The 1,122,477-nt window shown below is 37.2% G+C and overlaps 8 protein-coding genes, 4 long non-coding RNA genes and 1 pseudogene across 35 annotated transcripts; 5 read left to right on the top strand and 8 right to left on the bottom strand.

Annotated features, from left to right (window-relative positions):
* Positions 1-138,337: 138,337 nt before the first annotated feature.
* LOC144616033 (uncharacterized) lies at positions 138,338-195,800 on the bottom strand. Its single transcript, XR_013554891.1, has 4 exons — positions 195,566-195,800; positions 153,499-153,547; positions 140,300-140,628; positions 138,338-138,494 (listed from the first exon to the last, which is right to left on the bottom strand). It is a non-coding gene; the product is annotated as an uncharacterized LOC144616033 (long non-coding RNA).
* A 262,194-nt stretch (positions 195,801-457,994) lies between these two features.
* On the bottom strand, positions 457,995-467,279 carry LOC144616139 (uncharacterized). Of its 2 annotated transcripts, XR_013555149.1 has the most exons (4): positions 467,103-467,279; positions 462,353-462,460; positions 461,684-461,833; positions 457,995-458,072 (listed from the first exon to the last, which is right to left on the bottom strand). It is a non-coding gene; the product is annotated as an uncharacterized LOC144616139 (long non-coding RNA). The 2 variants fall into 2 exon arrangements; XR_013555148.1 differs by lacking the exon at positions 457,995-458,072 and having other exon boundaries at positions 461,441-461,833; positions 467,103-467,274.
* Positions 467,280-467,633: 354 nt separating this feature from the next.
* PGRMC2 (progesterone receptor membrane component 2) lies at positions 467,634-486,322 on the top strand. The gene is made up of 3 exons (XM_060654201.3): positions 467,634-468,097; positions 483,347-483,502; positions 484,625-486,322. The coding sequence occupies exons 1-3, from the start codon at positions 467,680-467,682 to the stop codon at positions 484,720-484,722; spliced, it is 672 nt and encodes a 223-aa protein (XP_060510184.1). The 5' UTR covers positions 467,634-467,679; the 3' UTR covers positions 484,723-486,322.
* A 30,198-nt stretch (positions 486,323-516,520) lies between these two features.
* On the bottom strand, positions 516,521-645,305 carry LARP1B (La ribonucleoprotein 1B). 17 transcript variants are annotated; one of them, XM_078445751.2, is made up of 20 exons: positions 645,127-645,305; positions 634,859-634,947; positions 634,056-634,114; positions 633,585-633,644; positions 631,282-631,456; positions 628,096-628,236; positions 623,124-623,267; positions 622,720-622,885; positions 618,915-619,059; positions 611,466-611,640; positions 606,377-606,549; positions 600,690-601,055; positions 560,018-560,141; positions 544,882-545,093; positions 544,323-544,429; positions 532,086-532,246; positions 531,309-531,453; positions 526,783-526,892; positions 525,938-526,065; positions 516,546-517,588 (listed from the first exon to the last, which is right to left on the bottom strand). In XM_078445751.2, the coding sequence occupies exons 4-20, from the start codon at positions 633,624-633,626 to the stop codon at positions 517,430-517,432; spliced, it is 2,673 nt and encodes an 890-aa protein (XP_078301877.1). In that variant the 5' UTR covers positions 633,627-633,644; positions 634,056-634,114; positions 634,859-634,947; positions 645,127-645,305; the 3' UTR covers positions 516,546-517,429. The 17 variants fall into 17 exon arrangements, 14 of the variants coding, with proteins under 14 accessions (XP_078301872.2, XP_078301877.1, XP_078301878.1 ...); XM_078445752.2 differs by lacking the exon at positions 634,859-634,947; XM_078445744.2 differs by lacking the exons at positions 634,859-634,947; positions 645,127-645,305 and adding an exon at positions 644,155-645,099.
* Positions 644,945-788,494, top strand: MFSD8 (major facilitator superfamily domain containing 8). Of its 3 annotated transcripts, XM_078445761.2 has the most exons (16): positions 644,949-645,026; positions 716,877-717,009; positions 717,599-717,778; positions 731,598-731,689; positions 737,200-737,243; positions 743,061-743,301; positions 744,223-744,336; positions 746,975-747,119; positions 747,847-747,902; positions 751,958-752,066; positions 754,160-754,294; positions 757,629-757,732; positions 757,821-758,068; positions 762,806-763,704; positions 769,863-770,032; positions 788,361-788,494. In XM_078445761.2, exons 3-14 carry the CDS (start codon positions 717,714-717,716, stop codon positions 763,010-763,012), a joined length of 1,560 nt encoding a protein of 519 aa, XP_078301887.1. In that variant the 5' UTR covers positions 644,949-645,026; positions 716,877-717,009; positions 717,599-717,713; the 3' UTR covers positions 763,013-763,704; positions 769,863-770,032; positions 788,361-788,494. The 3 variants fall into 3 exon arrangements, with proteins under 3 accessions (XP_078301889.1, XP_078301888.1, XP_078301887.1); XM_078445762.1 differs by lacking the exons at positions 762,806-763,704; positions 769,863-770,032 and having other exon boundaries at positions 644,946-645,026; XM_078445763.2 differs by lacking the exons at positions 746,975-747,119; positions 747,847-747,902; positions 769,863-770,032; positions 788,361-788,494 and having other exon boundaries at positions 644,945-645,026.
* ABHD18 (abhydrolase domain containing 18) lies at positions 673,004-717,547 on the bottom strand. Of its 2 annotated transcripts, XM_081795569.1 has the most exons (13): positions 717,227-717,547; positions 699,420-699,528; positions 698,697-698,781; positions 694,892-694,992; positions 690,314-690,392; positions 690,124-690,208; positions 688,292-688,319; positions 683,268-683,406; positions 681,118-681,207; positions 680,357-680,458; positions 676,486-676,864; positions 675,624-675,786; positions 673,004-674,117 (listed from the first exon to the last, which is right to left on the bottom strand). In XM_081795569.1, the coding sequence occupies exons 2-13, from the start codon at positions 699,509-699,511 to the stop codon at positions 674,066-674,068; spliced, it is 1,395 nt and encodes a 464-aa protein (XP_081651695.1). In that variant the 5' UTR covers positions 699,512-699,528; positions 717,227-717,547; the 3' UTR covers positions 673,004-674,065. The 2 variants fall into 2 exon arrangements, with proteins under 2 accessions (XP_081651695.1, XP_081651694.1); XM_081795568.1 differs by lacking the exons at positions 690,124-690,208; positions 690,314-690,392; positions 694,892-694,992; ... (1 more) ...; positions 699,420-699,528; positions 717,227-717,547 and having other exon boundaries at positions 683,268-683,411; positions 688,292-689,764.
* PLK4 (polo like kinase 4) lies at positions 777,171-795,208 on the bottom strand. Its single transcript, XM_060654217.3, has 16 exons — positions 794,956-795,208; positions 794,201-794,296; positions 793,302-793,397; positions 793,105-793,219; positions 789,543-790,563; positions 788,348-788,448; positions 785,914-786,281; positions 784,987-785,091; positions 784,325-784,427; positions 783,187-783,336; positions 782,082-782,215; positions 781,897-781,988; positions 781,602-781,749; positions 780,150-780,290; positions 778,260-778,366; positions 777,171-777,845 (listed from the first exon to the last, which is right to left on the bottom strand). The coding sequence occupies exons 1-16, from the start codon at positions 794,983-794,985 to the stop codon at positions 777,743-777,745; spliced, it is 2,910 nt and encodes a 969-aa protein (XP_060510200.2). The 5' UTR covers positions 794,986-795,208; the 3' UTR covers positions 777,171-777,742.
* A 91-nt stretch (positions 795,209-795,299) lies between these two features.
* Positions 795,300-865,000, top strand: LOC144616140 (uncharacterized). Of its 2 annotated transcripts, XR_013555154.1 has the most exons (4): positions 795,307-795,399; positions 861,967-862,070; positions 863,865-864,279; positions 864,820-865,000. It is a non-coding gene; the product is annotated as an uncharacterized LOC144616140 (long non-coding RNA). The 2 variants fall into 2 exon arrangements; XR_013555153.2 differs by lacking the exon at positions 861,967-862,070 and having other exon boundaries at positions 795,300-795,399.
* Positions 807,574-812,909, top strand: LOC132692111 (uncharacterized). The gene is made up of 3 exons (XR_009616182.3): positions 807,574-808,211; positions 808,370-808,485; positions 810,258-812,909. It is a non-coding gene; the product is annotated as an uncharacterized LOC132692111 (long non-coding RNA).
* Positions 842,916-894,337, bottom strand: HSPA4L (heat shock protein family A (Hsp70) member 4 like). 2 transcript variants are annotated; one of them, XM_078445759.2, is made up of 20 exons: positions 894,249-894,337; positions 893,391-893,588; positions 880,397-880,454; positions 878,532-878,672; positions 876,472-876,594; positions 872,987-873,086; positions 872,495-872,628; positions 870,185-870,429; positions 869,963-870,039; positions 869,202-869,353; positions 868,646-868,752; positions 865,638-865,771; positions 863,818-864,017; positions 858,588-858,686; positions 856,937-857,074; positions 853,221-853,346; positions 852,821-852,928; positions 850,557-850,676; positions 846,499-846,660; positions 842,916-844,212 (listed from the first exon to the last, which is right to left on the bottom strand). In XM_078445759.2, exons 2-20 carry the CDS (start codon positions 893,495-893,497, stop codon positions 844,021-844,023), a joined length of 2,523 nt encoding a protein of 840 aa, XP_078301885.1. In that variant the 5' UTR covers positions 893,498-893,588; positions 894,249-894,337; the 3' UTR covers positions 842,916-844,020. The 2 variants fall into 2 exon arrangements, with proteins under 2 accessions (XP_078301885.1, XP_078301886.1); XM_078445760.2 differs by lacking the exon at positions 894,249-894,337 and adding an exon at positions 893,751-893,882.
* Positions 894,338-905,785: 11,448 nt separating this feature from the next.
* SLC25A31 (solute carrier family 25 member 31) lies at positions 905,786-934,165 on the bottom strand. Its single transcript, XM_060654224.3, has 6 exons — positions 933,780-934,165; positions 924,150-924,277; positions 915,207-915,324; positions 912,488-912,642; positions 910,875-911,000; positions 905,786-906,687 (listed from the first exon to the last, which is right to left on the bottom strand). Exons 1-6 carry the CDS (start codon positions 934,021-934,023, stop codon positions 906,487-906,489), a joined length of 972 nt encoding a protein of 323 aa, XP_060510207.3. The 5' UTR covers positions 934,024-934,165; the 3' UTR covers positions 905,786-906,486.
* Positions 934,166-936,935: 2,770 nt separating this feature from the next.
* Positions 936,936-1,036,176, bottom strand: INTU (inturned planar cell polarity protein). 2 transcript variants are annotated; one of them, XM_078445766.2, is made up of 16 exons: positions 1,034,404-1,036,176; positions 1,011,975-1,012,513; positions 1,002,230-1,002,315; positions 992,059-992,262; positions 987,863-987,981; positions 982,110-982,199; positions 974,479-974,556; positions 967,251-967,440; positions 965,486-965,539; positions 964,774-964,836; positions 963,745-963,966; positions 962,658-963,143; positions 960,715-960,812; positions 956,245-956,434; positions 949,669-949,826; positions 936,936-940,234 (listed from the first exon to the last, which is right to left on the bottom strand). In XM_078445766.2, exons 1-16 carry the CDS (start codon positions 1,034,490-1,034,492, stop codon positions 940,123-940,125), a joined length of 2,778 nt encoding a protein of 925 aa, XP_078301892.2. In that variant the 5' UTR covers positions 1,034,493-1,036,176; the 3' UTR covers positions 936,936-940,122. The 2 variants fall into 2 exon arrangements, with proteins under 2 accessions (XP_078301892.2, XP_060510210.2); XM_060654227.3 differs by lacking the exon at positions 1,034,404-1,036,176 and adding an exon at positions 1,026,062-1,026,280.
* On the top strand, positions 953,485-953,963 carry LOC144616224 (18S ribosomal RNA; annotated as a pseudogene).
* Positions 1,036,177-1,122,477: the final 86,301 nt, after the last annotated feature.

Raw genomic sequence — 1,122,477 nt, 5'->3', positions numbered from 1 at the left:
TTCAAGTCCCTTCTCAGGCTCTGTGCTGACAGCTCAGATCCTGGAGCCTGCCTCAGATTCTGTGTCTCCCTCTCTTTCTGCCCCTCCCTCTCTCTTTCTCTCTCTCTCTCTCTCTCTCTCTCTCTCTCTCTCTCTCAAAAATAAATGAACATTAAAAAAAATTTTTTTAATAAATTAAAAAAATAATGTAGGCTCCACACCCTAACATGGGGCTTGAACTCATGACCCCGAGAACAAGAGCTGCATGCTCCACTGACTGAGTCAGCCAGTCACCCACAGAATTGTTCGTAATTAAAATGAAGTAAATGCCTATGCTGAAAGCCCTATATATCTCAGTATTTTAGATAAATAAGCAAGAAATTCTTATAGCAAATACTACTGCCAGTTGGTATGCATTATGACACATAGAATTTTTTATTGCACAAGAGCTATCCTGGATAAAATGGGTTGTGTTCTAAAAGTGTATTTTGGGGCACCTGGGTGGCTCAGTCGGTTCAGTGTCCAACTTCAGGTCAGGTCATGATCTCAAGGTCCATGAGTTCAAGCCACGCATCGGGCTCTGTGCTGACAGCTCAGAGCCTGGAGCCTGTTTCAGATTCTGTGTCTCCCTCTCTCTCTCTCTCTCTGACCCTCCCTCGTTCATGCTCTGTTGCTCTCTGTCTCAAAAATAAATAAACGTTAAAAATAAGAGTAAAAATAAAAATAAATAAAATAAAATAAAAGTGTATTTGAACTTTACTTGTTTGGGACTTTGAATTTATGCCCCAAATAAACCTTGCTATAAAGAGGGTTTAGGTTGTCAAGTCATTTTTAAGAAAATAATTTTAATAATAAAGGATAGAAAAGAATAACTTTGTATTCACTTTTAAAAATGATATTATTTGGGTGGGAGGGGATCTAGTTCAAAGAGAGATAAGGAGGTATAATTCTGAATAGGAAGAGTAAAGTTGGGAACCATATTTAGCACCTACTGGAATTTCATGAGAAGAAACAGGAGGTGATGGGTAAGAGATTAGGACTGGAGTTCCCTGTCTGACCAGTCGATGAAGTCACCAGTTCCCAGACAGCCTGGTAACCCCTCCTGGTACGTGGTTACAACCTTCAAGTATATGGAAGTAGAAGGCCAATGTCTTCCTGTGGGTGTCAGTAACAACTAAATAGTTGTGGGTTTTTTTTTTTTTCTTGAGGTTCTTTTTTTCCTTTTTCTTGTTCTTTTTTTCCTTTTCCTTTGTTTTGCTTATTTTTTTATTTTAGGTGTTTTAATCTTGTCAATTTTCATGCTTTCAGCACAAGTTAAGATGTCAAAGGAAAACAAGTTCAAGAAGGGGATAAGAGGGGACATAATTTAATTCAACCAGATGGAAATGTCTAAGACTCAGGGAATTCAAAATAAAGGGGAAAAAAATGCTTTCCTCTAATTATGAAAAGAAAATATGATAACGGAATTTTGAAAATTTAGGAAGGTAATAAAACTCACCCACAGGGATAACTATTATAAACATTGCCAGGTATTTTTTCCAGACATTTTTTATGAAATTGGAATGATGTTACACATTCCATTTTACAATCTTCTTTTTCACTTTCACCTTTTTTTTTTTTCATTTCAATATTGTACTTTTTCAAATAAAAACTTTTTTTTTTTTTTTTTTCATTTTCAGGTCTTTGCCTCCAAAGCACACCTTTATCTACAGGCCATTTAAACCATGCATTCTCATAGCTACTCCCTGGACCTTGTCAACTATTGGAAAGTTCTGCCATTTTCATTTTTTTATGATTTTTATGATTATCATTTTTTAATGATTTTTTTTAAGTTCGTTTGCTTGTTTATTTATTTTGAGAGACAGAGAGAGAGAGACAGAGACACATGGGAGGGGCAGAGAGAAAAGGAGAGAGAGAATCCCAAGCAGGCTCAGTGCAGAGCCTAAAGTGGAGCTCAAACTCACAAACTGAGATCATGACCTGAGCCAAAACCAAGAGTTAGATGCTTAACCGACTGAGCCCAGGCACCGCAAGTTCTGCCATCTTTAATATCAAATTCAAATATCTTCCATTTTAGCCACTGCCCCTGAGATGTCCAAAATTTATACTCATTCAAACTTTTTTATCTGAAAAGTCACTCCAATCTATCCCTCCAGCCTATCTTCTTACTAGGTGAAGAACAGTGATAACTCAAAATGTGATCTCCAACCAGCCCCAGCAGCTGCACCTGAGAACTTGTCAGAGATGCATTATCTCCAGCCCTACCCCAGACCTACTGAATCAGCAAGGGGGATCTAACAACCTGTGTTTTAACAAACCTCCAGGTAATTCTGATCCATGCTCAAGTTTGAGAACCACTGATGTAGACCTTGCTCCTACTTACCACACTCAAAGTACAGAAATAGGAATTGGAGAGAAGGTCACAAGTAAATAGACAAGTTAGTTAAAAATATAAACAAGTAATTACAATCAACTGCAGCATTGGGGGGATGCATATACCTAGATATCTAATCTTGTGTATGTGTCCTGGGAGAAGGGTTGTCAGAGAAGTCTTTTCAAAAATAAGTGACCCTGAAGCTGAAACCTGGCTGTTAGCCAGGTGAGGAGGAGGATGAGGAGGTAAAGTATTGCACATGCTTCTTTCTTTCTTACAAAACTTCTGACTTCTCTGTGTAGAATGGATGGGGTAAGGGTGAGATAGGAGGTAGGGAGGCTAGTTAGGAAGATTCTGCAGTTACCAGGTAAAAGATGAAAGAGGCTTGGACTACGGTTATTGATCATGGAAGAGAGACAAGTAGACAAATCAAGCCATGATTGAGGCCTCGTTAACACTGTCCCAGTTCTTCTGAGGTCTCCAGCTCATCCAGTTCAGCACCCATTCTGGAAAGTGGTGTGGGAACTCCTTCCCCCAACTAATTATGTGCCGAGGGGATGTCTCTAGACCTTATGGGTTCCCTGGGGCATCTTAAAAAGTCACCTGCTAGATAGATGCAGTTGTTCTGGGAGACAGCATAGTCTAGGGAAACCAAACAAAGGTTCTGCTGGACAATAAACAGGTTGAAGCCCCAGTACAGAGGAGCCCAAGCCCTGACCCTGTACACAGAGTGGAGGCTCAAGCTGCGTGATCCCTGGTAATCAAAGAGCCAACTTACTTACCCCAGTGTGGATGGCAGGACTCATGCCCCGACAAGGGTCTTTCTCAGGGGCCCCCTTCTCACACACAGGCTTGGATCCCATTCCAGGCCCCTCTTCCTTCACTTCTCTGTCGCCACCCTACAGGGTCCTTATCCCACCTCCAGAAAGCTCTATTTTCCTTTTTTCTTCCACAAAATACCTTAATAGCCCATTATAACCTGTGCCTGAATCATTAGCTGATGAACAACTGGCTCCCTTTTCTCTAAGGCTGAGAGAGCTGGGTGCAGATAGGGAGAGGAAGCAAGGAGGGAGGTGCCCTCCCACTAGTTCAGTTCCAGTGTTAATGAGCCAAGAAAAATAGGCAGAGCAAACACAAGTTTCTGTGTTAAAATTGTTTGATAATTCACCTAATTTTTTCTGCCATAAGACATATTTAGTTGTGGACAAGACTTGGTGGATTAGATGTCAGAGGTGAAGGAGAAATTGGAGTAAAAGATGATTCCCAAGTCTCAGGCTTACACAACTGAGTGGATTCTTTCATTTATTTAGCAGACATTCATTGAACACTGAGCTCAGGGCATACAATGGTGAAAAAGACAAAACCCTTGCCCTTCTGGAGCTTACATTTGTTCTCAGAGTAGAGGAAATGCAGACGCAGGGATATGATGAGCTTGAGGAAACACTATCTAAAGGTGCTCAGAAGGCAGATGGTCCCAGGAGTCTGGTTTTCTAAAGAAAGACTGGGTTGTGTTGGGGAGGAGGACCTTCCTCTACCTTAAGGTCCCTCTAGCTGGACTTAGAGTCAAATTGACAGGAGACATATTATCAGGAGAAAATCACACTTAATAGGCATTAGTACAGAGAATCCACGCAGAAATGAAATGCCAAAGACAATGAGGCAACATGAAGCTTATATGAGCTTAGTAAAGGGGTGAGGTTTGAGAACCCAAAGAGCAGGAAGGCCATTAGCAGGAAAGTGAAAGGAGATTTTTTGAAAAACAAAAGTTGCCCTGTTAGGCAGATAAGTTTCTTAGGTAAAGGGGAATCTCTATTAATAGCTCTCTTCCTGGTACAGGCTCTCCTTTCCAATGTAAATTTAGGCACTTAGGACCAAGAAGAGAGCTTTTCCTGCATTTGCTGAGTTTTGATTACTTTTAACTCAAAATAACGATCATTTTAAAGTGACTCATCTGGCTAGACGGGTGTTGGGTACCAAGGAGGGCACTGTTGTGATGAGCACTGGGTGTTACATTAAGTGCCGAATCACTAAATTCTACTCCTGAGACAAATATTACACTATATGTTAAATAAAAATTTGGAAAAAGAAAAAAATAAATGGCCCATCTTGGATCAGCCTGCCCTTGGCCCCTACAGTTGCAAGTATTGGTTTGGTAGTTAACAGCATAGAGAGATTAATTCAGGCCTTGGAAGTGGATGAGATTAATTGGAAGTATCTACAAAGTAAGAAGAAAAGAGAGCCTAGGCTCAAAAATCAGGTGTCACATTTAAAGGATAGGCAAAGCTGCAAAGCTTCAATGGTTTCACTGAAAACAGTCCAGATTAACTGAAATGTTTTAGCCTACTTCATACTTAAGTCCAGACTTCTGAGCACCACTGGAGAAAATCACAGTCTTGTGCTGATTGGTTTCACAATGTATTCATTATCCTCCTTCTCCACAATGTCCTGAAATCACTCTCTATTTCCCCGGTCAGTTCAATCTCCCATTCACCTTCAGGATCATTCTCAGAACTTTCTTCCCATCCTTAGTCTGCCATCCTGCCACTTATCTTAGCCCTTTCAGCAGAGCTCCTAATTTCCTACATCAGAGAAGTAACAAAGCCTGATGGACAGGAAAGCCTTTGACTTTCCACCAGCAAACTTGCAGACAGTCTTCCCTGCAGGCCCATCTTCTCCCTTCTTTCCTGTCACAATGGGAGAGAGATGACCTTCCCTCCCCTGAACTCAGGATCCCCTGAGACTGGCCCACCTTCTCTTCAAGATTAGCCCTTCTCTTTCAGGTACACCTTCCCTGTTTATTGACTTCTTCCTAAATACATTTAAATATAGTTATATATTTATATATATAGTTTAGTGGAGACTAAACAAACACTCTCAAAGCTCTCTTCCTATTCCTTCTTTATAGTCACACTTTTTGAAAGAATGGTCTACACTCACTCTTGAGCCCACTGATATCTGATTAATGTCCCCAATCACCCCAGTGAAACTGCTCTTGCCAAGATCACCATTGACATTCTTTATTACTAATTCCAGTGGCAATTTCCCATCCTTGTTTAACATGACCTCCCACTAGCATTTGACACTGTTGCCCATTCATGCCCTGTTTTTTCAAATGCTTTCATCTGGCTTACATAATACCAACAGTCTTCTGGTTTCTCTCTTACCTCTCTAGCTTCTTCTAATTCTTTTTCAGGTTTCTCTTTCTTTTGTGTTAAAGAAATGCCTCGGACAAATTATTTTTGAGTACATGAGAAGAAACTTTTTGAAAAATTCAACTAAAGAAATAATTTGGGTTTGGACATTTTATTAAAAAAAAAAGAAAAAAGAAAAGAAAAGAATGGTTCACTAACCATGTTTAGAATGAATACAAAAAAAGAACATCTGGTTAAGGATTATTAGGCTAGTCAATCAGCTGGATGGGTAACCCTAGCTTCCCAGAAGGAGTTCTCAGTCTTATTAAAGTCTGTCAGAAAACTGTTCACGCACTTTATCAGGAATGCTAATTGCTTCCCAGAAGGAGTTGTAAATTACATCACACAAAAAATTTCTGTCCCAGATCAGGTTTGAGTCATTTTTTTTTTCTCATTTTCAGTTTCTTAAATGTTGGTTTTCCTTAGGGTTCTGTCCTAAGCCCTCTTCTCTTCTCATTATACATAAAGCTCTTGGTGATCTCATCTACTGTCATTACTGCCCCTCAAAACACATGTCTCTACAGCTATTTTCACACCTGACCTTCACACTTTCATCTCCAGTAGTTTCCTGAACACTCCACTGGACTTCCCACAGGCAGCTCAACTCAACATATCCCAAACTGAACTCATTTTGTTACAGCAAATACTCGGCACCCAGGAAGAGACAAGCCACCCACACTTGGGGAAAGACTATTGATTGTGCACTGGTGCCGGCCCAGCAGAGTCACCTCCAAAGGGTGAGCCCTGAACCTTGGCATCGGCCTCCTTTTATGGCTTGGAGAGTAGGGGGTTGAGAGACAAAAGAAAAAGGGGGGGAGGGGACTTATCAGTGGTGCTACACAGGTAGCTGGTGGAGACAGGAGGCAAACAAGATTACAGAAGCCAAAAGTATGCAAGGAAAGTATCCAACCTCCGAAATCTGACTGGCCCCTTTTATCTTGTTTTTACTAGCTTTTCTTCTCCTTTTACTAGCTTTTCCTCCTACTTGGTGTCTCCTCATCTGCCCCATATCTCAGTTAATGATACCACCATCCACAACTGCCAAATCACCAGCTAAAACATCTTTTCTGACTCCTGTTTTTCCTTGACAATGTAGGGGCTATGGACATGAGTGTTATTGAGGTAAAAGTAGTCAAAACCTAGCAGATTCAGGAAAAGCTCTTTACCTCCCCCTCAACTGCCTGCCAATACCAGGAAGAGAGCTATTATCATAGATTCCCCTTTACCTAAGAAACTTATCTACATAATAGACCAATCTTTGTTTTCCAGACATCTCCTTTCATCTTCTTGTTAATGGTCTTTCTCCCCATTGTATCCTCAGATCCCTACCCTTCCCCTTAGCTCATATAAGCAGTATGTTTACTCACTGTCTTTGGAACTTCATGTCTCTGTGGATTCCCCATTCTTACACTATTTTCCACCCATACTTATACTATTAAATTTGATTTTCTCCTGTTAATTTGACTCATGCCGATTTGATTCTTAATTCATCTAGAAGGACCTTGAAGGGCAGAGGAAATTCTTCCTCCCCAACAGCACCCTCTCCACCAACACCACTAATCCAATTTATCACCAAGTCACTTCTCCATCAGGTCTCATTTCTTCATCCCCACAGCTACTGTCATCATTTCATTGACCTAAACCACCACTTAACTGATCTCCCTGTCTCCCTTTCATTCATTCCCTACCCAGTAGTCAGTGTGATTCTTTTAAAGCAAAAATATGACCATGTCATTTCCATTTAGAACCTTTAATTGCCTTTCCCTCCATTTATTCTTTTTTTTAATTTTATTTTTAATGTTTTTATTTATTTTTGAGACAGAGAGAGACAGAGCATGAGCAGGGGAGGGGCAGAGAGAGAAGGAGACACAGAATCCGAAGCAGGCTCCAGGCTCCAAGCTGTCAGCGCAGAGCCTGATGCGGGGCTCGAACTCACAAACTGTGAGATCACGACCTGAGCCGAAATTGGTCACTCAACCGACTGAGCCACCTGGGCGCCCCCCCACCCCCCATTTATTCTTAAGGATAGAACATGTCACCAGCATAGTCTATAGGGTCCTTCATGTTCCAATTCCTACTTACTTTTCTAAGTTTTCCTTCCAAACCCTTCTCCCTCACTCATGGCTTTTCACATTTCTTCAGTGGTATCTCAAGAGAACTCTGAAAATCTTTATTCCTAAGCTTGGATCATTCTTCCCTGTCTATCCCTTTTCTTTTGGCTCCAACTCACTCAGGTTCCACAAAAAAGGCTCATGCTACCTCTTTAACCCCAACCCTTTAAAAAAAGTTTTCTTTTTAATGTTTATTTGTTTTTGAGAGAGACAGACAGACAGAGTGCGAGCAGGGGGAGAGTCAGAGAGAGAGAGGGAGACACAGAATCCAAAGCAAGCTCCAGGCTCCGCGCTGTCAGCACAGAGCCCGATGTGGGGTTTGAACCCACAAACTGTGAGATCATGACCTGAGCCAAAGTCAGACGCTCAACTAACTGAGCTACCCAGGCACCCCATAACCCCCACCTTTTCCTAAGTTCCCATGATATTCAATACTATCACTGTGTTATCACTTCTCTTACTGTTTTGTAATTTTTTGTACTCCTCACTAGATTATCTGTGATTCAAGGACTTTGTCAGCTCTGTTCTCTATTGTGTTCTTAGTAGGGCCTAACGGTTGGTAGACACTTAATAAACGTTTTGAATGTGATGGATGAATGAGCATTAGATTCATATAATTAAATAGTTTCCAAAACTCTATTTAAAACACAGATTATAAACTTTCATTCTTATTGTCTTACGCTAAAAATCATACATATTATGCTTTAGAGAAGCCACAGTTAAAATTAAAATTATCAAAAAGCTATTACTCAAAGATAGTCACTACTGACATTTTGGTATATATTTTTCCTGTCTTTTGTATGCTCGTGTATGTCTGTACATACGTACATTTTTTAAATAAATGGGATCATACTTTAATTCTATTTTGTGACTTCTAAAAGTTAATTTATGGGGCGCCTGGGTGGCTCAGTCAGTTAAGCATCGACTTCAGCTCAGGTCACTATCTCACGGACCATGAGTTCGAGCCCTGCTTCAGGCTCTGGGCTGATGGCTCAGAGCCTGGAGCCTGCTTCCGATTCTGTGTCTCCCTCTCTCTCTGCCCCTCCCCCATTCGTGCTCTGTCTCTCTCTGTCTCAAAAATAAATAAACTTTAAAAAAAATTAAATGTTTAAAAAATAAAAAAATAAAAATAAATAAATAAAATAAAAGTTAATTTATCCATTTAGTTGAGCTTCTAGTTTATTTCTATGTTTTTTGCTAGTATAAAAAGTGCTTTAGTGTATATCCTTATAGCTATAAAATCCATGATTAGGAAAACAATATTATTGATAATACAATATTCTATCACATAAGTAGAATTTAAATGATTCCTAATATTTTATTGTTATATCTTTATGTCTTTTAAAATTCTGACTTTTCCAGATAAGGCTATAAGAAATATTCCTATGTTGTACATACACTTTTGTTCAAATATCTTGGCATTCTTCGGATAGATTCTGAAAAAAGTAAATTACTGGGTCAAAGGGTTTAAGGCTTTGGATCCATTTTTCCAAGTTGCTTTCCACAAAATCTGTTGTGATTGAGATATCCACTATCAGTGTATCGGGGACTTTTTAAGGGTGTGCCACTTGCCCAGCATTGAGCTAGATTCCACAGAGGAGGGCCAGGAGCATGCCCTCAAGGAGACTTGTATTGTGTACACAACACACCCATGAAAAATAAAGCTAACCTGACCACATATATGAATACTATAATAGTTTGGAGATAAAAACATCTTTCAACTGCCAAAGTAGGTTGAGAAGATTTTATAAATAAAGGAGAATGATCAGGACCAGGCGAGAGAGGTACAGAGGAAGAAATAAAGACTGTGGGGAAGAAGATTCTGAGTTGGGGACTGTGCCAAGAGAATCTTTGCTTAGAGTATGGAAAGAAAAGGGGAGTAACAACTATTGAATGTTTCTGTGTATGTGTCAAGGACTGAGCTGAGCATTTTTACACATAACATTGCACTTACTTCTCACAACTGTCTTTGAAATTGGTATTGGGGTGCCTAGGTGGCTCAGTCCGTTAAAAGTGTCTGACTCATTATCTCATGGTTTGTGGGTTCAAGCCCCACATCAGGCTCTGCACTGACAGCTTGGAGCCTGCTTGGGATTCTCTCTCTTTCTCCCTCTCTCTCTCTGCCCCTCTTCCCCCAACCAAAAAAATAAATTAATTAGAAAAAAAAAAGAAAGAGGTATTATTTTTATCCATATGTTAAGGATGTGAAAAATTGATGTTCAGAGGGATTAAGTAACTTGCAAAACACCATAAAGCTTTGGAGAGGTAAAAGTTCATGCTTTTAAGTACATCACTCAACTGACTTATTACAAAATCCGAATCATGTACCTAGTCAGAAATTGTATCCATAACCAAAATTATATCAATGACTTGAGTCAGTAGATGCTTGAGAGAGAAAATTAGAACAGAAAGAACTGCACCTGTGTGCTAGTGCTTATTTCAGACAGCAGGAATCTAAACAGCTACTTAAAAATATGTGGCCATGGACTTTAATGTGCAGTGTAAAACTTTTAGAAAAATATATGAGAAGAACTTCAGTATCTAGGGATAGACAAAGGAAATATGATATATTGGATTTCTCAAAATTATTTTTTTCCAAAAGATTCTGTTAAGAAGATAAAAAATCAAGCTACAGAGAAAATATTTGCAAACCACATATTCAATAAAGAACTATAATCTAGAATATATGGAGAATACTCAAAACTCAACAATTAAAAAAAGAAATCAAACAATTCAATTAGAAAATGGGCAAAAAACATGACTACATCTCCTAAAGAGGATATACAGATGGCAAATAAGCACATGAAAAGATGTTCAACATCATTAGCCATCAGGAAAATAATGTAGATTTAAATCACAATGATGTATCACTACACTTCTATCAGAATAACTAAAATAAAAAAACAGTGGCAACATCAGATACTGGAAAGCATGTGGAGAAATCGGATCACTCATACACCGCTAGTGGGAATGAAAAATGGTCCAGCCACTCTTGAAAACAGTTTGGCTATTTTCTTATAAAAGTCAACATGCAACTACCACAAGACCAGTAATTGCATTCTTAAGCATTTATCTTAGAGAAATTAAAACTTATGTTCACATAAAAGCCTGTCCACAAATGTTCAGAACATCTTTACTTGTAACAGTCCCAATCCAGAAACAACCTGGATGTCCTTCAATGAGTGAATAGTAAGTAAACTGTAGTACAAATAGACCATAAAAGATTACTCTGCAATTAAACAAACAAACAAAATGAACCATTGATACATACACGAATCTCTAGGTATTTTTGCTGAGTTTGAAAAGCCAATATCCAAAAGTCATATACTGTATGGTTCTATTTATAAACATTCTTGAAATGACAGTATTACAGAAATGGAGTAGATCAGCAGTTGACAAGAAATAATCAAGGGGTCAGGGAAGAAGGGAGGTATATGTGACTATAAAAGGGTAATATGAGGGATCCTTGTGGTGATGGAAATGTTACATATTTTAATTGAATCAATGTTAATGATATTATACATAACTGTATCACACAATGATATTGTACCATAGTTCTGCAAAATATTACTATTGGGAGAAACTGGATAAAGGGTGCACAGGATCTCTCAGCATTCTTTCTTTTTTTTTTTTAAAGAGAGAGAGCAGGGGAGGGGGGGCAGGAGAGAGAAAGAGAGAATCTCTTTAAATTTTTTTAATGTTTATTTATTTTTGAGAGAGAGAGAGAGAGAGGCAGAGTGTGAGTGGGGGAGGGGCAGAGAGAGAGGGAGACACAGAATCTGAAGCAGGCTCCAGGCTCCAAGCTGTCAGCATAAAGCCTGAGGTGGGGATCAAACTCACGAACCGTGAGTTCAAGACCTGAACCGAAGCTGGCTGCTTAACCAACTGAGCCACCCAGGGTCCCTAAAGGAGAGAGAATCTTAAGCAGGCTCCACATTCAATGTAGGCCCTGATGCAGGGCTCAATCCCACAACCTTGGGATTATGACCTAGCCGAAATCAAGAGTCAGACACTCTATGCACTGAGTCACTCAGGTGCCCCACCTCAGCATTATTTCTTAAAACTAAATGTGAATCTACAATTATCTCAAAATTAAAAGTTTAATTAAAAATATATAACCAATTAGAAGAGAAAAAAATTTAGACTCTTACACATCCTTAGAAAGTAACCTAAAAGGTAAAGAAATTTCTTTATGTCATTCAACAGAGCCACATGAATGAAAAATTCATTTGGCTATAAGATTATGCTGATATAAACATTCCTAAAACTGTTCAATTCCAAGAAGAAATGCCTTTTCAGTATGGTAGCTACAATATAGGCAGGGTTGCAGAGGTAGGAAGAGAAAAAAAGAGCATTGAAAATAGAAAAAAAAAAAATAGAGTGGCTCTTCCCAGAGCCTTTTATAAATATTCTCTGTCACCTGGCTTTCTGTTTTCTACCCAAAGGGCCAAAAGAAATGAATAACTATGTCCTTTGTATGGTAGAGACCCAATACAGCCTAATGGCAAGGGAAGAATCGAAGTCTTACCTCACATCAGCCAAATCTTACTTGATCTCTTGCACACATTTCTCTACTCCAGTCCCTAGGCTTCACCCTGGATGCCCTTCCCACCCTCTCAGAATCCTGTTCCCCTAGCAGCCCTGCTACCCAGAACAGAGCATCCATGCAGGCATCTAATATATCACTGCCTGACTTCTAATCGTGGGTCAAGCCCACTAGGTCATTCTGTAACATTCATCTTAGTTTTAAAAACATGAGAAAGACATTGTTGGCAAAAATCCAGGCATAATGAATTCTATGTTCTAGAAACAGAGAAACTGAACTATTTCAATTTGAAAGTAAGAGCTGGCAGGAAACCAACAGAGCAAAGTCCTCTGGGAGGGGGGGAAAAAAAAACAGGCTGGTTAGTTAACTTGTAGGTCTGTAAGGTGGGCAGATTTCTTTAAAAAGCAAACAAAGCAATTTTAGACTTGAGAGACTTAATTGGCATCCAAGGCCAAGAATATGAATAATGTTATATAAAAACCTTGCTCAAGTGAGAATTCTGCAATCGAAGCATTCTGACTCTAATAGCTAAAGTTTAAGGGAAAAGAGTATAGAAAAGGATGTTTATTCATCCACTCATATATCATATACCATTCATGGTACCTAGATATAAATCTTATCTTTTTTTTTTTCATCATGGCAAGTAAAGATTGATGCTTTTGAGAACTTCTTTAAGAAAACGAAGTCAAGCTACTTTTTTGTAGGTTACAGACAATTCCAGGAAACTCTTGCATTTGTTTTTCCATCAATAAAATGGGAAACTTTATTTATGCATGAGGTAAAATTAGAGAACTAATAATGGCTTAATAGCAATTCTAGATCACTTTGGTAATGAAGGATAGGAATAGCATATATAAATAGAATTCAAAGATAACCAAAAATCTATTTCTTTTAACCCTTTCCCATTTTCATACCCCTCCCTGTCCACCTAGAATATTATCAGTGAAATGAAAGAGGCACATAGGAAGAAAAACAACAAAGCAAAGAACCGGGAAACTCTATCTATGTAACCTTTCAAAGTATAAGCATCACTGTATGTATCACTGGAAGGACACAGGTTTAAGTATAAAATATGCCCATTTCTGAGTTATTAATTTTATTACAGCAAGAAATGGAAAACAATCTAATGTCTAAAAATAGGAAAATGTTGGGGTGTCTGGCTGGCTCAGTCAGAAGAGCATGCCAATCTTGGAACGATGATTCCAAGCCCCACATTGGGTGTAGAGATTACTAAAAAAATGAATAAATAAACTTTAAAGAAAAATAAGAAAATGTTTAAGTATTTTATGGTATGTTCATATAATGGAATGTTTTATAGCCACTAAAAGAAGTTACATTCTCAAATCATAAAAATTAAAAAGTGAAATACCTACTAATAGTGGAAATAATAAAGGAGATTCTCATACAATGCCAGTAGAAAAGTAAACTGCTATAGCCAGTTAAGAAAGTAATCTGGCAATATTTATTTATTTTAAGTTTATATATTTATTTTGAGAGAGAGAGAGAGAGAGCGCGAGAGAGCATAAGTGGGGGAGGGACAGTGAGAGAGGGAGACAGAGAGAATCCCAGGCAGGCTCCGCACCATCAGTACAGAGTCCTAAGTGGGGCTCAAACTCATGAACCATGAGATCATGACCTGAGCCAAGATCAGACGCTTAAGTGACTGAGCCACCCAGGCACCCCTGAAAACATTCAATAAAATTAAAAATACGCTATTCAAAGACCCTGATGCAGGGATAGAGTATTTAAAAACAAAAACAAAAATTAACAAAAGGACTATTCCATGAAATTCTCTTACACAAACATGAAATAATTTTGATGGAAGTGATCCAAACTGAAAGTTTACTTCCAATTCCCTGACCGTAATGTCTTTGGGGTCCACCCTTTGAGATCTTCAAGACTTGCCCTTCTCTTCAATACCAGCCCTCTGGGTAATACCATCTTTCAATACACTTAAAGATGTTTAGGGACCATCTGTATTGTACAGTCCACCTAGACTCTTCTCTTTCTTCACACTCTTTCACCTACTCCACTGTACAATTCATTGCCAAGCCTGGTTAACTCTGAATTTGCAATGTGCCTCCCACTTTTCCCTTTCTCCTATTCCTACATTCTCTATCCTGACTCAAGACTGTATTACCTTTCACTTGAATTATGCAATAGTATAATTGGTTTTCCTTCCTCCTTAGCTCTCCCTGCTCCAATGTATTTTACATACTGAAACCAAAGCAATCCTCCACAAAAATCTGACCATGATACTCTCATGCACGGAGCACATGATGCCTCCTTTTTGGGTAGAGAGCAACCCTCAGCACCCTCAGGGGAGTCTGGGTGGTTCAGTCAGTTAAGCTTCTGACTCTTGATTTCGGCTCAGGTCATGATCTCGCAGTTGGTGAGTTTAAGCCCCACATCAGGCTTTGCACTGACAGCACAGAGCCTGCTTGAGACTCTGTCTCTCTCTGCCCTTCCCACACTTGTGCTAGTGCTCTCTCTCTCTCTGTCTCTCTCTCTCAAAACAAATAAACATTAACAACAACAACAAAAAAAGAATAGAGGCAGAAATTAAAGTAATACAGCTACAGGTCAGGGAATGCCACGGATTGCCAGCAACCCCCAGAAGCTAGAAAGAGTGAAGGAAGGATTCTTCCCTAGAACCTTTACAGGGAGCTTGACACCGCTGACCACCTTGATTTCAGACTTACACCTTCCAGAACTGTGAGAATAAATTGTTGTTTTAAGCCACGAAGTTTGCGGTAATTTATTACAACAGCTGTAGGAAACTAGCACAACTGACTAGGAGATTTGCAGGGGGCGGGGGACACAAACAACAACAAAAAAAAATCAAAAAAACTTAATTTAGCTTAAAGAAAAAGAAATTTACCACAAAGATACCACTGTATTTCAGGGAACCCAAAAGCAGAAATGTAGCTGAGCCTTAGAAACGTCCAAATCAACAAAGGCCACCAGTTTCTCACCCTATGACATTTTCCCCCGTTGTATCTGCTTCATTTCTTTCTCTCTCTTCTCACTCTTCCTTTTTTCTCTCTCTCTTCCCATATTTCTCAAGGTCATGGTCATCAACAACTGCAAAGTTTATCTTCTGGTACCCCAAAAGTAATCGACTACCTTTTTTCTCAGTTTCTGCTCCAAAATACCCAAGAAAGAACTGATCATCCTGTTGGGCCAGAAATCCAGCAAGATTCACCAACCAATGGTCAGAAGATGATTCTTACAGAGACCACATGATCCTATGGTACCAAGAAGATGTTTTTCACAGAAACCATGTAAATGAAGTAGAACTGAGAGGGGGGGAGGGAAAAAGAACCATTGGTGTCATCATAATCATGCTTCTTTTTTTTCTAGAAATTCCTTTCTCTCTCATTCTCTATCTCTGCTTACTGAACTCACATGTGTCTTTCAAAGTCTAGCTTAAATGTCACCTTTTCCACAAAATATGTTGGTCTCTGCCATTAGACCATGAATCCTCAAAAGCAGAAACCCATAGATCTTATTCTTTTCTATATCCTCTTCTTCTAGGCAGCCCTCAGAAATTTGTGGTCTTGAAGCCTTCTTGAATCTATTCATTCGGAATTCATTCCACCCTTCTCTAGGCTCCTGTGGCACTCTGTTGGAAGTTCCTTTTAAAGCTTTTGCCATCTTCTGGCTTATACTGAAGATACTTCTAAACATGTTTTCCTCCCTCTGTAAGGTGTCCATCCACTCCTTTGTATATAATAGTCAGGTGGTGATTCTTTATTAAATATAATCCCCTATCCCTACCCTCGCAAAAATTTAATTAACAGTATGTAAAGTTAGTTTCAATTGAAATACAGGTATACATATAATATCAATGTATTTTTGTCCTTAGCATATGACCTAGTTTTGATCATTCTCCACTCCCAATATAGACTCAAACCATACCTTCTTGCATAATATAGTGAAAATCCTTCGAACTTAGTGCCCTGAGGAAAGACATCCTTACCAGAAGCCCATTCCTCCAGGCTCTGAATACTGTGGGAAGGAGGGAGAAGACAGAATAAGAAAAAAAGGGGGCCTAGGTACACTACTGAGGATGTAGGAGGGGAGAGGTGCTGACTGGGATGTTAAGAGCAAAGGGGCTTTTGCCCATGTTAAAGAGAAAAACAGAGGACTCGGTGGGCAAGTTTTAGGGCCAATCCAAGGAACATGAAGTTGGTGAAGGAGAAATGGAAGTAGGTCTCGTCAGTGCCAAGATTCTGCAGTCTGCCTCCCCTATTAGGAAAGCAAAGCCTTATAGTGCTTAGATTGCTGGAAGCCCCTGGAGCTGGGCCAGCGGGCGGCCCAGGGGTGGGATTTGAGTTGCTAGTATGAGCAGGGTATGGCAGAAAGTGGAGGTAGCAGCACTGTGCATGGGTGAAAGGTCTCTGTGCCCTGGAGGCAGTTAAGGGCAGGGCTAGGGTGGGGAGGAGAAGCCCTCCAGGGAGAAATCCAGACTGGGAGGTCTGGCAGCTCATCATGCAGCACTCTGGATGCTAAAACCCATGACCAGAGCAGTAGGGTCAGGCACTGGGCAGGTGTTGTTGCAGAGAGCAGGCCACCCTGCCATCCAGGGTCAAAGAGCACCCCCTAACTCCCGCACTCAGGAACTTTTGAGGCCCCTTCCTGTACCTTTATGCCATCCCGGAAAAAGAGCACAAACTGTAAAAGACACACAAATACAGTTAATAGAAAATTTAAGAGCACTTCTGCCCATAAAACAGCTTGGTAAGGGTTCCAGGTGTAAGAGCAGTTACAGTCAATTTAAAACTTCAATATTACAACAAAAATCTAAATGTGAGACTGTGCTACCCAATATTAACCAATGTTTGTCAACATTTTTGTTTTATAGTGATAAGTCATATTACTACAATGTGATGAGCTTGCAGTTTTTATGTCCAGGACTCTCTGTAGGTGCTCAGTCCTGCAGGTCACTTAGAAATCCCTGGACAATCAAAGAGCAAGTTAATAAAGACCATTATATCATGTACTCACCTTCTTTGGAGAGAACAAGAATCATGCTGTGAATCAGTATGAAGGCTAGTGCAGCACTTATTACATGCACAGAGCACAGTGAGGACAAGGAAAGTATATGGGGAAACAGACAACGTAGGCAGGGGCATGGCTTCCTGCTTCCCTTCCCCCACCCCCTTTGGCCCTGGCTGGAGGAGCTCATCCAGGTGGACCAGCTCAGCCATCAGACAGGAACAAAGGTCAGGCCCAAGCTTATTTGGGTAGGACCTGGCTCATCAGCCAAAAATCTCTTACTCCCTTTCCTTACGTGCCATCCGAGAGAATCTATTTACTCAAGGGTGACTTTGGTGCATGGAAAAACTATTCAGATGTTACTTTGGTTTTGAAAATTAATTATTGATTTTACAAAGTCAAAACCCATGGATATTTTTCTGTAAGCTTACAAATTCAACTTCTACTACTTATTTATTTATTTATTTACTTACTTATTTATTTATTTATTTATTTATTTATTTGAGACTGCAGCTCACAACCCGGAGATCAAGAGTTGCAAGCTCTACCAACTGAGCCAGCCAGGTGTCCCTAGATACAGCTAAATTTAAACAATTACTTTCAAGGGGTGGGGGGGAGGGGTTGATTAATGTTTGGTCACATTTTCAAATTTACTTAACTAACCTATTTTAAATATTTTAACTTAACAGAAACCCATGGGGTAGGGGAAGGAAAAAAAAAAAGAGGTTAGAGTGGGAGAGAGCCAAAGCATAAGAGACTCTTAAAAACTGAGAACAAACTGAGGGTTGATGGGGGGTGGGAGATGGGTATTGAGGAGGGCATCTTTTGGGATGAGCACTGGGTGTTGTATGGAAACCAATTTGACAATAAATCTCATATATTGAAAAAAAATAAAAAAAATAAAAAGGCAAAAAATAAAAAATAAAAAAATAAAGCCATAACCCATAAACCATAAAAAATATATATATATATTTTAACTGTATTTGTAAATTTAATATGTTAAATTTATCTTTTAAATACTTCAGTTGTATGATCAAAAAATAAAAATAAAAACAAAAACAAAAAACAAAAACAACCACCAGCCAAAAAATATAAAACCTTCCCAAGTAATTAAGTAATTCATATATATCCAACGAATTAATCTTATAAATATGTTAATTTTAAGTTCTTTTAAATGTGTAATATTGTGTTTACATTTGAAAATATTCCACTTAAGGGGCACCTGGGTGGCTCAGTCGGTTGAGGTTAAGCGGCCGACTTCGGCTCAGGTCATGAACTCATGGCTTGTGAACTTGAGCTCCGTGTCAGGCTCTGTGCTGACAGCTCAGAGCCTAAAGCCTGCTTCAGGGTCTGTGTCTCCCTCTCTCTCTGCCCCTCCCCCACTCATGCTCTATCTCTCTCTCAACATTAAAAATTTAAAAAAGGGAAATAAAACAAAAACATTTTTTTAATTAAAAAAAGAAAATTTTCCACTTAAAATCACAAACATAAATCAATTACTTAATTACACATTTTAAATAAACTTCTACACATACAATGTTATTCTAATAGGTCATATTCTCTTAAATATTACAAATACTTAAAACACTACATGTGTAGATTCTTTTACACAAAAATACTAATACAATGTGCTTGATTTCCTTAAACATTTCTGTATTTAATTGTAAACCTTCCCACTATTTAAAAACATGCTTGTTACTTTAAAAAAAAAAAGTTTGTTTTCTCAAATTCTTTTGAGCATCTTCTAACGTTGGTTGAATTGCATATGAGGCTTGGAGCTACAAACGTCTAAGGGAATTTTGCTCATGACACCCCTACCAGGATGAGCCCCTTAATACTCTTAATATATCATAAACTCCAAAATGTAAAAAGAGAGTTGCCTGTCACCAGCCTTCAAATAGCCCGCAATGATTCTTACCTCCTGTTAGTCACTCTCCTAACAACATGGCTAACATGGGTAATCAATAAGATATTGTGGAAAAGATACAGAGTGACTTCTGAAGCTCTGTCAGAAAAGACATTGCTTCTATCTTGTGTACTCCTGGATTGTTTGCTCTGGAGGAAGCCAGGTCATACAGCCATAAAGTCTGTGTGGTAAGGAATTGAATCCTCCTACCAACAGTTACTATTAACTTGCTGTGAGTATGAATCACTCATCTGGGAGAAAGATCTCCCACCCCAGTCAAGCCTTCAGCTAATTGTGGCCCTGATTGCACTTTCATGAGACTAAGACTAACCAGGTGCTTCCTGCTCAAAACACAAAAATCCCTTGCTCCCAAATTCTTGACCCAAGAAACTGTGAGATAATAAACATTTACTATGTTTTAGGCTTCTAAACTTTGGGATAATTTGTTATGTAGCAACAGATAACTAATATGGAATGGTCATATCAGCCACACCCCTGAACCTAAAGCATATCATTATCTGATTTTCAAGTCTTTTAACTCCTATAAACCTCCACTCAGGTGACTACACCATTTGCTTGGATAAAACTATTTATTGCTTCATGTCATCCTGATTTTTCCCCCTATTCTTTCTTTTTTTATTTTTTTATTTTTTTTAATGTTTATTTATTTTGACACAGAGAGAGACAGAGCATGAGCAGGGGAAGGGCAGAAAGAGAGGGAGACCCAGAATCCGAAGCAGGCTCCAGGCTCTGAGCTGTCAGCACAGAGCCCTATGCGGGGCTCGAACTCACAGACTGAGAGATCATGACCTGAGCCCACGTCCGACGCTCAACCAACTGAGCCACTCAGGTGCCCCTCCCCCTATTCTTTCTATCTGTCTGATCCACAATTATACAGAGACATAAAAGTGTATCAAGCTCTATGTCTAATAGGCCTATTCCTGACTCTGTTGTCACAACTTAACAGAACAGCATTCTACTACCACTTATCATAGCCAAAATGTCCATGAAGTCTAATAAACATCTCAGACTTAAAATTCTAAAAAAGGACCCTCAATTTTCCTTTCCCATTGCCTACACTTTCAGTTTTCTACAGCTCTGTAAATGCCATCATCAACCACCCAGATGCTCATACCAAAAATCTAAGTCATTCTTGATTCCTCTCTTCTTTTCACACAGTCCCAGTGAGGTTCTACCTCCAGAACATATCATGAATTTGTTAACTTGTCTTTCTCTCCATTCCTATGGCCTCGACTAAGCCACCATCTTTCACCAGGACATTACAAATAGCCTTCTAACTGTAGTCCCTGCTCTATAAACATTCACTTACAGATCTTTCATGACATATTTTATTTCTCTTAAGTAAATACCTAGAAGTGAGATTGCTGAGGTATATGCTAAGTGCATATTTCATTTTATAAGAAATTGCGAAACATTTTCCATTTTGCATTCCCACCAATAATATATCCAGTTTTCCACATCTTCTTCAGTACTTGCTATTCGATTCTTTTTTTTCTTAAGCCATTCTAGTCAGTGTGTAGTAGTACCCTTTGTTTTTTTTTAATGGAGGCAAAATTCACATACAATGAAATTTGTAAAGATTCTCAGAGTACATTTCAATGATTGTTGATAAATGTATACATCTATGTAATCAAGATGTAGAACATTTCTATTACCCTATTAATTTCCCTAGTAACTCCCTTCCAGCCAGTTTATACTCACTAGAGGCAGCCACTTCTTTTTCTATTTTTTTTTAATGTTTATTTATTTTTGAAAGAGAGACAGAGTGCAAGCAGGGGAGGGGCAGAGGAAGAGAGAGAGGGAGACACAAGATCTGAAACAGTTTCCAGGCTCCAAGTTGTCAGCACACAGAGCCCAACGCAAGGCTTGGGCTCATGGACTGCAAGATCATGACCTGAGCCGAAGTCAGACACTCAACCCACTGAGCCACCTAGGTGCCCCTAGAGTCAGCCACTTCTGATTGCTATCACCATAGATTAGTTTCATTTTTTTCTTAAACCTCATAAAAGGAATAGTATAATATATACTGTTTTGTGTCTGGTTGGTTTTGCTCAACATGCAATGGTTTTTAGGTTCATCCATGTTATTGCATATATCAGTAGTTCTTTATTTTTATTGCCGAATAGCATTTTATTGTATGAACATATCATGAGTTGTTTATCCATTCACCTTTTGATATACATTTGGGTTATTTCCAGCAATTCTATTCCTAGGCATTTACCCAGGAGAAATGAAAACATATGTCCACAAAGAGATAGTAATAGCCTGCCTCCTCTCTTGATCCACTACAATATAGCAGTTAGAGGGATCTTTTAAATAAATTACTCAAATCCCATAACTCTTCTGCTTAATACCCTTTAGTGATTTCCTATCCCACTTAGGAGAAAACACAAATCCCCTATCATGGCTTGCAAAACCCAGACATCACTGATTGTCATCCTGTGGGAACTTTTGATGGCTGGACCCCACCTCAGACTGAGTGAATCAGAATCTCTGGAGGAGGGCCCCACATAGTCTTTAAACTTCTTAGATGATTCTAACAGGCCTGCATGTTTTTGAGGTCCTGCCAGCATGACCCAGTCTCTGGCTCTCCCCCTTTATCTCACACCACTCTCCTGTTCGGGTGCTATAATCCATCCACCCTGGCCCTCTTTCAGCTCTCTGAACACAGAAATCCCATCTGTACCTCAGGGGTTTTGTACTAGTGTTTCTTCTGCCTGAAATGCTCTTTAGATCTTAATGTGACTGGTTCTTTCTTGGGATTTAGGTCTCAGCTGAAATGTTACAGGCTCAAAGGGGTTTTTCCTGCCCACCTGTGGGTTTCCTGTGGGTCTAAAGGACCCACAGTCCAGCCCATCACTTGTTCACATACTCTACATCCCACTTACTTCTAACATTGTCTTATTCTTGCACTTTTTTGCATGTTTATTGTATGCCTCCCCTCTTGAATGTAAATTCTGTGACAATAGGGAACTTGTCTGTCTTGCCCTCTCCAATATCCCTAGTATTTATAATCATGTCTGGCTCATAATAAAGGGCTTAAGAAATAGTTGTTGAAAGCATGAAAGAATACATATATGAAATGTGCATCTTACCTAGAAGACAGGGTAAAAATCCGAAAGGTTCTTGTAACTTTCTTTTTTTCCCTCATGTGTGTTAGCATGAGATAGTTGATTTATAGGGAAAAGATGAGATTCTACCCTGAGGAGATTAAATCCAGGTACTTGAGTTCATTATGTCCTAAAGGCAGAGGTTGTTTTGGCTTCTACTCTCTTATCTTTAGCCCTAACTTGATGCTGTGCACATTGTAAGTACTCAATGAATATATTTCTATTAACAGTGAAGTGACTATAATCTGCTTTGAGGGGCTAGAGGGGATGTGGGAAGAGGAGGTGTGAGGTATAGTGTGTTAGTGGGGATTAGGGGATCATGAGAAAGGAGAATGAAGTGTATCTAACGCCTTTGTCCTCACTTTAGGAAATTGTCACCAATTCAAAGCCTGAAATTCAATTTAATCTATCCTAGCCAATTGGATTTCAAAACATTGGTCTACTCTACATGCAGTTTCTCTTTATAAGCAAGGCAATATGTTAAAGCAAGGTTTTAAAGAAATTTAAAAAGAAAAACAAGGAGTGATACCAGGAAGAAGAGAGGGGGAAACGAGGAAGAATTTAGGAACATCTTTGTGCTAGGCACAATACGAGGCATGTTCACGCATTTACTTCTTTATCACAACCCAATGTGAAATAAATATAATTTTACTCATTTTACTGATGAGGAAACTGAATGAAATTGAGAGAAAAGTTGCTTCTCTTTTCAGTATTCTTACAACTTCCCTGTTGTAAGATTGGATACAAATATACAAGATATATTTATTAAGTATATGGATAACATTAACAATGGAAAAGCCACCTAATAATGTAAGCATGATAGACCAAAGATTCAAACTGACCTTGTCAGGCCAGAACACTTGACTAGAACCAAATGTAAATCCTGCAGTCAGCTACACAGGTGCAGAAGGTTTGGCTGGAGATTTTCTAAAAAATAATAATAATAATAAATAAAATAAAATAAAAATAAAAATAATAAAACTTCCGTCAGAATGGCTAAAATAAAAAATACAAGAAACAATAAGTGAAGGCAAGGATGTGGAGAAAAAGAAACCCTCATGTATTGTTGGTGGGAATGCAAGCTGGTGCAGCCACTGTATGCAGTATGAAAGTTCCTCAAGAAGTTAAAAATAGAACTACCCTACAATCCAGTAATCACACTGCTGAATATTTACCCAAAAAAATACAAAAGCAGTAATTCAAAGGGATACATGCACCCCTATGTTTATTGCAGCATTATTTACAACAGGCAAACTATGGAAGCAGCCTACGTGTCCATTCACAGATGCATGGATAAAGAAGTGTGGTATGTATATGAATGTGTGTGTGTATATATATATGTATATATGTGTGTGTGTGTGCACATATACATGCATATATATATGAGGAATTTTATATATATATAAAATTTTATATATATAAAACATTTCATTATATACATATAATGAAATATTATTCAGCTATTAAAAAGAATGAAATCCTGCCAATCTTGCAACAACATGTATGGAGCTAGAGTATAATGCTAAGTGAAATAAATCAGTCAGAGAAAGACGAATCCCATATGATTTCACTCATATGTGGAATTTAAGAAACAAAACAAATGAACAAGGGGAAAAAGAGAGAGAGAGAAAGAGACAAGACTCTTAACAGTAAAAAACAAACTGATGGCTACCAGACAGGAGGTGGGTGGGGGAAATAGGTGAAGAGGATTAAGAGTACATTTATTGTGATGAATACTGAATAATGTATAAAACTGTTGAATCACTATATTGTACACCTGAAAGTAATATAACACTGTTTGTTAATGAAATTAACAATACTGAAATTACAATAAAAATCCTAATAAATAATAAACAAGTAAAACTTGTGGACTGCTAGTTTAATGTAGGCTAATCATAGATGCTACAAATGTGAGTAGAACAACCTGTAAGCTTTCATGATAGTCCTTACCTTATGACTTCTTTCCAGTACTTATCACCGGAGATATTTTAGAAATTCTCACCTGGCTTCCATTATTTCTGATTATCTTTCCATCTCTGAAGCAGATCCTCATTAATACAACACCAATAATATAATAGCCCTCACTTAGTAAGAGTTCTGTGCCAACTACACACATTATTGTATTTAATCCTCCCTCTTAACACTAACGAAATAGGTTGCCCCACTTTATAGATGAGAAAACTTAGGTTTAGAAAATCTAAGTGATTTTCTCAATATCAGACAGCTGGTAAAGTTAGTAGCGCCCAACACCAGCAGTCTGACTTAGAGCACACGCTCTTCACCACTGCACCTTATGCCCTAGCATGCTTTTCCTTTGCTCATTCCTCAAGAGTCCCTGTTCCCACAAGTCCAGTCTTCAGTTCTGAGCTCATCACACTTTATTGCCTCTCTGGTTAATCATGAGAAGACATGAGACTTCAACTGATAACGTCTACACTGATGAATCTCATAGCTGCACCTGGTAGTTGCTTATCTAACAGCACTTACCCTCTCACTTTTTTCTTTATTAGTAGGTGGCTCTGTGAGCTTCAGAGGAGGCTGGACTCAGCCCCAACTTTGGCCCCAGAGAGTGAATCATTATTGGTTTCAGCCAAACATGATGCTCCCTCTACCCTCACCAACTTTTTGGTGACTGGTTTAAGCACTGGGAAAGAATCAGCTGAGTGACTTTTGAAAAAAGTTATCTTGGTTCTTAAACACAAATATTCATTAACCGATAATCAGTCTTCTATAACATTGTTGGGTCTGCATACGTCTAGAACTAAGGCAGCCATCTTGGAGCCTTTAATAATTTTCAAGATTGTGAGACCAAAATGTTTGAGAACTGCTGCCTAGTCCATGCCAACCTCATTCCTCACCAGGACTTATTTGACAAATTTTCTAAATGGTTCTTCTGCTGCTGATTTGTCCACGGCCAGTCCCAATAAAATCATTCCCTACATTTCTTCCAAGGTGATCTTACTCAATGCTAATCAGATCCCTGTTTAATCCTTCAGTGGCTCTCTGTTGCTTTCAGTTTAGCACCTATCCCTCTTGTATTTTATTTATTTCTCTCCTCTCTCGTTCACCCTAGCCATTCACAGTCAATTGTGGTTTCCAGTCAGAAATGATCCTGGTTGTTTGTATGCCTTCCCACCAGCTCTGTTTTTGTCTTTGGAGCAGAGGACATTTACTACAGTAAATTGGTTACATAGGAATGTAATCTAAGAAGTCACCTGGGATGGTGAGGTAAACAGAGATAAGCAACAATAGGAAGCCACTACCAATAGCAAGTCCTAGGGCTATGGGAATAAAAGGAGGAAGTGGTGTCACCAGGTCCAATGGGTCAAGATTACCCAGGGAAATCTAGAACCATGGTGGAACTGTTCTGCAGGTGCTGCTCTGCAGGTAGACCCAAACCCTACCAATGGTGCCTCCCAAAGCTGAGGTTCTCTGCCTGCTCTTGGGTCAGACCTGTCACACACTATCCCCTCATTCTCTGGCTAACTCCTACTTGTCCTTTAAAATTCATCTCCAGAGTCATTTTCTGTAGGAAGTTGTCTCTGAGCCCACTGTCCCTCTTCTGTGCTTCCAAAGCACCATTTATCAAAGTGGTTATCAGAAAGTACTGTGACCACTGGTTTGTCCAGTTTCCCCACTAGATAATAAGTTCTTTGAGGGGTGATATGGCATCTTTTTTCTTTGTATTGCTTGAGCCCAGGACAGTATCTGACTACAGTCTTGGGTGATATCATATGTGTTCCGAAAATGTTTTGTGAACACATTAATAAACTCTAACATAATTTGCTTCTGGGATGAGTTTCATTTTCTGAAGCATTTACTTTCCTTTTTATGTGTTCAAGGCCTGGACAGTTCAGGGCCTTGTTCTTCACACCTTTCCAGTGTCTCCTGTAGCCCTTGAGAGGAAATGTTATTTAGCTTCTTAACACCTTCTTTATACCTAGGGATATAGAATGATGCTTCCTGGAGCCTCAGCCTTATGTCCCCCTTCAGACTGTGCTACCTGGAGTGGAGGCCCTAGTGGTTTCTTCGTAATTCTCACACTTAGAGGACTTAAATTTTACAAATCACCTTCTAAAAGAAGCCAGGAAACTCTTTTCCTGTGTTGTCAGTCTTATACCTTTTGTGCTTTTTCATACCTTTTTTTCTTTCACTTTGGATAAAAATAATACGTAACAAAGGCTTAATCATATTTCAGGAATCCCTTCTTTGCTTTTAGATACAGCCATTAATATTAGTGCCTTCCCTTGTGTTTGAGACAGTCTATATGTGCACAAGTACGAAGAAAAGCTTTTTAGAGAGTAGGAAGACAATGGTCACGGTGTAAGGATGAACAAAGTATGTGCACAGACAGTTCTTTTTTTTTTTTCCTTAACAGCATTATTGAGATAGAAATCACGTATGAGAGAATTCACCCACTCCAAGTATACAAATCAATGCTTTTTGGTATATTCACAGATATGTGCAACCATTGCCATATTTAGAACATTTTTATCACCTCAAAAAGATACCTTGTACCCTTTAGCTAACCTCCTCACCCACTGCCCACCATCATCCCTAAAACTACAAATCCACTTTCTGTCTCTGTAGGTTTCCTGTTCTGGACTTTCATATGAGTAGAATTACATAATAGAATCTTTGAGGACTGGCTTCTTTTCACTTTGTGTAAAACTTTCAAGGTTCGTCCGTGTTGTAGCATGTGTCAGGACTCCACTCTTTTGGGCAGTCTTTTCCAAACACCTAAGCTGGTCTGGCCCAGCACTGTCACTGGAGCCATCAGTGTGAATAAGTCTGTTTGTGAGAAGATTTTCATCTGCAATGGTTCCTTACTGGTGAATCTTACTGGTACCTGCTACCTCTTTACCTAAGGTAAAGAGGTACCTAAGGTACCTTAGGGCCTCTTTACCTAAGCAACCACTGTCAGCTGGCATTGAGCCTTATGTGAAGATGAGGAAACTAAAAATCAGAATTACAGACAGAATCCCCCAAACCATTTTATGACTTTGAGCAATAAATTTCATAAGAAAACCACCTCAGGCTGTTTCTTTATACATTTCCAGTGGACTCCCTGAGTATATCCATCAGGGAAGTCCAGGCTAGTAATAGGGCTGAAGCTTATGTGAATATAATGGTTATCAGTTCAGTTGTTCTCAGTGTGTTCCCTCAAGCCAGTAGCATCAGAAGCACCTGGGAAACTTGAAATACATTCAGATTCTAAGGCCCACCCCAGATGCACTGAATCAGACATTCTAGGAGTGGGGCCCAGTAAATCTGTATTTCAAGCAGCTCCGGGTGCTTCTGACCCACATTTAAGTTTGAGAACCATTGACTTGTTAACTTGTACAGTACTATTAGGCACATACCCACATATTACTGACTCACACCCTGTTTTCTGTCAAGTGTATATATCTGATGGATGAAGAGGAAATCATCTGGGGACTAAATAGGAGATCATGATATATATGCTGAATTTCTGTTCATTGATATGACAGACAACTGCTTATTCCCCATCTCCCATCTTTATTTCCTTTTAAGCAGGCTTTGATAAAAATTTACTTTAAAAAATCCTAATAAACTTGTTGCCTTTACAGAGTTTATTTCCACTTCAGATTGAGATGATCTTATAAGAAGCATTCTTAGAAGATAGTATTTCTGCAAATCTTGGTTCAGAAAAAATTAACTCTTACATGCACTCACATCAGACACAGGTCTCTAGAGATTGCTTTTTTTGAGTGAATTTTGGTCAGCACAGAGACAACATCAGGCAGTGCATTTTTAAAGCAATTGGTAACATGATGCCCGTATTGATGAAATACCCAAGAGTTCACTTTGGACATGCCAGGGACTTTATCTATCCTTTGTTGTTAAGACCAAACACTTTCTAGATATTCTGAGGATAATTATTATCTCTTTCAGAAAGAGCACAAGAATGGTTTATTCTTACTTAATCTGAATAGATTTGACTCATGGTTAGCAGTTTTGAAATTTTGATAAATCATGCCTTAAATACTTAGATAGAAGTATAATTCTGATAAAAGCAACTTGTCAAAATTCACTATTGTGTAGTTCTTTTGAAGTAGTAGTCATTATTTCCTCAGCATCTATTTTCATTTTTTTAAATACTATTAAAATTGATTTTTAAAAGGTCTTAGACACACAGAAACCTGTCATGTGGTACTTACCATACACAGCCTTGCACTGCTAATTATCACTTCATGTACCTCTGTCTCATCCCTCAACTAGATTTACCCTCCCGAAGGGCAATAAGAATTTCTTATACATATTTGTTTACCCTCATCCTGTCTATCAGGTGTCTTAAACATAGACATTCATTAGATATGTGTGTATTGATTGATAGTTTTGATAGTAACATGAAACATTCATTCTTCTTGTCAGGAATAGAAACTCTCTCAAATTAGGTCAGTTAAGAACAGATAACAATAGACCATTTCATAGACATCCAAGGACATAAGCAAAGTACACTTGGACATGGAACTGGACAATCAAGACCCAGGGCTAGTCTTCACTCCTGGGACCCTGTGGCTTCAGGTCTGTGCCTCTGTCTGTGTCTCTCCTTCTTTCTCAAAATTCTTCAGTAGACTGACCTTTTCACTGTGGCACCTTTATTCTAAAATTTGAATAAAAATATGAGCTTATATTTGGTTTTAGTTTGTCACGGACCTATCCGACTATTTAAAAAAATTTTTTATATAATTTATTTTTTTTAATGTTTATTTACTTTTGAGAGAGAGAGAGAGAGAGAGAGAGAGAGAGAGTGCAAACAGGGGAGGGGCAGAGAGAGAGGGAGACACAGAATCTGAAGCAGGCTCCAGGCTCTGAGCTGTCAGCACAGAGCCCAATGCAGGACTCAAACCCATGAACCATGTGATTGTGACCTGAGCTGATATCAGGTGCTTAACCAATTGAGACATCCAGGTGCCTCCCCAATTTTCTTTTAATGTTTATTTATTTTTGAGAGAGACAACACAAGTGGGAGAGGGGCAGAGAGAAAGGGAGACACAGAATCTGAAGCAGGCTCCAGGCTGTGAGCTGTCAGCACAGAGCCCAATGCAAAGCTCGAACTCACGAACTGTGAGATCATGACCTGAGCCAAACTCAGATGCCCAACCAACTGAGCCACCCAAGCACCCCTATCCAACTATTTTATATCAAGAGCCCAGCAACATCTAATTGGTTCAGTTTTAGTGGTCCAATTTCAAATTTCATAAAGACATTATTTGATCAGGGTAGTGTCCAGCTCTAGTACAATCACCCATGGGTAGGGAGTAGGAGGTGTTGAGGAATCAAGTACTATTAGTATGTAGAGCTAATATAGGATATATAGTAATATAATGTATAACTAATCAAGTAGTATAGTATGTAGAGCTATCTTTTCAGAAACTCTTACTAGAACAGGGTCACCAAGAAGGGATAATGGGCAAGGAAGGGTTCATGGGCTGATGCATCTATTCCAATTTATGGGCTATAATCTAGAACTCCAACAAGTATGCAACAGTTAGGCATTAACGATAACTAGGGTCATAGATAAACTTCTTTCTTAATCTACATCAGGGATTGGCAACTATGGCTCTTGGGTCAAATCCAGCCTGTGGTTTATTTTTTTAAAAAACTACTTTTTTTCCATGAAAAATATTAGGCAACAGGAAATTTTAAGTGACAAAGCCTAAAATATTTACTCTCTGGCCCTTTACAGAAAAAGTTTGCCAAACTTTACTCTAGATGAGCTTTCTTAGTTCATTTCACAAATATTCACAAGTTAGAGAGATCCTATCTGTGGAAAGGACATTTATGGTAAGGCCTGAAGGATAGAAAAGAACCAGTCATAAGGAGGTGAACATTACAGCCAGAGGAAATGAGGGCAAAGTCCCTGAGGCAGATAGACACTTGGCTTAGTCAAGGAACCTCAAACAGTCCAGTGGTGTTCAGGCAGGATGTAGTAGGAAATGAAGTTGGATGGTGCATAGGGGTCAGATCATCTATGGCCTTGGAAGGAAGCTACTGAAGATGACATGCTCTCATAAATGACATGATCTCATGGAGTTTTAAAAATATTTCTTTGGCTTGGGGTGCCTGGCTGTCTCAGCTGGTAGAACATGCAACTCGATCTCAGGGTCATGAATTCGAGACCCATTTTTTTTTTAAGATTACTTCAAAAAAATTCTCTGACAGCCATGAGATAGATTATAAAGAAGCAAGAATGAGTTCTATTTAAGAATATTGTAAGATTATTTAACCTCTATTTAAGGATATTGTAATAGTTCAAGTGAGACATGATTGTGATTTAGACCAGAATGGTGCCATGGACATGGAGAAAAGTAAATGGGTTAAAATACTTTGAAGGAAGAATTAATAGACTGATGGATTGGCTATGAAAAGAGAGGAATCACATATTTCTGTTTGAGCAGCTGGGAGGATAGCGGAGTTTGTTGCCTTATCCATATCATGTGTCAGTAACTGAGTAATTAAGGTCCCAGAATGAAGAATCTTGCTTATGTATTAGGAAAATTTTTAAAGCCCCCCCCCCAAAAAAAAATTCTCAGTGTTGAATTTTCTTAACTTTTGCATATGTACTTGTCTACAAGGGATAATTGAATAAAAAGCACTTCTTTGGCAAACTCCAGCCTATCCTTAGAAAATTGCAAGTAGTTTTCTTCTCTTCCGAATAATAACTTGTGTGTGTTGACAGTGTAGTGACCTCTCAGGGCTGCCATTTTGTCCCATGATTTTGTCACTCTGTTTCTCCCTTAGGGAGAATGCTGTGAAAAGGCAAAGAACCATGGGTCCATGTCCAATAGGACATGCCTGGCCTTCTCCCTCTTCCCCATCAAGGACTATGTAGAAGATGAGAACCAGCATCAGACTACAGATGCTGAGATTTGTTTGAAGCATTTAAAGAAGAAGCCAATGCTCAGGGGAGGCTTTAAATTTCTTTTTACTTACAGAAGTTGAATTGCAAGAGCGATCTCTTTACCATTAATCACCAGGTCTAGTGTGAAGCCAGCCAACTTCAGAGAGTTAGTTAAAAGAGGTGACTAATGACTCAACTCTCTCCTTATCTCATTCTCTCTTCAGATTTGATCTCCCCAGACACTCAGGCTGCACTTACCCATTCTCACAAGACTTCCAGTGTACTGCAATATCCAGGGAGTTCTATGTTTAAAGAGGCCTGTCCTGTAGCCCCATCCAACTGGCTGATGGGGAGCTTCAATGACTACCCTGGGCTTTAGTGGGGCCAAAGGTGAAAGAGCAAATATACTAGGTCTCTAGAAATGTCCGTGTTGACCTTGATGGTTTAGGCATGACCTAGAATCCCTGGGAGCGCTTCGCCATTTTAGTCTAACAATTTGACACTTATTATATAGAGAATCTTTTTTGAGGTTAGTTCTTCTGAAAGTCTGCTTTTGGTCTCCACTCACTGACTCTTCTAGGAACTTATTTTGGAGATAAGCTTTCATGGTTATCCCTATGATTCCAGCTTCAGTGATCAAAACATCCAAGATGGTGTTTTCATTCTACTTCTTTGTAGTTATTCTATTGTGGGTCTTTCTGAGTCTTAGATTATACCAAGTAATTATTAGCGACTTTGAACCCACAGTACTTGATTATAACCAAGTACTACTTTCTTTTTTTTTCTTTTCTTTTATTTATTTATTTTTTTTAATATATGAATTTATTATCAAATTGGTTTCCATACAACACCCAGTGCTCATCCCAAAAGGTGCCCTCCTCAATACCCATCACCCACCCTCCCCTCCCTCCCACCCCCCCATCAACCCTGTTTGTTCTCAGTTTTTAAGAGTCTCTTATGCTTTGGCTCTCTCCCACTCTAACCTCTTTTTTTTTTCCTTCCCCTCCCCCATGGGTTTCTGTTAAGTTCCTCAGGATCCACATAAGAGTGAAAACATATGGTACCTGTCCTTCTCTGTATGGCTTATTTCACGTAGCATCACACTCTCCAGTTCCACCCACGTTGCTACAAAGGGCCATATTTCATTCTTTCTCATTGCCACGTAGTACTCCATTGTGTATATAAACCACAATTTCTTTTTTTTTTTAATTTTTTTTAATGTTTATTTATTTTTGAGACAGAGAGAGACAGAGCATGAACGGAGAGGGGCAGAGACAGAGCGAGACACAGAATCGGAAGCAGGCTCCAGGCTCTGAGCCATCAGCCCAGAGCCCGACATGGGGCTCGAACTCATGGACCAAGAGATCGTGACCTGAGCTAAAGTCAGACGCTTAACCGACTGAGCCACCCAGGCACCCGTAAACCACAATTTCTTTATCCATTCATCAGTTGATGGACATTTAGGCTCTTTCCATAATTTGGCTATTGTTGAGAGTGCTGCTATAAACATTGGGGTACAAGTGCCCCTATGCATCAGGACTCCTGTATCCCTTGGGTAAATTCCTAGCAGTGCTATTCCTGGGTCATAGGGTAGGTCTATTTTTAATTTTTTGAGGAACCTCCACACTGTATTCCAGAGTGGCTGCACCAGTTTGCATTCCCACCAACAGTGCAAGAGGGTTCCCGTTTCTCCACATCCTCTCCAGCATCTATAGTCTCCTGATTTGTTCATTTTAGCCACTCTGACTGACGTGAGGTGATATCTCAGTGTGGTTTTGATTTGTATTTCCCTGATGAGGAGTGACGTTGAGCATCTTCTCATGTGCCTGTTGGCCATCCGGATGTCTTCTTTAGAGAAGTGTCTATTCATGTTTTCTGCCCATTTCTTCACTGGGTTATTTGTTTTCCAGGTGTGGAATTTGGTGAGCTCTTTATAGATTTTGGATACTAGCCCTTTGTCCAATATGTCATTTGCAAATATCTTTTCCCATTCCATTGGTTGCCTTTTAGTTTTATTGGTTGTTTCCTTTGCTGTGCAGAAGCTTTTTATCTTCATAAGGTCCCAGTAGTTCATTTTTGCTTTTAATTCCCTTGCCTTTGGGGATGTGTCAAGTAAGAGATTACTACGGCTGAGGTCAGAGAGGCCTTTTCCTGCTTTCTCCTCTAGGGTTTTGATGGTTTCCTGTCTCACATTCAGGTCCTTTATCCATTTTGAGTTTATGTTTGTGAATGGTGTAAGAAAGTGGTCTAGTTTCAATCTTCTGCATGTTGCTGTCCAGTTCTCCCAGCACCATTTGTTAAAGAGACTGTCTTTTTTCCATTGGATGTTCTTTTCTGCTTTGTCAAAGATGAGTTGGCCATACGTTTGTGGGTCTAGTTCTGGGGTTTCTATCCTATTCCATTGGTCTATGTGTCTGTTTTTGTGCCAATACCATGCTGTCTTGATGATGACAGCTTTGTAGTAGAGGCTAAAGTCTGGGATTGTGATGCCTCCTGCTTTGGTCTTCTTCTTCACAATTACTTTGGCTATTCGGGGCCTTTTGTGGTTCCATATGAATTTTAGGATTGCTTGTTCTAGTTTTGAGAAGAATGCTGGTGCAATTTTGATTGGGATTGCACTGAATGTGTAGATAGCTTTGGGTAGTATTGACATTTTGACAATATTTATTCTTCCAATCCATGAGCACGGAATGTTTTTCCATTTCTTTATGTCTTCTTCAATTTCCTTCATAAGCTTTCTATAGTTTTCAGCATACAGATCTTTTACATCTTTGGTTAGATTTATTCCTAGGTATTTTATGCTTCTTGGTGCAATTGTGAATGGGATCAGTTTCTTGATTTGTCTTTCTGTTGCTTCATTGTTAGTGTATAAGAATGCAACTGATTTCTGTACATTGATTTTGTATCCTGCAACTTTGCTGAATTCATGTATCAGTTCTAGCAGACTTTTGGTGGAGTCTATCGGATTTTCCATGTATAATATCATGTCATCTGCAAAAAGTGAAAGCTTGACTTCATCTTTGCCAATTTTGGTGCTTTGATTTCCTTTTGTTGTCTGATTGCTGATGCTAAAACTTCCAACACTATGTTAAACAACAGCGGTAAGAGTGGACATCCCTGTCGTGTTCCTGATCTCAGGGGAAAAGCTCTCAGTTTTTCCCATTGAGGATGATGTTAGCTGTGGGCTTTTCATAAATGGCTTTTATGATGTTTAAGTATGTTCCTTCTATCCCAACTTTCTTGAGGGTTTTTATTAAGAAAGTTTGCTGAATTTTGTCAAATGCCTTTTCTGCATCGATTGACAGGATCATATGGTTCTTATCTTTTCTTTCATTAATGTGATGTATCACGTTGATTGATTTGCAAATGTTCAACCAGCCCTGCATCCCAGGAATGGATCCCACTTGATCATGGTGAATAATTATTTTTATATGCCGTGGAATTCTATTTGCTAGTATCTTATTGAGAATTTTTGCATCCATATTCATCAGGGATATTGGCCTGTAGTTCTCTTTTTTTACTGGGTCTCTGTCTGGTTTAGGAATCAAAGTAATACTGGCTTCATAGAATGAGTCTGGAAGTTCTCCTTCCCTTTCTATTTTTTGGAATAGCTTGAGAAAGATAGTTATTATCTGTGCTTTAAACATCTGGTAGAACTCCCCTGGGAAGCCATCTGGTCCTGGACTCTTATTTGTGGGGAGATTTTTGATAACTGATTCAATTTCTTCGCTGGTTATGGGTCTGTTCAAGCTTTCTATTTCCTCCTGATTGAGTTTTGGAAGAGTGTGAACGTTTAGGAATTTGTCCATTTCTTCCAGGTTGTCCAGTTTGTTGGCATATAATTTTTCATAGTATGCCCTGATAATTGCTTGTATCTCTCAGGGATTGGTTGTAATAATTCCATTTTCATTCATGATTTTATCTATTTGGGTCATCTCGCTTTTCTTTTTGAGAAGCCTGGCTAGAGGTTTATCAATTTTGTTTATTTTTTCAAAAAACCAACTCTTGGTTTCGTTGATCTGCTCTACAGTTTTTTTAGATTCTATATTGTTTATTTCTGCTCTGATCTTTATTATTTCTCTTCTTCTGCTGGGTTTGGGGTGTCTTTGCTGCTCTGCTTCTATTTACTTTAGGTGTGCTGTTAGATTTTGTATTTGGGATTTTTCTTGTTTCTTGAGAAAGGCCTGGATTGCAATGTATTTTCCTCTCAGGACTGCCTTCGCTGCATCCCAAAGCATTTGGATTGTTGTATTTTCATTTTTGTTTGTTCCCATATATTTTTAAATTTCTTCTCTAATTTCCTGGTTGACCCATTCATTCTTTAGTAGGGTGTTCTTTAACCTCCATGCTTTTGGACGTTTTCCAGACTTCTTCCTGTGGTTGATTTCAAGCTTCATAGCATTGTGGTCTGAAAGTATGCATGGTATGATTTCAATTCTTGGGTACTTATGAAGGGCTGTTTTGTGACCCAGTATGTGATCTATCTTGGAGAATGTTCCATGTGCACTCAAGAAGAAAGTATATTCTGTTGCTTTGGGATGCAGAGTTCTAAATATATCTGTCAAGTCCATCTGATCCAATGTATCATTCAGGGCCCTTGTTTCTTTATTGACCGTGTGTCTAGATGATCTATCCATTGCTGTAAGTGGAGTATTAAAGTCCCCTGCAATTACCACATTCTTATCAATAAGGTTGCTTATGTTTGTGAGTAATTGTTTTATATATTTGGGGGCTCCCATATTTGGCGCATAGACATTTATAATTGTTAGCTCTTCCTGATGGATAGACCCTGTAATTATTATATAATGCCCTTCTTCATCTCTTGTTACAGCCTTTAATTTAAAGTCTAGTTTGTCTGATATAAGTATGGCTACTCCAGCTTTCTTTTGACTTCCAGTAGCATGATAAATAATTCTCCATCCCCTCACTCTCAATCTAAAGGTGTCCTCAGTTCTAAAACGGGTTTCTTGTAGACAGCAAATAGATGGGTCTTGTTTTTTTATCCATTCTGATACCCTATGTCTTTTGGTTGGTGCATTTAGTCCATTTACATTCAGTGTTATTACAGAAATATATGGGTTTAGAGTCGATGTGTGTATGTTTTATGCTTGTAGCGATGTCTCTGGTACTTTGTCTCACAGGATCCCCCTTAGGATCTCTTGTAGGGCTGGTTTAGTGGTGACAAATTCCTTCAGTTTTTGTTTGTTTGGGAAGACCTTTATCTCTCCTTCTATTCTAAATGACAGACTTGCTGGATAAAGGATTCTCGGCTGCATATTTTTTTTCTGTTCATCACATTGAAGATCTCCTGCCATTCCTCTCTGGCCTGCCAAGTTTCAGAAGAGAGATCAGTCACGAGTCTTATAGGTCTCCCTTTATATGTTAGGGCACGTTTATCCCTCGCTGCTTTCAGAATTTTCTCTTTATGCTTGTATTTTGCCAGTTTCACTATGACATGTCATGCAGAAGATCGATTCAAGTTACGTCTGAAAGGAGTTCTCTGTGCCTCTTGGATTTCAATGCCTTTTTCCTTCCCCAGTTCAGGGAAGTCCTCAGCTATAATTTCTTCACGTACCCCTTCAGCACATTTCCCTCTCTCTTCCTCCTCTGGAATACCAATTATATGTAGATTATTTCTCTTTAGTGCATCACTTAGTTCTCTAATTATCCCCTCATACTCCTGGATTTTTTTATCTCTGTTTTTCTCAGCTTCCTCTTTTTCCATAACTTTATCTTCTAGTTCACCTATTCTCTCCTCTGCCTCTTCAATCCGAGCCGTGGTCGTTTCCATTTTATTTTGCATCTCGTTTATAGTGTTTTTTAGCTCCTCCTGACTATTCCTTAGTCCCTTGATCTCTGTAGCAATAGATTCTCTGCTGTCCTCTATACTGTTTTCAAGCCCAGAGATTGATTTTATGACTATTATTCTAAATTCACTTTCTGTTATGTTGTTTAAATCCTTTTTGATCAATTCGTTAGCTGTTGTTATTTCCTGGAGATTCTTTTGAGGGGAATTCTTCCGTTTGGTCATTTTTGGATAGTCCCTGGAGTGGGGCAGACCTGCAGGGCACTTCCCCGTGCTGTCTTGAATAACTTGCATTGGTGGGCGGGGCCGCAGTCAGACCTGATGTCTGCTCCCTGCCCACCGCTGGGGCCACAGTCAGACTGGTGTGTACCTTCTCTTCCCCTCTCTTAGGGGTGGGATTCACTGTGGGGTGGCGTGGCCCATCTGGGCTGCTTGCACACTGCCAGGCTTGTGGTGCTGGGGATCTGGCGTATTAGCTGGGGTGGATAGGCAAGGTGCACAGGGGCAGGAGGGGCAGGCTCAGCTGGCTTCTCCTTTGGTGAACCGCTTCTGAAGGGGACCTGCGGCAGTGGGAGGGAGTCAGACTCGCCGCTAGAGGGGTGGCTCCGCAGAAGCACAGTGTTGGGTGTTTGGGAGGTGCAAGCAAGTTCCCTGGCAGGAACTGGTTCCCTTTGGGATTTTGGCTGGGGGATGGGTGAGGGAGATGGCGCTGGCTAGCGCCTTTGTTCCCTGCCAACTGAGCTCTGTCATCCCGGGGCTCAGCTACTCTCCCTCCCATTTTCCTCTAGCCCTCTCGTTCTCTGAGCAGAGCTGTTAGCTTATAACCTTCCAGATTTCAAGTCCTGCTTGCTGTCGGAACACACTCCGTCTGGCCCCTCCACTTTTGCAAGCCAGACTCGGGGGTTCTGCTTGGCTGGCGGGCCGCCCCTCCACCCCGGCTCTCTTCCACCAGTCCGTGGAGCAAGCACCGCCTCGCTGCCCTTCTTACCCTCTTCTGTGGGCCTCTCATCTGTGCTTGGCTCCGGAGACTCCATTCTGCTAGTCTTCTGGCGTTTTCTGGGTTATTTAGGCAGGTGTAGGTGGAATCTAAGTGATCAGCAGGATGTGGTGAGCCCAGCGTCCTCCTACACTGCCATCTTCCCTAGAAATCCCCAAGTACTACTTTCTTAATGATATTCCAATAGAGCTAGTTGTTCATATCCCATGTGTCTCCAATGATGTCTACTCTCGTTGACCATGGTTGCATACTTCCAGGAGGCTCTTTAGCAGCATCCAGTCACATATATCTCAAGTAATGAAGTCAATAGGAAAAAAATAAAGGATGGAAATATAACCATTTAATACCAATCGATTTGTTTAACTGTTTAGGCTTTATCTCAAAGTATAAGTGTGTTGCACTGTGTTTTGTAAAGAAGTGCTTATAACTCATTGAGCTTTCAAAATAACTCTTGCTTATTAAGCTTGCATTGAGAAGTGGGTTAATTTTCCAGAGCACTTTTTTGTGATAATTACAGGACTTAGAGATTAGCACAACTGCATTGGCAAGTTTCTGTACTAATAAAAAATACGCACAAAGATTGTAACCTCCAACTGCTTCAAGATTCCTTGAGGAAAACATTAAGCATTCCTGACAGGCTAGTTTTGAGTTCAAGCTAGCACATTAATACATACTTAGGGAAAAATACCTTTCAAGTGACATATGGTCCAACTTTCCCCATGATGAAAGACACAATTCTGGTATTCAAAGATTTGTAACTAACAGTAGATGAGCTAATAAAAGAAAATTTTCATGAACTAGAAGATATTATTTTAAGCTTATTTATTTATTTTGACAGAGAGAGAGAGAGTGCAAGCAGGGGACAGGCAGAGAGGGAGAGAGAGAAAATCCCAAGCAGGCTCTGCATTATCAGTGCAGAGCCCGATGTGGGGCTTGAACTCACAAACCGCGAGATCATGACCTGAGCTGAAGTCAGACACTTATCAGATTTAGTCACCCAGACACCCCAGAAAATATTTTTAAAAATTAAATAAATGGGAATTGAGGAGGTAATAATTATTTTGCCAGCTAGGCTGTACAGCTGTTTACTTTATTAGAACCATATGTGAAATATTGTAATACTGCACTGAACTTTAGGAGTACATTTGATTAATTTAATGAACATTTGTTAAGTACCTGCTGGGTGCCAGGCACCATGCTAGAAGCCGGAGATGAACCTATGCTCAGAGATGGTATAACTAGCCTTACCTATGGTCGTTACTTCAGATCACTTTAAACTATCATTGTAATTGCATTGGTTGAAATTTGGATATTGCAAAGGAATGGATCCACTGTTCTGATATTTAGAAGCTACTGGCTATCAGTGTATACTACTGGGCATTTCTCAGCTGCTTTGGGAGTCTCTTCAATTTCCAACTAGTTATATAATTATATTATCCACTCCAGGGTACTAAGGCATCTGCCTTCAACTTTCATAAGCTCACTCATAACACCAAAGGGAGGAAGGAAAAACACTTTGTGTCTCTGAGCAAAGATCTCTTCTGTGTTTAACAAAAAACAAAAACAAAATGAAAACAAAATATTTCCCTAGTTAGAAGGGAGGAAAAGAGGAAAGTTTTTTGTTGTTGTTGTTGCTATACATAGAGGGGTATGGAGGCACAAAAAAAGGGCACATTATAAGGTAGTCCATTGACCACTGACTTCATGGCCCTTTCTTAAAGAACAGTTTTTGATTTACAGACAAACTGATAGTACAGAGAGAACCCATGTTACATCCCCACCCCATGCTAAGCCCCAAGTTTGCTCTATTCGTGACATCTGACATTAATATTGTACATGTTATAGTTAATGAAATAATACTGATAAATTATTAATATCTGAAGCCCATATTTATTAGATATACTTAGTTTTTACCTAATGTCCTTTTTAAGTTCCAGGATACCAAATGATATTTTATTTCTCATGTCTCCTTAGGATCCTTTGGCTGTAACAGTTTCTCAGACTTTCTTTGTTTTTGATGACCTTAACAGTTTTGAGGAGTGCTAATCAGGTATATTGTTGGATGTCCCTTTATTGGAATTTGTCTGATTTTTTTCTCATGATTAGCCTTGGATATAGGGTATTGTTAAGAAGATCACTGGGTACAGTGCCATTTTCATCACTTCAAAACAAGGGTACATACTATCAGCATGATTTATGACTGCTGAGTTTTGCCCTTGATCACCATGCTGAGGTAGTGTCTATCAGCTTTCTCCACTGTAAAGTTACTCTTTTTGTCTCCTTTCCAAACTGTTCTCATTGGAAGGAAGTCACTGTGTAGAGTCCACAGCTAAGGAGTGGGGAATTATGCTCACCTCACTATGGATTGAGTATCTATATAAATTATTTGGAATTTGACAAGCGAGCGGAAGAGATTTGTGTCTTTTTCCCCATTTATTAATGTACTCAATCATTTATTTATATAGTATAGACTCATGGATATTTATGTATTGGGTTATAATCTGATACTACTGTGTTATTTAGTTGCTTGAATTATTTCAAATTTGGCTATTGTGAGCTCTTCAGTTGGCTCCCATGACCCTTTGATATACCCCCATAAATATAGGGTGGGTTCTTTTTAACACTTCATGACTCCTTTTTATTCTACAAAAGAATGTTTAATAGTTTCTAATATTGAGATTCAATCAGAAGGAGAGATATTTTTTCAGGTATATGGGTTTAGTTTCTCAAATCTTGTGCTGAAGGAGCCCATTATTTTAGGCTCATCCAAAGATATATATACACTGTCTCTGCTATCCACCTCCCCGCCCCCATCCCTTCCCCTGCCTGGGGAAAGATGAGTTAATTATATAGAAAGATGAATTAATCATATTTCTCAGCACATGGTACATTATCATCACTGGTATGTGTAGGTTTCTGCTCTTACTCTGCTTATTTATTCTCTTATCCCTAGACTCCATTCCCATTTCCCCTATCTTCTCCCCCTCCTGCCCCTACCCAGGAAACTATTTCTTTTTTTTTTCTAATAGTTTTTAAATGTTTATTTATCTATTTTGAGAAAGAAAGAACATGTGTGCATGTGAGAAGGGGAGGGGCAGAAAGAGAGAGAGAGAGAAAATCCCAAGCAGGGTCCGCATTGTCAGTGCAGAACCCAGTGAGGGGCTCAAACCCACCAACCATGAGATCATGACCTGAGCAAAAATCGAGTTGGTCACTCAGCCTACTGAGCCACCCATGTACCCCCACCTAGGAAACTATTTCTTTTTTTGTTTTGTTTTGTTGTTTTGTTTTCTGTTTTCTTTTTTTAAGTTTATTTATTTATTTTGAGGGAGAGACAGAGAGAGCAAGCAGAGAAGGGGCAGAGAGAGACAGAGAGAGGGAGAGAGAGAGAATCCAGAGCAGGCTCCACACTATCAGTGCAGAGCCTGATGCGGGGCTTGAACCCACAAACTGTGAGATCATGACCTAAGCCAAAACCAAAAGTCAAATGCTTAACCGAATGAGCCACCCAGGCGTCCCCCTGGGTACATTAGAAATAGTGTACTTACTATACATTTTGGTTGTATGTACTTTTGTAAAATGTATATTCTTTGGTGCTCAGGTATTCTTTAGCAAATGGTGTTGTATTATATATTTCATTCTTTTTTACTCACATATTTATATTTTTAATGTCTACACATGTGGCTATGTGCGTAACTGTTCCTTGCTTCTAACTGCTGATTGGTACTCTATATTTCATCTATTCACTCTCTCATATTGCCTCACACTGCCCATAATCACAAACAACCCTACAACAAATATCCTTACATATGTTGCTGAATGAATCTGTGTGAGTCTTTTTGAGATATATACCCAGGAACAGAACGGCTAGATCCTGGAGTACTGTAAACTTAATTTAACTAAGTAGAGCCAAATTGCTCTCCCAAATTATATTGGTCTACACTTCAACCAGCACATAGCACAACAATACTTGGCATTAACTAGCCAAATTTTTTGAGTTATAAGTGTAAAGTAATATTTTGTTGTTTTCATTTTAATTTCTCTAACTACTAGTTACTTTGAGTATCTCTCCACATACTTCTTGGCCTATAGATTTGCAGTCTTATAAACTGCCAGTTATAGCCTTTGGCATTTCCCCTTTAAGTTTGACATCATTTTCTTGTTGATTTGTAAGAGTTCCTTGTTTATTTTAGATATTAATCTCAACAGTTTTAGATAATGCAAATATCTTCTCCATTCTGCATTGTCATATCTTTACTATGTTCTCCCTTGAAGGGTTATTCTTAGCTTTGGTATAATCAAATGCATCAATATTTTACAGTTTGAACTCCTGTTCTTAAAGTCCTTAGCTGGGGCACCTGGGTGGCTCAGTCTATTAAGCATCTGACTTCTGCTCAAGTCATGGTCTCATGGTTCATGAGGTTGAATCCCACACCAGATGAGCTCATGCCCTACTTGTCTTGTCTTGTCTTGTCTTCTCTCTCTGCCACGACCCCTGGGATTCTCTCTCTCTCTCTCCCCCTTGCTCACTTGTGCCCCCCCTCAAAACAATAAAAATAAAAATAAATAAAAAACACCCAATTCCTTAAAAAAAAAAGTTCTTAGCTAATGACTGCTTTTTTATAGGTAGACACATACAGAAAAATGTGGCCATATTGGGGTGCCTGCATGGCTCAGTCAGTTAAGAATCCGACTTCAATTCAGGTCATGATCTTCATGTCTGTGGTCCATGGGTTCAAGCGCCGTGTCAGGCTCTGTGCTGACAGCTCAGAGACTGGAGCCTGCTTTGGATTCTGTGTCATCCTCTCTCTGCCCCTGCCCCACTTGCTCTCTGTTTCTCTCTCAAAATAATAAACATTAAAAAAGTGGTCATATTGTTAAGAGTACACTGTGGGCTGTAAAGAAGAAAATGATACAAAATCTTGAATTTGCTTTAAAATAATTTGGCAAGGTAAAAAAAAAAAGAAAGAAAGAAAAGAAAAGAAATAAGGGGATAGAAGAAACAAACATGATAAAATCTGAAAATTTTTAAATCTTGAGTGGTGACTATGTGAGAGTTCATTGTTCTATTCTACTTTTTTTTTTTAAGTAAGCTCTATTCCCAACATGGGGTTTGAACTCTCGACCTTGAGATCAAGAGTCACATGTTCTACCTACTGAGCCAGCCAGGCAACCCTATTCTATTCTACTTTTGATATATTTGAAAATTTTTAACATGAAAAAAATGAAAAATTATTTCCTTCCCTTAGATCATAAATAGTTTTCTCTATATTTTTATTCATTTTATAATTTCAACTTTCACTTTTAGGTCTTTAATCCATGTATGATTTTGGCAGAGATATAGTTATATATTTTCTTATATATTTAAATAGAGCAAGTTCTTCCAAAAAAATCTGTTAAATTATCTTCTCTTCATTGTTTGTGGTACTACAAAATTAACAATAATTATTTGCATATATTGGTAATCTCTATTGTCCACTCTATTCTGTCTAATACATCCACTCTATTTCATTCATTGATTTGTTCTTGCACAAACATTATCCTGTTTTTATTACTAAGGTTTTATTATACTTTCATACCCCTATATTCTTGTTTTTAAGAATTAAGCTGACTATTCATATGTCTTCCCATATAAACTTTAGACATGTTCATTAAGTTCTTAAAAAAAAAAATCTGACTGGTATTTTGACTAGGATTGAACTGAGTTCATAGATACAGTTAGAGAGAACTGACAGGTTTATAATTATTTCATATGTCTTTTTCTATCATACTGACTTAATAAAGGAATGGTCCTACATCTCTTGTATCAGAATCTGGTCAATCCATGTTATTTGCCTACTAACAAGGTAGAATTTAACTGAATAGTAGTAAAAGTCGATAGAACTAGCTTCAAAACACTGAGTAGATGGCAAAGAAATCAGACATCAAATCATGAAAATATATTTGTTAAACTCACAATTATTCTTAGTGCTCTGCTAGATTTTATAGCCAAAAAAAGATATAACTGCATATATTACATCACTTGGGGGCTTATATTTAAATGGGCAACACTGAATGGATAAACACGTACAAGATTTAGCACAATAAGAACTAAACTAGTCGGTGAATGGACTAGTGTATTTCCGGCATAGAAAAGTGCAGACTAAAGGCACATCAGAGGTGAGAAATAGGAGTGAAGGAAGAGAGGGGACAAAGAGCACCAGGGTGGAGAAAGTGTTAGAACATATCAGGATTTATTGTTGCCTGAAAAAAATAAGTGTGTAAAAAGTGTGTAAAATAGACTGCCACTTGTGTGAAAAGGGGGAGAAAAGTATATCTACACATTGTTTTCCTTGTATGTACTTAAAATATCTCTGGAAGGATATATAAAATCTAAAAACATTGGTTGTTTGCAGAAGTGGGGATGGGTTGGTTTGAATGGGAACAGAGAGAAAGAAAGATTTCTTACTGTTATATGCTTTTAATTTTTTAATTTGAATTATGTAAATTATTTATTTAAAATTTTAAAAAATTAAACTTAAAGAGTGAATGAGTCAGAAAGGAAAATTTCCAGACTATTTGTAATACAAAATAGGAAAAACAGGCATGCACATATATACACTTATACACATACATCAAAAGAATTTTGTACTGACAGAGGGGAAGACAGTGGCAGAGTAGGACACCCTAACTTCACTAGCCCCACAGGTACAACTATACAACTATCATATCATCCTAAATGCCCCAGAAATTGATCTGAAAACTGGTAAAACAAACTCCACAACTAAAGGTAGAGAAAAGGGGCACCTAAGTGGCTCAGTACATTGAGAGTCAACTCTTCATTTCGGCTCAGATCCTGATCTCACAGCTTTGTGAGTTTGACCCTGTGTTGGGCTCTGTACTGGCAGCACAGAGCCTGCTTAAGATTCTCTCTCTCCCTCTCTTTCTTCCCCTCCCCTGCTGGTACTGTCTCTGTCTCTCTCAAAATAAATAAATAAACTTAAAAAATTAAAAAAAAATAAAGGTAGAGAAGAAGGCACAGTGAGGGAAGTAAGTGGGGTGATGTGGCTTGGGAGAGAAATGGATTATGGCTGCTGTGGTGGGGAGGGAGCCGCAGTCCCAGAGAAGGGTGAGAGACAAAGTAACACACAGGGGAGTGCATGGGGAAAACAAATCCCCATAGTAATTGGCTAGAAAAACAAAAGGGCCCAAATTTTGTGAGTTCTTGCAGTGACTGGGGTTTAAAGCCTAGAGGTTTAAAGGTCAGCATGCTTGGCTCTGGGAGCCCAGAGAAAACTGGGGCTGCTCTTGCAGAAAAGGCAGACCACACAGCCCTCAGACATACAGTGTGGAAACAGCGATCTGAAGAGCACTTGGGCACACGGTATGGAGGTTAGTTGCTCATCTCAAAGTATGTCCCAGAGAGGCAACATTCATGGAGAGATTTGTCAGTAAACAAAGGACTGGCAGGCACCATTTCCACACCTCCCCCTACCCATCTCCTGCCTTTCAGCACAAGCACAGGGCCATCTGCGAGAACCAGCAAAATGCCCACACTCACTACCTAACTTGCTTACAACAAGCCTCACCCCCTGCAGTCCAGTGGAACTACCTCTTTCCAGTCACACTTGCCTCAGTTCCAGCATGGTGGGCCCCATCCCCCAGAAGACCTGCCCAAACCCCTGCCAACATTGTGCCACATTCAAATCAGGGACCAAACACTGCTCACAATAGGCAAAGAGAGTCTCTACAGATGACTGGCTGAAAGATAAAGCAGCCAGGACACAACAGGAAGCATACAGGGTACACACTGGAGACACTCCTGGAAGCAGCAGACCCTGGGGAATAGGAGACATTACACTACAGGGCACTATAGAACCTCTACTTCATAAAGCCATTACACTCAGGAATAGGAAACATAGCTGACTTTCCTAACAAAGAAGTAGGCACAGAAACTTAGAAAAAATCAGAAGACTGAGGAATGTGTCCCAAATGAAAGAATAGGACAAGGCCACTGCCAGAGGTCTAAGCAAAACAGATATAAGTAACATGCCTGATAGAGAATTTAAAGCAATGATCATAAGGATACTCATTAGATTAGAGAAAGGAATGGAGGATATCAGTGAGACCATTAACACAAAGATAAGGAATAACATAGCAGACATAAAGGTTTCAATACACAAAATGAAAACCACACTTGATGGAATGAACAGCAGGCTGGAACAAAATAATGACCTACAAGTCAGAGTAATGGAAAGTAATCAAGCAGGAAAAAAAAGAGAAAAAAAGAATTATGCAAAATGAGAATAGACTTAGGGAACTCAGTGACTTCATTAAAGGTAGTAACATTTGTATTATAGGAGTCCCAGAAAAAGAAGAGAGAGAAAAGGGGGCAGAGAATTTATCTGAAGAAATAATACCTGAAAACTTCCCTAATCTGGGGAAGGAAACAGATATCCAGATTCAGGAGGCACAGAGAACTTCCAACAAAATCAACAAAAACAGATCCACTCCAAGACATATTGTAATTAAAATGGCAAAATCAGTGATAAAGAAAAAATATTAAAAGCAGCAAGACATAGGGCACCTGGGTGACTCTCAGTCAGTTAAGTGTCCAGCATCGGCTCAGGTCATGATCTCACAGTTCATGGGTTTGAGCCCCTTATCAGCTCTCTACTGTCAGCACAGAGCCCACTTTGGATTCTCCGTCTGCCTTCCTCTGTGTCCCTCCCCCGCTCATGTTCTCTCTCTCTCTCACTCTCTCTCTATCAAAAATAAACACTGAAAAAATTAAAAAAAAAAAAAAAAAAACCAAGACAAAACTAGACAGTTACATACAAAGGAAAGCCCATAAGGTATCAGCAGATTTTTCAGCAGGAACTTTCCAGGAACAAGCCAGAAAAGAGTGGAATGATATATTCAAAATGCTGAATGGGAAAAACCTGCAGCCAAGAATACTCTATCCAGCAAGGCTATCATTGAGAATAGAAGAACAGATGAAGAGCTACCCAGACAAAAACTAAAGGAGTTTATAACCATGAAACCAGACCTGCAAAAAATATTAAAGGGGATTTTTTGAGTGAAAAGGAAAGACCAAAACTGACAATATGAAGGTAGGAAACACAAAAACAGTAAAAAATGAATATTTCTGTAAAAAATCAGTCAAGGAACTCACAAAATAAAAGGATGTAAAATATGACACCATAAACTTAAAACGTGGAGAAGAAAGGAGTAAGAGTGGGTTCAAACTTAAATGATCTTCAGTTTACTATATACTGCTAAATGTAAAAGATGGTCTACATAAACCTAATAATAACCACAAGTCATAAAATCACTAATAAATATGCAAAGAATAAAGAGAAAGAAATTCAAGTATATCATTAAAGAAAACCAGCAGACCATGAAAGAGTGAAAGACAAGAAAGGATCAGAGAAAATCGTGAGAAATAAGAAGAAAGCAAGCAATAAAACGGCAATAAATACAAATCTATCAATAATTACTTTGAATATAAATGGACTAAACACTCCAATCAAAAGACATAGGGAGACAGAATGGATTAAAAAAAAACAGACCCATCTATATGCTGCTTATAAGAGACTCATTTTACACCTAAAGACACCTTCAGATTAAAAGTGAGGGGATGGAGAAATATTTTTCATGCAAATGGAGGTCAAAAGAAAGCCAATGTAGCAATACTTTTATCAGACAAAGTAGATTTTAAGACAAAAAGTATAGAGGCACCTGAGTGGCTTAGTTGGTTAAGTGTCCGACTTCAGCTCAGGTCATGATCTTGCAGTTTGTGAGTTCGAGCCCTATGTTGGGCTCTGCGCTGACAGTTCAGAACCTGCAGCCTGCTTCAGATTCTATGTCTCCCTCTCTCTCTGACCATCCTCCACTCGTGCTCGGCCTCTCTCTCTCTCTCAAAAATAAATAAACATTAAAAAATTTTTTAAAACATAAAACAAAGAGGATAACAATAGACAAAGAAGCACACGATATAAAAATAAAGGTGGGGGGAGTGCCTGGGTGGCTCAGTCGGTTAAGCATCTGACTTCATTTTGGCTCATGTCATAATCTCACAGTTGTGAGATCAAGCCCTGTGTCTGACTCTGCACTGAGAGTGGAGCTTGCTTGGAATTCTCCCTCTCCATCTCTTTGTCCCTTGTCTGCTTGTGCTCTCTCTCCCTCAAAATAAATAAAGAAACATTAAAAGTAAATAAACAAACAAACAAACAAATAAGTAAATGAATAAATAAATAAAATGAAGGGAGAAATCCAACAAGAAGATATAACAGTTACAATATTTATGCACACAGCATGGCAGTATCCAAATACATAAAACAGTTAATAAGAAACATAAAGGAACTAACTGATAATAATACAATAATGATAGAGGACTCTAACACTCCCACTTACATCAATGGACAGATCATCTAAACAAAAAAATCAACATGGAAACAACAGCTTTGAACGACACACTGGACCAGATGGAGTTAACAGATATTTCAAATATTCCACCCTAAGCCAGCAGAATACACATTCTTTTCAAGTGAACATGGAATATTCCAGAATAGATCACATTTTAGCTGACAAAACAAGCCTCAACAAATTAAGAAAGATCAAAGTCATACCATGCATCTTTTCTGACCATAATACAATAAAACTAGAAGTCAACCACAAGAAAAATATCTGGGAAAATGACAAATACATGTAGGTTAAATAACATGCAATGGGTCAACCAGAAAATAGTGTAGAAATTAAAAAGTACATGGAAACAAATAAAAATGAAAGCACAATGGTTCAAAACCTTTGGGATGCAGCAAAAGTAGTTCTAAAAGGGAAGTTTATAGCCCTACAAGCCTACCTTACGAAGCAAGAAACATCTCAAACAACCTTATCTTAAACCTAAAGAAGCTAGAAAAAGACCAACAAACAAAACCTAAAAATAGCAGAAGGAAGGAAATAATAAAGATTAGAGCAGAAAGAAATGATACAGAAACTAAAAAACCAACCAACCAACCAAACAAAAAAACAATGGAACAGATCAATGAAACCAGGGGCTTGTTCTTTGAAAAAAATGAATAAAATTTAAAAAAATCAATCAAAAAAAAATAAAAAAGTCTCTAGGAAGACTTATCAAGAAAAAAAGAGAAAGAACTCAAAATCACAAATGAGAGAAGAGAAATAACAACAAACACCACAGACATATAAACAATTGTAAGAGAATATGAAAAACTATATGCCAACAAAGTGGACACATAGAGGAAATGGATGAATTCCTAGAAACATAAAACCTACCCAAACTGAAACAGGAAGAAATAGAAAATTTGAACAGACCCATAACCAGCAAATAAATTGAATCAGTAATCAGAAAACTCCCAACAAAAGTCCAGGACCAGATGGCTTCACAAGCAATTTCTACCAAACTTTTATTTTATTTTATTTTTTATTTAAATCTAAGTTATTTACCATATAGTGTAATAATGATTTCAGGAGTAGAATTTAGTGATTCATCACTTACATATAACACCCAGTGCTCATCCCAACAAGTGCCCTCCTTAATGCCCATCACCCATTTAGCCCATCCTCCCAACCAATGCCCTTCCAGCAACCCTCAATTTGTTCTCTGTATTTGAGAGTCTTTTATGGCTTGCCTCCCTCTCTGTTTTTATATTATCTTTGCTTCTCTTCTCCCATGTTCAGCTCTTACATTTCTTAAATTCACATATAAGTGAAATAATATGATATTTGTCTTTCTCTGCCTGACTTATTTGACTTTCTACCAAACATTTAAAGAAGAGTTAATACCCGTTCTTCTCAAACTATTCCAAAAAAAAAAAAAAAATAGAAGAGGAAGGAAAACTTTCAAATTCATCCTGTGAGGCAACATTACTCTGATACCAAAACCAGATAAAGACACCACAAAAAAAAAAAAAAAAAAAAGAGAACTACAGGCCAATGTCTCTGATGAACACAGATGTAAAAATCCTCAACAAAATACTAGCAAACAGAATCCAATGATACATTAAAAAGATCATTCACCAGTATCAAGTTGGAATTATTCCTGGGTTGCAAGGTGGTTTAATATTCACAAATCAATCAGCATGATACATCACATATCAATAAACACATATGATCATTTCAATAGATGTAGGAAAGGCATTTGACAAAGTACAACATCCATTCATGATAAAACCCTAAAAAAAATAGGGTTTGAGTGAGCATACCTCCATATACTAAAGGAGTTATACGAAAAGCCCATGGCTAACATCATCCTCAATGGGGAAAACCTGAGAGTTTTACCCCTAAGGTCAGGAACAAGAGTAGGACGACCACTGTCACCATCTTTATTCAACATAGTCCTGGAAGTCCTAGCCACAGCAGTCAGACAAGAAAAAGAAATAAAAGGCATCCAAATTGGTAGCAGAGAGGTACAACTCACTATTTGCAGATGACATGATACTATATATAGAGAACCTAAAAGATTTCAGCAAAAAACTAGTAGAATTCATAAACAAATCCAGTAAAGTCATAGGATACAACTCACTGTACAGAAATCTGTTGCATTTCTATATACCAATAATGAGGCAGCAGAAAGAGAAATTAAGAAAATGATCCCATTACAATTGCACAAAAACAATAAGATACGTTGGAATAAACCTAACCAAGTGAAAGACCAGTACTCTGAAAACTATAAAACAGTGATGAAAGAAATTGCAGATGATACAAAGAAATGGAGAAACATTCCATGCTCATGGATTAGGATTTTTTTTTTTTATGATTCAGGGATTTATTAAGTCATACATGCAAAACATACTGCTAATTGCTTTAGCAACAGATCAATGTAAAAACACTCCACAATTCTGCAACTGTCAATTTAAAAATTTTGTTCTACTGTTTGAAAGGTCCAACCTTGTATTCTTAAAGAACTTCATGAGCATGGTCTTAGAGAACCTCACAGACTCAAAGGAACATGGTTAGGCAGAGCAACAGGAATCATGTGTCAGTGGGGGGTGGGGGGGGAGAAAAGCAAAGAGGAAGGTAAGCATTAGCAAGGTACAGTATTGGTGATCTGGCAAGACAGTGATGTTAAGAAAGTTCATATTTTAGGAATATCTGAAATATTTTGAAAACTGTAAAGCTGCAACACATCATGTGTACACCTAGTTACTAGAAAACTAAGAAAAGTGGTTATTAGCTTTGAATAAAGACACAGAAACAGGAATGTACTTTTACTAATCTACAAAAAAAAGTCTAATGCATTATCAGAAAGATCTTATAATACAAGGAGGTATACTGCTCATTAAGAAGGGGTTCTATAAGAAAAGCACTAAGGTAGCAACTATGGGAATGACCAGTTTAAAAATGAATTAATGGGTGCCTAGGTGGCTCATTCAGTGAAGCTTCTGACTTTGGCTCAGGTCATGATCTCACAGTTGGTGAGTTGGAGCCCTGCATCAGGCCCCGTGCTGACAGTTCAGAGCCTGGAGACTGTTTCAGATTCTGTGTCTCCTCTCTCTGCCCCTCTCCCTCTTGAGCTCTGTCTCTTTCTGTCTCTCAAAAATAAACATTAAAAAATTTTTTAAAGATGAATTAAATGCCCAATTTCAGGAGGAATGGCAGATCTAAGAAAAAGGGAAAGCTTAAAACACGGTGATGATACTGACCATTCATCATTTACTGCATTTGACTGAAATTAACCTTTTAAGATTTTACCCATGACACTTGTACTCAGTTTAATTATGATGTGCACAGTATAGTACAAATTAACCTCCATATTTTGTCAAAATACTGTCTTCATCCTTTCATTGCCTCCCATGCTGCACATACCCCACCCCAGTGCACCCACGGCTAGAGCAGACATTTCATCAGAACAAATATTGTTAAAATGTCTATACTATCCAAACCAATTTACACATTTAAGGCAATCCCCATCAAAATACCACAGGCATTGGTGGGAGGAGCCAAGATGGCAGAACAGCATGGAAGTTCTTTGTGTGCCTCACATTCATGAAATACAGCCCGACCAACACTAAACCATTCTGCACACCTAGAAAACTGACATGGGGATTAACACAAAAATCTGCACAACCTGAACCACAGAACTCAGCAGGTATGTGGTGCAGAGAGGTGAACTGGGGGAGAGAGAAGCCGCAGAGGGCAGGGAGCCGCTTTTGTGTGTGGAGAGAGGATGGAGATGGGGGGAGAGTACAGGAAAAGTACCCCCCACAAAAGCAGCTGGAGAGAAAATGGAAAAGTGGAAACAGCCACAGGGACTGAACTAAAAAGGGAGAAAGGAGATGGTTTAAATTCCATTAAGACTATAAACAGGGGGAGCGCAGAGTCTGAAACTCCGCAGCTCAATACCTGGAGGTGCTCTGGTGGGAAGGGCAAATCCCCAGGAGCAGAGTGGAATCCGGAGGTCTTAGGGCCACACAGGGAGGGCCGGGTCCCCTGCTGGGAGGACACCTGGTAGAGGCTGTGTGGGTCCCCCAAATGCAAGGCCCCAGTGGACCCAGGAGAACAAGCACATTCGCTGGTGTTGGAACAAGGTCATCAAGGGTGAAGCCTTGTGCAAGATGTGTGTTGTGATTTTCCATAATCCCTGAAACGCTGCTGCTACACTATATTGCTAACACTTTCAGGGGTGGGCTGGCACCCAGACACAGTCCCTGGGCATCGGCAGCAGCACGGTCCCGCAAATGTTCCTGGGTGTGGCCGGCACATGTCCATTGCTTGGTGAGACCCTCCTGCAGAGGGGCAGAACAGGTCAAAGCCCCAGTCCCACAGAAGTAAGGTGTTGGAAAAAACAACTGCATGTGAGACAAAACAGGAGGCAGATGCTGCCTGGGGCTTGGTCACGGACTGTGTAAAAGTGGGGAGCGGACTGAAGCTGAAGACAAAGGATGGGTGTGTGATTGCTCGTCAGGGAGAACAGAGTTCTGATACTACAGACTGGGTAGCTAGGTGACACCATTTTCACCGCTCCTGCCCATGCACATACACACCTACAAGCGCCACAACAATCCACCCCAGTAATCTAAGCAGCACCATCTAGTGGAGAACAGAGCCGTTCCACTAAGCACTGCCCAACTGGGCCAACCTTGCTCTTCAGGAACACAACTCTCTCAGCCTGCTTAGTTTATGGGCTATAAAGCACTTCTTAGTTTGACGTCTAGGGTAAAACGAAGTAATTTCAGTAGTATTTTAGTCTGTTCGCCGGTCCATCTATTCAATTTTCTTTCTTTCTTTCTTTTTCTTTTTTCTTTTTTCTCTTTTTTGTTTCTTTTTCTTGAATACAGAAAGAAAAAAATACATTTTTATTTTTAATTTTTTTTAAAAACATTTCTCTTCAATTTTGTTCTACTATATTTTTAAATTTTGTGTAAATTTTTTCAAATTCTAGTTTACTTCCATCATTTCATTTTAGTCTACTTCCATGAATTCATTTTTTTCAAATTTTCAATTTCCTTTTTTTTTCTTTCTTTCCCCTTTTTTCTCCAATCTATCAAACCCCTTTCAACACGCAGACTAAATCGCACCTAGGATCTAGCATCGTTTATTCAAAATTTTTTGTGTGTGTGTTTTTAATTTTTTAATTTCAGTAATTTTTTTAGCTTTAAATTTTTTTAATTTTAATTTTTTTTACCTCATTAATTTCTTTGCTACCTTCAAAATGATGAAACAAAGGAATTCACCCCAAAAGAAAGAACGGGAAGAAATGACAGCCAGGGACATAACCAACACAGATATAAGCAAGATGTCTGAACCACAATTTAGAATCACGATAATAAGAATACTAGCTGGAGTTGAAAATAGATTAGAATCCCTTCCTGCAGAGATAAAAGAAGTAAAATCTTCTCAGGATGGAATAAAAAATGTTATAACTGAGTTGTAATCTTGAATGCATGCCACGGTGGCAAGGATGGATGGGCAGAACAGAGAATCAGCGATACTGAGGACAAACTTATGGAGAATAATGAAGCAGAAAAAAAGGAGATTAAGGCAAAAGAGCATAATGTAAGAATTAGAGAAATCAGTGACTCATTAAAAAGGAACAACATCAGAATCATAGGGGTCCGAGAAGAGGAAGAGAGAAATAGGGGTAGAAGGGTTATGTGAGCAAATCATAGCGGAAAACTTTCCTAACCTGGGAAAGACACAGACATCAAAATCCAGGAAGCACAGAGGACTACCATCAGATTCAACAAAAACTGACCATCAACAAGGTATATCATATTTAAATTCACAAAATACCCAGGCAAGGAGAGAATCATGAAAGCAGCAAGGGAAAAAAGTCCTTAGCCTACAAGGGAAGACAAATCAGGTTTATAGCAGACCTATCCACAGAAACTTGGCAGGCCAGAAAGGAGTGGCAGGATATATTCAGTGTGCTGAATCAGAAAAATATGCAGCCAAGAATTCTTTATCCAGCAAGGCTGTCATTCAAAATAGAAGGAGAGATAAAAAGTTTCCCAGACAAACAAAAATTAAAGGAGTTTGTGACCACTAAACCAGCCCTGCAAGAAATTTTAAGGGGGACTCTCTGAGGGGACAAAAGATGAAAAAACACACAAACAAAAACCCCAAATAAATAAAGACCAAAAGCAACAAAGACTAGACAGGACCAGAGAACACCACCAGAAAATCCAACCCATATCTTTCATAAATTCATATCTTTCAGTACTCACTCTAAACGTCAATGGACACAATGTTCCAATCAAAAGACATAGGGTAACAGAATGGATAAGAAAACAAGATCCAACTATATGCTGTTTATAAGAGACCCACTTTGGACCTAAAGACATCTTCAGATTGAAAGTAAGGGGATGAAGAACAATCTATCCTGCTAATGGTTAACAAAAGAAAGCTGGAATAGCCATACTTACATCAGATAATCTAGACTTTAAAATAAAGCCTGTATCAAGACATGAAGAAGGGCATTATATCATAATTAAGGGGTCTGTCCACCAAGAAGACCTAACAATTGTAAATATTTATGCACCAAATGTGGGGCACCCAAATGTATAAACCAATAAATTACAAACATAAAGAAACTCATTGATAGTAATACCATAATAGTAGGGGACTTCAACACTCCACTCACAGCAATGGACAGATCATCTAATCAAAAAATCAACAAGGGAACAATGGCTTTGAATGACACACTGGACCGGATGGACTGAACAGATATATTCAGAACATTTCATCCTAATGCAGTGGAATATACATTCTTCTCAAGTGCACAGGGAACATTCTCCAGAATAGACCACATACTGGAAAACAAATCAGCCCTCAACAAGTACAAAAAGATCGAGATCATACCATAAATAAACATATTTTCAGACCACAATGCTATGAAACTCAAAATCAACCATAAGAAAAAATTTGGAAAGGTAACAAATGCTTGGACACTAAAGAACATCCTACTAAAGAATGAATGGGCTAACCAAGAAGTTAAAGGAGAAATTAAAAAGTTCATGGAAGCCAATGAAAATGATAACACCACAACCCCAAACCTCTGGGATGCAGCAAAGGCAGTCATAAGAGGGAAGTGTATAGCAATCCAGGCCTTCCTAAAGAAGGAAGAAAGATCTCAGATACACAACCTAACCTTATGCCTTAAAGAGCTGGAAAAAGAACAGCAAATAAAACCCCCAACCAGCAGAAGACAGGAAATTATAAAGATTAGAGCAGAAATTAATGCCATCAAAACCAAAAAAACAGTAGAACAGATCAATGAAACCAGAAGCTGGTTCTTTGAAAGAAATAACAAAATTGATAAACCACTAGCCAGTTTGATCAAAAAGAAAAAGAAAAGGACCCAAATAAATAAAATCAAGAATGAAAGAGGAGAGATCATCATCAACACAGCAGAAATACAAACAATAATAAGAGAATATTATGAGCAATTATTTGCCAATAAAAAGGGCAATCTGGAAGAAATGGACAAATTCCTAGAAACATATAGACTACCAAAACTGAAACAGGAAGAAATAGAAAATTTGAACAGACCCATAACCAGTAAGGAAATCGAATCAGTAATCAAAAATCTGCCAAAAAACAAGAGTCCAGGGCCAGATGGCTTTCCAGGGGAATTCTACCACACATTTAAGGAAAAGTGAACATCCAGTCTCTTGAAACTGTTCCAAAAAATAGAAATGGAAGGAAAGCTTCCAAACTCTTTCTTTGAAGCCAACATTACCTTCACTCCAAAACCAGACAGAGACCCCACTAAAAAGGAGAACTATAGACCGATTTCCCTGATGAACATGTATGCAAAACTCCTCAATGAGATATTAGCCAACTGGATCCAACAATACATTAAAAAAACTACTCACCACAACCAGGTGGGATTTATACCTGGGATGCAGGGCTGGTTCAATATGCTCAAAACAATCAATGTGATTCATCACATCAATAAAAAAAGGACAAGAACCATATGGTTCTCTCAATAGATGCAGAGAAAGCATTTGACCAAATACAGCATCCTTTCTTGATAAAAACCCTCAAGAAAGTAGGGATAAAGATCATAAAAATCATACACAAATGACCCAACGCTAATATCATCCTCAATGGGGAAAAACTGAGAGCTTTTCCCCTAAGGTCAGGAACAAGACAGGGATGTCCACTCTCACCACTGTTATTCAACATAGTATTGGAAGTCTTAGCCTCTGCAATCAGACAACACAAAGAAATAAAAGGCATCCAAATCGGCCAGGAGGAGGTCAAACTTTCACTCTTCGCAGATGACATGAAACTCTATATGAAAAACCCAAAAGATTCCACCAAAAACTCCTAGAACTGATTCATGAATTCAGCAAGTGGCCGGATATAAAATCAATGCACAGAAATCAGTTGCATTCTTATGCACCAACAATGAAGCCACAGAAAGAGAAATCAAGTAATTAATCCCATTTACAATTGCACCAAAAACCATAAATACCTAGCAATAAATCTAACCAAAGAAGTAAAAAAAAAAATCTATACACTGAAAACTATAGAAAGCTTATGGAAGAAATGGAAGAAGACACAAAAAAATGGAAAAAGATTCCATGCTCCGGGATAGGAAGAGTAAATATTGTTAAAATGTCGATACCCAAAGCAATCTACATATTCAATACAATCCCTATCAAAATAATACCAGCATTCTTCACAGAGCTAGAACAAATAATCCTAAAATTTGTATGGAACCAGAAAAGACCTCGAATAGCCAAAGCAATCTTGAAAAAGAAAACCAAAGCAGGAGGCATCACAGTCCCAGACTTCAAGCTATACTACAAAGCTTTAATCATCAAGACAGTATGGTACTGGCACAAGAACAGACACTCAGATCAATGGAAGAGAATAGAGAACCCAGAAATGGACCCACAAATGTATGGCCAACTAATCATTGACAAAGCAGGAAAGAATATCCAATAGAATAAAGACAGTCTCTTCAGCAAGTGGTGCTGGGATAACTGGACAATGCAGAAGAATGAACCTGGACCACTTTCTTACACTATACACAAAAATAAACTCAAAATGGATGAAAGACCTCATTGTAAGACAGGAAGCCATCAAAATCCTCGAGGAGAAAGCAGGCAAAAGCCTCTTTGATCTTGGCTGCAGTAACTTCTTACTCAACACATCTCCAGAGGCAAGGGAAACAAAAGCAAAAACAAACTATTTGGACCTCATCAAAATAAAAAGCTTCTGCACAACGAAGGAAACTATCTGCAAAACTAAAAGGCAACCGACAGAATGGGAGAATATATTTGCAAACGACATGTCAGGTAAAGGGTTAGTGTCCAAAATCTGTAGAGAACTTATCAGACTCAACACCCAAAAAACAAGTAATCCAGTGAAGAAATGGGCAAAAGTCATGAATAGACACTTCTCCAAGGAAGACATCCAGATGGCCAACCGACACATGAATAAATGCTCAATATCACTCATTATCAGGGAAATACAAATCAATACCACAATAAGATATCACCTCACAACCTGTCAGAATGGCTAACATTAACAACTCAGGCAACAGCAGATATTGGCGAGGATGCAGAGAAAGAGGATCTCTTTTGGATTTTTGGTGGGAATACAAAGTGGTGCAGCCACTCTGGAAAACAGTATGGAGGTTCCTCAAAAAACTAAAAATAGAACTACTCTACGACCCAGCAATTGCACTACTAGGCATTTATCCAAGGGATACAGGGGTGCTGTTTCAAAGGGACACATGCACCCCCATGTTTATAGCAGCACTATCAACAATAGCCAAAGTATGGAAAGAGCCCAAAGGTCCATCGATGGATGAATGGATAAAGGAGAAGTGGTATATCTATACAATGGAGTATTACTCGGCAATCAAAAAGAATGAAATCGTGCCATTTGCAACTATGCGGTTGGAACTGAAGGTATTATGCTAAGTGAAATTAGTCAGAGAAGGACAAAAATCATATTACTTCACTCATATGAGGACTTTAAGAGACAAAACAGATGAACATAATGGAAAGGAAACAAAAATAATATATAAACAGGGAGGCGGACAAAACAGAAGAGACTCATAAATATGGAGAACAAACTGAGGGTTACTGGAGGGGTTGTGGGAGGGGGGATGGGCTAAATGGGTAAGGGGCACTAAGGAATCTACTCTGAAATCATTGTTGCACTATATGCTAACTAATTTGGATGTAAATTTTAAAAAATAAAAAATAAAACATGTTAAAATTTTAAAACATGCCATTAACAACAACAACAACAAAACGTTTGGAGGGACTTTTTGTTAATTTAGCATAATCCAACCCATCATGACTGATGCATGCTATGAATTACATGTGTTCACATTCATTAAAATAATCTTTTATGGATGTAGAAAATATAGAAAGTTCTTAGAATTATGAATGATTACACTATTGTTATAAATATAAAAACTGTAAAAGATAGTCTTGGCTACATAAAAGCAGTACATTTTACTATTAAAAATAAATAAATAAATAAATAAATAAATAAATAAAAACTGCGTAGCGAAGGAAACAGTCAACAAAACTAAAAGGCAATCTATGGAATGGGAGAAGATACTTGCAAATGACATATCTGATAAAGGGTTAGCATCCAAAATATATAAAAAACTTATAAAATTCAACACCCAAAAAACAATAATCCAATTAAAAAATGGGCAGAAGACATGAACTGACATTTCTCCAAGGAAGACATACAGATGCTCAAAATCACTTACCATCCGGGAAATGCAAATCGAAACAACAAGATACTGGGTCTCCTGGGTGGCTCAGTTTGTTGGGCGTCCAACCTCAGCTCAGGTCATGATCTTATGGCTCGATCTATGAGTTCAAACCCTGTATTGGGCTCTCTGCTGTCAGCTCAGAGCCCAATTCAGATCCTCTGTCCCTCTCTTTATGCCCCTCCCCTCCTCACTCTCTCTCTCAAAAATAAATAAACATTAAAAAAAAATTGAAACAATGATATATAACCAAATACTGTCAGAATAGCTAAAATCAACAACACAGAAAACAATAGATGTTAGTTTAGGGTGTGGAGCAAAAGGAATACTCATTCACTGTTGGTGGGAATGCAAACTGGTGCAGCTACTCTGGAAAACACTATGGAGGTTCCTCAAGAAGTTAAATTCAGAAGTACCGTATGATCCAGCAATTGCCCTACTGGGTTTTCCCCCAAAGAATACAAAAACACTAACTCAAAGGGATACATACACCCCTATGTTTACATTGCATTATTTACAGTAGCCAAGGTAAGGAAACAGCCCAAGTGTCCATCAACTGATGAATGGATAAAGAGATGTGGTATAGGAGGAGAACCTTGGCAGCTCAATTGATTAAGCATCTGACTCTTGATTTCAGCCCAGGTCATGGTCTGAAATTTTGTGGGATTGAGTCCTGCATCAGGCTCTGTACTGAAAGCATGGAGCCTGCTTGGGATTCTCCCTATTCCTCTCTTTCTCTATGCCCCTCCTCTGCTCACATGCACTCACTCTTTCTCAAAATAAATAAACAAAATTAAAAAAAGATTATATATATACACACATGCACACACACAGTGGAATATCATTCAGCCATGAAAAAGGAATGAAATCTTACCATTTGCAATGACATTGACAAAGCTAGAGAGTATAATCCTAAGCACAATAAGCCAGAGAAAGACAATAACAGGATTTCTTTCATATGTGGAATTTAAGAAACAGAAAAAATGAGGAAAGCGGGGAAAAAAGAGAGAGAGACAAACCAAGAAGCCGACTCTTAACTATAGAGAATAAAGTGATGGTTACCAGAGGGGAGGTGGGTGAGGGGATGGTTTAAATAGTTGGTAGGGATTAAGGAATGCACTTGTTGTGATGAGTGCTTGGTGATTAAACAAAAAACTTAAAAAAATGTTTGTAACACAATGCCATTAATTCAATACTATAGTAGTAAGGAAAAAAAAGAAACCATGGTAGAAGTTCCAAGTCTATCATCAAGGCCTAAAAGCCACAAATGACACCCACAAATGTGAATAGAGGAGAGCTAGGAACCCATTACTGAACAGATAAGTCTAAGACATCCTCAAAGTGTCCTCTTTCTTGGAATAATCTGAATCGAAAAGATATTTAAAATCTGAGAGATATTTAACCATGAAATACATTATCAGTTTACTCTCCCAAAGCACTTGGCATGAGGATGTTAGGAAAGCAACTTGGTTAGCTTCTTCTAGCTCCTCCCAGCCAACGGAAATCTATATCCAAAGTTTAATGATGGAGTATTGATCTGTGTAGTATAAGAACTGATAATCATTCAGCTGTCCCAGAAAATTCATTTCCAGCCATTAAATGATTACAGGCAATTCACGGTAAACAACAGAAGAGACTGCTTTTTCTATAGCATCACAGGAGAAAGAGCTAACAGTAAGGCTTAATAGCCTTTTTTTTCTGGCTTATAATCAAAATCTTACATTTCACAGACAATTCCTTCTCTGAGTAATAGAGAATTCCTACTTTGATTTATATACCTGAGTTTTATCTTTACTACCACCGGCACTGGTAAATTTATATTATCTTGATTTACCTAAAACACCTTCATCAATAGCACATCCATGTCTCAACTGTATATTTCTATATTAAAATTCCTCTAAAGTAAAATTTGCATATTGATTTTTTAAATCACTTATTTTCTTCCAGTATGTACATCTTGATTTCTTAGAGTTTAACCTTAACATTCTTTTCTTGCTCTCTTTAAAAATTTTGAATTATGTCTTACGTTATGGCTTTACTTATAATTTTGCACATAAAATATTTTTCTCTGAAAACTACCATTTATTAATTGTCTTATGTTCCTTACTGCTACCAATGAAAAATTTGTGACTTATTTTTAAGCATCCTTTATTATAACTTCATTGGAATCATGGATATGAACAAAGATTTGGAATATGATCAGGTTCACACAAAATTTTAGGTTGCCCATATCTTGAAACTCATCTTTCTACTGAAATATTGGTGAACTAAACTTCATTTGAAGGTTTATTAATGAAAAGCAAGTACAAATTGTTATAAATAAATCAAAATGCTACTGTGGTCAATTACATGCACAATGTAGCCAGACTGCTTGGGGTCGAATCCCAGGGCTACAACTTACTACCTGTGTAATAAGGGTAAGATTTAACCTCTCTGACTCAATTTTCTTACCTGCACAGTTGGGCTAGTAATGGTACTTACCCCATAAGTTTGTTAAGAAGGTTAACGGTAAAAGGGTGCCTGGGTGGCCCAGTCAGTTAAGCATCTGACTTAGCTCAGGTTATAATCTCATAGTTATGATCTCACAGCTCATGAGTTCAAGCCCCACATTTGCTCTCTGCTGTCAGAGCACAGGCTGCTTCTGATCCTCTGTCTCACGCTCTCTCTGCCCTTCCCCCAATTGCTCTCTCTCTCTCTCTCTCTCAAAAATAAATAAACATTTTTATTAAAAAAGAAGGTTAACAGTGAATATGTATAAAGTAGTTAGTGTTGATATAGTAAGTTTAGTTACTTCTACCCAAATAATTTGTGGGCCTATTATCTGAGACCTTTATTACTTTCCCTTTTTATAAAAATAATTTCTTTTTTTCCCCTTTCTTTCATGTAGTTTCCCCGTTTTAGCACAATTTTCGATCCCCATTATCATCAGAATGTATTATTCAGTACCAGTGCTGATGTACCTCAATTTCCCACAGGAAAAGTTAGCTATGACTTTATCAAAGCCCAAGTTTGATTTAGGTAGATTACACAGATTATTTTTTTTCTCGATCTATTCTTTCTCTGAACTCTTTCTTCTCATCCACAACCAGATGCCACATAAGGTAATAATCAAATCGAGAAGCAAATTAGAAAGGAAAAGGCAATCTGCCTTTTAAAGCCCTAAGAGATTTTATGAACAAAACAAAGAAAACTCCAGACATTGTACCTACTAAATGCTCCAGGAGGATAAAAAGGGACAACACTTCAACCAGTAAAGCACTTACTAGAGAGGTTTTTCCACATCACAACACATTCTGACCTTACTGAGAGTTTTTTGCTACTTAATCCTCTCATGGACATTATATGCACTAGAGAGGACAAGAGCAAGAACAGAATAAGCCATACATAGAGTTTCAGAGAGAAGAAGATATAGAAATTAAGCAGAAAAAGCAGAGGAGTTTTTTTTTTTTTTTAAGTCCAAGTTTCGACAAAGAGGTAATGGGAACAGGAATGGAAATGGGAAGTAAAATAAAACTGCACAGCTAGTGAGAAATATGGGAATAAACGCAATGCTTAATAGATGGCAATAAGTACAGTTCTACTTTGGAAAAAAAAGTCCACTGGAAAAAAATCAGAGAACATATGGGAAAATAACTAGAAAGCTGTTGAAAGGATGAGCCTGGAAAGAAGAAAAGAGCTTAAGTTCACAACAATGTTTGAGAGTGAAGAAAGGTTTTCTTCCTCTTCAAGATTCCCATGCCCTCTGAAAATATGGTGACTAGGATGCAGCCATCATCGTGGTATTCACCCCATTTCCCTCCTTTCTGACATTTATTTTCATTCAAATAGGCTGCAAATCACTCTTACTAGAAACTTGCCAAATCATATTTCAAAAGTTTGTAAAAGACCTGACACTCTTGGAATAGTATCTTGGGGCTGGCTGTTTTATTTGGTCACACATATTTGGCTATCCTTGAATAGCCACAACTGCAGCAGGCAAAATGAAACTTAGCTCACCAGGTTGGAGCAAAGGGCTCAGGTTACTTCCTCATGTGACCCAGTTGGCTTGACTTTCTTCTGTGGCAGCAAACTGAATCTCTAGCTCCAGCCAGCTGTCACAAAGCTGCCAATGGTCAAAGGATGTCCGGGTTCTTAATATAGCCTGAGGATCCATGCACAGCTTTGGCCCAGAGAAACTCCATTACTTGCCGCAAAGAGGGCCAGGAATAGAACCCAGTGTCCTAGGTCAAAATGCATTTTCACTACAGAGGCTAGATTTACATACTCTACACATGGCTATGCAAGACTTAATAAAGAGCTTTCACTTCCTAGGAAAAACTCTACTATTTGGGCAACTTTTTTTTCTTCCTTCTTTCCCACTTTGTATTAGATTGACATTTTCTGCCCCTCCCCCCCCCCACCCCCCACCCCCCACCCCCCCCCAGCCCTCTCTGTCCTCCCTTACTACTATACTGGTTTGGAAGCTATGACGTTCATTTCTTTTAATGGTTTCCATTAATTAAAAAAATACATGAAGAGATTTTTCAAACACATACAAATAGGGATAATGGTATAAAGATCTCCATGTATTCATCACCTAGCTTCATCAGGTATAAATAAATAGCCAATTTTATCACACCTCTGATTTTTTTCCCCTGGTTTGTTTTTAAGTTTGTTTGCTTGTTTAATCTCTAACTCCAACTTGGGGCTTGAAGTCATGACCCTTGCATGCTCTTCTGACTGAGCCAGCCAGGGGCCACACACTTCTGATTATTTTGAAGAAATTCTAGACAGCATATCATTTTACCTATACATATTTTACTATGTGTCTTTACAAGAACTTAAAAAAAACATAATTATAATACTATCATCACACCTAAAGAAAATTAATAGTAATTCCTTAATACTATCAAATACCTAGTCAATGTTCATACTTCCCCAGTTGTCTTCACTTGTCTCACATTTTTCTTCTTTTTTTTCATACTTTGTTTGGATCAGTATCCAAATAAGGTCCATAGACTGGAAATGTTCGATAAGTATTTTAAGTCTCTCCTCTCTTTCTTGTTTTCCCTTCCATCTCTATCTGTTTTATCATGTAATTTTATTTTCAGTTGAAGAAACGTGGTTTTTTGATCTACTGAGTTTCCTATAGTCTAGATTTTGTTGATTCCATTCTCAGTGGTTTTGTTTGTTTGTTTTTAAAACATAAAACAAAACAGAACCATGTTCCACTCTCTCTTATACTTCTTATGAAGCCATAGTTAGGTCTAAAGACTTCATCAAAGTATTATGAACAAATCATTATGAACTAATGGATTTAAATAAGAATTGTAAACAAATAAATAAAATCGTGTGGTCTAAGCCATTAAGTTTTGGAGTAGCTTGTTACATGGCAATAGATAACTGCAACAGTCCCCTTTCATTTAATGAGAAAGCTTCAGGGGCTTCTGGCTGGCTCAGTCAGCAGAGCATGTGACTCCTGATCTTACGGTTGTGAGTTCAAGCCCTATGTTGGGTATAGAGATTACTTAAAAAGTCTTTAAGGGGCGCCTGGGTGGCTCAGCTGGTTAAGCAATAAACTCTTAGTTTCTGCTCAGGTCATGATCTCATGGGATCAAGCCCTGCGCTGGGGTCCATGCTGAGCATGGAGCTTGCTTAGGATTCTCTCTCTCCTTCTGCCCCTCCCCCTCCTTCTCTCTAAAAAGTTAATTAATTAATTAATTAAATCTTTTCAAAAATAAAGAGAACACTTTATGAATAGAAAAGTTAATTAAAATATTTTTCATTGTCCTTTCTGTTGCATCCATGAGCTGGCATTCCAACCTTGATGGGCAGGTGGCATTGCCATTTGTTTTAGAAACTGCTCCCCATTCTGTGTCCATCCATGTGTAGCACAGTACCTGATCAGTCCAATGTGTTCCCCACATGTCCTTTCTGGCACTGTTGCTTCATGGATCATGCACTGTATTTGTCCCTCAAGAGTTAGCCCCCTTCCCATGACCAGATTTTTTGGTTTATGCTATTGCTTCTAATTTATTAGTGATCCATTTACTTCAAATCCAGTGTCTGGGAGCCTCTTTTTCTGGAGACAGAAAAATTTTAAGCAAAATTGGTCCATCTCCTTTACTTACACAGAAATCAATGTCTAATTTGTAGGTGATTAATTTTGATATTACTAGAACCGTTTTTCCTGTCTGAATGACTGTAATGTGTTTAGAATCTCATTTGAGAATGAGGCCCTTACATACAGCTTTCTTAATATTTGGTTTCTGTCTTGGAGCCTATGGAGTGATGGGAACCTAAATGCAATAACATTTTACAGTTAAATTTTAAGAGCTATTAAGAGGTATATCTCGAGACTTATTGAGTCTTCAAATCTCCAACATCAGTAATTAAAATATGACTAGGTGTATTCACTAGCCAAGTGACTATCACCCACCAGTTTTCAAGGTTGGCCGATTCTTTCCAGCAGACTACTTTAAAGGCATCATTTCATGTAATTCTCACCAAACCCCTATGAAATAGGGATTCCTGTTGCAAACTATAACATACCAGCATACTATATACTAGCATAAACTATAACATACTAACTTTTAGGTCACCTGCAAAGGGCAAAACTGCAGATATTAAATCAAAGTGTGGCAGGGTTTTTCTCTATTCACTGTAATGTGAATCTCAATCATTACCATCATCAGGGTTTACTAGACTTCTGTAACCACACACTTATAGAGAGCTACTAAAAAAGTGTAAAATAGAACCTGTAATTTTGGTGGTCTTAGCCTTTCAAATTGTGAGCTAAATGGATGATATGTGCGTGTTGGTTGCCCTCTGGACACTCTGTTTTTGGTGTGTGGAAGTTTCATAGACTCGGAAAACCAAAAGCTAATTACAGGCAGAGGAGACAGAGAGAGAAGAGTAGAAGAAAGGAATAATAGAAAAGAGACAAGGTTCCTTGACATAATAAGACCTATCCATAAGCTACCATATATGTAACTTAAACCAGAGGGAAATATAATAGATTTATATTCTTTCTTGCTGCGTGTTTTCTCACTATACCAGCAGACTGTAGCAAGAGAGTAAGAACAACATGAAAAACACTGAGAAGCAACAACAACAACAGTATTCTGACAGGCTGTTCATCTGCCTCATGGTTATATTTTCTCCAGAGGTTGCTAATGTTATGGTTGGGAAGGAGGGTGAATTGGAGGCTGGCAGTAGTGAGTATATTCAGAAGTAAGTCTTAGAATTTTTCTTTTTAAATGTTAAGTTTATTTATTTATTTTTGAGAGACAGAAAGAGCGAGCAGGGGAAAGGCAGAGAGAGGGAGAGAGAAAGAATCCCAATCAGGTTCCACACTGCCAGGGCGGAGTCTGATGCCAGCCTGGAACTCATGAACTGTGAGATCACGACCTGAGCTGAAATCAAGAGTCGGATGCTTAACCAACTGAACCACCCAGGCACCCCAAGTCTTAGAAATTCTTGATGAAGTTCAGTAACATCTTGCTAAATCTCAAGCCCGGTAATTTATATACACTCTTATATCCAAACACAGACACACTCTTCTGCCCTGGGTGTTTAGCAAAGAGAGGGCAGCTTATAGCTAAAGAGAAAGCTCACATTACAAAGACTTCATTACTTTTACAAAATATGTACCCAAGGACATTTACTAGTGCACTGAGAGCTATTATCATAAATAATTAAAACTAAACTATTCTTCTCTAAATAAATGTATAAAGTGCATTGGGTGATTCAAAGCACTAAGCTTTCTCAACATAGTGTTTTGTATAATGCAAACTTATAATGCAAGAACCTAACCAAGTCATTAAAATCATATTCCTGGTTCTTCCATAGAGACTTTTGGAGCAGATTTGGATAGGGCACAACAATATAGAGTACTGAACTCCTTCCTACTGTTTGGTCTTTTCATCCTATGGTAATTATTTATAAGAGGGTGAAAATGTTTATAGACATCTTTACAGGAGGATTCCCAACAGCAGTATTTTATACAAATACTTTGACACATAGTTCAAAAAGTCTGAGTGTCAAGCAACATGACACTCAACATCACTGCCCATTACGGAAGCCATTGTGGTTTGTGTTGAGGAGTTTCCTTCTGGAGACCTCCCTACTCAAAGAATACAAAATGAAGAGCCATCACAATGTCACTGACAGGATTCCCTATGCCCTTTAACCCAACGTACATTCTCATATTTGGCTCAAAACACTGATTTAGATATATAATAACTGCTTGGCTTGCTCCTCTGTTAGTCCTGGAAGAAACTGAGGTTGCCTTGAAAATGAAGAGCTATTTTAAGGTCAATTTCAACAGGCAGGATTCTCCTTTTAGTCCATTTCTAGGATTATCCTGATTTGAGTCTTCTGAAGGTGAGTCGCCTTTAGGAATCCCCACAAACTGGAGGTTAGTCTGACCCAATTCAGATCTTGGAACGGAACTTAATTCAAAAGCAACTTACTAAAAAATTCAGACTCTGTATATGGCAGCTGTGTTACCTAAAGTCTGTGAGCACCCATGTTATCTCCAAACCAAAAAGATATTGGCACCTGTGCCATTACCCCCCCCCCCCCCCATTCCTCGGTCAGGTAGACAGCACTAATCTACCATGATTTTCTGTTTTGCTAAACTCAGATATGCTCTTGCAGTACTTCTCAATGCACCACAGAGAGCCACTATCAACTGCTGGCATTAGCTCTTTAAAAGAACACTATTTGGGGCACCTGGGTGGCTCAGTTGGTTAGGTATCCAACTGTGGCTCAGGTCATGATCTCACAGTTCGTGGGTTCAAGTCCTGCATTGGGCTCTGCGCTGACAGCTCAGAGCCTGGAGCCTGCTTAGGATTCTGTGTCTCCCTCTCTCTCTCTCTGCCTCTCCCTGCTTGTGCTCTCTCTCTCTCTTAAAAATAAATAAAAATAAACATTTAGGAAATAAAATAAAAGAATACTATTTCTGGGGTGCCTGGGTGGCTGAGTCAGTAAAGCATCTGACTTTGGCTCAGGTCATGATCTCGTGGTTCATGAGTCTGAGCCCCACATTAGGCTCTGTGCTGACAGCTCAGAGCCTGGAGCCTGCTTCAGATTCTGTGTCTCCCTCTCTCTCTGACCCTCCCCTGCTCATGCTCTGTCTCTCTCTGTCTCAAAAATAAATAAAAACATTCAAAATAAAATCCATCATGGGGCACCTGGGTGGCTCAGTCAGTTAAGCATCCAACTTCGGCTCAGGTCATGATCTCGCAGTTCACAGGTTGGAGCCCCGCCTGGGGCTCTGTGCTGACAGCTCAGAGCCTGGAGCCTGCTTCAGATTCTTTGTCTCCCTCTCTCCCTGCCCCTCCCACACTTCCACTCTGTCTCTGTCTCTCTCTCTCTCTCTCAAAAATAAATAAACGTTATTTATTTTTGAGAGAGAGAGAGAGAGACAGAGCACGAAGAGGAGAGGGAGACACAGAATCTGAAGCAGGCTCCAGGCTCTGAACTGTCAGCATAGAGCCCAACACGGGGCTTGAACTCACAAATTGTGAGATCATGACCTGAGCCAAAGTCGGTCACTCAACTGACTGAGCCACCCAGGGGGCCCCTCAGAAATAAATAAACATTAAAAAAATAAAATAAAAGAACACTATTTGCTATTCTGAGGTTAGGGCTTTGAAGTCTCTAAGCTAAATGAAGTATCAGACACGATGTCATTTTCAGGCATAAAAACTTTAAAGCTCAAATGTTTATATCAACAGAGTGTAAAACCTGCTAAAATGGGAAAATGTTTCATAAAGAAGAAAGAACGGAAATGTTGGGGCATAAATTTGGGGCAAAGGGCAGTTCTCTGTAAAATATTCTGGCAAAGGGGAGATTAGACTGCAATATGAATAAATCACTTGGTACACTGGTACAGAAGTTTTCATAAAATAGTAATTTTTAAGAATGAAAACACTAGACTTTTAATCCATTTGTTATCCTGTTTTACTTAGAAACTAAGATATATTTTTATAAAATAAATTTAAAATGTAGACAGAAAGGATAAGTCAGGAAATAATTTTTATTTTCTTTTTTTTTTTTTAACGTCTATTTATTTTTAAGACAGAGAGAGACAGAGCATGAACGGGGGAGGGTCAGAGCGAGGGAGACACAGAATCTGAAACAGGCTCCAGGCTCTGAGCTGTCAGCACAGAACCCAACGCGGGGCTCGAACTCACAGACCGAGAGATCATGACCTGAGCCGAAGTTGGCCGCTTAACCGACTGAGCCACCCAGGTGCCCCTAATTTTTATTTTCAATAATAGTTACTCATTTTCACCTGTGGTGTGAAGTTTGTCCTGTTCTACAAATGAGAAAGTGAAGAAGGTAAGAAGGTGAAGAAAGGAAAGTTCGGAAGACAGAAAGGTGTGAGTCAGAGATGAAGTGCACACTATAAAGCCTGGTGAAAATAAAATAAAAGAATTTTAATGGAATAATTACAGCAGCAAAAGCTTTTACTATCCGGGAACTAGTGGAGGCTTAATCTTCAAGTGTTTAAAGTTGGAAATCTGCAATTTGCTGGGGGGGGGGGGGGGGGGAGCGGGGAGGTGCTTCTTCATTCTAGGTGGGAGCACAGAACTCGAATTTGTCCTTAGGTCACGTCCTCATTTCTGTTCAGGAAGTACTATTTTGGTAAATCTTTTAATAATACAAACATAAGGTCAGTCAGTCCCCACCTGTCTTAGTCTATTTGGGCTGCTATAACCAAATATCACAGACTGGGCAGCTTATAAACAACAGAAATTTATTTCTCACTATTCTTCAGGCTGCAAATTCCAAGACCAAGGTAGCAGCATGATCATGTTCTGGTGAGAGCCCTCTTCCTGGTTCACAGCTGGGGCCTTCTCACACTGTCCCGCAGGGTGGAAGGGCCTAGGAGTCTCCCTGCAGCCTTTTTCATAAGGCATCAATGCCATTTCTGAGGGCTCCTCTCTTATGATTTAAGAAACTCTGAAAGGCCCCACCTACTAAAGCCATCACCTTTGGGGCCAGGATTTCAACATATGAATTTTGGGGGAATATAAACATTCAGACTATAGCATAACCACTCAAGGGAAGCTCTGAATCAGCAAGTTACACAAATGCAAAAACTGATGTTAACATTCTGCTTAGTCTTTTAACTTAGGTCATTATTGGCAGAATCTTGCCTCTCTGGATACAGAAAATATTTTCCTCCATAATCTGAATTTCAACTGTTCAGTGCCTAAAAATCATCCCTTTCTCTGAATCTGAAGATATGTGATTGGCCTTGTCCAAGCATTTGTTTGCAAGGACATCAGGAAACCAGATTATGGCAAGAAGAATTATCAGGCTGAACTTTGCTCCAGGTTATGCTTGAGGAAATAGAATTCCAAGAAAATGGATGAGTATGTGTACATGCTCCCTGGGTTGTATACAGGACTGGCTACACAATTTGTGGGCCCAGTACAAAATGAAAATGCAGAGCACTTTGTTCAAAAAGCAAGGGAAAAAATACCACTAAAGTTACTAAAATGTAGGGGTGCCCAAGTGGTTCAGTCAGTTAAGGGTCCGACTCCTGATTTTAGCTCAGGTCATAATCTCAAGGTTTGTGAGATCGAGCCTTACATCAGGCTCTACACTGACAACGTGGAGACTGGGATTCTCTCTCTCCTCTCTCTGCCCCTCCCCCATGAGCGTGCTCTCTCAAAAAAATAAACTTTTTTTTTTTTAATGTGCTTAAAAAATAAAATAAAATAAATTTAAAAAGCTACAATAATATAAAGCTTTTTCCTCTCTTCCTTTGTCTCTTTCTCTGCCTCTCATGGTATTCTTTATTTGGTAATTAATGTCATGCTCTCTCTAGCACCAGACTACTCATGGGCAAGTGCAGATCCTCACAGATATTGACAAAGACCCTCTCCTTAATAAGACTTTAGGCAGATTCCTCTGACCTTCTTCTTGACCAATCCTGAACTATGGCCTCCATTCTGGCTGCATAGCCTAATTATAAATAGAGTCCTACTAAGTCAGTTTAGAGAAAATCTCCCACCCTTCATACATGATCACCCTGGATGCCTTCAGCAAGAATCCTGTTAAGTCAATTTAACAAGAATCCCTCTATTGTGGATATCTCTTCTCAGTAATTTTCCACCCACAGACTGCCCACTCTGCTCCTTGGCTATACATCTCCGTTTGTCCTTGCCGTATTCAGAGCACGGCCTGATCTCTCTATTCTATTGCCATAGTCTTGACACCTATTGCAATAGTCCTGAATAAAGTATTCCTCACTGCTTTAACAAATGTCAAAATAATTTTATGGTGCTGCCACTCAGATAGGATCTAAATGATCATCAAATCCCTGGACCTCTAATCAAGGATGCCAAGTGCACATGTTTGAAGCCTTTGTCTTCACTCTTGATTGGGGATCCATTGGTGAGTCTACTAAGCCAGTTTTGTGGATGACAGTCCACTGAGCACTGTAAAGACAGATTTTGATTCTTAGGATTCTGGGTTTACTCTCTGAGGCTGGGTTATATTAAGTCACAGGTTTTTTTGTTTGAAAGATATCTCCTAAGCTGGAAGTTCTTTATGGAACTTTCAAATGGAGATTCACTGCCTGACTATTGGGCTGGAAATTTCAAATGGAGATTCACTCCCTGATTCTTGGGTTGCAAATTTCTTCCTGGCACTTTGTTTCAAGTGATGATTTATTTCCTGACTATTAGGCTGGAAATTTGTTTCCTGGATCCTTGTGAAGACTCTTTGTTTTCTCTATTTGATCCTACCTCTCCCGTGGGAATGTCTCAGTCAACTGAAACCCCCTTCTCAAACTCCTGTTGACTATATGCTCTACCACTATAGCACTAATTCTGCCAAATTTCTTTCTGGTTGACATAATTTTACAAAGGATAATTTGGAACTTAAGATCTCTCTGAAACTGGCTCATCTAAGACATCTCCCTTTCCATCATCTCTACTGATGTCCCCTCAGTCTCTCACCTACAATTTAGTTCCTAGGCTCCTTAAAATCACATATCAGAGCAAAAGAAAATCTTAAAGTTTCCTCCATAAATATTGGTGAAGTCCTTTAGCCCTCTATTGAGTAGCTAAGCTCAACTCTTCCCATTCATCAGAAACACAGTTCAGATAAAAATATAAAGTCGAAAAACAAGGTGCCCCAACTATTTCATATAAACCAGTCAGTTTTACATTACTGTTTAAAATGTTAACACTGGCTAAAATTTTAGAATGAAAGCTATTTGGTCTCTATTAGTGTCTATCTGTATGCTTATGTATATTTATATATGTATATATGTCATGTATATGTGATAGTTTTCTACCTCTAGATGGTATTACCAAATTAATTCACAAAAATCCCACAAAGGAACTCTATTCAAACTGGCTTAGAGATGAGTAAGCACTTATATAAATAAAATATTCCTAAAACTATCAGAAACACAGAAATTAACCAAAATGGTTTTCAAGTTCATGTGACTTGAGTAAATCTTGATAGATGAGACTAGTTTGGTATTATTGGTTTAATAATGCAGAGATTCAACATTAAGTATAATAGAAACATATATTTTTTATTTTACTTGCGATTACTAGTCAAATAAGGTGACATTATATCTACTAGATGTTTAAAATTATAAAAACTATAAACTCAACCTAAGAACAAATGGACAAGATGCAGTAAAAATGAATTTGTTGAGGGGCACCTGGATGGCTCAGGTGTTTAAGTGTCCGACTTCAGCTCAGGTCTCATGGTTTGTGGGTTTGAGCCCCATGTGGGGCTCTGTGCTGACAGCTCAGAGCCTGAAGCCTGCTTCAGATTCTGTGTCTCCCTTTCTCTCTGCCCCTCCCCCACTTTCTCTCTCTTTCTCTCTCTCAAAAATAAAATAAACATTAAAAAAGTTTTTTAATGAATTTGTTGATATCCGTTATGCATACTTCATGTATATCAAGCATTGCAGTAAAACAAACAAACAAACAAAAACAAAAACCGTGTATTTAACCTTTATAGGTTTTGTTTTTGTGATACTTGCCTAACATGCATATGCTGTAAAAATAGTTAACGGGAATAACTTGAGATGATGGCTAGCTTTGTTTAATGATATACACTAGTTTCCAAAGTCTTTTTGGTAACTTGCAACTTTAGAGTTAAGCTAGGTTAAGTAATAGATATTTGTTAAGTATCTAAATCATTTCTAAGTAAGATATACTATTGAAACATTCATCACTAAGCATAAATTTAAGTTTATATACTTTTGGCTTCTTACTTTTTTATGGCACATAGAAGCTAAATGTATTTGGGTCTGTTAATAAGTTATTTTTGCCACATTGAAAAGTGGTACTATGAGGAAGCATATACCTATAAAATTGTGAGACAGAGTGATGGTTAATTTCTGCATCAACTTGACTGAGCTAAGGGATATCTAAATAGTTGGTAAAACGTTATTTCCTGGCATGTCTGTGGGGATGTCTTGGAAAGAGATTAACATTTGAATCAGTAGACTGAGTGAAGAAGACTGCCCTTATCAGTGCTGGTGGGAGTCATCCAATCCAAAAAGAGCCTGAATAGAAGAAAAAGGTAAAGAAAAAGCAAATTCCATCTCTTTACTTGAGCTGAGCCATCTTCTACTGCTCTTCGACATCAGAGCTCCTGGTTCTTACACTTTTGGACTCATACTGGGACTTAGACTATTGGTTTCTTAATTTTCAGGTCTTAAGACTCATACTATCTTCTCATACTGCCTTTTCCTGGTTCTATAGTTTGCAGATGGCAGATCGTAGAACCTCTTAGCTGCCATAACTGTGTGAGCCAATTCTTATAATAGATCTCTTATACATATCCATATATATCATATAGGTTCTGTTTCTCTGGAGAACCCTGACTAATACAAATGGTATACTCATAAAATTTGCCAATCTGCTGCAGAATGGTGGTATGCAACAGACAATTCACAAGTGTCTACTTCCCAATTTTCTCTGTTAAAAAAAGGTTACTACTGGCTAAAAATTATAAGTATATGTAAATAAAACTACTACAAATAATAAGGGTAAAGAGAAACATCTTTGCATGAAAAGAAAGCAAGGAATGTAGGATGTGTTTCAGTTAAGGGAAAAAGAGGAATTTTGTCCTACATTAAATGATTAGTTATTCAAGAATAAGAGGAAGAGTGTAGGATAAAAACTTAATGGATATAAAATGTAGAAGGTTTGCAGAAAAGGAACCTTGGAAAAGGAATATTATCTCATGTGGTCAAAGCTGGCTCAGATTCAGCCGGCCAAAGCCAGTTCATTTATAAGGTTGTTTGCTTTTAACGAACTTAGATATCAAAAGCACACTGATATAAAACTAGATTTTGATTTTCTCCCTGTTAAAAATGATAAAGTTTTTTTTTTTTTTATTTTGTCTGCTCTTAATAAGAGACTGTAAAAGGCTTTTCTTTACTTTTTGAATAACATGCCTAGGAAACCAAGATTTTGTGTCTTATCAAATAATTTCATGTGCTGTATGTTAACTTTTATCATGTCCTCAATTATTTAAAAGGACTCAGTCTTTTCACGTTTTTATTTATTTTTTTAATAATATTTATTTGAGAGAGAGAGAGAGAGAGAGAAAATGAGTGGGGGAGGGGTAAGAACGGGAAAGAGAGAATTCCAAGCAGGATCCATGTTATCAGCATGGGGCCTAACGTAGAGCTTGAACCTACCAACTATGAGACCATGACCTGAACTAAAATTAAGAGTCGGTTGCTTAACTGACTGAGCCACCTAAGAACCCCAGTCTTCTCTTTTTAAAAGAGCTAAGGTTTTTTATAATCAGGTTACCTCCTATAGTTATTTTTGAATTATTTTATTCTCACTTTGGTTAAATAGGTAGCTCGAGATTGTCTCACAGTGACCTAGTATCTTATTTAATCAACAGTACAAACCTCTTAACATTTTTGACAGTTTTGCCTTTCCAAAATCAAACCCTAAATGAAATCTTGATCCCAAACTGACTTTGAGATTTCCAAGAGGGCTTCTGGAAGAATCTCAAATGATTTGTTCTTTCACTTTGTAAAAAGTGAGATGTTAAATGGGGCGCCTGGGTGGCTCAGTTGGTTGAGCGTCCGACTTCGGCTCAGGTTATGATCTTGAGGTTTGTGAGTTCGAGCCACGCGTCGGGCTCTGTGCTGACAGCTCACAGCCTGGAGCCTGTGCCTGCTTCGGATTCTGTGTCTCCCTCTCTCTCTGACCCTCCCCCGTTCATGCTCTGTCTTTCTCTGTCTCAAAAATAAATAAACATAAAAAAAAAAAGTGAGATGTTAAAAAATAATTAGGTTTATTTGTATGTTGAATGGCATAAAAAAATAATTGTCAAGAAGGGATGGGTAACTTTCCCTAGATTATATCTGTATAGGTAAATTTCATTAATATAAATATTTCAGAAATTATACAAAGTTCATAGCAATTTATCAATATTCTCATTGTCCATGATATGTCCAGTATAATGTTATCAATTAAAAAAATTTTTTTTTAATGTTTACTCTTATTTTTGAGAGAGAGAGACAGAGCACGAGTGGGGCAGGGCAGAAAAAGGAAGACACAGAATCAGAAGCAGGCTCCGGGCTCTGAGTTGTCAGCACAGAGCCCGAAGCAGTGCTCGAATTCACAAATCATAAGATCATGACCTGGGCCAAAGTCGGACAGCTAACTGACTGAACCACCCAGGTGCCTCTGGTGTTATCAGTTATAATTCCAGTTATTATTTTTAAATGTTGTATGCTACAGAAATAACCAAAATCCCTGGTCAAATTAATTCACCTGGGATCTTCAACTATGGCCATATTAAGTCTTTTGTTCACAGATAGTTATTGTTTTACTCTGACACTTTCTGAAAAGTGTTTGAAATTACTTATAGGTTAGAGTGCTTCATCTTCAACAAAAAGAAACTGTCTCAGAGAGTCATGGAAAAGAATATGACAGGTACCCTGAGATACAGGATTTTGGTGCCATTGCTTAAATAATTTTGAGACCATACCACTGGACTGAGTAAGGATTTCCAGAACTCTAGTTGAGAAGCTAGTTTAGGTTCCTAAAACTTCTAACCCAAGTTCAAGCAGAACAAGAATTAATTACATGGGATTGAGTGATCTGATTAAGGATGATTATGACTTTTTCTTTGGAATTTTGCTAGATCTTTAATGTTCTCTATGTTGGATATAATGTACTCCTCTTTCTTTTCTCTTAAGCTATGTATAACTCACAACAATTTAGTGATTATACTTTTATAAACAGAAATTGAACACATATTTTTTTCTCTCTGCCTGATCCCTCCAGAATTAAGAAATTCTTATTGAGTATTCTTATTTCCATGACAAAATAATTATTTGCATAAGTTCAATAAGAATCTGTTATCCTTGTAATAGAGCATAATTAGAAATTTTAGTTATACGGGGCTGGCCCAGTCAGTAGAGCATGCAACTCTTGATCTCGGAGTCATGAGTTCAAGCCCCATGTTGGGTACACAGCATACATGAAAAAAAATTAGTTATATAATCAAGCTTTGACTGGGTTGTCATATTTCAGAATAATATGCATAAACAGATATGAACATAGAGTTTTAAGGAACTAAATCTGACTTTATGGAACTGATTCTTACAAAGCCCTCTTGGGAAAACCAACCTGGTACTCGAGTTACAGAATTCCTGGTTTTACAGGTGAGTAAGGAAAGTCACTTCCTGGCAGGCCCAGAAAACCTAGATTATTTGGGGAAACTTGAGAAGAGAGGAAAGCATCCAGATTTATAGGTATTGCAGGTAAAGTTTGGTGGTGAGTTCTTGGCTTGGCTTCCTATTCTCAAAAGGTTTTTAAAAGTCTAATTTGAGATTCCTTATTTAAAGTTCTAGCAAAACAGACTTAAGGCATATATGGTCAATTACATTAACACTGTACTCATATATATATAATCAGGCCAAATCTGATGAGACCAGATTTATTTTGTAAACAAGAATTAAAAAGGAGGGTAACTAGAGGCACCTGGCTGGCTCAGTCAGTAGAGAATGTGACTCTTGATCCTGGGGTCATGAGTGCAAGCCCCACGTTGGGCATAGAGCTTACTTGAGAAAAAAAAGGAGGATAACTATAGAGATTTCCTGTTTCATATACTATAGGAAATATTTATGTTTCATAAATTACAAGAAAACTTTAGCATTCCTTTGTGGGTTTTAGATTCTCGTTCTATTCTTTTTGTCTTTGTTTCTTATCCACCTGTAAATTGGACTGGATCCTGCTGTCCTGCATATTTTGTCAGTCCTGACCAAATTTTCAATTCTTCTAGTTTCCTCCAATATCTGGCTATAACTCTCCATATTAATGTTTTCAATTTTTCTCCCACTCTCATGCATTAGAGCTACCGAGAACAAAAAGCTGACTACCCAGATCCTTATGGGGGATTCTAGGTTACCTTGTATCTAAGGAAGGCTTGCAAGCTGAAGCTGAACATTGGGCAACTTTTGTGCTTGGAGCTACTGCTGCTGTATGAACCACTCAATTTTCACTGGAAAACCTGCATCTTCATGCTCTGCTTCAGGAAATAACCACAGATGTGACATTGATGTCCATCCTATCATCAAATACATTCATACTGCAAACCAGGAAATCCATGAGATTGTCACTGCTGTCCTCACTCTACCATCTAAGGATGTTTCAAGCCCAACATCTAGAAATCTTTTCAACTGCTGCAAGTCTCAACAGATGGCTCAGTTAGTCCTTAATGAACAAAAGACAGCTAATGGAAAATGGACTTATATAGTCTAATAAAAGAAAGAATGTCTCTTCTTTCCTTGAACAAGAGGAAGGACTGACAAAGATGCACTTCTTGACCAAACTTGTAGACAGGGTCCTCTGAGCCTTTGTCTTAACTAGGCCTTGGCCTTGGCCCTCATTCCTGCTGGGCCTGAACACCCCAAATATAAGATGAATGTTGTTAAGTCAGGTTAGAGATAATCCCCCATCGCTGGATATCTGATCAGATTCCTCAATTCCTACCCTTTATAACTGTTCACCCTGGCCTGCTATCAGCAAGAAAGCTGTTATGTTAGCTTAATGAGAATCCCCCTACCTTTGATGACTTCTCTCAGTAATTTTCCTTACTGACCTCTCCCACTCTGTTTCTTGGCTATAAATATCCATTTGTTCTTGCTGTATTCAGAGTTAAGCCTGATCTCTCTACCCTATTGGAATAGTCTAGACACCTATTCCAACAGTCCTGAGTAAATACTCCTTTACTATTTTAATAAGTGTTAGAATAATTTTTTACTTCATAGTACTCCAAGCTCCCACCCTGAGACTCAGCACAAGACGCCACCCAGGGTTTTCCCATCCTGCCGCCTGTAGGACCACATGCTATGCCTGCCTGGGGGCAGCAAAGTCAAGACAGGCATCTGTGCCAAAAAGCTCAAGGTACCTGGATCAGGGGTGAGGGAGAGGTGAAGTTTCCCCATTTCTCTGGGTCAGAGGGCAAGTTGGAGACTTCAGTGGCAGATACACTTGGAGACACCGTGCCCAGCAGAATGGACATCTCACAACGGTCACTGGCAACACAGGCAAAAGGAAGAGGCTTGAATGGAAAAACAACAAGAACAACAAATAAAAGACAAACAAAAACCTGAATGATCCGTTCTGAAGCACATGAGGAAATCCCCTGAGAAATTTCCAAAAATAGCAGAGGGAAGACTTAAAAGGACTACATTTCAGCAAATGATTCAGTGATAATTTAGTACGAAAAGGAAATATAATTTCATTTTAAAGTTACACACTGCTGAGGCCAAAATGTATGGGTTGCACATTCCAGAAATTTATAAATAACTAGGATTATCAGTCCTATTCTAAAACACACACACACACACACACACACACACACACACACACACATCTATGGCTATTCACCACTTTAAGAAACAAAACAGAAATGATTTCTTCGCTATAATACTGAAGGCTCCAGCAACAAATGAAAGTATAGTCAAACTAGACTTCATAAAAATTAGAACTTTTGTGCATAAAAGAGTAAAAAGGGATCCCACAGAATGGTAGAAAACATTTGTAAATCACATATCTGATAAGATTAATATTCAGAATATATGAAGTTATATAAAAGTGTGGATAGGAATTATTACTTAATGGGTATAGAATTTCAGTACAAGATGATGAAAAAGTTCTGGAGATGGATGGTGGTGATGGTTGCACAACAATGTGAATGTTCTTAATGCCACTGAAAATGGCTAAGGTGTATATTTTACTACAATAAAAAACAAAGAATAACCAGCAAAACCCCCAAATTTATTAAACTAATAAGTTAGGAGATGGTTATTGGACTATAAAAGGATTTCTTAATTTTAAGGAAGATTCTTTCCTAGAGTTTTACTGTCTCTTCACAAATCATTAGACATTTGTTAAATGTTTATCTTTTAACAGGAAATGATAAAGAAAAAAAGAAAATATACTAGAGAGCTTTGTAAAACTGTGTGTGTCTCTTTAAAAGGCTATTCAGTATGGGTTTTCCAAATGTTTTGTTTTGAAAAAAATTTTTAAGTTATGGATATAGTAAAATGAATTTCCTTGTATCTGTCACCTAGGTTTATCAATTGTTAACAATTCACTACATTACCTTTGTCTCTCTCTCTTTATATATATATATTTATATATATTACAAACCTCTTTATATATATATAAATTATTGTTATTTTATTTTTCTAATAAAGATTAGAGAGTAAACTGCAGACATTGCGATTCTTTACTCCTAAATAATTTTAGCATGTAATTCATAAAAACAGTGACTGTGGGGCACCTGGGTGGTTCAGTCAGTTAGGCATCTGACTCCTGATTTCCACTTAGGTCATGATCTCATGGTTCAATAGATCCCTCTCTCACCCCTCCCCTGCTCTCCCTCTCTCAAAAATAAACATTTAAAAAATTAGAAAAAAAAAAAACACTGACTTTGTGTCACGTAGCTACATTACAATGATCATAATCAGAAAATTTAACACTGAGGCAGTACTATACAATGCATATACACATTTCTCCAGTTATCCTCTTAATGTCATTTATAGAAAAAATAATTATCTTTTCTATCCAGAATCCAATCCAGGATCTGCATTTAGTTGAGATGTTGTGTTCTTTAAATTCTTTTAATCTAAAACAGTTCAGCCTTTCACGACACAAATAATTTTGAAGAGTATAGGTCAACGATAACACATCCGTCCTTTGTTTGAGGTTGGTCTGATTCATGTTTATGATTAGTTTCAGGCTGTGCATTTTGGCAGGAATGCTACATAGGTGATGTCGTGTCCTTCTGAGTATATCACATTATGAGGCATATGACACCAGTTTGTCCATTCTTTTGCATTCTCTCTTGGTTAAGGTAGTGTCCACCAGGTTTCTCCATTATAAGGTTACCGGTATTTTTCCCTTTGTTATTGTAATTTGTGAGGAAGTACTTTAAAGCTGAGTAAATATCCTGTCAAAGTTGAATTCAGTGGTTTAAACATCCATTGACGATTCTGGCCCTAATTATTTCTATGATGGTTGCAAAATGGTTAATTTTCTAACTTTATCACTTCTTTTAGTAGATGTTGGTTGCTTTTTTTTTTTAATTTTTTTTTAACGTTTATTTATTCTTGAGACAGAGAGAGACAGAGCATGAATGGGGGAGGGTCAGAGAGAGGGAGACACAGAATCCGAAACAGGCTCCAGGCTCTGAGCTGTCAGCACAGAGCCCGACGCGGGGCTCGAACTCACGGACTGCAAGATCATGACCCGAGCCGAAGTCGGCCGCTTAACCGACTAAGCCACCCAGGCGCCCCTGTTGTTTTAAAATGTAATGTTTTGTAACAAATATATGCATTCTTTTATATGGCAGATATATTGGAAATAAATTTGTATTTTGACTCTGAATGTGAAAAAAATGTGCTACATTTTTGACCCACAGAAGATATAAAAGAGAAAATTAAAGAGATAAGGAAAAATGGACAAGTATTTCAGTTTTCTTTCCAGAAAGTAGAAACTTCTTTTGGATGAAAACAGTCATCTACGACTATGCTAATGTTTAATATAAAGAGGTTTATTTCCAAGATAAAGATAGAGAGAGTGAAGGCAACTTTTTAAAGAAGTCTGATTATCAATAACCAAACAGAATAAACATCAATTGGTAACAATTAGGGATTAGTGAGAAAGATTGGTTCTGGGTATTTACTTCTTTAAAGTTTAAGTATTATCTTAAAATGGGGTGTAGTGATTCTAATCATATTTAGCTGTTTTTTAGAAGTACACTTACTGTGATCCACAGAACCAAGGGATCATTAGTCATGTAACAGCAGGATATAGTAATTGCACATAATAAACTAGCAAGAAAAATCTTCCGATGCTGAACTTGCAAAAATAAAGATATTAAGTGAGAAAAGCCTTAAGTCAGTGGTTCTAAACCCTGATAGCACAAAAGAAACACCTGGGAGCATTTAAAATGCCCAGGCCTCACCTCAACCTAGTTATACCAGCCTAGCATGGGTGTGTTGAAAAATCACCCCAGGTGGTTCTAATGTGCAGCCAGAGTTGAGGTCACCACCTAAATCCATCACCCTGTTGAGGAAATAATTAAACCTCAGGCTGGTTAAAGATTCCTTCTCATTTCTCTATTGCTTTTTTCATCCTAGGCTAATATCTTTCATTTTTCCCAAAGCCCCTTGGGATATGTCTAGAGGCCCTCTTTCAACAGCTATACCCACTTGTCTTACCACTTATAGTTCCTCCTTTGGTGTAGGACATACGATAAGTATTTCCATTTCTCTAGATTCTTCTCCTGCAAAGAGTCCCTTTCATTTTTTTAAATTTTTATTTTATTTTTTTAAGTTTTATTTATTTATTCGGAGAGAGAGAGAAGGGGAGGGGCAGAGAGAGGGAGAGAGAGAATCCCAAGCAGGCTCTACACTGTCAGTGTGGAGCCCAACGCGGGGCTCGAACTCAAGAACTGTGATATCATGACCTGATATCCGAAATCAAGAGTCAGAGGCTTAACAGACTGAGCCACCCAAGTGTCCATAAGTTTTAATTTTAATTCCAGTTAGCTAACATACAGTGTTATATTACTTTCACATGTATGATATGGTGATTCAACACTTCCATACATCACCCAGTGCTCATCACAAGTGCCCTCCTTCATCCCCAACACCTATTTCACCCATTCCCCCACACACCTCTGCTCCAGTAACCATCAGTTCTCTGTAATTAAGAGCTTGTCTCTTGATTTGTCTCTCTCTTTTTTTGAGTCCCTTTCATTTTAAGGGTTTCCAATGCAACAAATAAAATAAAACATACATTGAAGAAACCGTAAATATTGTGAATATTTTAGTTAATTCTTAAGCTATCTATTGCTTATTGAAATATAAAAAAAAGTTACCTTGCTCTTTTCCCTTCCTAGTCTCTGTTCTTTGATAATATAGAACAATGCTCTACACTTTCATTGTATTATTTTTACTCACCAGGGCTTAAGTTTACTAGGATCCAACATTCTTAATAAGAATCCCCAAGCTTTCAATCTGATACCCTTCTTAGAAGTCCCAATGATTTTACTAAGGTAAACATATCAATATGTACATTTACATGGATATATATGTGTGTATACACGCACACACATGCTGGTTATATATAGCAGAATATTCAATTGCTGTAAGACACCAGTTTTACACTTCAGGGGAACTGGTTTATGCAATCTCTAATTTCTCTAGTTTGCATTGGAAAACACCACCCTATAACTTCCTGCTGCTGCATATTGAAAATCATAATAGGTATAAAAATAAAATACATATAAAACTAAAATCTAAGTCAATGAAATCAAAGTTTTTTTATTTATTAAATTCATTTTGTAATGTGCCCAGGAGCAGTCAATTAGAAACACTGAATGAGAGTGAAATCAGAAGGAAACATAAATATTATCAGTCATGAGAACTTCTGCTGATGAGTAGTTATAGGAATTTCTTGAAATGCTTCTAAATCCCAATATGAATATTTTAACATGACAAAATACATTTTTGAGGTAAGTCAGTGTTATAAACTGTTGTCCAAATGTAAAACCTATTTCTGAATATCTAATTTCAGCAAACTTATGTTCATTTAAGTAAAAATGCTGGGAAAGTATAGTTCTTTCAAGTTCAACACAAGGGTTCTATTCAATCAAACATTTCCATCTTTGAGGAGGTTGAAGCATTTTGCTGATCTGGTCATAATAAATAACCCTAGACTATGCTTGTTTCCTATGGTCTATCCATGAAAGATTAACTCTACCAGTGGAAGTCTCTGGATATTGTATGTGGAGAAAGAAAGAAAAGAAATGAGCTGTTTTAGGACTTTGTCATTTTTTCATCTAACATGAAGGTTGCCATTTTCCTTTAACTTGTTTACTTTGTCTCCACCTCAAAATTATAAACAACCACAGCAAGAAAAACTACACCTAAACTGTCCTGTTTTATTCATTTTTAAAATGGAACTATGACTTCTGGCCCCTCTTTGATTGTTTCATGACACCGTTTAAATAAAACAACTGAAAATTGCCACCATGCTAGTTATAACGGAATTTAATCTAAGCAATTAGATATTAGGAATTCAGAAGATGAATCTGGTTAAAAAGTCTTGATATGATTCAGGAGAAGGTAAGGTTTGCCTCAAACCCATCCAGTGTAAAGCTACATGATTTTGAAGAGACCACTAACAAAATAAAATGCCATGCACAATAGAGGTTAAGAACCAACAAACAAAAAGATGTAGAAGAAAGTCCCCGAATCCAAGAAATAATCTTTGGTTAAGAAATACTTGATTACCTACAGTTTTTAACTTCTTGAATGCTCTTCACAAAAATTTAGCTACACTTAGGGTAGGGTGTTGGGGAGTTTTTTCCTAACATGGTTTCTTCCTAATGCGGATCTTTAGTTTTAGTAAAGAAGCTATCATACTTCCCTAATGTTCATTTATTTGCCTTTAAAGGTCCATAATTGCATTCAAAATGCTACATTTCTTTTCATTTCAAAAAAATGTGCCTGATGAATTTTATTACCTCACTTCAGTACAACCATGCAGGGGCTCAGACAGGTGCCTTGTAATCTCCTCCCCTCCACTCTTCAGCAATGCAGTAATCTCCCTGAGTGAGAACAGCACTGACTTCATATCCATTACTATGTGTCTTTGAACATTAAGTGTGTAGTAGCTTTTGATAATAGAGGGGCTTCCACAGAGGAAAGGCTAAAATCACAATAACTGACTTCAAGTATAATAAATAGCACCATGTGCAGGGGTCTTTCTATATCATAAAAGGCCTGAGCATGTTTGAGTCATCAAGTCAAGACAGCTTCCAAAACCTCTGAGTCAATGTGACAGTAACCTGGGTTAAGGTTTTGCTCTCTTCTGAACACTTGATTTAGGCAAGATGAGAGAAAATAAAATAATTATTTTCTAGATTTATTATTTTATTTTAAAAGAGATTATTATACCAAACACCATTACTCATTATCTAACTGTAACAAGTATCAACATTTTGCCATAAATAAAAATGTTTATAAATATATTTTTGAGAGAGAGAGACAAAAACAGAATGCAAATTGGGGAGGAGCAGAGAGAGAGGGAGACCAAGAATCTGAAGCAGTCAGAGCCTGACCCAGGGCTCCAATTCACAAACCATGAGATCATGACCTGAGCCAACGTCAGATGTTTAACATACTGAGCCACCCAGGAGCCCCAACATTTTGCCAGTCTTGAGAAAAAAGAATTTTAATACTAGGGAATTTAATACTATAATAATTAAGACAGTCACAGTAAAAATATCACAAGCTGACCGGAAAAATTAAGCAGGAAAAAAATGAAAAGAATGCTAGTCAGTTACAAGAAACTTGATTTCCGCTGGCCCAGCATTCAGTTTTGTTCAATACTGTAAAAGTAATTGCTGCATGGTAAAGGAAATTTTCAGCTGAAACAATAACATACACATTGCCTTTACTGTGGGTTTTATGAAACCCTGACTGGGAAGAATGGTACTCTGCTTCTTCTAAGACCGCTGCAGGGTTCTAATTTCAAAAGGTGTGTGTGAGAAATGGAAAAAGGGAGCTCTTCTTCTGGAGGCATTCTGTGATGGAAAGGGCCCAGGGCGAGGCCTGGAAAGTTTAGGCCTCTTCTCAACTCTACCAATAGGTGGCTGGGTGACCACTAACAGAATAAAATATTATAGGGGCACCTGGGTGGCTCAGTCGGTTGAGCGGCCGACTTCGGCTCAGGTCATGATCTCGCGGTCCGTGAGTTCAAGCCCCGCGTCGGGCTCTGTGCTGACCGACCAGTGCCTGGAGCCTGTTTCAGATTCTGTGTCTCCCTCTCTCTGACCCTCCCCCGTTCATGCTCTGTCTCTCTCTGTCTCAAAAATAAATAAACGTTAAAAAAAATTAAAAAAAAAAAAAAAAAAAAGAATAAAATATTATAGAAAATAGGAACTAAAACAAAAAAGATGTAGAAGGAAATTGTGCAGGTCCAAGAGCATAGTAAACTAAAGCAGATTAAGTTTTAAAATGGCAATCTTGCTTAAAAAAAAAAAAAAATCAACCTCCAGGTTTAACCACCACTTACAGGGGATAGAAGAACAAGTCATATAACCACAAGGAAACAGCCAAATCCAGAATGGGGGACATTCTACAGGAAAAAAAAAAATGAGCCAGTTTCTATAACAAATTAATGCATTAAAAGAAAAAAGTGAGGAAAATAGGGAGGGAGGAGGCTCTTACAGAATAAAAGAGATTCAAGAACCTTAACAAAGAAATGCATTGTGTGAATAATTTTTTTGGATCCTAATTTAAACAAACCAACTAGAAAATACACCTTTGAGACAGCTGGGAAAATATGATGATGGCCTCAGTGTTACATGGTAAGCAATTACTCATAATTTTGTTAGGTATGATAACAGTGTGGTGGTTATTATTATTTTTTTACATCTTATTAGTTAGAGATATCTTACTAAAGTATTTACAAGGGAAATGACATGTCTGAGACTTTCTCTAAAATTTTTTAGCAAAAAGAAGAAAAGGAAGAAAGAGAAAAGAAAGATGGAAGGAAGTAAAGGAAAGAGAAAAAGAAAAGTATGTGGGAAAGGATAGATGAGACAATATCGATAAAATGTTAATTTTTGTTGAAACTGGATAATTGGTACATGGGGTTCATTACACTTTTCTTTCTACTTTTGTGTATGTTTGAAAATTTCCATAATTAAACTTTTTTTTTAAATGTTTATTTAGTTTTGAGGGAGAGAGAGAGACAGAGTGTGAATGGGGAAGGGGCAAAGAGAGAGAGTGACACAAAATCTGAAGCAGGCTCCAAGCTCTGAGTTGTCAGCACAGAGCCCAACTGTGAACTGTGAGAGCATGATCTGAGCCCAAGTCGGACACTTAACCCACTGAACCACCCAGGCGCTCCCATAATTAAACATTTTTTAATGGATGCTTTGGTGCATTGGGGGATATAATATTTATGTCAGTCCACCTGCTCCTTGAGATTTATAGACTGAGAATTTTTTATCCTTTTTTAAAGCAAACAATGTAGTAGCACTTAAAGGACACAGATATGATTTAAGTTAGGCCTATTCTAGCATTGTTTTTGTGTCATAATGTACTGTACCTGAAGGGCTGTTTAATTCCTGCTTATTTACTATTTCTGTAACACAACATTTTCTAGCTCTTGAATTCTCTGCTTTATGAAATACCATTTATAAATTAAACACTGCATGGGGCGCCTGGGTGGCTCAGTCGGTTAGGCGGCTGACTTCAGCTCAGTTCATGATCTCGCGGTCCATGGGTTCGAGCCCCACGTCAGGCTCTATGCTGACAGCTCGGAGCCTGGAGCCTGTTTCGGATTCTGTGTCTCCCTCTCTCTGACCTTCCCCGGTTCATGCTTTGTCTCTCTCTGTCTCAAAAATAAATAAACGTTAAAAAAAAATTTTTTTTTAACTAAATAAAATAAATAAATAAATAAATAAATTAATTAATTAAACACTGCATGAATCCCTAAGCCAGCCCACTTAGATGAAAACAGGAGGGTTTTTTTTTCTGTATTTATTTATTTATTTGTTTATTTATTTGAGAGAGAGACGGAGTATGAATGGGAGAGGGGCAAAGAGAGAGGGAGACCAGAATCAGAAGTCGGTTCCAGGCTCTGAGCTGCCAGCACAGAGCCCAATGCGAGGCTCAAATTCATGAACCATAAGATCATGACCTAAGCCAAAGTCGGACGCTCAACCGACTGAGCCACCCAGGTGCCCTGAAACAGTCGTTTTTCCACTTCCAGAATGCTCATGCAAGTACGTTTCATTCTGAGAACATACTCATGGACTTAGGTGAAATTGCATTGTGGAAATTCTAAGCTTACTAGTTAAGGTGAACAAAACTTGTCAACTCAAGGTCCTAGACCAGGACAAATATGAATTATCATTCTTTCCCCAACATCCAACACCAATTTAACCTCTTCAACGACAAATTTTGGTTCCATCTAAGGCCTCTGCCCATATAAGCAGAAGCTAGTAAAGAGTAGTTGGGAGGGTTGTGACTTTCTTTTTCTTTTAACTTAACCATTTTTTTTGAGAGAGAGAGAGAGTGAGCACGGGAAGAGCAGAGGAGAGAGAGAATCTTAAGCAGGCTCCACACCCAGCACTGAGCCCAACATGGGGCTTGATCTCACAACCTTGAGATCATGACCTGAACTGAAGTCAAGAGTAGGACTCTTTACTGACGGAGCCACCCAGGTGCCCCAGAGTTGTGACTTTCTTATGCCTACAAACATCTCTCAGAATGCAAAACCCTGGCAAAGCCCTCTTCATAGGTTTTTGATATGAAGAAGGCAAACATCAAAAAATGATTTAATTTGATCTGAACTTGATTTTTAAAAATTAGCCAAGTTTTTATACACTAATTTGTCTTTAGGTAAATTTTTAGCAGAATTCTAAACATTCTAGAGTAACTATTAAGTTATGACTGGATAAAAATGTCATTAATTTTTTCAAAATTGGAAGAAAAACAGTAATTCTTTAAAGGTTTGTAATACATCTCTGGTGATATATCTCCAAAAACTCCTCTTTGGAAAAATAGCCTGGCATAGCAAAATTGAGGCATGTTATTGAGGAGCCAAGAATAGGTTCTAGAATGAAAATACTGCCAACAATTAATATACATTAAGACATATACCTTAAACAGCTAGCATTTATTATTCAGTATAGTTTTTAATAGAAAGTTGTAAATACACACATAAGTGTATGGATCAATAGATTTTAACAAAGTGATCACAACTGTCTACTGACCACCCAGCTTAGAAAACAAATCATGAGGGGGAGCCTGAGTGGCCCAGTAGATTGAGTGTCTGGCTCTTGATTTCAGTTTAGTTACTGATCCCAGGGTTGTGGGATTGAGCCCCATGTTGGGTTCTGGGCTGAACATGGAGCCTAATTACGATTCTCCTCTCTCTCCCTCTGTCCCCCTCCCCGCCCTGCTGCTCTCTCTCAAAAAGTTTTTAAAACGAAGTCTTAAAAAAAGGAAGACAAGTAATGGGGATTAAAGGTACAGCAAGGAATATAGTCAATGGTTTTGTAAAAGCATTGTTTGGTGACAGATGGTAGCCACACTTGTGGTGAGCATAGCATAGAGTTGTTGAATCACTGTGTTGTACACTGGAAGCTAATGAGACATTGTGTGTCAGTTATATACTTCAATAAAAAAATTAATTGAATAAAGAAAAAACTTAAAAACATTATGTAGCAGCCCCCTTGTACATCAACCAGTTAAAACCTCTATAGCCTCGTTGTCTGCACTATTTTGTGCTCTTTTGCCACATTTTATTTAGCCTGTTCTAAATTTTACATAAATGGAATCAGGCAGTATGACTTTTTTTATCTACATTCTTTTGCTCAACACTCTTGTAAAATACAACCATATTATTGCAGATGCTATTATTTTAACTGCAAATAGTATTTCATTGTATGCATACCCTATAGTTTATCCATTCTCTGTTAGTGGGCATTTGGGTTATTTTCGGTTTGGTGAATTACAAATTGACTGTTGTGAAATTCTTGTACTATCTCTTGGTGCACATATGAATACATGTCTGTTGAGTATATGCAGGCGGCATTTGTTTTGATAAAACCTGAGATTTACATGGCAGGGATCACATTTCCTTCATCTTTGTGGTCCCAGGACATACTAGTGGCTGGTAGTCAGGAGATAATAAATCTTTGCTAAATGAATGAAAAAGTAGATGCTTTCTGTGGCCAATTAGCTTTCCTTCAGGACTTAACGCCACACCACCCAAAGTAGTATATTTTGGGGTATCATTGAAACCTTTCTATTTACACACATATGCCAATTTTCCTTTAGGTTTTTTTTTTTTTTAACGTTTTTTTTGTTTTGTTTTGTTTTATTTATTTATTTATTTATTTATTTTTGAGACAGAGAGAGAGAGACAGAGCATGAACGGGGGAGGGGCAGAGAGAGAGGGAGACACAGAATCGGAAACAGGCTCCAGGCTCCGAGCTGTCAGCACAGAGCCTGACGCGGGGCTCGAACTCACGGACCGCGAGATCGTGACCTGGCTGAAGTCGGACGCTTAACCGACTGCGCCACCCAGGCGCCCCATCCGTTAGGTTTTATCAGAGAGGTTTTCTATATTGTGTATCTGAGTGTTGTAACTAATGATTGATGCCCTGCAGGCATTTCAAAAAACAACATGCATATTAAGACTGCCCTCTGCCTAGTGCTGTTTACAGCTTGCTTTTTGTTTTGTGAACTGCCTGACACTTTTGCTCAGAGTCATTTATTACTGAGGCTGCATTCTACATTTATCTGTCTGCTACTCTTTTTACAGGATACCATAACTAGACTTTTTAACTTGAATTAGCTCTAGTTATAATACTAGCTCTCACAAGTTGGTTACATAAACTTAAAAAAAATGAACTTTAAACTAAAATTTTGACTTTTATCTTTTTGCAATGTAGGCGTGGGACAAAAAAGAGCACTTTTTGAGGCTATATTTATATGAAATGGGAAATGCTATGGCATATGCTTCAGGTGCTGATATATAGCCAAAAGAAATGGCTAGCAATATTAGTATCTTACCTTATTTTCCTCTCCCTAGTTCAGAAAATGTTACTTTTCATTGTGGGTGGCATTAATTAATATAATCAGAAGATGATGGAGCTAAAAAACAACAAAAATATCACAAGCTCTTCATTCAGCTACAGACACTGACAAACGGCCCACCCAGGTGGACTTCTAGAATTTCAGTGCTCAGGATTCTATGATTCTTACATTAGCAATTAGCCAGAGTAGGAGACCTAACATTGTTGGCAGTTCAAAAAAAACAAGCTCTAAAAACTTTAAAATTAAAAACAATATATGATTTGCTACACATTTTTGTTGAAGACAAAATACCTTCTTCGTGAAGAGACTGATTTAGAGATGTCAACCCAAAAGTCTTTAAAGGGAAGGACACATCTAAAAAGGACAGTCACTTTTGATGGTTTGTCCAATTAACTTAGAAATATCCTTGACATTTTTCCTCTGGGAAGAAAGACTTTGGGTGACAGTTTTTTATACTGCTGTTGTTTGGGGTTGTGGAATTTTCTTCTGTGTTGTTTTTAGCCTTTAAGCAATGAGAAATGGCCTTGAACTTAAGCTCTGGAGTTTTATACCTCCTTGCATGCATGTAGCTATTTTCTGGGTCATTGTACTTGTAGTTTCCTTTTTTTTCCCCTCTTAAAATCACTTAGATACCTCATCATCATTTAAAAACTACTGTTCCCAAAGGCCTCTCCTAGTTATCTTTTAGATGACTGATTACTATCAAAAGAGGAAAAAAGTAAAATAAACTTTAAAATAAACCTAAAAAGAAAAGGGAAAAAATCCAAACCATTTAAATCAGTGCCATAAAACTATTTTGGAAAACCAGCTTTCTATATTTTAATGCTTTCCATGTCTGAGGCATTTCTCCAGACTTTGGTGCTATAATTGTAACACCATCTTGACACTTCTACTTTTAAGCCATAAAGTTTGTGCCTGTTCTTTTTCAAAGAGAAAAAGTTGGAGCCAAGTGACCACTATGCATACTCATGACTCATAGGTAATGGAGACAGCAAGGAAAGGTCCACACTGAAGAAGCAGATCCAAGCCTATGTTTCTTGATGGTATATAGAGTAGGGAAGGTGTCCAGGGCACTGGAGAAAGGAGCATGGCTGAGGTTTACACCTGCTCTGATAAGGGATGAGAGGAGAGGAGAGGCAACCTGTGCAGGGCAAAAGCCAGAAGGGAAGAGTCCTTTGTAAGATTCAGAGACTAGGGCCCCCGCAGGCATACACTGCACCTACAGATTAGAGTATTTTGAAAAGAGCCCCTTCTCTCAGTTGAGGTAAGAGAATATCAGGCTAGATGTCAGCCCCTCCTCTAGCCCTGGGCCAAGTGCTCTATGCCAGACAGAGCCTAGATAATCACAGGTTGCAAACATTACTGTATGGCAGCCTTGCAATTTACCGGTTCTCTGGCTATCCCACCCCAAAAGGGATTTCATCTAGGCCATGTCCAAATCACCCATAAATGATCTTCCAGCCAGCTGCATTCGCGCGGGAACTTTGAGGCATAAGCAGGTCTCCTAACACATAATTTGGGATTGGTGGAGAAGAGGACAGGGAGAGATGGCGATAAACAGACTCATCTCAAGAACTTAAAAAAAAAAACACAGTCAAAAATAAAAAATAAGGAGCTGCAATAGGCAGAGCTGGGGAAACTGTAATGAAGTATCTTTCTTATAAAAGAAAGAAAAATTAGATTTGCTAAGTGCCTCCCACATGCCAGGTACTATTAGACAGAGCTTTATTTTTATAAATGTTACCTCTTAGGGGTGCCTGATTGGCTCAGTAGATAGAGCATGTGAGTCTTGATCTCAGGGTTTTAAGTTCCAGCCCGGGTTGGGTATAGAAATTTCTTAAGAATAAAAATCTTTAAAAATAGATAGATAGATAGATAGATAGATAGATAGATAGATAAAACCTCTTAACCATCAAGAAACCCTGTACGTAAGCTATTGTCTTCTCTCTCCCAATAAGGAAAGAAGCTAAGGCTAAAAGAGGTTATGTTAATTGTTCAAGGTCACATGGGTGGTAAGTAGTAGACCCAGTTCCCAAATATTACAATTCTTTTTTTTTTAATTTACAATCAAGTTAGCTAGCATATTATTTTTGCTTCCCTTCACTTACATTCATCTGTTTTGTATCTTAAGATCCTCATATGAGTGAAGTCATATGATATTTGTCTTTCTCTGACTAATTTCGCTTAGCATAATACCCTCCAGTTCCATCCACGTGGTTGCAGATGGCAAGATTTCATTTCTTTTGATTGCCGAGTAATACTCCATTGTATAGATATACCACCTCTTCTTTATCCATTCATCCATTGATGGACATTTGGGCTCTTTCCATACTTTGGTTATTGTTGATAGTGCTGCTATAAGCATTGGGGTGCATGTGCCCCTTCAAAACAACATACCTGTATCCCTTCGATAAATACCTAGTAGTGCAATTGCTGGGTGTAGGGTAGTTCTGTTTTTACCAAATATTACAATTCTTAATGACTTGCTATTTCAGTTCTCACACACTGATACCACCTATCTCCAGATCTGACACAGGAGATCTGGGTTTGAATGGCACGGCAGAGACTACTGGTTGCCTTCTAATAGGCATTCTCTGCTTCTTTATTAAAAGGAGAACTAATTGTAGCTGAGCATACAGCCACTCAGCTAACAGACTATATTTCCGGGCTTCCCTTGCACATATGTCACATGACTGCATTTTGGCCAATGAGGCATAAGCAGAAATGTCATGTGGGTCTTCATGGAAGCCATACATCTTTTTACTCTCCTTTCTCCTTAGTGCGACCTAGAATGTGGATATAATCTTAAGCCATGATGTTACTTTGAGAACAGAAGTTAAAAATAGCAGAACAAAAATATAGAAGCAGCCTGGGTCTCTGACATGGACTATCCACCTCCAGACTTCCTTCTTTATGAGTGAGAAATAAGCTATCTAGATTAAACCACTATTTCGGGGTCTTTCTTACTTGTGCATGAACCCAATCTTAACTGGTAGGATCTGCCATCTTATATGTCCATACCACTGACTTCGTTTCTCCTTTCTACCTCAATACTTCCTCGTTCTACCCTTTCATACCTCAAGATAATTTTATAATTTTTTTCACGATTTTCATGATCCCATGGCTCATGAGATCGAGCCCTCCGTGCTGACCATGCAGAGCCGGCTTGGGATTCTCTTTCTCCCTTTCTCTCTGCCCCTCCTTCTGTCTAAATAAATAAATAAATAAATATAAATAAATAAATAAATAAATAAATAAATAAATAAATAAGCAAGCTTTTTTCTTTTCTTTTCTTTTTAAAAAAGAGGTCAGTACCTTATACTAGAATTAAAAATTTAAAAAAGAGAGAGAAAGATCCCTCCTTTCCCTAGGGAAATTCCCTATTGATGATTCCCTTACCCTTTTCTGTGTAAAGCCCTGCTTGCCAAAGGATAAAACCCACCTTTGACAGGTCCCCCAAATTTTCACCACTTCTTTCCCCAGAAAGTAATTATTCAACCTAACTTAAATAACTAAGGGACCTCAATTACCTGCATGTTCCCTGAAGAAAACCCATCTGTTCCTAGATGACTTGTTTTTCTATCCAGTCAGATTTGTAGGAAATCACCTCTGCTTCCCAGATATACCAGCTTTGTGAACAGGAATGTTACATATGTTTGGGTAGGTTGTACACTGCAGAAGGGAATTTGCCCTGAGAAAGGGTACTGTCTTTTAATTAAAGCACAAGGAAATTATTTGATGGCCAATGTATTGCCTACAGGGCTATATCTGTTCAGGCACTATATGGGATAACTGTGCACCTGTCTGTGACAACAAGACTTTAACCCCTATTAGTCTTAGTCTTCTCATCCATAAATATAGATTAATTCATAAAACCTATGTTTTCTCCTCTATAAGGTAAGGAAAATACCTAATCTAGAAAGAAAGATGCAATAGCTAGGTTTCAAAGTTCTCCACAAAGTCTAAGAAATTCTGCCCACCCTTCTTTTTATAGACCTTGTGAGCACCTAATCTAAGAGTCATGTCCAGAGTCATTCTCTATTACATCACTTTCATTGTCTTTATTATCTGAAAATATTCTGTTCATTTACTGTTTACTGTTTATTGTCTGTCTCCTTCCCATCCCCCGCTATTCTAGAATATGAGATACATGGGAGCAGAAGACTTGCTCATCTTGTACATTACTTGTATCTTCCATCACCAAACAGTTCCTGGCATATAGTTCTCAAAAAATATTGGTTGATAGTAATGTGAAAAAAATTCTACGAATACAAAGTACTATTTTATTCATGGTAATTCAGGGCTTTAATAACTCATATATTTCTCTCATCAAGATTAAGCTACTTATCACATTTACTACTGAGACATTTAAAGTTTAGAGGCTAAGAACACCGGAGTGAAAGACCAAAGAAAGACTGAAGTGCTGGTGTGTAAATGAAGAAGCCAGTGATTGTTTCTTTGCTTTTATGCTATGCCTGAGTTGAAGACAGTAGTTGTGGTATTTTACCTATTCAGAAACGTCATTTTAAATAAGCATCCAGAAGGTCATTAGTTCAGGCTTTTTGCCACAGTAGAAGAAATCTACTAAAGAATAACCAAGAGGGGTGCCCAGCTGGCCCAGTCAGTAGAACATCCAACTCTTAAAGAGATCTCAGACTTCTGACCTTGAGCCCCACGTTGCAGAGGGCAGGTGAGGTAGAGTTTACTTTAAAAAAATAATAATAAATAACCAAGAGATTGCTACCTTGCTCCGTATGTAGAATGGAAATACACAGGTGATTGGTGAGCCTTTATTTGCTTTGTGTGGGAAATCCCCACAGGGCATTCCTCATTTCAAGAAAAGTTAGGTTTTCCACACTCCTTATAACCTCTCTCAAGTAGTCACACCAATCAGATTCTCTCTCCCAACAAACCTGCATCCTTTTCACTGGCTTCTCATTCTAGCATTTGTGCTAGCTTACTACGTGTGGAGCAGGGTACTGATTTGTTTTTTTCCTGAAAGCTATGGTTATGCATTTTAAAAATCAACTTTCTTTTGATTTCATATAGGTGCTGTATTATTCAGGTTTAAGAAAAATAAAGAGGAAGAGATAGAGGAGAAAAAAGAAAACGGGGTAATGTCTGGTCATGACTGCTGCTGTGAAATATTAAAATGCCACTGACATTACTCTACACGTAAACAGAATAGAGATGCACAAGCAGCATTTTCAGGATGTGATAAATGTCCTTAAAAATACGAAGATGTAAAAATGAAATGGGATAGAAAACAGACCAAGAGGAAAAAAACATAAGATGAAAACAAGCGGTGGAAGAGAATCCCTTCTAATCACTCACAGAAATTGTTAAATAACATTTTTTTAAAAAGAGAAATATTGCAATACAACTTCATCTCTTTGGTGTCTTGAATCCTTAGTTTAAAAAATGCAGATGTACTGAATATAGTAAAGATTTTTCTTCTTTTAAATAAAGATGCTATAGTGTCCTATTATATTATGCAATACAACTTCATCTCTGTAGTGTCTTGAATCTTTAGTTAAAAAAATGCAGATGTACTGAATATAGTAGAGATGTTTCTTCTTTTAAATAAAGATGCTATAGTTTCCTATTATATTAACTGTGAATCAAGTGGATTTAAAAAATAATGTTTTGGTGCTTGATTATTTTATAAGATAAAATAGGATACAAATTGTAATTTCAAGGTTAGAAAAGTATCTTCATAAGATAAAGAATACATAATATGCCCATTGGTGAAATACTTAAAATTACATTAAGACAGTTATGTATATATCAGAAACAGAAACTAATGTTCTCAAATAGAGAAGACATTAGCAAATTTAATAATTAATGAATTAGCTGGGGCACCTGGGTGTCTCAGTCAGTTGAGCGTCCGACTTTGGCTCAGGTCATGATCTCGCGGTCTGTGAGTTCGAGCCCTGCGTCAGGCTCTGTGCTGACAGTTCAGAGCCTGGAGCCTGCTTTGGATTCTGTGTCTCCCTCTCTCTGACCCTCCCCCGTTCATGCTCTGTCTCTCTCTGTCTCAAAAATAAATAAATGTTAAAAAAAAAAAATTTAAAAAAAAAAAAAAAGGGGCGCCTGGGTGGCTCAGTTGGTTAAGCGGCCGACTTCGGCTCAGGTCATGATCTCGCGGTCTGTGAGTTCGAGCCCTGTGTCAGGCTCTGTGCTGACAGTTCAGAGCCTGGAGCCTGCTTTGGATTCTGTGTCTCCCTCTCTCTCTGCCCCTCCCTCGCTCATGCTCTGTCTCTCTCTCTGTCAAAAATAAATAAACATTAAAAAAATAATAGTAATTAATGAATTAGAGTTTACCTCACAGTTTCACCCTAGGATAACAATTTGTTTGCTTAAGTCAGATCCTGGGTCTTGATTAGCATGTCAGTATATAAAGATGTTATTTGAGCATGGGTTCCTGCTTTTAAAAAACCCTTATGTATTCTTTGAAAATGGTATCATTCACTAATTCTTATTAATGATGAAATTAAAAGATAAAGATAACTCAAAATGGTTAGAATAACATCTGTGACACTGTGGTAAGGTGAAGATGAGATAACGTTTTGAAATCAGGTAGACCTAGGTTAAATCCTGACTCTACCATTTTCTTGCAAGGTCTGTAATAATCTACTTAAATTCCTAGCTTTGGTTTCACCAGTTTTAAAATAGAGAGATTATTGCCCACCTCACATGGTTGTTTAAGTCAACATAATGTATTTAAAAACATCTGGGTCTCTACTGGGCACACAAGTATTCAAGAAATCTTGGTCTTACCTGCTTAGGAAGGGAGGCAATGTAGAATTCTGCATGCAAAATACTCTAATTTTAAATAGCAACAACCTTTGAATTTTCAGAAATAAACCTAAAATAAAAGGTATCCAAGAGAAAAATAAGAAGTATCCAGGGGAAATAAAATTAAAATTCAACTTACCAAGGGATGCATAGTTACAAAGATTATAAGTCTTTAGAAGTCAACAAAAGATGAGGATTGAATTTAACTATTTCCTTTTGAAGTCTAAAAAGCTGTGGAAATATATAGGCCATGGTATCATGATATCATGATCCATGGTATCACAGATTATGATAACAATCATGATCATTATGTCGCTTTCAATTTTCTCCATTTATAAACTCAAAGTCGGCTAGGTTCAGAAGGGCTCAGACTGAGCTGTAAGATTGGCTTCTGACTCACAGGCTCCTCTCTCTAAGATGACTGCTATTTCATGACTTTAAACAAGTGTCACAAGTGCTCATTTCCATGTGTGACATTTTTGATAAACTTCCAGGTTTCTAACTGGATAGAAGAGCCAGATTACAAGCCACACTTGCTTAGTGTGAACAGTGAACTAACTTTGATATAGCCCCTCTCAAGACTTTCAGGTAAATTCCTCAAATATTAGCCTAATACTTCAGTATGAAGAGAACTAACTATAATCAATCTCCAACATACAACAGAAATACAATGGATAGAAAAGAGAGTGCTTGAAAGAAAGAAAGAAAGAAAGAAAGAAAGAAAGAAAGAAAGAAAGAAAGAAAAAGAAAGAGAGAAAGAAAAAGAAAAAAAGAAAGAAAGGAGAGTACTTTATGGCAGAAAGATCTTTGGAAGTCCTCAGGACTGAATGGAATCCTCCAGAAGTTCCAAGCAATAAAATAATTATGGTTTATCATCTCATATATAATTCAAAATAAAAACTATTCCAAACTATATAATAAAAATAAAGAGCTCCAGGGGCGCCTGGGTGGCTCAGTCGGTTGGGCATCCGACTTCAGCTCAGGTCACGATCTCGCGGTCCGTGAGTTCGAGCCCCGCGTCGGGCTCTGGGCTGATGGCTCAGAGCCTGGAGCCTGCTTCTGATTCTGTGTCTCCCTCTCTCTCGGCCCCTCCCCCGTTCATGCTCTGTCTCTCTCTGTCTCAAAAATAAATAAACATTAAAAAAATAAAAATAAAAAAAAATAAAGAGCTCCAACCAAAATTCTGAATTTTCATATGATGATGGTGTAGAGGTCTTTTAAAAGAAATGGCAGGTGTTAAATTTTTTAAAAATACCTGTTTTCCTTGCTTTGCTCATTGGTGTACCAAGTTGTCAACAGCAAACTCCCTAAGAGGCCACCATAATGATCTATTGATCAAGCATAGCTAAATTTGTTAAATTTACTGAGAAGAGGAAGAAGACCACCTCAACAATTTTAGGAGTATCTCAGAAGAGGTCAGAGGCAGAAAACTTTAGGGTTTGGGGTATGGGTTTTTTAAAGTGGGGGTCAGGTTAAAATTGGGAAAAGTTTATGATATAGTAGGTTGAGATTGATGGATACAGCAGTGAGAGGGTCTTGAAGAAAGTCTTGACAAGTAAACAGTTGTTTGGTAACAGAACATTTGCCCAGGTAACTAATCTATTGTTTTGAGAAGAGGGTTGTTTATCCAGATGATCAGTTTATTGTTCAAATGAATTGGTTTTTGGAAATTCCCTGGTGTAAACAATGAAATTATTTATTGCTCTACCAGTTTATCTTCCTGGACAAGAATTCCCTGGTACAACAATACATCATGTTGCTTCAGGTGGGCTAAGTTCTTAGACCTAATAGTTAAGCTGTGTGGTTGCAAGTGGAATCAGTTCTCATTGTCTAACATGGAATCCAATGCTGGAGAGACCTCAACACTAAATTAGATATTGAATTAGGAAAAAAGAGAAGGGAGTATGGGGGCCAGTCAACAAAAGGATGTGCAAAATAATTTCAAGGAGACTTGGATAAAGTCAGCTGTTTTCTCCAGCAGGACTGAAGGACTTCAAAATTCAACATTTGCCCAAATGGAGCAGTGAGAGAAGATCCAGTTACAGCTGATATAGACCTGCTTATTAATTTATTTGAGAGGTCTGAGATGCTTAGATCTGATGGTGTGTTCCTTGAGTCCTGGACCTGCCCATTTAATTTTGTATCCCTCATACAGGACATGGTGTCTTTAAGTGCTCCAAACATGCCCGCTGGAATGAATGAGGATTTACTAAAGGTTGTAGTTGGTCTCTAAATGGGGACAGAGCCAGTGTAGATGCAGTTTCCTGGTTGCTAACAAGCCTACATTTAAGAAGCTGAGCATTAACCACATTGAGATTCTTGGACTAAGAAAAGACCACAAAGATGCTTAAAAAAAAAAACACCAAAATAGATGAGGAAAAGGAAAGAGCAGAGAAGAGGAGACACCTGATAATTAAAAATAGCTTGTGTTTACCCGGCACCTTTTAATGTACAAAGTATTTTCATTTGTTATTTCATTTGATCTTCATAATATGCTTGTAAGGAAAGTAGAATGGGCATTATTATTGCCATTTTATGGATGAGAAAGTTGCAGCTCAGAGATGGTTGGGTGTCTTACCCAAGGTCACAACATTGTCAAATGCAGACAGGGCTCTGGGGCCTAGATCTGAAGAATTTTGCAACTGCTAAGAATTGGAAGCAGAACTAAAACCGTGAGAAGAGTGAGAGAGGTGTTTCTCTTTACCCCTCCAACCATAAGGACCAAAGTTTGCCGAGTTTTAAGTTCTGTAAATAGACAAGAGTATGCTGTGAATTGTAACTGAATGGGAACTGTTGATGGAGTTGTCAGATCCCATACACTGTGCCTGGGTACCCTGAACAAAGCTTCTGAACCACCAGAAGTCAACACTGCCATCATTTAAACACAGATTACTGTTTTTACGCCAAAGTCCTGCCTGGCCACGTGTTTCCACAGGCAGCAAAATTTCAGTATCCCTGTCTGGCTGGGCTTAAGTTTTTGGCAAGAATTTCCCCTTCTCTTGTGAACATCTTGGAAAGCTTTTAGCTGAGCACAAAGATGTTTATTTTGAGAAGCAAAAGGGACTAACTAAGTAAGTTCAAAAACAATCTCTACCTCTCCCACCAGATGATCCTTACTTTTAAAATGTAAGGTATTTTGCTACCCACCATTTAACATGATAGAACTGCCAGGTGATACTACCTGGAATAGCTCTGAAGAAACTGGTGATTCTCTCTGTGACTTCAAACACTGGAGAGGTATTAGGAAACTAGGATGGGGAGGCATTGAGGGAAATAGAAAAGGAAAGAAATGGTAAGTCTAGGAGGAGGAGAGCAGTCATATTATGAAGATTGACAGCCATCCATTATTCAGCTGCCCCTCAAATGGCTGATTATTTCTCAAGTACCTTTTGGAACAGTTTTCATACCAGTTTTAGAAGGGGTCATGTCCAGGCATAGAACATAATTTGTTAGGCCTTAAGGATAGTGGCAAATATAACACAGTCAATGATTTTTGAGGCATGTTGATATATAATCATGTCATTTTAGAATTATACTTTAGAGTAATTGGTCCAAGTTTCTCATTTGAGAGATAAGGAAACTAAGACCCAGAAAATTAAGTGATTTTTCCAAGGTCATACATAATTCAGGAGTAAATCTGTGTACATAAAACATACAAGTATATACGCTTGATTTTTGTGATTATTGCACCACACCAGGAAACATTTATTCTGAAAGCTAACATTTCTTGTTTTTGTTTGTTTGTCTATTGACTGATTGACATAATTTTCTCTTCTTTCTACATTGGATTATTCACTTTTTAAAAATGCCATCAGGGGCTCCTGGGTGGCTCAGTTGGCTGAGCATCTGACTTTGGCTCAAGTCATGATCACATGGTTCTTGAGTTCAAGCCCCACATCAGGTTCTCTGTTGTCAGCTCAGAGTTCACTTCAGATCCTCTGTCCCCCTCTCTCTCTGCCCCTCCTCACTCGCAATCTCACATGCTTTCTCTCTCAAAATAAATAAACATTAAAAAAAATTTAAAAATAAATAAACAAATAAATAATAAAAATAAAAATAAAAATACTGTCAAACTTCCCTTACAATGCTCCTAACCGAAGTTAGTAGAGGTAAAAGTTTTTTAAAGTTTTGCTTAGCGACTCAGACATTAAACTTCCTCTAGAAGTTTCCAACAGGAAGGTGGTAGTAGGGGCAAGGATGTAATGCAAAAAGGAGAGAACTGAACTTCCTGAAAATGAGAAGGCAGATCTCTGAGGGCTTGGAGATAAAAAGAAAGACACTGATTTAGACCAAGATGAAACCTTAATTTCTTTATCATGGAAACAACCAAAACTTTATGAACAGATTCTTGAAATTATTGTTTGATGCACATCGAGCCATTAATTAGTAATTAGTAATGAGCTATTAATTAGTAATTGGAGAGAATCATACCACGAGCACCAACAGATAGTGTAAAGTTATAAATCAGTCTGGTTTGTGGAGGTAGATTAATTTGACTTGGATCGATACACTCTTTATTCTTCTAGAACAAATTCAGGTGTAGAGGCCAAATGGGAGAGGATACCTCTGGGATCCCCTATACTCATAGGGTCTTAAATTCTTAGAATTCAATTTTCCCATTGCTTGCCTCTCTCCTACAAGTTTACACCAAGCATCATCATCCCTTTGCCATCAAGTCCCATGACTTACAAGTAGACACTCAGTTAACAGCCAATGCTGAATGATCTGGATTGCTTTTCAGTCTTAATTCATTTTGTCCTGCCTTTTAAGTTTCCAAAAACCCCTCACCTGCCCACAGTACATAATTTCTCTCCTTTGTCTTGAGAGCAATAGTCACTGGATTTCATGTTTCTCCTCTTCTCCTGAGGGAAGGAAGTGACACCAGTTTGAGAGTGTTCCTATTAATACTGTTGCTATTGGCAAAGTATTATTTTGCTTTTTAGCTACACTTGCCTTACTTCCTGGGTTTTGTTCTCTGAAGATAACTCCTGATTTTAGTTCAGAAGCAAAGAAATTCTGACAAGTCAAGAATCAAACCAAGAAGCAGAAGACAACGTTGCCTATATTTTAGATCTAATAGCTACAGTTGCAGAACTTCCAAAAGGGGAAGCAATAGCAGGTAGCAAAAGAAGTCAAGGTTCTAAGTTTAACTGCTACATCAATGAAGGTGAGAGGCTGGAAATGCAAGCTGGTGCAGCCACTCTGGAAAACAGTATGGAGATTCCTCAAAAAACTAAAAATAGAACTACCCTATGACCCAGCAATTCCACTACTAGGCATTTATCCAAGGGATACAGGTGTGCTGTTTCAAAGGGACACGTGCACCCCCGTGTTTATAGCAGCACTATCAACAATACCCAAAGTATGGAAAGAGCCCAAATGTTCATTGATGGATAGATGGATAAAGAAGAGGTGATATATATATATGATATATATATCCGACTCTTGATTTCGGCTCAGGTCATGATGTGAAGGTTTGTGAGTTCAAGTATATATGGATATATATATATATATATATATATATATATATCCATCCATACACACACACAGACACACACACACACACACACACACACACACACAATGGAGTAGTACTCGACAATCAAAAAGAATGAAATCTTGCCATTTGCAACTATGCGGGTGGAACTGGAGGGTATTATCCTAAGTGAAATTAGTCAGAGAAAGACAAAAATCATATGACTTCACTCATATGAGGACTTTAAGAGACAAACAGAAGAACATAAGGGAAGGGAAACAAAAATAAAATAAAAACAGGGAGGGGGACAAAACAGAAGAGTCTCACAAATATGGAGAACAAACTGAGGGTTTCAGGAGGGGTTGTGGGAGGGGGGATGGGCTAAATGGGTAAGGGGCACTAAGGAATCTACTCCTGAAATCATTGTTGCACTATATGCTAACTAATTTGGATGTAAATTTTAAAAAATAAAAAATTAAATTAAAAAAAGAAAAAAAAAATGAAGGTGAAAGGCAACCAAAGTCATTAGGACAGCTGGTCTTTGATTCTTCTCCCAGACAGCATTCTCAAAACCTTCAGGACCCTTTTTGTTTTCCACTTAGCTAAACTTCAATGGACTGAATGTTTATGTCCCCCCAAATTCATACGTTGAAATCTTCACCCCAAAGTGATGGTATTAGGTATTAGGGGATGGGGCCTTTGAGAGGTGATTAGGTCATGATGGCAGAACCTGTATGGGATTCATCCTTATAAAAGACAGCTCAGATCTCTCTAGGGTCACCCTTTCTTCCTCCTTCCACCGTATAAGGTTATAGTGAAAAGATAGCTGTCCAGGAAGCAGGCTCTCACTAGGCATGGAATCTGCCAATGCCTTAATCTTTGAATTCCCAGTCTCCAGAATTGTGAGAAATAAATGTGGTTTTTAAGCCACTTAGTTGATCTTTTGTTATAATGACCTAATGGACAAAGATATAAATGCAGAAATGTTTCTTGTTTGGGTGTAATGATGTTTCAGTTGTCCAAGTATGGACATTCTTCCTGATTTCCTCATAAGCATCAAATTATAATTCCATCACTCACACTTACACTCCTAGGAACTAGTGAGAGTTTTCACCTTCCTCTGACAATTAAGGCTTGGATTTCAAAAATTGTCCTTGCTATGGAAATTCAAGGAAAATTATTCAAATGATGAACCTACTATGGTTTGGATTTTTAGGTTTTTTTTTTTCCTCTTGAGATGACAAGGTTACACTTTTCTCATTGATGACTGCGCCACTCTCAGCTCAAAGCAAATTAACAAGTGGTTTTTGACTAAAGAACTGCAGATGTTAATGAATAGATTACTTGTTTTTGTTAAGCTCTTCAATAAGTTGGGAATTTTATTTACAGCACAAAATACCAAAACCTGTTTTTGTTTTTGTTTTTGTTTTATTTATGTATTTATTTTAGAGAGAGAGCATCTGCATGAGCAGGGGAGAGGGGCACAGGGAGAGTGAGAATCTTTCCCAGCCTCCACGCTCAGCATGGAGCCCAACATGGGACTTGAACTCACAAACCTTCACATCATGACCTGAGCCGAAATCGAGTCGGATGCTCAACCCTCAACTGACAGACACCCAGGCAGCCCCCAAAACCTGTTTTAAGTTAAATAAGTGTGGTGTTTTAAAAATATGTTCACAGGGGTGCCTGGGTGGCTCAGTCGGTTAAGCGGCCGACTTCGGCTCAGGTCATGATCTCACGGTCCGTGAGTTCGAGCCCCACGTCGGGCTCTGTGCTGACAGCTCAGAGCCTGGATCCTGTTTCAGATTCTGTGTCTCCCTCTCTCTGACCCTCCCCCGTTCATGCTCTGTCTCTTTCTGTCTCAAAAATAAATAAACGTTAAAAAAAATTTAAAAAAAAAAAAAAAAAAAAAAAAAAAAGAAAAAAAAAAAAAATATGTTCACAAAATCTTGGACACCCCTCCTTTCAAAAGGTGGAACCTAAATCCCCTCCTCTTGAATGTGGGCTGGACTTAGTGAACTGCTTGTGATGAACAGAATGTGGTCGAAATGATGCTATGTTGCAACCAACCCCAGGTGATTAAACAGGATTGCTTCTGCTTGGCTCTCATTCTCCTGGGTCACTTGCTGGGGCAGGGAGGCATGCAGGGAGCCAGCTGCCATGTCAGAAGAACACTAGCACAGTCCTGGGAGAGGTTATTTGGAAAAGACCTGAGCCCTCCCCCCAAAACCAAGTCCAATGTGGGAGCCATCTTTAAAGGGGATCCTCCAGGCTCAACAAGCCTTCAGAGTACTGCAGCCCCAGCTAATGCCTTGATTCTAGCCTCATGAGAGACCTCAAGCTGCTCCAGAATTCCTGACCCATAGAAACTGCCAGAGATAATAAATGTTTATTGTTGTTTTAAGCTACTAAGTTTTGGAGAAATTTGTTATGCAATAATAGATAACTAATATAGGAAGCAATTAGCAGAGGATACTGTTCTATTCTTGAAACCCTATTCTTGAAATGAAAATAATAATTATTGTACAATCAGAAAATTCTTTTTTCCCAGCTATTTACATTTTATTCTCATTCATTTGGATCACATAAATCCCACCCAAAATGCTCTGAATCTCTATTTTTCTTTCCATCTGTTCACATTTGAAAGGTTGATATGCATTATTTGCATGTGAATGCATGGATGTGAATGGAGCAGGAATGCCAAAAAGGGGTAAGAGAACTGAAAACTAGATACAACTCCCCTATTACCTTTTATCTCCTTTGAAATCCTGTTTTTGTCTTGGAGAAAATGCTTTAGTTTGGATTGGTGTTAGCTCCAAGGTACTAGCTTCTCTTAGGGCTTCATTACCTCTTGAGTGAATTACTGGTAAGGTCTCATCTTTTGCCCTCTGGCAAAATTCTCTTCTAAGGCACCGATCTGACTATATCACCTTTTCACTCAAAAACTTTCAAAGATTACTCATTATATTCTGGATTGAGGTCAGGCATCAACTCCCTGACTCCATGTGAGGTTATACGCAGGGATCAAAACAAGATCGTTTCTGGGAGAATGTTTTATAAATCATAAGGCATGTACAAGTATGACATAACCTGTTCCTTTATGTTCTATAATACCTTATAATGTCTCCCATTTCCTAAGGAAGCAGAATCTATTGACAACCCATGTTTAGTCATACCTGTTTTCCTTGGGTAATGATGTTGAGTGGAATCTTTTAGATTTAGTGGTGTTTTCTACATAACACAAGACTGCCTAGTCTTTCCTATCCCTCTACTAACCTTCATGATGGGCTTGGAGATGCTAACTCAATAGGGCTTTTTTAGGAAGAGAATTTCAAAGGAAAGGTAAAATCATCTCTAGTCACGTTGGCTGTTAACGCAATCTACCTGAAATGTGGATGGGAGTTGGTGAGCAGCATCTTCCTGTAAAACAAGATAGGGGAGGAAAATATCTTTCTTTCTGTCCTTCTAGGTTCTCAGCTGGGGCTCTGTAACAAAAGACAAATTAATAAGAAAAAAGAAATAAATACAAATTTATTTAAGTTTCTTCTGCAGAAGAAGACCTGAAGAAGTAGTTAAACCTGAACATTTTTATACTAGGTTTGATGCAGAGTGGAAAATCATGGGAAAATGTGCTAGTGCAAAAAGTATGTGCTAAGAGTAGTAAGCTGGGGGACATTTGGTAAAGCCTGCATCCCCTAAATTTAGAGATAAGGATGCTTCTCTCCTCTGGGTATGGTGTAGGCACCTCTCACATGAGGGTCTTATGACTGACTTTAGGAGAGGCCAACGAGTCCTTCCAGCATCTATTTCTCAAGATCCTTCAGCTGAAAATATATCATATGCCATGGTGCCACATTTTGGGGTAGTGTGTCTTAAACCCCATCGCCAGGAAACCATGAAAACCATAAGGCTGGGGTCATGTTGAAATTGTATGGTGCCAATGGCCAATCATTTCTCAGCATTACATTAACTGAGTGTGATCTTTGGAAATCTTCTGCTTATGTGCCAGTTATTAAGTTTTTGCATTCAGTTTCAGACCCAGTCTTGTATACTCTGCATTTCTGCTTTGCTAGAGCTCCCTGTTAGGGGATGCTGAGGGAGACTGCTGAACCAGAGGAGGGACAGGGACTTGCTTCTCCCTGTTTGTTTTCTCTTTGCTTCCCGTCTGCTTGTGGTTCCTGTCCAGTATCATTCCAGCAACATGTCTTCATCCCTGAACACAGTTCCTTCCCATAGCAGCAGATGAATCGGCTTTGTAGTTTTCCAGCATCTGTAGAACCAGCTTCATCCCCTCCCCACCACTAGTCCCAGCTGGAGGGAACCCTTTTCTTAGCTGTCTGAATTTCAGCTTCTCAGGACCCTCTTCTAAATGTTGAAGTTTTAGTAATTCCAACCTCTTACCTTTCTTCTCCTAGCTCTAAAGTGTGTGACAACCATAAGAATGCCCCTTACACACCTTCAGCTATACAGAATATAATCAGGGGTGCTAGATTTTACAAATAAAAATACAGGATGGGTACTAGTTAAATTTAAACAACAAATAACTTTGTAATGTAAGTATATCCTATGTAATAGTTTGGGATATGCTTATACTAAAATGTTATTGTTTGTCTGAAATTCAGATGTAACTGGGTATCTTATATTTTATCTGGCAAGCCTAAGCTTAATTGCCCAATGACCCCCCAATACTGCTCTTTGAAATCCCTCCACTGCTGTGTCTTCTCTGAAGCCATGCCTCCCCTGGCCAGTTCCTGATGCTGATTGTGTCAGAACACTAAGGCAGATTCTTGGGACACCTGGGACTACTGTGACTGGCAACTTTGGCTCAATGACTTCCCTCTGGCATAGCAGAAACAACCTAAGATTTTATGGTTCTTTTCTCCTTCACTCAATTTAGATATCTCAGTCTTACAGCTCTCTCAGCTTCCTCCAGGTTTCCTTTCACACAGGCATATCCCCTAGTGAAGTCCTTGTAGGTTTAATCCTGTCTTAGTATCTAACACAAGGTAGGCTAACACAGGGTAGTAGCAGCTTCCTACAGTTACTACTGTGTGAGGCTTTAGTATTCCTCTCTACTCTGTTAGTTACCTAAGAAAACAACTTACTACTTTGCTAACAATTCTGTATGTTAAATCTTCTCCCTTCAAAGAATTGATGTAGTTTCTATCTCTTGACTAGACCCTGACTGGGTGCCCCTGAGCTTGGTAAGAACTCTTTTTTTTTTTTTTTAAGTTTATTTATTTATTTTGAGAGAGAAAGAAAGAGAGATCATGTGAGCAAGAGAGAGTGTGAGCAGGGGAGGGGCAAAGAGAGAGGGACAGAAAGAGTCCCAAGCAGGCTCTGCACTGTCAGCACAGAGCCCAACATGGGGCTCAAACTCACAAAATGTGAGATCATGACCTGAGCTGAAATCAAGAGTTGGAGGCTTAACTGACTGAGCCACCCAGGCGCCCCTCCAGGAAGTTTAAGAGACTAAACCACTCCATTAAAGGGATATGGGATGTGTTTATTTCCTTCAACTTCTTTTGTTATTTAACACAGAGTTGGCAAAACAGGTTGAGCAAGATGACTGTTTGTTATAATTGTGTCATTAGACATTTGTTATGTGCCATTTGATACTGGGAGTTACACTCGGACACAACAGACTAGAAGGCCTTCACAGGAAGGTAATCATGAAAATGACAAATCTTGAAGACGTTCCCAGTGAGGGACATGCTTATTCAATCTTAAGAAGAAAAGACTGCAGAAGGATGGGGTTCTCAAGTATTTGAAGGTCAGTCATATGGAAACTGGATTAAATCTGTTTTGTGTGGCTCCAGATGTCAGAACTGGAACCAGTCAGCAGAACTAGAATGAGACATGTGGGCTCAAAATTTGGCAATAATGCAAACTGGTATTCCTTTAATATCTGCTAAACATTTATCTGTCAAGAATGAGGAGAAACCATTTTTCCTACTAATAAAATATATAGTTATTTATGCTCAAAATAAAGGATTTATTACATGTGGTAACATAACAGTAATGTTTTTACTTTTTGAATTTTTTTCCAGTTTTGATACGAGTCACAACCACATAGTACAAGTCACTTACACTCTCAAGGTAAGAATAGAAGTAATTTACATGGGTTTCATTAAGTATCTTGTCTAAACATAAGAACTCCTTCAACTAACTTTTATGTTGGCACACATTTTCTTGTTTTGTCCAATACTTACTGTAATATATTCTTCTTAGGTTATTTTATAGTTACCTCAGTGGAAAAATAGTGACCTTATAAAGGGTTTCTGATTTTAGATAACAAACCACCCATTCCTAGTCAATACCATGGCATTATTGAGCTTTCAAATTTCAGATGACCATAACTTTTTCTCCAGTGGGCAAGTGCTGGAATTAGGCAGACTAAACTTTATTCTCCTTGTGCGACTTATGAATTTGTCTCTCAAAAATACTCAGGGTGCCTGGGTGGCTCAACTGGTTAAGTGCCTGACTCTTGATTTCAGCTGGTCATGATCTCACAGTGGTGAGACCAGCCCCTGAACTCCAACCCCAGCACAGAGCCTGCTTGGGATTCTCTTTCTCCTTCTCTCTCTGCCCCTCCACCTCTCTCTCTCTCTCTTTCTCTCTCTCTCTCTCTCAAAGATAAAATAAAGAAAGAAATAATGACCCTGTGCACATGGATGATTATTATAGGGAATTTGGCTCTATGATCTGACCATTTGATGATCTCTGTGATGCAAGAGATGATAGCTAATCCTTTTTGTCAGTCTTTTTTTTTTTTTTTTTTTGGTCCATTTGTCTACTTGTGAGATCAAATTAAGAAAATATTTTGTGCCCATTAGAAAGGACTTGTGCCTACAACTCTTTGAAAACTGGACTGGTGAGTTTTTTGTTTCTATGTTTTCTCTTGACCTGTAGCTGAGGTTATAGAGCTAAAGCCAGCCAGTTCTCTGTAATTGAGAAAAGCTTTTATCTCTCATTGTGTGTGTGAAATATTTTTTTACCTCTGGAGGATATTAATACATTTGATTATAAGTTCTTTTAAATTAAAGAAACTCTGTTCTGTTTTAATTGACTTAAAGGATAAACCAATTATTTATACTTAGAGTATGCTTACATAAATCTGATATTTCCAGAATTCCTAGAAAATAAACTGAATTTCTAATACTCTAAATATTCTAGCCTCTTAAAAAATTCTTTCAGAAAGTGTCAACTCGGGGGCACCTGGCTGGCTCAGTTGGTAGAGCATGCAACTCTAGATCTCAGGGTAATGAGTTTGAGCCCCACATTGGGTGTAGAGATTACTTTAAAAAACAGTGCTAACTCAGAAGCATTTCATATGATAATCTAAATACATACATATAATATATAATATAAACAATACCTAATCTAAATTCACATGATTAAGATGACTCTTCATATAAATCAGATTAATTTTTTTTAAGTTTTTTGAGAGAGAGAAAGAGCATGAGTGGGGGGAGAGGCAGAGAGAGAGGGAGAGAGAATCCTAAGTAGGCTCTGTACTATCAGTGCAGAGCCCAACCTGGGTGTCAAACTCATGAATCATGACATTATGACCTAAGCCCAAATCAAGAGTTGGATGCATATCCAACTGAACCACCCAGGCTCCCCCTAGTTTTAATAATGACTTAAGAAAAAAAAATCTACACTTTCCCCCTGATCTTAGTAGTAGTAGTAGTAAATGTATTTGTACATTTTATTTTTTAGAAGATCTGAATTTGTTTTCTGAACCTCCCCAACTTTCTATACTAGTTTATTGATGAAGTAGGTTAACATTACTATGTATAATGTTAAGGATTACGAAAAATGCAAATTCATGTGTGTAAACAAATTAAATGATAATTTTGACAATCTTTTTGACATCAACAGTCAAGTTCTATAGTATGTTGGCTGAAATATACTTTCTAATATCCTTAAGTTAACCTTAAAATATCGGATTAATATTAAATCTTTGGATATTTAGATTATTTCTAAGATAGTATGCTAAAACACTGATTACTAAATATATTTAAATTTTTTTTAACATTTATTCATTTTTGAGAGACAAAGAGACAAAGTGTGAGGGGGGGAGGAGCAGAGCAAGAGGGAGACACAGAGGCTCCAGGCTGAACTATCAGCACAGAGCCCAAAGCAGGGCTCAGAACCATGAGCAGTGAGATCATGACCTGATCCAAAGTCAGATGCTTAACCAACTGAGCCACCCAGGTGCCCCACTAAATATACTTTTAATTTTTTTTAATTTTATTAATGTTTATTCATTAAAAACATTTTTTTTTCATGTCTATTTAGTTTTCAGAGAGAGAGACAGAGCAGGAGTGGGGAGGGGCAGAGAGAGAGAGATACAGAATCTGATGCAGGCTCCAGGCTCTGAGCTGTTAGCACAGAGCCTGATGCAGGGCTAGGACCCAGGAACCACAAGATCATGACCTGAGCCGAAGTCAGCTGCTTAACCAACTGATCCACCCAGGTGCCCCTATACTTTTTAAATATGTATACACATTTGTTTCTTATTTTACTATACTATAGAGTGGCAAACCTTTGGATCATGTTAATAAATGTTTATTTGTGTTCTTATAGAACATTCAGTTATCAATTATTACCCATCTCTGAGTTTTCTCTGTAAAATAGGGGTTATGTTTTTTAAACAAACTTTTTTAACATAGTTAATATGAGTGATTAAGACCATACTAGGAGCAATAATGACAATGCTATAAGCAATAATTCAAACAAGAACAACGAATGATTGCAAAGTAAAGGAATTTGTTTTTCAAAAAAAAAGTGAGTTATGTTCTAAAGGAAAATGTGTATTCCAGAACATGAAATAGGATAGGGAAAGACAAAACTTGAATAGATACAGAAAACTGTAGAAGGTTTATTGAAGTAAACCATATTTGTCGTGGTTGTCTAAAAACAAGCAATAAAATATGTTAAAATTTTGGCAAAGTTCTCTCAGATTTGATGGGCTTATTCAAAAGATAATTTTTTTAAAAAGGAACTTGGAATCCTTTATTGCAAAATATTGAATTAATGCAAAAATAGAATTTGGCTTTCTCTCTATTAAAACAATAAACCAGTCTTAGAGCTCTTAACAAGGGGTAATAAGCAGTTATTATTTACCTGCTGTGTAATACATACAGATAGCAGAGATTTTTATTGAACCAGAATAAGTTTCTGTACTTGGTGTTGATTTTATCATGACTATGATTATTTTTTTTAAGGACAAAGAAAAAAGTCTCCTCACATCGAAAAGAGCCAAGATTCCTTAAAATTGTTTTACCTACTTCTAGGTCTATTTCAAAATGTTATATTTTGGGGCTCCTGGGTGGCTCAATTGATTAAGTGTCCGACTTCAGCTCAGGTCATGATCTCCAAGTTTGTGAGTTCGAACTGCGCACCCAGCTCTGTGCTAACTGCATGGAGACTGGAGCCTGCTTCAAGTTCTGTCTCTCTGTCTCTCAGTCTCTCTCTCAAAAATAAATAAACATTAAAAAAAAAGTTAATAAAATATTGTTGCTGTAATGAATAGGTAATAAACTTTTTATCTCAAGTACCCATAATACTATCTTAATTATGGACCAAATCTCCTGTGGCAAATCTATTGCTTTTGACTTTGTACGATTCAGATTCAGAAATAATAAAATTCTCAGAATGTCTTTACACCTAAAACTACCTTGGACATTCCCAAAGAACCTCTGGAAAATCACAAAGATTTGTTTTTTTACCTTATAAAAAATGTTAGAAATAGTTAGGTTTGTTGGGGAGCTCAGTATTGTTTAATAAGTTCAATACTATGGTAAGAGTAGCACAGGAAGAATTGTCCATTCAAAAGGGATTCTCAGCCTTCCCTAAGTTAAGGTAAATTTTGTAGAGGTAAAAGTTATTAACATAAATATTATAGAGGCTGTATACTTTATAGGAAGGTCCTTAAGATTTGGCACTGTCCTTGCTGTCCTTGCCCTTCTTATCCTCTGGGAGACACTGATCAAACCCTGTGAAACACGTACACATTAGACAACTTTGTTCTCCTCCATTCTGATATCATTAGTTACTGCAATAAATTAACCATAGCCATTCAGTCTTAGGGGTGCTTTCTGCTTTTCCCTCATGCTCACCTGACGGCTCTAAGTTACAAGCCACAGATCAGATCTTCAAAAAAGAAATCTTACAACCTCAAGGAAAGGACTGTATCGGGTACTCCTAACTATTGATACTTCAAAAAACACTCCTAAATACAAGGTTTCTGAGTTGATAGCCCTTAGACAACTTTCAGTCTGTGCCAAGGTTCTGAGTCAGGATTTCCAAGACTCGTTCTTTGGACAAGCAACTCTTAACTATGTAAACCCAGAATGTTGACATAAGACTCAGTGCAACTAGAATTAATTATAGGATCTAAATAACTGATAAAGGAAATATAATAGTTGTCGTTATTTGTTTGGGATATTGTTAATGCTCTACTTTCTGATGGGTATATTACTAATTTTTAGGTGGCAGATTTTTTTTTTAGAGGAATCCTTTTCTTTCAGAGGTACATTCTGAAATGATATATCACATGATATTCATGTGAAATGATATATCTCAGATTGGCTTCAAATAATCTGAGTGGGAGAGTGAGGGGGTAGATGAAATTAATTTGCTGTGTTGATAACTGCTCAGCAGGGTGATAGGTACATGAGGGTTCCACTTTTTTATCTGTTTGCTATTTTCCACAGTTAAAACTGTTTAAAAAAAATTCTATTATCACAAATTTTCCTGTGTTAAGCTCATCATAGTTAATATTTCAATATTCACATCTTATTTCAAAATATACAAAAATTATGATTATTAATCTTTATTGTTGAATTCAGTTTGTTTTCAATTTTTTATTATTATAAGTAATACTGGAATACACCTTTTAATGCATAAACTTTTCACTATTTTGAATTTCCCTAGAAGAGGACTTGGTGGATCAAGAGGTACGAAATCTAAGGCTCTTGATCATGGAGCTATTTAATTTCCCAAATGTCTTTACCACTATACATCCACGAACCACACCCTCATTGGCATTGGGTATTTTACTTTTTAAAATATTTTCCAATTTTGCGAGGGGGGATAGTATCTCATTGTACTTTCACTTGAGAATTATTTCCAGGACGCTGTTTCTATGCTGCTGTTTGAAGTTTCAGTATCTTGTATTCACTTTTGTTTGGATCATCACTCCTACTGGGCATACACTTTGGTATTTGGCTGCTGATGGTCATGATCCCTTGCCCCTGAGCCAAGGGAAATTCTTGGATGCTTTAACACTGTGATTCTGACATTTTCTGGCTCCTGGTATGAAAAGAAGATCCAGACAAGTGGGAGGGAGCAGGTATTGACTGGCCCAATTGAAGCTCTGAGCCAGCAGGAAAGAACACTACCTCAAGTGTGTCTGGAGGCTGGAGGTTCTGAAGAGATACTAGGGTTAACCTGTGAGCATTTTACATCCCAGTATGGCCTCTGCCACTAAAACAGGAAGGAAGAGTGAGGTTTCTAGGCTGATGAACTGTCCACTGGCTAATATTTTTAACTTCAAGTTGGATATAGCAAATGTCATTGCAATTTAATAAATGTAAAGTATGCTGAGAAACTGCTCTGAGTTTGCCTGATTTTGAGACTATACTGCAGGCAACAGGGAAGTTAAGTAACCACCTTCCTGTAGGTGGTATGAAACTGTCAGGACTAAACCATCTGCCAACAGGGATATACTCACTTTTTTCAAGTCAAACTTTGTTGGATGCAATATTCAATATTTCTATATTACTCTAGTATCAAATCTTCTGTGATAACATCTTAAAAGAGACAATTTAGGGGGAAAAGGAAGAAGGTAGGGCAGGAAAGTGGCTAACAGTTCTTCTGTGAGCATCATTACAGCTTTAAAAATTCTACTCACGAAATCATCTCTCCTTGTTGCTGTACTTGATAAATAAGTTTTTATTTATGAATCTGTCAGGAAAATTTGTGAAAGACTTTGAAGTGGGCAAAAGATTACTGGGTGTCCATTTCATGGAGAAAGAGGCATTGTCTGGAAGACCTTTGGGGCTTATCTGATTTTATAGGGATCTATGCCTTTCACTGCCTTTGACCAAGCTATTTTACAACTCTGTAAGTTGTAGAAAACGATAGTAATGCAAATTATTCTTGTCCACAGAGATGCAAATGGTTTGGTTTTGTAAAGATGTATTTGATTTTCCCTTACAGAAAAGAAAATTCTAACCTTTACACTTATTGGCCTGTGAAGTTTTGCATCCATTAGCAATTTCATTTTCTTATTCCTGATTTACTGAGTATCTGTTATAGAAGTGTCTTTTCTTCAGATTTTTCCTTTAAACTGGTTGTAATATCTTACTGGTTTCCTCATTAATCAAAGAGTTCTGTAGAATCTTCAGCAGTTGTTCATTTCATATTTGCACGAGTGTCTTGATTTTAATTAAAAAAATTATTCTTTAACATCTCCAACTTCAATTAAATATGTATTAATTCTTTTCAGCAGCCATTAATAATGTTTTTTTCCTTGAAGCCTCAATATTTTTTCTGGCATCTGTGAAAGGAGACCAGGTCCCAGAACTGAAACAAATCTCTACCTCCAAAGTGGATAGGTCTCTCTCTCAACTACTCTGTGATAAGGTAAAACAATGTCTGAGGTTTGCCTGGACTAAGCCTGACTGTGCAGAGCTTCTAAGGACATGAGTGTAGCCATTGCTACCCATAGAAATCTTTATAAGTATTCAAAATGCAAGGGAGAAGCAGAGAGAAAAGATGGAAGAAAGGGGAGTGCAATGTATGGGACAGTATGAGGGGGGTTCTGTGGAGCTGTGCTGTCCCTCATAGAATCTTGTAGCTGGGCACTAACTGGACCTCTAGGGCTGAAGAGAGTGAAGCCATTTATAAATGTCTTGAACTGATGTTTAGAAGAGAACACTATTGAATACAATGGCATGGTTTTTAAAGTTTTCCTGAAATATGTGAATGGTGAAGTATCTACAGAAGGAAGGGACCAGGTAAAAAGGTGAACTGAGAGAGCAGCAAAGGGTGTAACTAAGTGTCAGCCTCCCCATTCCCTTCAAGGGCCTTCTCCTTGAGGATTTTGGAACAAAGGTGGGTAGTCTCCTGATCTACTCTTAAGAAGTCCATCTGGGAGCTGCTTTTCCATAGGCCATTCTCATGTACATCCCAACTAGCCCAAAGTAAAAAGGAAGTTTCTGGGCTGTTTGCTAAAGATGACTGTTCCCATAATCCAAGGAAAAGCTCTAAAGTTCAACCTCATCTGGGGTCTCTTCAGACATTCTTCAGGTGTTAACTTAGTTTTCCAGGTCTTTGAGAATTTACCACTTTGAAGGAAAACAGGTACATAGGTTTAAGAGCCCAGGTTGTGACAGGAAACAACTTGAGTTTGAATCCCAGGTGTATGATTTGTTTGTTGTATAATCACAGGGTAGAGGGGCATGGTGTTGCTTAAACTCTCATGTCTTGGCTTACTCATCTGTAAAATGGAGACCATTACCCTATTGACCTCACAGGGATGCTGTGAGGTTTAAATGCATTAACTTAAGTAAAGCACTTAGAATAGTGCCTGAAACTAGTAAATGCTAGATAAATGTTAGCTAGCTGTTAATAAGCAGTGTGTGATTGAGAGTGGGATTAAAATCCCGACTCCACCATTTACAAACTGTTATGACAGTGACTGAACTTCTCTGTGCCCCAGTTCCTCAAATGCAAAATTGGGAAATAGTAGTTCCTAATCGATAGCATTGCTGTGAGGATTAAATGAGTTATATGTGTAAAGTACTTCATACATCATGTTAACAAAGTACATGTTAAGTAATTATTATTACTAGATCCATAATTATTAGATATTGTTATTTTATTGTTATTAGATATTGTTATTGTTATTGCATTACTCTACCTCAACGGGGGAGAAAAGGTAAGAGGGACCCTGTAAATTAAGAGACTTATTGGAAAGCTCAATCGTTCACATTGTATAAGCCTTACTTAGATTCTGATCCAAACAAACAAATCTAAAAAGAGAAAAACAAAAACAGTCATTGGACAATCAAAAAATGTGAACACTTTGAACACTGGATATTTGATGGTTTGAGAAATATTATTAAGTTTTTAGGTAAGATAAGAATACTGTGGTCACGTAAAAAAAAGTCATCATTTTTTAGTTGAGAATAAAATTGTACATGCCTGGGATTTACTTTAAAGTTATCTGGGTGAGGTGGGAGGGTAGGGTAAGACTAGTTAAAGGTTGTGAATGGGAGATAGAAACTTAGAGCTTTGTTAATCTATTGTCTTTTGGGGGGTACCTCTTACTTAAAAAATGAGGATGAGGAGGACAAGGAGGAGAAAGAAAAAGAAGAAAACTACACTCTTAGGATCTGATCTCACCCTAAGATTCATCTGTCTTTTCACCTGGCCTCCAGTTGGGAGGGCCCAGCAATCTTCAGCAGTATATTTTCCAAAGTGTGAGTGTTCTGTCCGGAGCAGTATCACGGTGCCTTCAGCAGGACAGTTGAAGGAGGGCTTTGAGACTCCAAATTTGAACCATCTCAAGTTTTCCCTCCAGTGTGAGGGGAGAGGTTAAGGTACACTTTCATATCCTCGCAAGGAGTCCGGTGGATGTCTGTGGCATCATACAAACGCTCGCGCGCACACACACACACACACACACACACACACACACACACACACCATTTTCCAAGGACAAAAACTAATTTTCAGAGGCAGTAGAGTCAAAAATCCATTTTCACATATGCAACATAATTTCAGAGTTGCTTCTTCGCAAGAAGGAGGTACCTTTCATTGACATTTTTATGCAGGGAGGTATCAGTTTCCTTTGTATCCTGAGACCTACTCCTTGCATAAGAAATGGCATCCATTCCAGAGCAATCTGCCTCTCTGTGGACACCCTTAGGCTCACAAAGACCCGGAAAAAACTTTAGTATTTACGGCTTTTTCCCTTTTACTGTCTAGCCCATACCTTCCCACCTTTCCGATGTGGAGATAATAGAAATGCAAAAGGCTGTGCAGGTTAATCTCTCCAAGCAAACCCCTGAGGTATGGAGAAGGGAGGAGAATTGGGGGGAGGTGAAAGGGAAAACAGTTCTTTCATTCACAAAAAACATAATAGATTGTTAGAACTGAAAGGGCCTTAAAGATCATTCCACACCAACTCTTTCAATTTACCCGGAGATGGATGCTTAGAAAGTCAAAGGGAGCATTTGCTGCAATCCTACACACGGTATTTATAATACATATTTAAATGACTTTTCTCACAAAACTTGGCTAATAAATAAAGTCTTAAAAATTGAGAAAAAAATTTTTTGGTATTTTATCACTAAATTACTATCTCAACCCCAATCTTTAAAAAAAAGTTTTATGTAAAAATAAAAGTTTTATGTACCATTTTATATGTTATGGTTGTTAATAAATTAATTTATGTATTATAGTTGTTTTATTTAGTTGCCTATGATATTTATTATATTTGTTATATTTATTTAGCTAATTTCAAAATCACCTTTAGTTTGCTTGTTGCAGAGATCCTTCAGGAATGCTTTACCAGCCCCTTATCAAGAGAGAGCCATGAAGTAGGCCTCCCCAAGGCAGGCAGTAAGGGGGAACCTTGTCTAGAGAATTTTAAAACTATAATAAAACTAGGAGTTGATCTACTTTTTATGGTCACCATTCTCTGCAATTCTAAACAATGTAAATGATAAAATTGTCCTCCCTGAAAAAATCTTTTGTTGGCCTAAATTCTAAGCAATTGCTGCAGTTATTGTTGAGTTTTAATACATAAGTAAGTTTCAAGTTAGCACATTTTCATTACATTTTCTTCAATAAACATTGTATTCTACCTAGAAATGAATTCAGAGAACTCCCTATTATCCAATTTGCCTTCGATACACATGGACTCAGCCCCAAACATTTCTTTTAATGCTGAATCCTCCAGCCCCTGCGGCACTTCATGTCTGCATTTAAAATTTTGATGTGTAATAAATAATGATGAAGAAACAGAACTCAAGTTACTTCAGTTATTCCAGTCTGTGTGACCATTTGTTTTTAGTTGTGTGGCACTTTTGTTTACCTGCAAATTTTAGTTTATATGCAAAATATTTCATTGACTTTGAATGCAATCTTTAAAAGAGAAATTTATTTTTTAATTGTTAATTGCTTTAAAACCAAAAGTGAATCAAGAAAATATCAGTGGTATTTAGTAGGTACCTAAATAAGTAACTTCTGCTAAAGTTGTGGTTTTATTAAAGTATACTTGCTAGTTATGGAATTTTTTTAATGTTTATTTATTTTTGTTTATTTTTTTTTTTAATTTTTTTTAAATGTTTATTTTTTTTTGAGACAGAGAGAGACAGAGCATGAACGGGGGAGGGTCAGAGAGAGAGGGAGACACAGAATCTGAAGCAGGCTCCAGGCTCTGAGCTGTCAGCACAGAGCCTGACGCGGGGCTCGAACTCACAAACCATGAGATCATGACCTGAGCCGAAGTCGGACACTTAACCGACTGAGCCACCCAGGCGCCCCAACGTTTATTTGTTTTTGAAGGAGAGAGAGACAGAGTGTGAGTGAGGGGTGGAGGAAGCAGAGAGAGAAGGAGACACAGAATCTGAAGCAGGCTCCAGGCTCTGAGCTGTCAGCCCAGAGGCCAACGTGGGGCACAAACTCATGGACTACGAGATCATGACCTGAGCTGAAGTCGGACGCTTAACCGACTGAACCACCCAGGCACCCCTACTTTTTTCCTTTTTTAAAAATGAGTGTGCAAAGATCAATTTTCACAAAATCATTGATACATTGGCAATGTTTGCAAAAAATACCACCATAGGAAGCCACAGCTAGAAATGAGTAAAGGAGGCTAAGAGATTCTTTAAGAACTCTTAGAAGATAACATTTTAAAGAAATTTGGCTAATCTAAGGAAGAATTTGAGAGAGGATGGGTTTTCTGCTGTATTGAGGACTTGGATCAAAGAAATACTGTTTTGTTAATGTTATCATGCCTCTGTTTTTATCCCAGGTTGGTATGTCTTGGGACAATGTCAATTATAGTTATAAAGTTATCTTCTCTTGCTAAAAAAAGATCTAGAGAGACCATCATCTTAGAAAGCAGAAGGCTTTCCCCCACCTTCCCTACTTCCTGCTGTCAGAAGGATTTGCTGGGGAAAGCATATATACACTCAGTAGGTAAATCCAATCCTTCTCGCATAGGCATAGAGCCTGCAAAATGCTAAGGGGTTCTCTCTTTCTTAAAAGGCCAGAATTCCTTATGTCTGATACTAGGCTCTCTCATTATATCCATCATATATATTTTGCTAGTATCTTTGCAAATATTTTCAACATCTCATGGTTCTATGAGGGTAAGGCCCATATAAAGTTAATTCACATGGTGGCCTAGTCTTAGCAAAAACAAACAAACAAAAAACTATAGTTGAGTCTCCAAAAATAATTGAACATCAGTTAATATCTTTTTGCAGATTTTTTAAGGAAAATGACTCTGGGGTTGGGAATTTATTAATAACACTTGGTAAATGTATTAAATCTTTCTCTCTATAATTCTTTGTTTCTCACATATTTGGCAGATACTCCCCAAATCTCTCATATCTTCTGTCTGCAAACTTCCCCAATTTCTTCCCAAATGCAGGACATACTCACTTTGGTCCCATCTTCCCTTCCTCTGTCATCTTCCAGAGGTATTCACTTCAGGTAGCTATAAACTCTGCCATTCCCCGTCAAGTTGCTACAGTGCTCTCCTTATTCAAAACCCCAAATCTGCACAAGATTCTTGTTGGCCACAAAAGGAAATCTGCTTTACAGACAGAAGGGGAGAAGTGATGTGAGTTCCTGTATGTTAACATCCTTATCTGTTCAAGAACTTCCCCAAAGATTTTCTGTCAAGTATAAACCTGTCTGTGACCAAGTAGTTGATTCAAATTCTGGTGTGACTGAGGAAAGAATCTTCCAGCATTTGAAGACAAGGGAAGCCAAATCTAATGGTGATTTGCATTTAGCAATTGAAGACCACCAAGAAGGGAAATTTTTACTTTTCCATTTTTGGTGTGTTGTAACTTGTTCTCGTTAATACTTTTTTTTTTACATTGAAAAAAAAATTTTTTTTGAGACAGAGAGAGACAGAACATGAGCAGGGGAGGGTCAGAGAGAGAGGGAGACACAGAATCTGAGGCAGGCTCCAGGCTCTGAGCTGTCAGCACAGAGGACAACGCGGGGCTCAAACTCACGGACTGTGAGATCATGACCTGAGCTGAAGTCGGACGCTTAACTGACTGAGCCGCCCAGGCACCCCTACTTTTTCCTGTTTTTAAAAATTTATTTATTTATTTATTTTTTAGAGAGAGAGAGCAGGAGTGCACAAGCAGGGGATGGGCAGAGAGAGAGAGAGGGAGACACAGAATTTGAAGCAGGCCCCAGGCTCTGAGCTGTCAGCTCAGAGCCCTATGCAGGGCTTGAACCCACAAACCTAAGCTGAAATCAAGAGTCGGATACTCAACCAACTGACCTACCCTGGAGCCCCCGCATTAATACTTTTTGAATATGGATGAGAAAGAACGAAAAATAAGAATAGTATATGCAAGAAATCTGCAAGTTTCCTTATTAATTCTATGCCATTCTTTAGATGTTACATGGCCTGGTGAAAAAGCATAGACTTCAGAGATACGGATTTATACTTACACTTCAATTCCAGATCAATCACTTTCTAGCTGAGTATAACTTATAATGCAACAGTTATTATCAGGAAAGGAAGGAAGAAAAGAAAAGGAAGTATTGCTTTTTGTAAATGGAGACAATAGCTACTTTGCAAGATTATTGTGAAGACTAAATGAAGTAATTTTTGGAAAATGCTAAGTGTAGCATTATACTTATATAAGTATATTTATATACCATAATTATATAGAATTATATGTAATAATAATTATTACTATTATTGTTTTTTGTTTTACTGGAGTTGGATGGCTTCTGCTTAAATCTCTTCTGTTTCTAATGTTCTAAAGTTAGCCTCAGTACTGTTTTATGATATCTTTACTTAAAAAAAAAATCTAGAATACCCAACAAATAACAGTAATATGCAAATATCTGAGTAAAAAAACTTTTCATATCTCAGTGAGTGGTGGCAATAATCAAGAAATTGAATAATCTCTTGTAGATAACCATATGTGACCTTCACTTTACCTATAATTTATATATTCCCACCTGCTCCTCCCTAGTCTCCTCTTCATGACCACCAAGGAGAGCTAGAGGACCTTAGAGGAAGCTCAGAATAGTACTGCCTTGATTTTGGCAACATGCATATTGTTTCTGCAGCTAACTCAGCATGCTTGAGATCATTTTAACAGCATAGTGTTATCATGTGGTTTCAGTAGAAAAAGTCCCTATGTAAAAATAGCACCTTCTTCCTCAGCATGTCTGCTCCCTTTAATGAAAATAAGACTTTAGCTTAGACTGAGCCAATGCAGCTATCAAGGAGTGAGCTAAAATCTCATCTGCTCCAAACACTGTTAGCCAAATTCACTAACGATGATACTTCTAGCCATTGACAATAAGAAAGACAATATAGTAAGAGGCATGAACAATACAGGATACTTCATATCTAATACACAATACTTAGACATCAATTTCCTAGAATGAGGCCTCAGAGAATATGGTCAATGAGAACCATCACAATTGCTCTACAAGAATATTTACAGCAGTATACACAAATGAAATAGAAAAAAAAAAAGAATCAGTAACTCTCACAAATTCTTATGCAACCCAATTAAAAAAAAGAAGAGGAAGGGGATAAGTTAATAGAATTCAAGCCATATGGTAAGCTAGTAGCTTGCTGCTTCTTGGAGAATGGGGTTTCATTCATTCTTATCAGTCTGCACTCTATCACACCATGTTCCAGTTTGGACTTCGGAAACTTCTGTATGCATTATTGATATGAAAAAAAAAAACACACAGAAAAAGTAGCTTTATTTTACTTTTAAGGAAAGACACAATTGTACTTATAAAAGTTATCCTGAAAAACATAGTTTTAGAAACTATTCTTGGGCCATCAGTGTCCTCTCCTATTATCTTCAGAATCTGTTCAAGCCTGATGACTTGAGTAATTATGCTTATCCAAGTTCTGTCAGAAGAGCAATGTCAGAGTAGTAGGTACAGCTACAAACATATTCAGTTCCACGCCTGGTATATCAATAAGAGTTCAATCAAGGAATCTGGCACAAGAAACAACCAGAAGTATGTCCATCTTATGGGTACTTTCATTGAGAAAAATTTACTCAAAGAACAAAAGAAATGTTACCAGGAATTTAGTCTGGGTCCTAGAAGTCTCTAAGATCTTTTTTTAGAGGCAAAGGGAGAAAGGGAGAACTGCTATTTTATTTTATAATCCATTTCCCCCAGAAATCAGACCTTTTAAAAAAATTTTTTTCATGTTTATTTATTTTGACAGAAAGAGAGTGAGTGGGGGAGGGGCAGAGAGCGAGGAAGAGAATCCCAAGCAGGCACCCCTAAGCCAGACCTTTCTTAAGGGAAGATTATTTCTATTTTGCAAACCCTAAGATACCTTTAGCAGAAACTTTCTGAAAGTCATTTGAGGCTGTCAGACACCTCTTTTATTTTTTTACAACAGAGATTTCTACAGCCTCACTTTCTTTGGTGTAACTGAAACCTTCACTGGGGTATCAGTGGCTGTCTGCAGTCCTACCTGTGCAGATTCCATATCTGCATCTGACCAGCCCCTCCTTTGTCTATTATTTGAAAGCAATCCTAGAAGATGTTCGCCTCTGTCAATTAAGACAGACAACAATGCCTTGCACACAGTAGGCATTCAAAAAATGTTACTTAGCCCCATGCTGCCTCCCTCCACTATCCCCAGTCCCTTTTACCTGAAGGAAAATCTAGAATCAAATGACCTACTGGTTGCCTTCTTTGCTTGTATTCAAAATAGATTTCAGAAGAACTATAGATAAAACATATGGGTGGAAATATTCAGTGGGCCATTTGAAAATTGAACCAAATTTAAGAATAAATTTAGGAACTGGGGATATAAATTATGAAATCATCTACCTAGATTTGTAATGAAGCCATGGAAGTAAATAGGTTTACCAAGAGAATGTATGAAAGAGAAGGTGAAGACAGGCAAACCCTACTTTTAATCATAGAGGGATGCCTGGGTGGCTCAGTTGGTTGAGCATCCAACTTCGGCTCAGGTCATGATCTCACAGCTTGTGAGTTCAAGCCCCACATCGGGCTCTGTGCTGACAGTTTGGAGCCTGGAGCCTGCTTCTGATTCTGTGTCTCCCTCTCTCTCTGTCCTCTCCCTCTCATGTTCTGTCTCTGTTTCTCTCTCTCTTTCTCTCTCTCTCAAAAATAAATAAATGTTAAAAAAATTTGTATTCATGGAAGGAATAACAGAACTCTGGAAAAAAAATTGACAAAGCAGTCAATGAACTAGGAAAAAAATGAAAATGAATATTTACTTGTAACAGAAGCTATAAGAAGTGAGTTTCAAAAAGATTAATTGTGGGAGCATCTGGCTGGCTCAGTCAATAGAGTATGAGATGCTTGATCTCAAGATTGTGAGTTTAAGCCCCATGTTCAGTGTAGAGATTACTTGGAATTTTTTTTTTAATTTTTAAAAAAGGTACTTTAACAAAAGATTAATTATATTAAAAACTAAAATGTTGGGGCACCTGTGTGGCTCAGTCGGTTAAACATCTGACTTCAGCTCAGGACATGATCTCGTGTTCATGGGTTCAAGCCCCACGTTGGGCTTGTGCTGACAGCTCAGGACCTGGAGACTGCTTTGGATTCTGTGTCTTCTCTCTCTCTCTCTGCCCCTCCACTGCTCATGGTCTGTCTCTCAAAAAATAAAATAAAATGTTAAAATGTTTAAGGAAGGAACATGTTAAGGAATGTTTAAAAAATAAAATAAAATGTTCCTAAAATGTTTAAGGAAGATAGGAAGACATCACTGATGATTAGGAAGTAGCTAGTTAACCTAATTACTAGAATAGTTGCGGCAAGAACCATTTTACAAGAGGGTTCAATGGTACAAGAACCATTTTACAAGAGGTGAGCTGGGTGGCTCACTCAGTTGAGCATCTGACTTCAGCTCAGGTCCTGATCTCATGATTCATGAGTTTGAGACTCACATCAGGCTCACTGCTGTCAGCGCAGAGCATGCTTCACATCCTCTGTCTCCCTCTCTCTCTGCCCCTCCCCTACTCACGCTCTCTCTCTCTGTCAAAAATAAACATTTAAAAAAAAAAAAACTATTTAACAAGAACTGAGAAGTGAATGCAGGAAAAGGAAGTAGAGGTAATTAGAAAAGCTACTCTACCAAGATGGTGGTAGGAAGAAGAACACTTGATTTGGCCTCTGGTACATTAGCAGACATAACACAAATAGAGGCTTAAAAAGTGCTTGCATAATGGGGTCACTTGCTCTTGTCCACCATGTTAAAAAGCCTGGGCTTTTCTGCTAGAGGATGAGATGACATGGTTAGAGACAGCTGGGGCCCCAAACATGTGAGTCCAGCCACAAAAGAACCTGCAGAGACTAGGAAAATTGTCTAGTAAGCCACAAAATGGTAAGAGACAAGTACAGTTGTAAGCAACTATGTTTTGGAATGGTTTGTTACACAGCAACAACTACATAATACAATAGGATTCCTTCCTTTTGAACTTATTTTCTAACTTATTTCTGAATAATATGAGACTCTTAGAGTGTTGACATCATCTTAGAAAATAAAGAACAACAAAACTCGCAAATATCAATCATGTTCTATCTGGTGATCAGACACCAAAAATCATAAGCATCCAGAATACAGCTCTGAACTTAGGTAAGCACCAATGTAAAAGATACTCAAACATAATGCAGTGAAGAAATGGGCAGAAGACATGAATAGACACTTTTATAAAGAAGACATCCAGATGGCCAACAGGCACATGAAAAGATGCTCAACATCACTCCTCATCAGGGAAATACAAATCAAAACCACACTCAGATATCACCTCATGCCAGTCAGAGTGGCCAAAATGAACAAATCAGGAGACTATAGATGCTGGAGAGGATGTGGAGAAATGGGAACCCTCTTGCACTGTTGGTGGGAATGCAAACTGGTGCAGACACTCTGGAAAACAGTGTGGAGTTTCCTCAAAAAATTAAAAATAGATCTACCCTATGACCCAGCAATAGCACTGCTAGGAATTTACCCAACGGATACAGGATGTTTATAGCAGCACTTTCAAAAGTAGCCAAATTATGGAAAGAGCCTAAATGTCCATCAACTGACAAATGGATAAAGAAGATGTGGTTTAAATATACAACGGAATACTACTTGGCAATGAGAAAGAATGACATCTGGCCATTTGTAGCAACGTGGATAGAACTGGAGAGTATTATGCTAAGTGAAACAAGTCAGGCAGAGAAAGACAGATACCATATGTTTTCACTCATATGTGGATCCTCAGAAAGTTAACAGAAGACCATAGTGGAGGGGAAGGGGGGGGAAGTTATAGAGAGGGAAGGAGACAAACCATAGGAGACTCTTAAATACTGAGAACAAACTGAGGGTTGATGGGGGTTGGGGGAAAATGGGTGATGGGCATTGAGGAGGGCACCTGTTGGGATGAGCACCGGGTGTTGTATGGAAACCAGTCTGATAATAAATTATATTAAAAAAATTAATAAATAAATAAAGGTTCAACCTTTATGATTTGAGAAACTGTAAAAAAAAATTAAAATAGCATATATGCTGTGAGTTACTTAAAAAAAAAAAGATACTCAAACAACAAGGAAATTCTCCACCATAAAGTCTGTGTGATTTATTTATGTCATAATCACAGGTCATCTCTAAGGCTTTCTATTATAACCTGCTGATTTATATAGAAAATTCTATATAAATATGGTGGCGAATTTATAAAGATTAGTGATTTGATTTCCATAACTATTATTTCATACAAAGGTTACAGATGATATATTGAGAGAATTATTGGGTTGAAGCAGGAAGACTAGAAACCGGTACATATGTGGGACATGGGCTGCAGAGCAGAAGCCACCGTAGTGGTCATAGGCAGCACCTCTGGGTTCAGCAAAGATTGCAGTAGGACACTGTATATTTTACCAAACCCTGAGGATATCTTGTTCAGAGTCATTAAGATATGTTAAATGATGTTCAATGTATTCTGTTTAATGAGGCCAAGAATGGAATCCATTTTATTATAATTTCCATAAAATAGCTTAATTTTTAAAAAGCTTGGTCCTTAAAGGGTGTAAGCTTCAATTCACTGGAAAACTCACTTCTTTGTGACACCTCATTTTCTGACGATACAGATTGGCAAGGTATTAATTTAGACATATTCATTTGGCATTATAATGGACCCTAAGACTATAACATAACAATTACTTCCAGAGACAGAAAGGAAGCATTGTCCAGCAAATGAAGAGTAGAACGGTACTTTGTTCAAATTAGGAAACTGACATTGATGTGATTTCTTCATGGTTTTTCTTTTAAACAACCATCAGCATTCTGCGGCCTCCACGGTTTTTAGTTCATATTTCCCTGACGCCAGATATTACTATTAACCATTTTGCCCTTTTACTTAGCAAGTACCTCAGTGGCCCTTGGTCCTTGTTCAGCAATTCAGGCTTTGGATCAACTTCCATAAGGAGTCCCTCTTTAGCAAGACTACATCTTGAATTCCCAATCCTCCTCCATCTTTACTGTTATTTCCTAAACATGGAATAATTACTGTCATCACAGTTCTTATCACTAAAAACATTCATTGTGGGCCTACCAGTTTCTATGTAGGACACAATTAGTGCTTCCTCAGTCCTTTTTTCCCACCTTGTCTATTATACCATCCGTTAGGTCTAATTTTGGAGCCAAATTCCCATACCCAGGGTAAGGCAGCCATCCATCTTATTCTCCAATACAAGGGTCATTGAACTAAGCTTTAGGCTTATGGAATACAATATTCTCTAGGTGCTTTAAGTTTCCAAATTTCTCAATTTTCCTACTTGTTCTAATACCTTCCAAACACTAGCTCTGCTGTTTGGGATTTTGTCTTGGATAAAAGTGTTTCTAAACGCAACATGGAATTTATTTTTTAAGTGTATTTATTTTGAGAGGGAAAGAGAGAGAGAGAGAAAGGCAGAGAGAAAGGGAGAGAGAGAATCCCAAGCAGGCTTCACTCTGCCAGTCCAGAGCCCGACTCGGAGCTTAAACCTACCAACCGTGAGATCATGACCTCAACCAAAACCAAGAGTCCAACACCCAACTGACTGAGCCCCCAGGAGCCTCTGCAATGTGGGATATTTTTTAAAAGCACAGGCTTTGGTGGGGATTCTCTCTCTCTCTCTCTCTCTCTGCCCCTCCCCTGTTCTCTCTCTCTCTTTCTCTCAAAATAAATAAAATAGGGGCACCTGGGTGGCTCAGTTGGCTGAGCATCCAACTCTTCATTTTGGCTCAGGTCATGATCTCATGGTTTGTAAGCTGAGCCCCACATTGGGCTCTGTGCTGACAGTGCAGAATCTGCTTGGGACTCTCTCTCTTCCTCTCTCTCTGCCCCTCCCCCTGCTTGTGCTCAATCCCATGTGTGTTTTCTTTCTCTCTCTCTCTCTCTCAATATAAATAACTAAACATTAAAACACATATAAATAAATACATAAATAAATAAATTTTTTTTTTTAAAAAAAGCACAGACTGGTGTAAGACTTGAGTTCTTATCTTGGTTCTATCCCATGTCAGTTACATGACATTTGAAAATTGTTTTACTTCTCTGAGCCTCAGTATATTTATCTTTGTAAGGAAGTCACTGCAATGATATTAAATAATTCATGTATGTAAAGCACCCAATATGGGTCCTGACACAAAGGAGATGCATAATAAACATTGAGCTCTTTCATTTTCTCTTCCCTTCATAATTAATCTATGTCTCATTTAGGCCATTACCCTTTGAATTTTGCTTCCTTTTAACTAAGGCCATGAATGACAAAATTTTCTAATCATTTTTATGAACTTTCAGCTTCTCACCAAGTATATAGTAATATGGGAGGTCTAGGTTGACAAAAGCTATAAGCTGCTTTTTCATTATGAATGGACTTGTATTTGAGATCATGTCTCCCAAACTTTCTTTCTATATACATGCTTCCCACTTGTCATGTCTTCTTCCCCTCTAAGCACCCCAAATCCAAGAACAGTGGGTGCACTTGTAGGAAAAACCATTTTATTTTTCTCCCAACATTCAAAAGCTTTGGCTTCCAAAATGGGAATTTCTCCTCTGTAGAATGAATAATAAATGTTACTTCTGTTCTTGTAATTCCCTCATTTTCCCCCAAGGAATGTGAAGATACTAATCTGATTGGTGATAATAGGAAATAATTGAGCCAGCTTAGCTCCTCTGGGCTTTCTCTTTAGAGCGCCTGACTGTAAGACAAACTACCCCTCTCCTCTAGCTTCCATGTAGTATCCCACACAGTCTGGAGGACCACAGAGTGAGAAGCAGATCCCCACTCTCCTTTCAACTACCAGGCTGTGTGCTCTGCAGATCAAATGTGCTCCTTACATGGGTCCCCAAGTATAGACTTGAGGTAAAGGAGTAAAAGACCTGATTTCAGCCATGGTTCTGTTCTCCAATCCAGCTTTTCTCAACAAAAAAGAGGATACTTGGATCTTAATGAACTCTTATGACTATTTCTCATTTGGCATGTCAGAGATCTCAACAGCAACCTACTAGTGTGAACAGGATTTAGTATAATCTCATATCTTCTATTTCTTCTCACTAACACATAATTATTGTAGGCACACTGTCGGAGGAGAACTATATACCATAAAGTCCCTGCAGTCCAACCTCCCTCATTTTATAGATAAGGAAAATGAGGCTCAGAGAGATTGAGTCACTCAGGCTTGCATGAGTAGTCAGTGGCAGAACTAGGGCTTGGAACCCAGGTGTTCTGATTACTGACCCAGTTCTTTTGCCAAACATCATGTTGCCTCTTCTTAGCAAAGTATAATTCAAAGCAGGTCTCTGCTGGTGGACAAAATTCTCTGGACCCTCACATCAGTTTCAGACTCTCACCTCCTAGGTTTCCATCTTGTGTTCAGCCTGGATCCAATTATTATTAGCTTCTAGTCCTCTTACCCACCTGGCTATGAAGGATTGTGTGCATCAGAAATCTGGGTACCCCCAACACATCTCCAGGCCCCAGGAGAACTGAAGAATCAGAGGTATATTTCCTGAAGCAAACCACTTAATTTGGAAGTAGCTTTTGTGTACACATTGCAGGAACTTTAGAGCATCAACATCTTTTTCATGGCTAAGCTTTATGCAGTTGTCTTATTCTTCCTTTTCCTCAATATTTAACATCATAGATTTAGAGCTCCCTAGATGTTCAAAGTTCTGTGGCAATGATATTTCACATCAGTATACAATTTTGTCTAATGACAAAATGAGGCAGGATTCTCCTAAGAAATACATTTAACACATATAAACAAGGTAATGGGTATAACCATTGTTGAATTTCCCAGCTATATATACACTATAAGTCTAAAATCATGCATTTTCTAACTACCCCAACAAAGGCAGAGCAGATAGAGTCCTTGGGAAATGCACTGCTTGTGTAACTCACAGATAGATTGTATCTCCACTTTCAGCTCCTGACAATTTATACTCGATGCCAGTTTATTGGGCAGCATCAACAGCAGCTGGGGCCCCTGCTGTCTGAAGGGGAGGGAAGACCCAAGGAGTGAGCAGGATGGGTGACTGGTCTCTAGGAAGCCCAGGTGATACAGACTGTCCGAGTGTATGTATGGGCATGTATGTGTTTGGTACTGGGAAGAACATAATGGTGATGTATGAAGAGGTGATCTACACTTCCCCTTATGCTCTGGCTTCCTGGAAGCTCTTAATTGGCAACAGTTGCCTTCCAAAGAGAAATGGCTGCTATAGTCACAGTGCAGGGAGACTCCAGGGCAGATCCTCCAGTCCATCAACCTGAATGGCTGATGCTTTAATTATCCTAATGAGAGCTTTATTTCTTAATGTGGATGGTAGTTTTTGGAAATATTCATCCATTTTATTTGTTTGCCCATTATCATCCCCAGCAGCTTAAGTAGTGAACTGGACAAATACTACCTTTCATAAAGGAATTACAAAGGGAGAAAAGCCACTACCCAATAAGCAAGGGAAAGGAGGAAAGTCCTTTTGTTCTGGAGATGTTGAGAATCAAGCAATTAGTCATGAGTGCTCTGATTTGACCTTCTGGGGAAAAAATCCAAGAGGAAGGAGCAATGAGATAGATTTCAGGAGAAATCCAAAAGTGGAGAGTTTGTACCCCTCCCTTCAGATAAGGAATGTATTATTTGCTTACTCATGGGTAGGCAAACTGTATCTCTAACTCCAACTCCTAAAGGAGACCCCCATGCAAAGTGCTCCACTGTGACCAGGAGGCTGAGCAGAGTAAAAATGGTGGCACAGCACAGCTCATTGGAGAGAGCTACATTAGTATTTCCAAGCTTCCTTTAGCAGTCTGTAGCACCCAAAGTGTCCAGGATTTCCCACTAGCTCTGGGGCTGCAATGTGGATCATGGGGCCAACTGAAGCGTTTAGCAGGGTATTACTATTTTAGAGGTTCAGTGGCCCTGGGGCAAAGGACTGTAGGGCACACCCCCCAGGTTCATCTTAAGTGTAGAGCCCACCCTTGAATGATGGAAAGTGCTGACTGACATTAATAGTCAAGTTCAGGATTCACAGAGCCAATGCCTCAGGCCCTGATCAAGCTAAGAGAACAGATTACGTGAAAGTCTGCCTGCCAAAGCTGCTATCATTTCCCCTCATACCTGTATCTACAAACACATGGAGTCTGTTTTCCTTCGCCTTGAATCTGGTTGACCCTGGACTTTGTCTTGACCAATTGATTGTAGCTGAAGTGGTACATGTAAGAGGCCCTACTCTGGCAGCTTTTGCTTTTGTTCTCTTGGAAGCCAGTTGCCTTGCTGTAAAGAAACTCAGGCCACACTTCTGAATGATGAGGGAAAAGACTGTGGAGGATAAAGATCATCTTGGACATTCCAGTCCCAGCCAATCTCTCAGCTGAATATAGCCACGTGAATGACCTCAGCTACACCATGTCCACAGACTCCTGAAAAGTAATTGTTGGTTTAATGGTTAAAACATTGTTGGTTCAAGCCACTAAACTTTTGAGACAGTTTGTTACACATCATAAGATAACTGTAACAGACGCAATTCACAAGTCACAGATTTAATCAGTGGCATCCAGTCTGGCCAGAAACAAGCTGGGTCTAACACTTTGTAGTCAAAACCAGCAATGATTCAGAGGAGAGATAACCCTCGGGTGTGAGGCCTTCTCTACTACCATTTGAGGAAGGAATAGTAAGAGGGAGAGAAACAACTTGGGAAAGGTGGTATGGTAGGTGGAACAATGGCCCCCTGTGAAAAATTACATTACATGGCAAGGGGGAATTAAGATTGTGGATGGAATTAAGACTGCTTTAAGACCAATTGATCTTAAAGAAGGGAGATTATACTGGATTATCTGGACAGACTCAGTGTGATCAGAATCTTTAAATGTGGAAGAGGGAGAACAGTCAGATCAGAGGAAAGAGACATAAGAAGAACTCCATCCGCTGTTGCAGGCTTTGAAGAAGGAAGAATAGGACCATAACCCAAGGAATACAGGCAGCCTGTAGAAGCTGGAAAGTACAAGGAAAGGGATTTTCCCCTCAAGCCTCCAGAAAGGAAACAGCTCTGTGGACACCTTGATGTTAGCCTAATGAGACCCATTTTGGACTTCTGAGCTTTAAAACTGCAAGATAATAAATTCATGTTGTTTTAAGTCGCTAAATTCATGTTCATTTTTTTATAGCAGCAACAGAAAACTAATACAGGTGGTAAATTGTAAGTAATTGCAAAATAAGACTATCTGAAGCTGGAAGAGACTGGAGATGGCTTTAAATGGCAATTTTCAGATTTTTTTTCCCCCCTCACATCACCCAGTGTGAAAAAGGCTGGAGAAATAAGATTAGATCATTTATGGAAAACAAAAAAGCTACCTCTTGGTTTTCCACACTCCTGAATATACTGAGTTAAATTTGAAACATTGTTGTACCTTTGTTCTGAGGCTTCATTTTCTGTTAAAACCAACTGCCCTTGGAAGAGTCACACATTAAACTTTCCAGAATGAATGAGTTTATCTGATTGCTTCCGAAAACAGGAGTTGGGTGAGGGGAGGATGGAAGAGATACTCAAGTCAAGGCTTGAGCACCTAGATTTCTTGGCAGGGAGGAGGAGATAGGAGGGCAGGCTGGTTTTGACTCCCAGGCATGGCAGACACCCCCTGAACATACTGCAGTCCTTGAGCAAAGCTGTTATCAGTCCATTCAACATTGCACTTTACAAACAGTCTCAGAGGTGCCATAAACTCTGCATAGTGTGGCACTGAGTGCAAGTAGGAGTTCATTATGCCCAACAGCGAGACCAATCGCTTCATGTTACTCAGGGCTTTCACATGTACACTGCTTCTTTCTGCTGCATTTTAGATACCCGTGGTTCTAGTTCTGTAACTGCAGTCCCACATTTCATCATTGGTCTTCGACCCTCCAAAGTAAAGTCTTTTTGAATCCAAAGTTATTTTCAATTTTTATTTTATTATTATTTTTTAATTTTTTTTAACGTTTTATTTATATTTGAGAGAGACAGAGCATGAGCAGGGAAGGGGCAGAGAGAGATGGAGACAGAATCAGAAGCAGGCTCCAGGCTCCCAGCTGTCAGCACAGAGCCCAACGCGGGGCTCGAACTCACAAGCTGTGAGATCATGACCTGAGCTGACATCTGACGCTTAACCGACTGAGCCACCCAGGCACCCCTATTTTCAATTTTTAAAATAAATTTTTCTGTCACCATCATCAATTAGTATTCATTGCTCTTGAAATGACTGTAAACAATATAATGTTAGACAAAACACTAAATACTGAGTTACTGAGTAACTACAAAACACTTACTACTGAGTAAGTAGTACTGAAACACCACATTCTAAGCATGCCCCACACTGCTGTAACAATCGCCAGTGATTTATCATCTCAAAGATACATATCTATGTCTCTTTGGTACTTTCTGGGCAGCTACCACAGACCCCTTGAATGCTCTGGAGTTCACCCTTAATTTAAATGGGGTTAAAGTCACTCTAACGCTGTGATTCTTAGAGGTTACTTACTCTCTCTGTAACCTCTATGTCCATATAAGAAAAAAGACAGCAGTGGAAATAATAATGTCAGCATCTTAGGGTCAATGTGATGATTAAGTAACTAAATTCACACAAAACATTTAATTCTAGGTAGAAAGTAAAGACTTGATGAATGCTAGTCCCTTTTTATACAGAAGTCAAAAGTTGAGAAATCAATACTTTTGCCAAATTACAAATATTTTTTCTCATGTATTGCCCACTTTTAGTACACATAAGATAAATGTTTAGCCCACTTTGCTCCCCTCATGTGAGGTTAGTGTCAATGCCCTCCACACCTAGAGTCCCTGGAAATATTTGAGAGGATAGTTGCTGTTTCCAGGTTTCCTTATCAGGCCTCCATTTCTGCTTCCCAGTCCCTGCCTTCCCCCATGTGGTTCCAATATCAAAATATTTAGTCCATCTGTCCCAGAAGGGTTTGGTCTTTCTCTTCATTTGTGCTTCTTGAAATAATATGCTCCTGAGGCACAGACTGTTCCTTCATCACTAAAAAAGGTCAAGCATTTATTAGTCTGTGTATAAACATGACAACAAAGGAGCCCTTGTAAAAATGGAATGTTCAGCTTGGATAGAACACAGAGGAGTTCCTCTTGAATCTGGCAAATTCCCTTGGATTTCATCTCCTTTAAATACACCATGTTAATGTCACTGTTTCTTTCTGGATTCTGGAGCTCTACTTATAAATCCTCATGAACCCTTTGAGGTACAAATTTCTTCATTTATAGAGCCTATAAGTGCAATTGTTTTTAATTCAAACACATTAACTGTTTCTTCAGATATACCGATCCTAGTTCTATGAATAGATGGTATGCTTTCCTGTGTATCACACAACCGCTTATCACAAAAAGGGGAAATGACCTTTCTTCGCCCACCAGGAGCCACTTCATACAGATGCTATTCCCATCCTTTTTGGTGGCAACTCATGGAAGACCAACCTCTGATTCACTTTCCTCTTTAGATGTCCTCTTCAGGTGACAGTAACCCAACACAGAACTCTCTCTATCATCTTGGTTTTCATGTCCATCATGGCAGCCAAGCACTATCTACATTAGCCTGTTCCCTTTCTTGAACTCCAGTCCTTGCAGACAACATATATTATTATCTCTTTGTAAAACATACCCTCTGGTTCAGTGATATGCATAATCTGGGTTCTCAAATGGTTTCAGATTTCCATATTATCTCTTTATAAACTGTTATTGGTGTTGTTCTTTACAGAAAAGTCTATTGCTTTCCTTACCAAAGGACTGAAGAAGATATGGATTCCATAATGAGGCATTTTCTAAACCAGTCAGTCTCAGGTAAATCCTGTCTTGGAAAATGGTGATCATGTTCCATGTCCCTTTAAAACTAGTGGAGTAAAAACATCCACCTCTTACTGAAGAGCTCAGATTTTATGTTACTGGTGAGGATTGCAGGAATATAAGGCTCATTAAAACCAGTTTGATCAATCTGTTTCCTCTTCTGCTGAAGTTATCTCAGTATGAGAACATTCTACGTGAACAATAGAGTTGCTAATCTCTTCCTGCCCCCTTCTCCCCAACCCCCTTCCTCATCCTGCTCTCCTTTCCCCTTCTCCTCTTTTTCTCTCCCCTTTTTCTTCTTGACTTGCGTTTTTGTCCAGGGCTGGCCAAGAAAGCAATAAGACTTGGAAAAGGATCCACAATATACTGGCTCACCAAATACTTGTTTTACTGCTATGAATTTCTCTGGTGTATGGCAGGAAATCACGTGACTGTACTTTTTCAACTTAATGTCAACTTGTATTATTTTGTAACTACATAAGTGAATGTCAGCCCTGAAATTTAGGGGCCTACCCTTCTCACAGGAAGTACAAAGTACATTTCATTCAAGTAAATGAAACAAACATCTGCTTTCAAGGGCTGGTCCCAACTTACTTTTCTAGTTTCTTCTTCTAACATATTCATCACTTTCCTAACACACACACACACACACACACACACACACACACACACACACTGCTATTAGCACATCATATTATTCCCTTTCCTTAAAGCTTAGGACAATTTAATACTTTACCTGTTTTTGGAATACCACCCTTCCCACTATCCCATTTTTACTGAAAAATTTTCTACTTGTTTTTAAGGCTGAGCTTGCTGCTGCCTCTTCTTGAAGTCTTCACTCAGTATCACTCTCTCCCTCCTCCTTACACTTACAGTGTTTTACTTCTCTTTTTTTAATGTTTATTTATTTTTTATTTTTGAGAGAGAGAGAGGGAGAGAGAGAGAGAGAGAGATGTTATTTATTTTTTATTTTTGAGAGAGAGAGAGGGAGAGAGAGAGAGAGAGACAGAGAGAGCGTGAGTAGGGAAGGGACAGAGAGAGAGGGAGACACAGAATCTAAAGCAGGTTCCAGGCTTCAGATGTCATGGGGCTTGAACCCACAAACCTTGAGATCATGACCTAAGCTGGAGTTGGAGGCTCAACCAACTGAGCCACCCAGGCACCCCTCACAGTGTTTTACTTCCTAAATGCACTCTTGCTTTCCCTTTGTTTACCATTTTTTGTTTGCTCCTCTTATTCTCCCCCTACAATGCAACTTCCTTCATGGTAGGAAATGTCTCTGTATACTACAGTCTAGAATAATGGCTACCATAATATAAGCAATGGAATGTTTCATGTCTTAGTTTACTCTTTGTTAAGCTCTGGGAGAATGATTTTCAAATTCCAGGCATGGGGGGGGGGGGCGCAGAGACAGAGAGTATCTACCAATCAAGATATAGGATGCACAGTAGAAGGTTAAGGTGAATATATATCCTGGCATAGGTATCTGGTAGTCACTCAGATTCATAGGTCTGGAATTGAGAAGAGATCAAGACTAGATATAATGAGTTGGAAGTTACCAGTGTAGAGGTGAGAAGTAAAACCACAGGAGTGGGTGAGAGCACTGAAGAACTGAAGAGGATGGAGGATAAACCCCAAGGAAAGACAACATTTAAGGATGAATCAAGGACAGGGTCCAGCAGCAGACTCCAGGAAGGAATGGTTTTAGAAATAGGTAAAGAACAAGGGAGTGAGGTCATGGAAGCTGAGAGAGGAGTCAAATTCAAGAAGGAAGGAGTGGTGATTGAGCTCAAATGCTCAATCAGAATGAGGGGTACAAGGTCAATGTAGGAATTTTATTTTATTTTAATTTTTTAAATGTTTATTTATTCATCTTGAGAGAGAGAAAGCATGAGTTGGGGAGTGTCACAGAGAAGGAGAGACAGAATTCCAAGCAGTCTCCACACCATCAGAGCAGAGCCTTATGCAGGGATCAAACTCACGAACTGTGAGATCATGACCTGAGCCAAGATCAAGAGTCAGACACTTAACTGACTGTGCCACCAAAGCACCCCTCAATATAAGAATTTTAAAGGAAGGAAGTGAAAATTTCTTTTGGAAGTTTCTTATTTTTAAGGATGAAACAAGTAGTTGATAATTAAAACCTAACAGGTCTAGTGTATGGGAACCAACCTCTCATTAAGACAATTATAGGGGCACCTGGGTTGCTGAGTTGGTTACACAGCCAACTTTTTGCTCAGGTCGTGATCTCAGGTTCATGTGTTCAGGCTCCACATCAGGCTCTGTGCTGACAGCTCAGCCTGGAGCCTGCTTTAGATTCCCTCTCTCTCTCTCTCTCTCTCTCTCTCTCTCTCTCTCTCTGCCCCTCCTCTGCTCATACTCTCTCTCTCTCTCTCTCTCTCTCTCTCTCTCAAGAATAAATAAACATTAAAAAAAAAAAAGGCAATTATAGACCTGGGGCCATTGGGTGGCTCAGTCAGTTAAGCATCCTGACTCTTGATCTGGCTCAGGTCATGCTCTCATGGTTGTGAGATCCAGCCTCGCCTGGGGCTATGTGCTGACAGTGAGAACCTGCTTGGGATTCTCTCCCTTCTCTCTCTCTACCCCTCCCCTGCAAGCACAAGCATGCACACACTTCTGTGTGTGTGTGTGTGTGTGTGTGTGTGTGTGTGCATGTGCGCATGCTCTCCCTCTCTCTCTCTCTCTCAAAATAAATAAATAAACATTAAAAAAAAAGACAATTATAGACCTCATCAAGTATCATCAAGAAAACTATATTCCAATCTGAATTTCCTTGTTCCCATAAAAGGGATTACAGGAACATGACAGAAACTTTTCTCCACACCCTGTGACTACATTAGAGTCACTGAGGAACTCCAAGCCATATTCCCTCCCTAGATGATGAAACCCAATCTTGTTGTGGGTCACTGTGAGAGGGTTCTCAAGGAAAGCCTTTGAGGACATGAAGAAAATTATCTACCACCACTGAGCCTAAGGAGTAACAGAAGAGGGGCACTTAAAAGCAAAACATGCCTTGAGAGAAGTATCTAATTTATTACTATAATGATAATGGTTACCACAATTTAATTTATATTAATTTGTATTTATCTTATTTATATTAAAAGAAAATGTGGACTTCTTTCTGAAATGGATTAAATTAATATCAACACAAAAACAATAACATTTTTTTTCCTCATTTTACTTTTGGGGAGGAGAGGAGACCCATCTGTCTATTCTTTCATTCATTCTTACCTCCACATACCTATCCATCTCTCCATCCATCCATCTGTCTGTCTGTCCATGCAAATCACATTTTAAGGCCCTCTTATTTACTGGGCCTTATGCAAGTTCCCGGGTCTACAAAAGTGTAAAGACCAGATGTCAGATCTCAACATAGTCACCATGTAGTATATAGGAATTTGATCTAAATATCACTTAAAATTAAGCCAGCGATCAGGATATATATCATTTTTTAAAAATAAAACCAAAAGATACACTTCAGGCAGCATCTGTGTACTTCTTCAGTATACTAATGCTCCCTGACATTATTGCTATCACTGATAAATGTCAAAGGGGAGAGTGATATTTTTGGAGCTGATTTTTTTTACCCTCTTACAAAAATAGATTATAAACACATACGCATATGCCATAGAAAGAACTTAGGCTAATATTTTTATACAGGGACAAGCATTAGCATATTTTTAAAGTTCACAGTTACATTTCTGTTGTTGGTTATAATCATCTGTTAGCTTGAACTCCTTATTTTATGATAACTAACAAAATCTATTGATATGATGTAATCTGCTTAAATTTCACAAATGAGAATTTTAGTCAAAGAGTTTCTGAAGGAGGCTGTGTGATTCAATATTTTCATGCAACCAGCTTCATAAAGGCATAGTGCTAACTTAAACCAACAAATAATTATCCTTAATAACACAAAGCTATAATCGAACTCAATTCATGAAAATTTCATTTTTAGGTAGTTCTTCCTGTCCATGACATTAGTCTAAGTCAGTATTTAGTTATAATTTACATCAGGCATGTGCTTTGGGGAAAGACCATATACACTAAGGCAAAGCACAAATGAGTCAAAAGTTATCCGGGGCATCATGCTACTTTGCCATAGGTCCCTTTGCTCCTCTTGGAAGGCTGTAGGTGCCTCCAGTATTGGAAAAGGCATGAAGGTTAATCTGGATTGCTCGTCAGACAAGTGAAAGATATAATGCTTTTCATAAAAGTCTCTGAAAGTTAAGGTTTCTCTAACCTTAGACGTCCTACCCTCATTTAAAGCCCCTTGCTTGATATGTTGGCAGCTGGAATGCCATATCATACAACATACTATGCTTTCTTTAATTCAAGGACACTGTTGGGGCACAGTGTCAAAACAGCAGGCACAAAGGCCACAGGAGCTTTCATTATTCTCACAGATTGCATCACAGATTGCAGCCTGATGGGTAAAGACCAGTACTAGTGGAATACTGAAGTCACAAACTTCATTTTCCTACTCTACTCAAACAACATTAATTAGTCAGCTCTGCTGCTATAACAAACACCCCCAAATCTCAGTTACAACTACAAAGGCTTTTTCTGGGATCTGGAATAAAAAAGACATGTGCATTAAAATTAGCCTCATGTCTTCTTCATTCCAGATCCAGGCTGAAAGAGCCTTTGCCATTTTTGGACACGGCATTCTTAAGGCAAAGAAAAAATAGCAAGAGAGCTGCTGGAAACATACAATGGTTCTGTCTTAGTCAGTTCAGGCTGCTATAACAAAAATACCATAGAGTAGGTGGTCTAAACCACAAATATTTAGGTTTCCCAATTCTGGAGGCTGGGAAGTCCAAGACCCAGATACCAACAGATGCAGTATCTAGTGAAGGCCCCCTTCCTGGCTTACAGGAAGTTCTCCCTGTATCCTCACAAGGCTGAGACAGAGTTCATCTCTCTCATGTCTCTTCTTATAAGGGTACTAATCCCATTCATAAGGGCTCCATTCTCATGATATAATTGCCTCCTAAAGACCCTACATTCAAATAGCATCATAGTGAGAGTTAGGGTTTCAACAACCCTATGGGTTGGGTGGAAACAAACATTCAGTTCATAGTTTGGCTTGGATGAGGCATAGCAAAGGTTACCCACATATCATTGACTAAAGTACTCACATGCCCAGGCCTGACGTCGAAGGTACAGAAAGTGCATACTCCTCAACTGGAGGCATTGCAGGTATGTGATCCACTGTCAGAAAGGCTGAGTTTCTGGGTATGAAAGCACAGTCTACCACACCATGTTTCTTGCTGTAGTCCCCAGCTGATTCTCCAGACTATTCCTTCAGCCCTCTCGTCTTCCTGCTAGCTCAACGGGGATACTGTGGGGTTCCATGGAGAAAGACTGCACAAGAAGTGAAGCTGTAGCAGCTGTTGTTTCTACTCTTCCTAGTTTTGTTCTTTCTCATCAGCGTCTGAGTGCAGAAGGCAGAGTGGGTTGGGGAGAACTGCAGATAAGAGGGAAGACAAATGAGGGAATGGAGACTTCTCTCATGGACCCAAGGGGTGTTTGGGGTAGGGCCAGGGCAAGAGACAGAATGACCTTTAATGTATATCGCTAGAGGGCTGTGCCTGAGAAAATGTAATTAAGCCCACTCCTCAAGGCCATGTCCTCTTCAATTAATATTTACTGAGCACCCACTGAGACACTGGCCCTGTACTCAGAACTGCAAACTGTCTTGGGCTGGGAAAAGCTCTGACTAATTTGCACATTAAAAAGCACACAGACAGAGGAAACCCACCTTTTTTCCCCTTCCCAGTCACCCTGGGAGAGAACCTCTTCTCTTCTTCATTCATGTGTGGAATCCCAATTAAACATAGTAAACAAAGGAAACTTCTTACATTGTAATTTTCCTCCCTCTCCCCTTGTTTTATTTGCAGTCTGGATTTATTGCTCAAGAATTGCCTCCTTTAAACATCATCCCCTATTAACCAGAGAGATAAAAGCCATAAAGGGAAGGGAACTCCTTCAGTTCTCTTTGCCAGTTGTGAGACAGAACAGCGCCTTTACAAGGGGAGTTGACATCTGTTGACTGAGACTGCCTGTCCTGCACCAGGGCTGTGCTCATGCTCAGAATGCAAACTGCAGCCATCAGAGACAGAGCCTGGTTTGATAACTGCTTGAGCCCAGAGCAAATGTGCTTGGGCACTAGAAAAGAAATTGTGTAGTTTTAAAGCAGATGTATGTTCTTAACATGGTTGGCTTGTACAGCAATAAAATACGGGAATTTTTTCCCCTTTAGCCTATCACAACTGTTAGAGTACATACTGTAACTTAAGACAGGGCAATTCTATCACAATTCCATGTAATATTTAGTCCCTATAACAGGATGAAACTTAAATTAGCATCACAGATAGAAGGCATTTCATTTTCTCACGTATGGTACAATATTAGGAGCAAACAACATATGTCTCCATGGTTATAAACAAAGGTGTCATGTTTGCAAAACAGATCCTATATGTAGAACATCTATAAATGGGATAAAATATGGGGTTTTCTTTGGTGGAAATAGTGTTAAATATTTGAATCCACGTGATCTTTGTAAGAAAGCTTTCTCCTTCTCTGTGAATATCAATAAGCATTGTCTTTGCATTACCTTTCTCCAAACCCAAGTTCTTGGCTCTGTTCTTCTTCTGTGACCTTGAGAAATCAACTAGTTTGAGATTCCATTTCTTCTCTTATAAAATGAAGATGTTGAGTTAGATTAGGGTTTCTCTAGGTTTATTCTGAGGAACATCCTTTCTAAGGAAATTAATAGGGGTAATGTTTTTTAAAGGGGGTTCCATGGTCAGTAAGTTTAAAAACTGTGACATTAAACAAAATCAAACACATTTCTTTACTCAGAACTTTAATATACTAGTAGTATTCATTGTGATTCAGCAAGAGGGAGATACAGCACAAACATTGTTTCCCTCATTTTTTTAACCAGAAAACTTTTTCTTGGGGATCGTTTCTCAGAACCATTCTAAGCACTAGGCTTTAAAGAACTTCAACCTATGATATTCCATGACTCTACTGACTGTTCATTCTGCCTAATTTCCCAATTTCTCTCACCTATTTCAGGAAAAGAACTACCTGAGCTCCAATTCATTCATAAGTAAAAGTCCATTTATTCTTCATTCTTTTTTTCCCTCTGCAATTTATTTATTTAGAGAACTTTCAAACCCATGAAAAAGTTGAAAGAATAGTACAGTAAGTATATACTTTGCACTTAGATTTGACAGTTATTAACATTTTGCTCCAATCTCACACTCTCTCTCCACACACATACTTTATGTACTATGTATATAATTTTACTGCTGAACCATTTGAAAATAAATTGCAGACATCATGACACTTTCTCTCTACATCTAAGACAAGAACATTCTCTTATATAACCTTAGAATCATTACTACACATAAGAAGTTCAATACTACTAATTAATATCATCTAATGATAATTCTGTATTTAAATTTCCTTAATTGACCTCAAAATGTTTTTTATAAATTTTTTCAAAATCCAAGATCCATTCAGGGTTCACACATTGAATTTGGTTATGTCTCCTTGACTTTGATCTAGAACCATCTTTCTAACTTGTTTCTTTTAAACAAAATTAACTTTTTTTGAAAAGTCCATGTCATTTATTTTGTAGGCTAACATTTTTAATTTGTGAGATTGTTTCCTTATAATTAGATTCAGTTTAAATATTTTTGACAAAAGATTAATAGGTGATAATGTTGTATACTTCAGACTGCCGCATCTCAAGAGGGATATAATATCACCATCCTATTATTGGTGGTGTTTCAACTAATAGCTTGGTTAAGACATTATTTGTTATGTTTCTCTATAATAAGGTATCCTCTCCCCTTGGTAATTAATAAATGATCTGGTAGTCAATATTTTGAGACTTGTGAATAACTTTTTTCCTAACCATCTTTCACCCAATAGTGTTAGCATTAATTGATGATCGTTGCCTGGATCAAATATTACACTGGTATTGCAAAATAGTGATTTTTTCCCCTAATTTCTCATCACTTCTACTTTGTTAGCTGCTATTCTTCTATAAAGAAGAGTCTTCCTGGGGCGCCTGGGTGGCTCTGTAGGTTGAGCGTCGAGGTCATGAGCTCATCTTTCGTGGGTTCCAGCCCCACGTCGGTCTTTGGGCTGACAGCTCAGAGCCTGGAGCCTGCTTCGGATTCTGTCTGTCTGTCTGTCTCTCTCTCTCTCTCTCTCTCTCTGCTCTTCCCCCGCTCATGCTCTGTCTCTCTCTCTCTCTCTCTCTCTCTCTCTCTCTCTCTCAAAAATAAAAAAAATTAACATAAAAAATTTTTTTAAAAAAGAATTATCTTCCCTTTCTCTCATTGAGTATCATGATGTATAGATTCTTTTTTTTTTCATTCAATGCTTTATAAACTATTATTATAATTCATTCTTTTAACATTTATTCAGAGACTACTCTGTGCCAGATACTACAGTGAGATTTACCTAACGTTAATCTTAGTTTACTTTACTTTTCCCCATGGTACTTAAGGAAACTATCAGTGGCACGTGGACAAGTAATCCAGATTATTGTATTGGCCACCATTTTGCTACAAAGTTTTGACAGGAGGGAGAGAGAAATGAAGATGGGGATGGGAGTGGAGCAAGATCTCCATATTGCAATTATCATTCCCCTTTTGTAACTTTGGCCAGGCTACTGTGGTTCCTACAATCATTAATGGCCATCTAAATCATCACACAGGAAATAAAAATCAACGACCATCTCTGTCAAGCTATGCTGGACCTACCTCAGAAGGCAGGCAATTCCAACACCAAGAACTCAACCTCAATCCCTGAGCTGATGATCCATAGAAGGGGAATAAATTCTGTTTCTACTCTGAGCACAAAATAGGTCATTTAACTACAACCCAAGTCATTAGGAAGATAGGGGAAATATGTCCATGTCTTTAACATATAATAGGTTCTTAAGCAAATATCATGGTAAAAAAGGGCTTGGGCAACACAGGAACCGCAGAGCACCTCCCTGGACAAACAGGCCACACATCTCAAACAGGCAGCATCCTTACCTCTCTGGAAGGATCTGAATGATGGATTCCAAATAATCACAAAACAAATAAAAAACAGGCTTCAGCATAGTCTGCTTTCAGTGGAAGGATAAAGGACCCTCTGTTTTCCTGGGAAATAATAGACTGACCCATCTTGGTCAAATTTTCCAGTGGAAGGAGGGTTGGGAATTTTATACAAGGGGGGACCTCTTGCAGTACAAGCCTGTATGCCCTAGGGTCCTGCTGACGAACAGAGGTCAGAAAACCTATCCAAAGGATGTACAATCTTTTGGGTTTAATTTTGTTTCTTTTAGGGGAAGGTTTCTGCTCCCTGTGGAGTCTAGGAACAGCTCCTCCAGCCCCAGAATAACGCATGGTCTGTGTTCCCAATGGGGAGGGGAAGCAGAGACTGGGTTAAGCCAGGGAATCAATAGCCAGAGGGTGATTATGATACCTGGAACCTTTGTTACCTCAAAGTTTACAAAACTTTAACATCTGAGGCTATGGAGGAAGATTCTCCCAGCTGACAGAATACCTCCAAAGGGATAGGGGCCAAGTGGAAAAAGCCCAGGTTTTAGGGACCACAAAACTTGAATTCTAATGCCATCCCTGAAATGTACAAGGTATAAAACCTATGCAACTTAGTTAATATCAGTTCCCTCATCTGTGAAATAAAAAATACCTCAGAGATCTGTTGTGAAAATCACTTTAAAGAAGGTAAAGCATGTGTGTCGCTTTATTAGTTAGGATTCCTTTCATTTCAGGTAACAGAAACCAACCTGAGCTAGTTTAAAAAAAAAAAAGTGAGAGAGACCAGAGAATTAATTATAAGGTAATGATATCTCATCATTCTTTTTTTTTAAGTTTATTTATTTATTTTGAGAGAGAGTGAGCAAGCAGGGTAGGGGCAGAGAGACAGGAGAGAGAGAATCCCAAGCAGACTCCATGCTGTGAACACAGAGCCAGATCCCACAAACTGTGAGATCATGACCTCAGACAAAATTGAGAGTTGGATGTCTAACCAATTGAACCACCCAGACACCCCGATATCCTTTCATTCTTAAAGTCAAGACTTTAGCTAAGCCTCATAATGAGGCTAGAATCAAGACATAAAAGTCATGGGGTGTCTGGGTGGCTCAGTCAGTTAAGTATCTGACTCTTGGTTTTGACTCAGGTCATGATCTCATGGCTCATGGATTCAAGCCCTGTGATGGGCTCATGCTGACAGTGTGGAGCCTGCTTGGGATTCTCTTTCTCCCTCTCTCTCTGCCCCTCCCCATCTCACACCCACACATTCTCTCTCTCAAAATAAATTTAAAAAGTTTAAAAAAAAGACATAAAAAGTCATCAGGAGCCATTGTAGCTTCTCTTTGTATATCTCTTTTGTTCTCTCTTCTAGGTCAACAGAGCTGACATTGTGACTGTCCATAGCTTTTGAGTCTATGTATCCCTTTCTAAGACAACACAGAGGGAATGGGAATCCCATAATCCCAATTCCAAAGTCTCACAAAGAGTCTGATTACTTCCCTTATAACAGGAGTTCATTGTGCATGAGTGTATGGCAGCTGGGGATAGTGGGAGGGAGCAGTAGGGCTAAAAATGCTCACCTGTGGTTAGTGGTATAGCTAGGGGATAGTCTATAGTCTGGGGAGATGTTCTAAAATGTTTCTACAGGTACCTACCTTAGTATTTGTCACATAATGAGGGTGTTAGTTTTTCTTTTTCCTTCATCTTATACTAGACATGATGCATCTAAGAGAAGAGCTGAGAACAATTGCTCAGAGTATTCCGGGACTTTTTGATTACTGATGGAAATCATAGGCTCAACATGGTATTTGGCAATAATAACACCACTGAGATAAATAAGGAAAGCTGTGTACTTTTTAGACCTTCCTTGTTCTTCCTAAATTTGGCTTCTAGCTGTGTTCTCTGAAATGTATCTGCCCACCCTTGGAAAATTCCTTGTTTCTGGTGATATGGTGGCAGGAACAATCCTTCTATGAAGAAAAGTGTTCTGTATGAAAGCAGATGGGTTAGGAGGTACTGGTAGGGCTAATGGTTGAAAAAAATACTAAGAATACAATTGCTACAGAAACATAGCTGGCTTTTTCCTATTGTCGCAGACCACATTCCCAAGTGTAGCTACTGTGGACAAAGCTAATACTCCTTCCTTCCTTCCTTTCATAGAATAAATGTTTACTGAACTGAATACTGTGCTTTTGACAGACATACAAAGAAAAGCACTCAAGATGTTTTACATGATCACCTTTTTCTCCTGGGAAAGCAGAGGGCTCAGACTGGGATTTTAGAAATCAGGGCTGGGCACTAGAGTAGAGAAGATTGTCCCCTAATTATAGGATGCTAGTCAAAGTGGCACTGGGTAAGGGCAGGCCAGGAATTGAGGAAGGCCAAAGAACTCAGACCAAGAGAGTAAATGGAGAGCATGGATCTAGACCAAATGGTCAACAAGGATGAGCATGCAAGGCAGAGCCAGCGGCTGATGAAGGGCCTGATATGACCCTGAGAGGCTATAAACAACCCAAGAAAAGAATCTCTTATGGAAAGCCCACAGGCCGTGGCCTAGGAGGGACCTCTGAAGGTACCCAGGACTTTTGGGCCTAGGGAGAACAAAAAAGAGTTCTGAAGGGAGAAATGTTTTCCACACCAAACACCTTTCTTAATAGGTATTTATTTATTTATCTTTAAAGATTTTATTTTTAAGTAATCTCTATACCCAACATGGGGCTCCAACTTACAACCCCAAGATCAAGAGTTGCATGGTCTACCAACTGCCCCTTCTTCCCACTACCCTATTTCCTGCCCATCCCTGAACACAACTTGCAAAATCGTAATGAAAGAAACATATTTCTATAGATTCACTACTGAGACTGAAGTATGCTTTCAGGAGTTTAGACCAAACATAAGCTCTTAAGAAACAACAGTGTACATGTAGTCACTTGAGCACAAATTTCTTTACATCACCATTGAAAACAAATTATGTCTGGGTGGTAAAATATATTAGATGAGTTTCAGGGTTTTCCCAGATTTTGAGGCACCATTTTATCTTCATCCGTTGTCATTTGTCTCTACTATGTTTCTCAACCAACTGAAAACCCCCAAATCAGTGGGAAATACTTAATGAGTAATGAGAATCACTTGAGTGGCAAGTTGTATTTGACTAAATAGCCCAGCCATGTCTTTGCTATTGATATAAATGCTTCCATATTATATTTACATCATTATATCCATTGTAAAAAAGTATATTTCAACAGTGCAAAAATAATGTGGCAGGAAGGCAACCTTGGGATGTTATAAATATCAGATAAGTCATAACTATAATGATAATATTGGAATTTATCTTCAGAAGATAAAGGTTAAATTTACCAAGAGGACACAAATGAACAATAAAGACTTCCTTATTGAGTACAGATAAATTTCAGATCTTTGATAATCTTGTTAAATACTAGTAGTTCCTTATTCTTAAAGCCTTCCCTCAGTCTTAAGACTGCTCACTGCTTTTATAAGTGCTACTTTTTGTTGCTTTTTCTTATTTGATGACTTCTACTAAAACATTAGTGTGGTATCAGGTATCAGATAGTCTCTTTCTTTCTGTGCTTCTGCTTCTCTCTTCCCCCAATTCCTTTCCCATCTCCTTTGTCCCCACAATTCCTAGCATTCTAACTCTAATAGTAGAAGCAAGGAGATAAACAAGGAAAATAAAATGCAAATAAGAAGTAGATATTGAATAACAGGAGAGACAGAAGTATAGCACCCATGTGCCCCCTTTCTCTACCTAAACAAATATCACTTTTGCTTCAAGGCCATAGCATTAGTCTATGTGGGCTGCCATAAAAAAGTACCAAAGACTCATACAACAGAAATGTATGTTCTTGCAATTCTTGAGGCCAAGATGTTGGCAGGGCTGGTTTCTTCTGAGGTCTCTCTTCTTAGGTCGTAGATGGTCACCTTCACCCTATGTCTTCACATGGTCTTTCCTAATATCCTCTTAGAAGGATCTCCAGTCATATTGGATTAGGGCCTATCCTAATGACATCATCTTAACTTAACTGTCTTTAAAGACCCTATTTCCAAATACAGTAACTTTCTAACTATTGGAGGGTTAGAACTTCACCCCAATATTAATTTTGGGTGTCACAATTCAGCCCATAATAGCCACCATTATCTACCTTTACCAAATACTGCTTCTCTGCCACACCAGCCTAACCTGGGGTTGACTATCCACAGCCTTGGTGATCTCTGACATTATTTTAGCAGCTGATTAAATGTAATTGGATACTTAGGGACATTGTCTTGAGTGGTTTTTAGATAAAAGTAATTTCTTCCCCAACAAGATCCAGGAACACAGATATAGTTTTTAATCCCTCTCAATACCTAGAACTCAGTCAGCACATTAGTAGATAGGCTTACAATAAAACAAAACCAGTCTCAAATGAATTGAAAAAGAAAGTCTCAGTCTTTTAGTTGCTGTGTTAGTACATTTTATCCCTTTGAGAAAAAGCCCATTACAGGCAAGACTGTGCCCTGTCTGCAGAGAAAGCAAAGGAATTAATTCAGTTGGTCCAATGAAAACTAAAACTTGGACAATTATCAGAATCCTTTGTCTTTCTGATATGATTTTTAAGTATAGTGCTGTGAGAATTTTATAAATGGGTGAATTCCAATACTTTCATATATTTGGCTGAAAAGATTTTGCTTATAGGAGCTTAGTTAACTTTGAATGATAATCATTAAAAGTTGTGAAAGTAACAGTGATCCTTCTTTCTGGAATAAGTTTACAACACTGCAAACTGAAAGCAAATCCTGAAAATTGTTGTAGAGGTACTGTCTACATTTTGTTTTGCACAATTTCATTTTTCCACTTACAGTGTTACTTCATATGCCCTTCTTAACTTTACAAACATGGTGGGTAAATGATTTTGCTGTGACCATGATCTTCAGGAAGTTATCTGACTCTTCACTTCTGCATAACTACATCAGACTCTTTCAGAGCTCACTTTACTCACACCCAAGGGTGTGCACCAGACCAGAAAGACTGTTCAGTTATATTCTCTCATTCATTTGAAAATTCAGGCTCAAAGAGATGAAATTTATGTTGTTTCCCAGACTCTTTGGGGAGGTAAGCAAATATCTACCTTATGGAAAAAAATCTTAATACTTCAGCATAAGAAATAAAAGCCAGATTGAGAGAATCCAGAATAACCAAAATAATGATTTATGTTATCTTCAAAGATAGCTCTAAAGAGAAATTAACCACCATTATCATGTAGATGGTGATAAAGAGGGAAATGACAGGTCATGGAAAGTCTGATTTAATATTTTCTGAACTGTTCATTCTTCAACAACCAGGATAATAATAATGATGGCAGTGGTAATTCTCAAAAGGAATTAGACATTTGCATACTGCTCAGACTGTGAGATGATAGCCATTTGGAAAGACAAGGATGTTGTTGGGCAGGTAAGAAGCTATGCCCAGGAATGCTAATTGCCTCCTATTGTGATGACCATGGTTTCATTTATTACCATGGGCTAATGGCTTTACTTACATTACCTGATTGAATCCTCACAACACTTAATGAGGTGGGCACTGTTCTCATGGTTTTACAGATGAGGAAACTGGGGAGTCAGAGTTTATGAAACTTGCCTAAAGTCACAGAGCATAAGGAGGAGAGAGAGGAGTGCCAACATGTATGCTCCTTGAGATCATCAGACCCAATTTACTGTATGAAATTAAAGGCATAAAATTTGGGCGGGAGAAATATTTCCCAAAGTTACATGCTGGTTTTTAAAAATCCTCTATAATGTATATCCCCAGTCCAATTTCTTCAAGAGCTGTCCCTGTTCTCAGTTTCCATCGTGTAAAATTTTTGGAAACCAACCTGCCAGAATGACTGAAGGCTTCACCCAAGAGTTTCCACATTGCATTAAATAATAAAGTCTCCAAACTTCCTGAAAGATAATTATTTATGTATGAAATAATTATATTGTATTTTGATATGAGAAAATTTCTCTCCTCAAAGTCTATAGGACTAACCACCACTTATGGCTGAAAACATTAAGAGGAGTGGCTTTTACTTTCAAAAGATTGCAAAACACTTTCCCAGCACCTTCATTTCAGAAAGTAATATTCCTATTGAAAGTTCCTTTAGACTTTTCCCTGAACCGGGTCTTCTGTGAGTTGTCATCTGCAATGTCTGCTCCGGTCTAAGGAGGAGCCCCTCACCTTCGCTGTCCACAAAGCCCAGCCTCAGGAGCGAGAGGGAGGAAGAACAAGCCCAGTTGCTGTCACAGTGAAAAATTTCTAGTGAGGCATAAGCCTTCATACACATAGTTTCAAGAGAGATTTCAGCCAGACCTAGCAGTCCCAGTAGTTGTCAGAGACTCTGGTTGATTCCCACCTTCAGCAAAAATCCTTTAGGGCAGCAAGCGCAGCAGGAAACCTGTCATTAACAACCACCATAGTGTCACATCAGCGATTCTCAGGAGTGTCGGCTCCACTATTTAACTCAGCTATTTACCTCATCTGGGAGAGCTTTGTTTGATTGTCAGAAAATAGAACATGTACATTTGTCTGTCATAAACACACACAAGCTCTCCAGAGCACAAATAAACAAAACGATCATGTACATTGGTAAATGTGTTTGCATTATTTAACCAAACCAGATGAAGCATGTGAATAACCCTGCATATCAAGTACCATCGAGTAACTCACTTGTAATCTGTCTTGTACAATACAGCCATTGCCACTCATTCCACTCACCCAATTCAGACCCTGGAAATGTACTATTTTTAGACTGGCTTTGTACACTACTATTTACAAAGCGCACTGTTAAATCCTTTGAATAGCAGCCAAGAAGTTGGGTGAGAACCTAGAAACCTGCCACACAGATCAGCATCCTAATCAACCCTGGGACAGCCAGCGCTAAAGATGTGCCTTTGTTTCCTTTTCTTCTTTCCCTTTGTCTCCACAGGAATATCAATGTAAAAAGGCAAGGGGACAAAGAGGTGGGCCTTATCTGTTCTTGTTGTTCAAGTGGGTTGCTTTACTCACTCTCCTAGATAACAGCCCATGTGTCAACACATCTTTGGCAGTTTAAGTTGTTCTTTGTCAAAACCACTTTTGGAAACGATTTGACCATTTATTTACTTGGGAGCCAATGTGAACGTAGCAGGTGCGTCATGGAAAACTCTGACTTAGGTGTTTCACAGCAGTTTGGATTTGGTCACATGACAGCCCACTGCTCCTAGCCAATCCACTGCTGGTGAGCTGGCCAAGTGGCCACACGGGAAGGAGGGACAGAAAAGAAAATAGTAGGCAAAGTGTTGGCGTGAGGCAGGTGGTGGATGAGGCAATCGCAGAGAAAGGATTGCAACACCAGGGAGGAGATGAAGGGCCTCATCATTTGGCAGCCAACAAGAAACCTGAAGGAACTAAGTTTGGCTCTGTTTCTACAGCTTGAGAAAAGCTGAGAACGGAAGCAATGACTGGGCTAATTCTGGACAAAATTTTTTAAAAATGATTTTTGAGAGGAATCCAGATCCTTGCTTCAATTCTTAGCTTCTATGTAAATTGCTCATTTTCCAAAATTCTTTAATTTTTTTCAGGTGACTTGAAGTGATTTGTATTTCATGGGATCATTTGAGACATCCCTGGTAGCCTAAAATGTGAAGAGTTTAATCCTTTTCCTTTTGCTCACCTTCCTCATGGTGCCATTTTGTTTCTTCCCTTAGCCTGGATTGGCCAGTGAAAGTGGTAAAGCCAGACTGTAGCCAAACAGTGGTATCCTGTCCTACTCCTGTACCTGTACTTGGGTGTCCTCATGTTCTCCACAGTAGTATATCTTTCTCCTTACAGAACTAGTCAGAGAAATAGAAATGGATTTTGAGTACTTTGTTGTTTTTTTTTTTTTTTTCAACGTTTTTTATTTATTTTTGGGACAGAGAGAGAGACAGAGCATGAATGGGGGAGGGGCAGAGAGAGAGAGGGAGACACAGAATCGGAAACAGGCTCCAGGCTCCGAGCCATCAGCCCAGAGCCTGACGCGGGGCTCGAACTCACGGACCGCGAGATCGTGACCTGGCTGAAGTCGGACGCTTAACCGACTGCGCCACCCAGGCGCCCCGATTTTGAGTACTTTGGATGAAAAGTGGTTCTGAATCTAAGGCATTTTTATTATTTCAAGTTAATAGGGTCTTTATATTCTTTATAATATTAGAGATATTTTATGAGAAAGTAGTGTGCCAAAATGATAAACAACAATGACAACAAAAGTTATCTGCTTTTCCAGCCCATGTGTGCCAGGTACTATTCTGGACACTTTATACAGTATCTCTACCCATACCAACAGCTCTGCAAGTTAAGTATCATTTTCCACATTGTGAGAGAGCACTGAGAATTAGAAGAGTACTCTGGCAAGGTCACCAGCCAATCAATGGCAGATCTGAAATTCAAACCTAGGTTTGTTGTGTCCTTTCTACCACACAAGGCAACACCATTTGCAAATGTGAACCCATTCCAAGCTGTCAAAGGGAAACTGGCTTTACCTTGATGAATGTCAAGTATATATATTGGGTTCAGATATTTTAACAGATTCAATACATTTATCTCAGGATTCCTAGAGAAGAGTAATAGGACTGTTACTGGGTTCTCACTTGTAGAATTATGCTTATCTGCTACTACTTTTAATTCTTCAGTATCTTCTAAGTATTCCATTTCACCTGATTCTTTTCCTGGAATGGTGGTATGGAGAACATGGTCTATAGTAACAGTGCATAAGAATAGCCTGGCTTTCCTTTACATGCATGAATAAATGAGGAAAGAAAATTTCCCCAAACCTGAGCATGTAGGCAGCACCATTATATGTCAGGCCTGCACACATACACAGTTTGACCCAAACCAATCATTGGACAAAGCTTGGGCAAGGATTGGTGCTAAATAGGAAAGGGAGCAAAGGTCATGAAGAGCTGCAAAGAAAACAGGAAGCAGGTATTGGTAAATTTCACATGTACAATAGTATTGCTATTATAGTGAATGTCTGCTCAGTATATTATTCTCACTTTCTTCCTCTGTGTCCATTTATTGGTTGGTCACCATCACCCTATTGGGTCCTAGTATAGGTCCTTTTTCTCTTATTTTTTTATTTGAGTATAGTTGACACACAAGGCAGTATACGTCTTAATATAGATTCTAGAAAGTGAAAACTGCCTTTTATAGTTCTAAAACCAAAGCTTTGGGCCTCAATGTGGATTGTAGATATCAGTATACTCTTTATTACCTGGGCTTTTTTCGTTTGCTTGTATCTCCATGTTCCATTTCTGTTTTGTCTAAAAAGAAAATGAAATAGAATTACCTCCTACACTCATACTGCTATTGACATTAAATTTCATTTTCTTTTATTATGATCAGCAAAGTTACTCATAACATTGGAATTTGTTTTTTTGCTTTTAGAGTTATAGCTACTGCTGTTGTTGGAATAATTATTATTGCTTTGGCACTGTATTCCACCTAAACTCATGGCATTTGTGTACTATTTACCTTTCAGAAAAGCTATTTTCAAAGAAGAAAAAGAAAATGGGAGTACAGACTTCCAACAGCACACATTTTTTCTGCTCTCTCCTTGGCTCCAAAAGAGGATGCGTGAAACAGAATTTCAGGCTGTAATTAATGCAGCTCTTCATAAGATAAGAGGTTCTTTTATCTATAGAAAAATTGCTGCATTAATTCTCAATGAGAATCAGAAGGCTTTGGTTAATGCTCTTTCTACAAGAGGAATTCACCTTTTCTCCTCTCTACATACTTGCAATCAAATTTTAATATATTGTTACAGGAAACTGGAGGCGAATAAACATGCAATGATAATATTATTTTATAGGGCTAAGTCTATAAGCCTTAAATATTATGTGTAGATAAATGCTGAATAGAGATTACATACAGAATGTCCAAATAATATGGACTTTATAGTAATGTACTTGCAAGCACAGACCTTAATTGAATACAAGTTAGTTCTAGCTCTTTGGGGGGCAGGTAAACAAATTGGGAAATGCATCCTCATTTGACATAGTGAGGGAAAAGGGTTATATATAATTCCTTGTTATGTCCTAAAGTACTGTCCAAACAAGAAAGAAACCTCTGCTGTTTCTATCTTGATTTACATATCTCCTTGTAGAACACACACTGCAATTTAGAAATCATATTTTCTTTATGTATGTTTTATGTGTGGGCTTGGAATGATTGATGATGTATTGGCACTATGTTCTACCCAAATGCATGGTATTTGTATACCATTTAACTTTTTTAAAAATTTATTTTCAAAAAAACAAAAATAAGAAGAATGGGAGTACAGAAATGACTAAAAGTTAGAGACCACAAGATTCTTCCCTAAGGTCCTGTCAAAGAAGACCCCACTGTAAGGTAGTAAGACCTGTGTCACATTGGTAATTCATTGGCCTTTTGTATGGTCCTCATTTTCCACATCCATACACAGTCAGATAACCATTCTTTCCCTTCTGTCATGATACCACGTGAGGTAGGTGTTAAAGGAGCACAAAGGCTTTGTCATCGGACACAAAGGCTAGGATGGTCAATCAAAGAAGGAAATTAGGTAGTTTTACTAAAAAATGTGCATGGTTTCTGGTGTGATTACTGCAAGTAAAAGTGAATGGGAAGTTTCAGCAACAAAGTTATTGTCATTTAATGTATAGTAGCAATTTTTACTTAGGTGAAAAGATGTTTGTAATACTTCAAAAAAAAGAGAAGACAATAATATAGAGAGTAGCAGTACAATTCTGTGTCTGTCCAGTGCTTACTTCTCCCTTGCACATCCACACCTGTGTGTGCACACATACACCCATGCAGAAAAGTGTTCTTTCTAACATGTTCACAGAGACAAGACTTTTAAGCTCAGAACCTCTTGAGAGTAAGAAACTTTTCTTGGTAGACCACCAACTGATTCTGAGAGAACAAACCTGACAGAGCCATTTTCCTTGGTTCTTTTTGCTCATATTGTTCACGTTCACACAAGGAGGGCTGTTAGGTAGGGTAAGACCCACAAAGCAGATAAAAGTGAATTATTCTGCACTAGCTGTCAAGCAATCCTAAGCTTCAGTTAACCCGGTATCTCTTTTCCTTGCCTCTGGCCCTCAGTTTTCCTTTTGTATCCTGAAAATACCATTGACATTAAATTGGGTCAGTGGGAAAAAAATCTGTCACCAGCTACAGCTTACAATTTTGGCCCCCAAGAAAACATTTGGTAAACAACTCTTATCTTGAGTGCACACTATACAAGGCTCCGAGGGTGGTATTTGAATCTATTCATCTTAGGAAAAGATGTTGGTTATTTTACACTCAAATTTCCACAATTAGAACATTTGCCTAATGCCATTCCAATGTGCTATGTTTTACAGAAGGACTTTCATTTTTCATTTTTTTTAAAGATTTTATTTTTAAGTAATCTCTACACTCAACATGGGGCTTGAATTTACAACCCAGAGATTAAGAGTTGCACACTCTACCAACTAAGCCAGCCAGGTGCCCCTACAAAAAGTCTTTTAAATCAATATAAGTAGATATATACTCCATAGAAGTCCTTGCAATATACATCAGTGGACATGTGTAAATATTTTCATAGTAACACTATTTTAAATAGACTAAACTATTTGGAAATAGCCTAAATAACCATTGACAGGAAAATAAAGTGTGGCATAGTCCAATATGGAATTCCATAAAACAGTAAAAATGGACTACAACTATATACAACAATATGGATGGTTCTTAACATAATATTGTGTGAAAAAGCAAGTTCCAAAGATTACTTACAGCATAAAATCCACTTTAAAGGAAAAAAGTAACTAAAACATTCCCTTGGGGGTTATGTGTATACATAGAGTGATAACACTATATAAAAGTGCAAAGAATAGTGGCTATATTAGGTATGGGGAGGGAGGGATGTGGGATGGAAGAATGGTATATAGGTAGATAACTGTCAATGATTTGAATGTGAAACATTATGTTTGCTTATGAAAATAACAAATATTAATAATTAAATAAACAAAAAGACCATGCATGGGGTAAAACTCAATATGAAATAAAGTATTGGCAGATTATATGGTGATATTTACATAAAAATACAGGAAACAGTTTTGTGCAAAATAAAATAAGTAACTGAAGTCATCATAAGGACAACATACTACAGGATCTGGATCTGGCCACTTCCACTTATCCCTCACATCTGATCTATCCTTCCCTGATTCCTTTAGGAGCCATCTCCCTTCTAGTTTGAGTCCTTAATAAGTGGATATTCCCTATGACTTTGTCATTAATTCTCTTCTCTTGTCTTTGTATACTCTCTCCTTTGAAGACCACATTCACTCCCTGTTTCTCCAACTGCCTTTCAGAGGATCCCCAGACTTATCCACCCAACACTGATTTCCCTCCAACAGCATTAATCCCAGCTGATCACAGATATATTTCTCCTTGGATTCGAGGCATTTCCTCAGTCAACCACCAGGGTGACCATGAACTAGTCACATAAGCTATCGATTGATTTCCTCATCTCTGAAAAGAGAGATTTGTCCATATGATTTTTTTTAATTTTTTTAATGTTTATTTATTTTTGAGAAAGAGAGACAGAGCATTAGTGGGGGAGGGGCAGAGAGAGAGATACAGAATCCTAAGCAGGCTCCAGGCTCTGAGCTGTCAGCACAGAGCCCAACACAGGGCTCCAACCCATGAACCATGAAAGCATGACCTGAGCCCAAGCCAGACACTTAACCAACTGAGCCACCCAGGTGCCCCATTGTGCATATAATTTCTAAGGTCCTTACCACCTCTAAATTTCTATGAATTTATGCTTATTGACTCTTCTTGACAAAAAGCTGTTTGTCCAGGATACCAGCATTATTCTTGGCTTATCTTTGACTCATATCTAGTTCTGTTTGCTTATACCCAATCTGATACCAAATTTTGTCATTTCTTCTTTTGAAATGTCCCTTAAATTCACCCCATTTTTTCCTATTCCCCTGGTTTTACCTTAATCCTGGACATTATCAGTTTATACTTCGATTACTTTAAATATATCTTAACAGATTTTCCTGCTTCCCATTCCGTCCTTGTTTCAAAAACCACTTCCAGATTATTCATGGAAGTAGCTTAGAAAAATTGTCAGGGGCGCCTGGGTGGCTCAGTTGGTTAAGCTCCTGACTTGGCTCAGGTCATGATCTCACAGTTCACGAGTTCGAGCCCTGGATCAGGCTCTGTGCTGACAGCTCAGAGCCTGGAGCCTGCTTCAGATTCTGTGTCTCCCTCTCTCTCTCTCTCTCTCTCTCTCTCTCTCTCTCTCTGCCTCTCCCCTGCTTACACTCTGTCTCTCTCTCAAAAGTAATAAACATAAAACATTTTTTTAAAAAAAGAGAAAAATTATGTCAGACCAATTTAAAAGCCCATTATCCTGTATTACCTTCTAAAGCAATTTTAGTACTGCTAACAACTTTAAGAACTTCTGTAATGCATAAGATCTTTCCAACTTTCTCTCTCACCAAGTCTCAGCACTTATATTGCGCTGAAACTAGAGTCATCAATGTCAAAAATTTCTGCCTCTGAACCTTTATGCCAATTCCTCAAGCCAAAATGTTCTTTTCTCTCTTTTTTTAAAACCAAAGTACCAACTAAAATTTCACCTATTTACAGATTTCTCTGATATCTCAAATCTCTGGTTAACTTTCTCTTCTCATTCAAATACCACAGTAGTTAACACTTGATTATAGGCAACTGATTATTATTTTTTAATTTTTCAAATTATTGAGGTCTTAAAATTTTCCAACTGAGCTACAATATTCCTGAAGGTAGGAACCATATCTCAAACCTTTCTTATAGTTCCCTTAGTATTCATTCAGTAAATATTAATCTCTAGAACTAAAAATATGTACATCTTTAAAAAAATAATATCTATGACAATATGTTCAATTTATCCCTTACTGAGCATTTGTATAATGCACTGTGATAGGCACAAAGGTCCTTCAAAGCTGAGTATATACTTATTCTCCTCAAGAAGCTCAGAATCTATTGAGCTTGGGATAATACATCTTTCTTTCTCTCTTTCTTTCTTTCCTCCTTTCTTTCTTTTAATGTTTATTTTTGAGAGAGAGAGAGCAAGTGCGAGCAGAGGAGGGGCAGAGAGAAAGGGGGACAGAGGATCTAAAGCAGGCTCTGTACTGACAGCAGCAAGCCAATATGGGGCTCAAACTTAAAAATCGTGAGATCATGACCTGAGCCAAAATCAAGAACTGGATGCTTAACTAGCCACCCAGGTGTCCAGTTATCTAATTTTTTTATGGTTGGAGACAGTTATTTAGATTCTTTAGAGTAGAATTGCAAAATTATTAAATACTAATTTCTGTGGGTACAGATATGGTTAAACCAGCTGATAAATGGTTAATACCTGGTGCTAAGTGGTACAAAAATAATGCCACACATTTGATATTTGGGGATAGTTATGCCTTTTTCTTAGTCAAAGTCCAGAGCTCAACCAACTGAGCCACGCAGGTGCCCCATATGCTTTCAAATTTTTAGACCTAAAACTAGTCTCTCTCTAGAGATCCCATTTATGTTCAAGTGCCTTTAACTTCCCTAATAGGAGGTTTCATAGGCACTCACCTCCAATTCAACTTGTTCATTGTTTGCTTCTATACCTGTCTCCCCGGTACAACTTTGTCAATTTTTGCTTTATATAATTTAAAGCTATGTTATTAGCTCTATTTAAAAATTGTTATGTTTGGGGGCACCTGGATGGCTCAGTTGGTTAAGCAGCCAACTTCAACTCTCAGGACATGATCTCGCAATTTGTGAGTTTGAGCCCTACATCAGACTCCACAATGTCATTGCAGAGCCTGCTTGGGATTCTCTCTCTGCCCCTCCCCTCTTCTCTTTTTTTCTGTCTCTCAAGATAAACTTAAAAAAATTTTTTTTTAATTGCTATGTTTTAGGGGTGCCTGGCTGGTTCAGTCAGTAGAGCATGTGACTCTTGACCTCAGGGTTGTAGGTTTGAGCCCCAGGTTGGTTATAGAGGATACTTAAAAATAAAATCTATTAAAAATTTTTGTTATATTGTCCTGGAAGCTCTTCCTCTTATCATTTAATCCCCAATGATATTTCAGTCCTTAAAGAATATTTCATTTGATATTAATATAGAAACCATAGCTTATTTTTGTTTAGAATTTGCCTATTTTATTTTCAATTCTTTTCCTTCAAACTATACTCTTAAATTTTAGGTATTATAAAGAGTGTAAAGATGAGTTCTTTTTTTCTCTCAGTCCAACTGAGAATCTCTACCTTTAATTGGAGGATTTAATCCATTTATATGTATTGTGATTTCTAATCAAAGTTATTTCTCTTTTTTTGGATCTTTTCTTTGCCTGTTTTTTCTTCTTTTAAAAAATTATTCCTAGCCCTCTTTTGGATCAATTATAATTTTTCCCTATCCCCCTACCCCCACTAATTGCTTTGGACAGTATATACCCTATAACTATTCTCTTAATGTTTATCCTTAAATGTAAAAAACATATTCAGGGGCACCTGGGTGGCTTAGTTGGTTGAACATCCGACTTTGGCTCAGGTCGTGATCTTGTGGTTTGTGAGTTCTAGTCCCACATCAGGCTCACTGCTCTCAGCTTGGAGCGCATTTTGAATTCTCTGTCTCCCTCTCTCTGCCCCTCTCCCACTTGTGCTCTCTCTCAAAAATAAAATAACACTAAAAAATATTCATATACTTAATCAGTTGCTCTACTAATTTTTCAAACACAAGAAACTTACACCCTTTTAACTTTATTTTCCATGTAATTGTTGTTTGAATTTTAGTTATTTCTCTGTATTAACCCCAAATTAAATATTATTATTTAATTACATATGTATTCAGTTACATATTTAACAATTACTTTGCTCATCATTCTTTATTGTGCTTAAATTGTCTGGGTAAAATTTCTCTTCCTGAAGTACATCTTTCAGAAATTCTGCTATCAAGTTTATTGTATATATGTATATGTATATTTCTATAAATAAATATATGTGTATGTTGGATGTTGGTATGTACAGAATTTTTTTTAATGTTTATTTATTTTTGAGAGGGAGAGAGAGAGAGAGAGAGCAAAAGCAGGGGAAGAGCAGAGAAAAAGGGAGACACAGAATCTGAAGCAGGCTCAAGGCTCTGAGCTGTCAGCACAGAGCCCAATGTGGGACTTGAACTCATGAATCACGAGATCATGACCCAGCCAAAGTTGGACACTTGACCCAACTGAGCCACCCAGGCACCCCAGAGATTTTTTTTTTTAAACTCATGCCCTTTCATGATTATCAGAGTACAGATTTATAGGCTGACAGTTATTTTTTTCTCAGCATTTTGAAGATACTATTCTTTAGGCTTCTATTGCTATCAGCATAATAACTTAAAAAAAAATTTTTTAAGCAAGTAGGGGAGGGGCAGAGAGAGAGGGACACACAGAATCCAAAGCAGGTTTCAGGCTCTGAGCTGTCAGCACAGAGTCCAAGTGGGACTTGAACCCAGGAGTTGTGAGATCATGCCCTGAGCTGAAGTTGGAAGCTCAACCCACTGAGTCACCCAGGCGCCCCTTAGCATAATAACTTATAAAGGTAGCATGTCTTTTTTCTCTGGTTACTTTTAATATATTTTCTGTGGGACCCAAGGAATTTAAGAAAAATCTCCTACCCCTGGACAAGCAGAGCAAGACTAACTCCATTTTGTGCTACACTCACCATCTCAGGTATAACCTCCACATGACCTGCTTATTGCTTAAGACACTCCCCCACCCTAGTCAAGCCGCTGAGCACACCCTTACTGGAAACCGGCTCATATAGGAATGTGGAACCCCTAACCGCCAAAGAATGTAAACCCCACCTTTTGCCCGCCAAACTTGCGCGCCAATTCTTAAACCCCGCCTTTTGCCTGCCAAACTTGCGCGCCAATTCTGACCAGAGTGATAGGCTAGTTCAAACAGTTACTATAGGGTAAATTGTAATTTAATTGGCCACCTGTGTGTGGACTGACATGACTATGCAACTTTCTGTGTGTGTTATAATCTCATTGGCCACTGGCCCCTATAAAACTGCTACTCCTCTTAACCTAGGGGTCCAAGTCCCTGCTCCGCTGTGTCGGGTATCCTTGGGCCCAAGCTCAAGCTTGCAAATAAACCCTCGTGCATTTGCATTGGTGTCGGGTCCTTGGTGGTCTCTCAGATTCGAAATCGGGGCATTACATTTTCTTTCCTTTGATTTTTTTTTTTTCCACACAGTTTCCCTACAATGTGTCTAAGTATATATTTTCATTTGGGTCTCATTGTGCTTTCAGAATCTGAGGACTCATGTCTTTATTCTGGAAAATTCTCAGCTATTATTTCTTTGAATATTGTGTCTCCCTGATTATCTCTATTCTCTTTTTCTAGTAATCCAAATAATTCTTCTCATTCTTCCATATCTTTTACTGTTTTAAATATCTTTATCTTCCAATTTACTAATTTTCCTTTTTTTAAAAAAATTTCTATTTAATGGAGTTTTTAAATTAAGCCGTTATATTATATATTTTTTAGAAGTTCTGTTTTCTTCATCTTCCTGATTTTTAATCTTCAAGTAGCTTATTCTTTTCTTATGGTTTAAATTAATTCCTTCAGGTCTTTATTTTTAAATTCTCTTTTTATAGTTTCTTTTTCTATTTTTAATGTTTATTTATTTATTTTTGAGATAGAGCACAGTGGGGAAGGGGCAGAGGGAGGGAGAGAATTCTAAGGAGCCTCCACCCTGTCAGCACAGAGCCTCACGCAGGGTCAGAACTCATGAACTATGAGATCATGGCCTGAGCTGAAATGAAGAGTCAGATGGCTGACTGAGCCACCCAGGTGCTCTTGCTTATTTTATAGTCTTAAGCTAGTAGTTCTATTATCTGAAGGTACTGGGAATTTAACTCTGCTGTTTGTGGTCTCTGTGGCTTCTTATTCATGGTGAAGTTCCTCTTTCCCCACATGTGTTTTATAGTTTTTGATTAAGCTCATCTTTAGCAAGGCTTTATCTGTAGGAATCCCACATGGATTACATTGAAGGTATGTCCCTACTAAGCAGTTTTCCATTTGCCTCTAATGGGCAAATCTGTGTTATCACTCACTGGGTCTTTTTATGTGGATTTCTAGACTGAAAGATTTCTGAACCATTCAAACAGTGTAAATTCAAACCCAAATCTACATGAAGCTTTTTTTCCCCTTCCACCCAAAGCCCAGGCCAAGACAGGCAAAATTCCTTATCATCTCCCAGTGCCCATAGTTGATTTTTTTTCTTTTAGTGAGGGTATAGCCCTCATCAGTCCTGGCTTTATGTAACTGTCTCAGTTCTAACTCTACTTCACAGGCACTCAACGCCTAATTTCCTATATTTGCATGGACTTTTGAGATTATATCCAAGACCAGAAAGTTTGCTAGAATATCAATTCACACCTAGCTTTTAGGTTTTTTTTCTCTCTTAATTTTTAGTACTTGGGGATTTACTTTCCATAACTGTAAGCTCAACTATGCATTTAATGCTATTTTTCAGAAGGAACTCCACTGTCAGATCTGATTTATGCTATCTTCTGAAATTCAAGTCAACTGATTTAGATCTGGCTCTTGCTTCTCCATCAACCTTTGTGAACTTGACATTTTATACTATTCTAGAAGCAACCTTACCCAGGACTCAGACTTTGGATCCCTTCCCTCCATTCCTACTCCTGCCCCAACTTCCAGGGATCCTGGCCAGGGCCAGACTCTGTACTCCAGCCAGCCTCGAAGGTAATATTGGCCAATGATAGCCTCCTATCTCATTACTGAATCAATACTCCCTTACCGTCAGGCCCATCCTTAACATTGCCTCTAGAATGACTTTTTCTAAAACCCATATCGATTATATCACCCCCTATATAAAATTCTCTGCATCAAAATGAAGCCTATTCTATTAAAAAAAGAAAGAGTGCTATATTATTTTTAAAAAGTCAATGTTCTAAGAGCCAAAGAAAGGCTGTAGAGATGTTCTAGATTAAAAGAGTAAAAGGATACAACTAAATGCAATGCTTTATCTTAGAATGGATCCTATACTGGAAGGGAGAAAATGCCTTAAAAGATGTTACTACTTTAGTCGACAAAATTGGCATATGAACTCCAGATTAGATAAAAAGTATTGTATTAATTAGGATTAAATTTTATTAATTAGGATTTAAATTGCATTAAAAAGGATTAAATTTAAAGTTGATAACCATTCTGATTATGAAGAGAGTATCCCTATTGTTAGGAAAAGTACACAGAAATATCTAGAAGAGGACCATGATTACTCTTAAATGGCATTTTAAAAAGAATGTATGTATACGTATATGTATGTGCACATGTATGTATGTATGTATGTATGTATGTATAATGAAAAGGAGAGTGAGAAATCAAATGAAAAGCAAATGGGACAAAATATTAACAATAAGTGAATCTGGGCATAGGATATATATTGGTGTTTCTTGTACTATATAAACTTGTAACTTTTCGGTAAATTTGAAATTATTTATACACAAAAATTTTAAAATGAAACAAAACACAAAACCCTCCACTGTTTCTCCACTGCCTGAGGATGTAATTAGACACTTGGCAACCTGGCTCTGACCCCATTCTAGCTGCAACTGCTACCATTTCCCCTCTCTTATCCCAATTAGCAGGTTCCTGCTTCCCTTTCCCCAAACATACCACAGCTTGCTATCTTTGCATATGCAGGTCCCTCTGCCTGGAGTTCATTCTGCTTTCCTGCTCAGAAAATCCTCATTTCCCCAAGGTCCAGCTCACAATGATCTATCTCTTCCATGAAGTTTTCTGAAAACTCTTACAGAAAGCTAGAAACAATATACTATGTTTAAAATAAGAAACATGTAAAATAAAAGATTTTGAAAGAGTTGGCTCATTTCACTGTACAATTTGTTTAAGTGCATGTATGTACGTATGTACGTACGTATGTATGTATGTATGTATGTATGTATGTATGTATTTAAGTAACCTCTACACCCAACATGGGCTGGTGAACTCAATACCCTGAGATCTAGAGTCGCATGCTCTTCCCACTGAGCCAGCCAGGGGCCCACAAATATTTTTAACTTTAAAATTTTCTGCATGATTTAGTGTATATAGTTTCAAAGTCTTCACTCAACATGAAACTTGTATTTGAAACGTTCTATGTTACAATATGTTATGCTATAACCTTTTGTACATCCTATAAGATAGAATGCTATATCATAATTATTTCTTGAGTACTGGTTTGGCCAGACACAGTGTGGGATGGGAACTATCATCTTTATATTCTGACATTTGGCAAGATGCCTAGGATGTAGTGGAATCTAAATTAATTGAATGGTCATTGTGTAAAATAACCTAATTATCAAATATAATTTTAACATGCATATACACTCATCTCCCAAGTTTAACATCACTATCATCCTAGCAAATGAATAGCAAACATTTAGCAAAAATGTTTTCACTGAACCTACTTCTTCCCATGGGCAATCTAATAAATAGAATTTACATTTCTCCTGTTCTCTCCAGGCAAAGTGGCAAGTAAGGAGTGGGTGAATAAGGGCTATGGGTCTACACAAAGTGAAGCCTTTTAAGAGCAAATTTACATAGAACCAAATCTAGTTATGGTCAGAATTTGAAAATCCCACCAGACTCAAAGCAATTTGTAAGTAACAAAATCCCATTTCAAGTCTATTTGTCTCTGGTTTCTTACAGTGTCTGTAGGTAAATGTGTGTAGGTAAATCAGTCTTTGAACAAACATCAACATTTTTGTGGCTAGATTTGTCAGATAAATGTGTGTATTCATCTGTCTCTGTGCTTAGAAAACAAGTAATTTTATACTTCAAATTTATCAGGACAATTATATTAGTGGATATTTAAATAACCACTGTGGAAGTGGAAATTTTTCCCTTCTTTCCTTATAGGTTCTTTGGCTGGTCTAATAATTAAATTGATTCTAAACAGATTAATGGAAGAAAAACAAACAAAATTACTTATATAAGGGAGCCCGATAAAGCTATGAAAATTTCAAAAGGCAGCCTCAATAACATCCAGAGCTAAAGAAAGGGGTAGGAGTCTGCGGATACCAAGGGAAGGAGGGCCATTCAGAGGGAAACAGAGAAGTTTAGAAAACAAAGATTGCCCTGTTATGCAGATTAAGTTTCTTAGGTAAAAAGGTCCACCTATGGTAATAGCTCTCTTCCTGGTATCGCCCCCTTTCCAATGTAAATTTAGGCCATTAATGTGAAGGTTAAGAGATTCTCCTGAATCTGCTGGGTTTTCATTGCTTTTAGCTCAAAATAATCCTTGTGACCAAAGTGGCATATTTGGGGGTGATAAATTATGCTCCCCTTCAGCAGCATCCAAGTGCTATGTTTTCTAGAGAATAAAGAAATATAGTGCATTCTAGGATCTAAATTAAAGTTAAAAATCAAAGTAAATTTCTATTTTTATGGTCTGAAACCTACTGAAAATGAGACATGAACCCCAAATCTAATTTAAATTTTAGCTAAGAATATCCTAGCATATCAGTTGTTTCCTGGAATTTTAACTAATATTTGAAGAGGTGGGAAGAGACATTTTCCTTCTTTTTTTTAAAGAAAGAGTTAAATAACTACCAAGAATTTTATTTTATTTTTTATTACAAACCTATAATATTTTGAGTACTTTTGTGTTTTAGTGCTGAAAGGGCGGGCCTACGCCGGCCGGCTCCATCTTGTTCTATGTCCTTCACCTAGATCACGCCTCCTCCCCTTGAGTAACTTCCCGCTCACCCGTTCAAACTTCCTGATCAAAACACGCCCAGCGACCTGTGTAACAGGACTCCGACCCTTCCCCAGCCAATCGGCCGAGGCCACAACCATTCCCCAGCCAATCGGCTGAGGCCACAGCCATTACCTCACCAACTGACCCTAGGCCCAATAAAACCTTTGTGCTTTGGAAACTCGCTCTTTCTCCCTGGTATCTCACCGCTGCGTCGGTGCAGGTAGGGGATTGAGCTCGAGCTAGCTCGAATAAAGGCTCTTTTGCTTTTGCATCGGACTCAGCTCCCTAGTGGTCTTTGGGGATCACGAATTCTGGGCATAACATTTGGGGGCTCGTCCGGGATCCCCAAGACCCCCGAGGGACCCCCAACCCGGAGAGCCTGACTGGCCACGGTTAGTGTCTGTCTGTTTGTTCTGTCTTTTCTGTGTGAGCTCATTTCTGGAATTCTGGTAGTGCCCGACGCGGTCTAAGTGGACGCACAGGAGGACCACAGGCCGGGAGTTTCGGAAGACGTTCCGATTCTCCCTTCTGGAGGGACGTGGAATCCCCTCATCTGTTTTGGAAGGTCTAAGCTAGCTTTCAGTTTTGCTTCCATGGAGTTGGAAGACTTTCTAGGGGCCCTCTGTTTGTCTGTTTTTGTGTTACTCTGTTTTGTTCTGTGGACTTACTGGACGGATGTTATGGGACAGACTCAGACTACCCCTCTACCCACCCTCTTGGCTTAAGCCCTTCCTAGCCCCGCTCCCTCCGGAGCCAACCCCATTCTTGCTTTGCAGGGTCAAAGAAGAAGAAAAGTCTTATCCAGCCTTCAGCATCCCTCTACCCTGTCTTACATGGGGGTACTGAAGAATTAATTTTTCCTCCCCCGTATAACCCCTCTAGGATGCCGGAAGAACACCATCCTCCCTCTCCGGGGAGGCAGATGCTGTTCTGAGAGCGGGAGGTGGAAACGCTCCAGTGGGAAGCCTGCCCTTTACCAGACAAAGGGCTCAGAGGGAGCAATCCGCCTCCGCCGCCGACTCCACTATTCTGCCCCTGTGAGCCACCGGACCCCCAGACGCGGAGGGGAATCAGCCCCATCACTATTGGCCTTTCGCCACTAGTGACCTCTACAATTGGAAAGCTTAGAATCCTAAGTTTTCCAAGAAACCGGCAGGGCTTATTGATTTATTAGACTCTGTTCTTTTTACCCATCAGCCCACATGGGGTGATTGCCAGCAGCTTTTGCAGGTCCTGTTCACGACTGAAGAAAGAGAAAGAATCCTCAATGGGGCCCAAAAACTAGTTCCGAGTGCAGACGGGAATCCCACCACCCACCAGGCTCAGATAGATGCCTCCTTCCCCTTAACTTGGCCCCAGTGGGATTTCAACACGGCAGAAGGTAAGGAGAGGCTCCGGGTCTACCGCCAGACTCTAATGGGGGGTCTCCGAATGGCTGCTAGAAAGCCAACCAATTTGGCCAAGGTAGGAAATGTACAACAGGGAAAAGATGAATCTCCGGCTGCCTTTTTAGAACGGATCATGGAGGCATTCCATACCTATACCCCCTTGGATCCAGAGGCTCCGGAAAGCAAGGCAGCTGTTATCATGGCCTTTGTAAACCAATCGGCCATAGACATTAGGAGAAAATTACAGAAAATAGATAGACTAGGAGAAAAAAGTCTGCAGGACTTACTGGTGGTAGCCGAAAAGGTATATAATAACCAGGAGCCTCCTGAGGACAAGCAGCCTCGCGCCATGGCGGCTGCCAGCAGTAAGCAGACTCGAGACCTGGCCAGAATACTACTAGCTACCACTGCTGACTCCCCCGAGGAACGAGACCGCCGTCTCCGGCAGCTGGCAGACGACGCAAGAAAAGGTAAAGGAACCACCAAGGGGGGGAAGCAGAGGCTGCAGAAGGATCAGTGCACATACTGCAAGGAGATAGGGCATTGGGCCCAAGATTGTCCAAAAAGGGCCGGAGGTAAGGGAAGCAAGACTGATTGAGTAAAAGTCCTAGAGCTAGATGAACTAAGTGGTTAGGGGAGTCGGGGTTCGGACCCTCTCCCCGAACCCAGGGTAACTCTTAAAGTGGAAGGGACCCCTGTTGACTTCCTTGTCGACACCGGAGCACAACATTCGGTCCTCCGCACCCCACAAGGAAAACTAGCCAGCAAGAAGTCCTGGGTACAAGGGGCAAATGGTATGAGCCAGTATTCATGGACTACCCGAAGAAGAGTAGATTTGGGAACGGGCCGGGTATCCCACTCGTTTATGGTAATACCAGAATGCCCCTACCCGCTGTTAGGACGGGACTTACTGACCAAGATTGGAGCTCAGATAACTTTCAGACAAGGGGGGGCCTCAGGTCACCGATGGCAAGGGCCACCCCATCCAGGTCCTGACCATGAAACTGGAGGATGAATACCGCCTCCACTAGGAGGCGCTCCTGAGAGAGGATAATATAGACAGATGGCTTCAAGAATTTCCCTCGGTTTGGGCAGAGATGGGGGAGGGATAGGACTAGCCGCTCACAGGACCCCGGTCCTGGTAGAGCTCAAGCCAGGAGAGAGTCCGGTAAGGATCAAACAATACCCCATGTCTCAGGAGGCCCGGAAGGGGATCCAGCCACACATCCGGAGACTACGAAGCCTAGGGGTACTAGTTCCTTGCGAGTCTGCCTGGAACACCCCCCTACTGCTGGTCAAAAAGCCTCACACAAATGACTACCGACCGGTACAAGACCTCCGGGAAGTAAATAAGAGGGTCGCGGACATACACCCAACTGTTCCCAACCCATATACTCTCTTGAGCTCCTTGGCACCCTCCAGGGTCTGGTATACTGTACTAGATTTAAAGGATGCCTTCTTCAGTCTGCCGCTGGTACCCCAGAGCCAACCCTTGTTCGCCTTCGAGTGGCATGAGCCGGAGGAGGGCTACAGTGGGCAACTCACCTGGACACGGCTACCTCAGGGATTCAAAAATTTACCCACCATCTTCGACGAGGCACTACATGAGGACCTGGGTGAGTACAGAAGGGAGCACCCTGGCCTCACCCTTCTACAGTACGTAGATGACATCCTGATTGCTGCCGACATGGCCAAAGACTGTGAGCGAGGGACCCAGGACCTGCTGGCTACCCTGGGGGCCTTAGGGTACCGGGCATCCGCGAAGAAGGCTCAGATATGCAGGGAGAGGGTTTTGCTGAGATCGCCAGGCCCCTATATGAAGCTACCAAAGAGGGGAAAACATTTAAATGGGCTGAAAAAGAAGAAACTGCCTTTAATCAGTTAAAAAAGGCCCTCCTAAGTGCCCCAGCCCTGGGCCTACCAGACATTATGAAACCCTTCCACCTCTTTGTAGATGAACATAAGGGAATAGCAAAAGGGGTTCTAACTCAAGCCTTAGGCCCCTGGAACCGCCCAGTGGCTTACCTGTCTAAGAAACTAGACCCAGTGGCTGCCGGCTGGCCGCCATGCCTAAGAATTATTGCGGTGACAGAACTCCTAGTCAAGGATGCAGACAAACTGACCCTAGGACAGGAGATCTGGATCACGACCCCACACGCCATTAAAGGGGTCCTGAAACAGCCTCCTGATAGATGGATGAGCAACACATGTGTGACTCATTACCAGAGCCTCCTACTCAACCCTCCACGAGTGCCGTTCCACCCCAGCGCAGCCCTCAATCCTGCAACCCTGCTGCCCGACCCTGACCTAGGTGCTCCACTACATGACTGTGCGGGAATCCTGGAACAAGTACATGGATTCTGGACGGACCTGACTGACCGGCCCCTCCCCATGCTGAGGCTACTTGGTTCACTGATGGCAGCAGCTTTGTGCAAGATGGACACAGGTATGCGGGTGCAGCGGTGGTCACTGAAATGGACACCATATGGGTGGAGGCTCTACCCTCCGGAACATCAGCCCAGCAAGCAGAGCTCGTCGCCCTTACCAAGGCGCTAACATTGGGAGCTAGAAAATGGCTTAACAACTATCGGACTTGGGAGACCCAGTTTTACCAGACCTGCCCAAATACTCCCAAGAGGTGTTATAGCAGATCAAGAAACTCCCTATGGCCCAGGAGATAAAGAGATGGTGATATACACCTAACAAGGAGCTCGTGCTGCCAGACCAGCTTGGAGTCTCAATATTAGAGCACATGCATCTGTCTACTAACATGGGGGCCTGAAAATTAAGACTTAATCCGACGTGCCGGAATCAAGATTCACTAACAGGACACCAAAATAGAGCAAGTTGTATCTGCCTGTAAGACCTGCGAACTCACCAACGCGAGAGCCACATCAAATAAAAACGAAACCAGGCTCAGAGGCACCAGACCAGGAGCCCAATGGGAAGTCGACTTCACTGAAGTCAAACCAGGAAAGTATTTACAGACACCTTCTCTGGCTGGGTGGAGGCATACCCAACCAAGCATGATACGGCTCAGACAGTGGCTAAGGAGCATCTTACCCAGGTATGGTTTTCCTGCCATGGTAGGATCAGACAGTGGACCAGCTTTTATCTCACAGGTAACACAGGCAGTAGCCAAGGCGGTGGGGGCAAGCTGGAAATTACATTGTGCTTATAGGCCCCAGAGCTCAGGACAGGTAGAAAGAATGAGTAGAACCCTAAAAGAGACCCTTACCAAATTAACCATGGAGACTGGCGGGGACTGGGTGACTCACCTACCGTATGCCCTTTACCGGGTTAGAAACACTCCTTACACTCTGGGTTTTACTCCCTATGAGATCATGTTTGGCAGGCCACCCCCTGTTATTCCCAGCCTTCGAGCTGAACTTATTGCTGAGTTTAAAGATCAAGAACTTTTTCTTTCCTTGAGAGGGCTCCAGAGGGCACATGAGGACATTTGGCCACGCCTCCGTGCCATCTATGAGGCTGGCCCGACCCTGACACCTCATCAGTACAGGCCGGGAGACTGGGTCTGTGTCAAGAGGCACCACCGAGAGACCCTCGAGCCGCGCTGGAAGGGACCCTACATCGTGGTGTTGACAACCCCCACCGCTCTCAAAGTAGACGGCATCGCGACCTGGATCCATCACACCCACGTTCGGCCAGCGGACCCCTCCTCGATCCAGAAGGACTTCGTCACGCGATGGGCCATCAGTCGGGACCAACACAACCCGCTCAAGCTCAAGCTACAGCGCATTTGACCCACCTAATGTTGGTAACTCTGTTAACTCTGCTTGTCATTGCTCATGCTGCCGGGAGTCCCCACGCCCCCCAAAACATCACCTGGCAGATCATAGACACCAGCTCGGGGACAATACTTAATCAGACCTCCCAGAGCCACCCCAGGGACACTTGCTTCCCAGAACTTTGCATAAACCTCCAAACTCTGTTCCCCTTGTCACCATACATGCAGCCGGTCCCATGATTGGGTCCCTAAGCTACATGACAAGGGGGGAATGAAAGGGCAGGCCTACACCAGCCGGCTCCATCTTGTTCTATGTCCTTCACCTAGATCACGCCTCCTCCCCTTGAGTAACCTCCCGCTCACCCGTTCAAACTTCCTGATCAAAACACGCCCAGTGACCTGCGTAACAGGACTCCGACCCTTCCCCAGCCAATCAGCTGAGGCCACCGCCATTACTTCACCAACTGCCCCTAGGCCCCAATAAAACCTTTGTGCTTTTGAAACTCTCGCTCTCTCTCCCCGGTATCTCACCGCTGCGTCGGTGCAGGTAGGGGATTGAGCTCGAGCTAGCTTGAATAAAGGCTCTTTTGCTTTTGCATCGGACTCGGCTCCCTAGTGGTCTTTGGGGATCATGAATTCTGGGCATAACAGTGCAACATGAAGTCTATAGATTCTGATATTAGGTGTCTCAGACCACATTCTTTACAAATAAAAAATCATCTTATTTAATTGAATCTCCCCTTCACATTATAATTCATAGCATTTGATTTCTTTTCAGTGTTACTACTCTTTTCAGAAGTTAAAAATTGAATATGTGCTGCAACCAGAGCACTTGAGTTACAAAACTCAGTGATTATATTTTATATAAAATCCTCTGATCTACAATTAGGGACTAACGAGAACATGCTGTTGACTCACAAAGGTTGAGAGCCTTGTATGCGACGACCCAGAATAAATTCTAACTCCTTGAGTTCTAACAATAAGCTACAGCACATTATTTTCTCTCTCTTTTCTTAACTCCACCTTTGCCCCACATATGACATTATAACTCAGAGAACTAGAGATGTCTTTCCTAGAAGAGAATTAGATCAAACAAAATTGCTATTGGCAAATACTTGGAGAGCTTGGCTCTAGAGACTAGAACCCATGGGTGGAAATCATAGACCTACCAGTACCAACTCAGTGTAAAGACTTTCCAACATTAACAGCTACCTCATAACAGAATGGACTGCTCTGAGAGAATCCAACTTCCCATTAGGGGAAGTGTTCAAGGAGCAGCAGGTGACCATCTGCAAGGCTATTGCCAAGGGGATTCCAACACTGGACCAGACACTGCTATAGTAATCCAAAGTCTAAGACTCTAATGCTGCTATATTGGAGACTTAACACTTACAATATTATCATTCCATCTAGTTCCTGTCACTATCAAAGTCTTGCCTGACATTTTGTCAGTATAGGTTAAAGACATTGGAAATGGTCCCTGCACCAGACCTAAGTGTCAGTTTCCTGATCTAGAAAGAGAGAGGATTGATGAAATGCGTTCGAGAATTCTGTCTACTTTTAGCCAGATTTTTAACCCGTAAGGAGGGGTCCACTGTGTATTTAGTTCACTAACGCTTTTTGGTTAACATGTAAGAAATTTAATAAATGCACGATATTTTTTAACAACATTTATAAACTTTGGGAATCTGTTCATTTTCACTGGTTCAATTTTGGTCATTTTGATTGCTTTTGTCAGTGGGGAAAGATAATGCCACATAATTAAAATAATAAATAACCTCCCCAGTAATTTATGTTTGTTAATCTTGTGACAAGACCTCCAGCTATATTTTGTTAGAACTAACTAAAAATAGTACATAACTTGCAGCTTATGCAAATTTTCACAACTTAAAAACTGAAGATATGCTGTGACCAGAGTTCTTAAATTACAAAGCCTAATGATTATATTTGATTTAAGATCTTCTGATCTATAATTAGGGACTAATAAGGACATGATGTTGACTCAAAAAGGTTGAGAAGCTTGTATATGATGACCCAGAGTAAATCCTAAATCCTTGAATTCTAATAATAACTCATAGCACTATATATATAAAATACATATAGTACTATGTATATAAAATATAGATAGTGGGAATGCAAGCTGGTGCAGCCACTCTGGAAAACAGTATGGAGGTTCCTCAAAAAACTAAAAATAGAACTACCTTATGACCCAGCAATTGCAATACTAGGCATTTATCCAAGGGATACAGGGGTGCTGTTTCGAAGGGACACATGCCCCCCCATGTTTATAGCAGCACTATCAACAATAGTCAAAGTATGGAAAGAGCCCAAATGTCCATCGATGGATGAATGGATAAAGAAGAGGTGGTATATATATACAATGGAATATTACTTGGCAATCAAAAGGAATGAAATCTTGCTATTTGCAACTACGTGGATGGAACTGGAGGGTATTATGCTAAGTGAAATTAGTCAGAGAAAGACAAAAATCATATTACTTCACTCATATGAGGACTTTAAGAGACAAAACAGATGAACATAAGGGAAGGGAAACAAAAATAATATAAAAACGGGGAGGGGGACAAAACAGAAGAGACTTATAGATATGGAGAACAAAAGGAGGGTTATGGGAGGGGTTGTGGGAGGAGGGATGGGCTAAATGGGTAAGGGGCACTAAGGAATCTACTCCTGAAATCATTGTTGCACTACATGCTAACTAATTTGGATATAAATTTTTAAAAATAAAAAATAAAATTAAAAAATAAAAATAACACATCTGGAAAAAATATAGATAGTATCTATTTATGCATATGTAATATATAATAATATATATATTTATACTTGTATATATGTATGTGAGTGTGTGTGTATATATATATTTATATATATATTTATATAGATAGATAGATATGGCATATATCACTTGCAGATTGCAGATTCCTTGGACCAGCATACCCTAGGCATTTCGAGTACGGAGATGCATCTTCTAGGATTGCCTATACCACATTCTCTGGGATGAGATAACCCCTAACCTCTGAGGTCCCTAACACCTCATGTAGGATCCTTCAACCCCAATCTGTGGGATTCTTTAACACCTCACCTGTGAAATAGCCAATAACCAGCAGGTGTTAAAATTGAAGTCTCTGGGACCAAAGCTACATTAAGCTGTACAGGGGCTGAAATGCAACTTCTGATTCAAGAATATCCAGAACAGTGGCATGTGCAGAAATCCCTGCAGAAACACCCCAACCTCAGGCCAAGTGAGCCAAACCCTTGGACTGTTAGGGTCAGTGATCACTACTAAGCCTGTCAACTTATTTTTTACCAATCAATTCCCAAATAGAATCCATTTTAGTTGTCAATCCTCTAGCATGATTGTTCTACTATTCTATGAATGAGTCCTCCATTCCTCCTCACTTGCCCAAACCTGCCATTATGCCCTCCACAGGTTTCATACTCAGCAAACCCTCCTGTATCATCAACTTCTCTGAAGCCTCTTCACCTTCTTGCTCCAATGAAACCTGACTTTTGCCTGCAGATACCGCTTCTCCTGTGGACCTCTCAAATAGTGGTTGTTTATTCTCTCACACAGCAGGGGGAGTTGGTATTTCATTGTGCCCATTGCCATTTCCAGAGCCTTACTCCATTACACTCTTGTAGCCCTCTCCTCTGAGTCAGTGCCACACTCCCTAATACAACCCCCGCTCCATCCCCCACCATATCTTTCATCTCTGGGCCTCCCATTCACTCTTTGGTCTCCTAGCAGGCACTCCTCTCAACCCCAGTCATTTCAAAATTCAGAGTTTCCATAGGATAGTCTGGCTTCCATCTCTAATGGCTTCAACTTCTGTCCATCTCTGCTGTGCACTCTTGGGGTCACACCCTGGATCTTGTCATCATCTGCCATTGCTCCACTGACAAAGTTGCTGATTCAAACATCTTGCTTTCTGACCACACCTGCCTCTCCTTCAGTCTTTCCCTCCCACTATGATTATTCTGTATCTGAATTTGGATTTTCAGTTCATTGACGTCCTTTACTTTCATGCCTTGTTTCCTTATCCAGCCAAAATCCCATGGCCTGTCATTTCAGTAACACCTTTGCCAGTACCCTGAATTCCCTAGCCCCCACCCTTCTGGCAGAATCTGAGCTCTGTATTTATCCTATTTTTTTTTCTCTCTCTCTCTTTATTTCTACACCCAAGCTGCCTTTTCAGAGAAAGTTAATACAACAAGAAAGAATGGTGTAATTATGAATTCACGATCACCAAACTGAGAGAGTTCCTCAACATTCCTTAACTTACTTAGCAAGCTTCCTATAGTTCCTTGGTCTCACTCTCCACAGCCATCTGAAACTCTTCTCTCTTCAACCTGTAAACACTAATCTCCCATCTCCCACTCAAATCTCTTTTCTTTCAGGGAAGAGACCAAAGTCTTTAACAAGGCCTACAAGTCCTTGTAAGCTTTTGATCTTACTTATCTTTCCAGTTTCATTTGATACTGTTCTCACCTTTTCATTCCAGCGATGGTGGCCTTCTTTCAGTTTGTAAACTGTCTCCCTCACTAATACAGCCTTTGCACATGGCCTCCTCTCAAACTATAATGGTTTTGCTCACCATTCTGCTGGTTGATTCCTGTTCATCATTTATACCAGTGCTGTCCGATAGAACTTTCTGCAATGATACAAATGTTCTATACCTGCACTGTAGTAGGTACTAGCCATGTGTGGCTTTTGAGCACTTGAATGTGGCTAGTGTGACTGAAAAGCTGAATTTTATATTTTATTTAATTTTAATTAACAAAATTAAATCACACAGTTATTGGTTTCCAGTTCTGTTGATATGGCTTTAGTTCTTACTCAAGCCAAGCCTCCTTAGGCAGCCTTCTCTAAATCCCCATCTGGATTCAGATCTTTTCCCTCATGGCCCTTATCCCTTCCTATGGTGCCTATCTTAGTTTTTTTTAAATTTTTTTTTTTTTCAACGTTTTTTATTTATTTTTTTGGGACAGAGAGAGACAGAGCATGAACGGGGGAGGGGCAGAGAGAGAGGGAGACACAGAATCGGAAACAGGCTCCAGGCTCCGAGCCATCAGCCCAGAGCCCGACGCGGGGCTCGAACTCACAGACCGCGAGATCGCGACCTGGCTGAAGTCGGACGCTTAACCGACTGCGCCACCCAGGCGCCCCTATCTTAGTTTTTAATTACATGTTAATTGTGTGTTTATTTGATTGTGCCTGCATTTGCTCATCATTGTATGCCCAGCATCTTGCATAGCTTCTGGCACATCACAAACACTTTTCAATGTATGAATAAATGAATGAACATTGCTAGGGGAAGAAGTAAGGGTGCAGATTAAAATTGTTGCCAATAATCTTTAGTGCATCATCTTTGTGGTCCAAAGAAAGATGAGTACGCTCCTGGAGTTGAGGTGCCACTAAGGAATCAACTGGACAACCCATCTTCTGGGTCAATTGGCTAACACTGGTGCCAGTGGATGAACAGACAGATAATACAGACTCCTTGTCAAGGCTAAAGGCAAGCTTCTTGCCCTCGAACTATAGGTATCATCTCATTATCAACACCTTATCAAGTTACCAACTGCCAAAACAATATCTTCCTCCAGCAGAGCTATGGACCTGATAATGTATTCTGATGTACACTGGCTGCTACTGATTTGTTGTAATTAAAAAAATATTGGTATAGGGGTGCCTGGATGACACAGTCGGTTAAGCCTGCTTGAGATTCTCTCTGTTTCTCTTTCTGCCCCTCTCCCCTGCTCATGCTTTCTGTCTCTAAAATAAATAAATAATTTTTTAAAAAATTAAAAAAATACTGGCATAATATATTTGAAAGTAAAGACATTATTTCAACACCTGATTTACTCAGTTTAACATATGGCTTATATCTAAATGTGTTTTTAAAAGATTAGACACTCTCAAATGGATAGAATTATAATTTCCCCTGTTTTTAAGGGTGACATAATTAAATGTAGGCAAGTAATTTTTGTGGAAACAGATATATTATCTAGAACACCCCAAAATATTCTGGCTGTATCTCCTACTGATATTCCCCTCAGGAAAAAAATAGGGGAAAAAATTAACCTCAAGGAGGCCCTTCCACATCTAACTCCTGAATTGTTCTAAAAATTTTGAGTAATTTGAGAATTCCTTTCGAAGTAAAAAACTTTTGAAGACTCTCCATTTTATTGCAATTATATTTTTAGTGTTCAGTTGAGTGAGAAAATGTATACTAATAAAAGCTTCTATAAACCTAGTAATGTTCTGAAGTTAATAACTGCCACAGTATTTCTTATTTAAAAATAAGAGTATAAACATATGCATATTATTTACTTACAGTGTAAACAACGTGTGTTTTGGGAACACACACTTGCTCTCCTATCCCCATATCTCTACCATAGTTCATAACCCTTAGGTAGGGAACCATTAGAAAGAGTTTTAACCATATTTTGTTTTTGTTATACATTTGGTATTCAACATCCCACTGATCCAATATTTAAAGCAAGAAATGGAATCACTGAACAGAGATAATCTTAGGCAAAATACAAAGGTCTTTTTTTGCTTATTATATGTGCTTTTGACCAAAAAAATCACAAAAACTGGAGATATTCCAAGAGTTTATCTGAGCTGTTTCTTGCGATGCAATAGTATTGTATCGAAATCATTCATAATAGAAATCACCAGATGATGTAGGTGCATTCAGCAATGAAACAATGCTACTATTTTACACTGGCTTTTAGTATATTCAGAAAATAAAAGTGTTATCTCTCCAGTTATGAGTATTGACATTGAAAATTCTCAACTTCTAAGCTCTTTTGGTTTTAGCTCTACTGTTTATATATGTTGAGTTGAGGAGTGAAATATTAGTGTCTATTTCACAAGAGACCAGCTATAAGATCATTTCCTGGATAGTAGCACCTTCCTTTTGCTGATTTAAATCATACTTTAGCCACCAGGTATTCACTCATGACCTTTCTTCCACTCGTTTTTATGATAATAGTTTACATCAATTTGGTGTTTACATATAAATGCCATCATTCTTAGAAGAACTTAATCCTCACCTTACTAGTTATGATAAGCATTAACATCAGTGATTCAAGAGAACAACACCATGAAAGCTTGCCCATTTTAAGAACTTTTGTTTTGTTTTGTTTTTGTTTTTTGCTTTTTTGGTTTTGTAAAATGCGATACATTCCATTCACATTTTAGTGGAAACATACCTAGATGACAACCAAAAAGCCAGCTTCCTTTGGACAATAGTTATTAGGAGCCAGCTATTAAAAGTTGCTCCATTTGTAGTTAATTTTCCCATCCTCAAGCTCTAGTTCTAGAGCTTCTGGTTTTGCAAGGCATCTTAAATGAGTCATAGAGAAACAGCTGTTCCTTTAAGACCAGATTTATTTAGGTTGTGCTGACTCTGAACTTCTGAATCATAAGCTCACCTCCTTCTTGATCATGTAAACACTCTAGTCCCTACTTTGCAGCCCTTTCCTGATTTAAGCACTTTGCCTTTCACAAACAAATCCATTTTTGCCTATATCCCAAAATGAATGCACCCACCCTAGTTTTGGAAACTTGAACTTTGCTAATGGACTTCTTTGCCTGTTCAACCTCCAAGATGCATGGCGGCAATTTGACTACTAGCAACCTGCCTAGATAGCAAAATGTATATTCACTTTAATTTCTATACAGCCAGGTTATAAGCATGCTTCAGGGAGAATTCTAAGCTACTCCTGACTTATTTATATTGATTGGTAATTCCGAATCCTCTGTTAATTCAACAATTAATACTAATCTGTCACATATCATAAATCATGAAAGATTATTTCCCAGACTATTTTAGCATCATAGGTTCTCAATAAATATTTGCTGAATCAATGAGTAAATCAATTTATAGTGTTGGGTGAGAAAAACAAAGAATCAGATCTCTTTTCTGAAACCACAGCATAAACAGGTGTGAGGAATGCTGACTCATGTAACTGTGGTAATCCCCTCTCCCAGTATCCCAGTGTGAAGTCAACATGGCCCAGGAAAAGTGTTAAGTGCTTTGCACACACTGTGTTGTAAAGTGTAAGCTGTCAATCTATTTGTGAAACAGTGTAAAATTTTCTTTAAGATATAAACTAAAATCGAAGACAACCTCTGAGTGTCATCCTACAAAGGTGGTAGCTTCTACCACCATGACCATTTTGTCTTTCCACAAGTTTCTGCTCTTCTTCTGCCTCCTCTGACCAAAATCTGAGGCAACTCAGGAAATTTCTAGTCCTGTGTATTTTTAAAAAATGTTTAGCTTTAATAAAAACACAAGGAATATACCAAGTAATTCCTTCTCACTCTATGAATAGCAATCCAAGCAATCCAAAGAATGATTTCTAAAAAAAAAAAAATATTGAAGCACACACAAGAATTTACACTATACTCCAGTGGGTAGTAATGGATTGAAAACTATCAATGTTTTGTAGTATAGGGAAAACCCTGACTATATAATAAAACTAAAAACAAAATGTTGGTCAGTGAAACAGAAAATAATCCAGACTGCACACCTTGAATTGCTGACCTTTTCCTATAGCTGGTCAACATTTTTCATCTCATTTTAATTCACAAATTATGACTTTCTTAAGTTAAATTCTATATTCCATTGGCATAAAATAGCAGTATAGCCAGGAAATATTTTTTTGCGTTTTACATGTTAAGATCTTTACCCTCACATAAAGTTTGTGTCTTTGAAAATAACTTGAGGTGGCTCAGTCAGTTAAGCACCGACTTTGGCTCAGGTCATGATCTCATGGTTCATGAGTTCAAGCCCTGCGTTGGTCTCTGTGCCGACAGCTCAGAGCCTGGAGCCTGCTTCAGATTCTGTGTGTGTCTCTCTCTCTGCTCCTCCCTCTCTGTCTCTCTCTCTCTCTCTCAAATATAAATAAAAAACCAAAATTTTTTTGAAAATAATTTGATACCTTATGATTAACATATCAGACTGATGTGTGTATGTGTATGTGTATATATTCATCTTATTATAGTACACATGAAGCTATAACAAACATATGTACAAATCCCAGCCAACGATCCATTCCTAGGGAATGTTGGTCAAACCAAATTCTGGTTTAGCCAAAGAACTTGGTCCTTTGGACTTTTCTGCTACCTAAAGTATAAACGAATGTAAAGTTTTCTATCTGGAATTTCAGGGGCAATTAGAACTCTGAAAAACTCCTTTCCCCTTGGCTCTGTCTTTATTGGTTGGCAATTAATGACTTGGCTTTTGACCAACATAAGAAAAAAAAAATACTTTTTTCTCTTGTGATGACAGATGTCATTTTTCAGTGCTCAGATGCCAATGGGAATTGACCCTGACAGTCATAAGCAATAAAGTTTTGTACAGATAAAATCCTATTTAGTAGAGGAGCATTTTCCATTAGGAAATTCCTTCTAATAAGAAATAATTAGAAACAACATATTCTTCTTTTTTTCCAGGGAAATAGCCCCATGAATGGCTCTCATTCCAGGCCCTACCACGGTGACATCTCTATTGTACTACCAACTCACCAATGTGGTGACGGGAGCCATGGGACTAAGCTGTGGTGGTGACTAAGCATACCCCAAATGTCTCCGAGTTTCCAAGGCCACCCCAAAGTTGTATGAAGCATTAGTCAGCCTAAGGGGAGGTCTGTCTGACCTCATCACCACAAAGCAGGAAAGGGTTTTGTAGAATATTATTTTTCAGTATCTTTAAAAAGCACAAGCAAGGATATATGAAACTTAGAAACTGGCGTCTAGGAAATTTAACCTCTTAAAATGTGGGCATTATCGAATGATACAATCATTCGCCAGCTGCTGCTGAATAAATACGATAATACATACAAAAGATGAAGGAAAACTTTTAATAATTAGCACAGTATTCAGAACTAATGATAAGATTATTAAAGTTACACATCAGCCTACACAAAGCAACAATTTTCTTCCAAAAAGAGTTGATAAGTGCTACTGTCCAGTGAGGCATTTATTTTCAAACTAAACTCAATTAAGAAGCTGGGCTGCCGGCCATAGCTCCTACAGAAACCAACATACGCTTCTTCCTCCCCTCTGACAGCCCAGCCCAGTGATGAGTGCGTTGGACTAGTTGAATTGCATTTCCTACTGTTTGTACCAACGTGGCATCCAGCTTCAGAACTATCCACAGATCTGCAGAGTGGAGGTCAGGCCCATGCTCCCTGTGTGGCTTCGTCCGCCCTTGTCGTCCGGACCTGCCCAAGGTTTCACCAGCATCACCTCTGACTCATACTTAGCATTCAATAGCAAGATGGAGTCGTCAACAATGAGGGCCTGGCCAAGGGCCAGCCCATTGGTACTAAAGCAATGCCTGACACAACACAGTCTACTGGGCCAGACATTTATGGGAAATGGCTGACAGCTGGATAAACAAGCAGCTCCTTTTGGTGAGCTGCAGAGGAAACAGAACATAGTCTTTAAGTATATGGTTCAAATGACTCTGTGTTGCTGTGAGCTGCTAGAAACTGCATTAGACTGAGATGCCAGCAGGACGTCTTTGGAAATGGGGTGGCTATCCTTCAGCAAAGGCACTGGCAGAAAGAAAGAGGCAGAATGGCAAACTGTGCAGGCCCAAAGAGTGAGCCAGAGGAAAGGCTCTATGTAGACATGTCAGGTGCAAGAGACAGCTGGCCACGTGCCTTTGGTTGCCAGCAGGTCCACTCAAAAAAGATGGTAGGAGTGCTGTGTGTACTACCCCCACCATCCAAACCACTCCACACTGAATTCTGAACCCCACTAAACAAGTAGAGCCTCGTGTTGGTCAGGAACCAAAAGACTCAAGATAGAAGCCGAAAGTAGAAGTCACTGGTAGAGCAACATCGACAAAAGCTGTGTAGTTAGGTGATCAGGGTATGTGTGTGTGTGTCCCACCCCTGCACGCCAGAAAGTGAGTCATTTGTTCAGCTTAGTTTATTTAGGTTTTAAGGCAGTTTGGGTGTTTGAGACATATTTAGTACAGATAAGTTTAATGTAGCATCAGGAAGAATTACCAACTCTTTCCTTTATGTGGCTTTTCAGAACAACAAAATGAGCTGGGTGCCGGCAAATAGCAGTCAGCTGAGGTAAGCAGCCATTCTAGGCGCAAATGCCCTTGTGCCAGGAAAACAAGAACGAGCATGAGCGAGAAGCAGGAAAATGAAATCCATGAACACAATTCTTGATTTATAGCTGTGAGACAATGCTTCCTTTTCTTGGACCCCAGGATCTGCAAACTCACAGGACTCACAGGACAGTGGGTGTGCAGTGGCCCCCCCAGAGAAGGCAGTCAGTAACAGGAGTAGAATTACACCCCAGTTTGCCTGCCTCTTTGTGCCTGTGGGTCATTGCCAGGCAATCCTAATTTCACAAAAAGTGGGAAGCCAATGTGTTCAGATTAAATAGTAGAGGATTAGACCTAAAGAGATTACTAGTAAAAAAATTTCTGGAAGAAAAAAAATTATTTTTTAAGCATGGGTGAGAAAGGAAGTTTCTTTGTTGCTAGTTGGAAAGCTTTGCAACTATTGATTTCTTAAGGAATATCAGGACAGTCTGGCACACAGTTTTGAGTTCATGGATTCATCTCTATCCCTTTCCAGAAAGGCTCATAACTCTAAATTGGAGGTCTGAAGGTCTGTTCTTTAATGAAAGCTTTTGTGTTTTGAGGTCTTGTCTGAGTTGGACCCACACAGGATGAAAACAGTGAAAAACACTGAAAGGGGTGAAAAACATTGAAAGGGGTGAAAAACACTGGCTCAGTTTCAATGATCAGATTATCATTCAAGATTATTTTCTTAGAGATAGTGTGTCCACAGAAAGCCTTTGAGTAAAGGCAAATGAAAGACTTGGATCTAAAAACAGGCTTTTAAAAGTAGAAATAGATATAGGTAATAGAGAGTTGAAAAAAAAAACATACTAGTCAGAAGAGAAGGAGTAGAAAGAGAAGTAGAAAGACTCTGGGGAAGAAACTCTCTAAAGAAAGCTAGGAGAGAATAGGATTGTGGCTTCTTGGCTTTATTTTCAGTTCGTGCCTTACACAATTCATTTAGTACAAGGTGAGACCGGGCTCCCATGTTTTCTGGTCTGCTCTGCAAGTATGGGGAGGAGAGTGAACTATACCCAGTCTTCTCTCACCTAAATGTTAGATATATGTGAGATGGGGGCAGAGGTGGGAGGATTTATATAGGGGCTGTGTAATTACTGGGAACTCCAGCTAATGGAACAGACTGGCCAAGAGGGACTATATCACTGAGTTCAATAATCCTTATTGACTGTGCCAGACCCTGAACTAGGCACTGGGGATGCTCAGATGAATAAAAGGTGGCTTCTGCAACTGAGGAGTTCACCATCAAAGGAGACAGATGAAAAAACTGAAAATTATGATTCAATATGTATCAGGATACAGGTGGGAAACTGAGCTTCAGGGCTGAGGAAAAGGGGAACCTCACCCAAGTGAGAAGGTCCTGACCTCAGTCCCCACAGAACAGAACAAACAGCTCACAAGAATGCTGTGCAGCTTGGGACCTGGGCTGCTTCCAAGGATATCACCACCTCTAGCTGTCTCATATCTTCTCTCTCTCTTTTCTCACTGGCTTCTACTTTAGGTCTCTCCAGTACTATGTGCATTCTGTTCCAGCTCTGCTATGCCCTCAAGCTGCTGGCTGAGCTTTTTCCTTTTACTGCCAAAGCATAGCCTACATTTTTCTACATTTCCTTCCTATCCTTTCATTCTTTACCTACCCTTGATGTCAAGTGGTCACTCGTACCATTTTACATTAGCTTCCCTCTTTTTTAAAAAATTTTTTATTAACTACTCTATATCCAACACCCCCAAGATCAAGAGCTGCATGCTCTACCAACCGAGGCAGCCAGGCATCCCAACAAATATATATATATATATATATATATATATATATATATATATATATATATATAATGTTTATTCATTTTTGAGAGGGCAATAGAGTGTGAGTAGGGGAGGGGCAGAGAGAGAGAGGGAGATACAGAATCTGAAGCAGGCTCTAGGCTCTGAGCTGTCAGCACAGAGCCCAACGGAGAGTTCAAATGCATTGACCATGAGATCATGACCAGAGCTGAAGTCAGACACTTAACTGACTGAGCCACAAATATATTTTTAATTTTTAAATTTTTACTTATTTTTAAAAATTTTATCTATCTATCTATCTATCTATCTATCTATTTATTTATTTATTTATTTTGAGAGAGAGCAAACATGAGCAGGGGAGGGGCAGAGAGAGAAGGAAAGAGAATCCCAAGCATGCTCTGTGCTCTCAGCACAGAGCCCAATACAGGGCTTAATCTCAAGAGCCATGAGATCATGCCCTGAGTCAAAACCAAGAATCAGATGCTTAACTGACTGAGCCACCCAGATGCCCGTATATTTTTTATTTTTTAAGTAAGCTCCATGCCCAATGAGGGGTTTGAACTCATGGCTGAGATCAAGAGTTTCATGCTGCCCTGACTCAGCCAGCCAGGCACTCTTACAGTAGCTTCCTCTTAAACAAGAGTCACTAGTCTCCTCCTGGTGACTCCAAATCCAATGGCTCTCATTGAACTTACACAGAGCTGACTCTGGTAAATACCACCTTATCCATTAAAATTCTTCCCTCCTTCAGCCTCCCAGGCCTCTCTGCCCTTTTTCTTCCCATACTTCTTCTTCTCTGTTTCCTTCATTGGCACCATTAGCTTCATTCTTGGACTATGACTGTCTTCTAAGAAGCAGACAATTTAGGATCACTGAGAGTGCCATATACAAAGCCTGATAATGAATCTGAGAATGGGACATTCCATCCCCTAAGTGGGAGGGCTCCCCAATGAATAGCAACAGGGACCTCACCTATGTTCAGAGTTGCAACTCTTTTCTATGCAGATGACATCCATATCTTTAACTCTAGTTCCAATCCTTCACTTTATTTCTAGTCCAGAATTTCCAATTGTATATCAGTCAGGTCCACATCCATGATCATCTGTGTCTCTGAGTGCCTAGCACAGTGCATTGCAGAGGTACAGATAGGCACAAAAATATTAATGAATGAATGAATGAATAAAATATCTCAGCCCTATCTATCTTCTATCTATCTTCTGCCTTCCCTTCCTTATTCTGGTTTCTTGCACATTGTTGTCTTCCAAGAAGCAGACAATTTAGGGTCAACAGAGGAGTATCATGTACAAAGCCTGATAATAGATTCTTGTTTCAACCACCAAAAGAGTGGTATTGTTGTTTTATGCCCCTCCATTCTCTTTTCAGGGCCTCATGTGATCTTGTGGCAAGTACTGTTACTCCTGGTAACATCGATTCATCTTATAGTTGACTGGCATTGGAACTGACATACAAAGTGATTTGTACCTCCAGCTTCAACATGGGAAAAGCTACAAAAACAGAAACAAAACCTGAAAGCTTCATTTTCCCATGATCTTTAATCCCAAAACAACAGCAACAATAATAGTAGCACTTGTTATATGCCAGGCACTGTGTTGTGCTAATATATATATATATATATATATATATATATATATATATATATATATTCTCTTTCTGAATCTTCTCAAAAACCTTAGAAGGCAGAAAACATAGAGGAGGAAATGGAGGCTTAGGAAAACTGAAGTAACTGGTTCAAGGTAACCGACTCCAGGGCATAAAAGTGAACATCCATCCACTTCACTCCACTTCACTACAGCCTCTTGCGTCTACTGGATTCAATTAGAGAGGACCTGAGTTGGTTTGCAACTCCAACAACTGAGTGCCTCCTACATGCTAAGCAATGTGGGATACAAAGATTTAAAAAGATCAAGCCCAGGATCTCAAGAAACTTGCAGTCTAGAGGAAAAGCACCAAGATAGGACTGATGCCTGGAAGGTGAAATGAGACTTTCAGATGAAAGGGTTGTATTTACACAAATCACACACTGTTCCATATTACAGGTCTCTGCCCTTGAAGAAGATTCCAGCTGCTGGAGTTTTGCCTATGTGATGTTGCAGATTTAGCTTCCCCTCCTCCTTGATCAGGCTCCTCTGTCTTTCTAAAGCTCATACTATACATATAATTTCCATTCAAATTCAAAATCTTTCTGATTATTGTAGTGAATGCAATGTTATTCAAGGATTTTTTTTTTTTCTGAAAGAGCACCTATCTGACATGCATTTTTAATTTTATGTGCAATATGCAAATGTCATCACTGTAGTTGTTAACCGCAGTGCAGGATTGCAATTAACTATGGAGCTGTGCATTTTAGTTATATGCTAATGCTAATGAGATTTTCATAAAGCAAGTCCAATTACCAGCCCTATTTTTTAACTGCAAGAGCTAGTGCAAAGCAAAGGTGTTGACTTCCTTTGGAATAAATTACCCTTTGTCCTTGGCTCCTTCATCATATTCAATCATCCTAAAAAGTAACTCTTGCTACTTTGAATATTTTATCCTGCCTTGTTCTACAGTACAATATTAATGGAGACTGTTTAGATTGTTTAGAAACCAATTTACACTGCATAGGCAGAGAGAAAACTTCCTCCCAATGTAAACTGCTCCAACAGAGGAGCAGAGCTTTGAATAGTCAAAGTAAACAGGACCTGGAGGAGACTGAAGACTCAGACAGTGAATTAGCAAAAATAAACCACAAGTGAGCACATACAATGTTACCTTGGAGTGAGGAAGCCGCATGCTGTGAATGGTTATTTAAACTCAGATTTATGATCAGATGCGTCACTGGTTGAGAAGAACAACCTTGGAAGGATAGTCATTCATTCATTCATTATTCAAAACATAGTTGTGGGGGCTTCTGTGTGCCAGATGCTGAACTAGGCATGGAGGTTCAAATACAAATAAGATGGGGAGGGGAGGGTTACTTAGGGATTAGAAGTGACGGGGGATTTTCATGTTATATTTTGTTGTTAATCGATTCTTTTACAAAATGAAAGTGTTCATGAGTACCTGCCTTTTGGTGAGCTTATAGTCAAACAGAAGGATACAAACATGTCAAATAATTTTGTGATAAAGTGTGATACATGTTAAAATACTTGTTTTAAGGGGGACAGAATGAAGGAAAAGTTCAGTTGGGAGAAAGGAGGTGAAAGGGGACAAGTGGCCTCACAAAAGACAAGGAGATAATCTTGAGTTGAGCTTTGAAGGGGAATGGATATTTGCTAAAAGGATGAGGTGGGAGGTCAGCCAGAAAAGAGCAACAGAAAGGAAGCCCAGAGAGGTGAAACAGCCCAGGCTTCTGCAAGCAATCAGGGTAACTGGTGTCACAGGGTGTGAGGAGGACCAGAGGTGAAAGGTGAAGTTGGAAAGGAGGCACTGAGGGGTTGTAAGCAGGAGAATAAACAAATCATGCCTGCCTCTCAGAGTTGCCACTTGGGCAGCAAAGTGAAAGACACGTGTGGGGGTTGGTGGAGGTAAATCACCTACTCATACGTTGTTTTTGGCCACCCTTTGCAAGAACCTTTTCTCTGTTCAGATCAGACTTTGAGACAAATCATCAAATGTATTTTCCTTTAAGAGGAAGTTTTCTATGTCCCTGTGGAAGGCTATCAAATGATAAGTCCTCTTTTTACCTTTAATATTTTCACTAAACAAGAAAGCAGAAAGAAAATACGGGAGATAGGAATGACAGCTTGATGATGTTAATGTATAGTTTGAGTATCTTTCCTGCTCTGAGTCAACTTCTAAATAAGGTAAAAGGAGCATAGAAACAAAAGCAACAAGAGAAGAATGAGAGAGGGAAAATTAGGGAAGAGAGAATGATATAAATATTACCAAAAGCTGACTAGAATTATGTATGGGTAATGGGGCTACCTTTTCTTCCATACCCAACCCTACCCCTGCCCCTAGTCCCCTTCACCTCTATCATGGAGAGGAAAGCCAGACATTGGGAAAGGACAATGGGACATGGAATCTACCAGAGTTAAGTCAGTGGAAGCAGACTTGGTAATATTTATCAAGGTTGGGAAAGAGAAGTTCTTTTAAAATTAAAATGAAGTAATTTTAGAACAAAATTTTAAGAACATCCTAAGAGTGTGGATTTTAGAATCTGAAAGAAGAGTTGCACCTGTTTGGGTCATAAATTGGAGTGATTTAAAGAAGTAAACATAGTTCTATTTCACTCCTCTGCCATCCCATGGGCATCATTCTTATGATACAACTGAAAGAACTCCAGTGATCACATCCGCATTCCAGGTATCTGGATGGAGGAAGGGACTAGAAGAATAGGACAAAGGAACATGTGCCCATTATCTTTTAATGACGCTTTCTAAATTAAAAATTTTTTAAGTTTATTTATTTATTTTGAGAGAAACAGAAACAACATGAGTGGGAGGGGCAGAGAGAGATTGGGAGAGAGAGAATCCCAAGCAGGCTCTGTGCTGCCAGCACAGAACCCAAAGTGGGGCTTGAACTCCTGAAACCGTGAGATCATGACCTGAACTGAAACCAAGAGTTCGATGCTTAACCGACTGAACTGCCCAGGTGCCCCAATGATACTTTCTAAATGCTTCTATACTACAATTCCACTTACATCTCGTTGACTAGAACTTAGTCACATTTCCATGTGATCAAACAGATGGATTGCCCTCTACTAGAAGGAGATCTACTCCACTTTAAGGCTGGAAGATTAAGCATCTCAGGACATAGACAAGTAAGTGTAATGGGAAGTTGAAGAATTTTTATCAGATGTCTTCTATTTTAACGGTGAAATATGAAGTAAAGTTATCTGAGAGTGAAGGGGTAGGAATTAAAGACAAGCAAATAGTAGGATTGGTCCAGGATTAGGGTTTTGCTAAATAACATTAATGGAATAACCACAGGTCACAGTAACTGAGAAATATGGGCAATATATTCTGGATAGGAGGAAACTCAAGACAAGAATGGCTGCTGGATAGGCAGAAAGGAGAGAAGAGGAGTGAAGTGAGTAAGCTGGAAGGATGGGAGGCTGTGGTCAGAGGGACAGTTTAATGTAGGTGTTATTTTGGAGAAGGAGCAGTTGCAGGTGATATCCAGGTCCAGGGTAGAGCTATGGGAACAGAACAAGGATGGAATGGTGATGGTTACTGGAACATGAGGAATTCAAAGAACTGAATGGTCAGCGGTTAAATGGGCCACAGAGAAAGACAATGAGACAGATGCTGAAGTCTTCAATGCCTGAGGAGGAATGAGCAGAAAACCAAAAGGGAATAACATCATGGAAGGGCAGAGAGTGTTCTAAAGGCATGAGCCTTAAAGGCAGGAATCGTGAGACAGATATTGATGGTTTCTAACCAAGAGTCTTCCCTCACCCTCTTTTTATTTATTATTTTATTTATTTATTTATTTATTTATTTATTTATTTATTTATTTTTATTTTGCAGATAGAGTCTTCCTTCCCCCCATAGAGGTCATGAGCTAACACCCAGCAAACAGAACTAGGAGGCGATATGTTGGTGTGGAGGGTGTTATGGACTAAAAGATTATGTCCCCTGAAAATTCAGATGTGGAAATACTATCTGCCCCCCACAATGTGATGGTATTAGGAAGTGAAGTCTCTGGAAAATAGTTACATTATGAAGCAGGAACCTTCATGAATGGGATTTGTGCCTTATAAAAAAAGTCCAAGAGAAATTTTCTCTTGGCTATGTGAGGATACAACTAGATTCAGCAGTCTGAAAACCAAGAAGAGTGCTTTCACCAGACATCAGGTCTATAGTGCCTTGATCTTGGATTTTACAGCCTCCAGAACTGTGAAAAATAAGTGTTTGTTGTTTAAGCCACCCAGTATGTAGTATATAGTATAGAGTATAGAGTATAGAGTATAGAGTATAGAGTATATATAGAGTATAGAGTATTCTGTTAAGTAGCCCAAACCGACTAAGACAGGTAGCTCTTGGGAAAGATTTTCTCCTTGTTAAGAAATTATAAATGAGAATTATTCTTTCTACCTTTGGACATAGACATAAGCTGGATAATGGCCCTCATAAAAGTCTAGGTTGCTAATCCCTAGAATTTATGTTACCTTGTATGGGAAAAGAGTCTTTGCAGTTGTCTTTGCAGAGTCTTTGCAGGATCATGAGATAGGGACGTTACTCTGGATTATCTAGGTGGGTCCCAAATACAATGACAGGTATCCTAAATGTCTCTCACAAGAGAAAGGCAGAAGGAAATTAGATTCAGACAGAAGAAAGACACAGAGAGGGGAAGGCAATGTAGATGGATGCAGAGACTGAAGTGATGTAGCCACAAGCCAAGAAATATTGGCAGCCACCATGAGCTAGGAGAGGCAAGGAACAGATCCTCTACTAGAACATGTGGAGGGAGTATGGCCCCGCTGACACCTTGATTTCAGCTTAGTGATACTGATTTTAGACTTCTGGTCTCTAACCAGTGAGAGAATAAATTTCCATTTAAGCCACCAAGTTTGTGATAATTTGTGACAGCATTATAAGACAACAATACTGACATAGCTATGAGGGATGTGATGTCTGGAGTTGCAGCAGCTATTTCATGATCATGAGGGAACAAGCCTAGGATAAACCTCAACATGCTGGAGAAAATAGAGTGGAAATATGAAAAGGGCTGCTGAATTAGCCAGGTATCACTCAAGCCTTTGAGTTTGTATAATGTGAGATCATCAATGTCCTTATTGTTTATTGCTCTGGTAGTTGAATATTTTGTTACTTGCAACCAAAGGCATACTAATTCATACAGGCCTATCCAAAAGAGCAAGGCAGTCACAGTTGGGAAGTGGCAGTGAGTACTGAGGAAGAGACTTGCCCTACTTGCCAATCCTCAGGATAGTCTATAAAATGTGGGAAATAGCTTCCACTGAGGAGCAAAACAGATTCTCAGGGGAGAGCCAGAAGAATGTTCAGAAAAAAGGTTTAGGGATAGATGTATTTGTTAATTACACAATAAGCTTCTTAAAGGACAGTTAAAGTGTTTAGGAAGAAGGAGAGGAGTGGGAGATGTTCTTAGAAAAGGATTATGTGAGGGGCACCTGGCTGGCTCAGTTGGTTAAGCATCCGACTTTGGCTCAGGTCATGATCTCACAGTTTGTGAGTTCGAGCCCCATGTCGGGCTCTGGGCTGACAGCCTGAAGCCTGCTTCGGATTCTGTGTCTCCCTCTCTCTCTCTGCCCCTCCCCCGTTTGTACTCTGTCTCTCTCTCTTAAAAATAAATAAACATTAACAATTAAAAAAAAAGGATTATGTGAATCAGTATAGAGCATTATTGTCATAAGATTATATAGAGAGAGTGGGGAATAGGGAGAGACTCACACTTTGGACAGTGACCAAAGGAAATAGGTAGAAAGCTTGGTGGATTAAACCAGCCCTAGAGTTGCCAAGAAAGTATGTTTCTACCATATCAGGGCAATAGTTGTTTTTACACTTAGTGTTAAGATTCACCTGCGGTGTTTGTTAAACATGTTAAACATTCCCTGGCCCCAGCCCAAGATCCTTACTCAGCAGATCTCAGTAGGGTCCAGAAATCCACATTTATAATAAACATCCTAAGTGATTCAAATACAGTTGATCCAGGACCACATCTGAATCACTGTCTAGGGTAATGGCTTTCAAATGTTTTATTATTATTATTATTATTATTATTATTATTATTATTATTTTCAAGTTAGTTAACATACAGTGTAGTCTTGGTTTCAGGAGCAAAACCCAATGATTCATCTCTTACATATGACACCCAGTGCTCATCCTAAAGAGTACCCTCCCTAATGTGTGTCACCCATTTAACCCACCCCCTGAAATGTTTTTAACTAAAATGTACATTAAGAAATACATGTTATAGCATAAGCCAAATACCACCCCCCCCCCCCACACGTGCACATGCACAAGGTAGGTGAAACAATCTGGCTTAATATTTTAGAAGTTTATTTTTCTTTATTTTTTATGTTTATTTACTTATTTTTGAGGGGGGGCAAGGGCAAGGGGAGAAAGAAAGAGAGAGAGCGAGAGAGCGAGCAAGAGCAAGAGCGAGAGCGAGAGAGAGAATCCCAAGCAGGCTCAACACTCAACACAGAGGCTGACGTGAGGCTCGAACTCACCAGCCTGAGCTGAGATCAAGAGCTGGACACTCAACTGACTGAGTTACCCAGGTGCCCCTAGAGGTTTATTTTTCATTCACATAAAGCCCAAAGCTGATATCCCTGCTCAGGTGACTCTGGTGAGTGGCACTCTTCCAAATGATGACTCAGGGACCCAGGCTGCTTCCACACTGTTGCTCTGACAGTTTGTGGCTTCAAGGTTCCCTGGTGTCATCCAGCTGGCATATGGAAGGAAGGAAGAGTGGAGGAGCCTGGGTGGGAGAGTTTATGTGCTATATCTGGAAGTGTCATTTTCCCTTTGGACATACTCGTGCAGCCAGATCTCAGTCACACTGCTGGTAGTAAGGGAGATTGGAAAGTGTGGAGGAGCCCCCGAGTTTCAGTAAGCACTACCAGACTCTCCATTTTAGATAGGTAGAGATGTGTGTATTTAACTAAAACCAAATTTTCACAAAATAATACTTACTCCTACCACATGCAATATCCTCTGATATTTTTTAAATTTTGTTCCATTCCATTCCATTCTTTTTATTTTTCAAGACACCAGTCTCCACAACTAAGTGTCGTGTTCTACCAAACAATCCCCTTTTGGAAAGCTCTGTCCTGCAGCCCATTGGTATCTGTCCAAAGGGCTGGATGGCCCCACAATTTGAGGGGCTCTGTTTCCTCTGAATGTACATTCAGTACCCCCACAGTCAGGCACACAGCAGGAACTCACTAACTGGTTTTCACTGCTGTTCTTATAATCGTGGCGGTGAAGAGGAGGGAATAGAGAAAAGATATAAAGGCTCTTTTTCCCCTGAGAGCAGTACTTTTCTGCAATTAACAAAGCATAAAATAGCCTCTTTTGGTATTTTGGTTTAAGACTCTAGAATTGAAAACATGCACCTGGGGTAAGATGCAGGAGGAAGAAAGTGCTGGAGGGAGAGAATATTTGAATTGAGGGCAGGAATAACGTACAGAGATGCTTTGCTTGCATACTGTGCTGTTGGCTTTCTCCTTGCACTTACCACAATTCTCCAAGCCACAATTCACCAGACTTGCTAACTTTGCCAGGTTGAAAATGCCAGAAACCCAGAATCGTAGAGGTTCCTACCCTTTCTGACCTTGACTAACTACATGATTACTTCTTGGACCAGTGACCCTCAACTGTATTTCTTTTTTTTTTTTTAATTTAAATTTTTTAAATGTTTTTTTAAAATTTATTTTTGAAGGAGAGAGAGACAGAGAATGAGTGGGAGAGGAGCAGAGAGAGAGGGAGACATAGAATTTGAAGCAGGCTCCAGGCTCTATGCTGTCAGCACAGAGCCCGACACAGGGCTCAAACTCACAGACGGTGAGATCTTGACCTGAGCTGAAGTTGGATGCTCAACCGACTGAGCCACCCAGGCACCCCGACCCTCAACTGTATTTCTGAAGCTCAGGAAGGAGCTGGACAGGTAGGAAAGAAGGAACTGCCCTGACACCTGCTCCCCCAACCTCCTAAACTCCTCTTGCCTTTCCTGCTGCCTCAGATGGTGATATGGCAAGGGAAGAGAGACAAGGAGAAGGAACAAGGGGATTTGGAAAAGTGAGATGGGAAAAGGGAGGGCAAAGAGTAGGAGAGAAGATAAGGAAAATGGGGCGGGGGGAATGGAGGGGGAAGTACTCCAGAGCAGTTTTCACCAGCTGAAAAGAAAAAAAAAACTTAAAGTACTCTTTTTAAAAATTTTTATAAATGTTTATTTATTTTTGAGAGAGAGACACACACACAGAGCATGAGTGGGGGAGGACAAAAAGAGAGAGAGTGAAACAAGAATTCTAAGCAGGCTCCGGGCTCTGAGCTGTCAGCACTGAACCTGATGCGGGGCTTGAACTCATGAACTGCAAGATCGTGACCTAAGCTGAAGTCAGATGCCCAACCGACTGAGTCACCCAGGTGCCCCCTAAAGTACTCTTTACCTCTCTTCCCACCTCAAGTATGGATTAAGAAGAAACAATTAAAGGATGCAGACAATTTCCAAGTCTGCAGATTCTGAAAGGATTTTTTATGACAAATGAAAAGTACCTGATTGGGGCACCTGGCTGGCTCAGTTAGAAGAGTGAGCAACTCTTGATCTCAGGGTCATGAATTTGAGCCCCACACGGGGTGTAGAGATTACTTAAATAAATAGTACTTTAAAAAATTTCCTGATCAAAATGCTAAATGCCATAAGAATCATAGAATAAGGACTGCTCATTTCAGACATGTTAGTATGAGGTTCTTGGCTTGAAAATTAGAAAGAAGGGGACATTGGGAAAGTCAGTGAGGGGTGCTAAACCAGAGAGAGCTGGAGCAGCTCTCAGCCCATCCTTCCCCTGGGCTAACTTCAGCCCTCTGAGAGTCTGTGGAGGTGAGACTAGCTAGTCCAGCTTTCTATTTTTAATTCACAGTGTGGAGATAAGAGTTAAATATAAAGCAGATTAAGACTTCCTTTAAATCTCCTCTACAAAAGAAAAACTGGAATTAATCTACAGGGGCACTCTATGGATAGCTCAATATCATCATTTTCTAAGAATAAAATTAGAAGCAGAAAACTGTGTCCTTATCCTTTTGACATCCAAGAATTATCACCATCAAAGTACTACAGCCCATGAAATTACTTTCCAGGTTGCACTCATTAGATTGAGCATTTTCATTCTGTAGGCCTGTGGTTTTAATGGAAAAGAAAAGAAAAAAAAAAATCCCCTCACTTCATAAGACAACTGTTCCTATATGGTAGCCAATTAATGGAATGCTAATGCATGTGGAAGTCATTATAAAATCACAGATGCAGAACTGAGAAGCAGATTTCAAACATCGATAGACCTGGGCTTGTGGAAGTTTGGACTATGAGAGTGTTGGGTTCAGGTAATGCACGGTAGTCTTTTTTATTCCTTGCACACCACAGCGAAAGAGCCACTCAACGACAAGCTGTGATTTTTCATTTTGTTTTGTTTTAAACTTTTCATATAATATTACCTTTATGGATTAGTCATTAAACAGGAAGCTAATCTGGCTGCTAGAGCCTTTGTCACTGAATGTGTTAACTAGATAACATGTCAGCAACAGAGCAAAGAGATTAACAGTGAGGCTCTGGAGAAGTCAGTCTGGGTTCAAACCCTAGTCTCACTAATTACTCACTGTGTGACCCTGGGCAAGTTGCTTAATCTCTCTGTGCCTGAGTTTCCACTTGTGTAAAAGGAAGATAATGATAGTCCACGCCTCAAGTAAGAATTAATTGACAAAATGTATGCAAAGCAGTAAATCAATTCCTGGCATTTTGGTGAGTACTCACCAGCAGCAGCACTAATAACTGGTGGTTATTAGTATTATGGTGTTGGAGATGGGAGGAAAATGAATCTGGAATGGATGTGCACTCTGGTGGCTTAGTCCAAACTCTCTGAGGTATCCAGTCCTCAGGACATCTCAGGCCTTGTCCTGCGGAGGAAGAGAAATGAGTCAATTTTCTCCAATGATTCTCTGTGTATCTGAAGTCACTGCAACACACTGGGCCATGGATGGCATGTGATGCTTCAGTGTGTGCTCTCAGACCATTCTAGCAAGTCATGATGCTTTTCGGAACAGTTCTCTGTGTGCATGGTGCCTTTAGGGACGTAGGAGAATTTCAAGACAAAGCTCTGTCCATAGCATATATGAAGACTAGTCGGAGAGAATCCACACACCCAGGAAATTCTGCAGACTCTTGATAGGGCCTAGGATGAGAAGGAACTGTATGTATGAGGAGTAGCAAGGATACAAAGATGAGTAAGAACTGATCTCTGCTTTCAAGTTTACAATTAGCAGAGGGATAAAGTTAAGATAAGACATAAGGCTGAGTGAGTTATGTCTATCAAAGCAGCACAAACCGATTGTGAGGGATTTCCAAAGAGGAATTCTAAAATGTGTTCTAATTATAATCAGAGAGCAGCACTGCACTAATTCATTTCACAAATACTTATCCGGCATCTATCATTTTCCAGGTAGGGGGCTAGGATAAGCTTGTGCCCTTGTGTCGCTGATGTTCTAGCGGGCAAAAACTCAATAAGCAGACAAAAAAGTGTCATGTATACGCGTAATATGTCAAGGGATGTTAAAGGTTTTTTTTGTTTGTTTGTTTTTTTTAAGTTTATTTATTTTGAGAGAAGGGGGTGGGAAGGAGCAGAGGGAGAAAGAGAGAATCCCAGGCAGGCTCCGCACTGTCAGTGCACAGCCCAATGCAGGGCTCAAACTCATGAACCATGAGATCATGACCTGAGTCAAAGTTGGATGCTTAACCGACTGAGCCACACAGGCACCCCAAGGGATGTTAAATGTTATAAAGAAAAATAAAGCAGGATAAGAGGTTGGGGAGTGATGGAGGAGGCGCTATATAACAAGTTGCTAATTATGAGAGAAGGAAAAAAGTGCAAAAGAAGTTAGAGAAGGTGAAAAATGAATGTGGACTGAAATAATCATGGGAGAATTCTGTGATCTAAGTGGGCAGGAAGGAGGTGGTAGGAGTGGGGGGAGCAGGTCCTTCCAGGCATGGGGTAGGGAGAGCAGACTGCAGCCAGATGGCTGTAAGAGTCAAGCCAGAGGAGAGGCAGGTGCTGCCAGGGAGAGGTGGGCACAAGCAAGCAGGGTGGGTGGGCAGATTACCCAGCTATCTGAAGCCAGAGGTGCTGGGCCTGATGAGGGCTATTAGGTGTAAATGTCAAAAGCTACTGAAAACAGCCTGGGGAAAAACATCAGCAATCCCAGTTTTCATTTCAGCTGGTGAACAGGAATGAGAGCCTTGGGACTGCACCTGGGCCTGATGACATCAAAACACCTTTTCTTTCTAACTTGCATGGCTGCTTGTCATAAAGACCCTCCAAATGAGAATCTCTCCATGGGGCTATCAGCAGCCCCACATTTACATCCTTCTATGCTAGGAAGGTTCAGAAGTGTCTTGCTTCTGGTGCCAGTTCATGATTCTCTGTGTTTTGAGTGGGGCGCTTACCTCTGCAGCGGTTGGGGTTGGGAGACATTACACTTGGAATGATGACACCCGAACCATAGAGAGAAGAGGAAAGGTACCTCAAAGGAAAGAAAGCTGCATTAGGGAAAATGCCCACTATAAGCAGGGTTTCAGTTCCATGTCTGGGCCTTAGTTTTACTTCCTTTTCCTTCAGTGGCCACATCTCCAGAAGCCTGCGCGCTCACCTTGGCAGCCTTCCCCATTGCTCTGAGGTTTGCTCCCTCAAATTTTTGTGGGTCAAGCAACCATGTAAGTAGGCCTTTAAAAGATACCTAGCATATAAGCATGAATATGGCTTTGAATGAGAGCTAAGGAGAATCATTCACAGCTTGAGCTATATGGGGTTACTCAGAGGCCTTCTGTAAGAATTGTGTCTATATTTCTGTGGGATGAGTTGGCTGAAATTCTAGGCACCACAGAATATTCTGTATGAAGTAAACGTTAATTCTTTTTTTTTAATGTTTATTTATTTTTGAGAGAGACATAGAGTGAGTGGGGGAGGGGCAGAGATAGGGGGAGACACAAAATCCAAAGCAGGCTCCAGGCTCTGAGCTGTCAGCACAGAGCCCAACATGGGGCTCGAACCCTTGAGCCATGAGATCACGACCTGAGCCAAAGTCGGATGCTCAACTGACTAAGCCACTCAGGCACCCCGTAATTGTAATTCTTTAATGTAAAATCAAGAGGTCAGGAATCATGGGAGTTTGCCTGGCTTGTAAATTCAAAAGAGGCACTCTAATCCAGGGTATGTATAAGATGTATTATGTCTTCTTCTTTTTTTAAATGTTTATTTATTTTTGAGAGAGAGACAGACAGAGTGTGAGGAGGGGAGGGGCAGCAAGAGCCGGAGACACAGAATTGGCAGGCAGGCTCCAGACTCTGAGCTATTAGCACAGAGCCCAATGCAGGGCCCAAACTAACAAACTGTGAGGCCATGACCCGAGCTGAAGCTGGATGCTCAACCCACTGAACCACCCAGACGCCCCTTATGTCTTTTTTTTTAATGTTTATTTAAGAAAGCAAGTTGGGGAGCAGCAGAGAGAGAGAGAGGGACAGAAGATCCCAAGTGGGCTCTGCACTAATAGCAGAGAGCCTGATGCAGAGCTCAGGCTCACAAACTGTGAGATCATGCCCTGAGCCAGTCAGATGCTTAACCAACTGAGCCACCCAGGCACCCCTCTTTTTTTTTAATGGTGTTTTTTTAAGCAATCTCTATACCCAACATGGGGTTTGAACTCATGACCTAGACATCAAGAGTCACATCCTCTACCAACTGAGCCAGCAAGATACCCCACTTCCTGTTTTTTTTTTTTAAGTCAGTATCTCTGATGAACAGCTCTCTTGGAAGTTCCACTAGCTTTTCTCAGACTGAGCTATTTTACTTCAATAACCAGCATATTCTATGTCCCACTGAGATAAAACTGTTTGGAAGTTTATTAATTATTCAACAAATATATGGAGCACCCAAAATGTGCAAAGTACAATGCTACATTCCAGGGATTCAGAGGAGGGACAAGACAGGTAGCCCCTGCTCTCCAGCAAGTAGGTAAAGACCACATCCCTCTGGGCTTCTTAAATGGGTGTCTCTAAACACTCCAGCAGAGAAATTCTGCTTCTAGCAATGCGCAAGAACCAACTGGTTGCTGTCATTAGTTCTCTCTTAGCACTGCACCCTGTTTTAGCAATCAAATGATTCACCACAGATTCTATGGTGTCACATGTTCAAAATATTATAAAACATTCATAAAAATCAGAGTAAGGTGAAAATCATGAGTCAGCAAAAGTAGTGGTATTTCCTGTAGGAGGGCACCTTGCTGGAAACCAACACACACCACGTCTAACTAAATCCAACTCAGGCAATGTTTCCTCTGGCTTTGGTTAGGCACTAAATTAAATGGTTGACTTGCATTTAGGGGCAATATTGTTGATGAAAATGTATCTTTAAAACACCAGAATTGCATTCAGCATCTGATAAACTAGGACAGATTGAGAGAACAGCAGATCAATATGTAGGCTATTTTGAAATAGTAACTGATGAATTACATTTGCTTTTAATAATTCTAATGGCCCTGTAGCTCCCAAACATTGAATCAAAGGAATCCAATGCATCAAAGTCTCTGTGGGGATGGGTCTGAAAATAGCCTCACTCTCCCATCCCCAGCTGAGGGTTCCTGAGTTCTCTAGGGAGGGCACAGACATGCACCAGAAGGGCCATTGGACCAGAAGTGGCCTGGATTGGGTCAAGGGCAATGTGTAGACAGTGGATTTGGAGTCTGGATTGGCAACCATAAGCACTGGGATGCTGTCACAATGCCCAGACTCTAGGAAGGAAAAAGTCACATCTCAGCGAAGGTCAGCAAAGACCAGAGAATGGTGCTCAGATGAGACCTATACCTTGGGTCTCTCCTGAGCAGAAGGGCAGAAGGATGGTAAGGAGAAGAATGCAGTTGCCCAAATATATACCCAAAGAGACAAAGTATTAAACTAGAAGGGACTGAGTTATTTTGATATAACAACATGTTTACATTGTATCAGAAATGAGGGCTTGAGAGTTAAATTGTACTCAGTGATAGAAAACAAAGTTACATTTCTCTTCATATGAATAGTCAATGCAGTGTAAGTCACCACATGTCTTCCAGGTCACATTCTCTCAAACATACCCTCAGTAGGTGAAATGACGGGATCACCGTCACAATTAAAATGGCTCTCTCTATATATTGAGATAGATATTTAATTTATATAAATTAATTTAATTAATTTAATTAAATATTTAATTTTCATAACTGAAATGCATGCAGGGCCCCATATTCCCATAGTCTTTGTTCCCCCATTCCTATGGCTCTCATAACAGAAGACTAAAAGAACACAACAGTTTGCCTGGATATGCAACATAACTCACCAAAAGCACAGGAGAAATGAGGAGTTTGGTTTCTTTTCTGGGTTCAAATGAGACTGAATCTTTTGTCATTTTGGTTCTAAGCATTTCTAACTCTACAAGCTACTCAGGAATCATTATATTCTATCTTGTTATCCACTATTAAGTAAGGCACAGTTGTTCAGTAAATACTTGTTGATTAATAAATTAAAAGATTATACTCATAAACTGGATTGGTCAGCAAGAACTAGGGCAGGTTATATACTCATACTTTAACATGAACCAATAGAGTATATGGAAATTTAGTTGGATAATGTGACACTGAAACCCTACCTGACCTGAAATCCTATGATTTCTAGTCCAAACCACCCAGTGCAATAGCAGTTTCATCTGTAGGGATAAAAGAATATTGATTCTCTTATAGAGAAGCAGCATTATCTTTTACTATCCTCGGTCTAGTTCTCCAAAATGCTATTTTTGAGAAACCTCAGCTAGAAAGGCAAACAACAAGGTGGGTTGGGCTTGGTATTGGAAAGGTGGAAATAGATCCTCCTTCCACCTTGTTGAAAGAACTACTCAATTAGGTCAGATAGGAGACTAAAAACCCATTTGTGCTGCCCAGAGCAGAGCTCAGTGAGATTATTAAAAGGTAGAAACTGAGAACAAATCTATTACAGAAATGCAATTAGCTTTGGAGAGCAGTGTCTCAGAGCCATCCCCATGGAACCAAGGTGGCTTTTCCCAGTGACCAGGACATGAGTTGCACAGCTGCTCAGGCCTTGAGGGCCTAAGGAGAGAAAGTGAGCAGAAGCGAGCATGTTTGTGGAGATCCCAGTGCCCAGTGAGTGTGTTCCTGTGCTCACGTGCTGGCAGGCTGCCCAGAAGGAGCCAGCCCAGCTGTTGGGTCTGGTGGCAGTCTATTTTTTGCTCCTGATGATACTGGGGGCAAAATCCCAGCTCTCTAGTCAGTGGGGCATTTTCCAGGCAAAAGCTCTGGTAAGCATTCAGTTCAGTGGTCATTGCAAATCAGGAAGGGCTAAATGAATGGCAGGCAGATACATCTACCCTTTCAAAGAAAGCTAATTTGGATGTTTTATGGCCAGTTACACTATGATACTCGCAACTAGAGTAACAGCTACCAACCAAAATTCTCTAAATCATATTTATTATAAAATTCCAGAGCTGAAGGGACTTTGGAGATTGTCTAGTTTTAAGAAAGCATCTGGAGAGATTGAGGCTTACCAAAATTACACAGTTCTCTCACAGCAAAGCTGGGAAGAAAACCCAAATAGGCCAGGGATCTTTTCATTATACCTAACAGCTTTTGTGAATATGTAAGACATTTCTCCCTTGTCACCGTGCGATCCTCATAGCTCCCTTCCCCCAAGTATCTGAAAAGGGTGTTTCTGAGGGTAAATATCTGGAAAGATTTTGTAAGTGTTGTTTAGGTTTTCATGTGCTGCCAACATCCTTTCTAACATTTTGTGACATTTTCCTAAACATATTTATTCTTCTAACTGCAAAGATGAAAATAATAATTCAAAAGATATAGAAATAAAAAAATAGAAGTTTTCATAATTCCCAACTTTTAGAGATAGCCGCAATAAAGATATAACAACATGTTTACATTGTTTGGCATACATCTTTTAGATCTTCTTCAAGTATATATATATATATAAATATATAATTTATTTTAATATATAATATATAATAGATTTTATGTTTTATATAAATATATCATATATATATAAAGTATATGCTCTAATATATGAACTGTCAACAATTTAATGCAGCAGGATAGGAAAACTCAATCATATCATTAAGCTTCTGCTGTTTTAGAAGAAGCATACTGGTTATTCTTGGTGGATGGAAGATGAGCTAATGAATATCTAAAGAGTGAGATTTCTTATCCAGCGAATGATTGGCCAGTCTTTGTTTATGAAGTCTAGACTCTTTTTTTAACTCTATACTTCCTTCACCACCCCATTGCACCCTCACCCCTCACTACCCCCACTGCTAACATTGTTTTTCAAGCCCAAAGATTTTCAAGCCAAAGAATTTAAACCGGGATCAAGGCTGCATACTTAGAAAATAAGAAGGTAGAGGGACTCAAACTTTGGGAGAGAAAGGAGGGAGAACTGGTTTCTAGAAGACAATAGGATGGGGATGTTGCATGTTCCTAAAGCCCTGGAGCTACTGGGGGCTCTAGTGGTATTGGATGTGTATGTCTAGCAGGCCAGAAACTCAGCACCCCAAGTGGGGCTCTCACTAAAAATATCAGTGCCAAGGCTTGCACAGAAGAGCTAGACATTGCCAGGGGAGTTGCCAACACACAAACAGATTATGTGGGCAGGAGGACCAAGTGCTCAGATATAAACCCAACTGCTGGATCATCAGGGACTTCATCCCCATTTATCCTTGATCATAAACCCTAGAGTTCTTTTATGACCCTAAATGGGTGAAAGGAGTTCCCTGAAAGATGACTGAGATTAGATTTCCCAACAATCCTGATGGAGGGAATTGAATCTCATTGAAATGGATTTAGACAAATAGGCATGTGATGATTCTTTTCCCTATGGGCTGTGGAGCAAATCAAACATGTAACATTTATGTGATATGATGAACCCTGATATGATTTTATTTACATATCAGGATACCTAGTGATGCAAAAATTATTTCAATTTGAACATCTACCTCACACTAAATAGGTAATTTTATTCAAGAAAGATTAAATACTCAAAAGTAAACAAAATTTCAGAAGAAATTTCAGGAGACTATATGTATAAGCTATGGATCAAAGAGACCATTATGTAGTTTACATCAACACAAGAAGTTTAGAAGTGAAATTGATGGTTACCAGAGGGAGGTGGAAGGGAGAACAGGTGAAATAGGTGATGGGGATTAAGGAGGGGACTTGTCATGATGAGCACTGGGTGATGTATGGAGTGTTGAATCACTATATTGTACACCCGAAACTAATATTACACTATATGTCAACTAACTAGAATTTAATTTTTTTAATGTCTATTTATTTTTGAGAGAGAGAGAGAGACAAAACACGAGTGGTGAAGGAACAGAGAGAGAGGGAGACACAAAATCTGAAGCAGGCTCCAGGCTCTGAGCTGTCAGCACAGAGCCTGACACAGGGCTCAAACTCACGAACAGCAAGATCATGACCTGAGCTGAAGTTGGACACTTAACTGACTGAGCCACCCAGGTGCCCCAACTAACTGGAATTTTTAAAAAAAACTTTAAAAAAGAAACTTAAGTGATAAAAGATGGATATATTTGATACATAAAAATGTAAAAATTTTGGTATAGAAAGACATACAATTGATAAAATTAAAACAAATGCTAGAATAGGGGAAATTTGCAAAGATACGTCAGATAAGGGGTTAATATCAATAACATGCAAACAACACCTACAAATTAATAAGAAATGATAAACAATGCAACAGACATAATGGAAAATAATATGAATAGAAAATTCCCACATGAACAAATCCAAATGATGATTAAACCCATAAAAAGACGCTTTATTTCACTAGTTGTCAGGGAAATGTAAATTAACATAACAATATTTTTTTCCTCATTCATTAGATAGTTTTTTGAAAGAGATACACAAACATTAGCACTAGAAATTTAAGTAAAATTTAAACACACACATATACATACATACACACACATATCGTTTAACTTAGAAATCCCATTTCTGGGAAATCTATACCACAGATATATCATGGCATAAGGGTAAGGAAAGATGCCTGTAATAAGACACAGAAAAAGCATGAAACATAAAGGAAAATGTTGATAAACTGCCTCTATTAATGTTTACTTCTACATGCCAACGGATGTCCAGAACACATTTGAAAGAAAGGTTATAAACTGGCAGAAGATAGGTGCCATTCATATAACAATCAAAAGATTAATATCCAGGGGTGCCTGCGTGGCTCATTTGGTTGAGCATCGGACTCTTGATTTTGGCTTAGGTCATAATCCCAGGTTCTTGGGATTGAGCCCCATTTGGGGCTCTATGCTGAGTGTGGAGCCTCCGTAAGATATTCTCTCTCTCTCTCTCTCTCTCTCTCTCTCTCTCTCTCTCTCTCTCTCTCATCTCTATCTCTTTCTCTCTCTCCCTCTGCCCCTCTCCCTCACTCGTGCATGCATGCTCTCTCTCTCTCTCAAAAAAAGATTAATACCCAGAAACATTTGTTTTATCTACACAAAATTACCAATAATCAGTAATTTTTTACCTACAAAAATGGCAAATTCATATGATTCAAACTACTACAAATTATTCTTCACAATCAATGAGAAAAAGATAACCAATCCAAGAGGAAAAGAATAGACAAAGGATATAAATTCACACATGAGGAAAACCAAATGGCCAATAAATGTTTGAAAATATGCTTACCTCTCTAGAAATCTGTGAACTAAAAGCTATAATAAGATACCATTTCATATTACAAGACTGACAAAGATGAAAATATATTGGCAAAAATGTAGGGAAACAGAAATTCTTACACGCTATAGGAGTGCAAATTAGTATAAGTTTGGCAATACCATGTGAAGTTGATGAAAAGTATAGTAGCTGACCCATCAACTTCATAGCTGGGTATATACACCAACTAGAACCTCAAGAAGACATGTATGAGGAGAATAAATGAAGCATGCTTTGTAATAGTGAATAACTGGAGGGGCACTGAAGTGGCTCAGTCGGTTAAGCGTTTGACTTCAGCTCAGGTCATGATCTTGCAGTTTGTGAGTGTGTGCTGACAGCTTGGAGCCTGGAGCCTGCTTAAGATTCTGTGTCTCCCTCTCTCTCTGCCCCTCCTTTGCTTGTGCGCTCTCTCTCTCTCTCTCTCTCACTCTCAAAAGTGAATAAACATTAAAAAAATTAAAAAAAGAAATTGCATTAAAAAATAGTGAATAACTGGAAACAATATGAATAACATTGTATTTTATAAGTAAATATCAGATACATAAACTGTGCTACACTCAATATGTCAGAATAAAGAATTGGAGCTATATGTGTCAATGTGGATAAGTCTTAAAAGACACAATGTTGAATAAAAAACAAATTGCAAAAGATACCTAAAGTATGAACCTAGTTATACAAATTTTAAAATTACAGAGGGGTGCCTGGGTAGCTCAGTCAGTTAAGCATCCGACTTCAGCTCAGGTCATGATCTCACGGTTGATGATTTCGAACCCCACATCAGGCTCTGTGCTGACAGCTCAGAGCCTGGAACCTGCATTAGATTCTCTGTCTCCCTCTCTGTCTGCTCCTCCCCCACTCCCACTCTGTCTCTCTCTCTCAAAAAAAATATTAAAAAAAATTTTAATTACACAGAACCATATATACATAGCAAAATGTGGATGAGAACAATATATAGCTGATTCAAGATAGTGGTTAGGGGCACCTGGGTGACCCAGTTGGTTAAGCATCCGACTTCGGCTCAGGTCATGATCTCACGGTTGATGATTTCGAGCCCCACATCAGGCTCTGTGCTGATAGCTCAGAGCCTGGAGCCTGCTTTGGATTCTGTGTCTCCCTCTCTCTCTGCCCTTCCCCGACTTGCACTCCGTTTCTCTCTCTCTTTCAAAAATAAATAAACATGAAATGAAATGAAATAAAGTAAAATAAAATAGTGGTTAGGGAGGGAAAAAAGTGGAATGGAAGAGGAAAAAAGAGGCTTTTAAAAAATCATTTAAAAAAACTCACATAAATATGACAAAACATTAACAACTTTAAAAAATAATGTTAGGTACTTCAGTGTTTTTGGATTATCAACTATTTTTTCCCCTATATGTTTGAAATTTAAAAAGATTAAAAGGTTCAATATGTAAGGTTCCATGAACAAAGATGTTTATAAAGCTGGGACCAATTCCAGTGCCCATTGATAGGGCAGTAGTTGAGGAAACCATGGTACATTCATACCATGTACTTCACTCATTCGTGGCTTGCAACAAACAGAATTGGGCTTTTGTTTAATTTAACTATTAAAAATAATGTAACATTTATTTAGTATCTCATATTGCTGAAGTAATGAAAAATGGAATCCTATGATATATAGTGTTCTGAAGCCGGCTATGTAATATTTCATCATATAGAAGCAGGTGACATCATAGGTGAATGTTTGCCCACTTGCCTCATCCTGTTTATTAATGATACATTTTCTTCCCTCTGCCCCTCCTGTGTCTGAAGTTTTCAGTTGGAGAGTCATTTGCCAACCTCCAATTCCTCTGTGGCTATGGCTAAAACTTCTGGGTCACATCATTTTGCAGGAGAATAAATTATGACACCAGGGTCTTTGGTTTGATTTCTAATTAAGCAGAAAGGCCCTTACTAACTAACTCATCAATTTGTGTGGGTGGCAAATGTCAGAAAGCACTTTGGGATTTCAGCTTTCTTCTTCCCTGTCATCAAGGGAAGTGTTCCTCCACCAACTTGTACCTCCATGTCCACAGCACCTTCTTTAAGAGCTTAGTTAACCTCCTGTCACTGTACTACTGTACTTCTAGGTCATGCTAGGCAGGAGATTAAGTTACATTCTTAAAGCATCTCTGCTGAGTATCAAGGGATTGGAGAAAAAGTAGATAATGGGTATAGGACAATACTAATAATAGATAAATGGCTAACAGGAGGCCCACATGCCAGACCCCCCTGTGCTATCTCCACGAACTCAGTGCTGTATAAATACAGCCCATGAAGATTGTTGCTCTGTCACCAAGGTTACACCATTATTTGAAAGATTCAATAACATTCAATCGTTCCTTAAAGACATTCTGCTCTCTCTAAACTCTTCCTTTGGCTGATATTTTAAGAACTATCTCTATACTTTGGATGTGTAGTCTACTGATGTTCAACAGCTGTGAAAGGATCACTCATGTACCACACCATGGCCTTCCAAAGCCCTTGTCATCCAGAAATAAAATTCCATTTCTTAGGAGGAAAATGAAAGTTGTTTTTTTTTTTTTTTTTTTTTTTTTTTAATGTTGAGAGTTTCTTCTCACCACAGCAGATTGGATCAAAATCTCCCAAAGAGGCATGGAGACAAAGGGAAATGATCTGAAGCTTCCTGGTGAAAGCAGGTCACATTATTTTCCCTTCCTCCTCTTTCCTGTCAACACCTCTGCAGGAGGTGTGCTTTCATAAAGGCAACCGCACACATGGGCTTCTCCTACCTGGGAAACAGGACTCGAATTGATAACTACCATGGGCACACGGGCCACTTGCAAACTGTTCCTGCTTGAGTATTTAAAAGCATTTTTGGTCAATTGAGGACAAAGGAAATGCCCTTTTCTGTGTTGGGAGAAAACAAGTTAACAACTTCAATTGCTTCCCCTGCAGTGGCCAGCTGATTTCCAAGATCTTTACCAGTAATGGTTTGGATGCTAGGGCATTCTTCCTGTGATGCTGACATATCCAGACAGCAGAGCGCTAGTGTCATGCTGGGGTAGCTAGGGGGCATGAACTTGGCAGGGGGAATCTGTAAAACTCAGAATCCAGTTCCCAGAGACAGAATAACATTAGATGTCAAATATGGCATACTAAAGAAGAAAGTGCCTTTGTTTTAGATTATATCTAATTCATAGTACTAATGCCCACTCAAACATTAAAATTACCCCCCAATTGAATGCATTTGCTGTTCTTTAAGATGTACTTTTAAGCCTCCACCTTGTAATAATTCTGGCCTTTTATAGAGCCTATAAGCCTAAGGCCATACATTCTCATCATGATTCACTTGAAAGAGCCTGTAACGTTTTTGGCGAGGAAGTACTACTTCTTATTTTTCTCATACTTTTAAGTAATTCTCCTAAAAGGTAACAATTATGGGTCTGGTCCAGGACTGGAGAGTGTTGCCTCCCATGAATGGGGGAAATAGGTATTCTGGCACTCCACAGTCCAATTTAAAATGCTTCTGTGACAGATGCTGAGACTTATCTGTGAATTAAGTTTTGGCTTTCGGATCAGCTCATAGCCTGGGAACTAAGGGCCCTGAGGTATTAGCCTGTTTCTCCTTGAAATTCTCTCAAGAACTTAAAACACCTCAGTGCTTTCTGATAGACTTTACATCTTAAGGTATTATATGTCACTTGATTGTATTTGGGGAGATGTGAAAAGTGAAGGGTTAGAGGCTGAAGATGAGGAGGAAGGGTCAGTCAAGAGTCTTTGGAGGGCAGGCTGCTGCAGCTTTATCTGCATATCACCTCTTTGGGGGGCTACCTCTGTTTCTTACATTCCTCATCCTTTCTCACTATACGTGACATAACCCGTACCATACAGGCATTCTGCCATTTTTGCTAGCCTTGAAGCAATTAACTCATAACTCAACTACCCAGACTGATATAAATGTGTGATTTTCTTTATTCAGCATTTTTTTTGTGAGGTAGAGGGACAAGAATTCTCTCTAGAGAGCGACTAAAAGTGATTTGGTGGCTCAGTCGGTTAATCCATTTCGCGGGTTCGAGCCCCATGTTGGGCCCTGTGCTGACAGCTTGGAGCCTGGAGCCTCCTTTGGATTCTGTGTCTCCCTCTCTCTCTGCCCCTCCCCTGCTTGTGCTCTGTTTCTCTCTCTCTCTCTCTCTCTTGCTCTCTCTCTCTCAAAAATAAAATATTTTTAAAAATTAAAAAAAAAGAGAAAGAAAGTGAGCAAACTAACTATTACCATCAATGTCCCTGGCACACTCTGGCATCTCTTGTTTAGAAATAAGTACAAATTGAACTTCCAATAATAAAAAGTATTTAAACGGCTTACTCTGATTTTGAATAATGAAATTTAATTGCACATTCTTGAACTTCTTTTCCCCATTTTCTGTAATTTATTTAAAATTTGTAGAGAAATTCAATACTATGATGCATTCTGCTAGAGAGCTTTAGTGCCCTAGACATTTAGGAGTACTTTAAACAATTACACTAAGTCAACACACTTCATTGCATTTTTTTTTTTTTCTTAGACTCCTCAAGTGGGGTGTTCGGAGGTGAGGAGTCCTTATATGATGCATAAGAAACCAGTGGAGAATGCCTACTGCCCCCTGTTGGTGAAAACATATATATATATATTTTAATGTTTTTATTTATTTTTGAGAGAGAGGCAGAGTGCGAGTGGGGGAGGGGAAGAGAGAGAGGGAGACACAGAATCTGAAGTAGGCTCCAGGCTCTGAGCTGTCAGCACAGAGCCCAATGCGGGGCTTGAACCCATGAACTGTGAGATCATGGCCTGAGCCAAACTCGGACGCCCAACTGACCAAGCCACCCAGGGCCCCCAGACCAATATTCTTGAGACCTCTTTTTTTTTTTTTTTAATTTTTTTAAACCTAGAGTTATCTTATGACAGTTCTTTTTTTTTTTTTTTTTTTTTTTTTTTTTTTTTAACGTTTATTTATTTTTGAGACAGAGAGAGACAGAGCATGAACGGGGGAGGGGCAGAGAGAGAGGGAGACACAGAATCCGAAGCAGGCTCCAGGCTCTGAGCCATCAGCCCAGAGCCCGGCGCGGGTCTCAAAATCACGGACCAAGAGATAGTGACCTGAGCTGAAGTCGGACGCTTAACCGAATAAGCCACCCAGGCGCCCCTCTTGAGACCTCTTAAACATTGTGCTGAAACCATAGTATTGGCTTCACACAATTTTAAATAATCATAAATATTTAGGTTTTTAAACAAATAAAATTGAGCAGTAAAAAACAGCCACTTTGTTTTTCTCGAGTTATACTCTCACCCCTCTACCTTCTTTATTTTGTTTCCAATCAGGTTGATTATTATGTCATTTTAAACTTTAGGGCAGTCTACACCAAACTGTGACTTGTCTTAGGTACTAAAAATCCCTTTTATTTGTGATGATAGATACATGTATAAAACTTTTCTTACCATGTTCTTTTGAAACTATGTGTTGAAAGTAATTACATGGTGGGGGGGGCAACTCTGGCTGTGGCAAGTGCTGAACTTGGACTCATATGTAATAGTTGAAGTCTCAGCTCTGACACTTATTTAGTTGTAAGACTTGGGCAAATCACCTAATCTCTTAGATCTCATTTGTGAAAATATAATAATAACATATAATACACAGGGTTGTTAAAAGGTTTAAATGAGATTATTTCAGTGAAAGTGTTTCTCAGGAGCTATACAATTGGAAGGTGTCATAACTAAAGGAGTAGCTAAGTATGGGCTTGCCCATGTAACTATTATCACACAGGTATTTGGAGGGAGCACCCTAGAGCATAGTAAGAATTACACATTAAACTTTAGATACTCTTTGAGATTAGCATTATTGCCACTGTTTAATATTTAATTCTTAGTGTTCTCTGGGAGATCAGATTCTGTGGAGAATGTAGATTTAGACATTCACTGATTACTTGAATCCCCAACTAAAGTGCCTACATAAGAAAACCAGCTCATAGACATAAGAGAAGTCACTCCATGAAGCATTCTTAGAATGCACTTTCTTCAATAGCATGGCTACCTGTTTTAAATTTGTGAAGAGGGGAGGCTCTCAGCCAATCTCATTCCTCTGGAAATAATGAAAACTTATTACACTGAAGGTTTTTTGCAGGGGTTGTGCTTTTTGACTTGTTTTTTTCTGCTATAAAGGGTCCATTATTGATAAAACAAACACAACCAAAAAGTTAGAATCCCTGAAAATTCACCAAAATTATCTGGCTGCTGCTGCCCAACTATTTTTTAGTTCTTTTCAATCAATAGTTTATGCTTTTTAATTTGGATTTACTTCTTAGTCTTTAATCCAATTTTTGAAACTTACACTATCCCTATCTAATGCATAAAGAATATTCTGGAGTTTTAAAAGAACCACAATAAGTGAAACTCAAGATACTAATTTTTGTTTTTGTTCATTTGTTGGGGTGAAAGGATTGTCATATCTTATTTTGCACTCATTCTGTCCCCAGTAGGTTTTTCTTTGCTCACATCTCACACAGAGCATACTTAATTTAGTGAATTCATTTGATTGTATGGTAAACACTGCAGAGAACCTACGAGAGTCACCATCAGAAAAAAACAGAAAAAAGCATTTCAAGGATGCACTGGAACTGTTTCAAACACTGCGAGCTCTCTGAATTTCTAGGGGAAAAAATGGTTGGGAAACTAACAGTACATAGCTATAAGTAATGAAGTATCTTCTTAAAAAATTTGTCTGACCATTTTAAGAGGAAGCTATAAAGCACAAGTTCTTGAATACATGCCAGCAAAAAGTATACCTTTTTTATCAATAGGGGATTAATAGAACTGGGCCTTTATGAGTCTATCCCCAGACTGAAGTCATTTGGTTCCTCTGGGAGGAATCCGGACTGACTGCTCTGGGATGGCATGTTCATTTTTATCAGGAGCAAGGAGAACCACTCACTGGGGCAGCAGGCTCTCACAGTGATTCCCAAGAGGCATTAACCCTCATTCCCTTTTCAGAATGAGCTCTGCTGTCTCCCATGTGACTGGATGACACTTGTAGGTAGAAGTGGTAAGGCAACATGGATCCACAAACACCTGGGTTTCTTATGTTGGCAATGATGTGTCAATGGGAAAACCACAGACAACGATCTGCCCACAAATTCCTGCGTTCACAGGCTCATTGCATCCTCTTTGATTCCCAGTGCAACCATTTCTGCATATTCTGTTATTGTTCCAACTGAACCCCATTTCTTCCCTCTATTTGTGGTTATAGGAATGAAAAACTTGACCATCTTTCTCTTCATCATGACTATTTTTCCAAGTGTCTTGCCCACCAAGTCTTATTTATCTGATTCTACTGATTTAATAAAGTCTATACCAATAAAATTTCACTATGCATGACCACATAATTATACCTTTTTATATGTGGAACTTCTTAATTTCCCATTCATATTAATTTATTAAGTAAAATCTAGCTTTATTTTAATAAAATGTTTTCCTAATCAAATACTATCCAATAGATGTCAGCCATATAACACCATAGTTTTAATGTATATCAGAAAATAATAATGCCCATTAATGTGTTCATTTCCCTTTCTAATGTTACTGAATTTCAAAAATGAGTTTCTGTATAAGTTCATTGTTATTAACAAATAAATATGAATGGATTCCCAAATATATTTGAATTTCATAGTTTATCATTTTATACAAGAGAAATACTCAGCTAATGTTTTTGCCTACCCTTCCTATGAGAATTTCACTTATCTTACAAATGATTAATACAGAGTGACTATAAATAGTATGTTTAAATAGTTTATACATTTTCTATGTAGTTATTCTTTTGCTATGGACTTTAACCTGTTAGACTTTATAATGCTGTAAAAGAACCATAAAGATACCCTTAGTCTGGAATTTTTTAATCAAAAATTTCCCCCATTTTCAGAAGGAACAATTATTCAGAAGTCTTGTAGATTAATTATTTCTTAAGAAGCTAGATCATTTGTAATGTGTCTTAGCCAACTGTCCAAGGTTAGCAAAATGCTATAACATGTTCTGTTTGATGGCCTCAGGCAAAAAAACCACAGCATTCTCACTATTAATATCTCTTGACCTTTCAATTTACAAATAGACGCATCCCTGTGGCCTTTTTCTTCTTTTGTACATCCCTGAAAAACCAAGAATCTAGGGCTGGAAATAATAAATATTTCAATTTTCTTAGTTTTAAGACATAATCCTAGGCTTTTATATAAGGTATGGACTGTTTATTCATTTCATAAAATTTTCTCAGGCACCAATTATAAGCAAGTTACCATGCAAAGTGTCAGGGAAACAAAGGTAAATAAGTCAAATATGCCCCCCAGAAGCTCATGATTTAATTGGGAAGAACAAAAACAGCAAAATACTACAGTGTGATATAAAAAGTAAGAAGTACCATAAGAGAAGCACAGACCAGATGATTTGGCAGGTTCAGAAAAGAGACATTATTGAATTTTGTGGGCTAGAGGCAAAGAGGAGGGAATTGATGATTAATTTAAAAAGGAAGTGTCATTTGAACTTGCCCTTGATAGACAGAATTTAACATGTGGAAAGAAGATGTAAGTGTGGACATTACAGATTGAGGAAATAGCATGATTAAGGGCATGGAGCTCAGAAAATATGGGGTAGTAAAAAAAAAAGTTTCAAGTAGTTCAGTTGGAGAGAACAGGGTGTATAAATGAAAAATCATGGAAAATAAAATTGGAAAATTACTTTGAGAGCAAATCTACAGGGCTGTTAATACCAGATGATGGAATGTAGACTCTATTTTATAGACAGTGGAGTCCCACTGAAGGGGAATGACACATTCAACATGTGTTTCAGGGGTGTGTTGGCCTAAACTGGAAAAGGAGGTGCCTAGAAGTGAAAATACCAACACCTTGGATATATTCTATAACAATTCAATAAGAAATAGCCTAGATTCTCTAGAAAACAGAGCCTGAAGCAAGTATTAAAGTGCTGATACATTATTTGGGAAGGGCAAACCTAGGCCAGTGAGGCTGAGGAAAAAGGAAAGAAGGGGAGGAAGGATATGAAGTATGCAAAGAAAAATGCCTCACAGATAGCCTCTGCTTTGCGATGAGCCACGATAAAGCAAAGTGAGTTGCTCAGCAGGTCTGTTCCTGCTAGCACATGAAACATCTTGGAATAAGGTACAAGGAGAAACCTTATTTCTAGCATTCCTTGAGAAGGACAGAAGAGGAGGAGTCTACTTCCCAGCTACCTCACACTGCCTGTTTCTTGTTAATCAAAATTTTCCCCACTGAGAATTAACTATCTCACAAATCAAGTGACCCCCCACCCCCGCCAACTATTAGGGACGCCAGATCCCACAACTTAATGCATTGTGTTTCATTTAAGCCTGGAAGTTATAGGAAAAGCTAACAATTAATTCTCAGTGAGTGCTCTTGGCGTGTGCGTGTGTGTGTGCGCGCGTGCACGTGCACATGTGTAGTTGAGAGGCGAGGAGTCAAAGGGCTCCCAAGACAAGTGATTGGTCGGTCTCAGCCAGGGTTGGGTAGGAGACCAAGTGGGAGACAGTAGCTGAGTATTTGAAGGTTCCAAAAGTGGGCAGTGGCCACGATATCTTAGGAGGTACATAACTTTTATGTTGGAAATAATGATTCAAGAAAAAGAGGAGCACTCATTCATACCATAGTTCGGGAATAATTATTTTGGTGGGCAATCATGTTCCTTGGGCTAAACTCTTTTCTTTGCAACATTATTTAGAAAATCACCTCCCTCTCAAGTATGAAGCTTGAGAACCACTGGTTTGAAGACATTTCTGTGAATTATCTGAGTTAGTATGACTTAAGTATTACATTTTTTTAATTCTAATTCTATGACTTGTCATAAAATTTTGGTATATACAACCCCAGTCTTTTGAAGAGGGGTTCAGAACTGTGTAATATCAAGTTCAGCATCATGAAGTAACATTTATCACCTGAGGATGGGATTATAAACACCAATCTAAACATAGTGGAACACATTTAGCCCTCTTGTTTTCCAGGAAAATAAGGTCACAAAAGAGCCCTCTGCCTTTAAGTAAAAATTCTCAATTGCAGATCATTTTTGAGTACCAGTGCCAAAATGCAATAGTTCACCCTCAAGACTGAAGAGGGGAAGTTGACTTTTTTCCTACTCTTTAACCTGCTAAAAGCTGACACTACCCAATTTTACACTTATTTTTTCCTTGAATATTTTTTTTTTCTAATCTAAAACAGGCTTGGTGCACTGAAAAAGGAATTAAAATTCCAGTCAAACAGTCAGCCTCAAGTTGCTTCTGCCTCTGTGCGAAGAAAATAGCTGGTAACAACTCACTTTGAAACTGGGTCTCCTTGACTGTGAAATGAAGATAATAATACTTAACCTGCCCACCTCAGGGACTGTTTGAAGAACTAAATGAGATAGAGCTCTGCAAATACGAAAGTGTTTTTCAAAGTGAAGTTACTGTGCTTTCTGTAGAGTCAAAGGCAGTTCTCCCTAACTGGGCAAAGTCAAAGCATGGACAGAACCTGACAACCGAGACAGGCTCAGGGCTGGGAAAAAAAGAAAATGCTTCAAATCTCTGCTTCACTCACAGTGTGGAAAATGCCCAAACCACACTGCATCTGATAGGGTTAAACTGAACCTAAATATTTTAGGAATTTTAAATGCCTTTCTAAGAGATTTAGCCAAGGCTTCATCTATTAAAAGTCATGTTGCTAACCTACTATCTGTAGGTTTCCTCAGTACTTTGAAGATTTTTCTAGTGGTATTTGGCTTATTTTGTCTTTGATTTCAAATACCTTCTAAACCATTTACTATGTGTATGACATGGAGCCTTTTTAACTCATCTAAGCCTCAGTTTCCTCATCTATAAATTGTGAATGAAAAGACCTAATTTGGGGGCACCTGAGTGGCTCAATTGGTTAAGCATCTGACTTCGGCTCAGATCATGATCTCACGGTTTGTGAGTTTGAGCCCCACATTGGGCTCTGTGCTGTCAGCACAGAGTCCACCTCAGATCCTCTGTCCCCCCACCCTGCACTTCCTCTGCTTGTGCTCTCTCTCTCTCTCTCAAAAAAATAAACAAACATTTAAAAAAGACCTAATTTGTAGGATTGTTATAAAGCTTAGAAATAATATTTCAGTTAATATTCAATAAATATTAGCTGTAAGTATCTGTTATTGTTAGCATGATACAGTAGAAAAAACAACAGCTTTAAAACCACACAATCCTGCATTTAAATCAGCTCTGTCACTTACAAAGAGCATAATCCTAAGCAACTTGAAACTTTTTGAGGTTGAGTTTTGAGACAATGATGTTTTCAGAGTATAATTGTGAGAATTTCAAAGGTATCTATAATAGATTGAGTGGTGGTCCCCCAAGAGATATATCCATGTCCTAATCCCCAGAACCCGTGAATGTGACGTTATTGGGGAAAAAAGGTCTTTGTAGATGTAATTAAGTTAAGGATACCACAATGAGATATTCCTGATTTGTCTGGATGGGTCCTAAATCCAATAACTGTCCTTATAAGGGGCAGAAGAGGAGAAGACACAGAGAAGAGAAGGCAATGTGACCACAGAGGTAGAGATTAGAGTGATGTAACCATATTCCAAGGAAGAGAAGTGGCAAAGAAGAATCCCCCCCCAGGACCTACTAAGGGAGCATGGCCTTGCCGACGCCTTTGATTTTGCATTTTTACCCTCCCAAACTTGTATTGTTTGAAGCCACTAAGTTCATGGTAATTTGTTCTCACAGCCTTAGGACACTAATACAGTATTTAATGTTGAGTGCCCCTGGTATGACACTGTTATGTGACAAGTGCTCAGCAAATGGTGGTTACATAGTGCTTCCTCAGCTGTCTTCACTAGCTCCTCAATGAGTGAATACCTATATGAATCCATAGGTGGCCACCTGAGAGTCTGTTGCCAGGGAACAGGGGGCATGGTTAGCCTCAGCCCATGTAAGACAGAAGTCTGACCTGAGTTTTGTTAATACCTGGCTCTACCACAAGCAATTGACACTAGGATTCTCCTATTTTATATTAGCACAGATCCAGTCTCATTAAACACCGAAGAGTTTGTTCTCCTAAAACTCTCACTGTCCCCAAAGGTTTAGTATTAAAAAGAATCTCTGTTCAAAGAAATGAACAATACACTTAAAGGTTCTTCTGGTAACAATGGCTCCCCTCATCCTGAAGTGCTATAAAAATTCAGAGAGCAATGTCACCCAGTTGTGGAAGATAAAAGAATAGCAACTAAAACAGGCAGTCAGACTAAGGCAGGGGAACAGTCTGTTATCTCTGGGCTGAAAATGGACCTGATTGCTAAAAGACAGAAATCACTCTACAGAAGGGTGTATGGGTGCATATAACAGACTTCTGTAGCTTGTTTCTGAGCTTAGCCTCCAGAATGAAGCAGGACTTTTTACATATTACCCCCAGGGGCTGCTCTCTTAGGTATGATTCTGTTGGAGCCAAGTATCTGTCAGTGGTGGGGTCCAAAATTTACATAGCACATATGAGATAGAGCAAACATGGAGCAATTTAAAAATTTCTCTAATAGATTAACTTCCTCATGAATCATCCTATGTAGAACAATGATCATAGCAAATCCTTAGTGGTGGTTGCTTTGTATGCCAGGAACTCATCTATGGACTTCACATGTAATAATCACTTAACCTCACACATCCTAGGAGGGGATACTATTAGGATCCCCATTTAGCAGATGAGCAAACAGTGTCAGAGAATTAAGTTATTTTGCCAAGGCCATAGAGCGCTCAAATGGAGCAGATTCATAACCGGGTCATCTGGCTCTAGAGTTCATGTCCTTCCTCATTATGAGGAACTGTGAGAAATAAAGTTAAAATTGCCAGTTAAGATGATCTATTCACGTCAGGTTTAATAATCTTTCAAATAAAATCCATCTCTTTTGGGTAAATGCTTAGCTACGTCCTGTGTCTATGACAGAGAGGCCCCTATGGCCCTGCTGGTGTCTGGGCATGAGGTAGACATTACTGCGTAGAATACAGCTGGGAAGTCCTGTAGTCTGTTCTTTGTTGTTCTCTTTACCTGGCCAGTCTCCAGCACTGGCAGTGTCTAGCAGCTGGCTATCTCATGCCATGAGAGACTGGTCATGAGTGGCCAGAGGGCACCTCTTCTGTAGCCTGCTGGCAATTAGAATCCCATGGAGGTGTGTCCACTCTCCACATCAAATCTACTTCCTCAGCTTTGGGACTGAGGCCCTTCAACCTTCTGAGCAGTCTCTTGGTCTTCTCTAGGCCCACCAGAAACCTAGGAATCCTTATAATGTCAGTGTCAGCTCTGACAAACAGAAAAAGACTACCTCTGTCCTTTACCGACTCTCCTTATGCTACCAAGCCATTTACAAACCACCACCAGATGCTGCTCCAAAGGAGCTTACAGTATTCCCAGTTTGCATTCAGGGAGGTTGAAATGCAAACATTACAACTCAGATGTGCAAAAAAATGTAGTCTTCTCTTATTTTCTATTATGGATCTCAACTTGCTATGGGGCCCCATTCCCACTCAGTAGCAGAGAGAATTTTTAAAAACTTAAACCTTGGTCTCCTCTACTTTTAGAAAAATCTCTTTCAGTTTAACTTACTCTATTTGAGGTAAAGATTCAATCAATTCAAAGTTAAATTTCCTAGTAGTGCTGATTCTCCCAAATCCCTCAAAAGGGTTCTTTTTTCCCTCCTTCCCAAGATGTCCTCCAAAGAGACGGAAGGAAGTCGGGAGTAGGAACTCTGCTCTTCTGGCTAGCAGACTTTTATAGGCCTGATCTGGTCTCTGAGTGCCCTCTGCTGGTGTCCACCAAGGTGTGGTTAATCTTGGTTGGTCTTGTGGGGGTTATGCTGAACCCACTACTGGACTCAGAGGTCCCTGCCATTTACTCCAGGTATGAGGCTTCACCATTTGTGACCTCCTTATTTTCTCCCTAGTCCTCTGCGGATTCACTAGTTAATCAAAACCTCTGTGCACTCTTTTCAGGTACACATGGAACCGCTAATTTGGGGGTGGAGGTAATTTGAGGCAGTGGCTGAACCTGCAGTGAGACAGGCTCTTCTAATAAAGATGGTGGAAGAAGGCTTTGGCTTTTTCCTGGGTTTGCTGTGGAAGCATTTCTGCTATCAGTCCCTAACATCACAGGTGCCTCTAAGAATAATTCCATAATGTAATTGGGCAATTTCTTCTGGCTGTGTTGTACTTGGCTGATTTGTTCTTGGTTACATAACCACCAAGCCTCTTCTGTTCAGAGATTCTATGAACTACCTAATATGTTTTAATTTACCCTTTTTGTTTAGACTGACTTCAGGGGAGTCTGTTGTCTGCAACTCAGAACTCTGACCAATGCAGTAACCCTCTCTCCATTACCTCTGTTTCTCCTCCTCTTACAACATAAACCAAGTATAACCATATTTAGAGAATTCACATAAATTACTATAAGAAATACCACAAAACTAGAGGGCTCTCTTAGTCAAGGTTGTCTTGGTTTTAAATAGGATACATTAACTTGAGCTATCTTTTGTCTAAAAGGAAAACCCACTAGGATACTAAGAGCTGTGTAGAGCTCTGGGAACTGGAAAACCATCAGTAGACAAAGAGTATCATTTATGCTTCTTCACGCACAGGTCCTGAGTTTATATTAGTTAAGTTTTAGCCACAAGTACAGACTATTTCTTGGCATCAGTTCCAAATTCTTGAAAGAAAGACCAAGCCTAGAGTCTTGTCTGAGAGAAGTCCAAGGTCAAGTTGGAAACACTGTAGGATGGACTGCTCTGATTCTCCTTTTCTGGAAATTATGTTAAAGATTCCAAATATGCCCTGGTGGTTATATTCTAAATCCTTACACCTTTCAAGAAGGCACCAGAAACCTCAAATCAACAAATTAACTAGTTTTACCAACCCAAGTTTTCACCAGACAACTCAATCAATGGTAGAGTTCAGGTCTTCAAGAAGGCTGAGATTTACTGGCTTAAAGTGATATTTAGAGTTCCTGAATGAGACTTAGAATTATGGTCTAGAAACTCTAGAGCCCAACCATGCTCTAAGTAAGAGAACAAAATGGGACATTTCCTGTTGTCTCAGGATTTTGGCTAAAGGCCCAAAACTGAGGACAGTAAGTACTAAGCACTCACAAAAAAACCTTAAAAAAAAAAAAGACTTAATGACACATGGAAAAAACAGTCCAGCAATTACTGTCCCCTAGGGACTATATAAGACTAGAAGACTTTAAATGGATTATTAGAAAGGACCATGTGGAAATTGAGCAGTCTTTGACACCATCTCTCCAAGAGACACATTCAGAGGGACAGGCAACACTGCAATGAGGGGAGATGGCCATCTTACTTCCCATCTGGATATCTGTAAAGCTTCCCACACTCAAAGGTATAGCATAATGGATACACTGGGGAACCCTACAACAACTTGATCCTGCAGGAAACAAACTTTTCATCACCCAGGTAGACTCAAATCAAATAAGGAAAAGCACCTAGGGTAGAAAAGCAAAGCCAAACTAAAACAACAAAACTCTTGATTTGAAAGTAAAGCAGCAAGTAGGTGCATGTACATGAAGAACAAAATTACTCTGAAGGCAGGTGCTGACAATAACCCAAGAACTGGTTGTGGGCTGAAGACTAGGATATATTCCAGGATTGAGCAGGGTATGGGGAGACCCTAGCTGGTTGGTATACTGTTATGGGTCACAGTAAGTCAGTCATAGAGTCAAGGGCTCTGGAAGAACCCAAAGGGTACAGAGATGAGATGATAACAACACTGACAGGTGAAATACATTTACATCTAGTCTCTGATTCCTCTTCCCTGGCTCTACACGGAGAAGAGGGAACCAGAGGCAACAAATGAGAGGAAAAGAAGAACAGGTAAAAGAAAAGACCACATTCTTTCCCTCTCAGGGACATTACAGCTGTGGGTTAGGCCTGATATGGAAGTGGGGAGAAGATTTAACTTACGTACACCTTAACACCATACCTGAGAGTGGCTGGAAAGCTATGTGTGAGGAAGGGAGCTCTAAGAGCATGTTTGCAGGTAATGACAGGAGACAAGTAAACTTAACTGAGTTCTGGCCATTCAATAAACAAGCTATTCTCACCCAGAAGGCAAGTAGCCTGACTCTCCTTCATAGTTGTCTCAAATTATTGTGCATACACTTGTATATGATTCCATGAAGAAGTATGGAAATTAGCCTGGGAAACGGAATTAAGGAAATCTGGCCTCCAAACAAATTAAAAACAAATCTCATGGTTCATGTTTTTATAGACTTACAGATACCACAGCCCAATTCATATCCACAGGAAACATATTTTAAAAGATGCCCGATATAACCCTGAAAGTGCAAAAGGTGCTTCCTTAGGATCTTTGTCATAAAAGAGGCCCTGCTACATTGCTTCTATTTCTAGGGGATTTCTGATTTATTGAGAAAATAATGCATATTTAAACCTCAATCATTTGGATACACTAGGAGAAGGAATAAAAGATAAGTGAGGGGTTCAGTAGAACAATGGAATATGAAAGCCAGTCATAGAATTAGGGGAGTGGATCATTTATTTTGTTATTTTTGTTTGATCACAATATCAAACAGCCCATATTTAAAGGAAGGATAAATGTTAAGATTAATGTGAATGAAAATCATCACATATCAATGGGCCTCAGAATGTACACAGTAATGTGTCATAAATCTTATATTTGCTTTTCTTTGTAGAATTAGATGCTGAAACTAGAAAATGAAACCATTTTAGTGAAATCCTTCATTTTCTAAAGCACTAATTTAAAAAAATCCTTTTACAAGTATTTACTGTTTTGAAAACAAATGCTTATTTTGAAGTTATTCTATAAGAATCATGTATTTGTACCTAGATTATCACAAATTTTATTTATTTTTTTAAAAAGTTTTTTAGTGTTTATTTATTTTTGAGAGACAGGGCGCGAGTGGCGGAGGAGCAGAGAGAAAGGGAGACACAATCTGAAGTAGGCTCCAAGCTCTGAGCTGTCAGCACAGAGCCCGATGTGGGGCTCGAACTCACGAACCATGAGATCATGGCCTGAGCCGAAGTCGGACGCCTAACTGACTGAGCCACCCAGGTGCCCCAATTATCAAAAATTTTAAATTCTTAGGGTTTTTTTTAAATGGTAAGGCTGAATGAAGTGTTCTTATATTTTCTTTTTTCCATTTAAGTAATCCCTACACTTAACGTGGGGCTTGAATTCACAACCCCAAGATTAAGAGTTGCATACTCTAGCAACTGGGCCAGCCAGGTGTCTCTGTTCTTTTATTTTCTCAGCCATTTCAGAAGAAGACAGGTGTCGGAGGCAGGGGCGGGGGGGTGCAGTGCCTGGGTGGCTCCATCAGTTAAGTGGCCAACTCTTGATTGCGACTCAGGTCATGATCTCATGGTCGTGGGTCAAGCCCTGCTGACAGAGCAGAGCCTATGGGAGATTCTCTCTCTCCCTCTCTTTCTGCCTCTCCCTCTCTCTCTCTGCCTCTCCCCTGCTCATGCGCATACTCTCTCTCTAAAAATAAATAAATAACATTAAAATAATAAAAAAATAAAAATAAAAAGTTTTTAAAAAAGGACAGGTGGGGGCTGGCTAAAGGAAAGGAGTCCTTTCGACCCTGAAACCTTCATTAGAGGCAAACTTTTGGCAGATTCTGCACTTTTGATTAAGGACTAAGTGCAACAATGATGTCCTCAGCCTTCCATGGATAACTTACATTTGCAGAGCACCAGTGTTCAAAGGGCTTCACCAAAGGTATAGCAGTTACAGCTTTGAATCAATTGAGGAGGCCTGACTCCTAATATATTACAGACCAGCTTAGGGCCTCCAGCAAGCCAGTCAATGTCTCTGAGCTTCAATCTCCCCATTTATAAAATAAGGGCATTTTATGACCCATCTCAGTGTCCCTTCCAAGCCTAAGATTCAGTGGTCTTGCCCTCTTAGCAGTCAACTATACAGTGTAGCCACTCTGGCAAATGAGCAGAGGTTGGTGAGGCTTGGCAAGCTGATGAAATGTTTATGGACTCAGAACATGGTTAAAACTGATGTGTGAGTAGTTCAGAAAAAAGCAAAAAGAAACCACTTTTCTGAATACACTTGGTGATGTGTATGCAATTTATTTCCTAAAAAAAGACGGGAGTATTTTCATGGCTGGTGTGAGTCCAAAGTTGACACAGTTGCATGCAATGCATTCTGGTTATTTTAAATGCTAAGAAGTTTAGTGACAAGTGTTCTTCTGTTTCTTCTTTTTAAAAATTATTAGACTTTGGGGGTGAGGAGAAGATGTAGAGGGAAGCTTGAGTATTCCTTTCAAGAGCTTCTTCTTAACTTTGGCACACAGATAGTCCTCAAGAGGAAAGAAGAGATTTTTTCAACCATGTAGTTTTCCAGGAACAGGAAATTCATAGCAAAACATTTCCCTTTGTTTTGAAGTAGTCACAACACCACAAAACCCAAGGGTCCATACTGAGAAAGGCATCTATAGATCTTTGTATTTTGGCCAGGCTTCCCTTCTATATTGTTCATAAAAAACATACACATACATCTAAATTCACATACATGTAGGAAATTTAAATACAAATATCTTTTCACATACCTATCATATGCATACTAAAAGTAAGGTTATATAACAAGATTAGTCAGAAATATGCAGTATAGGGGTGACCGGATGGCTCAGTTGGTTAAGCACCTGACTTCAGCTCAGGTCATGATCTCATGGTTCATGAGTTCGAGCCCCACACCGGAGTCTGTGCTGACAGCTCAGAGCCTGGAGCCTGCTTCAGATTCTGTGTCTCCCTTTCCCTCTGCCCCTTACCCACTCGCTTGATAGCTCTCTCTCTCAAAAATAAATAAACATAAAAAAAGAAATATAAAAAGACTATAAAAATTGTAATCTTGCTCAAATTATCCTAATACTGTAGTACAACGATTATCACCCAGGATCCTGTGGCACTTTGATATGTCAGAGAAATCTTCATAAGTGTGCTAACAAATTTTGAACACTGTGCAAAATCTATTTTGGCTACATATGAGTATGAAGGCTATTATTAAGATGTCCATCAGATGACCCATAGAGCTCAGTGGGCAGACAGACAATTGCTGGGAGTGGGACATAGGTGGTGGTAACATTAAACCAAAACAAAAAGGTATTTACTGGAACAAGGGAGAACTTTGCCTTTAGAGACCTGCAGGGAATAAGTCCAATCAACACATTGTTCTGTTCTACAGAAGCAAAGTGACAAAATGCAACCAGTATGAGCTGTTATATCAGAGAAGTGATTGTTTTATAATTATTGTTGACTTTAATTTTCAATTTCTCCAAGTATACTGACAAAAATCCTAACACTTACAAGTATGTTATAAACACAAAAAGGGTGAAGATCATAATAAGGAAGCCTTTGGGTTTTGGTCCTGACTTTCCTACAATGCCCAAACCCACCCCCCAGTTGCTTGTTGGTCTCATGGGGCTGTTGGGTCAATCGAGGTACACTCTGATCTTGTGGAGGCCATAGAATAAAGCCCTACAGGGGTAGACATTCCCAGTATCTGTCATCCAAGGAAAAAGGGTCTCTGAATGTAAAAAGATATTGTGAGATAGATGGGAAGGGAAGAGGCATCTCTCTCTGGGATTTGGCCTGAGGCCACTGTCTGGTGGTAGAAATTGAAGATGTCCTCGAGAGGTAGTAGAAACAGGGCAGAGAGCTGAATCTAGAAGACCAGATCATCTGTTTTTATGTAACCCTTAGTATTTATTTCCCTTTTGTTATCCCAAAACTTTTGGAACACCAAATTTTTGTTTAAAAGTTCCATTTGGTCATAAACATGCTGAGTGCTTTGAAAAATTAAGGAGACAGTGGATCTGCTTTTGAGCCTGAGCATTTTTGGAGGAGGAGAGTCCCACAGGGATTAATGTGGTGACAACAGTGTAAGTAAGAAATCCCCAAGGGGAGAGGAATCCTGGGAACAAATGTTGGCCATAACACCTGGCTGCTCCTCTCAAGGTGGCGATTCTTCCTTCACTGCTAAGTCTTGATGGATCAGATTTTCATTTACCAAGGACTCTCACAGGTTCCTTTATGCACATGTGAAGAAGGATGGAGGAGAGTTGGCTGGTAAGTTTGGCATTATAGGAAAGTCAGGATCAAAGCTAAAATGTAATCATAACAATGACTGACAAACCCTTAGCATGAGATCCTGACACAGGTTAAACTGCTGAAGGGACAACAACCCATTCATATTGTACTTTGGCAATTATTATAGATATTGAATTTAATACAAGCACCCGGAAGTGACATTTATCAGTTTGTTAGCTCTTAAATTAAGGAAAGTGTTGACTAGGATCAACTCCCAGGATTTCCTAATTCGGGAGTATTAAATTTCTCAGATTTAATTCTTTTATTAATTCTAATTAATTAATTAATTCTTTTATTGCAGTGATACCTTTGAAAAAAAATGGCTGTCATTCCTAAAACCAAGCTGAAGTTCAAGCCCAGTAAGATTTTCATTTATGGGGACAGAACGAGAAGCCAAAGTGAAATAGGGAAATGAGACAAGAATCCAGATTAAAAATTCACTTTCTTAAAAACCAAAAAGAGTCACCCAAAAAACTACCACAACCCTTTGTCTATCAAGACCATGGCATTGAATCACTTAGACATATAAGTCAGGCCAGAATGCAAATTTCTAGAAAACCACAGACTCAAACACATGTGTCTATAAATTCTGTTCTTAACAGACATAAAACAACCCTCCCAACAGCAGACAGCAGTAAATATCACAGTTATCCTAGTTATCTTTACTGATGGCCATAAGATTATATGACTAAGAATAGTCTCCATGTAGGGAAAAGATTGATTGAAAAAATTTATAAAATGAATTTCTAGATATTAGCTCTAAATTTATGACTGATATTTACTCTAAACTGTAAGAGGTGGAGCGGCGCCAGGGTGGCTCAGTCAGTTAAGCATCTGATTCTTGATTTTGGCTTGGGTCATGATCTCATGGTAGTAAGATGGAGCCCCCGTTGGGCTCTGTGCTGGGCATGGAGCCTACTTAGGATGCCCCTCACCCCTCCCCCACTAGCACTTGCTTTTCTCTCTTAAAAAAAAAAAAAGAAAAAAACATTAAAGTGTAAGAGGTGGAAACTTTCCCTCTTCGCTCTCACCCCCAAATTAGCCCAAGGTATAAAAATTACAATTTGAAAAATCAAACATAAAAAAAATCACAAAGAAATAATATGTAAATTATTATTATCAATACTCAAGATTTGGCACAAAATAAAAAACACTGCAAATTCCATTCATAACACAATGACACTCCATATCTACTATATGACATTGTTTCACATATGTTAATTTTCCCTGTTAATAATAATGGATTTGCATTGACCCATCAACATATTTTTTAGGGGCCCTTTAAAGGTGGCTGCCAGGGCAGGACATAAGACAGATAATCTTAGGGGTGCCTGGCTGGCTCAGTCCGTTAAGCATCCCACTTTGGCTTAGGTCATGATCTCGCAGTTTATGGGTTTGAGTCCCACATCAGGCTCTCTGCTGTCAGCACAGAGCCCACTTTGGATCCTCTGCCCCTCTCCCATTTGCGCTCTCTCTCTCTCAAAAATAAACTTTAAAAAATCTTTAAAAAATAACATACAATAAAAAATAAAACATCACAGCAATAACTACTTTAAAAACAAAAAAGAAAGATGATCTTAGCCAGGTGGAGCAGGAATTGAACCAGTGGCCATTAGCATGGAGCTCAACTAAAGAGCACACTGGTGATGACTGACGTGGTAAGCAAGGGTGGAAAAACCATCCACATCCTGTGTCTGTCAACTCCCTCTTTTAGGCCACATCGGAGCACTTGGCATCATTCTTACCTTAACTTGTGTTCAAACATTATTTGTTAGCAGATGATATTATTTTTCTTTCTTCTTGAAGTGTAAATGGTATATCTATTGATAGGGTGGGTGAATGGGCTAGTTAACAGAAATTTAAGGACTAAAAATCATTTGTTGTTACAGCTGGAAGAAATTGAGTCCAACATCAATAGTCTACAGATGAGAAAACTGCAGCGTAGAGGGGTTAAGTCCCTTGCCCAAGGTCATGGAGTTATTAAGTGTTGGAGCCAGGACTAGAATTACATCTGGTCTCCACGGTGAAGGCTTCTGGACTTCACACTGGTATGTGGAGGAGAAGAGTTGCAAGGGTAGGAAGAAAGAAGCTTTGATCTCTCAAATAGCTCAAAATTTCTTTTAAAAAGTGATTTTTGTTGGCATGTCTGGGAGCACTGCCCTGGCAAGTTTCTTTTGTCCGACCTCTTTCACACAAACCTAGATTGCAGCCAAGGGAGCTCAGCACTCTGGCTGCCTAGAGGGTCTGGACAGGAGAGTTTGTTTCTCTGAGGCTCAGGCTACTGGCAACGGCACATTTACCCAGGGCCAGGATTCACCGTGAGGCTCCAGTACCAGCGGCAGGGCCCCATCACAGGCCCCCACTTCATGCTGACAGTGGATCTCAGGCAGCGATTTGCCAACTAGTGGAGGTTCCAATATTTAACAATAATATTTAACCAAACAACAGTACCAGCACATACAGCAGTCCTAAAATCAGACCTGCATATGCCCACTTCAAATTAAATACTCTTTTTTTTTTAATGTTTAATTATTTTTGAGAGAGAGAGAGAGACAGGGCATGAGCAGGGGAGGGGCAGAGAGAGCGGGAGACACAGAATCTGAAACAGCCTCCAGGCTCTGAGCTGTCAGTACAGAGCTGGACGCGGGGCTCGAACCCATGAACTGTGAGATCATGACCTGAGCCGAAGTCAGAAGCTCAACTGACTGAGCCACCCAGGAGCCCCCAAATTAAATACTCTTAATGAGATACTCAGCTCCTAAGTTTCTGAGAAGTAAACTTAATACAATATGCTGCTTGCTGCATGAAATGTTTCCTGAAGTATGGGATGTGCCCAAAGGACTTGGGGCCCAGGGTAAATCATAGTGTGTAGGCCCCAAATCCACCTCAGCCTCTTACTTATGAAGCCCCCCTGCCACAGTCCCTTCAACACAGACACACAGAAAGCAAATAGGCAGTTTTAAAAAGGAAGTCAAAAATATATGAGCCTAGGGGTATATGTGTACAAAATTCCTTCACTTGCATATAAACCTCTTTGTCCTCTTCCCTTTAGCTATTTTCTCAAATAGGTTTGGGCCCTAGAAATGGCTGTATCTATCAGATCATCTTTTCATGTAGTCAGAACCAAGCACTGAAGTCAAAAGACATTATCTGGTAAAATGTGTTTTGGCCTGGATTTGCTGGAAGAGCTCTTTGGACTTGCCCAGAACTCACCCAATTACTGAATCTTCTTTCAGTTAGCTTTTGTGTTTGCTGGACGGAACCCAAGAGGAGGATATTATTATATTGGGGTTAAACAAGGTCATCTGCTCTGAGTGACAGACTGTAATACCTAGGTCCAAAAAGGTACCTGTTTTTCAGGGTGGTGTGATCAGTATTACGCAAGAATCTTGCAAACCATCTTTTACAAGAAGGCCAGCAAGATCACAGAAGGCAATACCCAGTTTGCTCAGAGACAAGCTGTTTTCTAATCAAGTTTTCTTATACTCAGGACTATGGAAACATTTTCAAAGGTATTATTCTCGGCAGGTTTCCAGTAATTCAACATTTCCAGACTTATCCAAATGGCTTCTGAAATATTTGCTGTTTGTTGAGAGCAGCTTTCAGGATGAGGTAATTAAAAGAAACCTATCAATTTGAGATTTTTTTTTTCCATGAGTAAATAATGTTGACATACCGTTCAAATAAACCCACAATTTACTGCAATCTGTTTTTAGACAAACCCTCCACTTTAACCTCCAAATGGGAAAAACGAAGAGACTTTCCTCTTCTCATTTAATCAAGAACATATGTTCAAAGATAATACCGGAGGCTTATTCTGGGAAGCGTTCTGCTCTTCCTCTGACAGCGACGCGGTAAGCTCATGAGGCAGCCTCAACACATAATGAAAGCAAACGCCACCATAAATCTCCCGCCCGGCGGAGGTCACTTCAGAAAAATCGCCTGCTGCTCAAATAAGCACTGGCTATGCTGAGGCACACTGAGGGGGAGAAACGCCAACTGTGATAAACACCAGCAGGTATGCACCAACCGAGGCCAACTCAGGCAACTGGAAGAGAAAGGAGCCCAGTGAAGCAGGTGTGTGTGTGTGCCTGTGTTTACACACGACTTCCCTGGCCCCTTGTGTTCTGGCTGAGCAAGGACAAGCAAGTTCACCACAAGAGTAGCTGCTTTCCCTCTTAGGAGAGCTTGGGAGGCACCAATTTTCATTAAACCTAAAAGTACACACAGTGGCAGGAGGCCAAAACAGTCCTCAAAAGTGAGGCTTTTGAAAACATCTGTTAGGGGCTTTGAGATCCTATGGAGTGAGGGAGGGAGGGAGGGTGAGAGAGAGAGAAAGAGAGGACTCCGAGTCCAGTGCTTTTCATTTCCAGACTGTGAGTCATAAAAAAGAGTGCGTAAATCCACATCACCAGAATACGCTGACCCGAGTCTGGGTTTACTAACACCTGAAGTACATTTCATGGGAATTAGGTTTAAGTATCAACCTGATCATGAAGCTTGAAAGGCTTTTCTCCCATCTCAGGATGCCAGGAGTCCTCTGGAACCTGGAATGGAGTTTTCTAACAGCAAAGGTTTACTGTAGCGTAAAAGAAATTATGGAGATTTCCCCGCCAGGCATAAGGATGTGATCACTATAGGCACCTGTGGGCCCAAGCAGGTTACCCACCAATATTCCTTTAAACACCAAATTATGGACTATTAGGCCACTGCTTCAAGGCTTCTGCAAATGTGAAACCTTGACAAATTCCCAAATAAAAGCCATAAAACCAATCATTTTTTAAACCTGCATGAGTGACACCAGGAAAATTAGAGCCGTGTGGCAGGTCACTGTGAAATAAAGCTGCCATAAAGAAGCTTATGATGCTGTCATGGAAAAGGCAATTAGAAGGTTACTTTCTCTCAGGTTTAAGATTGGTTCTTGTTCTTCCTCCAGCCCCCTGCCTTCCACCTCCCTACTGCAAAATGGATCAGTCTATAATAAGTAGTAGTTATATATCATAAGGCAGCAATTCCTTTTAGTTGTTCCACTATAAAAAAGCATCCAGATTTAGAACTTGACAGGAACCAGTATCGCCTGCCCCCAAAAGCCGGCAGAAAGTCTGTGTGTGTCATTCAGCCAGCATGGAGTCTGGGTGTTTTAAAAGCTTTAATTTGAAGGGGATAAAAAACCTGGGCGTTAAGCAATTTGGCTGTGGATATTTAATGCATCAGCCACGCTACAGAATTGGAGCCCCCTATTTAAAATGAGAAATTGAAAACTTACATGCTCTGTAGGCAAGGTGTAAGTAAATGTAGGATGGTAAGCAGAAATCAGCTGAGAACCTGCAGAAACACCATTAGAAGGGCTAATGACTTGTTCAGAAGTGACCTTAAAGAAATGCTATTGTGTCATCTACAGGTGTGTAAAACAGGTCTGATTAGTCAGAGCCATGACTCCTGGTGTTGAGGTTAAAGGCACCATGACAGAGCAATGATCCAGGGAGATTGAAATTTTCCCCAAAGCATATAGCCCTCCAACGGCAGCATCAAGATTGAAACCCTGTCTCTTGATCTCTAATTTCCACTCTAACACACTTGCGGTAGGTGGAATAATGCATCCCAAAGAAGTCTATATCCTAATTCCCAAAACCTGTAAATATGGCATCCTACATGGCAAAAGGGACTTTGTAGACATGATTAAGTTAAGGATTTTGAGATGGGGAGATTATCCTGGATTATCCAGGTGGCTCAATGTAGTCACAGGGGTCCTTGTAAGAGAGAGGGAGTAGGAGAGTGAGGATCAGAGTAAGAGTCAGAGAGAGATCAGAAGCCACTGGCTTTGAAGATGGAGGAAGTGTCACAAGGCAGAAACTGCTGGTGGCCTCTAAAAGCTGGAAAAGGCAAGGAAATGGGGTTTTCCCTAGAGCCTTGAGAAAGAATCGAATCCTCCTGACACCTTGATTTTAGCTCAGTGAGACCCTTGTAGACATCTGATCTCCAGAACTACAAGAGAATAAATCTGTGTTGTTTGAAGCCACTAAATCTGTGGTAATTTTTTGCAAAAGTAATAGGAAACTGATACAATGCTCTAGATGGGCATTGCATTTACCCCTCGTTTTGATCTGCTCAAAATAACACCATTATCTCAGTGATGGTCAGCCTTTATAAAAACAAAAAGAACCTCCCACCATCACCTTTTTTGGTTTTAGCACATTCTACTCTCTTTAGAACTTTAGACACCCTCTTTCTCTCTTGTCCCTCATTGGCTCCCTTCTCTGTATCCTCTTTCCCATGGGAACTTTGCTAAAGGGAAAGCTTTTTTTCTAATTATCAACTGATCCATGTTGAGAAATTAGTTGGTAGGAACTTAAAAATATTATTCACCAACTATTTCCAGAATATCAAAATATTCTATTTGGGTGTGTTTTACCCTCTCACCTCCACTGCCCCTCTAAAAAGCCTTGAAAGACTGAGGGAAAAAAAAAAAACCTCTAAAAGTGGAATTTTAGGTTCCTGGTTTGGATGGGCCTTTCTCAGAGTGTCTCAAGTCATACTATAGACACAGGTTTTGGAGTCAGAACTTGGCTTGACTCCCTGATTTACCATTAATTAGTGATGTGGCCCTGGAAAAATTACTTATTAAAGACACTCTTTATCCCTAAAATGGAGCAATGATCTTTCTCCATAATGAGAAATTAATGAGATTTTGTATTTAAAGTGTTCAGCACGGAGTGTGACCCACATAAGCCCTCCAAATGTAGTAGTGGTGGTGGAAATAATGATGGTACTTAGTACAGCAGAACTTGTAACTCCCAATTCCAAGTCAGTAAAGCCCATTTAAATGCTGTGGGACCAGAAGTTTTAGATTCTGAGTGTTGAAAAGAGATACCCACCCAATGTGTAATAGCAGCAGGGATTTACACACTGCTAACCATGTACCTTCTTAAATACGGGGGATTATAAGGGCCAAGCAAGTCATAAGAGACAATATACAGCTCTGTCCAAAAGAAGCTCTTGGTTCAGTAGGGAGCAGATATAAAAACATAATTACTAGCATTTATCACTCAGTATTGAAGACTTAAGTGCAACAAAGGGTGACCCAGAAGAACAAAATGTTTCTAAGGGAGTCAAGAATGCAGTCACAGAGAAGATGACTTTTGAGCTGGGTACTGAAGGATGAGTAGAAGTTTACTAAGCAGAAAATAGGAGAAGGAATATACAGGGCAGAGGAAAATATTTAAGAAATTTGAAGCAAAAGACTATCAAAAGAGAAAATCTCTTAACCATAACTATAACATTGAAACCATTGGAACAAATTAAATCCAGTTCAACAAATTAAATCCATGGCCACTTGCTCTGAGTCATCAACAACTCGACTTTCTCTGGATCTGCTGCAAAGTGATTTCAGGGTCACACTAAACAATTCATTCTTCCTTGACTAAAAACGATGCTTTGAGAATTCACTGATGGCCACAGTACAATCAATACTAATCAGGTAATATGCACTGGCCCTGAGATAACAGAGCATCCAGAATCCCGATGTATGAATTCATACTTAATCAATACTGACCTATATGAGTGGAGGATTTTTTCACATTCCAAAGCATTTTAGTAAGATGCTGAGAAAAATCAATAACTTATTAAATCCCAGTTACCTCATTAAAACAAACTATTAATCACTTTTGTTGTGATTATATTGGGGCCACAGATCTGACTTTACACAATTTGTAGTGCTGTGTATGCTCATGGGTTTACTCCATTCATTAGAGGAAACGATGCACCGAGTGACCACACACTGCAGTCAAGATGGTGCTACGACAGGAAATGGACTTCCATGCATTATTGAAGGGGAAAAAAAATCCCGCAGCTGAAAAAGTAGGAAAGCTATAACTTCAGCTGGAAGTGGTACAAATTAATTGCTCTAAGTAGGAGAGACTTTATGTTACTGAAATAACAATAGTCATTTAAAATATTTCCTGCAGCTGAAATATTTTGACTACCATCAATGTAACACCAAGGAAAAAAGTTACATTCATTTCCAGTTGTAAGATGTCCCCTTTCAGCCATATGAGAGTACACAGTAATGTACATATATATTTTGTGAAATCAAAAAGTGAGATCTACTCGACCATAGTGTTAAGCACATTCGTCAGCAAATGAAGACTTCAGGTCTTATTTCATTGAATTGTTAGGGGGCTTTTTAATCTTTCTGAATACAAATTTCAAGTTGCCTCTTACATTGCCATTCTGCCATCCTTTTCTTAGGAATAGAGAGAGAAGTTTAAGCTACATGTTTATGAATTTGTGAATACATTACTTTTATCATAAAAATGTGCCCTCGCTTAAAAAGCAGGATCCCCAGCGGCACTAGGTGGCTCAGTTGGTTAAGTGTCCTACTCTTGTTTTTGGTTCAGGTCATGATCTTGCAATTGGTGGGTCAAGTCCCACGTGGGGCTCTGCGCTGACAGCATGTGAGCCTGCTTGGGATTCTCTCATTCTCTCTCTGCCCCTCCCCCGCTTGCTGTCTATCTCTCTCTCTCAAAATAAATAAAAATAAACTTTAAAAAAGTAGGGTTATCATTCTAAACTTGAGAAATGCTGAATTAAACAAAATTATCTCACTAAATTATATAAGGTACAGGAACTCTCCAGCAATCTTTGTATAGCATTTCTTAAGAAATTGTGATCATTAAACCCACACAAAATAAAATAACCATTTTATTTGGAGGTAGTTAGTATTTGTGTAAATATTTTTTCAAAGACCATTTACATGTTGGTATTCCCTACATGCTGCATAATATGGTGGAAAGACACAGATGCTACATTTATTAGTCCTGGATTTGAATCCTGTCTAACCATTCTCAAACTCTGTCCTTAGGCAGTCACTCCACTAAATCAATATTCTCAGGGATTAGAGGGGGATAGATAATGTTTTACTTATCTACCTCACTGGATTATTGTTATGATCAAATAAAAACATATGAGTAAAATAAATTGTAACACGTGGGACCCCAATTGCTCGATTTTACTGTGGTTTCACAGTAAAACAAAATTGACTCAAACAGCCAGGACTCAAGGTTTGTCTATGTCTGTCTCCTCTGTAACTCCTGTGTACCACCCCTTTCCTCGAGCTCTTCATCACATACATCATTTTAGTTTCTTTGCCTTCCCACAACCCAGTCATCCCCTAGCTTCTCCACAGAAAAGCCTAGGGAAGAATCCGGCAGGCAGGAGGAAACTTCCACATGACACTCCCTTCTACCAGTGGGAGGCACAAGAGGAAGGGAAAGGACATAGAATATTCAAACAGTAATAATTTTTATCCTTTTACACATCAATATTGTTAACCTACCTCATGTTCTAAATACATATTAGTTATTGTTTTTTTATGTTTTAACTTAGGTAATAATGTCTATTTTCAAAATAAGAAAAATAAATCACAAGGAAGTTACCCAGCAATTGATCCAGGAGAGGGTCCCAGAACTGGTCAAGAGTGCAGTAGAAAGTGGACTTCACTTTTTTCCTAATCTACAGAGCAACAATTCCCAAAATACGTACCAAGGCATCCCTGGAGATGCTCTGAAAAATAAAGCCAAGGCTGGAATACAACAGGGAAATGTTGCATTCTGTCTTCCTTCAGGGAGGTCCACAATGTACATTAACAGCTGAGAGAAGTCCTCAAGTAAATAAATCTATTCAGCAAAACAGAGATTAGAGACTTAAATGTGAAAAGCAAAATTTAGAATATTTAGGACAATATCTTTTTAACCCTTGGGTATTGGGTAGAGAAATATTTCTTAAATTGGACCCAAAGCACAACAATAACATAAAAAATGATGTATCTATATGAAAATGTAAACTTATTTTCATGAAAGAACACAGTTAAGAAAGTAATAACACAAATAAGATATTGGGAGAAGAAATTTACAAACATATAATTTAAGAATTATAATGAAGAATGCATAAAGAACTACAAATCAATAAGGAAAAGATAACACAGACAGAAATTAGGCAAGAACATGAAACACATTTATAGAAGAGGAAACTCAAATGACCAATAAATATATTAAAAAATGATCCAACTTACTAATAATAAGAGAAATAAGAATTAAAACTACAAGATGGGCAAAAAATTTAAGTCTGACATTACCTACTGTTGATGAGGATGTGGCACAATGAACTCTTAAAACCTATTGGAGTGAATGAAAATGGCCACCACCATTTTTGATCTCAATTTGGTTTATCCTATAAAGTTGAAGATGTGTCTACCCTCACATTCAATAAGTATACTCTTAGGTATATACCCTAGAGAAATTCTTACACATGTGCTCCAGGAACCATGCACCAAGAAACTCATAATCCCACTGTTTGTAATAGCAAAACACCATAAGCAACATAATATCCATCAGACAAAAGAATGGTAAATAAATTGTGGTATACCCATAGAACAAATAATAGCAATGAAAAAGTACTACAGTTGTGTATATCAATACATAGGAAGGCCAGGTAACACAGAATTGAATAAACAGCAAATCTTAGAAGAGTACCTACAGTATGCTATTGATATAAAACTAATTCAAAACATGTAAAATTTAAAAATATATTATCTATCAATATATACATCTACAGTTGAGCTACTATGAAAAATAAAACTCAAACACAAAATTCAGAAAACTGATTACCTGGGGAGAAAGGAGGACAGAATCAAAGGGGCAAACAGGGGGATTGATGGGATTGGAAATGTTGTATTTATTAAGATGGGTTTTTATTGCTCTTTTTCCCTTATATATGTTTTAATATAGACTTTTTTTGTATGTATGAGTGTTACATGCATACATTCCAAATTTTAATTTAACTTGTTTAACTCAGCTGTCATAAGCATTGTCCATGTAATCCCTATATCTCTTCACACATGCTCACACCCTGTTGAGTTCAGTTTGGGAAACATTGCTCTAGGCTTTAAAACCTCCTTCTTTTGGCAGAAAGAATCACTCCAGCCGAGGTTCGTGGCCATTATTCCAGCAGGGCCAGGATACAGCCAGAGATGCAGAGCTTTCCCTAGGCCTAAGAATCCTAGGGTATTTTTGCACATGTTCTCATAAGCAGACATGAACTGTATATATCAGTCTCACCTTGGGTTTAAAAGTGCCAGTCACGAAAGCAGTAGGTAGTCTGTTGGTATGCACACAAGTAACTGACATTCAACTATCCCATGTCCTTGGAGTCCACTTTCCCTCCCCTCCTGTCCAGATACACACCACAGGAGGAGCAACACTCTAAGCCAAGATGTAGAATCTCATAAGAATGAAAATTACTCAGGAGAGCTCAGCATTTTCTAGGATTTACCACAGAAGTACCTAGTCAGGGGTGCCATTTTCAGAGGCAATTCCTCTGTGCAGCTAATGCCTAATAATCTTCAAATATAAATAGCTCCTCCTGGGCTTTTGATGTTCACACCTTGGTGGATTTGTTGAGAGATACTTTACAGCTGGTTGCATTGCTGAGAAGCCAAAGTATTTCTCCCCCAAGCCTTTGCTGATAAAGGACTTTTGAATCAGTGTGATTGTTGCAATATTAAACTCCCATCCATGACCACTGGACTTAAGTCCCTCATTAGGATCAGGTATAATGAGGTCAGGCTAAGAAGGGATTGTGTGGTTTTAAACAGAGTCAATATTGATTGTTACTAACAGTGGAGCAGGCTACTATACTTTAAACCCCTGGTTCTGAGGGAATATTTCATTTTTGCAGACTTTGTCTTCCATTGTGAAGATTGATTTCAGCATAATGATCCATCACCTGAGGAGATTCACTCTGCTGCTTCTAAACTCATATCGTGCAATGAGACATTTTATATTCCCCAAGTTTCCCAGTCCTCAACAGCCCTGCTCACTGCCGATCAAGCCCACAGAGCTCCCTGCTATTTGCTTCAGCACTTGCTTTTTCATCACCCACACCTCCCCATTTTAGATGTCGCTTCCTCAGCCCTCTCTCCTTATAGGGGATACCACAAAGATGTTCGGCCCTCACTGCTTTTACTCCATTTTCTTCTTCTAGAAACCTTCTCACTAACAGTTTCTAGCTAAAGAGCAAGCCATCTATCATCATATGAGGTGAAAATGGCACGAAGTAGCACATGTTAAAGCAGAACCAACATGTTAATGGCAAATTGTTTTCATGAAGTGTTAAATTGACTGAGGTATCTTCCCCACAGTAGCTTCACCCATGGGATGGCATTTGGAGGGCAGGCTGCTGAAATTTTCCTGAACGCAAGGGCAAGAGTTTAGCTGGGCAGCAAGAAGATACTAAAATCATGACTGGGAAAGTCACCCAGACTCTCCTCCTGTGTCTCCTATCATATTTTCTTATTTCACATATACTTGGTCTCATTTTTCTTTCGCTGTTCACCAGCGTTCTCTGATTCCAGATCAGAACTCATGACTGTTTGGGTCTCCTAAGGATACATTGTATAGTCCAACTATATGACTTTCAGCCCCAATTCCAAACCGCCAGGATTTTAATTTTGGTTGGCCCAGCTTGAGTCAGCTGTCCAATCCACTGTGGCTAGAGGTCAAGGGCATGTTCAAACAAATGGTCATGGGAGCCATTTCCTCTAAATTAGGGCGCTCAGTTAACAGGGTCCTTATAAGCTAGGCAGATACTCCAAATATGTCCAATATATGGACCTGTGCTTAAGAACACAACAATACTTTTCAAATCATTATGATGCATTCTTTCATTTCTTTAGTAAAACCCTAATTTTACAGACACTGTGCTATGCTCTGAGGATTTAAACAGATGAAACCCAGCCCTCCAGTGGGAGAGATAAGCAAAAGAACAACAAGCTTGCAAATAAGGTAATAATAGATTGGAATAATTGCTACATAAAAAATTGAAAGGGTTATGTGATAGAATATTTGAGAGGTTTATATGGAGGTATGCTTACTTGAGGCCTCTTTGAAGAGATCTATCTAAGGACAGAGGTGATCCCAGCAGAGGGAAGGCAGGTGCAACACTGACCCTGAGATGGGAAAAGACTTAGGCAACGCAAAATGAGTTTAGAGAAGTGGACAAAATATAGCCCATGAAGGCCCTTGGTGACATGTTAAGGGACTGGATTTTATTCTAAGTGTAGTAGGTAAATGTTGATGAAGATTAAGTAGCAGGGAGAAAGACAATCTGCTTTATGTTTTGAAAGATTACTTTAGGATGGGATTTTAGGGAGGTGTGGATGTGGGAGGCCAGTTAGGAAGCTATTATGAGAGTTCACAAGAGAGAAGATGACCTTTGGTCTAAGAGAGGTGGCAGTTATTGGGATGGACAGAAGAGCCCAAATTCTAGATGTATTTTAAGGTAGGACAACCAGAACTTGCAATAGAGTAGAATTTAAGGAGAAAAAAAGAAAATTTTCAGATGACTCGGAGTTTATTTTTGAGTGCTAGGTGGATGGTGAGCTGTTTTCTAGAATGGGGCAGACTGGAATGACTGACTAGGTCCTCATCATGGAAGATGCCAAAGCAAGAACTCTGCAACCCAGACATTAAGGTCCCTGGATCATGATGTAGTGAGAAACTCTTGGTTCTCTCTGTAACCCAAAGATTCCTAACCTTTCAGAGCACCATTGTGTTCTGCCTTAGCTGCCTTGGCCTTCTCATCAAAGTCACCCCAACCACCACCCCCACCAAAATCCACCTACATTCCAAAGCCTCTCCTCTGCCCTGAGGAGCTCAGAGGAAGAAAGGCGAAATACTGTTGAAGCAGTATTGGGAAGCAGTGGATAATCCAAAAATCAGTTCTCCCCCTTCTAGCTTTATATACATCATTAGAACGTATTGCTCAAAATGCTTTATCAGCTTTCCCCTCTATAATAAGGGCAGGGAGGAGAAATTTCATAGAGTTTTCAATTTTTTTTAGTTTATTTATTTATTTTCAGGGGAGGGGCAGAGAGAGAAGGAGAGAGAAAATCCCAAGCAGGCTCCATGCTGTCAGCACAGAGCCTGAAGCAGGGCTTGCACTCACAAACGATGAGATCATGACCTGAGCTGAACACAAGAATTGGATGCTGAACCGACTGAGCCACCCAGGTACCCCATTTTTTTAGTGAGTTTTCATTTTTAAGACTGAAACAAAACTATATATGTAAAGCACTTAGTGCAGTGCCTAAATTATGTTAGGTGTTTAATACACATTAGATATCATTACTCTAAATGTTTCTTTCTCTTATCTGTTTTCAAAGTAAATTTATTACCAAGTACCAATTTGCTACTTAAACAGAGAGCCTGGAAATAGGGTTTTTTTTTGTCTCTAGCTCTATGGACTAGGAATGTTTAGTAGCAATGTAATTATTCAGGCGAAACATTCTACCACCAGAAAAACAGATATTTGACTACATTTGCCTAAACTAAAAATTAAGATGAATTAAGACAAAGGATCTTTTTCTGATTTGTGAAATTATTTGTATGAAAAGTCTCACCAAGATATAAAATTAAATTGTATTTAGTTATACATTTAATTAATTCTTTATTGAGAAGAATAAAATTATATGAAATGAGTACTATTTCTGAAATTCAGGACATATGGTCACTGTCCAGTGGAGATCAATATAATGAGAGTTTACTTGCATTTCCTGCCAAAGAAAAACTTCTTTGGCATGTAGACATAACTTAGAAGCTGCAGACAACAAAAGAATGTCTCACTGAGGAGCATTTTGGTATCTCTTTTCCTATAAATTTCTAAGTGTGGAGAAGACAGAATAACACTAACTCTTTCAAGGGGTTAGAACTGTACTAACTTGATTCAATTTCCATATAGCAATGTGTTCCTTTTTTGAAGCCATCTCACCAAATTGTTTGTTTGTTTGTTTATTTATTTATTTATTTATTTATTTTGAGAAAGACAAAAACAGCACAAGTGAGGTAGGGGCAGAGAGAGAGGGAGAGAGAGAGAATCCCAAGCGGGCTCCACGCTGCCAGCACAGAGCCTAATGCGGGGCTCAAACTCATGAACTGTGAGATCATGACCTAAGTTGAAACCCTGAGTTGCACACTCAACTGACTCAGGCACCCAAGCACTGCTTCCTCCTGCCCCTGTTTTTGGAGAGAGACAGAGCAAGTAGAGGAGAGGCAGAGAGAGGGAGAGAGCAAATCCCAAGCAGGCTCCATACTGTCAACACAGAGCCTGATGCAGGGCTCAAACTCACAACTGTGAGCTCATGACCTGAGCTGAAATCAAGATTCAGACACTTAACAAACTTAGGCACCCAGGTGCCCTGGGGTTAGTAAGTGCCTTAAAAGTCAGTGATCCAAATCTCCATCTGGATAGAAAATAAATGAGGAAGAGAAATATTCCCTGCTGTTCTAGTTCTATCCAAGAACTGCTACTGCTACTCCCACCATCTCACATCCAGCTTCCCTTGCAGGACAAACTAGCAATCCTGCCCCATTGATGCGCATAACTTTACCATGTTTACAGAACCAAAGCAATGAGATTCTCATGACAGGCCTTTTCTTACTTTTAGTGGCTTTTCCATTTGTAGGAAGTCTCCATTAGCCTCAAATATCTATTAAATCTTAATACACCAAAGAAGCAGGGGGTAATAGGCAGACTAATAATCCCCTAAAAGTGTTCCCATCCTAATCCCTGGTATCTGTGGATATATTATATTAATGATATGGGGGAAAATAAGATTACTAAGGAATGAATTTTGAGATGGGGAGATTATCCTATCCTGGATTATCTAGGTAGGCCCAATGTAATCACAAGGATTCTTCTCCCCACCCTCCTTTTTTTAAGAGAAAGAGGAAAGAGAGAGAGCATGAGCAGGGGGAGAGAGAGAATCTTTTTTTCGTATTTAATTTATTCATTTTGAGAGAGAGATAGAGAGTGTGAATAGAGGAGGGACAGAGAGGGAGGAGACACAGAATCCAAAAAAGCTCCAGACTCTGAGCTGTCAGCACAGAGCTTGATGCGGGGTTTGAACCCATGAATCATGAGATCATGACCTGAGCCAAAGTCAGACACTTAACTGACTGAGCCATCCAGACACCCCATGAGAGAGAGAGAGAGAGAGAGAGAGAGAGAGAGAGAGAGAGAATCTTAAGCAGGCTCCATGTTCAGAGTGGACCCAGATGCCGGGCTCCATCCCACATCCTGAGATCATGACCTGAGCCAAAATCAAGAGTCAGACACTCAACCATCTGAGCCACCAGGTGTCCCCTCCCCTCCACCTTTTTTTTTTTTTTTAACAAGGATTCCTATCTGTGAAAGTGGGAAGCAAGAGAATGAGGGTCAGAGTCAAAGAGAGAGACAGGAAGAAGCTACCCAGCTTTGAATATGCAGGAAAGAGCCAAAGTTTAGGGCTGTGGACAGCCTCTAAAAGTTGGAAAAATGTAGGGAAATGGGTTCTCCTCAAAGCTTCCAGAAAAGAACACAGCACTGCTGGTATATTGATGTTAACCCCAGAAAGACCCATTTTAGACTTTTAACCTCCAGAACTGTAAAATAATAAATTTATGTTGTTTTAAGCCACTAAGTTTGTGGTAATTTGTTACAGCAGTAATAGAAAACTAAAACAGGTGGGGAAACAAGACATCATTTCCTCCCAAGGCCTCTTGGAAACCTCACAGGGAGGAAACACCCCAGGTGCACAGCTGCCTGTCTTCTTGGCCTCCTAAGGTTAGCCTACCACTCTGCAACTACTGAAGACTTCTACCACAGCACAGTGATGTGAAAATTTGAAGTCTTAATGATTAGTGGGTGAAATAATCTGGAGGAAAGAGTAAAACTTGGGGGCAATAAAGGGCACTATAAAAAGGCCAGGTATGAGGTGAAGGAGCACAAGAACAGAGTAGCCATGATGAAAGAAAAGTCATGACTGTCAGGATTAGCCCACCAATACCAATACCAAGTCCTAGCCATCCTGGCCTTCCTTCTGTTCCTTGAACTTACTGAGCTCATCCAGAGGTTGGGCCCTTCTGCCTGGAAAGCTCTTTCCCTAATGGTGCATAGATTTTCAGACCTCACCTTAACTGGCACCTCTCAGATAGCTCCTCTATAGCAGCCAGCCTGGCAATATTATAACGCTCACTTTAATTCTCTTCTTAGCATTTACCAGTATCTGATCATTTTCTTGTTTATATGTTTGTTTATTACCTATTTTCATCAGCCAGAATATAAACTCCATGAGAGAAAGAACCTTGTCTGTTTTCTTTGCACTTATCTCCTCAGGGCCCAGATCAGTACCTGGCACATAGTACAAGGTCTTCAATAAATATATGTGGAATGAACAGAAGTCAGTTGAAAGGTCTAAGTTACTCGTTGGATATGAGGTGGAGACAAAAGCATGAGTCACATATGGCGCCAAGATTTCAGCCTTAAGTGACTCAGAGATGGTGGAGCCATGGACAGAGATAGAGGAACAGAAGGAAAAAATAAATCTGGGATATAAAGCCAAGGATTCATTTGTTTTTTAGTATGTTGGACATGAAGTAACAGTAGGAATTCCTATAGCTCAACAACTTAACTCAACAACTCCAAAGTCTCACTCTGTCTCCTTATCTTCTTCCTAAACTGGCTTCTGTTCTCTCCTCCATCTACCTCATTTGGTCACACCACTATTCAGGCAGTTGTTCAAGCTGGAAAGCTCAGAATTCATTCTGGACTCCTTTGTTTCACTTATTCCAACATCCAATCAGGCCAATTTTCAAATTGCCAAAATTAAATAAGAGCTATGTTTGTTTTTGTTTTTGTTTTTGTTTTTGTTTACAAAAAGACAAATAGCCTACATTTGCTGCCCTTTTCTTTGATGGTGTCAGTATGCTATCTCACAGTTGTTTTAGGAAAACAACAACAAAAACAACAACAACTTACTCAGGCCCTTCAGAGTAAGGTTAACATTTTAATAAATGAGAAAATAACCACACTTAAAAAGAAACTCCTTGGCCAAAATGAACAAATCAGGAGACTATAGATGCTGGAGAGGATGTGGAGAAATGGGAATCCTCTTGCATGTTGGTGGGAATGCAAATTGGTGCAGCCACCCTGGAAAACAGTGTGGAGGTCCCTCAAAAAATTAAAAATAGACCTACCCTATGACCCAGCAATAGCACTACTAGGAATTTACCCAAGGGATACAGGAGTACTGATGAATAGGGGCACTTGTACCCCAATGTTTATAGCAGCACTCTCAACAATAGCCAAATTATGGAAAGAGCCTAAATGTCCATCAACTGATGAATGGATAAAGAAATTGTGGTTTATATACACAATGGAGTACTATGTGGCAATGAGAAAAATGAAATATGGCCCTTTGTAGCAACATGGATGGAACTGGAGAGTGTTATGCTAAGTGAAATAAGCCATACAGAGAAAGACAGATACCATATGGTTTCACTCTTATGTGGATCCTGAGAAACTTAGCAGAAACCCATAGGGGAGGGGAAGGAAAAAAAAAGAAAAAAAAGAGGTTAGAGTGGGAGAGAGCCAAAGCATAAGAGACTCTTAAAAACTGAGAACAAACTGAGGGTTGATGGGGGGTGGGAGGGAGGGGAGGGTGGATGGTGGGTATTGAGGAGGGCACCTTTTGGGATGAGCACTGGGTGTTGTATGGAAACCAATTTGACAATAAACTTCATATATTGAAAAAAAAAAAAAAGAAACTCCTACTGAAGAGAAATTTGAAAATAGGTATTTGGAAATGTTTCAAACATTTTGAAATTTTATTGCCAAAATGATATACGGGCATCACGTGTACAAACATTTGTACCAGAATGCTTTAAAGACACGGGATACATAATTTGCTAACCTATTTTTAAATTGTTTAAGCAGAAGTTCAGCAGATATTGAACGCGTTTTGTTAACACTATGAAAAAATATGTACCCTCTCCAATTAGCTTACAAGAACAACTGATTGATACCAAGGATAAAGGAAACTTACTAACTTGAATTTCAACAAAAACATATATATGCATAATCATAGTTACAAAACTAGAGCTGAGTCTCATGATTTAGGAAGTGTACTTCCATTTGGAGCTACATCACTTTATGAGGCTCTTGGCATCTATATCGGCCATTAAACCCCCAAACTAAAATAAATGTAGAGCAAGACCTACAAATCATAGTATCACAAGTATAAACCAAGATTTAAGTGGACACACTAAATTATGAGCTTTTGTTTATCATAAGTAAATAAACTAAAAATTACTCTAAATGTTTTAATCTCATTTTTATCTCATCCTTTTACAATTCCCATTTTGGAGTATGTTTTTAAATGGGCACAATATATTTGGGCAGCAAAAACATGCAATTTATTTGAAAAATAACTACACTGGGAGTGTGTGGCTGAGATTTCCTTATCCACAGGATGCCCAATCACTGCTCTATGAAGCCAGAGGAATCGCCATAAAATGCACATGGGCCCACAGCATGGAAACCCTTCCATGGCTTCCCAGTCTACACAGCCACAGTCCTCTCATGACCAACAGAGGGTTAAAATACATTCACAAAGGTGTCCCATCTCCTGAGCGTATGCAGATCCTCAAAATATTGATAAGGAGATGAACTGCAAAGGCAATTTGTTAATATAATGGCTACTAGCTTGCTGTTTGGACGAGGTGAGCAGACAGTTATTCTCAAGCCCTGGCTCCTAGCCCCGGCTCAGTCTCTTTCTTTTGCTATCCTTTTCTCTCAAGAAAGCATATGGAATGCCAGTGGGGGAGAGTCACCATATTATAGGGATAACCTTGAATTTGCTCTGATTTAAGATTTTTAAGGAGTAAAGCCATCACAAACCTAATACTTTATTAGTAGTAACACATTATTTGGCTGCTCCCTGGTGAGTGAGAAAGCTTCTTACAGCATCAAATCTCAACCCTTAGTAGCATTCTTGACCCTGTCATCCTCTGAAATCTCACTTCCTACCAACATAGGTCTGACACTTTATACTCTGTTGCCTGCACATGCCATGCTGTTTCTTACCTTGTTCATACACCCTTTTGCCCAAAATGTATTCCACTCCCCATCCTCATCTAGCTAACTTTTATTCTTAACTTGAAACTAATTTCAAACCACCTCTTCCAGGAAGTCTTCCCTGACCCACTGCTGGCTACGTTTCCTGGCCTTCCTTTAAGTTCCTGTCATAGTCTTTTGCATGGCTCTCTCACTATACCAGAATTATCTATTTATGGGCTGGTCATCCCCACCAGACTGTTAGCTTTCTTTTAGGCTGAGCATGGAATCTTACTGGTAAGCACAGTGCCTGGCATGTAGCAGGCATTCCATAGATGTTTGCTGAGTGAGTGAGAGAGTGAGTGAGCAAGTGAATCAGAGAACATACGTAAGCCATTGGATATCTAGGACTGACAGAATCAAAAGTTAATCCAGTGATAAAACATCTACATTTAATTACTGGTACTTCATTGCCTAAGAATATGACTTTAATGAGAAATTGTCAAAGAATGAGACATTACAAGGAAACTGGAATTAGAGGAGGTGAGGCTGGTGAAAAGATACAGAAGAGGAAAGGACCTCATCCCACCCTTCCAACAAGGCCACTTCTCCCCTTCACAGCTATTACCACCGAGCAAAGACCTTCGAGGTAATCTGCAGCTGGAGAGGGTTGCAAACCCAGGGACTGTCAGACATGAACCCTGTAGTTGCTGTATTGTCCAGAAGTCTGAGGGATCCCAGAGAAGGCAGAAAGTGTGGGCAGTGGAGAGGGGCTCTCAGGGAACCCTTGACTACGGCTATTTTCCAACAGGTATGAAACTATTTCAATTTCTTAACAATTGTTACAGCCACACCAGTGAATATCAGCTTAATATCAGGTTGCCTATAGGTAAATCAAGTAATATTATCTATACCTCTGCATGTCCAGGGAGAATAATGGCTCTTTTAAAAGCTGAGGGGTTTTATTCGCCAAGAACCCTTTCCCTCTTGACATTTGAGAACACTTTCTCAAGAACTTGGGTGGATAGAACAAGCTTTAAATGAACACTGAATGATTTTTTTTCACTCTTTTTGTTTCCCTTAAAAACTTGCCTGTAATTGTGTTGGGTAGTTCTGATCTTAGCAATGAAATGAAAGCTGATTCAGGCCTTACCATGTGAGGGACTTTTAGTCACAACCATCAAGAGTTTTACATTGATTTGCATTCTATGCTTCTTCCTTTGTGTAATTGGAAGAGATTTTGATTCAGTCCTTAACCTCGTTTTTTACAGAGACTCTACCAAATGCCTCAGACCCAGACACACTCCATCACTCTTGGCAAAATAAATGAAATGGGCTTTTATCAGAAATGATCAGTTCTCCTCCCAGAGAGAGTTTCTATGATTCCAGCACTTGATGGGTTTTTTTTCCTTCCCAACTAATGGATTTATTTCTCACTTGATTGTCCTTTCCACATCAAGTATAAGCTACAGTCCTTTCCCACATGGAGCTCACTCAGTGTTTTCATTTTCCAGGATTGATTCACTCTCAGAAGGTGAAAGGTGGGGGGCTCTGAAGCCATCTTTTTTTTTTTTTACATTTATTTATTTTTTGAGAGACATAGAGAGACAGAGCACAATTTGGGGAGGGGCAGAGAGAGAAGGAGACCCAGAATCCAAAGCAGGCTCCAGGCTCTGAGTTGTCAGCACAGACCCTGACACGGGGCTCGAACTCACAAACCGTGAAATCATGACCTGAGCTGAAGTAGGACGCTCAACCAATGGAGCCACCCAGGCGCCCCTCTGAAGCCGTCTTTGAAATGACCCAAAGTAGCTACAGTGTGCAAAGTATCTGATTAAATTATTTTGAAGAGCTGATGGATGCTTTAAAAATCTCTGCATTGAGTGCAATTACCAATGTTTTTCAAAGTGCACTTTGAGACCACCTGTATCCCAAACCACCCTCATGTTTGTTAAATATGTAAAGTCCCTGGGGAACCTGGGTGGCTCAGTTGCTCATGGTTCTGGAGTTTGAGCACCGCATCAGCCTCTGCACTGATAGTATGGAGCCTGCTTAGGATTCTCTCTCTCTGATTCTTTCTCTTTCTCTCTCTCTCTCTCTCTCTCTCTCTCTCTGTCTCCCCCCCCCCCAATCTACTCTCTCAAAATAAATCAATAAATTAAAAAAAAAAAACATGTGAAATCCCAGGTCCCATAACAGGACTAAACTTTTCATGAAATCTGTATTTTAAAAAACACTTTTATTTATTTATTCATTTATTTAAAGAGTATGAGTGTGGGAGAGCCAGAGAGGGGGAGAGAGAGAAACAGAGAGAGACAGAATCTCAAGCAGGCTCCATGCTGAGCATGGAGCCAGACATGGGGCTTAATCCCATCACCCAGGGATCATAACCTGAGCTGAAATCAAGAATTGGACACTCAACCGACTGAGCCACCCAGATGCCCCTCAAAACACCTTTTTTAAAAAAATGTTTATTTGGGTGCCTGTGTGGCTCAGTCAGTTGAGTGTCTGACTTCGGCTCAGGTCATGATCTTGTGGTTCATGAGTTCAAGCCCCATGACAAGCTGTGTGCGGACAGCTCAGAGCCTGTAGCATGCCTCGGATTCTGTGTCTCCCTCTCTCTCTCTGACCCTCCCCCACTAGTACTCTCTCTCTCTCTCTCTCAAAAAATAAATAAAACATTTAAAACATATTTATTTACTTTAAGAGACAGAGAGAGAGAGAGTGCACATGTGAGCAGGGGAGAGGCAGAGAGAGAGGGACAGAGAGAATCCCAAGCAGGCTCCATGCTGTCAGCACAGAGCCTGATTTGGGGCTCAATCTCATGAACCATGAGATCATGAACTGAGCCAAAATTAAAAGTCGAATGCTTAACTGACTGAGCTACCCAGGAGCCCTGAAAAAAACTTTTAATAAAGTAAAATATACATACAGAAAAGTACACATACCATAAGTGGATAACTTGCTTAAGTTTCACAGCTAAACCCATCAAGACTCAGATACTCAGATCAAGAACCACAATATCACCTTCTCAGATTTTCCCTTTCAGTCACAGTCTATTCCCCTAAATCAAGCTTAACCATTATCTTAATTTCTAATGCCAGAGAAGAGTTTCATCTGTTTTGGTTTTGGTTTTGGTACTGTTTACAAATGGAATCATACAGTATGCATTCTTTTGTGTCTGACATTTCCCCAATTATATTGTGAGATTCAATCATATTATTGCATGTAGCTGTAGATTGCTCATTCTCTTTGACTGAATGGTATTTCACTATGTGACTAGACCAAAATGTATTTACTCATTCAATTTAAATGTAAATTACAATGAATTATTTCTACAGAACCACCAGAATGGCTAAAATTACAACAGAAAATACCCAAGTGTTGGTTAGGATGTGGGACAATGGAAGCTCTTATACCCTGACAGAGGGACCATCACTGTACAACCACTCTGGAACACCTTTCAGCAGTATCTACTAATGCTGAATACGTGGCTAACTGATGATGCAGGAATTCTACTCCTAGATACATGCCCAGCAGAAATACATACATATGTTTATCACAAAGACACAAACTAGAATGTCCATTGCTGTTCATAATAGTCAAAAACTTGGTACTACCTAGAAGTCCATCAACAATTGAGCCATATCTGCATTTTTAACAAGTTCACCAGTTGATTCTTTTGCACACAGAAATTTTGAGGCTATTTGAATTTGGTATTCTGAATATTCACTCAGAATAAGCCTAGGAATTTCAGCAACTATCAAAATCCATAAGGCCAATATGTTTGAATTTGTCAAGGAAAAAATATTTTTTCATCATTAAACTTACAACAGGGCTTCAAGTAGAAGTTAATACTTAAGCACCATATACATTTCCCCATTACTTTGAAAACTGAGCACTTCATAAAAGAATGTTTCAGAAAATGTGTTAAAATTTTAATTGTGTTTTTACAGCCATGGACTTAGGGCAGCTGCTGCTACTCCTCAATCACACTATCACTGCTGTGAATGAATATTTCATATACTGCTGTTTTCCCATGAAGTTCCTTTGATTAAATAAAAACCGGGATTTGCAAGCTCAAGAAATAATGGAATAAACTCAGTTCTTAGAAACTTTGACAGGAAGCAATTGAGCCGACTCTTAAGTCATGTGTAAGAGTTTATTGTGTACTGGTGGCAGCTGACAGATTTGGAATAATCACCTATGTAAGGGACTACCCTTAAGATGACTAGCCTTAAATAACATACAGATAACTCAATAGGAACTCCTAATGAGGTGAAAAACACCCAGAAAATAAACACCCAGAAAGTAAAGTTAAAGATAAACAAAGAAATAGCTATTCTTATTTTTCAGGATTTCCACAGACTAAAAATGGTCTAAATAAATGCCAAATGCAAACTGTTTGGAATCACCAAATGTTTAGAACTGGAAAAGACCCTAAAGGACATCTACCAAGAGGAAAGGAGATACTCAATATGGATATAATCAAGCAATCAAAATTATACACGGCTGTGATTAAAAAATTTTTATTATAAAATAAAGTGGGGGAGGGGCAGAGACAGAGGAAGACACAGAATCTGAAGCAGGTTCTAGGCTCTGAGCTGTCAGCACAGAGCCCAATGCAGGGCTCAAACCCACAAACTGTGAGATCACAACCTGAGCTGAAGTCAGAAGCTTAACTGACTGAGCCACCCAGGTGCCCAACATGGCTGTGATTTTAAAATAATTCTCTATAGCCAAATTCTTAGGCACTCAATAAAGTGACTGAATTTAGACTACATGCACATCTCAGCAGTTACTAAAGAAACACAACAAACTTAAGGAGCATCTCCAGGCATAATCCATGAACCTGTCCTTCTTCTAAAACTAGAACTATCATAGATATTGTTCTTTTTGTTAGACTTATAATGGACTATTCAGAGCCATAATGGACCTTCTAAATTACAAGTTTGGGGAGCCTAATAGTAGGCCCCAATATCTTAAACTAAGGTACAGAAGGGCCCAGTGGCATTTAGAGCAACTACACACTTGAGGGGAACTGTGTGTCAGGTTCAGCAGGTGAAATGAAAGACTATTGTCCCTGGCCCTTGGGAAACAAACGCTATGTGCAAGTGACTGTGACATGACAAATATGGAGGAAGAACTCTGACTACAGCAGTAGGAAGTTTAAAGGCTAAGAGTAAAGAGAAAAAAAAAATCATCCCTCCTTCTATCATTAATCTGCTTGGTCTCAAGAGAGATGGCAAATACTTAAAATATCAAGAGGCTTGTTCATTTACAAGCAACAGCCCATCTGAGAATATACATCTAATCTACCTAAATTCCAGGACGTCACTTCCCTTGGCCCTTAAGATCATGCTTGGAATTAAAGGAAGGTGGTAGGAGAAGGGCTGGTGGTGAAAACAGTTGGTCTATGCACAAGAGCACAAGTCTAAGCTTTGACATGTCCTGTCTTTGTGACCTCTGAGGAGTCTACCACCATGTCTTCATGCTCTCTAGAGTAACAGTCTCAAAGGGTATTGTCAAGTAAAAGATGCTCTTTGTTTTGTTTTGGTAGTTTTTTTGTTTGTTGTTTTTGTTGGTTTTTTTTTTTGTTTGTTTTTTTGCTTTTTTGAGAGAAAAGAAATTGACTCTTTTTAGGACAAGGAAATGATTTTAAATATGGTAACTTTTGTTTTTTCAGTTGGAAGCTAACCTGGCAGTTAGCTGTTCTTTGAGACAAAAGCTTTGTCCTCATAATTTAGTTTACTTGGACTGCACAGGAGTTTTCTAATTAAAAATGGTCTCCAACAGTGTTAGTAGTGAGCTCACTATAATTTCATGTTTAAAATACAGCTTTGCCCACAGACAGTAAAGACAAACCAAGGATAGCAGCTTTGGCTCACCGAGTCCTCCTTATCTGAGCAGGAAGTAGACACTGGGATACTTGGGTTGTTCCATGCTTCTGAGCTCTAATTAAGTCCACCTGTACTCTCAAACAGAGCTGATGTGGCTGCCAGCGGGGTGAGGTCATGCATCAGTGCCAAACAGACCTTGTTGTTCTACTGCTTGCACCCCATTCTTAAGGTCATCCTGGCACTACCCTAGCCCAGGCTCTGCCTCACCTCCTTTTGGGCCAACCAAGCAATTCAGTTGGAAACCCCTACATTTCTGACAAACTGAGGAAACTTGTGGACTATCTGGACTAGTTCCCATCAAGGCCACCCTGGTGTGGTGCTGATTCCCTTACATGTTTGTGTGGTATTGGGAACTGAGCAAAGGTACACATGGGCCAGATACACAACATATAAGCTCCACAAAAGCAGGTGTATCTGTGTGGTTTACTCAGTTCTACCTCTCCAGGGCCTAGAACAGTGCCTGGTATATAGTAAGAGCTGAATTAGTTTCTTTGTTGGGTGTGATGCTGATGAAGAGAAGATAAGAGCATGAATCAGATCAGGAACATGGGCCTGGCTTTTATGCACTGGAAATAAGAGAAAGGTAGCTAGCTCACCAGCAAAATTTAACACCCATTTAACACCCTTTTAAAAAACTAGATCATCAAGGTAAATCCTCCCTTATTAGTGTTTGTTGTTGTTGGTGGTGGTGGTGGTGGTGTTAATTTGGCAAATACTTGTTGAGCACCTATACTGTACTAAGCACTGTCTGGGTACTAGACATACCACAATAAATAAGACAAAATCCATGTTTTCATGAAGTTTACATTCTAGTGTAGGAAGGACAGACAAACACACAGGTATTTTGGAGTTTTAAGTGCTAAGAAGAATATAATTATGAAAACAGGCTATAGTGATGGGGGAAGAGCAGTGCTATTGCTTCTGCTAGGATAGTCCAAGAAGGCCTCTCTGAGGACCAGATATTTGATCTGAGACCTGAATATTGAGAAGAAAGCCCAGGGGGCCCTCTGGGAGAAGAACATTCCAACCAGACCAAAGACCCAGAGACACAGGTGCATTGAGAAGGTTGAGAGACAGAGTATGTAGATAGAGGCTGAAAGGAGGGAAAGGAGGAGGAAGGTTGAGGTGTGGGTCATTGTAGTCTTTGGTGAGGAGCTTACATTCTAGTTTAAGTGAAAAGAAACCATAAAATGAACTTAAACATAGAAGTGGGTTGATCTTTATTTGTTAAAAAGTCTTTCTTGCAGCTGTATGAAGAATGGCCATGGGGGGAAGCAGAGAGACCAGTTAAGAGACTGCTGCAGTGGCTTGATTGGCCTGTGGCAGTGACGTTGTGAGAAGTGGTCTGCTTTAGAAACAGTGTACAGCTGCAGAACCTGCTGATGGATGCAGGTGAGGTAGGAAATAAAATGAGGGATGAAGTCTGACTGCTAGGATTTTGACTAAGCAATTGAGTAGATGATGGTGCTGTTTACTGATACGGGGAGTTTGAGAGAGGAGCAGGTGTATGGGGTAGGCACCGAATCAAGAGCATATTTAAAAAAAAAAAAAGAGTATTTAGTCCATGCTCATTTTGAGGCTGTCAGACATTCAAGACTTTCATGATGTTAAGCAATAGTTGGATATACAGATCTAAAGGTATGAGCACAAACAGTGCTGAAGATAGGGATTCAGAAGTCATCGGCATATTCATGGAATGTAAAACTCTGGGCCAAGTTGAGACCACCTAGGCAGAGTAGCTTTGCATCAATAGCATCTTCAGTGCTACTCAGTGATGACCAGTTCTGGGGTTAGTGGAGAGCTCCCCAGCATCCTGCTAGCTCGTAGCCAGATTTCCTTCAGACTGATTCTTGTTTCTCTTGTTGATATAATGTGAACAAATTAGGGAAAATTATAGGGACAAATGTCTGATTTACATGAAACTTCAAGGATGATGAAAGCTCCTTTTTAAACTAGATAATCTAGAGGCGAAAGCAGCAAAATATAAAAGCAAACACAAATATAATCATTCTTCTCTAACTTGGTTTCAAGTCTGTTTTCTTAGTGAAGCTAATGTCATGTGAAATGCTGGGGGTGGAGGTAGAAAAGGGCCTCCAAACATTCCTTTTTAATGACATAATTTTCTAGCCAAAGAATCAAGAGATGTTGGACAGCAGGACTTAGGAGATAAGGAAAAGGGCAAACCATTAACATTTAGGTAACATAAACAGAACCTTTTTGTTTTTTTTAAACTTTAGAAATATTACATTCTGAAAACTATGATGCTTCATTCCAAATATACTTGATTTTCATTTCTAAATTATAAGGTCTCATTGTGTTTACTGAAATAAACTTCAAAGGCACATCTGTAATTTTGAGAAGAAAACTAAAGCTTAAAGTTCTATAACAAATAGATCTAGTTTTCTATTTTGCCACTGGGAAACTAGGCAGACTGCACATTATGTTTCATAACCAAAATCCCCCAGAGTCCTTACACAAAACCTAAGCTGTATACATGACTCTACTTTGAAACAGTGCAATCTTGGGATGCAGCCAAACTTCACAAAACAAGTCAAGAAATTTCCCATGATGCCAAGGACTCTAGTCAGAGTTTTCAGTATATGGGGGACCACTTTTACTATTACCCATTTATATAAATATAAAGAGAAAAACAAAAAAATAAAGAAGAGGAAGATAGAAATAGAGAAAAAAATGGAAGAAAGAAAGGAGGAAGGGAAAGGATGGAAAAAAGGAGGGTCAGAAGGAGGGAGAAAGGAAAGAATGAATTTATTCCTTAGAGGTCAGAGAAAAAGCTTAGCCTTTTCCTGGAATCATTAAATCTTGATCCAAGGGCAAAGGAAGTATATGGTTCCTCTCACTTTATACCAGAAAATAACATATTTCCTGATCCTTCACTCTAAAACCACTGCAACATGAAACTGGATCTAAAATCCTAAGTTTCATCTTGAATTGAGAATAATCTGTATATTCTGAGAGTTCTTCCTCATGCCTTCCTTTTATTAAAAAAAAAGGGAGCTGTCTATTGCTTTGTACATATTTACTACAGTGCCATACTATTGCTAAAGGGTTAAAACAAGCATCTCCATTTTCTCTCACTCTCAAATGGTGTGTCTTTGAACTTGACCTTGCCTACTACATCCAATATATAACAAAGTTTTATCAAGTCCACTTTGAAATCTGCCTGCTTTCTCCACTCTGTCCTCCAAATGTTATACTCACTACAACTAGAATTAGTTTACTAAAGAGCAAGCTCTACACACACACACACACACACACACACACACACACAGAACACATTCTTATCATCACCAAAATTTAAAAACTAAAAAATAAAGAGTAAGCTCTTTTATGCCTCTTTACCTTTGCACACATTTTCTCCTCTCTCATCACACTTGTCTAGCATCACCCCTAAAGGAAGAGGTCACAAGTGAAATATTAAAAATTTTCCCCCAATTTTGTTCCTTTGGTAGGTTGATTATATTAAAGGCCCTAGTACTTCACTTTTGCCATGTAACTTGGCAGTATCCTAATGCTCTGAGTAGAGTGTTCCATCCTATTCTGACTCTGGGTTCAGATAGGTGACTTGCTTTGGCCAATGAGATGTTAGCAAACATAATTCAAGCAGAGGATTCTGTAAGTGCTTGCACATTTCTACTTGTACTCATGTGCCTCTGTCATTGCTATGAGAACATGATCTGGCTAACCTGCTGGCTAGTCATATAACAGAGCCAAGTTGCTACAGTCACCCAAGCTAGGCTATCCCAGATCAGTTCACCAATCCCCAGACATGTGAATGGCCCCAACCTAAATCAGCAGAACTGCTGAGCCATCTCACAACTGACTGCATTTTCAATAAGCAAGTGCAGCCCAGAGCATCTAAGCCCAACCCAGAGCAGAATCAAGAGCTAAATCAGAGGTTAGCCAACTATGACCCATGGGCCAAATGTAGCTTACCACCTGGTTTTGCACAGCCCATGGGGAAAAAAATCATAAGCCATTCAATTTCTTGGTAGAAAAAAATAAAAATTCATAACATATATAATATTTCATAATGTGAAAATTATATGAAATTCAAATTTGAGTGTCCATAAAGTTTTATTGGAATATAGGCACATTCATTTCTTTGTATGTTTGTCTATGGCTGCTTTTGCACTATCAGGGCAGAGTTGAGTAGTTGTAACAGAGACCACATGTTCTGAGAAGGCTAAATTATTTACTAGCTCACCCTTTAAAGAAAAATATTGCCAAACCCTGAACTAAATATTTATTGCCATATGTCCCTGGGGCTTAGTGGCATTTTGTTACACAGCATCAGTGTAGCAAAAGTTCACTGATACATTATCTCCTCTGGAAGCTAATTCCTTTCTCTTGTCCTCCCAGCAGAGAGTACTGGTGGAGCACAGAGGCCCAGGGTCAGAGCAAAACCAGCTCTCTCCTCCTCAACACCACAGGCCTGGATTTCATGACCAGGGCTGCAAGGACATTAAAGAATGTCACATTCTTCAGTGGTTCCCAATCCAGGGAGCAAACAATGTCAACCTCTCTGTTACAGTGACCAGTGAGGATCCAAAAGGCCCCTTATCCTGCTGACAGTGTCACAAAACCTATGAGCCAGAGATCCCATCCATTGTCAGCTGCATACCCAGGGGTCAACTTGCATAGGAACAGAAGTAGGGAGAAGAAATCTCAAAGATGAAAGGAAATCGGGTATTTACTTAAATTATTACAATAGATTAAATTTACCAAATTAGACTAAAATTTAATTCCTACCTTTGGATCCAGGAGTGTAAACTTGGGAGTAACATTATTTTAATCAATAAAGAAAAATTAAGAAGTTACATTTTATCTCTCAATATAATACAAATGATTTTTGCAAACCTGATATGAATTTTTGTGGAATGAATAAACAGATGGTAAACTCCCCACCATATTGCCATGTACCCTTCCCACTACCTTCTGGCATTTCTATCCAGTTAAGGTATAGTCCAGAAATAACCTATTCTTCCCCGCCCCCCCCCCCCCCCCCCCCCGAACTGCCTTCTAACTTCAAGGAGCAAGGAGCAACTTCCAGGGCCAGCTCCCTTTATTCAGAAATGCCTATTAACCCTCCTCCTTACTTTGGTCTCTTGGCTCAGGAATAGGTGGTCTCCAAGTCTTAGATAAATTTAGATGAAATAGACAGGCATCCTCCAGGTTAGAGGAATTCAGATCTTTCATAGACTTTGGCCTTAAACCTGTACAGAATATCTTCTGAGATTATAAGGAGGCAATGTTTTCCCCAAGAGGAGAAAAAGTCAAATTCCCACATCTGGAGTTTGACCTTTGTGCATGTTGTCATTTCACCCACCACAGGAAACCTTTCTGGGATGGGCTGAAATGTGTAACTTCTCAACAGTGTGGCTGGTAGCAATCCCACCCAGCTGTGTGGAACGGGAAGTGACAGGGCAATTAATATTTTGTTAAAACTTCAGGGGGCTACCCCAAAGCTGGACAGATTTCAGGGCTGACTCATCATGTTAAAACCAAACATGGTATTGTCTGTTCACTACTGCTGACTCACTTGTCAGCCCTAAAAAATGTGCACCTGGGCAGAGCTGCAAAGTCTCAGATCTGCCTTTCCAAGGTGTTACCCTTCGGTGCCAGCCATGTCCATTCACTCTGTGGCGAAGCTTCTATAATGAGCCATAGGTGTGTTAAGGATGTTTTATAGAGGGACATGACCAGCCTCTTTCCTGCCTTGGTTCATATGAAAACATCAAGGACAGAAGCACAACTGATGCTTGAGAAGAATCATAGCATTTCTAAGCTGGCAGGGAAGCTTAGAGATCAAACTAAAAGTATTCTCCTAAGAGAGGGTAGGAGGGTGTATAGCAGAATGGGTAAGAGCTCTGAATCAGACATCCTGAATTCACATCCCATCTCTGCCACTTGAAGTGGAATTCTAAATAAGAAGCTAATATAGCTATTAAGTAACTTTAAGCAAATTCCTCAGATTCTGTGAGCTTAGATTTCCTTATCTGTAAAATGAGGAATAATTATAGCACCCACCTCCTTGGGCTATTGTGAGGATTAAAGGAGATAAAGTATAAAAAGAATGTAGTGCTTGACACAAAGTGCTCAATAAATAGTAGCTATTATTAAGGCTGTTGAGACAATCCATGGAAACCTTTTTCCTGGGAACAGGAAAGATCCCCCCCATGTGTTTGGTAATAGATAGGTAAAGGCAAGAGGAACATCATCACAAGCTGGATTTTTATGGAGGTGGAAAAGGAAGAGGAGGAATAGTTGCCCAGGGCAGGGATGGGACATAAGTTATCTTGAGGGGCTGTGCCTTGGAGCCCCAGGCAGGGAAGAACCCACCTTTCATCCTAGTTTCAGGTCTACTGAAGATAGTCATTCATTTTTTTTAAAGACCCCTCTGATTACAAGTCTCTGAAGGCTCTGCTCAAATTTCCCTTTTAAGGGCCTTGTTTAAGTGCACATAGGAGGCAGCACAGACAAGTTTGAAAAAAAAAAAAAAAAAGGCTAGCTAGTAATGGCATATAGAAACTGATACTTACATGATACTGTTAAGTGCACTCTTTTTAAACCACTAATTCTTATTCCACAGAAAGTGGTCTTTATGTCAAAGTCCTTAAGAGGTCCAACAGCTTGTATAACCAGCAAACCTCATGGTTAGTTAGCTGCTTTCAGGACTTGGATTCCCGGTGATAAACAAAAGAATTCTGAAGGCCACAATCTATAAAGTCTCCATAGAAACATATGGAACTACTTAAGTAGGTTGGCTCAGGATTGTTGTTTTGAAAACAAGTATCCTCAGCCAGGATCTCCACTGAGTGCTATTTATTGAATGGTTAGAGAAGGGCAAGACCTCATGGGCCCTGTAGGGCTGCTCTTCAGCAATCTCAAACATTTTGCAGATATTGCTGTAAGGCTACGGATACCTGGGAAAGAATACAAAAAGTCTGTACGTTTGTATCCATTCCACCAAAAGCATTGAGGACCCTCATTAAGGAGTCTGCACTCCTTAAATATCCTTCTACAAATCTCTTACTGTAAGATTTTATGCCTCTAATTCTCTCATTTTTTACTCTCAGAAATTTTTTGATTATAGCCTGCCATCAAGATTCAACTGGCCACTCTGCCCTTTGTACCTTAACAATAACCATCCAAACTTCTATTATATGATAGATGATTCCAAAGCTAGTATCCTACTACTGAACTGTGAACAGCAATTTTTATCTGTTTCTCTTCTGTATCTCCAGGATTTGGCTTAATAGGTGCTTGACAATTGTTTTATCATATTAATAAAATATAATTAATTAATTAATTAATTAAGGTTACAAGTTACTAAATGAATTAATTAGGCCTTGGCTACCCTGACCTTTCGAGTCAGTGGTAGAGCCATGGTTAGAACTCAAAATTCTGATACTCACTATGATAAGCTACTTCACAAGAACTTCCAGTAAACCCATCATGTAATTGCTCATTGATGGCAGATTATGTGGCCACAAAGATGCAGATATAGGATAGCTTTGGTATCCACTGATCAACATACTTCAAAACATGGACAGCCAACCTTTCTGGCTTCTGTTGTTTGAGTCTCGGTCCCCAAACAACACCAATTGGTCTATTTTTGAAACTAATAATGAGGGTTTTCTTCTTATTATTATAGTATTACTCAAGGCATTCTGTTTTAGAAAAATGTAGACTAAGATAAAGCTCACTATAAAAACCTAGAAATGCTGGATAAAATATAAATTTTAAAATGTTTTATATTCAAAGCCAAGCTCTCAGGAAAGAAAGAGAAATCCTCAGGCACAAGAAGCAAAGAGGTAATTGAAAACAGAATAAAATTTCAAAGTGTCAGCTCATCATGTGGCTACATTATAGTGATAGAGGGTTTATTATTGATCTATTCACCTAAGGACTTGGAATTTCATGTGCATGTGGGGATATAAGGTGGGCATTGGGCCCAAGTGAGCAAGGAATTAGAAATAGGAACCCTGCATAAAAGTTACAACCTTAAAGGCCTATACCCCGTGTGAAAGAGTAGTTTAGGTAAAAATCCATCCATTAGCATAGGGAGATATCAAGAAAATTAAAAATGTAAATGGATGACTTAAATAAAAATTAGATATAGCAAGAAAATTTATAACCTGGAAAACAGATTTGAGGAAATTATTCAGAAGGCACAAAGACAAACATATCTGGAAAATATGAAAGATTAAGAGATACGGAAGATGGAATAAGGAAGTCCAACATAAAATGGGGCAGAGGCAATCTTTGAAAGATAATGGCTGAAATTTTTCCATAAATGACTAAAAGACTTGAATCCTGAAGTTGAAGAATCATAGTGAGTTTAGAGAAAATACACTAAACCCCAAACTAACCATAATATAACAAAACTTTAGAAATTCAAAGACAAAGAAGAAATCTCAAAGTGCTGTACAAAAATAACCATAAACCCAGAATTCAAAACCCAGCTAAGCTCTCATTCAAAAGTGAAGGTAAAATAAATACATTTAAAAAAAGACCAAGAACATTTACTGCTCACAGATAATGATGAAATCAGTACCTCCATAATTTCTTTTTTAATGTTTATTTATTTTTGAGAGAGAGAGAGAGAGAGACAGAGACAGAGCACGAGTGGGGGAGGGGCAGAGAGAGGGAGACAAAGAATCCAAAGCAGGCTCCAGGCTCTGAGCTGTCAGCACAGAGCCTGACACAGGGCTCAAACTCACAAACAGCAAGATCATGACCTGAGCCAAAGTCGGACACCCAACTGACTGAGCCACTCAGGTGCCCCAGTACCTCCATAATTAACAAAACTTTATGCCATGAAATTTAAAAGTTAAAAATTGAACTGACATCTTGCCATTTGCAACCACATGGATGGAACTGGAGGGTATTATGCTAAGCAAAATTAGTCAGAGAAAGACAAATATCATATGACTTCACTCATATGAGGACTTTAAGAGACAAAACAGATGAACATAAGGGAAGGGAAACAAAAATAATATAAAAACAGGGGGACAAAGCAGAAGAGACTCATAAATATGGAGAACAAACTGAGGGTTACTGCAAGGGTTGTGGGAGGGGGGATGGGCTAAATGGGTAAGGGGCATTAAGGAATCTACTCCTGAAATCATTGTTGCATCATATGCTAAATAACTTGGATGTAAATTTAAAAAATAAATTAAATAAAATGGTAAAAATTAATTAATTAATTAATTAAAGTTTATATTATAGATATATAATATAATAATATATATAAATATTAAATAATAAATTTCCTCTTCTCTCTCTCTCATGGGATGGGGCAAGAAAGAACTGGGTCTCTTTGGCAGCATCCACACAACTGGATAAGCTCACTCACATGCTCTCACTTTCCCCCTTGGAGAAATCACGGGTCAAAAGAGTCTCTCTTGGCACTGAGCTGTGCTGTCTTGGTTAAGGGGTGGCACAAATCAAGTGAAACTGTTCTTTTTACCCTCCTTAATACATCTAGTTTCAGATTTTTTTCCTCCAACGGTGTGCTGGAACTCCTCCAATGGACTCCCAAACTCCCATAAGGTACTTTTGTCTGTGGGTGATTGTCAAAATCAGTGTTCTTTGTGGGGAAGACTGTAGAAAACTCCTACACTGCCATTTTGCTGACAACATTCCCCACCTTAAGTGAGGAGAGAATTTAATTGCTTACATAGGTGATAGATGTATAAGGAAGTCAAGCATAAAAAAGAGGCAACCCAGATCAGCAACGGCAGGAAGCTGCTACCAATCCCTGGGCTGGAGGAGCAGGGCTGAGAAGCCAGGCACTAAAATAAAGACAAGGCTTCTTAGCTGGAACTGGGACCATGAAGTAAGTGGGAGCTTACCTCCGGTAGGAGCTGCAGTTGTGGAGCATACTCAACAGTCATACATGCCACAGGAGGCACCCAATCTTCTGCCAGTGTTTTCCACTGACTAAACTTCCTCAGAAAGGAGATGCCATGGGAATCTGGAAATGTCATTGCCTGTAGTACTTAGCAAAAGTACAGAAGGGCAGGAAATGGATCTGAGAGCAAATGCAGATGATTAGCACAATAATAATGACTAAGTTAAGGTTTCAAAAAAATGATAGAATTAAATAATAAAAGACATAAGATGGGAAGGGAGTAATCAAGTAAATAACAATTAGTAAGAATTTAGAAAATTTGAGCAACGTGTCTAAGAAGCTTCATATAATTCAGACCTGCTAACAGATGTGCCAGGTACACTGGAATGCCAAGAATCAGTCAAAGATATTGATTCCCTTTACCCCTCTGGGTAGTGTGGCAGGGCCTGACTTCCTGGAGTCCCCAAGCTGTAAGAGGCCTCATCTAAAGTTCCTTGGAGGGAGCCTGCATCAGGGAAGGTTTGACAGAAAGCCAGAGTTCCTAGAGAAACTGAGCACAATGAGAGATCTGGAGCACTCACTATTCTGTCACATGTACTTTGCATAGCTAAGATGCTCTCCCACCTGGAGGTATACTTTCAGCAAACACAGCAGGACAAATTCCTGCCTATTGGATATAGGGGGCCGGTAGACTTATAAGGGAAATAGTGTTCCAGGTGCCCAAGGAGCAAGGAATGTAGCATAAACTTGAGCCATGGGATGGAGGAATGGGGAGATGGGACTCCTTGTAGGTGCTATTTTAGGCAATGGACCCAAATACTTGTCTTCATAAATATTGAATCTGTGGTTGTACAGGCAAATTTAAAACATTATGGCTTAAGGGGCACCTAGCTGGCTCAGTTGGTGGAGCATGCAACTCTTGAGCTCAGGGTTGTGGGTTTGAGCCCCACATTGGGTGTAGATATTATTTAAAAGTAAAATCTTTTTTTTAAGTTCATTTATTTACTTTGACAGATAGAGCAAGCATGGGAGGGGCAGAGGGAGAGAATCCCAAGCAGGCCTCACACTGTCAGCGTGGAGACCAACATGGGTTTCAAACCCACAAACCATGAGATCATAACCTGAGCACAAACCAAGACTCAGATGCCCAACCAACTGAGCTGCCCAGGAGCCCCTAAAGATAAAATCTTTAAAACAAAAACCATTATGGCTAAAACAACAACATTTCATTATATCTCATTATCATCTGAGTCAGGATATTGGGCAGGGCTTGGTTAGGCAGTTCTTTCACTCCATGTAAGGTAAATTGGGGTCACTTGGTGGTATTCAGCTGGTGGCTGGGCTGGGCTGGAGGGTGCAAGACAACTTTACTCGCATATGTTATCTTGACAAGATGGCTGGAGGGCTGGACTAAGCAGGGCCCCCTACCTCTCCATACAGTGTCAGGTCTTTTCTGTGGGGTCCCTCTAGCAAGGTTATCAGATTTCTTACAAGGCAGCTCAGATGCCAGAAGGCCAAAACAGAAACTGCCAAGTCCTTTTAAAGAACAGGCCTAGAAATGGTGTAGCATCACTCTTTCCTACTCATTTGACTAAAGAAGAAACTGGCCAGCCCAGATTCAAGGAAGGGGAAATAGACCCCATCTCTCAATGGGAGGAGTGTCAAAGAATTCTCAGCCATGTTTAATCCACCACCAATGTTTTTGTTGTTTGTGACTAAAGTGCACTTGAATGATCTTCAAGCTAGAGGCAAGTAACTGTACTACCAGTACATTTGCATAGTAACACTTCCACTAGAATTTTAATCACTCTGTATGTGAAACTTTGTTTGAATTTGAAATCTATTTGCCTTGTATAAGTAAGGGTTCGATCCCAAAAGAAAAAGACTAGATCAGATACCTAGCTTTCTAGCTTGCTGCATAGCTGGCTGGCTAGATAGGTAGGTAGGGAGGTAGGTAGATGATAGATAGATGGAAGATAGATAGATAGATAGATAGATAGATAGATAGATTTGTTACAGGGATTTGACCTTATACAGTTGGGGGAGCTGGTTAAACAACCTCTATAAAGCTATTATTTTTGTGTCTAATACTGGATTTGAAGCCCACAAATAGGCAAGATGCATGTAAATGAAGGAGAGCAAAGTCAAGTGGAACCCACCATCATGAGCAGGAACCCACAAGGAACTAGTATCAGTTCTTGCCGTCTCCAAACATGAGACATGCAGCATATGCTGCTGCCCTTTGTCACAAAGCTAAGCACACACCTGTCTCAGGAGTTGGAGAAGCTGCGGGAAGACCCAGAGGAAGGTGTAGCAATTTCAGGCCCAGATGCTGCCCTAAGCAAATGAGATGAACCAACAGTTAAAGCAACGTGTGAGAGCTAAATAAATAAGCATCTGCCCCAACCTTCCCAGCATACAAAACAAAATTGCTTCTGCTTCATTTTACCCTCCAGATCTCATGTAAACAGGTCTGTTATAGGCCATCCTAAATGTAAAACCCACAGATGGACTTCTGGGAAATGTAGTCCACTTAGCCAACAGAGTCTTTATTTCCTATCACAAGAAATTTCCACATTACATTTGTTAGTGAAACAAAAAAGGAGGTTTATATGCTTTCAAATAATTTCAATGATTGCTTTTTAAATGTTTTAAATATTTGTCATTTATTTGGGCAAAATTGTTCACTGTTTTGCTTTGCTTTGTTTACCACCAAAAATTTGAAGAGATTAGATCATTGAAAAATCTTGACCATGAATGATATATAGTCACTTCTTTTTTTAAAATTTAATTCAGTTCAATTAATTAATTAATTTTTGAGAGAGAGAGAGAGAGAGAGAGAGCGAGAGCAAGGGTGTGCATGTGAGGAGGAGGGCAGAGGGAGAGGAGAGAGAGAATCTTAAGCGGCCCATGGTCAGTATGAAGTTTGATGTGGGGCTTGATCTCATGATGGTGAGATCTCATCTCATCAGACTTAAGCCAAAATCTCTCAGAGTTGGACACTTAACCAACTGAGACACCCACGTGGCCCAAGATTTTATATATGTATGTATGTATGTATGTATGTATGTGTTTATGGATATAATTTATTGTAAATTGGCTTGTATAAACACCCAGTGCTCATCCCAACAAGTGCCCTTTTCAGTGCCCATCACCTATTTTCCCTCTTCCCCACCCCCCACATCCACTCTTAGTTTGTTCTTTGTATTTAATAGTTTCTTGTGGTTTGCCTCCCTCCCTCTCTGTTTGTATCTATTTTTTTCCCCTCTTTCCTTCCCCATGGTCTTCTGTTCAGTTTCTTAAGATCCACATATGAGTGAAAACATATGATATCTGTCCTTCTCTGACTGGCTTATTTCACTCAGCATAATACCTTCCAGCCAAGATTTATTTTTTTTAATTAAGCTCTACACCAACATGGGGCTCAAACTTACAACTCTAAGATCAACAGTCACTTGCTCCACCAACTGAGCCAGCCAGGTGCCCTGATATACTGTCACTTCTAACATAAAACCTGATATAAAAACGTTATATTTATGGAAGCAAACTCAAGTTTCTCATGTAAAATTCTGAAAATGTTTTATCTAGATTTTGGGAAAAAAATTAAGTTTATTTAAGTAACCTCTGCACTCAAAATGGGGCTCAAACTCGTGACCCCATGATCAAGAGTTGCAAGGGGCACCTGTGTGGCTCAGTCAGTTGAATGTCTGACTCCAGGTCAGGTCATGATCTTGCAGTTCGTGGGCTTGAGCCTCCCATTGGGCTCTGTGCTGATAGCTCAGAGCCTGGAGCCTGCTAATGATTCTGTGTCTCCTTCTCTCTCTGCCCTTCCCCCACCCACACTCTGTCTCTCTCTCTCTCTCAAGAATAAATAAAAAACATTAAAACAAAAAGAGAGTTGCATGGTCCTCCAACTGAGCCAGCCAGGTGTCCCTAGATTTATAAAAATTTAATAGTTAATATCATCTCTAATATTTTGTATTTTCCTTATAATTATATAAAATAAAGAATATGTAATATTTTTGTTTTATTGGTATTATTTTTAACATTTTATTTTTGAGAGACATAGCACAAGCGGGGAGGAGCAGAGAGAGAGGGAGACACAGAATCCTTAGCAGGCTCCAGCCTCTGAATGGTCAGCATAGAGCCTGATGTGGCGCTTAAACTTGTAAACTGTGAGATCATGACCTGAGCTGAAGTTGGACACTTAACCAACTGAGCCACCCAGGCACCCAAAGAATGTGTAATAAATGTTTTGCTAAACCTTATAAAACATTTTCAAATCCATTCCAGCTTATGCTACTGTGCTGTACAAATATTACAATTTTATATATGTGCCATGGCATGAAAAAGATAGAATCGTTGATATAAATTCACATATATAACTTTCTGTACCTAGCAACAACAAAAAAATTCACACACTGTTCAAGTGTGTATTGTACATTTATAGAAATTGACCATATTCTAGGGCACAAAGCACATCTCAACATACAACAAAGAACTGATATCATATATACCAAGTTCTTTACCACAGTGCAATTGAGTTATAAATCAATGGTATAAATTTAAAAAAAGCAAAAAAACTCCCTATATTTGGGGATTTTAAACATGCTTTTTCAAATCTAGTCAAGATCTTAGTCAACTTCTAGCTTTAACCTATTCTCTAGAAGAAAAAGTCTGAATACATTTATGACTGGAGTTTTTGAAAATGCCTTTAAGTAAATGATGCATCAAAAAATAAATTAGCAACAATGGGAATTAGAAAATACTAAGTTAAACTTAAAACTCTATTTATAAAAATATATGAGGTGCAGCAAAAGCTACACTTCGAGGGAAATTTATTGCCTCAAATGCATATGTCTGACATCAAATATTGAAAATCAATGAGCTAAACAACAACCCAAAGAATTAAAAAAAAAAAAATTCCAACAAAGGCAATTGAATAGAGGAAAAAAATAATAAAGATAAGGTTGAAAATTAATGAACTAAAAGCAATGAAATAATAGAATCACAAACCTCAAAAATATTCTGAAAACAAACTTCTAATAAGATTTGCAATAAAAAAAGAGAGCAAGAATTAAAGATATGAACAAAAGGAGACTTAGTTATAAATATGGTTATACTTAATGATCATAAAAGAATGTTTTGGATAACTATATTATAAATTAATTAGAATATAAGTGAAATGGACAATTTTCTTGAAACAAATGCAGAACCAAAATTGATTAAAAAAAGCGAAATAAGTTATACAGAGAAAGACAGATACCATATGTTTTCACTCTTATGTGGATCCTGAGAAACTTAACAGAAGACCATGGGGGAGGGGAAGGGGGAAAAAAAAAGAGAGGGAGGGAGGCAAACCATAAGAGACTCTTAAAAACTGAGAATAAACTGAGGGTTGATGGGGGGTGGGAGGGAGGGGAAAGTGGGTGATGGTCATTAAAGAGGACACCTGTTGGGATGAGCACTGGGTGCTGTATGGAAACCAATTTGACAATAAATTTCATATTTAAAAAATGTATAGAAAATTGGAATGGGGTGACTAGGTGGCTCAGTCGGTTAACTGTCCAACTCTCTATTTCAGCTCAGGTCATGATCTCTCCATTTGTGAATTCGAGCCTCACCATAGGGTTCCATGCTGGCAGTGTAGAGCCTGCTTGGTATTCTCTTTCTCTCATTCTCTCTCTCTCTCCCTCTCTCTCCCTCTCTCTCTCTCTCCCCAGCTCTCTTTCTCTCTCCTCTCTCTCAGTAAAGAAAAAAAGAGAAAAAAAAAAAGAAAGGAAATTTAAATAAAGCTTTGAACAACCAGAGAAATGGAATCAGAGATTAAAAACACTAGGCCCAAAAAGCTTTTTAGGAGATTTCTACCATACCTTCAAGGAATAGACCATTTCAAAACCATGCAGAGAATAGAAAAAAAGGAAAGGAATCTACACATAAATATATTTATTTCCTGAAGCAAATATACTTTGGTCCCAAAAAACAGATACAAAACTGAAAAGTCAATCACACTCCTGAACAGAGACCCCAAAACTCCATAAATATTACCAAATGAATTCCAGCAGTATATTTAAATAAATATTACCATAACAATATTTTATTAAGTATTTAAAATTCCTCACAATTATGTATTAAGAGAGAAAAATATATATATTTCAATACATGCAGGGAAAATATTTATAGAATTTAATCATCTTTTAATGATTAAACTGATAGCTAACAAAAAACAAAAGTGAACATCTTTAACCTGATAAAAAGTACTTTCTTTTTTTTTTAATGTTTATTTATTTTTGAGAGAGAGAGAGACAGAACAGGAGTGGGGGAGGAGCAGAAAGAGAGAGGGAGACACAGAATCTGAAGCAGGCTCCAGGGTCTGAGCTGTCAGTAGAGAGCCCCACTTGGGGCTTGAACCCACAAACCATGAGATCATGACCTGAGCTGAAGTTGGATGCTTAACTGGCTGAGCCACCCAGGTGCCCCAAAAAGTACTTTTTACAAAGCAATCTACAGATTCAATGAAATCCCTATCAAAACACCAACAGCATACTTCACAGAACTAGAACAAAGAATACTAAAATTTGTATGAAAACACAAAAGACCCTGAATAGCCAAAGCAATCTTGAGAAAGAAGAACAAAGCTGGAAGTATCACAATTCCAGACCTCAAGATATACTACAAATCTATAGTAATCAAAGCAGTATGGTACAGGCACAAGAATAGACACATAAATAAGTGGAACAGAATAGAGAGCCCAGGAATAAACCTACACTTATATGGCCAATTTATCTCTGTCAGAGGAGGCAAGGATATACAATGGAAAAAAGACAGTCTCTTCAATCAATGGTGTTGGGAAAACTAGACAGTTACATTCAAAAGAATGAAGCTGGACCACTTTCTAACACTGTACACAAAAAGAAACTCAAAATGGTTTAAAGACCTAAATATGAGACTTGAAACTATAAAAATCCTAGAAGACAACACAAGCAGTAATTTCTCTGAAATCGGCTGTAGCAACATTTTTCTACATATGTCTCCTAAAGCAAGGGAGAAAAAAGCAAAAATAAATTATTGGGACTACATCAAGATAAAAAGCTTTTGCAAAGCAAAGGAAACCACTGACAATACAAAAAGGCAACCTACTGATTGGGAGAAGATATTTGCAAATGATATATCTGGTAAGGAACTAATATCCAAAATATATAAAGAACATATACAACTCAACACCAAAAAAAAAAATCGGATTTAAAAATGGACAGAGGACCTGAATAGACATTTTTCCAAAGAAGACATCCAGATGGTCAACAGACGCAAGAAAAAATGTTCAAAATCACTAATTATCAGGGAAATGCAAATAAAAACTACAATGAGGTATCACCTTACACCTGTCAGAATGGCTAAAATAGAAAGGATAAGAAATAACAAGTTTTGGCAAGAAAGTGGGGAAAAAGCAACCCTCATGCACCGTTGGTGGGAGTGTAAATTGGTGTAGCCACTGTGGAAAACAGTATGAAGGTTCCTTAAAAAATTAAAAATAGAAATACCATATGGCCCAGTAATTCTACTGCTGGGTATTTTCCCAAAGAAAATGATAACACTAATTCAGAAAGATATATGTAAACCTAGGTTTACTGCAGCATAATTTACAATAGCCAAGATATGGTAACAAGCTAAGTGTCTTTTGATAGACGAATGAATAAGGAAGATGTGATGTACATATACGATTAACTATTATGCAGCCATAAAAAAGAATGAGCTCTTGCCATTTGTGACAACACAGATGGAACTGAGGGTATTATGGGAAGTGAAATAAGTCCGACTGAGAAAGACAAACACCATATAATCTCACTTAAATATGAACTTATAAATTTTGTGTTTTTAAAATCTAAGAAGCAAAACAAATGAATAAACAAAGAAAGAAAAAGCAGAATCAAACTTATAATTAAGACAACAAACTGATGGTTGCCAGAGAGAAGACGGATGGGGCAATGGGCAAAATGGGTGAAAGGGAGTAGGAGACAGTTTCCAGTTGTGGAATAAATAAGTCACAAAGATAAAAAACACAGCATAGAGAATATACTTAATGATATTGTAATAGCACTGAATAGTGACAGATGGTAGCTACAATTGTGGTGAGCATAGCATAATGTATAGAGAAGGTGAATTGCTTTGTTGTATAACTGAAACTAACATAACAATGTGTCAACTATACTCAAATAAAAAAATTTTTGTAAGTACTTTCTAAAAATATACAGTAAATAATATACTTAATGATATAATTCAGAAACATTCCTATTTACATTCCAAATAAAGGAAGAATGCCCATTATCTTCATTTTGAGTTAATTTTCTTCTGGAGGATATGAACAGTACAATAGGACAAAAAATAAAATGAGTAAAGGATTAGGGAAGAAGAAACAACTATAATTATTTTTAGATGATCCAAGGGAGTTCATCAAGGCTGATGGATTAAAATATCAACAAGTATATATAAAGAGCATTCTTAAACATCAGCCACAAACAACTAGAAAATGTAATTTTATTTTTATTTTTTTAAATGTTATTTTGAGAGAGTGAGAGAGAGAGAGAGAAAGCACACATGAGCAGTGGAGGGGTAGAACAGAGAGAGAGAGAGAGAGAGAGAATCCCAAGCAGGTTCAGTGCTATCAGTGTGGAGCCCCATGAGGGGTTCAATCCCATGAACTGTGAGATCATGACCTAAGCTGAAATCAAGAGTCAGATGCTCAGACTGTCGGTGGGAATGCAAACTGGTGCAGCCACTCTGGAGAACAGTGTGAATGTTCCTCAAAATATTAAAAATAGAACTACTCGGGGCGCCTGGGTGGCTCAGTCGGTTAAGCGGCCGACTTCGGCTCAGGTCATGATCTCACGGTCCGTGAGTTCGAGCCCCGCGTCGGGCTCTGTGCTGACAGCTCAGAGCCTGGAGCCTGTTTCGGATTCTGTGTCTCCCTCTCTCTGACCCTCCCCTGTTCATGCTCTGTCTCTCCCTGTCTCAAAAATAAATTAAAAAACGTTAAAAAATTTTTGAAAAAAAAAAAATAGAACTACTCTAGGACCCAGCTGTTGCAATACTAGGTATATATCCAAAAGATACAAAAATGTTGATTCATAGGGGCACATGCACCCAATGTTTATAGCAATGTTGTCAACAATAGCCAAATTATGGAGAGAGCCCAAATATCCATTGACTGATGAATGGATAAAGAAGAGGTGGTACACACACACACACACACACACACACACACACTGATATATTACTTGGCGATCAAAAAGTATAAAATCTTGCCATTTGCAATGACTTGGATGGAGCTAGAGTATATTATGCTTAGCAAAATAAGTCAGTCAGAGAAAGACAAATATATGATTTCACTCATATGTGGAATTCAAGAAACAAAACAGACAAACATAGGGGAAGGGAAGGAAAAATAAGATAAAAACAGGGAGGGAGGCAAACCATAAAAGACTCTTAAATATAGAGAACAAACTGAGTGTTGCTGGAGGGAAGATGGGTGGGAGGATGAGCTAAATGGGTGATGGGCATTAAGGAGGGCACTTGTTGGGATGAGCACTGGTGTTATATGTAAGTGATGAATCACTGAGTTTTACTCCAGAAACCAATACTACACTGTATGTTAACGAACTTGAATTTAAGTAAATAATTTTTTTAAAGTATATTCTGCTAAAAAAAAAAGTACAAAAAAAAGTTGGATGCTCAACCAACTGAGTCACCCAGGTGCCCCTAGAAAATGTAATTTTAAAATAGATTCCATTTACAGGGGTGTCTGGGTGGCTCAGTTGGTTAAGTGTCTGACTTCAGTTCAGGTCATGATCTCATGGTTCACGAGTTTGAGCCCCACATTGGCTCTGAGCTGACAGCACAGACCCTGATGAGGGGCTCAAGCTCACAAACTGTGAGATCATGACAAGACCCGAAGTCAGATGCTTAACTGACTGAGCCACCCAGGCGCTCCTATGAAAAGAAGTTATAAAAGACGTATTGATAGACTAAAAGAAAAGCTAAATTTGTAAATGGAGATATATATTTATTCATGAATTAGAACATTCAGTTATCATCCAATTAATCTATAAATTTAATGAAATTCCAATCAACCAGGTTTTTAACAGAACTTGGTAAGTTGATTCTAATGCATATGAAAGAATAAAGAATAGACAAGAAACATTTCTGAAAAACACAAGAGTAGACTTCAACAAATGGAAAAACATGATTGTCCTTAGATAGGACAACTTAGTGCTGAGAATATGTCAGTTCTCCCTAAGTTCATTCATATGTTTAGAGCAATCTCAAAGAAAATACCAACAATATCCTCACAAAATTAAACAAATTGATATTAAAGTTCATAAGAAAAGGGGTGCCTGGGTGGCTCAGTCGGTTGAGCATCCAACTTGATTTCACCTCAGGTCATGATCCCAGGATCATGGAATGGAGTCCTGTCAGGCTCCACACTGAATGTGGAGCCTGCTTAAGATTCTCTCTCTCTCCCTATGCCTCTCTCCCCTGCTCATGTACTCTCAGTAAGTAAGTAAATAAATACATAAATAAATAAATAAATAAATAAATTCCATTAAAAAATAAGTAAAGTTTATGAGAAAAAAAAAAAAACAACCATGAAGCAGTAGTCGGGAAAACACCAAAAAAAAAAAAAAAAAAAAAAAAAAAAGGAAATCAATGGAGGGGAGAGGAGAATAGCCCTACCACATTAAACATACTATAAAGCCTGTATAATTAAAATAGTGTGATGCTAGTACAAGAACAGACAGGGGTGCCTGGGTGGCTCAGTCAGTTGGGCAACCCACTTCAGCTCAGGTCATGATCTCACAGTTCATGGGTTCAAGCGCCCAATCAGGCTTTGTGCTCACAACTCAGAGCCTGAAGCCCACTTTGGATTCTGTGTCTCCCTCTCTTTCTGCCCCTTCCCTTCTCACACTTTCTCTTTCTCTCTCTTTCTACAGAATAAATATTTTTAAAATTATAAATAATAAATAAATAAATAAATAAATAAATAAAACAGACAAATAGACCAGTGGGCTAAAACAGAAAGCTCTAAAATACACACAAGTTCATACAGAATTTTAATATGTGATAAGGATGGCATGTCAAATCACTGGTACAAAAATGGACTTTATAATAAATGGTGTTTGAACAACTAGGCATTCATTGGGAAAAAGATCAATTAGATCTATAACTTAAACATACACACAAAAAACTCCTAATAGATTAGAAATCTAAATGGAAAAAAAAATGAAACCATACCAGTACTGGAAGAAAGCATGGAGGAATTCCTTTTCTGCCTTTGTATGGGAAAGTCTTTCTATTACTTAAAATCCAGCAAAAAATTTGACAAATCTGACTATGTAAAAAGTGTTTTACATTGCATGACAAAAAAAAAAAAATAAAGTCACAAGGCAACTGACAAACTGGGAGGAAATATTTGAAACATATACCTCAACATGCTAATAACCCTATACAAGACAAACTCTTAAAAACTGAGGGACAAAGGACCAAAACCCCACAGAAAAAAATGGGAGAAAGACATGAACACAATTCATAAAAATTAGGTATAAAAATTTTCAAACTCACTTATAATTATAGAAATAATATTAAAATAATACTGTGATATGTGTTGTATCTCTTAATCTAGAAAAAATTCAAAAGCATGAGGACACAATCTGTTGGTGAGCCTATGGGGAAAAGGCACATCATACAATGCTAGTGATAATGCAAACTGGTACAGCCTCCTGGAGGAAAGTCTGGCAATACCTAATAAAACCACATATGCACTTACCTTTTGACCCAGTAAGCTCATTTCTAGGAATCAACTCTGCAGATACAACTTCGACAACATGCAGAAAAAAATGTAGGCCTAAGGTCTGTCATTGAGGCATTGTCTGTAATTGCAAAAAGTTGGAACCAACCAAGATTCTCATACATAAGAGAATGGTTGAATAAACTATGGTACATTCACACAGTGGAACATTATGCAGCAGTAAAAAAAGAATATGGGAGAGCTATGTGACTTCCAGAATAAATTTGTAATTTCTTTTTGGAAAGCAAAGTGCAAAAGAATATCTATAGTGCTACTCTCTATGCAAAAAAAAAAAAATATGTAAGAAAATACATTATCTGCTAATTTGTGCAATCGTAAAAGAGATATAGGAAGAAAAAACAAGAAACTATTGAAATTTGTTACCTAGCAGGGGCAGATGAGGACAGAGTGGAAAGAGTGGGAGAATAGGTACAAGGATGAATGAGAAAGTCCTACTTCTCTGAGGACACATTTAAAAAAAAATTTTTTTTTGATGTTTATTTTAGAGAGAGAGAGAAAGAGAGAGAGTGAGCAGGTGAGGGGCAGAGAGAGAGGGAAACACAGAACCCAAAGCAGGCTCCAGGCTCTGAGCTGTCAGCACAGAGCCCCATGCAGGGCTCGAACCCATGAGCCACGAGATAGATCATGACCTGAGCCAAAGTCAGACGCTTAACGAACTAAGCTACCCAGGCACCCCTCTGAAGATACTTTTTTGCATAATTCTGATTCTTAAAATCATGAGATGGTTAATTTTGTGTCAACTCGACTGGCCAGGAAGTTTCCTAAATTAAACATTACTTTGGAATGAGGATGTTTCTAGATGACATTAACATTTGAACTGGTGGACTCAGTACAGTAGATTGCCCTCCCAGTGTGGATGGGCATCATTCAATCTATTCAGGCCCTAAATAGAACAAAAGACAGAGAAAAGAGAAATTCACCCCTTTTGTCCTACTTCACTGCTGAGCTGGGACATTTCTTCTCATCTTCATCTGCCCTCTAACTGAGATTAAAACTATCAGCTCCAACTATCAGACATGAACTAAATATATGTGTGTGTGCACATATATACAATTTTTTTGGTATTTGAAATACTAAATATATGTAAACTATAAATACACACACATATACTATAAATACTATAAATACTATAAATGCACACACATATCACTAGGGTTCTGTTTCTCTGGAGAACCCTGAATAACACACATTACTATTTCACAAACCAAAAAAATATATTAATAATTAGAAATGAACCACAATGTGAAGGGAAACTTGAATGGAATACAAATAGTAACAAATGAACCTAATTGTATTGTAAATGACTAACATAACCAAATGCAAGGGGATGAAAAAGAAAAAAAAAACTGTCTCAGTATCTTTGGAAAAGAGTATTTTGACTGGATATTGTAAGACTAAAGACCAAACAAAAACAAAAACAGAAAACCTGTGCACAAATTCTGTACCTAGGTTAGTATGCATTGATAATTCCGAAACTACCTTATGTGTTTATTAGGATAAAAAAATTAAATGAATATATTGTGGATAATAAGAGCTAGGTTTCTCACTATAAAAAACAAAGATACAAAGGAGAGGAGAAAGGCTAGAATGAAACTTGTGAAGTTAAGCTAGTAAGAATGAATGGTTTTTAATATGTATACATATGGATATACATAGAAATAAATATGAATGTATATATTTCCTAGTTCTCTTGACTGAGAAGGACTAGAAACAATGACATCTTGTAGCAATGAGAATACTTGGTGCCCAGATCTTTATTCACCATACCATTCTTCAATAAAAGGAATCAGGGCTACAGAATCCATCCTAGAAAAAGAGGTGGTTCCAGGGGTAGGGTAAGGAAAATAGAAGATGGTCTGGAACAACCTATGCTGCCAAGTAAGAACATGCTCAAAAATAATTCAAGCATGTTGAAAGGGCAGGAAACAACTTGAAGGAGTTCCCAAAGGTCAAAGTTCATTCCATTTGAGCAAAAAAATAATGATAGTATTGAATTACCTCCCATGATTCCACACTAATATAAATTTAAAAATACAGAAAGGGATAGATCTTTTTATTTTGTTTTACAATGGACCTCGAATAATAAATTTAGAGGAAATTATGGGAAACAGAAAAATCACCATTAGGCAACACCATAGTAGTAAATGTTCCAGACAAGATTCTAAATGGATGCTAAGATGAGTGGGCAAAAGTATAGCAAGAAACAGGATATTTGCAAGGTTTTCAGGTATCTCTCCAAAAGATATTTATTGACTGCAAAGGGGGAAAGAGTGGCTTTATAGTTGAGAAACCTGGCAGACACCACCTTAACCAAGTGATAAAGGGTAACATCACAGTAATAAGTCATATTGACATCATGTGTCCCCTGATATGATGTGCTAAGATGAGCACAACATAACTTCAGTGGTATCCTTGCCAAAAAGGCATAACCTCAAAGTATGAATACAAAAACAAAGAACCATTCCAAATTATGGCCCAAAGACCATTACCTCAATGTAAAAATAAAAAAACAAAAGACCATGCCAAATTACATTCCATAAATAATTGACCAGTTCTCTTCAAAAGTGTTGAGGCCATGGAAAACAAAATAAAGATTGAAAATACATCACAGATCAGAAAAGACTAAGGAATCAGGACAATTAAATGTAATGTAGGATTCTTGATTGGATCCTGGACCAGAAAAAAAGAAATTAGTGGGAAATCTGGTAAAGCTTGGAAAAGATCTGCAGATAAGATGACAGTATTATATCAGGGTTAATTTCCTGGTTTCCATATGGTTATGTAAGATGTTGACACTAGGGGAAACTGAATGAAGGGTATACAAGAACTCTCTGTCCTGTTTTTGGAACTTTTATGTAAGTTTAAAGTTATTTCTAAAAAAAATAGATCTGGAAAAAAAGGAAAGCAATGAAATTCCTCTCTGCACAAAGACTGCCTTTCAATTACCTGACTAAAGGGGTCAAGAAAGTCAACTCTGATTTGACTCAATCCATTTTTTTCTGTTCTAAGTAATTCCCATTTTCTCCTTCCCAGCACATAAATTCTCAAGGCACAGACTAGGAAATGACAAGTGCAAGGAAACAAGATTTGTATGAGGAAAAGTGAAAGACATTGGTTTAATATTTGCAATTTTTTCCCCTATCTACAAAAAGAAATGATCACTTTAATATTAATATGCGTTTTTACAATCCTATCCTATGGTGCAAATGCCACTATGTTCAAGAGTCAGAAATTAACATGGAGTGTGATATTAGAAATAAGTGTAGTGACAGAAGTGAAAACTGGAGGCTTGAGGAAGCCATTCAAAAAATGTAGCCGGTGACTGTATCATGAGCAGGCAAATGGCATTTTTGGTCAGAAGCAGAAGCTTAAGTCACTCTCTGACTTCCATTAGCCTAGCAATATTTTTTTAAATGTCAAATATATTACCATAATTATTTTTCATGTTTCTAAAAATATACCCATTTACCTTGGTTTTTTATCATGTTTGTCAATATGATGAAGAACATAAAAAACATTTCTACTATTCTTCAGTACATTGCAGACAAAAATAAGAAACACCACACCTTTGTTTTTCCCTATCGATGACATCTTAAGACTCATTGTAAGTTTTACCTCCTTTTGTCTAGTGTCATTAGTTATTTCTTACTGTGTCTTATTTTCCTGTTGCTATATAATTCCCTTGGAGGTAAACATGATATCTGGTCATGATGGTATCCCTAAGGCACCAATACCTTATTTGTACACGGTAGATATTAAATAAGAATGATGATGGCTTAAGGGCTGATGAGATGTTACAAATTATGGGTGATGATTAGGGCTGAGTAACTAGGTATCAATATTCATTTCATAGCTAATTATTTAATGCATGTGGTAGGTATTAAGTTGTTATGCTAAGGGGTGGTAGTGTGCTAGGTTTGGGAATACAAAGATGAATACCAATTATTATTGGTATTATAGTATATGCTTATCATTATATGCTTATATAGTACATATAATGTCTCATGGAATATTTTAGGCACTTTATGTGTATTAACTACTAAGTCCTCATAATAATACCATATGGTTATTTCAAAGACGAGGAAAATGAGAGGTTAAGTAACTTGCCAAAAATTACATAGTTAGTAAGGGGCAGGGCCAGGATTTAAACTGGATGGAGATACCTGGTAAACTATTAGAGAGATATTTGCCCATAGAGAGTATGAAGCATAGAGGGTAGAAAATGGGCCTATAAACAGTAGCCTAATGCCAACTCATAGAGGAATAGGTTCTTTAACACAATTTTAGTACTTATATACAAGGCAAGAATTGTACAATTAAGGCCTAAAAACACAAGAACCCACACTTTACAATCCAATCAAATTTACACCTAAAGAATCTGGTATCTCACTTTATAATAAAGGGAAGGCTTCCGGGTTATAGATAACACTAAGAAGAATAACATTTGGAAGCAGGAAGGAGATTATACCAAAAATAGAAAATTAAGCTTTCAGTAGTGATGAATACTTTCTCTTCAAGAGACACATAAATCTTAAAAGTTAAGTCATGAATAGTATAGAAGTTGCACTATCCAACCCTATGTGATGGGGTTTTAGATGTATGGTATTCCATTTTACCATAAAAACACAGATATTAATTAGGTCCCAGTTCCATTTCTCACTCATAGTTGATATAAAAACTACCCACTCCACTGCAGTTTATGCTGAGCTGGGAGCTCTATGTTTACTACCCACCATAATGAAAGAAAAACAGATATTCAGAGAAACAGAAAGACAATGTTTTCCCACCAAAATTCAGCAGCACAGCAGAAGCTAAAAACAAGCTGCAGTGTTTCCTAGAACTTCTACCATAAAATCTGAATCACCTGGAACCCAATTATTGAGAATTATATTGGAAGCAGGGGTATTTGGAAAAAAAAGGAATAAGGGCTAAAAGATAACAATAAATATTAGGGTCATATGCCAATTATACTTCAACAAAGGTGGGAAAAGTATTAGGAATTCCCAAAACAAAGCAAAAATACCTTCCATAATACATATAATTGACATAGCTATTATTCTCATTTCCTACCTTTCCTATAGCTTCTGCTAAGTGGGCATAACCAGAAGAGGTCATTTGATGCTAAGACAGACAATCCATAGGCTTATCAGCAATGACCTGAGATCCGAGTAGAAGATTTTAGTTTGGCCAATCAGATTCTTCTCTTGGGAATCTGAACCAGGAGACTCTAAGGACGTTTTCAGTTAGCAGTAAGGGCAAAAGCCAAACAGACATATATCAGCAGGTGCTATGATGTAGCAAAGTCTGAGTTCCTATTATGGGCCATGTGCAAGCTACAGTGTAAGGAAGCCAAGTAATAGAGAAGAGAGGGTAGAGGCAACATACAAAAGGGATGTTTTGATCATGTGACCAGAGAGAGGAGGAGGAGAGGGAGGCAAGAGTGGCTTTGGTTCCTGGCAGCTTTCCTTTAGACCCAACTGTAATTCAATTTCTGTCCTTAGATTTTTCTGAAATCTCTCTGAAACCTAAGGTTTCTTGTAACTAAAAGAACCCTAGGCAAAACAATGCATCCTAAGGTTAGTACATTTCTGACTAATCTTGTATAACTTTCTCTATCTGTAAGAACTGGTACTCAAAGACCTTTGATTAATAAAGAAAGCAATTTGCTGTAAAGGAAATTGGTTCAATGTTATTAACGCAATCTTGGGCAAGTCACTTATCTCCCAGGCCTCACTTTTCTCATCTATTAAAACAAACAAACAAACAAACAAACAAACAAGGAATACATTTTAGCCTTGTTGTAGAAATAACAATAGTATGTATAGGGCACGTGGCTCCTAAGCACCAAAAACTTCATCAAAATAAAACCTAAGACTTGTACAAAGCACTTCCATTCTCTTTATCTAATACACTCTACAGCCCTGATAAGGTGAGTAAAGTGAGTGTTACTCTCTCCTTTTACAGGTGGTTTAGTGAAGATCCACAACTCCCCAGGACCAAAGAGCTGGCAAGTGAAAACATGTCGACTTGAACACAGGACTTATAATTGCCAGTCAGTTTGTATTTTTCACCAGATATCCTCTCATTTCATCAAAGTCTGGAGAGTGCAGTCGTGGACTAGGAAAAAATTTACACCCAAAAGTTGAAAAGCTGTGAAGATAAGAGTCCTGATTAGCCCTCAGGTCAAGAGAAAAATACAGTGCATTAAAATTCCCTTTTCATGGGTATTCCTGATCTGAGATCTGACAGTTCTTTGAAATACCACAAGATTGACAAAATGCACACACTTACAGCTCCATGAGATAATGGAAATAGTGGTACTTTCTAGGGTAGAAGAAGAGAAATTCATTATATTAGACAATCCCGGAAGAATGACATGAGAGACCAAGACCAATATAAGTAAATGTAGAAAAGGAGGAAGAAGGAGGGGGAGGGAGAAAGGAAATTATTTCTGGAACACCTAATTATTACAGAAACTCACCTCCTTATCCCTAGAGTAATTCACACTTTTATAGATCAGTATGTCAAATTACTTTTTCAGATCTTAATAAAATAATTCTGAAAGTTTCAGATTTAGATTGTGAACAAACTTTACATTAGATGGCACGGCAGTTCTAAATAAAAGCTAGTTGCTAAATCTTTTTCAAAATTTCTCTTTCATGTAAAATAAGGAAGGTTTTCATTTTTGTACACATTTACCTTCTCATGATTTTAATAACCAAAACTATTAACGCCACAGCCATGTTCTATGTAGAGAACCCCGGAGGGGCAAAACTTCCACTTCATGAGAATTCTTTTTGGTACCTGGAACATTAAGAATACACAATACAAACTAAGCACTGCTCCCTGTTCGTTCTTGTTGGCAGCCTTGACAGGACAATCCAGGTTAGATGAGATGAAGCACACAGGACTCTCATTTAACTGCTCCAGGGCTTCAGGTTCCTTGATGACATGACCCCTAAGGTCTTACCTCTAGCTAAATTTCTAAGCTCTCTGAACTTTCTGAGTCACTCCTTCAAATCAAGTTTAATGAGAGTATCAGAAGACTGAATTGCCTCTTGAGTCTAGTCAATGTTTACCAGCCTTGGATGTCTTATTATGACCCCAAAGCCTAGAGTGACCATAGGCTCAGGGTTAAGAGCTTGTGCTTTGACACTTACAGCTGTGTGACCCTGGGAAAGTAACCTAATTTCTCTGTTCTTTCAGTTCCCCAACCATAAAATACTACCTGATTAGTATTGTTGCAAGGATTAAATGAGTTAATGAATTTAATACATATTAAATGAATGTTTGAAAGAATGCCTATGACATTTTAAGTTCTCAATAATTACTACCTGCTTTTATTATCATCTTTCAACTATGTAACATTCCTTAATATATGCAAGCACAAAATTTATGGGAACACCTGCCACCAGGGAGAAAAGATGAAATTCAAATGTGTATAAAGATCAAGGACAGGAATGTATGAAACAATACATGCTTGCCACAAGCTTCATTTGTTCAACTGAGTTGAGATGAGTTTCATGCTGTTTCATGGTTGACCTATACTACCAACCTCTGCTGGTAAATGGGAGGTGCTCATCATAAGGACACTGAATGGCAGAATTTAGGTGGACCTGGAAAAACCCATTCTTACTACTGGTCAAAGAGCCCAGTCCTGCATTCTTTGTTGTCTCTGCATTACAGCATATTGAATATGATATATTGCTAACAGGTTCTAAGAGTTCTGGGGGTGAATTGAAAAGAGAAAGAACTAAGGGTATAATGGAGGCCATGGCATTAGGGTATCTTTCTGAAGTGGTCTTGAGCAACTTGTTGAAGGCTGGTAGGAAGAGGGCTTGGGGAGTAGTGAGCAGAACTTTCCAGATGGGAGGAGCGGGATGTGTATGTTGCTGGGTATGAAGTTTGGGAACACCCACATGAAAGAAGGCCAATAGTGTTGCCAGGAAAAGGAAGTATGAAATAAAGTGTAGCAGCAGGTACATTCAGTAATATCCAGGGAAAATTTTAGCCTATTTTTCCAAGTTCCAGAGAAATAATCTCTGTAACTAGTGTGCTTTGTTGTCCAGTTAGCTGCCTTTTAGTATTATATTTAGACTTTCTTTTCTTTTCTTAGAAAACCTCAAATGATTGCAACTTTCACAGAATGTTTAAATAGGTCACAATAACCAAAGAATGCTTTTTCCCTTCCAAATAGACTCCTGAAATTCTAGATCCCAGAAAATTAGATGCTAATTTCCTCATTCTCCTGGAAAGACAGGATGGCAAATTCAGTCTGCCCATACCTATCTCCCTTCACTCCATTTAAGGGCTCTTAAGCCTAGCGTTCAGTGAAAGGAAGGAGCATTTTCTCAGGAAGAAAACCAATTCTTCAGGTTAAAGAAAGCTAGGTAAGGATTTTTGAAGATTAGGAACTTCTCTAGGGACAAATTAGGGACAAAAGTCAGGGCATTTTGTATCACTCTAGAGAAATTACCAATGGGACTTCAGGGATTTTACAACAGAGAAAGACAGCAAAATTTAAAATGGCAAACACCACTAACTTCCTTATGTGGCAACCAATAGAGATGCTCAATATCTGTTGCCATGGCCCAACAGGTAGATGTGAACCTCCACTCAATCACAGAACTCTTTCATCCATGCTGCTCATGTAGAAAAGAGAGAAATAATGAAAAATCTAGGAAGTATTCTTTTTTCCTTTTTAAAGTTCATCCTGGGGTTTAAAAAGAACTTTGAAGAAAGATTCTGATTAGGAAGAAGTTACCCTCATTGGGACAAGCACTTCCTTTTCCCTTTTACAAGCTATGAGCACATGTTTTCCACATTGTGAAGTCATGGCTTTCCAGCATCTTCATCTGATTCTTATTTCCTTTTCCAATCTAGGGAAATGTTGCCAGAAATTTTTATTGAATGTAACTTTCACCAAAAAGATCCTGATTAAGAATTTTGGCATCTTGGACTAGAAAACTTTCCAGGATAGTTATAATCCTGGGCTTCAAAGGAGTAGAAATTGAGAGGAAGAGAAAGAATTATAGTAGATGATCTATAAGATAGCTGCTATTAATTACCCCCTCCCCCAATTCTGGCTTTGCTCTTTTCTTATGAGCTTACTATTGAGATTCTGTTAGGCATTCCATCCAAGGCCATGGGATTCATAACAACAAAATACAGAGAATACATAAGAAGAGAAGATGACTCCCAGGCTCCAAGTCCAAGAGAAAAAGAGAATGTGGTAGAGGATAGAGGCAAGCGGTTAATTTTTTAAGGGAGGAGGATGAAAGTAGGCTGAGAGGCAGTTAGGAATATGAGACTGGAGAGAAGATGTGAAATTTAGCTTCAAATATAGAGTAACAATTAAAGCCACAAGATAAACTCCCCTAGGGAGAGAAGAATGAGCAATACATACAAGTTAGTGTGTGCATCCATGTACATACACCCATATACTTAACAGGCTCAAGACCTGGGAGTTGATGCACTCAGGAGTAGGAGAAAACAAAGAATAAAGAGAAGAAAAGAGTAAAAGGGGCAGGTTGGAAAAGCAGGAGGAAAAACTCTAAGACGTTCCAAAAGCAAAGATAGTATTTTACTCTGGGGCAAACACTAACCAAGAGAAAACTGAAGCTCACTATTAATGTCATACAAAGTAGACTTAGAGGCAAAATTAATTATTCCAGGTAAAAGAGTCACTATAGAATAATCAAAGTCAACTCATAAGGAAGATATAACAATTCTCAAGTTGTATGCAATGAATAACACAGTCTCAAAATAAATAAAGCAATGATTGAGAGAACATCAAGGAAAATAAACACTCCGACATCAGAGTGGGAGATTTTTATACACTACTCAGTAACTGAAAATCCTAAAAAACAGTAATATCATAATAATACCTAATTATTTTTGACCATCAGATTCTAAATTCTTTAATAGTCTTTAATATTAATATTAAATATTCTTTATTGTTATTACCTTACTTATCTTACTCCTACTTTAAACTTTTCAACTTGAAACATACCCTCTTGTTCTCACTTCTATTCCTCCCCTCAGGCTATGACCCCAAGCTGAGATGTTCTCTCTCCTCCATAGATTTTTTCATTGCAGTTGTGAAAGACCCTGAAGCAGGGCTGGCAGGATTGACTTCTGAATCTTAAGGGTGGAGAAGGCAAAAGGGTAGGTTGGTTCCAACCACAACTCTATTCCCTAGCTTGGAAAATCATGTCTGTTTCTAGACCTCCCTTCTGGTCAAGGGCCACTGTCCGAAGTCAGGGGATGACAATCTATGTGGAGTATGGAGAACAAAAAGGATCAGAGGCCAATTGTGCCATCTCTATGAGGAGAATGTCAGTGGTCCAAAAAAGTGAGTCAGAAGAAGAATGGAGTGTCTGTGATATCAAGCTAAAATGTGACAAACAAGGGAGGAGCCAGAGAATAAACTAAAGTTGCCAGTGATTGAATAAGCAATAGGAAATTAATGAGAAGCCAAAATATAAGTTGAGTCTGATAGTGATCAAGTAGAATCTGTTATACTGTGAAGTTTTAGGGCTGGTCTCTTGATCCCTTTCTGGTATTTTCTGGAACTTAAAGGAGCCATGGAATGACTCATTATCTTGAAATGTACCCTTGACACTTTGCCTCTTCTAACAAGTATTCCTTTATCAGATTTTAGGCACACTTTGAACACAAGGCATGAGGAAAGAGGTGTACTGCTTCCCTTTTTCTCTCATGCAGCTGTAATACACCTGTAAGTAGTCAATACATATAAAAGGACAAGTCATGATAAAGATAATGCTCTGTCTGCAACTTCCCCTAAGGGCAAGGAAAGCAGATGAGTCAATCACCTTCCTGTACCAGCTTGTGGTCCTCATCCCATTATTACTGTCAACAGTTTATGAAAAAATATAAATAATTCAAAGCTAAGTGTCAGTTGATAGTTTTAATAAACTCATAATTCTACATCATGAAAGCCATTTTGTTTTCTCGTGTTATTTGCTGTCTAAAATAAGAACAACAACAATATTAATATACCCAACATACAAGATATAACCTTATACAGAAATTACAAAGCCCACATAATGTTGCAAGAGGCCTTTTTCCAAAGAATCGGAAAACAATGGAAATCAAAGAGCCCCAGGGCATCTCCACCCTGGAGACTCTGTCTAAAGAATCAGAAGATGTTTAATAAACCATGCTGCTTTCTCTACACTAATTATAGATAGTCCTGCCCCTTCCACAGCCTCAGAAAATCTGGAAAGGCTGAAAGACAAATTCACTCAGGTACAGGTTGAGGGTGCTATTGGCACAGGCAACTGAAAGAGGGATATTGAAAAGGGTTTTAACTCCTTGACATTGGTCCTGGCAATGATTTTTTTTTTATTTGACACTAAAAGCAAAGGCATTAAAAGCAATAATAAACAAGTGGGATTACATTAAACTAATAAGCTTCTGCACAGCAAAGGAAACCATCACCAACATGAAAAGGCAACTGATGGAATGGGAGAAAATATTTACAAATCAGATATCTGATAAGGGGTTAATATCCAAAATATATAAAGAACTCACATAAATCAATAGCAAACACACAAACAATCTGATAAAAAAGATGGCAGAGGAACTAGATATTTTCCCAAAAAAAACATACAAGTTGCCAACAGGTACATGAAAACATACAACTTGCCAACAGGTACATGAAAAGGTGGTCAACATCACTAATCATCAGGGAAATGCAAATTGAAACTACAATGAGATAGCACTCACACTTGTTAGAATTGCTATCATCAAAATGACAAGAGATAGGGGCATCTGCCTGGCTCAGTCTGTAAAGCATGTGACTCTTGATCTTGGAGTTGTAAGTTTGAGCTTCAGGTTGGGTATAGAGATTACTTAAAAATAAAATCTTAAAAAAAAAAAAGGACAAGAGATAACAAGTGTTGGTGAGGATGTGGAAAAAAAGGGAACCCTTGCGCACTGTTGGCAGGAATGTAAATTGGTGCAGCCACTATGGAAAACATATGGAATCACTGTATGTTAATTACACTGGAATTAATATTTAAAATAAATAAATACATAAAATAAGGAAACATAAACAAATATAATTAATGATATGCCTATGAAGTGTTTAGGGGTGAAGTGAACTAGCATTTGCATTTACTTCAAAATGCATGGAGGGGTGCCTGGGTGGCTCAGTTGGTTGAGCTTCTGACTTCAGCTCAGGTCATGATTTAACAGTCTGTGAGTTCGAGCCCCGCATCAGGCTCTGTGCTGACAGCTCAGAGCCTGGAGCCTGCTTTAGATTCTGTGTCTCCCAATCTCTCTCTCTGACCCTCCCCCATTCATGCTCTGTCTCTCTGTCTCAAAAATAAATAAACATTTTAAAAAATTAAAAAAAGAAATGCATGGAAACAGCAAAGTGATTTGCTGGCCGGAAAGGGGAGGAGAGGTACTGAGGTGTGATAAAGTAAGTAGAGTAAAATATAGTCTCAGCAGTGGAAAAAAAACAGTATAGAGGTTCTTCAAAATATTTTTTAAAAATTTCAAATAAAACTATCCAGGAATCCCACTTCTTGGTATATAGCTGAAGGAAACAAAATCGCTATCTTGAAGAGATATTTGCACTCTCATGTTCACTGCAGCATTATTCACAATAACTAACATATGGAAACAACTGAAGAATGGATAAAAAAAGAAGGGAGATATAAATATAAATATAAAGGACAGACACACTAGAATATTATTCAGCCATGAGAAAGGAAATTCTGCCATTTGGGACAAAAAGAATGGAACTACAGGGTATTATGCTAAGTGAAATAAGTCAGATAAAGACATGGTATCATTTACATGTGAAATCTAAAATTTAAAAAAGTAAAACTCATAGAAACAGTAGAAAAGTGGCTGTTAGGGGCTGGTGGGGGTAGCAAATGGGGGACATTGGTAAAAGGACACAAACTTTAAGTTTATTAGATGAATAAGGTGTGAGGATCTAATGTAAAGCATAGTGACTATAGTTCATAATATACTGTATTGTATAACTGATCACTTGCTTAAATGATCTCACAAATAAATAAATAAACAAGTAAGTGAGGTGATGGATGTGTTAATTAACTAGATGGGGGGATTCCTTTCACAATGTATACACATATCAAATCACTATGATGTATATTTTAAATATCTTACAATTTGACTTGTCAATTATACCTAAATGAAACTGAAAAAAAAAAGTTTAAGCTCTCTAATGCACCTTCTAATGCTGAGTCTCTAGTTTTTAGAGTACTGTGAAAGCTCCGTCGAAAAGAAATAGTCATAGCAACAGAAAGTAGTAGAGATATCAAATAATATTGGGGACAACAGGAAATGCTGAAGGAGGGGGTTTTCTTCACACTGGCTGATCAAGGGGGATCTTAATGCTATTTAGGACACAAGGGATAAGGCCCAACAGAGAGTACAGTGATTCTTCACTTGAGTTCCACCTGGCAATAAGACTTAGCACCAAACTCCACATTACAAAGGATCCTGTCTGTCAGGGTTCCTATATAACTCAAAAAACAAACAAACAAACAAAAAAAAAAAACAAAAAAAAAAAAACCGATTCTGTTGCAACATTTGGATGGTTCCTGAGGTCTAAGACTGTGGTCCAGATTCTTTCTTGGTTTAATGCCAGTTTTCTGTCTTCTTTATGCCAGGATCTGTGTTGTTTTTGTAATTTACACAATCAAATGCTGTCTGTTCAAAGGGGAAGATCATTAGAGGGTTTGCAGGAGCCCCTCAAATACTCCATTCATTTTTAATGGGGTACTTGACATCCTGCAAAGTTCACACACATGAGGAAGAAATTGCACAGCGTGAACTGGAAAAAAAATCCATTGCCTATTCCTCCAGGAGGATGCTGATAATGTGAGGCAACCAGTACATGACATGTTTTATAGGACAGCTCTGTAAATGGTCATGCCTTTCAGCACAAAACAAATTAAAACATAATCATAACCCCAGTACCACTGTTACCACTGGGTGGCATTCTTTGTGATTAAATATATATCACATTTTTTCCAGGCCTGCTAGGGTAAAACTGCCACATTCAGGATGGTAATTTACTTCAAGTTTTGAAAATAAAAGTGATGTACCAAAAGTTGTTTTTAATTAATACTTTATATTTAGTTACAAGTCAAATCATTATGGTGAATATTGAGGGGTTGTCCAAATTCTTCCCAACGTTGTATTGTCATGGTGTTGAATATTGTTCAAAATAAATAGGCCATTTAGTAAATATTTTGAGATCTATTCTTTAAGCTTTCAATTTACTGTCAAAAATCCTAAGACATGAAAAGTCAAATTTATAGAAAAGATAAATTGGAGACAGGATATGTAATATTTACATTTTCTTCAAGAATTCACTACAGGATTCTTTCACAGCAAACCCTGTGATGAAATGGAGAACCCATAACTCTCAGGTGGGTTCTTACTACTGTGCACTTTGAGTTATTTTCTTCTGTCATCATTTGGGGGGATCAAAGAGAATGATTTTATTTCTCTTTCAAAGACTGAACCCTTCTCAGCCTCCTCTCTCTGCCAAGCTCCACTTTTGAGAGCATATCCAAGAGTCTGAGGCAAGTTGGCCACCAATCTTTGCACCCTGGGTGAGAAAGGGCGCCTATTGTTAGTTCTCCACAACCTTAAGTCTTTTGTCCTCAATTTTATGTAAAAATGATTTACCAGCATTCCAAGGGTCCTATGGCAAGGCTTTTTCACGGTCCTGGGTACTCAATCTCTTCTCATTTGCGTCTACATTTGATGGAAAGAACATGAATGCTGGAGTCTGAATCCCAATCCCGACTCCACCAGTTAGTAGCCAACTGATTGCAATATTCTGGAGCTTCAGTAATTGGTAATGGGAGTAGTAATATCCAATTCATTGAAGAGTGGGAGGATAAGTTACATGTTGATAAAGCATCTAGCTCTGGGCCTGTCACATAACAGGTGCTTAACAAATGGGAGCTTTCATGATGACAGCTATTATCCTGGGTGTTTCCTGTCTGTTTTCTTTCTCTTGTCTGTTTTTTTCTTCTTGTATGTTTTTAATATTCTTCTAGTAGGCTCTCTGTTTATCCAGAGTTCCTTTCTCTTAACCTGCATTCCCCCCACCCCCATAAACTCCTAAAATCTTATTCTCCCTCCTTGCCAGCAAGCTCCATGGATCAGCATTCCCATCCCTTTCAACAGGAGCCATCACGCCTTTCTCCTTAACCCCATCTGGAGCCAGACTATTTCTATGGAACAATAGTACATCTGCATGTCATTACAGTTCAGCTCCCATGACCCTCATCAGGTTGAATAGGTTGCCAAGCCCACAATGACTTTTAAGGGAGAGAAACTCTATCAAAATTCCTCTGTACATTTAAAATAGAATTTTATTTATAAAACCTTCAATGTACCAGTAACTTTTAGGATTGTCTATGGTTCTTGAGAAGTGAGGTTCACAGGTTTAAAAAGAAATTCTATGCAATATTTGTCCCTATACTGAGCCTTTTTCTGGTCTGGAAAGGAGACAGGAATAAAAGTATCTAAAATTTATTGTGTGTCTATTTTGTGCAAGGCACTGTGCTAAGTGTTTACAACCATTATGTATTTTTAAAATTTTTTAACATTTTATTTTATTTTTTGAGAGACAGAGAGGGACAGAGTGTGAGCAGGGGAGAGGCAGAGAGAGAGGGAGACACAGAATCTGAAGCAGGCTCCAGGCTCTGAGCTGTCAGCACAGCCTAATGCAGGGCTCGAACCCACAAACACGAGATTATGACCTGAGCTAAAGTTGGATGCTCAACTGACTGAGCCACCCAGGCACCCCCAACTATTAATGTTATTTAATCTTCATAACTATCCTCATAAACTGATTATTGTTATCCTTACTTTGCGATGAAAAAAAAAACTGAGATTCTGGAAGGTCAAGTGACTTGCCTAAGGCATGAAGCTAGTGAGTGGCAGAGCCAATATAAATCTAAGACTTTCTCACTGTTTGTGGTACAAAAAGCTTTACAACATGCACAACACAATAAAATATATTAATCTTGTTGGCTTAAATATTTTACCTAGTACTTTGGATCATTATAGGTGAAAGACCCTCATATAGGTGAGAGTGAGAGAACCAACACACTGAAGATGTGTGGCTGCAATACTCTCAAGTTGCCAGAAGACTTAAGGACCAGTCTGATCCCTTTTTCATTTCAGGGTTTCCTGAAAGCCCCTAATCTACCTGGTGGGAAGTTCTCTGAGTTCTGACCATCATACAGAAAGCACTAACTCTGCTGACTACAAATTAATCCTCTTTTCCTGGAACTCTGAAGAGCAAAAGTATGGAAAAACTATGGCGTCTTCCATTCTTTGGTGGATAAGCAACAGGCTAGCCAGGTGAAAGCCTAGGACTCTAACCTCTTCTAGGCACTATAACAGGACTGTGAGCTCAAATTCCACTGGAACTATAACCCAAGAATATAAAAAAATTGTGTTTATCAGGTCTCCTGTCAGGGAGTATTCTGAATATGGTGGAAAGAATGCCTTAATAAGCTGCCTGAGGTAAGTGAAAGAGACTCACAAGGGGTATGATAAAGTCATGACTGATGAGCCCTCAATTGTGTTCTAAGGAGGTGAGGTTCAGAAGATCATAGGGCTTTTTTTTTTATAGGGTGAGGGTTGCATATTTGAATCCAAAGCTGGGTTGCCCAGAAGAGGCCTAGCTTTGCCACCCAGCACTTAATCATTCACTCAATACATACACATTGAGTGATTACTGTATGCTCTGTTCTGTTTGAGGTGCTAGGAATAAACCAGTGAACAAAATAACAAACAAAAATATTTCAATTTTTTTCTAAATAAATATTGAAAAAAATACTTAAAGGCATCTCATTTCAACATGTAGCTGACTAAGCTAATGCAGAACAGTTTTCATCTCATAGACTAAAAATTACTGACATAATCAACAATGTTTTTTTTAACACAGTTGAGGTTAATATAAAAGATATCCCAGATACCAAAAATAAAAAGGAAACATAAAATTGAAGTAGTAAAAGTGGACCAGGGACAGCACTGGACTAACTGGAGACCTTAGTCTGCTAAGTGTTAGGGTTTTAGTAGTGATAGGTGTCTGGAGTTATGGCCTTGGGTTCATATAAGACAGGAAACTTAAATGAAACCCTAAATCAACATGGTACCCACAAAGTTAAACATCCATAGTGAAGGGAACTAAACATATCTGTTCATCAGCCTAGAGAAATAACAAAGAAGCAAGGGAGAGTGTCTCTTCCCAGAGCATTTGAGTGAAAAATAAAAAACACAGGTCAATGTCATGTCCAGTTTGGGAATTCACGTTTACACTTAGAGGTGTTAGAAATGAACATAAAAACTGCATGTGACAGCAGCAAATGGAAATCATTCTCTAGGGCACACAGACTTTATAGAAAAAACCATTCCCACTGAAGATGAGTTCACAAAGTATACACAGAAATAATCTACCTTGAGTGAATGGACACAATTGTGGAGGATTAGCACCCCAAAATAGTTGATATAGTAAAATAATATGGAATGGGATATTTAAAGTAGAACGTCTAGAAAGATTTAAAAGATAAATGAATTGAAATTATAAGAAAAGAGCTGGATGTGGAAAAAATTAAGACTATCAGTCCATTGATATGGCTAACCTGTCATGAATACCAAAGTATTCACCAAAGTATTAACCTACCTACCTTGAGTGCCCATATGGCTGATTCTAACTCTGCTTCCATTTTATGGTTCTGTAATTTTTTTTTATCACATCCATAGAACAAGCATTTACCAACACACAGAACAGAACTGGGGGCTATTATTTTATTAGTGTTTCAAGAACTTCTCAATTCAATGTATTTATCTTTCCTTTAAATAACTGGGGACACTAAGGAACAAAGACATCAGTTGAGTTTACCCATTTGTCAGGATGAAGGCTAAGCTTTTGTAACAAAAAGTTCCCAAACGACAGGGATATTTTTCTTTCCCAAATAAAAGTCAGGAAAGTTACTTTGAAAGATGGAGTTACTCTGCTCCACCAGGTCATTTAAGGATCATGTATCTTTCATCTTATTTTTCCACCATCCTATGGGTCATTTTACTTAATTTACATGGTCGAAGCTAGGCCACGAAAGAGCCCTGTTTCACTTCAGGGGCATGGGCCAGATCCAACGAGAGCATAGCTTTATTGTTTTAAGGCCAAGTTCCAGAGATGGCACACATCACTTCTACTCTCATCACTTGGCCTAACCTCAGTGACATGGCCTCAGCCAACAGCAAGGGTACCTAGAAAAAATAGTTTCTAGATAAGTTACCATGTATCCAGCTAAAATTCTGTTCTTCGGAAAGAAGGGGAAAATATATTTAGGGGTAATCTAGTAGTGTGTCATAGCCATAATTTTAGCAAATACTGGGGGATGAGGTAATTAACTGAGCTTTTTTTTTTTTATTTTTAAAATATGCTTCAGCCTATCAGTCAATCACAACTACAGATCTTCCTCAATTTATGATGGGGTTATAAAATGATAAATGCACCATTAATATTGAAAATATTATAGGTTGAAAATGTGTTTAATATACCTAACCTACCAAATGTCATAGTTTACTTAGCCTCGCATGCCTTAGATATGCTCAGAACACCTTTGTTAGTCTACAGTTGAGAAAATCATCTAACACAAAGTCTATTTTATAATAAAGTGTTTAATACATCATGCAATCTATTGGAATGCTGTACTGAAAATAAAAAAACAGAATGGTTGCATGGATACAGAAAGATTGTAAATATTTTGCTTGTTTACCCTCATGATCATGTAGCTGACTGGGAGCTGCAGTTTGCTGCCATTTGGCATCATGAGAGAGTATTATATCTCATAACAATAGCCTGGGAAAAGATCAAAATTCAAACTACTGTTTTTGACTGAATGCATATGACTTTTGCACCAACACAATGTTGAAAACTCATAAGACAAACCAAGTCAGCGACCATCTGTATTTGTCAGAGTCCCACTATTAGCTCTATTCTTGGTAGAAGACACTAAAAAATGAAGTGACAATTGAAGGGTAGCAGAATATGCCACCTCAAAATATGCCTCTTTGGCCTAAGGATTATTTTGAGCTGATTACTTGTTAGAAAAATCAGACACAGGAGAATCTCTAAATATGGAGCAGAATTTACCCTTTTGTGAGAGAGATTTACATTTATAGGCATAACTTGGAGATATTGCAGGTTAGGTTCCAAACCACTGCAATAAAGCCAATATCGCAATAAAGCAAGTCAGAGGAATTTTTTGGCTTCCCAGTGCATATAAAAGTTGTTTACACTACACTGTAATCTATTAAGTATATAATAGAATTATGTCTTAAAAAATAAGGTATATACCTTAATTTAAAGATACTTTATTGCTAAAAGCTGCAAACCAAAACCTGAGATTTCAGCAAGTCATAATCTTTTTGTTGGTGGAAAGTTTTGCCTTGATGTTAATGGCTGCTGACTGATCAGAGTGGGGGATGCTGAAAGTTGGGGTGGGTATACCAATTTCTCAAAATAACAATGAAGTTAGACTCATCAATTGACTCTTCTTTTCATGAACAATTTCTCTGTAGCATGCAGTGCTGTTTGAGAGCATTTTACCCACAGTACAACTTCTTTCAAAATTAGAGTCAATCCTCTCAACCCCTGCCACTGTTTAATCAATTAAGTTTAAGGAATATTCTAAATCTTTTGTTGTCATTTCAACAATCTTTGTAGCATCTTCACTAGCAGTATATTCCATCTCAAGAAACCACTTTCTTTGCCAGGGGAAAGAAAAAAGAGAGGGAGAGAGACCAACCAAGAAACAGACTAAACTATAGAGAACAAACTGATGGTTACCAGAGGGGAAGTTGCTGGGGGGATGGGTTAAAATAGGTGATTGAAAAGTGTACTTGTCATGATGAGCACAGGTGATGTATGGAATTGTTGATCACTGTATTATACACCTGAAACTAACACTGTGGTAACTAACTGGAATTAAAATAAAACTTAAAAAAAAGAAAAAAGAAATCATTTTCTTTGCTCATCTGTAAGGAGCAACTCATTCATTCCAGTTTTATCACAAGATTGAAGTAATTCAGTCATATCCTCATGCTCCACGTCTAATTCTAGTTCTTTTGCTATTTCACCACATTTACAGTTATTTCCTTCACTTAAGTCTTGAGCCCCCTCAAAGTCATCCATGAGAGTTGGAATGAACTTTTCCAAACTCCTATGAATATTGATATTTTGACCTCTTCCCATGAGTGGCTTTTAGAATGGTGAATCCTTTCCAGAAAGTTTTCAATTGGCTTTGCCCAGATCTATCATAGAAGTCATTACCTATGTTAACCTTATAAAACATATTTCTTAAATAATAAGGTTTGAAAGTCAAAATTACTCCTTGATCCATGGGCTGCAGCATGGATGCTGTGTTAGCAGGTATGAAAACAAAATTAGTCTCTTCATACATCTACATTAGAGTCCTTAGGTGACCAGGTGCACCATCAATGAGCAGAAATGTTTTGGAAGAAATCTTTTATTCTGAGCAATAGGCCTCAGCAGTGGGCTTAAAATATTCAGTAAATCATATTGTCCACATATGTGTTGTCATCCAGGCTTTGTTGTTCTGTTGATAGATAACAGCCAGAGTAGATTTAGCATGATTCTTAAGGGCCCTAGGATGTTCAGAATGGTAAATAAGTCCTGGCTTCAGCTTAAAGTTACCAGCAACATTAGCCCCTAACAAGAGAGTCAGCTTGTCCTTTGAAGCTTTGAAGCCAGGCATTGATTTCTCCTCTCTAGTTATGAAAGTCTTAGATGACATCTTCTTCCAATAGGAGACTGTTTTGTCTACATCGAAAATCTGTTATTTAGTGTAGCCACATTAATGATCTTATTATCTAGATCTTTTGGATAGCTTGGGCTGTTTCTATGTCAGCATTTGTTGCTTTACCTTGTACGTTTATGTTAATACGGACAACTTATTTCCTTAACCTCATGAACCAACCTCTGCTACCTTGAATCTTTTCTTCTTCACTTTCCTCACCTCTCACCTTCATTGAATTGAAGAGTGTTAGGGCCTTGCTCTGGATTAGGCTTTGGCTTAAAGAAATGAAGTGACTGGTTTGATCTTCTATCCAGGCCACTGAAACATTCTCCATATTAGCAATAGGCTGTTTTGCTTTCTTATCATTTATGTGTTTGTTAGAGTAGCACATTTAATTTCCTTTAAGAATTTTTCCTTTGCATTCACAACTTGGCTGTTTGGTTCAAGAAGCCTAGTTTTTGTCCTATCTTGGCTTTTGCCATGCTTTTCTCACTGAGCTTAATCATTTCTAGTTTTTTATTTAAATTGAGACAAGTATAACCCTTCCTTTCACTTTAACACTTAGAGGTCATTGTAGGATTATTAATTGGCTTAATTTCAATGTTGTTGTGCCTCAGGGAATAGGGTGGCCTAAGGAGAGGGAGAAAAGTGGGAGAATGGCTGGTCAATGGAGCAGTCAGAATACACACAACATTTATCAATTATAAGTCTTCTGTCTTATATGGGTGTGGTTCATAGTGCCCCCAATCATAACAGTAATATCAAAGATCACTGGTCACATATATTTATGAAAAAATTTGAAATTTTACAAGAATTACCAAAATATGACACAGAGACATAAAGTGAGTAAATGCAGTTGGAAAATGGCACCTATAGACTCGTTTGACACAGGGTTGTCACCAACCCTCAATTTGTAAAACAATTTGTATTGCACTTTCTGTGAAGTGCAATAAAGTGAAGTGCAATACAAGGTATGCCTGTATAAGGGAAATCTCCATTTGTAAAGGTATGTACCTCTTTGTACCAGGAAGAGAAGAATGACTCTAAATCACAAGAAACTCTTATCAATGGAGAAGGCCACTTAAATTTGCCTAAAAATCTTACCCTTGTTTACTGTACTTTTCCTAATAACCTCCCATAATGATAATATCTTTCTTTTGTCTTTAGCTAAAGGTGGTATAATGTGGTGAGTTGGGTCATTGGGCCATTTGGGAGAATTTTATCAGTTTTCCTGAGTATCTCCTCTCTCTATATATGAGGTATATGTGTTATTAAATTTGTTTGTTTTCTCTTAATCTTTCTCTTAATCTGTCTTTTATTATGGGGGCGGTCTCAGCCAAAAGCATGAAGGTTAGAGGGAAAATTATCTAAAACTCACCACTGATGACTGTCTCTCTCGTCCCCATCCCCACCCCATAACAGACTGCCATCCATTTCTGTTGGTTCTACCAACAAATACCTACTCATCTCCCTTTCTGCCCCTTTTCTCTTAAAGGCAAGAGAGAAGTCAAGAATGACATCATGGCACTTCGGGCTAAGCAAATGGAAAGATGAAGATGCCATTAACTGAGATAAGGAAGACTGAGGTAGGAGTTGTGTGGGGTTTGTAGGGAGATCAGGAATTTTGTTTTAGAATAATAAACTTGCAATATCTATTTGACATCTGAGTGAAAACGCAGATGGATATATAGGCCCGGAGTTCAGTCAAGATGCCTGGCCTGGAGATGCAACAATAAACCCAACAAGTGGATATGTGCAGGTACTGTTCTAAGCATCTTCCACGTGCTAACTCATTTAATCCTCACAACAATGCCAAAAGGTAGTAGGAAATATTATCACCTCTTATTTTACAGATAGAGTAATTGAGGCACATACAGATTAAGTAACTTGTCTGAGGTCACAAAGGTGACCTTCCACAAAGGTGGAAGGGCCATGATTTGAATCCAGCATGTAAGCATCAAAATCCATGCCTTGAGCCACAATGCTGTAGTGCAGTTAACAAGTTTGGGAGTCTTCAGCATATGAAATATATTTAAATCTATGAATTCAGGTGAGATCACCAAGACAATATGACAGCAAAAAGTATCTGAGGAATTTGTTTAAAAATAAAATGGAATGGGATGGAGAGAAGTATGTAGGAGCATGGATGAAATAAGACTGGCCCTAAGTAGATAAATGTTGAAGCTGGGTAATGGATACATGGAGGTTCATTATACTTTGCTGTCTATTTTGTCTATGACTAAACTTTTGCATAATAAGAAGTGAAAACAAAGACAGGAAAATAAAGAGGAACTGTCAAAGAAACCAAGAAAAAGTGACAGTGAGGCAAGAAGAAAAACAGGAGCATGGTATCCTGGAAAGCAAATGTTCCAATTCTGTTGATACATAACAAACCAACCCAAAACTTCATGGTTTAACCAAGCAACAATAATTTATTTTTCTCAGAAATCTGTGATTTGGGCAGGGCCCAGTAGGGACCTGTCATTTCTCCTCCTACTCTGCTAGGCATGAGGACCCATCTCTAAGGTGGCTCACTTATATGGCTGGCAAGTTGCTGGTGTAGGCTGGGAGCTCAGCCAGCACAGTCCTATCTTTATCTAGGGTCAGCCCTCAGATTTACTAAAGATAAGTGGTGCAAGTGAGAATTACTTGACAGGTCTTCCAACATGTGTCTTACTCTCAACTGGTAAATGACCCTTCAGAGAACATTGAAAAAGATTCCACTGATGCTGGAATTGTTTTCTTTACAAAAATTACAGGAAATGAGAATACATTTGTTATCTAGATCTTTGTAAATGCCAGAAGAGCCTGTACTTTACAGTAAAAGATATCTCAATTTTGTTCATATCCATTGGTCACAGCTCCTCCTTGGAATTTCTCTTTTGTAGAATACTTTAAACAGCTTCAAGAAGATGGGAACAGGGTAAAAATATGTGTACAAATTCTTGCATCTCTTTCAAATAATAAGCAAATAGCAAAAACCAGTTTTTCTCTTATCTTCTTATCCATGACTCAAAATAGTTCTGTTCATGGATTTTTAGGTTTTCACCACGGATGGGCCAGGTGGTTGTTCCTCATCAACACTCTAAGGTACTGACTGCCATGGCAGTCATTGAGAGTTTTTAACACTAAGACCTGATTTTCAAATGCTCTGACAATTCACATCAGGTCAGAAGTTGGAGTGCCAGTGCTTTTCTTCCCCCAGGTATACCTGGCAAGTACAGAAGGGCAGCAGACAGCTGATCCTGAGACAAGTGAATCACCCCGCATGCTACCAAACAAACATACACCACTGGGACTGCTGGGCTGTTACAGAGGAACCAAGAAGAGAACAATTGAAAAACACAAAGGCCAAGTTTTATCTTTACTTCCCCATTCCTGCTAACTTGGAGTATCTGAAACCATCAGATGTGACTTGGTACATCATGATGCAGTATCCTGCTATTATGTCTTTGCTGGTGTATTATTATCTGAGAACAGATTTATTTATTTTTTCAATATATGAAGTTTATTGCCAAATTGGTTTCCATACAACACCCAGTGCTCATCCCAAAAGGTGCCCTCCTCAATACCCATCACCCACCCTCCCCTCCCTCCCAACCCCCATCAACCCTCAGTTTGTTGAGAACAGATTTAAACAAGCCAGCTTGTTATAAGAAAATAAATAAACATAAAATAAAATAAAATAAAATAAAATAAAATAAAATAAAATAATTAATGAATAAGCCATCTTTTCTCTGTGGTGAAGTCTCTAAGGCTATCATCCTCAACAACAGGCACCCATCATTGACACTAGTCATTGGCTAAGAGCTTAAGTGTTTCTCAAAAACTCAAAAGAATTGTAGTATAATACAATATTACTTAATACCAGCAGCAGGTGTTAAGCCTTTCACCCTCTGTCTTTCACTAGTGTAACTTAGTCAAATTACAATTGACTGTAAGTTGATGAAGCATTTGGAGAGCAAACTACTACCAAAACAAATACACTTTGAGTTCTTTTCTTTCACTTCTCCTTATCACTTGTTAGTGCTCATCACCTCTTCTTGGTTTCTAGGAGATCCCCATCTCCTGATTTTCTTCTACCTCTTGGACTGCCCCTCTTTCCTCTGTTTCTGGACCCTATTCCAATGTGTAGACCTTTTCCCCCACATCAAGCGACACCATCTAAGGGTCCTACAATTCAACTCAATTGTGACACTGTCTACCTGGAGATAGCATCAGATCCTACAAGACTGCCCCATCTTCAACTTCAGATGTTAATCACAAGTCCAGGTTGTCACCTATTTTTCTTACCCATTGGCTATAGTTTATAGATTCCAATGACTCCTTGGGTTTGATTAATTTGCTAAAACAGCTCATAGAACACAGATAAATATTTTACTTACTAGATTATTGTTTTAATATAAAAGGATATAACTCAGGCAGCCAGACAGAAAAGATGCATAGGACAAGGTATGGGGAAGGGGTGCCAAGACTCAATTCTCTCTGAGCACACCACTCTCCCTGAATCTCCAGGTATTCAACAATCTGGAAGCTCTCAGAACCCCATCCTTTTTGAGTTTTTATGGAGGCTTCCTTATAGAGGAATGATTAAATCATTGGCCATTGGTGACTAAACTCCATCTTCAGCTCTTCTTCCCTCCCAGGATGTTTAACGGTGTGGGACTAAAAGTTCTAACTCTTTAATCACAGGGTTGGCTGTCTCAGCAACCAGCCCCAATCCTTGGGTTAGCCAGCTCTCCAAAAGTCACTCATTAACATAATAAGACACCTTTCTTGCTCTCAGCACTTAGGAAATTCCAAGGGTTTTAGGAGCTCTGCCAGAAACCAGGACAAAGACCAAATATATATTTCTTATTATAAATCACACTATTATACTGACTCTTCTCACAGACTCTTCTTGAGCTTCTCATGCCTCTTATCATCATCAGTTCACTTTTGTCTTTATTCTACATGCTCTCAGTGACTCCATCCTCATTCATAGTTTTAAACAATCCTGCTCTCCTTGCTGTTGCTGTAGGAATAGTGGCAGTGGTAATAGCAGCATTAGGTAGAGGAACAGCACTAATGGCAGTGATAGTAGCAAGAGCAATAAGTAACAGCACAGCAATAGTTTTTAACTTCAGTTATTATAGGAACCTTCTAATACATTTCCCTGGTCTTGATCGTTCCCCTTATTACATTCTTCATATCCCTGCCAATCTAATTCTTCCAAAATAGAAATTCAATAATGTGACTTCATTTCAATCTTCTAATAGTCCCAGTGGTCTTGGGTATAAAGTCTAAATTCTTAGTATAAAAGGCCTATCACTACCCAGCCCTGTCTATCTCAGCCCCTACATGTACCCCTTGCCATAGTCATCCCAAACAACTTGCATTTTGCCACATATAGCATGTTATTTCCCACTTCTGTTATTTGAATGTCCTCTCCCTTACCTCCTGCTGGACTCCCAACACAACTGACTCCTAGGAATCTTTCCAAAAATAACTGAAGTAGTGTTTCTTGTCTAGGAAGACAGTCTCATGTCTCCAGACCACTTTATGTGTCCCACCTGTGTGTCTCCATTATCATACAACACATTACAATAATAATTATTATTTTACTTTTTGTTAATTTCTTTGTGATCTTCTTTCCTGTGTGCTCAGTCCTCAATTGTAAGCATTATACTCAAGAAAATGTTGAATGAATGAACAAGTGAATTATAGCTCAAGCATGGATTAATATACACTGCTTACCCTCCCACCCACCCACCCCAACCAGTTCCAACTTGCTTCACCTCCTGCTAAAGAAAAATGACAACAGGTCCAAACTGGAGTCACTTGTGCTAAGCCCCAAGTCAGCAAACCAAGATTTAATATCTAACCTAATTATAGTTTCAGCCTTTCCTAGGAATGTGACCTTTAACCAGTCAATCTAGAATTACCTGATTAGCACTAGTAAGGTAATCTGCAGGATAGACCCCTGCTCTTCCCCCAAAGGAAGGTGATCTTGTCTGAAACAACCTACTTTTTATTAGAATCTTGCTCTTTCCCACTTCTGACTATAAAAATCCTCCTTGAGCTCCTTTCTATTTGCTAGATGGGATGCTGCCTAATTCATGAATTGTTGAATGAAGCCAATCAGATCTTCAAATTGACTCAGTTTAATTTTGTTTTTTTAACACCTCTCAGGTTGCTCATAGTCTAGCAAGGGAGACAGAAATAACTAGATCATCCTAGTATAATAATTTCAGAGGAGTCATTCAGGAACCTCCCCTCAGGTTCATCCAAGAATCCCACATTGACAACCAATTAAATGAGGAAATGAACACACAGGATAAATGAAAGAACATCATTATTTGATGACATACAGTGTCAGAGCCTTGACAGAGCATTTGCTTTATAAAATAAAGGTTTAAGAGTGCAGGCCACACCTGTCCTCCACACTGACAGTAACCCACTAGGTAGCACCTTTAGAAAAAGGTCACTCAACTAGGTTTAAGTGCACTTAATCAAGGGCAAGGTGAGGTATCTGATAAAAAGGTTATAGTAATCCTTTGATTTTCTTGAATCTACCAACTTCATAAACTTTATTTTACAAAGTTACATAACTAGCTTTTTATTCCTCTGGGCTTTATTCACATAAAGCCTTGAAAGTCTCTTCCTACGTCCTCTGTGCTCTGGCCATTTTCTAGGAGAAGTTTCCATTCTGGATCTCTGATCTTGCTTCCCTCAATTGGTTTCTTTTCTACTTCTTTTGGTCCTACTTTCAGCAATCTAATTCACAGAGTATGGCTCCTTATTTCAGTACCTGACCTCAGCCCTGTTTACCACTTTCCTTAATCACAAGACTTTCCTATCACACCATGCTTTCTTTCTTTTGCTTCTTTCATTTTTTTTTTAAAGTAAGCCCAACATGGGGCTCAAACTTGTGACCCTGAGATGAAGAGTTGCATGGTCTACTGACTGAGCCAGCTAGGCACCCCTCATACGAAGCTTTCTTATCTCATCACACCTTCCTCAACCCTAGACCATGCCCATAGAACTGGATGGCATCCACTTCATCAGCATTCAATTTGGTTTCACCATCCTATGGTCTCACCCAGACAGCAGCATCTAGTTCACCCTGAAATGTAATCTCCATAATTCACATGTATTTCACATATATGACTTTGTCTACAGCAAGAAAGAGTATTATAGCATCATTTAGCACTAGCATCCAGGTTTCTACATCCCATTTCTCTTTGCAGTTGGTAGGACTACTGTGTGATCTAACTGGCTCAATTGTTTAGAGTTGTCATTTCAAGCTTCTGTGAGCTGCAAAACTCCTTATTCAAATAGAATCTTAATGCTAGCAAGTAATACTTAAAACACTGGCTTGTTCTGGCTAACATGGGTATGACGTCCCAAGCCCCCTTTACCTCTTATTCCCATCCCTCTAGGAATTCTGAAAAGCCTCAAGGTGGGAAAACCACTGGGTTGGAGCACATTCTAAGGAAACCCAAGTGGTGAGCTTCATACCATTGGGCCAGGTTTTGTCACAGAACATGCGGTATCCGGGAAAGCAGTGTGACAATGGTTATGTGGTCTGACTCTTGAGAAAGACTGCCAGGATTCAGAGCCCTATTCTTCCTTCACTAGCTGAGGCTCAATGGACAGTATACTTAACCTCTCTGTACTTGAGCTTTCTCATCTGTAAGACAAAGATCATAATGGTTTCTGCCTCTTTGTTTGTTAAAAGGATTAAATGAGTTCATAGAGTTTAAAAAAATGTTTGAGTAACACAAAAAGATAGTAAATAAATATTTGGTACTATTATCTTCTAAAATCACATTCTATTTTCAAGGAACACCTGGGGGGCAAAGTATAAGTGACTTAGCACAGTCCTTCTACCCTCACCACACATAGCCTGTATCAGCAGTCAGTACTGTCCTCCTTGTACTTGAGGTACCACAGATTGCCTCTTAACAAACTATGTCTTACAGTTCATGAAATTGTAACTCAGGGCCCTAAAAGGGGACACTGGCTTCATTCAACAGAGTGACTGGTTCCACGAAGGAGTTTACTTTCCAAGATTTACTACAGATTTATGTCAAGTGAAAAATTATACACAGTGCACAGCTTCTCAATAGAAATGGACCGGACCATTTGATTAGACTTGTAAATCTAAGGTTAATTGGGAGTTGAGCATTGCACTTCTAGGAAATAGGGTACTTGGCACGTTTGTATATTTCTGAATCTGTCCCCTGTTTATAGCTATAAACATATGCCATTGATTTATGATTTTCCTTCTATAGGCTTCACCAGGGTAACACAAATAGAAGTTAGTCATTAAACCCAGAAGGAATTTGAGAGCAGGACATAAAATTTAAAGAAGGTTATACACTGAGAGGGAAAAAAATGATGTAAGAAGTAAAGACAACAGAAAATTAGCTGCTAAATCTTTGGAATAATGCATTTTTACAGGTTGTTTTTAATAATACTTGCTATATTGTATTTTAAACTGTGGTCCTCCAAGCTAAGCTAAGTAATTCCCAAGGGAAGAAGGGGAGAGGCCTTTCTAAGTAATGTAAACAGGTCTTCCAAATGAAAAAAAAAATCAGAATCTTTTCTTTCTTGAGTTTGTATTTTCTTTATCACTTTTTGCTCAGCAAACTTGCAGGGAATGTAGAGAGCATAGATGTCAACTCTACTCCCTGAGTACCTGAGGTTCTTCAGGCTCAGCCTGAGTCAGACCTCTTCCTGGCCAGAGCAGGAAATGTAGGGAATAGCTTTGTCAGCATCTTCATGCCCAGGCCTCTGATTAGACTTGAAAGAATAGGTGGTGATACTGTCCACATTCCTTTATCCTAAATTCCAAAATACAAAAAGCCCTGCAATCAAAAATTTTTTTCCATAATCTGGCACAAAATTTGTTTGGTGGCAAAATTGATTTTCTTGACACACAGTTGAGTATGGTCATTATTTGTGTCACTTATGGTGAAGATGCATACATTCTGTCGTGGAGATATGATTATATTTACTTATGGGGTGCTGACCCAGAACCCACTAGAGAAATTATATATGGGATACATACAATTTTACCTTTCTAAAATCTGAAAAACTTGTAATTCCAAAAGACAACTGGCCCCATGGGTTTAAATAAAATAACATTTAAATAAAGGATGTGGTCCTGTCCTAAGTGTTCTAAGTGGGAAGAAGTCTAAAAAGAAAGAACACATTCTGGCTTTGCAGAGGGACACAAGAACTGCAAGTGGAGAAGGTTGGTGTGCTTCACATGGATGGGAAATTCAAGGGAGCTGTCTGTCAGTGTTATCCATTCCAGCATGAGGAGGAGGAAACCAGTGCAGTGAGTGACAAAAATCAGTTACCAGCCACACTCCTAGATCAAGTGCCCATCATTGTCCATCAGTGCAGGCTGAGGCCCAGGTGAGCACAGAGCAGAGGCTATAGACAGGACTACCCTTCTAGAACCCTTATCTCCTCACCCTAGTGCTTGTACCAGTGTCTTTCTTCATTTATACTCCCTTTCCCCATCGCTTTACTGTAAATAATTCCTTTTCTATTTTTACAAGTTCCATACTAATCGCTACTCAGAATTCACTGATGGTGATGGTAAGTTTAAGAAATCTAAAAAGGGGTGCCCAGGTAGCTCAATCCATTAAGCCTTTGGCTCTTGATTTGGACTCAGGTTATGATCTTGTGGTTTGTGACTTTGAGCTCCAAGTTGGGCTCTGTGCTGATAGTGCAAATCCTGCTTGGGATTCTCTCTATCCCTCTCTCTCTCTGCCCCTCCCTTGCTTGTGCTCTCTCTCTCTCCAAAAATAAACTCTTTTAAAAAGCTATATATATAAAAAAGAAATATAAAATTAGCAAAATTAGTTTAATTCTGGTTATGCTTTAAATTTTTTAAATTCTGGATTCAGATTGTCTAGGTTCAAATTATGGCTCCACCACTTCCTAGATATGTGACTATAATGAATATATAATCTCTTTGTGCCTCAGTTTTCTTATTCATAAAACAGGGGAAATAGTACCTATCTCATACAGTTGTTGAAGGATTAAATGAACTAATACAATGTGAAGCATTTAGAATAATGCCCAGCATATTGTGAGTGCTCTGTAAATGTAAGCTACTATTATTTCTGAAGGTGTCTACAACTGTCTTCTATGAGCTCCATACATTGATAATATAGTTTTTTCCCTTATAGGATTCCTTACATACAGTTTCCTAAGATGGTACTTACTATAAGAACATTTGATGACCAGTAATTATTTGCTAGATATAAGATGAAGACCAAAACAAAAAAACAGATGCACAATCAAAACTCAGTATGTAAGTTACAATCTGCTTTCATATACATGGCTATGACATTCAGATGGTGAGTACAGTTTTTCCCCCTCCTTTTTCCTCCTCTTACCAATTTATTTTGAAATCTAAGAAATAAAATAAAAAGAGAATAATAAAACATGATATAAAAATTTCAAAATAAAACCATCAGGCAGGAACAAATCTTTGAGGCAGTCCTTTAGACTATATTCACATTTTTGTTTTCCGACTATTCATCTCTTAAACATTAATGCAAACAACATTAACTGCATTGTCCAGCTAAAAAGGTACTAAAAACCATGAATTCTACATTAAATTGACCCCCAGTTACTTAAGCATTGTGACTAGAAATCTTTTGGATGACATATCATTCCCTAATATTCCACAAACCTATTCCACTCAGAGTTAGACCTTGGAGTCCATACTCCTTGACCTTCCCCAAGACATCAAAAATAACACCTGTCTAAACTGGCATGTGGGTCATATCTATCAGTGGATTAATAATTTGAGGGGTGCATTTTCAGTGCTCCCTACCAAGTCAATGGTTGTAGTGAAGAGGCCCCATATACTTACCTATTTCTCTCTCACCTACTGCTCTGACTGTGTAATTAATGCTAGGGTTATCATGACTTTTTTTCTAGAGTCAGCTCTAACTGGACTGACCCATATTTGTCTCAGATATTTTCTCTCCATCCTATTTTATTTATCAAAAGAGTATTCACCAAAAAAATGCCCAGCTTAAGGAGAAAAAAAAATTATCACAGCTAAATGTGGGTTTAAAACTGAAGAGACTTGAGATTGAAAAACTGCCAGTTCTTGCTGCTCACTTACTCACATGAGGGTTTACAGCTCCTGAAATCATGCCAGGGCTTTGAAAATGAAAGCTTGCAGTTAGAAAACGATGGCTCATGACAGCAAAGATCAGTCATGTGATAGGCCAAGCATTTTCCGTCATTGCCTTCCTCAATCAGACAGGGCTCAGAAACAGAGGTTAATCGGTCAGATAGCATCCACAGAGGCTGAGGGCAGCAGAATCAGACTGTAGCAATTAATCATTTAATTGCTTTCTGATTCACTTTAACTGTCTTTTAAAAAGATATTAAAGAAAACATTATTGAAAGGACATTTTAGACTATTTAATAAAGATCCAATATACCCTTTGTGAACCAGAAAATAAATGGATCTCTGGCCCAACTCTGCTCAATGTTTTCTTGGGCAAGATTTACTTACATAGAAGAAGGAGTGACAGAGTCTCTGCTCCAGGCAGGAGAAAAAGCATGTATAAATGTACTTAGGAAAGTAAGCATGGGTGTAAATAAAAATAGGCTTTTTTGTTTGTTTGGATGCCTTTTTTTTTTTTTTTTAGCTAAAAAGTAAAATGTATTATTGAGGTTGATAGGAAAGCCTAGATTTTAGAGGGCCTTGAATGTCAGCATCAAAGGGCCTAGACTTAATCTGTTAAGCAATGGAAGCCACTGAAGATTTCTGAGGAGAGAAAATAGCATGAGTAGGGAACAGCATGAACTATACAGTCGATCAGCCCTAGGTTATATAATTCTAGCTCTGGCCCTCATTTCCTGGTATAAAACACATTATAATACTTTTGGAGCCTCTTAAGCTATACAGTGAAAGTGATAATACCATTTCCAGGGGTACTACAACATTAAAATAATATATGTAACATACCCACCCCAGGGCTGAGCACAGAAAAAAGTACCTATTAAACAGTGTTAGTTGTTACTACTGCTGTGCTCTGAGTAGGAAGGTCAAAGGGGAAGAGATGAGAGGAAGGAGACCAGAGAGGTTCAGGTAAGAGATAGAAAGGTTAGACTAGATAGAGTGCAGGTAAGGAGAGTGGCAAAGAGAAATTGAGGTAGCAAACAAAGGATACTACAAAGGTAAAATCCAAGGAAATGATTAGGAAAGACTAACTTGCCCAAAATCATTTGACAACAACTGGACATGACCAAGGGAAGAGGAGCATCCACAGAGGCTCCAAGAAGCAGTCTGAGATAAGTATCACACAAGTCAGAGAGATGCAAACTGCTATGGAGATCCAAAATAAATAATAAAGACAAATAAATGCCTAACACTGAACTTGGATTTCTAGAATGGCTGCAGAAATAACCAAAACCATATTCCTTGCTGCAATGATCCCATCTTAATTCTTAATAATGAGAACTTCCCTGAGAGCAATTTAAAATCCACAGGGTCAGATGATTTGGGCCATGACATTACTCATCATTGTACACCAGGCAGGGTCCTCTTTCTGTATACCTTTACTATGGCTTGTCTCTTCGTGTCACCTCCACTACAGAGGTCCCCACCATTTCCTTTGGCACCTCCTACAAGCTTTATTGTTATCACTCAGTACAGATAGCTGCTGATGCTCTCCTCAGGCTAGAAATGGGTTCCCCACAAGATTCACCTACTTGGATAACAGGTAGAGAAATACCTGGCACTTCAGAATAGCAGGGCAGTATCTAACATCTCACTGTACCTGGCATTTTTATCATTCATTGTGTTCAGAGTTTCTTGAGGAAGCAGCCTTAATAATTTTTCACCACTTTGCTCTGTGAAGATTAATATTACTTTCTTATACATATGGGCCCCTTGTCCAGCACAAGCTTCTGTCCTCATCTGGGCCATTGTGGATTTCAGCCGTGTCAGCTCCATATAATTCACAAAGGAATCAACCCACAGACATTTCCCAGCCACATTTGTGCTTGCCAGAACACACAAGGGAAACTTTACAGCTTATATAAATGGACTTTAATTTTGCAGTATACCTTTTGGGATGTATGTTTAATTTGTTAGAACATGTAGAAAAGCTGACAGGCCATTTTGCACCTTTCAGGAAGCTTCTCCTTTGCACAGGCTGCCCTAAAGAAACACAGGACTGCACTGTCTCCCTACTCACCACCTCTTTCTCTCCCTACAGGATCTCTCCCACCTGAGCTCGCTCCTGAGCAAATAGAAACACTATGTGAAATTTTTGTTCCTGTATCACTTTCCTCTTCCTCCACTAATATTTTTTCTTGAACATCTCTGAGAAAACACTGAATATGATTTAACTTCATTTTATCATTAACTTCAGGACAAATGTAATGCTAACTTTTCTGTTTAATGACATAGTACTTCTTGTGCAACCTAATAGGCTCCAGATTAATACAATTCAAAATATGGCATTCTGTAGGTAACAATGTTTTATGCTTTACAAGGAGAAGTAGAACTTGAGGAGGGAGGTGATGACAATATGAGGTCAAAAGTTTTTAGAAGTCAACTCATCCTAAATAGGAAAATGTTTCTCTTAGATTCTTCACAATATTCTTAGTTTCAAGGGCATTCCGCACAGGGCACTAAATAGGCTCTTTGAAGAGCTGATTCTGTGATAGTGTGCAAATATTTCTCATTATCCAAGTTACTCCTGGTTCAGAGTAGAGACTGATATTTTTGGTTAAAGTTTGTACTTCTTAATCTCTGTATATCAGAGCAATATTAATGGTAAACACCTACTATTTATCTAGTGCTACTATTTATATCTTACTCTTTTGTCACCCTTTGTGAAATAAGGTATTCTTTTACAGATGGAAAAACTGAGCCTTAGAGAGGCTAACTTCTCCAAGGCCAGATAGCCAGTAACTGGGAAAATCAGAACTGGAATTTGGGTCTCTTCTATACCAGAGTTACAAGTCATTATAACTCACTGGAACAATGGTGCCCACAAATGACATTCCAGGAGCACTTAATGGAGAATTCCAGCTTGGTATCTGTGATTAAGAAAAAAAAAGCCTCAGTACTTACTGAGTACATTACTTACTAAGTAATACCCTGTATTATTTACTGACTCCATACACACTTATGAGCATGTAATGACCTTAACCATTTCAGGAAAGGACATCAGTTCTGTGATATTTATTGACATCTTACAGCTAATTAATCACTAAATGGGGGAAGTTGTTGAGAAAAGTAAGATGTGGTCCATTTCTTAGGGTACCCACCATCTAGCTGGACAGACAAGCCCTAAATACATGCTATGTATATATTTAGATAATATCAAAAAAGGCATTGCAAAGCTTGATGAGATTCATTACCAAATTAATAATTCAGAGCAAAAGTGCTAAGGTGAGTCAGGTGAGGGAGAATTCTCTCCAACCAGTAGGAGTCAAAGAAGACTAGAAAAGAGAAATGGGACTTGAGGTAGGACCTGGTGGATGGGGTAAGACTTAGTGAAGTTGGAGATTGCTGAAAAGTGGAAAGGGCACCCAGGAGAAAAGAGAAGGAATCCCTGGAGTAGATGAGAGGTCTTGGCTCCACAGTCTTGCGTCATTCACTACAAGGTGCTTGACTGGAATACAGTGTGAGCCCAGATAGTTAAAGCACAATGACACATTCTTATAGGATGAATTGTGTCCCCTTAAAGTTCATGTGCTGAAACTCTAACCCCTAATGTGACTGTATTTGGAAATAAGGCCTTTAAAGAGGTAAGTCTAGTTAAATATGGTCATAAGGGTAGGCCCCTAATCCAATAGGATGGGTTGGTTGGTTGGCTGGTTGGTTGGCTGGTTGGTGTATGTATGTATGTATGTATGTATGTATGTATGACTGGTATCCTTGTAACAAGAGATGCTCAAGTGTATAGAAAAGACCATGTGAGGACATAGCAAGAAGGCAGCCATCTACAAGTTAATGAGAGAGGTCTCAGGAAAAAGCAAACTTTCCAAAACTTTGATCTTGGACTTCCAGTTTCCAGAACTGTATGAGAACATATTTGTTGTTTAAGCCACCCAGTCTGTGTTTTTTTGTTATGGCAGCCCTAATAGACTAATGCACATACCTTCAGCTATTTCACATATAACTTCCCTACCCTGACTGGACCTACCACTCCTGTATTAGGTTATCCTTGATCCTAACTGTCTTAGAGAGTTTGAGCCTGTAGTAGCAGATTTCTGAAAAGGGCAGCTATTCCATTTGGTTATCATGAAGACCTCTGTTGGAACACTTGGACCTCCGAAATCAGCTGAAGGTGACATAAGGAGTGCACTTCAAATATCCCTATGGTGAAGGACCAATTATCCCCCATTCCTTTGCTGACAGCTACAGGATCCTACTCTACATGTCACATGAGTAGCAGCAGCTGCAAGAAACTCATCACACAAATTTAATAACACCCTGTTCAATAAGACCCCTGATCAGGTGCATGGATATTTCAGCCAAGCAGTAATGTGCTGGTAAATGTCCAGCACCCAGTTGTTAGGGGTGGGAGGAGTCCTGATTTGTAGCATTTGCCCATTTTTGTGATAAAAATACCTTCTTCCATGGCTGATTTCAAGATACAAACATGAAGTCATTAAGCCATAAAGGTAGAAGGAAATGTCAACATCAGCTCTCTCACCCACCTCTAGTACATCACTGAGCAATGTCCAATTACTATAAAATTTCAAAATACTATCACTTCTGTACATTTGCAGAAGGCAAATCACATTTGTGTAACGCTGATCTAAATTCCTTAAGTGTAAAAGTCCCCAAAGAGGTCATCAAAAGTTTGTTAGCTTACTATTTTATCAGGATAAATTCTGGACCCACAAAAGTCCTAAAAAAAACATTTCCAGAAAGGGCCTATTTACCCACAATAGCTATGAAAAAAATGGCAGGAGTTCAGCTCTTGTCTTCTTTTCCTCTTTTCTTCTTTCCATCTAGAAATATTATCTCAATGACCTTCTCCCTATCTCATCGACTTTTTCCCTTCTCTTTATCTCCTTTGCCTAAAGGATATTCTTCCCTGTCCTTTGCCTCTCTTCAACATCATAGTCAAGTCACAACATTTCCAATGGTCCACTTTCTTTATGCTACAACTTGGTTTTACTGGGAGGATGGGTTCCTAGACTTTGTTACAAGGAGCAATGAGAGGATAAACCCACTCAGCCAACTCAAGGGTAAAACCCAAAGCAACCAGCAGATTTAAAGGGCCACAGGATTAAAGGCAGAAAATGCAAAGCTGCATTAACCCTCTTTAGTCTTGTTTTCACAGAATTAATTCAGCTTTGTTCTTTTCCTTTGTTTCAAACACAGAGCTAGCCATCAGTAAAATATTCAAAACTGTGGCATACAGAAAAGGGATAAACAGTGATTGGAGTGGGAGTGATCAGCCCAGAAGTCCAGAAGAACAAGAGGTAATTGGGGCTGACTTTGGGAGGTGGCCATGAGAATAGAAACAAAAACACAGATACAAGCCATAAAGCCATATTTTGAAGTAAAATCAGCAAGATTGGACTACTGATTAGAGATGGAACAGCAAGGGCAAGGGAGGAAGATGGCACAAGTTTTTAAATACGGACTGCAGCCAGATGAGTCATCCTGTAGCTCAGCTTCAACTGAGTTACTCAAATGAGGGAGAAGTCTGTGATGGCTGCAAGCCCACTGCACACAGAATAAAGTTGACATTCCTTTATAAGGACTGTCACAATTTTGCACCAAGTTATCAGGAAGTTTGGACTCATTCATTCAACATTTATTGAACAGTTACTATATATTATACTGGATCAGGGAATTAAAAATGGGAAAAAGGCACATTTCTTGACTTTGAAAAGTTCATAACATAAAGGGGGTAATCTTCAAATAAATTAATATGCATACATATGCTCAAGCTCTGTTCATCTGAAATCCCTTTTGTTTATTGAGTTCGTGCTATTTACCAGAGACTGCTTTTGGCTCTGGAGAGCCAGTCAAGTTATTTCTATTCATTTCTCAATCAGATATATAGATTTATTGATTTGGGATTGTCTGCATAGAGAGTTGAGGCCACAGGGAACCTCAAAGGGGAAAGACTGAAGAACAAGAAGAGAACCAACATCAGACTCTTAGAGTAATTGTTATATTTCAAGGACTGGGAAAAGGGAGAGCCAGAGTGGCCTGAGGAGTAACCAGAGAGGGAAAAGAAAAACAAGTGAGTCACAGAAGCTGGGGGGGTGGGGGTGAGGTTCAAGAATAAAGAAGAATCTGAACTGTATTCAACACAGCAAAGGCTAAGGAAGTGAAGACTGAGAAAGATGCCACATAGCTAGCCACTCATTTCAGGTGAGAGATGGCAACGATTAATGAACTGGTTGAGGGAAAGAAGTTTGTGGAGAAGGACAGATTAAAGTACTGTCCTTCTTTAGGGGGTACTTTATAAAGAATAGGGGGTACTTTATAAAGTAGAATGAGGGGGTACTTTATAAAGTCTCTGGAGCAGGAATTAGGAGGGTACAGAATCCATGGGCACAAGTGGAAGGGTTGGATTTGCAGAGAAGAGAGACACTTATTTATTTATTCATTCATTCATTTATTTATTTATTTATTTATTTATTTTAATATGAAATTTATTGTCAAATTGGTTTCCATACAACACCCAGTGCTCATCCCAACAGGTGCCCTCCTCAATGCCCATCACCCACTTTCCCCTCCCTCCCACCCCCCATCAACCCTCAGTTTATTCTCACTTTTTAAGAGTCTCTTATGGTTTGGCTCCCTGCCTCTCTAACTTTTTTTTTCCTTCCCCTCCCTCCATGATCTTCTGTTAAGTTTCTCAGGATCCACCTAAGAGTGGCATATGGTATCTGCCTTCCTCTGTGTGACTTATTTCACTTAACATAACACTCTCCAGTTCCATCTACGTTGCTATAAAAGGCCATTATTTCATTCTTTCTCATTGCCACGTAGTATTCCATTGTGTATATAAACCACAATGTCTTTATCCATTCATCAGTTGATGGACATTTAGGCTCTTTCCATAGTTTGGCTATTGTTGAAAGTGCTGCTATAAACATTGGGGTACAAGTGCCCCTATGCATCAGCACTCCTGTATCCCTTGGGTAAATTCCTAGCAGTGCTACTGCTGGGTCATAGGGTAGATCTATTTTTAATTTTTTGAGGAACCTCCACACTGTTTTCCAGAGTGGCTGCACCAGTTTGCATTCCCACCAACAGTGCAAGAGGGTTCCCGTTTCTCCACATCCTCTCCAGCATCTATAGTCTCCAGATTTGTTCATTTCAGCCACTCTGACTGACGTGAGGTGATATCTCAGTGTGGTTTTGATTTGTATTTCCCTGATGAGGAGTGATGTTGAGCATCTTTTCATGTGCCTGTTGGCCATCTGGATGTCTTCTTTAGAGAAATGCCTATTCATGTTTTTTGCCCATTTCTTCACTGGATTATTTGTTTTTTGGGTGTGGAGTTTGGTGAGTTCTTTATAGTTTTTGGATACTAGCCCTTTGTCCGATATGTCATTTGCAAATATCTTTTCCCATTCCGTTGGTTGCCTTTTAGTTTTGTTGATTGTTTCCTTTGCTGTGCAGAAGCTTTTTATCTTCATGAGGTCTCAATAGTTCATTTTTGCTTTTAATTCCCTTGCCTTTGGAGATGTGTCAAGTAAGAAATTGCTGCGTCTAAGGTCTGAGGGGTTTTTTCCTGCTTTCTCCTCTAGGGTTTTGATGGTTTCCTGTCTCACATTCAGGTCCTTTATCCATTTTGAGTTTATTTTTGTGAATGGTGTAAGAAAGTGGTCTAGTTTCATCCTTCTGCATGTTGCTGTTCAGTTCTCCCAGCACCATTTGTTAAAGAGACTTTTTTTCCATTGGATATTCTTTCTTGCTTTGTCAAAGATTAGTTGGCCATACATTTGTGGGTCCAATTCTGGAGTCCCTATTCTATTCCATTGGTCTATGTGCCTGTTTTTGTGCCAGAGAGATACTTCTTTACCAAAAAGAAGGAATGACAGACACATATGCAGAGACACAGGGTAAAGAAAGGTTACAGAGGCCCTAGGGAGGGGGTGGTAGTTGGAGTCAGATAATCCCATATTTGAATCCCAGTTCTGCTACTTACTTTCTGTATCATATCTGGTAAGTTGCTCAAGCTCTTTGATCCTTAGTTTGTTCATATTTAAGATGGATATAGTAATGGCTTTCTCATATGGTCATTGTGAGCATACGTTGAGAAAATGTATGTGCCACCAGTTTCCCCCTTGCCTTACTAGTATAAGGTACATAAAGGATCACATAAATTCTACTGGCCCTTGCCCCTATCTGCTTACACAGGACTGTGGCCCTCTGCAAAGTACTCTTGGAAAAGGTGATCACAAGCAAGCCCATCTCACTGAACTTCAGTGGGTCAGCCAAGCCTCTGTTGCCCTCAAACTGCTACAGCTGAGATCCTGGAACAACTATGATGCCAAATCCAAATATACTGCCTTGTACAACAGAGTTTTGCTGAAGCAGCATTTTTAGTTTTTACTTACAGTCTTTCTCCAACACATCCTTCACCAGTTTCAGTCAGGGCCTGGATCAAAACCTGAGTGACAAGTGCTATGCAAACCTAGCATTATCCTTCCTCTCCCACAACCGGCACTAAGTCAGGCTCAGAAGGCTTTCTAAACTTCATATGAACACATTTTTGGTAGGTCCACCTCATTAATTTGCTATACACCTCTTGATATGTATTAGTCCCAATCTAAGGACAGAATCTGGCATGCAGTAGGTCTCACTAAAAGTTAGGTACTTTCTCCCTTAATCCAGCACCATGATTTTATTTATACTTCTGACTTTTAATATTCCTTCTCATATCCTCATTCACATTTGGGCTTGACACAGGTGCTCCATATCGGGCAAGCAGCTATGTTTAGTAATCAGCTCTCTGGGAGAAAAAGCATGATTTTGTTGTGTTTGCCAGTTTCCATGGTGTAAACACTCCCACCATGGCCAATTTCAATTTACCAACATGACATCATCCACCTCGCAAAATTCCTGAAAATCTAACAATCAGTTCTCCCAAGCTGGTATGAGTTATCTCCAGCACATCACTTGATAGGTTGTCTGGAAGTCTTGGCTAACAGCATATTGAATCAACTCTGAAGTTTATGTCCATTTAATAAAGCTTTACACATGTCCAGTTACTTCTCTGTAAAGACAACATCCCACCCCAGCTGCACTGCAATCCATGGGGATGGATTGCAAAGGCATCAAGTCTCATTTAGAGATCTTCACTATTTTCATGTGGTTTGGGAAAGGATTGTACTTAAATGGCATTTTGGCATTTTGAGGGAAACAGACACACCCTGACGGGTGAAATCTCAGGGATGATCAGTGAACAAAAACACTGTCACCAAGTAAGTAAACAGTGACAAGTTTATAAGATGCTGTTGGCAGTAGCTGGATTTCTCAGTGCTGAACACTTGAGTTGGGCATGGTGGGAGCGGCTGGTTAGCCATTTGTCAGGCAAAGTCAAAACAGCCCTCCAGCTACAGCACAGACGGCAGACTGCAGCTCGTCAGCATTTTATTTATGACTCCTAATTAGCAAGCAAAAAAGGAGGGAAGAAGTTCCCAGCTTGGGATATACATACTCATACACATATATTTTGCTCAGAAATTATCTTTGTCAAAATAATTTAAATCCCCACAACCCCAAGAGGGAAATATTGTAATTTACATTTTATAGACAAGAAGCTCCATCCTAAAAGGTAAGTGTAAATACCCCCAATTTTACCACAAATGATTCAGAGAAGTCAAGTGATTTTTCCATGGTAACACAGCTAGAATGTGGTAGAGCTGGCACTAACAATCTTCAGACACTACAGCTCTTTCAATCACATCTTAGTTGGCTTTTATCTGGCATGTTAGTAATCGTTCTCTGACTTGGGTTAAAAGAGCTGACTACCAAACTCATTACTGTTGTGAATAAACTTCTTGTTCTGATAATTAGAATTAATGCTCTGGAGGGAGGGGAGTTATTGAGTGAGTAAGGAACATAGGATGACTAAGTGAGCGAGGTCAACTCTCTGCCTGCTTTTGAAGAACCTGGGGTCTTGCTTTGTGACTGACAGAGTTTAAGCTGGCACAGGATAGGGAAAAAAGACAAGATGCTCAGAGCCTATGAGTCTGACGTTATTCTACTCTATGGAGAAGGAGTCTTTGCACTACTGGGACTTTGAGTATTTGTGAGGTAAAGGAAGTATCGGAAGCATGACAGGCCTAGTGACCTAGTGACACAGTAGATTGCTTACATCGACCACTATTTACAGATGGCATTAGAAATGGTTGCCACTATTACTTCTGATCACTGACATGACAAAAACAAAAAAATATACAACCCCCCCCAAATCAATATTTACATAACATAGGAAAAAAGTTTTTATTGACTGAAGTCATGTTTATTACAGGTTTATTTTATTTTCAATTCCCGTGAAACCCAAAGGATAAAGGGTGTCTATTTATTCTCGAGGGGTCCATACCTCACTAAAGAACCAACTGTAAGGCAGAAATTTGCAAGTTTTCTGAGGAGGTGTGGTCAGCATTATGGATGTCACTGGTATTTCTGGTTCCCCACTCTTACAGGGACACAGAGGATGGCATTTCTCCATTCACCTGAAGCTAAGTGTAGTCGTGTAACTTACTTTGGCCAATGAAATATGATAAGATGTAATGTGTGTCCCCTCTGAGTGGAGGAGTTAGGTAAGAGTTAGTGCACAATTATCCATGCTCACTTTCTGTGCTCCAGCTGTTGTGATGACAGACTGCCTGCCAACTGGGTTCCAGAGTCACCCTTTCAGGCAGAATCTCTACTGAGTTTTGGAAGCTGTTGTTACCACAGCATAACTTTACCTATCCTAATAGAAGGGAAAATTGTTTGGGGGATGAGGAAGTTAACTAAGAGGAAAAAGTTTTTTAAAAACCAGAAGCTAAAGACTCCTGGATTTTGAATTCCATTGGAATTCCACTGGAAACTGGGGACTGGCAGTGCTGGAAAACTCAGTGTCTAAGGTGCTATCATTCCTGAAGTGGGCAAAAGAAGGTAGAAGTTGAAAAATTGAATGAATCTGTACCCTCAGGTTTCTAAACAGATGACTGGAAAGGATCAATACTCCTTAGAACCTAGTAAGAAATCTCCTGAGATGAACATGGAATTGAGATTGAGTCAAATCAACTTAACAAATATCCACTGAATGCCTTCTTGTAAACAGTGTTCAACATTACAGGAGATGTTTAGGAGTACAGAAACCCCTTCCTTCTTGCAAGGAACTTACAATCTAATTAGTGACTCAAACTTAAGTTAACATCAAATGATTAAAGTTCTAAATAAAAGCTTCACATAATGATAAATGTGTTCCCACAAAGTAATGAAATTAGTGACTAAATTCACCATACTGATGGGCTGAAGGGACTCGGTCACTTGAAAACTCTACAATAGTTTGTATACTGCTTCATCCTCAAACCCACAGTTAATATATCCCTGTCAGTGTCTTGTGGTTGAGATTAGTCACAAGTGGAAGAGATGGAGAGAATGTTCAGGTTCTCAAAGCAAATAGCAGAAGAAGAAAGAGTTCCTCAAGTTCTTGGTGGCTGAACCAGAAATATCCAAAAGCAAAAAAATTGCCTTATAGGGCCTGCCTTGTTTTGCCACATGCCCTCAGTGTAACAGTGAAAGGACTAGAGGAAGGCCAAGGCCAAGAAATGCAGCAGCTATCTGGCTGTCATATTCATGTGCTCCACCCAGCCCCCACCCCTGCACCAGATGGCTTGGCTATGACAAGAAGGAATCCTGCCAACTCATTGGGCAACAGGTAAGGAGCTCATTGCTGCATATGTCATGGCACCTAGAGAAGCACTTGAGAATCTGCCTTTAAATTAAAATATAAGTTTGAGGGGCATCTGGGTGGCTCAGTTGGTTAAGCATCTGACTCTTGATTTCAGCTCAGGTCATAATCTCACAGTTTGTGGGTTCAAGCCCCTTGCCGGGCTTGTGCTGACAGTGCAGAGTCGGCTTAAGATTCTCTCTCTCTCTCTCTCTCTCTCTCTCTCTCTCTGCCCCTCCCTCACTTGTGCATGCACTTGAGCACTCTCTCTTTCTCTCTCTCTCTCTACATATATATATTATATATATATAATTTATATATATATATAATATATATATATATATATATATATATATATACATATATATTAATAGTTTGAGATCTTATTAAGGAAAACTTAATATACCAAGGAGACTAGTATCTAATCCAACCATTTCCATCCCCCAGCCTGGCCCAAACAGAACTGTGCTGTACAAAATTACATGACATCATGGTTCAAATGAAGGTCTGTTCCTCTTTCTCCAAGTCTCTAGAATCATTGAAGATTGAGTGTAAACTACCACCCCTAAGTGGATTCTTCAAGCAACATGACTGAATTCCTACCAAGAAGTAAAGAGGTGAAGAATTCATTTCTTACTAGTTTGAGCAACCCACTAGGTAGCAGCATTTGGACACCTGGAGAATCATTAAGTCTGGACAACACTGTTACTCTTTCCTTTCTATGAAGAAAGGAGCAAAATGGGAAAAGTCAGTGCCATCTACATCCACACACTGCCTGAAGGGAAAAGCCATGCCTACTGTCTAGGCTGGGAAGCACCCTGTGCAGGTCTTTAATAAAGGTAACTCAAGAACTACTAATCATAAAATGGGAGGTGGTCTGGCCTCCAAAACTCTGTCTAGAAAGGGACTATGGGACTATGTGATTAACTGAGCCAATGTGTCTCTCCCACACTCCCTACTCTTTCTGGAAATTGAATGGGTAATGTAGGGAAGATAGTCATTGAGTTGTTAGTGGGAATAGAAGCTGAAAAGATGTCTACAGAGAGCACATGCCATGTTGGAAAGCTATGGGACGGAGGGTAGGAGAGTGCCAAAGTCAAGACTAAGCTGAAGAAATGAGCAAAGAAAAGGTATGCAGAGCTGAAAACTAGGCCAAATTGGTGGCAGCAGTTGTGGTTGCCTGCACAGAGGCCAAATCAATTATAATGGATAGGATGGGGGCAGGAACTCCCATGGCTAAACTCTGCTTAGCTCTCTCATTGCCTCCTGAAAACTAGCTTCCCATGAGACTCCTATCTCCTGTATCCTGCCAATAAACCCCATCAGCAAAGTTGGCTTGGTGTGTCCCAACTCTTGTCATTAAACTGCCTAAAACACAGAAGGCTACGTTCTATAGACATGGACACTGGCCAATCTAGACCAGCCCTGATGCTTCTTCACCATGTTGCCAGATGTTTTTCATCCTAGACATTTGATGCATAGCATGTCAGGTTATATTGTTACTTTTTTGTATAGGTTTTGATGCTGTCTCAACAGCTATTTGTACTGCGGAATATTTTTAGCATGAGATGGGGGAGGTGCTGGAAGAATGGTGGAAGAAGAGAACTGTCCTAGCTGGAGATGGTGTTACATTCTCCATGCTGTTTTAAATGCCTTGCACACATACATGCTAAAAAAAAAAAAAAAAATGTCGATGCCATGTCAATCCCACCTCCCTGTGTTTACAGAAGACAAGTATAGGCAATTGAAAATGAGGTCTCAGGGGATCTTTGGCAATTGAAACTCTTCCTCCCTCAGGGAGTAAACCAGAGAACACATAAGTTCACCCATGTGATCTCCATAGAAAGATATCACATAGGGCAGCAGATTTCAGGAAAAGAAAGAAAAACCCTTTCAAATCCATTTAAAACAATCCATGCAGCTGTTTCCTGAACTCTCCGGAAGAAGTGAGATGCAAAATGCCATATCTCCTCTCCATCTTCCCCCCTCCCCACCCCCCCCAAACTGGCTTTCAGGTGACGCAATGATGAGACCTCTGCGGTGAGCAGTCTGGAGGGATGCAGCCAGCCAACAGAGCATGGGGTGCTGCCACCTCTTGGATATTTGTAGCCAAAGCAAGTTTCTGTCCCAGAAAGGATGTATTTCGGTGATATTATGAAATGTTAACGGGCAATCTGTTCTGAAATAATTGCTCAGTGTGTTGGCCTCCTTTTCCATTTTAGAATTTCAAAGGCATTGCAGGCAGAAAACAGTGCCAGCCTGTTAGTGGTACCTACACTGATTAAATCTAGCCCATCACAACCACAGCTACACAAAAGCTCTTTTTCTCAATTAATAAAATACAATTAATGGTATCACTGAAAAACTCCTGACACTTCAATTTAGAGCTATTTAGAGTTTCAATTTAGAGCTGTGTGCAAATTTTAGGGTATGCATTTTTTAGCTGACGTGATAAACAGCACCTAATTTCTGGGATACTCCCAAGTTTCTGTAGGGAAAAAAGAATGTTTACTAGAAACATACACAATAATGACAGCTTCTTTCCCCTTCTACCCCCCTGCCCCACCACAGACTCACACACGTGCAACCCAGTTCAGTTCTCATTATTCAGGTGCCAAATCAACTTCCTCGCCTGTGGGAAACCTAATATATCCACATTGGAAATATCTAGGGTACTCTGAAGTAGGATACAAATTCTAAGGCCTTTATTGCATGATGGTCCTTTTGAAACATTTATATTGATCAGCCTAGTTCCTGAGAGGAAATAGGTTGTTTCTCTTATTCTCCCAGGTATAGGTCACTTGAGCAGTTGGGTTGTCATTTTTTTAATCTCCACATTTCCCTAAGGATAGTGAGAGGATGATTTAAACAGCAACATTAGCTGCTTTAGGGTGGATTTTCAAAGCTACACCAGGGGAGTTAAAAGCGCAAATCCTGTTATTGTTACAGGATTAATGCACAGAAGTCCCAGAATACCACTTTGGAAATGTAGCCAAGGAATATTATTTTAATGTACTGTATGTTATTTTTAGATTCAGCTATAGCCCAATTATCAGCTGGTGTATCAAAAATGAGACAAGACAGATAGCTGTCTGTAATCCAAAATTCTAATGAGGTTTTTGGTGTTTGTATTTTCTCACCACTTAGAAATCTGGATATTTGGAGGAAAAGAGTAAAAGACAGAAACTATAGCAGCTACCTCCTACCTACTTTGTTGCTATAGAGGCTGCTACTTAGAGTACTGATTCTATAGAATATTTTAGCATTTTTTTCCCCTAGGAGAGGCAGGTGGTAGGAAAAGGAGGTATTGAATCATGGGGACCTCTTGACCGCAGTATAAAAGGCTGCAAATCAACCACAGCATACTAATGATTTCAAAGCAGCAAGTGAGGGTTCCTGCCATCAGTCATTTCTATTTCTGTTTTTACACATCTTAGATTGTTGTTCAAAAATAACTATCTGCAAAAGGTCTTCCAGTTGGAGTAACTTTGCTTCCAAGTTTCCCTGTGGGTCTCAAACAACATTTATTGATTCTCTAGATGCCTGCTGTTGGGTTTTATTAAACTGAGCTTGTCTTTCCTTTTGGCCTTTGAGTAATTGCATAGATCAGAGATGACTACATCACTGTCTCTAGGCTACATCTAGCCTGTTAGATGATGGCCCCCAGAAGAACTCCTGTCTTTCTGTTAGTCAAGAAATACTCTACACTAACTTTCAATTCCCAGAGTATCTCCCATTATCTCAAAAGGTATTGTATCTTTCTAAAAAGTTCAAGCACACTTGCACAGATCTGTTTCTATGTGGAGCAAGGTGATGGGACACATCCCCACTTCAATACACTCTGGGAGTTCACTATGTCAGTAAGGAGAGTTTCACTTGGAACCCTCCCTGTATTTGGCTGCCAAGGACTTACAGACCCCACAGCCATCTCAGCAAACAAAACAGAACCCCTTTGGCACCATCAGTGACCACTAGCACTGACCTCATTTTTTGGAGCAGTTGTCAGGAGGATTAAATGAGTAACCTTGTAAGAAGCACTTGGCACAGTGCTTGGCATGTTGTAGGTTCCCCTGAGTTCAGGAAGCAGCAGCACTAACAATTTTTAAAATTTCCCTTTTATATTTATAAGCATTTTTCAATGTATAGAATTATTTTTATATATTATCTACCCACAATACACTAAGTCTTGTTAATGACTGCGGTGGGTATGCATGTGTTTAATGCAGGGATAACTCAAGTTACATGTCAGCTTTCCCCATGTTAATTTGTACATAGAAGTTGAGCTATAAATAGGATTGGAATGAAATTTTCCATTTCAGTTTCTGGGGCATTGTTCATATCATAACTACCATTCATGTGTGTTTCTTAATCTCTGAAATGGAAGTGATTGGATCCTATACACTTAAAAACCAGAAGAGTGCTTCTAGTTATATATTTAAAAATTTACAAGAATAGATTAATCAATAATTCTTATGAATATCCATTGTTGCTATAACACAATAAATTAGACACTAGGATATATATGCTTTATGAATAGTCCTCCTCTCAAAGAACATGCATTTAAGAACTACCTAAGATACTTGTGTATGTCCATATTTTACCAAGAACAAAAATTCACTAGCACCTAGCATAGAAGCATACCTAGTATCTTTTAATTCCACATATTCATGTAATAAATACATAAATGAATGAACACTATGAATCACTATAGATGAACTTCAACATCAGTAAGTGCAAGTAGAAGAATCTGAGAACTTGTTGCCTCATCTGCAAAATGGGAGGACTAGCACTGCATTGGAGAATTTTTATAAGGATAAAGTAAGACAATGCATGTGGAGGATTGTGGTAGGTAAGCCTTTTAAATGGCTCCCAATGATCCTTACCTCCTGGTTTTCATGCCCTATATAATTCTCTGCCCTTAAGTGTGAACCAGTGATGCTTCTAAGTAATAGAATATGGCAAAGGTGATGGGATGTCCCTTCTGTGATGAGATTTAAAAGACTGTGACTTCCATCTTGCTGGCATTCTCACCCTCTTGCCTGCAAAAGGCTCACATGGCAAGGGACTGAGGTAGACCTCCAAACAACAGCTTGTGAGGAACTGGGGCTTTAATCCAATAGCCCACAAGGAAATGAATCCTGCCAATAACCCAAGTGAAAGCAATTTCTCCCTTAGTCCAGGCTAGATGACTACCGCCCTGGGTAACATCTTGACTGTAGCCTTGTGAGAGACCCTGAAGTTGAGGACACAGTCAAGCACACACCAGGACTCCTGACCCACAGAAACTAGTAGATAATAAATGTTGTTTTAAGGCATGCCATTTTGGGTAATTTGTTATGCTGCGGCAATAGGTAACTAATACAAGGACCTATTGTACCATGGCCATATTAAAGTATGCAATATATAGAAGCCATTTTATTTTACAGTAGGGATGTAAATAATAGCGGGCTTATGTACAAGACTAGTTTTTGAAGCTAGCAAAGAGAATCATAAAATTAACCTTACTAAGGAGAAGAGCTAACTAGTTAGTCAATGAAAGGGAATGACTGGGATCCATTCTGCTGACAATCTCCTCAGCAAATACCAGGAGACAGTCCTGTATGACAACCAAAATCACACAGCAGTGATGAAGGACTGTCTTCAATTAAACAACTGGTAGGCAAAGATGCAGTTAAATTCATCACTGCTGAGCAGGGGTTGAAATGGTAATGGTCTCATGGAACCATTTCTGCAAAACATTGGGAAGCATGGTTGCTTAGCATGAACTCTGGCCTTACAGAAATTAAATGACTCCTTCAGCTGTCCTATTTTGAACTGTTCTCATTGCCTGCTGTAGACAGTTGGCTCTCAATCCATTTTATAGAAGCACTTTCTGTTCCTTGGATAAAAGGAAGTACATAAATTTCAAGTGCCATATTACCATACATGCATGGTTCTGTTTGGGCACAAGCATGTTGTTCTTGTCATAAATTCTGACTCAGAACGGGAGCTCGGGATTTACCATCTCACTCTTTATAGTTACAAGATCGACTAAACTGATTACAAGAAGAAATATGTAAGCTTTGAAACTGTTCACACCAGTGATGTGGTTCAGTAGCTTGTAAAAGTGGCAAATAACAGCAAGCCAAAAGAAGGGAATTTCAGGAAAGTCAAGGCTCTTAAAAACACGAGGTTGGTCATATTCAGAACCTAGGAGCAGCTGGTTCTCTTAGGAGCCTAGGATAGTCTCTCCACTGGCCTATTGTTGAACTGTGGTCCTTGGAGACATGGGTTTACTGCCCTATAGTCCTCTGTCCATTGCACCAGAGTTTCTAGAACCCCTCTCTGAGGGGTGACACTCCCAGTAAGTGAGGGACAGTCATTCTGGGGAATGGAATTTTCTCAACTCCTCTAAATTGTCACCTACCACGTGTGTGTGTGTGTGTGTGTGTGTGTGTGTGTGTGTGAATATGTTGGTTTCATGCTTTAGCCAGTTGAGAGAGATCTTGAACCCCATTATAGGCCTCTTTTTGCCCTTCTCCAGGACCTCAGGAAGATAACACAGCCACTAAGATGGACGGCTGTGTAGGTAGACCACAAGGATATGAACTGTAACCTCACTGTTTACTAGTTGTGAGGTCTTGAACAAATTCTCTAAATCCTCCAAGTCTCAGTTTCCTCACATGAAAAATAGTATATTCCCTCCCTCATAAAGCTGAGGTGAAGATTAAATGTGACTTGGCACTGTGCCTGACACATAGTAAATACAATGTAAATGTTAATGTTTATAGTATTATTGGGTTTTGGGTTTTTTTGCTTGTTTGATTGCTCCTCTTTTCACCTGTCAAACTGTTAGGTGTTAAGGACAAAGAATGTTGAGATTTAGATATGGATTTTTACACAGTTGGATATTTTTGACTAATTTTTCAGTGAGTATACCTAGGCTAAAAAATCCCTGCCAAGCAGTCCTCTTGAGAATGTCCTCTTTTCTATCCAATCTACATTTCCTCCCTTGGTGATCTCATCCCCTTGTGACTTTAAATACCATCTGCTTGCTGACAACTCCTAAATTTATATCTCCAGCCTATATCTCTTCTTGAACTCCAGATTCTGGTATCCAACTGCCTACTTGACATCTTCATTAGAATGTCTAGTAAGTGTCTCAAACTCAACACAGAGTTTCAAAGTAGAACTCTTGATCTTCCAAAAACCCTGCCCACCTATACACTGTATGTCAATTGGTGGTAATCCCATTAACTCAGGTGTTCAAGCCTGCAGTTTCTGTTTTTATGTCCAATTCATCAGAAAATCCCATTGGTTCTACCTTCAAAATATATCTAGAATCTGGCCATATCCCACCAATGTTATTATCACCTCTCTAGTCTAAATCATCATCTCTCACCTCCAATAGCCTTTTTTTAGAAATAAAATTATTTTGAAAACTTTTTAAACTCTATATTCTTAAATTAAAAAAATTTTTTTTTAATTTTTGAGAGAGAAAATGCAAGCAAGGGAGGGGCACAGAGAGAAGGGGACAGAGGATCTGAAGCAGGCCCTGCTCTGACAGCAAAGAACCTGATGCAGGGCTCAAACTTATGAACCACAAGATCATGACATGGGATGAACTTGGATGCTTAACCAACTGAGCCACCCAGGCACCCCTGAACTTTTTTTTTAATGTTTATTTATTTTTCAGAGAGAGAGAGAGAACGGGGAGGGGCAGAGAGAAAGTGGGGGAGGGGCAGAGAGAGAGAAGGGGACAGAGGATCTGAAGCAGCCTCTGTGCTGACAGCAGCAAGCCCAATATGGGGCTCAAACTCATGAACCATGAGATTATGACCTGGGCCGAAATTGGACACCTAACCAACGGAGACAACCAGGCGCCCATCATTGAGCATTTCCTTATGTTCTAGGCCCATCTTATACTTTCCATGCCCCAACCCTGGAATCAGCCATTGGCCATTTCTCCAGGGACCCTGGCTTCTTTTAGTGCAGGATGGTATTTAGAAACCAATACCTGGGTGCTTGTTGTACTCATTGTTCCTAGAGTTCCATTGTCCCTAAGCCCTCTCAGTGGACAGATCAAAGAGATCTGTATATGTATATTCAAAGACACACACACACACTTTTACATGTGGGTGTGTATGGGGAATATATACACAAAGAAAGAGTGAGAGAGAGAGAAAATGAGAGACCATGAGTTCATTCTGACACCTCCAATTCCAATCCAACACTTTAGAGTTCCTGCTAGCCTTTCCCCTTTCTTGCTCATAAATTCCTCTTCCAACAGTGAGACTTAACTTCTATTATCTTCATTATGTTTACTTATATGGGTAATTAATTTATTAATTTTCTCAATATAATGAACCCTCCACCAAGTTGGCCATCTCTTTTGCCTACCACCTCCACATCACCCACTCTCTGTAGTATTCTCAGGTGCTGGTCTGCCAGTCTATACCTCCCCAACCCCAGCCCATGCCTGTGTATGGCTCCCCAAGCCCCCTTACTTCCCCACATTTCCAGCTGCCATGCTCTCTCGTCCATGTGGCAAAGAATAGGAAGGATATGGAGTTGCAATAGCATTCTTCACCCCCAGAGTTTATCCTCACTCAAGAGCCAGAGTGATTCTGATAAAATGTAAGTCTAATCATATTCATCCTCTGTGAAAAACCCTCCATGACCCTCCATTTCACTTAGAGTAAAAACCATAGCTCTGACAATGGTCTAGAAGAACCAACACGACCTGAGATTTGTTACCTATCATTCTCCTTTTCACTCATTCTGTTTCAACTGCAGTGTCCTTGCTGTTCATCAAACATGCCTGACATGCTCCCACCTTTAAAGTCTTTGTCCTTGCTCTCCTCTATACCTAGAATATTCCCCATATAGCTGCACAGCTAAATACCTTATCTCCTTCAATCTTTGCTCAAATGTTACCTCAATGAGGCCTACTCTAGCTATCTTTTAAAAATCCAATCCTTCCAGGCACCTGGGTGGCTCAGTTGGTTAAGCATCTGATTCTTGGTTTCAACTCAGGTCTTGATATCACTTCATGGGTTCTCTCACTTATTTTGCTTAGCATTATACTCTTTAGCTCCATCCATGTCATTGTAAATAGCAAGATTTCATTCTTTTTATGGCTGAATAACATTTCTGTGTGTGTGTGTGTGTGTGTGTGTGTGTGTTCATGCCACATCTTTTTTATCCATTCATCCATCAAGGGACATGGGCTGCTTCCATAATTTAGCTATTGTTTATAACACTGCTATAAACATGGGGTGCATGTATCCCTTCGAATTACTGTTTTTGTATTTTTTGGGTAAATACCTAGTAATGCAATTACTGGGTCATAGGATAATTCTATTTTCAACTTTCTGAGGAGCTTCCATACTGTTTTCCAGAGTGCTTTCACCAGTTTGCATTCCCACCAACAGTGCATGAGAGTACTTTTTCTCCACATCCTCACCAATACTGGTTTCTTGTGTTTTTTATTTTAGCCATTGTGACTGGTGTGAGGTTATATCTCACTATAATTTTGATTTTCATTTCCCTGATAATGAGTAATGGATGTTCAGCATCTTCTGATTTGTCTGTTGGCCATCTGGATGCCTTTTTGGAGAAATGTCTGTTCATGTATGGTGCCCATTTTTTAATTGAATTATTTGCTTTTGGAGTGTTGAGTTGTGTAAGTTTTTTATATACTTCGGATACTAACCCTTTATCAGATAGGTCATTTGCAAATATCTTCTCCCATTTCATAGGTTGCCTTTTAGTTTTGTTTATTATTTCTTTCACTGTGCAGAAACTTTTTATTTTTATGTAGTCCCAATAGTTTATTTTTTTGCTTTTGTTTTCCTTGCCTTTGGAGATGTATCTAGAAAAATGTTGCTATAGCCTATGTCAGAGACATTACTGCCTGTGCTCTCTTCTAGGATTTTTATGGTTTCAGGTCTCACATTTAGGTCTTTAATCCGTTTTGAGTTTATTTTTGTGTATGGTGTAAGAAAGTGGTCCAGCTTCATGCTTTTGCATATAGTTGACCAGTTTCCCCAGCACCATTTGTTGAAGAGACTGTCTTTTTCCCACTGGATATTCTTTCTTCTTTGTTGAAGATTGATTGACCATACAGGTGTGGGTTTATTTCTGGGTCCTTTGATTTATGCGTCTATTTCTGTGCCAGTCCCATACTGTTTTGATTACTACAGCTTCATAATATAACTCAAAGCCTGGAATTGGGATACCTCAAGATTTCCTTTAAGAAAAACTTACTTTTGCCACAAGTTAAGAGCAGAATCAAAAAGAGGTTCTTGAGAAATTGACAAAAATCTCAGTCACTGGGATTCTCAAGATGATTTATTTTATACTTCCTAATTCTACTTCTCTTATTGGATCAGGCCAGAACTCCTGGTAATGAAGCACTTCCCTAAGGATAAATGATTTTCCATCTTCCCCCATAAAGAAAAAAAAACAGTAAAATATCTGTTTTATACACAGAAATGTTCATCATGGTATTATTTATTATAGTAAAATAGTAAAAGCAACCAATGTCTACCATGTGGGAATGGTTAAGTAAACTGTGGTAGGCGCTTTTGTTAATAATTGGATTTGTACTTGTGGTCCTCCAACCAAAATCTAAGTCAGATCCACCCAGATTAAACCATAATGACAGATAGCATTTACTGAGTACTTATTACATGTCAAACAATGTTTCAAATAATTTACATATCTCTTTTAACCCTCATAAGAACCCCATGTGACAAACAATATTACAAATACTATTTTACATATAAGGAATTTGGGGCTCAGAAAGGCTAAGAGTAGACTACTAAGGTAAATGGCCTTTCCATCATGCTAGAAATGTAGTAGAGACAGAGATACCTGGCCTCTCACTCTTATCTCTCTCCTTTATCAGCCTGAGTCAATCAGGAGAAAGATGGTGATTAGAACAGGAATTTTAATCCAAAGAGTTATTAACTATATCAGGAGATTGGAGTAAAAAGCAATTGTCTACTAAAAAGTAAAGAGAATTCTAAAGAATATGAGAATAAGAAGCATCTGTTATCCCTCCAGAACTGAGATATAGTGCCCAAGGAAGGACACGAGTCTCTCATCCACCAGGATTGAAATTTAGACCTCAGTGGAGAAGGCACAGTCAAGGTTCAATGAATAGTGGAGAAATTGCCATGGTTCTATATTGACTAAACTTGCTGGAAATTTACTCTCTGGAACTTGTTAGAAATACATTCTCTAGGGTGTTGGGAAGCTTCTCACAGTGGGGTGTCTCACTGAAGGATTTCCACTACAAAACCACTCAAGATTTGTTCATTTTAGCCACTCTGACTGGCGTGAGATGATATATCTCAGTGTGGTTTTGATTTGTATTTCCCTGATGAGGAGTGATGTTGAGCATCTTTTCATGTGCCTGTTGGCCATCTGGATGTCTTCTTTAGAGAAGTGTCTATTCATGTTTTCTGCCCATTTCTTCACTGGATTATTTGTTTTTCGGGTGTGGAGTTTGGTGAGCTCTTTATAGATTTTGGATACTAGCCCTTTGTCTGATATGTCATTTGCAAATATCTTTTCCCATTCCGTCAGTTGCCTTTTAGTTTTGTTGGTTGTTTCCTTTGCTGTGCAGAAGCTTTTTATCTTCATGAGGTCCCAATAGTTCATTTTTGCTTTTAATTCCCTTGCCTTTGGAGATGTGTCAAGTAAGAAATTGCTGCGGCTGAGGTCAGAGAGGCTTTTTCCTGCTTTTTCCTCTAGGGTTTTGACGATTTCCTGTCTCACATTCAGGTCCTTTATCCATTTTGAGTTTATTTTTGTGAATGGTGTAAGAAAGTGGTGACTATAGATGCTGGAGAGGATGTGGAGACTTGGGAACCCTCTTGCACTGTTGGTGGTAATGCAAACTGGTGCAGCCACTCTGGAAAACAGTGTGCACGTTCCTCAAAAAATTAAAAATAGATCTACCCTATGACCCAGCAATAGCACTGCTAGGAATTTACCCAAGGGATACAGGAATGCTGATGCATAGCGGTACTTGTACCCCACTGTTTATAGCAGCACTTTCAACAATAGCCAAACTATGGAAAGAGCCTAATGTCCATCAACTGATGAATGGATAAAGAAATTGTGGTTTAGGAGGAGCCAAGATGGCAGAACAGCATGGAAGCTTTTTATGTATCTCGCGTCCATGAAATACAGCCAGACCAACACTAAACCATCCTACACACCTAGAAAACTGATTGGAAGATTAACACAACAATCTGCACAACCTGAACCACAGAATTCAGCAGGTACGCGACACAAAGAGCTGAACTTGGGGAGCAAGAAGCCCTGAAAGGTAGGGAACCTCTTTTGTGGGCAGAGAGAGGATGGAGACTGGGGAGGGGTTGGGGGAGCATACAGGAAAAGCACCCCTCCTGAAAAGCAGCTGGAGAGAAAGTGGAAAACTGGAAACAGCTGCAGGGACTAAACTAAAAAGGGAGAAAGGAGAAAGGACAGGGTTTAAATTCCATTAAGACTGTAAACAAGGGGAGCCAAAGGCTGCAGCTCTGCAGCTCGATACCTGGCAGTGCTCTGGTAGGAAAGGTGAATCCCCAGGAACAGAGTGGGGTCCGGGAGGTTCTCGGGCCACACAGGGAAAAGCAGTTCCACTGCTGGAAGGACATTTGGTAGAGACTGTTGAAGCCACCTGGTCCCAGCAGACCCCGGAAGGCAGCCACATTCGCTGGTGCTGGGGCAACGTTGTTGAGGGTGAAGCCTGGTGCCAGATATGTGTTGCAATTTTTCATGGTCCCTGAAACGCTGAGGCTACACTGTCTCGCAATCTTTTTTTGTGGCAGGCTGGCACCTGGCCACAGTCTCGGGGCACTGGCAACAGCAGGGTCCAGCGTGTGTTCCTGGGTGTAGCTGACATTTGGCCATTGCCCATTCAGCCATTGCTCAGTGAGACCCTCCTGCAGAGGGGCAGAGCGGGTCAAAGCCACATTCCTTCGGAAATAAGGGGCCGGGGAAAACAGCCGCATATGAGACAAAACTTGGGAGAGAGGTACTGCCTGAGGCCTGGTCACGGAGAGTGGAAAAGTGGGGAGTGGACAAGAGTTGAAGACAGAGGACCGGTGTGCGATTGCTGCTCCGGGAGAACAGACTGGGTGGCTGGGTGGCGCCATTTTTCACCGCTCCCACGCATGAGCATGTGCACCAATGAGCACCACAACAATCCACCCCAGTAGGCTAGCAGTGCCATCTAGTGGAGAGCGGAGCTGTTACACCGAGCCCTGCCCAACTGGGCCAACTTCGTTCTCCAAGAACACAAACCTCACTGCTGGCTTAATTTATGGACTATAAAGAGCTACATGGACTGAGCTCTAGGGGAAAACGAAGCAATTTCAGTCCTACTTCAATCTGTTAGCAGGTTCATCTATTCAATTTTTTTCTCTCTTTTTCCTTTTTCTCTTTTACAATTCGTTTCTTTTTCTTGAATACAGAAAGAGAAAAAACTCATTTTTATTTTTAATTTTTATTAAAAATATGTCTTTAATTTTTATTACTATATTTTTTACTTTTGTGTAAATTTTTTCAAATTCTACTTTACTTCCATCCATTTATTTTACTCTACTTCAGTGTACTCACCTTTTCAATTTCCTTTTTTTTCTTTCTTTTTCTTGAAGGCAGAAAGAGAAAAACTACATTTTTACTTTCAATTTCTTTTAAAAATATTTTTATTTAATTTTATTACTATATTTTTTGCCTTTATGTAATTTTTTCAAATTCTATCTTACTCCCATCATTTTATTTCAGTCTACTACAGTGTATTCACTTTTTCAAATTTTCAAACAATTTCTTTTTTTGTCTTTTCTTTTCTTTTTTCTTTTTTTATCTTTTTTCTCTTTTTCATTTCTTTTTTTTCTTAAATACAGAAAATGAAAAAAATTCATATTTCTTTTTAATTTTTATTAAAAATATTTTTCTATAATTTTTCTACTATATTCTCTACTTTTGTGTATTTTAGTCTACTTTAGTGTATTCATTTTTTCAAATTCTCAAACGATTTCCTTTTTTTTCTCTCCCTCCCCCCCTTTTTTTTGTTTGTTTGTTTACCTAATCTGTCAAACCACTTTCTACACCCAGATTAAAACACACCTAGGATCTAGCATCATCTATTTGATTTGTGTGTGTTTTTTTAATTTTTAATTTTAATATTTTTTTAATTTTTATTATTTTAATTTCAATTTTCCCAACTCATTAATTCTTTTTCTCCCTTCAAAATGACAAAATGAAGGAATTCACCCCAAAAGAAAGAGCATGAAGAAACGACAGCCAGGGATTTAACCAACACAGATACAAGCAAGATGTCTGAACCAGAATTTAGAATCATGATAATAAGAATACTAGCTGGAGTCAAAAATAGATTAGAATCCCTTTCTGCAGAGATAAAAGAGGTAAAAAATAGCCAGAATGAAATTAAAAATGCTATAACTGAGCTGCAATCACGGATGGATGCAGCAGCGGCAAGGATGGATGAGGCAGAACAGAAAATCAGTGATATAGAGGACAAATTTATAGAGAATAACGAAGCAGAGAAAAAGAGGGAGATTAAGGCAAAAGAACACGATTTAAGAATTAGAGAAATCAGTGACTCATTAAAAAGGAACAACATCAGAATCATAGGGGTCCCAGAAGAGGAAGAAAGAGAAATAGGGGTAGAAGGGTTATGTGAGCAAATCATAGCAGAAAACTTTCCTAACCTGGGGAAAGACACAGACATCAAAATCCAGGAAGCACAGAGGACTCCCATTAGATTCAACAAAAACTGACTATCAACAAGGCATATCATAGTCAAATTCACAAAATACTCAGGCAAGGAGAGAATCATGAAAACAGCAAGGGGGAATAAAGTCCCTAACCTACAAGGGAAGACAGATCAGGTTTGCAGCAGACTTATCCACAGAAACTTGGCAGGCCAGGAAGGAGTGGCAGGATATATTCAGTGTGCTGAATCAGAAAAATATGCAGCCAAGAATTCTTTATCCAGCAAGGCTGTCATTCAAAATAGAAGGAGAGATAAAAAGTTTCCCAGACAAACAAAAATTAAAGGAGTCTGTGACCACTAAACCAGCCCTGCAAGAAATTTTAAGGGGGACTCTCTGAGGGGAGAAAAGATGAAAAATATAGATATATTTATATATACTAATATTAAGTATATATATATATACCAGAAGCAACAAAAGATTAGAAACGACCGGAGACCACCAGAAACTCCAAATCTACAAGCATCATAATGGCAATAAATTCATATCTTTCAGTACTCACTCTAAATATCAATGGACTCAATGCTCCAATCAAAATACATGGGGTCACAGAATGGATAAGAAAATAGGACCCATCTATATGCTGTCTACAAGAGACCCACTTTAGACCTAAAGACACCTACAAATTGAAAATAAGGGGATGGAGAACCATCTATCGTGCTAATGGTCAATAAAAGAAAGCTGGAGTAGCCATACTTATATCAGACAATCTAGACTTTAAAGTAAAGCCTGTATCAAGAGATGCAGAAGGGCATTATATCATAATCAAGGGGTCTATAGACCAAGAAGACCTAACAATTGTAAACATTTATGCACCAAATATGAGAGCACCCAAATATATAAATCAATTAATCACAAACATAAAGAAACTCATCGATAGTAATACCATAATAGTAGGAGACTTCAACACCTCACTCACAGCAATGGACAGATCATCTAATCAAAATATCAACAAGGAAACAATGGCTTTGAATGACACATTGGACCAGATGGACTTAACAGGTATATTCAGAACGTTTCATCCTAAAGCAGCAGAATATACATTCTTCTCCAGTGCACATGGAACGTTCTCCAGAATAGACTATATACTGGGACACAAATCAGCACTAAGTAAGTACAAAAAGATAGAAATCATACCATACATATTTTCAGACCACAACGCTATGAAACTCGAAATCAACCACAAGAAAAAATTTGGAAAGGTAACAAATACTTGGAGACTGAAGAATATCCTACTAAAGAATGAATGGGCTAACCAAGAAGTTAAAAAGGAAATTAAAAAGTATATGGAAGGCAGTGAAAATGGTAACACCACAACCCAAAACCTCTGGGATGCAGCAAAGGTGGTCATAAGAGGAAAGTATATAGCAATCCAGGCCTACTTAAAGAAGGAAGAAAGGTCTCAGATACACAACCTAAACTTATGCCTTAAGGAGCTGGAAAAAGAAGAGCAAATAAAACCCAAAACCAGCAGAAGACAGGAAATAATAAAGATTAGAGCAGAAATTAATGCTATTGAAACCCAAAAAAACAAAAAACAAAAAACAGTAGAACAGATCAATGAACCAGAAACTGGTTCTTTGAAAGAATTAACAAAATTGATAAACCACTAGACAGTTTGATCAAGAAGAAAAAGGAAAGGACCCAAATAAGTAAAATCAAGAATAAAAGAGGAGAAATCACAACCAACACAACAGAAATAAAAACAATAATAAGAGAATATTATGAGCATTTATATGCCAATAAAATGGCAATCTGGAAAAAAATGGACAAATTCCTAGAAACATATACACTACCAAAACTGAAACAGGAACAAATAGAAAATTTGAACAGACCCATAACCAGGAAGGAAGTCGAATCAGTAATCAAACATCTGCCAAAAAACAAGAGTCCAGGGCCAGATGGCTTTCCAGGGGAATTCTACCACACATTTAAGGAAGACTGAACACCTATTCTCTTGAAACTGTTCCAAAAAATAGAAATGGAAGGAAAACTTCCAAACTCTTTCTATGAAGCCAGCATTACCCTGATTCCAAAACCAGACAGAGACCCCACTAAAAAGGAGAACTATTTCCCTGATGAACATGGATGCAAAAACCCTCAACAAGATATTAGCCAACCAGATGCAACAATACATTTAAAAAATTATTCACCACGACCAAGTGGGATTTATACCTGGGATGCAGGCCTGGTTCAATATCTGCAAAACAATTAACGTGATTCATCACATCAATAAAAGAAAGGACAAGAACCATATGATCCTCTCAATAGATGCAGAGAAAGCATTTAACAAAATACAGCATCCTTTCTTGATAAAAACCCTCAAGAAAGTAGGGATAGAAGGATCATACCTCAAGATCATAAAAGCCATATACAAGCGACCCAACGCTAATATCATCCCCAATGGGGAAAAACTGAGAGCTTTCCCTCTAAGGTCAGGAACAAGACAGGGATGTCCACTCTCACCACTGTTATTCAACATAGTATTGGAAGTCTTAGCCTCTGCAATCAGACAACACAAAGAAATAAAAGGCATCCAAATCGGCCAGGAGGAGGTCACACTTCTATTCTTCACAGATGACATGATACTCTATATGGAAAACCCAAAAGATTCCACCAAAAACTCCTAGAACTGACTCATGAATTCAGCAAAGTTGCAGGGTATAAAATTAATGCACAGAAATCGGTTGCATTCCTATACACCAACAATGAAGCCACAGAAAGAGAAATCAAGGAATCGATCCCATTTACAGTTGCACAAAAAACCATAAAATACCTGGGAATAAATCTAACTAAAGAGGTGAAAAATCTATATGCTGAAAACTATAGAAAGCTTATGAAAGAAATTGAAGAAGACACAAAGAAATGGAAAAAGATTCCATGCTCCTGGATAGGAAGAACAAATATTGTTAAAATGTCGATAATACCCAAAGCAATCTACGTATTCAATGCAATCCCTATCAAAGTAACACCAGCGTTCTTCACAGAGCTAGAACAAACAATCCTAAAATTTGTATGGAACCAGAAAAGACCCCGAATAGCAAAAGCAATCTTGAAAAAGAAAACTAAAGCAAGAGCATTACAATCCTGGACTTCAAGCTATACTACAAAGCTTTAATCATCAAGACAGGATGGTACTGGCACAAGAACAGACACTTAGATCAGTGGAACAGAATAGAGAACCCAGAAATGGACCCACAAACGTATAGCCAACTAATCTTTGACAAAGCAGGAAAGAATATCCAATGGAATAAAGACAGTCTCTTCAGCAAGTGGTACTGGGAAAACTGGACAGTGACATGCAGAAGAATGAACCTGGACCACTTTCTTACACCATACATAAAAATAAACTCAAAATGGATGAAAGCCCTCAATGTAAGACAGGAAGCCATCAAAATCCTCGAGGAGAAAGCAGGAAAAAACCTCTTTGATCTTGGCCGCAGCAACTTCATACTCAACACGTCTTCGGAGGCAAGGGAAACAAAAGCAAAAATGAACTACTGGGACCTCATCAAAATAAAAAGCTTCTGCACAGCAAAGGAAACAATCAGCAAAACTAAAAGGCAACCGACAGAATGGGAGAAGATATTTGCAAATGACATATCACATAAAGGGTTAGTATCCAAAATCTACAAAGAACTTATCAAACTCAACACCCAAAAAACAAATAATCCAGTGAAGAAATGGGCAAAAGACATGAATAGACACTTCTCCAAAGAAGACATCCAGATGGCCAACCGACACATGAAAAAATGCTCAACATCACTCATCATCAGGGAAATACAAATCAAAACCACAATGAGGTACCACCTTATGCCTGTCAGAATGGCTAACATTAACAACTCAGGCAACAACAGATATTGGCGAGGATGAGGAGAAAGAGGATCTCTTTTGCATTGTTGGTGGCAATGCAAGCTGGTGTAGCCACTCTGGAAAACAGTATGGAGGGTCCTCAAAAAACTAAAAATAGAACTACCTTATGACCCAGCAATTGCACTACTAGGCATTTATCCAAGGGATACAGGGGTGCTGTTTCGAAGGGACACATGCACCCCCATGTTTATAGCAGCACTATCAACAATAGTCAAAGTATGGAAAGAGCCCAAATGTCCATCGATGGATGAATGGATAAAGAAGAAGTGGTATATCTATACAATGGAGTATTACTTGGCAATCAAAAAGAATGAAGTGCTGCCATTTGCAACTACATGGATGTAACTGGAGGGTATTATGCTAAGTGAAATTAGTCAGAAAAAGACAAAAATCATATGACTTCACTCATATGAGGACTTTAAGAGACAAAACAGATGAACATAAGGGAAGGGAAACAAAAATAATATAAAAATTATATTATTATAATAATAGGGAGGGTGACAAAACAAAAGAGACTCATAAATATGGAGAACAAACTGAGGGTTGCTGGAGGGGTTGTGGGAGGGGGATGGGCTAAAAGGGTAAGGGGCATTAAGGAATCTACTCCTGAAATTGCTTCACTATATACTAATTTGGATATATATATTAAAAAATAAAAAATAAAGTTAAATTAAAAAAAAGAAAAAAAAGAAATTGTGGTTTATATACACAATGGAATACTACTTGGCAATGAGAAAGAATGAAATATGGCCTTTTGTAGCAACATGGATGGAACTGGAGAGTGTTATGCTAAGTGAAATAAGTCATACAGAGAAAGACAGATACCATATGTTTTCACTCTTATGTGGATCCTGAGAAACTTAACAGAAGACCATGGGGGGAGGGGAAGGGGAAAAAAAAGTTAGAGAGGGAGGGAGCCAAACCATAAGAGACTCTTAAAAACTGAGAATAAACTAAGGGTTGATGGGGGGTGGGAGGGAGGGGAAAGTGGGTGATGGACATTGAGGAGGGCACCTGTCGGGATGAGCACTGGGTGTTGTATGGAAACCAATTTGATGATAAATTTCATATTTAAAAAAAAACACTCAAGAAGAAGTAAAAGGATAAGCTGCTGGCCACTGGGTACTGCTGGCTACTATGCATAGCAGGAGCCAGGTGCCTGAGAAGTCAGACTAGGAAGCAAAATTCTTTTCTACTGCAATGTCTCTCAAGCACTCTCTACTGACAAAGCATAACATGGTACCATCTGGCAAAGCAAAACTATTTAAAGGGCTTATATCCATTTTTTTTCAGAACAGTCAACAAAGAGTGAATATGTAACTGCAAAGCAATCAATTGATAACTGACAGAGCCTCCAAGACAAGAAAAACAGTTGTTCTTGTTGAGTGTGGTTCCGAGAAAATTCAGTGTTTTAGTACTTATCTTCAACAAAGTGTATGGTTTGTTGTTAATTCCTCCAAGGACACAAAAGGGTGGTGAAAGGGTTGTGGAACTTTCCAGATCCAGAGATCTACTATGGAGAGTGTCAGCTGACAATATGCGCTACATTTGGATCAGTACAGAGCAAGAGAAGCTATACTGAGATGTGCTATATCCACTTCCACCTTCCGAAGACAACTTGTTGCCCATAAGATTTTATATTCCTGCTTAATTTGGGAATATAAGCAAAGCTGACTCTATGTGTATGTTGTAGTATTCTCTACCAAGCTGTGTCCTACCTGAAATGCTACAGAACTCCAAGGAATGTTATGCAACCATTAAACTTGTTATTAAAAAGACTTTGTGGTAAAATGGAAAAATGCTTATGTTATAATTCAAGTGAAAAATGTAGGGTGCAATACTTGAAATAATATTTGTAATATTTGAAACAATGAAAACTGCATAAGAAAGTAAGGAAGAGAAAAAAATACCACCTAAATCAGTTGCTGTCTCTAGGTAGAATCAGAGTAATTTTTTTCCTTTTCCTATTATCTTTCTGTATTTTACCAATGTTGCTATAGGAAGTGTGTACTAGTTATAACTCTGGGGCAAAACAACTTATCTAACAATAACAACAACAAATATATATGTGTATGTGTCCTGACGTCTTAAACCGAGTCAAGGTTTGGGATCCAGAATTTGACAAATAGAGTATCTGAACCAGTTCTCTATAGTTTACCCAAAGTAAGGCGACAGGGATCCATAACAGTTTGACTAATAGGTTACATGGATTGTCTACCCTGAACGAGCTAGAAAAGGACAATATATTACAAAACAAAATGAATTCCATATCCTGAACCATAAGAGTTACTGAGACCTATACATATATCTGAGTATGATATGGGGAAAAAACAAATATAAAGAATTAACCAGGCAAAGATTGAAATTCAGCCATGTCTAAGCAAAACCAGCAGAATTTGAAATGTCAGCAACTTTCTTATTTAAGAACTAGACAGGCTGATAAGAGCAGGGGAAGAAGGATCCTGAGCTTACCTCCTCCCACAGACACATCAAAACAACTACATATAATGCAACTCACTCTGAAAATGACCTGAAGACTTGGCAGAACAGATCTTCCACATATAGAAATAAAGAGGAAGCCACATTGAGAACAGTAGGAGGGGCAGAGACGTGGTAGGGAACTAAATCTCTAGCGTGGCAACACACAAGTGGGAGTGATACACAGGCAGGAAGGTCCTCCCTGAGGAGCAAGGGAACCAAGCCCCACGTTGGGACTCCTGGCCTTGGGAACCTGCACTGGGAAGATGATTCCCCCCAAAAGATGTTTGGCTTTGAAAATTAGTGGGGCTTAATTCCAGCAGGACTTATTTAGAGCCAGAGGGCTATAGGAAACCATAATTCCACTCTTAAAGGACCAGTACCCTATATCACATGGTCAAAAACCCAACACAACAAGGGCAGCATTTTGAAAAGTGTTTGAGTTGTGAAAAAAGTTCACTGACTAATTTTAGGGTGTGTGCCAGAGGGGCAGGGATCAGTAGGAGACTTTACTGGGAACAGAAGTACTGGGTACCATTTTTCTCACCTCTCTTCAGCCTTGCTGGCCAGACTTTTGAAGGAGCCAGTTCTGACACACTCCATCTATCTTGTTAGTAGCTCATCCTGCTTTAGCATTTCCCTGTGAACTACCCCAGCAGAAACCTGCTCCCAATCTACCACACATGGCAGACAGCCTCAGTTGTCACCAGTGTTCCCCCAAAGTGACTATTGCTCTCCCACACCCAGCTGGCAGCCCCAACCAGGACCAACACCCCTGCAAAGCAACTTCTGTCCCAGAGAGGGGAGGGTACTCTGCCACCAGCACAACAGCAAAACTTGAACTGGGCCTCTCAGCCAGTGGTACTAGGAGCTAACCCCACTCACCAGCACACCTGCAGCAGCTACAGCTGGGCCTCTCAGCCAGCCACACCAGGGGCCAGTCCTGCCTACCCGTGTGCCTGTAGTAATCATAGCGAGTCATTGCAGACAGCTTTACTAAGGACCTGCACTGCCCACCATTGCATCCACAGCAGTCACAGCCAAGCCACAATGGGAGGGCATACAGCCCACACAGGGGATACCCTGGAGCATTTGGTTCTGGTGACTGGTATGGATCATGCTACTGGGCCCCCTAGGACACCTTCTAAATAAGACTACAGCTTTAAAGTCCAGTAGATATAGCTGACCTACCTAATACATAGAAACAGAAAGTCAGACAAAACGGGGAGACAGAGAAATGTGCTTCAAATGAAAGAATAAGACAAAATCCTAGAAAAAGAACTAAATAAAACAGCTAAACAATCTTCCTGATAAAGAGTTCAAAGTAATGGTCATACAGGTGCTTGCTGGACTTGAGAGAAGAGTGGATATATTTAATAAGGACTTCACCAAAGAGATAGAAAATATAAAAAAAGAACCAATCAGAGTTGAAAAATATAATAACTAAAGTGAAAAATATACTAGAGGGATTCAATAGCAGATTAGAGGATGGATCAGTGATTTGGAAGACAGAGTAATGGAAAGCACCCAAGCTGAAAGCAAAAAGAAAAATGAATTAAAAAAAAAAAATGAGGATACAGGGGCACCTGGGTGACTCAGTCAGTTAAGAATCTGACTTCAGCTCAGGTCATGATCTCATGGTTTGTGAGTTCAGGCCCCACATCAGGCTCCACACTCACAGTACAGAGCTTGCTTGGGACTCTCTCCCTCCTCTCCCTCTCTTCCTTTCTCTCTTTCCCTCTCTGCCCCATTGCCATTAGTGTGCATGCATGTGTCACACCCTCTCTCCCTCAAAATAAATAAACTTGTTTTAAAAACTAAGGATACATTGGGGCACCTGGGTGGCTCAGTTGGTTAAGTGTCAGATTCTTGATTTCTGCTCAGGTCATGATCTCATGGTTCATGAGTTCAAGCCCCACATTGGGCTCTGTGCTGATAGCATGGAGCTTGCTTGGGATTCTCTCTCACTCCCTCTTTCACTGTCCATTCCCTGCTTGCTCACTCTCTTGCTCTCTCTCTCTCTCTCAAAATAAATAAATAAACTTAAAAAAAATAAGGATACATTAAGGAACCTCTAGGACAACATACAGTGTAGTAGCATCCTCATTATAAAGGTCTCAGAAGAAGAGAGAAAGGGGGGCAGAACTTATTTTAAGAAAGAATAGCTGAAAACTTCCCTAACCTGGGGAAGGAAAGCACAGGTCCAGGAAGCACAGAGAGCCCCAAACAAGATGAACCTAGTAGGTCCACACCAAGATACATAATGATTAAAATTGCAAAAATTAGAGAGAATCTTAAAAGCAACAAGAGAAAATCAAATAGTCTGTACAAGGGAAAACCTGTAAGGCTATTAGCTAATATTTTAACAAAAAAACTGCATGTCAGAAAGGGAGTGATATGATATATTCAAAATTCTTAAAAGAAAAAATCTACAACCAAGAATACCCTAACTGGCAAAGTTATTCAGAATTGAAGACAAATAGAAGTTTAAAAAGTTCATCACCCACTAAACTGGCCTTACATAAAGGACTTCTTTAAGCAAAAGAGAAATGACCATAACTGGAAGAAAATTATGAAAGGGGAAAATTTTCACTGGTAAAAGCAAACATATGGTAAATGTAGATCAATCACTTATAAAGCTAGTCTGAAGGTTAAATAAAAAAGTAGTAAAATCAATTATATCTACAATTAGTTAAAAATACACAAAATTAAAAGATGTAAAATATGACATCACATACATAAGACATGGACGAGGGGAGTAAACAAGTAGTGCTTTTAGAATGTGTTCATACTTAAGTGATCATCAACTTAATATAAAATGCCATATACATAGTATGTATATATGAACCTCGTGGTAACCACAAACCAAAAACCTATAATAATTACACACACACAAAAAGAAAGAAATCCAAGCATAATGCTAAAGAAAATCATCAAATCACAAGGGAAGAGAGAAAGAAAAAAAGAAAGGAGTAGAGAGGAACTAAAAAAAATCCAAAAAACCAAATAAACAATAACAATGAACAAAATGGCAACAAATACATACCTGTCAATAATGACTTTAAATGCATATGGACTAAATGCTCTAATCAAAAGACACAGGGTGACTAAATGGATTAAAAAACAAGACTGTCTATATACACCTATAGGAAACTCACTTCAGACTTAAAGACATATACAGACTGAAAGTGCAGGGATGAAAAAAGATACTCCATGAAAACGGAAGCAAAAAAACACCTAGGATAGGAATAGTTTTATCAGACAAAATAGACTTTAAAACAAAGACTTTAACAAAAAACAAGGAAGAGCATTACATAGTGAGAAAGAGATCAGTCCAACAAAAGGATATAACAATTATAAATATCTATGTATCTAACATATGAATATTTAAATATATAAAGCAAATATTAATAGACATGAAGAGAAAACTGGCAGTAATAAATTAATAGTAGGGGACCTTAACAACCCATTTATAGCAGTGGAGACATCATTACAGAAAATCAACAAAGAAATAGTAGCTTTGAATGATACATTGGACCCGATGGACTAAAAAGATATATATAGAACATTCCACCCCAAAACAGCAGAACACACTGTCATTCCAAGTGCACATGGAACATTCTCCAGGATAGATGACATGGGAGGCCACAATATCAGTTTCAATAAATTTAAGTAGATTAAAATTATATCAAGCATTTTTTTCCAACCATGATGGTATGAAACTAGAAATCCATTTCAAGAAAAAAAATGGAAAACATACAAATATGTGAAGGCTAAACAACATGCTACTAAAAAACAATGGGTCAATGGATAAATCAAAGAGGAAATTTAAAAAAAATACCTGGAGACCAAAGAAAATGGAAACACAATGGTTCAAAATCTTTGGGATGCAGCAAAAGCAGTTCTAAAAGGGAAGTTTATAGTGATATAGGTCTGCTTCAAGAAATGAGAAAAATCTCAAATAAATAATCTAACCTTACACCTAAAGGTACCCAAAAAAGGAGAACAAGGCCCAGGATTAGTAGAAGGAAGGAAATACTAAAGAGCAGAGTGAAAATAAGTGAAATAGAAACAGGAAGGAAGGAAGGAAGGAAAGAAGGAAGGAAGTCAGGCAGGCAAGCAGGAAAGAAGGAAGGAAAGAAGTTAGGACACAACCAATGAAACTAAGAAACAGTTCCTTAAAAATAAAACTGATGGGGTGTCTGAGTGGCTCAGTTGGTTGAGTGTCCAACTTTGGCTCAGGTCATGATCTCACAGTCCATGAGTTTGAGCCCCATGTCGGACTCTGTGCTGACAGCTGAGAGCCTGGATCCTGTTTCAGATTCTGTGTCTCCATCTCTCTCTGGCCTTCCCTCACTTATGCTCTTTCTCTCTCTCTCTCAAAAATAAATAAACATTAAAAAAAATAAAGCTGATAAGCCTTTAGCTAAACTCATCAAGAAAAAAAAGAGAAGACTCAAATAAATAAAATCAGAAATGAAAGCAGAGAAGTAACAACTAAAACACAGAAATACAAAGGATTATAAGAGACTACTATGAAAAACTATATGCCAACAACTTGGACAACCTATAAGAAATGAATGAATTCCTAGAAACATACAATCTTTCAAAACTGAATCAGGAAGACATAGAAAACCTGTACAAATGGATTACTAGTAACAAATTGAATTCATAATCAAAAAATTCCCAAAAAACAAAAGTTCAATTACCCTGATGCCAAAAACGCACAAAGACACCACAAAAAAAATTCTAGACCTATATCCCTTATGAACATAAATGCAAAAATCTTCAACAAAATCTAAGTAAACCAAATTTAATAGTACATTAAATGGATCATTCACCACTATCAATGGAATTTACTCCAGACATGCAAGTGTGGTTCAATATCCACAAGTCAATCAACATAATACACCACATTAACAAAATGAAAAATACAAAATCATATGATCTCAATAGATACAGAAAAGACATTTGACAAAATTCAACATCTGTTCATGATTAAAAACTTTCAGCAAAGTGGGGTTGGAGGGAACATATCTCAACATAATAGAAGCTATAATATGACAAACCCACAGCTAACATGATACTCAATGGTGAAAAGCTGAAAGCTTTTGCTCTAAGATCAGGAATAAGATAAGGATGGTCACTCTCACCACTTTTATTAAACAAACTATTGGAAATCCTAGCTGCAGTAGTAATCAGACAAGAAAAAGAAATAAAAGGCATCGAAATTGGTAAGAAGTAAAACTGTCACTATTGGCAGATGACATGATATTGTATAGAGAAAACCCTAACACTGTTAGAATAAATTAACTCAGTAAAGTTGCCAAACACAAAACTAATATACAGAAATCTGTTGAGTTTCTAAACACTAAAATAAACTAACAGAAAGAGAAATTAGGAAAACAATCTTATTTACAATTGTAGCAAAAAGAACAAAATGTCGAGGCTTCTGGGAAGATGGCTGCGTAGGAGGACGCTGGGCTTACCGTGTCCTGCGGATCACTTAGATTCCACCCACACCTGCCTAAATAACCCAGAAAAACACCAGAAGACTAGCAGAATGGATTCTCTGGAGCCAAGCGCAGATGAGAGGTCCACGGAAGAGGGTAGGAAGGGCGGACAGGCGGTGTGTGCTACACGGACTGGCGGGAGGGAGCCGGGGCAGAGGGGCAGCCCGCTGGCAAAGCAGAGCCCCCAAGTCTGGCTTGCAAAAACAGAGGGGCCGGATGGAGTGTGTTTTGACAGCAAGCGGGACTTAACATCTGGAAGGTTATAAGTTAACATATCTGCTCGGACAATGGGAGGGCTGGAGAACAACAGGAGGGAGAGTTGTTGAGCCCCGGACAACAGAGCACAGCTTGGCGGGGAACAAAGGCGCTCACCAGCGCCATCTCCCTCACCCATCCCCCAGCCAAAATCCCAAAGGGAACCAGTTCCTGTCAGGGAACTTGCTTGCACCACGCAAACACCCAACACTGTGCTTCTGCGGATCCATCCTTCTGGCGGGTCTGACTCCCTCCCAGTGCCTCAGGGCCCCTCCCGAAGCAGATCACCGAAGGATAAGCGAGCTGAGCCTACCCCTCCCGCCCCTGTGCACCTTGCCCATCCACCACAGCTAATATGCCAGATCCCCAGCACCACAAGCCTGGCAGTGTGCAAGTAGCCCAGACAGGCCACGCCACCCCACAGTGAATCCCGCCCCTAGGAAAGGGGAAGAGAAGGCACACACCAGTCTTGCTGTGGCCCCAGTGGTGGCCTGGGGGCAGACATCAGGTCTGACTGCAACCCCGCCCACCAACGCAAGTTATTCAAAACAGCACAGGGGAAGTGCCCTGCAGTTCCGCACCACTCCAGGGACTATCCAAAATGACGAAATGGAAGAATTCCCCTCAAAAAAACCTCCAGGAAATAACGACAGCTAACGAACTGATCAAAAACAATTTAAACAATATAACAGAAAGTGAATTTAGAATAATAGTCATAAAATTAATCGCTGGGCTTGAAAACAGTATAAAGGACAGCAGAGAATCTATTGCTACAGAGATCAAGGGACTAAGGAACAGCCAGGAGGAGCTAAAAAATGCTATTAATGAGCTGCAAAATAAAATGGAGACGACCACACCTCGGATTGAGGAGGCAGAGGACAGAATAGGTGAACTAGAAGATAAAATTATGGAAAAAGGAGAAGATGAGAAAAAGAGAGATAAAAAAATCAAGGAGTGTGAGGGGAAAATTAGAGAACTAAGTGATGCACTAAGGAGAAATAATCTACGCATAATTGGTATTCCAGAGGAGGAAGAGAGAGGGAAAGGTGCTAAAGGTGTACTTGAAGAAATAATAGCTGAGAACTTCCCTGATCTGGGGAAGGAAAAAGGCATTGAAATCCAGGAGGCACAGAGAACTCCATACAGACGTAACATGATCGATCTTCTGCACGACATATCATAGTGAATACAATATGGATAGAGCATCTAGGGATAAACGTGCCTTAACATATAAAGGGAGACCGATAAGACTAGTGACGGATCTCTCTACTGAAACTTGGCAGGCCAGAAAGGAATGGCAGGAAATCTTCAATGTGATGAACAGAAAAAATATGCAGCCGAGAATCCTCTATCAAGAAAATCTGTCATTTAGAATAGAAAGAAAGATAAAGGTCTTCCCAAACAAACCAAAACTGAAGGAGTTCATCACCACTAAACAGCCCTACAAGAGATCCTAAGGAGGATCCTGTGAGACAAAGTACCAGAGACATTGCTATGAGCATGAAAACTACAGACATCACAATGACTCCAAACCCATATCTTTCTATAATAACACTGAATGTAAATGTACTACACGCACCAACCAAAAGACATAGGGTATCAGAATGGATAAAAAAACAAGACCCATCTATTTGCTGTCTATAAGAGATTCATTTTAGACCTGAGGACACTTTCAATCTGAAAGTTGAAGGGGATGGAGAACTATTTATCATGCTACTGGAAGTCAAAAGAAAGCTGGAGTAGCCATACTTTTATCAGACAAACTAGACTTTAAATTAAAGTCTGTAACAAGAGATGAAGAAGGGCATTATATAATAATTACAGGGTCTATCCATCAAGAAGAACTAACAATTATAAATGTCTATGCGCTGAATACGGGAGCCCCCAAATATATAAAAGAATTAATCACAAACATAAGCAACCTTATTGATAAGAATGTCGTAATTGCAGGGGACTTTAATACCCCACTTACAACAATGGATAGATCATCTAGACATATGATCAATAAAGAAACAAGGGCCCTGAATGATACATTGGATCAGATGGACTGGACAGATATAGTTAGAACTCTGCATCCCAAAGCAATAGAATATACTTTCTTCTCGAGTGCACATGGAACATTCTCCAAGATAGATTACATACTGGGTCACAAAACAGCCCTTCATAAGTATGCAAGAATTGAGATCATACCATGCATACTTCCGGACCACAATGCTATGAAACTTGAAATCAACCACAGGAACAAGTCTGGAAAACCTCCAAAAGCATGGAGGTTAAAGAACACCCTACTAAAGAATGAATGGGTCAACCAGGCAATTAGAGAAGAAATTTTAAAATATATGGAAACAAATGAAAATGAAAATACAACAATCCAAATACTTTGGGATGCAGCAAAGGCAGTCGTGAGAGGAAAATACATTGCAATCCAGGCCTATCTCAAGAAACAAGAAAAATCCCAAATACAAAATCTAACAGCACACCTAAAGGAAATAGAAGCAGAGCAGCAAAGACACCCCAAACCCAGCAGAAGAAGAGAAATAATAAAGATCAGAGTAGAAATAAATAATATAGAATCTAAAAAACTGCAGAGCAGATCAATGAAACCAAGAGTTGGTTTTTTGAAAAAGTAAACAAAATTGATAAACCTCTAGCCATGCTTTTCAAAAAGAAAAAGGAGATGACCCAAATAGATAAAATCATGAATGAAAATGGAATTATTACATCCAATCCCTCAGAAATACAAGCAATTATCAGGGAATACTATGAAAAATTATATACCAACAAACTGGACAACCTGGAAGAAATGGACAAATTCCTAAACACCCACATACTTCCAAAACTCAAACAGGAGGAAATAGAAAGCTTGAACAGACCCATAACCAGCGAAGAAATTGAATCAGTTATCAAAAATCTCCCAACAAAGAGAGTCCAGGACCAGGTGGCTTCCCTGGGGAATTCTACCAGACATTTAAAGCAGAGATAATACCTATCCTTCTCAAGCTATTCCAAAAAATAGAAAGGGAAGGAGAACTTCCAGACTCATTCTATGAAGCCAGTATTACTTTGATTCCTAAACCAGACAGAGACACAGTAAAAAAAGAGAACTACAGACCAATATCCCTGATGAATATGGATGCAAAAATTCTCAATAAGATACTAGCAAATCTAATTCAACAGCTTATAAAAAGAATTATTCACCATGATCAAGTGGGATTCATTCCTGGGATGCAGGGCTGGTTCAACATTCGCAAATCAATCAACGTGATACATCACATTAATAAAAGAAAAGATAAGAACCATATGATCCTGTCAATCGATGCAGAAAAGGCATTTAACAAAATTCAGCACCTTTCTTAATAAAAACCCTTCAGGGGCGCCTGGGTGGCGCAGTCGGTTAAGCGTCCGACTTCAGCCAGGTCACGATCTCACGGTCCGTGAGTTCGAGCCCCGCGTCAGGCTCTGAGCCCCGCGTCAGGCGCTGGGCTGATGGCTCGGAGCCTGGAGCCTGTTTCCGATTCTGTGTCTCCCTCTCTCTCTCTGCCCCTCCCCCGTTCATGCTCTGTCTCTCTCTGTCCCAAAAATAAATAAAAAACGTTGGAAAAAAAAATTTAAAAAAAAAAATAAATAAAAACCCTTCAGAAAGTCGGGATAGAAGGAACATACTTAAACATCATAAAAACCATTTATGAAAATCCCACAGCTAATATTATCCTCAACGGGGAAAAACTGAGAGCTTTCCCCCTGAGATCAGGAACACGACAGGGATGTCCAATCTCACTGCTGTGGTTTAACACAGTGTTGGAAGTGCTAGCATCAGCAATCAGACAACAAAAGGAAATCAAAGGCATCAAAATTGGCAAAGATGAAGTCAAGCTTTCAGTTTTGGCAGATGACATGATATTATACATGGAAAATCCAATAGACTCCACCAAAAGTCTGCTAGAACTGATACATGAATTCAGTAAGTTGCAGGATACAAAATCAATGTACAGAAATCAGTTGCATTCTTATACACTAACAATGAAGCAACAGAAAGACAAATAAAGAAACTGATCCCATTCACGACTGCACCAAGAAGCATAAAATACCTAGGAATAAATCGAACCAAAGATGTACAAGATCTGTATGCTGAAAACTATAGAAAGTTAATGAAGGAAATTGAAGAAGATATAAGGAAATGAAAAACATTCTGTGCTCATGGGTTGGAATAATAAATATTGTTAAAATGTCAATACTACCCAAAGCTATCTAAACATTCAATGCAATCCCAATAAAAATTGCACCAGCATTCTTCTTGAAGCTAGAACAAGCAATCCTAAAATTTGTACGGAACCACAAAAAACCCCGAATAGCCAAAGTAATTGTGAAGAAGAAGACCAAAGCAGGAGGCATCACAATCCCAGACTTTAGCCTCTACTACAAAGCTGTAATCATCAAGACAGCATGGTATTGACACAAAAACAGACATATAGACCAATGGAATAGGATAGAAACCCCAGAACTAGACCCACAAACTTATGGCCAACTCATCTTTGACAAAGCAGGAAAGAACATCCAATGGAAAAAAGACAGTCTCTTTAACAAATGGTGCTGGGAGAACTGGACAGCAACATGCAGAAGGATAAAACTAGACCACTTTCTTACACCATTCACAAAAATAAACTCAAAATGGATAAAGGACCTGAATGTGAGACAGGAAACCATCCAAACCCTAGAGGAGAAAGCAGGAAAAGACCTCTCTGACCTCAGCCGCAGCAATTTCTTACTTGACACATCCCCAAAGGCAAGGGAATTAAAAGCAAAAATGAACTATTGGGACCTCATGAAGATAAAAAGCTTCTGCACAGCAAAGGAAACAATCAACAAAACTAAAAGACAATCAATGGAATGGGAAAAGATATTTGCAAATGACACATCGGACAAAGGGCTAGTATCCAAAATCTATAAAGAGCTCACCAAACTCCACACCCGAAAAACAAATAATCCAGTGAAGAAATGGGCGGAAAACATGAATAGACACTTCTCTAAAGAAGACATCCAGATGGCCAACAGGCACATGAAAAAATGCTCAACATCGCTCCTCATCAGGGAAATACAAAATCAAAACCACAATCAGATATCACCTCATGCCAGTCACAGTGGCCAAAATGAACAAATCAGGAGACTATAGATGCTGGAGAGGATGTGGAGAAATGGGAACCCTCTTGCACTGTTGGTGGGAATGCAAACTGGTGCAGCCACTCTGGAAAACAGTGTGGAGGTTCCTCAAAAAATTAAAAATAGACCTACCCTATGACCCAGCAATAGCACTACTAGGAATTTACCCAAGGGATACAGGAGTACTGATGCATAGGGGCACTTGTACCCCAATGTTTATAGCAGCACTCTCAACAATAGCCAAATTGTGGAAAAAGCCTAAATGTCTATCAACTGATGAATGGTAAAGAAATTTTGGAAACAATCAACAAACAATCAATAAACATTGTGTTTATATACACAATGGAGTACTACGTGGCAATGAGAAAGAATGAAATATGGCCCTTTGTAGCAACATGGATGGAACTGGAGTGTTATGCTAAGTGAAATAAGCCATACAGAGAAAGAGACATACCATATGTTTTCACTTTTATGTGGATCCTGAGAAACTTAACAGAAACCCATGGGGGAGGGGAAGGAAAAAAAAAGAGGTTAGAGTGGGAGAGAGAACCAAAGCATGAGAGACTCTTAAAAACTGAGAACAAACTGAGGGCTGATGGGGGGTGGGAGGGAGGGGAGGGTAGGTGATGGGCATTGAAGAGGGCATCTTTTGGGATGAGCACTGGGTGTTGTATGGAAACTAATTTGACATAAATTTCATATATTAAAAAAAAAAGAACAAAATGTCTAGGAATAATTTAACCTTGAAAGTAAAAGGTCTATACTCTGAAAAATATAAGACATTGATGAAGGAAATTAAAGATGACACAAACAAATGGAAAGATACATCATGCTCATGTATTAATATTGTTAAAATGTTCATATTACCCAGAGAAATTTAGAGAGTCAATGTAATCTCTATCAAAATACCAATAGTGTTTTTCACAGAAGTAGAACAAATAATCCTAAAATTTGTATGAAACCACAAAAGACCTTAAATAGCCAAAACAATTTTCAGAGAGAAAAACAAAACTGAAGGTATTCAATTCCAGATTTCAAGCAATAATACAAAATTATAGCTATCAAAAAAGTAAGGTACTGGCACAAAAATTGACACACAGATTAATGGAACAAAATGTGAGCCAGAAATAAATCCACAGTGATATGATCAATTGATCTATGACAAAGACAAGAACATGCAATAAAACGAAACTGGACCTCTTTTTACACATACACAAAAATAAAAGTCAAAATGGATTAAAGAACCTAAATGTAAGACCTGAAACCATAAAAATCCTAAAGGGAAAAAACACAAGCAGTAATCTCTTGGACATTGGCCGTAGCAATATTTTTCTGAATACATCTCCTCAGGCAAAGGAAAGAAAAGCAAAAATAAGCTATTGGGGCCACACCAAACTAAACAGCTTTTGCACAGCAAAAGAAATCATCAACAAAATGAAAAGGCAACCTACTGAACTGGGGACTATTACTTGCAAATGATATATCCAATAAGGGATTAATATCCAAAATACATAAAGAACTCATACAACTTAACACCAAAAACCCCACAAAAAACAAAAAGCCACCCAATTAAATATGGACAGAGGACCAGAACAGACATTTTTCCAAAGACATACAGATGGCCAACAGACACCTGAAATGATGTTCAACATCACAAGTTATCAGGAAAATACAAATCAAATAATTCCTCATAATAGAATAGTATCAAAAAGACAAGAAATACTAAGTGTTGATGAAAATTTTGAGAAAAGGAAACCCTTATGCATTACATTGGTGGGAATGTAAATTGGTTCCACTACTGTGGAAAACAGTATGGAGTTTCCTCAAAAAATTAAAAATAGAAATACCATAGGAGTAATTCCACTGCTGGGTACTTACCTGAAGATAACAAAAAATACTAATTCAAAAACATATATATACACTCCTATGTCTATTGCAGCATTATTAAAATAGTCAGGATATGGTAGCAATTTAGGTGTCCATTGATAGATGAATGGATAAGGAAGATGTCCTCTCTCTCTCTCTCTCTCTCTCTCTCTCTCCCTACACACACACACACACACACACACACACACACACACACACACCTGCATACATATACATACATACATACAATGGAATATTACTTAGCCATAAAAAAGAAATCTTTGCCATTCACAGCAACATAGATGAACCTAGAGGATATTATGATAAGTGAAATAAATCAGAGAAAGACAAATACAGAATCATTTCACATTTATGTGGAATCTAAAACAAAACAAAACAAAACAAATGAACAAGACAGTAAACAGAAACAGACTCCGATACAGAGAACAAACTGGTGGTTGGGGAGGGATGGGCAAAATAGGTGAAGGGGATTAAGAGGTACAAACTTCTAGCTATAAAATAAATAATTCACAAGGATAAAAAGTAGAGCATAGGGAATATAGTCAATAATATGGTCAATAAAGTCAACTTTATATGGTGACAGATGGTAAATACACTTACTGTGGTAAGCACTTCATAAAGTACATAATTGTTGAATAACTATGTTGTATACTTAATACTAATATAATGTTGTATTTCAAATATACTTTAATTAAAAATTTTAAAAAAATTTAAAGAACCATACAAGCCAATATCCTTATAGTTTATTTATTTATTTATTCATTCATTCATTCATTCATTCATTCATTTATTTCTAAATTTACATTCAATTTAGTTAGCATATAGTGCAATACTGATTTCAGGAGTAGATTCCAGTGATTAATATGCTTATAGTTCTAACGGCAATTTGGAGGAATATCCTAAACACTGAACTCTTGGTGTAGGCCCTTATTTAACCCAGGAAATTTTTATTTCAATGTCCCAATACAAAGCAGTAATTACTCCCAATCCATGGTTCCTGCTAAATATTAAGATCTCTGCAATTCTAAACTCTAGGACACCCTCATAATTCTCCTGCAGAAAACTGGCAACCACATCTCCCTTCAATCTCATAATAACTTGTAAGAAGAAGAAAAAATTGGATAAGAGGGAAGAAATTCAAATAGCAAATAATAAGGATTATAAAATGATGGAAATGAGCATTGGATTGTTCATTATCTGTAGGTGCCCCTGCCCAGCCTGTCACTGGGGACAGAAGATCTGAACAGACCATCCAAATGAAACCTACGGGGAGGTAGTGGATGACTCCATGACACCTAAGGATCCCTCCCAGTTTTGGGACTCTGTTATTTGGCATTATGCAAAGAACATGTTAAAAAAAATCACTCAGGGGCGCCTGGGTGGCTCAGTTGGTTGAGCATCAGACTTTGGCTCAGGTCATGATCTCCAGGTTTGTGGGTTCATGCCCCGCGTCGGGCTCTGTGCTAATAGCTCAGAGCCTGAAGTCTGCTTCAGATTCTGTGTCTCCCTCTCTCTCTGCCCGTCCCCCCTTGTGCTCTGTCTCTCTGTCTCTCAAAAATGAATAAATGTAAAAACAAAATTTAAAAAAAATCACTCAGCCTACAACGTAATGAAAAGATGAAGAGAGAAGGTGAGGCTGTGAATGAAAAGGAATATTAACGAGAGTGATCCCAGATTGCCAAGGACTTTCTTTGTTTTAACACTAGAAGTTTTGCATCCCCAGAAACCACTCAATCATGGGCAAACCAGAATGGATGGTCACCTACTACTTGGATCTGACACAGATTACCCTCTCTGGGCCTCCATGCAAACAAAAAGCTTTAATTAAGTAAGCCTCATGAATACCTTGCCTGGAAGATAACGAATGACCTCCTTTCAACAAATGACACTGATTTTCTGTCCTTTCCACCCAGCTCTGTTTAAGCATATTCCCACTATCATCTACACAAGGGTTTGACTCTATGGGTCCTTCCAATTGGAGATTAGGATAAATCTTGGGTCCTGCTGGAAATGTTCTTCCCTTTACTAACTATAAAATGACAAGCTTTCCAGGAGAGCAGACCCCTCTTTGGTGGGTTCTCTGACTATATAAGAAATGTATTCCTGTAGTCCTAATAAACTCAGGCCCACATAGTTCAGTTTTTTATTAGTTCTCCATTCAGAAAGCATAATTCAAAACCCCAAATTATTTAACCATTATTCCTACTATTTATTTGCTTCTTTTTTGAAGGCAATAAAGGATATCCAAATACATGATGTACGTAACACCTTCCTTTTTTCTCTGCTTTCTCTCATCTACTTCCTTCTGATGTTTTAATGTCTCTACCACCCTCTGTGATCCCCAGAAATCCTCCTCCATCCCCAGCTTCCCTTTTTCCTCTCTATTTCAGTGTATAAGCCTATCTCCTATAAAGTCAGAGCATTTTCATAAAGAGGTAGGAGGAGGGGAGAGATTGGGTTGGCAATTACAGAATTCTCTTTGGCAGGCTAGGAAAGATAAAAAGTTTGAGAACATTCCCATATCAATTTTTCTTGTTCCACAGCACTCCCAACATTGGTAATTGTGACACACATACCAGAGCATGTTGGTGCTGAAAATGACCATAAAATTCATGAAGCAAATCCCCTAATTTTAGAAATGAAAAAACTGACAGAGACATTAAATAATTTGTCCAAGGTCCCCAAATGCCCCTTCCGTTGCTCTGTACTATATGCATTTAAATTCTGTGACATGTGGTTATCAAAAGGAATAATAATTGTCAGTGCCCTCCAGGCAGACACCACCAGACACACACCTGTAGTTGAATAAATTGGGAATATTGTATGCTGCAGCAAAGAACAACAGACCCAGTAAGGAACTGTGGGATGTCTTGTAAGAAAGTATAAAGAGGACTTATAGAATTTGGGCTTTGTTAGATGATTTGGGGGAGGGTTTAAGAAAGTGGGCTTTGAGGTGCTTGGGTGGCTCAGTCGGTTAAGCATCTGACTCTTGATTTCAGCTCAGGTTATGATCTCACGGTTCGTGGGATTGAACCCCACATCAGACTCTGGGCTGATGGTGTAGAACCTCCTTGGGATTTTCTCCCTCCTTCTCTCTCTCTGCTCTCCTTCCCCATCCCTCCTCTCAAAAATAAATAAACTTAAAAAAAGAAAGTGAGTTTTGCTTTGGATTGGATGCTATCAAGAAGTGGGAGCACTTCTATGACTGAGCATTGTAATAAATCTTATCTACAAAGAAGGAAGACTAGAGCCAGGCTAAATCTGTAATTGTTAAAGAATCAGCAGTCCCTCATACCAGCCAAAAAAAAAAAAAAAAGAAATGTTTGGTCATGTTTCTGGATTGGACAATGCCCATATTTTGTTTGTGTTCAAACATGGTTACATAGTAGTCTTTTTTTTTTCTTAATTCACGGTCACTTGTCTGTTGTTGATGTTTTGTGAAATTGTTTATGTTCAATAGTAGAACACCAAGACCTCTCTATGTCAGATCAGCTCCCAGACACTGGGGACTGCTTTTCTCTTTCTCATAATAATAAATCTACCATGTAATGAGCACTTTTAATATGCTAGCAAAGTTTTAATCTTCATCACCAACCTAGGAGGTAGGTACTATTATAACTGCAATTTTCACAGGAAGAAATGAAGGCTAGGGGCACCTGGGTGGTTAAGTGTCAAACTTCAGCTCAGGTCATGATCTCGTGGTTCATGAGTTTGAGCCTGCTTCAGATTCTGTGTCTCCCTCTCTATCTGCCCCTTCCTGCTCACACTCTGCTTCTGTCTCTCTCTGTCAAAAATAAATAAACACTAAAAAAAAAAAAATTTACAAAAAGTAAGAGGTGAAGTCTTAATGTGGTTGTTCATTTGCTCAAGGTCACACAGAGAGTAAATGGCAGAGCTGGGCCTCCAAACCAGGCAGTCTTTCTTCAGGGTCCATACTCTGAACTGCTCTATGGTACTGCCAAGTATAAACGGGAATACTGGGGGGAGAAGAGGCAGTTAATCCGTGGAGGTGTGGGACATTTTTGCAGTAAATACAAGGGGAAGAATAAAGTGTCAGGAATTACACTACCGGATCATGAGACACTCAAGATGAAAGAAGAGAAAATGTGGGAAAAACCAGACATGACATTTTGACCATAAAACCTTCTTTGGGAATAATATAATAAAAGGAAAACTGACTTATTGTTACTTAACTGAAGAATGACTTTTATGATTTAGAATATTATTTTAAACCTTACTCTCTGTTTTCAGTATGAATTTAAATTGGCTGACAGAAGAAGGAAAATCAGCAGCAACTTCTCTGGCATAGTCAGTCAGAGCATCTCAGTGTAGTCAAAAGGCAAAGCAAAATTGTTCAGGGCTTTGTGATGGAAGCTGCAGGCACCTGGCCGTACCAATGACTTAATCATAATGATTAGGGGAGAAATATGGTTATTAATAGCCTTACAAATGCATTCATTTTTCAGAATCACCTTATGGAGTGAAATGACAGAATGAAACTCAAATTAACAGACAAAGGCACCCATTCCACTGTTCCCACACACACCCCCAGCTCCTCCTGACTTCAGTGGGTGTTCTGGGCACAGAGAAAGAACAGGAAAAGAATATTGATCTATTTCTAGTATTTGAAAGGATTCTTCTCTCTGTAAATTTCAAGGCAGCCAAGATCCTAACATCACAGCAGCACTACATTCTGTCCTCACCTCAACAGATCCAAGTAATAGTACTGAAATACAATATACACTACTTGCTCAATATGGAAAAAAAAAAAGAGTTCTTTCAGGTGTGAGGTGCTGGGGAGGTGTTTTGATAAAAAGAAAGAGAAATGGAAATGGAAAAGGCTGCTCTTCAGCTATATCATGTAATAAGTACAGACTAGTTATTACACGTGCACTCTTTCATGTATTATTCAAACAACTATTGTGCCTCTACTCTGAGACCAGCACTGTGTCAGGCTCTAGGAATGAGAAGTCAGTTAAGACTTGGCCCCTGTCCTTGGCCCCTGTCCCCTTCTACTTAGATTGTGTCTCCAGTTTTTCTTTGCACCACACCTTGCATAGTGCTTCATAGATATTTCTGCCTGATGAAAATTACCGTAATGATACTGATGATGATGACAATGAAAAGCACAGTTGTCCACAAATATAAGTGGCAAATATGAAAAGGGCCTGTCCCAAAGAAACTTTTATCTATCCAAAAAGTATTTATTGAGCAACTATTTTTTAAGAATTTTGTTTGTTTATTTATTTTGAGAAAGAGAGAGAGCATACATGTGTGAATGGGGAAGGGGCAGAGAGAGAGAGAGAGAGAGAGAGAATCCAAGGCAGGCTCCACACTGCCAGCATGGAGCCTGACACACCAGGACTCAAACTCATAAACTGAGATCATGACCTCAGCTGAAATCAAGAATCAGATGCTTAACCAACTGAACCACCCAGGCACCCCTGAGCAACTATCTTGTGGCTAAGATGTTGTCCTGGGCTCTGTGAGATGTTTGGAAAATGTTTCCACTCCTAGGAAGGCCTAGAGATCCTACAAGCTCACTCTTAAATGGGTAGAAATTCCTTGGACAGTCTGGTTTCTCCAGACTTCAGAAATTACTGATGGATAAATTGGCCTTACTGCCTTATTTTCCATCACACCTCTAAGCAGGATTGAAAATTGGCCCAGGAAAGTAGCATATGGGACAAATAACAACAAAGTTAAGTAAATTCTACTCTTTCTCTGGGCAACAATGCTAGGAAAAGCACTGTACATTTCACATTTTCAAAGCCATGGATTCAAGACAAGTTTACTCCTGTGCCCACAGCAGGATAGCAGCATGTGAAAGCCACATGAGCTCATGCCCGCAACTTATCTCCAGCAGCACATGGCCTTAAGAAAGATGTATCAGTATGGGGTATCACCTGACTATACCATTAACTGAAGTGACTGGTTTCATTTCAAAGTGTCAGTGAGCATTGTCTGGGCACAGCATTATAGGGTTAAGTGACAGAAACATGGATAATTTCCCAGATGTTGTCTAGGAGCAAATAGCAATCACTGGCTGTGGGATAGATTCTTTGCAGATGTATATAGCTGCCTCTCCTCCAATAAGAAGGACTATACTCTTGCTCATCTCCTTGCCCCTCCCTAGCTTCTCATAGCACCCTCTACCACTCCTCACCCCCTGCCACATCCTTGCAAAGATATCTGATTTTTTTGATTCCCAGATAGTCCACCTTATGATAATTTTCCAGCACCATTAGCCAAACCCCAGATTCTACATCTGTTCCACTTTTCTCCATTCCAGATGAGCATTACATCTTCACATTTGCTATTATGATTCCTACTGAACCATAATGATGTGGATGGTTGAGGACAAAGATTCACTTCTCAGCACAGGATATAGAAGGAGTGGTTCTGCATTAATTCAGGGGTGCTTAACCCTAATACTAAAGAAAAGCATATGGATCTCTGCTGACTGGCATCGGAACCTCAAGAATCTCCTTACCAAGCTTCTTTTATCAATCAAAAACAGCCAGCAAGGTAAGAAATGCACTTTTTTTTGCCTGATCCTCTGTTTGGTGCTTAATATTATCTAATTATCTTCATATAATTCTGGCAAGTTTGGGATTATTATTCTCAATCAATACTAGAAAACATTCCAGAGGCTAAAAGTAGGTAAAAGAACTTGCTGAAGGTCCCCCAAATAGTCCCTTCAATATGCTTAAAGCCCAAGTCTGTCTGATACCACAGCTTTCACTACATCCCTTGATTATTCATTCTGAAAATGTATAAAAGGGGGTTTTGGAGGCCAGAGACCCTCTCTCAGGATCACAGTCCATATAGTCAGCAAGTTATACTTACCTCCCCTATAAACCTGACACAGGAGCAAATGGGTTCTACCCCCTTAGATTATCTAAATACATTCGTGATTTTCATTAAGGCAAAACAGCAATTATGTACTTGAAATATTTATAAAATAAGTCAACTACATTTGAGGGAAAATGTAAAAGCATTGCAATTAAACAGATCTGCACACACTGCAGGGTGTTTTTCTAACAAAAGGAGGAAGGAATAATGCTGCTAATAAAAACAATGATGATCTTGTTTAATGTTCTAATAACTCATTTAGCACTGTTCTGAGTGGAACTGTATATTAGTAATTTCAAATAAAGTCTTTGATGAAAGATTAAATATATCTTCTGCTCATTCTCCTCTGCAAAGCTACTGATTCAAGTGGGCTAATTTGTTCCCTTTCTTCTAGTAAAATGTTTTAAGTGATCTATAAATGTTTGTCTCCTTCTATTCACATTGTAAGAGGAACCAAGTGAATAATAATGAATAAGAATAAGGAGTTATACTGATGCATTGGAAAGTAACGGGTGCCCTAATATTACCACCACCACCACACACACACACACACACACACACACACACACACACACGCACACACTTTGAGTTCTCATTTGGGCTTCTAATAAGAAACAGACAAATGTCAAAATAAATATTCATTCAGGAAACTACATTAAATAGGAACTAACCTAAAACAATTTCCTGCTCATCTTTGAAAAAATTATCATGTTAGTTAATACAGTAGGGTTTTGTTTTGTTTCCAGAAAGGAAGGAATCTACAAGTATACAATATAATATATATTTAGCTCTTCCAGCATAAATAAAGATTGATCAATTAAATTCTAACTTGATAATTTTCTCTTTGATGTTTAAAACTTAATATACTGTATCTGTAATGCTTCTAAGCTAGTGTGGGAAACACAAACCAATCCATTTTAGTCTCTTTGGTGATGTAGGACACATAGTGATAAATCAAAATAGCATGCTTTGAAATGTTTCACATAAATGAATAAAGTTATGCTTAGTCAACATATCAGATTGGTCACTTAAAACAACTCCTGTTTAAAGGACGATATTGTATATGGAGATGTTTGGCTGCAGAGTTGTGCTGAAATTCTCTAATATAAAGTGGCCATAGCACTCATCATACTTTCTATAACTCTCTGCCTCTGAAGCTCCTATAGATGAACTGAAGGAAGAGATAACACTTGACCCTTCTTGTCTCAATCGCTACTATTAGACATTCATAAATATCTGTTGAATGGAATAAAATGAATTCATCTATAAACATTTGGTCTGAAGTAATTTCTACACTGGTAAGCCTATTTCTAATGTATTCTTCAGCACATATGACCTGAAAAACTTCCTAATTTTAATGTTTATTTATTTTTGAGTGGGGGGAGGGGCAGAGAGAGGGAGACACAGAATCTGAAGTAGGCTCCAGGCTCTGAGTTCTCAGCACAGAGCTCGACACGGGGCTCAAACTTACAAACCGTGAGAATATGACCTGAGCTGAAGTCAGACGCTTAACCAAATAAGCCACCCAGGTGCCCCTAAAAAACTTCCTAATTTTGAAAAAAAAGTCAAGTCTTGTGCCTGGAATGCACAAAGTCAATCACAACCTAAACATGTTGATTGAGCCCTACCTCCCCAAATAAGTATCAAGGCAAATCACATTTTCTCTATGGAAAAGATTTAAGCCTGTGACAACCAAGCCTCAGGGTTCTGCCCAAGCCCATTTCAGTCCAGGGACACAAAATTCCCAAGGATGAAAACTACAAAGAAGAGAAGCACAATGATACCAAGTATTCTACTTGCTCAAAATTGAGGTGAAATGAAAACCTGAACTCCTCAAAGAGAGGTAAATCCATTTGAAGGTGCAATGTTACCAGCAGAGGAGGTGTTCAGGAAGTCTGCACAGAAGAGCCATCTCTCTTATTGGATAACCAAACCAAATAAAGATTCCAGCCCTTTAGAACAAAAAAGGGACTTCTTGGGGCATAGCATTAGAGGTATAAATTTAGGTTGCTTCCTGATAAAAGGGACTGATTTATTTCAGTCAGTATTTGGAACTATTAGATAAGGAATTTTCTCCTGTCTCCAGTCTGAGGGCCTCCCTGCTTCCCAAGCTTACTTGTCCCAGGACTTGCCTTAGCCTCTTCCCACCTGTCAGCCATTTCCCCTGTAACCACTTGGCCTGAGTCCTGATCATGACTCTGACACTGACCCCTGTACCTTCAACGAAGTCAGGCCAGGGTCTCAGTCCATTCAGATCAACAGACCTGGGCCTCAGAGCTCAGCCCAAGAAAGAACATGGTGCTGAAGACAGGGTTAAGAGAAAGTGCCATGTGGATAATCCATGAGCAGAACAGAAAGAAAGTGTTTTGATATTTCCTCCAGAAGCTTATAATACCTGCAAACACAAATTTGCAATTTTATATTCTTCACTGTAGTTTTATACTTTAGATTCAAAAGGTTTTAACATGTTGGATAGAAGTGGGAGAAGGGACAATCAGGGGACTATCATGTCAGCCAAACACACACACACACACACACACACACACACACACACACACTCTCTTTGCTTGGAAATGAGAAGTGCGGTCATGTGACATAAACCTCATTAGAAACCTGTCAGTCTTTTTCAGTGTTTTCTCCTTAGGTCCCTACGACCTCAATACTGCATGAAATAAACCTACCATTTTGGGAAAATCCTTTAATTTAGGGTGGTTAAATATTCTTTAAAAAAAATCACTGAGGATAGAACAAAAAGAAATCAGTTTATTAGAGAAACAAAGTAGAGTAGTGGTTACCAGCAACTGGAAGCTTGAGGAAATGGGAAGACACTGCAAAAGGGTACAAACCTCTAGTTATAAAATTAACAAGTTTTGGGGATCTAATGTACTGCATGGTGATTATAGCTAGTAACAATGTATTATATACTTGAAAGTTGCTAACACAGTAATTCTTTTTTTTTAATTTTTTTTAACGTTTATTTATTTTTGAGACAGAGAGAGACAGAGCATGAATGGGGGAGGGTCAGAGAGAGGGAGACACAAAATCTGAAACAGGGTCCAGGCTCTGAGCTGTCAGCACAGAGCCCAACGCAGGGCTCGAACTCATGGACCGCGAGATCATGACCTGAGCCAAAGTCGGCTGCTTAACCGACTGAGCCACCCAGGCGCCCCTGCTAACACAGTAATTCTTAAATGTTTTCACCACAAAAACAAAATGGTAATTATGTGACAGGATGGAAGTGTTAGCTAACACAATGGTGGTAATCATTTTGCAATATATAAGTGTATCAAATCAACATATTGTACACCCTAAAGTTTCACTGTAATATATCAATTGTATCTCAATAAAGCTGGGGGTGGGGGAGGAAACTGGTTTATATTACAGCAAGGGGTTTTAGGTTACTTACAAAAATGTCCCAGTAGTGAGAACTCGTACCAGCAGCATTTTAGAGTATAAGGGAAGAAAGAGGGTCCCTGATCTGATGAGCTGGGTTGGCTTTATCATGTATAGTTGTGACCTTAATCCAGCTATTCTCCAAATTTGAGTTGTTTTAAGGTTTGAATGAGATAATACATGAAAAGTACTCTGTACATCAAGAAGTATTTTTTAAAATAGTGTTAAAGGGGAACCTAGGTGGCTCAGTTGGTTGAGCATCTGACTCTTGACTTTGGCTCATGTCATGATCTCAGGATCATGGGAAGAGAGGCTCCTTTTCTTCCACATCCTCACCAATACTTGTTCTTTCTTGTCTTTTTTACTTTAACCATTCTGATAGCTGTAAGGTGATATCTCAGTGTGGTTTTGATTTGCATTTCCCTGACAATAAGTGATGTTGAGCATCTTTTCATGTGTCTGTTGGCCATCTGGATGTCTTCTTTGGACCAATCTATTCAGGTCCTCTGCCCATTATTTAATCAGATTGTTTTTTCTTTTCTTCTTCTTCTTCTTTTTTTTTTTTTTTTTTTTTGGTGTTGGTTGTATAAGTTCTTTATATATTTTGGATATTAACCCTTTATCAGGTATATCATTTGCAAATGTCTCCTCCCATTCAGTAGGTTGCCTTTTTGTATTTTTGATATTTCCTTTGTTGTGCAAAAGCTTTTTATTTTTATATAGTCCCAATAGTTTATTTTTACTTTTGTTTCCCTTGCCTTAGGAGACACATATAGAAAAATGTTGCTACAACTGATTTCAGACAAATTACTGCTTGTGTTGTCTTATAGGATTTTTATGGTTTTGGGCCTCACATTTAGGTCTTTAGTTCATTTTGAGTTTATTTTTGTGTATGGTGTAAGAAAGTAGTTCAGTTTCATTCTTTTGCATGTAGCTGTCCAGTTTTCCCAACACCATTCATTAAAGACTATTTTTTCCAGTTTTACATTCTTGCCTCCTTTGTCATAGATTAACTATATTACTTACATTAAAAATGTTTTCAAAATGATATAAGCAGTTTAGAAAAAGCTGTTAATCTCCTATAAGTTCACCATGAACAACTCATCCCACACTAGACTGGGTAAGATAGAGGAGGTTAGTAGAAATATATATTATTTCTTTCCAACTTTCACAATACCCAGATTATAATACACATTTAACAACTATGTTTTGAATGAATGAATGAATGAATGGCACATGGGTTTCAGTCAGTAAGTTTTTGTGTACCATGAAGGGATTTGAGAGGAGGATGATTTGAGTGCATACAGTTGAGTCTTTCCAAGCCAAGAGCCCTGAAGTCAGGCTTTGGCCATAATTCTAGATCTCCCTCAGTATTCACCAAGAGCCTCTGAATAACAGTTACCCAAACTTGCTAGGAATTGTGCTCACCATTGGCTGCAGGGACTTCATCTTTCCTGCACAGATATCTAGCTCCACAAAAAGTATCCAAGCACCACTGGAGAATATTTCCTGTGCACCAGTTAGGTGTATTTAGCAGCCACCCAATCTCCAAAAGGAGGCTTGGAGTGAGTCTTTTCAAATGCATGAAAACATTATTTTGTGTTGATCTTGCATTTAAATACTGTGGCTCACTGTTTGTAACTTAGTAATTAATTTGGCTTTGAGTTTCTTTGTTGCCAAAATATCTCCAAGGTAGGTCTCCATAGCTGAAATGGACCACTCAGACAGTTAAATTGAGAGATAAAACACTGCATACAAATTTAGAGCAGAGTGAATTAATTTTTTAGATCTAGTTGGCTCTTGGATATATAACTTTATTTAAGAAAGTTCCCCAACATCTGGTTCCTTTTTTTCTGTGTAAGGACAAGCATAGGGAGAGAAAAATATACCATCTGTCCTGAAAGTAACTAATTCATTCCTCTTAATGCTAGGTGGAAACCACAATTTTACAAGTCACAGAAAAAACCTTCAGAAATAATAAAATAACCTTACATATACCTTTGTTTGATACAGGACAATGTGTTCACCTTCAATGTGAAAATTTTCTTACTCCTAAACACAACACCTTCAGTTTGAATTTAACATGCCAGTATTCAATTGAAAGACAATATAAGACCTGAGTTTCCACAGAGGAAGTAAATTTTGAAATGGATTTTGACAGATGGACAGGATTTCACCAGGTAATGGCTAGAATCCCAACAATAAGAAATAACAAGTGTTGGCAAGGATGTGGAGAAAAAGGAACCCCAGTGCATTGCTTGTAGGAATGTAAATTGGTGTAGCCACTGTCAAAAACAGTATGATGTTTCCTCAAAAAAATAAAAATAGAAATACTAGGGGTGCCTGGTGGCTCAGTTGGTTAAGCGTCTGACTCCTGAATTCGTCTCAGGTCATGAAATCAAATCAAATCTAAAGCATGGAGCCTGCTTAAGATTCTCTCTCTCCCTCTCTCTCTCTCTGCCCCTCCCCCAACTCTCTCTCTCTCTCTCTCTCTCTCTCTCTCCCTCCCTCCCTCCCTCCCTCTGTCTCTCTCTCTTTCTGTTTCTCTTTCAAATAAATAAAAATAGAAATACTATATGATCCAGTAATTCCACTACTGGGTATTTATTATCTGAAGAAAATGAAAACACTGATTCAAAAAGAAATATGCACCCCTATGTTCACTGCAGTATTATTTACAATAGCTAAGGTATAGAGGCAACCCACATGTCCATCAATAGACAAATGGATATGGAAGATATTACTCAGCCATAAAATAGGGGACATCTTGCCGTTTGTGACAACATAGATAGACCTAGGTGGTATTATGCTAAGTGAAATAAGTCAGACAGAGAACAGCAAATACTATATGGTGTCACTTATATGTGGAACCTAAAAAACAAAATAAATAAACAAACAAAAAGCAGATTCAGACCTATAAATACAGAGAACAAACTGATGGTTGCCAGAGGTAAAAAGGGGTGGGAGGGTAGGCAAAATAGGTGAAGGGGAGGGGGAGATACAGGCCTCCAGTTATGCAGTGAATGTCACAGGGAGAAAAGGTATAGCATAGGAATATAATCAATGATACTGCAATAGTTGTATGATGACTGATGGTAGCTACATTTGTGGTGAGCATAGCACAATATGTAGACTTGTCAAATCACTATGTTGTACACCTGAAACTAATATAATACTATGTATCAGCTATACTTTAAAAGTCATTCCAGGAAAAGAATACTGTGGAAGCTTGAAAATAAATAAATAATAAATAATAAATAAATAAATAAATAAATAAAAAGTAATTTCTGACATTTATCTCCAAATATCACTTCTGAGGAAAAATTAAGTCACCACAAATGACTCTACTCAAATAGCTATTCCCTCTCTCTCCCGTAGCCTCCCTTACCATCCTTCCCACTGCGATACTCTCCCTCCTGCCTCCCCCTGTTCCATGAAAGAAACATACCAGATCAAACTGGAAAATTATAATTCCAAGACAGGAAGCTCAGCTTGACAGGAGCAAAGCTGGATAGCTCTCTAAAGCCCCAGATTCAAAAGTTCTATCATTTTAGTCTTGATGTCATTTAATGATAAATGATCCTTTCCCCACAGTTTGCCACTGTTGTTAAACAGGGGTCTTAACAGGGCCCTCCTACCTGCACTCTACCTTTGTAATTAGTACATCTGGTCTCTGTGCATATATTTCATGGGTGACTCACACATAAGCTAAGTGATAGGTAACCAAATTACAAAACTATAAATACATCAAGTGTTGCTTGGGAAAAAAGCCCGAGTGGTTTATGAAGTCAGCAATATTCTGACAACTGATCCTTACAACAGAGCTTAGTTTTCTTTCCCTCCCTCCTCCTCCCCACTTAGGTAATTTGATATTATAGCGTGTCTCCAAGTATAAATCACAAGTGAGTTATTGGGAAAAGGTAACTTGGACCTGAAAGATTTTAATTATAGCAACATTTTTTATTCATAAGAAGCCTTAGCTGGACAATCTCCAAATAATCTGCATCTACCCAGAACATTTGGAAATAGGCAAGAATTCTTGGTATGTAAAGCAAATCTGGCCATGCACCAATTGACTCCTCTTGGTATCATCATTTTGTTTTTTCTGTCCAAGTGGGTGTTAGCTACTGAATGTTAGAGAGAAATCAAAAGAGTAGCATTTTCCAAAGTGTGTATCAAAAGGACCCCAGTACTGATGGGAATCATTATAACAATGAAGACAATCAACAATGAATGGAAATTTACAGTTAACACTTTGTCAGTTTCTTCTCTCTATCCTCCTCACCAACAACAGAACTATTTTAATTTACATTTTAAGAATTATCCTTCTCCTGTCTAAAACCTTCTGTTAGCATGAAGCCTAAGCATTTAATCTGAACTCTTCCTATATGATTGTCATGACGTAGTTCAGACTCATGGAAAGAAAGAATCGTGTTTTTGCCTGTCTTTATACCCTAAGCACCTACTACAGAGCCTAACACAAAATTGGGGATTATCAAATGTTTGTGTTGAACTATAAATGAAACCTTATTAGACAAGACGCCTGAATCCATGTGTGTGTGCATGTGTGTGTGTGTGTGTGTGTGTGTGTGTGTGTGTGTGTTATCTTTATAAAGCTTCTGTGAACTTCCTGCTTAAAATCTAACCTCCAAAGTGGGAAATAGGGATTTTTCCCAGTCTGACTCCAATCTTCCATTCTGGCATCATCCCCTGCTCTTGCACCTCAGCACCACATCTGGCATCACCTTCTCCAATATCAAGACAAAGATCCGCTCTTCTCCTAGGCACCCTGCCTAGACATTTATGGAATGATGATCTCACTTAATGGATGTTGAGTCTTGAGGCATTCCCATAAAGGTCAGAAGCAGAGACAAGAATGAGTAGTGGAATGCAGGGAACAAAAACCAGAAAACAAAGACATTGTAAAAGAATGGTAGAAGACATTTCAGCTTAGATATTTTTTTTTTTCTAAGACTAGAACATAACTGTGAGTACTATTTACCTATTCATAGGAAAAGGGGGAAATGGATGGACTTGGCTCTGGGAAATAAAAAACAGGAAGTTGGTACGAAGTATATTTTTTTAATTTTTTTAATGTTTATTCATTTTTTGACAGAGACAGAGTACAAGTGGGGGAGGGGCAGAGAGAGAGGGAGACACAGAATCCAAAGTAAGCTCCAGGCTCCGAACTGACAGCACAGAGCCCGACTCGGGGCTCGAACCCACAGACCGTGAGATCATGACCTGAGCCGAAGTCGGATGCTTAACTGACTGAGCCACCCAGGCACCCTGGTCCCAAGTATATTTTAACATCTAGAACAGAACTAGTTCACAAATATATGCATAGTCCTATACACAGTATCTCATGAAGTAATTTATTGTATTGGTGATAATGAGTGAGCACAAAGTCAACACCATTGCCCCATCTTCCATGTTTGCCATCATCACTATCATAAAGAACTCAATTTCAATTGATTACATCATCACACAGTACAAGAACAGTGAGGAATCTATGTTGCTTGGGTTAACAGCAGCCTTCCCACCTGGAGCAGGCCCTCTACACACCCAGATCCCTATACTGCTGAAATCAGACCACCACATAGAAACAGATCTCAGAAAGTACTGTTTAACCAGTAGGGGCCAGGGTTCCAGGATCCCAACTTACAGAGAGATAAGATGCTGAGAAACCTCACCTTCTGAGATTATCAGAAATCAATATTTGCAGAGAGTTTTACAGGTGATTCCTCAGGCCTTATCATAACAACCTCACCAAAGAAACAGAAGCCTAAAATGGCCAAATGACTTGCTGAGAACATGTGGCAAATCAGGAAAAAGGGGTTCGCCTCAGCCAATTTAGTGTTTCATGCTTAGAACCATATCCTCTCTTCTTTTAAACATATCCCTGCTCTATGGACTACAAGCCTTCCTTGGAAACATGGAATAGTTACACTTCTTAATTAAAGAATGATTCCATTTCTCTGGATTGCCTTCTCTCAAATCTTTTCTTGTGTGAATTATAACAAACCTCTCTTTATCACGAAGTAGAATTTGCCCAATGAGATCAGCTGCCCCAAGGTAATTGTCTGCTTATAACAGTGACCCTGTCATAGAAGAGCAATTCTATCCGGCAGAGGAAGCAGAATCAAGATCAAAAGAAGAGCTAGATGCAAAACCTGGCCTGGATTTCCTTTGAGGAAAATTGTATTTCTGTCTATAGCTACATACAAGAATTGCAGGGTTGGGGAGGAGAATGGCATAAATGCATGTATAGATAGGATCATAGAATGTTTTAGCTAAATGAAGAAACTGAGGGCCAGAGAGGTGATGTGACTTGCCTGAGATAACACAGCAAATTATTAGTAGACCTCTGACTGGAACTCAGAATTGTACCCCCTGATTTCTTAAAAGATGATGATACGGCCAGACTCTTGGCCTGAATGCTGATTCTGTGGACTACCAGCTGTGTGCATTTGGACGGGTTTCTTAAAGTCTATACTGTTTCCACACCTGCAAAATAGGGGTGACTGATCTTCCTAAGGTTTAAATGAGTGACCATCTGATCAATGTTTAGAATGGCAATTACGGGAACTTAGAAAGCAATTATTATTAGCCTCATTCAAGCTTAGGATCTTTTCCAAACCTTCCAAACAGTAAACCAAAATAACTGACTGGAAAAGGGGAAGAAACACCAAGGAGCTGGAAAGCAAGCTTTTCATCTAAAGCCATGCCATCCCAGTCACCTTAATACCTTGTGGTGCTTTAAGGCAGGCTACAGTAACTTTCCCTGTGTCAAGTTCTTTGCCAACTAAAGCTAACCATTTCTTTTTTTAACTTTTTAAAATTATAGTCCTGGGATGTATTCTCTCAGCAATAGCATGACTGGTCATGCTGGTCTGTACAGTATTATCTTTTACCCTGTATGGTAACGAATTATCCAATGAAGTTACACAGCTTCTCTCCCTCACCTCACCAAGCCTGTCCACCTCAGGGTGTGACAAAACTTGAATTCAGTTGTATGCCCTGATCTTACTTTGGGCTAGGAAAGAAAATGGAGAATCTCTCCAGGAGTGACTGTGAACAAATGAAGGTGAGTAAAGTTGCCTCCCTTGAGGACTTCTCATTATGGCATAGAAGCCCTGAAAAGGCACACATATGAACAAACAAGGTCTTAGAAGGAGAAAGTGAATTCCTGCAGTGACCTCAGGAAGGAAGTGTCTGGGTATTTCTAACATTGTGCATTAGGGAGTTGGGGTGATACTAGTATAAATTAGAGAAATGCTAAAGAGTAACTGAAGGAAATAAGAGGAGATGAGGAGGCAAAATGAACAAAATGCCAGATATGCCCACATGCCAACAAGGAAGACGTGAGGAGGTGAGGTGTGAGGAGAAGTCTGCCACAGTGGCCAATAAACCATGAGGGCCAAATGTTTGGCTTGAATAACTCAGAATCTGCTCCCTGCCTACAGCAGGGTTTGGCAGTGAGTCAGCAAATCCAGCAACAGAATTTCTTTTTCAAGAGCCACAGACAGTCCATTTACACACACACACACACACACACACACACACACACACACACACACACACACTCCTGTATGCATGAACACTATCTTGTAGATATACCCTTTATAAGCAAGGAGAAAAATATGGCATTTCTTTTTCAATTTTTAAAACCATGTATATCTTTGAAAATTATCAGGAACCATTTGTCAAGAAACCAAAAGATTTATTCAAGCATCATTTTAAATATTCGTATTAAGAATATGCCACATGTCTCATAGCAATTTCTTCTATTCCCTTCCTTTATAAAAAGCAAAACAAAAATACAAGGATACAACCAAAATGTTAACAGTGGCTATATCTGAGTTGTGAGATTACAAAGTAATTTTCCTTTTCCTTTTCCTTGTTATTTGTATTTTATAATTTGTCTTCAATAAATATGTATTATTTTTCTAATAGTTAAACATGTATTCTTTTTCTAATTCTGAATATTTCTAATATGTTAAAAATAACCAAGAGTGAGCAAAAGCAAGACATTTTTAATGAGTAACCTTGCTGTTTTATGATGTTCCCTGAAATGATACCTCATTGAACCAGCAAATACCAATAATGCCAATACAACACCCTCTAGAAAGGGCAAGACCACCAAGGAAGGACAAAGGGAATTCAGCACACAAGGGAATCACAGAGAGGATTTCACAATCTTACAGGAACACTGGAGCCTGTGTAGTGACTACTGAAAATACACATTAACAATTTACCCAAGGGATACAGGTGTGCTGTTTCAAAGGGGCACATACACCCCAATGTTTATAGCAGCATTATCGACAATAGCCAAAGTATGGAAAGAGCCCAAATGGCCAGTGACGGATGAATGGATAAAGAAGATGTGGTATATATATACAATGGAGTATTACTCAGCAATCAAAAAGAATGAAATCTTGCCATTTTCAAATATGCAGATGGAACTGGAGAGTATTATGCTAAGTGAAATTAGTCAGTCACAGAAAGACAAATATCCTATGACTTCACTCATATGAGGAATTTAAGGTACAAAACAGATGAACATAAGGGAAGGAAAACACAAATAATACAAAAACAGGGAGGGGGACAAAACATAAAAGACTCTTAAATATAGAGGACAAACAGAGGGTTGCTGGAGGGGTTGGGGGGGGATGGGCTAAATGGGTAAGGGACATTAAGGAATCTACTCCTGAAATCACTGTTGCACCATATGCTAACTTGGATGTAAATTAAACAATAAATAAATTAAAAGAATATATATATATAAAGAAATATTTAAAAAATAGATAAAAATACACATTAACATACTGAGGAGGCTTGGTGGGAAATCAGCACCTACCAGGCAATTGAGTAGCAGAAACCCCCAAATTATTGCTAATTCTAGTTTGCACCAAACCACACTACACCCCTAAAGAAATCTTCCTGTGCAACTTAGTTGGAATTTTCCCTTTTCCAAGGGTACTCACAGTTCCCATATTGGGCATGAGTTTAAGCTAATTAATTGGGTGTGGATAGAGAAGTCCCTATAATTGAAGCTGGTGCTATCTGATAATGTTGTTTTCCAAGCAAAGGCCATTTGGCTCCAGGTATCAGGCAGATTACAAAACAACTGTGCACTCCAAAATCTCTTCTGCTGCTCCATTAATGAGAAAATTTCCTTAAAGGGCCCATTGGAGAGGCTCAATTTGGTTTTAAGTGACATTTTCCTCACATCCACGTGGTGCTCTTGATATTGAGAAAACCACAATCTTGGAAACCCTGGCTCTTCCTTTAAAAAATACATTTGTTGCCAAACAAACTTTCCCAGGATTGGCTCTGACTATTGGCATTCAAGGAAGAATTATTAGTCCTACAAACCACATCTACACATACCAGAGATCACACCAGCTTCAGTTGTCATGTTACTGAGTCTTTAGTGTGCCAGAGGTGACCAGCAACCTCATGTTGCCCATTCATCCCAACAGACATGCCCCCAACTCAAGGCAGCTGGGAGTTAAGCAGACAAAGCAGGAAAAAGAGGGCTGGGCCCTAGATAAGGAGCCATAGTGCAATGAACAGTATTTGAAATGAAAAAGACACATCTGGGCTCATATCAGGTGTTATATCTCAGGGGTCAGGTATCATGAACAGATAGAACAGCTGGGCACAGGTAGAGGTTTATCTGTGACCAAGACCCAACCTACATCTCATTCCAAATAACTGGATCTCTACCTGAATCATTTACCTGGTATTCAAGTTCATGTAAGTCCTTAATTATCTTCACAGAGTTTATAGCTATGCTCCTGCATCCTGGCCCTGAGATGGAGTCTCTACCTCCTGCTGGCAGCTCCATCATGCTGCATACCAACTTTGCCTGTACCTTAACTTTTCTCCCATTTTATGGCTCATTACATATGGCAACAGGGTGAGTAAGAGGCATTTACACCTATACTTGAGCCCCAAATGCCAGCGGTGTGACCTCAGGCAAGTTACTTTCATAAACTTTAGTTTTCTTTTCCATAAAATGGGAACAATAAGACTCTTCAACCTAGAATTTTTGCGTGAATTTAATGAGATGAAAAATACAGTACTGGTCACATGGTAAGTGCTCAATAAATTTGATGATGATGGTGGTGATAATGATGAAAAAGGATGAGGAAATCAAGATGGAGAATTGATCTTCTTTTAAAAAACTTATTTAAGGGCCACCTGAGTGGCTCAGTTGGTTGAGCATCTGATTTTGCCTCAAGTCATGATCTCACGGCTGGTGAGTTTGAGCCCCACGTCTAGCTTTGTGCTGACAGCGCAGAGCCTGGAACTTGCTTTGGATTCTGTGTGTCCCTCTCTCTCTACCCCTACCCACCTCGTGCTCTGTGTGTCTCTCTCTGTCAAAAATAAATAAACATTAAAATTTTTTCTTAATATTATAAAATAAAATTTATTTATTTGGTGGGGAGCACAAGCGGGGGAGGGGCAGAGAGCGGAGGACAGAGGATCTGAGGCGGGATCTGCACTGACAGACTGACAGCAGCAAGCCCAATGTGAGGCTCAAACTCACGAACCCTGAGATCATGACCTGAGCCAAAGTAGGATGCTCAACTGACTGAGCCACCCAGGTGCCCCAAGAATGGATCTTCTTTAACATTGGCCACATGATAGGGACTCAACCATACCACAGTGGTTTTTAATTGGGGGTTATTTTTTGCCTCCAAGGGACATTTGGCAATGTCTAGAGACTTTGTTGGTTGCTTTAATGGGTGTGGGGGGGGACAATGAGGAGGCACTGGGGTGTGCTACTGACATCTACTGGGTAGTAACCAAGGATGCTGTTAACCAGCCTACAATGGACAGCATAGCCACTCCCTCCCACAACAAAGAGTTATATGTTCCAAAATGTCAATAGTGCCAAGGTTAAAAATCTGCTTGCCAGAAATCCATGCTTACCAGCATCTCCCGATTTCCTTAAGCCCCTGCTGTCAATGTGCTCCTAGCTGGTAGCTGTGGCTGGTGTCTAAGACCTGACCATTCCCAGGACTGGCCCATCGCCCTGTCTCCTAGGCTCCTGAGCCCCTACTCTGTGGGATTCTTTGTAAAATGGCCACTAGGCTTCATTGGCCTGACCTGAGTCCATAACAGCAGGCATGGGGAGAATGACCAGGCCTTCCTTCTGACCAAAAACAGGCGAGAAACTGCTTCCTGCAGGGCCATGGCAGAGAGCCACATGAAAACAAGCACAGCAGCCAGTCAACCGTTCCACCCAAACTGGCACCACACCAGGCCCAGACCATGAGTCACCACCACATGCTGCCGCCTCTCGCAGTGACCTTTCTTTATCCCTTCACTAGCTGTAAATCTTCAGGAGCAAAACAGCAGAGAACATACTGGGAAGGCCCTGGCAGAATATTGTATCTGGCAAATACCCAAATCAAAATTCAGAGTTAAGTACCCAGGTCCTGAATGAATGCCAGTCATGGCAAAACCAAGGCTCCCTTGAGCCATCCCTGTGAACCAGAGAGATGGACAAATGGAGCCCTCTCTCTTGACATAATTTAAGTCGTGTGGCAGCGGTGGAGCATCCTCTCCAGGAGAAGGAACAGATGTGTTTAGCATACCCAGATGGCTGGGGACAAATTGAAGGACCTGTGTAATGTTTGCCCATCATTCATGCTTGCACCAAACCACATTGCACCCCTGAAGAAATCTTCCTTGCGTCCCTGATTCCTTGTGTGTCAAGTGGAATTAATATTGTCTTCCATGCAGTGTTGTGAAAAACAATTAACATAGGTTATTAAATAGTACTTTGGCTCAAAGTAAAACAAAACTGGCTTTTTTTGTTTGTTTCTGCTTTTTCAGACCAAGCCATCATGCTGGGAAAAAGGCCAGTGGATGGGGAAGCTGCCTTCTGCAAGGGAATTTACTCTGCCCAATCTCACTGGAGTTGTCTTTCCTAAAGTGTAGTCTTCTAACCACCTGCATCAGAAGCACACAGAAAGCCCTCAAACAAGCAGACTGCCAGGCCACATTGATAACCTCCCAAATTGGGAGTTTCTGCAGATTCAGCTTTGGAAAGTACCCTTTAAATCCCCTTCCTCACTGGAGTTTTATATCCACTAAAATTTGAGAATCTTGTAACGGTGAATAAACCCTGGGATAGCACAACCATTTCCAGCAGTAAGAAGGAAGACTGGGTCCTTCATCTCCATTTCTCAGCCTCTGTTGCCCATCTTATGCAAATGGCATTCCTGGACAGGATGGGACACATGCAGAATGATTCATCTGAACTAAACTGTCCACCCTCACACTTATGTTTATAATACAACAGCAACATGTTGCCATTTGCCCTTCTTAGTTTTGTAATTTCTCTCAATTCTCTTGAAGTTTAAAAGGACTGAATGTTTCCCCTTTGCTGTTGGATGCCTAATGCCCTGAGCAAACTCCCATCTCCATCACTTGTTACCAGGAAACTAACCATAAATAGAACTGGCCTGCTGTTAGCCAATCCCTCCCCCCATCCCCCTCTACAATTGTTTTGAGTATTTGGTAGGTGTTTCAAACATTCATATTCATTGTCCTTACAATGATCTTGTAAGAAGTTATCTCCATGTTAAAGATGTGGGAACCAAACTACCGAAAGGCTACGTAAGTAACAGAATTGGTACATGCCTATACTCTCTGACTCTAAACCGAATGCTGTTAGTAGCTCAAATTGACCAAACCCAATGCTCTAAGCTACTCTGCCTCCTATTGTCTCTAGGAAATTATAGGAAAGTAGCAACCAATTTAGTATAGTTGTCTAGAGTTTAAATTTCTCAGACTATACTATTAGCAAGCATGTACATGCCGACCAACCAAAGTATAATTATTTGATGACTATTAGACCATTCAGTTTCACCAATTATGTTATATAACGTCACAAACTTCTGAGTTAATAATAACAGCTAATAAGTGTTAAGCACTTGCCACTGTAAAGAACTATTCTAAATGTTTTAAGTTATTCTAACTCATTGAATCCTCCCAAACATGCTTCGAAGTTTGTACTACCATTGTTCTTTCTTCACAGCTGAGAAAACAGCAGCACAGAAATGTTTACTACGGTGTTTAAAGTCAAGCACCTAGTAAATGACTAGGCTGGGAAATATACCCAGATTATAAGGCTCCAGAACCAATACCTTAGCTACCCCATTTTACTATGTATTCCAGAATTAACCAGTGAAAGTTACATCAATAGAGACAATGGCTAGGAAGCAGACTACTTTCCCTAAAGATCTTCCTAGTGCCCTAGGTAATTTTTATTGCTTTGAACCATGGTTTCTAAAATGCTATGGAAAACAAGACCTATAAAATGCTGAGCAACATGGAAGATGAAAGCTCTAAAATGATGTGGGATTCTGTCATAAATAAAGTCTCAGAAAGATTCCATGTCTGCAATGTGCTTTCAACTAAGGCAGGGAGGAGCTTTGTTATGATTAATACAATCTAATTTAAAGTTGAAGCCAGGTTAGAGAAAAAAAACATTGAAAATAAACTCTCTCCTAAAGCTGTCAGCTTGGCTGTGGCCTCCAAATGTTTTAGTCACTAAAACCTTGTATTTAATGGTCACTTTTATAACAAACACTAGGAAAGAAATACAGAGCTCTAAATCAGAGTTTATTTCTAAAGAATGGAAAGAAATGTGTTGAAGTGCTAAGGAAAGCCATGGAGAGATGGTGCCACCATGCCACCCTCCTTGGTGGTAATTCTGATGCAAGCATCAACCAAGACCTTCAGTTTCAATCTGTAACCCAACAACCTTACTACCACTGCTTGAAGGGAATCCCCACTGCATGTGCAAAGTCTTCATTTCCAATACCCCAATGACAGCAACTTCTTTCCATTTGGCCCAGACCTAGAACTTCTACATTCATGCTTCATAATGATCATCTTTATCCATCAGTATATATTTTACATGGTGTTATTGTCACAGGAAGTAAATACTGGGTGGCTCAAGTCAAAGTCTCCCATAAGCGTCATTAACGAAGTGCCAGTGCATTCATCTGCTAAGCCCCAAGGATATGGTTTATCTCTATGTATGACATCTTTTAAATTCTACAGCTCAGAAGAACATTCCAGAGATGAAACTATGGACTGTCATTAATTGCAGAACTAAAAGACTAAATGCTAACACCACATTTGGCCAGACTTGTTCTAATATTTATGAGGTAGTGTGATCAAACTAAAACCTAGTAAGTATAATCCCACCAAATAAGCAAATAAGTCTCTTGATTCTTACATCCTAGCTTCAGTGTTCCCCCCTCCCTGACTCTCTCAAGTCAGATAAGTCTCTTCTATATTCCCATGACATTCTGTTTATACCTTAATTATGGCATTGAACATGTTGTGTTCTAATTATCGTTTTTATATCTGTCTCTCTTATTATCTATACTATAGCTCCTGTAGGGCAGGGGCCAGTGCCTTATCATCTTAATGTTCTCAGCACTTAGCAGAATTGGCAAGTAGGCACTCAATAAATATTCATCGAAGAAAAGAATGTGATCTAAAAGGAGGGGGAAAACCCATCAGTTCAATTCACAATGATCATATTAATTAATTAACCCTGTGGTACTGGGTCAGTATTTCTGTGGCTAAGTTTTCTGACTTGGCCTGGCTCTCATTCTGATTCTCTTCAACTCTAATCCTTAATTCAGAGACTGGATCAGATGCCCTAAAGTATCAGCATATAGACTTACGATAAATTTACATACTGTTTACTGGATTTCTTGGAGCAAGAAAATAACTAGTGTATGGATGCCTGCATTCTCCATTAGCAAATTGGGTATGATGAATCTGAGACTATTTCTTTCTCCTTTCCCCACCTGAAGGAAGAACAAGCTTGGGTGGCCATTCTCACACACTCCACAGGAAACCAAGTATAGCATGGACCATTTGTTCCCTGTCCTTATCCTCTGATGCACCCAATACCATCAGCCCCATCCAGCATAAGATATTATGACTCTACTTCCAGGTTATAGATACCATAAAGTACCTTATCCTGGGACAAGGGAAGCTTGGGTAGAGGAGGACTAGAACAATGAAACTCAGACTTGTGCCCCAACATGTCTGAGTATATTCCTGAGGTAGAAACACATCCCAGAGTTTTCTCCTCTTCTAACCACACAACATTAATCACCCTTTACTTCCTAGATGACACAGAAAATTTATTAACATGTGAGAATTCCTCAACCCACCCGCAAGCAGGCAAACTGTCTTTGTCAGCCTAGTACATAAATCTTTTATGATACAGAATCAGAGAATGAGTAGCAGGAAAGAAGTCCAGAGAAGTGTGAGAAAACCAAGAAACTAACCAGAGAAGCTTGGTCAGTCTACATAATAAAAAGCTGGGAAGTGGGGAGCAGAAGGGGCAAATTCAGTTGTCAGTAGATATGTGGAAAGGTAGTGAGTGAAAAACAACTGGAAAAGAAAAGAAACAAGATTTTATGATATGTGGCTGGTAGATAAGAACAAGTTCCCCTTTAAGGTGCTTTGAGAGACTCAAGTAAAGACTAGAATCACTTTTAAATTATTTTTGGTCTAGGCTGGCTTATTTATAGGAAACTCCACCACAGAGATTGGACTATTTGGGTTCTCATCTTGTTTTAGAGTTATACCTACTACCACCTAATTCAGGAACAACTTTCCACTTTGGGAAACTTGTTTATGGTAAGAACCACTTTACAAGTATACTCTTTCTTATATAATCCATGAGGGACCAACTTGGATCCACAAAGAATAAAGACTTGTTTACAAAGAAGATATAAAACTAACTTTTACATTATGTACCTACTATGGGCCAGGCACTGTGAAAACTACTTTAAATGTGTCTGCTCCTTGGGGCACCTGGGTGGCTCAGTCAGTTTAGCATCCAGCTCTTGATTTCAGCTCAGGTCAGTCATGATCTCATGGTTGATGAGATTGAGCCCCACAACAGGCTCTGTGGATTCTCTCTCTCTCTCTCTCTCTCTCTCTCTCTCTGCCCCTCCCCTGCTCGTGCTCTCTGTCTCTCTCTCTCTCTCAAAATAAATAAATAAGTAAACATTTTTTTAATGCGTCTTCTCCTTTATTTAGCAATGGAATTTTTTAATCCTGTCTCATTTCAGAAAGGCTAAAAAGCAGTTTATAGGAGTACTTAAAACACAATAACATAAATGAAAAGTGAGAGTAAACTTAAAAAAAAAAAGAAAACATTGGGAATGCAAGCTGGTGCAGCCACTCTGGAAAACAGTATGGAGGTTCCTCAAAAAATTAAAAAGAGAACTACCATACGACCCAGCAATTGCACTACTAGGCATTTATCCACGGGAAACAGGTGTGCTGTTTTGAAGGGGCACATGCACCCCCATGTTTATAGCAGCACTATCAACAATAGCCAAAGTATGGAAAGAGCTCAAATGTCCATCGATGGATGAATGGATAAGAAGATGTGATATATATATATATATATACACACGCACACACACACACACACACACACACACACACACACACACAATGGAGTATTACTCAGCAATCAAAAAGAATAAAATCTTGCCATTTGCAACTACGCGGATGGAACTGGAGGGTATTATGCTAAGTGAAATTAGTCAGAGAAAGACAAAAATCATATGACTTCACTCATATGAGGGCTTTAAGAGACAAAACAGATAAACATAAGGGAAGGGAAACAAAAATAATATAAAAACAGGGAGGGGGACAAAACAGAAGAGACATAAATATGGAGAACAATCTGAGGGTTACTGGAGGGGTTGTGGGAGGGGGGATGGGCTAAATGAGTAAGGGGCACTAAGGAATCTACTCCTGAAATCATTGTTGCACTATATGCTAACTAACTTGGGTGTAAATTTTAAAAAATAAAAAATAAAATTATAAATAAATAAATAAATAAAATTTAAAAAAAGAAAAGAAAACATTATGGTGAGTGCCTAAATGGAGAGGTGTATGAGGCCAAAAATGCATACAGTAATGATGTATATTTATACACTTGACCTAATGGACCACACATTTGGCTCTAGGCTTTTTAGAATCTAGTTTTACAAAAAGGGGGCACCTGGGAGGCTCAGTCTGTTAAGCATCCGACTTCGGCTCAGGTCATGATCTCACGGTCTGTGAGTTCAAGTCCCGGGCTGGGCTCTGTGCTGACAGCTTACAGCCTGGAGCCTGCTAATCTCAGATTCTGTGTCTCCCTCTCTCTCTGCTCCTCCCCCACTTGTCCTCTGTCTCTCTTGCTCTCAAAAATAAAACATAAAAAAAATTTCTAAAAAAGACTCAGTTATACAAATCACCAAGTCCATAAGATTAAAGCAGAGCAAGAGAAGTGAAACTGTCCTTAGTATTAAGACCAAATAAGAATTTCTGCAATGGAGAGAAATGCTGCATGATGGACAAAACAACCTCCTCTACAGTATCTTTAAAATAGAATTTTAAATACAAATTGTTGTAAGAGAAAGGTCCTCCTCAACTTTGGGGTATAATCCCCCAAAGTTATACCTTCAGATATAACTGAAGTAGGTAGCACCTATCAACAATGTCCCTAAGTGGTAGCCTGCAGAAGAGACTGATCCCTGTGTGTGGTAACCAAGATCTTGTTATAGTGCAGGTATCTTCCCAGATACCCTCTCAGGGCCAGCAGGTGAAGGCATCTCTGGGAACATTCCCCTCTCTCAAAGATGGGATGATAGGAAGAGATGAGAAGAGGAACAGAAGAGGAAAGTGGGAGGAAGCGTGGGTCATAATGAAGGGATCACAATGGCAAGCTCAGGAAGCAGGAATGTGTTACCCAGATCCAAGCAGCTGAGGACCCACAGGCCAAAAGACCAGAGGAGCAAGATGAAATAGCTATGAGTAGCACAGGAACAGCTGGGCAAATCAGAATAACACAAGAAGTTTTCAGAATCAGATTCCCAGCCCTGCCCCGGACTACTGAATGAGAATCCTAGGGCCGGCTGACCCCCATTGATTCTGATGAGCAGAAAAGTTGAAAACCTATGAGCTAGAACTAGAAGTGAAGATCAGTTCTTTAAACTCACAAATATTTATTAAGGGCCTGTGTGTGCCAGACTTGAAGCCAGTCAGAGGAAGGGGATATGAACAAAAAGACAAGACCTTGTCCACAGAGCTTACATTTCAGTGGGGGACACAGACATTAGAGAAATAAACATACACTTACAAACCTACACTCTTCTCTTCCCTAGAATCAAGTTTGTTGGCCCACAGCTGAATATACTGAATTTCCCAGGGTCCGAGGAACTCAGTGCAAAGAGGAGTTGCATTTCAAAACAGCGTAACCTGAAAGGAGGAAAGCACCCTCTTGTGGCCCTCTGAGAGGTGGCACTTGAAAAAAGCCCTAGTTCTGAAAGGTTAAGAGGTTGCTCTAGGCAGGCAACCTGAGGTGGGCAGCCCTAATGCAGCCAAGAGTGTCGGGGGCCATGTTTTGCTTCAGTCATAAAGCTCTCTTCAGTGTTGAATCAGCCATTTCATGCGAAGACATTTCCCCTTGTGTCCATTGCTAAGTGGTTTTACTTCTGGAAACCTGGGCTCTTTTGGTGTGGACTCAAGTGACATGTTCTATAGGTGAGACATCAATCTGACTCCACTTCCACTCTCCCTACAACTCTAACACGTAGCAGAGCTTGAAACAGGGAAGCATTCAATAAATGTGCAGTGAATAAATAAATGAACGGCACTCTGCCATCCAGCCTGACATTGCCTGCCTTGTGGGATCTTAGTAATACTGGACAAATAATCACAGTGGTTGAGTCCCTGAATTCTGTGAAAATAAATAATTTTTTTAAAATGTAAAATACAATCTATGTCCCTCCTAAGAGTCTCTATGAAAAGGATAATATTCACAAGGGATATACTTTGTGCTTGGAGCTAAGCCTGGTATGGTTTAATTTACAGTAGAGTAGCATGTAAATTTATGATAATAAATTATATTATTTAAATGAAATTATAAAAATAAGAGTCGCTCACTCATATTCAACTTTCATGAATGCTGACACTTCTTGAAGAATATGGAGGTCTGATTTGTATTCAGGCCTGAATACCAGCATGAACCGCAAGAGCCCAGGGACTGCTGGTTTCAAGTATGTAGATCAGAAGCCCAAACACCCGCATGGCTTATTTAGCATTTCTAGCACGTCTCCACCCAAGAAGCCATGAGGAAATCAGCTCAATACAGGGCTTCGAGTTATGATATGATGTTGACAAAATCACTCAACACCATTTCTCAGAGGTCACTGAGAAAGAAGGCTAGGACAGGAAGGGGAAGAAAAAAAAGTACATTAGATGGTATGATGGAAGAACTAGAAGGGCAAAGAGAGAGAGAAAAGTGCACAATAAAAAAAAATTTCAAAGAACTATTTGCTACAGTACTTAATCCACTGAATCCAAAAGTAAACAAACCAGTCAGTGGCCTCTGAAGGGGGGAATTGATTTTGAGACATGTTGATTATGCCTCTGAATCTGCAACTCATGAAATACTCTACTGAATTAAGAAATACCAAAGGCTGAGAAGCACTTCTAGCCAAAGATTTAATCCATCTGAGTTGAAAAGACCACAGCACACAAGAGGAGACATGGTTGCCTAAACAGTCCATCATAGCACTGCCATAGGCCCTAACTGGATTCCACTTCGGGGGCTGACAGTCTCCTCTGTCTACCACATCTGGCTGGGCTTAAGCATCAGCTTTAACACCTGCATCCGTTGTGATGTTTGCAAGGGAGTTAACACTGACCAGAGAAACAGTTCACCTCCACTTCCAGATAAGTCACATCAAATCCTCATTATTCATAATTTTGGAACCTTATCTCTGGGGTTTGCTGCATGCAGTAATCTTACATCACTCCCAACCACCATCCTTGTAAAATTTATGGGAAGAGTGATTAAAAGTATTAGCTTTGGGGTCAGAGACACAAGGCTTTGAACTCTGGGTCTTTCAATTAGTAGCTGTGCGAATTTGGGCAAGTTTATTTACTTTGTTGAGGTTTCATTTCCTTAGGGCTCAAATGCAGATTATGCTTTCATTGGATTATGCTAAGGACCAAATGATATGACATATATAAATCTCTTAGCAAATGCCTGGAAAATAATAAGCTTTCAATGATTTTTTTTAAATGTATTACCTGAGTCCAAAGATATCATATGACTTGCCTGAGGTGATACAGAAGCAACCCAGCACCATTTGCTCTTCATTATCATGAATGGGTTTCAATTACTACTTGTATTACATATTATTTACCCCCTCATCTAGTCTATTTGTAAATGTGCTAAATTTAAAAAAGGACTTGTTTCATGCCTCCTAAACATTTCAAAATCTTTGGAGAAACAGTTATTTATCACCATTCTCTGTTCATAAACATTCAGTTAGGCTCACATCCAAATGTCAAGTGTTCAGACCTGTAAACATTTAAATAATTTTGCCAGTAAAATTTCATGACTTTCCTCATAAAGTGTTCAATTAACTCCACTTGCTAGATGTGATCTTATTCCTTAAAACAGCAATTAATCTTAGCTGGTGGTGTTTTGTTTTTCTCTTTAATCAAAATTAAAATAACCTTGAGAATCTATAAAGAGCTCATCAAACTCCACACCCGAAAAACAAATAACCCAGTGAAGAAATGGGCAGAAAACATGAATAGACACTTCTCTAAAGAAGACATCCGGATGGCCAACAGGCACATGAAAAGATGTTCAACGTCGCTCCTTATCAGGGAAATACAAATCAAAACCACACTCAGATACCACCTCACACCAGTCAGAGTGGCCAAAATGAAGAAATCAGGAGACTATAGATGCTGGAGAGGATGTGGAGAAACGGGAACCCTCTTGCACTGTTGGTGGGAATGCAAATTGGTGCAGCCGCTCTGGAAAGCAGTGTGGAGGTTCCTCAGAAAATTAAAAATAGACCTACCCTATGACCCAGCAATAGCACTGCTAGGAATTTATCCAAGGGATACAGGAGTACTGATGCATAGGGGCACCTGTACCCCAATGTTTATAGCGGCACTCTCAACAATAGCCAAATTATGGAAAGAGCCTAAATGTCCATCAACTGATGAATGGATAAAGAAATTGTGGTTTATATACACAATGGAATACTACGTGGCAATGAGAAAAAATGAAATATGGCCTTTTGTAGCAACATGGATGGAACTGGAGAGTGTGATGCTAAGTGAAATAAGCCATACAGAGAAAGACAGATACCATATGGTTTCACTCTTATGTGGATCCTGAGAAACATAACAGAAACCCATGGGGGAGGGGAAGGAAAAAAAAAAAAAAAAAGAGGTTAGAGTGGGAGAGAGCCAAAGCATTAGAGACTGTTAAAAACTGAGAACAAACTGAGGGTTGATGGGGGGTGGGAGGGAGGGCAGGGTGGGAGGGAGGGCAGGGTGGGTGATGGGTATTGAGGAGGGCACCTTTTGGGATGAGCACTGGGTGTTGTATGGAAACCAATTTGACAGTAAATTTCATATATTAAAAAATAAAATAAAAAAAAATAATAAATAAAAAAAAATAAAAAAAAAATAAAATAAAATACTCAACAGTTTCTAACAATTAAAAAAAAAAAAAAAAAAAAAATAACCTTGAGGACAAGATTGTGGATTCCACTTCCTTCATATCCTACTCGATATTTGGCAAAGTATTAAGCCTAAGGAGATGTTTAATATTTGTCTGATCAGGTACATCCTTGATACACTGAACACAACAATGATAATTTCTAGCTCGAGAAAAGGAAACAAACTGAGTCTTTTTCTCAAACCAAAGGTTAGGACTACAATATCTTAATAAAATTTTAAGAACATTGTTCAATCCAAGAAACTACTTTGAGGCCACTGTGACAACTTCAGACTACACAGATTCAGTGAACCCGCCTCCTTGAATTTCCAGACCCACCATTTCTCACCAGTCCATATGGTGAGTCAAGAACCTCCATACTGGTAAAAACTATTAGAGTAATATAATCTAAATTTCATTAACCTGTGGGTTCACATGAGATATCACTGACAATATAGTATCTCCCCTTTCGCTCATCGTGTTTAAATAGTGAAGGACTTCAACAATGCCATCCTTCCTCAGGTTTTCTGGTTACATGGTAGCCACCATGTGTGATCGTGGATGGTCTCCCTATGACCTTGCTCTGTCTCCTTCCACCCTTCATACTACACTTAGAGTCACAGAATATAGCTCCTTCTGAGTGTATGGAAATCCTAATTCCTTGCCTAGGATTCTGTGCCTAATGTTCACAAACCTATAAATCCACCAGATGCCACCATGTTCCATTCACTGCCTGCTTGACCACTGCCCATAGCAGTCCTTACAGTGTGGGAGAGAATGCCACAGTCCTGGGTGTCCTCACTTATTAAATCCACATATGTCATAATACTGTGGTTAGATACATGTGCTTCAGGGTCAGGCCACCTAGAAAAGAATCCTAGCTCTAAAACTCAGCTAATTCTGTGAACTTGGGTATATTATTCACCCTGTATGAGCTTCAATCTCCTTATCTGTAAAACAGGGATAATGCTATGATCTCAAAGATTTATTATAAAGGGTGAATGAGATAACATGTATAAAGCAGACAGTATAATATGTCGCACATAGTAAACACTCAATAAATGTTGACTATTGTTATAACCTGAGAATAAATCACTGGGCAATTATTATTTAACAACTGGTTGCCATACCCAGCAAGAAAACTCTAAATCTTTTCTTGCTAGGCATTATTCTGGACCATTATCACATGGTTTAATATTTGAAACAACCACTGAAGTAAACATTATTCTCACCGTTTTTATAGACTCATAGAACTCATTTACCCAACATTAATTTGTCTAAATAAAAGAAAAGTAGCTGTTCAAAGCCCCTGTTTTCTCCACTAAGCCATGGTGCCTCTCATGCTTCAGAAGATGAGACCATTTCATTGGTGACATAGTTACAGTAAAATAAGCAACATACTCATAGAGTTAATCTGCAGTCCATAAAGTTGTCTGACTTCAGCCTATTTCAGTTTCTGTCCACAGTTCTTAAGGACACAGCCATCTATACAACTGTTGGATTGTCACCATTGAAGTTTTATTTATTTTGAAGTCAACAAAGATGTGTCTTTACAAAGTAACTAGAAGTGATCTTCCCTCAGGCACTGATGCCTGAGGCACTGACTTCCCAGCAGGAGCCCAGCAGTGGTTTATCTCAAAGACTTTGGGCCCACTGGTTCTTCTAAACCTCTTTATAAGTAAAGGTTCTCAATCAATCAATCATTTCTGAAGCACTCATTTCCTAAAGTGGGAGTCCTCTTGTTTGGAGGAGAGAGGAAAAAGGCAAGGTCTGGGCTGCTACTTTCAAGTTCTGGCATGGGACACTCACTAGGGCTGGGAATGTGAAGAATTCAGGCCCATCACTCAAGCCTTTACCTATTCCCAGTTCTGGGTTCAATTACCAACCTCCTCTACACCACTTTTTGAGTCTTCCTACATCAGGAAGTGCTATCTTTAATACTTCAGTAGACAGAATTCTAGCAAAACCCTTCCTAAATCTTCACGTGCCTCTCAATAAAAAGGCACATTGGAAGAAGAGTGCTCTGAGACACTCCTTTAAAATCTGTCTTCCAATTTCTGTTTCCTATAAGGGCTAGATACAAACTTTTCACCCATTTTCATTTCTGAAGTCAGAATGTGTCACACAGTAGATGCATACATTTGAAGTGGAAGTATCCCTTTTTTTTCTCTAAAATTGTTATTACAACAATGATGCATTGACATTTGCAAACTGCTTAGAATTCAGTAAAAGCCAAATAAAGACAATACTTTCCTCTAAGTTCCCTTGATATTTGTATTTTCTTCTATTATTTTTTAAACCATTTATTTTCATATCTGTCTCCCCTACTAGCCTACAACTGCCTTAAAACCATTTGTTTTCATATTTGTCTCCCCTATTCATCTGTAAATGCCTTAAGGGATAGAACTTAGTTTTGTTTGTCTTTGTAGCCTCAGCAAAATGCTCAATTTCTGAAATCTAGTAGGAGATCAACAAATGTTTGGATAGATGAGTGGATGAATGGATGGACAGATGCACAGACAGATGGAATCCTCACAGACTTTGTGAAGAAGCAGGTCTTTGAGCTAATCCAGCTTGAATTTCTCTCTTTTACGTGTCATCTTTTCATTGGACTATAAGTTTAGAGATTATAGAAATGACAATACCATCAACCAACATCTTCCATTTCTTCTATCTTTGTGGTTCTTCTAGCCATTCAAAGGGCATGAAAAGAGACCCAGGCTCCTCCATCCAGACATTTTCTTTATAGACAAGGAAGTTTCTTCAAAAGGATATGTTTTGTCAGTTTCAAGTTTTGTTTTGTTTTGTTTGTTTTGTTTTGCTTTAAGGGAGAGACAGAACGTGAGCCGGGGAGATGAGCAGAGGGAGAGAGACAGAATCCCAAACAGGCTCCATGTTCAGTGCAGAGCCCGACAGGGGGCTCAATCCCATGACTCTGGGATCATGACCTGAGCCAAAATCAAGAATTAGATGCTCAACTGACTGAGCTACCCAGGCGCCCCAAGTTCAGTGGCTTTTTAAGTGCCACCTCATTTCCCTCTTGAAGGGTCCAACTTTGCAGACCATTGTAATATTGATACGTACAAAAAAAATTTTCTCAAGTTTATTTATTCTGAGAGAGACAGTGACAGCATGAGCAGGGGAGTGGCAGAGAGAGAGGGAGACAGAAAATCCCAAGCAGACCTGACAAGGGGCTCAAACCCATGAAACCATAAGATCATAACCTGAGCCGAAACTAAGAGTTGAATGCTCAACTGACTGAGTCACCCAGGCGCCCCATGATACATACAAAAGAATTAAAAGCTGACATTTATTGAGGCACTCCATGCCAGGCACTGTGTTATGGCTTTACATATATTGTATTATTTAATCTTCATGAATATCCTATGAGCTTCAGACAGGTTAAGTAGGCTACTCAAGATGACACAGCTAATAAGTAAAAGAGCCAGAATTCGAACTCAATCTAAGTTCAGAGGTCTACATTTTTATCTCTCTGATAAAATCACCCACTTGTCTCTTAAGTAGCTATTCTGAGGGTTTTATTCTTAATGATCAACTGCTGTCATTCTACCACAGATGTGCAATATTTCAAATATGTTGATGCTAATTATTAAGTAGAACATATTTAGGAAATAATTTTACTCTTAAATTAATCCCATGAAATGGGATAGAATTCTATTATAAAGAATCTTTGAAATGAGAGCTCAGATGGGAAACAGAACAGGAAAGAACATAGAAACCTAAGGTGCTAATTGTCTCTGCTGGCTTGCCCAGCAGTTGTCCTTCAAGAGGGAGCAGTGAAGTCACAGGGGATCATCCACTCTGTGTAATGTAACACATCTTGATTAAAGTTTAAAAGGAAGAAGAGGAAAGTGTAGCCTCTATACTGCCTACTTGAAGATTAGGGCATATAAAAAAGGCTGATGTTTTCTCCTACTAGCTGTTGGAATGTATCATATTAACTTGTGCCTACTTAGGAATCAAGTTTGGGAAGGGAATTCCTATCTATGAATTCCCGGAGCTGTTTTTATTAACATCTTGGGACATTAATGTTGCCTCTAACTTAATTATTCATGCTATTTTCAACCACATATTATATCACCATCAACCCAGTCCAAAGACTAAAATAAAACAATCTTTGGAAAATTCCAGTGGCATAATCATCCAGAGGCATATGACCTTCAAAAGCCTCACTCAAATGCCTGCTCAGAGTCCCAGAAATCTCTGCTCCTCACATGCACAACCAAGCAGCCCCAACTCAGACTATATTTGCAATCTCAAATTCTTTACTCACTACCACCTGCTTGGCAAAAGACTTTCCCTCTTGGGACATGCCCCAACTTGTAGAAAGGATTACATCAATTAGAAACACTGCATTGACAGTGGTCGAGAATAAGTTGTGCCAGGTGTTCACATGTCATAAATACCAGCCATGTTTGGTTATTTATAACACAAAGTCAGGGCAATGGAATACTGACTCTTATAGGCTGCTTCTCTAGTCACTATGTTGCATTTTAATTCATATCACAGACTAATTAAACACTCTAAAAAGTGCAACCTTGCGCCCAAACTTTCAACAGGGAGAGAAAGAAGAAGGAATCTAAAATGTATTGAATACCTACTAAAGGCCAGGCCATGTGCTGGGACTTTACTTATGTTATCTCTTTAATTCCCACCACAATCATATGAAGGAGGTATTGTTGTCTCCGTCTTACAGATAAGGAAACATAACCTCTGAAGGATTAAATATCCTACCCAGGTAAGTGGTAAAGTCAGGATGAGGACCAAGACTGTGTGATACAAATTCCATGTTTGTTTTCACAGCAGATCAAATTTCTCCAATACCACCTAATCCAGGACTAGAAGCATAAGAATAATGGTTTAAGAGGTACAGATTCTGCAGTCAGGCTTCCTGAGCATTTAATCTGCTTCATCACTTTTCAGGGTGTGTGGCCTTATCAAGTTACTTGATCTCTTCAAACTTCAGTTTCTTCATCTTAAAAAAATAGAGATTGTTATAATGTTACCTCAAAAATTTTAAATATTTGACAATAATTATGATTATGGCCATTCGCTCCCCACAAAGCCTCCTCACCTGTTAAATAGAATAGTAATAACAAGGGCTAATATTTACTGAATATTTACTATAGGCCAGGCACTATGGTGAGGGTTTTACACGAATTGCCTCATTTAATTCTAATAATAATCCAATGAAATAATATTAGCTAACACTTCTTGAGCACTATGTACCAAGATCCATTCTATACCCTTAATCATATTAACTAGTGAGTATCTAGTAATTGCTCATATAAACTAGTGAGTAACTGAGGCAGGTAAAATTGTTCCAAGTTTGCAAATAAGAAAACAAAAGTTCAGAGAAGATAAGTCACATAGGTAAGAAAAGATGAAGCCATGCTAAGAACTCAGGCAGCTAGACTTAGGAGTTTACAGTCTTAAACTTGGATTTCATATTCCTGGACCTGGGCTGGGCCATAAAAGAAATGTCTGACACAGTACCTGTACTTAAAGATCTCCCAACTGTATTGAAGCTATAAGACCTACACATTTAACAAATGAGGATGCTATAATATTCTATAGCCAAATGTCCAAAATATGCAAAATACACACTAGGGGCCTTGGAAGATAAATGAAGGAGTGAGGATGTTGGTGGGCTCTGGGGAAGCCTTCCTGGAGAATATGTGGCTTTCACTGAGCCTCATGGGATCAGTTTAGTCAGGAGGTAAGGTAGGGGAAAGTATTTCAGGCGAGAGACTCAGCACATATACAGATGTAGATGTGAGCCATGTTTGGTGAAGAACGGCCTGACAAAAGATGGGTTTCATGTTGGAAATAGAGATAAAATTAGACATGAGGTAAGTACTAATTACAGGAAACCCTTGACCACAGTCTAAAAAACTGGACATCATTTATAAAAGGCAATATGAAGCATTAGATTCTTGACAAGAAGAGTTACCTGACAAGAGTGTACTATGTAGCATGGCTCAGTGTGGGGAGACTGGAGGACAGGGAGGAGGCTCCAGCAGGCACCCCAACATGAGGTAGCGAGCACCCTCTTTGACTAAAGTGATAGCAGGAGACAGAAAGAAAAAAGTGATACTGTGAGGAAAAAAATCAATGGGGCTTAGTGAAAGACTGATTGATATAGGAGACATTCAGAGAATATGTCTGTGCTGTAAGGATTTGTGCCTAGCTCAGTCAACATCATATCCCCCACACCAGGCTCTATTAATGATTGACCAACACATCATAGATGCTAAAAACATATTTGTCAAATAAATGAATGAGTCATCTAGATACCAGCCCAAGCCCTTCATTGTGCACAGATCCTTAAGGTTAAGTGAATTAAGAAGAAACAGATCCTTAAGGTTAAGTGAATTAAGCAAAATTATTTTAAATGTGAGCAGTAGAATCTAAGCAAAACCCCTAAATCCTGACAACTATTCCAGAATTTTTTCTGCTATAACTTATTTTCAATTCAGAAAATCTTGGGGACTATAACATTAATAATATCAACAACAGAAATTAAGACTTGGAGAGAGATTACTGCGGTTCTTAGATAATATTAATTTGGTTTTGGACATGTAAATACGGATGTGATGACAGAACATCTAACTAGAAATGTCCTGTAAGAGGTTTTCAATCTAGGATTAGAGTAAAAAGGAAAATTAACAACTAGAGATAGATATATTTGAGAATCATAAACATAGAACTATTAGTTGAAGGCATGAGAAATATATTTTTGTAATATCATGAATAAGAAATGTTTTTGGTTTCCCATTACTTTAAATATTTTTCAGTGTACTCAAGAATTGTTGAACAAGCAGTGCACTTAACCGCAATCAGTATGTTAATGTCATTGGAATCACTTCACTTGCTCATGTTAATCTTGATCTGCCTGCACACACAGTGATTCAGGGACTGCTACATTGGCTGGCTATACTGGTGTCCTCTGAAAGCATTGCCAGGGCTCCAGATCTATCTCTGTGGGTCCTGTCACCACCATCTCTATTCTGTACTTCAGTTAGATCTGTCAACTATTATTTTCAAAGGCAAAGAAAAAAATCTTAAAACTTTTCTAAAATTTATAGAATATGCCTATGCTATAAATGAAGCAGAGGCCTTGGGTATTTTTGATGCCTCATCATTCATAAATCAGCCCATATATTTCCTTATCTGAGAAGTCTTGCCTAAACCCCACCTGTGATCCTCATGCCTGCTCCTATTAAGTAGTCAGACATTTCTTTTCTTTTCTTTTCTTTTCTTTTCTTTTCTTTTCTCTTCTCTTCTCTTCTCTTTTCTTTTCTTTTCAGATCAAGAGTCAGAAGCTTAACCAACTGAACCACACAGGCGCCCCCCCGCCAACCCATTCTTTCAGTACTCTAAACATATTTCAGTTATAGTATATGCCACATCGCTCTGTAACTGTGTTTGTGTGTATCTGTTCAACTAATGGATGTGTGTGTCTATAAAAGTGAGTCTTTTAATCTCCCTCATCTTCATGACATCAGTGCTGGCACATGACAAAAATCCAATTCAATATGGCTGAAATCTTTTAATATATGGGAATTGGAAGAGGCAGACAATCAAGGTTCACCTAGCAGTTTATGGGAAGAAGAAACTATGTCCATACAGATTTATTCCAGCAAGAGGGGAAAATTCTTTCCCTCTCATAGAAGCCTGCATAAGGGCAAATAGCTAGGGAGTGAGAATGAGTGTAGTATATGAGAAGGGAGGAAACTGATCTCACTAGAACAGAAAAACAGAAGTTGGCTAGGAAAGGGAGATAAAGTTGGGTACAGTGGGTGGAATCAGAATATGGAGGAGTATAAATGAAAGTTGGTATGTTAGTTGGCATATTTGGTGGCTTAAAATAATATAAATCTATTATCTTACAGGTCTGAAAGCCAAAAGTCAAATATGGGTCTCACTAGGCCAAAGCCAAGGCTATACTTCTTCCTGGATGATTTAGGGCAAAACCCATTTTCTTGCCTTCTAGAGGCTGCCTGCATTCTTGACTCACTACCCTTTTCCAACATCAAAGCCAGCAATGGTCTTTCTCACATTATTACCCTCTGACACTTTCTCCTGCCTCCATCTTTCACTTTTAAGGACCCTGTGATTACCTTGGACTCACTCGGACAATCCAGGATAATTTCCCCATTTTAAGGTCAGCTGATAAGCTGGTTATTAATTTCAGGACAATTAATTGTTCTTTTCCATTTAAACATATATTCACAGGTTCCAAGAATTAGGATATGACAATTTTGGGGCCCTTATTCTGCCTACCACACTCAGTGTGGAATGTCAAACCTCTATCTAGCTCTTAAATCAAAAATGCCACGATGGGGGCGCCTGGGTGGTTTAGTCGGTTAAGCGGCCGACTTCAGCTCAGGTCATGATCTCGCGGTCCGTGGGTTCGAGCCCCGCGTCGGGCTATGTGCCGACAGCTCAGAGCCTGGAGCCTGTTTCAGATTCTGTGTCTCCCTCTCTCTGACCCTCCCCTGTTCATGCTCTGTCTCTCCCTGTCTCAAAAATAAATAAAACATTAAAAAAAATGCCACGATGAAAACATAGAGTTGCCCTAAACTGCCCTCTCTAAAATCTTACATAATTGAATCATGATGAGAATTTTTTTGCCTATGTGCACAATGTTTTTTTAAAATAGCAGATATACATTAGGCACTTTCCTCACATGCATATAGACAGATAGCAAGTACATTTTAACCTTCTCTGTGTAGAGATGATGTTGGCCCTAAGAAATGGCCCAGCAGTCATACTGTGGGATGCCCACATGCATAATATTTTGAATGATTTTAATTCATTTACTGGGATCTGAGTCACTATTAAACTAGTATGATTCTTTTGCTTTTACATAACACTAATAATAACAACATAACTATCTTAAATGTAGTTATTATCTTTCTTAGAGCTCAAACAGTTTCATATAATTTATCCTTTTTCTTTCAAAAATATGCCTACAACATTACCAGCTGCAGTATCACTATGTGAGATTAAAATAAGAAATAATTTTCCAATATTAGTGAAGGGCATAAGGAAGTTTCTAAATACAATAATATGATTGAAAGAATAGTCAAAACATTGTTATATATGCAAACTGTAAATTTAAAAAATGTTTAAGTGAACCATTCTGAAGTTGACTATTTGTATATTCAAAGTACAGGTGATAATGTCTGTGTTCATCCATTCATTCTGTTAGTGTTTCCCGTAAACTCCCAGGTACCAGATACCATTCTAGGCATAAGAATCCAGCAAAAACAAGAAAAAGTCATCATCGAGGAGCTTACTGTTAGTAGGAGACAGACCATACACTTCTAACAACAAATTAACAAATCATCTTTCAGGTAGTAAAAAGCATGCTGAATAAAAAGAAAAAAAAAATAGCACAGGGTATAAAGAGAAAGAGGGAAGAAATGTTTAGTTAGGGTGGTTAGGAAAGGCCTGAGTAGATATTTGGTTGTTTGGGTTTGTTTGTGTGTGTGTGTGTGTGGGGGGGGGTGTTTTAGAGAGAGAATCTTAAGCAGGCTCCACGCCCAGTGGGAAGCTTTACGGGGTTCTATCTCACAACCCTGAGATCATGAGCCAAACTCAAGAATTGTCACTCGACCAACTGAGCCACCCAGGCATGCCACCTGAGCAGATATTTGAATAGGGAGCAAATCATGTGAAAAAATGAAAAAAGGGCGAACATTCAATTTGATTCAATGAACAAATATTAATGAAGCATAGACTATGGGCCAGGAATCATTTTTGGTGCTGGGGAGAAAACAAATATAAAGACTGCGTGATTCAGGGCAAGCCAAAAGAGATAAAGAAACAACAACAGGGGCACCAGCGTGGCTCAGTCAGTTAAGCGTCCAACTTTGACTCAGGTCATGATCTCACAGCTCTTGAGTTTGAACCCTGCATCGAGCTCTGTGCTGACAGCTCAGAGCCTGAAGCCTGCTTCAGATTCTGTGTCTCCCTCTCTCTGCCCCACCCCCCACTTGCTCTCTCTCTCTCTCTCTCTCTCTCAAAAATGAATAAACGATAAAAACAACAACAAAAAGTATATGTATCATTCAGTTATATCAACAAATGTCTACCCAACACAATTACCCACTAAGAGGTTGGTCTAACTACTCCTCTTTCTAGATTTATGGTTTTAAAAGCTTTTGCAATAAAACCATTTGTTTAAGCAAAGTCTCGTGCAGAATTCCATATCAAACAAATAAAAATGGTTTGTTCTGTTGAAGGATTGATGGATGTCCATAGGCCCATCCTCTGTCTTCTCTTCAAAATTTCCCACTCCCACTTTGTAGTGATGTTAATTTCTTACCTTTGATAATTGTACTACAGTTGTATAAAATGTTAACATTAGGAGAAGCTGGGTGAAAGATATATGGGAAGTCTATGTACTAGTTCTTTAACTCTTCTGTAAGTCTAAACTTATTTCCAACTAAAATTTGAAGGAAAAAAAAACCCCTCACTTCTGTCACTACCAGGCAGACCATTTAGGGTACCAGAAACACCACCATGCCTTGCTGATTTAGCCTACTTATAAGACACCTTCAGAAAAGGACAGCTCCTTTCTGGGTAGCCTATTTTGATTTTTAATCATTCTCAACACCAGAAAATTATTTCTTTTTTTAAATTTTTTTTTAACATTTATTTATTTTTGAGACAGAGAGAGAGAGCATGAACAGGGAAGGGTCAGAGGAAGAGGGAAACACAGAGTCTGAAACAGGCTCCAGGCTCTGAGCTGTCAGCACAGAGCCCGACGCGGGGCTCGAACTCACGGACCGCGAGATCGTGACCTGAGCCGAAGTCAGCCGCTCAACCAACTGAGCCACCCAGGCGCCCCACCAGAAAATTATTTCTTATGACTCTTTAAACCCTCAGGCTCTGGGGTAAACCTACTTTTCCAAGTTTTGTTATCAGTTAAGAGAATTGAGAGAGTTAAGTTGCCTTCTACAAAATAATACTTCATGATATATTTAGAGATCACATAATTCTCCACCAACCTTCTTTCTACAAGTTAATAGCAATGCCTTAATCTTTGCTCACAGGTTTTCTTGTTCCACATTTGAATCATTCAGGGGACTCTCCACTTTAAGTTCTTCTTGACCTTCTTAAATTATGGTGTCCACAGCTTACCAATGGACTTCCAAAAAATAAATAAATAGAAATAGAATTAAAAGAGGATCCAGTCACTGTCAAATATCTTGGGTAAGAGGGGAGTAATGTTCAACTTTATATACAATATTCCTATTTGGATATTATTGCTGTAACAACCTCACTACATTACCATATTTTGTTTTTTCTTACACATTTTTTCTCACCATTTATGACAGTTGTTAAGCCAAGTGCCCCAGGCATTTGCTCCTAACCAATGAACAGCCAGACTGGGAACTTCAAGTCTTTCAGCAAGTCACAACTGCCAAAAATGCTCTCTCGCCAGGAGACATATTCCCTGAATTATATAAAGTGGAAATTCATTTTGAAATCATTCACCTGATATCATTAACCAATAAGAAAAGTAAATCAGCTAAGTCTGTGACCCTGTCTGTTGGACCTCTCCATGCTTTAGTTCCCTGTATGAAAAACAAGGATGAGTGTTTACCAACTTCACACGAATGTTGCAAGAGTTGATTAATGCTTATATGGCACCATCTGATGAGAGGCTCTGTGGTTGTTACCAGTTATCATAGGCTATGGAATGCCCAGGTCCCTCAAGAGCATCCCCCTGGATCTTGGTACTATGAATTGTAGGTGACTTGCTGAAGCCCGTCACTAGTTTGTGACCCAACTGTACTTTCAGACATGCACACTGAGCGCCAGTAAGGCTATCACCCAAAGCTGAAAAGCAGTTTTTCTAATGCTGCAGGCTCATGCACAAGGCACCAAAATAGCACTAGAAATACTATACCCATATTGCTTTATCCTAGACATCTGACACTTGTAAAGCTCATGCCAAATTTCTTGTCACATATGTGTCTGGAAGCCTTCGTGCTGAGAGGCATTTCTTATCTTCTGACATTTCAGAGAGCTGCATGGAGCTAGACAAGCATAGACCCTCCTTCAAACAGGCATGAGGCAAATGTAAGCACTCTTTTCTGGTGACCTCCACAGCCCTCATTGGACAAGATCCAAGACACCCTTCAGCACATCTGCAATCCTTAGCATGGCCCAAATGTTTGAATGTGCTTCTTCCAGTGAATAAAGCCGAAGTGCCCTGGCTCTCCAAGGTCATCTGGAAATGATATGTCCACTAGCTAAATGAGGAAATGTTACTGCAACCATAAGATCAAAGGATCCGCAGGGGTCCAGGGGTCCAGATTACTCTGTCTCTAGTGACTCAGTCCACCTCCATCTATTAAAATCAGGCTTCAATTCACTGTAATTACTGTGACTGATTCCCTCAAATAGAAACTAAAATAGGATTTTTGCACATGATACAATAGTAAATAATTTCTAGTGATTTCCTTTTCTTCTGATCTTACCTACACAACTGGCATAACAAAGTAGGTGCCATGGCGACCCCATTCCTAGCCACCAAGGAGCAAGGCTGTTTAGCAGCAGAGTCCCTAAAGCAACATGTATCAGAATAACCTAGTTTTAAATGAAAATTCCTGGGCCTTATTCCAGACCTTTGACTCAGAACCTCTGGCAAATGAGATCCAAGAAGGTGCATTTAAAAAAATTATTTATTTATTTATTTATTTATTTATTTATTTATTTATTTATAAGTAGGCGCCAGTGCAGAGCCTGATACAGGGTTCAAACCCACGACCCTGAGATCAAGACCTGAGCCAAGATCAGAGTCAGATGCTTAACCAACTGAGCCACCCAGGTACCCCAAGAAGCTGCATTTTAACTAATTCTCCAGATGATCTTTTTCATTTTTTTATTGTCCCAGGTAATTTTTATACAAACTAAATTTTTAAAAACCTGACAGAATTTTCCAGTAAATTCAAACTCACAGAAACCTTTAGCTTGTTGGGAGAGTTTCTGGTCACAGGTATATATTTAGCGGTCATTAAGTCATCTACTCTAAATTCATCCACAAGCAACAATGACATTACTCAAGAGGAAGGAACACAATTCATGATTTCTTCCTTCTCTGAGCCTCATTATTCATACCCCTCTTTTGGAATAATAAGCACCATATGATACTTCTGGCATCATTGCCTTGTATTGTTTCATTTCTTATATTAGTTTTCTGTTGCTACTGTATCATATTACTATAAACTATAAGATAATTTATTATCTTACAGTTCTATTGGTTAGAAGTCCAACACAAGTTTTACTGGGCTAAAATCAAGGTGGCAGCAGGGCATGTTACTTCCAAGGAGGCTCTAGGGGAGAATCCATTTCCTTACCTTTTCCAGCTTCTAGAGGCTGCCCATAATTCTTGGGTCGTGGCCCTCTTCCTCCATCTTCAAAGCAAGTAACACTGCATCTGACTATTCACATTCCCTTCTGACTCTCGTCTTCTGCCTCCATCCTTCACTTTGAAGGACCCTTGTGATTACAATGGGGCCACTCAGATAATCCAGGACAATTTCCCCTCTCAAAGTTCTTAATATGTGATTAAATCTGCAAAGTCCCTTTTGCCATGTAAGATAACATTTTTACAACTTCCAGGGATTAAGATATGGACATCTTTGGGAGGCATTATTCTGCATACCATACTTTTCATCTGTAATAGGAAAAATGTCTTTTCCTTGGGTTCCCTCCAAAGCAGACTCTGAGACTAAGATTTGAATACAAATCCCAGGACCCCAAGCAAAGGAGTGGAGAAGTGAGGCAGTAAGTGAGGAAAGTAAGTGAGTTAGTAATAAGCAGGGTACCACTATAGGCAATGGACTGAATTCCTCTGAACACATCTCAGAAAAGTCCCACCAAAAGGCAAACAAACAAATACACCCTGGGGCATTACTTATCAATTCATGTCATTTATTAGTTAGGGGTCACATTAACTCCTGGCACTTTGGGCACTTCCTGACTCTCAACTGTGTAAGGACTCCACAGCTAAAGAATGCCCTTGGCAAAGACACACAAGAAGCTATATGCTTGTTCCATCTGAAGGTCCTCCAGAGTGGGCCAACGGGATGACAGCATCTGAAACAAGGGGCTTGGTTTTTCAGGGAAGTGTGGTATTATGTAACAAAAGTTTAAATGCTCATATCCTTTGACCAAGCAATTCCACATCCAGAGAATTTATGCTTAAGGGCATAATTGGACACATATGTAATGATTGTAATATTTTTTTTTAAATTGGAAACAATTTTTATTTCCATTAATAGGGGATTGGTTAAATAAATTATGATGATACAAGTGAACACTCTGCTATGATTAAATATGTGGATGTTTGTCTACATTTGCTGATAAGGAAAACAGTTCCTGACACACTTCTGAAAAAAAAAAGTGGGTTACAAATAGTAAGTATATCATAAATCCATTTATGTAAAATTATGTATATATAATGTGTGTGTGTGTATGCATGCATAGCAAAATGGCTGGAAGAATATTCATCAAAACTCTAACAGTAGTTATTTCTAGGGAGCAGAATTTCTCATCCTTTAAATTTTCTCCTTCATACTCTATGTGTTATGAAAAATTTTACAATAAACAACGCATTACTAATCAATATATTACAAACACATATTTTCCATTTTGAAAAAAGAATTCAAGCTTGCCCTAAAAGATAAGCTTCTTTTCAGGTCTAATATGATAATGCTCAATGTGTTTATATGTGCTTCTCCATTTTAAAACTGCATGAGGCTAGGGACCATGCATTACACAGAATACTTAGGGTGTATTTTGAACACAGCAGGTGCTTAATAAATATTTATTCTTTAATTGATTTTCATTAGTATGAAATTCAGTAAAACAACACACTGAACAAACTGGGTCACATTGAAATTTTCACACTGCATGGAGATGACTTCCCAATATGCTGAGAAGCCTGGTGTGGCCTTATCAGGCAGAGACTTGCTGCAGCAGGCAAGGGCAGGCCTGCTCTGCATGGACACACCCACATCATACCAGAGATGCTATCGAGAGCCTCACTTCCTTTAGGTAGAGGTGAAAAGCAATTCAAGGACAGCCTTACAATTTTACAGCACAAACGAGACAAATGTGTCACTCTATGTGAAATTAATTCAACACTTTAACCCCTGAAACTCTAGGCCTTCCAGAAACAGCACTGCATTTACATTTACGCACAGTGGCAGAGCTGACTAGAAGCACAGAGAGGAAGAACAAGTGGGAGAACAAGACCTAGTGTGCCCACAGTGCAATAGAAGGAAGAATATTTAAATATAAACCTTCGTAGCCTTCTCTCCAGACCCTATATCCCCCTTTTATTTTTTTAATGATAATTAATTTTTTTTTTTTTTTTTGAGAGAGAGAGAGAGAGAAGCAGGGGAGGGGCAGAGAGAGAAGGAGACAGAGGATGTGAAGCAGGCTCCACACTGTTAGCACAGAGCCCAATTCGGGGCTCAAACTCACAAACCACAAGATCATGATCTGAACCAAAGTCAGACACTTAACTGACTGAGCCATCTATGCCCCCTGACTTTGTCTCCCTTTTAGGTCTAAAGGGAAAAATTTCTCATCTGTCCAGTTGCTCTTGGACTCTTCTTTGATGCTTAGAATCTAAATAATGAGCAGATAGAGAAAAAGTAGAAAACAAACAAGTCCCAGTTGATCTATATATTAAAAAGCTAAGAGAGGTGGCAAGAGGAGGAAGGAGAGAGAGAGAGAGACCACAGAATCAAGTGGAATGGATGTCAGGGAGAGTTTGTGAGATTGGGAGGTGCCAATTAGAGATTCAGAGCTTTAGGGAGTCCCTGATACACACATGGAAAGGAATGAGGATGACAGTGAAGTAGAGAGATTTTTGAGACGCTGTTTTATATTAAGAATGCATATCATGGGTGCCTGGGTGGCTCAGCCAGTTGAGCATATGACTTGAGATCAGGTCACAATCTCGCAGCTCATGAGTCCGAGCCCCACATTGGGCTCTGCGCTGATGGCTTGGAGCCTGGAGCCTGCTTTGAATTCTGCGTCTCTGTCTCTCTCTGCTCTTTCCCTCCTTGTGGTGTCTCTCTCTCTCAAAAATAAATAAAAACATTAAAAAATAAAAAATAAAAGAATGTATATCATGTATTAAAATCCAATCTAAGTGGTATGCATTAAATGGGTGAATAGTATATGTGAATTGTATCTTAATAAAGGTGTTTTTATAAATACCCTCCCAGAAAAACACACACCCCACTTTAGCAGTTAATTGAGAAAGTAAAAAAAAAAAAAAATATTTTAAGAACTCTAGTTACTTTTTGGGTACCACACCTCTTCTCTGAATTCTTTCTTGCACAAAGACTGAGCCATGTGGAACTTCAATTATGTTTGGGTTATGATAGATTAGAGAAAGGATCCTTAAAGATTCCCTGGTCCAAGTTCTCATTTCAAAGGTGAGGAAATGTAGCTGAGAAAGTTAAGTAAGTTTTTGTGGTCACATGGTAGTAAAGTTGGGAACTATGGATCTGATCTCATGTCTTTTGAAACCCATCACGCCACCCCCGCCAACACTCTTCCTGCTATTGTTAACAGAAAGAAACAATTTGAAGATAAACATGATTAGAACACATGAGTATTATGCCCATGGCTCAGTCTAGTTTTTCTGGCCTTTGGCCAGTCAGATTGGCATCAATCCAATCAGTTGCACACCATTGCCCAACTAACAGCCAAAGCCATAGAGATTCAGCCTTTCTGGCCCAAGCCTGGAGAAAAATCATCCTCACAATGGCAGTGGTTGCCCTTGCTTTCTTTTGAAGAGCAACAGGAAATAATAACAGTTACCATTTACTTGGACACTTATCCATGCATCAACTTGGGCAGGGCAGTGAAACACCTTTGACATTCGAACTTGGAGAGTGTAATTTTTAAATGAGAATTTAAAAACTACTAAATGTCACTAATGTAAATAACACCCATCTGTGAATCACATCAGAAATTTACAAAGTTAATTATGGGGATGGCATCTCTGATGCTCTCCCAGGATGGCTCTGGCACCTGCTATGTGCTAGGCGCTGGTCTAGACATTTTACATATGGCATCTCTTTTAATCCCCATAATAATTCTATTACATGGGTATTAATCACCCCATTTTAATTAAAAAAAACCCTGAAACATAATGTGAGCATGATAAAATAAGTAAGTGACAAATTCTGATGTCAATATAATATCTTTAGGGCTCAAGGAGAGTATCTTCATGATGTGATTTAAGGCTGCTTCAAAAGAGTCCCCTTCTCTCCCAGAAAAGCCACCCTGGTGCCTGTCATTTCATCATTAGCTTCATCCATCTGTGATTTAAATACCCTTAATAGTCAACAAGGAAATTAAAAATAATCTATGCATTGATCAGAGTAGACAATGCTATGCTACAGAATAAACCAGAATCTCAGTGGCCTGACATAATAAAGTATCTCTTACTCATGCAAAGTCTAATGCAGATGTCTGGAGCCCTTTAAGGGAATCAGAGATAAGATAAGGAGAGCATGGAAGATGGATGGTACAAGATGCTTTGGATTCACAGCATGCAGATCATGGAGGCCTACAAGTGGAATATATCATTTCCACCCACATTCTGAGGGTCAAAACTCAATTACATGGCCAACCTAATGCACAGGAGGCTGGGAAATGTAGAGAAGCAGAGGTATGGGTGAACACTATAATCCCTGCCACACTCCTAAAAGAATTATAGCTTTGGTTCTTATCTGTCAGTACATTAGTTAATAAGAGTAACTGTAGATACAAGTAATATGTAAGGAATCTTTTCTCCAGGATAGGACTAGAAAGAAAGAGATTAAAAAAAGGGACAGTGACAGAGACAAATGTACATACTTGACAGCTTTGTTGGTTTTTGCCTGACTTGAAAGAGCAATCTACTAAACTTACTGTGTCTCCAGCTCATTGCCCATGCTCCCAATGGCTTTGATTATGTGATGAATTAGACCTTACATTTACAAGTATAAATTCTCTCAGAAATAAAGTTGTTTGTTCATTTTATTCATAGAAGCAACGGGGTACTCTAGGAGATAAAACTAAATGAATATTTTCCTGACAAGTTGACTCTAACAGATATTAACAAATTCACAATTTTTCTACTTACTTCTACTGTAAAACTCAACAACAATAAAACAACAAACTGGCATGAAAGGAAATTATAAATCAAATTTAGAGAGGCACAAAATTTTTAAATCATAGATTTAAAGGAAAAATTATAATTTATTAAAACATTAATAATAACTATTGGTGCATGACCCAATTAAGACAGAAATCTGGTTTGAATCCTCCTCTTCACTGAGTCTAATCACCAGCTGCCTTTTGATTTTAACTCTAAAATCTTTCAAGTTCATTATCTTCTCTTTATCCTTATCCCTACTCTTGCCACCTCAAACTTTCTCACCTGAAGTATCATGTCATCTCTTAGATGATCTCTCTGCACTCAGTCTTGCCCACTTTCTCAATCCAACCCGAAAAGGTGGTGAGCTTGAAACCGCACGGTACAAGCTTCTTTTCGGAAGCTAGTTGAACACGCTGATTCCCAACCCCTTACCACCTCAAAAGTCTGATTCAGTGGATCTGGAGTACAGTTCAGAGCTCTGAACTTTTAACAAGTGCTACAGAAGATTTTAATGTGTGTGGTCCTAGAAGAAATGGTGCTCCACACAAAATCTCAAAAATCCCAAATCTCAATGGCCAATTCTCTGTTTATAACAATGGCCAATCCTCAATGGCCAGTGCCTCCTAAATAAATACCAAGCCCCTTATCATGGAATATAGACTCCATGACCCAGGCCTTGAATATCTTTCCAGACTCATGTTTCACTATTCCTCCTCAAATATGACACTTTCAGAACCACCAGTACCAAACTATTAGTCTTTCCTGAGCATACTGTGTTGTTTTCTTGACTTTACATCAGCCCATGCTATTCCAGCTACCCAAAATTTCCTTGCTGTCTTCCTGATAAACCAGTATTTACCTTCAAGATTCAGCTCAAGTCATTTACTTTGTTAATTTCCTCAACTATGTCACCATTGACAATGTCTTCCTCTTCTTTCTTCCTCCTGAATGCTCCTGACCTTTGTGCTTACTTCTATGACTGCACATCTTTGTTTACATTCCTCTCATTCCCTGTCTGTTCATCATCTCACCTCCTTGCTTCATCTCTGTGCCTGGCATGTAGAAGGCACTAAATAACTATTGTTAAATGACAGATAAATAGATAAATTAAACTTCTTTGAGGATAGCAATAGATAAAGATTTCTCTTTGGATTATTTGTTTCTTTAAGTTAAAAATTTTAGTTCAGTTCAATTTATAACATTTTCTCTTTCCTACAGTATTTCCTACAGTATTCATATTAATTCTACAAACACTTTTTGAAAGCCTACTATGCAGGTCATTGTACAATAGTGTTTCTTAAAGTCCAATATTTATATGCTAAAAACTATGAGATATAGGTTTTCTTTGTCTTTTATTTTCTACCAGTCTTTCATTAATTTACTTATTTAACTAACAGTTTCTGTACCAGTTAGATAGGCTATTACCACTTTGAAGACCATCTGATATCTTTTGAGATGATTTATACTAGTAATAAATGTTTCATTCCTGACAAAGCTAAAATTTCTTTCCAAATAGTATAGTATCAAGTTGTGTTAAAATGATTTCCATACATTTGTGTTTCTACTTAATGGGCTTCTTTGGGGAAGTACAGGACAAAGTAAATAGCAGCGTAGCAGAGTAATACTTAACCCACATCCATAACCCATCAATAAATTGTACTTGTTTTTTTTTAACTGCATAACCTAAGCACTAACTCACATCCTGAGGGAGACTGTTAAGTAACAGAACGGACCACTGTTTTTCCATATTTATCTCTAGATCTTTGTACTTAATTCAAAGACCTCCTCTAGATTCTGAAAGCAGACTGACAGTTGAAAATGTGGCATAAATACTATAGCCTTGATCACCCCTAGGTGAACTAAAATACCTCTTTTGTATATTTATTCAAAAGTTCAGGTTAGGATCTCAAGTCTGTACATAACAATGCACTTAAATATTGCTGCTTTATACAAATCCTTACATATCTTATTAGGTATTATGTAAATTAGTCTCTCAGAGAAAAAAAATGTTACCTTAAAACAGACAATAAACCTCTTTTTTATTTATTTTTAATTTACATCGAAGTTAGTTAGCATATAGTGCAACAATGATTTCAGGAGTAGATTCCAGTGATTCAACCCCTATGTATAACACCCAGTGCTCATCCCAACAAGTGTCTTCCTTAAGCCCATTTATCCCATCCCCCCAGCAACCATCTGTTTATTCTCCATATTTAAGAGTCTCTTATGTTTTGTCCCCCTCCCTGTTTTTATATTATTTTTGCTTCCCTTCCCTTATGTTCATCTGTTTTGTATCTTAAAGTCCTCATATGAGTGAAGCCACATGATATTTATCTTTCTCTGACTAATTTCGCTTAGTATAATATACCCTAGTTCCATCCATATAGTTGCAAATGGCAAGATTTCATTCTTTCTGATTGCTGAGTAATACTCCGTTGTATATATACATCACATCTTTTTTGTCCATTCATCAGACAGTAAACTCTTAAAATTGCCAAAATACTAAAATTTAAAACAATTCTCTGACAGTAAAAGACACTGCTTCTTTTTAGCAGAAGAGTGGAGGTATTAGAAATGTGCTCTCTGACATCAAAACAGTATGAATAAATATTTATCCTATATTTTGTAGCATAGTTATTTGGATGTGATAAAAATATGTCCAAGAACAGTATTCACTCTAGCCATAAACCTGTAAACCTTCCCTGCAAAGATGACAACTGTCCATAGCAATCAAGAGTAACACTCCAAGTCTAACATACCTAAACCAACATAGTGTGGGTAGTCAGGGAGCACCGTTAGCATTAACCAGAAATCACACAGAGCACCCCACTCCTGCCCAGAGAACAAGTGACCTTAGTGTAGCAATGGACCAAATTCAAAACTGCCCCAAAAAATACACAATGTAGAATTACAAATATGCCCTGAGGAGGGATAAGAATTTATAATAAAAGTTTAAAATCAGTTATAGAGTGGCTCTAATTATTTTTAAAAAACAGAAAATAACAATTGTTGATGAGGATATGGAAAAATCAAAACTCTCACACCTTACTGGTGGGAATGTAAAATGACACTTTTTAGCAGTTCCTCAATATATCAGACATAGAATTACCATATGACCACAATTCACTTCTAGGTATATACCCACAAGATAAAAAAACAAGGACTCAAGGGGCCCCTGGACGGCTCAGTTGGTTGTGTGTCCGACTCTTCATTTTGGCAGGTCATAATCTCATGGTTAATGGGCTTAAGCTCCATGTCGGGCTCTGCAGTGACAGTGCAGAGCCTTCTTGGGATTCTCTCTCTCTCCCTCTCTCTCTGTCCCTTCTGGGTGTGCATGCTTTCTCTCTCAAAAATAAATAAACTTTAAAAAAAAGGACTCAAACAGATACACAAGTGTTCAAAGCACATGAAAAGGTAAGAAAAATGTTAATGTCAATCAACAGATAAGTGGATACACAAAATGTAGCATATACACACACTGGAATATTATTCAGCCTTATAAAAGGAATGAAGTACTGATACATGCTATAACACTGGTGAACCTAGAAAACATGCCAAGTAAAAGAAGCTAGTCACAGAAGGCCACATGGTATATGATTCCATTTATATGACATATCAAGAGTAAGCAAATTTATAGAAACAGAAAACAAATCAGTGGTACCTATGGACTGTGAGGAGGGGAGAATAGGAGTGACTGCTTAATGTCTCCTGCTGCTTTTGGGGGTGATAAAAATGTCTGGAGCAAGACTGTGATGATAGTTGCATGACGTTGTAAATATCCTAAATGCCACTGAATTTCACTGTTAAAAATGATTAAACAGTGATGTATATTTTGTGAATTCTACCACAATAAACATGAAATCATTTGGCAACCAAATAATTCTTAAACATGTGATGCCATTCTGAGATATTCCATAGTAAAAATATTTTTGACTAAAGTATGCTTGTTTGTTTTATTTTTTTATTTTTAGAGACAGAGACAAAGCATGTGTGTAGGGGAGAGGGACAGATGGAGAGAGGGAGAGAAATAAAGAGAGAGAGAGAGAGAGAGAGAGAGACAGAATCCCAATCAGGCTCCATGCTCAATATAGAGCCTGACACAGGGCTCGATCCCATGACCCTGGGATCATGAACTGAGCCAAAATCAAGAGCCAGATGCCAAACCGAATGAGCCACCCAGGTGCCCCTAAAGTATGCTTATCAATAAAGCATTTGTAAATTGCTTAAATTATCAAATGTTAATTTTAATGTAATTGTTGTATTTCTAAATAAATTTTCCATTACAGTAGAATTTCAAAGGACCTAGAAAACAGAAGAAGTTTGGTGAATATTTATTGTAATTCATTAGGAAGTAGCAATGTTATAAGGGCCATAAGTGACAAACCCACAGCTAACATCATACTCAATGGTGAAAAACTGAAAGCTTTTCCTCTAAGATAAGGAACAAGACAAGGATGTTTATTCTTGCCACTTTTATTCAATATACTACTAGAAGTCTCAGCTGTAGCAATCAGACAAGAAAAGAAATAAAAGGCAAAGCTGAAGGCATCACAGTTCCAGACTTCAAGTTATATCACAAAGCTGTGGTGATCAAAACAGTATCGTACCAGCACAAAAATAGACACACAGATCAATAGAACAGAATAGAAAACCCAGAAATGAACACACAACTATATAGTTAAATAATCTTTGACAAAGCAGGAAAGACTATCCAATGGGAAAAGGCAGTTTATTCAACAAATGGTGTTGGGAAAACTGGACAGCAACATGCAAAAAGAATGAAACTGGACTACTTTCTTATACCATACACAAAATAAATTTAAAATGGATGAAGGACATAAATGTGAGACTTAGACCATAAAAATCCTAGAAGAGAACACAGACAGTAATGTCACTGACATTGGCCATACCAATATTTTTCTATATATGTCTCCTGAGGCAAGGGAAACAAAAGCAAAAATAAACTTTTGGGACTTCATCAAAACAAAAAGCTTCTGCACAGCAAAGGAAATAATCAACAAAACTAAAAGGCAATCTATGGAATGGGAGAAGACATTTGCAAATGACATATCTGATAAAGGGTTAGTATCTAAAACATATAAAAAACTTATACAACTCAACATCCCAAAAACTAATAATCCAATTTAAGAATGAGCAGAAGACATGTATAGACATTGTTCTAAAAAAGACATCCAGATGGCCAACAGATAAATGAAAAGATGCTCAACATCAGTTATCATCAGGGAAATACAAATCAAAACTATAATAAGATATCACCTCACACTTGTCAGAATAGCTAAAAATCAACCATATAAGAAACAACAGGTGCTGGTGAGGATGTGGAAAAAAGGGGAACCTTCTTGCACTGTTGGTAGGAATGCAAACTGGTGCAATTACTCCAGAAAACAGCATGGAGGTTCCTCAAAAAGTTAAAAATAGAACTACCCTATTCTTCCACAATTGCATTACTAGGTATTTACCCAAAGGATACAAAAAACTAATTCAAAGGGATACATGTACCCCAATGTTTACAGCAGCATTATCTATAATAGCCAAATTATGGAAACAGCCCAAATGTCCATTTACTAATGAATGGATAAAGAAGATGCAGTGAATACACACACACACACACACACACACTGGGATAGTACTCAGCCATAAAAAAGAATAAAATCTTACCATTTGCAACGATATGGATGGAGCTAGAAAGTATTATGATAAGCGAAATAAGTCAGAGAAAGACACATAACATATGATTTCACTCATATGTGGAATTTAAGAAAGAAAACAAACGAGAAAAAGTGAAAAAAAGAGACAGAGAGGCAAGAAACAGACTCTTAACTATAGAGAAGAAACTGATGGTTACCAGATGGGAGAGGGGTGGAGGATCAATGAAATAAGTTATGGGGAATAAGGAGTGAGACTGTGATGAGCACCAGGTGTTTATGAAAGTGGTAAATCACTATATTGCATACTTGAAACTAATATTACACTGTATGTTAGTTAACTAACTGGAATTTAAATAAAAACTTTAAAAAAATTTTTTAAAGAAATAAAAGGCATACAATTTGGTAAAGAAGAATTAAAACTATCAATATTTGCAGATGACATGATACTATATATATAGAAAACTCTAAAGACTCCAACGAAAAACTATATGAACTGATAAATGAATTCAATAAAGTTATGGGATACAAAATTAATATACAGAAATCTGTTGCACTTCTATACACTAATAGTGAGCTGGCAGAAAAATAAATTAAGAAAATAATCCCATTTACAATTGTACCCAAAAGAATAAAATATCTAGGAATGCATTTGATTAAGGAGGTGAAAGATCTGTATTCTGAAAACTATAAGACATTGATAAAAGAAACTGAAGACAACAGAAATAAATGCAAAGATATGTCATGCTCATGAACTGGAAGAATTAATAATGTTAAAATGTCCATACTATCCAAAGCAATCCATGGATTCACTGTAATCCCTATCAAAATACAAACAGTATTTTTCACAGAACTAGAACAAACAATCCTAAAATTTGTGTGGAACCACAGATAACCTCGAATAGCCAAAGTAATATTCAGAGAGAAAAACAAAACTGTAGGTGTCACAATCCCAGATATCAAGCTATACCACAAAGCTATAGTAATTAAAACAGTATCGTACTGGCACAAAACAGACACATAGATAACAAAACAGGATAGAGAGCCTAGACATAAAGGATTATATGGTCAATTAATCAAAGAAGAAAGCAAGAATATACAATGGGGAAAAGATGGTATCTTCAATAAATGGTGCTGGGAAAACTGGACAGCTACATGCAAAAGAATGAAACGGGACCATCTTCTTACGCCATATACAAAAATAAACTCAAAATGGATTAACAACCTAAATGTGAGATCTGAAACCATAAAAATTCCAGACGATAGCACAAGCAATAATTTCTCTGACATCAGCAGTAGCAACATTTTCCTAGATGTGACTCCTAGTGTGGAAAAACAAAAGCAAAAATAAACTATTGGGACTACATCAAGATAAAAAGCTTTGGCACAGTGAAGGAAACCATCAATAATACAAAACGGCAACCTACTGAATGGGAGAAGATATTTGCAAATGATATATCCAATAAGGGGTAATATCCAAAATATATAAAGAGCTTATACAACTCAACACCAAAAAACTCAAACAATCTGATTAAAAAAATGGACAGAGGACCTAAGTAGAATTTTTCCAAAGAAGACATTCAGATGGCCAACAGCACATGAAAAGATGTTCAACATCACTAATCTTCAGGGAAATTCAAGTCAAAACCACAACAAGATACCACCTCACACCAGTCAGAATTTCTAGTATCAAAAAGACAAGAAATAACAAGTGTTGTTGAGGATGTGGAGAAAAGGGAATTCTTGCACATTGTTGGTAGAATGTAAATTGGTGCAACCACTGTGGAAAACAGCGTGAAGTTTTCTTAAAAATATTAAAAATAGGGTTACCTGAGTGGCTCAGTTGGTCAAGCATTCGACTTTGGCTCAGGTCATGATCTCACAGTTGGTGGGTTCAAGCCCTGCATCAGGCTCTGTGCTAAGAGCTCAGAGCCTGGAGCCTGCTGTAGATTCTGTTCTATCTGTCTCTTCTTCAGTCAAGCTCTCTGTCTCTCTCTCTCTTATAATAAATAATCATTTTTTTATTTGAAAGTAAAAATACCACATGATCCAGTAATTCTATTGATGGGTATTTTTCCAAAGAGAATGAAAACATTCATTCAAAAAGATATATGCACCCTTATGTTTACTGCAGCATTACTTAACAATAGCCAAGATATGGAAGCAACCAAATTGTCCATCAATGGATGAATGGATAAAGAGGTGGTGTATCTACATATAGAATATTATTCAGCCATAACAAAGAATAAAATCTTCCATTTGCAACAACATGGATGGACATAGAGGGTATCATGCTGTATGAAATAAGTCAGACAGAGAAAGACAAATACCGTATGATTTCACTTAGATGTGGAATCTAAAAAACAAAACAAATAAACAAACAAAACTGAAACAGATTCTTAAATACAGAGAACAAACTGGTGGTTGTCAGAGGGGTGTGCGTGAGGAGGGTGAAAGAAATAAGTGAAAGACATTAAAAGGTTCAACACTGGAACAAACTTCCAGTTATAAAATAAGTAACTCACAGGGATGAAAAGTACAGCCTAAGGAATATAGTTAATAATATTGTAATAACTTTATATGGTAACAGATGGTAACTACACATATTCTGATATGAACTGAGTAATGTATAGAATTATCAAATCATTATATTGTACACCTAAAACTAATATAACATTGTATGTTAAGTATACTTCAATTAAAAAACAAACAAAAGTAGTAATTCTGCAAAGTCAAAGAACATAAAGCCCAAATTCATAACTTTAGTATTATAAGATTATAAATATCTACTGTAAACTGTCTTGGAAGACCACAAACTCTCAGAAGTCTGAGAAAAACTAATGTTTTATTTTGAAAACCAATAAACTCTCAGTATCTCAAAAAAATAAATAGCCTGTATCATTACTCAGCTTTATATATGTGAACATGAAAATTCATCAACAAAATTTATGTTGAGTGCATATTATGTGTTAGGTACTTTTCTAGGCACTAGAAATACAAAAGTTATTGAAATAAAGTCCTTTCCCTGAAGGATTTTATGAAAAAAAATGGAAACCATATATTTCCATATAATACAGAAACCATATTATGATTTTACATATGCCAGTAATGTCACCCAGAACAGTACAGGGATAGATAAATAGGCAACCAGAGTCAAGAGTAAATGCACACAAATAACTTCTGCTATTACATTCCTAAGTGATATTTTAAGCAAAGCACCAATAAGTCAGAATTATCATGTTGTCTTCCAAATGACTGCAAAGAAACATTATGCTGGATATTTGAGTTGGTAATCACATTCTCCTAAACTCCTAAGCTCTGTTTTATTCATGTTCTGTCTCCTCACTCAATCAGAAGAGTGGGTTAATATCTCATTTCAGGCTGTTATCACATTTGAAGAAATGTTTGCTACACAGAATCCTAGTACTGGGCACTATGGATAACTCAGAGTTCTAGAAGATATCCCTACATTTGTTCATAATTTGCCATCTATCTGACTGGGTAGGCAAAATGCCCATCAGAACTATTTAAGAGTAATTATAGAGTAACATAAGATCTAAACATGTGTGAGTCGATAGAGTATAAACCAAGCTTCCATGTTCTGTTAGAATGTGAAGTATGAACTACTCACAATATGAGCACTTATCTAGTACCCATTGCCCTTCTGATACAACACAGGCTATGGTTTACATACTCCCCTGAAGTCAAGAAACAATCCTAACCAGATCTATTTTCTTCATATCACATGTAGGGTCAGGGAAAGGAAATCCAGGACTTACTATGTTGCCAGGCACTTTGGCAGGCATTTTTATATTTAACCTCACAAAAAATCAAGAGAGTTTTATCATCATCATCATCATCATTTAATACTTGCCCAAGATCACATAGCAACAAAATATGATGGTTGGAAAGGAGTCATTGGACCCAAGTTTAATTTCAAAGAATACTTTTCCACACTATTTTGCTCCATGATGCCATACTTCTTAGACTATACTCTAAGAGTTGTTGCCCAAAAGTAATGGCTCTTATCTAGAGGTGCTTCTCAAAATTACCCCAAGAGCTTTTCAAAATATACATACTGAAAGCCACAACCCAGATACATCATTCAGAAACTATAGAGGTGGGTCCTGGCCACATATATCTTAAAAATCCCTCCAAATAATTGTATACACTCATTTGCTTAAGAAGCTCTGCCTTCAGACATCATTCTGGGAGAAAACATCAATTACATTCAAGAACATTTCACACACTGTAGAATATGGATTTACAGATTGAAGGGCTCAACAAGTGCCTGGCCTAACTGATGAAAATAGATCCACACAAAGGCACATTATTATGAAATCTCAGAATACCAAGAAAATGACTCTAAAGAGTTTCTTTTTTTTTAAATTCATACTTAAAGAATATAGAATAAGAATGCCTTTAGACCTCTTAACAACACTATTGGAAACTAGAGGATAAAGGAACAACAGCTTCAAAATCAGAAGAAAATTATCTCCAATCTAGAACTTTACACCCAGCCAAACTATTAGTCAAACATGAAGGTAATATAAAAAGCATCTTCAGATATGCAAGGGCTCAAAATTTTACTTTTCACACATCCTTTTTGGAAATTGTGTTCCATTTGGAATGAAAGAGTAATAAGAATATTTTGAGAAAAAAAATAAGACATGAGATTCTTTCTTAACAAAGGATCTGAGGGGCACCTGGGTGGCTCAGTTGGTTGAGCGTCCAACTCTTGATTTCATCTCGGGTCGTGGTCCTAGGGTTGTGGGATCAACACCCCCTCCCTCCTCTGTCAGGCTCTGACACAGAAGTACCTGACACAGAAGAGTGCAAAGAGAATCCCTAGTTTGGGGGATAAAGGGTGCCACCAGACTGACAGCTGTGTACCTGGCCAGGGGCAACCAGTCAAGATCAAAATGTCAAAACCAAGACAGAAAACTTCAAACAAGAGTGCCCCAAGAAATGAAGTCAATTGAATACTTGATGTTACTGAGTATACTGAAAGGTAATACTGAAAATTTGCAGAGTTTGAGGTTGAATTATATAAACTGAAGTAGGCAAACTTTCCTGTAAAGGGTCAGATAGTAAATATTTTAGGTTTTTCAGGCCATATAGTCTCTGTTACACTAACTTTGCTGTTGGGAGGTAAAGCAGACATAAACAATATGTAAACAAATTGGCAAGGCTATGTTTCAAATAAACTTTATTTACAAAAACAGGAGGCAGGCTGTATTTGGCCTATGAGCCACAGTTTGCTGATCCTTGATATAAGCACAGAAAAAAATCAGCAAATTTATAAACATGAAAATTAATTCCCAGGAAAATAAAAGTTGTGCAGAAAAGTAAATGTTATCATGACTCAGAAAAATGGGAATAAAATTTACATGACCATAATCACATAACTATTGGATACTGATGCTACTAAAATAACTATATATCAATAATAGGAGATGGAGGAACAGGAAGTATGCAAATATGTGATACGTGCAAGGGAAAGGAGTGGAAGAAAGCTAACCTTCAACTTTCATACTAGGGAATAACATCTAAAGTGACAATATCAAGAAAGAGCCAAGACGACTAAATTCTCAGCCCCAACTGAGGCCAAACTTGGCAGAGAAAATGTAATGGAAAAGTGGGAATGAAGTGAGGAAACACTAATGTGCCAAGCCATTGTTGTCCAAGAGTGTTTTTTTTTTTCATTTGGACACAATTTTTATTTAGTCTTTTTAAAAAAATAGGTTAGTCTTCTCTCTATGCAAGCCTTCAAATACTGTTTATTTTAAAAACCTATTTAGTAGCTCCATCAACATTATTCAAGTAAACACTGGACATTTTTCAAATTAAAGAAACAAATGTAATAAAAAGCTAGTCGGTGCACATATAAAACATAAATGCAAATATCAGAATATATTATATTCTCCTTTATGTGTAAAAAGATTACCAGCATTTTTCTTAGGTGAACTTCAGCATACCTGATAAAATACATTCACATTGCCACTTAAGCAATGGGAATATATTAATATAAAAGAGGGTAGTTAAGGGAAGCTACTTCCATTCAAAGATGTTAGCAAAATAGTCACACCTTTTTTTTAACATTTTTAAAAATATTTTGTTTATTTTTGAGAGAGTGCAATCAGGGGGAGGAGCAGAGAGAGGGGGCCAAAGGATCTGAAGCTGGCTCTGTGCTGACAGCAGTGAGCCCTATGTGGGGCTTGAACTCACAAACTGTGAGATCATGACCTAAGCTGAGGTCAGATGCTCTACTTACTGAGCCACCCAGATACCCTCTTTTTTTTTTTTAATCTACAAACATCCTCCTATAAATTAAATGCCCAAGACTGAATCCAATTTTATAGGAGACATTGAATACTTATGGAGCATTTTTTTTGTCCAGGAGATTTTTTTTTTTTTTGAGGGAGAGACAGTACAAGTGGGGGAGGGGCAGAGAGAGAAGGAGAGAGAGACTGCCAGTGCAGAGCCCAATGTGGAGCTCAAACCCATGAAACCATGAGATCATGACCTGAGTTGGAACCACAAGTCTGAAGCTTAACCAACTGAGCCACCCAGGCTGCCCCAGTCCAAGAGATTTTTTTAAATTGTTATTCTGAATGTCTTACGGCACTGCCCATGTAGGGAACTCCAAGAAGGAATAACTACCACCAAAAAAGCTCTAAAATTTCTCTCACATCAACACAATGAGACAAAAAGACTGATCCTTCAAAAGATATTCATTTGCTAAAGAACACACAGATACTGACACCAAGCCCATTAGAAAGAGAAATGTAGATGCAGAGAAAGGGGAACACTTTTATACTGTGGGAATGCAAACTGGTGCAGCCACTCTGGAAAACAGTATGGAGGTTAGTCAAAAAATTAAAAACAGAACTATCCTCCAACCCAACAAATGCACTACTAGGTATTATCCAAAGGATACAAAATGCTGATTCAAGGGGACATATGTACCCCAGGGTTTATAGCAGCACTATCAACAGTAGCCAAATTATGGAAAGAGCTCAAATGTCCATCAACTGATGAATGGATAAAGAAGGGGTGGTATATATATACTATGGAACATTACTCAGCAATCAAAAAGAATGAAATCTTGCCATTCCTAACAGTGTGGATGGAACCAGAGTGTATTGTGCTAAGCTAAATAAGTCAGTGAGAGAAAGACAAGTATCATATAATTTTACTTAATGTGGAAATGTGGAATTTAAGAAACACAACAGATGAACATAGGGGAAGGTAAGGAAAAATAAAATAAAAACAGAGATGAAGACAAACCATAAGAGTCTTAACTATAGAGAACAAACAGAGGATTGCTAGAGGGGAGGTGGGGGGGAGGGTTAAATGGGTGATGGGAATTAAGAAGGGCATTTGTTGGGATGAGCACTGGGTGTCATATGTAAAGTGATGAATCGCTAAATTCTACTCCTGAAACCAATACTACATTATATGTTAACTAACTTGAATTTAAATTTAAAAAAAAGAAAAAAAAGAGAAAGAACTGTGATATTGCACACCCACTCCCAGTTCTGGTAGAATATTACAAATAGAGGCAAAACATCCCATAGAAACCAGTTGATGAAGGCTCAGTGCTTAACACTATAGACTTTGAGCAAACGTGTAAGACTGGAATCAGTAATAAAAGATTCAGAATCTAGAAGAGGCCATGTAAAGCAAGAGGAACAGGATCCTGACCTGAACTCTTCTCTAAGCCACACAAGTTGTTTTCTCACCAGTTTCTTAGAGATGTCAGAACCCTTGGAGAGCCTCTATAATTTTCTTTTGACAATCTAGGTCAGTTGGTCCAACAATTATTTTTGACATCTTAATAAAACCTCAAGTTAAGGAATCCTTCCAGGCATAGTAATATTGGAGTATGTAGTAAAACAGTATTTTGAAATATTAATCTTTATGGCTTTTTAAGTTTTCTGCATTTCCTGGACCCTATCCTTATAGAGAATTATAGCAAGAGTGAAGAAAACAGGGTACAGATTTCATATCATAATAATAAATTGGAAAGAGAATAGAGAAAGGCAAATTATGCTCTCTCCTCTCCCAGGTTAATCTTCCCCCCCCCCCCCACCCCCAGGATCCCTTGAGCTGGGATTGAGAGGGAAATAGTAGTAGGAGTGACTTTTTGAGTAAGAAAAATGAACTTGAAGGAACAGCATGGTAACTAATATCAGGGAGCCAAATGGAGGCTGAGCCAATACTCATCAAACACTAATACCATTCTAACTCAAACCATATATAAGCTAAGCTGAGGAGCTATAGAATGAGAGTCTACCATTGACAAAGGCCTACACATCATCCTGAGGCATCTAATGGATGGACACCCACTCATGTCCAAAGCATGCTTAATTCCATTATAAACTGCCTCCTGAAGACATCCCAATAAACTCATACATCCATGACACCCAGAGGAGCAGTGGATCATGAAAGGGGAGCCCTCAGCACCATGTGAACTTGAATGGGACTAGACAGTAGTAAAATCTATCCTAATCACATTTGGTCTGAGTAGGTCTTAGTTGAGTATAGAGTTACCTAAGCAGGCACTCTAAGTAATCCAGTCTTAATAAGATTTATTTTTTATAGGATTTATTTGTTTGTTTATTTATTTAGATTGAAACAGAGAAAGAGAGAGAGTACACACACATGAGCAGGGGAGAAGGGCAGGTGGGGGGGAGGGAGAGACTCGTGAGAGTGAGAGAGAGAAAGAGAATCTTAAGCAGGCTCCATACTCAGCACAGAGCTCGACACGGGGCTTGATCCCACGACCCTGGGATCATGACCGGAGCCAAAATCAAGAGTCAGATGCTTAATCAACTGAGGCACCCAGGCACCCTGTCTCTATATTTTAAGAACTCATGCCAGGTATGAGAAGATATGCATTCTCCAAGTTTCTAATTCCTGATGTGAAATATATCAAGGGGTAAATAAGTTCCCCTAAGAAACAATCTCTGAAATTGAAAGTCTTGGTTAGTCTCTAATTTGAAAGAAGGGTTCATTAACAACAGTGCCCATTGGAACAACAGTGCCCATGAGATAGACACTAATTCCAGACAGTGATCCAAGCATCTGAAACAACAACAACAAAAAGTACTCTTTGGATACTTGGCAACTCTATGCTATTTTGATAAGAAAAGGCCTTTAATAAGCATTTATAAGCATAGGTTAAAAGTTCTACTCAGGCCCTGCATCTCTGTTTAGTCTTCACCTATGATTTCTAACCAGTACTACATGGTAAGCTTAAAGCTATGCCACCCTTTTTAAGCTCTACCCTTCAAATTTAATAAATACATAGGAATCTGAGGTTAACACTCCTATACATATTTATTTAGGAATTTTCTAAAAAAGGAAAAATGATGGAGGAGCCTATTAAAAACAGAACAGGCAGTGATCTGATAATAAATCTGTTGAATCAAGCACATGAGAGAGAGAGCTCAGACCTTCTCTAACAGTAAGAGATGCCACCTAAAAAGGTATCTACTGATTCTTTAAATAAATTAATTCTTTAAATAAATTAATAAGTTCTTAAATGCTTATGATAGGACTATGTGTCCATGTGGCATTAGGTAAGAAAGATGGTTCCCAGGGATGGACTAGAGTCAAAAAGGCCAACCACAGACACAAACTTCTAAGTGAAATATTGTGGCTCACGGGGAAACACAGTGGGAGTATAACTATGCAAGTTATAAACACTAGCTAAGGTCAGACAGGGTGATTGGTGTCCAGGCAGTTTCTCATAAATTTCTGGGTACCTTTTACAACCTTACCAAACTAGATGTTCCAAACAGAACAGCTGTGTTGTCTGGCTTGAATAGACTAAGTTATTAAGTCTCAACAAAATGAAGGGGAGTTTCTGCTATGATAACAAGCTATGGAACATAGACAAATGTTGGTAAGGGCTCAACGCAAACGCTGGAACACAGGGTAAGTATTCAGAAGGAAGCTGAACAGATGCCATGGTGAAGAATAGATATTTTCACCAACGCATTTAAGGTCAGAAAAAGAATGATAGACATTAGGGCTCAAAAGAATCTTGGAGGATTATATAACCCAAGATTCTCTTTTTTAACATCTGAAGAGAATGAGACCCAAGAAAGTTGTTACTTATCCCATGTCACATGAGCTTACTTCACTTCCTGTTTAGACTCTTTCCACCATATTATTTTGGTCTTCTCTACTTAAGTTTCTCAAGGACAGGGATTTAGCCTTCTAGACCATCCTTGCATTCCATAATCCTTGTTCAATGAAGGATTTCATGGGTATAAACTGGCCCCTTAGACTTCCTCCATACAAGTCAACCCTTTTTTTCTACTTCCCATACACATGCAAAACAAGCAAATACTAATGCCACATCTCCCCGTGACTTTATGGAGGAAGTAAATAGATGGCAAGGTTTACCAGCAAAATCATTTTTGTTCCTCCAAAGATAAAGGAAGAGTCATAAGCATCACCCCTTGGGGAGGCTAAAATTCATTCCTAGAGAAAGATAAAGAGCTAGCAATGATGTACATGCTGCAAAACATATCTGCCAAATGAAGTCTGCTGGTGGGAGAAAAAGCCCACACTATATGGTTGGTAAATATTTGCTCCAAATCCCAGGTGGGTAATTCACAAATATCAAGTGAGGAATTAATTTAAGAGTCATATGGGTAATTTCATCTCATTTTTGGTGATATAAATGCTCTTCATTCTTTCATCAAATATTTATTGAGCACCTACTCTGTACTGAGTGCTGATTTAGACACTGAAGCTTTAGTGGCAAAAAAGCCAAAGTCTCTGCCCTTGGGCCACTCAAATGGAAAGTCACAATCCTTCTGACAATTTCTTTCCTGACCCTCTATTATCCAGCATCCTGTGTCCTTTCTGATGTCTCTTTTATCTCTTCTTCCTCCTTTACATTTGCTTCTAGAACTAGCACATTAGCCCAGGTCTTCATTATCTCAGGCCTAACCCAGTTTTTAAACTCCCAATCTTCTTTCAACCTAAAATGTACACCATGACCAGATAATAGTTTTGAAAATCCTGATTTATTCTGGTTACTTCAATTCTCAAAAGCTTCAGATGGCTCCACACAGCTTACCTCAAACTCCTGACTGCCAAATTCCACCCTCAGAGTTCTGCCTCCACTTCTCCTGTCCAAACTTAATCAACAGGAATACTATTCAGAAGCAATCTTAAACTGTATTAATGTGGTTTTGTGTGTGTGTGTGTGTGTGTGTGTGTGTGTGTGTGTGTGTGTACCATACATCTTGTAAGTTTACACAAAGACAGAAAAGATTGTAAGACAAGCAATTCTTTCATTTATATGGGTTAAGTTCCTGGAAAAGTTATTTTAAATCAACATAAAGTAAACAGACTTTAATTTTCTCATAGAAATAATGTTTTTATAAATATTTTCTGTCTTGACTAAGAAGCTAATGCCCAACATTTTTATTCCAGGTCAAGATAATGGAGAAAGTGTTGTAAATCAAAACAATGTCAGTAGGATTTTCTTTTCTGTGGAAATAGCTATACTTTTCACTAAGCATCTACCAAGCACCCCTTTGTGGAGCCCCCAATCGCTATCTATTATCAATCATAAGTCATCTCCCTGTACACTATAAAATGTAAACATTTCTAAAGCATATGTAAACAATAAAGGTAATACAACCATACACATGCATTTAATATTATATGCTATCAAAACTTATTATATAATTTTCTTTGCTTACTTGATAACTTCTACTTTATTTGTACTACAGTAATTCAGAAGGTGAGAGAAAACTTCACTAAGGACATAGAATTTAGGAGGCTTACTTGGGTCAATTCTGACAACATCTTTGAGAAAGAGAGACCTAGGGCTACTTGAAACTTTTTTCAGTGATAATGATACAGACATATCAAATTGTTGGTACACATTTTTTCCTTCAAGAAAAAAGTTCTTATAGTAAACTTAAAAGCTTAAGTACTAGAGATTAAATTAAAGGTCTTTGTGTGTTTCAAAACTTTCTTGAATGGCAGTATCATTAACACAATTATCCTATAATAACTAAAAGTGAGACTCTCAAATTTTCATCTTTTAATCTCTCACCCATTTCTTATTTTATAGTGTTAAAAAGACCTAAAGTGCAATAAGCAAAGCTCAACCCAAAGAACTCAGCACTAAGTTTGATTTGGACCAAGTGAAGCAAGTATCTACCTCAGTCATGACTAAGCTGTCATGTAGTTATGAAAAGCAGCCAGCCTTCAAGATAAAATCAGCCATTTATGTAAATTTTTATTTTATTTTTTTTTTTAGAAAGAGAAAGAGTATAAGTGGGGGAGGGGAGAGGGAGAAAGAGAGATAGAGAGAGAGAGAGAGAGAGAGAATCTCAAGCAGCCTCCATGCTCAGCACAGAGCCCAATGTAGGGCTCAATCCCACAACCTTGGGATCATGACTGAGCCAAAGTCAAGAGTCGGTCACTCAACTGACTGAGCCACCCAGGCACCCCATGTGAATTTTTATAGATAGATTATGTCACCAGGTTAGTGGCTAATTTTTTTTGACAAACATAAAACTTTTAATTTTTTAATGTTTACTTTGGAGGGAGAGACATAGCGACAGAGTGCAAGCTGGGGGAGGGGCAGAGATAGAGAGATACAGAATCTGAAGCAGGCTCCAGGTTCTGAGCTGTCAGCACAGAGCCCAACACAGGGCTTGAACCCATAAACCGTGAGATCATGACCTGAGCCAAAGTCAGACGCTTAAACCGACTGAGCCACCCAGGTGCCCCTGAAACTTTTATATACAAATGTCTTTGCTCCAGGGTGAATTAAAGCCTTTAAAATGTGTATTCCTATTGATCAGTAATAGACTCAGCAATTTTACTTATAGTAATTTTTTCCTAAGGAAATAAGCATTAGCTATGCAAAGATGCATTTATAAGAATGTTCATGGTGACATTGTTTATAACAATGAAAAAAAGGAAATAAATGTGCATAAGGAAATAATTGTTTAAAATAAAGATGCAACCAGGTGATGCAAAACTGTCTTAGACTGGATTCTTGCCAGAAAGAAGAGGCCAAGGACTTGCACTCAGGGAGCTTATTTTGAGAGGTGAACCCAGGGAATAGTAGTGTAGGACCAGGAGGAACGGCACAAGGATGAAGGAAAATCCAGTATAAAGGTGTATTATCAAACCAGAAATGATGGGAAACTGGAGCTTGTTCTGACTGGGGACCTCTAAAGAACTACACAGAATGTGCCACTCTGAATTGTCAGCCTACACGATGGAGTTGGGAAGCATTTATCCACTGGCTCCCATCTTCCACTAGTAAAGATTTTCCCATAAGGATTAACATCTACATACTGCCAAGTCTGACCATGCTCAAGTGCTAAACAGGTCCCTGCAGGTTACCCACATGGGGTGTGAGAAGCTCCAGGCAAAAACAGAAATATATGGTGCAGCTAAACCAGGTATATGTAAGGTAACACTTGTGCAATGGCTAGAGTAAAACCGGGGCTGAGAGGATATGAAGCATGAGGGAGCTAGAGGTGTCTAACACAAATATGTGCCAGAAAAGTGATATGATCCTATTATCTATTGACATGAAAGATCTGTTACTTACAAGGGAACAACAAAGTTATTGCAACAAGTTATAAAATGTTATATATAGTATGATCCCATTTGTTTTAGTTAGCTAGCTTTAGTTTCTACTAAAAGTCCCTCAAGGTAGCTTTTAAAGGAAAGGGGTGCTTTTAGTGGAAGAATCAATTAAGCAATAAGGGAAATGGGGGATCTCAGAGGAACCATAGTACAGACAACCCTCAAGAGAATGGGAAGCCACTGAATTTGGATACAGATTGGATACTGAGTTCTCTCTCCACTTCACTTGCTTTCTCATTCATGACCTAGTTCTGCTGTCTCTCACTGTTGACTGGCTCCCACACCCTATTTTTTGTACATTTGAATCTCTGCTTCCTCATCTAAGACATAGTTTCTGCTCCTTTACAGCCTTTATGTCCCACTACAATTGTACTGGTTGTTTATAGCTGGCATCCACTCTGATTGGTAGATGAATATGCCATATCATCTGTTAAATATTTTCAATATTAACTGTGCATATATACATGCACATAAACACATATACATGCACAGGAACACACACATATGTATTATGCAATTTTGGAGGCAGGGGGAAGAGAAATGGAAGGAAACACAGAAGAAATCATCAGAGAGAAAATAACTGAACTAGAGCCAGTGGAGGAAATTATAACCATCATTGCACACACAAATATACAGTTTATATATGCAGTAGCAATATACACACAGAGGAATTTCCTTCCCCAGTGTCAGAAATAACTCTTTCTCCTTTCAGTCTCTACATAGAATGTGGTTAGTAAAAGGAAGGGAGAATTTGGAGAAATTTGTTCTCTCCATCTTCAAAGAATGTGTGTTTCCCTGGAGAAAGGTAAGGAGAAAATAGCTCACTAACATATCTTTCTACAATATACCAAAGCAGTCAGGTACTCATGTGCTCATAACTAAATACATGAGAACTAGGAAAAGACCTTTCTTATTCATCTTTGCATGTCCTAGCACACAGTATACACTCAATATTAGTAAATATTCTATTAAAATTTCAAGTACTTTAATTAAATATTACTGATAGCTGATATCTATTGTTTTGGCCCCTGTATTCATCATGAATCTCCTTGAAAGAACTGCCTACCCACCAACTTCAGGCCATGTGGTGTGAATGGCTTGGCTCCACTCTTAAATCAGGTGTGAGCCATGTCTGGATTAAGTTAATCAGCAGATTCAACCCTCTTACACAAAAGTGATTGATTCAAGGATGCCCACATGACCCATATCAGGCACTGAGAACCAGATCCAGGGCTTTTGTTTATCTGCCGAGAGAGGTCTTTTCCTCGCCAATAGACTTGCAGTCTTGGCATTGTGAAGTCTTGGAACACTGCAGCTTTCTTTCCAACCATGAGGGGACATTCTGCTAAGAATGAAGCCTACATGTGAAAGAGAGAGAAGCTGAGGTGAGATTCAGCCCTGGAGATGTTTCTGGAGCACCTGTGTCAAGACAGTTAAGCTAGTCTCCCCACTGGACTTGCCAGTTATGAAGGCCATTAAACTCTCCTTCGGATTAAATCCATTTAGGTTGAGCTTTCTTCAACCAAAAGAAACTTAATTGATATACTGCTTCTAACATACAGATGCTGATTTGTTTCTATGATTTCTTCCAAGAATATATACACAGAACCGATCCAGTGAGAAATAAGCCTTGCCAATAAAGTATTCTGTAAGGGGGACTTTACCTGGTTTTGAACACTTTGGACCCTTAAATCTTGAGCTTCATTAATTAAATTGGGTCTGTACAGTATATATATTTATTTTTTTTAAAAAACTTATAAATCCTTAATTTCAGAACTTTATTAAGACAGATTTATTAAGCCTACCTTTTGGAATAAGAACTATAAACAAAAATGACAGTTACTGAAAATTTAAATTCAGCTACCAAAACAGTCTCTTTTGTCCAGATTTCCCTCTTCTCTTCATTGTCCAGGCCAATCCTCTGCCTTTTTCATATTAGGTGTGGGGTAGCACATTACTTCTCAGTATTTATATCCATCACAGTTACTTACAGTCTCTATCTATAGTGCCTCCAAATTCACTTTAAAATACCAAGTCCTTATTAATAACACTCCCGAAGAGGTCTCACCAGGCCTTCCTAGTACTTCAGACAATTTTTAGCTCTATGGTTCTTCCCAATTTAAAAACAAAATGAATTTCACAAACAGAATTGAAATGTCAAATTTTACTACCATCTGGATTTAAAAACTGCAAGAAAAACTAGGTTTGGGTTGTTTTATTTTTGTAGCCAAAGTGAATGTATTACAGTACATTTGTTTTCAGATCATTTACCTCTTTATCCTGCATTTCACTCCAGGGGATTAGGGTATTCAAATGAAAAAGAGGAGACCATCCAGAAAATTCTAAGAGAGAACCTATAAAATTCAGTAGTTTCATTCGATATAATGGAAGAAAAATCTTCCAACTCCTCTTCATCATCATCATGAGAATAAACCCGATCTGCTCACTGCACTGAATTTAGAACCGTGAATGTGAGTTAACAACTTGGCTCTGCTCCTCTGGGGGCTTACAATCTGATATATGTACAGACATAAAGGATATACGGGCAACTTAACAAAGGCTTTATAGTCCATCCATTTAAAGCGCCATGCAGCATCAATGCTTCCAGGATAAGAGAAGAAATGGCAGCAGCTAAGTTACATCAAGATACATCCGACAATGGAGGAGAGGTGCAATGAGGGAGGTGAATTTAAGCCTCTCCTGGCATGGGCAGCAAAGGTATAACTTCAGGGAGGAGCCCAGGACACACACAAAAAGTAGCTGAGTAATTCTCTACACTGGAAAAGCCCCTACTGAGTGTACCAGTTGATTCTCTCAAGAACTCCAATGAGAAGCAGGTCAAGAACTATCTACCAAATTTTAGAGACATGGAAACTAAGACCCTGAGAGATTATGACTTGGTTTAGGCAACTTGTAAAGAGCAAGGCCAGGACCTGCACCATAAAATGCAACATTGACTTTTGGCCAATAGTCCCTGAATGGAAACCTGACTCCAAATGACTTGGTTTCTCCTCCACTACAGCACTCCTCATAGGCTTATTCATTCAGTCCCAACAAATGATACCACTACGCTACAGGCACGGTGCTTAGATGCTAGGAATACAACAGTGAGCAAGACAGACAAAATCCCTACCCACATTGACCTCACATCTAGCAGGGAATACAGATTTTTTCACTTGCAATTTTTTATCAAGGTAAAATATACGAAATATAAAATTTACCATCTTGACCATTTTCACATGTACAGTTCAGTCCCCCTAATGTTTCATTATATTCACATTATTGTGCAACCATTACCACTATTCATTTCCAGAATTTTTTCATCTTTCTAAACTGAAACTCTACCATTAAATAATAATTCCCCATTCCTTTTCCCACCAGGCCCTGGAAACCACCATTCTATTTTCTATGTCTGCTAATTTGACTATTTTAGGCCCTTAATTTAAATAGAATCATACAATATTTGTCCTTTTGTGTGGCTTATTTCACTTATTTCACTTAGCCTTCAATGTTCATCCATGTTGTAGCATGTGTCAAAATTTCCTTCCTTCTTAAGGCTATTCTGAATAATATTCCACTGTATGTATATACCATATTTTGTTTATCCATTCATCAATGGATATTTGGGTTATTTACACCTTTGGGCTATTGCAAATAATGCTGCTATGAACATTGGTATAACAATATCTGTTTGAGTTGTTGCTTTCAATTCTTTTGAGTATATACCCAGAAGTGGAATTGTTAGATAAGATGGTAAGTCTATTTTTACTCTTTTGAGAAATGACTATATTATATTTCACAGAAGCTGCACAATTGTACATTCCCAACAGTAGTGCATAAGAGTTTCAGTTTCTCTACATCCTCCCTAATACTTATTTTCTGGGGTTTTTAAACAGTCATCCTAGTGGGTATGAAGTAGTATCTATCTTATTATGGTTTTAATTTGCATTTCTGTAATGGTTAGTGAGATTGAGCATTTTTCCATGTGCTTATTGAGCATCTGTAGACCTTCTTTGAAGAAATGTCTATTCACATCTTTTGCCCATTTTCAAATTGGGTTGTTTCTTTTGTTTGTTATTGAGTTGTAGGAGTTCCTTATATATTCTGTATATTATCCCCTTATCAGATTCATGACTTGCAAATATTTTCTCCCATTCCATGAATTGTCCTTTCACTCTGTTGATGTGAACACAGACTTAAACAAATAATTACAAGTGTTAGGAATACTGTTAAAGTAAAGATATGGGGATAAATAATAAGAAGCCTCACCTAGACTGAGAAGTTAAAGGTCTTCCTCCCTCATTCACTCACTCAGTGCTCACTGCTCTAAGAACTGGGGACATAAGAGTGAACAAAAGAGACAAATTCCTGGATCCCAAGAAGCTCCCATTCTAATGACATTCATGAAGCAACATCTTAGCTGAAAGACAAAAAATAAAGATCAGTTTGTTAGAGGTAAATAGAAGGAGGATAAGGCAGAAGAAATGAGAGAGTAGAAAGAGCTCTCCAGGGACAAGAAACAGCCTCTCTGAAGGCCCAGATAAAAGTGAGAAGTTGAGGGGCGCCTGGGTGGCTCAGTCAGTTAAGCATCTGACTTCGGCTCAGGTCATGATCTCATGGTCCTTGAGTTCAAGCCCCACATTGGGCTCTGTGCTGACAGCTTAGAGCCTGGAGCCTGCTTCTGACTCTGTGTCTCCCTCTCTGTGACCCTCCCTCATTCATGCTCTGTCTCTCTCTGTCTCAAAAATAAATAAACATTAAAAAAAATTTTTTTAAGTGATAAGTTGATATGTTTAGAGAACAGAATGAAGCCTACCAAGACCTGAGCAGAGAGAGCAGCAAAATGGTAAACCTAACAAAATGAGCAGAACCCAGATTACAGAGAGTCATATACTGTTCTAGGACTATAGTTATCATCTTAAAGCAATAAAAAGCCATTAAAGGTTTTAACCAGAAGAAGCAGTGACATAAACTGACCTTATATTTATGTATGGAATGTTACATAATGTTCCAAGTATGGAACATTACCTGACTCCAGCAAAGAAAATGGATGGAAGGGAGAGCAGGACTACAGTGAGAGACCAATTAAAAGCATAATGCAACAGTAGAGCTTAGATAAAAGGAAAAGGCAAAGGAAAAAGCCAGGGGCCACCCGGGTGGCTCAGTCGGTTAAGCATCCTACTTCGGCTCAGGTCATGATCTCACGGCTCGTGACTTCAAGCCCCATGTCTCAGAGCCTGGAGCCCACTTTGGATTCTGTGTCTCCCTCTCTCTCTGCCCCTCCCCAGCTCATGCTCGCTCTCTCCCTGTCTCTCAAAAATGAATAAATGTTAAAAAAATATTTAAAAAAAAGAAAAGAAAAAAGCTGTACTAATAAGAACACTAAAGAGAACTGACAAAAAACAAACTCTACCTAGCTTGACTAAAAGAAGAAACTTACCTTCTTATAAAATAGGAAGGTCCAAGGGGTAGCCTTAGGTACAGTTGGATCCAGGGATTCATATGAAGTCAACAGGTTTCCCCCTCCACCATATACATTTATGGTCACCCAAAATCATTCTTATAATTTTAGAGTTTTCCACATGTGAATAATCCTGCCTTTCAAACGTAGAATATAAAAAATTACATTTACTAGGGAGTCAGAGAAGATGGCAGAGTAGAAGGATCTTGAGCTCACCTCTTCCAAGGACACACGAAGAAAACAGCTATATCTATATGACTAACTCTAAAAATGACCCAAAGACTAGCAAAACAGACCTTCCACAGTTAATCATAGAGAAGAGGTCACATCAAAAAGGGTAGGAGGGGTGAAGACATGGTTCTGAACTAAACCCTTGGCAGTACTAGCCACAAACAGGAGGGACACCACAAGCATGGAGAAGCAAGAGGATTAGATCCCATACCAGGTGCCCTGGTCCCTGGGGACCTGTACTGGAAAGACAAATACCCATAACTTGTGGCTTAAAAAATCAGTGGTGTTTAACTGCAGGAACTTTAAAATTCAGTGGGCTTAGCACCAGGAGAGCCAAAGGGCAATGGGAAATTGAGTCACTTCACTTAAAAAGCCAGAATAATAAATGACTTGGCCCAAGACTCAGCATAGAAGCAGCCATTTGAAAAGTGCTTGGTTATAAGTAAAGGAGATTTAGTGACTAATCTTAGAATATGTGCTAGAACTGCTGGTGGGAATTCAAACTGGTGCAGTTACTTTGGAAAACAGTATGGAGGTTCCTCAAAAACTTAAAAATAGAACTACCCTATGACCCAGCAATTGCACTACTAGGTATTTATCCAAGGGATACAGGTGTGCTGTTTCGAAGGGGCACATGTACCCCCATGTTTATAGCAGCACTATTAACAGCCAAAGTATGGAAAGAGCCTAAATGTCCATCAACAGATGAATGGGTAAAGAAGGCATGGTATGTATATACAACAGAGTATTACATGGCAATGAAAAAGAATGAAATCTTGCCATTTGCAACTATGTGGATGGAACTAGAGGGTATTATGCTAAGTGAAATTAGTCAGAGAAAAACAAATATCATATGACTTCACTCATATGAGGAATTTAAGATACAAAACATATGAACCTAAGGGATGGGAAGCAAAAATAATATAAAAACAGGGAGGGGAACAAAACATAAGAAACCCTTAAATACAGAGAACAGGGGTGCCTGGGGGGCTCAGTCAGTTAAGCATCTGACTTTGGCTCAGGTCATGATCTCACAGTTGGTGGATTCAAGCCCTGCATCAGGCTCTGTGCAGGCTCAGAGCCTTGAGCCTGCTTGGGATTCTGTGTCTCCCTCTCTCTCTCTGCTCTGCCCCCCCCCTCAAAAATAAACATTAAAAATTTTTTTAAAAAGAAAAGAAAAGAAACTCTTAAATATAGAGAACTGAGAATTGTTGGAGGGGCCGTCGGGGGTGGGGATGGGATGGGATAAATGGGTAAGGGGCATTAAGGAAGACACTTGTTGGGATGAGCACTGGGTGTTATACATAAGGGATGAATCACTGGAATCTACTCCTGAAATCATTATTGCACTATATGCTAAGTAACTTCGATGTAAATTTAAAAATTTTTTTTTAATTTTTAAAAAATTAAAAAAATAGCATGCACTAGAGAAGCAAGAATCTGCAGGATATTTCTCTAGGAAAAAAAGTCCTAGTATACATAATTCTCTTCCCCTAACTCTTAGCCCAGATAGCCAGACACTTGCAGTAGCCAACACTAACACTCTCCATCTACCTGGCTAGCACTGGGTGCCCAACTCTTATGTTCCCCTCTAGATCCACCCCATCCAACCCACCACCTCTGCAAGCATCCCTCCAAAGCAGCTCCTGCCCCACTATACCCTGCAAGCAGCCCTAGTAGGGACCAGCACCACTCCAAAGAGACTTCTACCCTGGAGGAAGGGGAAGTAACCTCTCACATCAGCATGCCTGCAGTTCTAGCATCCTGGCATCTTAACTGGCTGTGTAGGGAGCAAGTCCTGTGGTTCAGTGTGCCTGCAACTGTGGTGGAGAGGCTAAATGCAGACACCTTGGCTGACTGCCAGACCAGTACACCAATGAGATCTTCTCAGTTAGCCACTGCATAGAGAACAAGCCCTGCTCTTCCATGTGCCTGAAGTAGTGAGAAGTTAATTACTGACACAGAGGCTACCTGCTGGCTCCTTCCACCAACGGGCCTGTGACGGCCTTAGACAGGCATCTGAAAAATGCATGAACCAAACACCGCCTAATGTACTCACAATAGGCAAAGTGGGTCAATGTAGCCAGCTTGGCTGAAATCAACTGATGCTCAGCCACAACAGTAGGGTGCATACAGCCCACATGGGACACTCCTAAAGCTCCCGATTCTGGAGACCAGGAGGGATTGCACTACAGGACACCACAGGACCTCTTCTACATAAGGCCACCACTTTCAAGACCAAGAGATGAAGCTAATATATCTAACACATAGAAACAAACACAGAGTTAGATAAGATGAGGAGATAGAGGAATATGTCCCAAATGAAATAAGACAAAATCACAGTAAAAGAACTAAATGAAAAGGAGCTGAGCAATATGTCTGATAAAAATTCAAAGTAATGGTCACAAAAGTACTCACTGGACTTGAGAAAAGAGTAGGTGAACTGAGTAAGAACTTCAACAAAGAGAGAAAATATTAAAAAAAAGAACCAGTCAGAGGTAAGGAACTCAATAACTGAATAAAACACACACACACACACACACACACACACACACACACACACACACTATAAGGGATCATTAGCAGATTGGTGGATACACAAGAATAGATCAGCAATCTATACCCTGGAAAGCAGGGTAATAGAAAGCAACAAGCTGGGGCACCAAGGTGGCTCAGTCGGTTAAGCATCCAACTCTTGATCTTGGCTCAGGTCGTGATCTCATGGTTCCTGAGTTCAAGCCCCACATCAGGCTCTGCACTGACAGCTCAGAGCCTGCTTGGGATTCTGTCCATCCTCTCTCTCTGCCCCTCCCCCGCCTGTGCTCTCTCTCTCTCTCTCTCTCTCTCAAAAAAAAAAACTTAAAAAAAAAAAAGAAAGCAACCAAGCTGAGCAGCAAAAAGAAAAATGAATAATAAAAAATGAGAAGAGGTTAAGGGAACTCAGCAACATCATAAGTGTAATAACATGTGCATTACAGTAATTTCAGAATGAGAAGAAAGATAATGGAACAGAAATTTTACTTAAAGAAATAATGGCCAAAAAGTTTCCCAATGTGGGGAAGGAAACAGACATCCAGGTCCAGGAAGCACATACATCTCCAAACAAAATGAACCCAAGGAGGTCCACACCAAGGAAGTCCACACATGATTAAAAAGGAAAAACAGAGTGATAAAGAGAATTTTAAAAGCAGCAAAAGAAAACAGTTTCATTTGAGGGAAACCCCATAAGGCTATCAGCTGATTTTTCAGCAGAAACTTTGCAGAACTGTGTGGCATGATATATTCAAAGTGTGAAAGGAAAAACCTTACAACCAAGAATACTCTACCCAGGTTATCATTCAGAGCAGAAGGAAAGAGGGTTTCCCAGACAAACAAAGGTTAAAGGAGTTCATCACCCCTAAACCAGTCTTATAATAACTATTAAAGGGAATTCCTTAAGTGGACAGAAAGTCCATAACTACAAGTAAGAAAATTATGAAAGGAAAAAATTTAACTGGTAAAAGCAAACATATAGTAAAAGTAGTAAATTAGTCACCTATAAAGCCAGTATGGAGGTAAAAACACAAAAGTAGTAACATTAATTATTTCCACAAAAATTAGGAGATACACAAAGCAAAAAGATGTTAAGTGTGACATCATACACATAAAATGTGGAAGGAGAAGTAAAAATTTAGTGCTGTTACAATGTGTTCAAACTGAATCACTGGATTCTACTCCTGAAATCATTATTGCACTATACACTAACTTGAATATAAATTTAAAAAAAAAAAAAAAAGAATGTGTTCAAACTTGAGTGATCATCAACTTAATAAAGACTGTAATACACATAAGATGTTATATATGAACCCAATGGTAACCACAAATCAAAAACCTGTCATATATATACAGAAAAACTACAGAGAAATTTAACAAGTACAACACTAAGGAAAACTACAAAACCACAAGGGAAGAGAGCAAGAAAAGAAGAAAGGAACAGAGAAGAACTACAAAAACAACCAGAAAACAAGTAAAATGGCAATAAGTACATACCTATTAATAATTACTTTACATATAAATGGACTAAATGCTCTAATCAAAAGACAAAGGGTGACTGAATGGATAAAAATACAAGACCCATCTATATGCTGTCTACAAGAGGCTTACTTCAGACTTAAAGACACATACAGTCTGAAAATGAAGGGATGGAAAACATATACCATGCAAATAGAGAAAAAATCTGGGGAACAATACTTGTATCAGACAAAAATAGTCTTTAAAACAAAGACTGTAGCAAGTGACAAAAAAGGGGGGGCACTACATAATGATAAAGGGATCAATCCAAAAAGGGAATATAACAACTGCCAATATATGTGTACCCCAAATAGAAGCACCTAAATACATAAAGCAAATATTAGCTGACACAAAGGGAGAAATTGATAGTAATATGCTAATAGTAGCGGGGACATTAACACATCACTTACATCAATGGAGACATCATCCAGACAAAAAATCAATAAAGAAACAGAGGCTTTAAACAACACATTAGACCAGATGGACTTAACATATATACCAAACATTTCATCCTTCTCAAGTGCACATGAAACATTCTCCAGGATGGATCATATGTTAGGCAACAAAACAAGTCTCAATAAAATTAAAAAGATATAAAGCATACCAAGCATTTTTTCTGACCACAACAGTATGAAACTGAATATCAATTACAAGAAAAAAATCTGGAAAGAATACAAACACATGGAAACTAAACAACATGCTACTAAACAAAAATAGGTCAATAAAGAAATCAAAGAGAAAAAATACGTGGAGACAAATGAAAATGAAAACACAATGGTCCAAAATCTTTGAGATACAGTAATAACAGTTCTAAAGGGAAATTTATAATGATATAGGCCTACCTCAATGAACAAGAAAATCTCAAATAAACTACCTAACTTTACACCTAAAGGAGCTTGGAAAAGAAGAACAAAGCCCAAAGCTAGTAGAAGGAAGGAAATAATAAAGATTAGAGAAGAAATAAATGATATAGAGACTAAAAGAACAACAGAACAGATCAATGAAACCCGAAGCTGGTTCCTTGAAAAGATAAACAAAATTGGTACACCTTCAGCCAGATTCATTAAGAAAAAATGAGAAGGAACTCCAATAAAATCATCAATGAGGAAGGGTGAAGAACAAATGACACCACAGAAATGAAAAGAATTATTAGAAAATGTTATGAAAAATTTTATGCCAACAAATTAGACAACCTAGAAGAAATGGATAAATTCCTAGGAACATACAAATCTCCCAAAACTGAATCAGAGTGTAATAAAAAATTTGAACAGATTACTGCTAATGAAATTGAACTGGTAATCTAAAAACCCCCAACAAACAAAAGACCAGGACCAGATGGCTTCAAAGGTAAATTCTACAAAACATTTTAAAAAGAGTTAGTACCTATTCTTATCAAACTATTCCAAAGAATAGAAAAGGAAGCAAAACTTCCAAACTCATTCTACGAGGCCAGTATTACTCTGATACCAAAAAGGCCAACAAAGGGCCGGGGGGAACTACAGGCCAATATCTCTGATGAACCAAGAGGCAAAAATCTTCAACAAAATATTAGCAAGCCAAATTCAACAATACATTTTAAAAAATCATTCACCAAGTGGTATTTATTCCAGGGATGCAAGGGTGGTTCAATATTCATAAACCAATCAATGTGAAGCATCACATTTGGAAGAAAAAGGATAAAATCTATATGATCTTTCTTTCAATAGATACAGAAAAAACATTTGAAAAAGTACAGCATCTGTTCATGATTAAATTCTTCACAGAGTGGGTTTAGAAGGAACATATCTCAACATAACAAAGACCAGATATAGCAAACCCAGAGTTAATGGCATACCCAATGGTGAAAAACTGAAAGCTTTTCCTCTAAGATAAGGAACAAGACAATGATGTCTACTCTCACCACTTTTATTCAACATTGTATTGGAAGTCTTAACTGTAGCAGTTAGACAAGAAAAAGAAATAAAAGGCATCCTAATTGGTAAGGAATAGTGTCATTGTCACTATTTGAAGATGACATGGTACTATATATAGAAAATTCTAAACTCCACCAAAAAAAAAAAAAAACCCTCAGGATACAAGTTGGCAGGATACAAAATTAAGATACAGAAATCTGTTGCATTTCCATACACTAATAACAAAGTGGCAGAAAAAGAAATTAAGAAAGCAATCCCATTTATAAAGAATAAAATACCTAGGAAAACATGTAACCAAGGTGAAAGAATTATACTCTGATAACTATAGGACTCTATTGAAAGAAGTTGAAGATGACACAAATGGAAAGATATACCATGCTCATGGATTGAATGAATCAGTATCATTTAAATGTCCACACTACCTAAAGCAATCTACAGATTCAGTTCAATCCCTAACAAAATACAAATAGTATTTTTCACAGAACTAGAACAAATAATCCTAAAATTTGTATGGAAATGCAAATGACCTCAAATAGCCAAAGCACCCTTGAGAAAGAACAAAGATGAAGGTAGCACAATCCCCAACATCAAGCTATACCACAAAGCTCTAGTAATCAAAACAGTATGGTACTGGCACAAAAACAGACACATAGATCAATGGAACAGGATAGAGAACCCAGAAATAAACCCACACCTATATGATGAATTGATCTATGACAAAGGTGACAACAGTATACAATGGGGAAAAGACAGTTTTGCCAATAAATGGTATTTGGAAAGCTGGACACCTACATGCAAAAGAATGAAACTAGACCACTTTCTTACACCATATACAAAAAAAAAAAAAAAAAAAAGAAAACCTCAAAATGGATTAAAGACCTAAATGTAAGACCTGACACCATAAAACTCCTAAACAAAAACATAGGTGGTAGCTTCTTGGACACCACCCCTAGCAACATATTTATGGACATATCTCCTCAAGTAAGGGAAACAAAAGCAAAAATTAACTATCAGAACTATACCACACTAAGAAGCTTTTGCACATCAAAGGAAACCATCAATAATACAAAAAGCCAACCTACTGAATAGGAGAAGACATTTGCAAATGATACACTGGATAGTCAATATCCAAAATATATAAGGAACTCATACAACTCAACTCCAAAAACAAATCTGATTAAAAAGTGAGCAGAGGACCTGAATAGACAGTTTTCAAAAGAAGACATATAAATGGCCAACAGACACATGAAATGGTGCTCAACATCACTAATGATCAGGGAAATGCAAATTAAAACCACAAGATACCACCTCACACTAGGCAGAATGGCTAGTATCAAAAAGACAGGAAACAAGTGTTGGTGAGGATATGGAGAAAAGGGAACTCTTGTGTACTGTTGGTGGGAATGTAAATTGGTGTACCCACTGTGGAAAACAGTATGGAGTATTTGGGCCTAGAGAATAAAAAAGAGTCTCCTTGGGAAACATCTCATCTTAGGCAGTAGGCTGTTCAATGAGCAGTGCTTGCTGGGAGGAGCTGTCTCACTGGGAGTACTAGTTGCTGTTGAGACCTCCAAACCCTGGTCTCTCCCTTCATCATCATGTTGTCACAGCCTGAGCACCAGTGGGTCACTGGTTGCTCCTCCAGTTTGGAGATGCAGACAAAAGGGCCATAGTCTATCACAGGGCAGAAAGTTTTATGGCAATTGTAAATGAGTCCAGGTGAGGAGTTAGAGCCACTAGTCTCTCTTCCGAATTAGTAAAAGAGATTATAATTGTTTTCTTATCACCTGGAATTCTAGCCTTTAACCAACAAGTTTTCTTTTCTCTACTTTGTCCCAATACCCTGAATTATGTCTCTTTGGACTCCATTAAAGTTCTCTTTTCCCTTGACCATTATCTCAACAAACAATACAATATAGACTTAACTGAACTGCCTTTATGCAACATTTCAAACAAACTCCAATGATATTTGAGAGTTCAGACAACAAGTACTGCTCCTTATCACCCTTTGTTCTCATTTCCATCACAACAAAACAAAACAAAACAAAATAGGTAGATAAAGACATATGACAGAGAGATGGATAGATAGAAAGAAATAATAGGATAGACTGACAGATGGGTAAATAGATGGATGATAAATAAATTAGAAAAGGGAAGGGAAGGAAGGAGAAAGGAAGGCAAGAGAAGAGCGCAGAGGAGAGAAAAAGAAAGGAGGGGAGGGGATGGTAGGAGAAGGGAGAAGAAGAGATAGGTAAGATTTGGGCAACCCTTTGATGGCTAAAAAAAAAAAATTGTAAGTATTCTTTGAACTAATCCTTTGTGAAAAGAATAATCTTGTTTAGAAATCTAATTTGCAAAATTAAAGCTCATTTCCTTAATTCCCTGACTTACACACCCAAAAAACTATGACACCTGCCAGGCAAAGGTGCATTTGAAGTAGGAAAGCCCTAAGAAAGAGTTAGAAGGTCACTCTGGAAATGTCTTCTTAACCTCTGAATCAGAATTCATCTTAAAATCCCTGGGGTAAAAGAATCAGTTCAGAGTCAAAGCCAGAGCACTCTACTCCAAAGATCTCTTTACCTGTGCTTCCCAGGTAAACAACACTCTTAAATCAAGATTAATCTCACTATAATGATGAAGAACTGGCATTGTCTCTCAATAAGGATCAGCCAGTGGATTGTGGCAGCTCAAGAAGGGAGTCAGGAGCAGAGTTTCAAGAGCCACTGTTTGTGTAGTCCTCACTTAAAATCCCTGTAGTGAGTTTATTCCCTCAAGGGCCCAGAAGACTTCTATTTCCCATTCAAATAAGCACCATGATTTATTCTTGGCTGTAGAACCTACGACATTCCAGAGACTCAGATGAGAAGACAAACATATCCTGGACGATAAATTCTTAAACTCTGATGTACATATGAATTTTCCAAAGAGGAGGATCATCATAATGGTAAGCTCCCAGCACCCAACCCTCAGAGTCCTACAACATATGACCAAAATTATTACTACATTTTTTTTGTTTGTCTGTTTTTTTGTTTAGAGAGAGTGCGTGTGAGCAAGGGAGAGGGATAGAGGGAGAGAGAGAATACCAAGCAAGTTCCACACTCAGCACAGAACCTGACGTGGGGCTCAATCCCACGACACTGGGATCGTGATCTGAGCCAAAATCAAGAGTTGGATGCTCAACTGACTAAGCCTCCCAGGTGTCCCTATTACATGTTTTTTGTTTGTTTGTTTGTTTGTTTGTTTGTTTGTTTGTTTGTTTTAAACACACCCTGTGTCTCACCTTTACATCTTTACTCATATGCTCTCTTTTGTCCATAGAGCTTTCATCCTCCAACTGACCAGGCTTCAAAGTCCAGCTTAAATTTTTTAGAAAATCTTCTCTGATCTTCTGAGTTGGATTTTATTGTTCTTTTTCTAGTATTTCTTCAAAAGTTTTATTTTTGTGACTCTTATTCTATTGTAATTAAGGGCTTATATATCTGCCTTCTCTACTATGTAATAAGCTCCTTGAAGATGGGAATAATTCCTTATTAATTTTTATACCCTCAAAGGACCCAGGAAAATTCTTTGCACCTAAAAGCCCATATATAAATATCTGCTAAATTCACATGTGTATATATTTAAGAAATCATACACTGGAATTTAGTGTTTTTGAAACTGATCATTATGATCATTTATCTATGTAGACAAAATGTAGCTTTCAAGGCTTTGGCAACCTATCTCTTAGGAATTGACATAAAGGTCTTAAAGACATATTTATCATAGCCATGAAGTATCCTCTCCACCCAACTTTGGCCTCTCCCTCAAATCACAGAGATGGCTGAGCTTATGGATAAAATTATCACTTTAGAGAAAAATAATTGTTGTAATCTTCTTTCCTGGTTAAAAACACAAGGAAATATTTCCCCCTCTGAAGAGCCTAGTATATGAGAGATGAAAAATATTTCAATTCAGAAATAGGAATGGCAGGGATAAATTCTCAAGGCTTCAGAACGCTTTGTAAAACCCACCATGGACTTTCAATCCTTGTAGTTAGCAAGTCCCAGAAGCTACATGGTGCAGCAAAATGGCTTTGGACTTACCCCAGTTCAGCCACTGATAGCCTTTGAGACCTTATTGACTGCAAGCAAGTCACTCCTTGCTTGCAGTCTCAATTTCCCTATCAATAAGCCAACATACTGGCTAATCTCTAAGGTTCCTTTTATCACCGATCTCTGACTCTGAGATATTAAGATGTCTCTAGTCTTCAGCCATTTGAAGCAATACAGCAAAGGGACAAACAATCTGAGCTCTAGAATCAGACCCCAAGAGAGGTCTAAATCCTACCTTGGCCCCTCAGCTGTGTAGCATCAAGGAAGATAGATAATCTCTCTGTTCTCAGTTTCTCCATCTGCAGGGAAGTTAATAATAATAGTAACTTGTTATTTTAAGGACTAAAAGAGATGTGTAAATTGCTTAGCACAATGCCTGGCACATAATAAGCACTTGATAAATTTTGCAACTATTAACTTAAGCGGGATCTATTTTTCCCCCAAGCAGTTAAGCACTCATTTATGCTTCTAAATATCAGTTTACAACCACATATATGTTAATAAAAGAAGATGGTACTTGAAGGATGCATTATACACCGTGTAATTTCAAGCAGTTTAGCACTTGGCTATCTCAGTGTGTTTCCACACTTGAGATTACCAACACTGCATCTTATTAAAAGAATATGTTACTTGCAGGGAGCCATTATACATATTATAGTTTAAAATACTATAGTTTTAGGCAGTTAAGTGAAAGGTTATTCCCATATGCTTCTACACATAAGTTTATAAATCCATATATTTTAATGAAAGATGCTACTTGAAGGATAGTTTATACACAGTGAACTTTCAAGCACTAGGCCATTCATTTTTTTAAAATATAATTTATTGTCAAATTGGCTAACATACAGTGTGTACAGTGTGCTCTTGGTTTTGGGGGTAGATTCCCATGATTCATCACTTACATACAACACCCAGTGCTCATCCCAACAAGTGCCCTCCTCAATGCCCATCACCCATTTTCCCTCTCCCCCACCACTCCATCAATCCTCAGTTGTTCTCTGTATTTAAGAGTCTCTTATGGTTTGCCTCCCTCCCTCTCTGTTTATACCTATTTTTTCCCCTTCCCTTCCCCCATGATCTTCTGTTAAGTTTCTCAAGTTCCACATATGAGTGAAAACATGATATCTGTCTTTCTCTGACTGACTTATTTCACTTAGCATAATACCCTCCAGTTCCATCCACATTGCTGCAAATGGCCAGACTTCATTCTTTTTCATTGCCAAGTAGTATTCCATTGTGTATATAAACCACATCTTCTTTATCCATTCATCAGTTGATGGACATTTAGGCTCTTTGCATAATTTGATTATTGTTGAAAGTGCTGTTATAAACATTGGGGTTTATACATGTGCCCCTATGAATCAGCACTCCTGTATCCTTTGGATAAATTCCTAGTAGCACTAGGCTATTCAAATGGATCTATTTTCTTTTTTTTTTTTTTTTTTTTTTTTTTTTTAAATTTTTTTTTTTTCAACGTTTTTTTTTATTTATTTTTGGGACAGAGAGAGACAGACAGAGCATGAACGGGGGAGGGGCAGATAGAGGGAGACACAGAATCGGAAACAGGCTCCAGGCTCTGAGCCATCAGCCCAGAGCCCGACGCGGGGCTCGAACTCACGGACCGTGAGATCGTGACCTGGCTGAAGTCGGACGCTTAACCGACTGCGCCACCCAGGCGCCCCATCAAATGGATCTATTTTCAAAAACAGTAAATGTATCCTGAGACTACTAAGGGAAAACTACCTTTTGCAGGTATGTACCCAACTATGCCCTGAGGCAGTCAGGAAACAGCCATGGACTCATGAAGGTGAGCCCTTCAAGAGTCCTTCTGGTAAGTCAGAGCCATATGCTCCATGAGTGTATTTTCTTGGTATGAATAATTTTGTTTGTATTTAATTGAATTATTTACCAACATTTAAAAATCAGGATTTCATATTTCTGTCTTATTTTGAAACATTGGGAGTATCTGGCAATAGTGAACTTGCATTCCTGCATAGCATTAATAACTAAAGCTTCCCTCTGAAAGTTCCCATCACTCTCTAATGTCCTCCACCCAGCCTGTTCTCCTCATTTACACTACATGCCTCACCCTTCTAGATATTTCATTTTTGATCCCCTGTCTTAGGGAATGAAGACAGCTGTTCTTATCCCTTAAATCCCACAAGCAGAGTCTAAGAAAAAACCAACACACAGAGGGAAGTGGAACTGAAACATGGAGTCAGAGGGAGCCCTAAATATATCATTTGATCTCTGGATCCAGCTCTGCCTGAAACCCATACATCCTTAGCTTTCCCAGTTAAATGAGTCATTAAATTCCCTTTTTAAACTGAGGTAGCTTTATTTGGGTTTTTGTCCCTTGCAACCATGAGACATAACCAATTTCATGACTAAGATGGCCAATTCATCCTTGTTACATCACGGAGAGTCCTACATCCCTGGAAACCTCTCACTTCCATGAAAACTGGGAATGGTGATCAGACTACTCATGACAGTAATGATTTCAAGTCAGAGGCTATCATCAAAGCCTATGCCCCCTACCACATCTTCACTTTCTCTCACTTTCATTTCCAATATTTGTTATTATTATATTATCAAAATATAAAACTTTTGTTTTACAAAGTTTTTTCAAAACTTTGTCTCTAATACCATCTTCCTATAAAATGAACAAGGCTCTTTGGAGAAATGGCTGATTCTAGGCCTGAAGCAGAGAATATACAAGATAGCCTGGAGCATCTTGTAGTACTAGAAAGTAAGGAAGTGCTCAAAAAACAAAATCATGGGAGCATGAGATACAGGAACCAGCCGAAAGAGTTCCCAATGGCTAAAGCTGGAGCAACTTGAGCAACTAATAAATGACAAAATATTGTATTATACCCAAAGTATAAATAAATATCCATGGGTCCATACTGACGTAAATAAATGGCTGAAAGAAATTTTTTAAAAAAGAAGAGACAAATCTCCCTTACAAAAGAATTCCAAATACTTTATGTTGATACTCTCCCCTTCAAGAGGTGGCATTTAACTTCCCACCTCCTTCCCCCTTTAGAGTAGACTGGACACAGTGACTGGCTTCCAAGGGAAGAATATGGAAATGGAGGAAGAAGTAACTTTACAGTGGAGAAAGGTTGACTACCTTGGCCAGGTGATCAAAAGTAACATCAACATGATGAATTACCTGGATATGTAACCTTAATATGGTATAATGAGAATGACACTATATGTTTGTGGTCTTCTTCCTAAAAACCCATGACCTCTGTCTAATCATGAGAAAAACACTGAAGCGATCCAAACTTGAGGAGCATTCTGCAAACAAACCTGAACAGTACTTCTAAAACTGTACAGTCATTAAGGCAAGGAAAGTCTGAGAATCTGTCACAGACCAGAAGAGGCTAGGGAGGCAGAATGACTAAATGTAAATGTCTTGGGTGGGATCCCAGAACAACAACAACAAAGGGCATTAGAGAAAAAACTGGTGAAATCTAAATAAAGCATTATGTTAATAATAATGTACCAATGTTTATTTTTAACTTGTGACAAATGTACATAGTGATATAGATTGTTAGCAATAGGGGAAATTGGGTAAAGAGTATACAGGAGTTTTCTGTACTTCCTTGCAACTTTTCTGGAAATCTAAAACTATGCTACAATTTTTAAATTATTAAAAAAATAATATATCAGTTCATATTCTAAAGAAAAGCCCCACTACAAAGAATGATGTGGCTTCATCCATTTTGAAAACTTAAAAAAGTGCACTTTAGAAAAGATGAATTTTATGTAATTTATATATTTTCCATATTAAGTAACAGTTCAGTGTCATCTGTCTGGACTTTTCCCCATATAATTTATTGCAAGTAAGTTGTACCACAAGATTTGATTGACCTACTTAGAATTTTGGTTCTTTCGATCATTCATTAAACTTACAAACTAATGCTTGTTCTTACATGTCTTGGAAGAACAAATTAATACTATCTGAACAAATTAATAACCTAGGCTCCTAACTCCTGTGATTTTGGCAGGTTATATTTTCACTTTCTAAAACCTGTACATAAGGGAATTGTTAGGTAGGGATCTATTCTCCTATCAATATGCATATGGAGTTATCCTTAATGAGTGTTACAAGAATGCCTCCGAGGAAGAGCAGACTTCATCATGCCTTCTTATCAAAGCAATGAAAAGCTGGCCCAGTGCCCTAGTGAAAGACTTAGATGGAAACATCAAACACAAATCCTAACGATAAGAAAGCAATTCATTTACTCAACAACACTCTTAACACCTGAGCTAAAAATACAGAAATGACACTGAAGTTTTCCATTTTTCAAGGGCAAAATAGCAACATGTTAAACAAAGGGTGTAGGATGTTAAGCAGATGAAATTGAGTTTTTTAAATATGCAGTTGGGTATTTAACTAGGACATCAGAAGAGGTGTGTAGTAGGAGTAAATGTAAATTTACTCTGAATAAACACTGATCACGAACTTCCCATTGATTGCCTTTTTGGGGCTCTACAGAGGATGCAGAAATGATTAAGACACAGTCCATACTGTCAAGACACTTGTTGTCTAGTAAGTTGGATCAGGGAAGTATACCATATTAGTTTCAAGCACAAAGGAGAAATTAATATGTGCCCCAAGAAAATTAGAAAGTGCTCCTGGATGTCAAAGTGGAAGACATTAACTCTAGTTATAGACAGGGAGGTAGACAGCATTTTGAGATAGGTTTAAATTGTAATGCAAACTAGACAGCTTTGGATGGGAGTATTACAGGCAAAGGGACAGCCTCAGCAAAATCATTCAGTTTTTCTGTTTACTTAGGGTATATGTAAATAAGTCTTGGCAAATGTGACTTTGAAGAGGAACTGAGATAGATGCTAAGTCTAGGGGAAAGAGTGAGATGAGGAGCATGATGTTTATGTGCTCTTAACACATCTCACCTCAGATTGCTTTATCAGTTGTAAAAGAGAAAATAGTAATTGTACTGTAGAGAGATCAGACAACACTTTCATCAAGTGTTCAATATTAACATGATGCCATACCCCAAGAAGGATACCTCATTTCTTTTGCAGTCGTCTAGCCACACATCCACTCATAAGGAAATCTGAATCTAAACATGAGGAAACATCACACAAACCCAAATTGAGAAATATAATATAATTGGCCCATGTTATTCAAATATGTCAGTGCCAGAAAAGACAAAGAAAGGTGAGGAGTTCTTCCTGACTGAAGGAAACTAAAGAGATAAAACTGAATGCAATACATGATCTTGGACTGGATCCTGAGCTAGAGGGAAGAAATGGCAGAAAAAAACAATATTGAGACAACTGACAAACTGAAATATAAACTGTACATTCTTTTATTTATTTTTGAGAGAGACAGAGAGATGCACACACGCATGTATATATGCAGGGGAGGGGCATAGAGAGAGAGAGAGACAGAGAATCCCAGGCAGGCTCCACGTTGTGAGGGACAAGCCCAATGCAGGGCTTGAATCTCACAAACCCCATGCAGTTATGACCTGAGCTAAAAATCAAGGGTTGGATGCTTAACTGCCTGAGCCACCCAGGTGAGCAAGAGAGAGTAAGAGAGAAAGGGGGGACACAGAATCCAAAGTAGGCTCCAGGCTCTAAGCTATCAGCACACAGCCCGGCGTGGGGCTCAAACTCACGGACATGAGATCATGATCTGAGCCAAAGTCGGAAGGCGTCCCAAAACTATACTGTTTTAGATGTCAAACTTACATGGATTGAGATCCACTCACGCCAGAGGTCATTTTCCATACTTGTTAATATGGAATCAGTTTTGAAAATCACTATTAGCGGGGCGCCTGGGTGGCTCAGTTGGTTGGGCCTCCGACTTCAGCTCAGGTCACAATCTCACAGTGTGTGAGTTTGAGCCCCACGTCGGGCTCTGGGCTGATGGCTCAGAGCCTGGAGCCTGCTTCCAATTCTGTGTCTCCCTCTCTCTCTGCCCCTCCCCGGTTCATGCTCTGTCTCTCTCTGTCTCAAAAACAAATAAACGTTAAAAAAAAATTAAAAAAAAAAAAGAAAATCACTATTAGCATATTGGTACCATTGCCAGATAACAGTTCTCAGACACACACACACACACACACACACACACACACACACACACACAAAGAGCAAAGTAAATGGAGAAAGAGAATGATAAGCTTTTCTAGTTAACAGAATGAACTGAAGACCAAACTTGTTCATGTTCAAATGCATGGGTTTTAGTAACTATGTTTTATTCTTACCAAATCTCTAAGATATTAATATAGGAACTGCTTAGTTAAAAAACAAGCCAACAAACAAAGATACGTACTTTCACTATAAATGTGTTGGGGAGCTTGAGGACCAAATGAAGAATAATTGTTTATGTAATGATAATTATGTCAGGCTAAAGACCAACTTGTGTGAATGACTGTAAACAAGGAACACCAATTAGCAATTTCAGCAATGAGGAACTGGCTTGTAAAGTATAAGGAGAGCATGGGACTTCGTGAAAATGTAGAAAGGAAGTACCCAACATATATACACACTAAGGTGTATCTATGCTGAGAACTATAAAATGTGTGGATACATATGAAATGTAAGCACTTGGATTCTTACTAATACAAATGAACAAGAGTAAAGTTTTCAAAGAGATCTCTAGCACAAGTGAAAGTTTAGGGTTAATGGAAATGCTACATATCTCAGCTCTGAAATCAGTTATGTGAGTGCATGCATTTGTTGAAACTCAGACTGTTCACTTAATATCTGTATATTTTATTCCACCTAAGATATGTCCCAAAAACTGCAGTAGAAAGCACACAAAATTCAGTGTCAGGATACCTGTTCTGTCATAAACTAGTTCTGTGAGCTTAAGCAAGTCATGTAACCTCAGGTTCCTCATCTAAAAACCAAGGACACTGTGTTAAATGATCTCCTTAATACAATACCTACTTCCTTACCAGAGAGTGTAATTGATAATTTTTTTAAAGTAGCAATGAATTTATGAAAATTAATAACCTGACCTAGGACTTTAACAATTTTTATAAATTTATTTAATATTTATTTATTTTTGAGAGAGAGAGAGACAGAGCGTGAGCAGGGGAGGGGCAGAGAGAGAGGGAGGCACAGAATCTGAAGCAGGCTCCAGGCTCTGAGCTGCCAGCACAGAGCTCAATGTGGGGCTTGAGCTCACAAACCATGAGATAATGACCTGAGCCAAAGTCAGACACTTAACTGACTGAGCTACCCAGGTGCCCCAGGACTTTAACAATTTTAACTTTAAAAGTTTCAATTATAAAAAAAAAAAGTTTCAATTATAGAGGTGCCTGGGTGGCTCAGTCAGTTAAGTATCTGACGGCTCAGGTCATGATCTCATTGTTTGTGGGATCAAGTCCCACAAGGAGCCTGCTTGGAATTCTCTCTCTTCCCCTTTCTCTGCCCCTCCCCTGCTCATACACACATGTCTCTCTCAAAATAAAGAAATAAACTTTTAAAAAGTTTCAATTATAGTAAGTAATACATGAATATATTGTCATCATAAATAGAAATTCAAATGATACAGACAAAGCAAATATTCCTTCTGGCCCCCTTCTCATAATCCCAGAGAGGACCTGTCCTCTCAACAATACACCAGGTTGTAGTGTATTCTTCTAGGCTTTTTGTTGTTGTTGCTAAAGAGGCAGTATGGCTCTGTGGCTAAGTATGAACACTATGAAGTAATGCTGCCCACGTCCACTTCCCAGTAGGACCATAAGCCCAGCGTAGAACCTTGCTGAAATCACCCAAACTCCCCATGCTTCAGTTTCCCTATCTATAAACAGCAACAAAAACGGCAAACATTCACAAGGTTGTTGTGAGAAGTAGATATGACACACATTAAACAGAACAGAGCCTGGCACCCAGTTGTATCAGTTATTACTGATAAACTCTTTGCTGTTTCATAATAAAATGTCTACACTTGCTTCTTTCAGTACAGTTGAAGAATGAGTAATTTAAACACCCTAACTCAAAAGAAATCACTCAGAGCGTCAAAGTCACTCAGAAAAATCATTGCTCTTGAGCCAAAAAGGTTTCTTCAGTATTATTCAGTACACCTTGCAGACGGAAATCAGGCCCATCCAAGTTCTGCTGCCAACATTTCAGATTTTTGCTTCGTATAGGAAGTACTAAATAGGTGAGGGAGGAGGGAAAACTAAAATTCAAGAGAGCCATGTCCAGCCTTGTTTCTGTAGGTCTATCCCATCACTGAAAATCATCAAGTAGTCATGATACCTAAGGACCCAAGGATGGCAGGAAGCATATCTCATAACACACAGACTTATGTGCAGAGGTATAGTATGCTTGCTCTATCAATCATTCTGCATTTACTTGGTAAAATATTTTCATTTCCTAATGCAGAATTCTTCAATGAAAAAAAAAAGGCCTGCCTGGTTGTTTATTATTTCAGTGACACAAAAACACATAGAAATAAACTTTCAACTGACATGAGGGAGAATAAAGTACCACATTTTCTTCCAGTCAATTTTTAACCTTTATACACAGTGATAACAGCCAGTGCCAAAGGTTCTTGATTCTGTCTACGTGAAAGGGCAGTAACTGACAACCTCTAGTCCACAAGTGAACATACTTAAATAATGAAAATATGAGGGCCTTCCTGGCTCCTTCTGCTGGGGTGGACCCTGCATTAGCAGGTGATCTGTTAATTCCTGTGACAACGCACCCTGCAGAGAATGCACCCATGTAGTGCCCTGCTGGAGATGAGAGAGAGACCAAGAGGGTGGGGATAAAGGCCTGGAATTGCCCTTTAACCCAACCCAAGCATGTTACCCCGGCCTTCCTGGCTGAATACCATATCAACGTGTTTCCAAGAGCAAGGGCTGAACTTGGGTAACAGAGTGAACTATGGCCCTTGTGGTGTGATTTAAAGATCCCTCTGCCCCTAAATTACCCGTCTTCTTAAAACTGCTTAATAGCCTGTATTTGGAACTTATTCCTTGAACTTAATAAGCACTGTTTTAAAATGTAAATGTCCCTGAGATAGTTTGTTAATGTAGTAAGTCATCCAATCAGTCATTCTCACCATGGCATGAATTCATTTCATCCATTCTTTTCTTTCTACCAGCTGTCTGAGATCGCTAAATCTAGGGAATGAGAGTTACTGGGTTATGTTTTACTGTTGTTATTCTATTTTTATCTTTTGACTCAGAAGAACTTAAAAGAGAGGGAAAGATAATTTTGGAGCATGGGGCACTGCCAGGGAAGGGGGGTGGGGAGCGTAGATAGGATGGGCAGCTAGAGGACAACAGGAGGGCCCTGATCCCCCAGGGCAAGGAGAGGGACTCAAGAAGTAAGTGCAAACTCAAAAAGCCCCATTATTTCACAACTTTGGGACCAGCCTACTTCAGAGAATACTATTCCAGATGTGGGCAATGACCTAGAGTTGTATAAACTCTGCTTAAATTTCAAATTAATAGCACTGGAATTAATAAAGGAGCAATTTTTCAGTGCATAAACTGAATTTAAAATAAACCAATAACTGGGGAGCCTGGGTGACTCAGTGGGTTAAGCTTCCAACTTTGGCTCAGTTCATGAGCTCACAGTCAGTGAGTTCAAGCCCGGGGTTGGGCTCTTTGTTGACAGCTCAGAGACTGAAGCCTGCTTCAGATTCTGTGTCTCCTCTCTCTGCCCCTCCACTGCTCATGCTCTGTCTCTCTCTCAAAAATAAACATTAAAATAACCCAGTAACCACATGAAAAAAGCATAAAGAAAAATTCTAAACACACACACACACATGCATATATCCCATCATGTACATAATTAAAATTTCTGTAAGGAACACAATTCCAAAGCTGTAAGTGATGCAGAGAAAATAACCCCACCTATATAGTTCTCCTTCTTCACTGGCAAAACTGAAGGTTGTGGTAGACTTCTATATGATGACATTGGGTGTGTATGGGGGGAGTGGATCATCTTCCCATACTGGCCTGCTCTCCTGTGCTATATTTCATATAGTCATGGCCACAGCCATATATGGAGTGGAATAAGGACAGGACCTACACAGCTGTTGGTCTCCCGAGGATGGAATTGCTGGCTTCCTCTCTTTAAATGTGGGCAGAGCAAATGTGTGAGCCAGCAGCTATGAACTGGCTTCAAATAAATGACTGCTTCCCAGAATTGCCTAGATTGTAAAAATTACTAGGGTGCCTATTTAAAACAAGCCATCCCTCAGAATTCTGATTCAAAAGCTCTCAAAAGGGCCCAGGAAATTGTGTTTTTCTCCTGTACTTTAGATGATTTTTGTAATCAGGCAAGCTTCGTAAACACCAAGACAAGAAATCTGCAATTTCAGGGGCACCTGGGTGGGTCAGTTGGTTAAGCATCCGACTTCGGCTCAGGTCATGATCTCACAGTTCGTGGGTTCGAGCCCCATGTCGGGCTCTGTGCTGACAGCTCAGAGCCTGGAGCCTGTTTTAGATTCTGTGTCTCCCTCTCTCTCTGCCCCTCCCCTGTTCACGCTCTGTCTGTCTCAAGAATAAACATTAAAAAATTTTAAAAAAAAAGAAATCTGCAATTTCAGAAAGAAAACCACGAAGAGGGAGAAGCCAGAGTTGTTTGTCCCCTAAGTTTGGGAATATGCATTAGGAATATGACAAGGTAGATAATTACTTTAGACCCAATCCACTGCCTATCTTGAGCAGAAAATTTTCCATGATGTTCACAGGACACAGGAATCCAAGATAAAGAGGGATTTCAACTCTTACATGTAAAGGCCTATTAATATCCACAAACTCACTATATATAGTGAAACATACAATGAAAATCTTAGTGTCACAAAGCTTTTCTTCCATATGCTGGTGGTAATAAAATCATAGCTCCACCACCACCAAAAAAAAAAAAAAAAAATGAATCTCAATATTACAATAGTACAGCCAAAGTTCTGAGATAGTAGACTAAAGCTGGTTAATGCAGCTAATTAAACAGGTGGATACTACTAAAACCTAATTTGAATACAACCCCCAAATGTAATACAACTTTTCACAAGAATTCCTCTACCTTAGAGGTGCGTTAGGAACCGTATCCAGCAGCTTCACAAATACATCGTGTGGGCCTAGAAGGGAGCATAGGAAGATAAAAACAGAAATAATATGGAGTGGTAGAATTATAAGTAAATTTTTCTATATTTTTTCCTTTATTTTTATTTTAATACGGATGTAATAAATAAAAAATTAACTATTGTTAATGTATTACTTGCTCTTTCTATTTTGTCATAAAGCAAATTAAAATATTCCTCAGTGACAATTGAGTCAGTTTACTAAAATTTCTTCTATTAATGAAGATATTATAGTCCATCAACATATTTCTTTGTAATAAACTCATTTTTATTTATTTTTTTAAGTTTATTTATTTATCAAGAGAGAGAGAGAACAGGGGAGGGACAGAGAAAGAGGGAGAGACAGAATCCCAACCAGGCTCCACACTGTCAGCACAGAGCCCTACATGGAGTAGAGCTCGATCCCATGACCACGAGATAACAACCTGAGCCAAAATCAAGAGTAGGGTGCTTACCCAACTGAGCCATCCAGGTGCCCCTAAACTATTTTTAGACATGGAAATAATACAAAAAGCATTGAGAGTCTTCACCCCAATTTATTGAGAGTCTTATCCCAATTTCTGAAAAAGTATTTTATACAGTATGAAAACAGAATTAAATGTTTATTAAAATAGCACTGGACATTCTTAAAACATAAAATATGCAATAGAACTCTCTAAGGCAGAGGGAAGGTGAGTGCAAATTCAAGGGAGTGAGGACACAAGAGACAGGAATGGGCAGGACCTGCTTCATGGGACTTCACTGTCTACAGGTGGCCTGGGTCTTTGCTGCCATCTTCACTGCCTGAGGATGAGGCACCTCAGCCTCCAGAAAGTACACCATGGTTAGTCCTACACACCTTCTCCCCAGAACAGCTCAATGGCAGTAGTGTACAGCTGGAACCATCCTATCTGGGCCTTATGATCCTTTCATGTTTTGATAGAGGGAGGAGGAGAGAGTGCCTAAAGGTGGGACAGGAAGAATTATCACAAAGAGGATCCCAGGCTCTAGAAAGGAGAATCTGGCAGCCTGACAATGCGTGAAAACAACTGATATTGGAGGGAAGGGCTAGAGCCCAGCTGTGATGGTGGGGAGAATCATGACCAAGAGAAGGAAATGGCAGAAAAAGGAAAAAATAGAGACCCAAAGAGAAACTGTGAGGACTTGCAACCTTGCTGATCTGCAGAGGAGTGTAGACAGACAGACAGACAGACAGACAGATGCTACTGCCTGAGGGTCCTTAATGATGCTGTTTGTTCTCAGGCAGACCTGGCTGAGCACATGCTTTCCTGTCTGGAATACTTCATGAAGATTTTCCTGTTTGACCACAGCTGACTAAAGGATTTTACTTCCAGATCATTTGTTACTGGGGACGTAACTGCACAACAGAAAGGCAGGTGCTTGAGTCTAGGCCAATGGGAAAAACTGAATTTACACATCTCTCCCCAAGTTTAAAAATATGATGTTTGAAATCTGTACTGAAATCAAAGATGGCTTTCCTATATGATAATTTTTCTGCTTAATATTTTCACTAGGAAGATTTAAGCAGAATCAATAAGAAATTTCTCTTTTTATATTTCGGTTTGAGATTGGATGTTCTCCTTATTTTGAGGAGAGTAACTGGGTTTTACCATTACATCTAATGAAAATAAGAAAAGTAAAAAATTATTTTTAAAAGGCCTTGAGCAGTATATGACAATGTACAAGAATTCATAGTTTTCCTATAAAAGTCTAGTTCTCCTGCCCCTAAGTTTCAGAGAGAGGTCTGGCTCAGAAAAACTATTTTGTCAAGTAAAAATGGTTCATAAAGTATTTAGAATTCTCTTTTGATTATTCTTACTGTAGAAAAACAGCAAAAATGGTTATGGGGACTTTTTTAAAATAAAACTTTCATTACATGCAAAGGAAATGGTACAAGCTACACACTAAGCTGTTTGTAGTTTTGAATTAAGTCAAGTAAAGTAAGGAAGCATCCAAGATAAGGCTGAAATACACCCTTCCCACTGAGGATCTGCTATCCCTGATTAAGAAAACTGTAATGAAGCCAATCCTGGCAAAAGCAAGGTGCTAGCAAAAGGAACCTTCTCCATTTCCTTCTACAAATACACACAGCAGGACTTTCATACTCGCTAGGTAGTTACCTCTCTGTCTCTCTCTCCCTTTGTCTCTCTCTCACTCTGTGTCTCTGTGTGTCTTTCTCTGTCTCTGTCTCTATGTTTCTCTGCATGTGTCTCTCCCTAATCCTAGCCCCCTTCAAAAGACTGTGTGGGGGAGTGCCTGGGTGACTCAGTCAGTTAGGCGTCCAACTTTGGTTCAGGTCATGATCTCACAGTTCATGGGTTTGAGCCCTGCATTGGGCTCCATGCTGATTGTGCGGAGCCTGCTTGGGATTCTCTCTCCCTCCCTCTGTCCCTTCCATGTGTGCTTTCTCTCTCTCAAAATAAATACATCAAGTTAAAAAAAAAAAAAAGACTGTGTGGAAGATAAGCCACAATGCATTCCAGCATTCCTCAAAGTAGTATTTAATGGATCCTAGAAATTACAAACTACTACAATTCTTCTGGTAGTGCTATGCAGATGCATGACTACTCTATTTTAAGCTAGACTGGGGAGAATACTTGAAGAATTCTAAATTCTCACTCCCCTGGTAATGTGCATTGTTTATCATCCAGATTTGCCATGTGTCAGAAAGCCACTGCTATGGCAGCTATTCAGCAGCTTATGCAAAATGAGCTCAGTTCAGTTAGACAACCGATGTCCATGTAACCTATCACCTGTACTAGAAACAGCTCTGGACTCAAGAGTATCCCCCTGAGGCTTAGTGGGTGGCAAGACAGGCCAGAAGAGGGAAACCAGGAACTCCAAATAGATACAGCCCAAGTGCAGAGGTGGTGATGGCCAAGGGTCCCAAGAATGGTGACTGGTATTTGGGTTTCACAGGAGGCAAAAGGAAGACGATCTGGGGCCCCAGGCAGCACACCAAGCCAGGGAGGAGATTGGCTGGGGCTTGATCATAACACATGGTAAAAGTCAGTCACCAGTCATAATAAAGCAAGCCACATCAGATTCTTTTAAGAATTACTGGTGGTAGGGATAAACCAGTACATGTAAATACATGGAACTATGTATGGGAGAAAAACTCTAGAAGTTATAAGATTAGGTATCTAGTCTCATGTTTACTCCTTACAAACTGGGTGACTTCAGGCAAATCACTTAACCTCACCCAGCCTATTTGGGCAGCTCTAAAGGAGACAATACCTGTCATACCTGTTGCACAGGTTTAATGGACAGATGTGATGAAAGGACAGGTGTGGAAGTAGTTTAAAAACCATAGTGTTCTAGAACTGTGATACAGTCTTCTTTTCTTCTTTATTGCACACCTGAGGGACACTCTGGACTTACAAGAGGTACAGTGGTTCAAAATCCTTCAGCTTTCACCACAGAGGGAAGTGAGGAAGCATCTGGGCTGGGGAAGAATTTGTGCAGCTTTTAAAAGCCTCCTCTGCCAGACTCTACTGCCACACTGTCTCCCTCCAACCCATGAATACTCACTAAGAGTCATGCCTCCAGTCCAGCAGTATTTTCAGTTATTCATTGTCAACATGATATTTGATTTATAAGTTGAAACTGGAGGCATGGAGACCACAAGGTCCACAGATGTACTTGCTTTGGTTACAGTGTGGCCTATACAAGTAGTTTTCTACGGCCCTCCCCAAATTACATATACTCTCTGTAGTTTTTAATATCTAAAAATCTGTATAGTTCCATAAAATTTAGTTTTCTAGCATCTTTTTGAAAAATCAAAAAATCTGGCAACACTGGGTCCAAATTCCCACAAAGCAGCACTCAAATTTTAGGGAGCATCAGAATCACAGAGAGATTGTTAAAATATAGAATGCAGGACCCCACCCTCAGAATTTCTGATTCAGTAGGTCAGGGATAGCCTGAAAACTATAATTTCTAATAAGTTTCCAGGCAAGTCTGATGCTGCTGGTCCAGGAACCCTACTTTGAGAACTAGATCTGCTAGATCATTGCATGGGCTACTCCTGGTAAACAGAGATGCACACTTCAGTTTGCCATAGACCCCACCACCTCCTTTGTTAGTGACACAAGTATCTGTTGTCATTCATCCTGCTCACTATGTTGTTTTTCTTACATGTGCAAAACCACTCGACTAACTTAATGTAGTTGGCCTTCTAGGCATTTGAGTTAACTGTTTCTGCTACTTGAGGGCAAGAACTTTGCCTTAATTCTATACCCACTATTCTGTCTCCCTTACCCCTTCTCTTTCTTTCTCTCCCTTACATATACACTCACCATCTCACAGTGTCTTAACATGGCATTCAAATATGTTAGTTGCTTTGATTTCATGCATAAAGTCTGAACCCGTAAGGGTCTGAGCTTGAAGGACAGCAAGACTTTTAAACTAGGATCTGGTTTTGTCAGTCCTCTTTCCTCTTGTCTACCGGATTCAGATCTAAGAGCAGGTCTATGCTGCCTCAAATGTGGATGTGGGAGGCAAAGAATAAAGCAGATCATTACACAGGGTCAGGCATAAGTTCTCCTGAGATCCACTTCTCCTGAGATCCACTTCTCAGCTCCCCATACCCAGCCCCAAATCCTCTAAAATTAGTTAACATCCAGAAATACTATCAGTTGAGGGCGCCTGAGTGGCTCAGTCAGTTGGGCATCCAACTTCGGCTCAGGTCATGATCTCGCGGTCCGTGAGTTCGAGCCCCGCGTCGGGCTCTGTGCTGACAGCTCAGAGCCTGGAGCCTGTTTCAGATTCTGTGTCTCCCTCTCTCTCTGACCTTCCCCCATTCATGCTCTGTCTCTCTCTGTCTCAAAAATGAATAAACGTTAAAAAAAATTAAAAAAAAAAAGAACTTAAATTAGAAATACTATCAGTTGAGCAATTTAACAAACTGCATTCATAAATTGGTTTTATGATCACCAGCTTGAGGGCAGGGGGCAAGCATGGGGGGGTAACTCTAGATCCCTTGTAACTTTCTTTTCTTTGAGCCCACTAATGAAGATGTGGAACAAATTCTGTGCACATTTTGAAATCCACCAAAATGCAGGCCAGACTCTTCTCCCTCATGTCTATCCTTTACCTACATATGCTCTATGTTTGGTCCTAAGCCATGGTTTGTGTAAAATGGTCTCAAATTTAATTTCCACTAAGAGTTTAAAAGTTTCTCTTTTCAATAATGAAATAAGGGCAGTTCATTCCAGACACTCTGTAAAGGATTTCAGTCTTTAAGGCCAAGAAATTTTATCCTTCTTTTATGGGCTGACAGCAAATAAAAGAGTTTGTTTTGCCAAAAGGGGTACCAAGGTAATTTGTGAAGACCTCACCTCATTAAAATATTCTTGAAACATGACCAAAAAGAAAGAAACATCTAAATTAACTGTTAGAGGCCTTTCTTGCACTGTCAAAAAGTAGCCTCAGAGCAGTATTATTATCACTTCCATTTTATGGGAAAAGGCTCTGAGGCTTATAACAACCTCCCAGGATTATACAGGTATAATCAAAGAATCAAACTCACCATTAAGCCCATGACCTCCACATTACCAATTTATCTTCACCATCCACAGTTCTTATACCAAGGGCATGCCTCCCCATTAGAGTGCCTCTAAAAAGCTTAAGAACTCAGAAGCTGAAGATGGCCCAAACACAAAGCATAAAATAGAAGACCACATGGTGATTGCTTCTTAAAACAAGGAGAAAAACAGAAAATCTGCACATAGTGAATCAGAGCAAAGATATGCAAGCACACTTTTATAAGTGACAAATGACTCCTAGGTCAGAAAGGCTTTGCTTGAATGTAATAATAACAAATCCTAAAAAAGAACAGATCCCTCAGAAGGAGGAGAGTGGGAGGTAGCAACACAAGTAAAAGAGCCTGAGACAAAAGTTATCAAAGCCCATCAAGCACTCTCCAAAGAGTCTTGGCTGGCTGTCCCAATCTTTAATGAAAAGAGATACCAAAAATCTGTCAATTTCAGGAAGCCCAAAAGCCATGAAGGGAAAGACCAACAGATTTAACCACATAAAAAATTAAACATTTCTATAAGTTAAAAGATGCCTTTTAAAACATCAAGACAAGTGAATGTAAAAGAGGAAAAACTATTTGAACACATGTTAGAAAAAAAGGTTAATATTACTACTACTATAAACATCCCCCCCACCAAAAAAATGATAAAGGACAAGCAATCCAACAACAAAAAAAAAATGCACAAAAGAGGAAATGAATGGACAGATCATAGAAGAAGAAATGCAAATATCTCAAAAACATACAGAAAAATTCTCAACCTCACCTGAAGTCCAGCAGCATATCAAAATGAAGGTGTGCTGTTTTATCAACCACAATGCCAAAAAAAAGAAAACCTTAAGAAGCTAAAAATATCAATAAGTATAAGTGGGGTGTTAGAATGCTACATACATAACCCTTGAATCATAAAAGTTTGACTGTATATAATAAAAATAAGTATGCCCAAAAATCCCTGTGTAAGTATACCTCCACATTTCAAAACTGTGCTGTTCAAGGGTCAGCTGTATTTCTTTGTAAATTTCCATTCAGCTTTCCAAGTGGTGTAATACTTTAAACAAATTTATAGGTAAGATAATCACATGTTTATACAGTAAATATAGATGATAGAAGATAATGGTTTCAATTCATTAAAGTTACCATGTTGACTGAAATAATGCTAATCTAATGATGCTATGTATGAGATGGGGTATTAAGTTTAGATCCATTTTGTCTTTAAACCAAAGAAGAAATCAGAGAGATCTCTCCTTTTCCACTCATTTTTCACCCAGTATTCAAACAGATTAATGGTCCCCCAAACACCAGAATGTAGATCTCTTCTGATCTTTACTTAAATTTTTAATGTTTTGGCCTTAATTTTTATTCAAAAAATATTACACCAAAATAGGATATACCTTGATTACAGAGCTATCTGGCACCCTCTTAAATTCTGAATTTGAAATAAGTGCATCCCTGCCCTAGTTCTGACCCTGTGTCACATCTTTGGTGCACAAGCTCAGATATTGTAAAAAAAAATGTTCAATATTAAAATAAATCTAGTCAATAAAACCTTCTCATATTTTTTCCCCACATGGTAGCCTGTAGGTTAAAAAAAAATGTAGTACACAAATGTCATTCATGGTGAGGTTGTTCAAAGTTTTGGGAGAAATTGATGATAATATTGTATATTCTTTATTTGTGCCATTTGAAACTTATTGTCTGAGATGGGAAGGAAGATATCTACCAAGATGCAGTATTAGTTGGTGGCCAATAGGTTCTAAAATACAAAGGCAAACTATCACTATGCCAGTTAGCACTTCTATCTGGGTTATTCTTTAATTAACAAGAAAATAATTCAGAACTGATATTAGATAGCTATTTAGGAAAACAATAGGATTTAGTTTTCTTCTCTGAACATAAAGCTAAATGAAAAATAAAATCTTCAAGGTTGCTCTCTAAAGGGGAAGAACATTCAATAATGCAAGAAAAAATGTATTTAAAACAATATTAATAACTTACTTATCAACTGTCATTTAGGGAGCACGTTCTGCTATAAGAGATAATGACAAACTAAGATATAAGCTGAAGGTATAGTCAGGAGAAAAAATCCATATAAGAAACAACCTCTGAATAAACTGCCATGCTGTATACTAGTCCCAGGCACTGTTTTTGAAGTGTTGAAATGCGTTATACAATTATTGAATAAGATTGGACACATTTGTCTCCAAAACAAAGTAAGCTAGCAAATAACTAGCATATTCACTATGATAATTGGGTACAAAAACATGCATTTCTGGACACAAATGCAAATGATTAGCTAAGCTATTACAGGTAGCTCAGCTAAACTCAGTTTGTCAAAATTCAGAGTCTTAACAATGTACGTAATAATGAAAGACTGTTTATTTAAAATCTTTATATAGGGCACATGGGTGCCTCAATCAGTTAAGCATCCGACTTCAGCTCAGGTCATGATCTCACAGTTTGTGAGTTCAAGCCCCACATCATGCTCTGTGCTAACAGCTCAGAGCCTGGAGCCTGCTTCAGATTCTCTGTCTCCCTCTATCTCTGCCCCTCCTCTGCTCATGCTCTTTCTAAATTAATTAATTAATTAAAAATTTTTAATAAAAAATAAAATAAAATATATAATTAAAAAGTCATTATTTAAAGGCATTCACAGTTATCCTAATGGTACTTTTTTGTTTGGATTTTGTTTAAAAATAAATGAATGAGCCCTCTTACCTCAAATCCCACTTTGGAGAGCCTTCTGATCTCAAATCCCACTTTGGAGAATTACACATTGAGGCATTTTAAGTAGTGGCAAAACACATGCACGCACACACACACACACACACACACACACACACATAACCCTCAACATTCACCAGTAGGGGCGTGACCAAATAAATTCTGAATATAAACATTGTGCAGTTATTAAAAAGAACAAAAATAGCGTTATTTGGGAGACAGTAAAAGTCAGTGGCTAGCACTGTGGACTTGAGAGCTACATTCCCCAAGTTCAAATTGCTGCTCCCACAATCACTAGCTGTGCAACCTTGGGCAAACTAATCACATCTCAGTTCCTCATCTACCCACTGGGGATAAGAGTATCTACCTCATATGTTAGTTGTGGAGGAAATGAGATAAAACATAGGGTCTGACATCCATCAGGTACTGGAATGATGCCCATATTGTTTGGGGAATGGGGGTGAAAGCTGTACAAATTTTATAGCATAGATCTACATTAGTTAAAAATATTTTAGAGTATTTATTAAATATAGTTGAGCATTCAGAGCATAAAAATATTTTAAGCACATTGTACATGGGTTTAATGGTAAGAGGAAGAAAGAAAGTTTTAACTTTTTCTTTGCACATTTCTGTTTTGTTTGGCTTGTTGCAAAGAACATGTAGTTTTGTAGTTTGGAAGAATAATCCAATAACATTTTTTGGAAGTGGGGTGGGTGAGGGTACTAACAGGAATGGGGGATACAAAAGCATAATTAAAGATTGGAGAGTGAGTCTGGAAACTGAGAAATTTGGCAGGTTAGAGCACAGAATACACAATGGAGAGCAGCAGATATAAGGCTGAGAGTGAGCAAAGGAAAGGTCTTGTGTGCAAGGAAAAGGAGTGTGGACCTTACCCAGATGTTCATGGAAAAATCTTTGTGACAAAAGAATGCAAAGTACTGGCTGTACTCTGGCAATGTGAAAGAAGAACTCCATCTCTCCACCAAAACAAAAACTTTCTATGGCTCCCTTTTACCTCTTATCAGGATAAAGTCCAAACCGAAGTCCATGGCTCTTATCACCAGCCTTCTCACCCTACCCCGCTCCAACCTCAAACTCGACTCCAGCCACATAGATCTACTTGGAGTTTTTAGAAAGCCCTGCTTTCTCCAGGTTCTAGACCTTTGGTTGGGCTGCAGCTTCTGCCAGCACTACCCTTCCCCCACCATGCCATTCCTTGTTCTGCCTGGCTAATTCCTCAGAGCTCAAATAACATTTCCTGGGAAACTCACTTCAGTCCCCCAAGGCTCAGTTTCCCTTCTAGGTCCAAACATATCACCCTGACATTAACCTAAAAAGAGTACTTTTGACATTTATTTGTAATTGTCAGTTTATCACCGGCTTCCCCAACTAGACTGCAAATCCATAAGGGCTGGTACTTGATATTATTCCTTGTTGATTCTTCAGTACCTAGCACAGAACACAGTCAGATACCTATAAACATTTGTTAAATAAATGGATATATTTAACTATACAAGCCATCTAATTCCCATTTCTTGTATTCTATTTTTTCCCAAAAAGTTTCTTCTTTAATCCCCAGTCTTTTGTTTGTCAGCCCATAGGCAGAAAATCCTCAACAGGTCATATCAGTGCAAGTCTGAGTCCATGTGACAGTTATATTGCTCACTGAAAACTAACATATTGACATAAGGGTTTTATATGTCAATCTTGTAGCTTGGTTAAGTTCTGCCCTAGAGGGAAAAAACCTCCATATGCTGGCAAAAACTGGCAAAATTCATTCACTCATTCAGCAAATATTTAATAACTCCCATCAATGACAACCTTCATTCTAAACTGTGACAACACAGCAGGAAACAGGACCAACAGCTCTACCATCATGGAATCACATTCTATTGGGGGTGAGCAGAGGGATAGAAAATAAACATGTAAAGATAAGATAATTTCAGGTAGTGCTAAATGTGATAAAGAAAATTAAGCAGGATAGGGAATGATTAAAGTTGAGGGAGACAGAGTAAGAGCTCTTTAGACATACATCAGCTTCTTTGAGGGGTGAACATTTGAGCTGAGTCCTAACTGACGAGAATATTCTCAGTCAGGCCTTAGAAAATCTAAGTAGGAATGAGCTTGGAATATTCAAACAAAGATGGAAAAACAATATGGCTGAAACACAATGAGCAAGGAAGGTGATAGGAGAGTGACCATAAGGTAGGTGTAGAATAGATGATATAGGCCATGATAAGGAGTTTGGATTTTATTACAATGCAAAAGAAAGACATTAGCGAAGTATAGATAGGGAAGTGATAGAGTCTGATTTATATTGTTAAATGGTTAATGACAAAGAAGGTAAGAATGGACAAACAAGAAGCTGTTGTCATTGTCCAAATCAGAGCAACTGATTTTGTACTAGGATAGTAGCAGTAGACCTATGGAGAAGTGGTTGGTCATGTTTGATATACTATTTTGGAAACAGGGTCAATAGGACTTGATGTTAAATTAGATGTTGGAGGCAAGAGGAAAAGAAGAATCAAAACTGTGATCTTTTGGTTCTTCTTGTCAGAAATTCCTGAACCTGTTTCCTTTTAAAAAGCGGGGTTCTACTGGAGAACTTCCTTTCAATAACCACAACAAAGTCAAAGTCAGTCAAAATTTCTGCTAGTGTAGGACAATACTTGAATTATCTGCACAAATCCATTGTAGAGAATTCAAGAAGAGTTTATTTTGTGTTAAATTAAACCTTTTAAACTTGACAGATTTTTTCGTAATCAAAAACATAGGTCATTTTATAAAGACCCAAGTGCTTAGAGAACATAGGTTTGTGTCCCTTTAAAAAGTGCCATTTCCTTGAAATACGAGAGATATTTATGCCCAGAGCTTCTATTAGTTATCACTTCCTTATTTTGCTTTATAATCTTATTTTCTCATATAATGGCCATACTTTATACCATTGTTTTATGAATGTTCAAACTAAGGCTTAGCAACCTAGGTAAATTATAGCACAGGAAGAAACAGAATAGCAAGCCCAATTTCCTGAGTCAACCCCTTAATGTATTCATTCACCTGTGAAACTTGGGACATAGTGTATGTTAAAGAACTCTTTAAGGCTACAGAGCAATTCTTTTTCTCCTGAACTTAACTCTCCTGATGTTTTATGTATATTGCCCAGTGATAGTCTCTTGGCAAATAACATTTGAAAACAAACTACACTTACTGCTATGCACAAATCTATTAGGAAAAAAAGCAAGCAGCATTGATAATAACTTCATGGCTAAAAGAACTCAGGAAAACTCACAGTACGTATTTATTGTGTTAATATTCATAGCACTATTAAAAATGGAGAGTATTTAGGGGACACAGTAAACCACATCCTTCTTCCTACCAAGTTGTGAACAAACTGAAAAACAGGCAAAACAGTAGACAGCTGAGAATTATCACTCTTACTGATAAAGCTGATGCTGGGAACAAGGCACCACCAATGGGAGCAGGCATACTTACCACTGAGTCACTGACTGGCAGAGCAGGATGACAGAGACTCTCCCCTCCACCCACTTGAAGACATGTCCCTGTAAAATCTGCAGTAAAAAGAAACAGACCAGAAGGCATGATTCCTGATGGCAGCCTTGCTCCAAGAGTAAAACTGGCCACAAGGCTGAGCTTTCTCACCTAGTTTCTCACCATTCAGCATCTTGCCCATGGGGAAGAGGCCAAGAGGCCCAAGAGGCTAAGAGCATTAACAGAATCCCCTGCAACTACACTGTATTCCCTACATAATTTTATTGTCTTAAACTTAGTAGTTTTCAAACTGGAGTCTATCTACACTGGGATTCTATAAGTACTTTCCAAGGAAAACACAGATGATTTTTAGGAAATCAATCCCATTTATTCAACTTTCATCTACTCTTTCCTAAAACTGAGCTGCCTAAAATATGACTGAAGTTGAAATGTCACAACAATTTTGTTTTTCCAACTTCCTGTAAAAATCATTCTTTTCCCACTTATAAAAAACAGACATCCTCTCACTCATCCCAGATCTTACGATGGCAAATGTTCCCGTGTACAAAAAAGCTTCTGGAGGCAAGGGAAACAAAAGCAAAAATGAACTATTGGGACCTCATCACAGTAAAAAGCTTCTGCACATCGAAGGAAACAATCAGGAAAACTAAAAGGTAACCGACAGAATGGGAGAAGATATTTGCAAATGACATATCAGATAAAGGGTTAGTATCCAAAATCTATAAAGAACTTCTCAAACTCAACACCAAAAAACAAATAATCCAGTGCAGAAATGGGCAAAAGACATGAATAGAACTTCTCCAAAGAAGACATCCAGATGGCCAACCGACACATGAAAAAATGCTCAACATCACTCATCATCAGGGAAATACAAATCAAAACCACAATGAGATACCACCTCACACCTGTCAGAATGGCTAACATTAACAACTCAGGCAACAACAGATGTTGGCGAGGATGTGGAGAAAGAGGATCTCTTCTGCACTGCTGGTGGGAATGCAAGCTGGTGCAGACACTCTGGAAAACAATATGGAGGTTCCTCAAAAAACTAAAAATAGAACTACTCTATGACCCAGCAATTATAGTACTAGGTATTTATCTAAGGGATACAGGTATGCTGTTTCGAAGGGGCACATGCACCCCCATGTTTATAGCAGCACTATCAACAATAGCCAAAGTATGGAAAGAGCCCAAATGTCCATCGATGAATGAATGGATAAAGATGTGGTATGTATGTATGTGTGTGTGTGTATGTATACATATACATGTATATATACACATACATGTATATATATGTATACACACACATATACATATACATGTATGTGTATATATACGTAGATATACATATATATACGTATATATGTATATATACGTATGTATACATATATACATATATATACGTATATATGTATACATACGTATGTATACATATATACATATACGTATACATATATGTATATTGTGTATACATATATACACACATACATACATACCACATCTTCTTCATCCATGTATGTATATATATGTGTGTATATATATGTATACATATATATGTATGTATACACACACATATACACATACATACAATGGAGTATTACTTGGCAATCAAAAAGAATGAAACCTTGTCATTTGCAACCATGTGGATGGAACCAGAGGGTATTATGCTAAGCGAAATTTGTCAGTCAGAGAAAGACAAATATATGACTTCACTCATATGAGGACTTTAAGACACAGAACAGATGAACATAAGGGAAGGGAAGCAAAAATAATATGTAAACAGGAAGAAGGACAAAACATAAGAGACTCTTAATATGGAGAACAAACAGAGGGTTACTGGAGGGGTTGTGGGAGGGGGGATGAGCTAAATGGGTAAGCGGCATTAAGGAATCTACTCCTGAAATCATTGTTGCACCATATGCTAACTAACTTGGATGTAAATTAAAATAATAAATTAAATAAAATGGTAAAAATAAATAAATAAATAAAATAAACTTAAAAAAAAAAAAGCATCTGAGTCACCAAAGAAACAATGCTAATGCCAATGTCAATATTTAATTTAATCGAGGCACGCTAAGCCTGTAGGAAGATTTCCTGATTTTCCTCATCTTATACATCTGTTAAGAGAGAAGCACAGAAATGGTCCAATACTATTTCCGCTTCCACTCCCTGACAATGCCAAAGAATCCTGTTGAGATAGCAAAGAGAAATACTGAAGAAGGTTGAGCCTTACTTCATCTGGGTAACAAACTCACAGCAAGATTTCATATATCTGTCTCGGAATTCAAATATGGAAATTTGTGGAAAACATTCTGGGAAATACTAGTCAGCTACAAGGCACACCTGCTCAGAAATGAGAAAGAACTTGATGTAAAATCTCATTCTCCTATGTCTCAGTTACATATTTCAGTGGATTTCAAGGAAAAAGATGTTAAAAAATTACAAATTTCCAATAAACAAATCAGTGTTATACGTAAAAGAAATATGTATCAGAAGTCAGTCAATGTTTTGTATTTTCTTGAGCAATTATACAGACTCACAGGAGAAAATATTTTCATTAATTTTCACCTAAAGATTACTGAATACAGAAAATCTATATTGTTTTACTCAAACACTACTGTTCATTGTCATTTGTTAACCATTTCTTACATCATTATTCATCCCTATCTTTTATGGAGATTTAGATATGCAGTTTTCTACATATAGTATTCTATTTTATATAAATGCATTTTGAAATGCATTTACAATAATCATTTAGTCATTTTTGGTAAGTCCTGTACAGAGTGGTATTATTCTGTCTTTTTCTGTCTTCTATTCTGTCTCCTAGCAAAAAATTACATTCATGAACTATTTGGGAAGAGGGAGCTCCAACCATTTCATTGAGAGACATATTTCCAATAAAATTTTAGTTCTCTTTAGTAGCTATGTGTAAAAATTTGTAATGTGGGGTGCCTGGGTGGCTCAGTCGGTTAAGCGTCTGACTTCGGCTCAGGTCATGATCTCGCAGTTCGCAAGTTCAAGCCCCACATTGGGCTCTGTGCTGACAGCTCAGAGCCTGAAGCCTGCTTCAGACTCTGTGTCTCCCTCTCTCTCTGCCCCTCCCCTGCTCCTACTTTGTCTGTCTCTCTCTCTCAAAAATAAATAAACATTTAAAAAAAAATGTTTAATAAAATTAAAAAATAAAAAGAAATTTGTAACACTGTTATTATCAATTATGTACTCATAATTGTAATAATAATTCAATCCAGAAGAAATATTTGACACAATTTTTAGTCATAATTTTTTTTTAATTATAAACAAATTTTTATTGCAGAAAAGAATGACAGAACAAGCAGTAAAATATATTTGAGCATAAAAATATATTTTTAAAACTCTTGTGGGGAAGTAGAGTGAAAATACAAACTCATAGAAAAAATAATGTAAATTTCTATAAAAATGGATGATGATGAGTATTCAATTTCTATGGAATTTGATTTGATTATATGCATCTTAACCCTTTTTATTTTAAAATATTCATATTTACTTTAACCAGAAATTACATCTTTTGCAACTAATTTTAGGACAAAAAATTTTACACATCAACTTAAAAATTATTTGGTATGTCAGCAAATGTCAGCAAAATGTATGTCAGCAAAATGTATGAAGACCCTTGCTTATGCCTTCAGCTTACCACTGAGATCAACTTCGGATATGGTTATCCTTCTTGGTCAAGAAGTCAGAGGTCAGTTAGGGCAATTGTGCTCGCATCTTCATAAGGTCTCTTCTCCCTTTTGTGGAATCTCCTGGGGTCACAGGTATAGATTTTGTTCCCTTGAATGTCCTGAATGGGTCAAAACAACATATCACTAAATCAGCTCCAAGGCTGTTTTGTACCCAAGGCTATAAGTGAAAACCTGCTCTATTGCTGTCTCAAATTATGTCCCCCTACATTTTTCAACATTAACAGAAGTTCCTAAAAGAAGATCAAATGATAACTAAAAATACTCTAAAAATTAAAAGCCAAAAAGATGTGCTCAATTTGATTATGACCCCCTCCCAATATGAATTTTCCAGGGAGAAATGAAAAGTTCAGATACTAAATTACCTAAATTACCCTGGCAGTGAACTTAGCTCCTAAAACTGAAAGAAAAAAAACAAACAAAAAAAAAAAAAAAAAACAAAAAACACCTCCCCCAAAGGGCCCATCCTGTTAAGCTTACCCAAGCATCCCCTGGCATAGGCAGGCCCCTGTGAAATTTAAGATATGAAGCAGTAGAGTAGAAAGCACACTTTCTGTGGGAGGCCTGACTCCCATGGGAAAGGGGAAAGGGAGAAGGTGGGCTGCATGTGCCAAACTTACACATCAGGAAACTTGTTAGTAGCACTGGAATAGAGTATTGAGAGTTAAGATCATGGCACCCACTCCATACTTCAAGAAACATCTGATGCAGGAAAGAAGTATTTCCTCCTAAAATAAAGAAATAGAACAGAATTATAAGAAACAATCTCTCTTATTTAAGAAATATTTATTGAGCTCAAATTTCTGAGCTAGATTTGCTGGGAGATTCATAAGTGAATCAGAACTGGATGCTGCCTACCAACCAACCACTAACATTTGTAACAGACACATATATGTCAATGCCACATATTTTAGGTTTTTGCTGCAATAGTGCCCTACTTCCAGTACCAGTTTTTGTATTAGTGTAGATTAGGTTTTGTTTGCTAGCAAACAGCTCTAAACATCTCAGTGGTTTAGAACAGCAGAGATGTATTTCTCATTCATACGACTGTGTCTGTCACCTAAAGGCTCTTTTCTACTTTGCCCTGAATCTAGGACCCTCACTGATGTAAGCAACCACCATATGAAACATTGTCGGGGTGACAGATTAAAGAAGGCCACAAATTCTTTATCACTCTTCTCCCCAGTCTCCATTCAAGAGGTGGAGTTTATTTCTCTTCCCCTTGAAACTGAGCTGGCCCTGTGACTGCTTTAACCAATAGAATGTATTATTTCTAGGCCTAAGACTTACAAGACCTGGAAGCTTTTGCACTTTTGAGAGTCCTGAACTACTAAGAAATTAGGTTACTCTGCTGGAGAAGCCATTGTGAAGCAAGGCCCTAGGATAACACTGGGAAGAAGAAAGACTTGGCTATTCTCGCATCCAGTCAAGCTTCCTAATTACTCCAGCTCCAGAAAATACCTGGCTGCAACCACATGAGACCCCAAGCAAGTTAAGACAGCTGCCCATGAGCCCATTCAATCCACAAAACCATTAGTGATAATAAAAGTTACTCTTTTTTTAATGTTTATTTTTAAGAGAGAGAGAGACAGAGACAGAGCATGAGCATGAGCGTGAGCATGAGCATTAGCATGAGCATGAGCGGAGGAGGGCCAGAGACAGAGGGAGACACTGAATCTGAAGCAGGCTCCAGGCTCTGAGCTGTCAACAACAGAGCCCAACACGGTGCTTGAACTTGGGTGCCTTGAGATCATGACCTAAGCCAAAGTTGGACACTTAACTGACTGAGCCACCCAGGTGCCCCAAACCAGTTACTATTTTAAGTCACTAAGATTTGGAGTGGTTTGTTATACAGCAATAGATAACTAAAACATTCCATCACTTTGCCAAAAGGAAAGAGGGCATGAGACATTATGCATTCTTTTCTTAAGTTTATTTATTTTGAGAGAGAGAGAGGGAGAGCATGAGCAGGTGAGGGGAAGAGAGAGAAGGAGAGAGAATCCTAAGCAGGCTCTATACTATCAGCACAGAGCCCGATGCAGGGCTCAAACTCACAAACCGTGAGATCATGCCCTGAGCTGAAACCAAGAGTTGGATGCTAATCAACTGAAACACCCCGGCATCTCCCTTTAAAAAAAACAAAAAAACAAAAAAAAAAAAGTTTATTTAGAAATTGTGCATTCTTTAAGCTTTTACTTGGAAGTGATACAGACCACTTCCAATCACATTTCATTGGCCACACTGAGTTCAAAGGAATAGGGAAATGCAAGTCTGCTATGTGTGTGGGAAAAGAAATGGAAATATTTGGTGGCCAGTACTATTATCTCCCAGAGAGAGGTCAGGGCTGGAGAGGTACATCTTCCATAGAGATGAGAAGTAAATCACTAAGTAGATAAAATGTCAAGGAAAAAAGAGTAACAAGAGGAGAAAAGAACATAGATAATAACAGATGCTTATAGATGACTTCTGGGTGAAGCAGGGGTGGATTATAAGGAGGAAAAGGGAGGTGGAAAAGACTCAGAAAAGGAATATCTACAGATGCAAAAGGAGACACGTAGGGACCCAAAGCAGAGTTTCAGTAACAAAATAGTCAAGAGCATAAAATAAAATGGATAGTATAGGGAAGAAATTGGTAGAAATTCAGAGAAAGAGATCATTGTGGGCTGATACAGCCTGGGACAGAGGCAGAATTAGAGAAGGAATTGGAAGGTAACAGAATTTGGGTGGAGAAAGGATTAAGAAGGGCACTCTCAATGAGGAAATAGAATGAGTAAAGTCTTGGAGTGGGGAATGAATTTAGCAATGGGGAGGATGGAGATTAGGTATTGTAAAAGGAAATGCATCGAAGTAATAGAAGTTATGTGTAAAGATTAGGTTTGCTGCAGAAGGGGAGGAAGCAAAGCCATTTGTGGATTTATAGACGACTTTGAGTGCCAACTGAGATTTCTGAGTTGTTTCCTTTAAATAGCTGAGTGACACTGGAGATAGGGTGCCCAAGTTAAGAAAATCAGTATACAGGACTAGTGCCTTCATGTGGAACAAAGAAGGGAAAGAAGAGCAGAAAGTTACTACAGTATTCAAAGAAGGAATATCCTACTGTGAGGGATTGTTACCTGGCAGAGAGAAAGAACTGCCTTCTGGACCAATTCAGGGGGCTTAGAATGAGAATAAGTTGCTCAGAAAAAAACTTTAGACGGGGGTGGGGGGGGTGGGGGGGGGTGGGGGGGTGGGCTTCAAGTGTGGAGAAGTTGAGATATTTATTTTATCAAGGATATATAAGAAAATATTTGACTTTTTACTCTCATGGCAAACAATGTTGGTTACCTACCCAACATTCCCCACTCTATTTTCTTGACAACTTCAATACTGCTCAATTCATCTCTTCCTTTCAAACCAATCAGGGAAAAGAAACATACATGTGTATAATTCAGCTCCAAGGTAAATCCTGATGGTTTAAGCCACTTGGTTTAACCACTCAACTAACACCTTTCTAGGGGAGGAAAGAAGGTTGTTTTTTGATGCCCCAATGTCAGGGGTGTGCTACTGTCATTTAGTGGGAAGGGGCCACAGATACTAAGTGTCCAGCAATGCATGCCACAATCCTGCATAAAACCTGCCAAAAGTCAGATAAACACTAACCAGACATGGTAATCCCAAACTCCTTGTCAGTTACTGTTTAGGGAATAGTTAGTGACCCAGTGCGGTCAATAACATACAAGGAGTGGCCTGCTATGCAGCTTCTCAGGTGGTTTCTTCCTGCTTATTGAGATCATCCCAATTGTATCCATCTTCTCTCCCAAGCATCTCATCCCAAGCATCCATCTTCTCTCCAAAACCAGGTTCTTCCCAATCATCCTGTTTCCATCATTGGCATTTCCTGTTACCAAGTCCTAAAGCAGTTATGACATCTAACCATTAACCTCAGGATGACCACTCAGATTTGCCTGGGACAATCTAATTTTAATCTTGTTCTCCCAGTGTATAGTGCCACCTTTCAGTTCCAAAAATATTCTAGATTGGTGACTAAACCATATGGTCACTTACTTTTCCCAATTAAATCCTGTTCATTCTGCCCCAAGAAAGTACAGGGGTGAGCAAACTATGGCCTATAGACTCTTTTTGTATCTCTGTAGATCAAAAAATGGCTTTTACAGGTTTAAAGAGTTGAAAAAAAAAAGTCTTTCATGACACCTAAAATGTCAGTGTCCATAAATAAAGTTTTACTGGAACACAATCATGCTCATTCCTGTAAGCATCTTTTAGGTTGCTTTCTTACTATAAGACAGTTGAGTAATTATGAAAGACAGGCCTAAAATATGTTTGGCTCTTCATAGAAAAGCTTGCAGACCCCTGCCCTAATGCCACTTAGTTCTAAGTTTCCTCATTTCTTGCACTAATACCATAGCCTACTAACTTGTTTTCCATGCTTTTCCTACTCCAGTCTTTAATACATCCGGTAGATAATCTAGAGAAGTTTTATCCGGTCATTTGCCCCTTCAAACTCTTCAATGGCTCCTCCAAAACGGGTAGTATAAATCCAAGCCTATCTGTTGACTTAAGACTACCAACCTAATTTTCCAGACTTTGCTCCTGATTACTGAAGTGAAAATGGAACACTAGCCCTTTCCCTAGTAAGTACTTTAGTTCGTATCATATGCCCCCACTGCTTTTCGGGTCTCTCCTCCATCGCACCGGTCCCTCAAGATTAAACGAAAATTGTTACTCCCTTAATACACCTTCACTCATTTATCACACCGATTGTTCACAGCAAGTAGTTCTTGGGAGTGGGCGTGGGGGAACTCCCTGACACAAAGACAACAGACTAGGACACGAGACAGCAAGTCAAAGGAGTTGAGTGCTTGAGGTAAGGAGCCCAGAATAAGGCTTCAGAGGTGAATTTATACCAGATTTTTAAAGGACTTGAGAGGCTAAAAGACTGTGAAAGACTTAGGGAGATTAAAAAAAAAATGTAAGTAAAGCTGAATGAGCGAATCAAAGGACCACCTCATTCTAGCCACTTCCCTACCGCCACGGACTATGATTTAAGCGGTAACACCTTTAGTCTGAAACCTGAAAGAAAATTCTACAAGCGAAGTCTTGACCAAAACCACCCGGGAGTGGCTGCTCCGTGCCAGCGCAAGCAGCGAGTAGATTCCGGATGCCAAATAACCGTAGTGCGGGCACTGTGCACTCTATCCGCGACAAGAAGACTCCAGTTCGTCGCCAAAACTTTCGGGCGGTAGCTTGTCTGCGCGCCCACGCTCCCAGCTTCCGGAAAGGCGCGCCGGCGCCACGGGGGAAAAAGGGACGCCTCTCAATAGTTTGCGCCAGCAGTTAAAACTAAGTCGTGGACTCCCACAAGCCACGAACCTGCGCCCTCGAAAAGGCGACCCAGCCAGGCTCCCGCCTCCGCAGCCGCCTAGGCGCACGTGAAGTCCCTAGCGGAGCAAAAGCGAAGAGGCGGGAGTTCGCGGACACGAACTTAAACCTGGGAAAGGAAGCGGTTCCAGGGCGCACGCGCATTGCGAGGGGACTGGGCGGAGCCTGCCTCCCGGAGGAGTTGCAAAGGAAAGGAGAGCGCGTGGCGCTCCGGAACTCGCGCACGCGCCGTAGTCTCACTCGGCCTGTGCGCGCGCGCGGCCGGCGCTGCATCTTTTCTTCAAGCCCGCCCCCCTCTTCCACTTCAGCCAGGGTAGGCGACGAGCGAAAGCAGGGAAGTGTGGGGCGAGGTGGGCGGGGCGTCGCACGCGAGCGCGGTCTGCAAAAGAAGGGAGGAGAAGGGAGAGATCCAAGACAACGTTACCCCGTCAACACCCAATCGAGAGCAAGCCTGACCCCGCCCCCTCACCTCATGTTATTGGCTGAGAGGCCTCAGATGGGCGGGGTTGGCCGTGGGGTTGGGGAGGGCAGGGGGCGGGGAGGAGGAGGAAGGCGCTGGCGGGCAGTGATGGCGGCGGGTGATGGGGACGTGAAGCTAGGCACCCTGGGGAGTGGCAGTGAGAGCAGCAGCGACGGCAGCAGCGAGAGCCCAGGCGGCGCGGGAGCGGCAGCAGAAGGGGGCGGCTGGGCAGCAGCGGCATTGGCGCTTTTGACGGGGGGCGGGGAGATGCTGCTGAACGTGGCGCTGGTGGCGCTGGTGCTGCTGGGGGCCTACCGGCTGTGGGTGCGCTGGGGGCGGCGGGGTTTGGGCGCCGGGGCCGGAGCCGGCGAGGAGAGTCCCGCTGCTTCTCTGCCTCGTATGAAGAAGCGGGACTTCAGCTTGGAGCAGCTGCGCCAGTACGACGGTTCCCGCACCCCGCGCATCCTGCTCGCGGTCAATGGGAAAGTCTTCGACGTGACCAAAGGCAGCAAGTTCTACGGCCCGGGTGAGGAGGAGTTGGAAGGGGGGGGGGGGGGGGGGAAGACCTCCTGTAGCTCAAGTGCGACCCTCTTCCGATGGTGGGTGCCCCTAGGCACTGGGTTGGTTTGCCCAGCTTTCTCGATGTCTGAACCCCTGCGCCCTGGCTGCTGCACCTGGGACGGCCGGCCCCACACACAACCCCAGCAGCGGGCACTTACAGCTTTCCACCCCCCGAAGTCGGTGTTTCAGTGTTGGTAGCTCTCAGCTTTCATCTTTCTCTCATCCCTCCACGAAGCCTTTTCTTGTGCTGAATTTTTCAAAATACTTTTAGTTGTCGCCTGTCAAGCTGGCCCATAACCTTTTCTGAGCTTTCTGATTCCTGGGATAGGTGGGGGCAGGAGGGAGGGGAGATGTCTAAAGTACGGACCTGAAGTTGTGCGCCAGGTAATTCACAGCTTTCCTTTCTTTACTCTTTTTAGCCACTGATCTCCCTTTTCCCTCTACCATTCCCCATAAGGCCACGTTTAGGTACACGTAGTTACAAGTTCCTACCGTTTAGCTTGTGAAGTCTGGGCATATAAGCAACATCTCAGATTCTTTTTCTTTAAACCAGTTTTAGTATGGAGCCACTTTCCAAGATTAACCATGTATGTAGGATGTAGACAGACCAGAATGTAGATCTTAATAAAGACTGGCAAAGATATTCTCCCTGAGTTTTGGAGGTGGAGCTCAGATACCCCAGCAGGCGGGCCTGTCTGCTTGCTTTCTTTCTTTCTTTTTTTTCTTTTTTTGATCGTAGGAAGGCAAGTATTCAAATACATGTTGATAATGACTTACTGTGTTTTCACTGAGCAGAAAAAACTTAAAAGCTATAAATCCACACCCCAGTGCAAGGTTTCTGCAAGTTAAAGGTTTTTAAAACTTTGCTTTCAGAGAACCGTGTATGTAGGGTCATTGGGTTAGAAACCCTTCTTTCTTCCATGTAGTTACAGGGTACATTTCAGATTATGCTAATAAACTTCAGTCAGACTCATGGAACCTGTTGGTATACAATAAAATTGAGCAACATTGTACATCCTGGTTATGTAGTAATTAATTCTAAGCTTAAAAAAAAAAAAAGTGACTACAATAAAAAATAAATAATAAAATTAGGGACCTAGAGTGACCTGTTATTCGAAAGAGTACATTCAAGCCTTAAAGTTAAGGGGGTTGGCAAGTCTAAAAACAAGTTGGTTTCCTTCTTGATTTAATCTGTTAGTACAGGAGATTTATTGGTACTTGTAAATATATACTTTTGGTTTTAGTGTTTGATGGCTGGAATACATCTTAAAGTGCTTTGGTTAAGTGAAATAGGAATAAGAAATTGGAGATTTTATGTGTTAAACTATTTAATTGCTTAGTTGCTTGTATTTTTGTGTGTACATCTACATTGAATTTAATTAAGTCATAGGTATCTTATAAAGTATTTGCTTCTGGTTATGTAAATATGAATAACAGTTGTCTACCTACTTAACTCAGCTAAAACAGTTAATACTTTTTCTTAAGAATATGAGGGACAAGAAAATAGAGCCAAAGTAAAGTAACTAAACGGACAGACCAAATTAGTTAATTTTTTTTAAATCAAGGATTTACACAATATTTTGTATCTGAAGTTTTTTCTTATTAATATTAAAAAGTGTATGCAGTGATTAGAAATTGTGTACAGTTTTAGGTTTTTAATGTAGAGCTTACCCAACTAAAAGACCTGCTTTTGTAGCCCCTATCTAAACTGACAACGAAACAAAGTGTTAGTGCAAAGAAGCGTATTAGTCCTCACACATTATGCTTTGCCACTATCTGCAAATAGCTAGGAAAGGTTGTCCTGGACATAGTTTAGCAGCCTCCAGTGGCAAATGTTCTGCAACAGAAATTAAAAATTAAGAGTCATAGATATAATGTAGATAGCCTTTGTGCAGTTTGAGCATTAAGGGGCTTCCTAGATAACACGGAGAAACCACTTTTAGGTTGGCTTCCACCAGTTCCCAGGTCCTGATGAACAGCCTAAGAGTAATTAGTTATTTTATTCTAAGTATTTATTGTTCAACCTAGTAGAGATGTTTGGAACGTTGTGTTATGGAAAGGAACCTTGAAAGTAGACAGATCACCTATGGGCTTGAAATATGTTGACATTTCACATTAACAGATGTAGCACTTTTTCTAAAAGTCTTGAAGCCAAATTTCAGATATAAGTTTATTTTGGGTTTTAATTTTTATTTTCATCTTCAGTCATCTGAGCACTTTGAAGCAATTTTAGCCTGACAGTCTTAGGGCTAAGGAGCCAGAAAACCTCATTTCTTTGCCTAGCCAATATCTGCTCCCATTTCACAATAATAGTTTTAGAGTTAAAGATTTTTTATTTCGTGAGGTTTTTCTATGTTGAAAAATTCTATGTTGAAAAGTTCTTAGTCATTTTTAAAGTTCAAGTTCTTAAAATATTATTGACAATTTAGTGGAGTAAACACATGTTGGCAAACAACTGGCATTAACTACATTTGTCAGCATTAAATTTAGTAACAGTTCAGGCACTTGGCCAGCATGTGAGGAAAGTGGTCAGGTAAGAAACAATGCATATGGGAGGAGAAAGAAAGTAAGATTTGTTAAGCACCTACTACATCAGATCCATTAATTTGTCATCTCCATGTTACTTCAGTGAGGTTAGTAAGTATTCTTGCCCTCAGATGGGGAGTCTGAGGTGCAGATGGGGAGTCTGAGGTACAGACATGGCATTCAAATCCAGGTACATTTGACCACAAAGCCTATCTATACTAGTTCAGGTAAACTACATAATGGGATAAACTTGCAGAGAATCTTACTGTTGTTTTGATACCCTCTCCAGGGTCCCATAAGGATCTAAAGCCTCAAAGAAACACACTTTCATGGCTGTATGTTTTGCTGTCCAATATGGTAGCCACAAGCCAGATATGGCTTTTTAATTTTAAGTTAATTAAAATTAAGTATAATTAAAATTGAGTTCCTCCATCTCACTGGCCACATTTCCATTACTCAGTAGCCACATGGCTACCATATTAGTGCACTTTATAGAGAATTTCCATCTTACCAAAGAGTTCTTTTCAACAGCATAGATTCTAGAGGTCAAGGGAGGAGGAGGAGGAAACTCCATTTATTGAGCTTATTATCTCATTTAATTTTCAAACAGCCCTAGGAGATACGTAATTTTCCCATTTTACAAATGTGGAAACTGAAACTCAAGGAGGTTTTACTCAAAATCACCTACTTAGTGGCAAAGCTAGAAATCAAACAGTAAAATTGACTTCACATGCCATCCCATCCCATTGTATCACAACAAAATACAATTTCACACATTTCTAGAGTCATAATAGAGTAGGAAGACTGGAATAGATAGTATAATTTTAAATAACTTGATTAATATTACTACAGTGAAATTCTACCAAAATAGTGTTTTTGTTTATTCTTTAAAATGGCAAACAATTATACAGTTGTATAATTTGTATAATAGTTTATTCTGCATTTCTGAAATTTAAATATATGGCTTTCCCCTTATTCCGTATAGCATTTTCTTTGACACAGACCAAAGCTGTATTTTCTCCAACTTCCCTTTAAATTCCACTGGAAAAGAAAAAGTCATATATAAAAGAAGTACCCCCATGAAAGGGGCACATGTACCTTTCAAGTGATTTTCCTCCTTTTTAAATTTTATCTTCAGTATGCTAACTTTTATTTATAGTTTGCAAAATTACAGTTGAAGCAAGAGTTGCAGCATATTGACTAGGCTCAACCTGACCTCTTCCTTCGTGGATATCCTATTCACACTATCAGCTATCATCCCAGCTACTTGCTTTGAAGCCAACTGGGTCTGTTTGGACTAATGGCCATACACATCCATTACCTTTCAGTAAAATAAAAGAATCAGCTAAGTTGTCTAATGAATTTTGATACTCTGCTCAAATTTATACTAGTTATTTCTATAATACCTACTCTGAGTTCAGCATCATGCCCTTATTTTTAATCTTTGAGGGAATCGTATTTATGTTAAATACTAACATTAAGTATAAAAGGATAGCTGAAAGCCCATATGAGACCAGAATATGTTATTCATGCTGGAAGAAAATAGATTTAGTAACATCTAGAGTTAGCCATTCATGTTCTTTTAATAATTCTTTCAACAATCTGCAACACAGACCACCCCTCCCCTCTGTACGCATGACAGACATCACTAAATAACTTCTCTACCCTTCAAACCTGCATCATCTCAAGATAGCTAAGATAGGATTTCATCTCCATATTAAATACTGAAAAGGAATTGCCTGGATTTCATTACAGTGTTGCTTAAATAAGATGTTGTGAAAAGTGAGTTAACTGAGTTTTCAAAACAGTTGAGTTCCTACCTGTGTGGAAATTTAGGAAAACAGACAATACACTAGCATTCAGTATATAACTATAATTTATAATTAAATATTTTATGAAAGAAATGAATAGGATATGTAATAGAGGGTAAAAAAAGGACTTTATTTAGAATAGGTGGTTAAGAAAGATGTTTTATTTATATTAGTTTATCAAGAAAAGGGGGTTGATATTTAAGCAAAAACCTAAAGGAGTCAGCCATACAAAGATTGGGTGTGAGAATGTTTTGATGCCATCTAGCACTAGATCTAGAACTGATCATATCACATTAATCAGCAGAGAAAGAAACATCCTTAACCTTTACTGATTTTGAGATTTGACTTCAGCCTTTGTTTGGTTAGTATTACCTCAGTGTTTCTTTTTCCACCAGTCTGGTATGTTTTATTATTCCTCTGTAGATAAAACATATAACCACATTTTTTTTCATTGACTGTAATATCAACACTGTCTTTAAGCAGCTTAATCGGTTTATATGTTTTATCATTACTGATATATTTAGATTTCTATCATCTTATTTAGTAATTTATCTTTGGCATATGTTTCATTGCCTCCTTTTATCCACTTTTTTTCCTTCGCAGATTGATTTTTTTAATTCTTCCACTCTTTCTCCCTACTTATTTCGATATATTCTATTAACGATTCTTTTGGTGATTTCCTTAAAGTTTTTGCTATAGACACTATCCTTCTGAAGAACATAGGACTATTAGCCAAACATTTCTCTGTGAATTAAAAAAACTCTAAGACACTTTACTGCTATTTGAGAGAATATTTATTTAATAAATATACAAAACTACCATGCATACAAATGTGGACGGTGTCTCTTGAGATTCTGTAGTATATAGCCATATGTTGTGGCCCTGGTTTAGAAGGCTTTTACTCTATATGGAGTGCCTGGGTGGCTCAGTCGGTTGAGCATCTGACTTCACCTCAGTTTGTAATCTCACAGTTTCCGAGTTCGAGCCCCACATTGGGCTCTCTGCTCTCAGTGCAGAGCTCACTTGGAATCCTGTGTTCCTCCCTCTGTCTACCCCTTATCTGCTTGTGCATGTATGCACACTCTCTCTCTTTGTCTCTCTCAAAAGTAATAAAAACAAAATCATTTAGAAAGCTTTCACTCTAGTCCCTCCCTCATCCTATTTTCTATATTATTTCTATTAGACTTATAGTTCTGTATTTTTTCAAAGTCCTCCCCCAAATTTATTATAGTATTACCTGTTTTTTATTGTCAGCCCTCATTTAAATTTACCAGCATAGTTACCATTTTCTTTATTCACTGTCATTTCTTGCATCTCATTACTTTGTTCAAGGTTCAGCTCTCATTTTAGTGAGGTATGTCCTATAGTTTTTTCATTGGTAGAAAAAAAGTTCTGGGGCACCTGGGTGGCTCAGTCGGTTAAGCATCTGACTTCAGCTCAGGTCATGATCTCATGGTTCATGGTTCAAGCCCCATGTCAGGCTCTGTGCTGACAGCTCAGAGCCTGGAGCCTGCTTCGGATTCTGTGTCTCCCTCTCTCTCTGCCCCTCCCCTGCTCAAGCTCTGTCTCTCTCAAAAATAAATAAGTAAACATTTAAAAAAAAATTGTCTCTATATGCCCTTATTCAGGAATAATAGTATAGGTTTAGTATATAAAATTGTAGATTGACCTTTATCTCAGATCTTCAATAATATTATGCCACTGTCTTCTATTTCTCTTTAAGTGCTTTGGGTAAATTGCATTCCTTTGATTAATCCGTTTTCCCATTTGTCTTTGGAGTGCCGCTCTTTTACTAGGATTTGTCAAGGTGGGGATTTGATTTTTTTTTTTAACATGTGCCACACTCTACTAAAATTTGAGGATGTGTGTCATCCATTTATTTTAGAAAATTTGAACTCATTATCTTCAATTATTGCCTCCCCCATTCTCTTTATTCATTCCTCTGGAACTCTTAGTAGGTACACATTAGCTTTTCATTCTGTCGTTCATGTCTTTTAATCTTTCTTTATGTTCCATCTCTTAATTGCTTAAGAATTTTAGACAAACATACTATAGTTCTTTAATTTGTTTGTATTATTCTGGGGATGCCAGTTCTTATATCTGCTGTATGTGCTCACTCCTCCATGGTGGTTTGTTTCTTCATGTAGTTTATAATTTTTACTGCAAAAACTTGTCTGCAGCAATTACTGTCTTTTTGTTTCTTGGGGTATTTTTTCTATGTTGTTCCTTAAGCCAACTGTATTTTTTGTTTGGTAATACATAGTTAAAATAGAAGAATTTACAGGGTATTAACAAACATATAAGTTGTTTCCAATCTTTTGTTAATACGTAGTGCTCCTGTAAATATTGATGTACATGTCCTTTTACACACATGTGTAAACTTATGAAGTAAATTCCTAGGGGGAGCCGGGGTGGCTCAGTTGGTTAAGCATCCAACTTCAGCCTAGGTCATGATCTCATGGATCATAAGTTCAAGACCTGTATCAGGCTCTGTGCTGACAGGTCAGAGCCTGGAACCTGCTTCACATTCTGTGTCTCCCTCTGTCTTTGCCCCTCCTCCACTCATACTCTGTCTCTCAAAAATAAATAAACATTAAAAAAAATTACTTAAAAAAGGAAAATTCTAGAAGTAAAATGACTGAGACTTAGGTTACAGGATATTTTTTATTTGGGTACTTTATTTCCGAATTGCCCTCCAGAGAAATTGGACCAATTTACACTTCATGGAAATGCCTATTTCTCACTCCTTTGCCAAAAATGCAATATCAAACTTACTGGTCTTTGTCAATCTGAGAAGTTAAAATGGTATCTCAATATTGTTTTAATTTACATTTCTCTTTTTTAGTGAGGTTGGCTACCTTTAGAATTTTGAGTCATTTATGTTTCCTTTCCTACAAATTATGTGTTCATATATTCTTTTCTACAGTTTTTCAATCATGGTATTGGTCTTTTCCTAGAGATTTTAGGTGTTTTTTAAAAAGTGAATCAATCTTAGCTGCAAACATTTTTCCTAGTTTGTCTTTATACTTTATGGTGTTTTTTCTAAGCCACAGAAATTTTTGGTTTTATGTATTCAAATTTATCTTCTTTCTATGGCTGCTGAGTTTCTTTATCATAAGTTACTTAAAGGTTTTTTGCACTAAAAAGGTTATTTTTTTAAATATGTAGTTTTTTAAAGTACTTCTATGGTTCGGGTTTTTTAGTTCCATTTGGAATTTGTTTTAAGATGTGAAATAAGAATTTTTTTTTTTTACAGAAAGCTATGCAGTTACCCCAACACTATTTATAGAATATTTTTCCCCAACACTTGCAGTATTACCTTTACTGTTCACTAAATTCCAATAGCTAATTAAGTCCTATTTTTAATATAATAATTATATAATAATATGGGGCGCCTAGGTGGCTCAGTCAGTTAAGTGTCCAACTTCAGCTCAGGTCATGATCTTGCAGGCCCCACATCGGGCTCTGTGCTGATGGTCAGAGCCTGGGTCCTGCCTGCTTCAGATTCTGTGTCTCCCTCTCTCTGCCCCTCCTCCACTCGTGCTCTGTCTCTATCTCAAAAATAAATAAACTTTTAAAAAAATTATATAATAATATAATCATTTAAGATGCTATTTTTTCACCTTAGACTTCTCATCCTATGAAGGCTGTGTTAAACTCAGTCTCCATTCCAACATCTGGCATAGGCCTGAAGTTTTAATTTTTCAGTCTTCCCTGTCCCCACCCTAAGGCATAAGCGAGGGCCAAGGCCACTGAGCTCAACCCACAGTATTGTTGACAGCCTTCTAGTTTCAATTTCAGAAGCAAGATTGAGTTAAGGAAAGTATTTTACCTGCCTAAAATGGGAGGAGGCCAAACTAGATTCTTTCCCCATTTTATACCAATGCCTTTAAGATTTGCCCAATGTTAAATGTTGGTGAAGCCTCTAGAACCCAGTTATCTTGGCTTCTTGAGAGGTATTCTTTCATTTTCACCACACTACCTTCTCTCTAAAAGTCTTGGGACTTCCTAAATATAAGTATAAAAAATTAATATTTATTACTTGGATTTCATTCAGTCACTTTTACATATTGCTTCATTTGTTCCTAGGCCCGTTGTAATCTTATTTGGAATACATTACTCAATACAACTATAATTAGGTTTGTTTTTTTTTAAGTTGCTTTAGTAATCACAAAAGACTATTGTCACAACAGGCCAGAAAACTAGGCTGTTTATAAACTTTAATGAATTAAAGTTTGTCCCTGAGAGCTATGGTTGTTATACTATGGAAATAACTGAAATATTCATTGTAGAATTTTCTCCTCTTCATAAATACTAATGTAGCTATGTAGTCATTCTAAGAATCACAAAGTTATGTTACATACTTTAGATATTTAGTTCTTCCTGGAATTTTCTGTTCATTGCATTATTCTTTAAAACATTTTCTTACAGTGGCCATATGTTTTTCCTTTTTCAAAAAAATGTTACCCGTTCTACCTGATCATATTAAAGTAAGCAGTTTCAGGATTCACTAACTAGTAGATTTATTGAATTTTGAACTTGAAAAATCTGTGCCACAGTTATGTTAACTCTTAAAGAGTATTAATGAAATCTGAATTCTAGTATAATGTCATTTTGATGTATTTAACATTATCTTTAAAAGAAGAGTTATTTGGGGGCACCTGAGTGGCTCAGTTGGTTAAGCATCTGACTTCAGCTCAGGTCATGATCTCACGGTTTCTGGTTTCAAACCCCACGTCGGGCTCTGTGCTGACAGCTCAGAGCCTGGAGCCTGCTTCAGATTCTGTGTCCTCTCTCTGTCCCTCCCCAGCTCACACCGTCTCTCAAAAATAAAATAAAGATTATAAAATATTTTTTTAATAAAAGATTTATTTTTAAAATGATGTCCTAGAATATTTGTTACATAAGTACATTTAAGAGAAACTGCCTTGGTTGAATTGCTGTTCATTTTTGGTAGCAAGAATTTTCTTCAAATTAAACATCCACTTTTTTTTTTTTTTTTTTAACATTTATTCGAGCGAGAGCAGGGGAGGGAAGGACAGAGAGAGAGGGAGACAGAAAATCCAAAGCAGGCTCCAGGCTCTGAGCTGTCAGCATAGAGCCCAATATGGGGCTCAAACTTATGAGCCGTGAGATCATGACCTTAGCCGAAGTTGGATGCTTGACCGACTAAGCCTCCCAGGCATCCCTGCAAATCCACTTTTATATCAGCATTATATTGTAGTCTATGATAAAGCAACAGAATATAACTCCCTTAGTTATTACTGAGATGTTAATGTAAAAATGAACCCTTAATAGTCAAAATAACATTAGTTTATATAAGCTGGCCTTTATTATTATTTTTTTTTATAAATTATACCTAAAGGCTTAATACCATTAAAATTTGTTTTCCTTGGGTAACTCTATGTTATTTTAGTGTAATAGGTAGCCAAGTATGGTTATCAAAATATTAGAATCAGTAACATTTATGTTTGTTGTGTAAAGGGGTAGTGGAATGGCAGGTATTTCTGGCTTCTCAGATAATGCTTCTGGTTGTATTATAAATGCAGAGAAATGTACTTTAGTTAGACCTCATATCCTCCTTTCTCTGAGCAATGCATCCAATTCCAATTCTAGTTTTTAATGTTATGTTCTTTATGATCTTACAGGAAAAACTAAACCAGTCTAAAAAGACTTTTTCATAAGTTAAATGCTTCCTGAGGGAAGAAGACTGTTTAATATAGTTTAGAGAGTGAAGAAGGATGTTAATCATTGAATCATTCTTTTCTGTTCAAGAGTTAATAAAACATCATTTTGTCTAGAAATAGGCTTGATTTATTAACTGTTGATTCAAGTTTGCTCTTACTAAGTCGACATCTAAAATCAAAAAAAGAATGTGTTTTATGAAGTTTTGTTTTTACATTAATTTAGCATTGAGGTCTCCTTAGAAAAGTTGGCAGAGAATTTTATAAGAGAATGCATTGGTATATATTAATATACTCAGAGATGGAGGATTTTTTGTTTTTATAATGATCATCTTCTCTCTTTTTTATAATTCAGATAAGTTTTATGGTTTATACTCTTAAGTACTTTGAAGTAGATTGACTTTTGCAGGCCAGGAAGATAAATATTACAACAAAATGATAAGAAAAGCTGTTGATGTATATAGCTTTCTTGTTATTTCTCTTTTCTTTTGATTTAATAGGTGTTCTAAAATATCTATTCCCCTGAAATTTTGTAATTAATGGAAATGCTCCAATTTTCAGGTGTCACTCCACCTTTGGGTTTGTGGATCCTCTGTGTTTTCTGAAGGTGGACTATATTTGGAGTAGTTAGAAAAGCAGATGGGGCACTTGGGTGGCTCAGTCGGTTAAGCTTCCTACTTAGGCTCAGGTCATGATCTCACGGTTCGGGAGTTCGAGCCCTGTGTCAGGCTCTATGCTGACAGCTAGTTCAGAGCTTGGAGCCTTTATTCAGATTCTGTGTCTTCCTCTCTCTCTGTCCCTCCCCTGCTTGCGCTGTTTCTCTTTCTCTCTCTCTCAAAAATAAATAAAACATTAAAAAAAATTTTTAAAAAGAAAGAAAAGTGGAAATAGTACTTCCTAAGTCTGCTGGTAATTTTAAGCAAGTCACTGAATGCCTCTGCTTCTGTTCATCTGCCAAGTGAGGAGGGCAAAAATTGTTCCTTTTACTTTGCAAGACTATGAGAGTAAAGTTACGTGCTAGAAAATTCTTTAAATGGTTGACTATCATTTTACATTTGTAGTTCTTTACAGCCTTGATCAGCTTTACTTTTTCTTTTGTGTGTGACTCGTTGCTGTTTTAAGTTTGTCAGCATTAAGGGGATATATAATGTTTATAGATTACTTTGTCATCATTGTCGTTCCTCAAGAAAAAAAAATCACACTGGTTCTATCTATCTGTCTATCGCCTCCATCTCCAGAGAAGCAGCTAGTGCCACAAAGCATGTGGAGTTATGCAAAAAAAATAAATAAACCCACACAACTGCTTTAAGATGAGGGCTTCTTTTCTTTTCCCTAGGGACTATTCTTGCTTAATTTTATTTTTTTATTATTTTTTATGTTTGTTTATTTAAAAAGAATTTTTTTAACATTTATTTATTTTTTGAGAGACAGAGACAGAGTGTGAATAGGGGAGGGGCAGACAGACAGGGGGCATCACAGATTCCAAAGCAGGCTCCAGGCTCTGAGCTGTCAGCACAGAGTCCGACATGGGGCTCAAACTCAGGAACCATGAGGTCATGACATTAACTGAAGTCAGACACTTAACCAATTGAGCCAACTCAGGTGCCCCTAATGTCTACTTATTTTTGAGAGAGAGAGAGGCAGAGAGAAAGGGAGACACAGAATCTGAAGCAGGCTCCAGTCTCGGAGCTGTCAGCATAGAGCCCGACTCAGGGCTGAAACTCACGAACCCTGAGATCATGACCTGAGCCAAAGTCCGACACTTAACCGACTGAGCCACCCAGGCTCCCCTGTTCTTGCTTAATTTTAAAAGTTCACATTGCTCTAAAATAAATAATTCCAGGGGCGCCTGGGTGGTTCAGTCGGTTAGGCGTCCGACTCCGGCTCAGGCCATGATCTTGAGGTCCATGAGTTTGAGCCCCGCGTCGGGCTCTGTGCTGACTGCTCAGAGCCTGGAGCCTGTTTCGGATTCTGTGTCTCCCTCTCTCTCTGACCCTCCCCCGTTCATGCTCTGTCTCTCTCTGTCTCAAAAATAAATAAATGTTAAAAAAAAAATTTTAAATAAATAATTCCAATTTAAGGAAATTTGGATTTTACTGTGTAAATAGAAATAATACTGAATTTCTTTCTCTTAAATGGTTAATACCCTTTTCAATGACAAGTGAAATAGTGGGCAATAATTTGAAGGTTATTAATGTTGACCCATTGTAAAAAGTGTTTCATTTTCTTATATAGAACACAAATTTAAAAGTATAAATTGGTAGCCTAAGTGTATGCTAATAGGAAAATGATTAAATTTTAGGTATAGCCATTCAGTAAGAAAATATTTAACAATTAAATGGTAATTGTGAATGTCACCTAATATTAAGTAGCAATATGGAGAATACTTAGGAACAGGAAAATAGAATAAGAAAGTACTTTACTGGAAGGATTATCTTAATTTTCATGTTAATGTATCTGTACCTATTGCGAATGCCACTTCTGGTTCCGTGCCATGAACTTTTCAGAGTATGTTTCTTATACTCAGTGAACTTTATAGTGCAACGCTTTCTATAATTCAAATTAATTTTCATAAGTTTTTAGATTTTTGTCTATTTAAGTAGATTTTTGAATTCTACACTCAAATGTACAGATACTTTCTGACACATAATCTTCAATTTCCTAAATGCTTTCAAATATGAATATGGGTATAATCATTACTCTGTTTATTTAAAAAGCAAGAAATTTCCAGGCTTTTCTTCTAGTTTACTTCTCATTAGAAAATATTTTGTTTTGTTAACTGAACAGTAAGCTCTCTAACTGACCACTCTGTTGCTCATAATAGTTAAGCTAGTAATTCTGGTTTTACAATTATTTTCTCTAAATTACCTTTGTCATGTATGGATAACTATAGCCTCAGGAAAGAAATTTTTTTCTATTGTAAAATTAGGAATTTTAGAAATCTTATTTATTAGCACTTGATTTTTAAAAAAAAAAATATTTAAGTAACCTCTACACCTAACATGGAGCTCAAAGTCACATATTCTTATGGCTGAGCCAGCCAGGTACCACCTATTACCATTTAAATTTTTACTTAATTTAATTTAGTTTACTGATTTTATTTTAGAGAGCATGAGTGGGGGAGAGGGGCAAAAGGGAGAGAGAGAGATTTTTATTATAAAAAGAATTTTTTAATGAATATATAACCAAAATCAGAAAAAGACCCATTAAGTTCAGAGAACAAACTAATGGTTGACATAGGGGAGGGGGTTGAGGAGATTGTCAAAATAAGTAAAGTGGGGTGACAGGTACAGGCTTCCAGTTATGGAATGAATTCATCACAGGGATGAAAGGTACATCATAGGGAATATAGTCAGTAGTATTGTAGCAGTGTCATATGGTGACAGATGGTAGCTGTACTTGTGGTGAGCACAGCATAATATATAGACTTGTCAAATCACTATGCTATACACCTGAAACTAATATAATATTGTGTGTCAACTCTACTTCAATTAAAATAATAATTTTTTAAATAGCCAGACTACCAGTTACATGAAGTAAAATTTTTTCCTCCATTCCCCAGAAAAGGTTGCCACTGTTAAGTGTTTGGTCTGTATTCTAACTGGTGTTTTTCATGCATATACAAACACATGTAGAATGTGCATACATGTGTATTCTTTTTTTAATTCAAAGCAAATCATGCTATATATATACATATACACACACACATACTCTTCTGAAATGCTGTTTTTAGTTACTCTATCATGGACTTCTGTGTGTGTCTGTACATATAGAGATGTCTCCTTCTTTTTGATAGTTATGTACTATTATTCCATTAAATTAATGTACTGTAATTTAACCAATTTCTTGATATGGAAAATTAGGTTGTTTTGGTTTTGTTATGTGTTTTAAATAACAAGTGTCTTTTTTGTCATAAATTTGAGCAGAGATTTTGCTTACTATAAATGAATCTGTTTAAAGTAAAGGATCAAAATCTAGTTAATCCTTATATATTTTGGAAGAAACTTTCGTTTCTACTTTATGCCAGGCACTGTGCTAGGCATTGAGGATACTGAGATGAGTAAGACAATTGCCACTCTCAAGCACAGACTTTGGGAATGGCTCACTGCTGTCAGCATATAAATCATGCCATTCCTCTCTAGGGAAGTGGTTCTTAATTCCCTGGACAAAATGCTAATCATTTTATGTCAGTCAGAGGAACTGTTCCTATAGCCATGTCTCCTGTTTCCCAAGAGCCGTGACAAATGACAACCATTGTTTAATGACTTTTCATAGTTTATATAGGTAATTGTGAATATATTCTGGTAGTCTGGTGATATTTATTTTGAAAATGGGCCATATTTCTGGTAAAACATTCAGCAAAGACATGTTGAACATCTATGTGTGTTGTGCACTGAGCTAGTCACTGGAGGTGCAAAGATGGTACAGTCTCTGCTCTCATACAACCTACTTTGGATTAGAGGAAGAAAATGTTTTAGATCCACAGTTCACTTGGGTCTTTACCAAGTACTTATCTAGTGGATATTCTGTTTTATTTTTAGATGCCACAATTAATTAACAGAAATCAATAAAGCATTATCTCCCCTCAAACACCCAGTTTCCAAACCTAATTGCTTTAGTTTCCTCTTCTCCCTAATACCTTGTAGTCTTCAACTTTGAATACAAGTTTTGAGGTATCTGAAATTTAAGTTTTAAATTTTCAATGAAAAACTTTATTTTGTTCTAAAGGTAGATCTCCAAGAAGTTTCTTCTCATTGTCTAGTATCTATCTGTGCATGTTTTGAAGTTAAGGCTGTGTACCAAATATGAGTCATTATGAGGTTTCTTTTATTTGACCTTTTCCTTTGAGACATTCTAAAATATTGTTAAGGTTGGGGTGCCTAGGTGGCTCAGTTGGTTAAGTGCCCGACTGCGGCTCAGATCATGATCTCACAGTTCGTGAGTTTGAGCCCTGCAGCAGGCTCTCTGCTGTCAGCTCAGAGCCTGCTTCAGATCCTCTGTCTCCCTCTCTCTCTGGCCCTACCCAGCTCTCCCTCTCTCTCTGGCCCTACCTAGCTCTCCCTCTCTCTCTGGCCCTACCCAGCTCATGCTTTCTCTCTCTCTCTCTCTCAAAAATAAACAAACATTAAAAAAATAATAATAATAAGCAAAATATTGTTAAGGTGATGTCAATAATTTCTTTTTTTCCCCCAGCTGGTCCATATGGAATATTTGCTGGTAGGGATGCCTCCAGAGGACTGGCGACATTTTGCCTAGATAAAGATGCACTTAAAGATGAATATGATGATCTCTCAGACTTGAATGCTGTACAAATGGAGAGTGTTCGAGAATGGGAAATGCAGTTTAAAGGTACCTTCATTTTCTTGGGTTCTTTGGAAGTATTAAATTTATGGCCAAAGAAAGTATATACTATTTCACTTCTTTAAGAAACCTAAGGATATATTTTCATCACCATTATTATTTGATGATAAAAATAGCAAAATTTGAAAATGGTTGTTACATATTAGTTAAAAATCCGTTTTTAAAAATTGACTTGTTACCAACTGTAAGTCTAACAAATTATGACACCTTTAGTCTTATAAGGCTTTTTAAGTAAGACATAGTATTTTTAAATATAGGCTTCTATTTAAAACTGAATTCATTATGGATATTGATACTATAATTTATTCTAAAATGATTTTACTGATCTTACTCTCAAACTATAAAGAAAAAATGTCATTCCCCTTTATTATACCCTCATGGCATCAGTTAATACCTCTTGACAGCTGTGACACTCCAGACAGCTATTTATGTGACCTATACATCCCTTGGAAACAGTTCTGGCTTCTTGGCATTTGAACTGGTTCTACTGTATGAGGTAGTCCTCCTGTCTTCTCCTTCTGGTTTGTCAGTTAATTCACTTAACCTAGTTCAAATTCCTGACCAAGAAATGACTAAATATGTATCACCTTGGACATTATAGTGTTCTAAATTAAGTACTGGTAACCTAAAACAAGGAATATTAACAGAGATGTAAGAAGAGAGTTTGCTAGGAGAAAGAATAATGGTATGACTGGGGCCACACACTGAGTTCTCAAAGAACACAGGATAATGAGTAACAAATGACTGCATCTCATTTGGTTTATTTTCTTGGAGACTACTAGCAGTTGTCCCATTTTCTCCCAAGAATATTTTCTAGTTGGATCTACTTAGCATGATCTCTAAGTGATTCTGATGAAATGTCCTTGGTTAAGAGCTGGTAGAATGGAACACTTTTCCTGGTAAAGCACAGTCCCCAAGCTTTGTAAATTCCCTAATCCTGTTTTCTTTTGTTCAAGCCTTACATGAATACAAAGACCAGCCAAGGTGAGCAATAGGATCAATTTAGCTTATTCGATATAATTTTAAAAGAGGTGAACACCTTCCCTGCTGTGTAATGGAATAGTAAAACAAATTTGATCACTACTGATTTTCTTTTGATGTATTTTTCAGAAAAATATGATTATGTAGGCAGACTCCTAAAACCAGGAGAAGAACCATCAGAATATACAGATGAAGAAGATACCAAGGATCACAATAAACAGGATTGAACTTTGTAAACAACCAAAGTCAGGGGCCTTCAGAACTGCAATTCTTACTCCCTTTCACAGAATGTCCAGCGTCTTTGGGTTTGGTTCACCTGCTGCAAAAAACATTCAACAGATTGTATACAAGCTAAATGAGTCTCACTTTGAAGATTTGAATTCTAGACATTATTTATGCTGCCAACCTCATTTGTTGCAGTTGTTTGTAATGTCTGGTGGGGCTTCATCATCCTGAAAAGGAGGAAACAGGGACTTTTTAAAGAGCAAGAAAGTCACAAGGTTACTATTCCCTCTCTCCCTCCTTCCCTCCCTCCCTCCTATTTTTTTTTTAAATCAAAGACAACCAGATATGTATTTGCTACTTAAGTGTACAAATCTCCTCAAAAACAGCAAGAGATTCATGTGCTGTGTTTTTGTTATAGCTCTGAGGGAGGAGATCTAGGCAGGAGAGGTTGGGGGTGCACATCAATTTGAGTAGTTTAGATTATTGAAACATTAAAATGTGAATTCTCAAACTTTTCTTTTTGGGTTTTGTCAGGGAAAAGGAAAAAACCCTTACTTCTAAGAAATCTTTGGAAATTAGGAGAAGGGATTTCAAGTGGATCTAAGTCAAAGTTAATTCCCAATAGTAAGATCATTTGAAACTAGTTTTTATCCCTTCCCTTCCCCTAGATCAAATCAATATTAATTGTGCCTTATTTCACTTACATAGACTTGAATTATTTTTAGGGAAAGCCCCTATGTGAATTCAGAAGTCATTACAAGCAGCATTGAGACTGAAGTTGGAATATTCTGTTGACTGCAAAACCTTGATGTCATTCTGTGTACATAGAATGTAAAAGGAATATTCAGTGTTACTGCCACATATGTTAATATACACAAACTTAATTAGCATTGTAATGGCCAAATGCATTCCCTCATGCTTTTTCTCTTTTAAAAAAAAATCGAAAATCAAATCAACAACTTTGTCCCCCAACAGCTGCCTAATTTTAGGAGTCTGACCCTCACATCTCATTGGTGTGGGTGCATGGGGCTGTGGTATGGATGTTGTATGGGTGCGTCTGAATGTGTGTGAGAGCGCCTTGGAAAGGACTCTGCAGATACTGTAAATACCAGTACCATTTTAATAAAGCATGTACAATAAACCAAAATAAGCTTGAGTTGGACTTTATATATAAACTGGAAGCCCAGTGCATTATGATATGGTAGTCAGGATTATGCATTTGATTCAAGATAAGGAAAAGTCTTGGAAATGAAAAGCAGGCACTGGTTAACCAACTTGTTGTACACATTGTACCACATTCACTGTAACTTTAGGAAGAAATTCCACTTTGTGGAACATTCTCAAGAGATCTGAGATTATTCAGGTAAGAATTGATATATAAAAATGTACATATTTTGACTTTATATTTTGATGCTGGCTATACTAGAAGTAATAGCACCCGGGTGATAGTTACTGAACACAAAACAATAAAGGGTATTACACTGATAAGTACTGAATTCTTCTATTCATTTGAAAAAGCCCTTATGAAAAGCCCTGCATATTCTGCACATGTCAGTTACTTGATTTCATTGAGACTATTTAGGTTCTTGGTTGCACCAAAAATTTAACAAGTCGCCCGTTAAAGTCACCAAGTTAAAGAAGAGGTTTATTCTACTTTATGAATATAACATATGCAGAAGCCGTCAAAGAAAGGGGAAATTTAAATTGCAATAATAAGCTAAAGTATGAAAAATACTGCATTCTATTATATTCAGTCTTGGGATGTTTTATAGAAAATAATGATCTTCAGCCAAATCTTTGCTGAAGACCGGTTGTAAAGACTGAAGGATATTGGTAAATGCTTTGTGTGTTTTTTATGTAAAATATTTTATAAAATATGCTAACATACATGTCCTCTGTAATAAACATAAATATAAATATGTGTGTGTGTGTGTATGTATATATACATACACACACACACACATACACACACACACACACACATAAGTTTGAGCCTGAAGTTCAGAAATAAATCTGCACTTGTGAATAGAGAAACCCTAAATATCCATGCAGTAAAAATGATGCAGTCTGTTAAGAAAATTGAGCAATTTGTGTTTTGGACTTGAAATAAACTGTTCTATAGACAATTCCTCAATTTCAGTTGAGTGTTTCTCATTCTCAGGTAGTTTGCTTGGTAGTCTTAGAGTAAGGAGATAGAAGCTGTGGTGGTATTCTTGCTGCTGTTTTCCCCTTAGACTCTATTTCCCTAACTTTGCTGATTAGTAGAACCACTTGAAGTACTTAAAATACACATCAGACCAAACCTACTACACACTGAGCCGTAATTGAAAGAAAATGGGTCTCAGACTCTTGCTTTGTTTTGTTTTTAATTTTATTTTAGAGAGGGAGCACGAGCAGGGGAAAGGGACAGAAGAAATGAGAGAGAGAATCTCAAGCAGGCTCCATGCTCAGCGCATAGCCTGACTCAGGGCTTGATCCCATGACCCCATGATCATGACCTGAGCCAAAACCAGGAGTCACGCTCAATGGACTGAGCCACCCAGGCACCTCTCAGACTTCACTCGTAAGAAGTCCATGGTAATTCTTGTGGTCAGGCACATCTGAGAAACACCACACTAATCATTTCAAGTTATATTGTCCATCTTTGACATCCACTTGAAATGAACTTACTCTTCGATAATTTTAGTCTTGATTTCCTGTATTTGGTTTCATATTCCCTAAAGTTTCTCAGTTACGTATCAGGAGATTCCACATAAAAATCTAATGTGATTTTTTTAAAAGATTTTTTTTATTCAGATTTTTATCTTTTGATAGTATCTCAAAGTTGGCATGTTTCTCAAAATCTATACTGTGTGTACTAGTCAGTTTCTCTCCATTAGGAAACGAACCTATTCAGACAACAGATAAGTTTTTAAAACCTTGACTATGAGGGGTGCCTGCGTGGCTCAGTTGGTTACACGTCCAACTTCAGGTCAGGTAATGATCTTGCAGTTCACAAGTTGGAGCCCCGCATTGGGATCTGTACTGACAGCTCAGAGCCTGGAGCCTGCTTCGGATTCTGTCTACCTCTCTCTCTACCCTTCCCCCACTCACGCTCTTATATCTCAAAAATAAAACATTAAAAAAAAAAACAAAAACTTGACATTAGTGAAGTCTACGTCATGTTTTCCTCACAATAATTCTACCTGCCTTTTTTGAAATCTGCAGACTCCAACACTTACACCGACCTCTACGTATAATCTGAAAGCTAAAGTTAGTATATTGAACCAGTACTGGAGAAAATTGTTCTCTAGAAAACTTGAATCAGACTCTCCTTACCCACGTATTCCATTTACTTCTGTTAGTAACTGGGAAGTGCAGCCAGTTGCTAAAAATGTATGCTGTTGGCATGTTAACACAGTGTATTACCTTACAGAGTTTTTTATGAACCAGAATAAGCTGGTAATAATAAAGTTTATAAGTTGCTTTGAGCATAATAAAAATGACTCATTTCATATTATAGTGATGGTTCTTTTGCTCTAGTGAGTTAAATGTAGCAAATGCTCAAAGATAGCTTTTGAATATGTGTGTTCCATTAAGGTCAGCCCTCAATTTGGTAGATTCTAATAACAGATTATGATCTATTTGTTGTAGGAAGAAAGTTCAAATGAACACCACCCAATTTTTCTTTACTGTTTTTAGGCAAGACTCATCATTCCCAGGCAATGTCAGAAAAGGCTGTATCTTCTAACCACACTCCTGTGAGTCAGACTTTGAGGAGACCCTGGGCTAGATTTCAGCTTCGCATTTTTTTCTACCATCACTAGTGATTGAGAGAACATTTGGACTGCCTGTGATTTCTCCATTCAAGAGAGCAGTTGACATGCTGTGAACACTCTGGTTTATTCTCGAGATTTTTCCATCACTGTATCTGCATAGGACCCAACTAAATAAACCAAATCATGAAGTTTGGTGTAAGAAGACTGGTAAATATTTGCATATTTATTTTTAAAAGCATGATCTTAATGGCTACATAGTATCATTTCCAAATACAAATTTTAGTGGCAAGATATTCCATATAGTGTGGTGCCAATCTGGTTAAAGAAAATAGCAAAGTTTGGAAGCTAAGTCAACAGAATTTTAAAACTAAGCTATGCTTTTGCCTGGTCATAAAAGTAATATATGCTCAGTATAGAAAAGGATTAAGAAAATAACCAAAAATCAAGAAATAAGCAAAGTTGACTTTTTCCTGCATCTCTCCAGTCCCTTTCTATATATAGGATCATAGTCTATTCAAGTCTTCTGACTAGAGATACCATGCAGTCATGCTGGACACCTCTACCTAGAACCTCAAAAATGAATGCATCATACCCCCCGCCCCAAACTTACATTTACTCTTAGGTTCTCTGTCGGTGCTATACTCTCCTAATTTATCTTCCATCCTCCCTTGTTCTCATCAAACTCATAGTCCCTGTTGGCAATTTAAAATGTAAACTTGACCTCACTTGAGGCCTTCAGTGGCTCCCTATTTTCTAAAGAATCAAGGCTTATGTCCTCTTCATCAATTCCCACAGCACTATTACATAAAACAACTTGTATCTTCCAGAATATGCCCCTAGCTACTTACCCACTCCATTCTTCAGTCTGAATTATACTGTCCTCCATACCTTCCCAAATTAACTGCCCTCCTGGATAATTTGTTCAGTCTTAGAGACTCAGGCTCAGTCTCAACTCAGTTCCCCCAGAGTGAATTAGGGAGCCCCCCATTCCATGACTCCATAATATCACAGATACATTTGTTATCACTGATTTACCATTGTGTTGCAATCATCTGTCTCCCCTAATAAACCAGGAACCAGAACATACTCCTATTTTAGGCCACAATTTCCCCAAACTTATTAGTACAGTGCTGGACACATAGTATTTGTTCAAAATGTTTTTTTCTTAAATTTGTAAAACTAGAGGGTTGACTAATACCAGAAATTTTAAAATGGGGCTCCAAGGAAACATTTTAGAGACCTGGAAGAGAGCCTAGGAACTGCATCAGAGCAGCACCTCTTCTTAGTTTTGCTTACTGGGCTTGCAAGTAAGAATTTGAAGTCCTTGTGCTACAGAAAAAATGTTGGGAAACCATTGGACTAGATGATCTCCAGAACTCTTTCACTTTATGAATACAGTTCAAGGGCAGAGCTATGCAATCTTAAAAATATCTAGCAATACTTACTCTAGGACTGTAAACTACAGATTTATCTTCATGGCACAAGTGGATGAAGGTGCAAGCACCACAGTATGACCCTGACCTAAGTGCCTATCTAATCAACATTGTTTTGCAGCAGCTATAGCTTATAGGCTTCTTCAAAGGGGTGACCAAAAGAAAAAGGAGAGAAAAGGAGAGGACTTCCATTTTTTTTTTGCCCTATAACTAAAACCATTCATCAACTCTTTTGAAATTCCACCCAGGGAAGTCCTTTGCTCCCTCCACTGTGGACCCCCCTGACCCCACCTCTCTTCCTACCATTCCCATTACAGAAGTACTCATTGCAGTTGCTGGCCTATTCCAGTGGTAATTTAGAAAAAGGCGAGTTAAATTGGTCTTGCCAAAGACAAATTGCAATGTAATAAAAATATAATGAAAATAGTCCAACCTGCTGCACTTGCCTAGGAAGAAATGCCTTATTTTTAGAGAAAGACCTTTGTCCTTAAAACCTTTGCCAACAGTGAGAACGGAGACAAATGCAAGATAAGATAGGAACAAATCACCTTTCTTATATAAGAAATGCAGGAGCAAGCATTTTAATTCCTTCTCTATTTAGGCTGTGTCTGTAGTGGAAGGAGTTCAGGCCTTGAAGGAGTTCTGCTTTCTGGTGACCTTGAACAAGTTTCTGAACTTCTCTGAGCCTAATTTTCCTCAATTGTGAAAGGAACCAATAATACCTCGCATGTGAAAAATAAGATAAAGGCCACCACCAACTCTATGACATGTACTATATTCCCTTCTTCTACTTTGCAGTCGTAGAAAGACATTTTAAGTATCTTTAGGTGGTATATAATTTTATTTAAAGTAAAAATCTGAATAACCCTTTGTTAATTAAACCTATAGTCCTAAATCTGAAAAATGTTTACTAGTTTTCCCACAATTTATCTATTAGTAACAAAGTATTACATTTAGTAACAGAGCATCAATGTAATATTAAAGTTCATCAATAGGGGCACCTGGGTAACTGTCAGTTCAGTGTCCAACTCTTGATTTCAGCTCAGATCATGATCCCAGGGTCTTAGGATTGAGTCCCACGTCATGCTCTGTGCTGACAGCTCAGAGCCTGGAACCTGCTTCAGATTCTGTGTGTCTCTCTCTCTGCCCCTCCTCTGCTCGCTCTCTCTCTCCCTCTCTCTCTTTCAAAAATAAACATGAAAAAAAATTTTAACAGAAGAATTTAAACTCATGGACTGGAGGTGATCCTGAAATTATTTGCATGACTTTATTAGATGAGATGTCAGAGACAGAACTGAGTGATTATATTAACATGAAAACACCTCTCATTATTGACCACCTTCACTGAAGAACAATAAGCACTTTGCGCATAAGTTAACTATCTTTAGGAACAAAATTGAAAATGCTATACTACAATGAGTTCACCAATGTATTTGCTGTATAGCTTCACAGATTTGTGTGAATTTTTTAGTTAACCTTATCTCAACTGCCATGAAATAATTCAGAATCATCTCACAACTCAACTTGGGTTAAGCAAAAATAGTGATTAGAACAGCTTAAATGTATTGCAAATGTACTATTCAAAGATTTTCTCCAAATGACTGAGTCTCTTAAAGTAAATTCAAACTTCCAGACATCCTAAATGAAAAAAATCACTAGACTCACATTATCTCTAGCATATATATTCTTGAGCAGTCAGAATTCAGTTCAAATTGGAATTTACTCATAATGGTTAACTATGTGTCAACTTGGCTAGTCTATGGGGTCTGGTTGTCTGGTCAAACACTAGTGTAGATGATGCTGCGAAAGTATGTGATTAACATTTGCAATTGGTTGACTTTAAGTAAAAACAGATTACTCTTATAATATGGGTGGCTCTCATCCAGTCAATTGAAGACCTTAACAGCAAAAACAGGTTTCCAAAACAAGAAGCAGTTCTGCCTCCAAACTGCAACAGAGAAACCCTTCCAGTTTTCCATGTGCTAACCTGCCCTGTAGATATTGGATTCAAGACTAACATCCACTCTTACCTGAATTTCCAGCCTGTCAGCCCTACAGATTTCAGAATTGCCAGCCCCCACAGTTGTTTGAGACAATTCCTTAAAATAAATTATTCTTTCATTATCTATCTACCTATCTCCTATCGAGAGAGAGATCTCTATATTAGCCTAATACACTACAATTTCCCAATTATTAGTACATATGAAACTTTAAAATTTTTCAATTTTGTGACAAATCCCCCTCCTTAACTTGATTCAGTACCTAATACTTGATCTGATATGGTCATGTGGGCTTTAGTTTCTGAACTTGAAAAACATTTTAGCCATGAAATGTAATACTTTTACCAATATTCCTTCCATTGTTCCAGATAAAATCTGACATAACTTTTCATCTAATCTCTGAAATAAGATTTCATCAGAAGTCATGAGACAGAACAAGAGGAAAGATGAACACAATTAATTCTTCTGCTCTCGATATCAAAATCAATGTGAAATTTAGGAAAAGAGCATAATCTACCAATTTTATTCAAAATCACTTATATTGACCCCAAGTTTGATTTTTTTAATATTTAAAAAATTATCTGGAAATAAATTTAACAGGGGGTGCCTGCCTGGCTCAGTTGTAGAGCATGTGACTCTTGATCTAGAGGTCATGAGTTCAACCCCCATGTTGAGTGGAGAGATTTCTTAAACATAGAATCTTTAAAAAAGTAAATAATTTAACAGCAGTAACATGCAGTCTTTCTCTTTTGGCGGGGGAGGGGGGGGTTTGACCTTCAAACATTTCAGCTAAGAGAATATTTAAATTGACCCTGCCCCACCTCCAATTCTTGGTTCTTCTCCAAAGACAACCATAATTTTCCATTTGGTGTGTAACTCTCTATCCTTTCTTCTAAGCATTTTCTATGTCTATGGCTGTACCTGTAGAAATATCGCAAAGCTTAAGTTCCAGAATCTGCAGACTGACTGCCTCAGTTTAAATCCTAGCTGTGTGACTTTAGGCAAGACACTCAACTTCTCCATGCCTCAGTTTTCAAATCTGTATTATGGAAATAATAACAGTACCTAATTCATGGCATCATTTTGAGGATCAAATGAGTTAATCTCATGAAACACTTGGAACAGTGTCTGGCACGTAATAAGCACTATACAATATTAGCCATTATCATTGTTCCTCCCCCCCCCCTTTTTTTTAATATAAATGACTTCATCCTACTATATGTTATTTTGCAACTTGTCTAACCCATTTACACATTTTGGAAATATTTTCATATTACAGATAAAATCTACCTCTTTTTTTTTAACTACTTCAAGCCTGATTTTTTATATAATGATTTCAAACAGCCCCTTAGTGCCTAGAAGAAGTATCTATGTTTATCCAAATAATTTATCCCTTTTTCTATATGATTCAGTGTACTAAAGTATCGGGGGGAGAAAACTGTTTGGTCAAATGCATCATGGGACTATTTGTACAGATATCTTCGCTGAGTATCAGATGGGGAAGGAGATAAGACCCTGCCATCACCTGGGACATACCTGTCACTACCCTAGGTAGCCTCCATTCATTTTTGAGTCTCAGCTTGCATTTACTAAAGAGGATTACTCAACAGAGATGCAAGCAGTCAGTCACTGGCAAAGTTACCATACTCTGGCTGTCCTATTTCTCCCTTCTTCAGTGCTGCCTCACTGCCATGAGTAAACCTGCATGTGTATTTAAAGAAAGTCCAGGGGAGACAAATGATTGGCATGGTTAAAGGTGATATTTACATTGTATATCTGATTACTTTCAAAGTTCCTTTTGAGGGGATGCCCTCCCTTGGACCCAAAAAGGATTAGAAGTTGTTGCTGCCTCAGAAGATGAGGTGAGAGGGCAGTTGGAGAAGGGTGAAGGGAGAATAAGGGAGGGTGCTTCTCTGATCTTCCTAACATTATCTCAGGCTGTTCCTTAAATGGACTCCCTTAAAGCCATAGCACCTGGAACATGGCCTGGCACAAAGCAGGCATTCAATAAATGTTTGCTGATTGAACAAATGAAGCAATTAAACTTTTACTTAACATAGCATGACAAAGCATATTTCACATTTAAAAAAGGTAGAGGAAGGGGTTCTGTATTGTCAACATCTATATGTCCCATCCCTCCCTCTCTTAGATCCTCACTCTGTCGCATGAACTGTTAGGGGCAGAAATTGGGTCTATCTTTGTGAATCTAGCCTTAGGACAATATCTGCTCATAAATATAAATTGAATGAATGAATGAATGAATGAATGAATGAATTTTAACTAATTTAGATGTGTCCTAAAGCAACACTTACTCATTAGGTTAGCTCCAGAAATACAAAAGCCCCTGAGGGTGCTCCAAAAGAATTGTGGCAAATTCTTCCAGGGCAAACCCACCTTTATGAGGCTGGGTCAGAACTCCTCAGCTTGTGAATCTTTTAGGAATTAGGGACCAAGGCAGATGTGCTTGGGAATTTTGGCATTTTGCCATCTGCCAACCTGGGAAGTACTCCTCATTCTTAACCAGATGGTCTTTGAGCTGATACTTCTTCCCAGTCACATGTCTGAACTGATGCAATTGTGTTCCAGAGGTTATAAGAGAAAAGTTGCTGGCGATTGTATCTAAATGAGCCAATGCCTTGTTTCTGTTTATGTGGCAAAGGTTTTCACAACAATCAGCCTTCTCAAGAAGTGTACACACAGCTTGCCTGACCAGGCCCCAGTGGGAAACAAAGCACGGGCCATGGTCAGGTGGAAAACAGTTTGCACTCTGAAAAAATAACATCACAGTCTGCATACTCACCAGGGTACTCCAAGCATGACAAACATACACTGCCTTATAAGTCAAAACAGGAATCTGAGTCCTAGTGAGAGTTTTCAAGTAAATCACAAAACTTAATGGTGAGTTTCTTCATCATTAGGAAGGAACAGGATGGAACATTCCAGTGGACCCATCAAGGATACAGAACTTTTCATTGTTGCAAATAGTACTGTAAATGTATCTGTTGGTAGTCAGGATGAAAGAGTGGTGTACTATCAAATGATTGCTTCCTTTGCCTACTACACTGTTCAGTGATCACAGCTGTCTAACTCAGTTGGCAGAAAGGAGGTCAGCAGCAGATTAGGGGATCCAAATCCATTCCGCACACCAGATGTAACTCCCCTGAGAACCCTGGAGAGGACCGGGCTGATCTGATTTGTTAGAAGAGAAAGTGAGGCAACTCCAAAAGAGGAAAAGGACAAAATAGCATTTTTCTAATGGAGAAATCTTCCCCTGCCTTCATTCCTAGGAGCATAGACTTTTACTGTCCTGGTGAGATCATAAGACTGAGTGTGTAAACCCCAAACTCTTAGGTGCTGATTTTTCAGAGAATGTTATAAACTCCAACTTCACCCTGTCCAATTTCGTTCTGGATATGGTATTTAAAATAAGAGAATTCAAAATTCTCCTCCCAACTGGCTTTGTTTCTGAAAATTAACTTTGCAGTCACCAGGACTTCCCCTTACAGTTAAGTTCAGCCAAGGCCTATCTTGCAGAAACAAGTCATGTACCATGAACTTCACATAATGAAGGGAGAATTTCATAAAAGTTTTACCCATTTAGGCCTTAGATAAATTATGGCCTTAGTCTATTCAAAAGTCACACTCTTTATATGTCTCCTCATCAAAGCAGGACCTAAGTTTATGGGGCTCTAAAAATGAGTTTCTTACTTGGCATCCACCAGGATGCTGCAGCAGCCAAGAAATAATTCACTGGAAAGAGTCAGGCAAACATCCTGTCTGGAAGCCCTCAGTCCTTTTGGAACATCCTTCACAAGGACATGAAAACTTTATTCAACATAGCCCCTTTGCAACCATATGGAGCAGGTATATATTCAAACCATGTGCTCAAGAATACAATATACAGAATTTCCCTTTCCTATAGCCCAACTCAAATCTTCACTTTAAACTATATTTCCCTTTGTGATGGATGCAAAATTGCCCCAAATTCTTTGTAGCTTCTCACATCGAGAAGTGAAATTTATTTCCCTGCCTTTTGAATCTGGAATGACCCTGTGACTTGCTTTAGCCATCAAGAATGTGGTAGAAATGCATGCAACTTCTGAGCCTGGACCCAAGGGGCATCGCAGCTTCTGGTCTTATCCTCTTGGAAAGCTTCCACTCTCATGTGAAGAAGACCAGAATGAAAGACTTGTGGATAGAGAGGCCACCCATCCCATCGGAGGCACCAGACATGTGAGTGAAGCCATCTTGGATGGTCCAGCCACCGGCAATCCCCAGATTACTACAGCTGCATAAGCAACCCCAGGCAAGAATGGCAGAAAAACCAATCCAGGTAAGCCCTGCCCATTGCCAACCCATAGAAATTGAGCAAATGAACGATGGTGTTTTCAGCCATTAACTTTGGGGATGATTTATTATGCAGTAATAGATAAACAAATACACCCCTGGTGGCTGAAAACATAATCTTAGTCAACTCCAGAAAAGTATGTTTGGTTTAAATTCAATCAATTCAAAATTTACTCATCCATAGCTTTCTCCTTGAAGTGGCATCTAAAGTTCTACACAGCTCCTATATCTAAAACCTGAACAGTGCATTTAATATGCTCAAGCTATTGTATAAAACTCTACATCCAACAGAGAATACACTTTCTTTTTCAGACATGAGAAATTTACAAAAACAATTCATGTATTAGGTCAAAAGGAAATCTAAATAATTCTGAAGGATTCTTATGTAGACTAAACTACTTACTGTAATACAATAAACTTAGAAGTTAAAAACCAAAGGATACCTTTTAAAATTTTCACATATTTAGAAACTGAAAAATATTACTAAATATAAGGGTTTCAAGTGATAATTCATACACTATATGCCAAAATCTATGAAATTCATCTTGCATTACTTAGAATGAAATATAGCTTTAAATAAATTTTTAGGAAATAAGAAATATTAAAATAAATTATCTAGGTCTTTAAGTTATGTTGGTTTGGGCTTTCTGGAAGTTGCAATAAAAATATGCTCATGAGATATTGTAATAGTGTTATATGGTGACAGATGGCAGCTAGCTACACTTGTGGTGAGCATAGCATAACTCCTACAGTTGCTGAATTACTATGTGGTACACCTGAAACTAATGTAACATTGTGTGTCAACTATATTTCAATAAAAAAAGAAGTATGCTCATGACACTGGGCCCTCAGATTTTCTAAAGGTTACCACCCCTTTCATTTTTTGATTGATTTTGAAAGTCTCTGGATCTTCTCTTATACTACAGAGAATATCTGAACATCAGGCCACACAACATTTTATGTATTAAATTCTGGTCTGCTCAACTTTTTAAAAAACTTTAGTTTTATTGAGGTATAATTGACATATAAAACTGTAAGATATTTATAATGTTCTTTGGGGTGATTTGACATGAAGGAGTCCCCAATCTAGTTAATTAACACATCCATCAAGTTGACTTGTGATCAACTTTTATCACAAGTCCAATTGAAGGAAACCTATAAGAAGTAAATCTTAAAAAACAAACAGTTACTCCATTTCTTTAGCTATCTCATTTTTATTCCCTGGATTATCACAGGGTTGCATATGGAATCTATTGTCTTCCTTCAGATCACCTTTTTGAATTATGTACTGTCACACCTTTGTTTAACCTAGAAGAATAGTAGAAGAAACTACAGACAGAACCTACTACTGCATTTATTGAGGGAATGTTGTTAAAGATATTCATGTGTCACTGCTTATACATGAAAACCCACACAGAGGTCTATATTATAGACCTAAATAACAGAATTATAGAATAACAGAAATTGAAATTTGTTTTAATGGAATGTGAAGTTTTAACCTATCATGTTTTTATTTTTACCTTGGCTATTAAGCAGCTCAAAAAACTTTGCAGTCCAATTTTAATAACCATATTCTATTTTATGACCTATAAATCTGCATGCTATCCTATCTTTAAACATTTTGCGTGTTTTTTTTAATTTTCCATTTAGCATAAGGTTAAAATCCTTGTACGATACCACAATTCCTTTATAGAATGAAGAGAAATAAAAATTTTTAAATATATGTTGATATTTTGGGGAGTCCTTGAACCAAATGTAATCTTCATATAAATGCATCTGTACAGTCTTCCAAGCTAGTGAGTTATATCTGAAAGATAATTCTTAGCACTTTTCAGTTTTTAGGGTGAGAATATTATCCACAAAAGTGACTTACCTAACCAGTCCCAGGCTCTCTAGAGGTTATCATTTGGGTGACAGACATCTTAACATGAGGCATTTCTTGAAACCTCTGTTAAATAATGAGTCACGGGTAACCTGAGGGGCATCTGGGAAGGAAAGGAGGGGCCATGCTCCTCTCCCACCTTCACTGGAGAGCTCTTTTGCACATAGTAATCCTCCTTCTCAGGGTGCCAGAACATTCTTAATGTTATTATGAATTAGATCATTTTGATAGCTGCTCCTCCCAAGGGAATGGGATTCACCAAATATGGTCAGATAAATCAAACTGAAATTACTCTTTCTGAGCATACACTTATGGTGTAAAGAGTATGGTCTTAAAGTCTTAACATTGTATACAGTCTTTTTCAAAAAGTATTGGGCTTTTACTACTTTGTTTTGTTTTTAAATAAGCGTGAAAAAGAGGTCTACTAAATAATAACAAAAACATTTCAGTGTCTCCCCTCTGACTTCTGGGCTCAAAATATAGATGGTAGTTTCTTTCCTTTTTTACCCTTTTCTGTTTATTAGTCCCCAAGTCACAAAAAAAAATGTATGCTTGTTTGAGAAATCCATGACATTTCTTGAATTAATAGATTTAGATTAGGGGGAGGAGGGCATTTTAGGCCAAGGAAGGCATTTTAGGCCAGAAGATCAACAAAGGCATATTTGGAGAATTGGGATGATCCACTGAGAAAACTGCTAGTGGTGTGGGGAAAATTAAAAAGGCATGGTTAGCAAATTGAAACAACAATGAGATACCACAACACACCTATTAGGATGAGAGACACATTACATACTACCAAAATGCAGAAGACTGTCAACACCAGATGCTTGTGAGGATGTGAAACAACAGGATCTCTTGTTCATTGCTGATGGGAATTTGAAATGCTACAGCCACATTGGAAGATAGTTCGGCAGTTGCTTAGAAAACTAAACATACTCTCACCATATAATCCAAAAATCACAACCTTTGGTACTTAGAGTTGAAAATTTATGTCCACACAGAAACCTGCACACGGACGTTCATGCAGCTTTATTCATGATTGCCAAAACTTGGAAGTAACTGAGATCTCCTTCAGTAGGTGAGCGGATAAATAAACTGTGGTACATCCAGGCAATGGAATATTATTCAGTGCTAAAAATAAATGAGCTATCAACCCATGAAAAGACATGGAGGAAACTTAAATGTATATTACTAAGTTAAAAAAAAAAGGCAATTACATACTGTATCATTCAACTATATGACATTCTGGTAAAGGCAAAACTATGGAGACCATAAAAAGATCAGTGGTTATCATGGATTGGGGAGGAATTAATAGGCAGAGCACAGAGAATTTTCAGGCAGTGAAAACATTCTGTATGATATGATAATGATGGATGCATGTCATTATACCTTTGTCCAAACCCATAGAACATACACACCAAAAGTGAACTCTGAGGTAAACTATGAACTTTGGGTGATTTTGATGTGTCAATGTAAGCTCATCCTTGGTAAAAAATGTACCATTCTGGGGCGCCTGGGTGGCTTGGTCGGTTAAGCGTCCGACTTCGGCTCAGGCCATGATCTCACGGTCCGTGAGTTCGAGCCCCGCGTTGGGCTCTGTGCTGACAGCTCAGAGCCTGGAGCCTGTTTCAGATTCTGTGTCTCCCTCTCTCTCTGCCCCTCCCCTGTTCATGCTCTGCCTCTCTCTGTCTCAAAAATAAATAAATGTTAAAAAAAAATTTTTTTAAAAATGTACCATTCTGGTGAGTGATGTTGATGATGGTGGAGGCTATACATGTGTGTGGGCATGGGGGGGTATGGGAAATCTCTGTATTTTATTGTAAACCTACAACTGCTCTAGAAAAAATAAAATAAAATTTTTATTTTATCTTTAGAAACCCTTTGAAAAGCCCTCTTAAAGTGTACATAGGAAGTAAATGTGGGAAGTGGGAGACGCAAATGGGAAGGAAGACTTTTCTCCACGTAATCAATATAAATTTTGGGCCATGTGAAGCTAATGCCTATTCTAAAAAGAAATAAAATTATTTTAAAAATATATTAAGATCCCAATTTGGAAGGCCTAAATACTAGGGTGTTTCTTTTCAGCAACATGTGACATGATTAAAGTGCCATTCACAAAAGGAGAGTCTGGCATCAGAGAACAGGATAAAAAAAGGATAGGAGTGTCTAAAGGCTTTTCTAGACACTTTGAAAGCAGAGTCTTAAACTTATGTTTGTAGCCCTGGCTAGTGTCATGCACCTGGCAGACTCTGATAACATAGCCAATGTTACTATGGTTGTTATTGTTGTGCTTAATAATGGTATTTATGTTGATGATAGTGAGGACATTGAGGGTGATGATACCATTTGCTATAGTGGGAATTCAGGGAGTTTTTGGAGTAATGCACTCATTCTGCCTACTCCTCTAAATTTTTATCTTCTTTTCTGACAATATTGCTCTACCTTCAGAGTGCTTACCTTGCTGCTGATTTTCATTCTTTTCCATCTAAAAGATTCTTAACACAGTGATGTCAGCCATCTTCTCCAAAGATCCATCTCCTTCCCAAGATCCCACAATGAGTTCCAAAGCCTGCTCAAATCAAAACCCCTCACTAGTTCTTTATCCTTCTTAAACTCTCCTTGCTCCCTTAATACAATATGCCAGTTCTGGCCCTCCACTCCAACAGGGAACCTTCCTGTTATTTAAATGTAGTTGTTATAAAAGTCCTTGTCCATTCTTTCTGCCATATGTTCATCTCAAAATTCTGTTCAAGTGGCACCTTCACTCAAAAAAACATTCAGTATAACATACTTTTTAAAAATCCTCCCAAGAGGGGTGCCTGTGTGGCTCAGTCAGTTGAGTGACTGACTCTTGATTTTGACTCAGGTCATGATCCCAGGGTCATTGGATCCATGATGAGTGTGAGGTCTGCTTGGGATTCTCTCTCCCTCTGCCCCTCTCCCCTTCCTCTATTAAAGAAAAAAAGGCAATAAAATTAAAAATTTTTAAAAATCCTGCCAGGAGAGTTAAGATGGCAGAGTAATAGGATGACCCTATGCTTGCCTAGTCCCTTGAACACAACTAGTTAATTATGAAATCATTCTGAACACCCAAGAAATTGATCTGTGGACTGACAAAACAAACTCCACAAGTAGAGGGAGAGAAGAGGCCAAATCATGGAAGGTAAAAGGAGCAAAGACATGACTTAGGGGACAAAAGGATCATGGATACTGCAAAGGGGAGGGAACCCTGATCATGGAGACAGAGAGGGACAGCATGAGGGAGAGAGAGAGAAGCAGACAAGGGATCACACAAGAAAAACACTTCTCCAAAGCCACTGACTGGGAAAATGAGGGGGGCTGATTATTATGAGTTTTACACCAGCAGAGCTCAAAGACTGGAATTTTAAAAGTCTATGCCATGGTTGGTATTGAGCCTGGAAGGTGCTGCAGTGTGCCTGTGGAGAGAGAGGGCAACGGCACAATATGAGGATCCCCTGGGACCCACTTGGAGAGACAGTTCCCCTCCTTGGAGTGTATCTGGGAGAGGTAACATTGCCTCTCAGGGGACAAAAGAATTGGCAGGTGCTGTTGTGTTCAACGCACCCCCCCCCCCCGACACACACAAACACACACTTAAGCATAAAGGCAGAGACACCTGGTGAGGGTGTCTTGCTGTCTTGCTGCACTTTAAACTCCAAGCTCCTGAACATTGGTGCAACTGCCATTCTGGAACACTAGCACCAGCCCCAGTGCAGCGAGACCATCCCCCACAGGATCAGAATGTGTTTGCACTGCACCAGGTCCCTAAAATTTAGAGTTTTGAAACTCAGTGTGCCTGAGATAAAACACAGGAGCATAGAACTGCCAGGTGGGCAAATGGCCTGGACACAGACAAGGTGAAGGTAGGGATCTGAGGGATGCCTGGGACACATGAGGGGAGAAGTTTTGCTCTTCTGTGAGGGCTTCCTGGACAACTGTGGGTGTGAACTTCCCTGCCCATCAGCACAGACTGACTTCAGGGAGCAGCACAATGCCAACACTGGTGGCCTGAGCTGCTCACACCAAATCCCAACCTTCTGCCTTCTGCATGTTCTTCTTTACTAGGACAGGTGTGCCTGAGGACCAGAGTAGTGGGTACCTCCCCCAGAAGACCAGCACAAACACCCAGAACCCATCAAGTCTACTGACCAGAGATTACTGCAAAGCTTCAGCTCTAATGGAGATATAATCAGGCCTCTTTTAACAAGCAGACCAGAGCACACCAGAGCATAGTTAAAAGTCAACACACTTTGTACAAGGTCCAAACACTCCCCCACTGCAAGCAAGGAGAAACTCTTCAGAAGGCTGACCTGAGGGAAAGAGCAGCCAAAACACAGCAGCAGAGTCCACACAACACATAATAGAGACCCTCCAGAAGCACCAGACCCTGGACACTATATGGCCTTTTCTTAATAAAGCCATTACTCTCAAGAGGAGGAAACATAATAGGCTTTTCTAACATAGAGAAGAAGACAGAGACCTAGACAAAATGCCAAGACATAGGATTTCATCCCAAAGGAAAGAACAAGAAAAGTTCAGGGCCAGGGATCTAATAAAAACAGATATAAATAATATGCCTGATCCAGAATTTAAAATAACAATAATAAGGATACAAGCTGGGCTTGTAAAATGCATAGAAGACACCAGGTTACCCCAAAGACAAAAGACCTAAAAATGAAGCCAAAATAAAAAATGCTATAACCGAGATGCAAAACTGACTGGAAGTAATGACCACAAGGATGAAAGAGGCAGAGGAACAAATAAGTTATATAGAAGATAAAATTATGGAAAATAATGAAGCTGAAAAGAAGAAGGAAAGAAAAATATTGGATCACAAATGTAGACTGGGAGAACTCAGCAACTCCTTAAAGCATAATAACATTCGTATCATAAGAGTCCCAGAAGAAGAGAAGGGAAGGGTCAGAAGGTGTATTTGAGGCGATTATAGCTGAAAACTCTCTGAGGATGGAAATAGACATCTAAATCAAGGAAGCATATATAACTTCCATTAAATCAACAAAAGCAGGCCAATGTCAAGACATATCACAGAAAATTTTCAAAATACAGAGATAGAGAAAAAATTCCTGAAAGAGCAAAGGAAAAGAAATCTCCAACTTCCAAAGAAAGACAAGGTTAGCAGCAGATCCATCCACAGAAACTTGGCAGGCCAGAAGGGAGTGGCATGCTATATTTGTGCTAAATGGGAAAAAAAAAATGCAGCCAAAAGTATTTGTCCAGCAAGGCTGTCATTCAGAATAGAAAGACAGATAAAGAGTTTCCCAGACAAACAAAAGGTAAAGGAGTTAATGACTACTAAACCAGCCCTGCAAGAAATATGAAAGGGGACTCTTTGAGTGGTTAAGAAAGACCAAAATTGACAAAGACTAGAAAAGAACAGAAAAAATTTCTAGAAACAATGACTTAATGGGAATACATGGCACTAAATTCATATCTATCAATAATCACTCTGAATGTAAATGGATGAAATGCTCCACTGAAAAGGCATTGAGTCTCAGAATGGATTAAAAAAAAAAGAGAGACCCATCTATATACTACCTACAAGAGACTCATTTTAGACCTAAAGCCACCTGCAGATTGAAAGTGAGGGGATGGAGAACCATCTATCATGCTAATGGATATCAAAAGACAACCGGAGTAACCATACATATATCAGACAAATTAAACTTTAAAATAAAGACTGTAACAAGAGATAAAGAAGGGCACTATATCATAATAAAGGGATCTATCCATCAACAAGATCTAACAATGGTAAATATTTATGCCCCCACTCGGAGGCACCCAAATATATAAACATAAAAATATAAAAACTCACTGATAATAATATGATAATAGTAGGGGACTTTAACACTCACTTACAACATTGGACAGATCATCTAAGCAGAAAACCAACAAGGAAAAAATGGCTTTGAATGACACACTGGACCAAATGGATTTAACAGATACATTCAGAACATTTCATCCTAAAGCAGCAGAATAAACATTCTTCTCGACTGTACATGGGACATTCTCTACAATAGATCACATACTAGGTCATATATCAGGCCTCAATAAGTACAAAAAAGATCGAGATCATACCATGCATATTTACCAACCACAAGGCAATGAAACTTGATGTCAAACACAAGGAAAAAAAAAAAACTGGAAAGACCACAAATACATGGAAGTTAGAGAACATCCTACTAAAGAATGAATTGGTCATCCAGGAAATTAAAGAAGAAATAAAAACATGGAAACAAATGAAAATGAAAACATGACAGCCCAAAACCTTTGAGATGCAGTAAAAGTGGTCATAAGAAGGAAGTATATAGCAATACTACCTACCTCAAGAAGTAGGAAATATCTCAAATACACAACCTAACTGCACACCTAAAATGTCTAGAAAAAGAACAGCAAGTGAAGCCTAAAGCCAGTGGAAGAAGTGAAATAATAAAGATTAGAGGAGAAATAAGTGATATAGAAAAAAACAAAAACAAAAACATCAGAACAGATCCTCAAAACTCGTTGCTGGTTCTTTGAAAGAATTGATACAATTGATAAACCCCTAGCCAGATTTGTCAAAAAGAAAAGTGAAAGGATAATAAAATCACAAATGAGAGGAGAGATCACAACCAACACCACAGAAATACAATTATAAGAGAATATTATCAAAAACTGTATGCCGACAAATTGGGGAATCTGGAAGAAATGAACAAACTCCTAGAAACATATAAACTACAAAAACTGAAACAGGAAGAAATAGAAAATTTGAACAGACCTATAACCAATAAGGAAATTGAATCAGTAATCAAAAATCTCCCAACAAACAAAAGTCCAGGGCCAGATGGTTTCCCAGGGGAATTCTACCAAGCATTTAAAGAATAGTTAACACCTATTCTTCTCAAACTGTTCCAAAAAATAGAAATGGAAGGAAAGCTTCCAAACTCATTCTATGAAGTCAGCATTACTTTGATTCTAAACCCAAAGACACCACTAAAAAAGGAGAAATACAGACCAATATCTCTGATGAACATGGATGAAAAAGTTCTTAACAAAATACTAGCAAATTGAATCAAACAGTACTTTAAAGGAACTATTCACCATGATCAAGTGGAATTTATTTCTGGGCTGCAAGTGCAGTTCAATATGCACAAATCAATCAACATGATACAACACATTAATGAAATCAAGGATAAGAACCATATGATCCTCTTAATAGATACAGAAAGCATTTGACAAAGCATAGCATCTACTCTTGATAAAAACCCTCAACAAAGTAGGGATAGAGGGAAAATACCTCAACATCATAAAGGCCATATATGAAAGACCTACAGCTAATATCCTCCTCAATAGGGGAAAACTGAGAGCTTTTCCCCTACAGTGAGGAACAAGACAGGAATGTCCACTCTCACCATTGTTATTTAACATAGTACTGGAAGTCTTATCCTCAGCAATCAGACAACAACAACAACAACAACAACAAAAATCAAAAGGCATCCAAATTGGCAAGGAAGAAGTCAAACTTTCATTATTTGCAGATGACATGATACTCTACCAAGAAAACCCGAAAGAATCCATCAAAAAATTATTAGAACTGACAAATGAATTCATTAAAGCTACAGGATACAAAATCAATGTAGAGAAATCTGTTGCACTTCTATACACCAAAAATGAAGCAGCAAAAAAAGAAATAAAGGAACTGATCCCATTTACAATTGCACCAAAACCATAAGATACCTAGGAATAAACCTAACCAAAGAGGTAAAAGATCTGTACTCTGAAAACTAGAGAACACTTATGATAGAAATTGCAGATGACACAAAGAAATGGAAAAACAGGGGCTCCTGGATGGCACAATCAGTAGAGTGTCAGACTCTTGATTTTGGTTTGGGTCATGATCTTGTGGTTCGTGGACGGAGTCCCATATCAGGCTCACGCTGACAGCACTGAGCCAGCTTGGGATTCTCTTTCTCCCTCTCTCTCTTTCTGCACCTCTCCCTGACTTGCTCACATGCTCTCTCTCTCTCTCTCTCAAAATAAATAAATGAAAATTTTGTTTAAAAAAATGGAAAAACATTCCGTGCTCATGGATCGGAAGAACAAACACTGTTAAAATGTCTATACAAAGCAATCCAGATATTTAATGCAATCTCTATCAAAATACTGCAGCATTTTTCACAGAGCTAGAACCAACAATCCTAAAATTTGTATGGAACCTCAAAAGACCTCAAATAGTGAAAGCAATCTTGAAAAAGAAAAGCAAAGCTTGAGTCATCACAATTCCAGACTTCAAGCTATATTACAAGACTGCAGTCATCAAGAAAGTATGGTACTGGCACAAAAAGAGACACATAGATCAATAGAACAGAATAGAAAATATAGAAGTGGACTCACAACTACATGGTCAACTACTTTTCGACAAAGCAGGAAAGAATATCCAGTGGAAAAAAGACAATCTCTTCAACAAATGCTATTGGGAAAACTGGATGACAACCTGTAAAAGAATGAAACTGGACCATTTTCTTACACCATACACAAAAATAAATTCAAAACAGTTGAAAGGCCTAAATATGAGACAGGAAACCATCAAAATCCTAGAGGAGAACATAGGCAGCAGCCTCTTTGACTTTGGCCATAGCAACTTCTTACTAGACCATCTCCGGAGGCAAGGGAAACAAAAGCAAAAATGAACTTTTGGGGCTTCATCAAGATAAAAAGCTTCTGCACAGCAAAGGAAACAATCAACAAAACTAAAAGGCAACCAACCAAATGGGACAAGATATTTGCAAATGACATATCAGATAAAGGGTTAGTATCCAAAATCTATAAAAACTTATCAAACTCAACACCCAAAAAAACAAATAATCCAGTGAAGAGATGGGAAGACATGAATAGACACTTTTCCAGAGAAGACACCCAGATTGCTAACAGACACATGAAAAGATGCTCAACATCACTCATCATCAGGGAAGTATAAATCAAACTAAAATGAGATATCACCCCACACCTGTCAGACGAGCTAAAATTAACACAGGAAACAATGGGTGTTAGCAAGGATGTGGAGAAAGGGGAATGCTTTTACATTTTTGGTGGGAATGCAAACTCGTGTAGCCACTCTGGAGAACATGAAGGTTCCCAAAAGGTTAAAAATAGAGCTACCATATCCTATGACCCAGGGCGCCTGGGTGGCTCAGTCTGCTGAGCATCCAACTCTTGATTTGGCTCAGGTCATGATCTCGGGGTTTGTGGGATCAAGCCTTATGATGGGTTCTGCACTGATGGTACAGAGCCTACGTAGGATTCTCTCTCCCCCTCTCTCTGCCCCTCCCCGCTCACTCTCCCCACACACAAAATAAATAAATAAACTTAAAAAAAGAAGAACCACCCTATGACCCAACAATTGCACTATTAGGTATTTATCCAAAGGATACAAAAAATATTTATTCGAAGGGCACATGCACCCCAATGTTTATAGCAACATTATCAACAATAGCTAAATTATGAAAAGAGCCCAAATGTTCATTGACTGATGAATGGATAAAGAACAAGTGGTATTAAAAAAAAAAGTGGTGGTATATATATACAATGGAATATTACTCAGCCATCAGAAAGAATAAAATTTTGTCATTTGCAATGACATGGATGTAGCTAGAGTTTATTATGCTAAGTGAAATAAGTCAGTCAGAGAAAGACTAATAGGATATCACTCATATGTGGAATTTAGGAAACAAAACAAATGAACAGAGGGGAAAGAAAAAAAAGAGAAAGGAAAGCAAACCATAAAAAGACTATTTAATTATAGAGAGCAAGCTGAGAGTTGCTGGAGGGGACATGGGTGGGGGATGGGCTACATGGGTGATGGGTATTAAACAAGGCACTTGTGATGAGCACTGGGGTTGTAAGTGTTGAATCAGTAAATTCTACTCCTGAATTAATATTACACTATATGTTAATTAACTGAAATTTAAATAAAAACTTGAAACATTAAAAAAAAATGCCACAGCAACTACTTACTCAATATGTCTCTGAAGGCAAGGGAAACAAAAGCAAATATGAACAATTGGGACCTCATCAAAATAAACAGCTTCTGCACAGTGAAGGAAACAATCAGCAAAACTATAAGGCAACCAACAGAATGGGAGAAGATATTTGCAAACTACATATCAGATAAAGGGTTAGTATCCAAAATCTATAAAGAACTTCTCAAACTCAACACCCAAAAAAACAAATAATCCAGTGAAGAAATGGGCAAAAGACATGAATAGACACTTCTCCAAAGAAGACATCCAGATGGCCAACTGACACATGAAAAAATGCTCAACATCACTCATCGTCAGGGAAATACAAGTCAAAACCACAATGAGATACCATCTCACACCTGTCAGAATGGCTAACATTAACAACTCAGGCAACAACAGATGGTGAGGATGCGGAGAAAGAGGATCTCTTTTGCATTGTTGGTGGGAATGCAAACTGGTGCAGCCACTCTGGAAAACAGTATGGAGGTTCCTCAAAAAATTAAAAATAGAACTACCCTGTGACCCAGGAATTGCACTACTAGGTAGGTATTTATCCAAGGGATACAGGTATGCTATTTCAAAGGGGCACTTGCACCCCAATGTTTATAGCAGCACTATCAACAATAGCCAAAGTATGGAAAGAGCTCAAATGTCCATCGATGGATGAATGGATAAAGAAGATGTGGTATATATATATACAATGGAGTATTGGCAATCAGAAAGAATGAAATCTTGCCATTTGCAACTACGTGGATGGAACTAGAGGGTATTATGATAAGTAAAATTAGAGAAAGATAAATATCATATGACTTTACTCTTTTGAGGACTTTTTTTATTTTTTAAGGTTTATTTATTTTTGAGATAGAGAGAGACAGAGAGAGTGAGCATGGAGGAGCAGAGAGAGGGAGACACAGAATCCAAAGCAGGCTCCAGGGTCTGAGCTGTCAGCACAGAGCCTGTTGTGGGGCTTGAACTCACTGAGTGTGAGATCATGACCTGAGCCAAAGTCAGACACTTAACCGACTGAGCCACCCAGGTGCCCGATATGAGGACTTTAAGAGACAAAACAGATGAACATAAGGGAAGGGAAGCAAAAATAATATAAAAACACGGAGGGGGATAAAAGATAAGAGACTCTTAAATATGGAGAACAAACAGGGTTACTGGAGAGGTTGTGGGAGGGGGGATGGGCTAAATGGGTAAGGGGCACTGAGGAATCTACTGAAATCATTGTTGCACTATATGCTAATTTGGATGTAAATTTAAAAAATAAAATTAAAAAAAAAAAGGAAAAGAACCCTCTTTAAAAAGTCCTGCCAAAAACAAAAAATAAGATAGTCTTTGCCACTGAGAAATTCACGAATGGTAGAGGGGTATGAGAACATTCTTTAGTGAACAATTCACTCTGCTACAGAGTGCATTTTTTTCTTTTTGTTTTTTTTTTTTTTCTTTCTGTCTTTCTTTTTGTTTTGTTTTGTTTTGTTTTGTTTTCAGAGAGTAGAAGAGGTCTCAGCCTCCTCTGGGAGCACAGAGGACAGAGCAATCAAAGAATAACATAGCATCCTTAGGTATATTCAGAAATTTCCACTTCAAAAATGCTCTTTAACCCCCACAACAAGCCTGTGGGATGGAAACTGTTGTTCCAGTTCTTATACCTAAAAAGTTGACATCAACAAAATAAGAGTATGAATTCTGGAGGTCACAGACCAGATTTTAAATTCTGGCTCTACCACTCATTAGGCAAGTCCTTGAGCAAGTTATTAACCTAAGATTCAGTTTTCTTACACAAAACATTAGGTTAATAACAGTACCTACCACACAGGATTGCTGTAAGGATTAAATGAAAAAAGCATATAAAAGCTTTCTCATGGAGTCTGGTAAATAAGGGACACTCAATTCTCATCTGCTCTTTTCCCTGTTCTTATTCCACAGCTTTCTCCATGAAGTTATATCCAACTCACTCCTCTTGGTTTCTGCCACTCAAGACTTGTTCCCTTCTTCCAAATAGATTTCGATTATTTTCTGAGTGATTGTGAACTTCTGCTTCTCTATCTCTATAAAGTATCTAGTTGATACTTTGTTTTACATTCAAATCTTTTTTATAGTGGTAAAATATAAATACCATAAAAATTTACCATTTCAACTATTTTAAGTGTACAATTCAGTGGTATTAAGTATATTCACAATATTGTGCAACTGTTTCCAAACTATCTGTTTCCAAAACGTTTTCATGAACCCAGAGACCCTATTCCCATTAAGCAATAACTCCCCATTCCCCCTCCCCCTAGCTCCTAGTAACCTCTATTTTAATATGTTTCTATGAATTTGCCTATTATTGGTACTTCATATGAGTGAGATAATATAATATTTGCCCTTTTGTGTCTGGCTTCTTTTACTTAGCAAATGTTTTCAGGTTTCATCCAAACAACATGTATCAGAATTTGATATCTTTTTATGGCTGAGTACTATCCCACTGTATGGATAAACCACATTTTATTTATCCATTCACCTGTCAATGGACATTTGGGTTATTTCCACCTTTTGGCTATTGTGAATAATGCTGCTATGAACATTGGTGTACAAGTATTTCTTTGAGCCCATTTTCAAGTCATTTAGATATATACTCAGAAGTAGACTAGGTGGGTTAATGGTAATTCTATGTTTAACATTTTAAGGAACTGCCAAACTTTTTTTCACAGAGGTTGCACCATTTCTGCCAGCAATGCACAAAGTTTTAATTTTTCCACATCCTCACCAACACTTATTTTTGTTTTTGTTTTTATAATAGTCATCCTCATGTGTATGAAGTAGTGTCTCATTGTGGTTTTGATTTGCATTTCCCTAATGCAAATGATGCTGATCATCGCTTCATGTGTTTACTGGCAAGTTATAGTTATATATTGTCTTTAGTAAAATGTCTATTCAAGTTGCCTATTTTTGAATTGGGCTGCCCTTTTGTTGTTGAGTTGTAGGAGTTCTTTGTATATTCTGGATATTGACTTACAAATATTTTCTCCCATTCTATAGGTTACCTTTCCACTCTCTTTATAGTATCATCTGATGCACAAAAGTTCTTAATTTTGATGAAGTCCAATTCATCTATTTTTTTTCTTTTTTTGCCTGTGCTTTTGATGTAATACTTAAGAAACCAGTTTCTTATTCAAAGTCATGAAGGTTTTCCCCTATATTTTCTTCTAAGAGTATTCTAGTTTTAGCTTTTAAATTTGGGTCTTTGATCCATTCTGAGTTAATTTTTCAATTATAGTATAAGAGTCCAACTTCATTCTTTTGCATGTGAATATCCAGTTTTGTCAACACCATTTGTTGAAAAGATAATCCTGGGATGCCTGGGTGGCTCAGTCAGGTAAGTGTCTGACTTCAGCTCAGGTCATGATCTTGCAGTTCATGAGTTTGAGCCCTACACTGGGCTCTGTGCTGATAGCTCAGAGCCTGGAGCCTGCTTCAGATTCTGTGTCTCCCTCTCTCTCTGCCCCTCACCCTCTCACACACACTCTCTCTCAAAAATAAACATTAAAAAACTTTATATATAAAAAAAAGATAATCCTTTCCCCATTGATTGGTCTTGGCAGTCTATGCCCATACCACCCTGAATATGCCTGATCTCATCTGAATGGTCTGGGCACCCCTGTTGGAAACTAATTGACTATATATTTCTAGATTTATTTCTAGGCTTTCTGTCCTATTTCATTGGTCTATGTCTGTGTGCCAGTACCACACTGTTTGATTACTGTAGCTTTGTAGTACTTTTTGAAATTGGTTAAGTGTGAGTCTTCCTACTTTGTTGTTCTTTTTCAAGATTGTTTTGGTAGTCTGTCATTTTTATGCAGGTGAACTTGAATATGTGGTAGATGCATTCAAGAGAAAAGAAGAAAACTCAAAACTCATGCTATCTCATAGTTCTTCATCTCTGGTAAAGTCCCAGTCAATGTCTTTTTAGTCTGATTGGTTCACTTTGCACTCATAGAGATATAATGCAGCTTGTGGTCACATTATAAGTCAATTGTCATGGCACAGAGTACTGTAAGGGATGCATGGAAACTCCATCAGGGTACTAGTATATTGGAAACAGCACTTCATAAGGAGACCAGAATCAGGGTGTTAGTTCCAACTCTGTACTTCAATGATTCTTAACAAGTTATCTCACCTTTCTAGGGCCTTTAATTATTTTCATTGATCTATAAAATGATGATTATAACCCTGCCCTGTGTACCTCACAAGGATATACTGAGGCTCGAGAGATATAAAGCATATGGCAGTATACAGGGAAGCACTCTAACATGGAAGCTATTATCATCCACATGACTGTTTGGTCATCCATCTCACCAAAGCTATGAAACCCTTCATTTGGTCAGGTCCTTGATAACTGTTAAATAGGAATTTCTGGTCATAAAAGTTCACAGATATTCCAAGGTTTCAGCTCCAAAATTATCAATGAGTTTTATTTTTATTATTTTTTAAGGTTTTGTTTTTATGTAATCTCTACACACAACGTGGGACTGAAACTCACAACCCCGAGATCGAGTTGCATGCTCTACTGACTGAGCCAGCCAGGCGCCCCAGGGTTTGTCTAGTTTTAGTTGACAACTTTTAACCCATCACATTCCATGTCAACCACCAAAAGGTAGTACTACTCTGTAAAAGACTGCTTTAGTCCATCCATTTCATACAGGCAAGTGTGAGGACCCTGTGAGAAATGTGGAAGCCTGTGGGAGATGGAACTCATACGCATCTGGGAAAACTTCTGATTCTATCTCCTAAACTGAAAGGAAATACCCTATTGCTTATTCATTTACGAGATTGCTTTTGGCTGATGAATTAGCAAGGGCTACTCACAACAGGAGGCCTTTTTGAAAAGACAAAACAAGCAAAAACAAAAGCTCTCCTATTAGCTGTTGGTTTCACTTATAAGCACTTGCCAGGACTCTGGCAGCAAGTCATTTTGGGGCCCTCTTGACAAGATTCACACATGATCCACAGAAGGTAGAGAGCAATCTCCTCATCTCTGCATGTTAATTAAGGAGGACAGATGGCCCTGTGATTATTCAACCATATGTAGGTCAAGACTAAATGAATTAATAAGCAACTTAATTCTCAGCCGCCTCCATGAGCTTATGGGGCATCTATGAACAAACAATTGCCATAGTATCCTGGGAAACAAGAGCTAGGAACAAGGAGAGAGATTAAATTTCCCTCATGGTACACTAAAGTTACATAGCCTGGGAAGGGATGCCTCTGTTCCTCCACCACACATTGTCTTCTATATTGTATTTGGGATGTTAAAATGGGTCAAAAGTTACAAATCTTAGTTTCCTATGTCTAAATTGTGTAACTGTGGCCCATGTGGTCTTTTTTTTTTCTTCCTTTTTTTTTTTTTTTTTGAAGTTAAGCTTTCCTTAATTGATCGCTTTAGGACTGAAAAGCTAAAGTAGTACAGCCTAGAACCATAAGGAAAAATGTAACAAGACAGGAAACATACGCGGGGGGGGGGGGGGGGGGTGCAACGCGATCAAGGAACATGTTCTGAAAGGGCTCAGAGGTGCAAGGGGCTGCCAAGGCAGAGCTTAGTCTGCACCTGAAAAAGAAAAATGGGCACCAATTGAGGGGAAGAAAGGACCAGGAAAACTGTGTGCAAAAGGCAAGAAGCTGTGCAAGGCATACAAGGGATGGTAATCAGACTAGCTGCAGGGGTATTAGCAGAGATCAGTTGTTACAGGTAATCAGTCGCAGAGCCCTGGATGCAGTAATGCTGGGTGTTTATGGGAGGAACCAGTCTTTCCTTTTCCCAGCGTTGCTGCTGGAGTCCACAGAATAGACACTAAAAGCCTTCTAGGAGCTTATACAGGGAAAAGTAGTTTCCTCCCTCCTCTCTACTCTCCTCTCCTTCCCATGTGTGAGTTACTGGTGAGACTGGCGGATTAACTGAGCCGTCCTGCTCAGCTCCTCTCCCTTCCTCTTACCCGGCCAAACTCCCTAGAACTTACCAGTTTTCCCTCATCTCCTCATCCTCTTCCAAATGGTGAGCCACTTTCCTTCGAGGAGAAGCCTGCATTTGTCCAGCTGTCTCTGGACAGGCAAGTTCAACTTTCTGAGCAAAGGAGTATTAAACCCAGTTGTCAAATCCAGCATTACTGGCAGTAATAGATATATTGCTCCTTCCTCTTCTGACTCCTGGGTATATCTGAGTTGGTTTGGGGCACTGATGGAGAAGGTGCATAATTTATTACCTCCTGCTTAAAACCCCAACATCCAAAAATCCAGATATATATATATATGTATATAAACATATATATACATGTATGTATGTATGGAGCAGCTAGTACTGTTTGTCTTTACAGAGAAATGTAAGGGGATGTTACAATAAGTCAGCAGTAATAAATCCTAATTTCTCAGACGTGTGAAACTTAGAACTTAAATTTTTCTTTTTAATAACATATAGCACAAAATTTAAAGGGAATAGAATAGGTTAAAAGTCTCCTTCCTCTCTAACCCTCCAGTTACCCAGTTCTCCTCCCCACAGGTAACCATTATTACTTTTTAAAAAAATGCTTATTTTTGAGAGAGAGTGTATGAGGGAGAGGCAGAGAGAGGGGAACAGAGAATCCAAAGTGGGCTCTGTGCTGACAGCAGAGAGCCTGATGCAGGCTCGAACTCATGAACTATGAGATCAAGACCTGAGGGGAAGTTGGACACTTACTTAACCAACTGAGCCACCCAGGTGCCCCTATTAATCACTTTCTTATTTATCCTTCTAGGGCTATTCAATTTGTTTGCAAGCAGATGTGTAAATATTTAAAAATTTTTTAATGTTTACTTATTTTTGAGAGAGAGAAATAGAGCCATAGTGGGGGAGAGGCAGAAAGAGAGGAAGACCCAAGGAGGCTCCAGGCTCTGAGCCATCAGCACAGAGCCCGATGTGGGGCTCGAACCCATGAACTGCAAGATCATGACCTGAGCCGAAGTCAGCTGCCCAACCAAGCCACCCAGGCGGCCAGATATGTAAGTATTTTAAAATCAAAAGGTGGAATTCTAGACACATTGCTGTGAGCCATGTTTGTTTTTTTTTATAAAGTTTTTTATTTAATTCTTGAGAGAGGGAGCAAGAGCACAAGCAGGGGAAGAACAAAGAGGAAGGGAGAGAGAATCCTAAGCAGGTTTCTCACTGTCAGCACAATATTTTATATATATATATATATATATATATATATATATATATATATATATATATCATATATATCATAGTATATATATGCCATGAGATCATGGCCTGAGCCAAAATCAAGAGCCAGAGGCTTAGCTGACTGACTGAGCCACCCAGGCGCCCCAAGGCTTGCTTTTTGCATTTAACCTGGATTACAGATTACTCCTTATTATTCCTTAAGGAATATCCCATTTTTTTCTAATCAACTGTTGAGTTGGTATACTCAATGGAATCCCATTATATAGCCATACTATAACAAGTCCCTTACTGATGGATATTCAGGTTGTTTTTAACCTTATGCTATTAAAGATAATGCTTTCATGACTAGTAGATACATCTTTGCAAATGCGTGCAAAGTAACAAAGGTCAGGTGACACCAGCTATCCTTTTAATTGCATTTGTCCATTTACCAGGCATGAACTTTGCAATTCCACAGCCCTCTCCAGTTTCTGTTCTAGCCATGGCCACTGGCATTCATCTGCTGTCTCAGTAGGTACAAACTAGAATCAGAGATACTAGGTAAAGAAATTGCCATATTTAATGCCTTGAATTTTCTCAGATTTAAAAGAATTATAAAGGAAACAAATGCAGGTAGCAGTTGACCTACTTTAATTCTCTGGTATCACTCTGGAGCTACTTAAAATAGAAGTCACATGGAACCCAAGGGAGGAGATTCATAAAGTACATGCTATATATGGTACATATAAAATAATTACACCAACTTAAAAGCAATCTTTTGAGCAATTTTTAAATTTGAGAACTATTTTAATTGCTTGGTAGACTAGAACCAAAGTAAGTTAAAGCAAATTTAGGCTTCCTTTTCACTTTCCTTTTACTCACAACCTTGCTGTCCTTCCTAGTGTCCTAGTGTCCTCCCAAATAAGGACCCTTCTGGTCCTATGTTGCTATGCAGAGCTTCTTTTCATCCTTCTGTCCCCAAATTATCCCCACTCTCCCAAATAAAGTTCTTCCCCTTCGCTGGACCTAACTTTTCATTCACTCTCAGAAATAAAGGATTTGATGAATTACTTTTCACCTGAGTGGCTAATTTTTTTTTCCCCTCCCGGAAGTACTTAATAGGAGCAGGTTAGTGCTAGATAGTAATTTACATGCATTATCATTTAAATACCGGGAGTAGAGTAAGGGCCCAAAGTTAACATAACATGCCCAGTGATACAGCAGAACCAGAGTTTGGCTGCAGAGCTACTTAACTCCAAAGTCTGCATTTTCCCTGCTCGCATCAGTGTTCAAATATTTTTGCTTGAAAACCTTCTAATTTTCAAAACTTATGCATTCCTCATAAAATTGTAAGCTGACATTTAATTTTTTTCATGTTAATAGTTGCAAAGGTCAGATTTTCCAGCATATTATGAATATTGATACTTGTAATTATAAACATCACCTTTTAAGTGAATCCAATGAAACCCATTTACATCCATTTTTTAAATATATGAGCAAGCCCTTCTTTAACATTTAGAAAATTTACACCGTTCTGTCTTCTCCAAGAACTTGTATTTCCATTCCATTTTCTCCATATTTTTAATATGTGTTAATGTTTGAAAGTCTTATCACCAGATACATATCTACAACAAAAATAAGTATATAATTTAAATTTTCATTTATTTTCCTCTGACCATAAGTTCTAATTGGTAAAAATTTCTTTTCTGGATTTATTACAAATATTAATACAGAATTGAGGAAGACAACATATATACACATTTGGGTAATGACTAAACATAGGTAGTAAATTTTGTGTTATTAGTTAAGGTAATACTAGCTACTGTAACAGATAAACATCAAATTCTTGATGGCTTAATACAGAAGACTATTGCTTGATAATATGGAATCCCAAAAGGGATGAGGCAGTGATTCAGGTACACAGGTTCCTCCCATCTTGAGGCTCTACTGTCTTCAACATGTAGCTTCCACATAGCCCAGAAAGGGAAAAATGAACGTGGAGATGGCATGATCATGTGGGCAGGTTTGGAAGTGGTGCCCCTTAGTTCCTCTACCTTTCCAAAACCCAGAACCAGTTATACTGGCAAACCTGAGACAGCAGGAAGATGGGCTTGCAGTCTAGCAGTATGCAGCAGGGAAAGGAGAAATGGATTAATCAGCTTGACAATCTCTGCTACAAGTTTATTGGAAATGCATATCTTGAGAGGAATCATGATCCAACTTTTTAATGAAATCTAATGAAAGAGAATGTTAAAAAAATTTTTTTTAATGTTTATTTATTTTTGAGACAGAGAGAGAGAGAGAGAGCACGAGCAGGGAGGGGAAGGGCAGAGAGAGAGGGAGACACAGAATCCGAAACAGGCTCCAGGCTCTGAGCTGTCAGCACAGAGCCCGATGCGGGGCTCAAACTCTCAAAACAGAGAGATCATGACCTAAGCCGAGGTCAGACGCTTAACTGACTGAGCCACCTAGGCGCCCCAAAAGAGAATGTTTTAATATGCTAAGAACAAATTTCTCTGGCAAATACTTTTAAAATAATATTTCTTGTAAACAGGAAGTAGAAAATTTTAAACATTTTATCAGATGAAATGAGGACAGTAATTATATTCTGTATGACTTGATAAAACATATGTTCTTTCATTGAACAACACACCGAACACCAAGCAAAATAAAGACAGGTGTTTGTTTGTTTGTTTGTTTGTTGAGAGAGAGAGAGAGAGAGAGCACGTGCATGAGGAGCAGAGGGTCCATGCTCAGTACGGAGCCTGATGTGAGGCTCGCTCCCAAGACCCTGAGATCATGACCTGAGCCAAATTTAAGAGTCGGATGCTTAACCAACCGAGCCACCCAGGCACCCCAACAAAGCCTTACTCTTAACAGAAATATTCTTAAACACAAATTCAGCAAATCTTGAATTTATGAGAGCTCAACGAATCATTAAAGAAGGTTTCACCTTTGTGTGGCCCATAATGGCTTTCACATCAAGAGTAATACTTGGGATGGGTAAGGAAATTATAAAGTGGGAAAGAGATTACCAGGAACTCTAGCATATTGACCAGATAAATCAGTTTTACAAAAGAGTACTTACAGAAGTTGAGAATCTGGAAATTGATTCCTTTAAAATGATTTATGTCTATGTAAACTCCTCTGAAAGTATTACGCCCAAATTGAGTACCACTGCATTATACCATACTGCCTTGACAACCCAGAGAAGTTTCTTAAAGTGTTTTTGACAAATGTGGGAGCTATTTTTAAGCCTCCCTTGGTCTTTAGATTATATACTCTGGTTCATGCAAAAGGAAGTGAGAAGCAGTGAGTGGCAGTGGGAGGTCATCGGAGGGTCACTGAGCCTGGGAGAGGCCATGGGTCATGGAAAGGCAGATTCTCATATCCTGCTCAGAGACTGGATATTTATGATGAGGCAAAAGTAACATAGTGGTGATGCTGGAAAAACATAATAAGCAAAATTATTACTCAATATATAAGAGGAGAGAACTAAAAGTGAGACATTACAATAGTTCAGATTCATGGATTATCTCCCCCAAAGAACTTGTAAGTATACAAAATTCTACATACTAAATTTTGGGGTCTCACAGAGCCTCCCCCTTTCAAAGCCCTTCTCATAAAAGGCAGATTCCTCTTAGGTTATACTGGCATTCAACTGGAAACCAGAATATTTTAACATTAAACATAGCAGTACTATGATTATGTTCATGTCGTAATGAAGGTCTAATATATTTTAAAACATGCAAAGAAGTATTCAGTTTTATAGACCTGGAATACTACCTGGAGAAAACAAAATTAAAACAACAAAGAGCACATTCTGCTTTTTTCACTGAAGCAAATATGTATAGTACATTGGTAGAAACCATTCTATTAACCAAATCATGTCTTAATTGGCCAAGTTAATTGGGAAAATTGGTAAAGTATAAAGCCAGATGTGCTTCCTTTTAATTAACTGTGTGGCATATTTCTTTCAAGCTTTTTTGAGACTAACATACCATTATTTATGAACACTATAGTATTGTTGCTTGACAATAATAACCCTAATGTAATACAAAATTTCATAATCATGTTCTGGATAAGATGTTCAGTTTAGTTTTTTGTTTTTGTTTTTGTTTTTTTTTTTTTTACCATACCTAACTCTGGAAAACATTTAAATACATAAATGATATTGTTCCCTAATCATGATTTTCCCCCAAAAGAGGTACCATATAGCACTCAATGTACATATTTAAATGTTCTACTATACCATTCATTACTGCAGAGGACGTCCATGATACAAAAACCTAACAGTCTTAACCAGGAGACTTAACACTCAATTTCATAATAGTTAAGAATCATTGCAGTTCAGTTTTAGAGTCAGTATCCATATGTTTCAATGTTTCAAACTGTTAAAGAACAGTCTGGTTAAGATGAAGAGCTTGGGGTATAGAGCTAGACTACTTGAATTCAAATTCTTGCTCTGCCATTCAACTAGCTGTGTGATAACAATTATATTATAAAAGTAACATCTAGGGGCTGCTGGGTGGCTCAGTCGGTTAAGCATCTGACTTAGGCGCAGGTCATGATCTCATGGTTCATGAGTTCAAACCCCATATTGGGCTCTGTGTGGACAGCTCAGAGCCTGGAAGTCTTTGGATTCTGTGTCTCCCTCACTCTCTGCCCTCCCCCATTCACACTCTTCTATCTCAAAAATAAATAAACATTAAAAAAAATTTTTAATAAAAAAATTTTTAAGTAACATCTAATTTTAAGTTTCTCATATTTCAGGCAGGATCCATTCACTAACTTGCTGTGTGAATTAAATGCATAGCTTAGGTTAGCCACACATTTAAACAGATGTATCTTATAATTTTCTTGTTTGTTTATATCTTGAGAGTTAATCACAAATAATGTTAATGAAGTACTTTAAGTTTTAAAGTAAGTGGACAAAAACCCAAAGCAAGAGTATTTTTATCTTTAACCATACAAATCAATGCTGTGTTTATTTACTAATAACTTAAGCACAGTTTGGCATTGCCCTAACAAGGTAATCATGAGTTGCTGAGACTCATACGACTATTAGGAATGCAAGAGTAATTGATTTAATTATATGTCACCACAAGATGGAGTGAGAATTCTCCAAAACACACACACACACACACACACACACACACACACACACACACACACACTCCTGTCAAAGGACTACAGATCTGACTTATTCCATTCTGCCATCTAGTGGTGATAGAATCAGGTATTACTCTCTATTGGATCAGTCTTCTATACAAGAATAAAATAAAAATAAGCAGTTTGATAAGAACTAAAAAATTAACTGAACAAAAAGATTAAGCACAGAAAGGAAAGTGGTAACACTGTTTGGTATAATAACAAGGAGAAGTATGTCGGAAAAAGTTAAGGAGAGAATGTTAGAGTGGAGTCCAAAACTAGAAACACAAGTTTAAAACATAAAATCTATTTTAAAACTAAAATATGGATTTTAAAACCTAAGTTTCTTCCTTATAACTACTTTTAGTACAAAAAAATTCTAAATTTGGCCCCACCTATTTCTTAAAAAAAATAAGTAGTTGGATTTAAATATTTTAACGTTGCCTTTTTACTTATAAAATTGAAAAGGAAGCATCTAAAGTCTCTAGGGACTTACATAAATTTTGGGTAGGGCTGTTTAGATTTATAGTCAATAATGTTTTTCTTTTCATTGAATAACAATGCTTTTATTTGCTTGAGTTTTAAATTTAAAATTTAAGGAGTAAATTTTTAAAATTTTTTACCAAAAAATATACATACCATGTTAAACATACAGAAACAAAAATTAGAAAGCAAAAGGTTAATGTTCTTGATAAGTATAAAAGCTCTATAAATCAATCAGAAAAAGATAATCATGAAAGACATAAAGGATATGATCAAGCCATCTACAAATAATATAGTTAATAAACAATAAAAACTACCACTCATTAATAACCTCATTAATATAATGACATTAAAATAGTGTTTTTATTTCTCAATTTATCAAAGAGAAAGATTTATAATAACCAGTGTTGGTGAGGATGCAGGAAAGCAGATGCTGTTGGCTCAGTATAAACCATGCAACCACTCTAGAGTGTGTTAGAATGGGAACACATTTCTACTTAGAATTTCAACTCCTACGAATTTATGCTAGCAATACAGGTGTCCCCTGCCATCCGAGTAAAGCATTCTTAAGAAACCTTTCATAAATTGAAATGGCGTAAAGAGCAGTATCCCTCACTTTCCTCAAGTTCTTGTTACAGCACTTTACTTTTACAAAAGACCTACCTTAGTATCTGTTTTTGAGAACTGAAAGAAATCCAAAGAGGATTTTCACTTTTATGAGAAAAGCCACTACCGTACTAAGATAGGTCTTTCATAAGAGTGAAGTGGCATAATGTGAATGTCCCTGCAAGTCCAATTTGATATATACACAAAGATTTATCGGTAGGAATATTATTAAATTGTTGTTTGTAACAGCTCAAACCTGGCCACATGCTAAAGTTCAACAACAGGAGATTAGCTAAATATAAACTATGATGCAATGTGAAGTACCTGCTGGAATATTACATAACTTGTAAAAGTCATAGTGTAAAAATATTAATGACATCAGGAAATGCTCACCTCTAATATGTGAAAAAAGGTCATAACACTATATGTATAGCATGATGCCAATTTTGTTTTTTTCTTTTTTTAAAAAGGTACTTTATTTTCTTCTTTGTGCTTTTCTAAACTTTCCAGTTATATGTATTACTTTTATAGTAAAAATAATATAAAATTTCTAATTTATTACACATCACAGAACTCTTGATTGCTATTTTCATATAAAATATACAATTCTCCAAATTTACATTTGTATATGGTGAGTGGAAATAATCTTAAATACATGTTTCATATGTATGTGTTCAGCACAAAAAGGATATCAAGAAAACTTTTTAGATTATTTCAAGAGATCCCCTTAAAGCTAATAAGCATGGTTTGGAAATTTCTCAGTGAAAAGCCAGAACTACATATCCACTTAAGAAAACATTTAGAAATTTATTATTCTAATCTTTAGTTGTTTTGCATCCTCTTTCCAACATCTCTAAGTAAATTTATTTTCTGGATATTCAAATTTGACTATTTCTTAAAATTAACACATCAAAATAACCCCCAAATATTGTATACAAAACTGCAGATTATCATTTATGCATGGGTGAAACTAATGAACTAATGAAAATCTCATTTACTGATGAATAGCCCATTTATCCAAAGATTGTATGTTTTTCAATGTTGTCATCCTATAAAAACATCAAAAAGAAAATAATAATTTAGTGTATTAAACTGGCTGCTCTGCCAAGAAAATATATGTGGTAAATAAATTGGATATAGGTTTATAACTGAAATTTCATTCACAAAATAGAGTGGTTTTCTACTAGCAGAATTTGAATATTTTTGCTTTTCAACTATATCTAAAAAAAATAATTAAAAATCAATTCAAATAATTTAGAATAAGCGCTTTATTTTTTTTTAATTCCCACAAAACTGAAACTATCATTTACATCAGTTGCAAGAGCAATAAAAATTAGAAATAAATTTGCTATAACTCTTGAAAACATGAGCACAAAACAAAACTAAAAGAAACAGGAAAAACTACTCCTTTTAAATTGAAGATAATTTGACTTCTTGTGACATACCCACCTGCAGATGTACAAATAGCAGATGCATTCAAAACAGTGTGAGATTTAATTGATTTAGGACAATATTCCAACCAATCCCAACCAGTTTTCAATTACTTGTGCAGGCTTATACAGAGTCACAGAAAGCAAATCACTTCTAATATGTAACCAGCTGATGCCAATTCAGAACACTCCACACCAGCACAACAATAACTATGGAAATCATGAGGTATGACTAGGGAGAAAAAAGCAAACTCAGCATCCAAAGTGCACATACTTCATACTCCAATTTAACTGCAATATAGTTCTACTTTAGTAAAAAAAGAAAAAAAAAAAGTTTCCTTAAACTATACATCAACAAGAAAAGCAAATGTATCATTTCATATTCTTTTTCTGAATTTAAAAAATATATACGTAATCTGCCTTTGTTTTTGATAAGTTCAAATATGAATTGATAACGGGGTGATCGGATTCTTTAGGAAAGCTCTATAGAAGAGATGAATACAACATACTGTATCTTCTTTAAGAAGTATGAGCTGAAATGTTAGGCATTCCTTTTTGTATATAGGCATTGTTTTTGTATATATTTAAGGAATGCTGTTCTTGTAAACAATTGCTTTGAAAAAGAAATACTGGGACCAAAATACATTAATAGAGGATCTCTATAAAAGGTCACCAAAACTATCCTTGCTCATGACATCAGGGAAAATGTTTTTAGAATTTATCTTGTTAGAAAAAAATGCTACCACTTTTCCTCCTTTTTCTTTTTTGTGATGATCACAATTAAACATCAGAAGATTTTTCCCAAATAAATACTGATGCAAATGTTGATTTCAAGGGCAAACAACTTTCATAACAGTCTATTTCTCAGGCATTTCACCATCTGTTGAAACTGAGGCAGCACTTTTCTGGTGTGAATTGTCACTGGACTCCTGTGAAGTATTCCTTCTGGGAGAGTTTATTGGGACCTAAAGCTGATTAGCAGATGTAGGCTTAGCAGCATTTGGTAGCTTTGTAGAGGAATTAGATGGAAGTCTATGACGACTACTGTCCTCACCAGAAGTAGATGAATGTCTTTTTCTTCCAAATTCCTCACTAATAGGGGGCTGCAAATTATGAAAGACAACATAGTGACAATTTTACTATTTTTCCTCCCTTCAAAATGTAAGGCCAGGCTTTTTCAAGAAAGAAGGAAACTACGTTGGCACTTCAGTAGATTTTATTAGCATAACAAAAACTTAACAGCAATTTAAGGTATTACATTTCTTCCTCAACTAAATCAGCCTAGTATTTGTTCATTCTTTCACTCAACATGTGTTTATTAAGATTCTCATATGTTTTGGGGCTTGAACTACATTGCAGAGCATAAATATAAAGCTAGCTTCCCTGCCTCGAAGAAAATGTTTCAAAGAGACTTTTTATGTGCTTTATTCAACCTCTGTCAACTCCAGTCCCTTTCAACCCTAAACACCTATCCTAGGCTTGTTTGAATGATAATGTTTAACAGATAAATGAAAGCAGCAGGGGGGAAAGAGACACGAAGTTAAATAATCTTTAGCAAGTTTGAAAGTCTATCTAGGGTTTCTAGAATAAGGAGACCAGAAAGCATTATTGATGTATTAATTTTAAACATTTTCAAACATAAATATCCATAAAGCTCCCAAGTCCCCTCAGACTGCAAGCAAGGAGAGGGTAGGCAGTGAAAACATATTCTGCACTCAAAAAAAAAAAAAAAAAAAAAAAGTCAGCTTTTAAGGCCTTTCCAATTACAAAGATTTGGGAACCCACCACCAGACTAATATTTTCATTTGTAGACAAGTTAAGACCATAACCTCCTCTCCAATCTTCCATTGTATTTAAAAGCGGAGGCCTGAATTCTTAGTTCCTGTTCAGATAGGGCAAAAGTCACTATTACAGAGCAAGGATGTCTTTGTGAAAGAACTGGCTAGGCTACTCTAGAAACACTTTAATTCCAGAGACAAGCACGTCTATTAATTCCATCGCTAGGCCATCAAACCTATTTACACAAAATATAAGACAAACAAATTACAATACTAAGCAGAGATGGACCTAGCATTCCTTCTACCTCTCTCTTTTCTGTTCTTTTGATTTTTCTGTCCTTATTTCTCTTTTTTCCTCCTTTTATCTTATTTTCATCCCATTCTTTCTTTGTAATGCTTTCCTTGTCAAATCGTTTAAAGTTTATTCTCCTGTCTCTACATATGTATATAATATTCTTGTCCTACCTTTATTGTGTGGGGAAACCTAAATACATGTTACATTAGCACATTTTAGGAAACTATAGGATGAAGGTACATAGAAAGTGAAAAATTTTCAAAGTGGTGTGAGAAATTAGTAACATATCCACATAAAAGTTACTAAATCTATAAAATGTTTAATTATAGGGGCTTATCAAAATTAAAGTGAACTGACAATTGGACTGTGGTTATGTAAGATGTTAATATTTAGGAAATCTGGGTAAACAGAGTATATGGGAATTCTCTGTACTATTTTTGCACCTGTTTTAAAGTTTGATTTCAAAACTGGAAAATTAAAATTGTGAAATAAGTTAAAAAAATAAAAATTATAAAATCAAAGTTAAGAAAGTCACTGATAGCTCAAAATCTAAAGGTAATAAAAAGACTACAGAAGATCGGGGTGCCTGGGTGGCTTGGTCGGTTAAGCGTCCGACTTCGGCTCAGGTCATGATCTCACAGTCCGTGAGTTCGGGCCCCGCGTCGGGCCCCGCGTCGGGCCCCGTGCTGACAGCTCAGAGCCTGGAGCCCGTTTCAGATTCTGTGTCTCCCTCTCTCTCTGCCCCTCCCCTGTTCATGTTCTGTCTCTCTGTCTCAAAAATAAATACACGTTAAAAAAAAAAAAAAAAAAAGACTACAGAAGAAAGGACTTAAAACTTACATCAATGCGGAAGTCTTCTAACCTCTTAAAGCTACAGAGGTATTCCTGAAGTTTTGGGTCAATAGACTGCGTCTTAGATTCAGAATATTTTAGATAAGCCCAAAACTTTTCTAATCCATACAGCTGACCTAATAACAAAGAAAAGTATACACATTAAATTATATAGAATTTTAAAAATGATTCATATTGAACATGATCCTACCAGCAATTAATCATTTACCTTCCAGCAAACACTTTATCTAGTTCTTGAGAATAAGATGTTGTAATTATAATGGCAGCTAACATTTAGTAAGAATCCACTATGTAACAAGTATTATTTAAATGGTTTTTATTTATTAAACTAATTTGAACCACATACAACCCTGTAATATAGATACTTATATATATTACTGATGAGTAAACTGAGGCTAACAAAGCTAAGTAACTTAACCAAGGTCACACAGCTACTAAGTAGTGGAAATGGGATTCGGACCTATGCATTTGGCCCAAAGTCAGCACCATTACCCACTGTGCTAATCCATCTTTTGAAGCCTACCTGCTGATGTTACAAAGAGTTTTCAAGTAATGGAACATCAGTGAGTATTATTTTCATGTTTTATTGAGGAAAAAATGGCAAAATACTACTTCATAAAGGAAACACATGGGTATGGTTATTTTCTAACACATTATAGGAATGGCCTTCTTACTATATGGTGCTCCATCCATCCTTCATCAAGAACCATAATAGTGGCCTGAAGGTCTTAAATGGCCTACTCTGAAAAAAAAGAGTTATGAATTCTCTCTATTTATTGACTCAGGTTTACAATTTCTAAATAGAATAAGATTATTGGGATGTTTTGTTTTACCAGATTCGTAGTCTTTTTTGGTTTCTTCTTGGAAATCCTTAAAAATTTCTTGTCTGAATTTTTTTTCTAGTCCATAACTATAAAACCTGAACAGACATTCTAATCCATACCTGCGGAAAGGAAATGAATGGTTTACAATAAAAATTTTGCTATGACAATGTGAAGATTTCATACTTAGCAGCACTGATACATGGAAACATGACACAAATAACCCCAAGCAAAAAAACAGAAGAGCTTAAATGTATGTAAATTTTAGTATGCAGGTTTTTGTTTGTTTTTAGCTGAAATGGTTAATTAGTAATTCATGGATGGCTTTGCTATTTTTGTTCACTCAGCCATAGCACCTCATGGAACTATAATGGGAACCTGCAGAATGACAGGCAGCCTGTGGACAACCAGAGTTGTCTTCCTTTGGACAGAGGATCTCTCCCTGGTATTTCTGAAGAAATGTCCAAAAGATTCAGTGGCATTAAGAATGTTTTAGATTTTTCCCAGACCAAGGTTTATAATGGTATGTTTGTGTGTGGTTTTAAATACTCTTGAACATAATCTTTACTCAAGAGAGATAAAGACTATACTCTGTGCCCTAGACCCTATGTGTGGTTGACCTATTCAACTATAAATGACAAACCTAATTAAATGGCTCCTAATAGATCTTCCCTACTTTAGCTATAAAGTACATCTCATAAAAGATATTTTGCTAAAACAACTGTAATCACTACATAAAATCAGAAAGCAAATTTCCTTGTTTTCTTCTAAAGCTACCTAGAGAACCCAAGACAAATTTTGGACAGTGGATCAGCAAACTACATGGGCTCAATCTTTAATTTAATTAATGGTGATGAGCAGAACCCATGACAGTGAACACAGTCTTCAGAACAGCAGTAAAAGGACCATGTCTAGCTTACTCAACTAAAACAAGTCGCAATTAATAGATTCCTAGTTAGAATCCTTAAGTCATTCTGGGTGCCTTAGTGGAATAAATACTACAATTTCTTCATTACCTGCAACATAATTTTGCCTGGCTTTTATTCACGTGAAGGTGTGTGTGTGTGTGTGTGTGTGTGTGTGTGTGTGTGTGTGTGTGTGTGTGTGTCTTTTGTAACTACCTTATTTACAAGATGGAAAGCGATGGTCTGTCCAGAAGAATAAATAGGTTTCTTGGCAAGCTACCAAGAGAAATGTAGGACTACCAACTACCTCCACACACTGACCTGAGCCCCTTGTTTTGGTAGCCATAAGTGATACTATTCTTTGAGCTTATATGACTGAAGGCTAAGGGGACTAAGGACTAAAGAATCACCAGCTCAGAAATGACAAACATGCCTTGACACTCCTCTTATGTGATATTATACTGATATTAGCTTATATACTTTATAAATATAAATATAAATATAAATATAAATATAAATATAAATATAAAGCATTGATATCTCAACCTTGGCTATATGTAAGAATCATCTGGAGAGCTTTTAAAAAATACTGATGCCAAGGCTTTTCTCCAAACCAATGAAATCCGAATCTTTGGCAGTGAAGCCTATGTCTCTGTCTTTTCTTTTCTTCTTTTTTTTTTCCTTTCTTTCTTGAAAGCAGAATTGAGAATGTTTTGGGTTTTATCAAGTAAATGACATTCTAGAAGAATGTTAGAATTCTTAGAGGTTATTGGTAAAGGCCAATAGACTACTACAATATTTGGATTTTTAGTCTTAATTTTTAGCAAATCAATTCCAAAGACCAAAAGTATGACATTATTTTTTTTTTCAGAAGTATAACATTAATCGCAATCCAACTATGCAGCATAACTGCTGAAGTGAAGACAAGGGGCAAATGGCCAGCCTCTCAGTTGCCATTTATTCACTTACCCCTCATTGTGAGAAAGCTTAGATGAGTGGAAAATATAAAGGATAAGAAGCAGAAAGAACTATATTTGAATTCTGGGCCTGTAATTACATCCCTGAAAATGGGGGATAACAATATCATACTTTTCAAGAATAGATGACACAAATATTTATAAAGTACTTAGACCAGAGATGGCACATTGAAGATAATAAAGGTTATTTCTCTCCTTCCTTCTTAAAACTATCCTACTGCTGAATTTAGTCAATGGATAGATTCAGTACTAATCTTTCTAATAACAGTAACAATTTATTGAGCACTTACTGTGTATCAGGTAACATGTTTTGTTTTATCTTCACAATAACCCTTTGAGGGTATCTACCACAATTTCCCCTACTGTAAAAAGAAGCTGAAGCTTATTGTGATTAATAATTTGCCAATCCACAGTGAATTAATAGGCTGGGATTCAAATTTGGCCCTGATTTCAAAGCCTTCAGATGCTTAACAATAACTGTGCTACATACTTCCTAAGGAAGAGCTAATCCAGGTTAGTCATGAACATTGCAGAAACAGACCCAAAATTATGTGTTAAAAACCACTAGAAACATACAGACTGATATAGGAACACAAAAAAAGAATTCCCAACCTAGACTTGGATAGGCATGGGCATATCAGAAAGTTATTAGAAAGTCCTGAAGAACAAACAGAAATTGTTTGCAGAAACAGCAAAAGACACTGAGAGTAATGATAACAGTGACTTTCAAACTTTTCTTTTTATTTTAGAGAGACACAGCATGAGTGGGGGAGGGGGATAGAGGGAGAAGAGAGAAAGGGAGAATCCTGAGCTCAATCCCAAGACCTTGGGATCATGACCTAAGCTGAAATCAGGAGTTGGATGCTCAACCAACTGAGCCACCCAGGTGCCCCTCAAACTTTTCTAAATCTAATAGTAAGAAAAATATTTTATCTGGTGACACAATACTCATATATACAAGTATACATAAAAGCATATATAAGCTTTGCAAACAATTCTAAATTTGCATGTTTATATAAATTATAAAAAATTTTAACCTTACTATGTTTAGTGCAGTCGGACATTTTTCAAACTACTAAACTGATTTCACAACCCACTAATGAGTAGCAAACCATAGTTTGAATAATATCAAAATGTTTTGTTGTCAATATATTTGAATAACACCAAAATCAAAAATGGCAAGTTTTTCCTTTTGTGCTAAACCTGGTAAATTGGAAGTAGCTATTAAAACTGTGGTAAGAAAGACCAAAAATCTGAATTCAAGAACATTATTTAAACAGTTTTGGGATTGATTAGAGAGGTCAGGAATAGAAGAGAGAGAAATAGAGGTACACATGCTATGTATCTGTCATTCCTAATGAAGATAAATATTCTGGATGAAAATTAAAGTCTATTTTTTCTACAAGTCAGGGTAAATGCAATTTTTTTTCCCGAAAAATTTATTTTTTGTATTCTTCTCAAAGATCACAATATTTGGTTAACAATATATTCTTATTTAAGATTTACAAGTAGAATCCATTTTTAGAATGGCAAATTTAAGTAAATACTGAGTGTAAAATTATCTTTTTTTCTTCTTTCCATCTCTTCCTTTCTTCCCCTTTCCAGGAATAAATTGCTTGCATAAGTCTACTTCATGTTCTTTCTGACCCTTTCAGTTTGGTCCCAACTCTGTCCTATAGGAACCTTCAAAACTTATCCTGAATACTTCTCAAGGAAGCAAGGTCTAGCCTGGATGAAAAGAATGAGTTAGCAATGCAGAGGGAGGAAGAACAGAATAACCAGAGGTAAGAATATGTATAGCTATCTAGATGCAATAACTTGGGTCATTCAGAGAACATGTTCAGTAATATTGTTGCCTAGAGGACCAGAGCACTAGTAGGAAAAAATGAGATTTGATAGATGAGTGTGGACATATCATGAGAGGCCTTATTTTTTCTTGGCTCAAGGCATCTTAACAACTAATTCGGCTCTAAGTATTTGTCAATTTGGGGACGAAAGTGCACATGCAAGGGAAGTCTCTAACGGCTCTTTCAAATTTCATTTGGAATTTGCGCCAACCCCTAAGATGGTTCCAAATGATCCTACCTCCTGGTATTCTCAATCTTGGGTAATCTTCTCCTACCAGGGATGGTACCAAGGTTGGTCTGTGTGAATAATACAACATGGCGAAAGTGATGGTATGTCACTTTCAAACATAGGCTATACAAGACATCAAGTCTTTGTCTTAGAAGTTCTTCACCTTTCTTAGATCATTTGCTCTGAAGTCATGTCATTAAATGCCGAGTAGTAGGCCTATGTGGTGAAGAACTGAAGCTTCAGCCATGTGAATAAGCTTGAAGAGGATCTTTCAGCCTGAGTCAACTCTTTAGAGACTACAGCTGAATCTAACACTTTGACTGTACATGAGACATCTGAGTCAGAACCACCCAACTAAGCTGTTCCTAGAGTCTTGACCCTTAGAAACTGTAAACTAAGAAATGTTTGGTGTTTTAATTTTCTGAGTTTTGGAGTAATTTGCTGTGCAGCAATAGGAAACATACAGCCCTCTCCCCAGTTATGTTGTTCTACTTTCACAGTTCAAAACTGGGCTACTTTACCCTTTAAATTATTTTATTGAAAACTCCCTTCAACTGTAAAATGTGAGAAAATATTTGACCTGTAATTTTCTTTTGCATCTTCCCAAGCAAGTTGTCTAAATTCCTCATACATTTTTTTATTGAAGTGATCTCTGAGGAAAAAGGACCAGAAACGAAAGAGGGTATTCATTTCTTGGGACTGGCCAATTCCCAAGCGTTTTCTCTCTGGAAAAAGATAAAATAGTAAAACTTTTTTTTGTTAAAGATACTTATTAAGTCAAAACAGCAGACATTTTATATAACTTAAAATAAGGAAAACTAAAACATATTAATCTCTAAAATGTATTTGGCTTTCTTCTAAATAAGGGACAAATGTTAATCTGTTTTCTGACTCACTGTTGAAATTTAAGCATTTGTCAATAGTAACAAGAATATACTAAACTTCATTTCCTAATGTATATAAGCTACAAAATACATGAATAAAAATATGTATAAACACATTTACTTAAGGTAATTATAACAAAAGAATATCTTAACCTGATATTAAATGTCACACTTTTTTTTTTTTTTTAATTTTTTTTTCAACGTTTTTTATTTTATTTTTGGGACAGAGAGAGACAGAGCATGAACAGGGGAGGGGCAGAGAGAGAGGGAGACACAGAATCGGAAACAGGCTCCAGGCTCCGAGCCATCAGCCCAGAGCCGGACGCGGGGCTCGAACTCACGGACCGCGAGATCGTGACCTGGCTGAAGTCGGACGCTTAACCGACTGCGCCACCCAGGCGCCCCTAAATGTCACACTTTTTAATATTATATTTTAATTTTAAATACAGCTCTTTTAAGGACAAGCATCTTACCACTTAGGCATCTTCGATGATACTTGTGGTACACTTGTTGGGTAAAGCCATTTTCCTTCAAAAGTTCATGAGAAGGGTGCTGGAACTTTGGGAATGAATGAGGAGTACATCCATAACTTCCTACTAGTGGTGCACCTTCTGAAGGAGAGGCATTTGAACTGCTGTTTGAGAAGGGGGAAAAAAAGCCTTCAAACTGAAATATCAAGAACCAAGTGTTTAAACCAATTTGTACTATTTGTTTGTTGTTGGGTCTGAACAGTGGAAAAGACATTAGTCCCTAAAACTAAACGAAGACATAAAGATAAATATTTGAATCGCTATTTATGTTCAACACAGGTATACGCAGAAGTTGATAAAGAACATGGTTATAAATTTTCAAACTAAAGCAGTAAGTAGAACCACATGACTAAATGACTCGCTTATTCCTATTCCAGATCCATTATTTACTTTAGTTTCTTGTGGTACTAGAGAAAATCTCAATTTTCATGAGTAATTAGGTAAATGATATAAATTGGATAAGTAGAAATGAGTAATAAAATCTGGCACAAAGGTAATAATTTTATGAATCCAAAGACATACCTGCAATTCTGTACATCAATTCTACTTCTGAAATCTCACCTAAGTCTATTTTTTTTTTCCTTTTCATCTGCACTCCATTATTCAAATATAGGTTTTCTTCCTCTTTCACTCGAACTAAATGGTCTCCCTCATCTATCCAATCACCAAATGTTCTTTCCTGTGTTTTGCTTTATTTATTATTTTTCTTTCTTTCTAAGACACTGATCTAAATCAGTGGTTTTCAACGTGTAGACTGAGGATGTTTGAAGAGCTTCCCAAGAACTCTTCAGAAAGTCTGCAACTCAAAACCATTTTCACAATAACACCAAGGTATTATTTGCCCTTTTCACTGTGTTCACATTTGCAGTGATAGTACTAAAGTAATGGTGCATAAAATTGCTAATGCAAATTGAGGCAGAGGCACCAAACTTTCCATACTAGTGATAGTGATTGCAAATTTTAAAAAGTACCACTTTCAACTTAAGGTGTCTTTGATGAAGCAAAATAAATAAATAAATAAATAAATAAATAAATAAATAACTTTATGAAATCTCAACCCTTATTGTATGGGACAAAATCTTTAGTTTTGCAAAATGAAAAAGTTCTGGAAATGTTTCACAACAATATGAACATACTTAACACTACCGGACTATACACTTAAAAAGTTAAAGTGGTAAATATTTTGTTATGTGATTTTTAATCACAATTTTCAAAAATGGGATGGAAGCATAAAGTACTTTTGCAGCATTATCAAAGTACAGTGGTATTTTTATGGACTGAATGTCGAATTCCTAGCCCCTAATAAGATGGTAGTAGAAGGTAATTAAGACATGAGGGTAGAGTTGATGAGTGGGATAAGTGCCCTTATAAAAAGAAACATAGGGGGCGCCTGGGTGGCTCAGTCGGTTAAGCATCTGACTTTGGCTCAGGTCATGATATTGCGGTTCATGGGTTCAAGCCCCGCGTCGGGCTCTGTGCTGACAGCTCAGAGCCTGGAGCCTGCTTTGGATTCTGTGTCTCCCTCTCTCTCTCTCTGCCCCTCCTCCACTAGTGCTCTGTCTCTGTCTCTCTTTCTCTTTCAAAAATAAATATTGAAAAAAGAAAGAAACGTGGGATAGCTGCTTCCTCTCTCTCTGTTTGCCATGCCAGGATACAAGAAGATAGCCATCTACAAAGTAGGCCCTCAGCAGATACCAGACCCATTGGTACCCTGATCCTGGAACTGTGAGAAATAGATGTTTAAGTCCATGGCATGTTTGTTATAGCAGCTCAAACTAAAACAGTTGTCTTAAATCAAAGCACTTGTTTGATAAAGTTGTGAGCCGACCCAGCTGATTTTTCTTGCAACAACATTTTTAATTAGAAAACGACAAACAAATTATGAATATTCAGACTTCATTTTGTGTCAGACGTTTCCTTGAAAGTGAACAAAATGTCAAGGAAAACTTTGAGTTCTTATGCAAATATTAGAATTTTGCAAACCTTGTATTTGTCACTGTAACCCTGATTGTTTCCACTAATACTTAAAAACTTTCCTAATAAAATCAGTGGTGATTTTCTTAGGAGTGTGTGTGAGCATGTCTGTGTGTATGGTAAAATACACATACTATTTATAATTTTAGCCATTCTTAAGCACACTTACTTTTCATCAAAATTAGATATTCACAATGTTACATAACATCACCACTATCTATACCTAAAACTTCTTTATCATCCCCAACAAAAACTCTATTAAACAATAACTAGCCCTTTCCTCCTCCATTTAGCCCCCAATCACCTGTATTCTACTTTCTCTATTTAAACTAGACTATTCTGGGTACTTTATACAAGTGGGATCATACTATCTTTACCCTTCTGAGTCTGCCTTATTTCAATAAGCATGTCTTCAAGGTCCATCGATGTTGTTGTTACATAAATTAAAATTTCATTCTTTTATATGGTTGAATAATATTCCATTGTATGTATATACCATATTGTGTTTATGCAGACATCTGTTAATGGACACTTGAATTGTTTTTATCTTTTGGATATTATGAATAATATTTCTATAAATATGGACATAAAAGGGTTTGTTCAACTCCCTGTTTTCAATTCTTTTGGATATATACCTAACAGTATAACAGCTGGGTCATATGGTAATTCTGTGTTTTAACATTTTGAGAAAATGCCAAACTGTTTTCCATAGTGGCTGCAGCATTTGATATTTCCACAAGCAATGCACAAGGGTTCCAGTTTCTACACACCCTCACAAACAATTATTTTCAGCTAAAAAAAATTATATATACCTGTATTAGACAGCTCAGGCTGCCATAACAAGATACCACAGACTGGATGGCTTAAACAACAGAAATTTATGTTGGTAGAGGAGGGACAGTAAAGTATCCTCCAGACTGAGAAGGCACTTTGAGACCAAAAACAAAGCAAGCCACTCCATACTGCTTACACAGAGTTTTATTCAGGGCAACTTTACTGTCAGGGGGATTGGGTGGACAATCTCACCACTATGCGGCTATTTTCCATGAAGTCCAGACCTTAATCCATAGAATCTATAGAATGGGGGGGATCACTGACGTGAGAACAAAGGGTAATTATCCAAAGTAGCACGATCTGTGTGACAGAAGCAACTCTACTAGTTATCTAAAGTGGTGCAATCTATACACCAGAGGGATAATCAGAATAAACTCTCCCTCATTCCAGCTAGGACATACAGTAACCTCCACTGTGCCTGGAATGCACAGGCCCAAGGGAGATCATTGCACAGAGAAGAACAAGAAGGAAGGCCAAAGATGGAGACAGTATTGTCAGCACTCCTACAAAGTCTCAGATCAAAGTGCCAGTAGCATTGGTTTCTGATGAGGTCTCTCTTCCAAGCTTACTGAGAGCTACCTTCTCAATTTGTCTTCACGTGGCTTTTCCTCTCTGTATGTGTAGAATGATATGCCTATGTCCTCTTCTTATAAGAATACCAGTCCTATTCATTCAGATGGCCAACTGACACATGAAAAAATGCTCAACATCACTCATCATCAGGGAAATACAAATCAAAACCACAACGAGATACCACCTCACACCTTTCAGAATGGCTAACATTAACAACTCAGGCAACAACAGATGTTGGCGAGGATATGGAGGAAAAGGATCTCTTTTGCACTCCTGGTGGGAATGTAAACTGGTGCAGCCACTCTGGTTCCTCAAAAAATTAAAAGTAGAACTACCCTACAACCCAGCAATTGCACTACTAGGCATTTATCCAAGGGATACAGGTATGCTATCTCAAAGGGGCACATGCACCCCAATGTTTATAGCAGCACTATCAACAATTGCCAAAGTATGGAAAGAGCCCAAATGTCCATCGATGGATGAACAGATAAAGAAGATGTGATATATATATATATATATATATATATATATATATATACACACACACACACACACACACACACACACACACACACATACAATGGAGTATTACTTGGCAATCAAAAAGAATGAAATCTTGCCATTTGCAACCACATGGATGGAATTAAAGGGTATTATGATACGCAAAATTAGTCAGTCAGAGAAAGACAAACATCATATGACTTCACTCATATGAGGACTTTAAGATACAAAAAAGATGAACATAAGGGAAGGGAAGCAAAAATAATATAAAAACAGGGAGGGGGACAAAAGATAAGAAACTCTTAAATATGGAGAACAAACAGGGTTACTGGAGAGGTTGTGCAGAGGGGGGGGATGGGTAAGGGGCATTAAGGAATCTACTCCTGAAATCATTGTTTCACTATATTATAACTAACTTGAAAGTAAATTTAAAATAATAAATTAAATTAAAAAATAAAAAATAAAATTAAAATAAAATAAAATAAAATAAAACAAAAGCTGAATAGGAAAAAAATACATAAATCGTTAAAAAATGTTAAAAAATACCAGTCCTATTAAATTGGGGCCCCATCTTTGTGACTTCATTTAACTTTAATGGTCTCTTTAAAGGCTGCAATGTCTCTAAATATAGTCACACTGGGGGTTAGGACTTCATACAATTTTTTTTTTCTAAAATTTTTTAGTGTTTATGCTATTTTTGAGAGAGAGAGAGAGAGAGAGAGAGAGAGAGACAGAGTACAAGCAGGGGAGGGACAGAGAGAGAGGTAGACACAGGATCCAAAGCAGGCTCCTGGCTCTGAGCTGTCAGGACAGAGCCCAACGCAGGGCTTGAACCCAGGAACCGTGAGATCATGACCTGAGCCAAAGTTGGCACCCAACATACTGAGCCACCAACGTGCTCTGAGACTTCATATAATTTTAAGTAGATACCACAGTACCATCCTAATGGGTATGAAGAGGTATCTCATTGTGGTTTTTGATTTGCATTTCTCTAACGACTAATGATGTTGAACATCTCATGGGCTTACTGGCCAATTTGTATATCTTCTTTGAAGAAATGTCTATTCAAATCCTTTGCCCATTTTTGAATTGGGTTTTCTTTAGTTGTCAACTTTTTAGAGTTCTTTATATATTCTAAATATTAATCCCTAATCAGATATCTGATTTGCAAATATTTTCTCCTATTGAGTAGGCTATCATTTGACTCTGGTAGTAACTTTTGATATATAAAAGTTCTTAATTATGATGAAGTATGGTAATTTTTTTCTTTTCTCACTTCTTTTGGTGTCATACTCAAGAAACCACTGTCAAATCCAGGGCATGAAAATTTTTCCTTATGCTTTCTTCTAAAAATTTTACAGTTTTACCTCTTACATTTAGGTCTTTAACACACTTTGAGTTAATTTTCTTGTATGCGGTATAAGGTCTGGATCATCCTTTTACATGTTGGATATTCAGTTTTCCTAGTACCATTTGTTAAAAAGATGGTCCTTTTCTCTACTGAACATTCCTAGCACCCTTGCTGAAAATAAGCTGACTGTATACATGTTTATTTCTAGGTTCTCTACTGATTCCATCGGTCCATTTGCCTGTCCTTAGACCAGGAAGCTTTACAGTTACAGGAAGCTTTCAAAGTTATGAGGTGTTAGTCTTCGAATTTTATTCTTCCATTTTCAAATTGTTTTAGCTTTTCAGGACTCCTTGCAATTTCACGTGAATTTGAGAATAAGGTTTTCCATTTCTGTGGAAAAGGCTGTCAGACACATAGACCAATGCAATAGAATAGAAATTGATATTCTTCAACAAAACAGGAAAGAATATCCAATGGAAAAAAGACAGACTCTTCAACAAATGGTGTTAAGAGAACTGAACAGCTACATGCAGAAGAATGAAACTGGATCACTTTCTTACACTATACATAAAAATACATTCAAAATGGATGAAAGATCTCAATGTGAGACAAAAAACCATCAAATTCCTAGAGGAGAAGAAAGGCAGTAACTTCTTTGACATTGGCCATAGAAACCTCTTACTAGATACATCTCCTGAGGCAAGGGATATAAAATTAAAAAGATACTATTGGGACTTCATTAGGATAAAAAGCTTCTATACAGTGAAGGAAACAATCAATAAAAAAAGGCAACCTTTGGGATGGGAGAAGATATTTGCAAATGACATATCTGATAAAGGGTTAGTATCAAAAATATATAAAGAACTTATCAAACTCAACACCCAAAAAATAAATAATCCAGTTAAAAAATGGGCAACTCCTGAAATCAATCAATAAACTCCTACAATCAATCCACCAATCAAGCAATCAATAAAAATGGGCAGAAGACATGAATAGACACTTTTCCAAAGAAGACATACAGATGGCTAACAGATATATCACTCATCATCAGGGAAATACAAATCAAAAGTACAAGGAGATATCATCTCACATCTGTCAGAATGGCTAAAATTAACAACACAGGAAACAACAGATGTTGGGAGAGGCTGTGGGGAAAGGGGAACTCTCTTACACTGTTGGTGGGAATGCAAACTGGTGCAGCCACTCTAGAAAACAGTATGGAGGTCCCTCAAAAAGTTAAGAATAGAATTACTCTATGATACAGCAATTGCACTACTAGGTATTTACCCAAAGGATACAAAAATGCTGATTCAAAGTGATACATGCACCCTGATGTTTACAGCAGCATTATCAACAAGAGCCAAATTATAGAGACCAAATGTCCATCAACTGATGAATGGATAAAGAAAATGTGGTGTGTGTGTGTGTGTGTGTGTGTATATATATACATATATGTATATATATATGATGCAGTATTATTCAGCCATAAAGAAGAAGGTCCTTAACCTACAAGGGTAGACACACAAGGTTAGCAGCAGACCTGTCCACTGAAACTTGGCATGCCAGAAGGGAGTGGCAGGATATATTCATTGTGCTGAATGGGAAAAATATGCAGCCAAGAATTCTTTATCTAGCAAGGCTGCCATTCAGAATAGATGGACAGATAAAGAGTTTCCCAGACAAACAAAAACTAAAGGAGTTTGTGACTACTAGACCAGCCTTGCAAGAAATTTTATGGGAGACTATTTGAATGGAGAGGAAAAAAAAAATACCAAAGCAACAAAGACTAGAAAGGACCAGAGAACATCACTAGAAGCACCAATTCTATAAGTAACACAATGGCAATAAATTCATATCTTTCAATAATTACTGAGTGTAAATGGACTAAATGCTCCAGTCAAAAGACATAGGGTATTAGAATGGATACAAAAAATAAGAACCCAGCTATATGTTGCCTACAAAAGACTCATTTTAGTCGTTAAGACACCTACAGATTTAAAGTCAGGGAATGGAGAACCACTGGTTATGCTAATGGATGTTAAAAGAAGGCCAGAGTAGCCATACTTATATCAGAAAAAACTAGATTTTAAAACAAAGACAGTAACAAGAGATGAAGAAGGACATTATATTATATTTAAGGGATCTATCCATCAAGAAAATCTAACAATTGTAAATATGTATGCTCCCACTTGGAGACATCCAAATATATAAATCAATTAATAGAAAACATAACGAAACTGAATGATAATAATACCATTAATAGTAAGGGACTTTAACACCCCACTTACAACAATGGACATATCATCTAGGCAGAAAATCAACAAGGAAAAAATGGCTTTGAATGACACACTGGACCACATGGACTAAACAGATATATTCAGAACACTTCATCCTAAAGCAGCAGAATACACATTCTTCTTGAATGCACATGGAACATCCTCCAGAACAGATCACATACTGGATCACAAATCAGCTCTCAACAGGTAGAAAAAGATCAAGATCATACCATAGATATTTTCAGATCACAACATTATGAAACTTGAAATCACAAGAAAAATTTGGTAAGCCCTCAAATACATGGAGGTTAAAGAACATCCTACTAAAGAAAGAATGGGGTAAACCAGGAAATTAAGGAAGAAATTAAAAATACACGAAGCAAATGAAAATGAAAACATGACAGTCCAAACTCTTTGGACTTTCATGTTGGACTTTGGGATGGGAAGAAGTTACTGCCTTTCTTCTCCTCTAGGAATTTGATGGTTTTTGTCTCACATTGAGATCTTTCATCCATTTTGAATGTATTTTTATGTATAGTGTAAGAAAGTGATCCAGTTTCATTCTTCTGCATACTTTCCTAAGAGGAAAGTATATTGTAATTCAGGCCTATTTAAGAAGCAAGAAAAATCTCAAATACACAACCTAACCTTACACCTAAAGGAGCTAAAAAAGGAACAGCAAATAAAGCCTAAAGTCAGCAGAAGGGAAATAAAAAAAAATACAGAACAGATAAATAAAACTAAGAGCTGGTTCTTTGAAAGAATAAACAAAATTGATGAACCTCTAGCCAGATTTACCAAAAAGAAAAGAGAAAGGAACCAAACAGATAAAATCACAAATGAAAAAGGAGAGATCAGAACCAACACCACAGAAATGTAAACAATTATGAGAATATTACGAAAAACTATATGCCAACAAACTGGGCAATCTGGAGGAAATGGACAAGTTTCTAGAAACATACAAACTACAAAAACTGAAACAGGAAGAAATAGAAAATTTGAACAGACCCATAATCAACAAAGAAATTGAATTAGTAATAAAAAACCTCCTAACAAACAAAAGCCAGGGCCAGATGGCTTTCCAGGGAAATTCTCACCAGATATTTAAAGAACAGTTAATATTTCTTCTTCTCAAACTGTTACAAAAAATAGAAATGGAAGGAAAGCTTCCGAACTCATTCTATGAAGCCAGCATTTCCTTGATTCCAAAACCAAAGACCTCACTAAAAAGGAGAAATACAGACCAATATCCCTGATGAACATGCATGAAAAAATTCTCAACAAGATAGTAGCAAATCAAATTCAACAGTACATTAAAAGAATTATTCACCATGATCAGTGGGATTTATTCCTGGGCTGCAAGTGCAGTTCAATATTCACAAATCAATCAACATGATACACCACATTAATAAAAGAAAGGATAAGAACCATATGATCCTCTCAATAAATGCAGAAAAAGCATTTGACAAAGTATAGCATCTATTCTTGATAAAAACCCTCAACGAAGTAGGGATAGAGGGAACATACCCCAACATCATAAAGGCCATTATGAAAGACCCACAGCTAATATCCTCCTCAATGGGAAAAAACTGAAAGCTTTTCCTCTATAGTCAGAAACAAGACAGGGATGTCCACTCTCACCATTGTTATTTAACATAGTACTGGAAGTCTTAGCCTCAGCAATCAGACAAGAAAAAGAAATAAAGCCTCCAAATGGCAAAGAAGAAGTCAAACTTTCACTATTTGCAGATGATATGACACTCTATGTAGAAAACCTGAAAGACTCCAAAAAATTGCTGGAACTAATACACGAATTCAGCAAAGTCACAAGATGTAAAATCAATGTGTAGAAATCTGTTGCATTTCTACACACCAATAATGAAGCAACAATAACCTAGAATTCAATCAAAATTTATGAGACAGACACAACAAGAAAATCAAACAGAATGAGACTTACAGATGACTGTTGGCATGATCACACAATGAACTTTAAAATAACTATGATCAGGGACACCTGGGTAGCTCAGTCAGTTAAGCATCAACTTTGACACAGGTCATGACTTCATGGTTGGTGAGTTTGAGCCCCACTTTGGGTTCTCTGCTGTCAGTGCAGAGCCCACTTCAGATCCTTTGTCTTCCTCTCTCTCTGCCCCTCCCCCCACTCATGCGCACGCTCTCTCTCTCACTCAAAAATAAACACTTAAAAAAATAATAACTATGATTAGATTAATATGTTGAAGGATTTCATGGAAAAGGAAAACATGCGTGATAGAATTTCAGCAAGAAAACTATTATTAAGATATCAAATGGTAATGTAAAATATACGAAGCACAATATCAGAAACAGAATTCCCATGATGAGTTTATCCAGAGACTGGACACAGATGAAGAAAGGATTAGTAAACTTGAACACAGGTCAATCAAAATTATCCAACATGAATTATAAAGAGAAAAAGAGTAGAATAACAGATCAGATCAACTAAGAGCTGTGAGACACTAGTAAATGGTCTAATGTACATGTAATTGGAATCCCAGAAGGGGAACAAACAACAAGAACACAAGGCAAAAAATATTTGAAGAGGTAAGAGATGAAAATTTTCCTAACCAAACAAAAGACAACAAACAATAAATCCACTATTTCAGAGAACCACAAGGAGGATAAATACTTTGTATGTCACACACATTTATATACATATATCCATATCCATACCTAGATCCATCAAAGAATTTTATACTCAATAAGAGTATCTTTCAAAATAGAAAAAAAAAAAACTTTTCCTAATAATCAAAAATTGACAGAATTCATTGCTCATAGACCTGTACAACAAGAAATGTTTAAGAAATGAAGAGAATTACAAAGGGTAAAAATGAGAGCAAATATTTCAAAAATTTCTCATGTTACTTGTTTAAAAGATACTGCCTAAAGAAAAGCAATAACAAGGCATAACAAAGGATGAGAGGAAATGGAACTTTATGGTACTGAGATTCTTATGCTATACATGTAGTGGTATAATATTATTTGAAAGTAGACTAGGTTAAAATGTATATTATGAACTACAGATGACCAGTAAAAAATAAGAGATATAAGTAAAAAGCTAATGGTAGAGATAAAATAGAATTATTGTTAAAACTCAACTGATCCAAAAGATAGAAGGAAAAAGAACAGATGAGACAAATAGAATATAAGATGGTAGATTTAAATCTAACCACATCCATAATTACATTAATGTAGATGATCTAAAGATATGAATGCTCATAGCAGGTGAGGCTACAGTGTAGGAGGCGGGGAGTGCAGGAAGTATAAGGGAACTCTCAGTATCTTCTACTCAATTTTTGCTGTGAACCTAAAACTACTCTAAAAAATAGGTCAGTTGAAAAAAATTCACACTCATTATTGTAAATATTTGTCTGTCAATCCCTGAATTAAGCTCCAGAAAGGTAGGGACTGTATTTATCTTGTTCCCTGCTGTATACTCAGTGCCTAGAAAAATGCCCAACACATTGTTAAGTCCCTGCTTTCCTGATACATTTTATTTGTGGGAGAAGGTCGAGTGGTGCCTGGGAATGAATAAATCAATATATAGATGAATTATTAATAACAAAAGATATAATGTAATAAAAATGGACTGTAAGAAACACATTCCTAACTAAATCTTCCATTAAATGTTCTAACTAAACTAAATGTTATTGATTAAACATCTTTTACCATTATCTGTTGATCTCTAAATATACTGCTCCAATAAAAAAAATACCCTGGAAAAAAAAAACCCTCAAAATCGCTGAAAACACAAAAATAACCCTAAGTACATGATAGGAGTGCAAAAAACACATATACATTTTATCTTATCTAATGAAAACAAAATGTAGAAGTACCAACTAAATATCACTGGAAAGACAAAGGTGGATATTTTCAGATTATGAGAAAGGTGAGTATTTTCAGATTTTCTTTGAATGAAACTATTTAATCCTTTCTTTCTAGTAACCAGTCAAAACAAGTTTTCCTAAAGCTAAGTTTTCATTTAGCAATTCAGTCAGATAATTATTCTGAAAACATCTATTTAAACACAAAATGGGTGTACAAGAAACACAAAGCACTTAGCAGTAAATCACCTCTGCATCCACTCTACAGGACAAAACATGCCTTATTATGTTGCACAACTGGCACTATAAAAGGTTTACTCTGTTATCTCTTTTGAAGTAAATAATAGTCTTTTTAAAAAATTAAAGCTAAAAGAAAAACCACTTACTACTAACAATCAGCTAATCTATTTCCTTCAAAAAGGAAAAATTTCAAAATAATAGTGTGTTTTATTTCCATATTCTTAATATAGTTTGAGTAGATAGGTCAGCATATTAATTCACTAAGAACCTACTATGCCACTGAGAATCTGGAATCTTTCATAAACCTAAATATATGTTTATCTAGGAGTATACATTTATGGAAACCAGTTTAAATGGAAAAAAAGTAACTGTCCTACTCAATTTTTCCTTACCGTACTTACTGGAAAATTATCCCACTTAATTCCCCCTCCTTTGGCTTCTTTTTAAAAACTATTTTCAATGTTCTCTAATTTGCTAACATATTAACTTTTATATATTCCAAAGGTCTAATTAGTAACTGTTTTCATAAACTTAAAATAAAAAACAAAGCAATGTTTGACAAATATAGTACCTGACAGAGGATGTTCTTGGTCCATGATCTCTGGAATCCATTACCCAACCAACATGACACTCTAGAGGGGGATTTGTACTATGCCTTGTTTTTCTCTTTCTTGGACTCTAAAGAAAAAGAAGTCAAACATTGCAATGATTTGAGTAGTGTGAACTTCACAAGTAAATTAAAACCCTCTGACTATAAACTAGCTCAAACATTTTCATACTGTGGATGACACATTATGAAATCACATGAAGTCACAAAACTCAAACATCTCACATACAAGTTGCAAAACTTAAAAGGTCTTTTGCCTGGTTTCAACACAAGGATTAAAGGAAATACAACTTAGTATGATTCTTCATTATACCTTCTGATCAACTTTAATTACACCACCAAATTGGAAAGAAGTTATTCCTTAACCTGAGAAAACATCAATCACTATGGTGAAATATCATTTTTAAATGAATTTTTACAACCTAAATCATATATTTTAAAAAATGTGATAGAAACTAAAACATCTCATTTTGTAATGTTAAAGGATACAAAATGCAGGCTTTATATTCCTGGTTTTGTGTACCTTTACATCAATAGCTTTTGGTTCTTTAACAACAGGATAAAATCTTGGTGTTTTGTTTGGATCTTGTAACCTGGGTGTTCGAGGTGTTTTAGGTGACCTTGCAGGATAAACTCTAGGAGATTCTGGAACTGCTGTGGGTAATGAAAGGGCCATTGTTGCTGAAGATATTTCTGAAACATCAAACAGCTTCTGAGCTAATTCATCACTCAAATCTGCAAAATAAAAATCTTGTTAAAAGTTACTTAGATGATAAGAAAATATTTTACTTGAGAGCAAGGGTAATTCTGAAATTTTCTACTCTCAAAAGATTTTTTTCCTCAGAAACATTTCAAATATATAAGAATAAAAAATAAACACTTGTCTGTACATCACCTAGCCTTACCAAGTTTTAATTTTGCTATATCTGTTTGACTTTTTTAAAAAGAAAAGTAAGCAGAAGCCCACTGTATAACCTTCCCCCATCCCATTTTGCTTTTCCTCATCAGAGACAACCAGGCTCTCGAATTTGGTACTTTTATCTATAATTATATACATATATGTAATACCATTATTTGCATAATTAGCTTTACATAAGTGACATCATACTATATGTACCATTTTGCAAGTTTTTGCAGTCATATCTTGTTTGATACTTGATTATTCAAGTTCTACTCATATAGCTTTGGTTCATTCATTTTCACTGCAGAATATTATGCTGTTATACAAATATATCAAAATTTATACATTCTCCTGAAGATGCACATTTATGTTATTTCCAGATTTTTGGTATAATCAACGATGCTACAGAGAACATTGTTAAATATTTCTCTCTGTATAGGTGTGAGCATGTCTCTAGGGTTTATATGTAAAAAAGAAATGTTTACTAAAACGGCACATGCATCTTTATTTTGAGAGAGAGAGAGAGAGAGAGAGGAAGGAGGGAGGGAGGAAGAGAAAGAGAGAGAGAGACAGGGAGAGAGAGAGAGAGAAAGGGAGGGAAGGACAGAGAAAGAGAGAGGGACAGACAGAATCCCAAGCAAGCTCCATGCCATCAGCATGGAGCCCGAGGTGGGGCTCAGTCTCATGAACTGTGAGATCATGACCTGAGCCAAAATCAAGAGTAGGAGGCTTAGGGGCACTTGTACCCCAATGTTTACAGCAGCACTTTCAACAATAGCCAAATTATGGAAAGAGCCTAAATGTCCATCAACTGATGAATTGATAAAGAAATTGTGGTTTATATACTCAATGGAATACTACTTCGCAATGAGAAAGAATGAAATATGGCCTTTTGTAGCAATGTGGATGGAACTGGAGAGTGTTATCCTAAGTGAAATAAGTCATACAGAGAAAGACAGATACCATATGTTTTCACTCTTATGTGGATCCTGAGAAACTTAACAGAAGACCATGGGGGAGGGGAAGGAAAAAAAAGGGAGGGAGCCAAACCATAAGAGACTTAAAAACTGAGAATAAACTGAGGGGTGATTGGGGGTAGAGGGAGGGGAAAGTGGGTGATGGGCATTGAGGGGGTGGAGGGAGGGGAAAGTGGGTGATGGGCACCTGTTGGGATGAGCACTGGGTGTTGTACGGAAACCAATTTGACAATAAATTTCATATTAAGAAAAAAAAAAAAAGACTGGGAGGCTTAACTGACTAAGCCACCCAGGCATCCTGGCACATGCATCTTCTGATTTACTAAGTACTGATTGCCAAAGTGCTTTCTATAATGGTTTCACCAATTTATATTCCCACCAGTAGCATGAAAAAGTCTCAGCAATTTAATATACTCGTCAAGACTGGTTTCTTTTAGACGTTTAAATATTTTTCCATCTCATGATATTTGAATGGTATTTGTATTTGGGGTTTTGTGTGTGTGGGGGGGGTTTTTGTGTGTGTGTGTGTGTGTGTGTTTAATTTCAAGTTTTTATTTAAAATCTAGTTAGTTAACATATGGGAATATTGGTTACAGATGTAGAATTTAGTGATTCACTTCCATATAACATCCAGTGCTCATCACAAGTTGTACTCCTTAATATTCCATCATGCATTTAGCCCATCCCCCACCCACCTCCTTCCATCAACCCTTAGTTTGTTCTCTATAGTTAAGAGTTTCTTATGGTTTGCTTCCCTATTTTTCCCCTCTTCCTCTATGTTTATTACTGGTGAGGTTGAGCATATTTTCATATATATAGTCATCATTCACATTTCCCCTATCATGAGTTTACCACCATATCCTCAGACTATATTTCTATTGGGTTGTTTTACTTATTAGTTTGTGGAAATATTATGGTAAGATACTAATAGTAAGCAAGTAGAATGTAGACTGTTTCTGTATGGTTTTTCTTCAGACTTACCAACTTCTTTTGATTCATACAATGGATTTTTGTTTATCATTCAACAAATATTACCAAGTACCTGCTATATGCCAAGCACTATTCTAGAAACAAGGTTGTAAACTCAAAAGTGAACTTAACCACTCTATTACCTAATTTCCCCATTTCTTCTCCCAATCTGTTATCAGAATGATATAATGATATAATAATGATATTCGGCGGGGGGGGGGGGCAAATTAGGTCATTTCATGTCTCTACTTAAAATCCTCAGTGTTTCCCTTTTGCCTCTGGGAGAAGTCTAGTCTCTTTATCATGGCATATGAGACTTGACTGATTTTGACTTATCTATTGTCTTTCTCCACTTCAATTTTAGTGCCCCAGATAGGAACCTACTTGTTTCTATTTTCTTGCTTCTCACCTTTTCATATGCTTTTTCCTCTGTCTGAAAGTCCCTTTCCCTTATCTTTTTACACCAAATTGAATGCATATCCTTCCTTTAATACCCAGCACAGATGTTACTTTCCCTAGGAATCTATAGCACTTCTTGAATTTCTGCCAATAAAAATAATTCTCTTTTTTTTTTTTGGTGCCACCTTTACATTTCATCCATTTATTGTTCGATTTATTAAATTAAAATTTATTTTCTTATATATTATCTGATCAGATGCTAAGAACAAATCCCAGTGTGTTCCTAAAAGCAAGGTCCATAATCTAATATTTGTATACCAGTGCCTAAAACAGTGCTAGGAAAAAAAATATATACCCAGCAAATGACCAATAAATTTAACTGAATTGTGTTAATACAGATTTTCCTTAGACCAAAAAGATAATGCAATCTCAAGGATAAAACTATGATTATACACTGAAAAATATGTTAAATCCAGCACCTCTGTAAAAGAAATATTTTAAAAAGATCTAGGAACATTAACAGTAAGCTTCCTAGCATCCAGATTATGGTCTCCAAATTCCATTTCCATTTCCCACTGATCTGGTCCTCTACAAGGAATAGAGTCTGTAGCATAAAGTATAATATGAGCCTGGGAAATCTTGAGTCAGAAAGCAATGAAATTAAAAAAGAAAAAAACTAGAATAGGTCATAAGGACACAGCAGCAAATTTCAGTGGCCCCACCAGTCAAAAATGAAGTACTTTGACCACTAAAAACAATGATTGAAACTGACTAAACATTTCAAATAAATAAGTTCTACAAGTTCAAAATGGTGCCTTAACATTTAATCACATTTGCAGGTTGCTAGGGCACCAAACTCATTATTCTAAAAACTAACTAAATGCAAAGAAAGAAACAAGCATTTATCCTTTCTTTCCTGGAAAAATTGAATTTCAAAGTATTCAAAGAGTTGATAAAAGAATATTCTTCTTTATAGAATTCTAGGTATGGAACACAGGAATGAGAGAACTAGATGACTATTTGTAACTCTAATGAAATAGAGGATGTAGGGAATATTCATCAATGACTCTTAAAACCATTTTGTAAAATGTTGAAGGGAGATTCAGCACCAAAGACATGATCCCTGAAAGGAAGAACTGATAAGCTAGACATCACTGAAGTGAAAAAAACATCTGCCCTCCAAATGACACTGTCAAGATAATGAGAAGACAAGTCACAGATCAGAAGAAAATATTTGCAAAAGACACTTCTGATAAAGGACCGTTATCCAAAGTATATAAAGAACTCTTAAAACTCAAAAATAAGAAAACAAACAAACCAATTAAAAAATATGAACAGATACATTAATGAAGATATATATGGCAAATAAGCACAGGTAAAGATATTACACATCATGTCATCAGGGAAATGTAAATGGAAATCAAATACCATGACAACCCATGAGAATGGCCAAAGTCCAGAACACTGACAACACCAAATGCTAGCAAGGATATGGAGCAACAGGATCTCTTATTCATTGGTGGTGGGAATACAAAATGATACAGACACTCAGGAAGACAGTTTGGTAGCTTCATACGAAAGTAAACATATTCTTCCCATATGATCTAGCAATCACTCTCCTTGGTATATACTCAAAGGAACTGAAAATTTATGTCCACACAAAAACTTGCACATGGATGTTTATTGTAGCTTTACTCATAATTGCCAAAACTTGAAACTAATGAAGATGTCCTTCAGTAGATGAAGGGATAAACTATGGTATATCCAAATAATGGAATATTATGCAGTGCTAAAAACATATGAGCTATCAAGTCAAGAAAAGACATGGAGGAAATTTAAATGCATATTATTAAGTGAGAGAAGCCAATGTGAAAAGCCTATATACTATAGGATTCCAACTATTCAAAATTCGAAACAGGAAAACTATGGAGACAGTTGAAAGATCAATGGTTACCAGAGGTTGGAGATATGGTGGGGGAAGTGTGAATAAGTAAAACACAGAGGATTTTTACTCTGAAGGATACTATAGTGATGGATACATGTCATTATACGTGTGTTAAAACCCACAGAACGTACAACACCAAGAGTGAAACCTAATGTAACGGGTAATTATGATGTGTTGGTGTAGGTTCAACTGTAGGTACAATTGTAACAAAGGTACCACTCTGATGTGGTATGCAGCTGTGAGGAAGCAGCATCCTTCCCCAGACTGGTGATGGTTATGTAAGCTGGGGACAGGGAGTAAATGAGAAATCTCTGTATCTTACTCTTAATTTTACTGTGACCCTAAAAGTGTTCTAAAAAAAAGTCTTTAGAAAAAAATGTTCAAGAGAAACTTTATGATGAATGGACAAGGCCAATAACATCTAAACCCAATAATCAATCACAGCAGCAGTAAAAGACAGCCTAAAAGACAATATGATGTAATTGGAAGTAAATAGCTCCTCTAAGAAACAGTCTTGTCACCACAGAAATAAAAATGCGAATATACTAAATCTTCTACATCTAAATACTAGTTCATAAGGAATAGAAACAATAAGGAATGTACTGACTGATACCAAGACATAATCAGGTAAATCTGGATTATAAGAAATCTTATGACAAATTAACCAGTTTCTTCAACAAGTCATTGGTATGGAAAAACAAGAGAAGAGGAATGCTTATAGATTAGGAGAAACTTGGGGCGCCTGGGTGGCTCAGTCGGTTAAGCCTCCGACTTTGGCTCAGGTCATGATCTCGCAGTCTGCAAGTTCGAGCCCTGCAACAGGCTCTGTGCTGACAGCTCAGAGCCTGGAGCCTGCTTTGGATTCTGTGTCTCCCCCTCTCTCTGCCCCTCCCCTGCTCATGCTCTGTCTCTGTCAATAATAAATAAACTTAAAAAAAAAAAAAAGATTAAGAGTAACTTAATTGTCCTATCGCTCAAATGCAATTATGTACTTTTTTTGGTCCTGATTCAAACAACCAGTTTGAAAAAGATATATATCAGATATCAGGGAAAACCAAATATAAACTGTGTAGCAGATGATATTAAAGAATTACTGCCAATTTATGTGAAATAATGGTATCATGAAAATTTATATATATACATACATATATGTTTGTGATGTAGAATAGCGTATTTACAGAAGATATTAATTTGAATGAAATGAGATTCAACATGAAATGCCAGAAACAGCTGGGGAACATACAGATGAAAAAGGAATGTCAAACTATTAACAATTGTTGAAATTAGGCAGGATAATTACACAGGGATTCATTAAACAGCTCTATTTTTTATCTGAACATTTCCATATTAAAAATTAAGTTTCATTTCAGTTTTATGTTTATTTTATTCCAAATTTAATTACATGTAAATTTTACCCACCAATAAGAGCAGATATATCAATTTTGTGAAGACAAAGACGAATATTTTGTTATCTCAAAAGAACCATTTTATAAAATTTTTATAGCAGATACCAATTTATAATATTTTGAGATAAAATTATCAAAATATGGTTAAGATAACTACAAGTACATAAAATATTTATAGTGGATATAAAAATTTTATTACTAGAAATATAACTAATTGTGGAGTAAGAATATATTAAAGTTGGCTTTTTATCAACTACAAGCCTAGGATGCTATATGAATATCATCTGGATATTTAACTTCTTAATCAAAATAATGGGACATCCTTGTACAAGAATGTTCAAAGTAGCATTTTTCATCACAGCAATATCTGGAAAAAATAAAAACATCAACTGTCGAATGGATAAGCAAAATGTAGTAAGTCCATACTATAAAATATGACTTAATAAAAAGAAACAAAGTACCAATATAAGCAACAACATGGGTTAACCTCAAATATATTGTATTAGTTGAAAAAGCCAGACACATGACTATATGTCATATAGTTCAATTTATATGAAATTTCTAGGAAGTACAAAAACATACAGATAAAAAGCAGATCACTGGTTACCTCAGACTGAAGTTGAGTGTTGAAACTGACTGCAAATGATCATGAGGGAACTTTCTAGTGTGATGGAACTGTTCTAAAACTGAATTGTGGTGCTACTGCATAACTATACAAAGTCATCTGAACTCATGAAATAATACACAAATGGGTTAATTTTATGCTAAACAAAAGACCAGGCTATCTGCTCTTCAGGGAACCCCAACTGTGACTGTCTGTCATACAATTTCTGCTAAAAGTTTATCAAAGAAGACCGAAAACACAAAGGAGTAGGCTGAAGTCCTCTTCAGGGAGGAGGACTTCAGGGAGGACTAAGGAGAGAGGGCACAGGTGAGTAAGGAGCAGAAAGGGAGAGAGAATCCCACAAGGGGCAGAGAGAGAAAAGAGAGGAGGGGGGAGGGAGAGAGAGAGAGAGAAGCAGGGCTCACCCGAAGTGGGGCTCATGTTCACTCAAAGTGGGGCTTGAGCTCACCCGAGGTGGGACTTGTGCTCACAGGATGTGGGATTTGAACTCACGAATTGTGAGGTCATGACCTGAGACAATGTCAGATACTTAACTGACTGAGCCACCCAGGCGCCCAAGAAAGTATTTCTGACAGAAGGAAATGACCTAAGAAGGAAACCTGGAACATCACAGAAGAAGAGCAAAGAGAACGGTAAGAATCTTGATATACATATTCTTTCAAATTCTTTAAAACATACTTGATAGTTAAAAGTAAAAAATATATAACTTTGATGCGGTTTTCAATGAGTGAAGATAATAATATGACTATAGCACAAAGAAACCCATTGAAAACAATGTGGATGGAACTAGAGGGTATTATGCTAAGTGAAATTAGAGAAAGACAAATATCATATGACTTCACTCATATGTGGAATTTAAAATAAAAAACAGATGAACATAAGGGAAGGGAAGCAAAACTAATATAAAAACAGAGAGGGGGACAAAACATAAGAGACTCTTAAATACAGAGAACTGAGGGTTGTTGGAGGGGTTTTGAGTGGGGGGATGGGCTAAATGGGCAAGGGGCATTAAGGAGGACACTTGTTGGAATGAACACTGGGTGTTATAGGGGATGAATCACTGGAATCTACTCCTGAAATCATTATTGCTGCTCACTAACCTGGATGTAAATTAAAAAAAAAAAAAAAATGCTAGTCAGTGTATCTTGAAGTTTAAAAGAAATAATTTATGTCAACCGAAAAACATGGTGGGTAGGGCAGTAATGTTAATTGAAAAATGTTTTCTAAAGCACTGGAATCAGCAAACAACAGAATTACAGTCAAAGAGTTTAGAAAAATGTCTAGATCATATATCAACTGATCCAATCCAGTAAGGAAACCATCTATAGTTCTAGATTTTAGATAGATAAATTAGAAAGTCATAATGCTTTCCTTCAAAATGTGTCTTGGTGTTATGGGTGGAACAGGTGATGGGGATTAAACAGTACACTTATCATGATGAGAACTGAGGAATGCATAGAATTGTTGAACCACTATATTGTACAATTGAAACTAATAGAACACTGTATGTTAACATACCAGAAGTAAAATTTAAACTTAAAAAAAAGGTTGGGGGGGGGGGTGAATTCCTCTTTCCCCCCTCTTTTTCTTCTATTCAGGCCCTCAATGGATTGGATAATGCTTACTCACATTGGAGAAGGCAATTTACTTTACTAAGCCAATTCAAATACTAATCTCATCCAGAAATAGCACCTCACTGATAAACCCAGAAATATTTAACCAAATATTTGGGCATCCTCTGATCCAACTGACACATAAAATTAACATCACAAAGGATAATACACAAAAATCAATCATATTTCTATATAATAGCAATAAACAATTGGAACATTAAGATTGTAAAGCACCATTTACAATAGGACCAAACCATAAAATACTTAAGGATATGGCTAACAAAATATGCACAAAATACACCCAAAACCACAAAACAGTGAAGAACAAAAAATACTTAAGTGGAGAAGCATACCATATTCATGGATTAGAAGATTCAATATTATTAAAACATTAGCTCTTCTCAGACTAATCTGTAGATTCAATGCAGTTCCAATCAAAATACCAGCAGCAATTTTTTACAGAAACCAATAAGCTATCTCCATAATTTATATGAAAAAGCAAAGAAACTAGACTACCCAAAACAATTTCTTAAAAAGTTATAAGACATATACTGATTTTAAGAGTACAGTTATCAAGTTGTGCTGGTGGCAAAGATATAAACGTAGAGATAAGATGAACAGAAGACAGACTCCCAAATTAGATCTATATACATATAGTTAATTAGCTTTTGACAAAAATGAAAAGGCAATTCAATAGAGAAAGAATAGATTTTCCAACAAATGGTGCTGAAATTGTTTGGTATCCATATCCATACTTACATCATACGCCAGAAAGAAAAAAAAAATCAAAAGTCAAAATTGAATAGACATCTGAATTATATAAAAACTAAAAATATAAAGCTTCAAACATAAAAATCTTGTGACTTTAGACAAATTTAGACAAAGAATTCTTACACAGACACCAAAAGCACATTCATATAATTAAAAAAATGAAAAACTGCGCATCATTAAAAATAAGAACAACTGCTTTTCAAAAGGCACTCCTAAAAAAATGAAAAGATAAGCCCCAAATTGGGAGATGTGTGCAAATTACATAAGTACTTGTAAAAAGGGACTTGGATCCAGACTAGAGAACTCCCAAAGCTCTATAAGAAAACAACTGAATGTATAGTCCAATAAAAAATTAAAAACATAAATTAAAAAATAAAAAAGCAACTCAAGAAACATCAAAAAATTTGAGTACATACTTCACATATATACTGATGGCAAATTAGTACATGAAAAGATGCTCAACACTGTTAGTCACAATGAGATACTGCTACATATCTATAGGAATGACAAATTAAAACAACAACAACAACAATAACAACAACAAATTAACAATACCAGGTGCTAATGAGGATGTGGAGCAACTGGAACCATCATGGATTGTTGGTAGGAGTACAAAATGACAGAGCCACTTTGGAAAACAGGCATTTCTTAAACATACACTTACCATAAGACCCAGCAATCCCACTCCTAAGTATTTACCCAGGTGAAATGAAAACTTACATTCACATAAAAATTTGTAAGCAAATATGAATATCAGCTTTATTCATAATCACCAAAAATTAAAAAACAACCTACGTGTCCTTCAACTAACTGCTTACATCCAATGAAACAGAATACTACTTACTAATAAAAAGGAACAGCACACAAAAATATGAATTTCAAATGCATTATGCTAAATGAAAGATGCCAGACTCAAAAGGCTATATTCTATATGATTTTATTTATATATATTCTGGTAAAAGCTCAAATCTAGGGGTAGAAACTAGAAAATAGGCTGCCAGAAAAGCTAGGCATGGGGTTGACTACAAAGAGGCATGGGAGAATCCGTGGAGTGTAATGGAATTGTGCTTCAAGTAGGTAGCATCTACTTAACTGTGTGCACCTGTCAAAATTCCCAAAACTGTACATACAAAGTGTGAAACTTGCTGAATATAAATTATACTTAATTTGTTAAAAAGGAAATAAAAAAGATAACTCTGGATCCTTGTAACGTGGTCAGAATGAAAGAAGGGTGGCAGGATAGGAGCTATTAAAATTAACCAATTGGAAAATGATGGTAGTTTTTACCAGGTGACAGAAGTAGAGAAGGTGAAAAGTGGTTAGGTTCTGCATATATTTTAAGGGGTAATGGATAGAATCTGCCAATGAATAAGATACAGAGGTTTAATAAGAAAGATCAAGGATGACACCAAGATTTTTTTTTTTTACCTGTACCACTACAAAATGGAGTTGATATTTTTACCAAGATGTGGAAATCTGGGAAAAGTCCTTGGAAAAGGGTTGAAAATTCAGACCTGGGTAGGATTTTGGACATATGAAATTTGACATGTTTATAAAATATCCAAGTGAAACTCTTGACTACACAGTTGGATATTTATATGGACTATAGGATAGAGGTCTTATCTATACATACAAATTTGACACTCATTAGTATAATTGATGCTATTTAAAACCGTGGGACTAAATACTGAGGAGTCATTGAGGATAAGAAAGAAATGTGAAGTCTGAGCCCTAAATCTCCCAAAGCTTGGGGAAATGGGGAAGAACTAGCAAAAAGACTCCATGAAGTCGAAAGAAAGCTAAGTAAATAGTGCCTAGGGAGAAGAATGTGTTTCAAGACAGAACATAATTGATCCAATGTTGATGTTAGATAAGATGAGGATTGATTTGATTCCTCTTTAACATGGAGAGATCTGGAGGCACTATCAAAAGCTGATTTAGTGTATGAGGAGCAGAGGGCTGTTTAGATCAGGTATATGGGATAAACAGGAAGATAATTATTGAAGACAGTAAAAACAAACACCTTTCTTATACCTTAAATTCTATTTTATAGTGGCAATAGCAGGTCTTTTATTAATAGCATTATTTTACAGCATTTCCTACCCTTTAAACCTTTCAAGCTTTCCATATACTCTACTCAGGATAAAGCTGAATTTTCTTTAAATCCATCCATAATTATTTTTCTTTAAAAAAATTTTTCCCCAATATTTATTTCTGAGAGAGAGAGAGAGAGAGAGAGAGAGAGAGAGAGAGAGAGAAACCGAGTGTGAGTGGGGGAGGGGCAGACAGCGAGGGAGACACAGAATCCAGAGCAGGCTCCAGGCTCTGAGCTGTCAGCACAGAGCCTGTTGCAGGGCTCGAACCCACGAACCGCGAGATCATGACCTGAGCTGAAGTCGGATGCTCAACCGACTGAGCCACCCAGGTGCCCTATAATTATTTTTCAAAATGAAAGTTAATCTATTCAACTTTTTTTTTTAATCATAGCAATATTGGATTGATTCTATCTTCTTAATTTTGGCTAAATTTTATTTTTTGTTCCTATTCTTTAAAATTGGAAGTTATGGCACATAAAGATCAGTGAATGTATATATAAATTTTAAAACAGAGATGATTTATAAACTGAGAACAAGAAATTAAGTATGGAAAAATTCTAGCTTTCCAAGAACACTGTATTCAAAAAAAAAAACCTTTGTGTAAATATCTGAGATTTAAAGTGTTTACTCACTTATAACCTAGGAAGGCAAAGTTTTAAAGAAACAAGAGTTGATACCCACACACCCACCAACCAGATCAACACATACTCCAGATGTAGGCAAGCCTATGTGCAGACCTTCCAAATGGGATTCTCCCCTTCTCTCAGGAGTAAACCACTATATTAAATTTTTGTATTAACAATTCCTCTTGCTATTCATAGATTCTTTGTGCTATGCATGTACCCATGAATTTTATATTTTATATGATATTAGATTCAGTGAACTCCTTTGTGACTAGTTTATTTTATGTATCTTCTATTTTAACCATTTTGTCACATGTAGCCTTAGTTCTTTCATTTTCCACTGCTGTATATTTTTCATCTCTATGAATATATCACATCTTATAATCTACCAGAAATGGGTATTTTCATTTGTATTTTTTCTATTATGAACAATGTTACTATAAATGTTCTTTCGGTAAACATCTGCAAGAATTTCTCTTGAAGTGAAACTGTTGGCATATAATATGGTATATCATTGTGGTTTTAATTGTCAAATTTCAACAAAGGAAAGAGGAGAGCATCTTTATTTTATTTTATTATTATTTATTTAATATAAAATTTATTGTCAAATTGGTTTCCATACAACACCCAGTGCTCATCCCAACAGGTGCCCTCCTCAATACCCATCACCCACCCACCCCTCCCTCCCACCCCCCCTAAACCCTCAGCTTGTTCTCAGTTTTTAGGAGTCTCTTATGTTTTGGCTCCCTCCCTCTCTAACCATTTTTTTTTCCTTCTCCTCCCCCATGGTTTTCTGTTAAGTTTCTCAGGATCCACACAGGAGTGAAAACATATGGAATCTGTCCTTCTCCGTATGACTTATTTCACTTAGCATAACACTCTCCAGTTCCATCCAAGTTGCTACAAAAGGCCATATTTCATTCTTTCTCATTGCCACATAGTATTCCATTGTGTATATAAACCACAATTTCTTGATCCATTCATCCGTTGATGGACATTTAGGCTCTTTCCATAATTTAGCTATTGTTGAGAGCATCTTTTCATATTTACTGACTATTTCATTTTCCTCTATATGAATTTCACTTAGTTTCTTTTACTATTTTTATACTTATGTTAACCTTTTTTCATGTTTCATGAAACATGTTCACATTCCACATACTTAATGAAATACTGTAAGAACATAAATTTTTTTAAGTATGAAGTTTTTTAAGGATAAAGTATAAAGTAATATTATTTTAAAATATTCCACATACATACAGTATTAGTGGAATACTGTAAGAACTTAAATTTTTTTCAGTATATATTTTTTAAGTGTAAAGTAATATTATTATTCTAAAACTGTTTTATCAAAGGATAGACAGATACATAAATAATTCTGCTACTGTGGTTAGGAACAATTTTTTTTCACATAAGTAAAAAGTGTACAAATACAAAATCAAATCAAAACCTTTTAATTAAAACAAATTTAATTTAAAACAAATTAAAATTAAAACCTTTAATCCTAAAGTTGAACAGAAAATGTCAACATGGATTTATAATGTATTTTTCTTAAAAAAAAAAAATTCCAAGCTCTAGAAATAATAACCAACTCAGTAACAACTCAGGTACTGACAAAACTTATCATCATGCCAGCTGGCAAAGAAAGTTAGTGGTCCAACTCCACTATCACAGAAGAAAGCAACAAAAGGTGGATTTGGAGCTAAAAGCCAATAAACCGGTAAGTGGTAAAAGTATCAGTAAGAATAATTATAATAGAGTGAAACCTATCTAAATGCATTTATGAAGTCGTAATAATAATTTAAAAACAAAATTAAAAAAAGAAAAACAAAACAAAACAAAGCTCATTGGTGACCAATGAAAAGATGTTAGGGAACCAGCTCATTATTTTGAAAAATAGAGAAGGGAAAAAATTGAGCATTTAATCTTTTTCCTGTAAGAACTCTATCTCAGGATAAATATAGAGATATATAGAGATATAAAGAGAAAGGGGATTTCTCTTTATGGAAATATCCTATCTACCAAATTTAAGAAGCAATGATACAAACAGGATCCTCACCATTTTTCAGCCCCCTGTGACATAAAAGCAATGATTATAAATGGCTATTAAGGCCACAAAAAGAGAGACAACTGAACATTATGCACCTCCTGATAGAAGTATTCAATAATTACCTATGATATATTCCTGCAAAATTTTAAACCTCAATCTGATCAAGCCTCTGTATCAAAATAACAATTATAGAAAATTCAGGACCAGAAAACAGGTTGAATGAAACCATGGAGATGCAATGAACAAAATCCAGAATGTAAGAAATTCTATACAACAACCCAGTTCCTTCAACAATAAGCTGCAAGGAAAAAAAAAGTTACTATGAACCTATAGATTAAAAGAGACATATCAACCTTTGGAATGTTCAAAATTACATGGATACTGTTTAAAGTGATGAATGAGGAAATATAGATATTTGATATTAAGGAATTAATGTTAATTTTAGATGATAATGGAATATGCTATTTATGTGTTAAAAGAGAGAGTTCTTTTTAAGGACACATACATAAATATGTAGGAATGAAAAAAATATGAATAATTATTAGAAGTTTGCTTCAAAATAATCCAGTGCAAGTAAAGAGGATGAGTGGAGCTGAGATGAAATGAAATTGGATTTGAAATTAAGTAGCAAATGGGTACATGGGGGTTTCATTACATTATACAATTTGTTCTATTTTGGCATATATTTGAAACTTCTCAAAGTTTTTCTTTAACCTGCCTTCATGAAAGACTATAACAAAATCACTTAAACTTGCCTAAAAATGCCAGATTCAATTTATGTATCTCCCAAATGTATTTATATGGTCACACTAAGCTAAGGCTTTAGGACAAATGAATGATGTTAGTATATTTTAAGGAATTAGAGAGTCAGTGAAAAGTTTTATTTCTAAAAGAGAAACATTCCCAATAATCTCAAACCAAATGAGACACAAAAAGAACCAATTCTGCCTGCTTTTCAGTGTCTGAGTTTGAGCAGGAACTGGTATAATAGATGACTCCTAGATCACCTTGCAATTATCTGCCTGTTCACTAAGAGTAAGGTGGGATTCCAACTTTGTCCATTTACTACAAGGCTGTCTTACCAAATTTATGATGTGTACTTTCAAGTCTCGAAAATCTTTTGAAATTCACCAAAGGATAAACAAAAGTTGAGTTTTAAAATTCTAGTCTTTTATGAAATACCTACATTTTTTCCACAGATTAAAAAAAAAGGAAAACTTTTGTAACAAATTAGAACTGCTTTAATACTATTCAGAAACTATTACACACAAAAGCAGATTTACATACCTTGCCTGGACTGTGAAGGTGCTACAGGAACTTCTTGGTTTGGCTCAAAAGGAAGTTCAGGTGTTAGGTTTTCAAACTGCTCTTTACTAATGAGATTTAGCTTCTTAAAGTTCTCAACTTCTTGCTGAAGTAGAATGGAGGAATCTAATTACTAAACTGGCTAATAGAGTAGCCAACAAACAATAATTGATACCAACCTCAAAAAATGAGTTTAACTACAACAGAATAAAAAAGATGTTCTAATAAAGAATCTAGCATTATACTTAATAACAATATTCAGAATCTAAGAGGCACAGAGAACCCAAAAATATTCTGAATATTTTATAATTAAAATACATTGTAAGAGCATACACTCTAATCATTATTTGTTGAGCATTTATACACAAGACTGCTAGGGTATTAAAGAGATTACAAGTAATCTATGTTCCCTACCCTTAAGGAATTTACAAGTTAGATGGAAAGAAAGAAATGTACACATAAAAACTAGTAATATTAGCAGCATATGAAAAATGATAATATTTGGTGTAAGAATTGAGATCATCAGAAAGTATCACAGAAAAGATGGGGAAAGAATGAGAATTTAGAGAAGGGGTAAAGCATTCTAAAGCAGGTAATGTGAGCAAAGAACTTGGAATAAGCAGTCATTTATTAGAAAATAATTCAGTTACTGAGAAAATTTGTGTAGAATCAGTGACAAAAAGGCCTAATATGGAAATGGGAACAGGCTACTAGAAGACCTTTTATACCAGGCCAAGAAGTTTTCATTTCCTTTTCTGGTAATGGGAAACACATGATGAAAGACAGATAGATGGCCCTGGAGGTTCATTTCCAAACCCCACTTATAAGGTTAGCAGCAAGGAGGCTCAAAGTTTTTTGAGCTTTGTCAAAGGAAGAACAGGCTATCCCCGACCCTTGGGCTCCTGAAGCTTCCCCTTTCTAATAACGGTTACATAGTCACTTAGATGTTCTCAGCCCTGCCCTATATATAGAGAGAGGATAGAGTGGAGGCCAGTGGAGGCCAGTAAGGTCATTTGGCCATGGTACATGAAGACAATTCATGCCTGGTCTAAGCTGTAAAATAAAAAAAGAGTTTGAGAGACTGCTTGCACTCTACTACGTTTTGTAAGTTTCCTCCAATTAAACCCTTTATCACATCTACATCACTCAACAAGATCCAAAGAGGGTTTTAGCAGGTAAAGAACATAAAACTGTCAGATGGACCAAACTAAATATCATCATTACAAAATAGTCATAGTACCTTGCTCTTAATAGCTAACCAATCTTTCCCTTTTGCCTTCAAACATGAATAGTTGTCAGTTCACACCACTCATTAGATCCTGCTAGTCTTTTAAACTAGGATCTTGTTTTCATGAGAATGCCTTAAAGGATTGCCTCAGCTTTTGCCCTTATACCAATACTGCTTTCCCAAAAGTCTTCAATAAGCTCTTCAAGCTAATTCAGTCATTATTCCTCACTGTCCCCATCTTGCTACAGAGCTTACTACTTAAAAGAAAACATTTACTGTTATGATTATCATATGCCAGAGATGAATAATATAGTTCTATCCTGATGGGAACACAAGCAGTATGTTTCTGTTTTTAATTTTTTAAACTAATTCATTAAAGCATCACACATACATTTAAACATACACACACTAGAGAAGTGCATAAATCATAAGTATACATCTAAATGAGTAATCAAGAGTGAACAGACCTGTGTAACCACCATTCAGGTAAAGATATTACTAGCATCCTAGAAGTAACCTTCATACCCCTTCCTATAACTACCCTCTTCTTCTCCCTAAAGACAAGCAATATGCTGATTTCAGTACTATCGATTCATTTTGCCTGTTTTTGAACTTTATAAAAATGGAATTATAATGTATGGTTTCTTTTTTACATAAAATTATGTTTATGAGATTCATTTATAGTTTGTAACTCTACAGCAGAGGTCAACAAACTACAGCCCCCAAAGGCCAAATCTATTTTTGTTAAGTTTCTTTGGAACACAACCACACCCATTTGCTTATATATTGCATGTCTGCTTCATTGCTACAATTGCAAAGTTAAGTGGTAGTTGGCACAACATATGACCCATAAAGACTAAAATTATTTTCTGTATAGCTCTTCACACAAAAAATTTGCCTATCCCTGCTCTGTGGTATTCTATCATACGATCACACCATAATTTAAAAAAATCCATTCTACTGGGGCACCTGGGTGGCTCAGTTGGTTAAGCGTCCAACTTCAGCTCGGGTCATGATCTCATGGTTCGTGGGTTCAATCCCCCCATGGGGTTCCACACTGATAGTATAGAGACTGTTTGGGATTCTCTCTCTTCCTCTCTCTCTGCCCCTCCCCAACTCACACTTTATCCCTCTCAAAATAAATAAAATTTAAGAAAAATCAATTTTACTGTTGATGAGCATTCAGTTCCTTTACAGATTATAGCCATTACAAATAATGTTACTAAAAATATGTTTTTACAAAACACTTCTTTTGGTGACATAGACACATGTTTTATTGAATGTTTACTATGACTGGAATTGTTGAATAAGGTGGTATGCTTCAACTTTAGTAGAAAATGCCAAATACTTTTTCACAGTGGTTGTACCTATTTCCATTACACTAGCAGTATATTGACCCTCCTATTGCTCTATAGCCTCATCAAACACTTGATATTGTCAGTTTAAAAATATGTAGCCATTCTAAAAAAGGACCGAATTATGGGTATACACAACAACTTGGATGGACCCCAAGGGCATTATGATTAGAAAATATCAATCTCAGGGGCACCTGAGTGGCTGAGTCAGTTAAGCATCTGACTTCTGCTCAGGTCACGATCTTGCGGTTAGTGAGTTCGAGCCCCGCGTCGGGCTCTGCTGACAGCTCAGAGCCTGGAGCCTGCTTTGGATTCTGTGTATCTCTCTCTCTCTGCTCTTCCCCGGCTCATGCTCTCTCTCCCCTTCAAAAATAAATAAACTTAAAAAAAAAATTTTTTTTTAAATCAATCTCAAAAAGTCACATGCTCTATGATTCTATTATAGACAATTCTCAAAACGACAAAATTATAGAGATGAAGAACAGATTAGTGGTTACTAGGGGTTAGGAATAGTGGAGTGGAGGCACATGAACACGAGTCTAATAGCACAAGGGAGATCTGTGTGGTGATAAAATAGTTGTCATGAATGTGATAGTACTCACATGAGTCTACACGTGATAAAATGACATAACACTATACACATACATTTGTAAGAAATGTCAATTTCCTGGTTTTAACGTTGTTCTTCAATTATGTAAAATATAAATTTTGGAGAGAACTGGTCTAGTACACTAGACCTCTCTGTACTATTTTTCCAACTTCCTATAAATCTGTATCTCAAAACAAAAATTCAAAAACTTTAAATATGTAGCCACTCTGCTAAATCTATGTGTAATCTCACTGTGGTCTTAATTTGCATCTATCTAATTACTATAATGCTAAAAACCCTTAATATATTTTATTTGGATAGCCTCTTTTGTGAGGTGGCTAGTCAATTCTATTACTCATTTTTCTATATATTTCTTTCATTTATTGATTTTTAAGAGCTCTTTATAAAATGTTGTAAATGTTTTCTTTCACTCTGTGGAAAGAGGAACTTGCCTTTTCACTTTTTTATGGTGTCTTCTGGTGAAAAAAAGTTCTTTTTAATGTAGTATATTTTGTAAGTTATTTCCTTTTGTAATTTCCTGTTTAAGAAATCTTTCCCCTTTTTAAAGATGCTGTATATCTTACCTTTATAATTTTTCATCTGAATATGAAATTAACATATCCTATTGTTAAAAAGTTTGGGAAGCATGAGGGAATAAAAACAAATAGCAAAGCACATACACAGAAGTCTTTCCCTACTGAAATACCATATAGTATCTTATCTTCTAGAAATTTTATTATTTTGCCTTTCATATTTAGAATTGTAATATATCTAGAATTGATTCTTTGTGTATGGTACAAGGTCCATGTGCACTTGAAAAAAAGTGTATTCTACAGATGTTGCTGCAGTATTTCACTTATGTCAATTAAGCAGTTTCTTAACTGCACTGTTTGCCTTTTCTACAACCTGATATTTTTTTATCTTGCTACATCTTGCACCTTTCTTGATAAGAAAGGTGTTTCAAAATCTCCCACTGTGATTATAAATTTATCTTTTTGTACCCGTCAATTTTTGTCTTATGTATTTTGATGCTATGTTATTAGGTGCATACAAACTTAGAACTATTGTATTTTCTGGGACAACTAAACTATTCATAGTTATGACCCTTTTTATATTGAATTATTTTTTTAAGGTTTATTTGTTTCGAGAGAGAAAGAGAGCATGAACTGGGGAGGGGCAGAAAGCGAGAGGGAGATGGGGTGCCTGGGTGGCTCAGTAGGTTAAGCATCCAATTTCAGCTCAGGTCATGATCTCACAGTTCGTGGGTTTGAGCCCCGCATCAGGCTCTATGCTAACAACTCAGAGCCTGGAGCCTGCTTTGGATTCTGTGTCTCCCTCTCTCTTTTCCCCATCCCCACTCACACTCTGTCTCCCTCTCTCTCTCAAAAATAAACATTAAAAAAGAGAGAGAGAAAGAAAGAGAGAGGGAGAGAGAATCTCAAGCAGGCTTCATGCCAATAGTGACCCCACAAACGGTAAGATCATGACCTGGGCAGAAATCAAGAGCCAGTCACCCAACCAACTGAGCCACCCAGGTACCCCTAATATATCTTTTTGCCCTAAAAATCCACTTAGACTTACACCAGCTTTGTTTAGTGTCAATATCTATTTAAATCCACAAATGTATTATTGCTCTTCATCCTTTTGTGTATCTTCAAGCTTCTTTCTAGAATCATTTTCAAAATCTTTTGACTATATCTCTTATGCCTAAAAAACTCCATTTAATATTTTCTTTAAAGCAGATCTGAAAATAAACTCTCTTGGTTTTGATGTGTCTGAAATTATGTTACCTTCATTTTTTTTTCATTCTTTTAATGTTTTTTTAATTTTTTTTAATTTTTGGGAGAGACAGAGCATGAGCAGGGTAGGGGCAGAGAGAGAGGAAGACACAGAATCCCAAGCAGGCTCCAGGCTCTGAGCTGTCAGCCCAGAGCCTAACGTGGGGCTTGAACTCATGAACCATGAGATCATGACCTGAACCGAAGTCAGACGCTTTACCAACTGAGCCACCTAGGTGCCCCATGCTACCTTCATTTTTAAACAGATTCACTGAGATATAGTTCATATACCACAAAATGTACTTATTTTAAGTGTACAATTCAATGATTTACCTTTATTCCTGAAAATTAGTTCCCTTTTAGTATTGTGATTATATCATCCCATTATCTCCTGGATTCCATTACTTCTGCTGAGTAGTTCTAAGTCTTGTTTTTTAAAATCTGTAGCTTTTTAAGTAATCTTTTTTCTCTGGCTTTTGTTTTCAGCAGTTTTACAATGATGGCCTTCATGTGGTTTTCCTTCAATTTATATTCTTTGTGGAGTTCTTAGGACTTCTTAAATTATCCCTCATTAGTTTTGATAAAATGTCAACTATAATCTCTTCAATTATTATTTCTGCTTTCTCTTCTCCCCTCTGAGAAGCCAACAGAGTATATGTTAGACCTTTTGACTGTATCTCCTATGTCTTTTATACTCTTTTCTGTATTTTCCATCTTTTTGTTCGAGACTTCACTCTGGAGTCTTTTGACCTATCTTCTACTTTAGTAATTCTGAGTTTACCTCTACTGTTAAGCCAATTCACTGCACTCAGTTATTATATTTTTCATTACTGGAATGTCTATTTGGTTCTTTTTTTCTTTTTTTCTCTTTTTTTTTTTTTTTAAATATTTGAGGTGGGGACAGTGGGGGAGGGACAGAGAGACAGTGAGACACAGAATCCAAAGCAGGCTCCAGGCTCTGAGCTGTCAGCAGAGCATGACGTGGGGCTGGAACTCACCAACTGTGAGATCATGACCTGAGCAGAAAGTCGGAGGCTAAACCCAGCCACCCAGGCACCCCTCTACTTGGTTCTTTTTTTAAAGTTTCTAGTTCTCTGCTTAAATTCTCCATCTTTGGGGTTTTTTAAATAATATTAACAATAGCTAACTTAAGACCTGTCTGATAGTTATCTGAATCTTTATGGGTCTATTTTTTGTTGTTTTTTTTTTTTTTTTCTATTACATCATCTTGTCTTCTTATATGCGTGATTTTTTTGAGAGGCAGACATTATTAAAAATCTGAGGTCCAGAATGCTATTTTCCTCCAGAAAGGATTTGTTTGCTTCAGTCAAATGGCTAGACACATCAGAATATTGGCTCAATAAAAGATTAAAATTATTAGAAGCTGATCCTACTGATAGCAGATCTTTTCCAGTTCACCCTAATTTCTGAAAAGTAGCCCTTTAGAGTTCCCAAAGCCTAAAAGGTTTGCTAGAGGTCCCCCTCTGGTTTCTGAATTCCAATTTTTGTCACCCTAGTCCCACAAGTTGTGTGTGTGTATGTTTAATCTCTTTTCAGCTTCTCAGTTGCTTCTTCTGGAACTGACAGATGACTCTAGGGAAATGCAGACCCTGATGGCAGTCTTCTTTAGATTTCCTTCTTCCAGACTTTGACCACACAATTCTTTCTACACTGTTAGTTCTACTGTGCCTTCACAAAGATTTTTAAAAAAAAAAACAACAACTTTCCTAGTTCTCAGCAGGAAGACTCATGAACTACCCAATCTGCAACTAAATTTTTGGTTTTTTTACAAGTTTACACCTTGCCTTGCTCAAAAAGGGGATAAGAAATATTTATAAACAAATTTATTACATTTCAGTGTAAGAGTTAAAGATAGGTACATATGAGGCACAAAGGTAGAAAAGTCATTTTTCTGGAGTCAATAACAATAAAAGCTATCAAAGATTTTTTCCAAGGGAGTAATATTTGAATTAGGTTTTGCAAGCTAAAGGATGAAAGAGAGTTTGGCAAGCAAACCATATGAAAAGATATTTTAGGCAGAAGGAACACATGCAACTTGGTATTAACAGAGTATAAATTTTAAATCAGAAAGCAGTGTCACAATGAAAACTGACAGGTATGTAGGAACCAAACCATTAAATATTATTTGCCAAGGAATTTGAATTTTATCTTGGGCAGGGAAGAAGCACTGAATAGCATTAAGAAGAAATACAGAAATGGTCAAATGTATAGTTTAGAAATTTGAGGGATACATTCTTTTCCTTGGGATCATTTACTTTGAAAATCATGTAAGCCTGAAACTGTCTGTACCATCATTGCAACCTCACGGAGAAAGCCTGACTGAAAATGAGGCTAACATAGAGGAAAAGTACACCAAAGATAGGAGTACAGAAATGCAAAGTCAGTGTTTGAAGTTTCATATAAAGACTTGCCTGTAAGCAAGCACTGCTTCTTGGATTTATAGTAAATTCCCTTACTTGCTAGGAAGTAAAGGAAGAAAGGAGAAAGGAAGGAGGAAGACTACTCTGACAAGAGGAAAACTAGAAAGAGAATAAACTAGAGCCAAGAACCAAGTATACAAACCACATGGAGAGATGATTCAGGCTAGAACCAATGTAAGACAGTAGGAATTAATAGGAAAGGACAGATAGGATGTAGTGACAAACTGCATGTTAGGAGTTAGAAGTTAATAAAGAGTCCTGAGGCATCCAACCAAAATCAGGAAATATAGGAAACAAATTTGGGATAAGTCCCTTTTTTTTAAAATGGAGACAGAATATATATAAATGAGATGCCTGTGGAAGAAGACAGACAGCTGGAAAATCCAATAGACTAGTTATATACTGCTAGATCCCCACAAAGACACTGGAAAGTCATTAGCATACAATTAATGATAAAGACCTGGGACCAGATTCTTTCACTTGCATACAAGATAATACAAGATAACAAAGTCATTAAGAGATCAAGGATAGAACCAGGAAGACCTGGTTAAGGTAGTGAAAAAAACAGACATCTAAGAAAAAAGAGAGGCGCAAAGCATCTTGTGTCATAAAGTATGAAAAGTGCTAAAGAGATGGGGATATATCAGTGGTACACGAGTCATCTTGAGAGAGGTCTAATCTGACCAGATTGGAGACATTTTGAACAACAAAATGAATAATGACAGGAATGAAAAGGCATCCATTCCAGAATCCACACTGACACTATAAATATATAAGTAAGTAAGTAAAATGGAGTGGAGAAGAAAGTTCTTTTTTTACAGAAGAATGCTAAATAATTAACATAAAGGGAATGGAGAAAAATTACCATCATATAATCACCAGAGTAATAATTAATTCAGGCAAAAATCATCAATGGAGGCTAAAACATTGAGTGAAGACTGCTGGGGAACACAGTTTCAAACTGTCACTCCAGAGATCACTTACAAATTACAAACAGAAAAAGGTACCTTTACAATGGTACACATCTTGAAAACCAAATGACCAATTCTAGAACTGACATCATTATGTTTCCTGAGGTAATGTAGTGAAGAATGTATAATATCACCTATGTAATATTTCTGCCAAAAAATTAAACTGAAACTAATCATATGGAAATACCAGGCAAACCTAAACTGAAGGACATTTTACAAAATTACTAACCTAGATGCTGCAAAAATGTCAGTGTCATGAAAAAAAAAAAAAAAAGGCTGAGGAACTTGTCTAAATGAAAGAACATTAAAATATAAAATTCTAAAAGCAATGTATAATCATTGGTTAGAGCTGGTTATCAAAAAAAAAATAAAGTAAAAAGAAGTTATAAAGGACATTAAGACAGTTGGGGAAATCTAAATACGCCCTATATATTAGATAATAACATTCTATCAATGCTAAACTTCCTGTGTTTGATAATTATGGTTATATAGGAGAATGCACTTGTTTTTAGGAAATACGGGATAATATATTTAATGGTAAAGTGGCATAATGTCTACAACTCTCAAATGGTTCAGAAAATGCAAATATATACATCTATAAATGTTTATATAAACAAAGTGATTGTGATAAGATGTTAATAACAACTGTTGAATCTAGGTGAAGGGTATACTTGTGTTCACTGTATTATTCTTGCAACTTTTCCAAAGGTTTGAAACACTCCAAAACAAAAGACTTAGAGGGAACAAAATACATATTTATATATATTACTGATACAGAAACATGTCTATAATATTTATAAAAAATAATACACTTTAATAAAATGTCTTTCAGACATTTACATTTCAGAAGTATACATTTATCTATAATTCATACTGGTGAGAATGAGAGAGGGAGTTGAAACAGGAAGGGAAGGGTTCTCCTCAGCCAAGTTTCTAGAAAGAACACTTGGTGCTTCAACTTTCTCATCTCTTATTTATATCAATATGAGTTGCAATCTCAATGCTGGAAGGGGGTGAACATTTAAGTAAAGTTTTTAAGAGGATGAATATGACCTTAGAAAAAGTAAGAAACCAACGTAAAGAAAAATTAAAGTTGAGACAGAATATGTCCCTTTGTAGATCATGATCCCAGAAACCATTTACTTTCTTGGCTTCTTCAAGTAAAACTATACATAACTACATCTATTTTTTTTCTCCTAGTAACTACTAGTGGACATTCTTTTCTCTTTTGTTTTCCTCTTCTGTTTTTCTGTGCCTTAAAAGTTCAATCATTTTCCCAGTTTTAGTTCTCCCTTCTATACTAAATACTAAAATCTACATCTGAGGCTTTCTTATCATCGCTAGTATTTAGAGAGAGGATAAAAGACATTTTACATAAATACAAAACATGACATCAACACATTTCCAAATCTGATCTCAATATTGTTTCCTCCCAGTTTTTATTTGTTAAGTGTTTCTATTTCTATCACACCAGTACTATGACTCGTTTCTTTAATATCTCTGCCCTTGAGGCACCTGGGTGGCTCAGTTGGTTGAGCATCCGACTTCAGCTCAGGTCATGGTCTCCCGGTCTGTGAGTTTGAGCCCTGCTTTGGACTCTGTGCTGACAGCTCAGAGCCTGGAGCCTGCTTGGGATTCTGTGTTTCCCTCTCTCTCTCTGCCCCTCCCCTGCTCATGCTCTGTCTCTGTCAAAAATAAACATTAAAAAAAAATTTTTTTTTAAATCTCTGCCCAATTTGGCATTTTTTTTCATTCTCATAAAGGCTAGAACATAATCAGTTGTTAATGAATGTGTGTCGAAAAGAAAAAGTCCCTTTGGCTCAGCATTTCATTTCACCCTTGATGATTAGAAATGAGTTTTAAACTCAATTTCTGACCTACTCTGACCTATGCTATTGCCTCTGTTAGATTAAACCTTATTAAATCATCTTTTGATCACACCACTTTGTAAGAATTGCAACTGCTCCTTATTCTAAATTCCTACATAGCTTCATAGTCAAGTCCCATCCCACCTGCCCAAACAATCTTCAATTTCAGTAAAGTACCATCACTAACGTTTAACTTCTAGAAATTTGTTTTATACTTGTGCAGCAATAACAGTAACTGTAATGTGCCAGCAATGCAACTGCCATTCTACTCAATGAACATAGGTACTAATGTAATTAAACTCTAAAATGCTAAATCACATAAGGAAACGGGATATATACACTTTAGCAATGTCCTGACCACTGGAAAGTAATGTCCAAACAAGTATAGTTACACCAAATCTTTAAGGACCTAATTTTACAATTAAGGGATTTTATGTTTTAAAAATAAAGCTGAGAACCATAAACACCATTTGAATTATTTTAAAAATGAACCTGTAAAAAGAAAGATGACCACGAACAGAAAGAGCCACCAAGTTAGAATTTTCATAAACTTGCTCAAGTGCTTCAGCAAAACGTTTGAATATTTTATAAATATGATCCTAACATTATTATATGCATGATAAATTTACATTTGCATATTATGATGTGGGACTGTACTTAAAACCATATATGTATCTGATGGGTGGTTTAAGGGAGAAATAATAGGTAATAAAAATCAATGATAAAGGAAGAGTAACACTGAGAACATAAAACAATATTGTTAATATGAAAACACTTTATTGTGTTTTAACTTACATCTTCCTAATTAATAATAATTAGGTTTTATTAAATAAAATGAAATAAGTTTTTCATTTGTCTATTAGCCATTTGGATTTCCACTTTTCCAAAAACCACATCCAAGTCTTTGGCCATTTTTAAACGGGGCTTTCTGTCTTTGCCTATTGAGTCTTAAGAATTCTGACACACTCTGGACAGGCATTTTAGGTCTTATATATTCTAAAATATATTCTCTCAATTTGGAAATTATCTTTTAATACCCTATCTTCCATTAGGTATTCTTTAATAAAGAATACTTTTTTGGTTGTTTTTTAAAAACAATTTTTTTATTAAAGTAGAATTTACAATGTTAGTTTCAGGTGTACAATATGATCCAACAGTTCTATACATTACTCACTGTTCATAATGATAAGTATACACGTAACCTCCTTTATCTATTTTACCCATCTCCTCACCTACTTCCCCTCTGACAACCACTTTTTTCTCTGTATTTAAGAGTCTGTTTTTTAGTTTCTTTTTTATTTATTTAAGTTTCTTAAATTTTACATGAGTGAGATGTTATGGTATATCTTTCTCTGACTGACTTATCACACTTACCATTATACCCTCTGGGTCCATCCATGTTGTTGCAAATGGAAGAACTAATTCTTTTTTTTATGGCTGAGTAATATTCCAATGTATATACATATATAACACTTCTTTACCCATTCATCTATCAGTGCACACTTAGGTTGCTTTCATATCATTGCTATAGTAAATGATGCTGCAATAAACATATGGGTGTATATATCTTTTTGAATTAGTGTCATTTTCTTTGTGTAAATATCCAATAGGGGAATTACTGGATCATATGGAAGTCTACTTTGAGTTTTTTGAGGAACCTCCATACTGTCTTCCACAGTGGCTGCACTTGCATGCACCCCCAGCAACAGTGCACAGGGTTCCTTTTTTTTCCACATCCTCACCAACATTTATTTCTTGTGTTTTTTATTTTAGTCATTATGACAGGTATAAGATGATATCTCATTATGGCTTTTAAATTTACATTTCCCTAATGGTTAGTGATGTTGGGCATCTTTTCATGTATCTGTTGGCCATCTATATATCTAATGAAGTCCTCTGCCCATTTTTGGCTTATTTGCTTTTTGGTGTTTAGTGTAAATTCTTGATATACTTTAAATATTAACACCTTATCAGATATAGCATTTGCAAATATTTTCTCCCATTCAGGAGGCTGTCTTGTTTTGTTGATGGTTCCCTTCACTGTGCAAAAGCTTATTTTGGTGTAGTTCCAATAGCTTAATTTTGCTTTTGTTTCCCTTGCTTAAGAAGACGTATCTAGAAAAAAGATTGCTATGGCTGATATCAGAGAACTTACCGCCTATATTTTAGAGGAGTTTTATGGTTTCAGGTCTCACATTTAGGTCTTTAATCTATTTTGAGTTTATTTTTGTATTATGATGTAAAAAAGTGGTCGAGTTTTCCCAGCACCATTAGTTGAAAAGATGGTATTTTCTCCATTTTATATGGTATATGTGTGTGTGTGTGTGTGTGTGTGTGTAGGTGTACGTATATGAATACATGTATACATATATATAGGTGAGAATATATAAATATATATATTCTTGCCTCCTTCATTGTAGATTGACCATATATGTATGGGTTTATTTCTGGGATCTCTGTTCCTTTCCATTAATCTAGGCGTCTGTTTTTCTGCCAGTATAATACTGTTTTGATTACTGTATTTTGTTGTATATCTTAAAATTTGAGATTGTGATACCTCTATATTTGTTTTTTGTTTGTTTGTTTTCTGTGTTTGTTTGTTTTTTCAGGTAGGCTTGGGGCTTGAATTCATGACCCTGAGATCAAGACTTGAGGTGTGATTGAGTCAGAGACTTAATTAACTCAGCCACCCAGATGCCCCTACTCTTACGATGCTTTGGCAGCTTGGGGTCTTTTGTGGTTCCATACAAATTTTAAGATTATTTGCTCTAGTTCTGTGGAAAATGTTGTTGATGTTTTTATAAAGATTTAAATTTCTAGATTGCTTTGTGTAGTATAGACATTTTAACCATATTGTTTCTTCCAATCCATGAGTACAGTATACCTTTTCATCTGTTACGTCATCTTCAATTTCTTTCACCAATGTTTAATAGTTTTAAGAGTACAGGTCTTTAATCTCCTAGGCTAAGTTTATTCTTAGATATTTATTCTTTTTAGTGCAATTGTAAGTGGGATTATTTTCTTAATTCCTCCTTCTGCTACTTCATTATTAGTGTAATGGAATTCAACAGATTTTTATTAATTTTGTATCCTGTGACTTTACTCAATTCATTCATCAGTTTTCATCAGTTATTTTTGTAGTTAGTTTGGTGGATTCTTTTTTTTTTTTTTTTTTTAACCTTTATTTATTTTTGAGACAGAGAGAGACAGAGCATGAACGGGGGAGGGTCAGAGAGAGGGAGACACAGAATCTGAAACAGGCTCCAGGCTCTGAGCTGTCAGCACAGAGCCTGACACAGGGCTCGAACTCACGGACTGCAAGATCATGACCTGAGCCGAAGTCGGACGCTTAACTGACTGAGCCACCCAGGCGCCCCAGTTTGTTGGATTCTTTAGGGTTTTTCTACATATAGTATCATGTCATCTGCCAATAATGAAAATTTTACTTCTTCCTTACCAATCTGGAAGCCTTTTCTTTTTCTCATCTGATTGCTCTGGCTATCAGTACCATGCTGAATAGAAGTGGTAAGAGAACATCCTTGTCTTGTTCCTGATCTTAAAGGAAAAGCTCTGTTTTTCACCATTGAGGATGATGTTAGCTGTGGGTTTTTCATATACGGACTTTATTATGTTGAGGTATTTTTCCCTCTAAACATATTTTGTTGAGTTTTTATCATGAATGGATGCTATACTTTGTCAAATGCTTTTTCTGCATCTATTCAGATGATCAAAAGGTTTTTATCCTTTCTCTTGTTAATAAGATGCATCATGTGGACTGTGAATACTGAACCACCCTGGCATTCCTGGAATAAATGCCACTTGATCATGGTAAATAATTCTTTAAAATATATTGCTGGATTTGGTTTGCTAATATTTAAAAAAAAGTTTTAATGTTTATTTTTGAGAGAGAGAGAGAGAAATTGAGAGAGAGAGAGAAGAAGGGAGGGGCAGAGACAGAGGGAGACACAGAATCCAAAGCAGGCTACAGGCTCTCTGAGCTGTCAGGCTAGGGCCCAACATGGGCCTTGAACCCATGAAACGCGACCTGAGCCAAAGTAGGATGTTTAACTGACTGAGCCACCCAGGTGCCCCAGTTGGCTAATGTTTTATTGAGGATTTTTACATCTATGTTCATCAGAGATATTATCCTGTAGTTTTATTGTGGTATCTTTACCTGGTTTTAGTCTCTGGGTAATGTTGGCTTTGTAGAATGAATTTGGAAGCTTTCCTTCCTCTTCTACTTTTTGGAATATTCTGGAATAGTTTAAACATTTGGTGGAGTTCACCTGTGAAGCCATCTGGTCCTGGACTTTTGTTTCTCAGGAGTTTTTGGATTACTGATTCAATTTCATTGCTGGTATCTGGTCTGTTCAAATTTTCTCTTTATTCCTGATTCAGTTTTGAAAGGTTATAGGTTTCTTGAAATTTGTTGATTTCCTCTAGGTTGTCTAATTTGTATGTAATTTTTCATAATATTCTCTTACAATCTTGCATTTCTGTGGTGTTGATTTCTCTTTCATTTCTGACTTACTTGGGTCCCCTTTTTTTCTTGATGACTCTAGCTAAAAGTTTATCAATTTTGTTTATTTTTTCAAAGAACCACTCCTGGTTTCACTAATCTATTCTACTTTTTTGCTCTCTATTTATTTCTGCTATATTCTTTACTTCCTTCCTTCTACTGGTTTTGGGCTTTGTTCTTTTTCAAGCTCCCTTCAGTGTAAAGTCAGGTTGTTTGAAATTTTTCTTATTTCTTGAGGTAGGCCTGTATTGCTATAATCCCCTCTCTTAGAACAGCTTTTACTGCATTCCAAAGTTTTTGAACCATTGTGTTTTCATTGTCCTTTGCCTATTTTTTTCATTTCTTTTTTGATTTCTTGGTTGACCCATTCATTGTTTAGTAGTATGCTATTTAGCTTCCATGTATTTGTGTTCTTTCCAAACTTCTTCTTGGGTTGATCTCCAGTTTCACACTGTTATAGTCAGAAAAGATGGTTTCAAATTTTTAAATCTTATTGAGACTTGTTTTGTTGGCCTAACATGTGATCTATTTCATGTGCACTTAAGAATGTGCATCCTGTTGTTTTATGAATGGAATGTTACAAACATATCTATTAGGTCCACTTGGTCTAACATGCCCTTCAAAGCCACCGATTCCTTGATTTTCTGTCTGCAAGATCTATCCATTGATGTAAATGGGGTTAACGTCCCCTACTATTATTGTGTTACTGCCAATTTCCTCCTCTATTTCTAGTAATAGTTGCTTTATGTGTTTAGGTGCTTCCATGTTTGGTGCATTATAAATGTTTACAATTGCTATATCATCTTGTTGTGTCATTCCCAGCGTCCTTTTTTGTTTTTTTGTCTTTCATTACAGTCTCTGTTTTGAAGTCTATTTTATATATCTATATATATATCTATATATATATATATAGATATATATATAGCTACCCCAGCTTTCTTTTTGCTTTAATTTGCATGAAAAATGTTTTTCCCTTCACTGTCACTCTGCATGTGTCTTTAGGTCTGAAGTGAGTCTCCTTCTTAAAATCCATTTAGTCATCCCTTGTCTTTTGACTGGAGCATTTAGTCCATTTACATTTAAGGTAATAATTGATAGGTATGTACTTATTGTCATTTTGTTACTTGTTTTATGGCTGTTCTTATAGTTTCTCTGTGTACTTCTTTTGCTCTCTTCCTTTGTGGTTTGATAGCTTTCTCTAGTGCTTTGCTTGGATTCCTCTTCATTTTTTGTATCTATTATAGGTTTTTGATTTGTGGTTATGTTAGGTTCATATATAATATCTTATGCATATTGCAGACTATATTAAACTAATGGTCACTTAAGTTTGAACCCATTTTAAAAGCACTAAATCTTTACTCCCCCCCTTACATTTTATGTATATGATTTCATCCTTCATATCCTTTTACTTCATGAATCCCTTGGCTGATTTTTGTAAATATAATTGATTTTACTGCTTTAACCTCCATACTGCGTATACTCAAATAAAAAATACACTAAGGGAATCAGTAGCAGATTAGAAGAACAAATCATCAATCTGGAAGGCAGGGTAATAAAAAGCAACCAAGTTTAAAAGTAAAAAAGGAAAACTTATAAAAAATGAGAAGAGATTAAGGGAACTCAATGACATCATCAAGCATAATAACATTTTCATTATAGGAATCCCAGAAAAAGAAAAGGGGGAAGAAAACTTATTTAATGAAGTAAGAGCTGAAAACTTGCCTAATGCGAAAAAAGAAAGAGACACCCAGATCCAGGAAACAGACCACTCAACAAAATTAACCCACAGAGGTTTAGACCAAGACACACAATAAGTAAAATGGCACAAAGGTAGTGATAAGGAGAGAATCTTAAAATTAGCAAGAGAAAAGAACAGTTATATACAATGGGAACACTGTAAGGCTATTAGCTGATTTTTCAGCAGAAATGTTGTAGGCCAATAGGGAGTAGTGTGATATACTCAAAGTACCAAAAGGAAAAAAATTTGCAACCAAGAATACTCTACCTAGAAAGGTTATGATTCAGAATAGAAGAAGTTTCCCAAACTTCCCGGAAGTTCTCAAAAGAACAAGTTTCCCAAATAAAAGTTAAAGGAGTTCATTACCACCAACAAGCCTTATAAGAAACATTAAATACTTCAATTGGAAAGAAAAGGCCATAATCAAGAGTAAGAGAATTATGAAAGGAAAAAATTTCACAAGTAAATGCAAACATATATTAAAATTAATCAATTATTTATGAATATACTTATGTTCAATGATATAAAATGCATCAATAACTTATGTTTGTGATCTCATGGTTTGTGAATTCGAGCCCCATGTCAGGCTCTACACTGAGAGCGTGGAGCCTGCTTGGGATTCTCTCTCTTCCTCTCTCTGCCCCTCTCAGAGAGGGCTTGTACTCTCTCTCTCTCAAAATGAATAAATAAAACATTAAAAAAAAAACCTCTATGTTTGTATATTTATGGAAAAAACCCTCCCAAGTGATTTGAGATATTTTCTTAGAAAAGGTTTATTGTTTTGCCTTTCACATTTAGGTTTCTAATCCACTTAGAATTAATGTAAATGTAGTTGGGGGCAGGGTTCCTTTTTTTCCGTCACCAAAGTATCTTACTGACTCAGCATAATTAAGTAGTGCATTCTTTCCCCTTTGCAATATAGCCACCTGTGTCATACATCCTATGTCTGAATATAATTAAACTATTCCTCGTTCTTCATTCTCTCAAATTATCTATATATGCATTATGAGCACCTCATTATTGTAATTATTGTAGATTTATCAAAAAGTCTTAAAATCTGGTAGAGCAAGCCAACTTTGCACTTTTTCTTTTAAAAGTGTCTTTGCTACTTTTAACGTTTTGCACTTGCATATAAATTTTGGAATCAGCTCCTCCTAATAATAAGGGAACAAAAGAAAGAATGGGGGAGGACATTGGGAACTGTAATGAATATATAAATCAAGATGTTGAGGATCATCTTTACAATGTTAATTCTTACAATCTATGAAGATAGCATCTCTATTTAAATCCCTTAGTATCTTTTTAATAAAGTTTATAATGCTGTGCACAAAAATCTTGCACATCTTTTGTTATAACTGAGTCCTACTTACTACATTTTGATGTTATTATAAACAGTAGCCTGTTTAAAACTTTCATTTTTCTGGTTGCTCAAAGAAAGACAAAAATATTTTTACATAATGATTTTATATCTAGGAATCTTCCTATAGACTAATAATTATAATATTTTTAAATTTCTAGAATTTTCCAAATAGTTATTAACTTCATCCCATTCTTTAAGTGAATGTTTTAAAATTCTTACCATTATGTATAATGTTAAATGCAGGTTCCTAAATAAAAGATATTTTTATTTAGGTTACAGATACATCTATTTTGCAAATTCTTTTTTCTAAATCATAAATATATATAAGCTTATCAAATGCTATTGCTATATTTATTGTTTATACTTTTCTCTTCTAACCTCTAAATGTGGCAAATTGATTTCCTAATGTTAAATTAGCCTATTTCTGAAATAAACTCAAATATCAAACTTACATTCCATGAGTTTTAGAAAAATCTTAGCCCTATATCTTCATTTATTGCCCCAGCTCCGCTTTCTCCCTCCTCTTTCTGGAACTATAGTTGTATCCGTACACTGGATCTTCTAACTCCATTTCCTGGCTGTCTTTCATACTTTCCCTTTCACTCTGTGTTTTATTCCAGGTAGTTTCTACCGACCTCTCTTCCAATTTACTAATCTTCAACCTCATCACCTTTGTCTCACCTCTATTAAATCCAACCATGAATTCTTAATTTTAAATGAATGTTCACTTATAGGAATTGTTCCTTTTTTCAAATCTGCATTTTGATTTTCCCCTTCCCATATTTTTTACCTCATCATTATTAATTAAACCATGTAAAACATTTATTATATTCTGTGACTGATATTCTGTGAGTGGGGAACTCCAACATCCAAAGTATCTGTGGGTTTCTTTCTGCTTTATTTCAGCTGTAATAATGCATTTGGTATCTTATTTCCTTACGTGTTTCATAATTTTTTTCTCTGAGCTACTTAATTTCTTCAGAAAATATTTTGTGGTAGGACTCCTAGGTGGCTCAGTCAGTTAAGCATCTAACTTTGGCTCAGGTCATGATCTTGTGGTTTGTGGGTTCAAGCCCCACATCAGGCTCTGTGCTGACAGCTCAGAGCCTGGAACCTGCTTCAGATTCTGTGTCTCTCTCTTTCTCTGCCCCTACCTCACTCACTCTCTCTCTCTCTCTCTCTCAAATAATAATAGTAATAATAATAATAATAATAATAATAATAATAAAAAAACATTAAAAAATACTTTGTGAACTATTTTGAGGCTTGGAATGAAGTCATTCAGGGGAGGAAACTACAACCAATGGGCCAAAATATTTGGTAAAGTCAAAAATATTTACTATCCAGCCCTATACAGAAGAGTCTGCCATCCTGTGAAATAAGTTCCCCCAAAGAGGATATGGGTTTGCTTATGTCAGGTACCTATGATTATTACAGTCTAGAATGGCTTTATATTGTTAGTTTTAACTTTTTTCCAGACTACTAAAATATATTAGGAATTTGAACTGCATATACATAAATGACTACCATCACATGGTTAGTTCTCAGAGCACTTTCCACCCGCCTCCATTCAGAACCAAGATTCAGAATGCAAGTTTTGTTATAGTTTCTTCTCTTTATGCCTCATTTGAGTGGATGTGTTAATTTCTAGTTCATAATCACACTGAAGGTATAGCCTCGTCTTGTATTTTACTTCCTCACTTGGGTTTATCTCCTGTTCCATGTTCATAAGGCTGTGCATTTCAAAACGGAGTTCACTTTACTTAGTACATGCCCTCTGAGGAAATGCCTGTTCTTCAACTGAGCTTCTTTCTCTAGGTTCTCACATTCGGTCTATCTGTGGAATTAGTGAGTATACCTTATTTTTTTGTAAATTTTTTTCAATAATTTTATCTAGGATTTTTAGTTATTTTCCACAGAGGGATCATCTGGGAACCTAGCCATATATATAATCATAAACAGAACACTTGAATCAACATTATTCACTTGTATTCTGCTGTAATAGTAGTTTATATAAGGTGCTGTGGGAAAAGGCAGGAAGTGGAGACCAGGAAAGGATGCTCAAAGAAGCTGATGTCCAAACTTGAAATATGAATAGGAGTTTGTCTAGCAAAGATGATGGGCAAGAGTATATCAAGACTTTGGAGAAACATATGGGAAAGCTTAGAGAAAGGAAGAGTATTTTTGGGAAACAAGTATTTCAGTGTACAGACAGAGGAGCAATAAGGGTGACAGAATGAAAAGAGATACGAAAGAATTCATGAAAAATGAGAGTATAAATGAGGCTTACAGACTAATGTGAGGCAAGAGGGCTATACCCATGCCAATGTTCAGGGATCATTGAGCCAATTACCAGGATAGGAATCATAGAGCAACACAGAGTTTTGATTTTTGGTGGGGAGGAAAAGGAGCTACAGAGGGGAGTTTTGAATCAAGAAGTTAATAAATTCAGTTTTGGGTATGTTGATTTTTCAAGGCCTCTAGGACAAATATGATGAAATGTCCCAGGAAACACCTAGATACATTGTAACTGAAATTCAGAATCAAAATCTAATCTAGACATAAAAGAGTTGGGATTAAAACAACAGTTATGAATGAAGCCCTGAGTAGAAAGAAAGACTGCCTAGGAAGAGTAGTGAGGGTCTTAAGTCATAAGCCTAGGAATCACTGGCATTTAAGGAACCAAGAGAAGATAAGCATGTAAATCTAACTAAAAAAAAAAAAAAAAAAAAAGTGGCTATAGAAGTAGGAGGAAAAGCAAGAGAATATGGTCTAATGGGAAAGCCAAATGGCTCAAGACCAAGTAAGATCTAGATGGTCTTTTATTCAACAGTTTCAGAAATAAGTCTGTAATAATCTCAGTACCATGGTACTCCATTTTCCTCTGCCTGGTCTCTGTTCTCATGCCTCTATAGTAAAACTTCCTCCAAAAGAAATAGCCTCTAGTCTCCCACTGCTCACTAGGAATCTCTGATTTTTCTAAGAACTCTAATCTTTCATTCTACAAAAATGACTTTTTATCTTCATCACTCTCGACACTTTCACCAGCCCCATAACCTTGACCCATAATTCACTGAGAAAGGTTTGAGAAGGAATTCACTCCCTCATATTTCCACCACCAAATCTACGAGCACCCCCACACTCATGTTCTGCTTCTCTCCAGATAAAGAACAGAGTCACTTTGAAAGGCCAATACCTCTGTATAAATGCTTCTCAACTAAAGGTGATTTTACCCCACAGCTTTTCTAAAGGTACATTTTTCTTTATTGTGGGGATAGGGTGCTACTAGTATCTGAAGGGTAGAGACCAAGGATAATGCTAACCATCCAATGTTGCACCAAAAAAGAATTATGATTCAAAATGTCAATAGGGCTGAGGCTGACAACTCCTGATCCACATGTTCTGAGTCCTAGCCAGTCTCTTACTGAGAACTTAGCCTAGTTTTTCTATTCCCTTTATATTTTCAACTTCCCCTTTCGACTCAACCATTCCCATCACCATCACCATGTAAAATGTTCCAGTATTTTCCATTCTTTAAAAATATACTAACACACACATACACACACACACACACACACACAATGATTGCTTATGACCTTTCAGGTACTATTTCTCCAATATTTTATACCAAAGTTCAATACTCATATTATTCTATATAATATTTAATATTCACATACAATTGAATGTATTATACTCATATTTCCACTAGTCATTTCTTCATTCAGATTTTTTGCCAAACTGTTCCACTGAGGTAACTCAGCAAGTTTCTTCTTTCCTGTTTATGAAGAGTCTCATAACTAAATTCAATGGTCAATTATAGTAGTTATCTATTGCACAGATTTTCTGGTCTAAATACCTCCATCCACCCACCCTACTCCCAACAACACCATCATTATAAATTATTGGGAGATTGCATTTTCAATAGTCAGTCATGTTCACTACCATATTCCTAGCTCCCAGCACCATCTGGCACATAGCAGGCACTCAAATATATGTTAATGATTGAATCCTTGGCAAAGAGTTAATTTATTATAAAGCTACCATATTTGAAGTATGTATGTTAAAATAAGAAACTGATGTATTCAAGGGATTATGGCTGGAATTTAAATAATGAGGCAAAACCTGAAATCAGGTATCCTGATTCACCTGTCTCTCCAGCAGGATGTCAATTCAAAACATTAAAAAAAAAAAAATTAAGATTTTATTCTTTTTAAGATTTTAAATCTTAATCCCCAGTGTGGGGCTTGAACTCACAACCCCAAGATCAAGAGTCATACAGTCTACCAACTGAGACAGCCAGGCACCCCTCAAAATATTTCTAGAGAGTGACTACAGTTGATTTAGGGCCTCATGTGCATGAGAGGAAAGTGATCTGAGAAAGTCTTTCAGAGTAAGGTATTAGGAAGAAGAATCAAGAGTTTTGCATTTTAAAATACACAAAAGGACTAATCATGTAAATGTCTAACACTGTGGCACCCAGGAATAACTCCACAGACTACACTTTGATGTCATTAATTTCTATGTAAAGCCTGTAGATTCTGCAATCTTTAAATTCCTGGTCTCCCCTCCACTGGTATCAGTCATTAATTATTACTGGTCCCACATAACTATATGGCCTTTGTTCTTTCTCAAACATGCCCAGTCTTTACAGTTTTCAAGTCTTTACAACCCTATGAGGTAGAGAAGAACGATCCCCATCTGAGTTTCACAAAAGTTAGTTTTGGTCCAAAATTGTACTCAGTGAACTTGTACACAAGTTGATTCTTGATCAACAATAGACCTCAGTTTTGCCAGAGAGGTTCTCAACTTGGTGTTCTTTCCTAGTGAGAAAAGGAACAGCTCAATTGGTGGTGAGGAAAAATTTAGATGACTCTCCTCTTGCCAAGTCAGTATGATGTGATTGTCTGCTAGGTGATGATGTGTTATCTCCTAGCAAATTTTACACCATTTCCAGCTATATACAAAGACTTCACCACAGGTGAAGTTCCTCTCACTATATGCAACAAATACAGAGAAGGGCCCTCCTGCATTCGTAAGGGGAATGTGGCAAAAGACAGTGAAGTAGTCAGCAAAATCAAGAGCGAGCAGCAGCCACTGGGTATGCACAATTCCAGAACATTATCTGGGTCAAGGCAGAAGAGAGAACCCACATTCAGTGAACTCTCTCAACAATGTCTCTGCAGTCCAGATTATTCAGCAACTGGAAATGTTCTCTCTCCAAGGAGAACTCTGGAAATGGACACTTAGACCACCAGTGATAATGTCACATAATACTCCAGGAAGTACTGGACAAAGCTGGCATACTGCACAACAGCAAATGCTATGAACCTAAAAATGAGGTAAGCACTCTGACTGATGTGATTCGGCAGCTTTTGATTTGAAGGTTCTCCCTGAAATGCTGGAAACAAAGGCATGAGCATATTTAGGTTTCCACATAAGCAACTTGGACAGAGAGTACAATGATTAAGGAACTGGTTGTAATGGTTTCTCTCCCTTGTTCTGCAGATTCAAACTAAAGATTTCTAATTAGGGGGAGGTATCATGAGAGATAGTAGACTGGACAATTCCTGAGCCCCATGGGCCCAGAGGCCAGCCAGCAATATGACTAAAAAGAGACACATCTGGGATGGAGGACCTATCTGTATGTCTTCTATTAATAATGCCTTCACCACTGTTCAAGTTTCCACCACTACCCCAAGCAGACCACTGAACGAGAAAATGAGTAGTTAGATGTTAAAAAAAAAAAAAGAAAGAAAGAAAGAAAAAAGAAAAAAGACAGGTTCAACCTACCTTGAGTTTTAGCCCAAAGAGCAATAACCCTGCAGTTCTAAGAAGAGAATTATTCCACTTTGGCTTGTCTCTTTTTATCTCACACATCCCTATTCATATTAGCCTGGTTTTAAGTATTGTTATGAAACATGCCATACAGAAGAATGTATTAAACATACATGTGCAACTTCCCAGAAAACATTCATGCAACAACTAGATACACAACACTGTTAATACATTAGAACCCCTGTGTATCCTAGTCCCTCTCCCTAACACAACCCAAATTCTGACTTACATGATTAATCATTCCTGGCTTTTCTTTTACAATTTTTTTTAAGTTTATTTATTTATTTTGAGAGAGAGGGAGAGACAGAGAATCCCAAGCAGGCCCCGCAGCATCAGTGCTGAGCCCGATGAAGGGCTCAAACTCACAAACTGCGAGATCATGACCTGAGCTGAAACCAAGAGTCAGATGTTTAACTAACTGAGCCATCCCTTAACCTTTATGGAATCATATTCTATACACAACCTTTCTTAACTTCTTGCACTCAGCTGCTTTCCAGATTCATTGATAAAGATGTTTATAGCTGTAATTCATTTTTACTACTCTATAATTTATGCATTGTTTACTATACCATAATGTCCAGTTAGTTGCTGATAGGTATTTTGGTTATTTCCAATCTGTGAATATTATGAACATTCTGCTGTACTGTCATGTATTATTCCTGATGAACACTTCTAAGCTCCTCTAGAGAAGTGCTGGTGAATATAAACAAAATGGAAACCACAAGTAATTTAAAATTTTCCAGTAGCTACGTTAAAAAGATTTTTAGGGGCATTCACTTTCAAAAATCCCCTCTGTAAAGAGAGCTTTCCTACTATTCTTCCTTTTTAATCTTATATTCTAATAAACTTTTGCCTGCTGCTCACAAAAAAAAATAAAGAAAGAAAAAAAGAAAGAAAGATTTTTAAGGGAAGCCTGGGTGGCTCAGTCAGTTAGGCATCCAACTCTTGATTTCGGCTCAGGTCATGATCTCACAGTCTGTGAGTTCAAGCCCCATGTCAGGCTCTGTGCTGACAGTGTGGAGCCTGCTTGGGATTCTCTCTGTCTGCCTTTCTCTCTGCCTGTACTCGTGCTCTCCCTCCCTCTCTCAAAAAATAAATAAATAAACTTAAAAAAAAAAGATTTTTAAAAGGGTGAAATTTTAGTATCTTACTTAACCAAACATATTATCATTTCAATATGCAATAATTATAAAAATCATTGAGATGCTTTACATTCTTTCCTCTTAAGCCTTCAAAAGCCAATATTGTATATTTAAAGAAAATCTCCTTTTGGACTAGTCACATTTTGAAAACTCAATAACCACATATGGTTAATACTTGAACAATGCAACTCAAAAGCATATTCTTAAGTAGAGATGGTAAGCAGTAAGAGATGGTTTTACGTTTTTATTCCTACATATTAATGAGTTTCTTGTTCCAAATACTCCCAAAAATTTGTCCAATGTTGTAACTTTGCTCATATGGGTTTTATGGAACATTTCATTGACGTTTTAATTTGCATCTTCCTGATTAATAATGTTGAACACCTTTTCATTATTTCAATCATTTGGGCTTCATCTTTTGTGAAATGCTTGTTCATTTCGTATGGTCAGTTTTCTACTGAATCTTTTATTGATTTGTACATTTTTTTAAAATTCCATTAAGTAATCTTTACGGCCAACGTGGGGCTTGAACTCACGACCTCAAGATCAAGAGTCACATACTCTACCAACTGAACCAACCAGGCACCCCCTATTATAATACCTATCACATCATGAATGGAAACTATTTTTTCTTAATTTCATGAACTACATAGGCATTCTTTTTGATGTTTAATAAATAATTCTTTGTGGTAAATGTTTTTATTTTGTCCTTTATGATTGTGAATTTTGTGTTCACTTAAGAAACCTGTCCCTACTCTGAGATCATGAAGATCTTTTACTATTATCCCTTAACAGGTCTTTGCTTTTGCCTTTCACTGGAGTAGATCTGAATGACACTAGAAGGCAAAAATCTGTAGTTCCACTTTCTTCTCCACACAATTTTTCCAAGCACCACATACTGAAAATCAGGTTTTCAGGGCACCTGGGTGGCTCTGTCAGTTAAGTGTCCAACTTCAGCTCAAGTTGTCACGATTTGTGAGATTGAGCCCCGCATCAGGCTCTCTGCTGTCAGCATGAGCCTGCTTCAGATCCTCTGTACCCCTCTCTCTCCGCCCCTCCCCTGTTCGCACTCTCTCTCAAAAAAATAAAAAAAGAAACAAAGAAACACACATACATAAAAATCAGATTTTCTCTTTGATCTTTAACCCTACCTGTCATTTACCAACTGTGCATATACACATGCAACTGTTTCAGGACTTCCTATTCCATTCCTATAGTCCTTATCTTTGTTACAACAAGTTTAGGAATATGAGGAGTTTCTTGTCCCTTACATTTCCATATAAATTTTAGAATCAGTTTATCAAATTCCTTTAAGAAAATCCATTGAAATACTTAATGGTATTTAATTGACTTTTGAATTGACTTCGGGAAAACTACCCACCAGATCTTTCAAACATGAACTCAGTATTTCTCTTCCTACTTATGTCTTCCGTAACACCTTTCAATTATTATAATAATCTTCTTAAAAGTCTGGTTAAAACTTCTACCTTTTAAAAAAACTCTACCTTTTAAAGATCTACCCTATGGTAGGCAGAAGGGTCCCTTAACAACATCCAGATCCCAATCCTTATAAAATGTAATTATGTTAAATAAATGGCAAAAAGGGATTTGCAGGTGTAATTCAGATTTCTATTTAGTGACCTGAAGATAGGGAGTTTTTTCTGGATTATGCAGAGAATTTTCTCCAACCAGACAGAAGAGATGCAGCAGAAGAAAAACTAAGACAGATGAAAAGCAGGGCTCCACAAGCTGTTGCTGATTTGAAGACTGACAGAGCAATCTAACCTAGAATGCAGGTGGTCTAAAGGAGTCAAAAGGCTCCAGGCAGCCAAAAGGGAAATGAAGGACCTCAACTCTACATGCAGCCACAAAGAACTGAATTCTGTAAACAATGCGAATAAACTTGGAAGTGATTCTCACATAAAATCTACAGCTAAGACCTCAGGCAGGAACACCTGGATTTCAGTCTTGTAGAACTGGAGTAGAGAAACCAGCTGACTTCACCTGTACTGCTTATCTACAAAATTATATAATAAATTCACGTTAGTTTAAGCTGCCAAATCTGTGATAATTTGTTATGGCAGTCATAGAAAATAGATTCTTCATGATTGTTTTATACTATTAAAAAATAGAATCTTGGAAGTCACTATAGGTAAAAACTTGGGATTGTATCAAACTAAAAAGCTTTTATACAGCAAAGAAAACCATCAACAAAACAAAAAGGCAACCTACTAAATGGGAGAAAATATTTGCAAATGATACAGCTGATAAAGGGTTAATATCCAAACTATATCAACAACTCCTACAATTCAACACCAAAAAACAAACAATATTATTTAAAAATGGACACAAGACCTAAGTAGACATTTTTCCAAAGAAGACATTCAGAAGACCAACAGACACATGGAAAGATGCTCAGCATCACTAATCATCAGGGAAATGAAAGCAAAACCACAATGAAGTATCACCTCACACTGGTGAGAATGTCCAGTACAAAAAGACAAGAAATAACAAGTGTTAGCAAGGATGTGAAGAAAAGTGCACTGTTGGTAAAAATGTAAACTGGCATAGCCAGAAAACAGTATAGTATAGAGGTTCCTCAAAAATTAAAACCAGAAATACTACATGTAGTAGTACATGTAGTATTACTACAAGTAGAAATTCTACTTCTGGGTATTTATCCAAAGGAAAGAAAAACACTAATTCAAAAAGATATAGGTTTACTGCAGCATCATTTATAATACCCAAGATATGAAAGCAACCCAAGAGTCCATCAACAGATGTATGGATAAAGAAGTAGTATAGATATACGATGGAATATTATTCAACCATGAAAAATAATGAAATCTTTGCCATTTGCAAGAACATGGCTGGGCTTAGCCATACCTTTGTATTTTCTTTTATAATAATCATGCTTACTTCTTCCTTCTAGCTCTTAACCTTATTTTGGTTGTTTTTCCTTACTGGTCTAAGAAGGATATCCAATGTATTTGATAGATTTGACTGTGAGAATCTCTGTCTTATTCTGATTGCAAGAGATTAGCTTCAACATTTCACCATTCAGAACGTTTGTTTTGTAGGAGGTTTTGCAGAAACCCTTTATGAGGTTGAAGATATTTTATTTCTCTGTTGCAAAAAATACCTCCAGTATGCATGCTGACTTATCAAATGTGTTTTTTGCATTTATTAAGGTGATCACAATCTTTCTCTATCTAACCTGTTCACGAGAATTGCAGTGACTAATTTCTCAACTTCACAAGGTGATTTACAATTAATTTGCACTATTGAAATAAAAATCTGGTTATTCTTTTTTTAAAAACAATGAATTTGATTGGACAAAAGTTTAAAATATTTATACCCAGATAACTTGTAATGCTTGATTCTCATTCATATTCTCTTGAATTTCTCATTCATGTTCTCTCCAGGTATTGCTATCAAGGTTATGCTCTTCTAATAAAGTGTAGTATTTCTTTTTTCTCCATTCATTCAACAAATATTTGAGTACTATTAGCTCTATTCACTAGAAATACTTGTGCACTGTTGGAATTATTCCAATTTCAGAAAACCTTGCTAATAAAGCCAAGTTTTCAGATTTATAAAAATCGTTTACATTGGGGCGCCTAGGTGGCTGAGTCAGTTAAATGTCCTGACTCTCGACTTCAGCTCAGGTTGTGACTCTCACGATCTGTGAGTTCAAGCCCCACATCTAGCTCTGCACTGACAGGACGGAGGCTGCTTGGGATTCTCTGTCCCCCTCTGTTTCTGCCCCTCCCCCTTCTCAAAACAAATAAACTTAAAAAAAAAAGTTTATATCAATTTTCTTTTCCAGTAAGTTTTGGTAAGTTACATATTTTTGTAGAAAATTTTCCCTAATTTGACCATAATCAGTAATTATAACCCCATTTTCACTGCAGTGAAAATAAGTACATTTTCCTCCTCTTTGTCTTCATAAATTTTAATCTTTTCAAAGAATTAAGTGTTGGTATGATGAATTCTCTAGTGTTAGATCTAATTATTATTTACTTCCATATACTTTCATGGGGACTTATTTTGTTAATTCTTTTGTTAACTTTTACCTTTTTGAAAGCTATAGCAGATTCTATTATTGTTCAAAGCCTGCATTTTCTAGATTAGGGGATTATGCATATTCACCTTTCATGCCTTTTGAGAATGTACATTCCAGCCCCATAAGCTTAGCCACATTATTTAGCCAATCAAATGTGAGGAAATTATATAAAGAACATCTAAGCAGCAACTTAAAATACATTTGTACACTTTAGCTCAGCCCATTATGTGAATGAATAAGCAAGTGCTATATGGTGGTTACTCTTTCAGCATGAATCCCCAAAATGAGAAGAGACACACACAGCAGCAGCAATAGCCGACCCATAGCCAATGCCAAGCAACGTGAGAAGTTTTTATTTAAGCCTTTGAGATTTAAGGGAAATGTTTTATACAGCAAAGATAATACAGGTGATCGGCTTATTAATTTCAAGCATTTTTCCAAATATTTGCATTTAAGCTTTTCTCATCCGGTGCACCTCTTAAATCCAGTTAATAATCCATTTATATTTTCTAATTTCCACTATGATTTCTTCTTCAACTGGTGAGTTATTTAACATGTATCTTTGCTCTGAAACATACAGGGTTTTATTACTTTACTTTTTAAGTTTTAAACACTAACTTAATTCCACCAATAGTGTTTTATGTAATATTAATGCTTTGAAATTCACTTTATATACCACTGAAGGTCAAAGTACTACAGATAAGCACAGAGAGATCTTGCACTCTGCAGAGGTTTGGTAGAGAATTGTTTCTCAAATTACTCTCATTTTTTATTGCTTGGTTATTCCTTACTTAAGAGACAAACTGACTTTGGATTTGTCCCATCAATTGTTTCATATATTTGAAAACTTGATATTAAATACATTAAATTTTAAAATATACTTTTCTGATAGATTCTTCACTTTTAATCATTACAAAAGGACACTCTTTAGCGCTAGTAATGTTTTGTTTTCAAGTCTACTTTGTAAATCTATTCTGCTATCAATATATATACAAAAGCTTTTTTGCGTTACTTTTTATTTAGGAGGTAGCTGGGCTTTCTAATTTTCATTTTTAATTAGAATTTTAAAAAAACATAAAACTCACCATCTTAACCATCTTTAAGTTTACAGTTCTGTACTGTTGAATATATTCACTGTTGTGCAACGGATAACCAAGCTTTTTTCATTTAGTAAAACTAAAACTCCATACCCATTAACAATTCCCCATTTCATCTCTGCTGACAGCTCAGAGCCTGCTCGGAGCCTGCTTCAGATTCTGTGTCTCCCTCTCTCTCTGCCACTCCCCCACTCATGTTCTGTCTCTCAAAAAATGTCAAAAAAAACAATTCCCCATTTCTCCCTCCCCCATAGCAACTGCCACTCTGTTTCTATGAATTTGGCTTCCTTACTACTTCATTTGTAAATGGAATCATCCAGTGTATCTTTGTGGCTTATTTCATTTAGCATGTCCTCAAAGACCATCCATGTTGTATTACGTGATAGTTTTCCTTCCTTTCTAAAGGGTGAATAATATTCCATTATATGTATACACCACATTTTATTTATCTATTAATCTGATGATGGACATTTAATTGGCTTGCTTTTTGGCTATCATGAATACTACTGCTAAATACATGGCTGTACAAATATCCTTTTAGTTTTTTGAGTAACTGCCATACTGTTTTCATAGCAGCTATATCATTTTATGTTCCCACCAACAATGCACAAGGGTTCTAATTTCTCTACATCCTCTCCAACAACTGTTATTTCCTAGGTTTTACTTTTTATTTTGAAAGTAGCCATTCTAACGAATGAGGTGATATTTCATTGTGATTTAGATTTTCATTTCTCTAAGAATAGTGACGCTGCACATATTTTCATGTGTTCACTGGACATTTGTATATTATTGGAGAAACAGCTTTTCAAATCCTTTGCCCATTTTTTAAACTGAGTCTTTTATTGAGTTGTTGTGATTTCTTTATATATTCAGAAATATTAACCCCTCATCAGATTATATGCAAATATTTCTCCTATTCTGCAGCTGACCTTTTCATTCTGATAAGTTAATACACATAAGTTTTTGATTTTTATGAATTCCAATCTGTTTATTACATATGCTTTTAGTGTCATAGCTAAGAAATGATTGCCAAATCAAATATGAAGCTTCACCCTGTTTTGTTCTAGTTTTATACCTTAGGTTTAAGTCTTTAATCTTTAAAATTTTTTTACATATGATGTTAAGAGAAGGTTCCAACTTTACTCTTTTGCATGTGGATGACCAGTTTCCCCAACACCATTTGTTGAAATTGTCTTCTCCCATTTAGTGATCTTGGCACACATACTGAAAATCATTTGGTCATATAGTCAACTCAAGGATTTATTTCTGTGCTCTATTCAGCTTCATTTAATCTTGGTCTGTATGCTCATACCACACAGTTTTGATTACTATAGTTCTGTAATTAGGAAATGTGATATTTTTCTTTTCTTTCCTTTTTGGAAATGCAGTATTTCTAACTCCATGGTTTTTAAAACTTGTTTTTTGGCTCTCCATGGTCCCATAAGATTCCATATCAATTTTAGTACTAGTTTTCCTAATTCTGCAAAAGATGCCATTGGGCTCTTGACAAGGATTGCACTGAACCTGTAGATCACTTTGGGTAGCACTGACTTTTTAAAAAAACTTTATTAAAGATATAATCCACATATGGTACAATCTACCCCAGCATATGAATCGATTGGCTTTTAGTATACACAAATTTTGCAACCATCATCAAAATCAAATTACAACATTTTCATCACTCCAAAAAAAAAAACAACAACAACAACAACAACAACAACAAACAAACACAGGACCCATTAGCAATCACTCTCAATCTCCTCCCAAGGAAATATTTCCACCCAACCTAAGCCCCACAACCACCAATATAATTTCTGTCTGTTCTGGACATTTCACACAAACATACAAACAGAATCTTACAATATGTGGTACATAGCATAATGTTTTCATGTTTCAGGATGTATTCATTTCTTCCTACTGCTAAATACTACTCCATTATATGGTTATACCACTTTTTGTTTATGCATTCATCAGGTGATGATTGTTTGGGTTCTTTCCACTTTCATAATGCTGCAATTAACATTTGTGCATGTTTTTGTGTGGACATATGTTGTCACTTCTTTTGTGTACCTACCTAGGAGAGGAATTCCTAGATCATAAGACAAATCTATGTTTAACCTTTTGAGAACTGCCACAATGCTTTCCAAAAACAGTTGGACCATTTTACACTCTTTTTCTAAATTTAAATTCAAGTTAGTTAACATATAGTCTTGGTTTCAGGAGTTAAAACTCAGTGGTTCATCTCTTACATATGATAGCCAGTGTTCATCCCAACAAGTGCCCTCCTTAATGCCCATCACCTGTTTAGCCCATTCCCCAACCCACCTCCACTCCAGTAACCCTGTTTGTTCTCTGTATTTAAGAGTCTCTTATGGTTTGCCTCCCTGTTTTTATCTTATTTTGGCTTCCCTTCCCCTATGTTCATCTGTTGTGTTTCTTAAATTCGACATATGAGTGAAGTCATATATTTGTCTTTCTCTGACTGACTTCACTTAGCATAATACCCTCAACTATTTTACAGTTTAACCAGTAGTCTACGAGGATTTTGATTTCTCCCCCCATCATCACCAACTGTGCATGTATCTTTTTTATTATAGTTATCCTAGTAGGTACAAGGTGGTGTCTCATAGTGATTTTGATTCATTTCCCTGGTGGTTAATGATGTCAACCAACCTTTCATGGGCTCATTAGCCATTTGTGTATCTTCTTTGGAAAAGAAGTCTATTCAGATTATTTGCTCATTTAATAATAATTGGATTGTATTTTTATTATTGAGTTATAAGAGTTCTCTATTACAAATATAAGTCCTTTATTTAAAATATTATTTGTAAACATCTTCTTCTAAATTGCTTTTTTAGTGTTTTTACAGCAGTTTGATTCATGGCAAAATTATGTGAAAAAGTACAGACTCTCCCCCTCTTACCATTCTGCATGTTACAATCTGTGTTACATCTGTTACAATCAGTGGGCTTACACTGACACATCATAATCACCTAAAGTCCATAGTTTACATAAGTTTCATGCTTGGTATGTACATCCCACAGGTTTTGATACATGTATAATTAGATGTACTCACCATTATACTATCATACAGAAAATTTTAACTGCCCTAAAAAACCTCTCTGTTCTGCCTATTCATTTATTCCCTTCCCATACCCTAGCAATCACTGATCTTCCTTCTATCTTCATAGTTTTCCTTTTCCAGAATGTCAAATATTTAGAATCATGCAGTAAATATGTAGCCTTTTCAGATTGGATTCATTTAGTAATTTGCATTTAAGATTCCTCCACTGATTGCTTATTTCTTTTTAGCACTACATAATATTCCATTGTCTGGATATATGAGTTTATCCATTCACCTACTGAAAGGCATCTTGGTTGCTTCCAAGTTTTGGCAATTATGAATAAAATTACTGTAAAGATTTTTATTTTTTTTTAAGTTTTTTCATATGCAGATTTTTTTTAAAGTAAACTCTACCCTCAACATGGGGCTCGAACTCACAACCCCAAGATCAAGAGGAACATGCTTGGGGCACCTCAGTGGCTCAGCCTGTAAAGCATCTGACTTCGGCTCAGGTCATGATCTCACGGTTCCTGAGTTCAAGCCCCATGTTGGGCTCTGTGCTGACAGCTCAGAGCCTGGAGCCCACTTCAGATTGTGTGTCACCCTCTGTCTGCCGCCCACTCCCCGCCCCCCCTCCCCCCGCCACATGCACTCTTTCTCTGGCTCTGTCTCAAACATTAAAAAATAAATTTAAAAAATAAATAAATAAATGAGGAACATGCTCTACTGACTGAGCCAACCAGCCCACCCCACATATGCAAAGTTTTCAGCTCCTTTGGGGTTAAGTACCAAGGAAGGTAATTACTAGATAGTATGGCAAGAGTAGTTTTGGTTTTCGGTTTTATAAACTTTATTAATTTATTTTGAGACAGAGAGCACAAGCAGGGGAAGGGCAGAGAGAAAGGTGTAGAGGGAGAATGTGTAAGAAAAGTTTTGTAAGAAACAAACTGTCTTCCAAAGTGGCTGTACAATTTTGCATTCCCAACAGGAGTGAAAATTCCTGTTGCTCTATATCCTCATCAGCATTGGATGCTTTCAGCTATATTTTGGCCATTCTAACATGTGTGTAGTGGTGTCTCACTGTCTAAATTTGCACTTCCCTAATTATATGATATAGAGTATCTTTTCATGTGCTTATTCACCATCAATATAACTTTCTTTGGTGAGCTCATTGGCCTGTTTTTTTAATCTGGTTGTTTTCACACTATTGAAGATTTAAGATTTTTTTTTTTTTTTTTTTTTTTTTTTTTTTTGGTATACTTTGGATACAGTCCATTATGTGCCTAGAAAAACTCTGACTTAATTTCTTCCTTTGTGGATCAAGCTTTTGGAGTTGTATCTAAAAAGTCATCAGCCAACTGAAGATCATCTACATTTTCTCTCTTTTATCTTCCAGTTGTTTTATAGTTTTGTGTTTTACATGTAGGTCTGATCCACTTTGAGTTACTTTTTGTGAAAAAATACAAGGTCTGTGTCTAGATTCACTTTTTTTCACATGGATGTAAAGTTGTTCCATCACCACTTGTTGAAAAGACTATATTTTCTCCATTGTATTGCCTTTATTCCTTTGTCAAAGATCAGTTTTATTACATTACTGCAAGTCTATTTCTGGGTTCTCTATTGTGTTCCATTGATCTATTTGTCTATTCTTTTACCAATACCATACTGTCTTGATCACTGTAGCTTTATAGTAACCTTGAAGTTAGGCAGTATCAGTTCTCTGACTCTTCTTCAATACTGTATTGGCAATTCTGGTCTTTTATCTCTCCACATAAATTTTAGAATCAGTTAATCAATCAATATCCACAAAATAAATTCCTGAAATCTTGATTGGGACTGCACTGAATCTACAGATCAAGTTGGGGAAAACTAGTAATATTGAGTTTTCCTGTCTCATTTAGTAGTTCTTTAATTTCTTTCATCAGAGTTATCATATTCCTCATATAGATCTTGTACCTATTTTATTAGCTTTATACCTCATTATTTTATTTTGGGGAGGAGGTGCTAATGTAAATGGTATTGTGGGTTTTTTTTTTTCTTTCCCTATCATTTTCTTCATGGTGTACTATGAAGTACAAAATTTAAAGTTATGATACCCAATTTTCTTTTGTTTCTTATGCTATTGGTATAAGAAACCACTGTCAAATACAAAGTCAAAGATTTTATGTTTTCTTGCAATAGTTGTATCATTTTTACTCTTATATTTAAATGTTTAAATCAAATGAATTAATTTTTGTACATGGTGAGTTAGGGTGGCATCTAATTTACTCTTTTACATATGGATATCCACTTGTCCCAAGACCACTTATTAAGAAGACTATTCTTTCCCTATTTGAATAAATAGTTTAGGCACTTCTGCCAGAAGTCAGTTGAATATAGACACAGGGTTTATTTCTGGGCTTTCAATTCTCTTCCACTGACCTGTATGTCTATGCTTATCCTAGTAAGAACACTGTCTTAATGTAAGGACTGTGTATGAATTCTTCAACTTTGTTCTTTTTTAAGATTGTTTTGGCTATTTTGGGTCCCTTGAATTTCAATATAATTTTAGATCATCTCATCAATTTCTGCAAAATAGCCAGTTAGGATGCTGATATGGTTTACACTGCATCTACATATTGATTTTTTTTTTTTATTAGTACTTTACGGTGTATATTGTTCCAATCTTTTCAACTTTTTTGCTCTCTTATCTTTTTGATGTCACATGTAAATAACACAACTGATTTTATTTACATATACTCTGACAATATTTATTGGTTTTTTTTTCTCTAAATATTTGGGTTTAAATCTACCTTATTGTTGTGCTGGAAGCCCCTACTTATTCCACATTTCCCTTTCTCCTAGCTTCATGGTTATTCCCTCTAATTTTATGTTTTAATAAAAATAGTTTGAAGGGTATCCTTCAAACTGCAACATGAAAACATTAAAGTACCCTTAAATAGTATTTATTGCTCTCTCCAAGTTTGGGTTAATGTTATAGTAAATCTGTAAGACACTGCTTTATACAGTTAATATTTAGATTTATCACCTATCTCTTGCTTTGCTCTATAGTCCTTTCTATATATCTGGCATCTGAAATCATTATGCTACCTTTACAATTTCACTTGGTGAGGCTTTCTGAATTACAATTTCTCTCATATTTTACCCTTTTACTTGAAAGACATTTTGCAAGACATACAATCATAGGTTGATAGTTATTTTCCCTTGGTATATTAACACCATCATTCCACTGTGTACTGCATTCAACTGTTAATTGTTGGAAAGTCGGCTGTCAGCTGACCAAGTCACTCTTCTTCCTTTAGATGTAATCTGCCTTTTCCCCCCTGGCTGCTCTACTCTGGTACCTCTCCTCAATTCAGAAAAAGCGTTAGTTATCACCTCGTAAAATACTGGCTTTGCCCCATTTTCTCTCACCTTTCCTTATGAAATTCTGATTAAATGTCATTTTAGACCATTTCTATCACTCTGTATTCCACATTTCTTCCTTTTTTAAAACTTTTCAGAAAAAGCTAAAAAAAAAGGAAAGAAATAAAAAGCTATATAATAAAATCCAGTAGATGGTAAATTCTACAAAACTTGATTTGAAATGTAGTAAATAATAGCAAAGACTGTCTAGAGTAACATTACATACCCTTTCATATATTCTATTTCTCTGCCTCTCTGTGCTGATCTCTGAAATTTCTTGTAAAGCTGGCTTCCAATTCACTGACCCTCTAATTGTATCTAATCTGCTGTTAATCCCTTCAACTGAGTTCTTGATTTCAACTTTAACTGTTTTTACTTGAAGTTCTAGGAACTTTATTGTTTAGAATTTCTTCTTCCCCACCCATATTTTTATTTCTTTAAACACAGTAAACATAGTTACTCCATATTCTGTTTAATAATTTGAATATCTAAGGGGCGCCTGGGTGGCTCAGTCGGTTAAGCATTCGACTTCAGCTCAGCTCATGATCTCATGGTTCATGTGTTCAAGCCCCAACATCGGGCTCTGTGCTGACAGCACTGAGACTGGAGCCTGCTTCAGATTCTGTGTCTCCCTCTCTCTCTGCCCCTCCCCTGCTTGAGCTCTGTGTATCTCTAGCTCAAAAATAAACATTAAAAAAAATAAAAAATAAAAAAAATTCCAATATCTAAATTATTTCAGGGTATGGTTTTGCTGTTACTTTAGCTCATTCTTACATGTGGTACCACATTTCCATGTCTGTTTATTAACTTTGTGAGCTGCTCACTTTCCTTTTAAGGTAACTTGAGTAAATTATTTGAGGTCTAGGATAAAAGTTAATGTCCATACAAAAGAGCTATGTTGGCTTCTGCTAGGTTTCTGGGAAATTAGCAGGCCATAATCACTTTAAATTCATGACTAGTGGTTACATTAGTCATCCACATAGTATGAACTTAAGTTGCATGATAAGTTCTAAGCCATTTTTTTTCTCCTTATTCTGCTCAGCACAAGTAGGGAAATTTGTTTGTAGCCCCCCCAGAGGAATAGATGAGAAAGCAAGTTCTCTTCCACTGAGGATGTATTTCTTTTAGGTACCAATTTAATAGGAAGACGACTTGATGGAATCCCCAACTTTGGCTGAGCCCTAGGTTTGTGTCTTTTCCCCCTTTATTTTGGATGGCTTCTGCAAAGCTGAACTCCTCAAATCCCTCAAATTCCAAAACGGTCTCCAGGGCAATACTACTTCAATACTCCATATTTGTCCATGGTTTCATTCTGATTAATAACTTATCTTGCTGATCTTCAAGGATTTTAAGTAGATGTTTTCTCATCTATTAAAAGGCCATTTGAGTTGTCTTCACCAGTAAGAGCATGCCAGAAACAGAAAGCCTATACTCAGTCCAGTGCAGTTCAATGTAACTTCTGGATCCAGCAAAAACTCCTTTTGCAAAGTCAAAAAATATCACCAAACTACCCTGTCAATTTGGCATTCTTTTCATTTACATCTAACTCTATATGTCCAGTTCCTGACACATCTGATTTTTCTTTCCTTTTGAAGTCAGTTTTACACTTCCACATCACCACTTTTCCTATTACAACTCCTAAACAATGATTCCTGAGAGCTCAGATCTGGTTTTCTTATTTCTACAGTTCCTCGGTTACCAAGTTACCTTAAGTTACAAATACCCATCTCCAAGACTACTTTTATAGCCTCCCAAGTAGATTTCTTCTGCCACCCTTGTACCTATCTCTACTCTATTCTCCACCATAATAACCAGACTTATTTTTTTTAAATAAAAATTAGATTATGTCCCATTGCTTGTGTAAAGCTCTCCAAGATACTTTACTTGAATTTTAGATAAATTCCAATTTAACATGGCCCACAAAACCATATATGATCAGACTTCTGCCTACATTGTCATATCTGTCCTCTCATATAATACTATAAACAGGCTTTTTTTTTTTTTCATTTCCTCAAATATACCAAATTCTTTCCTCCCTCAGATCCTTGCCACTTGCTGTTTCCTCTGCCCAGAGTATGGTTTCCCTACTCTTTGCAGGGTTCAATCTTACTCATAGTTCAGACCTCACTATAACTGTGACTTTCTCACAAGCATTCCCTGACAACCCAATCCAGTAGAATCCTGTTCTTTTCCTTTAGAACATTTATTATAATTTATGATTAAATACTTATTGTGGGCTTATTTTAATGTCTATCCTCGCAATTATTTGTAAGAACCAGGCATGTAGAGACCCTACTGTTATCTTCCCATTCCATGCCCAGGACCTAGCACAATGTCTGACTCACAGTAGGAGTTTAACAAATATATATTAAATCATTGTTTTCTCTCCCTTTAAGCAGACCCACAAGAAAAGTACAACTCTAAAAAGAAATTACATGTTGAGCAGAATTAGAAACAAGGGGAATAAGGTGATAAGAATGTACATAGGGACCAATGTACATACGCTAAAATACAACATACTTATGAACAGATCCATAGTGCTCAGAGTCATATAGCCAAGATTACTTTCCCCTAATATTTCATGGATAAGGCAGATGCTGGTTTTTAATTAACACATGGCTTTTTTGTCTACACATTAGTTAAAGCAAATAAATAATCACCTACAAATAGCATGTTTCTCAAGGTGACTTGTGAGTTATTTGGAACTCAAAAAATTTTCCCACAGAACCAATATTATATACAGTGGTTAGCTTTTCTCTGGTTAGTTCATAATGTTTAATCCATAATTTATTTATTCATTTAATGAATATGAATTGAGTACTACTATGCACCAGGAACTGTCCTAGCAGCAGAGATACAGTAGTGCACAAAATAAGATAAAAATTCCTATCCTCATAAATCTCATATCCATACAATCAAAACAGAAGGGAAGTGCAATATACAGAATGGTAGATGGTGAAGAACAAAGCACAGTGGAGACAGGGAATGGAAGGAGTGCAATTGTAACCTATTATTAAATTTCTAGCTCTGTTCCAAAAAGGATTTAGAGATTTCTTACAGAACCTAAGTATCACAAATAAAATAGCAATGCTTAGACAAGGAAAGACTTTCAACCAAGAAACTTTATAAAAACACACTTCCTTTCCCACAGCAGGACAGAAAGAACTACTCAGGCTCTTAATTCACAGAAAGCTATAATACCTTGAGGCATGGTCTCCAAAAAGGCAACAAATAGAGAAGGTAAAGAGGTGAATGCAATGATGGAAATTCCATGAAGAAAAAGAAATGAAGAGCCAAGAAGGGAAGTACACTTCTTGTTAATGATAAGAACACCTCCAGGGACAGCCAGTCCCTTCTATTCAATCACTAGTTGGCAGGCTTTTCTTCCTACAACTGTAACTATTTCTGACCAAGATCTCTCTTCTATTTGGCATAGTACAGTTATACAACTTTTCCTTCATTATTATATCCTAAAAACAAATATTTAACTTTTTTAATGGCAGAAAAATATCCAATTTATTCCCCATCTACATCATTAAAATCGATATCAAAGGAATGCAGACAGCTAAAATAATATTCTGATGCTCTTGTATTTTACCTTAATAACTAGGATAGGTTAGTTATCCAGAATGTGGGGTGAAATGCAAGAGAATAAAAAATTCGAACAAGGTTCAAAGAGCACCCCTAGCACCAGAGTAGTGACTGGACAAGAAGAGACAATCAGCCATTTTAATCTTCCATCCCTGACCACAATAAATTCCACTACCATAGAGCATGCACCATAGACTAAGGAGTGAAGGATGAAAGGGGTCAGCAAAAGTAACCCTTCTCTAACACCTTGCTCATAGAGCTGGAGTAATTATAGGCCAGGGTAAGAAATGAGCGTATAAACTAAGCCTGTCCATAACCTTTTTCCTTCTTATTAGAAAGGGCCTTCTAATTATTTTCACCTGAAAAAAGGGTTTTAGCCAGTGAATGCTAATTTTTTAATTATTCATTCCACTGTCATTTTAATAAAATAAAATAGTATCTCAGGTTATGACTGCCAGATATATTCCAGGAATTTTTCATATTAAATATTGTTTATTTATATTAAAAATTTAATAAAATAAAGCCTTAAGTTTAGGAAAAACAGGGAGCAACATATATTTAAAAAACTAGTATCAGTAGAAAGATGTTGTTGGCCAGAAACAATTACCTTTAGGGCTGTGTGTTTGTTTTCATCTTCTTCCATCCATAGATCCTGTTCATAGTAATACAAGCCATCATTAATGACTTTAGCAAGTTCAGATGTAATTTTTGCCCGAGACATGTGGTTGCCCGTTCGATCTCCTCCAGGATGTTTTCTCATGTAAGGTGGTGTCTGAGTTACAATCAAAATCTTGTTTAAATCCTGGTCATCAATTTCATAATCTGAATCATTATCAGACCAATCAGTAAATGTGTTTTTTCGTCCTTCTATTTGCTCCATCTCTTCATCAAATAAAAAGTCAAGTTCTTCTTGCTCTTGTTCATCTGAAGGATATAGCTGATTTGATGTCTCTTCAGGCAGAGATGCTGATTCCTAAGGGAAGAAAGTGGGATTTTATATACACACTTTTTTTTAATCACTTAAAAAAATCACATGTTACAAGTAATATGAAGCCTAACATGCTCAATGACTAGTCAGCAGGCAAATTATAAAAGAAAATCAAATCAGTAGTATTCTAGCCCAATAAATACAAGGTATTTGCTAAACGCTAAGTCTAACGCTAAAGAAAAACACAAAATTGAGTAAAAGGAGGGTTATATTAATCTAAAAGATTCCTTTTAGAGTTAGAATGGTGCTTAGCTCATCCACTACTGCACAGCAATTCATTTTACAGATGAGGGGAAAAAAGGCCTAGAGATAGAAGTTAATTTGTCCACAATTTCAGAACTAGTCAGGACTAGAACAATCAAGGTTTTTTGACTTCTAAATTCAATAGTCAGACTTGCTAGTCTGAACCTTTGCAATTACATTAATGCCATTAACTAGGTTTCCTAGATAATCCCTCTACTCAATCTTCACCTCCACTCAGTGTGGCCTGGTTTTCATTAAATTTACCCTAACATGTACTCAATTGTTGAACTTTGCCCTTCCTGAAAAAGTTAAAATTGCTTCCTACTAGGTGACATAACAAGTCCAAACTTTCAGATCCTAGAGCTTCTAAAATCTAAACTAGTCTAGATTTCCAAAACTCTCAACACAAGAAAATAGGTTTCTCAGTATTATCTTCCTATGCCATCCTATGACCAATCCTCATCCTTTAGCAAATGCTAACTCTCCTATACAATCCCTTTCTTTGAGAACTCCTATTAATGTAGTATATATTCATTCAGTCAATAATTATCTGGGTCCTCACTGTGAGCCAGGCACGGTTCAAGGAAAGGGTATACAATAAATAAAAACTCTGCCCTGACAGAACTAATGTTCTAGTAAATGGAAGGCTGTCCATGATGTTAACTAAAAACAAAACAAAACAAACAAAAAGAAAACTAACTTTTAACACACTGTGAATATATTTAGGCAACAAGAGATGTCAGCAAGGATGTGGAGAAAGAGGATCTCTTTTGCACTGCTGGTGGGAATGCAAACTGGTGCAGCCACTCTGGAAAACAGTATGGAGGTTCCTCCAAAAATTAAAAATAGAACTACCCTACAACTCAGCAACTGCACTACTAGGTATTTATCCAAGGGATACAGGTATGTTGTTTTGAAGGGACACATGCACCCCAATGTTTACAGCAGCACTATCAACAATAGACAAAGTATGGAAAGAGCCCAAATGTCCATCGATGGATGAATGGATATAGAAGATATGGTGTGTGTAGATCTATATATATACATACATATATATATATATATATATGTATGTATATATATATGTGTATATATATATATATATGTACGTATATATATATGTGTGTGTGTATGTGTGTGTGTATATATATATATATATATACATACACACACACATACACACACACACACACACACACACACACACATTGGAGTATTACTTGGAAATCAAAAAGAATAAAATCTTGCCATTTGCAACCACGTGGATGGAACTAGAGGGTATTATGCTAAGTGAAATTAGTCAGTCAGAGAAAGACAAAAATCATATGACTTCACTCACATGAGGATTTTAAGAGACAAAACAGATAAACATAAGGGAAGGGAAGCAAAAATAATATAAAAACAGGGAGGGGGACAACACATAAAAGACTCTTAAATATGGAGAACAGAGGGTTGCTGGAGGGATTTTGGGAGGGGGGATGGGCTACATGGGTAAGGGGCATTAAGGAATCTAGTCCTGAAATCACTATTGCCCTATATCCTAACTAACTTGGATGTAAATTAAAAAAAAAAAAAAAAAAAGCCACATCTTAAACTCACCAAGTTGTGCACATTAAATATGTATAGCTTTTCGTATGTCAATCATTCGTCAATAAAGTGGTTTAAACACACACACACACACACACACACACACACACACACACACACACACTGTGAATATATTTAAAAACAGAGACTATACATCCTGTTATTAACATTTCCAAGTACGTGAAAAAAGTTTGAGAATAAATACCAAACCGTTAAGAATGGTAAACCCTGAACACAGTCTCTTACTTTTTACTTTATATCAGTTGTATTTAAATTTCTGTTTCAAACATAAATTTTTTTTTTATTTGTGAGGAAGAGACAAAAGATTTGGGATTCAAGATGAACTGACTGACCATACTTACTTGCAGTAATGATATGCAGTAATGGAAAGAGTAAATCCATGTCAATATGAAAACAAGTATTATACTATCAGAAGATCAGAAATTGTTCTGATTTTTTGGAAAGCAGAAAGCAAATGGCATTATATTGATAATAAACAAGACTAGAGGAAACAGCAACTTAGAACCTATAACAAGAAAGACAGCGAGGCACCAGGGTGGTTCAGTCAGTTGAGCATGCAACTCTTGATTTCAGCTCAGGTCATGATCCGAGGGTCATGGGATCAGGCCCCACATCAGGCTCTGTGCTGAGCAGGGAACCTGCTAAGATTCGCTCTCTCTCTCTCTCCCTCTGCCCTCCTTCCCATTCATGTGCTATCTCTAAAACATAAAAAATGGGGGACTGGGTGGTTCAGTTGATTGAACGTCCAACTCTCAACTTAGGCTCAGGTCATGATCTCAGGGTCAAGGGACTGAGCCCCACAACAGACTCCACACTCAGTGTGGAGACCACTTGGGATTCTCTCTCCCCCTCTCTCTCTGCCTCTCCTCTGCTCACACTCTCCCTCATAAAAATAAATAAACTTAAAGAAAGAAAAAAAGACACTGTTGGTTCCACTGGGATCCTAGAAAGTTTTGAGATGGTAAGTACAATGAGCAAGAATGGACTACGTGACAACCATCAAATTGGGTATCTGGAAAAATAACTACAGGACATAGCCAGAACAGTCAGTCCCATGCCCTTATCTGAAAATATGAAGCTATAAAACCTGCTCCCAACTAAAAGCCCAAGAATTGCTTTCTAAACAAAGTCAAAGATTTGCCAGGGTACCTGGGTGGCTCAGTTGGTTAAGCATCCAAAATGTCATGATCTCACATCTCATGAGTTCAAGCCTCACATCGGGCTCTGTGCTGACAGCTCAGACCTTTGAGCCTGCTTCAGATTCTGTCTCTCTCTCTCTGCCTATCTCTCGCTCTCTCCCTCTCAAATACAAGTAAGCATTTAAAAAAAAAAAAAAAAAAGTAAAAGATTTGCCAACAGAGGGCTTATGTTTTAGTGCTGGAACTGGATAGACATTGAACACATTCCAGTATTATTCTAAACTTCTAAACCAGAGCTAAGGGGGACAAAGATAAGGTAATTTTACCAGTGAATAAAGTACACTAAGGAATCCTACCTCCCAGAGAAAAGTACTGATTTTACCAATTCTGGGGACTCAGAACCAGCATGACTATTCTCTGCCAAGGTCTAGAAGTCTAAGTTAATAGGACCTTTACACTTAACCAAGAGTGTGCAAAATCACACCTCACATTCAGGTGGAGAAAGGCCTTCTGGATGAGCAGATATCTACAAGGCCACAACAGAAGTCCATACCAATTTACCAATAATTATTATGAATCATCAACTAAAAATCACCACATATTAAAAGATAATCATCACCCTAAAAGACAAGGGCTTAAAAAAAATTGATGGAAATATCAGAATACAGAAGCTTTTTAAAATCCCCAACTCCAGAAAAACAATAGCCAGATGATTAATCCAGGGGGTCCAACATTAGATGAAAAGGAATACCAAAAGTTGAAAAAAAGAGAAACATGAGTTTCCCCAAAATAAAGGACATAAATACTCAGCACAAATAAATAAAAATAGACCAATTCCAAGATATATCATCTGAAATTTCAAGAGGGGGGGATGAAGAAATAATCTTAAAACCTCAACAACAAATTGGCTTGATACAAAAAATCTAAAGGGACTAAATTTTAAACTGACCAAGACAACAGTGGAAAAATGCTTTCAGATTTCTAAATAAAAATATCTCTGAACTATACCCACTCTAGAATATATATTTTAAGAAGGTCATTTTTTTTAAAGTATGTTGGCAACATTGTTGATAAGTAACCTACCTCAGCAGGTATCACTGAAATATCTAGGCCCCCAGAACCTATAGTCAGCTTTCCTCCAAGCCAAATCCTCACTCTGTAATATCAGAATACATTTCAGATCTTACTAAAGTCACCAATATTCTTTGGCCATAAAACTGAAGGCCCTAGATCTTATATAATTCTCTTTCCACTACTAAAACTATATTCCATTACCAACTTGCTGGCCCTATACATCAGACTCATTTGAGTACCACTGTTTCCATTTATTTTTAGTAAACTTCACTTTGAGAGAATTGTACACTCACATACAGTTGTAAGAAATAGAGATCTAAGACCCCCAGGGTGGCTCAGTCAGTTACGCATCTGGCTCTTGGTGACAGCTCAGGTCATGATCTCCCATTTCATCAGTTCGAACCCTGCATTGGGGTCTATGCTGGCAGTGCATGTGGAGCCTGCTTGGGATTCTCTTTCTCCCTCTCTCTGCCCCTTCCCTGCTCGCTCTTTCCCTCAAAAAACAAACATTAAAAAAAAAAGAAAAAGAAAGAAAAAGAAACAGAAATCTTATGTATTTTTTACCCAGGTTCCTCCAATATTAACATCTTACAAAACTATAGAATATCACATATAAGACATTGAAATAACCCATTAATCTTACTCAGATTTCCTTAGTTTTATTTGTACTCATTTTGTTTATGGATTAGATCAGAGCAATTTTTATCACATTTGAAATTTTGTATCTAACCATGAGTCAAAAATATGGCAGTTCTACCATCAAGGATTTCTCCTCCTGTTTCATAACCACACATCTCACTCCCTCACATGCCTCCAAGACATCAATTCTCTTTTCCTTACTTACAGTACACAGAATTACCAAAACACGTATGTACAGAATCTGTACTCTTTATAATTAACAAAGTTACAAATAATATAATGAGATTAAAATACAAATTCACAATTTAAGAAAATTTTGTCAGGTTTAAAAACACTGAGTTAGTTATTCAAATTTAAATTAGTCACAAGTAAAAAGGCCAAAGTATCTTAAATCATATTCAGAAGTAAAAGGTAAATTTTTAAAATTGACAGAATAGAACTTACTTTTAACTACTGAGTAGTTTTTATTTCTGGCCAATGATTCTAATTTTTACAATTTTTTAAACTTTTCCAATTTTATATATTTACTTGACAAACAAAATACAGTAGTCTTATACTCAATCCGAAATGTATTACACTTCACTTGGCTTGTTAACAATTTACCTTCAATTTCATTGGAGATGGACGAGGTCTCTTTTTTACTTCTATCCAAGGTTGTGAGTCCAAGTCAGGCAAACTGGTAGACAGACCTCTAGATATTGCTTGGAGATTACTCGTTTCAGTATTTTTCTTTGGGTTCAGTGGACTTCCAAATCTTGGAGAATTTGGGGCAGACTCTAAAATTTTAAGTTGGTACTTAGTTAAAATAATGGCTTTCTTACTTATAAAACACCTTATTTTTCTTTACTTGGGTTGTTTTTTTTTTTTTTTCACAAAAACATGATAAATCAAATCTCAATTATAATCTTCCCAAGGACTTTCAAACCCGAAAGGCTTGTATGATGTATTCAAGTAAAGCCAATTAATAACAGATAAAAGCAATGTCACCAACTCTTACACAGATCACATTCATTCAAACTTCTGAATATCAATTGAGTCACTAATTGTGACAATATATCTATTTAGGGGTCAATTCCGTGTGCAATCTTAAAATCTATTAATTATATATAATGAAATTATGGAACCTTGAATGCTACTAAGCCACAGACTAAATGTGTCTTTTATAGAAGGCAAAATCAGTCCTTCAGTGTTCTGCTATGATCTATAGTAAGCCATTATTCCTACTTTTCACGTTTCCTTTGCTTAATGAGGTTAAACCGAATGCAGTGTGCCCACTTAGCTCATACTGAATACTGTTTATAAAGAGTAGCATGTCACATCATTAAAGTGCACTGCTCTGGCAATAAAATGTAAAACATTTTATGTTTTTTATTTATTTTGAGAGAGAGTACACAAATGGGGGAAAGGAGGGTGGGGGTGGGGGGGGGGGGGGAGAATGCCAAGCAGGCTTCACACTGTCAGTGCAGAGCCAGATGCAGGGTTTGATCCCACAAACTGTGAGATCATCACTTGGGCCGAAATCATGAGTTGGATGCTAAACTGACTGATCACCCAGGTGCCCCTAAAACATTTAAAAACTCTGTTGGAATTAAAAACGCCTTTCTCCACACTATCTTTTAATCAGAATAATTACATGCTCTATAAATAAATTCCTAATTGATTCCTTTATCAATCTTTTTTTAAAGTCAAAGAATACTTGTTTAAAGTTATAATGCAATATGTACTTGAGTCATACAAAAATTTTAAATACTAATTTAAACTCTAAAATTCTAAACATCATTTTAGTCCTGAAAGCCAATTACTTGAAAATACTGCAAAGTTGAATATTACATGGAGAAAGCTGAAATAAATGAACACCAACAACCTTTTTTTTTTACTAAATGAAAATGCAAAGGCACACTCCAGGACTTTGGATTTGAGAAGAATATTCCAAGATTTTACTTCATCTACTACATGTTAGAGTTATTATCCTCTCCAAGAATGCATAGTTAGATCCAGGATTCAAATGCCAGATTACTATATTACTTTTTTTAAATGTATATTCCTTCATAATGGAAAAGGCTCTAAAACTGCATTGTCTAGTATGTAGCCACCAGCCAAGCCACATGGAGCTACTGAGCACTTGAAACATGGCCACTCCTAAAATGTGCTCAGGATAAGTGTAAGGTACATACCAGATTTCAAAGTCTTGGTACAAAAAAATTTAAAAAGGTAGAATGGATCCATAATTTTTATATTAACAATATTTAGGTATATTAAAATATTTAAAATATTATTAAAATTAATTTCATTTGTTTTGTAGCTTTTTAGGCTATTAAAATTATTAGGATTACATGTGTGGCTAACATTCTATTTCGATTAGACACTGCTGCTTTACAATTTTCTAAATTAATGGTATATGTATCATTAATTGATCCACAAAGGTAGTACAAGTGAAATGCTAGGTTTGGGCTGCAAGTAAAAAGTTATAGGAATGGGAAAATACTTAACAGCAGAGAACCCTATTCCTAACACTATAAATCATCTATGTTCAATGCAGTGACTAAATCTTTAAAAATAGACTAAGAACCACCATCCTAGCAACTGATAATTAACTAAATTACTATGCACAGTTCATGTATAAATGATTAGAACAGCACCTGGCACATGGTAGGGAAATCAGTAACTACTATTTTTAACATAGAAATTTAATCTTAAACACCTACTTAAGTTTATTATATAATAATTTCTAAATGCTCTCTAAACTTGAATGTTTCTACCACGAGTCAAGTGTTTCACTATATCCATAACACATGTGCTTATAAATTAAATGACATTAAAATAAAGAATTTGGGTAAGACAAGAAAAATCCAGATTTTTTAAAGGAAGTATTCATCTTATAATTACCTACACATATGCTCTATGTGATGTTTTCTTTTATAAAGATTTCAAACCTTATATGTATAAATTTTAAGGGTTAATGGTAAAGCCCTCACCTTCCAAAAACAAATGAGTGAATATTACTTAGATGACTTGACATTAAACTTGTTTACAGATAAAAAAAAAAGAAATTAGACACATACTTGGACACCTATAGGTTCTAACTTGTGAGAACATAGAAAAAAAATTGATCTTTGCTGCCTTCATTAATTGAAAATTGTCAACCTGACTCTCCAGAGATAAATCACCATACGTATTCCATGATATCTATCTAGTTTGACTTATGCACCCTGAATCTGGGTCATTATATAGATTGCTCTAAAAGGATTATATACTTTGTATGTGGCACATTCAGGAATACTTATGCAATTTTTCAAAGGAAATCTCACAGCTTATTAAAAAATCATTAGGGATCTTCCTACACATTTTTCAAAAAACCAAAAACAACATCAAAAAACCCCAAGAAGGTCAGGTACCCGATACTCTCAATTTTGATGAATGAAATCCTTTTACTTAAGAGCTGATAGTGTAATACTATATCCAAAGAACTGCAAAACCTAAATTTTTAAATTAACATCTTACCATTCCCATAATCAACTTTTTCTGGTGCATTGAGGTCCTCTGTTCAGTGCAAAGGTGAACTCATGTTACACAATTCAACCTCCATAGAGGGAAAAATAGAAATTTTAATTTCTTTGATGAAAAAAACCAAAAATGTTTAAATATCTTACCATATAAATCCCTCTGAAAGTATACATCAACAGTTACGTTTTTGAAACTTAAGATCGTCTCATTAGAGATAAAAAGGATATGGATAAAAGTTTCTTTACTTATAGGCACAGATAAATACAATCTACATTTCCTATCCTATATCCATTTCAAATTTTTGGTGACATATACTTTGTATTGAAACTGAGGCTTTCTCATCAGAAGGTGATTATTAAGGTCAGAAATCTGAGGATTCATGGGAAAAGGTTGAATTTACATATTTATTCCTATGATGTCATGTGAATCAGCATAACTCTAAGAACATTCTGTCTTCCTATATGCCTTCATTATCCATCTAGTTAATGATGTATAATTTAAAGAACCTAAAAATTTTGACATACAAATACAGTGATTTATTTTAGGGAAGATGTATATGAGATGTAAATGAGTGTATATTTAAAAAACACAAAAATGTACAAGACGTTGTAATTTTATTCTTGTAATTTTATTAATAATGCATAAGTGGTTAAATGAACAGGCATCACCAACTTGACTGACCTATCTTAGCTACCTGTGGAAAAAGTATATTCTACTTCTATCTAACTCACCTAATGCCTGTTCATAAGCAGATTAAAAATGTCATCTTGGACCCCAGATTTACACAATAAATTAATCTAACTTACACAATCAGACATTATGTCTTTTTTAAGAAAACCTAAAAATTGTCACTTTTCTTCAACTTTTAAAACATCTGCCCAAGTTTCTTGCTTGGCAAGGTTTAGAGGCACAGAGGGCTAACAACCAAAGAAACACTAAATAAAAATATCTGTGAGACTGTCCATCAGTACTTTATTGATGGCAGGTCTCATATACTCGTGTATAAAAAATACATTTTGAAGAGTTTAGAAAAAAATATTCTTGTTCATTTCTCAAATTTTTTATCCCTCAGTGTCCACATTAATACATCTTACAGTCCATGTGAAATATTACGACAGCATGTGAGTTGTAGACTGCACACTATACTAAAGGGCAAATCAAATAGCAAAGGACCTAACAATCTAGGAAATGCCACTCAAGCCTATTTCTGCTTTATTGATCTGGACACAGGTACAAAAGTCTGGGAGGAAAAGACAGAATCTTGCAATAATTCCAGAATGATAATTAACTTTCCCACCGTAAATAAAAGTAGCACATGCAGCCCAGGCTAATTACACACAAATGGTGGCTCCTATAAAAACAACAGCAGTCCTCTGGTCTGTCTCTCATCATCATCACAAAGGTGTTTATCTCCATTGTAGTGGTGGCCCAACCTCCTCCACAAGGAGTTGGGAGTAGACATTCTTGCATAGAAGTAAGTCTGGTCGCTTTCATTTCTGCAGCACGATTTGCTCCAATGTTTATAATATTTCAGTGAGTCACCTATTCCTCTGCATATTCCGATCAAATGACATCCAAGAGCATCAGTAGATCATCACCCTGACTGAAAAAAGTTTAAGCACACATTTTTTCCCAAGAGGGAATGTCTTAAAAATGATCCAGGAAAAAATTCTTAATATTAAAGCAGTTTTTGGAAATTCTAATTACCATCATTTCTTTAATCAATAACCTTAATAATTCCATAACAGTACCCCAATTCTGCTTTCGAATATAGATCATCCTGTCTTTACAAGACGGGACTGAAGCACACAGGTAACAACATTAAAGTCAAGCCCACTCTTGAGTATAAGACTTTTAAACTATTTCAATCCTATTAAACTACTCCAATCTTAGAAGAGGAAAACTGGCACAATATATCTATAATCATTTAGTAAAACTAAGAAGATGGACAGAAATTCCACACAGGACAAAGTACACAAGAATAGAGCAGAAATTTACCCATAATTCTTAAATCTCTATTTAATTTATGGTTCTGTGAGGGGATAATATGAATAGAATTGAGAGCATCAAAAATCATTCAGTTACCTTTAATTTTCCTATTGAATCTAAATAAACCTTTTGAAAGGATAGGTAAATTGAAGCAAATAGCCCACCATTACACTGCTTGCTCTAGAAGAAAAGCTGTTACCTGTATGTGAACAAAAAGCTTGGCCTGGTACAAACTCTGGGCAATCAATCAGTTGAGAGAAGTCTGTCTGTGGCACAGTACGTGGAGGAGGGCCTGGAATTGGCCATTTTTCCGGCTCTATCTTTTTTCTCATTTTCTCATCCACAATTTCCACTTCTGTGCTATCTTTCAATGCCTACAAATAGGTATTTTCAGATACTAGAGAACTTTCATTCAAAACACTTAAATTGCATATCCTATAGTTCTAATTACCTAAAAAAATTTTTAAATCTGAAATTAGCAGATATTATACAGAGTAAATGTTTTTAAGAGCATCCACAAATTAACTACTTAGAACAAATTTCTAAATCATTTGCCCCTGTGATAGGTAACAGATATCCTGATACAATATGCAGCAGATAATTTGGTTTTCACAACAGAGTAGGCATTTAAGGATTATTATGTCAACTAGAAGCAAACTACTTTTATGGCAATTAGCTTTATTGTCAATTTTTTTCTCTCATATTTCTTTTTATCCTACCTTAATATCACCAAATAAAATTTAGGCATTATTTTAATGACTACCACCATTAATTAAATTATAAAAAAACACACATATACATTCCTCACAATACCCCATAAGGTACATAGATGAGGAAACTGAGGCTCAAAGAAATAAAGTAACTTCATAAAGATTATACACTAAGTATGAGGCAATACAAGGACTCACATAATTTATTAGCTACCCACCACCAAAGGTCTTAGCCACTAGGCCAAAGTGCTTTGCAAAAATACACATGCTGTAATTTAACGGTAAAGTAAAACTAGAACAAAATTTCCTCAAAATAAAATACTTACTGATCTGAATTTTATCTGAAATTCAAAGGTACTCACCTTCTAAAAATTAAATGAGAAAAAATACAAATATATAAAAACTAAATATATATACTTGTTATTTTATAAAAGTTATAACTTGCTATATTTTAGTTGGAGAACATATGTGTACAACTTTTTATACCTGTATGCCTTTAGTATACTACTTACTTTTCAAGTTACATTTTCCATAACTGGACAGTACTTTAAAATTAGTATTACAAATTATTTAAAAACAAACTCTTTTGATGGGAATCAGGATACTCTCTGAAAAAAATAGAGAGTCTGAAACACAGAATAAAGGAAATAAGGAAGAAGCCTAAAATAAAAAGTTTGAATTGGTGATATCTATATTTTTTTCCTAACATTTTCCCAGTTTTGTCTACTGAACATTCTAGAAGCAATGACACCCTGGTAGTAAACTGTAGTACAGTATACTCAGCATCCAGATCCTGCAACAACATGGATGAATTTCAAAAACTATAAATGAAAGAGTCAGGAGACAGAAGAATTCCATTTACACAAATGTGTACAAATAAAGACTAATCTATCCTGATAGAATAAGAAAAGTAGTTTGGGATGGAGCAGAGGGTTGGTAGGGGAGGACTGACTGTGACTGGAAAGACCATTAAGTAAGTTTTTAGAGTAATGGGCTATATCCTTTTGGGGGCAGGCTTACACAATTCCAAAACTCAAAATAAATACCTAAGACCTCTGCATTTTACAGCATGCTATTTATACCTGTATTAAAAAACAAAAACAAAAACCTTGAGGGGTGCCTGGATGGCTCAGTTAAGCGTCCAACTTCAGCTCAGGTCATGATCTTGTGGTTTGTGAGTTCAAGCCCCGCATCGGGCTCTGTGCTGACAGCTCAGAGCCTGGAGCCTGCTTCAGATTCTGTGTCTCTCCATCTCTCGGCCCCTCCCCTGCTCATGCTCTGTGTCTCTCTGTCTCTCAATAATAAGTAAACATTAAAAAGAAAATAATTTAAAAAACAAACAAACCTTGAAACTTTCTTAATGGTTTAAATTTTTCAAAACAATGTTTGGAAAAAGACTGCCAATAGTGTTGGTAGAATGTGGAGCAAGTGAAACTCTCAATGGTGGTAGTTTTAATTGGTTCATTAATTTGGAAAAAATGCTTAGCAGTATCTTCAAAAGCTAAGTGTGTGTGTGTGTGTGTGTGTGTGTGTATACACCCATCATTTCACAAGAAAGTAAGTACATATGTCCATCAAAAAATACATACAATAATGTTCACAACAGTACCACAGATTCAAACTGTAAAGAACCCAGGTATCTACAAACAGGAGCATGGAAAAGTACATTGTATTATATTCATACAAGGAAATACTAACCTAAAATGGATAGTGAACAACCGCTACACACCAACAACATGGATAAATCTCACAGAAATGGTAACTATAAGTCAGATACAAAAAAATATACACACCTCTGATTATGTAAAGTTAAAAAACAAATGAGAGAACTCTAAAGAAGTAATTACCTTCGAGAAGAGCATAGTAGTACAGGTTAGGAGGGGACACAAGGCAGCTGCCTGGGATGTTGAAAATGTTCTATATCTTAATCTGGGTATTGGTTACACAACTATATTCATAGGGAAAAGTAATCTATAATCCTATGATTTATAACATACAGTGTATAAATTATGCCTCAATTCAAAAGAAAAAATCTGAGGGGAAAAAAACCAAAGTTCTTTATATACAACTATTGAGTAATCTTCCAATATATACTGTTTTTAGAAAGAAAGGCATAACAATATATGTATGTAGTATAACATGAACTATCTCAAGAGAATTAATAAACAGAAAAGAAGTAACAATGATAGTCACCAAGAAAGATTTAACTAACTCACTGTTGGAGAAACATGGGAAGGAAGAAATTCTTCACTACATAACCTTTGATTCTTGAATCACAGGGAATTTATTCCCTATTGAAAAAAAAGCTCAAGAAGAACATAAAGAGACCAGAAGTTGTGATTTAGATTTAGCATCAGACAAAAATTATGTTTTACACAAAATTAAGGAAAAGATCTAGACAAGAGTGTTAATAAAGCCAAACCATGTTTATCCTGAACTCCTAAACAATGAGTTAAAGTTTACAGTTAACATTTCTAGACACCTGAAGCTTTTTCTAGTAATGTTGGTGCTTTTTTTTTTAAAGATTATTTATTTTTAGAGAAAGAGAGAACACGAACATAAGTGGGGGAGGGGCAGAGAGAGGAAGAATCCCAAGCAGGCTCTGCACAGTCAATGCACAGAGCCCAAGGTGGGGCCTGAACTCACAAAACCATGAGATCATAACCTGAGCCAAAATCAAGAGTTGGGACGCTCAACCCACTGAGCCACCTAGGCACCCCTGGTCCTTTTCTTAATGGTATCTATTATTATGAATAACTACCAATGTTAGAATACATAGATAATGTATTCCTAGTTCCTGGTCCTATGCCTGGTATCAAGAGTAAAGATTTTCATGTGTGAAGACTTAGAGATAAGACACCAGCACACATTCTGAGGAACCATAGTCAGCCAATTTTGAAAACAAGGTTTCAGATAAGAGTAGTAGGCATAGTTCTAAGGACTTCACAAATACTGTATTAATTACTTCCCTTAAGCCCTTATACTCTATAATACTTTAAGTATTATTTGCCCTCTTTTAACAATGAGAAAACAAGCATGAAGGGGTTAAATAACTTGACTAGAATTACAGAACTGATTAGCTAAAGTTCCAGGATTAATTGGATTAAGGAAAAAAAAAAAAAAAAAAAAAAAGGAAAACACAAATAGACCTCAGCTGTGGAGCAAGAATCAAGAATGCAGTAAACTGGGGCGCCTGGGTGGCGCAGTCGGTTAAGCGTCCGACTTCAGCCAGGTCACGATCTCGCGGTCCGTGAGTTCGAGCCCCGCGTCAGGCTCTGGGCTGATGGCTCAGAGCCTGGAGCCTGTTTCCGATTCTGTGTCTCCCTCTCTCTCTGACCCTCCCCCGTTCATGCTCTGTCTCTCTGTGTCCCAAAAATAAAAAAAAAAAAAAAAAAAAAAAAAAAAAAAAAAAAAGAATGCAGTAAACTGGATCTACCATATGATCCAGTAATTCCAATTACTGGATATACCCCCCAAAAATAAAAACAGGATTCTAAAGAGATATCTGCATGCTCACGTTTATTGCAGCATTATTCACAGTAGCTAAGATATGGAAACAATTTAAATACTCATCAATAGATGAACGGATAAAGAGGATGTGATATATATATCTATATATCGATATATACAGATAGATAGATATCAGAATGTTATTCAGCCTAGAGAAAGGACACCCTGCCACTTGCAACAACATGGATGGACCTTGAGCATATTATGCTAAATGAGATAAGTGAGACAGAAAGACAAGTACTACATGATATCACTTATATGTGGAATCTAAAAACATGAAACTTTAAATAAAAAAAAGAATAAAATAGTGTTTACCAGGAAAGAGTGGGTGGGGGAGATAAGACTGATGTTTAAGGGCACAAACTTGCAATGAGTAGTAAATAATTGACAGAGATTTCACGCACAGTATGAGGACTATAGACAAGAATACTGTACTATAATTATGTACATGATATGTACATTATGATAAATATCACTACAACAGTAATCATATTATAATATTCATGTATCAAAGTTAAAAAAAAAGTACAGTAAGCTGAAAATGAATGGGAGTAAACAGACTCAGTAAGATAGGCTGTGTAGAAAACTTCAACCAGGGGCGCCTGGATGGCCCAGTCAGTTGAGCCTTGATTTCTGCCCAGGTCACGATCCTGGGGTTGAGGGACACAGCCCTGAATCGGGCTCCACGCAGAGCATGGAGCCTACTTGAGATGTTCTCTCTCTCTCTTTCTCTCTCTCCCTCTCTCTCTGTCCCTCTCCCCTGCTCATGTGCTCTTTATGTCTCTCCAAAATAAAACTAAAAAAACAAAAACAAAAAAAAAAACAAAGGAAAACCTCAACTAGGGCAGATAGGGGTGTGAGCTCAAGTATATTTTACCTCTTTTGATCGTTCTTTTCAAGAACAAAAAAATTTGAGCGTATTAAGCTACATATAGCAAAAAGTTGATAGAAAGTAAATGAAAATCCAAAAACAGGAATGAACAGAAGGACATCCTTGAAAACTAACAAGAGCAGTAAATCATTATTTAAGGCTTACTGTTTGTGCCAGATACTGTCATCACACATTTCATCTCTAGGACTACCCTATGAAGTAGGTAGTGTTAGGATTTCCACTTTATAGAAGTCTCAGGACATTACCCAAGGTCACAGAGCTACAAGGATGTGCATGCAGATTGTCAAGTCCATGCTCTACATTACTATGTTTATATTGCAAAACCCAGTGAAATCTTACATTCTTAACAGATAAAGGACAATTTTTCCCACTTAACAGATAAAGGACAACTTTTCCATTCATTACAGTGGGAAAGGTGCATAATGAATATTAAATGAATGCAGATCTATACTGTTCTAAATCACTGTGCTTATGTATTTCTGTATTTCAATAATAGCAGTATTTCTTTCTCTATCGATAATTGTAACCATAACAGTAATGCCAAAGTTCTTTTAAATATTCCTTCCCTTCTACTACATCTTCTACTAGAAGATGTAAGGAAGCAGGTAATCAATAACTTGAAAATTATGCTTGAGGGTTTATTGGGAATACCAATAGACCAAAAAAACATACCATAATAAAATTACAACCAGATTCCTACAAAGTACAGAGAGTCGGGGAAATTAGTCACAACTTCACTGAAAATGACAGCTAGAATAGATCTTTGCTATTAGCACGGACAATGGAAGTACTTAATAAACTCATTCTACTACAAATATTATATTTTTATGAATACTAAGTTTTGCAGGAAAAAACAGTTCTTAAAATTACAAAGAAACTTTAAATAGTATTTATTAATAAATGCAACAATGACATTGTTTGAGGTAACTTCTTTCATAAAACAAAGACTCATTAATTACATGTCAACAAATAAATCGCTAGTTTATATTGTTTTGAAATATTGACTCTTCCTGTAACTAGTTTTTAAAACATGGAGCACACATGCTCAAAACAAATTGCTAAAAAAGTCAAAGAAATCTGTTAAGAAAATTAAAAGATGAGGGACACTTGGGTGGCTCAGTTAAGCATCCAACTTCAGCTCAGGTCATTATCTCATGGTTCATGAGTTCTAGCCCCTCATCAGGCTCGCTGCTGCCAGCACAGAGCCTGCTTCGGATTCTCTGTCTCTCTCTCTACCCCTCCCTGGCTCACGCTCCCTCTCTCTCAAACACAAACATAAAAAAAAAAAAAAAGAAAAGAAAAAGAAAATGAAAACATGAGCCAAAGACTGGGGAAAAAAAAATCTGTAAAATACACACAAAGCACTTGTATCCACAATAAAGAACTCTTACAAGAATAAAATAAAAACCCTCCAATAAAAATAGGCAAAATATCTGACCAGCATTTCAACAAATAAGATACACTGATGGTAAATACACACATAAAAAGATGCTCAACATCATTAGTCATTAGGAAAATGCAAATTAAAGCCTCAATAAAAAACCACTACATATCTATTATTCAAAAAAACTGACAATATCAAGTCTTTCAAAACTGTAGCCAAAGGGCAAATTTGATTATACCTATGTAGGCAACAGAAAAACAAAAATGTTCAAAGCATTTCTAGAGCAGGACACAAAATTTAATAAAAGCATTAAGAATACATCTGGAAAGACTGCTTTAAATTACCCTTTCTATAGCACATGAAAAACTCTCAAAATTTTAATAAATAGAAATACATGCCATTTTGCAGCAACTTAAGAAGACTTAAAGAACCAAAAACACTCAAGAAGGTCCAAGTTTGAAGGGTCAGGTTAAACACACGTGGTAACATCATTAGTAAATCTTTGAGGAGTCTCCAAGGTTAGAAATTTATTTGGGTCTTATAAAATGAAAAAAAAGCCATGAGATGTAGTCTAAGCCTTAGGTAACTACAGGTTATCTTTTGCTTTTTTTTTTCCTACATTTTTTTTTAATTTTTTTTTTTTTTAACATTTATTCATTTTTTGAGAGACAGAACACAAGCAAGGAAGGGGCAGAAAGAGAGAGGGAGACACAGAATCTAAAGGAGTCTCCAGGCTCTGAGCTGTCAGCACAGAGCCCAGTTCAGGACTCAAACCCACAGACTATGAGTTCATGACCTGAGCTGAAGTCAGATGCTCTACAGACTAAGCCAGCCAGGTGTCCCTCCTTTTTTTTTTAAATACTTGAGAGAGAGAGAGAGAGAGAGAGAGTGAGAGAGAGAGAGAGAGAGTGGGCGGGGCAGAGAGAAAGAGAGGAGAGAGAGGAGAGAGAGAATCCCAAGCAGGGAGACTAGATCTAATGACCTTGATATCATAACCTGAATGGAAATCAAAAGTTGGGACGCTTCACCACCTGAGCCACCCAGGCACCCCTTTAAGTTTTTTAATATAATTTTTAGAGGAGAGTTACTTTATAGCATAATTGAATGGAAAGTACAGACTGTTTTGCAACTATTTTTTAAATGAATAATTACCTCTAAAATGAGATTAAGGTTTGTAGTGAGAGCCTGAACACGGTGGAAACCAGCAATCAGGGAAATAGGCAAGAAACCCTGTTCATCCATCTTTCTCCTAAGAAAGAAGTCCCGTTCCAAATTTTCTACACTGAAGTAATATTCACTGAAAAAAAGAAACAAGCAAAAATAAGTAAACATAAGTTTAATTAATTTATTCAATAGGAAACAAAAATATCTATCACTTATATATCAACAGCTTTAAAATTATTTTATTAGTAATATACAGATTTAATACAACATAGATAGAACGTAAATACAAGACCAAAGCGCTACCAAGTTATAATTTCTTATCCATGAGTAGAAAGAAACTTAAAATACTGATTCTCTTCCAAAAAACTAACATTAACTTCTACTTAGATCAACTTTACCTAAGCATAAAGAATTAACCAGCATTTTACTTTAAAACAGTTCAATAACTGATTTTTTTTACATGAGTCAATTAAAGGAAACTTTTTATTAAAAGCTACTTTAACTTGTTTCATTTAAACACTAAATAACAACTAAACACATGTCAACAGATTGCCTTCCAACTTTTCCCACATCACTGAGAACAGCTTTCTTGGAAGTACTCTTTGTGAAGTTTACAGAGTAGATTAGTTTGTTTTGTTTTCTAAATAGACAGGGTAGTGATATTGTTTAATCCTGAATGCTAGCAACCAGTACAAAGCTACTGAGTAAAAACTGAGTGAATACATGAGCACAAGGGTACACACACAATTATATATCTACAAGATCTCCCTGTATCTTTGATGGAGAGAACTATAAAAGACATTTAAGAATGAACAGAATATACAGCTGAACAAGGAATATCTATGATACATGGGGGTACATGGGGTACCATGAGGTACATGGGGAAAAAAATACAGAAAAAGCTAGCTTAGATACCTTAATCTTCTCTAGGAAAGTAGAGAGAAATGTAAATGGATAAACTGTATGATCAATAACTATAAGTTCTAAGATACAAAGATAATATGAGTATATTCAATAGTGGCATTTGAGAAACAAGTTTAAAATTACAGCCTCCATGGGGTGCCTGGGTGTCTCAGTGGGTTGAGCATCTGACTTCGGCTCAGGTCATGATCTCAAGGCTCACGAGTTCAAGCCTCAAGTCAAGATCTGGGCCAACAGCTCAGAGCCTGGAGCCTGCTTTGGATTCTGTGTCTCTGTCTCTGTCTCTGCCCCTCCCCACTCACGCTTGCTCTCTCTCTCTGTCTCTCAAAAATAAACATTAAAAAAAAATTTTTTTTTAAATTACAGCCTCCATATAGAAAAACAAAAATAGAATTCTAGAGAGAACAAGAGGACAAATGGGGGAAAATGTAGAAAAGAATACAAAAGAAATACATGACATCAGTGATGATATGGCCTACAAGTTAATAATCCTATACTGTTCCCAAATCAGAGACAGTTATCAAAGATCGGTGGCAAATTATGAGAAAGCACACCAACTCATGTATTTAGTAACACAGGGTTACTAAAGATACCCTTGAAATATTTAGGTCAAAATCTAACTTTGAAGAAATAATCACCCATAAATGAGAAATGGCTTTGAGCTACTTTTCACTAGGAGAAAAAATCTTATTTTAGAAATGTAAATACTCAAGTTGTTTCTTTATACTCAGATATTTATCCAGTGATCAAAGCGCAAAGCTCCCTTGGATCAGTGAACTACTACTGACATCTCAGTAACACTAGTAAATCATTTACTTGTTTTAAACACTGAAGAAAAAAATCTTAAATCTTGAAGAAACAAAAATTCTGATTTTGTTATACCTCCAAAAGCCCTTTTCATAGTGCCTGGCATGTGGTGGGCACATCATACACTTCAAAAGTCCTTTTCACAGTACTTGACATAGTGGCACATGATACATATGCTTAAATTCTAAATTTTCACACATTAAGACATTTGATTTAGTCACAAGTTAAAACCGTTCTTAGACAAAAACTTCTCTGAATCATTAATAAGATGGTTTTTTATTCTACTACTTCATGAAAATCTTAGTATCTAAATAAATTCATAAATCACCCTATTACCTATGGTATTTATTTTTTAAACTTCTAATGGGCTACAAACTACTCATCTCTAAATGTGAATGTCAAAAGAGACTGTCCTGGCTAGAAATAATTAAGATCTTAAATTTTTAATATTCTGATATAAAAAATGACAATACTTTTTCAGTTAAAATAATTTTAAAAACTCAATCGTCCCTAATACAGTTAAGCCTCTTACTTTCAAAATATATTTAGCATAATTTTCCACAAACGCAAGAAAGTTTTCAGTAACTTCTCAAAGAGAAAAATGTAAACCCTACTCAATGAGCCTATCTATATTAAGTATGAGAAACCTCAAAGAAAACAAAGTCGAAAGCATGACTCCTCCAGAAGTCCACTAATCGAAGAATAACAGTAAAGAGCCATTCTAAACCTGGTACTCTAACATCTGCCAAAAACCCTATTGCTAAAACAGTAACAAGAAAAAAAGGAGTCATGCCCAGTGCTGTGTCTGACATTTTGTTCAGTGTCCTAGGGGACATTATCATGTCCTACCTTAGAAGCTCTGGATTCTACACTGCATGATCAGAAATTTTGTCAACACTGAAGTAGCTCTCTGCTCCTCCCTCACTTGTATGAGCACATTGGAGGCCGATTATCCTGACATGGAGTTGCATATCCACTGTCAGGTCTCAGAAGGGACCTGGCAGCAAGAGTTACAAAAAAGACAGGAATAGTGGTTTGAAGTTGATAGCCACATGCCAGGCACTTTCTGCCCATAAAAAGGCCCTTTTCTTCAGTGTTTGCGTCAACTGTAACAAAAGAAGCAAGAACAAAATAAACAAGTTGCTTCGTATTGTATGTAAGCCAATCAAATCCACCATGAAGACATCCCAGGAAAATGCCTGGATGATGCCGATGAAGAAATTATTTTCTAACAGAGTCAATTTTCTTTCTTAAATAAAGATAGATGTTTTCAAGATACTTAAACCCTTTCAAAAATAGTTTTTCTTTTACTTTGTTAAGGATAAAAAAGTAATCAAATTTCAGCAAACTGGTTATGCCAGTCACTTGAGGACATTTTTTCACCACTATACAAACACACTATATAAATAGGCAAAACATTCTATACAATACTAATATGTACAAGGGTTATTTTTTCTCTTAACGACAATAGAATATTCTCCTAACATCAACTTCAGTACTTCAGAGGGCAACTATTATGAAAACTAGAATAAAAAGTTTGAACTAAAAAAGATTAGGTAGTTCCCCTTCAATATGTGCCACAAAGAAAGAGAACTTAAAAGTTAAAAAACAAACTTAGAATTTTGAAATCATTTGCTAAGTAAAAATATATCTATCACCACTTTTTGTCATTTATGTTCCTTTGTGAACTTCAATATAACCATTTATTTGCAAATAATAAGCCAGGCTTCACTTGTTCAACATCAAATATCTATATGGCAATTTTATATTCTTATATTTAATCACTCCTAATATACCATGACAATATTCTTTCAACTAACGCCCTTTAAACAGAGAAATACCTGAATAGTAAACAAAGCAGAAGTCTTTTGTAACAACATAAACCAAATATAAATTTTTAAAAAATACTTCACTAACATTTCCTAGAAAAATAAAAACATAAAATACTATTAAAAATCTACCAATTTTACTAAGAAACGGCTTTAAAATGTATTATAACATATTCACTATCAACGATGTTAAAGTGTGAGGTTACTATCCCATCTGCTATGTCTGATCAACTTACATTTGGCGTTTAATATACTCTTTAAGCAATGTTTCTTCCACAGGATACACCTGTACACCTGTACCATCATCATAGTAATACATCATACTGGTATTAAGTTCTGTTTGAAATGGCTGATCAGTCCTTTCACCATGTTCTCGATAACCATATGAATAATCGAAGTTCACTTGATGTGAATAAAGAGAAAGAAAAGTGATTACAGATTTTTTTTTTTAAAAAAGAGAAACAGTTACTATAAAGAAAAATCCAAAGTCAAGTATTTGAAGGGGTAACAATTACAAAACCACCTTAATTATCAGACAAAAAATATTAGTTAAAACATTATATGGGATAGTGGGCAAAACTAACAGATGGCTTGCACACTTTTTGAAACTCTATCTAATTTAACAAAATTCATGTCCTACATCGAGGATTTCCTCTGCCTCGTCCTCTTCCCCGTCCTCGGCCTCTTCCTCGGCCTCGAAACGAACCTCGGATATTACCACCCTCACTTCTCACACTGGAAACTTCATCTTGATCGTCTCTCTTTTCTCTATCACGCCTCCAACCTTTTAAAAACAAAAATATTTTTATACATTCCAATTTGAAACAGTAAATAACATGACTATTTTTATGAAAACATGGCAACTACCCCTCCCCATTTTGTAACAAGTTGTTAGTAACCAGGCATTCTTCAGATAGATACTAACTTAAGAGAGCTCACAGGAATTGGTCAAAATGTCCCTGGCATGAAAGAGGGTCCACAAAAGTATTGACATAAAGAAAACATTTTGATAAGGAAAATAATATACTAAAAAAAGAAGAGGTCCTTTGTTAAGATGGTACTATTCAAGATTCAAGACGTTCCAAGACTACTGAATGTGCATTATATAAAACTCCTTAAAAAAAAAAAAAAAAAAAAACTCCTTAAAAAAGTTTTACAAAATGTTTAAAGAAACATCTCTATTTAAGTAAAACAAATTCCTTTTAAAGAAAAAAAGGAAATGAAAACACAAAACAAACTGGGAGATGATATCTGCAGTACAATATAAGAATTATATCCAGAATACACATAGAATGCACTATCGTGCATGCACACACACACACACACATACACACACACACACACACACACACACACACACACAGTAACTCAGTGGGAAAAATGGCTACAAGATAGGTAGTCAAACAGGAAATGCAAATGGGCAATAAGCAAAAAGTGGTGTTTAGCCTCATTGGTCATGAGAAATGCAAATTAAGACAAAGAATATTTGATCTACCCCAGTCTGACAAATATTTTCAGGTCCTATAATTAATCAAATATTGATCAAGAAGAAAAGGTAGAACATTGTACACAATTAGTGAGAGCAAAGTCAGGCACATCCACTTTGAAAAACAAATTGGAATAATTAAATAAATTTGAAGGTACAAATATCTTAGAGACCAAGGGTTTTGCAAACTTGGTACTACTGACACTTTGAGCCAGCTAACTCTCTAGTGTAGGGGCCTACAGAATGTTTAGCATCAGCCATGACCTCTACCAACTAGATGCCAGTAGCACTCACTCACCACCCCCTCCAAGTTGTGAAAACCAGTATTATCTCCAGATAATGCCAAATGCCCCCTTGGGAGTGGGGGAAAATCATCTCTATTGAGAATCACTGGCCTAGATGCTGCAAATCCTCTTCAATGTATACCCTAATACAGTTTTTTTCAAACACTTCTGCCTCAACCCACAGTAAGCCTTACTGTATATCACACCCTGGAACACACAAATTTTTTGTAATTTAAACACAACTGTCATAAAAATTTTTCTGTGTGAAGAACTCTGAGTCTATCAATTTTTTTGGAAAAACCTGATCATCACCCAGTACACCAATTTCATAATGCACTCATGGGTTGCAGTCTTAAGAAATTACCCCAAAGGGGGCACCTGGGTGGCTCAGTTGGTTAAGTGTCCAACTTCAGCTCAGGTCACGATCTCCCAGTTTGTGGGTTCAAGCCCTGTGTCAGGCTCTGTGCTGACAGCTTGGAGCCTGCTTAGGATTCTGTCTCTCCCTCTCTTTCTACCCCTCCCCCACTTGTGCTGTCTCTGTCTCTCTCTCAAAAAAAAGAAAAGAAAAGAAATTACCCCTAAAGAACTTCTTGTACATGTTTACTGGAAAACATGCATAAAAATGTAAATATTTATTACACTTTAAAAAAACTGAAACAATCCAAATGTCCACCAACAGAAGAGATTTTATCAAATACTGAAATGCCCTTTAGCAGGGGGAAAAAAAAAAACAAACGTAAGGACTTACAATACACCAACATGCGGGGCGGGGTGCCTGGGTGGCTCAGTCGGTTAAGTGTCCGACTTCAGCTCAGGTCATGATATCACAATTCCTGAGTTCGAGCCCATGTCAGGATCTGTGCTGACAGTGCAGAGCCTGGAGCCCTCTTCAAGTTCTGTGTTTCCCTCTCTCTGCCCCTCCCCTGCCCCTGCTCTCTCTCTCTCAAAAATAAACATTTTTAAAAAATTCCTAAAAAAAGAAAAAAAACAATACATCAATATGCATTAATCTAAGAAAATTAGACTAAAGTTTAAAAATTACTGCCACGAAAAAAAAAATGTACTGTCACAATATGTTAATGGAGTCATACTGAATGTCAGCTTCAAATAAAAATATTCAAACAACAAAAATTCAGGTCTTTTTTCTTCTGAGAAGGGAAGCAATGGGATGAAATTGCATGGGGCACACAGAAGTTCAAAGGTAATGGTAATATACATTTCTAAACTTGGTCCTGAGTCCCCAGTGTTCATTTTATGTTTGTTCTTTACAACCCTGTTTTCTTATACGCCCAATATTTAATAAGTAAAATATATTATGAATATATATTACTTTTCGAATAAAATATTAAAGTGATACATATGAGAAACTATGATACAAAGGCAAAAAAAGGTCAGTTTTTCTGTAGAAAGTTTCATAATTTTAAAGTCATTTTTGTGGACAATTGAGTAAATATAACTAGGTTTTAGAAGATACTAGGGAATTACTGTGGTTTTTCCTAGGTGCTGCATTTTCTTTGAATATCAGTGAAGTGTCATGATTATCTGCAAGTTACTTTCAAATAATTCAACAAATAGAGGAATTAAATACAGCAAAATTACTAAATCTAGGTTGTGGTTAGACAGGTATTCACTATACAATTCTTTCAACTTCTGTGTGTTTAAAGTATTCCATAACATAATTGGAAACTTTTGAGTGGTATTATGTTTGTAAATTTTCTTAAGACTTCCCCATTCACAGGACAACATGTATGCTTTTAAAATTATCAGACTTAAGGGGTACCTGGGTGGCTCAGCCAGTTAAGTGTCTGACTTCGGCTCAGGTCATGATCAGACGGCTTTGTGAGTCCGAGTCCTACACCAGGCACTGTGCTGACAGCTCAGAGCCTGGAGCCTGCTTTGGATTCTATGTCTCCCTCTCTCTCTGTCCCTTTCCTGCTCATGCTCTGTGTGTGTGTCTCTCTCTCTCAAAAATAAACTTAAAAAAATTCTTTTTAATTTTAAATTATCAGACTTAAGATTTCAGAAACCTATAAAACCAAATGCTCATCTAATTGTTGCTACATATTCTCCTCCTGTCCTCCTCAGCTTTCTGAGATGTGAGAAATCCCATTGAAATAATGTATCTGGGAAATGAAAGACTGATGAGACAGTTTATAATGGATAAGACTAACAATACCTGAACCAACTCAAACTTAATACAACTAAAAGTGAAACACCTAATTTTTTCTTACTGCTGTAAGAAATACACATTCAGAAGTAGTCCTACCAAAACAAAAATAAACCTGAATCTAATCAAACCTTAAAAATTATATCCAGAAAAGACACAAGAATGTGTTAAAAAAAATATAACAAAGCAATCAGCAAGTCCAAAATATGGAAAATTCCAGAAGACATATGACCTAACAAATAGCAAAGGAACATTACTGATGAAAATACAAAATGGTACAATCAATTTGGAAAACAATTCGACAATTTATTTTAAAGTCAAATATGCACTCATCCTACCACCTAATAATCCACTCCTAGGTGTTTACCCGAGAAACTAAAACACATGCCCAAAGACTTGTACACAAATGTTCATAGCAGCATTACTCATAATAGCCAAAAACTAGAAACAAGCCAAATGTCCATGTGTAAATGAATGGATACAGGGGGATATCCATTCAAGAGAAAACTATTCTGAAATAAAGAGGTAAAAACTATTGATAAATGGAACAATACTGACAAGTCTGAAAAACATGCTGAGCAAAAGGAGACATAAGAGTTCATAACGTACATTGTATAGTTCAAAATTTATATAAAACCATAGAAAAGGCAAATCTAACCTGACAGAAAGTAGACTCATAGCTGGGAGAAGTGACAGTAATGTAAATGTATTTTATATGCATATAATTTATAGCTCAGTAAAGCTGGCTTTTTTAAAAGGACACAGATACCACCCGTAAGAGGCTCCCACCAGCCAAATCTGGGATAATCTGAGTATCAAACTAAATAATCATGGTAATGGATTATAATACATTGAAAAAATAAGAAGCCATAAATCCATACCGGTAATAAGGGAAGTCATTCCTTATAGTGGAATGTCAACTAATAAATACAGAAGTAATGATGCAGTAAGAAAAATCAGCAATTGCAATATGGTAATAATTGAATCAGGTAAGAATCATCAATGGAAACTAAAGCTCATGAGAAAAGTCTGATGAGAAACTGGGTATTTTCAAAGTTTCAAAATCTCTCTCACAAATTACATATTAATTACAAAGGAGAAAAAAGCATCTTGACAGTAAAGAAGCCTAGAGTACATCATCTTAACCCAGGGCTCAAAGTTAATATCAGCAATAACATAAACAAGATCATGTGCATTTCCATGCAATGAGAAGAAAATCATTTAACTTCTGCAGTATTCCTGCCAAAAATTCATAACCCAAATCCAATCATGAGGAAACACCAGAAAACTCAAAGTGAGAGATATCTACCACCTGTCACAAAATCTTCAGAAAAAAAAAAATCAGTGTCATCAAAGACAAAAGCAGAAGAACCGTTCCAGATTAATGGAGACTAAAGAGAACAGATGACTAAAAGCAATGTTTGATCTCAGATTAGATCCTGGAAAGGAGGGAGAAAAAAAACTGAAAAAGACATTATGGGGAAAATCTGCCTGTGTACAGTCACACTGCATTACTGTTCTTAAGATATACACTCTGAAGGAACTTAGTGTTAAAAGAGGCACAATGTCTGCAACTTATTTTTAAGTAGTTTATACTATACATGGCTATTAAAATTATAAAAATTAAGACTAAGTTCATTAGTGTCAAAGTTTTTTCCTTTAGAATGTAACTTACTTCGTGTATCATTTCTCCTATTGTTATGTGATGATTTACTTGCTTCAGGTTGACATCTTGAGGTGTTTCGGGATCCTGGTCTTTCTTGACTGTCTGGTCTTACATCATCTAAGTGGAGTGGTACCCATTTGTGCTTATTAGCTTGAAAAAAACAAAATAAAATCGTTTAATGACAATGCACAATTTTCATTAAAGCTTTGCAATTCTGAATGGACTCTAAGGTTTAATTAAACAGAAGACTTTGTCCTTAAATGTTCTTGTAGAGAACCAAAATAATTTTCTTCTTCTCACAAAGCTCCTTAATAAACTTGTCTGCGCAAACATTTCTAAAGTTCATGTGAAAAGCCACTTAATGGAGTATCCTTAGAACTTTTACTTTCAAACAAAATGCTCACTCTTCTGTTTAATTCTGATGAAAAAGCTCCTCAAAAATAGTTAAGTGTAATACAATACTCCTAATACTTGACTCTCAGGCTTCAGAATGGGGTATATCCGGTAAGACATTATAATGAACACACTGGAAAGTTTGGCTGGTAATTCAAAACATTCAGTTTCAAGTCACTGTCTAAAATATTGATTTATCTAGATTACTACGAATGAAAGAGGTTTTTCAAAATTAGAGTATAAAATCTGTCTAACTACTTAATAAATCTTTTTATAGCTACTATACATTTTCCTAACCTAAGAGAGGCAATTTAACTTCTCTGGTTGAATACATGACACTGTAATTGTTACACTGTGGTGAAATTCTGAAGATTACCTAATTCATGGAATCCACAGTTAAGGTTTCTAAATGTTTAGTCTTTTGCTCAATATATATTTTTGACTAAACAAGACTCATGTGCAAAGGAAAAACTACCAAGGTAATTAAAGGAAAAGGAATTATCAGTATGCAACTAAAGTACTGATTTCCTATAAATCCTTCAAACTGTGGACAGACAAGGAAGAGGAATATGAAAGATCTTTAAAAAAAAAAAATCTATCTGAATTCTATACTATAAATTCTATCAGTGAGTCTCTCTGGTATAAAAAAGCCCTTCCTCTGAAGATTAAAAAAAACAAAACAAACAAACAAAAAAACACCTGTGTGCTCTAAAGAGAGTCAATTCACGACTTGATTAAACGAATTTAAATATAAAAACCTGGATTTTAGTGTTTGCTGATCAGTTTTAATTGAAGCGATTAACAAGACAATTTTAAAGCAGGATGACAGGTCTGTCATCTGTATGAATTCCAGGAAGTCAAAAAGACTTACCTATCTGAGAAGTATGAAAAAGCTAAGTGATAAACTTGTTTAAGAAACTGGGAAATTTTTTCCTAACATGTCTGTCCTGTTGTCAACCACTTTTAAGCAATTAGCCTTGGCTCATCATATCACAAAAGGCTAATTAATATGCTTACCCTGAAGCTAAGGATTAGATACTCATTTAAAAAAGAATTCAAAAAATAAACAAACTTAAAAAAGCATTCAATGTATGGGAGATTGTTTAATTCATTATTAAAGAAATTGACTGGAAACATTTCATAAAATGTCCCCTCCCATGCCACACTACCACCAAGAATTAAAACGCTTTAATGGCTTCCCATGGCACTCAAAATAAAACGCTAATTCCAAGTGACGAAAGCCCTGCACAATGTGGACCAACATCTCCTGCCCCTTTTCCCAATGTTCATCTTGTTTCAGCTACTGACCTTTCAACAGTTTAAAGAACTTTTCTGCCTAAAGCCCTGTGAAGACACTTTTACTTAGGCTCAGAACACTCAATGAGTATATGCTTTTACAAAGCAGTTAAATCATAATCTGTCCCTAGATACAGGAAAAGTTGCATACAAATATGTAAAAGGATACAAGGACAGTATTTTTTCTTCTAAGTGTAATTTAAATGGAGAGATGCTATGAAAAAAAAAAAAAAAAAAAAGTTGACCAAAACTGAAAATAGGGAGCAGTTCCAATGCAAATTTAAGAAACAATTATCATACAATTTTTAAGAAATATATCTTAAAAATATCTATCTATACCCATTTCTATAAGTGCAACTTCATTCTATACCTAAAGTACAAGTAAAATGAAAAAAGGAAAGCTTATGTAGCTTTATACCTACATAAAGTACAAGTAAAATGAAAAAAGGAATAGTTTAAGAATATTACAAAAGCAAATCAGTTACCATTGCAGATGGTATCCTGAAGAAATCCAAAATACCTATTGGTGACTACTAGGAATCAATTGATTAAATACAATTCTTCATTATTACAACTTTCCTCACAAAATTAAAATCAAAATGAAGATATGAATTAACCTCTCTTTCATTAACTACTTGAATGAGCCTCATTCTCAGTGAGATCTTCACCAGGACCATCTAACTTAAAATAGTCAGGACATGGAAAAAACGTAAGTGTCCATTGACAGATGAATGGATAAAGGAAACGTGGTGTATAAATATACAACTGAATACTATTCAGCCATGAGAGAGGATATCCTGCCATTTGCAACAACATGGATGGATCTTGCAGGCATTATGCTAAGTGAAATAAGCCAGAAAGACTGACTTACATGTGGAATCTAAAAAAGCTGAATTCACAGAAACAGAACAAATTGGTGGCTGCTGGGGATAGGGGAAATGAGTGAAGGTGATCAAAAGTACAAACTTCCAGTTATAAGACAAATAAGTTCTGGAGATATACTATACAGCATGGTGACTATAGTTATTAATGCTGTATTGTATATTTGAAAGTTGCTAAGAGACTAGATCTTAAAAGTTCTCATCATAAGAAAAAAACAAAACAAAACATTGTGACTGGGAGGTGATGGATGTGAACTAAAATTGTGGAGGGGTGCGTGGGTGGCTCAATCAGTTGAGCCTCTGGCTTTAGCTCAGGTCATGATCTTGCAGTTTGTGGGTCAGAGCTCCACTTTGGGCTGACAACGTGGAGCCTGGAGCCTGCTTCGGATTCTGTGTCTCCCTCTCTCTGCGCCCCTCCCCCACTCATGCTCTGTCTCTCTCTCTCTCTCAAAAATAAATAGACATTAAAAAAATTTTTTTAATAAAATAAAATTGTGGAAATCATTTCACAATATATACATACATCAAATCATCGTGTTATATACCTTAAACTAATACAATGTTATTTTATCAATTATATCTCAATAAAACTGGTGGAAAAAGTGGAAGTTATAGATGAACTAACCTCTCTTTCGTTGATTACTTGACTGAGCCTCATCCTCACTGGCATTTTCACCAGGACCATCTAATTTTGTTTCCCGGCTTTCTTTGCTCTCAGTGTTAATTCTCTTTTCAACCTTGTCTTCTCTTTCTTTTCTATTTTGTAGCTTCTTATTTCCTTGGCTGATGACACTCTGACTCTGCAAAAAGTTTTCTGAATGAAATCATTTTCATGCACATTTTCACTAACATATCTAAAAAACTGTGGTAATAAACCTTTTCTAAATACTGCAAAACAAATGACAATTTTATTGAAAATAAAACTACTTTTCAAAAGACACTGTTAAAAGTCAAGCCACAGATTGGGAAAAAATATTTGCTAAGTATTTGATAAAGCACTTGGATCCAAAATATATAATGACCTCTCAAAATGCTATCATAAGAAAACAACTCAAATTTTCAAAAAATGGGCTACAATTGAACAGACACTCCAACAAGAAGTTATACTGATAGCAAATATAAATGGAAAGGTGCTTGGCATAATTAGTCAAAGAAATGCAAATTAAAACTAGAATGTGATACCACCACACACCTAATAGAAACAGATTAAAAGACTGACTCTATGGAATATTTGTGAAGGTGTGACACAAGTTGAATTCTCATACACTGAGTATTAGGGGAATGAAGTTTGGTAGTTCCTGCAAAGGCTAAACACATAGCAACCATACAATCCAGCTATTCTACCTTGGTATTTACTCAAGAAAAATGAAAGCATATATCCATGCAAAATTTTGTACACAAATGTTTATAGAGCAGCTTTATTTGTAACAGCCCCAAATTGGAATCAACACAAATGTCCATCCATAGATGAATAGACAAGCAGCATTCCATTCATAAAATGAAATACTACTTGGCAATAAAAAGGAATGAACTACAGGTACTCGTTAATGACATAAATAAATCTCAAAATAATTAAGTGAAAACTGGGGGAAAAAGGAGTCCTATTCTAGGACTCTCTATTTATGTAAAATTGTAAGAGATGCAAATTAACTATAAGTGACAAAAAGCATATCAGTGGTTGCCAGGAATGATGAGGGGAATGTGACAGGGAGAATTACAAAGGAGTGTGAGGAAGCTTTTGGGGTAATGGTTAAGCCTATTATCTAGATTTTGGTGATGGTTTCACAGGTCAAGACTTATCAAGTTGTATACTTCATGTGCAGTTTATTATATGTCACTCACTAAGCTGTTTAAATTAATGTATATTATCTACAACTGTAAGCTAATACTGCACAAAATACAAATAGCAAAGTGTACAGTGTCAAATGAAAACATGTAACCAGATAACCATATATGCTACCACTCCTCTAAAAAGTCCTTTGATAGGGGTGCCTGGGTGGCTCAGTCAGTTGAGTGTCCAACTCCAGCTCAGGTCATGATCTTGCGGTTCGTTGAGTTCAAGCCCTGCATCAGGCTCTGCGCTGACAGCTCAGAGCCTGGAGCCTGCTTCCAAATCTGTGTTTCCCTCTCTCTCTGTCCCTCTCCCCCTCATGCTCTGTGTCTTTCTCTCAAAAATAAACAAACGTTAAAAAAATGTTTTTGGGTCGCCTGGGTGGCTCAGTCGGTTGAGCGTCCGACTTCAGCTCAGGTCACGATCTCATGGTCCATGAGTCTGAGCCCCGCATCGGGCTCTGGGCTGACAGCTCAGAGCCTGGAGCCTGCTTCTGATTCTGTGTCTCCCTCTCTCTCTGCTCCTCTCCTGTTCATGCTCTGTCTCTGTCTCAAAAATAAATAAATGTTAAAAAATAAAAAAAATTTAAAAAAATGTTTTTAAGTCCTTTGATAAAGTATCTCAGAACCATCTTTTAGAGTTTCTTTCATAGTTTAAATTAAAAATCCATTCACTGAACGCTTCCTGATTTGATACAATATATATATGCATATGATGCATATGTGTATATATAATTAGCCCTTCAATACATATTGAAGATCATAAATACACATATAGCAAATTCTGAAACAAAATGGGCTTCAATTTAGTCTCATATTAAAAACTAATCTCTTTAATTGTAGTCACTACATAAAAATAACAGCATGGTACCCACCCCTTCTAAATCGAAGATTACCTCCTGAGAATACAATCAAATGAAGGCAATGTGATGAATAAAATCAGGTATCTGAAAAATGGGTTAGACTATAAAAAGGATGGCTGCTAAGTTTTCAGCATTTCTTTATTAATGTAATTCTCCACATTTGAAATAAAATTCTGCATGTTGAAATGAGAATATTTTCCCTTTATGAAGGAAAAAACCTTAAAATAATACTCACTCCAGTGTTCACTAATTCACTTGGCGTTGGCCAATTCGCCATATCGCTGAAATCACTAGCCTAAGAAGTAATAAATAAGTGTTACATCTGCAAATTAGAAATCTTAAGTAGAAAAAATATTCTCTAAAAGTGAAGGCGACTGTAAAAAATCACCTATATACAATTACATGCAGGCATTTGCCAAATTAACTCAAAATCTTCTCCAAACAACAGAACACTGCAATAACAATGCTTGGGTCTTATCCAACTTCTAGCACTATTTAATGACACTGAGACTAGATTGATAAATATAGGATAACAGAATAACAAAAATATACAGGATTTGCACAAAGGCCACAATTCTCTAATATATTAGCTTTAACCTAACATCAATGATACAACTAGAAGAAAAGTACATAATAATCTAAGAGTTTCTAACATACCAATTTTCAATATCAATATAGCTAAGAACTATTTCATGTAAAAACATACCTTGTTGGATTTCTTTGTCTTGAGTTTTACCGCTTTTATAATTTTGGGGGAACTGAGCTCTAAAAAAAAAAAATTAAAAAAAATACACAGAATTGTTTTTACAATCACTTCATTTGATATATTTAACAAAATCAGTATCATATCAATTTCAGTAAGCCAGTGTTGTCATCATTTCCAACAAAATCCAAAGTTCTGATACTGAAACTCTTAACAAGAAGTCAACTACAGTTCAAGAATAGATTCAAATTTGTTTTCAGTGTTCAAATCAAAAGAAATATCAAGATTTACTTAACCTGAACTGATAGACCAATCCTTTCACAGAGGAAAACATGAAAAAATTAGAAATATAACATGTTTTCATAAAGTAGTAACTTACTTCCCAAAGGGATGGATACATTTTGCTATACAAGTCATACATTGACATTCATCAAGAAGCATCCAGAAAATAAGTCAGAAGACTTCAAACTATTTGTGCTTGCAAACAAACAAGATTAGCAACCATAATAGGTTGTATGTAGATAAAGTTATAAAAAATAGAACAGGTCTCTGTAAAAGTTTGTATAAGACTATCATGGTACTGGGGCACCTGGGTGGCTGTCAGAGCAGACCCTGCTTGGGATTCTCTCCCTCCCTCTCTCTCTGCCCCTCCCCACTCACACACTCTCTCTCAAAGTAAACAAACAAACTTAAAAAAAAAAAAAAAAAAAGACTATCATGGTATCACCACTTGTCCCTATTTTGAATAAGACAGTGGTTGACAATGAAATAAATACATAAATAAAGAGAGATAGAGAAAGACTTACTCTCTAAATGAAGCTTTACAACTGTTTTTTAGTCTGGTTCGTTACTTAGCCAAGATGACCAGATGGCGTATCACCTAGCTAAACATGATCTAAAGTAAATATTGAAAAGTAGAATAAACTTGGTGTGCACAGAAAACACAATAATACAGCAAAACATGAATTCATAAAATCATAGCAATGACCAATTCATAGAATAAAATGAAGCAATCTTTCAGTTAAAACCCAGAAGCAGATTTTAAAAAGATACAGAGTACTTTTCAAAGGAAGAGAGATGAAGGATGAAGATATCGCAAGGGATGAAAATACAGGAATCTTGAATATTAAAGTAATTCTATTCCTAAAGCAGAATAATGAGTACATAGGTACATGTATGTGCATGTATATACATATTTGTAAATGGGCATAAAGATAAAATATTTCATTAAGAAAAATTACAAAAAAATGAGGGCAGGAAAACAAAGAACAATATTTGCCTGAACGCCATCCAGAATTTGACTGGAGTATGTTCTACATATACCATGTATATTTTATGAAAGTTATACAATATCGGGGCAGCTGAGTGGCTCAGTCGGTTAAGATTCCGACTTTGGCTCAGGTCCTGATCTACAGTTTGTGAGTTCAAGCCCTGCATCAGGTTCTGCATTGACAATGTAGAGCCTGCTTAGGGATTCTCCCTCTCTCTCTGCCCCTCCTCAAATTGGGTGCACTCACGTGCGCACATTCTCGCTCAAACTCAAAAACATAAATAAAAGAAAGTTATACAGTATAGAACATTTGGGGGACTTCCCTCAACAAAGTGGAAAAAAAAATGTCCCAAAATATTGCTATATTAAGTAAATTAAGTGCCTGGAAGTTACAAAATAAAGCTTTATACAAAATATTTGATGTAAAGTAGTAAGGGACAGGCCACACAAGAAGGTTTCATTTAGTTTTACTATAAATCAATTAGATATTAATAATCACAAAATTAAGGTCAGAAATTAAAAATAAAAATTATTCTGGAGATGCCTGGGTGGCTCAGTTGGTTAGGCATCCGACTTCGGCTCAGGTCATGATCTCACGGTTAGTGGATTCAAGCCCCATGTCGGGCTCTGTGCTGACAGCTTAGAGCCTGGAGCCTGCTTCAGATTCTGTGTCTACCTCTCTCCCTGCCCTCCCCCAGCTCGCACTCTGTCTCTGTCTCTCAAAAATGAACATTAAAAATAATTTTTTTTAATTATTCTGACTACATAAAAATAAACTTTTTAACTTTAATATTAAATGACACAAATTATTAACAAAATTTTTAAAAATACTTAAACACAACAGAGTTAATAATCTATTGATTTAAAAACCGGGGGGCCTGGGTGGCTCAGTCGGTTGAGCATCTGACTTCGGTTCAGGTCATGATCTCATGCCCTGTGAGTTGGAGTCCCGCCTCGGGCTCTATGCTGACAGCTCAGAACCTGGAGCCTGCTTCGGATTCTGTGTCTCCCTCTCTCTCTGCCCCTCCCCCACTCATACTCTTCTCTCTCTCTTCCTCAAAAATAAACATTAAAAAAAAAATTTTTATTTAACCATGTATAAATAAAAATAAAAACCAGTACAGTTCCATACTCTACTCAGACAATGATTATAAGCTCTACTTAAAAGTGAGTAAGTTGGGAATATTTATTTCTTTGAACATTGAAAAAAAAAATTTTTTTTTTAATTTTTTTAACGTTTATTCATTTTTGAGACACAGAGAGAGACAGAGCATGAGCAGAAAAGGGGCAGAGAGAGAGGGAGACACAGAATCTGAAGCAGACTGCAGGCTCTGAGCTGTCAGAACAGAGCCTAACGTGGGGCTCAAACTCACAAACTGCGAGATCATGACCTGAGCCGAAGTCGGACACTCAACCGACTGAGCCACCCAGGCACCCCAGAACATTTAAAAAAATTTTAAAAGATATTGATTTCAGCATATTCTTTTGGACTCAGAATTTTGAATTTTTGTTTAAATTTTAAGCTCTCAACTTTAATTCCTCCTCAGGAAATATAATGGAAAAGCTTACATTTAACCCTGGGGAATTAATAATGCTTACATTTTAATGTTGTACCTTTATGTACACATTGTAATTGGGATGTTTATGTACATGTTATCAATATAATAATTTAATCACAAAGTATCTGACAAACTATGTTAGCCACTCTGGAAAAGGAAACAGTGATTTCTTAACATTTGTTACTAAACAGTCCTTATGAATTAATTTACTTTTCCAAGAGGAAGACTTTCCCAGAACATTCCTGTTCCCAAGTCCTCCCATGGAAATAGTAAGTTTCCTGATTAATGAGTTTAGGAAAATAAACAGAACCTACCAAATCAGTACCTTTCCTCTTTTTCCTTTAGGAACTAGCTGTCCACAAAAAGCAAGTATTGTAGTTTGCTTTTTAAATTTTTTTTAAAATTTATTTTAGAGAGAAAGAGAGAAAGATCACATGAAGGGGGAGAGAGGGAGGGAAAGGGAGACAGACAGAATCCCAAGCAGGCTCCTCGCTCAGAGCGCATCAGGGAAAGGGGGGTGGGGCCTCAATCCTATGACCCCAAGATCACCATCTGAGCAGAAACCAAGAGTCAAAAGCTTAACTGACTGAGCCACCCAGGTGCCCCTGTAGGTTGCTTTTTCGTCTGTCACCTTCACAGGGACAGACTCCCCAACACAGATAGAAGGAGGACCTGCAGTTGCAATGCAACCAACTGTGTGGACACATTTGTCTAATTCCAAGTTCAATATGAGGAAGTTCTTTGTGCTGCTCACTTAAACAACCTCATCAACCCAGACTTTTTAATTTGAAAGGATGATACTAAGCTGCTAAATAAATAATCTGTGTGAAAGATGAATAGATGATTTTAAAAAGAAATACAGGGGGTTTAGGCAAAATACATGAAGTGGGTAGAGAGACAGTTTTCCAGTTATGGAATGAATAAATTACAGGAAAAGGCACAGTCTGATGGATACAGGCAATGACAATGTAACAGTGATGCCAAAGGACAGATGGTAGCTATACTTATGGTGAACACAGCATAACATATAAACTTGAAATCACTAGGTTGTACACCTGAAACTAATGTAACATTGTGTCAACTCTACTCAAAATATCATAATTAAAAATATATATGGGGCGCCTGGGTGGCTCAGGTCATGATCTCACTGTCCGTGGGCTCGAGCCCCACGTCAGGCTCTATGCGGACCGCTCAGAGCCTGGAGCCTGCTTTGAATTCTGTGTCTCCCTCTCTCTCTGCCCCTCTCCCACTCATGCTCTGTCTCTCTCTCTCTCTCTCTCTCAAAAATAAACATTAAAAAGAATTTTTTAATAAAATAAATAAATAAATATATATAAATGGCCAAATGTGAAATGGCATTCAATTGCACTAATAAAGAAATGTAAAATAAAACACTTTTTACCTATCGTAATGACATGTGTAATCTATCACTTAAAACATGGAAATTACCTGGGAAGCAAGACAAGGTACAATGATGTCTGTATGTTTACTGATGAGTTTGCTGATATAATCATATTTAAGTAAACAACCTATATCTACATTAACATGGTATAGTTATATTACAGTACATCTAAACAAAAGAATGTAAAAGTTTTAGAAACAAGATAAATCTATATGCATTAACATGGAAATAGTCCATCACGTCTTAAATATAACTTTATATACACATAGGGAGAACAGGTAAAACAAGCCTACAAAAGGCTGTTTTTAACTAAAATGGAGGAAATTGCCCTTCACGTTTTTAGAGAAAACATAAGACTGAAAAAGCAAGCAACCCTAGAAAATTAAAAAACAAAAAAATTTAAAACATATTTGTACATTTAAATTTGTACATAAAAATTTAAAATACATTTTTTCCCAAACAGATGAAACGTAACAAATTTAAACTACTAGTGTTTTCAAGTATATATTAACATACATGAATGGTGTGTGATCTTCATATCTCCCATTTTTCAAATATCACTGATGAGACACTATATCAGTGCAACTTTGTGAGTAATATTCCAGTACCTTTAAAATGTTATTCTTTAACTCTGGGAATCTATAAGCTACTAATTCTAAATTAATAAGGAAAACAATTCATTTTAAGAGCTTTAACACTGGAAACGAAAATTGCAACAGTATTACCCAGTCAGGTAAATGCAACATCTTTAATTGTTAACAGATATTTATTATTTATTGTACTTCATTAGGACTAAACTCCCTTGTTATTCAAACTGATCTATCAGCATCACTGAATCAATTAGGAACTTATTAAAAATACAGAAATCTCAGGTCCTACAGAATCAGATCTGCATTTTAAAAAGACCCATGGTGGATTCCTGTGCACATTAAAATGAGAGTTGCTGGTATAATCTGTTCTTTAAAGGCAGACTATGGCTAACCCCAAAAGAAAGATATCTTACACCATGACTGCATTTAATCATAATTTTAAAAGGTCAAAATTTTTTTCAAAATAAAATCCACAAATTGAGTACCATTTAAATGAAAGTCATCGTTATGGACAATAAACAAACATCAAGAAGACACCCTTTGCCTCAAAGAACATTACAGACTAGAACTAGAGATAAAAACATGAATATGGATTCCCATTACAAGACACTTAGGGGTAATTTCTGTAAGAAAGCTGTGGACTATTAAGGAGAGTAGCTCAGTGAGACCAAGGAAGACTACATACAGGAGTCAGCATATGAACTTGTTTTTCAAGGATAAACAGAATTAAAACAGGGTGGGGGGTGGGGGGTGGGGGGTGGGCTAAATGGGTGATGGGTATTAAGGAAGGCGCTTGTTATGATGAGCACAGGGTGTTATATGTAAGTGATCACTAATTCTACTTCTAAAACCAATATTACACTATATGTTAACCAGAATTTAAATAAAAATTGGGGGGGGGGGGGAAGAATTAAAGAGATTGAGAATGAGCAAATAGGGCCTTCACCCAAAACACAGGGTACAAAGAAGAGAACATAAACAAAAAGCTAGAATGGTAGGATAAGACCAGATACATTATAGGCTCCCTCCCCATTTAAGTACTCTCTTCTTATGTTAACAACCAATAGAGAGATGTGTAGGATATTTAAGTAGTTTGCAGGGGCAGGGAATGTAACATAATAGGGATAATTTTAGAGTTGCCTGAGTGGCTCAGTTAGTCAAGAGTCCAGAGTCCCAATCCTGGGCACCTGGGTGATTCAGTCAGTCAAGCATCCAACTCTTGCTTTTGGCTCAGGTCATGATCTTATGGTTCATGGGTTCGAGCCCCAGCATCCAGCTCTGCCCTGACAGTGCAGAGTCTGCTTGGGATTCTCTCTCCTCTTCTCTCTCTGCCCCTCCCCCACTCATGCTCTCTAAGTCTATCTGAAAATAAATAAATAAACTTAAAAACTTTACTCACTTTTCATGACTCTAATCATTAGCAAAGTTTTAATTAAGAAAATGCACTGGGGCGCCTCGGTGGCTCAGTCGGTTAAGTATCCGACTTCAGCCCAGATCATGATGTCGTGGGTGATGAGTTTGAAACCTGCTTTGGGCTCTGTGCTGACAGCTCAGAGCCTGGAGCCTGCTTGGGATTCTGTGTCTCCCTCTCCCTCTGCCCCTCCCTAGCTTGCTCGCGCGCTCGCTCTCTCTCTCTCTCTCTCTCTCTCTCTCTGTTAGAAATAAATAAACTTAAAAAAAAGAAAGAAAGAAAATGCACTGTTACCAACATTACACTAATTTTAAGGGAAAATTGTAGTAAAATGTCATTTTACTACAGTAAATGAGTGTTTTAAAAAACATTTTTAAAACTATTTAATTCTCATATTCTAAAAGTGGGACTATCAATTTGTAGTCACTTTAGAGAGCAACTTGTCAACAAACAAATATCTTGTTACCTAACAATTCCAGTTCTCATCATCTATCCTACAGAAAATCAGACACGTATACCAGAAATATGTATAAAAATGTTGTTTAAGGGCATTCAACTCTTGATTTCGGCTCAGGTCATGATCCCAGGATCATGGGATTGAGTCAGTGGTGCTGAGTCAGTGGAGGGGGGGCAAGCTCAGTCATGGCTGAGCCTCTCTCTCTCTCTCTCTCTCTCTCTTTCTCTCCCTCCCCCAGCTCAAGCTCTCCTTCTAAAAAAATAAAATTAAAATAAATAAAATAAAAATGCTGTTTGAAACAACCAAGATGTCAACCAATAGGTAAATGGCTAAATGAACTATATCAATTATATTTATGGGCTCCTTGCCAGCAATTTTTAAAATTTAATTTTAAAAACTCACTTATTGTAGAGTTACCTTTTTTTTTGGGGGGGGGGGGTAGGCTCCATGCTCAACATGGGGCCTGAACTCACAACCCTAAGATCTACCGACTGAGCCAGCCAGGTGCCTCCCCGCCCATGCCTGGTTGGTGGGCTCAACCAATACTTTAAATGAAAAATGGAGGATGATATGATGTTTTAAAAACATACACAAAACACTATATTTAGAAGGAACTGCATGGAAAGGTCTGAATATCAGTAAACAGGATATGTAAGGAGACATCAAAAGTTCTGTTTTTATAAGGAGGCTGTGTTTATGTATCATTCATATAACTTACTTAAAATGTTATTACGGTAATAATAAGCTTATTTGAAGTTTCTAGGAAGCAGACATTAAGAGAAAGGACAGTTGATGAGGTCAGAGAAGAATAAGGATAAAAAAGATGGACAAATCAGTATTTTTATATACCATGTTTTCGTTGAGTAAAAGAACTGCAATTATATTAGAAAGCTGATTTTTGATATGCAAAATACAGTGATAGCAGCAGGTAAGAGATTAATAAAACCCACATTGTAATTTTAATAAAGGTCTCCAAAAGAAACCAATTACTTTAAAAAACAAAACAATTACTTTAAACAAGAATTGGAGACAATTCTTTCGGGTCTGCTTACTGAATTCAAGACTGCAATGACACTATTCTAGGTGTCTCAGGTGGGCCAGGCTTTGGTTGAAAAGGCCTCACCTAGATTAAGAAAAACAGCAATACACAGGCCAAAATCATCCTACAAGTGGAATAAAGTGCCTCACAAGGGCTGAAGAAGCAAGAATGATTCACTTGCAGTTTCAACAGAGAAAATTCATGATTATCTGTCCCCTTCATTTCCTATAATGTTTCTATCCCTGATGATAAACTTTCCGGCAAAATTTTGTGGATGGAATTCCTGTACCTCATTAAGAGGGTAACAGTAAATCCAGGTTTGGCCAGGACAAGCATGGTTTAAGTCTGTTATTCCAGCATAATTAATATCCTTCTCTTTCCCTCTCTACAGTATCCTGGTTTGTAGGATAAATTACACAGGCTCCCTACCAATAGATTATCCCTAGTTTGCACCTACTCTAAACCTTAAAGGTCCTCTGCTATTTCATTGTTCTTTAAGTTGCAAATATGCTTAGGAAAATAGGAAGCCAAGGCACCCAGATTTTAGATGACACTCTTATATTAACTGGAAGAGATGAATACACTCATTTCATTCATTTACAACGCCCAGTAAAATCGCCAGAAGTAGAACCCAAGTCTCTCAAAACAGTGCAATTTTTCTACACCATAATCTTTACACTATGACTACAAACAGAAGTTGTGGTAGAACAGCTTAGAGTCAGTATTGGGAAGTTTATAAAATTATTGCTCCAAATAGTAAAGAATGGTATTCCTGCAGGCACAGAAGGATTCCAAGAATAGGAAGAGCTGCCTACAGAGAGACATCAGCAAAATCAAAATTGCCATGAACCACAACATACCTCAAGCATTACCTTGTTCTTAACCTCCAATAAAGATTAAGATCCCCAATGAAGGCACCTGAAGTTAATTAAACTCTTAAATAGTTTTCAAAAGGACATTTCCAATTAAAATTCCTAAGTCTTACCTTAAAAGTTTAAAAACCTGTCAAAATAATTTACAACCAAAAGACAGTTCATTTTTTGGTTAATTCACTGAATATAAATTACAATTATAAGTCTAGAAGTAGGGAGGTTGAACAGTCCATTAAGATTCATTAAGGCTTTCTTTCCCTTTGCTAAATTTATGGACATTATGCTTCAAGATGTGTTTCCTTCAGTTAGTGACAGTGAATAAATAGATCTTTACAGCTAGAAGAGAATGATGGTAATATTAAATTTAGAGCAAATTTTTAAGTAGTTTTTTTCTGCAAGTGTCAAAATTTATCAAGAATGAGGAGTATTACCATGCAAAGGCTAAAAAAAATCAATTAACATCTCACTCTATTGGAGTTCCTCTGAAGAAATGTTTATACCTGCAATATAAATGTAATTAAAACATTTTAATTACCTTATAATTATGCCATATTCTTGAACTCACTTGATTCTCACAACCCTGTAAACACACTCACATTTTCCCCATTGTATTGTTAACCTTTAATTTTAAGAAAAAGTGAAGATTTCCCAGTAAACAGCTGTAATTTCTATATTAAAAGTTCTATTGATTTACTAAGACTTAATTTACAAAATAAAACTAGGAGACACTGCTTTTTGTGTTGTTTTATTTTTTCCACTTAAACTTAAAAAAAAAAAAAAAAAAAACTACAACCAAAATAAAGCACCTAGGGCCCTACTGTACTGATCAGCTTTCAAATGCTGAGGCTTAATCTAACCTCCTCTGAAGAGGAGGGCTGCCAACCGAAGACTCCCATTTACCTAACATGCAACCCACTCTCATGTCAACTGTCCTATTCAATTATTTCCCACCACAATTTTGTTGGCAATTACTGTATAGTCTCACACTTAATATCACTATTTCTTGTTTTGAAAACGGAGATTTTCAGCTTATCAATTATTTCGCAATGAAAAAAACTACAATGGCGCTTCCACTGCTTGTAAATAAATCCCCTGGCTCTGACTTGCTTCACCCCTTTTTTTTTTTTACAAGTCCAAAAGTCCACAAAAACTTTTCTATAGGATGAACTGCATTATCTACCTAGATTCCCCAAGTCACTAACACGTGGGGGGGAGGGGAGGGGGGACGGGGGCAAACTCAATCGAGGCCGCGGCAGGCGAGCGGCTCAGCTACTTTACTCCCGCTGTGCCCCCACCAGTCAAGGAGAAGCTGAGGTCCCACCTCTTCCTGCCGCTCCCTTCCCAGATGTCCATTTATGTAAATAGGCAAAGTGAATGACACCTTGGAACGAAATACCTCCGACTGACAGGGAAAGGCGGCCTGCCCTTCCCCCAGTCCCTCAACAGCCAAACAAATCATCCCTGCACACACCCTCCCAGCGCCCACCGCAAAAACCACAGACCTGCCTCCAGGGTTTCCAGTGGGGACGGCGGCAGTCCCGTCCCGGCAGTGGACAGGTGCTGAGGAGGCTTTTTGGTCCAGGGGTTCTCCTTAGGCGGCGGCGGCGGCTGCAGCTTTTCCTCAGGGCCGGCCGCCGCCTCAATCTCCAGGACGTCCTCGGCCGGCAGGTCCCTCGGCAAGGGTGGCGGGGGTTCCCCACCGAAGGGGCCCCCGGGCCCGCGCGCCTTGTGCGCCAGGTGCAGCGCCAGGGGTCTCACGGGCACGGCCGCCTGGGGCACGCTGTACCCCAGCACCAGCGCCGGCGACGGCTCTCCCCGAGCCCCCGCGCTGATGGCTGTCGTGGCCCTCTCTTCACTCGCCGCCTCCTTGCCCTCCCGTTCGGGCGGGGACAGCTGCTCGGCCTGCCGACTCGCCGCTACCAACAGCGACTCCTTCTCAGCAGTCACCGTGGGTGGCTCCTCCCCAGAGTGAGCGCCGGGCACCGGGGCGCGAGCAGACATCGTCCCTTTGCCCCAGTCACCCCAGCCAGGGGGAGCCCGGGGCCAGGGAGCCCGACTGCCCGTCTTTCCGCCGGGGAACCGACTGGCTCCGGCCTGGGGCAGAAAACCCGAGAACCCGGCCGCCACCGCCGCCCGTGTCGGCCGACGCCGTACAGCGCCCGGCGTGCCGCCGCCCCTCCCCGCGCGGAACGGAGCGCTAACCGCCCGCCGGCCCAGTTCGCCTCAGAGGCACACGCCCCGAGCCAGCCAACAAGCGCCAGGCGCCGCAGCCGGGAGCCGCGAGCCTTCACCTGGCGTGGGCAGCGGTGGACGCACTACAAGCAGGGGTGGAGGACCTCTAGCTGAGTCAAGGAGGCGCGTGCCCCTAGAGCCGGTAACTGCACAAGGGGGCGGAGGCGGGGGCGTGAAGGGGGCGGTCCCAGAGGGCAGAGCGGGGGCGGGGCCTCCCGAAGGAGCGTGACGTGGCTACTCACCGGCTCCTGCCCTCGCAAGGCGGCCGCCCGCGGTGGTTGACGGACTAGCCGGTCCGGGTAACGCCCGGCCTAAGGGCCGGCCCCGCCCCAGCGGCCAGCCGAGGGGGAGGGAAGGCAAACTGGACGATTCTTCTGCACGCGGGCTACCGCAGCCCCGACTGTGGGCGCAGGGGCGGGGCGCGCCCAGGGCCTCTGTGACTAGCGGCGCACTGGCGCCGCCCTCTGCAGAGTGCGGGCGAGGGGCGGGGCGGGCTACGCACGTGGCGCCGGAGGGTGGGGGGGCGGGGCGGTCGCTTGTGCCCCAGGCCCTGACGGAGAATTGACCCGAGGCGGGAGAGAATGGTAGGTAGTCTCCGCCAACTACCCTGGGGTGATTTTCTTGCGGACCGGGGTCCCGGACTCTGCGTTAGACCCTTCACCCCGTGAAAGTTTCCCCCTGAGGATTTGGGGAGCTGCGATCCCTTTTAATCCCGAGCCACGTCCAGAATGGAAATTGTGTAATTTGTAGGTAACTGTTTATGAAACCTTTGCCCAGGGAGTCGGTTTAGTGCACTTCCCCACCCTTATTTCCAACCCTCGAACTGAAATACATTTAAAATGCTCTTGAGGAAAACAAATGGTTAGTATTTCGCCGGCTTTTTGTTGTTGTTACAAGTTCCTTTGATTTGTAGAGATAACACTTGTTTACAAAGTAACCATGTTTCCTAATATTTTTTCCTGGAATGGACATATTTTAAAAGGTACAAATATGTATTGATTAAATCCAATAAGAGCTTTCTACTTGGCAGTCACATTCAGTGAATGATGATATTGGTTTCATAGGCATGTATTTATAAGTTAATTAATGTTTATGTTCCTGTGCAAGGTCGCTGAAAATGGGTTTGACCCAGTGAAAATTTTTTCACCAAGGAACACCCCTCCCTCAAAAAAAAAAAAAAAAAAAAAAAAGCAAAACAAAACTGTACCTGGCCATTTGTATGCACTTTGGCAATGGGTCCCTCCTAGCTTCCTTGAGAGCTGACAAGCTAGGCAGAAAGCTTGTACGGGACTCCTTTCCCAGGGGTCTCCCTTCAGTCACATTAATTTCCAATTTATCTGACCCTGAGCAACCTTCAGGACCCATTACCAGTTGAATAAGGATTGTACTTATATTTCCAAGGAGGCCCCATCTTCACTAGCTCCATTATTGGTAAAGCCTTGTTTTGTTAACTATCAACTAGCTGCTCTTCCTGTTAGAATCAGCCTTTTGGAGTCCTGCCAGGTAATACTTGGCTTTGTTTACAAAAGGTCAGCAACAAGTTCACACCGGAAGTGACTGAGAGAACACATTCTATTTTACTATCTGTTTCAATACAGGTGGATTAAAGACTGATTCTGTTGAGGAAAAGGTTATGTGGAATGGTGTCTGAAGTTAGATTCATATGGGCTACCTAACCACGGTTGGTAGTTTTGTTTGCTGCTGTTTTGTTTTTGTTTTGTTTTTAAGTGAATTATAAAGGTGCTTTATTGAAGAAACACAGGAGGACTTTTTTGGAACTAGATTGTGGTTGCAGGAAGAGACGAACTGGAGGGTAAATGTGTGCTCAAAAGGTCTCTAAAGATTCAGTAGGTGGTGTTTGAGATCTTCACTGTAATACAGTGCCACTAATGTCAGTGAAGGGAGTTGTCAATTTGTTGTCCCTCTTTTAAACACATATTAATAACTCCTATTTCCACATAGCTGCCTCTTGGAAACAACTTTACCTGTCTTCTGTTTGCCTCTCCACCCTTTGCCTCCTTTTGTGCCAGGCAGAGCTGATCTGTCCAGATTGCACTAATGAATTCCCTCACAGTCCTTGGTATCCCGATGGGTTCAGGCAGTAGGAAGTATATGCAAGAGATTGGAGGCCAGAAGATAGTGGGGTCATAGTCCATATTCCCCAGGCTGGTCAATTCCATATTCACCAAGGGTTAACTGCACTCTCTCTATTCAGTTATCTTTCCAGTTCTTTCCTTTGTCCCTTCAAGCCTATTAATAACTGGTAGTCCTTGGGGCACTGCATTATCTCTCATTGGTTTCCCTGACTCTTATGCTGTACCTCTGTAAGTCATCCTTTTAATAACTCTATTCAAATTATGCAGTTTAACCTTTCCATCTGATCTTTTTTTTAAGATTTTATTTTTAAGTAATCTCTGCACCCAACATGGGACTCAAACTTACAACCCCAAGATCAAGAGTTGCACACTCCACCAAACCAGCCAGGTACCTCCATCTGATTTTTTTTTTTTAAATGTTTACTTTGTGAGAGAGAGAGAGAGCATGCATGCAACCTAGGGGTTGGGGCTGGGGGCAGAGAGAGAGGAAGACAGAGAATCCCAAGCAGGCTCCACACTGTAAGCACAGAGCCCGATGGGGAGTTGGATTCTATTAACCATGAGATCATGACCAGAACCGAAATCAAGAGTCAGACACAACCGTCTGAGCCACCCAGGTGCCCCATCATCTGATTTTTTTTTTTTTTAAGTTTATTAATTTTGAGAGAGAAAGAGCACAGGAGGGGCAGAGAGAGAGAGAGAGAGAGAGATATGGAGAGAGAATCCCAAACAGGCTCCTTACTGTCACTGCAGAGCCTAATGTGGAGCTCTGTCCCATGAACCATGAGATCATGACCTGAGTCAAAATCAAGAGTCAAATGTTTAACCTACTAACCTACCCAGGCGACTCCCATCTGATTTTGATGGGACCTTGACTGACCCAATTTGTCTTTGCTGAAACTCCATTATGTTAAGTCATTTGGCCTCTGTTGCTAATTGCCAGATTCTTCCTCTGCTTCTTAGTTGAAAATCAAGGAAGAAAATTGGCTCAGTTAATTTTTTTGTAGCCAAATTATTATCCATTCTGTGGATTATTTTCTCGTGAGTAGAGTCCCCATTTAGCCTGGAGGAACAAAGCTGTTTGGTTCAAAACACTGCCATCAAGGCAATTAAGATGGGAGAGCCAGTTAGTAAGAACGTGAAAGACTACATATTTTAACCAAGTTGAAGTATCTTTTCCCTATTTTAGTGAATGGCACCACCTTCCAGTCTATATAATCTAGGAGTTATCCTTTAACCTCTCCTTTCCCTCACTCTCCATAATTCACTAGTTTACAAATATTTCTCAAGCTTCTGCCAGGCAGTGTTCTAGGCTCTCACCAAGACCAGTACCTCCTAAATGTCAAGTTCTGCTTTCTCCACTGTCACCATCCTACTCCAAGATGCCACCATGCTAATATGATACTGTCATACCCTCTTAATTGGCCTCTCTGCCTTCACTGAGACCTAATTGATAAAATTGTAGTAAAGGTTGCATGAGCTACCTTGTAAAGTGCTTACCATGTAAAGCTACATGTAAAGTGCTTACCAAAAAACCTTGGCTCAATAATACTATTTTTTTTTTTAACGTTCATTTATTTTTGAGACAGAGAGAGACAGAGCATGAACGGGGGAGGGGCAGAGAGAGAGGGAGACACAGAATCGGAAGCAGGCTCCAGGCTCTGAGCCATCAGCCCAGAGCCCGATGCCCGGGCTCGAACTCACGGACCGCGAGATCCTGACCTGAGCTGAAGTTGGACACTTAACCGACTGGGCCACCCCGGCGCCCCAATACTACCTATTTTTATTGCTTTTAAAGCCAGACTTAGGGGCGCCTGGGTGGCGTAGTCGGTTAAGCGTCCGACTTCAGCCAGGTCACGATCTCGCGGTCCGTGAGTTCGAGCCCCGCGTCGGGCTCTGGGCTGATGGCTCGGAGCCTGGAGCCTGTTTCGGATTCTGTGTCTCCCTCTCTCTCTGCCCCTCCCCCGTTCATGCTCTGTCTCTCTCTGTCCCAAAAATAAATAAAAAACGTTGAAAAAAAAAAATTAAAAAAAAAAAAAAAAAAAAAGCCAGACTTAACCAGGATAAATGACCCTAATTTTACCCAACTACTGAGATTAGAAGCCCTATTTATTTATGTATGTATGTATTTATTTATTTATTTTTCTGGTGGAAAACTGGAATCAAGAGCAGGTTATAGGGTTATCTTTTCAAAGAAGGGAGACTGGTTCTCTGGGCCCTCATAAGTTATGAAACACCTAAAGTAATTATCCTTATACAAACTTGATGATCCCATTGTTCAAATGAGCCTTTAAAAGACGATTCTTGTTTTTCCTGTTTAGACTATGCTTATGTATTGTCAGATGACTGAACCCACTCTTTCTCCCCCTCCCCCTGGTGCCTTAGGAAATTAAAATCCCATGAGAACATCAAGATCTTTATTATTATTACCAGTGCAATTTAGGTTCAAGCTGGTAAAAACACAATGTACAAATAGCTGTAGTGTATGCTAGAGAAGTTTCAAAGAATGCATTAGATATAAATTATTTCAAAGTCAGGAAGTCCAAGGAGAAGATAAAACTTGTGAGAAGTGAGATGATTCATTTTCAGAAATACTTATTTAGTGCTGTGCTGTCTAGTTAACAATAGGCTTACAACCTATTGGAAATATGTATAAACTTACCCCCCCTCCACAATGGAGTCCCAAACCCTTAGACACTTCACTTCCTGGTTCTTCTTCCCCTCTCCATTTCACAGCCTGATTTTTCTCGGGCTTTGCAATGAGTAAGCGCTAAAGAACTGAAGTCTCTGTATCACCTCAAGGAATGTACATTTGTTCCAATCAGACTATTTTTTGCCTTATATGGGCATAGGCGACTTCCCCATAAGGCTGTAACCTCTTAGTACTCAGCCAATGAGGAATCGAGGGGGGGTACTTCACACTAGGAGATAAATTGCCTGCTGTAACTGCCCCAAGTATGCCTGTCCATCAGACATATGCTCTTGCAAGAACATTGATTAAAGCTTCATTTCACTGTGCTCCCAGTGTCTGTGCCTTTGATTGGGTCAGTGGGTTTCTCACAAAACTGAACCCAGAGATTTTTTTTTAACTTCTTATAAAATAGCCACTTTTGAAAAGACTGATTTTTTAGCAAGATGTACTGAGCCATCCTTACCTTCAACTCATAGAGCTTTGGGCCCTGTTTATCGGAATAATAGCTTTCCTTATGAGCTGAATGCTCAGATAAATATTGCATACTTCCAATTATCTTTAACCTTCAAGGCAGGATCAATGCTAATGTATGTTTGAAAGGCTTTGCACCCTTTTTTCAGTAAATAAATATCAATCCTAGACACAGCATAAAAGCACCTTTAGAAATTTTTACTCTATTATACAAACAGGTAAAAACACTGTGCTTGCTGGGGCGCCTGGGTGGCGCAGTCGGTTAAGCGTCCGACTTCAGCCAGGTCACGATCTCACGGTCTGTGAGTTCGAGCCCCGCGTCGGGCTCTGGGCTGATGGCTCGGAGCCTGGAGCCTGTTTCCGATTCTGTGTCTCCCTCTCTCTCTGCCCCTCCCCCGTTCATGCTCTGTCTCTCTCTGTCCCAAAAATAAATAAAAAACGTTGAAAAAAAAATTTAAAAAAAAAAAAAAACACTGTGCTTGCTATGCAAAAATAGGTTCAAAACAAATCTAGGGTACTTTTCAACAAGATTGTTGTTCCAAAGTGGATGCTCTCTTTACTTTTTAGGTATGTTTTAATAGACTAGTTTAATACAAGTAGGAACTCTAAATAAAGTTTAAGTGCCTAGGGGCTCCTGGGTGGCTCAGTCGGTTGAGCATCTGACTTCAGTTCAGGTCATAATCTCAGGGTTCACGAGTTTGAGCTCTGCGTCGGGCTCTGTGATGACAGCTCAGAGCCTGGAGCCTACTTTGGGTTCTGTCTCCCTCTCTCTGCCCCTCCCCACTCTCAAAAATAAATAAAAACAATAAAAACATTAAAAAAAAAAAAAAAAGAACTCTCAGCCAGGGGCACTTGGGTGGCTCAGTCTGTTAAGTGCCTGACTTCGGCTCAGATCATGATCTCACGGGTTTGTCAGCCCCACATCCCGCTTCACATCATCTCTCTACCTCTCTCTGCTCCTCCTCTACCACACACATTCTCTCTCCCTCTCAAAAATAAACATTTAAAAAAAAAAGAACTCTCAGCCAATAATAGCTAAGATTGATACTCAAAACTGTCTTTCCTATCATACTATTTAGTCTTCTTTCTTTTATAATAACTTGCAATAAGACAAATAATAGGAAGTAATAGTTAATATTTTTTAAAAAGACAAACTATAAGCTCAAGATAATATAACTTTTTCTCTTCCAATTTTCAAATAACAGGACTTTCAAACAATAGGGTTAGTAATCTGTCTGAATTCTTTCTACTATCCAATTATATTTAATATTTGTATAGCGTCATAAGTACTAGTGCAACAAAGATGAGACCTTGTTTTTTTTTAACGTTTATTTTTGAGAGACAGAGACAGTGTGCTCAGGGGAGGGGCAGAGAAAGAGGGAGACACAGAATCTGAAGCAGGTTCCAGGCTCTGAGCTGTCAGCACAGAGCCTGACGCAGGGCTCGAACCCGTGAACCGTGAGATCATGACCTGAGCCAAAGTCAGACGCTTAACTGACTAAGCTACCCAGGTGCCCCCAAAAGACAAGATCTTTAAATTCAAGTTTGGATGAACTTCAGTGGTTGACATCAGAAAATATAAGCTTTGTAGAGAAATTGGAAAAGTTCTTATCAGTTTTTTAATACTTATGGTTTATTTTAATCAATTCAATAAATATTCACTGAAAGCTTACTGTAGTTCAGTAACTAGGCTAGACCCTGGGGATATACTAGTGAACTGGTCAGTTCCAGAACTTACACAGAGATGTTGAATGCATTGTGCAGTGGCTTTCATACCTCATGAATTGATATGTACAATTAAATCAGAAGTTTCACAAACCACTACTTATCTTTACTAAGTGAACACACTCTTATGTGATCTATTCTCTTCCATTTCACTTTTTTTAAAAAGCACAAAATTAATTTCATGGTATAGGTACAGATCATAATGTACAGTTTGAAAAATGACAGTGGCACAGTGATTAAACTGAAACTAGATTATCTGGGTTCAAATGATAGCTTTGCCACTTCCTAACAATAAAACGGCAATTTACTTAACCTCTCTGATTTTGTTTCTCCATCTGTAAAACATGAAAAATAATTGTATCTACTGGACTTCAAGCTGTATTACAAAGCTGTAATCATCAAGAAAGTATGATACCGGCACGATAACAGACACTCAGATCAATGGAACAGAATAGAGAACCCAGAAATGGACCCACAAACGTATGGCCAACTAACCTTTGACAAAGCAGAAAAGAATATCCAATGGAATAAAGACAGCCTCTTCAGCAAGTGGTGCTGGGAAAACTGGACAGTGACATGCACAAAAATGAACTTGGACCACTCTCTTACACCGTACACAAAAATAAACTCAAAATGGATGAAAGACCGAAATGTAAGATAGGAAGCCATCAAAATCCTCGAGGAGAAAGCACGCAAAAACCTCTTTGACCTCAGCCACAGCAACTTCTTACTCAACAGTGTCTGGAGGCAAGGGAAACAAAAGCAAAAATGAACTACTGGGACCTCATCAAAATAAAAAGCTTCTGCATAGTGAAGGAAACAATCAGCAAAACTAAAAGGTAACCGATGGAATGGGAGAAGATATTTGCAAACAATATATCAGATAAAGTGTTAGTATCCAAAATCTATAAAGAACTCCTCAATCTCAACACCCAAAAAACCAAATAATCCCGTGAAGAAATGGAAAAAAGACATGAATCAACAACTCTCCAAAGAAGACATCCAGATGGCTAACAGACACATGAAAAAATGCTCATCATCACTCATCATCAGGGAAATACAAGTCAAAACCACAATGAGATACCACCTCACACCTGTCAGAATGGCTAACATTGAAACTCAGGCAACAACAGATGTTAGGGAAGATGTGGAGAAAGAGGATCTCTTTTGCATTGTTGGTGGGAATGCAACCTGGTGCAGCCACTCTGGAGAACAGTATGGAAGTTCCTCAAAAAATTAAAAATAGAACTACCCTATGACTCAGGACTTGCACTACTAGGTATTTATCTAAGGGATACAGGTATTCTGTTTTAAAGGGGGGCACATGAACCCCAATGTTTATAGCAGCACTATCAACAATAGCCAAAGTATGGAAAGAGCCCAAATGTCTATCGATGGATGAATGGATAAAGAAGATGTGGTATATCTATACAATGGAGTATTACTTGGCAATCAAAAAGAATTAAATCTTGCCATTTGTAGCAATGTGTATGGAACTAGAGAGTATTATACTAAGTGAAATTAGCTGGAGAAAGATAAATATCATAAGACTCAACTCATATGATGACTTTAAGATACAAAACAGATGAACATAAGGGAAGGGAAGCAAAAATAGTATAGAAACAGGAAGGGGGACAAAACATAAGAGACTCTTAAATATGGAGAACAAACAGGGTTACTGGAGGAGTTGTGGGAGGGGAGATGGGCTAAATGGGTAAGGGACACTAAGGAATCTACTCCTGAAATCATTGTTGCACTATATGCCAACTCAGTTGGATGTAAATTTAAAAAATAAAAATAAAAATAAATCATTTAAAAAAATAAATGAAATGGTAAAGAAAGCATAAAAATAAAAAATATGGCCAAGGTAGATATTATATAACTTTAATAGGCACAATTCAAAAGAAGATATGTAAAAAAAAAAAAAAAGAAGAAGATATGTATCACATCACATATGCATAAAACTACATAGAAACCAAATGCATAAAGGGGGATAAGAGATATGTAAAATGTTAATAAATTATAATTATAGTCAGATATTTCAAGCTTTCAGAATTGAAAAAAAATAATTGTATCTACTTTACATGGTTATTGTGAGAATTTAAAAATGTTGATTTATTTAAAACTCATTGAGTGGTGCCTGGCAAATAGTAAGGGCTAATAACTACAAGTCATCGTTGTTATTAGTATTACTATTATTTTTATTTTATTGGAGACTAACAAAAAGTAAACTCAGTAACTACAGATTGTTAGCAACAGTTAATGAAGAAAACAAATATGGGAGGTAAAATTTAAAGTGAGAATTAAAGTATGAGAAGGAACACGCCATGGGACAAGTATTCTTTTAAGATGAATGGAGCTTCCTGTTAAGGACTGAAAGATGAAGCTGGAGTTGTGTGGTTACCAAGGCCTCGGAAAGAGACTGGTATCTAGCATATAATAAAGCATGGCTAGAGAGAAGGCTAAAGCGATAGCCTAAGGCAGACCTGCAGGGGACTCTAGATTATGGCAGAGTTTGAATTTTATTCTTTGAGCAATAGGAAGCCACTATAAAATATGAGGATTTAGCACACCTACTTGAGCCCATCCACCATTCTCCTATTTATTATTTATTTATTTATTTTTAAGTTTATTTATTTTGAGAGAGAGACAGAGAGAAAGCACAAATAGGGGAGGGGCAAAGAAAGAAGGAGAGAGAGAATCCCAAGCAGGTTCCACACTGTCAGCACAGAGCCCGATACAGGGCTCGATCCCACAAACTGCAAGATCATGACCTGAGCTGAAATCAAGAGTTGGATGCTTACGTGACTAAACCACCAGGCACCCCAAATGTTCTATGCAATTTTAGACAGAATCTCTTACATCCTCACTGTGAAAAGTGAGAATATATGACCCAACCCTTTGCTCTTCCAATTTTTTTTCTTTATATTAACATCTTAACCTTCTTTATTTTTAAATATAGCATACACAGAAAAGTGCTCCCACATAACTTAAAAACCCACACATGTACCAATTAATGGGTAGAGTGAACAACCATGTAATGGCTACCCCAGTTAAGAATTAGAACCCCATGTGTTTCTATTTACAACACTTTCCTCCCCTTAAGGAGGAAATCACTTTCTTACTTTTCTTTATGGGTTATCACCTAATAATTTATCCCACAGATTTGCCTAGTTTTTTAAACTATATGTAAATGAAATCTTCCTATAAGTACTGTATCATTTTGGGAGTAGAATTTCTGAATTATAGAGTATGCATATCTTTAATCTATTACAGATATTGCCAAACCATTTTCCAAACTTTTGTATCAATTTACATTCCCCGTGGCAGTGTTTGAGAGTATGCCATATCATGGACAACATTTCTTCCTTTTTTAAAAAATTTTTTTTAATATTTATTTTTGAGAGAGAGAAAGAGAGTGCAAGTGGGGGAGGGGCAGAAAAACAGGGAGACACAGAATCCAGAGCAGGCTCCAGGCTGCTGTCAGCTGACAGAGCCCACTTGGGGCTCGAACCTGCGAACTGTGAGATCATGACCTCAGCCAAAGTCAGATACTTAACCGACTGAGCCATCCAGGTGCAACATTTCTTCCTTTCATATACATTGTCAAGAGTGATCATTTGTATTCTATTGTACAACCATAATGTGCTTCTTTATGCTTTGTTCATAGACTGGTTCTAAATTTTAAGAATCTATAAACAGCTTTATTTTATGAGTGTGTAGATATTCCTCACTGCAGAACAGTGTTATGTGCTAGGATTGCATTTCCTTCTCTATGGTTTCAGTGTCATGATAACCTAGAAACAAGACCAACTGTATTCATATTTTATACTTCATCAGTATGGAATAATCAACCAATTCCCACTACATTTGAGTGAAATCCATATATACATGGCTACTGATTTTTCTGGTACAGTTGCTGTTTTTTCCAGGAGTTCCTGATTGTTCCTGTTTTCCCTGCTTCCATGATTTCACATTCTCATTGTTTACCTCCTACCTTTCTAGCCACTTCTCAGTCTATCTCTTTAATTCTTCATTGTCTAAACATTAATTGTTGGTGGCAGTACCCAAGACTATGTCTTAGGTTAGCAGATTTTCAAATTGTGCTCCTAAATCCTTTTTAGAGAATATTTAGGGACACTTTTTTTTTTTTTTTAATGTTTATTTCTTTTGTGAGAGAGAGCATGAGGAGGGGGAAGGGACAGAGAAAGAGGGAGAGAATCCTAAGCAGGCTCTGTATTGTCAGTGCAGAGCCCGACACGGGGCTCTCATGATCGTGAGATCATGACCTGAGCCGAAATCAAGAGTCAAGTGCTTAACCCACAGAGCCACCCAGGTGTCCCTTAGGACACTCTTTTAGGGAATCTTTAAGGTTGAGGTCAAAACTGTTTTCATAATATTAAGATATTATTTTGCCTTTTCCCCTTGTCGATATCTGTACTGATGGTGCAAAAGCAATGGTGGATAAATCTGCTGGTGACTCACCACGAATCAAGGCAGTGGAACCAAACTGTACTAGCACTCATTGTATTCTTCAGCCACACATTCATAGTCAAAACAACAAAAATTCTTGAGGCACCTGGGTGGCCCAGTCAATTGAGCATCTGACTCTTGATTTGGGCTCAGGTCATGATCTCAGGGTTGTGGGATGGAGCCCCCACATTGGCTGAGCGTGGGGCCTGCTTAGGATTCTCTTGATCTCTCCTTCTGCCCCTCTCCCCTTTGCTCCCTCCCTCTCAAAAAAACCAAAAACAAAAAACAAAAATTTCAAGCTTCACCTAAGAATGTCCTTGATGTCAAAATTATTAATGTGATTAAAACTTAACCCTATAACTGCTTCTTTTAAAAGTTTATTTATTTTGAGAGAGCACGGGGGAGAGAAAGAAGGAGAGAGAGAATCCCAAGCAGGCTCCATGCCATCAGCACCGTGAGATTATGACCTGAAAGCAAGAGTTGGATGCCTAACTGACTGAGTCACCCAGGCGCCCCTTAAGAGAGTCTTTTAATATTCTGTGTGTGATGAAATAGGAAGGGTACATAACTCACTTCTGTGGTATATCAAAGTATGATGGTTGTCTTGAAGAAAAGGACTAGATTGACTTGTACACGGACTAGCTCCTTTCTTCATGGAACCCATTTGTACTTGAAAGAACACCTGACAACAGACTAGGTTTACTCATGCTTAGATAATTTGGCAGACATTTTCCCAAAAGTGAATGAAGTGAATCCGTCATGTCAATGGAAACAACTGATGATACCAGTGATAATATTCAAGCTATCAAGAGAAAATTAGAATTTGGAAATCTTGTAACTACAGCATGAGCTCAACAGCTTCCTAATGCTTGAAGACTCTTTTCTGATGAGATCAGTAGTGATTTTAATAATATAACTTTTTGATACTGTGTAATGAAGTGTGTCAACATTTGGAAGGGCTGCATAACGAAGCTAATATTTTTTCAAATGACTAAAAACATTACCAAATCATACATTGGTACGACAAAGGGTAAGAAAGGCTATTGGCTTTCTTTTTCTGACTTAAAATGTTTTTACTATTATTACATAGTACTTCAATATGAACAATCATATTTATTACAATTTAACCATTTGATTCCAAGGCAATCATAAGCACTAGTGAAAATATGTTACTTAGAAAATGATTCAGCATTATATGGATTTTCTGGATCAGGACGTGGTAAACTATGGCCCATGGGCCAAATCCTGACCACCACCTATTTTTACACAGGTGCAAGCTAAGAATGGTTTTTACGTTTTTTTAATGGTTGAAAAAAGAGTTTTGGGGACACATAAATACTGTATGAAGTTTGAATTTCAGTTCCATAAATAAATTTTATTGGAATACAGCATGCTTATTCGTTTACATATTGTCTGTGGCTGCTTTCGCACCACGAAGGCAGAGTTGAGTAGTTGTGAGAGGAACCATATGTGGTGCTGTCATCACTCTGTCCTATTGCTAAAAGGCAAATATCAAGAGAGAAATCCAATAGAATTCCATAAGTACTCCAAATGATGATGAATATGTTTAATTAAATGCATTTGCTTATAAATGGGTGTCAGTTTTTGGCAATACTTATCTGTATGAAAAGACATTTTCAAAGTTGAAATACAGTATATAAAATCTAGTTACAGGTCAACATTAACAAATGAGAATTTGGAACAGATTTTGAGGAGAGGTCTAGACACCAGCCACCAATTCTTTAGTTCTCTATTATCCTACACCAACTGAGTTTCCAAAAATTCAATTCGGTTCTGACCTACCTAGAGTTAGTGTCCAACCTCACAAATTAAAGGACTCATTCCCACAAGTCTGCCCTCACTTCAGATATCAGCCACAAATAGGGTACCCAGGCCACCCAACACTTTTGCCCATCCAACTACAAATCAGTTCCCACAAACCCCTCCTTAGGTTGGATAATTTGCTAGACTGGTTCACAGAACTCAGGGAAACACTTTATTTACACTTACTAGTTTGTTATAAAGGATGTAATTCAGGAACAGCCAGATGAAAAAGATAAGGTTATAGGGGAGGAGGTATTCAGAACTTCCATGCCCTCTCTGGGCATGTCACCCTCAATGTATTTGTGGAAGCTCCCTGAATCTCACCATTTAGGGGTTTTTCTGGAGGTTTCATCACTTAGACTTGGTTGATTAAACCATTGGTCATTGTGATTAACTGAACTTTCAGCCCCTCTCCCCTATTTTACTGACTATACAATAAAAGCTAAAAAAGCAGTGTATATGTTGCCAAGGTAATTTGCAAGACCACCATGTTTATTAGTGAAAACAGAATCCTTGATGTCCCTGCAGACTCCAACTTGCTCACCAATTTCAGAGGGAGAATGGAAGACATGGGGTGACAGAGGTTCTTGGGGTGTTTGAGCCTGGAGATGAGAAAAGGACTCAAACAGAGAGCAAAGAGACTTAACAGGAACAACAGCTGCATAAAATCTTACCCCCTCTTCTTGAAGGATTTCTCAGGGCAACAAGCAAGAATTTTACCAGGCCAGGGCACCTGGGTGGCTCAGTCGGTTAAGCGTCTGACTTTGGCTTGGGTCATGATCTCATGGTTTGTGGGTTCGAGCCCCATGCTGGGCTCTGTGCTGACAGCTCAGAGCCTGGAGCCTGCTTCGGATTCTGTGTCTCCCTCTCTCTCTCTGTGCCTCCCCACTTGTGCTGTGTGCCTTTCTCTCAAAGATAAACATTAAAAAAATAATAAAATTTTTAAAAAGGGGGGGGGCGGGGTACGACCAGGCCACCAGTCTGGTCCTAGGTCATCTGTGAAAGGAAAAATGTGCACCCAGTCTGGGGCCACACTGCTACCTGGAGCCTTGCTTGCCCCTGCTGGCTTTGCAGCTGAATCAACTCTTTTTTCAGTAACATGAGCTTTCTATCCAGAAAACTGGAAGACATCTTTATAGGCATAACCTTAAACCAACAACACTTGTGCAGCCAACACTTCTTCAGACTTCAGAGGAAATGTCTCAGTCGCTGTCTTCTAAGCCTGTCCCTGAGAGGGATTTCTTTCCTACTGATCCTCCTTTGGCTAGAATAGTGACAAAACGGAGTTGCATGGGATATAAGTTACAGGGGGCAAGAGCTTCAGTGCCTTGCTTAGCAGGAGGAGTTGGGAGCTAGAGCAGCTTCCAGCTGCAACCATGGAAGTGGGATCTGCTGGGCATGAGAACTTGTGCCTGAGGGAGCAGAACCTTATCCTCATCCATGGGGGGTGACCTGCACCACGTGGAAGGCAGTGACAGCATTCTTCTGGGGGGCCTGAATTGCCTCAGGGTGGCCTAGGCCAGGGGGCCAGCACAGCAGTGGCCGTGATTCCTTGGCATAGATTTGCATTTCCACCCATCGCTAGTCATCCCACTCCTAGAAATTTATCATAAGCCATTAATCTCAAAGAAAAAACAAAAATGACAGCATTTGGGGCACCTGGGTGGCTCAGTTGGTTAAGCATCCGACTTCAGCTCAGGGCATGATCTCACGGTTTGTGAGTTCGAGCCCCGCGTCGGGCTCTGTGTCTGACAGCTCAGAGCCTGGAGTCTGTTCTGTATCTTCCCCTCTCTCTACCCCTCCCCTGCTCAAGCTCTGTTTCTCTCTGTCTCTGTATAATAAATAAACGTTAAAAAAATTTTTTTTTAATGACAGCATTTGTTTTTTTATGTTTGTTTGAAATAATACATTCTATGGTAAAGTTTTTTTAACAATAAAGGTCATTGATAAGTTTGAGTTGTTGTCCCTTCTATTCTTACTTCCCTGATACTCTATATCCTTCCAATTTTTTTCTCTGCATATATATATGTCCATTTTTCCATACTGTATATGATTTCAATTAATAACTCTTTGACATCTTTATGTAAGTGTAAAGGTAAAACTACTGATAAAAAGGTGAAGATTTCTACACCCTACTAAGTGGTTTTGAATAATCTAAGTTCTGCCCAGGTTTTTCTTTGTGTGAGGTGAATTCATATGTACTTACCTCCAAATGGAAGTACCAAAACATTCTAAGTAAGAATCATTTGTTCTTTTGGTGCCATTGCTCTTCTTCATTATTGATAATAGAATATAACCTCTCTGATTAGGGGAGTATGCAGATAATGTTATTGTTCTTGTGCAGCAGTCAGATCATTTAGTAATTGGCAAATGGCAGGGTGCCTGGCTGGCTCAGTGGGTAGAGCATGTCACTTTTGATCTCATGGTCCTGAATTCAAGCCCCATGTTGGGCGTGGAGCCTACTTAAAGATACATTTGCAAATGGCTACTGTTGATAAGTTATTCAAAGCCATATAAATTTCTATCACTAACAATATCTTTTTTAGTGATTCACAAACTTTTTAATTACTAAATCATATTTTATAGTGGAATTAACATCAATCTGTTTTTTTGTGTTGCAGCACCTGGAGTTTCATGGGAATGAATAATATTCATAGTAAATAAATGGGTTTCTAAAAGAAAAGCAAAGCTGGAGGAATCATAGTTCCAAACTTCAAGTTATATTATAATCCTGTAGTAATCAAAACAGTGTGGTGCTGGCACAAAAATCTGGCATATGGTACTTGCATAGGCCATTAGAACAGAATAAAAAGCCCAGAAATGAACCCACACCTGTATGATCAATTAATCTTCCACAAAGCAGAAAAGAATATCCAATGGGAAAAAGACTGTCTCCTCAACACATGGTGTTTGGAAAACGGGACAGCAACATACTATACAGAAGAATGAAACTGGACCACTTCAACACCATATACAAAAATAAATTCAAAAGGGATTAAAGACCAAAATATGAGACTTGGAACCATAAAAATCATAGAGGAGAACACAAGCAGTAACCTCTTTGACATCAGTTGTAGTAACTTCTTTCTAGATATATCTCTGGAGGCATGGGAAACAAAAGCAAAAATAAACTATTGGGACATCATCAAAATAAAAAGCTTCTGCACAGCCAAGGAGAAAGGACACAACAAAACTCAAAGGGAAGATATTTGCAAATGACGTTTCTGATTAAGTGTTAGTATCCAAAATATATAAAGAACTTATAAAACTGAGCACCCAAAAAATGAATAATCCAATTAAAAATGGGCAGAAGAGGGGCGCCTGGGTGGCTCAGTCAGTTAAGCGGCCGACTTCGGCTCAGGTCATGATCTCGCTGTCTGTGAGTTCGAGCCCCGCATCGGGCTCTGTGCTGACAGCTCAGAGCCTGGAGCCTGTTTCAGATTCTGTGTCTCCCTCTCTCTGACCCTCCCCCGTTCATGCTCTGTCTCTGTCTCAAAAATAAATAAACATTAAAAAAAATTAAAAAAAAAAATGGGCAGAAGACATGAATAGTCATTTTTCCAAAGAAGATGTACAGATGGCCAACAGACACGTGAAAAGATGCTCAACATCACTCATCATCAGGGAAATACAATTCAAAACTACGATGAGATATCACCTCACACATGTCAGAATGGTTAAAATCAACAGTACAAGAAACAATAGTGCTGATGAGAATGTAGTGAAGGAGAACCCTCTTGCACTGCTGGTGGTAATGCAAACTGGTGCAGCCACTCTGTAAAGCAGTATGGAGGTTCTTCCAAAGTTGAAAATACCCTACTATCCAGCGATCACACTAGTAGGTATTTATGCAAAGAATACAAAAATACTGACTCAAAGGGATACATGTACTCTGATGTTTACAGCAGCATTATCTACAGTAGCCAAATTATGGAAGCAGCCCAAGGGTCCATTAATTGATGAATGGATAAAGATTTCCTGTTTCTTGGCTATATATATGTATATATATATATGTGTATATATATATATATATATATATATATATATATATACACACACACACATATATATGTAATATAGATATCTATATATCTGTTATATCTATAGACATATATATATATATATATAATCTCCTTACCTTTTCACCTGACATTATATATAACCTTAGGAAATCTTGAAGGAAACTCTTCTTGGTCATTATCATTGATTGATAGGTTAAAAATCCATTTTTTTAATTTCCTTTAATTTATGTATGTATTTATTTGTTTATAAAGTTTATTTATTTATTTTTGAGAGAGAGGGAAAGTCCAAGTGGGGGAGGGCAGAGAGAGAGAGGGAGAGAGAGAGAATCCCAAGCAGGCTCCACACTGTCAGCACAGAGCTCAATGTGGGGCTGGAATCAGCAAACCACAAGCTCATGACCTAAGCCAAACTCAAACGCTTAATCAACTGAGCCATCCAGGTGCCCAAAAATTTCCTTTTATTTTGAACAACTTAGAAATAAAGTTTCAAGATTTTTAGTTTCTCATTTGTCAGTTAAAATCTAAGTAAGAAAATATAGGAAGATCAGAGATAAGTCCTGACTCAACCAAGGTACAAAATGTGGGGTGAAATCATAACATTTTAGAGTATCTTTTTAAGTATGTATGATTAGATAATGTTACTTTGAGTATTTTGTCCAAGGACAGTAGTATTTAATTTAAAAACCTCAGTAAAAGTATGGGTGTTTACTATGAAATACCAGATATTACTGTAATTTAACTGGACACTTGGAAAAATATATACTTCATAGGAGGCTATGTATTATGTTGATATCTATGTCTTAAAAAGATGAACTACTTAGAACACTTAATGCCTAATTTAAAAAATATAATTCCAAGACTGAAAATTCAATAATAAAATAATAAAAATACTCCTATTTTTTTGTTTAACAATGTTCAAACAAGGTTATCAATCAGAAAAATTAAAGACAATTATGAAATCTTTCAGTTTTACAGTAAGTTTTGAAATTTTTCTTTCCTATTCAAGGAATTTGTTCTGTGATCCCTTTCCCGAATGAATAGTTTTTTTCTCCTGGATCATTCTCATCAATATATAGACAAAATTTAATTTGTCTAAATTTTAATTTCCCCATCTAGTCACTGCTGGCCTTTCTAGCAGTTTCCCAAAGAGAAGCTTATAGTTGGTTGCTATCTTTGCATCCTGGTCCCTCCCCTATTCACTATTTTTTTTCCCCTTTAGAGATTTTTCAATAGTACATTTATAACTTTTTTCTGTGATCATTTTACCATTTTAACCATTTTTAAGTGTACAGTTCAGTGGCATTATGTGCATTCACATTGTACAATCATCACTACCATCCATCTCCAGAAATTTTTAATCTTCCCAAATTCTGTATTCAATCAATATTGATCAATAAGTTCCTATTCCCCTCTCCTCTCATCCCCTGGCAACCAACATTCTACTTGTTGTCTCTGAATTGACTACTCTAGATACCTCATGTTAGTGGAATAATATATTATTTGTCTTTTTGTGTCTGGCTTATTTCACTTAGCTTAATTTTTTCCCAAGGTTCATCCATGTTGTAGGGTTTGTCAGAATTCCATTGCTTTTTAAGACTGAATCATACTCCGTTACATATATGTTTTGTTTTTTCATTCATATCCCAATGAACATTTGCGTTGTTTCCACCTTTTGGATATTGGGAATAATGCTGCTCTGAATAGTGGTGTATAAGTGTCTGTTTGAGTTCCTGCTTTCAATTATTTTGGGTAGATACTCAGAAGTGGCATTGCTGGATCATATGATAATTCTATGTTTAATTTTATGAGGAAATGCTATACCATTTTACATAGTGGCTGTACCATTTTACATTCATACCATCAACACATAAGTGTTCCAGTTTCTCTACATCCTCACCAACAGTTGTTATTTTTCATTTGTTGAAGCCATCCTAATGGATGTGAAATGGTATATCACTGTGGGGTGTGTGTGTGTGTGTGTGTGTGTGTGTGTGTGTGTGTGTTTAGAAGGAGAGAGTGTAAGCAAGGGAGAGGGGCAGAGGGAGAAAGAGAGAATCTTAAGCAGCCTTAGCCCTTAGACAGAGGCAGGGCTCAATCTCACGACCCTGGGATCATGACCTGAACTGAAATCAAGTGTCAGTCACTCAACCAACAGGGCCACCCACGTGCTCCTCACTGTGGTTTTGATTTGCATTTCCCTGGTGATCTTGTTATGTATGTACTTTAAAAAAATTTTTTTTTAACATTTATTCATTTTTGAGAGTGAAAGAGACAGAGCATGAGTGGGGGAGTGACAGAGAGAGAGGGAGACACAGAATCCAAAGCAGGCTCCAGGGTCTGAGCTGTCAGCACAGAGCCTGATGTGGGGCTCGAACTCACAGACTGCGAGATCGTGACCTGAGCTGAAGTTGGATGCCCAACCGACTGAGCCACCCAGGCACCCCAGTCTCGTTATGTATCATTGGCTATTTGCATCTCTCCTCTGGAGAAATGTCTATTCCAGTCCTTTGCTCATTTTTAAATTGGGGTTTTTGTTGTTGTTGAGTTGTAGTTCTTTAAATGCTCTGAATATTAATCCCTTATCAGATATATGGTTTGTAGATATTTTCTCCCATTCTAGTTGCCTTTCTTTCTTTTTTTTTTTTTTTTTTTAAATTTTTTTTTCAACATTTTTTATTTATTTTTGGGACAGAGAGAGACAGAGCATGAACGGGGGAGGGGCAGAGAGAGAGGGAGACACAGAATCGGAAACAGGCTCCAGGCTCCGAGCCATCAGCCCAGAGCCTGACGCGGGGCTCGAACTCACGGACCGCGAGATCGTGACCTGGCTGAAGTCGGACGCTTAACCGACTGCGCCACCCAGGCGCCCCTGCCTTTCTTTCTTGATAGAGTTCTTTGATGCCCAAAAGTTTTTAAATTTTGATGAAGTCCAATTTTTCTTTTGTTGCTTGTGCCTTTGATGTCATATACAAGAAATCATTGCCAAATCCAATGTCATGAATCTTTTCCCTCTGTGTTTTCTCCTATGACTTATATATATGTTTTTTTAATGTTTATTTTTGAGAGAGAAGGAGAGAAAGAGTACGCACGTGCATGAGTGGGGGAAGGGCAGAGAGAGAGAGAGAGAGAGAGAGAGAGAGAGAGAGAGAATCCAAAGAGGGCTCTGTGCTGTGCAGGGCTCAAACTCATGAACTATGAGATCATGACCTGAGCCAAAGTCAGACGCTGAACTAACTGACTGAGTCACACAGGCATCCCTTGACTTTTCTGGTTTTATCTTTGAAAAGTTTTTTATCCATTTTGAGTTAATTTTTTATATATGGTGTGAATTAAGGGTCCAAATTCATTCTTTTGCATCTGGATAACCAGTTTTCCCAGTATCATTTATTGAAAAGACTGTCTTTTTTTTCTGAGAGAGAGAGAGAGAGAGGGAGAACACTCTTGGGGAAGAGGCAGATAGGGAGAGAAAGAATCTTAACCATGGCTCCATGTCCAGCATGGAACCTGATGCAGAGCTTGATCTCACGACCGTGAGATCATGACTTGAGCTGAAATCAAGTCTCAGACACTCAACTGAGCCACCAGGTACCTCTGGGTGGTTCAGGGGTACTCTGTATTTTTATAGAGGATATTGCAGGGGCACCTGGGTGGCTCAGTCAGCTGGGCATCAGACTCTTCACTTCAGAGCTCAGTTTAATGATCTCATGGTTCCTAAGATAAAGTCCTGCGTCCAGCTCTGCATTGATGGCACAGAGCCTGCTTGGGATTCTCTCTCTCCCTCTGTCTCTGCATCCACCCCCCTGTGCTCATGCTCTTCCACTCTCAAAATAAATAAACATTTAAAAAAGTGAAGGGGACATTATAGTCATTCTGAGAAAAGATAACACAATCCTGAACTAAGACTGTGATAGTGGGTTTGGAAAGGAGCGGGTTATTGAGGTTTTTGAGAAATAACAAGACTGAGGAATTGAATGGGTATAAGAGGAGAGTATAAGTGAAGGGTAAAGGATGTTCCTTTTTGTTTGAATAACGGGGTAGGTGGTGGCTACCAAAAACCAAGAAGATTAATAAAGAACAAATTGGGAGAAGCTTGGGAAATTCCTGGGTGACAGGGATAATGAGTTCAATTTTGGATATTTTGAGTTTTCAGATACCTCCAAGTTGAATTTAGAGGTTATTGAATTAAGTTATCGATGGAAGTTAAGACAACAAAGTTAAGCTTAAAAGATAAAGTATAGCTTTGTGGTGTGCATCTCTGTTCTAAAAGTTGTAATTAATGAGTGTTTTAGAAATTGAGGAATTTATTTATGGATAACAAGGGTTAGGACTGACACAAATTCCAATGAAAGTCAGGACGAAGAACACATTGGGTTGTTCAAAATATGTAGGGGCAATATGTCCAGTGGTATAAGAGGAGAAGAGTCAGACTTTTCCATCAATTTAAAAGAACTATTTAAAAATCATTTTATGTAGGCTGGTAAAAAAGTTTGGGAAATAGATAGTGGTGATGGCTGCACAATATTGTGAATGTAATCAGTGCCACTGATGTGTACAGTTAAAAGTGGTTAAAATTGTAAGTTTTATGTCTTATAATTTTACCACAGTTAAAAATAATTAATAATGTAATATACCCGGGGTGCCTGGGTGTCTCAGTTGGTTAAGAATTCAACTCTTGATTTTGGCACAGGTCATGATCTCACAGTTTGTGAGTTCAAGCCCCAAGTTGGGCTCTGTACTGACAGCGAGGAGCCTGCTTGGGATTCTCTGTCTTCCTCTCTCTTTGCCCCTCCACCATGTGTACATGAGCTCTCTCTCTCTTTCTCTCAAAAATAAATACACATTAAAAAAAAACCACTTTAGGGGCGCCTGGGTGGCGCAGTCGGTTAAGCGTCCGACTTCAGCCAGGTCACGATCTCACGGTCCGTGAGTTCGAGCCCCGCGTCAGGCTCTGGGCTGATGGCTCAGAGCCTGGAGCCTGTTTCCGATTCTGTGTCTCCCTCTCTCTCTGTCCCTCCCCCGTTCATGCTCTGTCTCTCTCTGTCCCAAAAATAAATAAACGTTGAAAAAAAAAAAATTAAAAAAAAAAAACAAAAAACAAAAAAACCACTTTAGTTTTAAAAATATATACCCCAAACTATTGTATACTTTAAATCAATAAGTTTTATGTTGTGTAAATTAGATATATATATATATATATATATATATATATATATATACACACACACACACATATGTATATATGTATTTTTTAATGTGTATTTTTGAGACACAGAGCGAGCGAGAAAGAGAGAGAGAGAGAGAGAGATAATGGGGGAGGAGCAGAGAGAGATACAGAATCCGAAGCAGGCTCCAGACATCCAGTTGTGAGCACAGAGCCAGATGCGGGGTTCCAACCCAGGAACGGTGAGATCATGACCAGAGCTGAAGTCGGACACTCAACCGACTGAGCCACCCAGGCGCCCCGTAAATTATATTTTAATAAAGCTATTTGAAAAATAATCTGTGGGGGTGCCTGGGTGGCTCAGTCGGTTAAGTGTCTGACTTCAGCTCAGGTCATGATCTCACAGTTCATGAGCTCGAGCCCCGCCTTGGGCTCTGTGGAGCCTGGAGCCTGCCTCAGATTGTGTCTCCCCTCTCTTTGCCCTTCCCATTTCACATTCTGTCTCTATCTCTCTCAAATATAAATAAACATTAAAAAATAAAAATAAATAAAAATTAAAAAAATAATCTGTGTATAGAGCTAAGCCAGAAATTGCTATGGAATTCAAATCAAAAGGAACTCGTCTAGTCCTTGAAAATTAGTTTAAGCATCTTGTTTGACCATTTTACTTCTGGTACTCAGTAAATATATTTTAAGTGAATGAATAAACAAATAAGTGGACTTAAATGCAGTATAAGTAAATCTGTCTATCTGGCTATGAGGTTGCAAGTTTGAGTTTGGGAATGTGATAATCATTGTGATCCCTGTCCTCTTGAAATATAGTCAGAACTCTCACATACAGTTCTTTGTTTTACAAATACATTTAAAAAGAAATGTGCATTTGGTGAATCTTTTACTCGTCTATTCTCATGAATTCGGTCCCAGGAGAGATGTGATTGCCTACCTTCTGATATGAAAACTTGAAGAACTGGTTGGTGTCAGGACATCGGAAAATTACTAGACCAGCCCCCAGAATCTGCATTCATTTTGGAAATACAAAAGAGTGAATTAAAGACATGAAATAAGAGCAGAAACAAGAGCAGAAATAAGAGCAAACCCCAGATAGTCCTGATGGTACAGTTCTGCAAGTGACAGCAAACATATCTCCTCTCAAGGTAGATTTTATTACTCAAAAGGGCTTACCAGTGCATCTTGCAGAATGCCAATTTATTTTCTCCTACTTTATAATCTAAGGCAATATTGGTATAAAATGACATCTAGAAGGAATCCAGTGAAGTAATAAATGTATAAACACATTTATATTTCCAAATAAAACATAAATTTCATATTCCATATTGTCACTGTCTATCAACAGTCCAATTGTTTTGTTGAGTTGTGACTTCGGAAAAGAATGCTTAGCAGGTGAAGTTGTTGGTGTAGGTTTACAGTTGAATGTGAGTAAAAACTCAGCAGAATCAGTAATTGTCTTTTCCTTAAGTGTTAGAACTTAAAATCAGAGTCATCTACAGGGCAAGGGAAATGTATCAAGTCTTCAAGTTGAGTAGCAAGTGTCTCTAAAACATACAATAATGAAGGCAACGATTTTGTCAACTGAGATGGATAGAAAAGTTGAGGATTAACTGCTCTGGAAATGAATGATTTCTAAAGACACGCTTTAACTTTTCAAAGAGGCATCATATCTCCATTTTTATTTTATTTTCTTCTATTTTTAATCTTATGAGAGAGAGAGAGGGAGAGAGCACAGAGCATGTGAGCAGTGGGGAGGGGCAGAGGGAGGCTCCACACCCAGTGCGGAGCCTGATGGGAGGCTCAATCCCATAACCCTGGAATCATGACCTGAGCCAAAATCAAGAGTTGGATACTCAACCGACCAAGCCACCGAGGCACCCCAGTATCTGCATTTTTTAAAGCAATTTCATAAGGTTAAGAAGGGAAGATGTAGTCTTTATGGTTGAAGAAAAGAAAGCAAAGAGGTTAGCATTTCTTCTTTGCCTATACTTGTCTGCTTTAAGTTGCCTAGATGAGTTAAAGTTTACGATTTAAAGAAGCTTTGCTGCACATAAGTGCCCAAATCCACCCCCAGCTCATCCTACTCTAATGCACTTCTACCTGTAACAAAATAGGAGAAGCAAAAGGAACACAGGCCCTCTGGGCTATTTTAATACTTCTGAGGTGCTGGTAACACCCAGAAAATCAGTAATTCCTTTCCAAAATCTATGTTGATTTAATGACTTTACATCCTTTTCTTCAGGAGCTATTCCTCTTCCCTTGCATCCTTTAAAGCACATGGTTCTTAAACCTGGCTGCACATCAGAATCACCTAGGGAGCTTTAAAAATGCCAACTGCAAGCCAATTGAATCTGAATCTCTGTGTGAAGAGATCCAGCATAGGTAAGGATACCTACTTACCTATGCTTTTAAAACACCCCAGGTGATTTTGGTATGTTCCAGGCCTGAGATCCAATTAGAGCCATGGCTCTTTGATTCTTAAAGTGTAACCCTTAGACAGATAGCAATCAACATCCTAGGAAACTTGTTAGAAATACAAATTCAGGAGGCCTTTCCCTCTTACTGAATCAGAAACTCAGGGTAATGGGATCTAAAAATCTGTTTTAACAAGGTTCCAGGTGATTTCAATGCAAGCTAAAATTTGAGAACCACTGACTCAAAGTGGGTGTTTTTGAAAATTTAACGTGTATTTGAACTATCTTGTCCAAATGTAAATTCTGACTCAGTATGTTTGAATGCTGCTTGAGATTGTGAGTTTCTAACAAGCTCCCTGAGCATGCTACCAATCTACTGACCACACTTTCAGCAGCAAAGTGTCAGGATACAGCTTTCTTTCTATGGAATTATCCAGGTACGTTATATAGGAAAACAGTTATACCTCAGTTAGTCACAAGTTTATACACAGATTAGACTTTTCATGGTAAGTTTACATTTTCTTTTAATACAATCTGGTGAATGTGCACATTAGCTCTAACGGTCCTGAAGAAAATCTTTTTAGGTTTTGGTCCAACATTTTCTAAACTGTTTTCAAAGTTCTTCATGAAATCATTGGTTTCCTAGGATTCTGCCTATAAGAATATTCCTAGAATTAAGTTGTTCTACTCCTGCAAAACAGTCCAAATGTACTTCTATTCCCTTTGTCTTATCTGCCAAAATCTTTCATTTGCAAACCCAATTTCTATAGCAGCCTCTGACCAGCATCCCCATTCTGAGTCCTATAATTAAATTCTTATCTCTAGATTTTAATTGCTTGTACATGTAATAGTATAAATCTAATTATGTCCAAGAGTGAGTTATACAACATTCAGGTAAGTATGGTCTGTCAGGGATGGCTGGGTGCCTCAAGCAGTTAAGTGTCTCACTCTTGATTTTGGCTCAGGTCATTATCTCAGGGCTGGTTGTGAGATCTAGCCCAGAATTGGCTAGGTGCTGGGTGTGGAGACTGCCTAAGACTCTCTCTCTCTGTCCCTCCCCCCTTCAAAAAAAAAACAATACAGTTTGTCAGAATGCTGGTTTTGTTGCATTTTTTTTACCACAATACCTGGGATTCATTGTCTTGCTGCTTCAAAGAATGAAGAGGTGGACACTAAATGAGCAGCAGGCAAAAGTTTATTAGAATACAAGATTAGAAAGGAAGAATAGAAGGAAAGCTCTTGTATAGAGAGAGTACATTTGAAAGTGAATGCCCAAGGACTATAGGCAAGGGTCCTTGTTTTATAAGGTTCTGGTCAGCCCTCCCCCCTCCATTTCCCCTTGTTCCTTCTCAGTTTCTATCCTTATTGGCTTGATAGTTCTACATGCTGGGTTGTCCATTTCTGATTGGCTCATTTCCATTGTATGAGGGGTGGTCTATGGCCATACTTAAGTCTTCTGTCAAATTCCAGAGGGGAAACCTGAGGAGGAGTAGGTGGGGTCTGTTACATTCTTAAGAGGAACCTCATGACTGAGGGGACTTCCTGTGGTTAGACACTCCCAGCATTGTTCCAAAATAGGTGTTTTTCCCCATCCAGGGACCTCAGGCCCTAATCGTTCCCTCTGCCTACACAATCCTATCTTCTATCATAGTTTCCCTGAGATCACACAACTTGGAGGTAAATTTGACTCTTGTTGCAGTTACTGAATACTATTCCGATAGAGCCTCCCTTGCTTATTTCTGCCTTACCTTGTTTGGTTTACAATAGAACTAAGAAGGAACACACAGTCAATTCAAGTTTGGACACAATCAAATGTGACACATGTTTTTTGTATTTAGAATAAATCCTCTTGAATATATGAAATAATTAATTTTAAGAGACTTTTATTGTGAAGTATAAAATATTCAGAAATGATTAAAAATTTTTTCAGTTACAGTATTAATTTAATAATCTTTCCAAGAGAAAGCACCACATTAAAAAATGACATTCATAACAAACAATCTAAAATGCTATGATAAAATAATTAATAGTAATTACAACAGCAAATCATGAAATTCAGAAATTTCTAACCATAGATCTAAATCAGGGGTCTCAAACTCAGATGTGTTCAGGGCTAAGTAGGAAACACAGAGTAGTGAAGCAGCCTTATATAAGGAGTCTAGTAGGCTGTGGCAAACTAAGGAATGCATGCCCAGTTGAAAGACTTCAAATTACAACAATTTTAAAACATTATGCACACTGAATAAAACAGCTGTGGGCCAAGCTGCCTGAATACCAATACTGCCAGTTTGCAACTGTGGCCTAAATGAATTTCTAGTAGTTTATATACCCAATTCTCAAAATGACAGACTGCACTTTTTAAAATATATATGTTGTCTATATATGTATGTGTGTATATACACACACACACACACACATATATATATATATATACACACACACACATATATATAGTGTGTGTGTGTGTGTGTGTTTTCTACACAGATATATGAAGCTTGAGTCACTATTTTGGGATGTATGGATAAAAAAAACTTTAGGATAAGGTATTTTGCACCTTGAATTAATCAATTTAGGAAGTTGCATGGATATATTCTTTAAAACATCTGCTTAAGAGATGAAATTTTTAAAATACCTCCTTTCACATTTGGGAAAAATTAGTTATGCCTAAGAGTTAATTAAAATGAAATGAAATTTCATTCTTTTACCAATAGAAAGTTATATACCACAGTACATTACTGCTTAGTAAGAAATATTTAGGTGAAAAATAAATTTCTAAATTTATTTAGTAATAAATTACTAAAGCCATAGTTCAGAAAGCATTCAATCATATTGCCTCACTATATATGAAGAAAATGCTTGTAATTCAGTTAACAATAAATTTTACTTTATCTTTGAAGGGTATTTTGTTTAAAAATTTTAGTATATTTTATATTTTCAGTTAAAAGTAAAGGTTCTAATCTGAAGATATAAAACTGCTAAAGACCAAATGGCTGTAACCAAGTTGGTTTGGTTTCCTATGCCAAAGCAGTTTCACAGAATTTACGATTTTGTATACCATTAATGACTTCACATTAGTGACTTTTAAATAGCTTTTAAATGTTAAGGTGATGGGAACATTAGAGTAACAAAATATTTTAAAAGGCTATGAAGGCACATTATAATTCAAATATCCTTGCTACACTAGGAATACATATTTTAAAATAATCCACAGACAACACAGATTTCAAACAAATAAAACTCAAGTACATTTATTCCAAACCTTGATACAATACTCAAAAATACTTTCTACTTTTTTCAAACATTTTAGATCTTAGCTTGAGAAGCTTACGAAAGCACAGCACCAAATCTAGCCATATAATCTTTCCCTTAAAAAAGTTAGTAGTTACTATAACTTTTCTGTAAAATAAACTCATATGGAACAAATCAATTTCATATATGGCCTTTAATTTCTGAAATTAAAAGCCAAAGCTGTTTAAGTGTATCTAACTAAAGTTAGATATTTAGGAAACCCAGAGTAGGTATACAAGAAAATGTTAAGACACAGTATCAAGTAATGCAGTAAGTCTTTCATTATTTCCATTTTTGATAAACTGACACTTTTTAATTAGGGGAAATAGGTTTGGCATTGTTTTCTAACCTAGTATTTGGCAAAGTCTCAAAGTACAGCCAAGTCATATGCATCTTATTTGCATTCCCAATTTGTTTTAATTATTAAAACCACTTATGTATGACGCCATTAGGAATTTTTTAGAATTCAAAGTTAACACTGCGTTTTACACACCATGAAGTATTTCCATGGCAGAGATTAAATTGAAAATAAGATTATAAATTCACTATGAATCATAAAAGGAAAGAAACATGTTCTCAAATCAAGTCAATAGTAGAACTATCACATAAGGGTATACAATACAGGCTGATGTTATTACAAACTTAGTTTGATTTAGCAGTTCTTTAAAAACCAATAGGGCTTCAATGAATAAATTTATCTTAATTAATAAATTATTCACAATTAAAAAGTTAAAGTTTTCATAAATAGCAACAACAGACTAGACATTGAGTATATGGGATTCCCACAAAACAGTAACAAAATATTTCAATATTATTTCATCCAAATATTGGTTTAAAATTATTTAAATGTATTTAAAGATTGTTAATGACTGATTTATATGAGTTCCAGACTAAATTAATACAAATTAGATATTTAGTGCTGTCTGCTTGTTCTTCACATCATCAAAGGATGAAACTCCTTTTGTAAACAATATGATGGCCATACTGGTTATATACAGTGATCCAATTAGTTAGCATACTTATGGAGGAAGCGTTCAAATGCATCATAGATGGCACGTCTAAATTAAATATGAAAGAAGAACTATAAGTAATGAGCAAAAAAGGAAGACAGTACTTTTATTGTTAGTTATTTCCAAAATTACCTGTGGCTTGCAACCTGACTTCCTCTCCAAATAGGTCTGAAAGAGGCAGGTATCTGAGGATAGGTGTTTGGGTCCATGTAACTTCACCACTACTAGAAAACCTCAAATGTGCTTTCAACTGATGATGAATTCGAACTTATATAATATCTATGTATTTATATACTATGTATGTGAAAAATATAAAGTATATATGTAAGTCACTTGTTGAAAATTAATTGGCTACACTAAACTTTTCATAATGTAGTATTCAATTTACTTCATAAATTAAGATAAGGATATTTTTTGTCCAGAAAAACACATGTGCCTAGCAACTGAACTTAAAAGCAAAAGCCTTAAAAAAAAAAAGAAAAGAAAAAGAAAAAGAAAAAGCCTTAGTTTCCTATAGTACTTTCACAAGGTATCTTAATTGGACATTTAAGGTGACATCTAAAAGTTGAAGTAAATGAGTGACAACATACAAAATTACTTCTTGGATTAAAAAGAGCTAAAACATGTCAAACATATACTACACAATTCTTCTATTATATAGCTATAAAGCTGGCAGTTTTATTTTGTTTTTTTTAATGGTTTTATTTATTTTTGAGAGAGAAAGAGAGAGAGAGAGAGCGAGCGAGCAGGGGAGAGGCAGAGAGAGAGGGACACACAGAAACCGAAGCAGGCTCCAGGCTCCAAGCTATCAGCACAGAGCCTGATGCAGGGCTCGAACCCATGAACTGTTGTGATCATGACCTGAGCTGAAGTCGGATGCTTAACTGATTGAGCCACCCAGACAGCCCTGCAGCTGGTAGTTTTGAAACATATCATGGACAGGGTACTAAGCACTTTATGTGAACTAATACACTTAACCATTAATGATAAATATATTCCAATGATAACCTTTTGCCATTAAATCTGAATAGAAGTAGAAATAATAAAGGCTGTAAAATACTAGAGATATAGAATCAAAGGTTTTTGTAAGTTCTAATAAATACTGGAGTCATATAAGGTTATTAGCATTAAAACCAATATTTCACTTCTCACTTAAGATTCCATATTCACTTGCTACGGAAAAACATTGCTCAATTATTCCACAGATACTTATGCCATCTTGAGAGAAGAAAAGAGTGGAGTGAAAAACTCATAATGAACCAAAGCAAGTTTTACAAACTGTGTTCCTCCCTATACCCTAAAATACCTGGCTATTAATATTTGAAGAGTGTAAAAACACACAATAAAATATGCCTATCATACAACTTCTCCAGTTCTTTAGAAGAAACAAGAAGAGGATGAGATAGGTAAGAATACCAAAAGGTGAGAACTGAGTGGGGAAGGAAAAAAAGGAAAGTGGACTAAGACGTACAATAAAAATACCCAATCCTCTAAGTTTTTTGAGGCAAAAAAATTATGAAACCAAATAAATAGATGTTAGACCAATCATCTTACCTGAAGAGTCCTTGTTTAAAAAGATAAGCACTAATATGACCCCCTTCTAGATACCGGATTTCACAACCGGGCCAGATTTCTTGTAGACTTCGAACTCCTGTTCGTGGAATGTAGGCATCTTCTTTGGCTTGAACCACTATAATGAGGCTTGGGTCAACTGGAACTAGGTATGGAATTTTAAAAGATGCAACATATATACTTTTAAAAAGTTCTAAGATTTTTATATAAATACTATCATATTAGAAAATAAAACATACTTGATAGTACAGTAAGTCAAGTTGGTCAAATTACAACTTTTTGATTAAGTTAAAAATCAACTATAATATTACATAATATCATAATATTCATCTCTAATACAATGAGATGAACATTCTAAAGAAGGTATGAAATCCAATATATTTTTAGTTAACTATTAAGATGGATTTTTTTTTAAGTTTACTCATTTATTTTTTAGGAGAGAGTGAGTGCACACGAGTGCACACTAGCAGGGCAGGGACTGAGAGAGAGAGAGAGAGAGAGAGAGAGAGAGAGAATCCCAAGCAGGCCCCATGCTGTCAGCACAGAGCCCGACGTAGGGCTTGCACAAACTGTGAGATCATGACTTGAGCTGAAATCAAGAGCTGGATGCTTAACCAACTGAGCCACCCAGGCACCCCTAATTAGATGGATTTAGATTTTCATGGATAAAATATATTTAAATAATCAACTTATCCTGTGAAATACATTTTGGAGCCAACAATAAACATACTCTTGAAAATATGAAATTATTTTGTAAACATCCTTAAAATGTAAAGCATCCTTAAAAATATTTCACAAATATTTACCATCAGCAAACATTCTCCATTTCATATAAAATTGGTACCTGAGAAATTTGCCACATGAGTACATTCATCCATGACTCCTTTCATGAATATTAAAGATTCTTTCTGAAGATTATTTCTTCTTTGTTCTTTACTGAGTAGGTGATATGACTGAGGGCCACAGCTTGTATAACTACTTTTATTGGGTGAAAGTGTTTGATTGAAGCACTCCATCTTAGAGGTATCTTGCAACAAGAGTCCTTCTGATGTGGCACTGATAGATGTTTTATTAGATTGATGGTAGTCACTAGGTTTTTGGGATACAACTTGGTCTGTCATATCTAAATTTAAAGTTCTAGACACCAGATTAAGGTTAGTTAGCTTGTCTGCACCAATAGGGAAGCGTTTCACAAACTCTTGTCCCATTTTGAAAGAATCTGTCTGAATATACAAAAGAAGACATCATTTAGTATAAAATACATTTTATTTAACAACCTTATTAAAATAAAAAGAAAACACAAATGTCCATCAATGAATAAATAAACCAAATGTGCTATAGACATACAATGGATTATCATTTAGTCTTAAAAGGGAACAAAATTCTGATACATACGACAATGGATGAACTTTGAAGACATTACACTAAATGAATAAGCCAGAAACAAAGAACAAATACTGTATGATTTTAAGTTTTATGAGGTACCTAGAGTAGTCAAATTTATAGAGACAGAAAATAGAGTGGGGATTGCCAGGGGCTGGAAGGAGGGGGTAATGAAGAGTTACTGTTTAATGGGTACAGAGCTTCAGTTCAGTAAAATGAAAAAGTTCTGGAGATGGATGGTGGTGATGGACAAAGGTGATGGCTGCACAACAATGTGAATGCATTTATTAACACCATTGAACTGTACACTTAAAAATGGTTGAAATAGTAAATTTTATGTTGCATATATTTGATAACTTAAAAAATAACAGAGAAAAAAGAGATTTCAGAATTTATCTGAGGACTAAGATAAATGACTTATACTACATTGCTTAATGTTTCCTATTAAACAATAAAGGGTATCATTTAGTCTGCATCATGTTTTTATTGCTAAAGTTTTGAAATTCATGATCTGCCTTAATCTTAGAACTTCCAAAAGCCTTATGAGAGTATCCTGGCAGTAACACATCAGCTACCTCAAATCCCGTTCTTAGGCTGAACTAAGAAGAATTAAAAATTATCAAGGAAAAAATATTACCTATTAAAATCTCAAAAGGATGTACTAAGTTTAAGGACTTGTAAGTACAATGTAATTTAAGTAAAAATAAACGTTGTTAAATACTAAAGACAAAGTCAAAAGAAAAAAAATGACAGCCTGGGAAAATATATTTGCAACTTATATGACAAAGAGCTAACTGCTTTAATTTATTAAAAGCTAGAAATGAATATAAAGTCCAAAACCACAATAGAAAAAGTGAGCAAAGGATATGCACATAAAGGTCACAGAAAATGAAATATAAATTACCCTTAAACTTATAAACATGTTCAATTTCACTTAAAATTAAGTAAACTAAGTAAAAACAATACCAATTTTCACCATTAGGTTGACAAAAAAAAATGAAACCCATAAGTTTGCTAACACACTGAATTTGTGAAATTATGGGAAAACAGATACACATGTTCCTGCTGGTAGTAAAAATTGAAACAACTAGAATTAGACAAAATCTAACCACATTACAAATGGAACAACATTTCTAGGAATTTACACTTGTGAAATTTATTCATGGCGGCAGTGTTTGTTACTAGTGAAAAATGAGAAACAACATTAATACCCATCAACAGGGAACTAGTTAATGAATCATGGTATGTCCATCCATATAGTCTCATGCAGCAGTAAAAAAGAAAAAGGAAACATTTGTGTATAGTCCATAAAAAAAGGTAAGAAAAAAGGTCATATTTCTATTGGTTTGAAAAATTCCTTGAAACATTAATAAATAGTGGGTTATTTGTTGAGGGAGATAGGACCTAGGCAAATTGGGAGTACGGGTAGGAACTGTTTCATTATATGCCTTTTTATACTTTTGGATGCTTGAACATATGACCTACAAGCTATTTAAAAAATTAAAGAATGAAAAATTGACTGAAGGCAGGAAAAAAATCCAACAACTTGGTTAACAGAAAAAATCACTAGAGTCATCTGGACCAAAGAACTGTACACCTAAAAACATTGAGAAATGTAAGATCAAGCACCCCAGAATTACTCAGAGGGGTACACCAACAACTTTAACTGCTTTTGATTACAAAAACACAGTTTTTATAACAAAAAAGGAAGCCATCTTGACATTCCCTGAATATGTATTGCTGTGAACAAGTTCTGAGACAAAAAGAGCTGTATACAACCACCAAGAGTCAGAGACATAAAAAAAGTGCTGGGTAAGACTACACTGCTGTTTCAGACAACCAAAGTTTTTGACATCCCTTTCAAAAGATGCATATTGAGTTTTATCATAAGTTCTGAAATATAGGCATTTTTTTATTATATGTATGGGGGAACACAAGGAACTAACCAGCAGGTAGAGATATTTTGTTACAAAGTTCTTAGGCAAGTAAATACCCTTTGAGGTTATGCAAGATAGATTTCCTTTACAAGAGTGAGATTTATAGTGATGTAATCATAAATAAAAAGTCCTAATTGATAGTATAGATGTTTTTTCTTTCTGAGATTTCTTGAGATCCTTGGTAACTTCCAAACTGAATGTATAAAATTTAAAAGTTCATAAAAAGAAAAAAAACCATGAAAGGAATTGGTCACCTTAGGAGACTAAGAGGGAACCAATTCATTATCTTGAAAACTAGTAAATTAAGGGAAAGATATCAAGCATTTATCCTGCCTTTCATATATGAACTGAGCCAAATAATAGGTAACCAATAAGTGCCTTTTTATACAAGTGTTAAAATTAATAAATAAAAAAATGACAGATTTAGACTATCAGTATTTTGCAGTCCTCCACTAATAGACATAGGCATTAAACATCAATGAAGGCTTACACCACAAAATAGAGACAACCGGACATTATGTGCTTCCAACACTCCTACCAAAGAAATAAAAACTGAGTTTAATCAAGCCTCTAGACCCAGCTGCCAACTTTTAGGCAATACAGAGCATGAGTGAACATGCTAAACTATACCATGAGAATGCAATAAAAAATATCTAGATGGTGAGAAACTCTAAAGGTAAATAGTCTAAATTCTTCAACAGATAAATTATAAGGAAAAGGAAAGGAATGGAAGGGAACTTACAGATTAAAAGACACAGAAAAGCACATCAAAAAAAAGAATTGTAGTATATAAGGATACATATTTGGACAATAAAATTATTTTAAAAACAGAAGGAAGTAATTACTATAAAAATAAGGGTAATGATTAGCAGTGCGGGGAGAAGAGCTTTTTAATTAGGACACATGGGAGTGGTTTCTGTGTTGGGTGGTCAATTTCTATTCTTGGCCTATTACAAACAGGTTTTCTGTTTAATAAATGTTGTAAGCCATACATTTGCTTTGCACGATTTTTTATATCTATATTTTCTTTTATTTATTTTTAAAATGTTTATTTATTTTTGAGAGAGAGAGAGAGTGAGTGCAAGCAGGGGAGGGGCAGAGAGAGAGATGGAGAGAGAGAATCCCAAGCAGGCTCCATGCTGTTAGCACAGAGCCTGACGTGGGGCTTGATGTCACAACTGTGAGATCATAACCTGAGCTGAAATCGAGAGTCAGAGGCTTAACTGAGCCACCCAGGTGCCCCTATTTATATTTTATTTTAAAATGAAGAATCTTAAAAACTAAAAAACAGTACTGCCTTTTAACAAATTTGCGATTCTTTTTAAAAATTGAAAACGTGAAACACAATCAACTTTTGCCCCCCCCCAATGTTACGCAGAAATTAAAAATACTTACTCCACAATATTCAAGCATGTGAATAATTTCTTCTTCATAAACTGTCTGTGTATAATACTGCTTTTCCAGCTCCCTCCAATTAATCGATTTACTTAGCACACCCTGAAATAACAAACTAAATTAAGATCAAACCCCACTATCAAACATTTTGTCCAATAATTTTATTATTAATGTGCAGAAAAGAGTAAACATAGCAGGCTTGAGATTTCCTATCTTTAGAAAGCTCTACTTGCAATGTTGGCCCTTGATTAGAGTCTGGGAACTGGACTAATAAACAGTTCTTTGCCCCAATGTATATCTTTCTAAATGATAAAGTGATAAATCATAAAGTCATTGTGACAAACAGTGTAGTTTCTGCTGAACACATACTTTCCCTCTGGAGTTTTGGTACATGAGGCAGAGACTGCCTAAGTGATTGACCCCTGATAAAAACCCTGGACTCCCAGGCTCAATCAACCTTCACTGATGGACATTTTGTACATAGTGTCATAACGCATTGCTAGAGGAATTAAACACAGCCTGTGAGCTTCCAGTGGAAGGTTGTGCTTGATTTCCTCTGGACTTTGCCTCATGTGCCTTTTCCCTTTGCTAATTCTGTATTGTATCCTTTTGATATAAGTCTTAGTTGTGAGTAATACTAGGTGGTATGTCCTGTGATTTCTTCTAGAGAACCACCAAACCTGGAGGGGATTTTAGGAACCCCCAAAACAATTACCTTTCATTACATATAGCTATTTAAGTATTAATTGCAATTAAATTACCGTAGTGAAGACTCCAGATGCTGTGGACCAAGACAGGCATGGGATCAATGGCATGGGCTTAGGCCAGTTGGATACTGCTAAGGAAGCCATCTGAAATATGTTTAACAGTCAGAGAGCTCCTGTTTAAATTTCTATTCATTAAAATGAAAACTATTTACTATGAAGAAAGTAGTCTGGTAAGACTTCATTTACTATGAAGAAAGTAGAAATTGGTAAGATAAGACATGAACACAAAATCTCTAAATACTTGGAGTGCCTGGCTGGCTCAGTTGGTAGAGCATGCGACTCTTGATCTCAGGGTTGTAAGTTTGAGCCCCACATTGGGTAAAGAGATTACTTAAAAATAAAATCTTAAAAAATCTCTAAATACTCATGAGAATGTCTAGCAACCTTGTGAAACCCCAAATCATAAATTCAACAACAACATATAACTTCTCCCTTAGAAAGTAATAAAGTACATTGGAAAATTTTAAGTAATCTCAAGACCTTCCACAGAGAACTACTTTCTACTGGGTAAATATAGAGCAAACATGCTGAAATGTAGATGCTAGGCAGGAGGCTAATCACACTCCGTACTTAAGTGACCTGCTCAGTGACAACAAAATCACAACTATAAAATCTCAGACCTTTGAGGCTGACTGTCAAAAAGCTGGTGAACTACAAAACAAATTATATAACTTATATAATGTAATGTGTGTGTTTAGAGAAAGGAAAAGTTATTTTTTGGCTAGGGGAATCAGAGAAGGCTTCATGAAATGGCTGTCCTTTAGGGGAAATGAAAGATGGGGTCTTGTCTTCTATATAAAGAAGACAACATGATCAAAGGCAAGATGGTGAAAAAGTGCAAAGTCTGCTAGGAAAACAACCAATATAACTTACTTCGGCTGGTCAATAGGGCATATATGGTGAATGGGGTGAGGGAGATAGGTAGGCTGGAAAGACTGAATAGCAACAGATGAGAGGTCCCTTTTGCTCTGTATATAATGGGAAATTAATAAAGAGGCCTGAACAAAAGAGTGGCAATGTCAAAGAAGTAATTCAAGGAAGCTAAAATGATAGCAGTTCATAAGACTGATTGGAAAGAGTAAGATCTGAGGTAGGAAACCAACCAGTATAGGCAGTAGTTCAGGCGAAAGTTCTAAGATCCTAATCTAGGTCATAACAATGCAAACATTACTAGGTAGGGAAAAGAAATAATTGTCCACCCTTCAATTTCACTAATAATATTTCTGAATTTTAGCCAGTTTTTAAACTTAATTTTATAATTCAAATTACTTACAGAAAACTATATATATTTTGTTGTTGTTTCTTTTAAAATGTATGGAGTGACTAATATGTTCAGGAAACAATTAGAGCATATCAATAGCCCTTACTGAACCTACTGCTTCATGGAGAAAAACTGCTAAACAAGTAATCAAAATGCAGTGAAAAAAGTACTAATAAGAGATGAAGTACAGTCTAGGGTTTAGGCTGTGAGTGGAGGAACTTCTCATAGGAAGTAAGCTCTAGACTGGAACCAGAAGGGCAAACTGTTATTTGGTTAGGTGAGAAGGCATGAGAAGGCACTAGGAGAATGCTAGCACCCAGCATATCTAAAGCCCACTGGAATAGCAAGCCTTTGGCAGGTTTTAAGCAGGAGAGAGCACAGATGAGATTTAGGAAAATCACTCTAGTTATGGTGTGGAGAAAAACTAAGAAGTTTAATGAAAGAAAAGACTAGAGAAAGAGAAACCAATTAGGCTGTTTCAGTATATTCTAGAAGACAAAGGTATAACAGGTACCACTTTATCACTGGGGACAGCAATAAGAGATAAATGAAAAGTATTTTCTACATTTGCTATCTTCACCAATTTAACAGCAAAGTAAGTCACTTATATTTCAGATGTGAAAAGTTAAATTTTATAAAAATTAACTTTTAATACAATATTAAATTAAATTCAATACCTGAGCTATGACTATGAAATACAATCATTGTCTATATAAATCATACAAAAAAAAATCATTATAATGGGAAAAGTTTAAAACCTGTTCCTGCTTTTGCCAAGACTAAAATTAATTCTACATCTTAAGTAAATTTTTAAAATAACTACATTCTCTAGATCTTACAAACATAATCACAATTAAGTATCAGTTGAAATTAAAAGGCTTACATGTCCTCCCATGGATATTCCGGTCATTCCTAGAGGTCCATAACCCTCTCTCTCTAGCCAGTGCAAGAGAGCTGCAGATTCTAAAACAAGAGCTCCTCCCATCACAAAAAGGTCAGACACGTTTTTTAGGCTGGACCTTCTAGCCTCACAAGACAAAAGAGAAAATTATTTATGTATTTACATTTTAATATATGCAAAGTTACAACAGGCAGCCAGACTTCATGTTTTTCTTTTAAAGGACCAGATAGCTAATGGAACAAACTGATGGAATTAAGAGTGCTAACATTATTCTACATATTAATCAGCTAATACTTATTTTTTAAAAAGTTATATCTGCTCTTTATTGAAATTCAATTAACTACTTTGAAGCCCAGGAAATATATTTATTTGATAGCACTTAAACAAACTGTTAAAAAAAATTCGTGGTTGTCCCGTATGAATTTACACAGGGGTAAATTATTACAATAGAACTTAAAGCATAAAAATTTTAAAAGCAATGTAAAAGAATTTAACCTAATATGAGGCTCATGTATTACCAAAATCTTAAATATGTTGCTTATTTTCAAAAAATACACAATTTATGAATATAATCAACTGGAAAATCTTTTATTTTTTAAATAGTAGTGTAATTAACATACAATGTTATATCAGTTTCGGCTGTATAACATGGTGATTTGACAGTTTTATACATTACTCAATGCTCACCATGGCAACTGCAATCACCATGTCACTATATAAATGTTACTAAAATATTCTTGACTATATTCCCTATGCTTTACTTTTAATAATTAAAAGTTGGTTGAAAAAGTAATTTTTCATAAAAATACATGTTTTTTTATTAACTTAAATAGGGGTGTCTGGAGGGCTAAGTCAGTTGTGTGTCACTCTTGATTTTGGCTCAGGTCATGATCCCAGGGTTGTAGGATCCACTCCAAGTGTGGAGCCTACTTGGGATTCTCTCTCTCACCCCCTCCCCTGCTCTCTCTAAAATAAAAACAAAACCAATTCAACTAGAATTTTCTGTCTTTAGAAACTAATTTTACATGTTAAGTACATTTCCTTATTAGAAGCATTTAAATCTTTTTAGATTCCAAACCATTCTTATATAGGCATACTTCATCTTATTGCACTTTGGATTGCACTGCATTTCTTACAAACTGAAGGTTTATGGGGTGCCTGGGTGCCTTAATCAGTTAAGTGTCCGACTCCTGATTTCAGCTCAGGTCATGATTTCACAGTTTGTGAGATTGAGCCCTGTGTGAGCCCTGAGATTCTCTCTTTCCATCTATCTCTGCTCCCACCCTGCTTGTACACGCACGTGTACATAAATAAATGAACATTAAAAAAAGAACAAATTGAAGGTTTATGGCAACCCTGTATCAATTAAGTCTACGGATGCTACTTTTCCAAAAGCATTTGCTAACTTCACGTCTCTGTCACAATTTAGTAATTTTCATACTATCGAGAAACCTTTTCATTGTATTTGTTATGGTGATCTGTGATGTTACTGTTGTAATTGTTCTGGGGCACCATGGAACTGCATGCATATAAGATGGCAAATTTAATGGATAAATGTTATGTGTGTTCTGACAGCTCCACCGACCAGCTGTTCTCCACCTCTCTCCCTCTCTCCCACCTTCCTGTTCCCTAAGATATAAAAATCTTGAAAGTAGGCCAGTTGATAACCCTACAATGGCCTCTGTGTTCAAGTAAAAAGAGGAGTCACACATTTCTCACTTTAAGTCAAAAGCTAAAAATGATCAAGCTTAGTGAGGAAGGGATGTCAAAAGTGGAGATAGGCCAAAAGCTAGGCCTCTTGCAGCAAACAGTTAGCCAAGTTGTGAATGCAAAGTAAAAGTTCTTGAAGGAAATTAAAAGTGCTACTCCAGCGACCACACAAAATAGAAAGCAAAACGGTTTTCAATTTTGGAGAAGACTGGTCTGGATAGAAATCAAACCAGCCACAACATTGCCTTAAGCCAAAGCCTATTACAGAGAAAAGCCCTACCTCTCTTCAATTCTATGAAGGCTGAGAGAGGTGAAGAAGATGCAGAAGAACAGTTTGAAGCTAGAAGTTAGTTCATGAGGTTTAAGGAAGGAGGCCATCTCTATAACATAAATGTGCAAGAAGGTAAAGCAGCAACTACTGATATGGAAGCTGCAGTAAGTTATCCAGAAGATCTAGTGAAGATAACTAACAAAGGCAGCTACAAATAACAGATTTTCAATGTTGAAAAACAGCATTCTGTTGGAAGAAGATGCCATCTAGGACTTTCATAGCTAGAGAAGAGATGATAATGGCTAGCTTCAAAGGAGGGTTTGACTCTCTTGTTAGGGGCTAATGCAGCTGGTGAAATATCTCCAAGGTATGCCTATTTAGTGGTAAAAAAGAATATTATCTTATTATTGAAGTGTCCAAGTTAGAATCTGTTTTCAAATTTTAGTTCATATAAAGACATACATGATTGGCCACTGGATGAAACCTTGTCGAGGTGTACAAAATTCACTTTATCAATGGTTGTTTACTGTATGTCTATGTAGGGTAATTATGCACAAAGAACTAGCAGCCGTAGGAATGCCAAGTTGTGAAAAACACATTTCTGGCCCCCAAAGAGCTTATGTCCACTGTCCTACCACATCTCCTCAGAGCTCTAAGTCAGAATTTCTCTTTATGGAAACTATGCTATCCTCTGTCAGAATAGATCATAGATGTGCTTCCTCATAAAACAGCCCATGTATCCTTACATTTGTTTCTTATTCTCATTCCAATTTTCTATTGATGATCATGTAATTCCCCTGATTATGTATTTTGGCCTCGTACAGAAGTCTGAATTATCAAACTCACTTCAGTTTGCTCTTTTAATAGAAGTTACTAATGTAGGGTTCTGGGACAGTGGTTATTTATAACAGTGGACCGAGTCTCACACTTTTGATGAAAACAAGCATAAGATGGCTTTTAAAAAGAGAGATAAAAATAAATTTACTATTTAAATTGCAAACCATCTCTTACAATGAATTATTTGAGAAAAATAAATATACTGGTGTATTATTATATTTCTTGGGTTGATGATACATGATAGGATATTTTATAGACATGATTCTCACAACAATTCTGTTTGGAAGAAATTATAGAGTATTCCCACCTTATAAATGAGGTAACAGATACTTAGACCAAGGTAATACAATTATTAAATGACAAATTACAATTGCAACCTATGTCTCTATGACTCCAAAGTCAACATCTTTCTGTTAAACCCATGCTGCCTCTAACTATAACTCAATAAACTCTTTTGGGTTTTTAACCACCAATAGAACAGAGTAAAAATGACACACTTAGTTCTGAATACAGAGCTTGGTTCCACAGTAAGAATTCTTGAACTACTTAGCTTGGACATTAATTTTTCACATTACACAAAGTTTATTCTAAACTATCCTTCATAGGATACAGGTTTGCTTCCAACCCACCCCAATTTCATCTATATCTCTTCCATGTCACGACCACATAGAACATGTGACCTCTAAATCTATCTCTCCAGGACTTTCCAACTCCCTACTTAACTTCTCCACCTGCAGTTCTAACAGACATCACACATTTAACACATGCAAGTCAGAACTTTTGATTTCTTACCAACAATATCCAATTTATCAATGAGTCTTATCATTTCAACTTCTAATTACCCATGAGAGCTTCTTTCCATCTCCACTGCCACTACCTTAAAGTCACTTTGTTTTCTCCTGCATTACTGCTATAGCTTCCTATTTGATTTTTCTGTTGCTACACTAGCCCGACTAAGCCAAAATAAGCTTTTAATAACACAAATCAGATCATTCCTCTCCTTAAGGTCCTCCAAAGGTTTCCCACTGCACTTATAGTAAAATTCAAAGCACATGGCTCTTCATAAATCTGACCCTTGCCTACATTTCTGACCTTGTCTTATACTACTCTCCCATGCTTATATTAGGTTTTTCATTCTTCCTTCTCTGAGGCTGATCTTCCTCTGGGTTTTCACCTTGGTGGCTCCTTATTATATTATTTTTATCTATCTCTCATCCTAGAATATAAGCTCTATGACAGTAAGGACCTTATCTTTTTGTTGTTATATTCCCAATGTTTTGAATCAAATATTTACTGAATGAATCAAAACCAAACATAACATAGCTTATGGAAATGCAAAAAAAGTTGCCTTCAAAGTTCATCATTTCTAAAAACCAAGAAGAGATTATCTTCAGATTACCTATACTATATATTGCAAGAATAAAAAGGAGTGGTGTTAATTTCACGAAGTAAATGTACTTTAAGAAGGAAAATGTTTTAACATTTCTTCAGTTACAGTTTTATAAATAAAATATATCTTCCATCAGCCTATTAAAAACTTTATTTTAAGTTTATTTTGAGAGAGAGAGAGAGCAAGCATGAGTGGAGAAAGGACAGAGAGAAAGGGAGAGAGAATCCCAAGCAGGCTCTGCACCACCAGCATGGAGCCCAAGACAGGGCTCGAAACCACAAACCATGAGATCATGACCTAAGCTGAAATCAAAAGTAGGACACTTAACCAAATAAGCCACTCAGGTGCCCCTAAAATTAAAAAAAAATTTTTTTTTAATATTTATTTTTGAGAGAGAAGAGAGAGACAAGAGTGTGAGCAGGGGAGGGGCAGAGAGAGAGGGAGACACAGAATCTAAAGCAGGATCCAGGCTCTGAGCTGTCAGCACAGAGCCCCATGTGGGGCTTGAACCCACAAACTGTGAGATCATGACCTGAGCCGAAGTCGGATGCTCAAATGACTGAGCCACCCAGGCACCCCTAAAATTTCTTATTTATCTCTTTATCAAACATTTTAAGTGCAAAAAGCTTAAGATAAAAATTTAACTCAACATGCCTACTACAGTTTTATAACAGAACTTTTCCCCAAATAACATTTGCATGTTAAACTTAGAAATGATTAACCAAAGACTAACAAAAATTTTAATACCACTAAAAATTTGGCATAAAGATTACAAAAACGAAGGTGATGTATACTTACATTTGGTCCTTGGGTTTCCTGCAGCCATTTAAGAATGTGGGTCAAAGAGAAAGTTTTAAAATAATTAAATACAGTTTGTGTCTCAAAACATATTTACTTAAGCAAAATACTTACATTTGAACACAATTTATTACTGAAATAACTATTTTCTAATTATCTCAAATAGGCTGTTGAGGAGTTCTCAGGATTTTCAATGTGATTATTTTTTTTCTTTTTTAAAACAGCTTTATTGATATTGCATACCACATAATTCACCCATTTTAAGTGCACAATTTAATGTGTTTAGTATATCCAAAGGGCTGTGCAATCTTCAACTTAATTTTAAAATTAAGGTTGTTTTTTTTTTTCATTTATATGTTGACAATATAAAATCTAGAAAATACAGAAAAGTATATTAGAAGAAAAACTACTTCATGTACAGACAACCATATTAATATTTTGGTGCATGTCCAGTATTTTTTCCTTACACACAGTTTTTAATGGATTTTCTGTTTTTAGGTTTTCTGCCTATGTCACACCACAGTTTTGTATCCTATTTTTGCATTATACTTTTCATATATTACTGTAAACTTTTTAACAATAACCATTAAAATTTACTGAATGTCATTTACCAGGCACTGTTCTAGACAGTATTAACTAGTTAATACTCTGAATAACCTAAGAGATTATTCCCATTTACCAATGAAAAATCTGAGGTACTAAAAGGTTACATAACAGGTCCAAGGTCATACAGGTAGTAAATGGTAGAGCAATATACATAACCAATCACATAATATTCTAATATTATGAACCACAAATTACTCAACCATTTTTCTATTGTGAGACATTTAAGCTATTTTTAATGCTTTACTATTATAAATAAAATTATATAAATCTCTTTTCAATCAACTTTCTCTTTTCTTCGTATTTTATCCTTAGAGTAAATTTCCAAGAATCAAAATCACTGTCAAGGGACATAAGATTTTTTAATGCTCCTGATACATACAGTAGAAATGCTTTCCCCAAGGATTAAACCAATTTTCACAGCCATTAGTAATAAGAGTGCCCATTTTTTTTTTTTTTTTTTTTTTTTTTTTACAATAGCCTCACAACTACTGGGTTTTATTTTTTAAATCTTTGGTAATGTTGCTTTAACTTTACATTTCTCTTATTACCAGCAACGTTGAACATTTCTTTTAAATTAAAAAAAAATTTTTTTTACAGTTTATTTATTTTTGAGAGAGAAAGAGAGAGTACATGAATGGGGTAGGAACAGAAAGAGAGGGGAGAGAGAATCCCAAGCAGGCTCTGCAGGCTCTGTGCTGTTGGCACAGAGACCTATGTGGGGCTTGAACTCACGAACCGTGAGATCATGACCTGAGCCGAAACCAAGAGTCAGATGCTTAACCAACTGAGCCACCCAGGTGCCCCGAACATTTCTTTATATCTGTGCATCAGTTTCGTTTCTTCTTCTGGGAATAGTCTGACGTCATCTTGAAAGTCAAGTTAAGAACTGTTCTAAACCTCAACTGATGACTTAAATGTAAATGAATTTAAAACATGAAGGTTTCCTTAATAGCAAACATTTGACTTAATAATATTAAAATCCAGCATAAGTTTTATAAGAAAAAAGTACAATTTATCTTCATTACACAGTGGAAGCACAATCCTTAACATTGGTTGTTTAAAGGCATGAAATAATTTTTCACTTCTTTTCATTCTTGCTTCTTAAATATTTTCTGAACTGACACTAAATTTAACTGGTTTAGAAAACCTGGTTACTATCTATCATTCTTTTTGAAGACTAAATCTATAAATAAGAGAAAAGATTTCTAGGTATCACAAAAGGATATAATAAGGGTTTTCTAGCAACAAAGAAGCCATTCGGGCTTCTTTAATCATAGGACGAGCCATTAGTGTTCGTCGTCTCCAGTAATGCTAAGGAAAGAAAAGATGACATACTTAAAGAATGTAATAACCACATCTGTGTTACAAAGAGTATGTCAACAAATTAGGGATTAAGGCATCATAAGAAAGTCTTACATGATCTCCTGTTCCAGCAAGATGAATGCATACAGGTTTATATTTGCTGTTCCACTCCTTAGGAACAATAAGTTGAAACCTATTTAAAATAAAACACATAAGTAGAATTCTCTTTAGAAGGTTTTCAATACAAACTTTCAATTTGTAAATAATTAAATTATTTGGGAGAAGAGATCATTCAGAATTTTGACATTTAAATTATGATGAATAATTCATGTTTGCATAAAGGCAAATAAGATATTATAAATTTGCTATATTAGGATATTATATTAGGATATTAAAATATGCAGTACAATATAAACGCAGAATTCATTGTAATCATTTTTACCTTATTCAGTATCACTTTATAAATGCATAATGAAATTTTCTTATTTTGTTGAGACATCAATATATATGAGTAAGTCTTAGAAACAACAACTCTCTACATAGCTCTGCTTTTTCTCCTTGCAGGAATAATGCTTGGTTGTACAAGCTGTTGATGTATCAGTAAAATACTTTATGTTATCTCTTTTGCTTTCCAACTTGGAGAAAAAGCAATCCATGCCAGATGACAAAAAACAAAAAACAAAAAAGTTTTCCCTATGTGTCATCTTCTTATTGTAGTAATTTGCTTTTCATTTAATGTTTTTTCCCTATAGGACTTTTACTTTAATTGTGGTAAAATACATGTAACATAAAATTTACCATTTTAACTATATTTAAGTTGTACAGTTCAGCAGCATTAAGTACATTTACATTGTTGGGGTGACACCTGGGTGGCTCAGTTAAGCTTCCGACTCTTGGTTTTGGCTGAAGTCATGATCTCATGGTTCGTGGGCTTGAGTCCCGCATCAGGCTCTGCACTACCAGCATAAAGCCTGCTTGGGATTCTCTCTCTCATCCTCTTTCTCTGCCCCTCTCCCACTCACTCTCTCAAAATTAATAAACTCAAAAAAAATTTTTAAAAAGCATATTTACAGTGTCATGCAACAATCACCACCATTCATCTTCAGAACTTTATCTTCCTAAACTGGTTTACTTGCCTTTTTAATTTCCTTAGCAATTGATATTTTAGAATTATTATCTAGTATAATACTGCATTCTGTCAACTCAAGGTTTGACCTTAGGTAGCTGCATTCTCAGGCAACATAAACCTCAATTTTGAGCTTATTTTGCTTGTGCAGGGGACAATATCACTAGTTATCTATTATCAATAAATTGTTGAATAGAGAATACACACAAGTACATTTAGGAGGGTTCAGTGGTTCTTTCTGTTTTATGCTCATGGGAACTAACTCTTAATTTTTAATCTCTTCATCAAAACTGCCAATGTTAACAACTCTACTTCATTTTGCATTCTCAGAACTGTCCTGCTTCTTGATATTTTGATGATTTGGGGTAAATAAAAACATTTAAAAATGCTTTCTGTGAAATGCTGGACATCTCTATTATTTTTTTCCTTCTGTTTCATAGCATTCCATGTAGAGACTTCATTATTGGAGAATAGCTTTAAATTAATAAGAATATTTTATTACAGTAATAACTGACCACTCATCTAATAGAGGCTCACTAATTAGTCTGTCTGCTCATATTACAGTACCTTCTCACAAGAGTATTTTCCAGTGCCCTGTGATGAATAGGTAGAGTTCATGTGAGCTCCTCAGCTACAGTTGATTGGGCCTGGGGTAGTACAAATTAGGGCAGTAAAGATTTGTTCTTTTGGTAGTCTGTAATTAGAACAGACTCTAGATTCTGTTGAGCTTTCAACATGAAGGCTCTGTGGAGCTGTGGTAGCTATTTTTTGTCACTGCATGAGAAGCAGAGAAAGATAAACTACCCACAGAGAAATGGCATGGGTCATAAAGCAGGGATAAGAGACCAGGAAGCATACAGGAAAGGGAGGTAGGGAAAGTATCTATATAGATCTTAATGGCTTCCCATTTTCAGCTTCCAAAATCTCTTTTTAAATACTGAGATAATTGACATACATTATTAGTTTCAGGTATATAATTCAATGATTTGATATATGTATGTATTGTGAAATGATCATCACAATAGCTAGCATCCATTACCACACATAGCTACAAAAATCCTTTTTCTTGTGATAAGAACTTTTAAGATCTACTGTCTTAGCAATTTTCAAATATACAATACAGTATTAACTACAGTCACCATGCTGTACATTATATCCTCAAGACTTATTTTATAACAAAGTTTGTACCTTTTGACCGCTTTCACCCAATTCACCCAGCCCCCACTCCCAACTCTGGCAACTACCAGTCTGTTCTTTGTATCTCTGAGTTCCAAGTTGTTGTCATCGTTGTTTTAGATTCCACATATAAGTGAGAACATATGGTATCTGTCCTTGTCTGACTTATTTCACTTAGCATAATGTTCTCAAGGTCCATGTAGTTGCAAATGGGAGAATTTCCTTTTTTGTTGCTGTTGTTATTTAATTTACTTTGAAAAGAGAGGATGGAGGGGTAGAGAGAGGGAGAGGGAGAGAGAGAATCCCAAGAAGGCTCTGCTGTCAGTGCAGAGCCCAACATGGGGCTCAATCCCACCAACCATGAGATCATGACCTGAGCCAAAATCAAGAGTCAGACACTTAACCGTTCAACCAACTGAGCCATGCACATGCCCCCGGAGAATTTCCTTCTTTCTTATGTCTGAATAATACTGCACTCCTTTTATATACCACTTCCTTATCCTTTCATCCACTGATGGACATTTAGGTTGGATCCATGTCTTGGCTATTGTAAATAATGCTGCAATGAACACGGGGGTGCAGATATTTTCTCAAATCAATGTTCTTGTTTCCCTCAAATATATACCCAGAAGTGGAGTTGCTGGATCATACATGGTAGTTCTATTTTTAATTTTTAAAAAAAAATTTTAATGTTTATTTTCTTGAGAGAGAGACAGAGTACAAGCGGGGGAGAAGCAGAGAGAGAGGGAGCCGAAGTAGGCTCCAGGCTCTGAGCTGTTAGCATAGAGCCCGATGTGGGGCTCAAACTCATGAACTGTGAGATCACAACCTGAGGCAAAGTAGGATGCTTAACTGACTGAGCCACCCAGGTGCCCCGCCCTGTGTATTTTAAAAGAATGTGTATTCAGATGCTGCTGGATATAATATTTTGTGAATATCTAGGTTAAGTCCACTTGATTTAATGGGTAGTTTGAGTCCAACGTTTTCTTACTGATTTTCTGTCTGGATCATCTATCCATTGCTGCAAGTCAGGTATTAAAGCTCCCGACTATTATTCTATTGCTGCCTTCAAGTTTGTTAATTTTTTTAAAAGGTTTTTTTTTGTTGTTGTTGTTGTTTTTTATGTTTATTTATTTTTGAGAGAGAGAGACAGGGCATGAGCAGGGGAGGGGCAGAGTGTGAGGGAGACGCAGAATCCGAAACAGGCTCCAGCCTCTGAGCCATCAGCACAGAGCCCGATGCCGGGGCTCGAACCCATGAACCGCGAGATCGTGACCTGAGCCGAAGTCGGACGCTCGACCGACTGAGCCACCCAGGCGCCCCGTTAATTTTTTTAAATATATATTTAGCTCCTATATTGGGTACATAAATATTTACAAATGTTATATCCTCTTGTTAGACTGATCCCTTTATCATTATATAACGACCTTCTTTAACCCTTATCCAATATTTGTTTTTAATGTTTATTTTTGAGAAAGAGGGAGGGAGGGGCAGAGAGAGGGGGGGACAGAGAATCTGAAGCAGGCTCTGTGCTGACAGCAGACAGCTCGATTCAGGGCTCAAACTCATGAACCATTAGATCATGACCTGAACCCAAGTCAGATGCTTAACTGACTGAGCCACCCAGGTGCCCCTCCAATCTTTGTCTTTTTTGTATGATATAATATAGCTACCTTTATTTTCTTTTGACTTTCATTTGCATGGAGTATCTTTTTCCATCCCTTTACTTTTAGTCTATGTATCTCCTTCATCTGAAGTGAATCTTTTTTTCTTAAACAGTTTTCTTTTAAAGCTGATTTATTTATTTAAGTAATCTTTACACTCAAACCCCGAGATCAAGAGTTGAATGATCTTCCAACTGAGCCAGCCAGGTGCCCTGGAAGTGAGTCTTTTATAGGCAGCACATACTTGAGTCCTGTTTTTTCTTTTTTTTCAATCCATTCAGCCAGTCTAAGTCTTTTGATTAGAGAATTCAGTTGGTTTACATTTAAAGTGATTATTGACGGTTATAAATTTATTATTGCCATTTTGTTTATTGTTTTCTGGCTGTTGTGTTATTCTTTTTATTATTTTATTATTCTTTTGTTCCTTTCTTTTTTTTGTCTCTTTGTGATTTGACGATTTTCTGTAGTGGAATGCTTAGATTTCTTTCTCTTTGTCTTTTGTTTATCTAATAGGTTTTATCTTTGTGGTTCCATTAGGCTTATATAAATTATTTATAACAGTCTCTTTTCTATAGTTTTATTCTGCTTCACCCCACATTTACCGGGAGCAATGCTAAATAATTATTGCAATTAATGCTAACCAATTAAAAATAGTATGCCATTGATATTATAATTGTAAGTAAAAAATAACTTACTACTTTAAACTTTCTGAATAAAAACTCTTACCTTGCAATAACAGATTCAATTGGCATTATATCAGGCACATAGTGGGCCATGGGGGAAACAAAGTGTCCATCTAGGATCTTACAGTCTGACTGCTCTTCAATCTAAAAGAAAAGCAAGACCAAAATGTATACATACATATAGACTAAGGTCTATCATGCATGTTTTAATATAAAAACGTTCCATTCAATTAAAATTTTTTTCACTGACTACCATGTATTCTTTTGCCCCAGTCAGTTTTCTGAAGCATGGCTCCTCACACACATTTCTTTTCCTTTTACATCCTTTACTACAGGCTAGTTGGAAAAGTAAACTATAAATAAATTGCATTTGTACAAAAGCATGAAATAAGTCAATAAAATACTAGTTGGAAGAATTCAAAAATATCAAAATAAACATAAGAACAATTTACAAAGAAACTGTAAAAATAATTTACTGCAATCAAATAAGGGTTGACTTGATGTTTAAGCAATCCATTGAGACAATGAGTCATGTAAACATTAAATAAGGAGAAATGTATATTTATATTTATAGCAAAGGCATTTGCTAATGTCTGACACCTAAACTTTCCCTTCATCAGTTATTTTTTATAAATAAAAAATCTTTATCAGGTCAGTAATCAAAATTAAATTAGCAGTAAAGCACCACATATTTTCATTAAAATTGTAAACAAAAAATTTTATCTGTGGATACCATATATAACCATCTTATTTTAAAACAAAATTTCTAGCCAGTAATGTCTTATTAAATAATCCACATTTTGTTTTGCATGTGACTTAAAATGCTACTTTATCATGAAGTAAGTTTTAATAAGTTATAACATTATTTTCAATCCTTTATTGGGTCTTATAAGTCTATCTTTTTTTCCCCCCACTCGTTTAAAAGGTTTTTTCTGGTTTTTGGCTTCCAAGTTTTTATTTAAATTCTAGCTAGTTAACATACAGTGCAATATTAGTTTCAGATGTAGAATTTAGTGGTTCATCACTTAACATCAAATACCCAGTGCACATCACAGCAAGTGCCCTCCTTAATCCCCATCACCTGTTTAACCCATTCCTCCATCTGCCTCCCCTCTGGTAGCCATCAATTTGTGTTCTATAGTTAAGAGTCTGTTTCTTGGTTTGCCTCCCTCTCTCTCTTTTTTCCCCTTTGGTTCATTTGTTTCTTAAATTCCACATATGAGTGAAATCACACAGTATTTTTTTCACTGAGCTTAATACTAACTCCATCCACGTCATTGCAAATGGCAAGATTTCATTCTTTTTTTATGGTTGAGTAATATTCCTGTGTGTGTGTGTGTGTGTGTGTGTGTGTGTGTGTGTGTGTGTGTGTGTATACACCACATCTTCTTCATCCATTCATCAGGTGATGGCCACTTGGGCTGTCTCCATAATCTGGCTATTGTAGATAATGCTTATTAGCCTACCTTTCATTTATACCAATATCATGCTGTTTGATCATGCTGCAGCTTTATAATATCTATTGACAAATGACTGAAGTAGGTTTTCCTTATCACTCTTCTTTTTTAGGTGTTCCTGATCTGATTGTACTTTCATGATTCTTCCCAAAATAATTTTAAGATCATTTTATAGACTTTAGTTCTAAATTGAGTATTTTAATTAGGATTGCACTGCATTTTTTGAAAATGGTAAGGAGACCTGATGTGTACAATATGAATTTATATGATTTAGAATAATAAACTATTTGATAAAGGAGGCAGCACAGATTAATGTGAAAGGGAGTAATAATCCCACAAATAGTGTTGGGACAAATGGCAACTTGGTAAGAAAAAAAAGCAATTTAGAACCATAAGTAATATAGACTTAAAAATTAAACCAGCTATAACTCAACAATAAAAAGATGAATAACCCGGTTAAAAATAGGCAATGATTTCATAGATGTCTCCAAAGAAGATATACAAATGGCCACTAAGCACATGAAAAGATGCTCAACATCACAGTTATAAGGGAAAGGAATATTGAAAACCACAATAAAATACTTCACACCCATTAGGATGGCTATTTAATACAAATATTAGTGTGAATGTGGACAAATTGGAACTATTATACCCTACTGGTGGGAAAAGTAAAATGGTGCACTTTGGAAAACAGTTCTTAGTTTGTCAAAAAGTTAAGTACAGAATTACCATATGACCCAGAAATTCCACTACTAGATTAATATCAAAAAAATTCAAAACATATATACACAAAAACAATTGAACATGAATGTTCACAGCCTTATTGATAATAGTCAAAGAACAGAAACAATCCATATGGTCATTAGCTGATAAATGGATAAACAAAATGTCACATATCTATACAATGGAATATTATTTAGCAATAAAAAAGAAGAAGGTAATGTTACATAACATGGATGAACCAAGAAAATTTGCTAAGTGAAATAAGCCAGACACAAAGACCTCATATTATATGATTCCATTTATATGAAAAGTCTAGAATAGGTCCATTGAGATAGCAGATTAGTGGCTACTAACAGGTGGGAGGCTGGGGAAGTAGGAAGTAACAGCTAATGGGTACACAGTTTCTTTTTGAGGAGATAAAAATGTTCTGGAATTGGCTAATGATAGTGGTGATGTTTGCACATCTTAGGAAGAATAATAAAAAAACAACAACACTTAACTGCACACCTTAAAAAAGGTGAATTTCATGGCAGGTGAATTTTACCTCAATTTTTAAAAACCAAAAGAGACAGTAATGGGAACAATAGGGGAAGAGGAATGGATGCATCCCCAAATCTTAACAGTAATTTTTCCTTGGGATACAAATAGAATTAAGCAGTGGAAAGTGACAGAAAGTTAGCTTTTTGATTTTTTACTTGGTATGCTTTTAATTTATTTTAAGCCTGTGATTTATAATAGAATAAAAAAACCAGGTAAATAGTAACATTTAGCAAAATTTGAGGGAGAAATGTTCTAAATCCAGAAGCTATAGAAAGAAGAGCTATATGGTACGGATGAGGGATTTCCAATTTATAAAATTTTGTTTTTAGCAGTGGAACTGTTTTGAAAAATGAAATCCTCTAAGGATATCCAATACATATAAGAGATGAAAATAGAGTTACTTTGGTTGAAGGGCAATGAGAGATATGAAGGCTATGCATTTGTACCCCTTCCCCAACAATACTTCAATTATCCAATTATATAATCCTAGAACTGTTTTACAGAAAAACATGGTTGCTAAAAAACAACACTATTTCAAATATATTCTCTAATTTTCTCTAATATTACTGCGTTTTCTTTCTACCATTCTTTCACCAATTATTTCCCATAACATTTCCCTGATGTTATTTAATAGGCGTTTTGGTTAACAACTTCTCATGTGCTGATTCTCCAAGTAGAATACTTTCCTGTATTACTCATAATTCTTCTTAAATATTTTAATCCTTCTGATCCTAAAGATACAAAATGAGGCTCAAAAAGATGAAGCCTTAAATATTTTCTTCTGTTCAAGCAAGTACTAAATATATGCTCTCATATACATGATTACAATTATTATAAGCATCCTATTAGGATACATATGGTATTTATTTTAATCATATTAAATGAAAAGTCTATACTGTACTCATGTTTTAGTGTTTGTTATTATACTCCAATATTCAACTTATTCTTTTTTTAAGCTTTATTTTATTATTATTATTATTTAAGATTTTATTTTCAAGAATGTCTACACCCAACATGGGCTTGAACTCACTCCACTGACTGAGCCAGCCAGACACCCCTCAACCTATTCTTGACACATATTTATGTTAAACCAGAATTTCTGTAATTGCATTTCTTTCATTTAAATACCTTATCAATGTGTACTGGGTAATCACTTGAAACCAGATTCTGACATCTTTCTCGATTTCCAATCATCTTTCTGAATTCGAAGAGTCTATTAGGATAAGGGGGGAAAAAGGGAAAAATTCAATATGCCCATTATACAGGGAGTGATGTATAATGCTGAAAAATTTGCAAGTCCAGTTCATAAGCTATGTTAAAATTTAATTCAAATCATTAGAGAAAAAGATGAGGCTACTGGTTTTTATTCAAGCTGGACATCTTATCCATAAAACATTTAAGAAATATGGTTCAGAAAGCAATTAACATACGCAATACTCAAAATTAAAGGCATAAATCCTGAAAATTCATTTTCTTAAGTCCAGATACTTCTATGACCTATAGTATATCCCAGCTTTATAGTCATTACAAATTCAATATACATGAGGAAGCTCTATCCCTGGAAACTATAAGCAACTTAAAAATAATTAAAGTTCAAAATCTACTTTGTATTTGAGAGCTCTTTATTTTTAATTTTAAAATTACTTTTAAAATAATTTATGATTATATAAGATAAAACAGAAATAATTAAAAAGACAAGAGAAAAAGAAGCAATTTAATATTTTATATACTTTAATGCTTAATTTGTCAATCACTTCATATTTATAACAAAGGATTGTATCACTGAAAAAAATTTTTTAATTTTTTTTACTAAAACAAATTTAGAATAAACATTAAGAAAAAAATGGTTACCTTTTGAGATCCTCTGGCCTCCCCCATCCTCTGATAAAAAGTTTTGTGAGGAGAAGTCTCCGGTATAGAATATCTAACTTGCTGACACCCATTAGTAACAAACAAACATCTATGAAACAAAATTTAAAATAACTTTAAAATATTTTATTTTAGGCACTAGGTCAATTTCCTAGCCATCTCTTTAAATATCAGGTAAAAATTACAGATTGATCTACTCTCCTTGGAACTTTGCAACTTTCAAACATACTATCCATCTATCTGTGTATATTTATTTTATTTTAGGAAGAGTGTGCATGTGCGAGTGGGGGAGGGGCATAGGGGGGAGGGGTAAAGGGAGGGAGAGGGGGAGAGAGAGAGAGAGAGAGAGGCAGGGGGAGGGAGAGAGAGAGACAGACAGACAGACAAAGAATCTTAATCTCTGTTCAGCATGGAGCCTGATGCTGGGCTCCACCCCACGACCCTGGGATCATGACCTCAGCCAAAATAAAGAGTCCAACGCTCAAGCAACTAAGCCACCCAGGTGCCACATATATGTGCGTGCGTGCGTGTGTGTGTGTGTGTGTGTGTGTGTGTTTAATGTATTTATTTTGAGAGAGAGCAAGTGAGCATGAGCAGGGCCGGGGCAGAGGGAGGGAGACAGAGAATCCCAAGCAGGCTCCCTGCTGTTAGTTCAGAGGCCGAAGTGGGGCTCACATTCGTAAACCAAACAGTGAGATCATGACCTTAGCCCAAACCAAAAGTTAGATGCCTAACCAACTGAGCCAGCAGGTGCCAATATACTGTATATTTTTAACTATAGTTACCATAATGTACATTACACCCCCAGAACTATTTATCTTACAGATCTTAAAAATATTCATTGCAAGAAAAAAATGTGTAACTATATTTGGTGATGGATGTTAAACTTATTGTGATAATCATTTCACAATATATACGTAAGTCAAATCATTATGCTGTAAGTTTTAAATTAATACAATGTTACATATTAATTATATGTCAATAAAACTGAAGAAAAAATTTAAGATTGAGATTAAACTATGTACCTTAAATTTATTCTCTCAGATATAAGACGTGAAATATAGACAAAAGGAACTGGGATGAAAGTAGAGAAGATAAACTGTGTATTCTTTTAGGGTAAGGTCTTCCCACCTTCAGCACAGCAACTAACACTCAATATTTATTGGATAACAATAGCTGTAGCTATTACTTATGTAGTACTGTACAATCTGCCATGCATCATTTTGTAAAAATACAAACACATACACATACACATTCTTGTTTAAACCTCCCAACAACTTTATGAAGAAGGATCTACTATCCCAACTGAAGCACGGAGAAAATAGGTGATTTATTTAAGATCACAGAGCTAGTGGTAGGTGGAGCTAAAACTGAATCCCAGGCACACAGCAAGATCTAACTACTGTTCTACATTGCCTGTCTACTAAACTATGATTCGTGAAAACTTTGTACCACTTATTTAACTTTCCCAAATATTTCTAAAGTGTTTTTTTTATTTTATTTTATTTTTAAATACCTGCCTGTCTTTTCAAATGGAATGGTGTAGTTTTGATTTGTGGGCAAAATGTGATTCATTTTCAGGGTTTATTCTACCTAGAAAAATGGAAAATAGAAATGTGCATTTCTATCAGTGAGCTTTAGTAAGTACTTATCTATTATTTTGAATGTTTTAATGGAACCACCACTTATGTTTTATACTTTTGCTCTTTGATTTGTAACAAAGTACAAGTTTAACTTAATGTTCCTCTTTGTTTACATAGGTATACAACCCAAACTACCATTAACTGGGCTGGTACTTTATTGTTTTTACGACTGGACCAGCAAAACCAAATCATTCATAATGCCTTTCACAATTCCTAGGACCAAGAACAAACAATTACTAGATAATGTACTTGTTAAGCAATACAGTATAAAGACAGAGAGTACAGTATTTAGTACTTCTTAATACCACTCTTTTTGCCGATTTTCATGTGTTAATCAATTTTTATTCCTTTTTTTAATTTTTTTAAAAAAATTTTATCCACCTTTGAGAGAGAGACACACACACACACAGAGTGCAAGTGGGGGAGGAGCAGAGAGAGAGAGGGAGACACAGAATCCAAAGCAGGCTCCAGGCTCTGAGGTGTCAGTGCAGAGCCTGACATGGGGCTTGAACTCGCGAGCTGAGAGATCATAACCGAGCTGAAGTCTGATGATTAGCCGACTGAGACACCCAGGCGCCCCAATTAATTTTTAACCTTGATTAAAATTTGGTTTTGGCATAATAATGTTATGGAAAAGAAACCATAATGCATATCCAGCTTTGTTTATTATACTACTTGTATCTACCACTATAAATAAATAAACGTATTCTGGTTACCAGAGTCCAGTAAATTATCATCATTTAGTTTCCCAAAAATGCAAGTTTCTGAACTTTTAAGAATATTACTTTTTTCATTTAAGCAACAAATATTAAGTGCTTACTATATGTAAGCATTATTTTAGGTCCTGTGCTATAAGATGATCAAGGCACATTCTTCCTTTCACAGATCTTGTATTTTCATGTAGGAAAAATATTTTTTTTAAAAAGCAAAGAATAGATGATGACAACACTATAAAGATAATATAACAAGAGAGTGTGATAAAGAAGACTCCTTTGATTGTCAAAAAAAAAGCCCCACTTAACCAAAGAGGTAACATTTAAGCCAAGACCTACATAAGAAGAAGCAGCAGCCAAAACTTTAAACTGCAAATCTCATTAAAATTATATACTTCCTGAAGTCTACTCATGGACAATGTTCCAATAAAATTTGTAAAAACTATCTAGTCGGTTGGTAAAGCACAGGAATAGATAATTTATGTAAGAGGAAAGGCAAAAGAAAATGATCACATGCTCTCTTCTTTGCTATTTCACAGATTCTCACTGCAACTTTTTTAAGTAGGCTTCATGCCCATCACTGAGCCCAATGTGGAGCTTGAACTCATGACCCTGAGATCAAGACCTGAGATGAGTCAGATGGTTAACTGACTGAGCCTCCCAGGCACTCACTCATTTAACATTTTTAAATTCAAACAATAGAGAAGGAGATACAGTAAAAAGAGGAAGAATAGTCTTGTTCCCATTACTTCCTTCTACTTTTCAGAGATACTTAGTGCTAACAGTCTGGAATTTGTTTTCCTTGATATTATTTACTTACCTACACAAACTCAAAACTTAGGAGGGGCACCTGGATGGCTCAGTCAGTTAAGTGTCCGACTTCAGCTCAGGTCATTATCTCCCAGTTCGTGAGTTTGAGCCATGGAAAGGGCTCTGTGCTGACAGCTTATAGCCTGGAGTCTGTTTCAGATTCCTTGTCTCCCTCTTTCTCTGCCCCTCCCCCACTTGTACTCTGTCTCTGAGTCTCTCAAAAATAAACGTTAAAAAAATTTTTTTTAATTAAAAAACTTAGTTTTGGCAGGATTCAAACAACATAAAAATATATAGAGCAAAGCTGAGAAGTCTCTCTTTACTCCTGTGAAGCTTCCTCTCTTCCCAAATGGTGACCATTGTTTTTAATGTTATATACCTGTGAGCCCTATCCATTTAAACATGTACACATATTTTAGGAGTTTTTGGTGTTTTTTTTTTTTTTTTTTAAGACAGAAGGGACCAACTTCATATTTGTCTTTTTCCAATGTTCTTCCTCACCATGCTGATTTATAGGACCGCCTCATTTTTTTCTAATAATAGGTGAGTTCAGCCCATTTATATTTATTATGATACCTTTTGGGTTTAGTTTTTGTTCCATTTTTGGTTTTATTGATTTTTTTGGTTTTTAAAAATTATTCACATTTAATTGTTTTACATTTGAGTATATATAAATTTGAAAGAGAGATATTTAAGGTTCAGTATGTCAAAATGGCTAAGAGCATACACTTTTCCCTTGGTTGAATCCTCTACCATGTGACTGCGCAAGTTGCTTATCCTTTCTGTCATATATCTATGAGTCATCTGTAAAATGGGGATAATGACAGTACTTACCTGTAAGGATTGGTATGAGAAGTAAGTGAGTTACTTGGGCTCCTGGGTGGCTCAGTTGGTTAAGCATCCCACTTCCGCCCAGGTCATGATCTCATGGTTTATGAGTTGAGCCCCCCCTCAGGCTCTCTGCTGTCAGCACAGAGCCCGCTCCAGATCCTCTGATCCCCTCTCTCTGCCTCTCCTCTGCTTATATGTGCATGCATCCTTTCTCTCTCTCAAAAATAAACATTTAAGGAATAGAAATAAAAATAAATAAAACGAGTTACTATTTATGAAGCACTTAAACAGTACTTTGAAATTTAAGTGCTATACCTGCCAATACCAACAATATTACTGATTATCACCTATTGCTAATAGCAACAATATTACTGATTATCCTTATTGTGGGGTCTCCCAAATGGATGGTGGGGGGCACCAAATATGGGGCAACCCGACTGGGTGGAAGCCAGCAGTGCAAAAGGTGAAAGAATTCATCCAAGGCAGAACAATGGAGACAGACGTTTATGAATACACTCACTGCAAGGAAGCTGCAGGCAGGATAGCAAAACAGAGACTGTCTGCCATGAGGCTGTGGTGGGGAGCCATAGTTTTAGGGCAGAGTGAGGGAGCCTGGGAACATATGTAATTTTCCCATTTTTGGTAATCTTAGGAACTGTGCCTGGTTGTAATTGGTCAGTTAGAGTCTAAGGCTATTACAAGGTGGTCTAATGGGCCTATGTGTTCAGCCAGGGGTCACTGTGGGCCCTTCTACCTTACTCAGGTTTCCATTATTTAAGTTGGTTGCCCAAAAGTGGTCTCTACCCTTATAACTTTATTTAATACTTAAACCTATACTTCCATGTTCTACACAGTATTTGTTAATTCCAGATATAAATAATGGTGGATATATTTACTCCCTTCTCTCCACCACTCAATTTTTGTTGATATTTTTTCATATGCTTATCTAAGAACCTTTAGGTATATTAGTATCTCTAGCCTGATATATTTGCTTTAAAAGAGATCTCTGACACTAACTGTGAAACTTGATTCACAGCAAAAAAGCTTTTACCATTCTATTAATTTTAAAAATTAGCTTTACATGCATTCTACAAATTTTCTAAAATGTTTATATAATCAAACCAATCCATCTCACCACATCCTTAACACACTGGAAGAAGGGTATGATTCAATTTTTTTAATGTTACATCTCCCCCCCCCCCCTTTTTTTGGTAGTTTTAAGTTTATATTTAAATTCCAGCTAGTTAACATACAGTGTAATATTAATTTCAGGTGTAGAATTTAGTGATTCATTACTTACATACAGCACTCACTACTCATCACAAGTGCCCTCCTCACTACCTATCACTCATTTTCCTGTCATTGGAGAACACTATAAAATAGTTTTTTATTAACCAGATTTCTAGAAACATTATTTTTTTCTCTACTGCTAATTGCTATTTTTTAAACCTAGAATTCTTTTATAAACATAGATCTAGTTCTAAAACCTACATTCCATTTTTACTTTTTTTATTAAAAAAATTTTTTTAATGTTTACTTATTTTTGAGAGCGAGTGAGTGGGGGAGGGACAAAGAGAGAGGGAGACACAGAAACTGAAGCAGGCTCCAGGCTCTGAGCTGCCAGCACAGAGCCCAAAGTAGGGCTTGAACCCATGAACCGTGAGGTCATGACCTGAACTGAAGTCTGGCACTTAACCAACCGAGCCACCCAGTTGCCCTACATTCCATTTTTAAAACCCCTTTTAAGTAGCTTTTACAAACTGTTGTTTTACTGTTTATACGTCTACAATGAACTTTTTCATTTACATTCCAATTATGTTTGTCATAACTTACACGATATCCTATTTGTAATGTAACCAATAGTGTGTTTAATTCACATATTAACTTAGTAACACTGTTATTATTTTTTTAGCCTTTTCATCCAGTTTTCTTTATTTCCTCCATTAATATTTTATTCTGTCCTTCAAGTATTTTTATTAAACATGTTACATGACTAATAAATTATTTAGTATTTGTGATAACTACTATGAATATGATTCCTTTTTCTTTTTTCTTAAACAGGATTTTTTGTAGATTTTTTTAAAATTAGAATTTATTTATTTAATTCAATTTAGTTAACATACTGTGCAGTATTGGTTTCAGGAGTAGAACCCAGTGATTCATCACTTATATACAACACCCAGCGCTCATCCCACAAGTGCCCTCCTTAATGCCCATCATCCACTTAGCCCAATCCCCCAACTACCTCTCCTTCAGCAACCCTGTTTATTCTCTGTATTTAAGAGTCTCTTGCGGAGTCTGGGTGGCTCAGTTAGTTGGGCATCCAGCTCCGGCATAGGTCATGATCTCATGGTTTGTGAGTTCAAGCCCCGCGTTGGGCTGACTGCTGAGCCTGGAGCCTGCTTCGGATTCTGTGTCGCATTCTCTCTCTGCCCCTCCCCCACTTGTGTGCACACACGCGCGCGCTCTCTCTCTCTCAAAAATAAATAAATGTAAAAAAAAAAAAGTCTCTTATGGTTTGTCTCCCTGTTTCTAATCTTATTTTTCCTTCTCTTCCCTATGTTCATCTGCTGTATTTCTTAAATTCCACATGAGTGAAATTGTATGATATTTGTCTTTCTCTGACTTATTTCACTTATCATAATACACTTAGGTCCCATCCATGATGTTGCCAAGGGCAAGATTTCATCCTTTCTGATTGCCAAGTAGTATTCCATTCTATATATACATTTACACCTCTTCTTTTTTTTTTAGTATTTATTTTTGAGAGAGACAGAGCGTGAGCAGGGGAGGGACAGAGAGAAAGGGAGACACAGAATCCAAAGAAGGTTCCAGCCTCTGAGCTGTCAGCACAGAGCCTGAGCGGGGCTCGAACCCATGAACCATGAGATCATGACCTGAGCTGAAGTTGGATGCTTAACCAACTGAGCCACCCAGGTGCCCTTACTACCTCTTCTTTATCCATTCATCAGTCAATGGACATTTAGGCTCTTTCCATAATTTGGCTATTGCTGATAGTGCTGCTATAAACATGGGGATGCATGTACCCCTTCAAATCAGCATTTTTGTATCCTTTGGATAAATACCCAGTAGTGCAATTGCTGGGTCATAAGGTAGTTCTGTTTTTAATTTCTTGAGGAACCTCCATACTGTTTTCCAGAATGGCTGCACCAGTTTGCATTCCCACCAACAGTGCAAAAGGGTTCCCCCTTCTCCGTATCCTTGCCAACATCTGTTGTTTCCTCAACTGTTAATTTTAGCCATTCGGACAGGTGTGAGGAGGTATTTCATTGTGCTATTGATCTGTATTTCTCTGATGATGAGTGATGTTGAGTATCTTTTCGTGTATCTGTTAGCCATATGGACTTCTTTAGAAAAATATCTATTCATGTCTTTTGTCCATCTTCACTGGATTATTTGTTTTTTGGGTGTTGAATTTGGTAAGTTCTTTTTTTCTTAATTTTTTAAAATTTACTTATTTTGAGAGAGACAGAGATAGCACAAGTGGTGGAGGGGCAGAGAGAGGGAAACAAAGAATCCCAAGCAGGCTCTGCACTGCCGCCTGGAGCCTGATGTGGTGCTCGAACTCACGAAACTGTGAGATCATGACCTGAGCCGAAACCAAGAATCAGATGCTTAACGGACTGAGCCACCCAGGCACCCTGAATTTGGCAAGTTCTTTATAGATTTTGGATACTAACACTTTATCCCGTATGTCATTTGCAAATACCTTCTCCCATTCCATCAGTTGCTTTTTAGTTTTGTTGATTGTTTCCTTTGCTGTGCAGAAGCTTTTTATCTAGCTGAGACCCCAATAGTTCATTTTTGCTTTTGTTTCCCTTGCCTCCGGAGATGTGTTTAGTAAAAAGTTGCTAAGGCCAATGTCAAAAAGATTGCTGCCCTCTAGGATTTTGGTGGTTTCCTGTCTCAAATTTAGGTCTTTCATCCATTTTGAGTTTGTGTATGGTGTAAGAAAGTGCTCCGGTTTCATTCTTCTGCATGTTGGTGTCCAGTTTTCCCAGAACCATTTACTGAAGAGACTTTCTTTTATCCACTGCATACTCTTTCCTCTATTGTGTTCAATTGATCTATGTGTCTTTTTTTGTGCTAGAACCAGTCTGGATGATTACAACTCTGTAATACAGTTTAAGTCCAGAGTTGTGATGACTCCAATTTTGGTTTTCTTTTTCAACATTACTTTGGCTATTCAGGGTCTTTTCTGGTTCCATACAAATTTTAGGATTGTTTGTTCTAGTTTTGTGACCAATGCTGGTGTTATTTTGATAGGCACTGAACTGAATGTGTAGACTGCTTTGGATAGTACAGACATTTTAACAATATTTGCTCTTCCAATCCATGAGCATGGAACGTTTTCCCATTTCTTTGTGTCTTCTTCAATTTCTTTCCTAAGCTTTTTTCCAGCAAACAGATCTTTTACCTCTTTGGTTAGTTTTATTCCTAGGTTATCTTCTGGGTTTTGTTGCAATTATAAATGGGATTGATTCCCTGATTTCTCTTTCTGTTGCCTCATTATTTGTGTATAGAAATGCAACAGATTTCTGTATGTTGATTTTATATCCTGTGACTTTGCTGAATTCACGTATCAGTTCTAGCAGTTTTTTGGTGGAGTCTTTCAGGTTTTTCCACAAAGAGTTGTCTGTGAAGAGTGAGAGTTTGACTTCTTTCCTGATTTCTTTTTGTTATCTGACTGCTGAGGTGAGGACTTTCAGTACTATGTTGAACAACAGTGGTGAGAGTGGACATCCCTGTCATGTTCCTGACCTTAGGGGGAAAGCTCTAGGTTTTTCCCCATTGAGGATGATATTAGTTGTGGGCCTTTCATTTATGGCTTTTATGATGTTGAGGTATGTTCCTTCGATCCCTACTTTCTTGATATTTTTTATCAAGAAAGGATGCTGCATTTTATCAAATGCTTTTTCTTTTCCTATTGAAAGGATCATATGGTTCTTATCTTTTCTTTTATTAATTTGGTGTATCACATAGATTTTTTGCAAATATTGAACCACCCCTGCAGCCCAGGAATAAATCCCACTTGATCATGGTATATATAATTATTTTAATATGCTGTTGGATTTGATCTAGTTGAGAATTTTTGCATCCAGTTTCATCAGAGATGTTGGCCTGTAATTCTCCTTTTAAGTGGGGTCTTTGGTTTCAGAATCAAGGCTATGCTGGCTTTATAGAATGGGTTTAGAAGCTTCCCTTCTATTTCTATTCTATTTTTAAAACCCCTTTCAAGCAGCTCTTAGAAAGTGTTGTTTTAGTGTTTAAATGTCTACAATGAGTTTTTCATTTACATCCTACTTATGTTTGCCATAACTTATAAAATCTCCTATTTGTAATGTAACCGATACTGTGTTCAATCCACATATTAACTTACTAACACTGGGTGCACCTGGATGGTTCAGTCAGTTAAGTGTCCAGCTTCAGCTCAAGTCGTGATCTTGCCATTCCCAAGTTCAAGCCCTATGTCGGGCTCTGTGCTGACAGTTTGGAGCCTAGAGCCTGTTTCAGATTGTGTGTCTCCCTCTCTCTTTCTGCCCCTCCTCCACTCACGTTTTCTGTGTCTCTCTTTCAAAAATAAAAATAAAAATTTTTTTTAACTTAGTAGCAGTGTTATTATTTTTTTAGCCTTTCCATCCAGTTTTATTTTCTCTATTAATATTTTATTCTATTCTTTAAATATTTTTATTAAACATGTTACATGATTACTATATTTAGTATTTGTGATAACTACTATGAATATGATTCCTTTTTCTTTAAAAAACATTTTTTTTATTTTTTTGAAAGAGAGACAGAGACAGAGCATGAACAGGGGAGGGGAAAAGAGAGAGAGAGGGAGACAAAGAATCCAAAGCAGGCTCTAGGCTCTGAGCTGTCAGCACAGAGCCAGACATGGGGCTCAAAATCACAAACTGTGAGATCGTGACCTGAGCCGAAATCAAGAGTCAGATGTTTAACCGACTGAACCACCCAGGCACCCAAGGATTCCTTTTTCTTTATTTTTTTAAAATTCTTTTTTAATGTTTATTTATGAGAGAGACAGAGACAGAATGCGAGTGGGTTAGGGGCAGAGAGAGAGGGAGACACAGAATCCAAAGCAGGCTCCAGGTTCCGAGCTGTCAGCATAGAGCCCGATCTGGGGCTCAAACTCACAAGCTGTGAGTTTGAGATCATGAGATCATGAGATCATGAGATCATGACCTGGGTCGAAGTCGGATGCTCAACGGACCAAGCCACCCAGGTGCCCCAGGATTCCTTTTTCTTTAGATGAATATTACTATATCATAAGAAAGCGTTTTATTCTAGATTTTTTCCATCAATACCATGACTTTTGTATTAGAACTGCTTTCCATGAATGAGCATATCAAATAGTTAGGGGAGACATTCCTCTGTAATGGAATATGCCTGTCTCCACAACAGCATTCTCTCCTTCCAGTTTCATACAGGCTGAGCCATATCAGAAAGCCAGGATCACAAGTCATAAAGTGAAAAAGTTCCATTCATGTTACCAACTTCCAGGATTATGCTTCTTAAACTAGTATCCTAAGGAATTTTACAAACTTGCCTTTAATTTTTTAAAATATTTATTTATTTTTGAATGGCAGAGACAGAATGCAAGTGGGGAAGGGGGTAGAGAGGGAGGGTGACAGAGAATCTGAATCAGGCTCTGCACTGACAGCAGAGACCCAATGCAGGGCTCAAACTCACAAACCGAGAGATCATGACCCAAGCCAAAGTTGGATGCTTAAATGACCAAGCCACCCAGGTGCCTCTACAAGCCTGCCTTTAAAACAGATTTCTCATTATACAGTTAAAACCTTGGTTTGCAAGCATAATTTGTTCCAGAAACATGCTTGTAATCCAAAGCACTCGTATATCAAAGCGAATTTCAAGAACCATTGGCTCAGCTGTGATCATGTGACATTTGGCATCACATACTACTTGTTGTAAGACATCGCTCACTTTTCAAGTTAAAACTAATTAGAAATGTTTGCTCATCTTGCAAAACACTTCCAGAACAAGTTACTTACGATCCAAGGTTTTACTGTATTTGATTAATATTTTTCCAAGATTTCTTTTTTTAAATGTTTATTCATTTTGAGAGAGAGCACACGCGTCCATGTGCTAGCGTTAAGTGGGGGAGGGGTGGGGGGAGAGGGAGGGAGGGAGAGAGAGAGAGAGAGAGAGAGAGGGAATATCCCAAGGAGGCTTCACACTGTCAGCACAGAGCTTGATGGGGGGCTGGAATTCACAAACCATGATATCATGACTGGAGCTAAAATTAAGAGTCAGACACTTAACTGACTGAACCACCCAGGTGCCCCCAAGATATCTTTTTTTTTTTTAATATTTATTTTTAAGGGAGAAAGAGAGTGAGGGGAAGGGACAGAGAGAGAGAATCTCAAGCAGGCTCTGCACCTTCAGCACTGAGCCTAACGTGGGGCTTGAACTCACAAACTGTGGATCATGACCTGAGCTGAAATCAGGAGTCAGATGCTTTAACCGACTGAGCCACCCAGGCGCCCCTTGACATATCTTTAATAGTACACCTAGTTTGGACAGAATATTTATCTGAAAATGAAAAAAAAAAAAAAAAAACCTAAAGAATATTAAAAAAAAATTGTACTAAATATATCCAATTACAAAATGATACCTTATAGAATTCTGCATGGAAAAACATACAGTAAAAACTTGGTTTGTGAGCATGATTTCATTCCAGAAACATGCTTATAATCCAAAGCACTTGTATATCGAAGCGAATTTCAAGAACCATTGGCTCAGTTGTGACCATGTGACATTTGGCATCACATACTACTCACATTGCAAGACAACAGTTGTTTATCAAGTTAAAATTTATTGGAAATGTTTGTCTTCTGGAACGCTCGCAGAACAAGTTACTCACAACCCAAGGTTTTACAGTATTTTTTTTTAATGTTTATTTATTTCCTGGGGGTGTGGGGGGACACAGAGAGCAGGATAGATTCCCAAGCAGGTTCCATGATCAGCATGGAGTGGGACATGGGCCTCAGTCCAATGACTGTGAGATCATGACCTAAGCCAGTATCAATGGTTACACACTTAACCAACTGAGCCATCCAGGTGCCCCCTGCATGGAAAAATATTAAATAAACGATATAAACATAAAATCTTAGTTTCTGTTGTAACATGTTTACAAATAGTATCTCAAAAGAACAATGTTACATATAGAACAGAGGAGAGATCCTGCAAACTTTTCTATAAAGAGTTAGATAGTAAATATTATAGACTTTGCTAGCTAAGAGGTGAACTCAAAGGTATTATGTAGGTATACAAAATCACAGTGTGCGTTGGTGGTATAGTGGTGAGCATAGCTGCCTTCCAAAATCACAAAAAAGAAAACTAATATTCACAAAATTTTACTGAGGAAATTCAAAATATGATAATAATAGGTAATCTTTTATAATATATGTCTATTAATGAAAAGACTGAATTTTTTTTTCTTGGGATTTTGTTTAAAGTGGGTTCAATGTTAATGCCCCATCACTAAATTGAGCACTAGCCTTTATCTGTACAAACTATTCATAGTTCATGGGCTATACAAAAGCAGGCAGGTTGGCCCATAAGCCATAGTTTGGTGACTCCTGGGCTAGAAAATCAAATAAATCATAGATATCTCACAAATGTCACAATAACGTCACAAATGCAAAGATACAACTATAAAATACTGTATTAAAACCATAAATTGTCCAATCTTATAAAATGATATAAATAAAATGTAAATACTGATTTTTATTTTTTGGAAGGGATCTTTTTTTTATGTTTATTTATTTTTGAGAGAGAGAGAGAGAAAGAGAACGAGCGGGAGAGAGGCAGAGAGAGGAGACACAGAATCTGAAGCAGACTCCAGACTCCAAGCTGTCAGCACAGAGCCTGACGTGGGGCTCAAATTCATGAACCGTGAGGTCTTGACCTGATCTGAAGTTGAACACTTAACTGACTGAGCCACCCAGGCACAACATAAATATTGATTTTAAAATAATTAAATATGTCACAAGGTACTCCTAAAATCAGTATTCCATCTAAAACAAACACTAATTATTTAATTAGCCATGTTGTGTCTGCTTTCTTAAAATTTATAGTTTAGTAGCTAACAGATGGAAAAAACCCACCACCATCATTGGTGACCACCAATGATGAATGGATAAACAAAATGTGGTGTATACATACAATGGAATATTATGCAGCCTTAGGAAGGAATGGAATTCTAACATGCTACAACATGGAGGACTTTGAGGACATTACATTACATTCACCTTGGCTAGGTGAAACAAGCCAGTCACAAAAAGACAAATACTGAATGATTCTACTTTTGTGAGGTACATAGAGCAGCCAGATTCATAAATAGAAAGGGGAATGGTAGTTACCAGAAGCTGGGGGGGACAGGGAAGGGGGCCAGGAATATTGTATAATGTATAGAGAGTTTCAGTTTTGTAAGATGAAGAATTCTATATATGGATGGTGGTACTGTTTGCACAACAGTATGACTGAACTTAATACCACTGAATGTACACTTAAAAACGGTTAAGATGGTAAATTTTATATGATGTGTACCACACATAAATCATTTTATATGATGATTTTACCACAATAAAAAAACTGGGAAAAAATGTAGAAATTGGAGTTGACAGTCTCTCTATAAAATTTTTCAGAAGTAAATTGATACTTTCTTTCCCTCTTGATAACTTTCTCAGTAAGGATAAGTAGTTCATTATCCTATTGTCTAAGAACAGAACTTAAAGCGTGTATTATTTATTCTCTTCAACAATATGCCATTGCATAATTTAAATATTTGAAGACCTCACTAAGGCCTTTAAATAGAATAATTTTTTTAATGTTCATTTATTTATTTTGAGAGAGAGTGAGTGAGCACAAGCAGGGTAGGGGAAGAGAGAGGGAGTGGGAATTCCAAGCAGGTTCTGTACTGTCAACGCAGAACCCGATGCAGGACTGGGACTGGACCTCAGCAATGTGAGATCAGGACCTCAACCTGAGCCACCCAGGTGCCACTTTAAATAGAATAATTTGAATAACAAATCACTTTAATTGGTTTTCCCCAACTTCTCACTTCCCCCATCTTGAGGATTAGTTTCAGAGAACCCAGCCTACCTGGGTTTTCTGCTTCCAGGTCTCATCTAGCTTCCATTAAAATGTCAGTTGGGCTCTGTTCTCTTCTGGAAGCTTGAATGGAGAAGAACCTGCTTCCAAGCTCACTCAGGTTGTTGGCAGAATTGATTTGTTTGCAGCTATCAGCCTAAGAGTTTCGATATTTTGCTGTTTGTTAGCCAGAGGCCAACCTCAGTTCCGAAGGGCTATCTATGGTTCCCTACAATACGGCTGTCTTCCATAGGAGTTCACAAAAGGGCAGCTTACTTCTTCAAGGCCAACAGGAGAGTGAGAATGTGCTAGCAAGATGGAATCTAAAATAAAACCTAATGTAACCATAGGAGTGTCATCCCATCAACTTTGCCATGTAACATAACATCATCAGAGACCATTTATTTTCTCTATAGTGGGGGAAAAGGATGGGGTTGATGTCTTCCTTTCTAGCATCCGTGGCATAAACAGCAATTAGCAGATTCCCCGTTAGTATTAAAAAAAAAAAAAAAAAAAAAAAAAAAGCAGGGGCCTGGGTGGCTCAGTTGGTTGAGCATCCAACTTCAGCTCAGGTCATGAGCTGGTGGGTTCATGAGCTCGAGCCTCATGTTGGGCTGACTGCTTCAGATCCTCTGTCGCCCTCTCTCTGCCCCTCACCTGCTCACACGTGCTATCTCTCTCAAAACTAAATAGGCATTTTTTTTAAAAAAGCAAAATTCCAATACTCAAATTTTACAATAAGGAGAAAAGTACTAAACTGCTCATTAGACATCCCATTTTTCTATACAATATTCTTTCTTAGTTGGTAAACAAAGGCAAATATACAAAAGTAAGTTCAAGGGAAGCAGGAAAAGACCTGAGAACAATAAACTCTTCAAATATTTTCTAAAGTACAATGTTTATTAGATGTCTAAGTCATTTAGTCATTTCTAATTTTCAACCCTATAGCAGAAAAGCTTTCCAAATCACTTTCATTCCATATAATATAGGCCTTAACAGTCAGCGCTCCAAATCTGGAACCAGCATACTCCTTGCTATATTAACCTGCCAGTAAGCTACAGAAAGCAAATCAAGAACACACAAAGCCTGCTATAAATTTGGTTATGGAGATTAGGGTTACACAGAACCTCTTAAGTCCAGTTTCAGTTCCAAGAACAATATTAATATTGATTTCTGGGACATTCTAAAACATAAGTCTTCTAAACAGGGCTAACTGGTATCCAATGCCATGAACAAATAAAGTCCAGAGTAGCAATAAGTCCAATTCACCAAAAGGAGGCATCATCTAGAGGCACATCTGATACTTAAAGACTTTATGTCAGGCTGGATTGACACCAGTGAGTTTCTGCAGAGACAGGACCCATTTTTTTTTAAGTATGTATAAAGCCAAACTGATACAAATGTTATCTATAGTTTTATAAAGCCAACACAAAAGGAAACATCAAAGTACTTCTACAAAAACACACTTCAACAAAAGTAGTTCTACTACAGCGCAGAAGAATGAAAAGTCTTTCCTAGAAATGAGCACTATTGCTAAAGTGGCACTCAGAGTCTATATACCATATAGTACTTTTATCTATCACTCTAATAGTTAAGCATTTAAACAATGCAATCCTAATTTTTCCTGGATTTTTATCCTCACAAAGTTAATCCATAAATAGGAAGTTTATCTGTTCATTTTGAGGGGTGGCTATCTATTTTAAGCAGTCATCTAAGGAAATATAACTGGTGGATTGTCTCATATCCTTATGTGAAACATTCAGCAAATAATCTAATCTCTTTTCAAACTTAGTTCTTCTTTTCCATGGGCATTAAAGAAAGTAATTAAGATTTTTAAAAGGTTTTTTAAATATTTACTTTGTTTGGGTACACTGTTCCTAAGAAATGGTTTTCTTTCTTTCTTTCTTTCTTTCTTTCTTTCTTTTCCCCTATGGTATAATACACAGAGCTTATTTAGATTTCACTTGTTTTACACATAGTCATTCCATGTACTTTTGTGGTCTAAAGTCATCACTTGGAGGTAGCAATGGAAAATAGCAGTGTCAGAAGACCTGGGTTCCTTCACTAGCTATGTGACCTTGAGTAAGCCACCTTAACCTATAAAAGGGGACTAGTATCTGGCCTACTATACACACATAGCAAATTGTTCAATTTATATAAAAATTGATCAACTGTTTTGATATATTTTAAGAGACATAGGAAAAGATTCTTCTTAAAAATATTTTCATAGGAAGGCTGCTGATGAAAAAAAGCACAGGCTTTACACTCAGGAGTCCTGTGTTTCTTGGATTCTAGCTCTGTTACTTATTAACGTATGATCCTAGGCAAATTAATTATTCTCCATGCTTTCAATTTCCTTGTATGCTTGACATAATCCCAACTCAGAGAATTGTTGTAGGGATTAAATGAGGTAATTCAATAATCACTCACTCAACATGTATTTATTTAGCAATCATTCTGCTTGGTGCAATACTAGTTAAAAAAGTCCCATGTGAAACACACACACACACACTGTGCTAGACTACTAGACTTCAGGGTTTCAAAAAAAAGTCAATGATACATTAAAGCAACATTATGGCAAAAACAAAACAAAACAAAACAAAAGAAACCTAACCTATTTTTTTGTTTTCACCTATGTACTTTTTTGGAACCAGTCATAGGAATCTGGTAAGTTTTTGTGAGTTGTTAGACAAATTTGCAAGACTGAATCCAAGCACAAAGAGTCAAGTCTGGATTCAGAAAATAATTCTGAACTAACAGAAAACACATTTCGAGTCTAGCTGTTCATGTGCCTGACAGGATAAACACAAGAAGGTCACAAAAAAGACAAAGGTTAGAACTGATGGCATTTACCACACAACATATAACTAATATAGGGCCTGGCATAGGGTAACTGCTTATAAATATTGGTTGAAAGAATCGAATTGAATCCCAATTCTGCCACTTTTACACCAAGTGACTCTGAGTAAGTTATCAACTTGTCTGAACCTTAGTTCTCTGTGAAATATAAATGTGTCTGTTTTATCTATCTCATAGGACAGTTGTTATCAAATGAAATCACATGAGAATGTATTGGCACTAACAAAACAATAATTATGACATATAATGACTACTGGTACTAATTAGCTCAGAAGCCTACTTGTAAGATGCTAATATGTAAGTACAAGGAAAGAGAGCATCAAAATCTACTGGGGAAAAAACCCCATATTTTCGAAAAATGTCATCTTTATTATGAAAGGAGCTGGTCACCGCTAAACTGGTGCTGTGCCTTTTCTAACCCGTAGGTTACAGCGGCAGGGTCTGCTGAGTGGCATCGTGCTTGACTGAATCCCCCAGTCGGCGCAGGCAGCAGTAAGATGCCGATTTGAGGGTCCCCACCTTCAGAACCACCATCCAGGCCCAAACAAGGCACTACCGGTAAGATGCCTTTGTAGTTAGCGGAGCGAGAAAACAACAGCACCGAGACAATTCCACCCTCCATAGGGGTAAAGGGACCGCCTGCCAGCCTAACTCACCCGGGTCGGCCAGAGCGCGCCCCCGCGTCTCCGGCCAAGCCCTGCGCCCCCAGTCCCTGCCTCCTGGCACGTACGCAGTGCTGAAGGCTGGGGGAGTGCGGCCTGGACCGGCTACTTACCCAATGGCCGTTCTTAGGGCGCCTGCTGTCCAGCTGGCCGAGCCTCCCGGCACTGTCCTTCCGGGGCTCCCAGAACTTGCCTTCGGTCGGAGCCCCAACTGCAGCGACTGCAACCTCTCCAGGCACGTAGGAGCAAGGGGGCGCAGAAAGCGAAGCCTACAGAGAGGGACGAGCCCGGGGCGGGGTAGCCGTTTAGCCACGCCCTTAACCCCTCCCCCGCTGTTCCCCACGAAGTCCTGGGAGGCAACGAGGTACCGATGGACGTAAGAAAGCTAGGACACAGGGCCCCGCCCCTGACCTCTTCCCGCCCTGCCGGGTCCAGACTACGCCGTGACTCCGTCACTGACCTCGGGGCGCTCCACCCACTTCTAGTTGGTGGGCGCGCACGCGCACTTGCCGGCTTCTTTTGACAGCTTTGGCCAAGTGAGAAGGGAGGGGAGCAGGAGGTGTCGCGAGAGTAGGCCTCCGCCTCGTAGGCGGTGTAACTATGGCGAGTCCGGGGATCGACACGGAGCAGGAGCCGCTCTTAGGCGACCGCACACCCGGAAGCAGGTGAGCGGATGTTGGGAGAAAGCCCCCTTATCTTCCTGCGCTATTGGGACTGGCCTCTTTCCTGGCGTCAGCCTTACGGAACGGAAAGATGGGTCTCAGGGCGGCGGGAGGCTGCGGCCGGTCGGGTGAGACAGGGAGATGTGCTCCTGCGCCTGAGAAAAGAGGTCCGCGGTGAGCCAGAGGGTTCTGGTGAAGCTGTCAGAGAAACTCAAACTGCCTTCATTCCAACAGTGTTGCAGCCTTTAAGTGTCTACATTCTGCATTCCTCTACAGAACTCATCACTTTACACGTCTCCCAGAAGTTCCGAAATGAGGGTTTTAATCGATGCTTGAAGATACCTCTCTTAGGTCGCCCTTTATCATTTCCAGTTATTTTAATCCTAGTTTATGGACAGCAATTTAGAATTGTTACAGTTTGTCTCTTACTCCGCAATTAAGAATTTTTGTTTTTAAGAAAATGGAATTAAGTATCATTATGTTTGAAGCCTAATTTATCAAGTAAATTAATGCGCAGTTAAGCTGTCAACCACCATGTTAATTTTTGCTCATTTGTCTCTAAAGCACCAAACATTTATTTTAACCACTTTGTTTGAAACTCTGGACAGTGTATCTCTCTGGTCCCCAGTTTACTAAACGGAATATAGGCATTGCAGATTACCTATATTTTAAATTGAGATCAATACAATTATTATCAATGTTGAAATGTGTCATAATAGAGTGATGTCCTCAGGGCCTATTGAGACATTTTGGACTATTTGCTTCTATATTAGTTTTTTTCTTCTACACTACTTTCTTACACTTTCTTATCAATTTATTCTGCACTTGCTACACTTTTAATGTTTTCTGTTTACTTTTTAGTTTTTCTGCCTATTCTGTTGGTGGCTGACTATTCCCCATAATGTTTTTATTATCTTTTGACAACTTTTGTTTTTGTTTCTGTCAGCAACCTCTCTTCTCCCAACTTTATTTTCAGACTTCTTGTTTGCTGCTATTTTGAAAACCATATCTAAGCTTAATAGAACTATGTGTAGTTAGAATATGGAAGCTATGACTAGGGCTAACAATCTGTCTTATTAGTCAAATGCACGTGTTTCAGTGCATAGATTGCCACATTTGGATTTCTCAAACTTCTGCTTCTTCCAGGTTCTTGGCTATCTTCCAGATAGATTCAGGATCTTTGAGTTAATGGTTAGATGTGGTCTTGCTATACATTCTGTCACTGTGTCCAAATTGCTTTTAAAAAAGGACTTACTTTTGGCTTTGATTATGTCCTTGTGATTGAGGCTCATTAAGGTGCATCTAAATTCAGATGTTCTGTCCATAAACAGTACCTGACTGAGATCCTAGATTTAGCATTTTAAAAATAAGATATTTTGAGAATAATTCAATAAGTATACCATCTTTAAAAATACAGTTGGATTCTCTAGTAAAGTGAAGAAATATGTAATGGACGGGCGGTATTCACTTTGAGTAAATTGTAGGAACTTCAGCCTGGTTCACCACCAACTTTTCCTCACTAGGAAGGTTAGTTTTAGTTTATTGGTCTGATGAGTCCTGGGTGGTCTCCACTAACTCTGTCTACAATGTTTGAGAGAACAGAGGTTGGCAAACTTTTTCTGTAAAGGTCCTGATGGTAAATATTTTAGGCTTTGTAGAACAAGAGGCAAAATCAAAGATACAGGTACTTAGATAGCAAGAAAGAAAACAAATTCTCACAAAAAAATTTGGTAATGAAATTTATAATAAATGAGTAAAATCTTTTTGTAATACAAATCAATGAGGAATAGATTTCAGGGGTGGCATTTTGCTTAACAGAGTTAAAAGTTAATGTTTTCTTTTAAAAAAATTTTTTTCTAATGTTTATTTTTGAGAGAAAGAGAGACAGCGTGTGAGTGGGGGAGGGCAGAGAGAGAGGGAAACACAGAATCCAAAGCAGACTCCAGGCTCTGAGCTGTCAGCACAGAACCTGATGCGGGGCTCGAACTCATGAACCGTGAGATCATGACCTGAAATGAAGTTGCACGCTTAACCGACTAAGCCACCCAGGCGCCCCAAAAGTTAATGTTTTCTATTAAGTTGATCACAAGTACTCACAAATATGTTCAAATAGTAACAACTATTCTTAGTTCACTGGTGATCTAGAAACAGGTGATAGGCTGGGTTTGGATTGAGGACTATAGTTTGCTGATCCCTTTCTTAGAATATCCTAAAATGTTACAGGTGCTTAAAATTTTTCTTTGCAACTCCAGCCTAATTTCTGTAATACAAATATTGCTATGACTTCTGGTCTTGTAGAGCATATCCTTATAGAACATTCTGAACTTATTTCTGTCTTCTAAATTCTGTAACAGAATTTAGTGAATGGTAATACCATTACACTATTCTGTCAGTGAGCACACACTTCTTTCTCTTATCTTCTTTGAATATAGGTTCTTTTTTGCTCTTCAGTAGTTCACAGATGCTCTCTCTAATAAATGTGTAATTTTATTTTCCCCCCAGTAAATCTAGAATCATTTTTTGAAAATAAAGTACTGCTATTTATCCAAGGCTCCTTGTATTAAATAATGATCTATTGAACCTAAATTTGGCACTTTATTTCTGTTAACTTTTATCTAACTTATTTTGGTGACCAATTCACTCCAGCATATCATGAATTCTTTCTAGTTTTTAAGTTACAGGCTTGATACACATATTATCATTTGATGTATTATAGTTTGAAATGAAAATGTTGAGCGGGACAAAACTCTAACATTATAATTTCACTTAAAGGAGAATCTCAAACGGAGAACTAATATCAGATGACAGCAGTAATAGTCGAAAGGAATCAAAAAGTTAAAGAAATTGCCTTGGAAGTGCAGCATTCATTCTTGTGCCTTTGAAATACAAGCCAGAAACCTTAGAAACTCAGTCTTAGCCATGTGACATGGTTGAATCATCAAAATTAACAAAATACAGTAAAAATTGAAACTTCATTGAAGAACAGCTATACTCTCCAATGTTCTTACTCTCTCTAACAAAGTAGAAAGATATACTTCTTCACTAAAATTATACTTTTTGAATTAAAAAGAAGGAAAAAGTAAATTTCTTTATTTTGAAAAATTTCAAATCCATAGAAAAGTTGAAAAAGTGGTACAATGAACACCTGTATACCCTGTGACTAACCATTAGCCTTGTTCACACTCCTCAAATCTCTATACACATACAGCTCTCTTTTGCCAAACTACTGAAAAGTAGGTTGCAGATATCATGACACTTTTATCCCAAGTATTTCAGTGTGTAGCCTGCATCTTCTCAAAATATAAACATTCTTTTATACAACTGCATCACTGTTATCATAGGTAAAAATATAATACTAATGCAGAATATCATGCAATATACAGTCTAAACTGAAGAATATTCATTTGTTCCAAAACTGTACTTTATAGCTATTGTTTTTTTTTAAAATAGGATCCAACTAATGGCCATGCATTATTATAGGTTTTTTATACTCTCTCAACCTGTAACTGTTCCCTGATCTTTTCTCTCTATTCTTCCCAACATTGAATCCTTTAACAAGTCTAGGTCAGTGTTCTGTAGAACATCTCACATTCTGGATGTTTGGCCTGTTTCTTCTTCTTTTTTTTAAATCTTTATTTTATTTATTTTTTTTTCAATATATGAAATTTATTGTCAAATTGGTTTCCATACAACACCCAGTGCTCATCCCAACAGGTGCCCTCCTCAATACCCATCACCCACCCTCCCCAAATCTTTATTTTAAATAGGTTTCATGCCCAACTTGGGGCTTGAACCACTGACCCTGAGATCAAAGTCCCATGCTCCACTGACTGAGCCAGCCAGGTGCCCTTGAACTGTTTCTTCTTTTTTTTCTTAATAGGAATATTTCATTTTTTCTATAATTTATTTATTTTTTATAATTTACATCCAAGTTAGTTAGCACATGGTGCTACAGTGATTTCAGGAGTAGATTCCTTAAGCCCCTTACCCACTGAACCCATCCCCCCTCCCACAACCCTTCCAGCAACCCTTTGTTTGTTTTCTGTATTTAAGAGTCTCTTATGTTTTGTCCCCCTCTCTGTTTTTATGTTATTTTTGCTTCCCTTCCCTTATGTTCATCTGTTTTATATCTTAAAGTCATCATATGAGTTGAGTCTTATGATATTTATCTTTCTCCGGCCAATTTCACTTAGTATAATACCCTTTAGTTCCATACACATTGCTGCAAATGGCAAGATTTAATTCTTTTTGGTTGCCGAGTAATACTCCATTGTATATATATACCACATCTTCTTTATCTACTCATTCATTGATGGACATTTGGGCTCTTTCCATACTTTGGCTATTGTTGATAGTGCTGCTGTAAACATTGGGGTGCATGTGTCCCTTCGAAACAGCACACCTGTATGCCATGGATAAATACCTGGTAGTGCAATTGCTGTGTCGTAGGGTAGTTCTATTTTTAATTTTTTGAAGAACCTCCATACTGTTTTCCAGAGTGGTTGCACCAGTTTGCATTCCCACCAGCAGTGCAAAAGATATCATCTCTCTCTGCATCCTCATCAACATCTGTTGTTGCCTGGAGTTGTAGCCATTCTGACAGGTGTGAGGTGGTATCTTATTATGGTTTTGATTTGTATTTCCCTGATGATGAGTGATGTTGAGCATCTTTTTGTGTGTCAGTTGGCCATCTGGATGTCTTCTTTGGAGAAGTGTCTATTCATGCCTTTTGCCCATTTCTTCACCTGATTATTTGTTTTGGGGGCGTTGATTTGAGAAGTTCTTTATAGATTTTGGATACTAACCCTTTATCTGATATGTCATTTGCAAATATCTTCTCCCATTCTGTCAGTTGCCTTTTAGTTTAGTTGATTGTTTCCTTCGATGTGCAGAAGCTTTTTACTTTGATGAGGTCCCAGTAATTCATTTTTGCTTTTGTTTCCCTTGCCTCTGGACACGTGTTAGATAAGTTGCTGTAGCCGAGGTCAAAGAGGTTTTTGCCTGCTTTCTCGCCTAGGATTTTGATGACTTCCTGTCTTATGTTTAGGTCTTTCATCCATTTTGACTTTATTTTTGTGTAGGGTGTAAGAAAGTGGTCCAGGTTCCTTTTTCTGCATGTCATTGTCCAGTTTTCCCAGCACCACTTGCTGAAGAGACTGTCTTTATTCCATTGAATATTCTTTCCTGCTTTGTCAAAGATTAGTTGGCCATACGTTTGTGGGTCCATTTCTGGGTTCTCTATTCTGTTCCATTGATTTGAGTGTCTGTTCTTATGCCAGTACCATACTGTCTTGATGATTACAGCTTTGTAATACATCTTGAAGTCCGGGATTGTGATGCCTCCAGCTTTGGTTTTCTTTTTCAAGATTGCTTTGGCTATTCGGGGTCTTTTCTGGTTCCATACAGATTTTAGGATTGTTTGTTCTAGCTCTGTGAAGAATGCTGGTGTTTATAGGTATTGCCTTAAATATGTAGATTGCTTTGGGTAGTATTGACGTAACAGTATTTGTTCTTCCTATCCAGAAGCATGGAATATTTTTCCATTTTTCTGTGTCTTCTTCAGTTTCTTTCATAAGCTTTCTATAGTTTTCAGTGTATAGATTTTTTTTTTTACCTCTTTGGTTAGATTTATTCCTAGGTATTTATGGTTTTTGGTGCAGTTGTAAATGGGATCAGTTCCTTGATTTCTCTTTCTGTTGCTTCATTATTGGTGTATAGGAATGCAACCAATTTCTGTATATTGATTTTGTATCCTGCTACTTTGCTGAATTCATGGATCAGTTCTAGCAGTTTTTTGGTGGAGTCTTTTGGACTTTCCATTTAGAGTAACATGTCATCTGTGAAGAGAGAAAATTTGACCTCCTGCTGGCCGATTTGGATGCCTTTTATTTCTTTGTATTGTCTGATTGCTGAGGCTAAGACTTCCGATACTATGTTGAATAACAGTGGTGAGAGTGGACCTCCCTGTCTTGCTCCTGACCTAAGGGGAAATGCTTTCAATTTTTCCCCATTGAGGATGATATTAGCGTTGGGTCTTTTGTATATGGCTTTTATGACCTCAAGGTATGATCCTTCTATCCCTACTTTCCTGAGGGTTTTTATCAAGAATGATGCTGTTTTTTTGTCAAATGCTTTCTCTGCATCTGTTCAGAGGATCATGTGATTATTGCCCTTTCTTTTATTGATGTGATGTTTCACATTAATTGTTTTGTGGATATTGAACCAGCCCTGCATGACAGGTAGAAATCTTACCTGGTCATGGTGAATAGTTTTTGTAATGTATTGTTGGATCTGGTTGGCTAGTATCTTGTTGCGGATTTTTGCATCCGTGTTCATCAGGGAAATTGGTCTATGTTCTCCTTTTTAGTGGGGTCTTTGTCTGGTTTTGGAATCAAGTAATGCTGGCTTCATGGAAAGAGTTTGGATGTTTTCCTTCCATTTCTATTTTTTGGAACAACTTCAAGAGAATAGGTGTTAACTCTTCTTTAAATGTTGGTAGAATTCCCCTGAAAAGCCATCTGGCCCTGGACTCTTGTTTTTTGGGAGATTTTTGATTAGTAATTCGATTTCTTTACTGGTTATGGGTCTGTTCAAGTTTTCTATTTCTTCCTATTTCAGTTTTAGTAATTTATGTTTCTAGGAATTTGTCCATTTCTTCCAGATTGCCAATTTTATTGGCATATAATTGCTTATAATATTCTCTTATTATTGTTTTTATTTCTGCTATGTTGGTTGTGATCTCTCCTCTTTCATTCTTGATTTTATTTATTTGGGTCCTTTTCTTTTTCTTTTTGATCAAATTGGGTGAGGGTTTGTCAATTTTTTAATTCTTTGAAATAATCATCTGTTCTACTGTTTTCTTGGTTTTGATAGCATTGATTTCTGCTCTGATCCTTATTATTTCCTATCTTATGCTGGTTTGGGGTTTTATTTGCTGTTCTTTTTCCAGCTCTTTAAGGTGTAAGGTTAAGTTGTCTACCTGTGACCTTTCTTCCTTCTTTGCAAAGGCCTGGATTGCCATATACTTCCCTCTTGTGACCGCCTTTGCTGTGTCCCAGAGGTTTTGGGTTGTGGTGTTATCATTTTCATTCACTTCTATGTACTTTTTAATTTCCTCTTTAACTTCTTTTATTTATTTAAAAAAAAATTTTTTTAACGTTTATTTATTTTTGAGACAGAGACAGAGCATGAACGGGAAAGGGTCAAAGAGAGAGAAGGAGACACAGAATCTGAAACAGGCTCCAGGCTCTGAGCCCTCAGCACAGAGCCCGGTGTGGGGTTCGAACTCATGGACCTTGAGATCATGACCTGAGCTGAAGTCGGACGCTCAACTGACTGAGCCACCTAGGTGCCCCAATTTCCTCTTTAACTTCTTGGTTAGCCCATTCATTCTTTAGTATGATGGTGTTTAGTCTCCAAGTATTCGTTATCTTTCCACATTTTTTCTTGTGGTTGATTTCGAGTTTCATAGAGTTGTCTGAAAATATGCACAGTATGATCTTGACCTTTTTGTACTTGTTGAGGGCTGATTTGTGTCCCAGTATGTGATCTATTCTTTAGAACATTCCATGTGCACTGGAGAAGAATGTGTATTCTGCTGCTTTAGGATGAAATGTTCTGAATATATCTGTTAAGTCCATCTGGTCCAGTGTGTCATTCAAAGCCATTGTTTCCTTGTTGATATTTTGATTGGATGATCTGTCCATTGCTGTGAGTGGGGTGTTGAAATCTCCTACTATTCTGGTAGTACTATCGATGAGTTTCTTTACGTTTGTGATTAATTGATTTATATATTTTGGTGCTTCACATTTGGAGCATAAATGTTTACAATTGTTAGATTTTCTTGGTGGATAGACCCCTTAATTATGATATAATACCTTTCTTCATCTCTTGTTACAGTCTTTATTTTAAAATCTGGACTGTCTGACATAAGTATGGCTACTCTGGCTTTCTTTTGGTGACCACTAGCATGATAGACAGTTCTCCATCCCCTTACTTTCAATCCTTAGGTGTCTTTAGGTCTAAATTGGGTCTCTTGCAAACAGCATATAGATGGATCTTGTTTTCTTATCCATTCTGTTACCCTGTGTCTTTTGATTGGAGCATTTAGTCCATTGACATTTACAGTGAGTACTGAGAGATAAAAATTTATTGCCATTATGTTGCCTGTAGATTTGGAGTTTCTGGTGGTGTTCTCCTGTCCCTTCTAGTCTTTGTTGCTTTTGGTCTTTTTTTTTTTCCCCCATCTTTTCTCCCTTCAGAGAGTCCCCCTTAAAATTTCTTGCAGAGATGGTTTATTGGTCACAAACTCCTTTAAGTTTTGTTTGTCTGGGAAACTTTTTATCTCTACTTCTATTTTGAATGACAGCCTTTCTGGATAAAGAATTCTTGGCTGCATATTTTTCCGATTCAGCACATCAAATATATCCTGCCATTCTTTTCTGGCCAAGTTTCTGTGGATAGGTCTGCTGCAAACCTGATCTGTCTTCCCTTGTAGGTTAAGGACTTTTTTTCCCTTGCTGCTTTCATGATTCTTTCCTTGCCTGAGTATTTTGTGAATTTGACTATGATATGCCTTGTTCATGGTTGGTTTTTGTCAAAACTAATGGGAGTCCTCTATGCTTCCTGGATTTTGATTTCTGTGTCTTTCCCCAGGTTAGGAACTTTTCCACTATGATTTGTTCACATAACTCTTCTACCCCTTTCTCTCTCTCTTCATCTGGGACCCCTATGATTCTGATGCTGTTCCTTTTTGATGAGTCACTGATTTCTCTAATTCTTAATCATGCTCTTTTGCCTTAGTCTCCTTCTTTTTTTCTGCATCATTGTTCTCCATAAATTTGTCCTCTGTATTGCTGATTTGCTGCTCTCCCTCATTCCATTCTTGCTGCTGTGGCATCCATTGGAGATTGCAGCTCAATTATAGCACTTTTTATTTCATCCTGACTAGCTTTTATCTATGCAGAAAGGGATTCTAATCTGCAACTCCAGCTAGTATTCTAATTATCGTGATTCTAAATTCTGGTTCAGACATCTTGCTTGTATCTGTGTTGATTAAGTCCCTGGCTGTCATTTCTCCCTGTTCTTTCTTTTGGGGTAAATTCCTTCATTTCATCATTTTGAAGGAAGAAAAAGAATTAATAAGGTAAAAAAATTAAAATTAAAAAATTAAAAGCAACACACAAAAATCAAATAAAGGTTGCTAGATCCTAGGTGTGTTCTGGTCTTGTTGCTAAAATGAGCTTGATAGATTAGAGAAAAAAGGGAAAGATAAAAGAAAAAAAAAGGAAAATGTTTGAAAATTTGAAAAAATGAATACAATGAAAGAATAAAATGAAATGATGGAAGTAAAAAAATAGAATTTGAAAAATTTACAAAAAAGGGGCGCCTGGGTGGCTCAGTCGGTTAGGCGGCCGACTTCGGCTCAGGTCATGATCTCGCGGTCTGTGGGTTCGAGCCCCGCGTCGGGCTCTGTGCTGACAGCTCAGAGCCTGGAGCCTGTTTCAGATTCTGTGTCTCCCTCTCTCTCTCTGACCCTCCCCCATTCATGCTGTGTCTCTCTCTGTCTCAAAAATAAATAAACGTTAAAAAAAATTTAAAAAAAGAAAAATTTACAAAAAAGTAAAAAAATATATAGAAAAAAATTAAAAATATTTTTGATAGAAATGGAGAATAAAAATAAATTTTTTTCTCTTTATATATTCAAGAATAAGAAAAGAAAGGAAAAAAAGTTGAATAGTTGGTTCAGCAAACAGACTGAAGTACGATTGAAATTACATCAGTTTCCCCTAGAAGTCAAACTATGAAGCATTTTATAGTCCATAAACTAAGCAGGTGGAGAGACTTGTGTTGTTTCTGGAGAGTGAGGTTGGTCCAGTTGGGCAGGGCTTGGTGTATCAGCTCCATTCTCTATTAGATGCCGCTGCTTAGTTTACTGGGGTGGATTGCTGTGGCACATGTAGGCGTGAATGTGCTTGTGTGGGAGGTGTGAAAATGTCATCACCCATCTACCCAGCCTCTAGTATCAGAACTCTGTGCTCTCCCCAACCAGCAATTGCACACCCCTCCTTTTTCTCCAGCTTCCATCCACTCCCCCGCTTTTACACTGTCCATGACCAAGCCACCAGGTTGCCTGGTGGCACCTCCCTCCTGAGTTTTATCTCAGATGTGGGTGTGTTTCCCAACCCCTCACTTCTGAGGGACTGTGGCGTTGACCAGCTCAGACCTTCTTGGGAAGGGTCTCACTGAGCAATGGCTGGGTGCCGGCCCTACCCCAGGAACCCCATGCTGCTGCTGATGCCCAGGGACCGCATCTGGGTGCCAGCCCACCCCAGAAAAAGTTCACGTGGTCATGTAGCAGCAGCATTTCAGGGATTATGGAAAATCACACACATCTGGCACCAGGCTTACCCCTTAACATCCTTGTTCCAGCACCAGCCAATGTGGTTGTTGTCCGGGGTCCACTGGACCTTTGCCTGTGGGGAGGCTGCACAGCTTCTACCAGATGTCCTCCCAGCAAGGGAACTGCCTCTCCCTGTGTGACCTGAGGACCCTGAGGACCTCACCCACTGCTCCTGGGGATTCACCCTTCCTACCAGTGCACCACCACGTATCAAGCTGCAGAGCTTCAGACTCTGGACTCCCCCCGTTTATAGTCTTAATAGAATTTAAATCTTCTCTCTTTGCTCCTTTCTCCCTTTTTGTTCAGCCCCTTGCATACTTTCTTTTCTCTCCAGCTGCTTTCGGGCAGGGGGGATGCTTTCTGTACTCTCCCCATCTCCGTCCTCTCTCCACAAGCAAAACCAGCTCTGTGCCCTCCACAACTTTCTCCTCCAATTCACCTCTCTGTGTTGAGTACCTGCTGAATTATCTGGTTCAGGTTGTGCAGATTGTTGTGTGAATCCTCAAATCAGTTTTCTAGGTGTGCAGAATGGTTTAGTGTTGATCTGGCTGTATTTCAGGACAAGGGATGCAAAAAAACTTCCATGCTGTTCCACCATCTTGGTCCCTCCCCTGGCCTGTTTTTGTGTGTGTGTGTGTGTGTTTTTTTTTAAATAGGTCCTCGTCAAACATTCCTGGCATGGACATCCCACGGGTTATGTTGAGAATATGTCAATATATTAATGTTAGAAGACATCAAATGCTAGGCCATCCCACTATTGGGGATGCCAAGCTTGACCACTTGGTTAAGGGAGTGACTGCTGGGGTGCCTGGGTGGTTCAGTCAGTTAAATGTCCAACTTCGGCTCAGGTCATGATCTCGTGGTTCATGAGTTCGAACCCCACATTGGGCTCTATGCTGACAGCTTGGAGCCTGCATCAAATTCTGTGCCTCCCTGTCTTCTCCTCCCCCACTTGCATCTGTGTGTGTGTGTGCGTGTGTGTGTGTCCCTCTCTCTAAAAATAAAAACAAAAAGAGGGTGAGTGGTATAAAACTTAATTTTCCATTTTGTAATTGGAAAGTAGATAGTGAGGTGATACTTTGAGGCCCTGTGACTATCCTGTCCTCACCAACCTTTCAACCAGTTGTTTTTGTATCCATGAATGACCCTTGCTTTCATCCATTATTACATGGAAACTAGTTATTAAATAGTGATTTTATAATTCTGTCATTCCTTCAATATTTAATAGCTCTCATTAAAAAAAGGAAGTTTTGACTGAGCTCCAAATCGAGTTGAAGTCTCTCAAATAAACAATTTTATTACATTTTTTTCACAATCAAATTATTTACTTCTCTGGTTTCCTAACTTAGATAAGATCTGAGCAAAACAGTTATTTGACATTTTCAGGCTTATTTTTTTTTTAACGTTTATTTATTTTTGAAGGAGAGAGAGACAGAGTGTGAGTGAGGGAGGGACAGAGAGAGAGGGAGACACAGAATCTGAAGCTGGCTGCAGGCTCCAAGTTGTCAGCACAGAGCCTGACATGGGGCTCAAACTCACAAACCGCAAGATCATGACCTGAGCCAAAGTCGGACGTTTAACCGACTGAGCCACCCAGGCGCCCCCAGGCTTATTTTAATGATAGTTCTTATTTATGATGGTCAGTTTAATTTTTGATCTCCAGGAAATAATAATGGGTTCATTAAAAGTGTAATACCCAGTGCTGGAAGTAATACCAGAATACAGTGCTGTGGGATTGAATGGTGCATACCTTTTCCTGCTATGTAATCATCTGCATTATGTATTCCAAATTCCAAAATACTGATTTCCAAATACAGATGGTCCCCAACTTATAATGGTTTAACTTAAGATTTTTCAACGATACATTGGTGCGAAAGTGATCACTTTTGGTAGAAACCATGTTTCACGTTTTGAATCTTGATCTTTTCTTGGGCTAGGAATGGTAGAATATTCTTGCAGTGCGAGACAGTGGCAGCGAGCCTTAGCTCCCAATCAGTCATGTGATCACCCGAGTAGCCAATCTATACACTTCCAACCATTGTACCCATACAAACATTGCATTTCTCATTTTTAGTACAGTATTTTATAAATTACATGAGATATTCAATACTTTGTAATGAAATACATTTTGTGTTAGGTGATTTTGCCCAACCATAGGCTAATGTTAGTGTTCTGAGCCTGTTTAAGGTAGAATGAGGTATTAAGCTCTGATATTTGGTAGGTTAGATGTATTAAATGCATTTTTAACTTAATCTTTTCCAACTTGCAATAGGTTTGTTGGAAGGTAACCCAACTGTAAGTCAAGGAAGATCTTTATAGGCCTTTGGGATTCTGCTATTTTTCAAGTATGCTACATTATGGTGAAAGGTCTATTTTTATGGAATGGCATATTCATATATATTGTATCAATAACTAACATACCTGGCACATAGTAGATCTAATTAATGTTATCTTTCTTCTTCATTCACTCTCTACCACTCCCAGTCACAACACATCTGAAAAAAAAAGTTTCTTTTTTGAAGACTAAGTTGACAACTCTAAGGTCTATTTTAGAAAATTTCTTTTAAACATAAGAAGGCATTTTGCCTGTTGTGTTTATCTTAATTATTTGAAAACATATTGTTCATATTAAGGTAAATTTGTTAACTCATTCTATATGTGTATGTAAAAATGTAATGATACATGTATCACCTAGACCCTTGAAGTAGTGTGTATGCTTAATATACTTGCCCTTACTCCAGGTCACAGGCTTATATGAGAGATCAACCCAGTCTAGAGGGACCTTGGACTCTTCTTTAGTCAACTAACAGAACTTGTCTGGTAACTCATGTTGGAGCAAAGGCAAGTGTTCTAGAGGTCCCAGGACTAGGAATGTCTTAGGTCACATTAAACTTTTCTGGTGTCATTTCTATATTAATTTTACTGAAAGTACCCTGCCAAAATAGCTTCCTACAGCAAAGTCAATTTACTGTCCTCAAGTAGAACATGTCATAATGATGACAGTAATCATTTTTTTAAAATATGTAATAGTTGTATATCCCATCAGTGTGAGATCTAATTGTAGCTAGTTTATTTGATTTATTTTGATAGACTTTATTTTGTCAGTTTGACAAATTCCAACACTCAATTTGTAGCAAGTCAATGATATCAAAATAATTGGTTGACAAAATGTTATGCCTTTTTAAGCTACCTCATGTCTCCCAAGTTTCTATGTGTAATAAAGCACAAGTATAATCCAAGGAAATTCACGGAAATATTGCTTATTCATAGATAATTAGTACAGCAAATATCAATATTAATAAATTATAGCTTTGTCATAGCATTTTTATTACTTTAGGAGAGAGAAAATAAAATTGTGCCACAGAAAGATTTGCACATAATGAGATAACATTAAACTACTTTTTTCTTCTTTACACCTAGAGAATGGGATATTATAGAAACTGAAGAGCATTATAAGAGCCGATGGATATCTATTAGGATTCTGTATCTTACTATGTTTTTCAGCAGTGTAGGTAAGTATTAGAAATTATATAGAATTTAAAAATTTCAGATAAAGTATCTTATTTTCATGTCACTTCATTTTTTTAATTATTTTGTATTTTAGTAAAAATCACATAAAATTTCCCATCTTACCCATTTCTAAGATCAGAAGTGTTACATATATCTACATGGTTAAATAACCAATCTTCAGAATGTTTTCATCTTGCAGAACTAAAACTCTTTACCCATTAAACAACTCCTCACTTCCCCCTCCTCCCAGGCCCTGGAAACCACCATACTTTCTGTTTCTTTGAATTTGATGATTCTAGATATTTCATATAAGTGAAATCATACAGTATTTTTCTTTTTGCAAATGGTTGATTTTATTTAGCATAATATTCTCAAGGTTCATCCATGTTATAGTATGAGTCAGAATTTCCTTTCTTTTGAAGACTAAATAATAGTCTATTGTATATATGGTGGGGAGGCAAATCTTTTCCTCTACTTTCTTAGGTTCTGTAGCTGGTACCTTCAAAATAAAGCAATGGAAGACAGATCAACAAGAAAAAAAGCTTATACATTTATTTGATGTTAGTTATTTTTACATTATACAGACCTATACACTATACATTATAGAAAAGTGAAAACTCCAAAGAAATGGTTAGAGCTGGGGGCTTATATACTATTTTAACAAAGGGCAGCGATTGTAAAGAAATGACTAAGGAAAGGAGTTCGGGCTTTCTCCAGGAACCCCCTACTGTCCTAATGTATGCCTTACTAGAGGAAAAACAACCTTAGCTTGACAATTCCTAGGCCTCTGTTGTATTATGAATCTTCTTTAACATATGAAAATCCCGTTAGGAACTTCCTCTTGGCTTTATCTTCCCCAACTCCATGATATATAAAAGGTCACCTTTATAACACAGCCATTTCTGCCCATGGGTCCTGTCCCTGTGCTTTAATAAAATTACCTTTTTTGCACCAAAGACATCTCGAGAATTGTTTCTTGGATGTCAGCTTCGAACCCCCACCATTCAAAAACCCCATCAAAGCCACTAACTGAGCTGGGCTCTGCACTATAAGTGCAGGGCCTGCTTGGGATTCTCTCTCCTCTCTGCCCCTCTCCTGCTTGTGTGCTCTCTCTCTTCCTGTCTCAAAATAAATAAATAAACATTAATAATAAAAAAAAAAAAGAAGTAGAATTGCTGAATCACATAACAATTCTATTTATAAGTTTTTGAGGAACTGCTATACTGTTTTCCATAGCTGCTATACTATTTGTACATTCCCACCAACAGGCAGGGTTCAAATTTTTCCACATCCTTACCAACTTTTATGTTTATTTAATATTAGTCATTCTAATGGGCATGAAGTAGTCTCTCATGGTTTTTTTGGCTTGTATTTCCCTAATGATTAGTAATGTTGGGAATATTTTCATATGCATATTGGCCATTTGTATATCTTTGGGGAAATATCTATTAAAGTCCTTTGCCCACTTTTTTTTTATTAATTTTTTTTAATGTTTATTTATTTTTGAAACAGAGAGAGAGAGCATGAACAGGGGAGGGTCAGAGAGAGAGGGAGACACAGAATCCAAAGCAGGCTCCAGGCTCTGAGCTGTCAGCACAGAGCCTGACGCGGGGCTTGAACTCACGGACCATGAGATCATGACCTGAGTCGAAGTCGGACGCTTAACTGACTGAGCCACCCAGGCGCGCCACCTTTGCCCACTTTTTAATTAGGTTTTTGTTGTTCAGTTGTAGAAGTTCTTTATGTACTCTGGATATTAACTCCTTATCAGATAAATGATTTGTGAATATTTTCTACCATTCTCGGACTCTTCTTTCTACTCTACTGATTGTGTCTTTTGATTCACAATAGTTTTTAATTTTGATGTAGTCCAATGTATCTGTTTTTTTTTTTTTCTTTTGCTGCCTGTGAACTCCTTTAATTTTTTTTAAGTTTATGTATTTATTTTGAGAGAGAGTGAGTAGGGGAGGGGCAGAGAGAGAGAGGGAGAGAGGGAATCCCAAGCAGGCTCCACACTGTCAGCACAGAGCCTGAAGCAGGGCTCGATCCCATGAGCCTCGACATCATGACCTGGGCCAAAATCAAGAGTCAGATGCTTAACTGACTAACCCACCACATTGACACAAATAGTAAAGCAAGAATCTTAATCTGTATACCTTGATGTATTTTAATCTATTAACATTATTTCTGAAAATATAGTTACTAAAAAGTAAAACTTCATGAGGAAATTTTAATGTTAAGAACTGTACTTATGTTAAAATGATAAAGAATGAATATATATAGGAGTTATCAATACTGTGACAATTTTTAAAAAAGTGTTTTAAAGAATCCATTCTTTTTCCAAGCTTAGATCCTTTAAGTCTATAGGCACAGATTTTACAGGTGGTATCTTTTCCCTGACACAGATTTACTGAAGGCCATTTTACTAAATTTTTAGAACTACTTTTCTTTATCTTTTCTATTTACCCCAGTCACTCTCTCACACTGAGTAAAAATATATTTTAAATAAAGCTAAAATGAAAGAAAAGTACAAAATAAAGGATATTTTCAACAATTCTTTGTAATGCAATTTCATTTTGGATTGTGTATCTATTAGGGTGCCTTCCACAAATATCAGGGGAAAAAATGTTGATTCAAATTGGCTTAAACGGTAATTTATTTTTTCTTGTAAGATACCCATAGTAGGACAATTCCAAGTGAAGTTCACTGAGGTTTTGGTTCTGTTTCCCACTATATATTTTGGTTTTCTCCTCTTCTATGCACTGACTTCACTATAGCAAGGTTGCAGCAGCAGCCCAAGGTGTCACATCCATTCATGATAATTTTTATTGATCAAAAGGGACTTTTTTTTTTAAACTTGCACAGAGATAAGGAGTCCTTTCTTAGAGGTCCTGAAGTAGGCTTCCCTTTCCTTTTCACTGGTCAGAACTGGACCCTGTCAATTTCTAAGCCCATCATCAACTAGGATAGTGGGATTATCCTGATTGAATTCTTTAGACTAACTGGATTTACCCTCTGGAATTTGGGTTGGAGACAGTTTCTCTTAAAGTCTGTGGCTTTGTGGAGGAATGATGGATACCTGAATAAAAATGGGATTCTATCAGGAAGGAGGATTCTACCTACACAATGAGTGTTGTGTCGATAGCAACCTCTGCAATAGCTTTTAATTTTTTTCATTTAACTTCCATGGGCAGCTGGGTGGCTCAGTCAGTTGGGCATCCAACTCTGGCTCAGGTCACAATCTCAAAGTTAGTAGGTTCGAGCCCTTTTTCTGTCTCTGTGCTGACAGCTTGGAGCCCAGAGCCTGCTTCATATTCTGTGTCTTCCCCTCTCTCTGCCCCTCCCCCGCTTGCATGCACGCACTCTCTCTCTAAGAAATAAATATTAAAAAGTTAAAATAAAATAAAATAAAATAAAATAAAATAAAATAAAATACTTCTAATTTATGGGGCACCTGGGTGGCTCAGTCGGTTAAGTGTCTGACTTTGGCTCAGGTCATGATCCCACAGTTTCTGAGTTTGAGCCTCTCATTAGGCTCTCTGCTGTCAGCACAGAGCCCACTTCAGATTCTCTGTCCCCCTCTCTCTCTACCATCCCCCACTTTTGCACACACTCTCTCAAAAATAAACATTTAAAAAATAAAGTACTTCTAATTTATTTAATAACAACAGAATATTATTCAGCCGTAAAAAAGAATGAAATCTTGCCATTTGCAGCAACATGGATGGAGCCAGAGTGTATAATGTTAGGCCAAATAAGTTAGTCAGGGGAAGACAGATACTATATGATTTTGCTATATGATACTTGCTCAATTCAAGTATGTAGAATTTAAGAAACAAAATAAATGAGCAAAGGAAAAAAAAAAGAGATAGACAAACCAAGAAATAGACTGTTTAATGTTTATTTATTTTTGAGAGAGAGAGGGAGACACAGAATCCCAAGCAGCCTCCAGGCTCTGTCTGAGCTGTTAGCACAGACCAATGCAGGACTCAAACCCACAAACTGGGAGGTCATGACCTGAGCAAAAGTCTGTTGCTTAACCGCTTAACCACCTCAGCCACTCAGGCACCCTGACTCTTAACTATAGAGAACAAACTGATGGTTATCAGAGGGGAGGGGGAGGTAGGAGAATGGGTGAAATAGGTGATTGGGGATTAAGGAGTGCACTTGTCATGATGAGCACTGGGTAATATATAGAAGTGTTGAATCACTGTATTGTATACCTGAAACTAATGTAGCACTGTAATGTTAACTATACAGGAATTGAAATAAAATAAAATATAATAAATAAAATGAAATACTTTTAATTTTTAGTACTCCATTATCTAAAATTAAATAATTTCCATTTTAATGGCAAAAAAGAATTATTTTAACTTTAGATTTTAATTAACATGTTAAACATTTTACCTGTTTTTAAGTTTCTTGATTGTGAAATTGAGCCTTGATTTCAAATATTAGTTTACTCTTTCAGTCTGCTTTTCATCAAAGTCAATGTCAATTCAAAATACACTAAAATTAAACTAATAATTAAACTATTTTTAATATAAGCTTTCTAAAAAGAATGAAGTACTGATACTGGTACAACATGGATGAAACTTGAAAGCATTATGCTAAGAAAGATGCCAGACACAAAAGACCACATGTTGCCTGATTCTATTCATATGAAAATCTATAGAGACAGGTAGATTAGTAGTTGCTTCAGGCTGGTGAGCATTAGGATGGAAAGCAGCAGAATAGTAGCTAAAACGTCCAGAGTTTCTTTGTGATGTGACTAAAATGTTCTAAAATGGACTGTGGTGATGTTGCACATATCTTTGATTATACTAAAACCCACTAACCTGAGTGCTTGAAATGGGTAGATTGTATAGTATGTGAAGTATATCTTAATAAAAGTGTTTTTTTTAAATGGCCTTTATAGAATTTTGATTGAATATGCCTAACATTTAAAATTGACAGATAGGTTTGGAGTTTATCATTACAGCTCTTAAGCAATAAAGGGTAGCAGAGATAATGAGTTTTCTTTTAAGGTATAGCCATCTTGAAGCCTCATGGTTCTTTATAGCCATTTCCTCCTGTATATGATCATTTTCCTTTTCCTAGACTTCCCTACTGTCGATTATCTCTGCCAAACAACACACATTAGAAGTCTACCACTTCCTCTTTAACAGGGTAGCTTTTCATCCACTCAGTTCTGCTTGTAAGAACTTAACAAAGCTTTCAGTAATTTATTTCTGTTTACAGTAAAGACATGTGAATAAGGAGAAACAGGTCCTCTGCTTTTATTACCCCAATTATGACCAGGGACTATAATTACATATGATTTTCAAGTCTTTAATATTTATTTCCCTTCTAATAAATACAATTCCATTGCTTAATAAGTTAAACATTTTGGGGAATAAATTTGTAAATTGAGAATGATATTTTAAAGCCCATGTTATAGTTTAAAAAATTGTATCTATAAATAGTAATGACATCATTTTAAGTATAAATAACAGGGTTTGCTTCTTTACAGGATTTTCTATTGTGATAATGTCAATATGGCCATATCTCCAAAAGGTTTGTACACTTCAATCTATTATTCTCTTAAGTAGCTATAGTAGTAGTAACTCTTACATAGTTAAGAGTTTTCTTGACAGTCTCTTTGGTAGTCTATAGATTTAATCTTTACTAGCATGACTTGAGATAATAATTCTTCCAGAGAGGCTTATAAGTAAGGTGATCCAGTACTTCATTGTGCAAACCAGAACACTCTTGAAGTGAAGGGAGCACTATACCAGGAAAACAGAATTATACCTGGATAGTCCTAGACAAATGTAGATGTATGCTCACCTACTTATTAGCCGCTTTCATATCCCACCAATGCCCCCTCCCTGATAAAAAGGAAACTAAATTACTTATAGTCTGAATTCCTGAATGGTACAAATGACATTTCTATGGAATACTTTTGTGCTTTCCCATAGGGTTGTCTGGTTGACATTGTGAAAAGAATAGATAATACATGTATTTCGATGCTGTGGTTACTAGATGGGGAGGAGGGCCTAACAAGAAGATGCAAGTTTAGTAGGTACCCTGGCATCAGTTAATCATCAAGTCCTGCCAACTCTTTAAAAAAAAATTATTTGACATATAACATAATATAAATATATGTCAATTCTATTTTAAATCTCCAGGAATGAATTTACTAAAAATCAGTATATAAGTTGCAGACGTTATCTATAACAATATTTCAGTTAAGGTTCTTAATGGAGTTCTCTGTACTCTCCAACCTCCTATTCACTCCTGAACCTGCTACAGTCTGATTCACTCCTCTGCTACCATGAAACTGCTCTTATTAAGGTCTCCAATGATTTGATTGCTGACCAAATAGATACTTTTCGGTCCTTTGCGTGACATTTGGGTAGTATTTGACATTGTCGACCTCTCCCTGCTTCTGAAAACCCTCTCTTAGCTTCCGTACATTACTCTGTCCTGGCTTGGCTCTTTAAATATTTGTTATTAAATTCTTTTCTGAGTTTTCTTTACCAACTTGTTCCTTATATGTTGGTTTTCCCCAGAGATTGGGCTGTGTGTCTGTGTGTCTGTGTGTATGTGTGTGTTGTAGACTAAATCCTAAGCTTTGGCCCATATTAGATCTATAGCCAACAATTTATTAGACATATCTACTTGAATTAATCTAGGTTCCTGGGGCCTTTATAAATTTTTCTGCATTTTTTTCTGAGATGCTGTCCCTCCCTTCATCTTTCCTTTCCTCTGTCCTTCCCTTCCACCCTTCTTCCCTATTATCTTTATCCCTATTATCTATTATCCCTATTATTAAAAACAATGTGCCTGTGATACAAGAAGCTTATTGACATTTTATACTTAATTTTAGATTTTTTAGTTTTTATGAATTTTTAACTTTTTGAAAATGCTAACTTTTAAAATATATGATATTATAAAAGGAATAAGGACAAAAATACAAATTTCATTTTTTTTACTGAGTTGGTGCCATATTCACATTGCTATTTTGAAAATGAATAAAAATTTATATGACATGAAATTATTAGCCATGATGTTAAAAATTCTTTCCTTACTGGCAGAATGATTAGAATTATAGCGGAAAATTTAACAATTCTAGAGCAATATTTTCTTTGCCAAAAATATATTTCCATGTATCAAAACTCTTTATTTCTATGACCCCTGTATCTAGTCTGTTTAACCTCAAAATTACCAAAAGAAAGGTATTTACAATAATTAGGTCTACTCAGCACAGTATGTTGAATTTTGAAAAGGTACACTCCTTTCTCCAGATATTTGAAAGCTCTTCAAAGGTAAATTTAGTGAGTACATGAACTTGTAACTAGTTCTTTGGCAATACAAATAAAACAATTTCAATAAAAAACCTTTCTCAGGTTATTTCATAATAATAGTGAAAGCTCACTATGTGCCAGGTACGGTACTAAACTTTTCACCTCTTGATATTCATAGCAACCCTATGAAATGATTATTATCTATCCTGTTTGACAGGTGAAGAAACTCACAGTCAGAAAGTTCGGTAGCTTGCTCAAGTCACTCAGCTGGAAGATGGCAGAGCCAAACCTATCTGAAACCAAAATCTGGCTCAACCACAGTGCTGTGTTACTTACTACCTTAAACTGTTTAATTCTTAATTTAAGGCTTCCATCTTTTTCAATAGCATGTTGAAAAATATTACTTACCTGAAAAGCCATCTGTGAGAAAGATAAAAAGCTAGAACACCCCCCCCCCAAGAAAAAACTCAGAAAACAAAACAAAACAATAAATTATTTGTCTGAAAGGAATTTGGCACCAGTGTAAATCTCTGAAATGTGCTTCTTTTTGACCCTGGCTGATGGACAACCATCAGCCAAGTGATTCCTGAAGTTCTGTTGCCCAGAGGTGGGATAAATATCCAGGAAGATTCATATTCTTAAGATTAGATTTTGAATTGGAAGGATAGGTTATTTTATAGGGCTAGGGAGATAGTGGGAATACTAATGCATGAATTATAATAAAATATAATAATAGAACTGACATATTAGTAAAAACAAAATTCTAAGAAATACTAGTTTTTATATCCTATAGGTAATATTCATTTAGTGTATATATATATGCTGACATTGCCCTAAGCACTATACATTGCTCTAATAATTCTTTTAACAACTCTGTGAAGTTATCCTTATTTGACAGATAAAAAATGGAAGCGTGTGATTTTTTACCACCAGCTACTCAAATACCTGATAAGTAAAATCTGGAAACTTCACTATGATGAAACCTGATTTGGAAAAATTGTGTTAACTCATCTTTTGTATCCTTATTGCCTAGCACATTTTTTGTCACAGTAAAGGACTCGGTGACTGTTACTTGAATTAATAAGCAATCATCTATAAATAAAAGTTAAAAATGCTTGGAACGCCCATATTCTTATCTTAGTTCCCATATCAAAGCATGAAGATTTCCAGAACTTTCACTCTGTCAATATCATTAACATGTTTATAAAGTAATGTTTGAAATTCAATACCATGTACTTTGGAGTGTATGGTTTGTTTTCTTTTTTCTTTTCTTTTTTTTTTTTTTTCCTGAAATGACAGGGATGGGGGAGGGCTTTTGTGTTTCGTTTTTGTTTTTGTTTTGAGAAAATACAGTTCCAACTTTTACTGATGTGTGCCAAACCAAATAAGTTAATTATAGATGGTTACTATACAGTATACGTGAGTAAAGGTCTAAAAGTATGGGTGTGTGTGTGTGTGTGTGTGTGTGTGTGTGTGTGTGTGTGTGTGAGAGAGAGAGAGAATGAGAGACAGAAAGAAGAGAGAGAGAAAGAAGAGAGAGAGAGAGAGAGAGAGAGAGAGAGAGGTGCAGGCAGACAGACATGGGCTATTAGGGGGATGTTGCTAACCCAAACTAAAATTCTGGAAGACTTTAAAAATCAGTTACACCAGAGCTGAGTTTTGAAGGTCTGTAGGAGTTGGTTTCCTGAAAAAAAGGTAGGGGCCAGGGAGTAGGAGGTTGGGAAGGCATTGCTGGTAGAAGGGGACAGTAGAGAAATCAGTGCAAAGGCCTGGAGGCAAAGAATTTGACTCATTTTGGAAACTTAAGACAGTTCTGTGTGACTGGAAGTTAGAATTGGGGGAAGGGTACATGCAGAGAGATGAGGCTAGAGAAGAGACTGTGGCCAACTTGTGAGCTAGTTTTTCATAATAAACAGTTTAGATTTTATCCCAAAAATGGTATGATGGAGATCACCAGAGGTGGCCAGAGGACCAGAAGTGAGATGCTGTTACTACTGTTAAAAAGAGAAACACACATGAGTGCAGATAACAGTTTAATTACTGAAGTGACACCTGTTGTAGTGTAGAACCTGTATCTCCCAAACCCGTTTTACTTTCCTATTACAATTCTAGCAGAATTTTCTAACAGATTCCAATTTCCAGTCACCATAAAGAATAGTATCCAATTAAAATAAAAGTTTCCATTGGTCTCTGGCAAATATCATTAATATTGTTAGAGCTATCCCCGAGGGTCAGCTTCTGTCCCTGAAACACATACTTGACTATGATCAATTGATATCCTGAGAAGACACTTTCATTCTTTTGCTTTCAAACTACTACACATTTAACATTAAAATTGAGTTTTCACTGCTTTTTTGAAAATTAATTAAAAAATTTTTATGACATGAAGTTATTTTATATTTGTAATAGAGTGATCAAAGGAGCCAAAGGTAATATGGGTAGAAAATGAAAACCAGTGTGCCTAAATTAAGAGATTTAAAAAAAATTTTTTTTAATGTTTTATTTATTCTTGAGAGAAAGAGAGACAGAGCATGAGTGAGGGAGGGGCACAGCGAGAGAGGGACACAGAATCCAAAGCAGACTCCAGGCTCTGAGCTGTCAGCACAGAGCCCAATGTGGGGCTTGAACTCACAAACTGGGAGATCATGACCTGAGCCAAAGTCAGACACTCAACTGACTGAGCCACCCAGGTGCCCCAAATAAGAGATATTTTTAAGGCTAGAACTTTAATATTGTGTATCATTATATGTATTCACTCTTATTTCTCATCCCCCACAAGAAAATGTACCTAAACATTTTCATTTTAAACTATTTAAAAATATCTTTAGAAAAGGCCATGGTTGTCTTTAAGTTGTTCTAACACTTTATATATGTTTAATCTTATTTCCTAAAAATTTATTTACATTTTTTTAAATATTTATTTTTGAGAGAGCGAGCACAAGGGGTGGGGGGGGCGCAAAGAGAGAGGGAGACACAGAATCCGAAGTAGGCTCCAGGCTCTGGGCTGTCAGCACAGAGCCTGACGTGGGGGTCGAGCTCAGAGATTGTGAGATCATGACCTGAGCTGAAGTCGGAAGTTTAACTGACTGAGCCACCGAGGCACCCCTTATTTCTAAAAATGTAATGGTTCTTATGTTTCCAAATTACTATATAGCCTACCATATATATATATATATATTTTTAAATCTGTTAATTTATTCCATAGTCCCTTTTGTAAGCTAAAATTTTCTGTTTTTTGAAAGAATTTCATTTTCTGAATTTAATCATTTGGTTCTCTCCTCAGCATCTATCATGACACATAAACCCTCGTTCAGTGGTAGAACCCTGAATCCTCCATGTTGAAAGGAAGAATTAATAATAGGTTTAATGGGAGAATTATCTTTTAGCTTTTGTGTTTCTATTCTCTTAAGCATTTGACTATTGTGCTCAGTTAAAAAAAAATAAAATGAGGCGCCTGGGTGGCTCAGTCGGTTAAGCCTCCAACTTCAGCCCAGGTCATGATCTCCTGGTTTGTGAGTTCGAGCCCACTTTGGGCTTTGTGATGACACTCAGAGACTGCAGCCTGCTTCAGGTTCTGTGTCTCCTCCTCTGTCTGCCCCTCCCCTGCTCACGCTCTGTGTCTGTCTCTCAATAATAATAAATAAATGTTAAAAAAAAAAAGATTTATAGTGCTAATGGCTATTTAGCTTATGGAGTAACATAAGTCTAAATAATTGTATTTACTTTATAAGAATTAAAGAATGGCATTTTACTTTTGTGATGTTATTGTTTATACATATAATGTGATTATTTGTAACAAGATTTTTATGAACCAAATCATAAACCATATTCCCATAATCATTCTAAAAGTTGAAGCTTCCCAAGTATTGTTTCTAGTGTATAGTGAATTGGTAGCATATTTAATTATACTGTAAGAAGTTTGAATACCTTACTATAAGTAATAGTGTTATAAAACTGATATGTTAGAATTATTGTTTTTATTTATTTAAATAGGAAATGTTATGTGGTCAGAAAAATGTGTTTAAGTCTTAAACTTTACTTTTCTTGGATAACAATTCTTAAAGCATTGTACTTTTTTCTGCAGATTGATCAGACAGCTGATGCAAGTTTTTTGGGCTGGGTTATTGCTTCATTTAGTCTTGGCCAAATGGTAGCTTCACCTGTATTTGGTTTGTGGTCTAATTATAGACCAAGAAAAGAACCTCTTATTGTCTCCATCTTCATTTCGGTCGTGGCTAACTGCCTCTATGCATATGTCCACGTTCCAGCTTCTCATAATAAATACTACATGTTGGTTGCTCGTGGATTGGTGGGATTTGGAGCAGGTAATATGTATGTATGTATGTATGTGTTTGGCTGTTCAGATTCACATTCACCCTGAATTCACCCTCTCTCATCTGGTATCACCTCGTCTCAATCTCATATCTCACAACTCAACATATAGATTTCTCATTGCAAATAGACAAATATCTTTCCTATGATTTTTGCCTTTGTTCGTGATATTCCTGTTACCTATAGTTTCTCTATTCTGTTCCCATCATTCTTCATTCTTCAAGATTCTGTTCAAGTTCCACATCTTCCATAAAACTTTCTTAGGTTACCCTACCCCTTAACAGATCTTTCCCATCTCCAGTATGTCTGTGGAACTTGCTTATATACTGTTTTGCTCTGTTTTCATCTTTTATCACCAACCAGATAGTAAACTTTTTATAATTAGAGACAATTTATGACTTTCTAAAATATTCTGTGGCCTTTCTTGCAGAGTCTCTTGAAAATAATAAGAGCTCAATAAATTTTTTTGAGTCAAATTGTTAGTGGATCTTTTTGTTTCTTATATTACATTTTTACATTTACATTTTACATTTACATTTACATATTACATTACATTAAATTACATTTAAGCATGCAGAATTTGTGATGTCTTTGTTTTAAAAATAGTTGTAACGATCAGTAGTTTGCCATTTAGTCAGTGTTTTCTTCATATTTAATAAGAAAAAAAGTTTAACATTTCTGTAATGTCACTTTTTCATTTATTCACATCTTTAATTGTGTTTTCATGTTGCTAAAAGCAAGATTTTCCACTAATTGATACATTTGCTCAATGTATATGCTTTGTATAATCATAGGGAAGAAGCAGTGACTATAATATAGATTAATATTTTTGTTTTATATAAAGCCAAATTAAGTGGGATTTTATAAACCGAAGAATATTTTCTTTGACTTTGGATTATTGTGTCTTTTCTTAGGAAATGTAGCAGTTGTTAGATCATACATTGCTGGTGCTACTTCCCTTCAGGAAAGAATAAGTTCCATGGCAAACACAAGTGCATGTCAAGCATTAGGCTTTATTCTAGGTCCAGGTAGGTATTTTTCACTTGTCATTGCTTGAATATGAATTGGGAGAACTTTTAAAGTTCAAATGTTAAGTGGAATCCAAGTATAAAACCTCATAGCTAAAAGGAAAAGTAGGGAAGCTAATATTTTTGATCCAGCAGGAGTCTAGTCTCTTTATATGTGTTAACAAATGTTCTCTAAAGTAAATAATATTAGTCCCATTTTACATATTAGGACATCAAGGCATAGAGAGTCTAAGTAAGTTATTCAGGGTCAGCCAGATAGCAAATGGGAAATATGAGATTTGAACCTAACTCTATCTGTACGTTCTGTGAAATAATCATTAAGCTTGACATCTCCATTATAGTTAGCTTTTTTTCTTGTCTATTACAAACAAAATTCTTTAATTTTTTCTTTTTTCTTTTTGGAGAGCAAGTACACCTGTACATGTGCGCAAGTGGGGGAGGGGAAGAGAGAGATGGAAAGAGAATCCCAAGCAGTCTCTGCGCTCAGTGCAGAGACCAATGTGGGGCTCGATCCCATAGCTGTGAGATCATGAGCTGAGCTGAAATCAACAGTTGGATGCAAGGGGGGGCCTGGGTTGCTCAGTCCGTTAAGCATACGACTCTTGATTTTGACTGGGGTCATGATCTCACGGTTGGTAACTTAGAGCCCCAAAGCAGGCTCTGTGCTGACAGTGCAGAGTCTGCTTGGGATGCTCTCTCTCTTGCTCTCTCTGCCTCTCTCCTGCTTGTGCTTTCTCTCTCTCACACACAAAATAAGTAAATAAACTTAAAAAAAAAAAATTGAAAAGTTGGACACTTAACCAACTGAGCCACCCAGATAGCCCAGAAACAAAATTCTTCTGACCGAAAGATTTGAGGAAAGTTATAGGAGATTCTTTGCTCTTGTGCTTTTTGCCCATACCTTTCAGACTTTTCTGAGTTTGAAGAAAATGAGAGAATTTTTGAAAGACTACTGAAAGACTGTTCTTCAAAGCCTCCATCCTTTAGCTGAGTGTAAAACAATATTAATAAGATTTAATACTTTCCCTAGACAAGTAAGTTTTTGCTATTAGATAAATTAGTAATTTTTATGCTTAGAAAAACATTGAAGGGACACCTGTGTGGCTCAGTTGGTTAAGCATCCGACTCTTGGTTTCAGCTCATGTCATGATCTCACAGTTTGTGAGTTGCAGAGCCTGCTTGGGATTTTCTCTCTATCTCTCTTTCTCTGCCTCTCTCCCCACCCCTTCTCTCTGTCTCTCTCAAATATAAATTTTTAAAAACCTTAAAAATTTTTAAAGAAGAAAAACATTGAAAAATCATATAATTGGTTCATGCTTTGAATATTACAGTTATGAATACCATCACTTTGAATCCATTTCCATTTACTTTATCATTAATATCCTACCCTCACCCCTTTTTCCATTACTTTCTTTAAAATTTTTTTTAATGTTTATTCTTGAGAGAGAGACAGAGAGACAGAGATAGCACAGACAGGGGAGAGGCAAAGAGAGAGGGACACACAGAATCCAAAGCAGGCTCCAGGCTCTGAGCTGTCAGCACCTCAGTATCTAGCACAGAACCTGGTATACACCTGGTATATGTTCTCAGTAAATACATAAGAAGTATTTTGGAGATTAAATAATGATAAAATAAAAGAGGTAGAGGCATATAATAGATCTCATAGCATTTTAGAACCAGGAATGGCTTAAGAAATTATTTAGCTTAACCCCCTTTATTTCAGAGCCAAGAAAATGGAGGTTCAGAGACAGTATTAGCTATTTCAAAGGCAGACAGGGAATTAGAAAAAAAAAGACCAGCACTAAAATTTATATCACCTTGTTCATTGATTTGCCACATTTTCAACCTGAGAATAAAAGAAATAATCAAAAAGAAAGATTATCTCATTTAAATATTTTGTATTATCTTTAGATGAGTAAATGTAGGCCTGAAAAAGATTAGATGGGCTTTCCTGTAATGACCACATTAACAGCACTAGCATTTATTGAATGTCTACTATTGTTAGATGCTGTTCTAAGTGTTTTATGTGTAATGTCTTACTTCATCCTTACCTTAAGGTTGCAAATTATTGGAAGAGCCAGATACAGAATCTAAATCAGGAAAGCAAACCAGTTCTCTTCCAAGCTGATTTTTGCCACAGATCCAAATTTAAAAATATACATGATTTAAATACCATATACACAATGATGATTTGAAATATTGACTTAACATGTGACATTCTACTCCTTATAATTAAATTGTAATTTTATATGGAAGAAATTGGATGATTTAAATTTTCTGTGGAGATTTTTAAATAGGAAGATACTGACAAATTGCTTTAGATATAATTCTTTGTGAATGTATATCAGTGTTTCTGAATCTTTTTGTCATTAATGTCCCATTAAGGAGCTTTTTTAGACATTTTTTTCCTAATTCCACAGATCAATTGTATATCTTTTATGGACTATGTGAATATCTATGCTTTATACAGAAAAAGAGTAAATATTTTGTTCCCTTGCCTCTATTGAGATGTGTGATGTAGATGTGAGATTCCACAAAGTTGCTTCCAATTTTGTAGTAAATGTCTTTCACATTTTTTTAGCCCTTGCCTCCCACATAATAATTTATCTGTATACATTTTATTTTATATTTTATTAAGTTTTTCAGACTTGTTTTGCACTCATTGGAGAAAAGGGCGTGACATGGGATGCCATTAAGCTGCAGATAAATATGTACACAGCACCAGTTTTACTTGGCGCATTCCTGGGAGTTTTAAATATTATTCTGATCCTTACTCTATTAAGGTAAATCAGATAGAAATTATAAAACTACTTGTGTAGATTGTGAAATTAAATAAGCATGATCATTATTGGAAGATAATTATTCCTATGAAGTCTTTATTTGGTTTTTGATGTCTATAGTTGTGTTCATGTTTTTTGATCAGCTAATACATATACTACTTGTAACTGAAATAATAGGCAATCTGATAAATGAGACTAGATTATAAAGTCTTTGAAGATTCAAAGTTTGGTCTTGACTTACTAACTGTAGGTTTCTAAGTACGGGAATGGCATGAAAGCACAGTTTTAAGTAGATTAATGATTGGTATCAACCTTAAATACAAAAGTTACTTATAGCTTTTGTTTACTAGAAGAAATTTTATAAAACTACAGAAGTTTTATTACTTTGTGTTTCTTTGGAGTGCTTTATTGAAGGCCCCAAAAATGTTTATAACAAATGTTTAAAATCACCGGAAAACTTTATTTATTAAGGTAGTCCATGTATGCTTTTGGATGAATATTGGATTGAATATTATGCTTCATTTTATATGATAAGATAATAAGAATTATAACTTGTATCTTTTAAATTTTGTTGGTTGTACCTCATTGGTAATAATTTCATTACTTAGCAGTTAGTAAAAGAAACTATATCAGAATGTGAAAAAATAAAGAAGGCTACTAATAAATTAAAGCCATTTGTCTATCGTAGTAAGTCTTTCATAGATGCAATATTTATGTTTTTCTTTTTAAGAGAACATCGTGTGGATGACTCAGGACGACAGTGTAAAAATGTTAATTTTGAAGAAGGTACTATGACCCTTTTGGCTAAATTACTATAACATTATCAAAGTGTTTCCGATTATTCTGTCTGTTTGGTATTTACTTGGATTTGCTTCTGAAAACAGTACAATGGGTGATTGGGGTAGGATCTTCAAAGTTAAAAGTTACCTCAATTAATAATTTTTTTAAAAGGCCTTCCCAGATCAGTTATTTGGTGTTCATGGCTGGCAAGATTAAAAGCATTGCTAAAAATCACTTCATCTTCTTTGCAAAGAGCCAGTATCCTAAAACCCTACAGTTCTTTGGAATGATTTCTGTAATGTTCCTATAAAATGTATCTTTCTGTTTCAAGCATTTCTTTGCTCCCTTAATCATGGAAATAGGTTTCTCTTTTGTATTTTTATTCTTTTGGTACACGCTACAAATGTACATTTTCATCCCTTAGATCTTTCTCTGACTTAGAAGTAAGTAACCAATCTGGTCAGTAGATATGTCTTCCTAAGTAAACTCTTATTTAAGTACTAATTATATTCTCCATGGGGAGTGTCCCCCTCTGTACAAAAGATTGCAACTCAGTTCTTGCCTTTAAGGAGTTTGTTCCTGGGAGTTTTAAATATTAGAAAAGTTGTGGAAAAGACATAGTATCTTCTATAGCCATTTTATTTAATTTTCACAACAAAACTAGTGGAAGGAAAGTTGAAAGTAGGGTAGAGAGCAGACTGGTGAAGAATGTTAGTAACTTTTTGAGAAAAAGGAGAAGTATGACAGTAGTCAGATTTCAGGTGAGACTAGTCCAGATGTGTGAAGGCCTGAACTAGGGCAGCAACTAAGAATGGAAAAGAGACAGCTATGAGTTTTTGAAGAAAAAAAAATTAAGATTCTTGATAGATTGGATAGGAATTATTAAGGAATAGAGGGAGTTGTTGAAGATGTCTGTCAAGTTTTGAGTCTAGATAAGTGAAAGAATGGGAGAGAACAAGAATTTAGGAAAGGACATTGGCTGAACAGAGAAAATGATTTCAGTTTGAATCAAGCTAAATATACTGCTACACTAGAACAGTGAGAAAATGCCAGAGGCATTTGTAATTTTGGCTTCAGAGATCAAAGCTAGAGATACAAATTTCAGAGTAAGCCAGTGAAAAACACGACAGCAACAAAGAGACAGTGAAAGAAAAAAGGGAAGAGAGGGGTACATGCATCAAGTGTGACAAAATATTGTTGAATATAGGGGCTGAATATATATTTCATATTTTTCAAAATAAAAAATGAAAGAAAAGAAAGAATAGTGAGGAAATGCCCGCAGGGGGTATAAGCCGCTTTTTTTTTTTTAAGGTGAAAAATAGGGTACTAACTTAAAAGACCTATCAGGTAAAAGGAATGAGTAAGTTAAGGAGGGTGAGTTTGAGGTGCTGAGAAAGATACGTAAGAAACAAAATCTTTCAGAAGTTGGAAGGGGGTAGCAATATCGATTAGGACTTCATGGAGTTTAATGTGCTTCAAAAACACCTGGAAACCTTGTTAAAATGGGTTCTGATTCAGTAGGCCTTGGTGGGGGTTAAGTGGGTTGTCAGATTAAATACAGGATGCCCAGGAGAATTTGAATACTTTTTTAGTATAAATATGTCCCGGCTGGGTAATTTTGGATTTCAGATAAGAACAAATAATCTTTTAGTATAGATATGCCTCAAATATTTCATGGGACATTCTTATATTTAAATTTCAAATTTTGCATGGAAAATACTTAAAATTATTGTTTATCACAAATTCAAACTTAACTGAGTATCCTGTATTTTTATTTACTAAATCTGGCAAACCTTGTGAGATTCTGAGAATCTACATTTATAGTAAGCTATCATGGGAGCTGATGCTACTGGTCTAAGGACCATAGCAAAGATTTGGAACTATACTGTCTAATATGGTGGCTGCCAGCCACATTTGGCTATTTAAATTTAAATTAAGCTAAATTACATTGAAGAAATTCCTCAGTCACACTAGTAACACTGTAAGTGTTTAATTACGGGTCTGTGGCTAGTGGCTGTTTGGAAAGCACAGAGAAAGAACATTTCCATCATGTCAGAGTTCTATTGCACAACACTGCCCTAAAGCACAAATGAGAGTTTAGAAAGACCAGATCTATTTTCTTTCATAATATTTCTAGGTATTTCAAAATAATTTCTAAAACAGAAATCATTTTTAAATTTCAGTAAATATTGGGGCGCCTGGGTGGCTCAGTTGGTTAAGTGTCTGACTTCGGCTCAGGTCATGATCTCACTGTCCGTGAGTTCAGGCCCCGCGTTGGGGGCTGACAGCTCAGAGCCTGGATCCTATTTCAGATTCTGTGTCTCCCTCTTTCTGTCTCCTCCCCTGCTCATGCCCTGTTTCTCTCTTCTCAAAAATAAATAAATGTTAAAAAAAATTTTTAAAAATTTTTCAGTAAATATTTAAAATATTTCTGCTTTTTCCCTATTATTAAAAATGTTATCATTGGATAGGATCATAATTGCTAATTATATAGTTTTTGAATCAATATATTAGTGTAGTCTTTTCCTAAAATTCTTATAATTTTGATACCCAGTCAATCCTCACAGTCTAGGATGCAACATTTCTGAGCTTTCCCACTGAAGCCAGCACTGGGTAGAGGCTGCAGGAAACTAACCATATATGATGCAAACTCCAGTCTAACTTGGGGCAATGTTGCTTTTTAATTCAAAGGAGTAAAGACTGGGTTCAAGGTGGTAACAGAGAATCAGGCAGGTCTGTCCCGAGGAATATAAGGTCCACAAGGACCAGAGTCTATCCCGGAAAAGGATCTGGACAAAGGTGACCAGTTTTCTTTGTGCCATTAGAAAGGGAGGTCATAACTCTTTGTTGAGTGTTCAGGGTGCTTAATTGTCCCCAGATATAGCAGACTATTTCCAAGTCTCATTTATTATTGGAGGAGGAACTCCTTGTCAGGAATCCTGAGATATAAAGGGAAACGCTATTACGAGAAAAATTATAGAAACTTACTGTATCTTGGGAAAGTAGCCCCATGCCCCCTGCTGGTGTTACATACACACTTAAAGATAGCATAAAATGAAAACATTATTGAATTACTTGTTTGGTTTACTCTGAATAAGTAGGTAAATTGTAAAATAGCATGACAAATGTATATAAGTAGGTGTATTTCGCTTCACACTTCTCAGTTATATAAGGAATAACTAATATTGAGTATGTAGCTTAATACATAGTTTAAGATAAGTCAATACACTCACTTCCTCCTAATTTATAAAAGCACCATCAAATCTTGGTGGTAATTTACAAAATATATTTCCTTGCAAAAATATACATGATAATATAAGGATTTTTTAAAAACTGTGGTAATAACGTATAAGGATATTTACTTATACTAATTTCACATAACATTGAAATTCAAAATACATATCCACTGAAGTGAATCACAGAACTAGCTGATTTAATAAGCTATGAAAAAATCCTCATAAATTTAAGATTTAGGTAAAATAGAAAAAAAAACTTGCAGTAGAAATTTAAAGCAAATATATTTAGAATGAGCTCATTTTATAGAATTTTATAAAATATATTCCTATTTTGGATCAAGAGACAGCAAATAGAAAATCTGAGTATTTCCTATAGATAACAGAATTGAAGTATATCTCCTGGGAAGAAAATTCACGTTATTTTTAAAAGCCATTTTGGCGCGCCTGGGTGGCTCAGTCGATTAAGCGTCTGACTTTGGCTCAGGTCATGATCTTGCAGTCCATGGGTTCAGCCCTGTGTCTGTTCTGTGTTGACAGCTCAGAGCCTGGACCCTGCTTCAGATTCTGTGTCTCCCTCTCTCTCTGCCCCTCCCCTTCTTGTGCTCTGTCTCTCTCAAAAATAAATAAAAATTAAGAAAAAAAATTTTTAAGCCATTTAAAAATTACTTCTATGGTATAAATTGTTACTTTTAAACCACTTAGAAGCCTAAAAGTGATTTTAAATATTTAGTCACAGAATTTGCTACATATAGTTTCTACATTATTTTAGTGTCATAAGAAAAATTAGATGTTTAAGTAATACAATTTTTCTCCTGTTTATTATAGCAAGTACAGATGAAGTTCAGTTTCCCCAAGGAGATATTGATCAAGTTGCTGTTTTGGCCACCAATGTTCTGTTTTTTGTGGTTCTATTTATCTTTGCCCTTTTTGAAACGTAAGTTTTATTCTGTCTTCATTTATATCATATTATGTAAATCATCTGTATTTCTTAATGCAATATTAATAGGCTTATCGATATTCTCAGAAACTTTATGGAAGGCATACGTTTTGTCATGATATAAAAAGTATACATAAATTTTATGCTTTTAACCTGAATATAGTTAATTCTCTGTCTATAATATTACTTTATCTTTCCTCCCTTTCTTGGAATTTTATGATAAATATAGTTATAAAACTTTAGTGCCATGAGTAAATTAACTTTAAGCTATATAACTCTCTATGTATATGGAGCTCAGCCTGGCAGTGTTAACTCTATTTAACATCTGATCCTGATCCTGAAAAAAAAAACTAGTATGATATATTACAAAATCTCTGCCTTGTGTAAGCTTTGTTGATCTTTAGTTATCATATGGCTTTTTTATTTTTAAAATGCCTTTCCATTATGTTATAAAAATAATATATTCTTGGTGTAAATATGCTAAACACTGCAACTGTATTTCCATATCCATTCCTTTCCCTGGAAGTAACCACTGCTAATACATCATTGTGTAATTTTTGAAATATTTTTTCTATACAACTGTAAGTACTAGTTGTACTTACATGTGTAAGTACTCATATGTGCTATTATGTGTGTGTGTCTATTAAATCAACATAGACTATGTGACATTATCATTTGAAAATTTGGTTTATTCTTTTGTCAATACGTTGTAACATTTTTATGCCAATACATATAGATTTGCTTGATTTTTATTTTTTTTAGTTTATTTTTATTTTTAAAATTTTTGAGATATGTGAAAGTTTCAGTTCATTTGATTTTGGGGGCATTTTTAAAAATTGTGGGAAAATGTGCATAACATAAAATACATCATTTTAACTATTTTTAATCATACAATTCAGTGGCATTGAGTGTATTCACAAATGTTGTACAACCATAACCCCTATCCATTTCCAGAATCTTTTCATGATTCCAAACAGAAGCTCTATACCCATTAAGCAGTAAGTCCCCATTCCCCCTCACCCAGCTCCTGGGAGCCTTTATTCTACTTTTTCCAATCTAGGTACCTATATAAATGGAATCATACAACACATTTCCTTTTGTCCTTTGTGCCTCGCTTATTTCACTTAGCATGATGTTTTTAAATGTTCATTCCTGTTATAGCATGTATCTGAATTTCATACCTTTTAATGGCTAAAAAATATTCCATAGTCCATATATACCAATTTCATTTATTCATTCATCTATTGATGGACATTTGAGTTATTTCCACCTGTGGGCTATTGTGAATAATGCTATGATGCTGTGATGAATGTTGGTGTACAAGTATCTGTTTAAGTCTCTGCTTTTAGTTCTTTTGGTTGTACACCCAGAAGTGGATTTGCTGGATGATATAGTAATTCTATGTTTAAGATATTTAGAATTCACCAAACCATTTTCCACATCAGCTGTTCTGATTTAAAAATTTAAAATGGTGGTGTTCTTTTGTTTTTAAAGAATGAATATTTTAAATATATTTCAATTCCATTTTGCATCCAGTTAACAGAGGAGATACAAAATAGGAAACGAAGCTTGGCAAGGAAGGAGACAGATAGTCAAATAAAGGAAGAGCAACATTCAGAGGTAGGAAGAGAGATATATACATTCAAAGATAGTGATAAAAGAGACTAAGGAAGAGAAAAAGTCCAACAAGTTTCTAATAACCTAATAATAGTAACATTACTACTATTATATTATTACTTATTTTGATGAAATAAAAAAGAAACCACTTTAAACCAAATTTAACCATGATTAGTTAGTTAGAAGGGTAGGAATTATGGTTGGTTTATTTCTTTTCCTGTCTTTTAGACTTTCTGCAATATGGATATGTTACTTATATAATTAAAATAAATATTAGTAAATAAAAATACAATCAAACTTAGTAGTTTGTGCATGTAACAACTAAATGTGTTAAAAAATTTTTATAGAGAGAGCTGGTATCTTTGCTAAAAGAGATGCAAATTCTTGAATGTGTCAGTATCATTATTAAAGCTTCTATTTCACTTTTATAATGACTGTGATTTAAATAAATAACAATAATTTGTTTTTCTTAGCATCGTTACTCCATTAACAATGGATATGTATGCCTGGACTCGAGAACAAGCTGTATTATATGATGGAATAATACTTGCTGCTCTTGGAGTTGAGGCAATTCTTATTTTCATGGGGGTTAAATTACTTTCCAAGAAGTAAGTTATGTGTCTTTGGTTTTGTTTCACTCAATTTTAAAATACGCTTTTAAAAAAGTCTTTTTTTAAAAAGGGAAACATGGAATGAATCCAACACCTCACATCACCTTCAGAATGCCTACAAGCCTTCACATCTTTCCGACCTGATCTCCCATTGAGAAGCTAACAATGTAAACAAATGTTATCTCTCCATTGAAAGCTAATAATATAAACAAATATGTTAGTAAAATAAAATAATAAAGCTTTTCTCTCATATATTAGTTTTAGTGCTTGAGTGTTTGCAAACAGATTTAAAGTTTATTAAGGAAACACATATTTCTATACCATATGGTATATTCTTTGGTAAAGCAAGATATTTTACCAAGTGAATTGTCTTCTAATGTATCTTTTGTATACTATGTTTTATTTAAAGTATTTCTAAAAGTGTATTTTATAAAACTTTGTTCTGCTGTATATATATGTATGTGTATATATGTATATGTATATGTTTATGTGTATTATATGTGTGTATATGTATGTTATGCAACAGAAAGGATTTAGTGGTTAAGTCTGGAAAATTGTGCTTAAAATTGCCAAACTTCTTTATCTAAAACTTCCAAATCTTCAGTACTTATATATATTATCATAATGACAAATATCTTATGTAGCATAATATAGTTATTGTACAAAGTTGTTTGTAGCTTTGACTATAGACCATTATTTTTTTTTTAATTTTTTTTTTAATGTTTATTTATTTTTGAGACAGAGAGACACAGAGCATGAATGGGGGAGGGTCAGAGAGAGAGAGGGAGACACAGAATCTGAAGCAGGCTCCAGGCTCTGAGCTGTCAGCACAGAGCCTGATGCGGGGCTCGAACCCACGAACCATGAGATCATGACCTGAGCCGAAGTTGGACGCCCAACCGACTAAGCCACCCAGGCGTCCCATATAGACCATTATTTTAAAGAAGCATTTTGTAAAGCTACAACCGTGAAAAACACGCTTTGGGGGAAGTGCTTGTATAAAATTAAATTCATTCATGTTGTCCGAGATGAGACATTCGTTGATGAATTTAAGCAATCCTAACAATTTAATTCTTAAAATATTTTAATGATACTTTAGAATTTTATAACATTCTAAAATCAATTAACACATCTTGATTCAGTGTGTCAGGTTATGTGCAATTTGGGGGGGGGGGTACTATGAAGATTCCTGTGTGTATAAAGCCAAGAAGCAGGGACAAGATACAGATATAGACATAGACATAGATTTATATTCAAAATTAAATAACAGTAAATGCATTACATCTTGCTATAGAAATAGGTATTCTTACAGATTGTCCAATTCCATACCTTCAGAGAGCTTATGTTCTATTGGGTGGGAAAACCAATAAACAAAAATATGAAGTCAGGTAATGGTAAATACTGTGAAGAAGAATGGAGCAGAGGAAGAGAATAAAGAGTAGCAAGAGCAGGGTTGGGAGAGAGAGTGGCAGTGTTATTTCGACTGACTGCTCTAGGAAGGCATGTTTGAAGAAGTTACATCCAATCAGAGACCTCAACAAAGTCAGAAAACAGTCATGCAGGGGGTCTGGAACTCTCTTCTTCCAGAAGACTGAGCTTTGTGTGTTTAAGGAAAAAGCAGGAAGGCAAGTTTGGCCAGAGCAGGAAAGAAATGGCAATGGGAAAAGATCAGGTTGGAAAGATGTGAATCCTAGGTATCCTGAAGGTGATGTGAGGTGTTTGGGTTTGTTTGTTTATTTTGTTTTAGGAAGTCGTTGGTCTTGTTTGTAAATTTCATTTTTTATTATGGAAAATTTCTAACATATACAAAGGTATAGATAGCATCATGTAGTGAATTTCTAATATCCATTACCCAGCTTCAATGATTACCAATCCTTGAATAATTGTGATTCATTTATATAGTTCTACCCACTCCACACTCCCTATCCCCTATACCTAGATTATTTTGAAGCCTGTCCCAGATATCATTTCATATCTTCCATAAATATTTCAGTATGTATCTCTAAAAGTTCATGATGACAACATTATCACATCTAAAAATGTTAACAGTGATTTCTAAATATCATCAAATATCCAGGCAGTATTCAAGTTTTCTCCACTGGTTTAAATGTTTTTTAAATTTACTTTGTTTTGTTTCATATTTTTTTATTTTGTTTCACAGCTTACTTGACTCAGGCTCTTAAGTTTCTTTTTTTTTTTTTTTTTTAATGTTTCTTTTTATTTTTGAGAGAGAGACACAGAGCATGAGCAGGGGAAGGACAGAGAGAGAGAGGGAGACACAATCTGAAGCAGGCTCCAGGCTCTGTCAGCACAGAGCCCAACACAGGGCTCAAACCCACAAACCACGAGATCATGACCTGAGCCAAGTGCTTAACCGACTGAGCCACCCAGGCTCTCCGAGGCTCTTAATTAAGTCTTTTAATCTATAGGTTTTCAAGAAACCAGGATGTATGCTTTATAGTTTCTCACATTTTAGAGCTCACTGATTGAATTCTTATGGTGGTGGTGGTGTTGTCATTGTTGTTAACATTTTCCTGTGTTTACTATATTTCTGAAAAATTGGTACTTGTATCTAGAACCTTGATGAAATTTGAGTTCAATTTTTTGTCAAGAATATACTTTGTAGGTGGTAATATGTGCTTATATCAGGAGAAATATATTTTGTTTATCTCTTTTTATAATGTTAGTGACCATTGGCCATTTCTAGGTTCATTAATATATTAATAGATAATTGAAAAATGTTGATATTTTAATTCTATCATGTCTTTATATAATTTTTTGGAATACTTTCTATGAAGAGAACCTTCTTATCACCAATTATTTGGTTATCTTGAGGTACAGTTTGTACAGGAAAGACAAGATGATTGTTTCCTTTTATTAACTGAGTTTTAAAATAATGAGTTTATTTAAAACATACTCTAAAAGTAACCAAGAGCATTTTGTTTTAATATAATATGAATTCATAGATTATAACATGTGTTTTAATCCATTGTCATTACTATTTGTTCTGTTGTTCGCACTGTTGTGTTTTGGCCAGTGTCTTCAAATTGGCTCAGAGTACCTTTATCCAAGTACCAAGAGTACCTAGTAGCCACTGATAGCTTCTGTGTTCTTTGGTATGAAAAAACTATCCAGGCTCATCTTATACGTTTTCTGTCCAAGATCTGAAATCAACTGGTTCCTTTTAGTGGAAAATTATATTAGCATTCATATTAGTTGGTATATGACTAAAAGCATCAAGATATTATAGCATAGTTTATAAAATATAAAAGTAATGAAACTATGTAATAATGTTTTGTTTTTAAATTACAGAGTTTCTGTTCTTTAACAGGATTGGTGACCGTGCTATTCTTCTGGGAGGACTCATCGTTGTATGGGTTGGCTTCTTTATCTTGTTACCTTGGGGAAATCAGTTTCCCAAAATACAGTGGGAAGGTATAGCTATACTTATTTCTATAATGTTATCCCTTGTTATTCATTTAAAATTAGTAAGTAATACACTGTACTAATTTTGTTTTTACAGAGTTACATAATAATTCAATCCCTAATACCACATTTGGGGAAATTATTATTACTCTTTGGAAGTCTCCAAGAGAAGATCACAACGAAGGACCCACTGGTTGCCCAATTGAACAAGCCTGGTGCTTCTACACTCCCATGATCCATCTGGCTCAGTTCCTCACAGCAGCTACGCTAATTGGAGTAGGCTATCCAACCTGCAATGTTACGTCCTATACGTTGTATTCAAAAGTTCTGGGACCAAAACCTCAGGTGAGCAAGTTATCCTGATACTGCAATCACATGAAATATACTTGTAGGTACATTTTTTGCTACCATTCTCTGTTTTTACACAAGCTGAGTTGGTGGGTTTTTATCATATTCAGCACCTTAAATTAAAAAAAAAAAAAAACAACCAACTTTTATAAAGTACTTCTAGGACTTAGTATGTTGAAATTTAACAACGAGTACTCTAAGTTAGAGCTCAAAAATGTTTTGAATTCAAGATTGTGAGCTCAAAATCATTTCAGAGGAAAAAATACCTGAAGCATAAATTTCTGAAACTCATCCTTAAACTAGGCAAAAGTTAGGAAGCCAAAATTGATAGACAAATGTGGATCTAGGCTTAATTTCATCTGGTCCTAGAGACAATTACTAAGAGATGAAAGCACAGCAGTCTTAAACATGTATAGCAGCTATGTATAATTTAAAATTCATTTTTATTATAAGAATTTTCATATCCATTATATAAAAATTAGAAAAAATATAGAGTCCAAATGGAGAAAACTATCAGAGACAATTAATTTTGGGGAAATTATACTTCCAGTCTTTTATCTATGTCTGTGGGTGTTTAACACAAAAACAGGATTATATCATTGTTACTATTTTATAGTCTGCTTTTTAAAAAATATAACAATATATTGTAAATATTCTCCCATGACATTTAATTTTATTTTTTTAATTTTTTAAATTTTTTATTTTTAAATACATGGGATACATTTATTCCATGGAATACATTGTATTCCATTTTATTTATGTACCATCATTTATTCATTTTCCAAATATAGTACATTTAGGTTATTTTCGGGGTTTACACGTAACCCTTCTTTTTAGTACAAGTTATTTAAATGGTCACAAAATGAAAATACTACTTTCCTCTTTAAAAATTACACTGATAGGGGTGCCTGGGTGGCTCAGTCAGTTATGCGTCTGATTTCGTCTCAGGTCATAACCTCAAAGCTTGTGAGTTTGAGCCCTATATCCGGCTCTGTGCTTGACAGTTTGCAGTATGGAGCCTGCTTTGGATTCTGTGTCTTTCTCACTCTCTGACCCTCCCCCACTCATGATCTATCTGTCTCTCCTTCAAAAATAAACATTAAAAAAATTTTTTTTAAACAATAAAATAAAATAAAAATTGCACTGATAATGTTACATTTTCAGGGCAGAAATTAGTATTTCTATTGAAATAAGACAAAGAGAAAAGAAAATTTTTAATACTGTGTTTTTAAGGTATATAGTAGGTAAGACATTTGGTACTTTCTGAGTCTTTTAATCCATAAAATTGTATTTTCAAAACCAAGAATAAAAGCACATAACAAAAGCAATGTATGATAGTTGTAAAAAATTCAAATAGTTTGAAATGTGTATAGCAGAAAATGAAGACTCCCCTTAGCCTCAACACACTAAAGTCAACCCCTGTTCACTTCATTTGTATGCCTCAAGACATCTTTCTATACCTATTCAAGCATATGCAGACCCATGCCTTTTTTTTTTTAATTGGAAGATATTTATTAGTATGTAGTATTTAGTTATTTATAAATGAGTGTTAAGTATCAATGATACAATTAGTGAGCTAAAATTATGAAAATGTTTTTTGTATATTACAAGTATTTATTTAATTATTATTTTTTTCTTCTAAGTTTTTATTTAAATTCAAGTTAGTTAACATATAGTGTAGTATTGGTTTCAGGAGTAGAATTTAGTGATTCATCACTTACATATAATACTCAGGCTCATCACAAGTGCCCTCCTTAATGCCCATTACACCCATTTAGCCCATTCCTACCCACCCACCTCCCCTCCAGCAACCCTCAGTTTGTTCTCTACAGTTAAAGAGTCTCTTATGGTTTACCTACCTCTCTGTTTTTATCTTATTTTATTTTCCCTTCCCCAATATTCATCTTTTTTGTTTTGTTTTTGTAAGTTTATTTATTTATTTTAGAGAGAGAGGGCAGGGGAGGAGCAGAGAGAGAGGAAGAGAGAAAATCCCAAGCAGACTTTGTGCTGTCAGCACGGAGCACGATGTAGAGTTCGATCTCATGAACTGTGAGATCATGACCTGAGGCAAAATCAAGAGTTGGATGCTTAATCGACTAAGCCAATCAGGCGCCCCTCATCTGTCTTGTTTCTTAAATTCCACATATGAGTGAAATCATAAGTATTTGTCTTTCTCTGACTTATTTCACGTCACATAATACACTCTAGTTCCATCCATATTGTTGCAAATGGCAAGATTTCATTCTTTTTGATGGCTGAGTACTATTCCATTGTATATATATATGCCACATCTTCGTTATCCATTCATGAGTCACAGATATTTGGGGTCTTTCCATAATTTGGCTATTGTTGATAGTGCTGCTATAAACACTGAGGTGCACCTGCCCCTTCAAATCAACATTTTTGTATCCTTTTGATAAATACCTAGTAGCACAATTGCTGGGTATAGGGTGTTCTATTTTTAACTTTTTGAGGAACCTTCATACTGTTCTCCAAAGTGGTTGCACCAGTTTGCATTCCCACCAACAGTGTGAGAGGGTTCCCCTTTCTCCACATCCTCGCCAGCATCTGTTATTGCCCGAGTTGTTAATTTTAGCCATTCTGACAGGTGTGAGGTGGTATCTCATTATGGTTTTGATTTGTATTTCTGTGATGATGAGTGACATTGAGCATCTTTTCATGTATCTATTAGCCATTTGTACATCTTCTTTGGAGAAATGCCTGTTCATGTCTTCTGCTGTTTTTTTTGCTGGGTTATTTGGTTTTGGGGTGTTGAGTTTGATAAGTTCTTTATTGATTTGGGATACTAACCCTTTATCCAATATGTCATTTGCAAATATCTTCTCCCATTCTATTGGTTGCCTTTTAGTTTTGCTGATTGTTTCCTTTGCTGTGCAGAAGTTTTTTCTCTTGATGAAGTGCCAGATAGTTCATTTTTGCTTTTGCTTCCCTTGCCTCTGGATATGTGTCTAGTAAGAAGTTGCTATGGCCGGTGTCAAAGAGATTGCTGCTGTGTTCTCCTCTAGGATTTTGGTGGCTTCCTGTCTCACATTTAGGTTCTTTCATCCATTTTGAATTTATTTTCATGTATGGTTTAAGAACGTGGTCCAATTTCATTTGTCTGCATGTCACCATCCAGTTTTCTCAACACCATTTATTGAAGAGACTGTCTTCTTTTCCATTGGATATTCTTTCCTGCTCTGTCAAAGATTAGTTGACCATATAGTGGTGGGTCCATTTCTGGATTCTCTATTCTGTTCCATTGATCTATGTGTCTGTTTTTGTGCTAGTACCATATTATCTTGATGATTACAGCTTTGTAATACATACATGAAGACTAGAATTGTGATGCCTCCCACTTTGCTTTTCTTTTTCATCATTATTTTGGCTATTTGGGAGTATTTTCTGGTTCCATACAAATTTTAGGATGCACTCATGCCTTAAAAAAATTTTTTTTAACTTTATTTTTTTTTGAGAGAAAGAGAGACAGAGAGCAAGCTGGGGAGGGGCAGAGAGAAAAAAACAGATAATCCTAAGCAGGCTCTGTGCTGTTAGCTCGAAGCCCCACGTGGGGCTCACGTGAAATCATGACCTGAGCCGAAATCAAGAGTCAGACGCTTAACCAACTGAGCCACCCAGACGCCCCTAGAACGCACTCATGCCTTTAAAAAAAAAAAAAAAGAATTGTCTGACTTCGGCTCAGGTCATGATCTCACGGTTCGTGGGCTTGAGCCCTGCATTGGGCTCTGTGCTGACAGCTCAGAGCCTGGACCCTGCTTTGGATTCTGTGTCTTCCTCTCACTCTGCTCCTCCCCCCTCATGCTCTGTCTCTCTTTCTCTCTCTCTCTCAAAAATAAATAAACATTAAAAAAATTTTTTTAATTAAAATTAAAAAATTAAAAAAATAAAACAATATATTTTCTCTCATGTACGTAATATTTTTTTGCATCTTGTAGTGTTTTACTTAATAGCCATAGTCTTCTTTCCTTGTTAGTGCATATAGATGTTCTCATTATAATATCTTACTCTATATAGGACCTTATTCTTTTAAGCAACTGATTAGCATTCTATTCATTAAATACACTGTAATATATTTACTTAATCCACCATTGATTGACGGTTAGGCTGTTTTCAATTTGGAGATATTAAAAGTGTTACTGCACTGTACATTCTTGGATAGATTGTATTGGTTATAGTTTGGAGTATAGTAGTTGGAAGAGTGACATTATGGTATAGTGGAAAGTGGTATAGTGGATTCAGCCAAACAAACCTTCAAAATATTTTGGACAATTACTCGAATTTTCTAAGCTTCAGCTTTCACGTTTGTTGAATGAGGGTAATAACAGTTGCAGGAATTTGTGTATATTGGAAACAATATATGTAAAGTACCCAGCACAGTGTTGGGAATATAGTAAGTACAAAATAAATGTTAGCCATAAAGGGTAGATTTTAAAAATTTTATTGTTTCCATGGCTTCAGTAGACATTGGACATTGTTTGTATGTTTATATTTTTCTTAAACTGACTTTTATTTTTCTTAAACTGACTAATCAAGTAAGTATACTGTTCATTATTTGCTGTATTTATAGAGAGACATTTTATATTTAATTTAAAAATAAAAGATGGAGAAAGTGATTTTTGTGAGTTTGTCATAATTTGGTAATAGTACTTTCACCCTTATTTTTAAAATGACTAAACCTAAATATCAGTCTGCTTTTCTCTCTCTCCACCACAGGGTGTGTACATGGGCTGGTTAACAGCTTCTGGAAGTGCAGCACGGATTCTTGGACCCGTGTTCATCAGCCAAGTGTACACTTCCTGGGGTCCACGATGGGCATTCAGCCTTGTGTGTGGAATAGTGGTGCTTACCATCATGCTCCTGGGTGTGGTTTACAGAAGACTTGTTCCTTTTTCTGTGAGGCATGGAAGGATTCAAGAGTAACCTAACTAACTCTATGATGGAAAGTACTTATATGGGATTTCTTCTTCCAGGGCTCTGTAAGACAGTTGCTATGAGTCAATTTCCAAAAGTCAGGCTGCAAATATTATGTATTTTGAATAACAAGAACATATATTGATTAATATAGGGAATTCTACATGTAAATACGAACAGTAATATAATATAAAAACACTCTGGTTCATAATTTCTGTATTTCAAAAAGTATTCTTCATATAACACCTCTTTAGCGGTTACATGAACTCATGAGTGGACAGTGGTTTATAAATATGAAGTTGTGCTCTTAATTCAAACTGCAGAGGTGTCATTAAAATAATGAGAAAGTATTTATGCAGGGAAGCCATAAGGAGAGTTCTTTATGAATTACCAATAACAAAAAAAAATGAAATTATAGAAATTATCTACCTAAATAGAGGTACCTATGTTTGAAGATACCTACTTTTTATTTATTTAAAAAATGCAGCTTCTATTATCGAATTTCCTTATGAAATGAAAATCATGACTCTTAACTTTTCCATTTACCATGCCTACCATCCTACCTTACCTTCTATAAAGCATTATTTTTAATTCTATACCTTCTGTCCTATTTTAGTTCCCTAATAGGAGAAAGTACAAATAATTCTAATATTTGAGCAGTAAAGAAGATTAAGAGATCAAGATGGATTTCACTACCTTTGGTAGGACTAATTATTTTTTTCTTTCAAGTACTAATAAATAATTCACTTTATTTTTTTTTTTTTTTTAATTTTTTTTTCAATGTTTTTAATTTATTTTTGGGACAGAGAGAGACAGAGCATGAACAGGGGAGGGGCAGAGAGAGAGGGAGACACAGAATCGGGAACAGGCTCCAGGCTCCGAGCCATCAGCCCAGAGCCTGACGCGGGGCTCGAACTCACGGACCGCGAGATCGTGACCTGGCTGAAGTCGGACGCTTAACCGACTGCGCCACCCAGGCGCCCCTAAATAATTCACTTTAGAAACATAAGCCAGGTATGTTACTGTATACATATACTGAATAGCAAACTGTTTATTAAAATTACTGACATTTTTCTTTTTTTTTTTTTTTTTTTTTTTTTTTTTTTTTTTTTAAATTTTTTTTTCAACGTTTTTTTATTTATTTTTGGGACAGAGAGAGACAGAGCATGAACGGGGGAGGGGCAGAGAGAGAGGGAGACACAGAATCGGAAACAGGCTCCAGGCTCCGAGCTGTCAGCACAGAGCCTGACGCGGGGCTCGAACTCACGGACCGCGAGATCGTGACCTGGCTGAAGTCGGACGCTTAACTGACTGCGCCACCCAGGCGCCCCTAAATAATTCACTTTAGAAACATAAGCCAGGTATGTTACTGTATACATATACTGAATAGCAAACTGTTTATTAAAATTACTGACATTTTTCAACTCCCTTAAATTCTGGAGAAAAACTATTACTTTAATTATTTAATTAAATTATTTAATTTATTTACTTTTCCCATTTCTCAGTAGTGACAGGGAAGACACAGCAGTTCCCAAACAATGTCTAAGTAGCTATTCAGAACTGCAGAATTTTAAATTTGGATAGGCCATGACAGCCCCAATCTAATTAGGCTAATAAATATTTTAGGTAAAATTGCTTTAATCTAACAGTTTACTGAGTTTACTTGAAGTTGGCTAAATCATACTCTCTATGTGTACATTTCTACCTCTACATAAATTGAATGCTGATAAAAGGAACTAGTATAGAATTATGTATGTGGATAATCAATATTACCAAAAAATGCAAAAATATTTCTAAATATTTTTCCAAATGTTTCCTACTGTAAATTCTATTTTCAAATCTGAAAGCAAACAAGTAAACACTATAATCTGCACTTTACACTATGTTTCTTGTATTCTTGTGGGGTTTTTTTTCCCTTTTACTTTCTCTCTTTCTTTCTTTTCTTTTCTTTTTTTTTTTTTTTTTTTTTTTTTTGGCTTGAAAAACAGAAATTTATTTCTCACAGTTCTGGAGGCTAGAAGTCTAAGACCAAGATTGTCAGCAGGGTTAGTTAGTTTGTTCTGAAGTCACTCCTTGACTTGTAAATGGATATCTTCTCTCTGGATCTTTTGTTTGTTTGTTTTTACAGCTTTATTGTGTAAGTTTAAAGTGTACAATGTGATGATTTGATAAACTTATATATAGCAAAATGATTACCACCATAGCACTAGCCAACACCTCCATCCTATCACATAATTATCATTTCTTTTTTTTTGTGGTGAGAACATTTAAGATCTACTCTCTTTGCGACTTTTAAGTATATAATACAGTATTATTAATTGTGATCACCATGCTGTACAACAGATCCCCAGAATTTAGTCATCTTATCACAGGAAGTTTGTTCTCTGACCAACATCCCATTTCCTCCACCCCTTAACCCCTGTCAACCACCATCCCACTCTCTGCTTCTAACAGTTAAGTTCTTTTAGATTTCACATACAAGTAATATCAGATAGTATTGTCCCTCTCTGTCTGACTTCTTTCACTTAGCATAATGCCCTCAAGGTCCACCCACGTTTTCACAAATGGCAGGATCTCCTTATTTCTCATGGCTGAATAATATTCCAACACATACACACGTCTTTATTCATCCACTGATAGACATCTGTGTTGTTTCCATATCATGGCATTTGTGAATAATGCTGCAATGAACATGGGAGTGCACATATCTCTTTAAAATTCTGCCTTCATCTCCTTTGGATATATACCCATAAGAGGGATGGCCACATCTTTTGGTAGTTCTTATTTTTTGAGGAACCTCCATTCTGTTTTCCACAGTGACTGCACCAGTTTACATTCCCACAAACAGGACACAAGGGTTCCCTTTTCTCCACATTCTCACTTGTTATTTCTTGTCTTCTTTGATAATAGCCATTTTAACTAGTGTGAGGTGATGACATCTTATTGTGGTTTTCATTTGCATTTCCCTGTGGATTAGTGATGTGGAGCATCCTTTTATGAACCTGCTTTCTTATACCATATGTATGCCCTTTGGAAAAATATCCATTCAGACCTTAAAAAAATTTTTTTTTTTTTTTTAAGTAAGCTCTACCCCCAATGTAGGGCTTGAACTGAGATCAAGAATTACATGCTCTACTGACTGAGCCAGCCAGGTGCCCCTCCTCTGAACATTTTTAAATCAGACTGGCTTTTTTTGCTATTGAAGTTAGCTGTACTCTTTTTTTTTTTTAATAACCCTATTTTTATTTAGGAATTCATGTTAATTTTTTTATTAAATGTTTATTTTTGAGAGATAGAGACAGAGCACAAGCAAGGGAGGGGCAGAGAGAGAGGGATACTCAGAATTGGAAGCAGGCTCCAAGCTGTCAGCACAGAGCCCAATGCAGGGCTTGAACCCACAAACCATGAGATCATGACCTGAGCTGAAGTCAGACACTTAACCGACTGAGCCACCCAGGTGCCCTGAAATTTGCTGTACTCTTAAATCCAACTTCTTCAGCCCTAATAGAAAGCTTAATCTGACAGAAATCATCCCATGGTTAAATTTTAGAGATTGTTTTTACTCTTTTCCACCCCCCATAGTGAGACTCTGCTTCAGTTAGACTTATCAGAGCCATAGCCAGGTTTCTGGCTATTTGGTCAAGTTCTGGGATCTCTTTTCCCTGATGTTCTGCAGCTCCTTCCTCAGTCTTACATTTTTGGGGCTCTAATCTTAAAAGAGTAAACTCCACCCTTGGTTTAGATAGTAATAGCAACAATGGTAATGATGAAAATAATAGCAAACATTTATAGAGTTCTTTTCATATTGCACGTAATGTATAATGTACATTTTCATAGCAGTCTTATAAAGCAAAGGTGCTGTTATGACACCATTTTACAGATAAAGGAACAGAGGCACAGAGAAAAGATTTGTCTCAGTAACAGTCTGTCTTTAGAGTCCACACACTGAACCTCTAAATTTTTTATTGTATAGGAAATAACCCAGAAAATTTTAAGAGCAGTTAATTGCTTATTTTAGAGTAAATCAAGTTATGCATACCAATGACTCCTATTAGCAGAAATATTTGAGAAACATAATTGAAGCCCAATGACTGGGGCTGTTATCCTACAATAATGGACTGTTTCTATGCAAGAAAGTATGACAGAGAAGTTTCCCAATTTCCAAAGACTTATAATATTGAATAAGATTCATATAAACTATAACCTTGCAACAACAACTAACACCTTTCCTTTATTAAGAATGCTTTCTTTTCTGGGGGATTATACCAGCACACATCTTGGCACAAAAGAAGATAAGGAAGTGACATGGGGTGGAGGAGAGAGCAGGGAGGTAAAGTTTGAGGAAAAAATCACTAACTGAGTTCTTGAGTGGGACAAGTGGAGTATAAACTGCAAAGGATGATAGGAGACCTTAAGGTATGAAAAACTGAAAAATAGTATGCATTTCAGAAAAGATAACGTTTTTGAAAACCTAAACTGAATAAGAAAATGATTTGTATATTTGAAGGGATTTATAGCTTCACAAAGCATCTCCATGTTACCTTGCTAAACTTGCCTACACTTAAACTCCTCCAGTTATCTTGCATAAAGTGAAATAAATCCGTATGTGATTTTTGTTTTGGGGAGGATAAACTACTTATCTGCATCTGCTCAAGAGTAATTTATTGTGAGAGGATATTTTAGGTGCCATTTTTGACTACTGCAAACTTTTTTGTAATTTAATGTATTTTAACATTGTGAATGTACATTTTTAATAAACAATTATTATGTATATGTACCTTAAGCCTTAAAATTATTTATTCATACTTTCAATATATATTCAAAGGGTACCTACTATGTACAAATCACCATGTCATTGTTGGGAATAAAGCAATGAACAAAGTATACAGAGTTGCTACCCTCATGGAATGTCCATATTGGCAGGAACATTAGAAATTAATCATTTGTGATTACACAAATGATTATGCTTACGGGGAGGACAATGAGAGAGAAGCATAGCCAGCTGTGAGGATGACTAACAGGGGATCTGACCTGAACAGGAAAGTCAGGGACTGTTTTGCTAAGGATGTAATGACTAACTAAGGCTGGTGGAGAGAATGATTTGGACTGGTGAAGAGTGGGACAAGTGCATTTCAGGCTGAAGGTGGTAAGATCTTGGGGCTTTCATGGAACTACAAGTAGGTCTAAGGTGGCTAGGAAAGGACTGAGAAAAAGAGTCCTATTAGTTGAGGGTATAGAGGGACAATGCAAAGCCGTGTAGACCTCAGGCAGTAGGGTGTCCTCCAGTGGTAAGTAAGAGGTATTTTAACTTTAGGCATGGTTTGAGTTAGGAGTCCAAAGAATGTCATTAGGACTGTGTCTTTTTCTTTTAGTTCTACATGCCTCTGCTTGACTTTCAGGTTCTCTCCATTTTGTGGCAAGATGGCCACTGGCAGCTCCAAGCTTGCAAGATCTTTGTAACTCACAATTCCAGAGAAAAATGGTTTGGGCAGAAGTATCAGAAAAGGCTCTAAGTAGCCAACTTTAGCTTACATACCCATCCCTGAACTGACCAGATGGGCAGAGTGGAATCCTCTACTAGCCCAGGCCTGGATCATGCATGTATCCATTCTGGAAATGCAATTATCTGTATGGATGAGGAAGGAGGGGAAGAGCCCTGTCAGGCTCATCTTGATTACATAGACTAAAATAGACTTAGACCTGGATGGAGAAGAGGAGGTTGACCAAAGAAAGGTCTGTTGAGCTGACAAATATATATGTTTATTCATTACACCTACACCTCCCAACTATTTTCACATCATTGCAATCACAGAAAATATTGTATGCACCACTGTGAAAAATAGATCAAGTTGCTTACACCCAGTTTCTTCAGATAACACAGGCCCTACAATCAACTCAGAGCTCTGAAGAGATCAATTTTCCACTTATGAATATAACCCATCTGTGATATACCAATGTTAGGAAGCATGGTACTATACCATGATAGGTATTTTGGGCTTTTAAGAGAAATGGGAAGGCAATTGGGTTAACATGGTCTCTAAAAAGAAACTCGTGCTCCTCATAGAAATGGTTGATTCCAGGTGTGGGACAAAATGAGCCTAAGACATCTTATGCCAGAAAGCAAGAGGGTTATCAAAACTATGTTAGTCTTGCCAAAAGGACACGGGAGTCAAATAAAGAGACTACTACTGGCCCCAAATGGGACAATTAAAGAATTGAATAATATCTGCAGTTGATTTAAACACAACAAATATGTGAAAATCTATGAGTTCAAAATGATATTAAAAATAAGAAACCCATTGGTCACCTTTGGAGGTTGCCTTGGCAGCTTCATTCTGAAAACCAGAAAATAAAAGACTCCAGCATCTATTCTACCTTTCCTGTATCTAAACTTCAGGGTAATCAAATATTGATGAGGGAAAGTAATTTTCTTTTTTTTTTTTTTTAATGTTTATTTATTTTGAGAGAGAGAGCACAAGCAGGGGAGAGGAACAGAGAGGATAGAGAGAATCCCAAGCAGGCTCCACGCTCAGCATCGAGCTGATGCTGAGCTCATAAGCGTGAGCTGTGAGATCATGACCTGAGCCAAAATCAAGTGTCGGATGCTTAACTGACTGAGCCACCTAGGTGCCCGGAAAGTTATTTTCTGTAGAAGAATCCAAGCTAGTAAAAACGAAGTGAATAATAGAAAAATCTCCACTTAGCAACCTCTAGTGAAATAATAGATATGGGCAACAATCATCAAGAAGGCTAAAACAACCAGGTGAAAGAGTAACAAGGAATTTTCTAAAGGATGAATGAGGCTGACAACACATGCACCCACTGATCAATCTATTTTTTTTTAATGTTTATTTTTGAGAGGCAGAAAGAAAGGGGGACAGAGGATCCGAAGCAGGCTTGGTGCTGACAGCAGACAGCTGGATGTGGGGCTCGAACTCATAAACTGCAAGATAATGACGTAAGCTGAAGTCCAACGCTTAATTGAGCCACTCAGGCCCCCCTGATCATTCTTAACATCACTGAAAGTAGGTAAGCATTACGTGTCTCATAACTTCATGCAGCAGGAAGTACACAACACCACTTGTAAAAGTGTCCCTGCCAAAAAATTAAACCAGAACCTAATCAAGCCGATAAACTACTAGTTTACAGGAAATACAGAGGGAAACATGTTAAATGCCTTCTCTAGGTAGTAATCACCTAAACCCAGAAGGCTATATATTCTATAGACAAATGATCCAGTTACAAAAGAAAGAAAAAGAAAGAAAAAGAGAAAGAAAGAAAGAAAAAGAAAGAAAGAAAGAAAGAAAAAGAAAGAAAGAAAAAAGAGAGAAAGAAAAGAAATTAGGGAGATCAGATGTCAGAGATGAAAAAGAAGCTTAAGAGATCTTTTTTGGATCCTGTTTCAAATAAACCAAATGTAGGGGCGCCTGGGTGGCTCAGTCGGTTAGGCATCCGACTTCGGCTCAGGTCATGATCTCATGGTCCATGAGTTCAAGCCCCGCGTCGGGCTCTGTGCTGACAGCTCAGAGCCTGGAGCCTGTTTCAGATTCTGTGTCTCCCTCTCTCTCTGCCCCTCCCCTGTTCATGCTCTGTCTCTCTCTGTCTCAAAAATAAATAAATGTTAAAAAAAATTTTTTTTTCAAATAAACCAAATGTAAAAGGATACTTTTATGGCAATTGGAGAAATTTGAAACTAGACTCAATATTAGATGATATTAAGGAATTATTGCTAATTCTGAGATGTATGGTAGTGTTATTGTTATGCCTTTAAAAGGTTATTATCTGTTAAAGATAGATATTGAAGAATTTACTAGAAATTACATGTGTCTAGGATCTGCTTCAAAATACTCCAAAAGGGAAAGGGCATCAGGATGGATGAAACAAGACTGGCAAAATATTTGTTGAAGTTGGGTGGGAGATACATGGAGGTTACTTATGTACTTACATGTGTACTTTTGCATTTTTAAATGTCCACATTTAATTTAAAGTTAGTAATAATCAGCTTTGTATTTTAGAATTATCTAGCTGCAGTGTGAAATATGCACTAGAGTAGGGTGTAGAGGACATCATGTTTGTGGCTACTCTTCATTTCCTGGTAACTCTTCCACATTTGGAGAATTCCTCACACTGAGCCTCTCAGAAGCCAAAACTCTATCTCATCTACCCTTGCATCTAAGACACAAGTATGTGTTTCTGGTTCATGTGAGATTTCATAAGGAATGGAGCAAAAAGAGCAAGTGGGCACCATGAGCAAAATTGATTTTGGTGAAGGAGCAAGATCAGTGGTTAAATTTTGGAGAAAGCACTGTCAAAACATCTGGAACCTAGTCCCCAGCTTCATCAGCATGGCTGTAGGATCTGTGCTAAGCAGGGGTGGCAGGGTGTTTTCTGAGGCAGCTCCTGCATACAGTGATTCAGGCATTGGTCCTCACTGCAAAGCTTGAATCTCTGAACCTCTGTCCCTCGTAGAGGTTCTATGTACTAATACCCTTAATAAATATATTCTCTGCTTAAACTAACTAGAGTGAATTCTGATGTTTGCAACTAAAAATGCTGACTGAGGGGTACCCAGGTGGCTCAGTGGATTGAATGCCAGACTTTTGCTCAGGTCATGATCTTGCAGTTTGTGGGCTCAAGCCCTGCATCAGGCTCTGTGCTGACAGCTCAGAGCCTGGAGCCTGCTTCAGATTCTGTGTCTCCCCCTCTCTCTCTGCCTCCCCCCCCCTGCCGTTCACATTCTGTCTCCCTCTCTCTCTCAAAAATAATTAAACATAAAAAAAAAAAAAAAAAACACTGAAATAGGAGGCAAGAGTAGATGTTTGTAGACAAGCGGGTTACTGCAGTAGTTCAGATGAGTAATGCTGGTGACATGGACCGGGGAATTGGCAGTGGAACTGGGAGTTGAAAGCAAAGCATGTAAAATATATTTTAGAAGTAGAGTTGACAGGATTATTTGATTACATTAAGGTAAAAGAAGATGTTAAGAATGACTTCCAGGATTCTGACGTGAACAGCTGGAAATACAAGTACTATGTACTAAAATAAATACTGAGGAGGAGCAAGAAAATAGTACAGTTGAATTAAATGATATTCTTACAGACAACAAAGGCATGCCACATAGATATGCCCATAAAACAGACTAAAATGAGCAGAAAGAAATTATGAAATAATGGAAACTAAAAAATGACATAAATCATAATCAGGAATGAGATAATTCTTCAATGAAATTGAGAAATAAGAGAATAGGAAGATATGAAAATATTGCTGGCAAAGCTCAGGAAAGAATAAGAAATTTAAAAAATAATCTTGGGGGGCGCCTGGGTGGCGTAGTCGGTTAAGCGTCCGACTTCAGCCAGGTCACGATCTCGCGGTCCGTGAGTTCGAGCCCCGCGTTGGGCTCTGGGCTGATGGCTCGGAGCCTGGAGCCTGTTTCGGATTCTGTGTCTCCCTCTCTCTCTGCCCCTCCCCCGTTCATGCTCTGTCTCTCTCTGTCCCAAAACGTTGAAAAAAAAATTAAAAAAAAAAAAAAAAAAAAAAAAGATAAAAAATAATCTTGGGGCACCTGGGTGGCTCAGTCAGTTATGTGTCCAACTTTTGGCTCAGATCATGATCTCATGGTCTGCTTGTCAGCACAGAGCCCGCTTCAGATCCTTTGTCCCCCTCTCTATCTGCCCCTGCCCCACTCTCTCTCTCTCTCCCTCTCTCTCTCTCTCAGAAATAAATAAAACATTTTAAAAAATGAATAAAATAAAAATAATCTGAACATGAAGACCAAATTAGAAGGAACACAGAAGTAAATAAGATGCCATAGATAACTTGATAAGGGAAATAAAAGACAAAGGAAAATTAAAACAACAGAAATAAAGACATAAAAATGATTCCACAAAAAAATGATGGATATAAAAACTAAGCACAGATGATACAACATATATAGAAGTCTTTCAAGAAAACCAAAGCAATGAAGCAGAACAAATTCTAAGAACTATATACAAAAAAAAAAAATTTGCTAAAATAAAGCTCAAACATACATATGAGAAGGGCATACCAAGTACCTGAATAATTGACCCAGAATGGTCTATTATCACAGATTCCATTAAAAATATTGTGTTAAAGGGGCGCCTGGGTGGCTCAATCGGTTAAGTGGCTGACTTCAGCTCAGGTCATGATCTCGCGGTCCGTGAGCTCGAGCCCCGCGTCGGGCTCTGTGCTGACCGCTCAGAGCCTGGAGCCTGTTTCAGATTCTGTGTCTCCCTCTCTCTCTGATCCTCCCCCGTTCATGCTCTGTCTCTCTCTGTCTCAAAAATAAATAAACGTTAAAAAAAAAAATTAAAAAAAAAAAATATTGTGTTAAAAAAAAGTGGGTACCAGTCAAAATGGCTAAGTCACTTAGAAAAGAAAATCATATTGCAATCAGATTTTGTGATGATACTTTTTTATGCCAGAATCAGTGGATTAATATATTTATTTAAAGAAATACAGTGTGGGTCACATATTTTATATCCAGTCAAGCTGACCTTCAAGGATAAAGTTTACATACTTATGAAGAACCCAGGGAATATTATTTTTATGAGCTGTGAGCAAATTTCAAAAAAATTAAGATGACATGAGAATTCAGCATAAAACTGATGGTGAGTATTTTATATATTACCTCTAGAACTAAGACTAAATGATGGAAATAAGGGTGACAGAATTATCGGGGCACCTGGGTGGCTCGAGCAGTCAGTTAAGCATCCTTGATTTTGGCTCAGGTCATGATCTCACAGTTTTTGGGATTGAGCCCTGTAATTATTATATAATGCCCTTCTTCATCTCTTGTTCCAGCCTTTAATTTAAAGTCTAGTTTGTCTGATATAAGTATGGCTACTCCAGCTTTCTTTTGAGTTCCAGTGGTGTGATAAATAGTTCTCCATCCCCTCACTTTCAATCTGAAGGTATCCTCAGGTCTAAAATGAGTCTCTCATAGACAGCAAGTAGATGGGTCTTGTTTTTTATCCATTCTGATACCCTATGTCTTTTGGTTGGTGCATTTAGTCCATTTATATTCAGTGTTATTATAGAAAGATATGGGTTTAGAGTCATTGTGATGTCTGTAAGTTTCATGCTTGTAGTGATGTCTCTGGTACTTTGTGGTCCTTGCAACATTTCACTCACAGAGTCCCCCTTTGGATCTCTTGTAGGGCTGGTTTAGTGGTGATGAATTCCTTCAGTTTTTGTTTGTGTGGGAAAACCTTTATCTCTCCTTCTATTCTGAATGACAGACTTGCTGGGTAAAGGATTCTTGGCTGCATATTTTTCCTGCTCATCACATTGAAGATTTCCTGCCATTCCTTTCTGGCCTGCCAAGTTTCAGTAGATAGGTCTGCTACTCCCCTTTTGTGTCTACCTTTGTATGTTAAGTCCCATTTATCCCTAGCTGCTTTCAGAATTCTCTCTTTATCCTTGTAGTTTGCCAGTTTCAGTATGATATGTCATGCAGAAGGTCGATTCGTTATGTCTGAAGGGAGTTCTCTGTGCCTCTTGGATTTCAATGCCTGTTTCCTTCCCCACATTGGGGAAGTTCTGATCTATGATTTGTTCAAGTACACCTTCAGCCCCTTTCTCTTGTTTTCTGGAATTCCTATGATACAGATATTGTTCCATTTGATTGAATCACTTTGTTCTCTAATTCTCCTCTCATACTCCTGGATTTTTTTATCTCTCTTTTTCTCAGCTTCCTCTTTTTCCATAATTTTATCTTCTAATTCACCTATTCTCTCCTCTGCCTCTTCAATCCGAGCTGTGGTCGCCTCCATTTTATTTTGCACCTCACTTATAACATTTTTTAATTCATCATGACTGTTTTTAAGTCCCTTGATCTCTGTAGCAATAGATTCTCTGCTGTCTTCTATGCTTTTTTTTCAAGCCTGGCAATTAATTCTATGACTATTATTCTAAATTCTTGTTCAGTTATGTTGCTTAAATCTCTTTTGATAAATTCTTTAGCTGTCACATTTTCCTGGAATTTCTTTTGAGGAAAATTCTTCCATTTCATCATTTTGGTTAGTTTTACGTCCCTTATGAGTTTTAAAAGCTTGTTATATGATCTGCACCTTCAAGCACTGCTGTATTAAAGGGGGCAGTCATACACTGTCCAGAGCCTGGCACTTTAGGAGGTGTTTTTTGGAGAGTGTTACTTGCTCTCTGTTGTTGTGACTGTGGTTATTTTATTTCCCTACCCGTAGTGATGTTTTGGACCCTCCACCAGGTATGCTTTGATTTGTTCCTTGAAGTAGCCCTGGAAAGGAAAACACAGGAAACAAAAACACGCAAACACACAAATAAATAAAAACAAAACACTAAAATCTAAAAACAATCCAAAAGCAAAAAACCAGAAACACCAGCTACAAGTAAGGAACAGGGTGGAAGCAGTGCTGATAGAAGAGCACATACAAAGAGAAAAATGACAGGGGCGGAGGAAAAAGAAAAAATAAACATTGACCAGGCAGAGAGACTAAATGGCTTAATCCAGAGAGAGAGAAAGGAAAATAAGGAAGGAGGTGGGGAAAAGAAATGAAGATAAAGTTACCCAGACAGAGAAACTATACGGCTTGATTATTCCAGAGAGAAAGGAATGTAAAGGAGGTATAGAACATGTATCAAGAGAATGGATTAAATATGTCTGTTTAAACAAATCAATAACCAGAGTAACCAGCCTGGAAGAGGGAAGAGGTAAGAAGGAGAAATGGGGGAGAGAATATATCCATATATCCAGAATTGTCCTACAATTTATCCAGGCAATGCTGCAGCGCTGTTCTGGAGATGCTGTCGTCTAGTTCCACAGCATCCCGCTCCAGTAGATATGCAGTTACCCTGTGCTGAGGCGCATGGTTTGGTGTAGGTTGGTCCTCCCTCCACTGTGGGCCTGGCAGACCGATCCTGAGGCCCTGCCTTGGTGGTGGTGGGGAGAAAAATGGCGACCCCCCCTCCCCCCAACCCAGTCTCTTCTCCATGACCTGGTGCCCAAATCACTCCTTTGGAGCCATCCTCATTGTCCTGCAGGTGCAGACGGGGCTATCTCACTCTGCCGACACCTTTGCCCCAGGGGCTTGGCTGGAATTTAAAATCCTGCTCTGTGCACCCCGGTACTGGGAAAGTGCTTCCTGATATGAGGTCCTAGCTGGTTTTGTTGTGTGCCCCAGTCCTTTAGGGGAGGGGACTGGTTTCTCCTGCTGCAGACTGCACCCCCGATCTAGCACTGAAACCAGAGTTGGCTCCCCTCCTCCCTAGGTGTGTGAACAGGGCAGCTCGCCCCAGTCCGAAGATGGGACCTGCAGTTAAGAGATGGGATCCCTCTCCGTCCTGGTCTGAGGTTTTTCTCTTGTCCAGATAGTTTTACCCTTCCCCAGTCACTCTTTCTCTTCCCTTTGTCTCTCACCAAAGGGCATCCCTCCCTTCCATGCCTATGTGGCCCGTTTTATCTCCCCCAGTTCGCAATCACCCACCTACGGTCTCTCACGTTGTCCCCTTTTCTCCCTGGTAGATTCAGTCTCTTTTCTTCCCAGACTCTTGGGGTTCAAAGTCCTTTGGCTTCAGCCTTTCTTTGTTTGGGAGACGTGGGAAGTAGGATTCCCCTACTTCTCCACCATGTTTGCTCCACTGTATGTACTTTTGATTCACTATATGGATTTCTGTCTTTGTGAATTATCTGCTCATATCTTTTGTCCATATTTCTATTGGGTTGTCTTTTTCTTATTTACTCTGCAATATATGTTGCAAATTATTTTTCTTCTCATTGCCTTAGGCAACATCCAAAACAATGTTGAATAATTGTGACATTAGTTATTTCTATCTACTAAATGGAACTAGCTCAAATATTTCTGGTTGTAAAAAACAGTAGGAATCATTAAGTTAAACAGCCTTTATCATGTTTACATAATTTTATTCCAGTCCTGTTTTACCTTGAGTATTTCATTATGAATGGCTATTCCACTACCATTCTTTTTCTTCATCTTAATTATTGCATTAAGTTCTACATTGTTAAAATGTTTGTCATTAAAATATACAGATATTTTCAGATAAAGTTAGACAAACAATGTATTTATTATTTGCAAAATTAATTCTAAAAATTTAACTGGTTCCTAAACAGGCAACAAAATTTTTAAATGAATTTACTAGTAATTTACTTTAAAATATGTTTTTAATTAAATGAATCAAAAGATAAAGCAACTTATTACTGTATTTATTATTTTTTTATAAAATGCATTTTCAGAAATGTTTCATTAGAAACTGGTGCTACAAAAATAAATATAAAACAAATATACATGTTTACATATGTTACTTATAACATAAATACACATTTACATGTTCAAATATTCAAAAACTCCAGCATGTTTTTTCCATGATTCTCAACATGTCTGAGAAGTAGGGAAAACAATAAAAAAAAGCATAAATATACCACACACCATTCATATTTTTGCTTTTAAAAGACTGTTCAATACAAACATATGAACACAAAGTTTGGGGGCATTTGTTCTGAAAGCAAAGTCAGGCATACTATTTTAATCTATGACCAGTTCATATTTATAAGTTTTATTCTGCTTTGTTTTTTCATTAGGTTATATCCATTATGGTACAAATTAAAATTGTCTTTTACAGAAAGGCTTTCTGAAAGGCTTTATTTATATTAAATAAAAAAAGTCACTTTACTTGAAAGCCAACAAAGTTATTTATTAGACTTAAAATATCTAAAACGAGCTTTAATCATTCAAAATTAGGATTTGGATTAGAAAACATCAAAAGGATGGAAGAAAGACACTGCAATTTCTGTTTGATGTATTCTGGTAGTTTTTCATTTTCTCCATACCTAAGTGAAGCAAAGAAAAAAAGACAAAAACATAACTTAATTACTTGGTTTGTATGTAAGTACCAAAAGGCATATTATATTTTTCAATAGTTCTTCAATGAGAAGAGGCACTGCAGAAAAACTATACAAAATCATTTGAGTAGATACCTAAATCAAGTTAAGCATATCCAATGTGCTTCCTTTTAAAAGAGACCACTTTCCAAATGTATTTAAATAATAAAAAGAAAATTAGGTCAAAAAACTGGAACCAGCTATATATATATATAATTTCTAAAACAAGTTTAAAATTGGATTCTTTATTAAATTGAAGGCACTAAAGAACATACAAAACCTTATTAAATCATTTATTTCAATATATAGAGAAAAAAAATTATATCAAAGGGCTAAATGTCAACCATTATTCTAAGACCTTACCTAGTTGTTTGACCATTTGGTGATGTGTAACTGATGGAAGACACTCCTGCTTGCACAACCAACTGGGACCCATCATTGAACTGAACCCACACAGCTCCACTAGTTAACTAGAAAAACAATAAATGCAAAATTACTATATAGTAGAAGATTTAAAGTTCTTAAAAGTTACTCATGTTTAACAGGTTTTTCACATAGTTAAAAAAAAAGCAACCCTCTCAGATAACTACAAATTTGGGGCTGTGATGGTAGTAACACTGAGAATATTCATATCTTTTTAGATTATTCCTTTAATAGCTAGGGCATTATAATATTAAAGTTATTCTAAATGAATCCTTTTTCCCATTTATTTCTACTAGTATGTTGGAGTAGTTTTGCATCCTCTCCTGTACCCCCTACACCTCATTAGCATTTCTAAACAAGAAGAGATTTAGGAAACAACAAAAGTAACATTTTCTTAAACTATAAGATTTCTCTGTATTTTCTGTCCTTGGGTTACAGAATTTCTCTTCTACCTGAGAATGTTACAACTTAGCTTTTGCAACTTGTTCCTTTAGTCACTGATATTTGATATAGTCACTAATATACAATGTGCCACTCCAAACAGCAGAGAGGAGACACGGACACTGGAATCAAACAGACCTGGGTTGACATCCAGATTCTGCCAACTAACGAGTAGGACTATGCAAGTCAGTTAACAATTATAAGCCATAATTTTACTATCTATAAAAGGAGATAACACCAACTTTACTAGGTTTTATTTTGGGGAATAACAAGACAATATATATGAAAAACATGGCACCGCATAGCAGGTACTCACCATTTATTTCCTACCCACAGAAAGGTTTAGGCTGAATTTTAAACTTCATTGGCAAGTAAAAATTACATGCACTATGCTCAAGTCTCCAACCTTCAAGCTTTCAGATAATAGACACATTTAGGCTCATACCTACAAATAATTCTGTAAGTTTGGAAGTCAATGTAGACTTAATTTTTAAATGCAAAAATCCTTTTCTGCCTAATGAAAGTTACTATAGTAATAGATTACAAACAGTTTCTAAAACTTGAATGTCATGAACATCATTCTCAATTCCTAACAATTAGCCACTATCATGACACTTCTATTCTGCCTTTTTTTTTTTTTTTTTAATTGAAGCATAGTTGACATTCAATGTTATGTTACATTGAACTTCAGGTATATAATATAGTGATTCAACCATTCTATACAGTATTCAATGCTCACCATCTGTCACCATACAACTATATTCCCTATATTATACTTTTCATTTCTGTGACTTATTTGTTTCACAACTAGAAGTTACAAACTAGAAGTTTGTAACGCTTAATCTCCTTTACCTAGTTTGCCAATCCTCTTGCCCTCTGGCAACTATCAGTTTGTTCTTGTTCTCTGTATTTATAAGCTTGTTTCTGTTTTGTTTTTTTAGCTTTCACATGTAAAATCATATGATATTTGTTTTTCCCCCGACATGTTTCACTTAGTATAATACCCTCTAGGCCCATCCATGCTATGACAAATGGCAAGATTTTATTCTTTTTTATGGCTGAGTAATATTCCATTGTATATATACACATACATCTTCTTTATCCACCTATCAATGGACACTAGGCTTTAAAACACTTGCTTTTAAAACTTCAAAAACAAAATCACCTATACCTTAACAATCTGTTATCAACAATACCTAGATTCTTCCAACTGTATACAAATAAAAAATGTCAAAATGTTTAATATAATCAATGTAAAAAAAGGTGTAAAAACTTACTTGCAAAGAGAAATCTGCAAGTAATAATTTATATTTTTTGGTAATTGTCTGATCACTATAAAAACCAAAGAAATTCATACTAAGAAAATTCACTTTTCTAAGAACTTCTCACCTGTGTAGCCCAACCAACATTTTTCACAAAAACAGATTTCAAAAGTTGTGCTGATTTAGGAAGACAATCTTTTAGACTACTAGAAGGGATGTTTGTTCCAGAAGTTGCAGCTGTAAGGCCATGTCCTTCATTTGTAACCATCTATAAACATTAAAAGGAAGATATTATTCCCCAGCCAAATTCAGCAAAAATAGAAGATGACTGGATTTTCATTAGCTTAAAATAATTTTTTAATAACAAAGTTAAAAACTTGAAATATAAACATATAAACAATAAGCTTCAGATTTAAAGTACTAACAAAAAAATGTATATAACTACATTACAGAAAATTAGAAAAAGGCAGAAGAAAAATCACATAGTTGCAATTTTCATGTGGGAAGTTTTTCTTTTTTTCCCAAGGTATAATTTTTCATAACTGCAATTATAGGATATATGTACATGTGTGTGAGTATACATACATAGATAAATTTATTTAATTTTGCATTTTTTCCTATATTGCTGTAGTCTTTATTGGCATGATAGTTCACTGAATAAAAATTTAATAAGTTTATGTAACCATGAGACTATCATGGATATTAAAGCAGTAAATGATATTTTACTAGTAAAAATAAAACGAGGGGCACCTGGGTGGCTGAGTCAGTTAAGCGTCTGACTTCAGCTCAGGTCATGATCTCATAGCTGTGGGTTTGAGCCCCACATTAGGCTCTGTGCTGACAGCTCAGAGCCTGGAGCCTGGAGCCTGCTTCACATTCTGTGTCTCCCTCCCTCTCTGGCCCTCGCCCCGCTCACACTCTGTCTCTATCTCTCTCTCTCAAAAAGTAAATAAACATTAAAAAAAAAATAAAATGATACATATATTAATATATTTAGCTTTTTCCTAGAGCGGTCAGGTTAGGCCTCACTGAGGTAACATTTAAACTGAGACCTGAAGGGGGCGTCTAGGTGGCTCAGTTGGTAGAGTTTCTGACTTCAGCTCAGGTCATGATTTTGCGGTTCTTGAGTTTGAGTTCCGCATCGGGCTCTGTGGTGACAGGTCAGAGCCTGGAGCCTGCTTCAGATTGTTTCTTTCTCTCTCTCTCTCTCTCTCTCTCTCTCTCTCTCTCTCTCTGCCCCTCCCCTGCTCACACTCTGTCTCTCTCAAAAAATAAACATTAAAAAAAAAAACAAAAACAAAACTAAGCTGAGACCTGAAGGATGAGAAAGAATTAGCCATTAAGAAGTTGGAGAAAAGTTCCAAGTCAAGTGAATAGCATAGGAAAAGGCCCTGAAAGTTTGACCTTCTTGAAGAACTAAAAGAAGGCTCCTGAGGCTCAAGAATAGAGAGTGTAAAGTAGGAAAGGGAAAAGTAGGCAGGTGATAGTAAGGCCATTATAAGGAATTTAAATTTTATATGAAGGGCATGAGGCAATTACTGAAGAGTTTAAAGTATAAAAGTGACATATATTTACTTACAGAAGGATTAAATATTGGTGCCTGTTTTGGAGAAGCAGCACTATTTATGCCCATTTTACTCAAAGATGCTCTCTCCCTCATCAAGTAGTTTGGATCCACAGAAGGAAGAGGTGATAAGGTCTTAGGTGAACTAGTAATACCAGGTTTTCTGAAGGGGAAAAAAATGTTCAAATATATTCCCTTAAAGCTTTCAAATTACAGAAAACTAAAAAGTGTTCATAATGTAAACATCAAACATTTTTTTAACATTTCCTACACAATTTAGGCATATTTAAAAAAATTTTCAAGCATTTACCTTCCTATGATTATTGGGAAAAATGGAGCACTTCCACTTTTCTTTTCCTCTTCTGAAATTATTGATTCCAGTGCTAAACAAATATGATGGCCCTATTTAAAAAAATAGTGCTTTTTGTCATTACTTCACCTCATTTGGAATCACTATTAATTGGTATGAAAAACCTATCACAAGAATGTACATACCTCATTTGCATGGTCCATATACATTTTTATTTCCCCTTTCAAGGTATTAATTTCACTTTCACCTTTTAACGTGTAAGATTTCCCTGTCTTTTCAATCACCTGAATTAAATCTTCGGTTTTGTGTATCTTTGCTCCTTAAAGAATAAAAAGAAAACCATTCTTTCATCATTTCTTTAAATATTCCTGTTTATATTCATTACCATTCCAGTACATAATAGCTCCTAGATAAGGTATCATTTATATTCATTCACTCACTGATCAGAAATAAAATGAGGCTCTCAAAGTATTCGATAAATATAGGACATCCATTTTTCTTTTCTGCATATATCTGATTTACGTCCAATACTTTTATATTTTAAAAAATTACTAATCTCATACAAAAACATAATTGAAAGATAGTTATATGTGCACTGTGTGAGTATATGTGCTAGGTGTCCCTTAAAGGACGGAGCTTTACTGATTAAAAATTAAATCATCTTGGGGCGCCTGGGTGGCTCAGTCGGTTGGGCATCCTACTTCAGCTCAGGTCACGATCTCGTGGTCCGTGAGTTCGAGCCCCAGGTCAGGCTCTGGGCTGATGGCTCAGAGCCTGGAGCCTGCTTCTGATTCTGTGTCTCCCTCTCTCTCTGCCCCTCCCCTGTTCATGCTCTGTCTCTCTCTGTCTCAAAAATAAATAAACATTAAAAAAAAAAAAATTTTTTTTAAAAATTAAATCATCTTTATAGAACAGATTTAGAAAATAATATTCTCTGGTTCAACCTATCCTTTTGCCACATTTATAATTCTCATAATTTGGTATATGTCCATTTGAGGTTCTACTAAGCAATAGGATATTGTTTATTTCATGTAATTTTGTACTATCAACCTGAATGTTGTTAAATTTGAGCTAAATAGGGAAAGAGGACTAATATACATAATATAGAATAAGTTGTTTATTATGAAAGTATATATAAATACAAATTTGTTAACATAATTAACATACACTGTGCTGTGTAATTTATTTGTATGACTATACATCTTAAAGATTTGTGGTGCTGAATTAAAAAAAAAACTACTAAATTATAAACTAAAGGGAAAAAAATTACCATTTTTAAATGGTACTTACCATCATAAAACCAGACCTCAAAATCAGCACCAGGGGAATTCTCCATCAAAATGCATTTAGCATATTTTGTAAAATAAGTGATTTTGGGTGACTTAGATCTTACAAGGTGTACAAATCTGGAAGCATACTGATATTTTCGCCAGTACTTCTCTAGGGGGAGAAAAGGAAAAAAAATATCTAATATTAGGAAATAAAGTGTTGATTTGACATACAAATTTCACTGAAAGTTTAATAATTGATTTCTACTCTTCCTCAAAAATTCAAGTTTATAGGTTAGTAACCTCATTACCAAAATAAGGTATTGTAGTGATGTAAGTCTATTATTTTAATGAAAACTAAAGATAGTATAATACAATTCTCCAGAAGTATATAACAAAATCTGATGACTAGTATCATGATTATTTAAAAGAAATCTTTCTTTGAATCATTGACTCCTTATTATAAGATTCCAGGAAAGTTTTAATAAATGAAATAAAAAAATTTCTACCTGAGATATCAGCATCAGACTCTCAGGAAAAGATATGGTTCTCTTTATGTTAGTAAAGCATAGAATTTTGTGGTCCCAATAGACAAAAGTAAGTTTTGCAATTCCCTGTAACTATAGTCACTTACAGTATTTAAAGAGTCTTGTCTACCTGTTTGGATTTCTAATAGGGTTAGATTAGATATATTTTCTTGTTTGTTTCTAAATTCACCTCAATGACATCTTACTATTCAATATTTAATTCCCCCCATCCATAATATCCAGAAACTGGACAAGGAGTCATTTGGTTAATCATAATTATAAATGATCACTTATGTAGCATAGTTATGGTTTTAAAAGTTAACAATTAGATATTTCAAGTTGAATTTTAAACATGATTCTAGACAAGTTAGTAACTAAACAAGTGTACAAATTATATTTGTGTGATATATGACTAATATTCCAGTTAGTTTTTATTTAAATATGTGACAACACAGAATATGAATAAATTTGGATTTGGATTAGTAAGGTCTACCACATCTCACCACATATAAAGTATGAGAACGTGAGCTACAGCCTGGCTGAAGCAAGACATTTACAATCTATGATATTCTCATATATAGAGTTTATGTATATATAAATTATCTAAGTTTATTCCCTGGTAAATTTACATACCTGGTAAATTGTCAAAGCTATACCTACTGATGTTGTCAGTAGGGGACGGTGGTCTATCAGCAAGAGGAAAACCTCTTCCATCATTTGGATAATAAATAGTGATCTGCCAAAAAATTGTTTAAGAATTCTAATTATATGCCATTAGGTTAAAGTGCTATATTTCATTAATAAAATTTGAAGAGCTCACGTGTAAAATTAAAATACTATTTTATTGAAAATGCTAAATATTCTCTAGAAGTCATTATTTTGCTTTTCAAACTTAAGCTTAAAGTTCAGATTTTGCTACAAGTTATAATTATTTTTGAAACCACAATAATTAAATATATCTAGTATACTATTTTACTTTTTGAATTTAAGAGATATTATCATATTAAGGAAACCAATTTTTTAAAAGATTTTTTTAAAGTTTACTTATTTATTTTGTGAGAGAGAGAGAGAGGGAGAATCTCAAGCAGGCTCTGCACGGTTACCATGGAGCCAGATGCAGGGCTCCATCTCACAAACTCTGAGCCAAAATCAAGAGTCGAATGCTTAACCAACTGAGCCACCCTGGTCCCCCAAGAAAACCAATTTTTAAAACTTTTAACAATATCCCTGTAGAACAAATTGGAATGCTAAATGATAATTTGAAGTTGCAAGATAATAAAGTAAAGCCACATTACCATGTTTCCGTCACTAGATATTTGAAGAACTTCTTTCACATATTCTTGAGATGTATGTTCCTTTAGAAGCTCCACACATACCTCCTCTGAATCAAGTATACTAACCTTAAAAAAAACACACAAAAAGACTAAAATTTAATAACAATACTCTTGTTTACTATAATAGCTCTGACATATACAATACTTGAAAGTACTTAACCATAGCAGAAACAAAACTTAAAGTCAAAATCAAGTGGCTGCTTCTCTGCAAGTCTAAACCAGGGGTGTATTTGAGCACAGCTGTGAAACATACGGAGCAAAGGTAAGAAGGCATAATTAAGTGTGAAATGATAACCAGTAAGCAGAATGAAAGCAGAAGGTAGGGGTGGAGAATAAAGACTTTGAAAAGACAATAGCAAGCCAAACAAAGGCAAGACTGGGTGAAATAGAAAACAAGGTACAAACGGGAGAAAGATGGAATTAAAAAATAAAAATCACTATTTCCAATTCATACATCAATTTAAACTTGATTTTGTGCATATTCCTTTTCTTTAAATAGTTTAGTTTCAGATGTTAAAAAAAATTGTATTTTCTATTTTACCTTTCTAAGACTGGCCTAAATACAGAAACAAAAGTAAAAGATATTAATTTAGTAATTGCAGCTGTGAATAAAATAATACTTAACACAGTATTTAGCCAGTGTTATTTTTAAATATTTCTCATTATCAATAATTTAAAATTCAAAAGTTATCAGTATCAATTCACCATTCTTAAAGTAGCCAGAAGAAAGCAAGAGCTATTTTTCTATAAACTCCCAGTCTCTTTTCTTTTAAATGAGTTTATCATATAAATATCAAAAGTACAGGGACTAGAGAAACATATTTGACACAGGAAACCATATAGTCAAGGAAAATATCACATAGTAATTTAGAAAAATGATAGACATACCACAGCCTTTTTCGTTTTCTGTCTAATTGGTTTTAACCTGTAAGCAGTCAAAGGAGATGTAATGCTTCGTAATGTACGTTTCTGATAACCCAATGGTGGCTCCATACCCCTAGTCTTGCTTTGTTCAGAAAGAGGATCTGAGCCAAAAATAGATTCTTGTTGTATTATCTCAGGTTTACTTTGAAATGCAGTCATATATTTCATGGTATTCAGCTGTTTTGTAGAATGCACATTATCAGAAGCATCAGGGCTCTTTTTGGCTCGTGTATCAGTCCAAGCATTTCTTGATCTGTCCTGCAAATCTGGATGGCCCTGGAAATCTCTGTTTGGGCTAATGCTGTTGTGCTCGGCAGTTTCTCTTAAATGAGCTATAATATACACAGAATAAAGCAATTTAGTGCATAATTAAAAAACTGAGTCTTCACAACACAATGTCATGCTGGTATTATTTTAACAGGAATTTTTTTTGAGGTATAAAAGAGATCTAGTAAAAAATGCTCATATTTCTAACAAATACACAGTTTTATGATATGACATAATAAAAGAATGACTTTAAAAGAATATTTTAAGCCAGATTGAAAAGAAATACCTTTATATTCCTAAAACTAAGAAAATATATTATTATGAAATTATTTATTCAATCAAGGCAAAATCTAGTCACGTGGGGTCACTTACTAATTCTAAAACAAGCAACTGCCAATGCTCCAATAAGTACAGATTTGAGAGGAATTCCAAGGTAATCATTCTATGTAATATGTAAATTTACTCTCTTTAAGCTGAGGACCATCTATTCCATCTTTACTTACAAAATATGCAAGTAAAAGCAAAAACAATATACGAAATAGCTTTAATAATATTTAATAATACAGGCATATTTGCATCACAATCTAAAAGTTCTTGTTGAGGGGCGCCTGGGTAGCTCAGTCGGTTAGGCATCCGACTTCCACTCAGTTCATGATCTCACGGTTTGTGAGTTCAAGCCCCGCGTCGGGCTCTGTGCTGACAGCTCAGAGCCTGGAGCCTGCTTAAGACTCTGTGTCTCCCTCTCTCTCTGCCCCTCCCCCACTCACACTCTGTCTCTCCTCAAAAATAAATAAACGTTAAAAAAAAAGTTCTTGTTGAATTTTACCCATATCTATTTTATGTGATTTTAGAGTTCACAAAAGAATATTATTTTTTTTTAATCCCTTAAAATGATTAGCTTACATTCTAAGGCATTTTTTTAAATGCTAACCTCTAAATATTTGTATTGCAATTTTTTCCTTAAAAGACTTCTTAGTGCCTTTCCTCCCCCTACTCCCAATGACAGAAAATATTTTGTACCAAATAATATACTTTAAAATTGCAGCAGCACCAGATTATAAACAAGCTTATTTCTCCTTTTCAGATATATCCATATTACCAAATAAAAGTACCTATAAACACAACAGAAGGTTAAGTGCAAGATTACATACATGGCAATTTTATAGTTTAAAAAACATAAACTTGAATTATCATCATCAACAAGTACACATAAAAAGATTAATTCCCTTTCAGACTCTTGAAAAGAATATATAATTTTTAAAAAGAAAAAAAAGAAAGACACTTGAGGTGACATAACAACTCTGCTTAGATTACAGTCATATTAAATACTCTTTATCTGAAGTAACATGATACTTAGTAAAAAATGATCTCCTCCTCCCCATATGTTTTCTTTTCTAATCTCTTTTTTCTCATCATTATTTTCCAACCCACCTTCTGTGAGTCTGTCATGTTCATTAATAAGAAATGTTTAACTTTTAAACTCTATACCTAAAATGACTTGGATGACAGCTGTTTAAAAATGTTTAGGTTTTGGGGTGCCTGGCTGGCTCAGTCAGTAGAGCATGTAACTCTTGATCACAAGTTCATGAATTCAAGCCCCATGTTCAGCCTAGAGCTTACTTAAAAAAAAAATGTTTAGGTTGTAGTGGTTGGGTACTTTAGCGTTACGTGAGGTCCCATCAGTAAACCATGATGTCCATATCAGCCTCTACTTAAAAATAAGGTCAACCATCTTTTGATTATTTTATAGGCATTGATAGGTGCTTACTATAGATAGGCTGTAAGAGCATAGGGATAAAAAGTAAAGTTTCTGAGCCAGGCTGCTTTAGATTAGAATCCAGGGTTGGAATCCTGGCTCCCCTACTTATGGGAGTGTAGCTTGGCAAATTAAGCTCTGTGTAACACAATTTCCTCATGTGTAAGATAGGGCTAATGATAATATCTTCTATTTTATGTGTGAGAATTTAGTAAGTTAATATTTGTTAAGCATTAAGGGCAGTAGCTGATAGAACAAATATTTAAAATGAGTAAATAGTTATTATTACCGTTACTGTAATATAGTTTATGGAAAATATTTTCTTTTTTTTGAAAATGTATTATTTTCTTAGGAAGCCCCAAACAGAAAACGTACCCTTTATTTGCAGATTCCCAAACCACTGTTGCACCATTTCAGTCTGTGATGTCTGGTCTGGAAATGGAAAAGGAGTTTTCCCTGGACCAAGATGATTGGAGCTAAACAGAGAAAAAGAATTCTCAAAAACTAATAAAAAATTATCAGGTAATAACTTTTTAAGATAAAAATATTTTAAAAAGGTAGTTATCTTTTGATCTGAATATCTGAAAATTTTAGGGTAACTGTAGAAACCAATATTTGCATAACCAAAATGTCTCTAAGAAGCTAAACTTCCAGACCAAAATGCCCATACTGTGACAATGTTTCTATATGGCTACTGCCCTCTTGTAATTTAAGCATAAAAACCAAAGAACAGAAAATGGATAAAATAAACACTACAGTAACTGAAAAAATTAGCCTTCATGTGAGAAGCAGTCAGTAATATGATTACTCATCATTGGCTCAGCCTGTGTGTGTGTGTGTGTGTGTGTGTGTGTGTGTGTGTGAGAGAGAGAGAGAGAGAGAGAGAGAGAGAGAGAGAGAGAGAGAGGGAGAGGGAGAGAGGGAGAGAGGGAGACAGAGAGAGAGAGAGAGAGAGAGAGAGAGAGGGAGAAAGAGAAGGAGATAAAGGTGGGGGGAGGAGAAAGGGAGGGGAGAGGGTGGAGGGTGGGGAGAGAAAGAAAGAATGAATAGTTACTATTAGAGTACTTTAGGAATCAGACACATTTAATATACTTTGCACTACAGACCTGCTTCATATAAAATGAAAAATGAAAATAAAAATTCTAAAGTATTAAAATACTACAAAGACATTCATGAGCACATACACTCATTTTGAAAGTCTCTTAACTACAAGTAAAAATCATCATTCTGGGGGCACGTAGGTGGCTCAGTCGGTTAAGCGACTGACTGCGGCTCAGGTCATGATCTTGCAGTTTGTGAGTTCCCATCTCGTGTCGGGCTCTGCACTGACAGCTCAGAGCCTGGACTCTGCTTTGGACTCTGTGTCTCTCTCTCAAAAATAAATAAATGTTTTAAAAAAATTAAAAAAAAATCATTCTGATTCTCTAATAAGAAATAGAAATCATAGTTAAGAAATACCCCAGGAACATCTGATGTTAGAAAAAATTAACCCCCCTTAGTTAGGTGCAGCTTCGTATTTGTGCTAATGTAACATTAATAGAAAAAATGCTTTTGATAGAATTATTCTTACAGTGCTTGATCATTATCAGGTCTTTCAAAAGATCCAGAACTATTGCATGTCTTTTCCTTAAAGAAGTGAAAAACATTGACATTGCTGTTTGTAGGTGAGTATCTTTCTTCGTCTGCTCCTGATCTTTTGGATTTTGACAGCATTTCAGCTGAGTGACATCGTTCCATTGTATTTGTTTTTGCTCGAGACTGACTATTAAAAGTGCCAGATCTATCAGAGGAATGGGCTCTGCGAAGGTATCGAGAGTGTGGCCTTTCTTCTGCATCCTGGATTACTCTTCCCCTTCCACTATTACTGGTTTCTTGTTCTTGGTTTCCCCAATGAGTATAAAAACTGCTTCCATCTCCTGAAGAAGAAAAATCGCTTGTATTTTTATTCTTTGGAAATATAGTCATTTTATTTGGGAGTGGCTGACCAATCAAAAGTCGTCTTCTGTCAAATAAACTACCACTTATACTGGTACTGGAAGAAGCTGTAATTGCAGTAGAAATTGTGGCATGTCCACTGTCAATGGAGTCTTCTACAGTTCCTAAATCTTTACTTTTTGTTGAAGAATTTCGGGACATAAAAGGATGGTCTAATACTGAAGACAAACTTAAACGATCTGCTGGATTTCTACGAAGTAACTGGTGAATAAGGTCCTTGGCCTCTCTTGTCAAAAAAGTTGGCATTTCATAATCTGCCAATACTACTTTATTTAATGTGTTCTTGACTGTGTCAGTGTCAAATGGTGGTCTCCCAATAAGCAACGTATAAAACATACAGCCCAAGGACCAAACATCAGATTCAAGTCCATGTGCACTTCGAGTTGCAATTTCTGGTGAAATGTAATTAGGAGTTCCACATAATGTATAGTGCTTTTCATGTGGCATTTTCAATTGAGTTGCCAGCCCAAAATCAGCAATCTTGATGTTCATATTACGTGTAAGTAAGAGGTTAGAAAGTGTGAGGTCCCGGTGTAATATACCATGAGAATGGAGATACAACATTCCTGTGATGATCTGGTGCATGAAGTGTCGAGCTGTTAGAATGCAAACAATAAAATTTACAATTTAGAAAATCTGAAAGGTTCAGTACTTACAATCTTAGAATTTAGTATTTAGAAACCCAAGTACATGTGCCACAATATTACATTAGAACACCAGCTTGCAGCTTAGTAGTTTGATAAACCAAAATACTACTATGATAATTTCTTAAGATTTTTAAACTTTTAAAACAACTAGGCACTTTTGCTAATCTTTGTCCTTTCTAACTGATGCATTAAGGAGTTTAATATTATTAGCAATTGGGAGAGTCTTGAGTAACTAGGGTACCCAGAAGGCCATAGCAATTAAGAGAAAATATTTATAATTGCACGAACAATTCATAAATACATTCTAATTGTAAAAAAGAAAAAAAGAAAGCAAGTTAAAGTTCCTCTGATGTCCTCCCAAACCCTAACAAAAAAATAACTGCTATTAATAGTGTATATATATTTTATATAAATTTACAGAAATACACTGTAATAAATGTTATATGTAAAAAGGTATAGAAATATACAGATTCATTACTTTTTTCCCCACTTCACAGTATTTCTTGAAATATTTCCATATCAGTACACATAAATCTTCATTTTATTTAATTGCTATTAATGAGTAATTTCCGTTACTTCAAGATTACAAAAACAGCAATAAACATTCTGGAAATGCTTGTTTTCTTGTGCATATGTATGGGGTGGTTCTCTACGTTAAATTCAAGCAATAGAATCACTGGGTTGAAGGATAAAATTTAGCATTTTAAGGAGCACCTGGGTGGCTCAGTCAGTATAGCATGAGACTCTTGTCCTCAGGGTTGTGTGCTCAAGCTGCACATAAAAAAAAAAATTAGTATTTTAATACTTGCCAAATTGTCCTCCAAAAGGCTGTATTTTCATGCACATCCTTGTTAAAAACTGGTAGTCTCAATACAATGATTGAAAAAATGGTATTCCATTATCTTAGTTGGCCTTCTTTTGATTATACTATAGAGTTTGAGCATCTTTTCATACATTTATTAATTGACCATTTGTACTTTCTCTTCTGTGAAGTCTGCTTAGATCCCTTGCCCATTTTTCTATTGGACTATCCTTTTTTGTTAGGCAGCCCTTGTATTTTTTTTTTAAAGTTTATTTATTTATTTTAAGAGACTGTGGGAGCTGGGGCAGGGTGGGAGGGGGAAGGGGAGGGAGGGGGGAGGGGGGGGAGAGAGAGAAAGAGGGAGAGAGAGAGAGAGAGAGAGAGAGAGAAGGAGAGAGAGAGAGAATCCTAAGCAGTCTCCATGAGGTCAATGTGCAGAACCCAATGTGGGGCTTGAACCCACGAACTGTGGCCGAAATCAAGAGCCAGACGCTCAACCGACTGAGCCACCCAGGTACCCCAACATCCCTTGTATTTTTTTAAATTAATTTGCCAGTCATACAGTTTACAAATATTTACTCCTATCTTTGTTTTAAATTTGACCTAACCTTTTATCAAACACGTTCTTAATTTTAATTAAGTCAAATTCATAATTCTTTTCCTTTATAGTTTTTATAGTTTGTCTTATTTAAGAAGGCCTTACTCTTACATAGTATTAAAAAAAATGCAATACTCCTCATTAACATGCATACGAATATTTTTTAACTCGTATTATTACCTTGAATCAAAGAATACGAACATTTGCATACTCAATACATATGTCCAAACTGTTTTCAAATGGGTTATAGACTTAAATATACAAAAAGTGTAACAACAATCACATTTTAGCTTACCTGCAATCTCAGTTACCAGGGTGAGATAACTAGAAAACAATTATTTGTGTGATGACTTACGGACCTTATTTGATACTAATCTGAACAGTAAAAAGTTACTTATAAGAAACTGGAGAAGCTGAAACTGACTACACATTTGATAATAAGGAATTATTGGGTGTGATAATGATTCTGTGGTTACTGTTATTGTTTTTTTAAGTTCTAATCTTTTAAAGATATATACCAAAATATTTATACATACAAAGATGTCGATGTCTACAGTTAGCTTGAAAATACTATGGAAAATTGAGGGAATAAGAAGTGTACAGATGAAACATTTGATCATGAATTGATAGTTTTGGAAGCTGAGTGGTAACTTCATGAGGGCTCATTATACTACTCTCTCAACTTATATGTTTCACATTTTCTATAATAAATGATTTTAACAGTTATCTGTGTTTCACTTAGAAACTACTTTATAGACATCAATAGCATTCTAAACAGTTTATTTCTAGATTTAAAAGGATACTAAATTGCTACCAATGATTTAATTTAAAATGTGGTTTTGGGGAAAGATGGATAACGAATTTCTCCTTTTACTTCTGTAATGCTTGAATTATTTACGGAATTAGCAGCTTTTCTAATTTTGAGGGGATGAAAAGTCTCCTTTTCTAACCCAAAGTAATAATTGAAACAGTTTTATTAAACGTTACAAAATAGCACATTCTTCAAAAACTAGTTTTTAAAGAGTAAAATTTATATATACCAAAAAAAAAAAAAAAAAAAAAAAAAGAAAAAGAAAAAGAAGCCACCTACCTTCATTTTCTGAGAATGGTTTCATTCTGTTCTTTAGATACCTGTTCATTTCTCCATTATGGCACATTTCTAATACTAGATATACATAATTGTTATCTTCAAAATAGTTATACAACTGAAATGTAAAAGGGCACAATAAGTGATAAAATATAAAAATTCAATGTTCTTAGGTTACATCTGCAAAATTTGTATCTTACCTCTAAGATAGAAGGATGTTTCAATTGGCAATGTATTTTCACCTCATTTTGGACTCTCTGTACCATTCCAGCTTTGTACATGGCTTTTTTATCTATCTAAAAATAACATGAGACATTTAAATGTTGATAATAAACTTCTATATGTGAAGTTTTCAAAAATTAACTTTGAAGAGAAAATATACTTTAAAATATTGTTAAGTCCTTTTATCTATTTATGAGATCAATTTACTCTGTGTGTTTTCCCCATACACCTAACAAAGAGCTTGGCACAGTGAACATTCAGTAAGTTTACCCAATGCATTCTAGTATCTTCTCCCAACTGAAAGAATTTAATAGCACAGCAATCATATCTATAACAACAACAAAAACAACAAATATCTAGCCAAACTTTATTTTTCCCGTTCCTCTTTTTCTTCTAGACAAGCTTTAAAACAAAACTTCCCTTCCCTTTCCCTGCTTTTTAAGATAAGTGATTCTTAATTTGCTTGTGCACTCCTATTAGAATGACCCCCTAACAATCAAGAATATTTTAGGTTGTTACAGTGTAATACAGAACTATGCACAAGTAGTACTCATTATTATACACAAATTGTTTGTTCTTTGATGTCTATCAATTACTCCAAGTTTTCATAATAAATACTAGGTTTACTGAACATTAATGAAAATAAAACACTTATTTAAGCATAGTCAAGGTTCTTCTAAGATATATCTGTAAAGTCAATTGCTGGACTTGGCACTAATTGCTGGACTTGGCACTACTGTCTTCTGCCTAAGCAATGAGTTCTCTCTACCCATTAAAAAAAAAAAAAAGGTTCACAGGTAAGGAGTTTCTGGCATCTCAAGTCATCTCTCTAATTACTTGCAAAGTAGAGGTGAAAATTTGATTAATATATTCTTACCATTTTGATTGCAACTTCCAAACCAGTGTGAACGGACTCAGCTCTGTAAACACCAGCAAATGATCCTTTACCAAGCAGACTGCCAACTTTAAAATCCTTAAAAGTTAAAATGAAAGAACATGTGTGATGACTCACAGGAATAAAGAAGAAAGAGAAGAGACTGGAAAAAGACGATAAAATGGATCGGGAGGGGAATAGGAATTTAAATTCAAGCAGGTATTACACCTCAATAGAGCAGGTGTCTGGGGTGGAAAGCATGTTGACGCCTTGCGGGGATCCCTGAAAGTCTAGGCTTGGCTTCAAGATACAGCACCCTAATGAACTGCTTCCTCAACCTCAATGCAGCTTCAGCACCTTGCTCCCATCTCCAGCCAACCCCTGGGAGCAGAGGGCACGGGTGGAATCCCGCCGCAGCTCCCGCCGGAGGTAACCGCCATCCCCCGGGAGAAGGGGGAGGCAGCTTTGCCTTGTTCTAGCGCGGCAGCCCCGGCGGGATAGCCAACTTGAAGCCTTGGTGTTTGGAGACAGAAGGGCGGGGCCGCGAGCAACTCACCTGTACCCCACCACCCCAGCCAGAGGGGCGGGGCGCTCCGCCCCTAGACAGGCAGGCCTGGCGGTTAGGACTCTCCCAAAGCACCTCAGCGCCCACCCCGCAGCCGTTAGATTCGTCTGGTCCCCCTTCTGCAGTAGTCTCGAGTCCCTCCACTCCAACTCCCCCACCGCCCACCCCGCGGTGGATTGCCAAGTCTTTTCACCTCGATCTTCTCCCCGATGCAGGTCGCCATATTTCCAGGCTCAGGCCTGTGCTCCCCAGATTAGCTTCCTTCACGCAGTCCCTTCTAGGCAGCGCTCCAAGCAGCCAGCCGGTCTTGGCGCCCATCAGGCTTGGCTCTCTAGGCCGCCGCTCCTGGCGACGGCTGCACGGCTACCGAATGGCCTCCCGGGCACCTTCCGAGACCTGGGCGGCGCCTCTGCGCTCCCATTTTGAAAAACTCCCGCCGATTGCCGTCTTTGCCAGACTGGTGGTGACGTAAAGAGACCGGCCGCAGTGGAGAGGCTGCGCCCGGTGCGCATGCGTAACAGGCTCTGCTTCACGGCTTGCTGAAGTTTCATTAGGGCCTAGGACCGGAAGTGCTCCGGCGTCTTGTGGCAATACTGGGAAATGTTGGCAGTCAAGCTTTCAGAAGACCGGGTTCGCTGTGAGTAAACGAACTAGGCTGAAGGAGGAGACTTACAGCTGGTAGGCTACTCAATTCACGGTCTGGAAAACTAGTTCCATTTCTGTAAAGGATTTTAAGAGTTCAAACGTTTAAACTTGACAGAAGAGCATAGGAAAAAAAATATTACCTAGCTTAAACACCATTTACACCTGTTTATTCCATCGGTTACTGTAATGAATGTGTGCGGTACTTTAAGAAATTGAACTCTGTTCTTTATTTTTGGCATATTGCTATGAATTTTAATGTCATTTGTATAGCCACTTAACATTTAAGAGATCTCACACACTTTATCGACCAAAAGAGACCTTTATAAGATTGGAATGATCCACTTTTTGCAGATGAAAAGATTGTGGTATTCATTAAGGATTTATAATGAACTACTACACAAACATAGATCTTCTGTTTATAAATGGAAAACTTTTTTTTACATTAATGGATATATTAAGTTTACTTGTTTGTCTACTTGCAAACTAAAATACTATTTAGAAAAAAGTCAACTTTTCCCTTCATTTCTGGAATCCTTCCTTAAAGGTTATATGTTCTAATGCTTGAACAGTTGGTTTCAGAGTCCAGTCTTCCAAGTAGCCTTGCTTTGCCGTTGAATTTTTAGAAATTCATATAATTGACTATCCATACTGGGTTTGTTTGTGTTTTTTTTTTTTTTTTGGGGGGGGGCAGGATGTTAATCCTTTATTCCATTAATATCAGGTATTATATTGACTTTTTTAAAAAGGCAGTTTTTCTTTTGTTTTTTGTTTCTTTTAATGCGAGTATAGTTAACATACAGTGTCATATTAGTTTCAGATGTACAATATAGTGATTCAACAATTACATACATCACCCAGTTCTCATCATGACAAGTGCACTCCTTAATCCACATCACCAATATCACCTATCCACCCCCCCCACCCCCCACACTTCCCCTTTGGTAACCATTGGTTTGTTCTTTATAGCTAAGAGTCTGTTTCTTGGTTTGTGTGTCTTTTTTTCCTTTGACCATATGTTTTGTTTCTTAAATTTCACACATGAGGGGCACCTGAGTGGCTTAGTTGGTTAAGCATCTGACTCTTGATTTTGGCTAAGGTCATGATCTCATCGTTTGTGGGTTTGAGCCCTACATCAGGCTCCATGCTGGCAATGGAGAGAGCCTGCTTGGGATTCTCTCTCTCTCTGCTCCTCCCTCTTTCTCTCTTTCAAAATAAATAAACTTAAAAAAAAATTCCACACACGAGTGAAATCATATGGTATAGCTTTCTATGACTGATTTATTTGGCCTAGCCTTATTACTCTCTAGCTCCATCCATGTCATTGCAAATGGCAAGATTTCATTCTTTTTATGGCCGAATAACATTCCGTTATGCATATGTATGTATATATATATACATACACACACAATGTTGGCTATTCTGGATTTTTTGCCTCTCCACATAAATTTTAGAGTTTTTGGTTTAAAATTTTTTTTTTAACGTTTATTTATTTTTTGAGGCAGGGAGAGACAGAGCATGAACGGGGAGGGTCAGAGAGGGGGAGACACAGAATCTGAAACAGGCTCCAAGCTCTGAGCTGTCAGCACAGAGCCTGACGCGGGGCTCGAAATCACGGACCGGGAGATCATGACCTGAGCCGAAGTCGGCCGCCTAACTGACTGAGCCACCCAGGCGCCCCTAGAGTTTTTGGTTTTAAATTTTGTTTATTTTTTGTTTGAGTATAATTCACACAATATTACTTTAGTATCAGGTGTACAGTGATTCAACAGCTCTATACATTATGCTGTGTTCCACCAGAAGTGTGGCTACTTTCTGTCACCATACAATGCTATTATAATATTATGGACATATTCCCTGTTCTGTGCCTTTTATTCTGTGACTTATTCAGCCCATAATTGGAAGCCTATATCTTCCATTCCCCTTTACCCATTTTACACATCCCCCCACACTCCTCCCTTCTAGCAACCATCAGTTCTCTATATTTATATGTCTGATTCTGCTTTTGGCTCGTTTATTCATTTTGCTTTTTAGATGCCACATATAAGTGAAATCATATGGTATTTGTCTTTTCTGATTTCACTTCATACTTCATGTGTCTATCCACGTTATTGCAAATGGCAAGATCTCATCCTTTTTCATCGCTACGTAATATTCCTGTGTGTGTGTGTGTGTGTGTGTGTGTGTGTGTGTATTCTTTACCCATTCATCTATCTGTGGACACTGGGTTGCTTTCATATCTTGGGTATTGTAAATAATGCTGCAGTAGACATAGGGGTGCATATATCTTTTCATACTAGTGTTTTGTTTTCTTTAGGTGAATACCCAATAGTGGAATTACTGGATCATGTACTATTTCTATTTTTAATTTTTTGAGGAAACTCCATACTGTTTTCTACAGTGACTATAACAATTTACATTCCCACCAACACACACAACAGAATGCCAGGGCTCCTATTTCTCCACATCCTCATCAACATTTGTTATTTCTGTTCTTTTTGGTTCCAGCTGTTCTGACAGGTGCAGGTGGTATCTCATTATAGTTTTGATTTACATTTCCTTGTTTAATGATGTTGACCTCTTTTCATGTGTTTGTGGCCATCTAGATGTCTTCAAAAAAAATTTTTTTTTAATATTTATTTTTGAGAGAGAGAGAGAGAGCAAGCAGGGGAGGGGCAGAGAGGGAGGGAGACACAGAATCTAAAGCAGGCTCCAGGCTCTGAGCTGTCAGCACAGACCTGACATGGGGCTTGAACTCATGAGCTGTGAGATCATGACCTGACCTGAGCCAAAGTCGGATGCTCAACTGACTGAACCACCAAGGCACCCTGGATGTCTGTTTTAGAAAAATGTCTCTGCAGGTTCTCTGCCCATTTTTAATTGAATTATGTGTGTGTGTGTGTGTGTGTGTGTGCTGTATGAGTTCTTCATATATTTTGGATATTAACCCCTTATCAGATATATCATTTGCAAATATCTTCTCCCATTCAGTAAAGTGCCTTTTTGTTTTGTTGATGGTTTCCTTTGCTGTGCAAATGCATTTTAATTTGGTGTAGTCCCAATATTTATTTTTGCTTTTGTTTCATTTGGCTCAAGAGTCATACCTAGAAAAATGTTTCCATGGCTGCTGTCAAAGAAATTACTGCCTATGTTTTCTTCTAGAAATTTTATGGTTTTGGGTCTCATATTTAGGTCTTTAATCCGTTTTGAGTTTATTCCTGTGTATGGTGTAAGAAAACTGTCCAGTTTCATTCTTTCGCATGTGGCTGTCCAGTTTTCCCAGCACCATTTATTGAAGACTCTGTCTTCTCACCATTGTATGTAAATTCTCGCCTCCTTTGTCATAGATCAACTGACCATACAAGTGTAGGTTTATTTCTGGATTCTCTGTTGTATTTCATTGATGTATGTGTCTTTTTTTTTTTTTCCCAGTACCCTGTTGTTTTCATTATGACATCTTTGTAATCTCTCTTGAGATCTAGAATTCTGATGCCTCTAGCTTTTTTCTTCTTTCTCAAGATTGCTTTGGCTATTTGGGGTCATTTGTGGCTCCATACAAATTTTAGTATTATTTGTTGTAATTCTGTGAAAAATGCTATTGGTATTTCAATAAGGATTGCATTGATTCTGTAGAGTGCTTTGGGTATATGGACATTTTAAGAACATTAGTTCTTCCAATCCATGAGCATGGAATATCTTTCCATTTATTTGTGGTGTCTTCAATTTGGTTCATCAGTGTTTTATAGTTTTCAGAGTATAAGTCTTTCACCTTCTTGATTAAGTTTATTCCTAGGTACTTTATTCTTTTTGGTGCAGTTGTAAATGGAACTTTTCTTAATTTCTCTCTCTGCTACTTTGTTATTTAGTATATAGAAATGCAGCTGATTTCTAGGTATTAATTTTGTATCCTGCAAGTTCACTGGATTCACTTATTCTAATAGATTTTTTTGGTAGAATCTTTAGGTTTTTCTACATAAAGTATCCTGTCATCTGCAAATAGTAGCAGTTTAAATTCTTCTTACCAATATGGATGCCTCCTCTTTTCCTTGTCTGATTGCTATGGCTAGGACTTTTGGTACTATGGAGAATGAAAGAGAAGAGAAGAGAGAAAGAGAAGAGAACAAGAAAGAGAAGACATCCTTGTCTTGTGCCTAATCTTAAAGGAATATCTTTCAGTTTTTTACCACTGAGTATGATGTTAGCTTGGATTTTTCATATATGACCTTTATTATGTTGAGATATGTTCCCTCAAAACTCACTTTGCTGAGAATTAATATTTTCAGATGCTTTTTGTGCATCTATTGAGATAACATGATTGTTTAATCCTTTGTTTTATTAATGCGTATAACATTGATTTGTGAATTTTGAACCATCCTTGCAGCACAGGAATAAATCCTACATGAATATTTGAATGATCCTTTTAATGTATTGTTGAATGTGGCTTGGTAATATTTTGTAGAGGATTTTTAACATCTATGTTTACCAGAGCTATTGGCCTGTGGTTTTCTTTTTTTGGAGTGTTTTGTATGATTTTGGTATCAGGGTAATGTTAGCCTCAGAAAATGTATTTGGAAGCTTTTCTTCCTCTCATATTTTGAAATGGTTTGAGGAGAATAGGTATTGAATATTTGGAAGAATAGGTATTAAAATTTGGAAGAATTCACTTGTGAATCCTTCTGGTCCTGGACTTATATCTTTTGATAGTTTTTTGATTACTGCCTCAATTTTGTTACTTGTAATTGGTCTATTCAAAGTTTGTATTTCTGCCTGGTTCAGTTTTGGAAGATTGTATGTTTCTAGGGAATTTATCCATTTCTTCTAGGAATTTCAGTTTGTTGGGACATTATTTTTCATGGTATTCTCTTATAATTCTTTGTATTCCTGTGGTATCAGTTGTTACTTCTTACCTCCATTTCTGGTTTTTTAAAGTTTATTTATTTTGAGACAGACAGAGACAGCATGAGTAGGGGAAGGGCAGAGAGAGAGGGCAGGCTCCACACCTTCAGCGTGGAGCCCAAATGCAAGGCTCAAATTCATGAAACCATGAGATCATGATCTGAGCCAAAACCAAGAGTCAGATGCTTAATTGACTGAGACACCCAGGTGTCCCTCCATTTCTGATTTTATTTATTTTTATTCTTTCTCTCTTTTTATCTTGATGAGTCTGGCAATGAGTTTGCCAATTTTGTTTATATTTTCAAAGATCTAGCTCTTGGTTTCATTGATTTTCTCTCTCTCTCTCTTTTTTTTTTTTTTTTTTTTTTTGTCTATGTAACTTATGTCTGCTTTGGTCTTTATTATTTCCTTTTTTCAACAGATCTTGAGCTTTGTTTGTTCTTCTTTTTCTACTTCTTAAGGTGTAAGGTTAAATTGTTTTTTTGAGTTTTATCTTGTTTCTTGAGTTAGGTTTGTATTGCTGTGGAATTCCTTCTTAGAACTGCTTTAGCTATGTTCCCAGAGATTTTGAACCATTGTGTTATCATTTTTATGTTTACGCATTTTTTTTAGTTCTTTGATTTCTTCATTGGCCCATTCATTGTGTAGTATCATGTTGTTTAGTCTACACGTGTTTGTGTTTTTTCCATTTTTTTCTTGTGATTCATTTTCAGTTTCATACTGTTGTAGTTGGAAAAGATGCATGATATGATTTCACTCTTCATAAATTTATTGAGATTGGTTTTCTGGCCTAATATGTGATATGTCCTGGAGAATGTTCCATGTGCACTTTGAAGGAATGTTTATTCTTTTTGGATGGAATGTTGTCTGTTATGTCTATCTGGTCTAATGTGTAATTCAAAAACATTGTTTCCAGATTGATTTTCTGCCTGGATGATCTATATAGTAATGTAAATGGATTGAGAAACTCCTTTACTATTATTATATTACCATCAATTTCTCTCTTTATGCCATTAATATTTGCTTTATGTATTTATGTGCTCTAGTGTTGGGTGCATAGATTTTTACATTTGCTATATCTTCTCATTGGGTTGGTCATTTTATCATTATATAATGTTCTTTTGTGTCTTGTTACATCGTTTTTTAAGGTCTATTTTGTCTGATATAAGTATTGTCACCATGGCTTATGTGTGCCTTCCATTTTCATAGTGAATGTTTTTCCATCCCTTCACTTCCAGTCTGTATGCATCTTTAGGTTAAAGGTGGGTCTCAAAAAAATGGACATTCAGATAATGGAACAGAATAAAGACCCCAGAAATACACCCACAAACATATGGCCAATTAATCTTTGACAAAGCAGGAAAGAATATCCAATGGTAAAAAGACAGTCTCTTTAGCAAATGGTGCTGGGAAAACTGGATAGCAACATGCAGAAAAATGAACCCCAGGCCACTTTCTTACACCATACACAAAAAACAAACTGAAAATGGATTAAAGACCTAAAAGTAAGACAGGAAGCCATCAAAATCTTAGAGAAGAAAGTAGGCAACAACCTCTTTGACCTCAGACACAGCAACTTCTTACTCAGCACATCTTTGGAGGCAAGGGAAACAAAAGCAAAAATGAACTATTGGGACCTCATAAAGATAAAAAGCTTCTGCACAGCAAGGCAACTGATGGAATAGGAGAAGATAGTTGCAAATGACATATCAGATAAAGCATCAGTATCCAAAATCTATAAAGAACTTATCAAACTCAACACTCAAAAAACAAATAATCCAGTGAAGAAATGGGCAAAAGACATGAATAGGCACATCTCCAAAGAAGATATCCAGATGGCTAACAGACATATGAAAAAGTGCTCAACATAAAGAAGAAGTGATACACACACACACACACACACACACACACACACACACACTGGAATAGTACTTGGCAATCAAAAAGAATGAAATCTTGCCATTTGCAACTACGTGGATGGAGCTAGACTATATTATTCTAAGTGAAATAAGTCAGAGAAAGACAAATATCATATGACTTCACTCATGTGGAATTTAAGATACAAAACAGATGAACATAAGGGAAGGAAAGCAAAAATAATGTAAAAACAAGGAGGGGGACAAAACATAAGAGACTCTAAATACAGAGTACAAACTGAGGGTTGCTGGAGGGTGAGGGGATGAGCTAAATGGGTAAAGGGCATTAAGGAAGACACGGGATGAACACTGGTTGTTATACATAGGGGATGAATCACTGGAATCTGCTGAAATCTTTATTGTGCTATATGCTAACTAACTTGGATGTAAATAAATAAATAATAGTTATAGGACAGAGAAAATGGGAAGGGGGAATATTCAAAGAAGTAATGGCTAAGAAATTTTCAGTATTGAAGATGTTACTTTTTATTTTCAAATACAGTGTTAATTACTTAAAACATAAAATATTCTTCAGTGACAAAAGTTCTGCATGTTTGCTTACACTTTTATAACCTATATATAGTACACAGAAAGAGTCCTTATGTGGTAGAGTGGAAATAACTCTCTGTAAAAGCTGATAAACTTAATTATATTCAATTTGACATTTTCTTCCCCAAGAACAGACAAGCGCAAAGACACTTGTAGACAGTTTAACCAGCAAGTTGAAAAATCAGAAATGCAGACATATTATACACTGTAATATTCAATTCTCTCAAGATTTTTCACAATGGCATACAACTTAAATATAAAAGTAAATTAATAACTAAACTGTGTAGTGAATTTTCAGTAACTGTACATGCACTCAGTTGACTCTTATCAATAACTGTTATTGGAAAAAACTCACAATCTCCTATAAGAATCAACACAAAGAGTCACTCCCCTGATCTTAAGCTTATCCCATACCCTTGTGTCTCCATCATGGACAGACACCGAGTTGTTAACAAATAAACTATAGTTTCTAGTGTTTTCATAAATAAAATAAGAAAATAAAAATAAATTAAGAAAACAGAGGTGAGTCTCTCGTAGACAGAATATAGATTGGTCTTCCTTTTTTGTCCGTTCTACCTTTCTTTGTCTTTTTTTTTCTTTTTCATTTTTTAAAATTTTATTTTATTTTTTTATTTTTTATTTTTTAAAATTTACATTCAAATTAGCATATAGTGAAACAATGATTTCAGAAGTGGATTCCTTAATGCCCCTTACCCATTTAGCCTATCCCCCCTCCCACAACCCCTCCAGCCACCCTGTTTGTTCTCCATATTTATGAGTCTCTTCTGTTTTGCCCCACTCCCTGTTTTTATATTATTTTTGTTTTCCTTCCCTTCTGTTCATCTGTTTTGTCTCTTAAAGTCCTCATATGAGTAAAATCATATGATTCTTGTCTTTCTCTGACTAATTTCACATAGCATAATACCCTCTAGTTCCATCCACGTAGTTGCAAATGGCAAGATTTCATTCTTTTTGATTGCCAAGTATACTCCATTGTATATGTATACATCTTCTTTATCCATTCATCCATTGATGGGCATTTGGGCGCTTTCCATACTTCGGCCATTGTTGGTAGTGCTGCTATAAACATTGGGGTGCATGTGCCCCTTCCAAACAGCATATCTGTGACCCTTGGATAGATACCTAGTAGTGCAATTGCTGGGTCATAGGGTACTTCTATTTTTAAATTTGTGAGAAACCTCCATACTGTTTTCCAGAGTGGCTGCACCAGTTTGCATTCCCATCTTCAGTGCAAAAGAGAACCTCTTTCTTTACATCCTCTCCAACATCTGTTGTTGCCTGAGTTGTTAATGTTAGCTATTCTGACAGGTGTAAGGTGGTATCTCATGGTAGTTTTGATTTGTATTTCCCTGATGATGAGTGATGGAGCATTTTTTCATGTGTCGGTTGGCCATCTGGATGTCTTCTTTGGAGAAGTTCTATTCATGTCTTTTGCCCATTTCTTCCCTGGATTATTTGTTTTTTGGATGTTGAGTTTGAGAAGTTCTTTATAGATTTTGGATACTAACCCTTTATCGGATAAGTCATTTGCAAATATCTTCTCCCATTCCATCGGTTGCCTTTTAGTTTTGCTGATTGTTTCCTTTGCTGTGCAGAAGCTTTTTATCTTGATGAGGTCCCAATAGTTCATTTTTGCTTTTGTTTCCCTTGCTTGTGGAGACGTGTTGTGTTGAGTAAGAAGTTGTTGCAGGCAAGATGAAAGAGGTTTTTCCCTGCTTTCTCCTCGAGGATTTTGATGGCTTCCTGTCTTACATTGAGGGCTTTCATCCGTTTTATTTTTGTGTATGGTGTAAAAAAGTGGTCCAGGTTCATTTTTCTGCATGTCGCTGTCCAGTTTTCCCAGCACCATTTGCTGGAGAGACTGTCTTCATTCCATTGGATATTCTTTCCTGCTTTGTCAAAGATTAGTTGGCCATACGTTTGTGGGTCCATTTCTGGGTTCTCTATTCTATTCCATTGATGAGTGTCTCTTCTTGTGCTAGTACCATACTGTCTTGATTACAGCTTTGTAATATACCTTAAAGTCTGGGATTGTGATGTCTTCTGCTTTGGTTTTCTTCTTCAAGATTGCTTTGGTTAATAGGGGTCTTTTCCAGTTCCATACAAATTTTAGGATTGTTTGTTCTAGCTGGTGTTACTTTGATAGGGATTGCATTGAATATGTAGATTGCTTTGGGTAGTATCAACATTTTAACAATATTTGTTCTTCCTATCCAGGAGCATGGAATCTTCTTCCATTTTTTCGTGTCTTCTTCAATTTCTTTCATAAACTTTCTATAGTTTTCAGTGTATAATTTTTCACCTCTTTGGTTAGATTTATTCCTAGGTATTTTATGGTTTATTGTGCAACTGTAAATGGGATCAATTCCTTGATTTCTTTTTCTGTTGCTTCATTGTTGATGTATAGGAATGCAACCGATTTCTGTGCATTGATTTTATATCCTGAAACTTTGCTGAATTCATGAATCAGTTCTAGCAGTTTTTTGGTGGAACCTTTTGGGTTTTCCATATAGAGTATCATGTCATCTGCAAAGAGTGAAAGTTTGACCTCCTCCTGGCTGATTTGGATGCCTTTTATTTCTTTGTGTTGTCTGATTGCAGAGGCTAAGACTTCCAATACTATGTTGAATAACAGTGGCGACAGTGGACCTCCCTGTCTTGTTCCTGACCTTAGGGGAAAGCTCTCAGTTTTTCCCCATTGAGGATGATATTAGTGGTGTGTCATTCATATATGGCTTTTATGATCTCAAGGTACGATCCTTCTATCCCTACTTTCTTGAGGGTTTTTATCAAGAAAGGATGCCGTATTTTGTCAAATGCTTTCTCTGCATCTATTGAGAGGATCATATGGTTCTTGTCCTTTCTTTTATTGATGTGATGAATCATGTTAATTGTTTTGTGGATATTGAACCAGCCCTGCATCCCAGGTATAAATCCCACTTGGTCGTGGTGAATAATTTTTTTAATGTATAGTTGGATCTGGTTGGCTAATATCTTGTTGAGGCTTTTTGCCTCCATGTTCATCAGGGAAATTGGTCTATAGTTCTCCTTTTTAGTGGGGTCTCTGTCTGGTTTAGGAATCAAGGTAATGCTGGCTTCATAGAAAGAGTTTGGAAGTTTTCCTTCCATTTCTATTTTTTGGAACACTTTCAAGAGAATGGATGTTAACTCTTCCTTAAATGTTTGGTAGAATTCCCTTGGAAAGCCATCTGGCCCTGGACTCTTGTTTTTTGGCAGATTTTTTATTACTAATTTCATTTCCTTCCTGGTTATGGGTCTGTTCAAATTTTCTATTTCTTCCTGTTTCAGTTTTGGTAGTGTATATGTTTCTAGGAATTTGTCCATTTCCTCCAGATTGCCCTTTTTATTGGCATATAATTAATCATAATATTTTCTTATTATTGTTTTTATTTCTGTTGTGTTAGTTATGATCTCTCCTCTTTCTTCTTGATTTTATTCATTTGGGTCCTTTCCTTTTTCTTCTTGATCAAACTGGCTAGTGGTTTATCAATTTTGTTAATTCTTTCAAAGAACCAGTTTCTGGTTCATTGATCTGTTCCACTGTTTTTTTGGTTTCAATAGCATTAATTTCTGCTCTAATCTTTATTATTTCCTGTCTTCTGCTGGTGTTGGGTTTTATTTGCTGTTCTTTTTCCAGCTCCTTAAGGCATAAGGTTAGGTTGTGTATCTGAGATCTTTCTTCCTTCTTTAGGAAGGCCTGGATTGCTATATACTTTCCTCTTATGACCGCCTTTGCTGCATCCCAGAGGTTTTGGGTTGTGGGAAGTCATTTTCATTGACTTCCATATACTTTTTAATTTCCTCTTTAACTGCTTGGTTAGACCATTCATTTTTTAGTAGGATGTTCTTTATTCTCCAAGTATTTGTTACCTTTCCAAATTTTTTCTTGTGGTTGATTTTGAGCGTTGTGTCTGAAAATATGCACGGTATGATCTCAATCTTTTTGTACTTACTTAGGGCTGATTTGTGTCCCAGTATATGGTCTATTCTGGAGAACGTTCCATGTGCACAGGAGAAGAATGTATATGCTGCTGCTATAGGATGAAATGTTCTGAATATATCTGTTAAGTCCATCTGGTCCAGTGTGTCATTCAAAGCCATTGTTTCCTTGTTGATATTTTGATTAGATGATCTGTCCATTGCTGGGTGTGGGGTGTTGAAGTCTCCTATTATTCTGGTAGTACTATCGATGAGTTTCTTTATGTTTGTGATTAATTGATTGATATATTTGTGGTGCTCTCACTTTGGTGCATAAATGTTTACAATTGTTAGGTCTTCTTGGTCTATAGACCCCTTGATTATGATATAATGCCCTTCTGCATCTCTTGATACAGTCTTTATTTTAAAGTCTAAATTATAAGTATGGCTACTCCAGCTTTCTTTTGTTGACCATTAGCATGATAGATGGTTCTCCACCCCCTTATTTTTTATATATAATTTATATATAATTTATTATATAATTAATAATTAGTCATTATTTATTAATTTAAGTAAATAATTGATTATTATTGTTAATTATTATTATTTATTATTAGAAAGCGATTTTTGTTTTCTTTTATCTTTTACTTATTAGAAAGGGATTCTAATCTATTTTCGACTGCAGCTAGTATTCTTATTATCATGATTCTAAATTCTGGTTCAGACATCTTGCTTGTATCTGTGTTGGTTAAATCCCTGGCTATCGTTTCTTCATGCTCTTTCTTTTGGGGTGAATTCCTTTGTTTTGTCATTTTGAAGGGAGAAAAGGAATTAATGAGGTAAAAAAAATTGAAATTAAAAAAAATTTAAGAAAATATTAAAATTAAAATTAAAATCACACACACACACAAATCGAATAGATGATGCTAGATCCTAGGTGTGTTTTGGTCTGGGTGTTGAAAGTTTAGATTAGACAGATTAGAGAAAAAAACAAAAGGCAGTGGGTAGAAAAAAAAAGGAAATCGTTTGAGAATTTGAAAGCATGCATACACTGAGGTAGATTAAAATGAGATGATGGGAGTAAAATAGAATTTGAAAAAACATACACAAAAGTAAAGAATATAGTAGAAAAAAATTAAAGAAAAATATTTTTAATAAAAATTAAAAATAAGTATGAATTTTTTTGTTTTCTGTATTTAAGAAAAAAGAAATGAAACAAAAAAAGAAAAATGAGAAAATAGAGAAAAAAAAGAAATCGTTTGAAAATTTGAAAAAGTGAATACATTGTAGTGGACTAAAATAAAATGATGGGAGTAAGATAGAATTTGAAAAAATTTACATAAAAGCAAAAATATAGTAATAAAAATTAAATAAAAATATTTTTAAAAGAAATTGAAGTAAAAATGAAGTTTTTGTCTTTCTGCATTCAAGAAGAAGAAAAGAAATGAAAAAGGAAAAAAAGGAAATTGTTTGAAAATTTGAAAAGGTGAGTACACTGAAGTAGGCTAAGATAAAATGATGGAAGTAAAGTAGAATTTGAAAAAATTTACACAAAAGTAAAAAATATAGTAATAAAATTTGAAGGCAGATATTTTTAATAAAAATTGTAAATAAAAGTGAATTTTTTCTTTTTCTGTATTCAAGAAAAAGAAAAGAATTGTAAAAGAGAAAAAGGAAAAAGAAAAAAAAAGAAAAAATTGAATAGATGAACCTGCTAACAGATTGAAGTAGGGCTGAAATTGCCTCCTTTTCCCCTAGAGGTCAGTCTGTGTAGCTCTTTATAGTCCATCAATTAAGCTGGCGGTGAGGCTTGTGTTCTTGAAGAGCAAAGTTGGCCAAGTTGGGCGGGGCTTGGTGTAACAGCTCTGATCTTCACTAGATGGCACTGCTAGCCTACGGGGGTGGATTGTTGCAGTGCTCTTAGGTGCATATGTGCATGCATGGGGTGAAAATCGCACCACCTAGCTACCCTGTCTGTTCTCCTGGATCAGCAATCACGCACCAGTCCTCTGTCTTCAGCTCTCATCCACTCCCTGCTTTTTCACTCTCCGTGACCAGGCCCCAGGCAGTATCTCTCTCCCATGTTTTGTCTCAGATGAGGCTGTTTTCCCTGGCCCCTTACTTCCAAAGGACTGTGGCTTTGACCTGTTCTTCCCCTCTGCGGGAGGGTCTCACCAAGCAGTGGCTGAATGAGCAATGGCCAAATGTCAACTGCACCCAAGAACGCCCTCTGGACCCTGCTGTTGTCGGTGCCCTGAGACTGCGGCCAGGTGCCAGCCCGCCCCCAAAAAAGTTCATGAGACAGTGTAGCAGTAGCGTTTCAGGGATTATGGAAAATCACAACACACATCTGGCACCAGGCTTCACCCTCAACAACGTTGCCCCAGCACCAGCGAATGTGGCCGCCTTCCAGGGTCTGGTGGGACCAGGTGGCTTCAACAGTCTCTACCAAATGTCCTTCTAGCAGTGGAACAGCTTTTCCCCATGTGGCCTGAGAACCTCCCGGACCCCACTCAGTTCCAGGGGATTTGCCCTTCCACCAGAGCACTGCCAGGTATCGAGCTGTGGAGTTGCAGCCTTTGTGCTCCCCTTGTTTACAGTCTTAATAGAATTTAAACCCTCTCCTTTCTCCTTTCTCCCTTTTTTAGTTTAGTCCCTGCGGCTGTTTCCAATTTTCCACTTTCTCTCCAGCTGCTTTCAGGGAATGGTGCTTTTCCCATATGCTCCCCCCCACCCCAGTCTCTGTCCTCTCTCTGCCCACAAAAGCACCTCTCTGCCCGCTGCGGCCTCTTGCTCCCCCAATTCAGCTCTCCGTGCCATGTACCTGCTGAATTCTGTGGTTCAGGTTATGCAGATTGTTGTGTTAATCCTCCAATCAGTTTTCTAGGTGTGTAGGATTGTTTAGTGTTGGTCTGCTGTATTTCATGGATGCGAGACGCACAAAAAGCTTCCATGCTGTTCTGCCATCTTTGCTCCTCCCTCCTCTTTGTCTTTTGATTGGCCCCTTAGTTCATTTACATTTAAAATTTTTTTTCACTATTTATTTTTGAGAGAGGGAGAGACAGAGCATAAGTGGGGAAGGGGCAGAGAGAGAGGGAGACACAGAATCTAATGCAGGCTCCAGGCTCTGAGCTGTCAGCACAGAGCCTGACATAGGGCTCAAACCCATAAACTGTGAGATCATGACCCAAGCCAAAGCTGGATGCTCAACCGGCTGAGCCACTCAGGCACCCCAAGTTCATTTACATTTAAAGTAACTATTGGGGCACCTAGGTGCTCAATTGGTTAAGCATCCAGCTTCAGCTCAGGTCATGATCTTATGGTTTGTGAGTTTCAGCCCCATGGTCTGACAGCTCAGAGCCTGGAGCCTGCTTTGGATTCTGTATCTCCCTCTCTCTACGCCCCTCCCCTACTCACACTCTGTCTCTCTCTGCCTCTCAAAAATAAATAAATGTTGAAAAAAAATTTAAATTTGTATACAGTAACTATTGATAGGTATGTACTTATTACTATTTTTAAAATTTATTTTCAGGAAAGAGGACCAAATAAATCACAAATGAGAAAAGAGAAATAACAACCAACAGCACACAAATACAATTATAAGAGAATATTATGAAAAACTATATGCCAACAAATTGGACAGCTGAGAAGAAATGGATATATTCCTAAAAATGTAAATTACCAGAACTGAAACCAGAAGAAATAGAAAATTTGGACAGACTTGTAATCAGCAAAGAACTTGAATCAGTAATCAAAAAACTCCTAACAAATGGAAGTCTAGGACCACCGACGAATTCTTCCAAGCATTTAAAGAAGAGTTAATACCTACTCTTCTCAAACTACTGCAAAAAGTAGAGAAGTATGGAAAACTTCAAAATTCATTCTATAAGGCTTGCATCACTTTGATACCAAAACCAGATAAAGACATTACAAAAAAAAGAGAACTGCAGGCCAATATCTCTGATTATCATAGATGCAAAATTCTCAACAAAATATTAGCAAACCAAATCCAACAATGCATTTAAAAAATTACTCAGCACGATTGAGTAGGATTTATTCCTGGGTTGTAAGTGTGGTTCAGTATTCCAAATCAATCAATGTGATACAGTGCATCAATAAGAGAAAGGAGAAGAATCATATAATCATTCCGATAGATGCAGAAAAACACCTTAACAATGTAACAAAGTACAGCAGCCATTCATGATAAAAACCCTCAACAAAGTAGATTTTGAGGGACCATACCTCAACATAAAGGCTATATTTGAAAAACCCACAGCTAACATAATCCCCTGGGGGGAAAAACTGAGAACCTGTACCCAAAGGTCAGGAACAAGACAAGGATGTTCACTCTCACCACTTTTATTCAAAAGAGTACTGGAAGTCCTGACCACAGCAATCAGAAAACAAAAAGAAATAAAAGGCATCCAGATTGGTAAGGAAGAAGTAAAGCTTTCACTATTTGCTGATGACATGATACTGTATATCATGTAGAAAACCCAAAACATGACACCAAAAAACTGCTAGTACTGATAAACGAATTCTATAAAGTCTCAGGATACAAAATCAATGTACATAAATCTGTTGAGTTTCTATACACTAATAGTGAAATAGCAGAAAGTGAAATTATGAAAGCAGTTCCATTTATGACCACACCAAAAAAAATTAGGAATGAACCTAATCAAAGAGGTGAAAAACCTGCACTCTGAAAATTATAAAATATTGATGAAAGAAATTGAAGATGATACAAAGAAATGGAAAGACATTCCATGTTCATGAATTGAAAGAACAAATCTTATTAAAATGTCTATACTACCCCAAAACAATCTACACATTTAATGCAGTCCCCATGAAAATACCAACAGCATTTTTCACAGAGCTAGAACAACAGTCCTAAAATTGTATGGAACCACAGTACACCCTAAATAGCCAAATGACTCTTGAAAAAGAAAAGCAAAGCTGAAGGCATCAGAATTCCGGAATTCAAGATGTATTACAAAGCTGTAGTAATCAAAACAGTATGGTAATGGTACAAAAATAGACACAAAGATCAAAAGAACAGAATAGAGAATGCAAAAATGGACCTACAACCATATGGTCAACTAATCGACAAAGCAGGAAAGAATATCTAATGGAAAAATGAGTCTCTTTAACAAATGGTGTTGGGAAAACTGGACAGCAACTTGCAAAAGAATGAAACTGGGCCACTTTCTTACACCATACACAAAAATAAATTCATAGTGGATTAAATAACTAAATATGAGGCTTGAAACCATAAAATTCCTGGAAGAGAACACAGACAGTAACTACTTTGACATCAGCCATAGCATCTTCTTTCTAGATATATCTCCTGAGGCGAAGGAAACAAAAGCAAAAATAAACTATAGGGATTACATCAAAATAAAAACCTTCTGCACAGTAAAGGAAACAGTCAACAAAACTGAAAGAAACCCTTTGGAATGGGAGAAGATATTTGTAAATGCCACAGCTGATAAAGAGTTAGTATCCAAAAAATGTAAAGAACTGATAAAACTCAACACCCAGAAATGAATAATCCAATTAAAAAATGGTTGGAAGACATAGTCATTTTTCCAAAGAAGACATAAAAATGGCCAACAGCCACATGAAGATTCTCAACATCACTTATCATCAGGGAAATACAAATCAAAACTACAATATCACTGCTTACCTATCACAATGGCTAACATCAACAACAGAAGGAACAATATGTTGGTGAAGACGTGGAGGAAAAGGAACACTCTAGCACTGCTGGTGGGAATGTAAACTGATGAAGCCACTTTGGAAAACAGTATAGAGGTTCCTCAAAAATTTAAAAATAGAGCTATCCTATGATTCAGCAATCACACTCCTGGGTATTTTAGCCAAAAAATACAGAAATAATCCAAAGGGATACATGCACCCTGATGTCTATAGCAGCATTATCTATGTTAGCCAAATTATGGAAGTAACCCACATGTCCATTGATTGATGAATGGATAAAGAATATATAGGGGCGCCTGGGTGGCGCAGTCGGTTGAGCGTCTGACTTCAGCCAGGTCACGATCTCGCGGTCCGTGAGTTCGAGCCCTGCGTCAGGCTCTGGGCTGATGGCTTGGAGCCTGGAGCCTGTTTCCGATTCTGTGTCTCCCTCTCTCTCTGCTCCTCCCCCGTTCATGCTCTGTCTCTCTCTGTCCCAAAATTAAATAAAAAACGTTGAAAAAAAAATTAAAAAAAAAAATATATGTATGTACATATGTACATACATATATGTATATGTACATATACAGATACATGTATATACATACATGTGTACATATATGTACATGCATATATACATGTATATATGCATGCAAATATATGTACATATGTAAATATGGGTACATGTAAATGGGTACATATACATACATATCAACCATACATATATATGTTTACACATACACATATACATACAATGGAATATTATTCAGCCATAAAAAGAATGAAATCTTGCCATTTGCAATGACATGGATAGAGCTAGGGAATATTATGCTAAGTGAAAAAAGTCAAAGAAAGACAAATACCATATAATTTCACTCAAGTGTGGAATTTAAGTAACAAAACAAATGATCAAAGGAAAAAAAGAGAGACATACCAAGAAATAGAATCTTAGCTATAGAGAACAAACTGATGGTTAAAAAGGAAGATGGCGGGGGGGGGGGGGGGATGAGTGAAATAGCTGATGGGGATTAAGGAGGGCATTTGTGATGAACACCGGGTGATGCATGGAAGTGTTGGACCGCTATATTGCACACCTGAAACTAATACTACACTGTATGTTAATTAACTGGAATTTAAATAAAAACTTTAAAAACCTATTATCTGATTTTTTTTATGGTTCTTTCTTTTTCTCTTGCTCTCTTTTTTAGTGATCAGTGATTATAGTATTTTGTTTGACTTTATTTTTCATTATTTTTTGTGGTCTTATCACAGTTACTGGATTTGTGGTTACCATGAGGTTCATATATAATATTGTAAGTACATAGCAGTCCATATTAATTTGGTGGGCATTTAAGTTCAAACACATTCTGTAACAACAAGAACAATAACAATAAAACAGAAAAGAAAAATGTTTTTTCTTTTTTAGTTTACCCCTTGTCTTCTCTATTTGTGCCCTTCTCCACATTTTATGTATATGTTGTCATATTTTACAACTTTTTATTCATGTATTTATGATGTCTAATTATGGTCATTTGTTTTGCATTTAAAGTTCTTTTAACATTTCTTGGAAGTCTGGTGTAGCAGTGATAAACTCCTTTATCTTTTGTTTGTCTAGACACTCTATCTCTCTTTCAAATCTGAATGATAACCTTTCCAGGTAGAGTATTACTCGTTGTAGGTTTTTTTCCTTTCAGTACTTTGATTATATCATGGCACTCACTATGGCTTGCAAAGTTTCTGCTTAGAAATCACCTGAGAGCCTTACAAAGGTTTTCCTTTGTAGGTAACTTCTTTTTTTCTTGCTTCTTTTAAGATTCTCTCTTTAATCTTTGGCATTTTTAATTGTTATCTGTTGTGGTATGGATCTCCTTGGGTTCCACTTGTCTGGAATTCTCTGGGCTTCTTGAACTTAAATGTCTATTTTCTTCCCTCAGGAAAGTTTGCAGTTATTATATCTTAAATAAATTTTCTACACCTTTCCCTCTCTTCTTCTGGGACCTTTAAAATTCGAATGTTCTTTCACTTGATGTCCAAGGGATCTCTTAATCTATCATTTTTTTCAGCTCTCTTCTCTTTTTGCTGTTTAACTTGTGTGCTATTACCTTGTTTTCCAGACCACTGTTACGCTCTTCTACATCCTCTAATCTATTGATTCACTCTAGTTTGTTTTTTGTTATTGTATTCTTCAACTCTGATTGGTTCTTTTAAATATTTTTCTGTCTCATTTTGAAGGTCTCATTGAGTTTGTCCAATCTTTTCTTTAGCTTAGTGAGTATCTTACAATCGTTAATTTAAATTCTTTATCAAGCATATTGTTTATCTCTGTTTTATTTAAGTCTTTTTCTGAGTTTTTTCTTGTTCTTTCTTTTGGAGCATATTCCTCCATCTTCCCATTTGCTTGACTTCCCATGTTTGTTTCTCTGGATTAGAACTACTTCTCCTAATGTTTAAGGAGTATGAGTATATTGTTTGAGTATGGAATATGGAGTTCCTATGCAGAGTGTGTGGGCTTGGTGACTTTTTCTGCCTGGCTGGAATTGTGGCTGTATATGCTACTCTTTCAAACTATGGCTTTTTACAGAAAGAATAAAGATAAAAAGAATGATAAAAGAAAACAGGTAGAAAATAATAAAAGAAGAAAACAGAATGAAAAAAAGTAAAAAGCAAAGGAAGAAAAAAGAGCAGTAAAAAAAAAAAAAAAGGAACAAAAAAGAAAACAAAACCGAAGTGGAAATAATAAACACAAATTTAAAAAGTAAAAGAAACATTTAAAAGAGAAAATATCACAAAACTGCAGCTTGTTTTCTGTGCCTCAACATTTCAGGGTGGCTGGTGTTGGCTTAGGTCCCTGAGCCCATGGGCTTTCTGGGGTCAAAAGTTACTAAGCCAGACCCTGCTCTAGTCTGGGCTTTTAAGGTATAAGGGAAGAGAGTGTTCCTACAACTTCTCAGTACTTATCAACAAGGGTTTGTGTTTTGTTTTGTTTTTTTTTCCTTTTTCTCTGTCCCAGTGTGTCCAGGGCTGGTGTCATCTTTTTACACCGGGCTTACTGAAGTTGCAAGCTATTTTATGCCTGTACCCACCTGTTAAGTAGTCTGGATTCTGCTCAGGTCTAAGATCTTAAGGTCGGGTGGGAATGTAAACTGTGTCATTTTCCAATCCCTCTGACCAGGAGACCTTTCCCATAGCACCTCCAATGTTTGGTAGATTTCTGGCGTTGTGTCTTTTATATGCTAGTTGCTATTTTATTTTATTATTTTTTGTTGTTTTTGTTGATGGGCTTTTTTCTTTAATTCTTTTTTTTTAAATTTAAATCCAAGTTAGTTAACATATGGTGTAATAATGATTTCAAAAATAGAATTAAGTGACTCATCACTTACATATAATACCCAGTGCTCATCTCAACAAGTGTCCTCCTTAATGGCCCTTGCCTATTTGGCCCATCTCTCTACCCAGCTCTCCAGCAATTCTCAGTTTGTTCTCTGTATTTGGGTCTCTTATGGTTTGTCTCCCTCTCTGTTTCTATCTTATTTTTGCTTCCCTTCCATTATGTTCATCTATTTTGTATCTTAAATTCATATATGAGTGGAGTCATACAATATTTGTCTTTCTCTGACTAATTTCACTTAGAATAATATACCCTAGTTCCACCCACGTTTTTGCAAATAGCAAGGTTTCATTCTATTTGATTACTGAGTAATATTCCATTGTATATACATACCACATCTTCTTCATCTGTTCATCCATCAATGGACATTTGGGCTCCTTCCATACTTTGGCTATTATCAATAGCGCTGCTATAAACATTGGGATGCATGTGTCCCTTCGAAACAGCACACCTGTATCCCTTGGATAAATACCTAGTAGTGCAATTGCTGGGTCGTAGGGTAGTTCTATTTTTAATTTTTTGAGGAACCTCCATACTGTTTTCCAGAGTAGCTGCACCAGTTCGCATTCCCACCAGCAGTGCAAAAGAGATGCTCTTTGTCCGCATCCTCGCCAACATCTGTTGCTGCCTGAGTTGTTCATTTTAGCCATTCTGACTGGTGTGAGGTGGTATCTCATTGTGGTTTTAATTTCCATTTCCTGATGATGAGTGATGTCGAGCATTTTTTCATGTGTCTGTTAGCCATCTGGATGTCTTCTTTGGAGATGTGCCTATTCATGTCTTGCCCATTTCTTCACTGGATTATTTCTTTTTTGGGTGTTGAGTTTGAGAAGTTCTTTATAGATTTTGGATACTAACCTTTATCTGATATGTCATTTGCAACTATCTTCTCCTATTCCATCAGTTGCCTTTTAGTTTTGCTGATTGTTTCCTTGCTGTGCAGAAGCTTTTTATCTTGATGAGATCCCAATAGTTCATTTTTGCTTTTGTTTCTCTTGCCTCTGGAGACATGTCAAATAAGAAGTTGCTGTGTCTGAAGTCAAAGAGGTTGTTGCCTACTTTCTCCTCTAGAATTCTGATGCTTTCCTGTCTTACATTTAAGTATTTCATCCATTTTCAGTTTTTTGTGTGTGTGTATGGTGTAAGAAAGTGGTCCAGGTTTATTCTTCTGCATGTCACTGTTCAGTTTTCTGAACATCATTTGCTGAAGAGACTGTTTTTACCATTGGGTATTCTTTCCTGCTTTGTCACAGATTAGGTGGCCATAAGTTTGTGAGTCCACTTCTGGATTCTCTGTTCTGTTCCATTAATCTGTATGTGTCTTTTTGTGCCAGTACCATACTATCTTGATGATTACAGCTTTGTAATACAGCTTGAAGTCTGGAATTGTGATTCCTGCAGCTTCGGTTTTCTTTTTTAGGATTGCTTTGGCTATTCGGAGGCTTCTCTGGTTCCATGCACATTTTAGGATTGTTTGTTCTAGCTCTGTGAAGAATGTTGGTGTTATCTTGATAGGGATTGCATTGAATATGTAGATTGCTTTGGTAGTATCGATATTTTAATATTTGTTCTTTCAATCCATGAGCCTGGAATCTTCTTCCATTTTTTTCTGTCTTCTTCAATTTCTTTCATAAGCTTTCTATAGTTTTCAGAATACAGATTTTTCACCTCTTTGGTTACATTTATTCCTAGGTATTTTATGGTTTTTGGTGCAATTATAACTTGTAAATCCTTGATTTCTCTTTCTGCTGTTTTGTTATTGGTGTATAGAAATGCAACTGATTTCTGTGCACTGATTTTATATCCTGCGACTTTGCTGAATTCATGTATCAGTTCTAGCAGCTTTTTGATGGAGTCTTTTGGTTTTTCCACAGAGAGTATCATGATATCTGTGAAGAGTGAAAGTTTGACTTCCTCCTTGCCGATTTGGATGCATTTTATTTCTTTGCATTGTCTGATTGCTGAGACTAGGACTCCCAACACTATGTTAAACCACAGTGGTGAGAGTGGACATCCTTGTCATGTTCCTAACCTTAGGGGGAAAGCTCTCAGTTCTTCCCCATTGAGGATGCTTTCATCAGTGTGTCTTTTTTTATGGCTTTTATGATCTTGAGGTATGGTATGATCCTTCTATTCCTACTTTCTTGAGGGTTTTTATCAAGAATGATGCTAAATTTTGTCAAATGTTTTGTCTGCATCTATTGGGAGGATCATGTGGTTCTCGTCCTTTCTTTTATCCATAAAAAGATGTTTCACATTGATTGTTTTGCGGATATTAATCAGTCTGCCTAGGGGTTTATCAATTTTGTTAATTCTTTCAAAGAATCAGCTCTTGGTTTTATTGATCTGTTGTACCTTTTTTTTTTAAATTCACTATCATTGATGTTTGCTCCAATCTTTATTATTTCCTTTCTTCTGCTGGTTTTGGGCTTTATTTGCTGTTATTTTTCCATGTCTTTTAGGTGTAAAGTTAGGTTGTGTATTTTGACCTTTCTTCCTTCTTTAGGAAGGCCTGAATTGCTCTGTACTTCTCTCTTATGATCACCTTTGTTGCATCCCAGAGGTTTTGGACTGTCGTGTTTTCATTTTCATTGGATTACATGTACTTTTTAATTTCCTCTTTAATTTCTTGGTTAACCCATTCATTCTTTAGTCGGATGTTTTTTAACCTCCCAAGTATTCATGTTTGTTCCTGAATTTTTCTGGTGGTTGATTTCAAGCTTCATAGGGTGTGGTCTGAAAATATGCAAGGTATGATTTTGATCTTTTTGTACTTGTTGAGGGCTAATTTGTGTCCCAATATGTGATATATTCTGGAGAATGTTCCATGTGCACTGGAGAAGAATGTGTATTCTGTTGCATTAGGATGAAATGTTCTAAATATACCCCTTAAGTCAACCTGGTCCAGTGTGTCTTTCAAAGCCATTGTTTCCTTGTTGGTTTTCTGTTTAGAGGATCTGTCCATTGCTGCAGGTGGATTGTTGAAGTCCCCTACTATTATGATGTTATTATCAATGAATCTCTTTATGTTTGTGATTAATTGGTTTATATATTTTGATACCTCCACATTAGGAGCATAAACATTTGCAATTGCTAGCTCTTCATGATGGATAGACCCCTTAATTATGATATAATGCCCTTCTTCACCTCTTGTTACAGTCGTTATTTTAAAATCTAGTTTGTCTGTTGTAAGTATGGCTACTCCAGCTTTCTTTTGATGACCATTAACATGGTAGATGGTCTCCATCCCCTTACTTTCTTTTTAAAAAAAATTTTTTTTAATGTTTATTTTTGAGAGAGACGGAGACAGAATGCGAGTGTGTTAGGGGCAGAGAGAGGGAGACCCAGAATCCGAAGTGGGCTTCAGGCTCCAAGCTGTCAGCACGGAGCCCGACGTAGGGCTCAAACTCACGAGCTGTGAGATCATAACCTGAGCCAAAGTTGGATGTTCAACTGACTGAGCCACCCAGGAGCCCCATCTCCTAACTTGCAATCCTCAGGTGTCTTTAGGTCTAAAATGGGTCCTTGTAAGCAGCATACAGATGGGTCTTATTTTCTTATCCATTCTGATACCTTATGTCTTTTAATTGGAGCATTTAGTCCATTGACATTTAGAGTGAGTACTGAAAGATACAAATTTAGTGCCATTGTGTTCCCTGTAGAGTTAGAGTCTCTGGTGATGTTCTCTGGTCCGTTCTAGTCTTTGTTGCTTTTGGTCTTTTTTGTGTTGCTTTATCTTTTCTTCACTTGAAGATTTCCCCTTAAAATTTCTCACAGTGGGGCACCTGGGTGGTTTATTTGGTTAAGCATCTGACTTCAGGTCATGATTTTACAGTTTGCAAGTTTGAGCCCCACATCAGGCTCTGGGCTGACCAGCCCAGAGCCTGGAACCCGCTTCAGATTCTGTGTTTCTCTCACTCTCTGTCCTTCCCCCGCTTTCACTCTGTCTCTCTCTCTCTCTCAAAAGTAAATAAACATTTAAAAAAAATAAAAAATAAATACATTTCTTGCATGACTGGTTTAATAATAACAAATTCGTTTAGTTTTTGTTTGTCTTGGAATCTCTTTTTTTTTTTTAATGTTTTATTTGTTTTTGAGACAGAGCATGAGCAGGGGAGGCACAGAGAGAGAGGGAGACACAGAATCCTAAGCAGGCTCCAGGCTCGGAGCTGTCAGCACAGAGCCTGATGCGGGGCTCAAATCACAAACCATGAGATCATGACCTGAGCTGAAGTCGGACGTTTAACCGACTGAGCCACCCAGGTACCCCTGTCTCAGAAACTCTTTATCTCGCTTTCTATTTTGAATGACAGCCTTGCTGGATAAAGAATTCTTGGGTGTGTATTCTTCTGATTTAGCACATTGAATGTATCCTGCCACTCGTTTCTGGCCTGCCATGTTTCTGTGGATAGGTCTGCTGTGAACCTGATCTGTCTTAATGGCTTCTTTCCCTGGTTGCTTTCTTAATTCTTTCCTTGTGTGTGTATTTTGTGAATTTGACTATGATATGCCTTAATGATGGTTGGTTTTGGTAAATCTAATGGGAGTTGTCTGTGCTTTTTGGATTTTGATGTCTGTGTCCTTCCCATATTAGGAAAATTTTCTGCTATAATTTGGTCACATGTACATTCTGCCCCTTTTTCTCTCTCTTCACCTTCTGGGATTCCTATGATTTGATATTATTCCTTTTTAATAATCATTGAGCTCTCTAACTCTTGTATTGTGCTCTTTTGCCTTTGTTTCCCTCTTTTTTTTGCTTCATATTCTCCATAATTTTGTCTTCTATATTGCTGATTTGCTGCTCTGCTTCATCCATCCTTGTTGTCATGGCATTCATTTGACATTGCATCTCTGTTATAGCATTTTTAATTTTGTCCTGAGTAGATTTTACTTCTTTTGTCTCTGCAGGAGAGGGATTCTATGCTTTTTTTTTTTTTTTTTTTTAACCCTGGCTCTTATTGTTATTGTGGTTCTAAATTCTAGTTCAGACATCTTGCTTATATCTGTGTTGGTTAAGCCCTGGCTGTCATTTCTTCCTGTTCTTTCTCTTGGGTGAATTTCTTTGTTTTGTCATTCTGGAGGATGAAAAAAATTAATAAAATAAAAAAATAAAAATTACAAATTACAAACCGAACAAAAAATTAGGAAAGGAAGCTAGATCGTAGGTGTGTTTGGTCTGCTTGTTGAAAGAAGCTTGACTGAATAGAGAAAAAGGGGAAAGAAGAAAAGAAATAAAAGGGGAAAAAAGTTTAAAAATTTAAAAAATATGTAGAATAAAATAGAATCAAATGGAATAAAGAAAATGAAACCTTTTTTTAAATTAAAAATATATTAAAAATAATAAAGAGTTGTTACAAATTGTTGAAAAAAATAATTGGGATCCCTGGGTGGCTCAGTTGGTTAAGTGTCTGACTTTACCTCAGGTCATTAAATTATGGTCCATGAGTTCTAGCCCCACGTAGGGCTCTGTGCTGACAGCTCAGAGCCTGGAGACTGCTTTGGATTCTGTGTCTCCCTCTTTCTCTTTGCCCCTCCCCTGCTTGCACTCTCTCTCTCAAAATAATAAACATTTAAAAAATTGTTTTTTAATTAAAATTCTTTTTGAAAAAAATAAAAATTTTTTTCTGTATCCAAGAAAAAGAAAATTTAAAGATAGAAGCAAAAACAAAAAGAAAACAAAACAACCCCCCACCAAGAAACCTAATAAATAAACCAGCAAACAGAATGAAACCCAAATGAAGTTACCCCTAGAAGTCAAACCATGAACCACTCTGTAGTCCATACACTAAGCAGGTGGTGGGACATGTGCTTATCTTCTGGGGGATGTGCTTGGAGGGAGGGCTCAGTTGGCTGGGGCTTGGTGTAGTGGCTCCGTTCTCCACTAGGTGACTCTGTTTAGCTTACTGGTGTGGATCAGGGTGGTGCGCATGTGCACATGTATGTGTGGGAGAGGTATAAATGGCTTCACCCAGGTCCCTACTCTCTGGCACAGGAACTTTGTTCTCTCACCTACCCACGCTTAAGCAGCCCTCCTTTGTCTCAGGCTTCCATCCCCTCCCCACCTCTACCCAGTTCATGTCCAAGCCAACCACCTGCCAGGTGGCACCTCCCTCCAGAGTTTTATCTCAGATGGGATTGTGTTTCAGAACTCCACACTTCAGAGACCCCTGTGGCTTGGACTCATGCCAACTGTCTTGGAGAAGGTCTCGCTGAGCAGTGCTGGTGCTGGCTTGCCCCAGAAAATGTTTGTGTGATTGTGCTGCAAAAGAGGTTCAGAGATTGTGGCAAATCAGAACACACAGCCGGCACCAGGTTTCACTGTACTCTGGCAATCTTTGTCCCAGTACCAGCACATGTGGCTGTTCTCCAGGGTCTGCTGGGACCTTTGCCTGTGGGGAGGCCATATGCCCATATGACCTCTACCAAATGCACTCCATGCAGTGGAACCACTTCTCCCTGTGTGGCACATGGATCCACCAGACCCCGCTGCCAGCCCCTGGGAATTCTCCCTATTTCCTCACCAGAGCACTGCCAGGCACTGATCTGCAGAACTTCAGACTGCACTCCATTTTTTATAGAATCCCGATGGTATTGAAACCCTCTCTTTTCTTCCCGTCATTGCTTTTGGGGAACAGATGTCTTGTTCAGTCCCCTGCGAGTGTTTTCACTCTTTCTGTTTCTCTCCAGCTACTCTCAGGAGTGTTTTCCCTGTACTCTCCTGATATGCTGCACTCTCTCCCTTTCTCTGTCCTCTTTCCACAACAACAGCTCCCTACTTTCCATGGCTTTTCTCTCTCCCAGTTCACCTCTCCACACTGCGTACCTGCCATGTTTTGTGGGTCAAATTGTGCAGATTGTTGTGTTAATCCTGAGATCAATTTCCTAGGTGTACAAAATGGTTTGGTGCTGATCTAGCTGCGACAAGACAAGCTGAGAATCTCCATGCTGTTCTGCCATCTTCCCAATACAGTCTTTGCTTTGAATTCTATTTTGTCTGATACACATATTGCTACCTGTGCCTTTTTTTTTTTTCTTTTTGCTTCCACTCAGATGGTAAACATTTTTCCATCCCTTCACTTTCAATCCACATGTTGTTAGGTCTAAAATGAATCTCTTGTAGGTAGCATATAAGAAGGCCCTGCTTTTTTATCCATTCGCTTACTCTCTATTTTTGATTGGAGCCTTTAGTCCATTTACATTCAAAGTAATTATTGATAGGTTAGTACTTATTGTTACTTTGTTACTTGTTTTATGATTGTTTTTGTAGTTCTCTGTCTCCTTTTTTTCCTTGCTCTCCTTTCTCGTGGTTTGCTGGCTTTCTATAGTGAAATGCTTTGATTTTATTTTTTGTCTATCTATTACAGGTTTTTGATTTGTGGTTATCATTAGGCTCATACATAACATCTTATGTGTATAGTACACTATATTAAGTTCATGACCCCTTCAGTTTGAACCCATTTAAAAGCACTAAATTTTATTTTTGCTCACCCATGTTTTATGTATATGATGTCATAGTTTACATCTTTAAAAAAATTTTTTTTTTTACATTTTATTTATTTTTGATAGAGAGACAGAGCACAAGTGGGGGAGGGGCAGAGAGAGACAGAGACACAGAATCCAAAGCAGGCTCCAGGCTCCAAGCTGTCAGCACAGACCCCAAGTGCAGGGCTTGAACTGACAAACCGCAAGATCATGACCTGAGCTGAAGTCGGACGCTTAACCAACTGAGCCACCCAGGCGCCCCATTTACGTCTTTTTGCTTTGTGAATCCCTTGAATGATTTTTTCAAAATTTTTTAATGTTTATTTTTTTAAAAATTTTTTTTTCAACGTTTTTTATTTATTTTTGGGACAGAGAGAGACAGAGCATGAATGGGGGAGGGGCAGAGAGAGAGGGAGACACAGAATCGGAAACAGGCTCCAGGCTCCGAGCCATCAGCCCAGAGCCTGACGCGGGGCTCGAACTCACGGACCGCGAGATCGTGACCTGGCTGAAGTCGGACGCTTAACCGACTGCGCCATCCAGGCACCCCTATTTTTTGAGAGAGACAGAGTGCGAGCAGGGGAGGGGCAGAAAGAGAGGGAGACACAGAATCTGAAGCAGGCTCTAGGCTCTGAGCTGTCAGCACAGAGCCAGACATAGGACTCAAACCCGCAAGCTGTGAGATAATGACCTGAGTCAAAGTCAGATGCTTAACTGACTGAGCCATGCAGGCACCCCTCCCTTGACAGACTTTTATAGATGTAATTGATTTTAGTGCTTTAATCTCTGTACTGGTTTTATAAGGGATTACTCCATTACTTTTATTATAATTTGTATATACCTGTGAGATTTTTTTCTTTTATACTTTTCTTTCTCCTGATTATGGCCTTTTCTTTCCACTCAAGGAATTACCTTTAAAGTTTCTTATAAGTCTGGTTTATTGTTGATGAACTCTTTTAACCTCTGTTTTTCTGGGAAACCCTTTATCTCTCCTATTCTGAATGATATCTTTTCTGGGTAAAGCGTTTTTGCTGGCAGGTCTCCTCCCCCCCCCCCCCCCCCCCTTCAGTACTTTGAATATATTATGCCTCTCCCTCTGGCCTCTAACTTTTCTGCTGAAAAATCTGCTGTGAGCCCTATACGGTTTCCATTGTATGTAACTGGTTTCTTTTGGTGCCTTTAAAATCTCTGTTTATCACTTTTATGCCTTTTTAATTTTCTGTATGTCTTGATGTGGATCTTCTTGGTACTTTTGTTTGGGAAACTCTTTCTCCTTCTATTCTGAATTGTAGCCTTACTGGGTAGAGTATTCTTAGCTGCAGTTATTTTTCTTTCAGCACTTTGAATATATCATGCCACTCCCTTCTGGCCTGCAAAGTTTATGCTAAAAAAATCAGCTGATGGCCTTATTGGGTTTCCCTTGTATGTAACTGCCTTCTTTTCTCTTGCTGCTTTTTTAAAAAGAATATCAATAACTTACTTTATTATTTTTAATTATTATTATTATCTTTTAATTTACAACCAAGTTAGCATATAATGTAACAATGATTTCAGGGGTAGATTCCTTAATGCCTCTTACCCATTTAGCCCATCCCCCTCCCACAACCCCTCCAGTAACCTTCTGTTTGTTCTCCATGTTTAAGAGTCTCTTATGTTTTGTCCCCGTCCCTGCTTTTATATTATTTTTGCTTCCCTTCCCTTGTGTTCATCTGTTCTGTGTCTTAAAGTCCCCATATGAGTGAAGTCATATGATATTTGTCTTTCTCTGACTAATTTCACTTAGCATAATACCTTCTAGTTCCATCCACATAGTTGCAAATGGCAAGATTTCATTTTTTTTGATTGCCAAGTAATACTCAATTTTATATATATATATATATATAAATTTGTGTATATATACACACACATATATATATATATACACACACACACACACACACTACATCTTCTTTATCCATTCATCCATTGATGGACATTTGGGCTCTTTCCATACTTTGGCTATTGTTGATAGTGCTGCTATAAACATTGGGGTGCATGTGCCCCTTCGAAACAGCATATCTGTGTCCCTTGGATAAATACCTAGTAGTGCAATTGCTGGGTCATAGGGTAGTTCTATTTTTAATTTTGTGAGAAACCTCCATACTGTTTTCCAGGGTGGCTGCACCAGTTTGCATTCCCATCTTCAGTGCAAAAGAGAACCTCTTTCTCTACATCCTCTCCAACATCTGTTGTTGCCTGAGTTGTTAATGTTAGCCATTCTGACAGGTGTGAGGTGTATCTCATTGTGGTTTTGATTTGTATTTCCCTGATGATGAATGATGTGGAGAATTTTTTCATGTGTCGGTTGGCCATCTGGATATCTTCTTTGGAGAAGTGTCTATTCATGTCTTTTGCCCATTTCTTCACTGGATTAGTTGTTTTTTGGTTGTTAAGTTTGAGAAGTTCTTTATAGATTTTAGATACTAACCCTTTATCTGATATGTCATTTGCAAATATTTTCTCCCATTCTGTCGGTTGCTTTTTTGTTTTGCTGATCTCTTGCTGCTTTTAAAATTCTCTCTTTATCACTACTTTTCCATTTAAGTACTGTGTCTTGGTGTGGACCTCTTTGGGTTGATTTTGTTGGGGACTCTCTGTGCCTCCTGGACTGGATGTGTGTTTCCTTCCCCAGATTTGGGAAGTTTTCAGCCACTATTTATTCAAATAAAATTTCTGCCCCTTCTTCTCTCTCTTCTTCTGGGATCTCTATAATGCAAATATTATGCTTGATGGTGTTGCTGAGTTCACTAAGTCTATTTTTAATCTTTTTTCTCTCTCTCCTATTCACCTTTATTGCTTTCTAATATTCTGCCCTTCAGGTTTCTGTTCTGTTCTTCTGCTTCCTCTGGTGTACTATTCCTTCTAGTATATTTTTAATTGCATTCATTGAGTTCTTCATCTCTGATTTTTTTCCCCGTTTTCTATTTCTTTGTTAAGGGTCTCAATGAGTATACGCGGTAAGTAGCTTTATTACCATTAAATTCTCTATCAGACTTGTTATTTATGTCCATTTTGTTTAGCTCTACTGCTGTGATTTTGTCCTGTTATTTCATTTGGGATATATTCCTTTCTCTCCTCATTGTCTAATTATCTGTGTGAGTTTGTATGTTACTAGGAAAGTTAGCTATGTTTCCTTTCCTTATAAATAATAGACATAGTCTCCTGCAGTGCACTGTCCCCTGTACACAAGAACTTGGTGCTACAGGGGTGCCTCCTGTGTGTGTTTCATGCACCTTACTGTTGTGGCTGAGCCATATTTATCTTCAGTCCATTCATCTTCAATGGTTTTCTTTGCCTGTTGTGGGCAGTGTTTGGTCCCTATGTTGTTAGTGAGCCAGTCACGGGCAGCCTTGGGGTTGAGTTGAGTCAGATCAGGTATATTCCAGAGATTTGGTAGTGCTTCAGCACTCGCTCTCCCTCTCTCTCCAGAGGAAGAGAAGTGCAGGGCACTTTCCCTGTGTTATCTTTTGAGAAGCTTTTGTTGATGCATGGGTCTACAGCCAGACCAGATGTCTGTCCTCAGCCCATTGCTGAGGCTGCAATGGGATTAGTGTTTGTGGTTATCTTTCCTTCTCCCTGGGGCAAGAGTCAGTTTGGAGCCCTGATCCTGTCAGGGCTGTTTGCAAACTGCTGTGTCAGTGGCCCTGCTTTGAATGGGCTCTAGCCAAAGGTGTATTAGAGAGGGAAAGTCTGCAAGAGAATGTGGGTGTGGTGTGTGTGATGTTAGCAAGGTTTGTGCAGGTCTGCTGTGAGAGGGGACCTGGAGCCACCTTTAGAAATCTCCTGTCTCAGGGATGAATTGGGCAAATCCACAGGAGTGTGCAGTGCAAGGCACACAGTATCAGCAAAGTCCGCTCTGGTCTGCTGTGGAAGGAGACTTGCATCCAGCTGGGAAAACTCTTGCCCAGGCTGGTCAGGTTGGAAGGAGCAGATCCTTAGAAGTGCCATGTGCGGGTGTGGGTGTGCTGTTAGAAAGTTAAGTGGAGAGTATTGATGCTGTGCTCATTCTCCAGGTGTTCATGTATGTAGGCTAGGGGGCAGTGGAGGGAAATGACACCCAGCAGTGTTTTTGTTTTGTGGAGAAGTCTCCCAATGATCCCTGCCCCTCCAGCACAGGCTCTGAAATTAGTAAACAAATCTCTCTCCTGTATACCCCAGGTGTTTTTCAAACTGCTGCTTCTATGCTGTATCTCTGTGGGGCTGTTTGTTGTGCTGTCTAAGGGCAGGCACTAAATTTTCTCTCCTCCAACTGGCTTTCCCTGGGGCAAGCCCACTGATTTTAAAATTCCAAGGGGCACCTGGGTGGCTCAGTCGGTTAAGCGTCCGACTTCGGCTCAGGTCGTGATCTCGCAGTCCGTGAGTTGAAGCCCTGCGTCAGGCTCTGTGCTGACAGCTCAGAGCCTGGATCCTGTTTCAGATTCTGCGTCTCCCTCTCTCTGACCCTCCCCCGTTCATGCTTTGTCTCTCTCTGTCTCAAAAATAAATAAAGGTTAAAAAATTTTTTTTTTAAATTCCAAGCGTTAAGCTCTGCTGATTGTAAAAATCCCCCAAATTTGGCCCCTCTGTTTCTAAAACCAAGTGTTATGGGCATTCATCTTCCACTTATAGGATCCTTGTGCTGGGGTGCCTGGGGTGAGGATCTTCTCTCCCCTCTTTGTGCCCCTGGCATCCCTCCCTCCCTTGGATAGCCCCATGGGTGATACCCTTTTCTGTATAGCCTTTTTTCTACATTTAGCTGTGGAGAGTCTGTTCTGCCAGTTTTGGGGTTGTTTTCTGGATTATTTACACTGATCTGGGTGTTACCTAGTTGTATCCATGGATGAGGTGAGCCTGGGATCCTGGTACTCTGCCATCTTCCTCAGAATCACAACTAAGTCTTTAACTTACCTGGATTTGATTCTTTATATTGTCACATAGGAGTTTAGTTCTATATTTTCCCCCATGTGGATACCAACTTTCCCACCACCTTTTATTTGCCCAGTGTTCTGTATTGCCCTCAAATTGGTCTTTTTGTGGTCCCTTGATTCCATTCCATTCCTGCAGTAATATTATACTGTCTTAAACTATAATAGCTTGATAGCTTTTATACATCTTGATAAGATGCTATAGCCAGTTCCCTTACTTTTTCTTTAAGAATGTCTTAGCACTTCTGGGCCCATTTGCATTTCAATATAAATATTAGCTTGTCATTCTCTAAAAGATACCTGTTGAGATTTTTATGATATTCACATTGCTTTGAAATTGGAGTTGTAGTGAATCTGTATGTCAATTTTAGGAAAACCATCATTAATAAATATCAAGTCTTCCAATCTTTGAACATATTTCTCTTCATTCATTTAAGTCTATTTGAATGTGTCAGTAATGTTTTACAATTTTCCTGTCTTATGTAGACATGATGTGTCTTATGTACAGTTTAGATATTTGTTATGTTTTAAACTATGTTCCTTTTATAAGCTTATTTTTCTTTGCTGTTGATATGTAGAATTATAATTTATATATATATATATACATAGTTTTATATCCAGCAAACTTGTCAAATTCTCATGTTAATTCTTATAGTGAACTGATATCTTCTGAATCTTTTACATATACAATCCCATTAAACTGCAAATAATGACAGGTTTTTTTTTCCTCCCTTTCATGAATTTTGTGAGCCAGTGGTTAAACATGGCCAATATTAAAAATGAAGTTGTATAAACTTTGAATTAAATTTTTATTAGAAGCAAAAGAATACATACTGAACACTCATGACTTTTTTTAACTGAGGACAAGTACAAGTTTTTGTTTTTGTTTTTTTTTAATGCTTATTTGTTTTTGAGAGACAAGACAGAGCATGAGCAGGGGAGGGGCAGAAGGGGAGACACAGAATCTGAAGCAGGCTTCAGGCTCCCAGCCATCAGCACAGAGCCCGACAAGGGGCTCGGACCCATAAACTGTGAGATCATGACCTAAGCCAAAGTCGGCACTTAACCAACTGAGCCACCCAGGCAACCCAAAACTCATGACTTTCAAAATATTTCACTATATTGTTATTATCTGTGTCCTAGGTTATTTACATCCATTATCACTGTGTGATGGAGATTACTATATAATGTTCTGCTATTGAATTTCTCTTCCAACAGTACATTCAGTTAGGTGAGAAGTGGTAGTTTAAGAGCAACCATTGTAATAGTATTTAAACCATGGAAATTGATAAACATTATAAATCAATGCATTTTTCCCCCTCTGAAAGTCAGTTGTTAGACTTAGCATGCCACTGAAGTTCTGAGAGTTGATATCTTTGTGTCATTCCTGATTACACCTACAGGGTTAGGTTTCCAATTTTTCACATTAAGTATAATGCTACATAGGTTTTGTACCTACACATTATCAGATAAAAGACCTCTTGTCTTTTTTCTGTTTTGCAGAATTTCTATATATGTTTATCTTTTCGTTTATTGAAATGTAGTTGACATACAATATTATGTTAGTTTCAGGTGTACAAGATAGTGATTCAACATTTATATACATTTTGAAGTGATCACTAGTAAATCTAGCTACCGTCACCAAAGTTGTTATATATTATTAACTATATTCCCTATGTTGATAAATATGACATATATATATATATATTCATATATATATATTCATATATATGTATATGACACTTATGTTGTTTCTAAGTCTTGGCTGTTGTGAATAACGTTGCAGTTAACATGGGGATGCAGGTTTCTCTTTGAGATAGTCATTACATTTTCTTTGAATGCATTACCAGAAGTAAGATTGTTGAATGATAATGGAAGTTCTCTTTTTAATTTTTTTGAAGAAACTTCATACTACTGTTTCCATAATGCCTGCACCAATTTACATTTTCACCAACAGTATATACAAGGATTCTCTTTTCTCCATATCCTTGCCAATATTTGTTATTTTTGGTCTTTTGGATATTAGCCTCCTGATAGTATGAGGTGATACCTCATTGTGGTTTTGATTTGCATTTCTCTGATTAGTGATGTTGAGCACCTTTTCATATGCCTGTTGGTCATTTGTAGGCCTTCTTTGAAAAAAAGTCTATTCAGGTGTTTTGTCAATTTGGATTGTTGTTATTAGTGGTAGTATTTTGGTATTGCGATGTACAAGTTTCTTTTATATTTTGGATATTAACCCCTTATCAGATATATAGTTTGCAAATATTTTCTATTCATAGGTTGCCTTTTCTTTTTTCTTTATTTTCTTTCTTCTTTCTTTCCTTTCTTTTTTTTTTTTTTTTTTTTTTTTGCTGTGCAGAAGCTTTTCGGATAGATGTAGTACTACTTGCATATTTTTGCTTTTGTTGCTAGTGCTTTTAGTATAATATTAGAAATCTCATTGCCAAAACCAATGGTGAGATTTTTTCCTAGGTTTACACTTTCAACTCTCAAATTTTCTTCTAAGAGTTTACACTTTCAAGTCTCACATTTAAGTCTTTAATACATTTAAAATGTTTGTGAGTGGTGAAAGACAGGGGCCCAATTTCATTCTATTGCATGTGATTTTAGAGTTTTCCCAACACCATTTATTGCAGAGACTATCCTTGTCACATTGTATATTCTTAGATCATTGGCAAATATTAGTTGACTGTATATATGTGGGTTTATTTTGTGCTCTCAATTCTGTTCCATTGGTCTATGTGACTGTTTTTATGCCAGTACCATGCTGTTTTGGTTATTGTAACTTTGTAGTACAGGTTTTTTCCATCTGTGATATAACTGACATGTAACATTAATCCAAGGTATTACCACATAATTATTTATGTGTATATTGCAAAATGATTACAATAAGGTTAATTAACATTCATAACCACAGATACTTATTTTGTTTCTTGTGATGGAAGTTTTAAGATCTCTCTTAGTGACTTTCAAATATACAATACAGTATTGTTAACTATAGTTACCATGCTGTACATTACATCCCTGGGACTTATTGTAATATAGTTTGAAATTAGGAAGTGCAACACCTTCAGTCTTTTTATTTCTCAGAATTTCTTTGGCTATTCTAGGTCTTTTTTGGTTCCATATGAATTTTTGGATTGTTTTTTCTAAATTTCTGTGAAAGAAAGTAAGTGTAGAATTTTAATAGAAAAGGCATTGAATCTGTAGATTGCCTTGGGTAGTCTGGACATTTTAACTAAGTTAATTATTCCAGTCCATAAACATTTATTTGTGTCTTCAATTTTTTTTCATCAAAGTCTTAAAGTTTTCAGTGTGTGGATATTTCACCTCCTTAGCTAAATTTATTCCTATGTATTTTATTGTTTTTGAGGCTATTGCAAAAATTTTTTTCAAATAGTTCATTGCTAGGAAATTGCTAATTTCCTTTCTATATAATTTCTTTATTTTATATAGATTGCTAATCAGTAGAGGATTTTAGTTACACATTTTCTTGTATAGTGTCTTGTACCTTGAAATTTCCATTGCCTTTTGGTCAATGTTGGCAGTTCATGTTTTGCCAGGAGCTTCTTTTCTTTTGGTTTCCAAACTTTCTATCAGAGAACAGTTTGTCTTTTAAAATCTCCTTTGTATCTGTACTTATTTTCCTTTCTTATTCCTTATTTTGTCTGCCAAAGAAGATATATTTTTTATTAGTCTTTATGTTTTATATTTAGCTTTATCTTTTTTATATTTAGCTTTGCAAGGTAGTCTTTCTGACTAATCATGTCTTTCTGATTTGTTTTTTCTAATATCTAATTAGATGAGTACTTATTCCTTTCTTCATCCTGTAATCTCTAAAAACAAAATTATTTAAGGCTATAATAGAAATATATATATTGGTCTCTGCCCCTGGTTCCTGGCACAGAGGAACCTAAAACTCTTGTAATTTCCCAAGTGATAAGAGCATCTTTTGTCCTAATATTTGGTTTTTGACTCCACCTCTGACACAGGGCTCCTAAGACCCTTGTAAATTCCTAGGTGATAAGAGCACTAGGAGCATCATTTTTCTGTTGAGGTCACTCTAGGTGGGCTCCTGGAAGGCAGCTGGTGACTAGAAAGACCATGCCATGATTAGAAGCTTGGTATTCTGAGTCCCATTCCGTCAACCTCCAGAGAGGGGAGAGAGGCTGGAAATGGAATTAATAATTGATCATGCCCAAGTGAGGAAGCCTTCATAAAATCCTAGTAGTGGGGGTTCAGAGAGCTGTCAGGTTGGTGAACACATCCACACCAGGAGGGTGATATACCCCAACTCAATGGGAACAGAAGCTCTTATGCTTGCCTATGTGTATGTATCTGGCTATTTATCTGTATCCTTTATCATATACTTTTAATAAATTGGTAGGTGTTAATCCGAGAGTTCTGTGAGTTCTAACACATTAATTGAACCCAAGGAGGGGGTTATGGGAATTTCTGATTTGTAGCCAAGTTCACAGAAGTTGTGGGTAATCTGAGGATGTACTACTTATGATTGACATCTGAAAGGGGGTAGTCTTGTGAGACTGAACCCTTAATCTGTGGGATCTGATGTTATCTCCAGGTGGATAGTGTTAGAATTAAATTGAATCATATTCATTAGATGAGTACTTATGCCTTTCTTCATCTTGTAATTTCTAAAAACAAAATTATTTAAGGCTATTAAATAGAGTTAAATTGTAGGACACCTGGCTGGTGTTGCAGAGAATTGCTGCAACACATATCTGGTGTCTGAAGTGTTGTGTGATAGTAGTATAATTAAAGGAAATGTGTAGGAAAGAAGACATAGGAGGGAAAACTAAGGTTTTTCAAATACAGCTATACATTTATTTTCATTAGGACAATTTTCATTTACCCTGTTGGTATGATATATTTTCCTTTTTGTTGGTTTTCAGATAGTAATTCTCTATTTTTCTCTATGATACGTCCATCTATTCTTTCACTTTTTTTTAAAGTTTATTTTGAGAGAGAGAGAGAGTGTGACCAGGGGAGGGGCAGAGAGAGAAAAATCCCAAGCAGCTCTGTGCTGATGGCACAGAGGCCCACGCAGGGCTTGATCCCATGAGCTGTGAGATCATGATCTGAGCCAAAATCAAGAGTCAGATGCACAACCAACTGAGCCACCCAGGCGTCCCTATTCTTTCATTCTTAATTTGTAAATGTATGAGATTATTGGCTTATGATTAGAGGATGTTTTCAAAACTTTTCCTCTGTTGGCCATATATATGATCAATATCTGTAAACATTTCATAGACATATGAAAATAAATGTAAATTGTTTGAGAGAATAATTCAACTGTGGTGTTCTTCTGTGTCCTTACTGTGTCTAATTTTGCCCATGCCATATACACCCTTATTAACAGAATTCCAATTTTGTTGGAGATAGCAAAGTGCAAGTCAAAAAACTTAAGCTTCCTAGACTACCAAGCTGATAGGGGTAGCTTTCAGATTAAGTTCTGGTGAATGGCAGGCATATTGGTGAAAGTTGCTGAGGATTCTGGGAATGTTCCTTTTTTTTTTTTTTTTTTTCTTTTATTTGCCAATTGGGTAAGCCTGATTTGCCCTTCCTCTTTGCCCCCCCGCCTTTTTTTTTTTTTTTTTTTGGTCCGGAATGTATATAACTTTTTTTTTTTTTTTAAGTTTAAATACTACTAGACCAGTGAAAATCAAAAAAGAGGAAATTGAAGAATTATCTGTCAAACTGTCAAGTATCCGTGTGGTCAAATAGGACTGTAAGCCAAACTGAAAGTAATAACGAAGGCTTTATTCACTTCCTGTGCTACTGTAGGCAAAAAGCAAAGAAAAATGGTAGCTCCTCAATGTTCCATTTTTCATTGCAGAATGGCACCAGGCATGCATGGGTCAGTCAGATGATAGGCATTGCCGGCAGTGGAAGATGTCTTACTGAAGAGCTGAATAAAACACTCCTACCATTTTATGGACTTGGAACTTGACAGAAGGAAAGGGGTAACGGCTAGGAGTAAAAAACTACTGAGGTCAGAGGGGAAAAATATCTTAGTCAAGGTCCTGTCATAAGGAAGTCTTCGTGGAGTCTCCACTGTATGGAGGCCTCCGAATGGAGGCAGGTGGGCTAGAATGATAAATTACATATCAGCATTGTTGACTCAGGGTTGGAATGACAGTCTGAGTCCTTGATTGCAACCCCCTCCAGAGATTGTAATACACTAACCATGTACCTAGTCTGTTGTGAAGAGGGCAGTTTTCCCTTGTGAGGCCAGCTTGGTAAAATGTGTCCTTGTGTTGTTGAACCTGAAGGATCAGGTTTTGGCCTGGAACCAGACTCCTGTGCAATTTAATGTTAAAAGGAGTAACAGGCATAAAGAAGGATGTATATAATGCCACAACAAATTGAAGTTATAAAATCTTAGAAATTTATAAACCTGGGGGTGCCTGGGTAGCTCAGTCAGTTAAGCATCTGACTTCGGCTCACGGTTCGTGGGTTCGAGCCCTGTGTCGGGCTCTATGCTGACAGCTCAGAGCCTGGAACCTGCTTCAGATTCTGTGTCTCTTCATTCTGCTCCTGCCCCTGCTCATACTCTCTCTCTCTCTCAAAAATAAACATAAGAAAAAAATTTTTTTAAAAATTTAGAAACCTGATTTTTTAAAATGTACCTATAGGAGATAGCATCACAATAGTAACATTTAGAAAAAGCATTGAATTATAACAGATATGTGTATATATATATATATACACACACACACACACACACACACACTTGTGTGTACCTGTGAGTTCACGTAATAGCTGTCTGATATAAATTATTTCAGTTGCATTTCATTTGTGTTGCTAAGAAAGAAGAGCATCTGAGACAAAATTTGCAAAACTCAGAGGCTGGTTTTGGTTAGGTGTTTTTTAAGAGTACTAATTCCTTGTTGTCATGCGTTCTCTCTCTTATATTGTGGTCAAGATAGTTGTTTTTTTTTTTTTAAGTAATCTCCGTGCCCAGTGTGGGGCTTGAACTCATGACCCCAAGATCAAGAGTCACATGCTTTACTGACTGAGCTAGCCAGGCACCCCAAGACAGTGTTTGTTCGTACATTTAATATTTAGATTTACCCACACATTTATGTTTTCTGGTGCTTTTCCTTGCATTTTTCTTCCATCTGAAGAATTCTCTATTAGTATTACTTTTGGTGCAGATTTGCTAAAATTAGTTATGAAAGAATATTTGTCTTCATTTTGAAGGATATTTTCACTCGGTATAGAATCCTATGTTGGTAGATTTTTGTTTCACTTTACTAAGTCAATAGTGAATATTTCAGTCCTTTGTCTTCTAGATTCCATCATTTCCATTGGAAAGTCAGTCAACTAGTCTTGTTGCTCCTTAGAGGTATAATGGTCTTTGTTTTCTGACGAAGATTTCGGTTCTCTGACTTCTAAGATTTTCTCTTTATCTTTCAACAGTTTTACACTGCTCTTAAAACAGAAGGTGACATTGGGTTGGAACTTTGTGATCAAGGAGGAAAGTAGTAAAATATGAGGTAAAAGTTAATGGTACAGATCATGTAGGGATTTTCAGGATATGGTAAAGACTTTGGGTTTTATTGAATGCTGTGGAGATCTAAGGAATGTTCTAATCAGAAGAGTGACCCATGATCTAAGTTTTAAAAGGATAAATTTGAGTTGCATTGGAAATAAATGTCAGGAAGACCTGTTAGTACATTACTATAATAATGTAGATGAAGGATGATGGTGGCTTGGACTAAGTAGTATAAGATTATTTTTTAAAATCATAAATGAGCAACGAAATATACTCTTAGCATCTGTTAAAAATTTTTTTTCTTTTTTCATCTGTTAATGTGGTGAATGATATTTCCTAACATTAAACTGCTCTTGCATCCTTGGGATAAAACAAATCTGTTAGTATATTTTTAACCTTTATAAATTCAGTTTGCTAGTATTTTAGAAAATTTGTAATTTGTTGCATTTATCTTCATGAGTGGGTTTGGAAGAGTAATTTTGTTCCCATATCGTCCTTTTCTGGTGTGGTATATATAGAGAGTACGCTGTGAGACTGGCTTTATAAGAGCAGTTAGGGGGTTTTCTTAATTTCTGAAGTTTCAAGGGACTTATTTGTAGGAGATTTGTAAAACATTCTGGACTTGGTATATCTTTTATGGGTAGATTTTCAACTCAAAATTGATTTAATGATGTGTTTTCCTCAATTGTGTTAGAGGCTGGTCTATTTTTTTCTACTTGGAGACAGAGGTTTTGATTTTGTTGATTATTTCATTTGCTATTAATTTCTCCTCTTATTTTGTTCTAATTTCTTTAAGTTTATTTTGCTATTGTCTTTCTACTTCTTTACTAGGATGATTAGGTAATCTAAGTTTCTAATCTTCATTTTCAATACAGGCATCAAAGCATTTAAATTTCTAAAATAGCACTCCAGTTGCACGTAACCAAGTCTTTATAGGCAGCTTTCATTTATTAAAAGATTGCTGAACACTTATGTGCATTCTTGTACATTGCAGGAAGAAAAACAGATCCAAAAGGGATCTTTAAGAGGTGCATTTGCAATTTAAGATAAAATATAAAAAATATTTTAAACATATGTAACAGGTTTATATTATTCCAATTAGAAGTACATTCTAATTTTTAACATGCCTCAACATTTCTAAAAATTAATTTTTTCAATTCAAGTATATGGGTGTAAGAAATTCTCTTGGGCTATCTTCATAGGTTACTTCTAGTCACATTGCACTGTTTGAAAATCTGTATGATGGTCTTTGGTGTTTATTGAGATTTGCTGTGGTTTACTGATTATTATTATTATAAACACCCCATGTATACTTCGGTTTTACCTAACAGTTGAGTGATAGTTTATTTACATAAACTATCAGATCTGCCTTTTAAAATTCTTTTATATACTTAGCTGCTTACTACCAGTTATCACTGTTACCTTGGGCCCAAATTTCTCTTTGTACTGTCACTTGCTTTATATATTTCTTATTGTTTCAGAATTTTTTATTCCTGGTGAATTGCTCTATTTGTCATTATTGAAGCTCACTTGTATCTCAATATTTATTTTTTTACCTTAAAGTCAATTTGATTTATAGTTTCATTTGATTGGCATTTTGTTATTCCATCAAATTAAACTATTACATTGTTGTTATTAAGTGTAAAAACCACATAGTTTTTAAACTGGCCAAGTTTACTGTAACTAGTGACATTTGGATTTCTGTTATTTTGTGTGATTTGTTTTTTGCTTCTCTTTGCCTTCAGTGGGGTTCATTTTATTAACTACAAATTGCTGCCTTCCTACTTATTTACTTTTAATTTAACCTAATCCTTTTTATCTCTAAAACCAGTACACCAGTCCTTTCAGGTTTACACTGCTTTACCACCACAGTGAACTTAAATAGGAAACCAAATGTAGTCATTTGCCAATGCTGCTGGACACACTGGTTCAGACTGCCTTCTGGCATTTGCAGGTCTGTGAACCATCTTGAACATTTTTTTTTTTACATTTAAAAAGGGAGAATTGTAAAGGATAAAATGAGAGGTACTTACAATCAACAGACATTCCTTCTTCACCTCTGGAAGGCTCTTTTCTGTTTAATTACTCGTGACTTTGGTTTTACCAAAAAAACAAACAACAAAAAAACCCAAACCAAAAAACAAAACCCCAAAACAAAACAAACCTAAATCCTATCCAGTTCTCCCAAATTCAGGATAAGATGAATAGGAATGAATGCCAATTGTTAAGCCTTCTAGACTTAACAAGTATTTATTTGCATTGAAGCTTAGTTTATAAAGTGTTTGAAATATAAATATTTTTCTGGACAGAGGGTCCATTAGCCTTTGAATGCTTTTAAGTTGTTCTATCCCTAGAAGATTAAGCACCAAATACTCTAGACCAGGGGCCCTCAATCATTTTCTTACCCTAACACCCTAAACGACTTGACACATTTTCGTCAGGAATAGCAATTCTCAAACAGAGGAGCTTTATGAGACTCACTGGGGCATAGAGCTCCTCTATGCCTACTGAAAATTTCTAAGGTCATCATATTGACTTATTCCTGTTTTCTCTTCCAGTATAAAGCTAAATTATTCTGACAACATTAACATCCAACATTAACAAACTATTTGTTTACAAAATCAATAAATAGCATCTGAAGGTTTGAAAAATTTGCTCATTTAAAGACCCTCCCTTATTAAGTAAATTTTTTTAAATGTCTCTGATGACTTGTCCACAAACCACCATCAAGTCAGTTAAGTTCAATATGTGACAATTAAACCTCAGGTGTGCAAAACACATAGTTCAAGGAACAAGTAGGTATAGACTTATTATAATTACATGACTTGACAAGGTGCACTGTCATCCAAAAATGAATTGCATTTATTATCAATTGCTATTTGTTCACTAGTATGAAGATGCCAATTTACATACACAGAAAGTATTTTATATACTTTGATCCTGCCATATGTAACATTATTATGGATGCTTGTAAGCCAAAATTGTATGCCAAATTTATATTCCTAGAATGTTACCAGTGTAACATCACAAACCATTTTCATGTCAGCTTGTTGAAGCTGAGGGTCTATTACATGCAAAAATCAGTTGATTATTTTTATAGACACATCACACTTGGTTATGATTTTCTGCATTGCACTGGTTACTCTTTGTATTGAAAACAAACTTGGAAATTACGAAATGTAGTTTTCTTAAAAACAAAATTATTAGCTAATAGGAACTAAACCACCAGAAATTCTTTTACACTAATGACTAGAGTCAGAGTCACAATAGAAATTATTTTAATAATGGTTGAAGAAAAGAAAAAATGACTTGGATGCCATATTAGAACTAAAACAATTTGATAATTTCATTAAAAAACTGCTTTATATACTGTAGAATTAAACAATGGCTTCATCTTACCAAGTATAAAAGGTAACCACTTTTAATGTGAGTCTGCTTCCAAGACATTAAGCCATAAAATTTTATTTCAGGGAAAATAATACAACACTTTAAAGCATTTCCTAGATTTCCCTACCTTCTAATGACATTTTAACACCTTATTCTGGATGGGTCCATAGGATTTCAAGAGCATTTTGACTCAAGGTCTTAGAAGCACAAAATTTAGGAAATTCTAAAAACAAAACAAAACAGGAAGATGCACAGCACATGTATGTAAATCAGAAAGAACAAACAATGGAAGGTGGCTAACCCTTTAACAATTTTGAATTTCTGACCCTTATTTTGTCACACTGGTATCTGTATTAAAAATAAGGAATGTTGGGTTTCTTCATATATGATAATTCACAAAACTGACCTCTTTTGGTCCAGAACTACTTAAAAGTATTCTAAGGCCAAAATACAAAAACTCTAGAAGCCATTATTAAATTTTAGAGATACTATATGAGGAAACTTACAACATGGCTTTTCAGGTATGAATTTATAAGAGTCAAAAAATTCTTCACAGTAATAAGATTTGGTGTTTAGAAGGCAACAAAGGCAATAAAATTAGCTATCAGAGGGATAGGATAGCTGTGAAACTATTTTTAAAAATCCACAAAATGAAAGACCTAAAAAATCATCTAAAATAAAAAAACCAAAATGTGCTGGAGAAAAATAGGATTATACAAGAGCCTAGAATTGGATGAGAGAATAAATGGATCAAGATGCACCAGAAAGATCATTTCCATTTATAGTTTATACACTATAAAAATAAAACATACTGAATTTCCCTTATCTCTGTACAGGATGGGTCATTTTTAGGTATCTATATACTTCCTTAATAATCATCCTATAACTTAGGACAGTAAAAGATTCCAAAGCAAAGATTATACTATTAATTTTTGTTATGGTTATGGATTTTGACCTGCTTGACAGACTGAATAAAATGCTCATCATTTAATTGGCTTTTTTGATTTGAAAGTTCCGAGTCCTTTAATAATGTGTTTTAATAGACGTGCTTTTTCTTTTAATACTTACTCTAACAATATGCTAGAGGTAGCCTTAGGGATCTGGAAGATGAAAGAGCCATTACCACCTAACAGGTACCACTGTGCCACAGAGGTTTTCTTCTTCTAAGCAGCTTCAGTTTAATGTTCTAAGAATTCCAGGTGCCTTTTTATTTAAAGTGTGAAGCAAAACCCTTGAATTCAGCAAGAAAAAAACTTAGACATCTGGCTGTAGTATAAACCCAAAGCTGGTTTTTTTAGGAAACACAGGAGTATATGGAAGAACATAAATTTTATTAGTACATTTAAAATTAGATGAGGAAGCAAAATAGCTGAAGTTTTTTGTTTTGGTTAAGAGTTTTGGTCTTTGCATTAATTTCTGTTACTTTTTTATTGAAAGAAAAGATTATGTGCTCCCTGGGAACTTTTAAAATGGTAAGACTTTAACAAAAAAGGAAATTTCACACCTGCTTTTCTTTTTTGATCATCAAAATTCTGTCTTCTGAAATTGATGGCTTTAAAAGATTAGTTTGCTAAATGGTAGTTATGAAAGATTGTAGAGTAAGAGCATAATATTAGAATCACACTTTAAGCACACTACCAATGACATTTGAAGTCATCAGTGGCTAACTTTAATCAGTGCCATCAGATTTTAAATATTGATACAATCAGTAATGCTTATCATTAATTTTATAGAATCAGATATCACAGGCCAAATTCTACTTAAAACTTCCTAAGTCTAATCACAAAATAACATTTAATTTAGAATTGAAGTTTTCTGGTTGTAAAATTCTAAAAGGTGAGAAAGGTGAAGTTATATTTGTCTTGTCATTTAAGAATCACTTCTATGATATTTAAGATCAATGCCAAGGTTTCAACTGTTAACTACCAAATATCACCTGTTAAAAACAAAACAAAATCCTAATGAGAATGTTTTATAGGCTTATTACAACTCAAATTCATGAATACAGAGGAATGGTTCTGTCTATTTTGGCTCAAACTGAAGTCAGCTAATTTGATCACTGTATTTGAATGCTCATTGTCTTTAAGTATTGATAATTTTTCAAAACAGTTCAAGATGTCCTAATTTGGATAAAATGTTTTCATACTTATTATATAAAAATTGAGCCCCAAGCTCATTAATATAGCTATCTAGGAAGTAATCATAAATATACTGAAAATTGGCCAAGAAACTCTAAGAAATCTTTATTTCTTCTTAAGAAAAATCTAATTAGTTACACTCTTTCAAACTGAGATTATTATCTGTTTATTCCAAAAGCCCAATTCTTTGGTGTACTGTTTCTAGTTGTTTTAAACTTAAGAATTCTGTATACTGCTAAAGGAATTAAAGCATCACAAACTTTGTGTTAAATAACTTTGTTATTTAAGCAATCTTTGTTTTTATAATCACAGTATGATTGGCTATCAGGAGGTGGATTTGGAAACCAAGTGATTTATACTTTTTCATAGAGTAAAAGTGTATTTTAATCATCCTATTTTCTACATACTTAGTTCATATTTGATTATAGGAAAACATTCTAATTTTCTATGTCTTTTCTAAAATAACTTCTAAAATAGTGGCTTTTTATTTTGAAAAAAAAATTTTTTGTCTAGTACTGCATATATTTCCATGCAGATTAAACTGAGCCATACCTTCTACCCCAAACTGTTAAGGAGAACATATTTTTCTTTATATTCAGTAAACAACTACATCATAAGGTTAAACAGCTTTTGAAAATATCATTTAAGTTGGATGAGTAGGAAAGCATACATCTTATCTTTGGATGTATTTAACTTATCAAGTGAAGTGTTATATAAATGTAAGAATTAGAATGTTATAGATCTAAAACACAGAACTCCATAAACTGATTTAAGAAGGAAGGGAAGATGTCAGATATATTAGTTCAGATGCAGAAAGGGTTATTTACACATTTGTTCACAAGTTTTGGAGTTATATAGCTCCTAACGAAGTGGGTGGAGATTTTCTTGTTAACTCAAGAAAGAGCTACGAACTCCCTAATGTGTGCTGTTGAAATACTCCTTCATAACCTTGATGCTCTCTTCCTGAAATGAACCTATATATTCAACCTATAAATGAAAACCAACTGATGCTTTAAAAAGAAAGTAATTACTAGTGGATATAATTAGTTCACTTTAAGAGTATTAAGACAAGGAGAAGTTTAAAGACTAGAAGACATTAAAAATATATTGGGTCTATATGATTTTTTTAATGCAAAAAAGGGACATCTCCCTCAAAAAGGATGAATAAAAATCCCTGCAAAATGCACTGCTCCATATGCTCCCCTTTCAGTGCAGACTACATTGTAGAAACAAAATCTCTCTTAAGAGAACTATTTGTGAGAAATAATGACTATCCCTAAAGATATTAAACTCTCAATTTTTACTATGTAAGAAAGTCATTATTAATTCATCTTAATATAAAGGTTTTAGCTTTGGGAAAAAGTGAGCCTTTCAAAATTTTAACTTAGGTTATTAATCTAGTTGATTGGCATGAAACACAAGTGCCATGCATGGTCTATGCCTCTCGTAGGTCTGAAAAGTCATTTCAGACTGCTCCCATACTTAAATGGTTTCAAGCCTCTGGACAGAACTGAACAACGTGAACAAGTCTGGTGATGAAGCACGGATTAAGTCTTAAAATATCATAATTTCACAGTCCCTTGTCCCATATAATATATATAAGAAGCACCAAAACTGGAGCCAAGATCTGAACAGGTAATGTAACAGCAGGAACTATAATTTAATCACATCATATCATATTACACTTATGTAACATTCTATGCCTGTTGATATGTGTAACATAGTTAAGTTTATTACAAGCATTATTTCCTAAGACTTACGGTATAAGTACTTCTTTTCAAGTATTACCGCTTATTTGAGTGTTTATCTATTTCTTAACATTATGTAAATCAGTGATAAATGTATATAATGCAGTACATTGTGCCATTTCTCCCAACCCTGTGTTCAGATATTAACAAAGTCAATTAAGAAAAACAAAACAACTATTAAAACTGAAACAAGGCTATCAACATCACACATGAACATCTGAGTCGGTCAATAGCATTTGCCCCTTAACATGAAGGTATTTTCATCAAAAATGCCTCATCTTTAGGCTAGTATTACGTTAGCAGCAGCTGGTCTTCAGGACAAATAGATCAGAAGTTTCAAGTGAAAATGACACTGAATTACTCTGAGGAAACATCAATCCACATTACTAATAAAAGATGCAAACTGCTGGTGTCACCTTAACATAAAAATTGTATGTTTTCCCTTTCAACATGTGATTTAGTTCATTTATGTGATGACAGCACTTTGGAGTTCTCATGGCACACCAATAAGATTATCTGTTTTAATATTTAAATTATAACTACAATAACTAGAAAAATGTCAGTGCCTCAGTGGCTTTAAACCACATCAATTTCAATGTTTTTCAAAATGATGATGCAATTAAACCTATGCTTCTGCAATAGTGCAAAACAGTATCCTCTCCTAAATACAGGAGCTGAGGTTTATCCAAGTAGAAGCTTTAAATAAGGTAGATTGTTGCCAACTATAGATCAGTCTCGCATATTTGATATAACATGTATTAGGAAAGCTTAAACTGACTTATAAATCTATTCTCAGCTAAAGCTTCACATAAGCAGCAATGGAAATGAACAGAAGTGCACTCAATATAAAACACTTTTCAAAACTACTCCAAAAAACAAATGACAAAATGTGGTTAAGAACTGAACGTATGTTGTGTGTACCACATGTAAAAGGAAGAATGGACCTTGATGATTGCTTGCACTGTCTGAATTATGTGAAGGTAAAATTAAGACTTAGTCCACTTCCATCTCTCCAGAAGATTTAGGATGCTGGGAGCTGTCTTTTGTCATATCTGGTTTAGTTTCAGTCCCACTCTGTCCATCCGTTGGTCCATTGTGTTCACTGTTAGCTTTTGTTTTGTCTTCAGCAACCTCTACTTTTGGTTTGGGCTTGTAAATGATGGGGTTACAAAAATTATCCAGTTCCTAAAGACATGAAGAGAAGTGATTATATTAAAATTACTACAGAGTAAGTTACTATTAACGTTCTAAATTCCACATTAATGTGACATTCCTGAATTTATGTTAGCTCAGATAACCAAGTTTCTTCAAATACTTCAATGAAGCATTTACTTCTGGGTTAGTGCTTGTTAGTGCTGACAGAGAACTCTTCAATCTTTAATAATAATACTCTTTGTATATAATCTCCCTAAAAACTGGTTCTTCATAATTTAAATATAGTTTACTTAGGAAGAAATAATTTTTAATTTATTCCTTTAAATTACGCCTGATGCTCTGTTATGAGAATTCTGTCAAATAACACCTATTTCATAAACTGATATTTACACAAAAACAGCTTTAATAAGTGGAATTATAGAACTATGTTGAAGGAAAATAAGTCATGAATGTAAATGCAACTTAATAATTTAAAATAAATACAATGTATTTTCTCTGCCCTTATTTCTTTTTAACACAGAAATAAAAGACCATTAAAATCTTTCAAGACCAGTGTCACAGGGATTGGGAGAGGGAAGGAAAGACAGGGACTAACATCTTGGGGGAATGTTTTGTTTTGTAAACGTTTATTTATTATTGAGAGACAGAGCATGAGCATGGGAGGAGCAGAGAGAGGGGGAGATACAGAATCCGAAGCAGGCTCCAGGCTCTGAGCTGTCAGCACAGAGCCCAACGTGGGGCCCAAACTCACAAACTGTGAGATCATGACATGAGCTGAAGTTGGACGCTTAACTGACGGAGCCATCCAGGCACCCCACTGGGGGAGTGTTGTAGTGGCAAACTGCTCTTATCACACTCTATATTTCATCTGATTAGGAGTAAATTATTATAACTTTGTTGCAAAACTTTCTCAAAAGGAAAACACTTTGATTTGAATAAAAAAAAAATCATTTTCTTTAAAAAAAAATCAGCCAGAATTTCATCTTCTACAGAGTAACATTAACATTTTGGGGAGCATCCTTCTAGATACATGTCCACGCACACACATATATACAAACCTACAAATCTATGAACGTGCTAATTTATATAGCGAGGTAACTTTTCACTCAGTATGTTGTACTCATCTTTATATCTAAATATAAAATCTTTATATCTAAATCTTTATATCTAAAAGATATACGTTGTACTCATCTTCATATCTAAAATCATGTAATGGTTGCAAAGTGTTGTACAGATGCTTCCATTTATCTAGTTTCTTACAGGTATTTGTGTCTTTCAACTTTTTGCTAATTTACCAGGAAGGTTATCTTCCTATACTTGTGTAATGATCAATTTAGGATGAATTCCCAGAATTATGATTTCTGGGTTAAAGGTACGTATACTTCCTTTAAATTTCTACACATATACTGATACAAAAAGAATGAAACAAATTCAACCAAGCTGCTCAGGGAAAACATCCGTTTCTTCACACCCTTGACAACTTGTGACAAAGATTATGAATGTAAACACACAACCATGACCAGTGAAAAGAAAAGATGGGTAAAGGAGAGTTAGTAGGATGAGTTATGTATGTTTTCTTTTGTCAATTGCTTCTCTGACGTCTTTAATCATTTTTCTACTTAAATGCTAGTTTTATTGTAAAGTTCATCTCAATATTTTTCACGGTGTTTTCTATGATAATCTTTGATATTTTCACTAGTAATGTTTTTTAGGCTGGAAAGTTTATCTCAGAAATAAGATTTTACCATAGAATTTTAGAGATTTCAAATGATGTCAAAAACCTACACTGCAAAGTTTTATAATGGAGATTTAGAAGTCTCATCCAGTCTAGAAAAGTCTGACATATGTAACAGTAAGAAGTTGTCACATTGCTTTATTTCACTGTGTAGTAAACTTAAAATTTAAAAACACAGCCTCATGTGACTAAATCAAGGAACAGAGATGTCCCACCTAGAAATTTTTTTTTTTTTTTTTTGCAAAATTAAAATTTAGCCTTAAATTTGTTTTTCTAAGTTCTTTTGCAAGCTGATTATTGCTTAAAGTATGGCTCCCAATAAAAGCGTTTAATGGCTTGGGGTGCCTGAGTGGCTCAGTCGGTTGAGCATCTGACTCTTGATTTTGGCTCAGGTCATCATCCCAGGGATGTGGGATCAAGGCCCACACTGGGCTCTGTGCTAAGTGTGGAACCCGCTTAAGATTGTTTCTCTCTCTCTCTCCTTCTGCCCCTCTCCCCTGCTTGTGTGTGCTCTCTAAAATAAGAAAAAAAAATGTTTAATGGCTTGAACCCATTAAAAAGAAAGTTTCATAGTTACTTACCTTTGACTTTGCAACTATTTCGGAGACTTTCACCACAGGATCTTGAGTGAGACTTAGTTTGTTCTGTGCATTCATCTTACTATTCAGCCAATTCATGGCTTCACTGATATATTTTTCAACTTTTTCCACTTCAGCTGGATCTAAATGATCATATCTTTCATCCTATTAAAAAAAGGCTTTTACTTAATAGAAAATATTTCCATAAGCAACAATAATTTCCGTTTAAAAGATTTAGACTCTTATTGAACGTATACCTCCCACATACCCATGTGAAGAAGCCAGATACAAATTACACAAAACTGAAGAGACTGGGAGAAAGAAAAATATCAATGTGGGTTTTTAAAAGGAAAGTCTTTCTGAAGAAGTCAGGTTTTTTAAAAAAATGACTAGTGCAGAATATTCAAGGGAAAAGTACTTAAGAAAGAAGCTGCATGGAATTCAGTTGTTAGGGAATAAAGAGAAGTAGGGGAATAAAGGCATAGTGCAAGCTAGACAGAAAATTCTCAGTATATAACAGAACAACAGTTCTTGATAAAGAGAAGTACAAAATAAAATTTTGTCTGAAAAACACAACTACAGCTACCACATACAGAAAGTAATCTAAGAAGTCAGGGTTTAGGATGGTAATCATGAGAAAGAAATGGCAATGCAACAGAAAGAGGATCTCCTGATGGATTATAGATGGGACATGGAAAATAAAGAGAAAGGGAATGAAAGAGTACTCCAAAGCCAAAGAACTGGGAGAATGGGGATGTTGTGTTTTACAACTATAAAGCTTCATCACGTATTCTTCTTCTGCTTGTAGAAGACCCAATTTCTGGGTCCCCACATTTTTCTGAATTCCCTTCTATTTCATGGATCACATCTTATATTCCTTCCCATTCATCCCTTCACATGCATGTTTTAAAAAGATATCTAGCCTGAGCCTCTTCCCTGAATTCCCAACTCTATATCCAACTTCCAACCTGAATTTCCATTTATAAAGAATGAAATGACCACCTATGTTTCAAAACCTGATTACACCCCCACCTACTCCTCCCAGTTTTCCCCATCTCAGTAAATGGCAACTTCATCCTTCCAGGCCATATCCTTGGAGTCATTTTTGACTCCTCTGTCACATTTACATAAAATCTATCACCAAATCTTACAATGTGCAAACATCTGACTACTACTTTCCCCCTTCAATATGCAAGATTCAAGCCTCTATCATTCCTTGTGTTATTCTAATAATGTCTAAATGAGTCTGTTTCCACATCCTTTAAAAAATGAATCATATCCTGTTACTTGTATGTTCAAAAACCTCCAATGGGGGGCACCTGGGTGGCTTAATTGGTTGAGTGTTCAAATTTGGCTCAGGTCATGATCTGATGGTTCATGAATTTGAGGGTCTGCATCAGGCTCTCTGCTGTCAGCACAGAGCCCGCTTTGGATCCTCTGTACCCTTTTCTCTTTGCCCCTCCCTTCTTCATGCTTTCTCTTTCAAAAATGAATAAACATTAAAAAAAAAAAAAAAAACCCTCCAATCAATGGTTTCATATCTCAAAGCCAAACTTTTATGATAGCCTACTAGGCACTAGGTTCTAATCCCATTCCCATTGTTTTAAGCCACACTGGCCTCTTTGCTGTTCCTTCAACACATTTTCCCCTTGAGGTTTTGTAACTTGCTCTCCCTTTTTCTACAACTTTTCCCTTACAGTTATCTTACACCTTGAGCCCTCCCTTCAGTTCTCTCCTAACAGTATATCATCTTATTAGTCTGCCCTTCTCACAAATCTCCTCCACCTTTGGTGGTTCCTTATTTTTTCAATAGTCCTTTATCCCTATCTACTTAAAAAAATTTTTTTATTCATTTTTGAGAGAGAGAGAGTGTGAGCGGAGAGAAACAGAGAGACACACACACAGAATTTAAAGTACACTCCAGGCTGTCAGCTATCAGCTGTTAGCACTGAGCCCGATGCAGGCTCGAACTCACAGACTGCAAGATCATAACCTGAGCTGAAGTCGGACATTTAACTGACTGAGCCACCCAGGTGCCCCCGTATCTGACTCCTTTGAAGTAACTTATTTACTGTTTACCTTTCCCTACCAAAGCATATTAGAAACAGGTTCAATGTTTTGTTTGATGCTTGTAGTTCCAGCATCTTGAACTGAAGACAGCACATAAGAAAAATTCAAAATCCCTGAATGTAGGTGAAGTCTCGTCTTGCTTTGGTATCTTAAACCTGCATAGTCAAGACTGCTAAAGCCTGGGGAACATGGGGCCATGTATTGTTATGTGGATGTCCAATGCCATATTTGAAATATTCTTGGTGTTTTTATTTGTCTGCTTCCGTCCTACCTTTCCATTATCCTTCTATTCTTTGTACGTGTATGGACATTTTGGACACTGACAGCGGTGGACACATTCGCAATCAGTGCCTGGATTCTTCTTTCTGGTTGGCTGGATTGTAATCTTATGTTACAAAATTTACAAATCTATTTTGTAAAGCAAGCAACCTCTTTTTACACATTGTGTAGTACAAAGTAGCATAGGTGATAGGAGTTTGTATGTTAACTTCAGACTGTTCAAGTTTTAATCCTAACTGCATCATTTACTACCAGTGTAATCCTTGACAAATTGCTTAAGCACTGCAGTTTTCTTATGATATATCCTTGTGAGATTAAAGAGATAATCCATGAAAAGTGTTTAAAATTCACTGTTTGGTAAACATAAGTTATTAAGATAACCTGCCTGAATCTGGTGCTACCCTCTCCTGCTTACTGATGCAGTTTTAACTCCCATGATAAAAACTGGGGAAATTATAGTGAATATTTATTCAAAGTAAGGGCAAGCAAACTTGTCCTGCAGGCCAAATCTAACCTGTTACTTGCCGTTTTTTTTCCCCTGCGTTTTTAAATAAAGTTATTTTGAAACACAGCCATACCCATTCATTTATGTACTGTATATGGATGCTTTTGCACTTCAATGGCAGATCTGAACAGTTAGCCTGTAAAACCTAATATATTCACTATTTGTTCATTTTATTTTTTTTTTTAATTTTTTTTTTTTCAACGTTTTTTTTATTTATTTTTGGGACAGAGAGAGACAGAGCATGAACTGGGGAGGGGCAGAGAGAGAGGGAGACACAGAATCGGAAACAGGCTCCAGGCTCCGAGCCATCAGCCCAGAGCCTGACGCGGGGCTCGAACTCACGGACCGCGAGATTGTGACCTGGCTGAAGTCGGACGCTTAACCGACTGCGCCACCCAGGCGCCCCTATTTGTTCATTTTAAAAAAAGCCTGCTAACCTCGAGTTTAGAGGAAAAAATGGTAAGCCTAATTTTGTCATATCTTACTATTATATAAATATTTCCTTTTGGATGTAACTAAATATTTGAAGCTTAAAAACAGTCGGCAGGTTAAGGGTATATAGATTTGGGTGTGCATCTAAAAGAATAAAGGGTACAGGAGATCACAAATGTCTCATAGACTGGAAGACAGAGAGCAACCAAAAGCAAAAGAACAAAATAAAGTCTAGCACTGTCCAGTCTCCAAGAGGCCTATAATAAAAAAAGTTCCAAGAAAAATTCTCTTTCATTGTATCAATAATGAAATCTCTAAGAAGAAAATGATAGATTTAGTCACTGGATTGAAGTGTGGGTTTTAGGTAATTTAAAGAGATTAAAGCAGCATAACTACACTGTATTTTAAATATATTAGTACCCTTTACAGTAATTTTCCAATAAAAAGATAGGGGTGCCTGGGTAGCTCAGTTGGTTGAGCATCTGACTCTTGGTTTCGGCTCAGGTCATGATCTCATGGTTCATGGGATTGAGACCCACATAGGGCTCTGCACTGACAGAGTAGAGCCTGCTTGGGATTTCCTCTCCCTCTCTCCCCACTCTCTCTCTCTCAAAATAAACAAATGTTAAAAAAAATAGTAAGTTTAGAGTACAAGGTCTCCGGAATTTGGCAGTAACGACTGCTACAGCTTTGTGGCTGAGAACTTATTGCCCCATCCTACCATGTACTATAAAACACATGCCATCAGCAGCAGCTTGCCCTGTGACTTTAATACCTTGTTTCTGTATGCTTCTATCACTTTCATGACAAGTTGAATCTTTTTTCCCAAGTCGTTTAAAGCTTTTGGTCTCTCTTCATGTTCCATGTACCTCATCTGAATAGGCTGGCCATATTTCTATTAAGAAAAATTTTTGAAAGAAAAAGTTATTAACCGAAAATGACTTTTAACAGAAGACAAGTTTTATTGGACCCTTACATGATGATGAATAGGAAAGAAAGCTGGCCAGATCAAAACACGGCTTCTCTATTTCCCTTACATGAAAATAAATTCCAGTGATTATTTCCTTATGCAATCCTACAGGGATGCCTAATGATTTATGTCTTTCATTTATTAAGATTACCACTTCTTCATTCCTGTCAAATCCAAAGGCAACACTTTTAATTCCTTCAAAGTTGTGTTGAAAATTTCCAAACCTATTAGCCATAAAGGCATTATCGCATGCAGAATTTATGTGACACAGGTCGCAAATACTTCTATTATAACTCTGTAAGCAACATGATTACTAGTATTTCCAGATATTCAATATTATCTTTTGAATATTATTTATGTTTGTTAATTAGATGGAAATCCTGGATCTGGAAGTATAGCACTTAAAAAAACAAAACCAAAAAACAAACCTTTGGCCCCTTGCCCCAAGTGCCTGGAATGTTAAAACAGCCTCCGGAATTTTGAGGAAAGGGATGCATTAGAAGAATGAATACCTATTTTCTTGTAGATAGTTTATGTACTTAAAAAAAAATCAGCTTATTTTAGAATAATTTTAGATTTTCAGAGAAGTTACAAAGGAAATAATAGAGCATCAAGTACTTCTCACTGCTTTCCTCTAATGTTAACTTCTTACATATCTTGTATTACCACAGTATATACAGTTGTCAAAACTAAGAGACCAACACTGGTACATTACCATTAACTGAACTCCAGACTTTAAGTGGATTTCATAATTTTCTGTTCCAGGACAACATATTGCATTTCGTATATTTACATCATACATTTTACTGTAAATGTTTCTGAAAAAGGACCAAGTACTGCCAACTTAAAAGCCACCCCCCCCCCCAAATACTAAGGCCTGTGAAAACTTGTACAACATTCATTTCTATGGTTACTTATATATTTGGGGTGAAATAATCCTTTTTGAGAGCTGCTGGGCTTTTTAGTTGTTTCTACTGACTTCAGCTGCCTGGCTGTTCCTACTACCCAAAATACATACATTCTTTTAGGGAGATGGGGAGTAACACCACCACCAAGCTAAAATGTGATAAAGCCTAGTTTTGCTATAGATCAGCTTTCCTGGTTGCTAATTATTCTGTTTGAAAGTAGTTTACTGGCATGAAGACAGTTATAACTTTTGCAAGATACTTGCTTTTGCTTTTAAGTAACTTCTCTTATACTCTGCTCACCCAATCCTAAAGGGCTGCCTTTTCCCATATCCTAGGAACCCTATCAATATCATCTATGTATTTCCCTTGCTACTCAGAATGGCTCAGGGACCAGCAGCATCAGAACCTCTTAGAAGCTTGTTAGCAATGCAGTATCATGGGCCCACCACCTCATATATACCAAATCATAGTCTGCACTTCAATAAAAGCCCATGGCAATTCACGTGAACATTAAAGTACTGCTATGATGCACACTAAGAAGAAAAGACAAGTTCCTGTAATCCTTGTAATCTGAATTTAAAAGTATTTTTTTCAGGGTAGGGTAGGCAAGCAGAAAGAAAGGAGTAATAGTGATAGTTTCTTAAAATCATACCATTGACCTAGAAAAAGGAGACCTGGTTGCCACATCTCCATATTTCTTTGTGAAAGAAACTGGAATTTCTTCACTGGCCAGGTGTCCACATCAGTTGCAATGTGAAAATACAAAAGGGCAGCGTATACTCCTCAAAATCACGGCACAGTGAAGGGGGGAGAAGCAGAGAAAGGGTGTATCCTCCAATGGATAAGAAGGGATCAGGTTCACAAATCACTTCTTAATAACATTTCAGAAAAAAATGCCTAATGTAAAAGTGGTCACATTCCAGCCATCTGCTACGTATTTATATCTGAGTGTCTGAATAAATATGATTCTACATTATTTAATTTCAGTTATATAGCATTACTGACCTCTAAAATTGCTTTTAAGATTAGAGAACATTTCTTCTTACACATACCTTAGTATTTTCTAATGTATTTATTAAAAATAGACGATGTGCTTTTACATCACAATTTTTAGGAAAACAATGTTCTATTCAAAATTAACACGGACTTTAAAAAATTTACCTTTAGTTCTTGAAGCTTATCCACATAAATTTGTTTAGGTTGGTCCTCTCCTTCTTCATAAAGCCAATTTTCTGTATCTTCCAATATTGTAGACAGTTTATTCAAGTCCTAGTTATACATTGAAGAGACACTGACTGAAAATGCTCTCCTTAGAAGTTATCAAAGAAGGACAGACTATTTCTCAAGTATAAAAGATTAAATTTCAGATTTCTCTGGCTTTTTATTCATTAACATGTTTTTCACCATACTTCTGCAATTAGGAGACATAACTAAGAATCATTCCTAAATGTGGCTCAAGAGGATTGACAACAGTAACACATTTGGTATGTTTGTTTACATAATTCATATTAACACTGTCAAACAAATAGTTCTAATAAAAAATTATGTAATTTAGACTTACTTCTTGAGTGATGAATTTTTCATAGACTGTGCCCAGCTTGTCTCTAAAATCATATACATATTCTTCAACAGCATTCTTAGCATCATTTCTTTCTTTCTCTAATTTATCTTGCATTATCATCTTCCCCTATTCAAAATGTTCAGATTAGCTATTAAGAATATGCACAAGAGTCGTCAGGGAAATGCATATCAAAACCATAATAAGATCATCACCTTACATCAATCAAAATGGCTAGAATCAAAAAGACAAGAAATAACAAGTGTGGAGAAAAAGGAACCCTTGTGCAGTGTGGGTGGGAAGGTAAATTGGTGTAATCACTGTGGGAACCAGTATGGAGATTCCTCAAAAAATTAAAAATAGAACTATATGATTCAATAATTCCATTATTGGGTATTTAGCTAAAGAAAACAAATACATGAATTCAAAAAGATGTATGCACCCCTATGTTTATTGCAGCATTATTTACAATAACCAAGATAGAAACAACCCAAGTGTCCATTGATAGATGAATGGATAAATAAGATGTAAGATGTGGGGTGTGTGTGTAATGGAGTATTACTCAGCAATAAAAAGTATGAAATCTTGCCATGTGCAACAACATAAATGGACCTAGAGTGTATTATACTAAACGAAACAAGTCAAATACTGTATGATTTCACTTACATGTGGAATTTAAAAAACAAAACAAATGAATAAAGAGCAGAAACAGACCCATCTAAATGATGGCTGCCAGAGGGGAGAGAAGTGGGGAGATGGGCAAAATCAGTGAAAGGGAGTAGAGATACATGCTTCAAGTTATGGAATGAGTAAGTCACGGGGATAAAAGGTACAACACAGAATATAGTCAATGGCATAGTAATAGTGTACAGTGACAGGTGATAGCTACACTTGTGATGAGGATACCATGATGTATAGACTGGTTTAATCACTATGCTGTACGCCTGAACCTAAAGTAGCACTGTGTATCAACTAGACTTCAATTAAAAAAAAAAATGCATTAGGGAAATGCAAACCAAAACCCCTTTACACCTACTGGAATGATTATAAATCAAAGACATGGATAATGTTGGTGAGGATGTGAAGAATTTTAAACCCTTGTACATTGCTGTTGGGAAAGTAAAATGCTGCAGTTGTTTTGTAAAAGTGTGGTGGTTCCTCAAGAAGCTAAATAAAGAATTACAATATGACACAGCAATTTCACTCCTAGGTATATAACCAAAGGAATTGAAAACAGGAACTCAAAACAGTTATTTTTATGCCAGTGTTCACTGCAGCATTATTCACAAGAGCCCAAAAGGTGGAAACAACTCAGCTGTCGACTAACAGATGAATGGATAAATGAAATATATATATAAATAATGAAAAATTATTCTATTATAAAAAGGAATAAAGTTCTAATTCATGTTACAACATGGATGAACTGTGAAAACATGCTAAGTGCACTAAACCAGACACAAAAGGAAATATTGTATGATTACATTCATAGGAGTTTTCTAGAATAGGCAAGGTCACAGAGACAGAAAGTAGATAGAGTTTACCGGGGGATGAGGAATAGGGAAGAATAGTGAGTTATTAATGATTACAGACACACTGGGTTATGAAAAAGTTTTGGAAATAGACAGTGGTGATGGTTACATGAAATTATGAATGTAATTAATGCCACTGAATTGTTGTGCACTTAGTCGAAATGGCGTATTTTATCAGTTTAAAAGATTAGTAATGTGTAATATACCAAGTCACTGAATTGTACACTTTAAATGAGTGAATTGTATGGTATATGAATTATATCTCAATAAAGCTATCTTAAGGGTGCCTGGGTGGCTCAGTTGGTTGAGCGTCCGTCCGACTTCGGCTCAGGTCATGATCTCAGGATGAGTTTGAGCCCTGCATTGGGCTCTGTGCTGACAGCTCAGAACCTGGAGCCTGTTTCAGATTCTGTGTCTCCCTCTCTCTCTGCCCCTCCAGAGCTCATGCTCTGTCTCTGTCAAAAATACATGCACATAAAAAAAATAAAGCTATTTTAAAAACCAGACATAGTCTATGTCATGGTACATACTAGGGTTCAATTCCTTGGCTCCCCACTTATGAGCTTTGAGATCACAGGAAGGTCACTGAACCTCTCCTAAGTCTCAGTTTTCTTGCCTTAAAACACAGAATACTTCTATCTATCTCTTAGGGCTGTTAATAAGATTGACATAATTCACATGAAATTTTAGTATAGTGCCTAGCATATAACTCATGCTAAATAAATGTTAGCTCTGGGAGGGGATACAGTATAGTGGTTGCGATGCTGAGCTTTGGAGACAGACTACTCAGACCCAATCCAAAGGTTACTCTCTGGCCACTAAATCTGGTGATTTAGTCTACCTGTTCCTGTTTCCTCATCTGTAAAACACAGATCTCTAACAGTATTTCTACCTCATAGGTTTGTTGTGAGGATTAATTAAGATATCAAAGTGTTTTAAACAGGTTAGCAAACATGATTGTTTTAATTAAAGCAAAGAAATAAATAATCTGAGGATTGTAATACTTGAACAAAATTTTCAACAGAAACACAGTATTTTAAACAGAAGACTACAGTGCACTGACACTTGGAATTTAAAATAAACATTTAAAAACTTAAGAAAAGTTTATACATTCTTAAGAATATTTATACACAGAATTTGCCATAGCTGCACTTGCCTACAATTCATTACTTTGGGAAAATAAGTCTCAAAACTGAATTACCTATGGTTTCCAGGAATGCTTGCTTCACAGAAAATTCAGCCTTTAATAGTTAATGAATAGACAGTATGGGTAGGTACTAAAAAGAGCAAGCACTGTAAAGTCAAAATATCTCAAAGAAATTCCTAGAATAATGTGCAGCAAATGGGAGAATATGAGGCACTTCAAAGAAAACTCACCTTCTTTAACGCCAGCCAAGCCTATAGAAATTAGGGACTAGTACTTAAATAAAAGTTTTAAAGATAAAATTACTTCTTATACAATTGCTAGTCAAGAAACAAAACCCTATTCCTCAAAAGACTATAAAAATTAAACACACAGACATGTAAAGAAAATTTCAAGAATGACAACAGATCTTAAAAAGTATTAAATGGAAGTCAGAAAACATTTTGAATAGAGCCTTGACTTTTAAGAACAATACATTAGAAGAGGGGGGCTGCGAATACTTCCCATATGATGTCTGCTGGGTGTTACTGTTACACAGTAAAAGCAGGTAAGAGTCATTAGTACTGTTTATAGTGAAGACAACACATTTTTCACATAACTATGATGAAAGCTACACTGTACATCACATAATATACAGCTCAATATTTTGTCCAAAATAAAGTAGTTCAACGATTTAATAATTCTTTATGAGTTATGAACTAGTTCTAGGAGGGCCTGGGTAGCTCAGACAGTTGGGCAACTGACTTCACTTAGGTCATGATGTCACAAATTGAGTTCGAGCCCCATGTCAGGCTCTGTGCTGATAGCTCTGAGCCTTGAGCCTGCTGCGGATTCTGTGTCTCCCTCTCTCTCTGCCCCTCTACCACTCACGTTCTGTCTCTCTCCTACAAAAATAAACATTAAAAAAAAAAAAAAAAAAGAATTATGGATTAGTTCCCCCAAACTGGGGCGGGTGGGGGGGGGGGGGAGTGGAAATAATCACTGACCTCTACAAAGATTTTAGAATATACTACCACTTATTTCAACATCAACTCAGATTTATATACCTCATTTTCAATGTAGCTGTTGAGAAGATCTTGGCCCAATTGTCTACACAGGCTACTCTGAATAGGCAGATCAATACTCTTGACTTTTCCTTTTTTAATGGTCTGGTTTAATCGGTCTTGTTTGTCTGAGGAAGCTGACTGCAAAAAAAAAAAAAAAAAGTAAGAAGTATAAATTTCTAAAACTAGCTTAAAAATAGATTTAAAAAGTGATTTCACATAAAACAGAAATGTAAAACCAAACAAAACTATTACCCTTCTACTAAAGACTACTTTAATACAGATAGTATTTTATACTGTGTACACTAAATCTTTCTACATAAAAAATACTGGGATGGAAATGCAAATTAAAATTATGAGATGCCACTTCATACCTACTAGGGATGACTGTAATGAAAAAACAACAAAAAGAAAACAAGAGTTGGTGAGGATGTGGAGAAATTGGAACCCTCATATATTGCTGACATGACTGTAACATGTTGAACCATTCTGGAAAACTGCTGGGCAGTTCCTAGGTGATGAAAATGCTGAGAAAATGATTGTGATAACAGTTGTAAAACTGTGAGTATATTGAAAACCACTTACTTGTACACTTGAATGGATGGATTGTATGGTATGTAAACTATATCTCAAGCTATTAAGCAATTAAAGCAAAAAAAAAATCAAGTAAATCATATGTTTTCACTCATGTGGGATCTCAGAAACTTAAAAGAAGAGCATGGGGGAAGGGAAGGGGAAAAAAATAGTTTCAGAGAGGGAGGCAAACCATAAGAGACTCTTAAATACAGAGAACAAACTGAGGGTTGAAGGTGGTTGGGGGGTGGGTAAATTGGGTGATGCGCATTGAGGAGGGCACTTGTTGGGATGAGCACTGGGTGTTGTATGTAAGTGATGAATCATGGGAATCTACTCCTGAAGCACAGAGCACACTGTATACACTGTATGTTAGTTAACTTGACAATAAATATTTTAAAAAATCAAGTAAAATAAAAAAATCTAGAAAAATGGGTTTCAGTTTGTATATTGCTTGAGAGCCCAGGAATTAAAATGGAATCTTTATAACCTCTGGAAAAAAATTTATACAATTAACCAACACAGATTAAATTCTTAGTTTAGAAAAATCTGTTGAAGATGATATTTAAAGCACATTCATCTGTGCGACTGGGTCATGGTCTCCCTTTTATCAGCAATGACTGTCTTGTAAAATTATGACTCTCAAAAAAGTTACCCTTTAAATTTTTACTTTCAAAAATATTTTTGCACAAAGCAAAATATTTTATGATATGTAGCAAAATGCTTAGAGTGGTTAATTTTGAGATGCAAGGTTCTGCCAATTTAAGTTTTCTTCATTTAGCTTATTCCATTTCTTATTTTTCTGGGATTATATGGCTTTTAGTAACACAAAAAAATTACTGAAAAACACATCTTTTTTCCTACCAGAGAGATAATTTTACTTTTATTGTTAAGGTTCATTCTTTTAAAAATTCTCTATAACTCATTGAATTGTATTTACTCTGGTTGTGTCCTTCTATACTTTTCCACAGTACTAAGGTTTAAAATATCAAGTGTATTAAAAGCATGCATTATAAAGTGAATACATTAACTCGAAATAGCAATCTCAAAAAGACACCCCCATAAAAACAATAAAACACACCTTTGTTTTGGTTCCTGTATGATCAATTTCCTCTTCTGGGGTGTGTTCAGCATGACATTTTTGATGCCCTCCTTCTTCTTGGTCAACTTGCATTTTATCCTGGAAAGAAAATAATTTGTAATATTGGTAGTGTCTTCCTTATTATTAATAAACAGCATCTTAGAGTACAAACCTGCTTTGAAAAGTGTGAACATAGTAAAGTAGAAGGTTGTTTTTCAAATGAGAATACAAATAAACAGATTAACAGGTCAATAAAATAAAATGACCTATTTGATGCTATGTGAATGAATAGTTGCATTCACCTATAGGCAAATAACTACAAAATAAATGGAAAACTTCTCAAGTTAAAATTCACCAACCAAAAGTCACAAACGTAAGCTTACAAAAAAGAACATTAAACGTGACATGAAACATGTTTATATGAAAAATATTTACAAATGTGAGAAAATAAAGATATAAAATACGTGTATTACATAAATTCAATTATATTTTTAAATGTAGTAAAATACTCAATACATTGAAACTGTCAAAGTAGGGGGGCGCCTGGGTGGCGCAGTCGGTTAAGCGTCCGACTTCAGCCAGGTCACGATCTCACGGTCCGTGAGTTCGAGCCCCGCATCGGGCTCTGGGCTGATGGCTCGGAGCCTGGAGCCTGTTTCAGATTCTGTGTCTCCCTCTCTCTCTGTCCCTCCCCCGTTCATGCTCTGTCTCTCTCTGTCCCAAAAATAAATAAACGTTGAAAAAAAAAAAATTAAAAAAAAAAAGAAACTGTCAAAGTAGAGGTCTCCGAATTAAAAAACTTCAAAGATTTTTTAACGTCTAGAAGACAAATTCTCAACCAAGATGACTGTCAAAATAGACTCTACTTGGTAAATAATCAGAAGGAATGGATTTTTCTGGTCTTTTTTAACCTTACTTATGACCATCCTCCTAAAAAGAAGAAAGCTTGGAATTCAGGAATCAGTATAATTTAAGTCTTCTAATATATCTGAGTTAAGCAAATACAAAATACCCCAAAGGTGATCATGAATAAATGCTTATTTGTGCCAAAGAGAAAAATAAATTGGGAGATAATTTATACCAGCATTCTTTGTAGTTAAAAGGTCAATTATTAAAAAAAAAAAAAAAAGGCCAATTATTTCTGGTATTACACCCCCACTTCACCCCTTGGCACCTTCCAACTGTACAACTTCCCTCCACTGATTGAAAAGAGGTGAAAAAAGTGATAGTGGTCAGTTGGAGTAATGCAGTAAGACACAAATACATTGTTAACTCTATTTAATAAGAAAAAAATGCTACCAATTAAGTGGCCAAAATGCTTGATCACTTAGCATTTTTACTTTATACTTATTTGAAGAACTCTTCTATTGTGAATATATTGAAAGATAAACAATATAAAGTGGTTAAGGTGTTTCTAGAACTTCACATTCAGAACCCAACTCTTTCAAATAAATTCAGTTCTCAATGTATTTGTCTACACAATATTGTCCTCTGTGCCATCAAAGGCATTAGTGACCCAGCTTTCGTTAAAAAGTTTGGTCTAGGTATGGTCTGTAGTATTTTCTTATAAGCCGCTGATACCTATTCTGCAAGTTTCATCATGGTGTTTTATCTTACCAAAAGTAGTCAGCAGATTGTTTTCAGACAACAACAGGAGAATTCCTTCCTTGAATGGTCTTTTAACAATTTGTTGACAGAAATGTCAAGGGGATGCAATTGCCTAGTCATGCCACTGGGAAGAGCAACCAAGTTCACACACGTACAGGTGATGAGAACTATGTCATGATGACTGCCATCGGCAATAGCAATGGTTAAACAATAACCATTTGCAAGACCTACCCCAACTTCAGATATATTAAAGAGTAGAAAACCGTGCCTCTCACAATTAATTTGAGAGTAATCTGTTAACCTTTTAAAATGATTTAAGAATGTTCATAGGAATATTATCCATAGTGGGGAAATTAAATAAAGGAAGTGCCTCTAGACTCTGGCTTCTCTTATAGATTTTAAATTTCAAGAGGGTTGAGATCGTTTTTTTGTTCAGTGCTATATCCAAACACACATTTTAGTGCTTCTAGTTATCTGCTGAATGAAAAGCACTTAAGAATAAAATCCAGAATCATTTTCATGAACTATAAAGGCTTTAACCTGATTTTCCCCTTGATCTACCTTTCTTAAATGTTTTTTCTTGCTGCTCTCTCCACCTTCTCCACTCCTATATCTTAGTGATCTATCAGCTACCCTTACATTTGTTACAACAAAGAATACAAAAAAGAGCTTCCAGCCTCAGGGGCTTTATACCTGTTATTCACTCTGCCCAGACAACTACCTATCTTCAAACTGCTTTTTCATCCTTCAGGCTGGCTTACCTGTTCCTTCCTCACAGGTGGTTTACCTCATCACTATCACATAGTTAATTTCCACTATGCACCCCCCTTCCATTAATTTCCTCTATATAGTATCTTGTTGCTTCTAGCCTGTCTTTTCCCACTAGAATGTAGGTAACGGATGGGGGGACCTTTTCTTCTTTGCTTAACCACTGTATCCTTAGTGCCTAAAACAGCGCCTGGTGCATAGAAGTAATTAGATATTTTGAAAAAATAAAAAGATGAACCACTCAAATGGCCAACAGTTGAGGAATAGTAAAATCAAGGTATAGAAGTACGATGAATAGCACAGTCTTTCTGATCTTTGGTTTTGTGATAAAGCCTAGGCTGTGATAACTTCTTAATATGACCATGTATTAATTAGTATACATCAAGAAGTATCAATTTAATTTTCTGAGACATCTTTATATTGAAGAAAAGTCAGCACTCTGTTATTATTTTTTAGGAAAATCAAAGCTATGTTAATTTTTAATGAAAAAAAATGAGGCCCATAATTTCATAAATTGACTCATGTACAAAAAAAAAAAAAAGACTCCTGCTGCTGCTGCTCACTGGGTTTCTTTGTATCAGAGTCAGCAGTGTCAGCAGCTGAGGTAGAGTAAAAACCCTCTTATTTTCTCCTCTAAAACTGAAACAATTAGTTTCCAAAGTGTACTCTGAGTTGATTCACATTTTTTGGGAGGAAAGGAAAAATGACTTTATAGTGGAGTGTAAGTAAACCTTATGGTTTTAAACTTCTGGATACAGAATTAAAAAAATCCTAGAGAAAACCACTAAGAAATACAGTACATGGGATGTTTTCTACACAGGATACTCAACGTCACCCCTTGTTAGCAATGATTTGGAAATAAACTAATTTATTCAACACCTATTATATCAGCTGTGCTAGGGATTTAAAAGGAGACAATATATGTGGAATGTGCTTGCCAATAACACCAAGGATAGGATCCATAATGTTAACCTTCCTTTATCCTTGATTATATATATTGTAGGAGGAGTATTTAGGAACATCTCACTTATCTAGAAGAAATCCCTTATATGGGAACATCAACTACTTGGAAATGTTCCAATAAGGCAGAACACTCTTGATAAGCAAGTAAGTCTCTGAGTAGCTAAAGCAGATGTCATTATTTCATACCTTTTATTCACAACTGAGTCCTTTAAGTCCACATCCAAATTATTCCCAAGGACAGATTAACTGAACCTCAAGCTCATAGACAAAATAGGGGAAGCAGAAAAAATGGGTGCCGTATTATTGTTTTTAGTACCCCAGAATCGCGATATAGAGAAAACTAAAGGTCTCAGCAGAGGTGAAGAAAACAGAAATGGTTATGAAGAATTCATCCTAGAGGCATACAGAGTGCTCTCAATATTAGTAAAAATAAATCTTAACAGATTAAAAATTTACATGTCTGACTTAAATTATTGTGAACTACAATTAAGAAAGCTAACTTTTCAAAAAAAATAAAACTAACTTTTCACCTATTATTCTTAATTTATGAAAAATTGACTGTATTTTCATTAACAGATCAGGGCATTTCTTTTCCTCAATTCAAGGAAGGATGTAATAGCAAAATAATACATGGGAAGAAGAAAGAAAATGCTATGATCCTTAAATGAAGTACATTAAGGAGAATTCTGATCAATGTGCAGGATTTTAGAGTATTAATAAAAACAGACAAAAAGATGAACTCTACAAAAGGGAAAAATGGTCTTGAAATCTGACAAAAAACAAAATCCATTCTTAATATGCACAAATACACAAAAAATCTAGGGCAGATCTCCAATTATGGTTGGAAAAAACATATGCCATTAAAAATAACTTATAATAGTATACATATAAAAAGATAAAATCTCTATGTAATGGAATATAATCATGTTCACTTAAAATTCCTGCATCTATAGTACACCAAGAGTGAATATAGTGCCAGGGTCACATAACTCTTTCATAAATTGTCAAAAATCTGTATTAATGTTACTGAATGTACAGTACACTCTTCTGTTCAACTGCCAGATACCCCCAAGCCCAGAAAAATTCTTTATTAGCCATGTGCTTTATCAATCTAAAAATAGGTACACATATAGTTCAAAATTCATCTGAATTGGTTTTATCTGTAAGCTAAAAAGCTAACCATAATACGTGTTTTTAATGGAAATAAAGAAGAATTTAGGAAAGAGGACTCCAAACACACATATGTGTTTAACATAAGGCTATTAAAAAGATGCAAAACCTCTAAAGAGTTTAAAATGTGAAAAGTGTAGAGCATTTAAAATTATTCTTTTATGCTTTTATTTAAAAAAAAGTTTACACTGATCCCTACAACAGAACTTTAGAACAAAACCTCAGATTATTTTTGATCATTAAGTATAAGTTATGACTAAGAAACTATATATAATATTTAGTTTTTCATTTTTTTAAAGTTTATTATTTTTGAGAGAGAGTGTGAGCAAGGGAAGGGCAGAGAGAGAGAGGAAGACACAGAATGTGAAGCATGCTCGTCTTCAAGCTGTCAACACAGAGCCCAACGTGGGATTTGGACCCACAAACCGTGAGATCATGACCCGAGCTGAAGTCAGATGCTCAACTGACTGAGCTACGCAGGCGCCCCTAATTTTTAATTTTTTAAAGTTTATTTTGAGACAGACAGAGTGTGAGTGGAGGAGGGGCAAAGAGAGAAGGAGAGCGAGAGTTGTCAGCACAGAGTCCAATGCAGGGCTCAAACTCACAAAATTGTGAGATCATGACTTGAGCTGAAACAAAGAGTCGGATGATTGAGCTGACCAGGCACCCCTTGAAACTATATATAATATTAGCGGAATCTTGCAATAGGATTTCTACATACCACATCATCTTTGCTTTCATTCTTAAATGAAGTTTCTGTCTCCATAGGAGCATCACTGTGATCCCCGTCTACATTTTGCTTCTCAATTACTGATGCACTGGCCACACTGAAGATTCCATGGATGTTAACACGAACTTTAACCTTCACTTTGGAACTATCACCATCAGACTGCGGAAAGACATTCTGAATAGTGAAGCTCCCTTCAGGAAAAAAGAGCTTTTATCAGCACATGGGCCTCTGATTAACTTATTCAATTCATTCATTCAATAATTTGACTATTATCGTTTTGATGCTGGCAAATAATCACAAAATTATCATCACATCCAGATTAATTACTGTGAGAAAGGCACTGATCCTAGATCACTTTTTTTTTTTTTTTTTTTTTTACAGCTTAATAAACTTAATACTAAGTTTCAGAAAAGGTTAAGCAGCCTGCCCAAAATCTTTAATGCAAGGACAAAGGTAAGTAGGAATTTCAACCAAGGACAATCTGACTCAAGGCAATGTAATTTTTAAGTATTTTATAATACTGCTATTCTAAAACCAAAATAACAATTCAACTTGAGTTTGAAAACCAAATGGAATTATACTTTTGTTACAAGCTTTGTAACACTATAATCATCTTGGTAATTTATAAATAAAGCAATTTTTATTTGCCCTATAGCAAAATTGCTAAGTTACTCAGATACTAATACCTACAGAGATCATATTAACTTTTCACTTTAAGAAATGTTTTATTTTGAAAAATCTTAATACATAATGATATCCATAGTAGAAAGAGAATACTAGGCAGAAAAACTGAGAACTAAAAAATTTGGTTGACCTTTATTATAGGTTGAATGGACACTCCCACTCCCACATTAATATGAATTAATGAGTCCTACTCTCAAGTACCTCAGAAGGTGACCTTATTTGAAAAACAGTGTCTAAACAGAGGGAATCAAGTTAAAGTGAGGTCATCAGGGTGGACTTGAATCCAATGACTGGTATCCTTATTTGCAGACAGATACACATACAGGGAGAATGTCATGTGAACATGAAGATGGCCAGCCATCCACAAACCAAGGAGAGAAGCCTGGAACAGATCCTTCCCTCACAGCCCTCAGAAGGAACCCTGTCAACACTTTGATTTCATACTTGAAGCTTCTAGAACTGTAAACAATAAATTCTACTGTTTAAGCCACTCAGTTTGTGGTATTTTGTTACAGAAGCCGTAGCAAATTAATTCCACCTTCAATAATTTATTTTTACTGCTTTCAATAACATATTTGAAATATTCACATTGTTCCCTTTCTAGCCTATCAATAAAGCAGTACATACAAAAAATTTAAAAAATTACAAATGATTCCTTCTCTTGTAAATGTTATAAAAATCATAACTTGTTTTTTATCTCTAAAAAAGATTACCCAACTAAAATGGATATTACAGTCCCTGATTCTCACTTAATATTGCTCCAATGATACTCGTTCTAGTTGTTGCCAGGGAGCATAAATTTAGAGTCATATACAGTCAGTCTGGCAACACAATTTCAACTTACTATGGAGTCTTTCCATAAAAAATAGCCCTCACCCAAACCTTTCAGGCAGATTACAGAGCATTTTAAATACAGAAGTAAAAACGAATTAAAAAATACTCAAAACTTGCTGTTATTCCAGAAATACTGTGAGCACTAAAAGTTCATGTTTAGAAAAAGTATGAATATCTTTCTCTAAAAATCCAGTGCTTGGCTGAAATATCAATTTATTTACTTCCTTGATTCAAATATTAATATATTTATAAAAAGCAAAAGTTTATGAAATTTTTTTCTTGAGTTCTCTTACCAATTCTTGGATCAGGATAAGGCACTTCATGTAAATTAGTATAAAATGCTTCTAGTTCAAATGGTTCCTTCTTGTGGAAAGTAATGACTTTTGAGAATGGAGCAGGATGGTTCTTACAAAATACTTCACATTCCCTAAAATGGAGTGAGAAAACATTTAAAAACAAATAGAAAGTTGCATCTGAATCTAATTACAGAATCCATGTCATTCCTAATTCAATAGCAGCAACCGTGAAGACCTCTCTGCACAAATATAAAGAAAAAGAATTACTGGTTTGGCTATGAATATGCATTTTGGTAGGTCTATGGCTCCAAGTTTTTAGAACGTCTGTCATAGTAAGACAGACAATTCTATCTTATCAAGCAAAGAAAAAATAACTGAGATTAGGTATATTTTGAGGCCAATACACAAGGGCTAGTTTTTTGCTCCCATATGAGGACCAAATGCTATTTATTAGTTTCCAAAATACTTGTTACATATAACACTTTTTATTTTTGCTCCGGTATATAAGTTTGAAATTATTTCCAAATAAAGGTTTTTTTTTGGTTTTTTTCTTTGTTTTTTTTAAGGGAGCTAGGGAAAAAACAAACAAACCAAAACGAAAAACAGGACAAGGAACAAGGGGCACCTGTATATCTTTTACCTAGATTTACTACTGTCAGCATTTTATTCCATTTGTTTCATCAACACACTCCGTACGTGTGTATTTTTTTTCTGAATCAACGGAGGGTGTTAACATACATTATGGCTCTTTATCCTTAAATACTTCAGTGTGTACTTCCTAATAGGGATATGCTCTAAAATAATTACAGTACAGCTGTCAACTTTATAAATTTATACTGATACTTTAACATACAATCCATATTCCAATTTTTACAAATGATATAATAATGTCATTTATTACTAAATAATAAAAAATTTGGGGCGCCTGGGTGGCTCAGTCAGTTAAGCGATTGACTTTGGCTCAGGTCATGATCTCACAGTTCGTGAGTTCGAGCCCCGCGTCGGGCTCTGTGCTGACAGCTCAGAGCCTGGAGCCTGCTTCGGATTCTGTGTCTCCCTCCCTTTCTGCCCCTTCCCTGCTCATGCTGTCTCAAAAATAAATAAAAACATTAAAAACAATTTAAAAAAAATAAAAAATTTAATTAAAAAATAATAAATATATTATTTATTTAATAAATAATAAATAAAAATAAACAATAAAAAAAGAAAACCTTCCTCTCTGTTAGAGGAGGTTTTAAAACCTACATAACTCCTATTCCTTAAATAATGTAACAAATAGCTTATAACTATTTGTTTTTAGTGGCCCAGAAACTCACTCTATAATACTATATTGTCAACCCTAATTATGAGGTTTGAAAATCCCACATTCATGGACCTTTCCCTCTATCCTAGTTTTTAAGGACCTACATTATCTTTTACTTCTTAAAAAAAAAATTTTTTTTTAAGTTTTTTTTTTTTTTTTTTTTGAGAGACAGAATATGAGCAGGGGAGGAGAAGGAGACACAGAATCTGAAGCAGGCTCCAGGCTCTGAACTGTCAGCACAGAGCCTGATGTGGGGCTCTAACCCATGAACCATGAGATCATGACCTGAGCCGAAGTCAGATGCTTAAGGGACTGAGCCACCCAGGCGCCCCTACTTTCTTATTGTAATCACTAGGATAGATTTACTTTTCAATTTAACTCCTCCATAGGTTTCTTACATAATTTTTTTCTGGATCACTGTATCTTTAACTGAAATTAAGTACTTATTTAAGTAATCTCTACACTCAATGTGGGGTTCAAACTCACAACCCCAAGATCCAGAGTCGCATGGTCTTCCGACTGAGCCAGTCAGGCGCCCATGAAACTAACTTTAAATAACAGCATTTCTTGCCTCAAAATTGACATTAATACATGCCATTTAAATGCTCTGCAAAACATTCAGATCAATCTATTTTTAGAATCTGCGTAAAATTTTATCTTCTTGGGGTATGAATATATAGAGCACAGGACAAAAGTTTAAAAGCAACTTAAAACTAAAAAGTTAAAAGCAACTAAAAACAGGTTTATTTTATTATACAAATTATGTCTGAAAAGCAGTCAAATATATTATTTGAAACATAAATTTTTATTTTAGTAGGGAAGCAAGCTATTTAAATCCTGGCCAGTTCATGGAAAATGAAACATAAGTGTCAATAAAAGCATGAAAAGATTGTGGCTCATAGTCAGAAATGCAAATCTAATACCAAAGTACTTATTTTCACTTTCAGAATCTTATGTTTAAAAGCACAGGAGAAAATAAGCTGTAACAGATAATCACAGCAATGCTAAAAGGAATATAAATTAGTATAATCCTTTTAATGAATAACGTTGCAGTACTAGTTATAGTAATGTTCATATCCTTTGGGTCAATTTTAGTCTTATACGGTTACCTTACAGATATACCAAACACAACTAAACAAGGAGATGTGTATGAGAATGTTCTTATTAGCACTGCCTGGAACAGAAAAAAATAAGACCCCAGAGTGTATTGGTTAAATTACGGCACACACGAGTGCTGAGAAAATAGTCACTGTTGACATGGAAAAGTAATATATAACATATTTTAAAAAAACAAGGTGCACTGGAAACACACAGATGATCATGTATATATTAACAAAGTACATGCTTTTATTTTTGACAAAGAAAATGACTGGAAAGATAGAAACCTAGCTGTTGACAATAGTTACCTCTGTAAAATGTGCTAAGTAGCAGTTGGGGTATGGCAGATGCAGGTTTTTAAATTTTTATATTTCCACCTTGTGATTTTTATTTGAATGTAAGAACGATTTACTTTATAATAAAATACTAATTAAAAATATATCATCATGGTTTATAGATTATATATTTTATATAGTTCCTTTCTTCTAACATTTTACTTAAAAGTATTTGAGAGTATTAGAAGTGTAAATTACTCTAGTTGAGAAAATTAGGTTCAACTGGTTATTTACAACAAGCTCTAACCAAGGCTTTAAAAGTAACTTACCCAGTTCCATCTTCAAAAGAGGTCTTCCATCTTAATGTGATTGAATAGGGAACAAGGTCTGTTATAGAAAATTCACGCACTTTGAATGCTGGTGAGAGAATCGCACACTGAAAATAAGATGTATACCATATTTAAATCAACAAACACAAAACATACCGCAGGCTACCCTGATTGAAATGCTTAATAAAGTCCTTGTAATAAAATTATGTTTTTAAAATTGTCTTTTGGTAACAGCTAGTTGAAATTTACAAGTGTCAGAGTACTTTTTATGACCTTACAAAAATATAAAATATTTTTAAATCTCAAAAAAGAATTTTAAATGGGAATAATTACAAGAATTCATAAAGTAAATGTTCTTGCACTACAGTACAGACATACTGTCCTAGGACAGTTTAAAAACATAAATTGGAAAGACACAAGACTTATTTATCAGAAATAATTTCAATATATTTTTAGCCTGACAAATGGTTGGAACAGATAATATAAAAGGTCCCCTTAGGCCTGTCATCACATTTCTGGCAAAATATACATTCTAAAAAAGGATTAATAATCATACCTGTAATGCACATCCTCTGGCAACAGCTTCATCAGCATTTAACGTGGTACTTATGTCTTTCAGAAAGAACTTAGTGATTTGTTCTTTCACTGCAGGAATTCGTGTTGCTCCCCCTACAATTTCTATACTACTTATGTCCTCACGTTGCAAGTCTGAAAAACAAAATGTTTTTAATTGAGAATAAGATAGTCTTTATAAAAATATGACCAAAGCCCTTGGAAAGTACTTTTTTTTTTTTAAGTAGATATCTTATTTGCTCAAAACAAGACTAAATGGAAAGAAGATAAAAACAAATTTTGGAAAAAGGCAAAGCTTAATAAGTAATAATATCCATGTGTCAGCCACTGCACTTGGTCCAGATGACAGATGACATTAAGAACAGACAAGTACCTCATGGGCTCTTCAATTTTATAACTTCTACCTCACAAATACCCACAGAAGGTACTGATCACCAAAAAACCTTAACAAAAAGCAATCATGTCCTCTTTCTACATTTTATTTTCATCTTAGACTTCACTATATGCTTACATGTAAACACCTCCAAATATAACTAGTATTAGACTTATGATGCAAACTAGAACATGAGCCAGGAGTTGCTTTCATAAGCCCAGATTCATATTGCCGTTTTCCTCTGTAAAATGAGAAATACAAATCTTCAAAAAACAAATGAAGTTTTAATTGCTTTCACCATTTCTTACCCCATTAAAGTGAGTTAACGCCATAATACAATTTTGATGGTTAATCTAGTAATTTACACTTACTAGCTTGTTCCATTACTGCTTTTAATGGTGGCTCAACCCTGGTGAAGAGGGAAGCACATAATTGTTCAAACTGAGCCCTGGGGGAAAATGAAATAAAATTCATCATTTTGGGATACAAAAATCAAGTATATCTTCTAAAATTACAGAATGAAAAAAAAATCAGACATGATCTAAACATAAAAGTAGCCAACACTTTATTTAAATTGAAAACATACATGGTACCTGTTCATTTTACTAGAAACATCAAGGTCATTCATGAAACACTCAATGTTCAGTGGAAGATCTGATGCATTTGCACTCATTAGCTTCTTCAGTTTTTCACATTCCTGATATAAGCGCAATAAGGCCCGAGAATTTTCTTTCACATTTATCTTATATTTGGTCTTGAACTCCTCACAGAAGTAGTCTACTAAAGCCTCATCAAAGTTCCTGCCACCCAAATATGGATCAAAAGTGGTAGCCAAGACCTATTTAATCAAAACACCAGAACTGAATTTTCAGAAATATAAATGCTTTCATAAAAAGACAAAAAACAAAAAGAAAACACCTTTTAAAATTTAAATAAAATCAAAGCACTTGTCAAAAATCACAGCTGTCAAAACTTCCTATCACTTATACTAATTATCACTTATATTTAGCCAACATACTCACCCACTCTGAATTATCTGCTTTGGGTTGTAAATCCATATATCATAATTATAATTCTATTTCTGAAATAATGGGAGTTATTACAATTAAAATTTCATTATCTCACATCTGTTGGTTCTACAATGCACTCAACAGGTAGGCCAAAAACCAAGTTTAAGAGAGCAAGGAAAGAGTCCTACGCATGTAACCATAACAAAACAGCCAAGAAAAGCCAATCCAAAGATTCAATCTAGGGGTGCCTGGCTCCTATCCGAGGGTTGTGAGTTTGAGCCCCACACTGAGTGTAGAGATTACTTAAAAATAAATCTTAAAAAAAAAAAAAAAAGATTAAATCTAAAATACTACAATTGGTCAATTTACAGGTCAGGAATTAGGCTTTCTGCCTACTATTAAAAAAAAACAAAAACAAAAAGCAATTTTTTTAATAAAAATATAGAACAAAAAAATACATGAAAGACCAAAAAAATAAAATAGAAAAAAAGAGGAAAGACAAGAATTTGATATAATAATATAGCAGATGGATGGAAGAGGAGCAGACAAGTCACAGAACTTCAACATTATAACTACTGAAAACACAGGAGCAAGACATCTAGTCGCTTTCCTGAGGATAGAGGGCAAAAATGACTACTCATGCTAGTCACCAGTAAAAAAAATAGAACTCCACTGCTGATGTGGTTCATCAGGTTCTTCTCACAAGAATATGTGGTAGAACAACAGTAAACCCTACAGAAGGTTTTAAGTATAATCTCATTGAGAGGTCATCCCACAGACTAGCATGGAGAATCCATGGAAAGACTTCTCGCTAGGTCCAGAACTACCCCGAATTAAATCCAAAACTGTGTTGGGTATGTGACTTGTGCCAATGTGCATCCTCCTGGACAGAAGGGCCACAATATGGCTACTCTATGGTATATACCAAAAAGGAAAGCAAATGTTCTTCAGTTAAAATTCAAGACTAAATACCAAAGATTAAACTAATTTACTAATTCATTATGAGTCATTTCCCTTGAGTTTTCTCAAGTTTTTACAAGGATATTACTATAAACTATGAGATAAAAGGCTCTAAAAGGTGTTGGATAATCCAAAGCAGTTCATCTTCTAAGTAAATTCTATACATGTGAATAAATGGAGAGAGAGAGAGAACGAGAACATAAGTATGGATAAGATAATCAACATAAAAATGAATATAGAATCAAATAGAAGGGTGTCTGGGTAGCTCAGTTGGTTAAGCGTCTGACTTCGGCTCAGGTTATGATCTCACAGTTTGTGAGTTCAAGCCCGCATAGGGCTCTCTGCTGTCAGTGCAGAGCCCGCTTAGGATCCTCCCCCTCTCTCTCTCTCTCTCTCTCCCTCTCTCTCTCTCTCTCTCCCCCTTCCCCACTCGTGTGCATGCACACTCTCTCAAAAATTAAACATTTAAAAAATAAATAAATACAAACTATAAAATGGTAAGCACTAGAACAATGGCACACTACAGAAACTTATGATTAAAACTCTTGGATAGGAAGGTTTACAAAAACAAAGAGAATCATTTTAGAAAGTGTTTCCTAAATGTATTTATGGATAGGGTGTACTTAATGCTCCCTGATAGTTGCTTAACACCTTGACAATAAAAATAGCCAATACATATTACAGGATATACTCTACGGCATTCTAAGCATTTTATATATATTAACTCATTTGTCCTCAAAAATTCTGAGGAAATTACTGGTACTATCCCCTTAAGTGTAGAGGCTGAGATTTAAGGAGGTTAGTAACTTGCTCAAGGTCACAATTTTTAAGTGGCAGAGCCAGGATTTAAACTCACGCACTAAGGTTCTCTATATAGTCTTACATGCTCTTAACCATTAAACTTAATACATAGCAAATCATTTATTTACTTACTTTAAGTTTTCCTTTGTTAAAAGCACAAACCGAGACCTGGTAGGCAGAATGTCCCATATCAATAAATATTACATTTCTTGGTTTCTCATCTAATGGGGGAAGATCCTGTTTATAAATTCCATATGCTAGTGCCACTGTGTAAGAACAAAGCAATTAGGTTAATGTCAAGATAGCAATCACATGGAAAACAAGATATAAGTCACTTTGATGTTGCACTTTAACACACAGAAGAATATAAATATTAATTTCAAGGTAAATTAACTTTTCATCACTTGATTTTTATTTCTTTTCTACCCATAACTCTGTAACATAGATGATTCTTATTGCGAACAGAAGACATGTTTAACTTCTGCCAAAATACTGTACTCCTAAACAAAAGGTTACAGGAACTAGTACATAATAGAGTTAAAAGAAAGAGAAATGTTTTATATTAATTAGAAAAAACTAGAACGGTATTTTTCTGACAGTGATTTTAAATTCCAAAGTGCTCACCTGCTGTAGTTTCATTCATCAACCTTAAACAATTTAAACCTGCAACCTGGGCTGCAGCCATCACAGATCTTCTCTCAGCATCAGTGAAAAAGCTAGGAATCTGGTATTTTAAAACACTAATATATTAGTTTGATGTAACAGATTTTAAACATTTCATCAATTAAAAATGTAAAATAAATGTAATAAAATTTACAGCTTAAGGCAAAGAATGGTGTTCTAATAAGAAAAAAATACTAGTTTAAATAAACAAGAAAAAAATACTAGTTTTCTTTCTTTCTTTTTTTTAAAGTTTGGCAATTTCTATACTATCAAGTGTTGACCTAAAGTATGAACACAAATTTAAAGCAATTAATAAGATGGAATAATGCAGTGTTTCCAAATATGTTCAATAAATCCTTCTTGTGTTGGTTGGCTCTATGAAAAAAAAATATGTTGGTTCATCTTTAACAATGAAAGGCTGAAAACCCAAGACTATTAAAATGAGATTGATTAACTACATCACGGTAAATCCATATAACGGAATCCTACGTGGCTGTTAGAATCAGGCAGATATGAATTGTCATGGAACAGTATCTATACTACATTAGAAAAAAGGACATGTGTAGCATGATTTTTGTGTAGGTATAGGCTACTCAGAAAAATACAATACCCAAAGGTTTACAATGGCTATGATCTCAAAAGGAGGGGGTAACTATACTGCAGGAGATTTACAAGGAACATACGTTTCTTTTAAAATCAACAAAAAACATTAACTATATTACTATTAAAACATAAACTGAAACTCAAATTTATAGTTAAGATTTACATAGTTCTAGGGGTTCCTGGGTGGCTCAGTCGGTTAAGCATCTGACTCTTGATTTTGGCTTATGATCTCCATGGTTCCTTCGTTCAAGCTCTGCACTGACACCTCGGAGCCTGCTTGGAATTCTCTTTCTCCCTCTCTTGCTGCCCCTCCCATGCTTGCTCTGTGTCTTGCTCTGTGTCTCTTATTCTGTGTCTCAAAGTAAGTAAACATTAAAAAGATTTACCTAGTTCTATCAAACTAAGAAGGTCTTTGATTTGTGTCTACAGATAGATTTCTAAGAAGCTAATTAAGTATACTCATGTATAAAATGACTTGGGGCTCTTCCAATTTTAAGTAAATTGTCTCCTCCAATTTTATTGCTTTATGAAGTTAGAAATTTCATTTAACTCCTATTAACAACAGGAAAAGAACTTGAATTTCAATAAACTTGTTTATCCTGATTTTTGTATTATCCTTCTGACAAAAATCTAAATTATAACACAGGCTTCATTTAATACTCATGGAGCACTTACGTACTAGATACTTTTCTAGCCACTTAGGGATATAGTAGTGCATAAAGCAGAAAATACTTCCCCTGGTGCAGTTCACAATGGGTCTACTGCATCAACTATAAAGTAAATAATGGCTGAGAAGTTCATAATGCTCTCTTCTGACACTAATTTCTGATGTGAAAATGTTATCAAGTATAGTTAATAGGGATGGATTTGAATTTAAGATGTATTTTTAAAACTGATACCACTTTGATGCATACTTTCAAGTGGCAGTGTAATGGAAAAATTATAAGCAGAGGCTTGGGAATGAACTATCTGGGTTTGATTTCTGGCTCTACCACTTATCAGCTCTGTTGATTTGGGGCAAGTTAACATCTCTGTGTCTCAGTTTCTTCACCTGTACAACTAGAGTTAAAAATATCCTATCCTGTGGGTGCTTGGGTGGCTCAGTTGGTTAAGTGTTCAACTTTGGCTCAGGTCATAATCTCATGATATTCATGAGTCCGAGCCCCACATAGGGCTTTGCGCTGAAAGCTCAGAGCCTGGAGCCTGCTTCAGATTCTGTGTCTCCCTCTCTCTCTGCCCCTCCACTGCTCACACACTGTCTCTGTCAAAATAAACAAACATTAAAAAAAATTTTTAAAAAAATCCTACCCTCACAGAGTAGTTCTGAGGATTAAATGAGTTAATACACATTAAGTGCCTGTAACAGTGCCTGGCCAATGGTAAACTATTATTTGCCATTACTAAATGGCTGGAAAACGAAATACTAAACTCCATTATTTTTCTCTCAAAAAAGTTCTAAATCCCTATAAAAAAATCTAATTACTAAATTCACTGAAGAGTTCATAATCTGGTTCTTTTTTTCTGGTAACATTAGACTCTTGAACTTTCATAGTGAAAGTTAATAGTATTAAGAATACATTCACATTTAGGTGATGACAAGTAACTTAAAAAAGTTATCAATATATAATAGGATCTCAAGGGATAGAGTAAATGATGAAATGTTTGAAGAAATCCCTTAAAAAAGACCTTTTCTTTCTGAAAAATATACATGATCTCACTTACATGTGGAATCTACAAAAGTTGAATTCACAGAAGCAGAGAGTAGAGTGGTGGTTATGACCTAGGAGGTGGAGGAAATGGGGAGATACTGGCCAAAGAGTACAAAGTTTCAGTTATATAGATAAATTCTAGAAATCTAATGTACAGCCCATGGTGTCTAAAGTTAGTAATACTGTTATTATATATTGGAAATCTGTTAATAAAGTACATCTCAGGTGTTCCTGCCACCAAAAAACCAAATACAAAACAAAAAAAAACTACATGAGATGGGTATGTTAATTAGCTCAACTGCAGTAATCATTATCATTTCACTATGTGTATGTGTGCCAAAGCATCATGTTGCACGCCTTATCTGTAAACAATTGTTCTTTTAAGGAAGGCACAAGGGAATTCTGGGGAGTGATAAATATTTATTATACTGATAGTGATTGATGATGGTTTTGTGTAAGCATGTCAAAATTTCTGAAAGTATAACATGTTAAATATATCCAATTTTTTTAAAAAAGAATTTTTCTTTCTGATACAGAACATATATTATCTCAAATACCTAGCTGGAAATTTTCAACTTTGCCATAAAATGTTAAGGTCCCTACAGGTGAGAAGTTAATGGCGACCAGGAAAGATTCTTAGGGATAAGTGGGACAAGTATAGCAGTCACTAATCACATACATAGGTTTTAAGATTCACTCATTATCACAATGGACTTTAGGGGAAACCCAATCCTAAACTTTATCAAATAAGGTGGGCTTTTTAAAATGTAAAAATAAAAATGGATTTAGATTATTTACGGTACGCCTGGGTGGCTCAGTCGGTTGAGTGTCCAACTTGCGCTCAGGTCATGATCTCACAGTGTGTGGGTTCAAGCCCCGCGTCGGGCTCTGGCCTGACAGCTCAGAGCCTGGAGCCTGCTTTGGATTCTGTGTCTCCCTCTCTCTCTGCCCCTCCCCCATTCACACTCTGTCTCTCTGCCTCTCAAAAATAAACGTAATAAAAAAAATTTTTTAAAAAAAGAATAGATTATTTACTAAATAAGAGTAAAGAAAAGGGAAGAAAAATATTTCAACATAAAATTAATATATTGGAAAGTGTGATTTAAAAGTATTCATTATTGAAGTAAAACTTACTGAAATCACACAGTCGGCCACTGGTTTCTTCAAAGCATTTTCTGAAGTCTCTTTAAGTTTGGCCAACAGCATTCCAGTAACTTGCTCAATTGCAAAAGGTCTCTCTTCTTCTAGGTACCGCACCTAAAACCACAAGTTGAGATATTTATTAAGGCATTTATTCATCCAACATGTACATCTACTCTATACATGATGGATAAACAAAAGTGAAAAAAGGTAGTCTTTGCCCACGGAAGTTATATTCTGAAAAGATTATTCTAATATTACAACCTCTTATATCTAAAGTTCAAGTGCCATATACAGATTATATTAAACAAATTGTTTTCAAAAATGTCTTCCTGTGTTAGATCCCCACCTCTCACAAAGCAATTTTTATTCACTTTCCAAGCACATAATGAATAAGAAAAAGATCAAATAATCTTTCTTTTGAAAGTCAGAACGCTTCCTGGGCTTAAAATGAAAGCTTTCGTTTTACAATTTTAGGGAAAGGAAGGAAAAAGAAAATTTCTTATTAAAAAAAATTAAATAAAAGAGGGATGCCTGGGTGGCTCAGTCAGTTGAGCATCTGACTCGATTTTGGCTCAGGTCATCATGATCTCACAGTTTGTGAGTTTGAGCCCCATTGCTTGACTCTGCACTGACAGTGTGGAGCCTGCTTGGGATTTTTTTTTTTTCTCTCTCTCAAAAGAAATAATTAAACTTAAAAAAAAAGATAAAGTATGTATTATTCCAAAGTTTCTGGGAGTAAATAAATTAAATATTAGAAAATAAAATTAAATATTAGATATATATATGAAATTTTTACTATTTTTTTAGACCAAATAACTACTTCATCTTATACATAGGTTTAAGAGTAGGTTGCATTTAAGCACACGAAAGGAAACTTTACAGTGCTTAACAAAGGAATATTGGAAGACGTACGGCTTTAAGTAATCAAACCCTTTAAAAATAATAATAAATTTATAAGCAATAAAAAGCTACCTTGGAACCCATATAATAACTACAGTTACAGAGGAAAAAACTGTCCTGTAACTTGTTTCCTCAGTGAACAAAATTTTACTCTATTAACACTAAACTCCAGGGGCGCCTGGGTGGCTCAGTCGGTTAAGCGGCCGACTTCGGCTCAGGTCATGATCTCGCAGTCCGTGAGTTCTAGCCCCGCGTCGGGCTGTGTGCTGACAGCTCAGAGCCTGAAGCCTGCTTCAGATTCTGTGTCTCCCTCTCTCTGACTCTCCCCTGTTCATGCTGTCTCTGTCTCAAAAATAAATAAACGTTAAAAAAAAAAAACACAAAACACTAAACTCTGGAAGAGTTACGAAGAGCTTCTCTCTCAAGCAGCACAATCTGTGTGTTATATTTTGTGCCATATTCATCTGTATGAATTATGTGTCAGTACTTCACTCCATCTTATGGCTAAATAATATTCCATTGTATAGGTACATTTTCTTTATCCACTCAACAGCTGATGAACACTTGGGTTGTTCCCACTTTTTGGCTATTACGAATAATGCTATTGTGAATAATCATGTACAAGTTTTTGTGTGCACATATCATTCAATTCTCTGGTGTATACAACTAAGTAAAAATGCTGGGTCACATGGTAACTCTGTGTGTTTTGAGGTATTTTGTTTTTGAAAAATCAACAGAAACATGTTTTGTTAACCAATCTATAACTTACTGTCTCGGGATGTAGAATTAAAAACCAAGAATCCATCTCTCACTTTGAAGAAGTTTGCTTTAATATAGCAATTAATATAGCTTTGGGGTCTATTTTTCTAAATCACTTATGCCTCTGCCTTTATCGCTTGAAATTGAAAACAGTTCACTTCTAAAAGTTCTCTAAATAATGATCATTTTTTCTTGACAATAAAAGTACTGTTTGGATTTAAAAGGTTATCTAATTAGAATTTTTTTGCACTCACTAAAGATTACAACAAAAACTGTCTATACCTTGGTACGTGTACTGTGTCCAGACAAAAAAAGTTAAATTACAAATAGGAAATATTGTATTTGTTTTCTTGAATTTAAATATGTTTGTACTCTGGGAATATAAAGCTTACCTTAACTCCTGCACTTCCATTAGGCATCTTCTGCAGCTCATAAGGAAGCCTGATCCTTTCAGTTTGCACAATGGGATCATCAAATGATCGCCCATGAAGCTTTTTGAAGCCATGAATTGTATTTCTTACATTCGTGACTATCTGTTGACAGTAAACACTTTTCTTTATCAATTACTTAATGAATGCAAAATGAACACTATGCTATACTTTTAAACCACCAATTCTACACATTTAAGTTTAGAATTACACACAATCATTCATTTATCTGCCTTCCAGCTACTAGTAAAATTATACAGTAAGAATGTATGCACCTTAGGGGTGCCTGGATGGCTCAGGTGGTTGAGCATCGGATTCTCTTGATTTTGGCTCAGGTCACAATCCCAGGGTTCTGCAATTGAGCCCTGCATTGGGCTCCTTAAGACTGTCTCTCCCTCTGCCCCTCTTCCCCGCTCATGCTCTCTCTCTCAAAAATAAAATAAAATTTTTAAAGAATGTATGCATCTTAACTATTGCCCCTCAAATTATCCTATCCTAGGAATGTAGACTCAAAATTAATGTTTTCAAAAAAGAAAGAACAAAAGTGTAAAGGTTTTCAAATAATACAGTGAAAATCAATCTACAACTCATCTCTGTGGTTTCCCTCAACACTTTTGCTTTAAGTGAATTAGTACTTTTTATTTCCTTCCACTTTCATTACTGTGTTTTTATTGAAACTGTCTTCCTTATTGCACCATTTTTCTTTTCTTCTCTGTGAAATTTCTCATTGTTGAGAACTGCTCCAAGGCTAGTAAATTTAAACTTCTTTTATGCAGCATGATGCTAAATTAAAGTGTCTTAATTTGTAAATGGCTTATATTTTAGGAAAGTAATTTTTTCTTAACTAGAACATGTAGTGCAAACTATAGAATATCACTGAGATACAGTTGTTGTCCTCTTAGTTAAAGCCAAATAGATCTTGCTCTTCAATTACGAGATAAATGCTACGGGGATGCTCAATTACCACATTGGTCTCTTTACAGGAATAACTTTAGTTTGCTTTCTGCAGAGACTCTGATATCAATCATACACTTAGAAGATCAAACAGAATATGAAATGTAAACTTCAGTGAAGAAGTCATTTTGAAACAAACTCAACATTTGTTTACATACAGTATGAAAGTGGAAGAGAAGATAAACAGTTTCATATATAGGCCAATTAGAAGACAACCTTGACAAAATCTTAAGCAGAAATTCCTAGATAAAGGAGTTAATTACTCCTACAAAGTCATGAGGGAAAAAAGTCCCATTAAACAAAGTTATTTTATGAGGAAAAAACCCAGGTACACATTAAAATGTAAGAAGTAATTGTTAAGGGCTTTTGGTTTAGGGAAATAAAGTCCAAGGAAAATGAACCTGTAATAAGGAATATTAAAAGTAAATGTTCCACTTACAAACACTTCAGAAGCCTAGAAATATGAATACTTAAACTGATTCCATGTAAAGTAGCTACATTGGGTTACTCTGGAAATTAGTTCTTCCATCTTTCCTACCTTCTTTTTGCAGTAAGACATCATTTACTTATTGAAGTGTATATACTAGATAGGATACCACCTCATAGAAAAGTGACCATACAGGGAAAAAGTGGTGTCACAGGGTAGCAACATCCTAACTTCACAACTCTAAAAAGACTTTTTTTTCTTTTTAATAAAATTTAAGAAATATTTTGCAACCCCCAAAGCAAAATATATCTATTAAAATACAAAGACATCAAGGTCTGTCCAATTTCCCTTCCTCTTTTTTCACTCTTAACTACATAAAGTGGAAGCTTAATTACCAAGATTCCATTAATTCTTCCTGTAAGTCAAAACATCTACATTAACAATTTACCTGGCTCTTAGCTGCATTTCCAATGGCTCGAGTTCTCGATCCCAAAGATATACAGGCCCTAAATGGGAGAAAAACACAAAGTTTATTTTCAGTGTAGGTTTACATTAATATGCCATTATTCTGCTTCTCCTTATGAAAAATGAATTAAATGGATTAACATAATCATGTATATTCTAAAAACAGATTAATGAACATCAGAATTTTGCATATTTTTGTTTCATAAGTAATGGAACAGTGGTCAGAATAAAGGTTAGAATTTTCAGAATAAATGCTAATACCTGGAGATGCTATGTTGGCCCCCAAAATTATTTTTCAAATTCTACTGGTTATGACCTACTAAAAAAATTAACTGAGTTCAATAAGGCCAGGTTGAATGAATCTAAATCCAGGCTCTATAATCTTGTAGAAATTACCTAACCATTATTTGTCGCCGTTTCCCATCTGGAAGATAATGATGATAATAATACCTACTCACAGGGTTGTGTGAGGATTAAATGAATATAGACAATGCTTTGAACACTATCACTGCTATTTTTTAATTACTGTATTTAGATATAATTCTAAGGCAAATGTAGAGCAATATTTTCATCAAAATATCATTTCATGTTAAAATTCAAGAAAGTGTTTCTATGATTTTAGTTGTAATTACAGGTAATTATTCACTCAACCAATAAATATTTACAAGCATTGTGGGCATACTAGCTACCATCACTGCCGCTGGAGAATTTATAGTTTACTGAAAAAAATCAACATATAGAACTGTGATACACTAACAAAAAAGAATAATTACTTCTATATGATTAGGCTTAGGAAAAGCAAGTAAAAGAGGTGATTTGTTTTTTTTGTTTTTTGTTTTTTTTTTTTAATATATGAAATTTACTGTCAAATTGGTTTCCATACAACACCCAGTGCTCATCCCAAAAGGTGCCCTCCTCAATACCCATCACCCACCCTGCCCTCCCTCCCAGCCCCCATCAACCCTCAGTTTGTTCTCAGTTTTTAAGAGTCTCTTATGCTTTGGCTCTCTCCCTCTCTAACCTCTTTTTTTTTTTTCCTTCCCCTCCCCCATGGGTTTCTGTTACGTTTCTCAGGATCCACATAAGAGTGAAACCATATGGTATCTGTCTTTCTCTGTATGGCTTATTTCACTTAGCATCACACTCTCCAGTTTCATCCATGTTGCTACAAAAGGCCATATTTCATTTTTTCTCATTGCCACGTAGTATTCCATTGTGTATATAAACCACAATTTCTTTATCCATTCATCAGTTGATGGACATTTAGGCTCTTTCCATAATTTGGCTATTGTTGAGAGTGCTGCTATAAACATTGGGGTACAGGTGCCCCTATGCATCAGTACTCCTGTATCCCTTGGATAAATTCCTAGCAGTGCTATTGCTGGGTCATAGGGTAGGTCTATTTTTAATTTTCTGAGGAACCTCCACACTGCTTTCCAGAGCGGCTGCACCAATTTGCATTCCCACCAACAGTGCAAGAGGGTTCCTGTTTCTCCACATCCTCTCCAGCATCTATAGTCTCCTGATTTCTTCATTTTGGCCACTCTGACTGGCGTGAGGTGGTATCTGAGTGTGGTTTTGATTTGTATTTCCCTGATAAGGAGCGACGTTGAACATCTTTTCATGTGCCTGTTGGCCATCCGGATGTCTAAAAGAGGTGATTTGTGAATTAAGATTTGAAAGACAAAACATTTTAATAGCCATCTGTCTTGTTCAAAAGGACATTTCTGGTATGTAAGTATACATCTATTCTCAATATGATAACCAGAGTGATCCACTTAAAGACTAAGGTCATGAAATTCCCCTGCTGAAAAACCTCCAATGGTGTCTTGTCTCACAAAGCAAAAGCTTAAGTGTCCCCAACAGCCAATAAAGTCCTTTCTGGTCTGGTCCTTGGCTGCTCTACCCTGTAGCTTCAGTCTAGGTACACTGGTCTCCTTGTTATTTCTAGAATAGGGCAAGCACACTTCTTCCTCAGGTCCTTTGTACATGCTGTCCTCTATTTCTGGAACACTTCTAAATACACCCATATGGCTTGCACTCACTCTCACTTTTTTCAGGTCTCTGCTCAAACATCAGCTTATAATTAACATCTTTCCTATCTTCTATAAATAACATTTTCTGCTCCTCCCAAACATATACATCTCCTCTGTTTACCAATTTTATTTTCCTGCAAAATGTATCACCATCTGATACGATTTATTTACTGACTATATTGCCACATGATAGGGCATGAACTCCATGAGGGCAGATAATGCGTGCCCCATTCCCTTGATCTCCACTATCCAATATGGCAGCCATTAGCTATATGTGTGGCTAGTAAAGTTTAACCAAAATAAAAAATTCAGTTCCTCAACATTATTCACATTTCAAGTGCTCAACAGCGAACTTTCAAGGGCTTAACAGGCATAAGTGGCCAGTGGGTATACAGAGAACAGAATACACACAGAACAAAAAAGATATACAGCAGAATACAAAGTTCTACTGTATAGTACTGGCTTTGATCATTATCTGGCAATATACTAAAGACACTTATTGAATGAATAGAAAGATGGCTCCTAAGGGTAATGCGTATTTAGAGACTAGGGGGAATACAACTTGGCAGTTTCATTTGACATTGTGATAGATACTTTCAGGATTAGATTACACAGGGCCTCAAATGACAGATTATAAATTTGAAATTTATTTCAGTAGGTAAAGGGAATTCATTAAAGTCTTCTGAACAATGAAAAGAACATTTCTTACCCATATGTAAGACAAAAAAAAAAAAAAAAAAGGAAAAAATCCCAGAACAGTGTTGTTGTTTTTTTAAACATTTATTTTTGAGACAGAGAGTATAAGCAGCGGAGGGGCAGAAACACAAGGAGACACAGAATCCAAAGCAGGCTCCAGGCTATGAGCTGTCAGAACAGAGCCCAACATGGGGCTCAAACCCACGAACTGTGAGATCATGACCTGAGCTGAAGTCAGATGCTTAACCGACTGAGCCAGCCAGGCGCCCCCAGTACAGTGTTTAAGGGTTGAACAATACACTGTCATATTGGGGACTACTGCATTTTAAAGGAGGGCAGTTAAGTTCATTTAGTTAATTTAACAGATTCTGGTTGAGTAATTATGCCTGGCACTCTTGTTAGAGGGGGAAAAATCGTGATTTTGGCTCTTGGAACTTACAAGTGCTATAGAGTCACAAATGAAAGTAAACTAGGTGCTACAACAGAAGGTATACATACTGCTATAAGAGTACATAACAGGGGTGCCTGTCTGGCTCAGTTGGTTAAACCTCTAGCTCTTAGTTTAGGCTCAGGTCATGATCTCGAGGTTTGTGAGTTTGAGCTCTGCATCAGGCTCTGTGCTAACAGTGCAGAGCCTGCTTGGGATTCTCCCTCTCCCTCTCCCCCTCCCTCTGCTAGCACTGTCTCTGTCTCTCTCAAAATAAATGAACAAACTTAAAAAACAAAAAAACAGTAGGTAACAGAATTGACCTAGAGGAGGAGGATCAGGAAAGGCTTACCCAAGGAAATGATGAGATTTGGAGGAAGAGTAAATGATAAGGGGGTGGAAGTAAAGGAGATTTGGCAGAGATCATTTTGGCCACAGTGTGACCTGATGGGACAAAGGCTAGAAGTTACCAGTAATCTTTATTCAGGGTGATGGCAGTTGAGACAGGGGGAGAAGGAATTAAGAGATACTTAGGAGGTAAAACTCAAAGGACTTGGTGACAGACTGTATCCTCACTGTCCAATATGGTAGCCACTAGTCACATGTGATGTGACTGGTATGATTTGAAATGTACTTATTTTAGGTGCGAAAACATACTCTGGACTTTGAAGATTTAGTATTTAAAAAGGAGTATAGGAGCACCTGGCTGGCTCAGTCGGTTAAGCGTCCGACTTCGGCTCAGGTCATGATCTCACAGTTCATGGGTTCTAGCTCCGTGTTGGGCTCTGTGCTGACAGCTCAGAGCCTGGAGCCTGTTTCAAGTTCTGTGTCTCCCTCTCTCTCTGCCCCTCCCCTGTTCACGCTCTGTCTCTGTCTCAAAAATAAACAAACATTAAAAAAAAAAATTAAAAAAATAAAAATATAAAATATCTCATTGATTTTAAAATACGGAAATAAGATTCTGGATATATAGAATTAAATCAAATATATTAAAATTAATTTCACCTGTTATCTTTTTAATGTAACTACTAGAACATTTATGCATGTGGCTAACATTTTTACTGAACAGTGCCGAAACAGGTAAGAGCTCTGAAGAGGCAAGTATCAAGACTAATGTCTAAGTTTCTCATTTGCATATGAGGGTAGAGAGTGGTGCCATTTAAAAAAAAAAAATTTTTTTTAATGTTATTTTTGAGAGAGAGAGAGAGAGAATGCGAGCAAGGAAGGGGCAGAAAGAGAGGGAGACACAGAATCCAAAACAGGCTCCAGCCTCCGAGCTGTCAGCACAGAACCTGACACGGGGCTTGAACTCACAAACTGCGAGATCATGACCTGAGCCAAAGTTGTGGATGCCCAACTGACTCAGCCACCCAGGTGCCCCCAGAGGGTGCCATTTAATGAGCCAGAAAACACTGTGAGAAGAACAGGTTTGAGGATGGACCATCACAAGTGCTAATTTGGATATGCTGAGATTGAGGTACATTTGAGACATCCAAGCAAATCATCTTCCAAATAATTCAGTTCAACATAGTCCCCAACAGAAGAGATTTTGCATACCCAATATGGTTATCTATGTGGATGGTTGGCATTCCATCCTTCAGTTCATCAGAGAAAATATGGATTTGCCATCTCTTAGACTACTTTATTATAATCTGTCTTTCTCTCAATTCCATTATTTGGACACACTTATGAACATTTAAAATTTTTCAATACTAGGCTACCATCACTTAAGTGTACCAAAAATCTTATTCAGTTGATTTTTAAGAACTTACCTTCTGTTAGAACGCTAGTATCAAATAACATTGATTCAACTATAATTTACTAAGTGCTAGATTCTTTGAACTATGCTGCACACATACCACTTCACAGAAAAACTGAACAGTGAGTTTCCATTATTATTCTCTGAAGTTAAAAAACAACTTTAAAGTTGAAACAATTTAATGTTATAGCTTGAAAATACCCAGTTACCATATGCAGAAAACCTTCCTCACATAGCTAAAAGGCTTCAAATTCCTTCAATTTCTTTCAAAAAGATTTTTGAATGCAATCATTAAACAAATAGTTGCTAAATATTTTCAGAAAAATAAAAATACCTAGTATCTCTCAAAACTTTTACCTGACTTTACTAACACCAAGGGAAATAAACACATTATACCACACTTCAGCCTACATAAGTGTTTTTATAAAGTAGTTTCAATAGTTTAATATTCAATAGTTTACCCAAATGTATACCACAATAATTTATTTATATTATACTTTCTATGGTTTATTTCAACTCTTTAGAAATTCCATTTTATACCTAAAAACAAACAAAAAAATACAGGGTTTACGATGCCCCTTAAATCTTTATTTTTTTTAATTTATTTTTTTAATGTTTGTTTATTTTTGAGACAGAGAGAAACAGAGCATGAACGGGGGAGGGTCAGAGAGAGGGAGACACAGAATCTGAAGCAGGCTCCAGGCTCCGGAGCTGTCAGCACAGAGCCTGACGCAGGGCTTGAACTCACGGACTGCGAGATCACGACCTGAGCCGAAGTCGGATGCTTAACCGACTGAGCCACCCAGGCACTGTGCCCCTTAAATCTTTAATTTCCAATGTGATATTGCCACCCTAGCGGTAGTCCCAGATTCTCAGAGAATGCCAAAAATTCTAAACAAACAATGTCTAAATGTCCTATGTCACTAAATGTCCTATGTCACTTTTAACAAAGGAGGGGTATAAAAACCAAATGACAGGTGTTACTTTAAGAAAGCTGTATTTGTATCTTCCCTTAAAACTAAAGATTAACTTTCTTTCTCTCTTATAAAGTCTATTTTTATAAGGCCAAAACCAATCAGGTTGGAGAAAACACATACTGTCAACAGACTATGAGACTTCTCATTCTCACCTAAGAGGTCCATTCTCTTTAAATTTGTTTACTTCTTTGTCAATCTCCACTAAGAATTCAAAGCCTCTTGATTTTACCACTTTGATTTAAAAAATAGCCCTATTTTAAAAATTTTCAGCTTTCCCTTGCCAATTTCCCTAAGATCACAATTATTATCAAGCACATGCTAAGAAAACAATGGCTGAATTAATGATGATATGAGAGGGCAATCAACTGGTTTAAATCAGGGGCTCCTGAGATGGCAGTAGCACCCTTCCTCCATCCCCCCAACTCCTCACTCCCAGACAACCAAAAATGCATCTTTAGATATTGTCAGATGTACCCTAAGAGGCAAAATCTCTAACTGAGAACCACTGCTTTATAGCATCATTTTCCAAATACTGTTCTGTGGAATATAATTCCTTGGAGGTTCAAATAAATTGAGGAAAACATTCTTTCCTTGGAATGTTTCAATGCCTATAAACAAATTAACAGATCTGAGAAGTTTTGCTGTAAAGAAAACATCTGGTTATTATTTCCCAAGGTTAACTATCTGGAAAAAAAAAACTGCCCTAGAAGGAAGTGGGGGAGGAATGTTCTCAAAAGAACTTATGGTTGCCATTTGCTTTCTAGCTTGCTACTTAGAAAAATAAGACTCCTAGGCATATATGATTTAGTAATAACAAAAACTTTCCAATCTTTCAATATGGTCAACGGATAAAAATTTTTTAACATATAAAAAATAAAAATTTAATTCCAAATGCTTTTAGTGTATGTACCTAGTTCATAAATAAATTGGTTCACAACTTGAAACTATTAACAGAAATCACATGAACACTTACAGTTGACTCTTGAACAATGAGGGAGTTAGGGGTGCTGAATCACTGCACAGTTGAAAATCCATGTATAATTTTTGACTCCCCACTTAACTACTAATAACCTACTGCCTTAGTGGTAACAATTGATTAACACATATTGTGTGTTATATGGTTATATGTATTAAACACTGAATTCTTACATTAAGCTAGAGAAAAAGAAATATTAAGAAAATTATAGGAAAGAAAAAATATATTCATGGTAGTGTACTGTATTTGTCAAAAAAAAGTCCACATTAAGTGGGGACGTGCACAGTTCAAACCCATATTGTTCACGGGTCAACTATACATAGGAAGACATATTTAAAAAGCTAATTAGTCATATTAAATAAGATATATTTAACTGAAAAGCTGATTATCTTAAAATTCAACAGGTCAAATTCTAAACAGCAATGCACAATAATTTTAAAGTTCTTTCAATTACGAATGCCTAGACAAGGGATTTGCAAATTATCATTTGCCATCTGTTTTTGTAAACAAAGCTTTATCAGAACACAGCTATGCTGATTAATCTGTATTGTAGTGACCACATACATACTAAAAACTACCAATAGCATGTTAAACACCTTAAACTCACAATAGATAATATGTAATTCGTACTTATCATTCCTTGCCTTCTAGAAACTTTTCAGAATTTCTCACCCACAAATTCAAGGCAATAACTAGAGACTCATTTTATCATTGAAAATATTCATAGTAAAAAATTTTACAGTCCTAGCTTTGGCCATGCTAATGTATGAGCCATCTGCCTTTCCACTTCTCTCAGCACAATTAAAAACAAAAAAGGCAAAGGTATTCATTGAATTTTTGTTTTTGTCAACAGCAAAATAACAATTTGAAATGTCCACTAATGTAGTGCATCAATGGAATGCTGTACAGCCATTTAAATAAATTAGGTAAATTAGGTCAGAATAGCTAAAATCAACAACACAAGAAACAACAGGTGTTGGAGAGGATGTGGAGAAAGGGGACCCCTCTTGCATTGTTGGTGGGAATGCAAACTGGTGCAGCCACTCTGAAAAACAGTATGGAGGTTCTTCAAAAAGTTAAAAATAGAACTTCCCTATGACCCAGCAATTGCACTAGCAGGTATTTACCCAAAGGAGCTAGAGAGTATTATGTTAAGCAAGTCAGTCAGAGAAAGACAAATACCGTTATGATTTCACTCATATGTGGAATTTAAGGAACAAAACAAATGAGCATAAGAGAAAAAAAAGAGGCAAACCAAGAAACAGATTCTTAACTACAAAGAAGAAACCGATGGGTTACCAGAGGGGAGGTGGGTGGGGGGATGGATTAAATAGATGATGGGGATTAAGAGTTGTGATGAGCACTGGGTGTTGCATGGAAGTGCTGAATCACTGAATTGTACACCTGAAACTAATACTACACTGTACATTAACTGGAAATTTAATAAGAACTTTCTTATAAAAATTTTTTTAAATGAGGTAAATTAGACCCAAATGCACAAGTTTGAGATGTCCACACTATATCCTGAAAAAAATATTGCAAAATATAATGTAATTCTACTTTTGCTAAAAAACAAATAGAAAAACATCCCAGTTATGTATGCATAATCATACATTTGTAATAAACCTAGAAACATACACACTGAAGTTTACTAGGTGGTTGGGAAAAGACAAAGGAAATTTACTTTCTGGTTTGCATTTAAAATATTTTTAATCAAAGTTAACATAAGCTCATAGTAAAACATACAAAGCCAATTCATATGGTACAAAGAGTATTTAAATAAAATGTAAAAGCCTCCCCTCCCTCCCAATCCCCAACAACTGCTATCATCATAAAAAGTCCTCCTACCCAACTATCTACCATTAACCTCTGGAGTTTGGCATTTCCTACGTATAAAACTGTTTATTTTTAATACCCCAAAGTAAATGATTTCTACGTGTGTACATTGAAAAAGACGTCTCAATGTAACATATAAATAACATATTGCTACATTTTCAGATTATTCATACACTGATAAAGGGAAACAGGGAAAAAGGAAGACAGAAAACCAGAAAACAAGATACGAACTCTGATCATATAGAATTTATATAAACTACACTTAACAAAAATCTCTTGAAATAGTTTCACTTTTCCTTACTGTAAAATAGGTTCATAAAAATTCAAAACATTACAGTCTATGTATTAAAAGCACATCTTCCTTAATTCTACTCACAAGAAATATGCATTGTTTGTAGTCTATTGTCTTCCGTACTGCTTTCCCCCATACGCTTGTACTAACATATTTTGTGTTGTGTAATTTTATGAATTTTTTAAACGAAATAAGATTTTTTACATGTTCTTAAAATAACTTAAAAGCATATTAAAGCATTTTAAAACAGTATTTCTTAGAAACTAGCCAAAAATTGATGAATTTATTGATATTAGAGCAAAGATGCTTCTCAGCCAAATAATGTGCTCGTTATTCCTCATTATGTTAATATGGATATACAATCCTTATGCCAATGGATAATGGAGGACACTGAGGTTCTGGGGTCAAAGAGGCCTGAAACTGAATCCATTCCATTGCTTACAAGTTCTTGGCAAAACATTTAAGTTTGCTTTAGGCTTCTTATGAAGGAGGGGAAAAAAAAAAAAAAAAAAAAAAGCTAGTATTACCAAACACAGAGAATTGATGTAGCATGTATAACAATGGAAGCCCAATGCTTGGCACATAGCAATCGCTATTATCAACAAAGGCAGAGTGTTTTAGCTGATTACGTGCTTTAATCTAATAGTGAATGAGGATTCTTGGCTGCAGTTTTCTTTTCCCCTGTAAGAAACTAATCACTTTGATATAATTAAGCCTGGGATAGAAATTCCAATCCCCACATCTATATGCTTAATTGAATAATACAAACTTATCTAAAAATGTGCATACTCAGTAATCCTACTTCTAAGAATCTGAAGGAATTAAAGGTTAAAAAATTTAGTTCCAAAATAGCTACTGCAGTATGGCTTATTAAAAAATGTCCTCAATGTCCAAAAAGGGATGGATTAAAGAAATGATTATACAAACACTGAAACTAATGGTATAGAAATATGTTTTACATAGAAAGAGGTTACCCAACAGGCTATAAAGTATAATCTATCCTTGAAACACAGAGAAAATACTCTAAGTTTTATTTCTGGATGGAGGAATTACAATTCTTACTTTCGTCTTTTAATGTGCCTGTACTTCTTTTGTTTTATTTTTTATTTTTTTTTAATGTTTATTTATTTTTGAGAGACAGACAGAGTGAGAGCAGGGCAGGGGCAGAGAGAGGAGACACAGAAAACAAAGCAGGCTCCAGGCTCTGAGCTGTCAGCACAGAGCCCAATGTGGGGCTCAAACCCATGGACTGTGAAATCATGACCTAAGCAGAAGTCGAAAGCTTAACCGACTGAGCCACCCAGGCGCCCCATAATGTGCCTGTATTTCTACAATGAACATGTACTATTATGTGTACTTGTTTTAAATAAGAAAATGTTCTGAAATTAATTTTTTCCTCTAACTTATGCATGTTAATTTCCTTCTCCCTCTTCAGTTTATGCACAAGAGGAGAAGAGCAGCGAGTACAAGCATTCCACCTTTACAGAAGGGGAATCTGAAGAACAGGTTAAATTACTTGTTCTCGGTCCCTTAATTGTAGGCCAAAACTTAATTATCTTTTCCATTAAACCGTCCTTCTTGGTTTATACACGGGAGCTTCCCATGTATACATACATAATCAAGTCTGTTAATGAAACGAATGTAAAAAAGTATAAATGCCAAAACCAAATAACTTAAATGGAACACTTCCTTCTTCTTTCTGCAAGAAATTCTTTCCTTTCCTCTTTCTGGAAATACCTATGTCTCACTACCTTGGTGTCAGCAACTGGAATATAGAAAAAAAAGTTTTTGAAGAGCTAGTTTATATGTAACATTAAATACTGTAGCGTTTCAGAAAAGTTACAGGTTATCTAATAGCTATGCTTTTTGCAAGATAAGTATTCAATAAATAAAGGTCCAGGTATCTGGAAAAGCTATGTTTTCACTCAATAATTTAAGCTCCACAGTAAATACAGTGTAAAAACAAACTACAGTGACGTATTAGTTCAGCAACAAAAGATCCTGAATAACAGTACACAGCCATGAAAAAGGACAGAGTTGCTGATGCAAGCTAAGAATACAAAACTTCCACCTGACCGATTTTCTCATTTGGATTTGGTTCATTCTAGATATTAGTAGTGGCTCTTACACACAGATCAGAAATATCATATTAAACCTCAGCCACACAGAATTAGCCAATGTGCTTAAGAATAGTAGTAAAGAGACTTCTAGAACATGAAAATGAGCACCCTAATTTTTAAAGAACACTCTGTTAAGTCTGGCCAGGTTCTTTAGAGGGTCATGGACTCACTACTAAGACATCTGAACTCGGAAATACAGTACGTCTTACAGTTCCAGTTTCTGATCTTTTAGGATAAGGCTTTAAGGATTAGGGGAATGTTCATCCTACCCGTCACTTTTTTTCCACGGGCTAAGTCCCTGAAGCCAGAGACTGTCCCCATTAAACCTCTACTCTGCTGAAAGAGGACAGTGGAATTTACTGGTTCTTTTCTGGCAGCCTGTATCTGTTGTGGTGCTAAACAAGATCTGGCAGACATGAAGTCATAAATGAGTTCACAATTACTGCCTCAGCCTCTCATTGTGCATAAAGGTTGGAAAAAGACGTAAAATAAAGCAAGCATTGTAACAGTACTATGCTCATATTTGAGAATTTAAACATGCAAATTTTACATGGATGTACATGCACAGAACATAATAAATGTATCTAGAATAAGATAGTATAAAACCCTTTGGAATATTCTTGAAAGAAACCAAAGCACATACTGCTTCAAGTAAGCTACTCTTCAACATCTCCTTGACATTTTTTAATTATTCATAAAAGTATAGTAATTTTATCATTTTAAAGGGTTAGTTTAACACTGATCTTAAGATTAGTCTTATATTTACATAAATATTACATTTTGGAGAGTCTAATTAATGTTTACTTTTCCACACAAAGTAAGATATGAACAGTTGGTTTGTTCATAAAACTACGGGTAACAGGAGCCAACAATAAAAGGCTAGTTTTTCATATTCCTGTCTTAATTATTCTTTGTCTAATTATCCTTTGCCAACAAACTTCGCAGAAGAGAGAAACAATGGAACATGTGGAAACATGTTTCCGTGACATAATGCCACTCCTAAGTCTTTCATCAACTGTTCATAAAAGAATCACTCCACAGTCATGTTTATACAGGACAGCCTCCTGATCCTTCTACGATTCATTCTGCACAAATACGCTTTTGATAGGTTCTAGCTGCACCGCTTTCCATTAACAGACTAACATTACCAACACAGGAGGCCAACAACTCCCATCCCTCACTCCCTCGCTATTAATGCATCATTAACAATACGCCACTGGAAATCGGCTCGATTACCCCGAATTTTCAAGGGCATTGGGGGAAAACGCCGCACACCTTAACAACTTCTCATAAATAAATAAATAAATGCCAGATGACGCTGCAACTCATCTTTCTGATGTGTGCAGTCTAAGTTTTTATTTCTTACTTTTCTGAAAGCTGTCACGCAGAAAGACACGGGGAAAGCAGAAAGGGCAGAATGAACGAAGAATTCTTTACTCAGCTAATGGGAATTGCCCGCCCGCGGCCGATAATCTCAGGCAAACCCCACTAAAGGTAACCAGACATCTTTTCAGAAATTCGTTCAGGATATCGAGATGGTTCCGCACCAACCCCCCAAAACTAAGCAGGCCTGGGGAACAGAGGCGGGGAAGGGGTAATGGGGGCGTGTGTGGTTACAGAATGGTGATTCGAGAACTATGCGAGTTAAGACCCTTGTCCTTGAAGGAAAAGCAGGTTTGCAGTCCGACTCCCACCTGGGCCCACCAACCTGCGGTCTCTAGAGATTGCAGTTGATGGGCTGCACCTGTCATCACAAGGTTCGGCGCGCATCAGAAGAAACCAGCAGGCAGGACCACGTCGTAGGGTCTGGAGTAAACGTTTGTTAGGGTTGGGGTTATGATCAAGCCAAGACACTTACGGAGTACACCTGTCGCTGTACTCATTGGCGATGGTCTCGATGCCGCCACTCCTTGCTACAGCGATGTAGCAGTTGAGAAAGCCGAGGTCAATGCCAACCACAGACATCCCGCCTCCTAATCGTCGGGGTGCTTGTGCTGAAGCCTCTTGTGCGGGAACAGCGTCCTCTTCTGAGCTCTTGCTCCAGGAATTGGGACTCCTAAGAGAAGCAAAGGAAAAACAACCCGAAGTCGCTACGCATTAAATCTAGGACAGTGCGTCGGGGAGCAGCGGCGGAGACGAAGGCCTCCCTGGCCGCTGCCTCCGCCGCCTCGATCTCTCTCCACTGCGGTTCGGCCGCCTCCAACCGGCAGTTACATACGTCTGCGCCTGCGCGCTCGGCAGCCAGGGAGGTGCGCGAGTCTCCTCTCCGCGCCCGAGGCTGCTCCCCGCCTAGACTTCGGCCCCTTCCGTCAGTACTCGGGCAACGGCTGCCCGAGGAGCTGCGGGTTCGAGAAAGATCTGGAAAATGGAGGCGGCTGAGGCAGCCCGGGGTGGGAGGGAGAAGGCGGAGCGGGTAGGATCGGGGAGGATCAGGGAGGAGAGGAGGGGAAGCGAAGGCAGTTTGCTCGCCATCGCGCGGCAGCTGGGAGCACTGCGGCTGGGCTAGGTAAGAGGCAGTCTCCCGGCCCCGCGCTTTGCCGGTGTGTTTTGAAGCACCCCTTTTGGGTTGTTTTGGCAACTAGGGGCACGCCTAATTACAGTGGCTGGATAATGCCCAGGCTTGCCCGAAGTCGGTAGCGCAGGCCGGAAGGCGCTGATCTGGCGCCGCCTCCTCTCTCTTTCCCACAGAAGGGCTACCCACAGCCAGAGCACCCACCCGTCGGCCTCGCCGCCCCGTGGGGCCCATGTGTCTCCAGCCCACTGCGCTCGCAGTCTGGCCTTCGCGAGGTCCTGCCGCGCGCCGCGCCTGGCTCTGTGAGGTGGCGCCCATTGTGCCGCACGGCGGCCGCCTTGTCTCACCTGCCTCCAGGGGCGCTGCCGCTCACGGGGCGGGGGAGAAAGGAGTCCTTTTCATTTCACTAGCTGCAGTTCCTTGTGTGAAAGCAGCTGAACAAATTTTAGGGTTTTATTTTTGCTTACCAGGGCCTGCAATGCCAAAGAACAAACTTAGGCCAAGAAACAAGAGCGCACTGACAACTTTCCCTTCATGTAACTTCTTTACACCATCATAAAGATGCGGTCTCCTCCACTAACCCTCACCTGGGAAAACCAGTATTACAGGAAAGTGACCTTACGGCTGTGTGTCACTATGACACCAGGCAAACTTGTGCCTTCCCTCCATACGCTGCCCTTTGGTCCGCAGAAAAAGAGCCTAGTGTGGTCCAGCTGCTTGCCTTCATTTGATCTGCATCTTTTGTCTATCTGAAAATTAATCAAGTTATAGTTTACACTTACGGAGTTTTACTGTCCTGTTCCTTCTTGTTCAGTTCTTTGTGGGTTTCCTGTTCCTTCTTGTTCAGTTCCTCGTGGGTTCCCTGTTCCTTTTCACCCAATTCTTTGTATGTTTCTTGTTTCCTATTTGTTTCCTTCTTGAAATAGGATTTTTTTACCAGATATTTTAATACTCTTCTTGTTCCTACTTGTTCTCTTTTTTAAAAAACTTACACTTTTTACTACTATCAATGCTGCGACTGCAGCAGCAGCAACTGTGAATATAGCTCCAGCTGCTGTTGCTAAGAGGAACATGAAGTCCATTTTCAACGGTAATACTAAGGAAACTGGAATGTATGGTACTGTTTTGAAACCAGTCTTTTTATATTAAGGAGTCACATCTTTCTCCCATTTCACAAGCACACAGGAGAATGTGTAGCTCCCAGTTGACGGCGTCCTCGGTCCTCTTCTACGCTGCCAAACTGGGTGGAACGGCCTCCCAGTAGGCAGTGTGGGAGCAGAGTAGGGATTCGGTACTGCCGCCCCCAAAAGAATTCTGGGCCCCCAGCTGTACTGGGCGTCTCATGGCTTCTACCTTTCCTCCTCTGTTGCTTTTTCTGCCATCATCCTTTTGAGCCTACCACCGTCTAGATTTATTCCAGATTTATCCTGAAACTCCCATAGGACCATTTATCTATGCTGTCTGTAAAACTTGAGGATGTGGGAATGATTTTTCTATTTCTATTAAAGAACATTTAAAATACTAAAAAGAAACTGTTGAGGTCAGGAGCAAGGGGTTATCATCGCATTCTTTACTATTACTAGGAGGAAATCATAGTACCTAGTGGCTAAAAGCATGACAAGCTTTGGGGTCACATAGACTTGGATTGTAGTCCCAGGCTCACCTAATTTGTAGTGGTAGGACCTTGCCAAATGACTTAACACTCAAGGTTCAAAATCTGTTAAAGACAAATACACCTACTATGTTGTTTTTTTATTATTAAATAATGTAAGCATAACAATAGTGCTTAGTTGGCACCAAAAAGGCCAAAAAATGGAAGTTATGCCTAGCCATTGCTAGAATATAGGAATATTGACTTATTTACATTGATCCATATATACAGCAGCCTTGCTGTACTCTCATAAATCTAGTATTTGTAAAGTTTCTTGGACTCTGTGTATAGAATCATGTGGCCTAGGACATAACTAATCTTTTTTTCATTTTTAATCCTTTACCTGTTTTTTTCTTAATTATGTTGCCTAAAGTCTCTAATATGATGTTGAATATGAGCAGTAGTGATAAGCATATTTATCTTGTGCCTAACAAATACTTCCGTGTTTTTGATGTAAGTTAAAATTATCCTCTTTTCCTGTTTGCTAAGAGTTTTTCTCCTAAGTGGACATTGAAACTTAACAAAGGTTATTTATCTATTGGTATGATCTTTTTCTTTTCCCTTAATCTGTTAATGTGAATATTAATAGATTTTTCTAATATCCTTGTGTTCCTGGTATAAACCAGCTACGTTATGATATTCTGATTATTTTTAGATCTATTGGATTTGGCTTGTGCTTATTTTATTTAGAATGTTTGCATTTTAAATAAATTTTCCTTTCTTTACTCATCTTGTTGATATCAGGATTATACTAGCCTCACAGAATTTGAGACATTTCCTCTCTTTATTCTTTTGCAAAGGTTTGGTAAAATATGCCTGTAAACCATTTTGACCTTGAGCTTATGAGGCTTATGACCACTGGTTAAATTTCTTTAGTAGTTATAGTCTATGTTTTCTATTATTTCTTGAATTAATATTGATTTGTGTTTTTACAGAAAATTTACCGTGCCGTCTAAGTTTTCACATTTGCTATCATTGTTGATTACTCACTTATGAGTTTTGCAAATCTCTTCTGCAGTTATATGTCCATTTTTTTTCATTTTTTTTAATGTTTATTTTTGAGAGAGAGAGAAAGAGAGAGTGAACAACAGGGTAGGGGCAGAGAGAGAGGGAGACATAGAATCTGAAGCAGGCTCCAGGCTCTGAGCTGTCAGCATATAGTCCAAGGCAGGGCTCAAACTTGGAAGCAGCGAGATCATGACCTAAGTGGAAATTGGGCCCTCAACCGACTGAGCCACCCAGGCATCCCTCCATTTTCTCATTCTTAATATTGTTTATTTGAATCTTTTTTTTTTTTTTGGTTCCTATCACTGGTGCTTTGTTACAATGTCTTTGTTTTCTACTTCATCTGCTGTTTATTATTTCCTTCTATATTTTTATGTTTACTTTGTTCTTTTTCTGATCTCCTGAGTTTAACACCTAGCTCATTAATTTTCAGTCTTTCTTATTTTTTAATACATGTATTTGCAGTCATAAATTTCCTTCCAGATACCATTTTAGTTGAATCTCTACCTGAATTTTCAAACAACTGAGATAGAAGAACAGGCAATGGATATAAAAATATCAGCATGAATACTGGTAAAACATTACAGAAATGTATGCATCTATAGGCTTGTGATTATTGCACCCCAGAATTAAGCAGATTTATCTAGAAGGAGATAGACTGCCCCTCTAAAAATCCAAGGAGGAATAGACCAGAATGTGCGTAGGCTCTCAAGAAAAGTGAGAACAAGGCCAAATTACTCCCCAATTCATCAAGTTAAGTCACTTTTCCCATGAAAAGCTCTTTTGTAGCCAGTGCTCATTTAGGTTTACCAATATATTTACCAATTTGTTTACTTTGTTGTTTGTTGTATCCCACTCTTTTCTGGGTTCAGTTTTTCAGTAATTCTTTAAATAAAGGTCTCTGATTGAACTTATGTTTTTGTTCTTCTCAAAAATCTTTTCTTAACCTAATTTTTGAATAATAATTTAGCTGTGTATAGAATTCTTGACAGTTACCTTCCCTTATTTTTTTGGCATCCATTATTATTGAAGAGACTAAATATTGTTTTTAATTTTTTTCTAACGTGTATTTATTTTTTGAGACAGAGAGAGACAGAGCATGAATGGGGAAGGGTCAGAGAGAGTGGGAGACACAGGATCTGAAACAGGCTCCAGGCCCTGAGCCGACGCGGGGCTTGAATTCACGGACTGCGAGATCATGACCTGAGCCAAAGTCGGCCGCTTAACCGACTGAGCCACCCAGGTGCTCCTAAATATTGTTCTTTTGAAAATCATGAGTTTGTCTTTTTTTTTTTCTTTGATATTTGGCAGCTTAATTACGATGTGTCTGGGTATGGATTTCTAAAAGTTTATTCAGAGATTTTTGTTAACCTGAGGATGAATGGATTTTTTAGGTTCTGGAGAACTCTCAGACATTATCCCTTTGATAATTGCTTCTCACCCCTTCTTTTCAGTTTCTTTTGGATCTCCTATTAGAATGTGTAGGGTCTCTCTATTCTAACCTCTATGACTCTTATTAGCCTTTCTTTGTCATCTATTTTTAATTTCGAGCACTCTACCATTTTTAGACGTTAATTTTCAAACTTGTCCTTTCATACGGTACTGTTTTCATCATTTCTCTCCCTTCAAAAAATCTACTAATCACTTTAAACATTCTAATTTTATAGTCTCTTTTAGAATATTTTATCACATTTTTAGTTCTTGGGTGCTAATTCTTTTATGTGCCAACTCTGCCACATGGTGCTTTCTTGTTTCCTCGGTATGAATTATATTTTGACCATAAATTCACCTTCACTGAGGCTACTTTTTCTGTGGGAATTTTTGTGTACCCTGGGTCATAGAAGTATCCTAGAAAGCTTTTGTATTTTTTTTGTCAGAACCCTGAGGAGTCTCACTAGTGTCAGAACAGTTCTAATTTTTCAGTTTGGAGTTCATATATCATACAGATAGTGTTTATGTATATAATACAGTTGACCCTTGAACAACATGGATTTGAACTGCACAGATCCACTATATGTGGATTTTTTGGTTAACTACAGAATCATACTGTAAATTTATTTTCCCTTAAGATTTTCTCAGTAAGATTTTTTTCTCCAGCTTTATTGTCAGAATACAGCATATAATACATATAACATGAAAAATATGTGTTTATCAACTATGTATCAGTGAAGATTCCAGTCAATAATAGGCTATTAGTTAAGTTTTTGGGAAATCAAAAATTATACATGGATTTTCAACTATGCAGAGGATTGGCACCACTAACTTCCACATTCATTAAAAGGTCAACTGTACTTTGTGCTGGCACAAACCTGGGTGTTTTGATTTCTCATAGATGACTTTTTTCCTACTCACTGCTTTGAAATGGTTGTCAATCCTCTTGTCTACTATATCTGGGGTCTATTTTCTTAATCTCTCTCACTTATATATGGAATTTCAGAAACAAAACAGATGAACATAAGGGAAGAAAAAGAGGCAAACCATAAAAGAGACTCTTTACTAGAGAGCACAAACTGAGGGTTGCTGGCAGGGAGGGGGCTAGGGTAAGGGTTAAATGGGTGATGGTTATTAAGGAGGGCACTTATGATTGGGCACTGGGTGTTATACATAGAGGATGAATGAATCACTGAATTCTACTCCTGAAATTAATATTACACTATCTGTTAACTAGAATTTAAATAAAAATTGAAACAAATAAAAAACATATGGAAATAGCCATATGCTTAACGCTTTCAAAAAAAAGAAAAAAACCCTACTCCTTCCAATCTTTCAGTACGCATGATGAGTTCAGTTTCAGTCCCCTTACTTTACTAGGGCCCAAGCTCATAATTCCTATCTACATGTGGGTGTCAAAACTACCCTTAGGTCTGCACATGTTTCTGAATCCTGTGAGAGGCTATGCAGTGTTAGCTCTCAGCAATGTTCCTAGCCATATCTTTGTTGCTGACATATAGTATTTCCCTTTTTATTAAAAAAAAATTTCTTTTGGATATATTTTATCCAATATGTTCATGTTTGTGAGGGAAGGTATCTGTGTAAATTCAATTTGCCATATTGCTAGATATTTAGCTCTTATACTTGCAATAAATATTTAATCCAGAATTTCTTTTATTAAAAAAATTTTTAATGTTTATTTTTGAGATAGACTGAGACAGAGTGTGAGCAGGGGAGGGGCAGAAAGAGAGGGAGACAGAATCTGAAGCAGGCACCAGGCTCTGAGCTGTCAGCACAGAGTCTGACATGGGGCTTGAACTCACAAAATGTGAGATCATGACCTGAGAGCTGAAGTCAGATGCTCAACCGACTGAGCCACCCACGCACCCCTTTGATCCAGAATTTCTACTTCAACTGATTATTGCAATAATTTGCTTCCTGTTCTTTTTTACATTGTCTTTCTCCTATTAATAGTAACAAGCTATCTTCCTAAAGTATTGCTTTGACTTTGTTATTTACTTCTTCAAAAAATTAGTGATGGTTCTCCACTGTGTAAATTCTTCACTCTGGCATTGAAAGCCTTTCACAGTTTGACCAATTTATTTTTCCAACCCTATTTCCTATCACTTTTCTACATCTATTGTTTTATCTCAGCCAGCTTGACCACTTACTATTGTTCAAGTATGACAAGTTTCTCCAAGTTTTTGTGCCACTGTCTTTCTTTGGAATATAGCTCAAATTTTACATGCTTTATTAAAATCTTCAAGGGGGGCCTGGGTAGCTCAGTTAAGTGACCAACTTCGGCTCAGGTCATGATCTCATGGTTCATAAGTTCAAGCCCCATGTCAGGCTCTGTGCTGACAGCTCACAGACTGGAGCTGCTTTGGATTCTCTTTCTCCCTGTCTCTCTGCCCCTTCCCTGCTTGCACTATGTCTCTTTCTCTCAAAAATAAATAAACATTAAAAAAATTTTTTTTCAATAAAAATTAAAAAAAAATCTTCAATATTGTTTAAGATCCAGTGTAAGGTATCATGAGGCCTCCAAGACTGCCTCAAGTTAACTTTGTTTCCTTCCTTTTCTAGCACTTTGTACCTTTCTTTCTTACGACCTTTTTTACATTCTGTCCTCCACCAGTTGTTTTGTCCATTTTACTAGATTATAACTTCTAGATTATGACCTTTACAAGATTATGAGGGTATGGAATGTATTTGTTTTTGTATACTTTAAAACTAGTCAAGGCCTTGAACTAGAGAGTGCACAATAGTTATAAAATAGGTAGGAAATTCACTCTAACAATAAATGCTATAGTAGAGATTTGCATTAGAAGTCTAGAAGCTTCTGTGTTTGAAGGGCTAAAAATGGGACACTTGTCTGAAGGCAGGAAGCAGGAAGATCTTCACAGAGGCCACTTTAGAATTGTGCTTTAAAAAATGAGTAACTCTCAAGGTGGATAATGAAAAGGAAATAATGGGCAGAGGGGGAAAAAAGTACAAAAAAGGTAAATGACACTGAAAAATAAGGTGCAGTGGCAGAGAGGCATCAATAGCATGCCATATTTGGGGAATCAGAGGTTACTGTTAAGCCTACAATGCCTAGGACAGGTATGATGTACAGCTGAAGTCTAGAGCTAGATCACAAAGGATACTCTATGCCACACTAAGAATAAGAAGTCTTTCGTTTACCCTGTAGGCCAGGTGTTTACCTTTTCAAGAATGAAGACAGTTTTTTTTAAGTGTATTTATTTTGAGAGACACAGAGAAACTGGGGGGCGGGGAGGGCAGGGAAGGGTAGAGAGACAGAATCCCAAGCAGTCTCCGAGCTGTAAACGCAGAGCCTGATGTGGAGCTCGATCTCAAGAACCATGAGATCATGACCTGAGTAGAAATCAACTGACTGAGCCACCAGGCACCCCAAAGACATATTTTTAATGTACAAAAAATTATGCCTCCCAAAGTAACTTTTTTTTTTTTAGCATTTATTAGAATAGTATGTTCATGTACCATGAGTTCTAGGATACTTCAACATATACTTGTATTTTGCTAATCCCTAAAGCTTGTACATATATGAACAAAAAAACTGCTACATATACATAAAATCTGACTTTAAAATTCAATTTTCAATTTCAATTGGAATATGGACTCCTAAATTACTTGCAAAAACTGCCCCCCAACCTCACCCAATCCTGATGACCCACAAGTCATGAAGTACTACTATAAGATATTTAGAAACACTGAAATAGATGGAGACTGACATGATCAGATTCAGAGTTTAAAAAATACTTTGGTGGCAGTGTTAAGAATGGATTAGAGCAAGGTGAGACTGGATACACAATGGTCACTTAAAAGACTGTGGTAGACTACTAGTTATTTTTAAAAAACTATTATTTTGTTTTGTACACATGGCTGCTCAACTGTAGACTATTATTTCTCATCTTCTTTGTAACTAAAGCCATGTGACTAAAGTCACCAGTGTGTATATATGTAACATGAGCAGCTTCCACCTTACTTGGTTAAAATCCCTTCCACCTGCCCTGATTTAATTTTCCCTTTTCCTGTAAATGGAAACACAGATTACCCAGAGACCCAACTTTGACTATGCAAATGAGTACAAAGCTCTAGGACAGAGGTTCTTTACCTGCAGGGGTGGGGGGCGGTCCCCGTGTTCCCAAGGGATCCATAGACAGAATTAAGGGGGGGGGGCAGTGTTTTAAATTAACCTTTAACTAAAAGTTAACATTTGTTTCAATCATGAATATAGGCACAAATCACTGAAGTATTAATAGTACGTGATTTTTCCCAGCAATAGAAATCAGATATTTGCATACATTATAACTATTGGATATATAACTTCAAACATTTATGGGCATCAATACTATGAAATTATGGTAATTATTAGACCACTGTACCTTGTTATGTGTTAAAAAGAAGCACCTATTTCTATATCACAAATTTGTACTTTTATATATTTTAATAACCATATTTCAAATACTGTTTCCTTTGTAATTCTGTGTATTGTATTTTATTCATTTAACACTATTACAAGGGATCCACAGGCTTTAGATTGCCAAAGGTATCCACAGCATAAAATGGTTAAGAATCTCTGTTCTAAGATATCAGAGCAAAAAGTCTGAAGGAAGGTGGGTCTCTGAAGGAGTTCATAGACCAGATACCCTGATAGCTTACACTGCTCCCCTCCAAACTATTAAGAGAAACACTTGTCTTGCTTAAACCACTATATTTTTGAGTCTCTTTGTTACAGAATCTTTGCCTTTACCCTCACTAAGCTTATTAAAATATCTTGCATTAGTGACAATAAGTCCTCAAGGAAATGACAGTCAAAATGGAAAGAAAATAAAAACGTACAATTTTTAGTAAGTAGATTTCATAAGAGCAAGTGATCTATTTCGTGTTTGAACTGAAGTAGAAGGTGGTAACCAGGTTTCTAGTGTGGGAGACTGAGTAGAATTGGTATGTATTGTTAAGATAGGGCTTATGGAAAGAGAAGTCAGTGTGATTTGAAGCAGTGAGTTAGGTTTTAGAAATGTTGGATTAGAGAAATCAGTGGTACAGAGAGAAAGGGGTACAACAGACAGAATTGCATCTGGAAACTCCAAAGAGGAATCTGGGTCAGGCTAAAGGGAAAATCTTGACTGTAACTGGCATACAAATGGTATTTGAAACTAAAGACACAGAAGAAATGAACTAGGAAACCCATATAAAGTAAGAAAAGAGCTTTGGACTGGCCCCTGGAGAATACTAACATTTAAGATATGGTGGAAGAAAAGGAGCCCCTTTGAATTTACATTTAAGTCAATCAGCTAAAGAGGAACAAAGGTATTACTTCTTATTTACATAGCACAACTTTCATTTATAAACAAAGGAACTATTTCAGAAGTTTTATTCAAGCATACCAAAGTTCTATTAATGAAAAGCATCAATCCAGAGTAGGAATATAAAGTAGTAAAAATTTCTTCAGGGCCTTCATGATTCTTACTTAGTACATATTTTTTGTTGCTTATTTCGTCTTTTTTTTTTCCTTCTCTAACAAAACTTGCTGTGAGAAAAAAATGTAAAATTCACCAAAATAGATGTTTCATTAAATATAAAGGACTACAAATTTAAAAGGTTATCTTTTGTAAGGAGGATGTTATTTTAATGAAATAAGTAAAGATGAACTAAAAGAATGTAGCTCTAAGGATGAAATTTTAAGTATTATTTGGACATAGTTTCAGGGTGGGAAATTAAAACTCCTACCCAAGACGACTCTCTATGCAAGGAGATGCAGCACTAGTAATTTAAGATGGAAAATCGTACACATTTTATTTATGTATTTATTTTTTTTAACGGTTTTTAAGTTTTAAATTTTTTTGAGGGGGGGCAGGGGTAGAGGGAAAGAGAATCTTAAGCAGGCTCCACGCCCAGTGTGGAGCCTCATGTAGGGCTCCATCCCATGACTATGACATCATGACCTGAGCTGAAATCAAAAGAGTTGGAAGACTGACACTAACCAGCTGAGCCACCCAGACACCCCTGTACACGTTTTAAATATACTTTAGCTATGTACTTTTCCAACATTTACATTAACATTGTAAAAATTATTTCCTTATGAAATCTCCATTATGATTTTGCTTACTTTAAATCACTAACAGCTTAACGTAATATACGGTTTTCATTCAGTCCAGAATAAGTAACATTTAACTTCCTTTTGTCCTAAGTATACATCTTCCAGACTTCAAAAAATGGACTTTCTGCGGCACCTAGGTAGCCAGTCGGTTGAGCATACGGCTTCAGCTCAGGTCATGATCTCGCGGTTCGTGGGTTTGAGCCCCGCGTCAGGCTCTGTGCTGACAGCTCAGAGCCTGGAGCCTGCTTCAGATTCTGTGTCTCCCTCTCTCTCTTCCCTACCCATACTCACACTCTGTCTCCCTCTCTCTCTCTTTCAAAAATAAACATTAAAAAAAAACATACTTTCTGGTCTAGTGATTTAATAATTAATTTTTTTTAAATTTTATTGATTTATTTTGAGAGAGAGAGAGAGAGAGAGAGAGAGAGGGAGATGGAGGGAGAGAGAGGGAGAGAACATGAGCAGGGGAGGGGAATCCCGAGAGAGAGAATCCCAAGCAAGCTCTGCACTGCCAGTGTGAATTCTGACATGGGGCTTGAACTCACAAACCATGAGATCATGATCTGAGCTGAAATCAAGAGTTGGACACTTAATTGACTGAGCCACCCAGGTGTCCCTAATAATTAAATTCCTGTTTGCCCTCTATTCAAACCATTCAGGATTTTAAAGACTTCTTTCCTCGGGGCGCCTGGGTGGCTCAGTCGGTTAAGCATCCGACTTCAGCTCAGGTCACAATCTCACGGTCTGTGAGTTCGAGCCCCACGTCGGGCTCTGGGCTGATGGCTCAGAGCCTGGAGCCTGCTTCCAATTCTGTGTCTCCCTCTCTCTCTGCCCCTCCCCCGTTCATGCTCTGTCTCTCTCTGTCTCAAAAATAAAATAAACGTTAAAAAAAAAATTAAAAAAAAAAAAAGACTTCTTTCCTCTAAGCATGTCTCTGTACAAACTGAAAACTTTTACAGGGAAGACTATTCCTAATATTTGATTATTTTAGTTGTTTTTCTGTGAGCCATCTTTTATCTTCCTTTTGTTATGGCAAACACAACTAGCAAAAGTGTAGAAGGAAAGGAAGATATTTTCTACTTTGTTTCTATAACCTTCTATGTTATGTTGACCACTGCAAGAAAGCATGTTGAGAGTTTTCAAGAGTTTTGTTTTTTTTTTTTTTTTCCTCATGTGGTAACACCAAAATATTCAAAAAGTATAGTCTGGATTATTTTCCTAGAAATGTACTTTTTGCCTTTGTGCAGGAGGAAGTTCACCTACTCCATTTCTGCCCATTCACAGCCCCTCAAAAATCTCTCTACAGTTTATCCCCTCTAGCTTAACATTCCTTTACCCACTAAAACTTTAAAATCCTGGGAATTTCAAATGTGCTATCTTCTACGACATTTCTGAAAAACAAGACAGACTCTTATACAAAACCTTGGAAACCCTGTCTTCTGTCTTTAAGTCAGTTCCAAATTCTGACAAAAATTTTATTACTCTTTGCTTATTAATAAAGTTAGAATCAAGGGGAAAAAAGCTCATATGTAACAGTTTTAAACTTTCTTTATTATCAATACAGAGTACACAAACTAATTTTCAAGAGTATATATTTTGTTCCAAGATATATTCACATTAGCCAGATTTTATTTAAAGACAAAAGCAGACATGCCATTTTATATCTTTTCTTTTACAACTACGTTTATAGAGTCATAAAGTCATCAATTTTTTATGATCAGATCTAGAAAGTGTACTTATAACAGCTATATGATAACATAAATATACACAATACCTGAGCTGTCTTAATAGAGATGTTGTAGAAGTTTACTTATACCCATAAATATGATGACATCTCCTGAGAAGCTTTTAATAAATATTTAATATATCATATGATTTTAAATGGGAAGACAGTTATATTAAGAGAATAGCATTTAAAAAGAATAAACTTGCATATCTTAGATTTTAGCATTACACTTTTTAATTTTTCATCATAAAAGAAAAGGATTTTAAACACTGAAATAACATACTACTTATAAGTAAAATGTCACATTGAGTTTGAGTCTAAGTAAGTAGGAAGGAAACCCACATTTATCTGATTTTTAGTATTTAAAACCCTTGAAAAAGCATATGCTTTATTGTAGAATTAGTACTCTAAAAAATACTGACAGTAATAACACACTATCAAATTGTATACAAATGGCAGCTATATAATTTGTATGTTTAACAACTAAATATATGCATTTCTTAATTTAATCTCCTGATGAACTACCTCCAATATCAATATTAAGGAGTTCTTTAATTTTATCATATAGTACTAACACCAAAGCACCCCCTGTACCACGAAGGATATTGGAGAAGGCACCACGAAAAAATGCATTGATTCCTTCATGTTGGTATATCTTCACAAAGCAGTCTAAAGTTCCTTTATATTGCCGTTCAGCCTCACCACTCTATGTAAAGAAAGACAAATAACTTGTCATTTTAATATCTTTCATCTTAAAACATTTTTTTTTTTAATATTTATGTTAGAGAGAGACAGCACAAGCAGGGGAGAGGCAGAGAGAGAGGGAGACACAGAATGGAAGCAGGCTCCAGGCTGTGAGCTGTCAGCACAGAGCCAGATGTGGGGCTCGAAGCCACGAACTGTGAGATCATGACCTGAGCCAAAGTCAGCTGCTCAACCGAGCCAGCCAGGTGCCCATATATCTTTCATTTGAAGACATATTTTTTTCAGCACGAAGGATAGATTAAATTAACACTGTATTGAGTAAGTATGTTGAGTCAATGGGCATATATTGAATACTGTACCCAGTGGTTGGAGAATTCTCATCTTGAAAACTGACCATATGTTAGGCTTCACAAAGTTCAAAAGATGACATCACATACTATGATTTACCCTCTCACTACTTTGCAATTAAGTGAGAAATCGATAGCAAAAAAGATAACTAGAAAAATATCAAATGTTTGGCTATTAAGAAAAACACATCTGAGAAAATATTTAAAGCCTCATAATAACTACCAAACTCCTTAACTAAAATTAAGCTTGGATAGTAACTTATAAGGAAATTAATGACTTTGAAATATCAGAAAGGAAAGGCTGAAAATTAATGAACAATCTAAACATTTTTAGAAAATAAACCTAGAGAAAGTAGAAATAAGAACACAGCCCACAGAAATAAAGGAAATAGGAAATAAATATAACAGAAAGTATACAAAGTCAAAGTTACTTACTTGAAATATTTTACTGAAAAATTTCTAGAAACACTATTTGAGGAAAAACAAGAAAGTCTCTAAATTTCTTAGAAACATCAAATGTAACATCACTGCAGATGATCCAGAGATTAAGAAAAAGCAAGATGATATTACAAACAACTTCATGATAATTGAAAACTCAGAAGAAATAGACAAACTCCTAAAAAAGCATAATTTACCAACAGAATAAAAAAATAAAACATTGGAATACATGAAATTCATTAAAGTAATCCAATTAGTTGCTTAACATCCTCTCTTAGAGAAAACCATGTGTCCAGATGGCTTCAAATGTGATCCCTACTAAATATTCAATGAACATTTAATTCCAATCTTACGGAAGTTATTCTAGAGAAGAGAACAAGTGGAAGACTCCTCCACATGTTTTATGAGGCCTGCATAACCCTGGTACCAAAATTAGACTAGGACAGTACAGGAAGGAAAAATTACAAGACCAAATCACTGAAAAAATGCAAAACTCCTAAACAAAAACTAGCAAGTCAAACCCAGCTAGAAATATAATACGTAGTGACCAAGCTGGGTTTATCCCAGGCACATAAGATTTGTTTAGCTCTGGAAAACAGATTAATGTAATATAATAGGTTAACATATAAAAAATGAAATCATCTTAACAGATATAGAAAAACATGACCACCACTATAATTAAAAACTACTACAACCCAAAACAGAAAGGAACAGCCATAATATGATAAAGGATAACTACAAAATCCCACAGGTAACATTTTTAAAAATTTTAAACAGATTTACTTTATTTTTTAAATGTTTATTTCTGAGAGAGAGAGAGCGCATTCACACGTACATGAATGGGGGAGGGGCAGAGAGAGAGGAAGACAGAGGATCCGAAGCAGGCTCTGTACTAAGAGTAGAGAGCCTGATGTGGGGCTCAAACTCACGAACCTGAGCCAAAGTCAGATGCTGAACTGATTGAGCCACGCAGGTTCCCCCAGCTAACATTAATTTATGTAACACTGAAGAATTCAATAAAGGCATAAGATTAGCAAAAAAAGGTTGACAGTTATTACTTCTTTAGTATAACACTAAAACAGAAGTCTCAGCCAGTGCAGAAAGGCAAGAAAAGGAAATAAAAAGTGCAAGAATTGGGACACCTGGATGGCTCAGCTGGTTAAGTGGCTAACTCTTGGTTTCGGCTCAGGTCATGATCTCACGGTTTGTGGGATCGAGCCCTGCATCAGGCTCTGTGCTGGTGGCATGGAGGCTGCTTGGGATTCTGTCTCTCTCTCTCTCAAAATAAATAAATAAACATCAAAAAAAATTTTTTTAAAGTGCAAGAATTGATAAGGGGAAGAAACATAGTATTATTCACAGATATACACCTATGTTTAAAAAAATACAACTTCAGAGTGTAGATATAGACTAGTATTTGTAATAGGGTTTAACAAAGTTGTAGAATATAAATGAAAATACAAAAATTAAAGAGTACTATTATCGGCTGCGCTGTGTCCCCACAAAATTAATATACTGAAGTCCTAATCCCCAGTACCTCAGAATGTGACTAAATTTGGATATGGAGTCTTTATAAAGGTAATTAAGATTAAATGAGCTTATTAGGGTAGGGCCTAATCCAATTTGCCCATCCTTATCAGAAGAGAAACAGAAAAAAGACCATAGGAAGACACAAGGAAAAAGACAGCCATCTATAAACCAAGGAGAAAGGTCATCAGAAGAAATCAGCCCTGCTAGACTCTTTGATTCAGACTTCTAGCCTCCAGAACTGTGAGAAAATAAATTTCTATCGTTTAAGCTACCCAGTCTCTAGTACTTTGTTATGGCAGTTCTGGCAATACACACACATATACCTAAAATCCCTAGGGGTGCCTGGATGGCTCGGTTGGTTAAGCGTCCGAATATGGCTCAGGTCATGATCTCATGGTTCATGAGTTCAAACCCCACATTGGGCTCTCTGCTGTCAGTGCAGAGCCTGCTTTGGATCCTCTGTCTCCCTCTTTCCATGCCCCTCCACGGCCTCCTCTTTCTGTTTCAAAAAATAAATAAAAATTTTTAAAAAAAAGCTTTAAAACTTCATACACCCACAATTTTTTTCTGAATTATTGTGAGAGTAAGTGGCAGATTATCATGTCCCTTACCTTCAAACACTTCTATGTGTATTTTATAAGAATAAGAATATTTTCCTGCATATCCAAAGTACAGTTATCAAAATCAGAAAATATAACATTGATACAGTACTATTTACCTAATCCACAGTCTATATGCAAATTAACTTTCCATTTAAAAAAGTTTTTCAATGTATTAAACTACAGCTAGATATAGATCAAGAGGAAACACAGGAGTAACTTTAAAAATAGTCTGTGAGTGAAGTAATAATAGGTATGCTTTACCTTTTCAGGTGGCCTAAAGGATTTGTAGACATAAAATGAAGATAATGATAGTAACTACACCTCATGGCATTGTTCTGTCAATTAAATGAGTTAAAGTGCAAAATGCTTAGGACAGTATCTGGGACACAATAAGCACTCTATTACTATTCTAGCTTTCTGGGCTCATTATTTTTAACTGCCCTCATGAAACCTATCATCTAGGTATACTGAACTACTTCTCAAGCCATACCTCTACATATGTTTCCCCTCCTCTGTTTAGAATGTTCTCTATCTAGAGAAAAAAAATCTATTTACAGACATTTAGCTCTCCAAGGGGTCACATCTGATCACTTTAAACATTTAGATATCCATCCCTCTGTTGCATTCCTGGAACCTATGCACATTCGATTTATACCATTAACTGTATGCATTTAATACTATGCTATTAATTTGGAAGCAGATTCTACCTTATTTTGTGTCACCATAACATAGCATAGATTAGGCACTCAAATATTTGCTAAACAAATGAATGTAGCAAGTAACATCAATAAGCTGGATGTACCAAAATTTTGATTTGGAGATTTATATTTAGAACATAGATCATTAAAACAAGTTTTCATCCTCAGAGTTAAAAATTATTTCCTTTATTAAAATATACTACAACAAATAACAACATGTCAATGGCTTGTGACAGGGCTTACTGTACTTAACCTAATATTCATTTAAGATAGACATACTCATCCAATCTGTGCCATCCCCCTCCAATCCCTGCCATCCCCCTCCACCTTTCAGATATGTTATAGGAGTGGAAAGAATTTCTATTTTGATAACAAAAGAGGAAGAAACTTTTGCTGGATGAAGTTTGTTTGGGGATAAGAAAGGATACAAGAACACATCATACATTTATTTTTAGTAAATAAAACAGACGTCCTGCCTTTTGGCCACAATTTCTCTAAAATTTGAGTAAGTTTATATCTGAATATCAAAGATATTAGAAAATTCAATTAGGTTCACAAATAATAATATAATACCTGCATCATCATGCGTCTTCTAACTGTGTCAAAGGGATAAGAGAGAATTCCAGAGCATGTGGTCACAACTTGAGCAATGAAAAAGGAGACAAGAAACGGGGTTTCCTTTGGTTTTGGTAATAAGCCCTAGAAAAGAAAAACATGTCAAGTAACCATCTAAATTTCCAAAATACCTTAAATTCTTAAGAGTAACTCCTATAATGAAAGAGGGTTCAATTATACTTCAAATGCAACAAAACATAGTTTGATTTAATGTGGAAAGATTATTAGGAGATCAGTAAGAAAGAAGTATGCCGTACATGGCTTCACTTTAAAAGCATACCTGAAAGAAAAAACCGTATTTGCTATTATCAGAGATTTGTTATTAATGGCAAACACTAGGAGAGATAGCAGCCAGTGACCAAAAAAGTTCTTCCATGGCTCTTCCTCATAGAGTTAAAAATTAAAGAATGTCTGATATTATCATCAACAGTATTTGATAAGCAGCTTTAAAACTCTAAGCTAGTGAAGAAACACTCCTAAATTTCACAACTACTACAGGTGATGATAGAGAAAAGCAGAGGAAGAACACACATAAAATTTTCCATTACTAAATAAACATACATAAGAGCATGTTAATTTCCATTAATTTAATCTGTCTAAAAAATACACACCAAACTAAAAGTAACATGTCTAGACCACAATAAAAATGACCTTCAGAACTGCTGGGTGGTTCAGTCGGTTAAGCGTCATGACTCCTGACTTTGCCCCAGGTCACCATCTCATGATTCATGAAGTGGAGCCCTGAGTCAGGCTCTGGGCTCCATGCTGACAGTGCTAAGCCTGCTTGGGATTCTTTCTCTCCCTCTCTGCCCCTCCCTAACTCACACTTGCTCGCTCTCAAAATAAACTTAAAAAAAAAAAATGACCTTCAACAATTATATTTATGCTAATGAGGGAAAGCAGAAACAATATGTAAAACAAAATTTCTCTGAAGTCTTCATCTTATTTAGTAAGTAATACTGATCTTAATTTCATTGCTTCCTTTTGGAGGTGACTGAGAACATGGGATTTTTGCCACTTAACATAAATTACTTAATGATTTCTAGATTGTTTATCTTCAATATGAGGATATTAAAAGCTACCCTAGGAAATTGCAAGAAAACACTTAACAAAGTTCCTAGAACTAAGTAGTAACTCAAAAAATGGTAGCTATAATTACAATCTTCCTCTTTCCTACTTTATGATAAGTGATAATAAAGTGAATGTAAAATCAGAAAACCTGTTAGAAGGTGTCTTTTTATATGCTAAAGATTTGATTATGATGTAAGCCTAATTAGCATGTTTTCTATTTGTAACACAACATACAGTGAGTTGTTCAGTTGCAAACAGCACAAAAACTTAATGTTTGGGTTTATGCTTTATATGTAAAGTGAGATCCATAATCGAGTTATAATTTAATAAGGTTATGGCAAAGTCATGATTAAACAAAATTCTATAATGTCTCTTATTTCATCATTTATTTTCATTTCCATAATTAAAAGTAAACATATCTGCTGAACAAACTACTCATTAAAACAATAAAAAGAAACAAACCAGGTATTTAATATACAGCAGCTAAAGCCTCAAATTACCTTAACGGTGTCATATGCTCCAAAATAGGAGGCTCGGTACACAATGATGCCCTGAACTGAAACACCAAACCCTTGGTACAAACCAACAATTCCATCCGATTTTGCTATTTTTATAATACAGTCACCTAAACCCTTGAATTGCCGCTCTTCAGGACCTAAAATAAAACCATTTAAAATGTATTAGCAACCTTACATATCAGATAAACAGTTTAATCAAAATAATTAATCTTACAGACTTAAATGATCTGAAACTGCCATTTAGAAATCTTTCTAATAAAAAAGGACACAAATGAAAATCCTCTCATTTGTTTACAGAGAATTAAGATTTCAAATAGTATCTTAACATATTTTAACTGAAAATACTAATCTCTTATAAAAGCAATCTAGGGGTGCCTGGGTGGCTCAGTTAGTTAAGCATTGGGCTCTTGATTTCAGTTCAGGTCATAATCTCACAGTTCATAGGATCCAGTACCACATTAGACTCTGTGCTGACAGCTTGGAACCTGCCTGGGATTCCCTCTTTCTTTGTCTCTCTCTCTCTCTCTCTCTCTCTCTCTCTCTCTCCCCTTCTCACACACACTCAATCTCTCTCAAAATAAATAAACTAAAAAAAAAAAAAAAAGCAAATAAAAGCAACATATTTCAACCAATTTGACTTGCCTAAAACATTTCAACAAAATTACCAGAAGCTACTAACTAGGGTTCAGAAAAATAAAATAAAAATACCCCACAACTTACTTAAGTTGAAAAGCAGAAAGACAGACACAGCAAAAAGACAAAGCCAAGAACTAGCAATTTTAAGGATTAATAGTTTAGATGAATTATTTTTCTAGTGTTTGCTGGTTTCATTTTTATTTTCCCTTCACGTAGAACTCCTTTACAATATTTTAAAGTAATTGTATATAGAATATAATCTTTCAAAATAAACTAAATTCTCCCAATTTTGAGAGAAAAAAATTACAGAACTGAACTAAAAATAAGAGAGTTTTTTTTCACTTTCTTAGCAATAACAAGAAAATTTGGACTGCCAGTTAAACATGATAGTTGGAACTCATATTTTCATCTTTATTCAAACTGCTACCCCTTCTGAGACATTTTCTCTGATCACTTATCTAAAACTGATGTCACTCCCTGCTCCCTCAATATTTTTTCATGTCGTTTATTGCTAAATGACAGTATATTTTAGTCATTTATTCATTTTTTTTTTTTTTTTTTTACTTGTGTTTTCCCCTTGACCTTTGTGTCTTCCCCTTTCCCCTGTGTCTCTAATCTCATATCTGAGGCAGGGACTTGATTGAGTGCAGAGGTACTCAATAAGTATTTGTCAAATGAATCTCTTGCTTGAAGAAATTCTACGAAAATGGTAATAAAAGAATAAAACAGGTTTAAAGGTATATAGGCAAGAACAGTACATGACACAGAATGAAATCCACAAATATCAGCAAGATGGAAAGGAGATGGAAGAGTGATAACTCACTCAGTAGAGCAGAAAAAGTTGAAACTTACTTTCTTGCAGAGAGAAAAGCAAGCTGTTTTACCCCAATAACCTCAGAAAGACTTAGAAATTAGAGTATTGCTCTTGAGGTGAAAGCAATGTAACATATGAATGCTCAAAACCTCACCCCCAAGAAGCCAAGTGCCTTACTCCTCTGCCATCCTCAGAACTGAACACAAGGCTCCAGACTAAATGGGGCCAATTGATAGCCCCTACTGGGGCCAGTTCTTCCACAACTGCAGAAAAAAGCCTCACACAAAGATGTATCATTGTGAAATGTCAAGATCATTAGGGACAAAAGGTAATTAAAAAGAAAAGTCGCATACAAAAGGATCGGCAGTTAAGAGATTGGTTTCTTAAGAGCAATATTAGAAACAACAGTCCAGAGAAATGTTTTCAAAATTGTGAAAGTGACTTTATTTTTATTTTTTTTTAATTTTTTTAATGTAAATAAACATTAAGTAAGTAAATAAATTTTTGAGACAGAGCACTAGCAGGGGAGGGGCAGAGAGAGAGGGGGACACAGAATCTGAAGCGGGCTCCAGGCTCTGAGCTGTCAGCACAGAACCCAACACAGGGCTTGAACCCACAAACCGTGAGATCATGACCTCACGGTCATGACCCCGCGAAATCATGAGCTGAAGTCGGACACTTAACCAACTCAGCCACCCAGGCGCCCCAAGAAAGTGACTTTAAACTAGAATTGTAAATATGGTCAAATATTAAGTAAAAGGGTAAAAACAGAGATATTTTTAGACATTCAAGATCCCAATATATCTCCTATCTGCTCAAAAAGCTCAGGAGACTATATAAGAATATAATCTACCAAAATAAGAGTGTAACAAAAACAGAGGAAGATATGATAAATAAGGACAGAGGCAAAGGGAATCTCTGGGATTAGAACTGTACATGTAACCTAGAGAGGAGCCATAGTTGAAACAGGAATAAATTCAGGGAGGGATCTAAGAGGTGGCTCTCTAGGAAAAAACTGGAAGTTACGAGCCATCTTCATATCTGCTCTTTTGTTATTGCAGTAATGGCCTTCTCCTTCCTTCTTTTGAGGGAAAAGAAAAAAGTAGTAATCTTTAGGCCTTATTATTCTACCATTTGGTTGAGATAAGATTTTTAGAATGTATTTCATGTTGCTATAGTATAACTCTACAATAAATAATACTTCACTCAAAACGCAAATAAGGAAGAGTAGTATTTTCGAAAATTCTATACCTTTTCCAATATCAGCACCTAATCGGGTTCGGGCAAAGTCTAATGGATAAACTACACATAAGGATGTTGCTCCAGCAGCTCCACCAGAGGCCAGGTTTGCCAAAAACCACCTCCAGAACTGAAACATATTAATTAAAAAGTGGTTATTAAACTATAGAATCTGTTTAAAATTGTTATTTTTATGAAGGTTAAAAAGTCAGATTTTCAAAATGCTTTTATAAAGTAAACATCTATGATAATGCATATCATATTGTGCAAAATATTTCCCTTCATGTTCACAAAGCCTGTTTCTTTCCAGGTAGTCTGGGAGATACAGTTTAAATGCTGATACACAGAAATTCCAAGATATTTTAATGGCCTCCAGCAAAAGTAGTCCAAATTAACAAGAGGCCACATAAGATAATTATCTCTTTAGACTATATAATTTTTTTTTCAATAACAGTATTAGGGGGCGCCTGGGTGGTTCACTTTGTTGAGCACCTGATGCTTGATTTTGGCTCACATGATGATTCCAGGGTTGGGGGATTGAGCCCTATGTTGGGCTCTGTGCTGAGCATTGAGCCTGCTTATGATTTTCTCAATCTCCCCCTCTGCCCTTCTCCCCTGCTCACACAGGTGCTCTAACATACATACATGAATGAATGAATCAATCAATCAATGAATCAATGAGTCAATAAATATTAGTGTTAGCTATGGCTAAAATGTCAGGTACCTATGGAGGCTTTAGTTATATTCTTTTTTGGTATTGGGGGGGCAATAATACTTTATAATGCCACAATTTCACTTTGTAATTTTAGTTGATATTAAACAGCTCAAAAGTTAACCGCTCAAAAATATATTATGTTCAACTGCTGACATGAAAACTGGCAGAAATCAATTATAATATAGTTGAGTGGCATGTAAGTTAGGCCTTACTGATCTGGTTCACTTGGGCTATTGAGGTTCTTTTTTTTAAACTTTACTTATTTGGAGAGAAAGTACATGGGCATGCATATGCAAGCAGGGGAGGGTCAGAGAGAGGGAGAAAGAGAATCCCAAGCAGGCTCCATGCTGTCAGCACAGAGCCCAACACAAAGCCCAAACTCATGAACTGTGAGATCATGACTTGATCACTGAGCCACTCAGGTGCCCTAAGCTATTGAGGTTCTTTTTGATAAACATTTAAAATGTGCCCTGCTTAGGTCCAGTAAACTGCTTTTTAACATCTAGAGCTTACTGGAGAAGAAAAGAATATTTGAATTGGAGTGGTTATAGAAAACCTAGGGTCCAAGGCCACTGTAACCATTTTAAATACATTAAAATGAATAATATTCTAGTCAGGTTCAGTTTTTTGCTTTATTCTCTGGCTTTTATTTTTAACAATAGTTTTAAGTCGCAGATAGCTTTGGAACTCTTGGCCTAGAAGGACCTTCCCATCATTTTTTTCCTATTTTTTTAAATACAAAAGTTATTGATTTATACTCTAATTCAAATTCAACTTCTTCCATGAAACTTCTGATCTCCAAACCCATTCAAAACTGTATGTAATCATCTCTCTCTCTCCATATACTTCAGCTCTCAGAGAATTAAAGGTGAATCCTATGACCAATATATAAAATATGTCAACATGTTCCAGATTCTCACTTAAATAGTATTTACAATCACTTTCTTCTATTTGTAAGTATTTGTACTCATCTTACCTCCTACAGACTATAAATTTCTTGAAGTCAGGATTATTATTTAACAGCTTTATTAAAATATAATACAATTTACCAATGTAAATTCACATACAATTCAATGGATTGATAATATGTATATTCATTCAGAACTGTGCAACCATCAGCAGCTTTAGAACATTTTCATCATCCCAAATGCTATACCGATTAGCAGTCACTCCACATCCAACCCATCTCCCTGGGTCCTAGGTAACCATTAAGCCACTCTCTGTCTCTATAGATTTGTCTATTATAGACACTTCCTACACAAAGAATAACACAGTAGATAGTCTTTCATGACTGGCTTCTTTCATTTAACATAATGTTTTTCAAGGTTCTTCCATGTGGTAGCAAGTATTAGCACTTCATTCTTTTTTATTGACAAATAATATTCCAGTATATGGATTTACACTTTATTTATCCATTCTTCAGTTCATGGACATTTTGGTTGTTTGTATTTTTTTGTGGCCAGAATTTTTTTTTAATGTTTATTCATTTATTTTGAGAGAGTGTGTATGTGCACGTCCATGGGGCAGGGCAGAGACAGAAGGAGAGGGAGAGAATCCCCTCCCCGCACATAGTCCGACGTGGGGGTTGAACCCAGGAACCATGAGATCATGACCTGAACCGAGATCAAGAGTCTGAGTCTCACCCAACTGAGCCACCCAGGTGCCCTGATGCCAGGATTCTGAATTTACCTGTTCATTTCACAATACAAGTCATAGGACCTTACCCAGAATAACAGTAATATATTCAATAAATATTTGTTTAATGAGGTACTAGGAATGCCACATACTGTCCTCAGACCCCTATGGCTCCTTTGCAGCAAAACTTATTAAGTTTTGTATGGGTAGCCCTATTTCCTAATCACCCAGAGACAGATCAGGAGATTGCATTTGACCCCAGGGTAGCTAATCTATAATCTAGAAGATAATCTGTAACCTGGTAGAAGAAGATGAACAGGGCCAGAGTCTATTTCTTGGGAATGTGACTTTACAGTTCCATGCCAGTTAGCAGTGAGGACAAAAATGGAAAAGTTATTAAATAGCTCTTTTTTTGTCTTTTTTGAGACTGTTTCAAGTTATAGATCCTCTTCCAATAAAAATCACCTATGTATAAACACACTGTTAGTGGTTTAAAGTATTTGTCAAACATGCATGGATCTCAGGAAGGCAGACTGATGTCTTTCTGAGTGGATGATCATATAATTTATTATCCAAACCATGATACTTCTGACAGTGGAAGTAGGGCCTTTGAAAAAATGACACAGACAGGCACAACATGGATAAATAGTGTGGCCAACCTTCTGATGGAAGAAAGAAAGAGAGAAGGAGGGAAGAATGAAAGAAGCAAGGAGGAGAAAAGAAGTATCTATGTTGAATGATAATCCTGCAAGTGTTTGTGTAACAAAATCTATCCCTCCACAGTTAAGCTTGAAAATAAAATAGACCCAGAGGAGGTAATTTATTGATTTAAATGAGGGTTTCAGTTATTATAAATTAATAAATTCAGATATTACTATATTGTAAAAGGAGAGGGCAAGGAGAGGAATCAGGGATAGACAAGAAGATGAAATAATCTGAGGGTTTTGGAGGAAAATAATCTTGTTTCTTTTCTCTCTCTCAAGTTTATTTAGAGAGATAGCACAAGTAGGGGTGGAGAGAGGGAGGGAGAGAGAGAGAATCCCAAGTAGACTCTGTGCTGTCAGTGCAGAGCCCAATGTGGGGCTTGAACTAATGAACCTTGAGATCATGACCAAAATCAAGAGTTGGATGCTCAACTGACTGAGCCACCCCAGTGCCCCAATCTTGTTTATTTTCAACTGTTGACAAATAGATATCGTGTGACCAGACTCGATGCACTGAAGAACAAATGCCCTAGAACCAAAGTTCTTTCTAACAGAGCTTGTCTGGGCATGAAGGAAAGCTGGGAGAAGTTCTAATCTTCCCTGTTGACGGTTGTGCTGGAAGCTGCTAAAAGGGGGCAGAGAAACATTCTGTACCCAGGTTCAGCTAAGGTTCACCAAGTCTAGTCACCTTAGCTCAGAGAGGAGTAGAGTTCAATTGAAGAATCTGAATTTGGGAGTGAGGAAGACCTGAACAAATGACTTGGTCAAGTGCTCTCAGCTCTGAGTCTTGCTTTCCTTACCTGTACAGTTAGGATAAAAATACCTCAAAAGGTGAGGGGAACATTCAATGAAACAATATAGAGCTGAGCTCAATATAGGTGCATAGCTCCCCACAATGGTTATTTTTAAAAAACTTTTTATTTTAAAACAATAGCAGATTCACATGAATCCTAAGAAATAATACAGAGAGAATCTGTAAACTCTCCAACTAATTTCCCCCAATGGTAGTATTCAGCATAACTATAGTAGAGGAAATCAACATTGATAAAAACTTAGACCTTATTCAGATTTCACCCATTTTGCATGCATTCATTTGTGTGTGTACTTAGTTTTATTCAGTGTTATCACATATCCAGTTTCCTGTGACTATCACCAGTCAACAGTTCCATGATAAAGATCCCTCAATGCTATCCTTTTACAGCCACAGCCACCTACCTCAATCCTGGCAACCACTAATATGTTTTCCATCTCAATGATTTTGATATTTCAAGAATTTTATATAAATGGAATCACAGAACAAATAACTCAAGATTGTTTTCTTTCATCCAAAGTTCCTGCATGTATCAAAAGCTTACTCTTTTTTAAAAATTTGTTGTAAAATATATGTAACATAAAATTTACCATTTTAGCTATTTTTAAGAGTATGATTCAGTGACACTAAGTACATTCACAATATCATAAAAATATTTCTACTCTCTACTTCCAGAACTTCATCATCCCAAAATAGAAACTCTGTACCCATTAGATAAAACTCCCCATTTTCTTTCCTCCTGGCCCCTTAATTCTATTTCTTGTCTACGAATTTAATTTGCCTATTCTAGATACCGAAGTGGGATCATACAATATATGTTTTATCAACAGTTTGTCTCTCTTTATTGCTGAGAAGTATTCCATGGTGTGATGTACCATAGTTTTAACTATTCACCTGTTGAAGGACATCTGGGTTAATTCTAGATTTTGATCTATTAAGAAATAAGCTTCTGTGAACATGTGCACACTAGTTTTTGTGTGAATGTAAGTTTTTATTTTCTGGGATAATGCCCAAGGGTATAACTGCTGGGACGTATGATAAGCACATGTTTAGTTTGTAAGAAACTATTGTTCTCTTTTCCAGAGTGGCAGTTATCATTTACATTCCCACCAGCAATATAGGAATGATCTAGCTTCTGTACATTGTTGTCACTGTTTTAGCCATTGTCACTATTTTAGCCATTCTGATAGGCGTGTAGTGCTATCTCATTGTGGTAGATCGATCACTTTAATGTTTATTTATTTTTGAAAGAGAGAGAGAGAGAGAGACAGAGAGAAAGAGAACGAGTGGGGGAGGGGCAGAGAGAGAGAACAAGTGGGGGAGGGGCAGAGAGAGAGGGAGACACAGAATCTGAAGCAGGCTCCAGGCTCTGAGCTGTCAGCGCAGAGCCCGACAAGGGGATCGAGCCCACAAGCCATGAGCCGAAGTCAAGACACTCAACCAAGTGAGCCACCCAGGCGTCCCACAAAAATCACTTTTAAACTCATATACTATATTTGTTTTTTCTATCTTCCTTACTTCTTTTAAAACCAGGTAAAAAAAACCCAAAAATACTGATTTTTCTATTTTAATTATTCTTCACTTTAGAGGGGTGGGCAAAGATGAAATAAAATTTTGATGTTCAAAGTCAGAAGTAAAAGGGTCATTAATATCCAAATTTAGTAAATAATACATATTACATTCTTACTTGTGACTGAATACCTTTACATTATAAATAAGATAGGATGTCTTTATAGAAATACTAAAGATGTTCTTACCTCAAGTTCTAATAATTTGAAATTTATTATAAATACTTAGCAAAGATCAAAGTTAACTTTAAAACTTGTAATGAGATGTTATTTATACTGCTAGGAATAGATGTTAGTAACAAATATTCTGGTTAACTCAGGAGTTAAATTCTCCATTTGGCTTAGTCTTACAGAAATTATCTTTTGGGGGAGGTGGGGTGGGAAGTGTTCAGTAAAGACTTAACTCAGCAGGCCTGCACTGCCCAAACCATTTATATACTGAGATCTTCAGGACCCATCCTTGACCAGTTTCTTCAAGATAACATCTAAGCCCTTAGAAAATTCTACTGATTAGCTTTTGTATGAAAGAAAGCCTTATTAGGCTTTGGGCCACACCAGACAGTTTATGCTAATATGTGAATTTATGGTGAACACCTGTTTTGTATGCTTGGAACATTGGGCTAACTTATATGAGTTTGATCTCTTGGGTTAGGGAGTAGTGGCTAGAGTCTGAGTAGTTAAGGACACTCACATTCCTTGCCTATGCAACTGATCTCTCCAAAAAATCCTGGACTCCAATGCTCAAGAGAGCAATCCTATTTGGCAACACATCATGTGTATTGTCACACATTGCTACTGGGAGAATTAAGTGCTGTCCATGTGACTCTACTAGGAGAAGACCACTAAAAGCTTGCATCTGGTTTCTCCCAGACTCTATCTGCCTTTTCCCTTTATTGATTTTAACTATATCCTTTTTGCTGTAAAAAAACAAACAAACAAACAAACAAACAAACAAAAAAAACCAACTCATGAGCATAATAGCTTTTCTGTGCTCTCTGAGTCCTAGTTAATCACTAAAAGTGAAGGTGATCTTGGGGACCTCTGATACAAGTTCTGAGTCAAGAAAAGTTCTAATTATTATAGCTAGGAGCTAAGAAAGACAGGGATATTTTTCTGAGTGCCTATCATCAAGCACAGTACTATGATAATAAGCACCTTATAAGTAATGTCATCTAAACTTCACCAACTACGAGGGAGGTATTCTTATGTCCAATTTTTAGATGAGGAAAATAAGGATCAGAGACGTGACTTTCAAAAACCCACAAAGCTAAATAACACAGTGCCAGGATCCAAATCCAGACATTCTAAGTCTAAAGAATTTTCTTCATTACCTTTATATTTCCCACTACATATTAGATGGTACAAAGTACTCCGTAAACATTTCTTAATGAAATATAGACTGTGAAAAAAGGGGAATAAAGGATATACAAGGAAATTAAAGAAGACAGCAACAAACAAATGTTCCACAAACAGTTGCTTGAACCCACTAGAGGGCGCCTAGGTGGCTCAGTAGATTAAGCATCTAACTTCAGCTCAAGTCATGATATCACCATTTGTGGATTTGAGCCCCACGTCAGGCTCTGTGCTGACAGCTCAGAGCCTGGAGCCTGTTTCAGATTCTGAGACTCCGAGTCTCAAACTTGTGCTCTGTCTCTGTCTCTCTTTCTCTCAAAAATAAGTAAACATTAAAAAAAATTTAAGATTCTCCCTCTCCCCCCTACCCCTTTCTCCTACTCTCAAATAAATAGATAGATAGATAGATAGATAGATAGATAGATAAATAGATAAATAAAAATAAAAAGAATCTGCTAGGACAGCTAGATTGGTTGGTTGGCTTTGGCTGGTTGGGGGAAAAAGAAAAAGAGAAAGGATGAAGGCAAAGAGAGACTGTGTAAGGGCAAGGAGAAGACTTTGTAAGGTATTTAAAAGGGAGACCTTAAGAGTAATGTAGGTGGTTTAGTGTATACAGAGTCCTAGTATAAACTAAATTTGTTTTGTTGCCTAGAGGCAACAAAACAAATAGAAACCAAAACAAATGACATATAGCTCATATGAATAGGCAGTTTTAAAACTGAAATTTTATAACCAAGGGAGTGATTACCTTGAAAAGAAAAAGTACTTTTTCAATTCAAAAAACAAAGGGGGAGGGTGCCTAAGTCACTTAGTCGGTAAGCGTCTGACACTTGATTTCAGCTCAGGTCATGATCTCATGGTTGTGAGAGCAAGCACTGCATCGGGTTCTGCGCTAGGCATGGAGCCTGCTTAAAATTCTCTCTCTCCTTCTTACTCTACCCCTCCCCAGCTCAAGATTTCATGTGCTCTCTCAAAAAAAAACCCAAAAAACCAAAAACTAAAAGAAAAAAAAAGAATTTTCTACCTTCAATTTATTGCTTCCTGTTTTTGTTTGATTTTCTTCCTATGCACTTTAATCTCAACTAAATAGAGACTTAGTCATAAAAAAGAAAAAAGAAACAATGTACTTCTTTAAGAAATTAAATACCTCAGATATGTAGGAATACATACCTGTCCACTGTTTTAAAAAAATTTTTTTAATGTTTGTTCATTGTTTGAGAGAGATAGAGAGAGAGAGATGGATTGTGAATGGGGGAAGGGCAGAGAGAGAGGGAGACACAGAATCTGAAGCAGGCTCCAGGATCCAAGCTATCAGCACAGAGCCTGACATGGGACTTGAACTCATAAACTGAGAGATCATGATCTGAGCTAAAGTCAGATGTTTAACTGACTGAGCCACCCAGGCACCCCTTTTATTAGAGGGAGAGAGATAAAGGGAGAGGGCACACATGCATGCAAGCTGGGGAGAGGGGCAGAGGGAGAAAGAGAGAGAACCTTAGGCAGGCTCCATGCTCAGTGCAGAGCCTGATGTGGGGCTTGATCCCAGGACCCTGGGATCACGACCTGACCCAAATATCAAGAGTTGGATGCTCAACTGACTGAACCACCCAGGAACCCCTGTTGACTACTTTTTTTTGCTGTAGAACAGTGCAGTAGAACAGTGATTATAACATGTAAGTTATATTAAAATTAACACTTATTCAGACAAATATTATCTTGGGACAAAAGATCCTTTAGTTATTAAAATCGTGTTAAGAGATTTAGAGAAACTTGTAAAAAATGTAATTCTATGTTTCTCAAATATAGTTTCTATAACATAATACATATCGATATGTTAAAAGTTCCTATGTCTTAATTACTACTTCTTCTACCACTTTAGCACCTCCTCCCCAAGTAAAACATCACAGGTTAAGACAAATGCAACTATTTCTTAGAAAATAATAGATATTAAAATGTACTTACTGGGCGCCTGGGTAGCTCAGCTGGCTAAGCATATTACTCTTGATTTTGGCTCAGGTCATGATCTCAAGATTTGTGACATTAAGCCCAGCATCAGGCTCCAGTGCAAAGCCTGCTTGGGATTCTCTCCCTCTACCCTCCCCTGTTCACACTCTTGTGCACATGCTTTCTCTCAAAAATAAATAAATAAACCTAAAAAAATGTACTTACCTGTTTTTCTTTATTAACTCCAGACATGAAAAGTTGTTTGTATTTGTCCTTAAAAGCAAAGTTTAGAGCTTGTGTTGGAAAATACCGGATAACATTTGCCAAATTGCCACGCCAATAACTGAAGAAACCTACCAAAAAACAAAAACAAACAAACAAAAAACATACTAAATATAAACTTGTATTATTATTAAAAAATTCCCATAGTTTTAACAAACTTAGTTATTTGAACTATCTAAAATTTATACTCTTTCTCATGAGAAAAAATTAAGTTTATGTGTGAATCCACTGAAGAAAACAGGCAGTGTTAACTCCATGTGCCCCATTCCAATTTTGTTAATTTCCAATAAAAAGCCTTAAATACCTCAAAACCTATGGAAAGTATTATCAGTTGAATACAGGGCTTTCTCCTAATAGAAAAACAGAGCTCACCAGTATTTGTCAGAGAAGCTAGTAACCCTTAGCCTCATTTCCAAATCATGACATACAATTCCTATTATTAGAACAGAATTGGTTTGTATACATACATATGAGAATGAGAAAGCTGTTAAGAGTCTAAAGTATCCTCACCTTTATGTTCTGGAACCTAGCCAGAAAAGGGATCAATTTACAATTCAACGCAGTCTCCAGAGGCCTGATGGAGAGGTTAGAGGAAAATTTCCAGGCCAATAATCTTCCCACTTCAAATCTCCATGGATTGACCAATCCTTAAAATTCAGTCATTGTGTTACCCCTATAATTCGCAACTACCTTTAAAATCCAGAAGTGATCTAGAATACAATAGGCTATCTCTTAAGTAGCCATAGTTGTGTCTACTAGATTACAAATTGTCCAATGGTTTGATCTTGCTACTTTGAATAGGATACCTCTAGTCCAAACTTGGAGAATACTCAGAATCAGTCTTCTAAAGATAAAGATTCAAATGAAAATAATCTCTGTTGACTGGGCTGATGTTCAGAAACTGAAAGTTATATTTATTTGCTAAATAAGAAAGTCTGCTTTGTGGGGGAAAAAAAAGAATCTTGGTGAGTCCCAAACTGCATATAAGGCAATTACACAAAGATAATTAAGAAACATATTTAATAGCTAAGAAATAATCTGAGTATTCACAACTGATTCAGTCTCTACTAGGACATTTAACATGTAATGGTACTGAGTGCTTCCTAAGTACTTAGTATGTGCTGGCACAGGACAAAGGGTGTATATTTCATTTAATCACCACATTATGCTTATGATATAGGCTCTCCTACAGTACCCATTTTATACATGCACAAAGTGAAACTTTAAAAGTTTAAAAACTAAGGGGGCGCCTGGTGACTCAGTCGGTTAAGCGTCTCTTGATTTCGGCTCAGGTCATGATCTCACAGTTCGTGAGGAAGAGCACTCTGCACTGGGCTCTGTGCTGATAGTGTGGAGCCTGGTTGGGATTCTCTCTCTCTCTCCTTCTCTCTCTGGGATTTAAATTGAAAAAAAAAAAATTGTTTAAAAAAAAAAAAACCTGAGTTTAGAAAAAGTGTCATATATCAAAAGATATTAGAATTTCCATTTTATACATGGCCCTTAAATATTAATAGTCATTTTGAAAATGGTTGACCCATGGGCGCCTAAGTGGCTCAGTCGGTTGAGCGTCCGACTTCGGCTCAGGTCATGATCTCACAGTGTGTGGGTTCGAGCCCCACGTCGGGCTCTGGACTGACAGCTCAGAGCCTGGAGACTGCTTCAGATTCTGTGTCTCCCTCTCTCTCTGCCCCTCCCCCACTCATGCTCTGTCTCTCTCTCTCTCTCTGTCAAAAATAAATAAACATTAAAAAAAAATTTTAGGAAGTGGTTGACCCAGCTGAGTGGTACTGAAATATTATGGGTTTTAGACTATAAGTTATTAGTCATAATTCTATAATTATGATTATAGTCTGAATTAATACCTCACAAAACAGTGTCATATTTAAGAGCAGTATAAAGGATTGTAACTTTGGCTAATGAATTGTATATAAATGGAAGATTTTGGAAAGACATCTGGAAATTAACATGAGAGCATAACATAGCGTTGGATTTATGATTAAAAAGGTTTGTTACAGTTGGCTGAAGAATATATTCTTTTTAGGAACCCTTTTGCACTGCTGGTAGGAATGCAAACTGGTACAGCCACTCTGGAAAACAGTATGGAGGTTCCTAAAAAAATTAAAAACAGAACTACCCTACAACCCAGGAACTGCACTACTAGGTATTTATCCAAAGGATACAGGAGTGCTGATTCGAAGGGGCACATGCACCCCAATGTTTACAGCAGCACTATCAACAATTGTCAAAGTATGGACAGAGCCCAAATGTCCACCAACTGATGAATGGATAAAGAAGATGTGATATATAGATACAATGGAATATTATTTGGCAATCAAAAAGAATGAAATCTTGCCATTTGCAATAACGTGGATGGAACTAGAATGTATTATGCTAAGCAAAATAAGTTAGAGAAAGACAAATATCATGATTTCACTCATGTGGAACTTAAGATACAAAACAGATGAACATAAGGAAAGGGAAGCAAAAATAATACAAAAACAGAGAGGGAGACAAACCATAGAGTCTCTTAATGATAGAGAACAAACTGAGGGTTGCTGGCAGGGTGCTGGGTGGGGGGAAGGGCTAAAGGGGTGAGGGTCATTAAGGAGGACACTTGTTGGGATGAGCACTGGGTGTTATATGTAAGTGATGGATCACTAAATTCCATTCCTGAAATTATTACACTATATGTTAATTACTACACTATATGTTAACTAATTTGGATTTAATTTGCATCCTTTTTAGCAAAATTGCATTTGCATGAAAAAAACCTAGAAAATTCATCAAAACACAGGCCAGTGTCTCAATGAAAATCTAGAAACAAATAATTCCCTAGAAGTATACCAGGAAAACTGGCAGCTCTTAATGGGTTATATCTGAAAAAAATATAATCTCACATACATAAAATACTTTTGCATATATTTCACAGAACTCATGGATTCCTTGAAGCTACAGTGTCAGGTTAAGAACTCCTGTTTTAATCTTTTTCCATAGATCACCCTTAAAAACTTTATTCTTATTCCTTTCTTTGCATCTCACTGCTGTACCATGCTTTTAGGAACTTCAGTGTCCCTGCTAAGAGTGCAAAGGGAGAGAAACCTCAAAGTGAAATTCTGAATGCATTTTCTATAGGAATGTTATTTCTGGGGGCTAGGTTTCAGGGTTTTATTCATCTATAGTACACTAGGTACCTACGTAAGTTTCCTCAGAAAGATTACAAAAACCTACTCTATGTATAATGCAAGTTTGTATCAAAGACACTCATTTATAAATGAATATCAGGAATACATGCTTGTAAATTTAGGGAAGTATACATACTGATTAAAGAGTTAAAACTTATTGAGCACTAACTGCAACAGACACATGGTTGAATATTTTACAGCCATGATTTTGTTTAACTCTCACAACTATCATATCAGGTAGGTACTATTATTATACCCAGTATATAACTGGGGTGATTGGGGCTGAGATAGGTTAAATAAAAACTGCTGAAGGTCACAAGGTGAGGAAAAGGCTGGGACTTGATTCCAGAATCCAACTCCAAACCTAGATCTATTAAATTCTACTGCCTCTCTATAAAAATCCATTCTGGATAAAAATAGTATTTTTTGGTCAGATAATCCATTCTAGATAAAAACCAGTATTTTTGGTCAGAAAAACACAAGAGAAAAGGATGATGCAAATGTAGGAGTATTTTGATATTCTCTAGTCATACAGAATAAAAGGGCAATTTCCTAAGATATAATCACAAAATTGGTAGGGAAAAACATAGTGATTGTGGTATCTTTCTTTGCTAATAACAAAATATCTAAGTTTTTTACTTAATTGCTAAGAAAAAAATAATTTCTTCAAAATTTAAGGCTGAGAGGGGCACCTGGGTGGCTCAGTCAGTTAAGTGGCTGACTTCAGCTCAGGTCATGATCTCGCGGTCTGTGAGTTCAAGCCCCGTGTGAGGCTCTGTGCTGACAGCTCAGAGCCTGGAGCCTGTTTCAGATTCTGTGTCTCCCTCTCTCTCTGACCCTCCCCCGTTCATGCTCTGTCTCTCTCTGTCTCAAAATGAATAAATGTTTAAAAAAAAATTTAAGGCTGAGAAAAAACCATCATGAACTTAATTCTGAGAAAATAATTAAGAATTAAAATGGAACAGGGGCACCTGACTTCGGTTCAGGTCATGATCTCACAGTTTGTGAGTTCAAGCCCTGCATCAGGCTCTGTGCTGATCGCTCAGAGCCTGGAGCCTGTTTCAGATTCTGTGTCTCCCTCTCTCTCTGCCCCTCTTCTGCTCACACTCTGTCAATCTCTTTCAAAAATAAATAAACATTAAAAAAACACATTTAAATAAAAGAATTTAAATGGAACAAACAAATGAACTTGGGGGAAAAGAGAAGGAGAGGCAAACCATAAAACAGATTCAACTATCGAGAAAAAGCAGGGTTGCTAGACATGGTGGGGGGATGGGTTAAATGGGAGTTGGGTATTAAGGAGGGCCCTTGCTGTGATGAACACTGGGTAGTGTATGTAATTCTACACCTGAAACTAAGATTACACTGCATGTTAATAAACTGGAATTTAAGTAAATACTTGAAACAAACAAACAAAAGAATTAAAATATAGACCTGATGGGAAAATGAGAAAAAGTTACTGGTCAACTTATTAGCCAAGCCATGATAATGTTAAACATGTTTGGGTATATATATTCTAGACTGGTGTGCTACTACATGTTTTGACAATATGCCTATCAGTAAAAACTATGTAAGGCTGACTCTCAAATATGTACACATTAAAAAGATTACATATATTTTCTACTATACTACTCTGCTATGCACATTTGTAAAAATACCCAAAACAGAAATTAAAGGATGTAAAGATTCTTCATTTAAAAACCTTTTATTTGGTACCTAGTACATAGTGGACCTGCTAGGGATAGCACTAAGGACCAAATTTCTTGGGTTTACGGAGCTTATATTTTAAGGGAGAGAGACCAGGGAGACAGACTATAACAGATAAATATGTCAAGTGGCTTTAAGAATAAAAATAATATGTGGACATGGAGATTGAGGAAGGGCTATTTACATAGGGCAGTTGGAGAAAACTTCTAGATAGGAGATATTAGAGAATAACTTAGCATTCATTTGAACAATTAAACAATATATTTAGATATCTTGCTAATCATGATGTTTTCACACCATTATTTGCTATTATCTCAAAGCACCCTTGAGGTGAGGTTCATTCTTAAGAATAAAATAAAATAAAATATTTTAAAAAATGTTAAAGACTAGTGTACATGAATATATATTTCAAATAGTCTTCTTGATACTTTCAAATATTCAAACAGTCTTCTTGTCTCTATAAATCCAACTGAGCAAACAGAAACTATGTTTATTACATAATAATTGAGAAAGGGTGCCTGTCAGCCCCTCTTTAGTATGCAATTCATTTTCTTTTTTTCAGAATGCCTTAGTGTCTTAGGATTTGTAACTGACATTTGGCCCAAGCATAGATACCAGTCCCAATTCATATACCAAATATTAGTAATGTTTATGTTTACTTTCCCATTTTATTTAAAATGATGTCTTTCCATATCCCAAACCACTGTCTTCAAGATATAAAAAACCTCATAGCCAGAAACTCCTAAAAGAGGAAAGAAAGATCTGGTAGATGCTTAAAAATGAGCTGCCTAGATCAGATCTTTAAAATATTTGTTTACCATATATGAAATAAAACAATTATTTTTTAAAAAACAATTACTTTAAAATATTCTTACATATATGCCTATTGTGCCCAGTGAAAAATTATAGCACAGACACCAAAATGTTACCTGTGGGGATTTCAGTGGTGAGTTGTTTTACTTTTTGATTCTTTATATTTTCTAATTTTCTATAACATGAATTTTTCATGTAATAAAGGTTTAAACAGTACTAAATAAGAGTATGCATACAAAGTTTGAAGGTCCCACAAACAACTAAAGCATACAGTAAATCTTTAACAACAGCATCAGTCAAGATAAATCCAGAAGCTTTTACAAGCCAAGGAAAGCTTATAGGGTGTATGAAAGATACCCAAAGAGATGTTGAAAGCTAAGTCCAGAGATTTAAAATGAAGAGATCTATCCTTGGTGTAGAAAGAAAGCAGAGATAAGTAAGAAGATAGTGAGAGACCATCTACTTGTGCCTTATGGGTTCATGTCTCTCAAGTTCGTTTCATGTTGCCTAAAGAAAGGAAAAATCATCAGTAAAATTAGAGGAAACATGAAACACAAGAGAAACTTCAGAGCATTTGAGATGAGGATGTGCCTTGACTTTCAAAAAAGGGACAGGAGGTAAATTCCAGAAAATAACAATTTCAGAACTTCATTGCCCAGTAAAATTCCAGAATGATCTACCCTAGTGATTCTCAACCTTACCAGGCTCAAGTCCTCTATATAGAATAAATATTTAACATTACTTCCTTTAGGATCTAGAAATAGAATTCAAAGACTGTGACTTCTTCAACAATTTTTTAAAAATCCATATAATGCCCTCTCTACCACACAGGAAGTGAAAATAAACGCATTTTAAATAAAATAGGGATTATATTTTATTTTTTAAATGTTTACTTATTTTGAAAGAGAGAATTGTACTGAGAGCTGTTCACCATTGTGAAAACTCATGTCACCATGAATGCTTACACATGAGTGGGGGAGGAGCAGAGAGGGAGAGAGAGAAGCCCAAGCAAGCTCCACACTCATTTAGTTCCTGACGTGGGGCTCCATCCCACCACCATGAGATCATGACCTGGACCAAAATCAAGTGTCGGACACTTAAATAACTAAGCCACACAGGCGCCCCTAAAATAGGCATTTTAATTAGTAAATTGGTGAGGCATGAACACACCACAAAATTGTCAGATGCTTGCTTCCACTTAATAATGAATGTTATACTTTAGATACCATTAACATTTCTTTTAAAAGGGCTTAATAAATATATTTGTGTATATGTATGTATAATGATCATGAATTCAGTAGTTACAAATGAAGATGATGCTTAAGTGGTGATCAAATATCACAAGAATTGGTAACATAAGTTTTTACAATGGTGAACACCTTTCAGTACAATTCTTTAAAAAATTTTTTTTATTGTTTGTTTTTGAGAGACACAGAGAGAGAGAGAGAGATCAAGTGCAAGCAGGGAGAGACAGAGGGAGACACAGAATCCAAAGCAGGCTCAAGGCTCTGTGCTGACAGCTCAACTCGGGGCTCAAACTCACAAACCATGAGTTCATGACCTGAGCTGAAGTTGACAATGGACTGAGTCACCCAGGCACCCCCTCTCAGTACAATTCTTAACAAAACAAAATACAACAGTCCTCCTACTCACAAGGTAGTTGAATTACTGAATCAGTATATATGGAAACTATGTCCCAGACAGTTTGTGTTTATGAGTAAATCAGAGTTAGGTTCTAAGCTTAGAAAATCATAAACAGGTTTTACTACTACATGAATGTCTAGTGGGAAAAGTGAGCCATTTAGGTTGCAGAATAAGTGTCTGTTGCACAGGACTGGCCATGTACAGCAGCAGAATGTTTAGCATCCCTGGATTTTGCCTTTTATATCATTGCAATTATATATTATACCCTTCTATCTTTGTGCTAAACAAAGAATTCCCTCCAAGTTTGTAAAAATGCCCCTAGATGGCAATATTATCCCTGTTGTGAATTATTAGTCTCTTAGCATAGGATGTACCATGGAGTGTGTATTCATAACAAGGCCTTGTTTATAAGAACATAAAACATCTTGGGGCGCCTGGGTGGCGCAGTCGGTTAAGCGTCCGACTTCAGCCAGGTCACGATCTCGCGGTCCGTGAGTTCGAGCCCCGCGTCAGGCTCTGGGCTGATGGCTCGGAGCCTGGAGCCTGTTTCCGATTCTGTGTCTCCCTCTCTCTCTGCCCCTCCCCGGTTCATGCTCTGTCTCTCTCTGTCCCAAAAATAAATTAAAAAAAAGTTGAAAAAAAAAAAAGAACATAAAACATCTTAAAGTTCTGCTTATGATCATCTCATCGGAGGGTAAAGAAAGCAAGCACTAGAATACTATTTAGAATGATCTCAATTTACAAGAGCCATATTGAATATGTTTAGGTTTAAATATTATTTAAAACAGTTAAAATATAAAATAAATTAGCACTGATCAGCACCACCTGACTAGAATATTTAACTTTACCTGACTAAATATTTAAAGCAGATTAGCTAATAATAAAGAGTCCCCTACTTCTGTGAAGAAGTCTTAGAATATAAACCAAGTGGAGATAGGTTCCTACCTTTCCTGTAAAAACCTTGGGGGAAACGGGAAGCTTACAAATGGGAGTGGAGAAATGTGAAGCACTATGAAAGATCTGAGCTCAGCTCTCCAGGTGAGTATCCTAAATTTACAGCTTAGATGATGCCTTAAGAGTTACACACCAAAAAAACCCAAAAAACAAAAAAACAGAAACAAAAAACAGTTACACTCCACCCTAAATACCACACCCAACAGGCCTAGAGGAGTTGTAACTACATCTCTGGGGAGAGAATGGTTTTCTCATGGAAGAGTAACCTGGCATAGACTTAGGAGTAGAAGAAAGGGCAGGCCCTGAAGTTGAAGCCACTCACTTCTTGTTCAGGCTACACAATAAACAGGCCTATTCTCTTTTTAAAGTTCTTGTTGAGTTTTCAACTGAATACAACTACATGGGTGATTTATAGAAGATTTTTGATAAATTTATCCTCTTATCTACTTAGCTAACTTAAGAGCAATTCTGCAACAGAAGGGTATTTAATGGTTAACAAAACGCTTTATTTATCCCTTGAAATCATTTCGGTATCACTGGAAAAAAACCTTTACAATGAAAAAAAAATCAAAATTTTAATTAAGGCAGGGCTGATACAAAAAGAAAAACTGGTAATGTTATTCTCGTCTTTATTTAAAATTTTGATATTTTGCTCACTTTGGATTTTTCAAATTAACTTTGATTTTTAAAAATACTGCACTAAAATATCATTTGTCTTTACTGAGTTTTGGGGTACCCTCCTCCAATTTGTGCACGGGTGAATGCCTCTTTAGTTTCAGCCCTGGTCTTCAGTAGTTCTGAAGAATGAACAGAACCTCTTTTCACTCAATAGGTAGCAGAGTATTGGGAGGCTCCTACACTACCATACTTGGAGTACTTCTAAGAATATTATTTCAACAAATATTTAAGCAACTTAAAGCACGTGTTAACATGCCTAATGGCATCTCCCTCAATCCTGGGAGGTCAACCATTTTCCTTCTGACCCAGGCACAACTACAGCAAGGTGTAAATCCCGATGTGAAGGAGAAACTTAAGCGAAAAAAGAGAATGTGGTGGCCTCTCCTACCCAGGACTGGTCACGTTACAGGCCTTCCTGGCTCTGGAAAGGGGAGCCTCTTAGGTTGGCTAAGAAACTGAACTGTCAACGGTATAGAAACAAACGCATCACGGACAGGCACATCTGTGGTGCAGTTACCCACTCCCGCCCCTTTCCCCTTTTCTGGCAAGCTGACCCAGACCGGGAAAGGTTGGCACGGTGGCCTCTGGTACGCACCCCGCTCGCGGGGAATCCGCACCAGGCAATCCACCATGCCTTTGTACTGAGACTCGGCGCTGATCTGTCGGGACGACGCCTGCACCTGCAACAGCAGCTTCACCCGCTCGATGGGCGCCACGGCTGTCTTGGACACAGCCGCTGCGACCCCGCCGGCCAGTAGGTCCTTCCCGAAGGACACGGGGTCAAAGAGCCGCTTTTCCGACTTCTTCCCCTGCCTCCCCTTCAGAGGTTCACGCTGCATGGTGGGAGGACGGCGGTAAAAATGGGCACCAGCACAAGGAAAAAAAGCCTGAGAGAATCTACGAAGGGAAACCTAAAACCGCTTCAGCTTCGTCCTGGCGGGAAAGCGACGCTCAGGTTGCCGCGAGATCGGCGCGCCAGGGCCTGGGGGAGTTCGCGGAGCTGCGCAGGCGCCTCCAACCGCCTCCCGCCTTCTGGCACCAGCCACGTGACTCCCAACACGTGTCTCCTCAGCGCTGAGCGCTGCCTTTGATAAACCCGGGTCTGGGTTTTCCTTACTGCCCGCAGTGTTAGCAGGCGATGGGTACTGAACTGTGGAGGTGCAGGAAGGGAGAGTGCGTAACTAGTCCTGTATAAAGATATTTAGTAGGCAAAACTAGAACATAGTAGAGTAAGCCAACGTGTGGGGTTAATCAAGTTTTAAATTTTGGTTCCCAGAGTTACCCTTTCATTTTCTCTTAAAAGTTGCTTTATTTCTGCTCCTTGAATTTAGCAGGGCTTGTTTATCTAGTCACATTTTCAGGCTGGCTTTGCTGATTGCACCCCAATAGCTTAATTCGACATGTTCCTCTTTCGTTTGGATTTTATTTAAATTGGTAATTTCATCTGGAGCAGTGTTTCTCAATCCAGACAGCCGAAAGAAGAGAGGGCTATGCTGTTTTAACTAATGCTTGGGCTTGGGGAGGCTGAGAACCAAAGACCTATTCTAGAACAGTACCTCACAAACTTAATTTAGGATCGCTTTTCACTTTAAAAAAACTAAGACCACTAGGAAGCTTCTGTTTTTGTTATATATTGATATATTTATATTCAGAAACTGAAACTGAAATTTTAAAAATATTAATTCACTTAAAATAGCCCATATAAAAATAACATTTTTAAATAAAAAGTAACTAGTTTTCAAAACAAATGAGAATAGCCTTGTTTTTTATTTTTGAAAATCTCTTCAATTCCTGCCGTAATAAACGACAGCTGGATTTACATGGCTGCTTTTGTACCCAGTCTACTGCAATACCACACATTGTGGGGCTGTTGGAAAACTCCACTATGCACTGAGAGAATCAGAGTGAAACAGACAAGTAACGTCTGAGTATTATTAAGAAAAGTTCTTAGGGGCGCCTGGGGCTCAGTCCGTTCAGCGTCGGACTTTGGCTTAGGTCATGAACTCCTGGTTCATGAGTTTGAGCCCGGTGTCGGGCTCTGTGCTGACAGCTCAGAGCTTGGAGTCGGTTTCTGATTCTGTTTCCCTCGCTTTCTCTGCCCCTCCCTCGCTCATTCTCTGTCTCCAAAAATAAATAAATGATGAAAAAAAAATTTTTTTAAGTAAAGTTTTTATCTCATGGTGTCTCCGAGGAGGTCCTGGTGACATCTATATGCATACCACAGTTTTGAGAATTCATCTGGAGTGTTACCAGGTTCAGGTCTGACTCTGGGCAAGTATATGCAGTAGATATACATCTATCCTGGACATGAGGTCTTGCTGTATTTTCTTTCACCTTGCTTTTTTTCACTTTGTACATCCTGGAAATCTTTCTGTAGTAGCATCTAATATACACTTATTTCTTTTTTATAGCTTATTTGATGGTTTCTAATAAAGAGACCCTATTTTATCATCTCTTACTCTGTAGGAGTTAGTTGTTTGAACTTGAGGTTCTAGTTTTTTATTATCTTAAGTGTGTTATAACACTTTTAATACTACTTGTCACTAGTACAAAACCATATTTAGGCCAGGGTTCCAGAGCAGGAATTTTGTTTATATTTTGATTACCTCATACAAAAGCAGGTGGCAAGTCCTGCTGGTACCATTTTGGTGCTACCTTCCTTTCCATGGCAGCTTATTCGACCCTTAACTGGTTTTGCGGCCAAATCTCTCCATTTTACATGCTGCTACCAGATTAAGCTTTCTGAAGCAATTGCATTAATTATTCCTAGGCTTAAAAGATTTAAAATCTTCTCATTGCACGGATTTCAAAACCCTTTGTGAAATCCATGCAAATTCAAGACGTGATTGATGTTTTATCTGCAAAAATATGAATAATAAAAGAGGTTTCGGTCTCTTTTATAGGATATTAAAGTATTAACAAGCACACAGGGAGAAATTTAAGGGGGCACAGGGAATGCTTGAATCACATTCCAGGCAAGATTGTGTTCTTAAGGTGCCAAGAAAGGTCAAAGGAAGATCTCCGGTCCCAAGGAACATATATATATATCTCAGACAGAAAAGCAAGTGTTCTGTTGTTCCCCAGGCAAATTTTCTCTTCCTTCCTTTCTTGACTCCCTTTCCCCCGAAACCCCACTTTTGACCCTATAGTTGACAATGTTTATAGCACACAGATTTATCATATCCTCAAGCTTATTTCTGACATACATTCATTGACAGAAGATAGCAAAAGTGAAAATACTTAGAAATGTAGCTTATTACCTTAAGAGCTGTGGATCAGCTCTTTTCTAAAGTCTGAGCTTAAAATGTTTCACCAGCTGCATTGCATTTTATTTACTGATTTTGGGATCAAAAAAAGTTCTGGTGATTTACATGTTGATATAAAAGTACAGCATCTCAGGGCCTTTGAGCTGTTCACTCCGCTTTCCTTAGAAATCAGCATGGTTAGTTTCCTCTTAGTTCAGGTCTAGGGTCACCTCAGTAACCCTTTTTCTGGCTACCCTATTTCTCACACTTCCTATCCAATTTCTTCCTTCACTTTTTTTTCCCTCTTGCTTTTATCAACATATTTTACTTATTTGTGGCCTTCCTCTTCCACTGGAACATCAGGTCCGTGAAGGTCCGTTTTTAGCTGTTTTGTTCACCGCTTTACCCCTGGCATCCAGAACAGTGCGTGGCACAGAGTAGAAAGTCAATAAATATTTGTTGGCTGAATGCATGAAAGGACAACACAACTGCAAACATACCTCCAAACCATCTTTATTAAAGACTATCAATATAAAAATAGCTTCATTATATAGAATAGAGAAATACAACTCTAGAAAATTAAATCATTTTCACACAGTTTAGTGTATAGATTAAAGTTTTAATAACATTTAATAATGTATTTTAGAATATCCAAAGTATACATCCTTGTTCTCAAAGTGTTCAGTGCTGAATTTTTTTCTCAGATTTTCCCCAACACTTTGTACAGTAGCAGGTATGATTTAGCTGGCTCCTGGATTTTCAACCAATGGATAATAATAATAGATGGTGGTGGTAGTAGTAGTAGCTAACACTTTTACAGCGTGTGCACTGTGCAGGCACTATTTAGGGGGAACTTACACAGATAACAAGTAGTTATTCACAATATTATTTCCAAGAATTTTCAAAGCAGACAAACCTACTAAATTGGTTTCACAACTTTTCCCATTTGTGTCAGAAATATAAAAAAGCAGGCACTGCAAATTTACTATCTTGCCAGTATGCATCATCATCAACAGTTTCTTGGCACAAATAAGAAACTCTCCTTTGCTAAGTACAGTTCTCTAACCCGACAGAAAGAAAACAAAGGAAGAAAGGGGAGGAGGGTGAAGGGTGGAAGGTGTAGAATCTAAAACATAATTTTGGGGGGGCTACAAGATATATGATGATAAAATAGTACCTGGTATTTCCCAAAATTGATAGTTCTATAGTCTTTTGCATTCATAGTCTAGTAAAAGGGAACATTTGCAGGATGCTAATAATAAAATCCAACTTAAGAATGTTTCTGTATCTGCTAAAACATACCTCTGGGGTATCTGCACTTTTACTTTGTCCCTTTTTTTAAAATAAAGTGGCAGATAGGCAGTCATTGGCCAATAGTCAGATTGATCTTTCAGATGTGCATCTCAATAAATTTGGAAAATGGGCAGCTAGATTTAGTTACAATGCTTACTTCAATATCCATTTAGAGATGACAACCACAATGTTTGGTTTTATTTCCTAAAAATGCAATGTCTCTGCAACATGAACATTACGCTATACATCTACAGTGTAGCAAAGGATTTTCCCCTTATTAAGGTAAGTAGACTACTTTGTCTTTTTATTTTAGTTATTGAGTGGTGGTCTCAAGATTCTTTGACACCATTAAAGCAGTTCAAAAGACCAAAATTTCATTAAATGAAATTTTAAAAAGTCCCTTATAATAAAACCTGAGATATTTTAGTTCAGTCTGTTTGAAAAGCTGAGGGGATTAATAGCTGCATTTATTAATACATCTCAGTATTGAAAATAGCACATGGTGTTTGGGGGACATATTAAGAAATTTAAGACATTTAATAAATACTTATAAACAAAGTTCCTTAAACTAATGCAGTGGTAAAGAGTCTACCATTCTGACCAATACTGTGATCTTAAGGGGAGGATATTTTAAGCCATTTTGTACATTTCAAGAACCAAAGTTTCTTGCCTTGATTTCAATGTTAAATTTAAGGCCCACAAGTCACTAATAGGACAAATATAGTCATTTGCATTTTAAATACCTGGGTGAAAATTTCTCAAACTGATTACAGAGAGGTAACAGTGTTTCTTTTAAGACCAAATATTTCAGGGGCGCCTGGGTGGCTCAGTCGGTTGAGCGGCTGACTTCGGCTCAGGTCATGATCTCGCGGTCCGTGAGTTCGAGCCCCGCGTCGGGCTCTGTGCTGACAGCTCAGAGCCTGGAGCCTGTTTCAGATTCTGTGTCTCCCTCTCTGACCCTCCCCTGTTCATGCTCTGTCTCTCCCTGTCTCAAAAATAAATAAATGTTAAAAAAAAATTTAAAAAAAAAAGGCCAAATATTTCAAATGGTGCACCCACTATGTTTTACAGTTAATTCTAACCTGGAGGGCTCATGTTCCAGGCGTCTGAGGGGAAGGAAATAGAAACTGATTTTACATGTGTTGGCATAATTTTCCTTCCAAAGCTTAAGTCCTGAAGAAGAAAAAACCCAGTATTGTAGTCTTAAGGGCATCTGAGACTTCAGAAGGATCCATTAGGTAAATGGTAATAAAAAATGCAGTTATTATGTTTTTCCTTCCTTCTCAATCTACCAAATTGTCACAGTCAAAGAAAATTCTTATCTCATTAGTTTTCTTTCTCTACTAAAGGTCAAGTAAACTTTTGCTCATTAAGGAACTTCCCTCTGGGAAAACCCAACACATAATGAGACATATTTGTAAGGCAAAAATTAGTACTTAACAAGTCACCATAGGATTACTTTAATCCAAGTTTTTCAGTGTTTTTTAACATGATTAGGTTCATAAAAAGATTTACATACAGCTGTCTTGAAATTCATGAACTATATAAAATGTGTGTGCATACCTGAATATATTTCAACGAAAAGAAAAATAATAAAAGTTTACGGACACTAAATAGTTAAAAACCATACTCTGGACAAAACAGAGCTGATCTGAAAGAGTAAAGAGAATCAAATAAATAGAGAAAAAAGTTTAATTTTCATTCCTTAGTTCTTCTACCCCATAGTGAGGTATCTATTAAAGCACTTAAACTAAAGAAAAGTATTTGATCTAATAAGGAGTCAGTACTTGGACATTACAAATTTAGATACTGACGAGTAGGCAAGAAGAAAAAAAATTGCACATGTTACTTAAGAGGGACTTTAGAAGTCTCAATGCAGTCATCTCATTTATACATGAAGATTCTGAACTCAGAGAGGTACAAAAACTTGTTCACGGTCACAGCACTAATTAGTTACAGGACCTGGTCACATCCTCCAGTTTTGTGATTCTTTCACCAGATATCCTCATTAGTCTTGAGAAAAATACACAAGTGAATTTACTTATGAACTGTGTATTTTTTCAAGATAAATATTTCCTCAAGATAAATATTTCCTCTATTAATTTTATATAAAACTTCACATTATTTCAAACTAGTCAATAAATTAACATTACATACAAAAAATGGAAATAAGTTAAAAATCCCTTCTTATTTTGATCAAGTATCTTTTCAAAAGTCTGACAATACTACATAAGATTTAGTGCATCAAACCCAAGAGCATATCATCTCAATATTTAACATTATTATGTTCAAAACTGAACAGTTAAAAGAAGCTAAACCTTATCTTCTTGTGTATGTTTTCAGCAATCCTAACACTGTTCAATGTTCCATGCATAGTTGCTATGCATCAAGAAAACACAGCTACAAGGTTAATCCAAAGAACAATTTAAAAGCCATTTCTATGGCAATTTCTGTGACTGAATCATGAAAACAGACGTAAAGTTCTTGAAGTTTGGGACGAAGAAAGAGTCTCCTGTAGAGGAAAAGAACACACTCATTTCAGAAATTCAAAAAACAAAAATCAAAGGGAAAAAACTCCAATCTTTTAATATATCTTATTTTTGTTTTTGAAAGAATTAGTAGTGAATTAAAAACCACTAGTCTAAATCTATAGTAGGGGGAAATATAGCTAGATTAATTTTTAAATAAATAATATATGTCTTAGGTCAATTATTTCTATTTTTCCAGAGTGTAAAAAGCCTATTTCATCAATAAGTAATTACCATATCCCTCAGTTTTAAAATATTAAATGTAGTCATTATTATTACAATAAAGTCAGTTGATGTTAACATCATTAAGTACAATAGTTACTGAACACTGCCATTTACTTTCTAAATGTTAATTATTATTAAAACATTTTAAATATATGATTTGTTTTTGGAGATAGTATTCAATTGGAAATACCATTGAAACTTTGATTTTTTTAGAGAGTTAAAATTTTGATATATTTATGGGGCACCTAGGTGACTCAGTTGGTTAAGTGCCTGACTTCAGCTAAGGTCATGATCTCATGGCATGTAAATTTAAGCCTTGCGTCAGGCTCTGTGCTGACAGCTCGGGGCCTGGAGCCTCCTTCTGATTCTGTGTCTCTATCTCTCTCTGCCCCTAGCCCTCTCACACTCTGTTGCTGTCTCTCTCTCTCAAAAATAAATGAACATTAAAAAAAATTAAAAAAAGTTTTTTTGATACATTTAGTGGACACTAGTATATACAAATCAAACTTTTAAATCAGAGATAGTTTGCCTGACTTCCTTAAATTTCTCTATTCTTTTTTTTTTTAATGTTTATTTATTTTTGAGAGAGAGAGACAGAGTGCAAGCGAAGGAGGGGCAGAGAGAGAGAGACACAAAATCTGAAGCAGGCTCCAGGCTCTGAGCTGTCAGCACAGAGCCTTATGTGGGGCTTGAACTCACGAACCGTGAAATCTTGACCTGATCCCAAGTTGGACGCTTAACTGACTAAGCCACCCAGGTGCTCCAAATTTATCTAGTATATACATCATCATAATTCAATACCTCTTGATTCTTTCTATTCCAATTGTTGTGAATGTAGTTAAGGCTCCACTGCACATGTGCATGTATGCCTAACTGTTCTTATCTCTGTTCTGTGTCTACACTACTCCCTTTCTTGCTCCTGGTGTAATCTTACAGTAGCACATCTCTAATCAGACTACACAGAGTTGAGCTTATGCTGATGCTCCTCCTAACTTTGGTTGATTACACAATCACAATCACAAGGAGTTTACTAAAAATATAGAGTCCCGCTATCCTAGATTCTGTTAGTGGGTCTGGGGTGGGCCACAGGCATCTCTGATTTTAATAAGTGACTCAGGTGATTCAAAATCTTATGGACCAATACACAGGATTACTTCTTCCACCAATTTTTTTTAGGTTAAATTTTGTTTGTTATTTATTATTTATTAATTTAAATATAATTTATGTTTAAGTTAGCTAACATACAGTGTATACAGGGTACTCTTGGCTTCGGGAGTAAATTCACATGATTCATTGCTTACATACAACACCCAGTGCTCATCCCAACAAGTGCCCTCCTCAATGCCCATCACCCATTTTCCCCTCTCCCCCGCCCCTGTCAACCCTCAGTTTGTTCTCTGCATTTATGAGTCTCTTGTGGTTTGCCTCCCTCCCTCTCTGTTTGTAACTATTTTTTTCCCCTTCCTTCCCCATGGTCTTCTATTAAGTTTCTCAAATTCCACATATGAGTGAAAACACATGATATGTTTCTCTGACTTATTTCACTTAGCATAATACTCTCCAGTTCCATCCACATTGTTGCAAATGGCAAAATTTCATTCTTTCTCATTGCTGAGTAGTATTCCATTGTATATATATACCACATCTTCTTTATCCATTCAGCAGTTGATGAACATTTGGGCTCTTTCCATAATTTGGCTATTGTTGATAGTGCTGTTATAAACATCGGGATGCATGTGCCCCTGTGAATCAGCACTCTGTATCCTGTGGATAAATTCCTAGTGGTGTTATTGCTGGGTTGTAGGGTAATTCTGTTTTTAATTTTTTGAGGAAACTCTACACTGTTTCTAGAATGGCTGTACCAGATTGCATTTGCACCAGCAGTACAAGAGGGTTCCTGATTCTCCACATCCTTGTCAACATCTGTTGTTTCCTGAGTTGTTAATTTTAGCCATTCTGACCGGTGTAAGGTGGTATCTCAGTGTGGTTTTGATTTGTATTTCCATGATGATGAGTGATGTTGAGCATTTTTTCATGTGTCTGTTGGCCATCTGGATGTCTTCTTTGTAAAAGTGTCTAGTCATGTCTTCTGCCCAATTCTTCACTTGATTATTTGTTTTTCCAGTATTGAGTTTGGTAAGTTCTTTATAGATTTTGAATAATAACCTTTATCTAGTATGTCATTAGCAAATATCTTCTCCTATTCCGTCATTTGCCTTTTAGTTTTGTTGATTGTTTCCTTTGCTATGCAGAAGCTTTTTATCTTGAAGAGGTCCCAATAGTTCATTTTTGCTTTTATTTCCCTTGCCTGCAGAGATGTGCTGAGTAAGAAGTTGCTGCAACCTCAGTTGCAAAGGTCAAAGAGGTTGTTGCCTGTTGTTGCCCTCCTCTAGGGTATTGATAGTCTCCTGTCTCACATTAGGTCTTACGTCCATTTTGAGTTTATTTTTGTGTATGGTGTAAGAAAGTGGCCCAGGTCCATTCTTCGGCATGTTGCTGTCCAGTTCTACCAGCACCATTTGCTAAAGAGACTGTCTTTTTTCCATTGGCTACTCTTTCCTGCTTTGTCGAAGATGAGCTAGCCATATATTTGTGGGTCCAATTCTGGGTTCTCAATTCTATTCCATTGCTCTATGTGTCTATTTTTGTTCCAATACCATGCTGTCTTAATGATTACAGCTTTGTAGCACAGGCTAAAGCCTGGGATGGTGATGCCTCCAGCTTTGGTTTTCTTTTTCAACATTATTCTAGCTATTCAGGGTCTTTTGTGGTTCCATACAACTTTTAGGATTGTTTATTCTAGTTCTGAGAATAATGCTGGTGCAATTTTAACTGGAATTGAATTGAACGTGTAGATTGCTTTGGGTAGTATAGACATTTTAACAATATTTGTTCTTCCATTCCATGAGCATGGAATGTTTTCCCATTTCTTTGTGTCTTCTTCAATTTCTTTCATAAGTTTTCTATAGTTTTTAGCATACAGATCTTTTACATCTTTGGTTAGGTTTATTCCTAGGTATTTTATGATTGTTGGTGCAACTGTAAATGGGACTGATTTCTTGATTTCTCTTTCTGTTGCTTCATTATTGGTGTATAGAAATGCAACTGATCTGTACATTGATTGTACATCCTGTGACTTTTCTGAATTCAAGGATCAGTTCTAGCAGTTTTTTGGTGGAGTGTTTTGGGTTTTACATGTAGAGTATCATGTCATCTACAAAAAATGAAAGTTTGACTTCTTCCTTGCCAATTTGGATGCCTTTTATTTCATTTTTTTTGTCTGATTGCTGAGGCTAGGACTTCCAACAGTATGTTAAACAACAGTGGTGAGAATGGACATCCCCACTGTGTTCCTGATCTCAGGGGGAAAGCTTTTAGGTTTTCTCCATTGAGGATGATATTAGCTGTAGGTCTTTCATATATGGCTTTTATTATGTTAAGGTATATTCCTTCTATCCCAACTTTCTTGAGGGTTTTTATTAAGAAAGGATGCTGTATTTTGTCAAATGCTTTTTCCACATCTATTGACAGGATCATATGGTTCTTATCTTTTCTTCTATTAATATGATGTATCACATTGATTGATTTGCAAATATTGAACCAGCCCTGCAGCCCAGGAATGAATCCCACTTGATCATGGTGAATCATTCTTTTAATATACTCTTGAATTAGATTTGCTAGTATCTTGTTGAGAATTTTTGCATCCATGTTCATCAGGAATATTGGCCTGTAATTCTCCTTTTTTAGTGGGATCTTTGGTTTGGGAATAAAGGAATGCTGGCTTCATAGAATGAGTCTGAAAGCTTTCCTTCTGTTTCTATTTTTTGGAAAAACTTGAAAAGAGTAAGTATTAATTCTGCCTTAAATGTCTGGTAGAATTCCCCTGGGAAGCCATCTGGCCCAGGACTCTTATTTGCTGGGAGATTTTTGATAACCTATTCAATTTCTTCGCTGGTTATAGGTCTGTTTAAATTTTCTATTTCTTCCTGTTTGAGTTTTGGGTGTCTAGGAATTTGTCCATTTCTTCCAGATTGTCCAGTTTCTTGGCGTATAATTTTTCACAGTATTCTCTAGTAACTGTATTTCTGTGGTGTTGGTTGTGATCTTTCCTCTTTCATTCATGATTTTATCTATTTGGGTTCTCTCTTTTCTTTTGGAGAGGACTGGCTAGGGTTTTATCAATTTTGTTTACTCTTTCAAAAAACCAGCTCTTAGATTCATTGATCTGTTTTCACTGTTTTTTTTTTTTTAATTCTATATTGTTTATTTCTGCTTTAATCTTTATCATTTCTCTTCTGCTGGCTTTGGGGTTTCTTTGCTGCTCTGCTTCTAGTTCCTTTAAGTGTGAAGTTAGGTTTTGTATTTGGGATTTTTCTTGTTTCTTGAGATAGTCCTGGATTGCAAGGTATTTTCCTCTTAGGACTATCTTTGCTGCATCCTAAAGTCTTTGGACTGTCATGTTTTCATTTTCATTTGCTTCCATATATTTTTAAATTTCTCCTTTAATTGGCTGGTTGACCCATTCATTCTTTAGTACAATATTCTTTAACCTCCATGCATTTGGAGGCTTTCCAAATTTTTTCTTGTGGTTGATTTCAAGTTTCATAGCATTGTGGTCTGAAAATACGCATGGTATGATCTCAATTCTTTTATATTTATTCAGGGCTGTTTTGTGACCCAGTATATGATCTATTTTGGAGAATGTTCCATGTGCAGTTGAGAAGAATGTGTATACTGCTACTTTGGGATGAAAAGTTCTGAATATATCTGTCAAGTCCATCTAGTCCTGTGTGTAATTCAAGGACATTGTTTCTTTATTGATTTTTCTGCCTATATGATCTGTCCATTGCTGTAAGGGGAGTATTAACATCACCTACGATTACCATATTGTTATCAATAAGATTGCTTATGTTTGTGATTAACTGATATATATATTTAGGTGCTCTCAAGTAGAGGACACAAACATTTACAACTGTTAGCTCTTCTTGATGGACAGACCCCTTAATTATGATAGAATGCCCTTCTTCATCTCTTTTTACAGTCTTTAGTTTAAAATCTAGTTTGTCTGAGACAAATATGGCTGCTCCAGCTTTCTTTGGACTTCCAGTAGCATGATAGATGGCTCTCTATCCCCTCACTTTCAATCTGAAGGTGCCTCAGGTCTAAAATGAGTCTCTTGTAGACAGTATATAGATGGATCTTGGTTTTTTACCCATTATAATATCCTATGTCTTTTGATTGGGGCACTTAGTCCATTTACATTCAGAGTGATTACTGAAAAATATGGATTTAGTGTCTTTGTGTTATCTGTAGGTTTCATGCCTGTGGTGATGTCTCTGGTCCTTTGTAGTCTTTGTAGCATTCTACTCAGAGTCCCCCTTAGGATCTCCTGCAGATCTGGTTTAGTGGTCATTAACTCCTTCAGTTTTTGTTTGTCTGGGAAAGCCTTTATCTCTCCTGTTCTGAAAGACAGCCTTGCTGGATAAAGGATTCTTGGATGCATATTTTATATTTCAGCACATTGAATATTTCCTGCCACTCTCTTCTGGACTGCCAAGTTTCAGCGGACAGGTCTGCTACTACCCTTATGTGTCTACCCTTGTAGGTTAAGACCCATTTGTCCCTAGCTGCTTAAAGAATTCTCTCTTTATCTTTGCATATTGCCAGTTTCACTATGATATTACATGATGAAGACCTGTTCTTGTTTATTCTGAAGGGAGTTCTCTGTGCCTCCTGAACTTGGATGTCTGCTTTCTTCCCCAGATTAGGGAAGTTCTCAGCTATAATTTGTTCAAATAAACCTTCTGCCCCTTTCTCTCTATCTTTTTCCTCTGGAACTCCTATGATATGGATAGATATTATTATATTTCATTGAATCATTTAGGTCTCTAATTCTCTCCTCGTGGTCTACTATTTTCTTATTCTCTTTTTCTTGGCTTCATCATTTTCCATAATTTATCTTCTATTTCAGTTATTCTCTCCTCTCCTTTCTCCATCCTTGCTGTCACTGTATCTAGTTTATTTTGCACCTCATTTACAGCATTTCTTAATTAATTGTGACTATTAGTTCCTTGATCTCTGCAGCAATAGATTCTCTGCTGTCTTCTGTGCTTTTTTCAAGCCCAGCTATTAATCTTATGACTATTATTCTAAATTCTGCTCAGATATATTGTTTATATCTGTTTTGAGCAATTCTCTGGCTGTCACTTCTTCCTGGAATTTTTCTTAAGGAAAATCCTTCTGTTTCATAATTTTGGTTAGTTTTCTGTCTTTTACATGTTTTAATAGTTTGTTATGTGTCCTGCATCTGTGAGTACTACTATATCAAAAAGGGGTCATACACTGTCCAGGGCCTGGCCCTTCAGGAGGTATTTTTGGAGTGTGTTGAGTGTTGTCTGTTGTTGTGACTCTGGTTGCTTTATCTTCCTACTTGTAGTGGTGGTTTGGACCTTCCACCAGGTGTGCTTTGATTTGTTCATTGAAATAACGTGGAAAAAATTAAGAAAGGGGGTGGTGGTGAAAGAAGCCTTATTTCATACAAAGAGAGAAATGACAGGGGTGGGGAAAAAAAAATGACCAGGCAGAGGTTCTGAGAAACTACATGGCTTAATCCAGAGAGAGAGAGAGAGAGAGAGAGAGAGGAAAATAAAGAAGAAGGAGATACAGAAGAGGTATAAAAAGAATAGATTAAAAATGTCGTTGTCTGATGGTGCCTTGGAACTGGCGGCTGTGCTGGTCTAGAGGAGGGGCCTTCTGGTTCAGTCAGTGTCAGTCTCGCTCTGGTAGATATGCAGTTGCCAGGCACGAAGGGGTGGGATTTGGTATAAACAGGTCCCGCCTCCACTGGGGGGGGCGGTGGGTGCTGTCTTGTTCCCTGAAGCCCCACCAAGTTGGTGATGGGGAGAAAAATGGTAACACCCCAATCTCCGCTCCCCTGCTGGGTGTCACAAACCACACTGTTCAGACAATCCTCATAGGTTCAAGGTTCGTGCAGGTTCGAGCAGCCTGTTTGTCCCACTCCGCAGTCTCCAACGCCTCTGAGGCACTTGGCTGGGATTCAAACTCCAATGTCTGAAAGGATCCTGCTCCATGTGCCCCATAGTGCCACTCCGCCTAGCTGACGAAAGGTCTCTGGCTGGTGCCTGCAGGGTCATTTGTCCTTGGAGTGGCAATATATCTTCTTCCCACAGCACTCGAAGGAGGGGACTGCTCTCCCAATGCACCACTGAGTTCACTACCTAGTCAGGGCTGGCTCCCCTACTCCCAGGGGCCAGGTGCAGGTACCACACCACTAGCCAGCTCTTCCATCAATTCTTTACTGCAACTCAAAGAATGTTTAGTGGCTCAATATTTCGCTCAAAACTGAATTCCTGGGTCAGAAATTGGAGGCTCTTTGCAGTGGTCCTAACTTAGCTTTCCAGTCAATCTTTCATTTTATCTTTATATATATCATTCCTTACCATCCTGGCAAATCAGTCTACTCACTGTATGCCTTATGATTTCCCTTGTCTCGGTCTTTCTTCATCCCATCCTTTTCCTAGAATGTTCTATCCAAATCCAATTCATTTTCAAACTAGGCCAAATGGAATCTATAAGCCTTTCTTTGTAATCCCAACATAGGTTTTCACCCCTTCCTCAGAACTCCCATAGTGTTTGGTTGTATCAACTAATTCATTCTATCTATCTAAAAAAAAAATCTATATATCCATAAATACATAAATATATATATACACATACATATATATATACACACACACATATATATATACATATATATACATATATATACACACATATATATATACATATATATACATGTATATATACATATATATATGTGTGTATATATATATATATGTTTGAGCATATTTTGTATTTCTTCTTCTAGATGTAAGACTGCTGATAGCTGTGACTTTATCTTCGTGTTTGCCATACCACCCTCCCACTACCACATTTTGCCAAGCACAGCTCCATTTACTCAATTGTTACATATTTATCAAGTGACTATGTACAATGCTGTTGCAGGCACCAGTAGTGGACAAGACGGATACAATTCCTGACCTCATAAAGCTAATTTTCTAGTGAGGGGGAGGAAGACCATATACAAACAAGAAAATAAACAATAACTGAGAGGGAGGGAAACCATAAGAGACTTCAACATACAGAGAGCAAACTGAGGGTTGATGGGGGTGGGGTAAATGGGTGATGGGCATCAAGGAGAGAACTTGTTGGGATGAGCACTGGGTGTTATATGTAAGTGACGAATCATTGGGTTCTACTCCTGAAACTAACACTACACTTTATGTTAACTAACTTGAGAATAAAACCCATGGATCCTCTTTTTGAGGCCAACATTGATCTGAATATCAAGGAGCCAGACATACAAAGGTTAAGAGGTAGAACATTTCACACAGAAGGACTAGCAGGAATGAGATTCAACGGATGCCAGTGTGGCTGTGCACAGTGGGTGGAGAAGGAATGATAGTTGGAAACAAGTGGGCAGGAGCTAGGTCAGGCAGGGTCTTGTAGTTGGTGGGTGGGGTGGGGAGAAAGAAGAAGGAAGAGGTAAAGAAAGGAGGAGACAGGGAAGAAAAGAAGTAGGGATGGATAGAAGGAAATAGTAAAATTGTGGAATCATTATCTTTTAGTGTATTAGTAATATAATTTTATAAGATAACAAAATCAGCTTTTTTTTAATAGAAAAAGACAGCAGTCAGAAAGACAAATACCACATGATTTCACTTCCATGTAGAATTTAAGAAACAAAACAAAGAAGAAAAAGAGACAAACTGAAAAACAGTCTCTTAAATACAGAGAACAAATTGGTGGTTGAGAGAGGGGAGGTGGGTGGGAGATGGGTGAGATAGGTAAAGGGGATGAGGAGTACACTTATCATGATGAACACTGAGTAATGTATACAATTGTTGAATCATTATATTGTATGCCTAAAACTAATATAACACTGTGTGTTAATTATACTTGAATTTAAAAATACATTAAAAAAAAAAGAAAGAGTAACAAGAGAAATTCTTGGGAGGAATTTAAGGAGATGGTAAATAAAGCAAAATACTAAAGTCTATTAAAATATTATAGTTGGATTAATAATTCCACGCCTACATCTTAAAATGCTTATCTCTTTTACTGCTTTTCTAACATTTTACTTCACTTTCAAATACTTTTTTTCCCCACTTACCCTACTACCCAGTAAGCCATAACTGGTGGTGTTTTTCTCTGATCTGTCCACTTTTCAGGTGAGCATTCAAACAACACACCATGTTCTTTCACAGGGTGAAGAGAAGATACTGAATTTGTAGAACCTGAATGATCTTCACCATTTAGTGCTTTCTTTTTCTGTAAATTAAATAAGTATTATTAGTATTCACTGGTATTAATGTTACTTTAAAATGTTTTCACACAGAGATTTGAATTGACTGATCCTAATACTTAAGTGCCTAGAATGACACTCTTCTCATCGGTGGGAAAATTTTTATTCTTCCTCATACTTAGTATAAATACCATTTCCTAAAAAAGACTTTATAGATAAAGTGTCCTTGAAATCTCTCAGAAAACATTTTGCTCACAGCCCTATATTATTAGTATTTATATTAATTATATTAGCAGTTTATAGATCTGTCTTCTCCAGTAGACTATATGCTTTTTGCTAGGACAGAGACAATATGATATTCATATTTGTATGTTTTGAAGCAGCAGGGCCAGGTACATAGTAGGTGCTTAATAAATAGATTACTAATGAATAGGTTACTAAATTAATAGATGATTTCGTAATATACTTAAAACAGTATTGTCTCTTCCTTTCTTAAAGTTTATTTATTTATTTTTTAGAGAGAAAGCAAGAACGCATGCATGAGCCAGGTAAGGGCGGACAGAGAGAGAGAGAGAGAGAGAGAGAGAGAGAATCCCAAGCAGGCTGCAGGCTGTCTGCATGGAACCCAACATGGGACTCAATCACACAAACTATAGGATCATGACCTGAGCCCAAGTCAAGAGATGGCTGCTTAACCCACAGAGCTACCTAGGTGCCTGTGGTCTCTTCTTTCATGCATACTCTAAATTTCCCATTGATTAAATCATTAGCAAAAGAATGACTCATTTGGAAAAAAAAAAAAAAAAGACATCTTTGTAAGGCTCAGGCTAAAATCATGGAGTGATCCTTGATTCTTCTCTTTCTCTGAAAATCCTTACCTAATCTGTCAACAGATCCTTTTGGCTCACCCTCCAAAATACATCCAGAATCCAGAAGCCACTATCATCTTGCTTTGAGAATTTCTATAGCCTCCTAATGGAAATTCCTGGTCCCTGCCTCTACCCTTGCTACACTACAGAGCTCGTTCTTGGCACAGTAGTAGCTCAAGTGATCCTTTCAAAAATTTAGGATCATGTCCTTCCTCTGCTCAGAACTGAGAGCTTCCTATCTCCTTCAGAGCAACCCCAAAGTCCTTAAATATATCAGGCCATGTGCGATTTGGCCCTGCTAACCTTTGCCATCTCAACTCCTACCACCCTCCTCCCCGATGGCTCCAGCATTCTCAGCCACTCCTACTTCTGTGGCTTTGCAATTACACTTGTACTTGTTTTCTCTGTCTGGAAGCCCTGCCTTCAGATCGTTTCCTCACTTTATTCAGGTCTTTGTTCAAATATTACCTTATCTTATTATTCCTGTTAAACTTATCCTACCTGACATATTATACGACTTGCCAATTAATTCGTCTTCTCCATTAGATAAAGGTTTTGGTAGAATAGGCAGTTAGTTAAATGTGAGCAGGAGGCAAAGGCAGTGATAAATAGGTGACACATTAGAAGCCTAAGGGCATCACATCCTGACTTGTTGGCTTCTAATATCCTGGCCTTAAATTAAGGTATCCAATGCCCAGGAGCTGATAGACCAAGAGCCAAAGTTCTCCTCTTCCACCTCCCTCTGCCCCAGGGTAACCTACGGCTTCATTATAATATATTTACATTGTGGTTTCAACCCCTACACTCCCCACCAAGGAGGAAGATGGCCATGAGAGTTGTGGCAAGAACCCTGCAGAGCCCAAAACTCCCCTTTCCAACCAGAGACTGTCCCGGCTATGACCCGTAACATACACGAACATAAAAAGAAAAGAGACCCCTAACCCAGGTGCAGCTACCACCTCTGGGCCTGCCCACTCTCCCACCTTGCCAGTGTACTGTCCTTAATAAACTGTTTTAAATAAATAAATAAATAAATAAATAAGCAAACTGTTTTATGCTTGCTACCTTCCTCCTTGCTGTCTTTATTTGAGCACGGATCCTCATGTAAATCTTTCTGGAATACAAGAACCCAGACCTCCCTTCACACAATGTAGACTCTTCCACTGGTAATAGCTTCTTGAAGAAAGGGACTTTGTTCACTGCTGTATCCCCAGCACCAGAACAGTGTCTGGTACATAGTAGATACCTCAATAGTTCAGTAATATGGAAAAGGCTAATTTACATTACTAAGCATTGTAATACATTGCATTACTAAGCGTAATACTTACGCAAATGCTTATGTGTAATATTTATATTACATAAGACATAATAGTGTATAGTCGTACATAATATTAGTTCTAGGACTAATCCTCTATGGACCTCAACTGTCCGCAAGAGCTTAATCACCAAGCCTTGAGAAACCAGCAACCCTTGCCTGAACTTGTACCTCTTCTCGCACCGGGCCCATCTTAACCTGGGGGTTTCTATCGTGAAACTATACCTGGCATCTGGTTCTTACCTCAGGGCCATCAAATTCTTGACTCCAATCCTTCAACCCTCTCAAATGGGACATCTCGATGGACTAATCACTAATCAGCCCATGATCACACATAACTGTGGTGTCATGCATTTGGTATTTTTTAATTTTTAGGGGGGGAACTTGCTATGACTCAGCTATGACCGTAAAGGTCTCGATGCAGTCAAATATCTTGTAGCTGGGCTTATTCTCTATGCGGGGTCTCCACAAGCATACAAATAAGGTGCAATTCAGTCAATGGTTACAGGACATATACTTCAATTCCTAACGTCTCACGGGACACGCGCGCATGCACCCACATATACGCACGCACGCATACACGTATACACGTACACTCACATTTACACATACGCATATATGCATTACACATGCAAACACTTTAATTTAGTAAATAACTAGCTTAACCAAATCCCCCTTACCCCCCGTTAACCTTATTAATAAAAATACACGTTTATTACTGTCCTACCAAACCCAAAAAACAAGACTAAACCTGTACCTAAATATAAGGCCTAAGAAGCAACATTTATAAATTCACCAAATCCCTGTTATTACTACCTACTAATACTAATTTATATCTCTGTTCGCAGCTATCTATAGATACACTAACCTAAGCTCTAATTCGTCCCTATCGAGCAATATTTTTCCCACACCTAATCAACTTAATACAATACTTCCTCCCCGTTAATGTAGCTTAAATATACAAAGCAAGGCACTGAAAATCCCTAGATGAGTCGTCAGACTCCATAAACACAAAGGTTTGGTCCTGGCCTTTCCATTAGTTATTAATAAGATTATACATGCAAGTCTCCGCACCCCAGTGAAAATGCCCTCGAGGTCACTCAGCGACCTAAAGGAGCTGGTATCAAGCACACAACCACTGTAACTCATGACCTTGCTCAGCCACACCCCCACGGGATACAGCAGTGATAAAAATTAAGCTATGAATGAAAGTTCGACTAAGCTATATTAAACAAGGGTTGGTAAATTTCGTGCCAGCCACCGCGGTCATAAGATTAACCCAAACTAATAGACCCACGGCGTAAAGCATGTTACAGAGAAAAACTCATACTAAAGTTAACTAGCCTTAACTAGGCTGTAAAAAGCTACAGTTAACGTAAAAATACAGCACGAAAGTAACTTTAACATCTCCGACCACACGATAGCTAAGACCCAAACTGGGACTAGATACCCCACTATGCTTAGCCCTAAACCTAGATAGTTTAACTAAACAAAACTATCCTCCAGAGAACTACTAGCAACAGCTTAAAACTCAAAGGACTTGGCGGTGCTTTATATGCCTCTAGAGGAGCCTGTTCTACAATTGATAAACCCCGATATACCTCACCATCTCTTGCTAATTCAGCCTATATACCGCCATCTTCAGCAAACCCTAAAAAAGGAAGAAAAGTAAGCACAAGTATCTTAACACAAAAAAGTTAGGTCAATGTGTAGCCCATGAGATGGGAAGCAATGGGCTACATTTTCTGTAACTAGAATACCCACGAAAATCCTTATGAAACTAAGGACTAAAGGAGGATTTAGTAGTAAATTGAGAATAGAGAGCTCAATTGAATCGGGCCATGAAGCACGCACACACCGCCCGTCACCCTCCTCAAGTGACAAAAACCCTTAAAAAAAACCTATTCAAACCACTAAACCCACAAGAGGAGACAAGTCGTAACAAGGTAAGCATACTGGAAAGTATGCTTGGATAAACAAGATGTAGCTTAACAAAGCATCTGGCTTACACCCAGAAGATTTCATATTAAACTGACCATCTTGAGCCAAAGCTAGCCCAAAAACCCATAAATTAAATTAACATTAGACAATAAAATAAAAGTTACCCTTAAAAGTATAGGAGATAGAAATTTAACTTGGCGCTATAGAGAGAGTACTGCAAGGGAAAGATGAAAGAAAAATTAAAAGCACTACACAGCAAAGATTACCCCTTGTACCTTTTGCATAATGAATTAGCTAGAACAACCTAACAAAGAGAACTTTAGCTAGGTCCCCCGAAACCAGACGAGCTACCCATGAACAATCTTTACAGGATGAACTCGTCTATGTTGCAAAATGGTGAGATTTGTGGGTAGAGGTGAAAAGCCTAACGAGCCTGGTGATAGCTGGTTACCCAGAACAGAATTTCAGTTCAACTTTAAATTTACCCCAAAAACCTCCTAAAATTCTAATGTAAGTTTAAAATATAATCTAAAAAGGTACAGCTTTTTAGAACTAGGATACAGCCTTCCTTAGAGAGTAAGCATAAACATAAACCATAGTTGGCTTAAAAGCAGCCATCAATTAAGAAAGTGTTCAAGCTCAACAATCAAAACACCTTAATGTCAAAAAATGTAACCAACTCCTAACTCAATACTGGGTCAATCTATTCAACAATAGAAGCAATAATGCTAATATAAGTAACAAGAAATACTTCTCCTTGCATAAGCTTATATCAGAGCGGATAACCACTGATAGTTAACGACAAGATAAATATAACCTAACCATAAACCAAATATCAAACCAATTGTTAACCCAACACAGGTATGCAAATAAGGAAAGATTAAAAGAAGTAAAAGGAACTCGGCAAACACAAGCCCCGCCTGTTTACCAAAAACATCACCTCTAGCATTTCTTGTATTAGAGGCAGTGCCTGCCTGGTGACATTAGTTAAACGGCTGCGGTATCCTGACCGTGCAAAGGTAGCATAATCACTTGTTCCCTAAATAGGGACTTGTACGAATGGCCACAGGAGGGCTTTACCATCTCTTACTTCTAATCCGTGAAATTGACCTTCCCGTGAAGAGGTGGGAATATAACAATAAGATGAGAAGACCCTTATGGAGCTTTAATTAACTGGCTCAAAGAGACCTCATCAATCAACCGACAGGGACAACAGACCTCTACATGAGTAATATTTATTTTGCGTCATGAGTATTACATGAATAAATTAATGAGACATTCCTTTATAGAATCAATCAGTTATGTTACAAGGAAAGTGGGATCGTAAGACCACAAAGCACACAGAGATATATGGTCAGACATAACATTTTGCTGAATACTAATTTCTGATAGCTCAAAGAAGAAATCCTATCAGACACAGAATTTATTGCTGAACAAGTTCTAAGACATAATTCAGCCCACTTACTTTACAGTAAGGAAACAGGAAGAGTTGAGGCTCAGTCCAGGATTCCTTATTCCCAGTCCAATGTTCTACTTTAAACCCAAGTTCTTCACAAACTTAGCATTCTTAACACACATATTGCTATATACATTACTAGCATCTTCAGAGAGGGTTTTGTGGTTTTTTATTTTTTAATTTTTTTTTGGCTGTATGATATTTGACCACTGACAAGTGAATTTCTGTATGTTTATCCTTTTCCAGAAATCAACACATACTTTTCCCTGCCATTAAGATAATCTAATTGATTTTTTAATTATATACAACATTACTACTTTCCAGAGGTATAATATTAAATGAAACTTCATCCTGGATTAAAAAGCAAGCAAGCAAGCAAGAAATGAAACAAGTGGCTGAAACATTTACAACAGTCTTGTGTCTACTGCTATATTTTACCCTATTATATTACAAAATACCTTATATTACTGATGGAATACTTAAAGAATTATCAGAGTTACCAATGGGTAGATACTACTGCGCAAGTAATGGTTGACTCACAAATGTCAAATATGGAGGCTAATTTACATTACAAACTACCATATTCTACTTTGCTGTAGAAGAACACAGGTCCACCATTTTCTGAAATAGTAATCCAGGACATCAAACTCAGTATTATGAAACAAAACTTTGAAGTTAAATATGGTGAGTATAATCTTTTGGGCACTCAAGTTAGATTGGGTGCTCTAGTTAGATTGGGTGATTGTTACAAAATTTTTAAATAAAAACTGTAATTATTGGGCATACTGATTAAAGACCTTTTAGAGATAATATTTAGAGATCTGGGAACAAAACAGAAAAGTATACTTATGGCAGTATCCTACCTCTTCTACCAATGTCTGTTGGAAAATTGCACGAATGGAGAGACAACACTGATGGAAATTCTTTATTAGTTGAGGGTGGATAGAGCCACTTAGCTGTGCCACTTCTTCATGGGTAGGAGTAATAAAGATCCCTTGCACAGTTTCTAAGGCAACATAGTGGAAAAGTGTGTTCTCAGGACCAGATGTCAATCTTGAAAAGAACAAAAGAAAGAAAAAAATATTTAAGTAAGCTTAAAAATATTCCTTCATTTTGAATGTTTATAGACTCCTAAGTTTTTATCTACAATATAATATTAGGAGTGTAATTAGGACAGGGAAACTAGTACAAATATTTAATTCCCATTTCCTCCTTAACTAAAGTACAGCTAGGGTTATTATCAATTCGTTAATGTAGGCAAATACTACATGGTATGTGAGGATAAACATCAATTGCAAACCACTTAATTATTCCTTTGCTAAACAACCCAAATTGGCTAAACCCTTCTTTTTCCATGGTTGGTAATAAATAACTCAGCCCCTGTCTGGCCCAGATACCTACAAGTCATAAATAAGGTATCAGTCCAGAGTGGACCACATACAAGAACACCTTCCAACAAAATGAACACATTTAAGTTTGTAGCATAACAGTCAGACTGATGATCCTGAAGAAAAATAAAATTATTATTAGTGACTGCAAAACTGGGTTAATAATCTAGAATACTATGACAATTACTGGTAGTATTCTACTATTCATCATCACCGTCTTCCTTCCCTTACATGTTCTCTTACTATTTTCATTTCTCCATTCTTTCTTCCCCTATTTAGGTCTCAGACAAGTCAGTAGAATCTATAAATATTTATTTCTACCAGTGGTAAGAAGAGCTAAAGAATAACAATGATAGCAACAACAAAATACTAATAGTATCACATACTGAATGCCCTCTCTGTGCCTGGGGTGGGAGGGGGGCTTTAAAATACCTTAGTCTTAATTCTCACAATGATCTTGTGAGATATTAAATAGTATTACTCCCCTCATTTTAACCACGAGGAAATCAGTGTTCAGAGATCTCAGATTAACTTGCCTGAGGTCACACAGCTAAGTGGCTGAGCTAAGCTAACTCTGAAGCTTACTCCACTATCCCTTACTTTTTCCTTTCTACTGATGACTTCTGACGGGCAATCTTTAAACATATGGACAGCAATTCTCCATTTGCATTTCAAACACTCAAGCTGCCCCCATTCTAATTCTGATGTCTATTTTTAAAACATTCTCTCAGTTGATTTTTTTTCCAGCCATAAGCACAGAGGCAGAGAAAAGGCATGTAACATCTCTTAGCCTGGATACTGCCTTTGATCATCCATGCTAGTTAAAATCCTGTTAAACTCTTAATTAGGAGGCATGATCAGAATAATTTCTCCTTCTTATTAGTGATTTATGGCTTTGGTTCTTTTTTCAGACCAGGGATAGACCGGAAAGGAGATCATCTGCAAATTTTTCTCATACTTTTCTAGAAGGTGGCTGGCTCATTAACAACTCAACTGGTGGCTGATCTTTTTCAATTAGTAACTCAAATAATCAAGAAGAGAGGAATTTTGATTATTCAAAAAGGAAAATAAATTAAAACATACATTTTATTTTAGAGGTCTTCAAAATTAAGAAAAGGTACAGAACAGAAACAATTCTTTAAAAAGAGAAATTAATAAGATTCCTTTTTAGGGAGGTTTAGAATTAACATTTTTGTTGTATTTTTTAACTTTCTCTCTCTCTCAAAAAAAAAAAAAAAATCCACAACACAGTGAGGAAATTTAGCTCTTGAAAATCATAAACTCATTCAGAGTATATTAACTCAGTGGATACACTGCAAGTTAAAAAATCATCAAACAATTGCCCAATGGGAAGACAAAATATTTGTGAAAGCATAGATTAAGTCATTTATTATTGAGAAAGGTCACTCCTGCAGCAGAAAATGGATTCATGGTAGGCTGGGAGTTGGGAGACTGTTGCAGTAAAACAGGTAAAACAATGGGAGCCTGATCTACAGTAGGAACAATAGGGGTTGAATGGATTAAATAATTATTAGAATGTAGAGTATAGGACTTGGTTATTAAATGAACTGTTTTGTGTATATTATTTTTAATATGTTATATATTTTTATTTTACAAAAGTGTACACACAGAAATTAGGACAATCTACACTGGCTTATTTCATACTTTTAAAATTAACTACATAGTATGAACATTTTTCATGTCAATAAAGAAAATAAATATGCATCTGTAGCATCTTTAAAAAAATTTTTTTTAATGTTTCATTTTTTATTATTATTATTTTTTTAATATTTATTTATTTTTGAGAGACAGAGTGAGACAAAGTGAGACTGGGGGAGGGGCAGAGAGAGAGGGAGACACAGGATTGGAAACAGGCTCCAGGCTCTGAGCTGTCAGCACAGAGCCTGATGCGGGGCTTGAACCCACAGACTATGAGATCATGACCTGAGCCAAAGTCGGACGCTCAACCGACTGAGCCACCCAGGCGCCCCTCATTTTTTTATTTTGAGAGAGAGAGAGAGCACGAGTGGGAGAGGAGCAAGGGGAGAGGGAGAGAGAGAATCCCAAGCAGACTCCATGCTCAGCACAGAGCCCCAGGCAGGGCTCGATCTCATGACCCGGAGATCATGACCTAAGCCAATATCAAGAGTCTGACGCTTAACCAACTGAGCCACCCAGGCACCTCTGTAGGATCTTTTTAAATAGACAGCCTATGATTTACATTGTATATGAATTTATGTTCAAGCCTGAACTTGTAAAACATTTTCTTTTACTAGAGATAAGGTAAAAATAACACACACATTTAAAAAGTAAGATGTGGGGGTAATAAAATTTCAGAGTGGTAGTTGTTAAATAGAAGACGAGCGTTTGGGAAAGTATTTCAAAGCTCTACAAAAGGTTTGATTTAGATTTGTTTAAAAAACATTTTTAGCTATTAAAAAACTAACCATAGTTTTTGAAGGCATTAAATTTAACACATTAGATTCCCATTACATTATTTTATGCAGACAAGTTACCTTGTTTTTGCTCTAACGTCAGGAAAAAAAAGCCGTTTTTGACAACTCTGTGACATATATATTTGAACTTATTATAAAATGTTTTGGGGTGCCTGGGTGGTTCAGTTGATTAAGCGTCCAACTCTTGATTTCGGCTCAGGTCATTATCTCATGGTTTGTGAGTTTGAGCCCTACGTCCAGCTCTATGTTGACTGTGTAGAGCCTGCTTGGGATTCTCTTTCTCCCCCTCTCTTTCTGTCTCTCCCTCTCTCTCTCTCTCAAAGATAAATCAATAAACATAAAAAATAAATAAACATTAACAAAAAAATAAACATTCATAATCTTTAAAAAGATGTTTCATGATTAAGAAAGTAATAGTGCTGAACTTTTTTTGTGTGATTTATGTGTCTGCTTATTCAAATAGAAGTGTGCAATGGAGTTTGTTATACTAACTGATCCCACACATGACATCATAATTAAACATCAGGCAAAGCTCAGACAGCTCGTCACCACATAATAGTTGCACAAGAAGTGAATACGTAACATTTTACATTTTAATAATTACAGAGTTTAATAATTATAGACATTTTATGTTTTAATAATTATACACATGCTCTTCTCACTCTGTTCCTTTTACTTCAGAATTCCTACTTAATGTAAGTTTGAGGTTTCATTTCTTTCCTAAAATGGGTGTTATAGGCTCAGTTCCTACCCCCAGACTTCTGAGTCCGGGAGATGCAGCAAGGAAGTTTACTAGGGAGAACTCTGGGGAACAACACTTGTGGGAGGAAGTCCCACAAGTGTGGGAGGAAGCAGGATTGAGCAGAGGGAAAAGCTGAACCACACTGCGGTTGAAACAAAATCTCAGCAGATACCACTTGGAACTATGAGATTGGATGGCCTTTTAGAGTTGTCTCGAATTTAGGCCAAGTCTTTGTATTCAACTTATCTATTAGTCCTCAGATGTGGGCTATTTCTAAGGAGAAATTGTCATCTTGGCTGAGTCAATAAACTTCCAAGCAGAACAAGAGACTCAGCTGTGAATAGTTAGCAGCCATTATCCCTAAACACTGGAAGGAGTACCCTGGGCTATGGAATATCTGTGCAGCAGACTGCAGCATCCACCAAAGTCTAAAAATTGTAAATACTATAATAAAAAAATTAGACATACAAAAGGGAGGTTACCTGTGGAAAAGAGATAAGAGGGGACTTTCACATTTTGAAACATCACTCTGTTTTTTTATCTCTTATAATAGGAGTACGGGTTCCCTATTGTATAATGAAAAACATTAGTGAATTAGCATAGACATTACCTTTAATATGTAAGATATATCACAATTACATTTTTGAGTTAAATCTCTATATGTTATGGATTTGTACTTTCTTACTGTAAAGTTTGCTCGAAGACACAATGTTTTAAAAAAAAAAAGAATACAAGGATGCTTCTTACTTCATTGTGTTATATATTTCCAGTTCTTTATCTGAAAAGTCCTTTTTCAAGTTCCCCAAATGAAATGGATTTGGAAGAGCAGACTTCCGTTTAGTGACCTGAAAAATGCAGTTAAGTAGATCAGTTTGCATCTAAGAATGGAATCAAACAGCAGAAATAGTGTAAAAACTGAAAACTTTCTAAGAGAACTATTTAGTATTTTGCAATGTTTCCTTTAAATATGTTTGAGGCTAACTTATACCTCCTGGCTTATTCTTCGCTAACAGTGACCTAGGGCCATGTCATAGAAGGATGTCATAGTTCTTCCTGAAAATCTACCAGAGCCACTATCAAGTTTTGTTACACTTTTTTTTTTCATTTTTTTTTCTTTTCTTTATCTTAGAGAGAGAGAAAGAGAGTGTGAGAGGGGAAGAGGGGCAGAGGGAGAAAGAAAATCTCAAGTAGGCTTCATCCATGTTCAGTACAGAGCCCAATGTGGGGCTTGATTCCACAACCCTGGGGTCATGACTTGTGCCAAAACCAATCAAATGAGCTGCCCATGTGCCCCAAGTTTTGTTATATTTTATGTGTAAATGTGCTTGTCTCCCTCTCTAGACTTTGCACTCCTCAAAGGCAGGGGCTATGTCTTACCCATCTTTGTATTTCTTCTGTATAGCATGGCCCTTGGCACATAATAGGTGTTCAATCAAATTTGTTGAATGGCTCGATTATAGAGATTATTTAATTTCTCTTCAGAGTTATTCATGGCTTCTTAAGCCTACTACTTCTTAAACTATGTTTCCTACCAATTTCACCAACTGGGATAATGAATATATAGTACGAATGCGGGTATTTTCTAAATATATCCACTTCAGACTCCAAGACTGCTGTATTGTTTGGAATTAGAAGATGGAAGCTATGGCTATTTATGCCATGACACTCAGAATCTCATATTTTATTGGTGCCCCTTCTCAGATTCTACCTTCTTCATGTCTTGTCTGACATCACTTCCAACAATCCAAATGACAAGCAAGTTTCAAAAGTGTTCTGAAAGTAGAGCATCACTAGAATAGTAGAAGACCTCCCAGGGTGACTACTTTGATGATCATTTGGATACATTATTGTATCCAAAAACATGGAAAAAGGATAAAAATAAACAATCTGAAAAATGAACATTCTCTTTGTTTTATAATCACATTTTAAATTATTGACAATGGAGACCAGCCTTTATAGATTCAGATAAAAACAAAATAAAACAAAAAAAACCCTATAAAAACCTATAGAATAACACATATACACACATATATTTACATAAATATATTTTTTTAAGTTTCTGATTCTCTGTTTCTGCTGAATATTTTATTGCTTATTTACTTAAATCAGGCATCTAAAATCCCACACAACTAGGATGTTCTCTGTTAACCTTGTGAATACAGAAGAAAGATGAACAGGGAAAGCAGGAAGGATTAAAGAATTTTCCTACTTGTAAGTAGTGTCAAGCAGTTGTCCTGGATGCTACTATTTTATTACTTGATATTTCTTTCTCTTTTTGGTTCTTTCTTTCTTTTTTTTTTTTATTTTTTTATTAAAAAAAATTTTTTTTAATGTTTTATTTATTTTTGAGACAGGGAGAGACAAAGCATGAACAGGGGAGGGTCAGAGAGAGGGAGACACAGAATCTGAAACAGGCTCCAGGCTCTGAGCTGTCAGCACAGAGCCCGACGCGGGGCTCGAACCCACGGACTGCAAGATCATGATCTGAGCCGAAGTCGGCTGCTTAACCGACTGAGCCACCCAGGCGCCCCTCTCTTTTTTGGTTCTAAATCACTGGTTTGCTAACAATAACCAAAACAACCACTAGATCAAATGAAGAATGATTTGCCATTAGAAATTTTCTTGCAATTATAAAATAAGAACTGGAAAGACAGTAGCTCCCAAATGTACACACTCAAATGAACACACACCTTAAGCAAGGCCCCACTTTCTTCTGAACCATCAGAGCCCTGAGGTTCTCTTTGTTGTTTCCGTACTGTATCTGGTGTAGAGTGGGGACTCACGTGAATACCTTCTCCACCTTCACAACCATTGTCAGATCCTCCACTGCTTTGGGAAGGACTGGGCTTACGTGTCTTTAAGGAATAGTCACCAAAAAGAATTCTTCTGCATGTTGGAGAGGTTGCTACTTTGGAAGTACCTGGAAGCTTACTGAGGATAGGTGAGGTTGTCAAACTATCTAATTTTTCATGTGATCCAGTAAGGAACCAGTCAGCACAAGACAAACAGGGGCTTGGAGAAGATGTTAGCCGTTCATTTATGCGACAATCTATTCCTTCCAGCTGGTGAAGAGTTGTTTTGACCTGATCCACATATATACAGTCTGGTCCAGGATTCCCAATAGCTTTGGATGCACAGCCTCCAGCTTCTAATAGTACACATAACATATAATGCTTCTATAAGACAAAAATATTAATAGAGATTTAGCTACATGAAAATGTTTATATGTAGTGTGCATGCATAAATTCATAAGTACAAAAAACATGGTATAATCATATGATTATTAAAAACTGCCTCAGTTTCTTAGTTATTCTCAATGCTTCCTGATCATCCTTGAAAACAAATCTCATATTGCCTTCTCTTGGTATACCATCAAAGACTACTTTCTGGTACATGGAATTCCCTAAGGTAGCTTTCAAAGAGCCACAGTGATTAGAAGTCCTTTTATCTACAGTCACATGTTTTTTCTGATTCTATATTCTTTTCATGTCTCTCTTTCCCAAGACAAACCAGAGGATAAAATCACTACAGAAATGAGAACAAAAGATCTTAAGAACCTGATAAAATCTTATTCTGGGCTTCATTAATATTTCTTCACGAGTATTAAATGGATGTAAAAGAAAAGGAATAAGGGACATATAACATTTTCTTGAATACTGGTATCTGGCACGCTCATAATTTTAAACTGTCATATTTGTTTGTGTATTTTAAGATAGTAAATGGCCAAAAAAAAAAAGCCACTCCAAAACGCACACACAGAAACCTAAGTAAACTTACCAAGCCAACGATTAGCAAAAAATATCTTCCTTCAGGTTCCTGAAAGACTTCAGTGTTTGAGTCTGTAGAAGGTTGGAGGTGATGTTGAGGAAACACTTCTCTCCATATAACCAACTGACCAATTCTTTGTTTTGCTGCTAACGGCAGTAGGCAATAGTGGCGACAGTATACGGCAATATCAATAAGGTCATCCTTAGGCAAATGACTGCAGATCAAATAACCCTTGAATTTAACCGCAAAGAACAGAAGTCAACTATGTCATAATATATTTCTAAGAGTTTTACAGGTACTTCAGTTAGCTTAAAATATTCCAGTTTCAAATAGAATAAAGACATAGCAAAAATAAATGTTCTTTTTCTGAGGTCAATTAGAGATCAAATATTTATGATAAGTTAAGTCTACCACAGACTTTAGCACAAAGCAAGATGGCCTGAGTAGTATAAACCTGACTATTTGGCAAAGTTAGAAAAGAACTGAATTTTGAGCATGGAAAGTGGAGAAGAGAAGTTACAGTGAGGACAGACTTACTTTTCACTGTGTACCATTCTGTACTGTCTGATTCTTTTTTAGATATGTTTTAAATCATGTTTAAAAATCTTCTTGAAGTGCCAAAACACTTAAATTCATTTGATGCTTAATTTGCTTTGCATGGAAGTCAATGAAATGTTAGAAGATTTACTAAAAAGATACATGGTTATGTCTGAGGATAAGAAAAAAAGTGCACTGCTGCAAAAAGAAACCGAGAGAGTATTGCTCTTCTCTCCTACGCACTTGGTTCCTCCATTACTGTTTCTGCTTATACATCTGCAAATGCAATGTATGTAATGAATGTAATAATATCAAAAATATTTATTGTATTTGTAAATCTGTAGGTACTGGGTTTTTTTGAAGACCTTAATTTTAGGGTAACTACATTCAAAGGAAAAGAGATAAATGTATTTTTCATGTTTGTAGAAGTTTGAGAAAATTTACTTTAGGTCTCTTCATATGGCAGTTGGACACTTATAAAAATTTCAGCCTTCAACTTACCTTGTAAAATAGAGAAGATCCTAAAATTGTATACAGCCGCCTCATGTCATAGTAGTCCTCAGACTGGGGGAACAAAACCACAGTGGATTTATATTCTTTGTTTTTCATGATTAAAAAAATCCTAGTAAAGCTATAATAATTAAAAATGGCAATTATATTCTTTAGTAACTGAACTTTTCATAGTGCCTTCTTTAGAAATGAACATACTAGGGTATTAGGGTGAAAAATAATGTGCATATATTTTTGGCTGAAAGCAATCTTATTTTTTATTCTTGTAAGATACTGTTGATTAGAGACATTTAAGAACAGAACATAAGTGGGGCGCCTGGGTGGCTCAGTCGATTAAGCATTCAGCTCTTGATTTCAGCTCAGGTCATGATCTCATGGTCCATGGATTCGAGCCCCGTGTCAGGCTCTGTGCTGACAGCTCGGAGCCTGAAGCCTACTTCGGATTCTGTGTCTCCCTTTCTCTCTGCCCCTCCCCTGCTCTCTCTCAAAAATAAATAAACATCAAAATAAATAAATACATAAAAATTAAATAAATAAGAAGTTTTTTTAAGGCAAGGAAAATAAATTTTGTTCATGTCAAAATAGAGATCCAATGCTACGTATTTCAAGATTATTACATGCCCACTTGAAAAATATTTAGAATAATGGCTGATTTACAATATATGAAATCAACATTAAGCCTAAAATCCACTAGCTTTCTTACCAGTTCAGCAAAATCTGCAGACTCTAAGTCACTCAATGCTGTGTCTAGTTCCATCTATGTGGAAAAAAAACAAAAAACAAAAAACAAAAAACCACAACCATTTAACTCGGTTATTGTTTAGTAATGGCCTCATAAAAGTGCTTAATAATTACTTGAAGAATTGAATAAGTATCTTTCTCCTTTGTGATATTTAAGAAATGTCCGAAAATAGAACATGTTGTTTTAAGCTTTGCAATTACATGGAAAAAAATTATTTAACATATTGTCATTTTTCAATTAAATCTCAATTATTACAAAATGAACTTCACTCTGTATTCAATGCAAAATAACTTATGAGGTTAAAAAATTGCTTTCTAGTTTTGAATTAGGAAATTTTTGAACCTATCAAAATTCTTACAGGAAAATAACCCATCTTAATGTACCCAATCTATTTTGAGGTTTTTTTTTTCCCCCTCTATTGCTGTATATTTCTCAACAGTTAGATCCCTGGAAAATAAACATTCTTCCCTGTCTCTTTCCTATGTTCTATATAAAAGGACTTTTAATCTTTATTTATGGATTAAAACATGAAGAAAAGTGTTCCCCTGGAATCTGGCACAGTTTAGCTTCCCTACAGGGTTATTAGAAAAATCTTACTTAGGATTTAGCTTTTGTTTCTATGGAGATTGCCCGAACTCTTTCATGTGTTTGTTCTTCCATGAAACATTCAAAATTTAAAAACAGAATAAATTTAATCTGTAGTTTAATCTGTAATACATATATATAAATTGAAAACTATTGGCAGTTAAAGCTTGTGGCATAAATGCGATTTGTGGAAAAGAATCCTTTTTTTTCCTTTTCCTTTTCTTTTTAAAGGCCAAGGCACTCTCTGCAGGACTATTTCACAAACTGTGTCTTACTGAGATGACAAAAGCTTTGGAAACATTAGTCATGCCTTTCAATACTTTTCACACTCCATGACTTATTACTCATTTGTGACCTGCATTTTTCTGTATCTAGCAAATATTTCATGTACTCCTTTTTGTGGCTTTGATGCTCTTGTAAAAAATAATAGACAACAAGAAAAGTACCCACTTGTTAATTCTGATCTCACAAATATTAATGCTTACAGGTTGCTATTCCTGCTACTGAACTCTGTAGGCTAACGTACAAGGTTACAATAATTGTTTTTTCACATTCCTTAAGAGAACAAAGTATCTACTCTCTTTATTATTCCAGTGTACCTTAAGAAAAATGACATTAAAAAAAAACATCTGGGGCACCTGGGTGGCTCAGTCGGTTGAGCATCTGACTTCAGCTCAGGTCATGATCTCGCAGTTCATGAGTTTGAGGCCCACGTTGGGCTCTGTGCTGACAGCTCAGAGCCTGGAGCCTGTTTCAGATTCTGTGTCTCCCTCTCTCTGCCCCTTCCCCGCTCATGCTCTGTCTCTCTCTGTCTCTCAAAAATGAATAAAGGTTAAAAAAAAAATTTTTTTTTAAAGAACATCTGATAAACAAACAAAAGCAAGTCACACCATATAATTATGATTTCTGAGAAGTATTACAAATTTAGAAAATGCTTAAATGTTACAGTAAGATGAGAGAGCTAATTTCTGTTTAGAAAGAAATATTTGTCTAAGTTCACTGTACTGGATCACCTACTTCATCAATCAATGGCTTCAACTCTTACCCACAATCCTGAAAATACAAAAAGGCTAAAAAAGAGAGAAGATAAAAAATTACAAGGCAACTGGTTCTGATTTTTATTTACGACACCCAGGATTACCTTGATTTCCTGTGGAAGTGTGAGCCACCGAACTCCGGGGAGACTGTCTAAAAGCACTGCACTGGAAGCATCATATCGTTGTGCGTTCAAACTGGCACTGGAATGTAGTTTAGTAGGCTGAAGTGCTCTTTGAAAGAACAAGATGAAAAAATGATCCAGACGAGGAACATTCTCAACCTGGCAAAAGGCACTGAAGAAACAACAGCTGTAAGTCAGAAAAACATATGGAAATAGTCATCTTTTGTATGTCCCTAGGAGAGTGGATCTTTCCCAAATACATAGGCTCTCTTCCTTCCTCCTCTCCCTTATGAAGAATTACTGCTAGGGGCACCTGGGTGGCTCAGTCGGTTAAGCATCTGACTTCAGCTCAGGTCACGATCTCGCGGTCCGTGAGTTCGAGCCCCGCGTCGGGCTCTGGACTGATGGCTCAGAGCCTGGAGCCTGCTTCCGATTCTGTGTCTCCCTCTCTCTCTGCCCCTCCCCGTTCATGCTCTGTCTCTCTCTGTCTCAAAAATAAATAAAAACGTTAAAAAAAAAAAAAAAAAAGAATTACTGCTATAATGTTATTGCACCGAAAACCTACTTTCAAATGCACTGAGTAGATGGTATTATGGAAGAACCACAGGGCTAACACAAGCGGTATATCTACAACAAAATGGACTGAAGTAACCTTTTTGTAAAAAAATGTAAGTTGCTTTTACCTTATCTCTTAACCATTTAACCTCTCAATATCTTTCAGGCAAGATGGAATAATAAAGAAATTTTGAGCTTTGTAATAGAACATATTTGTCTTTGAATCTTATCATTGCTTTTACCAGGTAGTTATCTCAGGAAAAGTTCTTTGAACTTTTGTTTCCAACTCTAAAAATGGGGATAATACAATCTGACTTGCATGCAAAGTACTTAGTACTTTATTTATTTATTTATTATACTTATTACTTACTGAACACAGTAAGCACATAATTAGCCTAAGTTATTTTTCCCCTCTTCACTAATGTAGGCAACACTACTGAAGAACCGAAAAAGAGATAGAGAGAGAGACACACACACTAAACACTTGACTTTAGTTATGTAAAAATAATAGAGCATTGCCTGCAACTATTCATTGGAATAGCCTGCTTGATAACACAATAGCTAGTATATGTACCATTAATACATCAGAATAATATTCATGGATTCATTCAACAAATTGCTTGAGTGCCAACTATGTTCTAGGCACTATTCTCATTGCTGGAGGTACCGCAGTAAAAATATCAAGACAAAAGACAAGGTCTCTGCTTCTGTGGAGCTCATGTTCTAATGGAGAAAGACAACTAATGAACAAAGAGTAAAAACATGAACTTGTACAAAGAGATATACAGAGAACAAGATCATGTGAATGGGTGATGTAACTGGTTGGTTATTTTAGATCAAAAGTTGGGGAAGAGTCTTCGAGAATGGACATTTAGCTGAGATCCCAATGTCAAGAAGACCTAGGGAGAGAAAAGAGCGCAAAAGCCCTAGTGTGGAACAAGTGTGGCCAGGGTGTCCACAGACCAGCCAGAGAGGAAATGTGGTTTGAAATCTGAAATCAGAAAGATATGTAGGGCTAGACTATAATGTAAAAAGACTGCTTTAACCGCATTTGGAATTTTTTTTTTTAATAAACATAGTTTATTGTCAAACTGGTTTCCATACAACACCTAGTGCTCATCCCAACAGGTGCCCTCCTAAATGCCCATCACCCAGTTTCCCCTCTCCCCCACTCCTCATCAACCCTCAGTTCATTCTCAGTATTTAAAAGTCTCTTATGGTTTGCCTTCTTCCCTCTCTGTAACTCCCCTCCCCCCTTCCTCTCCCCCCTGGTCTTCTGTTAAGTTTCTCAGGATCCACATATAAGTAAAAACATATGACATCTGTCTTTCTCTGCCTGACTTATTTCACTTAGCATAATACTTTCCAGTTCCATCCACATTGCTACAAATGGTCAGATTTCATTCTTTCTCATTGCCAAGTAGTATTCCATTGTATATATAAACCACAACTTTTTTATCAATTCGTCAGCTGATGGACATTTAGGCTCTTTCCATAATTTGGCTATTGCTGAAAGTGCTGCTATAAACATTGGGGTACAAGTGCCCCTATGCATCAGCACTCCTGTATCCCTTGGGTAAATTCCTAGCAGTGCTACTGCTGGGTCATAGGGGAGGTCTATTTTTAATTTTTTGAGGAACCTCCACACTCTTTTCCAGAGCGGCTACACCAGTTTGCATTCCCACCAACAGTGCAAGAGGGTTCTCGTTTCTCCACATCCTCTCCAGCATCCATAGTCTCCTGATTTGTTCATTTTAGCCACTCTGACCAGAGTGAGGTGGTATCTCAGTGTGGTTTTGATTTATATTTCCCTGATAAGGAGTGATGTTGAGCATCTTTTCATGTCCTGTTGGTCCTCTGGATGTCTTCTTTAGAAAAGTGTCTATTCGTGTTTTCTGCCCATTTCTTCACTGGATTATTTGTTTTTTGGGTGTGGAGTTTGGAGAGTTCTTTATAGATTTTGGATACTAGCCCTTTGTCTGATATGTCATTTGCAAATATCTTTTCCCATTCCATCAGTTGCCTTTTACTTTTGTTGATTGTTTCCTTTGCTGTGCAGAAGCTTTTTACCTTGAAGAGGTCCCAATAGTTCATTTTTGCGTTTAATTCCCTTGCCTTTGGAGATGCGTTGAGTAAGAAATTGCTGCGGCTGAGGTCAGAGAGGTTTTTTTCCTGCTTTCTCCTCTAGAGTTTTGATGGTTTCCTGTCTCACATTCAGGTCCTTCATCCATTTTGACTTTATTTTTGTGAATGGTGTAAGAAAGTGGTCTAGTTTCATTCTTCTGCATGTTGATGTCCAGTTCTCCCAGCACCATTTGTTAAAGAGACTGTCTTTTTTCCATTGGATATTCTTTCCTGCTTTGTCAAAGATGAGTTGGCCCTACATTTGTGGGTCCAATTCTGGAGTCTCTATTCTATTCCACTGGTCTATGCGTCTGTTTTTGTGCCAATACCATACTGTCTTGATGATTACAGCTTTGTAGTAAAGGCTAAAGTCTGGGATGGTGATGCCTCCTGCTTTGGTTTTCTTCTTCAATATTACTTTGGCTATTTGGCGTCTTTTGTGGTTCCATACAAATTTTAGGATTGCTTGTTTCTAGCTTCGAGAAGAATGCTGGTGCAATTTTGATGGGGATTACATTGAATGTGTAGATTGCTTTGGGTAGTATTGACGTTTAAAAAAAAATTTTTTTTTAAATTCACATCCAAATTAGTTAGCATATGGTGCAACAATGATTTCAGGAGTAGATTCCTTAGTGCCCCTTACCCATTTAGCCCATCCCCCCTCCCACAACCCTCCAGTAACCCTCAGTTTGTTCTCCATATTTATGAGTCTCTTTTGTTTTGTCCCCCTCCCTATTATTATAATATAATTTTTATATTATTTTTGTTTCCCTTCCCTTATGTTCATCTGTTTTGTCTCTTAAAGTCCTCATATGAGTGAAGTCCTATGATTTTTGTCTTTCTCTGACTAATTTCACTTAGCATAATGCCCTCCAGTTCCATCTACATAGTTGCAAATGGCAAGGGTTCATTCTTTTTCATTGCCAAGTAATACTCCATTGTATAGATATACCACCTCTTCTTTATCCATTCATCCATCGATGGACATTTGGGCTCTTTCCATACTTTGGCTATTGTTGATAGTGTAGTATTGACATTTTAACAATATTTATTCTTCCAACCCATGAGCATGGAATGTTTTTCCATTTCTTTGTATCTTCTTCAATTTCCTTCATACGTTTTCTATAGTTTTCAGCATACAGATCTTTTACATCTTTGGTTAGGTTTATTCCTGGGTATTTTATGATTCTTGGTGCAATTGTGAATGGGATCAGCTTCTTTGTTTGTCTTTCTGTTGCTTCATTATTGGTGTATAAAAATACAACTGATTTTGTACATTAATTTAGTATCCTACAACTTTGCTGAATTCATGTATCAGTTCTAGCAGACTTTTGGTGGAGTCTATCAGGTTTTCCATGTATAGTATCATGTCATCTGCAAAAAGTGAAAGGCTTGACTTCATCTTTGTCAATTATGATGCCTTTCATTTCCTTTTGTTGTCTGATGGCTGATGCTAGAACTTCCAACACTATGTTAAACAACAGCAGTAAGAGTGGACATCCTGTTGTGTTCCTGACCTCAGGGGGAAAGCTCTCAGTTTTTCCCCACTGAGGATGATATTAGCTGTGGACTTTTCATAAATGGCTTTTATGATGTTTAAGTATGTTCCTTCTATCCCGACTTTCTCAAGGGTCTTTATTAAGAAAGAATGCTGAATTTTTCAAATGTTTTTTCTGCATTGATTGACAGGATCACATGGCTCTTATCTTTTCTTTTATTAATGTGATGTATCAAATTGATTGATTTGCGAATATTGACCCAGCCCTGCAGCCCAGGAATGAATCCCACTTGATCATGGTGAATAATTCTTTTTATATGCTGTTGAAATCGATTTGCTAGTATCTTGTTGGGAATTTTTACATCCATTTTCATCAGGGATATTGGCCTGTAGTTCCAAAACTCAAACGGGAGGTACTTCCAAAACTCAAGTACTTCCAAAACTCAAATGGTAAGAAACAAAATTTTAACAGACCCATAACTAGTGAAGAAATTGAATCAGTTATCAAAAATCTCCCAACAAATAAGAGTCCAGGACCAGATGGCTTCCCTGGGGAATTCTACCAGACATTTAAAGCAGAGATAATACCTATCCTTCTCAAGTTGCTCCAAAAAATAGAAAGGGAAGGAAAACTTCCTGACTTATTCTATGAAGCCAGCATTACTTTGATTCCCAAACCAGACAGAGACCAAGCAAAAAAAGAGAACTACAGGCCAATATCCCTGGAAATTTATTAAAGTGGCAAGAATGGAGATTGTTATAGCAGCGAGAGATGGTGGTGGCTGTACAAGGTGATAGTGAGGATGGAGAGAAATGAATGGATTTGAGATATGTTTTGGAGACAGACTGTTCAGAGTCTGCTGATAGTTTTGCTAGGAATAGTGGAGGAAATCTATCTTTAATATGGTCACAATATTAAACTTTTTTTTTTTTTTTTTGGAGAGAGAGCATGAGCAGGGGAGGGGTAAAGGGAGAGGAAAAGAGAGAATCTTAAGCAGGCTCCACACCCAGCACGGAGTCCAATGCAGGGCTTGATCTTATGACCATGAGATCATGACCCAAGCAGAAATCAAGAGTCAGAGATTTAACCCACTGAGCCACAAAGATGCCCCTAAACTTGTTAATACATAATCACTTTTCTGTGGCTCACAGGAACTAAACAGCTCACAACTTAAAAAAATTAACTCTTTGGACTTCTTAATCTTTTCATAATTTTTCATAATGGGCCTTTAATATCTTTCATAATTAGAAAAAACCTTATTAAAAATTACTACAAAATGACTATTAACAACATCTTGGATCCATACTGCTTCTTGGTCGTAAGAACTCAATGGATCTTCACATTCATTATCTTAGTTTGCCTTTCCAATTCTCACTAGAACAAGAAGAAACTAAAATTTGCTGCCAATTTGGTGATACTTCCAAGTAAAAGAAAGCTAAATTTCAAAATGAAATTCACAGAAATGAAGAGTCCCTCTGCTCATAACCTCGTCCATTTGGAATTTGCAGAACAACCCCAAATGATTGTCTTAAGTTATGGAATTCATCTCAGGAATTTAATCTTTAATTATCTCTGTTTTTATGAAAACATAAAGCTTCAGTTAAGGTAAAACATGGCAAGGTTTGCTCACCCAGTGTAAATTTAAGGAAGTAGTTTACAACCATATCCTTACTGTTCATTGGTTAAAAGTTTCCTTATTAGTAAAAGTTAAAAACAATGTTGGTGGCTGCCTGGCCTTTTGTAGTTCACATATTTGGAAAAGGCTCACCAGTAATTAGGTTTGAGAGGGATGTGTCTTCTAAGAGGCTTGTTGAGGAGAATTCTGTACACTACACAGTCCCAATGTCACAGAAAGTTATTTCAGGCTGCTTTGAGAACAGTGGTAACAAAGATCCATAAGAGATAAACAGGGAGCCAATACCACTGTGGTTTGGAAAGACATATAAACTGTTTTGGATCTTTATACTTATATACTCTTAAGGCTTTGAAAGCAAAGGTATCATTTTAGCTCTCTGAAGTACTGGAACTTAGAAAAAATCCCACAAACAGAAAAATCTTTTTTTCATCCATAATTTCATGTGTTCAAATCCTGAAGTTACCTCAAATTGCCTCCTTTAGATCAAGAAAGATGCATCATATTTTACTGTAATGTTAAAAAAACAAGAAGCAGGAAAATAGGCATAACATGAGCCCACACATATTTTAAAAGGGAATATATATACTGCATTCATATTGTATAGGAAACATATGACACACATGAAACTAAATATCTTTACTGTGTCATTTATATATTTTAATAGTGCTTTTTTTTTTTTAATTTAAAAATTGGTTTAAGAAAGAAGAATCACATTTTAGGACAGTGCATTTGACACTGGTCTTATAATGAGAGAACAACACAACTTAAAATCTTCTTACTCCTTTTTGTATTTGTTTTGAAGAAATGCCCTTATATTTGCTTCTATAGAAATATATCAAGTCAGAATATAATTATGGTTTTATCACTATTTTACTTTATTTTGCTAAACTAACATGAGACCAAAAATGAAAAAGCAATGAATAGATCAAGTGAAAAAGTGCCTAGAACTGTAAAATGAAGCCAGTAATAAAAGATGAGAAAATCAGAGAAAGAAAGAAAAAAAAAAAAAAACAAATAACTAACTTGCCAAACAAGGAAAAGTATTAAATGCAAAAGGTGATTTGGAATCATGTGCTTAAAACTTGAGGTTCATTTTTTTAGGAGCACTGGTATCTTTATTATTTTTAGTATTATTTTTTGTTAAGTTATTTTAATTCCAGTATAGTTAACACTCTTTTATATTAATTTCAGGTATGCAATATAGTGATACGACACTTCCCTACATCACCCAGTGCTTATCACAGCAAGTGCACTCCTTAATCCCAGTCATCTATTTTACCCATCCTCCCACCTCCCTTCCCTCTGATAACCATCAGTTTGTTCTCTGTGGTTAAAAGTTTTTTTTTTTTTTTTTTAAACAAACAAACAAAAAACTTGAGATTCAATTCATACTTACCTATCTAAAGAACCATACATAAATGTTAAGGTTTGGGCAACATCTTTTATCATACTCCTTAGCTGAGGGAGAGGAACTCTAAAAAGAAGAAAAATACATTTGTTTATTTATAACATAACCAAGTGATACATATCTAAAAGAAGCAGAACATCGTTCCATTTTATATGTAAGGAATGTGAAAAGTCTGTGTGTCAACTGCGAGTATGGCTGTGTAAAATGGTTCACTGAATTAGCAACTGAAGACTCTGATATCTAGACTTGGAGTTCTAGCATGGGTCAAGTAAGGACTTTTATATCACTACCTACGTGGAAATTATTTATACCTCCTTAGGGTTCAGTTTCCTCATGTATAAAATGGGGGAATAATCACTAAGCCCTTCTCAGGTTCATTTTGAGGATTAAATTAATGCATATAAAGTAGTGCAGTATCCGAGCTCAGAAAAAAAATGCTAAATTCTTGACACTTTCCAGTATTACCTAGATTTCAACCGAACCTCCAACTTCTGTGACAAAAGACATCCCTAAACAAATGGGAGAAGGGAAAGAAAGTAGAGGAAAGAAATGGAATTAACTGTTTTCTTGGTAGCCTGATAAAAATTCTACAAAGTAGGTCTGGTTATTGCTATTATAGCAATGGGTAAACTGAGGTCCAAGAAGTTAAGTAACTTGTACAAGGACTTAAAGGGAGTAGAACCTGCCTGTGGACATCCATCTTCTTAGCTCTAAAGTTACTCTCTCTACTACCTCACAATGACTTCCTGGTTGGGTCCCCACTATTCACTGCAGTCATCACAGGAAGATGATCTCCCCTCTGAAAACACATGTTCCTGGATTATACACCGACCTGATCTTCTGTGGGGTGGCACTTTTCTCATTTTGCTCGTAAAAGGCATAGTGGCAAAGAAGGAAATGCATAGACTGGCATTTAAGACAAATAAGAGAAAAATCCCAGGCCTGCCACTTCCATTACAAACCACATGCACAGTGTTAGAGATACAAAGACCTATTAATTGACACTGAGGAGGTGCTTGTGCATGATCTCTCATACTCTATTTCTCAGTTTGAACAAAGTAGAATAATAATTCCTATCTTTCATGGCTATGTGAAACAAGATGGGATGAGGAAAAGAATCTGGTACAGAGTAGAATAAAGGGGATCTTCAAATTCATTCTAATTTATCAAACCAAGTTCCCCAGGATAGGAATGACTAATATTTAGGGTAGACACTTTCTATCCCCATCACCCAGTAATAAAGACTGGGAAATTGGCTAGAGCATCCCCTATGCAGCACAACCTTAATTCAGAGCTCAGCTCAGCTGGGACAGCCTTTTTTTTTTTTTTTTTTTTTTTTTTTTGGCTTCAGGGTAAAACCTTGCCTGGAAACTGTCTCTATCTGCATAATTAATTTGGCTGATAGCATCAGAATGTGGCTGAGCAGACTCTGCTCAGTTCCTTAGCAGGGCCTTCCTTTTCCCTGTGTCTGTCTACACTACCTTCAGCTTACCATTGTATTTTCTGTTTTCTTTCTTTTGCTGTTTGGGCCACTATAAAAGTCTAAGCATAATTATTTTATCCTAAAGTAATTTATAACGAGTGTCCTCCAATTCTTGTAAACCCATACTTTCAAAACAACTCAGTTTTTTCATAATCTGACCCATTGACATAAGGCAGTATTCTAGCAGGGTTCATCATAGTCTCTTTTGAGTCAGAAAAATACAAATTAGCTGGTTAAGGGAATCACCATGTAGTATATGTCACAGCACCATTATCCTTCAAGTTAAACATTTTGAAACACACAGGAAATACATGGAGACAAATGAAAATGAAAACACAATGGTCAAAATCTTGGGGATGCAGCAAAGGCTGTTCTAGGAGGGAAATTTATAGCAATACAGGCCTACTTTGATAACTAAAAAAGTATCAAATAAACAACCTAACCTTACATCCTAAAGGAACTAGAAAAAGAAGAACAAAGCCCGAAGTCAATAGAAGGAAAAAAAATAAAGATTAGAACAGAAATAAATGAAATTAAAAAAATTTTTGAACCATACATTCATGACAGATCATATAACCTTTTGTCCAAAATTAGACATCTTTAAAGCACAATCATTTGGATAATTTTTCACTATAGTCTCCTTTGGAGTTCCTGTTTGTGGTATGAAAACATGTCAACAGATTGTTCACTACTCTTCCTCTCTAGAGGTAGAGCTTAATTGCCCTTCCCTTGAGTGTGGGCTGGACTTAGCAACTTACTCCTAACAAATAGTATATAGTGGAAATGACTGCATCATTTATAAGACTAAGTCAGCTTCCCCTCTTTCTCTGTTTTGGAGAAATCTATTTCTCCATAACTTGCTTTGGGGGAAGCCAGCTGACATGTGAGGACATTCCAACAGCTCTACAGGAGAGACCCATTTGGCAAGGAACTAAGGCCTCTCAACAATGGCTATGTGTGTAAGCCATCTTGGAAGCAGATGCTCTAGCTTCAGTTAAGCCTTCAAATAACTGTATCCCTGGACAACATTTTGACTGCAACCTCAATACAGATCCTGAGTCAGAACTACCCAGCTAAGTCGTTCATGAATTCCTGACTCACAAAGACACCTATGAGATAATAAATGTCTGCTGTTTTAAGTCCCTAAATTTTGGTGTAATTTGTTACCTAGGAATAGATAACAAATACACTGTTATATAATGAAAGAAATCTTGTTAACAAAATCATCAATAATAGAAAATAGTCATATTCATGTCTAGAGTAGCTGTATAATGCATTTTTTTGAGGTCTACTTTTTTCTTCCTTGGGAAGCGTAAGGCAACACCAAAAGAAAAGTTATCTAAACTGGTATTCTCTAACGTTGTGTCAGTCACATAATATAGTATTTATTTTGATATTTGATCACTATTTGGTAGATAATATATGATAGTTCTATGCACCAAAAGGTTAAAACTAAAATGTGTTAATAGTTTAATAGAAGTTGTCAATTTTTTTTTTTTAAAGCAGGGAAGAATCTAAATTACAAGTTTTAAAAAATCATTGAACAGGGACATAAGACTAGTCTAACAATAATTAAAAACCTCTCCTTGGGGGCAGTTCTCCATATTCCTACCCCATCCCCCCCCCCCCCCCAGCTTTTAATGTCTTATGACATTAGGGAAGCAATGTAGTTTCAGAAATAATTCAGAAAGACTCTCCTTCAACTTCCAATTCTGCTTCTTGTTAGTTTTGTGATCTTTAGCAAGTTATTTAATCTTCTCTTGGTTTTACTTTCCTCATTTATAAGATGGGGCCAGAGATCATGACGTACATCTGGAGCTGATTTTGAAGATTAAATGAGATGAATGAATGTAAAATACCTAACGTAGTCCCTGGGTTCACATTCTACTCATAAACATCAATCCAGCTCTTATCTCCAACTATAAAAATAATATATACATTAAAATTAAAAGTTAAGAAGGTGAAAATAATAATATAAAACATACCATTAGAGAAGTCACTTTAAAGTTAAATATTCATTACAGTTGACCTTTGAACAATGCAGGGGTTAGGAGTCCCTACACCCCAGGCAACTGAAAATCCAAGTATAAATTTTAACTTCCCCAAAACTTAAATAATAATAGTCTACTGTTGACTGGAAGCCTTATGATAACAGTTAATTAACACATATCTTGTATGTATTATATACTGTATTCTTACAATAAAGCAAGCTAGAGGAAAGAAAATGTTATTAAGAAAATCATAAGAAGAGAAATTGATGCCATAAGTTTGTATCATCTGTTTACAAGATGAATCATCTGTCAGTACCTACATCAATACTGTCTTATATGATACAAAACACTGTAGATTTACACATATTACTAACACTAGACACCCAAAATGAAAAGATGTTAAAAAGAAATTCATATTTATTTACAGAAAACTTATGTGTTGATAATGAAGAAAGAGCAATATGATTTCTTTATGGTAGCCTAGTATAATTGATAGTATTACTTCATGGTAGCCTAGCCTACAGACTAGAGAGTAAATATTTAAAATTTTTTAGGGCACACTGTATTATATTCATAACACAATACTGGAAACACTGCTGCAAAAAAGCAAAAAGCAAAGTTATAAAGCAGTAAGAACACTAACACATTATTAATTTTATATTAAATATCAATCATCTTATGCCTCTATAAGGATAGACTATTCCCTTCCACAGAAATCTTGCATGTGATGTTCTACAAGATGAATACTTATACAACGATGATGATGACACAGTTCTTGCTGTACAATTATTAGATTTTTGCAAATATTGATTTGCACGAAGACACACAAATGCACAACAGATAAGTTTATTAACTGTATGGCATAATGATTATCTACTATTCATTAAGTGGAAGTGGATCATCATAAAGATCTTCATCCTCCTCATCTTCATATTGAGTAGGCGGAGAAAGTATTCATATTGAGTAGAGGAGGAAGAGGAGGGGTTGGTCTTGCTGTCTCAGGAGTGGCATAAGCAGATGTGGAGGTGCAAGGGGAGGTAGGACAGGCAGGCACACTTGGTGTAACTTTACAGAAATATATCGTAATTTCTTTCTGACTTTTCTGCTTTTTCGTTTCTCTAAAAATATTCCTATATGTTATCAAAACTTCTTCCACCATTTGCTTTATTATTAGTGCCCATATCATAGAAGGGTTTGTGTTGTAAAAGAGGTCAAAAGCAGTCCTGAATAATTAGAACGTTACGGCCGGATTGTCTAGTGTCAATTTGTTTGCTGGCACTGGATGTGGCCATGTGTGGAGATGGCACATCTCCATTAAGTCATCTTCTGTTCATTCCTCAGGTGTGGTGTCTATTAGCTCTTGAAATTTTGTAAGATCTTTATATTGAAACCCTTCACTTCCCTGCCCTGCCACCTTTTTGCCAGATCCACAATCTCTTTCATGATTTCCCTAATTGGCTCTGTCATAAATTTTGTGACGTCATGCACAACATCTGGACACAATTTTCTCCAGCAAGAATTTATTGTTTCAGGATTGATGACTTTTGTGGCTTTTTCTATAACAACAATGGCATCTTCAGTGGTGTAGTCCTTCCAGACTTTCATGATGTTCTATTGGGGTCCCCCTCCATGGCATTGACAATCCTTTCCATAGAGTACCATGTGTAATGATGTCTAAAGGCCCTTGTGACCCCTTGATCTAGAGGTTAAATTGGAGATGTTTTGTTTGGGGGCAAGTAGACTGACATCTTTGGTACTGAACTCATGGGGTTCTGGGTGGCCAGGGGCATTGTCCAATATCAAAAGAAATTTCAAAGGCAGTCCCTTACTGGTGAAGTACTTCCTGACTTCAGGGACAAAGCATCAACAGAACCAGTCCAGAAAAAGGATTCTCACTGCCCAGGCCTTCTTGTTGTACAACCAAAAGACTGGCAACTGGTGTTTATCTTTTCCCTTCAAGGTTTGGGGCTTAGCAGCTTTATACATAAGGGCAGTCCTAATCATAAACCTGACTGTATCTTCACAAAACAGAGTTAGCCTATTCCTTCCCACCTTAAATTCTGGTGCTCACTTTTCTTCTTAACTAATGTCCTATGCAACATTTTTCTTTCTCCCAGAATAGGGCACTTTTGTCTGTATTAAAAACCTTGAGGCGCACCTGGATGGCTCAGTTGGTTGAGTGTCTGACTTCAGCTCAGGTCATGATCTTGGGGTTCATGAGTTCAAGCCCCGCATTGGGCTTGCTGACGTCATTGCAGGACCCGCTTCGGATCCTCTGTCCCCCTCTCTCTGCCCCTCTTCCACTTGCACTCTCTCAAAAATAAATAAACATTAAAAAACAAAAAACAAAAAACCTTGAGGCAGATATCCTTCCTCCTCACTGATTTTTTTAATGACATCTGGGAAGTCATCTGCAGTCTCTTAGCAGAATCTGCTTCTCCTGATATCTTGACATTTTTAAAGCTAAACCTGCTTCTAAAATTGTCAGACCATCCTTTGTGCTGGCATTAAATTCTCCTGCTTTAGATCCTTAACCTTCCCTTTGCCTTAAGTTGTCATATCATGACCGCTTTTTTCTTAAATCATATTAGTCTGTAGGTATGCCTTCCTTCTAGCAATCCTGCACCTACATAAAAATTGCTTTTTCAATACAAGATAAAAAGATCTTTCACAAAAAGTGCAATGTTTTTGCACCTGCTGGCCTAACTGTACTGATGGCTTCAGGAATTTCCTTTCCTTTTTTACAATGGCCCTCATGCAGGATTTATTTATGTTGAAATGGTGGCCAATTGCAGCTGCAGATCTCAATCTATAGTACATATCAAGCAATTTAGCTTTTTCTTGTAATGTCCTAACTTTTGTCTGCTTCTTGGGAGCATTTCCAGCATTACTAGTAGCACTTCATATGGGTCCCCCGGTGTTATTCAAGGTTTACACTATTGCACGAAGAAAAATATGCAAGAACTGTAAGAAATCACTTTTTACTGCAATTTACTGGAAAGACAAACTGCTCACACAGAGATGATTAACGTCACGGGGGGTTGTAAGTAGATAACACTTGAGGTCACTGCAACAGCAGCAATAGGAGATAGCAATAAGATTATTCCAGTAGTACAGTATGTGCTATGGTTAATTTTATGCAGTTATGATTTAATAATGTATCTTTACATTTGTTTATACTTCTCTCAATTGCGAATAGCTCCATGTAAGTATTTGTTTAAGTTTTGATAAATTTTAACTTTTAATAATAGATCTGTGTATATTTTATGGTAGTAAATGATAAAACAGACTGTATCTACACATATTTTATGCATTCATGATGTATGTAACTTTTTCTCAAAATTTTCAATATTTCTAGACTATGTAGTTCATCTGTGAGCTTTTTCATACTGTCACAAATCTCCAAAAAACCTTCTAATATATTTATTGAAAACAACCCACATATAAGTGGATCAGCACAATTCAAATCCACGTTGTTTAAGGGTCAACTGTATTTTGTCAAAGGTGCTCAACATCAGGGCCAAACACCTTTTTCTTAGACTTTTAATTTTCCAAAATCTCCAACAGTAAAAAACCGAACACACAAAATCCAAACCACAATCTTGTCAAAAGTTTGAGCAGAGAAGGTCATCTCTCAGCCACCTTCACACTGGCCACATCTCATAAGAAAGTGTGTTGAAAGTCCTTCTTCTTACTAATCGGTCTAGCTGGGTGTTCCCAGCGCTTTTTATATTTTTAATATCAAATTAACATAGGTAGCAATTGCACTGGTGGAACAGATATTTAAAACATAAGACTATTTTTTTATTAAAAAATTTTTTTTAATGTTTATTCATTTTTGAGAGAGAGAGAGACAGACCACAAGCAGGGGAGGGTCTGAGAGAGAGGGAGACACAGAATTTGAAGCAGGTTCCAGGCTCTGAGCTGACAGCACAGAGCCCGGTGCAGGACTCAAACCCACCAACCATGAGATCATGACCTGAGCTGAAGTTGGAGGTTTAACCAGACTGAGCCACGTAGGTGCCCCAACATAAGACTGTTTAAAGGAGTTTGCCTTTTGACAAAAATGTCATACTTTTAATGAAACAGATTTTGTTAGCAATATATTAGAAAAGATTTTAAGGTAAACAAAGATCTCAACTTACTCTTCAGCAGGCAGGCCAATTAACAACAACTTGTCAGATTCTTTCCAATAAGCCACATGGATTTGTTTCCCATTTAAAAGAAGGGATGAGCTAAGAAAAAATAGATTTGAAAATAAAGTCAGAATATCTTTAAATGTCATAAAATTATAAACAGTCACTCATAAAAGATTACACATGGTATGATTTAAGAACCGCATGCTTAATAAACAAGTTTCTTGGCATTTATCTGTCACACAGAAAAGGCAAGGAATTGTATAAGAACAATAATGTATTCTGAAATATTCTTTTAAATACCTATAAAAAGCTCCAGGTCAAACAAAAGTAGTCACATTACAGTAAAACGTATTGAAATTCTTTTGCTAAATTAAGTGACTATACACTATTTTTTTCCCAAAAGAAAGCTTCCATGACTGTGCTAATTTAACAAATCTTTTCTGATTGCCTATTTATTAAGAGAATTTATTAAGAGAAATTTCTATTTATTAAGAGAAATTACAAAGAAAGGACAACATGGTTCCAGCTCACAAGTGATAATTCAATATGGGGCACATGTACTTAAACAAAGAACCAAAATATAAGTCAGATTTAAACATGTACTCAAGGAAACTTTTGGGATAATGTATATATTCATTGTGGTAATGGTCTCAGGGTCATACACCTCTGTCAAAACTGATCAAGTTGTATATTTTACATATATGCAATTTACTCTACTTCAATCAAGTTGGAAAACATATTAAATGTGTTCTAAAAAGAGATATAATAAAGAACTATGAAAACAGAGTATGATCCTTCTTGTAATGCGGGTAGATGGTGTGAAGAAAACATATTCAGTGTTTGTTTTTGCTTTAAAGTTTATTTATTTTTGAGAGGGAGAGAGCATGTGCATGTGTGCAAGCAGGGAAGGGGCAGAGAGAGAGAGAGGGAGAAAGAGAATCTCAAGCAGGCTCCGCGCTGTCAGCACAGAGCCCGATGGGGGGTTTGATCTCACGAACGATGAGGTTATGACCTTAGCCAAAATCAAGAGTCAGACACTTAACTAAGTCGCCCAGATATACCCCTTCCTTTTTTTTTCTTTAGTGTTTTTTTTTCTTTAAGTGAGAATACACACATCAGTTTTCATTGGTTGAGTCCTTGGAATATAATGTATATTCTATATTACAATAGAGATAAGTGTGTGGGATTTTAAACATGAATTGAAATAGATTTTTTCAAAAGAAATATTACTTTTGTCTTAATAAAGTTTAAAAATATATATGCTTTTTGACAAATATTAGATTCTTTTTATACTCAGACATTAATATTACTATAGTTTTAAAACTGTGTATACAAGACGTACATGTTGCTAAGGAATCCCTGAAATAATAATCATTTTCATATTTACTGTTTTACAAAAAAGTTTTTCTACCTACATTTACTGTTTTCCACATGTTTAATCCATATCTTATCATTAATAACAAGATCTAAACATCAAGTAAAATAACATCTATCCTTTAGAGTAAAAAGAAAAAATCAAATCCACATGGAGAAACTTAAAACAAAATTTCTTTCCAATAAGATTAAAAAGGAGGCCTGAACTTTGAAAACATTATCCTAAGAAGCCAGTCATAAATAAGCATGTATTATGATTTCATTCACATGAAATGTCCAGTATAGGTTTTTATTTGGGTATCATGAAAATATTCTAAAATTGACTGTGGTGATGGTTGCCGAATTGTACGCTTTAAATGGGCAAATTGTATGATAAATGAATGATGTCTCAATAAAGCTGTTTAAAAAAAATAAAAGGAGGGCACCTGGGTGACTCAGTCAGTTAAGCAACTGACTCTTGATGTCGGCTCAGGTTGTGATCTCATGGTTGTGAAATCAAGCCCTGTGCTGGGCGCCATGCTGAACATGGAGCCTGCTTGGGATTCTCTCTCTCCCTCTCTCTTTCTGCCCCTCCCTATGGGCATCCTCTTTCTCTCTCTCTCAAAAAAAAATAAAGAAACATTTAAAAAGTAAAAATAAAAAATAAAAGGAGGCCTGCAACATATTTTTTCATATCATTATTTTAATTATTTTCTCTAATGTTTAATACATATTATTTGTTATTGTTATTATTTTTTATTATAATCAAGTGCATACTATTTGCTAGACATTATATTTTTTAATCTTTTTAACATCGTCTTCAGGCATTACTATCATTATATTTTTTAAATTTTTGTTAAGTTTTATTTAAATTCCAGTTAGTTGGGGCTCCTGGGTGGTTCAGATGGTTAAGTGTCCACCTCTTGATTCAGCTCAGGTCATGATCTCATTGTTCGTTGATCGTGGGATCGAGCAATGTGTCGGGTTCTTCACTGACAGCACAGAGCCTGCTGGGATTCTCTCTCTCCCTCTCTCTCTGCCCCTCCTCCACTTGTGCTTTGTGTCTCTCTCAAAATTAAATAACTATTTATAAAGACATGAAATAAATTTTAAAAATCCTTTAAATTCCAATTGAACATACAGTGTAATATTAGTTTCAGGTGTATAATACAGTGATTCAACACTTCCATACATCACCCAGCACTCATCACAGCAAGTGCATTCCTTAATCCCGATCACCTATTTTACCTATCCTCCCACCAACTTCCCACCTGGTAACCAGCAGTTTGTTCTCTATAGTTAAAAGTCTGTTTCTTAGTTTTCCTCCCTCTCTCATTTTATTTTCTCTTTGCTAACTTGTTTTGTTTCTTAAATTCCAAATATGAGTGAAATCGTTTGGTATTTGTCTTTCTCTGACTTATTTAGCTTAGCATAATACTCTCTAGCTCCATCTGTGTCGTTGCAAAGATAAAGACTCCACTAAAAAAGAGAACATTAGGCCAATATCTCTGATGAACGTGTATGCAAAAATTCTCAATAAACTACTAGCAAACTGAATCCAACAACACATTAAAAAAAATCATTCATGGGGCACCCAAGTTGCCTCAACTCAGTTGGTCGAGTGTCTGACTTTGGCTCAGATCATGATCTCCCAGTTCATTGGTTCAAGCACCACATTGGGCTTGCTGATGTCAGCGTCTGTCTGTCCCTCTCTCTCTCTGCCCCTCCCCCCCTTTCTTTCTCTCTCTCTCTCTCTCTCTCTCTCTCAAAAATAAACAAACATTACAAAAAAATCATTCACCACAATCAAGTGGGATTTATTCCTGAGTTGCAAGGGAGGTTCAATATTTGCAAATCAAGCAACGTGACACACCACATTAATAAAAATTTAAAAATATCATTTCAATAGAGGAGGAAAAAGCATTTGACAAAGTACAACATTCACTCATGATAAAAATCCTCAACAAAGCAGGTTTATAGAGAACATATCTCAACATAATAAAGGCCTTATATGAGAAACCTGCAGTTAATATCATCCTCAGTGGGGAAAAACTGAGAGATTTGCCTCTATGGTCAGGAACAAGACAAGGTCTTGCTGAGCTGTCAGCACAGATCCTGACACAGGGCTCAAACTCACGGACCGTGAGATCATGACCTGAGCTGAAGTTGGACGCTTAACCGACTGAGCCACCCAGGCACCCCCAAAGTAATCTTGAAAAAGAAAAGCAAAGCTAGAGACATCACAATTCTAGACTTTAAGTTTTATTACAAAGCTGTAGTGATCAAGACAGTTTGGCATAGGCACAAAAACAGACACATAGATCAGTGGCACAGAATAGAAAACCCAGAAACAAACCCATACCTATATGGTCAATTAATCTCCAACAAAGAGGAAAAAAGAATATCCAATGGGAAAAAAGACTGTTTCTTCAACAAATGGTGTTGGGAAAACTGGACAGCAACACGGAGAAGAATGAAACTGGACCACTTTCTTACACCATACACAAAAATAAACTCAAAATGGATGAAAGATCTAAATGTGAGACAGGAAACCATTAAAATCCTAAAGGAGAACACAGGCAGTAACTTCTTTGACATTGGCTGTAGCAACTTACTTCTAGATATGTCTCCTAAGGCAACAAAAACAAAAGCAAAAATAAACTACTGGGACATCATCAAAATAAGCTTCTGCACAGTGAAGGAAACAGTCAACAAAACTAAAAGGCAATCTATGGAATGGGAGGAGATATTTGCAAATTACGTATCTGATAAAGGGTTAGTATCCAAAATAAATAAAGAACTTATAAAACTCAACACCCAAAAAACAAATAATCCAACTAAAAAAATGGGCAGAAGACATGAATAGACATTTTTCCAAAGAAGACATACAGATGGCCAACAGACACATGAAAAAATGTTCAACATCACTCATTACCAGGGAAATGCAAATCAATACTATAATGAGGTATGACCTCATACCTATCAGAATGGCTAAAACCAACAGTACAAGACACAATAGATGCTGGCAGAGAAAAGGGAACCCTCTTGCATTGTTGGGGGGAATGCAAACTGGTGCAGATGCTCTGGAAAACAGTAGGAAAGTTTCTCAAAAAGTTAAAAATAGAACTACCCTACCATCTAGCAATTGCACTAAGTATTTTCCCAAAGATTACTAAAACACTAATTCAAAGGGATATATACACCTCAATGTTTATAGCAACATTATCTACAACAACTAAATTATGGAAAGAGCCTAAATGTCCACTGACTGATGAATGGATAAAGAAGAGGTGGTATATAAATACACAATGGAATATTACTCAGCCATAAAAAAAAAAGAAATCTTGCCATTTGCAATGACATATATGGAGCTAGAGTATTATGATAAGTGAAATAAGTCAGAGAAAGACAAATACCATATGATTTTACTCAACATGTGTTTTTGAATGCAAATTTATATATTAAATATAGCCTCAGTTACTAGTGTCTGGAAAATGAGTCCCAGAATTAAACATGACTTTTATTTAGAAAACAAGGAAATTCTTCTTGCTATTGTCTTGCAGATCTTATCTTTTAGAATCTTAGAGGTGTCATTTTTACCAAAAGATGGGAAAAGTTAAAGCCTTAGAAAATCCAACTTTATATTTCTAAAACTTTTGAAATATTAAGAAAGAAAAATGGTTTGTAATCCCTAGATTTATTTTATTAAAAAAACAAAAAACAAAACTCAACCAAGTTTTGAGCATCCTCCTCCCATAAGTTAACTGTGGCATTTCAAAGTCAGGGCTTATAAATCGACTTTGAATGGGATGTGTGGCTCTATAACTGAGTATATGGTATATTTTATTTTTCAAAAAATTATTTCACATCAGTGTTGTTTATTCATCAAGTTAACTTGCACAGATGATACAAGGAACATTCTAGCTCCTCTTCTTAAAGTGTATGTGTATTGTGTTTTTTTCTGTCATTGTTGTAGAACAGACTATTTTGAACTACATGAAAAATGCAGTGTTCAGTCATTCTTACCAACCACAGGAGTACTGCCTAGCAAATTAATAATCAAGACAAAAACATGAAAGAGCCCAGACTCAACATAATGTCATGCTTAAGAAATACCACCTTCATGAATAAATGCTACAATATATGTCATTAGTCCAAATTTGTTATTTAAAGTATGCCAAACACCCAGATCTACAGCTGTATTGAGAACTTACACCTTATAGGTGACCGGTAGAAATGTTAGGTAAGAAACAAAATATCTGCAGACATCATATCTGCTATATAGATATCTACATTATAGACACAAATATATTTGTATAATAAGTACTTGTATTAGTATTTTGTCAGAACCAAGGTACAGAACTTGCAAGAAATAGAATAAAAGCTAAATAAAAATCAATTCTTACCTAGTAACTTGTGTCCCAGTTACATTTTCCAACATGTCACAGAGTGTGAGAAATATCCCTCTCACACTTTTCAGTTTCTGAGATGCATCAGAAACTGGATAATGATAAAGAATTTCCTGCTGTTAAATGAAAAGAAAGAGAAGTGATCAACCCCCCCCCCCCCCCAAATTTTCCAACCATTACTTTTGTCATGGAAACTTCAGGCTTTGTACTATTAAGAAAAGAACAAAAAAATGAATCCTTTCAGCTTCAGGGGAAGTTTCATTCAAACAAACACAAGAAAGGAAGTATGTCTGGAATTTTAACACATTACCTAGTATTTAAAACACTACATTTGGAAGTCAGTTACAAACTGTCAAAATTGTTCATAATATGAAAATATATACTGAGTAGGACACTCATTAGTTAGAATAATTACAATTAATTTCAATATTTTAAACTTTAATCTCCTTTACAATAAATTCTAATAATAATATATTATTATATTTAATTACTCAAATTTTCTGATCTCCTGTGGTAGTGTATCTGTATGGATACCACATGTAACTTGTAAGAGTTTTTAATTTTAATTACTTTCATTACTGACATTTAAAAGATAATCATCATCTTTGGTGAAATCATTAAATCCTTATTCAAACATAAGACGGTACTACAATTAAATTTACAAAGTAAGAATACAAAATGAAAGTAGTGCAAGTAGAGAGAAAGCAGTATTATGATATTATAATATCTTATCTGTCTTAAACTTAAAAGGGTTTGCCCACCACAAATTAAACTTTAAAAGAAAGCACATTTTAAATTATGGAAAAAACTAGATCTATAAGATAATTCACAAAATGCTTAATATATATTTTTTTGTTTTCAAGAAAAGCATGTTCCCAAGAAACAAACAGTTTTTATAAAATAAAATAAATTTCAAAATCAGGATAGGCATTGTGCTAGACCTTTTACACAAAAGGATGAATCATTCTGTACCTCACTTTTTTGTTGTTAAAACAACATGCTATTTTCGTCACAGGTTAAATTAAAAGCAGGCAAAATAAAAATTTCTATATGAAATCATAGAGAATTCAAAGTAGCTCCCAGTTATGCTATTTAATATTTAATATCTGTAAATATTAATACAGTCACTATTGAAAAGCCAAACTCCTAACTTGGATCTTTTCCTTGATTCTCTCTCTAAAGAGTGTTCTACATCTTATTTTGATCTCTCATTACAAGAAATAATTATGTGACTTAGAGTCCATGTCTTGGCAACTTTTACATCATGACAAATACAAATAATTAATAAACTGGACACACCTTTTTTATACTTATGAAGCACATTCAATATATGCAAATTGCTATAGAATATGTTGGCCAAATACACTCTGCCTAACCCTCAAATTTTCTTGCAATATTTCTACTGTAAAACAGTTACAAAAATCCTATCTTTAAAAATTAAGCCAAACATCAGTTAAGATCTTCTGTTATGCTTATTTAGTAAAGTTAAACCTTGACTAGTAAATGCACTTATTTGCATTTGGTCAAATACCAAACACCACTTTAAACAAATAACCATATACTCTTTGATTAAGTTTTTGAAATTTTCAAATCTTATAACTTGGAGAATACAAGTTATTAACTATGTAACTCACATGAAAACTAAATGACCCTATGACATTTTATTGTATGCTAAGTCATATTAGTAAAAAAAGTCATTTGAAAAAGTCTCTATTCCAACCTCTGCAGCAACCAGCCCAGAAAGCCTCACTGTTAAGGACCTGGCAAACTCAACAGTTTCTAACCAGTTTAATTAGCTGTCTTTTTAGACACTTGTTAGTGGCATGCATTTGCAGCAGCTTCCACTCTGTTCAGTAAGAATGAAAAGCCTCTCCTAATTACAGTGTTGATACAGGGCTGTCAACAGACAGAAACTTGTTCATTTGAGAGACATCTACACACTTTCCCATGGAAAGAAAGGCAAAGATGACAAAAGGCCTCAGCAGTATTCTACTCCAGGATGACCTAGAAAGTTTCAGTAGAAAGTATTCTACTCCAGGATGACCCAGGATTTTGTTGTGTGTTTTTATATAATAAATGGTTAAATTTCTCATTTAACTAGTAATACATGCAAGAAATCAGAATAATTAACTTTAGGTTTTTCTGTTTTCAGAACACAGAAAATTATAAAAAATACATATAAGTAAATCCTTTCTTTTCCATTTCAATTATTGACTAAATTTTGATATACAAAGAAGCAACACTTTTGAAAAAAATTTTAAAAAAAAGAAGAAGCAGCAAGACGAGGAAACACACTCCTTGGATAAAATGGCTTTGGCAATGAGAATATAGGCTGCAAGGATTTCAAAAGCAAAGAAATGTAAATTAGGTAAAAACTTTTTAGATCTCCCTTGTGCTTGAAGCATTATGGTAAACTAGATGCTTTGAGAGACCTTACGCTGTAAAACAAGTAGAGTTATGGCTCAAACGTAACTTGTTGAACTGCTAGATATGTAAGAAGGACATCTTCTCCATACCCTTTCAAGCCCCTTCCCAGAACTGCAAAGCAAGCTGGGAGTGGTGAGTGGTGGGCCGAAGGACAGAGGCAGGGTTGCTTTGAGGGTTGATGCCTACAATAGTGTCAGTCAGGACACTGAGTATTGAGCTAGTGGCTAGGTAGGTAAGCTGAACTTAGCACCGTTGTGTTAAACCCGGATTCTTGAGTAAGGCTGAAGTACCCTAGGTCAGTGGCAGAAGCAGAAGCAGCAAATTCTCTCTGGAGGAAGGCATTCCCACTTTTAAACCACAGGACTCGCAAAGATAAAAATCAAGCAGTTAAGTTTAGTCAGTGATCACCAAGGACACAAGAAGGCAAACCACCACAAGTCTTAGGACGTAGAGGACTCAGAGTTGGTAGAATGGGCAGATAAAGGATACAGAAGAACACAGAATATACATGAAATACTTACAGAAATAAAGTATAAAATCACTAAGACAAGACTACCAGTAGAGAAAATAACTTTCTACCTGAATGAAATAAGCAATAGTATGCGCTAACTTCATCTTCTTCTCAGCCACACAGAAAAACTACATTTTCTTACCTCCTTGCATTGGGAGAGACCATATAACTAGTTCTAGACACTGGAACATGGGCAGAAGTGATGTTCTAATTTTTAAGCTAGGACTCGGGAAATATCCCATGAGATATTAAATGCTTTCTCTCTTCTTTCATTGGTGAACTAGATGCAAAATGATCTACGGCTCTGAAGCCTTTGGAAATCATGGAACCACTAGATGAAGGGCTCTGACCACGGAGCAACATGAGCAGGAACATTTATATTGAAATAAGAAATAAACTATTATGTTAAGCCACTAAGACATCAGAGTTGTTACAACGATTGGCCTATTTTGACTAACACACTGTAGTAATAATTATAAAGCACCTTTCAAGATGAGGTGAAACAACATCATCAGATAAATAACAACAAAAAGTATTTATCATCAAGAGACTTTCACTAAAAAGAAATACCTAAAATATATGTCTTAAGAAGAAGAAAAATGATCAAATAAGGACAGTTAGAGACATAAGAAAGATAGTAAAGAAAGTGGTAAGCATTTATGTAAATTTAAAGAAGGCCCATTTGTATGGAATACAGTGGATAAAATATGCATTTTTATAATGTATTACTTACATATTTTATAATATATAAAATGTCACAATAATTAATAGTAGTAACACTAGTATAATTACACCCAATTTCTGGAATTTTTAAAAAAGTGATAGCACGAAAATACTGAGGAAAATAGCATGTATGTGAAGAGGGGAAATTGGAATTAAGGTGTACCAAGGGCCTTGAATTATTTTAAAAAAGAGTTAAGGTACTGCTTTAGAGTCTGCTAAGATAAATATGACAAAATTTTAAGAGCAATTACTAAAAAAATAGAAATAAAGACTACAGCAACCAATAACAGGTAAGAAAAATATTATGGAAAAAGTAGTTCAAATAGAAATTTCTAAAGAAGATGGTAGAAACAAATTCAAATATTTCAGTAATCTATAAATGGACTCATTAGGTTTGTCAATTAGAAGATTGTGTAAGAGACATACCAAAACCATAAAGACACAGAATGACTGAAAAAAGTGCTTATTATTCACCTGGAAGACTATAAAAGATCCTTATTCTTTTCCTTTGCACTTTTGAGAAGGCACTCACCTCTTCCTTTGATGTTTCCGAGTCAAGCTGTAGTGTGAGATACATAACGACATGAGGAGTGTTTAGGATATTTTGCTGGATCCCTTCAACCTCTTCTCCCCACAGAAGTTTGACTAAATCACTTGTGTTCGACTGTGTCTTTTTCTGTTTTGGTTGAGTTGTTTCCTTTTTCACAGCATATGCATTCTCAAATGTCAGTTTTACCTTTAACAATTAAACAATGTGTTGATTTTTCAACAAGGGAAAGTCAGCTGCAGTTTTCACAAAAAAGGGTCTGTACATGCATATATATTCAGGTACACACAGTATATCTAAATATCATCCTAGAATATGAGCTCTTTATGGAAGGGACTATGTAGTCTATTTACATTTCTATCTCTAGCTCCTAGCCTAGCACATATTATTACAAATATTTATTGAATAAGAATTTATAATTATGTGTACAAAAATTCATTTATTTAATCACTGTATTCTAAGTTACTGACAACAAAAGGAAATGCCATGGAAAAACAAGAATTCATATGATCTCATAATTTCAAAAACAGCAACACTATTACTATGAATGCTGACAGCACTGATTCATCTGGAGAAGGGAAAAAGAAGATTTAGGATTAAAAGGAACTTCATAAAACCAGATTAGCTTTCCTTTCAAGTGAGGTGATAGTCAAACATTTTTCTTAGACATTCTTTGAGGTCCTTTAAATTAAAGACCAAGGAGGGGCGCCTGGGTGGCTCAGTTGGTTAAGTGTCCGACTTCGGCTCAGGTCATGATCTCATGGGTTTGAGCCCAGTGTCGGGCTCTGTGCTGATAGCTAAGAGCCGGGAGCCTGCTTTAGATTCTGTGTCTCTCCTTCTCTCTGCCCCTCCCATGCTCATGCTCTGTTTCTCTCTGTTTCTCAATAATAAATAAATGTTAAAAAAATTTTTTTTAAATAAAGACCAAGGAAAACTATCAATGTGCTGGATCTCGGACCATGACCCTGAGAAGATTATCAGTTTTATCAAGACAGTTTTATTTTCATGGTTGACAAGATTGGTAAGAGCCAGAATGTGGCCATCCACATTCCAGTTGCTGAAAGGAAGCTTCCACTTCTCAATTACCTTTCCTTGAAAAAGGAGATGTAGATAGTTGAGTTTGGCCATGAGTTGGGCAAAGATAACTCATTCATTTTAAAGAAGCACCAGTGTGTATCTTGACTAAAAGAAGTTTTCACTAGAGATAGCTAATTTGGTATAGTAAGGACATCATCATAAGCTATATAACCACAAAGTATTCCTGTGTTTAAAATCTTATCAGAATATAGATGAGTAAAACAGGATATTCTAACTGTAATAATCCATAAAGTTTCACATTTAAACATTAAAGTGTAATGACTCTTTTAAAATTAGGTTAAATTTGAAGTCAGATGATAAATTCATGCTTATCAAGAATAAAGAAGTCTGCTCAACATACTTTAATATGTATATTAAATCATCACACTGCATCCTTTAAAAGAAATCATGCACAACCTAAATATATACAATTTTTATTTGTCAATCAAACCCAAATAAAGCAGGGGGAATGTCTAGCCAATATTTAAAAGCAGATAAAATTGTACACATTAAGTTATATTTTGAGGGGAAATCTTTAAAAGCTATTATCAAGATAGTAATAAATAATCTCTAATTTTTAATAATTTATTATGAGTTACCATTTTTAAGGCCAACTTTAAATATGTGATGAATACCAACATATGTAGTCATTCTTTTTAAAAATGAGCTTTATATATTTATATGTTTTCATAAAAAATATTAAGCATATTATTTTTAAAAATTCATTCATAATCACACCAGCCCATCTAATTATTGTTAGTATTAGACTATAAAATAAATTTGTCCTGATGAATAAAACCTTCCAAAAGAAAAATGTCCTTTTTTGTTAGCAAGGAGGGACTATTTATGATTGTATTCCATTTTGCTTATCTGTAATTGTCTGTCTGTGGCATTTCAGGGGCACCAAATTATCTCTGTCTACCTAAAGTGGATTTAGTTAAATAAACATCTTTTCTAAAATAAATCTCAGATTTATGGTATTAAGTAGAAAAGAGACATGAGGTCTAAATTCATCAATATGTATATATTTAAGGTAAACAGAAACTAGGTCAAGATCAGCAGTAGTCTGTATTGAAAGTAGGAGGGGAGAAATTCTTCATAAAATTTTCCTGAGGACTGATAATCATGGTTTTCTTTACAAAACATGTAATTGTATTCCAAACAGAAAAGATAAACCTTTACTAAATTTCTCATGTTTGCTATAAACCTAATGTTGAAAAATGGGTTCTTGATATTACAACACTGTGTCCAAAAAAGGCTGAATAGAAAATTGGTATATTTGGGGCGGGGGGTGGGGGGGGGAAATATTAGGCAAACTAAATAAAAATATAAAAAATTAGAGATCCTATATGGGAACAATCAAGCATTATCTGATGAAACTTAAGATGACGGTGAGAGCTGAAGAGATGTTGCTTTAGAAAAGATCTTAGAAGGATGTGAAAAAGAATATTTGGAGTGAGGGGTTTTTTTTTTTTTTAATGTTTATTCATTTTTAAAAGACAGAGAAAGACAGAGCACAAGCAGGGGTGGGGTGGAGAGAGGGAGGTGCACAGAATCTGAAGCAGGCTCCAAGCTCTGAGCTGTCAGCACAGAGCCCAACACGGGGCTCGAACTCACAAACCACGAGATCATGACCTGAACCAAAGTCGGACGCTCAACCGACTGAACCACCCAGGCACCCCTTTGGTGTGAGGTTTTGATCCAAAAAAGCAACAGGTAAGCATTAGATGGCCTGAAAGACTATGTTCTGAGAGCTGCATCTGTAGTAGAGGGCAATGCTCAACATATGTCTGCATAAACAGAAATACAAACATAAGCATAGACATATAAAATCCTTGAACAAGGATCTCATGAAGTGAATGGCTTGGTGGTTGAGGGTCCTTTTATCTGAGAATGAGAATTTAAGTGTGTCCAAAAGAAAATATATGGGAGCCTTTGGTGGTGTTCCTTGAAAATGTGAGAAATCCTAAGAATTTGGGGAAATTCGGAACCTAGACCTCATGACAGGATAGATGGGAGATTTGAGATTGTCCTCAGCGGTGGGCTTTGGCGAGGAGCCATATATATAAGTGGAGTGGGGGAGGAGAAATCTGACTGCAGGGAGCACATGATGAGTGACATCCTAGGGAAATAGGTGTCAGATAGACAGGCTGGGTCTGTGTTGGGAGTGTCTGTAAGAGATATGCATACCAGTGGTGAACAAGGAGAAAGGTGGTCTTCAGAGAAAGAAACATGCTTCAGCACAGGGAGGGCATCTTTCCCAGCTGAGATTCTTGTGGGTGGAGAGGTCAAAAAACCAGGTGTAACTAACCAAAAATGACAAAAGGAAATGAGGTGGTAAACTCAAAATGAAAATTCACTAATTTTACTTGAGGCAGCAACAACAACCTAAAATTTAAGACTAGTTTGCTATGCTTAGTGAAAAATGACATACTTGAAAACTAATGTTATACTTGGCAAACAACTGCACTTCTTTTCGGTGGTGTAAGGACGTTTTCCCCTCACCATGTCACAAACTCAAACAAATACACAGACCGCAGAACCATCCATTAAAATTCTTTTAAGAACTATTTTAGCCACCATTCTTCTGATTTAAGTAAAGTTAGCTTCAAGTGCAAAGATGATTACACTTTGGCCAGACATTTTGAAAAGCTTACATGCTAGGTAGCTCTAAAATGTCAGGATATCTGGTTGCCTTGATAAAATGAAAATGGGTGAGACAACTAAATTAAAAGGTAAGTGCTATTTTTAAAAAGGGGTTGATATACATAGAATTTTTTATAGAAAAATACTTTTATTAAGAAACATCTAATGTAAAATAGTTTACATGAAACTTCCTATTAAAGGGTTTTCATTTCTGTTGTTCCTTCCTAGATGTTAACCTGTGACATGTTTTATCATTCCTTGTTGTGGGTCTCTCTCAAAACATTTTTGTGTGTGTGTGCAATTTGCCCATTCTTTCTTTCTTCCTCTCCTTCCAGTTCAGGAGATGATGTGCCTTTCCTCAGGGTCTAAGGACATGCTCTCTATAACTCATCACTTCCAAAATCTTGTTTCCTTAATTACCCCCTCTCTACTTCTAACTTTAACCCTTCCATGTAACCAGCAATGTCTCTTCAGCCTCTGTCAAACAAGCAAATTCTTTCTCTCCATGCCATCCTCTTCAGAGATGGGAACGAGGGAGGTTGTCAGAATCTGAAGCAGCTCCAAGAGCTGACCAGTCTCTCACTTCTGCCTTATGGCCCTCACAGTCTCTCTCACAACACCTGGCTACTATCTGCATGTCTGATCCTTTCTCCTTTGTCTGACAGAAGCTTTGAAAGTTCCTCCATCAAAATTCTGAAGGAATTGAGTCTATCTGAGTCAGCAAATTCTCTCCCCTTGATCCTCTTCTCTTTTGGACAATCTCACTGAGTTACTCAAGACAAAACCTGGAAGGCACCTTGGACTTCCTTTTATTCTGCAGGAAGTATCCTCTTCAATTCACATTATCTTAAATGTAATCTATTCCTTCCTCCATATCCACAGCCAAAACCTTGCTCAGGCCTTTATCACCTCTCTTCTGACTGCTGTGAAGCCAGTCACCTGGTTTCCTAAACTCCAGTCCCATTCAGAGTGAAATATTCCTAAAATGCAAATCTGACCAAGTCAGTCCTCCACTTTAAAAATATCAAGACTGGGTAGCTCAGTTGGTTAAGCATCTGACTTCAGCTCAGGTCACGATCTCACGGTTTGTGAGTTAAATCAAACCCCGCATAGGGCTCTCTGCTGTCAGGGCGGAGCCTGCTTCAGATAATTTGTCTCCCACTCTCTGCCCCTCCCTGTTCATACTCTCTCTCTCTCTCTCTCTCTCTCTCTCTCTCTCTCTCAGAAATAAATAAAAACATGAACAAATTTAAAAATAAAATATCAACACAGATGGTTACTTCTGGGTTCTGAGAACAGAGAAGGTTTACACTTTTTTTTTTAAATTTATTTATTTATTCTGAGAGTGAGAGAGAGAGAGAGAGAGAGAGAGCCAGCATGCTAGCTGGGGATGGATAGAGAAGGAGAAGGAGAATCCCAAGCAGGTTCTGGGCTGTCACTGCAGAGTGTGACTCAGGGCTCGATTTCATGAACTGTGAGATCATGAACTGAGCCGAAACCAAGAGTTGGACACTTAACCGACTGAGCCACAGGAGCCCCCAAATACATATTTTTAAAAATTTTGCCAGTCTATTTCCTAATCTTTCCACAGCATATATGAATATCACTTTTGTGTAACAAGAAAATAATAAAAGTTAAAAAATTCCACCCAAATATCATCTCCTTTAAGAAAACTTTTCCCCCCTCTCTTGGTCCTAAGAAGTACTTGAGAGGTAAGAGTCTGGGACTAATGTTCCACAGGCTGATCTCCTTAAAAGGAGTTGGCTCCCTCCAAATCTCCAGGAAAATGAACTATGGCCCAGTGCTTAATGCAATCAACCCTGGTCAACTGCAAAATATGGACACAAAAACCCTGATCAAGCCAGGAGTGGGTGGTATACTACCTGCACAATTATGTGCTTGTAGAATAAATAAGGGCACAGAGCTGTGGCAGGAGATCAAAATCACAAAAGTAGGTAATTAGAAGGGTACTTGCACCTCTGTTGTCATTTTAAATACCTAAAACCTCTTTTTTTCAAACCTACAACTTCTTAATTTAAAACATTTCAAACCTACAGAAAAGTTGCAAGAATATAATAATTACCCGTGTATTATTCCTCATCCAGTTTCAACAATGTTTAACATTTTGTTACATTTCCTTTCTCCTTCTCTTCTCTGTAATATTCCTCTCTCCTTCCATCCTTACTCCCACTCTATGTACTAAAAAAATATTGACTGGAACACCTGGGTGGCTCAGTCAGTTGAGCATTCAACTTTGGCTCAGGTTATGATCTCGCGGTTTGTGGGTTCAAGTCCCACATCAGGCTTAATGCTATCGGTGCAGGGCTTGCTTCAGATCCTCTGTCCCCCTCTCTCTGTTCCTCCCCTCTGGGCACTCTCTCAAAAATAAATAAAACATTAAAAAAAAATTGACTGAATCACTTCAGAATTATCTGCAGACATTTTAATGTTTCATTGCTAAATACTTGAGCATGTATGTACTAAGGACTGAGGCATTCTCCTACACAACCAAATATAATGATCACATTTAGGAATCTGAATATTCAATACAATATTGTTCTCAAAGTCTGTGTCCAAATTTTCCCAATTGTCCCAATATGACTATTTCCCACTGCAATCCAGGATCAATTAAGGATTAGCCACTGTATTTAGTTATATGTCACTTCAGTCTGCCTTAGTCTAGAATAGTTCTCCAGCCTTTTTTTCCTTTCATGATAGTTAAATTTTTGGACACTCTAAGACAACTTTTTTTGCAGAATGTTAAAACTTGGCTTTGAAAGAAAATGATTTGGGCTTTTTATATCTTACCTAGCATATAGGCTTCACCTCTGGATCTCATTCTGGTATTTGGAATCTATTTGTAACAGAACTTATTCAAAAACCAAACACAGAACTGCAGAGTTGGAACTGGGCTCAGATATATTTGCTCAAATCTACTCTCATTATAGATGAGAAAACTGAAGCCCTGAAGAATCTGGCAAATTGCTCAGAGCAAGGTTTTAAAATGGAGATCTGACCTCATCCTACCATATTACCACATTGTAGGTATCTCCCAGGCCATATGCTGTCACATGACAAGAAGCCTTCAGACCATTTTTATACCCTGAATAGAAGCTGAAAATGTTGCTGTTAGATATTTTCAAATTTAAATGCTAAAAAGTCTCCTATGGTATTCTTTATAAATTAGCATTCCTCTCCTCTTATTGCTTAAATAACTGTTTTAGATGCCATAGATACAAAGCAGGTAAAACAACTTTTTCTGGAATAAGTTCACCTCAGTTAGTTCTGACCCAGTAGGAGTGAAGACCCACCCAGGCTTTGTGACAAAGGGAAGGATTGTGCACTGGAGTCACTTTCAGTTCCTTGAGTTATTAATTCTACTACCTAGGAGAAATCATTAAATCTCTCTTAGATTCTTTTTCTTCACATGTAAAATAGAAATACAATTACTGGCATCTTACAGACTGTTATAAAGAATCAATGAAACTACTAAAGGAAACAATATTAGCAAAACACCGACATATGCCTGGCACGTAGAAACACTAGTTCCCTTCCCAGGCCTACTCTTACCCTCCCTGAACCTCCTAGTTTACATGGCTGGTATAGAGAAGCTTATAGTTTTCCCCACTTTCAATACTAATGATGTAAGAAAAACGTGGTTTACCAATTAAACATTATTTCTAGTTAAAAGAATTTTAACTATGTTCTAAATCATTATTCAAGACATGTTCCAAATGCTGGTGCCTGCTTTTGACTATGACACAGGTATAATACCGATTCTTCTAGTAAAGCGAACAAATGTATACATGTTTATACTCAAGGGGTTAAATTAGAATAAAGTATTCCAAAATATTAATACTAGATATCCTCAGGTGGCAGGATTTTAAAATATTTTGTCCCTTATGTTTTCTTTTTTTTACAATGAACGTGTATTACCTTTACAATAAGAAAAAATTATTTCCTTAAATAATAAAAAGATTTTAATAATACACATCTTAATACGGGACTATATTTTCAAATTATATAGTGTCAAAATCACTTTCAATTTACATTAGGAAAGGCAAGAATGTGCTAGAGTATTGGAGCATAACATATTCTCTCAATATGATAAATTCAAGCAACTCAAAACAGTTTTTCTTCCATCTTCAAAACAAACTGCTATTTCTTCATTTAGGTACAAGATGTACATATTGGCACATAAAAGCTGTGTGTGTGTGTGTTGTGTGTGTGTGTTTAAATCCAGAACCACACTTCATGCAGCAAGATGCTCACGCCGTAAAACGCAAACTGGGCTAAGAGCAGATACACGACTCCTACTTCACACTTAACGAGGACATGTAAATGGTGGGTGGAACTGGACCAAAATATTTAAATCATTACTTCTTCCTCTTCTTTTTCTTCTGAGTGCACATAGCTGAATTTGCAAATGACAACTAAACGTAAGTATGTGACTCCACTGTAAACATAATTTTTCTTTTTTGGAAGACTGAAGAGACATGGTTGAACTGTGGCAAGACTGGCAAACACTGGCAACTGACAGAGGCAAGAAAGGAGAAGCCCTTACCCAGGGCTGACATACAGCCAGTTTGCTTGGGTGAAGCTGTTTCAGTTGCTAAAATACATAATTCTTCATTACTGATTGGTAAGTAGCTGCTATCTGAGCACCCTGAGGAACCATAGTACCTTGGCTGACCTGTCCACATCTGGCAACCAAAGGAGACAACAGTATACACTATTTCAGCAGTATGGCTGGTGTCTGCCTGATTGTTAATATTTCGAACACCACCTTGTCTCCATCGATATCTCTCTATTCATTCCTAAGCACTGCTGGTCACTAGCTATCATACTTATTCCAGCACTTTCATTTTGCATTTCCAAAGATAGCTACTTTTACAGAGCATCCATGTATATGTTTGGTGTGTGTGTGCTTTATGAGAAAAAAGTGAAATAAGGGAAATGTTATTTCTTAGAAAATAAAGAATTTCATCGTAGGTGCCAATATTTCAGAATCTCAAATCATCCTGATCAATCCAGAAAGTTGCTTCATTCTCCCACAGTCTAACTTTAAAAAAAAAAAAGTTTATTTATTTTTGAGACAGAGAGACAGAGAGAAACACAGAGAGAGAGAGAGAACATGAGCTCACAAGTCAGGGAGGGACAGAGAGAGAGAGAGAGAGAGAGAGAGAGAGAGAGAATGAGAATCCCAAGCAGGCTCTACACTGTCAGCATAGAGCCCAATGTGGAGCTTGAACTCACAAACTGTGAGATCATGACCTGAGCTGAAACCAAGAGATGGACACTTAACTGACTGAGCCATCCAGGCACCCCAGCTAATTCCTGATACTAACAAGAGCAAAGCATTCATAAATAGAAAGTATAGCACTTTAAAAATTCATCTAAGGACCTAAAAATGTCATCTATGATACAAAATGTCAATGCTTAGACTATCAAAATAACTATTATGAAAGAGGTTTATTTTTACCTACAAGGAATGAAAAATAATTCACTAAATACCTAAATAAGAGCTTGGGAATAAGGTTAAACTAGATAACAGAAAAAAATCAACAAAATGGTATAGTTTTTAAAATAAACAAAACCACATTTTAAAAAACTTAATAGTGATTTTAATAAATTAGAGAAAAGAAAATTCCATGACTGTTCAAAATGACTTTTCTAGGAACTGGATTTTCATCAACATATATGGTAGTTATAATGACAGGTTAGTCATTATAGATCTTTTTATTATTGTCATTGTTCCTGCTTACTTAGGATAAGTTTTTTTGTTTAATTTTTTTAAGTTTATTTATTTATTTTGAGAAAGAATGAGCAAGCACGAGCCAGGGAGGGGCAGAGAGCGAGGGAAAGAGAGAATCCCAAGCTGGCTCAATGCTCAGCACTGAGCCCAATGTTGGGCTTGAACCCATGAACCATGAGATCATAACCTGAGTTGAAATCAAGGGTCAGACACTTAACTGATTGAGCCACCCAGGCACCCCAGGAGGAGTTTTATTTGTAGATATTTCTCCTCTATTTAGAATCATCTCCAAAAGCTAAAAATGTTAACAAGAGCCAAATTTTTTAAAATAGTCAAGTATGTAGGGGCGTCTGGGTGACTCAGTCAGTTGAGCTTCTGACTTCAGCTCAGGTCATCATCACATGGTTCATGAGTTCAAGCCCTGTGTTGGGATCTGTGCTAACAGCTCAGAGCATGGAGTATGCATCAGATTCTGTGTCTCCCTCTCTGTCTGTCCCTCCCCTGCTCACACTCTCTCTCTCTCAAAAATAAACATAAAAAAAACCAAAAACCCTCAGTCAAGTATGTAAGTGTAATTCACGTTATACATGGTCATTTTCAGAATCTTAAAAAAAGAAAACAGTACAAGATGTCCTTATTTTTAATTCATCAAAGAATATAGAAAAAGATTGTCCATACCTGCATAGGTCCAGGAATGCAAGACAGAACCCTTTCTATGTTTTCAGAAGTCACATCCACGTCATTCACAGCAACAAGGACATCACCTGAAAACAGAGTAACAAAGGTGGTTGTATGAATATACAAAACCCAAAAAGATCTAGAATTAGAACATTAAAAAGCATCTATTCTGACCTCTTCAAAGTCTATGGAACTCATTATGTATTTTTATACACTTCATTAGCAGCAGAGGTAAGCTCCCACTCCACTCTTTTCTGACAACACAGCCCAACACAGTGCCATAACTAAATACAACCTATGGAGATTTAAAGAGATGAATATTCTCATTTTGAATATAATTTGAGAGCATTATGTAAACTCAAAGGACAAGTACTGCACTTAGCAAAACTGAATCTATTCACTTAAACCCACAGTGAAAAAATTTAGCTAAAATTTTAATTCAATCCATGTGGCATAACTCAGTATGCTGCAGTATTTGCTGTTATTGATCTATGCCTTTGTTTCAAAGGCCCCAATCATAACAAAATGCACAGCACGTTTTGGTAAAAATCGCCTTCTCCATGGTTTTTCTTTAAATGTGTATGTTTATTAAATTTGGTGGCTTTCATAAAGTAAAGATCAATGTTAAAATGGAAATTTACTTTTACAACATAATTAGAGGTAATATCAAAATACCAATGAGCTTTATTAATAGAAATATATACATACAAGGGTTATTTTTTATCATTTCTAATCAATCATATCATTAGGAAATGGACCAAATAATTAATATTCATCCAACAGATATTTATTGAGCACCTACTATGTACCATTTACTGTTCTAGGCACTACAGATAGAGAATTGAATAAAACAGACAAAAATCTCTACCCTCATGGAACTTCATATGCTTTGGGGAAGACAGATAATTAACATGTATATAGATAATAGTGTTGGTAAACAATTCTCCATCAATCTCTCATGTTTTTGTATATCTTGCAAGCTAAGGCACTAAAAGTCCTTGCTCTGAATTATTTTTTCAAGGATGTTTATGTAGTGAACAGCCTTGGACAACATAGATAATGTTACAGGGAGTAATCATCTGAAAACATGTTTAACAAAGCTCTCAAAGTAGGAACCATACATATATCATCATAACAGGTATGAAAATTAATTTTAGAGTGAGTATAGTATACAAAATATTTTTAAAAGTTTAGTAGAAAAATTTCTTTCTTTCTTTCTTTTTTTTTTTTTTTTTAATTTTTGAGACAGAGAGAGAGACAGAGTGATAGCAGGGGAGGGGCAGGGAGAGAGGGAGACACAGAATCTGAAGCAGGCTCCAGGCTCTGAGCTGTTCGCACAGAGCCCAATGCAGGGCTCAAACTCATGAATGGCAAGATAATGACCTGAGCCAAAGTTGGACACTTAACTGACTGAACCATGAAGGCGCCCTAAAAAATTTGTGTTTCTATAACAGAAGAGTTATATCCACTTCTCACTCTCCCAGATATTTGTTTTCCTCAAGTTTTTCTCAGTATCTCTGTGACTCAGAAATGGCAGGCTTCCTGGACATCGTATCACTACAGTGGGCAGTATACACTCCAGGAAAGTTCTTTCTCAACAAGGACACAGAAGTCATTAGTATGCACTGTCAAAGGCTAAAAGGAAATGAATTGCATGAATTAGTTTGAATTGTTAGGTAAGAAATGGTCTGTGCTGGTGGAAAATTTTATCGAGATACATTCAAAGTCAAATAAAATATAAAGAGGTGAAACCAGTTTATCACAGTGCTTAAATTTGTTCCTCAATGTAAAATTAATCATTTGAAAATCCATCAATTTCTCAGCATCTACTTAATATCAAATGTGTACTGAAGGGTACCAAGGCCCATGAAAAACTAAATGCCAAAGTTTGTTTACTGTTCTATTTATAGTATATACAAAATGAATACACAGGTTAAGAAATTATTTTTAATACAAAACTATTACACATAAATACAGGAAAAAGAAAAGCTACATATAAAAATTTTGCCTTTGGGTGTATGTGCTTTTTCTCTTTTTGCTTAATTATATTTTCTAAACTGTCTACATTAAACAAATACTACCATTACAAAGAGAAAAAATTAAAACTCATTATTTTACCTAAAAATCCCCACTGTGGTAGGTAGATTAGTGGTCTCCCAAAGTTGTCCACATCTTAATCACTGAAATCTGTGAATGTTACCTTACATGGCAAAAGGGACTTTGCAGATGTAATCAAGTTAAGGATGTTGACATTGGGAGATTATCTAAGTGGGCCAATGTAATCAGAGGGTATTTATAAGAAAGGAGGCAGGAGGGTCAGAGGCAGAGAGAGACTTGAGGATACTATACTGTTGGCTTTGAAGTTGGAGGAAAGGACCACAAGGCAAGGAATTCCAGTGGCCTCTGAATGCCGGCCAAGGAAAGGGACTCTAGAGAATTCAGAGGAATGTAGCCCTATGGATACTTTGATTTTAGTGCCAGAGGACACATCTTAGACTTCTGACTTCCAGAACTGCAAGATGATAAATTTGTGTTGTTTTAAACCACTAAGTTTGTGGTAATTTGTCACAGCACAAATTACCTGCTTAACAATACAAAATGAAAATGAATACACCTGCCTAACAATACAAAGCAGTCTTGGCTAAGCACCAAATGAGAATCAGGAACTATAAATAATAAAGAACAGATCTGGATACACAGGTACATAGAGGTTGCTGGAGAAAAACAATAAATCTTGTTAGAGGAGAAAGACTGGGAAATATGTATGTGTCAGTGGTGTGGGACCAGACTGTGAATTTAAATTGGTTATTTAAATTAGGCTGAATTTGACTTCAGGGAGAAGAGAATCTGGCTTTTCAAACATAGTTACCATACTGCCATTTTACACTTTCAAGTTAATGTATTTGCCATCAAGGTATTTATTGAAAAATTCTTAAGTTTTGAGAGAATTAACTTTACTATGTATTTTTTGAGCTTCAATACCAATCCTTCATTTATAATATGCAGGCATAAGCAGAAAATTAAGGTCCCTCCTAACCTATCATTCTAGAAATCCTTAAATAATGGTGACTCATATACTGTAACTATCATTCAAAAAGTTTAAGTAAAATATCACATTACCTGATGAGGCTGGAAAAGAAATAGTGCAAGGTTTTTATTTCTCATTAAAACAGAAAATAATACTACAGAAATGTTGGAAAAGTCGTTGATGACCCCAGCACTGTAACCACAATTATTTTTGCAAGTTATTTTTAGTCTTTACCTATATTGGCACAAATGAGATATAAAGGAATTTCATCCTTTTAAACCTCTCAAGTCGTAAGAATTCTGATGTTAGTTCGTTGTTTTCATTTATTTTTAATTTATTTGTAATGTTTGTTTATTTTTGAGAGACAGAGAGACAGAGCACCAGTGGTGAGAGGTGGGGAGGGGCGGGGACCAGAGAGAGAGGGAGACACACAATTCGAAGCAGGCTCCAGGCTCTGAGCTGTCAGCATAGTGCCCAATGCGGGGCTCAAACCCATGAACTGTGAGATCATGACCTGAGCTGAAGTTGGCGCTTAACCAACTGAGCCACCCAGGTGCCCCACACTGTTTTTAGATTATAATTTTAATAGTCAAATAACACATACATTTATTAAATTATAATTCAAATGACCATACTCCAGTTTGACATTTTCATGCTTTTTTATTTTTTATTACTAAAAAATGTTTAAATAAATGTTTTTTACCTTTTTTAAAGTTTATTAATTTTGAGAGACAGAGACAGAGACAGAGAGCGTGAGCGGGGCAGGGGCAGAGAGAGAGAGACACCCACACACAAAATCTGCAGCAGGCTCCAGGCTCTGAGCTGTCAGCAGAGCCCAACACGGGGCTTGAACCCACAAACCATGAGCTGAAGTCGAACGCTTAACCAATTAGCCACCCAGGTGCCCCTTAAATAAATGTTTTCATGCGCATAGTTTTTCCTTCTTTTACATTTGGGGTCAGCAAACTTCTTCTGTAAAGGGCAACATAAGTAAATACTTTAGGTTCTGCAGGCCATATGGTTTTGTTGCAGCAACTACTCAAATTTGCAACTGTAGCTTGAAAGCAGCAATAAACAATAAACGAATGTGGCTGTGTTCCAATACAATTTTATTTATAAACATTAATATCTGACTTTCATAAAGTTTTCTTATGTAATAAAATATTGTTCTTTTGGTTTTTTTTTTTTTAATCATTGAAAAAGTGAAAGCCATTCTTAGTTTGCAGACTGTACAAAAATGGGTGGTAGGCGTGATATGACATGCAGGCCATGGTTTACAGATCTGTTTTAGGTTCTTTTGGATAAGTGTCTCAAAATGGATTAATTGGTTTAAAAAGTACATTGTTGTAGCTTAATCCTTATTTCCAAATTACACTTTGAAAGGATTAAATAATTTCTTTTCTTTTTCTTCAAAGAGAAATCCTTTGGCACTTCCCCACCCCTTCAAGTGAACACTACAGCAAGTAAAAGAACTTTGTGAATGGAAATCAGAACTTGTAGGTCACAGCTTTATCACTGACTGCCATTGTTCCTGGGTAAATCATGTAATCCCTTTGGTACTCAGCTGTAGAAGGAATTAACTGCATGAGAAGGTCTCTAGGAAGGCCTAAAAACTCTAAAATTCTACCTTTCCAATGAACTCACTGCTTCAGTTTCTTTCCTTTATGCTGAGTCAAGTACCACAGGCAAAATGTGGGAAAGAAATGTGAGGAAGGAGAGACAAACACAGGAGAGTTCCCTTCAATGAGAAAATTGAAATGTTGCAAGTATTACAGAAGGTGAAAATAAAAATGTGTATCAAATAACAACATGCAAAATATTAAAGAATAAAACCATCCATTATATACTCATAAAAAATAATCCATCTTTTTAAAAAAGCACATCAGGGGTGCCTGGGTAGCTCAGTTGGCTAGGTGTCTGACTTTTGATTTTGGCTCAGATCATGATCTCATGATTCATGAGATTGAGCTCCACATGGGGCTCTGACAGTGCAGAGCCTGCTTGGGAATTTCTCTCTCCTTCTCTGCCTTTCCTCCCCTGTTCATGTGCACTAACATACTCTCTTTCTCTCACTCTCAAAATAAATAAATAAACATTAAAAAAAACCGTTTGGTTTAAAAAAAAAAAAAAGTACTTCAAATGTTTTAACTGGAAACAACCAGAATGTCCATCAACAGTGAAATGGAAATATAATAGTGTACATTCCAATGGAATACTATATAGCAACAACTTGGATATTTCTCACAGATTATAATAAAGAAAATAAACACACGGGAATGCATACCATATATTTCTATTTATATGAAGTTCAAGAAGAGGCAAAATAAAACAATAAGAAAAGAGGAGGAGGCAAAATCAACTCTATTGATAGAAAACTTGACTTTCAGATTACCTTTGAGAGAGGGCATTAACTGGGAGGAGGCACCATGGAGACTTCTGGGTACTGGAAATGTTCTATATCTTGATCTGGGTGGCAGTTACACAGGTATATACATATGACAAAATTTGCTAAATGTACACTTAAGATTTGTCCATCTTATGAATGTATGTTATACCTCAAAAAGATTTTTAAAAAGCAAAAAAGAAAACTTCAAAAAATTTAAAAGAGAAATAGCACAATATGTCATACAAAAAAAGCTATTCAGTGATCACAGGTGAGAACATTAGAAGTTACATAATAAGAGCTTAAAATAAAAATTTTAGGGATACCTGACTGGCTCAGTCAGTACAGCATGTGACCTTTGATCTTGGGGTTGTAAGTTGTTTTTTTCTAACTTTTTTTCCAATGTTTATTTATTTGAGAGAGAGAGAGAGAGAGAGAGAGGGAGACTGAGCATGAGTGGGGGAGGGGCAGAGACAGAGGGAGACACAGAATCAGAAGCAGGCTCCAGGCTCTGAGCTTTCAGCACAGAGCCTGAAGCGGGGCTCAAACTCACAATTTGTGAGATCATGACCTGAGCCGATGTTGGGACACCTAACCAACTGAGCCACCCAGGTACCCCTCAGGGTTGTAAGTTTGAGTCTCATATTGGGTAGAGAGATTATTTAAAAATAAAATCTTTGAAATAAAAAAATAAAAACTTTGTGTTATTGTTGAACTGAAACAATCTGCGGGGGTGTATGTGTCTAGAATATTAATGTGTGATTTCTCTAACCCTATTCTTCCTAATCCTTAAAAAAACACCTAGTTAAACAAAAATGGGTCATCTTGAAGAAGAAAAAGTCACCAAGGTGACATGCAGTTTCTAGGGTGTAGGCAAAAAGAGGATTTGCTTTGGTCTGGGGATGGAGGCTGGTACTGGTAGTCAAGAAGCAATCAGCTGTCAAACTTTAAGAAAAACTCAGAAATAAAAATAAAAAATAGGGGCGCCTGGGTGGCGCAGTTGGTTAAGCGTCCGACTTCAGCCAGGTCACGATCTCGCGGTCCGTGAGTTCGAGCCCCGCGTCGGGCTCTGGGCTGATGGCTCGGAGCCTGGAGCCTGTTTCCGATTCTGTGTCTCCCTCTCTCTCTGCCCCTCCCCCGTTCATGCTCTGTCTCTCTCTGTCCCGAAAATAAATAAAAAAAATTGAAAAAAAAAATTAAAAAAAAAATAAAATAAATAAAGATGCAAGTCAGTAGTAAGAAGAGCAAAAATGGCACTGAAAAATGCAGCAAAATCCCCCAAATCCAGGTACAGAAGAATCAGAATAGAATAGAGTTCTGCTGTCTTGAAAGGACAGAATGAAGAGTCACCAGTCTCACTGTCTTGGCTAATGGACTTTAGGCAAAGGAGGGTCATCCTCCAGCTAGACAATAGCAGAAGTCACCCAGCAAACTGCGTTACCAGGACAAAGTTTTCATGATCCTCCTGCCTATAGGGTTACCTCAGAGCTCACCCACAGACTTCAGTGTGAAATGAAAGTATGAAAGAAACAAATGAGAAATTCCATTTTGTGGGATTATCAAACTGACCATGACATTAAAATAGTCCATTATTTATTCCCAAAGTATCAACTTTATTTTTTTTGTAACTTTAAAAATATATAACATAATCATAAAATTAAAAATCTGAAAAAATAGAGAAACAAATCAACCATAATGTATCCACACTAACCCAACACTATTAGCATTTTGCTGTATTTCTATTTACATCTAATTGTTTTCCCTACACATATTTTTTACAGTTTATGCATTTATTCAATAAATGTTTTTGAGGGCTTATTTATCAACCAACTGTTTTGCTATGCACCAAAGATGAAATAATCATTTTATTCTGACAATTTTTTTTAACCTATTAGTAAATCATAAATGCTTCCATTATGGAAATGAAATCATGAACCTCATTTTTCTAACTTTTTATTGTTATTCAATACACATGCATAAAAGTGCACAAATTGTAGCGTTACAACAATAAATGATCAAAAACTGAACACATCCATGTAACCACATTCAGGTCAGAAAGTACACTACCAGCATCCTGGGTATCTTTAATTATTTTAAAGATTAGCAACAGGACTACCTAGTAGTTTCTTCCTCTCTATAGTTCATTCTCTTTCTTCCCATACAGTTGGTGCAGAAAGATCAGGCCTAGAGGTAAGGCCTAGGTATTAGAAGTGAAGATCAGGGGAAAGAAAACATGGAAGCACATGCTCACTGACCATAACCACCTTTCTACTAGGTTTCAAGAGGAATGAGTAAAAAGAATTTTAGAGATTTGTCTATAAATCAGTCCAAGTAGGTCCCGAGCAGAGGCCCCAGATAAATACAGACAGTACATTAGCTGGAGTTTCCCATCACGTGGTACCTAGAATTACGGTGGTTGGCAACGACCAAGCAGGATTTCATAAGCATGAATCCTGGCCTCCTCTGATAAATGAAAAGAATAAAACTTAGACATATTTTACAAAAAAGAAAGCTGAGGACCTGAGAGAATGTAAGCATGCATTAGCTTCTTTTCCAGCTATCCGTTGCTGCATAATGAATGACCCCAAAACTAAGTTGTTTAAAACAACAACCACCATTTATTATCTTTCCTGGTTCTGGGGTTGACTAGCCAAGGGTCTCACTCAGGGTTCCTCACAAAGTTGCAGCCAGCTGGGGCTGGAGTCATCCAGAAGACTTCTTCACTCATGTGTGGTAGCTGATGTTGCAGGGTGGCTGAGGCCTCAGCCAGAGTACTACTCATGGCCTCTTTGTGTACACCGGCCTTGCTCCTGTACAGAATGGCAACTAGATTCCAAGAATACAAGGCAGAGGCTGCATCACCTTTTATGATCCTACCTCTGAAATCACATAATACTATTTGAGCTGTAGTCACAGGCCCATGACAGGCGCCAGGGGGTATAGGCGGTGACACAAACACTGTAACTCTCCATGGGAGGAGTATCAACATTACTTTGTAAGATGAGAACGTGGAGATCTTGTTGCAACCATTTGGAACACACACTGCACAGATGCTCATCCTACATGATTCATCCTCGTAAACGCCCATGATGGCACTATTCATACTATGTGAAACTGTCTTCCTGTTTCTGACTCATCTCTTCCACCATAGTATGAGCTTCCTAAGAGGAGTAACTAGATCATTAGAGTAATCTTTGTATTCCTGACACTTAGCAGATGCTCAAAAATTTAATGAATCAATGAACAAACAAATGCAACTCAGACTTAAAGAAATATTTTTTAGGTGCGCCTGGGTGGCTCAGTCAGTTAAGCGTCCTACTTCAGTTCAGGTCATGATCTCGTGGCTCGTGGGTTCAAATCCCGCATCGGCCTCTGTGGTGACAGCTTGGAGCCTGGAGCCTGCTTCGGATTCTGTGTCTCCCTCTCTTTTTGCTCCTCCCCTACTTGTGCTGTTTCTCTCTCTCTCTCTCTCTCTCTCTCTGTCTCTCTCAAAAATAAACATTAAATTTTTTTTTAATATTTTAAAAACATGTTTCTAAAGTATCTATAAAAGTTCCTTTATCTAAATCTTATAGGCTGAGTCAACCTAAAAGACTGTCAGCTTTTAGGTTTATTAATAATTTTTAAGTTTCATTAAGAATATATTCTCACATCTGACTAATATAGCTTTCCCTAAGTAATAAAGTTGCTACTGATGCAACCATTATATCCAACAGCTAAAAATGTATTAGCAACACAAAATGCTCACTTTAATATATATTCAGAATAACTTCGGGATTTATTTTTTTCCCTTGAAATTGATGAGATATTTTATGACAAGCACCCTTGAAAGGAAATTTACGTATAACATCACTGTGGCTAAATATGCCAAATGAAACAATTTAAAACCACTCCAAGAACTTAGTGTACTCAAGTGCAAACATACAATTTAAAAGTATTTTTATTCATAAATTACATATTATTTTATGCTATTGGGTATAGGTCATTCAAATCTAAATTATCACTGTAAAATCAACTTATTTTCTTTTTCTTGTCAGGAAATATAACCAAGATGAAATAAAATTATATAATTCAAAACTCAAAAATTAGTTAAGCTATTCCTTGGCCTAAACAAGGCACACACACATTCAACTCAACAAAGTACTTATTTAAAGAACACTATGCCTTGCAGTACACCAATGCTTAAACAATTTCACTACTGTCCCAAATATCATCAAGCAGTCCTTAATCTGTTGAGACTTTGGATATAATTCTGTTTTGATCACTTGTCTCAAAAGGCATTACTAATCATGAATCTCTGCAAACAAGAACAGATGTTCACCAACAGCACTTACCAATTAATATCTGACCACTCTTCATAGCAGATCCTCCTGGCAATAGGCCATGGACCACAAGTCTCTCTCCACTGCCCTGTTTTCCAGTTTTTTTCCAGCTCCACTTGGTCTGATGAATAATCCCAACCAGTACTTCCAGAAGCTTCAGCTGCTCTTTGGCTTTGGTCACAGTTAACTTTTTGGGGTTTACATAAATATTCACGTCTTTGTATCGCTGTTGGACAACCACTCCTGTTTTCTGGTTGGACTGATGCTTTAGAATGGACACTGGTTCATTGTCATTGCTATTTTTTTTATTGTAGCGCTTGGGTAAAAGGCTTTTACTTTTTAAAATTTTCGTAAACCGCTTGAGTTTAGGTTCACACTTTTTTCCTTCTTTGTAATCATCGTCTTCAATTATAATCTCATTTTCACTAAACCTGACATGGTTCACAGTAGGAGTCTCAGGAAGAAGGCTTTCTTCTTCATCCTCACTCAATTCCAAATAAAATAATTCTCCATTTTTCCGCACACTGTCCAGCCATTCAGGTTCAACATCACTATGAAAAAGAGAAAAGATAATCTGAATAGCAGCCAACATAAGAAAAATAGCTACGTCTTTTGGGCACAGGTGGTACAGAGAGGTGGGAGGTGGTGAAAATTCTTTGATTCTTTCAAAGTCTCCTTGCTATTTCTAATTTATTGTAAACATCAACATTATTTCCTAGGATGCTTTTTGTAGAGTCTTGAAGAAGTGGGGTTGGAGGACAGGGATCAAAAAGGCACCAGTGATAGAAAAAAAAAACAAATAAAAAGGAAATGGCCTCCTTCTAGAATCTAAGGGTATTTTTTAGTATTATTTTAATTCAGCCTCTGTATGGTTATTGTTCACTTTAGACATTTCACTGAATAATAATTTACATTAATAGTTGATTATGCAATTATATCCAGACATAAGCCATTTGGAAACTGGACACAAAAACATCGTATTTGCACAGAAATAATTCATCGTGGCTGTCATGTTAAATGAAAGCTAAAGCCTACCACTATTAATAAGATTTGTTTATACAATAAACTTCCAAAAAAAGAAACATTCACCTCGCCATAAAATCCTTGCTCAAAATGACCAGTTTATAATCACAGTTAGTAACGATTGCTTCCATAACTTATAATTTCTGTAAAACTCCTTTTTGTGAATAATTGTAGTAAGAAAAGTAAACCACATATTACATAATTTGTCACGTGATTGCTTAAAAAAAAACCTTTTAACTGGGAAGTAGGCCACTGAAAAAAGCAAAAGTATTGCTATTAAAATGACTGAAACAGCGTTAAAAAACAAAATGCTCATCTTAAGGTAACAAACTTAATCATGAACTCTACCCTGCCTGTTCAATGTTATGAACACCCTACCTTTCAAACTGCTATTTTTAAAAGCAAAACTGGTTACAGTGAAAAATATAATATGTAAAGAGAGTCTTTCCGAAACATCAGCTGTAATATCCTGATGTAAAAGGGTATAATTTGTGTTCTAATCATTCCATCAAACAGACATTTCTGTTTCTGCAGTGTTTATTAGCAACTCTGGTTCTTTTAAAAGTTAGCTATCTCTCTAAAAACTATGAAAATTAACCTCCTAAAAATGTACTCTTCTCTTACGCAACTCTGAAACTAACCACTGATCTCGTTTGTGGTTGGTCATTAATACATAATTTTCAACTATATACTAATGGCTAAAAAAAGGCATAACTAGTCCCAAATATCAAATGTGTGGCATCATTTTGGCACCACTTAGCACCAGGTATTAACCATTTATCAGTTGGTTTAACCACATCTATCTGCATCCACAGAAATTAGTATTTAATAACTCTGCAATTCGACTCTGAAGATTCTAAATAAATGTCTCCAACCATAAAAAACTTAGATAACCATGTATCATAATTTAAAATGGCACAATGTACATATCATGATTATATACAATTACTTATGAAGATATGTATCAATTTAAAAAAATGAATGAAATTATTTGCTTTATAATCTCACTCTTTTAATCTGGTATGTTATTTGTATTAGAACATGTGACCCCAAAGAAATATTTTTCTCCCTATGCTAAACATGAAGATGTTTCATCTTAATCTCTAAAATTTGAATGTGAAACCATTTTTAGGCTATAACTTAAAGACCTTTTTAGGTGGGGGACAGGGGGCACAGGGCATTTTATCATGAGCAAATTAACAGTGCCAGGCGCTTGTAAAGTACTAGAATTATAATGATTAAAACATCAGTTCCTTCCCTTGTCTTGTGGGGAAGAGGAAGTGAGAAAGAATTCACAACAATACATAAGGTAGATGCAAGATAGAGGTCACCTAGTTTAGCCTGGGAAGGGGGGTGAGGTTGGGGAGAATTTCTAGCAGAGGAAACACAGAAGTTAAGTCCTAAAAGAGTAAGTTGCTGGGAGGAGGTATGGTGGGGGTTAAGGGGAAGAGGAAAAGAGAATTCCAAGCAGAAGTAACAGCATAAGCAGAAGCCTTGAGGGACAGTCTCCATGGCCTATGTGGACAACTAAAGCTTGTTGATGGTTGCCAAAGTAAGGATAGAGGGAACATACCTCAGCATCATAAAGGCCTTATATTAAAAACCCACGCTAATATCATCCTCAATGGGGAAAAACTGAGAACTTTCCCTCTACAGTCAGGGACAAAACAGGGGAATGCCCACTCTCACCATTGTTATTTGACAATGTAGTGGAAGTTATAGCCTCAGTAATCAGACAACAAAAAGAAATAAAACGCATCCAAATCAGCGAAGAAGTCAAACTTTCACTATTTGTAGACAACATGATACTCTATGTAGAAAACCCGAAAGACCACCAAAAATTGCTAGAACTGATTACAGTAAAGTCATAGGATACAAAACCACTGTACAGAAATCTTTTGCATTTCTATACACCAAATGAAGTAGGAAGAAGAGAAATCAAGGAATTGATTCTATTTACAACTGCACCAAAAACCATAAGATACCTAGGACTAAACCTAACCAAAGAGATAAGAGATCTGTATGCTGAAAACTATAGAAAGCTTATGAAAGAAATTGAAGAAGACACAAAGAAATGGAAAAACACTCCATGATCATGGATTGGAAGAACAAATATTGTTAAAATGTCTGCACTACCCAAAGCAATCTATAATGCAATTCCTATCAAAATACCACCAGCATTTTTCACAGAGCTACAATAAACAATCCTAAAATTTGTATGGAGCCACAAGACTACCCGAATAGCCAAAGCAATCTTGAAAAAGAAAAGCAAAGGGGGAGGCACCACAATTCCAGACTTCAAGATTTATTACAAAGCTGTAGTGATCAAGACAGTATGGTACTGGCATAAAAACAGACACAGAGATTAATGGAACAGAACAGAGAACCCAGAAATGGACCCACTATTATACAGTCAACTAATTTTTGACAAAGCAGTAAAGAATATCCAATGGAAAAAAGACAGCCTCTCCAACAAATGGTGTTGGAATAACTGGACGGCAACATGGAAAAGAATGAAACCAGACCACTTTCTCACACCATACATAAAAATAAATTCAAAATGGTTGAAAGACCTCAATGCGAGACAGGAAACCATCAAAATCCTAAAGGAGAACACAGGCAGCAACCTCTTTGATCTGTGTCGTAACAACTTTCTCCTGAGGCAAGGGAAACAAAAGCAAAAGTGAACTATTGAGACTTCATCAAGATAAAAAAATCTTTACAGCAAAGGAAACAATCAACAAAACTAAAAGGCACCCTTCTGAATGGGAGAAGATATTTGTAAGTGACATATCAGGTAAAAGTATCCAAAATCTATAAAGAACTTAACCAAACTCAACACCCAAAAAACAAATAATCCAGTTAAAAGTGGGCAGAAGACATGAATAGACATTTTTCCAAGGAAGACATACAGATGACCAACAGACACATGAAAAGATGCTTGATATCACTCATCATCAGGGAAATACAAATCAAAACTACAATGAGATATTCTTCACACCTGTTAGAATGGCTAAAATTAACAACACAGGAAAATAACAGATGTTGGCGAGGATATGGAGAAAGGGGAACCCTCTTACACGGTTGGTGGATGCAAATTGGTACATCTACTCTGGAAAACAGTATGGAGGTTCCTCAAGTTAAAAACAGAATTACCCTACAATCCAGCAACTGCACTACTAGGTATTAACCCAAAGGATACAAAAATGCAGATTTGAAGGGATATATGCACCCCAATGTTTATAGCAGCATTATCAACAATAGCCAAATTATGTAGAGTCCAAATGTCCATCAACCAATAAGTGGATAAAGAAGATGTGGTGTATATGTATGTATATGTGTGTGTGTGTGTATATATATGTGTGTGTATATATATATATAATGGAATATTACTCAGCCATCAAAAAGAATGAAATCTTGCCATTTGCAATGATGTGGATGGAGCTAGGTATTATGCCAAGCAAAATAAATCAGTCAGAAAAAGACAAATACCATATGATTTCACTCATATGTGGAATTTAAGAAACAAAACAGATAAACACAGGGGGAAAGGAAGAGAGAGGGAAATCATAAAACAGACTCTTAACTATAGAGAACAAACTGAAGGTTGCTGGAGGAAAGGTGGGTGGGGAGTGGGCTAAATTGGTGATGGGTATTAAGGAGGGAACTTGTGATGAGCACTGGGTGTTGTATGCAAGTGATGAATCACTAAATTCTACTCCTGAAACTACTATTACGTATACTGTATGTTAACTAACCAGAATTTTAGTAAAATCTTGTACACAAAACAAAACAAAGCTAGTTAATGGTTGCCAAAGGTGGGGCGTGACAGGAAAAGTTGTCAAGTCCTCATTTTGCAAGACCTTTTAGACCATGGCAAGGGGTTTGGATTTTGTAGCATAAGTAAGAGGGCATCAATGAAGACTTTTAGGTAGAGATTTAGGTGTCAGATATCCCTGGATAGATCTACTTTGACAAGAGAATGGAAGAAGAATTTAGGTAGATAAGACTCAAGTCAAGAGAATGGTTAGGGAGCTGTTTTAGTAGTCCAGGCCAAGATGGTACCTAAAGCAATGGCAGAAAACATGGAAAGTAAGAAAAACACTTGAGAAATGCTTAAAAATCACTGGACTTTGAGACTGTTTACATGAGATGATGAGAGAAGGAAGGAATTAATGTCGACTAGATTTCTAGTTGGTGACTTTATTTTCATGCATCTTTTTATACATACATATGCACAGACTCATTTTATATAAATGTAACCATAACTATAATATATGTTATCTTCCCTACCTACTTTTTACTGACATAAACAATATATCCATGATACCCATGTTCTTAAAATCATAAAATCATATAAAAACATAAAGAGGATTATTCTGTCATTGTTTTTGAAAAACCAGAATTATTATATACTCTTTATATATGTGATTGCAATTGCATATATTTTTCAAAAGTGTACATACATATGTATATGTATATATACATACATACCTTTATCATTTATCACTGAACACTACAGTTTAGAAACCCCTAATGGCTGCATTAAACCCTATCAAGGATGTAGCACTTCTGGTCATTCACCTCCTGATTAGCTTTGTGTTCAGTTTTTGTTTTGCTCTTATGGATGATGATACAGCAACCACATATTTATATTTATATTTATATTATTTATATTTATATTTATGATTATACTTATATTTATACTTATATGTCTTTACCCAAAGACCACATCAATTCACATTTCCACCAGCAATGAATGAGATCCTTTTTCCTCACCTCTAAATTTAAATAATACTTCACTTTAAGAGGAAGAAGAAATTAAAAGAAGAGAGATAAGTGGAACAGGAATAAAGACAAGGAAATGAATGTATGAGACTCTGAAAACAGAAGGCAACATGTATAGTAAAAAGAAAATGAACTGAGAAGTCACAAAGACCTGGATTCAAATTCTGTTCTATTGACATTTTTACTTTTCTAAGCTTTACCTCATCTCTTCTAGAAAACAGATTATAGCAACTTCACATGGCTGTTACTAACAGTAAAGTAAAAAATGTTAGTTCCTTTCCTCTTGCTTGGCAGAGTCAAAAATGTAGAGAAACTTACAACTTTATTAGATACAGCACTCATACTTCTACACTCTTCCAACCCCTGGCAATAAATGAAGATGTCTCCAGTGATCTCTACTTGCTGGGTTCCAGCCTAAGTGCTGTTGGCATAAAAAGCAAAAGATGCTGCCTCTATGGCTCCCATAGTTCAGTATTCCTGGAAAGCTCCTTATTCCTACTCTGAATGATTAATTCCTATTTAGATGCATCAAGAGCATAACTGATTAAGTGCTAGAAAGCTTAACAGAGTTGTAAAGACTGTACTGCAAACTAGTTCTAACAGGAGAGGGTATATTAAAAACAACTACAAGGATGGGGCGCCTGGGTGGCTTGGTCGGTTGAGTGTCTGACTTCGGCTCAGGTCATGATCTCACAGTCCGTGAGTTCGAGCCCCGCGTCGGGCTCTGTGCTGACAGCTCAGAGCCTGGAGCCTGTTTCAGATTCTGTGTCTCCCTCTCTCTGTGACCCTCCCCCGTTCATGCTCTGTCTCTCTCTGTCTCAAAAATAAATAAAAACGTTTAAAAAAAATTAAAAAACAAAACAAAACAAACAAACAAAAAAAACCAACTACAAGGAAAACCCAACCTTTCACTGCAACTATTATTCATAACAAAATTAAAGAAATTATTGTTATATGTTTATACTCCCTACTCCAGGAGATGGAGCTTAATCTTTCCTCCCCTTTAACGTGAACAGGACTTAGTGACATGCTTCCAAAGAAGAGAGTATGGAAAGTGAGAAATAGTAACTTCACAGTGATGAAACCTTGCAGACATTACCTTAACCAAGTGATGCAGGTTATGAAAAACAAGGAACAACTAAGAAACTGTCACAGACCAAAAGAAACTAGGGACACTTAATAACTAAATGCAATATGCTACCCTGGATTAGATCCTAGAACAGAAAAAGGACATGAGTAGAGAAATGGTGAAATCCAAATAAAGTCTGGAGTTTATTTAACAGTACCGTACTAACGTTAATTAATTTCTTAGTTTTGGCAAATATACCATAGTTGTGTAAGATGTTAACATCAGGGGAAACTGGGTGAAGGATATATGGGAACTCTGTACTATGTTTGCAACTTTTCTGAAAATTTAAATTTATTCCAAAAAAATGTTTATTTTTAAAAAGGCATTAACTCTAGCTGCTTTAATTCAGATTTTTATAATATAAGAATGCTTTAATCTCTTTTCTGAGATCCAATGGTACAAGCTGCAAAGTTGTCATTGTGTAAGTGTCTTTCAGTGAAATTACTTTGTTTATTCTACTTGTTTTCTAAACAGAAATAACTGTATATTCAGTCTGCTCATAAAGTTTGAGAACACTTTAATTGGTTTTCAAGGCTCGGATGTAGTAAACATGAGTAGAATCCTTCTTCCCAAAGACAGACTTGCTAATTTGCAAATAAGCAAGTTCACTTACATAAACTGTAACATAACTATATTAAAGAAAATGAACTTCAGATAAGGCAAATAAGTTTCTCAATTCATATTCAAGAATTCTATACTGATACTAATTTTTTTATTCTAAATTATTGAATCTCTCAGGTCTTTATATTGTCAGTATTTTTCATCAATTGGTAATATTAGAATTTTCTTAGCCATCACAAGAAAAGTTATGAACAGTCAAACCTACTGGTTCATTTCCTGAAGGAAAACAGACTTTTGCTACTACTCCAAACCTGTTACAGAATTTTTTTTTTTCCTTTTTAGTAGGCAAAAGCACACCAAAGTGGCCAATACACATAGTTACATGGTGCTAATATGCACAGCAGGACAATTCTAGGGACAGAGAAAAACCACACACAATAAAAACATCATGACAAATGAATACCATTTCTCTCTGGTGTTTGTTCAGTACTGGTATATCCATGCTTTTCTGTGCTCTGCCTACCAGCAATATCTAATTTTCACCTATGAAGTCTTTTGATTGTTTTCTAAAAGAAAGCCATAATTTTAATGGTTAAAATCTGTCATAGCAGCTTGAGGGGTGGGGAACCTGGGATGGGCTGGTATTCTTTCTAGCCTAGCCACAGTCACCATTTACAAACGTAAAGCATATTAGAGAAAAGGAGGAGATCAATCAGTAAACTAGTCACTGTGTACTCACTGCACGAAATAAATTTTTACATCATGAACACATCTTCATTGGAACTATGCTAATGACCCTGTTCCCAGGACCACATTCCCTACCTCCAACTCTTTCAGCTTAATGGAGCATGTTACATATCACTAAGTTTAGAGATAAGATCTGACCCTGAAATCATAGACCAACAAAAACATTTTTTGATAGGGCATTTTTGTACTTTTAAAGATGTCAGACAGACAGAAGGCTCATCACCTAGCTTAAATGCAAGTGCCAAAACAGAGGAACAAAAACTGCTATAAGAAAGTCAAGTTTGGAGAAATTAAGTCTAAGAGGTATCAAAAAAGGCTGTAGGAGAAGGTAGCACTTAAGTGGGACACTGAATGATTTTGACAAGATAGGAAGCAAAGGTCTTTCAGAGAAAACAAAGTAGGTAAAAGTGTAGGTGTGAAAGTACATACAATATGTATGAGAGAGGGTGTATATTTCCGTGTAGTAATGTTATGTACTGAATGTTTGTGTCCCCTCAAAATATATATGTTGAAACCCCACCACTCAATGTGATGGTATAGAGATGGGACCTTTGGGAAGTAATGAGGAGTAGATGAAGCCATGAGGATGGAGCCTCGTGAATGGGATATGACCTCCTAAGAGTCTTGAGAAAGCTTGTTCATTCCCTCTGCTCTTTGCCATGTGGGGGTACAAATAGAAGTCATCAATCCACAACTTGGAGGAGGGTTCTCACCAGAACCTGACCGTACTGGAACAGTGATCTAGGACTTCCAGCCTCCAGAACTGTGAGAAATAAATTTCTGTTGTTTATAATCTACTCAGCCTAGGGGCACCTGAGTGGTTCAGTCAGTTAAGTGTCTGACTTCAGCTCAGGTCCACGGTTCATGGGTTCGAGCTCCTGTGTCGGGCTCTGTGGTGACAGCTCAGAGCCTGGAGCCTGCTTTGAATTCTGTGTCTCCCTCTCTCTGCCCCTTCCCTACTCATACTCTGTCTCTCTCTGTCTCTCAAAAATAAATAAACATTGAAAAAATAATTTAAGCTACTCAGTCTATGCTCTTTTAAAAATAGCAGCCCCAGGTAAGACAAGCAAGAATATAGGTAGCTTTAAAGAAGGACGATCATCAAAACTGAGATCAGAGAGGCTTGGGACAGATTTAAAACAGCTTTAAAAGCAAATATGGAATTTATTTGGGAGGCCACCAAGCTTTTGAGTACTATAGAAAAATGATTTAGTATACTCTTTTTTTTAGAACCATTTTAAGTTCATAGCAAAATTGAGCTAATGGTACAGAGATTTCCAATATACTTTCTTCTTCCTACATGCACAGCCTCCTCCATTATTAACATCCCCCACCAGAGGGATACATTTGTTACAACGGATAAACCTATATTCACACATTATAATTACCCCAAATCCACAGTTTACATTAAAGTTCATTCTTGGTGGTGTATATTCCATGGGCTTAGGGAAATGAATAATGACATGTATCATCCATCACTACAGTATCATACAGAGTAGTATCACTACCCTAACACAATTATCCTAGTATTTTAAATTTTAAAATAAAAACCAGAATAAATGAAGGCCCGTAAAGCTTCTCAATACCAGGAAGATAGTTTTCATGTTAAAGGAAAGCACATAGGGGACTTCTTTCTTCTTTTGTGCATATTTGAAAATTTTCAGGAAAAAAAAGTTTGATTAAAAGGAGGAAAAGCACGTCTTTAATAGGTCACCTATACAAAGATTTCAGAGAAATGCTTGCACATTCAGGCTTTAGCTTTCTCTTTAGCCACACTGCCCCCTAGAATACATAGCATTTTCCATCCTGGAGATATGGAGGACATTGGGAAACCTCTGATGAAGACGAGAAAACTTGCTACAAGAGGCAACTCTGGAGCACCTGGGTGGCTCAGCTGGTTGAGCATCTGACTCTTGATGTTGGCTCAGGTCATGATCTCACTGTTGTGAGACTGAGCCCCACATTGGGTTCTACACTGACAGTGCACAGCCTGCTGGGAGAGTGGGAGAGAGAGAGAGAGAGAGAGAGAGACAGAGAGAGAGAGAGAGAGAGAGAGAGAGAGAGAGAGAGAGAATCTTAAAGCACGCTCCAGGCTTAGCACAGAGCCTGACAGGGGACTCAATCACACGACACTCAGATCATGACCTGAGTGGAAGTCAAGAGTTGGACACTCAACCAACTGAGCCGCTCAGGCACTCCTGTACACTTTAAATACATGAAGTTTATTGTATGGTAAAAAATCTCAGAAAAAAACTGTAAAGGACATATTTCCCTCCTTCTCCAGTTATTCTTATTTTCAGTGGAAGTTCCTTAGCTTTTTATAGCTAAATTCTCTTTTTAAATTATCCCTCTTTCTATAAGTCAAGCTTTTAAAAAATCTAGCAACAACAAAAAATTCACTTTGAAAAAACAAAAATCTAAGTTATAAAATTGAGAACTCTGACCAATCTGTACTAACCAATGTTGCCTCAAAAGTTGAATAACTGGAAAACCACAGCAAAGGATGCCAACCACAAACCTAAACCCTAACCTTAACCCTGACCCTAAATCTAAAGCTACCCCTAACTAGTAACCCCTAAATTCTACCCTAATCCTAACTGCAACACCAAATCTAACCTCTGGAGAGGTCTCTGAACTGCAGGGTATGAGGCATATACTCTTACCCTAATCCTAACCCTGCTCTAAACCTAATTCTAACCCAAACCTGAACACTAACCCTTACCCTAACCCTCTCCACATTCCTCTGGAGAGATCTCTGACCTGCAGGATTAACAGGCACATAACCTCACCCTGGCCCTAACCCTAACCCTTATTCTAGCCCTAAACTGAACCCTAATCCTAGATCTGAGGGGGAAAAAAAGAGTTGGTATATACACACACATACACATCCACAATGGAATAGTATTACTCAGCCATAAAAAAGAATGAAATCCAATGACATGGATGGAACTAGAGAGTATTATTCTAAGTGAAGTAAGTCAGGGAAAGACAAATACCATAAGATTTCAGTCATATGTGGAATTTAAGAAACAAAACAAATAAGCCAAATGAAAAGAAGGAAGGAAACAGAATTTGTAGTATTTCTGAAAATAGGTGTGTACAGATCAAAACAGTTAAAAGAGAAGAAAACCACAGGAAAGGAACTTGGCATTATTAAAAGTAAATGTATGATTTCCATTGTTTCAATACCAAAACTAGTCACTGATTTCCTCAACTCATCTACCAGTATTATCTCTGAAGTATCCTCAGGGACTTGCCAATGTGTTTTCTAATCTAAAATTGTCCTCTTATATAAGTCTTAAACAAACTTACTAAAAGTACTTCACCAGAACATACCCTAAAGTAATTTTATCCCCAAAATGATCACCTTATTCTTTATTAACAATCACATGCAGCTCAAACTGGTTTTTGGTTAGAAAGCATGTATGAAATAATAATTACCAGAAAGAATATGCAATAATTAACTATTAGGACACTGAAAGTTAAGAATATTTTATATGAATAAACAACTAGCATAAACTTCCTTTGAAAAAAAAATTTTAATGTTTATTATTTATTTTTGAGAGACAGAGAGATGGAGCGTGAGCAGGGGAGGGGCAGAGAGAGAGGGAGACACAGAATCCAAAGCAGGCTCCAGGCTCTGAGCTGTCAGCTCAGAGTCCGATGCAGGGCTCGAGCTCAGGAACCGCGAGATGGTTACCTGAGCCGAAGTCAGATGTTTTAACCAACTGGGCCACCCAGGCATCCCTAGCATACTTGTTCAATATCATCCATGTAGGCAATGAAAAACAATGGGCAATTCGGATCTCTTAGCTTCGATGACAAAGATTAAGTTCACATCCCAATGCCTTTGATCAAAAAGTGATCTTGTCCTTGGGACCCCTGGGTCGCTCAGTTGGTTAGGCGTCTGACTTTGGCTGAGGTCATGATCTTGCGGTTTGTGAGGTGAGTTCCGCATTGGGCTCTGTGCTGACAGCTCAGAGCCTGGAGCCTGCTTTGGATTCTGTTGTCTCCCTCTTTCTCTCTGCCCCTCCCCTGCTTGTGCTCTGTCTCTCTCTCTCTCTCTCAAAATAAATAAACATTAAAAAAAAAAAAAAAAAAAGAAGTGATCTTGTCCAAACTGGGAGGATCACCTCTGCATTGCTGACTCTGCAGATTAGATAGGTAAATAGGAGCAGAACAGAAGCCTACCTGGTCAGATCAGCAAATCAATTCCCATGACCTACACATCAAGAAGGGGCAGACATAAAATCTGAATCTTGATAGGACTTGAAATATAGACCAGCAAAACATTTTACAAAAGGGATTTACTGTACTTTTACTATTAGGAGGATAAAGACACTGGAACATCTGGAGTGATGAGTGAATGACTAATGTAGAAAGCTTAATGACCATTTAAATATATATATATGAAATACACACATGTATTTTGATTTACAAAATGCTTTGAATTAACAAGCTTTCCTAACACAAGGTCTCCAGATTACTCATTTCCTAGGAATTTAAGTGAGGACTAGCTCATTTGTCTTCATTCTATTAAAATCAAGGTACTACATTCGAAATGAGGCCTCCTAAATCTCTACACTGATTTAGCTGTGTGACCATGGGCAAATTACAGATTCTCTCTGGGCTAAAAGTGTGTGATTCTAAGATGTAGAGAAATCAAGAGCTTGAGTCTCACAAGATCTATGACTCCCACAGCAAGACCAAATAAGGTTTCCCATAATCTATATTTCCTTCCAGTGCCTCTCTTGATAACCATAATTTTGTAATTATTTTTTAAATGACCACAGCAGATTACACAAAATACTTGATCCTCTAAAATCTGTTCAAGTCTTCAAGAATATAATCTGTCCTCATTGAGCCTCTAGAGTATGGTAAGCAGCCATTAGTGACTGCTCTTCCCCTATGCTTTTAACGATAATGGTAAAATTTTTTTACATACCCATAGGTGAAAATAATTGCCAAGTAACTTTTACTCCTAAATACACATTAAATACTTGTAACCATTTATTCCTAAATACACTTAAAATGTCATCCTAAAACTGAATGTGCATGGTAGTCTATTATGGGATTGCTTGATGTTTTGGCACCTAAACCTTTTCACTATTAGTCATTTATTTCAAACTACCACTAATTTACTTTTCTAAAAAGGTCTTAATCCATAGCAGTAAGGGATAGATTCCTTCAAAATTAAAGAGGCACTGGGTCTTATGAATCAAAATAATTTTTTCATTATTATTAAAGATTAAAAAGTGGAAAATAATATTTAGATATTTTGTATTTTAAAAATTATGTTATGACATTAAGTAGAAAACCAGAAAACCATGAGAACGTGTAGGAAAATACAGCAGAAATACCCCAAAATGCTGAGAGGTTGTCCTTGATGGTGAAGACTATCAGTGGATTTTAGTTCTTTTATATATATCCATTTTTATAACAGGGAAAAAAATCTAAATAAATAGTTGACTTATAAAACGTGTAGGGTATCCCTCCACTAAAGTCACAAAGATTATAACACCAGATAAGAAGACACTGACGTAGGAACGAAGAGTTTTGTGAACATTCTAACAGATATACAGTTAAATATTATAGAACACTCCACAAAGAGGAGAGCCTTATCTGATAACCATAAAAAACCTACAACAGCAAAGAACGGCACGTCATTTCGGCTCACGTCCCTCACAATTGGAATGTGGCTCAAATAAATCCCACTAATTATAGAACCTCAAACACTCAATCCCAACTACTCCAACACTCTGGCAGGCCGCCCCCCCCCCCGCCCCCCGCCCAAGTGTACACTCTCTGGACTGAAAGAATGGACTTAATTGTCCCTCTTCAAGAATCTTACTCATAATCACTACTGGTTGAGGAATATGAACCCGAGTCGCTGACCCGATCTTCATAATCGCAATCCTCATCTTCTTGTGAAGAATGGTCTCCAGGGAGCTCATCTGGGCTCTGACGGGAACCATACGAAACCGGAGACGCCATCATCAAGGATGCAGTAGTTACTAGTAGTGTTAATTCAAATCTCGCAGCAATGGCTCGCCGTAGCCGCCATGTTGTCTCCGCTAGGGAAAGGGCAAAGGCCACGTGACCGCCAATCTTTGGCTGCAATTGGTGGCAGCTTGAGTTGCCAGGGAGACGAGGAAGCTTTCCCGAGAGAGAGAGGGAGCTACTGAAAGAAGCCAACGAGGTGAAACTTCCAGGAGGGCGTCTCAGTTGGAGGAATATAAGTAGCTAAAACTTCACCACTTAGAGTCTCCTAAACGCGCTCCTTTAGAGTACTATAATTTATTAACAGCGGAGACCCATTTTTTTCTTCCCTTTTTCTAGTTTGCACTTTGCCCTATGTTTCTAAGCCGAACAGCTGCCCAAAGCCTTAGAGGCACTCAGCTTGGGGTTCCCATGAAGTAAAGGAAACTCCTCCGTACATTTCCACAGGGCCTCTGCATCTGTGCTGGGAAGGGAAACTTTTAAGCAAAGTCCACTAGGTGTAAATGTAAATACGCTCCAATGTTTCTTTGGTTTTCTTACTGTTTCACAGTTGCAAACATTTGTATAGTTTTCCCTAGCAAATGTAAATTGCTTAAAATAAGAGGCAATGTGAAATCAACTGCACGTTCATTTTGTAATTTTATAATTTGATGAAGTGTTATCACTGAAATTGGAAATGTAAACTGGTAAATTTTATCGGTAATTTACGAATACCTACAAGTATTTTTTTCTAAGTACAAAATAATAGCTAGCCTTTATTGAGAGTCAGCCATTTCTCAAATTACTTGTTCTATTGATATACTATACTACGTATTCACATACTATGAAGTAAAGATCCTTATACTAAAATAAGGAAACTGAAGCTTGGGTTATTCATCTTAATGGTCACATGGCTAGAAGGCAGCCAAGCCACACAAAAATTGAACCTGTCATTAACTACTTGATTATATTTCGTCCTCAGGATCTAGTAATTCAACTATTACAGATCTTTTCTAAGAAAATAAAGGTTGTAAAAACAATTATAAAGTTTGTGAAAGTGGAAAGCTGAAAGCAATCTAAATATTCAACAATAGGGGAAAAGTTAAATAATACACTTTTCTATATGAAATATAAATATTATGATAGAAGTATTTTCAAAGAATAATGCAAGGGGGAATATTCATGTTATAACAAGTTAAAGGATATAATATTTTATGATCTCAATGGATGAGTGCTGGAGATTCAACTTAAATTACATTAATTCTAAATGTGTTTTTTCATAGTTGTATACCAGCTGTTGAATATTGTTTTGTCTTAATTTGAATTAATTTATAAAATTGTTTTTATCTTATATGAGAGCTATAGAGCACAGAGCTTATAACTTTTTATTTAAATTATAATTTTAAAAAGTTTAATTCATTCCTGGAAGTCCACAACAGATTTTTCTTTTTTCCTTAAAAGAGGTCTATCTATCATTCAGACTGGAGAACAGGGGACTAGTTCATAACAGGATAATGGGGCAAAAGAGGTCCTTGAGGTGGCAGGAGAATCTGGTGTCTACCAGACAGGTGGAAGGACATGACCTTGCTGACATGTCTTCTTTAAAACTGGATCCTAAACGAAGGTGCAGGTGTGGATGCTGATTTGCCAGTTTTAGTCAGGAAGTTGAGACACTCTCCATACATAATGGTGTTTATTTTCTCAGGTAAGTAGAAGGTAACCTTGCCAGGTGAAAACGAAGGAGGGCAATGGAGTTTGAAGAGAACAGATCCCCGAAGGAAGGGAAACAAATATTTCCATCAGCACTGAGGTCCAAAACTGTAGTTACTTTTAAAATCAGAGAAACAATATTATTTTTTAAAAAGTTGGAATCAATATAATAGTTATACTTGTTTCATGTTAAAATATACATACTTATTCTCACCACAATCTCCAGTGATAAAAATTTTAATATTTTAAAAGCATCTTATTGGAAGTAAAAAAAAAAAAAAGACATTCTAAATATTAACAAAAAAACCCCACATTTTCTGCATATAAATGACACTCTTTTTTTTCTCTATAAACAGCTAATGATTTCATGCGCTGCTCAAAAACCTTCAACGCCACCCCATTAGAGAATAAATTCCAAACTAGGTAGTCTCCTCAAAAAAAAAAAAAAAAAAAAAAAAAAAAAGATTCCAGTTCTACAAACAATTGGGCACCAATTAGGAATTAGATGCTTTATTTCCTGCATTAATCAAGTTAATCAAGTGTGCCCAACTTGCCAGATCAAAAGAACCCCTGGGGTTCTTGTTAAACATAGAGATTTTAAGACCTGTCCCACCTCAAAAGGATCAGAATCTCCAGGGAAGTTGCCCTAGAAATCTCTGTTTTAAACAAATGCTCTCACCCCTCAATGATCCCTAGATTAAGGTAAACTTGGGAAACACTGCCCCAAGCCTACCCCCAGTTCTAATTCTTCATATCTGCAGGCCCACTGACCATTTCCACAATAGGCTAGAAACCACTCCCACCTCCTGATTTTGAGCCTGGCAGACAGAGCAAATCAACCTCTCCAAGCTTCACTTTCTTTATTGGTAAATTCAGATATTGATATGTACTTCATAGGACTGTTTGGAGGTCTAATAAGTCAATGTATGTAAGATCCCTAGCACATAAAGTATCAATAAAACTTAAAACTATTTTATAGATCATTTATTTTACTCATGCAGTTCTCTCATTGTGAAATGCTACATTTTCCTTCAAGACCCAATTCTAATAGTACCTTTTTCAAGAAGACTTCTCACACTCTTTTCCTATCTCAGTGACAATTCTTCTTTCCACCTTCCCCTCATATCTAATAAAGTTTTATAATGAGTATGTCTGCCTAATGTCTAAATTATTTAGGAATCTTTGCTACCAAATGACAAATTCCTGGAAGTTATAACTGGGTCTTTTTTGTTGTTGTTTTCAGTCTTTCATCTTACATAAGTTTGAACAAGAGCAAGAGGTGCCACATAAAAGTATCTTTTATGAAATCTTTTTCACACTAGATATGTCTCTAAGTTAACTTCTTTGGCTAGTCTACTTCCATATGTTAGATTAAAAGACAAAATCTGCACCCCCAGAAGGATACCACTTTCCTGATCTTTCACAAAAGAAAAAATAAGAGCAATCATTTTATATTCTTATTTAAATCTTCAGGGTGTGATGCTTATCAGATTTCTAACTTTATATGTCATATTTGTACTAAATTAATATTTAACAACCTTAGATATACTAGAGAGGATGAAGAATGGAAAAGATTAACTTGCTATTTTCAGGGCCTTTTAAAAAATACTGACTTTGTTTTATACTTAGCAATTGCTGGTGACTTAAAAGAGACTGGGGTATATTCTCAATTTTTATTTTCCATTACACAGATGGCCAGCCATCTCTGAGAACTAAGTATGTTTAGTTTAATACATATATATATATATATATATATATATATATATATGACATAAAGTCCTTATTTTCATATTTTACTCCCTCAATTAGGCAAACAACACAACTCTGACATAAAATACACCAGATAAGAACATAATTAAATATTTAGTATTTTTGGCAGGTTCAAGTTCTTTGCCTAGTGGTAACGGAAGCTAGCAATGAGAAGTAAATGAAAACAGGGCTACATGAGGTCATGTCCATTAAAAAATTTTAAACTGCAAGGTAAAAATTTACAGAACTTAGCATTGTTAGAAACTAATACCATCTTAACTATGAACATGGAAATAATTCATGAGGGATGTGGTAATCCTGACAACCCCAATCATTTAAAAAATGATGAATAATAATTCGGTAGACCAGCAAAACAGCATTTTAAAAACTGAGGCATCGTAATGTAGGATTTTTAAAATTTGAGATAGTCATAAATGAATAACATTTCAGCAATCCAATGTTTATAGAATTGGATTATGATCTAAGATTCTAATTTTCCTTTATAAAAATGGAATTGCCTGTTAAAATGTTTGGAACTTGTTCCATAGAAATCATGCATTCTCTATTTGAATAATAATGAAATACAGATGAGAACACAGAGGTAAACATAAAAGTATCTGAGGTAGATGGCACAAAGCTCAACCCCAAACCCTTCATTTACTCCTAGTTATTCTCATTTTATACTTTCATTTACACATTGTAAAAAGTTGATGAAATGTTCTACCGCCATAGATCAGTAGCTGCCAACCAGAAGGAAGGGAGGCCTCCTTAAAACGGGAATACAATAGCAGCAGAAATTGTTGATGGCTGACAATCTGCCAATGAAGAGCAAAGTCAGAAACAAAAAGCAGACACAAGAATTACAAAAAACCAACTCCCCCCCAAACTCATAGCGTATAAATGAGTGCTAAGTGCCCTCAATAGCATCTAAAATAAAAAAAGAAGAAAGAAACAAAATTACTGCATTGTCGAACCCTACAGTAATTTGATAAGATCGTGAAAATGCTTGATATTCCCTAAGTGCCATGCATCCTCCAGTCAGAGAATCCACATTCTCATCCTGATTTTGGCACTAATAACCAAGTGAATATGGACAAAGTCAGTTTCATCATCTGAAAACGACAATAATAATCCCTGTGTACTGTACAGGGTTGCTAAGAACCAAATGTCCTTGGAATCTAATGTCCCACACTTTAAGAAATAGAGGAGTGTGTGTTATATGCTATATTTAAATGTTTTTGATTTTGGGGCACCTGGGTGGCTCAGTTGGTTAAGCATCCAACTCCTGATTTCAGCTAACGTCACAATCTCGAGGTGTTCGTGGGATCAAGCCCCGTGTTGGGCTCTGTGCTGATAGCTAGGAGTCTGCTTGGGATTCTCTCTCCCTCTTTCTCTGCCCCTCCTCCTGCCTCATGTGTGCCACTGTCTCTCTTTCTCTCAGTAAACTTAAAAAAAAAAAAATGTTTTTTATTTCAGTATTTTTTTTTAGTTTTTACTTTTTGAACTTATTAAAGGATATTTTATTCATCAGGAATATTATCTAATGGGGCACATCTTTACCCCTGAGGCTTCTGGATATTTGAGATATTTTAAATATGCTATTTTGCTATTGGCAAAAGTATGAAGTTTAGGTTATCAAACATTTTCAGAGACTCACCTCTTGCTCATTTTCTTTGCTGGCTTAGATGTTAGAACACACTAGCACTCTGGCCTGGACCAGCCCCATATATTAGCCATTAGGCTTTGGGCAAAACTCACTTAGCTGAATTTTCTCAGAGTCTCTAAGAATACCTATTGTTCTGTGCTTTGTTTTAATTTTTTAGGACACTGGTTAACATAATCCTTTGTATTTTACAGATCTTTAGTTTTTTACAGCACTTACATATCTGAAATTCACACCACCACCCAATGAAGTGGGTATTATCCCTTTATATTACAGGAAGAACAGGAAAACATAGACAAGTCAAAAGTCTTGTAAGTCACACAACTAGTGCACAACAGAAATAGGACTCCAAGGGAATGTTTAAACTGCAATAGCCTTGTACCTAGTTGTTTTTTTTTTTTTTAAGTCTGCAAAAATACTAATGAACCCTAATATAATCATTTGGGTACTTCTTATAATCAAGATGATACAAATATGTGTTAATTTACTTAAGTAAAAGTAACTGAGAGACAATCTTGAAGCTTTTTCCTGACTCTGACAACCTATATGTAACTTTTAATCGAAAAGCAGTATGGTCTTTTATCCCAGCTATTGTTATTTTAGTCTTGACCATATTTTGTAGCTAACACTTCACTCATGCAGAGAAAAGTTTGCAACTTTGCTTCACTTTGGGTTTGGCTGGAGCATCTTTTTCAAAAGCACAGCAATCTAAGGGCACCTGGGTGGCTCAGTCAGTTGGGTGGCTGACTTTGGCTCAGGTCATGATCTCACAATTTGTGAGTTCAAGCCCTGCGTCTGGCATGCTGTGCTGACAGCTCAGAGCCTGGAGCCTGCTTTGGATTCTATTTCTCCCTCTCTCCCTGCCCCTCCCCCATTCAAGCTCTGTCTCTCTCTCTCTCTCAAAAATAAATAAACATTAAAAAAAAAAGCACAGCAGTTTAATGCTTTACATTTTGAAAACCATATTCACAACAGAAAATACATAAGTAATTAAAAAAACACTCAGAAGATTTATCCTTTAAAATAAGATGTAAAAACAAAATAGAATCATCTTGCTATTTTCTCTTGTCTATACATTTCTTATGGCTCAAGGCTATTGTTTTCTTTAATGCAATTGCCAGAATTTTGTGGATATCTTACAAGGGACATTTTAAAGGAAAAACATAAAAACTTTATAAAACTGATATAAAAAAATAGGCCATGCTCTGGACTAGTCAATGAGAGCTATAGTGAGTAGATGAACATGATTTAAAAGTTACCTGGTTTCTCTAAGTTCTATTACACTATGTCTCAATTTATATATACAAGTAAAAGACATTTGATGAAATAGGAACTTGTATGATAATATAGCTTCATTAAATGAAAGAGAAACCTCTACAGATGTCTCATATTTTTTAATAAGTATGTTTGAAAACATTAAATAATAACCACTAATGAAAATGACACATTGCAAAAGCAAAAAGACTTTCACACCATGTTAAAAATAAAGCATCATTAGCCATGATACTGACAAACACGTTTATAGTTTCAGATTCCATGGGTTCCTATACCATGTGGGAGCAGTTATTTGTAATTCAGATAAGAGTAGTAGAGTAGTTTTTCATATACTGAGTAGGTTTATTCCAGAAACACTCCACTATTTACTTCTGAAATAATCATTTCAGTCTTGATGACTATAGTTTAAACATATTCTTTCACAGTGGTTCATTCAGATGCATTTGTGCTTTGGATCTGACACCCTGTAGTGTTAATCAGTTTGGAATTTTTTGGCACCTGACATTTAAAATATGAAATTCTGTTGCAACAGGGTCTTAAGCATTTAAAACAAAAACCCGTCCCTGCTTTATCAAAGTCATGCTGTGAATGAGGTTCTAGTTAATGTTTTGGGGGATTACTGCTGGACTGTAATTTTATCAAATGTAGGGGGGATCTGTCTTTGGGAAGTTAGCAGAAACCCCTTTTAGCTACTCATTTAACAATATTTTATAGTATATGGCAGGGGCTCTCTTGGGGGAGGGATAAAGGAAATCATCTGTGGAAAATTGCAGATTTCAGAAGGCGGTTTTTAAATCGAAGAGACCCAATTTCTTTCTTGCACAATGTCTTTCTTTTTTTACTCACACTTCCAACAGAACAGGATTTCTACAGCTCATATGGTTTTGTACAAAGACTTAAAAGGGTCACATGAAACGTTTACAGATGAGAGAACTCACATAAACCTCCCCCTGACAGATATGTACTAAGGGCCACTTACTCTTTCTCACCACAAAAGTATTCAAGAGATACTTTTGATATATTTCTAAAAGTTTCCCCCATATTATGTCTTAAGAAGGCCCGGCTTTCCTGGACTTAAAGCAGCATTAAGTGCCTGACATTTCATCCATCCTTTCTTAACCTTAAAATGGAAAGAAAATTTGCTCTCCATGTGGATTCTTACTTCTTTCTGCTCTATAAACCCATCATAGTTACCATGTAATTTAATATTCTTTGGTCTATTTTGCATAAAGTATACGGTTGGACGAAGGTACCAGCAGTAAGTTAATACACTAGCAGTTTACGGAAAGTTGGGGTTCTTATCCTTCTTAGAGGAACTCTTAAATTTCCTTTGTGTAGTTTTGCGTGTAGACGCGCGGGCGCGCGTGTGTGGCGTGTGTATGTGCGTGTGTGTGTGTGTGTGTGCTAACGATTTAGATTTGTTAAAAAGTGACTCATTCTAACTCCAATCACAACCAAATTCCAAACGAAACTCTCAGCTATTTTTTCCTGGAGAAAGTGTAGAGGTGTTTAAAGAACAGCTTTGCTTGTTTTTTCTCTTCTTTAGAAAGTGGTGTTTTTTGGAGGAGGGTGGATAACCCGGTACCGGGGCCAGACTCCCAGCGGCGAGACCGGGTGGATCCGGAGCATCCAATTCTGGAAAAGGTGGGGTGCAGGTCCCAACGGCCTCCCGCGACTAGCAGCACAGCAGGAAGAATCCCAAGACTCTTCCCGCAGCCCCCCCCCCCCCGCCCCCCGCAGGAAAATTGCCCCTCCCCTCGCCATAATCCCCCGGACCAGAGGGCGGTCTTTCCCGGGCCCCCCGGCCCAGCACTGACCTGTGTAAGAGGACGCGCTGTACAGAGTCCAGGTCCTCCAGGTTCCGGGGGGCAGGTTTGGGGATGCTGGACCTGCCCACCTGAAACATGCCCACTTGAGACTCGCTGCAAAAAGCGTACAATAGGTCACAGGCGAGGGCTCTCCCGCGGCACTCGCAGCGCCGCCTGCCTCGGGCACAGCTGGGGCCGCGGCTGGGGAACCCCGAGCTGAAAGAAAAGGCTGTCAGCTTTGGACACTCAAAAACCTGAGACTGAAAGGCAGCGGTGTGCAGCGACGGCTGTCCCCGTCCTTCGCCCTCTTGGTAACCCGCGCGGATCTTGGAGCCCCGAGGCGGGCTGCGCGGCCACCCTGGCGCTGGAGGCCCCGGGGGCAGGTGGGTGCTCTGTCGGCCGCCACCTCCGCCGGGGCTGGCCAAGCCCTCGGTCCCCCTCTTCCGCGTCCTGGTTCCTCCACCCCTCCAACTTGTCGGACCACGCTTCGAGGTCCCTTGCACGCGCGACGAGCCGGCCAGTGCCTACGGCCCGGCTGTCCAAGGCTGAGCTCTTTCGCCGCCTAGTGCTCTTCACTCTCCCTTCCAGGACAGTAAGGCTGTCCCGGGCGAGGGACACCGGTGTCCAGGCACCGCCCCCAGAAAAGGAAGCTACCACCTGCAGCTTGGAGGACCGTGAGCAGAGGAGGAGTGGAGGAGGCAATGAAAGGCTCCCCGTGGCTCCGGCTGCCCAAGGAAGAGTGGAAAGGGAGTGGGAAAGAGAGGCGAGTTAGGTTTCAGTTGTTGGTGGGAATTTAAATTCTGCCTAAAGAAGCGACATACGTTCATAAATCTTGGTAAACATATTGGTTACCTGTGATGTGCCAGGCTGAGTTCTAGTCTTCAGAGAAAAGGACGAATAAAAAGTGGCTGCTGTCCAATCTAATGTCCATATTCTCTTTTGGGATCTGTGAGCTTTAAAAATACACTTCACCCTGGAATATAACAGGAGAAAAATGTAGGTGACCTTGGATATGGCGATTTTTAAATGCAACACCAAAAGCATGAGTCATGAAAAAAAATTGATAAATTGGACTTCAATAAAATGAAAAACTCTGCAAAATATGCTGTCAAGATAATGAGAGGACAAGCCACAGACTGGGAGGAAATATTTGCTACAGACATATCAGAAACAGGACTCTTATCCAAAATACACAAAGAACTCTTAAAATTCAACAATAAGAAAAGGGACAACCTGATTTAAAAAATGGCAGAAGACCTGACGTGCACCTCGCCAAAGAAGATATACAGATGTTAAATAAATGTATGAAAAGATGGGCCACAGCGTATGTCATTAGGAAATTGCAAATTATCACAACAATGAGATACCACTATACACCTATTAGAATGGCTAAAGTCCAAAACACTGGCAACACCATACAGATGAGGATGTGTAGCAACAGGAGTGTTCACTCATTGGTGGTGGGAATAAAAGATGGTATAGCCACTCTGGAAGAGAGTTTGGAAGTTTCTTACAAAACTAAATATAGTTTTACCATATAATCCAGCAATCACATTCTTCAGTATTTACCCAAATGAATTGAAAACTTATGTTCACAAAAAAAGCCTGCGCGTGGATGCTTATAGCAGCTTTATTGATAATTGCCGAAACTGGGAATCAACCAAAATGTCCTTCAGTAGGTGAATGGATAAACTGTGGTATATCCAGACAATGGAATATAATTCATTGATAAAAGGAAATGAGCTATGAAGCTGTGAAAAGACATGGAGGAATGTTTTTTTTAAATTTTGTTAATGTTTTATTTTAATTTTTGAGAGATAGAGCATAAGCAGGGGAGGGGCAGAGAGGGAGGGAGACACAGAATTCAAAGCAGGCTCCAGGCTTTCAGCTGTCAGGCTCAGGGCTTGAACCCATGAACACGATATCATGACCTGAGCCAAAGTTGGACACTCAATCAGCTGAGCCACCCAGGAGCCCCAAGACATGGAGGAATCTTAAATACATATTATTAAGTGAAAAAGCCAATTTGAAAAGGCAACATACTGAATGATGCAGCTGTATGACATTCCGGAAAAGGCAAAGCTATGATGAAAGTAAAAAGATGTGATGTTTATAGGAGTTTTATTCATGATTGCCAAAACTGAGAATCAGTGATTTCCAGGGAGAGTGGGGGGAGATGAATAGGCAGAGCACAGAGGATTTTTAGGTCAGTGAAATTATTCTGTCTGATACCATAATGGTGGATAAATCACTGGTTATAGATTATAGATTGCAGATTAATTATTAAGTAGTGATAGACTTTAAGATGTAGGGTTATTAGTTAGGACTTGGCTATTTGTTGTAGGATTTCCAAATGTCACTATATGTAGGACTTTTCTCTTGGATTAGGTTCTTGAATCCTGGCTGCCAGTGTTCTGGGAACCAAGTGGATAAAAGAGGATGAGCGATGGCAATCTCATCTCTTAATGAATATAGACTTTCACTTAATCCTTCTGTCTTAAGTACATCCTTTGTCTTGTTTCACCTCTGCTCTACACTCTGCCTGGTCCAAGAGTTTCAAGAATCTAGAAATGTCTTTTGATTCAGAAATTAATCTTCCTTTAAAGGTTTATTTTATTTGTTTTTGAGACAGAAAATGTGAGCAAGGGAGGGACAGAAAGAGAGGAGGATAGAGGATCTGAAGCTGGCTGCGTGTTGACAGCAGCAAGCCCAGTGTGGGGCTGGAATTCATGAACTGCAAGATCATGACCTGAGCCAAAGTTGGATGCTCAACCAACTGAGACGCCCAGGTGCCCTGATTCAGAAGTTAACCTTAAAGAAATAATAAAAAAATGAAGATCATGATGTTCATTACTGTATGTCATCATAACAAATATGTAAAAGGTATAAGTATGCAAAACTAGTGTAATACTTAAATAGGTTAAAGTCCATTCATACAATGAAACATATGTATTTACTAAAATGAAATTTAGGGGCGCCTGGGTGGCTCAGTCGGTTAAGCGGCCGACTTCAGCTCAGGTCACGATCTCGCGGTCCGTGGGTTCGAGCCCCGCGTCGGGCTCTGGGCTGATGGCTCAGAGCCTGGAGCCTGCTTCCGATTCTGTGTCTCCCTCTCTCTCTGCCCCTCCCCCGTTCATGCTCTGTCTCTTTCTGTCTCAAAAATAAATAAAACGTTAAAAAAATTTTTTAAATGAAATTTAAATAGAATGCTTAATGGCGTGAGAAAATATTTATGATTTAAACTTTAGCAAATATTTAGGAGACAAAACCATATATTCAGACTTTGTTAACTATGTAAAAGTTAGGAAATTGGATGGATATTCACCAAATCTTAAAAATGATTGCATCTGGAAGTAGAATTGTGATTTTAATTTTCTCCTTAATGCTTTTCTGTGTTTTTCAAAGTTTTATACAGTAAATATATATTACTTTTAGAATCAGGAGGTAGTCCCATATAAATATGTAAAAGGAATCATTTGAAGAAAATTTAGTAACTGAATTCTACCGGTGAGAATTTTCAGTGATCTCTTTTAGATTTCCATTCTCAGATATACATAAGTGGTTTTGCAGAATATTGTACTATTTAAGGATACATGGATAACCTGTTTTTTTAAAAGGCCCATTACAAATCTTTTATATAAGAATAATTATTGTGTAACTATACTGGATAATTACTGCTTTATCTTAAGTTTTTAGTAATTTATCTTTTGTTTGTAATTATTAGATAACTCCTCCCTCCTTTTTAAAAAAAAATTTTTTTTAACGTTTATTTATTTTTGAGACAGAGAGAGACAGAGCATGAACAGGGGAGGGGCAGAGAGAGAGGGAGACACAGAATCTGAAACAGGCTCCAGGCTCTTGAGCTGTCAGCACAGAGCCCAATGCGGGGCTTGAACTCACGGACCGTGAGATCATGACCTGAGCCAAAGTCGGACGCTTAACCGACTGAGCCACCCAGGTGCCCCTTCCTCCTTTATGAGAAGTCTGTAGTGTTATAGATCACTATTCAATTATGTTTTCATAATAAATCTGGGTTTACATATGTTATACTCTCTTAAAGTGAGATGTACCTATAGCTACTTGTTTGCTCTTAAAAGCAAAAAGCTCTCTCTGACTGATGGCAGAAGAGGAAGTTAGAGAGTTCCACATGAGAAGAACTGTCCAAGACATCGCTCATTTAGAGACGGAAGGGACTATTCACGAAGGAAAGTGGGGGCCTCTAGAAGCACAAAGTGGCCCTGGCTGACTGCCAGCAAGGAAATGGGAACCTTGGCCCTACAATACAAGCAACTAAACTCTGCCAATAACCTGAATTAACTTGGAACAAGATGTTTTCCCAGGCCCTCCTGTTAAGATTTTACCCAAAAGAAACCCTGATTTTCCTTTTGTGAAACGCAAACAGAGAACCTGGTTGAGCCCTCCTGGACTTCTGACCTACAGCATGGTGAGCTGATAAATGAGTGTTGTTTAAGGACACCAAGTTTATGGTAATTTTTTTAATGTAGGAACTGTTTGCATAATAGAAAACTAATGCAAAGTGTTTTCAAGGTTGGTTATGAGAAATTGTCTATGGAACCCGTGGGTCCTGTGGGTGGAAATATCTCCAGCAGTACTTGGCAGCTCAGATGCAGGCATGCTCTCCGAGACACTACACTCTCCTGGCTTTCGTCTTGTTGTATCATCAGGTTCCTCCGCCTTCTCACAAACTCTAAAGGTTGGAGTGCTCCCCTCAAGACATACAATAAATGCCTTCAAATATCTGAAAGGCCATTATGTGGAACAGTGACTGTTTTATCCAGTACAGCTTCTGAGGTTAGAATTAGGATACAGAGAATTTTTTATATGAAGGCGGATTTATACTTAATATATACTGCAAGCTGGGATTCTTGGGAAGCTGACTCTGAGATGGAGATTTCCATGTAGGAAGTTTACTGGAAAGTGCTGTTGGGATCAACAGTGGGGAGAGTGAAGGGAGCAGGACTGGGCAGAGGAAGAAGTTGAACTTCAGTGCAGCGTCAACAAGGGCCACACTCAATCCTGTGGGCTTGATATGGGATTATCCTGCAGAGTTGCCCTGAGTTTAGGCAAAAGGGATAGGCTTTTTTAAATCTTCTTATCATTTCAGAAAAGAGATATGATGTTGGACAAAGTGACTCTCCAGCTGAGGGCAGTTTCTGAAGAGGGACTCAGCTGAGAGTCTCACCAGTCAGCATTCCCAGCAGGGTGGAGAATGAATGCCTTCCTCCTAAAAGGGGCAGAGAGGGTGTGGAAAGAGGATTGTGGTGGTGCATCACAGCATCTAATACAATATAACACACTCACTAGAGTGACAGGGCCCTCCATCACTGGAGGAGTTATAACAGAGGCTGCAGGGTCCTTGCAGCTTTGAGGTGGTGACCATTTGTGTACTCTCTGACTTAGGAAAAAGACATAACATGGATGAAAGCGTAAAGCGGAGTCTTACTTCGACTCCCTCAGATATTACGAACATAAGATGTTTAGATTTTTTAAATTATAGAAATATCTCGATCTTCACCTGGAGAGATTAGCTTTCTTAGGCTTTTCTAATTGGCAGAACAGGTTCCTCTATTTTCTTTTACACCTTATCATTTAGGAGGAGTCTTTTAGCTTAAAGATAGATTGAAATTATTTTCAATTATCAGGACAGTTTTATTTGTTGACTAATTTGTTGACTAATAACTAATAGTTGACTAATAAGTCAACTAATAAGTTCTTTATGAAGAACTTGAGAATCTACTATTGCACTAGAAAGTGGAACAAAAAAAAAAAAAACTTTGCAAGTCCTGATCACAAAAGACACCAGAAGGATGGGTCCCTGGTAGGGAAAGGATGCAATAGGTGAGAAGTGACAGGGAGGCTGGGTAGGAATAAGGAAGAAAAATAGGCTTCTGGGTACACACCAGCCTATGTTAGATAGTAAAAAAATGTTTTGTACCCTTTGGACTCTATGTGTGTTTATGATTGAATTGTAAGATTGTCTTCTTTCTGCTAATGACCGATACCTGTTTATATTTCTTCCAGACATTAAGGGGGCAGAATGGCAAAGTTATAACAATTTAGCATTTCTGACTTTTTTTCATTTACTTAACAAATATTTAATGAGTACTCCTAAATGAATATTACTATGTTGTCATTTAAAGATCCCTTAAAAACTTTCTATCACTTGGTTCCTTTTTCATCTTCTTAACTAGTGGAGGCATCTTGTTGGATGCTCAGCAGGCATCCCGGCCGCTTTTTAAGGAATTGGCTCTATGCTCAAACCTACCATGTTGTGCCCTGTCTCAGGCTGTTCCCACTGCTCTCCTACTCCTAGTAGGAACATCTATCTATACTTCCACTATATGACATTCTATTGATACACACTTGCCATTCCCCAAACCACTGAAACCACATTTAGGCTTTCTCATCCAACACATTTAATAAATGTGTGGAGAGATAGACAGACAGAATGATAGGCAGGTAGATAAAGCTTCATTTGCCTGGATCCAAATCCTTTTTGTGTGCAAGCCCTCAGAACAAAACAGGTGGGAAGAACTCCTCTCACCTGCTCCTCTCCCTGGGGTCTGGCGTATACTTCCCTCTTCAGGAGCTGGGGATCATTTGAGTGGTAGAAAAACTGCTAGTGATACCCCTACCTTCTTGAGTTGGAAGATATAACTCAGTCTTGGAATATGGGAAAGGGTTTTGAACATGCTCGTGGGTTCTCTGTGTGTTTGTGTGAGCCTCTGACAGTAATGTTGTTTAATAATGGACTGTACCACTCTTCACTCTACCTTTAAGGGCTCCACAGAGATGAGGGTGAGGTTAGCCGTAAGAATGTGTAAGAACCTGTGTGGGAAGAATAGACAGGGAAGTGCTACAAAACCCCTGTGCCTTTGTGAAGTACCTTTTAGTCAGTCATGGTCCAAATATAAATAATGACAAGGTAAAGTGGTAAAAATAAAGATGACGTGTCCACATAACTGAGAATTAAGGAAATGAGATGAAATCTAAAGGGAAATAAGGCAATGGCCACACAGAAAGCTGGTAGTTATCACATCCAGCTCATGTTTATTTTGGGGGCACATTTATGAGTGAAGACAGATAAAAACAATATACTGAGTTGAGGAGACAGAGTTAGAATTTGGGGAGGTGAGGGTGGGACAGGAGTACCAGAGAAGAGAAAGATGCTTGGAGAGGAGAGGGCTGTGCAGCTATTACCAATGCAGTCTCTCATTGCCCTCTGTGTACAGGGGCCAGTTTATAAACCAACAGGTATTCATTGATGATTCATATTTATTTTCTCATTCTTTCATTGCTTATTCATTTATTAGCTGGCATTCTTCTGTAAAAATGAGCTCCCTCCACCACATTTTCAAAGGATTACTGTGTCCTTGTGGACTCTGTCTCTCTCTTTCTCTAAAATAAATAAAGATTAAAAAAATTTTAAATAAAATTTTTGTTGGAGAGAGAGAGAGTCAGCAGGGGAGAGAGAGAGAGAAGTGGAGGGAGAGAAAGAGAATCTTAAGCAGGCTCTATGTTCAGCACAGGGCCTAATCCCATGACCCTGGGATCATGACCTGAGCTGAAATCAAGAATTGGATGCTCAACTGACTGAACCACCCAGGTGCCCCTGTACTCACTCTTTTTTTTTTTAATTTTTAAAAAAAATTATTTTTGACAGAGAGAGAGAGAGAGCAAGAGAATGAGTGGGGGAGGGGCAGAGAGAGAGGGAGACACAGAATCTGAAGCAGGCTCCAGGCTCCAAGCTGTCAGCACAGAGACCCACGCGGGGTTTGAACTCACGGACAGTGAGATCATGACCTGAGCCAAAGTTGGATGATCAACTGACTGAGCCACCCAGGTGCCCCTGTACTTACTCTTTTTGATGCTCAAATTGTCTTAGCTCCTGTGTTCCTTTGAATGTATTCATCAGTTTTTCAGCCTTCCCTTACTTTCTGACACACTAAGACATTCCAGACTCACCTGCGCTTTTCCTGCCCCAAACTTATAATCAGCCATTTATCAAAGTGGTCTTTTTTTTTTTTTAAGTGGGGAGTGACATTTAGACAGCAAGATCTGGGTGTTGGGAGACAATTCTCCATGGTTCTCTCATGTTTCTGTACATCTTGTGAGTGATGCTGTAATTGCCTTTTGTTCTAGACTCTTTTTTCAAGGATGTTTATGTAGTGAACAGCCTTAGAAGGTAGAGATAAAGACTAGTTTGTTTACTGTCCAATATAGTAAAACTAATGTCCTCTGGGGTGAATTATGTAGAATGGAATGGAAATATCTGCAAGATAGTCTTCTCATTCTATAATATTTGGATTCCTTAGGTTCAGGGTCCTTTTGCAACAGAATCCATTGCATGTACAGACATCACCTGGTTCTTTCCATGTTGTCCTGTGGGAATTAGGGCTGGGGAGCTGGCACAAATGCTGATACTCTGGTGATTGCTATTTCTGTGATAAATCCTCTGTTGCTAACCCAAGAGTTCCTTGTGTTCTGCTAGCATTCGTGAAACTATGGCAGGCTAGTTTATTAAGTTGTAAGTAGGACAAAATCTCACACCCTGTACAGTTCTCGAGATGGGGAATAGGTGTATTCACTGACACTATTGCTTCTATGTCCTTTCAATGGGAGAACAGGAAATATATTAAAAAAAATAAGTTGATATATTAATACCTCCTATTCCAAAACAGTGCCACAAGGCTCTTCCTCTCCTTCCTCTAACCCATATTTACATTTTTCTTCTTCCACAGAGAGAGAACTTCAGTTCCCAAAATATCAATATATTCACTCCTTTGTTCTCTCCTACAATTAGGATATGATATAAATTCAGATTAGAATTATTATGCCAACTAAAACTAAATCTTCTAAGCAGTTCTTTTTGTCCTTGGAGTATGTCAACTAAGGATACATTCAGATTACTGTATTTTATTTTATTTAAAAATTTTTTTTAAATTTTATTTTAGAAGAGAGATGCAAGCATGAGAGAGGAGCAGAGGGGGAGAGAGAGAGAGAGAGAGAGAGAGAGAGAGAGAGAGAGAGAGAGAATCTCAAAAAAGTTCCACGCTCAACATGGAGCCCAATCTGTGGCTCGATCCTGCGACCCTGGTGTCATGACCTGAGCCAAAATCAAGAGTTAGATGCTCAACCTACTGAGGCATGCAGGCACTCCAGATTACTATATTTTAAAGATACTCTAATTAATTCTCTTTTTCTGTGATTATATTATCAATTCAATGTATAATTAGGTTCATTTGTTTTTATTGAAATACAACTTTAGAGTTACTCAGTTGTATGGATGTTCAATAGTTTATTCAACCAGACTCTTATGGATGGGCATTTAGAGCATTCCAAATATTTTGCTATTACCAGTAATGCCACATTGAATAAACTTTTTTTTGTGAGGGGTGTATCTTCAGGGTAATTCCTAGAAGTGAGAATGCTGAAACAAAAAATAAATGCACATACAGGTTTGGCAGACAGTGCCAATCCCCACCCAATGGATTATACCATTTTGTACTACCACCTGGCAAGTTTATGAATTCTTGTTTCTTCGTAATTTCAAGTGTGTATTGAAAAGGTCCTCGGGCATCTGGGTGGCTCAGTCAGTTGAATGTCTGATTCTTGATTTGGGCTCTGGTGATGATCTCATGGTTCATGACGTTGAACCCTGCATGGGGCTCCACACTGGGCATGGAGACTGCTTGGGATTCTCTCTCTCTGTCTCTCTCTGACCCTCCTCTCTCTCATTCTTTCTCAAAATAAATAAATAAACTCTAAAAAATAAAGAAAAAGAAGAGCTCTTCAATGTTTGCCAATATGAAAGGTAAAAATGACATCAGTATTGTGCATTTCTTTTATTATTGGTGAAAATTATGCATTTTTACATACGTTTAAAAGGGTATTTATTTTTCTTTCTTTTCTTTTGGGTTTTCTCTCCCTCTTATTTTTTAAAAATTTGTTTAAGACTTATGGTCTTATTGAGGTATAATTGATGTACAATAAACTGCACACATTTAAAATATCCAATTCGTTGGGGGCCTGGGTGGCTCAGTTGGTTGAGCATCCAACTTCAGCTCAGGTCATGATCTCACAGCTCGTGGGTTCGAGCCCTGAGTCAGGCTCTGTGCTGACAGCTCAGAGCCTGGAGCCTGCTTCGGATTCTATGTCTCCCTCTCTCTCTGCCCCTAACCCACTCGCATTCTGTCTCTGTCTCTCTCAAAAATAAATAAACACTGAAAAAAATTTTTTAACAATATCCAACTTGTTGAGTTTTAACCTATGTATATGTATAATGAATAGTCTAATTACCCTGAAAAGTTTTGTCTCTGTAATCCATCTCTTTTTCATCCCTTATTCCCATCCCTGGGCAAGCACTGACCTCCCTTCTGTAACTTACAGATTCTTATTCTACCAGATTTCCCACTTACTTTGAGGTTTCTTTGCTCTGGCTAGTGGGGACATAAGCTATTCCCAGGGCTGTAAAAGCTCTGAGTAATGTTCCATCTGCTCCTTTCCAGTGGTTCTTTCTCTGGCCTCAGGAGTTTCCCTCACATGCATGTTATTCCTAGTACTTAGTTAAGACTCAAGAGGAATCTTCTTTAGATCCCTGGACTTCTCTAGCTACACAGCCCTCTCCTCTCCATGCATCTTCTCCTCTTCAGTACTCTGCCCCATCTTCACCTCCCCAAATTCTAACTCTGTCTCCTCAACTCAATAGAGACAGCTTGGCTCTGTTTGGGCTCCCCCTCTCTTTGTTGTGGCCTGGAAACTCTCTTCAGGCAGAAGCTGGGGCCATCAAAGGCATGACTTCATTTGTTTTGCTTCTCTCAGGGATCATGCCTTATGCTGCTTGTGGTCCAGTGTCTGAAAACCATTCTTTTATGTGTTTTGTCTGATTTTCAGCTGTTTCAGATATAACAGTAATCTAGTCTCTGCTATTCCGTTATGGCTATGGTCATAAGATTCCCTCATTTTTATGAATTTTTTACGTATTGGAGAGACCAGTCATTTACATATGCTATCTGTTCAAATATTTTCTCCTAGTTTGTCATTTATCCTTTGACTTTGTTTACGGTGGTTTATTTTTCATGAAAAAGCTTTTTCTTTGAATGCAGTCAAATTTATTTAACATTTTCTTTTGTTGCATCTGCGTTTCAGATCACCTTTACATTTTGTTCTTTTTAGGAGTGCCTGGGTGGCTCAGTCAGTTAAGCGTCTGACTTCCGCTCAGGTCATGATCTCAAGATTCGTAGGTTTGAGCCCTGCATCAGGCTCTCTGCTGTCAGCACAGAGCCCACTTTGAATCCTCTGTCCCTCTCTGTGCTCCTCCCCCCACTCATTCTCCCTCTCTTTCTCAAAATAAATAAATAAACTTAAAAAATATTGTTTTATTTTGAGAGAGACAGAGACAGAGACAGAGACAGAGGGAGAGATAGTGTGAGTGGAAAGGGGCAGAGACAGAGGGAGAGACAGAATCCCAAGCAGGCTCTGCACTGACAGCATGGAACCTGATGCGGGACCCGAGCTTATGAACCCTGAGATCATGACCTGAGCAGAAATCAAGAGTCTGATGCTTAATTAACCTACTGAACCACCCAAGTGCCTGCAGGTCACTTTTAGACAGCTTTTCCCACACTCAGATTATATAAGATTTTCCCTTATTTTTCTACTCCTTATATGGTTTCTTTTCCTTTTCTTTTTATATATGAGTTGATTTTATCCATTTGGAATTTATTATGGTGTATGGTGAGAAGTATATATCTAATTTTATCTTCTTCCAAATGATTATACAGGACAGCATTTATTAAAAATCTTATCCTTTCCTTGTGATTTGAGATGCTACCTATGTTACAGTAACAAAATAACTTTCATATATACACGGGTCCATTTCTGGAATTTCACTTCTTTTCTACTGGTCTACTTCTCATTAGCATCATGCTCTTTTCATTCTAAAACTTTTTATTATATTTCAGTTTCTGGTAGAGCTATTTTCTTCTTATGGTGGTTACTTTTCAGGATTTCCTAGATATTCTTCCGTGTTTATTTTTCCACATGATGCTGGAGACCAGCTCCAGCAACCAGGGGTTTCTGAAGGAAGAACGGCGTCGGTGAAAATAATATAAAACTAAAATTTAAAAAAACCTAAAAAATAAAAAACTAAAGTAAAAAACTAAAACTAAAATAATAATGGACACAGACAACAGCAGTGTGTTCAACTGGCCGATTTATTGTAGTAAATGTGGCATTTTATATGCTAGCGATTTCCTTGCAGCATACATCATCTATGTTTTTCTAACATTACCTAATTTTGAAAATGTTCCTATGTGTAAACAACCTTTAAGAAATAACATGGCGATTTTCCCCTAATTTTCCTGCATACCCTTTGATTATTGATTAATTTCTTACATTATATTCCATTATGCATCTGCGTTTATCTATAATCTGCGTTTGCTGTTCTCATGAAAGGCCCTCCATTTCTCAACACCTCAAGCGGAACAGTTACAGGGACATGACCTCCTAACCACATGAGGCCAGAAGAACAATGTGTTTGCCTCAGTCCCAGGTGCCAGGAAGGGGCCGAAAAAGTCTTAGAAACCCATGCTTCACACATTCTCAGAGAGACAATGCACCTAGGAACCAATGAACCATTCTGTACATTAACCGACTAGGTTCAGTCATCATTCATCATCAGGAATGCCTCCAGGGGGGCCAGGTGGGCTTAGGGGTTGAAGTCACCTGTGCCCAGAGATACACTCCTTAGTTACCAGAGTGGGGCTTTCAAACCCATATGTCTCTCCTTTACTGGCCTAGGTAAATTTCCCAGGAAATTATTCAGTTCATCTAGTTCACATTCATTTACAAAGTTATCTCTTATAACTTTAAAATTAACCTGTTTTAATGGTTATTTCCCTGTTATAATTTCTTATTTTGTGGAAGCTTAGTTACATTTATTGACATGTCTTCAGCATTGGCGGTACTATTTCATTCCTGAAATCCCTATCATAAAACATACCATAGTGGGTGGTGGAAGAGGGTGCAAAACAGTCATTCTTAGAAAGGTGCATTCTTTCTACACGATCTTCATCAGTTTTACCTGAAGAAGCTTCATGATTATTTTGCACTTAAAAATAAAGTTATAGCAATTGAAAACAACTTCAGGGCAAGATAAAACATTAGAGAGCTTTGAAACACATGGAAATAGCTGACAAACTACAGAGCACAGATCTTTTGGCATACAGAGGTCCGCTTAGCAAAATGTTGGATCCTCCAGACGTGGAGCTCAATTCCAATGCACTCCATTTGCAATGTCCCAACCAGAAATGTATTGAGTTAACTAGTGACTGTCTTTCTAAAACTGAAATATTGAAATATCACTATTTACAGTGAATTTAATTAGCATGGGTTGGGAATAAATATAATTATAACAAGAAAAAAGAGTCTGAAAAGCAATATAACTTTTTAAGAGTTGTTATGATAAAAAGTCATTGAAACCATCAGTCATTATATGAATTGAGTCTGTATTTCAATGTTATTGCCCTAATGGATTAGAAACGTGAAAATGACCACATCTAAGTAGTTTATTTTGTTAGAGATATTGATCATTCATCCAACATACTGCTCCTTTAGACACTGAACATTTCTTAGCCTGGTTATCACATCCTTTAAAGTTTTAACTTAGAACCTTGATTTATACTTCCAATTGTTCTCGGATAAAATTCCCATTTCTTAATTCATTTAACAGGTCTTACAATCCAGTTCTCACCAATCTTTCCAAATCTTTTATTTTTCTCCCTTCCCCCAAGAACCTTGTGTTTTAGCTATGCTGAAATGCTCTATCTCATCCCCAGGACTTTGTAAAAGCTGTTTCTTCACCTTAAACATCCTTAAAACCTTTGGTTTTCCACCTCATTTTCTCTTACAGAGGAGTCTCAGCTTAAATTTCACTTATTTGGGAAGGTCTTCCTCTGTCTCTTAGATCAGGTCAGCCATTAGGTTCCCTTGTTCTGTGATCCCCTAGTACTCTGTTGTTTTTTTTTTTTCTTAATTACAATAGCCTATATTATAACTGCTTGCTTCATTGTATGTCTTCTGAACTCTCATGCTCCAAGACAGCAGGCACTGTTTGTCTTTTTCCTTCCTATCTCTTCAGCATATGGCAAGCTCCCTATAAGTATTTCCTGAATGGATGAGAGAATAAATAGATATATAAACTACTGCAGTAAATATGTTCCTTTAAAGGTATGTTAACTTTACCATTAAAAAATTACTTTTTGATTGCAAAGACTCATTTATTTGTATCTGTATTTGTTGCCCTGCAATGAATATGAAAGAACTCTGAAGCACAGGCACAAAGTAATGCCTCCCAGGTGTCACAAGTTACTGGTGAAACAGCATGTCTACAGTATAAACATAGCTAATTTAATCCTTTAGGTTCTTCTGAGAATTGGCATAGGAAAGTTGTGAAAATATTATACTTTATCTTTATAATCTAAAACCTGCTTAGTATCTGTCCTATGGAGAAGGTATTTTGCATAAAAAGAGAATGATTACGGAGCAACTTGAAGACTTGGGAGAGGATTTGCAGTAGCTGTTATTTGTTTAAAGATTGACTATGAGATTTAAATTAGGTTCTTAACTTTCTTTTAGAAGAATGTAGACATTTGAAGTGGTATTATTTACAACTTTCTTTTAGAGATTTAACAGTATTTTTAGCCTTAGTGGCCTTATTTTAGTAACATTGTAGTTTGATCTAGTCTGTGGTATTTAGAAAAAAGATCAGATTTACGATGGTGACATATATGGTGTGAAAGCACTCACATGATTTTAAAAGATGACTTCAGAGCTATGCATAATCAGCCTAAACCTGTATTAAATTAAGAAAAAAAAAAATTCTCTTTCACTGTTTTAAAAAGCAAAAGAGCTCCACCTGGTGTTGAACAAAACCATTGAACAATTTTTATTTGATGATTTAGAATTTTTCATTTTCTACAAATTATAATTCAGAATGCTTTGCTCAGTATTCTATTCTATTTATAGTAATGCTAAATATTGTTCCTAAACTAATTCATTTCTTACAAAACTGGGCTTCCTCTAATGTTTCTTTTTTTAAGTTTATTTATTTATTTTGAGAGAGAGAGAGAGAGAGAGAGAGAGAGAGAGAGAAAGTGTGTGGGGGAGGGGCAGAGAGAGAGGGAGAGAAAGAATCCCCAGCAGATTGCACGCTGTCAGCACAGAGCCCAATGTGGGCTTGAACCCATGAACCATGAAATCATGACTTTAGCTGAAACCAAGAGTCAGATGCTCAACCAACTGAGCAGCCCAGGCACCCCTTCCCTCTAATGTTTTAAAAAGTTTTAGAAAAGTTTCTCTCCTAAGCGTGTCCTTTATATCTATCTGTGGTAGAACAGTAACAATGCCCCTCACAGAGGGAGGGCCCCAGCAACTACTATTTGAGATCCATCCACCCCTTGGTTTGCTCCAGGCTATACTTCCCATTGGTTGCTCCATCCAAGGACTGAATACAGTGATGTACTGAGGCCCATTCTCAGTTCTGGAAGATAGGTGTGATTCCTTTATTGGCCCACTTTGACCCCAGTACTTCCCTAGGGTTTTGCCAAACCTTCCTTAGACTGCACAGCCTCAGATATGTCCATTCAACCATTCAACCATCTCTCAATCTTATTCTTAAAAAAAAATTTTTTTAATGTTTATTTTTGAGAGAGACAGAGTGTGAGTGGGGGAGGGACAGAAAGAGAGGGAGACACAGAATCTGAAGTAGGCTCCAGGCTCTGAACTGTCAGCACAGAGCTGGAGGTTGTGCCTGAACTCACGAACCGCCAGACCATGACCTGAGCCAAAGTTGGACACTTATCCGACTGAACCACATAGGCGACCCCCCGCAATCTTATTCTTTCAGATTAAACTTGCATACAGTCTGACAGCTCTCCCAGCTTTCTCCAGCTCCCTCCTTATTTCTTTACACATAGGCATTTCCTTCTAATGAAATCCTTGCATTTTTTCATTTATTTATGCATTTTAAATAAAGATTGTGTATAACTTAAGGTATACAACATGATGGTTTGATACATATATGCATGGTGGCATGAATACCAGAGTCAGGCTAATTAACATTTCACCTCGTCCTCATACAGCTACTATTTTGTGTGTGTGAGTGCCCCTGAAATCTGTTCTCTTAGCGTATTTCCGGTAATCAGTACAGTAACATTAAATATAGTCATCTGCCTGTACATTAGATCTCTGGCTTATTCATCTTACATAACTGCAAATTTGTACTCTTTGACCAATGTCTTCCTATTTCCTCAGCCCCTGATAACCACTCTTCTACTATCTGCTTCTATGAGTTCTACTTAAAAAAAATTATTATTGAAGTATAGTTGACATACATTATATTAGCTTCAGTATATATCAATATATGCAATATATTGATTAGACAATTCTATGCATTACTCAGTGCTCACCACGGTAAGTATAGTCAGTCACCATCTGTCACCATACAATGCTATTACAATATTATTGACTACGTTTCCTCTGTTAACTTATCTCTGTAACTTATTTACTTTATACCTGGAAATTTGTACTTCTTAATCCTCTTCATCTATTTTGCCTATCCTCCTACCCACCTCCCATCTAGCAACCACCAGTTCTCTGTATTTAAGAGTCTGTTATTTCATTTGTTTTTTTTTTTTTTTTTTTTTATGTTTCACATAAAGTGAACTTATATGGTATTCTTCTTTCTCTACCTTATTTCACTTAGTATAATACCCTCTAGGGCCATCCATGTTGTCACGAATGGTGAGATATTATTATTTTTTTTATGACTGAGTCATATTCCATTTTGTCTGTGTGTATGTGTGTGTGTGTGTGTACCACATTTTCTTTATCTATTCATCTATCAAAAAATACCTTGAAGATACTTCAGTTGCTTACATATAAACAATGCTGCAATAAAGATAGAAGGGCATATATCATTTTGAATTACTGTTTTTGTTTCCTTTGGGTAAATACCCCATAGTGGAATTAGTGGATCATATACTATTTCTATCTTTAATTTTTTGAGGAAACTTCATACTGTTTTCCACAATCATTGCAACAATTTACATTCCTACCCATAGTTCATGAGGATTCCCATTTCTCCACATTCTCACCAACACCTGTTGTTTCTGTGTTGTTGATTTTAGCCATTTTGACTGGTATGAGGTGATATCTCATTGCAGTTTTAATGTACATTTCCCTGATGATGAATGATGTTGAGCATCTTTTCATGTGTCTATTAGCACATGTGTCTTTGGGTAGTATGGACACTTAAACAATATTAATTCTTTGAATCCATGAGCATGATATGTCTTTCCATTTGTTTGTGATTCTTCAGTTACTTTCATCAATGTCTATCCTTGCATGTTTTTTAATGTTTGTTTTTGAGAGAGAGAGAGAGAGAGAGAGAGACATTTAAACAATATTCTTTGAATCCATGAGCATGATATGTTTCCATTTGTTTGTGATGTCTTCAGTTACTTTCATCAATGTCTATCCTTGCATGTTTTTTAATGTTTGTTTTTGAGAGAGAGAGAGAGAGAGAGACATTTAAACAATATTAATTCTTTGAATCCATGAGCATGATATATGTTTCCATTTGTTTGTGATGTCTTCAGTTACTTTCATCAATGTCTATCCTTGCATTGTTTTTAATATTTGTTTTAATGTTTGTTTTTAATGTTTGTTTTGGGAGTGGAAGAGAGGCAAAGAGAGAGGGAGACACAGAATCTGAAGCAGGCTCCAGGCTCTGAGCTGTCAGCACAGAGCCTGATGTGCGGCTCGAACCCACGAACTATGAGATCATGATCTGAGCTGAAGTCGAATGCTTAACCGACTGAGCCACCCAGCTGCCCCTATCTTTGCATGTTTAACCCTGTCTTGGTCTTGCTTCTTAGAGATTCTGGACTGACACAATACCACTCCTGGAAGTTTTATGGAAAATGTGAAAGTGGAGCCATATCTATTTATATCTAATATTAATAATAATATTATCTAATATGTAATATTCTAGTGGCTGGGTTGTCTAAAATCTGGTTCTTATGTATTAAATTAGATTTTGACATCTTAAAATCAGGTCTGGGTCTCTCCTAGCTTGGCTAATTAGTGTATGTATGGAAAAGGGCATGTGTCCTTTGAGGACACTCAGCTTTGAGATTCCATGGCCACATGTTGGATTTCTAAGTTAACCAACAGTCTTATTGTTTGTATCAGTCAAAATGGCATTTGGGCAAGAGTGATGATTAATCCAGGCAAATCCAACACCTCTTCTAGAAAAATACCTTCAAAAAAAATTTTTTTTAATGTATGGAGGGAGGGACTTTAACATCATCTTTGTACCCACACAATCAATTATATTCAGTATTACAATTTAATATTAAGTGCTGGTGATGATTCAAATGTGGATTCAGATTTGTTTCACTTTATCATTGAAAGGGGGCATACATTATTGGAATGTTCTGGAGAATAGTCAATGTTATAGAGTGAAAAACATTGCAGTTTTGATAGAAAGCCACTGGGCACTGGTAACTTACAACTCCTGGAAACTGCCCAGGGGTCTTGTATCATGGCTATGTCCTTGGTTTACTTTTGACTCACTGATGCTAAGTATTACTGATGGTAAGTATAGTGATAGTATCACTAAGAGGTAATACAACTCTAGGAAAATAAAACTTTACACTACTTTGTAGTGTGGCATAATGGAAAGAACCATAGCCTGAGAGATAGAATATCTGGATTTGAGTTGGCTTCACTACATGATAACTCTCAAGTTTGGGTAAGCCACTTGCCTTCTTTTGGCCTCAGTTTCCTTATCTGTAAGATGGTGGTACAAATCTTTGACTCACATAGTCATTAGACTTAAATGAAATAATTCACACAGAAACATTTGGGAAACCAAAGCACCATATTAAAGTTATACTATTGTTGTTTATTGTATTTCTTTCTTTCTTTCTTTTTAAAGATTTTATTTTTAAAAAAAATTTTTTTTTTAACGTTTATTTATTTTTGAGACAGAGAGAGACAGAGCATGAATGGGGGAGGGTCAGAGAGAGAGGGAGACACAGAATCTGAAACAGACTCCAGGCTCTGAGCAGTCAGCACAGAGCTTGACGCAGGGCTTGAACTCACGGACCGCGAGATCATGACCTGAGCCGAAGTCGGACGCTTAACCGACTGAGCCACCCAGGCGCCCCTAAAGATTTTATTTTTAAGTAATCTCTACACTGAGCGTGGGGCTCAAACTCACAACCCAGAGATCAATAATCGTATGCTTTAGTAAGTCATCAGGGCACCACTGTTAAATGGTATTTTTATTTTTCTGTCTTTCTTTTATTTTCAATGTTTATTTTTGAGAGAGAGAAACAGAGTGCAAGCCAGGGAGGGACAGAGAGAGATGGAGACACAGAAATTGAAGCAGTCTCCAGGCTCTGAGCTGTCAGTACACAGCCTGACGTGGGGCTTGAACCCATGAACTGTGAGATCGTGACCTGAGCTGAAGTTGAGCACTTAACCAGCTGAGCCACCCGGGTGCCCCCTTTGAATTGTATTTCTGATGAAAATATCTGCTAAAGAAGGCCAGTAGGTATTCTGACCTTTTATAGGAGATATGGACTTTATAGTCCATGCTAAGAGATTTCTTAAATAAAAATGTTCTTAACTATTTAAATAAAAAAATTTTAATTAAAGTATAATTGACACACATAAACAGTTTAAATAAACAAAAGTGGCCTTATTTTGCTTTGCTTCTGTCACATAAAATATATGAATTATTTAGTAATGAAGAAAAAATTTTAGCATGGAACTACCCTTTGAAAAGCTAAAAATGTAAACAAAAGTGAGTATAAATTTAAACTGAGTGAATGATTTGGATGAAATTGAGAAATAATTCTCTCCCTTAAAGTTTGAATCGTAGTGATGGAAGAAGGAGGACATATTTATACCTCCTGACAACTAAAGCAAAGAATGAAAGAAGGCATTTTTTTATTTGCAAATGTGAGCATAAAAATATTTTTGCTCTAATATTTTTTTATTGTGGTTTTTTGGGAGGTTTTCATGAAAGTATATTGATAGCGTAACTTATCTCCACAAACTCTGTTTTAATTTTTTTTAAAGTTTATTTATTATTGAGAGACAGAGAGACACAGAGCGTGAGCAGGGGAGGGGTAGAGAGAGGGGGAGACATAGAATCTGAGGTAGGCTCGAGGCTCTGAGCTGTCAGCACAGAGCCTGACGCGGGGCTCAAACTCACAAACTGTGAGATCGTGACCTGAGCCAAAGTCAGTCGCTTAACCAACTGAGCCACGCAGGCACCCCTCACAAACTCTGTTTTAAACTGTAGCTGATAATGTTATTCTATGATAATAAAATATTGCCTATGAATTATTCATTTATAGTTAAAACACAGTTCTACCACTTTATTCTTCATATTTTTTGCAACCTAAATGTGATAAGTGTAACATTATTATTATGAAGTAGTTTGGTTAGAAATCCTTATTCTGGTTAACATAAGGAAAATGAGAAATTAATAAGATACAGGTATCTCACACAGATTCCAAGGAAAACTTGACCATCTGTGCCTTATGATGTGCAGGAACAGGCAGCTCTGGGGATCTAGGGAGCAATTTTGCATCCTCTTTTTGTTCTAAGATTCATATTTCTCAAATTAAAGTCTGGGAAAGGTTGAATTCTGTGCCCACCTCTTAGTCCTGTGAAGGTAAAATATCCTCCATGCAATATCAGATGCATGCACCAGAGAGGGGTGGTGCCCCCCAGAAGGCAAAGAGATACCGGGAAAGAAAAAAATAACAAATACCAATGCTTGATGTGTTCAACTCAAATGTTTCCTAATGTTTTTTTGTTTGTTTGCTTGTCTGTGGTAGTAATAATCATTTCTCTTAGTTACAGAGATAAGAATGCAGTAATCTGTTAAGTTGTGACGAACTCAGGTATCCACCAACATGCTTTTTTGGTGCATTTGCTCCTTCTCTCTAAGCAAATACTGCATTAGATAGATCAGAGCCTGGCTCTTGACCACTGAGGCATTGGCATTTTTTTAATTTTTGGTATGAGTGCCATTGTGTAAAGTTAAGGCAATGTACACTGAAACATTGCAGGTTTTACACATGCCCAAGTAAATTGTGTTCCTTTGCTCCTTTCTATTTTCATCGTGGCCATTACCAGCAGGGGGACAAGAGCAGAGGCAGAAGATGGTCATGGAAATAGCGTTTCATCTCCAGGGTTAGAAGCTCTGTATAGGCATGCTCATGGACAGGGCACAAGTGTGGCTTTTGGGACTAATTACTTGTATATTGCTGTTTAAAAAAATAAGTTCTGTAATGTCCTATAATGACTTTAGTTTGGAGTTAGCTAGAAAGGCATTAGAAGAAAGGCAGGATATATGTTTTAGGAGTGTCAGCTGCCCCATATCTGAGTAACTCTCAGAACAGCTGTGATTTCTGTCACCCTTCTGTATGCAATATAATGATCTATTATTTACTTAAGACACCTTTTAACTAAATGTCTAGCCACTCCATTTTTGGTGAAAGTTAAAGCATTATACACATTCAGATTCTATTGTTTGTGAGTTTACTTTTTAAGTAGCTATAAAAATATCATATACATATTCAATTTATCTTATCAAAACTGATATTCTAACAAGAAACACTAGGGGGCATTCATTGCTCTGTTCAAAGACATTTGTATGCTTTATTTTTATACTTTCCAATGCAATTTGTTCATACGCTTGAGAAATAGAATATGAAAATTTTCATTTTCTAAAATATGTCAGCATACGGAATATTGATAGTAATTACTAGCAGGGCAATTTAAAAATAATATGTGTTAGAAAATGTAAAAATGTTGGTTACTGAATTTGTATTTTAAAATAGTTTAGATTTATATAAAATCAGCAAAGCCAGGAGTTTACAGAAATAGCATACCACTGAATACTAAACAAACAAACAAACAAAAGCAAAAATAAAAAATGGATGAGTGGGCAATAGGGCACAAGAATACTCAATATATACTGAAGTTTATAATGGAAACAAAGCCTTAAATAATTTGACAGTCTGTCTTAAAATATATCAACAAATAATGCAAAATATCATTTTCAGAATTGCCAGCATAGAAAAACAAACCTGACATAACATTTGTCTTACCTTTATTTAAATGCATATGGAATTTAAAAATATAAACATAAATTGTGATGTAGAAGTAACATCAATGAGTTAAATGAATTTATGCACTCTTCAATTGTCATTTTAATATAAAGTATCACTGAAGTTGCCCCACTTTTATTTACATTCTAAATCCTTCTTATTTAAAAAATATTTTTTTAATGATTTATTATTTATTTTTGAGAGAGAGAGGCAGAGCATGAGGGGCAGAGAGACAGGGAGACAGAATCTGAAGCAGCTCTGGGCTCTGAGCTGTAATCACAGAGCCTGTCCCGGGGCTCGAACTCACGAAATGCGAGATCATGACCTCAGCCGAAGTCAGAAGCTTAATCGATTGAGCCACCCAGCCACCCCTAAATCTTCCTTATTTTATCTTCCTATTCTTGGCGTCTTATACCATTTAATTTGTTCATTTATGAATGCAACTATTTTTTAGGGTACATTCTGCATTCACAAGGTATTGTGGCATTGTGTTGGGTATCGCAATTCTCAAATATTGTGTGTATGTCACAACAAAATGTGTTCAAATAATTTGAGGATAAGTACAAATCCTCGCAGATTTTGCCTTGAAATGACTGAAAAAAGTAGTGATTTCTTTTAGCCTCGATTTTTTTGGACTAGTCATATGATTAAATATTTATTTGCTTGATTTTAGACCACAATAGGTAAAGTCACACTAACAATTTTATATACAGGTAACTTTATAAAACTACATGGTTTAACAAGAATCCAAAGAAACAAACATTGTCTTAACATTTTTAGATTATGCCATAAATTATGCATTTTAATTTAATAAAATTTAATTTATTTATTAAAATTTATTAAATTTAATTTAATAAAATTATTTAATTTAATTTAATAAACTTAACATTTATGCCATAAATTTTGTATATATATGAAAAATTTTTTGACTCCAAGTGTCATAAACATGAATCGTAACATGTCTCACCCCTGCCTTTAGAAACTCATTTTTTTCAGATCAAGGAGGAGTCTACTGAAAGTTAAATAAATTGAAATAATATGTAGAAAGTCCCTTTAAAATTATAAAGTGCTCTTTAACTGCACAACGTTTCCACTTTGGGGTTTGAATTCTGACTTTGATATTTACTAGGTAACTGTTTTTATCTGTAAAAAACAGGGATGATAACTCATTTTATGACTTCTTCCCTCCTTTTTGCTTCACTGCTTTCCTGAGAAATGACAATCTAGTTGATGGATAGTTTCTAGGTACATCAGAAGGTGGAAGAGAAAGGCAAAGATAAAAACAAGGGAAAATTATGTCAAATGAGGGAAAATTACAGAACTATAAAAATGAATTTTTCAATTGTCTTGTAATGCTACCAACCTACAGGATGAGAAAAAGATGGCAAAAAGTTATTTCCATTTTTTAAGTCACTAACCTTATAATATCTTGGGTCTCAAATTTCTGTATTTGGGTTATCTGTTTTTTGGATTATTCTAACATGTTTGGAACTTCCACTGGCTTCTTTCAATCAGCACTGTTTCTGGTCTGTCTCCATATTATAAATCAATGTAGGATTAGGAAATGCAGCAATAGATTAAACATAATTGGAAAAGTAAATCAGTTAGCATTCCAAAGTAAAAAATATGACTTTTGGATTATTCACTGTTATTTTTTATTTTTGCATTTAGTTACCCTTTTTAGTGCAGATAATTAGAAAGTTTGACTAATAAATTTGCTGTCCTTTGAGTATGGAATTAGGTCTGAGGGAGCAAAGCACTCACTGTTTTTGTAAACAATGGCTCTGTTTTAGAGTCAGTGTTTTTGTTCAAATATTGTAGATGTGTCTGGTGTGGGAGGGGGGTGAGGTGTATTCTGGAAAGTAGCTGGTGGTGACATCAAAATCCAGAAGATCATATTTAGTTCTTTTTTTTTTAGAGTTTATTTATTTATTTTTAGAGAGAGAGAGAGAGAGAGAGAGTGGCAGACGAGTGGGGGAGATGGAGAGAGGGGGGAGAGAGAATCCCAAGCAAGCTCCATGCTCAGCACAGAGCCTGACACGGGGCTCAGTCTCACAAATGGTGAGATCATGACCTGAGCTGAAATCAAGAGTCAGGCACTTAACTGACTCAGGCATCCCCAGAGCAGCATATTTGGTTTTAAAAAGCATATTTAATTGTATAATTACTTTGACGTATTCTTTTATTTTAAGTTTTTATTTTAAGTACTCAGTGCTCACCAAGACAAGTGCACTCCTTAATCTCTATCACCTATTTCACCCATCTCCCATCCACCTTCCAGTTTGTTCTCTATAGTGAAGCCCAGGAAACACTTCTCTGTTTTCTTGCGTAGGCAATCAATAGCCACCACCACCACTTCTATCTCCACCACAATTGCCACCAAGTGTTGGCTGTGTATAACAGGCCAGGTCCTGTGCTAGGCACTTTATGATATTTCTTCAAATCCTCACAAACACCTATGAGGCAGATATTATTGTTTCCATTTTACAAATTAGAAAACTAGGGCTTGACTACCCCAAAGTTAAACAATAAGTAGCAGAGCCAACATAAAAAATATAAATCTTGAGTCGCCTAGGTGGTTCAATTGGTTAAGCGACCAACTCTTGATTTCAGCTTAGGTCATGATCTCAGGATCATGAGACCGAGCCTGCATTGGACTCCACGCTGGGTGTGGAGCCTGCTTAAGATTCTCTCTCTCCCTTGGGGTGCCTCGGTGGCTCAGTTGGCTACGCTTTCAACTGTGGCTCGGGTCATGATCTCATGGTTTGTGAATTTGAGTCCCACATTGGGCTCTACTGTCAGCTCAGAGCTTGGAGCCTGCTTTGGATTCTGTGTCTCCCTCTCTCTCTGCTCATCCCCTGCTTGCACTCTGACTCTCTCTCTCACAAAAAATAAGCATAAAAAAAAAAAAGAAGTTTCTCTCTCCCTCTTCCTCTGCCCTCCCCTCAACTTGCTCTCCCCCCTTCTCTCTCTCTCAAAAAAAAATCTTAATGCAGCCTAAAAATAGAAAGGCTTTGAAGCTAAAATCTGTAGCAAATATCTTGTCATCTGGGGAATAAAGAATCAGACTTACAAAAGTTCTTAGGGACTTTTGAGAATTTTTCAAAGAACAAAAACTATTATTCAAAACTTATCATATGTCTTTCTATTATGTTCAAACTTTAGCTGTCATTGAAGTGTTACAAAGTGCCCTTAATAGATCTTTTAATTTTTTATGTTTTAAAAATATTTGTGCTTTTTATTTCCTCTGTAGTTATTTTTAATTTAAAATTTTTTATTTTTATTTTTATTTATTTAATGTTTAATTTAAAAATTTTTAATGTTTGTTATTTATTTTTGAGAGAGAGACAGAGCACAAGTAGGGAAGGGGCAGAGAGAGAGGAAGATACAGAATCCAAAGCAGGCTCCAGGCTCTGAGTTGTCAGCACAGAACCCCATGCAGGGCTTGAACCCACAAACTATGAGATCATGACCTGAGCCAAAGTTGGATGCTTAACCAACTGAGCCATCCAGGTGCTTCCTTTTTTAATTACTTAATTAGTTAATTAATTAATTAATTTGAGAGAGAGAGAGAGAGAGAGAGTGCGAGCATGAATGGGGAAGAGGGGCACAAGGAGACAGAGAGAGAGAGAGAGAGAAAGGATACCAAGCAGGCTCCATGCTCAGTATGGAGCCTGATGTGGGGCTCTATCCCACGACCCTGGGATCACAATCTGAGCCAAAATCAAGTTCGACACTCTGCTGACTGAGCCACCTAAGCATCCTTATAGTTATTTTTAACCAGTGGATTTGGAGACTATGTATAGAAAAATAGCTTTTTTAGCATAGTATATATAAAGTAAATGGCATATTTGGACAGTAAAAGGGAATAAAACACTAAAAAATATTTTTTTTTTAAGAGAGAGAAGTAGTTCCCCAATCAGAAATAGATAACTGGCAAAGAAATGAGATTTCATTTATTTCAGAAATAAGTATATTGATGCCAGAGTACTTAATCATATGTTACTTGATTTTTTCCTGTTTATTCACTTATTACTATTAATTATGCAAAATCCATACACTTAATGAATTATTCTTTAAGGTTGAAAAGTATTTCATGCTGTATGCACCTTTCAGCTAAAAATCTGTATGTAGATCAGAGCTATCAGGGGAATTACTTTGATTAAGTTAATCCTTCTAATGTATACATAATATATGCTTGTATGATCTGGAATCCATTTTTATCATAAAAATAGTATCTGAGATTTTAAAAATATTAAGACCATTAAAATACATTACTTATTTTTAAAACTTGGAAAATTGCATAAATCCTAGGTCTCACTTACAGACTGTCCACTTATTTGCATGGTATAAAGTTGCTTAACCAGAGAATGGGGTTTAGTCATGTGTGTTCTATGGTTCCATTCCAAATGTACAACTATTCTGAAAGTGAGTTATAGGTTTATGTCGCACAAAATTACTTGGTTATTGCCTGAAACTTGATTTTGACCATCTGTTCAATACAATAAAGTGGATATTTATAAAATATATAATAACTTAAGTGCAGTACAACTGGTTTCACTATTGATTCTTACTTTTTAAGTACATCTGAATAAATAATTCTGAACTTCAAATCCTAGATAGTAACTATATTTCTTGGTCCTGAAACGATTTCTCCCTTTTTTTCTCCCACCATCTCACTTTGTTACAGCCATTTTGCATAACATTTAATGACAATGTACTTATCCATTGGTAAATGTGGCATTTTCCCTCCCTGTATTCTTTCCTTTCTTCCTCCCTTCCTTCTTTCCTTCTGTAATTAGTTATTGAGCACCTGCCATGAGGATATATACTTGAATAAGATGAAATTCCCATCTTTCCAGAGGTCCAGGGTCAGTTCACCCGTAGGGAGGTTGTGAAGCTTCTGGATTTTAATCAAGATTTTAATCATTTTGTAGAACACTTTTTTCCAAAATCTTTTCCTCTATTTCTTTTTTTCCAGAATCCATATAGACTCTAAAGTATGTCATAATGGGGGAACTTTGTGGAAAACACTGTTGGTGGAAAGGGCTTTCTCTACCAACTGCTATTTGGAGCTCAAACTGCTTATAAGAGGGAAAAAACATGGACACATTCATTCAACACATTTACTGATGTTTGCAGATCATGACATTAGGTACTTTAAACACTAAAACACATTCACTTGACTTGGTGTGAACACGTTATAAGTAATTAGGTTTTTATTGACCTCACTTTTGCAGTCCAGGTCTAAATTTCTAAATTAGATAATTTAGTGTTACATAGTGTTATTTGTGTGCCCCACAGCCACCTCCAACTTGGTAAGGTCTAACACTAAGCCACCCAGGCACTCCATTCATGATGGATATTATGTTATTAAAACAATGTTTGAAAATTATAAGGAGGATTTAATGATTTTTATAATGTTAATTAAAAAATCATGAGACAAAATGTGATTATAACTTTTAAATCACTTAAATGGAAAAAATGTATATTCAGCAAAATGTTAGAAAAGATATCTTGGGGTGGTATTTCTATTGCATTTTCTACATTTACATTTTTCAGATTATCCTTAAGAAGCATGTATCACTTTTATAATAGGAAAAAATAACATTCTAAAAATGATCATTCTGAATTTTTAAAATATCATGCTGGACATTTTATTTTTATCAAGCCAGTTAATTTCCTAATTTTTTGCCAATAAATTTATAAATTTATTATTAAGGACATTAAAATGTTTATGGCATGGCCACTATCATAATAAGGTGGAAATATACAACTTACTTGGTACTCTTTTATGAAAGGCAGAAAAAAATAAAGGTCTCAGATTAGTGTCTCTTTATTATAGGTGGAAAGAAGAAATTCTCAGGCTAATTTATTTCTATAAATTTATTCTGCTTTAATAAAACCTTCAAGAGAAAAGTTCAGAGTTATAACAGATGAGTTCCTTAATGCAAATTAGGCTTTTTGGAATTGACAAAAAATTCCTTGAAATGAATTGTCATTGCACATATGATCACATGGGAAGGTTGTATATACCCCCTTTAGGATACTGCATATTTAATTTTAAGTGAAAACTGCACAATACAAAACTGTATGCCCTGTATAATCCCAACTATGTGTAAAGTGTATGTTTGCCTAAGTGTGTATGTGCTGTGCATGTGTGGATGTGTGTGTGTGTGTGTGTGTGTGCATGTGTGTGTGTGTGTAATACAATAAATTAAAAAAAATTATTGTTTATTTATTTTTGAGAGAGAGAGAGAGAGAGAGACAGAGGGTGAGCGGGGAAGGGCAGAGAGAGGGAGAGCCAGAATCTGAAGCAGGCTCCAGACTCTGAGCTGTCAGTACAGAGCCCGACGCGGGGCTCTAACTCATGAACTGAGAACATGACCTGAGCCAAAGTCAGACACTTAATGGACTGAGCCACCCAGATGCCCCTACAATAAATTATTAACAGAGATTATGTGTGCATGGTAAAACTGTTGTTGTTTCTTTCTATTTTTTCAAAACTCTTTGCAGTTCATTACTGGTATAATCATATAAGCATTCTTTAAAAATAGTCTTTAAAAATTCATGTAACTTTTCAAAATGTGCACATAACTTTTCTGGTATGCATGCGGTATGTAAAAGGAATCTATAATGTATTATGTAAAAAAATGAGCTTTTGTATTTTGTAAATAGGATGCAGAAAATAACACAGGTGGAACTCAAGGATTTTGTGGCAAGAACTAAGAATATTTGGTCATAACAATGCTTTTTTAAAGATTTTATTTATTTATTTTTTTTATTTATTTTTGAGACAGAGAGACAGAGCATGAACGGGGGAGGGTCAGAGGGAGAGGGAGACACGGAATCTGAAACGGGCTCCAGGCTCTGAGCGGTCAGCACAGAGCCTGACGCGGGGCTCGAACTCACGGACCGCGAGATCATGACCTGAGCCGAAGTCGGACGCTTAACCGACTGAGCCACCCAGGCGCCCCAACAATGCTTGTAGATAAGCATTCAATAAATGTTCAGTGAGTGAATGATGTCCACATGCCCCTGCCTGTGTCACATGCCACCTCCTTCCAATCCTATTGATTATTCTGCACTACCCTTTACCACTTCCTATCATCACACTCCTCTGTGTCCCCTCCTAGGCTGAAAACTTCTTATGGGCAGGAGCTGCCTCAGATACATCCATTGTTTCTGGTATCTAGCCCCAAACTTAGGGCATATGGTAGTCAGCAAAGGGTTGCTGAAATAAGCCATTGTATTTATCATTGATAAAATGGTACATATAAGAGAACGTCTATAAATATAAACATTCTTCCTTATGACTGCTTTTTTTGTTTGTTTTCAATATCAGGAACTCTTGTTTGTTGGAGTATTAGCAGGAACAGTGCAGAAAGGCAAGACCCATAGGACTAAACCATAATACTAGGAATTCTTTGAAAAGGTGTCTTTCTGACAGATTTTGTCCCCTCTTCATGCCAGCAGGAACATAATAAAGTCAATTTTCTATTTGGGAGTACATATGAAAAGAATTGTCTTTACAAATTTTCCTTGGGCCTGGAATTAATTTTTTTGGTAACACTTTTTAAAAATATTTATTTTGAGAGAAAGAAAGAGAGGGAGAGAGAGAATCCCAAGCAGGCCCCGCACTGCCAGCTCAGAACCTTTGGCGGCGCCTGATCCCATGAACTGTGAGACCATTACCCAAGCTGAAACCAAGAGTCAGAAGTTCAACTGACTGAGCCACCCAGGTGCCCCTGGAATTAAATTTATAACACTTGCTTAGACTATTGAAGCAAAATTAAACTCATTCCTGGTTGTTAACTTAAAATTAAGAAAAAAATCAGAAAATTTTATCATGAATAAAAACAAAAGTGATTGTATTTCTATGTTATGGGTTAGTTCCCGTCTTCATTTAGCTCAAGGTAAAGAAGACAAAGAACATCAAAACCCATTTTTCCTCCAACTTTCTGTTCAAAGAGGAGCAAGCAACCCCTTTAAAGAGAAAAAGACAGTAGATCTCCCAGCTGGTAGTGTGGAGATGGGCTTCCATATTTCCTAAAGACTCACAACTCACAGTTTTCTACTCTTTACTTACTTAGCAGGACTTCTATAGCTGAGCATCTTCACAAAGTTGGCTAAGTAAATTCTGGCCCAGTCTAAGACACTCTTTCCTTCAACTCTCTACAACCAAACATATGCTTGAATTAACACTGTTCTTTCTTGCTAAAGCTAGAAGGAAAAAAAAGAAAGAAAGGAAAAAAGTGCATATCAGTGGAAGTAATTAAGGCTCCTAATAGATTGTATACACATTTTTCAGAAAAGGAATAACAGATTACCCTTTTAATCCTCTATCCATTCTTCATGGGTCTTTATTTCTTTATTTCCTTCCTTTCTTTCTCATACATTCATCCATCCATCCATCCATTTATTCATTTATTCATTCAACTGTCAAATGTTTACTGAGCTCCTACTATATACCAAGCATACTTCCAGACTCTGGGGATCCAGGTAGGGACAGGAATAAAATCTTTCCCATTATGGAAAATACTTTGTAATGAAGGGCATGAACAGAAACATATGTAATATATGGAGCAATAAATACTGAGGATATAGGGATACAGACTGATAACATAGAGGGTTGTGGTCAGGGAAAGCCTTTCTGATGGGAGACTTGTATGAAATGAGGCAGCAAGACTTGTGAACATCTAGGGGAAGGATATTCTAGGAAGAGGGAACAGCAAGTATAAACACTCTGAGTTGGGATTGTGCACTGCGCATTCAGAGGAATAAAAAAGAGACTACTGAGGCTGGAGAGGGCTAAGGAGAGAGAGTGTTGCAGAAAATGAGCTCAGAGAGGTGAAGATAGGGGAAGAGATCAGGTGTTTGAATGTGTATGTTCTGAGGGTGCCTGGGTGGCTCAGTCAGTTAAGCGTCCAACTTCGGCTCAGGTCACGATCTCCCAGTTCGTGGGTTTGAGCCCTGCGTGGGGCTCTGTGCTGAGAGCTCAGAGCCTAGAGCCTGCTTCACATTTTGTGCCTCCCTCTGTCTCTGCCTGTCCCCTGATCATGCTCTGTCTCTGTCTCTCTCTCTCAAAAATAAATAAACATTAAAATAATTTTCTTGAATATTTATGTTCTGTACCTCATTGGGTTAAATGGAAGTTGAGAACTCAGTTGTTAGTTATGGTGACAGGCATTTAACCATGATGATCTGTTTATCTGAGAATAGTTTACAAGTGAACAACATATATATTTTTAAAGCTAAAGCACTATGATTAAATCTCAAGTGTAGGGCCAGATTTTGTACTTGCACAAAAGAGGGAATGCGAGTGGGAGAGAGGAGCCGAGGGAGAGAGAGTCTTAAGCAGGCTCCATGCTCAGCGTGGAACTTGACTCAAGGCTTGATCCCATGACCGTGGGATCATGACCTGAGCTGAAATTGAGTTGGATGCTCAACCAAGCCACCCAGGTGCCCCCCCGCCGACCTTTATTTTTTCTACTTGCACAATATTTATTTATTAAAAATTTTTTTAATAAAAAATTTATTTATCTGGAGACAGAGAGTGTGTGCACATGAGCAGGGGAGGGGCAGAGAGGGAGGGAGACAGAGTCCCAAGCAGACTCAGTGCTGTAAGTGCAGAGCCCGATGTGGGGCTTGAACTCACGAATGGTGAAATCATGACCTGAGCTGAAATCAAGAGTCAGACCCTTAACCGACTGAGCCACCCAGGCACCTGACTTGCACAGTATTTTAAATGTAAGATACTTGAATTACAATTGAAAAATTGAATTAGGAGATGCTGTAGTAATAAGTAACATCCTATATCACAGATGAGTCAATTGTGATTTAGTAAGGATAATCATAATAATATAATCATAGCTATAGCATTCTGTGTCAAGCACTCTACTGAGCGCTTTATACATTTAATCCCCATGACAACCATGTGGGGTAGACATTATTACCCCCTATTTTGAAGATAAGGACACTGAGGCTAAGAGAACTAAAGAAACTTAGACAAGACCAGAGTCTCAATAAACAGCAGACACAGGATTCAGAGGTAGAGGCAATTTTCCTCTTGACTGGCAGCGAGATTGCTATAAAAAGAAGCTTTCTGACAATTAATGTTTTTTGTTTAGATACTAAAAAAATTCCAGTATCCAAGCTTCTTGAGTTTTGGGACAAGGCTTTCTATTTTTCCTTTGCTTGATTTGAAAGCTGGGCTTTTGACCACCATACTCTACTGCTTCTAAATGACAATGTGTTCCAAGTTGATAGTTGGAGCAGTTGGGTCTTAAACCACAAACCAAAGCTGTTATATTCCCAGTTTGGTGTTCTTTACAGGATGCCACTTCACTCTTTGATCACGTTCTTGCCCAACTCTTCCAACCAGCAAGCTCTGGACCACTCAGGGAGGTGAAGGTTGAAACCTTTCTCTGTTAGTTCCTGCCATAGTTCTGCCTTCCAATCACCAGTTCCTCTGACAGAACCAACCAAGAGTGATTACTTGAATTTTGGTCAAGTCTGATTCACCTTTTCCACTTGTCCTAAATTATTTTGGATGTTGGTCTAGGACTATTTCCAAATTAAAACTACACAGAGATTACGGAAAATAATTCTATCGGTAAAAAAAAATTTTTTTTTTTTTCTGGAGAGTTATTAAGTAGGGGAGAAACTGGAGGAAAGACAGAGCACATTTAATGGGGCAGATCATACTGTTCTGCCAGAAATTCTTCCTTGTTTTTAATTCTTTTCTTTTCTCCAGAGACAACATTTTGTAGAACATTTAGAAAGAAGACATAAAAGGCTAACATCTTTGGAGAAGAGAAATATGTGTTATCTGAGCAGAATAACCTGGACCATTATTTGCAAATGACATAATAATCATCAGAAATGCTGAAACCAAAGAATAGCAGGTTTTAGCTTTCCAAAGTTTTCTTTGAGATTTTGCCGTGTCTTTGTTTTGTTTTCCTTGTGGGAGAAGACCATCATGCACACATCCCAAAGGATTCAGATTAGCTGGCTTGTTCTTTCTCTGTCCACACCTGGCTAAATACTCTTTGGCACTATGCAGCTTGGGTAATACTTGGATTTATTGACCAACAGGGTGGGGATGACTGTATTGAAATAATGCATTCAATCATTTTCCAGAAAGTCAAATGAACAAGAAGATTCCAAAGAGTTAGGAATCTTGAAAATTGGAAAAATGACTTAGCAATACCACATCTAGACATTTATAGTCAGGAAGTAATGCAGCAGGTAAACAAAGTTGTAAATACAAAGCTGCTCATTGAAGAGTTGTCTATAATAGCAAAAATAAGAAACAGCTTAAATGTATATGGAAATATTTAGGGGATTTAAAAATATTTTAAAAATTAATTATGGGAGTGATGTAAGCATCATAGTGGAATAGGATGGTTCAATATATGCAAATCAATAAATGTATGGGAATGCAAGCTGGTGCAGCCACTCTGGAAACCAGTATGGAGTTTCCTCAAAAAACTAAAAATAGAACTACCCTACGACCCAGCAATTTCACTACTAGGCATTTATCCAAGGGATACAGGGGTGCTGTTTTGAAGGGACACATGTACCCCCATGTTTATAGCAGCACTATCAACAATAGCCAAAGTATGGAAAAAGCCCAAATGTTCATCAGTGGATGAATGGATAAAGAAAAGGTGGTATAATGGAATACTACGTGGCAATGAGAAAGAATGAAATATGGCCTTTTGTAGCAACGTGGATGGAACTGGAGAGTGTGATGCTAAGTGAAATAAGCCATACAGAGAAAGACAGATACCATATGGTTTCACTCTTATGTGGATCCTGAGAAACTTAACAGAAACCCATGGGGGAGGGGAAGGAAAAAAAAAAAAAAAAGAGGTTAGAGTGGGAGAGAGCCAAAGCATAAGAGACTGTTAAAAACTGAGAACAAACTGAGGGTTGATGGGGGGTGGGAGGGAGGGGAGGGTGGGTGATGGGTATTGAGGAGGGCACCTTTTGGGATGAGCACTGGGTGTTGTATGGAAAACAATATGACAATAAATTTCATATATTGGGGAAAAAAAAAAAGAAAAGGTGGTATATATATATATACACGATGGAGTATTACTCGGCAATCAAAAACAATGAAATCTTGCCATTTGCAACTGTGTGGATGGAACTGGAGGCTATTATGCTAAGTGAAATTAGTCAGTCAGAGAAAGACAAAAATCATATTACTTCACTCATATGAGGACTTTAAGAGACAAAACAGATGAACATAAGGGAAGGGAAAAAAATAATGTAAAAACAGGGAGGGGGACAAAACAGAAGGGACTCATAAATATGGAGCACAAACTGAGGGTTACTGGAGGGGTTGTGGGAGGGAGGATGGGTTAAATGGGTAAGGGGAACTAAAGAATCTACTCCTGAAATCATTGTTGCACTATATGCTAACTAATTTGAATGTAAATTTTAAAAAATAAAAAATAAAATAAAAAAAATAAATGTGACACACCGCATTAATAGAATGAGAGATCAACATCACATAATCATCTCAATAGATACAGAAAAAAAAACATTTGACAGAATATAACATACTTTCATGATAAAAACTCTCAGCAAGTTAGATATAGAAGAAACAACCCTCAACATAATAAAGCCCATATGTGACAAACCCATAGCAAACATCATGCTGTATAGTGAGAGATTGAAAGCTTTTCCTTTAAGATCAGGAACAAGAAAAGGGTGCTCACTCTCGCTACCCCTATTAATATAGCATTGGAAGTTTTAGCCAGAGCAATTAATCAGGAAAAAAAGGAAGGAATAAAATGAATTAGAAAGGAAGAAGTAAAATTGTATTTGTTTGCAGATGATATGATCTTATATATAGAAAATCCTAAAGACTCTACCAAAAAAATGTTAGAACTAATCAACTAATTCAGTAAAGTTGCAGAATACAAAATCACAGAAATTAGTTTCATTTCTAGACACTAACAATAAACTATCAGAAAAATAAAGAAAATAGTCCCATTCATAATAGCATCAAAACCAATAAAATACTTAGGAATAAATTTAAATAAGGAAGTGAAAGATACGTACACAGAAACACTTTAAGATGTTGATGAAAGAAATTGAAGAAGACACAAACAATAGTTTGTTCTGTTTATATATTCTGTGTTCTTGAATTGGGAGAATTAATATTGTTAAAATGTCCATACTACCCAAAGCCATTTGTATACTCAATACAATCTCTATTAAAATTCCAGTGGCATTTTCCACAGAAACAGATGAAACAATCCTAAAATTTGTATGGAGCCACAAAAGATCCTGAGTAAGTAATCCCAAGAAAGAAGAACAAAGCTGGAGGCATCGCACTTTGTGATTTCAAACTATGCTACAAAGCTATAGTAATCAAATCAATATGGTACTAGCATAAAACAGACACATAGACCAATGGAACATAATTGAACATAACAGAAATAAACCCTAACCTATATGGATAACTAATATTTGACAAAGAAGCCAGAATACTTAATGGAAAAAGGATAGTCCCTTCAATAAATGATATTGGGAAAACTGGAAAACCACATGCAGAGGCATGAAAAAGGATTGTTATCTTATAACACTCACAAAAATCAACCCAAATTGGATTAAAGACTTAAACATGAAACCTGAAACCATAAAACTCCTAGAAAAAACCCACAGGGGAAAAGCTCCGTGACATTGGTCTTGACAATGTTGTTTTGGATATGACACTAAAAGCACAAATAACAAAAGCAAAAATTAGTAAGTGGTACTACATTAAACAAAAAAGCTACTGCACAGCAAAGGAAACTATCAACAAAATGAAAAGGCAACTTACCAAATAGAAAATATTCGCCAGTCATATATCTAATGAGGAGCTAACATCTAAAAGATATAAAGAACTCATACAACTCAAAAGCAAAAAAACCCAACAATCTCATTTAAAAATGGACAGAGGATCTTTATATATAGACGTTTTCCCAAAGAATATACAGAGAAAGCCAAAAGGTACATGAAAAGAAGCTCAATGTCATTTGTCATTAGGGAGATGCAAATAAAAATCACATTGAGATATCCCTCACACGTGATACAATGACTATCATCAAAAAGGTGAGATTACAAATGTGGTGGTGATGAAGAAAAAAGGTAACCCTTATGCACTATATGTGGGAATTAAAATTGGAACAGCCACTGTGGAAAATAATATGAAGGCACCTAAAACAAAACAAAAACAAAAACAAAAACAAAACAGAACCACCATATGAGCCAGTATTTTCACTTCTGTGTATATATCCAAAGGAATTGAAATCAGGATCTTGAAGAGATACCTGTACCTCCATGTTCACTGCAGCAGTATTTATAAATAGACAAGATATGGAAATAATTTAAATGTCTGTCAATAGATGAATGAATAGAAATGTATGATTATATACGTATGTATAATATATATCAGGATTATATATATATGTGATATAAATATTCACATATATAATCAGGATTGAATATTATAGAATATCATATAATCAGGAATATGTATGTGTGTATATATATATATATATATATATATATATATATATAATAGAATTGAATATTATTCAGCATGGGAAAGAAATCCTGCCATTTGCAACAACATGGATGGACCCTGAAGGTACCCTAAGTGAAATAAGCCAGTATGAAAATATAGTATATTATCATTTATATGTGGAATCTAAAATAGCTTAATTCATAGAAACAGAGTGTAGAATGGTTGTTACCAGGGTCTGGGGGGTGGGGGTAATGGGGAAATGTTGGTCAAAGTACACAAACTTTAAGTTATGAGTAAGTTTGGGGATCTGATGTACAATATGGCGATTATAGTTAATAATACTGTATTATATACTTGAAAATTGCTAAGAGAGTAGATCTGAAGTGTTCTCACCACAAAAAGGAAATGGCAATTATGTGAGAGGTGATGAAAGTGTTAGCTAACACTACAATGGTAATCATTTTCCAATATATGTGTATCAAGTCAACACATTGTATCCCTTAAACTTATATAATATATCAACTATATCTCAATAAAGCTGGAAAAAGTAAATTATGGTCCAAGTATTTAGTGGAATATTACCTAGCCATGAAAAACAAATTTGGGTATATATTTGGATGGAAAATTTCGTAGTGTATTATTAAGTGGAAAGCAGATTTTTTGTTTTTGTTTTGTTTTTATTCCTTTGTCCTCCTAAGTTTTTATTTAAATTTCAGTTCATTAACATACAGTGTAATATTAGTTTTAGGTGTAAAATTTAAAATTTAGTGATTCATCACTTACATACAACACCCAATGCTCATCACAACAAGTGCCCTCCTTAATACCCATCACCTATTTAATCCATCTCGCTGCCCACCTCCCCTCTAATACCCCTCACCTTGTTTTCTACAGTTAAGAATCTCTTATGGCTTGTTTTCCTCTCTTTTTTCTTTTTTTCCTCCCCTATTTTCATCTGTTTTGTTTCTTAAATTACATGTAAGAATGAAATCATATGGTATTTGTCTTTTTCTGACTTATTTTGCTTAGCGTAATACCCTAGCTCCATTTACATCATTGCAAATAGCAAGATTTCATTCTTTTATTTTTTTTATGTTTTATTCACTTATTTTTTTTGAGAGAGAGAGAGAGAGAACGCAAGCAGGGGAGAGGCAGGGAGAGAGGGAGAAAGAGAATCCCAAGTAGGCTCTGCACTGCTAGTGTGGAGCCCAATGTGGGGCTCGAACTCCTGAACCTGAGATCATGACCTGAGCTGAAACCAAGAGCTGGATGCTCAACCGACTGAGCCACTCAGGTGCCCAAGATTTCATTCTTTTTTTTGTTTTAACTTTTTTTAAATTTTTATTTAAAAACGATTTATTTTATGTTTATTCTTTTTTGAAAGACAGAGAGACAGAGCCCAAGCAGGGGTGGGGCAGAGAGAGAGGGGACACAGAATCTGAAGCAGGCTCCAGGCTCTGAGCTATCAGCACAGAGCCCAACGTGGGGCTGGAACTCACGAACCATGAGATCATGACCTGAGCTGAAGTCGGATGCTCAACTGACTGAGCCACCCAGGCACCCCTGTTTTAATTAAAAAAAAAAATGTTTTTTATTTTTGAGAGAGAGAGAGAGTGTGTGAGCATGGGACGGGCAGAGAGAGAGGGAGACACAGAATCCAAAGCAGGCTCCAGGCTCTGAGCTATCAGTACAGAGCCCGATGCAGGGCTTGAACTCATGAACTGTGAGATCATGAACTGAGACGAAGTTAGAGACTTAACCCACTAAGCCACCCAGGCACCCCAAGATTTCATTCTTTTTGGTGGCTGAGTAATATTCCCTTGAATATATATACTACAACTTCTTTATCCATTCATGGATAGATGAACATTGGGCCTTTTTCATTATTTGGCTATTGTTGATAATGCTGCTATAAACATCAGGAATTAGTAATGTTTTATTCTTTGGGTAAACGCTTAGTAGTGCAATAGCTGGATCATAGGGTAATTCTATTAACTTTTTGTGGAACCTCCATACTGTTTTCTAGAGTGACTGCATCAGTTTGCATTCCCACCAACAGTGTAAGAGAGTTCCCCTTTCTCCACATCCTCTCCAACATCTGTTGTTTACTGTGTTGTTAATTTTAGGTATCTTGATAGATGTAAGGTGATATCTAATTGTAGTTTTAATTTATATTTCCCTGATAATTAGTGATACTGAGCATCTTTTCATGTGTCTTTTAGGCAGCAGATTTTTATATATTATATATTTACACATGGAGTAGTTGGGTAACAAGGGCATAATTTTCATTCTGATCATCTATGCTTTTAACTTTTTTCTACCCAAAACTTAGATTAAGAAAGGCTTAGTTAGCATAAAAGCAAATATTTAAAATCATCTTTCATGAGATTTCTTTAGATCCTTTGTCCAAGTAAAACACATTTGTACATGCATGTATTTGTAGAAATAAGATATCAGTTTTGAGGAAAGCTCTCTAGTATCCTAGTATTTAAATAAGGGAGAAGCTTTGAATTGTAAAAGTCAATTCATGTCATTTCTCAGCTCAAAACCCTCTAAAATCTTCACATGTTACTTCAAGTAAAAGCTACATATCTTCAAAATAGCTCACAAAGTCTCACCTGAACCCATCCTCCATTGCTTGTCTGACTGCATTTTCTTTTTTTCTTTTTTTAATGTTTATTTATTTTTGAGACAGAGAGAGACAGAGCATAAACGGGGTAGGGTCAGAGAGAGGGAGACACAGAATCTGAAACATGCTCCAGGCTCTGAGCTGTCAGCACAGAGCCTGACGCGGGGCTCGAACTCACGGACTGCGAGATCATGACCTGAGCCGAAGTCGGCCGCTTAACCGACTGAGCCACCCAGGCGCCCCTCTGACTGCATTTTCTAGTACTATCCCCCAAGTCACTCACTCTGCTCCAGTCACACTGTTCTCCTTGCTGTTCCTAGAACTCTCCAACCTTGTTCCTTCCTTAGGGCTTTTGCACTTGTTGATCCCTTTGATTGGAATGCTGTTGCCCTAGATTCTGTATGCCTAACACCATCTCTTCCACATCTTTGCTCAAATACCTTCTCAATGTTGTCCAAATTGACCACTGTATTTAAAACTTTTTTTTTTTTTTAAATTTTGAGAGAGACAGCCTGAGTGGGAGAGGGACAGAGAGAGAGAGAGAGAGAGGGAGAGACAGAGTCCCAAGAAGTCTCTAAGCCATCAGTGCAGAGCCTGATGCAGGGCTTGAATCCACAAAACTGCAAGATCATCACCTGACCAAGAGTCAGATGCTTAACCGACTGAGCCACCCAGGTGCCCCTGCCCACTATATTTAAAATTGCATCCTGTCTCATTCTTCCCAGCATTCCTGAGCCCCCTTGTTCTGGTCTAATTTTTTCCATTAGGCAACATGCTATTATTTAAGTGGAGGATGCAGTGGTGATTAATCATCATATTTAAAGCATTCCAAATCTTATGTATTCTTTAGTTGACAGTAAATATATTGATTAATTTCAGATTTTGTTAGATTTAATATGTATTTAAGTTTCTGGGGAAATGGAAGAAAAATAGAAATAGAATATACATATTCCCAGTCATTAGAGAGAAATGAAAAAAGAAGAGGGGAAAAATCAATAAAAAAAAAAAAAAAAAAGACAAGGGAAAAAAAGAAACAGAAATATAGGATAAAATGAAAGTACTAAATAAACAATAAATCTAAATATATATGTTTTCCATAAGTATATGTGTTTTCAATAAAAATAAGTTAGCTGAATTCTCCAGTTAAAAGCAAACACTGTCAGCCTGGAATACACACACACACACATACACACACTCTCTCACACATACATCCTTGAGGGTATAAAGATACCAAACGTTGAAAGTAAAAGGGTATCAGAAGATAAGGAAATATGTATGAAATGAAAGCTGGCATAGCCATATTAATGTTGGACAGAATAGATTTTAATATCAAAGAGTGGAAAAGAAGATCAGCACATAATTAATTTTAAAAGGTTTAATTTATCATTCCAAGCTTAGATGTATTTAATAACATAACTTTAACTATTAAAGCAAAAATTAGTAGAATTATAATTAGAAACTGATATATTTACTCTGTATCCATCATTTATAAAATTGGCAAATATCACTGAACACTAGGGGAAATTTTTAATAATTCTTTCAGTAATTTATAGATTAAGCCAAAAAAAAATTCAGTGAAGATATAAAAGATTTAAATAATAATTAACAAGTTAAATCTAATGGACATACATAGAAATGAACCCTACAATTGGTGTATATACATTCTTCTCAAGCTCATGGGTCATTTATAAAAACTGATTATATTCTGGGACATAGAGTAAGAATTTAAGGAGTCAGTATCATATAGTTCATGTTTTTTGACTTCAAGACAGTTGTTAGAAATCAATAAGATAATAAAACAATAAGGTAACAAAATAACCACCTTATATTTGGAAATAAAAAAAAAACCTTTCTATAGTTCTTTGATCAAAGAAAAAATCTTGTTAGGAAATGAGGAAAATTTGTTCTGGAATAAGAAAGAACTTGCAGGAAACTTATAGCCTTAAATATTTTGTATTATAAAAGAAAAAAATTAAAAATTATTGACTTTATCAAGTTTCTTTAGAAATTAGAAAAGCACAGGAGAATGGTATAAGTAAAGTAAAAGTAAGAAAACAATAAAGGTAAGTGAGAAAGTAATAAAATTTAAAAAAGATACAATAAAGGCAATCAAAAAGTCTAAAGTTGATTCTTTGAAATACTAGTAACATTATCAAGTACACAGCAAGATTTGTATCAAAAAGAGAAAGGTCACAAAGAATGAAAAAGAGGACTAAGTACAGATACAGTGGAGATTAAAAAAGACATAAGAAAACCACAAACAACTTTATGCCAATAAATTTAAAAACAAAGTGGACAAATTCCTAGGAAAATGTTTACCCTAATTGACTTAAGAAGGTTTTAAAAACATGAGTTATTGTATAACCATTGAAGAAGTTGAATTAGTAGGTATATATCTTTCCACAGAGAAACCATGAGGCATGGAATATTACTCCATCAACATGCTTGTATTAAAATCAAGATCCGTTTATCAAAAGATACCTTAAGTGAAACACAAGACTTAATTTGAGAGAATTTACCACATGTATAACTGACAGAGAAATGTTGCCTAAAATATACAAATTCCTTTTAAAAGATCAATAAGAAAAAAGTAAGCAACTAAACAGAAAAAAGCCAGTACATGACCAGCCGTTGCTCAGAAGGAGACTTAGGTAACCAAAAAATTATGAAAAGATGCTTAAATCCATTAGTAGTCAGGGAGATACAGATTAGAACTACATAAGATACAATATAGTACTGTTTTATATACATTATAATGGTAAAAAATAAAATGTATAATTCCGGTGGTTGCTAAGAATGTGAATAAAGTAGAAATTCTTACACACTGATGTTAGAAATATAAATTTGTACAAAATCTTAGAAAATAATTAAAAATTATCTAGTTTTGTTGAAGATGTATAAATCTTACAAGCTAGTAATTACACTCTTACTTTTATGCCTAGGTGAAACTCTTAAACATATGAATCAGGAGACATGTACAAGAATATTTATAGCTGCATTGTTTACAATAGTGCCAATCTGGAAACAACCCAAAAGTTCAATGTCAGGAGACTAGACAAACAAATTGTGGCAAATTCATATTGTGGAATACTATACTGCAGCGGAAAATGAAGTACAGCTACTTGCATCAACATGAATACAGCTCACACGCAAAACAGGGAGTGAAATAAGTTGTGGCAGACTATGAACAGTATGATTCTGTTTAAAAATTATACAAATTAGGCACAATTAGGGGCGCCTGAGAGACTCAGTCAGTTAAATGTCCAACACTTGATTTCAGCTCAGGTCATGATCTCACGGGGTTGTGGGATCAAGCTCTGAGTCGGGGCTTCGTGCTGGGCATGAAGCCTGCTTGGTATTCTCTCTCTTCCTCTCTCTCTGCCTCTCCCCGACTTGTGTGCACGCTTTCTCTCTTAAAATAAATATTTAAAAAAGTAGGCAGAATTAAACTATTTTTTTAGAGTAATAAAGATGCATGGTAAAATATCAAGAAAAGTAAGATAATGACAAACACAGTTCAGAATGGAAAGGAGAGATACGCTGGGGACAGGCTCTCAGGGGAACAACTCCAGGGGTCACCCTTTCCACTATATTCTATGACTGCTGGAGTTGTGAAGCACAGCAACCCTTGGGGAGGAGAGTACAGGGATTTCAACATCTAAGCTAAGATCAGTTTCTTAAGCTGGGTGGTTGATCGTAATGTACATCCTTTTGTAGGTAAAAGAAAATTAATAAAATAGAAAAAGACGTGTAAAAAACTGTGGATAGAGAATGTGTTCTTGTTCCAATTCCACCTCTAATATAAAACTATGTCATCCTTGGCAAGTTACTTAGTCTCACTGAGCCTCATTTTTCTCATTTTAATAAATGGTTATAAGAAATCCAGGCCTACCTATTTTATAGGATTGTGTGAGGATCAAGTGTACTTGAAAGCATTTAATATGTTATTAATGAAATGAAATATTCATATGTAATAGAGTTTTTCTACATATGAACTCAAAGGTTTATCTCTCCAAGTAATATTCAAAATCCACATGATGAAAGGTGAGAATGTTCGATGTAATCGTGCAGCTCCTCTTCTGCCAGTTGAAATGTTCTGCACGGTTATTAGCCAAAGTCTGTCTAAGCTGCAGCAGTCGTGGGGTAGCTGACCTTGGAGGGAATACGGACCTTGGAATTAGAGAACTGGGTTTTGAATCCTGGCTTTGTCATTTACTAACTCTGAGATGTTGGCAATTCACTTCCCACGTCTGCCCTTTGGTTTCTTTATCTGTGAAATAGTTTTACTGGCATTGTTCTAAAGAGGGAATTGCAGTCTTTTCTTTAGAGACAGTGGGGCTCTCCATCCTCTGAATCCACGTGGGCAGCAAAGACAGCGGCGGCAGTTTCCAAATTAGCGGTGGCTTTAACAATACACCCAACCTGATTGTTTTCTTCTGTGTTGGGGTCTTCTGTGAATCGGCTATTGTCCATCTACAAAGACCTATTCTGACTTAATTTCGGCTTTGTGGACCCATTTGTAAGGCAGTGAACACAGCTTCTCTTGTAAGAAGCTGCCACTTTCCTTTTTTTGCCCGTGTGCCTCACGATTTTTACCCAGCAGCATACAATCCAACCAAGGTGATTCTAATTCTTTTGATTGTAATCATCTCATATAATGCTGCATAATGCAGCAACCAGGACTGGGCAAAATTAATGAGACCTGGGATCCTTGTTCCAACTTCATGAGAACTGTTATGGGTTAAGGGTTAGTATCAGTATACTGCATTATTTTGATGACTAAAATCCAGAGATAATTTTTTAAAATTAAGCTTCTCATTTTGAGATAAATATAGATTCAGACACAGTAGTAAGAAATAATACAGAGAGATGCTATGTTATCCTTTACCCAGTTTTTCCTAATGGTAACATCTTATAAAACTAAAGTATAATATTACAGGTAATACACAGATCTTTTTCATATTTACTGGCACTTAGTTTTTTTCAATTTATTGTCACATCTGTAGGGTTGTGTAACCACACCAGAGATAAAAGAAAGATAAAAAAAGTTTCATTACCACAAGGATCCCCTGTGTTGCCCTTTTACAACATTCTCCTTCCTCATTCCTAATCTTTGGCAACCAGAAATCTGTTCTCCATTTATAAAATTTTGTTATTTTGAGAAAGTTATATAAATTGGATCATACAGTAAGTAATCTTTGGGGATTAGCCTTTTTACTCAGCATAATTCCCTGGAGATTCATCTATTGCTGCATGTATTAATACTTCATTCTTTTTTACTGCTGAGTGCAGTTGCTGTGTCATGTGGTAGTTGCATGTCTAGTTTTATAAGAAACTGCCAAACTGTTTTCCAGAGTGTCCATACCATTTTACATTCCCCCAGAGCTGTAGGAGTGGTCTAGTTTCTATGAATTCTTGCCAGCATTTAGTGTTGTCACTGTTTTTTATTTTTGCCTTTCTGATAGCTGTATAATACCATCTTTTTTTAAAATGTTTTTTATTGTTATTTAAAAATTAAAAAAAAAAAGTTTATTTATTTTTGAGAGAGAGAGAGAGAGAACAAGCAGGGGGAGGAGCAGAGAGAGAGAGAGGGAGACACAGAATCCAAAGCAGGCTCCAGGCTCTGAGCTGTCAGCATGGAGCCCAACGTAGGGCCTGAAGTCCCGGACTGCGAGATCATAACCTGAGCCAAAGTCAGATGCTTAACCAACTGAGCTACCCAGACGCCCCTGTATAGTACCATCTTATTATGGTTTTAATTTGCATTTCCTTAACGGCTAATGATGTTGATCTTCTCATGTGCCTATTATTCTTCTGCATATCCTCTTCAGTGAAATCTTTGGCCCATTTTCTAATTGGATTTTATTTTATATCATTGAATTCTGAGAATTCTTCATATATTCTACATACTAGTTCTTTTTCAGATATGTGGTTTACAAATATTTCCTCCCAGCTTGTAGCTTGTCTTTGCATCTTTTTCACACAGTCTTTCACAGATAAAAAGTTTTCAGTTTGATGAAGACAAATTTATCCATTTATCTTCTCATGGATTGTGATTTTGGTGTCAAGTCTAAAAATTCTTCCTCACCCTAGATCACAAAGATTTTCTCCTATGTTTTTATTTTCTAATCTTGTAATTTTAGGTTTCACATGTAAGTATATGATCCATTTTGAGTTAATTTTTGTATAAGGGGTTAGATTAGGTCTAACTTTGCTCTTTTGCCTGTGGATGTTCAATTGCTTCAGCACTGTTTCTTTAAAAGGCTATCCTTTCTCTACTGAGTTAACTTTGCACCTTTGTCAAAAACCAGCTATGTGTGTTTGTGTGGGTCTATTTCTAGGTTTTCTACACTATTCTATTGATTTATGTATCTTTGTCTCTACCAATACCACAGTGACCATAGCTACATAGAAAATTTTAATACTGGGTACAGTGATTTTTTTGACTTTATTCTCTTTTTTTTCCAAAATTGTTTTAGCTAGTCTGTGCTCTGAGCCTTTCTATAGAAATTTTACAATAAGCTTGTTTATGTGTATAAAAATGTGTGCTGGGATTTTGATAGAATTTGCATTATATCTATAGATCAATTTGGGGAGAGTTAATATTTTTACTCTGTTGATTCTTCTAATCCATGGACACAGTCTATGTCTCCATTTATTTAGGTCTTTGATATCTTAAAATGTTTTTTAATTAAAAAAAAATTTTTAAGTTTACCTTTTGAGAGACAGAGAGAAAGAAAGAGGGTGACACAGAATCTCAAGCAGGCTCTGAAGCAGGCTCTGAGCTGTCAGCACAGAGCCCACCTGTTGCAGGGCCCAAACTCACAAACTTTGAGATCATGACCTGAGCCAAAGTCAGACGCCTAACCAACTGAGCCACCCAGGTGCCCCTGGGTCTTTGATATCTTACACGTAACTTATGAACCATGCTAAGTGAATTCTAATACTCAGAGAACCTCACACTGATTAGAATTAAAATATTATAGAACATTTTTAGGACAACTCTATTACATTTTGGGATAAAATGGACTCTACATATATCCTTTGGACCATGGAATTGATAAAAACAGTTTGCAAGCCACTTTCCATGTTTGTGGCATTTGGTCATCTGTAGCATTAAGGACAGTTTTACACTAGTAGAAATATAATGTAACACTTATTTTTAAAATTTCTATTTTCATCTGCTCTTGTTTATTTATTTACTGATTTTTTAAAAAAATTTATTTATTTTTTTCGGGGCGCCTGGGTGGCTCAGTCGGTTAAGCAGCCGACTTCGGCTCAGGTCATGATCTCGCAGTCCATGAGTTCGAGCCCTGCGTCAGGCTCTGTGCTGACAGCTCAGAGCCTGGAGCCTGTTTCAGATTCTGTGTCTCCCTCTCTCTGATCCTCCCCTGTTCATGCTCTGTCTCTCTCTGTGTCAAGAATAAATAAACGTTAAAAAAAAAATAAAAAAAATAAAATAAAAAAAAATTTTATTTATTTTTGAGAGAAAGACACAGTGTGATTAGGGGAGGGGGAGAGAGAGGAGGTGAAAGAGAGGGAGGCACAGAATCCAAAGCGATCTCCAGGCTCTGAGCTGTCAGCACAGAGCCCGACGCAGGGCTTGAATTCATGAACAGTGAGGTCATGACCCGAGCCGAAGTCTATGCTTAACCAACTGAGCGACCCAGGCTCCCCTATTTACTGATTGATTAATATGCAACAAAGACTTAAGGGTAAATACCTGAAAGAATACACTGTAGCCACTGTGGGAATGGTTTTATGCTTCTTGCCACAAGTGCTTTCTATAGACAAAGCTCTTGCTCTGCGTTTGCCAGTTTGCTTCTGTATATTCCAAAAGAGACTATAAACTGCATGAAGATACCAATATATTTCCAGTCCTTAGCACAGACTTGGCACATAGTAGACATTCATTACACATTTCTAAAATCTCTAGCAAGTCATGTTATTTGGGGATTCATTCTTGGTTCATTTCCTCCTTCATGTGCTGGATTAGGTTTTGTTGAGTTCTCTGTGCTATTCGAAACCATCTCTATCCCTTACTTCCTAGAGTATTACATACTCCTGATTTAGTCCCTACTTTTTGACCTTTTCTTTTATTAGCCTTTTATTGTGAATATTGTTTTAACTTTTTTTGTAGCCACTCTGTTTTTCTCTTTTTCACACTTGTGGGAAATACCTGTCATCACTTTGCCTGTTAGGTATCTTTTCTTTTTAAGAATTGTCCCTTTCTCATGCCAAAGGATTACAAGTGGGACTTTCATGGTTGGCACCTGAGCCAGATTAGAAAATTTGTCTTTCTTGAACATGGTTATTGGTCTAGGTATGAACACATTGTGAAAGCAGGACTAATCAAAGTCCATTTGGGATTTTTATATGGATGCTGGGGGAGGGAGGGCCACTTTTTAAAATCTGGGATTATAAGATGAAATTCATTTACCAAATACTTATTGACTGCATACTCTGTGCCGAGCACTGTGCATGGACTCTGAATGACATGAACCGGGACTTGTCTATAGCCATCAGTACTGCCACAAGGAGAGGGGAAGGTTTACCCAAGAATGAAGTTAACACAAGAAAAAGCAGCTTGAAGGACTAGAAAAGAGCAGCTACCCTTGTGGTCTTCTTTGAGCATCCAGATCCAGGTGTGCCTGATGCTTATGTTGGCCTTCCAGTTAATGAGGAGCCATATAATTAAAATTTTCATTTAGTCTTTATCACTGAGTAAAACACATGCCAAATTCTAATCATTTTAAAATCTGAGTTTTCAGTTCTGTCTGCTAGCACTTACTTTTGTTTCTAGGTGTCTACTGTATACTGCCAGTTGAATATTCCAGTGGTCTCTGAAATAAAACATATCTGAAAGTAAACTCATTATCATCATTTACTGGGCTATAAGTTCTGTGAAGGCAGGGACCTTGTCTTGCTCACTGTTACGTCTTAGTGCCTACAAGAATGCCTGGCACATAATAGGTCAACAAATATTGTTAAAGTAATTAAATCCAGACTCCCTGAAACCCTCAGATTATGATATATTTCCAGTTATCATTAATTAGTGCTTTTCTTCTCAAAGATGTTGAAATGTAGTGGTTTGGGAAATGAGTTTATCAGAATCAGCCAGGGAACTTTATGAGTTGAGAACTACTGATTATTAGAATTATAAATAACAAAAAAATAAATCAAGCCTTGCATGAAAAAACTCAAATTCATGTTAAACCATTTTGGAAAGTGAAGAATCTTATAAACATTCTAGTTTTCCAGCTTTGGAAATGTTCCAGTTATCTTTTGCCATTATCTTAAGCCATCCTAGAGCTTGGCAGCTTGAAACAATGATTATTTTGTTATATTTCATGACTCTGAGATTCAGGCAGGGCTTGGCTAGGTGATTCTACATGGTGTTTATGTTGGTCACTTGGTATTCAGCTGCCTGATGAACTGGTCTGGTGTATCTGTGTACATGGTACACAGAACAGATAATTGTTTAGAACATTTCTATTCTCAATAACAACATGAAATGAAACTAACAATGCCCACAAAAGAAATGGAGATAATGAAAACAAATTTTCGTTGAATTATGTATAAATAATCATACCAGTTAAAAAAAAAGATACTACATACAGTACAATAAAAAAGGGAAATGCACAACTATTTATTCAGTAGTTTTTCTGTCTAATCTACATAGTTTGAACTTTTGGTTACAGTGTGATATAATAATATGTTAAGTAAATAATTGTTCAACCAGTAATAAATGAATTTTATAACAGTTGAAAAGTCTGCAACTGGTACAGTTTGGGCAATTACTAAATTGTACTATTGATATAATATTGTATTTTCTTTATTTGTTCTTTAAGTTTAAAACAATTAAAATTAAAATAGAAGAACAAATTTTAATTTGTAGAAATATTATTTAAATTGAGCCAGTTTTCATGTATGAATTTTCACTTACCAAACGTTAATATTGCACTTTGCAATTTGCACTTTGTTTCAGTGTTTTAGATTTTTAAAATACAAAGAAACCTCCAAGTGTTCAGATAGAATGATTAAATTGAAGTTTTGTTTCTTTGTCTTTGCAACTACTGTTCTATCATTGCTTATTGGAGTCTATCCTCTAAATGCAGGAATATGTAGTCCTCCGGAGACTGGAGAACACACACCACCACAATATCCACATAGAGAGTGTGAAATTATAATCTTTATCTATATCTATATCTGTATCTATATCTATATCTATATCTATATCTATATCTATATCTATATCTATATCTATATCTATTTCTGCACTTCCTGGCACAGGGCTCCTAAAACTCTTATAAACACTTATCTTAAGTGATATGAGCACTAGACACATCATTTGTTCTATTGAGGTCACTCTGTGTGCGCTCCTGGATGGCTTTTGGATGGGGACTGGTGACCATAAGGACCAAGCCATGAACAGAAGCTTGGAACTTTCAGCCTCATCCCCCATCCTCCAGAGAGGGGAGAGGAGCTAAAAATGAACTTAATCATTGATTGTGCCTAGGTGAGGAGGCCTTCATAAAATCCCAGTAGTAGGGGTTTGGAGAGCTTCCAGGCTGGAAATACATCTACACCAGGAGGATGATACACCCCAACTCCACAGGGACAGAAGCTCCTGTAGTTGGGACCCTCTCAGATCTTGCCTCATGTATGTCTTCACGTGGCTATTTACCTATATCCTTTATCATATCCTTTAATAAACGTGTTTTCCCTGAGTTCTGTAAGCTGCTCTAGCAAATTAATTGAACTCAAGGAGGAGGTCATTGGTACCTCCAATTTGTAACTGGTTAGAAGCACAGGGAATGACCTGGACTTGTGACTAGTGTCTGAAGCGTGTGTATGTGGAGGGCAGTCTTGTGGGTCTGAGCCCTTAACTTGTGGGGTCTGATGCTCTCTCCTGGTAGTTAGAGTCAGATAATGAGTTGCCTTGTAGGGCACTCAGCTGGTGTCAGAGAGAATTGCTTGTTTAGGGGAAAAAACCTCCACACATTTGGTGACCAGAAGTGTCAGAAGTGAAGTGTTCTGTGTGAGTAGTAATGGAGACACACAAGAAACACCTGGTAGGGAAGAACTGGGTCTTTCCCTACATAGATGAAAATCTGGGAGATTTTTTCCTTTTTTGAGAGCTTGAAATGATTATACCTTTGCTGAGATTGGATGTGTTGGGGGTTGACTGTATAACTGGGAATTCTCCACATTGACTTCCATGTAGAATATAGTGTTTGTTGAAGGATAAGTAACACAAATATGCTAATTTGAAGTTTACATGCATATTATTAAAACTAAACAGTAACCATAGCAATTGTTTATAAATTAGGGCAATAGAAGATGTCTTTAGGTAGTAATAGTTTATCACTGACATTGATAAGAATTGCTAGTTCATGGTGATAATAAAAAGCAGACCAGCATTTTGTTTGTTTTATTATTCTTTTAAAATTCTGTGCATATAACAAATCCATTTATTGCCTGCATTTCAGACAGATTGGTACACTATAGGTTTGGAGTGTCCCGGATGTTTGGGGCCTTCTCAGGGATGGCTGAAAAGTTATGCTCAGCTGACAGTATCAGCTGGACCTCCTACATGTGGCCTCTCCAGCATGGCAGCCTCTGGCTAGTCAGACTTCTCACATAGTAGTACAGGGTTTCCAGAGAAGAGTTTCCTAAAAGACCCACGCAGAGCTGCAAGGCTTCTTGCATCTAACTTTGGAGGTCAGAATATTACTTCCTGTGCATTCCACTGTTCAAGCAATTCACTGATGCCAGTCCAGATTCAAGAAGGAGGGAAATTAACCTCCACCTCTCAATAGGAGGAGTAGCAAAACATTTGCCACCATCTTTAATCTTCTAGAGTCAATGTAATTTTTATTTAGGGGCATACCTCCTTTCATCATTGCATTCATACTTGCTCCCCTCTCTTGACTTCTTATTTAATAAGTACCCAAGTCTGCTAGTTCTTTCTTTGCCAGGCACTTAAAATGTATGAATTAATTCTTTTTTATTTTATTCCTTTCTCACTTTTATTTATTTCTCAAAGGCCTATTTGAGTCAGTGAGCAACATAGCATAGTCTAGGTGAACAGGCTCTGGAACAATGCTGGCTAGGTTCAAATGATAAGTATTTAATCTTACTGTGCTATAGCTCCCCCATCTGTATACTGGGCCTAATAATGATAGTATTTGCCTTATCCAAGGAATACATATAAAGCTCTTAAAACAGTGTCTCTCATATGACATATGCTGAACAAATGATAACTATTATCATTACCATATGTCTTCAAGTGGCAGCTCTTGAAACAAAGATCTGAGTGCAAGTAGTTTATTTGGGAGATGATCCCAGTAAACATCAGTAAGTCAGTGAGGATGTGAAATAGAAGAGAAGGCAGCCAATAAAGGCAAGTTACCACCCTGGAAAACTAGGGCTTCATCCCACTGGAAAATGCTGGGAGCCAATGTGGAACATACATTTCACAGTGATCTCACCCAAGGGACAAGAGAACTGGGTATTTTTTACCAACTGTCATCCATCATTGGGTAAAGACTTCTCCTGGGAGGTGTTAATTCCCTGATACTTCCTTTCTGTTGTGTGAGACGGCCCTCAGGCAAAGAGATGCAGATGTTATCAGTTGGAGGTCAGGCCAAAGGCACAGGACTCATAAAGCCCTGCCCCAGGCGATATGGGAAAGGCACTGATGGCTTCTACCACTCTATATTCATCTGCTCACGATTTTAAAGTGGGTTTCCGTCTGTGTCAACCACTCTGAAAACTGGCCAAATATAACTTGGAGAGAGAGGGAAGTCGTTTCTGTAAGTGTGGAGAGAGAAAGTAGTAGAGGAAGTAGAAGTAAGAGATGGGAATATGACCGTGCCAATGATAATTGGCTCACATAACCACATGGATATCTTTATGGGATATTCAAGGCCTCATATCAGTTGGACTCTGTTATTTATCCACTTAATTAAAAAAATTTTTTTTAATGTTTATTTTTGACAGAGAGAGAGAGACAGAGCATGAGCGGGGGAGGGGCAGAAAGAGAGAGAGACACAGAATCCGAAGCAGGCTCCAGGCTCTGAGCTGTCAGCAGAGTCTGACACGGGGCTGGAACTCACAGACCATGAGATCATGACTTGAGCCGAAGTTGGACGCTCAATCGACTGAGCCATCCAGGTGCCCCTATCCACTTTATTTTTTAAATATTTTCTTTTATTATTCCTTTAGTTAGCAAGGTTGAGCTACTTGCCAAAGCATTCATGAATGTTGATCATTCCCACTTTCAATGTAGAATGATAATATCATATGTGTAGTAAAGAGGGAAGAAAATACTCCTTACCAATGCAACACAGATTTATGCCTGCAAACATAGTCTGTAAACTACACAAAGCACAAATTTTTCCTCAAACCCATATTCAGTTTTCATAAATATTGAGAAAGTTGTCATAACCTACAGACTAATATTTCAAAACCTGATGAGAGCTTACAAAAAGTCATTCAAGACTACTACTGATCAGTTAACCTTATGATTGGAACCTTGCATTCAGACTTTCAGGGGCCTTCCCTGAAAGCCACACAACAAAACATTGTAAATTACTTAAACAATGAGGCCATTGGACTGAGGTGGCCCTAATGCCATGTTGGCCTATGTAACCAAACCAAAATCTAAGACTGTAAATACTCAAGGTTATGCAACTGAAACAGAAGGAGAACCAATCACAAAGAGCCAACTAGGCTTTAAACTATAGTCAGTGAATAATTTCCTTACTTTGCTCCTGCCTTTTCTCTATGAAAGTCTTTACCTGAACTCCTGTCTGTGGAGTGCTCCTAACCACTTCTGCTTTGGTACTGCCTTATTCGAACAAATTTTTGTTCAACCCTTAAAAGTTTTAATACGCCTCAGTGTATCTTTTAAAAGTAGGAAGCACGGTCAGGGAAAAATCTTGAAGGAAGGGCATTGCATTCAGCATATCTCTTTGTCTTGTATCACTCAGGATTGATCTTGGATCTGATCTGTGACCCAAGAACAAAAAAGATTTAGGGCTGGGCTGATTTTCACAAAGGAAAGCTACCATCTCCTACTAGAGTTATCTGGGCTGAACCACACTAGGAATGTTTTTGAAGTGGTATGCTCATTAAAAAAAAAAATCAAAACCAGAAGAAATCATAGGAGTAGAGCATTTCAAATCACTTCTGTTTATTTAGGCAGGTTGTCACCACTGTGCTGGCAGAGGTTTTACTTTTTCAGTTTGGAATTAATCCCCTGAAACCAGAGCTAGCCTCTTCGGATGTTCAATAAGAGTGTTCAAGGAATATACCATGAATGTGGGGAGGGTATATGAAAAAAACCCAAACACTGGTCTGGAGAGGTTTATAATTTCACAGTCAAACTAGTATGTAATCAAAATAAATGTAGACTTACACGTATAGTAATTGCTGATGTGTATGTAGGGAGAGTGGCGAATAAGAATGGAGCTGATGGGTTGAAGAAAAGACAGAGTGAGGTGTTGAAAGCTGCAAAGACACATGTTCTTGACCCAACCTCCTCTTTCCTGATTTTTCTCATTTAGGCTCCAAGGGAGGCTGTTAACTACCAGCTGATGAACAGCCACAAAATACTTTGGAAAGAACTTTGAAGAGGTGTGGACCAACAACCATTCAGTAGAACTTTCTTGCGATGATGGAAATATTCTGTGCACTACTGTAGTCACTAGTCAGTGAGGGTAATGACCACTTGAAAAGTGTAAGTGGAACAGAATTATTTAATTAAATTTAAATTTAAATAGCCATATGTGGCTGGTGACTACTGTACTGGACAGCACAGGTCAAGACAATGCTTTCCTCTGACAGTCAGTCATCTTCTGAACAGCAGGAACTAGAGAAATGGACAAGAACATGGGCTGATGAGAGACTACGTGGCTTAGACAGTAAAAGCAAACTCAAAGGCTGCTATTTGTGTAATGAAGGCCCACTTATCAGGCAGGGCCCAGTGTGGAGGTGGAAACCACACCAGCTATTTGCTTGTTTGTTTGTTTGTTTGTTTGTCTTTATTAAAGTGAAATTGTCATAACATAAAAGTAGTCATATTAAAGTGAACAATTCAGGGGCATTTAGTACAATATGGAACCAAGGGATTGGAATTATTAAAGATTAGAATTATTAGCAGTACCTGGGTAGCTCAGTTGCAAGTTAAGCGACCGACTTCAGCTCAGGTCATGATCTCGAGGTTTGTGGGTTCGAGCCCCACATCAGGCTCTGTGCTGACAGCTCAGAGCCTGGAGCCTGCTTCAGATTCTGTGCCTCTCTTCTCTCTCTGCCTCTTCCCTGCTTGTGCTCTCACTCTCTTTCAAAAATAAATAAACATTAGGGGCACCTGGGTGGCTCAGTCGGTTGGGTGTCTAACCTGTGTCAGGCTCTGTGCTGACAGCTCAGAACCTGGAGCCTACTTTGGATTCTGTGTGTCTCTCTCTCTCTGCCTCCCCCGCTGCTCATGTTCTCTCTCTGTCAGAAATAAACATTAAAATAAATAAATAAACACTAAAAAATATTAGAATTATTAAAACTTAGAAACTTGCATGAGCCCTGCAGAGTTGAAACTCAGACCTCTGTGGAGGGTCTATTGCTTGGTTGGTCCTGGAGCCTTTGAGGGATGCTTGAGGCTGGTTCTGAATATACTGGAAAAGTGACAACTGTAATCAAAGCCTGTTAATGGGAAGGAGCTGCTGCTCCTGGGATGAAGAGGTGGAGTTGGGAACAGCAAGAAGATGGGAAGCCTATAGGAAGCAATAAGGAAGGACCATGTCTCTTCTCCCTCCTTCACCTTTTCAGCCTCCCCTAACTTCCCCCACCCACCACCATTGGAAAAGCCTAAACAGGGAGTTAGCTGACAAAGCTGATGTGTGGTTTGCAGAGTGCCAGCCCTAGCATCACAAATCAGAGCATAGAAGAGTAGTTTTGGAGCCGAGACAATTATTTTTTTTTTGAGACAATTATTTAACAATTGACACAGGCCATTGAAGAAGAAGACTCAAGGCTGCACTGATACAGCTTGGGTACACAGCAGGAAATGTGAAGCACCCAGATACAGTTCTCCATACCAGCTTGGAGTTTCATCCTTCTTTCATTCTTTGCTGGGTGTAAGAAAAGGATCTCTCAGGCCAAGGCAGAATGAAGTATAATATATTTTATCACATTTACATTCTCTAGATTCTTTGCACATGCTGGTCCCTCTGAAAAATTCTTTTTTCCCTTTTGCTAACTGATCCCAGATCAGGGCAAGTCTAGATGAATCCCGTTGTGTTATAGACCTTTACACAACTGTATTTCTTTTAGACTATTAGTTTGTTTGTAATTATAAATTTATTAGTGTGCTTACTGGCATCCTCCCAACTATAATTGTGGGGGTATTTTTTGGAGCACTTTTATATTCTCAGTGTCTGATACAGTCCTGGCACAAAGGCAGAAACAAGAAGTTATGGTTGAAGGAAAGACTGCATAGTATTATGGAATATGGAGGTAGCATAATATATTTAATCAGTTTATAACATATTTGATCATATTGAGGGATATGCAAGTTGTTTATACATTTTCTATATTAACAAATACTTGATATTAACTTTAAAAGCTCAATTAAAAATACGGTATTATTCCTGCTATTGGAAGTTCATGGATCCGAGTGTTTTGGAAACAATAATAGCACAACCTGATTACTTCAGCAATTTCTTGAACTAGACAAGAAACAAACTAGTTATTATATACTAGTAAAAGGGAAATTTAATCAATAAATCAATAGTGCCAAATAGTACCAAATGCAATGATTTAGTATCAACAAGGGAAGCAAATAACAAAGAAGTTAACATTTTATTTTGAGTCAATATAAATGTATACATTATTATTATTATTATTGATTCAGAGTTTGAGTAGTCATTGTCATTATGTTTGATGGCATGAAACTTGTTATCTTTTCATGGGATGGCACACCTGGTAGGTATTAGCATTTTCAATCTTGTTAGGATTTTGACTTAACTGGGAGAAAAATATACACAAGACTACATCCAAAACTGTCAACACTCATAAAAGAGTATGACAATAGGTGTTAAATTAAAATATGTATTTTCTTTGATCTTGACGCCTTTGCTTTTGGAACTCTATTTTAGCAATAGAAGCATCAGTATCAAAGAACATATATACAAAGATACTAAAGTAGCATTATTTGCCATGGTCAAAATGTTGGGAAAAAACCTGTTGCACCAAAAACCATAAGACACCTAGGAATAAACTTAACCAAAGAGGTAAAAGATATGTACTATGAAAACTATAGAACACTTATGATAGAAATTGAAGAAGACAACAAAGAAATGGAAAAACATTCCATGTTCATGGATGGAAGAACAAATATTGTTAAAATGTCTACACTACCCAAAGCAATCTACACATTCAATGCAATGCCTATCAAAATAACACCAACATTTTTCACAGAGCTAAAAAAACAATTCTAAAATTTGTATGGAACCAGAAAAGATTACTTGAATAGCTGAAGCAATCTTGAAAAAGAGAAGCAAAGTGGAGGCATCACAATTCCAGACTTCAAGCTGTATTACAAAGCTATAATCGTCAGGACAGTATGGTACTGGCACAAAAACAAAGATCAATGGAACAGAATAAATAACCCAGAAACTGACCCACAGGTGTATGACTAACTAATCTTCAACAAAGCAGAAAAGAATATCCAATGGAAAAAAGAGTCTCTCCAGCAAATTGTGTTGGAAAACTGGACAGCAACATGTAGAAGAATGAACCTGGACCACTTTCTTATACCATACACAAAAATAAAGTCAAAATTGATGAAATACCTAAATGTAAGACAGAAAGCATCAAAATCCGAGAGCAGGAAACAGGCAACAACCTCTTTAACCTCAGCTGCAGCAACTTCTTACTAGATATGCCTCTGGAGTCAAGGGAAACAAAAGCAAAATGAACTATTGAGACCTCATCAAGATATAAAGCTTCTGCACAGTGAAGGAAACAATCAACAAAACTAAGAAATGGACCCACAACTATATGGTCAACTAATGTTTAATACAGCAGGAAAGAATATCCAATGGAAAAAAGACAATTTTTAACAATCTTTAGCAAATCGTGTTGGGAAAAGTGGACCACTTTCTTACATCATCCACAAAAATAAATTCAAAATGGATGAAAGACCTAAATGTGAGATGGGCGTGGTGGGAGGGGGTTAGAAAAAAAATACATGTGAGACAGGAAACCACCAAAATCCTAGAGGAGAACACAAGCAACTACCTCTTTGACCTCAACTGCAGCAACTTCTTACTAGACACGTCTCTGGAAGCTAGGGAAACAAAAGCAAAAATGAACTATTGGAACTTCATTGAGATAAAAAGCTTCTGCACAGCTAAGGAAATAATCAAAAAACTAAAAGGCAACCTATGGAATGGGAGAAGATAGTTGTAAATGACATATCTGATATAGGGTTAGTATCCAAAATCTATAAAGAACTTATCAAACTATAAAGAACTTATCAAACACACAAAAAAACCAAATAATCCAGTGAAGAAATAGGCAAAAGACATGAACAGATACTTTTCCAAAGAAGACATGCAGATGGCTAATAGACACACAAAAAGATGCCCAACATCACTCATCATTAGGGAAATACAAATCAAAACCACAATGAGATACCACCTCACATCTGTCACAGTGGCTAAAATGAATAATCAGGAAACAACAGATGTTGGCAAGGATGCAGAGAAAGGAGAACCTTCTTTCACTGCTGGTGGGAATGCAAACTGGTGCATCCACTCTGGAAAACAGTATGGAGGTTCCTCGAAGAGTTTAAAATAGAACTTCTCTATGACCCATCAACTGCACTACCAGGTACTTATCCGAAGCATACTGATTCAAAGGAGCACATGCACCCCAATATTTATAGCAGCACTAAAAACAATAGCCAAATTATGGAAAGACTCCAAATGTCCATTGGCTGATGAATGGATAAAGAGATGTGGTATCTATACCTCTATATCTATCTATCTATCTATCTATCTATCTATTTATCTATAATGGAATATTACTCAGCCATCATAAAGAATTAAATCTTGCCATTTGCAACATCGTGGCTGGAACTAGAGTGTATTACGCTAAGCAAAAAAAGTCAGTCAGAGAAAGACAAATACCATATGATTTCACTCATATGTGGAATTTAAGAAACAAAATGATGCACATAGGGGAATGGAAGGAAAAATATAAAATAAGTTAAAAACAGAGGGGGAGGCAAACCTTAGGAGACTCTTAACTATAGAGAACAAACTGAGGGTTGCTGGTGGGGGGGGGTGGGAGGGGATTGGGCTAAATGAGTGATGGGCATTAAGAAGGGCAATTGTTGGGATGAGCGCTGGGTAGTATATGTAAGGGATGAATCACTAAATTCTATCCCTGAAAACAACCAACCAACCAACCAACCAACCAAACAAACAAACAAAAAGCCTGTATGTTTATCAGTAGGGAGATTGTTGGATTGTTTGTAGAGCATTTATACTACAGATTGATTATACAGTTATTAAAAAATGAATTGGAAGTAACATATCTATTAATCCAAAGGGACATCCATGATCTGTTATGTTTAGGAAAATTTTCCAAAACTTGGAAGTAAGGTAAAAAAAACAAAGATGATTGCATGCTCTTAATATCTTGCTATAGCATTTTCTAACAAGCCAGTCTGAGGGTCATCTAGCTCTTTCTTGAGGAAGAGAGATTTGACTTGACTTAGTGTTTACAGTTGATTAGGGCCCAGGCATTTTACAACTCGGTAAAATTAAAGGTTGACTTGTAGAAATCCAATAAGGTGTGATGATTTTTTTTTTTCTGCATAGTAAAGCAGATAACCCCAAAGGTTATATTTTATTTCCCCGTAGGACAATGACCAATTTTATATTTAATCTAGCAGTCTTATTTATAGCATTCCTTTTTTCACTGTTCATTTAAGTCCAAGTTTCTTGTATTGAAATGGAATCAATGTTGTTATTCTGCTGACTCCCTCATTAGTGAGTCAAATGAAATTTAAACATGTTCCCATACTATTTGTGTGGGGTTTTGTTTTAACCAGTTTGAGAATTAAATTTTAATGAATGTTAAATGAAAAAAGCAAGTTGCAGAGTAATATATACAGATTTTTTATATAATGATACAAAAATCCCTATTCATATGTCTGCATGTCTCTACTTGTATGAGTGTGGGTGTAGGTGTGGAAAAATACAGACAAGGATGTTAACATTACTCTTGTTACCTTGGGAAGTGAAGTGCAAGGGAAATTATTATGAATATATATACATATATTTGCTTTATTTTGTGAATTGATTCTTAATTTAATACTTAAATATTTTAACAAAGGAAATTGAGTAGGCAAACCATTTTAAAAGATTATGCAACAGGGGTGCTTGGGTGGCTCAGTCAGTTAAGCATCCGACTTCAGCTTAGGTCATGATCTCATGTTCGTGAGTTCGAGCCCCATGCCGGGCTCTGTGCTGACAGTTCAGAGCCTGGAACCTGCTTCAGATTCTGTGTCTCCTTCTCTTTCTGCCATTCACCTGCTTGCACTCTCTCTCTCTCAAAAATAAATAAACAAAAACAAATTTTAAAAAGGGTTCTGCAATAATTTATCATCCACTGTATATATAGTATATGCTATGTGTTAATAATTAAAAGTTTGTTTTCAAATTAAAAATAATTTTATAAAATTGTGGTTCTATTGGACTAGCTGCATGTACCCATGCTTGTATGATTATAAAATGAATTGTAAAACGAACTTATTTTGAAATTTATTAATATGATTTTCTCTTTTGCTTTTCTGAATACATAAACTTAGCTCTGGCTGGTTTAGAAATCCATTTACTTGGGGAGGGGATGGAGAGAAGGTATGGAAGAAATGTAGCTCCCGAATTCAAATTTGCTCCAAGACCATAGTATTGCAAGCCAGGTTATCAATGAGAAAGCGTTTTTCAAAATCATGTTTCCCCCCTTTATCATTAACAAGGAACAAATTTGGAGCACTCCTTTCTAGGGTAGAGGGGGTGCCACTTGCCTGGCCATCCAGAACATGAGTCATGCTGCTCTATACTAGAAGAAGAGTATGCTCTAAAGGGACCACTAGATGCTACCTGTGGAGACAGTTAAAATTATTGGATTGCACTAAGGTTTAAACCAGACTTGACATTAGTAGTTTTTCTGCCTACCATACACAGTGTGGGGACTGATGAAGAAAAACCATATTAACTTCAAAGTGAAGAAGCCATGTTATCTCTGTAACACTTGGGCTGATATGTGAGTTAATTTAGAATGCTTTCACATTTTTTTGTTTTATACCTCAGATTAGGTTGTGCAGGGTATAGTAAAGTGGGAAGGGTTGGGCTTTGGAGTCTGCCTGACCCTTTAAAATAATGTTCTGTAGTAGGTAATTTATTGTGACCTATAAGAACCTCAGTTATTTGTAAAGTAATAATGCATATAATGTATCTAACACTGTGCTTAGTCCAAGGTAGGCTGGCAGAAACTGTGACCTTCCTGTCTTTTAGGGTGAGGTGTCAAACCACTCAATTCTGGTGAGAGTCTATAAAAGACTGACTTTGCCAGTACAGTGTATATAATGGATATTGCCTATTACTGTTCCTTGGCTCAGAGAAAGCACCCACTACTTAATATTTAATAAGACATTTGTAATGGTTGCCATCTGTTTTGTTAATAGAATGTTTTCTCTCATTAGAGTAGATGAGAAAAGCTGACTGTGTTCTGGGGAATGGGTGTGTCCTGCTGAAATCAATGGGAATCTTGCAAGGGAAAGTCCATTGGGATTCTAAATATGTGTAACTGTGGTTTTGGTGGTTTGAAAATGTACAAAGGACTCCTTTTCTGGGGCTCTGTGATACTTATATTGGCATAGACAAAGGGGTGTTAAGGTTTGAAGTAATGATTTAAAAAACTGGACAAAGTAATCTTTAATGAGTAGTTTCTCTTATATGGACTGCCCTCTACAAATATACTTCCTTTTGCCTGTGTAGCTTTAAATGTTTGCAATTCTATTGCCAAAATTTCCATGCTTACATTTCTGTTGACCAAATAAAGATTCACCAATGTGAGAGGATTATAGCTTTCTAAGGGATAGTGTTATGAAAAACTTAATTAGTGTTTTATGTAGTCACTGAGTCTTTTGATCGAGTTTTGAGGCACGTTTGGACAAACTGGCAATGTTTAGTGAAACAATGGAAATGTTTAGTGAGCCAATCAGATTAAGATCTGAATAATAATTCAATTCATAAAGGATTTATTGATTTCTGTTAAATGACCTCCAGATGTGTTTGCATTTTTTTCATAACTTATTACAACCCATATTATAATATTTATAAATAATGCAGAGAATTCTTTGGAGATGATGCTATACATAATAAGTTGATCTACAACAGATGGCATTAGGTAAGAGGCAAATACTCTTAAAGACCTATGTGGTGTAAGATTTTAAGTAATTCTCAAGCAAGTCATAAAATACCAGATATCTAAATTTTAAAAATGTTCATCACTTCTTGAAGGAAAACTTTTGCAGATTTAATCAGACTCTCATCTCCTGTGTGAGACAGTTTTTTGCTGTTGAAGTTAGGAAATGCTACCGCAATCTCAACCTTACTATTGATTCTGTAACTCAATAGCAAGTGATAAAGTTTACAAAGACCCCTTTCCTAAGCTACTAGGTAAAGATTCATAGAAAAAGAAGTCCTTGTTTTTTGTGATGTACCTATGTTATGTGATAAGTGAAGTTGCATTGCAAAACATTGTATGTAATATTTATGTATATATATGTACATATACATAGGTTCACACACACGCACACACACATAGTTGTGAGTAGTTTGAGAAAAGCATAGGTGCAGAGAGAAAAGAATCTCACCTAAAAAGAAATAAAGGAACTAATTTAAGTAGTTTAAATATAAAGCAATTAAAGTTTATTGGGCTACATAATATTGAGAGATTACAACCAAGAAAAAGAAGTGAGTAAGAAGAAAAAGAAGGAGAATTCCTTTTGGAAAATAGCAAAGTTAACAGAAACCAAACAAAAAAGTGCTATTTTCTCTGTAACTCTTCCAGACCCTCTGTAAAATCACTAAGTGCCATTTTTGGAGATGTGGCTAATTCATTTCTTGAGGCTCATTCATAACGAGAAATCTGATCATTATTTTAATTCTGTCACTTTTGTGATTATATTTTCATATTATGTTTACAAGATTGACATGAAGTCTGTCCATTTATGGTGCCAGGTAAATTCTACCTCAATGAACATCATCACAAATACCACTTTTTTCTTTCTTTCTTTCCTTCTTTCTTTCTTTCTTTCTTTCTTTCTTTCTTCCTTTCTTTCTCTTTCTTTCTTTCTTTCTTTCTTTCTTTTTCTTTCTTTCTCTTTCTTTTTTCTTTCTTTCTTTCTTTCTTTCTTTCTTTCTTTCTTTCTTTCCCTTTCTTTCTTTCTTTCTTTCCAGAAAAATACTAATCCAAAGATCAAATTCTGAACTAAAAAATAAAAATGAAGTTATAAAGTTGCTTTACTGTGTATGGGATATTCTTGATAATATTAATTTAATTCTAGCTTAAGATATTTTCAGGCTTCTGCTTTATAATGAGAAAAGTAATTTCTGCATACATGGGAGGAAGATTGTGATTTCAGGCCCCTTCTCTTCATTCCCATCCTGATTACCCTAGTTGGATTCTCATCATTTCTCTGCTAGACCATTTCTATATTCCACTACCTGGTTTTCATATTGGGAAGTCATTGCTGTCTGCAATCTGTTATGTACATTACAGAAAGAATGATATATGTATTTGAAATATGCACCCGACAATTTATACCTTGAGATGGGCTCTGTGTTGAGGTATTTCCCAAGAGTTTGGGAATCAGATTACCATTTGGGAGGGGAAGTTTAATATTAGCACAGAATGATCCGACTGTAAAAATCCAAATGGCCCCCAGGTGAGCCAGACTTCACTGTAACCTGATTGAATGTATCCTCTCACTTACAGAAAGCACTAGTCAGTCATGGAAGCTAGAAAAAGCAGAGTTAAAGAGTCCGTTCATACTGTAAAGTGCAATGGCCTGTTAGCCATTAGGTATTCTGGTCCCGATTATATCTCCTGTGGAATTAAGCACTACCACTTTCCTTAAGATACCACAATGACTCTATCTTGTGGATATGATGAAGTGCAAGCTCTTATCTCTTGACCTTCCCTTTCCTTTTCTTTTTCTGCCTCACTCATACTGGTTTAGGCATCACTTCTTCCAAGAAGCCCTCCCCTCCTAGTCTGTTGAATGCCCTCTTCTTTGCTCTCATAATTCTCAGACACTTAGCACAGAACACTCAACGCAGAACATCTCAATTTTTAAGAATTCTTTATATATTAGGGATATTAGCTTTTCATCTGTGATATATGTTGTAAATATTTTTCTCATTTTGTCAGTTATCATTTTACTTTTTTAAAAATTTTTAATATTTGTTCATTTCTGAGAGAGAGAGAGAGAGAGAGAGAGAGTAGAAGCAGGGGAGGGGCAGAAAGAGGGAGACACAGAATGTGAAGCAGGCTCCAGGCTCCGAGCTGTCAGCACAGAGCCCCACGCGGGGCTCAAACCCACGAACTGCAAGATCATGACCTGAGCTGAAGTCAGATACCCAACGGACTGAGCCACCCAGGCGCCCCGCCTTTTTTTTTTTTTTTTTTTTTGCAATGTAGTTGTTATCTTTTATGGAGTCAAATTTATCAATCTTTTAAAAATTGCTTCTGGGACATTAAAAAAAATTTTTTTTAAAAAAGGGGGCACCTGGGTGGCTCAGTTGGTTAAGCGTCCAACTTCGGCTCAGGTCATGATCTCACAGTCGGTGAGTTTGAGCCCCGCGTCAGGCTCTATGCTGACAGTTCAGAGCCTGGAACCTGCTTCTGATTCTGTGTCTCCCTCTCTCTGCCCCTCCCCTGCTCATGCTCTGTGTTTCTCTGTCTCAATAATAAATTAAAAAAAAAAATTAAAAATATTAAAAAAAATTGCTTCTGGGTTTTTAGTCATGGTTAGAAAATTCCTATGCCAGGCTAATGAAGAATTTAACCATGTTTTTTTTCTAGTACTTGGATAGCTTTATTTTTTACATTAAGCTCTTTATTCTATTTGGATATGTGTATATGTGTGTGTATATACTCTGGTGTATGGATCTAATTTTATCTTTTCTTTTTCCTTTAGATGGCTCAACAGTTGCTCCAGTCCCATTGATGATAAAGTCCATTTTTGCTGTTGTGAGTTGAGAGGCCATTTTTATCACATACTAAAGTTTAATATTTTCTCAATCTATTATTTGAATTTCTGTTTAGTTTGACAGGTCTGTTTAAATACCAATGCCACATTTTTTTGATTACCATGGTTCTATAGTATGTATGTATGTATGTATGTATGTATGTATGTATGTATGTATGTATTTATTTACAAGAGACAGAGGGTGCAAGTGAGCAAGGGGCAGAGAGAGAGAGAGAGAGAGAGAGAGAGAGAGAGAGAGAGAGAAAGAGAGAGAGAGAGAAGCAGGGCTTACCCGAAGTGGGGCTCGTGTGTTTTTACCCAAAGTGGGGCTTGAGCTTACCCGATACGGGACTCGAACTCACTAACTGCAAAATCATGACGTGAGCTGAAGTTAGATGCTCAACCAACTAAGCCACCCAGGGGCCCTCTATAGTATTTTAATACCTGGTAGAGTTAGTCACCACTCCTTCCATCATAGCTTTTCTATGTTTTTCTGACTATTTTTACATGTTTATTTTTCCACACGAAGTTCAGTATCAACTGTCTAGTCTAGTTCCATTGAAGAGCTTGTTGGTATTTTTAGTTGGTTTCTAAATCAACTTAGAAACAACTGCCATCTTTAAGATGTTGAGTATTTTTATCCTAGAACAAGGGATCGCTTTCTATTTATTCAGCTTTATGTCTTTCGGGAGTGTTTTAAAGTTTTCCTAATACAGGCTTTGCATATTTCTTGCAAATTTTTCCCAAGAATTTTAACTTCTTTGCTGCTATTGTTAACGGTTTTTTTTTTCCCCTCATTTACATCTTTTAACTGGTTATTGATTGTGTAGAGGAGGGCTACTAATTTCCATATGTTAATTCATAAATTATTTTGAATAGGAAGACACGGTGGTACAAAAATAATCTATAATTTCATTGAATATAAATAAAAAGTTGAAAACACATTTTGGGTAAACTCTGACAAAATTAAATTTTATCTGAAAGAAGAAATATGTGATATCTAATCACATATTAGAAAATTTCTTAAAATAAATATTAATGAGGGGATACTTGATCAGTCACATATTAAAATATATTATGAAGCTTTAGCAGTTAAAATAGTCTGGTGTATTAGTAGCCATATGGATTAATGATGTAAAATTCAGATATAGACCCTTGTATATATAGAAGTGTAATTCATAATGAATTGCAATTCCTAAACTTATCAAGGAAAATATAAACTATTTAATGAATCATGTTGGGAAAGTTGATGATCATTTGGAAAAAAATAGCTGGATTTCTTCTCTTAGTCTCTGCCCTTAAATGAATTTAGATGCATCAAAGTTTTAATTACAAGAAATGAAGCCATAAGACTAACAGAGAAAATGTTGAATATTTTTATGATATGGGGGTTAAGAAAACTTCAAATCTAATCAAGAAAATAAAAGAACAAATTCAAAGATCTGTAAGGCAACAAATAAAGAAACAAAGACTAAACCAAAACAACCCATAAAAATATTGGCAACATATATGACAGATATGGACTAGAACATAATTTTTTTTTCTATCAAAGGTTTTGACTTTTGAGATTATCTTCTGTACTACAGAAGTGGTTATCTTGGAACTTAAAGTCAAGTATTTGAATTTTTTCTTTTCATCATGTTTATCACACTATTGAAGCAATGTCTCATTGTCACGATCTAGTTTGAATTGTGGGAGGGCTTTGAGGAGAAAGGGAATTTCCAAAATGGAAAACAAAAATGAGCATTAGATAAGTATGTTGTTAATTTTTAAATGGGTTTTAAACATTGATAGGAAAAAATAAATCCACTGATTGAAAAGTGGACCAAATGATAAAGATATTATTCACAAATGGAGAAGTGCAAATAGCCAATAAATATGCATAACAGACATTCAACTTTGCTTATAGTCAGAGAAAAGAAAAAAAAACTTATTAAGATGTCCTTTTTAACCTTTCATATTAAAAAAGGAGAAAGATTATAATAATGTCGATGACTGGAAATTGTGTGTAAGAAAAAGAACTCCCATATAGTAAAATCTAGCACTTCTTAAGATGGCAGTTTGGAATTATGGCAAAATTTATAATGTATATATATTTCATTCTGTATCTGGAATTTATTCTAAGGATATAATTTGATATCTTCACAAAGGTATGTGTTTGCAGAGTTAATTACAGCATTTTTCATAATAATGAGAAATAAGGGTCAGTTATGAGTGTCTGTCATAGACCATGGAACATTATATAATATGGAATACTACACAGCTATTAAAAATAATGATATGAAACCATAATTAGTCACAGGGAAAAATGTCCATGGCACTGTGGAGTTACAAACTAAAAAGTATAGTATTGAGGGACTCTTTGTGTAGAGATACAGAGACACCAACCTCAGGGAGGCCCATCCACATAGACTAGGATGTGAATAGTGCCCCCAGAATAGAGCAATGTAGTAGCCCTGATAGTGTGATACTATTTTTGTTGTTGTTGTTTAAAATTTTATATATATGTAGAGAGAAAAAACTAGTATTTAAATGATGCGCTCAGAATTCTCTGGGAGAAAACAGTGATTGTTTTAGATGGGTGTGCTCCTTCATAAAGATGAGGCTCCGTTGGCACAGCTGTTACAGGTAGGAAAGGGAAAAAGAGAAAGCTGAACTCTTCTATGGAAGAAATTCAAAGGAATTTTGGGATTAGATGCTAGCCAGAGAGGGTGGAGAGCGAAGACACAAGGAGGTTATACAGCAGCAGGGAAGATGGAATATGTGGTAGGTAAAAATTTTCTTGGAGAAGAAATGGCTTAGGGACTTCTTCAAAAGAACAGGATGCATAAAATGAAATTTTACATTGATTAGTTTTCTTTTTTATTTTAGAGAGTGCACGTGAGCACGGGAGAGGGGCAGAGGGAGGGAGAGAGACACAATGGTGGGGGAGAGAGAATCTTAAGCAGGCTCCACATTGAGCAGGGCTTGATCCCACAACCCTGGCATCATGACCTGAGCCAAAATCAAGAGTGGAATACTCAACTACTGAGCCCAGGCACCCCTAACTTGATTACTTTTCTCTGCTCTCCCTACTGTTGTCTTAAGAATCTGTGGTTTATACTACACGTATAGCCTTCATTAGGAAGTATTTTGCATAGTGAAGAGGTACAGCAGTGGCCAGCTGGGTCACTATGCATAGAAACACAGAATGGAGGTGGGGAAACAGTGCAGTTAGGGTCAGTGCCAAAATATACATGAGTCTCACCAGTCACGGGGACTGTAGCTAATGTTTGGGTTAGATATTCACAGAAGTTCATCAACATAAAAAATGATTTTTTTTTTCTGGTGGTGGAATTTGGGGTAATATTTTACTTCTGTTTTTAACATACCTCTAAACTATTTATAATGATTATAATATTTTTTTTAAATTAGGAAAACACAATAAAATTTTTTTCAGGTTAGCATAATGAGAATGTACTTAACTATATGCTTACAAAGGATTAGGATGGTAAATTTCATGTTATGTGCATTTTATCACAATTGTAGAAAAACTCATCAATGACAAAAAGATGGATATTTGTCACGAATCCTTGTGGTTTAGAGGAGAAGGAAAAATAAAGATAAAAAATATATACCACAATTCCTCTGGGGTAATGGAATGACTTCTGAAATTTCCTGTGCTGTTTGTTTTGGACTACTGATAGTAGTAGGAGGGAATATGTATTGAGGAGGCAAGAAAATTACAATTAAAAAGTGTGCTGGCAGTCATCTTGGAAGTATTAGTGTTAGTACTGGAAGCGTTAGTGGAAGTCATCTCATGGTTTTTGTTTCATGGCTTCCACATTTTAGTTTTGCCCTTGTCTTTGCCCACATATTTCTAAAAACTGCCACCAGGGAGCAGGAGTGTGCCAATGTTAGCTGTCCAAACCCACCAGATTTGGGATTCCTTTCATTGTGCCCACAGGGGAATTACTGTTCCTATTATACAGGTAAAGAAACTAAGGCACAAAATATGAATAGTAGGCAGCCTAGCTTTATGTGAGTTGCAGAGGTAGGATTTAAATATTATTTTCAGTTATTCATTGGTTAGGCTTTTTTAGAGCTCACCTGAATTTATAGCTATAATTTCCACATTAAAAAAATGTTTTACAACCCTCTTTTATTAAAGGCAATAAAATTAAGCAAATTTTAAATAACCAAACAAAAAGAAAACAGGGGCATGTTTCCTTCATGCATGGCATGGTAGTAGAGTCAGAATTAATGTGAGAAAGTCACTAGTAGAATGTAAAACTCAAGGGATTAAATGAGGTTTTGCTTGTTCTTTTGCCTGTTTTGAAACTTTTCTTTCAGAGTTTATATTTGTGAAAACCTTGGTGGATTTTGTCTTTTTAATGCAAAAATCTGCATTAAACATGGCAGCAACAGTTGATTAAAATGACTTATATCCACAGATAAGAATCTATTTTATCAGAGTAAAGTTTCTCGAAGGACCACTGTTATGGGCAGAATTATGTCCCCCCACCCCCACCCCCGCCTCCCGATTTGTATGTTGAAGTCCTAATTCCCAGTAGCTCAGAATGTGTATTTGGAGATCAGGTCTTCAAAGAGGTAACCAAGGTAAAATGAAGTCATTAGGGAGGGCCCTAGTCCTCACAAAAAGAGGAGGTTAGGAGACAGATCACACAAAAAGCTATATAAAGATATGGGGAGAAGATGGCCGTGACAAACAGAAGAGAAAGACCCTCAGAAGGAACCAACCCTGCCTGCACTTTGCTCTTGGACTTCTAGCCTCCAGAACTGTGAAGAAATAAATTTCTGTGGTTTAAGCCACCCAGTCTGGGGTACTTTGTTATGGCAGCCAGAGCAAACTTACATTAAACAAACAAACAAACAAACAAACAAACAACAAAAAACTATATCAAAATGACACAGGAGACTTGTAAAGAATGAGAGTCTATCTGTGAATGATTGGAAAAAGAAAGGAAAAATATTAAAGAAAATGTCTAGGGGCGCCTGGGTGGCTGGCTCAGTCAGTTAAATGTCTGACTTCAGCTCAGGTCATGATCTCATGGTCCGTGAGTTCAAGCCCCGCATTGGGCTCTGTGCTGACAGCTCAGAGCCTGGAGCCTGCTTCGGATTCTGTGTCTCCCTCTCTCTCTCTGCCCCTTCCCTGCTCATGCTGTGTCTCTCTCACTCTCAAAAATGAATAAATGTTAAAAAAAAAGTTAAAAAATAAATAAATACAATTAAAAAAAAAGAAAATGTCTATACCTGCAAATAATCTGGATACACACACACAAGTGCTGTCAAAAGGATGGTACTGACCGGTATAATTTTCATTCTTCAGGGACTATAATCGCATTACCGTTTGAGCAAACCACACAGATTCTTTTTGATTAAAAAAGTATGATTTGCTACTTTTTAGATTAATACTGTTACCTATGCATGAATATACATCCAAAGAGGCAATTCCACATTGACTGGAGATTATAAAATTTTCTTTTACTGCATTTACACTTGGATATCCAGGCCAAAACCTTGGGACTTAGACCTGACTCATGGCTTAATATGTGAATTTTTTTTTTTAATGTTTATTTATTTATTTTGAGAGAGAGACCGAGAGAGCGAGCAGGGGAGGGGCAGAGAGAGAGGGAGAGAGAGAAAATCCCAAACAGGCTCTAGGCTGACAGAGCCTGACGCAGGGCTCAAACCCACAAACCCATAAACTGTGAGATCATGACCTGTGCCAAAACCAAGAGTTGGATGCCTAACTGACCAAGCCACCCAGGTGCCCCAATATGCAAATTTTTTAAAGTTCTGACTGGTAGATTTACAATGAAATTTATTTGTGTGTATCTCCAGACACAAATAGAAGATCCTAAAAGTGCCTAAGCGAACAAATATTATTAGTTGGTCAGTTAAAGCATAATAATTCTGATAATCTTTGCTTTTTTTTAATGGTATGTTAATGTTCTGTTTGTATTTCTTTTTCATGGCTCTTCCTAACTCCTCTTCCCTCTCCTTTCCTCTTTCCCCTTCTTTCTTTTCTTTCTCTTATTCCTGTCCTTTACATGCTCTGTGACTGCTGTAATCCAATTCACAAATCCCTGAGCTAATTCCACTACCAGTGCCAATTAAATTAGTATTCCACATGAATCACGAGTATCTACATGTGGAAGATGATTAGTGACGTTATTCTCTGAATGTTTTCTTTTTAAAATTTAGAAGTGAAAATGTATATAAATAAAAGTAAAGCAAAAAAAAAAAAGTTTGCTTATAAAGCATGCTGTGCTTTTTGGATGGCATTAATTTTACAACAACCCAGCAGGAAAGGAGGAAAGGGAGTTGATTTTCAGCTACGTTAAATGCTTTTGTAATATTCTTATAAATTTCTCTAAACAAAATTAATATGAATTCTGTTTAATATTTAATGATGTTTTGACTAGGATTTGTAGAACTCCAAAGGCTTTAATCCTAAAATCATGTATTATGCACTTAATGAAGCTGTTTTGTAGCAAGTTCTATAGAGGTGATCTCTACATTTAGTACTATCTGAACAGAGTGATATAAGGTCTGAATCTATTTTTATGGGGAGGAAAGGAAAAAGGAGAAAAGACATTTTGAGAGCAGGTGAAAGAGGGCTGGCAGTGTGACCCGTGGAAGTTAATCCCTCTCTTTATTTAAAGTTGGAGACATGAGGGGCGCCTGGGTGGCTCAGTCGGTTGGGCGTTCTACTTCAGCTCAAGTCACGATCTCGCGGTCCGTGAGTTCGAGCTCCGTGTCGGGCTCTGGGCTGATGGCTCGGAGCCTGGAGCCTGCTTCCGATTCTGTGTCTCCCTCTGTCTCTGCGCCCCCCCCCCCCCACCCCGTTCATGCTCTGTCTCTCTCTGTCTCAAAAATAAATAAAACGTTAAAAAAATTTTTAAAGTTGGAGACATGGAACCACAGGGTCTGGGGGGAGAAGCCAAGCCTGGCTATTTGAATCTAGAAGGTGCAGGGAGGTAACAGCTCAGTTGCCCTGAAACAGGTTTTGTCTGCTGGGCACTGAGGGTGGCCCTGGGACAGGACTGGGCTACTGACCCCAGATGGATGCATTCATCCTGGAACAGAATGCACACTGAGGTTAGCACATATTTTTCAGCTCTGGGAAAGTTGGGAAATGGAAGAAGCAAGTGGATGAAAAAATTCTTAAGCACATAAGGGAGATTTCCCATTCCTGGTTTGAAGATGGAGAGAGCTGAGAGTCTGGGACCTGAGAATAAAAAGATGCTGAGAGTGACCCCTGACCAGCAGCCAGCAAGAAAATGGGAATCTCAGTCCTACAACTGTGACGAATTGAATTTGGCCAATGGCTTTAATGAGCTTGGAAGCACATTCTTCCTCAGAACCTCTGGATGAGGCTAATAGTTTGAATGTGAGACCTAAAGCAGGCAACCCACTTGGGCACCTCTAGGACTTCTGACTTATGTAACTGTGAGAATAAATGGATGTTGTTTTAAGCTGCTAAATTTGTGGTAATTTGCTATACAGCGATAGAAAATTAGTACAGTGACATAGCATTGAAAACTGCTTCTTTAAGATATCTTGGTGTCCATAAATCGGCCTCAAACTAGCACTGTGTTTTACTAGCTGTTTGACCTTAGGTAAATTACACAATCCTGCTGAATCTGTTTCTTCACCTGTGTAGACAAAGGAAATAATGACTACCTCCTTAAATGGTTTCTAGGTGAAGTGAATTAATGTTAATGAAAATTCCTAGCAGCTTTCTTAGCATGTGGTAGACACTCATAAATGGTTTGTTCTTTCCTTTCTCCTATTCCTTTTTTTACAGGCCATTCATGCCCTAGTCCAACAGTTTTCAAAGTATGGGAGTATGGGGTCCTGTGGGGGATCTTTCAGACTCTTCCAGGGAGTCCTTGAGATTTAAACTATTTTTATAACAATACTAAGATGACATTGGCCTTTTTCACATTTATTCTTTCATGAGTGTACAGGAGAGTTTTTCAGAGATTACATGACTTACACAATAGATGTAATGCAGAAGCAGATATGAGAATCTAGTTGTCTCCTATTAATCCGGACATTAAAGAGATTTGCAAAAATCTAAATGCCAATCTCTTCAGAAAATATTTTTGTTTTGGAAAATAGGTTTTTTTTTTTTAACAAAAAATGTTATTTATGTGAACATGTAACAAGTTTATTATTGTCTTTTTAAAAGAATTAATCAAATTTTAAATTTTCTAAGTTTTAATTTCCAATGTGGCAAATATTAATAAACAAAAGCCCTTTGGGGTCTTTGATAATTTTTAAGAGTGCAAAAGAGTCCTGAGACCAAAATACTGTGCTTTAGCACAGAACCCAATATTTCCTCATACATATTTGTCTTCCATGAGGAGATAAAGTGCTTAGAAAAAGAGCTCTACCAAATCATAAGAGACTCTTAAAAACTGAGAATAAACTGAGGGTTGATGGGGGGTGGGAGGGAGGGGAAAGTGGGTGATGGGCATTGAGGAGGGCACCTGTTGGGATGAACACTGGGTGTTGTATGGAAACCAATTTAACAATAAATTTAATAATAAAATAAAATAAAACACAGTCTGCCTTGGAAAAAAAAAATAAAGACATTACAGGTCCAAAAGCAAGATGTGGTTGGAAGTGAAGAACTAAGTGAGTTCCCACGTGTCCACAAGTAATGCTTCTAAATGAGCTATAGACGGTTATAATTTAGAAGGGAAACATGGGTTTTCACCTTCTAAGTAGAGTTAGTAATGTTATCAATAACATTGGCAATGTTTTGGAGTCTAAGGAGGAAGCATGCACCCTTTTAGATGCTCATCTGCCATGTTAGAGATGAGAGACAGGAACAGACAAGGGAGGGCCTGAAGTTTCAACCTGAAAGATTTACATGGAACCTCTGGAGAGGCCATAAAGACTAACTTGCCATTCTTACTAAGTGACTTGCAGGGAGAAAAAAGACCAACACCCAACCTTTAATTCCCAGAGTGTAGGTTATTATTAGCATAGTCTCAGTAAGAAATTTTAACCACCATGTACTAGTCCCTCATCCTAAGAGTGAAAAGAATGATTATGATCCATATGAATTTATCCTGAAATCTCAACAGATCCCACCCTCTTTTCTTTGCAAGTATCAAAACATGAGCTTACACATACACACACACTGTGGAAAAGAACATTTGAGGGACTCCAGGCTTTAAACCTAACTACTTGGATCTTAAAAAAACAAGAAGATTCCCAGAGGTCCTGTTGGTATTGTTGATTGCTGTTTTATTCCCAAATAAATAGTGAACTCTTTGTATATTTTGGAAAAAAGAAAAGAAAAAAAAAAGAAAAAAGAAAAAGAGCTCTATGGAAAAATGAATTTAGGAAACATTGCAGTGTATTCACCTCTACTCCACCCCTTTCACTGCAAATTAGAGGAATTCTAGAAATACAAATACAGTTTAAATTTGCTTGATTATGTGTTTCTTCAACTTAAACTGCTCTTGACTATCAAGTTAAAAACTTAGCCGGAATTATTTTACCAGCCAGTGAGTGAGACCAAGATTGAGATGTAGGCTCAGATCATGAGAGAATGATTTTTTTTTTTTTTTTACTTATTTATTAAAAAAATTTTTTTAATGTTAATTTATTTTTGAGAGAGAGACAGAGCATGAGCAGGGGAGGGGCAGAGACAGAGGGAGACTCAGAATCTGAAGCAGGCTCCAGGCTCTGAGCTGTTAGCACAGAGCCTGACTTGGGGCTTGAATCCAGCAACCGTGAGATCATGACCTGAGCCGAAGTTGGAGGCTTAACCCACTGAGCCACCCAGGTACCCAAGAGTGATTTTATTTAAAGGGCATCAGAAAGGAAGAAAAGGACATTTATAATGAGGAAGATAATTTTTTTCCCAGGGAATTTTTTTTAATGTTTATTTACTTATTTTTATTTTTATTTTTTTTAACATTTATCTATTGTTGAGAGACAGAGACACACAGAGCGTGAGCAGGGGAGGGGCAGAGAGGGGGGAGACACAGAATCCGAAGTAGGCTCCAGGCTCTGAGCTGTCAGCACAGAGGCTGACTTGAGGTTCAAACTCACAAACTGTGAGATCATGACCTGAGCCGAAGTCGGTCACTGAACCAACTGAGCCACCCAGGCGCCCCTAATACTTATTTTTGAGAAAGAGAGAGAGAGAGAGAGAGAGAGACAGAGCATAAGCAGGGAAGGGGCAGAAAGAGAGGGAGACGGAGAATCCGAAACAGGCTCCAGGCTCTAAGCTGTCAGCACAGAGCCCAACGCGGAGCTTGAACTCATGAACCGTGATATCATGACCTGAGCTGAAGTTGGCCGCCCAGCTAACCAAGCCACCCAGGTGTCCTGGGGATTTTTATTTTTTAAACAGAATGCCTATCAAGAGATCAGCCTGTAGATCACAAATTGCAAGAGCTACTCTAGCAAAGTCATCCTCACTGCATTTTAGCCACCCTCGTCTGTCTCTGCTTCTCTATGCTTATTAACTGTTTACTTCTTTTGTGCACATAGTCTACTGCCCCTGCCTCTGTCCTCCGACTTTGTGGAAAATAAGCTTTCAAAAGATATTTTTTTTTTTCTGTGTTGAAAGAACAACCACTGTTTCTAGAAAACGTTTTTCAAAGCCAAATATGTCCTCTGAGATGACAAAGAATGGCTGGAAGAAGAGAAGTTAGTTATTACTAATTCTCTGTTAATTCCTCATGCCCTGGTTGCATCCCTAATTTCTCTCTTTATTTTTTAACATTTATTTTACAGAGAGAAAAAGAGAGAGAGAGAGCATGAGCAGGGGAGAGAGGTGGAGTCTGAAAGCAGGGCTCGATCCTACTACCCTGGGATCATGACCTGAGCCAAAATCAAGAATTGGGAGCTACCCAGGTGCCCCACATCCCTACTTTCTTGCATCGTCAATCTTCCCTGGCCTCAGATTCAGGGCCGTCATTACCCTGAGGAGAGGGCCCCTACAGAGACCAACCCTTGGCCCCAAGCACAGAGAGCAAAAGCTGTAAGGGTGTAATGAAAGGTGTGAAATTCTTTCCCTTGTTCTATTTCTGTAACAGCTCAATTCTGTGACATGAAAATCTCCCTCTCTATCTTAAAATAGTCTGTAAAAAAGCCTCAAAGCTGTAAATCATTAAATGTTGCCCCCAACTGATTGCTATGGAACCTAAACATAATGGAGGAGGGTGATGGGAATTTAAGGAAATTCTTTCATACAAGGAAAAGAAATAGAACTAAAGCAGAGAAACCTCAACCAGTGATTGGGGATTAGGGAACCAAAGGGGACATGCTGCTTTTTGAGAAAGCCTGCAAACACTAGCCAAAGGGGTCTTGAGTGGAAAGCACTTGAGCATTAGCAGACCCTGGGCACATGCTCCTCTTTGTTATGAGTATCCTATTCTTCCTTTCTGATCCTCCTGAGTCTCACTCTTTTTCACAGTGGCTGGTCACACAATCCCAGCTAAGATTTTGATCGTCAAGAGCAGTTTAAAATAGGGTTGGTGCCTTTGGGTATTTATATTTGGAGGTTGGGAAGGAGGGTGAGAGGAACAGATTCGTGCAACCAGACCCGGACACTGGTTGTGTAACACCACTGGTGTCAGTACCTTAGGTCAGGGGACTCCAGTGGTAGCCTCTCAGATGTTGTCTCCACAGAGAGAATCCACCTCCAGGTAGAGAATAAATCCTCTAATGTGGGGTTTATTCTCATTTTTTCTTGCTTTTCATTTCTATTGTTTGACTTAGTCTACATATGCTTCCTGACAGAGTTTTTTTTATAAATTTTTAAGAAATGTTTATTTATTTATTTTCAGAGAGAGAGAGAGAGAGAGAGAGAGAGAGAGAGCAAGTGAGGGAGGGACAGAGAGAAAGAGAAAGAATCCCAAGCAGGCTCCACACTGAAAGCATGGAGCCTGATGGGGGTCCCTATGCCATGAACCATGAAATCATGACCTGAACTGAAATCAAGAGTTGGACACTTAACTGACTGAGCCACCCAGGCGCCCCCGAAAGCAGGGTTTTATGTTTGCCGTGATCATTGCTGGAGCCCTGCCATATCGTAGCCCATTCTGTGTATACCTAGATGATGTCCTCAGTAATACTGCAGGGAGAATCTCAGTATACCCTCTTTCATACAGTGCCAAACAAGGTATTCAAAAGCTAAACGATTTGTCAAGATGTGTAAGGTTCGTGTTTTTCATTTTCTGCTTTCATTTAAAATTCTCATTATATACGCAAAGTGGTCAGAAATAGGCATATATGAAAGACTGAAAGTGTAGTACATCAAGAGTGAAGTAGAAACTTGAGATTCATTCCGTGTCCTACCCATGAAATATCGTGAATGAGGATTATTAGTTTTCTTAATGTAAGAGTAACATGGTCAGGATGCCTGGGTGGCTCAGTCAGTTAACTGCCAGACTTCGGCTTAGGTCATGATCTCGTGGTCCATGAGTTTGAGCCCAGCGTTGGGCTCTTGTGCTGACAGCTCAGAGCTTGGAGCCTGCTTCGGATTTTGTGTCTCCCTCTCTGTCTGCCCCTCTCCTGCTCTCACTCCATCTCTCTGTCTTTCTCCCTCAAAAATAAATAAACATTAAAAAAATAAAGTAACATGCTCTTCTTATTTTGACCTTTCTGCTGCAAATTTTTGGATCAAAGATTGACTGTCTATTGATGCCAAATGATTTGGTGGTCAGAGTGTATTTTCTACACATTTGTAAAAGATGTAATACTCAGAATATGTACAAAATGCGATCATTATTTAGAAACTGATATTAGCACAAGAACTGGAATGAAATTGAATGTGCTTTAAGACTAAAAAGTAGGGATCATTGTACTGGTAGCAAAGTAAATTTTAAAATTTAGAATGGAAATAAAATGTGCTTGACTTAGTGTTTTATTGTTTTAAAGAATGATCTATTTGCTAATGGATTTGTTTGGGACTAGTCTCTTGGAAACCTGAAGGGCACTCAAATTTGTCATCTTTTGTTCTTTGATTAGGACATACTTTTCTTTAGGAAATAGGATCTTCAAGTCTATTTTTCTTATTGCCTGAGAGATTTTATTCATCTCTTTTGTATTATCCTACAGGGTTAGGCGATTAGGTACATTTATTTTTTTTCTCCTCTGAATGGATTTAAATTCCTTTACTTAGAAGCTGTCCCTTTAGGGAACGAAGAGAGCTTATCTTTGCTGGCCATGTGGATTCCTGTGAACTCTCTCATCCAGGATGAAAGCAATTTACATCCCAGTAATGCTGAGCTATTTTGTGTTCCTCCAACACTGGTGATTTCTCAGCTGCTTTCTCTTCTGTCTGGGATGTCCTTTCCTAGCTGCTAAACACTTTGTTTATTGTTCAAAACCCTTTTTATGAATCAATTTTTTGTGAAGCCTTTCCTTTCCAACTTTCCTGCCCCATAATCTTAAACCAGAGTTTACTGTAGCTTTTTCTCTGGTATCTCCCCACCACAGATATAGTTTTATATTACATTAATCACACTATATTGTGGCCGTAATGCTAACTCTCTTAGTTTCATTTAACTGTCTAGGATGAAAGTTGTTGATCTTTCCAATCTCTATAAGCTCTACCCCAGGTGTCCCCATAAATCTCCTTAATAATAAATTATATTTGATAACAACAACTAATATTTATGAAGTGCTTCCTACCATATTTTATCAATTCTAAGGTGCACATATTTTTCTTCCATGTTTAACCATCTATGAAATCAGGGTGCATCTTAAAATTGATGAAGTCTTAGTTTTGATGGAGTACAATGTATACTAGCTACTGTACTATTTTCTTAATATTACATTTATTCGTATTATTTTTTTAATGTTTACTTTTGAGAGGAGGAGAGGGACAGAGAGAGAAGGAGACAGAGGATCCAAAGCAGGCTCTACTCTGAGAGCAGAGCCCTATGTGGGGCTTGAACCTATGAATCCTGAGATCATGACCTGAGCCAAAGTTGGACGCTTAACCGACTGAGCCACCAGGCACCCCCTTAATATTACATTTCATCCTCAATAAGCCCGTGAGGTAAGTACTATTAAATACTAAGTTTGTAGATGAGGAAACAGAGGATTAGAATGATTAAATAACTGGTTCAAGGTCACATAGCTACTAAGTGGTAGAGCAAGGACTGAAATTTAGGTATATATGTCTTTATCACCCATGATCTTAATCACTATGCTGGGGAAGAGTGGTAAGAATGGAAGAAAACTAACATTTTAGGACCACTATTATGTGGCAGCCGCTGTGCTAGGTACTTTATATACTACCTCCCATTTCATGCTCACAAAATCTTTATGAGGTAGATACTATAGTCTTTGTATTATTGATGAGGAACTTGAGGATCGTGTTAGATTGCTTGTTTGCAGCAGCACAGGATGGAAGTGTTGACGCCAGAATTCGAACACAAGTCTGGCGTGTTCCAAAGATCTTTTTACCACAGTTTTAGCAGTGCTCATTCAGGGTAAGGGAAACCACCCATTGATATAGGCAACGTAAATCATACAAATGATATAAAAATCCATTTCCCAAATGGCAAGACTTGGTAGTAATTTTTTGTATGATGACATAAGAGCGTCTTAGACTCTTGACTTTCCTTGAAGATAAGAAAAATAAGCACCAGTGATGACTGCTGATATGACCTGTGGACTAGTCTCAGACTGTTTTCTTGGCCTGTGTAGCAAAGATAATGCTCTTTAGTTTCCACTGCCTCATCCTGTACCCCAGCAATGTGTATGCAAGGTGATACAAGGGATCTAATTAACTGGACGCTGCCCTATAGCTTTGCTTGTTAGAGGACAGTGACCTGGCACTTTAAACACTGTGTAACTGATATTTCATTTGTTAAGCTGTTTGACTTATGGCCCTATGATCCTGGTTTTAGAGGCTTACTAATTTAGCTTGGGCTAGACCATTATTTTGCCAGAAATTCCCTTTCCCCACTTTTTAAGGAAAAAGCAAGATGCTTTCACAAATGTATAGCATGTGAACATATGACAATGTTTTCATTTTTCACTTGGATAGATTTTGATATGTAGCCAGAGTTAATAAATTTATTTTATTATTATTATTTTTTAAGATTATTTATTTTGAGAGAGAGGCAGAGAGAGAGAGAGAGAGAGAGGTGTGAGCTGGGGAGGGGCAGAAAGAGGGAGAGAGAGAATCCTAAGCAGGCTCCATGCTGTCAGTGCAGAGACTGACACGGGGCTCGATCACACGAACTGTGAGATCATGACCTGAGCCAAAATCAAGAGTTGGATGCTTAATAGATTAAGCCACGCAGGTGCCCCCAGAGTTAATAATTTTAAGTGTAGTATTCTAGAGTAGTGGTTCCCAAAATGTGTTCCCCCACATATTAGTTCTAAGAGTTGACCTTTGAAAAATGGGATCCATGGTCAAATAAATATGAGGAATGTAGCAAATCTATTCCTCCCTCATTGAGTTTAACTGTTAGTGTATCAGGGGTGCCTGGGTGGCTCAGTCAGTTAAGTGTCTAACTCTTGGTTTCTGCTCAGATCATGATCTCACAGTTCGTGAGTTCGAGCCCCAAGTTGGGCTCTGCACGACAGTGGGGAGTCTGCTTGGGATTCTCTCTGCCTCTCTTTCTGTCTCTCTCTCAAAAATAAATAAAAATTAGAAAAAAAAAGTTAGTGTATTAAAGGCTCTGATAAATCCAGATATAAAGAACTTATTTATTGGCAAGATGCGGACATCTTACAGAACTAGTGTTTCCTTAAACCACTTCAGGATATACTGTCTATGGCAGAGGCTGCAATTTTCCCCCAGTACTTATTCTCTTTGTTCTTTTAGTAAGAGAACCTCTGAATTTTAGGTAGGCACATAGTCTTTCAGCTAAACACTATATTTTCCAGCTTCCTTATAACCAGTTGTGGCCCTGCAAATAAGTTTTTGCTAGTAGAATGTGAGCAAAAGTGATGGGGGCAACTTGTATTACTCCTTTAAAAGGAAGTTGCTTGCCTTCTACTTTCTATCTTTCTCCATTCTTGCTGGCTGGAACACCCAATTGCTGGTAACTCAATTTTGACCATATGGTGCAGGACAACACTTTAGGGGATGCAGAATAAAAAGATACAAGGAACCTGGGTCCCGGGTGGTTTTGTGGACTAGCCATCTGTATCTGAGTTGTTTCATGGAAGAAAAATAAAATTCCATTTGTTTGAACCACTCTGTTTTGGATGTCTTTGTTATAGCTGTTTAATCTAAACCGTCACTAATCACTGTCTTAGAATTCTCTAAGAATTTTATGCTTGGGTTAGTATAAACTTCCTGAATTCTATTGGCTGTTCTTAATAAATGTTTTTTAATGAGAAATTCCTAACTGCTTGAGAGGAAACTCAAACCTAAAAATTTAGGTCAAATAACATTTAGAATGAAGCTAAGTTGTAGACCTAGCACTAAAATACAGAATGAATGCTTGAATCACGAAACATTTGCCCAAACTGAGCAAGTTTAACTATTGGACTTTCTAATGAAAGAAGATGAGGTTTTAAATGACTCATGTTATGTATAGTATCACTAATTCTTCTAAGTGTGTTTATACATAAATGTCTCAAGCTACTGAAATAAATGAATGATTCATATTATCTTCAAAAAGAAAACCTTTGGGGTTTTCTGTTTCTGCTCAGTATTTTAACATGTCATTATTTAGAGGCTTATTCAAGACTTTTAATAGCAGACACACTGGCAACAATGTCAATTCTGACCTCAGTCAAACATAATAGGAGAGAGCAAATTGTGTTTTCCTCGGAAAAGAAAACCACAGCATATTTTCCTCCTGGAATAATTTGATTTCCTTTTGCTGTAGAGCGTCCAGAGAAAATGCCTGCAATTCTCTCATAAGCTTCACAAGTTGAAACTGAATGTCTGTGATTTTACTTCCCATGATGACTTTTCTACACTAATGCTTGGGTTTCCATTTTAGGGCCTCTGATTACTAGATGTGCTGCAAGATTTTAATGTAACTAAGCATGCTTGGCTTGGCTCTGCTTCGGGGCAATGGCATCTTGCCGGCTTCTGTGATGAATGTGTCTAGAGCTTTAGCCCTGAAAACTCCAGTCTCCAAGGAATAGTTGATTTTGTCTCTGACATTTATGAAGGACACCTGTGTAATGTCTGACCATGGCCCAAACCTCTGTATCTCCACATTTATCACAGTACCTGTGTTTATCTGCCAGCCCAGCAATGGAAAGGAGCAGTTTACTAATTGGAAACTGTAACAGGTTTTGACTTTTTCATTGCCTCATCTGTGAAGTAGTATGAGATTCGATTGGTGTCTAAAAATCTTTATTTAATTTACTACCAAAAGCAGATCAAATTTCAGATTCCTTTTGCTGGCATTAGAATCAGGATAAATCCTTTCTAAGGGTATACAGGAATTCTAAAGAAAAAGTAAAACCAATCTAAAAAAAGATTTTCCCTGTTTTATGTTAGGTTTTTAGAAATGAAAAAGAATGGTGTCTTGGGAGAAAGTTTCTAACTTGTAGGGAAGGAAAAACAAGAAGAACCATGATATTGCATATTTTTAGACTCCTGAAGGCTAATTTTGATCCATTTCCTGTTCTTCATTCAGATCTTTGCAGGTCATCTCATCTCTGGGGCACATTCTCACTCAGTTATCAGTGAAAACCAAAACCACGTGCGCGGGAGTAAACTATTCTTTGAAGGACTATCACAGATTCACTATCACAAAACAAAATAGCACATATCCTCTACCTTATTACATCTTTTGAGAGGAGATTTGTGAGGCCTTTGGGTGCATATGCTATGAAAATCCAAAATGGTGGTAATAGATGATGTAAAGGGAAAAGAAGGTTTCTATACAGTCTTGTTACAAAAGAAAACAAAACATGTGTTGTATACAACATTCAGTATAGAGGACACCTGCTTCTGTACCTGAATGCTAATTTTTCCTTTTTCTCTTTCTTTATAAATAGAAACTTCTAATTTCATCCTTCCATTCCTAAAATGAGCTCTTAACCTACTTTACACTGCAGAATTCTGAAGGACATGGGTCATGTTTGTAAAGCCTTCTTGAAGAGCCTTAGTGTAACACTATTTGTGAGTAAATGCTTAACAAATAGGGTTTTTGATCATGATGTCTCTTAGGTTTTAGGGAAAAACTGTTTCTTTCACTGAATAGCTTCAGGTCGCAACTCCATTAAATTAGTACCCAGCTGCCTCAAATCCCTTTTGAAATGCAGTAAGATTTATTCACTGAATAAAGTAAGAGATCCACTCATCAGTGCAACAGTAATTTGTATTTTAACAAGGCTTCCTCAAAGCATGGTGCTAGGTTTGTGTCATCATTTGTGTTAGGAATCAGTGGGCACCAACGAGTTCACATTAACTCTAACAACTCAAATCTTACTAGACTTTGAGAGCATTAGCCTCCTGAAAATTCCCTGCCAAGTATATTGTTAGGTATCTTTATTTCTCCAATGCACCCATAAAGCCATTCTGCTCAATGCTGTTCCTTGTTTGAGAAAATACCTCAGTGCTGTTGTTGCCTGCTGTCATCCCCCAAGCTACAAATTTGAGAGACGAGATAGAGTTGCATGGCCTGCAATTGACCCTGGCCCAGACACAAGCTGTGTTCCACACAGAATATATTTTGTTAGAGGACACACAAAGAGGGTTTTAGACAGCGTCTCCTAAGTTCCTTAAGGAAAACAGTTTTTTTGTTTTGTGCCCTGTAGTACCTCTCTCTTCTTAGAGCTCAAATGTGAGTCTATGAGTCTTGAGTAGGATAGCCACCATGTTATTCCCTTCAAGTCCCAGTCTCCCATAATATGCCTTGAAAAACCCTGTTCTCTGCAGCCACAGTGCAAGTGTAGGTAGATCAATTTGTACAGACTCCTGTGGGCTGCTACTACCTCATCAGACATGCCCAGATGTGTCTGAACCCCAGCAGAGGTGACAACTTAAGCTGAAACCAAAGCCCCTGTACATGCTTAACAAAAATGCACATAGAATACTATGACACACAAACTCTGTTAGCAAAAAAATGCCTCATATTAACTTAGTTCATGCATGCATGCTTCATTTATAATCCAAATAAATTCCTAAGCCCCATATGGCCCGGTCTTGGCACAGTACCACATTAAAGAAACACAGTCTAGCAACCAAAAGTAATTAAAAAGTAATTCCCACATTTATTTGGGCCTCCTTAAGAATAAGAAATGAACAATGAGTTTGTAACCCTTAGTAACACTTCTAGAAGCTCTTGTCTTCTTCCCGCTTCTCTCATGTCCCTGTCTCTCAAACCTGGCTCTGTGTCTCTTAATTTTCTTTGTCTTCTCTCTTTGCTTTTCCAGTTTGTCCCTCTCTCAAAATCTAAGAATTTCTTGAAAAACTGAACTCATCTGGATGGGCCAAAGTGGCAGGGAAGCTAGCAGATCAAGACAAGATCCATTCTGTGAGCAGAAAAGGTGGGGATCAATCAGTATTCTACCTATTACACATTCATCTGACATCTACTGAGTGCCTATTACATATGGCAGGTGCTGTGGAGGCACTGAGGACATAAGTGAATAAGGTATTATCTCCAACATCAGGAAACTCAAGTTCAAGAGAGGATACAAGCATATCAGACAAATGATTGTAATCAGTGGCACAGGCATATGAATGGAGTTGCATTTCAGTCATGGGTGACACCAAACTTGGTTAGGTCAATAAAGGCTTCACAGAGGAGAAGACCTGAGCTTTAAGGATAAGTTGTAGTTTTTCAAGTGGATAATTTTCTAAGCTAGAAATGGAAGAGTCTTCCTAGATTCTTTCCATTCCTTTATTCTCTACAAATGCCTTCAGTCTTTATGGTTGATTGATTCTATCTCCTTAACGTCTCTTTTATCTATCTCTTCTTGCCATCCACATTGCTATTATGTATGTTGGCATACCTTTCACTCTGAAAGTATCCAACCTAGCTTCTTGCCTATAATCTGGTATTTTTAAAAAATATCTACCATATTGCCTATAGTCTAGATAAGTATTTTTAAATTTTTTTTTGTCTCAAGAATGTTTTACACCCTCAAAAATTACTGAGAACCTGAGAAAGCTTTTGTTTATAACAGTGATAGAAATATTTACCACATTAGAAATTAACACTGAGAAATTTAAAAATTCAGTTAAAAATTTTAAGATGAAAAAAATCTCATTTCATGTTAACATAAATATTTTTATTAAAAATATATTTTATAAAACCAAATAAAATTTAGTGAGAAGAGTGGCATTAAAAAAATTTTTTTTGCAAGTCTCTGTAATGTTTGATTTAATAGGAGACAGATGGATTCACATATCTATTGCTACTTTCAATCTGCTGGGGTGTCAAATGTTATGTAGTCTCTGTAAGTCTTCACTGTACACTCATAAAAGAATGAGAGTAAATAGTATTATTATGAAAATATTTTTGACTTTGCAAACCTTCTAAAATAGTCTTGGGGACCCTAGAGCTTCTTACACCACCTATCAAGAACTGCTGGTATAGATCCTTTTTAAGTATAAATCTGATCATGTTTCCCCCTGCTTAAAATCTTTCAGAGGCTCTCTTTTGTCTATAGAATAAAGTAAATTAAGGAGTGGGAAGACACTAGGAGGACACCTAGATTTTAGGCTAACTAGATAAACTAAATAGGAAAAGCATACTTTTCACAGCAATGAAGTTGATCAATTTAGGTTTTTTTTAGTCATGGCTTTTGAGGTGAGTACCAGTTAACTACTGTGCATAACAAATAACTGACAAAATGTAGTGTCTTAAAACAGCATTTGTTATACAACACCAAAGATGTTATCTATGAAAGAAAGAATTGGAGCTGAACCTCATTAAAATCAAAAACTTCTGCTCTGTGGGAGACAATAACAAGACAATTAGAAGACAAGCCACAGACTGGAAAAATATATTTGCGAAAGACACATCTGATAAAGGACAGCTATCTAAAATATACAAAGAATGACTAAAGCTCAACACTAAGAAAACAAACATTCTGTTAAAAAAAATGGGCTAAAGACCGAAGCAGATTCCTCACCAAAAAGAATATACAGATGGCATATAAGCATATGAAAAGATGCTCCCCCATTTCGTGTCATCAGAAAAATGAAAATGAAAAAAGCAATGAGATATCACTACACACCTATTAGAATGGCCAAAATCCAGAACACTGACAATACCAAATGCTGACAAGGATATGGAGCAACAGGAACTCTCAGTCATCGCACATGGGAATGCAAAATGCTACAGTCACTTTGGAACATAGTTTGGCAGTTTCTTATAAAACTGAAAATACTCTTACCCATAAGATCCAGCAATCATCTTCCTTGCTATTTCAACTCAAAGGACTTGAAAACTTATGTCTAACAGAAAACCTGCACAAGGTTGTTTCTGGCAGCTTTATTCATAATTGTCAAAACTTGGAAGCAATCAAGATGTCCTCCAGTTGGTAAATGGATAAACTGGAGTATATCCAGACAATGGAATATCATTCAGTGTTAAAAAGAAATGAGGTGGGGCGCCTGGGTGGCTCAGTCGGTTAGGTGGCCGACTTCGGCTCAGGTCATGATCTGGTGGTCCGTGAGTTCGAGCTCCGCGTCGGGCTCTGTGCTGACAGCTCAGAGCCCGGAGCCTGTTTCAGATTCTGTGTCTCCCTCTCTCTCTCTGACCCTCCCCCGTTCATGCTCTGTCTCTCTCTGTCTCAAAAATAAATAAACGTTAAAAAAAAAAAAAGAAATGAGGTATCAAGCTATGAAAAGACATGGAGGAAACTTAAGTGCATATTACTAAGTGAAAGAAGCCAATATGAAAAGGTTACTTACACATTGTATGATTCCAATTCTATGTCATTCTAGAAAAGGCACAACTAGGGAGACAATAAAAAGGTCAATTGCTGCCAGGGTGTGTGTGTGTGTGTGTGTGTGTGTGTGTGTGTGTGTGCGCGCGTTGGGGAAGGGAGGAACAGGCAGAGCACAGAGGATTTTTAGGGCAGTAAAAATACTCCATATGAGATTATGATGGCAGATATATGTCATTATACATTTGTCCCAACTCATAGAATGTACAATACCAAGAGTGAACTCTAAACTTAACTGTGGACTTTGGGTAATTATAATGTGTCAATGTAAAGTTATACTTGGTAAGAAAGAAATATACCATTCTGGTGAGTGATGTTGATAATGGGGGAGGCTGTGTGTGTGTGTGTGAGGGTAGGGGGTCTATGGGAAATCTCTCTACCCTTCTCTCAATTTTGTTGTAAATCTAAAACTATTGTAAAAAAAGCAAAGCTTTTTTTTTTTTTTAAAAAAAAACCAGAATTTTTGAAATTACTTCTTGCTAGATTACAGGTTGACTGGACCAAGCCAAGATGATTCTGATCAACTTGCTCACATTTTTTCCAGAAAGTCAGAGCACTGCAAGGGGCCTGACCAGTATGACTTCTTTGGGTTACTTGGACATATTTTAGAATTCCATTTTTAACTTATTAAATGCATTTTTTTTTTTTTTTTTTAAATTTTTTTTTTTTAACGTTTATTTATTTTTGAGACAGAGAGAGACAGAGCATGAACGGGGGAGGATCAGAGAGAGGGAGACACAGAATCCGAAGCAGGCTCCAGGCTCTGAGCTGTCAGCACAGAGCCCGACGCGGGGCTCGAACTCACGGACTGCGAGATCATGACCTGAGCCGAAGTCGGACACCCAACCGACTGAGCCACCCAGGCGCCCCATTAAATGCATTTTTGAGTATTTTACTTCAGATAGTTTTCTTAGTGATTGCTCTAGCTATTACAATATGTATACATAATTAACTACAACCTACTGCATGTCACACTATATTACCACTTCAAGTGAAGTACTGAAACCTTATTTCCATTTAGGTCTCTTTGCCTTCCTCACTTTTTGAATACAAGTGTATTGTCTTAAGTATTTCCTCTCTAAATATTGAGGTCCACATCAGATGGTGTCATAGTTTTTGCTTTAAGTATCAAATAATTACAAAAATTAATGAATAGGATCGTCTACCATATTTACCCAGATTTTCAACCATTTTGATTTTCTTTCCTTTCTGACATTCCAAGCCTTCTTCTGTTGTATCTTACCTGTTTGGAGAGCTTTTTCAGCCATTCTTTAAGGGTATGTCTGCTAGTAATAAATTCTCTTAATTTTTTTCTTTGTCTTTATTTCCTCTTTATTTCTGGCGGATACTTTCCCAGATATAGAACTTGCTGTCAACAGTTTTTTTATTTCAGCGCTTGAAAATGTTGTACTTCCTTCTGGCCTCCACGGTTTCAGATGAAAAAAGCTGCCTGCCATCATTAGAACTGGTGTTTCCCCTATAGGCATATGTGTTGTTT

The sequence above is a fragment of the Panthera onca genome, chromosome B1 (assembly GCF_046562875.1).
Source record: "Panthera onca isolate mPanOnc1 chromosome B1, mPanOnc1 haplotype 2, whole genome shotgun sequence".
Taxonomy (NCBI): Eukaryota; Metazoa; Chordata; class Mammalia; order Carnivora; family Felidae; genus Panthera; species Panthera onca.
This window is presented reverse-complemented; position numbering and strand designations above follow the sequence as displayed.

Bases quoted from the DNA above. Each gene is read 5' to 3' on its own strand.
- PGRMC2 (XM_060654201.3), top strand. From the start codon at position 467,680: ATGGCGGCGGGTGATGGGGACGTGAAGCTAGGCACCCTGGGGAGTGGC. The intron at 468,098-483,346 runs GTGAGGAGGAGT...TTTTTCCCCCAG, and splicing joins CAGCAAGTTCTACGGCCCGG to CTGGTCCATATGGAATATTT. The intron at 483,503-484,624 runs GTACCTTCATTT...TGTATTTTTCAG, and splicing joins ATGGGAAATGCAGTTTAAAG to AAAAATATGATTATGTAGGC.
- LARP1B (XM_078445744.2), bottom strand. From the start codon at position 644,653: ATGTCTGCTCGCGCCCCGGTGCCCGGCGCTCACTCTGGGGAGGAGCCA. The intron at 526,893-531,308 runs GTCAAATATTTT...TCCTTTCCGCAG, and splicing joins GATGCAAAAGAAAATTACAG to GTATGGATTAGAATGTCTGT. The intron at 526,066-526,782 runs GTAAAACAAAAC...CTTTGTTATTAG, and splicing joins CAAAAAAGACTACGAATCTG to GTCAGCTGTATGGATTAGAA.
- ABHD18 (XM_081795569.1), bottom strand. From the start codon at position 699,511: ATGGGTGTCAGCAAGTTAGATATTCTATACCGGAGACTTCTCCTCACA. The intron at 698,782-699,419 runs GTAACCATTTTT...TTATCCTAATAG, and splicing joins AGGCCAGAGGATCTCAAAAG to ACTCTTCGAATTCAGAAAGA. The intron at 676,865-680,356 runs GTAAGTATTTTT...TTGTATATTCAG, and splicing joins ACATGCTTGAATATTGTGGA to ACAGATTCTTTCAAAATGGG.
- MFSD8 (XM_078445761.2), top strand. From the start codon at position 717,714: ATGGCGAGTCCGGGGATCGACACGGAGCAGGAGCCGCTCTTAGGCGAC. The intron at 737,244-743,060 runs GTTTGTACACTT...TTTTTTCTGCAG, and splicing joins TATGGCCATATCTCCAAAAG to ATTGATCAGACAGCTGATGC. The intron at 747,903-751,957 runs GTACTATGACCC...TGTTTATTATAG, and splicing joins AAATGTTAATTTTGAAGAAG to CAAGTACAGATGAAGTTCAG.
- PLK4 (XM_060654217.3), bottom strand. From the start codon at position 794,985: ATGGCGACCTGCATCGGGGAGAAGATCGAG. The intron at 788,449-789,542 runs GTAAGAATAATT...TTCTCTGTTTAG, and splicing joins CCTGATAATGATCAAGCACT to CTCCAATCATCTTGGTCCAG. The intron at 786,282-788,347 runs GTACGTTTTCTG...TGTATATTATAG, and splicing joins TGGGAATCTGCAAATAAAGG to CTCATTTAAGAGAAACTGCC.
- HSPA4L (XM_078445759.2), bottom strand. From the start codon at position 893,497: ATGTCTGTGGTTGGCATTGACCTCGGCTTTCTCAACTGCTACATCGCT. The intron at 876,595-878,531 runs GTAAGCTTTATA...TTGTGGTTTTAG, and splicing joins ATGGAAGTGCAGGAGTTAAG to GTGCGGTACCTAGAAGAAGA. The intron at 869,354-869,962 runs GTAAGTGTAAAT...TTTGTTTTTCAG, and splicing joins AGCAGTAATGGAACAAGCTA to ACTTGCAACGTGAGGACATA.
- SLC25A31 (XM_060654224.3), bottom strand. From the start codon at position 934,023: ATGCAGCGTGAACCTCTGAAGGGGAGGCAGGGGAAGAAGTCGGAAAAG. The intron at 911,001-912,487 runs GTAATTTGAGGC...TTTCTTTTCTAG, and splicing joins GAGCATATGACACCGTTAAG to GGCTTATTACCAAAACCAAA. The intron at 906,688-910,874 runs GTATTATATTAT...TTCTTTACATAG, and splicing joins GAAGACGCATGATGATGCAG to AGTGGTGAGGCTGAACGGCA.
- INTU (XM_060654227.3), bottom strand. From the start codon at position 1,026,207: ATGATGGCGTCTCCGGTTTCGTATGGTTCCCGTCAGAGCCCAGATGAG. The intron at 974,557-982,109 runs GTAAGTTGAGAT...TCTTCTTTTTAG, and splicing joins ATTGGCCTGCCTGCTGAAGA to AGTTCCTCTCCCTCAGCTAA. The intron at 960,813-962,657 runs GTGTGTGTTCAT...TGCATTTTTCAG, and splicing joins AAAGTGGGGCCTTGCTTAAG to GTCACTAAACGGAAGTCTGC.